Here is a 1,103,972-nt window from a genome sequence, read left to right on the forward strand (position 1 = left end):
TGTGCTATGAGAAACAATCAGAGTGTATTCTGTATTCCTAGGTTTGAATACGGAATGTAAGGTCATAATGTAAGATAAAAGAAGTTGGTATGATGTCAATTTTTTTTTAAGTGAATGGCTTTTGTAGTTAAAAGAAAAAAGTTAATGAAAACAGGTTTTGAATTCTTGAAATCGAGTGCTGTTCTTGTTTATTTTGAATTTGATACACATCAACATAGTAATAGCATAGAATATACAAATATTAAATTCCAAGATTTAAAACAGTAAACGTATCACCGAGGGCTGGAGAGCGTTCCAGTTGAATAATCCTAGGCCTTGACGATGTTTTAATTACTGGTAATTTTCAATTTCAATACTCTATCGGGAGTCCCTCAAGGATCTAATCTAGGGCCTCCTGTTGTTTCTTCTTGTTATTAATGATATTTCAATGTGCATTAAACTTCTCAAGTTTTTCATTTTGTCGACAATTTCAAATTATACTCCAAAGTAAGTTCAATTGATGACTGCGTGAAACTTCAATAGGATCTACAAAGAGTTCAAATACGGAGTGATAATAATAAATTAATCCTGAATGTGTTCAAATGTAAATCTGTATCTTCCACAAGGAAAGAAAATCCAATTAACATTATCTGCACAATAAGTAGCATTCCTTGTCTACCCCAAATACTATCAAAGAACTAGTTTTATTTGACAGCAAATTAATCTTTGCTCAATACGTTGACGCAAGAACGAGTAGTGCATATAGAATCCTAGGTTTAATTTATAGAATAGGGCAGAATTTCTACAAAGAATCAACATTTATAAGGTTATATTTTTCGTATGTGAGGTCAAAATTAGAATACTGTTGTGCGCTTTGGACACCAAATGTCAATAAATACTCTGTTGCAATAGAAAATATACAGCATAGCGCTTTGAAGAGAAAGTGTAGATTCTCCCGCTCTAGTCCATATGAACTGTCAACCCTCTGTTGTCCCCAAGGGTAGGGTGGCGCTGCGATCGGTTTCAGATTTCGCCAGAGCGTAGTTTCCTCCCTGATATGAATGACTTTGCCGATGCTTTGAACACTAAGATCACTTCCTCTGGACTTTTTAAAAATTGCTCACATCATAAAACTCTGCAGAACATGTTGCATTTAATCAACAACACAAAGAACACTTTCGCATCTGTAAGAACACTTGAATATCTTCGTGTCACCATTCAATGTACACTCATGTCCAAAATGATTGTCGCATATCTATAACTGAATCTTGTAAGAATATAATTTGATAATGATTTTGCAGGGTACTTTTAATACTGATACTATGTGTATAATCGGGAAATGAATATTTTTGATAAATTTTATATGAAAAGAATTATAAATACGAAAATTAGAATGAGTAAAACAAAATGTTGCTAAATGAACAAGAAAGTTTTATTTTCGTTTTATTGTTCTTATTTACTGCTCATTTGACATGAAATTAGCCACATACATGTCTTTGCCGATTATACAATACTAATATTATAAGAAATACCGGGCGAATTCATTATCAAATTATATTAGTATAACAACATATTTATAGATATGCGACAATAATTTTGGACATGAGTGTACATTGGAAATAGCCGAATATTTGTGGAGTAATAGTTTTTCCTACATATTAAGAGCAAAATTTAATCAGGATCCACTGGAACGACATTTCGTAATTATAAGATCATTGTCATGTGATGATCACCTTTCTACCCTTGATTTTCTTCATTTGCATATGTTGCAATCTGTGTATGTTCCTGTAAAAATACGTGCTTTCTTCAATTTCAAACTACGAACCTCAAATAATATTTCTCTCACGACTTTTGTTAATCAAATGAGAAAATTGGCAAAAAATCACTAAAGAAAAAATAAATAACTAAAGAAAAAGGCGTTACAAAATATCATTTTCAAGTTGATTTTGGTTGAAAAGGGTACAGTTGCATGTGATTCGATAAGTAATTCACCACCACTTTCAAAATGCAGTACTGCAAAAGAAGGTCTCGTTTATCATTTGTCAGATTGCATAGTAAAGAGTCGAAATTCACTAAATGTACTGTACATGCTGTATAAGCGAACTACGAAGAACATCTTCAAAAGAAAATAACGGCACTGTAAATTCATTTCAAATGTACCCAACTCAAGAAGTGTTTACCGTGTTAATATAGGCAGAAAAGGCCGCTAACATTGCATTTAATAAAAACATGTAAGGTGACATATTTTTATGATACTGTAACGACTGCTACAATCTAAAAGCCTAGTTCAAGGGAAGTTTAATGATTGCCAATGCGTAACGACCTCCTCCCTTGAACTCACCTTCTTGATCCCTGATTCGAAGTCCTAGCAACCTCGAAAGGAATCGAGAAGGGAATTTATCGCGCAACGGAAAGATAATAAACCGAAAACGGAAACAAAAAAAAAAAAAGGAAGAACCAGAAACTTACCTCCGGTGGATGCAGATTAGAAGAGAGAGTAATAGCTCCATTCAACTCCTTTAACAAAGTTTAACTTAAATATGTAGGTATATATGAATATTTTACCTTAGTTATATTAAGTGCGTTAGGAAAAAAAATAATTTTCAGATACGATTTATTAACAATGCTTCAACTCAACTGGTGTGGTAGTTAACCACACTACTACAATTAACGTAAGGTGCCGGTATATTTATTATAGTATCATAACATCGTGAAAGAAAAAGAAAAAAAAATTCAAAAGAATACATTTAGAATTCTGTCTGTCAATCTCATATCCAATTTGTTTACAATATTAACCATTATCAGATTTTCATTGTTCATCATCCATGACAGAACAGTCGACAAACCAATAGTTGAAAAAAAATTGTACTGTAGGTGTTAGCAACCGTTATCTGACACTTCGTCACACCACATAAGAGAAACAACTGTATTGCCGTCACACAAAGTTACATAACATTTAAGGACTTCATATCACTCATCATAGGTACGACATAATAACAGAACAGAGTGATTCTCGCCTGCGCGAGCGTCAGCTGAAAGTAGTGTTACCGCTTCCGGTTCAGTTCAGGTGCCGAAATCACAATCAATAAAGGAACGGAGGTAATATTTACTGACATCCCCGTTATGCAGCTCCAACCATGGGCGCACTTTACTACCAATTATAATGTCATAAAATTTATACGAAGTCAAATATAGTACACTTGACGTCTTAATCACCACTTCAGCATAATCGAACTCCTGTTCACACATTTCGCATAACTTAATATGCCGTAGAAACTCAAATAATAAAGTGTACAGCCGAACATCCACTGGACAGACACAGCAACTAAAGACTCGGACGATTAGTAATAGTGTTCCCTTACGGGCGGACAAGGTGGACGGATAATATGGACAGTAGACGGTAGATAGATAATGGACAAGATAGTATATAACACACTTCGTAGAGAACAGTTGGATGAGACTTTGTATATCTATATATCAGCTAGACAAATATTGGACGAATGGACGATAGATACGTATGTTCTTATGGACAGACAGTTAACTAACAGATAGCGATTGGACTCGACATAGCTTGGAATGTCCACAACTTTGGAACGTGAAAACACTACTGAGAACAGCATCTGTATCTTGGCAACCTTACTACTATAAACATCTAAACCAATATACCAAGAAACACTGATAAATACTGTCAATATATATATTTATTATACTCAAATTTACTCAACTGGAGCTCTAATAGAAAATATTCATGTGCACTTATAATACAATTAACCCAATACTTAATGAACTTCACGACAGAGAGAGAGAGAGAGAGATTTACGCTACTTACGACTTACATAATGAGAGAGCTGGCTAAGACTATTCGGGGCCGTGCACAGGCTAGGCCCTATGGGAGGAGGTTTCCCCCATAGGAACTCTTTACCCGGACATCGTGTCGTGTATAAGATATACCTGTAAGCCATACATTTTAGTACACAAGTGTTAATTTATATTTCTGAAGAACACTAGTACTTTCGTTATCTCAACTCTAATAAACAACTGCAGATTTTAATTTTTAACTCTGATAAACCACTGTAGCGAATACAAAGAAGGAATAGTTTCATTCAGTAGGTTCGTGTCCCAGAATAATTTAACTGAACTAAATATATATCCGTTGACGTTTTGTAGTTCTAGTTTTACTACTAAAGTTTTCAATAAAACAAGGTTAAGTTCACTTTACTTCAATGCTCCCATGCAGAACAGTCATTGTAGATAAACTTAGTCACGTTACCTGAAGTGCTGCTACAAGAAGAAGAAATAATTAATTTTTCCGGCATTGTTCAGCTTACACAAGAATCGCCATGTGCGTGATCAACTTCCACTTTCTATATGTTAGAATTATCCCCCTTCCATCCAGAACTTAGGGAGGATAACATTCTCTCTATAATTTCACTACTTGGAGCGTATTATTATGTAGAGTAAAACGATAAACTCACTCTCAGTCCATGACAAAATACAATTTCTTCTAACAGAAGAAAGAAAATTACGACGCCAATCTTGTTCGTCTGAGGTGAAGTACACAGTATATATTAAGACAGTCATTTCACCGCTTCGCTTCTCTCTCATTCTCTCTGTTGAAAATTTCGGTGAAATTTTTATTACAGCTTTATTAAACAAAATAAAGATAATTCGCATAAAATATAGACATTCATGAACAAAATATTTATATTAAGAAAGAATACTACAACTTTATTTTGCACTATAAATCAACATTAAAGACTGGCCTCATTCCGTAACGCTCCTATGCCTGTCTATTCTCCTACTATGGACGACTTAATAGAAGAAGAAGAAAAACATTAATAACAAACTCAAGAGCAGTTTACAAAGAGAACCAACGTCTAAACACAACAAAATCTGCATTTCAACGCAATGTTTGCAAAAGAATAATAAACATAAGGATACTTTAAATTGCCCTATTATAAAATTACAATAATAATATGAGTAATATGATTCGAAATTCACATTGAGCCTATTAACTTGTCTGTAACAAACAAGGTATGTTACAGTTCTCACCGAGCCTTGGAAAAGAAAAAAAATTCTCTTTTTTTCTTTTTCAATTTGTGATTCAACCCTTGTAGAAATGAAGACTGAACAAACGATATACATATAATAATAAACAATATTTATTTAAACTAAATCTTAATTAGGATATTTAGATAATAATTCTTTCCGCTTATTCGGAGAGCAATCAAATATCTTTAAGTTTTGGAAATTTTGAGTACCTACAGACTCACCAGACAAGTTATGCAGAACTGCAGAATTCTTTAGGAGTTTATGAACCAAAAAAGGTCCAATAAAACAATTAAGATACTTAGAAGTTTCTTTCTTAACAGCTGAAGAAAGATAGTGTGTTTTAACCATCACTAAATCTCCTTCTTTTAATTTTACTTCTCTTCCAGTTCTCTTCATCTTCTGACATTCTTTCTTAGGGTTACATATAGAAGTTACTATATGCTTCCGGGCTTCTGATTCTTCTTGTAGTTCAGGAGGCCACGGGAACGATCTTTTAAATGCTTCTGTAGCAGAATACGGGAGGAATAACTCCGCAGGAGTTTTCCCAGTACTACTGCAAATGGAATGATTCAGAAGATCTTGAGCCATTTTGATGACCTTACTCCAATTGGTTTGTTGAGTATTACACTCCAACCGAAGAATTCGATTAATTTCCTTATGGGAACTTTCAGTTACTCCATTCGCATTTGGCGAATAACTAGACGTTTGAAGATGCTTTATATTATGTTGATGACAAAAAGAATTCCAGAGTCGTGAGGTAAATTGTGAACCTTTATCCGATATAATTACCCGAGGGTATGGAAAAGAATAGAAGTATTTTTGCTTGAGGACAGAGATAATTTCTTTAACATGTGCTGTGCGAAGAGGTAAATAGACAACAAATCTAGAATAAATGTCAATAATCGACAAAAGATAATAATATCCATTGCTACAAGGTAATTTTCCGACCAAATCTATTCCTAATTTATCATGAGGAGCTTGAGCTTTTATTTGACATGCTTCCTTAGCAATGATCCGATTAGAGAACTTAGTCTCCGCACAACGAGTGCAGTCTTTCACATATTTCTTTATGGAATTTCGCTGATTACGCCAATAGAAAAGTTTACGACATACTGACAAACATTTGTACACTCCAAAATGGCCTCGCAGATGGACTGCTTCAATAATGTTATCAACCAGACCTTGTGGCACAATGAGAACCCATTGATTTGTACGAACATTCTTACGATATAGAAGACCTTTATGTTCTACGAAGTCAGAGACTTCAGATGGATTAGCGAGAGATTCCCGAACTTTCTGACAAAATGGATCGTCGGATTGACCCTGAAGAAATTCCTCACGATTCGAAGAAATTCCAACAAATAAGACTTCAGGCCTTATGGTCTGTAAGGAAATTTGAGTCCCAGACGAAGTTTGGAGTCTAACTTCATTTTTACCTCGATCAATAATACCATTGAATTTATCCAGGAAAGGACATCCTAAGATGATATCAGTTCGTAATACTTCATTACAAATATAGGAGTTTCAAAAAGGTGACCTTGAAAATTTAAATTGAAAGTTTGTAATCCCTGTACTTGGAATTTTTCTTTTCCTGCAAAGGCTCCTAAAGTGAGTCTAGTATACGGATGTAGCTTGGCTGCTGGGAAAGTTAATTTTAGACGTTTCCATACTTCCCAATCCATTAAATTCAGCTCAGCGCCGCTATCCACCGTACACCGCAGATCTATGCCAGCAATGTTCCCCTTTATCATGGGTGAAGGGGAAAAATAGTACTCAGACGAGGAACAGACATAATCGTCTTCAACTACAAAATTACCATGAAATTCTAGAAACGGATTTGTAGTACCAGAAGAGTTTGACGAGGTCACTGTACAAATGCTTCGGAAGGGGTCTTGTCCTTCGCAGCTTGCCTGCCCCTTTCTCATTGGCAGCTGCGGGTCATGTTTTCCGAACTGTTTACCTGTTCTCTCGAATTCGGAGACCCTTCACTGTTACTGCTAGATATCTGTCTAGATCCATCATTTTCTTCTCCTCGGTCATTATTATAACTATTGTTATTGTTGTAGTATCGATTTCCATTATTTCGATATCGATTTCCTCTTCCTCTAAATCGTCGATTTCGATTATTACCTCGAAACGAGTTCTGATTATAATTATTATTATTATAATTATTAAAGTTCTGAGAGTACTCCGGGTTCCTCTTTTCAGTCTGACAACTGCTATCAACCGTTTTATTCTGATTAAAGTTTTGATTAGTTTTGATAACCTTCGCCTGTTTAATAAATGATCTCTTCCTAGAAGGAGGTTCAAACTCGGTACGCGGACCGGTAATCGAAGACAAATTCCCAATCTGAATCATCAGATCGACTAAGTTCTGACTTGGATTAACAGATAATAATCTTACGTCATCGTAAGGTAAGCTTCCCAAAATTAAACCTGAAAGTTCCTGAAAGTTAGGATTTTCGGTAATGTTATAGTACATTTCAACCAAGAACCAAGAAAATTCTAGCAACGAGGAATATTTATTTTTATCATACTTTAAAGATTGAAGATATCTTTTTTGCATCAACTCGTTTCTCATTACAATACTGACTTTTGAATAACCGAATACAATCATCAAAAGAACGGATTTCATGTAGGACAGACTGAATCCAGACTTCAGCTCCATCCCGCAAACAACTTTGAAAAGCTCTGATCTTTTCAAAATCCGACACTAAATATCGATCTATACAACGTTTGAAATTTCTAAGGAAAGCTCTAGATGCACCAGGACGATTTTCTCCACCAAAAGTAGGAAAGTAACTAAGATCCTTTAGTGAGATCTATTTAGATTCATAATTATATTGCTGACTAGGAATCCTAGACCATATAGGACCATTGTCAAAAGGACTTAAGTTGGACACATTATAAAAAGGTGTAGAACACTGACTCAAACGGTTGATTGGATTACTAATGGAACTACCCCAACTGGGTTGACTGAATGATGAGTATTTTGGGGTCGAATGACTCGAATTCCAATTAGACATAGTGTAGACCGGAGAACTACTATTGACAAAGACAGGCACTGTATTTCTACCAGTACTTGAAAAAGTATCTAAATTAAACGGGGACTTCATCGTCGGAACACTAGGGATAGGTTTAGAAAACCAAGAAGTATTAGTTGCTGTAGTAGCACCATTGAACAACATTCCATCCGAATGTGAAATCGGCTGATTATTATAATCAAACTTACTCTTTTCAACAGACGTCCTATCCTTTCTGACATCTGTGAAACAAACTCTTTTAGGAGCAACACTATCGTCTCCCCTTTCAGTCTCAATATTTATTTCTTTCGAAACCGGAAACTTCGCTCTAGCTTCTTTAATTTCCTTTTGAAGCTGCTCATAACGAAGCTCGAGTTTTTGTTGCAAAACAGAGACTCTCTTAGTTAAGCTTATCTGTTCATCACAAACCGATTCGAGAATAGTGGCAGTAGTTTCATAGCCTTCTTTAATTGAAGTTATCTCCTTGCTATTAGCATCAACTAATTCAGGCAAATTTTGCAATTCCCCTTGCAATTCTTCCGCTTTTTGATTTACTTTCAAGAGGTCACTTTCGACAATTTGCAGTCTAGCCTCTTGTTCTAACTGAGATGCAGTTATCACATTTATCTGTTCGCGTAGTCTGTTCGATTCCTCAACTATTTCTTTATGTGCCTCTAATTTAACTTCATTAATTTTCTCAGCTAAGATCAAAATTTCATCATGCTGCCTATCCAGCTTTTCATTAAGCTTTTCGTTTTGTCTGTCTAGTTTCTCGTTCTGCTTTTGTGACTCTTCGCGTTGTTCACCGAACTTTTCTTGTAAGAACGCAAATAAACGCATTTCCATTGAACTCTCTGATCCACCGATAGGGGACGAGGTAACTACTGGGAATTTTAGAACATCTTGTTCATTTTGGTTGGACTTAACCAAGCCATCATTTTCAAAAGATTTTTCGATTTTCCCATTTTCATTTGAGGGTTGGCAACCCTGACAAATCCATTGATACGAATCCCGACTTACTAATTCAAACATGCTATCGGATTCTTTTACCCCGACACAACGGAAGTGATACCATCGGGTACACTTTTCACACATGACTGAATCTTCTCGTTCAGCAGTTTCTGATATTACAGACTTACTTTGATTACAGCACGCGTATTCTCTATCAGAATCGAAGCTAGCAACACTGCCCCCAACTGAAATTCGCTCAGACGTTGACATATTAATAAGTACACAACAACACTATCACAAAATATATCACACAATATATATATATATATATATATATATATATATATATCAATACAATAGAATACTTCCCTTGGGAGAAACCAACACCAGTAACCCTACCAGTGCACGTCACCGAACAGTCTGCCTCACTCTCATTTTCTTTCTCTTCTCTCTCTGTGTTTTTTTTCACTCTTCTTCCATCCACAATCCTACCGTCAGAAAGATCCTTGGCTGGTTCGCCAAAAACTGTAACGACTGCTACAATCTAAAAGCCTAGTTCAAGGGAACTTTAATTATTGCCAATACGCAACGACCTCCTCCCTTGAACTCACCTTCTTGATCCCTGATTCGAAGTCCTAGCAACCTCGAAAGGAATCGAGAAGGGAATTTATCACGCAACGGAAAGATAATAAAATGAAAACGGAAACAAACAAAAAAAAATGAAGAACCAGAAACTTACCTCCGGTGGATGCAGATTAGAAGAGAGAGTAATAGCTCCATTCAACTCCTTTAACAAAGTTTAACTTAAATATGTAGGTATATATGAATATTTTACCTTAGTTATATTAAGTGCGTTAGAAAAAAAATAATTTTCAGATACGATTTATTAACAATGCTTCAACTCAACTGGTGTGGTAGTTAACCACACTACTACAATTAACGTAAGGTGCCGGTATATTTATTATAGTATCATAACATCGTGAAAGAAAAAGAAAAAAAATTCAAAAGAATACATTTAGAATTCTGTCTGTCAATCTCATATCCAATTTGTTCACAATATTAACCATTATCAGATTTTCATTGTTCATCATCCATGACAGAACAGTCAACAAACCAATAGTTGAAAAAAAATTGTACTGTAGGTGTTAGAAACCGTTATCTGACACTTCGTCACACCACATAAGAGAAACAACTGTATTGCCGTCACACAAAGTTACATAACATTTAAGGACTTCATATCACTCATCATAGGTACGACATAATAACAGAACAGAGTGATTCTCGCCTGCGCGAGCGTCAGCTGAAAGTAGTGTTACCGCTTCCGGTTCAGTTCAGGTGCCGAAATCACAATCAATAAAGGAACGGAGGTAATATTTACTGACATCCCCGTTATGCAGCTCCAACCATGGGCGCACTTTACTACCAATTATAATGTCATAAAATTTATACGAAGTCAAATATAGTACACTTGACGTCTTAATCACCACTTCAGCATAATCGAACTCCTGTTCACACATTTCGCATAACTTAATATGCCGTAGAAACTCAAATAATAAAGTGTACAGCCGAACATCCACTGGGCAGACACAGCAACTAAAGACTCGGACGATTAGTAATAGTGTTCCCTTACGGGCGGACAAGGTGGACGGATAGTATGGACAGTAGACGGTAGATAGATAATGGACAAGATAGTATATAACACACTTCGTAGAGAACAGTTGGATGAGACTTTGTATATCTATATATCAGCTAGACAAATATTGGACGAATGGACGATAGATACGTATGTTCTTATGGACAGACAGTTAACTAACAGATAGCGATTGGACTCGACATAGCTTGGAATGTCCACAACTTTGGAACGTGAAAACACTACTGAGAACAGCATCTGTATCTTGGCAACCTTACTACTATAAACATCTAAACCAATATACCAAGAAACACTGATAAATACTGTCAATATATATATTTATTATACTCAAATTTACTCAACTGGAGCTCTAATAGAAAATATTCATGTGCACTTATAATACAATTAACCCAATACTTAATGAACTTCACGACAGAGAGAGAGAGAGAGATTTACGCTACTTACGACTTACATAATGAGAGAGCTGGCTTAGACTATTCGGGGCCGTGCACAGGCTAGGCCCTATGGGAGGAGGTTTCCCCCATAGGAACTCTTTACCCGGACATCGTGTCGTGTATAAGATATACCTGTAAGCCATACATTTTAGTACACAAGTGTTAATTTATATTTCTGAAGAACACTAGTACTTTCGTTATCTCAACTCTAATAAACAACTGCAGATTTTAATTTTTAACTCTGATAAACCACTGTAGCGAATACAAAGAAGGAATAGTTTCATTCAGTAGGTTCGTGTCCCAGAATAATTTAACTGAACTAAATATATATCCGTTGACGTTTTGTAGTTCTAGTTTTACTACTAAAGTTTTCAATAAAACAAGGTTAAGTTCACTTTACTTCAATGCTCCCATGCAGAACAGTCATTGTAGATAAACTTAGTCACGTTACCTGAAGTGCTGCTACAAGAAGAAGAAATAATTAATTTTTCCGGCATTGTTCAGCTTACACAAGAATCACCATGTGCGTGATCAACTTCCACTTTCTATATGTTAGAATTATCCCCCTTCCATCCAGAACTTAGGGAGGATAACATTCTCTCTATAATTTCACTACTTGGAGCGTATTATTATGTAGAGTAAAACGATAAACTCACTCTCAGTCCATGACAAAATACAATTTCTTCTAACAGAAGAAAGAAAGTTACGACGCCAATCTTGTTCGTCTGAGGTGAAGTACACAGTATATATTAAGACAGTCATTTCACCGCTTCGCTTCTCTCTCATTCTCTCTGTTGAAAATTTCGGTGAAATTTTTATTACAGCTTTATTAAACAAAATAAAGATAATTCGCATAAAATATAGACATTCATGAACAAAATATTTATATTAAGAAAGAATACTACAACTTTATTTTGCACTATAAATCAACATTAAAGACTGGCCTCATTCCGTAACGCCCCTATGCCTGTCTATTCTCCTACTATGGACGACTCAATAGAAGAAGAAGAAGAACATTAATAACAAACTCAAGAGCAGTTTACAAAGAGAACCAACTTCTAAACACAACAAAATCTGCATTTCAACGCAATGTTTGCAAAAGAATAATAAACTTTAAATTGCCCTATTATAAAATTACAATAATAATATGAGTAATATGATTCGAAATTCACATTGAGCCTATTAACTTGTCTGTAACAAACAAGGTATGTTACAATACTTTGGACAGTTTGAATGAAATCAAAGTTGAGGCCATAGTTCTGGGATGTAGGGAGGAACATTCATTCCATGGAACTAATTCCCAAATTGGTTTTACATTATCTCAAGTGCCGCTTCTCTCTTCGCTCAAAGGAAATTCGGAAAGAGTTAGTATCGTCAAAAATCGCAAAATCATCACTCGTTTTCAAAAATTGCTAGTTTCTAATTACTGACTCAGGGCTCAACTAACAAATCTTGCAGTATAGTTATAGGTAGGCCTATATTTTGTACTTATAATAAAATATTATCAATGTTATCAATTTATTTTTATAATACTTGTATAAAGCACGGAAAGTAATGGGTCCGACATCCTGGTCCGTTTGCACAGATTTCCGTTTTATACAAATTTGAAGAGCAATATAAAGACACATCGGGACTTTGAAAAGTTTCCGTTATAGACAGATTTCCACTTTATTGAAGTTCCGGTTTATACAAGTTTCATTATATTTTAAAATGTAACTTGGGTGTTGTCTCAGTGCCATGTATAAAATATACAGACTTTATTAATAGATGGAAAAATATTATAACAAATTTGCGAGTTTGGAAATTTGTGGGTGCAGAAGTCCTTTTTTAATTTATTTTTAAAATTTTATGTTTATCTACAAATTACTACTACATATGTATTAAGTATACAAATTAATACTGAAATCAACTAAGTACACGCTACGTTTCTGTAGCTGAATTAATAAACTATTTAAAAAAGAAGAAAAATATATGAGATTTACATTTGTTTCTGTAGCGTTTCATACGAAGTGGGATCGTAAAACTACAACAGCGCCTCTCTGTGGTGAACCACTCCAACTAACTGAGTGTTTACACTTTCTCTTCAAAGCGCTCTGTATACAGTTTAAATTTTTAAAAATGCTTGCATACAAGGAATCCTGTTTCTACCCAAAGTATGTCCCTTTCAAAACTTAATAACGAATTTTAGTTTTCAAACATTAGAAAAAACGATATGAATGTTTGATTTGTTGTCCTTACATAAATTATTAAACGCTAAATTGACTGTCCAGAATTAGTTTCAGAAGTATTATTACGTGCCCCAGTAGGAAAGATTAGAATTGTAAAAACTGGGACATTCTATTGTATAAAAGCAAGAACTAAAATATTACTTAAGTCTGTAGAGAATGTGTTTTATATAACGAAATGATTTGATTTCATGTAGTAGATGTATTTAGTATGTCCGAAAACAAGTTGAAAACAATTGTCAGTCAATAACTTCTGCATAATTAAAAGACTTCGTTTGTGTATGTATAATATTGTATGTTTAATAGTATATGTTAGATAATTATATAAACTGCACAGGGCGCAAATTTTCAAACCATAAGAATTTCACATTTTGTACTATTATATTAGTAAACAATCGACTAAAGTATATGTGGTCCTCAAACTCTTGGGGGGGGCAATTGTCCCTCCTACCCTCCCTAAATGACGCCCCTGTCCCGTTGCCGTCTCAGTGGCCTCCTTTAGTTATATTAATTTATTATGTGGTTAATTTCCTATGATATGTATAATGTGATAATAAGGGAGAGAAGTAATTTCTAAGTGTTCTATTGTTATCATTCTGTATTAGAAAATATGACTTATGCCCGGGTTCGATGCTTTATTTGGCCACTCTTAAATTGATCGACAGACCTATTGTCTAGGCATTAATCTCTAACCTTCCAAACAAAAATCACAGGGCTCCTTTGTTTAGGTCCTATCTTTTCGGTGTGTCTCTTAGAGAATTTATCTAAATCACTTTCATTGTATTTTTCACGGTTGACCTACATTATGGACCTCGTAGTCAATTCTGAGATTGAAGAAGCAATTATTAGTACGAGCTATTTTCTTCAACGCAAGCAGTAGAAGTAGTGTTATTAATATCAAACACTAAAATTCCTACCAGTACCCTGAGGGCCTGGCCGGGTCGTTAAAATATTCTCTGGCGACAAGGCACCCCTTATACAATCTTCTGGTCCAACCACCTTCTATATTTTTCTCATTCCCAACGTACCACTTCCCAAGGCCTTTCTCAAGGCTCTGTATTAGCTCTTATTTTATTCAAACTTTTTCTGACTCCTCTCCTTCACCGAACATGTAATATCTTTCGTGTTCTATCTTATTGCGATTATATAACCTTCTATATTCCTTCTTTCTCCCCCAACTTATTTCTGCCCTTATCACATTTTCCAACAGGTGTTTTGATGACGGCTTACGAATTAATTGGAACAAAACATACTTTCTTATCTTTACCCGTAAACATACTCCAGCCTTTCCCCTCTATTACTTTTACCGGTATTAACCTTGCCGGCCGCCCTTTTGCTAAATATTTTGGAATCATACTGGACTTTTCTTTACGTTGGATCTCCTATTATCAAATCTTATATAAAAAACATCCTCCTTCCACGTTTCATACTCCACGCCGTCTGTTTCCACTTCCACCTGGTCTATTGATTTCCGTTTCCATGTCCTGTTATATAAAGAGGTCTACTTACCCATTTTAACCTATAGTGGTTTCTTCCTTTCCTTTTAGCCTTCTACTGTCTTTCAACGTTTCCAATCCCTTCAATATTCTACTCTCTGCTGTACCCTTCCTACCATATTTCCGGCTCGAGCTCATGTGGTTCGGATTCACGTTAATCAACAGGTTCACGTCTCATATAGCCTCGCTGCTGAAAAGGAAACTCAAAATCAACTCAACTCAACCTCCCTAAAACAACTGCTGCCACCGCGCTTTATACTGAAACTCGGATTCCTTTCATAACTATTAACCTCAACTGCCAGTTATGTCTCTAATTTTCTCACTAAAGCTTACGGCAATTTGCGACTTTCTAAAATTCTCTTCAGCATCAGTATCTGTCTCCATTGCCAATGATTTTTAACCTCTACTTCAACCCTGTCAATTCTCCTCTTGGACAGGTCTGGATTAACTCACTGTCACAATTATCTCTATCACACTTTACTACAACCATAATTCGCAATAAAGCAAAAAAGAATTTCTTTGGTTGGATTATTTAAGGTGCGAGTGACTTCAGCCGAAGCAGTACCTCTCAGCTGCACCTGTAAACCCCGCTAAAATAATCTTTTCCACCTCTTCCAATTAAAGTCACCCGCTTCATTCAAACGCTGATTGAATTATTCAGGTAGAAATAAAATTTAATTTTCAATTCAAGATTTTAATAATTATTGTGACTTCTATATACAAAACGTCCAATCAAAATTTTCCTTCAAAATTAACTAAATATATCTCTTGAATTTAATCATTTAAGGTAATTAGCACAGAAAAATTGTAAAATGGTCGTAACTCAGGATTAAGGCAAACAATCACACCAACTCTTTAAATATAATAGCTCCTTGAGAAACAATACAGACTGCTCTAGAAGGAATAAGGATTTCGAATCTAATTTTTATTCTTCCGTAATCTGTAATTCTAATCACCCGAAAAATAAGGTTGATAATTATACTTTAATCGTTTTTATTTTATTTTAATTTATTTTTTACTTGTTTAAACCAGACAGCAATCTATTACATTTAATTTTACGAATACTATTAATCCAATTGGGTAATGAGTGAGATGAAATTCTACCAGAACTTACTCTACCACTACTCTACTCAACCGTAACCAGTAATATTCAATACTCTGTAATACTCACCAGATTCAAGTATCTATTATAGTAAAATCCTTATGCTTTTATCCAGAGACACCACATCACAACCATGGATTAGAATTTGACTTTCTCAAATTAAATACCAATTGCCATACAGATATGAATGAGTCCCAATTCTCAACTTAGAATATTAATTGTAGAATTTCACGATTTAATTTCAAGCTCATTCTAGAGACAGAAAGTTAATTGGATTTAAAAATATTTTAAACTTTAAGGAAGGAAGTATAACTACAGTTCAGCGCTCTCCCTTATAATATCTTTCAAACTTCCGGAATTTATTTACCGAAATTTACTGAAATAGAATATTAGACACTTTAAAAATAGGTATTAATCCTAACCGTTTAGTGCGATCAATGAATTCTTGAAATTACAAGTTTTATATCCTGCTTTAAATATTTCAAACTATTTGAACGATTACATTGGATATTACTACAATGGTTCAACGCAATAACTTTATAGATTCTAAACAAAATTACCACTGTTTTACGTTAAATTTATGATAGTCAATCAGGTTAGCTATTGTTGTTATTTACAAAGCGACGTAACTCTCTGTTTTAACCGAATTTAGAAACTACTAGAATTTAGAAATTTAGTTTGATCAAAGGTTCTGGACCCTCCTTCCTAGGGTACTCCAATTTGGCACAATTCACCTACAAATTTTATCATACCCAGCTAATTTTTGTCCTAATCTCATATATTAAACGGATATTCACCGCTAAATTTTTATTCCTTTTTTAAAACCCGACTAATGTAGTAAGAACGTTAAATCACAGCTTTTTTTTATTACTTTCAGTCACGAATTATTTAACCTTGGAAACTAACCCATCTGATTTAAACATATTAAAGAAAAACAATTAAGCTCCAATTTACTCTCAAAAATTAACATTCTTTTTGTTCCGTAATTTAAACTTTTTAACTCGTAACTTCAAATCCATTTAAACTGCATAGCACACGAGTCACACCAGAGGCACAAAATCCAGCTGAGAGCAGCCTCACTGCTACGTTTATCCGAGAGTAATGACTCAACCGTCGCTCGATCGCTTGAACGAAGCCTGGTAGAAAGGGAAGACTCCGCCCACTCACCAATGCCAGATCAGCGCAACCGACAGCCACTTCATCAAGCATACACCTCATTACCTCGAGAGCAGTGGTTTACAACACACTTTACTTCGTAAAAACAACTCAGCAAAAGAAGCTACTTCACAATCTTAAAAAGTAAAAAAAGAATAATATTTTCAAATTTCATTTAAACGACCATTACAATGTAATTTGAATGTCCTTAGATTTTACATTATTTTCCATTTCCTTTTCTTTGTATTATTTTAAGTCCATAATTTCTTGTATTTCATTTTGTTCTTTTTTAAAACTTGGAATGTGTACACGTTACACCACCTGGAGACCCAGGGCTATAAAAAATATAAAGCTCTGCTGACCTCGCCTAATACATTTCTGTGAAAGTGTAGTAGGAAAGTTAAGGACGTATCTTTTATATTTTAATTATATTTTATTTTATGATGATGATTGTATCTTCATTATTCTTTTTAGATAGCCAGTTGATATTTTGATTAGAGTGGAGGCTTCTGTCAATCCGGTGGCCCGGGGCTTTAGCAGTCCTAAGCATATCCTTAATCCGGCCCTGCTCTGGACTTTGAAATCCTCCTTGATTTTCCCTGAAATCCTTCTCCTTTTTTATTGTCGTACTTTCCTAAAATTTACTACTTGGGAACTGCATCATCAATGCAGGAACACGATTTGGAGCCCTTCAGGGCACTCACATTGAACTCCTGGTATGGCCTATCGATCCTTTTCTACTCCTTACTACACTTTGTTCTCAACGCACGACTACTTGTAATGCTTCCTACCTACCGGTATGTTGGTACCGGTATTGGAACCATCTTCGTCCTCTCTGTTCCCCACCTTGGTTCCTCAATCGCGACTTCCCTTCCTCTTACCTCCATGTTCTCCTCCGTAACAGACTTTCTCAAGGATGTTATAAAGTAGAGGATCTGTCCATACAGCAAAATCGTGAAGCCATACGTCACAGTTCTGCCACATTCACCCTGCCCGCTCTACGCCACTAAGATCGTAATGTTTGGAGCTAATAAACATGGCGGAAACTAAAGTAGCCAATCAGACGTGCCGGCTAAGACGATGCTCAGTGGTTTTTTGGCTTCACTGAGTTCACAGGATGAAGATACGTATGGACAAATCCTCTATTTTATAACATCTTTGGACTTTCGACTTCTCAACGCTTATTTCTTCTTCATCTTCTTCTTCTTCGAAAACGAATTGATTCTTTCTGTAAATGTGGTCTCGATGCTGTCACCATCTCATTGTCTCCTGTCCTCTCTACCAGCAACACCGCCTCCTTTTCTTTCCATCCTCCACAAATTTCTTGATTCCGGTCACTTTAATGTAGATTCTTGACATTTCACTTTATCTACTCCTGTTCTATAATCTTGTTACCTATATTTACAGCGCAATGTTATATTTCGCATCTTATAACCATCTCTAAAGATTTAACTCGTTCATCCATCGCTTATGATTGCTGGGAGAGCGATCTTCGCTGATGCAATTAGATGCCGAAGAAGAAGATTCAGGAGTAATTGTTATGATCCTGTGCATTCTTGCGATGTTAATAATTTCCTAACCTGGTTATCGGTAGTTGAAGCTAACATGGGACTTTTGATTTCGCTTCGAATGGATGTACACCTGTGACAGGACTACAGCAGATTCCGAGTGATTCAAAGTGTTACTTTTGTGGATTTATAGTGTACTTGACTTGTGTAGTGTTCTTCATCCTTTATTTTCTCCGTGTGTTGTGCAGTAGTGCAGGGTCCTTTTTTTATCTTTCGTCGCTGCCTAACATGGCAGCCTTATCAGACGGACACTTGTTTCGATCCACTAATATGGATACTTCTCCGCAATTTCTTTAAATTCTCATGTATCAAATGTGCCCTATGCACATACTAACAATAATAGTTATAAAGATCATCATTGACCTTATGTCGTCCACGTTTCCTCCACTTCTGCTTTGAGCAAACAGCATCCTATGATAATAATCTAACAGATGTAACTGATATTCGCACTCTTGGCCCTCAGGGCTTAAAGGTCATTTTTCGTACTGGCAAAGCCGCCAACGATTTCCCTCAACATCCTTTATTGATGACACATAAATGACACAAATTACAGCATATTTATGTAGAATGTAAGAAAATTTGGAGGATTAATGAGTCTAATTATTTGATTTCTGGAAAGACTAGTGAAATGCTATAGCCAGTATTTAGTTTTGTTGATTATGTGAAAATATCGAAATAAAATTGAAATGAAATAATGAATTACAACAAAGGTGGCTTCTCCAAGCCAGGATTTCTTTGTTTTTTTTCTTTCTATGGCATGAAAAAGCACGTTACAAAAGGTGGCTACAACAGCTCAGATTGGATTTTTTTAAATGTAGTAAAATGAAAGCTACAGGGTCTTAAAAAATTCCAATCCCTTCTATATACTACTCTCTGCCGTACTCTTAGCCTTCCCTCCAGCACTGCTGCTACTGCGCTTTTTTCTGAGACCCCTAGTTCCATCCTTAGCAATTCAGTTTAAACAGCTCTCAGACAAATTCTGTCTTCAACGTTTCCAATTTACCCAATCCTCTCTCCTCCCTTAACCCACTTTGCTCCGACACCTTCATACACTCCGCAAACGTTCTCCATATCTCGAATATCTCCCTTTCATGTACACCAGTTACCTAAACCTTGCACCACATCTGTTATACATCCAGCGCACGTATACGCTCCCTTGTTACTTGCATGACTATCCAGTCTTTTCGCATTCTTTTTCTATCATTTTCCCCGAATACCCTCCCGCCCACCTTTTCACTCCCGTCTCTTACCAACATTGTTTCTCCTAATCCATTCTTCCTCTCCCTCAGCACACTGTGCATTTGTACTGCGACGGTTCTGGCCAGGGCTTGCATTTGGGATCAACCTTTTATGATTCCTCTCTTCAGCAATGTTTCAGCTTTAAACTGCCCCGTTATGTCACTACCTTTCTTACTGAAGCTTATGCCTTGTTTGCGACTCTTCTTCATTATCTTCAGTTTCAGTATCCATCCATCTGTATTGCCACTGATTCTAAATCTCTCCTACAATATTCCCCCTGGACTTCGAAATCCTCTTGGATTCTTTATGAAATTCGTCTTCTTCTATACCGTCGGACTTCCCTCAACTATACTACTTGCTTAATTTGGTCCAAAGGTCAATTAGGCATCCTCGGAAATTCTCTAGGTGGTGCCGCATCCCGGTTCAGAGCCCTGTATGGCACTTCCATAGATTTTCAGTCTCGCCTATTGACCTTTTTCCACGACTTGCTACACTTAACTATGAACGCTGGACTGCTTATATTGTCTCATGTACAAACACACGTTGGTACTGGTACCATCCTTGTTCTCTCCGCTCTCCATCTTGGTTCATTCAACATACTTTCTCTCCCGCCTACCTCCATTTTCTGCTTCGTAACAGACTTCACATTCTGTATACTCCCCAACGTTTATATCTTCTCCAAAAACGCACTACTCCACTTTGTAATTGTGGTCTCGATACTGGCTCCATCAATAATCTATTTATCTCTTGTCCTCTATACCAGCAATATCGCCAGCCATTTCTCTCTATTCTTCCTAAATTTCACGGTTCTAGTCCATTTAATGTAGATTCGTTAATTTTCACCTTATCCCCGCCTGTTCTTACTGCCCTTATTTTTATTTACAAAGATCTACGTTATTTCGCATTTTATAAGCATCTCTAAAGATTCATCTCATTTCATCATCTGTTTCTTTTGAAAACACCGTCTATAATTGCCGATAGTGTGATCTTTGCTAAGGCAATGGGATACCTCAGAAGAAGAAGAAGAAGAAGATTGCTAACATAAAATAGATTAATTTTGATAATATAATACAATGGGAGTTCGACAGTGTTCGTTGTGGCGAGTGCCTTGTGTAGGGTATTTCTCTGTGAGGAAGAGAGTTGAGTGTGATCTGTTATACACCTACGCTACACTTACACTTTCTTTTACATTTACATGTACCTACATCCCGTTCTTTTTCCTACCCTTTGTTTTTACACTTCCTAATTTCCTCTAACTTTTTGCCCTGTTCACCTTGGCTTTCAGCCCTGTTTCAGTGTCTGAACCTCTTTCCCGATTTTGTCCTTTACATGATTTTAACCTCTTCCCCGCTTGTGCACTTTATTTTGTTCAATTTTGTTCCTGAATCATAAATCCGTGTGAGGTACACATTTGACAATTTAGCATTCTTAGCACACATGACTAGTGAGCTGATGCACCTACCTATTTGACCGGTAATGGTCTACGATAACGAGAAAATGTAATGCTCTGTGTAAATAGAGCGGTTGTGGTGGACTAATTGTGAAAAATACAAAAAGAAGTTTGAATGGTGAGTGAAAGTGATTACATGTATGCTTTCGGTAGAAATATTGAATAGTTGCGGAACGAATAAAATGCTAAAGTCTATATTGTCTACATACTAGGTGCAGGTGGAGTAGAATCCATGGCATACAATATTCCTACTTGTAGTTTTTTAGAGGCTTTTGTTAATGGTTGAGAAAAATTTATTCTGTTAATTTACATTTTGGTGTAGATGTTATACTGAAACAAACCATATATGCACTAATGATATTTATATTTCTTCATTAAATCGGCTCTTAATAACTCCAAAAATTGTTTTGGCATTATTGCTGTGTTGCCGGACCACACGAAAATGAATATTTATAGTTTTCCTCAGAATATTATGTTGCGACCCTAGCACACTTCGTAGTGTTTATTGTTCGAAATAAGTGTTGAGGTATGGCACGAATGCTGTCTAACCAAGTGGGGACAGGAGCAAAGCAGGATGGCCCGTGTGGTAGTGGCGGGGTGCGTCCGTAGGAGCAGGCGCGTCAGTGTTAGTGGGTATGCACAAATCTTGAAATGCATGGCTTGCGTTTTGCACAGGTTTGAAGTAGTTACGTGCCAACCGAAAAGGGGTTAAGTTCGAAAGTTGGGCGTCCGTTTCCAGCACAATTTTTAAAATTTACAGAAAAGATATGGATAATTTGATTGTTTGTGTGCTTATGATAGTCTCGAAAATTCTGTTTATATGTTATATATAAGCGGCTATAAACATGGGACTATACGGCGAGCGGAGGGAACTACTTGGCGCAAGGTAACCGAACAGTTGCATTGTGGGAAAGAAACGAGCATTTATGTTATCAACATGGCAAATGTACAAGGGCAATGAACTAACAGTTTTAACATTTGTGAAGCAATACGTCGATAACGAGCAAAATCTTTTAAAAGTTTGTGAAGAGCACGGATTAATGAACCTAATAACAAATTGCAGAAAGTGTGCAAAGGAGATAACAGCGAAAAAACGTGGCGAAAGCGGACGCCCAACTTCGGAATAAATGCCCCGAAAAGTACCAAAATACTAAATTAGGTTAGGCTTTGTTAATGTTCTTCTGTGTAGTTTCAATTCGTTTCTACACTTATACGACAAACTGTTCATCTGTTTAGTAGACCATGCCTTTCACATAATTTTAACAACTGGCATTCCTTATTTTTGTACAACTCGATAAAACTCTCACACAATATGTGACAAATTTGTCATCTTGTCATTTACTCACTATATCCACACTGTCTTTCCTATAAATCATAATAAGTAAGGCTTGAAAAATACACTCTCCTGTTCTCCCTTGGCGAGTGTATTTGCCAAAATAGTGGTGAAGAAAAGCCAAGGGTCCTGTCAGGATCAATGGCGCCGGAAAAAAATTTTCTACGGGGAATCCATTCTTTGGTTGTTATATTACATCTTGTATTTAGTATACATGATTGCTATATTTCGTATACATTTTCGTGAGCCAAGGGGGTCCTATCCTGCCTTATCCCTTCGGCCGCCCATGGTCAGGATAGCAGACCCTAATTTGAATCCAAAGCGAGACAGAGGTTTCGATTCAGAAGAAAATGTTATTTAAGAAACCCACATGACGCTTACTTTGTCATTATTTTCTTTTACTTGTTAAAAACAATTAGTTCTAAAGTTAATAAATAGTTTTTTCGTTTTTGACTGCGCTTCCATAACCCAATTATTATTATTATTATTATTATTATTATTATTATTTTTTTATGGTATGCGCAGCAACACCTGGTTCAGCACCAGTTTTGGCTGGCTTAAACCAAAAAAGGAAAAAAACTTTGTTCAGTTATATTAACAAGTATGTAAAGATCAGTAAAGCGTATTTTTATCAGGGGTCCTTCGAGAGTGAGTCGGCAGACTCATCGCATTTGTGGCCTATTAATCCTGGTTTCGAGTTCAAATGGAGAATAATTTCTCTCGGATGTAAGCCGAGAAGCTGTTTGGATTCTGCTTTAACTTTATGTGACCCCTTCCAGCATAACCCGGTTGTTGCATAATAACACCAAGGCGAAACAAACATATTTCTGTCCATATGTGATATAAATACATAGAGTAAATTATTTAAACCAAAAAACCTGGTTTAAACCAATGAAACCGAGTTTAAACAAATAAACAAACAAACAAAAAAACGTGTTTTTTTCAATAAAAAACATTGTTTTTGCCAACCCTGTTCAGGATGCATAATTTTGTAAACAATAAAAATTTGTAACGGTAGTATCGTTTGCATTATATGTAATAGAGACTAGTAAATACAGTGTAATTATCGAAGTACATTATCATTCTAAATATCAATCATTGGCCGTGTCCAAAAGATACAAGTGTGCATTCGAAGTACGCTTATTTCCGAAACTGACGTCATCTAGTGTGCGTCAAAAGGTCGAAGTTCACAAGCCTGCGAGTGCATAGTACATAGTGTGCGAGGATGTACATTACGTTAGCACACTTGTGTGCTTAAGATGGGAGTTCTTCGTAGTAGGAACAACAATGATGTCAAAGTGACTAAATATTTTAAAAGATATATATTTTTTATATTTTTGTTGAGGTGAATATATTTGTGGACTGATCTAACAATAATGTACTTGATAAATATACAAATTAGCGATTTTACAAGTGGAATATAAAAATGTTACGCAAATAACAAACGTATTTACGTTGTGTTCTTTGAGTATGCAATGGAATTTAAAATTGTATTGGGAAAGTACCAAATAGTTTCTTTAATAATGCTATAAGGGCATTTCTGTTTAAATATTACATGGTTTATGTAGCTTAATTGAATTAATTATACTATAGGTAATGGAGCTATTTGCACGTAAATGACAAATTTTAATGGCGTATGAATTAAAATGTTTAGCTCTATCATAGAGTAATGAATACCTAGATTATCCATTTCTCTATACCTACAGCTGCAGCTGCAAATGTTAATTCGTTGATAGATAGGCCTAATTTTCTAGTTTTGATTCTAAACAAATTCCGTACAAAGCTACCATATTTCCTTGCACTTGAGAGACTGTAATATACCAATTACCATACATTTTGCATTTTTGACAGCTGCCCAAAAGTGAAATACAGATCAAAAATTTCTTCCTCCGTAGCTATCAAAGATTTCACAAATTCCTCTTGGTAAGTCTTTACTTTGGCTTTTTGTTCAATTCAGCGATTTGATCTTTCGGTTCCGGTTTTGAAAACTTGCCTGTTAGCTCATATATATATATAAGTTAGTTACTAGATTGGTTCCTTTCTATAACAAAGTTTAATATTTAATTCACATATTATTGCCGAGCGAGCGTAAGCGAAGGCAATGTTAGAGGCTCGCAGGGCACGTTCTTTTCAGTCTTGGTTACGAAGCGGTTCATTGAACGATTCACTGACTGAACTTGCCAAAATGAAGAATTGCCTTCCTTTTAATATAATCGCATTACGGTACCCATTATGAATTGATTATGAACAAATAATTCCTTCCGTATAGTTGAACAATGAAAGCCACTACATTGCATACTGTATTTTTTTCATAAAACCGTCTCTTAATTTTCATAAAATTCTTTAGATTAATAGTAGCTTTTTATGATTATATTTGGACGTGGGGATTTGTTTCGCTACTGAGTAACCATTTTCGTAGTGGGAAGCATGTAGGAGAGACAGCGGGTATATTTCAAGAAAGATGTAGGGCGCCGAAAGCACGCAAATGTTGAAGTGTATACAATGTACAGAAATCAATTTAAGCGGGCTTATAAGATAGTAATCTTATTTTTTTTTTTTTTAAACATATTACTTTAATTAGGGTTATTCACCTTGAGTACAAGTGATCCTTATAAATTGGTATTTTATAGTGACATAATAGCTTTCTCCTGTAAATTTTGGTCCTCATGTTGTTCAGCTCCACCACTTCTTTCCTTGTCATTCTTGTAAGTGTTAACTTTTGGTGTAGATTAAGAATATGGAGACACTATTTTGAAGATATACGGGTAAAATCTATAGATTCACAAAGAAAGAGTAACATATAAGGAACTTCATCATTAGTACAATGTGGTAGAAATAGTCTAATCAGTATGCCTGTAACTGAAGCAATACAGTAGAGCGACGAAAATTATAGTGTCATTGTTGTGTATCTACCGGACATAGAGGAATTATATTCAATATGAACTCTCCCAAAGTTGGATCGCTGACTGTTGATGGAGGGAGTGCGACAGCGAAAGCGTAAGGTTACTTCTAGAGACTCGTGGTGTGAAATGAGCAATTTTTTTTTTTTAGATGGAATGACACTTTCTTGGAGAAATACTTGATACGACATAATTTAAGTTGTTGTTTTTTACATGTGTTGGGTATAGTGTCTCAAATCGAGTCCGTTGATAAAATAGACCATAAAGAAAAAGGCATTTGTGCTTGATTCTATCTCATATTTGCCGTCGATCCATTCTATGCCCAAGTTATAGTCACCAAGAAAAACGAGTTGGTCACCGTATGATAGGGCATCTAGAAGGGCTAGCTTCAAGTAAACTTCGAGGGCTGTTTCTATGTGGTCTGTAGAAACACCCGACAAACAAATTTGTGTTTAGGCCAGATGTACCTTGTCCCAAACAATTTTACATGAACGTACGAGGCCATTTCGTATAATATACACTAATGCTCCTTCCCATGATTCTTACAGTCGTTTTTGTATATAGAGAACTGATTAGAAAATGGCAGTTCATTGTCACCGCTTCATTCAGCCATTATATATATATATAAAATATCGAGCTTAAATTAGTTGTACTTATTTGTTGTAAATTTTAACTCATGTTCATAAATTATTAACAAGTGCACGATTTGATTTGTTTAATATTTTAATAGAATAATAAGAACAATAAGAAGTTAATTACAATACACATTCGTATTAATAGTATCGTAAAATATGTTTTTGAGATAAATAACTTTTAGGTTTGCCGTGGTGAGTGTAGGATAATTTATGCTGTGCCTCGAGTAGAAATAGGATGCTAAACACTGCCGTATTACACTCAGGATTCAAATCCCTGGGTTAAGAGTCGTGAAAGAAGATTCCTTTAGTTTCCCTCAAAACATGCCAGGCAAATACTATATCCCAAAGGAAGGAGCTAAAGATGATAAAGGTCCTTCCTTACTACATGGACTTATCTATAAATAAAATAAAAGTCTGTGTTTTTGGAACAGCTAAAATATTGGAACGTTTTGTTAAATATATATGTATATTAGGGAAAGAAAGAAAGAAACTTTAATTTCAAATTGCCAGTTTGCTTTCTTTCTCACAGTAGATTATACGATTAAAGAACCTTTGTAACACGATAATCGTACTATACGTCACATACTTCATCAGACACGCAAGGAGAATTCGGGAATTTCCCGATCTTCTTTTTGATGCGACTCTTTTTCGTTTTTATTTGTAACTATCGTAGTGCGTAAGTATTTGAGTACTAGACATAGAACTTTAGTAATTACTTTTTATAAGTGAAGTGTTTGTAGTGTCTGATTTTATTACAGTATTGAAAAAAAAACGTAATTGCCATAAGAGATAATTTTGTTTCCTTTGTAATGCAACTCTTTTTCGTGTGTGTATGTGTAGTTATTCAAATGTAATGTTAAGAAAATAGATGTGTATTTTGAGTAATTTCCAGTTAACTTGCAGATGAAAAAATATTATTTTGACTGATAGAACGTATGGAATACAGGTTTCATTGTAACTATATTATTCACATATTTGTATTCCTTAATGCAGAGTAAAACTTCTGTCATTTTAGTTACTCGAATATCATATATTAAGAATTTTACATGAGTGTTGTTTTTGTATCAGTGAATATTTCTATTACTTTGTATACAATTAAAATGTTCACTGATATAACAATAGGCATGTGAAGATCTTATAAGGAGAAAGCAGTCTTTGGTAAATGAACTTCGGGGTCATTTTTTGCGAGGTGATAGTACATATTTAAAGTGTTAATATTACAAACTGGGGGAGCGCAATAACCAAAAATAGCGGAGAAAAAGCGTCTTAAAATTTTCGACCCTTTGCATATATCGTACGACGTGTAAAGTTATCGTACGGCGTGAAAGTTATCAAGTGGCGGCATGGGAGATTGACTCACACACAAAGGTTTCCGGGTTCGATTCTCGCTCAATTCAGCTTTTATTGTTTTTTGTCTCAACTAATAAAGTAACCATTTGTAACTACTAGTAAAATATTAAATCACCTTAGTTTATAATGAATATAAATAAAATAAGAAGTTTGAGTGTTTGCCTGTGTGCCGCCTGGGAACCAGACTAGTGGACTGAGAAGCACCAAAGTTTGGTCACTAGTACCTTGGTCCAGGCCCCAGACCAAGACAATGAGTTTTTTTTTTTTTTTAATCGAAACAGGAGGGTCTCAGGGGGGGACGTTCACCTGGACATGTAAAATGCGGATCGGGGATCACCTGAAGGGCGGGTTAACGAGACATGTAAAAATAATCCAAAATGACCGAATTTTTTTCCTTTCGTTGTTCAGTTTATTTACATAGATATTTTATCTGACCCATGCGAAGAGTGGGTGTTTCAGTTAGTAATGAATAAAACAATAGAACGTTCAAATCAGTTAAAAAATCTTTTAACGTTCCATGTTAACTAGCAGCGAAATGTAATCTATTCCGTAAATATATTGATATCACGAGTTACATTATGGTTACCACAGTCGTTGTGTAAAAAGATTTTTGATGCTTCGTGTCTATATCTGTGAAAAGTGTGCGATTTACAAGGGGAATGAGGGGGAAATCACTTTTGGTTATAGCAACATCCAGTATTACCAACGGGGATTTCCTCCTCATCCTCATTGTAATTCGCACACTGTCTACAAGATAGACAGGAAGCGTCAAGAACATTTTTTACAGAACGATTTTGGTAACCATAATATTTATAACTCGTGATATCAATATATTTACGAAATAGATTACGTTTCGTTGCTAATTAACATGGAACATTGAAAGATTTTAAGCTGATTTGAACACTTCTATTGTGTTATTTAAATAAACATATGGTCAATTAGTATTTTACTTGTAATTACAAATGGCTACTTTATTGGTTGAAGCAAAAAACTAAAAGGAAAGTTGACTCGAGCGAGAGTCGAACCCGGGACCCGGGTTGCTTCTCAGTCTGCCACGCCACTACTTGGTAACTTTACGCGTCGTATGATGTATGTGACGAGTCGAAAACTTAAAGACACTTTTTCTCCGCTATTTTTGGCTGTTGCGCTCTCCCAGTTTGTAATATTAACACTTTAAATGTGCACTACCACCTCGCGAAAAATGGTTCCGAAGTTTATTTACTAAAGTCTGCTTTCTCCTTGTTAGTAATGAATTCGTGTTAAAGGTTACTAAAATGTGTAACTGAAGTATCAAAAAATTTACCCTGTATTAAGGAATACAAATAGGTGAGTACTATAGTTACAATTTATTATTTGTTTGTACTAATACACAACTAGGTAGGGATGTACCGATATATCGGTATCTGTGATATGTCACTTCTGTGAGTATCGGTATCGGCAAATGGATATTTACCGGTACGTTTTCCGAACTATTTTCAATTTGTTTAATATTAACAGTGACACTTATATTTCATCGATTTCTTTCTGCCCACAAGTATCAAGGACACTTCGATTCTCAGTTTGATCGTAGGCTGAGCAACAGAGAAGAGACTATTGAAGAAAATTATTAAGTGTTCTGAACGGGATTTTGTCACACGAAATTTTATGCGCATCGGTATCGAGTATCGGTGAAAAAGTGGTATCGGTACATCCCTACAAGTATGTACTACAAAAACAAAGGGAATGTAGTCGCATTTTGTACCGGATTACAGTTGAACATCGTTACAGTGAATGTGATCGACCGCGAACAAAACCCATATTCAGTAATAATCTTTTCTGGAGGTCTCCTCTTGATTAACATATATTTTATACCAATTTTGAAACTACTCTTGTACTGAGAAACACGTTTGAAGAAAATATCATTTTAAGGTTATCGTTTCAATCCAAATTTTGAAATACATTTTTGGAGTTTTTTTTTTTGTCTTCTTTGTATCATTGTTTTTATAAGTTTTACGTCCCTCCCAAAAGTAATGGAGGCTGGGGTAGTTAATTGTGGGCTGGGACATTTCTCAATGTAAATAAAGGATACCTGGCACATGTCTGTACTATATGCCATATACCATAGAATACCCTTTCATACAGGATATGAAAATTTATTGTAATAAAAGTTCAGGATAATCTTGTATATACAGGACGTCTGGTAACCCTAGGGTGGGGGAATTTTCAACAACCCTGATTTGTATAATGTATAAATTCTTTTTACCAATATAATGATTGCGAGTTGCGCCCGCTCATGTCCATCAGCACTGTGATCCATAGTATTATTCTCCTTCCCTTGCTCATTGCGGTCTTCACACTTTCTAGTGTGCCAGGGAACAAATACTCCAGTAAAAGTGAACAACAAGAATTGGAATAACTTTTGTGTAGCAGTTATTTTTACTCCATATTTGTATACGCATGGTAATCTGTAAGCTTGTTATGAACAGGCGTCAATTATGTAAAGAGCTTTGAGTAAATTTGCAAATTCGTTACTGCGTAGTGGCAGTCAGATTCTTAACATCTGAATTGGATAGTCTTATTAGTGTGTGCAGTGCTTCTCTTATGATGTCCCCTAAAATTGATATCATGTCATTGTATCAGTGTTAGGAACTTGCCACTGCTGTACATTTTTTTTGGTCCCTATTGGGAAAATACAAATCTCATATAATTTGTAGGTTTCTATTACTTCAATTCGTCTAGAAGCATTGTTTTAAATATGCATTAGCGATAGTTTCAGAAAAGTTTTCCTATCAACACGAAGCGCCAAGAATCAAAATGTTATTAGATTTCATTTTAGCTTTCAAGTAGGTGCAAACTGTTTCGGAACTACTGAGAGTTCAACACTTCTGATAAAATTGTAGAAGGTAGCTGTCGTGTAGGTTTCTGTGTTTGAAAGTTCAGTTTTTTGCTATATCATCTCATTTCTGTATCGTTCATTTTTTTCCCATCTGGAAGAGAGTACGTAGTAGTTAATCGACTCACTGAACACGATAAAATAATAGTGATGCAATATTCTCAGAATCAAAATAAATTGTATCATTCTTAGTGAAAAGGATGCTCTTAATAAAATTTTGCAGCACAGAAAGCATCCCTAAATGGCGCGCGCATTCCTTTCTCTATTTCTTTTATTCTTTTCCCTTTTGTTTTTGGAACATACGTAATTTCGTTACGTGTCTGTTTATTTGGTTTCAAGTATATTTCTTCGTCGGTAACAACAATTGTAATAACACACTTTTAAATCGTGATCATTACTAAGGCATTTGTAATAGATATAAGCGTGTTACACTCTTTTATGTATACTTTTTGTTTTCCTTCTCGTAAATCACAGATTTTAGTCCTGCATATGATGTGACATTCAAATTATTTTTTGTCATTTTTCACAGATTGACTGTGAGTCCGGATAAGGTGGACTCTCTATAAAGGTTAGTGTAGATGTTCGCAAACGGATTTGAGTTCATAGCATGTTAGTACTTGCCATGTTGCGGAGAAAGCATGACTATTTAAGGTATACTTTGTAGTCCTTATAATGGCGCACATTGCTTATAATTAAAGTAGAAATCCGCTTAAATTTTGTTTCTTGTCTTGGTAGTATGTGATAGTGCATTTTATCTAGTTGAAAATTCACTTCTTTTTTTTTTTTTACTGCAAGTACTACCTCTGCTAATAAATTCATTTTTTGCAATAAGCATACAATATAGTCCTTGTTTAAGAGAGAAGAACTAGATTTAGCTTATGCGAGATAGTTATGTGGAAACGCCTGAGAAAAGTGCAACTTAACAGATTAATAGGGCGTTGGAGGCAGAAATCTACAGCTGATTTATGTCTCCAAAACAAGACCTCAGATGTTCAGTTATATTCAGGTCTGGTAATTGGGAGGGCCAAGGGAGGTGTTCAACTTCATCCCGATGTTTCTCAAACCACGCAGCAACAGTTCCAGCTATATGAATGCGCACATTATACTCCATGAATATGGCATCATTATCCGGAAACATCTGGACCATAGGATACACACAGTCCCCTAAAATGGCAACATAATCACAGCCAGAGACCAACCGGTAAACACTAGCTCAGAGCCCATTGGAAACCGGGATATTGTGACCCACAGCATCAGATCCTCCGTCATGTTTCACAGCAGGGTGAAGCCACTGGATCATGCGCTTCTTTTTACGTTCGCCATACACAAATATGACCCGAGGTTTCAAATAACGTGGACCACATCGCACGTTTCCAGACATCAGTGGTCCATGTTACATGTTCGCTGCACCATTGGCGTCATGCAGAATCGTTATGGTCTCTTTCTTATCAGCAGTTTCGGGCGTGCAGTCCGACCCCGCATGCCTTTGTCATACAAATCGCGAAGAACTTTGATTGTCGATACAGATTGTGGGAAGTGGTGATTGAGTTTCTTCGTCACTTGCTCCGCAGTCGCGTGACGGTTCTGAGTGACAATTCGCCATAATATTCGCCCGGACATGTCATTAAGGGTTTTCATCTGATCACTGTTTCTCTTTACTGATGTGGTTTTGCCGTTAGTTTTATAGGCCATTATCACCTTGGACACTATTCCGCTCGATCCACCCAACACACTTGCCATTTTCGTGGCACTTGCACCACGTCAAGCTCCAATTTGTTCTCTTTAAATCAGAGAAGTCGGCCATTTCACAGGTTGTTGCAAACTACTGGTATCTACTCCTCACGTAGTACACAGTTTGCCCAAACACTCCACCATCAACAGCCCGGTGATTCGGTCGCAGTCTGGCTGTTACCAACTCAGACATCTGATGTGTTTCCAGCTCCAAGTGCGTCTTTTATTCTTATAATCATATGTAGTAAGAGAAATTGCACTAGTAAAATGAACAATCATTTGTCAGAGAAAGTGATGTAGAGGAAGTGCCGTAATCACGTGGGTTGTAATTGAGATCTGTATATGTGATTATGTACATCGCTGTGGACGCAGTAGGAAACTATTATCGACCTCTCAAAAGTACGAGCTTGTAGCAGCAGCTGATGATCTGCTAAATAAAGAAGTGGTCTAGTGTTTTCCCACACTTTGCTGTGTGTCAAATTGGTTGTGGATGTTGGAGACATGCCAAAAGGGTGAGCAAGGTCATTTCATGTAGTTAAAGGAGGTTGGGAAAGGGCTTATCGGGGTTCTCGAGGATGGTCGTTGTGCAAAATCACGCAACACGTTGCACGAGAAGCATCCCTTGTACTCCCTCGTTGGCGCCATTAGCCCAAGGAAGGTGCACACGCACGTCAGTCCTGTTCCGAACAGCAGTAGCATGCGGATTCACACTGCACATCCGCAGAGACGAGCTGCCATTGCAGATCACACGCAACTGAATCACAAATTAGAACCAATATCGCCATCAGGATATCAGCTAGGATCAACCGTTTGCAAGACTGCACTCACGGATGCTGCTTACCAGACTTTCTCTTAACGCCTCTCTCATCACTACATCGCAAATTCAATAGTGGATCGAAGAAACAATTGCATGGATGAATTGCACGTGAATGCATTTAGTAATGAGAGCCCGTTTTGACTCGGCGCTAGTGATGGTCGTTTTGGGATGTGACATCAACGGTTAAGCATAATCTTCGACAGTCTGTCATTGATACACAGGACAGACACAAGGCATCATGGTGTAGGATACCTAGCCTACAATGGATGTTTGTCTCTGGTGTTCATTTGCCGGCGTAGGATATAGTAGAATATAATCCACGGAATGGGCTGTTCTGTCGCCATTTCGGCACCATCAAAAATACTCTCCTTCTATAAGGTAATAGTGCCTACATAGCACTCATGTTACACAACCTAACTCAATGTGCGTCCACTTCCTCTGGTCATCACGGCCACTAGACGTAATTCCTTGAGTATAGAGGGACTTGGTTGGACGCCCTATCTACAAGCTCGGCGACAAACGTTGACCTACCAAGTGGAAGGAGCAGCAATACTGTTTTCCAGGAGTACATCCTGCATCTCTTTCAACGTCATGCAAGCAAGTTGCAAGAGGAGAGTTCTCCATGCACTTGTACCGTCTTTTGACATGTGCACATTTTGTCCATATATCCTGTGCGTATGATGGTGTACAGTTTAAATTTGTAGTGTATGTGTATGTATAAAATTCCATTCAAGTTCTACTATGATTTCTCTTCACATTTTTAATTTTCTGCTAGTGTATTTTATGCATTCCTTTGCATGGTAGACAACTATAATGACACGTTCGTATGCATTTTTTTTTTCAGGTACACCCTAAATCGTATCTGACCGATTCTATTTCAAATCGTCCAGGTAAACCACAATTGGTCCCCATCATAGTCTCAGATTTCATTTATTTTTTTTTTAATATGGGATCTACATGCCATATTATTAGGCTCATATTTTTTCTTTTTGCTGAAAAAAAAAAAATCCTTCGATATACAGCCTTCCAAAATGGCTGCCCTCCTCTCGGATTGCTCGAAAAACTGAAAAACATGTCAAATTAAAAGTTTTGTTGTACAGAAACGAGTGTACTTAGTAACATAATCGCAATAGCAGGAAGAGTATAAAGCTGTATATTTCGGTGGAGGGCCAAAATTCGTCGATTGTCCAATAGGAATCGCGCAATTCACTCGCAATGTTGCCAACTTTGTTTTTTTTCTGTCCTCACGAGCAATATCAACCATCTGCTTCTAGCATCGAAATCTACTCCATACGGTCTCTTGAAAATGTAAAGGACTTGCGTTTCTGATTATTAAATTCCACGTTATAGCATGATAAAAAGCTGAAAATTTCATTAAGATGCCATTTTCTCAAAAACCCCACCTTTTAGAAACGTGCATTTTTTACATGTATTGGAGAAGTACCTAAATATTTAATATCCGTGAACCGTTCATGGGGCTGCAGCCCCAAACATTCGCAATTAATTATTGAAATTTCGATTTTTGTATTTGGAATGTAAATATTTCCTATGGGCATTTCGATTCTATACACAAGGCGAATTGAAAGGGAGTATGAAAATTTTGAGAGATGAATCCTGACATCAAATCCAATAGAAAAGTTCCTGTAAACATGAGTCTAATTCCGCTTCGTTTTCGAGTTATTAGGTTTCCAACTCGGGATCTAAAATCGGCTCGCGACAATGGAAAATAAAATATAAATTTCGCGTTAAACCAGAACTATGTGTTAAAGTTATGATGAAGTTCAGAAAGTTGATTTGTATCAATATGATAATTCTTACGTGCGTTGCAATTCGGTTGGCAATGTTGCCAACTTGGTAGAACTTTTATTTATTTCCAAATGACACTACGTCTTTTTTATTTGATATTTGGTATTCATTAATGATTGTAAACATCACATGAAGCACAATTTTCCCCACATCACCTCAGTTTTCGAAAACTTACATGCATTTCATTAAAAGGTTTATCTCGTGCGTTATTGATAGTTTGCAACATTAAGTGTGAATTTCACTTGATGTTTGCCATGATTAGTAAAACCAAAATATCGAATAAAAACTACGTCTTTGTAAGTTGTCATAATAATAATAATGATGATAAAAAGAAGAAGAAGAAAATTTATATTTTATTATTGCAAAACCTCTCGTAACTCCACGCATCAAGTTCGAACTTGTTCAAGAAGTTCTGCTGCAACCATGAAACAGTTTATTACGTGATTCAGTGTCGTGAACATCGTCCTAGTGTTCTCTAGAATCATGAAAATTGTTTTAACTGGTAACATAATATTGTAGTGCACTAGTTACAGTGTTTGTGTGAATAACAATGGAGAAGTCCTATTACAGTAAGGGCCGTATTAAATGTGTTAATTATTTTAAAAGGCATAAGGTAATTGTGTACAGAAAGAATTCTTGACAAAAATTTTATCTTGTCGTTAAAATATATGTATTGCATACAGCCCGTCTGCCAAAACGTAGTATTAGGAGAGGAGATTGTTTGTGTAAAGGGTGCTTTAAATATTTACCGTGAATAACGTGAAGGTGTGAGATATTGGTGAGCACAAAAGAAGGTGTAAATATGAAATTATGCACCAGTAAGATAAAGAACAGTTAACATGCTAAACATGAATGTGTCGCCATTAAAATCAGCCGTTATCGGTGAAACCTAGACTACGCTGAAGGATTCGCCTCTCAAAATTTTTCATACTGCCTTTCAAATCGCCTTGTGTACAGGACACAAATAATCATCCTCCCCTAATAGTATGTTTGGGCAGACACGCTGTATGCAATCCATATATTTTACCGCAAGATAAAACTTTTGTCTAGAATTCTTTCTGTGCACAATCCTCTTATGGCTTTTAGCATAATTAACACATTTAATACGGCCCTTACTGTAATAGGAATCCTCCATAATTATTCACACAAACACTGTAATTAGTGCATTACAATGTCATGGTTCCAGAGAACACTAGGACGATGTTCACGACACCGAATCACGAACTATCAATAACGCACGAAATAAAACTTTTTAATGAAATACATGTAAGTTTTCGAAAACTGTGGTGATGTCGGGAAAATTGTGCTTCATGTGATGTTTACAATCATTAATGAATACCAAATATCAAATAAAATACACGTAGTGTGATATGGAAACAAATAAAAGTTCTACCAAGTTGGCAACACTGCCAACCGAATTGCAACGCACGTAAAAATCATCATATTGATACAAATCAACTTTCTGAACTTTATCAAAGCTTTAACACATAGTTTCTGATTTAACGCAAAATATATATATATTGTCCCGAGTTGGAAACCCTGTAACTCGAAAACGAAGCGGAATTCGACTCCGCTTGGAACTTTTCTACAGGATTTGATGTCAGAGTTCATCTCTTAAAATTTTCATACTCCCTTTCAATTCGCCTTGTGTATAGGATCTAAATGCCCATAGGAAATATTTACATTTCCAGTACAAAAATCGAAATTTCAATAATTAATTGCGAATGTTTGGGGCTGCAGCCGCATGAACGGTTAACGGATATTAAATACTTAGGTGCTTCTCCAATATATGTAAAAAATTCAGATTTTTAAAAGGTGTTTTTTTGAGAAAATGGCGTCCAAACATGGCGTCTTAATGAAATTTTCAGCTTTTCATCATGCTATAACGTGGAATGTAATAATCAGAAACGTAAGTTCTTTACATTTTCAAGAGACCGTGTGGAGTAGATTTCGATGCTAGAAGCAGATGGTTGATATTGCTCGTGAGGACAGAAAAAAATGTTTGAAGTTAGCAAAAATTTCATCAAAGTTGGCAACATTGCGAGTGAATTGCGCAATTCCTATTGGACCAATCGACGAATTTTGGCCATCCACCGAAACATACAACTTTATACTCTTCCTGCTATTGCGATTATGATATTAAGTACACTCGCTTCTCTACAATAAAACTTTTAATTTGACATGTTTTTTAGTTTTTCGAGCAATCCGAGAGGAGGGCAGCCATTTTGGAAGGCTGTATATCGAAGAAAAAATTTTTTTCAGCAAAAAGAAAAAATGTGGGTCTAATAATTTTGTATGTAGTTTCTTATTTAAAAAAAAATAAACTAAATCTGAGACAGTCATGTGGACCACCCTGGAGGATTTGAAATGGAATCACTCATCTCTTCTTTTCATGTAAGCGCAGCTATTGTGTCTGAATCATCCCTCCAAAATAATTCTTGTGATTTCCCTATACGTGCTGCTATAGAGTTATTTGAAAAGACAAGTTATCGACGCTGCCCATGGCTTCGTTCGAGAATGCTGATGAAACAGTCCATAACGAGTATTCCATGTTGGTCGGCGGAAATTTGTGCGGTTCCCTACCTCGTTGATGTGCTCTTGAAACTTTTATTCGGCATTCAACTGCCAGGAATCTCCACTGATTTCTCATTCTGTGAACTCGTGCTAGATATTTGTAAACTTCTTGAGCACATGGTGAACAAGCTTCTCGTATAGTATTTGAAGTTACATTTCTTATCAAGGAAATTTCAGTGTGGATTTCGCTTTTTTCGATCCACAACAAACAACTTTGCTCATCCTAAAAGCTGAGTTCAGGAGGCTGTCCGCTACGAACACTTTATTCTTTAATTTAGATGAGGTTTGTAACAACTTGACGTTGTTAAAATATTTGTATGACAGGTATCTTTGTGCCATATTAATCTTTACGTAATTTCGTCCACGAACGATATTTTATGGTGCGTGCGAGTTCTAGACTCTTAGAGCGATTTCTGCAAGACTACTGTGTCCTTCAAGCCTGCGTTCTTAATATCAAAATATTTTACTGCTAGATACTTTTGCGGTATTTCTCGAAGCATCATCGAACATTAAATCAGTCACAGAATGAAACAGGCATTCGGTTTTCTCTCTCTCTCTCTCTCTTTTTTTTTTTTTTTTTTTTTTTTTTTTTTTTTTAATAACGTACATACTTTATTAATTCGAACCTGTATCGTCGTGGCACTTGTCCCTCGTTCGTTGACACGTTCCAGCTCTTGTTACGATTATACCATAATCTTATCCAAGTTGAGCTGTGTTTGTGAAACTTACTCATCTGTTTGTTTCTCTCTGCTGAAGTTACTCGACACAGTTCTTCACCTGGGCTTTCGGCTAGCTACTAGTGTTTTCCACACTAACCCTATTGGAAGCCTATATGCGGAGGCAAACGAAGCTTTCGTCGTGAGACTTCCTCAGGGTTATGCAGCTCATGTGAGTTGTGTTAATGAAGCCCTTCAGTTTTCCTCTGCTGGGCGCTGGACTTACGTCCAGTATTTAGAAACGTTCTTGGTTTACATGATGATGATATATTCATGCTTACGAGAGTCTCATTGCTGACGAATTTGTGTAACCATCTCTTCGTTTGCTATACGTGTAATGTTCCATTATGGTTGTTGAATCCATCAAGGCTGAACTTTCAGGTTTTGTCACACGTCAAACACTACCCAAGTTCTTAGGAGTATCAGCGAAAGTTCGGAGTGATGCTAGAACGGTACCCCAATTTTAATGTGTTCAGATGAATCCAAAAGTAAGAATTCTGTTGGCTATACCTTCGTCACGGACGAGGACGGCTCAGAGTTTGCCTGTATTGCCTGTACTCAGTATTCACAGCTAAACTAAAAGCTGCTAATCTTGCTCTCTGCCATGCACTTCAGTTTTCTCTGTGTTGTGTACTTATTTGTATTTACTCGAAAAGCGTTATTCCTGTAATAAACACACCCTCGTGCAAAGTGTTCTTGTAAAGTGCCATCAGCTGCTACAACAAGGCTGTGTTATTTTTGTCACTTGGGTTCCGGAACATATGGGCGTTCAAGGAAACTTGCCTGCAATTACAAGAGCTGAGAACGCCACCTTGGTAGATGTTGCACTTGAGTACTCTAACCCGTGCTCCGATCTCTGTAAATATACACGTGTCCAAAATTAAAATGACAAACGGAAATGCAACAATAATGAATATATTTGTGATGGAAAATTACTGGTGGAGAATCCCAATACGTAATACCATCACTATGTAAACACATCGCGTGATCACGGTGCGTGACGTCATGAAGAAGCTCGTTGAGACTACCAGCAGCTCCAGAGGCGAGCGATACACAGAATGGAGCTTCCGTGTCATTTGAAAGCTATATTCAAGCTAATATGTGCTGTGAAGTCTTGTGATGGCTTATAGTTAACGTCTAGACGATCTGTGGTGTTGGCGAACAATCGGTCAAGTGAAAGCAGGATAGTCGGAAACCGAAGTGGGGAGGTGGTTCATTATGTTCTGACAAGTGACTGGATGTTGCACCAGTTCCAGGAGACAGGAGCAATGAAGAAATGACCAGAGCAAGGTAGCTTATGAAGCATAATGCATGCTAAAAACCGTTATTTAACATTAACGGTCCGCCCCGTAGAGGCTTGAGTGTAACCCAATTCGCTCAGGATTTCTATGTTGTTGCTATATTTTTTTTTTTAAATTTTGCACAAACGATATACCACTTCAATGGGGCATGGCACAATGCGAGAAGGTCAGTAGTATATATATATATATATATATATATATATATATATATATATATTATATATCCCTCTTTCGTTCTCGTGGTGCAGAAACCCTGCATAATCGATCTCCAGAACAATGAATAGATGCTGTTCAATGATGAATCGAATTCAGTCCGCCCACACACCGACTCGTAATGTGTGGACCGAGGCTGGGACCCGTTTCCGTCGCTCCAATACCTGAGAAAGTAAGAAGTGGATCATCACTATCATGGCATAAACTGGAATCATGATCTGTTATTATATGTCCCTGTATGTGCTGGATCATGTACCATGATCACCCAGATGTACCGAGATGAAATCCATTGTAAAGACTTTCGAGTTGTCGGACCACGGTTCCGATACACGAACAATAACGCTCATCTTCTTGCAGAGTTGGTGGCGGAATTCTTATAGGGGAAAGATATTCGACGGATTCTACAACTTACATGTTCTCCTGACGTGAACCTCATTGAACATGTGTGGAACACCTTGAGAAAGAGGTTTAAAGCTTGTCATTCCCCACAAACCCTTGTTTTCCTCAGAACTACTCTGCTAGAGGAGTGGATTGATTTACCTTAGTAACTTCTCTACGTTCTCATAAAGAGCATGGGAAATTTGTGCTGTGTGTATTGCAGTTTCAGGAGTCCGCATCGCATATTTACAGCTGTACAGTCACCAGGATTACCTGAATACCATGCACTTTTATGGTAACGGCTATACCACTAGCATCATACATTCCACTCCATACCATAACTTTCATTGGACATATCCTGTTCCTGCTTACGTACATTGCTATACACTGTCACACATTCCTGGAATGTCGTTGCGTGGTTACGTATGTTATTATCTCTAACCTATCCTTGTGTTTTATGTGTTGAGTTTGCACATTTCTTGAATGCTATGACATTTTAACTCCTAAATGGGATGACCTTTATTACGATATAACCTTCGCTCTAAATTTATCACTTTCCTGGGATATTATGCCTTTTTTCTTTCTTATTTTTTAATGTGTCACAGAAGGGCGCAAAACACTTCACTGTCAACGCGCCCAGCCACCTCCTTTCAATCAATCAATCATATGTTAGTGTATCCTGTTTTCCTTTCGTCATCATAATTTTGAACATGTGTGTATTTCGTCCAACGGATGCGGTCTCACTAACAAGAGGATTAAAACCAGGCCAATGAAAATAAGCATCATTCTATAACCTATTTTGGGGAATAAGCAGGCGTCGTCGCGTACTAGTCACTGAGATGAAATGATCTGACGCTTTTGTTTATATGACACTCTCATCTCACATATTTCTTTTTAATGCAAAGCGGTAATCGTTCTTATTGTAAAGATTCTTTCGTTCCACGGAGTATTCGGCACATTCTTGTAGGATGTTTGGAATATTCAGACTTTAGAGAAAGTTTAGGACTATCTAAAATTAATTCAAGATTTAGATATAGCCCAGTTTCTAGTAACAGAATTTTCACTTTTGTTCGTTAGATTGAAATAATTGACTTTTTGTTTAACGTCCCATCAGGGTTTGAAGAAACCCGCTTTTTAAAAAAAAGCCCAATCCACCTGGGTCCATATGGGTTTTTTCGTTTTTTTTTTTTTCAAAATATTTCAATGCTTTTGAGGTAAAAGCGTTAAAATGAGATTTATATGTCAAGATTATCATTGTCACAACTTGCAACAATTGTCTATTCACTGCTTTTTTGAAAACAGCGGTAAAATAATTAGACGTGTTTCACGGAGAGGCGTGAAGTAAAGAGGGGTGGGATTACTGTTGTTATAACAAGATCTTCTAAGATTAGAGACATGAAATTTGGTGTTCAGATTTTTCATTTAAAATGATTGAAAACGTGTTTCAATGTTTATGGTGATTGTCTTGGAGAGGAAGAAATGAATCTGAAGAAAGGGTGGAGGTTGTGGCAATTATTACAGTTACATTTTCATATCTCCGTATCTCTTAACAGTATGGACATAAAAAACAGTGTGTGTTTTATCGTTTTTATTTTAATATTTCTACTAGAAGGGAAGAAGAAAGAGACGGGAAAGAAAAAAGGGTGGATTTACAGTTCTAACAGAATGATCATATCTGAAAATTCTTGAATGTTAGACATGAAATTTGTTATATAAATTTTGGTTTAAAATGTTCAAAGACGTGTTTCTTTTTTCTTATTTTGATATTTTCTCTACGACGAAATAAAAGGCGAGAAGAAAAAGAGTGTGAGGGCTGCAGTTTTTAAAATAAAATGGTCATATCTCGAAATCACTTAAATTTTTACCAGCTCTGGGAATACCCCTTTGGGCCTTTATATTAGAGACATCAAACCTGGTATTTGAACTTTTCATTTCAAATAATTAAAGATGCTTTTCAGGATTTTTTGATGTTTTCTTTACAAGGGAAAAAATAGGTGGGAAGAAGAAAGAATGGGAATTAAAACTGCTGTAATAAGGTGGCCATAACTCGACGGTTAGAGACATGAAATTTGGTGGGAATTAGAATTGTTGTAAATAAGATGCCATCTTGAAATCCTTTGAGGTTAGAAACATGAAAATTGGTATTTAGGCTTTAAATTTAAAATAAATAAATGACAGTTTCAGCGTTTTTAGTGTTTTCCTTAAAAGAGAAGAAAAAGGCGGGAAGAAAGAAGGACGGCATTTGCATTTGTTATAATAAGATTACCTTGTTTCAAAATCCCTTAACCTGTTAGAAGCATGTTAGGAATATGCAACTTGGTATATAAACTATTTATTCAAAACAAGTGGGTATATGCAACAGCGTTTCCGAAAGTTCCATCACAGCGTTTTCCGAAATTCCGCTTTTAACGAGAGAAGAGGAACAATTGTGAAGTAACGCATAGTTGTGTGTACTTTGGTATTAATTTGTTAAATTCAGTTTTAATTATTTAATCAGATTATTTTCTTTGTACGACTGAATTTTAACAGAATCTTTGAAATCTTTAATTTTATTAAGACATAGCTTTTACTTATGATGTACATTCTCAGACAATTTGAATAAGCATGTATTTCATCATTACAAAAGATACTAATAAATACAAGACTAGTTTCCTTTCCTGTGCTCGTGCAGTGCCCTCCGTCTAGCATGATGCTCTCTAGTTCATTGTTCGCAAAGGTCATCGCTTTCTGTCGAACAAAACCACGAAGACACGTACGTAAGGAGTATTCATCATGAAGATTTGAGAACGATCACATCGAGTGTAGAAGAGACTGTTCCATTGGAGAAGCCTATTTCCATATTCGTTAGAATACCATTCTGAAGGTTTATTGCCGCAGAAACTCTTTGTTATAACATTTGTTAAGCGAAGTAGAAATGAAGAACGACATTCATCGCAGATTCATCATAGAAGAAGATCCAACGCCCCTAGCAGCTTGACAGGATTAGGTTCCAGTTGTCAGCTAGTTCCAGTGTTACCTGTTTCCTTCAGAGAGATCCATTCATCATTCCAGATGACGAGGACGATGACAGTCAATTAGGAATTACTCAGGCTAGTGCTCTTCCTTTGTTTTATAACTTAAACCTTTCTCTCTTTACCTTTCCATCCAACTAGTCACTTTTTTAATAAGATTAAAGCATTTGAATTTAAATTAAATTCAAAATACCCTTTACAGTACAGTACCTTGTAGGACATCAGTTTTCATCCCCATTAGTTACATCTCTTTTGTAAGCATTTAGAGATTATATTCTGAGCTACTAACTGATGATCCCCCCTCCCCCCACACACACTACATAGTGGAAGATGCTTAAGGGTGTAGTGGCACTTCCGGCACACAATTTTATTTTTTTCTCAATATAAAAATGACCAAGGTTTTCAGTCTCATCATCAGGAGAGAACATGGGGTGAACCATTTGAAATACATTTTTGAATACAGCACTTGGTCAATCTCAATTTTTGTCATTTCACTGTAATTGAAATGAGTATTCTGTGCGGGAAAGGGGCCCAAATTTTACTCTAGTAATAATGCCATAAACATATAATCTTGCGTTCGAAGAACGGAAGCAAAGGCTGAAATATGAGAGGCGAGGTCGAGCAAATTTGGGAATCTGGGGGCGAAGTCCCCAGTTAGCAGAAGGACAGTGTGTATATACCATATAAAGTACTGAACATAAATAAATTACTAAAATTGTTATAGATGCAAAGGATAATTTTAATCCTTTTTGTCCTGTATTACATATATATAAAAGATTTAAGTTGAATTTGGACGCAGTCCACAACAATGTTTTTAGAAACTCCGTGATGACCTCAAAATGAAGGAAGCATTACGACAGAAGAGAAGCCCATCTGTGTGATATGGTGATTCGTGCGGGACATCCGAAAAGATGACACGCTGATGGGTGTACGACGACTCTCATACGTGTGGAAGAAGGTGATACATCTAGGAAGTGATTGCATTGAAGAAATGTAACAATCGTTGTTCTGTGCATAAATCCAATTATCACGTGGTTGCCATTACTTTTTACCATTTCTTATATATATGTATATAATTTTACTGGAAATTGCAGAATGAACTAATAGAATCATCAAGTGACGGTTCAAGTGTTCCATCGGTTGAATCAGCCGAATCAGGTGAATCTAATATACCTAAGATTGATTCAGTTGCCAACATTAGCAGGTGTAGCAATGGCCGTTTATCTACTAACTCTAAGAAAGTGTTACCATGTCCTCACTGTGGAAAACATTATGTGAATTCCAGAGGATTAGCTATACACATAGGTAAAAAGCATCAGGTTATAAATGGGGACGAAGATTGTTGTCATATCTATAATATTAGCTATCCTGATTATAAAACTAAAAGAACTAACATCTCTAACCTCAACAAAGGCACACAGGATTTGACGTTGTCTAACTTGGGCAAAATATTAATATCGTTAAGATCCTCAACACATATTTTAAGACGTGTCCCTCGAGGTGCTCGAGCTACAGTTGCTGATGCACTTGCCGATCTGTTACTTCAAGTAACCATTTCAAATGAGGAAAGAGATTGGATCAACATGTTTCTATTTCCATTAGTTGCAGTAACTGCTCCCCAAAAATCTGAAAATGTAAAAAATCTTACCTCGTGGGTAAAACAAAAGTTCGTCTTTGGTGTGAGGTAGGTATTGACGCCTTAACCTGGCATCCAATAAAGATCAGAAAATCTCTTCCAAAACAGAATGTTTCCAATCTTAAGATTGTAGAAAAAAAACTTGCAGCGCGGGAGGTCTCGATGGTCTTCGCCCTTCGATTCTCAAAGGTCTATCCTGTCAAGTACTTGAATCGAAGGAAAAGCTCTTAAAATCATTATGCGATCTGTTTAATTTAATTATTTCAGGAAAAGTTCCCTTGTAAGTTCGGCCATTGTTTTTCGGAGCCAAACTTACTGCTCTAAAAAAGAAATCTGGTGGAATTAGACCTATTGCCGTTGGTAATGTCTGGCGCAGAATATCAGCAAAAATTATATGCTTCAGAACACGGGAGCATTTTAAGAACTTTTTGTCTCCCCATCAACTTGATGTTTGTACTCCCAACGGAGCCGAAGCAGCTGTACATGCAACCCGGTATTTTTCCTCCATTCACAATGCTCCGAAGGCTATCGTAAAGCTGGATTTTCGCAACGCGTTTAACGAGCTTCGCCGGGACTCCATGCTCACTACAGTGTTGAACGAATTTCCTTCAATCTATCCATATGTTTACCAATGTTACGCTCAACCCAGTGATCTATTCTTAGGTCAAGACACTATTTCATCCCAGAGAGGAGTACAACAAGGCGATCCCCTGAGCCCAGCACTTTTTGCTATAACCATTCATTCCTTAGTGAAATCAATCAACACTGAATTAAACATTTGGTATTTGGATGATGGAACTATCGCTGATGAACCTGAAGTAGTTTTTTCAACTCTAGCACAAATAAATGAGAAGGCATCTGCACTTGGCCTATATTTAAATTTTTCAAAGTGTAAAGTTGGTTTTCTTGGGTCAGACGAAGCCAAGTTCGACCTATTATTTAAAAAATTTGACGAAACTGCCCCAGGAATATGTCTCCTAACTAACCAGGATGCTTGTCTTCTAGGCGCCGCTCTCACAAAAGAAGCTTTTATCAATGTCCTGTTAAGCAAAATACCGAAGTTAGAATGTGTTTTGTCTCGACTCGCCTCGATTTCTGTCCATGCAGCTTTCTTTCTTCTACGTGCCTCTTTGTCGATCCCTCGTTTAAACTACTTCTTGCGATGCTTTCCATCTTGGAATGAGACTCCACTACTGGAGAAATACGATCATATCCTTAAAATGGGTCTGGAGTCAATTTTAAACTGCTCCTTAAGCGACGAATCTTGGATTCAAGCATCCTTACCTGTGAGATTAGGGGGTCTTGGTATTCTGCGATCCGTGGATATGGCGATTCCTTCCTTTTTAGCGTCCTACCACGGATTTCTTCGTTTAGTCGAGGCTCTTCTTCCGCAAGGTTACCACCTAGACCCAGATGGCACAATTCAAGAAGGTTCTACCAAATGGAAAACTTTTTACAGATACAGATCTTCCAGAAATTAACAAAATAGGTTCTCAGGCATCTTGGTACACACCAATTGCAGCGCATTTTCATGAACTTCTCTTACAATCAGTTATTGCTCCAGAAGATAAAACCAGGATTCGTGCTGCCTCATCCCTATATGCTGGGGCATGGTTGAATGCAATACCCTCCCCACCATTAGGTCTTTATATGACTAATGAGGCATTTCGAATCTCTGTCGCCTTAAGATTAGGTGCAGATATTTGTGAGCCACATCGCTGTCCAGCTTGCGGGGATCAAGCTACCCAACGTGGCCTGCATGGCCTTTCATGCATGAAGAGCATGGGTAGACACGCTAGACACTCTTCTGTGAATGATATCATTTTACGAGCCCTTACCACAGCTGGAATTCCTTCAATACGTGAACCTTCAAGATGTTGTCTTTCAGATGGTAAACGACCTGATGGAATGACGTTAGTTCCTTGGTTGAAAGGCAAATCACTAGTATGGGACTTTACGTGTTCAGATACATTTGCCCATTCAAGTCTCCCTTTAGCTGTTACGAATGCTGGAGCTGTTGCTAGTCGTAGAGAAGTAGAAAAGCAAAGGAAATATAACAACCTCCTTGATAAATTTATTTTTGCTCCAATTGCCATCGAGAATAGTGGTGCTTGGGGATCTGCAAGCCTTGATTTTATTAGAGAAGTAGGCAGACGCATTTCTATCGTTACTGGAGATATTCGTTCAACATCTTTCCTAATTCAACGCATATTTATTGCTATCCAACGTGGCAACGTGTCGTCGGTTCTTGGCACCTTACCACATGGAAAAGAACTAGATGAGGTATTTCTTCCCTAACACAAAGGACAACACTGAGCATTTGTACAACTGGACGACATATTACACAAATAAGGTGTAATATCATTGGATGGCGTTGAAAAGCAGACAGTAACACTAGATATGATGCCGTTGATAGATGGTTTTCTACCCCTTCCTTTGGTTCGACTATCGAAATATATTTCCTGTTGACTTAATTATTTTTTCTTAATTGTTTCGTAAATTTATTTAATGAAATTGTTACAATTTTATTCAAATTATTATATTTTTCTGTTATTCTGTTAGCAATTATTGTTCCATTCCTCATTTATGCCTGTTGTTATTTTAGTTGAATGTCGAATAATTTTGAATTGTAATAAATTTGTTGGTAAACTGTAAATATATATATATATATATATATATATATATATATATATATATATATATATATATAATATAACAAAATAAAAAAATACAATAAATGCATTATAAAATTTTACTGGTATTTCTTCAAAACTATACTTATTTGATTTACATACACTTTTTTGGAAGTCTTATTTGCAAATTTTCTATTTGCATTGCCAGGGTGTCTGTTGGTCACGAAAGTCAAAAAGTCACGAAATCAGAAAACGGTCATGAAAGTCATGAAATTTAGCTTTTGGCTCATGATTTTTTTTTTTTTTATCTGTACAAATATAAGTGCAGACCGGAAAATTTTGTTCTATAAAACGTCAAAATTCACACCAAAAATGTCTGGTCGTCTTTAGACGCTACCAACTCGCAAGCAAAGTATGCTTCTATCGCATGTATGAAGATTCGGCCTAATTCGCACCCAAATTCGCACTTTGAGAATGTTACAAAATGTTATGGTTTGGTAGAGAAAAGGTCACGAAAAAGTCACGAAATTTCATTTTGAAATTTTAGTAGACACCTTGATTGCGAGCAGCATTTATTGGCAATTTTCCTTATCGTGATGAGGACAAAGTGTCTCGGTACTGACTTGCTATTAATCGTCCAGTCAATGAAGCATCCCTTCTCTAGAAGAAATAAATAAAAACTTCATTGGCTTTCGTTTGTCTTTAAACTTGTCATGATACTGTTAGTAGTTACCCTTGAACGTCCACGAGTCTCTAGGGGATGGTAACTGAATATTCTTCCATTCTATGTAGAGCATACGACCAGTTCTGTTGTAAAAGGTGAGGTCGGTCTGAACTGAACACATTATTCTAGTTTTTTTGTAGAAGTTCTCGTCGACTGAGCAGGCTAATGCATTCTGATTTTCCGTATGTCATCCTAATATGTCCCTAGATAATGAAGCAAGAATTTTACGTCTTAGAAGATTTGTAGTAGTCATATTAGGGATGTTTGAGTTCTTGTGCAGCCTCTTAGATTCACGGTTATTACACAATAGATGCCACGCTGTTGCACAGTAGATGCAGGTTCTACCAATCACTCCATAGCACAACGTTCTACCTGTTTATTCAAAAGTTATATTTGTCACTGAACATTATTCTTCATTGAATGATTGACTTATATGTACATCCTTTGTTAGCAACGTGATTACACTTACAGTTTAAAGTGAAATCTGAACAACTATAGTGCACCGAGAAACACACAAAACCTGTAGACCTGCGAGGAAGACAAACTGATCTTCATCTAGCTTTTATATACTGCACCGTAGTATAGTAGTGTTAGCATTGACAAGTAATTTAGTTAAAACATTTGAGCGTATTAAATGTAATTTTAATATTGTTTGTTTCTATTAGAAGAATGGCTGATCTCTGCTGGAGAGTAGTTCTCACAAAATAGTGGTTGATATTCTCACTTCTGCTACTGATTATTTTTTTGTCTCGTCCATTTTGACATGAGTTACATGTTTGGAGTTTTAATATTCATTGACTTTCATATTTCTGTTGTGAATTATCGTAAATTTGTTCTACTTGTGTCCTCCGTAGCAGAACATGCCGCGATCTGCGATGTGATCCCAGAAAATTTGCCGCGCCTGTGCTGAAAGATTGACAGAAAAAAGTAGCCAACAGAAAAATATAAAAACATGCCCGCTATGTGTAGATGTCTTAAATGCATGGACGACTTGCATAACTTCTTCAAACTTCTTTGAGTTTGTAGGTATATTCCCATTTCAGTTTTTGATAGATATAGATCAGAATAGATTATTTTTTGAATACAAACTTTGCATTAAATCTATGCAGGACTTGGTAACCAGTTCAAGAAATGAAGGAAAGTTTTTTGAATTGAAGACTCTCTTTAAAGTTGCAGTAACAGATTTGCGAGACAAATACTTTGTTGCAGTAAAGCTGATGATGTTTTCTTTGAGTATACCATTATCTAAGGCCATATGTGAAAGCTGGGGTTCAGTGGTTATTAATGTGATGGAGAAAAGGCCGGCAGCGAAGGATGGACTTAGTGATGATATGGAAACAAGAGACTAGCTTACATTCATTATCCTAAATGGACCCCTATCAGGATATTAAAAAAAAAAAAAAAAAAAAAAAAAAAAAAAAAAAAAAAAAAAAAAACTTAAAGCTGCTCTCATTACAAGATAAGGTGTATCGCATCATAAATATTTTAAATCTGCTTCTTTTAGCAAAACTCTTTCAAAAAATGTGGCTTCACAGGTTCTAACTCAAACTAGGGATACCTCTGAAAACTGTTTACCATGCTTCATGTAACGCTGTAATAAAAACATGATAGTACCATCTTGATTTTTTTATTTTGTAATTCCTGCAGAAAAGTTTTGACTTACAAAAGCTTATCGCAGAAAGACAAAGTTCTACCATCGGGCTTGTGTTTGTCGTTTGTAACTTGGATTAAGATATCAGATTTTCTATGAAGCCACCATACCATCATGATTAAAGTATAATTCTTAATTGATGCGTGTGCAGAAACAATTTAAAATAGAACGAAGATGTTTTGTAGCTTCCTTTATATGAAACCTACATGTAGCATTAGAAGAATTTAGTGTATGTATAATCCAGTAGTGTACACTCGGAAAAAGTTCGTGGATACGCGAACTTTCTACAAGCTTTGTATAATTATGCAAACCCCTGTCTTCTGGTTCATGAAACTCGTTAACGTGAATTCTAATTAGCTGGAAGTGACAACTATCGTCACCTCTGAATCAAGCAGTGCACGGTGGCTCAGTGCTAGAGTGCTCGATCCCTTACCAGGTAAGGTCGTGATGGACAACATTGTGTTCGCAGCCTAAATAACGCACGGTGAGAAAAGTGCTGCCACTACATTTTATCCAAGCTATACACATTAAAGAGTCATGCTGTTCGCTGAAAGTGCGTGTTTCCAAAGTTTTCTTTCTTTTCTGTGTATTTTTTATAAGTATTAATTCGTTGTAATATGTTTATTTATTCTGTTAGTACAGTGTAGTCCCGATTATCCGAATTTCGATTAACCGAGGTCCCGTATTATCCGAGCTCAATCCAAACAAAAATTTAAAATCTAATCCAGTTACAAAGATAAGTAGTGTACAGGCTTTTGTTTCAGCAACAAAGCAAACATAAAGCTGGCGTAAAGATAAACTAGCGAGCTTTAATCGTTGCACGTGTTGAGTTTCAGTTTGAGAAGGCACTTTTTACGTCGACCAGTAAGACTGTACGGCACCAGCTGACATTATGATGTTGCTGTCTGTGCCATATAGCGACCAAAAAACTAGTGAAGTTTTATTGTGCAATGAAGCAGGAAAGACTGTGAAAGGCTTTCGAAAAAAAAAAAATTGTGTATACGCTAAACAGTACCTAATTTGTGTTGTGTTTAATTTATGTACGTATCAATATCAAACCGCATTTTATTTACTGTATTATGGCTAATTCCTTATGTATGTATATATGTAAGTATCTATGTATAATTATATGTACTGTACTGTATGTCCAATAAAAATGATAAATACAAAAAAATAAATAATCTAATAAAGAGAAATAATCAGTAAACAACAATAATAAATACTGTAAAAAGGTTCCTATGTATCCATCCGTATTAACCGAGATTTTTGCTTATCCGAGTTACATCCTGTCATAGCGCGGATAAACGGACTCTACTGTATTTGTTTGAAAAAAAAAAAAAAAAAAAAAAAGAATAAAATGGTTAACATTTGGTTTTCTTATTTTCCCTGAATATGTCAGTTTTTAGGCATAGGCCTACTTACTGTTAAATACATTTAAAGTTGTTAGATGTTTAAACTTAGGTGCCTTCAATTTCAATTCAGGCAGAGCATGTACCATCACCATCTCAGGTATTGTTGAAACTTTATTGTTGTTTTTATACCAACTAGACATGTTTTTAAAAGACCGATATTTTTTGTTTTGTCGACAAAAATTTTCCCGCCAAGTAATGGGCCATCAAAGACGGGGAGTACATTTATGAATTGTAAAAGACATGGAAAATGGTCAACTTCGGAGCCCCACCATTCAGCTATGGAAAGAGGTAGAGTTATAATCAGGGTGGATTGATTTAAATCAGTCTGATTTAAATCACGATTTAAATCAAGATTTAAATCAGTTGATTTTTTTTTAATAAAAATCGTTGATTTAAATCGAATTCCGAAATAAATTAATTTAAAGTAAAAATAAGTAAAATCACGTTTCTGTTCTGCTATTTCGATTATGGAAGTTAATAATAATAATACAATGAGACTCAAATGTACAGTATAGTATGAAAATAAGTGTCATGCAGAGGATGATTAGGGAAAATCCCGTTTTGAACAGGTAACGGAGCAATCCTGCTTTCTTCTTTTCGTAACATTGGGTTTGGGTTTTAAAATCGTTAACTATTCCAACGGGGAAATCACCATCTACATTTAAGACGAAAATTCTTTTTTGTGCGTGTCTGTTTGTTCCCAGATAATAGGGCGTATCCCCTCTCCAATTTTTTTTTGTTTTGTTTTGTTTTATTTTTTTAATTTTATAACTAGGCGAAATTTATGTATTTCATGTCGCAAGCTAGTTCTGAGTTTTTAAAAATAGGCCCCTACCAGATATCAGTAACTTTTGTGAAAAAAAAGTGTCATTTTGATAAAAGTTGCTGTTTTTTTTCCTTAATGCTTAACCTTTTAAATTATATCACCTATTTTTAGGTGATAGGGTAGAATCTTCATTATTCGATTAAAAAAGTACCAATAAGGCTTTTTACTTCTTTTTCTTCAAGACTGGAGGCGCTTTAGACCACGTTACATATGCTTTCACGCCTTTCCGCGTTGAGGCATAGTGTGTGATGACGTCATAAATTTAAAAACATATTTTTTTGTTATTCGTATTATTATTATTATTTTTTGGCGGGTTACATTTTGCATTCAGAAGACTGAAATTTTACACACTCGTTCAGTGCACCCCTTAATAATTTCCAGATGTTTTCAGATCTCTGCGTGAAAACAGCGGGGTCCAGAGGGACAAAACTGTTTTTAAAAAAGGATATTTTTAACAAAAAATAGCTTTTTCGTGATTTTCCCGCCTCAAATGGAGACATATGAATGATACCGTTTGAAAGGCTGTTCTATTCTGAAGAAAATGATGTACGTACTATGCTCCTAGGATAAATACGGATGTCTCAGGAAACTGTTACCTGAGATCCTGTTTTATACGAGAATCTGGGGTATTTGGGGAAAATTATTTTTCGCGGGCTTACTTTTGTACCTCAAGATTGAAATTTTGCACATTTACTCAGTGCACCGCTCAGTATTTTTCAGATTTGTTTCAGATCTCTGCCTTAAAACAGGGGCAGGGGTCCACAGAGGTAAAAATTAAAAAAAAAAAAAAAAAAGATTTTTTTTTCTTTTTACATAAAAATCCTTTTTTCGTGATTAACCCGCCCCAGATACATGATGGAGACATTTGAAGGGTACCGTTTGAAAATTTGTTTTATTATGTTTCTGTACAAATCATGATCCTAGACAGGGTTGGCTGCTTTAAACCAAAAAACGAAAAATGTTCCTAAAAGTGTTCGTAAAATCTTGATGAACACACATTTGTGGGTTATCACGTTTCACTCCTGTATATTATACTCAGACCTAAATTCCCCATTCATTACTCAGAGATTATACTACAAAACCAACTTTTTTTTTTTTTAATATGAGTGTTTTTTAATATAAGGTTATGAGTGTTTCTTTTGTGAATACTATTGTGAATACTATAGTGATTTTAATAATGTTTACTATTGATAAAATACATTGAAATGCCATACTTTGGGGGGTATACAAACCCCGCGAGAGGCATTTATTAAAATCAGAAGTATCTTTTGTAATTATTTATGTATAAATGGGTCAGAGCCAAAGTGAACTCAAATAATTCGTATCTTTATTCACTTTTCTTACTGATATCCAAATTAAGTCGTTGGTATTTGTTTAATTTGGAGTTATAAAAGTCGTAGTGAACTAAGTTGGACTAAATTAGTTCTTCCGTACTCTACAGTACTTTGAAATTGTCCATATGTAATTCTGTACAATGGTTTCACTTGTGCAACTGATTATCTTTTTTCCTTCTGAAATTACTCTTGCCAATTATATTAACAAGTATGTAAAGATTAGTACAACGTATTTTTTACCAGTTCTTCGTGAGTGAGTCGGAAGACGTATCGCATTTGTGGCAAATTCGTCCTGATTCCGAGTTCAAACGGAGGGTAATTTCTCGGATGTAAGCCGAGAAGCGGTTTGGATTCCACTTTGGGCTTATGTGACCCCTTCTAGCATAGCCAGGCATAAAATTTGTTTCTGTCCATATGTGGTATAAGTACGTAGAGCAAATTATTATTATTAAAAAAAAAAGGTTTAAACCCTAAAAAAAGGTTTAAACAAAAAATGTTTCTTCTTGTTTTTTTTTTCAATAAAAATCATGGTTTTTGCCAACCCTGATCCTAGGATAAATAGGGATGTCTGAGGAAATTGTTATATTACATCCTGGTCATCTGGGGCAATGTGGGAATGTTCTTAGCTCATTGTTAAATAGTTTCCTCACCCTCACTACTCAAGATAGAAGCTTGAAATTTTGTACACACATTTAGTACAGCTCTTAGTATTTCCCAGTTGATTTTGAGATTTGTGCGTTAACACAGGGGAATCCAGAGGGGATCAAAATTTTTAAAAAAAAGTTTAAAAAAATGACGATTGCTCTCAAAATTTCCCGCTTCAGGGACATGATAAGGAAATGTGAATGTTACCGTTTCAAAAGCTGTTCTATTCTAAAGAAAGTGATGTATGTACCATGATCCTAAGATAAATAGGGATGATGCTGTAGCTGCTTGACTGAAAGTCTATAATTTACCTTTAAAAAGAGCCATAATTTAAAAGTGTTAAGAAACATTGTTTGGGATTGATATAGCTTAACGATTGGGGATAATTCAAAGTTCAACCCCAATACTTTCACTTAAATGGCATAATTAGCATTTAATACTAATTCCTAATGCTTTTTCTTCAGTTCGTGACTTGTATTATACGAGGAGAAAGATTTGATTTAAATCAAAAAAATCGATTTAAATAAAAAAAATCAACAAAAATGATTTTTTTAAAAAAAAATCATGATTTTTTTCCACTATAATTATTCTTGTGCTATGTACATAGGGATATAAATAAACTATATTTTATTATAGTTTGGTTTGCGCATGCGTATCTTTTTCTGCATAAATTAATAAATGAACGTCAGTTTACCTGAAAAGTCGAAGTTTGCGAAGTTTTTTCGAGCACTTTAAAATTTGTTTTCACGACCTAGACTTGGTTGGTAAGACCTAGTTACCCGCTTTCCGAAAAAAAAAATTGTATCGCTTCTCTGTGCAATCGTTTTGTCACAAAAAATTCCAGAAATTGTAAAATTTTCAAAAATCGCCATTTTTGGGCGCCATTTTCTCGAAAACACCATCTTTTAAAATTCTGAAATTTTGTCAGATAATTCAACTTTACATGAATAATAAACACCAAATACCATTCTCGACCACTGCTTCATGAATTAACTACAGCCTTTTGAAGTTCGCGAAGTTTCGTTAACTTTGATGTCAAAGTTAGCAACACTTAATAAAAGTGCAATGATTTGATGATATTTGAGGTTTACATTCATTAAATGAAGAATAAGATGTTTTCTTGACATGTTTTTTATTATTTTGATCAAAAAGGCTCTCTAAAATAGTAAAATGAACCGTCCCCCTTCTCCTCCGTTTTCTTTTATTCCGAAGTAATCTGAGATGGAAATTACGATTACGAAACACACAAATTTTAAGTTTACTTGAAATGGCCATCCAATAAATTCTGATGATCTATAAAAAGCCTAAACTATTAGCTCAGTGATGATTTAAAATGCTCCAGACAAAGTCTCAAATTAAGTGCGATGTCATTACAGTGATCGAAAAAGGACAAAAAGTTTAAAAATCGAAACGTTTTCTTACGCGTTCAATCAAAGAAATTTACTGACTTTTTAAACAGAACAATTCCAGCATAAGAATGGGTACTCGGAATTTTATAGTATTCGACTAAAGTAGATCAGTCCGCAACCTGCGAGGGAAGTGTGTGTGTATTGTGCAAATTTTAAGTTAGCTGCTACTGCGTTAAACTAAATCAAAGGTGCAGCCTGTATTGAATCTATCATGACTGATCCATTTCCTTTAGTAGTATGATCCGTAGAAAATGACAGCTGTCTTTTTCAAGAATGTGGTAAATGTCCTGGAGTGGATGGAATAAGTGTGGAGTCTTTAATTATTGATCCTGATGAAAATAAAAGTGTTACGTATGCCATATGGGAAAACAATGATCTCGTTAAAAAACTGTGCCACATTCTGTTTTCGTATCGTACATTGCTGGCTTAACTTTAAGAATTGTAATTCATGACCACATCAGAAAACCGAAAGAGAATTAATTCCTACCGAAAAGCATCGTATAAAATTTCAAAATACAAATTCTATTTTACTTTATGTGGACTTCGTTGAAAACTGGACTGTTATTCTGCAAAGTGAAATTCAGAGTTATCACCGGAATATGAAACAACTGCCAGTTTTGTTGTAATAAGCGGCAACAAAACACACGATTCGGCTCATGTATTCATAGCCATAGACAAGATTGTAAAAATACTCGAAGAAAAGCGAAAATTTAGGCTATAGAAAAAGGTCCCAATACGTGAAAATAAGTGAACTCCCTCGTGGCTAAGCGGTTGGGATACGCGCCTTCGGCGTGGTAGACCCGGGTTCGCTTCCCGGCGGGAGCTCATGTGGATTTTTTTTTATTCAGAATATACGGAGAAGGGGGAGGCTCATTTTACTATTTCAAAGCGCCTTTTTGATCAAAATAATAATAATAATATAAAAACAGTCAGGAAAACCTTTTATTCTTCATTTAATGAATGTGAACCACAACAAACATCATCAAATCATTGCACTTTTACTGTTTCCAGTGTTGCTAACTGTGATATCAAAGTTAACGAAACTTCGCTAACTTCAAAAGGCTGTAGTTAATTCATGAAGCGTTGGTCGAGAATGGTATTTGATGTGTTGTATTATTCATGTAAAGTTGAATCATCTGACAAAATTTCAGAATTTTAAAAGATGGTGTTTTCGAAAAAATGGCGATTTTTGAAAATTTTACAATTTCTGGAATTTTTTGGGACAAAACTTGCACACAGAAAATATACAATTTTTTTTTCGGAAAGCGAGTAACTAGGTCTTACCAACCGTGAAAACAGAATTTTAAAATTCGAACCGGAAGTGCTCGAAAAAAAATTCGCAAACTTCGACTTTTCAGGTAAACTGACGTTCATTTATTAATTTATGTAGAAAAAGACACGCATGCGCAAACCAAGCTATAACAAAATATAGTTTATTTACATCTCTAAGTACATACCAAAACAAGAATTATAACTCTACCTGTTTCCATAGGTGAATGGTGGGGCCCCGAAGTTAACCATTTTCCATTTCTTTTACAATTCATAAGTTCTACTCCCCGCCTTTGATGGCTGATTACTTGACGGGAATTTTTTTTCTACAAAACAAAACAAAACAAAAAAAAAAAAAAAAGGTCACTTAAAAGCATGTCTAGTTGCTATAAAAAAAAAGTTTCAACAATATCTGAGATGGTGATGGTACAAATTTATTTATTTATTTATTTTACCTGAGTTGAAATGGAATTCACCCTTAAAGAAAAAGGAAAATAAGCGCATATTTTATCTGGTTACCATTTTAGGGAAAAAAAAAAGAAAGCATACCTTTCATTCGAGACTTCCATTGAACGCAAAATTTGGAACATGAAATTGAGACCTTGAAATCATGTCTAAGGTGAACTGTGGAAACCAAGGAAACATGCAGTAGTAATTTGTTTAGTGTGAAGTTCCATAACAGAAATTATTTATATAGACTGCAATCATAAGTACGGTATGTAATTTTATTGTAATGAAAGAGATATATCAAAAATGTAAATCTTTTTACTTGTGTATTTACAAAAAGAAAAAGTGAATGAAAGGCAGTGGGTGGATGTTGCGTAGAGCTGTCCATTCATTCTTCTTTGGAGGAAGGAATTATGTCCGGAAAATAACAGATCTTGCCTGGAAAACTTGGAATTGTCAGGGAAAATCGATTTGAAACATTCCTGGCAACCCTGTCTTTTTTACATTTGCGTAATTTTATTATATATATATATATATATATATATATATATATATATATATATATATATATAGATAGATAGATAGATAGATAGATATACAGTGTTAATGTGCACGGTTGCCAGTGCTTGGGAGATGCTTTTTGACATCATGTTAAGAGAAAAAGTATAGATCAACCTGAGTGTAAAATGCTTCCTTTCAGCTATGACCACAGGAAAGTTTGTGGGAAACATGCAAAAATGGCCATAACTCCAGAACAAAATTTCGGATTGAAGGGGTTAAGGGCGGGAGGGAAAAAGGATGGGGTTGTGATTGTTATAAGATGGACATATCTCGAAGTCCCTTAAGATTAGAGGCATGTTATTAGAGATGCAAGGGCTCGAAAAAAAAAAACTGGGTTTTTGGGAAAAAAACTCGGTTTTTTCTGCTTCGCTTTTTTGCTTGGGAAATTTTGGGCTTTTTTGAAAATTTGCTTTAAACTGATAAAGCAGTCTTTATTTCGCTTCTAAAAAAAAAAAAAAAAAAGGTGGTTGATGCAGATAATAATATAAAACCTCGAAAATAAACCATGAATTTCAAAAAGATATTTTAAAATTCTTAGCGTATTTACATTATGAATGCCAAAGGATTAACCAATATATGTAATAATATGTTAACCTCTTATATACAATAAGTACTTAAAAAATGATACACAAATAACTAGCAAAATTGTATGTAGTATTTTTACTTCAAAATATCACACACCCACTTTTTGAAGCAAAATAAAGTAAAACATGAGAGAAATCTGCACATCAAGAGCTTCGTTTCGGGTGGTTCTGTACAATCTTGAAATTTTTCAGTTAAGTTTTAACTTTCATATACATTGTATGAATATTTCGAACTGATCGATCACATACGTAATAATCTGTTACCACCTATCAGGTGCTTCGGATCTGCAAAATCGGTAAAGCTCCAAATTCTGTAATGCACTGACTGTTCCTTAAGCTTGTTCAGAATCGGGAAAGTATATCGAATTTTCTGTTTATGGATGATATACGTAATAGACGGTTCATCTGAGCGTATGGATTTCTACGCTGTAGAATATATAACCACCATCACGGTTTACCCAGTCCTGAAGGTTTCTGAATTTTTAACAAGAAAATTCGACATATCGTTACTTTTTTTTTTAACTTAAAAAGAGTGGAAGAATCAATCACTGTTCCAATTCACAAGAAAGATGACAAAATTGATTGTAATAATTATCGAGGCATTTCTCTTAACAGTCTATTAATAATTGACCCCATACGCAGATGAAATGATTGGAGATTATCAGTGTGGATTTAGTCGAAATCGACCAGATATTTACCATTCGACAAATACTCGAAAAGAAATGGAATATATTACCCAGTACATCAACTGTTTATTGATTTTAGAAAGGCTTACAACTAGGTTAGGAGGGAAACATTGTGCAACATTCTTACAGAATTTGGAATACCGAAAAAGCTAGACCCAGAGTAAAGTCCGAGTAGAAAAATGCGAGCTTCCACATCGAGATTGGCCTGAAACAAGGAGATGCGTTATCGCCGTTATTATTCAGCTTTGTTCCGGAGTATGCTATAAGAAAAATCAAAGATAGGAACCAGGGCCTAGAGTTGAATGGTGTTCACCAGGTTATGGTGTATGCTGATGATGTAAATCTGATAGAAGAACAATCGAAAGAAATGCAGAGGCCTTATTAAACGCTTGCAGGGATACGAGTAAATGCAGTGAAATGTAAATACAAGGAAGTTCACAAGGATCGTAATACGGCAAATTATGAATGCGTTAAAATATCAATTAATACTATCGACAAAGTGGATACTTTCAAATATCTTGGATCAGTATTACCAGACCAAAATCATACCCACAAAGAAATTAAATGTCGACTGAAATCAGGAAATTCTTGTTATTATTCAGTTCAAAATATTTTGTCGTCGCGAATTCTGTCAAGGACGCGTCTTCAAGCTTAAAAAATATAAAATGATAATCATGCCTGGTATGCTCTATGGTTGTGAAACATGGTCGCTTACGCTGAGGGAAGAACACAGACTGAAATTATTTGAGAATAAAATTCTGAGACGAACATTTGGACCCAAGAGGAACGGGAATGGGGAATGGCGGAAACTTTATAAGGAGGAACTACATAATTTATACGGTTTACCAAACATCGTTGGAGTCATCAAGTTTAGGAGGCTCAGGTGGGCAGGTCAAGTAGCCAGAATGGAAGAAAGTAGGAACGCTCTCAAAGTTTTAACTGGAAATCCAATCGGGAAACGTCCATTAGGAAAACCTAGGCCGAGATGGGAGGACATATTGAACATGGATCTAGCAGAAATAGGAATACAGAGTAGAAACTGGATTGCATTGGATAAGGACAGTAGTCAATGGAAAGCTTTTGTGGCCATAGAGAAGGAGAGAGTTAAGCACAACTGCACAGCAAACATGAGTGAGTGGTTAGCTTTCGCGCTTCTATCGTGAAGTCCGGGATTCAACCCCGCATTCGACCATTTTGACAAAAGTTTTTTTTTTTTTTTTAATTCCATCTGTGAATGTAGAGATAGTGCGTGTACTGTGAGTCCTGGCCGACTTCCTTTCTAATAGTTTTTAAATCTTCGTTATTTCTAATTACCAGCAGTGATGGATTTGCGAAGAGGGTTAGGGTGGGGATGTCTTTCGGATTGAAGCCTCTACCCCGAAATTACGGAATTTCTAAAACAAACTAAATATTAGTTTTGCCTTTACTCATAAACTTCAAGCTGTCCTCAAATTAAAAAAATACGAATTTTTTTTAGAAAAAAGCATTAATAAGAAAAGCCCCTCCCAAAATACGTTCTAAATCCGCCACTGATTATCAGTATAAAATGGTCTTCAATGTTGTATATGGAAGATTATAGCTTAATATACAGATGGTTATCAGAAAAATGGAAACACCTGTAGTTGGCAACACGTCAGATGTATGGGTTGGCAGTGGTGTCGTGGCGCCCGCAGCGCCGGACCGCTGGTGGTGGTGTGTTAGGTCGGTCTCCATACTACGTCAGGCGCAGTGGAACAGCAGTGTCCAGTGGCTGCAGCAGACGGAGGTAGTGTAAAATGGAAGACCTCTCAGATTTTCAAAGAGGTCAAATTGTTGGTGCGCGGTTATGTGGAGTGAGTGTGACGGCAGTGGCTACTGTGTTAGGTGTGTCGCGTGGGACAGTGTCGAGTGTGATGACGGCCTACACAACACATGGGGAAACCACATCGGGGAAGCGGAACAGTGGGCGGAAGAAAATCAGGAGTGACAGGTCACGCCGGGTATTAAAGCGCATTGTCACGCAGAACCGTCGTGCCACTGCGGAGCAAGTGACGGAGGAACTCAATCAGCACCTCCCCCACCCTGTTTCGACAATCACAGTCCGCCGCGAATTACATGACATGAACTTACGGGGTCGTGTTGCACGGGCCAAACCGCTCATCAGGGACTATAACGCTTTCGCACGCCACAAATGGTGCCGCGACCATGCAACTTGGACCGTTGAGGACTGGAAACGTGTGATATGGTCGGATGAGTCATCCTTCACCCTATTCCCAACCACGGGCCGTGTTTATGTGTGGAGAACGCCCAAAGAAGCTTATAATCTGCAGTGTCTCCGCCCAACTGTGAAACATGGCGGCGGCTCGGTGATGCTGTGGGCCGCCATATCATGGTTTTCATTGGGTCCTGTGGTCACACTTAGCGGGCGAATCACTGCCAACGATTATGTCGCAATTTTAGGAGACCACTTGCATCCTATGGTCCGGATGTTGTTCCCGGACAATGACGCTATCTTCCAGGCACCCATTCACACAGCTGGCGTTGTTACAGCGTGGTTTGAGGAACATTGGGATGAAGTTCAACACCTCCCCTGGCCCGCCCAATCCCCAGATCTCAACATAATTGAACATCTGTGGTCCGTCTTGGAAACACGACTCCGGCGGCGATTTCCACCTCCATCCTCTCTCACAGAACTGGCCGATGCCCTGCACGAGGAATGGTGTAAAATTCCACTTGCTACAATTCACGACCTCTATGCCTCCATCCCACGTCGCATCAAGGCTGTTCTGAAGGCGAAAGGTGGCCCGACACCATATTAATCTGGTAAGTTGCAATTTCGTTCAGGTGTTTCCATTTTTCTGATCACCATCTGTACAAACGAAACGAAATATTTGTTATGCCTGTACTCGAAAACTTAAGCTCCTCTTAAATAAAAGTTAGGAATTTTTAGAATTCCGAACATTATTCAGAAAAACCTCTCCCAAATATTTTTTTAAATCAGATATTGATTATTTCTATCAAATGGTATTCAAGGTTGTGTCTGGAAGATTATTGTTAAATCATTGCACAGCTACAGTAACGGAAATGTGGAAGTACACTCTGACAGATATATTGAAAAACGTACGCTCTGATGGATATATTGAAAAACATAAGTTTAATTATGTGCTAGAAGCTAGAGTACTAAGCTCTAAGAAGTGAAACACGGATGACTAAAAAGAAATGATTTAGAGAAGAAAAAATGTCGATAATTCAGAAGTTAAAATACAGTTAAATAGCTTCTAAAATTGCCCTCAAATACTATGTACTTTATGTTTACTTTAATTCATAAACAATGTGCTCCATCCATCATAATAGTGAATTCGAGTGAAATATGGCATTTAGGTCATGGAATCTTATTTAACTTTAGAGTATACTATAAGAAAGCTATTTAAACAGAAAAATCATGAAAATGGAAAAACCCAAAATTTCCAAAATTCTCGTTTTTTCCCAAAAAGGCCGGCTTTTTACCATCGATTCAAAAAAGCCGGCTCTTTTTTTTTTTTTTTTTTTTTTTTTTTTTTTTTTTTTTGCATCTCTACATGTTATTGATATGAAACTTAGTATATAAACTTCTTACTCAAAACAAGTGGGAATATATCGTAGTGTTTTCAGAAATTCTGCTTAACGAGAGGGGTGGAGGACAATTTCTAACGTTTTTTTACTCAATATATGAAAATGACTTAGAAGTTATGGCATATTTTTGGAACTGGGGGGCTAGAATATTTTGCTTAAATTTCGCGCTTTCTTACTATATTTTATTGTTTTTGATTTAGGCTAGGTTAGTTTAGGTTATGTTAGATTATGTTGTGTTAGTACTTAGTAATTACACTTAAGTAACATTAACTTATTTCTTCTCTAAACATAGTGATTTTACCTGATTTTGGCACCCAGTTCCAAAATTATCTCGTTACCAGTCTCATCATCAGGGGTGTAGGGGGTGAATCATTTGAAATGAAGTTTTGAATACAGCATTTGGGCTTATATATATATATATATATATATATATATATATATATATATATATATATATATATATATATATATATATATATATGTATAAAATTTAACTTTGATCGAAGTGTGTACTCTAAGGGAGAAAGGGGTTTTAATTTTTCGCAAGGAATAATATCAGTAATGTAATATAGCCGTACGAAGCACGGAAGCAAAGGCTGAAACATGAGATGCGAGGCCGTAGCCCAAGCAGTTAAGGGGGTCTGGGAGCGAAGTCCCCAGCTAGCCGAAACCTACTATGAATATATACGTATATATATACTTTTCCATGCTAAAGATGTACTCTTTATCCTGGACCAAGGATGTTTAAAACCGCGGAAGATGTTGCATGAAACTGTTGAATTTTAATTTTAGTCGCTTCAGTCTTATTTTTTATTTTTTTAAATCGCGCGCCGAAATTAATACCTAAATCTATAGATCACATCCTTTTCTTCGTCATTCATTCTCCACGCCAAGTAAATACATTTAAATTTTCCAAGGTTAAAGGACTAACCTTGTAACAATGCTCCTAATTCATCAGACCGTTTTTATGTGGTGCTAAGTTCGAATTTCGCCCCTTTCACTACATATCTCAGTTCGTTCACCGCGCCATAATAATTATTTACGAATTTTCTCACGCGTAGCCTTGTACCAGAAGTAATTGAAATCAGTAATTCCTACGTTCTAAAACCGGTGTGTTCTCGAAATTTAATTATTTGCATTTTGTTTTACATGCTTTTAAACCCGGGAATAGTCGAGTGTTGATTTGTGCCGTGAACGGCCGACGAGTGAGCGAGGCGCTCACCTTCAATATAATCGTTTCCGTAGCAGTTTATGATTTGTTTATGGAATTTATTTTGAACATATTTCTATACGTTGACATTTTGTGATTTATTATTTTCACAAATAAAATTGTAATTCGTATATTTTTTTTATTACAAGTTGTATCTATATTTATTATTAAAGATTGTTTATCAAATCAACTTTTGTTATCCCATAAGCAATACACTTCGTTTATTATCATTATCACATAAGTATTACACTTTTTAAATATTCATATAATTAGAGCGGGTTTTCAGTATATGCTGTTCATATGTTCATACGATTAATATTTTAAGGTGGAAATTTCTAATGAAATTAAAAATATAAATATCTTAGTGTAAACACTCTACGTATGTACATAGGTATTTCAATAAGACACTGTTCTACTTCATGTCTTCCTTACTATCGTGATGTCACCCATTACACTTCCAGCAAATGCTGACAATGTGTTTCCCATAGATTGGCACTTCACAGGTTACACATCGTACAGTTGTTTTTCGGTATTTACTCTTTGGACAGTAGTCACACTTTATACGGTCCGGCTTTGATCATGTGGAGTAGATGTTTCATCGGGAAGCTGTAGATATTTTCTAATCCAGAGTCTTAAATCCTTGTAAATATTTACCATGGAAACTTGTCCAATCATATGGTTTCTCGCTAAATCTATCGCGAGGCTATTCAGAAAGTTCCTTTTGACTGTGATCTGTGAGGTGATAGCACCAAGCTATAGTGTGGAGTGATTTCATTCCATCAACGACGTCAACACCTTCCTTACTAAGGTTATAAAATGTCACTACTTCTGACTTGCACTTGTTACCGCTTAATTCATCAATTGCATCTGTATCTTGCATACTAGAAATCATTATCACGTTTCAGCTCATCTTGGGGGCGTAGGACACAAACATGCACTCATCTCAGAAAGCAAAGAGGCTACTTTGGATCGGCCGTGACTTTCTGTTTACAGTTTCAGGTGGTAATTCGGGCTTGTTTTTTCTTATAGTTCCCGCAGGTGTTAAGTTCTTTTTACGCAAAAGTTCAAACAAGAGGCACAGAAGAAAACCAGCTGTTTACTGTAATCTCCTCCCTGAGATTTGTATGGACTCAACAAACCTGTTCACAACAGCAGCTGGGTGATTATCCTGCAGGTAGGAGCCACTTGGTTGTCTACGAAGATACACGTCCATTTTCGAAGTGTGAAATATACTGCAGTCAACTATGGCGAAAATTTTCAGGTCATACTAAACCGGCTTTTTAGGCATATACTGCCTAAATGAGCACCTTCCGTGGAAGGCGTTGAGCTTTTCATCTATTGTAACATATTCTCCTACGCTGCAATAGTCAGGACATCCTTAACAAAATCTTTGAAAACTGTCCGAATTAGAGCCAGTTTATCTATAGCTTTTCTTGCTGTCGTGTTTTCATGTCATCAAAAAGCATGGCTCTCAACACAAGATGAAGCCGTGTGTAGCTCATTGTGTGACTGAAGAATTAGGATGCTGCCCCGTCCGTGCTCCATGAATCTTCAACATTTTGATGAGATGACTTGAGTACCCCAGCCAAATATAGTTGTTCTGTCAGAGCCCGAATTTCTTCCACGTTTGTGTCAACATCACTCTTGTTGTGATACATTCTCATTAGTCGAAGACGATCATTGGTATAATTTCTTTCCTCCATAAGTTGATAAGGGAAAAACAATTTACACGGATCCAGAACAGTATTTTTATTCCTTGCAGAATTTCTCATAACTCCTGGAAGATGTATTATGATATCCCTACTCCTTCTACGAGTTTACTGACGTGATGGATGAGCATACCACACAGTCATCTGATCCTTTCCTACATACTGCACACAAGCACCCGATTCCTCATTTGTACTGTCGTGGTCATTGTTTAGAGCATCACCGACATTTGAGTCTGATGAAGTGTACCCTCCAGCAGAGGAAACATCAAAGTCCAAGTCACTGAAACCGTCTTTCTCTGCAAGGTACAGCTAAATCTGCTTCTCGTTGCTGCTCATGATCTCGGAAAAATCATTCACACCATCGGTCGAGAGGTGAGTGTGGCGCTCACAAATTATACATAGTCACATACGCAATGCCAGTTCTACTCCAACTGAAGAGAATGAAATGTTCATTTTCGACTTTCACACACCAAATATATATCAAGAGACATCTATACGGCGCCACACGAGGGCGGCTTCCAAACGAAACTGTAAACAAGGGTGAGCACTGCGCTCATCTGTCGACAGTTCCTGAGTTAAATAAATTGAGTTCATTTCAAATATAAACAGTTCATACATTAATTTGTTCTTTAATCATCTCAAACGAAGGTGAGAATTCATTCACTCAGTATGTGTAGAATTTCACGAAGATTTTAGAATAGTCTTAGAACTTATTAAATACTAAGCTTACATACTTAATAATATTTTTAAATAATGTATAAAAGTGTCTAATTCTTCCAATAAATGCGTAAAATCTCTCTCAAAAAATAAGCCAATATAATTGGCTTTCTTTCGGACTTGGTCCACTTGGAGAAACCCGGGACCCCACGCACCAGAGATGAACGCTAAACTACCGATTCACTGCAGCCTCAACAGCTACTTTGTATTCTCGTGGAGTGGTTACATGTTCTATTTATGAATTTTGGACATCCTTTATAATATATTCGTGATGTTCCACGGAAGCCATGTTTGGATTTCTGCCATCTACCATTGCCTTCTTGTGCATCAGCCTTGGAGAGTTCGTAAATTCTTACTGGATGTTTAGTACTTTTCCAGTACCACATATAAGAGGTGTGTCTGAAATGCTCGTTGAATGGTATAACATATTACATTTATTGACCTTGAAAATAACTACCATTCGCTAAATCATTTTTGACAATATTCGTATTTTGGAAACTGCCAGGAAAATCTCTTTTAAGGAATCGATGGCAGAACCGCTGTCGCGTGTTCTTGGATGGCCAACACGTCCGGATTTAGCCTTTCATTATTCTTTTGAGACGGAGAAACCGAAAGAAACGTAGATTCCAGATCAGGGAAGTACAGCGGATGATCAAGTACAGGTGAGAATCGTACAGTGCGCAGGCGTGTTATCGTAAAGCATCATCCAGTCTCTAATCCATGCAACTCTGGTCAGATGCGTTGCCTAGTTTCGAAACTTCCTCGTAGAATGCGGTTCACAGTTTGACGTGCAGAAACAAATTCCTATGGACAATATTATCGCTGTCGGAGAAAAAATCAACATTGTCTTGAACTTCCGCAATTTTTTGGGCGGGATGTGCGGAAGATGATGAATGCAATTCTGTCAATGGCCGTCAGAATTACAAATTGCGCTGGTAGCATCAAGTCTCACTCTTTTGTGATGATTCGCAGAAAAAATGGATCCGGGTGACGCATGACGTTCAGAAGTATTTATGCGTTGTGCTTTCTGCTCGTCTGTCAGCTTATGCGGCTCAAGCCGAAAACAGATCTTGGCGCGTGCCCAAACCTTGCGAGTTTCATGTTCTTACTAATGTCCAATCCCTTTGCTATCAATCGTAGTGAGTTGCTGATTTCGTTTAATTATGTATCGCATTCACTTGATCAGTTTTAGCTTCTGCTTGTCGACAGCCAACCCGTCGTAAAAACATTTGAAACAAACGTAATCACATCTTTAGCTCGCGACTTGCATCCTGTATACTTGCACGAATATTTAATACGTTTCCGTTTTCTTTTATTTGTAGAAGAATTTGGCTTCCTCGCGTTAACTCGTTATTCCATTGCACTGCAACACATTACATCCAATACTGGCTACATTCGACTGCTCACATCGGATTTACCATGACGGCCACTTGTATTCGACTCTGATGGTACTTCTTGACATGTTTTGGATAAGTGCCACAGACGTGGGAAATTTTGTCAATGAAAAGTTGTAACTTTACTTGTAGAATTGATTTACAACAAAAGTTTCGCTAAAAGTGTACAGTGCAAGCGACATATTGATGCAGATGACTGAGTAGTGTTTATTTAGCGGGGTATTAGGTTTGTGCCGTCTACGACTATAATTTTCCATTCTTGTTAGTGTACCATCCGATTTAAAGTTCAAGGACTTTTCTTACTAGTAGCTTTCGTTTCCAGTATTAAGTGAAACTGTTTCTATTCGTGTTTATTGTACATTTTGTGCTCCATTTGACAAAGAGACAATCTAACATTTGGTTACATTAACGATATAAATTAAACTTTCGGTTTTCCAACAATGTTTTATTTATTTTAAAGACGTTTGATAGGCGATTTACTTCTTTTATCATCAGAGGTACAATAAAACATGTTGTTGTACAGCCGTAGTTAAAGTAAGCTTTTTCAACTTATACATTGTTCATTATAACTTTGAAAATATTCAGCATGTATTAATACCCCAAAACTGGCTAAAGCACTAAATATATTAGCAAAACTTATGTAACATTTTCAAAAGTAAGAATAAGATAAATTTTATGGATATGACTATAGAGAAAGTCGGTGAAAATTTAGGACAAGCTGGTACTGAAAAAAAAAATGCTCTGTAGGAATATACTGCCGTGAGGAGTGACGTGAATGTAGGGACCAAGAGGAACTTTCTAAGGGTCATGTAAAGAAGAATAGGAATGCCAGGTAATGACAGCGGGAAAAGGTAAAAGAACATGGAATTACTTCCTACATACCATAGGAAATGTATACAGAAGAGAAGATTCGATGAAAGAAGAAAAGACAGAAGAGAAAAAATGAAGGTGGTTGGAACTGAGAATTTAACCGGTAAATCAGATGTTCTTAAAACATTGCTGAGGAAAGGAGTCAAAATATATTGAAAAGGGAAGAAAATGATTTTAGTCTTCGAGAGAGAAGGGAAAGAGGAAAGAAAAATAAAAGGCAGAAAAGGAAGTAGTAGTTTGTAAGAATTGTAATTTGAAATACGTAAGAGAAAAAGGAAATAGATTGGAAAACACAATAAGACAGCTAAAAGGAGAAATCAATGCAATGTGTAAACCCATTAAAGAAACAGGACATAAAGTAGATTGGGAAAGAATAGCAGGGCTGAAGAAGGAAAGGAAAAGTGTGATAAGATAGTGGAAAGAAACTCAATGGCTTGAAAAACACATCAAAGATGTATTGATGAATTGAACGAGCAGGTGTATTGGTTACTAGTTACAGAATGGAATGTTGGATAAAATAGAACAGAAAGAGTTAAAAGAACTAAAATCATAAACAACTGCCATCCGCGTGCAAATAATAGAGGATGGTGTAATAAGTACCTAATTAAAAATTTACGTTTTATACAGATGGATGTAAAAAGTGAAGGAAAGAACATGATTGGCTCTGGTAAGATGAGCATTACATTTTTTCACTTTCTTCTTAAATTTAAGTTATTATTCTTGGATTGATCTATCATGTGTCTGACGAAGACTGTTACATTGCCGAAATAGTTACACATGTGTTATTAATATGTTTAGTCAGTTTTCTTTTATTAATATAAGTTATTTATTATTATTTGTTTTTCTGTATTCACATATTTTAAATATAAAGAGAATTTTCGTGAACAGGTGAATCTTTCAGCTATGAGGTCGCCATTATCACCAGTAATTGCCTCTTTCTACATGGGATTTTGGAAAGAAGAGGCCTTAGAAATTACCACACTGAAACCAATGTGATACGTCTGTAGATATGTAGATGATATGTATGTAGTTTGGGCATATGGAAGGGATACATTAGTTAAATTTTATAATCTAAGTAGCACACATCCCAACGTTAAATTAACAGTGGAGGTTGAATATGAAAGAAAGATATCGTTTCTGGTTATATTAATTATGACGAAAGATTTGGCACAGTTGAGTCACATCCTGTATAGAAAATCAACTCAGTGATCGTTATCTAAGAACTGATTGACATTATCATCCATTCCAGAGAAAATTCAAAATTATATGCTTTGCTTCAAAGAGCGAAAATGATGTCTGATGAAGGTCAGAAAGAAATACACCGTTTAATTTTTTTTTTTTTTCAAAACATGGTCACAATAAACAAGAGTTAAATAAGACAATTACAAAAATCGCAAAATGCAGAATAGAGTGGAATTCACCAAAACTTTGGAAGAAGTAAAACAAAAATGAGCTCACCCCCCTTTTTTTTAAAAAAAAAATAACTAATAGAATGAATAAATAAATAAATAAAAACATCACGTTTATTAAGTAGCTACGGAATGAATGACAGACCATTTTTTAAAGATCAGACAAATGTTGATCTTTGTGCAAGTACCGGAACAGCTAGATCCCGGGTGGTTCGTATTACACGTTAATCACTAGGTCCCGTTTCATATAGCCTCGCTGCTAAAAGGGACGTTAAACTCAAAATCAACTCAACGGAACAGCTAGACACCCTAGGTATTTATTCAATTCCATGTGAATGTGACCTTCAGACACACTGGACAAACAAAACATGCAATTAAAACCAGATGTGATGAATATGAGACATATCTGATTAAATTAGTTAGAAAAGTCTAGATTAACACAACATACTTGACAAACAAAATATAATTTTATTTGACAATACGATAGTTCAAAACGAACACACTCATAGATATAAAAGGGTAATACGCGAGGCAATAGAAGTAAAGTGGTAACGCCATAAATAGAAAGGAAGGTTTCAAATTGAAGGAAATGAGGAAATTTTAGTAAAACAAATATTAATTTAAGAAAGCAGTTAATTTTTGAATATAACTTACACAGTGTTATATTGTTATATGTATACAGAGTGGACGATTTATCTTGATACGCCTTGGTAACTTTTAATCTAATTGAAAAAAATGAAATTTTGTACTTGCAAATACCCACAGTAGGACATTGTTTGTCATTCTGCGATACCACCAGGTTAACAGTATTGCCAACCCAAGAACTTATTTTTTAAATAGCACTACGTAAGGTTATTACATATTTCAAATTTACATGTTAAATGAAAACTTATGATTTCACATTTGTCAATCAGTCTTGCAAGCTAAGAACTCTATAGTATCACAAACATCCACATTTTGGTGGGTTCTATTAATAACGCAAGTGAGACATACGGGGCAATGCATATCCAAAGTATTTATGTATACTACTATGAACATAATATGCCGGATCTCGAATGAATAGAAACAAAGTTACAAGGTACTGAACATGTTACTTTTTAAAAATAGCCTTTATTTTCATAAACTGCTTAGATGTGAACTAGGGTGTCCCTTATTTTGGGTAATTTCGTGTTGCGAAATGCACACCCCCTAAATCTATTCTATGTGACCATAAACACGCATTAGTGAAATAGCAGCTCTTTACGAGAACGTTAACCCGTGCCGACTTGACGACAAAGTCATGAAATGACGTTTCCACATTATAATATAATTTTGAATTTCCAACCGTGATAACGAAAAAACTAAAAGAGACAGAGAAACGAAACTTTGCATGAAGCAACTGGAGAAAGGGTAATATCTGCTCGTGTATTGACAGCACCTGATGAGCAGTGTTGCCAACCCAAGATAAAGTTTTGTTTTTGTAAATAGAATGACCTAAATTGAATATCTTCATTGGAAGCAACGATGAAAATAAAGACAAAAGAGATGGTAAACGTAGATCAGTATTGCAAACTTCTCGAGAAATAATGTGTAATATGTGTTGGTGCGCATAGGGAGTGAGGTACTAACGTTTTGTACACATTAAATCAGATATTGACAAGAACTGTTTGCGAAGGATCCGCTGAACAGTGTTGCCGTCAACGAAGAGAAAAAATGAGTTTGAAAAACATATAATAACTCGGAAAAGGTCACTAGTTTTGTATTCTTTAAAACCTATGATGCAAGGCGGAAGAGCATGATGAGTAGAACCATGGTTATGTGAAATCGATAACTGACCGAGAAGGTGGCAACGCTGCACAGCGGGCTGGAATCCCAACAACCTGGTTAAAATATGAAAACAGCGTTCAATTTGCATGGGTTTATGTACTCGTCGGCTTTTGAGGACGCTGATAACCATGATGGCATCAAGAGTAAACAAGCCGCCGCTGTGCAGCGTTGTCATTTACAAACCTTAGTTCTGTGCTTTAACAATATACCAAATATATCTGTCAGTGAGTTATCAATCTCACGTAACCACGGCACTACTACTCATGCTCTTCCGCCTTGCATTATAGGTTTAAACCATACATCACTAGTGATCTTTTCCGAGTTATTATATCTCTTCCAAACTCAATTTCTCCCTTCTGTTGATGACAACACTGTTCAACTGATCCTTCTAGACTTAGATTAAGCGTAAGCAGTTCTTGTCAATATTTGATTTAAGGTGTACAAATGTTAGTACCTCACTCCCTTTGTGCGCCAACACATGTTTCACGTTATTTCTCGAGAAGTTTGCAACACTGATATGCCTTTACAATCTCTTTATTTTCATTGTAGCTTCCAATGATGATATCCAACTGGGTCATACTATTCACAAAAACAAAACTTTCTCTTGGGTTGGCAACACTTCATCCAATGATGTTCGTCAGTACACAGGCAGATGTCGTTCCTTCGTACATAGTTTCGTTTCTGTGTCTCTTTTAGTTTCTTCGTTATCACGATTGGAAGTTCTAAATTATAGTATTATAATATGAAAACATCATTTCATGACTTTATCGTTAAGTCGGCACGGGTTAACGTTCTCATAGAGAGCTGCTATTTCACTAATGCGTGTTTAAGGTCACATAGAATACATTTAGGGGGTGTGCATATCGCAACACGAAATTACCCAAAATAAGGGACACCCTAATGTAAACATCATAATGCCAAGTGTTACGTATGCAGTAAGTATGAGTTACGGATCTGCCTGGAATATCATTCACAACCAGCTGCATCTTCAGAAAGTGTCTGCACGGTGGATGCCACGACTGCTCACATTTTTCCAGAAGAGAATTCACGAGGACGCTGCAAGAGGTGGATGAGGAGGATTTTTTCTGCACACTAGTGACAATGGATGAAAGTTGTGTTTTTCTGTATAATCCAGAGACAAAGGAAATGAGAAACAATGGAAACGCTCCTTCTCCTCTACCTTTAAAAAGGCATGAGTTCAGAAGTCTGCCGCCAAGGTGATGCTTTCAGTTTTATGAGTCTGCGAGGGAGTGATCATGACAGATTACCTACCACGAGGGCAAACTGTTACTACTACGTATTATTCCCATCTCCTGACTAAGTTACAAGATAAACTGAGGAAGAACCGTCGTGGAATGATCACAAAACGGGTGCTGTTGGCAAACAATGCATCAGCTCATTCCACTCATGCATCCATGATAAAGGCAGTGACATTAGAATGTGAAATATTGCCCCAGATCCATACTCTACGGGATCTAACACCAAGTGACTTCCTTTTCTTCCCAAAAATGAAGAGTCCACTCAGAAGACGCCATTTTGGCAGTAGAGGATGACATCATTTCTGACGTTGTACTCTGGTTTCAAAGCCAAACTACACACTTTTACAAAACGGGCTTATGGAAAATGAAGAACGGCTGGCAAAAATGTGTCACTACGCGCGGTGACAACGTAGAGAAGGGCTAATACCAGCATGATGTCAGAGTTCTCCAGAGCGGATTTCTTCTAGGTGATTGCACGAACTTTTTGATACCTTTCGTATCAAATTTTACATTTTTTTCCGTATCTTTGAAATCGTTTGAGATACTAAATTGCTGCAAACGGTATCAAGGTCTTTATCTCTATGGAAAACAATGTTCGTGGTTAAATGTGATACTTATCTAAAGACTGTTTCAAAGTAAAATCCTTTATATATATATATATATAAAAATAATAATAATAATAATAATAATAATAATAATAATCATCATCAAGTTTTTAATTGATTGTAAGTCTGTTTCTGCTCATTTGAAACACGTCATATGATGATCGTAATATTCGACAGTAAGGTACTTCGGATGTGCATTACCTCGTCCGTCTCATTTATGTTATTACTGTTATAGAACCCTTCAAACTTTGGTTCCTTTTTATGTTTGTGATTTGGTAGTGTCCTTTGTTTGCAACACTGCGTAACAAGTGTGGCTTTTCAGTTATCATTATACACGTAGATTTGGAATATGCAACATATCGTAGTACCGTTTGAGAAAATATAGCTTTAGGTTGGGTTGACAACACTGTTAACCTGGTATATAGTATCACATGGTATGTTAAACAATGTCGTCCTCCTCGTTATATACATGGTCGATATTTCGGTATTTTGTATCCGTTAGTTTAAAAGTTACAAGGGTGTATCAAGATAAATGATCAATCCTATATAAAAAAAAATACGTTGTACAATAACCTTTTTTTATTGTAACTCTGATTATAAAGGCAGTAATTTACCTTTAAAACGCCAGTTAAAGTAACCGCGAATGGAACATCTAAAGTTAGTTCATTTAATTACATATCTCTGTATGTGGAATGTACTAATTTCATAATAATACCACTGTTTTTCAATAGCGTAGGCATATATTGAGGTTTGGTAATCGTGGGAGTGATGTGACTTTTTTCCTTGGTAGTCATATTCATTATGATTTTATTTCTGTAAAATACTGTGTTATGAAAAAAAATATTTTACTTAGTTGTCTATATTACTAAGACTTGACAGTGATAAAAATGATATGATTTTTTTTCGCAGGTTGCCATATTTTATTCGTGGTTTATATTTTTATAAAAGGTTTTGTATGAAAGAATAACTTTTTTCCTAACTCAAGTTCTTTCTCTGTCCATGTTCTTTTCTTGTTTTATTTCTAGGCAAATTTTAAGCAACTAATAATACAATTAGTTAAATGTTGATCATTTGCCATTGCAGGTCAGTCACCATCCTCCTCGAGGATACCCTCCTGGGGGTATGCCTGCAGGACCACCAATTCCTCCTGGTCCTCCGAGGCCACCAGGTCCTCCAGGTCCCGGTGGACCTCCACCTCCATTCGGTCTTCCTCCACCTCATATGCCCCCTCAAGGAATGCCTCCCCCTGGCTATATGCCGCCTGGAGGACCACCGATGCCACCTCCTGGCGACATAAGGCTTCCTCCACCTGGTATGCCTCCGCCTCCTTTTAATGTTCCACCACCTGGATTTGGGATGCCAGGATATACAGGAGCACCAATACCTGCTGCCCCCGCGACTCCGTCTGTGGCAACTGGATCGGCTCCAGGGATGACTCCCACACCTGTTCCATCTGCAGCTGCATCAGCATCTGCATCAATTACAGCTCCAGCACAGACCAATGCTGTGGCTTCAACTACAGGTTAGTGATTCGTACTACGTAATTTCCTTCTTTCGCAGTGCAAGAAGAGCAATAAAGAAACAAAATATTGCAATAAAATTTACAATATTAATGTAGTTTTAGGTTTTAAATTGTGTTACCTATAAAACTATTAACAAATATCCAACCTATTTTTAAAACGGTTAAAAGTTTGTTTTAAAACGTGTACTGAGTTATTATTAGTAAAAGGTTATTTGTTCATTTCAAAATATGTTTAAGGTATATTTCTTAGGCCGATATGAGTATTTACTTATGAGTGTGAATTAGTAGTTTAAACATTTTCACTCAGTCTATCAAGGAGGCGCAGTGGCTTAGTGGTAGAGCGATCACCCTTGGTGCGTGGGGACCCTGGTTCGATCCGAGCTCGCGCAAAGTGGAATTTATAATGGACAAACTCCGTGTGCTATTATTTTTTTTTTAACAGACTTCATGCATGTAGCGTTAGGTAGTGAAATAGAAAAATAAAGAAATTTCTCTTACTAAAATTCCAATAGTAAAATACGATTCAGATGCGGTAGATTTTAAAAAAGTACAGAAGGTTGTCCGCTTTATATCTGACCATTTTTATGGGTACTTACCTAAAGAGATACCGTGTGCCGCCACCATCGATCATGTTCTATTGTATCCCAGGGTTGTGGACTATCACACGGCATTGCAGTTTCCATTGCAGCAAGCTCCTATGCAAGACAGGACAGGCATGGGAATTCTGACCTACTCCTCCCAGCGAGCTTTCTATATATCGTCTAGGGTGCGCGGGCGGCGATGTTGAAGACATCGTTTCGACAGTCCAAATTCGCAAAATCCATTGGAGTGGCATCTAGGCTTTTTACAGGAATGTCTTCAAACGGTATGACACGAATTCCTATTTTCAGGCTGCCTATATTCAGGTTTACCAGACCGCTATTTCCTGATAAAAAGCTTAGTTATGTTCTGGCGGTATAACTCGAAGCCTTGTCCATATGGATCATTACCTGGTTCGCGATCATTCCATACAACTTTGGGATATCTCCCCGATAGATAAGCATCAGAATGACTTGGAAGAATCTTTGATTCATCTTCACGTTTTTGCCTACTATGCGTATCATTAACTTACCCTCATTTTCGAGTCCCGCAACACCCATAAAGTCACGAGGGAAACTTTCCCTGCACTCACGAACAAAGTTGCTGCGCCTCTTGCTGTCAGAGTCACGATATGTGATCACCCGAATGTGACCACCAGCAGTGAGATGGACTTAAGATCCATTCATTGTGACAACTTTCTTACATTGGAACATTTCTTACAAGTACTTTTCATACAGTTTCCTGCAGTTCGTCTTACGTTCGGCAATGTGAGGCGGTAGCAGGTGGTGTACACGGTCCTTCCGCATAGATTTCAACCTGAGGTGCTTGCAAATTATTTTGTTCACAGTTGGTGGTGCGAGGTGGAATCTGTGGCTCATATCATGTTGCGCCGGGGAATTTTCTTGGCACGCCGTGCAACGGATCTACCTTAGCATTACGAGTATCGCATTACTTGCAGCCCTTCTGGTGGTGGTTTTCATGTGTGAATGTTTCGCAAGGTGTGCGTGTTGTGTGTAACAGATCACAATAGCGTCCGAAGTAGTTACGCCGAGTATTAACTCATTCTCCTGAGACTCTTCCACAACGTATACGTACGAACACTTAGCATGGAAAAGGGCCACTACGTAACCCTCCCAATACCGGTTGATTTTCGGTGCCATTTGATAACACTCGTTACCAACACTGACGCACCTACAAGGTCACAACACTTCTCTTGCCAACAAACCCTAGTTCCAACATGATACGCCAGATGGCAGTACCAAATCGAAAATTGTCGTATATACAGCGAACAATCTTCTGTACTTTCACACCATAAAATGTGATCGATCAGCATTAAGAGTATTGAACATAAAATACATTGAAGATTTCTGGGAGTCTCTTGAGTAACATATGAATAACCATTGTTGCCTGATGCTTATTTTATAATCCGCATTAATGTGGTGTGTATCAAATAAGATGGTTAACTGTTTTGAAATCTGGTGCTTAAACATACAATCTATTTGAGACCTAAGTGTTGAACTTATTCCATGATCTTTTGTTACGTATTTTGTCGTATTGATCCTGAGGTATCAACGTTGCTCCAAGCTTGACTAAAGTAATACCAAGTGAAGTGTAAAAGAATTGCGGTTAATTAGTGTAATAGTAGTTCTTACTATTAGAATTAGGTGTTTGTCTAGAAGTCGTGCTCTCTTTGTGTGCGGGATTCGTTATAAGCCAGAAATAAGAAAAATAATATTTAATGAAATAAAATAAATAGTAAGATAAGAGAAGAAGGAAAACTGTTCTATTCTTTCGGAATTTATAATGTCTGAAGGAAAGAAATGCCTTATCTCCGTTACAGTTGTGAACATCGTTCCAGAATGCTCGATTAGGTTAATTGAAAGTAATTAATGCGGTCACTTTAAAATTGATTTTTTAAAAAATAATAATGAAAAGGAAAAGAATCAGAAATTCAAGGAAAAGAATCAGAAATTCAACTATTGAAGTTCTTTTAAATCTGGCCGTTCATGATAAATATTTGAATGGTTTATTTGAACCCTGTTCAGCCTCTTAGGATACACATTTCATTCAAAGTATAATGATAAAACTCCAGATCAATCCAAGTGCTAAGTATGTTCGAAAATCCATTTTATACCGTTCAACTGTTCCCTCACTTTTGTGATTTTATGAATACAAAGTATTTAGTTAAAATATTATAGAAATTGCCCCTTCTCCCCTTGAAAGTTGAAACCCGCTCTTTTGTGAAACCTGGGACACACGTCCGCGTATTTTTAATAAGGAATTTAAGTTCCGATCATTATCTTCCTAATTTGAAAGGTTTGTAAGATACCATAAATTTTGAACTGCCTCTACTCCGTTACGATACACATTTTAATTAAAATAACATGATAAAAACCAATTCGAGGTAGGTGATAACCAAATCCAAAAAATAATTTCAAATGGTTTAGCCGTTTTCTCGCGATGCCATCACAAATAAGATCACTCTCACTTTTATTATTTTATTTATAAGATTTATAAATTAATCGTACCCAAAATTGAAGTATGAAACTTTAATATAGATAAGCTTTACTAAACATAAAAGGATAAAGTACATGTCCTATAAAATTCTAGTCCTCTTTGATGTAATATTTGAGCCCGTTTCCGTTTAAATATATTGACTTACTTCAATTCAGGATAGCCACTTTCGAGATAAACATAAAGAAAAGGAACCTTCAGGCAGTGTTCATTGACGTCAATTCTAATTTCATTTTATGTACTATTAAAAGAGTGCGTTATAACTTGTCGCTTTCCTTGTATTGCCGTTTAAATGATCCAGGTTAGTTTTTTTTTAAAAGGACATACGTTGAAAGGGCTGTCTAGACTAAAAAGATATTTTAAAAAATATATTATTTGGTCTAGGAATTAATTCGTGCGGTTGGTACGCACACATTGAAGCTGTAGTACAAACACAAAATACATAAATACCTTAAGAAAAATATTGTCCATCGCTAGCCACCACTTTCGCCCATCTGTTAGGCAATGTACGGATTCCGTGGCGAAAGAAGTCCTCATCCTTGGAAGCGATCCAGTCAGAGACCCATGTTTCGATATCTTCTGAAGAAGTAAACCGCTGTCCAATCAAATCGTTGTTCATGCAATCGAACAAGTAGTAGTCCGAAGGAGCAACGTCTGGTGAATACGGCGGGTGGGGTAAAACTTCCCATCCGACATTTTCTAAATAGGTTTTGACCGGTTTTGCGACATGTGGGCGAGCGTTATCATGTTGAACAATAAGTTTATCATGTCTGTTCTCCCATTCTGGTCGTGTTCTGGCCAGAGCTTGCTTCAAACGCATTAATTGTCGTCGATAACGTTCTCCATTCATAGTTTCACCCGGTTGCAGCAGCTCATAGTACACCACACCTTTCATATCCCACCATATGCACAGCATAACCTTTGCACAGTGAATATCTCGTTTTGGTTGTGATGGACCTGGTTCACCTGGTTTCACCCAGGCCTTTTTTCGTTTAGGGTTCTCGTAATGGATCCACTTCTCATCACCCGTAATAATTCGATGCAGAAACCCCTTTCTGCTCTGTCGTTGAAGCAGCAATTCGCAAATGGTTTTTCGTCTTTCAACGTCTCTGTCTTTCAATTCATGTGGAACCCAATGTGACATCTTTTGAATCATTCCCATGGCTTTCAAGCGTTTGGAGACTGTTGTTTGATCAACGCCTAATGCTGCTGCAAGTTGTTCCTGCGTTTGACACGAATCCTGCTCGAGCAATGCTGTCAATTCTTCGTCTTGAAATTTTTTTGGCTGTCCAGCTCGCTCTTGGTCTGCCAAGCCGAAATCACCACTTCTAAACCGTGCAAACCACTTCTGACACGTTCGCTCAGCTAGAGCGTGGTCACCATACACTTCCACCAAAATACGATGACTTTCAGTCGCACTTTTCTGCATGTTAAAGTAATGCAGCAGGACACCCCGCAAAAACACTTTATCAGGCACAAATTGCGCCATGTTCACTTAACTACAAACTGGTGTTGTTGACGCTTTAATCCACTGCCCTATACTACGAACGATACGCGATGACAGGGGTTTGCAACACATGTGTGGATACACGGAACTGTGGGACGCTCCGTTCGTTGCGCCATCTCTTGTCCACCCGCACGAATTAATTCCTAGACCAAATATTTTTTCTACTCTAAAATACTTTTTTTTTTTTTTTTTTTTTGTATTACGTAGAACCAAGTGAAATGTTACTTCAAAATTACAAAAAGTTCTTATTCGGTGCTCGTAAATCTATTTACTGTGTGTTGTATTTCGTATTTATAAAATGTGTATATGCATAAAATTTTGTTTTTAGTTGAAGTTACGAACTCTGCAGTTATTTCGGCAGCGCCTCAATTAACAACCACTGTCACCGTTACTGATTCGACAGCTTCTTCTCCGTCAGCTTCGCAGGCTACAAGGTGAGTTTTTATAAATGTCCTGTTATATATATATATATACTAAATATACCCATTCTACGCATGGAACAGATAAAATATCTATGTAAACAAACTGAACGAAAAAAATATCTGTCTTTTCTATTACTTTTACATATCCCGGTAAACTCCCCTGAGACCTCCTAGTTCCAATTAAAAAAAGAAACGCCTCTGGCCCCCAGCCAATGAGGGCTATATTTGTGAGTCAACGCCTATCGGAGTATCACCATTGATCTCAGCGACTGCGAAAACTATGGATTTGACACTAATATCGGTCATTTTGGATTATTGTCTCGGTTTATTTACGTCTCGGTGACCCCCGTTCCTGAGCTGATGGGTGCTAAATTTCAAAGTAAACCCAATCTTGAGTTTCACCATTGAGCTCAGAGACCCCGGAAACTATGGATTTGGAACCAATATCGGTTATTTTGGATTATTCTTACATGTCTCGGTAACCCCCCCCCCCCGGTGACCCTCAGCCGACAGTCAAATGGGGTGAAGGCAATCGCAGTTTCACCATTGATATGAGGACCGCGAAAACTATGGATTTGACAATGATACCAGTCATTTTGGATTATTTATACATGTATCAGTACTCCCCTCGCTCCCCAGTGACCTCCGGCCCGCAGCCGAATGGGGTGAATGCGATCGAACTTCCACCATTGATCTCAAACTATGAATTTGAAACTAATATTGGATTATTTTTACATGTCTCGGTAACCCCCCCCCCCCCCGGTGACACGCGCCCCATAGCCGAATGGGGTGAATGCAATCGGAGTTTCACCATTGATCTCAGCGACCGCGAAAACTATGATTTTGACACTAATATCGGTCATTTTGTACTATACGTCCCCCTGAAAACCACCTGGTGCGAAATTAAAAAAAAAAAAAAAAAAAAAAAAAAAAAAAAAAAAAAAAAAAAAAAAAAAAAACCTTCGTCTTGATCTGGGGCCTGGACCAAGGCACCCGTGATCAAAATTTGGTAATTCTCGGTCCACTAGTCTGGTCCCCAGGCCACACACAAACAGACAAACACACAAACAAATTCTTTATTTTATTTATATTAGATATATAATTGATACTGTAGTTTGTTGTATTTAGTAGAGTAGAATATTATTAAAAACATGTAGTGAATACAATTAATGAAGATGCAAAAGGAAAAGATGAATGCTGTGATTGGTCACTATTCTGAAATAAAATATCTAGTCTCACGTCTCACGTTATGCACTGAAGGGAGACAGTGATGATGATAATGAAGAATGACATGGTGGAATGAATATGTGAGGAAACGGGAGAACACTGAGAAAACCCTCAGTACTCGTCCACCACAAGGCCCACTTGGTGGGAGCTGGGAACAAACAGAAAGCCCACGCATGAGAGGTGAGCGCTCTGTTGCTGAGCCAATGCGACCTGCTTGTCACAGTTATAAATGTTGAATATGGGCACCTGTTATATCGACACTTCAGCTGTGCAAATTTTATATTCTGGTAAATAATGATATTCGTGACGGAACCCTGAGTGGTGTTATTCTTCAGTTTCTTTTATTCTGTTTGTATTTGTTTCGTATGTTTTCTTTTTTTCGGGGGAGGGGGTGGGGATTTGTGGACCAGGGTGTCTATCGGTCACGAAAGTCACGAATGTCACGAAAAAGTCACGAAATCAGAAAACGGTCATGAAAGTCACGAAATTTAGCTTTTGGGTCACGATTTTTTTTAACTGTGCAAATGTAAGCACAGATTGGAAAATTTTGTTCTATAAAACATCAAAATTCACCACCAAAAATGTCTATGGTCGGCTTTAGACACTACCAAATCGGAAGCAAAGTACGTTTGTATCGGGTGGATGAAAATTCGGCCTAATTCGCACCCAAATTCGCTCTTGAAAATGTTAGGAAATTTTATGATTTGGTAAAGAAAAGGTCACGAAAAAGTCACGAAATTTCACTGTGGAATTTTAGTAGACACCCTGTGGACTTTCTAATACAGCTGAAAAATGTGGTATATTGTACGTGCTGTTGGAAAAAGAAACCTCGTATGCGAACTGTTGGGAATGTTTGTTTCGAATGTCTACCGTCGTAGTAAATTCATCCGTATTGACATCCCTGACAGCACAGTGAATTGAGAAGATAATTCATGACAAATCTTTGTGTAGATTTCTGTGTGACGTCCCTGCCGAAAAACAAACAAACAAAAACACACACACACATATATATATATATCTCGGGTGGGTGTGCAAAAGATGTTAAGTCACAAAATGTTACTTTTGAGAAAATTCAATTTAAAAGTTTGAAAATTCGACAAAAATCAGAAACTAAAATATATGATTTTTTGTATATTTTATTTCAATTAATGTTCCTTTGTGCACATTATACTCAGGTTTTAGTGCTTAACACCTTATAATAAAGAAGTTGTAGATTTGTTTTTAGGACTATGTTTCAGAACTTGTGGACTTATCTGACTGTGCACTTAATACAACTTACAGCACTTGTGGACTTATCTGTTTTTGCACTGAATGTATAGAGTTATGTTACACTGTGGATAATGCTATAACATTATTCTAATGGAGCAGATTAATTTTGGTAAAAAATATATTACATTTCTGTTACAGTTTCGACGATTAGCTCTGTCTTCTATAGACAAACATTACATACTCAAGTAAGCATGTAATGTTTAACTGTAGAAGACAGAGCTAATCTGCAGAAACTGTAACAGAAATGTAATGTATTTTTACCAAAATTAACCTCTGTGTATTTTGCTCAGATTATTTCTATAATATGGTTAATGTCAGTTTACTAATCGCCTTCATTTGGACTGCTTTCTGTTTTATCAGGAAATACATTTCGAACAGAGGATGCAGTTTTAATGACCTGTAAAACTCATGAAATACAGGGGATACAAACGGAAGCTGGTCCGAAAGATCCTTCTTGTTTTCATTGCTGATTGCTATCGGCCCATTGTAGACGCATTGGCATCAAAACACTTGGCTTTCCCTTTCTTGAAACATGCATAGTTTTGAAATTTTCACGACTATTGTGTGTTGTCTTGTAAAATAATACACGTGGCTTTTGTTTCTCATAGCGTAACTACTTAATATGTCTCCACAGAAAACGTTCACCAACACCGTCACTCTTGCGAAATTGAATAGATTCTGTTAACACACAGGAAAAATCGTAGAAATCTTCAAACACTTCACGTACTACAAATTGGTTTTTCTTCCCTGCTTGACAAATTAATTGAGCCCAGTCGTGGGGATGCTCGACGTTACCATTAAACTTTTTCTTCTATTTCTCTATAACACTATGATCTGTATCACATTCCATATGTGTATGACCTGCTATTAGAAATTTGTGGTCAATAGTTTCAAGGTTCGTAGACTTCTGTAAAACTGTGAAGCACATGGCTGCAAAGTGGGAATTGCGATCCTGTCCAGCACATGAATCGGAGTACATAACTACTTGTTTAATTTCTGGATTCATATTTTCTAATAGAAAATGATAAACACATGAGGCGATATCATTTGCTCCTCTTCCACCGATTCCCTTATGCCACACACACACACACACACACGCACACGCGCACGCACACACACACACACACACACACACACACACACACACACACACACACACACACACACACACACAAAAAAAAAAAAAAAAAAACAGTTTGATTGTCACAATTGTGAACTGTAAGATTAAATGTCCATAGCTGTCTTTTGTAAAATGATACTGAGTTCTGTAAAAAGGGAGTTGGAAGACATTGTTGTAAGTCAATTGTGATGGTCTTGCGTGTAATTTCATTCCTAGACAGTTCTTTGTCGGAAGCTTTAGAGTTATATGCCACTTCAGCCTCTTCATGAAATTTATCCAACTGTGTTTTTATGGAAGGATCTCCGGACACTTCAAGTTGAAGAAATAACTTATGACAGACTTGACACGTATCTACGTGCGGTTTCTTTATTTTCAAGTTCATTTTGTGGAATTCACGGTCATACGGACGTCTACTTACGGGAATCCCATTGCATATTCTCTTATACTCCTCATATAGTCCCGAAAGTGTCACGTATGGCAGTAAATACTTTTTACTGGAGTCTCGTCGGGAATAATGACTTTCATATGAGAGAACTGATTGAAAGTGTTTGCGAACCTCTTCCAGTTCATTTTCAGACTTGGTGTTGGAAGGTTTGTGGGTTCCTCGGCTACTAATGTCTATATTACTAGAGAAAGAAAAACACGCTTCTTTTGAATTACAGACTGTATGAAGCTTTTGCTTTACCAAAAATACACAAGAAGCAACTTTTACACACTTCATGTCTTTTACCCGACACTTAGATGTGACACAAAACTGTCACTTGGCGATAGTGCTGCTTTTCAAAATCTTTCTGTCTGATTCTGGTTCTCTGCTTATTAGCAATATTCAGCAAACTAGTGATATACATAACTCTTCGATTATAATCACCAAGAGCCCAGTAATTGTCAAATATATTTCTAAACACTTCTTCTGAACACAACATTTTACATTTTTTTTTTTCTACACTCTCCGGGAAGCTGAAATGTACGAGCTAGAACGCATTTCACTTCCGAAGTAACATATGATTGACCTATATTTCTGAGATGTTTTCTCGTTTCACGAATTTTTCGTGTATCATATTTCAAACCTCGTGATTCGTTCCGTCGTCTATTTTCACGGGACCTATCTTCCACAGGTACCTCGCGTTCAATGTCAGATGTTCCTGGTTTCTCTGATAAATTGTGCAGATCTGCACACTGCCCGAGCACGGTAATAGATGTTTCCCCCCTCTCTCTCACTACTATCTTCTTCCATCACTTTTCTCTTACCAGTCTGTTTCTTGCGTCTCGTCCTATGACTTTTAAGCTTCTCTTCTGGTTCGGATTCTGTTGATTCGGATGCAGAATCATTTCTATCAAAATCCGGGTCTATTCCTATTGTTGCGCATTTGTGTTGTTCATAAAAATATTCAAATAGAAATAGAAAACAGAAACAGAGTAAAAGGATTGTATTTGTTTCAAACAAATACTACTTAACCTCTGAATAATATGAAAAACCAATATAATTCAAATAGTGATTAAGCAAATATTTTACAAGCTCGTTTTACCTTAACATATTTCACATAACTTTATTGCTTGCATTTGTTTCATTCACACGATGGAAATGTTTTCAACAATTAAGTGCAGTGCAAAACATGTTAAGTCACATTTTGGAGGACTTAACATGTTTGTCCCAACTCTGTGCAGTCATATATTAGTGTGAAAAGAAAGGTAAGTCCACTTGCTACGGACTTAACTTGTTTTACACGAAATAGAATCAGTATGTCAAACATGACTGAAAACGCACGGGTTTGTAACATCATTGAAAAACCTGATAGGACTTAGCCGAGTATACACAATTGTAGAGAAAAATTTTTCTTATTCAGGTACAGTGAAAAGCTCATTTTTGACCATTTTGGACTTAGCATGTTTTGCACACCCACCCGAGATATATATATATATATACAGAGTGTCTATAAAGTCTGTTGCCGCCCGTGTATCTTCGTAATAACTGATAACATGATAAAATGCGAAAACACGACTCCTCGTACCTCTATCTGGGGTGTCTGGGGTGAACCTTTTATAACTCAAAATTCAAGCCCCTTAAAATAATGATGGACTTGTTTTTACGTTTTATCATATTCTTTGTCATTTCGAAGGTATAAGGAGTGGCAACGGACTTTATGGACACGAAATGTGAACCACCGCCATTTTGGGTGGGGTCATCATACGGACTTGAAGCTTTAGGAGAAACATTTCTCTTGTCCAGTCCTTTCCAATGATATATTACTCGACCCCCTTTGCTATTTAAAATTTTCAAGTGGACCTCTCATACCCCTGTATAGGGGTGTCTGGGGTGAGTTTTTTATAGCTCAAAATTCAAGTCTCTTAAAATAATTATGGGTGTGTTTTTGCGTTTTCTGATATTCGTAGCCAATTCGTAAATAAACGGAGTGGCAATGGACTTTATGGACACCCTATATATATATATATTATGGTCTCTTGACAAAATTGCCAACTCGCAGTTGATGTTTTCTCGTTCGTGTGCCTTTGGTCCATCTGATCTCGGATTCGATCCCCAATTGTGCAGGACAAAAATTAATTTCATAGTCGTTCACTTTCATTGATTATCCGTCTCCTTTAGCCGAAAGGGCATAATCCTGGGATTAAACTTAAAAAAAAAATAATGTTATTCTCGTTCGTAGTATTGTCCAGACGTCTACTGCTTTGCTTGTGTGTATAATCTGCTTCCCTGAATTTGATCAGAATCTTATGGGACTGTGAAATGTAGGAGGATGTAGTTTATTTGTAGTCGGCCACTATCACTCGGGTACTGCGCTCACCACATGTTAACACAATGTTAATGCGCTACTAAAATATTAGTGCTATTCTAGTTCACCTACAACATAAAAATTGCCAATATATTAATATGCAATTTTCCCGCGACATATGAATCAATTTTACATTAATAAAGTTAGGTAAACTATATCGAATTTGTGTTTTTGTTGATTATTTAACCTCAGATGACATATCAAAGATCTCCAATCCATTTGAAAACCAAGTTAGATTCAAGGTAGTGGTGGTGAAGATGACTGCCATGATGTTCATACACCCTTTTAGATAGGACTGTAACGTCAGTAGCACAAATTTCATTCTAATCCGCGCAGTCATTTGCAACTTACAATAGGTATTCAGCCTTGAATCACATAGTAGTTTACCGAGAATATTGCAAGAGGCACGTGGCACGCGGAGATCGAAGTGGGTGTATTTTGGGTAACAACTTTTAACGCTTTTGGTCTTTCTGTTGCATGATGCTCACCGCGGGTGATACATTTCGTCTCAACGAAATGGAAAGCAACATGTTACATGTATTTTTCAGTGAGGTATTGCTCCCCTGACTTAGTATTGCGGCAGGCTTTGATTAGCAAAGAACGGTCAGAAGAGGACCCATTCTTAGGCACCAAAAGTCCAGAAACTACCTTGTGTGACTTCTTCCTCTGGGGCTACGTAATGGACGTAGTGTACAGAGAAAACATTCACTGTGTCAATCATTTCAAAGTACATACCAGTGAGACATTTGACAGCATTACTGACTAAAACTAACAGCTTATTTTGTGTTGTTAAAATAGTAATGTGATCAACGCTCAAGTTACTAGTATTTAATTTTATTTTGTAAATAAGTTTCACGTAAAGTGACCTCGTACTCAACTTCAGCATGCGTGAAGAATTCCTATATGTATAAATAGGAAAAGGTTAAAGAGAAGTTTTCAGACTGTTTTTTGGTCATGTTTTGGATGAAGACTTCAATAATTATATAATCTTTTTTTAAATATATATATTTTAGTGAAAGCACGGAGACTGTTAGTTCCATTGTTGTTGCGCCTAAACCTGAAAGTAAGAAGACAAATTGGACTGAACATAAAGCACCTGATGGCAGAACGTACTACTACAATTCTGTGACTAAGCAAAGCTCTTGGGAGAAACCTGATGAACTGAAGACTCCAGCAGAGGTTAGTATTGCAAACTGACGATAATCAGTAGTGTAGCAATAATGACACAGAACTCACAAAAGTTGCTGCTCACCTTGCTTCTGTTACAAGTATTCCATTCCGCTAACGTTCATGACATTTTCTTTAATTATTACCCCATTTTTTACGTAGGTATTAGTTTTTAAAATATATTATTATATTCTGCAATAATATGATATTAGAGAGTGGATTATAGAAGAATTGTGGATGCATAAGGGCAAATGTATTAAATCTACTGCGTCGTAATCATATTTTTCTCTTGGAAATAATGATCTATATTAACATCCATGATAAAATCATAGAAGACTCCATCTCATCTTAAACTTTTCCGTTTCGTAGCCTCCACTATTCGTCCGCTATTTTTGAAACAAACTATCAGCAAACCATGACGTTCTAATTTTCTTTCTTTTTGTTTCCTTGAAACATTCGTAATTCATTAGACAAATGGCTCTTTCAATTACATCATTCAGCATAATGATTTTAGCTAAGTAATAAGACATATTATCGCTCCCATGACAGAGGGGCGTAAGTGACATTTTTTTGAAAATACATTTTCTTCGCTCATTGAATCATTTATGTTACATTCTTGCACCTGGCAAATTGATGTACGTATATTCCCAATAAAAACAGATTTACTGTTCAAGTTTGGAAGACGTAACAAGAGTGTTCCACTAAGTTGTTCATGACAGAAAGGCTTAAGTTCACTTACGCCTTTTTGTCATAAAAATAATATTCACATTGTAGTAAATATATTTCTGAGCATACATACAATGGACGGGCGTAAGTTGCATTCAGATCCGTATTAAAGCAATTGCGACTTCAAAAGAAGCCGAATTGCCTTATATTTTTCGTTCATTGCTTTATTGTTGGCGGTGAGTAAGTAAACTAAATAATGTTGTAGTTTGTGGCATTGTTGGTTTTTTCTTTAGTTTTGTAGTGCGTATTATCTTGTTGAGCTGAAGAGAGTGATCAGGATGGACGGTGTTTCGCTATCTGATAAGGAAATATCCAGGCTTTTGGAGGAAGACGACTCTGGACACTTCATTACAGATATTAGTGTATCGTACGACAGTGATGCCGACCCGGAATTTAAGGTGGACAAAGATGGAAGTACTTCAAGTGATGAAATGCTAATAGAAACAAATGTGGCCACAAAATCATCACGTGCATCCAAAGCAAGAAGCATACCATCGAATCCCATGAACTGGAAAATAAATAAAGCCAAAATTAATCGTAATTTAGGTAAGAAATACGTTACCAGTGCTGGAAAAATTCGTGAGGCTCGCAGTGTACGCAATGTTTCATGCAGATGCGTGTACAGTTGCAAACAAATTATTAATGAAGAGAAACGGAAATTTGTGCATCGTTTGTACTGGGAACTAGGAGACATTCATAAACAAAGAGATTATCTTCTGCGTCACATGAAGGAAGGTTAAAGTCACGCGGAAAACATAACACCATGTCCAGAAGGCAGTACACAGTTGACTATTATTTAACTATCGGTGGGAAAATGATACAAGTTTGCAAGCAATTTTTTCTTTGTACTCTTAAAGTGTGTCGTTTCGTGTTGCAGAAAGGGCTTTCTTCCGGAAGTACAGGTCACGAGCTTCGAGGGAAACCAACAATGCCACACGATGCCAAAACACAGTTTAACTTCAGCAGCGAAAAATATTGCAAAGGAGCATACATTATCAATGCTCCGAGTTGAATCTCATTATTGTCGATCTTCATCAACCTGCTATTACTATGTTGAGCCAGGACTGTCTTGTGAGAAGCTCTACAACCTTTATAAGGAATACTGCAAGAAGAAGAAAGTTTCACCTGAAAATGTAATAGGGCGTACTTCATACTGGAAAATTCTGAAAGAAATGAATATCAAGATACAAAAGCCGAAGAAAGATCAGTGTAAAACTTGTCAGGTTTAAGAATTTGTGTTCTGAGGGAAAGGAGAGAGAAATTGGTTTATGAAGAACATTTGAAAAGAAAAGAAGAAGCAAGATCAGAAAAGCAAAAAGACAAAGAAGAAGCAATAAAGGATGACTCTCATGTAGCTATCTGTTTTGATCTCCAGTAAGTCTTGACAGCGCCATAATGTAAAACGGGTGTTTTGTATTATGTTCGTAAACTTAATGTTTACAACCTGACCATCTACAATCTAGCCACGCGCGAAGGGTTTTGTTACATATAGGATGAAACAAGGGGTAAGAGAGGTCCTGATGAAATTGCCTCTTGCATTCTACTCTACTTGCGAAATTTACCTCCTCGAGTAAAACAAGTGATGATGTATTCATACTGTTGTGGACAGAATTTGAACAAGAAATTTGCAGCAATGTGTATGTATGCCGTCCATAATACAAGTGTAACCTATATTGACCACAAGTTTCTTGAACCAGGACACACTCAGATGGAAGCTGATTCCGTGCACAGCGTCATAGAACGCGCAAAGAAGAACATAGATACCTATACACCTTCTGATTGGTGTATAGTTGCTAAGATGACAAGACGGAAGCCGCAGCCATTCACGGTACATTCGATGACAACAGAAGATTTCTATAATTTTGATGCCACAAAAAGCTATTATAAGTTAGCTACATTCAAAGATCAGAATGGTGTTACTTTGCCATGGTAAAAGTTAAGATGTCTGAGATTCACGCAAGACGAAAATAAGATTCTCTTCAAGGAAAGGATGACAGAGCCTTTTAGAGAATCCTCACATTCAAGATCCTTACGAACACCTGGAAATGAGTACAATCTTCCTCAGCTGCTCTCAGGACTGCTACCAATTTCCAAGGAAAAGAAGAATGATTTAATGAAACTGTAACACTAAAGTAATACCGCAAGAGTATCACAACTTTTTCGCAAGTCTCGTTACATCCAATGACGCTAAGGACTACTTAGAGATTTCCTACGTGGACACTCAATAAAAAAAACTTGTGCGTAATCTGTAATCGCTAATGAAGATTGGAATTAATCTTGTTATGGGTAAAAATTAATCAGCAATATTGCGTCTCTATATTAAAAAAAAAAAAAAAAAAAAAAAATCTTTATCGTTATCGTGGTTGTTTAAACGAAAAGTGGTAAAGTCCAATCTAGAAAAATTATTTTTCCTCTAAATGAAAAAATACTGAACTGCTGTTATAATTGTATTTTTAATTCATTTTGTATAATCGGTAACCAGTTTTATACTGTTTTACTATTGCGTAAGTAAACAACACTGGTATGTAGAAATTCATTTAAGTACTTTGTTGGAAATAAATTGTTTATGACATAAGGGCGTATGTATGACACTAACATGTAAAAATTCAATAAAAAATGTAATGTATGAAAATGTACATGATAAAGGGCATAATAAATAAACTTTGACCTCTAAATATGAAAATAAAAACGATTTGAGATTGCTTCTAATGTGAGAGAGTGACGAGAGATTCAAATCAAGCAAAATCTTCTTTCCTCTCCTGTAAAAAATTAAAAATGCAACTTACGCCCCTCTGCCATGGAGGCGACGAAATTATCTTCAGTCTTTTTCGTATTTTGTTGCATTTCTTCTTGTGTATGTTGCATAAAATTATCAAAGGGCTTTCCAGTTAATTTTGTCTGTATGTGACATTCAGGGAAGTCATATGAATGTTTCCAATAATAGTACATACAGGAAATGCGAAACTACGTGATTTACACACGAAAGTTGTCTTAATGATTTATATTATCGATAAGATAATTTAAACTACTACATGAGATTTCGTACGTCGAATATTTTGTAGTTTGTTATATATTACATAAAACTTTTCTATACTTCAGTTTTCTTTTGTTTTGTTCTGTTTTCCTTCCTTTCTTTCTTTTAGGGATATTTCACAGATATTTCATACTTCATAACATTTCTAAGTTTAACCGGATTCGATTTTTAAGGATAATTTTTGCAATATTCTCTTAACTAGGTAGTTTGATCGCGATGTTGTTATAACTTGTGTGGCCGGTTTCGTACTTTACCAGCTGAAAACTAGAGTGAAACCCGACTGATAGTATAACTCTGTAAAATTGTTTTCCTTCTTATCCATTATTATTTCATTAAAAAAAAAAAAAAAAAAAAAAAAATATGTAGAGACGTAGTTATTACTTCGATGGGCAGATGGTCAGAGCTTAGAACTTTGTGAAAACTTACTTCTTCCTGACCCTATTTTCTGTAAAGTAGATGTGTGGAAAAATACCTTCCATATTTTCCTCCCTTGTGACAGCTCTTATTTCCTTTGTGTTTTTCTCCCGTACTTCTCTATTCTTTTGATTCAAGTTGTGATCTGCCTCTTCCTCTTCGTTCTGTAGCTCTTGTCGATTATTCGTAATGGTGTTCTTTCTTTATCAGGGTTGGCTAGTTTAAGCAAGCTAGTTTCTTAAAAAAAGTTTAAGTCGTGTGAACTTCATGGGACGTTTCCACAGATCAAACCATCTGCATTAGTTTTATCTCCTTTCACCTTTTAATCAAGATGTCCCATGTTCAATTCTCGGCCGAACCACAACCCTTCTTTCAAGTGCAAACCAAGTAGCGATTTGGGTGTCACTTTAAGCGAAAGTCTTCATAACCTTGGTATTACATAAGGTTAAACATACAAAACAAAGTTTTTTTTTTTTTTTTTTTTTGCTTTTCGAGAAAAAAAAAAAACATGGCTTTTGCCAATCATGTTCTTTACTCATGCCCATAATATGCTCATATCTACCTACTTTTCTATCGTCTGCTGCTTTTATTATTGATTCGTGCCGAAGTCGTCTTATTTTGTCTGTAATCTTCAAATTATTTACAAATTTAACCGTTTCTTTCCTTTCTCAAAAATTGTGTTAGTTATACGGTTATTGTTGTTGTTCTGTTTTCTTTTTCTGTTGTTATTACCCAGCTTTCAGCTTCGTATAATAAAGGAGGCAAGTAGACATGTCTATAAAGTTTTTTTTTTTTTTTTTTTTTTTTTTTCTGCAACAGTTCCTTGGTAAAATAGTTTATCTGTTTGATACTACACATACGTAACTTTTATTCTGTATTGGTTTTCCTTTCCTGATATTACTCACGGTAGTTAAACTCATATACTTACTTTCTCTCTTTGCTTTTCATATAATTCATCTGTTAGTCTCTTTTTCATCTTTTATATGAAGTATTTTATTTTTCTTTGGATTCATCACCATTCCTTCATTCTACAGAACTACAATTCTATGAAAATAACCAAATGAAATTTTCAGTTAAATCTTACGGTTAAGCCCTTTAGCATAAAGGAGTATTTTATTTTTCTTTGGATTCATCACCATTCCTTCATTCTACAGAACTACAATTCTATGAAAATAACCAAATGAAATTTTCAGTTAAATCTTACGGTTAAGCCCTTTAGCATAAAGGAGACGGATGATTAATGGAAGTGAATGATCATAGAAAGTAGGTTTTGTGTTTTCTTACCGGGGATTCTCTGCTATTAGTGCTATATCGTCCGCATGTCTAAACGTATATCGATTGCTGCTTATAATGTTTACTTTCAATTCCAGTTGCCTACGTTTGTTGTAGCGCTTTTGTATTATTTTTCCTTCTCTGTAATAGCTTGTTTAACCTCAGCATTCTATCTCTAGTTTTAGTCTGTTTCCCTTCTATCTTCATTCCCCATGTACGATTTCGCCTACCTTTTTTTTATTATTTATTTATTATGCTCTTAAAATTTCTACATTCTTTTTCCTTCCATCTCTCATTTCTTCATTTAGTTGCACAATTCTTCCATAGTCCTTCCATTTATTCGTTCCTAATTCTTTTATCTTGTCATTACTGTATTCATAACCTCGGTCATTGGTCATTCTCGTTTAGACTGTTCTCGTTCAGAACATCGTTCAGAATACAGCGACAACGAGAAGGTACAGAAAATAAATTCTCGCGTTCCTTTTATTTCCTAAGTTAGAAGGATAGTCAATTTATCATTAAGTATGGAGGACAAAGGCATTTTCAGTCTTTTCAAAAGTTAAGGATTTTAAGGAAAGGCAGGACAGAATCGAAATATTAGAAAGTGGCACCGTGAAAAATAAGAATATAAAATTCGAATCTAATATTGTGTAAACAGTCTTAAGAGATAACAAAGTGAATTCATATGTTCCTCACTTGTAGTAATTAATGCATTGAAATCAATAAGATCCTCGAAGTAAATTTCATCATGCTTTTATTTCAGCTACTTTTGTCACAGTGTCCGTGGAAAGAATATCGTTCTGAAAGTGGGAAAACTTACTACCATAATGTAAATACAAAAGAATCCCGATGGACTATTCCTAAAGAATTAGAAGAGTTAAAGGCTAGGATCACAGCAGAAGAAATTAGTGGGTAAGTAAAAGAAAGTTTTCAACTTCATTGTTAACAATTGTCACTTTTTACTTCGGGAAGAGTGAAGAAATTGAAAATAAAATGTAAAGACATTGAACCAGAGTTTCAAAGTTTTTTTTCCCCCTTTTTCGAATCTGTATGTACTCAGTTTTTTTTTTTTTTTTTTTTTATATTTAATTGATTTTCTCAGATTCTTTTTAGTTTCTTATGGAGCAAAAATCTTAAAATGTAGTTTTAATAGAAAGATAACATCTTTCGTACTGTTTACAACAATTTTCTGTTCATTGGTAGATAAAAACTTCTTCAAGGGTATCCATTCTTTTTTATTTTAGTAGTTTAATTCCGTGCCTCTGGAGTTCAGCGTTTGTTTGTTTATTGAAGTTTCGCGTTCTTTTCAGCATAGAGGCTATATGAAACGTGGAATTACAGTTTAAGATAGAAACCGAACCACTATAATGCGTTTAATTTCAAAGCGCTTCCACCGGGGATCGAACCCAGAACTGTGCACCAAAGGCTCGCGCTAACATTAATCCAGCTGGGAGAACTGCTCAGCATTTGAGTATGTGGAGAATATAAGTACTATCACATAAACGTCAAGTGCTTACAAATCATAAACGGTTGGATGTAAAGGATGAAATAAAAAATAAGATAAGAAAATGTCAGAGAATGCACCGACCTGACACTGAGATTATGAATGAACATGTAGCATATTAGGCATATTGGCATAGTTAGTGAGAACTGAAAGCGTAGGAATAGAAACTTCGAAGCAGTAGATATCGAAAACCAATAAGCTTAGTAATAGTGGTCTGTGAAAATCTAGAAGTGGCACTGATGTTCAGTATTTGGTTGCTCGGTTCCACACATAGGTGGTGCTTGTGTTCATGACGCTACATTACAGGAGAGCTGCGAGTGTTAAATAGAAGTGTCAGTGCTCGACTAAAACATGGTGTGATTCAAACCACGAACGGGCTGACATCATTACCGGTCGTGGAGATGGAAATGGGCGTGAAGCAGCACAACTCTATTAGGAGCGTTTTCCTAACAGACACCAACCATCATACAGAATATTTACAGCAATTTATCGGCACATCTATTTTATTATGTAAAACGGGGACCGTACTACATGCCCATGTGGATGCAGGTCGACAAGTGGACAATGGCCCAGGTAGGAGTATGAGGGAACTTAGCCGTGAAATAACTTTTATTTATTTCTTTAGACGTAAAATGCATTTTAGCCATGCGTTACATGAAAATGCTTCGTACCAATACCACCTGCAAACAATACAAGGACTGACAGAATTGGATTTTCAACCATGTGAAGCATTTTGTCAGAGGTTCATTCAACAGATCCACTACCATCATGATGTTTCAGGCATCAGTATTGTTCACTGACGAGGCCACGTTTAGAAGGGATGGTATCGTCAACATGCATAACATACACACATGGGCAGATGCGCATCCCCATTGTATGGTAGTCACTCATCATCAACACTAATTTGGACACAATATATGGTGTGGTTTATCCATGATCAACTGATCGGCCCATACGTGCTACCCCGAAGACTAAATGGAGCACAATATTTGGCCTTCCTGCAGGATACGCTGCCCGAACTACTGGAAAATGTTTCCGTAGCGATTCGCCGCAACATGTACACTCATTATAGAGCTCGCGGGGCCGCGGTGGCTCAGTGGTAGAGCGTTCACCTCTGGTGCTTGGGGTCCCGGGTTCGATCCCAGCCCCCGCCAAGTGAACTTTGTGGTGGACAAACACCGTGTGCGTGGGTTTTCTCGGGGTTCTCCCGTTTCCTCCCACTTTCTTCATTCCACCATTTCATTCATTACTCATCATCACCGTCTCCTTTAGCCTAACCGGCATAACCGTGGGACGTAAAACTCAAAGATTTCATTTCATTTTTTCATTATAGAGCTCCTGCGCACTTCAGTATGAATGTTCCCCGGTGATTGAACCCAGGGATCGGGCGTGAGGGTTCAGTGCATTGACCTGCCCCATCTCCGGACTCGAATCCACTGGATTTTATATTCGTGGGGACTCACTAAAAGTGTGATGTATGCTACTCCAATCAGTGATGTCAATGACTTGAAAAGCATATCCATAACGCCTGTACAGCTATTCGCCATGACCCAGGTATAGTTCATAGTCCATGATCCGGCCTTCTCATGCATGCAATTCTGTCCATGGCGGGCACTTTGAACATATCCTGTGATGTGCCCGACGAATGTGTGTTTGTGTTGTACCTGCACGTCGTTATCTACTGGTTCAAACTTACTGTTGCCACGCTTTCGGCCCTCACTAACTCCCAATATGCTGTATGTTCATGGGACTTTTTTTTTTTTTTTGCTTATCTCGGAGTCAGGAATCACCTCATTAATTTTTACATTAATTAAGTTACACCCTGCAAAGTCATGAAATGGCGTTTCCACATTATAATACAATTTAGAATGTCCAACCGTGATAACGGAGAAACCAAAAGATACAGAGAAACGAAACTTTGCACAAAGCAGCTACAGAAAGGACACCTGCCCGTGTATTGACGAACATATATACATGTTGCCAACCCTAGACAAAGTTATTTTTTTGTAAATTGAATGACCTAAATTGGATATCATCATTAAAAGCAACAATGAAAATAAAGACAAAAGAAATGGTAAAGCAGATCAGTGTTGCAAACTTTTCGAGAAATAACGTGAAACATGTGTTAAATGCAAACGCCGTTGGCGCATACAGGGAGTGAGATACTAACGTTTAGTACACTTGAAATTAAACATTGACAAGAATTGTTTACGCTGACTTCAAGTCTAGAAGGGCCCTTTGAACACTGTTGCCATTAATAGAGGAGAAAAATATATAGGTCACTAGTGCAGTATGGTTTAAAACTTATAGTGCAAGGCAACAGAGCATGAGGAAAAATACTGTGGTTATGTGAGATCGATAAGTCACATACTGAGATATTCTGTATCTTGTTAAAGCTGAGAAGTGTGGTTTGTAAAAGATGGCAATGCTGCGTGCGCCAATGGCGTTTGCATTGTAAAATAATAATAAAATAAAACCGCAACTCGTTCCCACTTCTTGGTAGTCAAAACCCAGTAGTAGGATGAATCTTTAAATCAAGATAACAGCAAGTGCGGGTGAGACGGCATAGATGTTCCGGTTTTTCCTGAAACTGACGAGCTTATCTCCATCTGCTGTCCTATGTGGAAGGGAAAGAGGAAAAAAGAGTTTGGCGTTTTGTAGGTAATTAGCATGTTGAAATTGCAATATTTATATTATAGCTTGGGAATTGCAAGCTCAGATAGATATTCATTACGTGTAATGTTGTTTTATATTGAAGAAATAATTTTTATTATATATTTATTTAGCTGTTTAGTTTGGAGCTTAATACCCCTTCAGCGCCTAGGCTATGTGAGATGTGCACCTATAACTCAAAGTGGAATTGGAACTACGTGAGCTCTCGCTGGGAATCGAATACGAGTCTCTGCAATAAAGCTGTGTACGCTAAATTCAGAGGTGTTTTTATTATTTTTGGCCCAGTTTGTCAAACCCAGAATTGAAAGATAACTGAAGGTTACTGTCTTGAATAGGTATTCTGATTAAACCAAAAATATCAATAAAAAGATTCATTTGAATCTCATCCTTTTAGTCAGAAGGTGGAATATTAGAAAAAATAAATAAATAAATAAAATAAAATAAAAATTACAAAATGAAGAAAGAAGTCAGACGGTGTTCAAAATAACTAATGTGTTCACTGTAACTGTAAATGAAATCTCTCCGAGGATTTATTACTCACTATTTTATTTAAACTTAAAAAAGTAATAAAGATACCGTAACACATATTGAATTTGATTTACCATAGTATGTGAAAGGTGAGATAACTGGTAATAATATAAGATGACATTCACTTATTGACCGATTTGTTCGCCAGTCATTCTTTTCCACATGGATCACGTTGCTTCGGTGAATTAAAAGATATGTAAGTTGTTTTCTAGTCACAGCATCTCAAATAATGGACATTCAGGTTCACCTTTTCTGTTAATAGGTTATACACAGTCATGTACTTGAATCATGCACAATATATCAAACAGAATATAGGGAGCATATATGTTTTATTATTTTGCAAAGTTTTGACAATTGTTTTAAATGTCTCTGTTTACTTAACTTCTAATGAAATTTTATGCGTGTTCGTTTTGCTTTCTGCGCAGACATTTATTGTCTGATATATATCGATGTATTTGTTTTGTTTACGACAGCTGACACGGTAAGCCTTTTTTCTCTTCCTGCACATTAACTAGGAGTATATTCTGAAGTTAACACTTCTTCAATGAATCCAGTGGTGTCCAGCATAACTCGAGTTATATTATACTGTACAAATGTGTAAGAAAGGATTTTAGAAAATAAGAATTGACAATTTTTGAGCGATCGGTAAAGTATGTCAAAAATAGACATTTATAGGAAGGGAATGGGGTACCTCATATATATATCTCGTAAAGATAAAGAATTGTAAGGATGCATCATAGCTATATTTGAACTCTTTTTCATTTATAATTATGTTTATAGTGACTTAATACAAGTACGCTGAAATTCTGATGGCGCATGGTAACTTATTTTCTGATTGATTTTAGCAGTCAGTCTGGGAATACCACATCGTCCGAATCAAATGCACAGCTATCCGGGACTGCTGCTTCTGCTTCGCCAAGTGCTTCAGGGTCCCAGAAATCAAATTCTTCGCAACAATCTTCTCCGCCTAAAGGAGGATCGGCTTTGGACCAAGCTATGGCAGCCACTTTAGCGGCTATTAGCATTCCAACTCCACCATCTAAAACAGGTAAAGTATTTAATAGTAAATGAATAAACATCTATTTTTGTGAAAGCCAAAATATCACTCAACTATACAAAAAGCTTATCACTTACACTTTTACTTCTTCGTTTCGTGGATCTTCTAACCGCTAAAATAATCTAACGATTGTCACCAAATTTTGTACGCTTATAGGATGGTTTGTCACTGAAAATCTAAGGTGAAAGTGACTTTCAGATTAATCATTTAGCGGAACCTAACGATTTTGCGTGGCGGTTCTCTCAAAATAATAGGAATTTACTCTTCCCAAATTAGAAAACACGAATAAACTAGGCCTTAATTTTTTTGGAAAGTTATTTTGGGTGGTTTACTTAACCCGTGGGTCTAGGTAATAAAAAATTACCTGTTTTAAATATTTGAATCTAGGGACACCTTCAGATTATATATATATATATATATATATATATATATATATATATATATACATAAATATTATGACTTATAGTTTTCGAGTAGCACAATACGACAGCCAAATACGAGGGTTGTTACAAAAGTTCTAAGCCTACTTATGAACGGAGCAGCAGAGAGTTTATGGATGGAGTTACTTTTCAACATAGTCCTCTAACAAGTCAACACGTTTTACCCATCGATGTTCAAGTGCGGTAATGCCGCTGGGAAAAATGATTAGTCGAAAGCGTGTAAAATTTCATCTACGGCATGCATGACATCATCATTGGTGTTAAAATGAGTACCTTCCAACTCCTTTTTAAGCTTTCGAAAGAGAAAAAGGTTAGAAAGTTTAAAATCAGGTGAATCAGGGTAGGGTATCAATCCGTAGCTGCAATCGTGAATTGCTGTATTGCGATGCCTGACTTGTGGCTAGGGGCATTGTCTTGATGGAGAAGCATATCTGCTGTCAGTTCCCCACGACGCTTCTACCGAATGTTATCACGCATCTGTCGTAGAAGACCTGCATAGCACTCCCGAGTCACTCTTTGTCCCGTTGGAAGATAATCTACCATTACTATCCCTTCCGAATCCCAGAAAACTGTAGCCATCACTTTCCCAGCTGAGGGCACTGACTTGACCTTCTTCGGAAGGGGGATAAATGGTGTTTCCGCTGCCTAGAACTCTGTTTGGACTCTGGTTCTTAATGATGGTACTAGGTCTCATCTACTGTTATGAATCAAGTGTCTCATCTACTGTTATGAATGTAGTGCGAAACATCTAGATTTGTCCGGAAACATCTAGATTGTCCCTTGAAATGTTGCGTCTGGTGAGAATTGATCAGATGCCAAAAGGTTTAGCACCCATCTAGCGGAAACCTTGTTCATTTCCATATGCTGGATGATAATTCGGTCAACGCTTGCAGTAGATAGTCCCTGTCTCAGCAATCTGCCTGATGGTCATTCGCTGATCATTCATGATAATTCCATGCACTTTGCCAGTGTTCTCCTGAGTTAGTGCCTCCTTGAAAATTGACCTAGCTTTCATTGCAACACATTTTGTGAAGATACCAGACGTTATTACCAAGCTCGAAAAAGAAGAACATACTTTATCTAGGTCTCTGAAAACCTTCAATGCACTCAATGATCTGAGTGGTCTACCCGGTGACAACTGCGCGGACATTCGGCCAATATGTGATAGTGTTATAAGTGCTAACCCAGATTTGGAAAAATTGAACTTTGCTAGTGCTATGGAAGGTAATGCAGATGTAACCGTTGACAGTGAATTAATCTTCCCAAATTACTTGTTTCCAGTGTGCTCGAGTGATATCTGTAGATGTGGAAAGATCATTTTCACATCTAAAGCAAATTCTTCTCGACAGAAGACAAAATCTTCGTTTGAAAATCTTAAGAAATTGTTGATAAGTCTAGAGAACAAAGATATGAAATAGCTTTTAAGTGAAAATAAACTGCTAGTGTTGTGTAAACAACTTCATTTTAATATTTCTTGTGGTTTGAATATTTCCTAAACTGCTAACAGGACTGCGTGTGAATAAAGTGTGATAGTGTTTTTGCGTTTATCATTTTGTTTCATTGTTACTACTGAAGAATGATGAACGGATCGTAAGATCAGGGGTGGATAACTTAACGTAACTGTAACGTAACGAAAATAGTTCTCTGTAACAAAATTATTGGTTATTTAATGTAGGTAGGTACAAGGTATAACACCAATTTTTGTTACGACACCGTAACGTTATTCGAGCATGTAACGTTATTGTACCGTAACTAATTGAAGGAACAAATCTGTTTCGGGTATTCCTTTCACGCTTGGTGGGAGAAAATCAACAACTGGTACCAGCTGAATGAGATTCTTTCCTCTGCGGGTATCTAATGGAACGAAAATGTGTGGAACAGAAGCTATTTCGTTACAAATACTATTTGCCACATGAGTAACACAGTTGACCAGACAGGTTTGGTAAAGGTATTGTGTTCATCAGTTACATATCTTATCAGATCTTTGGAGAGTTCCTCGGACATGGTATCTATTGTATTGTTCTTCAGAGGGTCACATTGAATTTCGTTCTTCAGGTGGTGAAGCAGAATGAATATTTCACTTTCATATGTTGTTATTGCAAATATGAAGTAGAGACAGGGAGAAAAAAGAGATCGATTTCTGTGAATATCATAGGAGGAAGTCAGTCACATACAAGGAAAAAGGCAGGTGGAAGGGGATAGCAGGGTCAGGGGGAAGCCCAGAGTGAGACAAAAGTAGCAAAGGGGAGGGAAGATAGACAATCTCTTTCATTCTTCATCTTGCTTTTTCATAGCGCTCTTCGCTGTCCACAACAAGAGTAGGATTAATTTATGTAAGAACTGTTCCATGAATGGTGGGCGCAAGCCTGTGAAAATCATATTATTATTATTATTATTAAAACAAAGCCCACAAAATAGCTAAGAAATTGTGTGATGCATGGCCACGTCATTGGCTATCAATCTGCATTATTTTTGGAATATTTCACCGTTGTTTGCTGATTCTTAATCCAGGCACATCCCCAATTTGTTCACTATATTGAATCAAACTATATTATTATTATTATTATTATTATTATTATTATTATTATTATTATTATTATTATTATTATTATGTCTAGCGAGCATAGCCTAGTGGCTAGCGTTCTTCTTTCGCAAAAGGGAGATCCTGGGTTCAAAGCTTGTGGCCTGCTACCCTGACCGGTTTTACCAGCTTTTTTCGTTGTTCCACAAAGTGAATGTCGGGATGTTATCTTTAAGCATAAATCCTGCCTGATTTTCTCCTTTCCTTTTTCCCTTATTGATATTAAAATATTCTGTTGTAAATTGGCCTTAGAAGCTGCATTTGAAATATTTTACATAAATAAATGAATGTACATATATTTTACATAAGTAAATGAATGTCAGAGCACGCCAGGCACGCGCCCAGAATTTTTTTTGTTTGGAGGGATCCAAAGATTTTTGCAGGTCTAATACGTATATGTAGTATTTAACCTGTGTTATGCAACACCCGAAAAGACGACAAGTAATTGTTAATTAGTGCCTCTTATTAAACATGATAGAGCTAAAGATATTAAAATTTTTAGGCTATGTCAATCATTTCGATGACAAAGAAGTATATTTACTTATAGTAAGAAAGTTCACAAATGTTCGTCGACTTGCGAAGTTTTGTGGGGAGGAATCTGAATCCTGTGGATCCCCACATAGGCCTTGGTTTCAATTTCCAGTGGGAGCTAAAGTACTTTTCCGGCGTTGATTCAGTATCTTGAGACAATGGGAAAGCTTACGGTAGACTAGCGGAGTCCGGTTACGTGCTATGTGCCTTCCTTTTACTTAAGGAATAATGCTGTTGTTTGAGGTTGCAATTCATCAAGTATAAAAGGGGGAAGGGAGTTAGTAAAATCACTCATGTTGAAAGTTTACACACGTAGGCCGGGTCTAGGAAAATTCGGTGTAAGAAAACTCGGTGGGGGAAAATTCGGTGTACGGAAAACTCGGTGTGGGGAAATTTAGGTGTAAGGTAGATTCGGTGTAATACATATTGAATATTACTACTTACGATAATTTACGACACTTCATATTGTGAAAACGAAAACCATAAAATGTAATGAATAAAATGTTATTTCCTATTTCAAGAAAAGCAAATTTACTTTTTTGCCTTCAGTCCACTACCTCTTGCATGTCTTTCGCGGGGTATTACTATAAACTACTTTTCATCACACAATGAAGCTGACACTTTTTGTCAGAAATAAAACAATTATAAGTTCAGAGAATAGTTATAGGAACAACTAAAAACACCTTTCCTATAATATATCATAGAACATATACAAGGTGATTCTTTTAAAACTCGCGGATTTCATTTGGGTCTAGAATTTCTAACTGAAGTCCAATTTTTATGCGGTTTGTGGCAAATGATCAAGGAACATGGGAGATTTATGGAACTATGTTTACTGGTTTAAATTCATTTGGTGTAATATCGGCTACGCCTCTAAAAAAATCAGCAAATATTCACCACTGTATCGAATTGGAATTAGGTGAGGTGCGGTGTGGAGATTTGAGTATTTTTGTTAGATGGCAACCTCGCGACGGTCAATAAGAAACAAGAAACTGGGCCGTTGTATTGAGAATTATGCTGTGCTACTGTATCAATATGATCAGGACACGGTTACAATAATGTACTCTTTGGAGCAACGTGATTTTATCGTTAAAAAGTTTTTGGAGAACGGGATCTGTTGTTGCTACGCAAAGAGCATTTACACGCAACTTTGCCTCACGTTCTGCCCCAGACAGGAACATAATATGGTCGTTAGTGAATAAATTGCAGGAAACAGGATCGCTTCTGAGGAAGACAGGGAAGCATCGGACTTCGCTGGCGGATGTTGTGAAAGATGTCAGGTACCGACTCTAAGTCACCCAAGAAATCTCTATTCAACATGTGATTTCGCTTCAAATATCCAATATCTCATTCGAACTGTAACGTACAATGGCGAATATTTGCTGTTTTTCTTGCGGCCTGCTCTATATTACCTCGGATGAATTTAAACCAGTAAACATAATCCCATAAATCTCCCATCTCTCCTTGATGATTTGCAGCAAACCGAGGAATAAAGTACTACATACACACATACTTAATTACATCTGGAGTAAAACTACAAGCTCCCTTATGCTTACTAAGGAAACTAAAAAGAAAAGTTCTAACATTACAAATGGAACATACTTTATGTAAGCAGAATCCACTTTCAACATTACAACACTAATGGGGAGAGCTTGAGGCGGGTGAGCCCCCCCTGACTACGCCACTGCACTTTTGAGACACTTGAGAGCTATCCGAATGGAGAAAACTGCTTTCATCTACCGCTCTTGCTCTATGTAGACCAATATTTATAGAAACGAGAAATTATAGTTGAATGAACCACTTCCGGTTTTAGTAGAGAGTTAATAATAGAGATTAAATATGTTCTTACGAAACAGAAACCCGGATCTTAATACGTATTACGTTTTTCGATCTGTGATGATCAATGATCAAACCGGAAATGGTTTATTTAAAACACTTTCGGTTTGAGAAGACTATTTTAATAACAAACTCACTTCCTAATTCTTGACTTTGTATTTTTACCAAATTTGGTGATGATCCATGAAATACTTTATTTATTTATTTATTTTTGTCACACACTGACACACGCGAATATGGTAAATATATAATGGAGTTTCGATAAACCAAACTCTAGTTATTAAAAAAAAAAAAAACGAAAACTTGATTTTTGCCATCCCTACACACAATTAATCCGTTCTAACCACAGAAACATCGCACTGTGTGCGTTTTTGTGATAAATATTATAAAATGAAAAGAAATCTATCCTTCCAGAAAACAAAAGAAATAGGCAAATATATAAGAAACATTTAGACTTTTTTTGGTTGTACATTTGTGAGTGGAAGAGATTAAAGCTACTGCTTCGAAGGAGAATCCATCCGTTTTAACCAACAAAAGATGTAGAAAAGCAATTGGAAAGACATTCCATACTGAGGTTTCAAAGATCATTATCTTTGTTCTACGAAGTATTTTGTTGACACGTGAATCATACCAACTTACGCCGAAAAAGCACATTCAGATAGTTGTGTCGTAAAGTTGTGGGAAATCAGTGGGAAGTGGGAGGTGGGAGTGGAAAGGGAGACTGCTCAAGGCATAAATGATTATGAAACTGGAGGGGTAGACACGGGTTTCACTTTTCAAATTGTCATAATACATCCCTCCTCAGCATTTGTTCTTCAAAGAATGTCATCCATAGTAATTCATGAGGTTTGCAAGTGGTCTTTTGACTCTTTACCTGCAGTAACTCAATACGGAAGAATGCATTACAATTAATCCAAGTAATTAGGTGCAAAATTGTGACAGTCATCTGAATTGTATTTCTCTTTGGCAACAAAATTACCAGTTCCTAAATGCAGTATTTTCTAAGATATTTATGAATTAAATTTTACATGTTATCTTATGAAGATTCTGAAGCCTCTGATGATGGGAAGACATCCCCTTAAGGGGATCTTATACCTTTTTCAACTGGTTTCTCAGTCCCCATAAGATAACATGTAAACTGTAATTCATGAATATCTAACGAAATATGGTACCGGTACGTAACAACTTAAAATTTTTCATATGTATACAGAAAAGTAATAGAAATGAATTGTTGTTTCAATTTCACGCTTAATGACGTAGATCAAGAGTAACGAACTTTTTAAAGTAACATTGTAATGGACTATATATTGAAGGTTGTGTGTTCCAATGTGATCTTCGCGAACTGATGTCGTGCTGACAGGCAGGTATTTCCCTCCCCCTCTTAAGTCCTTTTCCAATGAGTGTGGTAGAACGCCGCGGGGTGCCACCCTCATCCCATTTCTTTCCTTCGTTTCTGCAGAGCGGATACATTTTCTGTGAATGTCACAAAGAAAGAATATTTGCTTCCAAGACAATTTGAAATATTTGCTTCTTGCGATTTCATGCTGTATGATGTATACTGCGAAAGCAAAGATCAGGTAGAGAACGCCAATTTCTTCATTACTAGTAACTCTAGTTAGATAATTATTGCTAACCACTAATTTCATATACGGACATAGTAATGTCACTATAATTTAGACTACGTGAACGTTTTTTTAAGTTTTCATTATGGTAATAAATATAAGTGGAACTAGGACCTCGAACATTTCTAGATCTTGTTACTCGAAAATAAGCAAATATAATATATACACATGGTGTCAGGAAATAACTTCGGGATGTGGATTCTGGGACGAAAACATGAAAAAGCCTATAGACCAACCTTGGTGCACAGTTGCGTTATTTCAGATATATTGTCCACAGAAAATTGGTCGTAACGGTACAAGAAAGCAACAACTCGAGCAATATTTTGGAGTTTTCTGAAAACACAAAGTTTTGTTTTATTTGACTGCAACATAATATGATTTAACTCAAAAATTTAAGCGAAAATCTTTTTAGTACGGTGACCCGTAACTTTCATTTTATGTTCTCGTGTAAGGATTAATTTCCTTAAGTAATTTGATGTCGTTTTCGAACACCCTGTGAACATACATAGTGAGACCTCGGGTCACGAACTTCATACCTATTCCACTGTACGGATGGATACGAGTGAGTTTTCTTTGAAACTCGACTCGACTCGAAGCAGACATCTTTGAGCTCGACTCGAGTTCTTGGCTCGAAAAATTTCCTCCAACTCGACTCGAATTCAGGTCGAGGTGAGGTGATTTTAGTTTAGCGTCCCGTTCAGCAGCGAGGCTATATGAGACGTGGACCTACTGATTAACATGGAATCCGAACCACATGAGCTCCCGCCGGGAATTGAACCCGGGTCTCCCACGCCAAAGGCGCGTATGCTAACCGCTTAGCCACGAGGGAGCTCCGAATTCAGGTCGAGTTTCGAGTCGAGTCGTGTGTAGTTTCAATTACTATTTTTAAGTATCCAACATAGATAATAGGTCAATGATACTACTACTACTACTACTACTACTACTACTTATTATTATTATTATTATTATTATTATTATTATTATTATTATTATTATTATTATTATTATTATTATTATTATTATTATATCATGTATAACCAAGAAAGTAGGCGGGGTGTACCTGTATACTAAAAATTATTTGACTTCCGAGCTCGGTCGCCGAGAAGTCTTCAGGAGGCAAGGACATTGTTCACGAGGATCTGGGTTTGAGTTCCGGAGAAGCAAGTATTCAGGCTCGAGCCAAAAATTGTTAAAAGTTATAGGGCGCCGGTCAAACATGTTCAAAACTGCTCGGCTCGGGTTTAGGGTTGTCAGTGGCTCGAGCGGGTTGGTTCATAGCTCATTCACTATCGAGCCGAACCGAGAAGTGAGCCAAGCCAACAGTTCACCCAACCTAGCCAACTCGAGCAATCGGCTCAGTTGAGCCGAGTCGAACCGAGGCGATGAACTCGTTTCAACGGAGCTGGCTCGAGCCGATGGCTCATCTGAGCTGAGTTGGTGACTCATTTGAGCCGAGTCGGTAGCTCATCTCAACGGAGCAGGCTAGGGCCAAAAGCTCAATTGTGCCAGTCGACGGCTCGTCTCAACCGAGATGGCTCAAGCCATTGGCTCAATTGAGCCGAGCCGATGGCTCATCTGAACCAAGCCGGCTCGAGTTGTTCGCTCAGTTGAACCGAGTGCCGAGCCGATTGACATCACCACTCGCGTTGGGCTTCTGCTTGAGCTCAAAAATTCGAACGTGCAGATCTCAGCTTTGATAGTAAGAGCTACAGTATATACTTATATTGGTGCTCATGACACTTGAGGCTCTCTCGTTATAAAAATTATTGTCGTCTCGTTATCGAGACGAGACGAGATGCGAGTAGTGTTCCTTGTCCTGAGCAACACTAAAAGTATTCCACACTACTGCTTACATTTCTCATGGCTTTCGCTTTCCAGTCTAATCAGACCATGATTTCAAAACGAGTTAAAATGAGCTGAACGAGCGAGCCATTTATCAAACTCGACTCACTCGAAACTCGACGTCAAAAACAGTGACTCGGCTCGGAACTCCACTCGAGAAAATTACCTTTGACTCGACTCTAAACTTGACTCGAGTTTCGAGTCGAGTCGAGTTTTAGCTCGACTGGTGCCCATCCCTGTTCCGCTGCGTGTGATCCAAAATTATTTTCCTATTGAAGTTCAAATAAATACATATAATTAGAATTTGTATGTGTATGTTAAACAAACAATTGATTGAAACCAATAAAATAATATAAATGGTTCAGAACCAGAGTGAACTCAAATGATTCATATCTTTATTCACTTCTTATATTTATATGCAAATTAAATTAAGTCGCTAAATTTTTAACTCTGTGAACTAACTTGGAGGAATAAAGTATATCTTCTGTACTTTGTACTGATTTCACTTGTGCATTTTTTTTCTCCTCTTGTAAAGTGATTCTTAAAATATTCACAGGTACAGTACATGCAAGATCAGTACAATATATCTTTATCAGGTGTTCTCCGTGGATGAGTCTGTAGAATTGTCACTTTTGTAATCAAGCAGGGGTCCCAGGTTTGAGCCCAGCTAGAGGACAATTTCTCTCCGATTCAAACCGAGTAATGGTTTGTAACCCACTTTAAACTGTAGGTCCCGTCCTTCATAACCCCCTGTTACATAAGAATGGGCCTAAAAAAACTTATTTCTATCCATATGTAATCTAAATAAAGTAAAAGTTTTGTAGCCATGGCCCCTTCTTCTTCTTCTTCTTTTTTCTTTTTCTTTTTCTTTTTTTTTTTTTTTTTTTTTAATGAATAACTGCAACTTGACGGTGCTAATTCGACTGATCTCGGTCTCAATCTTAAGAAGTGACCGCAAACCGGTCTAACTCGAGGTCAAAGGTCAACTAGCTGTTTTCGCTCAGAATCAAGACTTTCATTACAAAAATGTGTTTTATACTTCCCGCTTTATCCTAACTTAGGCTCCAGCCCAATATATCTTATTCTCTTATCAATTTCTTAACTGTAACTGTGTGAACCAAATAATCTCTCAGATGTTTAAGATTTCTTATCCCTTATTACATATCTAAAGTAGATTTTATTCATGCAAATAATCTCATGTATTAGCTTCCCTAACTCACTCCTTTGTTCAGACACGCTACTCGTTTTGGCTTATTCAATCTTGAACAGTAATGAATGGTCAGACTAGTAAATAATTTGTGCTCTACTGGTAAATCATTTATAAAACTAGTTTACATATGACCTCGAGTTTGACTTATTTTATTATTTAAAAAAAAATAGAGGCCACGATTATCCACAAGATAAAGAAAATGGTTCAAAAACAAGTAGCAGTGCCACATGTACATCACGCAAAAGAGTTTGGTGTCTGTGGTACGATATTTTCACAATTAATATTGAAACTGTAAATTGTAGTAGATTTCTACCACTTCCGGTTTTAGTAGAGAAATTAGATTAGAGACGAAATATATTCTTGGGACGCCTAATTAATTGCAGAAAACCGCTTCTTATCTATTACAGTTTTTATTCTATAGCCATCAAAGTTAAAATCGGTAGTAGTTGATTTCCACATCTTTTGGAAGACAGAAAATAGTAGTTATTTTTAGAAAGCTGAATAAAAACCAAAAACCCGCTTCATTCCTGTTCTATGGAGATCACTATTGAAACCGAGGTTTCAATTGAAGATCACAAGAGGAGATGAAAGGTACACCTGAGACGCTTGAGAGCTGCTCGATTGGAAGAAACCGTTTTCATCTATTTTTTTTACCGTTTTTGCTATATATAGATCAATATTTATTGAAAGCAGAAATTATAGTTGATTTGAACCATTGTAGGTTTTAGTAGAGTTAATAATAGATTAAATATGTTCTTACGAAGCAGAAAACCGGATCTCACTACATATTGCCGTTTTCGATCTGTGGTGATCAAAGGTCAAACCAGAAATGGTTTATTTAAATCACTTCCGGTTTGGGTAGGTGGTTTTAATGACAAATAAAATTCATTACTCTTGACTATATTTTGACCAAATTTGGTGATGATACATCAAGCAGCTCTTTAGTTTTTTCTTTTACTTTTTCTTTTTCTTTTCTTTTTTTTTACACACGTACACACACGGGTGGTAAATATATAAAGGAGTAGGAAAACCAAATTCTAGTTATTCAAAAACTAAACAAGGAAAACTTGGCTTTTGCCACCCCTGCATACAGTTAATCCGTTCTAACCACAGAAACGTCGCACTGTCTGTTTTAACCACAGAAACAAAAGATGTAGAAAAGCAATCGGAAACATTATTTTCGATAGTGAGGTTTCAAAGATCTTTGTTCTACCAAGTATTTTGTTGGCACTTGTCACTCCAGTTTCCATCGAAAAGGCAAATTCAGGTAGTTGCCGTCTGGGGCGGGGAGTGGTAAGGGAAACTGCTCAAGGCGTAAATGATTATGAAAATGGAGGTGATAGACATGAGTTTCGCTGTTCAAATTGCCACAATGCATCCTTTCCCAGCATGTGTTCTTCAAAGAATGTCACCTGTAGTAATTTGTGAAGTATGAAAGTGGTCTTTTGATCCTTTACCTGCAGTAGTGATTACCTCATTACGGAAGTAATTATTACAATTAATCTAAGTCATTAAGTTTAAAATTGAGATAACCATCTCCTTTGTATTGCTCTTTGGTATTCGTATAGAAAATTGCAAGTTTCTAAGTGAAGTATTTTGTAAGATATTTACGAATTAAATTTTACATGTTACCTTATGGAGATTCTGAAGCCTCTGATGATGGGTAGACACCCCCTAGCTGTAGGTCATGTCTGACAGTGGCGTAGTCAGGGAGGATCACCCGGCTCAAGCCCCCCCTCCCCATTAATATTGCGATGTTGAAAGTGGATTCCGCTTACATCTAGTATGTTCTATTTGTGATCCTGATGTTAGGACTTTTCTTTTTAGTTCCCGGCGTAAGCTGACCGAATGTTGTACTTTTACTCCAGATGTACTGTAATTATATGTGTGTGTATGTAGTACTTTATTCCTCGGTAACTATCAGCTAAATTTAAACCAAACTTGATGCGAAAATACCCAATCATCTAAGGAATAAAGATCACTACATGTGATGGCCGAGCTCGGCCGGCGATAGGCTCGGCTCGGCTTGCCTTGTATGTTCTATTTTATTTCTCCGTAACTACTGGCTGAATATAATCGAAATATGGTGCGCAGATAGCCCATTGTCCAAAGAATAAAGATCGCTATGCTTTACAAAGCGACAGGGCAAAGGACAGGTTCGCCTTTACAACAACAAAAGAACTACGAATATATTTTGTTTGACGGAAGGTGAAGGGGCTGAAGTATAATATTGGGTGTGAGAATGTGTTCATTTGGCCCTGTACATTGTCAGTTATTCGCTTCAAACGCCATATTTTTTTACCTTTTCATGCCGGCATATGTAATGACTTCTATATATTGATTTGCTATATATTACAGGCACGCCACGAAACCTCAAGTCTGAATCCAGCAACAATATCATATAGTTCTTTTCTTTTTTCTTTTCTTTCTTTCTTTCTTTTTTTTTTAAAAAAAGATATAATTTATGCAAATGTCTATCGCCAAACTGAAATATTCAGTCATCATTGGCGATCTGGCGATCGAAAATTCCAACCTGGCGACCAATTTGGTACATGGTTTTGTTTTATATTACTTAGGCACCAGACAAGGGTTGGAAAAAATAGTTTTATTTAAAAAAAAAAACATGTGTTTAAAACATAAAGAAAAGATATTCAAAACGTTTTAAACATGTTTTAAAACACAGACGAAAAAAAAGTCTTAAACATTTTGAACACTTTAAAACACGATTTTTAACGTTTCAAAATCATGTAATAACTTATTTCTTAGGACTTTTTGCTCTTTACTAGCAACCGACCTTTTCATTTATTTTATCCTGATTAATAACACTGTGCTGGGTACAGAATATTTCAGTATAGATTAGTAATTCTCAACTTATTTCATATTCCAACCCCTTTTTATTACACCCTCTTGCCAGTGATTCTCATAAGTACTTTCTTGGTTGTAATTGGCTTATTAGGTAGATTTTAAAATCTACCTACTGTGGAGATTTCACACAATCTATCAATATACATGGTGAAACAAAAGTCCTCACCACCCTTGTGCGTTGAGAACGGGTTGAGGGAGAATGATGAAACTTTTAAGTGGTCTGACACATCAGATAGTGCTATCAAGCATCATTGCTGGCATCTTTGATTGGAATTCAAAATTTCAAATACAAATGGAGTCATGTTACGTGTTTTAAGGCTAGAACTTGACCAGAAATACGCTTGTGCGGTTACTTTAGCCTTAAAACAAGTCATTTCGGAGTTACTGCTTCTGAAAATTTCCTAATTATGCTCTTAGGGGATAAGATCGCGTTTCATGGAGGCGGGTGTGAATTTTAATTGCAAAAATTTGATTACTATTTCAGAACACTCATACTAATAAAATTATCTTAAAATAATAAATTTTCGAAAAGTAATGATATTTTGAAGCACACTTCATATTGTGCTAACTTTATAATATTTTCTGGAAGCCTATGTAATTGGTTGTTTTTTAAGTCAATAATTCATTGAAGAAAAGTAATATATGAGGCGTTCAGAGCACTATGGATCCAAGTCCATTTTCAATAAGGTTCAGGTTTTCTCAGCAAATGAATTCTATTTCCAAACGTAATATTTTCGCTGTCAAGAGTCCGCAATAAGTATAACTAAAGCCACGTTAAAGGCCGTGGGATAGTTTCATATGACAGCCGCTAGATAGGGGCGTCAATGGGGCAGGAGGGCATCCGCCCCCACCCCACCCTGAATTTCAGACTTTGGGGGCAGTAAGGCAGTTTTAAAAACCTTTCGATAAGCAAGATCCAACAAAATAAGTTTGAGGTCCTTACACCGAATAAATAAGGAGTAAATACAGATGATCGAAACTGGAAAGTTGTTCCAAATGATGTCGTTTTTTCTTCCCGTAAAACTAATGTTAAGCGATTCCAAGTTGTACGGAGACTGACAAGGTATGATACATTCGCGAAGTGTCCCCTCGGGATTCGTGTAACATTGATTAAAGTGCAAAGTTCTCCGTGGCCCAATGTGTATTGTACTAATTTAAGCGGTCCATACCGGTAATTTCCATATTTATGGGCCTTCATATATCCGGAATTCAATCATACACTACTATAACACTCGGACACAAAGTTGTTTTTAGTTTCTTTAGATTTCACTGGACATGAATATGGGCATATGCAGAACAAATTGAATCAAGTACTCCTTCTCTGACATATGTTACCCACCTTGGCCGCCATCTTGGATTTAACTTTCGGTTTTTCAAATGGCAATAGGTTCAAATGATACATCAAATTAATGTAAACTTTTCTCTGAATTTCATTGGTGTACTGAGTTTTATCGTAGCTTGTATATACCATTAAATGTCAAGCACTTCATATTGAACCAAATAGAAACTTGTGCAGGGCCCCGTGTGTATATGCAATCTTTTATGTGTTATCGTTGATGAAATATTCTCTGAACTTATATACATGCAGACACACAGATGTCAATACGGAAATGGTAGGTCTTCACCCAAATCTGGCCGTATCTGGATCTACATTAGGCATTTTGACAGTAATACAATACTTCCTTATTATAGTATAACATGGAAGTAATAACAATCACTCATGGAAATGTAATAAGATTATGACACCTATGTTGTAAGGAGTTTACCAGTTAGAAATTGTTTTGATTTGTCAACATCAAAAACGTAAGCGTAACTGATATTAACTTGCAATGTCTATTCGCAAAGTGGCTGGAGGGAATGAACATGTAATACCTTCCAAATGGTACAAGCTACGGTAAAATACATTACACCAGTGAATGTAAACGTAAATGTCCGATGTAACACTTGCACCTATTTCCATTTGAAAAACCAAAAGTAAAATCTAATATGGCGGATCTAAGATGGCGGTCGGGATGGGTAACATGTGTCAGAAGCAGTACTTGATCCAATTTGTTTTTCATATGCCCATATTCATGTCCAGTGAGTAACATCTAAAGAAACTAAAATGAATTTTGTGTCCGAGCGTTATGGTAGTGTATGATAGAATTCCGGATATATGAAGGCCCATAAATATGCCAATTACCGGCATGGGCAGCTAAATTTAGTACAATACACATTAGACAGCAGAGAACTTTGTATTTAAATCAATTTTACACGAATCTCGAGGGGACACTTCACGAATGTACCTGGTGAAAACCAACATGTAGGCTACTATATCAACGAATGCCTGCGATATATTAATTTCAGAACCGCAATTTAGAACCGCAAGAACCCTATATTTGTTTTCAGAATACAACATGAAAAATTTGTTTCCATGATAATTCTTTTATTTACTTTTTAATATTAGTTCTACAAGTAGTACAACCTTCGACTATGACACTTTCTCGCAAGTTAACTTATAAGCATTTAAACAATACAATGAACATTAAAAATCAAAGGGAGAAAAAGAGACAAAATAAACTGTAGATTACCACATTGCCACGAGAAGTCAAAACATTCACATGAGAAGAAAATAGTCTTCGAATGGGTAGCACTTTTTGACAATTTTCTTTCTCTGGCAGATTTTTTTTTTTTTTTTTTTTTTTACAAAAATAAGATAAAATAGAAATATGTTTAAAGGTGCAAAGGTGCACGTGCACCCCCTTCCTTGTAAATATACACTACCTAAAGTGAGAAGCTAGGAGTGAAAATAGCAACACTTTCCGAAATTTTCCTGTCATGTTTCGATTTGGGCTTAAATCAAAGGGAAGTTTTGCAAAATCGATAGTTTAAGTCAATTTTCTAAAAGTTCAACAAAAGGATTCACCGAGAACAGATACTTAGGATATCCAGGGCATTTCCTCATTCACACCACAGGTGCCTAAAGGCATTTAAAAAAATCCAATTCAATTCAAATGTAGGCCTACTGGTAGTTATTGGTGCACCCCTCAGAAGATAGTTTCTACCAAATCTTGTGTGTTGGTCCCCCTTGATGAGTTTCTCGCTACGCCACTGATGTCTGATATGTATTTGATTTATAAACTAAATTGCTTGCAAGCAAATGAAATGTCCTTCCTGCTTCCCTGGGGGCCAGTATATGTGTAACTTTGGTGTATGTAGCTCCGGGTTCGATCCTTGTTGGGAAGTGAGCTCGAGCTTCAACCACATTGGTCAGTGCAAGACTGTTGTAAAATAAACATATATGGTGACTACCGGCAGTGAGCTCCTTCATGCCTAAGCGCTTAGCGTACGCGCCTTTTTCCTGGAAGACCCGGGTTCGATTCCCGGCGTGAGCACATGTGGTTTCGATTCCATGTTAATCAGTAGGTCCCGTCTCATAAAGCCTCGCTGCCGAAAAGGACGTTAAACTCCAAATCAACTCAGCTATCGGCAGTGTCATCACAAGAAGTAAAAATCTTATCAATAAGCTTACATTAAAAACTTCACTCTTTGATCGTTTCTCTTTTTCCTCTTTTTAAATACAGAACAATCAAAGTAATGCTATTCTCAAAGGACATGTGCCTGAGGGCCTAAGGTGTTTACTGAATCTTAAGTATGAGGAAAAAGAAAACAGACTGAAAAACGTGGAATTTATTTACTAGTATAATGGAGATTCTTTTAAAGCTAACCTTAGACTCCCTGTCGCCAAGGATGTTTAAACGTTACTCAAGCGTAACTCCAAGAGCATCAGAATTGAAGAAGATGAAATACAGATACAAAAGGTAACCGATAAAGAAAAGAGAAACATAGAAATGGTACTCATCATAACAAAAATATGTCTACTTACACAAAAATGTTCTGCAGAATTTCAATACGTTTCATATCGCTAAAATCAAGGAACAAAACCCTTTGGGTTCGAGAGAGAACTTGTATTCAGTGGAACCAGTTTTATCTTAACAATCTCAAGCAGGTACGACATACATGGGTATTTCGAGTAACGCTAATCCCTTGGTGACTGTAACCACAGTACCAAAATGCAGAATGTTCCAGTGAGTAACGTTACTCAGCGTAACATAATTCAGAGCGTACCATTTTAAAAGTTACACTGACCAATAACGTTATTAACTAGGTGCAGAAATGGGTTACAAAATAGTAACCGTAACAGATAACAAATTGTAAATATTGCACATTTCGTTAAGTTATCCACCCTTGCGTAAGATGTCGTCTCTTACGGGTTGCGCAATTTGCAAGTTTCCAGAAATTTTAAATTGTAAGTACTAACTGCAAAATAAAACATTTTACTACTTAAAATCCATATTTTTTATTCGATTAAAAACCAGTTATAAGCTATTATAGTTTATAAATATTTTAGTACCTATTTCTTTCCACAAAAGCCCTTGTTTGTTTTATTTTCCGATTAATTCCGGAATCTACTTCTTAGATAGGAATGGGAAGAAATATGAAGATAACAAAAATAAAAAGAACAGAAAACTAGCTGTGGAGCACCCTTCCAACATCAGTTACAAAGATAAGACATCGAAGACATCATTTTACTATACTAGTAGTTCTAATTTCATTTACTCATTAAATGCCTTCTATGTTGGCGAAACTAACTCCTCTATCAATTCACATCAACAATAACTGATACCCCCTGTCGCGCTCAAATTCCCTATCTATCCTTCCCAGAACACACAGTTTGTTACAACACTACATTCAACCACACTTAAGAGTAAACATCCTCGAAATTCTTTCACAGATTCTTCTATGTCCCTCAGAAAGAAATGGGAAGAGGCATTACCATACTATCCACAAACTTCCACCTGTTACATTCATTCTTTTTCGTATACACGTACCTCGCATATGGAAATGAATTGACGCATGGTTAAATATTAAATAAAACACGACCTATTACAAAGTAAGCTTTAGTTATATCTTTATCCTTGCCTATTTCCTTTTTTTTTCATAAGTGTTTTTCTTACTATATACCATTATTTTTATTCCACATTATTTCGCTTTTTTTTCAAAGAAGGTTTTTTTTTTATTTTTTTTTTTTACATAATTATATAAAGTAAATTTCTCTATTATCCCTTCTCTTTCTGATATTCTTACCGATTAATCTTATCTATTAGTTATCTTGGTTTATCTGAAACGCACATTGCTTCGAATATTTCAACTGTATCATGTTAATGCATTCCTAGTTGGGATCCACTTGGACGCTTCACATTTACTTCTCTTCTCTTCAGTTTTTCTTTCGTTTTCCCCTGCTTCTGCTTCTTTCTATGCAATGAAGCTGTAAACGAAAGTTTATAGTATGTACTTGTTTGACGTGTTATGTTTTCACATTGTTTCGCTAAATAATTTGTTTATAATTGAACAATGAAATGAAATGAAATGAAATTAAGGAAGTACCGATTACATTTAGTAGTGAAGGCAAGTGAAAGTTATTCACAATTAGTATACCATCCACGTTGATGCAGTAAAACTTTTTTCCATACTATTAAGTTCTCACTGAAAATTGGTTCCATTACGTTCAGGTTCTAATCGATTGTATAACGTTCGTAAGTTTACAACGGGAGAACCCGAAATACTAGTTATATTGCTCAAAAGTAAAATTTCATAATATACATCTAACATATTGTGAATACAAAGAGTGACGTATTTTTAAGGTGCGTGTGTTTAATATAGTTAAATAGTTTTAGTAAATTACAATAATAATTTATTTTATTTTATTTTCTTCCAGAAGAGGATACTGGATCCAATAAAGGTTCAGCTCCTGGTAGCAGAAATAGTACTCCTGAACCGAAAATGGTATTTAAAGACAAAAAGGAGGCTATTGAAGCTTTTAAGGAACTTTTAAGAGAAAAGGTGCAAATATTTTTATAATTTTGTCTTTTTAGTTCTAAATTAGATGAAAAATCATTCTTATAGTGTTCCTCTACTCTGTTATTCAGTATGTAAGAAAAGTGCTGGTGTTATATATTCGCATGCTTTTAGTTTTACGAACTTGAAGATTAACTCTAATTACTGCTTTGAAACATAAATACTTTCGATTGCTTTCAACTGTGAATAACATTAAATTCGAAACTAATTTATGAAGTACACTTAATAGACGGTATATGTACCATAAAATAAGAAAATATCGACAAATTATAAATTCTAATTGTACTTTTTTTTTTTTTTTTTTTTTGCATTAGTCTTACACTAACTACTAGGTTTACATTATTCTTCTTAAATTCTTTAAAGAATATAATTCACACAATATGTATACACTCATATATACACTGAATGACTAACGCAATGTTGTTGTTTGCCTCGTGACAATCTCACGGCGATGGATTTATATGCGCAGTACAATTGCACATTGACTTGGTCTGAACATAAATGAATCAACCTCTGTATTTACTTATGACATACTATTTCTAGTTCTTATTTCGTGGTATTATCAGCATCCTCTGACCGCATGTGATTTGGAACACACATATATCACACTGTTGGCCATGTTGGTAATCAGCTCTCCCTGGCCGTCCTCCTGTGTGAGTGAGTGAGTAAATAGGTGAAGTTGCAGATCATCCAGAAAGCTTCGTTAGTTGTACACTTCTACATCAATACCAACTTTCCTTCCTTGTAAAATTTAATTTGTGTATCAATTGTGGTTAAAACTTTATACTAGATTGATGCTATAACCACATACTCATGAGTCAATATATTTTGCAACTCCCTTCAAACCACTTTTTGTCTCAGGAGTCAAGTTGATATTCTGAACTTCATTGATTGCTTCTATAATACCTGGTAGGTTTGTAGAAAATGGCTTGGCACATTGAATCGCAGTAGAAAATCTAATTGATCGAGGACAACATTCCGCAACATTTTACATTCCGCAACATTCCGCAACATGTACTCAAGCTATTGGAAACGCAGTGTGAAAAAGAGTCAGACGATTGTCCTTCAAAATTCGACTTCTTGTCACTTCATACTTTCCATTCATATTCCTGCCATTATCATAATCTTGACCACGGCAATCAAAGGAATACGTTGTTTCACCAGATTGTTGAATCAGGTCTTTTTTTGCCTCTCCAAATTTTTGATTGCGTCAAAAAAAATGAGAAATTGTTTTTGAATTTCATCGATGATATTTTCATTCTTTGTAGATAAAACTGAAGTATCTTAAAACGAAACTGTCGGTTCTACATGTGACGAGTCTGGTGTTGCATCGTTAATGGTTGGGTAATATTTGGCATTTTCTCTTTTTTTAAGAATAGCTTATGTGATACGGTCAGAAGATCATTACATTAATTCATTTTGACTATCTGGAGACAGGTACTTGAAGTCGGCTGTGAGTTGCCCTTGTCTGAAACTTGACTTTAGATAGGTGATCCTTTAGCAGTGGATAGTAACTACTTAACAACTTCAAAATTCTCAGAAAATTACAATTTTATGGGTTTCCTATAAGTAGTTATCTCTCTGAACGACAAACCTCGTCTTCTAGAAACAACACATCATCTATAACCCGGCATAAAGTTTGCCTGCACTTCTCTGCTTCGCTGAACATTTTAACACAACAACATGCCTATATTTCTCTGACTATAAAATCATGCCTTCAAACTCCGCCATTCAATATAACATATTGTATGGTTAGCACTGTTCTCTTTAGTTCTTATTTTATCGTTGAGTTTTTTTCGCTTACTACAGAACAGCGTACAGTATTAGGCAACATTGACCTATTGATAATGGAAGTTTAATAAACATTCTACAAGGTAAACAAAACAGAGCACTGTTGTGCTGGGTACACACAAGTCAATCTTGGTTTATTATTTTAGCACCAAACAAGAAAAGCATGCCATTTACGTCTGGAGAAAGATAGGTGAATAAGGGGAGACATTGCGAAACACTGTTTGATTTATTTCGTCATAATTTACAGATTTTCCAATTAGACTACATCAAAATCAAACAACATAGGGTGATCTGGTTTACGACTGCATACGTTAAAGATAAAGCTCGAGCGAGCTGAATTCATTAAAACTTGTTTCTTAGTATACTTCACTTAAAACTACATCTCCAGTGATAGAGTCAAAAAAGTTTAAATACTTACAGTAATAGAACAACTAGATTCTTAACCAATTTATTTTGGATGTTTGACTGCAGTGGAGTTGATTCTTCAATTATTGAATTGGGGTTAACATTATCATGAGTGTTCTGAGCACAAACAAGCAGTAGCTTAAGAGTTGTTGGAATTTTCCCCAGCCCAAAATTTCCCAATAGGTTTTCTTTGGGTAAACCTACAATAAAACCCGAAAAAAACCCACCTCCAAAAATATGCTTCAGAACATAGATTGAAATAATAATCTTAATGTGATTATAATTATTTTCTTTAATCATACTTCTTAGTATATGTCTAGTTTCAAAATTGGCTTAAAATACTATAACATTATAAATACTTATATTTATTACCAGAACGAAATACTATTGAAAACAAAAAAAAAAAAAGATTTGGGAATCATGCATAACGAATTTTGGTCGCGCTCGATTAAACATTTGCTATAACAGTATTCAAATATAATCTGTTATATAAAATGAATAGGATCTTGTTTGTGCTCGTAGCATGGGGAAGTATTAAACCGTTTGGAATGCATTTTTGGATGAGTTATTACATATCGCGAACTGAGTTTTTAATTATGTTACTTTGAGTAAAATACATATTCTGTTGGGGGCGGGACACTGGAGGGTCAAAAGCTGTGCGAACAACTTAGTATCTCACGACCCTTTCGAGTTAGGAAGATGAAATCTTTTATATAAACTCCCGATTAAAAATAAGTGGATCTGTGTTAGAATTTCCATTTTAAATAGGGAAGGGAAGCATTTTCTATAATATGAAAGCGATGTTGCCTGTTGTTTCTGATCGCATAACAAGAAAACGGTTAAGCAGTTTGAAATGAATTTTTGAATATACGGTAGTTAGTACCCTCTGTTCATATATATATATATATAACACACATTACTTTGATTCAAGGACACATCCTAGGGGAAGTGGGTAGAGGGAGTTCAAAATTCATGTAAAAAATTCAATATGTCACGAGCCCGCCAAGTTAGGAACATAAAACTCCTTATTAAAAATAAGTGGTCATGTTTTCCAACGATTTTGAAAATTTTCGTTTTAAAGAAGGGGGTGATTTTCCATAATTCCTTTATTCACATTAAAAGCGATGTAGCATGGTTGTGTGTGATCACATCATGAACGGTTGAACAGTTTGAAATGAATTTTGAAACTCTGTTTATTATTTATTTATTTATGAATTGTGTTATTGTGATGAAACGGCGCATCGTAATGGAAGTAGAGGAAATTCAAAATTTCAGCCAAAATTACAGGTACATTATCTCACGAGCATGTCAAGTTAGGAAAATGAAATTCGGTGTATAAACGCCTAATTAAAAATAAGGGGAAACATCACTTCCTGTTTTTGAAAACTTCAGTTTTAAGGGAAAAAAGAGGGCGCTTTCTATAATTTCTTTCTTTACCTTTAAATCAACGGTGTCTGTTGTTTTTGATTGTGTCACGGGGAGATGAACAGTTTGAAATGAATTATTGAATACAGTTAATACCTATCTCAAGCTGAGATTTTATCATGTACATCTTCCGTAAAAGGTGTATCCTACGGGAGGAGGGGTTCAAAATTCATGCCAAAAATAGAATATGTTATGGGGCTTTTATTACTATACTTTCATTGATGTGAGTATTTTGAGGGGAAGAGGGGAGTCCGGAGGGATGTTTTCCGTGAACCTAATTCTTCGGATGCAAAGAACGGGCATATCAGTTAGTATGGGATAAAAAGTAATGCAACGATATTCCATTTGTTTTTGTAGTACATAGTTGCGTGTTAATATAAACAAATAATAAAATGTCATTCTCCATGTGTCAGTTAACTACAAATCGAGAACGTTTCGCTAAGCGATTAGTGTTCGCGCTTTTGGAATGGGAGGTGGGTTCGATTCCATACAGGAGCTTAAGTGGTTCGGATCCCACGTTAAGTTGTAGGTCCACGTCTCGTATAGCCTCGCTGCTGAAAGGGACGCTAAACAAAATCACATCATATCACTTATTGCCTATCTGGTGGAGTATGTGAAGCACAGTACAATTATTGTCATAAAAACCTTTTAAGTCGTAAAATTTGTTGTAAGAAAGGAAATGGGCAACTCTGGCTTCTGAACCTGAGGTACTATCCCAATATTTGCCTGCCGTGTTTTCACGGAAATTAAAAGAATCTTCAATCAGGACAGCTGGCTCAGAGATTTCAGTCCTGAGTGTGAGAGATGTTATTCCTGTTCTGTATTTCATAAAATTATCCATCTCGGTTATTCTAGAAAGTTATATACTTCTTTCTTTCTAGAAATTGAAATTTAAGCGAATATCAATGGTGCAAAATGTGTCCCATGAAACGCGGATGGGGTTCACGGATTCCTTGTGCGACATTTTTTCTTTCTTCTTCTTTGTCATTTTTAAGTTCAATGTCTCATGATTATGCATCGGAGCTAAGGGAGACTGTGATGATAAGATGGATGATGATGATAACATGACGAAAGTGGTAGGAAACGGGAGAACTCCGAGAAAACACATGCACACTGTGTTTGTCAACCACAAAGCGTACTTCACGGGAGCTGGGATCGAACTAGAAACCCGTGCCAGAAGTGAACTACGACGGCCCCACAAGGGAATTCCATAGTTCTATGTATACAATAGAATATGAATGCTTACATGGCATTTTAAGTAGAAATATACATCAAATATACGTACAAAATTTAATAAAACCCACTGGGCTGGGTTTTTAAAAGCACCCAGGGTTTTTTCACAAGGTACCGGTACCTTGAGTAGCGTACACAAAGTTCGTCGTGTGTCAAGCTACGATTTCATAGAATTTCACGAATTTATATATATTTCTTAATGTGGTAAATGCTAATTTTTATATATCTTGCTCAAGGGGGAAGGGCTTTTATGTAAATTGAATGTAGTGTAAGTGATAGAATTGTCGAATTTTTCGGTATTTTTTATGGGTCACGAAATTTGGCAGTAAGTCCCGAAAAAGTCACGGATTAGGAATTCCGAATTCTGGTAGACACCCTGGTTTTTCGATTTTCGTGTTTGGAATTGAAACAGAGACGAAACCGTCAGCAATGACAGGTATGTGACACTACTGTTCGTTCGAAATCACATCGAAAACAAAGGTGGAATGCTGCCATTAGGAGTCAGTTCCATTACGCAATAATGGTTGTTCGCGTGTTACCCACAGTTCAAGTTCGAGGTGTTGAACCGACTACGCACTAGTCCCAGACCTGTCGCTTGTACTTTTGCGTTTTCGAATCTTACAAAGTTAAAAAGTAAAATGTTTCATAGTGGTGATGAGATGAAGACACATTGGATTGGTTCAAAAAATAATCACCTGGGTTCTTAATGGAGAGAATTCAACGCAAGTTTGTCCTCAGAAAAGATTTTTCAAAATCAGATCCAATAAACTTAGTCAAACTACGTGGCTATATATGCTGAACAATCTTCATGTAAGTATTGAGTCGTCGGTAGATATAGAAGAAATTAAGATTTAATTAACGATATGTCCAACCAACATCTGCTGTTCCATAGAACACCACCATTTCTGAGTATCTCACGGCGCTTCTCTTGATAACATTTCGACTTCGTGAGAAAATTAATGCACTATGTTTCATTAATGATAGTGACCTTTACTAATTACGACGATATAATATTTTTATTATTCCAGAAAACCGTAACATTTTTCCACGTGAAACTGTCTGTAGCTTGCTTTGGAAGTAGTGAGTTATCATGTTTACATTGGTTGGTCGTAGCTCAAAATTATGAATCGATGATTCATTCGGGTCATGGAAAAAATAATGGGGATTATGTGAATACATGGACAATAATTCCTGTGAAGGCAGTTTTTTGAAAACCATCTTATCCCTCCCTACATTTGCTTGGAATCATTACCGTACCATATCTTATTGTATAATGCGAATACAAATAAACACAGCGAACCAAATGATGGAAAACTTTTTGACTGTTCCTGGTAGATCTTCCACGTTCTGATACTAATATAGAAGGCATATCGACTCAAAGTATGGATTTAGCTCGTGTTAACAAATAATAAGGAAATTTTTACAATCACCAAGTGAAAAGTGGAACTGGTACTATAATTATTATTGACTATCATCACAGTAGTTAAATACTACTGAGAAGCAGCTACTTTCGACTTATCTTTCTCATGTCGTTCAATAGAAAACAGATTACAAACACTATTTGTGGTGGTGTATGAAAGCATTCTTCGGCCAGCATATTCACCAGATTTATTTGTACTCATTATTAATCTTTTTATTATTTGGACCCCATTTTTTGTCGGATAGGGGGTTTCGGAATAGAAATGTGTGTCAAGTAGTGTATGAGTTCGTGATGCAAAAAATATGTAATTGATTATTATATGCAAAGTCTTGGCACAACTTGGCAGTAGTGACTAGAAATGGTCGATTTTTTTTCTTTTTGTAATGTTATCACTTGTGATCCTGTCAGTTGTCTCCCGAACGTATGTCCATCAGCAACTATCCTCCTCGTACAGGTATATGTAATGCTGTGTGTCACTTAATTCTAAAACAAAAGAAACTTCTAATTCACTTACCACATATACTCTTATACTTGCATGGCGAGGATATTGGATGGTAAACATTTTAATGATATTCTTAAGTTTGTGTTGTTAACGACCCTACAGGTATATTCCATGTACTCAAGCCCTTTAACTTCTGAATTTACCTTTTCGTCATTGATAATGCTATGGGTTCTCAAAAGAAAACTTGAATCTTCTACAGTGAGTATCGTGTTAGTAGTTGGAGATCATTACCAGGTAAAAGACCTGGTAGTATTTAAGTTCTTTATAGACATAAAACATTGTGAAATGACATTCAATATTTTGATCAGCTTATTACTTGTGATTTTATTGTGAAAGAACAGACGATCATTGTATAAATAACGTATGCATTTCGTTGAGTCTCAGCGAAACATGATTACTACTATTGATAATTACGACGATTTAATTACTTGATCATGGTGTTTCGACAAGAAATTAATATTTTTCCCTTTATTTTATTAGTCTGTAGCTATATTTAAAATATAAATAGATCTTCCTTGTAATGAAAGATAGATTAAGTAAAAGAATAGTTAAAGGTACAAAATATAATGGTATAGCATATTTGCATAGAAATAAAAGCAGGATGATAATGTTGGTTTCTTCCTTTTATCTTCTAGATTTCTTATTCATAGTAAAACTTAATAATATGCATATTAATGTTTTGATCTTAAAGGATGTTCCTAGTAATGCTTCGTGGGACCAAGCGTTGAAGTTGATCCAGCACGACCCACGCTACAGTACATTACAGAAATTGAATGAAAAGAAACAAGCGTTTAATGCATATAAAACTCAGAAACTGAAGGAAGAGAAAGAAGAACAAAGACAAAGAGCAAAGAAAGCGAAAGAAGACTTAGAAGATTTTCTTATGCATAATGATAAAATTACGTCCATGACCAAGTATTACCGATGTGAAGATATGTTTGGACATATGGAGGTAAAGCATTCTTCAGTTTTTTTTTTTTTTTTTTCCGTAGACATTTCCCTGATCCAAGATTTATATGTTGAGTGTTTCCTACATTGTCTAATGTATACTTAGTTTACGAAGTGTTTTCGTTGAGTTTAACTGATTTAATGAGCCTGGAAGTTCCCATTATTTTTGATTGCACCCACAAATATTTTCCTCATAAGTTGTTCTCATTCTATTTGATTTTCTGTTTGTTAATAAAACTCCGTATAACGTTAAACACAAACAAACTATTTGCTGAGCAAAACAATATATTCACATAAAAAACTACATGCGTGTTACAGTTTCGCCAACTAACATTTTGGCTTCATCAGACACTATCAAGTCTGATGAAGCCAAAATGTTAGTTGGCGAAACTGTAACACGCATGTAGTTTTTTATGTGAATATATTGTTTTGCTCAGCAAATAGTTTGTTTGTGTTTAAGTATATACAAAGCAAAGCTTCTACTTATGGAAAATATTCCGTATAACGATATCTTAGAGGGAATATGCCGTATACGCCACTACTTTTAAATTTAAAAAATGAAAATGAAATCTTTGAGTTTTACGTCCCACGGTTATGCCGGTTAGGCTAAAGGAGAGTAATGAAAGAAATGATGAAATGAAGAAAGTGGGAGGAAACGGGAGAACCCTGAGAAAACCCACGCACACGGTGTTTGTCCACCACAAAGTTCACTTGGCGGGGGCTGGGATCGAACCCGGGACCCCAAGCACCAGAGGTGAACGCTCTACCACTGAGCCACCGCGGCCCCCTACTTTTCAATTAAATTTGAAGTATTCAGCAATCTACGTGTTTTATCAGATGAGTTGTCTCAAGTTGGGAAACCATGAATAAATGTTGAGGTGATATCCAGCAAGATCTTTATTCATAGATCATGGTTATCTTATGCAGACTCATTTATAATGACTTCTCTTTAGATTTCCAGTAAATAATTGTGAATCTTATCTTATATTAATAATGACTTTCTTGTAAAGTGTGTAGTTTAGTTTGCTATTTACCTAATTTAAGTAAACATTAAATTACATAATTCTTGCCAGTAGTGACTAACATGCGTGTGTTTGGCCCATGGGTCCAGGGTTCGTTTCCTAGTGGGAGATACTTGAATTTTGAACGCATTATGGCGGTTTGGTATTCACCTTAAACTGTAGGTACATGTCTCGGTAGCCTCGATGCTGACAGAACCGCTAAACTTTCCAACCAAACAAATTAAACCATATGAACTCATTTTTAAAATACTATTGAATAATTCAGATAAATATTGAAACTCAGAAGCGATCACGATATTTCTTGTAGGAAGAGACCAGTTTTTAAACATTAAATGTAATACGTAGCTATGAATCATCATCATTTGAAACAACAATTAATAAAATACTACTGGGTGAAAATATTTGTGTCTGAGCAGATTTTGATCTTTGCTTGCAGTTTGCACGAATGTTATCAGTATTCACTCTCAATAACAATTTATTGTACTTTTTTTTATTGTAATGATCACAGGTTAGCGGCCAATAAAATATACTTAAAAAATTTAAAGAGGGTTTTATCTGTTCATATTTTAGTTCAATCACAGTTTTTTTTTTCTTTCTTCAGCAATCATATTTGTGAAAACCTAAAGGTCTTTATTTGGTTTCATATAATCAGTTTTTATTTCATAAAGTTTTGTTATTGTTTCTACCGTTATACTTTACGAAACCATGGGGCTTGTCAAGACATTTGTTCCTGTGAGGAAATGCACTTAGGAACCACAAAAAGAAACATATCATTCAGGATCTAGAAATTATAAGGAATATAAAAGAAACATTCAACTTAAGGATAGTCACGATATTAAACTGCAATAATACCCTACATGCCATTAACGAAACATTTTGTGTAGTTAATATCTAACAATAGAGGGTTAAATCGTTCAAAGAACAGAATTGACGCATATTTAATATTTAGAATAACTATCTCTGAATGTGTCGTACTTTCAAAATCTCCGTGCAGTTTCAGCAAGTCCTCTTACCTTTCGCGGCAGCTTTGAAATTCCAATTGTAAATTTACGTCACATTCTACGGTAGACCAATATTATCTTGTATTATTTTTAGTAGTACTTGTTAGATAATGGAAGGTGTTGTAATCCATTTCTACTTAATTGCTAGTGATGCAATAAGATGATTAAAAATGACATTCTTCAACCTCTAGACAGTTTAAAACATATAATTAATGTTTTACCCAATATTCAGAATATTAGGAAGTGCATATTTCGTTTTAAATTACTTTAAAAATCCAAATATACTTGTAAGAAGTTAGGAAGGATACATTGCATAGTTCAACGAAAGATACAAAAAACATTCATCATCTTATCAATACCGGTAATAGTACAAGATGGCATTATTTTATCATATTATGTGATGTAAATTTAAAGTAGGAATTTCTTAGCAACCGATGGTTGCAAAAGTGCAGATTTCAAAAGTAAGACGCATTGAGAACTTTTTTTTTTTCTAAATAGAGGTTATTTATAGATTGTTTTATTCATTCATTTAAGTTAAAAATCGGTATTAAATTTCAAAAGGATGATCAGAACTACAGTTCTGGAAGTGTTTTTCAAATGTAAGAGGGATGCTATCTAATTCCAAACTGACAACTCTGAAACCAGGTAGCATGACTATATCGATATAATAGAAGGACCAGAGATCTTCATGCAAATTGTCACTTTGAAAGAACGTAAATATGGAGATTTCCCTTTTATTTCTTTTCTGAGTTTGGTTTCTTCAAACAATTGGACCCCTTGTAGATTTGAAATGTAGTCGTTCGTATAGACACAAGTGGTAAATGCAAAATGTTTTAATATTGATTAGAATGGTTAAGAATGTAATCATTTGCGCCATTCTTCCGTTTGAGGTTAATATTTTGATTTATTAACACTAGTAATCTCTATCAAAATTGAAACTGTAAATAAAAACCTTCCGTTATAAAACTAACTCTTGTGTGACAATTTGATTTTTTTGTAGGGGCCGCGGTGGCTCAGTGGTAGAGCGTTCACCTCTGGTGCTAGGGGTCTCGGGTTCGAACCCTGCTCCCGCCAAGTGAACTTTGTGGTGGACAAACACCGTGTGCGTGGGTTTTCTCGGGGTTCTCCCGTTTCCTCCCACTTTCATAATTCCACCATTTCATTCATTATTCATCATCACCGTCTCCTTTAGCCTAACCGGCATAACCGTGGGACGTAAAACTCAAAAATTTCATTTCATTTCATTTTTTGATTTTTTTGTTTGTTTGTTTTTCAGGAGATAATTTATACATGATGTTGTTTCACACAAGGTGTTCCAAAGAATGTGATGAAGATTTAGAAAAGAAAAAAGAAAGAAAACTCATCATCAAAAAGCATATATGTAACAAAATATGAGAGAATAGTTGATTCTTAATTCTTATTTAGAGTTCTAGAGCCCTGCTCGTATGTTATTGCACTTAGATTCGATGCAGATCCTATCATCGTGAATACTCGCAAGCATGGACTGGTCTCCGATATTTGTTTTTATAAATAAAAAGTGAATTACTACGGTTCAATTTAAAGAAGTAGGGTTTTGAAAATAAATAAAACTATCAAATGCTGCTTACTATATTTCTTTACACTATTGAGGATTCCATTTTATTTATTTATGTATTTATTTTTATAGATATGGAGGTCTGTGTCTGATGCTGATAGGAGGGATATTTATGAAGATGTTGTTTTCAACCTGGCGAAAAGAGAAAAGGAAGAAGCCAAAACAATGAAAAAACGAAATATGAAACAGTTGGCAGAAATATTAGACTCTATGACAAATATTAGTCATCGTACAACGTGGCAAGAAGCACAGCAAATGTTGCTAGATAATCCTACATTCGCCGATGATACAAATCTTCTTGGTATGTGTGTTGTTGTTTCATTCACAAAAATCTTATCAAAGTTTGAAAAGTATCTCCAATACAAATTATTTTTTCAATTGTACTTTTTAAATAATATTTCTCTCAAAGTAATTTCGATAAAAATACAAAATGATTTTGAAAAGTGCTATTTTAGAGCTACACTGTGTAATATTTGAATAATCTCATTTTTTTAAAGGCAATATGTAAAAAACTAGTAACTATAATTAAAGTCTAAGAAACGAAATTGATTATCAGTTTCATCATTTCCTTCATGAATATGATTAACGTGCATTTGGTTTTTAAAAATGTTTGACATCGACTCATTGTATAAAACTAGAAAAAAGTTTTATAACTCTTCACGTGTAGAACAGAAACAATAGTACAGGTTTATATATATATATATATATATATACCTTGTGTGCTTATTTTTAAATAAAATGCTATTATATATTGTATACTTATCGTAAATTTGTAATTTTATGAAACGTTAAGTTGAAGAAAAAAGTTCTATACTAGTATGAGAAAGATTTACGAGGGTCGGCTGATAAGTTCTCGGCCCGACCCCCTTCCGAATGTACTACCCTGTTGTAATTGATGTCATGTGAAATGTTGATCTTTTATATGTTTAAGTACCAAATTTCACGATTCTACCATGAACGGTTTTTATTTTACAGGTAATTGAATAAACCATGGCGGACCAAAGAGGAGTTGCGGGGTGTAATGAAGTTCTTCTTCCTGCAACACAATTCGCCCAAGGAAATCCCTGGTTGCATGCTGGACAGTGCCCTTCATACTCCACTGTGAAGAAATGGTGTGCGAACTTCAAGCGTGGTGAATTTTCAAAGGAAGATGGTGAAAGGTGTGGCAGGCCAGTGTCAGTGTCAACTCCGGACAAAGTGGACCAGATTCATGACCTGATTTTGAGGAACAGCGGATTTCGCTTCAGGAGATAGCTGACAAAGTGCACATATTCAAAGAACATGTTGGGTCAATAATCCATGATCAATTGGACTTGCGCAAGCTTTCTGCGAAATGGATTCTGAAATATTTGAACGCGGATCAGAAACGCGAACGTGTGAGATCATCGCAGGTGATTTTGCGGCATTTTGCGAACTCCAAGGACGATTTTTTGAATCGGCTTGTTACCCAGGATGAAACGTGGTTGCATTACTTTGATCGGGAAACCAAAAGCAGTCATGCGAGTGGCGCCACTCAGAATCTCCAAGGCCAAAAAATTCAAAGCACAAAAGTCCGCAAAGAAGGTGCTTGCCTCAATATTCTGGAATAAGGATGGTGTTTTGCTCTCAGACTACCTTCCAAAGGGCCAAACCATAACTGCAGAGTATTACTGCAGTCTGCTGGCTAAGGTAAAGGACGCTATTAAAGAAAAGCGCCGGGGAAAGTTGACACGAGGTGTCTTGTTTTTGCAGGACAATTCTTCCGTCTACAAGGCTGGCAGAACAATGGATTTTCTGAGGGACCTAGGGTTTCAGTGCATTGACCACTTACCTTACTCGCCAGATCTTGCCCCTTCTGATTATTATCTGTTTCCAAAACTCAAAACAGCACTGAAAGGACAGAAATTTCACAGTGATGAAGAGGTGATAACAGCTGCGGAACAGTTATTTTTTGCAGACCTTGAGTTTTTTTTTGAAGGGGTTGGAGAAGTTGGAGCATCGAAGTGCCAAGTGTGTTGACCTTCGAGGGGACTATGTTGAATAGCCTCACACTTTCATGCCTGCAGCTCAAGTCCTTCTGGGTCGGGCCGAGAACTTATCAGCCCACTCTCGTATGTCCTTGGAAAGTTTTAGGAAGAATAGAAAATTGCTTTATTTATTGACAATTTACGAACTCAACTGAAATTAGAAATCAGAACTGTAAATTTTGCAAGATATTGTTTTGTATGATGTGATACTTCACAATGATTATTTTTTGTACGTAAAATGAATCTTTCCGATAAGTTCTTAAAAATAAAATGTAGGCTGATATTGGAACATTTCAATGGAGTTTCGTTCAGGTTCTGTCCAGGATACTTGTATTGAAAGGAAATTAAGTATATGTAAAATGATTGATGTCAGGAGGAACCGAAGTGGTCAGAACAAACCTTTTAAAGGGTGTAAGAATATACCTCTTTATTTCATCTACCTTACTTCCATTTCTCTGAACTTATTGAGAAAAAAAAAAGAAGTAAAAAAATGGTATTTCACATCTCTTGTACAGGCTTGAAGGGCAAGGTCCTATCACATTCAGGAACGGGCAAGAAGAATGATATCTATATGGGAAACGGACCATGTGATACATCGTAAGTCCCCATCCGTTGCACCGGAGAATCTCTTACATTCAAGCCTCACTTCCTTTTCACCCTCCTGCCGCCTTAGGAAAGGTCTGTGGTTAAGGAGGAGGAATAGTGAATGATACAAAAATTAGGACAAGGCAGGGAGAAATGAGCAGATGAGAAGTATAAAAAGGACTCGCACTTCTTTTTCCTTGTTCCATAGTACTCCCTAAAATCTTCTCTCAAAAGTGGCATTTTGGAGCTTTGCATGAAACTCATTTGCACTTTTTTCGTTCCCAAAGAAAAGGCGGAGCATCCAATTCTACGAGCATAATGATATTTTCCTATCATATTTTTGCTTCATCCGTTTACTACCAAACGTTTGTGATTTATGAGCACTGGCTTGCACACTCTTTTGCAGAGAAGAAAATGGAAGAAAAGTGGGTATCCACGAGGACGGCCTTCAGCAGTGTTCTGACGAATATGCTGCTAATTCTTGTATAACATGGTAAATGGAAAGCCCAAATGTAAGTAGAAACTTTGTTTGAAAGCATTCCTACTAATAGAAAAAATCAAGGGATACGAAATAGAGACAAGTTATGAGCGAGGAATGTTGGATCAAACCGACAAGAGTGGTAAAAATTTCCAAGAGGAAAGAGAAATGGTTGAGAATATTTTAACCCCTGAGCAAATAAGGGGGAAAAAGAGGAAGAGCGTGGGTCTGGAATTGCGAAATTGGAAAGAAATGGAACGAGGAAAGGAACTGAAAATTATATCAGTCAGATTGAGGTGGGGTGCGGAAAAGGAAATAAGATATGATGTTTTTCCCCTTCTCCTCTTCATGTCGTTTTCTTCTGTCCTTGCGGATTTCCGCAGACCACCATCAAACTCAACGTCGATCCATAATGTTGTTCAGAGGGTCATGTATATTCTCACAATTCTCCAGTTGATGGGCCAGTGAAAAGGTGCAAAAAGGGTAAGCGATTGAATTAGCCCGTACAGACTTCATTTTTGTGATGGGAAATAGCTGAACCTGGGACCTCTGCAATCCCTGTTGACCACGAATCTTTCTGTGTAGTATTTCCAGTACACCCAGAGGTTGGTCGGACCCCTGAGCTTCATTGAAACGAGGTCAGCATTTATGTATTTATTGAGTTTTTGTATTTTACATCCTTATGCAACACAGAGGTTATGAAGGACGGGAACTATCACTAAAGCTGACTCCGAACCAGGACCGGGGCTTGAACCCAGTTCAGTTAGCAGGTGCGCAAATCACGTAAGATCAACGCTTACAGTATAGGTCGTTCTCCATCACGCTGTGTCGCCTCTAAGAAATTCACATCCCGGTCCTGTCATACATATATTGAAATGAAGCAATTATATGTCATCTTCTTCTTGATTGATTTTTGCCGGTTTAAGAACAGGCATTGTCATAAATAGATGCAGTATCATCATTGATTTAACAATTAAAAAATTAAAAATCTACAGAAATGGTAGTTCAGAACATTCCTTCGCTGTACTTTAAGCTCTCATTTCTCACTTTTCTTGTATTTTGTAGGGATGGACAAAGAGGATGCATTAATTGTGTTTGAGGATCACATTCGAGAATTGGAAAAGGAAGAGGAAGAAGAGAAAGAAAGGGAGAAGAAAAGGTTAAAAAGACAGCAAAGAAAGAACAGGGATGCCTTTGTGGTGAGTTCTATGTACCTAATTGTAGAAAGAAGTTACAAGCGTAAAGAAAGAAGGAGAAAGAAAAGAAATATATTCGTGAACTTTGTTTCTGTACGTAGTTATTTTTCAGCTGCTTGGTGAAAAATACAGATGGTGATCAGAAAAATGGAAACACCTGAACGAAATTGCAACTTACCAGATTAATATGGTGTCGGGCCACCTTTCGCCTTCAGAACAGCCTTGATGCGACGTGGGATGGAGGCATAGAGGTCGTGAATGGTAGCAAGCGGAATTTTACACCATTCCTCGTGCAGGGCATCGGCCAGTTCTGTGAGAGAGGATGGAGGTGGAAATCGTCGTCAGAGTCGTGTTTCCAAGACGGACCACAGATGTTCAATTATGTTGAAATCTGGGGATACGGCGGGCCAGGGGAGGTGTTGAACTTCATCCCGATGTTCCTCAAACCACGCTGCAACAACGCCAGCTGTGTGAATGAGTGCATTATCCTGGAAGATGGCGTCATTGTCCGGGAACAACATCCGGACCATAGGATGCAAATGGTCTCCTAAAATTGCGACCTAATCGTTGGCAGTGATTCGTCCGCTAAGTGTGACCACAGGACCCAATGAAAACCATGATATGGCGGCCCACAGCAACACTGAGCCGCCGCCATGTTTCACAGTTGGGTGGAGACACTGCAGATCATAAGCTTCTCCACACATAAACACGGCCCGTGGTTGGGAATAGGGTGAAGGATGACTCATCCGACCATATCACACGTTTCCAGTCCTCAACGGTGCAAGTTGCATGGTCGCGGCACCATTTGCGGTGTGCGAAAACGTTATGGTCCCTGATGAGCGGTTTGGCCCGTGCAACACGACCCCGTAAGTTCATGTCATGTAATTCGCGGCGGACTATGATTGTCGAAATAGGGTGGGGGAGGTGCTGATTGAGTTCCTCCGTCACTTGCTCCGCAGTGGCACGACGGTTCTGCGTGACAATGCGCTTTAATACCCGGCGTGACCTGTCACTCATGATTTTTTTCCGCCCACTGTTCCGCTTCCCCGATGTGCTTTTTCCGTATGTTGTGTAGGCCGTCATCAACTTCGACACTGTCCCACGCGACACACCTAACACAGTAGCCACTGCCGTCACAGTCACTCCACATAACCGCGCACCAACAATTTGCCCTCTTTGAAAATCTGAGAGGTCTCCCATTTTACACTACCTCCGTCTGCTGCAGCCACTGGACACTGCTGTTCCACTGCGCCAGACGTAGTATGGAGACCTACCTAACACACCACCACCAGCCGTCCGGCGCTGCGGGCGCCACATCACTGCCAACCCATACATCTGACGTGTTGCCAACTACAGGTGTTTCCATTTTTCTGATCACCATCTGTATAAACCGGTTCATGAGTATTTTCCACTTTGACTTCCTTTGTACTACCCATTAGTGAAATATTGGTAACTAATTTGATGTATACACATTTACGTAAACTTTTACAATGCTTAAATTAATAGCTCTTCTCTGTTTCGGTTTGATAATAATATGCTATCGCTTGGTGAAGAAGGTCACACGAATTCGCCTTGCACTCTTAATTTAGATCAATTACCAATTAAAAACTTTCCCAATCATCTCCTTCACTCGGACGCATAAACATGCTTTGCCGACCTTCATTCAAGCTCGGGAATTACTCGAATGAAGAGATCGGTCGCAACGTGGTCGGTCGCGTACGAACTATCCTATTGCAAGGATCAAAATAGAAAAGAAATGCTAAGTTTATCTTTTCCCGTACTTATTAAGGTCTGCCGAGAGGGATAGTTCACTACTCACATATTCAAGTTAAGTACGTACCGCAACCTACTCTCGCGTTAACATTTAAAATTAACACTTGTGAAAAGAGAAATCAGAAAATTGAAACAACGGGAATTGTTGTCAACTACTCATATTTAACCATAGAGCAAAATAGTTTTATCTTACATGAAATGAGTATCACATTGAATTTTAATGTTAACGTACGTACGAACGGAAACAGAAACAAATATTACATGCTAACAATATGAAATGAAATCTGCACCATTCGTATTAAACACACAGTAAAAGCAAGATTCATATATTGAAAACTGATATAGTATTTCTTTTCTGAATAATCCCCTATCTAGCTAAAACGATGATACAAGTACAAAATTATTCACACAAGATAGTTATACGTATATGAGCTCATTAATAGTGGCTAACCTTTCCCCCCCCCTTTTTTTTTTTCTTTTTTATTATCACTACTGTTACACGACGGTGAAACTGGCGTACTAATCACAAATAAAAGAAGTAATCACTTTGATATTAGTCGACCGATTTGCTCCTGTGGAAGACGTTTTCGGGATAGTTCTCACATGAATTTCCTTACGATTTCTTCAAATGTACATATTGATGCTACTTACAGATACACTTCCTCTGAGACGGGGTTTACCCTCGGTGTCGTCCTAGGATTGCAAGATACTGGTGCAGTAAAACTTCTTGTCTAATGAATTTTCCTGGCTGAGGCTTTAACTGATATCGGGCATAAAACTACATACATTGAACTTTCCAATTTTTACTTGTTAAACGTAAAACTTTTCACTATTTCCCACTTATGTAGAAGTACAAGTCTTCGCACCGGGACGCGTGCTCTTCTCCATGATTGTCAGTGCCCGAATGCTTGGCGCACTTTCTTGTCACCACAATGCACGTAATGATCCTGTATGCTCTGGACATAACACTGTTTCTAATTGGCTGGTACTTGAAAAATTGTCCAATCACAACTGGGCTTAGAAGTAACCGGAAACGTGGAGTGATCCAGCACTTTCTCGAATGTTCTAGACAACTACGCAACCGGAAGTTCCAATGTCTTCGAGACAAAGGACTATTGCTCTGCACACACACACACACATTCACAAGAAAAGTCAGTTTGTGGCGTCGAAAAGATGTCATGCACTGAAAGAGTACTCGCATAGTTGCCAACTGCTAAATTTATCACCAAAAGTCAATTAAAAATTCAATAAAATATGCGCATTAATTTTTCTTGCTTCGAGAATCGATAGCAAATGGCGCCCACAGAGAATTGGCAATATTGTATTGGTAATGTTGCCGAAGGACTCTGGACCGTTCGTAGGGTCCTTGATTTGGTTCACCCTGTATGTGATTTACTTCAACTATATTAGGGTAGATGGAAACACAGCATTGTCTTATTGGGAAGAATACGCCACTGTAACACTATTGAGGAATGGTTCGGGTAAGTATAAAACACCAAAAGTATGTATTGAAGAAATTATCCCTTTTTGGCACTGTCAACGGAGCATTATTGGAGGAGCATTATTTACGAAGCACTATCAACGCCAGTTTGCACTATTTTTGTACGCTTTATCATTATTTTGTTGTTATTATTTTGAATAATAGGTCTTTACACCTGTATGTTTAGCCACTTTTTTTTCAGCCACTTTTATATAATTACGAAATGTTTTCTGTCTTTTAATGTCCTTTTATTAAGGTATGTAATTTTCTTTTATTCATTGGTTCTCACTCAGTATTCCTAAACATAGTTTCTCACAGTGTGCTTACGTTTTAAAACTTTACACTAACAACAATATATATTTGCTACAATATTACAAGAAAATGTCACTAAACATGTGTACAAGGTCCATTTGGGTAAAAATTCAAGATTATATAAAAAGAAATACTTTTTAAACTAATAAAACACTACAGGACGAAACGAACTAAACATTTTTTTTTCGAATCAGAAACGTATCGGAGACGAAGTCGGAATTCAAAAATCAAAATACGATTAACAACGGAGTTGTTAAATTTGTGCATTACTTTACAATATAGAAGTTTCAACACTTAATAGCTGTGAATAGATTTTGAAAAACCCCCTTTTTTTCATAAAAATATGAATATCTCTTTCAAACATTTAAAAAAAAAAAAAAAAAAAAAATCAATACAACCAAAATGAGAAGTATTACCAATATCATGCTTTTTATCATTGCAACTTAGTAACATTAAACCTTAAAATCATTTGCTTATTAATTCGTTTTAACGAGACTCAACACTCTTAAAATTATTCTTCCGCAATAGATCTTACTTGCATATCCACTGTCATATGATTCGACATTTGTGAGGATTTTAAAACGAAATTGTTCCTTAAAATGCTTAACTACAATATAACTTCTTAACGGCAATTGTTAAGGTTACATAACTATTTATATTCGGTACAATGGGTATTTCGGAAATATCATTTATAACACTTTTCTATTAATATCTTTTTCATGCCATTCACATTTAGTTACATCGAGGGCACAACGTCAACCTCGGTAAACAACATCTTCATAAAGACACTTCGTTGCTACTACTGTCGGAGTATAGCCTTGCTACTGCTTTCGGAGCATAGCCTAATTTCATTAAACGCTTTATAACATCACCATCCCGGACACACATTGTCAACGGGGTACATATACAAACACAATATTTCTTAAACCCATTTGTAAACATACATCGTTATGTATTCGCCTTATGCCTCATATGATCTCTGTTATCTATCATTATTCTTTCACAAATATTGAGCTCTTATGTTCATTATGATTATCAATTATACTTCTCGGTGACCGAAACTGATTTAAAACACATGGTCACTTTATCTTCATTAAAACAGATAATTGTTGACTATGTTAAAGGAGAAATATTCATTTATTTATTATATATTTTTTTTTTTCAAATAATTACCTTTACTTTCAGAAAAATTTACTTCAGTGTTAATGCCAAAAATTCAAAAGATGCGTCTAAAAGTCTCCGTTACCTTTCTCCTTTTATTTATTTATATATATATATATATATATATATATATATATATATATATATATATATATATATATATATATATATATATATATATATATATATATACCGTATCTGATAAAATAGTAAAGTAAAATATGAAGATTCAACAAAAAAAGTATATCTAAATCAATGATATCTGAATGATTATTGAAATAAACTATTTTTCGGGTACTCCTTTCTGGCCTTCTTCAGTGATTTACTTACATGTATATTTCCTCAAAATATTCGCTAATTAACATAACTTAATAAACATAAACATAACAAATAATAATAATCTTATGTTCTTTAAGACTCTTATAATCCCACTGCTTAGAGCTGAAATTAGTCAAAAATGAGGGGTGATTTCTCCCTTTCCCCGACTTACGAAAAAAAAAAAAGTTTAGTGCAACACAGCAAGAAGCTTAACCTTTTTCAAAAATGGTTTTACAGCGTTAGTCAATCTAACAGTAAGCTAAGGAAATACTGTTCATGCCAGTAGTAAAATTATCAGCGCTTGGGTAAATTTCTAATTGTGAATTTTTATATTAAGTTGAGAACGTTGAATGGAACTGCGCCCATGCGGTCAAGAGAAAAAAAAACATCAAAATTGGGTTATACGTAGATATCCCAACTTCGAGACCATTCGAGGTTTAAAAATAGTTCCGTTGTGTACAGCGTTTTCACATCTACTATATAAAAATGAAAGTGATCTTATGGGTGATCGAATCAAAGGAAAGGGGCTGAATCATTTGAAATTAGTAATTGGATGTAGTTAAATCACCATTTCGAAGTAGGTTAAAACGCTATTCTAAGGGTTAGAGGAGGTCATAATTTATGCGAAAAAGTGTGTGTCTCATGAGTTCGTCAAATTAGGAAAATTAAACTCGGTATAATTTCTTGACCCTTGTCCCGGTGTTTGGGGGGGGGGGGGGGGTGGAGGGAGAGAGTGGTATTTTCTCCATTTTTCTTCACGCCAAACATTTTATTCCTGATCATATCACGCGGAAACGTTTGAAAGCATGAAATCAATTTTTGGAATATAGTACTTGCCTGAAGCTGTAAATATATATATATATATATTGTTACTGTAACGGAAAGGCATATCCTAAGACGATAGAGGAGGTTGAAAAATAGATAAGAAACTACAATGTCTCTCGAGCTAGTCAAGTTAGGATAAAGAATCTTGGTATATAAACTCCTCATTAAAAATATATGCTTTTGAAATTTTCCATTTTAAGGAGGGAAGAATAAATATCTATATTTTTTCGTTACATCGAAATCGATGTTCTCCGTTTTTTGTGATCATATAGCAGGAAAATGGGTGAACCCTTTGAAGTGAATTTTGGAACGTAGTAGCTACATCAAACTACCCTTTTATCATGTCACTTTGATTAAAGGGTTCATCCTAACGTCCCGTTGCACCAACCGAAGATTAAGATCGGATAAGATAATCCATTGATTATTTTTATCTTTGGATAAGAATCTTACATCGTTGCATCAACAGTTTGTGAGAAGGGATTAACTTATCCATGAGTAATCGGAAGCTGTATAAAACTATGACGTTTATGACATGACGTCATGCAATATCATGCATTTGATTGGCTAAAACAGTGCAGTAACAACTGAAAACTGATTCGCGTAGCATCTTGTAACTTTTGTTTTAGATATGGGAAGGAAGCGAGTGAAGTTGACTGCTCGGGAAGGCAAATATGCTTTAATGCTTTTGGACAAACATATCCTTTAACAAAAAAATAATAAAATAAAGAAAGTCACATCAAATACTAAAAAAGAAGCTGTTTCTAATAGTCCAATATATATATATATATATATATATATATATATATATATATATATATATATATATATATATATATATATATATGCATGCGAGCGCTTTTTTCTTGGATAAGCGGAATGATGTGGAAGGTCCGCCGGCGAGAGCTCATGTAGTTCGGATCTTACATTAAGCTCTAGGACCGCATCTTATATAGCCTCGCTGCTGAAAGGGATGCTAAACTCCAAACCAAATATAGGTATCTAGGGTCCAAATATTAAATTGAAAAGAAAAGAAAAATAGAAGAATAGCTCTGTTCTAGCAGATCAAATTCCTTTTTCCGGCTGTTAAGAAACATTTTCAAGTAAGGTGGGTAGTCCATTTTTCTTAAATAATTTTTGACTACAAACTACGCTAAGCTTCACACAAATACCGTCTTGTCTAAAATCCAACGTTCGGTTTTTGCACTGAAGTATAGGGTAGGATAGGAAGAAGTAGAGAATATTAGGGTAGAATACGGTAGCGTAGGGTAGAGTAGTGTAGGATAAGTTAGATTATGTTAGCTCAATGCTTTGCCATTATTTTCAAATGTAGGGCAGAAAAATGAAATCTTTAAGTTTAACGTCTCACGATTATTCAATTTAGGCTAAGTGAGACAATTGAATAATAGAAGAATTGGTGAAATGAGAATGTTGGAGGAAACAGGGGTACCCTAAGGAAACCCAAGGACACGATCTTGTCCAAGACAAATTTACTTGGCCTGCAATCGAACAAGGGACCACACGCACCAGAGGTAAGCGCTTTAAATGTAGGGTAGAGTGAGTTAGGTTACGTTACGTTAGGTTACCGTACAATCAATATTTAGGCCATTATTTTGAAGTGTAGGGCAGAGTAGGAAATGTTAGTATAGGTTAACTCATCATATTGCCGTGTATCACTATCACACTGTATTTAACAGTTATGAGTATGAGTGGGGAAATAATGGGGACATCAACAATGAGGTTATATGCCCCCGTCTCGCCCCCTACGACTCTGTTCGGACAACCTTTTTAAAACCCAAATTTTGACATAGATTTACATCTACATCGCCTCGCCAGTTCCGCTGGAAAAAAAAATAGCAAAGGTTTAAGTTTACAATTGCATCGCCAGTTGGTTATACTTCATTCCAGAAAGTAGCACTGTTGTATGTAAATATGGTCATCTTGATTAAGTAAAGTTTATTTTAGTAGTTGACTGTCGGGTTTGCATAACCAATCAGTCGGGTTACCAATTGACTATGCGGTGCAGATATACTTACGGATTCAGTACTTATTTCTTGCATATATATACTTCTTTTTCAGTAAATCGAATTTTTGTATCTTAAATAATCATTCTTGGGTAAGGACTTGCATTCCCTTGTACAGATTCATTTTAGGCGAACTTCAGTGTATGTATACAATAAGAACTATTGCGTAAAAGACACCAACTCTTGCTAGATGGTCACTAAAAGCATGAATGCTATCTAAGCAAGTTACGGTAGGAGCGCAGAGGAGTGACCCGATCAGTAGCGAGGGTGTGCGTTAGCGAAGGTGGGTATAGATTATAAACGAGGATAGTGCAAACACTCTATATGGCATCAAATTACCTTACATGTTGAATAATGTATTTGTTCGTTACTAAAAACGTTATAGGTAATATCACGATTTTTTATTGCTTGCATATTTGTGTTCCAAATTAAAAGTTAAGTGCTATATCGCCGGACCAATTTTTGGGGAATTTACCGGGTAAATTGGTTAATTTATTTTGATTTCTGATGAAGAACGATTGAAAGTCACGTGATGGGAAAAGTTAAGGAAGGATCTGTTGTTGGTTGTTTTCGATGTAAGCGGCATTGCATATGGAGGCGGAAGGGACTATTTGGCGGAGAGGTACACTTGTTATGATTTAGTAGCAGATAAGGCAGTGTGGAAATGGCGAGTATGTGTCAAAGTTCAGAGTTTTATCGAATTATATCCTAACTAAATGTAAGTTAGCCAACCTAATCTGCTAGGTGGCCACTACGACAATGTGTTCCTGCAAACAGTGCAGACAGTGTGTTTTATGTTTACTAGTGGATAGTTATTAGTATGAATTCATGACAAGTGGTATTGAAACTCGTATTACCAAAATTCACATGTTTTCATTACCCTCGCCAGCGTGCGTACACGCCGTCGCCGACGCGCCCGCTCCTTTCGGACGCACTTCTGCGCTATCGTGTGAGTCCACTAGCTTCGCCCTGCCCCGACTCGGTTAGGTAGCATTTGTGCTTCATACTGGCCACCTAGCACAAGTTGTTTTATCTTTTTTGTACTGTAGTTTTTATGCCATACATATATCCGGACTCCATATTTATGCGAATATACTGTTTTTTTATTCCAAGCTGTAAAAGTTTACACGTATCTGTTTTCAAGATAATTGACTTGTAACTTATCCTAACCTAAGGCTTAAGTTTAGTTGCTCCTCCAGTTTCATACCTACAAAAAGCAGTTAAAACCTCAAAATGTGCAGTTTTACTATCCGCATCCATAGTATAAGTAGTAGTAGTAGTAGTAAGAGTAGGAGTAGGAGGAGGAATGGGTTAGAAGCCCAGCAGGAGTTCATTGGGTTCTGTTCTTGACATAAAATGGGCACGCTGCTGAATCATCGAACCTTCCGCGTATTGCAAATAGTACCCACTTCCACATATCTTTTCTCGTATTAAACATAACTTTACTGCCAAAGTTACACACCTAAACAATACATAAGAACTCATAATCATCATTTCTTACCTCATTTCTTTTCTAAATTTTTCTAATTTCATATAAAAAACGGAGGTAGCGATATAGCACAAATGCTCAAATTAACATAACACATTACTAACGTAAATTTCACAATTATGTGAACCTCTTAACGCTCAGACATTTTTCGTTGCGCGGCATGAATTAGAACATTGACTTACTTCAATACTATGGTTAATAGCTACCTTATGTGAAAGTCAGCGGGGAAGGTTCTAAATTACTGGTCCCCCATGTAGGTTAGTAGCTGGGTTGATGTCTTTCTGTACTCAAGTTTATACATTTAATTTACACAGTACTGCAGAGCGAGCGTAAACGAGTGAAGGCGGGTTAGAGCCCCGCAAGGCACGTTGATTTCTGTCTTTATTACTGATCAATGGCAAGAGGGATCAGTAATCTGGAACCTTGCAAAGTCCACTCATAACAGGATCGACTTTCATTAATATATTTTTACGTAGCTATGTATTTGGGATGTCTCCAGGTAAGAAGAAAACATATTTCGATTAGTAACAGATTAGTCTGTTAAAATATTATTACAAATTTGTTCTGTAAATTTTACAAATCTATGGATCTGTGCAGTAAATGTGCACCGGAAATTCTAATGAAAATCTGCTTACATTTTTTAAAAATATATACACATCAAGTTATTATTTACGGTGATTACTACATGACTTATTGGTAGAACCACGATAGCAGCAATCAATAGTTTTTATTGTAAAATTTACAGAACGTGCTAGCAGATTTAATGTAAGGATGGGAGCAATTCTAGTTTATGACACAAAGTTAATGTTCCAATTTTCTGCTTCGGTTTATTACTTTTTTTTCACACTTATTTCTGCAGTATTTAATATACAAGGGCATATTCAACCCAAATAAACCAAAATTGTAAAGATTTAAAATGCCAATAGACCTATTAAATGAACGAATGTGGCAGTGTATGCCATAAAATATAATTGACCCCAAGAGAGTGTCTTGTAGCAAGGTCGAATCTATATATTTACCTCACATTTAAGGTAATTATATTTATATCTACCATGTCCAACTCTACTAGGTAGCCACTAAAAACTAAATTTCTTCAATTCACAAACTATAATAAATAAGTCAATGAATAAAATAAATAATATAATGAATTAATGCAAGTATGCTACGTTAATCGGTCAATTGTAGTAATGAGATATTTATTGATACAAATATCACTTTCTTGCTTTAGGAACAATTAAAATAAGCACAGTAACACCATTTATATCCACATAACCATATAAACAGCCAAATTATTGATATAATCTTCTGCAAGCAATCCTGCAACAAAACGCTGTAAAATATCCAAAACAGAATACTTCGATAGGAGAAAACGATTACAAACTGCATCATCGTTGAAGCACTCAAAAGGATTTTCCCTGTCTCATTATTCTTCTAGGTCGGATAGCATATTCTGTCTGTTCGAGCACTTCAGATTCATCTAAAGTATCCAAATCTTTTGCAAGCATATTCACTCTACTCACAGCTAATCACGACGTTATCAAGGATTAATCTCCCGTTTTCGATGGCTAATCTTAATTCAACGATTTGGCGATTTAATCTTCAGATCAGTGTTGGTGCAACACATTATCCTCACTTCGATGATTAACTTTAGTTTAATCCCTATCCACGGATTTATCCTCGGTTGGTGCGACCGAGCATAAGGGAATAGAGGAGTTAAAAATAAGTTCTAAAATAATGCACGTTTTTATCTTTTAAGTTTTCATTAAAATGCCTACCTAAACGGGGGGCAGTGATTTAAATATTCGGCATATACTGCTTTCCCTCGTGCGAAGAACGGATATTTCAGCTGGTTAGTAAAAAACGGGGCCAGAAATTTATCTAAGCGTGGGTATTTTTATCATTAGCATAAGCAAAAGTTCAAACGTTCCACATTGAGGTCATTTTTCTCGTGACGTCATGGACGGATAGTTTAAATATAGTTTCACTGGAATCATTGTTCTCAAATTATTAGAAATAGCGCAATTTTAAAATATATCCAAGCGTGGACACCCTTTCACCATTAGTGTGAATGATAGCTCTAGTTCTTTTATGCATATAAAATTCGTATTTTAATTTGTTAGTGATCATAACCGATTGTTCAGTATATAAAATTTCTTCATTTCAAATCGAAATGTTATCAGAATGTAAAATTATGTACATTCGTGTACAAAAAAGACCACTGATCTCTTCTTTAAAGCTTATATTCTTGTAATTGTCCATAGAAAATGTTAGTATTTTGGCTAGAAACAACTAGCTCATTTCGTTATTAAATTAATTCCAATTATAGAATGGGGAAGAGGTTAAAAGGAAGATAGATGACTTAAGCTTTGTGATAATGACTGCTTATGTGCACGATCAGTTCATTACACATTTTTGAGAATAATAATGAGGAGTTTCTTTGAATGGAAATGAAAACATGCATCGTGTACTTATTCTGACTGTGGTCGAAATGATGTAACTACATTCTGTGTAAATTCAGATACGTTCTTCAACACATTCCACCAAAAGTTCCGGAACATGACATCATAAATTACAAACAACTGATGAACAATTGGTGAGCGAATGTAGATAACTAGAATAAACAAATCATTTCTCAGTAGCTGTTTTCAACTATCACATCCAGAATACAAGATTCTTTAAAATTGAGCCTCATTTTATGCTAAATGTGCTGCATAAAAATTGAGACATTTGCTTTGTAGTGTTTGGTAAACATTCCTTTGTGTATAAAGTTCTACTTTACCTGATGGATTTCCGTTCACAGTTTTAAGTATAAGTGTAAATAAAAGAAGAAAAACAGAGTTATAAAGAAAAAATAGAGGACTAGTGAAGTAATGTATGCAAAAATTACAATAATTGGAAAAACTACGAATAGGACAATTTTTTCGGATTATCTTTCTTTTTTTCTCATCTGACCCTTATCCTGATACCATGCTGTCTATCGCTTCTCCAAATCATAAAATAATTTGTGTGAAAATGTAAAAACAGTCCTCAAATTCGAGTTGATAAAGGTAAGTTTCCACATAAACTGAAAAACATAAGTTGAACCTAGATCCTTACGTCCCGCAGATCTCATAAGGGAAATCTGTTTTCCCTTCATTCAGGTACAGAGCAACATGGGTATTCTCTAATAGAAATAGACAATCTGACATTGCTCCCAAGTAAATATTCAGGTGGTATGCAAGAAACAGTCATAAAATATGATTTAAAAAAAGTCAAAAACTGCATACCACAAGATGCTGCATTCTGGATTTAAACCTAGAAAAGGCATCCACAAACTTATTCTGTGACGAAAACAACAAACGAAAATAAATACCATTCCTTACACAATCCGTAAGGTCTTGCCGTTTATTTTATTATTATTAACTTAAACTAGTCTGTTCTTCCTTATTTAAAATCACTAGTGTTTGATAAAATGGTCCAGTTAGCAAGACTCAATCTGGTGGTGTTTAAAAAAGCCAAATTTGGACAATATTTCTTTGATTGTAAAAATAGCTCATCGTTAAAACCTTTGCTTTCTAAGATGGTATCACAGGGACACAGGTTCGAGTCCTAGTCCGGTTAAGTAATTTTTTTCTACTAGTCAATACGACAATAGAACTGCTTTCATCAAATGATAGAAGTACAGAATTTGGAAGCAAACAACCAAGCTGTCTTACATATCTTCAAACTGAGCATGACCTTGGAATAATTGGAACCCACTTAATAAGACTCGCTTGAATTTCCTTTCTTCTGATGCTGCCGATAACACAATCGTAGCAAAGACAAAACTATGCCCGATGTAGTATAACGGTTAACTTGTTGGAGTTCGAATCTTTAGATCGAGGTTCGATTTCAGCTTAGCTTCGATTTTTTATATTAACTGAAAAATAACTATTAATAACTCAACTGCAAGTTAAAATTGAATTGTTAAATGTCTTTTATTTAATAACGAGATTTGCGAATGTGATGCCTATTATTAGTTTGTTATATGCTACAGCGCATTTTATAAAAAATAAAAAAACTTTAACTGTTTTAACTTAATTACAAAGTCTGCTTCTGGGTTTGTTAAGCCATCGTTTACTGTCTAAGGTGGAATTGAACTTAGATAATAAACAGAGGCCAAGTCGCTGTTACGCGTTGATCTATTAACTTCAGAAGTCGAATCGCAGGAAGCAAAAGAGAACCAAATATATACATATATGCCTAAGCTACTATAGTGCGTCGAGCGTCGTTCTTCGTCGTGAGTAACCCACAATTAAATTCCTTGAGGAAACAGAAATCACCAATGAATGATTTATTTTGAAATAAAAAGACGTAAAAGCGAATGATAATAAGCGAATTTATTACTAGTAGAGAAAATAAATTACTAAGTTGCCACCTCCTCTCACTACAGTTAGTTAGCTACGCGAAGCAGCGATTCTGCTTCGTATTTTGAGGTTAAATTCAAAAAGAGTCAACTTTCGAAGCAAAGACCATGCTTCTGTGCTGCTAAGAGATACTAGCAACACAAGGACGTTCACCAACCGTAGTTGGAAGGTTAATGAATGCCGAAAGGCGGTTTATAACAATCATAATCCTCCAAGTCACTCGTCATGGTGCCTACTATGAAAAGTCAAATTTTGAATCTGAAGATGTCTTAATTTTGATAAGGCAATGTTCGAGTCGTGATGATAGTCCAGTATATGACACCTGAGTACCAACAATTGTAACACAAGTGACTTATATCACTGATTTCTGATCTCGTTCACGCACCAACTGTTGCCCAAGATTACACACGCGGTCCAAGAAATGTGGGTATCTAAACTGTAATAACCAAAAGCCGCTCCGTCCTGGAAACTCAAGGACAAGGATTTTGTTGCATGATTATTTCGAGGGCAGTCCTGAGGTGGCTCAAGGGGGTTGTTAATGCTCATTTAAGTTGTTAATTAGAGTTTGTAGACGCGAACCCAGCACAAGTTACAAGATCTGCGCAATAATTCTAACATTAGATTCTTTTACCTGGAGGCTTCCAGCATTATTACAAGTCTTGTATATAAATTTCTGATTACTACAAGTATTACAATATTCATTCATTACCTAAACAAGGCATCGAGTGTTTGACAATATCCACATCTTAATCGGGAAGCCTAGACGACTCCCTGCTTCACAGAAATTCACAAGAAACTTCTAACTTCAGCATAACCTACCATAAAAATTAACATCCCTTCACTGAGTGGCAAAAAATAAAAACATTATCAAAGATTCTCCATCTAAGGAAGATCTTTTTTTAATCTTTCTTACATCTAGAAACACATACAACCTTTCATCTGCATTTTTTATATTACAAAAATGAATATACATACAGAGATCTGACACACAATCATAGTCAACGTCTTGCGAATAAAATCAGAAAAATAAACACACTGCTGAACAAGACTGCACTTATTTAATATAAAAATACACATTTACACGTGACGTTTCGATCTTCTAGTCAAGATCCTCATCAGACGTACACTGATGTTGAGTGTACGTCTGATGAGGATCTTGGCTAGAAGATCGAAACGTCACGTGTAAATGTGTTTTTATATTAAATAAGTGCAGTCTTGTTCAGCAGTGTGTTTATTTTTCACATACAGAGATCGGATGAGGAAGAAAAATGGTTTTGAATGCTAGAACCTTTGTAACACGAAAAGAGGATGGCCAACTTGTCTTCTCCAAATAGAGATTTGGACATGGAACGTTCTCCGTTTACAAGAGAGGCATCAAGTAATTTGAATCGAATGACAGAGAGGAGTGTTGTTCCTGCAGCTGTTTTCCTCAAGTCATGAGCGGATTGGCAGGATACATGGTACGATTGTTCTTACCTAGTGAGAGCGAATTATGAGGACCGCCGCACAGTGTATTTGACCCTAAAACCTGGACAAAAGTCGAAAAAAAATAAATAAATAAATAAATAAATAAAAGAAAATTTAAAAAATACATGAAATAAAGTTTATTTCTTGTTCTTCGATAACTGACGGATCTTGTAAACATAAATTTCATGATTAAAATATAAAATGAACGTAAATAATAATTGCTGAAGTCACTCAACTTTTCTGGCCAAGCGATTTTAAATTAGTGAGGTCGCGAGTACAGTTTTTGAGATATGCATTTTAGTAATTGTATTAGTCATTACCAACAAAAATTGTATTGTTCTAAAGGACATTGATAGAGGTTTTAATTTCATGATATGTGAACATTTTAGCTTTAAATCTTGGTGGTTAAATATGTAATGAAATGTCAAGAATATTTTGAATATATATATATAAAATTTACAAGTTAGGAAGTGTTTTTTGTTTATGTTCTGAATCTAATTGATCAATGATTCCTTTTGGATTTAAAAGTTCAAATTTTCGTTAACTTAGTCCAAGAATAAAATTTTGCCCGAAATTACCCCATTAGTATATATATATATATATATATATATATATATATATATAGAGAGAGAGAGAGAGAGAGAGAGAGAGATTATGCCTAGTTTGGTTTTTACGTGAGTTCAGAAGGCCTTACAGCAGTTTCCTGACATAAACGTATGAGTTTAATCTTTAGTTGATTGAGTTTATACAGAAAAGTTGAATTTTTCAAATAGGATTTCATGCAATTAATTCTATAATAAATAACATGTACTGAAAATTTTTTAAGTTCATAAATTGAATAATGAATTATGACGCATGAAATTTCTTGTCTGTCCTTGTTTGGATTGTCTGTCCTTCGTACAAGGATCAGGTTTTTCGAATCAATATTACACTTAGCCTACAAAATTCCTATTAAACAATGGCAAGCTAAATCAGAAGAAGAGAAAACCATAGTTAAAGAAACGAAGAAAAGAAATTCAAATCAGTTTCAGAGAAGAGATGGGTTTGTTAAGCAAAGTCATGGCAATACGAACAATTGAGAACACTTCAAGAAGGATTATTTTGTCCACGAAACTACTGCCCGAATAACTGGTGTAGATTTGAACTTGATAGAAAAAAAAATATATATAAGATTGTTCTGGAGGCAATTTCAGTCCGTGAAATAGGCGTGGAGAAATTTCAGAACTTCGCTACTGCCACTGCAGAATTTTATGTGAAACTACTTTATTGGTACCCGATGACTCCAGCCGTAAATAAAGTTTTAATTCATGGACCAGAAATCATAAAACATGCTATTTTGCTTATTGAGCAACTCTCAGAGGAGGCAGCTGAGGCTAGAAACAAACATTTTTGACTCAGAGGACGCAGTTCAGCAATAATAGCAATCGTGTTCAATAAATGGCATCCTAATCGCGTTCTCCAGATAAAACGATAATTTCGATTCTTTCTTCTCGAGGTAACAGACAGTTTCCTTCCATACAATGCTCCACACATAAAATTTAAAAGATAGCATAATCTATCGTAAAACCGTTGCAGATTTTGAAAAAATAGCTTTACCGTAGGATTTCTCTTCAAATGAGGATGTTGTTTAATATGTCACACAACTGTATTGCCATTTAAAATAAACAAGTTGATTCCAATATGGCGGACGACAACCTTAACCACGTCATAATGTTTCTCTCTACTACCAACATTGATTATATCTTAAAAATGGTATTACTGTTTCTATTTTCTGTTTTTGTTATTTTTTAATTCATTATTTGATATAGTAAATGTTAATTAATAGGAAAACTAAGACTTTTCTCTTAAAATGTTTCAAAGTATTTATTATAGACAATTTAAAGCAATAAAAAAAATAATAATAATTAATACTCAAGATAATATAATTCCCCTGATTTTCCTGACTGTCCAAAACTGCAGGACCAGGTTTTGGCTATATTGTGTCTTTAAAACTGTAGGTAAACACAAATTAATTTAATCGATTATTCTATGATACTAAATGGTAAATATTTTTGACCGGGTTTCAAGGCCAAATACTCCAATGTGCGCCAGTTTGTCTGATGTTGGTTGCAGAAGGAAAACAATTACTCATACAGTGTCGGAGTTACATGGTGAAATATATTTCGGTATCGTCATACCTATATATGTTTTGGTTCAAGTAGCGCAAGAGGTGTGTAGATTACTTTTTCCAAGTTCACTTTGGCTAGTGAAGGACTTTTGGTATTCGAGTTTTTCGTTGTTGAATCATTCTCCCTTGCAATTGCGTGACTTGAAAATGCAATGATTCCTCGCATTCGATGTTCTTACATTCCAATGATTCCTCGTATTCGATGCTTTGCGATAAGCAGAAAAAAGGGAAAAACATACCTACGTATTTTCAGCGCTGTAGTACTACCTTACTATTTATAGACTAAAGGTTAAAGTATACTGTACACTAAGTTTCGTCTTACGGATATATATATATATATAATTTTATTGATTATAATTTATTACAAATAAAGTCACATCGCCTCACGCGTGTAACAATGCATTATGAAATACGCTTATAGCGGCGAGTTAATCAAATTTAGTTTCTGTTCAAAATCTAGTTTTCAAATTTTTATCAAACTTCGTGTTTACGTGGCAGTAACATATTCTTAGCTTCTGAGAAACAGAGAAAACAACATTAGAAGAAAAACAAGAACAGCGGAGAAATTACAAAATAGACGTTATGCTACTTTACTTTTTTGGAGAGACGAAAGCGGCCCAGTAAGATTTTGCTCATAATGAAATTTCCTAAAGGTCATAAACAAAATTCATAATTCTATCAGTAACGATAAGATCTTAGATGATTCCATGTAGGGCTGTATTGGCTCAATGGTAGAGCCTCCTCTGGTGCTGGAGGTTGTCGGTTTGATCTTCGCTCATGCCGTGTGGTCTGGTGGTGAACAAACACCTCGTGCTTGGGTTTTCTCATGATTTTCCCATTTCCTCCCACTAATTCATCCCTTCATTATCCTCCCGGCCTGAGCCAAAGTTGCCTTAAGGACTTTAAATTCAAATTCAAAGACTCGGGTCAGGTGTAAATGGTTCAGCAATCTTAAAGTGGCATGGTTCTGTGTCACTGAAACAAATATTTAACGAACTTACAACCACGCAATACAAAACCCTCAGAGTTACCGAAATATTGAAACGAATAAATCCTATATGCATTAAAAAGTCAAACTATACTATCCTGACTCTGTGATCTAGTGGCTAACGTCTCGGAATTGGTATGACCCGCTGCTCATCATCTTCATTGAAATTTTCCAGGATGATACCTTAACTACACATAGCACAGAATATTCCAGAAATATCTTGTTTACATCCGGTGTTGAGTATCCGTTATTTGGTTAAAACCGACCAGTGGTTCTCGCCTTATTTTGTTTTGCGGCATTCCTAACGCCTTACCATAGGCGTGCCCACCAAAAATCTTCTGGGGGGGACAGTACCCTTCACTCAGCATTGTGGGCCAAATTTGAAGAAAGGTTGATGTCATGCACCTGCCCCCCTTAATTTTCAAAATGTCACATAACACGAATTAAAGTGCCGCAATTTAGGATAGATAGATCCTATCAATGGTGATAACAGGTTCTATTCCAGGACACAAAAAATCCTATTTATGGTACTGTTCACAATATTTATTATAATTAATAGGATTTCCAGGGCGATGATATTAATTTGTAGGTTTCGTGACAGTACAATGAACTTATGATCAGTGACTAAGCATATTATTCAAGTTCATATTTTCATTTATGATTTGTATTGTTTCCCATTTTGACACTGAAATTGGGTCTTTAAGTGTCCTGTTAAAAAGCCCCAACCTCTGATAATATCTCTAGCCATATGAGCCCAAGAAATGTAGATGCTTCTTCAAAATGTCGCAAAAGCCCAGCTGCTGATCCTGAAGAGATGTTGACAATTCCGTCAGTCTTCATCTTTTCCAACGTAGAGAGAATTTCTTCATAATGTTAACAACTCCCGTTATTAGACTAGTCTACAAATTCACCTAGTGGGACACAAGGATTTAATGTTTACAGTGTTTAAGACGAGATCACAAGCATTAGCCTCGATTAGAGCAGAAAATCGTGACCTCACTGAAAGTGACTGTGAAAGCAGTGCTCATAGTTCGTGCACCCACTGCAAAGAGTTTCTCACTACTTCTGATGCACTACAGGTACCCTTAATCACAAGATCATTCCACAATGTACGTACAAGGCAAGAGTGTACTTATAATAGATGGAACACTAATTCCAGAGCCATCACTCGTATATCCAGAGCCATCATAAACTTGTCCAGTAAGTTAAGCAATGGAAAGCTGAAATCTCACCATCTCATCCAGAATAACTGAAGCTATAAACTCACCAGTAATTTTTTGATATACTGTAGAACACAAGAAAACTTTCATTAGAAAGAAATCTTCATCAACTCACCTGGCACAAATACTTAATTGTTCTTCGCCATTCACATCACGGGAACCATCAGACAATAGAAAACAGAGGAGGGTTTTGAGATTTGATTTCGTTACATATATAAAAAGCAATTTCTTGGCCTATGGTTTCGAGATTTCGTTCTGGATTTTATCATCCATGAAACTACATCTCTTCATGTTTCCCTTTATCCGGCTCTTCAGTTGTGGAAAATCATCAGAGCAAAGGCTGATCAACTGAAATAAATTCCTGAACCGGGAGTCATGTCCTCTAAACTCGAGTCCTTGTCTTGCAAGATAACGTATACTTGAGATTACTTTTTTTAGAAATTTCCTGGCTTTCAGTTGTTCATCTAAAATTTGTCTGGTTAGTTGGTTTTCTATTGGATTTTTTTCTTTGCGTGTAGCGCAGTATAGCAAGTTTATGGCATTCTGAAGTTTCGTGAATACTTAATTTATCTTTAGCCGCCTTCCAGTTGCAAAATCCTACAGTAGAGAAAGCGTCTTCCATGGTTTTAGTAAGAACTTTTTTTTTTTAATTTTTTTTTCAAGATGTCCATACAGTAAAAACAGAAAAGGACGTTAATTTTGTTTGGATCGACGTGCAGCCATGGAAGGAACTAAGTTGACACAAATTTCAATGTTCGACCTTTCAGAGACTATTGTGGAAAATTTGTAGGTAACACTAAAGTCTAATTGGGCGTTGAAAGGTTCGAAGGGTGGGGAAAATCTGAACCACTTGCTAGACGTGGAGATGGTGACCGATACAAGATTTGAATTTCCATTGTCAGTTTCAGGTTGTAATTCATCGGCTAAACCATCATTTAAATTAATTTTTCTCTTCTTTTCTTCAACAATGGCACTGCTTTGACCCACGTACTGTCTTCTTTTCTTTTTCTTATGACAAATTGATCCATTTCAAACAATAAAACAACACTAAACACAAACAAGAGATGAAAAACTTCATATCAACGTTATATTCACAGTAACACTCATAAACACAGCTGTCTAAATAACGTTACTGTTGGAGAAAACACACTGCAAAACAATGTCCTTTCAAAAACAGTGGCGCATTTGCGCACAGCCCAGTTGACGAAGTTCAACAATACATTAGAAACAGCACGCAAAAATACCTACATTACCCGCACACGAAGAAAAAGGTCTTTTTAGGCAGGTTTTGAGTTGTATTTCCGAAGCTAAACAGTGTTGTAAGTCTTCCATCAATTGTCCAGGTTGGCGCAGTAATGGTAGTATTTTTACGCAAAGCCGATACAGCAAGAGTCGGTATATTAAATTAAAAAAAAAAATCCACATTTTCTCTTTTCTCTTTGTAATGCTATAACTGTAGAGGGGAAAGGAATCTTTTTAGATACTTAGAAAGCGACTTTTTTTCTTGCAGCTACCACTTTCTTGGAAGACTAAAGATAAAATCTCAAGGCAGAAATATTTGAAACTGAACATAAAACTTTTGATAAGTACTAAGTCAAATCCAAAATATTTTTGCCTTGGAACCAAGTTGTAAATCTTTCACAAAGCGGTAGCTGTTCAAACTGAAAAGACACATTAAGAATTGTGTACTTTCAATTAGAATCTATACTATTTTCATAAAAATACTAGCCCACACACAATTAATTATAATGTCAGTGATAGGCTATATTTTGCCAAACATTCCGTACAATAAAGATTCATCTCACACTGCAGAAATGGTTATGCTTCGTTTTTCATTATCATTTGACCATGAAACAAATGTGCGGTGTTTCGATGTATAACTCGTTGAGATATAATGCTTTACTTTTTAAATTTTCAATACTTTCGCGTACTCCTAAAAAATGAAATAAAAAAATAACGTCCATTTTAAAAAATATTCCATTATAACTCAACAATCTTCACAAAATTTGGAAACGATCAGTGGAAACGGCATCTTTCCAGAGCTTGTAGTTTGCGAGATATCATTGTTAACCCTCAGTGGTCACTCTGGGGTCTGACAGACCCCAGATAAAGTAATTTTTGATCTGATTTTTTCTGTTGTTTTTTTGAAAACTTTTCCATCCATGTAAATTCAATTGGTAACACTGCCTGTTGTTTTGGCTGGTAAACTGCGTCAATTGCGAGCTGTGTGCTATATAAGATGGTTGTGAAGTGTGTTTGGGGTCCAACAGACCCCAGTGTGACCGGCAGGAAGCGTTTGTTTCTTTTGTTCGCTTTCTAATTCCACCTATTTTCCTTTATTTCTGACATTTCTATTCATGAAATATGGCTCAGAGTAAGTTAAAAGAAGATGAAATACTTGAACTTTTGCTTGCCACTAATGATGGTGACAGTGCTATAGAAGATTTTAGTATTTTCTTAAATCACAATTACCAAAGCGTTAACCTTTTCAGGACCAACGGCTCAAGCGCTGAGCCAGTAATTTAAACCTCCGTAGTTCGGCTCCTAATTAACGTAGAGAGATGATTTAGTGTCTATCTCTTCAGGAGGGATAAAACGCTCCAATGGTGTGCATTTCATCCACATCAAGGGTCTCGCAACGGAAAGGTAGGGGGGAAAGTTGGATGTTTTAATTCTCCTCTCCCTCAGCATTTAGGGGAGAAACTCTCCCCAAAGGATCTACAAGCATAAAGAGTGGCATCAACAAAGATAAATGAACATACTAACTAGTGATACCCTGTGTATGGCCATTGAGCTTAAAAGGGATGAATCAGAGGAATATTGAATTTACCCTCTTTCAGTGTTTATTTTTTTACACCTGAAAATTGTGGGACGCTGCCAACACAGTTATTTGCCGTACGCCAGAAAAATAATATGGCATGTACGCCAGACATTCGGAACAATCATATAAAAAATGAAAGACGAAGATACAATAGCAAGGGAGAAAAAAATTCGGAACAACGTAAATATGAGAATCATCCTGTATATATATGAGAATCATTCTGTGTATATATATGAGAATCATCCTGACGTTGGCAGCCCTAGCGACGCCCCTAATTGGCACAGAGATATGAACGATATCTCGTTGAAAAGCTTATGCGACACAGATTCTAATGAGATAGCTTTTGTGTCTCCCGTGCCCAATCCGTAAAAGAAGAAGAAAGTAAAATGTTATGAAAAATACTCTTTTCGAAGTTAGTGGGGCTCTGGCAACACTATTATTTGTCGCACGCACGGGGGCACAAGAGTTACCTCGTTGAAATCTGTGTTCCATGAGCTTTCCAATCAGGTATGGTTTATATCTCTCTGACAATTAGGGGCGTACCTAGGGCAGCCAACGTCAGGGTAGACCAAAATATTTCATAAAATATATACAGGATGATTCTCTTAGGAAACACGTTCGGAATTTTTTCTCACTTGGTATTGAATTTTCGCCCTTCATTTCTTTACGCGATTGTACCCATTGTCTGGCGTACATGTGAATTTTTTCCCTCCGTACGACAAGTAACAGTGTTGCCAGCCTTTGACAAGTTTCCAAAAACAAAATAAATTCTCGTTTTTAAAAATATTCTTCTTTTTCTAAAGGTTTGGCACGGGTGGAACAAATGTTAGCTGATTGAAGTCTGTGTTACATAAGCTTTACTACGAGGTATAGTTCGTATCTCTGTAACAATTAGAAGGGGCACTAGGGCCGCCAACGTAAAGGTCTATGATTTTTTTGAAATCCCTGTCAGTCCTGAAAAGGTTAATTTTACCATTCTTCGCAAGATAGTGTATGGGAGTTTTTTCTTTCATATTTTGTATAACACATGTTCGTTATGTTGGTATATAATATGCATATATTTTATTACAATGATTCCTAAAGTGTTGAGATTTTTAGCTTTCTTTTTTTCTTTTTTTGATAAAGTGAAAAAACGTATTTTTCCTTCTGACTGTTAATGAAAACTGTTATAAAAGTAACCAAATCGCTTATAAGTGCAAATTTATTGCTTATGGTAAATAGAACGTATCACAGAACAGTAAAAAGAAAAAAAATATTGCAAAAATATATTTCAAAAATTAAATAAGATAAAAAAGGTGGTAGGGTTCTGTGGACCCCAGTGTGACCTCCGTGTCACAAAAAAAATAAGTGTGACCACGGAGGGTTAAAAGAATTCGCCACAATCATATAAACTTTTCTTGACCACAAACATATAAACGTATCATTTTAATATATAGATATTTCAAATTTTATTTTTGCTGCAAATGAATGTGTGCACACTTTATGGTAGTTTTCGACGTAGCTAATACAGTGTCGCCACTTTCTGTACTACATTTATATATACACTGGTAATTGTTACAGAATTTTCTTCAATGAAACTGAAATACCTTTCAATTCTAGGAATTATTAATTGACAATCGACGTTCCCATTCCAGTATTCTATCATTTTTGCCGAGATATTTGGGGAAGAATTCCTGCTATACAATTTTCTCGGGAGGGGGGACAATTTCCTCCTAGAAAATTTCTGGGGGGACGCGTTCCCCTCATCCCACGACTGGCACGCCCATGGCCTTACTTTTGTTTCCAGGCTCATAAGTAACCAATCCTAAGGAATCACAGTAACTTCTCAGAAAGAAGAAATCTTGAAAGCAGTATCCTTGAAAGAGCACAATCATCAAGAGATATGTGCTAGTTTGAGCCAGTAGCCATCATAACTTTCTCCATGGTAGAAAAGATAACTACACCATGAGAATTCTCAACGGAGTGTCCATTTAACCAGACTACTGACAATTAATTTCTTTAGATTCGTGGCTCTAATCAGTCGTTCAGACTAACTAATGTGCCGCAGCACTGCGATTGATAATTACTGAAATAAACTTATTTCTAGCATGTAGGGAAAAGTAGCCGATTATCTAATACCGACACTTGCACATTTTCATTAAACAGCGAAGCAACGCAATGCTTAGCACACCAATTTATTGCGCGAATAATGAGATGTTGACCGGTATTCTGTATATAGGAAGTTTTGAGTTCTAAGCTCGGGACTAGCAATCGACGTGGAAACACTTTTCTCCCTACAGGATATCGAACCCAACACCCTTTGCAAAATGAATAATGTACAATACAGCTTGTCTCTTTTATATTTTGGTTTAAATTGAGACATGACTGTGTCATTACCTTAATTCATGATTCCATGTCTAATTTCTGTCATCACCCTGAAACTAACAGTCTTTCCGTTTGGTTAACTTTTTCCATTTTTCAGAATTCATCCTAGCACCTAATTGAAAAAGAAACTGATTTCAGATATAGTTTTAGTGACCTTGGTTATCAATTAAAATAGAGTTCAGTTTATTCATTGAGAACTCACAATCATGTGGTTACACCCCAATGAAAGCATTTAGAGAGAAACTATTTCAGATATTGTTTCAGTGACTTCATTTATAAAGAAGTTCCAGTACTTATGAGTCTAACGCTGAGATAAATATAGAAATAAGGTTGAAACAGCGGAGAGGTGCTATAGGTTACTCGAAATAGATAATTCTTGTGCTCTTTTACAGTGAGTGTGTTGCCGCATTAAAACCCCTTAGGGGCCTCATTTTAACACAGAGAGAGATATATATATATATATATATATACAGGGTGTCACAAAAAGATCGGGACGGTGGAATATCTCGAGAAGTACACATCGTATCATGAAATACAAAAACACGTGGCAGAACCCAATAATTTTTTATTAATTATTATTGGCCGCGGTGGCTCAGTAGTAGAGCGTTCACCTCTGGTGCTTGGGGTCCTGGGTTCGATCCCAGCCACCGCCAAGTGAACTTTGTGGTGGACAAACACCGTGTGCGTGGGTTTTCTCGGGGTTCTCCCGTTTCCTCTCACTTTCTTCATTCCACCATTTCATTCATTAGTCATCATCACCGTCTCCTTTAGCCTAACCGGCATAACTGTGGGACGTAAAACAAAGATTTCATTTCATTTTATTAATTATTATTAATGTTATTAATGAATTACATTAATTGATGAGTATTATTGTGCACTATATTTTTAAACTAATGACATTCAAATATTTAAAAATGAGAAATACACCATAAACTTACCAAACAGCTAGCTTCAAATTAGGCGTATAATATTCATGGATATATTATGTAATTGTTACATTTAACAAACTTAAATATACCATTTATTTTGAAATTACATATACATATACACCCTCCATTCCAAAAGAAACCGAACGTTTTAAAAAAACAAAAAAGCAATGTACATTTTGGAACAAATCATTTTTATTAATCAATGTATTCCCCTTCTGCATCGATACACATATTTGCACGCTCCAACAAGTTGTCAAACGACTTCTCCATGTCCTTTATTGGAATGGTCTTTAGGACGGTGGTCGTCGCCTTCTCAATGGCATCAATCGATGCGTGCCACTTTCCTTTCATCGCCAAATGCAGTTTCGGGAACAGATAGAAATCGCACGGAGCGAGATCTGGTGAATAGGGCGGATGATGCAACCGAATAATGTGATTTTTGACCAAAAATTCAGTTACAAGTCGCGAACGATGTGATGGTGCATTATCGTCCAAAAGAGTCCAACTGCCGATTTCGCGATATTCGGGCCGAATACGACGAATTCTTGCCAGCAAACGCTTCATGACGCCCAAGTAAAACTCTCCAGTGACTGTCTGGCCGGGCTGAACAAATTCTTTGTGGATAATTCCTTTTGAATCGTAAAAACAAATCAGCATCACCTTAACTTTTGACTTCACCAAGCGACTTTTTTTGGGTGTTCCTTCATCCGGCGCTCTCCATTCAGCACTTTGCCGCTTTGTTTCGGGCTCATATTCAAAACACCACGTCTCGTCACCAGTTACAATCGATTTCAAGAAGTTTCGATCCTGCCGAGCACTTTTAACGATGTCTTTGCAATGCGCAATTCGATCAACTTTTTGGTCTTCGGTGAGTTTGTGTGGTACAAACCGCGAATTAACCTTCTTAAGGCCCAAAACTTCGGTCAAAATGCGGTATGCGGTTGTTTGAGGAATGCCTAATTCCATTTCAATAACTTTCACCGACGATTTTTTGTTATGTTTGATGAATTCACGCACTTTTTCGATGTTTTCTTCCGATAATCCGGTTCTGGGACGGCCTGATCTTTCGTCATCATCCAGCGTCTCTCTACCCGATTTGAATCGCCTGAACCACTTGTAAACCTGCGTACGGGATAGACACTCATCACCATATGCATTCTGTAGCATTTGGTGCGTTTCACTAAAAGTTTTACCCAGTTTAACACAAAACTCAATTGCAGCTCGTTGTTTGAAACTCATTTTCCGACCGATGTACACAACACACTGACAGTTGAAACGCAATAACTTTGTTGCCGTGTATCCAAATGTCATGACATTTATACCAGTTGTCAATGAGGGACTACGCCATCTACCGGTAAAATATTACAACAGATGGCACTAGTGCTACTATTTGTTTTCAAAAGTTTGGTTTCTTTTGGAATGGAGTGTGTATAACACGTATATCATGTAATAGGCCAAACAGGTGTAACATTACATGTCTATAGCCACATATACATAATAAGCATATGGCACATCGCGATATTATTAATATATCCGTTTCAGAGTATCTTGTTTGAAAAGCTAGTTGCATTAATGTAATACCTCAGATTTCATCCCTCAAATTACCGTCATGTCATGCATAATAACTTACTCTGGTCCTCTGGTCTCACACATTTTGGATCATACAAGCAGTACACTAGTTAGTATCTGTACACACACACTTTAACAAAAATATAATTATCAAATAATATACATTATGGTGATAAGCTTTGCAACAGTACTTTCAAACTTTCGCCGAGATGGTTACAGAAAAAAGATCTCCTCCAGTTCCTTACCAGAGAGTAGCGTTCCAAAACTGATGCAACGTTCCATCTTTGTACTGCCATACTGATGCGTTGTAGTAGAAAAGAGGTTGCTCTAGCGTCTCCTGATGATAAATAAATGCGGTGACCGACTTCTTTTATAAAGTTAAGGCCTTCGGGACCCCATGAACCACCTGATTCGATAGCTATAGCGACAAAATGATATTTGTCGAATAAATTGCTGTGCTTCTTGCTTTTTTCTATTTCACGTTGAGCAGCCACGTTGCCGAAAGAATGTAGATTTAAAGGGGTGAAGGTGTCGGAACAAGTAAAATTCCATAAAAGTGCTTTTCCTTTCTTCCACGATATTAGGGTCATACCATCTGGCCTCTTGCCGTCTGCACGACTGCATCCCAACGGTTCGCATATAGAAGGAACGCCTGCTGAAATTAGTGCCCTCATGATAATGTCGTTGACGCTAGAGTGGCGTGAATGTCTTCCCGCACTATTGGCACAGGAGAGTCCATGAAGACCCTTCTTGTTTACGACACTTCTACAGGCATGACATCTGTGTTGCTCGCAAACATCTGCTCCCAACGCAGTGCACTGGCAATTCGAAAACTGTCAATGGGAAGATATAATCCTAAAGAAGGTGACGGGATAGCATGGAGCCAAGCGCCTGCTTCTGTAGCGCTAGCTAGGAGTCTGGCCTTATCTTCTGGATTATCGGATGACTGAAGTAGAGCTGAAAAGTGATAATTTATAAGAGGATCGTCCCAAAAGGATTGTAGTCCTCTCTTATCAAGATCAGGGGGATCTGATCCCACTATAGATGACCACTTAGCAATGCTATCGTTGACATCCGAATTCGATACTAGGCTAAGATCTTGTTGGAGAATGGTCTCGATCAATGGCTTAGCGCCATAGAATGAAGACAAAAAGAATGAAATAGCCATGGACATGGCACGGCAAATGCCGAGACCTCCGTGGTTAACAGGGAGGGACGCCTGCAACCAAGAGTTATTGTTGAGTGAACAATTCAGGATAGATTCTAGACCGGTTTCCAAGGCGTTGTCATAGCATTCCAGAAGATCAGCATCCCGCCAAGAAGAAGCACAGCGAAGAAAGTATAGCAGCCTTGGCATGGACAATGAGGCACGTAGTAGGTTAAAGGCAGAGTGAGATGAAATCAAGGAAAGACGTGTAAAGAAGAATTCTAATTTAGAAATTTTGTCTTTTAATATTGTTCGTCTTGCCTCATTAGATAATGCTGCTCCTAATAAGCTGGCGTCATCTGTCGAAATTCTTTGAATCCCAGGCGCGGCTTCGTCAAACAGCTTGAAGAGGTTATTAGACTGCTCATTGGAGACTTCGAGAAAGCTGACCTCACATTTGGAGAAATTCATTTACAATCCGATCTCCTTAGCCCGTCTACGGATCATTTCTAATGTCTCTAATACTGTATCCTTGTCTCCAGCTATAGTCCCGTCATCCAAATACCATATGTTCAGTGATTAGTGCTTTCAAATTAACCGGTCACGTTAACAGACATAACTGTAGATTTTGGGCTGACAGCGATCCTCATTGGTCGGTTGAAGCACATACCCAATACCCTCAAAAATTGAACGTCTGGGAGGGAGTGATGAACACCTCCATAGTTGGACCATTTTTTATTGACGGGAATTTGAATGCTGGGAAGTATGAAGATATGCTGCGGAATGACGTACTTTCAGCAAGATGGTGCGGGCCCGCACTATGGTGTAAATGTTAGGCTATTTCTGAATGAGCAATTCCGCCAAAGGTGGATTGGCAGAAGAGGTGAAATTGAGTGGCCAGCTCGTTCTCCTGACTTGTCGCTACTGGACTATTTTCTCTGGGAACATTTGAAGAATCGTGTGTACGAAAGGAAGCCTACCAGCTTAAATGAACTTCGGCAAAGCATTATTGACAAAATTGCACTCATTGAACCCAATGTCATTAGGGCTGCTGTAGATGGATTCTATCATCGAATAGGGGGCGCGGTGGCTCAGCGGTAGAGCGTTCACCTCTGGTGCTTGGGGTCCCTGGTTCAATCACAGCTCGCGCTGTGTGGACTTTGTGGTGGACAAACACCGTGCTCGTGGGTTTTCTCGGGGTTCTCCCGTTTTCTCCCACTTTTCATTCCACCATTTCTGTCGTCTCTCATCATCACCGTCTCCTTTAGCTTAACCGGCATAACCGTGGGACGTAAAACTTAAAGGTTTCATTTCATTTCATTTCTATCATCGAATAGGGAATTGTAATATCGAACAAGGTACGCAATTTGAGCACTTACTATAACACACTGGTTACTGGCGAATATCGTAGGCACCAACAAGCACCCCGACGGTGAGAGGCGAGGTAATGCACCGACAGAATAGACCCAGGAGGGAATATATAGCTACTCAGGTACGTTCACGTAGCTGTTCCTGTGTAGCACTACAAGTAGTTAATTTATCGCCTGTTGCTACATCTGATATACACATTAGGACTTTCCACTTCAATGTGAATGTTTAATTTTAAACGTTAGTTGTTTCTCTGATTATTTCCTGGTAAGGTGACTAGAATAAAATATTTTCGATAACAATTCGACATGTCTTTTTGTATCTTTTGATCGGAAGCGCATTTCGTGCATTACAACGATAAAACATAGTTTGGCCACTACACTGTCATCTCTCAAGAACACAAAAGAACATTCCAGATAAATTGTATATTTGCGTGCTTTCCATCTGAATCTTCAATCACAACTGCTGGGTCCTATTTCAAATTTCCAAATTGCCCCCTCTGTCTCACTAAGGTGTATCCAATTGTTTTCATTTACACACACACACAGTTTAGGGATCAAACTCATTACACCCATATATTTGTGTTTAATTTCATGCCCAGATGCGTATTTCTCGAGATATTTTCCTGTCCCGATCTTTCTGCTGCGTTACTCAATAAAACAGATTTTTCGCGATTACAGTGCCATCTGTCAATAATACACAAAAATGTTTCCAGTAAAAGTTACGTATTTTTGTGTGTAGTATTTGAATCTGCAAGGGGTCCCATTTAAACTTTTCAATTTGCCCCTCTCTGCCCCACCTTAGGAGGCGCCAAGGAGCATTGATTTGCACACACTTAAATAGAAATCGAAGAAATATTTGACACGTATTTTGTTTTTTCATGCTCGGACGTGTATTTCTCGAGATATTTTCCTGTCCCAATCTTTCTGCTGCGTTACTCAATAAAACAGATTTTCGCGATTTCAGTGCCATCTGTCAATAATTCACAAAAATGTTTCCAGTAAAAGTTACGTATTTTTGTGTGTAGTATTTGAATCTGCACTAACAACTGGGGGTCCCATTTAAACTTTTCAAGTTGCCCCCTCTGCCCCCCTTAAGGGGCACCCGGATGAATTCATTGTTCCACCCCGAAATAGAATTTAAAAATATACAGGGTGTAAACTTAATTTCTGACCCACCTAGAAATTTTATGAAATGTATTAATAAGTAAGAATACAATAAAGAAACGTTACACATCTGATTTATTTGAAAAGAAAAATGTCCAATTTATCAGTAATCAGTACTGTTTCCCTGACGTTCCAAGCATTATAAGATCCTAGTTCGGAAACTCTTCCCTAGGTTGTGACAGTCCTCTTGTGTGATGACGGACCACTCTTCCTTGAAGCGTTGAAACAAAGTTTCTCTGTTGCGTTGCCTTGCTTTCTGAAACATGCTGTCCTGTAGTCGAGACCATACGTGTTCAATAACATTAAGGTCCGGACTATTACCTGGCCAATCATTCCACACTCCGGGGAACTCCTTGGCGATCACATTCATCGATGCCGTTGTTGTGTGACATTTGGCTCCATCCTGCATCAAAATCGCGTACTGCTGAACAGGAAACATGATGGGATTAGTAAGACACGCTCAGTAAACTGGAAGTATTTTATCTCGGTAGTATTGGGAGTCAATCGTCTTTCCTTTCTCAACAACAATAAGGTCCGTTTTCTCATAGCTTGAAATTCCTCCTGCCACCATAATCTTTAATCCGAACTTGGGCCTCCGTATAGGAGGGATCATTTCAGGAGACGAGGTTCGAATCCGATGATTTTAGCGGTTCGGTACAGGAAAGAGCTCCACCAGACTCTCATCGATAAATAACACGTGAGCACGTTTCATCTGTCCCTCACGAGAGACATCAGCAAATCCTTCATCTTGCAGTCTGTTACAAAAGTTGTAGCGGTCGGATATATTTTTCTGCGAAAGCAGTGGTTTTCTAGGCTGGACATAACATTTTCTTCCCCAGTCGGTAGTCTGAAGATATTTAGAGACTGCCATGTGACTAATCATCTTTCCCTGAGATTGATCTTGATCTTTCTGAGAAGTTCAGTCTTTTAGCTACAGTTCTTGTTCCAACATCTTTAACCCATTCCCGTATTTGCCTCTTTGTTCATGGTGTAACTTTAGTTGACTGCCCTGTTCTTTGTGCATCCTTAACACCCCTTTCATTCTTTCGCACCCACTTCCTTACAGTGTTTCGGCTAATTTTCAGTTTCTTAGTTATGTTTCGGATAACTTCACCACCAGCACTAAGCACTTGAATTTTATGGCGAAGCATTTTTCTATCTGTTGACATTGTACTGTATTGCACGTTGTACACTTGCACTTAAAAATATAAGTGTACACTTTAAAAAGCACTTCACTTACTTTAAAAAGAGTACAGGTGGCGCCAAACAAATACTCACAATTTTACATTGGCTGAAGCAGTATCGCTGGAAGTTTTACAGTTTACTCACTAAATAATGTCAAAGACAACAATGTGATCTTTTGTCCGATAATGAACAGTATTGATTACAAAATAGACCTCGTTATGCGCAGTATATGTAAACAAGACAGGTTCGTGATAACATTATACATAGATAAACACAAAAAATGGAAGTGAATAGATATGAAAAATTACTCGGTCAAAACTAACCTATCAAAGAGTGGTAATTAAGATATGGAACTTTGTAGAGGTCAGTTTGATGATCTACGAGAACTGTGTAACGCGAAAAAATTAAGTAACTTAAAAAACAGGGAGGGTCAGAAATTAAGTTTACACCCTGTATTTGCCACGTTTTTTTTGTATTTCATGATACGACGTGTATTTCTCGAGATATTCCACCGTCCCGATCTTTTTGTGACACCCTGTATATAAAAGAAAGAAAGAGCGACCAAATTCTCACCATTTCCATATAAAAAAAAAGCATTTCGGAATATTGAACTGAAAACCAATCGAAAAAGAGTTCTGTCTTCCTTACTAAAGCACAATTTAGTCTTTGAAAGTGGTTTATCGGGATCTTAAACTTGTTGTGGACATTGTTGTGAAGATAGTAAACTTGCTGTCTAGAACCACGATCCAATTTTGAATACTTTCTTACTCGCATTTACTTTTTACGCCTCTGACTATATTTCAAAACCGTAAATCCAGTGGTATATAATGAGAACATTGAAAAGTAGCCTCCGTATGACAAATAGTTGCAGACAAATACACTACACACATTTATTGTTATTACGCGATTTACTTAATTTATATTTAACATTAACGTATTATATATCGACGTTCTGTCAACATTTATCACATCTCAGATGTTATGTTTTAAACACAATAATTATTTATATCCTGAAATGACTTTATGAATATATACAGCTGATTTATTTTAATGTAATTTTATATAATTATTCATGCATTGAGAAATCATTATTTATCAAAAAGTTCGTCCCGAACCAGAATCAAACTCACGACTTTATGATTAGAAGTCCCGCGCTTCATCACTAACCTTGTCGAACACCCTTGTCGAACTCCTTCTGAAGAAATATACCTGCATTTCCAAGATAATATCATTCAATCTGTTGCAAATGCTATTTTGTTTCCTCCTTTGTCTTTTTTCATTCTACTATTTATGCGAGATCTATGTCCGTTATCTTTCCCTTCATTCGAAATGTTCTTTTACGTATGGAAACGTAAGTGATAAATCCAGCACGTGCTCAACGTGAACAGTAGTTTCGAAACACTGTATCATTACTTATTTTAATGAATGTTCTTTTTTCTGCACTTGATAACATTTCAACACGTTTTATTACACTTAAAAGAAGAAAAACGTGCCGGCACAAAGTTTTCCCAATTGCGAAGGTTGGCTTGTGGTCTCGGACCTGACATCTTTGGTTTACTGTTTCCGAAGATACCTGAAGTTGGACTTGGAATATTTTAGCTCAAAACAACCATAATCAATGCGGTCGTCTCTTTTGGAATAAGGTGTACATAAACACTTTGTGTGTAGACTGTAAAATGGTAAAATAAATAGAGTAATAGACTGATAAGTTTGGATTATTCGTCAATAGTTCTAGAATAATATTTATGGAATGAACGTTCTTGCGGACTGCGAAGTGAGCACAAATGAAAAACTCCAGCGAAATTATTGATTTGGCAAGCAACTGGTCAAGATAGTGCCATCAGTGAACATATCTTCATGAAGAAGTGTTTGAACGGAGATATCTACTTAAACAATGTCTTAAAGAGACCCTTTCTACGATTTGTGAAATGACATGCAGTTAGATCTGGGGCGGAAGAAAAAATGTACACCCTTAATATGCAGTAATACCTAGTTATATCATAAATACTGTCACAAGTTTGAATGTGAATAACACAGAGAGTATTAACACCACGGCAATTTATATTGGTCATGTTTTACATTGATATGTTGTACACCTGACGCACCAATCATTTTTCGAAATGTCCCCCCTTGGCCTTAATGCAGGCACGAAGTCTATCCGGCCACTGGTCAATGGCATTACGCACCACGTCCATGGGAAAATTGTTCACTGCTCAGGTCAAGGATTGTTTCAGACTGTCGACAGATGGATGCCGTTTATGGCAGACCTTTGCCTGAAGGACTGCCAAAAGTTTGTAGTCCAACGGATTAAGGTCTGGGCTGCTAGAAGGCCAATCAGCAGTAGAAATGAAGTCGGGGACGTTCCGTGCCAGCCACTCCTGGGTTGTTTTCGCTTTGTGGCCTGGAGTGGAATCCTGTTGGAAGGTCCACCTTTCTCCAGGGAACATGGTAGCAGACAGTGGTTTCACTATAGGTGTTAGCACTGTGTCCAGCACAGGATAGCACTGTGTCCTGGTACACCTTGGCAGATGTTTTAACACCTTTTTCGCAAAAATGCAGCTGGGTTGTGCCTAAGTAGCTCACTCCCCACCAAACCATCACTGAGGCAGGATATGTGCCCTCTGAACCCTCTGTGCAGCTGCAGTAGATGACGTGGCATACACACGATCATTTTGGGCGTTGTAGGCCTGCTCAATTGTGAACACCTTTTCGTCAGTGAACAGAATCTTTCTGTGCAGATTGTTGGCGTAACGCGACAACAGTCTCTTTGATTTAAGGACACTTAATGTTTGGGTCAGAAAGTGACCAGTCCGCCTCTTATACGCCCGTAGATGTAGGTCACTCCTGAGCACACGAGACATGGAATTTCTGCTGATGTTCATCTCAGAAGCCATCACACTTTGTGTTCGAACAGAATTTCTTCGAATTCTTGCTGCGACTGCTTTCTCGACCTGCGAGGTTCGTACCGTTCGTGGTCTGCCACTCCTTGCGCGGTCAGCTGCCGTTCCAGTCTCGGTGTAACGCTGTATGGCGCGATATACGAATCTCTTGCTGATTTGTAGGGTTTTCAGGAGGTTGAAAATCTCACCTGCTGTCTTCCCGACCTTGTGTAGTGCAATTACTGCTACACGATTTTCGTAATCGCCCCACTCCATCAGAACTCAGTACAATATTAACGTATGACATAAACAGTCATACATACACTACATGCATCTTCTGCTTTATACACAAATGGCAGCAGCGCCACTCCAAACTTTGTGACAGTATTTATGATATAACTAGGTAGTAAGAATTTTTTTTTTTTTAAATTCGAACCAGTTTTTTCTTTACACGGATTATTTGTAAAGTGTTATTTAATTAAAATTTCAGGTTATCGTGTTCTTATTAGTGTCTTTATAATAAAATACGGGTAATAAATGCCAGTAAATGACATTCGAGAACAGAGAGCAAGAAGAAGCGGACGTGCAAGTAAGCTCTCTCAGACCACAACTAGAAGTGTAGGTGGCGAAGCATGTTGTGCCTCCCCCTAAAAGAAGATTGAGTGTATTCAGTGTGCATGCGGTTTGAGCCCAGCTCCCGCCGCTAAGAAGATAAGCAAAGAAAAGAGAAGATGAGCTTTCTGCCTCCTCGTCGTATAGCGTGCCAGTACTGTGTAACCCCCCCCCCCCCCCTCACTGGTCATTCCTTGCGGAATAGGAAGATCGCTCTGACCTGCAGAACCTCTGGGTCGCTAAGATTCGCACTGGCAACCTGCGTGTACAGCCTTTGGCGACAGTCGCGGGGTAAGAGCGCTTGTTTCTATTCCCCGGGGATTTCCAGTCCCCGCTCGCTGCCAGAATCAGACCGTAGTCGGAAATGGTAAAGATTACAAGAAACCATTCAATATGGTGTGTCCTTAAAGCTCGTTGGCTTGGAATTGACCAGAGATAAATGCAGCTTCACAATCACGTGTAGAATTGAATGTTTCTGTAACAGTAGACACTCCAGAAATGCATAAAGCTTATCGTCAAGTCTTCCTTCGTAATATAGTATCTCGATTGAGTACCATTTTTGCACGAGGTCCTTAGTTCAATTCCTGGTGGGAGAGCATCAAACGCAATACAATGATTTACGTCCCACTTTATACTGTAGATCTCCTATTTTGCTGCTGTCAAAGAAGATAAATGTAAACAATGAATTTCAGTTCATAGTGTGGGGTAAGATTCTTTATCTGTGATACGGAAAGTCACAGTCTCAATCGCAGTTTATGACCTTGTGGATAACCTACTTTTTTAGCCATCGTGAGTTTTTGTGTGTCCTGCGGTTTCTCATTCTACTAGTTCTTTGTATTATTATTAGTTCAGTTAGTTTCCATATATCTGATAAAGCTCAATAATCTATAAATCGTAATTGAGTATGTTGTAGAAAAGATTGAGGATATTAGGATTTTGACAGAGATAAGAAATAAGTTTCCGTCCAGTGCTAAGAATTCAGCTTTCATTGGGTTGAGTCAGTTTTATGAGTGTATCATATAAACCTGTTTTAACTTTTTCCATAGTGTACTGTTTATAATGTTACGTTCTATATTCAATGTTAACTATATGCGTATTCAGTGTGACACATAAATTTACTAACTAAGCTGTATTATTTTGCAGCAACTCCTAGATGAACTCCACGAACAAGGAAAACTTACTTCAATGTCTCTATGGGTTGAACTATATCCTATTATCAGTGCAGATCTCAGGTTCTCCGCTATGTTGGGTCAGCCAGGTATGATTTTTTTTATACATATATAAAATTAGTTACTAGAAAATACTGAAAATATAATAATGGCATTTCAACACTGTACCTACCTAGCTCTTGACAGTCCTCCTCGCTAGGCTAGTGACTGGCACGTATGCTTTTGGTGCATGAGGTCCCGAGGTGCACGAGAAAGTCTTGCAATATCGGGATACAAACTCTGGTCTTAACCTTGCGATTTATCTCTTGGTCCAACTCATCGTATAAGAAATTCAGAATCATGGATTGATGTAATACTGGTATCTAAGGAAGAACATGTAATTAGCCATGATCAGATCCATACATCTGGCATCTCCTGTCATGATATGTTATATACCGGTATATCTTACGAACTTCATGTACCGCAATATAAAACTAAATTCACCTCATACAGAGACTTTTAAGTACATGAATGAAGTAGACCTGAACATCGACGCTGGGTACTTGCCATGTTACTCAATAAACTGCCTGCCTACAATTGATGAACAGGTAAATACTCTGAATTCTTTAATAATAAATTTGTATGATAGACATTCCCCTGTAGTTAAGAAACGCGTTTCGCGACCTCCCATCACCATGGTTAACTGATGAGTTACGTTCGTTAATGGCATAATCATACAGGAGGCGGGTTAAAAATAATGATTCTTCCAGCACTAGCACAACGAACACCAATGCAAAATTCGAAAACTGTAGATTATTAAAAACCGCTGCACTCAAAAAGTTAGGAAGGCAAAACGGCGCTTTGTCTATGAAATACTTGCATCCGAAAATAAAGGAGCAAATCTTCGGAAACGCCTCAAAGTATTAGGTGTTGGAAGGAACATAGTCAATAACGGAGTTTACTATGCATAAATCGACAGGTGTCGTATCTTCCGGTGTGAATACATACAAATGTGTATTTCTATTGTGTATCTATGATCAATAATACTAACACTTATTTTAGGTAACATGTACATTTAAATAGTTTCGCGGGTGACTGGCAGACTTCTCCTATTAACCGTTTTTTCCTATTTGAAAACAAAATAAACGGTTTAAATTTTTCCTTTAACAATTTGTTTGTCAAAATTTTAGTGTGATTTTCCTTAACATATTTTCTTTAACAATTTTTATAAAATTTTAGTTCGAATGTTTTCGTTTGTTAAAATTTTTAAGCTTAAATCTCTTTTGTTGATAAAATTTTAATTAGGAAATCTTTGTTTGGTAAACTACTTTAGTTCCAAAATTTTATGTACTAAGAAATATGTTTCAAATTTTATTGACTGATTTTTTCTTCATATGTTACATGTAAACAAAAAATTACAAAATAGACAAAAGGTATGTGTTTGAAAAAGCTCACACAAAAATTTTATTCGATAAAATTTAGACAAAATATTTGTATAAAACATGTACATAATAAATTGTGTGAAAGATGGTACACAAAAATTGTTTCAAAAATTAAAAAAAAAAAAAAAAAAAAAAAAAAAACGAAATATTTAGTTTGAAAAATTTACACGGAGAAAATTGTTGAAAATTGACACAAAGAATTAAGTTTTAAAAGTTTTGTGTGCTGAAAACTTACAAGTTTTTACAAAAGAACCATTTTAGGGAATGGGGCTGTTACTTTAAATAATTCTTTTGTCAAACAAAATTCAACATAAATCATTAATTTGTGTGATGTACTATGTACTATGCTTCTTCAGTTACATCTAGGGATTTATACACTATGTGATCAAAAGTATCCGGACACCCCCAAAAACATATGTTTTTCATATTAGGTGCATTGTGCTGCCACTTACTGCCAGGTATTCATTATCAGCGACCTCAGTAGTCATTAAACATCGTGAGAAAGTAGAATGGAGCGTTCCGCGGAACTCACGGACTTCGAACGTGGTCTGGTGATTGGGTGTCACTTGTGTCAGAAGTCTGTACGCGAGATTTCCACACTCTTAAACATCCTTAGGTCCACTGTGTCTGATGTGATAGTGAAGTGAAAACGTGAAGGGACCCGTATAGCACAAAAGCGTACAGGCCGACCTCGTCTGTTGACTGACAGAGACCGCCGACACTTGAAGAGGGTCGTAAAGTGTAATACGCAGACATCTATGCAGAATATCACACAGGAATTCCAAACTGCATCAGGATCCACTCCAAGTACTTTGACAGGCCTGAGGTGAGAAAACTTGGACTTCATGGTCGAGCGGCTGCTCGTAAGCCACACATCACTGAGGTAAATGCCAAACGATGCCTCGCTTGGTGTAAGGAGCGTAAACATTGAACGATTGAACAGTGGTAAAACGTTGTGTTGAGTGACGAATCACGGTACATAGTGTGGCGATCCGGTGGCAGGGTGTGGGTATGGCGAATGCCCGGTGAACGTCATCTATCAGCGTGTGTAGTGCCAACAGTAAAATTCGGAGGTGGTGGTGTTATGGTGTGGTCGTGTTTTTCTTGGAGGGGGCTTGCATCCCTTGTTATTTTGCGTGACACTCTCACAGCGCAGGCCTATATTGATGTTTTAAGCACCTTCTTGCTTCCCACTGTTGAAGAGCAATTCGGGGATGGCGATTGCATCTTTCAACACGATCGAGCACCTGTTCATACTGCACGGCCTATGGCGGAGTGGTTACACAACCGTAACATCTCTGTAATGGACTGGCCTGCACAGAGTCCTGGCTTGAATTCTATAGAACACCTTTGGGATGTTTTGGAACGCCGACTTCGTGCCAGGCCTCACCGACCTACATCGATACCTCTCCTCAGTTCAGCACTCCGTGAAGAATGGGCTGCCATTCCCCAAGAAACCTTCCAGCACCTGATTGAAAGTATGCCTGCGAGAATGGAAGCTGTCATCAAGCTAAGGGTGGGCCAACACCATATTGAATTCCAGGAGTACCGATGGAGGGGGCCACGAACTTGTAAGTCATTTTCAGCCAGGTGTCCGGCTACTTTTGATCACATAGTGTATCTTCAATTTTTACTACCGTATAAAGCGACATACGCAAGTATTCATTTTCTACATGGTAAGACTTGCTACTTGTTCAAGGTTATTACACAATTTTAGCTACCTACTAAAGGTGGAATATGATAGATACTGTGTAAACAAAAAGTTCTGTTGGTCATAAGATACTCATCCATCAGACAGTATATAACGTGATAGAAAAGGAGGAAGAACAAGTGGTAGAAAGTAACAAATGAGAAGTTATGTGTGGAGCATAATATATATGCGCATGTAGAAGTTCAGTTAGTTGCTGCCGATCTGGTGCTTGAAGATGACTATTGCTTTACTGAGGACCAAAACTGAAAGATATGTGTCGTGATTTTAAGTGCAGTTGCACTTTTCTAGCCATAAAATTCTGTAAAATGTTCATTCATACGCCTCATTTTCAAATTTAAGAAAATTCTAGACCCCAATAAGCCTGCATAATCTTCATTCAGATAAGACCATTTTCTTTATGCCACGTTTTAACGTATCAGATTATCAAAAAGAGCCAGTTTATTTTAAAGCTGAACTTACACTTCAGAGTAACGTTGACGATGCACGTTGGAATCACAGAAGCATCACTTTTCATTTGCTACTTTTCAATAAATAAACCCTCTCTCTAAATTACACGAAACAGAACTATAAAAGCATTACTTCTTCTTCTCTACTTTTCAACACACAAACCCTCTCTCCATGCCACACAACATACGATGATCTAGGTCATGTGATTCACAACATTCAGAAAGATTTGCTTATATATATATATATATATATATATATATATATATATATATACACGCGTGGCCTGATCATGTGATGTTAAATAACCAATCAGAGCCGTTTGTTTTGCCTGTGTGTGTACTCCTAGATTGAATTTTGTCAGAAATGTTTGTTTAAAAACAGTAACGTGCTCTTCCTAAAGATGTATGATAGGTGCCTACCACACCTTTACACCTATTCAAAGGAACCACAAAGTACGTATCCGGTCGTAGGTATTCATCAAAGAGTAAAATGCACAATCATAGGACCATAAACACACGTCGAAACATTGAAATTGCATATTTTTGACAGTTTTTACCCATCAAAGGGAACGACTTACACCTATTCAGAGGAACCATAGGGGTACCTAACTGGTCATAAATACCAGTGAAAGAGTGAGGTACCCCTCCATAACACCATAAGCACCCATACATAAACATAGGGCCTTAAAACCTTACCTTATAACTTAAGGGGTTCGAGATTGGCCCATCTCACCCATAAAGGATCCACAGGCGTACAAAACTGATCATCTATAGTCATGAAAGAGAGTGAGGTGCACCTGTATAGGAGCATAAGGACTCACCCATAAGCACTGGGCCATGGGCGAAGATTTTGTAATCATTCTAATGATGTTTGTTGATCTGAAAAGAGAATGAGACTTGCTATAAGCACCCATGTTAAAACGTAAGGGGTACAAGGTTGGCCCACCCCGCCCATCAAGGGGAACCACAGTGGTACGTGTCTGATCTTTAATAGCCACGGAAGAGAGGTACTCTTCTATAGAACATAAATACCCATCGTAAAGGACAAATAGCATCAGAAACTAAAAATAATAATAATAATAATAATAATAATAATAATCGATTTTTGGCATTTTTTTTTTACCCCTCTAAGAGAACGAACTAAGATCCTCAAACTTTCAGAGGTACATACCTATATTGCATAGACCCGTACGTGCCTTCCCAAAATAGGTCACGTGACCAGTTAATGACTGAACATAATGTGACCCCATGACATACCACGTGACCGAGTTCAATGATGTAGGTCATGTGACCAATTTTAAGCCATTTTCAAACAATCAGTGAGAATTTGCCTGAAGACCAGCCAGTACTACTCTAAATATTTTCTATAAATCTGTTTTCCCGTGCGAAGAATGAACATTTCAGGAAGTAGTCTATAATACACGAGAGAATACGGTTAACATTTTATATGCTTGTACATTACTATGTTATCCATTTGCGATTTCTACTCCCTCGGAAATCACTAGTCTGCTTTTCTAATTTTACCTTTACTAGTTTGTGCTTTATATGTTTTATGGCAGCCATGTGTTTCGTGTTTGTGTACTGTTAATTTTGGAAACCAGGTATTTGCTCGTATGGTTAGTGTTTTTCCGTTTTTAGTTGTTTCAATTATCGAATCTGCATTGTTGTATTAATGATTGGGATTTTTTTATATAACTTGGTCAGAAAGAAAATAATATGTCGTGCCAAAAACTAAAGCGGTACAACTTCTTAACATTAAAGTTACATATCGTCGTCTGAGATTCAACACCACGTATCTCCAATTTTGGCGAATTTGAGTTTTTGATACCATTGAAATCAGCATAGGATGGCGCACGATCTGGTTAAGTAGCACACCTATATTACAACAAATGGCTCTGTTATTCCCTCGAAGTAATACCGCGTATATTGAGGCTGAAGCTAGTTTTTAAACAGTTTTTAGTCTCTCCTATAAAATTGGTGAAATGTTACGCAGTATTGAATTGCAGACAACGATATAATACTTAATACAAGAAATTGGATAATTCGATGAGCTACTATTTGCTTACTCTTTTAGCGTACCCTAATCGTATAATGTAATTACAAATTAGGGTTTTTTAACGTTGTATGTTCGTTTTATTTAGTTTCAAAGTAAATCGTGTTAAAAATACAGTAGTTAATAAACGCTGCTTGGAGGTAACACCGTCAGATTAAAAGTTCCTTAAAAACTGCCCCTCTTTATTCTTGGAAAAACTCAGTGAATCACATGAAGGAAGCAAACATTGTTGATTATACAAAAAATACACTAGTGGTACATGCAAAGATATTTCTATAAATGACCCTTAGTGATAAAATTTTTTACAATATTACTTATTAGCGTTTAATGAAAAAAAATGTATATTCAAAGATTAGACTTATACCAATCGATTGATTCCATTAAGCTGAATAAAATGGTATGGGTTAGAGTAAAGGCTCAAGGGTAGTTTTGGAGAAAATCAGGATATTTTTTTCTTCTTCTTTCAGTATAAACCTAAAAATAGAGACTGTAGACAATCAAGCCATCTGTTAAGGTATAACTGATACTGAAGTGTACACTTATCAAACTGTTCATTATAGCACTCTCTAGATGACAGTTCGTACTACGGTTAATGAGATCTAACATTTATCATTAACTCTTAAATTTTATTTCTGTTTAACTAAAGTAATGTCCAAAATTGGTACAGATATCAGTCGATAGATGATAACAAGCTGAATAATATGACAGCTTAAGAGTGAATTCTTATGCAAAAGTTTTGAGAAAATTGGAAAAGACAATTTTTATGACCTTATAAACAGTATATTGTTCGTTGCCAATAATAATAATAAATTGGCAGATTTTATTGTGCTATATATATATATATATATATATATATATATATATATATATATATATATATATATATATATATATAACAGGCATTTGCCCCACGGTTGTACTAATTTGTCCAAACCCTTTGCAAGAAAATCAAGGCTCTGGCTATTTACCACTCTCCTCACATTCCGCTTCTCTTCATCTGTTCCGAAACGTTCATCGTCCATCGGGAGTGTAATGATGGATAAATGTCTCATCCCCTGTCACAATACGCATGAGTAATGCATTGACATGTTGCTGCTATGGCATAAACCTTAAAGACTGCAACCCGTTCTGATCTGTCGGTTATCACCACTCAGTTAATGAGGAACCCATCGTGCACACGCTTTACGGTATTGCAGTTTCTTGTGAATATGATGGACTGTTCGAACACAAATGTTCAATCTTTCTGTAACTTCGCATACCTTAATTCAACAGTTTTCGTGAACAAGTTCATCCACCCTGCCAATATTCTAGCCAAATAGCCAGCCCTGAATTTTTTATTTTTTATTTTATTTTATTTGTTTATTTATTTTGCAAAGGATTTGGACAAATTGGTGCAACGGTGGGACAAATGCCTAAATTTCAATGGGGATTATGTGGAAAAGTGAGGAAAAACCCATCTACATATGTATATATAGTTTTCATTTTTTTTTTTTTTTTTTTTCAGCTTAGGGAAATTTGCATATTGAACGTCCCTAGTACGTAATATATGTGTAAAAGATACGCTGTCAACTATCAAATTGTATTCATTATTGTTTTTCTCCTAATGATGATGCGTATTCCTATCCTCGTCCTCTTAATCTATCAGTGATACAGATTTTCTGAACAGTTACGCATATATGATTTGTAAGTTGTTGGAAAGATTAAAAGTAATTTAATGTTTTCCTGTTATTTTTATTTTTTAAGTAATTGAAGTTTGTTAGATTTCTGTACATGAAATACTATGCCCAATATTCAATAACATTTGATAACATTACTCCTGTTTAAACCATAATTGTATTATTATAGGAGGATGAAGATATGGGAACTCAAGCTATATAATTTAATTTTATTTTTGCATTCTTATTATTTTGTATCGTAAATAATTATTGTATATCGTTTTCCATCATTGAAAGTGAAATACATTTTATCTTTTAATAGGTTCAACTCCTCTTGATCTTTTCAAATTTTATGTTGAGGATTTGAAATCCAGGTTCCATGATGAGAAAAAAATCATCAAAGAGATATTAAAAGAAAAAGGATTTGATGTTCAGGTACGTTTATTTTGAAACTCTTGGAATAAAGTCTATGTTGTGTTAAAATCTAATATCTAATTATTGCTAATTCGAACCATTTTGGTATAGCTTATAATTATTTTTCTCTTTTCCTTTTAATCAGCGAAAGCGACGACTAATTGGGCAAGTGTACAGCTTGACCAACTGTCCAAAATCGCACCTTGTTTCTTTGTTACTCCTTACCTTTTGATAATGGAACAATTTAAATCTTGTATATTCTTCAGTTTGCTGAACCTCCGTCGAGAGGCACAAGAAATACAGCATTACGTATATCAAGCCGATTAGCTGTAGATATCCGAATGAAAGGGAAGTAGGTGTTAATATAATCTATATAAATAAAAATAAAAGTGGCTATGTTTGTGACCAAATAACTCTTGAACCACCCAATCGATCTCGATCAAATTTTCAGCATAGATGAAGTTCGGGCCTGGGATGTTTATCATTTGACCTTGACTGTGCTACATAGGGTCGGGGAGAGGAGAGAAATAAAAATGATTGAAAATAACCGATATTAGTGCAGAATTCATAGTTGCCGGGCTCGCTGAGATGAACAGTGATACTTGCGATGCCTTTAAATCCAAATTCAGCCCTGCAACTTAGCGGAGAGGGATTTTTTTTTTTTTTTACTATCTAAAATGACCGATATCAGAGAGCGCTTCAGTAATAGTAAAAACTGACTGACTAACGGAACATATCGCTAATTTTTCTTATTTTAACCCAGCAAAGTGGATAATTGACGTTAGTAATATGCTAATAAAAAAATTTTAACCTCTACTTACATTGGTGTCGGCCCTTTCCCCTCCCCGAAGCAAAACCTAAAATGACGCTACTGCTTCAATATATGAACAGGAGTATATAAATAATAATAAATGAACAACGAATTCTAGAATTGGTTTCTTCCCGTAGACAAAGACGTTACTAGAGCATATTGTATGTAGTAGTAGTAATAGTAGACCTTTACTTTGTTGGAAACATGATAAACCAGATAAATTAGAACTGCTCATATAGAACTGTTCATAAAGCTTAGAACTGTTCATATAGATAAGGAATTTCACCAATAACTTTTTTAACGACTTCTCACCCAAAGTTGGAGTCTTTTCGTCCCTCGTTTAACGACTTCTTTGTCAACGTTTTGGCAACACTACTTGGTATATGTTAAACAGCAATCGTTACCTTTTATAAGGCTTCACATCTCTTTTAATTAAAACAAAAGGCAAAATGTATTCTTTATAGTAGTAGCTCATTATTTGCAGTTTTAGACTTCCAAACTATGCTATGGATAAATATGGGAAGTCTTATAGAGCGAATGTGTTTGTCGACAGGTATCATAGGGGAAAAAAAAAGCCTTTTTTTAAGGAGTCAGGAGTCTCAAGAATAGGTTAATCTCCTTCCTTAAGCCTATATTCAGAACGAAGATGGTAGAAATCAACCATTTCCGGTTTCAACATTGGTAACCATAGAGTAAAAATGGTAATAGATAGCGAGAAGCGATTTCTTGAAATGAATCAGAAACGCAACAGCGATTCCATCTCCACCCTTACCTTTCTATAAAAACGGAAAGTGGCAGAAATTTGCTACCACTTCTGGTTTCAATATTAACCTCCATAGAGCAGAAAAAGTATGAGATAGTGAGAAGCGAATCGAAATCAATTTTCCATCTCAAGAAAAAGCTTCGTGTTCATTCCTATCCCTCGGTTTAAACCAGAAGTAGAAATCAATCATATCCAGGTTTTACATTGAACACTATAGAACAAAAAACTGCTATAGATAGCGAAAAAATGTTTCTTGAAATGGATGCTGCTTCCTAAGAATAGACTTGGTCCTCATTTTTATCCCTCTATTCAAACTGTAATGGGAAATACAATTGTTTTTGTTTTCAGCAGTGATTGCCGTAAGATAGAAGCGGTTTCTTCATACGGATTCGGTATCGCAGCAGTAGGTTTTTTCACACTTATCGTAAAAAGGAAAAAAGAAAAAGAAAGAAAGTAGAAAACTATAATAGATACATAGATTCAGCGTCTAAAGAACAAGTAATTTCTTCGGCCATACTGTTCTTTTCGGACCTGAAGTTATAGATCTGCCACTTTCGACTTTAATATTGAACCTCATAATTTGGAAATCTTTCGTTATGTCATAATGTACAACACAGCTCACTTTATTATAAGAAAAAAATTGTATAAGAAAATAATTTAATTTCACAGTTATTAGCACTAATACGAGGTGTCTACTGATACTGGAAATACTTGAAATACTGGAATTTAATTTTGATACTGAAAATATACTGAAATTTTGATCCACATTCTTTATAATCTACCCTGTATTTTTGAACCCCAAAATTCCAGGGTAATAATAATCTTCCATTATAACTAGAATAGAATAATACGTAATTATTTATACAAATTATAATAAAACTTAATAATAGAGCAACTAGGGTAAAGATGCCCCACTTTTTCATTATCAATTTTCCACTCCTGCAATTGAGGTGGCGTTATTAAATTTATGATCAATTAAAAAACTGATGTCTTGTTTGTAACATCTCGAAAGACAATTTTATTTCAGTAAAGTTAAGAATTTAAAACAAACCATTTACAAAAACCTTTAAGTGGGGCATCTTCGGCATGCATGTTGAGGAAAGATGCGCCAGCTTCACAATTTTTCAAAATGTGTTCATAAACATCATAAAAACAGGCAATTATGCTTTTGTATCACTAATATTACTAACTTTAATTTCTACTATCTATTTATCTAATTATATTTAAAAAAATCAACAAAATGACAAATATTCTCCATGTGTTTTCTAAATCCGTATGTAAACAATGGATAAAAATAAAAGAGAAAAAAGAATTATAGACCTTACATATTATTATCATTTATTCATTTTTTTAAACGAATTCTTACGACCACAATTACTGCAGTGACATGCAGTGAACATACAGTTTAAATTCAAACCATTGTAATTATTAAAATATTCCAAAGCGGTCACACCGGAAATCGAACCCGGGACTTAGTGCACCAAATGGACGCGTGCTAGCCGCTAGAGCAGAGGGGAGGACGGCTTTCTTTCAAAAGGTAAAAACTTACTCCCTGAAAAAGTAATGCCTCCCCTTATAACAACTTGCTAGTTACAACACTGGAACACCCATGATGATATCTGATGAATTAGTGGAAATGCTCTTCATTTTGCAATGAGGGGGTAATTGATTAACCCAGAAATTTGCCTTTTCAAAATAACCAGATAAAGGAAGTTGTGACAAATCAAGTGTATAGCAAACCCCTCCCCCAGGGATACCTTTTTAGTTTTTTGAACATCCATCATACATATTTAGCTCGCACAAATGGCTTAAAACTTAATCCATGCACTTTTTTGATTCAGCTTGCTAGCCAAATAGTGTCATATACATTATGTGAAGTTCATGCAGTACAATAGTGATCACGTAAGGAGCAAAAGGAAAAAAGTTGATAAATAGAATATTACATCATTGAAAGCAACAACCCAGCCAAGAGACCAAGCTCTTGTTCCATATGGGAATGTCCCGTTTGCTTCTGAGTGAACAATTAACTGCAGGTTATTGAACCATATTCAAATCAAACATTGTTTAAAACATAATGAACAGGTAAATCCTTCTAACACGTCATAAAGTGGTTGTCTGGAACAGAAATCTTAAACCTTTAGTGTTATAAAGTGGGGCATCTTTGCTTTGATTTCACTGGGACAACTTTTCCAATTTTGAAGCAAAGACGCCCCAGTCGGTCACGTGACATACTCATTGACGAAGAAACATAACTAAGCATATTAACGACTGAAAGACTGAAGTTCTTAAGCAATTATGTTTTATTCGTGTACTTCTATTTAACTACCGTCAAAATCATTACAACGTTTCACTCTCTAAAACTATAGACTCTGAAATAAGAGTAACTTAGCTTTGTGAACAGGCCTGAAAAATCCAGCTTCTTTCTCCGATGCAGCTTCTACATATATTTACTCAAGTCTGTGTATTCTTTTATGTAGATAGTAAGTATTGTGACCACGAGTCACAGGCCTTGAGCAATTCAAGCAGGGGCGTCTTTGCGCAGCGAGGCATCTTTACCCAAGATACTATACATGTATATAATACAAATAATGCTCTTGGCTTACTGTATAAGGCCTCCGAGCAGGATTTTTACGGGCCATGAAAGTCATAAATTAAAGTTGTCGGTGAAAGGAAAGTAGTGAAATTGAAATTGAGGAAAGTATTAAATTGTGATTTTCCCTCTGGCGTTAAGAGGTGGTGCCATCACCCTTGGTGTTGCAGATAGTCACTAACTTTATCGTTTCTTCTAATACTGTTTTCAGTTTCAGCTTTGTTCTTTCTTTTCTTTCAATACCTCACATATACTAACAATGGATGCATTTTATTACATGCAATGCTTCAAGTACAGGATACAGGCTGCAAAATAGTCAGTAAAAGTATGCTCAATGATGGGAAACTGAGAACCAGTTTTAATGCTTGGTATGGATGTGGCACATTTGCGTGTGTAAAATTTCAGCGCTTTCGTGAGCAGTTACATATACTTAATCATTTGCATTTCAAAGAAATCAAGGCTAACTAAATTTACTAAAAATAAAGCATTCTTTTGATGGTAATACAATTACAAACCTAAAATCATCAAAAGTGTGATTATTTCTAAAGAACTTTAAAAAAAGTCATTGTATTAAATACTGGAATTTTGCTGATAGTTATACTGAATATACTGGAAATATACTGGAATTTTGAAATTGAAACTCAGTAGACACCCTGTAATAGGACTAAAAAGTATTTAATTCTGTAAAGAATTTCTAATAAATCTATTAATTATTACCATTATCAGTGCTACTGTTCTTCTAATCACTCTATACTGTTGATTTGAACCAAGAGGGTTTAACCCTAAGAGAAAGGAACTCTCCGTCGTCATCATCTCTGTAATTTCCTCTTCAGTACAAATCATAGTTCATTCAACCTTCGTGGATGTTCTTCGTTATTATTATTATTAGTTTTGAAAACTGCGTTCCCCGTGTGCTGTACTAGAAATAGTGAAGAGAATGCAATAGGCTGCTGTTGTATTTAGAAAGTCAGTAACCAACGCTGTGGCATTCGGTCGACAGTAATATTGGACCGATCCCCCCCTAGTCTTAACCTAACAATAAATTATCGGCAAATTCATTCCACATGAATTTTACCTTCCTTCCTTAGTAAAATTCCACCTTGTTAAGGTTAAATCGAATATGCATCACAGTTATCTTTAATGTAGTAATTTTACCTTTATTAGTATATAGTTGTAAAAATGCCCTACAAAATGATCCTTCATTATTTCTAAATATTTTTATTTTCAAGAATCATCAGAAATAGTAAATTGTAACTTTTTATGAACAGTCTAACTTTCTTTCTATCGTGCTGAACCCCTAGAGTGCGGAGTAAGGGCAAACGCTTCACTTGCTCCACCCTTGGGACAGCGCTGTCTTTTCAGATTTTAATCTTTCAGTATCTGTAAAACAGTATCCACAGATTCAACTTAGCACTAGTTTTTCCAGAAGATGGTACCTCAAGGGTCACAAATGATTTCTTTTGATCGCAATGTTGAACTCTAGTATATTCGTTGTTAATGCATTAGATATTTCTGCGAGTTCCCTTTTCTGTGTATCAAGATTCCACCGGCACTCTTGATGAATGCGCTAAGATTTTGCCACGTTGCGAAATTCAGAACATACAAACAAGGAAATGAACCATAACAGCAAAAAATGTAAGCCAAGTGAAAAAGTTTGAAAAAGTATATAAATAAAGCCATGCAATGGGATTCGAACCAGGTTCAATAGTTGAATCCCAACACAAAGAAACAACTTAACGTGCACGGCTATCGAAACAACAGTACAGTTACCCTTCAGTTGTACTGATTGGCGAAAAGTGTGTTTTCTTTAACTACAGCGAAGTTTCCTGCATTTGCCAAGGTACTATTCTATTTTTAAAGTCACATTGCATCATATAACAAGATGGGGGCTGAATATTTCAAACAGCAAACAACGAGCTGTATTCTAAAGTGTTGTTATAATTTCCCCTTCAATACGTTGTTACCAAATTACCTGTTTTAAGGAACTTAGAAAATTTCATGCGCACAGTCAAGTTTTGGAGCAGTATACAAAACTATTTTAGTTTTATTTTAGATTTATTTTGGAGGGAAATACGTGTGGACATTTTGCAGGTTGTCCTCATTCTTTAAGGATTCTCATAATTAAAATAATGTGACTACACAGAACACTCATTAAATTAATACTGTTTGTCTTTGGGGGTCAATGTTTTAGCGTCCACTTCAAAAAGAATTTCGAATAATGTAAATTAAACGAATCATATAACATTTTTCGTCTATATTTCAGGTGAACACTTCCTTCGAAGAGTTCGCAACTGTTGTATGCGAGGATAGAAGATCAGCAACTCTGGACGCAGGCAATGTAAAATTGACGTACAATGCCCTTCTCGAAAAGGTATTGTAGTATTTTTCTCTATGTCATTTTTATTTACATATATTTTTTTTTTTTTTTTTTTTTGCAAAGAGCTTATTTTTTTCTAGTCGATTTTAGATTTCCCTTTAAGTCCAAAAAATGACGTAGCCCTGACTTTCACATAAAGTAATTTATAAACCATGCCAACGCCTTAGCCCATCTGGAATACCGTTTTTCATGAAATCAGTGATATCAAATAGTGTTGGGTCTAGTCAGAGGAAAGATGGGCGGATACTCAGCAGACGGTGTTGGCATTGCGGTGTCCTCGGACCGTCGTGAGAACAGTTGGAGGTTTGAATTAAAGATGTAGCGATCTCCAGTCTAGAAATCTAGCACTAACGGAACTGGAGCCAGTAGATGGCTTGTGGGCCACAAGCTGGCTGGTAGGCACTAGCCCGCAGTGCTGTTGCGCTAGATTTAACTTATAAACTATTGTGGATAGGAAACTTGACTGACATTTTTGTTAATTCGTGTAACTGATAAAAGTTCCCTGATTTTCTGATAAAAGTTTAATTTATAAACGTAAACTGAACAAAGTAATAAATAGAGAAAATCAGCAACGCTAAAATTCAGAAGCGTAATTTTATTTAATTTATGAACGTAAATTGAATAAGATAAAAAAAAAATAAAATTAAAAAAAAGAGAGAGAGAGAGAGAGAGAATTAACAACGTAAAATCTAGAGAAAATTCAAATGTAATTTTGTAGTCGAAAATTGAACATTGCTCATTTCTATAAAGAACGATAACATCCTTTATTTCCTACGTCAACTAGAAACTAACGTTTGTTTTGAACGTATTTATACATAATCATATTTGTAAGAGTGATAAGCTTCTTATGTTTAGAGAACAGAAGGCATTAAATTAAAATGTTGTGACACACAAATCCCCCCCTCCCCCCAAAAAAAAATCGTTAGGTGACATCCAATGAGAAGGTGCTGTACGCTACTTCTGTGATTCCTAGGGAGTGATGTTGTCCTATCCTGCTCCGAAAGGTCATAAAATTATGAACGAGTATTTTCGTACGTCTTTGAATACAGAATTTTTGTCAAGATTGACTGAGAAACGACCACAAATGGCAAATGGCAATTTCGTACTCCACATGGACAACGCACCGCCACATCGTGGTAATGTTGTGATCTCATTCTTGGCTGAGTATGGAATTGAACTTCTGCCACATCTACCTTACTCACCAGATTTAGCTCAGAGAATCTCTGGTTGTTCCCAAACCTCAAGACTTCTCTTCGTGGACGCCATTTTGTCAGTAGATTATCCCTGGAAAGTGCTGTTTCGCAGTATCTGAAACAAACCCCAAAAATAATTATAATTATGCCACATGCTATACAACTCAGTAACATGACGTTGCGTTGCGTGACGGAGCATGGCAACTGTGGATCTATAAAGCAGGGGAATTTGTTGAGAAATAAACACAGATAAGTTTCCATGTATGTCCTTGTTCTTCGAAATTAGAACGAAACAGCACGTACTTTCGGTATGCACCTCATATAATAAACGTAGAGATTATAATGCTGTTTACTGCGACTTGATATCATAACCCGTTCCGGAAATATGATGAATGTCGATGAAGTTCGCAACAATGCCTAAAATTATATAATTGCAAGAACTTTTGTAACTACGACTACCAAAAACTGTTTCTGTAATGTTATAGCAGCAGATGAAAGAGATATTTCTAAGAACAATTTCTCACAGTTACATCATTTTAAGCAGTGATCATAATATTCTGTACTAAGGCGCAACCGATGTGCATTGACACATCTGTTTCACATGCGTTATTATTATAGTAGAAGTCTTCAAAATTTGGATGTTTCATACTGTTGCGTCGTAAGTTTGTAACATTGATTAATAAACGGGGTTTCGCAAATTTTCGTTTAACATGTGAATTTGAAATATGTAGTAACCTAATGCGGTACCGCAAACAAAAAATACATCTTTATGTTAGGTTGGCAACACTCTGAATCGTATGGTATTTCAGAATATGTCAAACAGTGACCCATATTTATATTTGAATGTCACGAAATTTTATCTAATTTTATGTATTAAAGTTACAAGGGCGTTTCAAATGTTTGTCTCGATCTTTCTTTAAACGTAGTCTTTAGTTATCTACTATCTTAAAAATGGTTCAAACACTTAATGACAAAATTTCTCCTTCGTCCTTCCTGGCGGGTATGTGACAGTTCCCCACCAGGATCGAACCAACAGTCATCGTGGTCATAGTGTCATTTTTTACAAGGTTTTCCTTTGTCCTTCTGGTGGTTCTTTTTGGTGTTGTGTGAGGAAAAAAACACTGTATATAGACTTACACACGAAAAAAAAAAAAAAAAAAAAACACTGAGAGCACTAAATATTTAAAACATTTTAAAGATATTAGATGACTAAAGACAACGTTTAAAGAAACATTAAGTAGCAATAAACAAAAGCTAGATTTGATCTGAAGTAAACCTGACCCCGCATGCTAACACCCAATCTTTAGATAAATAAATCTTAAAGTGAATTTTAACAAGATAAAAACTAAATGACGAGATAAACTTTGAAATAAAAAAGGTAGGTGGAAGCAGCGGGGATCATTACTTCAACTTACAACAATCGAGCATACTAGCTAACCAGGACCCGACTATTTCTGAAGGATGGGCCTGGAGGCTGTTGTGCAAGTAATTTTTTTTTTCTTTTGCCCTATCTTGAGCTGTGGATAGGGTTGTGAAAATTGGTATCTCGTGAGAGGGTAATATATTCCACTTGTTTCCACTATACTATTTGTTACAAAAAAAAAAAAAAAAAATAATAATAATAATAATAATAAATCATATTTTGTTTAGATTGAATTTATTATTCAGTAGCCGACTTTTTTAACGACCAAAGTCATCAGTCAAAATATTGTACCTCAGAAAAATTTAAAATCAATTATTCAAGGATGGAGACACAAGATAAATGACACCTTGATACATCAATTCGTATTGTTAGTAGATTAGAGTAACAAATTCTTGGGATCAGTTGAAGTCAGGAAGTCTTTCAAGTTTTCTGAATTTATGGAGCACTTTCAAAATAAGTATGTCCTTGTCACGATAGAAGATCCGTTCGAATTTTAAAATAAAGTATTTCATTCGTTCTTTTATTATTGCCTGATAAATGAGTTTAGAAAGCATTGTCTTTTCACGAACTAAAGAAATTAAGATTTTTATATTCTTTCATAATTTATCTCCTGTTTTCTGTAATTATCAGAACAGACAGCTTCTGTAAAATTAGTAATTATTTTTTGTTGAGTAAAAGAACGACAGTATTCAATGCATTCAATGTTTATATTACAGCGATACAGTGAGAAATTTAGCTGATCATTACTGTTTACATTTCTTTTTAAACAATCCATTTGGTTATGCAGTAAGTTTAGAACCGACAAAGTAACTGTAGTATTTTGCAGTATTTTGTGTATTGCGATTACGAAGTTAGGCTATAGACTGCCTAGGTATGTTCCCTAAGTTCTATTACATACTGTTATGGGAGACATCTTCCGCATAACGGCTCCCGACCCCGAATTATCGCCGCCTTGTATTGCTTGTATCTAATTACCGATTGTTTGAAGAATCCAGTTCTTCAGCGATTGCAAAGCTGCAAATCATGCAGTTTAAATATGTTTTCAATAGTACTAGAGAAAATAATTATAATATAGGGAACTTCTGAATGAAGTGTGTTTTAAACCAATTTAATGTTAATAATAATATTACTCCAACGCTTATGTAAAGCATTTGTGTAAACAAACCATCCGAAAACTGTTTCAGTGACGTTTTCTCGTCATCATCAGGGCGTCTTCTTCTAAATTTACATTACTAGAAAATGGCATTATTGATTGTTCAATTTGAAGTTTAGCTTCCCATTCAGCACCAAGGTTATGAAAGTGCACCTACAGCATAACATTGAATCCGGACCTCATTTACTCCCACCGCGAATCGAACCAGGCTCTCCCGCGCCAAAGGCAAGGACGCTAATCATATAGTCACAAAGAAGTTCAATTACATTCTTACATTACATTGCAAATTCTTCTTCCCTGCAAAAATGATGATTGTGAATTGATAAAGAATTTTTTTTTCTTGGTTAAGAGAGGAAGAAAAAAATCTTCCTCAACTCTACAGGGAGAAAATTTATCAGAAGTGTAGCGCGATTCCACTCCGAGTCAACAGCGCTTAGCCGATTCTATGCAAGAAGGAAATGGTACAAAAATATAAGCACTTGACTTTCCCTATACTTGTGTTGTAGCAAACAATCACTGATGAATGTGTCATAGGTAACCATTATATAATACCTTATGTCTCATTGATAGGCTAAATCTAATTGTAAGAACTAAACGCTGTTGCATTACGAATACACTTCCTAGAAACAAGAATGTAGAATTAATCGTCCAGAGCTTTTATTCAATAAAATTCCAGCATTCACTTGGCATGACTGAGAAATTCTAGAAAGTCTCTTGGTCTGTATGGATAGGATTCAAACTCATTTGACCTTCCCAAAGGAAACTTAACAGATAAGTAACATCAATCTTCATGATACTTTTCGCAAATGACATTGGAAAAATCCAGTCTATTCGGTAGTTGGAAAAATTAATCCATTCGGTGAATATTGTACATATTGGATGATTTTCAGTTTATAATACATAAACTTTAAATATCGCAAAAATACAGTCGGCCAAACTGTTCTCAACTATCTTTAATATAACACGTTGCAGTTTGTCATTGTCAGTCGAAAAATAGATCCTTAGCAATGCGAATTCATCGACATAAATTTTTGTTTTTCGTGCGTTGACTGAAGAAGAAAGCTTCATAGCTCTTGAAATAATATAGAAAACAAGATTACTAGAAAGAGCTTTGATAAATATACTCATTTCAATTATTACAGAAAATGTGTTATATCCACTTAAATTGCAAATGTAAAATGATATTTTCAGAAACAACGTGATATTCGTATCTTCTTGTATAACCGTGATTGTTGTTTCTTTTTTTATATTTCAGGCGGAAGCGAGAGAGAAAGAAAGGTTGAAGGAAGAAGCAAGAAGACAAAGGAAAATGGAATCAGCATTTAAGTCTTTACTTAAAAATAATGAAATTGATTATCAAACTACATGGGATGTTACTAGACTTAAGCTGGAAAATGAACCTGCTTTTGAAGCAATAACATTAGAGTCAGAACGTATTAGACTTTTTAAGGTTAGTTTTACCGTATTTCTTATCTGATACGTAAATCTAAATACCACAAGAATTTAACTCAATACAGAAACCATATAATCTCGCACCGGGAATCAAACTCAAGGTTTTCGTACATTAATCATAACCAAAAGATATAACCATGATCTTTAACGTCGAAAAGGCCAAGTTCATAATCCTCCTAGACATCTTTTCATTGTCATACACCGTATCGAATTTATTCATACCTCAGAGAATAGAAGACTACCAATTTTCTATTTTTGAGGAAATTTTATACCAATTCAATGGAGTAAAAGGTGATCAGATGTCTAAATTTAGAGGTGTTAGTTCTGGAACATGACCCTGGAATAAGACCTTTTTGAAGAAAGAAGAGAAAAAAATCTTGACCTTTTCATCCCAAAACTAGATGTATCCTGAAATTTAAGAGGGAAGTTTCAAGGTATTCATTACTCATGTCCTATAAAGAAAATAAACTCATATACCTAACCATAAGATCACATGTTGTAATAAAGTCTCATCGTAGAAAACACATTAGATCAAAAACCCTAATTTGAAGCATTGAGAAAGTTAGGGAACAAATAGGATCACCTAACTTTCAGAGATCTATGCCAAAGCCCTGTGATATGTACACAAGTCCCATAAACACCGTCCAAGAGAACGAGGACCTCATAATACATCAGCCAAGAGTACGACTATGACTCCCAGGCTCAGAGACTTGGGACAAAACTAGGGACCATGGCCTCTAATTCAAAACGTCCGCGTCAATGACGTAATACCACGTGACCACAGGGGACAGGGTTAATTTTATATATCCCACAACGTACTCATATCTTATGAAAGAAAATGAAATCATATATTTATCCAGAAAACCATATGTTGTAATGAAAACTCAGAAGTTAAATTAAGTCAGTAGCCTATCAAATACATTTTTAGCAATTTTTTACTCATGAAAAGAAACAAACCACAAATTTAGAGGGTGCTCCTACTTACTTGTACATGTAGACCATGACCCTGGACGAGTGGCCATACCCCCAAATTCAAAACTTCCACGTTACTGTGATACCTCGGGACCCTACTAGGCAAAACTAATTTTAAATTTGCCGCGGGGGCGGGGCCTAAAACCACGTGACTTCAATCAGACTCATCATGTGATATCCATCAGTCAACCAGCATCGATTAAAATGAAGCGGAGCCCATATTACTATGAAGTCAACCGTAGTCATTTGAAACATGCAATTTATACATTAGGGATTATCAGTTTTTGAACAATGGTCGCTCAGTTATATGTTGTGAATATTGTATGGTATGATACTGAGAATTTCGTTGTTTATATATATATACACTTCTTTGGTGGGATTTCACATGTACAAAAATACGTAATTTTTTATGCTGACATCTGCATTTTTCGCACTTTAGGAATATCAACATGACTTGGAGGAGTCATGTAGCCATCATCATTCAAGGTCAAAGAAGGCGAAGAAGAACAAGAAACAGAAGAAAAGATCAAGATCGGAATCGCATTCCAGATCAGTAAGTAATCTGTTTTGTTCTAGATTTAAAATATTTGTTTGTGTTTATTTAAGTTGTTAAAAATAGAATGTAGCAAGTCATTATAACCCTAATACTTCTTTAATTTCGGTATGTTTTAAGATAATCAAAGAATAGTTACTGAAACCATTAGTATCACAAAAAAGATCTAAGTTCGAAAAGTTAATGCTTGAAAAATCCAATCCAAAGATTTAATTTTTGTCACACTGGAATTGTTTCCGGTTCGATGCTAGAGTTATTTGTTCACGAGCATTACAGAAACAGTGGAACTAATACCTACACCAAGGCGCATGAAACTAGTTGTGTATTTTTCTTCAGTAGATGCACATATTTATGGTCAATTGCGGATGTCTTCATCCAAAAATAGTGAATGAATGAATGAACGATTATAGTTTAATGAAGACGTTATTTCTATCAGTTAAGAAAGACAGCTAATCATACTATGGTAAGAAATAAGTAGTAATAATTAGAAGAATAATCGGGTATTAGATTGCTTTGCATAAACCAGCTTCTAGTCGCTTGGTTTCAGTCACAGCAGTGGACGAACTCTTTATATATATATATATATATATATATATGGCTTCTTCGTGGTGTCACTAATTGCGTAATTGTATGCGATTAGTTTCTTCGTCTCCCTTTCCATAAGCAAATGGCTTCTAACCAGTACAGTCTGTGGCGCACGGCATGAGTGTTTGCTAGTTTTTCAGAGCAATATTTTGTGAAGACTTATATCGGTCTCTACTTAACATTTCGAAATAGCAATATGAGTCATGTAAGACGCATTTTCAGGAATATTTATCTTCTGGATCATGACTGAATACAATCGGAAAAGTCTGACTAGTTTCCATTTAAAAATCGAATTAATTTTATTCATTCCAATGTGGCAACGTTTCGTCAGTTCTTGGTACGTTGCCGCCTGGAAGGGAACTGGAGGAGATATTTCTTCTCTAGTAGAGTAAAGCGGGGCAAAAGGCCGCACTTGATGTTCAGCATGCTATTGCTGCTATACCAAAAACAATATTGAGATTATCCATAATTGTTATTTTTTCTCGAAAGCCATGTGAAATGAATCTTTTTATAAAGCATATATAAATATAATAAATTAATATATTGTTATGTTTTATGTGAAACTATTTATTCAGTTGCTGGTAATAGTTGATTAAATATTTTAAACAAAAAATGAAAATAAATATTTGCAAATAAAAAAAATTAAAAAAAAAATTATTCATAATAAAAAAATAAATAAATCCTATGTACCTTTGCGTAGTTTTATTTTTAGAACCCTTACAATTGCAATAACTCATGCGATGCTGATATCTTTAACAGATTGGACGTAACCTTATGAGTAGTAAATCGTGTCGATATTCACATAATACTTCATCAATATCTTCTCACCAATATTTGACTTAACAACTTCTTCACACTTTAAGCTGTATAGATACATTTTAATCACACTTAGTGTATTATCGCGGGCCAGTACATGCATTTATGGTATGGACATTTCACATGTTATTCAATAAGTCAGTAAACTCTGCTGGCCTCGGAGTACAACGTAAATGGAGTGTTTGATGTGTGAGGAGGTCTTGTATACAAATGTTTAAATAATCCTGATATTGCAAGATCTTGGTCCTTAGTGTCTCTTACATTATTCTATAATCCTCGTTAATACGTATCTTTATCTTATTCCGACATAAGTGTGTTTGCATTAAATACGTGCCTGAAGAGCTAAAGTGATTCAAATAATAATTCTTATATCCTGTAAAGTTATTTTCTAATTTCAGCGGTGATTTAAGCGCTACATTGAAAACACTTGTTTGCAACTTTCAGCAATCTATATGAAAACTTAGGCCACAATAAGAAAGAAATCCATTTCATTGAACTATCATGATGCTGTTATTGAGTTGTTTTTAAATTTGTAACTCCTGTGGTTTCTATTTTCTAATGTTACTTTAGAATTACCATTACGGAGACTTAAATTGTAAACTAGTTTTAATTGCTGTTCAGATTTTTCTTCTAAAGAAACTCGTCTGTATACTGTAAAGAACAAGTTAATCCACATATTTGCTTTAATGTTAAACGGCTGAACAGATTTATTGTGAACATAAACATTAGAGGCATTTCGTTTTCCTGTAAATTTATGTATGGAATTTGTTTCCTTTTGTAGAAATACAAGGGCAGATCGGAAAGTAACGCACAATATTTTTTTTTCAAAAAAGTGTAATATGTACCAAAATCAAACAAAGCACAAATGAACTTACATCTTTAACTTACTTTTCTACATAATGACCAAGTTTCTCAACACATTTCTTCCAGCGTGGTACCAGTTTGAAGATGCCCTGTTCGTAGAAGTCCGTTTTGTTGGAGTATAGCCATCCGCGGACTGCTGATTTCACTTCCGCATCTGTCGCAAAGTGTTGACCGGACAGCAATTTCTTCATGGGACAAAAGAGAGGAAAGTTCGATGGTGCTAGGTCCACACCACTCGTTCAAAAATTGCTGCCTCAATAGCGTGGATATTCTGCGGTGTTGAAGCTGTTTCCGGCCGCCTGGAGCGTGACGCATCACTAAGGTTCTCACGACCCTTTTCAAAAAGAATGCACACCACCTCGAGACATTGCTACGGTGCATACAATCGCCCCCATACACGCCACGCATGTCCCTGTGAATTTCACTCGATTTATACCCTTTGGCCTACAAAAATTAACCACACTTCGCTGCTCTTCACACCTGGACGACAGTAACATGCGCGTCATGTTTGTTTCGTAGTTCAGGCTTCTCTCGCTAGAGCTGCACAGGAGAACAAACTCTCTCGTCGTGCAATTTTACCATTCTATCTGCAGTACCTAGGGAGAAAAAAAATTGTGCATTACTTTCCGATCTGCCTTCGTAGTAATATCTATGAAATTGGTTATCCTTCTCAAGTTCCATAGTGGATTCTGTTTTGTGCTGTATGTTCTTTAATTCCTCTAGTCAAATATTCAAGTTCTTATCCTCTCTGTAAATAAGCAATAAGTCATCTACATACTTATAATATTTCCATGCTTAAGATCTTCTTTCTTAAGGCTCCTCGTTAAGCTCACTCCTACTTTTCTTAATGTAGTGCATAACTTTAAAACAATGAAAAATATGAGGTATATAGATCGTAAGGCAGGTAGTATCTACAAATTGCTAGAAAATAAAATAGTAACTGCTTCCAGATTTTTCTTATAGACTAAAAATTCAGGTGCTCAGTTGATCACGTCATAGCTAGTGAACACCCACATTTTTACACTATGCCAGTGGCTCTCAAACTTGTTGTTACCGCGACCCACATTAAATATTAAAAAGTATTTTGTGGCCCACCTACTTTTATTCAAATACACATTAACATTCTGCGTAATGGTGGTGTATTTCAAAGCAATTAAATTTTGTAAATCATATCTAATTTTTCCATAGAAAAGTAACGCAGAGTTAAAACTACTTCCGACGCAATTCCCTATCCTGTGTCAGATTTTGACTCACCCACTCTTTCCATCCTAACCCAGCATTTCTACTGACTGTACAACAGGGCGGGGCTCTTGAGTAACCACATTCTCTTCACTTCATTAACAAGTGTTTCCAATTTTTATTTTCTGAATAGTAATTTACAACATCTGTTTCTGCATCAAAACAAAATTTTCATAATTAAAAGGATAAACTTCTGGCGACCCACCAAAAACGGCCCGCGACCCACACTTTGAGAAACACTGCATTATACTATTATGCTATTATACTATTATACCATTATGTCTATTCGGTAGAGACAATAATAGTCCGGGATTTGTTACTTCATCAATTTATTTTATAAATTATTACAAAACTTTCTTTGTGTGTGCAAAGAGAATATATCAGAGAGCTTTTCTTATCACAAGTAAAGGTGAAGGAAGGGAAATACTTTTGCACTGGAACCCTTTAGCTCATGACAGCTTCCAGGGCGTCTCTAGCGACTTCAGGATACGGCAGTGGTTCTCAAACTTGTTACCGCTACCCACATTAAATATTGAAAAGTATTTTGTGGCCCACCTACTTTTATTCAAATACACATTGACATTCTGCGTAATGGTGGTGTATTTCAAAGCAATTAAATTTTGTAAATCATATCTAATTTTTCCATAGAAAGGTAACGCAGAGTTAAAACTACTCCCGACGCAATTCCCTATCCCGTGTCAGATTTTGACTCACCCACTGTTTCCATCCTAACCCAGCATTTCTACTGACTGTGCAACAGGGCGGGGCTCTTGAGTAACCACATTCTCTTCACTTCATTAACAAGCGTTTCCAATTTTTATTTTCTGAATAGTAATTTACAACATCTGCTTCTGCATCAAAATAAAATAAGGTGGGAATCCTTACAATACGGAAGATCTTGAAATCAAGTATTCGTTCATGTAATAGCATTTGCAGATATTATCTGGCTTACTTCCTAAATTTTAGAATTCTTCATTGTGTTTAAGTTCTTCACAAAAATTCAAGAGAGTGGATGTGAGCTTAATAAAGAGAGTTAAGCATTTTTGTTTCGTAATAATTCCTGACTACGTTAGCTTGTAACGGAGAAAGGGGACTGCTCATCGCCAAATTTTCAATTTGCTTATAGTTTTTGTCTTCAAATTGACAATAGTAAATATGACTCTAGTGTATATACAGTCTACTTACCTTTATACTGTTGGTCCTCTTCTTTTTAGTTTATGTTGATATTTCAACTCGTGCTGGAATCATATTCGCAACCGCTTCTTATCTCTTGCAGGTTGAAATCCCTATGTTATAAACTGCTTTATTTGTCCTATAAAGAAAATGAGCCTAAAATATTTCCGGACCAAACCAGTTTCACAGATCACGTGTTACGCTTTTAACACAAACAATTCCAAGAAAAACAAGCTTTATGACGGTTTTGCTCTCATGTTATTTCATGTTCTTTGGTAACTTGATCACTTGCCACTGGTTTTCGTGTGTACTTTTACTCCGTATTTAATTGTAATTTAATGTATTTGCAGCTATTTATACAAATTCTTTATTTGTATCCATTAAAATAATTACCTTATTATTAGTTTCAGAATCTCGACTAGAGAATGCACAGATGACACTTAATTTCATGTGTGAATCACTATAACTAGATCAAAATTTATATCAAGTTGAAAATTGATAAGTCTTCAGTTTTACATAATCTAAAAATCCTTCAATATGAACCAGTAAAGTTAATAAACTCTATCTTAATTTTTCCCCGTTGTTGTTGTTGTTGCTGTTCTTCCTCTTCTTCTTCTTCTTCTTCTTCTTCTTCTTCTTCTTCTTATTATTATTATTATTATTATTATTATTATTATTATTATTATTATTATTATTATTATTATTATTATTGTTGTTGTTGTTGTTGTTGTTGTTGTTGTTGTTGTCCACCTACGATCAAGTTCCCTCTACCTAAATTGAGTTTTGGACTTCTTGTTCTAATGAAAAGTAATTGGGAAGCGTTCCTTTTAATGTTGTTGGAGCAAGAATATACCACTTCACTTTTCCAATTTTCTGTCTTGACTCCTATAGATGCCTTATAAGCGTGAAGTGGGTGGCTATTCTGTTGCGTCTATGTGTTCTTTGACGCTTGTAGGCATGTTTCGTTTAGCCAAAGAGATGTTTTCCCGTGTAGGGCTTATTACAAATCATACGCATTGTAAATTCGTGGGGACGTCAATTTGTCTCTGTAGTAATTCTTGTAGGCTGTCAAGGGATTTTCAAAGCTTAGTCCAGATTTCACCGAAAAATCAATGGCATAGATGTTGCCTATTTTCTTTATTCTTTCGGAAATCCTTGGCCAAAGGGGTAATAAATCCCATTCTTTGTCATTTTTAACGTTTTCACCTGTCCTGGTGTGATATTCGTATGCAGGTAGGAATATATTTTTCCTTCCTTTCCTAAAACAAATAGGTTATGATTATGCCTTTGAAGATCTTTTTGTTCTTAAGAAGAAATTCTTCCAAATATTAGCTTTTGTGATGTGTGAGTGTGTAGAATCATAATTTTACAAAGTAATCGGAACATTTTTTTTTTTTTTTTTTTTTTTGTATGTTAAAGTGCAAAATTTGTTATTGTTCTGTTGTATGTGGATGTCCAGAAAATTAAGGCCATTTTTGGATTCCTTTTCTAAGGTTATTTTTATAATTTGATGTATGTTGTTGAACTCGGAAATGAGATCAGATTTCACGTTTTCATTTTTACAAATAATTAAAGAAATTTACAATTCCAAAGATATAAACTGCATCTATAAATTTCAGACCAATAAAAAAGATCATTGTGTTTATCGTGATATTTCAGTAAACAATGCTTAGTGAAGTCTTCTACTTCCCAATATTATAATAGATTGCATGAAGCCTTTCTTTCTAACTTCGAATTTCAAATACTATAACAAGTAACAATATTTTTAAAAATACGTAGGTGAGAGGTCTCAGTATTTTAGGTGTGAATATCTCTAAGACGTTTCTCCTGTTTGTTATTCCAACTAACTTCATAGGAGGTCAAAAGAAACTAATTCCCTATCACGCTCTCGACTCTTTGTTATATACCATCAAATTAACAAGGAAAAGCTCCAAATACCATTTTTTTTTTTAAATAGTTGTGAATATCGCAAAGATCACACCACAAATTTATGGATACAGCTTATAACCTCGGAATTGTTGGCTCCTAAAATATCTGCCTGTTTTGGAATATCCGGAAAATTAATTAATAAATAAATAAATTAATTAATTAATTTAATTAACAAACTTCCAGATACAGTCTACGAGGTCAGTTTAGTCTGGAATCACTAACATTCAAGAACAGCAATAACAATAGGAAAGGAAGTAAGACAGCGTGTGTATTTAAAGCTACCATATATGTATACTATATATATATGAATATGATCATTTGTATAAACAACTAAGTACATTTTTATTTCATATATTATTTTGCGTATTTCTAATTATAATTTAAGCTAAGATTACATGAAGGTTTAATTCTGAAGCCAATTATCGACCTCATACTGCATCGTAATATAAAATTAGTACCACATTTTTGTGTGCTAGAAAACTGTGAATTGTTTTAGTATTTGAGATTGTGTTGTTCTTTAGATCTCTGACTCAGACGATGATCATCGATCACATAGTAAGAAGAAGAGGCGTTCTCGATCACACAGCGATAGTTTCTCAGATTCTTCTAGTAGCGATTATTCATCGAGAAAGTCTCGGAGAAAGAAAACTAAGAAGAAAAGAGCCAGAAGTAGATCTGTAAGTTAATTGCAATGTGAAGTAGTAGACAGATTTTGTACTTTAAGTTAGTGAAACTCTGCCACGTCGAACTAATATATATATATATATATATTTAATGTGCATTGAAACAGGTGGTTATTATTTGTGAATATAAAATACAGAAATTTCGAGATCGATTTCATTATGTCATGTTTGATTGTTCAGGAATATCACTGGAAAACATTCTTAACAATTTTCAAATGATAGAGGATTTCAACAACCAAATTATAACCAACTTTTTACTGTAACAAGACAGTGACAGCTATTAAAATACTATATTGGAGCAAATATATTGCATCTAGAGCATATCTAACATTTGTACAAGTATGCAAGGGACAAGACATATTGCTTTTCTTACTTCCTGTATCTTTTATGCCTTTTTACTGAAACATTATCCATATTAATCTATTCAATGAATTATTTGTTTTAGGTAGAGCTGAATGTGTGGTCTTTATGTAGAAGAATAAAATAAAGTTTTAAGTAATTTACTTAAAAGTTGAAAAGTCTACAACTAAAAACTACAGAGAGATAAGAATCGTATTTTGGTTTTCTACTTTTTAGCTAGAGATTATTTCTTCATACATTCTTTCATCTGAAAATCACACACTCGCTCTATCCTAAAATCATTGACTCACTCGGTAGATAAATTCTTCCAGGTTTGAAATTAGTACACAAAGTAAGTGCGAATGGCAATAAGTATCATTCTTTGAACTACTTTGAATCTAAGATATACTTAATAATATCTGTGCTGGAGAGTGAACACATGCTTTGAAGTGTCTGATTTTGTATACAGGGTGTTTCAAAACAACACCGACAACGTTTGGGAGGTGATTCCTGACACCAAGATAAGACAAAAAGTACAGACCAACCTGGATGCATAAATGCTTCCTTTCGGAGTTATAGGCTACCCAAAACATGAAAAAGCGAACTTTAAAGGTCCATAGCTCCAAAGCTACGAGATCTACCGTAGTCGAATCAAGACTTCACTTAGGAACTAATACGTGTCCTATCCAAAAATGCATGTTTCAGAACCCTAAGGTAGTCACGCAACAATTTTTATACAGGCAGTTTGACTACGCTTATTTAATTGGAAGTACTCAACAACTACCTCTATAAAAATTGTTGCAGAAGTACCACAGGATTCTGAAACTTAGATATTTGGATAGGGCACATACTAGTTCTAAGTGAAGTCTTGACCTGACTATGGTAGGTCTCATAGCTTTGGAGCTATGGATCTTTAAAGTTCAGTTTTTCCTGTTTTCGGCAGCCTGTAACTCCGAAAGGAAGCATTTGTGCACTCTGGTTGGTCTATACTTTTTGTCTTATCTTGGTGTCAGGAATCACCTTCCAAACGTTGTCGGTGTTGTTTTGAAACACCCTATATATAATTAAAGAAACAAGATAATAGGATTAAATCATTTAATAGCTTAAGTACACAATTTTGTATCTTAATTAGGCCTTTATGCATGGTTGTGGGGAGAAAATGGTTCTCTTACTATATAGTCTTCCGTGAATCTCTTGGTGTAGTTTTTAGTTGTATCCAACCACTTTAGTTAAAATCAGAAAGTTCTATATTTTGAAAAATCCGAGCGCCAAAAGTAAAGGTGTCATCTTTAACTATGTAATGGTTTTCATTTCCTGTTGTAAGTGGACAGTGTTTCTTAAGTATGTAGAAAATTAAATTAACGTTAATATTTCCGCTTATCCCACAATAATCTCTTGTGCCTCACTTAAAATCCCTTTTTATTAAATGTTGAGGCCTGTTTCTTCGAATGTATTTCAAAAAATGTAAAAGATGCATTGTCAGTTTGTATTCTGAATGCACGTTAAATATGACATGCAACATAACTTCATTTAACTTTCTTAAATGGAGATCTATGCTACTTATCTCGGATATTTCCGAGAAGATAAATTTGAATTCGGAATTTAGTATTAGTAAATGATGTTACATTGAATTTGTTTATGGAGGAATTGGTAAATATAAATTCTCTTAAAATATATTGCTACATAGTAATTCATTTATTTAAGTTTTCTTAACAAATGACATTATTAATGAATGTAGTTTTCACAATATTCGATACTCCACGTGATCTACTGGATATATTTCGTACCAACACCATAGTGTTTGCATGACATACGAGAGTCGTTACATAAATTCTAAGTCTAACCGAGAAATATTAGAACTAGACATGTAATAGTTTAAGTTGTATTTGCCGGTTGCTACTTTGGATAGTAGTGTCCCTTCGTATGCCGCAGTGAAGAAATGGGCAGCCGAATTTAAGAGGAGAAACTTCATTGAAAATGACACCTGATCAGGAGTACATTGACAAAGTGCATGAAATCATCATGAATAATCGGCGAATGAACATGAGATAGATTGGCGAGACAGTGGACTGATCTACTGCAAGCGTTGACCGAATTATCACCGAGCATCTGGGAATGAGCAAGATTTCCGCGAAATGGTTGCCAAACCTTTTGACACCTGATCAAAAGCTCACGAGACCCACATCTCATGAGCAGTCTTCATCTCTTCCGAACAAATCCTCTTTTCATAACAGTAAATGAGACCTGGTTCCACCATTACTAATCAGAGTCCAAACAAATTTCCAAGCAATAGAAACACCCCTCATTCCCCCTCCCTCCAAACAAGGCCAAGTCAGTGCCCTAAGCTGGAAAAGTGGTGGCTACAGTTTTCAGGGATTTGGAAGGGATAGTGACGGTGAATTATCTTCCAAAGGAGCAAACAGTGACTGGAGAGTACCATGCAGATCTTCTACGATAGCTACGTGATAATATTGGGCAGAAGCGTCGTGAGAAACTGACAGCAGGTGTGCTTCTCCATCAAGACAATGTCTTTAGCCATAAATCAGTCATTGCAATGGCAGCAATTCACGATTGCGGCTACAGATTGGTTCTCATCTACCTTATTCGCCTGATTCGGCACTTTCAGACTTTCATCTCTTTCCAAAGCTTAAAAAGAAGTTGGAAGGTGTTAATTTTGACACTGATGATGGTATCATGCATGTCGCAGATGAAATTTTACACGCTTTCGACAAATCAGTTTTTACCAGCAGCATTAACGCACTTGACATCGATGGGCAAAATGCGTGATTTGTCAGGGGGTTATATTGGAAAGTAACACCATCCATAAACTCTCTGCTGCTCCGTTCATAGGTAGGCTTAGAACTTTCGTAACAATCCTCGTACTTAAAAAAGAATAACTATAAAAGAAAGATTATGAAATTTCATTTATATATCCTCGTAATTCCATTAATGGGTCTCATTTATTGACTTTCTGTTTTTACAATCGCGTATTATTTTGCTTTAGCATAGACACGTTTTGAATAAAGTGTCATGAGCCATTAAAAATACGTTGAAACCTTTGTAAAGGTGGAATGAAGGAATTAGTTTAAAAGTACTTGGTACTCAGACCTATCGTGAAGCTAGTAAGTAACGATTCAGAATTAATTTCGAAAAAAAAAATAAATAAATAAATAAATAAAATTAAATAAAATTAAAACTCCTAGTTGAGAATGAGACACCAGCTGGGCTGAAGTTCTCAGTTTTGTTGAGTGGAGAAAGAAATTTAGATTATTGACAGAGTAAAGGTACTGTTGTAATTACAGAAAACTAGACGGAGAATTATGAAACAAGCATATATCTAAATCAAGTTTTAATGAATATATATATATATATATATTGAATGTTTCATAGAATAAACTGGGAGGAAAGTGAGAAAACGAGCGAGGAATTTGGATGTCTTCTCTCATTAATAAATTAATAAATAATTTATTGATGATACTCTGCAATTACTTGTACCTCAAATTAATAGTTGATGTAGAACTTTTCTTTCATTGAGAGATAAACAGTGGCAGCAGCGATTGCGTTCGTACTCCATTAGTCCCGTTTCTCATGCAGTTATTGAGGTAGAAGTACAGATTATTAAAAAAAAAAAAAAAAAGTACAAAATTAAAGTGTATTTATTTTGATTAAAACGACATACAACAGCAAAATTGATCCAAAAAAAAGAAAGGTTGTAAGTTTTTGTGGGCTTTACGAATCTTGAATATGAGCATCCTAAGTAAAACGGCAGGCATCAAGTTCTTGCCAGACGCGTCCCAAAGTATCCTCGATTATCTGTTCCATTTCGGTAGGGATGTTGCCTCAAATCTTCCAGTTCCTGTGCTTTATGGCACACAATTTCAATATGCTATACAGTGATTTGTGATATTCAATTCTCTGCTAGTCCGGGTTGTCGATTTTCTTCGACTCTTTTCAAGTGCAGCACAGATTCTATCCACTGTCTCCCTCGATGTTTCTGGTCGACCAAGACTTTTCATGAAGCACAAACATCCCGTGGATTTAAACTTCTGCGCGCAGCATAAAATACAGTTCCTATATGGTGCTTGTTACGTGAATTTCGTACGAAAATATCTGGACACTGTTACGATAAACCATGCTAGTTCAAATTCCATCATACTATACGCACGCTCTACCTTCATGGTCACCATTTGTATTTCTAACTGTTCACACAATGCAAATACGCTTTGACGTAAACTACAAACACAGACTGTAAATATTACAGTCTGCCTTTTTTCTATCCGACCAATTTTTCTTTTGAATGTCGTTTCGGTACTACATAATTACGGTTTAGTTTTTCATAATTCTTTTCGAATAATCCTATAAATGCATTATATTGGACGACTTTTTCTACAGTATTTGACGTGTAATCCTTCAGAAAATTTATATATATATATATATATATATATATATATATATATAGGACAATTAAATCGATATATTTAGAAAATACACTTTTTCCATTTTCCCTGTAGGCGTCGCTTAATTTGTAAAAATTGTCGTAACTACGAATTAATCATACTCACACTTATCAAATATGCATATTTTAGTCTCAATAATTCATAAGGGTTGTGGCAGAGAACAGAAGGAACACAGAAGATATCCTCATTTCTAAGAGAATAATCTTAAGTATTACCATTTTTGTTCCATTGTTTGCAAGTAGCACAAAATTATACACATTTTTGTTAACTTTTCTCTGTATTCCTTCCTTCAAAATGTACGAGTCTGTGTGTGAATGTGTAACATGACAAAGAAAAAAGATAATATCAATGGTATACCTTTCATTTTATTTTTTCAATTGCAGCTACTGAAGTCCTTAATTTGTGTAATGTTTCCGCCTCATTTCACTTTTAAGAAAGTTCTTAACGTTTGCGTGTACGTTTAGCTGCTTTTCATATTATTTATTACTTGTATATTAATGTATGCAGTGTAAAAGGAGATGTGAATCACAATTTCTCACAGTTCCTGTACAAGACAAAATGGCGTCAAGTTTTTTCTTTTACTTGCTTTTTGCAATAACTTTTCGCGACATAACAGTTTGGACCTAGATATATATATTGATTAGAATTTGCGTGTAGTTGTACATATATAATATTTTTAAAAATTTATAATTTGTTTGGAAAGTTGTTAGTTAAAAGGGAAAAAATACTGAAATTGTAAAGTTTGGATTATGCAAGTTCATTATAGCAGCAAACTTTTGATGACAGATATGTGTTTATTATAAAATGAATAGACAAATCAGAGTACTTATTTTGCTGCCAGTCTGAACTAGTACACCAGTAGAGGGTTGTTTCGGTAACCATACTGTTGTGTTATGCTTTTTAATTTTTTTTTTTTTTTATTTTCATTTGTCCAACATGTGGACGGTTTTTTCTTTTTACTAATTTTCATGGATGATGATGATGCTTTTAAAACCTTTGGTTAACCAAGTGGGTGGTTTCCCTTTTTCCCTCCAATGCCTGTTACAGCCCTCAGCTTCATTCTCGGACGACTCGGAAAAAGAATACAAGAAGAGTAAAAAACGAAAGCACAGGAGCCCCAGCAGACACCGCTCCAGTTCCCCTCCACCCCCGCCACCCAAACACCGATCCCCTGGGAGAAGGGGGAGCACATGCGAGCCTGGGGAAGTCAGCGTCGAGGAAGGAGAACTAAGCGAGGATGAACTGGAGAAAAAACGGATGATACTCTTGAAGCAGCTGCAAGAGGAAAATTGATCACTAGGCGTCGACGTCTGTGATACACGTGGAGCAGGTAAAGAAAATGATCACATTTGTGATGACAGTTATATTCTTTTAATTTCTTCCTCCCTTCCATTCTTTATCCTTTAATGTTTGTAACCTTCATTTCCCTAACGTAGAAGTATGCCTTCAAATAAATTAACTCATCACTTTGTGTGTGTGTGTGTGTGTGTATGTGTGTAAATGTAAATCGGTCACACTAACTGTACGGAAAATATATGACCAACGACCGTGTTAAATAATGTCATGGAACCTACGATTTTAAAATTACGAGTTGTAATTAATGATGCCTTTCTGGATATTATATATACACATTCAGTATATTTCATATTTGTAAATAGAAACAGTAGAACTTACACATTCATGATATCGTAATTCCGTATAGTCTCAGCTAATAAGATCGTGTTCCCTTGTAGATTAATATGTGGAAACATTTTTATATTTGAAAAATATTTTTTGTGATTCATGACAATTTACAATTAGATGAGATACAAGTTACCATTTCTGTCATTCCTGGAGATCCTTATTCGCTGTTCTGGTTTTTGTTGTTGATCTTTCTGTTTCGCTGTTTTCCCATGTCCTTTTGCGTTTTAATATATGTCCTATGTTGTGTTCATACTGCGATATTAACACAATCTTACGTATAATAGAGGGGTGGAAGTAAAACCAATCCTTCGGATCAAGAAAACCAGAAAGTTATCGCAGCAAAAGTAAAAAGATTGTCAGTATATATTTTGTGTCAAATCAGTCCTATCAGAATAGAATTTCTATTATAGACTTCCCTTAGATTCTATTACATATAATCTTTCTGTCGTTTTATATTATACTCTCATCGCGCCATGATCTACACATACTTTTCAACTAACATTATACAGTTTGCGTATGTATTTTAAATGCGAGCTACATGTCGCATTCATTTTAAAATATCTCAGTTTAGTTATGTGTATTATATTCGGTGTTGAGTACGTATTATGGATTTCATTGTGTATCGTTTTTCATTGACCCACTGATTCATTTCCTTTTTGATCTTCTATATTCCGCAAGATATTTTCGAATTCCTTGAGCTTGTATTCATCTCTACGAATTACCACTCATTTTTTCACTTTCTCGTCGTACAACAAACAAAATAATGCTATTATAAATGTGTTTGCTTCTTATTATCATTTGTAAACATTATTGACTGAAGTGATTAAGAAAGTGTGTATGTGATTATAGTATGCAAGGTTTAGACTGATCTTGAAAGTCAAGAAATTAAAATGAGTTAGGAAAATGCTTGAAAAAATGCCGAGAGTCAGTTCTCTGCCCTCAAAAGATATGAAGAAGACGTCAAAAAATCAAATCAGATTGAATAAGAAGAAAATAAGAAAAATCCCGAAAAAAAAAGAAAAAGAAAATTATCTTTAGAGATGAGCGCCGAAAAGTGTAAAACTTCTAGCTTTGGAAGAAGAAGAGTGAGTTAAATCAAAATTTCAGATGCTACAAAAATATGAAAAAATTAAGTTAGGTTTGTTGCTTGTAGATAATCAAAGAGAGGGTCAAATTATAATATATGTTTACTTGTGTATGTTTATGAGTGTATTCAAAATACTGAGATATTAAAGATACCGTTAATTAATAACTTTGGTTTGGTAGTAGTTCTTTATTGTATTCCGAATACAGGAAGGTAGACTATAATAAGTATTTATAGTAAGAAAATAACCTTACACTGTATTTCAAAAATAAAAGTCGAGTGTTGGACTACTTTGGGAACGATGAAGGCCGATAATAAAAAAAAGTACAATAGTGTTCGTGCTGTAGTGGATAAGGGACTTTACTCAGTCATGGATTTTCACCTTTTTATTATTCCGTCTCGTACGTCATAAGACTAGATTTGTATATACTTTTCATTGATGAAGTTTGTTTAGTAATAACTGTAATTAGCTTTATTTATCTTAAATGCTTGTATAGGAATTAGAATAAAAAATAGTAAATATTTGATAACTATAATATCGGCAGACTTCAAAAATTTATGTTTTAATGGTCATTTCAAGATCATAAAAGAGAGACAGAGTGTAATATAAGCTCTCTCTTAAATCTGAAATAAGCTCGGGCATAAGGAACAAAATTGTTGTATATAATAGAACATTTTATTCGTAATAAATGGAGAATGGAAGTTACAAGTACTAATATAAAGATAATGTAGTAAGCAAGGTGGCGATAAACTGGGAAATAACAGAGAATTTGAGAAAACGAGGAATTCTGCTAAGAGAGGAAATTTCGATTTGCGAAGAATTAAATTTTAAAGAGACTGAAAAATGAACATTTTAAGACTATTCAGAGTGCTTCGTTTTACTTGGGAACTTCAAACTTAGAAACGTATCTGTATTTTCTACTAACGATGTGTAATAAACTTATGTTCTGCAGCTGTGCGCATGATCTTTTGCTTTCTGCTTTGCAGTGGAATATCATATTAGTTATTCATCAACAAAATACAGTTGGATCAACAGTGCAATGGTAAATTTATTTTCGATGCACACACAATTCCAACCTACTAGATTCGATTGTATCAGAATTTCTTTTCCGGCATTAAGTGAAGATAGCTTACAACACAAATCAGAAGATTTTGAAATGCGGTTGTTGGTATTGGAGCTTCTGTGTTTTCATTATAATGTATTTTAATTCACAAAGAAGTTTATCTCGGAAGTGTTTTAGAAATCGGTGTGGGGGCACGGTGGCTCAGTGGTAGAGCGCTTACCTCTGTTCCGTGGGGTTCCTGGTTTGATCCTCGGGCAAGTAAGTTCGTGGTGAACAACATCGTGTTTTTTCGGGCTACTCCCACTTTATCAATCCACCAATTCTTCCATCATCATTCACTTGCCTTAATCATCATCTACTTTAGCCGAAAGGACATAATCATGGGACGTTAAACTGATCTTTTTTCACATTGGTGTATGCACTAGGTCAACGGAAAGGGTCATAAATAGCTGCTCTGAGATAGGAGGTCCTGCCGCCATGGGAACACTCCTCTCCAAAAATATGTAACAAAGACTGGTCTTTATTTAGGAATTCGCAGTGAAATGAAAGGGAAAAAAAGAAGGACGGTTAGAATTTGTGATTCAAATTGTCGTAAAGTTATAAATTGTATCCAATATGCTGTGGAAGTAACGAAGTTTCGTTATGTTAATTCTTGTTTTAATGTTGACATTAGGGATGGCCAAAATTTTCCGGAATCGGAAATTTCACTTTCCGGAATTGGAAAAAGATTCCGGAATTTTACCGAAACTCAAGATTTTTCCGAAACTCAAGATTTTTCCGAAATCCGAAATTTTTCCGATTTTACTTTTCGGATTCCGCAATAGAATTTTGTAAACACCCACTAATAGATAATACAAAGTAATAAAAATATTATTACAAGAAATTCTAATTGAATAAATAGTAGTCTAATTGAATAAATAATAATAGAGAATGAATGTGTACGCTTTATTATTTTATGTTAAGCACATAATCCATTGCGTTTCATTGTTTACGTGTTTTAGTTTATCTTTTTTTTATTTTTTTATCTTAGAAATGTAACAATGATCTGTTGAGTCTAAAGGGAAAAGTAGCAAATTGAAATTGATTTGATGGGAGTGGATCGAGGCTGGTACGTAGCAAAAGAAAAATTTTTGTACAATCGTCAACAACAGGCTTTTATTTATGACAGTATATTGTGTAGAAAGGTGGTCGAGAAAGGGAGGGAGAGAGTGCATAGTAAAATTTATTGCTAATGTTTTTAAACATCACCGCTGGTTTAGCATGGTTGTTCAAGTTGCAAAAGCAGGATCGAGAAAGTGAAGAGATGTTTTGGTGTTCATTGTAACCAGTATTCCTGTGCAGATAACAAGTATGTCAAGTTTCACGATCTTAACATCTTCGTTGTTAAGATCATTCTTTATCATGAATTCTATAAGTACCAGGTGACAGAGTTTCTTGTTCGCTGCAACACTTGCTGAAGCATCTTTTCGTTGAGTGATGGAAACGGCAAGCGGTAACAATTCACATGAAAGGTGGAACGCAGAAGCAGATGGCCGTGTCCATTTCAGTGTCAGGTACAGTTAATGCTTCTGTGAGCTAAGAGAATTAGGCAGTACCTTGTACTATCTTGTGAGTGTCATCCTAGTTGTATCTCATTTGTACGAAACTTAAAGTAGCTGGTGGCACGTGCTCAAATATGTATTCTATAATGCAAATAGGTTCGAGTCCAGAGACGAAACAAAATAGTTTACAGAGATTCTTAATAAAATATAGCATTACAAAAGCAGTATCATTATAGAGTATTCAAAATGTGATGACATACGCCAAGGCGCATTGCTGCTAAAGATGTAAAAGTATTGAAATTTATATTCCCAATCAGTGAGATTGCCGGTAAAATACAGCTTCAGCATGGCAAAATGGCATAGGCTTCACTTTATGGTTTATCACATTATTTTAGATGTGAACTAATTCAGTTGTTGAAGAAGTGTGATCACTATATTGTAGGTTTTTATGAATGTCTTAATAAATGGTCTCAAAAGAAGCACATGGACATAAATGTGCTATTCTGGAGTATCATAAAGGCAAAGTGTGCACGCATCATTTGACAACTTCATTTTCATGGCATTCTACAGCATCTGATCTTTTAATCACGTTCAAAGAGACGCTTTCACACCCTTGAACTTATAAAAGATCATTCAAATTTTAGTAAATGAACCCAATGTGTAAACTTTAAATTTCTGGATACGTTCAAGTCAGATATCAAGACTGGTCAAATGACTCTAACACTTGGTATACGAAACTGTGGGTTACTTACTTCGCATGGATCGTTTAAGATCACAATTGACTCGTAACGGATTGGAGACTCGTCAGATTTCTAAGATTTCTGTATAACTTATTTAAGAATGTTGCAGCACGCCGTGCCGAGTACACTTATTAGAGAAGCTCAGAAAATTTTCCAGAAATTTTGTTCTGTGTTGGCTTGAAAATAGTGAAATGAAATGAAATGAAATTTTGAGTTTTACGGTTATGCCGGTTAGGCTAAAGGAGACGGGGGCTTGAAAATAGTGTTGCTCACAGCAAGCCATTGACATTTATCCGTATCGTTTGTTTATATTTAAGATGTCTTGAAGAATAAGGAAGTTCGCAGCTCTTCGAGCTATCAGATCGTATCAAGTATGTTTGAAGAATATGAAATATTTGTTTCTAAATTGAAATGTTTTAAATCGCTTCAGGAGTAGAATCTTTCTTTACTGAACTTGAGACTGATGCTCCTCTCAGTACATTTCTTTACAATACTTTATCGACTAATAAAAAATGTAATGAAGAAGTTTCAAAAGCCAGAAGCGTTTAGTTCTTCGAGTTCATATATACGAATTGAAGTGGAAATGGAAGAAAATCTCTTTCCTGTAGAGTACGTTCAGATTGGTTTTGGTTACATACTGCCTTTAAGAAATGCCAATATGTAACGGATATTTTCGTCGGAATTGTCGAAAGTGTTTACAAAAATGGGTTCTTGGCTGCTACATCCTGGTGTTTTTGGTACTTCGCTGATGCGTTTTTTTCTTTCTTTTTTTTCCCGAAACACTCGCAGAAAGTCATGACCTTCGAGACTTGGATACAACACACTTTTTCGTTACTTTAGCCACGAAAGCTCCCACCATACACGCACCCATAATTTGTCCTCTTCGAAACTTTTGTCATCTCAGATATAATTCACGATAACCTGCACGGATCGGGCGCTGAACTATAACTGGACCATCTGTTCAATTGACCAGGTTGTATACCTCACGGGAAGTGTCGGTGACGACAGCGACACCTACTATTCAGTCGCTAATCGTGTTTGAAATGGCTAGCTCTTTCATACCGGTTTTTCCATATTTTTGTCCATCCCTTATATATATACAGGGTGGGCCATTTTAATCAATCCACGGAAATATCTGAAAAATTATAAAACACAGAAGAAATGTTTGAAGTACACGTTATATATTGCTAAGGGGGAAAACCAATTCCGCCAAAAGTACCCCTCTCCGCCCCCCGTAAATGGGGGTAACGGGGGGTAACTTTGAAATGTCAAATGGGAACATGGGTCGAGTAATACCTCGTTCGAAAGGTGTTGGAAAACTAAGTAACGCTGTACCAAAAGATGTTTCATATGGAGTACCAGTTTCAAAGTGGCCGCCATGATATGGTTCCGAAACTCCAGTACCCGTATTATGAAAACCATGGAAGGTAAATGAATGGAACAAAATTGAAATACGTAAATATCATAGGGCATATCGAATGATGTGATCCCGTGATCCCAGTGGCCTGCGTGAGGGGGTCTTGTGGGCTAACTTCAAAATTGCAATGTCCGACCGGACAACGGTTCGGGCGTACGCTTGACCTACCCAATGCTGTTTGGAAGGCAGACTTCATGGATAGAGAATTGGTGCACTGAGTTAATACGGATGGCCACAGTTACATTTTGATTAACTATTAGCACTCATGTCATATTGTGAGCTTGAGGGACGAAACGGTGTGTACGTATATCTCCGAAATGCTTTCTGAATAACCAGTACGCATTGCATGAAAGTTTCTGTGGCGACGGAGATGAGCAAATTCACACGTTTGTAAGTTCCAGCAACTGCATTATTCGACAACTTCTTTCATATACCGTTCCTTCTGTTTTCGCATCAAATCATACTCAGCCATACAGATATGCGTTACTATTCAAATAAAATTTCACCTTTTTTTAGTCACTACAGCGTCATCCTTACAAACAAATGTTTCAACCACACCATACTTTTTGTATCGTAGCCTTAATTTGCGAATTAAAGTAGAGTTCTCATTTGAACTTTCACAGTTACTTTCCACCCCACTCACATACAGAGCGCAGGGAGAGATTATTTTGCAGGACTTGGATTTCTCTCTACACATTATGGCAACTTTACTCTAACATTTTTATCTCTGTTGTATCATTCTCGACCCATGGACCGCCTCCGTGGTTTTCCTATTTAATTTAGTTATTTTCATTTATCTCTAACCGTATTCATACTATGGGCACTAGACGTTTTCTTAGACACAGTCGCCATGTCTTGGCGATCATTTTGAAAACGGTGTCTCATGTAGAAAATATTCTTATAGAAGCTGTTTTATATTCATTTGTCTATGTAACTTGATGTTACTCACTTTAAGTTGCTATTTGAAATTTTCAAGTTGGCTCCGGATACCTTTCAGTTGGATACCTGTGATCCCTTGGAGCCACCCCGACAACACCTCTCGATGTGCCTTACGTCAGTTACCTACTTCAGTTTTTCTTCTTTTGATTTCTCTGCGATCGCTTTCATACTACGGGTACTAGACCTTTTCTCTGGCACGGATACTGTTTCGGCGGCCTTTTGAGAACACTGCCATTTCACCTCAATCGTTTTTTCCTGCAAGATGTTTGATTTTGCAAGATTTATCGAACGAGGTACCACTCGACTCATGTTACTATTTGAAATTTTGAAGTTAGCCCCCAAGACCCCTTCAGGGAGGCCACTGGGATCACAGGGACCACAGCATTCGATATGCCCTATGATATTTACGTATTTCAATTTTGTTCCATTCATTTACCTTCCATGGTTTTCATAATACGGGTACTGGAGTTTCGGAACCATATCATGGCGGCCATTTTGAAACTGGTGCTCCATATGAAACATCTTTTGGTACAGCGTTACTTAGTTTCCCAAGACCTTTCGAACGAGGTATTACTCGACCCATGTTCCCATTTGACATTTCAAAGTTACCCTCCGTTACCCCCATTTACGGGGGGCGGAGAGGGGTACTTTTGGCGGAATTGGTTTTCCCCTTTAGCAATATATAACGTGTACTTCAAACATTTCTTCTATGTTTTATATTTTTCAGATATTTCCGTGGATTGATTAAAATGCCCCACCCTGTATATAGGGTGTTAATGAACTATACCGACAAACGTCAGGTGGTGATTCCTCACATCAAAATAAGAAAAAGTTAATATGGACCTATGACGAAAAGTGCATAGTTTCAGAGCTAGGGCTGACCAAAATTGCGAAAAAGCCAAATTTCAAGAGGCCCTATTTCGAATTCGAGAGACTGTAAATGGTGCTTCTTATCAGCTTAAAGGAAGCCAGGCATACGCAATCCAAAAGTGCATATTTCATCAATTGTCAACAGGTGTAGAGGGTATTCGCTACAGGGTGTAATTCTCAGATATATTTTCAATAGAGTGTTCAGATATACCCTGATTTGAAGAAGGATCCAAAGTAGGCAGGAGGTAAACCTTGTCAACAATGGACATCCAATGCTTCGGAGGGAAGGCGGAAGTGCTAGGATTCGTCACGGTATATTTCACGTTTTCTTCACTTATAAGCGTGAGAGGAAACATCGTACCATGCGAGTTCCCGAGTACGAGAGACCGTGCTGCTGACGATCGTCAATACTTTCGACATCGCGCTAAATTATTCCATGTTCATTACTCTCAATCCTTATCGTTTGCCTACTTTGGACCACTTATAAAGTCAGAGCATATCTCAAAATTTGGTTGATGGCGTGTCTGGGTATTTCACCCTGCGGAGAATAATCCGTACCCCCATTGAACGTTAATGAAATATGCATTTTTGGATTGCGTATGCGTGATTTCTTTTACGCTGATAAGAACTACCATCCACAGTCTCTCGAATTCGAAACAGCGCCTCTTGAAACTTGGCTTTTTCGCAATTTTGGACAGCCCTAGCTCTGGAACTATGCACTTTTCGCCATAGGTCCATATGAACTTTTTGTCTTATTTTGATGTGAGGAATCACCTCTTAAAGTTTGTCGGTATAGTTCATTAACATATATATATATATATGAGTGGACCATTTGTCTTGATACGCTCTTGTAACTTTTAAACTAATAGATACAGGACGCTGAAATTTCGTACTGTGCTATATCGACAGTGGGACATTGTTTGACATACAGCGCAATACAACCACATTAACAATGTTGCTAATTCAACATAAAGTTAAACGGCATGACACTTCATCAAGTTATTACGTATTTCAGATCTAAATATTAAATGAAATCTTAACAATAGCACACTTGTTTTACATGTTAAAACATCGAAAAGCAGCTAAATTTTAGAGACTTCGAAAGTGACCGCTAATTCCGCTATAGCTGGTTCCGGGATATCTCATATGGGTTGGTTAGCATGGTGTTCGGAAAATACAACTGAATATTCGCTGTGGTTGACCTTTCCAGATTCTTTTCCCTTCTATGAATTTTGGAAACCAATAACAATATGTGTTAACGTAACTGCATCTCTACGAAACAAATGGTTCAGCATCAGTACTACCTTTATCGAATTCAAAACTCAATTAGTGGGGCAGATTTTGGTAAAAAAAAATGGGAACAATTGTGCTATTTATGATAAAAGCATGAAACGTTCAGGGATTACTTATGACATAGTTATAAGTAAATTTCAAAGAGGAGGCCAACAAAAAGTTCACAAGAAACAAGATGGCGGCCCCATTTTTCAAAATGGCTGCCAGATGACTAAAAATTCCAAAAGACAATGAAAACCATCATCTTTGCATCGAACTATATATTTTTGAGGCTCAAAAATTCAAATCCATTATTTATTCTTATATAGGAGTGCTGGTTTTTGACAGTCGGCCATTTTTCCAATATGGCTGCCATAGTTTTCAAAAGTTGAAAAAACAAGGATAATCTCAATCTTTATATCAAAACTATTGGTTTTTGAGGCTCAGGAATTCAAATCCACCATTTATTTTTATGTAGGAGTGTTAGTTTTTGATATTCGGCCATTTTTTCAATATTGCTTTCATAATTAAGGCTGTAAATACAACAGTATATTCATTGGCTTGACACCACATCGAGCAAAGGCCTTGCCAGAAAATGTGTAGTGGACTCAATTTTAAGTACTGATTTTCAATATTAATTAGAGCTTTAATTTTCACCACAAGATGGTAGCAAAATTACAAAAATTACAACGTTTTATTTAGCTTGGTTTTAAAAGTTTGCGTACAGATTTCCACCGGTTTATTTAGCACTTTATATTCGTCATGAAAAGTTAAAGGTGTGTAGAAATATATAAAAGAAATATGTAGTTAGAAGAAATTTTTAGTAACATAATACTAAAGCCTTTCCGCTTAAGAGGTACTTTAAATTTTCTTAATGTTCGGTTTAATCACTCCACTTTCTTCATTCAGGGTCATCTAGTAGCTGCAAAAGTGAAATAATTTGAAAAATGGTTAGTGAGAAATGTGCCTTATGTCAATGTACGTCTCATGAAAAATTGCAAGATCCGAAAAATAGTACAAAAATTAAACCTGAACAATGCTATGAAGCGATAGATCATGTGATAACAGAATTTTTAAAAGAAGGTGTTGAGTTACCGATAAGTGTGGACGTCTCGCTGTTAGATGAAGGGATGGATTCATGGAAACACTTGTCCAACATAATGCTAAGTGGCATAAGTCCTGCCGTCTGAAACTTAACTCAAAAACATTAAAAAGACTACAGAAAAACAAAAAGTCAGAACAAGAAGAAAGTTGTGTTCTGGAAGCTAGTGAAACAGCAAGAAAGAAAGAAAAAGGGGGGGGGGAACGAAAATTGAGAGAAAAGTCAGAAACCCGTCCTCCACAAATGCTTGTTTCTTCTGTAATTGTGAAGGGAAGCCAGATGACAATTTACATGCTGTTTCAACATTGGAGTCAAATGAGAGGGTGAATAATTGTGCAAAATTCCTTGGAGATGAAATCTTAATTGGAAAACTAAGCAAAGGGGACGTGGTGGCTCAGGATGCTGTTTACCACACACGTTGCTTAGTGAATTTGTATAGCAGGTATAGAGATGCACAAGCTAAGGAACCTGATCATAATAATGATATCAAAGTTGAGGCTGTTGTCTTGGCAGAGTTGGTGTCATTTATTGAAGATGCAGGATCAAAAGAGCAAGTCTTTAAAGTTGCAGACAGACTACAGCAATTAGGAGTTACGATGCAGGGCCGTGTACATACAACTAAGCTGAAGGAACGTATACTTCTCCAAAGAAGTGATCCCCATTCTTTCAATAAAGGAAGAGACAGCTTTCTTGCATTTGATACGGATGTTGAGAATGTCGTTTTCAAATTATACTAGCAAGAACTCGATGATAATGCTTACATACTTTCCAAAGCTGCTGATATTGTTCGCAAAGAAATTTTAAAACTGTGAAGTCAAATTCAAATACACCTTTGAAGAGAAAAACCAGCAGCAAAATTCTCTTCAAACACTGGTCAGTATGGAAGCAATATTAAAGAACGTAGAAGTATTGACACCGCTACACAGCCTACACTGACAATTTCAGAACTACTGGCATTCAATATGAAATCCACAAGAGCAAACCCCAAAGTTATGTACCATAAACAAACCCGTGAGCAATGTATACCAGTGGGACTCGCACTTTATGTGCTTACGCATACACGGCAAAAACAGTTGTTGGACATGATGTTTCACCTTGGTTTGTGTGTGTCTTATGACAGGGTCCTACAGATCTCCAGCTGTATTGCACAAGGGCTTTGCCAAAGTTATAAAGAAGAGAATGTTGTTTGTCCTCCAAGAGAGTGTTGTTAAAAGGTGTTTTCACAACATCAGCAGGTGACAATATTAACTATAATCCTTCTTCTACCACAGCGAAAACCTCATTTCATGGTACAGGTATTTCGCTTTTCCAGCACCCACCACTCAACCATTCAGGAGAAGAGCGTATGAAAGTGGATATTACTGAAAAATCAATGACAAATCTATTCCTCATCTTCCAGACATCTACACAAATGTTGCTCTGATTTTACAGTTAACGGAAAATGTGTCTATTCCATCTACTGAAGGGCCTTACACAGGAACCTTGTCAACAATAAAAGAAGCAGAAGATAAAGAGTCTCAGTGGTTGCTCGATGTTAAAAACTATTTGGATGGCAATGATGATACAAATGGGGAAACACTTTCTTGGTCCGCATATCATGCAAAGAAAATTCCAACTCAAGACCACATTCAAAGTGTACGTGCATTACTACCACTTCTGAAGGAGCAGTGATAGCTGAAGGATGCAAGGTGTTAATATACCAGCAATAATAGCCCACGTACTGAAAATAGTCACACAAGCTGTCAATTACCTTAATCCAAGCCAAATACCTGTTGTAGCATTTGATCAACTATTGTTTGCCATAGCAAAACAGTTGCAATGGAGCAGTTTGGTAAAAACAAGCTTGTCGTCATGTTTGGTGGACTCCACATTGAACAAGCTTTCCAAGAGGTCATTGGCTCCTGGTTGGAAGGCAGTGGCTGGACCCAAGTGTTGGAAGCTGCTGGGGTTTCATCTGCAGAAACAGCTGCCTCTTTTATAACCGCAGATCATATTATGAGAACCAGAAGAGCTCACCAGGTGACTATTTGCGCATTGAATGTTTTCCTGGAAAATGTATTCAAGAACTCAACTAAAGAGTGTGAAAACAAACCAACCTTCACCAAATGGTGTGAGGAACGAAAGAAGGAAAGTCTCCTGTTCCAGTTTTGGCATCTAACTTTGAGCATGGAACTGTTACTGAATATGTTTGTTCAGTCGCTTCGTACTGGAAACTTTCACGTATACATTGATTGCCTCACAAAGATGATTCTCTGGTTCTTTGCACTGGATCGTATCCATTATGCAAGGTGGCTTCCAGTAGACCTAAGAAACATGACAACTCTCAAACAGACACACCCAAGTGGTGCAGAAGAATTTTTAAAGGGGAATTATGTGGTTAAAATGACAAACCACAACTTCTCTGCTCTGCCCATTGATCAAGCTCACGAACAACATAATGCTATAGTCAAAGGAGGAGCTATTGGATTAACGGAAAATCCCTCTGCACTACGAAGATCGACAATTGCTGGCCCTGAGGTATCCCGCCTTGTGATGCAGTTTGAAACAATGGTGAACTTCGAAACTCTACAAACAACCAAATATCATGATGAAAATCCTGCCACACAAAGTCGTTTTGTTCATGATGTTTCGCATATTATTGAAGTTTTTGAAGAGCTTGCCACTAAACAAGTTGTATCAGATGAAGTGAAGAGGACACCCATGATAATTGAACAACACAGTTCAGATCTTTTCCATGAGTATGTTGAAAGGAGATTGGAAAAGCGGGAAGTATTAATTTCTGAGGCAATGATAAAGCAGAAACTTCCATTAATGAGTACTCCAGCCCCTAAAAATTCCAAGCAAAAGAATATTTTAAGATCTTTTTGCTCGGTTATACCTTGTCGTGTAGCGCTAGGTGACAACATTGAAAAGTTTTTCCGACATGAGAACCATGCATGGCCTCCATCACTATCTGAATATGGTTATCTTAGAATGTCAAAAAAGAGTGCCATTATTCCATGCCTGGAGAAGCTTTTGGACATCCATGATCAGCCTTGAGATGTGGACGTTGTGTAATTGGATTGAGCAACCATTGTCAACTTTATTAGGCCGAATGAAACTATGAAAACCTTTGCAGATTATGCTGAGCATGGATTCGTTCCTTTTATCATAAACCAGTTAAAACGAGCCAGAAGAGTACACATTGTATGGGATACTTACCAATCTAACTCACTGAAAGCATTTGCTCGCCAGAAATGTGGGACAGGTATTAGGATTCTCGTCACTTCCCGAACTCCTTTACCGAAGAAGTGGAATGACTTCCTGAGAGACAACGAAAATAAGACAGACTTGTTTCAGTTCCTCAGTTTTTATGTTAAAAACATCAAGTCCGATATTGGAACTGTTGTGGCAACTGTGGGAGAAAATGCATTAAGCAATGTATATATATATATCAATCTGTCATCTATGAGCCCATGCAGTCATGAAGAGGCTGATACGCGGCTATTTTTGCATGCATATGCTGTCATTCAAGAAGGATGTTCACAAATAGTAGTTAGAACGGTTGATTCAGATGTATTAGTATTAGGAATTGCTTTTGTCAGTAAGCACACCGATCTCAAACTGTGGATCGAGCTAGGAGCAGGAAAGAGCTTCAAAGTAATTTCTGCCCATGGGATTTCAAACCCCATTGGAACTGAAATGGCATCACAGTTTCTCAGGTTGAGATACTGTGTCAGCATTCGCAACTAGAGGCAAAAAGTCTGCTTGGAAAGCATGAACTCAGTCCTGAGGTTACTGCTGTCTTTAATATTATTTCTCAGCCATGCACAGAATTAAAAAGAGAGGGCCGCGGTGGCTCAGCGGTAGAGCATTCACCTCTGGTGCTTGGGGTCCCGGGTTCAGACCCTGCTCCCGCCAAGTGAACTTTATGGTGGACAAACACCGTGTACGGGGGTTTTCTCGGGGTTCGCCCGTTTCCTCCCACTTTCTTCATTCCACCATTTCATTCATCTCTCATCATCACCGTCTCCTTTAGCCTAACCGGCATAACCGTGGGACGTAAAACTCACAAATTTCATTTCATTTCATTTTAGAATTAAAAAGTAATTTGATCAAGAAAAGTATGACCACACATGTCCAGAAACTAGTGTGAATGAGGCAAGACGGTGCCTTTTTATGCAGAAAAACCGTACAATTGAAAGCGTACCTCCAACTGAAGATGCACTACTGCTGCATATTAAGAGAACAGTCTTCCAAGCTGGACATGTCTGGGGTCAGGCTACTGTCAAACAGTCTGCTATCCCTTCATCGTCTGAATGGGGCTGGACTTCATGTCCAAATGCCTGGCAACCAATATGGATGACACTACCAGAAGCAGTTAAAGCTTATATTGAAGTAATGGCCTGCATGTGTAACAATCAAATGTGCACAGGACGCTGCAAATGTGTAGTGCTTCAGTGCAGTGTACATCATTGTGTAGATGCCAAGGAAATTGTGAAAACTAGTCTGAACTCTGAAGAATGATGTTATAACTCATAAGAACATTGTTAATTGTCAATTAATTTGTTAGATTTCACATTAAAACTGTACACAAAACATATAGTTTGATATAAAGATTGCGTTTATCCCCGTCTTTTCAACTTTTTGACAATTATGACAGCAATTTTGAATGGCCAAATGACAAAAATTATCACTCCTACACAAGGGCGCCGATTTCTCCGTTAATTTGGGAGGCCCACTCAGACACAGAAGGTATATATATATGAGGATGTTAAGACAAATTGGACTCAAATTATGCCAAATGTTGTATATTCATAAATACACTAGGGGGCCCCGCATGAGCTTTGGGGTGCCCGAGCCCCCTAGGATCGGCGCCCTTGCTCCTACATAAAAATAAATAGAAGATTTGAGTTTTAGAGCATATTTTGAGCTAAAGATTGCGATTATCCCTGTTTTTTCAACTTTTTGAAAATTATGGCAGCCATATTGGAAAAATGGCCGACTGTCAAAAACTAACACTCCTACATAAGAATAAATAGTGGATTTGGATTTTTGAGCCTCAAAAATATATAGTTCGTTACAAAGATGATGATTTTCATTGACTTTTGGAATTTTTAGTCATCTGGCAAGCATTTTGAAAAATGGGGCCTCCATCTTGTTTCTTGTGAACTTTTTGTTGGCCTCCTTTTTGAAATGTACTTAGAACTATGTCATAAGCAATCCCTGCAAGTTTCATGCTTTTATCATAAATAGCACAATACTTTTACAATAAATAGCAAATGTGTTTCTTATTGGTTTACATTTTAAATACTATCTACTTACTCTCTTCTTTAAGAGCTTTTCTCCACACCCACTACCCAGTGCTGCTCTAAGATTCCCCAATTACTTGATTACGGTTCAGGCACTGGCAGCGCCATCTATGAGCTCGGTATTCCGTTAAACAGTGACCAGTTAAAAATAGTGGAACTTTGTTGCATATCTACTATAATATGGGAAAAAAGATTGAAGAATTAAATTTAAAAGAGAAATTTTAAAAATACCTAATAACTAAAAATAATAACTATAAATTTTTTTAAAAAAAGTATTAAAATATAGTAATGGAGCACAATGTGAAAGATAAGGCAAAATGAAAAGTGTACATGAGAATATGGTAAATAGTAACAGTGAAAGTTGACGAAGATGAGAAGAATCGAAATGGAATGAAGTGAGTGTAGTGAAGTTGACTAGTACAGATGGTTAAGAGGAAGGGCAGTAAACTGACTGGATGGTAATGTTAGTGTCGTCTTATATATTTCTGAAGGACACAGAAGATATTACTTACGCGAAAGGTGTGATCAAATGTACTGATGTCTGTTCCGGGATACGTAGGTGGAGGGATGAATGTAAGCGCTTCATGAGAATTGATGGTAGTGGATGAGAGTTGAAAGAAGAGTCAGAGTTTCACTAATATGGAAGGTTGCACAGTTAGTGTATTTAAAGATGTAAATTAAATCGGAAAAATCGTAAGTTTGGGAATGGAAGGAATGTGTTATCGCCGTGATGGGGTTAACTGGCATTGAATATATAATAGGTTTTACATCAGAGTTCTTCGGAGGAGATTAAGGTATTTCAAAGGATCAGTTCTTATAGTGAGGGTTTGGAGGTTCGGGGACATTTTAGAGAGGGTTGGGAAACCCCCTTCAGGTGAGGTGGTGAGTATGAGGTAAGCGAGATTCATTAGTTTCTATAGAGCAGGGGTGGCGGACGCGTCGACCGGCAGGTCATAAGAGGTTTACGTAGGCTATGATATTGTCTGTATCGATCATTTTATTGTTTTATGACTTCCTAGTGGGTTAGTGAAAAGATACGTAGATCGCGGGTAATTTCTCAGTCCTAAAAAACCTTGGCGCTGGATTAATATTGTGCAAGAAAGTGGGAGTAGAGGATTTTACATTGTTTTTTCCTTCTTCTTCTTGGTTTTTTTCCACGACTAAGTTCTTTGCTGATAAGGTTGAAGGGGTTTCCCTGGTTATAGAATGCGGACGAGAAAATTTTGAGATAGATAGTGAGTGTTCCCTGAATGACTGAGGCATTAGGTAGAAGACGTTTGATGTGAGTGTCGGCGCTTTTGAAGTGGAAGTGTTGAATACTGTTCGTAAACTGTATGTGCACTTCAGTCTCGAGACCTCAATCATTGGGGTGAGTGTATGTTTGGAGAACGACCAAGTGAATTTGACTGAGCAGTTGGTATTTTAGGACCAGTAGGAATCGTTCCAGTGCTAATTGGCAATGCGTCTGTATGTAGGAGATATTTGTGCATTGTAGTTAGCGTAAAGTTTGAAGTGGTGTAGATGATGTATTTCTTGTTCAAGGCGTCTCTGAATAGGTTGGCGTATTTGGGGATATAGGAATGCCTATGGCAGTTCACTTAATTTGAAGTTAATAGCTTTTTTAAATGTGAAGTTGTTCATTGTTAGGACAAAGTAGTGTAAATTAGATTAGGAATTGTGTGCTAGATTTTTGAGATTCGAGGCATGATTTTTTTAAAGAATCTTTCAAGGACAATGAAACTGTGGGTAAGTAGGATGGATATAAGTTTTGTCTACGGATGCTAGGATGATACTTGGAGGTACATGTTCCATAGTGAAGCGAATAATGGACAGGAAATGACTGTATCTTTGAAATATGATGAGAGAGTTTGGGTGTGGTGTTGGAGATGGTAGTGAAGGAAATCAGAGATGCATTTATGGGTGCTTCTCCTCTTGAAAAAGTGTTCTCTTGGGTTTGGTGTGTGAAGTTTAGGTAGAAGATAGAGTTCAAGCGTTTTGGGTATTTTGAAGTAATGACTAAAATGGTGACTTGGTCTAGGCCTTTGAATAGACCATGGTTGCCTAGGTAAAATATGATTTTAATGGGAAAATCATAAGTGCAGACTTCCTACAGAGATCTTGGATGCGTTGGAATGTGGTGTAGGGCTCAGATTGGTAGTCTAAACAATTCACAACTAGTTTGAGGGATCTTTATCTGAGAGTCAGATTATGACGATGGGGTTCGGAACATAGTACGTTCGGTAAGTGTAATTATAGTGTGCGTGAAAAATATTTGGGAAAAGAGGGTCTGTAATTCGTTTGGAACTTAAGGATACGTATATTTCCAGTTAGTGACTGTTAGGAAGAAAAAGGAGTCCTTAGGTGTAGTTGAAAAGGGTCTGTGGATTTCTGTGAGAGGAGCATCAATAGATCTATCTGAGTGGGTTGATCTGTAGTACTTCCACCGAAGGCAAAGGGTGGAAAGTTAGAGTAAAGTTTAGGTTGATAAGATTATGTGTGAGGGAAAGATCAGGCCATACAACAAAACCTTTTGTTCAGTTGGAGTGAGAGGGCCTGAGAAGAAGTTGAAAATTGTTTGAAATTGTTACTGTTGAGAAGGTAAAGCCACGTGATTGCTGCAAGTCTGTAGTTGAGCTATTGTCCTTTGTTTTCGGATAGAAAATTAGATTTAAGTTTGTTCATTAATGCTGCAAGCGGAGGAAAGGAATGAAAAGAACAAGGTTGCTATAAGGGAAGGGAAGGAGTTATGGAAGATTAAGGCCAAGAGTAGTGGGACAAAGTCGAGACAATTGAGAGAAGCATTTATTGTGGAGTTGTGTTAATTTCATTATAATATGCATTTTTTCTCTTCGTTCATTATACATTTTCAGTTGGATGCTCTCTTATACACCTACCCTTCCCTTTAATTTTACCTTCCCCCCACTAAACTTCATCTACTTTCAGCCTAGTAATACTACCACGTGACCCTGCGTTCCAATATGGCGCTCAGTAGCTGCTTCAAGCTTTTTCTTTTTTATTTGTTTATTTTTCACATTAATTTCATCCATATCTGATTAAGCATTTGAGCAAACGGGCTTGTAGTGTAGTTTTATAGTGTGTGTAATTAAGTTTTCACTGTTGTAATTAATTCATTTTTCATTCCCGTATCAAAATTTATTTGTGCCTGCTAATCACGAAACTGAACATTAAATATCAGTCGACTACATTTGCACTGTGGTACATACCTGTGTAGAATAATATTAGTCTCCTGTACACTTAAAACATCACATTTATACAATACATAGTATAACGGTAAATACTACAATTAATAGTTGCGGGTAATTTTGCAATTAAGTCCAAGTCCATCATTCTATGAAACAAGATGTAAGATTCTTACATGGTTATCTTGAGTTTACACACACTCAAGAGAAGAAGAAAAACACTTCGAGATTTTGAGTCCTGAATATGTTGTTCTCAGAAATCAGAAAGAAAATGTATAAAAGATAAAAAATGTCAAATAAACTCACTTAGTGATGTATTCTTCCCTGTTTTTAAAGAACGATTTGTTACCGTAACTTTTTATAGTGTTAAACTCGAGGTAATCATTTAAGCATCTTGTATGTTCCTTTCGATATAGCGGCGTTTGGTTCTTTGCTGTAACCTAAATGTGTGCGAGTGAGTGGGAGAGAAAGATGTAGCACTTTAGTATGCTTTTTATTTTTATTTGTTCCATAAATTTTATTTTATTTCAAGAACAATAAATTTTGCACAGAAGCTTAATTTTATACGCATTACCATAATTTTATTTCTTGCTCTTGTATAATTTTATTCAAAAACAAATAAATAAATAATTACAAAAAAGGAAAAGAAAGCAATATGTAAACACTTCACATCTTGTGTACGTGTTAAGTTTCATTCAGTAAAGACGTGGCGACAAGAATGTGATCTCTCAAAAATATTAAGCTTATGGTAAAATGTTAATTTTACATTTTAAAATAAAAAGGGTCATCATAGCATTAATGGTTTTGTAGCTGTGTTTTCATGTAGACGGTAATATTTGCAATTGTATTATACCTGTCAAACAGAATTTTGTTCGTTAGTATTTAATTATAACAAAATTTGTTCGTTACGTAATCTATTCAATTACAATGCATTCCGTCTTATAGAATCATGATGGGACCATTGATTTTGGCCCTATTATCTGGCTAGTTCTATTAGCCAGTGATCTGTTAAACAGAATGTATTATAGGTAAAGTAGACAGAAACTGATTCTGTATTTAGAGAATGTAGGTTAAAAGTTACTTTCATTAGTACATAAATGTTAGTTGTTATAAAGGTAGTTAAATACTAATGACTCAAGTGTATGTGTTTTATCAATTAATTGTTTTCTCTCTTTATTTTTATTTTGCATATTTTGTTGTCAAAAAGGGTTCTTCAGAAGCATAATCTTATTTTTTTAAAGTCAGTGTTGCTTTTATTTACATCTCATTGCTTTGTGTTCTTTTGTTTTCTAGTTTATTGCATAACTCTTAATACGCGAACCAATAAAAGCAGTAGTTTATAAATGTTGAAGATTGGTGTTTGTTAATGTTATAGTATTAAACGGAGGGGAAGAAATTAAATGAATTGAGTCACATAGATATTCATATTAAGAACCATGCTTCCTTCATAATGTCGTTTTATTTTATTTTTTTTTAAAGTGTTGAGAAAGTGTTGGCCTTTCAGTTGTAGCATTATGCAAATCCTAAAGCTGTTATAAATAGTGGTTCTTAATCTTGATTGTCCTGTTCATCCTCTTTCACCATGTCAAAAAGTTGTCTTTCCGTTTTTGAAACGTGCATTCCAAATTATAAACTTAGAGAAAAGCTTATATTTTCTACAGTGACAACAGTGTTTGTACAATTGTGATGCTAGGTACATATTTATAGAAAATGTATTTTAGTATTTGAATATTAATCCTCTTCGTGTGTTTATGACTAATTTCTTACTGAACTCGACTGAAGCAGCTGCAATGAAGAAAGGGTTCACTAGCATGCATGCCATTGTAATTATTAGAGACCGGATGTTTAGGCACTAAAAACCTGGAAAATAGGCAGGCAAATAGGCACTTAAAATTTAAAAAATAGGCACTAAAATGTAACTCGAAATAAGGAAGATAAATACTCAATACCATTAAAAAACAGATTCAAGTCATAGATAATATTCAGAGAATATAGAAACATACTTGTTTTTTCAAGAATATCTTCTTTTACTGTATATACAAAGACGAGGCATGTTATGCATTCCAAATACTGGGTGAATCTGAAAGATGTACACATCCTTCGGGAGGTGATTCGTGACATGAAAAGAAGACAAAAAGTGCTGTTGTATGTTGTCGAATTCTGCGTTGTGTTCGAGTGACAGGGGTACCAACTTGGAATCGAAAATCGAATCCTGACAATTGGAACGGGACATAAAGGTGCGCACATACTTCAGGAGATGATTCGTGACATTCAAGAGGACTTTTATCTTCCTTTCATGTCACGAATCACCTCCCGAAGTATGTGTACATCTTTGAAGTTCACCCTGTATATATATTGTAACGTACCACGAGCTTGTGTTTACAAACACATAATAAAAGTAAATACTTGTGTATTATGTCACATAAATTATATATTTTCCCAATGAAGGCTTATTTTGAAGAAAATGCATAGAACAGGCAATATTAGGCACTAAAGCAATTATTAAGGCAGTAAAGGTCGAAATAGGCAAAATGAAATTGGCTTAAATCGAAACTATAACCCCACACATAAACTTTAAAACGTTATTTCTGATCATATCTTTAATATTAAAGAATAGGCATTTCGCCTAACATCCGGTCTCTAGTAATTATATTAGGAAAGAAGCGAAACGCAGGACACTGAAAAACAGTGTTTTATTATGACAAGAACAACACGCACAAACACATGAGTGATATGTGGTATCACCGTACTAGAATGGAAACAACATAAAGTACAAGTACACACTGTTAAATAACAGCCGTCAGATTTGTCACCCATGTTATCCGGTGTTCGTTGCCAGCGATGGGGAAGGTGCTGAATACCATCCGCTTCTTGTGACTCGGAAATGTATGCTATCTCTCGCAAAACATTGTGCTAAAGTCTCCTCTTTGTTGGAAAAACGTTTTCCACGCAATGACTTCTTCTCTTTGGAAATGAGTTTGTAATCACATAAACTGAGATCAAGAGAATAGGGTGAGGGGGATGAAACGTCTCATCCCTGCTGCAATAAAGGACACCTGACAGTGTCTGCTGTGTGAGCTGCTGTCTCATTGTGTAGAATAATGGCGTTATTCAATAGTTCCGGACGTTCGCTCCATATTGCATGTCGCAATTTGAACATCTAAAATAAACTGTAATACTGTGCATTAATAGTGTCCCTCACACAGTGGATGACACACTATAACACATTGACTTTCATGTGACGGATTATGTTGCACCTTTTGTTTCCATAGTACCCATGATGACGCAATTCCTGGGACTGTCGCTTGAGTTCTGGTTCAGAGGCATGTGGCCACATTTTGTCGATGGCAATGATAGAATTCAACATGGAATATCTTCAGATTGCTACATGTCCAATCCATTTCTGTACCTGAGTTATGTGGCGACAACTTTGCACAAATTTTCCGCATGTGTAGATCCTTCTTGACAATGCGGGCCACCGTCGACGTAGGAATTTCTGTTTTCTGAGCTATTTCCACAATTGTCCGGCCCCTGTCTTCACGGAAAAACTATTCAGTCATCATAACCTGTATATTTTTGTCCTTACACACAGGATATCCACTGCGAGACAGATCGACAGTTAACACTTTGCCGGTGAAGACCTTTATCCAACTCTCCACTATTTGATAGGGCACGCAATGCTTCCTTTAGCTCTGCATAGTATTCCCGTATATTTCTGCTGCAGAGAAGAGCTACCTTGACGTTTACACGTTCGTCGCGATTCATCACATCCATTCCCGAATACTGTCACTCAAAGATTAAACTTGAATGCGTGCTCTCACGCACTTCTTCTGCGTACATGTTTCATCTGGTGGCAACATTCAGAAGTACATGCCACACATTTTTAAGTATCTTAGGTTTTCCGTGCTGTCTGCAGTTCGCACGCGCGCGAGAGAGGGAGAGAGAGAGAAAGAAGAAAGAAAGAATAGTTATGACGACTTGTGAATCAGTTCACGTATTTACACATCAGCAGGTTAAAAGGGTTCCTGTTCATTTCGTGCTGTGCATGATGCCCATTGGTTTCCACCAAGTTTTCCGCTACTTCCCACTTTCTCATTCCACCAGTTCTTTCCTTACCATTAATTTGCATTGTCATCTACTATATTTCTTTTAGTCTATATGTATACTCATCGAACGTTATACTAAAACTTGAACTTTATTTCATAATTACAGTTACGGAATGTTTCGTATTTTAAATATTTGGCGGTCAAATAGTTTGTATCGCTTGTTAGTGTGGGTATTTTTCATAACGTCGTTGTGAAAGGAAGCAAATCCATCCTATAGTAATAGAGGTAGATGTAAATTTCATAAATACGTTGAATTTCATAAATTTCTTACATTCCTTAATGATTTATCGACGTGAGATTAAAAATTGTATTCCAGTTTGAAATGATTTTGCTTGCATTGACTTTGTATTGTAATACGACCAGTCCGAATTGATACTGTAAAAGATAGTGATAAATATAATTTACGAATATTAGAAAATACCTAAACGAAATCGTAGTCTGTTTCTTTCACTCCTTTTGGTTTTCGTCTACGCGCTATTCTTGTGTACTAAAATATGACAGAAAGAAATTGAGCAGGAAAATAATGCAAAGTAAGTAAATAAGAAAGGTTAATATACAAATACATATAAATAATGAAATGTGTATATAAATGTCCATCTTTGAAATTTATTTCGTATTGTAGGATTTTTATGATAATCTTTCTGTAAAAGAGAACACAGCTCAAAAGATTGTTTGCGCAGTAATGAGTAGAATGGCAAGTGATCTCTTGTGTGAAGCATATATTTAGTTTGATTTTGTTTATTTACATTTTGTGTAAACAGTACGTATGAGTATTGTCCGTCCAACATAAGTGAAACTCCTAAACCTCTTTGAGCTAGAAACGTGGATTGTGCGTTTTCCTTTGCACGAATGGAAAAATAGATTTCCTCTCCGTCCGGAAGATTTTCTTTGCTTTGTTTATGACAGTCGATAAACGAACCACTGGTAGTGTAAATAATTTTATGATTAAAAGCAACAATACTAGTGTCATGATTTGAAGGTTTCCCTTATGTTGTTCGAACTTGGAAGTAACTGATATTAATTTCAGTATATTGTTTGTAAATGTAGCTTTGATACTTCTTTTGGTCTATCTTTTTAAAGGTAAACATTTATGTATTTATATTCACATTTGATTTTAGTTTTCTTTTTAGAAAAGTTACTGATGTATCCTTGTTCTCAATCTAGAATATGGTTGTGTATATACATATATATATATATATATATATATATATATATATATATATATATATATATATATATATATATATATGCTGTATGTATTGTACTTTTTTATAAAATACCTTGCTGACAAAATATTAATGCAATAGAGTTAAGTTTGCAATGGATTAGTGGTCACAATGACATTAAATATATATATATATATATATATATATATATATATATATATATATATTACGGAATAATCAGAACCATCCTTATAACGCGATAGCTGCATATTGTACCCCTATGCATAGACATACAGGATGTACCACTGTTTGACCAAGGTCAGTTTGAATAGCTAGATGAGTGGAACATTCTGCATTTTCTAGATAGTCAATGTGTTTAGACTTTCTGACCTAGATTTACACAAGCATACCACACTGAACAGACACTACCACCAGCTTCCTGTTAGCATTTAGAAGTAACACAAGAATTAAACCCAGGAAGATAATAAACATTGAACGAGAACTGTATTGGCACCCGGGCATGGAATAATGCACTTTACTTGGGCTACAAAATACCGATATTGGATTATAAGGACTTGCGCGTAACAAAGTTTTCTGCGAGTTGTGGTGACCTGTGAATCGAGCCTGCAGAAACAATAGAAAAGCGTGAAACTCGTAACAAGTTTAAAATATAAATATACTGTAAATAATTTTACATATCTGTATGCTGATTTAGTAGGATTAGCAGGAAAATTAGTAGTTGTCAGAATGTAATTCATTAAATACATGACTGACTACTGTATACGTCATTGGCCGCTGCATTTGTCGGGTGAGAAATTATTATTCATGTACCTGTATGTGAATCTATGCTAACCTTACGTAATTCTTGTAACCAGCTTAAAGAAACACATCTGCTTTATGGATAACCATTGAGCATATCTAAGTAAATACGCTTATCTAACGACTTTCCAACGCTTCGTAAATCACATGAAACAACGATACGGAAAGACCCGACGATAGGTAAGAGCGACACCAAATACATGAGTGATCAAAGACAGCGAAGGCCAATAACACTGTCTCATCACTGTAAACGTTTCTATTTTCGATCAGCGCTGTAACAGTCTTGTGCCGTAGCAATATTGAGTGTTACTTTTTTTTTTTCTTTCTTCGTTATACGCATTCTATGTTGAATAATTGCCTATTCAGGCAGTGAACTGAGCTACACGAAGGTATCTATATTGTGGCAAATAAGTTTATTATCTAGAATTTTGTTTTAAGAGACGTATAATCTAATATTATAGTTTACTGTTTTTTTTTTTTTAGAATTTATATTCGTTTTGATCGTGTAGGTACCTCATTATCTGTTTCGAAGTCTTTTGCTTTGTTTTTTCTTTTTAGTTTAACGCATTTTTATACACCGTTTCTCATGAGACCTGGACCACCACCGGGATTGAACCCGGCATCATGTGGATTAAAGATAACCCATTTGGTGAATTGCCGTGAGTTCTCTTTTACTCTGTGAATATTGACCTCTTTCGCAGCACCTCAAAATTTGAAACTTTTAAAATATGTTGGGTTGAACTATTAATAAGCGTGCTGAGAAAACACGTCTATCAGAACTAAATAGCCAATTTTACATTTATGTTTCTGAATTGGTAATTTTCCCACAAATATCAATATAACTCATGTTAACTGTAATTTCAATCTCACGATATTTCCTTTTGATTGTTGGACGGTAGATGTAAACTTAGGAAACGCTGTGTAGTTTTAATTATGAAAGTTAGAAGCCGTGTAATATAGCATTATAAAATGAAGTTTCTTACTATGCCCTTTGTCTAGTGCTTCACTTTGCTTCATGCATCACTTTGTAATAAAATAACTTCCCTCTGTTTTTCAGTCGTTTCTAGAATGTCAAATTTCAAAAGTGTTTTTCTTTAATGATCAAACCCGACCCAATCCTAAAGTTTTATTATTCAATGGAAAAAAAGGGTAAAGAAAAAGAAAAATGTTAGAATTTCAGCTTACAAAGAAAAGGAGATAACGTATCTGGAAAATCAAGACTAGTCTCTATCAGCAGCAATAACCTGTCTTGAACGCTTGGGCAAACTATGAATTCCAGGGTGGTAGAATCAAGGAAGCTGTTCAGTACATTAATTCATTTACTGTTCAGCGCAGATGGTTGGTCTAACAGTGGTTCCCAACCGGTATGTCGCGCGCTCTCATAAAGTTTTTCATAAAAAATAAATAAATAAAAATCTTGAAGTATTTAATAATTAGTTATAAACAATTTTTAGACAATGTACCAGTCAACTTTTCCAATGGCAGCACCAATGCCAAATACTATATAATTTATAATAGTTTCTGATAATTTATACACACTATCATAATTTATATTACTAAAGTGTGTTGCGATGTCGTGAGTGTTCAGTAAAGTGTGTCGTAACTCAAAAAAGGTTGGGAACCACTGATCTAACGAATGGAAGAAATGGTAACCCAGCGGTACAATGTCCTGGAAATACGAGGATGCAGTAGCGTTTTCGAGCGAAATCGGATAATGATGACCTTGTCAGAATCTTACTTCGCATTATCATTAAGCAGAATGGCACCTCTGTGATTAACAAGCACTGGTTACACGGTTTTCAGTCTTTTATGCACGCGTTCAACACTGTCCAGAAACGGATTCATCCCCTTACAAATTAACGAAGAAACAAACTTTTACGTGTGTTTCTTTCCGATCCGAAGTCAACTCATGTGGGATTCACTGCTTCACTTTATACCATTTCCAAGTTGGTGAAGGTGATGGGGAATGACTGTATTGCAATTAAATGCTTCTCCTATCACCTCGTATGTTGGGTCATTATTGACCTCTGTAACCACATTCAGTATGTTGGTTGTTTATGCTTTGTGAACATATTGTAAATGGTGCGTTCTGTGAGACTGATTAATCGCCATTAAGTTTGTTAAACGACTGTGGTACTATCCACTTATTTACCACATCCCTGCCAAATACCCAGTATATTTTTCATTCTATTTCACCAATAAATAAATAAATAAAATGGTTCATGTAGTTTGCAGGAAAAAATTTTGCAGTTCCTCTAGTATGTATTTTCGCTAAACTTCACATAGGCTGACACTCTACATTTATTGTATTTAAATATTTGAAAACTGCCTTAACTGCAAAATAGTTTAATAAATGTTAGTTCTTAATAACAACACTTATCATTAAAAACAGAAGATGTTCCACCTTAAATCACTGATTGTATTTAATCGCTCGAATCTCACACGGAATGTGTACTACTCGAAATAAATATAAATGAAAGTAGAATTACTTTTGACTAATATCAATGTAGGAAATGTAATAAAGCACAATACAAAGCAATATAGTTTACACACAGACTGAATCAACTTTTTCTTCAGAGGCCTAGGCTTTGAAAAGGTAACTGCAAAGCCAGTCATTCTTCGATGTTTCTTTTGGTGACGGAAAGAAATTAAGGGAGCAGACTACTATATATTTTTCAAAAGCTAACAATTTTTCTTTTGCCAGATTTTCGTAAATGAAAACAGATAATGAAATGTAACTTACCTCAATAATAGATAATGTTATTCTACATCCGAAAATACGAATCGGAAGAATTTTCAGTGTTGCCATCCATAGAAATTACAGTGTGACCAGAATTTGAATTACCCAAAAATCTAGGTTATGGCAGCGACTAGAAAAATGAACTCAACGGCGACTGATGACTTATCATTCTGTCTGTGTTCCTTGTTAACTACTTTTTAAATAATATTTGTGTTTATTTTGTAATAAAGAGTACAAAATAAATATTTTTTAATAAACAGTAGAATTAAAATACAAATATTATTTAAAAAGTAATTAACGAGGAACACAGACAGTATGATAAGTCATCAATTGCCGTTGAGTTCATTTTTCCAGTCGCTGCCATAACCTAGATTTTTGGGTAATTCAAATTCTGGTCACACAGTAATTTCTATGGATGGCAACACTGAAAATTCTTCCGATTCGTATTTTCGGGTGTAGAATAACCAGGGTTGGCTGGTTTAAACCAAGGTTTAAACCAGCTGGTTTTTTCAAAAAACCCAACTGGTTTAAACCAAAAAACAAAAAAATGTTCGTAAAAGTGTAAGTGTTTGTAAAATCTTGATGAACACACATTTGTGGGTTATCACGTTTCACTCCCGTATATTATTCGTATTATATTTAGACCTAAATTCCCCATTCATTACTCAAAAAGATTATACTACAAAAGCAACTTTTTTTTACAAGTTTATAAATGTTTATTTTGTGATTTTTTTGTAGTTATTATTGTTATGTAATTGCAATCGAAGAAAAATTCTAAATATTGTTTCGTTTCAATGTTTACTATTGATAAAATACATCGAAAATGCCGTACTTTGTGTGTGTGTGTGGGGGGGGGGGGTGTCATACAGACCCCACGAGAGGCATTTAGTGAAATAAGTATCTTTGGTATCTATTTATGTATAAATGAGTCTGAGCCAAAGTGGACTCAAATAATTCGTATCTTTATTCCCTTTTCTTATTGATATGCAGATTAAGTCGGTGTATTTCTTTAATTTGGACCAATAAAAGTCGTTGTTAACTAACTTGAACTAGATTAGTTCTTCTGTACTCCGTCGTACTTTGAAATTGTTCATATGTAATTAATTCTGTGTAATGGTTTCACTTGTGCAACTGTTTATCTTTTTGTCCTTCTGAAATGACTCTTGACAGTTATATTAAGAAGCATGTAAAGATCAGTACAACGTATTTTTTGTATCAGGATTCCTTCGTGAGTGAGTCGGCAGACGTATCGCATTTGTGGCCAATTAGTCCTGGTTCCGAGTTCAAATGGAAGACAATTTCTCTCGGATGTAACTCGAGAGGTGGTTTTTATTCCGCTTTAAGCTTATGTGACCCCTTCCAGCATAACCCGGTTGTTGCATAATAACATCAAGGCGAAACAAACTTATTTCTGTCCATATATGATATGAATATATAGAGCAAATCATTTAAACCATAAAAACCTGGTTTAAACAAAAAAAACCGTTTTTTTTTGTTTTTTTTTAAATAAAAACCATGGTTTTTGCCAACCCTGAGAATAACATTATCTATTACTGAGGAAAGTTACATTTCATTATCTCTTTTCACTTACGAAAAACTGGCAAAAGAAAAATTTGTTAGCATTTGAAAAATATATAGTAGTCTACCCCCTTAACTGTTGTAATGGTATCATTCGATTCATTGACAGTCCACACACGGCCGCAATGCTTTTTTTGACAGTGTCACCTTTTGCTAAGAAAAATTGGAATGCCACTAGAGCATTATGCAAAATGCCACAGGTGATAAAGTAAAGTAATAATAATAAAACATACATATGTTATTCTAAGGGAAAGGGTTACATCACTGGATCCCCACTTTTTCCTTGTGAGGAAATAGAAGACTGGAATAAATCTTACGGTGTGCTTAGCTCACTTTTAACAAGTTTGGACCGCAGGGTTGGCAAAAACCATGTTTCTTTTATTGAAAAAACAAAAAACTCGGGTTTTTTGGTTATAAACCTGTTTTTTTTTTGTTTAAACCGTTTGGGGGGGGGGGGGGTAAATCATTTGCTCTATATATTTATATCACATGTGGACAGACATAAGTTTGTTTCACCTTGGTGTTATTATGCAACAACCAGGTTATGCTGGAAGGGCCACATAAGCTCAAAGCGGAGTCCAAATCGTTTCTCGACTTACATCCGAAACAAATTGTCCTCCATTTGAACTCGAAGCCGGGACTAATTGGCCACAAATGCGATACATCTGCCGACTCACTCACGAAGGACTCCTGATACATGGTACAGATCTTTACATACTTGTTAATATAATTGTCAAGTGTCATTTCAAAAGGACAAACACTTGCACAAGTGAAACCATTATACAGAATTACATATGGACAATTTAAAAATACTGAAGAGTACAGAAGAACTAATTAAGTCCAAGTAAGTTCACCATGACTTTTATTAGTCCAAGTTAAAGAAATACGACGACTTAATTTGCATATCAGTAAGAAAAGTGAATAAAGATAAGAATTAAGTCCACTTTGGCTGTGACCCATTTATACATAAATAGATACCAAAGATACTTCTGATTTCAGTAAATGCCTCTCGTGGAGTTTGTATGACCTCCCCCCCCCCCCCCAAAAAAAAAGTACGGAATTTCGATGTATTTTATCAATAATAAACATTATTAAAACAAAACAATATTTAGAATTTTTCTTTGGTTGCAGTTGCAAAACAATAATAACAAACTATAAAAAATATATCAAAAGAAATATTCATAAATTTATAAAAAAAAAAAGTTGCTTTTGTAGTATAATCTCTTTGAGTAATGAATGGGGAATTTAGGTCTGAATATAATACGAATAATATGCGGGAGTGACATGTGATAACCCACAAATGTGTGTTCATCAAGATTTTACGAACACCTACACTTTTACGAATATTTTTCGTTTTTTTGGTTTAAACCAGTTGTTTTTTTTAAACCAGCTGGTTTAAACCAGCCAACCCTGGTTTTACGTAGACTGCAGAACTACAAGAACGAAAAGATAAAATTAATCATGTATTTAATTCAAACACGCACACTTCAAGTATATTGTCCAGTGTCTTGAGAACAGTTTGAAAAGTCGCGTGCTAAAGTTAATAACCGTTGTTTAAGATTACTTTAAGAATATCCTTTTCTTTTTCCTTGAAAATTATCTCTTTCTAGTTGTAGAAGTTGATAGAAGAGTTTCTTCCTTTGAATTCAAGAATTATATTTTCATAGGGAAAGATGTGCATGACTCACTGATTTGGTACTTCCAGTTTTAGCCTTCAGTGAGATAATTGTCATCCTTCATTCTCGGTGACGTAATTGACCATTGTAGCTGAGATTTTTGTGTCTTGTGTGAATACGCATTACAAATAATAGGAATATTCAGAGTTCAAGTAACCCACCTTTCCTTGTATTTGCATATAAAAATGGAATGGTATTATTGAACACTGCCTCTTTGAAGCCTTCGTTGTAAAACACCCCGATTTTTAAAACGTTTTGGAATTTCCTGATATGTTCATGATAAGTTTACGGTCTGCCAAGATTTATTTGCAAAAGCAGCATATGATTAATCTTCAGTGACTCCCAAAAATAAGTCTGATAGATAAGATCTGTTGCTACAGAACAGGTTGAGGCACATATTCGAGGTACTATGATTGACGTTCGCTTCTGCGTTCAATAATGTAAATGTTGAAAAATAAAAAGCATATTTTTTTTTATTGTTTATAAAAACATCTTCCGAACTTGCATACTTTTTATTCATGTTGGCTCGGAGTCGATCTCTGCTAGAGACATATATGATAAAGATCCTACGTTAAGTTGTACGATCTGTGTTATATAGCCTCGGCATTGGAAGTTATGTCAGTCAAATTTTATATATTTCCATGTATTTTTAGTGCGTATTATTTTACTGAACGAATTTGTCAAAGTCATCTTAGCGGTGTGTAATGCTTTCTATGTAACTGTTTGCTTCCACAGTGATTTTTAACAAATAAACCGTATTTATGAACTGAAACCGTAGTTCCTTTTCAGCAAATCTAAGGGATGAAATACTGCAGAATCAGGTTATAAAATAAAATCGTGAAAGGAGAAAAGGATTTATTATGTAATATGATGCCATTACGTAACAGTTGTATTGCAGAATATTTTTTCGTTCTGTAGTTAAGTTCCTATTTGTTACATAGATATTTTTGTATTTCTTTAATAAAGCTTTTTTTTTTCTTTAAGAAATAATAGAACTATTTTTATTTTAGTAATTAATATAATGAACTTGCATACCAAATAAACCAAACATTTCGTTCTATATCTGATATAATCTAGGCATTCATTATATAGTAACTTATAATCTCTTTGCTGCTTTATTATTATAATTATTATTACGACTTTTTCGTGTTGAAGTTAATGTTAGGCAATAATTCGTACAAAATTATTTTTTAGCGCTAGAATTCAATCATACAAGTTTTCTGTAGGTTTACCACTTCAGTCATAGACAGCTGGTTGAAGTGGGAATAAAGATAGGTTTTCCTTGTAGAATCAAAACCCTTCGTAATATTCGACAAGATTTTCGTTATTTGCTTGTTTTCTAGAATGAAGTATGGTGGAGGGGAAGCTCATTCTGGTATGTTAAAATATCAGCAGTCCCGTGTGTTAAAAAAGAATTAATTCTTAAAATTAAATGCCAGTGAAGATATTGATATATATCATACATGACAATATATTACATTTTATGGTCTCATTTATGAAAACGCACACTAACGTATTGTCTACTGGAAATATTGAGCTCATTATGTGGAAACATTTAAGAATATTTCAAAAAACATGCGTTAAAATTAATTTTTGCGTACATGATTGAGCTATAATGAATGTATTGCTTGGAAGTTAAATCAGCAAAATTTGAAATGATATACTGTTTATATCGTTCAGTAGTTCTTTAGTTTCATAGATATATATTTTCATAAATGTATGTGGCCAGGTACTGATTACATAAAGAAATGTATCTACTTACGTAGAAGGAATTTTGCTTTGTTGCTGACAAAGGAATTGACTTCGAAACAGAATTTAGTGTGGTAAATTAATACATATTTTGTCAGACAACATGTAACCAAAGTGGTGTAGTAGCTATATACCAACAGTACATATATTTATCTATAGATCTGTTAATGTATATCAAAGCTTCATTCTCTTCACCATACATTTTAAATTGCATTGTAAACTCGCTCGCAAATAATCTGTAATAATTGAAGGATTTTAATATTTGCATCCATGTTTTATTTTAAATCACTCTACAGAGAAATAATTTACGATATTGTTAATAAAACCTAAACGGGACGCAATATTAATGAAAGCAAGTGGAATGTAACATGTAAAACCTTACCAATATGAAAGTTAGTGTGACGCGTGTTATCATTGTATTCAATTTAGGTATGCGTTATATGGACTCACGTTTTGTAGGTTATTTTAAGTATTGCATGATTGTATTTGACAACATGTGATAAAAGTGCAATAGAGTAATGGAGATAAATGATTCGTGTATTGAACTGTTTTATGAATTTACGTAGCAAATGTTCAAGTCGTTACAAAATAGTGATTCTTTCATACATTTATTCGTAGGGATAGTACGTAAAGGCGCAGTGTGGTATAAAAGTCTAACCACTCAGAATTTCATGACTATGAAATGTGAAGTGTTTACATATGCTGTTGTCCATGTTGTAATCGATTCTCTCCAAGATAAAGATATATGCTCAAGTTAATATTTTTAGTGCGATGTGAGGTCTAACGACCTATTCTAAATCTTTATTTCCTTTTCTTCTTGAGTCTTTATTTTTCATATAGTTAGTGTATTATGAACATTCTCTGCTTGATTCATATTTCTGTGTTCGTTAATTATCCGCCTATTACAGCTATGATAATAAACTTTTTTCCGTGTAATTATAATTGCATTTTATATGATAGTATAATGTGTGTGTGTGTGAAAAGATTGCATTTTACGTATCCTAAAGCTGATGATGATTCTATTTTTATTTCTTATTTATTTTCGTGTCGTACTTCAGAATCGATTTTTGAGGACTGCAAAGATTACATTAAAAAGAAGTTATTTTCGCATAGTTCACGGAAGTAGTGGAAAGGGAGGGTGGTTAAAGTCTAAAATTTTAATTTTCAATTTAAATTTACAATCGAATTTAAGCAAATATTCAAGAATTCGGTTCGTGTAAAATATAGAAAAAGTTTCATCTGATACCGGAGAAAACTAAATCAAATATTTGCTGGTTAGATTGTGCAGCATGTAAGTAGTTGACTATTTATATTTTAATCATAGTTTTATACTCTGGGATTTAAAATGATGACCTGTGCCAAACGTCAAGTATATTGCTAAGAAGTAAAACGTATTTCAATAACAACCAATATATCAAACAGAATGAAATACTACAATTATTGGCTATATAAAAAAATTAAGTTGCAATGTTTTGGAAGAGGCATTCGCGTGTGCCTTTGATAAGAAATGTCAACAGTAAGTAAGCAGTCATCATCTGCTACTGAAACAGCGTGCCCTTCTAACCAATAGGAGCTAAACACACGACCGACACAGAAAATCCCAATTTGATTGGACTTATGTGAAGTGAAAATACATTTCTAATGACGTTTGAGCCATGCAAGTAAATATCACCGAAATTATTTTCCTGCATCAAAATTGCATACAAGCTAATGCGAATAGAACTAAATATAGGAGAGTGCACCACTCTACATAGTCTATGCACCACTATACCTAGTCTAAGCAATGGGTTGGTTTTGGTATCACTTTTGTGTGGCTTAGTGAATGCCTGAAACTTTAATTGGGTTATAGCAGGTGATTACGATCGTGAAACCAATGTACTGCACACAGTGAATATAATAGATTCCAGTAATCTGTGTTTTTGAGATATTAAAACTTCTTTAAATTGTTGTCAAAGTATTACATGAAGAAGCTTTAAAACATGTAATTAGTTTTGTTATAAGAAAAAGTTTGTCATTTTCCAGTTCGTACGAAAATGCACAAATTTTACTTTACTAGTATCTATTTTCTTTTAGCTTGTTTTCTTGCACTCTAAATATCTAAGTGCTCAGCAATATCAGTTGTTGAAAATGTACAATCCCAATATTTGGGTGATTTGAGATCACTATCAGCGTTAGATTTAGAAGCTGAAGCCAATCAAGGGTGTATACGTAATGCATTTAATCCGTAGAAGGTTGACTCCTTCCATGGAGTATTGCATGTCCTTAACATAAGAATATTAAATCATGAAACATTGCTAAACATTCGTCTGTTTTTGTACCGTGATCGAAATTAACACTTAAATTGAACGTGTACAACTTGTGGAACTTAAAAGTCCTTGATATTCTATTACATGTATACGTTTTTAGTCTGCTTAAGTTTTCTCCTTGCAGCCTTTTATTCATCGTCTTTTGTTTCCTTTCCACGTACTGAAGCCCCCTCAATTTCCTAACACCATTTTTTTTTAATACTACAGTTACGGACCACGCATACACTCGGTATATCATATTAAGAAGTTTGTCACCCAAGCATATTTCCCTAATAAACGGCTCCAACTGTCATTTTACTTGACATTGCTAGCTGTAGTCGGTCATTCAGGTGTATAATAATCATTCCAGAAAGAAAAGCAACTGAGGTCATTAGGTCGTGACTTGTAAATCGGTTTCAAAAATGAGTTACTCAATAACTTTTATAAATACTAAGGATCGTGGCCTGTTTGTTTTAACATATTAGAATTTAAAAGCCAGTATTGTAATTTTCATTTCGATAATATTTGTCATTTTCGTATTTTAATTTTAGTGAAGTTTATGATAATCAAGTGCATTCGGAATCAGGCAGAGAGTGAGTAACGTTCAGTTAAATAATTCTTAAAATGTTACCATACATCAATATGTACAATTTAAATTGACAATATGTCTGACAATAACATTTTTTTTTTTTTCAGAGGTAACGCAAAAAACGAAAAGCACCACAGAAGGTTGGAAATGTTCCGTGCCTAAGAAGCGAACGAAATTTTGTGTCGTTGCATCGCTGCATTCCGTTAGCTGTGTTTCGTTCCTAATTATGTTATTTAGATACGACTGAAACTATGAATTATACATTTTATTGGGATTTTAATTGAATGGCAATAACGTATTCATTTCAATATTATGTATACCTCTTTGATCAGTTTCAGTATGGCATTACTAAATGTTCTCCACATGTATTACAGACCGTTTATTTTTAATGTCATTTCAATAGCTCGATATAAATAAATTGTGGTACTAATGTAATTCTTACTTTAATTTCCTGTGTATCCTCTTTCCTTAAAGAGTGTAAAATTCATCAGAAAATCGAATGTTTCAGAGCTATTTTGCAGTATATATTGTGTAGCTTTTTTTTTTTAACAACTTAGTAACTTCTAAACCATAGAAAAGAACTGAAATTTTGTAGGAAGCAAATATCAATAGTAGATATCGTTTGGCATATGCTGCAGTACCAACAGATAAACAGTGTTACCAACTCAACACAAAATTATATATTTTCTAATGGCACTACGTGAAACTATTACAATTTCAAATCTACATGTTGAACGAAAACATACGACACCACATTATTTACTCAGTGTTGCAAACTAAGGGCCTACAGTATCAAATTTTGGAAGCTCCTGCTACAACAGCACAACTGAGATGGACGGAGTAATGCACTTCAAAGTACCTTAGTGTTGGACACCATCAAATAAATGGGAACAAAGTTACATCGGGTTGAAAACTTGACTTTTTGTTTTATCGAAAGGCTTTATTTCGCAGAAATCTTACATAAATATATATAACTACCTATACATAAATGGTTTTCAATAGACGAATAAATTATTTTACCATTTACAGCAATGTAATATTTCAAAGTGTTCCATAGATACGATAAGAATTGGTAAAATTTGCAGCACTCCTTAAAGTGGCGAATTTGTAGAAAATGTTTATAATGATTGCTTTTCTGTTACTGTTATAACACTACATTTTTGATAGTTGTAATTACAAGTTCTTACATTTACATAATTAGGCCCTGAAGTGAGGGTCTATATAATTGTATTGAAATCTTAATTGATGTTTTGATAGATGATAAGTGACAAATCTGAATGGTCACCCCAAAAGTTATATAGAAATCGGTGTGGGCAGAACTTGTAAAATTTTTATGAAAATGTAATGTTTAAAATGTTAACATTCCTCACCAGAAATAATCGCTCTCACTGTATTTCAATAAAAGTTACACATTTTTTTCGCAAAGAATACGAAGCTAATATATAGAAATGAAACGGATCTGGTATGTGATCGAATCGCGAAATAAAATGGCAGAACCGTCTGAAATGCATTTTTGGAAGTAGTTGTCACCTACTCGAACTGGGATTTTACCATGTTATTTTGTTTAATATGTGTATCCTAAGAGGAGATGAAGTGAGTTTATGCATAAAAATTGTGTATCTCACGATCCTGTCATATTACAAAAATAAAACTTCATACATAAACCAGGGTTTGAAAAACCGAACCCACTTGGGCTTTTTTTTTTTTTTTTTTTTTTTTTTTAGAATTAAGTTTCTTTGAGGCAAAAATTTTAAAATTGGTTTATAATTGAAAATGACATTGTTGTAATTTATAACATCTTCTGTTCACTGGTCGATAAAGACTTTAAAATTTTCAATATTTAAGGAGTTTAATTTATTAAAACTATTTTATATATTTACTCCGTTTTCCTGTGTCTGTTTCCGTCCGTTTGAGAGAGAGAGAAAAAATCTCAAGAGCTACTTGATGGATGACCAAAGCCAGCATGGTAGCTCTAAGTTCAGGGATCGAGTTCGTTGATGGAGGAGATATGCACAGCAGAAATGGTAGAAATCATCCGTTTCCTGTTTTAACGTCGATCACTATAGAGTAAAATCGGTAAATCGGTCATATACAGTATATATATATTAGCGTTTTATTTAAGCGGTATCATATCGCAATTCGCGATGCATAAATATGGAAATGCGATACTAATTGAAAAACGTATCGCAGATTGCGAAGCATCTTTGCATCTTTTATTATTACCACGGAAGCTTAAGTAAGAAGCAAGCTAAATATATTTACACAGTGAAATCTGTCTATGTTGGCCACTATCGGTTCCATTGAAAAATGGCCAATTTACAGAAAATGTGTGTGATTGGTGTATTTTTAGAATTACTGTACTATCTCTGTAAAATTTTAATAAGCAATGGCACGACAGTTACTTCTAAATAATATATACAGAGTAATCATAACAATATACAGTACTAGAAAAAATCACTACAGTATGCTTAATATATGTACAGTCCGTAGCAAAAAACCTGCAACATGAGCATGTAAGTTTATTGTGAAAAGACGAAGTCTTTTGTTCCAAAATAAATGTGCAGGGGAGGACGCCGAGGTTTCTCCTGGCGTGATTCGTGCCACTTAGACGTTAGCTTGATTCGCTGCGCTGTTAGGCGTTTTACAATAAATTTACATGCTCATGTTGCAGGTTTTTTGCTTCGAACTGTACATACCTTTCTCTTCCGGAAAACTAATCTGATACACTGAATTATTCGGATTGAAAACATAATAACACAACCAACCATAAAATACGCAGAGATCACTGGACACACACCGAAATCGGAAATTGCTCTTTTGCTGTCCGTAGATTAAGAAACTTTCATCTGAACTGATTAAACAGTCAAATATTTTCTGTAGGTACCTTTCGAAAAGTACGAATCAGTTATTACGTAATAAATTTATTCATGGTAGTTCATTCTAGACGTATTTCTTTTATTCTTTTTGGCACATATGCACATTCTAATTTTGTAGTTAACTACCTCTTATTAATGAGCTACAAGTGTTTCCCTCAGAACAACAGATGTTTGGAGAAAATCTTAAGGGAATTCATGTCTCAAAACCTCCACTACCTTTGGACAAGTCGCCAGGTGCCAATAGTTGACAATTGAGATGGTTAGCTTTAACGTTGAGAATTTCCCGGAATTACTAAAGCTCCCCATTGACGAAAGGAGGAGATATAACTAATGGTTTTACCAAAACAGACAGGGTAAACAAATATGTACAACCATATCCTGAATTCCTGTACGTGCTTTTTCTTATTCATAACTTCCTTCACCACCCTTTTATCAGGGTAGTGTTCTGGCCATTGATCTCCAAGAGCAAATTGTGGGAATCCATGCTTCTTTGTCTCCAGTCACAAATACAGAACATTTGCCTCTCATATAGGAATACGAAAGAGTTAAGGAAACGGTGTTTTCCATGGCCAAGATACGCAGGTATATTTAACATTATGATCATAGGGTAAACACTGCTCCTATGCGGCCAACTTCCAAGATAGACAGGTGGCCAACATACAGAGTAATAAGTAACGAATGTCTTATGGTTAAATGCAGGTTCCAGACGAACCTGGCCAAGATAAGCAGCTGGCCAAATTAGAGAAGTGGTCAAGTTGACAGGTTTTACTGTATATATACATGAATTTTTCTTTGAAGGGTCGGTTGCTGCAAGGAAAAATGTGTCGATTTTGAATTACAAAATAGTTTTTCCACTCTGTTTTTCCTTCTTTTTGTTGTTTTGTTGCTAGTGAGTCATCCTCCAGAGTTTCTCAGATTTCGAGTCTTCCTATCCTTGTGTCTGAGTATGTAATAATAATAATAAAAAAAAAGTCTCTGGAAGTAAAGGCGCATTGGCAGTAGAGGAAACAGGTCAAACTATATTGGACCTAGGCAATATATGGTATAGCATGAATGGGACTTGGATATATATCAGAAGTGCGTTGTACTTCCATGTTGATTAAGCTTGTAACGAACCCACCACTGTTCGATATTTACCAAAATTCTTTATCTTTATAGCTACGTAACTATAGATAACAATAATAATAGATTCGTAAAAGCAATCCAATAAATATGAAAGTACTTTTGTATTTGTTGGACTTCTTTTACTAATCTTTAATTATTCATTATATATAATGTGTGTGTGTGTGTGTGTGTGTGTATTTATATATATATATATATATATATATATATATATATATATATATATATATATAGAGAGAGAGAGAGAGAGAGAGAAGCTTCTTTTCTGCAATCGATTAAGTCTCCAAAAATACATATAATCTCCATCCTCAATTCTGTATTAAGACCGAAAGTGAAGAAAATCCACTCTCACTTCCGGTTTCAATATTTATCGACATAGAGCAAAAACGATAGCGAGATACGTTTTTTTGGAATCTATTTAGCGCTCTAAGGACCAGTTACATCTTCATTAATATCTGCATTTAAACCAGAAGTGGCAGAAATCAACCACTTCTGGTTTTAACATTGTTCGCTGTAGAGTAGAAACGGCAATTGATAGCGAGAGAAGCTGTTTTCTGCATTCGAAGTATCCCGAGAATATATTTCATTTGATATCTCTGCTAAAATCGGAGGTGACAGACATCTACTATAAGTTCGGGTTTCAGTATTAAATGAAAAAATATCGTCATACAAACCAAACTTCGTCACGTGGTTGGGGCCGAGGTGGCTTAGTAGTAGAGCATTCACATCTGGTCCATGGGATCCCAGCTCACAGCAAATGGGTTTTGTAGTGGACAAACGCCATGGGCGCGGGTTTTCTCTGGTTCTTCCGTTTCCTTCCACTTTCCTCATTCCCGTTTCATTCATTTTCATCATCATTGTTGCCTTTAGTGTACACGGCGTAACCAGGACGTAAAACTGAAAGATTTAATTTTTTTGACATATGATGTATACGTGGACACTGCTACTTGCTCCGCTCTAGTGATTGACTTCTGTAGTGTTCAACGTTTCTATTTTTGAAAGTTCAGCATCCCATTTTAGGTGAAATCCGAACCAACATATGCGTTCAAATTTCAGAGTAGTCAAATCAAGAATTAAATCTTGAACCACATGCAACAAAGACACATTAACTACTAGACCAACGTGGGTAGAATGTGCCGTAGCGCTTTGTAGGTAATCAGCATTTTAAAATTTGAACATTTAAATCATACAGTGCAAATAACAAATCAGATATTTATTAGATGTAATGTTTTTATGCTGCAGAAATAATGTTTACTACATGTTATTTGGTTAGTTGATTCGGAATTTAACATCTCTTTCAGCAGCTTAGTTTTATAAGGTATGCTTAACATGGAATCAGAACCACATGAGTTCTCATCGGGAATCTAATCCGGGTCATTCGCTAGTTTTCCATGGCTAAGACTGAACTGTATTCAGGAAAACTAAAAAAAGTAAAGTCGTCATCTTTTGATAATAGTGAAACCTGATGTATGTTGACCACTATCGGTTCCATTGAAATGTGTCCAACTTATAGAAGATAAGTGCATGTTGAAGCCATAACTATTGTAAATCATACCTTACGCATTTCTAATTTACCTTCTTATCAGTTTGTATCATATAAATAATATATAAGGTAACCAAAAGAGTTTTTCGCATTTTTGACGCCCCATTAATCATGCGCTCACAGAGAGAAAACGAAATGATGCATGTGCCTGTCAAACGGTCGGGAGTTAGTCTGACCATCCGTCATACATGTAATACAGGCATTTTGCACACACATATAGCGGTCATAGCTCGTCCAGTGTAGTAGAGAAATGAAGGTATCGAAGCAACTTGTTCACGTGCTTTTGTTATATAACATCAAAGTGAGTCTGTCAGCTGCCACATCAAGTCGCCGCATATGCCAGGCATTTGGGGAGAATGCCGTAAACCAACGCACTGCCAGGCATTGGTTCCAGAAATTCCGTCCGGGAGATGTGAGCCTTACGGATGGACCTCGCAGTGGACGACCACATGTGTTGGATGACGAGAGACTGAAAGCAGCCATCGAGGAGGACAGTGGTTTAACGTGTGATGAACTTGCAGAAAGTTTTCATGTTTCTGCTAAAACAGTCAGAATGCACTACATGGGATAGGGAAGTGATACAAGTTAAGCAAGTTGGTACCATACACATTGTCTACAGTCAACAAGAAACGAATGACAATCTCTTTGTTCTTGCTCACTTGACATCTGAACACATTCATCTTTGATCACTTGCTCACTGGTGACAAAAAGTGGGTCCTCTATGACACTCCCAAGCGTTCCGAGACACCATGTGACCCTTTTCTCACACCTCAGCTTCTGCACCTACGAAATGTTATAGTGGAATTATCGGCAAGTGGTGCATTACGTGCTCCTTCCATCTGGTCAGATCATCACTGTTGACCTCTAGTCTCAGCAATTGCAAAGAGGTGCACTGTACATTGCGGCAGAAGGAGTCGGCATTGGTGAATTGAAAGTTGTTCCTGCACGACAATGTCAAGCCGCATGTGGCGAAGAGGACCCGGGAGAACCTTCAGCAGCTTGGCTGGGAGAGACTGTGCCATGCACAATATTAACCGGATCTTGTGCAAACCGATTACCATCTGTTTCATTCCATCGACAACGATCTTCGTAGGAGTCGCGAATGAAAGTGACCTGCGGAACGCATTCACGGACTTCTTTGCATCCACAACCGCCAAGTTTTATCACCAGGGTATTGTGTAGCTGCAGAAACGTTGGCAAAAGGTGTTGGATTGTGATGGAGATTACTTCGAAACCTAAAGGTACACTCATGTCCAAAATTATTGTCGCATATCTATAAATATGTTCTAGGAATATAATTTGATAACGAATTCGCCCGGTATTTCTTATAATGTTAGTATGTGTATAATCGGCAAAGACATGTATGTGGAAAATTTCCTGTCAAAAAAGCAGTAAATAAGAACAATAAAACTTTCTTGTCCATTTAGCAACATTTTGTTTTACTCATTCTAATTTTCATATTTATAATTCTTTCCCTATGAAATTTACCACAAATATACATTTCCCGATTATACACATAGTATCAATATTAAAAGTGCCCTACAACATCATTATCAAATTATATTCTTACAAAAAGATAGTTATAGATATGCGACAATCATTTTAAACATGAGTGTACGTTCCATTAACTGTATTGCTCTTTGTTTGTTGCTCTCTAGAATGGCAAGAACTTTTTCGCTTACCGTGTATATATCAGAACTCCCTCGTGGCTATGTAGTTAGTGTATGCAAGTTGGACGCGGAAACCCAGATTCGATTCCCGGTAAGAGCTTCATCTCCTCTCGTTCCTGCTGGCTCTTAGTTTGGATTGACCAATAAGTTTATTATATTACTGAGTTTTGTCCATCAAGGTGTAAGTAAGGACTGTTGTTATTTGGTTTCTTTTTTGCATATTGCATCATGAATCTGATCGTGATTTAAGTTTCTTGCAAGTTTTCCAGGAGGGAAAGACTATGAACACGTGATGAAAGCAAACTATTAGTTGTTCTTGCATGATGATGCTCAATCTGAATTTTGAGCTCAATTTTGGGCGGTAGCCCTTTTGACTCCTGCACTAAAATGAATATATATGTGCTCTTTCCACTGGTCTAGTGGCCAGCACGTGTGCGTTGAGTGCATGTGGTCTCGGGTTCGATTCCCGGTGGGAGAGCACAAAAATTTAATTTCACAATCATTCATGCATCGTGCATCTCCTTTAGCCTGAAGGGCGTAACCATGGGGCATTAAACTAAATAAAACTCATTTCATGAATATATACGCCTATGAACTCCCCTAGGCTAAATGTGTACTCATGTACCAAGAATGTTCATAAGCGCACAAAGATTTTTGCATTATACTGTTGAATTTGAATCCTAAGCCCCCTCAGTCGTGTGTCTCCTTTCTTTTTCGCACTAAAATTAAATGAATACTTACAAAGATGTATAAAAAAGTAAGGTGATTTTTTGACTTTAAAAGTGCATAGATAAATATCTTAAATAGATCATATTTCATATATGGTACACTAACATTCGATATAGCGCTCCAAACACAAGTGACACCAAATCGTCCGTGTCCGTTGAAAAGAAATGTTGCTCCAGATTCACTAACCAGATAACCGTAGCCTGTTGTGCCTCTTCCAGTGTATCGAAACGCTACCCACGGAGGTATTTCTTCAGGGCATCCAAACAAGTTGTAGTCGGAAGGGGCTAAATCAAGGCAATGCGAAGGATGGTCAAGAAATTCCCAGTTAAAGCTCATATTGTGTGAATGAGTCCGTTGGGTTGCATGTGATCGTACATTATCGTGGAGTAAGCACACACTCTCTCGTAGTGTCACTTTTCGTTTCTGATTTACGGCTGCTTTCAACCTGTCCATAGTCTGACAAGTCGTGTCCGCAGTAATACTTGTACCATTTGCCAGAAATTCAACATGAATAACACTCATATGGTCGTAAGACACAGCATCCATTGTTTACTTGGCATATATTATAATCTCGCAAATGTATGTTGAACGAGTGCATATTCGCAAATAAATTATCATTTAGTTTACATACTTTAACAAATAATAATAATATATATTTGCGAGATTTTGATTTGGGAAACGAAGTATACACAACTTTGAATAGGAAAAATATTACAATAAAAATACATTAGTAAAAAATATTGATTAATTGATTGGAATCAAACATGCCTTTCCAGTCCAGATTATATAGAGGACTTACTTTAAAGTGCAATCCCAAAAAATATTCGAATTTTAATCCGATCAGAATTCGGTAACTTACACGATAATATTTACGTAATTAATATTATACCGTAATTCTTTATGCTTTTATTATAATTTTCTGTTAGTTATGATTCTGCCATTTCAAAATGTAGAATGAGAAATAAATGTAGTATTCTATTTGTTAAAAAAAAAAAAAAAAAAAAAAAAAAAACTTTTAAACAGTGATGATTTCAGGGGTGAACTGAGAGAGAATTTGAAACACCTCTCGAGTTAAAAAATGTCCTTTAGGGTCATATCTTCAATCGTGCTCAATATGAACAGTATTTTGGCAGTACTCGCTCCCCCGCGTATGGACAATTTCCCGAGGAGAATCTTCTGAAATAACCACTGCTTGTAAATAGTTCTTCGTTACAAATAAGAGAATAATGGAATAGTGAACATACTCAATATTTTATTTTCAGTTATGGACTTTAGATTTGCAATTCATATAACGTACCATTCTAATCGAATTTGAAAGAAAAGGAGTTGCCAAAGAGTTTTTCAAAGAAATGTTCTCAATCTCCGGATGAAAATAAGAACACATTTGAGAAAACAACTTCCTACTGGGTTTGAACACACAAACATCTAATTGCCGGATTGATGACCCAAACCGGTCGACCATTTCGTATGCAGTCTCAAACCTTCTTTTAACTTTTGTGTAAAGTAGTTTTCTGCTCCAAAATCGCTTTTGTTTAGTCCAATACGACCAAGGATGTTATAAATAGAAGATCTGTCCATATGTATCTTCATCCTATTAAATCGATGAAGCCAAAAAACAACCGAGCATCGGCACGTCTGATTGGCTACTCTCGTTTCTGCCATCGTCTGATTGGCTACTTTCATTTCCGCCATGATTGTTGGCTCAAAACATTGCGATCATTTTGGGGGGAGTGGGCAGAGTAGGGGTGGCGAAACTGTGACGTATGGCTTTTCAAGATTTTGTTGTAAGGGCAGATCCTCTATTTTATAAGATTCTTGGATACGACTATGAGTTTGGGGTGGATATTTGGAAGTTACAGCTCTCGCAATGTGTAAAAGTATTCTTTGAATAAATCAAATTCGATTTTACATCCTAATAACTTACATAAAAGAGGTTGAATCCGTGACATGATTGGGGTTGGAGTGATCGTAAATGTTTACATAGTTACGAATCTGGATATGCAAACCCGCTTAACGTAGGGATTTACTTTATTGAAATATTGTACATCGCAGAAAGTGACTGTATCACAGGAAATAATTGAGTCATCCAAGCAATTGGAGGAAATAGAGGGGTAAGAAGTTTGATTTAGTTTACTTTGCTTTATTTATTTATTTATTTATTTATTTATTTATTTTGACTTATTTTACATGTCGAGGTTAAGGCTATATGTAGCCTTATCTACCACCTAAACATGACACAAAATTGAAAAATCAAAGGATATAGCTAACAATAGCAAAAGAAAAAAAAAGTTAGAAAGTAAAGATAATTAACTTGTTTTATACTAAACTTTAAATTATTAAAGTTTTTGCTAATATCTATAATCAATGAGAATGTTGATCTCCGCATAAACAATGTGCCATCATTAAATAAACTTGAACTCCTTGCACATGAATGAAAAGTGTAAAATAAGGTATCGCTATATGTATCAAGTGATACTTTTGTTATACAAAACGTGGTAAATGTGTCCTTTTGGTATTGATTTAGTATGCATTTTCTTCTTAACTGGATTAATTTAAGAAAATGCGCTCCGTACTATGTGAGTGTTTCTTCCAGACATACTTTTGGGAGAGCTTTGCCCCTCCTCCGGAGCTCTGAGAATGCTCCCCGACGAACGTGCCTGAAGTTGGCCCCCACCTCTCCCAAGTTAAACCAAACGTTGCACATCGTTAGTGTCGAACTAAGAACTAACGTTAGTGCCATCAGCGTTTACGAGATATTGAAGATTTTTGATGGGAGGCCAACTTCGTAAAAGTTAGCCCCCCACCCATATTTATGTACACAGATTTTCACAAAACTTATCGTTAGTGCACTTAAACACACTAAGCATTAACGTTAGTGCTACCCAGTAGCGGCTCGATATCATAATCTGAGGGAGTTCTGCACAGTTTGTTTTTTGTATATTAAATTTCCCGTTTACAGCAATTAATTATAAAATGTACACGAACCAGCATAATCTTTCAGCACTCTAATCGATATAAATGACAATTATAATTGAAATTAACAAATATATATACAACTTTAGTGCATAGCAAGCAAAACACTAATATTTTGATTATTGGTTGTCAGTGGCGTATTTAGGCCTTTGTTTCGGGAGGAGCTATACACAGCATATGAATAAGCACTTAATTTTTCCTTTGGGATGCCTACAAGTTTTAATGAATTTCGGGTGATCTTGAAACCGATAGCTCCCCTCTAAATACACCACTGTTGTGTGTAACAAATTTTTAAAATACATATTCATACTGTAAGAAACGTACTGTTTTTAGATACCATAGCAACTTCGGATTCACGTAATGTCTACAGGCAGAAATTTTATTAATCTACTGAATTATAGGCTAGATATTTTATCGTTTGTAAATGAAGTCTATCCGACGTGGCTTCTGCTGTACAAAATGTCCTATTACTCTTTCATTCAAGTTCGGCGTGGTGGATATGATATCACGCTCGATTGATAAGGCAGCCAAAGCATTGATTCTTTCCTGACATATTGTGCTTCCCGAAAATGTTTTAACTAGTTTAAAATTAGAGAAGTAACGTTCTGCTTCACCTATTGTCGTTGGGGTAGTTAGAAGAATTTCCAAAAGGTTTATGGTTTCCTTAAAATTGTCACACAAATTGTGTTTTGTTCAGAAAATTTGCACAAACTCGAACATGGAATACCATTATTTTTAAAGCGCGCAACAATTACACTGAACTCCGTTATAAAAAACAAGAGAAGGGCGCCTCATGTACATCACGTCGTGTGTCTTCGGCTTCTTCGGAAGTATTCGTGAGTTCTGAGCTGCTGGAAATGCAGCTCTAGTAAATCCTATCTAACAAACAAGGAAAACGTAATACAGTGCGGCTGGTGAAGATTTTGGTCTCAATGCTAAAGTATAGGGCAATCCGTGCACAGCTCTTGCAATATGATTAAGCTTCAGAAGGTGTTTCCAGTAATTGTACGCTATGTACAGGGGTGTAGCCAAGGGGGGCCCATCGGGGCCAGACCCCCCCCCAAATGATTTCCTGGTCCCCCCAAATGACCAACTTTTAAAACATCACCGTAAGATTACCTCGTTTCAGTCACTTAAAAATAATAAAGTTTACATATAATTAATAATTTACTGTAAAATAGTATGGAAAAAAACTATTTTACCATACCAATCGAAAAATAGTATGGTATACTTTTTCTTTTGACAGCAGATACAATTACTGCGATTTATATTTGACAGTTTGAAAACAAATGTTTTAACAAGGTACTATAAATACTACCATACAACAATGGTACTAAATTGATTTGTAAATATATTTACAAATACCTATAGGCCTGCATTACCTTTTTTGTATGCTGTAACTAATGTTAAAAAAAAAACATATTTATATCAGATGAAAAATTTGGTGAAAACAACGTTATTTGGTTTTTCAGTTTGGATTCCAATTAATCGGTAATTTTCAATTATTTTCACGTCACCATCCCACTTAGGAGTACTAATGGAAACTGAAATTTGGATTTAAATGGCATCGGAAATGTCATTGTTCATATCAGCCACCCCGAAACTATGGATTTGACATTAATATTGGTCATTTTTGATCATTTTTACATATCTTCCACTTTTCTTCAAAGTGCACCTTCAAAGTGAAGCGATAAAATCCATCCCAGGCCCGGAAAATTTGATCGTGATCGGTTGGGTGGTTCAAGAGTTAACTTACAGATGTAGTCACTTTTATTATGTATATTGATTTTTCTATTAATTTGGAAAGTTGTGAATTATAGCCTATATAAATTGAATCATACAATAGGGATTCCAATATGCACTAGACACCAGCATGACTGGTGAGGAACCCTGTGTGTATTACAATACAATAAAACTCCGTTTTGTGGCTATCGCAGCATTGCATTTACGACACACGCTTTTCTGGAGTTAGTTGTTAGTGATAGTAACCACCGCTTTAAAATTCCTTCGCGTTCCCACTCGTATTGCTATTTTTGAGAATATTATTTAAAACTTTTGATTCGAATCGTTACCCACTCTTTTCTTCTAAGAGGCTTCGCATGTGAAACAGAAGAAACTCTTTTTCGTAAATAATATTTTCCACGACGGAACGATCCACGATTTGCAGACCAAAAGATATTAAAAACCGAAATATATTATAATTCGTCAGATATTAATATCGTACTATTTTTTTTTTTTTTCAATTTTTGGATTTGAATATTTCTGAAAAAATCGAATTTATTCGCATTCTCGCACTGATTTAGGACAAGAAGAATTTGTAAAGTGGTAAACTGAAGTCCAAAGTCCAAAGAAGATGCTCGAAAAGTTGTTCACAAACGTGATGTCCCTGCTCCTTCACGTGTGCAACCACTTCTAATCTGTGGTCGACGAGGAACAGAACTGCGTCGTTGACACTGGCGAACTTCAAATGCACGAAGCATCCTGGATCTCGGAAGAAGAGGTCGATATTATTTCTTTAGATCCTGTTTTAACTGTATATTCCGCAGTACTTTCTCCTAGCCAATCACCAGTGACCTAAAATGATGGGTGTTTGCTTGGGGAAACTACAGTAGTTTTGAAGAATTAGTATTGGTTAATTAAACAACCTTATCGGGTTAAAATATTATTACGGGTCTACCATTTTTAATACGTTGATTTGTTGGTGAAAACGTTACAAATATATTCACAATAATATTAACATTTTGTAATAAAAAGTTCTACCATTAAAAATAGTTATTTTTATTGTAATAACCCCCAAAATAATCAAAATTGGTGAAAAAACAAAAATCAAAATGTGTTACGTAACAAAGTTGAAGAGGTTCGGCCTTGCGTTACGAAGTGTGACAAGGAGGAGAAGGGGGTAAAAATTGGTCAAAAATAGCGTTACGAAATATGTGGAGTGCCCCTAAAACCGTAAATAAGATATAGCTGTTAATAAAATTATGTTCTTTTAGTGACGAATAATAAATAAATATTTTTGTCAGGAAATTTTAAAGAAATTAAGTGAAATTTGAAAGAAAACCAGTCTTGTGAAGATACAAGGGCTTAAACTAAAATAGTTCTGCAGAAAGGTATAAACTTTGGCGGGGACAGTTGTCATTGGTTAAACATAATAGAAACTACCTGGAGTATCATTTATGGAGAAAAAGCGAATAATAATAATAATAATAATAATAATAATAATAATAATAATAATAATAATAATAATAAGCTAAAAAAAACAGCTTTTTAGTTTTCCGAAAGGAAAACAAAATTTTCCGTTTTTTTCAGGCCTCAAAAGCACTGGCTGCAACGCAATTTCTTTTGCTTTGTACATTGTAGCTGGCCCCCCTTCAAAAACGACAGGCCCCCCCTACATAAAACTGCTGGCTACCCTGGCTATGTAGCATATCCAGCAGCACAATTTCAGGACGCTGTTAGACCAAATATCATCATTACATGTTATTTATTACCTTGATTAAATTAAACACAATTCAACTTAATTGAAAATACATTTATTCCACTAAAATAGCTGGTAGTTCTGCAGCTCTTATGGACAAGCCGCCCCTGGTGCTACCATATTTTGGGATTTATTCGAGATTTTTGGTGGGGGGGGGGGCAACTTCAGAAATAACAAATTCTATACAAATTGACGTAGAAACATGTGGTTAACGGCAATCGTTAGTGCACTTAAACATACTAAACACCCGGTAGTGCTACCATATTTTGGGATTTATTCAAGATTTTCGGTGAGGGGGCCAACTTCAGAAATATCAAATTTCATTCAAATTGATATAGAAATATGGGGTTAACGGCAGTCGTTAGTGCACTTAAACACTCTAATTTTTTCGTTATTTTTTGAAGTGGGGCGCCAAGTTCATCAAGGCTTCCAAACGTTTTTTTACTTGTAGAACCTACATTAATGAAACACTAACGTTAGGTGTTAGTGCACTAAGAAGTACTAACGATTTCAGTAGAAGAGGTCATTAGTGCTTTTGATTTTGGCGGAAATTTGACAGAATGATAAATTCTCATGAATTTCTTATGGGATTTTCGTGGTATATAATTGGCCATATCTACATCAATAGTTAAGCATTAACGGAACTATGAGTGTTTTGTAGAAACGCTAAAGATATATTAACGAATGAACTTATTTTTCGTTAGTACTTGAAGTGGGAACCAAGTTCACGCTGGCCCGCAAAGGTTTTTTATTTGTAGTACCTACACCAATGAAGCACTCAACTTAGGCGTTGGTGCACTAGGAAGCACTAATGTTAGAAGTAAAGAAAACTTTCGGAAATAGCGTGAGCTTAGCCCCCACTACAAGTACAAACAAAAAATAGTGTTATTCGTTAGTGCATTGTTAGTATTTCTAGAAGATACAAATAGTTTCGTCAGTGCTTCACCATTAGTGTAGATATTGCCAATTATAAATCACGAAACTCCCATAAGAAATACATGGGGAATTATTCATTGTATCAGATTCCCACCATATTCAAAAGCACTAATTACCTCTCTTAGTGCAATTGTTAGTGCATCGTAAGTGCTTCTTAGAGTACAAACACCTAACGTTAGTGCTTCATTACTGTAGGTGTTACAAGTAAAAAAAACCTTTGGGGGGTCAGCGTGAACGTCACACCCACACTTTAAACACTAACGGAAAAATAGTGCCCTTCGTTAGTGCTTCTATAAAACACAATTTCGTTAGTGCTTCACTATCAGTGCAGTTATGGCCAATTACATATCACGAGACTCGCATAAGAAATTTATGCAAATTTTTCATTGAATCAAATGTCCGCCAAATTCAAAAGCATTAATGATCTCTTCTAAAGCAATTGTTAATGCATTGTTAGTGCTTCTTAGTGCATCTACACCTAAAGTTAGTACTTCATTAGTATAGGTGCTACAATTAAAATACCTTTCGAGGGCAGAGTGAACTTGCCACCCCACACTTCAAGCATTAACTAAAACTTAGTGCCATTCGTTAGTGCATGTTAGTGCTTCTAGAAAACACTAAAAGTTTCGCTAGTACTTCCCTATTAGTGTAGAAATGGCCAATTACATGTTACGAAACTCACGTAATAAATTTATGGGGAATTTTTCATTGCATCAAATTTCTGCCAAATTCAAGAGCACTGGTGATCTCTTCTAGTGCCATCGTAAGTGCTTCTAGAAAACACTAACAGTTTCATTAGTGCTTCACTATTAGTGTAGTTATGGACAATTACATGTCACGAAACTCCCATAAATTTATTGGAAATTTTTAATTGCATAAAATTTCCGCCAAATTCAAAAGCATTAATGATCTCTTCTAGTGCAATTGTTAGTGCTTCTAGTGCACCACCCCTAACGTTAGTACTTCATTACTGTAGGTGCTACAAGTAAAATATCTTTCGAGGGCGCGGTGAACTTGCCCCAATTGCAAGCAAAAACAAAAAAAAAAAAAATAGTGCCATTCGTAAGTGCTTCCAGAAAGTACAGTTTGTATGAATCTTGAATAATTCACAAAATATGGTTATGCTATAGTTAGTGCTTAGTACATTTAAGTGTACTAACGATGCACTAACGATTGCCATTAACACCATGTTTCTACGTCAATTTGTATAAAATTTGATATTTCTGAAGTTGGCCCTACACCAAAAATCTTGAATAAATCCCAAAATATGGCAGCACTAACGTCAGTGTTTAGTATTTTAAGTGCACTAACGACTGCCGTTAACCGCATGTTTCTACGTCAATTTGTGTAGAATTTGATATTTCTGAAGTTGGCCCCACACCAAAATCTTGAATAAATCCCAAAATATGGTATCACTAACGTCAGTGCTTAGTGTGTTTAAGTGCACTAACGACTGTTGTTAACCCCATATTTCTATATCAATTTGTATGAAATTTGACATTTCTGAAGTTGGCTCCCTCACCGAAAATCTTAAATAAATCCCAAATATGGTAGCACTACCGTTAGTGCTTAGTATGTTTAAGTGCACTAACGACTGCCTGCCGTTAACCCCATATTTCTACATCAATTTGTATGAAATTTGATATTTCTGAAGTTGGCCCCCCACAGAAAATCTTGAATAAATCCCAAAATATGGTAGCACTACCGGTAGTGCTTAGTATGTTTAAGTGCACTAACGATGCACTAACATGTGGTTAACGGCAATCGTTAGTACATCTTAGCGCACTTAAATGTACTAAGCACTAACTATAGCATTACTATATTTTGGGATTTATTCAAGATTTTTGGTGGGGGCCAACTTCAGAAATATCAAAGTCCATACAAACAGTTAGTGCTTTCTGGAAGCACTAACGAATGACAATATTTTTTTTGTTTTTGCTTGAAGTTGGGGCAAGTTCACCGCTCCCTCGAAAGATATTTTACTTGTAGCACCTACAGTAATGAAGTACTAACGTTAGGGGTTGGTGCACTAGAAGCACTAACAATTGCACTAGAAGAGATCATTAATGCTTTTGAATTTGGCGGAAATTTTATGCAATTAAAAATTTCCAATAAATTTCTTATGGGAGTTTCGTGACATGTAATTGTCCGTATCTACACTAATAGTGAAGCACTAACGAAACTGTTAGTGTTTTCTAGAAGCACTTACGATGGCACTAGAAGAGATCACCAGTGCTCTTGAATTTGGCAGAAATTTGATGCAATGAAAAATTCCCCATAAATTTATTATGTGAGTTTCGTGACATGTAATTGGCCATTTCTACACTAATAGTGAAGTACTAGCGAAACTGTTATGTTTTCTAGAAGCACTAACAATGCACTAACGAATGGCACTAAGTTTTAGTTAATGCTTGAAGTGTGGGGTGGCAAGTTCACTGTGCCCTCGAAAGGTATTTTAATTGTAGCACCTATACTAATGAAGTACTAACTTTAGGTGTAGATGCACTAAGAAGCACTAACAATGCATTAACAATTGCTTTAGAAGAGATCATTAATGCCTTTGAATTTGGCGGACATTTCATTCAATAAAAAATTTGCATAAATTTCTTATGTGAGTCTCGTGGTATGTAATTGGCCATAACTGCACTAATAGTGAAACACTAACGAAATTGTGTTTTATAGAAGCACTAACGAATGGCACTTTTTTCCCGTTAGTGCTTAAAGTGTGGGTGCGACGTTCACGCTGACCCCCCAAAGGTTTTCTACTTGTAACACCTACACTAATGAAGCACTAACGTTAGGTGTTTGAGTTCTAAGAAGCACTTACGATGCACTAAGAGAGGTAATTAGTGCTTTTGAATATGGTGAGAAACTGATATAATGGATAATTCCCCATGTATTTCTTATGGGAGATTCGTGACTTATAATTGGACACTAATGGTGAAGCACTGACGAAACTACTTGTATCTTCTAGAAGTACTAACAATGCACTAATGAATAACACTAATTTTTTGTTAGTACTTGTAGTGGAGGCTAAGTTCACGCTATTTCCTAAAGTTTTCTTTACTTCTAACATTAGTGCTTCCTAGTGCACCAACACCTAAGTTGAGTGCTTCATTGGTGTAGGTACTACAAGTAAAAAACCTTTGCGGGCCAGCGTGAACTTGATTTCCACTTCAAGTACTAACGAAAAATAAGTTCATTCGTTAATATATTGTTAGCGCTTCTACAAAACACTCATAGTTCCGTTAATGCTTAACTATTGATGTAGATATGGCCAATTATATACCACGAAAATCCCATAAGAAATTCATGGGGAATTTATCATTCTGTCAAATTTCCGCCAAAATCAAAAGCACTAATGACCTCTTCTACTGAAATCGTTAGTGCTTCTTAGTGCACTAACATCTAACGTTAGTGTTTCATTAATGTAGGTTCTACAAGTAAAAAAAAATACGTTTGGAAGCCTTGATGAACTTGGCGCCCCCACTAGGGATGGTATCGAGACGAGAGTTTGTACAGTCTCGGTCTCGTCTCGGTCAACAGATGCTTGTCTCGATCTCGGTCTCGGTCTCGAAGGCCAAGTCTCGGTCTCATCTCGGGTCTCGTCTCGAAAGTCTCGAAAGAAATAGTATGATATTAAAATTGTGAAAGTATTATTGTCGTACAGTCTGTCGTTTCCGGTTCATACTTTTTCCCTTCATTCTTGACATAATTATGGTATGGTGTATTTCTTCGTAGCTAATTTGCTAGCGCTAATGCTTTCCATGCGTGTGTTCCGGGTTCAATCATCAGTGGGTATAACGTACCTGGGATAAAAGCCTAATAGTAACCCATATTTCACTTTCAGCAATAGACTTTGTCTCAAATAGCCTCACAAGGAAGGGTCACGCAGTGGCTCCGCTGAGATTCGAACGAGACAATTATGTTAACATTTGATATGTCATAACTAGATGAATCCCAAAGTTATACGTGCCACCGGGCGGAATATCGTGAGTTACAACATATTTTGTAATGTAAAAACTACAAAAAATGACCTGGCAGAATAGTTTGAACCGAGTCATTTGTTCGGAAACGGTAGGGTAAGTTTAAAACTCTGCCAACACGTATCCCATCATTTTCAACGACAAACTTTTTGGGGTAAAAAAATTTGTCCCAGGGTCCCCCGCAGGGTCCCAGCGGGGTCCAACTTAAAATTTTCAAATGGCAAGGGGATTAAGTAGCACATCATTTGAAAGCTGTTGCAAAATGAAAAAAAATGCAGCAAGTCTCGACTCTCTACAACAAACCTGTGCAAAATGGCAACGGGTCAAATTGTAAACAAAAATTTAATTGAAAAGTCCATGGTCACCCCTATAAATCGGAAACGGTGAGACAAATGTGAAAACAGGAAAGGGAGTGTGGCATTATTTTCAATGTACAACGATTTAAGTGAAAATGTCTTGTCCCAGGGTCCCCATATGGTCTCAGGTGGGGTCCAACTAAAAAGTTTCAAATGGCAAGAGAGGTAGGCACAGCGTTTGAAAGCTCTTGCTAAGTGAAAGAAGATGGAGCACGTCTCGACTTTCTACGACAACCCTGCCCAAAATTGCGGTGGGTCAAAATGTAAACAAAAGCTTATTTGAAAATCTATGGCCACCTTGAATCCAAGATGGCCGCTTAAAACCTATATCGAAAGGATAAGCATACCAAACTGCTGAAGCTAGGAAAACAAATTTGGCATTAATGTTGATTAGTAAGTGACTAAAATATGCAAAATGTTCAAAAACGCGACATCTTGAGTTCAAAATACCGCACTATGTATCGAACGCATATCCAGCTCACACCGCTGGTGTTGGAGAAGCGAACGTTTATGGTTAATAGTAGATATCCACAAAATATCAAAGAGTATAATCTGCAATCCAATATGGCTGCCAGCGTGAAAAGAGTTTGTATATAAATATATTATTTCTTGAGATAATGTGACCAAACCAACAAAGTTTGGCGCAGCTCGATGTACTGAAATAACTTACAAATGTTTGGTACTACTCGCCAATATTGCAAATGATTTTTTTTTTTGTATATTTGGTATTGCTTGAAGTATTGCGATCAAACCAACGAATGACATACGAATGTAAGCATCACGAATACGTTACAATGTAGCCCGCAACCTACTGGTGCAGCAAGTTCTTTCTGTATGAACTACATATGGCAAAATTACAAAAATTCCCGAAGGTATTCAACTTTTGTTTAGCAGTATGAGTAGGAAGTCAGACTTGTGTGCTCATCGCATATTCATTATATTCAAGTAAATAATGTCGAGAGAACCATGATGAACGTGCATTAAGAACAAAACATATATATGTTTTGTTACCGAATGAAATAATAGTTTAAGTGAATCGAAATTCAATTGTTCTTTACTCTTCCTATTATTTCTAGATACATAATAGAGAAAAATAGAGATTTAGATTTGTACTGTTATGAATGACATAGGTTTTAAGCGGCCATCTTGGATTCAAGGTTTCCATAGTTTTTTCAATTAAGCTTTTGTTTACATTTTGACCCGCCGCAATTTGGACACGGTTGTTGTAGAAAATCAAGACTTGCTCCATCTACTTTCATTTAACAAAATCTTGCAAACGGTGAGCTTCTTAACCTCTCTTGCCATTTAAAACTTTTTAGTTGGACCCCACCTGGGACCTTGTGGGCACTCTGGAACAAGATGCTTTAACTTAAATTGTTGTACTTTGAAAAAAAATGACACACTCCCTTTCCTATTTTCATATTTGTCTCACCGTTTCCGATTTATAGGGGTGACCATGGACTTTTCAATTAACTTTTTGTTTACATTTTGACCCTCCGCCATTTTGCACAGGGTTGTCGTAGAGAGTCGAGACTTGCTGCATTTTCTTTCATTTTACAACAACTTTCAAACGATGTGCTACTTAACCCCTTTTCCATTTTAAAAATTTTGAGTTGGACCCCGTCTGGGACCCTGCGAGGACCCTGGGGCGGACTTTTTAATCCGTAAAAGTGTGTCCTTGAAAATGGTGGGATACGTATTGTCCGAGTTTTCCATTTACCCAACCGTTTCCGAACAAATGACTCGGTTCAAACTATTCTGCCAGCCTTGTAGCTTTTATATTACAAAATATGTTTTAACTCACGACATTCCGCCCGGAGGCACGTATAACTTTAGGATTCGTCTAGTTATAACATATCAAATGCAAACACAATTGTCTCGTTTGGATCTCAACGGAGCCACTGCGTGACCCTTCCTTGTGAGTACTGCCTATACAATTAAACTCTCTTAAATTAACTCCAGTACTATACAGTAGTTTACTTCCTTCCTTTGAATCAGAATTGTTCAATACCTCCTAACGGATAACGCAACACATAGCAGCACGAATCTATTTAATCGTACCGAAATTGAAATTTTACAATTTCTCAGTTATTATTCAAAACACTCTGCTTTGATTGTCATTTTAAAAACAGAATATAATGTTCATTATCTTAACAAATAGAGTAAATTATTATACCATATATTTTCTTTCAAATTGATCAATTGTTTTATTACCATTTCACATCTCAGTGTTTAATTGACACTTTAAAACAGACACTACCTTTTAACCTTATGATGGGGGCTACGGCACTCATCTTTGCTATCTGTGGTCTCCGGTTGGATCACCAAACAAGTTAGATTCAAAGTCTTATGTTTCGTATAGTTCGCGTTTCACTTTAAGTACATTCTGTTCCTTATACAAGTTTATAAGGTCGTAATGTATTATATAAGCATATACTCAGTGCTGTAACATACATTAAGCTTATTCCTGAGTTCTCAACGGTGCATGGATCCGCGGTGGCTCAGTGGTAGAGCGTTCACCTTTGGTGCTTGGGGTCCCGGGTTCGATCCCAATACCCGCCAAGTGAACTTTGTGGTGGACAAACACCGTGTGCGTGGGTTTCCTCGGGGTTCTCCCGTTTCCTCCCACTTTCTTCATTCCACCATTTCATTCATTACTCATCACCGTCTCCTTTAGCCTAACCGGCATAATCGTGGGACGTATAACTGAAAAGTTTTATTTCATTTTTCTCAGCGGTGCATGTGATCTTTATTCGAGAAAACTAATTATGCGTTCATTACGCTGAAATTTTACATTGCTTGAAAATTACTTGCGAAACATGGACATACATATTATGTAAGTATATAGGTAATTCGAGCTATATGTTTCTATTTTCTCTGTCCCGGTAAAACAAGTGATTCTTAACTTTCTAGTTTTCTTTTGTATTAATTTTCGTAGTTTTGCTGCAATACAAAGGATCAAATTTGTTTTTCGCTGTACGAATTTCCTTAAATTTTGGATCTGATTTTACCCTACCTTACCTGGTAAAAGTTATATATATACATGAACATGAGGTAGACTATACTAAGTAATTTTTTGAGTCAAGAATACTTTTTAATAGACTATGTTCTTTCTAGTGGTGTAACAATATAAGTCTAAAAGCATCCTATTACTTTGTAACTACTTAGTATAGTTTGAGAACAGTACTATAGGTCTTACTTAAGGAACTGGTTTTTCGCCTCTCTTGTAAAATTACGAAATTATGACTTGGTTTAGTTCACCTCTGAGGTCCAGATATAATAAAATCATAGCCATAATTATAATCAAAATCAACTATTATCAATCCACTGCTGGATGAAGGTCTTTCCAAGTCTTCTCCACAACTATCTATCTTGAACAATTCTTTTTCAGGTTACTCCCCAGTTGTTCTTGATTTCGTCAAACCTTCTTGTATAAGGACGTTTCCTAGGCTGTTTTTATCTCGTGGTATCCTGTCTAGAATTGTTTTTGTTCATCGATCATAATTTCTTGCAATATGTCCAGCACACTTTCCAGCCCATGTTAAAAATTATTCAATTAGTACCAGTCATTAGTTGCCAAATAATTCATTTCTACTGTATATATTTGGCCTACAAATAGTTCAAATCCGCTACTTTTGGAGCACAGACACACTACTTTTTGATCTTCGAATCTGGCAACACTGACTCAATGATTTAACTCAACACAATGTGAGGACCTACATTTGGTCTAGCGGCTAGCACGCTTGACTTCGGCTCGTGTGGTCCCGAATTCGATTTCCAGTGGGGGTACAGTTGAACGACCGAAGTGGTTCGGTTTCCATTATAATAATTAGCTCCACGTCTCCTTTAGGCGCCCTAGTATAATCATGGGACGTTAAACTAAAACAAAACAAAATAAAAATCAACACAATGTGTATTACTAACTGTAAGTCCTTGAATAATTGCATATAGCTATATGGTATAGATCGAGTTTGAGGTGGCCGGTGGTCAAACTAAAACAAGTGAAATGTAACTAAGGTGTATTTAGAACTTTTAATTAAACATGGTTTTGTGTACATCAGGCCTAAGGCTTAGGGGAACAACTAGTGTTACTGAAAAGTTATCAGTTACATTTAATTTCAGTTACAATTTGCATTTACATGTATTGCCGTAACTAAAACTTTGACATTAACAGTATAAATAGCCCAAAGACTATGAAAAACGTCGTCTTTTGAAACCATTCTTGCACCATAAAGCAAATTACGAGTTACTAAATATTTTGCAGCTTACGTTGTTTGCACCTATTATAGAATAATATTTAGCAATTTATTTAAGTTGGCAACACTGCTTAAAATAATGTAACTGCAACTTGTTTTAATTAAACAACCAAAAACTATTGTTGTAATGTTATAGAAGCAAACTAAAACAACAATCATTATAAAAACTTAACACAAATGCGTTATTTTAAGCAATAAAACAATCACTATCTCTGAAACGGTTTGAAATAAATTCTTGTAAATGACATTATGATCACTTAAGTCTTTTGGAAGCATCTACATGGTGATATGTCAGCACGTTTCCGAAGTAAAGTCTTTAGAAAAAGTTAAATTTTTCATTTCCTGTAACTTTGTTCCTTCATTCATTCGAAATACATGATACCATGATCATGGTATTTGACGCTAAGATACAAATGATGCGCATTTCACCGTCTATGCTACTTGAGTTATTAGAGATCTCCAAAATGTTGATGTTAGTGATACTGTATTGTCCTTTGTTACACTGAATAATGTATGTGGTATTGTGGTTTTATTTAATATCTAAATTAGAAATAGGTAATACCTTATATAGTGCAATTTGAGAAAATATAACTTTATTTTGCGTTCGTAACACTGCTTGTTCATATATAGGCGCGGATCCAAGGGAAGGGCTATAGGGGCTATATCCCGCCTTAACGTTCAGGTATATACTGAATAAAATGAGCTTCAATCCTGCTTTACATTGGATAAAGAGACCCTCCCTTGATCATATCCTGGATCCGCGCCTGTATATATATATATATATATATATATATATATATATATATATATATATATATATATATATATATATATATATATATATATATATATAATATACATGGTGGCCCATTTTAATCTTTCCACGGAAATATCTCGAAAACAGTTGAACATAAATAAACTGAACAAAAACTCAAATAGAAAATACTACGAGACAAATCGAATGGTGATGTCATGGTGTCCCCCAGGGCCGCTCTTTAAGGGCGCCCGGGGCCCAACTTTAAAATTTTAAATGGAAACATGAGGCGAGTGATACCTCGTTCGATAGATCTTTAGAAACTAAAAAGGAATGTGGCAAAATATTTTTTTTATATCGGTCACCGTTTTCAAAATGGCAGCCAAGATAATTATGTTACCTGTATCAGTTAATTGTCCAGTAGCACTAATATGAAAACCGTTGAACATAAATGAACCAAACAAAAGTTCAAATAGGAAAGCCATGGGGGCACATCGAATGGTGTTATCCCGGTGTCCCCAAGGGCCGCCCATCATGGGGCCCAGGGACCAACTTTAAAATTTTAAATGGAAACATGGGGCAAGTGATACCTCATTCGATAGACCTTCAAACACTAAACAGAGTTGTGACAATGAACAGAACAAAAAGTGAAACAGGAAAATGACATAAAGCACGTCGGATAATGTGGTGACCCACAGGGCCGCCTTTCATGGGGGGCCAACTTCAAAATTGTCAATGGAAAAAACATAGGTCAAGTGATATCTCGTTCGATAGATCTTTAAAAACTAAAAAGTGTTGTGGTAAAAGATTTATCATATCGGTTACCGTATTCAAAATGGGCGCCAAGACATGGTGCCTGTATTAAATAAAACGTCCAGTACCACTATGAAAACAGTTGGAGATAAATGAATAGGATAAAATTCATATAGGAAATCGCAGAAGGTATTTATCATTCCAACGGAGAAAAAGATTATTAAAGTATAAGTGAGATAATGCTAAAGAGGAATCTAATTCTTAAAAAAATATCTTTCCGATCTCACTCCGTAAGTGGGTGAAACGGAAATGAATGGTAAAATCTCAAATGAGAACCCCACTTTTACTTGCAATAGGTATGGCTTGTGTGAAACACTTGGGTGTGTACAAGTGACTGGTACTGTAATGAAGTAATGAACCAATACTGTGCAGACGACTTTTGAGCAAAACCAACATTTGTACTCGTTGTTCTAAAATTGCATTGTTCGACAAATTGGTTTCGCATTTCAGTTGATTCATTTTTGCACAAATCATTGCCTGCAATCAAAATGAAAAGTAAGATTTAACAAGAATTTTACCTACCTTTTTTTTTTTTTTTTTTTTTTTTTTTTGAAGACACCTATCTGTTATAAAATCACATTTCAGATAATTTTGTTGTGTAGATACAATTTGCAAAAACTAAGGTTCTCATTTGCAATTTCACCGTTTCTTTCCATCCCGCTTCACGCACTTACGGAGGACGTTGGAACGATGATTTTCTAGGAACTAGATTTCCTCCTTTGCATTATGGCACTTTTACTTTAGGCATCTTCTCCTCTGTTGCAACATTTTCGACTCCTGGAATGATAAATACCCTCTGTGATTTCCTATAGGAGGTTTATTCTGTTCATCCGTTATTGTCTTCAACCTTTTTCACATTAGTGTACTGGACGTTTTATCTGATACAGGCACCATGTCTTGGCGGCCATTTTGAAAACGGTGACCCATATGAATAATCTTTTGCCAAAACGCTGGTTAGTGTATGAAGATCTATCGAACGAGGTATCACTTGACCCACATTTTCGTTTAAAATTTCTAATTTGGGCCTGGCCCCCCATGAAAGCCGGCCCTGGAGGCACCGCGACAACATAATTCGATTTGCCCCGTGGATGTAATATTTGGAGTTTTGTTTGGTTCATTTATGTTCAACCGTTTTCATATTAATGCTACTGGACGTTCATCTGATGCAGGTAACATATCTTGGGGGCTATTCTGAATACGGTGACCGATATGAAAAATCTTTTGCCACATCGCTTGTTAGTTTTTAAAGACCTATCGAACGAGGTGTCATACGACCCATGATTCCATTTAAGATTTTAAAGTTGGGCCCCGGGCCCTTTGAAGAGCGGCCCTGGGGGCACCATGACATCGCCTTTCGATCTGCCCCATGGTATTTCTTATTTTAGTTTTTGTTCAGTTCATTTATGTTCAAACGTTTTCGAGATATTTCCATGGAAAGATTAAAATGGGCCACCATGTATATAGGTAGATAGATAGATAGATAGATACATAGATAGATAGATAGTAATCTGCAAGTGGTCTAGTTGCGGAAATTTGTCAGCAAAAAGACCACTTTCCATTATCTACTTTTATGAAAGTGGCCTATTTGCTGACTGAGGTGGTCTATTGGCGGAATCTTGGTGGTCTATTTGCTGACTTGAGAATTTGTGGTCTAAATGCGTAATAAGGCTTGCCAACCTCTGCATTCTTTACAATATAACCATGCTCAGTAGATAGCCTCATTGCTTGGCAATCAGGCGATTTAAGGTTTACCGCTAGTCAGCTATACTTGCTTAGGTTTATCTGGGTAAATCCCATTTCACGGGTAGACGTAACATATCATTTCCATCAGAATATATACTTCTTCTCTAACAATTTCCACCTTACTAGTTCATCACATTTTATTTTTCTCACGCTAATGACTACGCCTTCTTCTAGTCATTTGACATAGTTCTTATCAGCTTAAGCCGCTAGGCGGTAAGAAAAATTCATTTCAGGGGTACACATTTTATAAATGAAGCCAATAAGTTGTATCGCTTTTTCACCCACCACCTTCTAACATCAATATATCACCCAAGACGTACCTAGAAGATCAAAAATGATCCCAAAAACATCGACGAGCTTGCCAACGTTTTGGAAGACCATGGATTCCATCGTGGTGGTCCGTGAAGCAAAGAAGATATCAAGTGCGTTTTGCACCTCTACTAGGAATTTGAATTGGCGTCCTCTAAGGTGATTGTCCAAGGAATGTAACAGGTAATAATCTGACGTACAATGTCCGGGGAGTGTGACGGATGCAAAAGTGTTTCCAATCCAAGGCGTAGAATCGTGTCCCGGATCATCCTAGCCACGTGGGGCTTAGCGTTGTCCTGTAACAGGACCCCTTTGCGATCCAGAAGTGCTGGCTCCAGAGTTTTGAGCTTTTCTTGAACACGGATCAACTGCTGAGATTAAACAGTTACATTGATGCTCTGACCAGCTTATAACAGATCCCGATGCACGATGCCGCGGAGTCCACCAAACACACAGGAGGACGTTCTTCGGTGCAGTGCTGGTTTGGGCTGTTTTGAAACCGGTTCGTGGGATGCTAACCAATGATGATGGTGCCATGGAGCTTCGTACAGGACCCACTTCTCATCACATGTCAACACTCTGTCCAGAAATGGCTCCTTCCTCAGACGAGAAAACAAATAAACACATATGTCTGCTCGTGTTGCCTTCTGACCCGGAGTCAATTCATGTGGGACCCATCTCCTCAACTTGTAGTGCTTCCCAAGTTGATGGAGGTGCTGCCGATGGTTTATCCACTTAGACTGAATTGTAGTTCCAGTTCCTCGTATGTCTGGAAACCGTTAGCCTGAATTGCTGGCTGACGATCTTCATTTTGTACATTCTTCTGGTGCGTCTTCGAGTGTTTCGTCACTGTCCTTAAACTTGTTAAACTATCGCTGTACTGTCCGCGTACTCACGATACAATCACCAAAGGCTTGGTATATCTTCCGCCACGCTGCAGCGGCGTTTGACCCGAGTTTGAACTCGTACACCATACACGCACCTATGACGCTATGTGGAAGTCCCATGCTCACTCTGTCCTTAAGCAAGTTCACGGTGTAACTGAACTGCCACAACCAGGTAGTATGTTGGACATACCCACAACAACAACTGACCTGGCATTATCTGCATCCGCGTTCAACTCACTGTGTTAGAGCCAATTGAACACAGATCTCCACAAAAAAGCGACAGAATTTTCTTGCTTACCTTTATAATAAGTTGTCGTGGAAGCCCGTCGATACAGTTTTGTTAATATAGTCATCTTTTATTACTTTCAAAGTTATAAGAGACTGATTTTCTTGGATTAGGATTTGTAAATGGCGATAGTTTACTTTAATGAAACTTGTTTGCTTATTAACAATATGAATTAAAGATGCACTGATTTTTTTAAAATTGAGATAATAAATTAACAGTGATGCTTAGATAATTAGAAAATTCAAACGCACTGCAAATGCTCTCCAAAAATATACATAATTCAAGTGCATTTCACCCATGATGTTCATTTTAAACGTGTGACTATATGAAATTTTAGAAACGTGTGACTGTATACATAAATTTTGCTGTATTTTTTAATGTAACATATTTATCAATATACATATTTAAGTTATGTAGAATTTGTTAGTTTTATAGAAAACATAAATTTAGATTTCTAATACAGTACTTTAATTCATTTTTCGTTAAATATGTAAAGAACTCAACTATAGATGCCCAATGGTAAAGCGCTTATCTATGGTTCGTAGGGTTCCCGTTTCGATCCCAGTTTTCATTAAGTTGTTTTTGTGGTGGCAAACAGTGTGTGCATCGAAATTTCAAGGGGTTCTCCTGTTCTCGCTCGTCTTCATTCCACAATTTCGTTCATTATCATCACCGCCTCCCTTAATCTAGATGTATAACGTGAGACGTTAACTAAAGAAAACATTGTGTTCGTGGGTCCTCCCTTCCCTCCCATATTCTCCCTCTACACTCATACTAGTAAGTCTATAAGTTCGAACAAAATACACAATATGTTTTATAAAATTAGGAGGCCTATGAAATTGCCGTAGAAATATTTTATTTACAGTCAGGAGGGATTCAGTCCCTCAGTATTGACATGCCAAAGTAGAACAATGTTACGTATGTAATTGTAGAACACTTATTTATTTGAACACCGGGGAAATGAGTTAATTTCAATGTCTAGTTCTCGATTGATTTTAAATTCAGGTAATAAATGCAGAGTTGATTGTGAATCCTCAAAAAATATGCACCATATTGAGTCAATTTTTTATTATTAATACGAAAATTATACTGTAGCTTATCCTGCAAAATTGTTTTGAATGTTTACAAAGTGGGGTTGCTTTGATTCACCTTTCACCCATTTAGGGAGAATTTACCCTATACTAAGAGTAAAGCCATCGGTTTATTCCTGACTGATCCCAAGCACTAAAGACTGCGAAGAATCCTAAAAGAAAATAGTAACTAAAGAACTTTTATCAAAATCCATTAAAATTTATCTGGTATCTTGGGTTCTTTAAAAATCGTCGAATGGAATGTAATCAATCTCTTTATACTTCACTGATTTCAGCTTCTCCCAGAGGGGTTCAAAAAAATTATACGCCATATTGCGTCAACATTTTTTTAAACGGAAGTTATCCTGGAACATATTTATTTAAATTTACCCTTCCATTCTTGGCAAATTTTAGGGGGGAACTGGGATATCATTGGAATCCCCTAAGAAAATTTTACATTGTATTTTCTCAAAATCGAATAATTATTAATAATATTAATATAATATAATATATATGCAACTACTAATATATATACATTTATAACTAATGTAATGTACTGAACAAAAAGGAGAATATCATAAATTAAACTACTAAATGTTTTACAAAATGAAGTACGTTACAATGCGTTTTTGCAGGAAGAATTTGCCATTAATATTATTACTAACAGAAATATTTTGTTCTATGAACTAGCTTTCGTTCCTGTATATACTGAAACGGATGGAAGGATGTAACTACAGGAACTTTTACAGTAATTTATTCATGTAATAATCTAATTCTACACTTAAGGTTTGTAAGATATTCGTAATAATATACTTCTAAAACAACTACGTATATTATCTCTTTAAATTCTACAATAGATTATTGTACAATAATTGTCCAAAGATGAGATATGCATATCAATTGATAAAGCTAGTTGAACCTAAGAAACTGACATGCGGGAGGATAAAACCTTATGTGTACTTTTCGAGAAACTCTGCAAAAATAAATATTTATGGTGCTAAAAAATGTTATTAATGGCCAACAATAGCAGACTCAGTAACATTACACCTATTAAAGCGAAATTCATATAAAAAAAAAACTCCATAAAGCATTTCATTATGACATCAGCAAGGAGGCAGTACAATCTTTGGTTAAAAATACAATAACTTAAAGTTATCATTAACTTTAATTTTAATAGAATAGATAAAAATCCAGGATTGAAATTGTAATAACGTATTCCCTTTAACTAGGACCATATGAGTCTTTCCGCCTCGGACAAGGCGCTGGTAATAACTATAGCAAATATGTGAAAGACGTTTGTAAATTGCCCATCCGCCACTTTCTAATTTTGATTCGGAACCGAAGCCATATATTCAGGCCCGTATTTACGTAAGTGCTATTCTGTGCTCGAGCACAGGGCGGTGGAATTTAGTGAACTGCAAAATTTTGGATTATTTTAGGATTCACAATAAAGTAACATTTAAAACTAGCAACTCGCAGAGTCCCGCGCAAGCGCGAGAAAATAACTTAATGTGTTTAATTCGCTCTAATTACAGTAGTTACTTATTACCTAGCTTATCTGATTATTTTTAAAAAGCCACCCTCTCCCACCCTCCCCCCGAGATGTGAGGATGAACTTGAACATAATGAAAACTGATACTGTTAAACTCAGCGATCTCGAAAACTATGAATTCAACACTAATATCTGTCGCTTTCTATTACCTTTAAAATCTCGCTTCCCCCCTGGGGAGTGAAGTAAGACCTTAAAGTTGAATTAGACTAAAACTGTCACTATTCATTTCATCGACCTCAAAAACTATGAATTCAACTCTAATATTGGTCGTTTTCGATTGTTTTAAAAATATTCCATGTTATTCTTATGGGTATTTTGCACCCCCATATCTCAGCTCAAGTCTGACCAAAGAACTTGGAACACTCATTTGGATCATTTCTCTTAGAGCTTTAAAACATATTGAGTTGAAAAGCGCTACAGACAGACAGGCAGACAAAGAGCATATTGTATCTTTAATATGGATTCTATTAAACCATTGCTGATGGTGAATAATGCAAACAGTTATTTTTTTTTATCAGTTATCACCAATAATTATTGGTGTCTCAGTGATGGATGTCAGCCAATCCCAGCTTAAAAATCACGCCCCCATTAGATCTCTAGTAGGCTACTCTCTCTTTCTAGAAATTAATAGAATGTTTTTTTTTTCGGACAGTAAGTTATAATATAAATGAATAAATTACATGCCAGTATTGAGGGAATGTGTCCCCAATGAATGAGTGGTTAAGCTCATTACCTTGTAATCAAAGGGTCCTGGGTTTGATTCCCGGTGGGGACACAAGAGGTTCGGATCCCAAATTAAGCTGTAGGTCCCGTCCTTGGTACGTCATCATCATCCCATGGAAGGCAATGGCATTATCCGTGGGTTCACCTTGCCCAGGAACCTTTGGTTCAAACACCTACCTTTGGAAAGAATACCACATCGTAGTCATCATTGAGAGAATTAGGCTATTTAAAATTACGTTATAAGGTTTGTAACTTGCAATACCTAAACTGCTACTTAACAAGAGCTGGTATGTTTTCAAAATCAAAGCTTGTTTCCTTGTTTGAGACATAAGTTTGTGTGGAGCTCCTTCGTGGCTAAGCAGTTAGTGTACGCGCCTATGTCCTGGGACACCCGGTATAATTCCCGGCAGGAGTTCGTGTGGTTTGGATTTCACGTTACTCAGTAGGTCCACGTCTCATATAGCCTCGCTGCTGAACGGGACGTTAAACTCAATATCATAATCATCAATTATAAGGTTGTGTGGGAGGGGCCGGCAAATTATGTAGAGCACAGGGGCACACAATTTATAAATAGGGCCTGCAAATATTTGCTTTTCGTTTGTTATTGATTGGTTTGAATAATAAATCGTTTGTTTCGAAAACATAGATATATATACAAAATTAAGTTAGTGGGGGCAGTGGGAAGTGGCCGTATATAAAATTTCGATTCAAAACCAAAATCAATAGCATGTTTTTTGTTGGTTGTCGATTCTTTTGAAGAAAAAAAATGTTTTGTTTCAAAATGATAAATTTACAAACAGGACTGTAGTTAACTTTCGGATTGGGGTGTACCTAACTTTACTCTCGATTCTCACATTTCAATTTTGATTCAAAATCCATGCCAATCGTTTGTTTTTCGTTTGTAATTGATTCTTTAGAAGAAAAACTAGTTACCTTCAAAAATTATGAAGAGATATTTACTCTTTCACTGTAATTCCCCTACTTTTAAATTTTGATCCAAACCCAGAGCCTATCGTTTGTTTTTTTATTGTTTTGAAGAAAAAATACTTATTTCGAAAATCATAAAGATATGATTACAAAACAAATTTGGAATATGGCCAGATTTGCCCTGGTCCTTCAACTTACAAATTTCGATTGAAAACTAAAATCAGCCGTTTGATATGGATTTGTTGTTGATTATTTCGAAGAAAAGTAGTTTATTTCGATAAACATAAGATTATATTTACGATGTGGTTTGGATGAAAGTGGTTTGTTTCTCGATCGTTGTTGATTGTTTTGAAGAAAGAAAAATTGAAAAACAACAAGAGATATTTACAGAATACATTTGATGGGCCGCTTCACACTGCTTATTCTACTTTTAAATTTCGATTCAAAGCTCAAGTCAAGTTTGTTTTTCGTTTTTTATTGATTAGTTTAAGAGAAAATAGTTTGTTTCGAAAAATATTAAGAGCCATTTATAAAATAAAGTTGGGTGGACCAACTTCATACTAGTCTTTTAAATTTCAAATTTTAGTTTTCAACCTCAATCATTTGTTTTTTTGTGTGTTATTGATTGTTTTGAAGAAAAATCGAAAAGCATTAAAATATTCTGATAATAAAGTTGGTGGTCATCTTCACGCTTGGCCTTCACTTCCAAATTGCATTCGAATCAGAGAGTAGTAAAAAAATGTGAAGAGGAACATAATCAGTAGCGTACGCACAATTTCATCAAGGAGAGTCCAGACTTCGAAGTTCATATAATTTTAAGTGTTTATATACTGTATATATATATATATTATTCTTTTACATAAAATCTTGCCGAAATAGGATTTCAAACCCCGAAATCCCTCCCCTTGGGTACGCTACTGAAGAGAATAGTTAATATCAATTGAAAGTAGAACATATTTTATGATAAAGTTTAAAAAGGAAAAGGCCAAATAATAATACCCGATACGATACAGATTCCATAAGAAACCAGTACGGTACTTCATTACTTTCTTTTATACTTTGATAGTAAGAAGTGAAACACAATGAATACAGATTAGATAATAACGCTTTAAAATTGCTTTATTTATTACAAATTGAGAAGAAAGGAAATAATACTATTTGATGGAACAAAGACTGAATAAAAATAGTACTTCTTTCTCCCTTTATACATTAAACAAGTGTCACATATACACCACGAGACGGTGTTTAGTTTTAATGGCATGATATTTTTTCAATTATTATTGAAATCATAAGTGGTTAAAATTTATATCACTTCTAGTTTTAGTAGATAGGCTATATTAGAGTGGAGACCCAATATATTCTTGGGATGCTTAATTGATTACAGATGACCGCGTCCTGCTATATAATACTGTTTTCATTTTATGCCGATCAACGTTGGAAGCGGACTCATATTGTTTCTGTTATATGAAGAGCAACTTCATAATTTTCGAAAAAAAAAGTGTCTTTCAATAGAATCAGTAACAACTAAAAAACAAACGATTGGCTTCGGTTTCGAATCAAAATTTGAAAGTGGGGTCAGTGCGAAGTTAGTACTACCTTTATTTTTAAATATCTCTTAAAGCTTTTTTCGAAATAAATTATTTTTCTTTATTCAAACCAATCAATAAGAAATGAAAAGAAAACGATTGATTTTGGTTTCGAGTCGGATTTTGAAACTGAAGGACAATGTAAAGAAGCCCCAAACTTTATTTTGCAAATATTTCTTGAAGTTTTTCGAAACAAACTGTTTTCTTCATGGTTTTGAATCGAAATTTGAAAGTTAGGGAGTTAGTGTGGATTTGCCCCAACTTTGTTTTGTATATAACTCTTAATGTTTATCGAAACACGCGATTGTGTCTTCCAAAGAGTCAACAACACAAAAAACAAACGGTTGATTTTAGTTTCAAGTCGAAATTTGAAAGTCGGAAGGAGGGAGGAGCTATATATATTGCTTTTTTGGCAATATAATTGTATTTTTCCATATATAAACGATTGAAATCTAGTTTCAATTTCGTGAAAAAACATTGTGTGGCAAGTAAAATTAATGTTCGACATTAGAAAATTTTATCTATTGTGTATTGTTAATATTGTAGTTATCTACTGTGCAAGGTTGGCAGCCTTACTCCGCATTTAGACCACAAAAACACAATGTTGCAAACTAAGTAGCACGCAATAAAACATTAATTGGGCAAGAACATTAATCATGTGACGACTAAAAGAAACCGCATGGTGCATTTTCTCATGTCAATTAATAATTCGGGTTTATAAATTGCATGTCACCATTAACTTGCACTCGGTTTTGAGTATTTGATTTAAAACACCGGTCAAATGACATTGAAGTTTTCAGATAGGAGATGGTGACACTGAATTCTGCAAATAGACCACAAGCAGCTTTAATTGTTTTATGTGCATTATTAAGCATTTTAATGAAAATATTGAAGTAAAAATTGTCATGTACAATCTCACCCTAAAGGGAAATCTGTTTCAAACCTTATTTTCCTTAACCCTTTCCGGATCCTGGCATTTTGGGCTATTTTTTAGACTTTCAGTCAAGCAGCTACTGCATCGTCACTATTTATCCTAGGATCATGGTTCATACCTCATTCTCTTCAGAATAGAGCAGGCTTTCAAATGGTATCACTTCCATGCCCATACCATATACCAGGAGAGGGAAAATTGATGTCAAAGGGAAAATTTTGATGGGAAAATTTTTTTGTCCAACTTTGGGCCCCCCTGGCCCCCCCTGTGTGAACGTAGAGACCTCCAAAAATCTGATAAATAGTACTTGATAAACTAAATGTGTGCACCAAATTTCAAGTTTCTATCATGAATAGTAAGGGCGGGAGAAATTTTATCAGGAATTCCCACCATGCCCAAAACGACCGCAAAACACCATGATCTCAGGGAAAAAAATCCCTGAGACGTCCCTAATTACCCTAGGACCATAATCCGCCAATCATTCTCTTCAGAACAGAACTGCCTTTCAGACGGTATGACTCATGTGTCTCTATCATGTATGTAAAGGGGGAAAATTCCCAAAAAGGGATTTTTTGGGTCTAAAAATCCCTTTTTTCAAATTTTGCCCCTCTGGACCCCCCTGTTTTTACGCAGAAATCGGAAAAAAACTTCTGGTAAATACTACTCGGTGGACTGAATGTTTGTGCAAAATTTCAATCTTCTACGTGAAAAAAATAGGCCCGCCAGAAAAAATTTCCCTACTTTGGCCCACTTTTACCCTATACAGAAGTATATTTGGATAAAAATTCACTGAGACGGCCCTAATTACCCTAGAATAATAATTCGACCGTCGTTCTCTTCAGAATGGAACGGCCTTTCAGAGGGTATGACTCACGTGGTCCTATCATGTATGTGAGGCGGGAAAATGACGAAAAACGGGATTTTTGGGGTAAAAATATCCCTTTTTATAACCCTTTGCCCCTCTGGTTCCCCCCTGTTTTAACACTGACATCGGAACAAAAAATCTGGTAAATACTACTCGGTGGACTGAATGTTTGTGCAAAATTTCAATCTTCTACGTTCAAAAATAAGCCCGCCAAAAATATATATACCGACAATGCCCCATTTTTCCCTATATAGAAGTATATTTTTTAAAAATTCCCTGAGAGATCCCTAATTACCCTAGGATAATAATTCGACCATCGTTCTCTTCAGAATGGAACGGCCTTTCAGACGGTATGACTCACGTGGTCCTCTCATGTATGTAAGGCGGGAAACTGACGAAAAACGGGATTTTTGGGGTAAAAAATCCCTTTTTTTACCCCTTTGCCCCTCTGGTCCCCCCTGTTTTATCACTGGCATCGGAACAAAAAAATCTGGTAAATACTACTCGGTGGACTGAATGTTAGTGCAAAATTTCAATCTTCTACGTAGAAAAATAAGCCCGCCAAAAAATATTGAACATAGGCTTAGAAAATGAGAAAAGAAATTTTTGACTTATGACGTCATCACCTCCTATGTCTGGACGCAGGACGGTCTGAAACCATATGTAATGTCTTCTACAATGTCTCTGGACTTGAAAAACAAACAAAAAAACCCGGACGAAAAAGCTCAAATAGAAGAGAAATAACGCAATGTACCATGAAAAGTGCATATGGTACAAATTGTACCATAGGATCCCGAAGGGGTTAAACGTTTACAGAAAATCAGATTATTCTGATTTTTGGCGAAATATGGTCCTTTTTTTCCGCATATAGACCACTTTTTTTGGTTTATAATAAATATTTGCATATTAAACGCTCAATTAAGATGGAACACCCATTTTAATGGCTAATAATACCACATTAAACAATTACAGATACTCACAACAGTTAGTATCAGAAATTTTTAAAATTCATTTTTTTGTTCACTTTTCCCTCTGATGACCGAACATCATTCTTGGGTAACATATTGACTTTTTTGTCCCAAAAATGCAAAAACTTTTTTATTTGAAGGTTGATAATATAGTTGATAAAGATTAAATTGTTCCTTTCAGCTCTTTAATGCATATCAAACACTAATATTCTGAAAAAAGAAAAAAAACACTTTTCTTTGTGATTTTCATAGTCGGCAAATAGAACACTTTGGGACATGTTTTTCTCAGTTGATAGCACAATTTTGCAATGAAACACTAGTCGGCTTTTACTTTTTTGGTTAATTCTACGCAATTCACTGTACGTACTACAATTTATTATGCCGTAGTACTATTTTTAGACCTATAAATTACGAGTCCGCAAATAAGCCACTTTCAAGCAGCTATCTATAGATAGATAGATAGATAGATAGATAGATAGAGGGAGAGAGAAAGAAGATTATATACAACAGCAATGGATTTTGTTTCGGGAGAGGCTTGAGGAACGGGTAACAAACATTTGTGTTGTACGTGCAATGCGAAAAAATGATTACAAAAATGATTACAAATCGGGAGGGGCTTGAGCCCGATACCTACCCCCTAAATACGCCACTGTACAGGTACATCAGTCAACCGATCCCATATTATCTCATACAGCAACGAGTAAAGGCAAAATAACTATCAATATTCGAGACGAGACCGAGACTTTCCAGACTGACCATGGTCTCGTCTCGATTTATAGAGGTCTGTCTCGGTCTCGGTCTCGTCTCGGTATGTAAAAGTCCGTCTCGGTCTCGTCTCGGTATATAAAAGTCCGTCTTGGTCTCGGTCTCGGTACCATCCCTAGCCCCCACTTCAAAAAATAACGAAAAAATTAGAGCCGTTCGTTAGTGCATCGTTCGTGCTTCTAGAAAACACTACAGTTCAGTTCAGAAAACGCTTCAGTTTCCTTAGTGTTTCACTATTAGTGTAGTTATGGCCAGTTACATGTCAGGAAACACATAAGAAATTAAAAGAGAGTTTTTCACTGTGTCAAATTTCTGCCAAATTAAAAAGCATTAATGATCTCTTCTAGTGCAGTCGTTATTGTATCGTTAGTGCTTCTTCATCCACCAACCCCTAACGTTAGTGCATTGTTAGTGTAGGTGCTACAAGTAAATATCTTTGGTGGTCAGCGTGAATTTGCGCCCACTTCAAGCACTAACAAACTGATTAGTGCATTCGTTACTGCTTCTAGAAAATACTGACAGTTTGTATGGAATTTGATATTTCTGAAGTTGGCCCCCACCAAAAATTTTGAATAAATCCCAAAATGTACCAGTAACGTTAGTGCTTAGTGCGTTTAAGTGCACCAACATGCCGTTACGACTGCCGTTAACCCCATGTTTCTACCTTTATTTGTATAGAATTTGATATTTGTAAAGTTGCCCCCCACCAAAAATCTTGAATAAATCCCAAAATATGGTAGCACTAACGTCAGTGTTTCGTATGTATAAGTGCACTAACGATGCATTAACGATTGCCGTTAACCCCATGTTTCTACCTCTATTTGTATAGAATTTGATATTTCTGAAGTTGCCCACCCCACCAAAAATCTTGAATAAATCCCAAAATATGGTAGCACTAACGTCAGTGTTTAGTGTTTTTAAGTGCACTAACGACTGCCGTTAACCACATGTTTTTACGTCAATTTGTATTTTATTTGATATTTCTGAAGTTGGGCCCCCAAGGAAAATCTTAAATAAATCCTAAAATATGGTAGTACTAACGTTAGTGCTTAGTGTAGAAGTGCACTAACGATGCGCTAAGTTTTGTGAAAATCTGTCTGCATAAAGATGGGTGGGGGGCTAACTGCATATGAAGTTAGCCCCCCACCAAAAATCTTCAATATCTAGTAAACGATGATAGCACTAACGTTAGTTCTTAGTGCTCTAACGTGCACTAACGATGCACTAACGATGTGCAACGTTTGGTTTAATTTGGGAGAGGTGGGGGGCCAACTTCAGGCTCGTCTCCGACGAGACAAAAAAATACATCTATAATATAATAATAAATATTAACGTGTGAAAATAAAATGTGCCCCATCGAATACCAAAAGTGGCGCCCGGGAACACTTTTTCTGAAAGAAACACTAATGTTTGTGAAATGCATAGACGCGTAAAGCAACCATATAAGAAACTTCCAGTGTATGAAATACATATGTAAAGAATACAATTCGTATAATTTGTAATTTTTTGCTGAGATATTTTATATCCAATGTACGCATTATCTATTGATTTGATGCATATAGCTACAAGATTGTAATTTTTAGTTTTCTGGATTGTAGTATACAACGAATTGATTTTACATAGAGAACCGTAGGATATTTTTTTTCTTACAACCAAGTAACCAGAGATTTCAGAATAGATATGAATGTAGGTTTTGTAATTATTATTTATTAAACGAGAGTAATATGTCATGTTAACAGAGTTCATTCACTATATGGTTTCATAATTTAAAGAAATTAATCGTGGTTTCTACTAGAAACTTGAAATTCCTTTCGTTATTATCGCGTATCGAAAGTACTGTATTCTAAATTAATCCAGTTGTAAACAGAATTACGAAAGTCTATCAATTTAATCTAGATAAGTGTATTTGAGTGAAAATATTATATTTTTAGTGCAACTCTAAATCGATGCACTGAGCAACTTCCAGGATTTTTTAAAATGCAACTGGCGAAGGGCTTCGCAAGGCCTCTCGCCCTGGGCACCGCAAAGGCTAAGATCACCTCTCACAATAGCAAAATCCAATGGTGTGTTGTAGATGCAGTGAAAACTGCTTCTTCTTCTTAATAGTATTTCACCACTCATCGTTCAGCTTCGATCGTCTTAATGTTACATCACAACTAAGCTTAAGAAACTTTGTCGCTTTGTTGAGATCTAGAAGAGAATAATGTGAAGATCTTTTTCCGGACTTCTCATACAAATGTATTACTATTAATACAAATCGATTACTATAACAATGTAACTTACACAATAACATTCAACATTATATTCGTGACATATAGCACTCCAGTTATTTTTTTTTTGGGGGGGGGGGAACATAAGCATTATTTATTTCTAGTTACTGTATTTATTAAACATTTATTACAAGTTAAATTGTGGGTCCATTTTTTTTTTTTTTTTTTTTTTTTTACATAATTTAAAACCTTTTGCTCTTTCCCTACGGAGTTCTATGTGTCCCTCCACATCCTGAAAAAGTCACTAATCTTACAACATGGGTTAAGCAAAGAGTTAGAAATTGGTCGGGATATCACCGAGAAGCTCTATTAGACTTTCAAACGAAAACATACAAACCTCGCCAATTACCAACAAATAAATCTTTCAACAGTATTGACCACAAATTATCGGATGGAGATCTCTGTGGTGCAGTGAGGCTATTAATTTCGGAAGACGTCATGACAATCACAGATTCATGAGTGTTGGAAGCTCTTATAGAGAGAAGCATCCTGCTCACTCACATTTATTAGCTATTCCGGAATCCCCAGAGACGAATACTCCAGTAACCAGTCTCGACTGATGAATTTATTAAGGCATTAAAATGTTTCCCGTCCGGATCAGCTGGAGGAATGGATAATCTCAGATCATCAATATTAAAAGATCTCATTCTCAGCCAGTAATGTGTATCGAACGATTGTCTAGTCAACTGTGTATGTGATTTATTACACTTAATAATATCTGGAAATGTACCAATCTTTTTAAGACCTATTTTCTTCGGCGCATTATTGATAGCACTCAGAAAGAAAAGTGGAGGGATACGCCAAGTTGCGGTTGGAAACGTTTGGAGACATTTGTCAGCTAAGATTACTTGTTTTCGAATGCGTGAATCAGTAATGTATATGTTGTCCCCACACCAACTACGTGTATGCATACCTTCTGGAGCTGAAACTGCTGTACATACCACTAGAATGTTTTACTCGTTTCCACACTCACAAGTGAAAGCGTTTTTGATAATCGATTTTCGAAATGATTTCAATGAAATCAATTAAGATTCCATTCTAGTTGCAGTAAAAAATAATTTTTCTAATTTCTATCGCTATGTTTTTCAGTGCTATTCTGAACTAGCAATCTTTTTTAGGAACACTATCATCTCAGCGAGACGTTCAACAGGGCGACTCCCTAGCTCCCGCACTGTTTGTTCTGACCCTCCAACCAATTGCCAATAACATAAACACAGAGTTGAATGTGTGGTATCTCAACGTTGGGACCATAGCCGGAAATACTGAGGCAAATACTACATACTTTAGACAATATTCGCACACAGGCAACATCCAGCGTTTTACATCTCAACCACTCAAAATGCGAAGTGAGTTTTCTAGGTGCTAAAGAAGAGAAAATTCAGGGTCATTTTAATAATACATTTAATGAATTCGCACCTGGTATACAACTACTGATATCAACTAATGCTGAAAGCCAGGAGGAAAATATTGTTAGAGAAGATTTCGAAATTAGAGTAGTTCTTGTCACGCTTATCAAACTTATCAGCTCATTCAACATTTTATTTAATGCGAGCCTCATTTTCAATACCAAGATTTCCTCCGATGTTCTCCATCCTGGCGTGAAGTGGATTTGCTGGAGAAATTTTATGATACTATAAAAACAGGATTGGAATCTATCCTTAACTGCACCTAAAGCAATGAATCATGGTTACAAGCATCATTACCAGTCAGAAATGGAGGTCTCGGAATCCGTCGGGCTACAGACATTGTTATGTCGTCACAGGCCCGTATCCACAGGGGTCTAGGGGGCCTCCCCCTAAATTTTTGCTGCCCCCCAAAAAATTTTCACGGTAGGCTTGCAAATGAACTGTAGTATGTTAATGAACTATAATATGGTTGGTTCGGCCCCCCAAACTTCTACCGGCCCTCCCTACAATTTTGGGCTGGCTACCGGCCTGTGCCGTCATTTCTTGCTTCTTTCTATGGCTTAAATCAATTAACTTGCTGCTACAGCGAGAAGTCGAATTGGACACCGATTCCGATATACAATATTGCATCGTCAATTGGTCTACTTTAGTGGGGTCTGCTCCTCCTGCTAACGAGAAAAGAAATCTTCAATTAGCCTGGGATAAACCCATAGTAAAACATCGTTATTTTTTTCAACTCATAAAATCGAAGACAAGGCCAAATTTTTCGCTGTTTCGTCCCCGGAAAACGGTGCATGGCTTGAAGCTCTACCGTCATCTTTTGTTGGTCTACATTTAAGCAATCAAAATTTTCCTATAGCTACAGCTCTGCGGTTAGGAGCAGATATTTGCGAACCACACCGTTGTTGTGCTTGAAATGCTCTCGTCGTTAAGAGAGGCTTACATGGCTTATCATGCAAGAGCAGTACAGGTACACAATCACACTACTCAAGCGCGAACGATATCATTTCGAGAGCTCTTACATCTGCAGGTGTCCCATCAGTACGAGAACTAAACGGATGCAATCGTTCAGATGGAAAAAGACCAGACAGAATGACTTTAGTATCTTGGAAAAAAGGGAAAGCTCTAGTTTGGTTCACTTGCACAGATACTTACGCTCCCTCCAATCTTCCACATTCATCATCACACGCAGGTCCCGTAGCTGCTCGTAACGAGATCGACAAAAGGAATAAATATATTAATCTCCTTGATAAATATTGGTTTGTTGCAATTGCCATCGAGTCAAGTGGCACTTGGGGTCAAGAAGGAGCTAATTTTATCAATGAAATCGGCCATCGTAAGTCACTTACATCGGGAGATAAACGATCTAAATCATTTCTCATACAACGGATCAATATCACCGTTCAACGGGGGAACGTTTCAGCCATTTTGGGCACGTTACCCACCGGTTAAGAATTAGAGGAAATCTTTCTCATATAAGGAACTCCATAACTATTCAGAAGAATTTCTATTTTTTTATTTTTATATTGTAAAGATCCCCACATCACGACAAAAGCACATGTCAAACACAACACGTGCTATTGATTGTAAACAGCGTAGCAGAAGAGAAGCCGACACGAAAGACACCGAGGAACGCCGAAAGAAGTCGGACCTCACGGAAGGACCCGAAGAGGACAGATAAAAGCCAGACCACCGAGAGACCCAGCATTACGCCTAAAGAAGACTGTTTTTCAGTGTGCAAGCGGTGTGAGCTACGCTCCCGCTGCAAAGAAGATAAATAAAGAAGAGAGAAATAGCTAGCCTTGCCTCCTCGGTAAATAAGTGCGACGTTTATGAGTGTCTCCCTCTCCCACTGGTCACTCCCCGCGGAACAGGAAGATCGCTCTGACCTGCAGACCCCCTGGATAGCTAAGATTCGCACTGGCATCCTGCGTAAACAGGCTTTGGTGACAGTCGCGGGGTACGAGCGTTTGTTTCTATTCCGTTGGGATTTCCAGCGTCCAGCTCACTAACACACACAACCCTTATACTGAATACACATCCGGCCCTTGACCGGCCAACAACAGAAGAAACGATGGTGCGAAGGAGTCACAGGAAGGTTGACAAGAAAAAAGCAGATAAACCAGCAACACCACCCAGACAATGTAATCCTCCCACAAAGAACACTTCTACCTCCAAACCAGTACCTCCTTCACAAACGCCACTAAACACAAACCAACCCGGAAGTCCAGAGAAGAACACGATCACCAACGAAACAGAAATACCTACACTACTAGAGAAGAACACTTCCCCTAACACAGATGATACATCGGAACAGCTTACATAGCATTATATTTTTAAAAACTGTGTAGCTCACTTGTATGAAAATGATGGTTTCTCCGATTTTATACAACTACACATATCTAAACCAAATCTGCGCTACCTACGTGGTCGACCCACACGTAACGGGGAAGGTTTCCACCTCATCTTTGACTCAACAGAAGCACAAGAAGAGTTCAAATCTAAATTCAAACCAGATGACTTCGGACCGAAGTCTAGGTACACATTGGTGACTAACGAAGAAGAGGTGGAAATAGCAGACGGAAAACGAGCCCCTCCCTCAAAGCCCGCCACTGGAAAGCATAAACAGCATACCTTCACCTGTGTGGTCAAAGGAGTAGACGTGAAGCTGACCAAGGAAGAGATAGAACAAGATCTAATAAATAATAACATTGATTTCACCAATGTAACCCGCATACAGAACCCTTCAGGCCCTCTCCCTCTTCTCAGAATTTTCTCTTAAATCCTAATGAAATAACCAGACTCATCGAAGTCGGGGTTAACATCCATGACAAGAGACACAAAGTGGAAGCCAGCAGAACAACAGGAAGACCAAACCCGTGCAGCAATTGTTATATGTATGACCACAACTCTCAAGTCTGTAACCGCCCTCGCGCCTGCTTTCGCTGCGGAGATAACCATGACAACCCATGTGACAAACCCATTAACAGGTGGTTCTGTGCTGCCTGCAAGAAGAAAGGGCACAGAACGGGCGGCAGTGATTGTCCCCTAAGACCACGCCACAACATAAACAGACAAGCCATCCCTAACATACTTAAGAAATAAGAGTTTCCACCGCTGACTGCATCCGGCCCTTGCAAGTCCCACACACAACCAGAGGAAGCGGCAAAGGAGGAGCAGCACACAGAAGCAGAAGAAGAAAAGGAAGAGCAACAACAGCTACAAGACACTAACATATATATCAAAATCTATGAAGCCATAGAAACAGCAACAGCAGCCATTATGAAGTGGGTTGCCCCCATTCTCACCATGATGACAGACCTACCACAACAAAAAAGACTACAACAAGCAATAAACAGAGCCAGAAGACAAATTCTTCAACAACAGCTGCACATACTTACAACAACAAATGAAAACATCCTTCTCACAAACGCAAAACTCAATAGCCCAACAACCCTCAAGAAACACAGGACACAAAAAGCAAATCCACCAATGGATAGCTCACAACAAATTGAAACCACCAACACTTAACAACACACACAATGTTTGTGACAATTTTATATCTACACTAGGAGGTAAAAAAAAAAAATACGACAATCCTCTCAGACAAACATTCAAGAACAGAACTTACTTCCATTCGAGACACGCACAGCTCAAGCGAAAAGAAGACAAACCAAAATTTCGTAACAAAAAACAATTCTTTCCACCGGACAGAGTAACACCTGTGCTTAAAAGTCCTCCCTTCCTTCGGAAGGGGAACCTTCAGTTCGATGATGAAGAGAGACCCAGCATTAGTCGACTAACTGATCGTAACCTGTTTTAAACCCTGGAGGCTGCTATGAAGCTAAGGGGTCATCCTAACCACAACTAACCCTTGGAGGCTGCTATGAAGCTAAGGGGATCACCTTAAATACCATATCTCGTGAAAGCTGCTATGAGCGGAGGTTACCTAGAATCAAATCCTTGAAAATCCCGGAGGCTGCTATGAAGCTAAGGGGTTATCCGTACAGAACGCTATAACCCTAGACCATTAAAGAGACCCTTTATTGTTAGAACTTTTGTAAACACAAAAGACTCAATTTTATAATAAAATTGGTGAATGGATAAATCTCGGTCCATCATTGACTCTACCAAAGTAATTACAATATTATTATTTAGTGAAAGTGTGGAACGTTAAATTTGAACATGAAATAAGAAATAAAATTCACAAATAACAATTTTAACATGAATACATTATCTATTAAAAAGCAAATATGATGTTGAACATTCACTTGTACACTCCTTATTTTCTTTGATTTTATTTTGCGATTATGTTCACAAATTTGAGTCATTGTAAAATATTGTAAAACATTGTTACATATTGTCCTTCGGGCAAAATGTCTTATTGACGAATCGTACGTAGGAGAAAATATATGGACGAATTGTACTTTGAACAAAATCTCTTATGGAAGAATTGTACTTTGGATTTACTCAATTATTGATTTAAATATATATATTAAATTCGTTTAATTATGAAAAATTTAAACCTTAAACATTTTTATTACTTCTAGGGCTCCTAGTTGGTGTTTTGCTGAAGTAGGGTCCAGATTAAGTTTACGCCTATTTCATCATAGGAATAAATGCAATCTGGGCCCCACTTCAGTAAAATTAATTTGGTAGGAGGGAAGATAAACGGGCCCTCGGATTTTCGGTTCAAAATTGATCACAACGTCTCCCTTTGGTCCCAAATAGTGTTTCCTGAAAATTTCAGACCGCGAAAACTTCAAAAAGGTGCCCAAAATTACTATAGAATTTATCAGATATGGGCAGCGAAGATAAACGGGCCCTCAGATTTTCGGTTCAAAATTGATCACAACGTGTTCCTTACGTCCCAAATAGTGTTTGGTCAAAATTTCAGACCACGGAAACTTCGAAAAGATGTGCAAAATTAGGATAGAGTTTACCATATATGGGCAAGGTAGATTAACGGGCCCTCGGATTCTCGGTTCAAAATTGATCAGAACGTCTTCCTTATGTCGCAGATAGTGTTTCCTGAAAATTACAGATGGCGGAGATTTCAAAAACGTGCCCAAAGTTGCAATGAAAAGTACTTTATATAAGCAGGGTAGATAAACGGGCCCTCGGATTTTCGTTTAGAAATTGATGACAACGTATTCCTCAGGTCTCAGATAGTGTTTGCCTAAAATTTCAGACTGCTGAAGCTTCAAAAAGGTACCCAAAATTACGATAGTATTTACTATGTATGGACAGGGTAGATAAACGGACCGTCGAATTTTCGGTTCAACGTTAATGACAATGTGATCTGTAGGTCCAAAATAGGATTTCCAAAAAAAAATTCAGAGAGCGGAAATTTCAAAAGGTACCCAAAATTACTATACAATGTACCCTCCATAACCTCGTATAGACAGATTAGATAAAAGGGCTCGCAAATTTTGGGTTCAAATTTGATCAGAATATGTTCTTGAAGTCCCAAATAGTGTTTGCAGAAAATTTCAGACCGCGGAAACCTCATTTGAGACCTAAGGAAGACATTGTTATCAGTTTTGAACCGTTTATCTACCCTGCCCATATATTGTAAATTCTATCATAATTTTGGTCATTTTTTTAAGTTTCCGCGGTCTAAAATTATCAGAAAATACTATTTAGGACTGAAGGAGCACGTTGTGATCAATTTTGAAAAGAAAATCCGAGGACCCGTTTATCTTCCCTGTTCATAATCTGGTAAATTCTATACTAATTTTGGGCACCATTTTGAAGTTTCCGCGGTGTGAAATTTTCAGGAAACACTATTTGGGACCTAAGGAAGACGTTGTGATCAATTTTGAAAAGAAAATCCTAGGGCCCGTTTATATTCCCTGTCCATATCTGGTTAATTCTATAGTAATTCTGGGCACCTTTTTGAAGTTTTCGCGGTCTGAAATTTTCAGGACACACTATTTGGGACCTAAGGAAGACGTTGTGATCAATTTTTGACCTAAAATCCGAGGGCCCGTTTATCTTCCCTCCGCATATTTGGTAAATTCTATAGTTATTTTGGGCACCTTTTTGAAGTCTCCGCGGTCTGCAATTTTAGGAAACCCCATTTGGGACCTAAGGAAGACGTTGTGACGAATTTTGAACCGAAAATCCGAGGGCCCGTTTATCTTCCCTGCCCATATCTGGTAAATTCTATAGTAATTTTGGGCACCTTTTTGAAGTTTCCGCGGTCTGAAATTTTCAGGAAACACTATTTGGGACCAAAGGAAGACGTTGTGATCAATTTTGAACCGAAAATCAGAGGGCCCGTTTATCTTCCCTTCTACCATTAATTTTACCTATGCTTCATCACAGATAAATATATTTTGTTCAGATGATAGAGCAGCAGCAGCACTTTAAATTATTTTTAGTTCTTTTGGAAATGGTTTGGCTGACCCATTCCATGCTTTAAATTTGGAATAAAGGAAATTATATTTGACAACCAGAAGTATATATTATTTCTGGGGCCCCTAATAGTAGACATTTTACTGAAATGGGCCCTATAACATTTTCGTTTTATTTAACACGTTTTTAAATGTAATTAATCTATTCCATGTTTCATAGTCAACTATTTGACGAATTCATGTTCATATCATATCATATGGAATAAGAAAATTTTATGTTGACGTAGGTTTCTCTCGAACGGCTTAAATTGGAGCAGGTACTTCTACTATTCTACAGGTTAATAACCCGGTCGTGATCTAAACTATTGGTTAGCTGAACTTTAGACCACAGCTATACGCTTTTGCAGTTCTATATGCTAAATAGTTCTGAAGGCTTCGAATACTTTAAATTATTTTATTGCTGATTGTTAGAAAGTATTCTAGCTTAAATATTTTTTGTCCTGCAGAACAATTATTCCATCTTATTAATTAGAGAGTAGTATGTTCGATAGCTTATGTTTATGAATTCACAGAAAAGAAATGGCAATGTTGTTAAAAAAAAGTAGCTAAAGAACATTTTTTAAAATAATAAATAGACCAATAAAAAAATTATGATTTCTTTACAGCTAACAACCCACACTCATTGTCGTATGCAGTAATAACGGTTCACCGAAATAGTCATTATTATTATTTTTTTGTATATTACAGATTAATATGTAGAATACGCTCGTCGAAAACAAATTTCAAACAAATACTAACGAAATGTGTTATACAAATAACAGTAATAATAATAATAATAATAACAAATAAATAAACAATAATAAAGATATGTATGTATATTGAAATAATCTTTTGCATATTATTCGTCATAATCGCTATAATAAAAACATTTTTCTTCCTGTTCCTCGTCCTCCTCCTCTTCTTCTTCATCCTCAAATGTTGAAAAGTAAGTAATTGAGAAGTTAATAACATTAATTGGTTTCCGTACTAAAATTGAAGTCAAAAAATCTGACAGGAGATTCTGAAGATCAGGGTGGTCAGCTAGATATGACTTGTAACTTGCTATAACTGTCCCCTGTAAGATAAGATTCATACTCATTGAAACAAAACACTCCCAATAAAACAATATGTGTAACATTTTAAAATTTCTATTTTCATTCCTTTTACACATATTTCAACTTGACAAATAAATTAGTTATATTAAATGCAACATTTCAACTAATCAAATTAAAAACTATATACTGTTTCAAAACAACATGACAACGTTTCGGAGGTGATTCCTGACACCAAGATAAGACAAAAAGTATAGACCATCCTGGGTGCACAAATACTTCCTTTCGGAGTTATAGGCTACCGAAAACATGAAAAAAATGAACTTTAAGCGTGTTTGCACACGATACCGACAAATCGGTGGAAGCCCCGATAATATCGGTATCGGTGTACTTTGCACACGTCGCCGACAATATCGGTGGAAGCCCCGACAATATCGTTGCCGGTGATAAGCGAAGTAATCGACACGCACAATATATTCTTACCTTCGAGAAAATAATAGGTGATTCTGAATGATTTTGGTGGGTAGAAAAGGAAAATGATAACAATTTTTGCACATCACGTCACAGTTCTGAGGTATTGCCTTAGATATAATTATTTCGCTCATACATGTAATTTATTGAAATGAAGAACGTGAAGTAAGCCCAGTTAACCGTCAAGAATCCAAGAAGAGTGAAAGTTCAAAATGTTTTCCCATAAGGACATTGTGCCTTACAAAGCCCTCTTATCTCTCTTTTTTCCCAAATAGATAACAAATGTAAGAAGTGTTGCAAACAGCGTTAATAATAATTTAACTAAACGTACTGCGAAAAGTTGCTAGAAACTTTAATTGTAATGGAAATAATTGTAGGTTATTCGCTGTACGACATTTCAAAAGTCTTTAAATCCCTAATTTAACAATAGTAAACGAAACAAATTTTGTCTTTAAAATATATTATCAAATCGCTAGATTTAGCGACAAAATTCATAAATTGGAAACTAATTGTAAACTCCTTAGGTTATAAAAATTTTATTTATTGGTTACTCGCGCTGCATATCACTATGTATTTCCGTCCTTATAGCCCATCGACAAGGGCGCTCATGTTGTGGTTTCCAAGGGGGAAATATAAGCGAGGTTTCAAATATAGTTTCAAATTTTGCTATAACTAATGTAAAAACTCTATTGGGTTTTCGATATTCCCAAGTAGATTTCTTCTTAGGGAAGGGTGAGCGCCCCACCTTGCCCCCCTGATGGACGCCCTTGCCCATCGATGATTTACAGTGAGAAAACACACGCCCCATCGTCTTATCGCGTTCTCATTCCATTGCAAAGAAAAATCCCTGTGGGCGGTATCAGAATTCAGAGTCGTTGGCAAGATCTCCTCACGTGTGTATTAAGTATGTTTCAAGGATATTGTTTTAGAAATCTAGTGTTGTGCTGTGTATCAAGAGTGTTATTGGTACAGAATAAAACGAATTGGTTCACGCCGAACGTGTACTAATCCTCCGGGCAATTTTTATGTGTGTGGTAGATTTAGACCCAAATCACAAAAAAGTAGATATATAACATTACAAAACTTGCTTATACTTTGTACTTCGGTTGTCGAATTGGAGACAACGACAAGCCATGGGCTCCTCGTCAGTGCTGCTTAACTTGTAAAAACGACTACAAAAGTGCATTACCACCTGTAATTCTCGTTTTCCTGAAATAGCAAGCAACCCAAACAGCACGGCGGTTGGGTTGGTTGCGAATTCGAAAGGCGTTGGACCAAACCTCAATTTTGTAACAAATATATCAGTGTGGCAAACTGCAAATAAGAAAATAAAACAAATTGTTAAGAATGGCAATTTTATTATCGTGACGAAGTTGAATAACATCTAAAGTTACAAAATGATCTTACTTAAGCAGTTCAAAAAAGATGAATGACAAGAGAAAGATATCAGAAAAAAGCATTTCTCTCCTTCCCCCCCATAAAAGAAATTTCACCTCTCCGAACATTTCATCACGATATATCAAAAGTGCTAGTAACAATATGTCACATGTGGGTAAAGGACATGAAGAATTGTAACGAAACATTTTATATGAACAACACGCAAAAAAAAAAACGAATACGGTTTTTTTTTCTGCGGAAAAACGGTTTTAGGGGGGCAAAAGCTCCCAGGAAAAATTTTGAAATTTGACGCCCGAAAGGTAAGAAAAAGTGAACCGAAGTGAATGAAATTCTGCACAGTTATTACAGACATAAAACGAGGGAATACGGGTTTCTCATTTCCCTTTAAAACACGGTTGGGTGGGGCACGGACCCCTCCAAACATTTGATCACGAAATATCAAAAGTACTAGTAACAAATGTCAGATGGGTGTAAAGGACATGAAGAATTGCAACGAAACTTTTTGTATGGACAATATGCAAAAAATGAAGGAATACGTTTTTTTATTTTCTGTTGAAAAACGGTTTTAAGGGGCAAAAGGCCCCACCCAAAATTTTGAAAATTGACGCCCGAAAGGTAAGAAGAGATGGACCGAAGTGAATGAAATTCTGCACATATATTGCAGACGTATAATGAGGATATGGGTTTCGTATTTTCCTGGAGAGAACGGTTGAGTGGGGCGCCGACCCCTTCAGACTTTTGATCACGAAATATCAGAACCGCTAGTAACAGTATGTCAGATGTGTCTAAAGGACATGAAGAATTGCAACGAAACATTGTGTATGGAAAATGCGCAAAAGTAAATGAATACGGGTTTATTATTTTCTGCGGAAAATAAATATTAGGGGTCAAAAGCTCCCACCGAAAGATTTGAAAGTTGACACCCGAAAGGCAAGAATAAATGAGCCGAAGTGAATGAAATTTGCACAGATATTGCAGACGTAAAATGAGGATACGGGTTTCGTATTTTCCTGGAGAAAACAGTTGGCCGACCTCTCCAAACCTTTGATCACGAAAAACCAAAAGAGCTAGTAACAGCATGTCAGATGTGTGTAAAGGACATGAAGAATTGCAACGAAACTTTTTGTATGAACAATACGCTGAAAACAAAGGAATACGGGGTTTTTGTTTTCTTGCGGAAAAACAGTTTTAGAGAGCGAAAGAACCCACCCCAAACTTTTGAAAGTAGACGCCCGAAATGTAAGAAGAAGGGAATCGAAGTGAATGAAACTGTGCACAGATATTGTAGACATAAAATGAAAGAATACGGGTTGCAACGAAACTTAGTGTATGGATAATATGCAAAAAATATACGAGTATTGTTTTTTTTAATTTTCTAACTAAAAATGGTTTTAGGGGGCAAAACCCCCCACCAAAATTTGGGAAGTAGACGCCCGAAAGGTAAGAAGATATGAACCGAAGTGAATGAAATTCTGCTCAGAAACCTTTGATCACGAAATATTAAAAGTGCTAGTAACAGTATGTCAGATGTGTGTAAAGGACATGAAGAATTGCAACGAAACATTGTGTGTGGAAAATACGCAAAAAAATAAATGAATACGGATCTCTTATTTTCTGCGGAAAAAACTTTTTAGGGGTCAAAAAGCTCCCACCCAAAGATTTGAAAGTTGACACCCGAAAGGCAAGAATAAATGAGCCGAAGTGAATGAAATTTGCACAGATACTGCAGACGTAAAATGAGATACGGGTTTCGTATTTTCCTGGAGAAAACAGTTGGCCGACCTCTCCAAACCTTTGATCACGAAAAATCAAAAGTGCTAGTAACAGTATGGCAGATGTGTGTAGAGGACATGAAGAATTGCATCATAATTTTTTGAATGGACAATACGCTTAAAATAAAGGAATACAGTTTTTTTATTTTCTGCGGGAAATCGGTTTTAGGGGGCAAGAGCCACACCCAAGATGTTGAAAGTTGATGCCCGAATGACAAGAAGAAGTGAACCGAAACGAATGAAATTGTGCACAGATATTGTAGACGTAAAATGAGAATACGGGTTTCGTATTTTAATGGATAAAACGGTTGGGTCGGGCACGGACCCTTCCAAATATTTGATCACGAAAAACAAAGTACTAGTAACAGTATGTCAAATGTGTGTAAAGGCACGAAGAATTACAACAAAACTTTTTGTATGGACAATACGCAAAAGATAAAGGAATACGTTTTTTATTTTCTGCGGAGAAACAGTTTTAGGGGGCAAAAGAACCCACCACAAACTTTTGAAATTTGACGCCCGAAAGGTAAGAAGAGATGAACCGAAGTGAATTAAATATTTCACAGATATTGTAGGTTTAAAATGAGGGCATACGGGTTTCGTATTTTTTTTTTGTTTTGAAAAAACGGTTGCGTTGGTCGCCGACCCCTCCAAACCTTTGATCACTAAATATCAAAAGTGCTACTAACAGTATGTCAGATGTGTATAAATGACATGAACAATTGCAACATAACTTTGTGTATGGACAATACGCAAAAAATAAAGGAATACCGTTTTTTTATATTCTGCGGGAAAACGATTCGAGGGAGAACGAGCTCCACCCAAAATATTGAAAGTTGACGCCCGAAAGACGAGAAGAAGTGAAGCGAAGTGAATGAAATTGTGCATAGATATTGTAGACGTTAAATGAGAATACGAGTTCCGTATTTTAATGGAGAAAACGGTTGGGGGGCGCCGACCCCTCCAAACCTTTGATTACGAAAAATCAAAGGTGCTAGTAACAGTATTTCCGATGTGTGTAAATGACATGAAGAATTGCAACGAAACCTTTTGTATGGACAATAGTTGAAAATAAACGAAGACTCGTTTTCTATTTTTGCTTAAAAACGTTTTATGGGGCAAAATACCCCACCTCAAAATTTTGAAATTTGACGTCCAAAAGGTAAGAAAAGGGAACTGAAGTTAATGAAATTTTGCACAAATATTGTAGACATAAAATGAGAATAGGGGTTTTCTTTTTACCTAAAAAAAACGGTTAGGTGGTGCACGGACCCCTCCGAACCTTTGGTCACGAAATATCATAAGTGCTAGTAGCAGTATGTCAGATGTGTGTAAAGGACATAAAGAATTCCAACGAAACTTTTTGTTTGGACAACACGCAAAAAAACAAAGGAATACGGTTTTTTTCTGCGGAGAAACAGTTTTGGGGGCAAAATAACCCACCACAAACTTTGGAAGTTGGCGCCCGAAAGGCAAGGAGAAGTGAGCCGAAGTTAATCCAATTGTGCACAGATATTGTAAACATAAAATGAGAGAATACCGGTTTCGTATTTTTTTTTTAAGAAAACGGTGGCGTTCGTCACCGACCCCCGCAAACCTTTGAGCACTAAATATCAAAACTGCTAGTAACAGTATGTCAGATGTGTGTAAAGGACATGAACAATTGCAACATAACTGTGTATGGTCAATACGCAAAAATAAAGGAATACTGGTTTTTTATATTCTGCGGGAAAACTGTTTTAGGGGGCACGAGCCCCACCCAAAATTTTGAAAGTTGACGCCCGAAAGACGAGAAGAAGTGAAGCGAAGTAAATAAAATTTGCACAGATATTGAAGACGTAAAATTAAAATACTGGTTTCGTATTTTCCTGGAAAAAACAGTTGGGTGGGGCGCCGACCCCTCCAAACCTTTGATCACGAAAAATCAAAAATGCTAGTAACAATATGTCAGATGTGTGTAAAGGACATGAAGAATTCCAACGAAACTATTTGTATGGGCAACACGCAAAAAATAAAGGAACATTTTTTTGTTTTCTGCGAAGAAACAGTTTAAGGGGGCAAAATAACCCACCACAAACTTTTGAAGGTTGACGTCCGAAAGGCAAGGAGAAGTAAGCCGAAGTGAATGAAATTGTGCACAGATATTGTAGACTTAAAATGAGGGAATACGGGTTTCGTATTTTTTGGGAGAAAACGGTTGCGTTGGACGCCGACCCCTCCAAACCTTTTATCACGAAATATTAAAAGTGCTAGTAACAGTATGTCAGATGTGTGTAAAGGACATGAAGAATTGCAACATAACTTTGTGTATGTACAATGCTCAAAAAAATACAGGAATGCGTTTTTTTATTTTCTGCGGAGAAACCGTTTTAGGGGGCAAAATAACCCACCACAAACTTTTGAAAGTTGATGCCCGAAAGGTAAGAAGAGATGATCCGAAGTGAATGAAATATTGCACAGATTTTGTAGGTTTAAAATGAGGGCATACGGGTTTTGTATTTACTTTATGTAACTTTTTATTTTTTATGAGATTCTTTTTTTGGGTGGGGAGGAGAGAAATGCTTTCCTCTTATAGCTGTTTCTTGCCATTTATCTTGTTTGAACTGCTTAAGTAAGATCATTTTGTTACTTTCGATGTCATCCAACTCCTTCACGATAATAAAATTGTCATTTCTAACAATTTGTTTTATTCTCTTATTTGCAGTTTGTCACACTGATATATTTGTTACAAAATTGAGGTTTGGTCCAACGCCTTTTGAATTCGCAACCAACCGAATCGCAGAACTTTTTGGTTGTTTTGGTATTGCAGGAAAAGGAGAATTGCAGGTGGTAATGCACTTTTGGAGTCGTGTATACAATAAATCTTAAATTGAGATTACATAGACAAATAGAGGCCTTGCCGTTTTCTGCATTGATGGTGTGGAGGATACCAACAAACTACCTTAATGACTGTTACTTCTGCATGACTAGATCTCCTCCGGCATGTCTAGAAAAATAAACATGTCATCCAGTATCCTGATATTTTTTCGGCCATACAACCTATGCCTCACAGTGACGATTTACCAATACCTGTACCCTCTGACACTTGAACAGTGGAAGAAGACTGGAATAAACCTGACGTTTCACCGGAGTCCGTGGCTTTTACGTCAAGAGATCCGGATTGTATACCAATACATGCTGACAGAAATATACATTTAATACAGCAGGAACCTTAAATGATTTAGCACGATACTTAAATTTGTCGAATGTTGCATCCGAACTTGTGGGTTCCAGACTACAACAATGGAAATTACTTGCTCTCGGTAAAACATTTCTGAGTTTCGACACAGACAACTCTTTGCATAACATTTTGCTATGGAGGAGAATATGTGTTTCTGTACAGATGTTACCGGTTTGATGAACAAAATAGGTATTTTATACAATCCAAATGAGTGGCGATTGTTTATCGTATCCTCAAAATTTAGATTGAAAGCCATATTGCTTCATAATGGTTTTGCATCAGTTCCGTTTCCAATGCTGATTTTTAAAAGAGAAACGCAAGCGTTTGTAAGGAAGGTAAGAGGCATATTTCGTTACAATATAAGGTATCAATAGTGTAGATAGGCCTATAAGGGGGACACGTAATAATGAAATCATCATCAAAAGTTTGAATATATATTTCCAAGACTATTTATAAACATCTTATCTCCGGAACCCCAAAGTTTTTCAATTCTCTATGCTATTGTTACGCATGATTGGATGCATATCGATTTACATTAGTAAGCTGATTTAAAAAGAGAGTTGCATGATTGTATAAGTGTGTTAAAACCTTATTGGTGTGACCATGTAACAATGTGTATCGAAACGCTTTAATATACGTATAACACAGTAAGACCACGATTATCCGACACAGTTTCCGGGCTATTCAACCGATTCCTCTCTAGTTTTGGGAGACATAACTATGTAGCCCTAGAAGGTTACTCTCCAAATTTGCTGTAATTCGGTTGAATAGGGGCTGAGAAATATCCCGAAAACTGCTTCTGATAATCGGGTTGTACTGTATATAATGCGAAAACTAACCTGTTCATATCTTTTGAACAAGACGTGACAGGGCATTCTTATGATGATTTTCGAAATCAGCGTGACCGTTTCCTTAAGAATCACCTATTTTGATCGCGGAGGTATAAAAAAGTTTTTATTTGTTGGGCATATTTTTTTTAAAACAAGGACTACAAAAACTGTTCTGAAGAGGTGTGGAAGATGGTACAAAACTTAGTCTATGCCTAAGATGGTGTATGGTATGGAGATGGTATAAACATAAAGTCCTATGCCTAAACATGTTTAGATTTAACAGTACCATTTTAAATAGAGTTCGTAAACATATTATGTTCGTTTCGATGAGAATTGATGTTGCGGTATATTGCAAACTATATTAGTTTTAAACTTTTGCTGAAACACTGTTACTTCTGATGAAAATGAAAGGAAGTCATAATAATCAGGATTTTTTTCCATAGGCTTATGTTCAGTGTATCAAACTTTGAAAATTAGGATTAAATTAATTTCCAGAATGTAATAAAATTTAAATGCATTAGTAGATTTAAAAAGATACAATCAAAGAGAGAGAGAGAGAGAGAGAGAGAGAACAGAAATAAAAAGGGAGTAGAAAATAATCAAGGGAAATTGGTTATCTAAAATTCTAAATTTCCTATATTCTATTTGATAATAGCTATTTAGAGGGAAACTGATATCGCCAGCAACATCGGAGGCTTGGCCAACTGCATCTGCCGTGTCGGAGGATTGGCCGATAATGTCGGTGCCGTGTGCAAGCTACGATTTGAGTACATTGAAGTCGATTCCATCGCCGACATTATCGGCGATTTCACCGATATTATCGTTGCCGTGTGCAAACAACCTAAAGGTCCATAGCTACAAAACTATGGGACCTACCGTAGTCCGGTCAAGACTTCACTTAGGAACTAATATATGCCGTATCCAAAAATACCTGTTTCAGAATCCTGCGGTAGTTACGCAACAATTTTCATAGAGCGAGTTTGGCTACGGGCATACAGTTTGAAGTATTCACCAAATACCTCTGTAAAGTACTGTTACAGAAGTACCGCAGGATTCTAAAACATGGATATTTGGATAGGGCACATACTAGTTCTTAAGTGAAGTCTTGACCCGACTAGAGTAGGTCCCATTGTATTGGATCTATGAACCTTTGAAGTTCATTTTCTCATATTTTAGGCAGCCTATAACTCCGAAAGGAAGCATTTGTGCACGTTTCAGGAATAACCTCACAAACGTTGTCGATGTTGTTTTGAAACACCCTGTATAAATGTTTGTTGAAATTAATGTAAGATCTGCTTGGTACATAAAATGACTGTCATTCTTGTATCTGATGCAGATAGCAAGAAAGGCATTTTAAAGGCTACTTCAATCGCGGCATGATCGGACAGCGCCACAGGAATTGTATTTTGTTGTATCACCGATGTGCATAAACACTCTGAAATGTATGCGCGGTCGATTCTACTCTTCGTCGTAGTAGTGCAGTGGGTGAATACATGCTTTGAATTTGACACAAGTAAAGCGTCTTTTAACTTTAGGACACGAATAACCTCTGGCAAAGGAGGACAAGGCGTGGTAGGCGTCAGAGAATCTCGGGGATCAACAATTGCATTGAAATCTCCGGCAATTATACAATGAGGAATTCCCGGAGGAAGTAAGGAAGGAATGGTAGTTGCATAAAACTCGTTCCTCTCTTTTGTACGTGTAAAGCCAGAATGACTGTATAATGCTATAAAACAAATGTTCTGAATATAACAACGTATAGCCCTTCTTTCAGGGGCTAACACAACACGATCATATCTCAGACCCTTTCGAACTAAAATTGCGACCCCAGTCTCTTGGTCGCGGTTAATAATAGCTTGATAATCGGTAAGAGACTCCAAAGATATAAGGAGAGAACTTATTTCTTGTAGAAAACAAACGTCTGGTCGGCGGCTTTCGATAAACTGCTGTAGAAGGGCCTTATTATGATCGGAACTGATTCTATGAATATTGAGTGGTACTAACTTAAATGAATTTACTGTTGACATTATAAAATCGCTCAAAAAAAGGTAAAACAAAAAGAAAAAAGTACTTACAAAGGTGAAAGGGATTCTTTCCTATGAACATTAGTAAAGTTACGCATTTTGAACGAATATAAAACAAACCGAGTGAACTTTCCTGTACGAACACAAAAACAAACACTTCCAAATACAACATTATAATATATAATGTGGACGACACCCTGGAAAGCAGGTGTGAAGGTCAATAGCGGAGATTAAACACACCACGCCTCAGGGCGTTCTGATTCAGATATAGCCCGATGTTGTGATCGTGATTCGCGTGTCTCAACTTGGTCTATCCCTCGTGTAACATCAAGGGCACACTGTTCCTTCTTTCTTGTAGGCGTTCGAGTAACTTTCCTTCTTTTTTGTTGTGAAGAAAAATCAGCTTGCACAGAAGTAACAGTATGTTCAGCTGAAGACAGGACATTATTGTCTTGCACTTCAGACGAAGAATCAGACAGAACTGTTAACATTTCCTGCTCCGACGGACGAGTCGAGTCAAGTTCCATGACATCCACAGGCGTATTCTGTAAAGGCGGGGGTCTCAGTTTCACTTCAGAATCTTCCATAACCAGGGCATTATTTGTTAGTGATGAATTCACTTGGGGGTTAGTACTAACACTGGAAACTCGTTGGTATCAGTCAATGAAGGCAAGCCTTTGGAACCCTGAGCGGGGGCGCGAGGGCAGTGACAGAGAGCGAAGGCGAGCCAGAAGAGGGAAAAGAGCGATGCACTTTGCCAATCTCCGTCATGTGTAGAGGCGGCTGTTCAGGGGCGGCCGTGTTGATTTTGCGTTCTTCAAAGGACACGTGGCAATCGTCTGAAAATTGCTTTGACATCTGAAACAATAGGCTGCCCTTCATAAGACACACTCACCTTACAACCGTGCACTATGATACGAGACGGTATATGCTTATGTATTTTCATATGAACAATACGTACGCCACTGTCTATACCAGGGGAAAAGGGGCACTCCATAGTTGTGGTTCCACTTTGCGCACTTTACCACAACTTTTGAAATGCTCTTCTAGGAATGATAACAGTAATTCAAGAGGAAAGTCATATATACGCACCAACCGAATGGGGTCATCAGCGGGGACGATACTTACTGTGCTTGTTTCCCCAGACACATGCGTGAATTCTACAGACGAAGGAGCTGTTGCTGCGAAATGTTCATAGGATTTTAAATCTTTAAAGTTAATATACATGCTATATGATTCCACATGTAACTGGAGCGCACAAATGTTGTCGAAGATACGAGGAAACTTATTTTCCAACCACTGATATACTTGGCTAGCATTAGGTTTGACATTTCTATATCTTCGGTCAAATATTAATTGAAATTGTAAGTCCTTCTTATATTCCATTTTACTACAAGCTATTAAACTGCAAAACACTGTACACACAGGGTGAGATTCACCGAGCACACAAAAGCACTAAACTTGTGAAAGAAGCACGGGTCTTTTCATCTAACGTATGAGTAGGGATATCAGGCACTCCAATGGGACGAACACTACTCACGATGTGAACAGCTCGAGACCACCAGCTCAACGTACCCTATCATGCCATCTGAATTTACATTCCAAATATTACGTACTTTAGCTCTGATCTTTGGAACGAACCGGCTTCTTTCTGTAACGTTATTTGCACCAAAGTGCACAACGAAATTGATTTATTCGACGGCCTAGAGTGAAAATAGTGTCCACTGATAAAGGAAAAAAATACAATCGAGGAAAAGATAGAGAAATAAAACATATTTTGCAGTAATTTCGCCATGCAAGTTCAAAAGTACGCAAATAATAATAATAATAATAATAATAATAATAATAATAATAATAATAATAATAACAATAATAATAATAATAATAATAATAATAACCTATATTATAATATTGAAAGTAACTATGTTTGTGACTCCTAATCTCTTGAACCACACGACCCATCTCAGTCAAATTTTCAACATTGATAAGGTTCGGGTCCTGGAAGCTTTTTTTTATCATTTCATTTTAACAGTAAAACTTAGGGGCAGAAGGAGGGAAGGAGTGTTCATATATAAAAATGAATAAAACGTAATAACTCTTGAACCTCCAGACCGATCTCTATCAAACTTTCAACATAGATAAGGTTCGGATCTGGGACGACTTTTATCATTTCAGTTTGACAGTGGAACGTAGGTGCCAGAGAGAGGGATATATATATATATATATATATATATATATATATATATATATATATATATATATATATATATATATGTAAAAAAATGAAAATGAAAATGACTGTTTTTGTGACTTCATCACTCTTGAACCACGCGACCGATCTCGACTAAATTTTCAACATAGATGAAGTTGGGGCCTAAGATGGTATTTATCTATTTACTTTGGCGATATAACTTAGGGTTGAGGGGAGGGAAGGATTAAAAAGAATAAATTAAACTTGATAACTCGTGAAACAAATGGTCAATCACGATCAAATTTTTAACATAGCTGAGGTTCGGGCCTGAGATAATTTTTATCGTCTCACTTTTAAGGAAGAACTTTGGGAGGGGAATGGGAGAGGGAGATATATAAAACTAAATAAAACTTAACGACTCTTGAACCACCAAACCAATCTCGATAAAATTTTCAACCTAGATGAAGTTCGAACCTGAGATGGTTTCTGTCATATCATAGGGTGGGGAGGGGTTATATAAAACACATCGAAAATGACCGATATCAAAGAGAACTTTAGCAATCCTAAACCGTGACTGAGTAACGGAACATATTACAAATTTCTGAATTTAACATATTACAAATTTTATTTTCTGAATTTAACCCAACGAAGTGGGTAATTGATGTTAATAATAATAATAATAATAACAATAATAATAATAATAATAATAATAATAATAATAATAATAATAATAATAATAATAATAATAATAATACAAATAATAATAATAGACTACTATACTGTGAATATGAATATTTATTATTATTATTATTATTATTATTATTATTATTATTATTATTATTATTATTATTATTATTATTCACGTACCTTTGACCTTGCACGACGAAATTACTGCAAAATATGATTTATTTCTGTAATTTTTCCTGGATTGTAGGTTTTTCCTTTATTAGTGAGAACTAATTTCTCTCTAGGCCGTCGAATAAGTGAATTTCTTTGTGTATTTTGGCTCGTTCCAAAGATCAGGACTAAAGTAAGTAATATTTGGCTTGTTATATCAGATGGCATGATAGTGTTTGGTTAACGTAATGGCTTTATGAATAATACAGCTGTGGAACGTAGGTTCAAATCTTGGTTCAACGCCAAAGTTAATTTTTTACAAAGTGATTGTGAAGAATCGACTTATTACACTGGACAAACAACACATAAGAACACCTGTATCATGATAGAAACGATTTACGAATGCTGGTTAGGAAAGAGGAAGGGAATTACCAGGACATTTCAAAGACATCATTTATCTGCAGTATACACTTTTCATGTTACCGTTCTCACAAAGAAACACTACACCATTTGTTAAACAATGTTTGGCTAAAGCAATCGGTGGTGTAGTGGTAACGTGCCAGACTTCCAAATGGAAAATCTTAGTTCGATTCCCCATCAGGTAGTATAATTTTTTCGTATAAAATAATGGCTGCAGAGATTTATCTTCTGATGGAGAACTTAAAAGGCATCACTGGCGATAGTTCAAATAAACAGTGTGTCCGTTCTATATCATACACTGTAATGATAAGTATGTTTCATATTGATATTCGTCTTCTTTTCTCTCTTTCTTGACGTTTCCTTATCCTGTCTTTGCATCTTTCACTTCTCCCCCTCTCTCCCTCCCTCACACACACGCACTTCATCTTTCAAAGTTAAAACGGAGCAAGAGCCCGATATATCTGGTCTCGAGCATCTAATTAACTGGGAACTTCGACGTCGTGTTTTTCGTGGTCTGGGGATAACATCTCCAGTCCTGGTTATCTCTGACAGAAATACTGTTTAAACGTAAGGGAATAAGTAAAATATGTTTTTTATCCTCTGGATTACCGAATCTCAGTCGAATTACCGGCTAACTACGGATTTGAATCCTCGACCCAGTGGTGGTCTATAACCTAACCAACATCATCCGACTGACACGATAATCTGTTTGAGCTCTTAGCGTGTTCATTTTATCTGTACAAATTACGTTATATCCGGAAGAGATTAAATCAATGCTGGATGTTCGGAAATCTTCGGAAAAGACTAGAATATTGTAACCTCTGTGGTTATTTGAAAACAAAATTTTATTTATACTAGTTCGACACAAAATTTGTTGCCTTCCTAATAATTCAATGTGTTTTTTTCACGTTGAAATTTGAAACATGCTACATCTATGAGGAACGTAAACTTTTCCTTTCCAACATTTGTAACTTTTCATTACAATATAGTTTGGACTTTTAATATAGGGTATTTCTGATAGAAATTTAGCAGTAAAATAGAACTCTTCTATTTTCTCTTTCTTTCTTTCTTTCTTTCTCTTTTCTTTTCGTTTTTTTTGGGTTTTTGTTCAGTTGGCATTACTATTCTGAAATGGAGGGTAAGCCAACGCTATCTACTTGGCTTATTAGAATGTATTTTGGAACAGCACGTCCAATGAACACTACCGAATTCGCAATCGAACCACGCGGTAACAAAGCATGTATGTTAAACTTTTGACATTATCCTAGATGTGTCTCGGAGATCTACAGTTTTACTTGAAATTGAGTATGCTATACATTATGAAAGGGACATAATGAATGTTTAAAACATCCTCTATATATTCGAATAGTTCTGAAAAAAATATGTAAAACAAACGTTTTTTCTATTATAACTGTTGTTCGATTTCTGGAAACGGAACTTCATAGTGTTAGGTTTTTTTCTTACTACGTTTGAATTCCAAAGTTTCTCTCTTCTCCGTTTTGTTTTTCTTCTTCTCTCTCTCTCTGATTCATTTGTGAATCTCTGGTGTAACAGACATCCATTGGTTTCAATTTTTCATTGTGTGTTTTCAGTTTCTCCCTACATCAACTTCTGAATTTTGTTTCGTCTCGGTATTGTTATTTCATATTATCGAAACTAATACATGTGTAGTTTGAAATAAGAATTGCACTCGTGTTGTTAGATAATTTTAGTATAGGAGAGAAGGAAGGAGAAGAGAGGGAGGTCTCTTTAGCTGACACGATTATGGGATAAGAAGGTGTATATTTGGTGGCCTAACTGCACGGCGTTAGCTGTCGCAATATTTTTGATGCGGAGTGTACAAAGGAGAAATATTCTTGATGTACTATTTTTTATTCAAAATCATTAAGATAGATTGTTGATTGTTGAGAACTAACGAATAAGATTAAACTTCTTGAAAACGCGGCTAGCAAACATGGATTTTTTGTGAGAAAGCCGGGACGAACGTACTAATGAAGTCTCCTATGTGGAGAATATGTACTTCTTATAAGAAGTACAGCAAGCTAAATAAAAGTTTAGATAGTTGTAATATGTCTGTGAATGATTTCCGAGTTGAACTATTGAACCGCTTTATATTATACAGAATACTGTAATTGGGCCCTAAAGGCCTGTTGTATTCTTAAATAAATTAATAAGATGTTCTTGAAAGTATTTCAATAATGTAACTGCCGTTTGGCTTACAGGAAGACTCGTCAAAATATTCTCTAATTTTACAAAGGAATATTACAATCTCAAGGATTTGCAGTACAATAAATATTCGTCGCTAGCTTTCCATGTTTCTAAGTGTGCACATTAAAAATTGAAAATATCGCTATATGGTGCATGGAGATTACTCTATGGGAATATATAAAAAATACTTGTGTGTGTTATACGTTAACAAATCCCAACATACATTGTATGATTAAAAATTATGTTTCTGTCTCCGTAGGCATAGTGGTATCTTGTTCACGGGCAAACAAACAGGATGAAAACTTGTTATTAACTTAATAAGAATCTCGAAATATTGACCATTAAGCAAAGAAGAACATTAATTGGCATGCATTTTTGCACAAAGTACTTAATAAACTGCAATCAGCAGTTTTTGAGCTTTCCCATAAACATGCCAAATAGAAAGACATACATAGAAGCTATAATTTCTTTCATTGTGCAAAAGCACGGATGAATATGTTACGTCATTAACATGGTGGATGAGTGCAACAACAATAAACTAAGAAAACGGACAAGCAAAACGATGTTTATACTGACTGCTTTACGATGTTTAAAATTCAAATTATGATATTGTATCGTGGAAGATGAGCGCTGTAATTGGAAATAACAAGTGTCGTGATCTCTTTCAGAAATAAAGAAACCTTCAATATCAATCTTAGTATACTGTTAGCTTACACAGAAGTAAATTCAGGACTACAAACCCTAACTTACTTCTGTGTATGTATGTAAGTATTTCTTCAGTGTAATTCTTATTTTTATTATGCAAATACTAAATAATTTTAACTATTTGAGTTCTTTAAAACTGCAAATCTTAAGGAGTTTCAGGATAAAAAAATAAAATTGTGAGGCTCGGGTAGTCATGGGCAGAAAACCGGAATAATATTTTTTCCCTGAGTTCAAACTTGTTTTTTCCTATTTGGGGAAAATATGAGATTTTTTCCGTGCAACGACGAGAATATATATATCTTTTATTTACGCTTACTTTTTATTTGTCTCTCTCTCTTGACATGGAAAAATTAGGGTTCTTTTGGAATATAATAATATAGTTCTTATGGTGTAAACTTCTGTAAGAATCAAGAAAACTGGTCTACCTACCACCACAAATATAAATCGATAAGAATTCTATAGTTTTCTTATGTACGAACGGTAACGTATCACTAAATCACGTTTATCACATCACATTAACTGAATTTTATCATTCTTAAGCGCCAGGGCTGTCGCGTGGGTTGTAAGTGCCCGGGACGAGAATTCCCAGGCGCACCCTCCCCATGTGTTATGAAATACCATCAGAGTTTATTCTGTACTCCTAGATTTAAATATGGAATGTAAGATCATAATGTAAGATAAAAGAAGTTGATATTATGTCAATTTTTTAAAATTGAATGGCTTTTGTAGTTAAAACATAAAAGTTAATGAAAACTTGGTTTTGAATTATTGTAGTCGAGTGTTCTTCTTGGTTATTTTGAACTGTATATACATGAACATAGTAATAGCATAGAATATACAAATATTAAATCCCAATGTGTAAGTGGTAACAAAAACTTCGTAATTTTCTGACTTTTGCTAAAAATAAACAACAAAATAAACTTTTCTTTTTTGCGATTAACACATACATTTTTCAGTAAATTTATCATAGCGTTGAAATACTAAAGTAACTTTTTCAGGTGACGTTTGTAATTATTTGCATTTGCTTCAATTCAATTCTACAATTATAATTTATATTCAAAATCAAAGTGTACGGTTCGTTAATGTGTATTCTGCAAAACAATGCTAACCATACTTTGTTCCAAAACATGTAGTGTAAAGATCATATAATGATAACATATAAATACTAATAAATTAAAATAGAATTGAGCAAAATTAACTGCATAATGACATACACATAATTTATTCAAACACTAAATGGCATTCTTCTGACTTTTCTCTGAGAAAACATGGACAATATCTCTTTGAAATTAAATTTCTGGCTTCATCATTTTTAATAGCTACTATGGCCAGTGAATTAAGTCTTTCCTGGGCCATTATTGAGCGTAAATACGTCTTTATCAGCTTTAACTTACTAAAGTGTCAATGGGGCAGGCATTCTTACATAAATATAAAAAAATAGACAACATTAAAAAATATATGTTTGTTGGACAGGACAACGATTTATGTTGTTGACACAGGGACCCAGCCAGGATTTCGATTTGGGGACATCGGGAAAAGGTGTCTGGAAATACCCCGCTAGTACACGAGGTCCAACAGTACCCTTCGAAACTTTTTGTAAAACTTAAACCTTAAAATTGCATTGTAATGCCTTTTTAAAAACTGTTTTAAGTTTAAATCAACATAGGATAGCCTAAATTTGAATTTTATTAAGATTTCTTGTTCCATTTTAGTGGGGAGGAACCTTTGAGCCCCCTCCATGGCTACGTGCCTTATAGTTAATAAACGCAGTTGTTGTATGAGGTTAGTACAGAATTGAAAGACTGAAAATATATTTATTCTGTTATTGGAACATTTCTGGGACAGAATGGAATAAAGAAATGTTATTGAGTTCTACTGAAGTTTCTTCAGTTTGTACCAAACTGTCATACGGATAAGAAGTAAGTAGTAGCAGATCTTGGTCGGTTTTCCAAGATAAAATCTCTTCTCAGAGAGGGCTGGAGAGAGTTCCTATTGAATAACCCTAGACGATGTTTTACATTACCGGTAATTTTACTTAGCCGTGATCTGGTCATTATTAAAATATCTGAATTAACATTAAATTTTGAAGAAAAATAATTTACCAACAATCAATTTATTTGACTGTAATTTGGCCGTGATGATTAGGCACACATAGTTACATTCATTTTTTATATAGTAAGTTATATTTTATTTATTTTTAAACTATATTTTCCTGTTTTTGCCAATATATCCGAACAGATATTGTAATTAAATTATTCTATTACATACATAAATGTTGTTTCACACCTGGAAATCCGAATGACAGAACAAGCATGTGAATACATAATTTCGAAATATTATATCATTAAGTTTTTTTATTCAATATAATGTTTATATGAATGTAACAATCAGATCAATGTGAAAACATCAAATAATATAATTGTGGTATTTAGAAACAATGGATAACAATATAATATATATGTAAAATTTCTCTAAACGTTGATATATTATTTTTATTATTCTATTGTTCGCTTGTTTCTGTTGTACTAGAGAAGAAACACCTCCTCCAGTTCCCTTCCAGGCGGCAACGTACCAAGAACTGACGAAACGTTGCCACGTTGGACCGCTATGGATATACGTTGGAATAAGAAGGATGCTGAACGAACATCTCCAGAAACGATAGATATGCGTCTGCCTACCCCTCTGATAAAATCAAGGCTTCTAGAACCCCATGCTCCACTGGTCTCGATAGCTATTGGAGCAAATATAAATTTATCGAGGAGATTATTGTATTTCCTTTCCTTTTCTGCCTCTCTACGTCTAGCAACTTCTCCAGCATTCACAACGGTCAATGGCAGGCTTGAATGGGCGAATGTGTCTGAACATGTAAAATCCCATCCTAGAGATTTGCCTCTCATCCAAGGTATTAATGTCATGCCATCAGGTCGTTTACCATCGGAACGACAACAGCCTGACGGTTCACGAATCGAAGGAATTCCTGCCATCGTGAGGGCTCGCGAAATGATGTCATTAACAGATGAATGTCTGGTGTTTCTGCCTATGTTCTTCATGCATGAGAGGCCATGCAGGCCGCGTTGGGTAACTTGATCCCCGCAAGCTGGACAGCGATGTGGCTCACAAACAGCTGAACCTAGTCTTAGGGATACTGCGATTCGAAAGGTTTCATTAGACATGTGAAGACCTAATTGGGGAGAAGGTAACGCATTTAACTATGCACCAGCATGGGGAGATGACGCAGCAAGAAGTCTAGCTTTATCCTCTGGAACAGCAACGGATTGTAAAAGAAGTTTATGGAAATGTACTGCTATTGGTGTGTACCAAGATGCCTGAGAACCTCTTTTGCTGATTTCTGGAAGGTCCGTATCTGTTATATTTATCCATTTGGTAGAGCCTTCTTCAACTATCCCATCAGGGTCCAGGTGGTAGCCTTGAGGAAGGAGAGCCTCGATTAAACGAAGGGATCCGTGGTAGGACGCTAGAAAGGTAGGAATCGCCATATCAACGGTTCGTCGAATACCAAGGCCTCCTAATCCAACAGGTAAGGATGCTTGCATCCAAGATTCGTCACTCAAGGAGCAGTTCGAAATTGACTCCAGACCCATTTTGAGGATATGATCATATTTCTTCAGCAGTGGAGTCTCATTCTAAGATGGAAAGCACCGTAGAAAGTAGTTTAGGCGAGGGATTGACAATGAAGCACGTAGAAGAAAAAAAGCTCCGTGTGCTGAAATCGAGTCAAGACGAGACAGAAAATATTCTAATCTGGATATTTTGGTTGATAGCACAGTTGTAAATGCTTCCTTTGTGAGAGCAGAACCCAGAAGACAAGCATCCTGTTTGCTTAGGAGACGTATTCCTGGTGCAACTTCTCCAAATCTTCTGAATAATTGTTCGGATGTGACTTCATCTGATCCAAGAAAATCAACTTCGCATTTTGAGAAATTCAAATGTAAGCCAAGAGCTGACGCTTTCTCATTTATATGTATCAACGTTGAAAGGACTGCCTCAGGGGTGTCAGCAATAGTCCCATCATCCAAATACCAGATGTTCAGTTCAGTATTAATCGAATGTACTAAAGAATGTATTGTTATGGCAAAAAGTGCTGGGCCCAAGGGGTCACCTTGTTGTACTCCTCTCTGGGATGAAATAGTGTCTTGGCCTAAGAATAGGTTACTGGGTTGAGCGTAACACTGGTGAACACATGGGTATATTGCGGGAAAATATTTCAATACCTCAGTAAGCATGGAGTCCCGGCGAAGTTCATTAAAAGCGTTGCGAAAATCCAGCTTTACGATAGCCTTTGGAGCTCTGTGTGTGGAGGAGAAATATATCCTGGTTGCATGAACGGCTGCTTCGACTCCGTTGGGAATACAAACTCCAAGTTGATGGGGAGACAAAAAGTTCTTAACAGGCTCTCGTATTCTGAAGCATATAATTTTGGCTGATATTCTGCGCCAAATATTCCCTATGGCGATAGGCCTCATTCCACCACACTTCTTTTTAAGAGCAATAAGTCTGGCTCCGAAAAACAAAGGTCGAACTTCTAAGGGTATTTTTCCCGAAATAATTAGATTGAACAGATCACAAAGTGATTTTAATAGCTTTTCCTGCGATTCGAGTATTTGGCAAGATAAAAGATCCTTGAGAATCGAAGGTCGAAGACCATCTAGACCTCCCGAGCTGCCAGATGGAAAAGAACGTATAGCATTTTTAACTTCGTTTATTGAAACTCCTTGAACCCTGTTTTTATCTTCTGGAAGATTCGGTGAAGTAAATGTTCCAGGGTGGGCCGGATGTTTCTCCAACAACGTCTCAAACACTGAAGTGTCAGTGGCTGCTATTGTATCATCTGACATTAGTAAACGGGCTGCTCCTCGGAAACCATCGGCTAGTTTGTTTTCAATAATTTTCAGATTTGACACATTCTGTTTAGATATAGATTTCTTGATCTTTGGCGATTGTAAGGTTAAGGCGTCAATACCTGTATTATCCCAAACACGAACTCTTTGTTTTACCCATGAGGTAAGGTTCTTTACATTCTCGGATTGTTTGGGAGCAGTTAGTGTACAAATGGAAATAAATAGGTTGATCCATTCTCTTTCTCCATTTAAAATAGCTACTTGCTGTAATAACTTGGAAAGTGCATCGGCAACCTCAGTTCGAGCACCACGAGGGACACGTCTTAGGATGTGTGTAGAGGATCTTAATGACGTCAACAGTTTACCCAAGTTAGGTAACGTTAAATCCTGTGTGCTACCATTGCAGTTAGTGATGCTTACATTTGTGGCTCTACAGTCAGGAAAGCTATTATTATTGATATGAAAACAATCCTCTTCTGCGTTTATGATAGAATGCTTTTTACCTATATGAATGGCTAATCCTCTTGCATTCACATAAAACTTTCCACAATGGGGACAAGGTAACACCTTCGCAGATCTAGGAGTGGCTGAAAAGTGTCCTCTGGCAGGCCTGCCAGTGCTGGAGTCCAAGCCATTGCCGGGGTTATCGGTTTCACCTGATTCCGCTGAATTAACTGATGGAGATTGAACACTGGGAACGCTGCTTGAAGATTCCATTAATTCATATCGTATATCTATGTGTAACAAGGTGCACAACAAAATAAAATAATTTTTATCAGTGATAAAGAAGTATTCATGATATTAATATTTAAAAAAGTTTCGTTTATTTTGATTTATTTATTGAAGGCGAATTTACCAACATAATCTGAATTCCTTGAATTTTGTTGATTTGTCATCCAGGCGCCCCCTTGGTCGTGGTGCCTCGGGCAATCACCCCGGTCGCCCCGCCCACGCGACGGCCCTTAAAGTAACCTAGCTTTACCTAAGCTAAAATCAGTAATATGTAAGTAAGGTGGACGTTTTCTTTAGCCTTCCTTAAACTTTGATTCTCAAAACTTTTTCATACGGAAAAGTATACGCTTGTCGTTTCTCCTTCATCCATGCTAACCATAAAAGGACGAATCTTATGCTCTGTTGATTTCGCACGTTTAGCTTCCCACAAAGGTATGGATAAAGATTGTAAATGTTCTTGCACGATGTTTCTTTGTTGTGAGTCTAATTCAATTAACTGTGGTGATGCAGTTCCAGCCGAAACATACGTTGACAATGTACTAGAATCTACAGATTGGTATGAATTTGTGACCTAATACTTGTATCCGTCCCTTGGTTTTGAATAGGCATACTAAATAGAGATGTACGCTTCCGGCTTATTTAGAAGAGCTTTTCCTTTACATCTTGTGAACACCTGTAATACTTTAATATGTATATTGACATTTTCTCCACATTTACAACTGTGTTAGTCTTTTAGTAGAATTTACATTCCACCGATTTATTTCCTTTCTCTTACGTTTTTCAGGTATCGCTTTTACGCCTGAAAGCGATAAGATTTCTTAGAGCTAAACATTTATCGATTTCTTAGAGCTAAAAATTTATCAAATATCAGCAATGCAGATGACACTGACTGCACAGCCAGAAAAACTTTCACCTCTTCCGTGAATGAATAACGTTTCCAGTGTCACCAGATTCAAAGAAGTAAAGTGATTAAAATCAACGTAGGCTACGTTAGTAAAAATTGTGAAAATTAAAATCAGAAACATCAACTAAAAATAACGTATTTTGCTTCATTAATAAAAACCCATTTTTTTGGGTGAGAAAATATGATTTCGGAAAAACCACGGGTTTAAACCCAAAATATATTTTCCCTTCTATTGTTTTTTTTTCCTCCTCACCTCTAGGCTCGGGAGATTACATGCTTTGAATATTAACTTATGTGTATGAAATCAACTCATTCTTGTTTGCACATCAAGTCTTGATGTATTGTGCGTTCTTCACATTTGATTTAAATATGCTAACCCTTCTAATTTGCAAAAGCAGAAATTGCACCTGAAGACCAAATATACCGAACTCCAAACTCAGAAATACAAATTCGTTTTCTTCACAAATGTGAATTTTGAGCAAACGAGCATCAACGTAGACAGAATACACACTCACTAATCAGTCACTTAATAATCAACTGTTTTTAACAGAATTCTATACTAATGTATATACATATATATGAATAATACTACATTTCTAAATCAAGCAGTAACTAGTTTAATGATTTAATTAACTTCTTCATAACAAACGTAGCTCTAATATTAAGTTTCACGTAGCAACAGTTGTAGTGTGAAGAAGTCACTCCTACGTTACTTACCTTTCTATCCTCAAAAATGGAAGATAGCTGTGTATCCCCTTGCCATATCTTCTCGAGAGGAACATTTTTTTCTGAAGTATCTTTTGCACAAAATTCTTTCAAGGGAGAGATTTTGAGATTAAATAAACTTTGATCCTGTCTAGATTCAATCATTTGACAATTTTTTGCGAATGTTAGGAACCAGTTTTTCTTCTGTTCTTCTGTTTGCACTGTTCTTGAAATGTTTATAACTTTTGTGTTCGTACCATTCACCTTTGATTCAACTGGCTTTTCCACTACCTGAAATAAAATTATATGACTGTTTCTTTCTAGATACATCTAAAACATAGTTTAATAGTACTTTTAGTTATATACTATTCATTATTTAAATTTGCATCATGAATGGGAAAGTAACTCGTTAATGTTAAACGTTTGTATCTCTTATAACATCTTTTTTTTTTAAAGAAAAAACAATATTAACCGACTTCAACAAAAGCGCTAGAAAGTAGAAAATAATAAAAGCACTTAAAGCAGAAACTAATAAAGATCTTACAAGAAGAAAATAATTATTTACTATTATTTACAAAAAAAAAAAAAAAAAAGAACTCTGTGCAAAGTCAAACAAATTAGTGTCTAATACGGTACGAAATTAGTTTGTATGGTAATTTTAAGAGGCGGTATTTTTTTCGCTGAGCACAAACTTCAAAATTTTTAAAGATAATAGTAACAAAGTATTTTCTGCTTCTAAGCGTTTTATTATTATTATTATTATTATTATTATTATTATTATTATTATTATTATTATTATTATTATTATTATTATTATTATTATTTTCTGCTTTTAGTACTTTTTGTTGTTTTTTTTTACTTCTTAGCACTTTTGTCAAAGTCGGTTAATATTGTTTGTTTCTAATATTTTATTTTTTGCTTTTTCAAGTTATTTTTCTTTATATTTATTTAACACTTTCCGGATCCGGGGATTTATGGCTATTTTTTAGACTTTCAGTCAAGCAGCTACTGCATCGTCACTATTTATCCTACGATCATGGTTCATACCTCATTCTCTTCAGAATAGAGCTGGCTTTCAAATGGTACTACTTGCATGCTCATACCATATGCCAGGAGCGGGAAAAATGATGTCAAAGGGAAAATTTCGGAGGGATTTTTTTCCTCGCACTTTGGGCCCCTCTGGAGCGGCCCTGTGTAAACGTAGCCATCTAAAAAGAAATCTGATAAATAGTACTCTGTATACTGAATGGGTGTGCCAAATTTCAAGTTTCTATCCTGAATACCAAGGGCGGGAGAAAATTTTATCAGGAATTCCCACCATGCCCCAAATTACCGTAAACACCATGATCTCAAGTAAAAAATTTCCTGAGACATCCCTAATTACCCTATCATGTTTCGCCCATCATTCTCTTCAGAATAGAACTGCCTTTCAGGCGGTATGACTCACGTGTCTCCATCATGTATCTAAGGCGGGAAAATGAGGAAAAACGGGTTTTTTGGGGTAAAAATATCCTTTTTTTTCAAATTTTAGCCCCCCTGGACCCCCTGTTTTATCGCAGAGATCTGAAAAAATCTGGTAAATACTACTCGGTGAACTGAATGTTTATGCACAATTCCAATTATCCAGGTGCAAAAGTAAGCCCGCCAAAAAAAAAAAAATATATATATATATCGACAGTGTCCCATATTCCCGTATACAGAGGGAAATTTTTAAACATTCCCTGAGACATACCTAATTACCCTAGGGTCATGTTTCGCCTATTATTCTCTTTTAAATAGAACTGCCTTTCAGGCGGTACCATTCACTTGTCCCCATCATGAATCTAAGGCGGGAAAATCCCGTGAAAGGGATTTTTGGTAAAAATTTCCCTTTTCAACGTTTAGCCCCTCTGTACCCCCCTGTTTTATCGCAGAAATCTGAAAAAAATCTGGTAAATACTACTCGGTGGACTGAATGTTTTTGCACAACTTCAATATTCTAGGTGCAAAAATAAGCCCGCAAAAAAATAATACCGAAAATGTCCAAAATTCCCCTATTCAGAAGTATATTTTGATAAAAAATCCCTGATACTTCCCTAATTACCCTACGGCCATTTGTCGCACATCATTCTCTTCAGAATAGAACTACCTTTCAGACGGTATGACTCACGTGTCTCCATCATGTACCTAAGGCGGGAAAATGAGGAAAAGCGGGATTTTTGGGTAAAAATACCCCTTTTTTCAACTTTTAGCCCCTCTGGTTCCCCCCTGTTTTAACGCAGAAATCTGAAGAAAATCTGGTAAATACTACTCCGTGGACTGAATGTTTGTGCAAAATTTCAATCTTCTACTTGCAAAAATAAGCCCGCCCAAAATACTTTACATACCCCCCCCAAAAAAAAATTACACGAAAATATATATTTTTTAGAATTATGACGTCATCACCTCCTATGTCTCGACGCAGGAAAGTGTGAAACCATGCGCAATGTCTTCTACAATGCCTCTGGACTTGAAAAACAAAACAAAAAAAAAAAAAAAAAAAAAAAAAAAACCGGACGAAAAAGCTCAAATAGGAGAGTTATAATGCAATGTACCATGAAACACCCCGTATGGTACAGATTGTACCATGGGATCTCCAAAGGGTTAATGTTCCACGTTTTAGTTACCGCACTAGTTTAATTAAATACCTATAATAAAGGTAGGACACTAACTTCCTATAAAGTGAGTCAGCCTACGAAACATACAACCGGTAGACTATTTACGCCTTCATAACTTTTACAATAATAGACTAATAGACAAAAAAAGCTAAAGTAATGTATAACACAAATATCGGCAGAGAGACATTGTTTGACATACTCTGAGATACCACAAGATTAACAGTGTTTCCAGCTCAATATTAAGTTGTATTTTTTCAAACAATACTTCCTCAGGATATTACATATTTCAATTCTACATGTAAAAGGAAAATATACATTACCATACTTGCCACACAATGTTGCAAACCAAGGATCCTACGGTATACTTAGGCTCCTGACATGAAGATACTGTAAAACAGTTTGCAACACTGCTTAAAATAGTGTAATTGCGATAACTTATTGTAATTACACGTACCAACAAGTATTATTGTAATGTTTCTAGTACAGAAGCACGGTAAATCAAAAGTTGTTTTAGAAAGTTTCTATAAATACATTATTTTAAGCAATCTATCTATCTCTCTCTCTCTCTCTCTCTCTCTCTCTCTATATATATATATATATATATATATATATATATATATATATATATATATATATATATTAAAATGCTACAATGCTAATTAAAAACACCTGAGCTCCAACCTATAACTTTGACTTTCAAATCTTTTATTTACGGTTATGTGTGATTTCACGTTTAACGAAGACAAACATTTTAAGTATGTGTAAATTATTTATTAAATAATCTTTTTCATAAAGTTTATCTTTTAAAATTATTGTTCAAAGTATTTGTGTTTTAATAAGCCTTCTCCAAAATCAATGCAAATGAATTGTGCTGCCATCTTTGGAGTTGTTTTAGACTACATGTTTGTGAACGTTTATATGTTTGTCGCCAATCCTTTCGACAAGGAGATCTCGGAAACTACAGGCTTTAGAAAGATGACGTTTTCACTGGTCGATTGCAAATTTTGCATAGATTGTCCAGTTCTAATTGAATATTTGAAAAACATGGCCATTATTTCTTTATTACATTTTTACGGGTACACTGGAAGTGTTGAAATTAAAAAAAAACAAACATCATATCCTACGCATTGTACATCCGAACACCACATTGTTGTATATAGGGGTTGCATATGCCCAGGCGTTTGCTTCATGGTCAAATAATAATGAAAAAGGAAGGATAATCATTTCTCCAGTCTAAGACGAATCTTTATTTTTGGAGTGTTTTGCCCAATGAACACCATATATAACTGATATCATAATTAATTGTGTATGTAATGTATTTGTTTATTACATGCAAGAAGAAAGAAAACACTAGTCATACATGAATTAAAAAATCCAACAGGAAGTAGGCTCAAATTTTGCAAACGATGCGAGATATTAAGAAAAAATAATCGAAAATATCTCCCCTTTATGATACTCCTTGCCGATTTTTCTTTTATCAAGACGTCTTTCACTTGTGTCTGTAAAATGACATGTACAGATGTTGCGAGGAATGAGAAGGAGATTTATGTTCATATGCGCTGTGTAGAGAGCGCAGGTTCAGCTAGTATACATATAAAATTTTACCATTTTTTCATATCTCAAGAATAGTTTGAGATATTGAATTTCTGTGAACGACATAATGATTTTTATATCTACTGAAAACTATCTGCGACCTGGATGTGATACTTACCTAAATACTTTTTGATATAAAGTCCTCTGAAAAAAGTCAAATTTTCAATTCCTTGTAACTTTGTTTCTACCTTTGAAAATGCGTCATATGATTACCATTGTATTCAACATTAAAATACTTTGGATCTGCATCACCAATCCTGTCACTTGCGTAAATACTGTTGTAGAACTTTCCAAAATTTGGTTGTTTTTTGTTATTTGTAATACTGCTGCCTTCTAAGTTTGCAACACTCCTTTACAAGTGTGTGTAATTATGTTTTTCTTCTACATGTAGATTTGAAATATGTAGAGACGAGACTTTCGCTAATGCGATACATGCGAAACGTTAAAGAATGCGTATAGGCCTATGTTTCACCAAACCTCAAAGTTTTCGTTTCAGAGCCAGAAATCACACTTATTATCGCGATTTTTTTTTGAAATTCAGCATTACTTGCGATAAAAGCGAATGAAAACGAAAAAGTGAAATTCTTGCTAATTATTATCGTTAATTATAACTAAAAAGTACATTTACAATATTATTTAAGTCAAAGCCAGTGGCTAGAAAATTTTATCAGTAGCAGAAAAGTAGTAGAAAATGGATCGATCTGGGCCAGTTTTAGCCAACTCACAAGCCACTGGGAAAATGACCACCGTGCACCGTGAGCCCACGGCCTTTTACGACCTCCATTTTAGGGGTGAATTCGTTCCCTTTTATGACCACTTTTTAGGGGGTGTATTCGTTCTCTTTTACGACCTCCATTTTAGGGGGTGAACTCGTTCCCTTTTATGAGCATATTTTTCAACCCCTACGAACACATAGCAGAACATCAGACTACGTAACATAACGGACATACAGCAGAGCAGATTGAACTCGTTCCCTTTTATGAACACATTTTAAGGGGTGAACTCGTTCCCTTTTTCAACCCCTATTTTAACATAGCAGAAATTACATAGCACAGCTAATAAAAGAACATGGTTTATTTCAGAAATTACACTGAGGCTACGTAACACACAGCAGAACAGATAACAGATAAGAATATGAAACATAGAAGGAGTGTGTACCCTTATTTAACATAGCAGAAAGTACACTGAGACTATGAACAGAGATAATACATAAGAATACGTAACATAGCAAGGGTGTATTCATTCCCTTTTCCAACCCCTATTTTAACATAGCAGATAGCACAGTTAATAAAAGAGCATGGCATATTTTCCAACCCTTATTTTAACATAGCAGAAAGTACACTGAGACAATGAACACACAGCAGATACATAAGACTTGTTCCACCCTTATTTAGAGTATGGTATATTTTCCAACCCACGGTCTTTTACGACCTCCATTTTAGGGGTGTATTCGTTCTCTTTTATGAGCATATTTTTTAACCCCTATTTTAACATAACAGAAATGACATAAGAATACGTAACATAGCAGGGTGAACTCGTTTTCCAACCCCTATTTTAACATAGCAGAGAATAGAAGTGTACTCGTTTTCAACCCAACATTATTTTCTTTTACGGGGGTAGCAAGACCCCCAACCCTCCTCCTTTCTCATCCAGGGCTTGGGACCGGCAATGCGGAGTTTAAAAAAATAACATCATCATACTCTAATAAATGAATAAAGCATAATATCATTAGCATCAATAGTAGTGAGTGAGAATTTGTTTAAAAAATCCTGCATCGAATAACCAGATGGACGACATGCTAAATATAGGAAACAGTAATGTCCACAAAATTGAGATAAATCACCTTGAATACGTCTATTATTCCATGTATAATACAGACAGTTTCGTTTTAAAAACCTTATATGATGTTGTATATAGGGAGGTATACCATAGCTATCGAAATACTCTCCCACACACATATTAGATATATAAACAGCAACCCAATGTTCACCAGGCTTATCACTAGAATCAGTGTTTATAATTATGGCGGCTGGAAATGTATGAATAAACAAAGGTAACTCATCAGCAGCATATACACCAATAAAATGATCTTTAGGCAAATTTTGTTGTAATGCTTCATAAAGCTCAATTGTATTTAACATCTTTAATTAATATATATTTTTCTCTGAAAATCAATTTCTAATTCTGAAGAGAATTCACCATAAATAATTGTTGTTACAGGAGATGGCAGTGCTTCTTTAAAATGAACCTCTAAACGTACACTTCCTTGCCGTTGCGGACTAGTATGAAATGCAGCACTTGCGCTTGAATCAGGAGTTAAATCAAACACCAGTAGAGTATAACCATTAGGATATTCAGCAAGTGAAATATCATTACCTTGATTAGAATAATAAATACCTGAACCTGTAAATAACGTAGAATATGCTTGTACATATAGCTTATTATCAAAATCTGGCTGTAAAGGTTTGAAAGGTATTGGATTTCCATCAACATACAATGTAAAAAATGACATACTAAAATGTTGAAAATTGAATGGATTTGTTTGATAATTACCATTAAAAGCAGTATTAGTAACAAAACCAATAATAATACGTTTAGGCACTAGGCCTGAAAATAGATCTGGAAGTGTACGATCCATAATTCCTTGTGGCAGCGTTTCAGTCTTCACTTGCACTTTTGTTATAGGATATTTTACTCTAAATTTAGGATTTTGTAATACTTTATTTTGTGCTATTTTAACAGCCGGTGACACATCAACCTTTTTCACAAGCAATGTTGCATCTGTAATTACAACTTTTCCATCAGCATCTGAGTCACCCATTAGACAAAATGTAGGTTTAGCTGGAATTAGTTTAATGCGCAGTTGTACACCATTCAGTAAAAATTTCTCCTGATTAAATATATCAGCATGAATATAGCCCAATAGTTCAAATGACTGACTTAAAGCAGTGAGAAGAAAACGTTGTTTAAATCCTACATTAGCATCGGTCACACTGTCCATATGCCCTGCAGTATCTTTAAACCACATTGATGTTTGAAGATGCGTTCATTTAGCTTCAGCATTATAATTTAGTAGTTTTTCAATATACGATCGATATGGATATGTATGTGAAGAGTAGGAAATAAGTTGATTATTTAAATATAATTGCAATTCACTGAACATTGCATTGAGAAAATCATTTACAGGGCCGATTTTCTTATCGGCAGAAGTTAAATTAGAACCATCTGATTTAGTAATTTTACCTTTAACATATAACATTGTGTGCGGTAAGTCAATATAGTCATCCCCATGACCGGGGACTACAAATTCTATTGGTGCATTATCAGCTATTGAAGCCACAGGTTTATATGGAACTATTTTATTACCTATAATACTGGTTTGAGTGGGTAAACCAGCAAATAAATCTAATTCTGATTTCATACACTCACACTGCATTTTTGTCTTTTTCTTTCTTACTATTAATATTCACACATGGTAAAATTTACAATACCATATTACGTCTACGAAAATGTAATTTTACACATACACTGCCATATTGGAAAGGAAGTGGATTACCTGTACTATCTCTTAAATCAATAATAATTTGATCAAATTGTTTACGTTGCACAGTGACATAATGAGGATTATCAAAAATATGTACATTATTAATACCATGCTCTGTAATATTTGTATTTATAATACGTAACAATGGAGCTACGGTGTCACCCACCATTTGTGGTTCTACAATATCACTGTAAATATACATAAGTGTAGGTAGCGCTTTTTGTAAATCAGGTGGATAACGAGCATGATGAACAACTGCAATATCTTCTTGTTGAATATGATCAAAACCTAGTATTCTGGCTAGTTCAGGAGATAGGCGTACTTGTATATGCTTCTCTTGATCTTTTATTACTCTATTAACCTCAATTCGTTTCACTGATGCTTTGACTTTTAATTGTAAATTTAATATATCACTTTTATGATTAATTTGAGATAGAATATCATCAACATGATAATAGTGGCCTGGTAAGATTTGAGTTATGTTCCAGTTTTTTGTATTCATGAGACGATAATAAATATTATTTGTATATTTGGAAACATTCTGAAATGAACTTGTATAATGCACTTCAACAACAGCTGTTTCCCACACTCCTTTCTCCAGTACAATAGGTTGATATAATTTAGTAGTATAACAAGCAAGAGTATTTTGAGGAAAATATTTCATAGAACTATTGCTAGGAACTGTGAGATAAAAACTATCACTTTGCTCCATAATTAATCAATCAAAAATATCTTTGGATCTTTTTATCCATTTCACACCAGCACCACCACTAAAATGAACTTTCTTTCTTTTTCTTCTTCCAGATCCTTCCAACACTTGATTTAATTTATTTTGAGCTTTATTTTTTAAATTTGTTTTAGCTTCTTGCCATCGATCATGCAAAGACTCTTCAATGGGTCTATTATTATCTAGTACATCTCCTGCTACATTAATTCCTGTACGTATCAATTCTTTACCGACAGTTTTTGCACCTTGTTTTAATAAAGGAAATACAGTACGAAATAAACCTCCTAGAAAACTACCAATGCCATAACCTTCTTGATATGGTGTACCTCTATACACGTTATAATTACCTCCTGCTTGATGTATGTAGTAATTGAGGTAGGGCTCATTCATCTTTCTATATACTTAAAAGTATCAATAGATAACAATAGAATATTATTATTATTATTGCTTATAAGTACACCATTTGCGTTTACGGGGTGGAGGACCATCTTCTTCTTCGTCTTCTTCGTCTTCTGTTAGTTTTCTAATATAATCTATTCGTTGAGGATTACCAATGTACTCTAAGGGTATATTGGCTTTTGCTAATAATGTAGCAAAAGGTTTCCAGCCAGCAACTGAAATATTTTTCTTACGACATCTAACAAAATCGGATATCAAATCCACTATATTTGCACCTGGAATTAATTTATTATTAATATTCACATTTCCATTATCGTCCCATTGAATATTTGGATTTTGTTTCAATTTACGTAATAAAGGTCTCGCTTTACGTTTACAAATTTCAGGGAGAGTAGATATTATTTCATCATCCTCCTCCTCCTCGTCCCCTTGTTCTTCTTCCTCCGTAGTAGTTGTTGCTGTTGTTGTAACTGCTGCCGGTTTTTGAATTATATTTAAATATTTTTGTAAGACTTCTCTATATTTTGTCCATTTTTCTTCTGCATTTAAACTTTTATTATTTAAAATTTCTTTCATTTCATCATCAAGATTAAATATCGTTTGATAATGATGTAATTTTTCTGGTGAGATTAAAATAAGTTTTTGTGCGTTTTGCATAATTATTTAATTAAACTAGATAGTATACCTCCAATAATAGGTGCAAGCAAAGCAGTAAGAAAACCACCTTTTTGTATAATTATTCGTTTTTTCTTTTGTTTTAATGACGGACCTTTTTTCACCAAATATCTCAGTTCCTTTTTATATTTTTTAGCTTATTTATCTCTGTTTTATTTAATGGAACATTTCCCTGTAATACGTTATAGGAACATTCACAAATAGAGCGAATTAAATCAGGATCTGCATTTTGTAAAATTGCCTTACGTGCTTTCGGTTTTGACTTTGCTAAAAGTTTTAACATGTGTGCATTTTCCTTACTAATCATTTTTTTACGGCTATTAAAGCACAAATAGTTGTTAGAATATAAACCATATTACAATTATTATTTTTTTACAGGTACATAAACATAATTAAAAGAATCTGTTGGAAAGATATTTGTTCGAACTCGCTGCTCATCAGGAGTATTTTGTTTTAAATCAAAGAGTAAATAACCATGTGCCATTCGAGTTGCATCTTGATATGCTTCTTGAATAAATTTTGTATTACCTGGATACAATTGTCGTGCGAAATAATTAATTTGAGCTTGGTCTCTAGGATTTTTAAAACAAACAATATAATGACAATTTAACGAAATATCCCGCATTCCTTTTTGTTGATGGAAAATATTCTGTGTGATAAATATTACACTTATATTTCTATGATGGCTACCCTTAGTAAATATATCTACAATCCGATGGTCACACTCACGCATTAATCTATAATGACAAGATGTGGACCCTCGTGTGCTTGAAATTCATTATTTTGAGGTAAACCTTCTTTAAACGTACAGTTTGAAAGAGTATCATACAACGGTTGCCATTCACCATAACTCCATACAATATTTTTAAATAACTTACTATAATGGTCAAGAAATGTTTTAACAAAATATGATTTTCCACAACCTGTAGGACCTGCTACCATACATGTAAAAGGAATTTTCCATTCCATCTCTATTGCTAGAATTTAAAATATTTGTAACGATATGCTTCACCTATAAATTCTTGACTTCTCTTTTCTTACAATACAGTATGTTTTAAATCAATCCAAGAATTTTCACTTTTTGGCAGACCTAACCATTTCACATAGGCCTTATTATTTTTCTTTCGCAACACTTTTTCAATTAAATATGTTTTTGGAAATTTCGTTAATTGTAATTCATGTCCGTAAAATCTTCCCTCAATAGGTTTATTATTTGAGTCTACTAAGTGATATGTCGGAGGATTAGTGAAGAAAACTTTAGCAATTCGAAAAATTTCTGTACTCCAATTGCGTGTAAAACCTCTATCAAAACCAGGACGCTTAAGTTTACTAATTCTTACATATTCACCTATCTTAAATTTACTTTTTCTTTTTATCACAGAAAACTTTTTGCAATAGATGTTTTTCATTTTATTTTTTAATAGCGTCGATAGGTTTCATTTTAATAGTGGAATGAATAGTATTATTATAATTATGTAGTAATTCCGGAAGAATGCCAATCCATTTATAATTTCCCTGCAGTGTAAATTTTCTCCACATTAAATTACGTAATGATCTATTAAATCTTTCAATAATACTTGCTTTCACATCACTGTACGTGGAATAATGTTTAATGTTATTTTGGTTCATCGCCTTCTGAAACTCTGAGTTATAAAATTCTCGACCCCTGTCAGTTTGTAAAAATTTAGGGCTTTTGTTTGCTTTTCTCAGTACTGTTATAAATGCTTGTGTAATTTCTTTCCCAGTTTTATTTTTCACAGGAATAGCCCAAGCATATTTCGAGAATGTATCTATCACAGTTAATAAATATTTGAAATTTCGATTAATTTTTGCTAGACCTTTCAATTTTCCACTATTCATTTCAACTAAATCATCTTGCCATAAATCATGAATCTCTTTCGTTATAACGGGTATTCGAGGATAGTTTCGTCTTGCACTTTTATGTTATTCTGCAACTATTTGTTCTCGAACTGATTGTGACATTTTTTTTAATACTAATATATCCAAAAAAAAATTATATCGTATTTACAATATACAAATCGTACATTTTACATCTTTATTATTATAATACCCCCAAGGAACAGTGTGTATATTACAATTTAAAATTTTTCTTTTGTCATCATACGGATCTAATGCTAATTTTCTTACCTGATTTGTTGTTAAATTATGGTATTTACTTTTAATTTCAAATTGTGTTTTATAGATCGTTTCGTTTTTAAATATACATGATTTATAATCGTCAAACGTAATTTGTTCTTTAACTATATTTTTCTTGATCCCTTTACATTTTTTCAATTCTTTATTTTCACCAGTTTTTATAGCATAATTTTTTGCTCGTAACCCAACATATTCAATCATAGGAACTCCACCTAATTCGTCTTTCATTTTACCCAAAACGTGTTTATTTTTTGTGCTATATAAAGAATTATTTTCAGGATAATTTGAGGTGTCAAAATACTCATTCATATCTTTTATATCGTTGTAAATATTGTTAGTTTTAATTTGGTAAATGAAAGAGTCAGTATCCATATATGCAATTCTAATTTTATCTCCATATCGCGGTTTCATTATATTATAATGGAATTCATACATTGCTAATTTTGATAATTCTAAAACTGTTGCTCCTACGTAAATTGGTTACCGTAAGGGTTACCGATTTTTTTACCATATGAAACAATGCCAAATTATCAGCCAATTTTACCCAATTTTCAAACTGATTTTGCGCTACTAATTTTTTACACTTTTTTTCATTGTTAATTAATTTTATATCAATTCGTTTTCGTACATTCTCCATTGTCTTTCCGTATACAGAATTATTTAATAACTTATAGAAATCTTTTTCAAATTCAATTGTAGCATTTGCACGGCATTGAGTATTTTCTTGAATATAAGATGCAAGCCATTTAGATTGACGAAACCATAATATTTTATGTACTTTTACCAATATTAAACCTTGTTTTAGATAAAATTGTAATACTCTATAATGCAAGATATAATTCGATTTCGATTTAAGTGTCAATAGTAATTTTGAATATTTACCATTCGGTGGAACTTCATTAGTTGGAGCACACGGAAAATCAGAATGGTATTCGTGTAAATAATTTGGATACTCTAAATCCACTTCTAGAAAAAATCCCCATTCACTATCCGTGGGCCAATTGATAATTTTATGTTTGTCTTGCCAGTTGTCAATTTTATCCTCCCACCGAAAACCACCATATGGTAAATAGTCAATCATTGATAGTCCGTACAGATTGTTCATGTCAATATACAGTAAATAAGATTTTTCTTTTTCCGCATCAAAATCATGTACGTAAGGATTATTAGCTTTGACATACCTTAACACAGCTTGAGTAATACCTCCGCGAATCGATTTTTCTACAAACATATACATATTGATATCTGATAAAAGTTCAAGTTCAATTTTTGTTCTATATAACATGGCTTGCCATGCCAACCCAGGTGCAGTAAAACAATTAATCGGATCAATACAAAAAGCATTTAAACATGTCTTTCTAAAATTCTCCAACACATCTGCTGTGAGAAGTACATCACATTTTAAATATAGATCGTGGTAGTCCCCTAAATTTTCACATTTAAACACACGCCAAATCAGTTTTGCATATTGATAATCAGTCTCGGAAATTTGTGTTCCATTCAATTTGCTACTAAACGCCTCTCTTCCAGGAAATTCAGTTTCTTTAAATGTATCTAAATTTGTTATGTATTCATAAAAATAAATTCCCTTACGAAGAATTAAAGGAAACTTTTCATCAGAAAAATATTGCTTTGTATAGACAAATTGCTCAGGTTTTAATTTTGACACCAAATTTTCGAGACTATACGGCAGGAATTTAAATAAGTCTACAAAACGTAACTCGATAGGTCTACCATTAAAATTAAAGTGCTTAGAGAATGTTATGTATTTCTCAGTGCTTTCAGCAATTACAAAAATATTTCCAGGGGTGCAACCTAATTCTTTCACAAATAAATGTGCATCATACCCAGACAAATTATGGAAGAAGACAGGGATAAAATTACTTTGACGCTTAATTTGTAAATTACACTTGTTGCATACCGTGGCGATATATTGACCAGTTAAATGGTTATGATGTTTAACTTTTCTATTGTTACTCGTATATTTACTATCACAAACTGAGCATTCAGTGGATAGGTTAAACTCCTGTAACTGAGAACTATTTAATGGTATTAATGGTTTTTCTTGATCTAATATGTTTATGATTTTTCTTAATTCATTCTCCATAGCAGACATAAACTTCATCGATACATTTTCTCCCCGATAAATAACTAAATCTGATTTCATATAGTTGTTACTCCAACATACAATATAACCAAAACTGCATGGTATATGTTGGTGAATTTGTACTGTATGAGATCCACTTTGTTTATTTATAGGTTTTAATAAACTTTCCATATCTGCAATTATTATCACATCATTCTGTAATAACAATTTCAATTTTCGAAATTTTAAAACTTCTCCTTGTTTCGGCATGTTAATTTTGGTTGGAGTGTGTTCTTTACATAATTTGTCATGTTCATCTAATTTTGATTTGTTATAAAAAGATATTAAACATCGTCTACAAATAAATGTTTGATGACTACCTAACTGATGTCTGACTAAACCATTTAAATTTGTAATTAAACAATAATGAGAGTTTAAATATAATAAATCAATATGTTTACCTACAGCTGTGTTTTCGCTTATACGTAACGGGAAAATAGTTTCATTATCATAGTTAATGCCATATATATTAATGGAAATTTGTTCCTTAGGAAATATGGAATTATACATATGTTCAAATTTGCTTATGTGTTCTACTTCGACGGGAAATTGTATATTGGTTTTTTCAAATAATGGTAATAAAGTATTACTATATTGTATGTAATTATTCACACGATTTGGATGTTCTTTTACTGGATGCAACGCAGCTAGAATGCAGTACATAAAACATCTATTATCATTATTTTGAATATTTAAAACACATTTCTTTTTGGATAAAATCCATTGAGGTAATTTTATAAAAGAAGAAGCGGAAAGCGGATCATATTTACTGATTTTAATTTCTAAGTGATGGTTTGGTTCAGAACATAAAGACCACCCTGATTTCTTAATTGCCCTATTTTCTTGTTCAACTAAAATTTTATTAAATAGTTTTTCAATTATAGAATTCAAATCTGTACTCGGCAAAATAATTTCGTTACCACTATTTACAAAGAATCTACATGTTTCTAAATCTACTGGTTTTACAAAAGTTGTACCCAAAGAAAAATTTACTTTAAACGATGTCTTAGTTTGTTCTTGTTGTAATATATCTAAACAGTCTTTTCTTTTATTCTTTAAAAAACATCCACTATCCTCATTTAATTCAGTATCACATTTTAAAATAATTTTTTTAAAATTATTATTAAATAGAGTATCAGAATTAATAGTATTTGATTTAACCTTTTTTGTTGTCATTTTTTTAAAAACTAACTCCTCAAAGTTACTATAATAATTTTAAACTGAGTTTTTATAATATATTATTATTATTATTATAAAATGTCTTACTTACAAAAGAAAACAAAACCACACTATTAATAAACCACACTAATAATATAAACGCACACACAAAAAATATCTGAACTTTACGCTTCGGATGGTGAACAGGAAGTGATTACAAAAAAACATGTCGGTCAGTCTTTTATACCTGTCTGACTGCATTGCGCAATAGTATGAGTCATCCTCTGGGGATTCCCCTCTTTTTTTTATACCTTTGTGATTGATTACATTACGTTCAGGGATTCCTATCGTTGAATGACAAGTTATTGTCTGTTAAAGAGAAAACTAGGTCAATGTTTTTTTCAAATCCGGATGAATGACGTAATGAGAATTATCTACATATGGCGGAAGTTATTATGTAACTGATAACAAAACACGGAAGTTTCGCATTCTTAAAATAATCTCTGCTATGTTCAAATATAGGTTAGAACAAGTTCACTCCTTAAAAGAATCTTTGCTATAGAGGTCGAATGTATTATCTGTTATGTTCAAATAACCCAAGCCCTGGATGAGAAAGGAGGAGGGTTGGGGGTCTTGCTACCCTCGTAAAAGAAAATAATGTTGGGTTGAAAACGAGTACACTTCTATTCTCTGCTATGTTAAAATAGGGGTTGGAAAACGAGTTCACCCTGCTATGTTACGTATTCTTATGTCATTTCTGTTATGTTAAAATAGGGGTTAAAAATATGCTCATAAAAGAGAACGAATACACCCCTAAAATGGAGGTCGTAAAAGACCGTGGGTTGGAAAATATACCATACTCTAAATAAGGGTGGAACAAGTCTTATGTATCTGCTGTGTGTTCATTGTCTCAGTGTACTTTCTGCTATGTTAAAATAAGGGTTGGAAAATATGCCATGCTCTTTTATTAACTGTGCTATCTGCTATGTTAAAATAGGGGTTGGAAAAGGGAATGAATACACCCTTGCTATGTTACGTATTCTTATGTATTATCTCTGTTCATAGTCTCAGTGTACTTTCTGCTATGTTAAATAAGGGTACACACTCCTTCTATGTTTCATATTCTTATCTGTTATCTGTTCTGCTGTGTGTTACGTAGTCTCAGTGTAATTTCTGAAATAAACCATGTTCTTTTATTAGCTGTGCTATGTAATTTCTGCTATGTTAAAATAGGGGTTGAAAAAGGGAACGAGTTCACCCCTTAAAATGTGTTCATAAAAGGGAACGAGTTCAATCTGCTCTGCTGTATGTCCGTTATGTTACGTAGTCTGATGTTCTGCTATGTGTTCGTAGGGGTTGAAAAATATGCTCATAAAAGGGAACGAGTTCACCCCCTAAAATGGAGGTCGTAAAAGAGAACGAATACACCCCCTAAAAAGTGGTCATAAAAGGGAACGAATTCACCCCTAAAATGGAGGTCGTAAAAGGCCGTGGGCTCACGGTGCACGGTGGTCATTTTCCCAGTGGCTTGTGAGTTGGCTAAAACTGGCCCAGATCGATCCATTTTCTACTACTCAGAAAAGACGTCCATTTAGACATCCCCCACCTTGTCAAAACTGGTCGCAAATGGTGTCAATCGTTTGTGCATCGTTTGTGCAGAAATGTGCAACAAAAATTTTCATTTGTGCAACAATGAACAATGAACTAGAGAGAAAACAAAGTGGGGGCTCTCTAAACGGTAGCCCCTACCTTGTCAAAACTGGCCGCAAATGGTATCAATCGTTTGTGCAACGTTTCTGCAGAAATGTGCAATACAAATTTTCGTTTGTGCAACAATGAACAATGAGCTAGAGCGAAAACAAAGAGGGGGGCCGTCTAAACGGTAACTCCAAACCTTCTCAAAATTTGTCCAAAATGGTGACAATCGTTTGTGTAGAAATGTGCAATACAAATTTTCGTTTCTGCAAAAATGAACAATGAGCTAAAGCGGAAACAAAGTGGGGGCTGTCTAAACGGTAGCCCCGCACCTTGTCAAAACTGGCCGCAAATGGTGTCAATCGTTTGTGCAACGTTTGTGCAGAAATGTGCAACACAAATTTTCGTTTGTGCAACAATGAATAATGAGCTGAAGCGAAAACAAAGTGGGGGCTGTCTAAATGGTAGCTCCAAACCTTCTCAAAATTTGTCCAGAATGGTGTCAATCGTTTGTGCATCATTTGTGCGGAATAGTGCAAGACAAAATATGGTTTGTGAAACAATGAACAATGACTTAATGCGAAAATAAAGTGCGGGCTGTCTAAACGGTAGCTCCTCTACCCTCTCAAAATTGGTCGAAAATGGTGTCAATCGTTTGTGCAGAAATCTGCAAAACAAATTTCCGTTTGTGCAACAATGAACAATTAGCTAAAGCGAAAACAAAGTGGGGGTGATCCAAACGATAGCCCCCACCTTGTTAAAATTGGTCGAAAATGGTGTCAATCATTTGTGCATAGTTTGTGCAGAAATGAGCAACACAAATTCTCGTTTGTGCAAGAATGAAAAATGAGCTAGAGCGAAAACAAAGTGGGGGCTATCTAAACCGTACCTCCCCACCACCTTAAAATTGGTCGAAAATTGCGTCAATCATTTGTGAATCGTTTGTGCTGAAATGTGCAACACAAATTTTCGTTTGTGAAGCAATGAACAATAAACTACAGCGAAAATATATTGGGGGCTGTCTAAACGTTAGCTTCTCTACCTTCTCAAAATTTTTTCGAAAATGGTGTCAATCGTTTATGCATAAATGTGCAACACGAATTTTAGTTTGTGCAACAACGAAAAATGAGCTAGAACGAAAACAAACTGGGGGCTGTCTAAACGGTATGTGTAACACAAATTTTCGTTTGTGCAACAATAAATAATGAGCTAGAACCAAAGAAAGTGGGTGGTATTCTAAATCTTAGCCTCCACAATTTCTCTAAATTGGTCGAAAATGGTGTCAAAAGTTTGCATCGTTTTGCAGAAATGTGCAACACAAATTTTCGTTTGTGCAACAATCACCAATGAGTTAGAGAGAAAACAAAGTTTGGGCTGTCTAAACGGTATCCCCCACCTTGTCAAAACTGGCCGCAAATGGTGTCAATCGTTTGTGCATCGTTTGTTAAGAAATGTGCAACACAAATTTTCGTTTGTGCAAGAATGAACAATGAGCTATAGCGAAAAGCAAATGGGAGGCTGTCTAAAAGGTAGCCCCTAACCTTGTCAAAATTGTTCGAGAATGTTGTCAATCGTTTGTGCAGAAATGCGCAACAAAAATTTTTGTTTCCGCAACAATGAACAATGAGCTACAGGGAAAACAAAGTGGGAGGATGTCTAAACGATAGCCCCCACCTTGTCCAAATTGGTCGAAAATGATGTCAATCGTTTGTGCATCGTTTGTGAAGAAATGTGCAACACAAATTTTCGTTTGTGCAAGAATGAACAATGAGCTATAGCGAAAAGCAAGTGGGAGGCTGTCTAAACGGTAGCCCCTAACCTTGTCAAAATTGTTCGAGAATGTTGTCAATCGTTTGTGCAGAAATGCGCAACACAAATATTCGTTTGTGCAACAATGAACAATAAGCTAGAGAGAAAACAAAGTGAGGGCTGTCAAAACGATAGCCCCCACCTCGTCAAAATTGGCCGAAAATGGTGTCAATCGTTTGTTAAGAAATGTGCAACACAAATTTTCGTTTGTGCAAGAATGAACAATGAGCTATAGCGAAAAGCAAGTGGGAGGCTGTCTAAACGGTAGCCCCTAACCTTGTCAAAATTGTTCGAGAATGTTGTCAATCGTTTGTGCAGAAATGCGCAACAAAAATTTTTATTTCCGCAACAATGAACAATGAGCTACAGCGAAAAAAAATTGGGAGGATGTCTAAACGATAGCCCCCATCTTGTCCAAATTGGTCGAAAATGGTGTCAATCGCTTCTACATCGTTTGTGCAGTAATGTGCACCACAAATTATCGTTTCTGCAACAACGAACAATGAGCGAGGAGCAAAACAAAGTGGGTGGCTGTGTAAACGTTAGCCTCCCCACTTTCTCTGAATTGGTCGAAAATGCTGTCAAAAGTTTGGGCAACGTTTGTGAAGAAATGTGCAAGACAAATTTTCCTTATGCAAGAATGAACAATGAGCTATAGCGAAAAGGAAGAGGGAGGCTGTCTAAACGGTAGTCCCCCAACCTTATCAAAATTGTTCGAAAATGGTGTCAAACGTTTGTGCAGATATGTACAACACAAATTATCGTTTGGGCAACAATGAACAATGAGCTAGAGCTAAATCAAAGTGGGGTCTACCTAAACGGTAGCTCTCCACCTTCAATAAATTAGTCCAAAATGGTGTCAAAAGTTTGGGCATCGTTTGTGCAGAAATGTGCAACTCAAATTTTCGTTTGTGCAATAAAAACAATGAGCTAGGGCGGAAACAAATTGGAGGGTATCTAAACGGTAGCCCCCACCTTGTCAAAATTGGTCGTAAATTGTATGAATTGTTTGTGCATCATTTGTTCAGAAACGTGCACCACGAATTTTCTTTTGTGCAACAATGAACAATGAGCTAGTACGAAAAAAAAACTGTCTGGGCTGTCTAAACGGTAGCCCACTCACCTTGTAAAAATTCGTCGAAAGTGCTGTCAATCGTTTGTGCAGAAATGTGCAACACAAATTTTCGTTTGTGCAACTATGAACAATGATCTATAGCGAACAGAAAGTGGGGGATGTCTAAACGGTAGCCCCCACCTTATCAAAATTGGTCGAAAATGGTGTCTATCGTTTGTGATCCATTTGTGCAGAAATGTGCAACAAAAAGTTTCGTTTCTGCAACAATGAACTATGAGCTAGAATGAAAACAAAGTGGTAGGATGTCTAAACGGTAGCCCCCAAGTTGCAAAATAGGTCGAAAATGGTGTCAAATGTTAGTGCATCCCTTGTGCAGAAATGTGCAACACAAATTTTCGTGTTTGTAACAGTGAACAATGAGCTAGAAGCAAAACAAAGTGAGTAGCTGCGTAAACGTCAGCCTCGTTTCGCTCTAGCTCATTGTTCATTGTTGCACAAACGAAAATTTGTGTTGCACATTTCTGCACAAACGATGCCCAAACGACTGACACCATTTTCGACCAATTTTGACAAGGTAAGGGCAACCGTTCAGATAGCCCCACTTTGTTTTTGCCCTAGCATATTGTTCATTGTTGCACAAACGAAAAATTGTGTTGCACATTTCTGCACAAACGATGACCAATCTTTTAATAAAATGTTCGACCAATTTAGACAAAGTGGGGAGGCTAACGTTTAGAAAGCATCTTACTTTGTTTTCGCACTAGCTCATTGTTCGTTGTTGCACAAACGAGAATTTGTGTTGCAAATTTCTGCACAAACGATGCACAAACGATTGACACCATTTTCGACCAACTTTGCTAGGTGGGGGCTACCGATTAGACAGCCTCTCACTTTCTTTTCGCTCTAACTCATTGTTCGTTGTTGCACAAACGAAAATTTGGATTGAACATTTCTGCACAAACGATTGATACCATTTTCGGCCAATATTGACAAGGTGGGTGCTACCATTTAGATAGACCTCACTTTGTTTACGTGCTAGCTCATTGTTCACTGTTGCACAAACGAAAATTTGTGTTGCACATTTCTGTAAAAACTATGTATTATCTGTCAGGAAAATAAATGTACACCTATTTTTCGAGTCTGGCATTCCTGCGCTCCATGCGTGGAGAGTATGAGAATTAAATCAATCAAATGTTTACTGAGGGGCAAAAAGAAAAGTTTAATCTGAATAAGACATTGCAGAGGGGCACAAGCTGTGAATACGAATAGTGCATAGTGTAAATAAAGTACGATACAGAAAGAGAAAACCAGAAACAGCTGTTAAACGGAGAAAAACAAGAAAGAATTATCGAAGTGGGAACATAAAACAAAAATACAACAAATAAGCCGACAACTAAACATTAACCACGCCCTGATCTTGGTGTAGTAGTTAAGGTGCTGGCTTACAAATGGAAAGGATGCCAGTTCGAATCCCAGGCAAGGACGTTTTTAAAAAAATTTGTTAATAATACACACAGCTCATGAGAGATGGTAAAAGAGCAATTCGTAGCAATTATTATTGGTAATGTTTAGTACTGATAATACTTATTGTCTTTGCGTATTGCTTTTATTCTTTTCTTCATTTCGAAAAAGAAGAATATCCGAACAAATGCCACCAAAATTCCTCTTATTTTGAATGTAAACGCCATATGCAATTAGTAAAGAATAAAAATTGAAAGTTTCGACGTAGCTGCAAAAAGTAAAAAGACAAACATGCAAGTGAAGGGGTTCGAATCCATACTCATGGTTATTAAAATACAATTTCTACATGTCTTACACTTCTCGACCACGTTTCTACGTTACCAAGTAAGAAGCTTGTGTTTAGGTTAGGCTGGTCAATACATTTTGCAAAGAGGCCCGGTTTAGTACTGACACAGCACACGTGCGAGAAGGGAGAAGGGAGCAAAACATTTTTCTCTCTCCCTCTGTGTGTCTATTTATCTATCTATCTGTATATATACTTGTGAATGCCATAACCACCCTAATTTTCAGCGGATTGAGACGAAACTTGGCACAAACATTAATTGTTAAAATATCTTGATGAGTTCGTTAACCAGAATAATCAAATGAAAATGTTCAAAATGGCGGCCCTTCAAACTCTTAAAAAATTCCAAGGGAACCAAATTTCGCCCATAAATAGGTATTCAGAAAGTTTGAGTAACTTTTCCTCTTTTACTGAAATATTTGTGTGCAGGGACTTATCCTCTTTTATTGAAATATTGGACCCGATTAATCGCCTCAAGAAGGTTCACGCCCTTCCCCTACGGTCAGGATTTTTTTTTGCAGGAGGAGGGTTATTTTCGTATCGGAACAAGGTGATTGTTAGTGATGATATGAAATTAAACATTCAAAGTGAATTAACTAGTGAAACGTGTTATTTGAAAGAATAATAAAATAAATGTACTTTCCCCTAACACAGAGAACTGTAAATCATGTATTTCGAGTTCGGGAGCGTGAATGGTGAGAAGTGTTATTTGATTTGCTTCTTAGTAACACATTGCATTGCAAATAAAGATAGGCAACAATAGTGGTAAGTAAAACAATAATAATAAAATTAATAATAATAATAATAATAATAATAATAATAATAATAATAATAATAATAATAATAATAATAATAATAATAATAGGTGTTGTTTGTGGCAAGGCAATATCTTACTCAATTCTTCTTCAAACGTAATGATTGTAACGCCATATCTCCCTTACAAACAAAATATTAGCAATTTATATCGAGAGAACGGGAAATTGTAGAGTGATGGGAGCAACGTTGGACAATATGTACTCATAGTACTCACAAAAATGAGCGATTTCAATGCAAAATGAACGAAGAGTAATTCTCATGGGGAGTCATGGAGCCACGGCAGAGCTCTCTTTAGGCAAAATGTCGATAACATATATCGAGAGAACGGGAGGTGATAGTGGGATGAAACCAACGTTGGACACCGTGGACCCATAAGGCGCATCGAAAAATTAGGGGGGCAGCCAGCCTTACTTATTTTTACATAATAATATAAAATTATATTGTCGAAATGCACACACGAGTTAGCTAGTAATATTTCATATTATTATTATTATTAATAATATTATTATTATTATTATTATTATTATTATTATTATTATTATCAACAGCGTCTTTTCATTACGCAGAAGCGTATCCAGGTGGGGTCGATCGTGGTGATCGCGCCCCCAGAAGAGAAAACTTTTTTTATATGTATACAAATAAAACCCATCCAAAAGTTTGGAGCCCTTAAAGGTAGCAGTATGACAACCCACCACCCCCCGCCCCAGAAATCGGTCCTGGATCCACTTTAACTGTGAAGGACGGCGAAAAAAACGAAAAGAGTGAATACCTGTAGCAAAAAGAAACAATACTTTCTCTCAAATGGATAAAAAAGTCAACCCGAGATAGATTCGAACTCGCATGGACGGCGCGAAAAGCCAGTGCTTTGTCCACTTTTTTTAACTGACTCACTGAACGTGTTTCAGTAACTTACTTATTGCTAATTTTACTTGCTCCACCCGTTTAACTTGCTTTTTCTAATAACTTATAATGACAGGGACACGAACACAGAAACATCGAGGACAGTTAAAAATCATAAATACTCTCCCGCCGGGAATAGAACTCGGGACCCCATACACCAAAGGCTCACGTGCTAGACATTAGACCAGCGGGGAGGGCACCGCTCAACCCCTGTGTTGTTAGGGATTACCACAACTGTATTGCCAGCTATCACTTCTGTGGGTTGTATACTATGATCACATGTTCCTTCTTTCCTGGAAGAGTTAAACCTACATTCTATGTAATACACGAGGTATTTAAGACCAACATGCTCTTCATATAATGTAATAAAGGGCCATGCTGGGAATAAGAAAAAGAACACCCCTTGGACAAAACGGAAACTATTGGCATCAGAAATATTTATCTACGAGGCATGTGCAGTAGTATATTTCAGAATAGTTACTGTTTAGTTCAGTAAACGAAGAAATGGGTATAAAAAAGCAAATATGTCGCGTCAACGAGATCGACCAGAATTGACAGAGGCGGAAGCAGATGTGTAGTAATACAACAACTTGGTTAAATTAATAATTGGTTCTGTATCCTGTAGAAGATCGTATCACAACTTTACGGGAGAGCAGAGAAAGACTTACTAACGCTATCATTTAGTAAGCTTTAGTAACACGATCATATAGGCACAAATGGATGTAACTGTGAGTACTACAACTTGGATTTAACGAAAACCGTTTAGATATTCAGTGGTTTGCAGGGTTGTATAAGACACAAACAGATAAGACACAATATAATTCTTCATACCTTAGCTTCCAGTAGCTAGATACATGCAATTTCTGGTTAGATACTGAAACTCCTGTCTGATTTTAATACATGACGTATTCCAGGATACAAAATGCTTTGCATTACTTGTTTCTTTGTAGACAGCTATTAGCTTAGTGTTCTGAAAGGTTGTGTATAAACTAGGGATAGCCAATTCCGGAATTTTTATTTTCCGTACTCCCGAAATTAAAACCGGACAAATTCCGGAATTCGGAAAATCCCGATTTTGGAATAATTCCGGAATTCGGAAAAATCCGGATTTTTCGAAATCCGGAGTTTTTCTCAATTCCGGAATTTTCTAAGTTCCGGATTGTTTCCGACTTCCGAAATTCTTCTGAATTCCGGAGTTTAACTGAATTTCGTGGCGGAAATAAGTCTTTGACCAGGTAATGGCGACTGCTTTGAAAGAAATGGAGAGTATGAGAATTCAATCTGTCATATTTGTAGTTTCGTGTGGAGAAAAAACAAACTTGTAAACCTACGGTTTAAGAACAACTCAAGTTATTAATGTAAACTTTGCCGACATCATAAAAGAAATACGAAAGACATTTTGAATCGAAGAAATATAACATACAAGTTTGCAAGCGGAAACAAAAAAACCTAACGTAACCAGACTAAAGACGAATCGTTTGCCGCGTAGCGATCGCGGTTCAGTTGTCAAGGTGCTTGTGCGAATGCACTTCGCAATTTTCTTTATTTAGGATTTTTGATGGCGATTGATCGGCGATGACATACGTTTTATTATATTCAGATATTTGAATACTCGGATGTTTCAATACTTGAACTATCAAATCTTCAGGAATAATAATAGTAATAATAATAAACTAATAATAATTATTATTATCTCTAAAAATATCTTAGAAGATTAAAAGCTAGGAGCCAATTATCGCTCAGGTCATTCCATTACAAGCAGAAACTTGACATTTGGAAAGAATATTTCGGTTTGGTTTAATGTTGCCCACGAGAAGAGGAATTTCTCATCTCGTTTTATAACAAACAAAATAACATGAGAATTAACATTTTACATTCGAGACGGGACAAGGCTAACTCAAAATTTTCGTCTCGCTTAGGATATGAGAATCGAGACGAGACGAAAAGTATCGTAAACATTTTCCGTCTTGTCTCGATTCTCGAAATAGTGTATGTCCATTCTTTAAGTAACAATTGCTCTGTAGACTGAATCTCATAGGCTATTTCGTTACATTGTATTTCAGAGCTCATTGAATTATGGTCTGTGTAGGTATTTTTGTAGCAAAGCTTTTATATTTACCTCTGCATATCCTAAAAATTAGTTTATTATATGCCTTACTGTTGCGTGATATTCAGTTATATTTATTACAGTTATTTTCCTTAAAACATGCAGTAGAATACTGCCTACATGAAACTTCAATGGAAAGCTCGAGTTTAAAATTCGGGTAGTTGCACAGGTGTCTTGAAGGTACGAAACCCTTTTCCCGAAATCTCAAGTTTTAAGTAAGTTTTGCCAAATTTTAGGGCAAGTAAAAAACTTTTGATGCCATTATTATTATAATTATAATTATAATTATAATAATTATTATTATTATATCAACACCGTATATAATCTTTAAAAGATATGCGGTTTGTATCTGAATAGTAAAAGCTAATTGACTATCGATCTCGGTCGTCGAGAAGTCTTCAGGAGGCAAGGACATCGGTCACGTTCTGGGTTTGAGTTCCTAAAGGGCAAGTATTCGGGCTCGAGCCTAAAATTGTTAAAAGTTATAGGCTTCAGCCAAACATGTTCAAAACAGCTGGGACCGGGTTTAGGCTTCTCAACGGCTCGAGAGGCTCGGCTTACAGCTCATTCACTATCGAACCGAACCGAAAAATGAGCCGACCCAACAGCTCACCCAACCGGGCAAATTTGAACCATCGGCTTAGTTGAGCTGAGTCGAACCTTGCCGATGGACTGGTTTCATCTTAGCTGGCTCGAACCGGTTCACATGAGCCGAGTAGGTGACCCATCCCAACCGAGAAAGCTCGAGCCATCGGCTCAATTAAGCTGAGTCGATGGCTCGTTCCAACTGAGCCGGCTCAGGTCATCGGCTCAATTGGGCCGAGCCGACTGGAGCTGTTCACTCAGTTGATACGAGCTGACCTGGTTGATATCACTACCCGGGTTGGTCTTCTGCTCGGGCTCAAGAATACGACCGTGCAGGTCTCAGCCTTGATTTTAAGAACTACAGTATATACTTATATTGCTGATTACGACATTTGAGGCTGTCTCGTAATAATAATAAAATAAAACCTCTTGCCTTCTCGTTATCTAGACGAGACGAGATACACTAAAATTGCTTCACGAGATGCACTAAAATTACGAGACAAGATGCACCCCTGTCGTGAACAACACTAAAAGTATTCCACATTACTGGTTACATTTCTTATGGCTTTCGCTTTCCACTCTAATCAGGCCATTATTTCAAAACAAGTTAAAACGAGCTGAACGAGTGAGCGAGCCATTATAAAACTCGACTCAACTCGAAACTCGACCTTGAAAACAACGACTTGGCTCGGAACTCAACTCAAGAAAATTACCTTTGACTCGACTCGAATTGAACTCGAGTCGTGTCGAATTCGTATTTGTATTTTGCTTCCACTTACAAATTTCTACTCTTTTTTCTCCCTTTACCTGCTGTTTCTGGATTTCTCTTCCGGTGTCGATTTTTTCCTAATTCCGGAATGTTAACGAAATCAGAAATTTCTAATTCCGAATTCCGGAATGAACGAATTCCGGAATTATTCCAAAATCGGAATTTTCCGAATTCCGGAATTTGTCTGGTTTTACTTTCGGGAGTCCAGAAAGTAATAATTACGGAATTGGCTATTCCTAGTTTATACACAACCTTTCAGAACACTAAGCTAGTAGCTGTCTACAAAGGAACAAGTAATGCAAAGCATTTTGTATCCTGCAATACGTCATGTATTAAAATCAGACAGGAGTTTCAGTATCTAACCAGAAATTGCATGTATCTAGCTACTGGAAGCTAAGGTATGAAGAATTATATTGTGTCTTATCTGTTTGTCTTATACAACCCTGCAAACCACTGAATATCTAAACGGCTTTCGTTAAATCCAAGTTGTAGTACTCACAGTTACATCCATTTGTGCCTATATGATCGTGTTACTAAAGCTTACTAAATGATAGCGTTAGTAAGTCTTTCTCTGCTCTCCCGTAAAGTTGTGATACGATCTTCTACAGGATACAGAACCAATTATCAATTTAACCAAGTTGTTGTATTACTAACATCTGCTTCCGCCTCTGTCAATTCTGGTCGATCTCGTTGACACAACATATTTGCTTTTTTATACCCATTTCTTCGTTTACTGAACTAAACAGTAACTATTCTGAAATATACTACTGCGCATGCCTCGTAGATAAATATTTCTGATGCCAATAGTTTCCGTTTTGTCCAAGGGGTGTTCTTTTTCTTATTCCCAGCATGGCCCTTTATTACATTATATGAAGAGCATGTTGGTCTTAAATACCTCATGTATTACATAGAATGTAGGTTTAACTCTTCCAGCAAAGAAGATGTGATCATAGTATACAACCCACAGAAGTGATAGCTGGCAACACAGTTGTGGTAATCCCTAACAACACAGGGGTTGAGAGGTGCCCCCCGCTAGTCTAATGGCTAGCACGTGAGCCTTAGGTGTATGGGGTCCCGAGTTCGATTCCCGGCGGGAGAGTATTTATGATTTTTAACTGTTCTCGATGTTTCTGTGTTCGTGTCCCTGTCGTTATAAGTTATTAGAAAAAGCAAGTTAAACGAGTGAAGCAAGTAAAATTAGCAATAAGTAAGTTACTGAAACACGTTCGATTAGTCAGTTAAAAAAAGGTGGGCAAAGCACTGGCATTTCGCGCCGTCCACGCGAGTTCGAATCTACCTCGACTTGATTTTTTTTCCATTTGAGAGAAAGTATTGTTTCTTTCGCTACAGGTATTCACTCTTTTCGTATTTTTCGCCGTCCTTCACAGTTAAAGTAACTTGCTATTCTTATTCTTTTTACGAATGATGGATCTTCTCTTTGGTTTCATGTCAAACATGCACATGTAATGAGAAGACGCAGCTTCTGCTGATAATAATAACAACAACAACAACAACAATAATAATAATAATTATAATAATATGAAATATTACTAGCTAACTCGCGTGTGTATTTCGACAATATCATTTTATATTATTATGTAAAAAAAAGTAAGGTTGACTAGCGTCCAACCCCTAATTTTTTCGATGTGCCTTATGGGTCCACGGTGTCCAACGTTGGTCCTATCCCACGATCACCTCCTGTTCTCTCGATATAAGTTATCGACATTTTGCCTAAAGAGGGCTCTGCCGTGGCCCCATGACTCCCCATGACAATGACTCTTCGTTACTTTTGCATTGAAATCGCTTATTTTTGTGAGTACTATGAGTGCATACTGTCCAACGTTGCTCCCATCACTCTACAATTTCCCGTTCTCTCGATATAAATTGCTAATATTTTGTTTGTAAGGGAGATATGGCGTTACAATCATTACGTTTGAAGAAGAATTGAGTAAGATATTGCCTTGCACAAACAACACCTATTATTATTATTATTAATTTTATTATTATTGTTTTACTTACCACTATTGTTGCCTATCTTTATTTGCAATGCAATGTGTTACTAAAAAGCAAATCAAATAACACTCCTCGCCATTCACGCTCCCGAACCCGAAATACATGATTTACAGTTCTCTGTGTTAGGGGAAAGCACATTTATTTTATTATTCTTTCAAATAACACGTTTCACTAGTTAATTCACTTTCAATGTGTAATTTCATATAATCACTATCAATCACCTTGTTCCGATACGAAAATAACCCTCCTCCTGCAAAAAAAAAAAAAAAAAAAAAATCCTGACCGTAGGGGAAGGGCGTGAACCTTCTTGAGGCGATTAATCGGGTCCAATATTTCAATAAAAGAGGATAAGTCCCTGCACACAAATATTTCAGTAAAAGAGGAAAAGTTACTCAAACTTTCTGAATACCTATTTATGGGCAAAATTTGGTTCCCTTGGAACTTTTTAAGAGTTTGAAGGGCCGCCATTTTGAACATTTTCATCTGATTATTCTGGTTAACGAACTCATCAAGATATTTTAACAATTAATGTTTGTGCCAAGTTTCGTCTCAATCCGCTGAAAATTAGGGTGGTTATGGCATTCACAAGTATATATACAGATAGATAGATAAATAGACACACAGAGGGAGAGAGAAAAAATGTTTTGCTCCCTTCTCCATTCTCGCACGTGTGCTGTGTCAGTACTAAACCGGGCCTCTTTGCAAAATGTATTGACCAGCCTAACCTAAACACAAGCCTCTTACTTGCTAACGTAGAAACGTGGTCGAGAAGTGTAAGACATGTAGAAATTGTATTTTAATAACCATGAGTATGGATTCGAACCCCTTCACTTGCATGTTTTTCTTTTTACTTTTTGCAGCTACGTCGAAATGTTCAATTTTTATTCTTTACTAATTGCAAATGGCGTTTACATTCAAAATAAGAGGAATTTTGGTGGCATTTGTTCGGATATTCTTCTCTTTCGAAATGAAGAAAAGAATAAAAGCAATACGCAAAGACAATAAGTATTATCAGTACTAAACATTACCAATAATAATTGCTACGAATTGCTCTTTTACCATCTCTCATGAGCTGTGTGTATTATTAACAAAAATTTTTAAAAACGTCCTTGCCTGGGATTCGAACTGGCATCCTTTCCATTTGTAAGCCAGCACCTTAACTACTACACCAAGATCAGGGCGTGGTTAATGTTTAGTTGTCGGCTTATTTGTTGTATTTTTGTTTTATGTTCCCACTTCGATAATTCTTTCTTGTTTTTCTCCGTTTAACAGCTGTTTCTGGTTTTCTCTTTCTGTATCGTACTTTATTTACATTATGCACTATTCATATCCACAGCTTGTGCTCCTCTGCAATGTCTTATTCAGATTAAACTTTTCTTTTTGCCCCTCAGTAAACATTTGATTGATTTAATTCTCATACTTTCCACGCATGGAGCGCAGGAATGCCAGACTCGAAAAATAGGTGTACATTTACTTTCCTTACAGATAATACAAACGATTGACAGTACTTTCGACCAAGTTTCACAAGGTGGGAGCGAAGGTATAGAATGCCCCCACCTTGTTTTGGTTCTAGCTCATTGTTCATTGTTGCACAAACGAAAATTTGTGTTGCACATTTCTGCACAAACGATGCCCAATCTTTTAATAAAATGTTCGACCAATTTAGACAAAGTGGGGAGAATAACGTTTAGAAAGCATCTTACTTTGTTTTCGCACTAGCTCATTGTTCGTCGTTGCACAATTGAGAATTTGTGTTGCAAATTTCTGCACAAACGATGCACAAACGATTGACACAATTTTGGACCAAATTTTGAAAGTTGGGGGCTACCGTTTAGACCGGCCGTTACCTTGTTTTCCCTCTAGCTCATTGTTCAATGTTCCACAAACGAGAATGTGTGTTGCACGTTTCTGCACAAACGATTGACACCATTTTGGACCAATTTTGAGAAGGTTGGGGGCTACCGCATAGACAAACCCTTTCTTTGTTTTCTCTCTGGCTCATTGTTCATTGTTTCAGAAACGAAAATTTGTGTTGCACATTTAAGCACAAGCGATGCACAAACGACTGACAGCATTTTCGACCAATTTGACAAGGTGGGGGCTACCGTTTAGACATGCCCTCCACATTTTTTCGCCCTAGCTGATTGTTCATTGTTGCACAAACGAGAATTTGTGTTGCAAATTCCTGTACAAACGATGCCCAAACGACTGACACCATTTTCGACCAATTTTAACAAGGGCAACCGTTCAGATAGCCCCCACTTTGTTTTCGGCATAGCACATTGTTCATTGTTGCACAAACGAAAAATTGTGTTGCACATTTCTACACAAACGATGACCAAACTTTTGACATTATTTTCGACCAATTTAGAGAAAGTGGGGAGGCTAACGTTTACACAGCCACCCACTTTGTTTTCGCCCTAGCATATTGTTCATTGTTGCACAAACGAAAAATTGTGTTGCACATTTCTGCAGCCACGGACTTTGTTTCGGTTCTAGCTCTTTATTCATTGTTGCACAAACGAAAATTTTTGTTGCACATTTCTGTACAAACGTTGAACAAACGTTTGACACCATTTTCGACCTACTTTGCAAGGTGGGAGCTACCGATTAGACAGCCTCTCACTTTTTTTCGCTCTAACTCATTGTTCGTTGTTGCACAAACGAAACTTTGGATTGAACATTTCTGCACAAACGATTGATGTCATTTTCGATCAATATTGACAAGGTGGGTGCTACCATTTAGATAGACCCCACTTTGTTTACGTGCTAGCTCATTGTTCAGTGTTGCACAAACGAAAATTTGTGTTGCACATTTCTGCACAAACGATGCTCAATCTTTTAATAAAATGTTCGACCAATTTTGCCAAGGTAAGGGCAACCGTTCAGATACCCCCCACTTTGTTTTCGCCCTAGCATATTGTTCATTGTTGCACAAACGAAAAATTGTGTTGCACATTACTGCACAAACGATGACCAAACTTTTGACATCATTTTCGACCAATTTAGAGAAAGTGGGGAGGCTAACGTTTAGACAGCCACCCACGTTTTTGGTTCTAGCTCATTGTTCATTGTTGCGCAAACCAAAATTTGTGTTGCACATTTCTGCACAAACAATTCACAAACGATTGGCACCATTTTCGACGAATTTTGAGGTGGGGGCTACGGTTTACAATGCCCGCACTTTGTTTTCACTCTAGCTCACTGTTCACTGTTGCACAAACGAAAATTTGTGTTGCACATTTCTGCACAAATGACTGACAGCATTTTCGACCAATTTTGACTAGGTGGGGGGCTACCATTTAGACATGCCCTCCACATTTTCACCCTACCTCATTGTTCATTGTTGCACAAACGAGAATTTGTGTTGAACATTTCTGCACAAACGATGCACAAACGTTTGACACCATTTTCGACCAATTTTCCAAGTGGGTGGATACCATTTATACAGCCCCCATTTTTTCGTTCTAGCTCATTGTTCGTTCTTACACAAACAAAAATTTGTGTTGCACGTTTCTGCACAAACGATTGACACCATTTTCGACTAATTTTGACAAGGTGGAGGGGCTACTGTTTAGATAGATCACACTTTTTTTTGCTCTACCTCATTGTTCTTTGTTGCACAAACTAAAATTTCTGTTGCACATTTCTGCACAAACAATGCCCAAACGACTGACACCATTTTCGACCAATTTTAACAAGGACAACCGTTCAGATAGCCCCACTTTGTTTCGCCCTAGAGCATTGTTCATTGTTGCACAAACGAAAAATTCTGTTGCACATTTCTGCACAAACGATGACCAAACTTTTGACACCATTTTCGACCAATTTGGAGAAATATGGGGAGGCTAACCTTTAGACAGCCCCCCACTTTTTTGGTTCTAGCTCATTGTTCATTCTTGCGCAAACAAAAATGTGTGTTGCACATTTCTGCACAAACGATGAACAAATGATTGACAACATTTTCGACCAATTGTGACAAGGTGGGGGGATGCTTTTTAGATAGCCCCCCATTTTGTTTTCGCCCTAGCTCATTGTTCATTATTGCTCAAATGAAAATTTGTATTGCACATTTTTGCTCAAATGATACACAACGGTTTGACAGCATTTGCGACCAATTTTCCAAGATGGTGGGCTACAGTTTAGATCCCCTACTTTGTTTTCACACTAGCTCACTGTTCATTGTTGCACAAACGAAAATTTTGTGTTCCACATTTCTGCACAAACAATTGACAGCATTTTCGATTAATTTTCCAAGGTGGGAGGCTACCGTTTAAATAGCCCCTACTTTGTTTTCATTCCAGCTCACTGTTGAAAACCTTGAGGCCGTCCAAATAGGTAATTTTCAAAGCAATTATTTATATGTAAAACAAGGAGTCCCTCAAGGAACTGTATTAGGCCCAATATTATTTTTAATTTATATAAATGATTTGTGTAATTTAAAAATGGACGGGCATATACAATCATTTGCTGATGACACCTCACTTATATTTGCTGGTAAAACATGGACAGATGCATTCAGAAAAACTGAAGCAGAAACGAAGAAAGTAAAACAATGGCTTGATAATCATCAGTTAGTATTAAATGCTGAAAAAACCAGGTATATAACGTTTTCACCAACTATAACAGGACAGCCAGAGAACATGTCACTAAAATTGCATTATTGTCAAAATACTGAAAATTGTAACTGTAGTCCTCTTATTAGTGAAAATAAAGTAAAATACTTAGGTATATTTATAGATAAGCATCTAAAATGGTCTTCTCACATTACACATATCGCCACAATACTAAGAAAATTATTATATAAATTTGTTCAATTACGAAACATTGTAAGCATAAAAATATTACGAACTGTATATTATGCTCTGGTAAATAGTATAATTACATATGGATATTAATTTGGGGTGCTGCTTACCCTACTCATTTAAAACCTCTGATTGTTCAGCAAAATAATATTGTAAGAATATGTTTAAAAAAGGAACTTGAAAGTAGATTAGATAGACTCTATGACCAATTCTCAGTACTACCACTTTCAAAATTATATTTGCAGAAGGTATTAATATATGTTAAAAAGAACAGAAATAAATTGGAAGTAATAAAACATACGTATATAACCAGAAATGTGACAAACAAAAATTTAGAAATTAGAGCAACGAGTAAATCTACAACTCAATACCAAACATATTACAGAGCTCCGAAGATCTATAATGAACTCCCACTCCGAATCAAAGATGAAAGTAATTTCAAAACATATAAAAGGTTAATTTTACTGTGGTTAAAAGAATTAAAAAGTGTGTTGCAGAAAGAAAGAAAATTTGTGTTGCACATTTCTACACAAACGATTGACATCATTTTCGACGAATTTTGAGAAGGTGGAGGAGCTACCGTTTAGACAGCCCCCACTTTGTTTTCGCTTTAGCTCATTTTTCATTGTTGCACAAACGGAAATTTGTGTTGAACATTTCTGCACAAATGATGCACAAACGATTGACACTATTTTCGACCAATTTTGACGAGGTGGGGGGCTACCGTTTTGACAGCCCCCACTTTGTTTTCCCTCTAGCTCATTGTTCATTGTTGTACAAACGAATATTTGTGTCGTACATTTCTGCACAAACGATTGACACCATTTTCGACCAATTTTGAGAAGGTAGAGGAGCTATTTTTTATACAGCCCGCACTTTATTTTCGCTTATTATTCATTGTTGCACAAACGAAAATTTGTGTTGCACATTTTTACACAAACGATGCACAAACGATTGACACCATTTTCGACCAATTTCGACAAGGTTGGGGGGCTACCGTTTAGAGAGCCCCCACTTTGTTTTCTCTCTAGCTCATTGTTCATTGTTGCACAAACGAAAATTTGTGTTGCACATTTCTGCACAAACGATTGACACCATTTTCGACCAATTTTGACAAGATGGGGGCTACCGTTTAGACAGCCCTTACTTTGTTTTCGCTCTAGCTCATTGTTCGTTGCTGGACAAATGAAAATTTGTGTTGCACATTTCTGCACAAACGATGCACAAACGATTGACACCATTTTCGACCTATTTTGACATGGTGGGGGGGGTGTCTAAATGGACGTACAGAAAAGTCAAGTTTGAAGTTCAAGTACAAACATCATTTGTCATTGAACATAAAAGTGCTGTTACTCAACTGATTATCCATTACCCTTATGGTTATCTTATCGCCGGAAAACGAAACTCTACTTCTGTAATTAAATACTCTTTACGGATTTGTTCTTTTAACAGGTGGGGGCAACTTCACGCTGCTATTCTAGCTATTGTACACTCCGCATCAAAAATTACGACAGCAAACGCCGTGCAGTTAGGCCACCCAATATACACAGTCTTATTCCATAATCGTCTTAGGTAAAGAGACCCCCTCTCTATCCTCCTTTCTTCTCTCCCATACTAAAATTGACTAACAACATGAACGCAATTCTAATTTCAAACTACACATGTATTAGTTTCGATAAAATAAAATAACAAAACGAGACCAAAGAGATTCATAAGTTGATGTAGGAAGAAACTGAAACACACAAAATTAAAAATTTAAACCCATGAATATCTATTACACAGAGATTCAGAAACGAGGCAGAGAGAGAGAGAGAGAGAGAGAGAGAGAGAGAGGGAGAGGGAGAAGAGGAGAGAAGAGAAGAAGAAAAAGAAAAGGGAGAACATATAGAACTGTGGAATTCAAACGTAGTAAGAAAAGAACCTAACATTACGAAGTTCCGTTTCCAGAAATCCAACAGTAATATAGAAATAACGTTTGTTTTTTTTATATCTTTTCAGAACTATTCGAATATATAGAGGATGCTTTAAACATTCATTATGTCACTTTCATAATGGATAGCATAGTCAATTTCAACTAGAACTGTAGATCTCCGAGACACATCTAGGATAATGACAAAAGTTTAACACACATGCTTTGTTTCCGCGTGCTTCGATTGTAAATTCGGTAATGTTCATTGGACGTATTGATCCAAAATTCATTCTAATATACTCAGTAGATAGCGTTGGTTATATCCTCCATTTCAGACTACTAATGCAAACTGAACAAAACAACGAAACTAATAATAAAGAGAAAGAAAGAGAAAATTCAATAGTGCTATTTTACTGCTAAATTTCTATCAGAACTGTATCGTAATGAAAAGCTACAAATATTCGAAAGAAAAATTTTGTTTCTCATTTATTTTATGCGAAAAAATCATATTACCTGATAGGGAATCGAACCAAGGTTTTTCATTTGGAAGTCTAACCCGTTACCTCTATACCACAGATTGCTTTAGCCCAACTTCATTTAACTAATAGTATAGTGTTTCTTTCTGAGGACGATAACACGAGAAGTGTATATTACAGATCAATGATGTCCTTGGAATGTCCTCATAATTCCCTTGCCTTTTCCCAACTAACATTCGTAAATCGTTTCTATCATGATACAGGTGTTTGTTTCCACATTCTTATGTATCGCTTGTTCAGTATGATAAGTCGATTCTTCACTTATCGAAGTACGAAGTTTCAAATCAGACGATGCAATATTTACGTAAACTAAATGATAATTTATTCACTAGCCCACTATACATTTGCGAGGTTTTGATTTGGGAAATGAAGTATATACGACATTGAATAGTAAAAATATTGATTTAGTAATTGGAGTTAAACATGCTTTCCAGTAAGAATTATATAGAGAGAGGATTTACTTTAAAGTGCGATGCAAACGAATATTCTAGGTTTAATTCGATTAGAAATCGATAACTTACACAATAATATTTATTTCATTAGTTCTATAAATCTTAATGCTTATCGTATTATAATTCTCTCTAAAATTATGATTTTGTCATTTCAAAACGTAGAACGAGAAATAAATATAATATTCTACCTAGGTATTTGTTAAGGAAACCTTTCAAACAGTGATGATTTCAGGGCATGAGCTGTGGGAGAATTTGAGACCCTGTCGATATAAATTTCCCCCTTCGTGGCCATATCTTCGATCATGCTCAAAGTGGACTAATAATGTTTTATCAGTTTTCTCTCATTCATATATTGACCATTACCTGGGGAGAATCTTCTGAAATCATCAATGCTTATAATTAGTTTTTCATTACAAATCAAAGGATAATAATGAAATATTGAACATACTTAATATTTTGTTTTCAGCTGTGGATTTTAGATTTGTAATTCATATAATGTTCCCTTCTAATCGAATTTGAGAAAAAAGTAGTTGCCAAAGATTTATTTAAAGAAATGTTCTCAATCCTCTGATGAAAATAGGAACACACTTTTAAGGAAAAAAAACAAAAAACAAAACGAATACTTCTTACAGGGTTTGAAAAACTTATGATTAATAAACTATTGATCCAAACCACTCGACCAGTTCATATGTCTTCACTGAGTTTATTTAGAGTTTTGTGTAAAGTGGTTTCCTGCTCCACACTTATTTTATTTATTTATTTATTTATTTTTTGTTTATGTCGATACGACTGTAAGTTTGTGGTGAATATTTGGGCGTTACAGGTCTTGCAATGCATAAAAGTCTTCTTGTATAAATTACATTCAATTTTACGTCCTAATAACTCATAAACAACAGGTTGAATCTGTGATATGATTGAGGTTGGAATGATCGTAAATGTTTTCATAGTTAGGAGCCTGGATATGCAAATCCGCTTAACGTAGGGATTTACTTCTGTGAAATTTGGCACATTTCAATATAAAATGATATATATGTAAATCTACAATTAGCAATATTAGTATATCATATCTTAACAGGACATAGTCATAATAGTTTTGTTTTAGTGACCCCCGAAATTTTGAAAAATTGTTAAAATAAAACCTAAAATTGTTTTCAGTCCCTACATTATCAAACACTGAGTCCTCCCGGACCCGAAAATTTTAACAGTTGTTAAAAGAAACCTTAAAATTGTGTTTTGGTTTCCCCATTGCCGAAACTTTTCGGGAGAGTACCCCCGGACACACCCCGAAATGAAATCCTGGCTTCGCCACTGTGCATATATTAAATATAGTAAATATCTATAGTACTATAGAATTTCTACTAGTCTATTAAGTACAACAGTGTACCAGCAAGTCAGTCTAACAAGTTTTGACATGTTTTTCGAAGAATTGAACACTTTTCGAAAATATAGGTGGTGTAACTGACTGCAATTGCCCCACCCTGCGGGCGGCCATGTATACAACGATAATTATACGTTAAGACGTGTTTTAAAAATTTAGCCAAACTATTAACAATCCTTATATTGTGGAAAACATTAGACAATGACGTTTTAAATGCGCCATAATAACTATAAATACCATAGTTTCTTTGTCTATTTGGCATTTCACGAATTGATTTTCGAAAGTTATTTTGCAATTTAAGTTTAAAATAATAGGTCCTACTGGCACTATGTGTACTGTGCCTGCATATAATTTCTTGTAAAAAGTCGCCCATTACTAAAGGCATATTTGAAAATGAATAAAAGAAGGAGAAAATGAATTCATCTTCATTGTTTTACACTCAATGATATACGATAATCTTTTACCTGATGTTTTATTGACATTTTCTACTAGTAGGGGAGCATATGTAGGAAAAAGGGCTTCCGTGGCAGGTTTAATGCAGAAATGTTGGTGATAGCTTTATTTGGTTATAAACATCGTCTACATGTATAATTTTCATGGTGGCACTTTATATTCTGATGCAGGTAGCGTTGGTGACGTCAAGATGGCTGCCAATTAAAACTTTAGGTCCCTTACTTTTTGTCCGATTTTGATGAAACTTCGCTCATTTGAAAGGTATTGCTGAGAAGAGTAGAAATGGTTATATACACTTTTGACGTAAAACTAGTAGTTTCCGACATAACTGACGAAATGTGTTTTTGGCGCCATTTCTCTAGCTTCATATGTATTCCGTTTTTAAACTGTTCATTTTCATCTTTCATGTACTGGACTTCATACAGAAGCTAATACTTAGAATAAAAAGGAGGTTATTTAAAATTTTATGGTAAAAGTTAATAGTTTTCGAGCAAAGAAATAAAGAGATTTGGTAAATTTTTAAACAGTATATTTGTTAGCATTACAATTATAATTCTATCCGTTAACTTGAGGAATGACACGTTTTGACATGAAAATTATATGTAGAGATATATTTCTGGACATTAGTATTTTGATTACCGTTATCATGATATCTTGTTGAAAACACTCCGTAAGGCCGTTTCTGCATAATTTTGGAAGAAATCGTTCATATGAGAAATTGTCTTTCATGTCGGAGTCGATATTTTCAGGGGCATTATTGCTGTATCGCAAGACCAATTTGAGGTGAGGTGATTTTGAGTTTTACGTCCCGTTCAGCAGCGAGGCTATATGAGACGTGGACCTACTGATTAACGTGGAATCCGAACCACATGAGCTCCCGCCGAGAATAGACCAATTTGAAAATCGAAAAAAAGTACCAAAATGTACTGCATTCGGTTATATTTGCTTGGATTACATTACGTTACGTTAGATTACGTTATTAGGCGTGTAGTTTTGCTATACGGATCCAAATATAAGTAGTAGTAGTAGTAGTAGTAGGAACGGGTTAGAAGCCCCGCAGGGGTTCGTTGGGTTCTGTTCTCGACATGAAATGGGCAAATTAAGGACTTGACCAAATTTTTCTGTGCATTTATAGTCTATGGGTCCGTAATCAAACAAGTGTACCTCCGCGAAGTAGTCCATCCGCCTCCACATACAGCGCCGCTTACAACATCAAAAACAATCAGCAAATACAACTACATTCTGAACTTTTATTATTCTCCTTACCTCACTTTCACTCATTCTTCCTCACAAACTTAAATAAATTATCCAATTTACCCGGTAAATTTCCTAAAACTGGTCCGGCGATACAGCAGTTAACCCTTTTCATGCATCATATGTGAGTAATTATCACAAAATTCATCGCTTCCTTCGCACTCGCACATTTCAGTACATGGTAGATTGTATGAGGAACATTTACGTAGTGGACTATACTTAGTCTTCTTGCATGAATCAGTTGCAACATTGAATCTAGAGCGCATGACATTTCACAGAGGACATCCATGATGAATGGAAGATCGGTTTGTGGGTTGAAGTTGATCGTCTTTATTCCAATCATTACTCAGTAGTTGACTCTTTTTATATCAGGAACAAAAACACTTCTTGTAGGTGGTATTTTTTCTTAACTAACTTGCATCTTCGAAATAAATACCACTGTAAGTCTGCGAGTTTACAAGTTGGCAAACGAACGCCTCTAGTTTATAAAATGTTTCATCGGTGATTACCTCACTTGAACCTAAAGATGTCATTGCCTGGAGGATTTCATCTGTAGCATTAATAAATGTTTTTCAGTAGATGTTGGATCGTATATAGTTCATCAAACATTCCACCATCCTAATATATTCACGGAGCATTTGAAATGTAGGGTTTGATTTCTTACCAAAATCAAATTCTCCTATTTTGACTTTCAGTTTGCAGGCTTCAATAATACGAAGTTCTTCAATGACTTCCTTTGTGATTGATTTTCTTCTCATATCATCCGCCTTTTCTATAACTCATTTTCCACTGACGTTGCGTTTTCGCAACACCACGTTTTTCTCTTTTTGTGTACAATGTATTCATAACAAACAAGGTACCGTACTTTAATAGTGTTCGCAAACTGAAAGGTGTAATTGTTATTTTTGATTGTTAGTTAATATAAATTAATGTTTGATAGCACTGTTTCGGTTTTCTCTAAATGCGTAATTTTAAACCTGACAATAGCATAAAATTATTTGTTGATCTGGCAACACTGCATCGCACGTCTTGATCTGCTCCGGTGTCGGAGTATCATAAAGGAGTTTCTAGAAGGCAACATGTGCACAAAATTTACTTTACATTGTTTCTTGGGTATTTACGTTCATTGATTGTTTAGTGTTGCGTTTCCGCAACGTCAGCGAAAAAGGAATACTGAAGTACATAAAAGCGATTATCACTGAATTTTTATATTTATGGATTTCGGTTTGCCCGTGTTTATTTTCCTGCCTTATTGTGCTGATTTAAGCAAACTATGACATTGGCTCAACGTAACTTACTTTTCTAACACCCGAGGAAGCAGTTCATTATCTTTTCTTAGACTTAGATGATAATGAACAAGAAATTGTAATTTTATCTGCTGAACCTGCAGAAATAAGTGATGAAGAAGAAGGCGATTGTAACATGTACGATGATAATCTCCGGTTTGACATGTCAGGTCAAGTTGAGATTATTCGAGTTGCAGACGACATGGATGGAGTTCGACCTTTTACGTCAAATGATAACTCCAAACCTCGTTCATCTTGTGGTAACATGAGGAAGAGAACAACTGGTCCAGCACCAGTTTTCAAGTGGGTGAAAAAGGACGCTTATTATTAAACTCACCCTGTAAATCGAGAGCAGCAGTGTATTTCAAATGTGCAGGAACAACTAATTGACAAGAATAGCCTTGAACTTTTCAGCTTGTTTTTTGATAAAGAAATCTATGACTTTTTAGTAGAACAAAGCAATTTATATACAACTCAAAACAATAGGCATTGATTTAGAGCAACCGAGGAGATGATTAGTAGGGTTTTGTGCTACTTACTGGGTACCATTCACTTCTACAAGAAGAAATGTACTGGTCCTTGGATAGTGATGTGTCAGTTCTCCTTGTACGACAAACTATATGTAGGAACACGTATAGAAACATAAAAAAGAACCTGCACTTGGTCGACAACACCAAGTGGACAAAACAGATACAATGTACGAAGTTCGGAAGTACCTGCAATTATTAAATAGCAAGTTTAGTCGCTCGGTGTATTTCGGCATAACCTAAGCATAGATGAGCAAATGATTCCTTACTGTAGAAGGCACTCCGCTAACATGTTCATGAAAGGTAAATCCATACCGCTCTTGACAACGATACCGCTCTTGAAGAAAACACCAATCTAAGATTAGGAGGAAGTGTAGTGCTGAATTTACTCAAAGACGTTGACGAAGCTATTGCTCACCTATATTTTTCGACACCTTTTTCACATCCTTGAATCTTCTAACTGAAATGAAGAAGTTGGGTCTATACGCTACCGGCACGATCAGAGAAAACGGGACTGGAACATGCTCCTTGCAGCCCTCGAAAGTCTTAGCAAAGCAAGGGAGAGGTACCACAGATTACTGCTTTGAGGGAGATAAAGAAATATTGGTTCAATAGAACGATAATTCCATCGCAACGGAGGCTACTAATTGTAGCAACGTTGAACCGATATCAAATGTGGGACGCAATTCTCGAATGAAGAGAATTAAAATATCAGTACTACAGCCAAATGTCATCAAAGATGATAATGCTAACATTGGGGAGTCGATCTACTTGTAATATGGTGTCGAATTATTGAATCAGAGTTTGACGGAAGAAATGGTGGTGGCCGATTTTTATGAACTTCATAGGGTCTATCTGTGGTAAATGCGTGGAAATTGCGGCAGCTTTTTCATCCCGAAGATATAAAATCACTTCTTCAATTTTACAGGGAAATTACGCGCGATCTTCTGAACATTATTCTTGCGGCTTCTGGACGACAGTGATGGACCTACAGGACGTCCAAGCATATTTGCCGTTCAGACAGCTGTTAGAAATACAACTCAACAGGTTCATCACCTGACAAAATTTGAAAAGAGTCAGCAACGTAAGTGTAGAGCATGCCAGTCAGATTGTATTCATTTGCCTCACTTGTGCTGTTCCATTGCACACAAAATATTCAGAGGCATTTCAGAAGTTATAAAATGAATCAATTTTACATTCGCTTCCTAAAATGTAAATTCGTGTTGCGCTAAACACGTATTTTGTTGTAATTAGAAAGTTATGTTTCATGACATGACTAGTTATTATTTTATATTCTTCCCACAAAATATTAATCTTGGTGTCTTATTAGGTGTAGAATGATTGGAATAAAAGTTTTCCTAGTATTGTAAAGAAAAGTAAAGAAAAATAAAGCAAAAACATACGATACTGCAAATTTTATTATTATTTCAATAAGTAGCACTTTCCCGCTAACGTTGCGAAAACGCAACGGCTTAAAAAATCAGTGAAGATATCGAGGTAGGACAAAATATTTTTTAATGAATATATGAATGAATATGAATATGAATATATAATGATGATCCCTAATATAAAAAATCTTTAAATTCTATGCATTGAAAACAATAGCAGCGAAAAATGGGTTAACACAGGAACAATTCTTCAAATGCACGTATGAGTTTACAGTTTAATTGCACGTCTAACGTGTTACGCGTTTACTTTTTAAGATTTGTTGCACAACACTGCCATCGTACAGCACTTCCCACAATTTAGGAATACTATTTCCATTACAAAATGTTCGAAGAACTCCAAGAAATGCCATTATTATGTGCAGTTCGATTTTTTAAAGTTCTGTCGAGACATTACAAGTTGCCGAACAAGCCTGTACAAACCCAGATCTAAATTTAAATACATTTTGCATCTCCGTTCAAATTTTTCGTGAGATCTTCTAATTGCTGGAAGCAGGAATTGGATTGAGCGGTCAGTTGAAGATGCTGGTATTAATGATAAAATACACACTCGAGTTAATGTTTTAGGACCGCCAAGCAATTGTGTATTAAAAGGGTTCCACGTTAGGTCCCATTCGGTGGTTGAATTTAGGTTACTTTGGGAATCAAAATTGTCATTATCTTTTTGGTCATGTTAGTCGCTGTCAAGATCATACGAGCACGATCTTGCATCCAAGAAAGAGAATTTAGTATCATTCTGGCCTTGAATAAGCTCCAAGCTAAACTGATATTGTGTATTAGTCTAAGTTGAACAGGTTTCTGGTTGACGTTATATTCAGGACGAACTGTATTTTTGGTTTAAGACTGCTTGGTCCACCATACGGAATCATATTATTTGTATATTGTAGGACTGATTTTAGTGAATGACTTTGCCCCCTTTTCTCTTCATTCAATACAATAACTTGTGATTCGTCATTTTCATGCATTTCTTGGTAACAAACCGTAACAGTAGCATTCAGCATCCCTTTTCCATCCCGACTGTCCTCTAAGAAGCCTAAATTATCTGCAGCACAGTAAATAAATCTCCCTTTAGCAAGTTCTGGTGGGATATACAAACCCCCATTGTGTTCGATGCAGTGCAGAATTTCATTCGCTAAAGCTGTTTCCATTCTTAGTGGTATGTTGTAATCTACAGAAACATCCAAACCATGCATGAGTTGTACCAAAAATATACTACGTGCCTTTGAATGAATAGTCAAAGCAACACGAACTTGGAGTGTAAATTTGCGAGAATGCTTTGACTTCTCTGAACCGTATACAATTTGTCTTTCTGAAAGGCAGTGGTAGAGGTCTACATGACTGTGATACACTGTCCACTTTCATATCCAATTATTTGGGGTTAACATTTTCAGAGTCAAACATTTTTCTTTCGCCAATAACAAATGACTTTTAATTTCTGAGGTATGCATTTTTTTTTATTTCGTCCTCCTCTACGGAACCTGAAAAGCACCACTTCTCTCCTTGCAGAATTGCTTTCCTGAGTATATTTGCAGCTTGATATAGAACTTCCATCTTTCCCTTCATACTTCCGCTACCTTCTGATATCGCTTTCCTTATATGATATAGCCTCACTTACTGATTTTAACATAATACGCTCTGAATGGTTCTTTCTGGAGGAAGAATGTTATTGAATGTTATGTCGAAAATTCATTTTCAATAAATGTTTTCAGAGATTTTCCTGACATTACATCTTCCGCTTTCACATCTTTAGAATAACATATTTTCAGATAAAAATTCTTTGCGTCTCCCATTGTAATAACTTTCCCCTCCAAGAGAGAATCCAAAAGACAATTTACGAATTCCGTTTGACTGGCTAAGACAGCAATATTTGGTACAGTTTCACCTGATTTTTCTGAACTTCGAAGCGGGTTTCTCACATTTTTATTGAAACATTCTTTGTGACACACAATATCATACGCGTGAGTATCTTCAAGGTCAATGAACCCGCACAATTTTATCTTCTATTCTTCATTTGCTCCCATTTCCACTGCATAACGTAACTATTTCTCAACACTTTCCGTACATACTTCGTGCAACGGATGGTTCCTTGTTCCCGGTTGGTCATCAAAAAACAAAAACAAAAATAATTAATTAAATAAATAAATAATAAGTGTTGCTTATTCAAGGAGGTTTGTTACTACACGGAGGTTTGTTACTCATCACTATCATCATGTTAATTTATATCCCTCTATCTTGACCTTTTATGCTTCACCGGCAGTCTTTCAAGCATACCTTTATGTGTACACTTTTTGTAACAAGAAAGGTGCCACTTTGCATTACACTGAATAAGATCTTCTGAAGTCGTACATCCTAAACACTTTGCAAGTGTTTGATAGTCACTATCCTCACAATCACCCCGAAGTCTTATGCAATACAGAAGTTTTTGAGTTGATCTTGGATTCTTCACTTAAGTTTCCTTTGTATGGCACTTACCACAGTAAACAGTAACTAAAGTTTATTCCAGTACGACGAGGTCGTTTTGCAGATGACGGCTGAATATTCGCGGACATACCATCCTTACATCCTTACATCCCTTCATTCAGATCTCCATCTTTCTTAAACAAATTGAAATGAATACGATAAATACACACGTTATTAACAAATCGTGTCTGTTTGCAGTAAATACATATATGTAACTATAAAAATGGCGCGAAAATTCATTTCGTCACTTATCTCGAAAACTATTGGTTTTACATCAAAAGTCTATATAACCATTTCTACTTGTCTTAGCAAGACCTTTCAAATGAGCCATGTTTCATCATAATCGGACAAAAGATACGAGAGCTACAGTTCTTAATGGCGGCCATATTGATGATGTCACCAATGCTGCCTGGATCAGAATATGAAGTGCCACCATGAAAATTATTCATGTAGACGATATTTATGAAAAATAAAATATCGCCAATATTTCTGCACTAAACCTGCCACGAGATGACATATGCGCCCCTATTATGCTGCTATTTACGCTATTCTTTCAAAAGTCAGTGACTTCGTATTTGAGATACATTGTTTATATATTGATCACGAAAACTTACCTCAATTACATTTATTTCAATGATATAATAAATCGTAAATCCCAATCAACTGTGTTCACAGCACGAAAACGCATACGAGTCACACCCAAGGGCACCGATTTCACTGTAACTTGGGAAGGGTCATTCAGATGTGCGTTTGGGTGCAGAGAGGGGTCTAAGAAGGAATAGGGTCTATATGAGGATTTTAAGACAAATTGAATTCAAATTATGCTAAATATTGTATATTCATAAAAAAATACATTTAACAATAAAAATACATATTCATAAAAATACATGGGGGCGACATGAGCCTTCGGGGGGCGGGCCCCTTCGCCCCTCCAGGATCGGCGCCCTTGGTCACATTTTTATTCTGTGAAACGAACAAAAGTAACTCTGTGGGTGCACTTCAGTATTCTCCCGCACATAGGTTATACTAGCGCCCTCTTTCGATTTAGTCAGGTTAGTGAAGATGGAAGAAATGAAGCGCGAAATCTATAGCACCTTAACTTAAAACTATCGATAACATAAGTAATAGCAGCAGCGGATTAAATTTATTTATATAAAATAAATATGTAAATAAATTTATTTTATATTTATTTATATTTATTTTATTTATTTTTACGTATAGTTTCAGCAATAAAATTTGTAGTACTGATAACACATATCTACAAATTTCAACCTTCAAACATGTGCAAAGATAAAACAATGCAGTCCTTACTAAATCAAACGTCCTGGAAACGAAAATGTAGTCAGTTTTTCCGTATTACCCTCAGATTTTCTACTATGATAATGATGATGATTAACTGCTGACTGAAGTAAATGTAATTTGAAATATAAAACAAAAGGTGTTAATGAAGATAAATTCTAAGTTTTAATGAAACAATATATGTATGCGATATTAAACATTGCAAACACATCATTTACAATCTTATGTGTATATCGTTATTACGTATTCATACACAGGGTGTTTCGCGAATTACCGACAAATTTAGCATATGTGTTTAGAACCTCAATACAAGAAAGATCTGCAACTTTGATCGAAAACGCTTAATTACGGAGATAGGGATAATAAAAGGGTAAGAGGAATGACCAATTCCCACTATTCAACAACGAAAATGTAAATTGAACAAAATCAGCTAATTCTTATTGATTTTGTGGTGCTGATCACGAATTTGAAAGTTATTTTCGAATATTAGCTCTACTTTTCGTTTTACAGGCATGTCTAATAATAACGCTTTAAAAATAAATATATTCGCTTCGTTTGGGGTAAAATGTTACACTGATCCGGCAACACTGGAGAAACTATATGAACCAGAGATGTGCGTCTACGCGTAAAAAACGATAGTTTACGTTTACGTGTCAACTATGCGTAGACAATGTAAACAACGTAGACTATGTAGAATATGTCAACAACACGTAATTTAATATGGCGTCGTGGACAAGGAGCTTTCTTTTGTCGTTACCTTGCGAAATTGCGTACAAAATAAAATGCCTAGACCAGCGAATAGTAACTTTCGAATACTTAGTTTCGTCTTGATGAAAGAAAATGAAAAATATTATGCATTTTGTAAAATATGCAAGAAAAAATTGGCAAATACAGCAGATTCAAGACTGAAAGCCCACAGGTGAGAATTAGTTTTGTAAATTTCATTATAAAAGCAGTGCTCGAAGTGGAAAATCTAAGGAAGTGGTATGTGCAGAGCAGAGTAAACATACAGATTAGATAATTCCCTCTACTTTTTATATGTTAGTCTTTTCCCTAATCTTTCGCTGCACCGAAGCAAAACAACTGAATGAGGAAATATCAACAAACGAGCAACGAAATTCTTCCTTACATTTGATAGTGGTTGTCTACATAGTCTACACGGGAAAAGGTGTAATGTAGATTACGTATAGATTACAGTAGACAATCGCGTAGACGTAAAATTATAGTTTACGGCACATCACTGATATGAACACTTGGTTTCATTGTGTTCCTTATCTCAGTAGTGTTCTGCTATTGTTAGACAACACAGGTTTAGTGCAGTTATCAGCGTTTTGGGTGTGACGTTTGTGTAGTGCAGGACATAAAAATACAACTACAAGTACGCAAAAATACTGGTATTTCGAATGTATTATTTCAAGTGACATTTTGAGGATTTCAATAAACAAAAATGTCGCGAAATTGTGTAAGCAGTGCGGATAGCTTCTGCTACGTGTGTGGCGAAGTGACATTTTCCTCACAAAAGCAGACTATAACACCACTAATAAGAAAAGCCTATCAATATTACTTTGGTTGTAAAATTGGAGACCAAGATAAATCTTGGGCACTCCACATTGTGTGTAACACTTGTGCCAGCAATCTAAGAAATTGGATTAATGGGAAGGGGCGCTCAATGCCTGTTGCAGTGCCCATGATTTGGAGGGAGCCAAGCGACCACATCAGAGACTGTTATTTTTGTATGGTTCCTTTCGTCAAGAAGGGAATTTCCACGAAGAAGAAGCGGGCCTTGATCTACCCTAACATTCCTTCTGCAATGCGCCCTGTTTCACATGGAGAAGGACTACCTGTTCCTGACCCACCTTAAGAATACGATCTTTTTTCTGATGATGATCAAGAAGTTGAAGCTCCTGAATCAAGTACTTCGAAGGACCCTACGTTTGTTGTAGAAGAACCTCCATGTGAACCACATAGACTTACTCAAGAGGAACTAAGTAAACTAATCAGAGACTTGGACCTCTCGAAAAGCAAAGCCGAAATTTTAGCGTCACGCTTAAAGCAATGGAATTTATTGCAGGAAAAAATAAATATTTCAGTGTATCGGAATAAGGAGAAGATGTTCACTTCATTTTTTACTATGGAAGACACACTTGTGGCATGTAAGATGTAAATGGTCTCATGAGGGCACTTAAAATTAATTATGAACCTACGGAGTGGAGGCTCTTTATAGATTAGTCATAGATTCGTCCAAGGTGAGTTTAAAGGCAGTGCTTTTACATATTGGAAATGAATTTGCTTCAATTCCTGTAGGTTACGCAGTTCATATGAAGGAATCTTATGAAAACTTGAAACGTTTACTTCAAGCCATTAAATATTACGATTTTCAGTGGCTCATTTGTGGTGACCTTAAAGTAGTAGCACTGTTGCTAGGTATGCAGTTAGGGTATACAAAGTATTGTTGCTTTATATGTGAATGGGACAGTAGAGATCGTGGATCTCATTACCGCAAAAGTGATTGGAGTACCAGAGAAACTCTTCAGCCGGGAGTGAAAAATGTGCAGCATGAACCACTGGTAGATCGTAACCGAATTTTGCTTCCCCCTCTACATATTAAATTAGGTCTTATGAAAAGTTTTGGTTAAGAGCATGAACCAAGAGGATGAGGCCTATAAGTACCTAAGAGGACAATTCCCTCGATTAAGTGATGCCAAAGTTAAAGAGGGTGTTTTCATAGGGCCACAGATTAGGCAACTATTCAAAGATCACAAGTTCGACGAAATTCTCCAAGGTGAGGAGAAAGCTGCGTGGGAAAGCTTGAAGAGTGTTTGTTCACAGTTCTTGGGAAGACACCGAGCAACAAATTACAAACAACTGGTAGCAAAGTTGTTATTGTTCTACGAAAATCTTGGTTGCAATATGTCTCTGAAACTCCACTTTCTTCTTTCACATCTAGACTTCTTTCCCGAAGATTTTGGAGCAGTAAGTGACGAACATGGCGAGCGTTTCCATCAAGATATTGCAGCTATGGAGAAGAGATATGAGGGAAAGTGGAGTTCTAACATATTGGCCGACTATTGTTGGACTATTGCAAGGGATGCTCCAGATGTAACCTACAAAAGGCAAGCCAAGCGAAGACGCTCAAAATAAAATAAACATAACCCTGTACAAGGAATCACTTGAAACTTTTGTCTACATTGCAGTGTAGTTCTTGCACAAAAAGGTATTTGTACATATTTTTCATGTTTTGATGTTAATACTGATTTTTATTACGGAATTGTTCATGTTTAACTTGACCACGGTTACTTTATTTTCTGTATCGCTGTGAAACTGGTATTTGCGCAATTTTGAAAAAGAAAGTACAAGGGTATAGAAAGCTATAGGTTAGGGTACTTCTTAACTCCTCAGCTTATCACATCACAGTGAAATAGATAAAGAAAAGTGAAATGTAGGTTTTTACAAGGATTTTGCTTAAATGTTCTATAAATATTAATACATTTGTATATATACAGCTACTGTTGTACAAGGGCGTTTTTTTCACAACCTGAGCTAAGAAAATTATTCTATTATCATTTCCTTTCATATTATGCTTAAATGAATGTAAAAATCGCAATTTCAAAGAATTTACATACTTTCGATCGAAATTTGTTGAACAGTATTACTTTTAATTTGCTCTCTCTCCATAGTTAAGCGATTTCGACCAGTCGCAGAAAAACATTTTTCTTGTATTGAGATCCTGAACACATATAAGTTTGTCAGTTTATCCCCAGAGCGCCCTGTATGTTTACTTATAAGCTTGATTAAGAAATATGATTAACATCAAAGACAGTTTCGAAACATTTTCCCGTTTCTGTTGTTGTGGAGTCCTTTTTCAGGAGAAACTAACAGTAATCTCTCGTCATGGACGATTCCCATTTCCCTTTATAACGTTTTTCCATCTGCAAAATGTTCTGGTAAAAACGCTTACCCTGTTCATTGCTTATAGCAGGTAATTTTTCAGAGGAATAACTCAAATGGAAATGCATACAGTGAATGAATTTTAAAATACATATTTCACCCTTGTGCCTCGCAATTTTTCAAAAAGGTTCTGTACTAGTATTTTATAGTTTTCTTCTCTTACAAGTAAACCTATCGACGTCGAAATCTAGTTTTTTGACCAAACTTGTCAGAGAAGAGTGGAATATCAAGATACGAGCGTAAGCAAAATTTAAAGTGCTTCCGTCCATAAAGACGGCCGCAGTGACCAAAAACCTGATTGATCAGAATAAGCCATAACAATGTGTTTCAAGTTTGAAAATTTCATTTTATTTGTAGAACAGGTAAATGGATGAAAAACAGAAGCACATTAACCGACACCGGGAGGAAATAGACATCTATTTGAGGGTAAGCTTATCATGACCGTCACCTTGAAATCGGTCATCTTGTGTCTCGCTCGACTTTTTTAAATAGGAAGAGGTCATGTCATTTATCAAATTGATCTAGAATATTAGGAGAAATAAATGGTGAAGTCTATGTTTCTGTAAGTTTATATTTGTAAAACATAATGAAATGCACATTGATATGAATTCATTGGTTCAAAGTTTTTTTTTTTTTTAAATCAATTGTATCATTTTTTGGAAAGAATTCGTCAGGAAAACCTAATGTATTCTAGTGAGAACATCGTAGGTAGCTACTTATGAAAGGTATAATCAGCTTGAAATCGTTATGGACTGCAGACAAAATGAAATGGTGATGAGAAGCAGGGCCGGCTCATCCATATAGACAACCAAGGCGGCTGCCTAGGGCGGAAACATTTAGGGGCGGAATGGCAGACAGTCTTTTAATGTGCGGTTTATCAACATTAGCCAAAACGTATGTGCCTCAGCGCCCTACACATTAAGGAAGAAAAAGTTAATGAAAAGTGAAATCACCCAAGATCGATTACTACTCATCTACATGGACGGGGAATATCTATCTGGTCATAGTATGTTTCCGTGATCCAGAAGATCTGCTGTATTATTTGAAACTTGATCTTTGCTTTGCTTGCTTTATTATTTTTAATTTTTTCTATTGTTAATACTTGTTAGTTATGTTTTCCTGTGTAAATAGTATTCGTTATACAGTATCTGAGTATCTGTTGAAATAAATAAATGAAATAAAAAATAGACCCAACAGTCCAAATGAAAGAGTTTGCAAGTATGAAAGCAAGAAAGGTACCGTTAAGTTTATAAATGCTGTTGCTCAATTTCTCTCAAACAGTGAGTTAGAGACTTATGGAAACATTAAAATGCACTATCCCAACATCATAAACTTTATGTTGTTTGTTACACTGGTGCACTGTTAAAAATACTTACTTAAAAATGAGTAAAATTGACTCAAATTTGAGAACATTGTGTTCTCAGAATAGCTCCGAATACATTGTTCTCAAAAGTGAGAATGTGTGGGTGTTCAAAATATAAGAACAATATGTACTCAAATTTGAGTAAATTTTACTCACTTTTGAGTAAAAATTCTCTTAAAAGCGAGATAAAATATTCTTAAATAAAATGAGAAACTGCTATTTCTCAAAAATAACGAGAACATATTTTCTCAAAAATGAGAAAGTTAACCGTAAATTGAGATGAATGTAATCAACATTGAGAAACTCTTTGTTCAAAAACTAGTAATGCTCTCCTCACAATTGAGAACATGTATACTCAAAAGTGAGTAGAAAAGTATTCGAAATGCTCAGATAGCCGCAAAAATGAGAAACACAAGTTCTCAAAAATTGAGAATATTTCCTCTCAAATTTAAGAAAAACTCTACTCAAAAATGAGAAGGGTTTTTTTTAAAAAAATGAGTAAAAAAGTACTCAAAAATGAGATTTTATTAGTATTCAAAAATGAGAAAAAAGTACTTATTCTGCTGCTTTGCTGGCACAGGGAAAGTTTCCTGGAACTAGAAAGGTAGATTACTCTTACACTGCACTGGGCAATTTATAGTAAGTACGCCTTCTACACATTAATATTGAAGTTAAAACATTTTCCTCTTAAAAGTTGGAAAATAGAAATCAGTTTTTGAAAAAATACGAGTACTTCAAAAATTACTTCTATTTCCCAGCTTTGAAGATGAAAATGTCTAACATCAATATTAATGTGTAGAAGGCGTACTTACTATAATTTTTTTAGTGCAGTGTGAAATTCATCTACCTTTGTAATTTTGGGGAAGTTTCCCTGTGCCAACAAGGCAGCAGAATAAATACTCCTTTTCCTATTTTTGAATACTAATATAATCTAATTGTTAAAGTACTTTTTTACTCAATTTTGAATCTGCAAGGTTACATTTTTATGCTGATACCTGTTGTTTCCATAAATAGCATAGATGAGAATTTTAATTTAATCAACACACAAGCTTCTTGTAACTTAAACTGTTCGTGATGTTGGTTTGCGTAGTTTTAAACAAGTAAGCCTGATATGGTGGACAAATTTAATGTGCACTGGTTTTCTGGATGTATTCTCGTTTCCTCCTACTTTCTTCATTGCATCACTTCATTATCATTGCCTTCTCCTTTAGCCTTGAAACATAATCATGCGACGTTACACACACACACACACACACACACACACATATATATATATATATATATATATATATATATATATATATATATATATATTCACACACACATACACACACAAACTTAAATGTATATATATTAGTTTCATTTTGATTAAAGGAAAATATGTTTGTACATTGTATTTTTTATTTGTCAAATAATAAACTAAGTCTATACATGAGCACAATTTTTATAACAACTTAGATAAGACAATGAGGATACATGAACCCTCTGAATATGCCTACAAAGTACTATGACAGATGTATGCATTCGTTGGAAAATAGTCTGTGACGACTGCCAATGGACAAGATAAACAACAGCTATGTTCGAGATCCTCCCAGAAGTTTTTCATTTGCTATAAATGTGTCTATGCCTTCATCTCCCTGGAAACAAAGAGATTGTGTAATTAGTGACAATAGAAATAAAAATAAAATGAAATACTTATAAATCTTATTCGTGTATGGCGATATCTCGAATAATATTAGTGTTGCTACGTTCTAATTTGAATTAGTATCAATTGAAATACAATAATATAGACTCTGGTAAAGACAGTAAAGAGAATTACGCAATATTTCTTCAATTAATATTGAAACCAGAAGTTGTAGTAGATCTACCATTTAGTGTTTTAGCAGAGTGATTAGAGTGGAAATGGAATATATTCTAGGGACGCTTAATCGATTAAAAAATATACAATGTGAGATTACTGTCTATGCTCTATAGTGATCAACGTTAACCGGAAATGGTTTATTTCTAGCACTACAAGTAGGTGGATCACATCCATTAACGAACTCCTCCGAGATAATTATCTAGCTGTTGATTGCAGAAAACAATTTTAAAATTATCTTTTGTTGAAGAGTTATTGAGCGGTGTAACGGACGTACTAAGCCAGAGGTGTTTACCCTTGCGAGGATGGCCCTCTCGAGGGCATCCTTACCCTCAAATTCTCTCTCAACCATAATGACGCGAGGGCGATGACAAGCTTGGACGGCGAGGGCCAACTGTCACTGTCAGGGCTAGAGCGAGGACAAATTCCCAACACGAAGGCGAGAGCGATGGTCAACTCTCTTCGAAGGTGAGGGCGAGGGCCAATTCACTGTGAGAATGAAGGTGAGTGAGGTCGGAGTAAAATGAACACCTATGGTACTAACATTACAATATTATATATATCCCACTTGCGTGATCCTAATAAACATCAAATGAATGACTCGTCTATGGCGATCTTTATAATAATAGTAGGGTTGTCACGTTCTGGAAGGATTAATATCAATTGAAATAAGATTATAAAAATAAGGAAATTGAAAGGTAACCAAAAACATTTCGATCTGTTTCATCTATGCAAGACAAGGAAACAATAAACCTGAAAATTAGTCATTTCTGCTTATGTGTGACGAAAAAAAAAAGAAAGAAAGAAACAATGAATCACACCACAAATTCTAAGTTATATAAAATTTCACCGTTATTCGATTTCTACTTTTTTAGCAATTGTTAAACAAATTACTAGAATGCTTTGAGAACAGTAGCGTAACTAAGAATGCATGCCCCCCTCCATCCGCGAAAATGTCAAAAGGGCTCTTCCTGTTTCTACGTTCATGGCACACGTACAATTTATACAGTAGTAGAGTTATTTTTCCATCTAGTCAGACACTACTTGCTAATATACAAAAATTGCACATTATTATTATTATTAAGCAATTACATGGGACTAAAAAGCTTCTTAAAAGAAATAATTTCTAGGAATTAGGAATTAGATTTCTGGGCTGTCGGCATCTAAGGCCACGTTAGCCCATCCCGTATAAAGGATGACGTCCCTCAACGAGCCCACTGTACGATGAAATGGAAGGAAGAAAGGATTGGGAAAGGAAGGAAGCAGCCTGGGACCATTATATTAGGTACCTCCATCCCGGCATTTGAATGGTATGAATGAACGAAACCCAAGAAAGACTTCACTCAAGATGGCAGGTCTGAAAAAGCTGTTACACTCTTTCGGCCGAGTGTCCCCACCAGGAGTCGAACCTGGGACCGCTCACCTCAAAGGCAAGAGCAGAAATAATTTTTTTCCTAACGTTCACATTACAACTAACATATGAAAACTCGTCAAAACTTGTGGAACTTGCTCACATATTTCTAAACCGGCGTATTTTTTTTTTTTCGGAGAGTAATTCGCTGACTACTTTCTCAATATCAACGTGGTGCCATTCTTCGCTTTCAGTGCTCAGGATTGGCAAAGGGATCAACCAATGCCGTAACTTTTGCGGGGGAATGGGGAAACTGCCCCCCCCAATTAAGCTTCCAGTTGTTTGATAGGATTCATTTGAGTTAAAACTTTGTTGCTTTGTATGATGTGATATGAACAGGAACTTATAAATAAACCTTGGAATAGGTTTACCACATAACAGGAAAAAAAAAAATGAAACGAAAATGTGTTCCGAGCCTCATTCAGTAAAATGTGTCCTATTAGAGCCCCAGACAAAATATATATTTAGTAAGACTTTCAACATATTGTCTCATTTAGTTAACTTGTGAAGCACCGTACTATTTTCTAAAGCATTGCAAATAGTTTAAGATGTTTCTGCTGCCCCACTATCTGAACGAAATACATTCCTTTAAGATGTAGCATATATGTAATCTGGATCTTACTTTAGTAAACCATCAACTGGCGCCCCAAGAAGTATCGAACACGTTTAGTAAGGATTTCACTTCAAATGCCATCATTATTCTAGGGGGCCTCAACTTGACATATTTTAGGAGGTCTAATTAATGTTTGGTCTTCCAAGAAAAAGCCCAAGTTACGGAGCTGAGCTCAATTTCATCTTCGACCTTGTTCTACGAATATAAAGTTTGATGGCTTTTAGTGTACTGAATGATCGCTCAGGATTGGCTTCGTCAGAGGCACAGTGAGATACAGTTGCAAAGAAGTACACAAATCCAGAACACTACTAACATAGGAAGTTATCTACGACTAAATAATTGGCTAATTAATTCCAAGTTAAAATTTCACTAAATTGTTTCTTCACTACTCATCGGAAACTTGTTAGTTGTTGCAACAAAAGGCGATACATTTTCCGAGTAGAATTCACTAAATCTATTATAGCTGGTTCCGTGATTTCTTTTTCCTCTAAGTAGAGTACTCTTGCAGTAATATGAAACCTGCAAAGTGCTTTTGAATGGAGTTGAATTTCAGTTTAGCGTCCCTTTCAGCAGCGAGGCTATGTGAGACGTGGACCTACTGATTAACGTGGAATCCGAACCACATGAGCTCCCGCCGGGAATCGAACCCGGGTCTCCCGCGCCAAGAGCGCATACGCTAACCGCTTAGCCACGGAGGAACTCTGCAAAGTGCTTTTAACATCCAAACATTATAAAGTTATACTCCGAAACTTAAATACCAGGAGCCTGTTAGTTACGCCACTGCTTGAGAATACAGATTCTTTATTCATAGAAAGGAAACTTAATGACTACATATCAGGGTTGGCTGGTTTACACCAATGTTTAAAGCAGCTGGTTTTTTCAAAAAAAAAAAAAAAAAAACTGGTTTAAACCAAATAACGAAAATGTTCGTAAAAGTGTGTTTGTAAAATCTTGATGAACACACATTTGTGGGTTATCACGTTTCACTCCCGTATATTATTCGTATTATATTCAGACCTAAATTCCCCATTCATTACTCAAAAAGATTATACTACAAAAGCAACTTTTTTTTATGTAAGTTTATAAATGTTTGTTTTGTGATTTTTTTTTTGTAGTTATTATTGTTATGTAATTGCAATCAAAGAAACATTCTAAAAATTGTTTTGTTTACTATTGATAAAATACATCGAAATGCCGTACTTTGTGTGTGTGTGTGTGGGGGGGGGGGAAGGAGGGTCATACAGACCTTACGAGAGGCATTTAGTGAAATGAGAAGTATCTTCGATATCTATTTATCTATAAATGAGTCTGAGCCAAAGTGGACTCAAATAATTCGTATCTTTGTGATATGCAAATTAAGTCGTTGTATTTCTTTAATTTGGACCAATAAAAGTCGTTGTTAACTAACTTGTTAACTAACTAATTAAATTAGTTCGTCTGTACTCCGTAGTACTTTGAAATTGTCCATATGTAATTCAGTATAATGGTTTCACTTGTGCACTGTTTATCTTTTTGTCCTTCTGAAATGACTCTTGAGAGCTATATTAAGAAGCATGTAAAGATCAGTACAACGTATTTTTATCAGGATTCCTTCGTGAGTGAGTCGGCAGACGTATCGCATTTGATGCCAATTAGTCCTGGTTCCGAGTTCAAATGGAGGACAATTTTTCTCGAATGTAACTCGAGAAGCAGTTTTTATTCCGCTTTAAGCTTATGTGACCCCTCCCAGCATAACCCGGCTGTTGCATAATAACATCAAGGCGAAATAAACTTATTTCTGTCCATATATGATATGAATATATAGAGCAAATTATTTAAACCAAATAAACCTGGTTTAAACCAAATAAACCTGGTTTAAACCAAAAAAAAACTGGTTTAAACCAAAAAAACCGTTTTTTTTGTTTTTTCAATAAAAGCCATGGTTTTTGCCAACCCTGCTACATATACAGATGACGTTAGAACCATCCATTAGTATGCAAATCAGGGGCGTCATTTATGGGGGGCAGGAGGGGGCAATTGCCCCCCCCAAGAGTTTGAGGAATACATATACGTTAATAGATTGCTTACTAATGTACTAGTACAAAACTTGAAACTCTTATGTCGGTGGTGCTCTTGCCCCCCCCCCCAAGCGAAGTCTGAAATGACGCCCCTGATGCAAATCAAATTATTTATAAAACCATCCTTCTATTAAGATATTTCCAAAACGTATAACCTGGAAAGTAAATGTATTAACTCTGTAATTATGAAACTATGACTACAATTGAACGATAATGGACATATTCCTAATCAGGAAGGTATACAAAAATTGTGTGTCCAATGAAACGAGTGACACGACTTACCTGTAGCTCTGCAATGACATATTCGTGGCTCCTGTAAGGTGCCGGCCTTCTCCTTACTATTTTAGCTCCTTTCTTACATATGTTTACAATTTGTGGTAGTAGAAATGGAAGCAAATGTAGTGCGCAATTGATCTATAGAGAGAAAATATGACTAAGTCAGTATATAATAATGTTTGGAATTAGTAGATATTGCTATTGTCTGCCAAAATATTTTTTGAAGTACAATGTAAATCACACTAAATTATTCAAAAACTACTTCCATGAGTTGAAATAAGGTTTTACTTAAAGTGTACTGCTTTCTAAAGCCCTAGACAATTGTTATATTCCTTAGCACAATGATGGGGAAACATTTTGGGCCGCAGGCTAAAGAAAAACGGAAAAAAATATAGGTGGGCCAATATAATTTAAAAAACAAACAACAGTGATTGTATCACTTGTAAAACCAAGCTCTATTAATACTCGAAAGATCATGAAGGGGAATGTGATAAATGGTATTGTGAATGCATTTTTAAACATTTCTCATAATTTGGCTGGAAGTATAATCCACTGATTCTCAGAAGTGAAGTTATATTCGTCAGGTAATGAATCACGTCGTGGGCTGGGTGGAAACGTTTAAGGAGCTACATCTATTCCGCGGGCCATGCTTTGCCCATCACTGTCTTAAGACGTGAAGATAATAAGCCAAAGATGTGCAATTTTGAGTTCATGTACGTTTATTTAAAAGGTATTACGTGTTTCAAAATACTGACTTATTTTTACTTTTCAAAGTAAAGCATATAAAAGCTACTATTTGCTGCGATTGAATTATAACAATAAAACAATGTTTGTGAATAGACACTATAAAAAGATAATGTAAAGAAAGAAAGAAAAAAAAAACAAATGGGTGCTTTGCCAGAAGTAGGGTTGTGTTGATGACAAATAGACTCTTGTGTACATATTTATACATGCAACCTGAAATATGATAAATATACACGAAAACTTGATCTTACTCACCAAGAACTTTCTCTAGCGAAACCTTAAAGAAAATTATCACTGCCAAACAGATGACATTGAAAACAGACTCTGTCGCGCCGAACAAATTTTTAAATTCGGCATCCATCTGAAATATAAAGATTTAATTGTTATACAAATATATTCTATTAAATAATATATTTTACCTTTTTCTAGTCATGAAGTTCCAAAGTAGTTCATTGTCATAATGTTTTACTGCAATGTTAGAAATGCGCATACATAAATAATGTGAAGTAGCAATTAGACTCTTGTTAACGAACATCACTACTTAAATTGTTCTTTGTTATTCAGAAATAAACCAATACAATTGCAATAGTTTGTGTGTGCTGCAAGTAGCATAATTTGCACCCATTGTTAGCTAGTGGGGTGCACGGTGGCTCAGTGGGGAGCGCTTACCTCAGGTGCATGGTTTCCTTGGTACGATTTTCACCCAAGCAAGCTTGTGATAAACAACATTGTGTTCGTGGATTTTGTCGAGGTACTCTCGTTTCCTCCCACTTTCTCATTCTTCCATCATCATTCACTTGCTTTAATCATCGTCTCCCTTAACCTAAAGGCATAATCATGGGATGTTAAACTGAAAGATTTCACTATATTTCATTTTGTTGGCTGTGTGTATACTTTTGCAAAAAGGAAAAAGTAAATGAATAAAACAAATGTGGTTGGTAGCAGAAGCGTCATTTCAGATTTTGCTTGTGGGAGGGCAAGACCCCTTGATATAAGAAAATTTTGCGTTTTTCACTGACTACTATTCTACTCAAAAAATCTATATAAATCTCAATCTCAGGGGGTGCAATTACCCCTCCCTGCCCCCTAAATGACGTCACTGGTGGTAGTTCCCTTAATATAGCTAAATTAAAATTATTACATAACTTCTGTCATAAGTATTGGTCACTCAACAAACAACGGAAAATTTGATAAAGTGAAAAGTTTGTGTCACTCGAGGGAAATTTTCTTAAAGAAACCTACGAACAGTGCCACCAGGTTCGTCCTGCACTGACTCGGTTAGATAGCATTCATGCTTTTTATTGCCACCTAGCACAAGTTTGTTCGTGTTTATGCCATACGTCCACACTGTATTTACATCGAGCCCTTCTGAAGTTAATCTGTATGTAGTACTGGAGCTTGTTATTTAGTGCTGCTAAAAAAAAAAAAAAAAAAAAAAACTTTAACCCAACCTGAGAATGTAAGAAATGTGTCAAAACTTGATAAAACAGTCTGCTCGAGTAATGCCTGTGTTTTTTTTTTTTTTTTACATTGTAGCTTTTATGCAACAGATACGGAATCCGTATTTATATGGCAATCGTAAAGGAATTGCAATTTTTCAACTAATACTTCTGGTGGTCCCTTGAAATTTTATCTGTGCAAGTGAGCAGGCCGGTAGCCAGCCCAAAAATGTAGGGGGGGGGGGAATCCAACCATATTATAGTTCATTTGCAAGCCTACCGTGAACATTTTAGGCAGGCAGTAAAAATTTAGGAGCCCGACCCCCTAGACCCCCCGCGTGGATACGGGCCTGCAAGTGAGGGCAAGGTTCTAGATTACTGGTCCCCCTTCCCATTGAGCAATAATAAAGACAGAAAACAACGTGCCCTGCGGGGCTCTAAACCGCCTTCACTCGCTAACGCTCGCTCGGCAATACTGTGTAGATTAAATGTATAAACTTTAGTAGAGAAAGAAACCAACCCAGCAACTAACCTACATGGGGGACCAGTAATCTAGAACCTTCCCGCAAGGGAGTTTTTTCATGTCACCCGCCACAGATCTTTTAGGGGACAATAAGAAGGAAATTATGAAAAGAATTGTATTTTAACAACAGTTATTTAGAGTGCAGCGCCAAAAGTAAACCTGCACGCCCCAACTCACCACAAAAAAAAAAGAAAGAAAAAGAAGTAAACCATTTACTGAATATATTGGAAAGTCGCATATCATTAACACAACAACTTTGTCTAAGATATAGAATGCCCAGAAGCATAGAGTGAGGCTTCCGGGCATTCTATCTGGGAACCAGTACCTAGAAGCATTACTCATGATTTTCGAAGGAAAATAATGGATTGTCGTGATTAACCGTCAATCGATTACAATGATCGCACACAAGCAATGTTGCATTCACACTTAAAACTTCATGTTGCTAGCAGTACTTACCTGCGAAATCCTCTATGATTTGTAAACAAACAAGTCGTCCATGTTAACTTTCTCTTTATCCATCCGCTAAGTAGTTCCTCCATCAGCCAGAATGAGAACATATAGTTCAGGATTATAAAGGACTTTTGTGCTCTTATGTTAGCTTGTTCGTACTTGTTTTCTATAATCTTGCATTTGCAAATTGTCTTTTATATCTCACGATATTCCATGATATATCTATATCATAAAACAATATTTTTTAAGACTACATTATTATTCGTTTTTGAGAACCAGTCTCTGACTCAAATATGCAACTAAATTTCCTCATTCTCATTTTTTGAGTTATTTTCTCCTCAAAATTGAGACTAATTTACTCAATTTTTTTTGAGTAGTAAAATGTATTCATTTTTGAATAAATCATTTTTAACAGTGTGTAAAAAGAACTAATTTTCTATATTTGTTGTGTGTCGATCAAGCTACTCCAATCATAAATTATATGAAGTATACACTTTGTATTACTAGTTTAGACTAATTATTAATGTAATAAATTGCTCAAAACACAAAGTTATTTATAGTATACCTCTTTTGATTTCCTTAAACAGACAAAAGTTAAATTTTTGGACGCATTGCAGTCACTAACACGTTTTCTATGGAATCTTTTAGGAAAGAATTACAATCATATTTTGTTTTATATTTACATTGGACATCGACATGGTTTACATTATAATAAAACTTTAATTTTTTGTTGTCCTGTACTTATATTAGTAAAATTTCATTTCAAATGCTACAGCAATAAAAATGTTAAAAAAAATAATTGCCTCATAGATTATTCATTAATACCGAGAGACATTGGGAGTAAGTTTTATTTTATTTAATACTTAAACAAATTGTAACAATGTGATGATGTGGTGAAAATGTCAGGGGTAACAAGGCTTCACTTTGGCTTGAGTTTGGGGGAGGAGATTATGGGGGCGCAGATATGTTTTTCGCCTAGGGTATATAATATCCTAGAGCCGCCTCTGATGAGAAAATCACAAACCTTAAGGAGCTGATGGAAGATGGATGGCATATTTTCCATTTGATTATTATTCAAGTTAGAAGACAAATCTTCATAAGCAGACACCTATTCACTGCTGCGCACTAGTATACATTCGGTTTTCCTGATATATATATATATCCATGGGATTTTTCGCAAGAGAGGACAAAGTTTGTCCTCTGGTTTTGTACTTTTAATATAGCTATAATAAGGGAAAATATGCAAAGAAGTCGCACTGAGGCTGATTTATTTGATACCACGGTAGTATCACATGACATAATCAGTAAGAACGCCAGGAACTTTTACTTATTGGGGTTTTCAAAATAAAAGAGTGTGTGCACCCAGAATAATGATATACATTTTTACACAAACTCAAAGAAAACAATATTTTTTACGCCCAGGAGTGTGTGTGATTAAATTTGTGCGAGTTTTAGGAGTTTGCAGAATACGTACTCGTTGGACATAATACCTATTTTCACAACAGAAGTTGTAAACGTTAAAAAAGTAAAGAAATTAACGCAGCATTAAATTCAGAAAATATTTACTTATGCCCGGAAACTTGACTCTACAATGCATAGTGGGACAGATATGACTCATAGTGGCAAATAATATGTTCTTTGCTACATAACAGTGTACTTGCTAATGCATTTTGGAACCAGATTGAGAACATTCGAAGCTAGTTGTAATTCTATAATTTCCGGATAGATAGTACTATTAAGATTTCCGGTACTTCCGTTACTCATTTTTTTTATTCTTGCAAAAATTTAAAAAATCATGCATTGTAGGGTTAATACAAACTATTCATTTGATTGTTAGAGGCCATTGTGGAGTCCATGGATGTACCCGTATTGCAATACCGTAAACTGGGTATACTTTGGCTTATTTTTCTTAATTTTCAAAATTCCCTTTCTAACATCTCCTAAAATTAGGGAGATAATTAAATGACATTTCTCCTTGTTAAAAAGCAATCCTTTGGCTTTCTTTTGAAAGCAGTAAACACTCAGTGTGACCAAGAATGATGATTATAGTTCCAATTTTTTTTTGATGCCATGCAAGATTTTTCATGATTGGGGTAACTTTAGCCCATTTGTCAAATACGAATTAATTAATACACGAATACTAATTAATATACGAAAGTATTATTGTGGCATTGTATTTAAGAAGCAGAAGAGAAGAACAGGGTATTATATACACATTGGTGAAATTAAGAATGTTTTTTCTCAATTTCAATAGAACGAGAAATATCGTCTGAGGAAAATATTTTTATTCTACTTGGGCGAATACCAAACATATATAAAAGAGCGCTACAAATTTCTGAATACTTAACTTAAAATACCGATATTACAAATATACACTCTAAAAACTGTGACGCTTAAATAAGCGTAAAAAAATGGCGATTTTTTACATATAAAATGAATGTAATATTCTTACATAGAAATGGAAGGTCTCATGTAACGTATAAATTAAGCACAATGTGACGCTTATTTTGAACGTAACAAACTTGATGTATGTTACATATAAATAGAAGTGTCAGCGGTTACACATAAATACAATGCCCACCGTTACAAGTAAATAGAAGAGGCCTCATGCTAGTATATAGGGTACAGAATTTAGGTATATTTATCGACAATTCGTATGATAAATAACTCACATTATTAACCCTTTTAGAATTTCCACTTTTTGAAGTAAAATTTAGACTTTCACTCAAACAGCTACTGCTTACTTACTTACTTGCTATTCACTTACTATTTATCGTTCATAACTAGTTTTTTTTTTATTTTAGAAAGCATCCTTTCCACTCGCTTGTCCGTACACCAGAAACGGGAATATCAGGAAAAACCGGGAGATTTTTAAAAATTTTTACGCCCCTCTGGTCCGGGTCTATAGTAGGGATCTGATTTTTTTTTAAATAACGTAGTTAGGTACACAATACGATTGCAAAATTTTAATCTTGTATATTGTAAAGTAAGGGCGAAAATTTTTTTGAAGTCTGAAGGTGATACATTTTTTATACATACACTGCGTCATTACTATTTGAAATAGAGCCGTGGTTCAAACGCTATTTTTTCCAGTATAACGAGCCCTTTTCATCGGTTGTTGTTGATTTTGAGTTTAACGTCCCGTTCAGCAGCGAGGCTATATGAGACGTGAACCTATTGATTAACGTGGAATCCGAATCACTTGAGCTCCCGCCGGGAATCGAACCCGGGTCTCCCGCGCCAAAGTCGCGTACGCTAACCACTTAGCCACGAAGAAGCTCCCCTTCGCAACGGTATCACTCACATGTCCGTATCATGCACCTGAACCGGAAAAATCTGGAAAAACCGGATTTTTCTGAAAAATCGTCCCCTCGGAATAGTTGCGTCCCTCAGGTTCGAGCCCGGGTTCACGTAGGAGTCTCAAAAAATTGAGAAATACTCAAAGGTGCACACAATCAATATGCAAAATTTCAATCTGATATCTTGAAAACTAAATAAAGGCATGACATTTTTTTTAAATTTGTCTTACGAAAGAAGTCACACTCCGTCGCCCCCATTTGGCACCGCCAAGTTGACCATCCAGTTCCAAAATGCATATGGGTAAAAGATAATACTATGCAATGGTAACTTAAATCCTAAATCCTAAAATCCTATAGGTGTGAAATCACTTTGTTCAGTTTAGAGGAAATCAAAATTGTCGTTCAATGAAAGTCTTTCTAAGTGGATGAATACTTAACATACGAAAATAAGAACACCATATTCTTCATTGGAGTAGAGTACTTTACTGGTACCATACTGCTCAGTGTTGGGAAGAAAATTCTTGCAATTCAGGCACTGTGTAATATCCTTTTTTAGAAGCTAGTGGGGTGTTAATCTTCCTTATTACATTGCACCATTTGTACACCATTTCATCTTTAATATTGGGCCATTACCAACACAGAAAATATGGGCCAATGTTGCCTCAAAAATTGGGCCAATGTTACCCCACGCAATTAAACGCTTAATAGTTTGTGTGTAATTGAACAAACATTTAAGGCATTAACTTATTAATATTCCTTAATGAACATGTGTTTATATTCTACTTACTTGTGCATTCAGGATATATCACTTTAATGCAATGAACAAAAGTTGTAGAACTTGAAACATGATAAATGTTTTCTTGATAACAATTGCTAGCATTTTGCTTCCCACGTTCTAGAAACAAATCCCTAGCGCCAATATTCATGTGTTCTCAATGTTGTAATACATCGATCCACAACTTTTCTTAGTTATAGAAACCATAATAACTATGATGAAAGAAATCAAATCTTTTTCTTCCTTTGGGCCAAAGTTGCCTTTAAAAGGTCAAAATATACCCAGTTTACGGTAAGTTGTTGTGTGTACTTGACAACCGAGAGTAGCAAAGCGATCTTAACGGTACCATAGCCACTTGGCCTAGGGGCCCCGCGTACAGAGTGGCATGTATAAATTACATGCGTTAGGAGCAACATTTAGTCACAGGGATAACAACACACTTGTTTGCTGTGTGGCCTAATATGCCGTTAAAACGACACTGGAGAGTAAATTAGACTGGAGAATAGAGTAGACGGCACTAGAGCAGGGCCCCCTTCGGCGGGGGGCCCGATTGAGTGCAATCGGTCCAATCGGATTAAGGCCGGCCCTGGCTTAGCTCATTGGTAAATATTTTTCCCGCCATTACTATTCAAGATAAAAGCATGAAATTTTGTACACACATTTAGTACGCCCCTTAGTATTTTTCAAGTGATTTTGAGAGCTATGCTTTAACGCAGGGGGGTTCAGACAGGCTCAAAATTTTTTAAAAATCAGAAAAATCCTGATTTCTCACAAAATTTCCCGCTTCAGGGACAAGAAAGAGAGATGCGAATGGTACCGTTTTAAAAAAGGCTGTTCTATTCTGAAGAGAATGAGGTGCGAACCATGATCCTAGGGTAAATAGGGATGATGCTGTAGTCTATAATTCATCTTTTAAAAAGGCCATAATTTAAAAGAGGTAATTCCTTATTTTTTACGTATCGTAAGGACCTTATGAAGTTTGTGTGAGGCCATAAGGAAAGAATACTCTTCCAAAAAATATGATCAAAATCGGTGCCTATGCCGATGTTATTCGTGGACCTGGACATACGCATATTAATCAGTTAATTACGATTTTCAAACTGCATCATTGCGGTGTTTTATATTCTAGCTCCAAATACTATCATTATATCCAATGAAATTTACATCAAACCCCCAGAAAAAGGATGCACTTTGAAACAAAACAGGTTCATCAAAATCGATGCACGTATGTCGAAGATATGGGTAAACACAGATACAACAAATATATAGAAACGGGTAGAATTGATAACTTTATCCTTTTCTGAAGTCGGTTAAAATATACAAATAAGTACCGCATATTTTCACTCACATGTTGCATGCTAATATTTCTCCTACGTTTAGTGGCGGATCTAAGCCAGGGCCGGGCCCCTCTGTTTTTTAGTGACAAAAATAATTTAAGCTATTCTTTATATATTTTCAAAAGTTTATAGTAAACTGATGATTTACCTCTCATAGTCTGAGTTCTGGCTGCTCCCCCCCAGTTTTTATCTTCTAGAACCGCCACTGCCTACGTTGCGGGTTTATCGCATCCAATTTGCCTTCAATTGCTGTATGTAGAATTATTGTACCATACATTTAACTGTCTGATATTCTGCAAACCGAAAGGATAGTAAATATATTTCGAAACTACACTGGTTTATTTATCTCTTAAATTTTGATACCCCCTTCGCAAAGAAAATACACACACAGCTTTGCTCACATGATAAGTATTTGGAATAGCAGCTCTACAGGAAACGAAGGAATTACTCAGACATGATGCCATCGCTAGGAAATCACTAATTAGCCAAAAGTTGCCACACATATTGTAGTACTAGAGGGTATCACTTTTCTTCACTGGCCTGCTTTCTTTTATCTGCGATACGATCATTATACTTACAGAACAAAATCCAACCTCCGCGGTAAACTCCTAGAATGATCACTTGAGAGGATTCTAGTTCGATTCCCACTGTATAATTGCCGTAAGCGATAATGTAGAACAATGTCATTTCACTTCCGTTCTGAGTAGGATCATGTAACTTTTTAAACATCAGACGATACCGCCTATTGCAGAATCTGTTACTTTCAATGGTTTCATGATGTTTTACAACCTAGAGAAAGTGTTGTACTCTTAGCTGGTACATGGGAAAGTAGGTGAGGATTTTCGTGTAAGGTGAATGACCTGTATCACGTGAGTTTTAATTTTCTCTCATTATTTCTTAATTGGATCGTTTTCCCTGGAAACTCGTTTCTAAAAATTTGATTGTGATGTAATAATTTTTATTTGATCGCTTCTGTAGGAAGCTCAGCTTGTATAATAATTTTTTAATGGATCATATCATATGTTCTTTACTCGATGAACAATCTTTGATTGTGATTATAATAAAAACTAGTTGTTAAATTTGATTGTCATATAATAATTTTTAATCGATCGCTTCCGTTGGAAGCCCAACTTATCTAATAATTTTTATTGGATCGTTTCCTTTGGAAACTCGTTAAATTTGATTGGGATGTAATAATTTTTATTCCATCGCTTCGATATGAAGCTCATTAGAAAAGCTATGCAGTGATCATATTAAAAAATAATCTCGAACCCAGATTATTATTATTTATCGGAACTATTTTTATTTATTTAATTACATAATATTATTTATAATAATATCGATTGTTAATGATTTATTTATTTTTCATAATTTACTCTCTAAACAATCTACGATTGTGAACATATTATTTACTTGTTTTTTATTGCGATACGGAGGTCATCTACATAATGTAAAGCAGCTGGGCTGTGATTCAATTAAAAATTGTGGTAGGGAATAAACTTTATTCATGCGGGACTTATTTTTTGATGCACCGTATGCATAAAAATACTCGTTCTTAAATTTGAGGTGAACATATTAAGAAGTTGTAGAAGCTCGTACATGTAGCAGGATGCGGAGCAGTTTTCAGATAGGTCCTTCTTGGCCCAAGTCAGGAGACTAACTGAAATTTTCGCCGGTTTTTGGAACCCGGATGGACGGAAGTGAAAGTTGGTAGCATAGGGTATTGACCTTATTGCTACGTGACATCACAGAATACCGACGACTAATAGAAAAGAAGTTTGGCGCCGCGTAGGGTGAACACGTGTTTACCTTGTGGGTATGAAAATACTTTAAATATAGGATATAAAAGCAAAAATATATATAGATACATCATGCACTCCTATGAGAAAAAGGGTCATTGCAATAGTAACATTGAAGCATCATCTGACGCTGAATCAGAAATATACGAATCATCGTCAGATGAAGAATTTGATATTGACGCAAAAGAATCACCAGTGCTAACAGTTTCAGAAACATCACCGTAATCTCCGCCTATATTATAAACGACATCGAGATTTTGGACTTTAGACTGTTGTTGTAATAGTCAAAAAAGTGGACCTTGAATGTATAAAGAACGCTATTGAAAAATGGGATTTAAACGATAGATTATTATGCGACGGATGTAGACAAGGATCCTATCATGATTATGCTCATGGTTGTATGAAAGTAGCCCCAAAGTCATTGGAGACCCCTGCCTGGAGTATTATAGCAAGACCTAGTGTTAAAGATGTGTTTTACCTGTATACAAACCCACATATTATTGGAATATTAACAAGAGAAATATTCTATGAAACATGTGTGGAACTATTAAATGATACAGGATATCACCCGGAATTACTGGACGATTTATTAAGAGGGGAAATCGGACATTCCGGATTGAAAAGAAACGTATTCAAATAGTGCTAGTGTTTCATGTGTGTTATGTACTGCTTAAAATATTAATGAGAATTGTGTAGTAAAACAATAAAAGTATTTACGTAATAATAAACCAATTGAATTCGTGGAATGCAAATTAAATATTCTTCATGATTGTGCTCATCTTCATAGTACTGGAACATTTGCAGCGAAGTACTTATCTCTTGATAAAACTCTTAGTGAACTTTTTCAAGTGTTTGAAATACAGTAAAATCTACTTTATATGTTTTATGCGTAAAACTTCTGATTTTTTCAAAAATAAAGAATATGTTGGACAAATTATACCCTTCTTTATTCAGCGCACAAATGAAATTTCACCATGCGTATATCAATATATTATTGATATTCAAGGTTTTAAAATGGCTGATAACGAATTTATTATTCGTGAGTTTTGTGTAGCTGCGTGATATGATACAGTAAATTTCCATTGCTTGGAAAAATCTCCAATAGAATATAATTTATTGTCATTAGATTGCCAAAAACATTGTTTGGTTAACATTACATTTACTACGGTTTGCAAAGGGATAACAACACTGGATTTCGTGTATCATTCATACTGAACCTAGTATATCAGTTATGTGCGAAGAATTCAGCCTTTTACTGTAAAGGTTTAGAGAAATTTCTTTGAATTAAGATAATATTTGCATTAGAAAATCTTATTCATTTAGAAACAAAACATTGTCCTTCATTAAATGAATCGTGTGGAAACACAATGAATATTTTTCTTTTCATACAAATATTGTAAAGAAATCAGGGTGTGCACATTGCAACGCACAACAGTCGAATTATTGGTAGAAATATGAACATCAACAACATTAAATAATGCATTATCAAGATTGTAATGTTTTTCTTAGGAATTGTAAATAAGATGCAGAAATGTAATTTAAAAATATTATATTTTTAAAATAATTAAAAAATGTACATATACCAAAAAATAAAAATGTAAATATATATAATAAAAAATAAAAATATTTGTGTTTTATTTTTAAAATTTTGTTTACATTTATAAATGGTATCATCATTCTTTATAAAAAAATGTTAAACATTTTACACATTCAAAATGATTGAGTGCGAATAATATAATGTAAGAAGAATAAAACAAAATATCCGCAAAACACAGATTCATCATGTTGATATTCATGATTATTTAAAAAATATATTTTAGTATTTTTTGAAAAAAGTTTTTTATTTCCTTGGGAGTGTCCATAACAAGACTATCAAAGTAATATCCTTCTTTTTTCTCATCGATGTACACTGTGATTAACCCGTGTGATTAACTTGAATCAGATATAACAAGATTAACCACAAGTGCAGCAGGTGCTTCTACCATTACAGGAAATCTGTCAATGGGGTAAATCCCAGTAACCCTTGCACCAGTCACTTTATCAGCTAGTAACACTTTTAATAATTTTCACTATACATGATGATTATTTTTCTTAATTGTAGTAGATATGTTATTATCACTGTTCTTCACATGGGGGGCCGCGGTGGCTCAGTGGTAGAGCGTTCACCTCTGGTGCTTGGGGTCTCGGGTTCAAACCCTGCTCCCGCCAAGTGAATTTTGTGGTGGATAAACACCGTGTTCTTGGGTTTTCTCGGGGTTCTCCCGCTTCGTCCCACTTTCTTCATTCAACCATTTCATCATCTCTCATCATCACCGTCTCCTTTAGTCTACCCGGCATATCCGTGGGACGTAAAACAAAAAAATTTCATTTTGTTCTTCACATGTAAAACATAATCATACACTTCACTATACAGTAATGTTTCATGAACACTGCACCTATATTGTCCGAAACGATGTTTATTATGCGCACATTTGTGAACGTGAAAACTAATGCAGTATATTTTGGAGAGTCTATTTCTTCTAAATTTGTTACAATTCTTTGAAGAATTTCAAGAAAACACTTTCTAGTTATTCCGTAAGCGTAAATACTTATAGTATTTGAACAATATGTTTGAAGTATTTCTTTAAGATGGGAATACTCTACATCGTCTTCGTGCCAGGTAATGCTATACACATTCTCACTTAGATACTTGTTTGTAGTTATGATCGGCTCATAACTTATTTAAAGGATATTGCGGTTTAAATATCCAATTTTGAAAAAGGGAACATCAGGATTTACAAAATGCTAGCTTCTTTACATCATTATCGTGGAAAACGGAGAAGTGCAAAACAACCCTCATTATACTCAACAGAATAAATTAGAAGGTGTTATCAGTATAAATATTTATATCTTTGTCTACTTGTGCTAAGAAATCAAATTGTGCATACACAATGCATGTAGCAGGTTCAGTTAAAGTTACTGAAAACGATACTTTTAAATTTACAGGGGAATCACGTTCTACATCCCTCGTATTGTCATCTAAAGTTCCTGTTTGAGACAGAATAAAAGCATACATTCATCAAGAGTATTCATATTAGGATATTCATCAAGAGTAACAGTATATGAATAATTTTGATAATATATACCAGTAGCTGAAATCAGAGTATCGTAACTTAAAAGGTAATAAATCATTATTAAAATCAGGAGTGAGGGGGTTGGGAGGAAATGATTTCGAGCCGACGTGTAATTGCAATTTGTTAGTGTTAAAGTTTCGACACTCATAGGGATTAAGACGTGATTTGCGGTGTTAGAGATGAAACCAATGACCAGACCTTTAGGAACATTACCCACGAACATTACCCACCAAGGTTATAAGACTTTACTTATGCAGGTATAGTATAAGATTTTGTCTTTACTCTTCTGATAGGTAACTTGGCCGTTTCCTAAACCATTCCCGTACTTAATTGTATAGCTAAATCTGCAGCTACATAAATGCGTCGTACATGAAGAATAACTTCCTTAAGTGCAACTTTATAAGTTGTAATTTCAGGTGACAGCAAAAGTTATCTTTACTGCCGTGTAATTTTACACGTAAAATTACTTTGTTGGGAAGCATACGATCTTAACTTACAATATCAGTATGAAGACGTCCGTAAATTTCAAAAGATTTACTATTTTTCACCTTAGCACGCTTTTCAAAACCAGCATTTGTATTATCTAATTTATTAAAATGCTTTGCAGTATCTTTATGCCACATGGTACATGCTAAATGTGATTGAGAAGCATCATAAGAATAATTTAATAATGTTTCAATGTATGCACGATAAGGATAAGATCCTGACGAAGTACTAATTAATATATCGTTTAACGAAACATCAATTTGGCTAAATAATGAATGTAGGATATTATTTACTGGTGCAACAGTATTATCTTCAGTTAAATTTGTACCATCAGCTTTTGTAATTTTAGAGCGGACGTATAATATAGAAATGCAGAATCAATACATTCTCCTGTTTCTCCAGAAAGAACAAATCCAATGGGCCCTTCTGAGGTTAAGGTAGAAATAGGAAGCATTTGTAGTTGCTTCAATAGCTATTTGTGTCATTGGTATAGAAAAGAAACCAAATTGATTGGTACAACATTCAGAACTATCTGAATTTAGGAATGCGATTATGAAAAGATCTCGTTTATATGTGTACGTTTTGTTGGTGGTCCAATCTTTATAATTGCAGAAGCCTTTCTTTTGCGTGACCATCTCTTACCGCTACCAGCTAGCAATTGTCAAACTTTTTTAATGGCTTTTGTTTTTAAACTATCATCAGCGCTTCTTTTACACGTCCGCGAACAGATTCTTTAAATGGACGATTTTCCAATATATCACCCGCAACTTGTATAACCGTTTGTAATGCCTAACGCCCTACAGTTTTTGCACCTTGTTTAAGAAATGGTAAAGCAAAACGAAATAACACTTTAAAGAAACTACCTATACCATGTCCTCTTTGATATACAAGTCCTAAAAATATGGCATTCCACGTCCACGGAGATAAGAAACACGACTTGATCTCATCTTTATTATATAGCAGATGTAGGAGAGCGTTTAGAATGTAGTGTTACGGTCAGTGTCCCAGATCGAAATGGCAAATTATGCCTTGCCTGTTTTTTTAAAAGTATTTCGATTGTGTTAAAACAAAAATTTGCAAGTACCATATAATGAATATCTTCAAAGGTAATTGCTTGTACTTTTCCGTATTTATATCAGAGCTAGTTGCTATACGTAATAATGCTGCTTTTGTATCGCCTAAAATTGATATTGTAAAATATCTGTATAAATAAAACTTTGATGTGGATATGCAATATCTACGTATGGTTGTTTGAATCCGCGAAGTTCTTTCACAAGATCCTATTTTTTGGGAAAACCTAATTGTAAAGGTAGTGTAGGTGACAATGTAACCGATTCTACTCATTCATCACATTCGACATGTACAATATTTGAAAAATTAAATTTATAAATCTTGATACTGTGTTTAATTCATCTATTAAATGATGAATGGTTGTATAATATCCAACAATAACCTTACTTTTCTTAGGCTGTGCTTTTTTAAATTTGTACCATATAACATTTCCACCTTCGGTAACATTATAACATGTTAATGGAATATGTACTTCAGTTAGCCCCTCTTACCAATCGGATTCTGATAATCGTATATTATTTTTAATGATAAATAAAATGTGTTCGACTATTTATAGGATATACATTTGTACTAGCGTTTGAAAGTAAAGTAACCTAAAAACTATCATCAATACTTTGAGAAATCATTTTCGTTTAAAGTGACGTGTCAAGTTAGAAGTTCCAAAACGGAATGGTAATTTTAACCCGTGTTTATCTTTTAAGTTTACTTCTATCGTATCAAATTTTTTAACTTTAACATAATGCGGAGTGTGAAATACAAAAGATTTTACATGACCGTGTTGTACATTATATACACTAAGTTTTCGAACTATCGGCCCTATATTTTGTTGTTTTACCATATTAACGCAGACATTAATTGTATTGGGAATATTATAATCAAAATTATGTGGAAAATTTCTACGTGTTAATATTTTGTCAACATTTCTAACCTTTGTGTATACAGCATTTTTAATATCAAGTGTATTTTCATTAATAAATTCAAAAATATGTTGTAATCCTGGTGTAATACCGATCATACATTGATCTTCTAATTTTAAAGAACATTTAATAACAATTTGATTTTGTTGTAAATATTGTACATACGAACATTTTCAGGAATCAACTGAAGAATAGATAGAATAATAATATCCCGGTGTTATTTGAACATGACGACGTTCAACTTTCTCATTGATAACAGTAGTAATTATAATTTCTTCATTTTCACCAACATTATAAAAACTCCACGGGATATTAATTTTGTGTTAATGCAACACCACATTCCCTATCACTCAAATCGATATGTTGTGCTAATTTAACTCGAAATTAAGCTGTAGTATTATTATCAAAAAGTTTACTACTTGCATTTGAAGGAAGAGTAACCTAAAGTTATGTGTAAAGTTTGAATTCATATTGCAGACTGAATAGAATCTGATCTAATCCACGAATACATACTTGACGGATATCCCAACCATTTGATATACATTCACCCATTTTTACGTTTTAATACTTTCTCAATTAGATAAGTTTTCTTTGAATTTATAATTACATTTTCTATTTCATGTGCATAACATATTCCTTTCATTTCTTCACCATTAGGATCTTTTAATTTATAAGTGACAGGATTTGATTTAATACATTTATCAACAATAAATATTTCTTGTGTTCGGTTAGGTACCTAAATATCCTTTTTCTAATATATATTTATACTTGCTAACACGGAGATAATCACCCGAACTAAATTTACAACTTATATTCTTTTTATACATTTTATTTCCGTATAATGTTTCCCACACTAGATTCATATTGCAAAACATTTATTTCTGCAGTTGCTATTTTAATACTTGAATGATATGAATGACTATAATTTACAATTTACAATTTGATCTAAAACATTAATATGTCGATAAGTATTCTCTGCAGTAAAGTAACGATATAATTTTTCTTTTAATGTTGTTATAAATCGTTCTGCTAAAGCGCATTTAACTTCGGAATGAACTCTATAATGATTAATTACATATTCTTTAGGCAATTGTTTTACATGGCGATTATAAAATTCACCGCCTAAATCTGTTTGTACAATAAACACGGGCAACTTGAAATGTTTAAAAAAATTGTTATTGCTTTTCCATTTCAGAACCTTTCTTTGTTTTTAAGGGAACACAATTTGCATAACATAAAAATATGAATAAAACATAATATATATATTTATCATTAACATTATACTTTGCAATATTTTGCATATCTGTTAAGTCGATTTATAATGTTTCATTTGGTGCACTAACATAATACTTTTTACGTTCAAAATTTTACAAGCTGGTGCATGTAATGTATAAGAATCTTGAGAACCTAACCATTTTTAATTTTATTAGATAACTTTGTTTTACAATGTAATGTCTGTATACTTGATAAATAATCAGGATTTGAATAATCTTACTATATATGTTTGATAATTTTGTCATTTTTACATACTATATTCTTTCAAATGTTTAAATAGCTACAGCTCTAGGACTAGATGATTTTCTTACTTTACGACTACGTTGTCTTTTACTACTACTACTAATATTCACTTTTGATGCTGGTGTGCTAATAGGTGTGCGAATAAATTCTTTAGGAACATTAAGATCTAATAAATTTTTAAATTCATGAATACCTATAAGATTTTTTGAATATTTTGTTGTACGAACAACATCATTTACTAAATCTACAATATTGGAACCGGGTATTGTTTTTCCTTGGATACGTACTATACCAGCCCTATCCGAATAAATCTTATCAGAACTTGTCAACTGTTTTAATAACAAATCTGTTTTCCTACGTAGTGGTTTCGGTACTGATTGTAAAATGTCTGATACAAATGGTAAAATAGAAATATTGTTATCAGGTTGGAAAGTTGATGATGATTTTTCTTTTTCTTCTTCTTCCTCCTGAATAACAGGGAATGTAATAGGTTAATGTGTAGATGATGTATACTGTACATAACGATGCAAAGCTTGTTGATAAAATTTCCACTTTTGTTGTACACTAAGATCATGACGTTTTTAAAATATTTTTCATTTGTTCATCTAAACGTGATTCATGTGAATCTATGAATTTAAGATTGAATCGAATTTCATGTACAGCTCAGGAACTAAAATCATTTTAAGTAATTCTGACATGATTAACGACTAAAATACTACTGGCTACTGCTTCAAGAAGTGGTTCCAAGATTAATGGTAGAAGCGTACCACCTTTTTATACTAACATCTTCTTTAATGCCGTACGCTGTTGAGATAAAGTACCTTAGATCTTTTTATGTCTACGTAAACGTTGCTTCTGACAAGTTTTTAAAGGACTGTTTCCTTCTATTGTGTTTTTAGCTACTTGAGAAATTCTTATTAAATCCCCTGAAACATTTTGTATAATTTGTTTTCGTTTTGTACTCTTGTATTTGAACAGAGCACAGAGCGTGTTGTTTTACCTTCAACATCTTGACTCAGCTAAACAAAAATTTCTGTATATATGTCTTTTACGTTAGCGTACAAATGCATGATTTCATTACGAAATATATTTGTGCGTATTGGGAATGCAACGTTTGTTTTATTTGCTAAGTCAAATAATAAATAAGTGTGAGGCTCACGTGTTAATTCTTCGAACACATTCACAATTTCCTTATTATATCGAGGCATTATTTGCCTAGCCAAATATTGTATTTGTAATTTATCACGTGGATTTTTAAATACTATAATATAATTTAAAATAATATCACGTGCATGTTTTATATTTGGAAATAAATTTTGAATAATAAATATTACAGTAAACTTTTTATGATGTGCGTACTTTATAAATAAATTAGCAACATCATCATTGGTTTCTGATATTAAATCATCAAATATTAATAATGAATTTTCTTTAATTTCAAAATTACCCATGTCAGGTATTCCTCGACAAAACGCATGTTTGCATGTGCATCTAATTTTGGTATTACTGCCCCACAACGCCATACAATATCATTAAATTTTAAAGTAAACATTTGATCACATGCATTAAGTAATCGATTTACGATTCATTTTTCCCAGTCCTTGACGGTCCGGCGATTAAAATATTAGAGAGATGTTCATACTTTAACATCTTGTACTCTAATGAATGCATACAATAGAGGTTTTGCTTTATATATACACACACATCCACATACAGAAAGGAAGGAAAAAGAAAAACACACTGGGATATAAGAATATTAAAGCTTTCGAGTTAAAACAATCATACACTCATAGAGTGTACTTATAAGCTTCTACAAGAATTTTTAAATATTTTCACAATCGAGGATTTTTCAGAGCTTTTATTGGATAGGAAGAGATCCAATAAAAATGAATAACTTAAGAAAAAATTAAAATAAATTAATAAATTTTAGGATGTTTTTCCGAGTCTCTATGGGAAAGTATACGTCAAAAGGAAAGAAGGGACATTCATGCATCTCACATTCACTCGTTCGTGGGCGTATAAACGTAAGGTACACTTGCACGCTTTCATGTAGGTTCATCGTTAATTACGTCATATTCATCAATACGTTTACGTTTTTGTAGACATCACGGTGTCTTTATCTCTGTACAGCTAAAGATACAATACCCTGGTCTACGCACGATACTATTTGTATATTCTATTACTGTGCACTCTAATTTTCCAGACACTTATTTATAGAAACTCTCAGTTAATTTTCTGAGAGGTCCTATCATTTGGTGTAATCCCCCTAATTTTGAGTATATGCCAAACATTCCCTTGGGCATTATTTAGCTTCATAGCGTAATTTGTTGGACTTAGTCCTAAAAATGCTGTAAACTTCCAGCCTTCTGGAATTTCATCTGTTAGATCACCCAAATAGTTTCCAAGCGGTAACACAGGTTTCTAATTGTTTTTCTGTAAAAACATGATATTGTCAGTGTCACAGGAAATTGCACTGTCGGGTCCTACAGTCGCCAATAGTTCGTACAATTTAAGTCTAGCTCACGAAGTAAGAAATGCGACTAGTATCACATTTGAAAAATCTAGGGGCACGTGTTCAGTTTCAATGTCTCTGTAAGTGATAATTAAAAGATCACCATTAATTGGGACGACACAATAATTTCATACCTTGCCGTTGTTAAATACCTAAGAAACGTTACTTTATCACTAACGATTACACTATGTGGAATATCAGTGCGCTGACCCCATTTACCATATAATGAATTGAGGTATAGTTTTACACATTGCTTCAATCCCGGGTTCGTCCTAATGTTATTATAATTCAACTGTATGCCTTCATAGGCATAATATTTTAACAAATAAAACACAGTTCTGACCAGAGCAGAATGAAATATAAATTGAATATTAAAAACTATACTTACAATGTGTTACAGTTTCAAAGACCTAACGTCCTCTTCACCAGACACAAACAATCAGGCATAATATTTCTCGATTTATCTTTGTCTTCTTCTGTTTTACAATAAGCGGGAAAACCAGAGGCTTCCTGCTTCATCTGAAGGAATTAATTCACATAAGTTCCGAACAAACCACCTGAATTCCCCTTTTTAGGACCCATGAGTTCGAATTCCCATATTTCGTGTTCCTGTGAGAGCACACTCAGCGTCACTATGAGTACAATCGTTAGTGTTTTCCTCCTCCATATATGTACGACAGAGACCGACAAGTAATCGGCCTTCCGCAACGTACGAAAGTATTGGAAACTAGAGGTCTTTTGGAGGCAATATAGCGCATTTCACTACACCGAGAAACTTTCCACTACTGGAAAGTCCGGCCCCATATGTATCTTAGGTGAATTAACTGGCAAAGGATTACGTGCCATCACATAGGGTATAAACTTGTGATATCTAAATATTTTAACGCGTCATCGCCGGCACAGTTGACGTAAGAATGAAAAACTTCAGTGCAGCCGCCGTTGTAACAATCAGGCAAATCAGGCAAATTAGTACAACGTTCTTTAACAAACCATTGTACTTCCTTATCCGTCTTTACCTTGTTACTCCAAAACCATTCCCACATTTCGTATAAGTTTATACCTATACTTTTCAGGTACTTACGGCGCAACATTGCTTGTTCGTATCTTCTTTCCATCGTATTGTACGAGTCGTGAGCGTCATGTATAATGGCGTCGCGGTTAAAGGGGAAACTCCTCTTACAACTGTGGAAAAAGCAACCATAGAAGTCGAAGGCAGTGTTGAGTCCTTCGTGCCATCCATCGAAGTTGTATCTACCAATACACTTTCCGTCAACTCTCCTAGCATGCTGGATTTCTATCCCTAATTGTTCTTCCATATACATAAGCCTTTGAATAGCTTTAGTACTATACTTGGTCTTATATTGAAAACCCAACGCGGGAATTACTGGAATAATATTATCAAGTAAGTACAAGGTATGATATGTCTGCATCGCAAGACTTGCAATGGTGGATGAAGTAATGAAACATTGTAAACCACTCGTTTTCTCTTCGATAATGTTGCTAAATTTGATTATCGTTTCTGCTAGAATTCTAACGTCATTGTCACAATCAGAGCATTTCCTATTTGAGGTTAAACTCCTCGACACTTAGCGCACGTTCTTTGTGTCCGACTTCCAATTGTTTTCTTTCTGTGCTTTGCCTCTCAGGGTCGTAAAACTCAAGCACGGGATAGGGACCAACATAATTTTGATTTTCTTGTGTATTAAACAAATATGGGAAATCTCCCTTCTTTAAATTTTGACTAAGATCTAAAGGTTTGGGTAACTTTGATAGTTTCATACCAAGGAAAAGAAAAGTTTCTCTGAAAAAAATACAATTGCCAATGTTAATATTAAAAATTTTCAGACCCTGGATAAGTACATCAGGAATGATATGCTGCTCTTCTATTAGATTTCTAAGGCAGAAGGGACCATCGTAGTGACTACCATTATGAGCAATGGCTTCTATCCTGCTAAAGACAGGACGGTCTACTAACACATGGTTAAGAAAAGCCGTCACGTCTTAAAAGAAAACGAACGATTTCCAACATTATCATGGCACATTTTACAAGGCTCATCGATACCTTTACTTATACAATTGTGACAAATGTGACCACAACATAGAGCACAACTTAGTGTTCCCTTTCACCTCGCGAATTCGGTGCCTTCAACATCGTCTCTACGTCATTGGCGATGTATATAAAACTATTAGTATGTACAGGTTTTGGTCTCCGAACAAAACGTGTGGTTTATATCTACATACATGCAACATGTTGAACAGAAATGTTCACCACACATGTGATCGGATTTTCGACGTCTGTTATCAAACATGACACCAAAATGAATGCAGATCTTAACACTATCAAAACAGATCTACCATGAATCTTAAAAGATATACCCTCAGCAAACTCTCTATTGGATGCAACACATTTAATTTTGTTAACAGTGTGATCACGTTCGTAAGTATGTTCGTAAAAAGAACATTGAGTTTCACACGTAAATTTAAGAAGCTGACCATTATAACCTTTCAAACAATAATAATAATAAACCCTGTTTCAAAAAGAATATACGTATTTCGAATACATATGTTTATTAAACTTTAAGACATACGTATATGAAATTTTACACACATATTTACGAACCTCTTAAGTTCAAATTACCGTTCAAAGTTCAAATTAAGCTGTTCGATATGTCCTCCATCAGCGACACGAACAATATAACATCGATACTCAAATTCCTTCCATACTCGGGCAAGCATGTCCTGCGTCACTGATGTTATGGCAGTACTAATCCGGTTCTTCAAATCTTCCAGGTTCTGTGGGAGTGCTGGTACATAAACGTTGTCTTTAAGAAACCCCACAGGAAGAAGTCACAGGGTGCTAAATCCGGTGACCCTGAAGGCCAGCTAAGTCGCCAGGTCCTTGACGACCAATCCAACGGTTCGGTAGAGTTTCATTCAGATATTCACGCACTCCAGTGTGGGGGTGCCCCGTTTTGTTGAAAAATGAAGTCTTCCTGCAAGCTCGGAAATAACGAGTTTTGTAACATAGCGAGATACTGCTGACTTTTAACCGTGTTTCAATTAAAGAAGAATGGGCCGTAAACAGATGATCGGGATATCGCACAAAACACATTGACTTTGGGCGAATCTCGTATATATTCAATGACTGCATGTGGATTCTTGAGGCCTCAAATTCGAACATTTTGTTTGTTTTCCTGACCACTAACACGGAAAGTCGCTTCATCACTGAACACGATGCGTTGTGCAAAAGTATCATTGTCAATAGCATTCAGAATCTCGTTACAAAATTCCACACGTTTGCGTTTATCATCAGGACGCAGAGCTTGCAATAGCTGTACGGCTTCATAACCAACCGACGTCTCAAAACGCGCGAAATTGTTGTTGTCGGCACTTGTAAGTGCTGACTGGCACGACGAGTTGATTTTGAAGGACTACGTTTGAGAGCAGTTTGAACTCGTGCAAGTCATCATTGAACACGAGGGCGGCCAGGACTTTCCTTTACATACACATCCTGTATCTACAGACTGTCGATACCATCTGCGAATGTTCCACCCGTTCGGAAGATCAATTTGGTACCTCAACGTGAAACGTTTTTGCACTGTAATCACGGAATTGCACTTCACAAACTCGTGAACACAAAATTATTTCTTCTGCGGAGTACCAATTTTAACATTTGATGGTTACCAAGCAAAACAGAAGACAAGTGACATCTACCGGCTATTAATACAAACTAGACTACGTATTCGTTTCTCCAATAGTCGAGCCGCGGCGCAGCGATCGATAGTTTGGATAAAATAATTCTTCGTAATACGTATATTCTATTTGAAACAGGATGTACTTCCGTTTACCGAGAAAGCTTTTAATGTTACGAATAGGTACAAAATAACCAACAGTGTCACCTCTTTGATAGTAAATGAAGATCTTATTTTCTGCATACTCTTCTGGGTAACGAACTATATATTCACGGTTATTTTTCATCTTCCTCATAAATTACGATTTGATACTTCATTCTCAAATACGATTGGAAAGCGTCAACATCTGTAAAGTCACAACCTCCCTTAGTTTTAACGTTAACTCCTGCCATCTCGCAGAGAAGAACTGCTTTACGAAGTCATGTATTCTGATCTCTTTTTGAAATATAAAAATTTCGACCACTGGCTGTACGTTTCGTTATCTAATAAACCATCGCAAGGGGAAGGCAATAAATATTCTTATTTTCTATTCGTATTAAGCGTTCTTCTAAACAGTCCTGGTGCTTTGAATATTTCTCAACGGAACTCGTTTTATTAGTTCTTCCCCTTCCATACATGTTGTTGGCCTCGTGAAACCGAAGGAGTACTTCATGCCCCAAAAGGAACTAGCAGAGAAATCAAACTTTCTTCTCCATGGAATATACACGGGCTTGTTGTTTGTACTGTTACTGCTATCTATGTATAGCCCGATATAATTCATGGGGCGCTCGCTGGATAATACAGGTTCTAGCGCAAAAGCAATTAAACTTTCAATAAAGGCCTCTGGGTTATCAATGTTTCTCTCATTACCCATAGGTCTGACGGCGATTTCATGAAACTTACGAAACCTTTTTCTGTTTTCTCTAACAACTTCGAAGTTACTATTTCTCTGATTTTCCCCGTCATTATTATTATTACTATTGATACCACTTGTATTACTAGTACTACTACGACTGCTAGTACCATTCGTACTATTACACTTATTGCTTCCACAATCACCAGGGACGTATGACGGACCAGGCTGAGGATCAGATTGATTCTCATAGCCATGATTATCCTGTACGCAATGTTGAGGAGCGAGGTTGTATACAGGATTTTGTCCCTGGACCTCTTGCATGGGGGTAACCACAGCTTCGTCTTCATTTTTAACCAATCTCTTCATTTCTTCTTCAACGGTATTTACATTACCAATCCCATCTAATTAATCTAAAAATGCTGTCTTCATTAGTTACTTCATTTATATTAGTATTACTGAAGTTATCATTGTCTTGAGGGGTCACGACTGTGGGTTTTACAGATGGGATTAAGCATTGTTCCGAAACAAACCTCGTCCCAAAATAGAAACAAAATATAGCTCCGTATCCTTTATTCTGTCTACCTGACCTTCCCCACAACTCAAGAAATACTTAAGTTTTGTCTGAGCCTGATCATAGCTTTCATATTTACGGAAAAATGCGTGGACAACCAGATCTAAAATAGCACTGGATACACAGTGTTGCAGAATTAATGTCATTGTCTTCGAAAACACAAAGTGCTCGAAGCAGAGCATCACACGTTTCCGATCTCCGATTCCCCAATCGTTTCAGATCCATCACGGCTTTCCAAAATCTCGGGTAATGATTTAGGCCGAGCACCAGCTCCTGCAAGTAGAGTTCATCCACAAGGTCGAGCTGTTCTGATGGGCAAAAGAAATCCATCTAAAACAGAGAAAAGAGAAACAACTGTTTTGACTTATCAAATTCACTTTAGTAATGTTAAAAAATCATTCACTAATTTTCAAGCAATAATTAAATATTGTGTGTCATAAGGAAAGCAATCAATTATTTTCAAACAGCAGTTAAATATTGTGTAAAAGAACGATCAGTCACTTATTTTCAAGCTACAGTAAAATAATAATAAGTAAAAGCGAAAGAGAGCAGTCAAATTACTTTATGCAGAAAAATTACTAAAATTTAAAAAAGTCTCTCTCTCTCTCTCTCTCTCTCTCAGTTCTTTAATACTGCTTGAACACAAGCCAAGGAAAATTAGAATATGTATGATTTATTTTTCGAAATTCAATAAGTATAAGAAATATAAAATACACATCTCTTAATATCTAGTTAATCTCTGGTAAATATGTAAAACATGAAGATGATTCGATCACATCGGTAGTCCTTACGGTCAACAAAATGGATCTTCCTCCTCAAAAGTGGATTTCTTTCCGCTATTGCAGCTTCCACCAATGGTTCACCAAGGATTAGCTAACAGTAATATAATAATAATAATGTATCTCAAGAAATCTTATCTCCTTTAAAATTATCTCTATATATTTAAAAAACAACAGTTTAAAATCAACTGCTTAAAACAACTGCAATGGGAAGTCCTATTTCATTTTTTATCTATGTCGGCGTAAGAGGAAATATCAAAACCGGATAAATAGCTATTATATCACCTCATATCATGTATGCCGACTCTGGTGCTAGTGGCGACACCTGGTATCAAATTGTGGAATTAATAATCAGTTTACTGTTAAGTATTCTTCAGGTCGGATGCGTGTGCATGTAATTCTCATGTTCAGGTATGTAAACTACTTCTATACCTAATGACCATTTTAAAAAATGTAAATAAATGAGCATTTAAAACAATTACACGGATTTAATAACCAATGGGCCTTGCATTGATTACTGGGAGGGGTGCCCCTAGTACATAATCTGAGCTTCCTTCGGCAAGCAAATCAGCAAAAATTACAATGCTCACACTTATTTTTAACAAGGAGTATTATTGTAATTAATACGAAAGAAAACAAATAAAAGTGGTTAATGTACGCGTCTTCTCTCATAAAAGGTTTAAGTTTGAACCGCGGAAAAAGCATCTATTCATCGTGTCTTTGATGTTAAAAGCCTGAGTTCAAATCCAGGCGGAAGCATCTATGCCGTAAATCGGTCCCGGACGGGGACGGGGCGCGTTTGGTGTTAAAAACCCGGCAATTGCGCGTATTGTTTGGCCTCTAGCGTGGGAAACCCTAAGTTCATGCCCGTGCAAAAGCACCTGTGCATCGCGTCGTTCGCGTTGAAAAGCTGAGTTCAAATGCAAGCGAATGCATCTATGCCGTAAATCGGCCCTGGCGGGGCGCGTTTGGCGTTAAACAGCAGCAATAGTGCGTATTGTTTGCACGTTTAGCGTGGGAAACCCGAATTCGAGCCCAGTCAAAACCGTCTATCCATTGCGTCTTTAACGTTAAAAACTCGCCTGCAGTTCACAAATAACGGTCCGGGTGCGCAAAACGATCCGTGGATAAGGCCTCTGGTGTGAAAAACGATATTAGTGTCGAACCCATAGTTTTCTGGGTTGCTGAGATGAATAGTGACATTTCTGATGAAGTTTAAATTCAAATTCAGCACTGCAACTTCCGGGAAAGGGAGGGAAGATACATAAAATGATCAAAATGACCGATATTAGTGTCAAAACTATAGTTCTCGGGTTTGGTGAGATGAACAGTAATACTTACGATACTGTTTAAATAATAATCCAGGCCCGCAAGTTACGGAAAGGGGAAGGGGAGAAATATATATAAAAATGATTGAAAATAGCCTATATCAGTGTCGAATCCATAGTTTTCGGGATCACTGAGATGAACAGTAACATTTCTAATGCCGTTTAAATCCAAATTCAGCGCCGTGACCTGAGGCAGTGGAGAGGGGATATATATATATATATATATATATATATATATATATATATATATATATATATATATATATATATATATATATATATATATATATATATATATACAAGTGATCAAAATGACCGATATTAGTGTCTAATCCAAAGTTCTGGGAGTTTCTGTTATGAACAGTAACACTTCAAATGCCATTTAAATCCAAATTCAGGCTCGCGATTTGGGTAGGAAGAGGTATACAAAAATGACTGAAAATGGCCGATATTAGTGTCAAATACATAGCTTTCGGAGATGCTGTGATGAGTAGTGACATTTCCGATGCCGTATAAATCCAAATTCACCCCCACAACTTGGGGGCAGGGAGATATATAAATATGATCGAAAATGACCGATATTAGTGTCAAATCCATAGTTTTCCGGGTAGCTGAGATGAACAATGTTACTTCCGATGCCGTTTAAATCCAAATTCAGTCCCCATTAGTACTCTTAAAGAGGGAGAGTGACATATAAAAGTAATTGAAATTGACTGATACTATAGTGTCGAATTCATAGTTTTTCGGGTCCCTAATTTCATTGATGACAGTTTTTTGCCCATTATACCCAAAACGAAACGTATTCTCCCCGTGTGAAGAACGGTTATTTTGCTAGTCTTTAATAATAACGAACGAAAGTTTTACATGTTGAATTCTTTAATACATAGTCCACTGCTCAAATTTACTTGTGCGGTGTATATGTGTATGTAAATAAAACCATCTCACTTTTTGAGTTGTTCGAAAAATATACAAAATAATAAAGAGGGATATTTACCGGAAATCAGAAAACTAAAAAGAAATATTAAAACCTTTGCTTTAAGTATTTTTTCTTATTGTATATATGCTGCCAGGCCCTATTATGCAAATGCTATTCTGTGCTCTAGCACAGGGCGGCAGAAATTAGGGGGCAGTAAAATTTTGAAATTCTTTTCAAGATTCACAGTAAAGAAATATTTAAAACTAGCAATCCATAGAATCCCGCGCAAGCGCGAGAAAATATGTTAATGTGTTTAATTCGCTCTAATTACAGTAGTTACTAATTAACTAGCTTCTCTGATTATTTTTAAAAAGTCATACACTCCCACCGAACCCCACCGCACCCAATGAAAATTGATACCGTTAAACTCAGCGACCTCTAAAACTATGAATTCAACGCTAATATTTGTCGTTTTCGATTACTTTAAAATCTCGCTCCCTCCCTGTGGAGTGAAGTATGACCTTGAAGTTGAATTGGATAAAAGTTGTCACTATTTATCTCAGCAACTCCAAAAACTATGAATTTAACTCTAATATTGGTCGTCTCCTTAGGGGAGGGGGAACTTTTGTGCGGAGGGCAGCAAATTATTTAGAGCACAGGGGCGCACAATATATAAATATGGTCCTGTATGCTGCAAACTAGGGGTGTTCGGAATTCGATTTCGTATTCCGGAATTCGGAATTCATCTAATTCCGGAATGTTCCAGAATTCCGGAATTTCGAAATTCCGGAATGTTCCGAAATTCCGGAATGTTCCGATATTGCTGAACGTTTCGAAATTCCGGAACGTTTCGAAATTCCGGAATGTTTCGAAATTTCGGAATGTTCCGCAAATTTCGTAACATTCCAAAAGTTTGGAATTGTGGAATGCTCAAAAGTATGAATTTCGGAACTGTTTTCAAGACTGAAATTTTGAAGCTCACTGTTGATTCTGGAATCGTAATATTAATATTAGTTCGAAGTTTGAATATAAAAGTTCGAAACAGTCCTGAGGCAATGGTTCTCAAACATTGTTACAAGGCTTTAATCCCACAAATTTACTCGCAAATACTTTCTCGTTTTCACTTTGATATCTATGGAATATAGTAGCAACATCTCTTAAACAGTTATGCATTCTCGTATTTACAATTATTGGAATAAATACAGCATTTTATCTTTATCTTTTACATTTTTTCAATCATTGCCATTTTGTATTTTGAAGTACCAACAAGGAAACAATTTACATGTTTGGCATTTTAATTCCAAAATATTTGTTTTACTATTAAGCAAACAATACAAGAGCACACGAAACATTTGTAGTCATGTCATTTGGAATTATATTAATGAACTTTTAATCTAAAGTACAAGAAGTACACATGAGTAATACATAATTGTAAAAATTTTGACAACTGAAATCCTGAAATGGTATAACTGATGCTACCTGAGACGTCATCAAATAATGCAACAAAAATGTAAATGTTAATTATTATTGAAAGAAAAAGCAAAATTTCTGTGCTACAATATAATACTGTTAGAGAACAATGATGTGGATAAAATATTATAAGAGCATGTATTAAATGTCAATTTTCATGTAAATGCCCAGATGATTTTTTTAAATATTAGGGGAAGGTAGACTTTAGACGATATTAGACAAGGCAATTGTGTATGCAAAATTAGGAGACATGCATTCAAATTATTTCCTGTAATAAAAATTAGAATTCAGCTTTCCTTGGTAGATTGCACATGTTCTATCTCCGAACAAGGTGAAATACGTGCAATTTACTATGGAAAGTTGAATGTTAATTATTATTACACGAAATAATTTGAACGCATGACTCTTAGCATGCAAGATTGCATAGAAAATTGCATCGCATAAAATGGGCTTTAGGAACTTTTAGCTTAACGAACTTCTTTTATCTCATTGAACTTTTTTATCTGATTTATTTGAGAAATCAGGGGAAAGAAAGTTTTCGCCAACTTTTCTACTCAAGGAAAGTAAGACATCAATTTTTGTAAAGATCAATTTACGCGAGTACGAATAGTTTTTGATACAAATTAATTATTTCGTAAGAGCGAAATATGAACATTAGGCTAATACTTTTAATGTGAATATTAACATTTATAAAATGATTTCTTTCATTTTTAACTTTTACCATCGCTACTCACAATTTCGGATATACTAATTGAACATTTATCTTTCTTGTTGTTAGTTAGTCATTGCTGCAGACCCTTTCATCTGAATGCATAACTACCCTTCATATTGCAGCTTTGAATGAAAATGTACATATTCTGTTGGCTTGTATCAATGTAATTGTTTAAAGAAAGTAACATGCTTTTACATCAGAATTTCACAACATTGATAATATATGGTGATTAATACAATTTCTCAACAAACCAATTTTAAATGTTTTTCACTCACACAATTCATTTATCACCTTGCATAAAATTTTGATTAGTAGAGTTAGAACTAATCTTCATACGTAGGTTCCAATGCTTAGTATTTAACTGATAGACATCTTTATTTAGTTAGTTATTCAAATAAGTGTCGCAGGACAAGAAAAGAGTAGCGCGTACATGTGAATAATTATAAGATATTATGTAAAGTTTGCACCTCTATTCGATTCACTCTCGTTATACATTTTGACGAGTTATGCAAATAATGCTTGATAAAGCTTTCATTAAAAAAACAGCAGTAGCATCATGATTATAGAAGTTACGAAAAACATTAAACAGTAATCCCTTGTTCTAAGAAATTTTTTGCAGTTTACAGCATGCAGTATACTAAATACAATACAATAATTTCTACTTCCCTCCCAGTAAGCAGGGGTGTGGGGCCACCGGAAATACTGGTCAAATTTTTTTCAAATATTTCAGACTATCCTATCCCTTTTATTACTGAAAATCGTATTTTCTTTTACATGATTCTCTGCCACTCCTTCAGGTACTTATACTTAACAATGGCCATAGATCAAAAGATATGCAGTTCAATTTCTTGGTAGGGTTGCCTCGTATAAATGGAAAAAGGTACAGTCGGTATTCATTTAAAAAAGAATATACAAAGTGGTTTATAAAAAAAGGTGTTTCTTGGAAGATAAAACCAAACTAAAGGGAAGAACTAGCTCGAATTTCTATGTTCCGATTTCTGTAACAAAATCACGGAATTTACACTGAATCACTTATGATTGAGACTTTATGGATAACCAGACAAAGTTCCAAATCTTATGCGCAATCGTTCACAGTGAACGGATCTAGAGAATGAAACAAATCAGTTGCCGTGGACCAAAACTCCTTCCTTCAGCACAGCGGAATCAATATCCAGTTTCAAAGCTAAGCTTTGCACACACTTCTCAGTTCGGGGTAACAGCAAAAATTATTTTTTCAATAAGAAGTTCCGGAATGTTTCGAAATTCCGGAATGTTCCGAAATTCTGGAATTCCGGAACGTCCTGAAACTGTGTTCCGATTCCGGAATTCGAATTTCCGTTCCGAAAAATTCCGGAATTCCGGAATTAGGAACAGCCCTACTGCAAACACATTACTGCAAATAAGATTAACATCAGGCTAAGAAATAGTTTTTAAATTATATTTTCCGATTTTTGCCAATATTTCCGAACAAATTATTTTTCTAATGGGTTTACAATTTTCGGAAATTTTACACAGCACAAGCAAGATACGTATCTTGATGAAATATATATATATATATATATATATATATATATATATATATATATATATATATATATATATATATATATATATATATATATATATGATTTTAACATACTGGTATTAACTAATATAAATATTTTAACATTTCTCTGCTATAAAACGGTAACTTTGTAAGATTTCTTAAGATAATTTAAATGCGTCTATATTAATTAATCTAACGAGTATTTAATTTAGTATGTTTTGTAGCCATAACTCTATTTTATCACGGTGCTAACTTTAAAGGAGTGGTGCAAATATATTTGTTGCCACGAAGCCCCCCTATTCTAATATAAAAGAAACTACTCAATTATCTTAACTGTAAACTAGTAAATATAAAATAGTTTTCATTTTAAAAACATAATCTAGTAAAATATTCGAAAATTTCAATTTTTCCGTTTTTTGCAAGTTCGGGAAAAAGACGGTAAAAAAACAGTTTTTTACCGTTTTTCCAAGCTTGGAAAAAACGGAAAAATTGAAATTTTCGAATATTTTCCGGATTTTTTCCAGGCCTTTACAAACTAATCCTAGTATACAAAGTTTTACCACTAGAAAACCATGAAACAAGGAAAATATACAAAAATGACATAAAAATTGAAATGCTACAATCCAAAGGTCTAACAAAATATAATATACTATTTTTTTTCTAAAATTGAGTTAAGCAAAACAAATAAATTTACATAAGAAAATACACTTTTACCTGAGTACATAATTTTATCCTACATAGGGTGGTCCAAATTTTTCCGTAACATGATACCTGTCATGTAGGACTGTATCAAACATTGCAACGAATTCTGGTCAAATGATTCACTCTTACCTATTTACTCATTCTATTCTTGCACGTCGGTTTCGACCATTATTTAGTATCAATTTTTAAATCAATATATTAAATCAATTTTTAGTATCAATTTACTATATTATTAACCACATCAATTATTCTCTGCCTTCTGTACTTATTTCATTTGATATATAGCGCGCATTCAACGCAGTCTAGCACCAGAGACTTTTCGTCAAGTTGCTGCACATTTTAATCTTAACATACGTCCAACTTATAGCAAATTTTTGTCATCACCGTTCAGCTTTCATCTAAATTAATCAGAATCAATACCACCACTTTGTACTTCGAACAGAAGTCCACAAGACTGTTTTGTCACCTCTACTCTATATTTTATCTATCGCTGATATTCCAGAACCTCAGCCACCAATATATTCTCTAAACTTACAGATAATTCTGCATACGTAGCATTATGTTACTCAGTGGATTATATTAACGCAAACTGAAACCGACAATCGAAGAATTTGTTAATTGGTGTCTCAAATGAAAACTGGAATTAAATGCAACAAAAGCTCAAAGGACGTTATTTGGAGTCAAACACAACAAATACTATTCGACATGAAATCCTGATTGATTACATTCCACTCTTAGATTTCCCGTAATCTTCGACAAACATCTCGCTTGGGAAGCTCATCGAAGCAATTTGTTGCGTAGTTTATGAGGCACTAACTCGTGTCTCAATACGAGTCTCCCGCTTTATACGTACAGCGGGGGACACTTCTAAATGGTACAGCCATATGGAGATTTACGGCTAAGGTGTACCATTTAGAAGTGTCCGCCGCTGTACAAGGATTTTGTATGCCCTGCTCTTACTCATGTACAGCGTTGCCACAGTCCTAGCTCTGTAGTGGGCTGAAAATAGTACCAAATTGAAACAAAAGGGGCCTAATTCGTTATTTTATACCAGTGTGATATATGGCTCTATAACACGAAACTAAAAGAGATAAAATTCTAGAATACTTCACTCCTCCCCCTCTACCAAGAGTCTAAATCAAGAAAGTGCTTTTTAAAAAAATTACTTTTTAAAAACAACCAAATATAAGGACCCGAACAAACTTGGTGTAGAATCTTTGCAACGGCACATAAATTATACTTACTAGAACACCTCTGGTCTTCTTCAGAATATTCAACACTTGATTCAAGGTGTATGTGCTTCTTCTTTTTCTTCTTCTTCTTTTTTCATATTTCAAGCTGAAATTTCTCGTCTCCTTCATACGCGGCACGGATGCGCCCATGCAGCGTTGTTTCCCAGTGTAGTTTGAATTACGAATATTCAAAACAAAGTTCGTAGCGTTATGCGGTACAACGTCACTGAATGAATGTTCAACAGCATTTTTTAAAGAGTCCAGGGCTGAAAATGCCAGCGTGGTACCAACGGGCCGATGAATAACAAAAAGGGCTGAATTTGGTACAATTGTACCAAGTGTGGCAACACTGCTCATGTACCTATCGTCTGGTTGTCAACTCCATCAAAGTTTTATGACAGATCACAAGTCCTGAAAAGTCATGCTTTACGCCTTGCATATCCTCTATCACCTTGAACTCGAATACAAGAAGTTTATCACCATACCGATACAGAAACACTTTTACCATGTCTCTACCGCCTTTGGTCTTGTTATATTCACCACCGTATCAAAGATACTAACAAAATTCTCCATGAACTTTCTGAGCAGACTCCAGCCTTACCAATTTCATTTATTTGCCATTCGATCATCTTCTTGCTATTCATGAACATGAACGGGCTTCAACTTTTGTAACCTTTATCGTCGCATTTATAGTTGACGTCCATACACATATAACGCATGATGTTATTATTGCACTCCTTCGTTTTCACTAACAGAGCTACAACTGTCTACATTTACTCTGATTAGCCCCAGAGGAGAAGATAAACTACTCGTTCAAACTAACATATCTTCTTGTGTTTTATTCACTGTATTCACGTCATCATTTACATAACGTGGTCTCTCGTAATACTGTTATACTTGATGCGACATAATCAGCAAATATTCATTAATTATGTAGGGTTATGGCACTATATATCGAACACTCCTATAAATATTTAATCATTATCTTCTATCGGCGAGGAACAGGGCCCTGTTTTAGCGATAAAAATGCAACCGTGTTATTTATTGGTTTAAAACAACCCATTATGACAATTACAATTAACAAATTTGAAACTTGAAGAACATTTAAATAGCAAAATTGTATTACTTCTTGTATCGAACGGGTTGTGCTATGTATCGATCAACGAGGCTTTAATTATCGAACAGGATGTTTTATATATTGAACAGCGGAGTTTAAATATCGAACAGAATATTTTGTTTTAAACAAGTTCACTTTAAGGATAACATGGACATAATTTCATTGTAAATACATTGCAATAATTCAAAAATATAAACTAAGATAGCAAACGCAAAGAGAAATACATATTAAAATGTTCTATGCTACAAAATATTTGTTTCATATCGTCATTCTTCAGCACAGAGGAGCATCTTACGTTAATCTAGTTTGTTGCCTTTCTTCTTCTTCAGTTCTTCCCGGTATTTCTTGGAAGATATTGCATACATTTTCTTCAGATTAAATTGATGGTGTTTCTCCGTGGCATCAGGTAGTTTGAGATACTCTTTGAAAAATCATCACTACTACCTGAGGAAGGCGAGCATAATAATTCCGAAGCAATCTCATCTTGATGCAATAATTTTAACTTGTGAATTTTTACTCCAGTTTTCGAAATGACGGCACCTAGAAGATCCTTCTTCAGTGAAGGTACGTTCACATTTAAGCGTTCATTATTCCATGTGAATTCACAATCACTTTCTTAATCTTCGATTTCTTCTTCTGAGCTTGAACCATTTGTTGGTTAGTTTTGATCAGCAATTTAGTTTAATGTGTCTCAGTGTACCGGATTTTAACACTTTTCCAATAAGCATCCAAATCTGAGTCACGATCACTCTGTTCCCCTTCATCTCGTCTTAGTTTCTCACGGAACATATTAAGAACACGACGATGCATGAATTATTCCAGACCATCAAGAACGAACTTCAATTTCTGATGAGGAGTAGGGAACAGTTGTTGAGAAGATGAAGGGGTACTCTAGTCACTCTCTTGCTGTGGTTTTCCCACTGGGCTCTTCAGAATATCGGCAACACACTTTCTATAATCCACAGCAGCAGGACTTAATGGATAAAGACCACACTTATACAATGCGATTTTCACAATTTCTGGTATAACGGCATTATCCCAAACTGTCTTTAATTGAGGTGCAAACTTTACCTTCGTTACCGACGATCGGAGAATTTTTTTTCATCCTAAAGAGCATTCTTCAATACTCGTTTCAAGGGTGAAAATACCTTGTGTTTGCTGGCTGCGGAAAATGAGTGGCATTAGGGAAAAGACAATACACCAATTTTAGATGATCGTGACAATATCCACTGACTTGAAGTGATAGATGATTCCTGTGCCCATCAAGGAAGAGAATAGCAGGAAGTGTTATTTTACTCAGTGTCTAGCCACGGACTAAACCCTTGGAGGTAAGTCAAAAATGTTGAAATCTTCATTCAGCCAGTTTCTGATTCCTCGTAGATCCATAGCTCAGGTACATTATTCTTCATAATTTGCTTAAGTCGTATGTTGCTGTAGATGATCATGGTTTGGGCGCAACGCCCGTCAGCACAGAAATTACCAAGTACCGTTATTCCTTTTCTTTTTAGATGTTGCTGTAATTTGAAGCTGTTCTCCTCTTATACCAGGGTACTTTCCTGAAACCATGTGACATAGAAAGTTTGTTTCGTCTGCGTTGAGTCCTCCTTGGGTCTCCCATAATTGCACTTTATCTTTCAGATTCAAGATAGCTCGAAAGTGCAGCAAACCAGCCGCGTATTCTCTCTTCCAAAACCGCAGCCCTGCCCTTGCTAGTGGGTTCAGCCTTCTGAGACAGGCAAGGATGTCGTTCCATAAAACACCTGAACCAAATTTTCCCTGGTTTTCCATGCTTGACCGATGTGCTTCTTCCTAAAGACTGCACAATTTCCTTAACAGTGTCCAGTAAATTACTTTTCTTAAACGGAAATCCTCTCTTTGCCATGTTCATTACCCATTCAGAAATTCCCTCTTCTTCTCGTGGACTCAGGTTCCGGCCAAGAGCAATCTGTCTTCTGACGCCGAGATAATTTATCATTTAAACTTGTTATAGGAACCTGGAAGGTTCTCAATGCCTGCCTTTGGGACATCATACCGGACCTCACCTGCTGAACAGCTTGTCAAGGCAGATAACGAATACTGGAGTGGTTTCATTTTCTGACAGGTTTGATTCTGATTTTGGGGACACTTTCCTTGTTGGGGTTCTCAATTTTGCCCATTGTCAAATTCTGAAGAGTAGTTAAGGATACTCAACAAAAAAGTAAAGAATTATTTATGATTAACTTCAACTGTGTTTACTAGTCTATACATTGAGAAGAAGAGCCCGGGTCAAAAGTCTGAAATAATGCGATCAGCACGACGTAAGACCTCGATTAGATAGGCTCTCTATGACGAAACATTACTAAAAATGGTAAATCTAAATATTTATTATAACGGTTTGAACCCAAGAACTATAAGATACAAGGTGGATGGCTTACAATTCAGTGTAAAACTCGGTATTCAGTGCAAAAGAAATCAAAACTTAGTTATATTAATTTTAAATCACCAATAGCTCTTCCAATTACAATAATGTTCGATACAAAAGAACACTTTTCCTTTAAGGAACCTCTTTTATCGAACGGCATTTCGATATTACGAAATGGGTCTCGAATACCGAACACCATTTTCTTTACCCTTCAAATAAGATGATAGCTGAAAAGTAACATTATAACAAATAAATATACATATATTGATAGTAACACATCGTATTATTAAAAGGATACCTTATAATGATACCATCGCACATGGGAAAAAGGATTATTACTACGGTGCTGCACCTTACAAAAAATATAGCGATTTCTCCAATCCCCCACCAAATCCACAGACTAGGAAACTTTCCCGCGTTCGCTAATATCGAAACGTATAAGCCTATGGATTTTTATAAGGTGAAGTTTGGAAGGGTGTGTTCACAAATTTCAGATGGTACGCCCGTTTTTGGTATTCTTATTTCTTAACGAAATGACCAAGGTGTTCGATATTTAGGGGGCGTTCGATATTTACTGCCAATACCCTATGTTGATCAATAATAGATACGATACTTAAACATTAAATCGTACCCGATGTACAGTTCAAAGATGACGAGAAGAACCCTAGCAGAAGTAGTGTGACGTAGGAATGGGCTCGCCCACTTTTCACACGGGTGTTTCAAATGACACCACAGAATAGCACACAGATAACTACCCGGAGTAGCAGACATCTAAGTATAGACCACACCTCAAAAACCGAAAATGGACTTGACCGTGTCGTTGATATTCCCCCTACCCATGGTTTAGGGTTCTTCTCGTCATCTGTAAGCTTTAGTAGAAGAAACAAATGAGAAAAAATGGCCTAACCCGGAAATAATTGCAACACAAATGATTTTTCGTCTATCACTTCCAAATAGCGTTGCTAATAATATATTCAAAATCCGCTTTCGTAATGCTTGGGGAAAGTCCGCCATCTTGGATTCAATATGGCGGCCACACCGAGACATCGACTCACACTTAAATGACAATATCTACTCACAGATTTAAGCTGAAAACTTCGTTCCTGCGCAATTTTCAAGATAATAGCATACCTTAAGGGATGCAAGTTTGCATGCCTCTATGTACCACCGCCATATTGAAAAATGGCGGCGATTATTAAAAATATACTTTTCTTTTCAATTGGCAATAATGTTTTATTGGCAGATAACTCAGAAACTAACAGACATATGCAGAAATTTCTTGAAATAAACGTAAAAGCTCATGATCTTAGCTTTCCAACGAGGGTACTTATGTTCATTTATCTTACAAAGTAACGGAGCTAGTCGAATTTATGTGCCACTGGGTGTGCGATTTTCGATAATATGACTTTTTCCTCAGGTTTCTGCTAGAAACTAAGTAGACGCAGTATACGGATTGACCAGTAAATAATTGCAACACAAATAATTTTTGAACCAGGATGTGTAACAAGGTGTATTTAGCTACATATTAAAAATCTTCTACTCACCTCCTTGGGGAAAGTCCTCCGAAATTTCGTTGAAATATGACTTCTGAGATTTCGTTCAGATATCGCTACAGATCGCGATAATCCATCATTGAAATGAAAGAAGATGTGAAAAATTGCTCAAAATTACGATATTTCTTCAGTCCTTGTTATGGTTAACGCTACATGTCTATTTGAAAGGCAAGAATTAAAACAGTGTAGCAACCTCTTCACTGAAAAAATTGTCCTCGTCTTTACAAAGTTTACACCGTTTTCCACATTATCACAAGTTTCTTCCAGGCAATTGTCACTAATTTATATTAGTAACAGATCACGTTTCTGGCATGAATACTTCATGTCTCTATTGTTTTCATGTATGTGTATATATAATGGATAACAATTAAAACAGTGTAGCTATCTAATCATTAAAATGAATGATCATCTTCATAAAATTATAGAATTTCTTTACACATTGCACAAGTTTCTCTCACATAATGCCCACATTCAATGTACAAACTATATCTACTTTGCACCGCATACGTGTATGTTCATACCTTATATGCATATTCAATACATAAAAACTACATTAATAACTAAACTAATAATTTTCATTTTCAAAAACTTCAGTTTTGTCTCACATTATCAAAATATTTAACCAGAAACTGGTCACAAATTGATGTACAAAACTGTCCATACTCCTTGCATCAACACACCATACTGACATAGTTTTCTGCGGATATGTGTATTTAGTAAATGGCAAATAAGCAGCACACCAACCTAATTACTAAAACAAGTCGTCTTCATTGTCAGAATGTTCTGATTCCCTTTCTACATTATCACAAGTTTGTCTCTGATACTGTCCACAAAATGATGTACAAAACAGACCATACTTCTTGCAAGAACACTTCATGCTTATACAATTTCCATGACAATTACAATGAATGATTTCCAGTATATTATCAGGAGCAGGTTTCATGTCCATCATCACTGGAAAATACATTCCCTTATGTAGTCGCCATCCCCAATCTTCTGGTCGCATTTGAGAGGATATACTCTTCCATTCCATGATTTGGTAGTAAACACACAGAGAATGATATTTAAGTGCATCAGGAGTAGGGGGGAAGGTTTTCTGGTCGTACAAAATCTGTTGCTGTACTGATTTTGCTAGAAAACATTCTTATTCTTAAAGCAACAAGAGATTTATCTTCCTTGCATTTGTACAGCCTTGCTGTTGCCTGTTGTCCAGCACGAATAATTTCTTCTTTAAAGGCATTTTTAGAATTAAAAATAGAGATGGATTTCTGAAAGGCTTCATCGGAATTAGCTAGTTGTAATGGCACTTGTTTTCCTTTTCCAAAAAATCGTGATGTTGTATCACAACCAAGAAATACATGGATACATAGAAGATTGTTACAGAGTTCGCCAAGGTCTGTTTTCGTAGATTTAATGTCCCAAAGCCTAGTTTATAAAACAAAGTATTCGTGTTTGACGGTGATAGACTTAGGAGAAGAATGAACAGATCAGTATCATTTCCAACAACACAAGTATCTTGGTTTCGTGATTCTTGAATAGCTGTGTTGACTATCAGTGTGTCAGCATCCCTGTCTGAATACAAAACTTGAAATCCAACAGCAGAAAGCTCCAAACTCAATTTTCGAATTAGTCTCTCCCTTTTCATAGAAAGTTTCATTTCTGGAGAAAGGAGCACTTCAGGAGCGCTCAAACCTCTAGTTCTCCTTAGGTGTGTGCAATCCTTCATCGATGGACCACTAATGTAACCATCGAAAATAACTGAAGCGTCACTCAAGTGTATCTTCATGTAAGAAACGTAGGACTCAAATACTGTTTTGAATGTATGATTCACTGGCCAATTGACCTGGTGGAGCAACCACCCACCGTCAATCACATATTTACAAGACGTTGGTGTATTTGAAGGTGAACTTGTCATTTTCCATAAAGCATTAGCCAGTGCTGATTTATTTGCTGGTCGTAGATTCTCATAATCTTCAAATAAAGTTCTTGCAACAGAACAAAGCTCATAGGAGAAAACGTCTTCTAGATTCATGTTTCCTCTCATAGCAACAATTGCTAATCTTTGGAAAAGCTTGTTATGTTCCATACTGATTGATCCGGTAATCGTATGTATGGATTTCTTGTCTGCCATTGTAATGGCTTTATCCTACTTCGAAAATATGAATGAGTCTGACGAATTTTCCTTCATTTTCAGTAAAATATTTTGTCCGACACATATTGCTTTATCAACATTGACACGATCTTGGGCAGTTAAACCGTTCGTAATATTAATAAGTTCCTCTTCAGTTTGGAACGGCTGACATAATGTTAAGAAATCAAGTTTTTTTTTTTTTTTTCAGTATCAGCTGCATCCCTACTCATCCTCTTCAATGAAATATCTCTATGCTGGTTGGTGTGCTGCTTATTTGCCATTTACTAAGTATACATACCCGCAGAAAACTATGTCAGTATGGTGTGTTGATGCAAGGAGTATGGACAGTTTTGTACATCAATTTGTGACCAGTTTCTGGTTAAATATTTTGATAATGTGAGACAAAACTGAAGTTTTTGAAAATGAAAATTATTAGTTTAGTTATTAATGTAGTTTTTATGTATTGAATATGCATATAAGGTATGAACATACACGTATGCGGTGCAAAGTAGATATAGTTTGTACATTGAATGTGGGCATTATGTGAGAGAAACTTGTGCAATGTGTAAAGAAATTCTATAATTTTATGAAGATGATCATTCATTTTAATGATTAGATAGCTACACTGTTTTAATTGTTATCCATTATATATACACATACATGAAAACAATAGAGACATGAAGTATTCATGTCAGAAACGTCATCTATTACTAATATAAATTAGTGATAATTGCCTGGAAGAAACTTGTGATAATGTGGAAAACGGTGTAAACTTTGTAAAGACGAGGACAATTTTTTCAGTGAAGAGGTTGCTACACTGTTTTAATTCTTGCCTTTCAAATAGACATGTAGCGTTAACCATAACAAGGACTGAAGAAATATCGTAATTTTGAGCAATTTTTCACATCTTCTTTCATTTCAATGATGGATTATCGCGATCTGTAGCGATATCTGAACGAAATCTCAGAAGTCATATTTCAACGAAATTTCGGAGGACTTTCCCCAAGGAGATGAGTAGAAGATTTTTAATATGTAGCTAAATACACCTTGTTACACATCCTGGTTCAAAAATTATTTGTGTTGCAATTATTTACTGGTCAATCCGTATACTGCGTCTAGTTAGTTTCTAGCAGGAACCTGAGGAAAAAGTCATATTATCGAAAATCGCACACCCAGTGGCACATAAATTCGACTAGCTCCGTTACTTTGTAAGATAAACAAACATAAGTACCCTCGTTGGAAAGCTAAGATCATGAGCTTTTACGTTTATTTCAAGAAATTTCTGCAAATGTCTGTTAGTTTCTGAGTTATCTGCCAATAAAACATTATTGCCAATTGAAAAGAAAAGTATATTTTTAATAATCGCCGCCATTTTTCAATATGGCGGTGGTACATAGAGACATGCAAACTTGCATCCCTTAAGGTATGCTATTATCTTGAAAATGGCGCAGGAACGAAGTTTTCAGCTTAAATCTGTGAGTAGATATTGTCATTTAAGTGTGAGTCGATGTCTCGGTGTGGCCGCCATATTGAATCCAAGATGGCGGACTTTCCCCAAGCATTACAAAAGCGGATTTTGAATATATTATTAGCAACGCTATTTGGAAGTGATAGACGAAAAAACATTTGTGTTGCAATTATTTCCGGGTCAAACCGTATATTGCCTCTACTAGTATTTTGTCTTAATTCCGTTTCTTCATTCTATCCAACCAAAATATTAGTTTCTCCTTTTTAGCGCATTTTATTTAAAAAATCTTTACACTGTTAATAATACTTATTCAAAAATCAGTAAAATTAACTCAAATTTGAGAACATTCTGTTCTCAGAATAGCTCCGAATACAGAGTTCTCAAAAGTATTCAAATTCGTGTAAATTTTACTCAGTTTTGAGTAAAAATTCTCTTAAAAGAGAGATAAAGCGTTCTTAAATAAAATGAGAAACTGCTATTTCTCAAAAATAATGAGAACATATCTTCTCAAAAATGAAGAAGTTAACCGTAAAATTAGATGAATTGAGAAATTCTCAACATTGAGAAACCCTCTGTTCAAAAACGAGTAATGCTCTCCTCACAATAGAGAACATGTATGCACAAAAGTGGGTATAAAAGTATTCGAAATGCTCAGATAGCAGCAAAATGAGAATCAAACTTTCTCAAAAATTGAGAATATTTTCCCTCAAATTTAAGAAAAACTCTTCTCAAAAATGAGAAGGGTTGTTTTTTTAAAAAAATGAGTGAAAAAAGCGCTCAAAATGAGACTGCATTAATATTCGAAAATGAGAAAGAAGGCATTTATTCTGCTACCTTGCTGGTACAGAACTAGAAAGGTAGATATATATATATATATATGTCATAAAACAATATTTTTAAAGAATATATTATTACTCGTTTTTAAGAACCAGTCTCTGACTCAAATATGCAACTAAATTTTCTCATTCTCATTTTTTGAGTTATTTTCTTCTGATCATTGAGACAAATTTACTCATTTTTTGAGTAGTAATAAGTATTCATTTTTGAATAAATCATTTTTAACAGCCTACGGTTACTGATTACTACTCACTCTTTATTCAACTCTTATACTAAAGTGCCTCTAAGGCCCGTATATATAAATCTCCCCTAGTGTTACGGGCGACACTTAAGAAGCCCTTATAGAAATTCAGGTATTAATGAGCTTCACTTCCATCCTGGTACCCCCTATGTGTAATGAAAACCTGGATCCATGTCGAAACTCTCCCAGCATGATAGGAGAAGCAATTTGTGCAATAATTTGTGACCAGAAAAAGAAATTTGCAATATGGAAAACAAAGATTCTTTTGACTTCATACATTTTGTCGAATGTACCTCGAATGAAAACAAAATAAGTATTGGCTAATCCCTTGCAATTACCGTTCTTTCCGGGCACACAATAAAAGGATGTGCATCCTAGCGGGCCATACACGAACTCAATATAAATACCTGTAGTTCATAATCCACATCGACAGCTTGGATTATGAACCTGAAGTTCATAATCCGATTTGAACCGTATACCAGCGACACTTGAAACTTTTAATATAAATGTGTGAATGCAAGTACTTTATATGTGAAGAAAATAATTGATTGTCGCACCTTATGATACTTCGTCAACTAAACAACAGATTTGTTCCGCAGCTGTACTAAAGTTTAGAGCTCTAGTTTGTATTGAAGTACGTGATATTTTTAACAATAACAAACAAAACAATAAACAGAGAAATAACTTAATAAAAACACGTACCGGTATGTGAAGTTGTCCTCCAATTTCAAATTTCGCTTCAAATCCGAAGAAAATCATTTGTTTTTCGTTAGTTATTGATGGTTTTGGAAGAATCGTTTATTTCGAAAAGCATTTAAAGACATTTACAAAATAAAATTGGGGACGAACTTTACACTGACCCGCGCCACTTTAAAATTTCGATTCAAAAACCAAGCAAATCGTTTGTTTCCCTTTGTTACTGATTGTTCGAAAGAAAAATGTACTGTAGTTTGATTCGAAAAACGTCAAAACTTATTTAAGAAATAAAGCTGGGATGTGGCCACCTTCACACAGGTCTTTTAAATTTCAAATTTTGATTCAAAAGGAAAATCAATCATTCGTTTAACGTTTCTTGTTAATTGTCTTGAAGAAGAAATCGTTCGTTTCGAAAAACAAAAAGAAATAGTTACAAAATCAAGTTTGAGTATGGTCAAACTTAAACTGGTCTCTCACTTTCAAAATTCGGTTCAAAATTCAAGCCAACAGTTAATTTTTTGAGTTATTCATTGTTTTCAAGAAAAAAGTCGCGTTTTGAAAATTGTAAAGAAATATTTAGAAAGTTATGTTGGGAATGGAAAACTGCCCTCTACTTTCAACTTTCGATTCAGGTACATCACTTGTTTTTCATTTATTGGTTGAATTAAAGAAAAAATAGTTTGTTTTGAAAACCAAAAGAAATGTTTACAAAATAAAGTTGAAATAATTATTTACAATACGGCCATTCCATGCAAAAGTAAACCTTGTAGTGAAATTTTAATGTTGGTATTTAACTGAAAATATGCCTTAACTTAGCGAAATATGTGTGTCATTGAGCGAAAAGAAAAATAAACACAATTAAAATTTATTTTGTCCAATTTTGGCAGTTTGAATTTACTGAACTGCCTCTGCATTGCTAGGAAATATTTCAGGCGTTTGTTGGCAACACTTTTTTATCCATGTGACTGACCTTGAGAAAGCAACGCTTGGAGGGAAAAAGTCATTGTCTGTTGTGTGTATGATGCAGTGTTCGGCAGTGGATTATCATTTCTGATTCTCCTAGAAATGGCTCAGCACTTAAAAGTTTTTCGGATGTTCCGTCCGTAAGAAAAAAAGTAAAGAAATCATTTTTATGTTCTGTAGAATAATAGAAAACTAAATACATGCAAGTGCGTCGGGACCGGAATACAGCAAATTATGGACGCGTTAAAATATTAAATAATACTTTTGATAAAGTGGATAGTTTCAAATATCTAGGATCAATATTAACAGACGAAAATCATATTCACGAAGAAATTAAATGTCGACTAAAAGCAGGGAATTCGTGTTACTATTCGGTTCAAAAGCTCTTGTCGTCGCGAATTCTGTCGAGGAATTTGAAGCTTAAAACATATAAAACGATAATCATGCCTGTTGTTCTGTATGGCTGCGAAACATGGTCACTTACTCTGAGGGAAGAACATAGACTGAAAGTATTTGAGAACAAGATCCTGAGAAGAATATTCGGACCCAAGAGGAACGAGAATGGGGAATGGCGGAAACTTTATAACGAGGAACTACATAGTTTATACGGTTTACCCAACATTGTTAGGGTCGTCAAGACTAGGAGGCTTAGGTGGGCGGGTCAAGTAGCTAGAATGGAAGAAAGTAGAAACGCTTTCAAAGTGTTGACTGGAAGACCAATCGGAAAACGACCATTAGGAAGACCTAGGCGCAGATGGGAGGACAATATTAAGATGGATCTCGCAAAGTAGAAACTGGATGCAGTTAGCTAAGGATAGAAGTCAGTGGAGAGCTTTTGTGAACGCGGCATTGAACCTCCGGGTTCCATAGGCCATAGAGTTAGTTTTAGTTAGTTAGTTAGTTAGTTAGTAGAATAATAATAACGTTCTGAAAATACATATGTAAAGGAAGAAATGTAATTTCAATTTAATTTCAAAGTGCGATCAACCAGTGATTCATATTTAACAAATAAACGAATGAAGAAAATGTGACCCGTCCGTAAGAAGTACTCGATACAGTTACTATTTGTTGTCATCACCTGAAAGGGGGGCTACAATCCTCAGCAATGAACTATACAAAAGGTTCATGATTTCTACAGCCGTGGCGACATAAGTAGGCAAGCTCCTGGAAAGCGCGATTTAAAGAGCATTAAAACTGATAATGTAAAAATTAAAAAACAAAAGAGACACCTTTTAATGACAGTAAAAGAAACGTTTGCTTTGTTTCGTACAGAGTATCCTGAAATTAAAGTAAAGAAAAGTAAGTTCTACGAATTGAGACCAACACACATTATGCTTAGTTCTAATATACCACATAATGTTTGTGTCTGTAAACTTCACGCGAACTTCAGATTCATTGTGAGTGAACTTGCTAAGGCAATACATGGTTTTCCTAAAACCGCCAAAGATCTTCTTAACCGCTTAACTGTCGAATTTATTTTAGAGAAACGTCCCAAAAAGGTCATATTATTTTATTTCATATTTTAAATCTATCATAAATGCGTGCTAACACGATCTATTTTAATTGTCATTCAGAACCAAATTTCGAAAGTGAAAGCCCCTCAAAATACTACTTCTAGATTATCCGGAGTTTTTTCGGGCATAGTTGAAAATAAAATAATTGTAAAATTAAATGAATTTGCGTGGTGAAAAAATATGTTTTATTTAAAAAAGCTTTATCTGCTTAGTCCTGAACAGAATCATGGAAAAATTTCTATCGTCTTATAAGTTTTATAAGGCTATTTAAAACGTGAAAACATTCAATCGGGAAATATTATCCCGAAATATTTCGGGCACTGAAAAATATAAAACAAACTGTAAGAATAAAATAAAATATGCGCGGGATACCCTCGTACAAATATGAGCTCACTCACTCAAAATGTTTATTCTGAACGCTAAATGAAAAAAAAAATATAGAGTAATATAAAACACCGTGAGAAATGAAAAATAATCAAAAAGATTTGCTTTTTCTTTTTGAATTAGTCTCCACTTTATTTCAGTGCTTTCCACTTTATCAATCACTTTGTTGGAAGGTCTGCCACTGTGTGATACACACGAAAACATGGAACCACACAAAGTGCCACATCGCAATCTGGACAATAAAAGCGCGATTCACGGCAAATCTTTTTGCCTTTAGCATCAAGAACCCGGCTGCACACTGCACACTGCCTTGTTGCATTGATTTTCTTTGCTGTTGGTGGGATATAGTCCGGGAAGTGCCGGCCAGTCAGTCTCAGTGGAGAAGGTATCACACCTGGCCGTCCTGTTCTTGGCTTCATGTCAGTATCATGGTACTTTTCCATGATTTTCTCAATTACGGCCAAGCGGTACATAAGTGGGCTTTTTGTACCACCTGACATCGTATATATGATGAATGAATTCCACAAAGCAAGGTCAAGGAGGTGGAAAAATATCTACTTGTAATACTTCTTCCCCCTTTTCCTTGGCGTAGAATAGTCTGAAAGATGCTGGTCAACTCGATCTACACCGCCCATTGTATCATTGTACGCTATCACACATTCTGGCCTCTTCTTTCTCTCATCTCTTTTTTCTACTTCAGCCATTTGTATGCTGTGCACAGATGATAAAAGTGAAACATTTCGTCTATCTTTCCACACCATTGCAGTCATTTTTCCCCTCTGAAACCCTACAATATCTCCTTTCTTCAACTTCTTATTCTTTAGTCCCGTTGGTATATCCTTACGTGTAAGTTTCACTGTTCCATACACATCAGTTCGTTGGGACACAAGATGATCTGCAAGCTCAGGTGACGTGTAGAAATTATTAATAGTAAGACAATGTCCCTTATCTAACAAAGGATCAATCAATGTCGTAACGACCTGAGAAGAAACAGGAAGGTCACTGTACGTGTCGCTTTGTTCCGTGTCTTTTCCACAATATATGATCAAGTTCCATACGTACCCTGATTTAGATTCACACAGCATGTAGCTCTTGATTCCGAATCGAGCTCTTTTCAGCGGCAGTATTGTATCCATGATAAACGTCCTTTGAACAACAGAAGACTTTCATCAATCGTTATGTCTCTATCCGGACTAATGGTTTCCTGAAATGTGGTAGCTAACTTATCTAAAACCGGCCAAATTTTATTCAGTTTTGGGTTTGGATGTGTTCGTTATTTGAAAAATGGAGATATTGTTTGATTTTTTTGAAACGACGAAAAGCCATTGTCTGACCAAAACATGGCGTCACAAGAAGAGGATTCTTCGACCAATACATTTCCAATTGTGGCTTTTGCAAAATTCCCTGCAAAATTACTAGTCCGAGAAAACACATAAGTTCATTCCCAGTCAACGGAGGAAAGGGCTTGGGATTAAACTGATTCTGGTTACATTGTTCAGCATATGTATTAGTTTGCTCACAAATCATCTCTATCAGTTCACGATCAAAAAGAAATGCTCGAAATATTGCAAAATATCTGCATCCATATCGAAGTTTACCAGCAATCCCGGTGAGCCATTTTACGGAAAATGTGGCGCAGAAGCCGGAATATTATCCGGGTCAATCTCAGTCCATTGGCGAGCAGCAGAAAGATCTGCAATTCCATGACCAGAATTATTAGAATCGCTGTCTGAAACAGGTAATTCACTGTCACTCATCCCACTTGAATCTATACTAACTGTACTGAAATTTCCTTCGCTGCTCATTGTTGACACCGCTCACAACAATGCTGTATGAATCACAAATTTTCTTCAAGGAAAGAAACACAACTTACGAACAGCGTCCTGGCCACAATAATACTGAGAAATATAAGCTGGATCACTGCAGGAGTAATACACTGCCGCTTGGTGTAAAAGTCAATAAAACAAAACAAAAGACGGTTAATATGCTTGTTAAGATTTGCTGCCTGCACCTTTTCTTCTCACAACGAAACATTTCGCTTGAATACAGATTCGAATTAAAAATATAGTTTCAACGTAATAACTCGGGATAATCAAGTTTTACATATTACCGTTGAACGTAATAATTCGGGTAAAACCGTTAAGCGGTTAAAGGCCTTTGCTGTGATGTGAGCAACAAAAATTTATGACTGGAAACTGCCAGCTTTGTGCAACAGATCTTTCAGCTTTCATTGGTAATGATTGTGTTTTAAGTGAAGAAATTTCTTGGAAGCAGTGGGTTGATGTGAACGGACACCCAACTCGTTGTACTGTCCATGGGACTGTTCTAGATGCAGTAAATGTGATAAGAGAAAGCTTGTTAAAATTTAAGACTCACTGCTTTAAGATGACCCAAGAATCTTACTTTCAAATGAAAAAAAGAGAACTTGAACTGTGGTGAAGTTGTTCTGCAAGTAGATTTTGCAGAAAATTATTCCTGTGTGGCACAAGACGAAATACAGAGTGTACACTGGAACCAAACTCAAGTCACTATTTTTCCTGGTGTGGCCTGGATGAAGAATTCAAAGCAGTGCTATGGGATTATTAGTGACAATACGAGCCACGGCAAGTCCCGTGTGTGCAGGGCCGGCCTTAGGTGGTGCGGGGCCCGATTGGGAACAAATTGCGGGGCCCCAGGTTTACAACTAACTTGCACTAAGGTCTGTAGAACCATATATATATATATATATATATATATATATATATATATATATATATATATATACGAGGGTTGGAACTTAATTAGTGGCAACACTGCTGTGGAGACACTATGCAATGAAATGTACTAGTGGCGCTGATAGCGCACGATGTTTACATACCTACCTAACCTCCGAGCAAATAGACTCGCCCGTCGCACGTCTCCGGCAGGCGCACAAGTGAGGGAAGCATAGTCACTTGTGAGCGAGCGGTCTAACGTAAAGGTGTCACTATGTTTTCGAAACAGAAATAACAGAGTTGGATCAAGATTGAATGTGCCAGAGATCGTACAGCACGGCAATGTCATCAAGAGCTTCACGAGGCGTGTGGGGAATCGGCATTGCCGTACAGAACAGTGGCACGGTGGGTAAAAGCTTTTAACGAAGGTCGGCAAACTGTGGCGGACATGCATCGGGCAGGTCGTCCTAGCGTCTCTGAAGAAGAAGTTCAAGCTGTTGCCGCGTTAGTGGACAGTGATCGACGTCTTGACGATTCGTGAGCTCGCCCACGAAACCGGATTAGCACATACGTTTGTGCTTCGCATCCTGAAGGAACGCCTGGGCATGCGCAAAATTGCATCACGATGGGTTCCTTTACGTTAGACCACTTGCTCACAAGTGACTGTGCTTCCCTCGCTTGTGCGCCTGCCAGTGACGTGCGACGGGCGAGTCTATTTGCTCGGAGGTTAGGTAGGTATGTAAACATCGTGCGCTATCAACGCCACTAGTACATTTCATTGCATAGTGTCTCTACAGCAATGTTGCCACTATTTAAGTTCCAACCCTCGTATATACTGCTTGACAATTGCTAAGGAACAACTTATTTGTGGCACGTAGCAGTAGCGTAGCCAGGATGTGTGTTTGGGGGGGGGGCCCAAGTGCTGTTATAGGTACATATAGAAAAATTACAGACAAAAAAATATATACACATAAAAATATATGTAAAATTACAAACATCAAAGTACCAAAGTACATTGTCGGACCTCTTTGGGGGGGGCCCGGCCCCTCTGGGCCCCCCCCTTCCCTATGCCACTGGCACGTAGCATTCCAAGCAACCGACCAAGTACAGTCAAATGCAATGCAGAGGGCAAAGTTAAGTAGAACCTGTTATCTGTATAAAAACAGTGCACGAAAGCTTTGTATTCAGTTGAAAGTCCATGCAGTAAGGTGTTTGACTAAATAGGGCCGTAGGCGGTGGAACTCAGTTCTTTGAAATTCAGTGTGGTGGGGCAATAATTAAGTGCAAAATGGTTTCAAGACAGCATTTGAGTGCTTACGATCGTGAACGTGCAGTTGGATGGCTAGAAGCTAGTCAAAATGTCACTGTTGTGTCAATAGCAATGGGAGTGTCGAAAAGTGTCATCTCGCGATTAAAAAATGCCGCGGAAGGTGGAAATTCGATGCGAAAGTATGTCGGTGGTCATCAAAGGAAGATCACACTTCAAGACCATGGATATGTATCCCCAGTGGCGAAAATAGGACAGCGCACTCCGCGTCAGATATCTACAGCAGCGTTTCCCAACCTTTTTCAACTTGTGGCCACTACATGTACAACTTGAATTCTCGCGGCACACTCATAGATATTATTATTTGTAAATATAAAATACCGTGGTATTTTTTTCCTGTGATTACTGATCTCCTTCTCACAGAGAAGAAAGCTCGATCACTAGTTTTCTCCATGGTAAATCATTATGCTTATTTTTCTTTGTAATTTAAAAATAGAAACCAATTACAATGAAATATAGTATTCAGGTTATTAAAAATACACTTCCTCTTTCGAAAACTGTATCCAGCCTTTCAGTAAGAAGGAAGATCACTCAAGAACGAACGAACAAAGAAATTTCTCGTACTGTTAAAACACAAATGTAGGTAACTTGCATACATGTTTGCTTTTCGAAAGGATTGAATGATATTTTAAAATTTCAAGTTACGGAATAGTTTGCAACTCTCAACATTAAAAATGTCCAGAAAAGTAACACAGTATGAAACTTACAATTTATTAACATGGTTAATATACGTTACAATTCTTAAATATTATATGAAGATTAGAGTTGTTCAATAATATTAGTAATGAATAATTTTTCAATAATATCTATTGAAGGTTACAATTTTTGAAAAATAAGTAAAACACGTTGGTTCACGAATCAAAATTAATGTGCAACTTGAGCTTGTTGTTTTCTCATAATCTTCTTCAATTGTGGATGGATAGTTGACAAACACACTCTCATATCGTGTTCAGGAGTTAACAGTTGTGACTGTTCTTACACTTGATTGTGTTTGTTGCAGATAATCCTACTTCACCTAAGTAAGATGTAGAAAAGAGAATGAAAACTTTCAGAGCCTCTGTAGAAATAGCTGGGTGTTTTCTCCAGAGACAAATCCAGAATGATGCAATGTCTTGCTGTGAGTGCTTGAGCTTCAAACCTCGGTTATTCCTCACATCGACAGACTCATAGTTATGTGAAATACAAATATACATTTTTCCTATGTCTTGCAATTTGATTGCTATAGAATTAATAATTTTCTTTCTATTTCCTCTCGGCACACCAGCGAGCAATTTGCGACACACCAGTGTGCCGCGGCACACCGGTTGGGAAACGCTGATCTACAGACTTTGCAAGTGCTACCGGTACACATGTATCTGCCAGACCCATTTTGCGACGCTTAAATCAGGTTGGTTCATGTGCATAGAAGCTTGTGAAATGCATCCTACTTCAACCATGCCATTGTCGCGAACTATTACAGTGGTGTCAGGAACATGTTGGTTGGGATCAGCAACAGTGGTCTAGAGTGATGTTCTCCGATGGATCCCGTTTCACTGTGACAAATAATTCTGGTCACCAGTTACTATGGAGATAGCGGTGAACACATTATGCACAACATAATGTTCATGAACGTGATCGCTATGTCAAGGCGTGATGGTGTGGGCAGGCATTACGCACAATTCCAGAACCCGACTTCACATCTTTCAGCGAGGTAGCGTGACATCGCAGCAGTATTACAGGGAGATTCTTCTGAATCACGTTCGTTGTTTTCGTATGGACTTTCTATTTATGGACGGTAATGCGGACCCAAAGAGGACTGCTGAAATATCTGACAGTTGAACGTGAAGATATTACACGTATGCATTGGCCTGCTTACTCTCCGGACCTTAATCCAATTAAACATGACTGGAATATCCGTGACAGATGTGTTTCTCTACGAACTCCCCATACCCAAACGGTGCAATAACTGACAAACGCCTTGCGAGATGAGAAAGACAATAACCACCAAGGACTCCTCACTAGTTTAGTGGCCAGGAAGACTAACAGATGCAAAATTTGCATTAGTGTGCGCGGAGGTCACACATCTTACTGAGGTATCCATATTTGTGTCCTTCTGGCAGGAAGATCTATTTTGTGTGGTTGTGTGGATATGCTCTATAGAACATCTTTTTCTTTTTTTCGTTTTCTTCTTTTTCCATGCGGCGCAATCTATACCATTTTCCAGTAGAATAATTGCACACTGTTTCTATTGTATATGTATTGCGTTTCATTTCTTCCCTCAATGTTTATTCTGAATTATTCCGAAAAATGTCACTGTTCCTTATTATTTCTCAAGCAATGTATATATATTGCGTTCTCAGTGGCGTATTTAAGGGGGTGGCTTCCGGGCTTAAGCCCCTCCCGAAATCTTACTTAGTATAGTAAAGTAAACGAAATATCTTGCAGAATTTTCACATTTCCAGGCAAAGCCCCCCCCCGAAAGTTAGCAAAGCCCCTCCCGAAACAAAATCGTAAATACGCCACTGTGCGTTCTCCTTACTGGTCTAGTGGTTAGTGCGTGCGCCTGTGGTCTGTATAGTCTTGTGCCCAATTCCCGGTGGGAGAGCACATAAAATTTAATTTTATAATCACTTTCTTTTATTAATCATTCTTCTCCTAAGAACACATCCTTGGACGTCAATAATAATAATAATAATAATAATAATAATAATAATAATAATAATAATAATAATAATAATAATAATAATAATAATAATAATAATAATAACATATATAAGGTACATTTCAATATAAAATTAATTATACTAAATCTACAACTAGCAATATTAGTATATCATATCTGAAAAGGACATAGTCATAATAGCCTACTACTTGTTTTAGTGACCCCCGAAATTTTGGAAAGTTGTTAAAACCTAAAATTACATTTTCAGTTCCCACATTATCAAACACTGAGGGGTCCCGCAGCCCCCGAATGTTTTAAATTTGTTAAAAAAATAGAAACCCTAAAATTTCGTTTTAGTTTCACCATTGCCGAAAGCGTTCCTGAGGAGGACCCCGAACTCTTCCCGAAATGAAATCCTGCTTACGCCACTCTACATATATTAAATATATTAGATATCTATAGTACTATAGAATTTCATACTAATCTATTAAATACAACAGTGTATCAACAAGTTAATCTAACAAGTTTTGACATTTATTTCGAAGAATTGAACACTTTTCGAAAATATCGCTCAACTAACTGACCCCCTGCCCCACCCTGCGGGCGGCCATCCATACACCAATAATGTAATTATACTTTAAGATGTGTTTTTAAAATTTAGCGAAAGCTACCAACAATTTTTATATTATGAAAAATATAAGAGAATACTGTTTTAAATATGAAAATAAATGAGAGAAGAGAGTTGAGTTTCCTTTGAGTTTTACGTCCCGTTCAGCAGCAAGGCTATATGAGACGTGAACCTACTGATTAACGTGGAATCCGAACCATATGAGCTCCCGCCGGGAATGAAACCCAAGTCTCACACGCCAAAGGCGCGTACGCTAACCGCTTAGCCACGAAGGAGCTCTAATAAAAAAAGAGAATAACAGTACCATACCACTTGGCCGGGGTCACCTCGAGCAGAACGGCATATATTTATTACATGTATTGAAAGCAAAATTTAGTCATGGGGATCATAACACACTTGTTTGGTCTAGGGCCTAATATTTTGTTAAAACGGCACTGGAGAGTAGATTAGACTGGAGAATAGAGTAGACGGCACTAGCACGGGGCCCGATTGGGAGCAATTGGTCCAATCGGCTTAAGGCCGGCCCTGGTTAGAAGTATTGGCCCTGGCTGTTGAGGTACTTGTCCCTCTGGAACACAACGTGGTGAATGGCTGTCTCGTAGAATTCCCTGGGGTGCGTTGCAAGCCAGTTCCGAACATACTGTTGGACATCGTAGTCCGAGGTGATTCGTTTGCACCCTCAAAACCTTTTTAAGGGGACCAAAAATGGTGTAATTACAGGGAGAGAGGTCTGGCTTGTATGGAGGGTGACCGAGAACCTCCCACTTGAATTTCTGCAAAACTGCAATGTCTGTGTTGGCCGTATGAGGTCGGGCATTGTCATGGAGTAAAATGACCCCATGCGTGAGCTTGCTGGTCGTTTCGATTTGATCGCTTAGCGAAGGTTGGTCAATGTTTGCACGTAACGCTGGGCATTCACTGTTGTCCGTGCTGCAGGAAGTCTATCAAAAGGGGGCCGTCTTGGTCAAAGAAGAACATCAGTGTTACCTTTCATGCACTTCTGTGGATAGCCTTGGATTTGTTTTGTGATGGTGAGCCTCGTTGCTTCCATTGGAGACTCATTTCGATTCTGGTTCGAAGTGATAACACCAACAGGCCCGTATCCAGGGGGTCTAGGGGGGCCGGGCCCCCCTAATGTTTTACTGCCCCTCCTAAAAATTTTCACTATAGGCTTGCAAATGATCTATAATAAGGTGATGAACTATAATATGGTTGGATCGGGTCCCCCTAACTTCTACCGGCCCTCCCTACATTTTGGATCTGGGTACCGGCCTGGACACCAAGACATCTCCAACCACCACTCGTGCCAAGAACTCATTCCCTTCTCTGGCATAGCGCTGCAGATGATCAAGACAGTGGGCAATTCGACATGCTTATTGTTGTGGTTGAAGGCTGGCACCCTTTGCGCGTACACTTTGCGCCAGTTCAGTCTTTCCATCATGATGGTGTGACCTCGGCGGCTACGGCTTTCACTATAATTCTGCGGTCCTGGGTAGCGAGTGCACAATCAGCTGGACAATGTCATTGGTAATGTGGTGTGGTGTTCCAGCGGCTAACGACCCTTACAAGGGACATGCAGTGCTCCCCGCACAGTTGTGTCATTCTTCGATGAATGTCCGTTCTCCCTACTACTTCCGCCGTCAGAAAACGAACATCTCTTTGCTCTTCCTTTTGACGCCTCCATTTCATGTTGTATGAAAGATTTGTTTCATCATGCATGTTGGAAGAATTTTTTGCCCACACACTCAGCAACATGCTGTCCAACTTGCTAGAAGTAATTTGAGAAATGTGGAGGACTGGGACCGGGAAAAGTCGAATGACAAGACAATATGATTGCTACCAACAAGTAGAAGCATCGAGGTCTGACATGTCGAATTCTATATGTCAGTACACAGGAATAAGTGTGAAAATAAAACTGGTTGCAATATATATATATTACAGATAACTCCTCTCACCACGGTATGGCGCGTCCTCAGGTTGCGGATCGAGGAGAAGGCCTCTAGATATAGAGGTTAGCTGCGGATATACTGAATAAGCAGCTCGTCCTCCAACTTGGGGGTTTGGGTAAGGCTAACACCCTCATCCTGTAAAAAAAAAAAAGGTACTTGTTCAGAAACATTCACAAAAGCCTCGGACAAGGACTGATAACTTGGCACGACCTCAGCAAAAGAAAATGGATATGAGATTTGGAACATGGAATATTAGAAGTCTTTATAGGGCAGGCGCGTTAAAATCCGTATCGAGTGAGTTAGAGAAATACAGGATGGACCTAGCAGGAGTTTAGGAAGTTAGGTGGGAAGGAAATTGATCTGTGAATTCCGGAAATTTTACGTTCTTTTACGGGAAAGGAAATAAAAATCACCAGTTAGGATCAGTATTTTTCGTTCACAAACGAATATTACCAGCAATTAAACGGGTTGAATATGTTGCTGACAGACTTTCTTTTATTACTCTTAAGGGGCGGTGGTGTGATATTATAATTCTAAATGTATACACGACTCCAAAAGTGCATTACCACCTGCAATTCTCCTTTTCCTGCAATAGCAGGCAACCCAAAAAGCTCGGGGCTTCGGTTGATTGCGAATTCGAAAGGCGTTGGACCAAACCTCAATTTGGAAAAAATATATCAGTGTGGCAAACTGCAAATAAGAGAATAAAACAAATTGTTAAAAATGACAACTTTATTACTGTGACGGAGTTGGATGACATCAAAAGTTACAAAATGATCTTACTTAAGCAGTTCAAACAAGATGAATGGCAAGAAACAGATATCAGAGGAAACCATTTCTCTCCTTCCATCCCGGGAGAAGAATTTCATAAAAAAGAAACAACTGAACCAAAGTGAATGAAACTGTGCAGAGATATTGCAGACGTAAAATTAGGGAATCCGGGTTTCGAATTTTAACGGGCAAAACGGTTGGATGGGGCACGGACCCCTCGAGACATTTGATCACGAAATGTCAAACGTGCTAGTAACAGTATGTCAGATTGTGTAAAGGACATGAAGAATTGCAACGAAACTTAATGTATGGACAATACGCAAAAAATAAACGAATAAGGCGAATAAAAGTGCATCGAAGACAATGAAATTGGGCACAGATATTGTAGACATAAAATGAGGATACGGGTTTCGTATTTTCCTGAAAAAAGGGTTGGGTGGGGCACGAACCCCTCCAAACCTTTTATCAAGGAATATCAAAAGTGCTAGTAACATTATGTCATGTGTGTAAAGGACATGAAGAGATGCAACATAGCTTTATGTATGGACAATACGCCAAAAATAAACGAATACTGTTTTTTATGTTCTGCGGAAAAACTGTTTTAGGGGACAAAATCCCACTCCCAAAATATTGAAAATTGGTGACCGACAGGCAAAAAGAAATGAACCGAAGTGAATGAAATTGTGCAAAGATACTGTAGACATAAAATGAGGGAATGCGGGTTTCGTATTTTAATGTAAAAACGGTTAGGTGGTGCACCGAACCCTCAAAACCTTTGATTACGAAAAATCAAAAGTGCTGGTAACAGTATGTCACATGTGTGTAAAGGACACGGAGAATTGCAACTATACTTTGTGTATGGACAATACGCAAAAAATTAACTAATACTTTTTTTATTTTCTGCGTAAAAAACAGTTTAGGGCCAAAATCTCCTACCCAAAATTTTGAAAATTGACGCCGGAAAGGCAAAATGAAGTGAACCGAAGTGAATAAAATTCAGGGCAGATATTGTAGAGATAAAATGAGGGAATACGGGTTTCGTATTTTCCTGGAAAAAAGGGTTGGGTGGGCCTCGGACCAGTCCAAAGCTTTCATCAAGGAATATCAAAAGTGCTAGTAACATTATGTCAGATGTGTGTAAAGCACATGAAGAATTGCAACATAACTTTGTGTATGGACAATACGCAAAAAATAAACGAATACGGGGTTTTTGTTCTACGGAGAAACGGTTTTAGGGGAAAAAGGCCCGCACCCGAAATTTTGAATGTTGACGTCCAAAAGGCAAGAAGTGAACCGGAGTGAATGAAAGTGTGCACAGATATTGACGACGTAAAAGGAGGATACGGGTTTCCTATGTTTCTGGAAAAACGGTTCGGTGGGGACCGGACCCCTCCAAACATTTGATCACGAAAAACCTAAAGTGCTATTAATAGTGTCAGATGTGTGTAAAGATTATGAAGAATTGCAACGACACTTTGTGTATGGACAATACACAAAGAATAAACGAATAAGAATTTTTTTATGTTCTGCGCAAAAGCGGTTTCAGGTTGCAAAAATCCCCACCCAAAATTTTTAACGTTGACGTCCGACAAGCAAGGAAGAAGTAAATCCAGTGGGTGAAATTGTCCGCAGATATTGCAGACGTAAAATGTGGATACGGATTTCGCATTTTCCGAGAAAAATGGTTGGGTGGTGCACGGATCCCTTCAAACCTTTGATCACGAAATATTAAAATGCTAGTAACAGGACGTCAGATTTGTGTGAAGGACATGAAGAATTGCAACGAAACTTTGTGTATGGGCAATACGAAAAGAAATAAACGAATACGTTTTTTTTAATTTTCTACAGAAAAACGGTTTAGGGGTCAAAAGCTCCCACACAAAATTCTGAAAGTTCACGCTCGAAAGGCAAATTAAAGTGAACCGAATTGAATGAAATTCTGCACAGATATTGTATAACATCAAATGAGGGAATACGGGTTTCGTATTTTCCTCGAAAAAAGGTTGGGTGGGCACGGATCCCTCCAAACATTTGTTCACGAAATATCAAAAGTGCTAGTAACAGTTGTCAGATGGTGTAAAGGACATGAAGAATTGCAACATAACTTTGCGTATGGGCAATACAAAAAGAAATAAACGAATACGTTTTTTTTATGTTCTGTATAAGAACGGTTTTAGGTTTCAAAGGCCCCACCCAAAATTTTGAAATTTGACACCCGAAAGGCAAGAAGAAATGAACCCAAGTGGATGAACTTGTCCATAGATACTGCAGACGTAAAATGAGGATACCGGTTTGATGTTTTCCTGGAGAAAACGGTTGGGTGAGGCACCGACCCCTCCAAACCTTTGATCACGAAAAATTAAAAGTGCTAGTAACAGTATGTCAGATGTGTGTAAAGGACATGTAGAATTGCAACATAACTTTGTGTATGAACAATAGGCAAAAAATAAACGAATACGCTTTTTTATTTTCGGGGGAAAAACGATTTTTAGGGCAAAAGTCCCCGTCCAAAATTTTGGAATTTGACCCCGAAAGGGAAAAAGAAGTGAACCGAAGTGAATGAAATGTGCACAAATATTGTAGAGGTAAGATGAGGGAATATGTGTTTCGTATTTTCCTCAAAGAAAAAAAACTTTTGAGTTGACCGAGGCGTTGAGTGGCGAGGAGTAAACCGAAGCGAATTAAGTTGTATGTAGATATTGGATATGTAAAATATTGCCTTTCGTGTTTCACAAGTGTCGTGTCTTCACCCGATTTCTTCAAATTTGGCAGAGCAACTACACGCACAAACATTATAGTGTATTTTATACTATTTCAGGAGGCACGTTTAACCCTTAGAATGTTTATGCGCATAAACAAAAAGACGTGTCGATTTATTTCCAGTTTGCTCTTGTCTGCCAAATTTGAAGCAAAACTGATAGGGTTACTTCAGAAAGACGAAAGGGCTTATTTTACATACGGTCTATATAATATCTACACAAAATCATTTCCTTCGGTCCCCTCCTTCCTTCGCTATTACGGTATTATTAATTCTTTTTTCGGATGGGGCCTAGGCTCCAACACTGTTTATCCGCAAAAATTAAAACACGATTCATTTATTGTTTTGCAAATAGTCCCAATACAAAGTTTCGGTGCAATTTTCCATATTTTTAGGGACTTCTGACGTATGCGTATTTTTATCCTCGTCACCAAAAGTACCGTTACATCGCCGTGACGGGTATGTGACCGCGCGGTACTTCAAGAAAGGGATAGTTGTATAAGAATTTGTGATTAATTTTGAAGAGTTTTTATTTTGACTAGGAATTAACATAGGTATAGGGAGTAAATACACAGATTTGAAGCATCAGTGCACTGTCATCTCTGTAAAGATTCGTATTCTCAGCTTTTCTATTTATTGTTTTATATGTTATGTTAAACATCACAACATGTGTCACTGATATCGTAGATCGTATTGTTTTTTTTTTTTTTTTTTTTTTTTTTTGTAAATCGTGTCTGTAACGTGTTGTCAAAACATTTTTCTCCAGACATGATGTAGAGAGAAGAGAAAGAGATACATCTGCAATATATGTATATGTGATTTATGAAATAAGTGTAGGAATTACGTAGTTAAAGGACACGTAAGAGAGCGAAAAGGAGATATAGAAGTATGTACTTTCAGAAACGTCCTAGATAGGTGAAAATATAGTTAAAATTGCAAAGATATCACGTAATTTATCTTTCTTTTCTTATATTCTAGTATAATTTTTCACATCCAAACATCTCTATCCAGAATTACGAGATAAAAGTGAATAGAGAAACGTTTCCATCTGAAGGATTAAATCAGAAAAAACCTTTTGACTCGGACTAGTTTCGAACTCACAACCCTTGAATCCATGAGTAAGCACTCTACCGATTGAGCTAACAACTCCTTTTGTAAAAGACTCATTTCTACAACTACCCGTTGATGAATGGTGTGTATTAACCAAGTTGGCCGAAATGAAATCTTTGAGTTTTACGTCCCGCGGTTCTGCCGGTTAGGCTAAAGGAGACGGTGATGATGAGTAATGAATGAAATGGTGGAATAAAGATAGTGGGAGGAAACGGGAGAACCCCGAGAAAACCCACGCACACGGTGTTTGTCCACCACAAAGTTCACTTGGCAGGGACTGGGATCGAACCCGGGACCCCAAGCACCAGAGGTGAACGCTCTACCACTGAGCCACCGCGGTCCGACCAAGTTGGCCGAGATAATTGCTCCATATAGCTATTGCTATAATAATAATAATAATAATAATAATAATAATAATAATAATAATAATAATAATAATAATAATAATAATAAGAAGAAGAAGAAGAAGAAGAAGAACAGAATTTTAAAAGGCGCATTTGCTAAAAGTTTGTATTGCGGAGTAAGTCCTAATATGAGTTTTTAATAAATATAAATGTATGCGTGGTTTATCCGTGCGTATTGCTCAAACTGCGCAACTCACTACCATAGTTCTATAGGGGTTGTGCGCGTATGGTACAGTAGCCTTGCATATTCCTCCATTTGGAGGGAAAATTATTGCTATCTGAGAGCATCACTTAGAGAAACAACCACGAGATAAATCTGCAGAAATTCCATTCACGTTAAATTCTAAGAGAGAGAAATTAATGCAAAGAACGAAAATAATAATACGCATCATGCAGAGACCGAAAAAGTATAGAAAGCTAAAAAAATGGGGAAAAACGAAAGAGGAAAAGGAAAGAGCAAAAGACATGGGAATAGATTAAGTCTCGGTTCAGACGTGCAGAAAAGTCTGTTGCGGGCCCGCAACAGAAAACTCTGTTGCGGACCCGCGCGAGCCGGAAATACATTGGTTCTTATCATTCATGCCACACGTGCAGACTTTCCCGCACAACTCTGCTGCGGGCCCGCAGCGGGCGAAAATTGAGTTGCGGGGACTGCTGGCTCGCAGCGAGTCCGCACAGGTGTTGCGGTCGGAAAACCATTGCTGGCAATGAGGCAAGCCACACGTGCAGACTTTCCCGCGCCCGCAGAAATGGAAAGCGAAGAACTGAATGAAGAAATATTCATTAACGAAATACAAAAATATCACGAGATATGGAATTTAAAGTGCGAAACGTATAGAGATAGAAATAAAAAACGGGATGCATGGAATAAGGTGTGTGAAACCTTATGTGAGAAATTTAATGAAAAAACAGAAGAAAAAAACAGCATTGCTATGTATTATTATTACTTTTCAATGAAATAATCTAATATTCATGTAGTGTTTACATTTGATTTTCGTTTAGCGTCCCTTTCCAGCAGAGAGGCTATGAATACTTTTTTGTGATAACAATAGACAACAAATACGCTTGGAGAAAAAGCCTTTATTGTTAATGCAGTTTCTTTGAGGAGATTTCTTGTCACTCACTCCGGAATGAACCGACTGTTTATAACGTACGTTGCATTATACTTTAGGTCGAGGCAAGGGCGTCCATAAGGGGGGGCAAGGTGGGGCGTTTGCCCCCTAAGAGGAAATTGTACTTGGGAATATCGAAAACCCAATAGAATTTTTACATTAGTTGCACCAAAAAATGAAACTATATTTGAAAAGTCGCTTATATTTGCCCCCTCTTGAAAACCACAACATGGGCGCTCTTAGGTCGAGGTCACGTATTATATAGCTTCTGTGCTCAAAAGGGACGCTGAAGTCCAAAACAACCATCAACATAATAGTAGAAGAGAAAAGAAAGAAAAACATCGTTTTTCGGCTGACAATTGTTGTCTTTATTTGTTAATGTACTAAATTAAAAAAAAAATAGAGTTGACACGAAAATTGTTGAACATCAGGGTACTCATGTGGTTAAAAAATAAAAAAGCATGCTCGAGATGTAACAGAAATATTTTTGTTTCTCGTGCAATTGATAATATTGTGCACGTTGTTGCTATTCTAGAGATAACAACTGAATGTTTTCTTACATAAAGAACAACTTAAACAAAGTTATCTTGCCATGGAACTCTACCTATGTCGCTTACAAAATAATCAGCCCATCTGTTTCTGCTTCCGTTTGCTGCGTTGCCTCCTTTTGGTGTGCTACACGTATTGGGGATTTCCTCAAAACCTTCTATCGTTAAATGTCACAATTATAAAAATGTTTCCTTTTTCTCACCTTAGAAACGGATTATTCGGAAACACTAAATCTATTATTTTTTATTTAAGAGTTTACATTAAGAATTTCACATCTCCAATCTAAGCGAGTCCTTACTTTCTCAATATATAACGGGAAACGTCACTACTATAGGAATGAAATGAAATCCTTGAGTTTTACGTAACACGATTATACCGGGTAGGCTAAAGGAAATAATGATGATGATGATAAATGAATGAAATGGTGGAATGAATAAAGTGGAAGTAAACGGGAGAACCCCGAGAAAACTCACGCACACGGTGCTTCTCGCACCACAAAGCCCACTTGACGCAAGCTGGGCTCGAACCAGAGGTGAACACACTATCACTGAGCCACCGGATCCCACTACTATAGAAATCCCCCATCTCCCCTTCAAGAGAAAATTTTCAAAGACGCTGAAACCTGTGCTCCATTATTTTTAATATGAGTTTACATGCCGAATTTTACATCTCTAACTGAAGCGAATCCTCACATTCGGTAATTTGTGAATAAATAAAGGGAAATTTTACTATTATTGAAACGCCCCCTCTTGAGCGGGATATTCGGGAAGTCTCAAATAAATGTCTCATTTTTAATTTAAAGCCACAAACTATGTCAAAAAATCGAAATTAGTCACGCAATTGTTAAACTACGCCAGTGGCCGCTAATAACATCTGAAAATGTCTATGAATAGGTCTCCGAATGTTTAACTTTCTGTGCTGTTACAAACGATAATTAGTTAATATAATTAACTTACCTTAATGTAACAGCTAGAGCTCCTCCGTGGCTAAGCGGTTAGCATACGCGCCTTTGGCGTGGGAGGCGCGGATTCGATTCCCGTTGGGAGCTCATGTGGTTCGGATTCCACGTTAATCAGTAGGTCCACGTCTCATATAGCCTCGCTGCTGAACGGGACGTTAAGCTCAAAATCAACTCATTAATGTAACAGCCAACATTTCAATTGGTGGTATCGCAAGTCTCATGAATATATCTTCTGCTTTAATTTTATCACTTATTTTCGATAAAAGATCATCGAATGAAGTGATGCTCATGCGAAAATAATTAAAGAACTTTTCTTCGTCATTGCGCAAATCAATAAACATGGAAGAAAATTCACCTCTAAGCAGTCGTGAGCTTCCGTACGGATAAAACCAGTATCGTCTCTGTTTCTTCCTTAGAATTTTACTACCTAAGTATACAAAAACAGCACGTTTTCTTCTTTCAATTTCCATCTTCATTCAACTGCAGCTGAAAATAAAATGAGCTGTTTTCTATGTCTATGTGAAGTGGTTTGCTCAGACGCACGCACGAGTCTGCTGCGGGCCCGCAGCAGACTTTTCTGCACGTCTGAACTGGTTGATCTTTGACGCCCGCACGAGTCTGCTGCGAGTCTGTTGCGGGCCCGCAACAGACTTTTCTGCACGTCTGAACCGAGCCTAAATTTTAACATGCAGTCTGCGTCTTTCCCCCTGCCCCCTGTACCTGTCATAGTTTTTCTTCTTTCATAGGATAAATCTATAGTGTTTAATTCCTTGAAAGAAATTGTAATTCAGTCTGGGGTGCGACTCGAATACAGAATTTTTAGAACAACTGTTACACACGCTACCCACTTATCTACAGGTATACACGCTATATCAACTATGTTTATAAATCAGCTCTCACACGCGCTGTTATCAAACGTGTTAAATCAGTCATTGTCAGTGAGTCGGTGAGCTATGACACACGCTGTTTGTCCACCACAAAGTTTATTTCGAGGACGCTAGGATCGAACCCGGGACCCAAAGCACCAGAGGTGAACGCTCTACCACTGAGCCACCGCGGCTCCAGCTGTATTTAGAGGCTAACGCCTTTGAAAGAATCACAATTCATTTCAGCGACCGTGAAAACTAGAGATTTGACTCAAATATAGGTCATTTTGGATTATTTTTACGTGTTTCGGTACCCCCACCCCCCGGTGACCCCTGCCCACATACAATGGTAGCCGATTTTGAGTCATTGCTAATGGAAGTGTCACCATTGATTTCAGCGACCGTGAAAACTATGGCTTTGACACAAATATCGGTCATTTTCTAATATCATTACATGTCCCGGTAATTGCACCCCTCCCCTGAGAACCCTGGTTCGAATTTAAAAAAAAAAAAAGCTTCGTCCTAGTCTGGGGCCTGGACAGAAGTATCCGTGATCAAAATTTAGTAACTTTATGTCAACTCGTCTGATCCCCAGGACGCATACAGACAGACACACAAGCAAACTCGTGCTTCATACACACAACAGATAGAACAAACAGCGTTCTTTCGCATAGAACGTTGCTATGTTGCTTCCACCCAGTTAAGCCTTCTACTAAGTGCCGGAGGGCATCAGTCTTTTATACGTAAACACGTCTGTTTTAATTTGCCTCTTCTATCGAAGTAATGGGTCGCGTGTACTCTTAGCTATTTTGTTGTTATTGACCTTGAAGAACCAACAAATGTTTTTTCATGAACTCACAAGTCGCTTTGGTCCGTGAAATTGATATACAGTTGAAATGACCTATGCTTTACTCACCCGTTGTGAAATAGAAAGATTATGTTGGTTTTATCTAAACACCCACAAATCTGTTATAGCAAGAGGCCCTTCCACAACTACTTCCAATCTGGATTAAATTTCACGGCTAACTTTTTGAATTATACACAAGAGTATCATTGATATGTTAGTGTTAATAATATTTATTGGACCAAGAACAGGTTTTAAGATTCCAAACTATGCTGTGCATAAAAGTAGGAAAAGTTCCAGAGCCCTGCAAACCCAGGCCCAAAGACCGGCCCGGCCCGGCCCGTATGGATCTGTATTCAGTGCCTGGCTCGAGCCGGGTACAAACGGGCCGGACGCTAAACTGGCCGGGCACGAACGAGCCGGGCTCTAAACGGACCGGGCGTAACCGGCCTGGGAACAACCAAGTTGATAAGTCAAGTCAATCCTTCGATATGCAATGGGAAGTGAGAAAGGTGTCGAAATAATATTACAATGTCTATTTGTCCTTCTCGAATAGGAAAATCGTGTGAAAGGTTACCCAAGGTTTTCTTTCTATGTCCCTATTCTGTCTGTCTATTTGTTATCTGTGCTTGCTCTGTCCAGCCATATTTATTATACAATAATACAGTTCATGGACGTAAAAGTCTTATACTACGCTCATTAGTGCATTACGAGTAACAGAGAAGATATGTAAAAGTGCTACACCGTATGTGATACTAATACTACAACTACTACAGCTGATACTACTATTACTATTAGATTACGAATGCTAGTGTTAATTCCATTATTGCTGCCACTGCTATTACTATTACTACTATCACTACTGCTACTACTCATTACTATACTAATGCGACAGCGAATACCACTACTGCTATTACTAGTAATACGAAAACAAAAAAATGAAAATGAAATCTTTGAGTTTTACGTCCCACAGTTATGCCGGCTAGGCTAAAGGAGGCGGTGATGATGAGAAATAAATGAAATGGTGGAATGAATAAAGTAGGAGGAAACGGGAGAATGCCGAGAAAAACCCACACACGTTGTTTGTCCACCACAAAGTTCACTTGGCGAGAGCTGGCATCGAACCATGGACCCCATCCACTAGAGATGAACGTTCAAGCACTGAGCCACCATTCCAGCAATATCTAATCGACCCTGGCATCTTGGTGATTTATTTGATCATTATATTTTGTTATATTTGTAGTATCATACTATAAACAATACAGAAAGATGTAACACTATTTGGTATTTGCCTTGCTAATTGAACATTACTACAAATTGTACTGATCTTATGAGCACGCCAGTTCACGGTTTTGGCCTCCGTGGTCTTATGGTAGCGTACCAAATTCTACTTAGTAGGTCAAGTACTTGACTTTATCATACGTTCTTTAGGTAACTACGGCTCAGGCCGTATGGATGATGATGGGATGAATTGGTGGAATGAAAACAGTGGGAGGAAGCGGGACCACCCCGGAAACTGCCAAGCACACGGTGTTTGTCCACCACAAAGCTCACATAGCACAAGCAGTGATTGGTCCGACTACCTCTAACACCTGATGTGAGTGTTTTTCCTACTGAATCAGCGTTGTCCCTCGTAGATCAAGCATCGGTTCACATTCTATGCAGACCGGCCATAATAACTAGCATTGCTCCGTTTTCTTTCTCTATTTAGAAGGTAAATTTGGTACCACCGGACATGTCAACTCTGACGCGAAGTCGTAGCAATTATAGTAGTATTAGCAGTGGTCCTAGTAGTAATAGTAGAAGTAGTAGTAGTAGAAGTAGTAATAGTGGTAGTATTACAGTACTTTGCAGTCTTGAATAAAGAGTCAGCTTCCCAAACACATTACGATTAGTATAGGCTGACAGTAAGACCGTACGATCACGGCAAAGGCAGGGGTAGTGGAGGACATTAAAAAAATGCTGACAAGATTAGTTTCCGATCCGTCTTTCAGAGTGGCCGGGTCCGGTTCGGCCCTATAGCATTTGTGCTCGGCCCGGAATATGCTCGACCCGGTTCGGCCCGGAATACGCCTGGCCTGGTTCGGCCCGGTTAGGGTCCGGTCCAGTTTGATATTATTTGAAACGGGCAGGGCAGGGCCGGGACGGGCATATTCCGGGCCGAACCGGGCGCTCCCGGCCCGTGCAGGGCTCTGCTGTCGACAGATACCTGAGCAAAGACTGTGATATAGAGAAATGGTTTTGTGCTATTGATTCTGCATCCAACGAATAGGTTCCATCTTATCCGTTTACTCTATATTCAAGCCAGAAGTGGTACAATTAACAATTTGCGGTTCTAACATTTAACGGCAACACACAGGGAGAAGACTTTATTGTAAACGACTGCGCGTGTATAGGGAACATATCATGGTGATCCACAAAATTGAAAAGGGTTTAAATTTATTATTACTTCCGGTTTCAACAACAGTTTCAACTTTTATCGTCATAGCATGAAACGGTAACATAGCGAGAACTGATTTTTGAAAACGAGTTACCATCTAGAGCCAATATCAAGAGTATCCAATATATTCTACCGAAACCACAAATGGTTGAAATTTACTATTACCTCCGGTTTAAATTTCTAATTTTCGCCTAATAGAAATAGTAAATGCTTCAAAATGTGGTCTTTTGCAACTAATTCAGTGCCCAAAGAATAGATTTTATTTCTTTCGTTAACCTTCTACTCAAACCGGAATTGGTTCAAATTAGCCATTTCCGGTTTGAACGTTTGTTGATATATAAAGAAAACGATAATGGATATTGAGAAGTGGTTTCTGCAAATGATTTTGAGACTAAAGACGACATATCATGACTATCTACAATACTCCAATGAATTTGGCTGTAGTTAGAATTTACTATAACTCTGGTTTCAATAACGGTTTCAACGTTTATCGCTATAGAACGAAAACGGCAGCAGATAGCGAGAAGCAGTTTGAAGCAAACAATTCAGCCTCTCAACAAACATATCGTCACTATCCATATAACTCTACCAAAGCTGGTAATTGTTCAAATTTACTAGTACTTTCGGTCCCAATACTGATTTCCGTAGAGCAAAAATGTTAAAAGATATTAAAAAGTAGCTTTTTGCAATCGATTCATCGTATCAAGAATAACTTCCTCCTTCTCCATGGCAGCTTTGATCAAAGCAGAATTTGTTAAAATTAGCCATATTCTGTTTGAACGTTCCTCGCCATAGAACGAAAACAGTAACAGATAGCGAGAACATCTTTGTCCAAATGAATTAGCGTCTCAAGGCAATATACCATAATTATTGTCAACACCCTACCGGAACAGGAAGTGGTTCAAATTGACTATTACTTCCTATTTCAATTCTTTTTTCCATAGATCAAAACAATAGGAGATACCAGGATACGGCTTTTTTTTACGATCAACAGGAAGTGTTTCAAATTAACTATTATTTCCTATTTCAATTCTTGTTTCCAGGAATCAAAACAATAGGAGATATCAAGATACGGCTCTTTTAAAATCAATTCAGGGTCGTAGGAAAGTGTTCCTCCAAGAATTCAGCATCACAAGAATATTTTCCACCAATTCCTATTCAAACCAGAAGTAGCTGAAGTTGGCCAAGTACGGTTTCAACGTGTATTGCTACAAGTTTCTAATCTATGACTAAGAGTGTCAACTTGTTGCATATATTAGACGAGTTACCAGTACCAATACCAAACTAAAAGAAGTGAGAATCGTTTCACAGTGTGAAACGAAGATTTCCAAACTATATAAATTCAATAGTCAAACTTGAAGTAGTATTCTCATCTGTCACAAAAGAAAATGCATGTTTTTCGAGGGATAGTATCTTTATATCACCTCTCGAAATAATTAAATGTTTTAAAGGACCAATCCCTAACCATAAATCGATAAATGCATTATCTTTCGTTTTGCAACTCAGACAAGATACGATAGAAATATCGTAAACCTTAATAGAAAGACAAAACAGCTACGTTCTTTTGCAAGCTTGAAACTTACGAATATTAGCAATATATATTTACAGAGTAGGGAGTTTCTACTACGTTATTCCGTAGTTCATTGGATCCGTACAGAACTACCACCCAGATGACCCGTGTTCGAAACTTCGTGCTTTGCTTGTGTTAAAAGAAAAAAGATGATTACAATTGTAATTGAACTCAAAATCAAGTGAAGTTAGAGATGCGCACGAGACGAGTCGTGACAGAATTTTCCTGACAAAATTCGAGTCGAGACACAGCTTTTCCAATAGAGAAATATACATTTTTCGAGTCGAGATATTCCTTTTACAGCACATTTTCGAGACGAGACAGCCTCAAATCTTGTCTCGTGCGCATCCCTAAGTCAAGTCTATGATGGGGCTCAGGAAATGAGCACTTATAATTACTTTACTGTTAGGATAGAGCTGAGTTGATTCACTATGTTCTATGCTATCAAATGAAGTATAAATATTACATTGAAGTTTTCCAGACAAGATTATTGGCGTGGACAGCAAACTGTATAGCGAAAAGAAATATAGAAAGTGAAGGGTTAAGTTTAAACGGCCCGCTCTAGTTGAAGTGCTTATACAGACACAGACAGATAATGAATGACACGGAGAATCAGTCGTATTAGCAAATGCTAAAACAAATCTTATGCTCTTGCTCACTTTCACTAACGTGTCTGCTCACTACGGACGCATCGTAAGTATATACACTAACATATAGCCACGAGAGAATATATAGGCCGAACTCAGATTTTGAATACAGTGTCAAAAGTTCATTTCCGTAAACTGTAAAAGGCAGTGATGCTCAAGCAATAATAGTTCACTTATGTTCTATTAAATCCACTTGTTCTATTTATTGGATATTACAAATATAATGCAAACTTGCCAACTAAAATTACATATAACAAAAATTAAAACAAGATGGTAATCGATACAAATGTAGAGAATGAATATGACATGCCCGAGTATGATGGAGGAAGCTATTTGTTTACTTCTTAGCCAACCACTAAGAGCATTTATAAATCCATATCCTACTTTGTTATGCGCAATTAGTACATTCAATATTCACGAACGACGACAAACTGAAGGGTATGAGGATACCGTTGCAAGTAAAAACTGTAGTCATAATATTATAGTTAAACTAAGCAACGGTGAAAATAGTGGGGAAATTAGAATGACCAATACTGAACAGTTTACATCGCTCATTTTGAAATACGGCTAGCAGATTAAACTTACAAGAAATGACAAAAATCAGTGAAATTTGGCGTTATACTAAGCATGGTTTTGGGGGGAAAAGCGAGGATCTCCGGTGGGGAAACTTCAGTTGATATCTTGGGGGGAACAAAATGTGATTGAGGGGGACAAATCCCCCTCATCCCCTGGTAATTCGCACCCTGAAAACAAGGATACCATAATTAACGATATACAGTAAGGGGTTAATATGAATAAACTGTGTTCTGATGAGCAGGCCTACTGTACTACTAGAAAATAGTTTGTTGATGGAATGTAATATTGGAGTTCTTTCAGATCAGTTTGCATATCCTACGCTTCTCTATATTCTGTATTTTTAATTTTACATAACAACATTGTTATTATTATATAATTAGTTTAGCAGAATAATAATAAGCTGCCATTTTTTCTAATGCCTTGGGATGGGCACGAGTCGAGCTAAAACACGACTCGAATTCAAGTCGAGTTTTGAGTCGAATCAAAGGTAATTTTCTCGAATCCAGTTCCGAGACGAGTCAGTTTTTGACGTCGAGTTTCGAGTCGAGCCGTTTGATAAATGGCTCGCTCGTTCCGCTCGTTTTAGAATGACTTCCAGCATTTATACACAGCATAGGTTGGAAGGTCATTTCTATATCAACTTCATGAATTAAAGGGAACTTGTATTCCTCGAAAGGCATTTGTTTTGTCCTTCAAGGTCAATAGAAGAATGAAAACGCTGATACTAGGAGTATTTTAACACGCGACTCACTACAACGATATAACAGAATGCTGCCTCCGGCTGTTAATAAAAGGCTTAACTAGCTGGAACTCGCTAGTATAGTAGCAACGTTCTGTGCCGAACAACCATGTGCTGTGTAAGAAATGCTAGGGGTTGTTCTGTCCATGCGAGCCGACCACGTGGGTACTCCCTGGCTCTAACACTCACACAAATAATCTTCTCTGGACGCTGCAGGCAAGGTTTTTAGGTTCATCGAAACATAATAAAATAAATATTTCTCACTTGCCACTATCAACAAATAAACAATTAAAACATCGAGATGGAAGTTAAAATTTCTAACCTCTAAAGCATAATTGTTTGTTTCAAGTTTGTTTGTGCAAGGGCAATCAAGGAACACACTAAGTTAGTCACTTTATACTTTATGTCCACAACAAAATCCTTGCAATTTCTTTCTGCAATAACATTAAAAGTATTTTCTTTTATGATTATTTTTTTTTATTTTAATTTGTATGAATGTAGTATTTTCTTTTAGTAACGTATTGATAATATAACTGCTTCTTGCACACATTGTGCATCATGTAAGTTCTTGAAAATATACACTAAATATCACGATTGTATATGTTAGGAATATGCATTACAATAATTAAAGAGCTCCTCCGTCGCTAAGCGGATAGCGTACGCGCCTTTGGCGTGGGAGACCCGGGTTTGATTCCCGGAGGGAGCTCATGTGGTTCGGATTCCACGTTATTCAGTAGGTCCACGTCTCATATAGCCTCGCTGCTGAACGGGACGTTAAACTCAAACTCAACTCAACTCAACTCAACTACAGTAATTAAACTTGGTCACGGGTTTAAACCTGTTTCTTTACGTTTAAGTCAGCCGTGTTACCGACTGAGCTAGGACAGCCCCAATTTATCCTTATATTACCGGTATATTTTACTTTATCACAGCACAGTTCGTTATGACAGCGTTCATAAAAGATTTTAACTGGGAAGAAATCAATAAAAAAAAATAAAGACTACCCTGAAAACATATAACACGCCCCGCCATTGATATGCACCCACATACATTTTGGAAGGTCAGCGCCGTTGGTTCTATCTGTTGTGTTTGAAATCAGTGTTTCTTTCAGAAACTATGTTCCCGGGGGGCACATTTGGTATTCCGGGGGACACTGTTGATATTATTCTATTTATTATTATATTATAGACGTATTATTTTGGTCTCTTCCGGGGGTACTCTCACAGCTCTGGGCGAGCAGTGCCCCCCAAAAACACTTCTGGAAGAAACACTGTTTGAAATATACCTAATCTAATATAAATAAAATAAAAAGTTTGTTTATGTGTCTGTCTGTCTGTTTGTATGTGTCTAGGGATGCGCACGAGACAAGATTTGTGGCTGTCTGGTCTCGAAAGTGTGCTGTAAAAGTGATGTCTTGACTCGAAAAATCTATATTTCACTATTGGAAGAGCCGTGTCTCGAGTCGAATTTGGTCAGGAAAATCCTGTCTCCACTCGTCTCGTGCGCATCCCTTTATGTATCTGTGTGCTGCCTGGAGACCAGACGAGAGGACCGAGAGTTACCAAATTTTGATCTTGGGTACCTTGGTCCAGGCCCCAGATCAAGATGAAGCGTTCTTTTTTTTTAATCGAACCAGGGGTTTCAGGAGACATTTACAGGGACATGTAAATGTAGTAGAAAAACACCGATATTAGTGTCGAATTCATAGTTTTCGCACTCGCTGAAATCAACGGTGATACTACTACAGGCGTTGACTTCCAAATACAGCCACCATGCGAATAATGGGTTTTTCAGATAGTTATTAATAAATGCAAGAAATAAATTATTAATAATAAATGGGAATAGATAGGAATACATTTTGAAAGAAAGAAACGAAATTGTAAACATACATAACCATATCTGACTTTGCATAATCTATCCTAAACAACAATCACTAATCTAACAAGAAGAAAGTAGACTTTGGTAAATTAACTTCGGTGTCATTTTTCGCGAGGTAGTATTGCACATTTAAAATATGAATATTTAGGGATGCGCACGAATCGACATGTCTCGAATCGCGACTGGAATTCGAGTCGAGACACAATTTGTAAAATTCGAGACGTGTCGAGACAAACGTATTTCTCGACTTTAATTTTCGAGTTGAGACACGAGTCGAGTCGAGACTGTTCGTAAAAATCTCGACTCGACTCGAATGTCTCGAAAATCTTTCTATAATTTTTAATATTATTTTGAAGAAAGTATTCACTCACAAACAACCTTAAAATCAATTCCAGCATTTATTACTTTAGAAAGGTACAGAACGGATAAACTTAATAGTTAATCTTTCGAAATCAAGATTTAGTTTTTAGCTCAATTCACTTAATTAAAAGTAATAATTAATGTCGTGATATTTGATTTTAATAATAATAATAATAATAATAATAATAATAATAATAATAATAATAATAATAATAATAATAATAATGCTCTGGGGAACATTCACGTGAGCATCCATGTGTCTAGTGGAGCTCGAGCAAGGCACAATGACGGCCAAGGCGTATCGCACACTGCTTGCAGACTACGTACACCCCTTCATGACAACCATGTTTCCCAACGGAAGTGGTATTTTTCAACAAGAAAATGCACCATGTCACAAGGCCAGGAGTATGATGAACTGGTTCGAGAAATGTTCAACAATGTTCTATATCTGTTGACGGTGTGCAAATTACAAGGGGGATGAGGGAAATCCCCATTGGTAATACTGGATGTTGCTATAAGCAAAGATTTCAATCTATGTCAAAGAACTATGTGCTGTGTAATTAAAATGCTATGAGTAGTTCTATCTGTAGTGTGTATGAAATAAATTATTAAGAAATGCAACCTATGTGGCTTTCCGATTCCAAAAATGGCTTTGGTTTGAATAACATCATAAAACAATAAAAAGAAATTAAATTTTATTGTCAAACCAGCATCCTTTCAAACTCAGACAGAAAAAGACTGACATGCTTGTGTTTTTGTTCGGAACGAGAAAACTCATGAAACAATGGTTAGTCACTGATGAAACTGGCATTAAGAGAACTTGTATTTCTATAATGGATTTTTATACATACATATAACCACCAGCCCTCGGAATGAAATCTTCTGAAACACTGATCTCGATACATGGTTTAACATTTTACTTGAATCTGGAACACTATCACAATATATTTAAACTTGAATCGATTGGAAAATGGAAATGAAAGCTGTTTGTAAGAATCATTAAAAAAACTTTAGGTATTTCTTGTTTTTAGGATAGTCCTCATTTGAAATAATAAACGCTAGTATACTTTCGAAGGTAATAATTTATTCCGAGTTAATAAATTTTTTAACACTTTCAAAAACTGTGTTTACATTTTTGAGACATGAGACGAGACGAGGCATTTCAAGAGACGTCTCGTCTCAACTCGGAAACCTAGCCGCCGAACCAGGATATGATCAAGGTAGAGACTAAAGCATAGTTGTCAACTTTATCCAGTGTAAATAAAGTAGGATTGAAACCCATTTTATCCAGTGTATACCAAAGCGTCAAGGGAAGGGCGATAATAATTTCATAAGTTCACACACGGCACGATCAAGCACTGAATCTATTGAAATCTTACTACGTAATAATTATCGAGTATCTGCACTTTTTCTATTAAAATTCATAGTATATTCTATCATAATATAAATTGTCACTCATGTACTGTATGCTAATGTAACTCATGATAAAAGTGTTTTGTTTTAAAACAAAATGAAATGGTTGAGGTGGACTCTGGCGAGTAGAAGACATGCAATTTATTAGATCGCCTCGCAACCTTCTTGGCCACACACTTAGGTTACACTCTTCAACTTTTTTCCATGTTATCTAAAGTATCGACTAATCTTAAATTCGCATTGCCAATTTGGATTTTCTAACAATTAATCTGTTGCAACTTAATTTGGATGCAAAATCCTGACTTAATTAGCATTTAAGAACTTTACAGTGTGCATTAAAATGATGACAAATATAGTGAAATCTCAGTTTCAAATTTCATGTCTACCTTGAATCTAAATACCTTTGCCGTCATTTCCTTCAATGTTGAAAGGAGCCGAAACTTGCAATAGATCTCAATTTTTCGCTTATATAATCTTTAATTCCCACTATGTGTTCATAAAATTTTAAAGAAAAAATCAAATGAAATCTTTAAGTTTTACATCCCACGTTTATGGCGGTTAGGCTAAAGGAGACGGTGATGATGAGAGATGAGGGAAATGGTGGAATGAAAAATGTGAGAGGAAACGGGAGAACCCCGAGAAAACACACGAGCACGGTGTTTGTCCACCACAAAGTCCACACAGCGCGAGCTGGGATCGAACATGGAACCCCAAGCACCGGAGGTGAACGCTCTACCACTGAGCCACCGCGCCTCCAAAATTTTAAAGGAATATTAGTTACTAACAAGTAACTCTTCCGATGTGTAACACTTCGATTTTGATAAAATTTGGCAGGTAGATATTACACATGAAATAAACGAATACGTGTCCTCTATTTTCTACGGAAAAACAGTTTTAGGGGGCAAAAGCCCCCACGTAAAATTTTGAGGGTTGACGGCCCGCAAAGCAAAGAAATTGAACAGAAGTAAACGAAATTTTACACACATATTGCAGACAAAATTAGGGAATACGAGCTTCGTATTTTCCTTAAAAAAAAACGGTTAAGTGGGGCACGGAACCCTCCAAAACTTTCATCACGAAATATTGAAAGTGCTAGTAACAGTATGTCAGATGTGTGTAAAGAACATGAAGAATTGCAACGAAACTTTGTGTAAGAACAATACGCAATAAATAAAGGAATACGTTTTTTTTATATTCTGCGGAAAAACGGTTTTAGGTGGAAAAAGCCCCACCCAAATTTTTTTAATTGAGGCCCGAAAGGCCAGAGGAAGTTAACCGAAGTCAATGAAATTGTGCACAGATATCGTAGATATAAAATGAGGGAATACGGGTTCTTTATTTTCTTGAAAAAAAGAAAACCGTTTAGGTGGGACACAGCCCCCTCCAAAACTTTGATCGTGAAATATCAAAAGTGCTAATAACAGTGTCAGAAGTGCTTGAAGGACATGAAAAATTGGAACAACACATTGTGTAGGGACAATATGGAAAAAGTATACGAATACGGGTTTTCTATTTTCTGCGGAAAAAAGGTTTTAGGGGCAAAAGCTCCCACCCAAAGTTTTGAAAATTGAGGCCGAATGGCCAGAGGATGTGAACTGAAGTGAATGAAATTTTGCATAGATACTGTAGACATATAATTAGGGAATGCATGTTTCTTATTGTACTAAAAAAAAGAAACCAGTTTAGATGATTCACAGACCCCTCCAAAACTTTGATCGTAAAATATCAAAAGTGTTAATAACAGTATGTCACAAGTGCTTGAAGAACATGAGGAATTGGAACAACACATTGAGTAGGGACAATACGCAAAAAAGAAAAAAACGAATACGATTTCTTATTCTGCTGGAAAATGGTTTTCAAGGGGCAAAAGCCAACCCAAAATTTTTAAATTTGAGGCCCAAAAGGCAAGAAGAACTGCACCGAATTGAATTACATTGTGCACAGATATTGTACACGTAAGATGAGATAATTAGGTTTCGTATTATCCTGGGAAAAAACGGTTGAGTGAGGCACGGACCTTACAAACCGTTGATTACTAAATATCAAAATTGCAAATAAGCATATGTCGGACTTTCCTAAATAATATTTCGAATTACAACGAAACTTCGTATATTCCAAAACAATAAATGAACAGTTTTAATTTTTGCGGCAAGACACTTTTGGGACCTAAGCCCCATCCGAAAAAAAGTAATTATTTCCTTAATAGCGCAGGAAGGAGTGGACCGAAGCAAATAAAATTGTATGTAGATTTTATATACACCCTATGTGAAATAAGCCCTTTCGTGTTTCTCAAGTTTTCCTATCCGTTGCTTCAAATTTGGCAGATCAAGAGCAAACTGCAAATAAATCGACACGTATTTTTGTTTATACGCAAAACATTATAAGGGTTAAAAGTGCCTCCTGAAATACTATAAAAAACGCTATACTGTTTGTGTTTGTAGTTGATCTGAAAAATTTAAAGAAATCGAATGGAGACACGACACATGTGAAACACGAAGGGCCATAGTTCACACACCCAATATCTACATACAATTTCATTCGCTTTGGTCCACCCCTCTCGCCCCTCAAAGCCTCGGCCCACTCAACAGTTTTTTGTTTCAGGAAGAATACGAAACATATATTCCCTCATCTTACCTCTGCAATACTTGTGCACATATCATTCATTCATTTTGGTCCATTTCTTCTTGCCTTTCTTGCGTCAACTTTCAAATTTTTGCGTGGGAGCCTTTGCCCCCTAAAACCATTTATCCACAGAAAATTAAAAAAACGCGTATTCGTTTATTTTTTGCCTATTGTTCATACAAAAAGTTTCGTTCAAATTTTTCATGTCCTTTACAAACATCTGACATACTGTTACTAGCATTTTTGTTACTAGCCCCACCTAACCGTTTCTTACAGGAAGATACGAAACTCGTATTCCCTTAGTTTATATCTGCAATATCTGTGCAAAATTTCATTCACTTTAGTTCACTTCTTCTTATCTTTCGGGAATCAACTTTAAAAATTTTGGGGTGGGCTCTTTAACCCCCTAAAACCGTTTTTCCGCAGAAAATAAAAACAACAGTATTCGTTTATTTTTAGCGTATTGTCCATGCACAAAGTTATGTTGCAATTCTTCATGTCCTTTACACGCATCTGACATACTGTTACTAGCACATTCGATATTTCGTGATCAAAGGTTCGGTGCCCCAAACAACCCTTTTTCCAGGAATATACTTAACCCGTATTCCCTCATTTTATGTCTACAAAATCTGTGCACAACTTCATTTACTTTGGTTCATTCTTTTTGCCTTTCGGGTGTCAACTTTCAAAATTTTTGGTGGGGGACTTTGCCCCCTTAAACCGATTTTCCGCAGAAAATAATAAACGCTATATGTTTATTTTTTGCGTATTGTCCATACACAAAGTTATGCTGCAATTCTTCATGTCCTTTACACACATCTGACATGCTGTTACTAGTACTTTCGATATTTCGTGATCAAAGGTTTGTAGGGGTCGGTGCACCAAACAACCTTTTTTTTTTTCAGGAATATACTAAACCCGTATTCCCTAATTTTATGTATACAATCTGAGCACAACTTCTTCACTTTGGTTCATTTCTTCCTGCCTTTAGGGCGTCAACACTCAAAATTTTGGGTAGGGGCTTTTGCCCTTAATAAACGTCTTTTTTCAGAAAATAAAACACAGTATATGTTTATTTTTTGCGTATTGTTCATACACAAAGTTTTGTTGCAAGTCTTGATGTCCTTAGACACATCTGACATACTGTTACTAGCACTTTCGATATTTCGTGATTAAAGGTTTGGAGGGGTCTTTGCCCTACCCAACCCTTTATTGCAGGAGTATACGGAACCAGCTTTTTGTCATTTTACATCTACAATATCTGTGCACAATTTAATTCACTTTGGTTCACTTGTTTTTGCCTTTCACGTGTCAAATTTCAAAATTTTGTGTTGGGGATTTTGGCCCCTAAAATGTTTTTTCGCAGAACATAAAAAGCCTGTATTCGTTTGTTTTTTCGTATTGTCCAAATGTAAATTTTCGCTGCAATTCTTCATGTTCTTTACACACATCTGACATACTGTTACCAACACTTTTGATGTTTCGTGATCAAATGTTTGGAGGGGCCCATGCCCCACCCAACCGTTTTTTTTAATAAAATACGAAACCCGTATTCCTTCATTTTACGTCTGCAATATCTGTGCACAATTGCACTCATTTCGTTTCAGTTGTTCTTGCCTTTCGAGTGTCAACTTTTTAAATTTTGATTTGGGCTTTTATATTAAACCTTTGCATTATATATTTTTTTAGATTCTTTTTTGGGGGCGAATGAGAGAAATGGTTTCCTCTGATATCTGTTTCTTGCCATTCATCTTGTTTGAACTGCTTAAGTAAGAACATTTTGTAACTTTTGATGTCACCCAACTCCGTCACGATAATAAAATTGTCATTCTTAACAATTTGTTTTATTCTCTTATTTGCAGTTTGCCACATTGATATATTTGTTACAAAATTGAGGTTTGGTCCAACGCCTTTCGAATTCGCAACCAACCGAAGCGCCGAGCTTTTTGTGTTGCCTGCTATTGCAGGAAAAGGAGAATTGCAGGTGGTAATGCACTTTTGGAGTCGTGTATACATGCTCCAACTGAAGATAAGGGTGACGATACAAAAGATTGTTTTTAGGAAGAAGTGGAACGGATATTTGACCAACTCCCGCGATACCATATGATAATTCTATTAAGGGATTTCAATGCGAAGCTAGGACGAGAGGATATTTTCAAACCGATTATAGGGAACGAAAGTCTGCATAAGGAAAGTAATGACAACGGTGTTAGACTCGTGAACTTTGCAACACCCAAAAATCTAATCGTGAAGAGTACAAAATTCCCACATCGCGACGTTCATAAATACACTTGGACATCACCAGACGGAAAAACACATAATCAAATTGATCACGTTTTAGTAGATAGAAGAAGGCAATCTAGCATAATTGATGTCCGGTCGTTTAGAGGGGCTGATTGTGACACTGATCACTACCTGTTAGTAGCGATATTACGAGATAGATTATCGTTCAGTAAAGGTAATATTCAATGTCCGAAAAAGGTGTGATTTAATTTTTAAAAATTAGAAGAGAGCCAGGTAAAAGAGGAATACCAGATTGAAGTTTCGAATAGATTCTCGGTTTTAGAAGATTCGAATAGATTCTCGGAGTGCACTAGTGTTGAGGATATTTGGATTGAAATTAGAGATAGCATTAAAAGTTCAGCAATAGAAAAATTGGAACACGCGGAAATACGTAGGAACAAACCATGGTTCGACCAGGAATGTATTAAACTAGCAGAGAAGAGAAAACAGGCAAAATTACGCTGGCTACAAAATCCGAATGAAATAACTACACAAAATTTCGCAGATATCAGGCGCGAAACTTCCAAAACTTTTAGAAGAAAAAACGGGATTTTTTGAAAGCTAAAATTAAGGAACTCGAAGATAATTGTAAAAATAAAACTATTCGGGACATGTATAAGGGAATCAGTGAATTTTAGAAAGGCTATCAACCTCGTGCTTATATTTTAAAGAAAGCTGACGACGGAACAGTTCTCACTGATACGAATAGCATCTTAAATAGATGGAAAGATTTATTTGACGATTTGCTTAACACGCAGCCAAAAACTAATGTGCATGGAGAAAAGGAGATACACACCGGGAACCGTATATTCCAGAACCCAACTGAATGGAAGTAGAAACCGTTATATATAGAGTTTCCTAGGTCTATAAAACTATGGTCTTGGGCGGGGCATTTTGACCTCTCCTTAGTCCTTAAAGCGTTTCACCGAACGTTATACTGTTCTCAGCTTCAAACTCGTTTACCTAGAGATATCTTTGGATTTTTTTTAACCATCATCAAACAGAGCAATCACCGCATCACTTTCATCAGGTTTCAACGCGTAGTAAGGCATCTTGTCACAAAGAAATGAGATCACAACACACACACATTGCAACAACAAAATTACAAGAAATACCAAGAGCACGTGCACACATCAAGTAATCCCATCGACCCACCATAGCAAGGTGATAGTTGTTACTACACAGAAAGAAACACTACTGGTGGGTCTTTCCTGCCAGCGAGCGACAATACTTTCCGCGGTGTCATTAAAGATGGTGTGTAAAAACGCGAAAAATATTGACGCTAACAGTAGCGTAGCGTTAAGTTTCGCAATGGATAGACAGGATATATATATATATATATATATATATATATATATATATATATATATATATATATATATATATATATATATATACAAGGGCGGATCCAAGGGGGCTAAGGGGCTACAGCCCCCCTTGATGCTCAGGTTTACACTGGATAAAATGGACTTCAATTCTGCTTGACACTGGATAAAACGGCAAATTATGGTTTAGCCCCTCCCTTGATCATATCCTGGATCCACCACTGTAATATATATATATATATATATATATATATATATATATATATATATATATATATATATATATATATATATAGAGAGAGAGAGAGAGAGAGAGAGAGAGAGAGGGGGGGGAAGGGAGGGAGGGAGAGAGTTCAGTGCTCCACGATTATGCTCTGAGACTAAGGCAAATGGTGATGAGTTGGATGATAGTGGTGGAGTGACGAAAGTGGGAGAGAAAGGGAGAGAATCTCGAGAAAATCTACACACACAGTGTATGTCACGTATAATACCAACTTGGTGGGGTTTGAAATCTAACCAGGGACCGTACGCGTCAGTTGTGATTGCTCTACCACTGAGCTACCGAGGCCTTTCTTTAAATACTTGTTACAAATTTTTTCCATTTACATTATCCCATAATAACAATAGCTTTAGACTTTTCGATTTAACCCGGCGATTTTCTTTATTTATTTTGGAATTATTTGCAGATTAAAAACTCATCTCAGTATTGAGATAGTTTGACGTCTCTTGTAACCTGAAATCCACATGTTTATACTCCACATATATCCAAATGTATGATAATTATCAATTATATAATCTATTATTTGGAGTCGCGATGACTCAGTGGTGCATGGGGTCTCTGGTTCGATCCTAGTCCACGCCAAGTGAATTTTGTGGTGGACAAACACCGTGTGTGGTGTTTTCTTGGGGTTCTGCCGTTTCCTGAGACTTTTTTCATTCCACCATTTCATTCATTTCTCATCATCACCGTCTACTTTAGCCCAGCCGACATAACCGTAGGACGTAAAACTCAAAGATTTCATTTCATTTTTAAGTTATTATTGGAGAGAGCAGACACATGGTGCCAAATAACGCATCGATATCCAGAACCTAATACAATTATGAGTTTAAGATTTTTACTTCCTGATGAAAACCTCTGAATGAGTAAAATTATAGGAACTCTGTTTTAATAATAATTTCCGAAAAGAACATTTTTAGTGTAACAATTTTTAAATTTTCATATATATATATTTGAAACTCCTAACAAAATTTCGTTAGAAACTTATTTTTGAGACGTTGCACTACTACTATAATATTCAGAAAACTAATTTCGATAAACACATTCCTTAGCGATTAAATTAAACCAGTATATCGATATAAATTTGTTCTGACAAATCCCGGTATATACACTAAATATCATACATTAAATTTAACTAATAATTTATTTTTATGTATAATCTTCCTATTAGCTTTGCACGATTCTTGATTCAGAAAGTAAACTCATAAATTGGCTAATTTTAAAGTTAATACTATTTTTTATATAAAAGCTTAGACATGCCATTTGATAACAACTGGTGCAGTAAATCTATTTCCAATCATTTCATTTGCACATAATAAATAACTTACTCAGACAGACCCAAATACAAATTAACCTAACGATTTTAAAAGCAACAAAATAGCAGACTACAAAATCTCCTGCCCTTGCTTTTGCCTTTCCCAGTGTTGATACACTCTAGTATTGCAATCCAACAGAAGCTGAACCTAGATCGTGAAAGATTTATATAAATTACTGTATCGATAAAACCTTCTGAAGGTAGTTATTAATTTAGGTTTTTATTTCCTTCTATTTCTTATCCTTCTGTTTCTATTCCTTGTATTTGATTCAGCCGCGTTGAGACATATTTCTTGTTGTCTCCTGGTTGTCTCTCTGTAGCCTGTTTGACGGAGATAGAACTTTTTTTCCGAGTTTTGAAAAGTAACATTATTTACAAAGACTCTACTACTATTCTTATTAACCAAGCTATCGCTGGCCCTAGTATTTCTATATTTTTCTTCAACATGAAATGTATATTGTTCCTTATTAGTAAGGAAATTCTAAAGCTATGTTCTTTTAATTTCAAAGGGTAGACAGTGTCTCAATGTCTCATAGCACTCTACGCTACTGGAAGCTTTAGGCGTCAATACTTTCCGCGCGAATATAGGAGTATAGTTTTTTCATATATATTTTCATGTTTTAGGTGGATTTGCCTCCACTGAGTTCAGGGGTGTAGCCAAGGGGGGGGGGGGCATCGGGGCCAGGCCCCCCAAATGGTTTCCTGCCCCACTCAAACGACCAGCCAGCTTTTAAAACATCATAGTAAAATTATCTCGCTTCATTCATTTAAAAGTAATAAATCTTATTGACAATTAATAATTTACGGTAAAATAGTATGGAGAAATATTGTTTTTCCACACCGATCGAAAAAGAGTATAGTTAGTCCAGTCCCTGTCCATAAGACCCGTAGGAATTTTGAGGTGGACTAAGTTTCTCTTCAGATCCAAGTAAGACACGTCTCAGTGATGGAAAAAATCTTGGGTGATCATCTGGCAACCCGGGCATAAGTTGGCAAATTGGAAATTCAATATGGCGGCCATGCGAAAATGCCATATTTACCTAAAACACGAATATCTCATCATTAAATGAAGCTAGAAACTTCATTCTTGTACCGAATTCAAGATAATGAACACTGTAATCAAGAAACATTCGTAACGTCGAAACATAGTGCCGCCATTTTTAAATATGGCGGCAGGTTTTTCGAAATTTCGATTTTTTTCGTACACTATTATCATTTATTCGAAGATAACTACGAAACTATAAGAGATACCATAAACATACCTTAAATAAATGGGATAGAGCATAATAAGAGCTTTCCAACGGTACCAATATCTTTTCTCTATCTTTAAACTTGACGGAGTTATTGAATTTTTAGTAGCTCAAGGTGTTTGGCTTCAGATCAAGTTAAGAAAGGTTAAGCGCTAAAGCAAAACTATCCATGATTTTTCTGCACAAGTTTTAATGCTGATAAACTACTCTAAGATCTTACAGTGAGATTTCTAGGTAAAAGTGCAAATGGTTAATAATAATAATAATAATAATAATAATAATAATAATAATAATAATAATAATAATAATAATAATAATAATAATAATAATAATAATAATAATAATAATAAATCGTGGTTGCTAAAATAATAATTCAAAAATTTCATCAGAAAAAAGCAATATAATTAAAAATGATATAAAGTTAGTACACTAATACAAATAATAATAAAAGCACCATATTTATAATATAACAAAGCTTTATGAAATTATTTGGTTTTGGTTTTCTTACAATCCTGTGATGAAATATTTTGATCGGTCTTGTTGAGGGCAACTAATTAAATGTTATTAATAAGTTCGTTGCATAATTTGTCTACATGGATTGACTTACAGTTCGTAACGTTACCGATTATTACAAATCATTTTGCACTTACATAAGGTGGTACAACTAACAATTTTTTTAGGCATTTGCATCGTCTTGTAGAACAGCTCTTGCAAGCACATGTTCGAATAACATCTTGTGGTATCTCTATAATGCTGGTATCCGGTGTGAGCGATGAATCATCTGCATTGTATGTCCATCCAAAATCCGTTGGATCTAATGGTTTTTCTGCGCCTAACACTGTAGAATACGAATATACCATGTAAAAGGATCTTTTCAGGTGACCCTGTAATGACGAACTGGTGCAAGGTAATTCCTGTAAGCTATGAAGACTTCTTTGATTCATAATTTCAAATCGGAGAGTGTTAAATGCCTTAGATCTTGAACCTGATTTTACAACCCTGACCAAATATTCTTCAGCAAGTTCCAAGCACTCAGCACTTGGAGGAAGACTTCGTCCAAATTTGCACAGATACTTTTCCGGTTCTGCCTTAAGAGCGGATATTTTGTTACCTATCTTACTGGTAACATCAGACCCTGTAAGAAAGTGTGCTGCAAGAAGGTCATCTGTTGCTGCACCTATTTCGTTGACAAGTGTGTGAATTGGTATAATATCGGATCTCGATTTTCGCATCCATAATTCTGAAAGTCCATTTTCATGTAGGATCTTGTAAAAATGAATCAGTAAAACAAACACATCTGTGTCATTTGAGAGCACTACAACGCGTTGCATCCCATGCTTAACCGCATGGAAAACGTGAGGGATAATGCGTATGTCAGCCTCCTCAACAGCTACTTTGAGAGTTCCTGATATTTCCGTGAATCTCTTATCTTTGATTGATACAGCTGGAGTAGGACCACCGTCAAGCAAGACGCCACTGAGAATAGTTTCCCAATCTCGATTTATTGTAACTGTCTTCAAAAATTCAGCCAGAGCAGCCTGAATCAAAACTTTGTTCTCAGATGATGCCCAAAATCTGTCCATCTGTACAGGAAGTGTTGTGGAAGTGCTTATTGATGTCAATGGTAGTGGCTGTACAGAAGATCTTTCCCTCTCAGCACTTTTGATTGATGTTGGAAGATAACTATCAAACACACAGTCGACACGGCTGAATTTGCAGGCATTATTTACAATGGTGTCAAGTGATGTGAACAAGTCTTTAAATGTGACATTTCCTTTAACTTTCAGTCTTCGAAACTGTTCATTACATCAACTACAACACAGGTTTCGAGAGGATCATTTTTCTGGAAATTTATGGCCGTGGTATCTAATCTTTTTATCAAAATATTCATAAGCTGAGACTTTGAGGGTTTCGTAGTGGCGCCGTTCTCATCTAGTAAGGGTGAAGGTGAAATATCATAACTAAGAATTTCTGCCATCGACAATCCTCTCTCCTTGGCAATTTCTACTTTTCTTTGAACCAGTAATTGATCCTTAATAACGCTTCTCACAGTTTTCTTTTTCATCTGCATGCTAGGTTGTGTTATACTTCGAAATTTGGGAAGATTTTGTCTGTGAATGGGTGCCATCAGTGATTTCGAGCGAGATATAAACCTTTCCTGTCGGAATGTGGCAAAAGCTTCTTCGGCAGTCATCAAAAATTGTAAAAGTTTCTTAGCACTCGATTCCGGGACACACTCATTGGTTAGAAGGTTGTGAAGCTTCACTTCGCCATTCACAATATATGGATTTTTTCTGCTCTCAATGTACTGGAACATGTTTTGGATGCTTTCTTCCATTTTATTTCTGAGCCTTCCCGTTAATTCATGATGCATTTTTAACTCATAATCACACGGTATAACATTAAGAACAGACTGAAATGTTTTTCGTATGAGCAGTACTTCATGGTAAGCAAGCTCCCATTCTGCAATATATTCAGTAATTTTTGTTTGGCCAATAATCCCTCTACCTGATTTTTGAGAACGATTTATTGTCTGTTCGAGAGCCATGTCAATACCCACAGCGTTAAATTTTCAACTTGTCCTTCGTACAACAAAATGTCCTTGTTTGAACTTGTTATATATTTCAGGATGGCGTGTTTCAAGATTCAGTATTTGCTCAGAGAATAGTGAACCCGATCTCAAATAGTTTATTCTGTCAAATACCTGAAAAACTGGAAGGATATCTTTTAGTGTTTGACGATAGAGACTCCAATTACCTTCTCTGTCAGCTCTTATGTGGTTCTTTAAAAAAAACTTATTAGATGTAAGAACCCCTCAAGGAATTGACACTGCTCAGACATCCTCATCTGCTCTTCAGTGAAAACATTTAAGGCTTCCAAAACTTCCTGTGATGCTGCAATCAGCTCTTTAAACTTTGCTTGCGCATCTTCTGTTGTTGAATGATTCATAGCAGTAAGAATTTCTGCAACTCTTGTAGATAACTGATAATCATCGTCAGAAGTATGCAAAAATGCTTTCCACTTTAATCTCTCCACAACTTCTGCTAACATTAACATTCCTTTGAGTGGCCTTACATAATTACTCCCTTGAAGGACACTTTCAGCAACTTTAACACCAAACACGTGATTTTCGATGAGAATATTTTCTAATCCACTCCCATTTATGTACTTACCAATACAAGAAAGTAAAAGTTTGGTCATATGGAAAGATCCCAAGAGGTTTGGAAATTCATTTGAAACTAACTGAATTTCTGCTGCAATATGAAAAATGCCTTCATCACATGAAATTGGCAGAGCTGGTTGATCGAGAACTGAAAGCAAGCTTTGAAAGTTTTTCATACATGAATATACAGTATCATAAGATGTTACTGGATAAGGCAAAATAGGGAGAAAACCAACTTGTTGTAGTGGAACATCAGCTTCTGAAATAACATCAGAAATTCCAGACCATGTCAATGTTTTTTTTTTTTGTTTGTTTGTTTGTTTGTCAATCCTCCAACAGCTTGCAACATACTTATCACTACCTCTTCTTTCTTGATCTCATCACACGGCAAAGTGTAAGCATCTTCAATGATTTTAAGATCCTGTGGAATGTTCAACGGTGTTGATGGTTTCTGGTAATCTCTAATTTGTTGACATGGTAAAAGGACACCAGTTCGTTTTCTGAGTTTGTTAAGAGCTACTTCAGATAGTGGTGGCTTACTAGGATTTACACTTGGAGTTTTCTTGAATAATACCATAACAGTATCATGCGTACCCCGTAGACCGGAAAGGCTTGCCTCTTCGTGGTCAAAGTTATCCATAGCACCTACAGTAAAGTTACTACTGACAAAATGACTTGGAAGTGCAAGGTTCTGTGAGCATGCCATCATAGTGTATTGTGCAAGATTATGACGAGATTCCATAACTTCATTATAGCTGACTGATAACCCAGCTTTATTGAATAATGTTATCAGCTGTTTGCTCTTACATTTTTCATGAATTGAATGGCCAGTCAATAAATGCAAAGGGGTTTTCCTTTTTCCCTTATGAATATTATAAAACATTATCTGGAAAAGGACTTTAACTCGATTTGTTATAGGAGTTTCTCTTCTATCGTTGTTGTCTTCAATTTCACTGCATTCTGCTTCTTCTTCGTCTGAGCTCATAAATGTTTGACTGTTATCATTGATGTGAGAAAATAGTGTGGAATCCGAACCACATGAGCTTCCGCTGGGAATCGAACCCGGGTCTCCCACGCCAAAGACGCGTACGCTAACCGCTTAGCCTCGAGGGAGCTCTCTTACATTTTTGAATCTGAACTACAAAAATGGTGTCTCGCAATGTATATGGAGGTTACAGTAGATCTTAGTCGTACTTTTCTGACGCAGTCTACATAAAAATAAGGCGATGCCTATTTTTAATTATTACTTTGGATGAAAATCATGAGGAGATTGGCTTCACCTTACTAAATTTAATCTGAAGCCAAACACCTTGAGCTACTAAAATTTCAATAACTCAGTCAAATTTAAAGATAAAGAAAAGATATTGGTACCGTTGGAAAGCTCTCATTATGCTCTATCCCGTTTACTTGAGGTATGTTTATGGTATCTCTTATAGTTTCGTAGTTATCTTCGAATAAATGATAATAGTGTACGAAAAAAATCGAAATTTCGAAAAACCTGCCGCCATATTTAAAAATGGCGGCACTATGTTTCGACGTTACGAATGTTTCTTGATTATAGTGTTCATTATCTTGAATTCGGTACAAGAATGAAGTTTCTAGCTTCATTTAATGATGAGATATTCGTGTTTTAGGTAAATATGGCATTTTCGCATGGCCGCCATATTGAATTTCCAATTTGCCAACTTATGCCCGGGTTGCCAGATGATCACCCAAGATTTTTTCCATCACTGAGACGTGTCTTACTTGGATCTGAAGAGAAACTTAGTCCACCTCAAAATTCCTACGGGTCTTATGGACAGGGTCTGTATTAAGTATCTCTTCCTTATACCGATCGAAAAATAGGATACTTTTTTGTGACAGCAGATTACACAAATTACTGCGATTTATATTTGACAGTTTGAAGACAAACGTTTTAACAAGGTACTACAAATACAGCCATAAAACAAAGGTACTAAACTGATTTGTAAGTACAGTATATTTTTCATTGTAGTGTATTTCATTGTAGTATATTTTTCATTGTAGTATATTTTTATATGTTTTAACAAGTGCTTTAAAAGACATAGAGGATGAAAAATTTGGTGAGAAACAATGATTTTATTCAATTTGGATTTCATTCGCTCTCTCTTTTATTTCTACTCAGTGTAATAAAATAATTATATTTTTTTAGTCACAAATTAAGTATTTTTGTCAGGAAACCGTAAAGAAATTAAGTGAAATTTCAAAGAAAATTAATCTTGTGTAGATAAGTTCTGTATACAAGGTCTAAAATTTAAATATAAAGGCAAGCAAGAAAAGTTCTGTCGCTTTTTCACCCACCACCTTCGAATATCAATATGTCACCTAACCTGGAAGATCAAAAATAGTCCCCATCAGCATCGACGACCTTCTGAAAACGTTCTGGAAGGCCATGGAATCCATCGCGGTAGAACTTGGTGGTCCGTGAAACGAAGAAGGTATCAGCTGCATTTTGGACTTTTACTAGAGATTTGAACTGGCGTCCTCTAAGGTGATTGTCCAAAGAATGGAACAGGTGATAATCGGACGGTGCAATACCCGGGGAATATAGTGGTTGCAATATTGTTTCCCATCCAAGGCGCAGAATGGTGTCCTGAGTCATCCTAACCACGTGGGATTTAGCGTTGTCCCGTAAACGAGGACTCATGTGCAATTCTGAAGTGATGGCTCCGGAGTTTTGAGTTTTTTCTTGAGTACAGCTCAACTGCCATCACTACGCAGTTGCATTGATACTCTGACCAGCTGGTAGCAGTTCCCGACGCACAATGCACCAAATACACAGAAGGACCTTCTTCTGGTGCAGTGCTGGTTTCGGCTGTTTTGAAATCGATTCATGGGATGCTAACCAATGATAACGGCGCCGTGGAGCTTCGTATAGGACCTACTTTTTATCACATGTCAACGCCCTATCCAGAAATGGCTTCGAAACAGTAAATAAACACAGGCGACTGCCGCGTTGCCTTCTGGCCCGGAGTCAAAACATGTGAGACCCATCGACCCAACTTGTAGTGCTTCCCAAGTTGATGGATGTGCTGCCGAATGGTTTCCCACACACTGAATTGTAGTCCCAGTTCCTCTTTGTACATGTGTTGGTCTTCTGGTACGTGATGTTTTCGGGTGTTTCGTCATCGTCCTTAAACTTGTTAAACCATCGCTGCACTGTCCGCGTCGTCACGACACCCTCACTAAAGGCCTGGCATATCTTCTGTCCCGCTACAGCGGCGTTTGACCTCCATTTGAACTCGTTCAGCATACATGCTCTTATGACGCTCTGTGGATGTCCCATGTTCCCTCTGTCTTTATGTAAGTTCATTGTGTATCTGAATTGCCACAACCAGGTAGTATGTTGGATATACCCACACCAACAACTGGCGTTCGCCGTATCTCTACTCGCATTTAACTCACGGTGTAAGGTCCAATTGAACACAGACCTCCACGAAAAGGGACAGAACTTTCTTGGTTACCTTTACAGTTATCCACAAAAGTATAGCGTTTGGTCCAGGCAGTAGTTCTTGATTAAGCAATATAAAAACTATCTTGAATATAATTTTATGGAGAATACTACTACTACTACTACTACTACTACTACTACTACTAATAATAATAATAATAATAATAATAATAATAATAATAATAATAATAAGCTAAGATAATATTTTTAGTTTTCCAGAAGGAAACCAAATTTTCCTTTCTTTCAGGCCTAAAAAACACTAGCAGCAACACATTTTTTGGCTTTGTACATTGTAGCTGGCCCCCCCTCAAAAACGACGGGCCCCTCCTACCTCAAACCTGCTGGCTACACCCCTGACTGAGTTCCAGTTTTACTAATTGTTAAGTGTTATAGTAAATTAAGACGAGGTTATTTCGAAAAATAAAATTTAATTTGTTTAGGAAATGTTTTAATTTTCTTATGTTAGAAAACATTTTTTTAAATGAGAACTACATGTATTTCATTTCTTACGAAAGTTTTATTTATTTTCTCTAAAAGCAAAGGCTCAGGAAAAGTTTAACAATTGTTTAAACTTTCTAGATAATTTGTCAACAATTGAGCTACTTATGTTACTATGAATACTAATTTCTCTGTTCATGAGACTATATGTAGGAGTGCATTAATTAAGATCTGTATATATATTTATTATTTGTGAGGAGACATGATGAATTCCTTCGGAAAAGGATACGGAAGAGGTTACTATGGCTCGCGAAACCGAGGCACAAAAAATAAATGCCCTAGTGAAAGATCAGCAGCTAGAGATGCAACGATACTACCTCCAAAAGGAACATCGCTGTTATCTGTATTTCCAAGCGTTATAAGTATCAAAGCTCCTTCTACTATTTCCATAATTACTGATAATATATCTGACCGTACTGACGCATCTAACGACACAACCAAAGATGTCTCTAAAAACCAGAAGACCTTGAAAGGACCCATTCTAAAGGAGATTTCTTATGTCTATCTTAGAAGTCCGTTAATGTCCTATCGGTTCTTTTCTTCTTCAACTTCCAAATGCAAATCAGTCACAGTTGCCATGCCTCGGAAAGGTTACTTACAGGAGTCAGCTTCATCAGCAACTATCGGAAGAACTGAAGGATGTCTTATTAATCTGGGAACCTCCACTCCACTTGATTTGTTGAATTCTCTAAGGATCTCTCTTTCGTACTAACACCTTTGAAATGATGAGATCCCTGGACTCTGTTAGAGAAAATGATCTAAAGCATTCAGCCATGAGACAAATCAATGCATTTACCACCATATGCACCAAATTATACCTCCAGTACCACCATCAAAATACAAGACAGCTAGTAGAACCAGGAGGTTGTGTCCTCTCCGAGGTCACAACAACTGGTCAAATAGACTTATTTTGGTATCCATGGTCGACGAACTATGTGGAAGATCATGAACTCCGAGAAGAGCTATGCAGGTCTACCAACTACCAGCATTACTTCTTGAGATTAATGGATTCAGAGTACATGGAGCTCATTATCAACGATCAGCCCTTTTTGAGGATACATAATCAACCGATATTGGTAAGTCCTGCGTCGATGTGTGTTACGTTGCTTGTTGAAATACATTTAACTGACACTGTCAGCTTTGCAACTGGGAACAGATGTTTGGCTGAAAGTAGTCAAGGACTTCCAACATTACGGGCAGTGCAACTAATGTTGGTAACAACAACAGTCCACACGATGTCCACAGGAACTCCAGCAGTCAATGGAGCTATTTCCGATAGTAATTCTGACTCGCCTGTTATTATTATTCCTGCTGTTAGCAATGGCGCCGCTGTAACATCTATGGCAAATACAGCAGAGAATGATAGAACATTCGAGGGTGGAAGCCCGATGTCTGAAGAAGTAACAGAGCTTCATGGCTATAAACAACATAATCTCTCCGATGTGCTGATAAAGCTCATCGTGAAAATTGAGACCAAAACCAGGAGCAATTTTCTGAAGCAGGTCATCAAACTTCAGAGGAAACTTCTAAAGATCCAGGCACTAAACACAGCTGAAGAAGCAATAAAACTAGAAGAATACGGTCGAATGGTAAATAAATGGATTGAAGATAGGGTGAGTATAATGGTTATGGAGCTTCTTCCGTGCCTTTCGTCGAAACACGTACAAGAAGAAGTGAAAATACGTGTTTTAAAAAGAAATTTATTGGAAATTCCAAGTTTCGTTTCAAAATTACTTCAATTTGAGAACCAACGTTTGGAGAAGTTGAAATCAAGTTTAGACTATAGAACCACGATTTGGAAAAGGTTAATCGTTTGCAGAGGAACATGATGCCAATTCTCATCTTCTTGGACTGTAGGATTTTATGTCTGTGTTACTGCATATATATTGTATGTAATTTATAATTTGTTAATGTGTATATACCACTGTACATAAACGTTAACTTTTTTAAAAAAATAACAAAATTAAAAAAAATAGAAAATACAAAAAAATATAAAATTTCAAAATATCTTTAAAAAATTGAATAACTTCAAAAATACAAAAAAAAATTGTAAACACTCTTACGTGATGTATATAATGTAAATAATTGTAACGTATCTTAGCGTTGTATTGTAAATATGCCATATATACTGTATATAATGTAAATATTTGTAAAATATCTTACTGTTGTTGTAAATATGCTGTATATAATGTATATAAATGTAACATAGTCTATTGTAAATAGAATGTAAATGTGTAAAATATGTATAAATGTACATAGTCTTTTGTAGATATGTAAATATGTACATAGTTAAATTTGTTTTTTATTTCCATTTTCTTCTTTTCCTTTTTCCTTCCCAGACTACTAGCGTATCGAGGGTATACCATGCTTTAGGACATACTGAATCAGATGACAAAATCAGTCCACAATACAATACAGGTGTCCCATAAAGGTGAAAAACACATTATAAATGCAAGTATATAAGACTGAAAGAGACAAAATCATTTAGAACAGTACGAACATATAATGCATAACCAAGGGACAGAAGCTCATCGCAGTGCTAAAAATTCATATTTCTTAGCTAGCCACCATGCCGAACGAGGTACTCTCGGTCTATACAAATCATTCCTACCTTACTGTGGTGTAGCTTATTAGATACGATGGCCAATCTTTTCTCGATTCATTTGAGTTCCAGAGATGAGATTTCCTAATATACGAGGAGAAGTCAAAAAGTAAAGGGATCTGCAATTTCTCGCACTAAGGTTTGGTAACACTGCTAGTATCCAGCGCTGAATTGGTGTCGTCTGCAACATTTCTTTGCAACGTGTCACTCTAATTCTTGCATTAGTCGTTGGAGTATAGCAGACCGTTAAACATGGCAGCTCCATTGTCTATTTGTAACAAGGATGAAATGAAGGTAGTGATTTGCTTTCTGTTTGCGGAAAGTGTTAAACCTGCGGAAATTATTCGTCGAATGCAAGCGCAATGTGGTGACAGCTACTTATCGCGAAGCAAAATCTACGAATGGATAGAGCGTTTCAAACAAGGAAGAACTTCTTTATGTGACGAGGGAAGATCGGGCAGGCCATCGATATCAACGTCTGAGGGCAATTTGAAAGTCGTTGAGGGTATGGTGATGGAAAACAGACGAATCACAGTGGATGTAATCGCCAATACTCAGGAGAAGAAGATTTGCAACCAATGCAAAAGTCATTGATGCGGTGCAAAATTGGCTACAGGTGCAACCAAAAAACTTTTTTTCAACGGAATCAAAAAACTTGTGAAACGTTGCGAAAAGTACGATGAAGTGCAGGGGGATTTGTAGAAAAATAATGTATGATTCAGTTTCCTATCATGAGAATAAATGTACCTTATGATATCCTTCAAATAACTCCGCAGAAGTAATCTGGTACGATTTGATCGCTTGATCTAAATAGCTAATGAAGGTCATTAGATCTGATTAAATATACTTTCTCAACGTATCTAGTTGGTTACGTGGATATACAATTAAAGAGGACCAAATATCTGTAAAGGAGATTAGCACCAACTCCTAAGGTTTGATATTTGATTAGGGCAGTAGCCAGCCCGACTTCTTACAAAGGACATACATGAATACTGAGTGGGCAATGATAAATACCTCAAGAAGTACCACAAAACTGTTCACTTATTTATTATTTATGGAATATGTAGTCATCACACTTCCTTTTACAAATCCAAGATTACGAAGGTTTGTCATTAACATACAAATATTGAGGAAATATTATCATTTAACACTACATTTATACTAAACAAAAATTTCAAACATTTTTCGATCACTTTTTGTCTCATCCAATGTAGGTTTGTTTTTATGATCGTCCACAAATAACAAGAATAAAAATACAACGCAAAACACTTGCATTTACAGGGTTAGTGTGCATCTCGAGATACGAAATTCCCTGAATTTTCCATGTTTCCAGGTCCAATGCACGTAAATTTTCCAGGTAGTGCTATTAAGTAAGAAAAATGTTTTTATGATTTTGCAGCAGTCTAATTATATAGAAAGGGCATAATTTTACACCAAGTGCCTAAAATGATATTATAAGTGAACACTCTTAGATGTGAAAAAGTTCATGTAATAAAATAAGCAACTTACCTTTTCCCTCCTTCCAACGGTTATCTTGGCGACCCATATACTGTAATTATCTAACACAATATTTTTTGAAAAGTTTTAGTTTTATGATTTTACTATCACACTTAAAATTGATTTTGTACTGTACTGTGTGTGTCATTAAGGAACTGCACCTCTTCATCTCTACAAGCCCTTCTGTCCAGCACTCACGAAACTGTATAATACCAATAACACTCGCGCACACATACAGATAGAAACTAGATATTAACGTTTAAGATTTTTGTAATATGTGAACCTGATCTTCAAGCAACATTGCTTCTTTTTCAGCTTCAGCAAGCACTTTCCTCTTCTTTCCTTCCAAGGTCTTCATTAGTTCACTTCTTCGTTTCTCCGCCAATCTAGTTTCCTCATGTTCCTGTCCCTCCTGTTTTTTCTGCTCAAGCCTTTCGCGGTATCTCGCTCGGGCATTTCTCACATAATGAATCATATCCTTTGTAATTTCTACCTTCTCAACACCACCAGCATTCTGTATTCCTTCCATACCAATCTTTGTGCCACAAGTAATAAATTTTCAATTAAGCATTCTTTATTTACTGAAAAACCTCTCTTTACGGCAGCATTACCATGTAAAAGTACGAAACTCTTTTTAAGGAATGATATGAGTTCTGATTCAGATTCAGATGCAATCACACTTTTTCAGAATGTGTCAAGTCGGTTTGCTCTCGAGTAATTATTCGCCTCTCCAAGAAATACTGGATCTGAACATAGAATTTTAAATTCTCTTTTTACTCGACCAGCACAGATTCCAGAAATCCACTTGTTTTCGACAAACATCTCAAGGCAAGAATAAAATCGTTTCATAGCAATTTCTGGGTTTCTACATATTACGTTGGAATCACAAAATGATAGACTTCTGGTGAACTAAAATTTCAAAGCAGTCTTTCAAGTAAGTTTGTGCAAAATGCCTACAACATTTCCGACAATTCTGTTTGAAAAGAAGTATATCTTTCGAGTGTTTAATAGCATCACGAATACCATATCCCAAGTTAACATTTTTTACACTAACCAAGTTCCCCGAATCTGTCACATTAATCTTAGCGATATTTGTAGTTTTAACCAGCACATCGTGCGTAACGAATCTATTCATTACAGTTGCAATTATGTTTGATAACTCTAGAAAGCTGTTCGGTCTGAAATGCCTTTAAAAAGTGGTTCAACTTCAGAAGCAAGCAATTTTGGACCAATCATTTTATTTTCTAAAATCTTTTTCATAGTTTCGTAGCTTGAATATTTTCTCTTCTTTCTCTCTCTTAGCTACTTCAACATACTTAAGTTCTTAAGGATTTCTAATCCTCTATCAGCAACTTCAGTATTTTTAACCCAACGTATGGCACAAAATTTCTTTGGGAACGGACACATAATCTGCTCTTCTTGCTGGTACGCAGGGTCGACCTTAGGTGGTGCGTGGCCCAATCGGGAACATTTTGCGGGCCCTAGGTTTACAAGTAACTTGCACCAAGATCTGTAGAACCAATATATATATATTGCGCTCTTCCTGCTGGTCTAGTGAGTTGAGTTGATTTTGAGCTTAAGGTCCCTTTCAGCAGCGAGGTTTATATCAAATGGGACCTACTGATTAACATGGGACCCTAACCATGGGCGCCCGAAGGGGAGGGAGGGTGGGACCCGAGCCCCTCCGTGGCTCACGAAAATGCATTAAAGTTCTTAAGATTTTCTTAATACAAATAAAACGTGCCAAACCTAATATAGCAACCAAGGATTTGAGCCCCCCCTAGAAAATTTTCTTCGGGCTCTCATGATCCGAACCACATGAGCTCACGCCGAAAATCGAACCCGGGATCCCACGCCAAAGGCGCGTACCTAATCGCTTAGCCATGAAGGAGCTCTGCTGGTCTAGTGGTTATACCCATTTCCCTTTATAACGTTTTTCATCTGCAAAATGTTCTGCTGAAAACGTTCGCCCTTTTCATTGCTTCCAGCAGCTAACTTTTCAGAGAAATAACTCAAATGGAAATGCAGACAGTGGATAAATTTTAAAATATCCCTACATATTTCACCCTTGTGCCTCGCAATTCTTCAAGAAAGCTTGGTACCAGTGCTTCATAGCTGTCTTCTCTAACAAATAAAGCTATCGATGTCGAAATCTGGTTTCTTAACCGAACTTGGCAGAGAAGTGTGGAATATCAAGAAACGAGCGTAAGCAAAATTTAAAGTGCTACCGTCCATAATGACGTCCGCAGTGGCCAAAAACCCGATCAGAAAAAAAACTAAACAGTGTGTTTCAAGTTCGAAAATTTCATTTTATTTGTAAAACGGCTAAACGGATGAAAAACAAAAACATGTTAAGCGACACCGGGAGGAAGTAGACATCTATTTGAGGGTATGCTTATCGTGGCCGCCATTTTGAAGTCGTCCATCTTGTCTCTCGCTCGACTTTTTTAAATAGAAAGAGAGTCATATAATATACAAAATTAGGCTAGAATTTTACGATAAATACAATGGTGAAATCTATGTTTCCATAAGTTTATATTTGTAAGACATAATGAAATGCATATTGATATGAATTAGTTGGTTCAAAAATTTCTTAAGAGCTGTATCTGGTTAAAAGAATTCAAGTCAGGAAAACCTAATGTACTGTACGTTAGTGAGAACATCGTACGTAGCTACTTACGAAAGGTATAATCAGCTTGAAATCATTATTGACTGCAGACAAAATGAAATTGTGATGAGACGATCACAAACCTTAAGGAACTGATAGAAGATGGAAGACATATTTTCCATTGAATTATTCGAGTTAGAAGACAACATTCATAAGCAGCCATTTATTCAGAACGCACTATAGCATATATTCGGTTTTCCTGACTTCATTTTTTCTAAATACAACCACGGAATTTTTGGCAGAAGTGGGCAAAGTTTGTCCTCTGGTTTTGTATTTTTTAATATAGCTAATAAGAGAAAGGATACGCAAAGAAGTCGCACTGAGGCTGATTTATGATCTCGGTATTTACAGTAGTATCACATGGCATAATCAGTAAGAACGCCAAGAACTTTTAGTTATTGGGTGTTCAAAATAAAAGAGGGTGTGCACCCAGAATAATGATATACATTTTTACACAAACTCAAAGAAAACAATATTTTTACGTCCAGGGATGTGTGTGTAAGAAAATTTGGAGGAGTTTTAGGGATGTTCGGGGTGTGCAGAATACTCCCTGGGCATAATATCTGTTTTTACAACAGAAGTTGTACACGTAAAATAAAGAAAGAAAAAGAAACTACTGCAGCATTAAATTCAGAAAATATTTGCTTATGCCCAGAAACTTAATACAAACTATTCATTTACTTCTTAGAAAGAGACCATTGCCCTCCCTTGAGAATCCATGGATGTACCTGTATTGCAATATGTTGTGTGTAGTTGATAACCGAGAGTAGCAGAGCCATTTTAACGGTACCATAGCCACTTGGCTGTGGGCCCCGCGAGCAAAATGGTATGTATTAATTACATGTATTAGGAGCAAAATTTAGTCATAGGGGCCACAACACACTTGTTTGCTCTGGAGTCTAATATGCTGTTAAAACGGCACTGGAGAATAGATAAGACTGGGCAGTAGAGTAGACGGCACTAGCGCGGGGCCCCCTCAGGCGCGGGGCCCGATTGGGAGCAATCGGTCCAATCGGCTTAAGGCCGGCCCTGCGTGTGTAGGTCTTCTTGAAAACTTTAATTACTGACTTAAAGGCAAAATACAAAATTGAGCATGTAAATGTTTTCTCAGTTGGCTGTGCCAAGGAGTTCAAAAATAAATTTACCCTGGCAAACATGTGTATGATAAAAAATGACTTTGGGGTGACTGGTGAGTGGAACTTTTTTGCAACTTCTCACGGGAAAGGAGCCGTGGATGGTGTAGGAGGCACACTCAAGAGAATGTTGTGGGAAAGGGTTAAGTTTCGACAGATGGAGGTTTCTACAGCAAGGGAATTTTTCCAATGCTCCACTGAGCTTTGTAAGCCCGACGGAATTCAGTTATTGTTCGTTAGTGAAGAAATTGTGAGTGAATACAGGGATATTCTCGAGAAAAGGTGGACCCGCGTTTGTTGTATCCCGCAAGTTCAGTCTCGACATTATTTTCGCCCTGTTGATGAGCGTCAGATTGAAACCGGAAGAACTATTCAATCTGAGACAAGTTGTTACTAAGTGTGGAAGCACGCTGAGCTAGAATCTTCAGATTTAGATTCAAGTGAAGAGATTGAAGACCGTGCGAAAGGAGCGCGAGTGAAATTCAGTGATATTTACTCAGATTCCGGATAATAATGTGATAACCCCTAATAAGTTAAGCAGAGTGACATTAAAAGTAGCTAAATTGGTTAAAGTGTTCGAAGAAATTAAACACACACACAAACAATTGTTGTCCTTAAGGTGGTGTTGAGAAGAATGATGTTATTGAATTTTTGTAAGTGATTCCGAGTTTGCTAAATATTTTAAAATGTGAATTCAACTGTTTACATTCAAGTGAAAAATCTGTGAAGTTACAAGTCTCATCCAATCTCCTTGTCTTAATATCGTAGGCCAGACGGAATATTTGTAGTTTTCTACTAATATTGCAAATTTAACACTAGAATGCCCAACGGAACATTTTTGTTCCACCATCATCTTCATTGCAGTCCTTATCTATTAATTACCGCACGATTTTTATTTCATTCTGTGACTTTTAATCTTTTGAAAAAAGGATGCGATTGCGTGAAAATTACCTTCGTAGGAATTATCAATTTTTAGATATTACCACATATCCCTAGAATGCCCGCGGAACAATTTTGTTCCACCATGCTCAGGTATATGAGGCATACATTATTACGCACATTTTATTACCCTTTTTTACACTGACGTTCATTATCCCTCTTCTGTTTGCATTCCTGTCCCTCTCCTCAATGCGTTATCCCCCTCCCTCTTCACCACCTTTCCCTCGTTCACTTCCTCTCATCCGCCTAGCCAGGAAAACAAAGGCTTTATATAGTGTTTCAAATTTTGCACACTAGAGATGCTGTGTAATTAGCTTCGTTTCACGTGCTATAGTTATGCAGCTAGTTATGACTTCTATTTGACTAAGTCGATGTGAATGACGCGTTGATTTTTAGCGCAAATAATTGAAATGAACCTTACGGTACATTGGACGTGTCATTGTTTTGCAGTTAGTTCCAGTCGATTCTGGTCTGTAATTGACAAACTTTTTCGAAATTTAAGTTTGAAAATGTCACGAAAGAAAGGACCAAGCACGGAAGAGATCCTTCAAGTGTTTTGTGAGCTATTGGAGGGAGATTCGGGAGGTTTGTCAGACAGCAGCCTCAGCGGTGATGAGGACTTCATTCCTCTGTCGTCAAGTGATAGCAATTTATCTCGTGCAGTAACCACATCTCTGATTCCTGTTTCTCACATAAACGGTCCTGTAATGTACAAGGTGAGTTGTAACAGAGCAAAAAAGTAGCAAAAGTGAGTGAGGGAAAGTGTTCTGATGAGACACAAATGTCAGATTCTGTGGCAGATGATGGTAGCGAATCCATGTCAGAAACTGTGCTTCCGGTTCAGCGTGTGTGTAATGCAATGGAACAATCCATTTTACAAATTGGTACGACAATTACTGCTCCAGGTGGTACCCGTTGGGAGGTAGTACGTTCAGGTAATCCTGCAAGTGGTAGGATTGCTAAGCAAAATGTACTGAAAGAAAAACAAGGTCCTCCATCACACGCGATACGCCACATTGCTGATGACAGTATTGCCAGTTCTTAGCGCCTAATAATTGATGATCCTATGTTGAATAGAATACGGAAATACACAGAAAAAGAAGCACGCAGACAAACTGTTGAGGAAAGTTGGTCGATGACACTGGATGAGTTAGAAGCATTTATTGCAATAATGTACGTTTGTGGTGCTACAGGGACAAAAGGTTTCAAGGTACATTCCTTATGGTCCCAGAAATGGGGTGTACCCTTCTGCCAGAAGGCGATTTCCAGGAACAGGTTATTGGAGATTCTGATGTACTTACGATTCGACGACAAGCCTACGAGACGCGCAAGATTGGAAACAGACAAATTTTGTGATATTTCAGAAATATGGTATAAGTTCGTGGAGAATTCACAGATGTGCTATGTACCAGCCCAAGACATATCTGTGGATGCGTTCGAAAGCGAGATGTTCTTTCCCGCAGTATATGCCGTCCAAGCCCGATAAATATGGTCAAAAGTGTTGGGTAGCCGTGGACAATAATACGAAATATGTAATAAACGCCTTCCCGTACCTGGGCAAGGCTGAGTTTCGTGCGGCAGGGGAAAGACTTTCAGAATATGTTGCGATGAAACTAGTTCAGCCCTTCTTGAAGAAAGGAAGAAATGACACGTGTGACAATTACTTTACTTCGGTAGCACTTGCTAACAGACTACGTTTTGCTTCTACTAGTCTAGTAGGAACTATGAATCGTTCACACAGGGAGATTAAAGTTTCTGTGAAAAAATCAAAGGCTCCTTTACATTACACACAGGTGTTGCAACATGGACAAACTACCCTCATGGTTTACCAGGCAAAAGCGAACATGATGCTGAGCACAATGCATCCACAAGTGGAACTGCAAGCAGATGGCAAGAAGAAACCTTAAACTGTTATATATTAGAAGACAAAGAGTGGTGTATATTCAGTTGACATGATGGCTCGCAAATATTCTGTGAAGCCTGCCAGCCGATGATGGCCTGTACACACTTTTTGTAACTTACTGGACCTGGCAGCAGTTAATTCCTGGGTGCTGTTCAAGATGGTCACCGGAAAGGTCATAGAACTTCGCAAATTTATTTTGCAACTTGCAGAGAAACTGGCAGAAAGGTACATGATAGGAAGGAATAGAGAGGAGAGTCAGACACCGGGAACATCAACATTTTCCAGCTCTACGAAAACTACACGAAGGCGTTGTCAGGTACGCAAGAAGTGTAAAGTGGGTTGTGGACGATCATGCAATGTATGTACGTCTTGCAAAAAGGTTGTGTGCAAACAGTGTACAGCGAAAGAAATGAAAACATTTGGATGTGTTGCATGTCATGCAAACTGATAATACTGTTTGCCCCTGAGGACGGTGGTGTAGCAATTCAAAGGAACACTTTCCACAAAACTTTTTTTTTAAATTTCTGTTAGGCTTTTTCGCATTTATTAGTTGAAAAAATATAATTCCTAGCAAACACTGTTTGTGATAAGAGCAGAAAACAAATAAATGCGCTGGAGCATATAGTTCAGATGTAACATAAAATTTTCATACAAAATGGAAGCACTTGAACTTAATTCACTCTATTCTGCTTCCCCCCCCCACTACCCCTGCCTCACAACAATGCTAGAATAATGTGATACGTCTTTGTGGAAGTTCTTAGTGGATTAAGGCATATAATATTCAGATTTTGAAAAATATATTTTATTTGCTATAGAATCGAAAGAAGTGGAACATTTTTGTTCCACTGGGCATTCTAGGTATGTCGGAAGTGCGGGCATTCTAGTGTTAAAAGAGTAATATACTATGTACTTGTTACATGTAGTTGTGTTAATTTTTAAAAGAGTTCAAGTGCATAATTCCTTTCTGTTTCTCAAATCTGTAAACATTATGTCTAGTTTTAGTTCTTTGTGGGTAATAACTCAGTTCAGACAGTAAAGAGTGTTCTAAGAAGCCCTTTTTAGCAATTATTTTTTTGTCCCGCCCGTAAGATAATTCTTGGTCCCGTCCGTAAAATTACTGACTCTTTTTTTTATTGAGTTAAATATAAATTTTCTCAGATGAAATGTGAGGCAACATCTAGGTAAATAGTTTAAACCCAACAGAAAAAAAAAATAACTTGCTAAAATTTTGCAATTCGCAGAAAATGACGCTCAAGTTGACGTCTACAACAACATGTCCAAAAAAATGTCCCGTCCGTAAGTTACTGATCATCATAAAGACGGTAGAATCGATTTCTGTTATTAAAAAAAATAAGATTAGGTAAAAAGAGCCCAGCTACCAATCTTAAGATATATAAACAATCCTGTATATTTTTTAGAATTTTGTTTTTTTGTTACAATCGTGAGCTAAAATGTCCCGTCCGTAAGAATGGAATGGCCGAATAACGACAATAAGAAACGAAAAATATAGTTTGTATCTCTAAAAGCAATCAATAAGAAACGTAAATGAAACGATTGGTTTGGGTTTTTAACGAAGTTTGAAAGTGGGAGTCAGTGTGAAGTTGGCCACACCTCTGTTTTGTTTTGTAAATATAGCTTTACGTTTTTCGAAACAATCTAATTTTTCTTCAAAACTATTAATAATGAACAAAAGCAAACTATTGTTTGGGTTTAAAAATTAAATTTAAAAATGGACCAGTATGAAGTTGGCCACACCCAAATTAATTTTCTAAATATGTCTTAACTCTTTTCGAAACGCACAATTTTTGCTTTTAAACTATCAATAACAACCGAAAAACAAAAAGTTTCGAAGGGAAATTTGAAAGTAGGGTTCTAGTGCGAAGTTGTCCCCAACATTTGATTTTACATATCTCTTTTCGTTTTTCAAAACAAACGTTCTTGATTCAAAACAATCAACAACAAACGAAGAACAAACTATTGGCTTTGTTATTGAATCAAAATTTGAAATTTGAAGAATCACTATGAAGTTGGCCACACCCCAACTTAATTTTCTAAGTATCCTTTTTACGTGTTTGGAAACAAATGACTTTTTCTTCAAAATAATCACCAAAAAATGAAAAAAAAACAATTGATTTCAGTTCTGAATTAAAATTTCAGAGTGGGGCAGTGTGATGGTGGCCACTCCGCAACTTAACTGTCTATGTTTTGTTTTGTTTTTCGAAACAAACGATTTTTTATCCAAAACAATCATTAATAAACGAGAAACAAAGATTTACTTCTGTTTTTCAATGGAAATTTGAAAGCAGAGGTTGTCAAATTCAACGCGTAACTAAAAACTGTAATAATAAAAGCAATAAACAAAGGTCTGATGTAATATAATATGATTTCTAATATAATTTATTAATATAGTAATAAAGCTATTGTTTCGGATCTTCCATAACCATTGAACAATTGGAAGTCACCTTACATTACCGATGAAATATACGTAAAGCCTCACTGCGTAAGATAAAGGGACGTTTCATCTTTTTCTCAACTCAACTCAACTCAATGATGAAGATGTTTGAATATTTGGAATATTTAGTAATTATTCTGGATGTAAGAAATGAAACAAAATAATTTAGATTTGGTAGGAGTTTGTGAAGTTAGATGGGAAGGTAATGGGGTATTGAACAGCGAAGGATATAGAATGTTTTACTCAGGTAATGAAAAGGGCGGTCATAATGGCGTAGGAATAATTCTTGGAAAGCGCTTAAAGGAGAAGGTAGTGAAAGTAGAATTTATTGATGATAGAGTTATGATGTTAAGACTTAAAGGGAAAACGAAGGATCTAGTGGTGATACAGACATATGCACCGACGACTTCGCATGCAAATGAAGAAGTCGAGGAAAATTATGAGAAAATAGAAGAAATTATAGATAGGGAGAAGAAGGGTGCATGCATAATTCTAATGGGAGATTTCAATGCAGTTGTGGGAGAAAAACAGGAAGGTAGTATCGTAGGCAAATATGGTTTAGGCGAAAGAAATGAAAGGAAAGAGGGACTGGTGAATTTCTGTAGACAGAATTCACTAGTAATTGGGAATACTTGGTTCAATCAGCACAAGAGAAGAAGATATACATGGAAATCACCAATAGACGGCGGAAGATATCAGATAGACTATGATTGTTATGATTCAGGACAGGTATCGGAATAGCTTAAAGAACGCGAAGACCCTTCCCGGGGCTGATATTTTCTCTGATCATAATCTTGTGCTGGCCGAAGTAGATATTCAACTGAAAAATGTAGGCAGAAGAAAAGTAGGTAACAAAGTGTTGAATACTGAAAAGTTGAAAAACGAGGAAATAAGAAATCTTTTCGCTGAAAAATTCGAAGAAAAGTGTTCAAACGAGGAAAGGATAGGCGCAGGTAGTAACGCACGGTGGGAACATATTAAACGTTGCTTACAACAGGCGGCAGAAGAAGCAGTAGGTTACCGCGAACACAAAACTGCTAAGAAACCATGGGTTACGGAGCAGATGTTGCAGAAAATGAGGGAGAGGAAGATGTGGAAACAGGTTGATACAGAAGAGGGCAGAAGGATGTACAGAAAGTTAAATAATGAATTACGAAGAGAAACAGACAAAGCGAGGGAAGAGTTTTACAAAAGAAAATGCGAGGACATAGAAGAATTAGAAAGAGTTGGGAAATATGAGGAAATGTACAAGGAGGTGACATCTTCGGAGGAAACAAGGGAGTATTATGATGGCAGTAGAAAATAAGAATGGGAAGGTAGTCAGCGAGAGAAATGAGGTCATAGGAAGGTGGAAAGAATACGTTGAAGACTTATATGAGAGTAGGGATAGACCGTGTAGCCTAAATGTTGAAGTGGAAAATGAAGTAGGCAAGGATGATAAAGGATTTAGTATTCTTCGGGATGAGTTTGAAAAGGCTATATCCGAGATTAGGAATGGAAAGGCAACAGGAATAGATAACATACCAATTGAATTCATTAAAAATATAGGAGACAAGGGAAAGAAAGAATTGTGGCGACTATGCAATGAAATATATGAAACAGGAGAATGGCCAAGAGACTTTCTGAAAACGATCATGATACCGATGGCTAAGAAATCAAACCCAAAGAGATGTGAGGATTATAGAACTATTAGTCTCATATCTCATGCAGCTAAAATTCTGCTCCGAATACTGAACAGAAGGTTATATGGAAGAACAAATAAAGATGTTGAGGAAGAGCAGTTCGGGTTCAGAAGAGGCAAGGGCACAAGAGATGCTATTGGATTATTAAGGGCGATCGGTGAAAAATTTATAGAAAAAGGGAAAGAGGTGTATGCTGTATTTATTGATCTAGAAAAGGCTTTTGACCGCGTGAATTGGGAATTGTTGTTGGGAGTTCTAACAAAGATAGGGTTGGAATGGAAAGATAGAAGACTCATAAGAAACTTATACATGAACCAACAAGTAAGTGTTAGAATAGGGGAAGAACTGACGGAAGAGAGTGCAATTGGAAGGGGAGTTCGACAAGGATGCTGCCTCTCGCCAACACGATTTAATGTCTATCTAGAAGAGATAGTGAAAAAGAGCCTACATGATGATGATGGCATTTCGGTAGGAGGTAGAATGATTAGATGTATAAGATTTGCAGACGATATGGCGCTTGTTGCACAATCTGAAAAGAAAATCAATAAAATGTTAGAAAAAATGAGGAAGGGCTTTGAAGAATATGGGATGAAAATAAATGTTAGAAAGACAAAAGCCATGGTGATTGGAACGAAGGGGTCTGTGTCAAATATAAAAGTAGGAGGGGAGAAAATAGAACAAGTGAATAGTTTTCGATACCTGGGTAGTGTTCTTAGTAATGACATGAAATGCGAACGTGAAATAAAAGCAAGGATAGGAATGGCGAAAGAAGCCTTTGAAAGAAAGAAAAGTCTGTTTTGTGGGACCTTGAACAAAGAATTGAGAAAAAGACTCATAAAATGCTTCGTGTGGAGTGTTGTATTGTATGGGGCGGAAACGTGGACCTTACGTAAAGGTGACGAAAATCGACTGGAAGCCTTCGAAATGTGGGCGTGGAGAAGAATGGAAAGAATTAGTTGGGTCGAGCGGAAAACGAATGAGAGAGTGTTAGAAATGGTGGATGAGAAAAGAACACTTTTAGGTATTATTAGGAAGAGGAAGAGAAACTGGTTGGGACATTGCCTAAGAAGAGATTGTGTCATGAGGGACGTCCTAGAGGGTATGGTGGCGGGAAAGAGAGGGAGGGGGCGAAAGAGACTACAATTAATGGATGATATTAAAACAGAAAGATCATACGCGAAGACGAAAAGGTTAGCGGAGGACCGTGGAGCATGGAAGCTTCTCAGCTGCGGCAAGTGACCTGCCAATAAAGGCAGAATACCTATGATGATGATGATTCTGGATGTATTTTGACGTTGCTAAACTATCCAGTGTAATCTTGGATGGCTGGTAAGCTTTAAAATGTTGCAAAACATAGGGCTAACATATTGGTCTTACTGCTACTGAAACCTCCTAATCATGCATATTTGAAACTAGTATATTCTACTGCACATTACTGCAAACAATATTTTCCGTCTTCTCTCGTTGTGTCTTCCATATTGAATTTGTACAGCGGGGGACACTTCTAAATGGTACACCTTAGCCGTAAATTTCCATATGGCTGTACCATTTAGAAGTGTCCCCCGCTGTACAAGTAAATAACAGATCCGTATTCCAAGAATTAAATAGCCTAATATAGTAATGTTTGCTTTTATTTTTAACAATTCACGACAAGAATGTAGAACTCGTTAACACTCTTTGGTATCAAATTTACAAGGTTGATAGAAGCAACATAACTTATAATTCTCACTCCGTAAGATGTCATTTTTACTTGGCAACTACGTATTTGTTGTCTATTGAACATTTTACTTATTAGACAATTTTTATAGGATTTATAGGATTAAATGGAAATTACGGTTGTCAATTATATTAATTTGCAATAAATGTACCATGAATACAAAACAATGAGTATTACGAGCCCTAGGGCATACTTTAACTTTTAAAAATGTCAAGATCTATTCAGTAAATTTAGAAGGATGAGTAAACATAGTAGCTGCATTTTCAGTCATTCACTTAATACTCTGAAATAAATTGACTGAAACAGACTTGCGTATCTTCTAGTCTTCTCTTATCTAGAGTTGTTGATAATTATTTACTTACATATATAGATTGACAGATTCGACCATCCATGAGTAATGTTTTACTTAGTGCTCTTCCAATCATCCGCTTAAGAACCATATATCGCAATAATAACAAATTAGCACCTTCACCAATGAAATCCTAGAACGTAAAAACAAATAAGTATTCAATAAACTTGCAGAGAAGTTACCTTCACCTAGAGTAGAGAAATGTGTTAATAAAATTAAATGAAATTTCTAGTATTACGGTAACGTCCTGTAAGCTATGCGAAACGTATGATTAACGAAGGTGAAAGATTAAGAAATACTTTGATAAAACTCAGTCCCATCTGGTTCTAAACAAAAACTACAGTCGGCGAGAACTATCTTGGCAGTGACGTCAACGCTCTCAGTTGCAAGGCTACCAACTTACGCTATTCACAAATAGTGTTTCGATGCCACACTCAACGCTTCTCACGTCACGTCGTAACTACAGTTTAAAATAATGATGGTAGCGAACTAGAGAGAATTTAGATAACAATGTATTTGAATAATACTAGCATATATATATATATATATATATATATATATATATATATATATATATATATATATATATATATATTCTTTATTATAACAAGTAGTAATGTCATGTATACACCACGAGAAGGAATTTGGTAAGAATATTGAAAGTAACTGAGTGAAATGTAACTAAAAAACTAATAAGTTTAAATAACATGTACATAAACAGAACAATCCTAATGCAAATCACATACTAGAGATAACTTTATATACAAATCAAATTTCTTCTTCTAGCATAAAACAATCAGATGACTTAAAGAAACGTGTTTTAAAGAAGAAAAATCTCCTCTAGCTCTTTACCTGGTGGTATGGTTCCTAATATAGAGGTTGCATTACCTCTTTGTACTGCCATACTTATTCTCTGAATTAGGAAAGTGCTTGCTCTATCATCACCAGACAATTGAGTGATGCGTTTACCTACTTCCTTTATAAAACTGAGACCTTCTTTGCCCCAGGATCCACTGGATTCAATGGCAATGGGTACAAATTGGTACTTCTCTGTTAGGTTGCTGTATTTTCTTCTTTTTTCTGTTTCCTTTCGACTGGCTACATTGCCCGCTTGGAGTGAGGAGAAAGGAAGGTTGGAAGGAGCGAAAGTATCTGTGCATGTAAAATCCCAAATCAATGATTTGCCTCTCTTCCAAGGTATTAAGGTCATCCCATCTGGTCTTTTACCATCCGTTCTACTACATCCATTTGGCTCCCTTATTGCCGGTATACCTGCTGAAATGAGTGCTCTCATTATAATGTCATTGACAGTTGAGTGTCGGGGACATCTACCTGTACTTTTTATGCAAGACAGTCCATGCAGCCCTTTTTTATCTACTGGATTCCTACATGCCTGACATTTATGAGGTTCACATATATTTGCTCCCAACCGTAACGCAACTGCTATTCGAAAACTCTCATTACTGAGATGAAGACCTAGAGAGAACGAAGGTAAAGCTTTAAGCCAAGCTCCTCCTTCTATGGATGATGCAGCAATTATTCTAGCCTTGTCTTCTAGGCTGTCTGAAGACCGTAGTAAAAAGGAGAAGTGTGATTTAAAAATAGGTTCTTCCCACGTGGATTGCTTTGCTCTGGAACTAAATTCGGGTAATTCAGATCCAACTAGAAGTGACCAAGTGGAAGAGCAATCTTTAACTTCAGAATCCATGTGGAAGCTTATATCCTGTTGGAGAAGTGATTCTATTAGACATCGGGAACCATAGAATGATGCCAAGAAGGCGGGAATAGCCAAATCTATGGCTCGTCGGATGCCTAATCCACCAAAACCAACTGGCAGAGAAGCCTGAAGCCATGTGTTATCCTCAAGGAAGCAATTTAGGATAGATTCTAAACCAGATTTTACGGTGTTATCAAAGCGTTCTAATAAATCTTCTTCCTTCCATGAAGGTGAACTTCTCAGAAAATATAGTAATCTTGGAGTAGTAAATGATATCCTTAATAAATAAAAGGCAGAATGTGCTGAGATTAATGACAGACGTGCGAAATACATCTCCAGTTTGGTTATCTTCTCAGTTAACAAGGTTTTTCTTGATTCTGTTGTGAGGCCAGTTCCTAGGAGATAAGCGTTTGAAGGAGACATTAATTGAATGCCCGGAGCTACCTCATTGTATGATGTGAGGAGTATGTGCATATGCTCTTTCGTTGTTCCAAGAAAGCTAACTTCACATTTCGAAAAATTGAGATGTAGACCAACTCTAATTCCCTCTGTATAGATCACTTTTAATGTATTTAATACGGTATCCGGATCTCCAGCTATGGTTCCATCATCTAAGTACCAAACATTCAAATCTGTGTGTATGTTATCGACTATGGACTGTAAAGTTATTGCGAATAATGCTGGGCCTAAAGGATCTCCTTGCTGTACTCCTCTTTGTGACAAAATGATGTGTTTACCATAATATAAATTGCTGGACTGAGCATAACTTTGGTGTACATAGGGATAGATCGAAGGAAATTTTTCTTTTACGACTGATAACATTACGTCCCTGTCTATCTCATTAAAAGCATTCCTGAAATCAATTTTTAAGAAAGCTTTAGGTTTCTGGTGAGGGTAAGAATAATATATACGAGCCGCATGTGCTGCTGCCTCGGCTCCATATCGAATGCCTACTCCAAGTTGGTGTGGAGAGAGAAATTGAACTAGAGGTTGTTTAATTCTTCCACAGATTATTTTAGACGAAAGTCTTCTCCACATGTTCCCTATTGCAATAGGTCTAATACCTCCACTTTTCTTTGTCAGAGCTATTAGCGATGCCCCAAAGAATATTGGTCTTAATTCTTTAGGCATATCCCCTGATATAATCTTAGATAGGAATTCACATGCTATCTTAATTAGGCGATCTTTGGAAACATGTGCATTATAAAGTATTAAATCTTTAAGAATTGAAGGGCGCATGCTATCTATACCTCCTGCAGAACCTGAAGGGAAGGATTTAAGCGCTTTTAAGAATTCGTTGGATGTGACTCTATTAATATTAATATTAAAATCTGCTGTGTCGGATGGCGTAAATCCAGAAGGATGTGCAGGATGTTTCTCTTTTAGGACTTTCAATGTGGTGGCATCTGTTGAGGCTAAAGTATCTTCAGAAGTAAGAAGTCGAACAGCTCCATGTACGTCTCCATCTGCAAGTTTATTCTCTATGTGCTTGATTAAGATGTCATTAGGTGATTTGTTAGCAGTTTTGTTGCGTCTGTATGTGTTCTTCTTCAAACTTGTTAGGTTTGTTATATCGTCACAACAACTATTTGACCATAGTTGGATCCTCTGTTTCACCCATGTAGTAAGGTTAGTGACTTTGACAGAAGATGGAGGCATACAAAGTGTTATGTAGGGGAAAAATAAAAGATTCATCCATGATTCAAGATTATTAGATATCACTATCTGTTGAAGAACTTCATATAGCGCATCTGCCATTGCATGTCTTGCTCCTCGCGGGACTCTTCGAAGCATGGCTATTGACGATTTTAATCTTACTAAAGTATTATTATATTTAGAAATTAGCGCGTTTCCATCCCTATTATTGTCATTTGTGTTCAAGTCTTGTGTACTAGGAAATTGGTTAGCTGTATAACGACTCGCACAAGTATCGGTCACTTTCTTATCTTTATTAGTATCATTGTGGCATTTGCTGTTATGTATGGTTAACCCTCTGGAATTGAGAAAATATTTGTTACATATTGAACACGGGAAATCCTTTCCAATATTCGTAAGAGTGCCAGATGTATGTTTTGTTTGTATATTCATTGTTTTCATTATTAAAATTGTTTTGTTTCACTCATTATAAAGTTCAAAGTAGCAAGCATTGTTAATGTTTAAAAAATCAAAATAACCAACTTTAACGAACATTAACTGAAATAATGCCTTTTTGATATGAAATTCCTGATATTAAATGAAAACTGAAGTTGATCTCATTCATTAAAGCAAGATATAATTTTATATTTATCCTCACTTGGCTTATTCCATTCTCACTTAACAAACTATCAGTATAGTCGATGATAGAAAGACAATATACAGTCACCAAACACCTTCGCTGAGCTCACCAACGTCTTTGAGAAAACTCAAAGTCCTTAAAACTCGTGTATAGCACCTCCTTACATTTTGCAAAAAAACAGTCACTCCTCACTAACACCAACTTTATCCCCAAATCAAACCGAATTCACGGAGCGCACAAAAAACGTGTCAAAGTCTGTTACGACAATATATATGCATTGTTACGATATATATATATATATATATATATATATATATATATATATATATATATATATATATATATATATATATATATATATATATATATATATATATATATATATAATAACAATATATATATATATATGCATTGTTACGACAAAGAAAGAAAAAATAAAATTGGACCCTATATTTATAAGTCGTCAAACGACAATATCTTTCCTTTCAAACAGCAGTTTTCTATTTCCAATAGAATTATTTTTAAACCTAAATCCAAACTTGCGCAGTGTTTGTTGTAATGCCCACTCACCGTCAGAACCTTTGAAGTCAATGCATTTCTTAAGTTCGCACAATAATTTATTTAAGGTGGCGACAATGCCTTCAGCATAGAGTTTGTGAATTTTTCTACGAACTACTACTTCATCGAAAGAATCTAAATTTGTTTGTCTTTTCTGTGTATTTGGCCTTGCTTTATACAGTACGACGGGTTGTCCAGACTTTACTCCTTCTCTTTCACAATTCGCCACACGGATCTCTTACTGACACATGTTGCTCGGGAGGTTTCATGAACACTGTCAGATTTATTGTTGTTTGCTGCAAGAAAAGTTGTAAACATTAAAAACAATGTCTCCTGCATCACAATACAACGACTTTCCTTTCTTTAAGGTAGTATCATCCATTATTATACACAAAATTTCGAGAACGAGAATAAAACAAAGGATTGACAACTTTCACCAGTCAGCACAGACTGAACAGCCCTTCAGAAAGAAAACACGCGATTTTCAGTTCATTTCATTTCGCTTTTGTTTTTTAATGTGTTTGTGTGTTTTTCCTGGAAGTGCTGTTCTTATGTCCTATTGGTAAATGTTATACTTTTCGAAGCTACATTCACTAACCACCACGCTCTGTTTCCGCGACCAGGAAACACGTTCACATATCATCCTCTAACTCAAGGACCATGATAGGTAAAGGCATGGGGGTTTCTTTAAAATAAACTTTGGACTTCCCTTCCCATTTCGTCCACTGCATATTTGTGTCTATCTTCAATAGAACGAAAGTTTGTAGCATGTTGAAATCTGAGTGTTGTTAGAACAGAATAAACATAAATGGCTATCATTAAAAATTATTTTCCACATACTTATAATATAAAATTCAAATATAAAATAACCATATTCTTCATGAAAGTTATGCAAATATAAAAGCAGAAAATGTAGCATTTACGGTATGTCTCCTTGAATTCCAGTTATCATTATACAAAGATGACAAGTATATTTATCAAAAACGAATCTCCCATTTCGGTTCATTTCCTTTCGCTTTCCTGTTCTAGAGAACGGAGCGTGCTTTTAAGTTGGTATTTGTGTTCGCGCATTTTCTCTTTCCTGGGATTGGACGTTGAATTGAACGAAGCGTCTGCATTAACCAGTGGGATGGCATTTGAGGAAGAGCGAAGTCTACGTCACTGCCAGGATAATTCTCGGGCACTGTAGTGTGGAACAGGAAAACACTTTACACAAGGTCAAAACCAGATTTAAGATAGTGTAAGAAATAGTCGAACGGCGTGAGTAAATAATTTCTTAATTATGTGCTCCTGTGTTCAAACCCTGAAGTAGGTCAAGTCTCGTTTATTGCGTCCTACCAATTTAGCCCGGAGACTGACATGTTTTTGAAAAAGTGCTTTTTATTCAAATTTGGTTATGTAACATTATTATACAAATTGTAAATGCAAAGTACCACAGCTAGAAACAAGGTACTAAGTAAGACACTATTCTATTATTATCATCTAAGCATTGGGAGCCAAGGTACAATTCTCGGTAGGAGCTTATGTCGTTTGGACTCCACATGTAACTGTTTCTATGTCTTATATAGACTCACAGCTGAAGATGACTATACACTCGAATTAACCAATTATTATCCTCTGATTTGTAACATAAAATCATTCCGCAAGGTTTTTAATGGAATTATTCATTTCTTTTTGTTACAAATTTTGAAATGACAAAATCATAACTTTTGTGGAAATGAATTAAGAAATACAGGGCGAGTCAAAAGTCCTTGGACTGCATAAGTTCGAAAATCGGGACGGGAAAACTAAAACGTGATGATGGGAACAGAGATTTGATGAGAGGCCGCAACTGTTGGGGTGTATGTCATTGGCCGCCATCTTGAAATCCGCCATTTTGGATTCAAGTCAATTTTTTAAATGGGAAGGGGGGTGTAAGGCACATCAAATAACATTAGCTTGAGCTCAGGAATTTAGTGGTGTAACTTGTTGTTTTCTATCTTGTACAGTTTAGAAGTTATTAATGTTCAAAGGTGGGAAATTACCTTGATACTGACCCAGTTCTCTCTTTGTTCCAGGTGATCTAAAATGGGTCTGACACGTGAACAAAACATCGAAATCATCCTTATATCAGGGGAACGCAGCTACCGAACAATAGCAGCTGACTACAACAGACGGCACCCAGACAGAGAACCGGTATCGCACAGCATGGTGGCTCACGTGATCACCAAATTCCGGGAGACGGGCTCTGTTCAAGATATGGCACGTAGTGGACGACCAAAGACTGCCACCAATGAGGAAACTGCAACGGCGGTTGTTGCGTCGTTTGTGAAAAGTCCTGAGCGAAGTACCCGTCGTGTGTCCCTAGCATATGCAATGAGCCAATCCTCTGGTGTCCGGATATTGCACTCCAATCAGTGGCATCCTTACAAGCTGCCTGGTTGTCCAGGAAAAGGTGTCTTGGTTCACTCTTTAAACTTGGAAATTATTTATAACAATTTACATATTTCTGTAATTTTTGGTGGTAAATATTCTCCCTTTAGGTGGTAAAAATATCAAAAAAGAACGTAAGCCATATGGTTTACAATGTAGTCATTTTTTGTCCTAATTGATTTTCTTTGGTAAGGATTTATTTCATTGTATGATTTTATGGATGAACACATGAGTTAATTCTCTTTCGTACGGCATTAGGAACATGGTACATTCTTCTTAAACTTCACGAAAGCTGTGTTGATCCACTCCTTAAATAATGAAAAATGTCATAAACTAAAATTTGGTAAGCGTTATCTAGGATCCCTGTGTACACATCGTAAATTAGGTTGGTTCATGTTGTCTCTTTAAGCGGTAAAAATTTCCAAAAATATGCGTGAGCTATACATTTTACCACTAGCTACAATGTAATGTGGGGATGATTCAGTGGAATAATTAATGTAGCTCATTGTGGGTAGGAGAAAAGACAAGACGGTACAAAATTCGTGCAGTATGTCCTGTTGGGCGAGTAATGTTCCAGTGTATGTCCAATAAAGAGTCAAAGTACGAATGTAAACCGGGTAACAGTTAGTAAATTAGATGTACGGCGGGTTGAAAGGGCACTCATAACTCAGCCAGAAGCAACGTATCGTTGAAAGTTAATCAAGGAAAACTTTGAAGAAGAGATGCAAACAGCAAGAGACCAGAAAAAGCCACGTTTCAGAATAGGCCCCTAAAACAAGAGTAGATGTTACCTCGTAATTGAAACATCTGCTGCTATGAGGAGGAAATTAATCCAAGATGGAAGAAGACTGCTAAATGTATGAAGTAGATTGTATGGAGTAAAAGATTTTACCATAGTGCCAAAGTGTTTACTTTGAGGTGACTATTCGCACATCAGTAGAAAGTACAATGAAGAGGAGAGAGTATGTTTAAACCGTGGAAAGAAAAGTCATGCACGGAATATGTGTAGTGATAAAGACAAAGTCAAAGTCTATATTCCATGCAATAAAAAGAAGCAATGTGAAGCAAAAAAGATATGGACTACCATATACAAGAAATATTTTATTAGTTCACTATATCAAGAAGAGAATTGAAAAATATTCTTCGTAAATAAATAGGATAGAAACACCGAGAAAGAAATAAAGGAAGAGAAGAAAAGCCAGTCCAATAAATACACGTGGCAGAAAAGACCTGGGAAAAGAAGTAATCAATTTTTAAGACAAATTTTCAGAATTTGTTAGCGTCGACGACCATAAGCAGCGTCAGAAAGAAATAATAATTGAAGAGGGATTCTTAGACTTAGAAGGCACGAATACATGTGTGGTTCATCTCATCAATCCAGATTTAGCAACTTTTACAATAAAGTTTGCGGAAATACATTAAGTCGATATACAGAAGAAGAGGAAAAAAATGCTAAACCGAGAAAAGTATATAGACAGTTTACCAAACAATATGGAAGAATCGCATTTGATCATAAGGCGGAATGACCACATTGATAAAATTCGTTAATCCTTAACAATCTAAATAGACATACTGAGTAAAGAAGAAAAATCAAGATCATGAAGGTATAAGCGGGAAGTTCAATTAAGGATATGAACAAGATAAAGGAACTCATTAGAAAGACAAAATAGTCATAATCCTAATTAAAGAACGTTATGCTAAGAAGAATAAATTGACAATAATGGAATTTGCTGAGGTAATATAAAAATAATGGAATTTGCAGGAGAGAAAAAAAAAGTCAAAGATAACGCAGATGAAAAAATGAACACAGGAAGGAAACCAAACAAAAATTGAACAGGAGAGAAACCAATGGATGCAAATGCTAAGTCCCAATTATGGCATATTAGATAACAAATGACGAAAGCTAGAAGATATATTAATACAAAATAAACTAGCAATAATAAATGAAGGTCATCTACCAACTTTCAGGAATACTCAAGGTGGAGAATCCAATAGAGACGTGACCTTGTCAATGTTACAGTTAAACAATAGGATTATAAATTGGGTAGTATTACATACGATCATTTTAGGTGAACATAATGTAATTCTATTAGAAATAATTGGTGTTAACATAAACAAAATAAATGATACAATATACAATATCCTTAATTGTATGGCAAAAAGAATAAATTGTTAGAAACACATGGATAAAATAAATTTGCCAGAAACAGAAAGTAGTATAATGGTAATGTAGACGGGCTAACAGAAAAAGTAGAAAAAGAAATAATAAATTGAAAACCAAACTTAAAACCTGCAGAACCTGAAACCGGAACAAGAGAAGCTATCAAGCTACTCTATCAAGCTACATATTATTTAGAATTAAAACAAAGATTATGTGAATATAGAGAATTAAAGGGAAATACCGAAACAAAATTAGAGAGGCAAAATTGAATATTTGGAAAGAATACTTAAGGGAAAATATAAATTTATATATATAGGCTAAACCATATAAAATCATTAGTCGACAGTGACAAACCTACCACAGTAAACCATGAAAATGGAGAATATCCCAAGCCATGGAAAAATACCATCAGTTATGTAATCAACTCAATATATGCCGAATCGACTGACTGACTATGTAACTGTAATCGACTGACTGACTATGTAACTTTTACTATATGACGAATAGATAAGTGACAACGAAGAGTATAAACATATGAAAAGTAAGATTAACATTTTACAAAATCATGACGTAGAAATCGAAGGTGCTAAAAATGAAGAAATAAAAGGATATATTAACCACCTCAAAAGGAGAAAAACAGGAAGTTCAGACATGATAAAACCTAAAATATTTAAAGAACAAATAGTTGTGTTTGCACGATATTTATCAAGGTAGTACAAACTGTATTTAAGAAAATTTCTCTTCATAACTTTGGACAGTAAGCAGTGACTACAATTGCAGTGGCAGGTAATATCTAGTTTCGGTGTTGTTACATTTTGTGTGTTGTAGGTATTCTATTGATTTGGTGACATAAAAATGAGTGATGAAGATCATAGCAGCGGATTGAGATTTCCTGATCAACTTTTGTTAGCTATAGACTCTGTGAACCCATTCCACAAAGACAAATGTTATATGCCAAAGTGATACAGAAGAAAGACCGACATCTACCAAGGCTGGACACAAGCGAATTCGAGACGCAGCTGAAATAAGATAAGATGAAGTCCATAAAAGATTGAAATTGATTGGTGAACATGAGCCAATATTTTATCACTGTGACAACAAGTGCTACAAAGTCGTACACAATGAAGAAAAGCCTGGAAAGAATTCGTCAACAACTAGCAGAAACCAGTGTAACACAACAAGATTCTGAGTGTTCCGAGAAGGCAACCTCGGCCAAATCCAGTGTCCAACATCTTAGGAGATCTATGGCAACACCTCACCCACCTCCAACATATCACAAAGCAGAGGACCTTCCTTGTACTATCTGTGGTTTAGCCAGAATACGGGCGAAAGAGAATGATGAAATAGCAAAATACAGGGTGCGTGAGTCTCAAAGAGCAAACGCGTTTCTATCTACAATTAGTTTCTTTCAAGATGAAGTTTTCAGTCGTGTTTCTGATCTTAACAGTGAGGTTCACGTGTTTACAGCAGATTTGTATGCCCACGGGAACTGTATGCGTGCATATATTCGGAGGTAGGAACGTGCCGTGAGCTTCCAGCAACAAAAGCATCGCTTCCAGGCATCTGATAAGTTCGAGCTTTTTGAAAAAACAAATGAGGTTTTAGAACCACTCTTGAGTGCTGCGTACGGATTCACACTCAGTGATATCAGGGAATTAATGACCAACATTGATGTAACAGTAAGTGTTTATAACAATGCGGTTAAAATGTTTCTAGTGAGAGTGTACGGTGACAAAATTAGTTTCTGTCGGTGTGATAAAAAATAAATAAATAAATAAATAAATAAACCATTTATGGTATTCTCAGCAGATCTGACTCCTGAAGAGCTTGCAGCCAAAATAAGATCGCAGAATGCAGTGAAATCAACAGGAAGAATTTTAAGAGAAGTCCTGAAAGATATAGATTTTGGACTTACGGACAAATTTTGTGATGCCTCAGAGCTCCGCAAATCATGGGAGTCAACAAGAATGCCTGATGTTTTCTTGACAATTTTTTTGGTTTGTTTAATATCAGTATAGAAAAACTATTACAAGCAAATTCCCTTGACTTAGGAACAGATACCAACAACACTGATGATGGGTTTGAAGATGTAAGCGAAGAAGAGCAGAACAATCCCATGGATCGACTGGCTGTACAAATGTTCTGTATTTATCAATTTATGTTTTGTGACTTACATCACGGAAGAAAGAAAACTCCACTACACATGATGACCGCTCACGCAATTTATGACAAGTGGAAAAGTAAAGAGCTTATCACTTCAATGAAAAGGATAGGTGTATCAACATGTTATAACGACTTAATACGGAACATGAACTTGTTCTCAGTTTACGCTGTGAAATTATGTGAAACTAACAGCACACAATTCCCTAGTCACTTTACTAACAAAGCATTTATAATTGCAGCCTTTGATAATGTTGATTTTGAAGACAGCTCTTCTTTGTATGGTACATATGGCACACATGATACGGCAATGGTGCTTTTTCAAGACTGTGCCAATGAGTAAGATGCAGGGAAGCAATCAGTGTCAGCACTAAATATACAGAAACGAAGTTGTAAACTTACAACACAGTTGCCTTGTCAGTGTGTGCAAAACTACTACAAGCCAAAAACACGCCCCAGTTTACCAGAAAGTTTCAAAGTGGCTGAGGATATGTATCATGTAGTGCCAGATACTGCAGTCTGTAAAACCAAGGAAACTGAATTAGTTATTACTCTTATTCGGTGTGGACCGAAAGATCAGCACAAGCCAGTTACTCCATGGGCTGGAATTCATGCTCTAATCTCCCAGAATACCGTCTCATTGAAAAATGTTAGCTTTTTACCAGTAATACCATCTCCTGTCACAAACTATGCAACAGTATATACAGCTCTAATGTGCGTGCTCAGCTTGAAGACCAACCAATCCAATTTCTAAAGCCTCTACCCAGTGAACTTACTCGAACATGTAACTGCAAAACCTGCGCTACAAAAGATGCTCCCACCGATACGCTCTTCTGAAATGTTCGCCATGCTGCAAATGTAATGCAAGTGACTGTAAAAACGCGTAATTGAAAATTGACATAATTAAATCCAGGCTTCACGATATACGCCTAAAAAAAAATCGTGTTTCACAGAATTTCAATTTTGATTTGTAATTTTGCATCATTATTGAATTAATATAGCTTAAGAAAAATGTCACACATATTTCATACAAATGTAAATCAAACAAACTTATATACACGTATGCATTAGGGGTCTACTTATATTGAGTATTCTATATAATTTGAATTTGTATACTTGTGTACCCATAGGCAAACTTATATATTTTATCTACTTGTTTTCATTATTTCTATTCATGATCTTAGACATTCTTTGCCGATCACAATAAAAGGATTGAAACTTATTTATAGTTAGTTTATTTCAATACATGTCTATTCGTTCTTTATTATAGCCTCCCTCATAACTTTCCTTTGGACCTACATTTAGTCTAGTTACTAGCACGCATGCCTTGAGTGTATAGTCCCGGGTTCGATTCCCGGTGGGGATACAGTTTAACTAAAAAGTAGTTTGGATTCGTCTATAATCGCAGGATTATAGTCCACATCTCCTTTAACCAGTATGACATACCGTAGACGTTAAACTCAAACAAACCAAAATAATAATAATAATAATAATAATAATAATAATAATAATAATAATAATAATAATAATAATAATAATAATAATAATAATAATATTCTTTATTATAGTTTCCAATATAACAGTCGCTAGTTTGTAAAATGACAAAAGGTTGCTCTGATAGGTTATTTTCTATGTTTATAAGGATATTTGAACTTCATAATCTACGTTTTGACACAATAATGTTGAATGTAGATCTCATGATTCACGAATTATTAAGTCATCATTAAAATATATTCGCCATTCTTAAAAGTGACGTCCAGAAAATGATGATTTTTTAAAGATAGAATGATATGCTTTTTTTGGATCAAAAGATCCAATATATTTCAGGCAGAAATTTATTCTAGGCCTTATATCTCGAAAACTACATATAGTGTAGCCAAACCAAAACTAACAATTTACTCAGTATAATGTGCTTATTCCGCAAAAAATATGAAAACTTGATTTAGGGATAGTTCAAAAATTTTGTGGCCCCTGACCCAAAAATTCAATATATTACATTGAATCAAAAATTTTCTTGTATACCTCATATTTTGAGAACTACATATACTGTAGCCAAACCAAAACTAACAATTTACTCAGTATGATGTGCTTATTCCGTTAAAAATACGAAAACTCGATTTAGGGGCCGTTCAAAAATTGTGTGGTCCCTGATCCAAAAAAAAAAAAAAAATCAATATATTTCATTGAATTAAACATATTCTTGTACGCCCTATATGTGCAGAACTACATATAATGTAGCCAAACCAAACCTAACAATTTTCTCAGTATGATGTGCTTATTCCGCAAAAATACGAAAATTTGATTTAGGGGCCGTTCAAAAATTGTGTGGCCCCTGATCCAAAAAATTCAATATATTTCATTGAATCAAACATTTTCTTGTACGACTTATATGTGGAGAACTACATAGGCCTATAGTGTAGCGAAACCCAAACTATCAGTCAACTTAGTATGATGTGCGTATTCCGTAAAAATACGAAAACTCGTATTAGGAACCGTCGAAACTTTTGTGGCCCCTAATCCAAAAACTAATTCTTGGCCAAGATCGCAATCTTTTGATCCAGGTTTTGGATCATTCCTAAAATTATTGTAAAATTGCATGCTTAGTCTTTTAGATATCGACATGATATTTCTAGGATGTATTAGTGGTGTACCAAAGTTTATTTTAAGATGAGTTGCATGTATCTAGTGGCAGTGTTTCCAGGCATGAAAATTTTAATTCCCGACTTTAGGTGAAAATTTTGGAAAAAATCATATTTTTCTCTATAATTTCTCTCGTATTAGCTAGATTGAAACAAATATACCGCATCTGAAAACCTTGTCTTTGGCCGACACAATGCACTATAGAAAGTTTCAATAAGATAATTAGAGAAGCTGCAGCACCTGCATAACTTCGTCCACGAAAACATCAAAAAGCACACCGTATCGAAATATTTAAAATGACGGTCAGGACCTAATCGGCCCGGATTAGAAATGTCTACCCAAGCTAAATTAATTCAATAATGATCCGAGAACACAAATCAAAAATCAAATTCTCTGGACCTCGATTTTTTTTTACAAGGGTATACTATCGGGCCAGAACTAATGAATGAGGACGATCCAGATCGAAGAATATGGTTCAGTACTTAGTTGACGAGGACGTGGAATTTACAGGGAAGTTTGTATAGACTGAGGAGGCGTAATTCAAACTTAACGGTAGTGTGAACCGACACAATTGTGTTTACTGGGCTGCTGAAAATCCTCACACTCACATGGACAGGGCAGTGAATCTACCGGGGATTACTACGTGATGTGGTCTATCAGTGCGTGATGTGATTGATCCCTTCTTCTTTGAGGGTACCGTAACTGGTGAGGCATATCTTGATATGATTCAGACAAGGATTTTGCTTGCCATCTAAAACCTGTTTGGTAATGAATTTTTTACATGCAACAAGACAGAGCTCCACCTCACTACCATCGAGATGTCAGGTTGTACCTCAATAAAACTATACCTGGACGGTGGATTGGTCTAGGAAGTTCTGTTGAGTACTCACCCCGGTCTCTTGATTTGAGACCTCAGGACTTCTACTTTTGGGAGACCAACAAGAATGATGTGTATCGACAAAAACCAGCAACAATCTACGAGCTATGTGGAAACATTGTAGACTCATGTGCTACCATTACGCGAGATCACTAACAGCCATAATTCGATGTGGAGTTTGGCGCCATGGGCGTTGTAAAGGAGATGCTGGTAGTCATTTCGAACACATATTACAATCCTCTCTCAGAGCCAAAAGTTGTCACGTCAAGTTAAATTTGTCACCAGATATGGATTAGCAAACAGTGAGTACATTTTATGGGCCCTTCCTAGGTTAAGATACCTGCGCAAAAGTTCTTTCCTCAAACTACTGCTTGTCTTATTCTGTATATTTGCAAAGTTTCATTGAAATACAGCGATAGAAAAATATTTTTCAAACATATGTATTAAATGAAACCTTGTAAAATATGAAAGAAAAGAAAACACTTAGGAAGGTTATGCTCGGGTCCTAATTACTTTAAATTACTTGTTTTGTAAGTGATTATATTTAGAATGAAGCAATCTTTCGATTGATTCCACATGCGTATGTCAAGTATCCATTAATTGGGAGAAATTGGGAAATAATTCCCAGTGAATTTTCTAAAGAGAAAAGCCCCTTTCCAGTTGGTAACTCTTATCGGGACTCCAGTACAGATATCTGCACAGAAGATGCTTCTCAAAATAGTACATACTCTAGGCCAGAGGTGGGCAAACGTTTTAGGAGGGACCAAGGAACAAAGAAAGAAAATTTCACGCAGGCCAATATAATTTATTGAAAACTACAATAGCACATTTTACAAATTCTTCTAAGACTAAGCTCTATTATGACTCAAAGATTATAAAGGGAAATATGATGAATGAGACTGCAAATGTATTTCTCAAAATATGGATCAAACTAGAATGCAATGACTACGAGAAATGAAGTTAAATTCATTTCGTGTACTGAATAGAACCTTTCATGAGACCACATCTGGCCCATGAACCGTAATTTGCCCATCACTGTTCTAGGCTACATCTTTGCTTAACTCCTTCATCGAAATATACAATTAGTAAGCATAAAGATGAACAAACATAATGAGATATTTAAAAAAAATAAATAAACAAAATTGTTTGGCAAAGTTGCTACTCATAGACTTATTGTCCTACGTCCATAGTTCATGGCTTTGGGAAGGATCAGGATTTCGAATGACACTATTTCTACAGTGGCGTAAGTAGAGGCTTGGGGGCCCTCCCGTAGACAGCGTGGTATGGGGCACCTTTCTACATCCCACTTCACGATTTGGGGTCCCTTGATGGCTTAGGCCCCCCGCAATGCGGGGTCTGCGGGGCCCTTATTTACGTCTCAGTTTCTATACATTGCAATCGGAACAAATTCTGCAAAATTTCTCAAGGAAACGGTTTTTCAAGTTTGGGTCCCAAAACCAGAGTATCAGGTTCAATATCTCAAAGCGTACATGTAGTATGTTATATATTTGCCAACTTACATTGAAGTATGTGTTGTAGATATAAATCAGGCATGTAGCCGGAAACATATTTCGAGGGTACATTGTAGTCATTTTTAAATCTAATGTGAAAAATACTATTTAATCTTCTATAGGTAAACATTTCAAATTTCTAAGTCGTAAAATGAAAGCGTTACTTACCTAACACAATTTCTCTTCCACTTTGCTGTTTCTTGAACTGACAGAAGGAAATAATTGGGCCAGATTTTTGTCCCTCCTGGAAGCATAGTAACGACAGAAATTCAGAAGGTTCTTACCTTTGGACCCTCCTTTGATGCATCCCTGGTGTGGAATGTTGAAGAGTGTATGTGTTTATTTTACAAAAGTCAGGATATGATGCACAACATAAAATTTAAATAAGTCAATTGGCTGCGGGAACAAAATATACTAAATTCCAACTCAAAATCGTGTATTGCTTAAAACACTTTCGGTATATTGAGTAATCACACGATATGCTTCTGATTGATGCTATCCAAGGGAATTCGTTACATTTATTCACATAATTTGGTGACGAGAAGAAAATAAATATAGTTTCAGCATTTTATTTTCGTTAACATTCGAGACAAGACCGAGAGTTTTAAAACTGTACTTCTTCTCTTTTCGATTTCCAAGTAACTAGGCTGATCTCGGTCTCGACTCGACTTAATTTCTATAATAATTTAGTCAGTAACAAGTTAAAGTAGTAGTGGATTTGAAAAATAATTTACAAAATTAATTACTGAGAACTAAAATTATACAAACCTCCATTTCCTCAATAGTATATTCGAACTTAACTGAATTGGTTAAATTCCCATTTATACTATTTCTTGAACTACAGGTATATTGATCACCTTCTAAAGCAAGAAAAAGCACTCTTTCCTCCTTATAGTCGTTAATGCGAACATACCTGCAGAGGAAGTACAAAAAACAATAAATATACGAAAACAAAACTTGATGAATTGACTGCATGACTTCAAGTTTTACGTCTTTGTAAACATTGAAGCTATATAAGGGGTTAAATCTGCAACTTCATGTAATTTAGACAGTATGAGCTTCTAGAGGAAATGGAAACCGGGTTTTCTATTTCAAAGGCGAAAATTCAAGTTTTTCAGCAGTCAGAGATTCTTAACCCAGGTTGTGTTAACCACTAGAGTACATATTTTATTTTAAAATGAGCAAGCACACTAGTGGAGTAGCTATATCATCTTGGATCTCCAATTCATAACTTTCTCTGTTTCCCAACTCTTACGTGATTAATCTGTCCTATGCATCTGAATAAAATTTCTCAAAAAAATTCCAAAAGGTAATTTCAAATTAAGATAAAATTGGATATATATGCATAACAATAAATTATATCTACCGAGTTAAAATTTAGAATTTTATAGTAATCCAAAATTTATAGAAAACCAATTTTTGTGGATCATAGTGGAAAAGAGAAACTAATCAGTGTTCGAAGTGGGGGGAAAAGCAGAGGCGGTATGTTTTATTACGATTTTAACTAGACATACCGGCTATCTAAATGTTGAAATACAGTGAGGATATGTTGCCTAAAAGATTGCATTTCTATTTACATAAAAACTGAAAACCACTGGAGAGCTTCTCTTTATTTACAAGGGGGGCATGGAGAGATTTTGATCCATCGCAACAACTTGCAGAAAAAAAAATTAAAATATCGCCTTAAAAATAACCAAAATGTCGGTGTTATCAATTTAGAAATTATTTCTACATTAGAAATAAAATTTTCTTACGTGCAAAGCTATTCGTCAATTACTGTGTATAAAAATGTATTTAGCATCTAATCTCCCGTGATGGTGTGTCTTGATCATTAAAAAAACAAAGGCGGTATGCTTGCATTACTAAAAAACCAGAGGCGGTATGTCATACCACCGCATACCGTCTCACTTCGACCACTGACTATAATATCACGAAGTTAAAAATATACATTAATATACGTGTCGAATTCTCTTCATGACAATATCAATATTCGTATTTTATCATTCTATTGCTAATATTTTTGTACAATTTACATATTATATCATAAATGTTAACATAATAGTATATCAACTGTTAAGGAAGTATTTATTTCAGAAAATATACTGTGGCTCCTACTCAGTTTGAGTACCAAGCTTAAACTTTTTGCTGTGATTTATAGCAAAATATTTTTCTGTTATTTTTCATTTTTTTAAAATTTTAGTTTAGTTCTAAGATGGCACTGAAAATGGCTAGTTCGCTAAGGTACGAATTATGCTTCTTTTAAATTTGAATATGAATGTCAAATGATATGTTGGTAAGAAAACTTACAAATTACAAGCAATTTTAAATAATATAATCAATACAAATATCTAAGTTTTTTGAGCTAAGCAAAATTGTTTAAACGTGAGATATTTGTGATTGCTCATATCCTTGAGTAATGGAGGCAAGCGAAATGTTTCATATATTAGCATTGATTTCTCCAAAATTACTTGGTGTAGAATGACTCAATTTACGACGTTCAGAGTGGTGTTGATGGATGGTCGTAATAGTTATGCACTTAAAGTGGCTGGTAGTCACAAAAACTGTCCAGTGTGTTAGAAATTTCTCCAAGCTTATTTTAATTATAGCGAGAAATCTTTCCACAATCATATCCTCGCTCAGGTCAATTCTGTATCAAATAAAAGTTTATTACATTTTTAATTTTGTATTAACAGCAGGAATGAAGATTATATACAGGGTGGAAATAGTGTTAAGAGGATCTGCCTAATCGTGTTTAGTTCATGGTACTCAACTTGATGACAGGTATTTTGAGGAGCATGTTTGGAAACATCAACGAATGCTAAAATTTTTCGAAAAGAACCAGCAGTGGAGCTAGTTTAGACCTATTACATCAGTTAAAATGTTAATGGAGTTTTAAAGGCCTTTTGGATTATATAAGATTGGTGCGAATAAAATGCAGGTTTGATGTTTGCTGGGAAAATCACTTCAACAGTATGACACAAGGATGGAATAAAGACATGTGTCTAACGCCACAAATTCTCTTTACTACCATTAAACAGACTGATGTACCCAGACAGTCAACAAATATTGCCTTGTTAAACAGAGTCGTATGAAACTGCACTTCGAAGAACAAACAATTGCGAATGACTATTTTATGAATTCAAACAAGAATATTCTGCACAGAAAACTGCAAAAAACATTAGCAGTGGATTTAGGTAAGAAATGACGAATGAATGCTTCATTTGCCATTGGTTTGTGAAAATTCGTTCTCTGGCACTTACTAAATGAGCCCCGTGAACTTCTTATCCAAATTAGCCCTTCAGGAACACCATGCAAAAATATCTAGTGTTTGTGACATTACAGACCAATTAGACATACACCATACTACGGTCGTTTCCACTCGTACAGGCGGTAAAGTGAAGGAAAATGGACGACAAATGATTGACACATAAGTTGACACTGGCCAACAAGAAACATCATCTGGATGTGTGCAGTTCTATAGGTGTAAGGATAACCAGGGAACTTCCTTGCATCAGATTGTTACGTCAAATGATAAGTGCATTTGCTATGTCAATCGTCAACGGTCAGAACAATTATTGAATGGTGTTGAACGTTCACGAAGTTCTCCTAAATGATCTCTCCTCCCACGTAAAGTGTTATCCTCTTCATGGTGATGATCTGTGGAGAGAGTTATTCATCATGGCTTTTTCAGATGAGATGAAACCATCAATGAATACAGTTACAGTAGCCCCTACATATCTCAATTTTTTCCCAGAACATAGGCCATTCCTATCAGCGTAGTGTTTTGGTGTCCACATGAACGAAAACACTCGAAACTTTTTTGAGTTCTTGCTAGTGTTGCTAGGAGACGAGATCTTTTCTTGTCTGGTTTCATTTCAAAACCGAGACGTACCTTCGAGACGAGACAACGAGATAAGACTGACCTACTAGTTTCATTTACTTGGTCCACTCGTACAATACACGTGCATGTTTGTCTTACTTAGTAGTATTTCATATGCCATATGTTTCGAGTTCTTGCATTCTATTTTCATCTTTGTTACGGGTAAGTCTTATGTCTTCGTATTGCAGTTGTTTACATAATGTGCTACTTCTATTCATTGCAAACGACGACTCCTTTCATGTATGGTAACTCAAGAGCACATTCTTCTCTGTTGTAACTCCTGCCCGCTGTTGCAAATATGCAACCCCACATAGCAAGTGTACACTCCTGCGCCATATTGACAATGTTGGCGATATGACATTTCCGACAACAAATCATTGCTTACTGTTCATATAACCTTCGAACCGTGCAACTTTAGACCCACATTTCGACAGACAATTTCTGGTGATTCCCCACTTCCTTTTGGAAATCCCTTGCACACGAATGTCACGATTTCAGCATATGCATTTTTCGATAGAGCAGGTTCGGTTTCTTTGACGTGATCTTGCCGCCTTAGCTCTGTCATTCAGGATAGTGGAGCTATGGAGCTCTAAAATTAATTTTCCCACGCTTTCGGCGTCCTGTATCTCCCAAACTATTGATCAGCTCGCATATGTTCCAAGTACTTTATTTCTCGTACAAGTGTCCGGAATCACCTGCTGAAGTTTGTATACATAGTTACCGTTCACCCTGTATTATTCAGGATTAGGAACATTTAGGACAGCGTTTCCCAACCGGTGTGCCGCGGCACACTAGTGTGCCGCGAATGGGCCGCTGGTGTGCCGCGAGGAAATGAAAACAAAATTATTAATTATATAGGAACCTAATTGCAAGACAGGAAATATGTGTATTTAAATTTCACATTACTATGAACGTCTACAATGAAAAAATACTGTAATTGTAATATATTATTTTACATGCATTATTACTACATAGATTGTATTTCGAAAACAGAATTTTATTAATATTTAAAATTGTGACGTATATTAACCATGTTAATAAATTATAAGTTTCACGCTGTGTTACTTATCTGTTCATTTTTACTGTTGAAAAAAGTATTAATTATATCTGTTATGACCATTATTGTTTCTTTATTGTTACAGATTATTTCGTAACTTGAAAATTTAAAATCTCATTCTATCCTTTCGATAAAGCAAACACTCATACAAATTACCGCAATTCTGTTTTAAAAGTACAAGAGATTTGTTTGTTCGTTCGTAATTTAGTGATCTTCCTTGTGAAAGGTTGGATACATTCTTCGAAAAAGAAAGTGTATTTTTTAAAAGACTGAGTTCTATATTTCTAAATTGTTTTCTATTTTTTTTTTTTTTTAATTTGAATGAAAAGTAAGTATATGATTTACAATGGTGATCACCAGTGATCGAGCTTTATTCTTTGTGAGAAGGAGGTCAATAATCAAAGAAAACAAATACGACGGTATTTTCTATTTACAAATAATAATAATAATACCTATGAGTGTGCCGTGAGAATTCAAGTTAGACCCGTAGTGTGCCGCAAGTTGAAAAAGGTTGGGAAACGCTGATTTAGGAGGATATTAAGAGCAATATATTAGTGGGAAAGTACACAGCGCATAACGAGAAACCAACAGACCGTTCACAGGAACTATAGTTAACCTTGCATTCTGTACCATACTTTTAACATTACCATTACTTTTGTTAACTATGTTTTAAAGTTCAAAATATGTATTACTAATTTCAGTGAAAATTTTCTAATTTCTTATTATTAGTATTATACAATATCTGAAAAAGTTCTAAAGGTGTGAATGCGGTAATACTCGTATTCTGTAAAAAAAAAGGTATTTAAAATTTTATATTTTTCTAACAATTGAAGAGAGAAAGATGGTTTATACACCAATCGAAAGCACTAAGGACGCAGATCAAGCAACCTTGATAAAAGTTTTCCGAATGCATATACAGTGCGAGTTATATGAATATATAGGGTGTCCAGAAAGTCCGTTGTCACCCGTAGAAATTGCAAACTGGTGGACAGATGCCAAAGCAGGAAAGCATGTGTTTGATCATTTGAAAAGTACAATGTATCAAAGCAAAATTTGTTGTCCTAGGGCTACCAGCAAGGTTTCAAGCGGGGTCCAACTCAAAAATTTCAAATAGTAAGGGGGTCAAGTAGCAAATCGTTGGAAAGTTGTTGGAAAATGAAAGAAGACGGAACAAGTCTCGACTCTTTAAAAGCACAATGTGCAAAATGGCGGCCGGTCAAAATGTCAGCAAAAACGTCGTTGTAATGTCTATCCAGGCCCGTATCCAGGAGGATCTAGGGGGGCCGTGCCCCCTCTAAATTTTTGCTGCCCTCCTAAAATTTTCACGGTAGGCTTTCAAATGAACTATAATATGGTTGGATCGGCCCCCCTAACTTCAACCGGGCCCTCCCTACATTTTCGGGCTGGCTACCAGCCTGTGTCTATGGCCACCCCAATAAATCTGAAATGGTGAGACAGGAAGATTTATGTTTCATCACTTTAAATGTACAATGATTTAAAGTGAAAATATTTGTCCTACGGTCTCCGCAGGGTCCGAGGCGGGGCCCTACTCAAAATTTTCAAATTGCAACCGGGGTCAAGTAGCATATCGTTTGAAAGCTGTTGTTAAATGAAAGCAGATAGAACAAGTCTAGATGCTCTGCAATAACACTGTGCAAATATCACTTTCGATAACTATGTTCACTTTTGTTAAACGGAAATCTCTAGAAAATCAGTTTCATATTATATGCAAACCATTTCTGATGCGATATTCGGTGAAAATAGAAAGCATCACAAATAAAAATACATATTGCTCGCACAGTACAAGCATTCCGAACAATAATATTACAGTTTGTTAATGAGCATAATAGTACTTTCGATTGGTGTATAAACCATCTTCCACTTCGATATATAAACTCGGTCTGTTTTAGTTTTTCTGTTCTCTTCTTTTTTCTTTTCTTTTCTTTGTTTCTTTCTTTCTTTCGTTTGTTTTTCTTTCTTGACACATTACTGGGCCCAAAGAGAAAAATCTCACACTAGGGGAATTTCTTTTACGTTAAATACACGAATTAAACTGAAAACAAACTAAAACCTGACTACAGAAAGAAGAACTAAAACGCAAGATGTTTGCACAGTGTTATCATGGAACGTCCAGACTTGTTCCACATGCTTTCATTTAACAACAGCTTTTAAACAATATCCTACTTGACCCCCTTGCAATGCGAAAATTGAGTAGGACCCCGTCTGGGACCCTGCGGGAACCGTGGGACAATATTTTCACTTTAAATCATTGCACTTTTGAAAGTAATGAAACACGTGTTTTTCTGTTTTGACTTCTGTCTCACTGTTTCAGATTTCTGGGGATGGCCATGGACTTTACAATGACGTTTTTGCTGACATTTTGACGGTCCGCCATTTTGCACATTGTATTTTTTAGAGAGTCGAGACTTGTTCTGTTTTCTTTCATTTCCCAACAACTTTCCAACGATATGCTACTTGACTCCTTTACTGTTTGAAATTTTTGTGTTGGACCCCGTCTGGGACCTTGCGGGTGGCCCTGGGACAACAAATTTTGCTTTGATACGTTGTACTTTTCAAGTGATCAAACACGTGCTTTCCCGTTTCGGCATCTGTGCCACCGTTTGCGATTTCTAGGGGTAGTAACGGACTCTCTGGACACCCTGTATGTTCATATAACACACTGTATACATTCGGAAAAGTTTTATTACAGTTTCTTAATCGGCGTCCTTAGTGCTTTCGATTGGTGTATAAATCATCTTCCACTTCGATATATAATCTCCCTCTCTTTCCTTGTAAGGAGAAAAAATTCTTCATGCAACTCGATATAGTGTAGCAGTAAGGCAGTGCGATTATCAGCAGTTATTGGTAAAGGATATAAAAGTTTTTCCACTAGAGTGCAGAGTTGTACAGGGTGACCAGAAAATCTCTTTATACTCGAACTGAATGAGTATAACAATATAAGATGCAATATAAGATGTGAAGACATTTAAGATTTAAACCTTTCAACATGATCATTGATATGGCAACAGTGCTCTTTACATGCATTGCCACGTGATTGTAGCCAGTGGTACTATTCAGGCGGTTCGCACCGGTTCGCGAGAACCGGTTGTTAAAATATTGGAGTCCGCAGAACCGTTTGTTATACCCAGACAAACACACACACACACAAGACCTAGCCAAGAGTAAAAGAAAGAAGCCAAACAAATCTGTGTAAACGCCTCTTAATTTTCCGCTTGTTTGCATTGTTGCAAAAGCAAGCAACTTTGAATTATTTCAATTTAATGAGCAGATAGAAATTTGAATACGAATTTTGGAATTTTGTCCGGAATACTGGGCCCTGTGAGTACAATGAATGTAATACATATATAATATGTGTATAATGCATGTGATACGTGTGCTACCTATTTGTTTTTTATGATTCCGATATCTTCATCAGTTCCGAAGATATCTGTCGTTGAAGCAATTTGTACGAAATATTGGTTTTTTCATCGATATCTCGAACGATTGCTTGTCATGACTCATACTGTCATTCTCAAAACATGGTCCATTCCTGGTGGGATACCCTATATGTATATATATATATGGCGTATTCCAAAAGTAAGGGCCGTTTGATTTAAAAAAAACAGACGCTCGTGCGGAAGGGATTTATTGCCAGAAATAGGTGCCTACTGAGTTAGTTACTTCACTTTTCCACATAATCACCATGCCATTCCAAACACTTTTCGTAACGCTGTACCATCTTCCGTAAGCCCTCTGAATAGAAGTTTGCCGTCTTAGATTGGAACCAGTTGACAACGGCAGTCTTGAGATCCTCGTCGTTTTCAAATCCTTGTCCACCAAGCCACTGTTTCATATGCAAGAAGAGGAAGTAATCGTTGGGGGCAATGTCGGGACTATATGAAGGGTGGTGAAACAGGTCCTAACGATAATCTTGAATCTTCTTCTCTACGATTGCAGCGGTATGAGGACACGCTTTGTCGTGAACGAGGATGATTGCGGATGACGGTTTCCCGTGGCGTCGATTTTGAATCGCACGTCGCAGTTTGGCGAGCGTGTCGCACTACACGTCAGCTGTAACTGTTGTACCACGTTCCAAGAAATCAACCAACAGGGTCATTCCAAAAGACGGTAGCCATTAGTTTGCGACTCGAGTGCGGCCATTGCTTAAATTTTTTTGGTTTGGGGGAACGTGAATGGCGAGTGGACTATTGTTAGGATTCGCCGTTGGCGTGCGAAATCCACGTCTCGTCGCTCGTTACAATGTGCGAAAACATATCATCACCCTGTTTTCGATAGCAATCCAAAAACTGTCGGGCACTGCACATTCATTGCTCTTTGTGCTGGTCTCTTAGCATTTTCGACACCCACTTTGAACTCAACTTGTGATATCCAAGCGTTTCTGTGACAGTCCTGTAGATGGTAGTTCGTGCAACGTGGAGAAAGTCATGCGCCAGAACACTGATCGTCAATTGCCGATCACCTCGTAGTTTGTGGTTCACTTGCCCTACGAGGTCATCCGTCCGAACACTAGGCCTGCCACTCCGGACTTCATCGTGCTCATTGGTGCGACCATTTTGAAACTCACGACACCATTTGCAAACCCTTCCTGCGCTCATTACTGTAGGTACATACACTAGGCACAATTCCCGATGGATATCAGCAGAAGAAGTTCCTTTTGCAAGCAAAAATCGTATCACACCAAGCACGAAACAATTCTCGCGGACATTGCGATCTGCTTTCCACTGTTGCCAAACTCCTACTGACTCAAGACAACCACTGCAGTGGCTTCGTCAATAGTCTGTCGTTGGCGCTGCATGTGTGAGATTGTGTTCCGGCCTACCCCCATTTCACTGTATGACGACGGCCCTTACTTCTGGAATACGCCTCGTATATATATATATATATATATATATATATATATATATATATATATATATATATATATATATAGAGAGAGAGAGAGAGAGAGAGAGAGAGAGAGAGAGAACCGGTTGTTAAATAATTAGAATAGCGCCACTGATTGTAGCATAACTGTCGCGTGACTGCCCAGGGTGGGAAGGTAATAAACTGTGTGCGTTAACCAGCTCATTGTCTCACCTTTCCGTGTTTGGTGAGCAACAATGATTTCTCTTTGGAAGAGAGCTTAGTAATAAGTTTGTGAGTCCTTGAGCGGAAATATAATAACGTAAATATGCCGCAGGTGATGGATAGGTTTAGTGAAAGATTCGGTAAGAAGCCACCAATTATTCAGACTTTCATCACCTTGGGAAGAAAGCTTGGGAAGTGTTTTGAATTGTCGTCCATCAACCCGAGAGGAAACCTGTGTAGAAGTGAGTCAGTGAATTCTACAATTGATCACAATGCAAGCCGTCCAGAAAGCGTTCTGAAGAACTTTGAATTCAATGAGCACAATGCAGCTCCACATGAAATTGGACTTAGACCTATACGTATTCGGCCAATGCCCATCAATGAAGTAACCGACGGTGACTTAAACCGCAGGCAGGGAGCATGCAGGATCTTGTTGAAGGTGTTACCAACCGTTCCTGCTCGGAAGTGCTTTATTTTCTCTAATGAATGTGCTATTTATTGGAGCTCGCAGGATAGGAACGTCTTGCTATGGGCGAAGATGACTGCACAATACATCCTTGGTATGTTCTTCTTTGAGGGATTTTGTGGCCCCGCGTAGCGTAGTCGCTAACGCTCTCGCCTTCGGTGCGAGCGGTCCCGGATTCGATTCCCAGTGGGGACACTCGGTCGAAAAAGTGTAAAACGCTTTTTCAGGCCAGCCACCCTGAATGAGGTTTTCCTGGGTTTTCCTCATTCACACCAGGCAAATGCCGAGGTGATACCTAACTTATAGGTCCCAGGTCGCTTCCTTCCTTCCCCAATCCTTTCTTCCTTCCCTTTCCCCGGATTGTGTGCTCGCCGAGGGACGTCATCCCTCAAAACGTGAAGGGCTAAATGGCCTTAGATGCCGAAAGCCCAGGAATCTAAATCCTAAATCTTTGAGGGATTTATAATCTAGATTACTTGTCTGAAGATGTTGAATGACTGGTTTGTTTCACAGCTGCAGAATCTGTGCATTAACAACACGATTATTTACCAAAAGATGGGCCTATCTCATTTCGCCCTTGCTGTTCGTGAACGCCTGAACACCCTCTTTTCTGGCCGGTGAAAAGGACATGGGTTTCCAAATTCACCAAAGCCATATCCTTGGCCGCCTCGAAGTCCGGATTTTAAGACACTAGGTAATGGCTGAGTGGTACTATTAAATCACACGTCAGTAAAAAGCGGTACGTTAACAATGATGCTCTGCGGGTAAGTGCAAGGCCGGATTAAGGGGGTTTAGAAGGTCTCTAGCCCCGGGCCTCCAGATGGACAGGGGCCTCCACTCTGATGAAAATCTGAACTAACTATCTAAAAAAAGCCATGAAGATACAATCATCATCATAAAATAAAATATGACCAAAAATATGAATCATATTCCCTTAAGTTTCCTACTGTGATTTCACAGAAATGTATTAGGTGAAGTCAGCAGGGGCCACATATTTTTTCTAGCCCCGGGCCTCCAGATGGATTAATCAGCCCTGGGCAAGTGTACTTGAAACCTTTCAGCTTGTGAAGCCTCAGCTACTAGAGCTGATGAGTAGGAGGATATAGAAACATATTAAGCTGTGCAAGGATAATGGAGATGCACATACAGATGTTTTGGACACATAACTGTTAGTATTATTAATGTATGAATGAAATAAGTGCTGTGTGAAGGAACATTTTGTCCACCATGTACCTTGATTTTACAGTTATACGAAATGATAACTAATTTACCACTCGAGAACGAAATGGCAAATCGAGAACGCTGAAACATCAAAAGGGATAGATACTGACGTCGAACACTCCAACTTTGATAGTAGTAGTTTTCTGGTAGAAATATGAGAACGCAAGTTACCGAACTGTTGACTGTTATGTCAAGGATAATGATTTAATAATGAATGATATGTACCCGTCAGTAAAGGAGAGTGTCTCACCACCCTGACGGGAGAAAGGTATTTGAGGTTAGATCTTTTGAAAAGGCGTACATCTCTTTCAACTTCATCTAGACTCTTGTAAGATCATCACATGAGTTACCCCTAGAGAAACCTATAAATATACGAAAGTACCTGTCTGGATGAAAATGGGTAGAAATTTCTTGGAATAAAATATGAACAAAATATTTAATGACTTCAGATGCTAGGGAATCATGGTCAATTTTGATGATACATTAGTAGGATCTGATAACAAAGAGTAAGAACTATTAAAGAAACTTTAACTGGACTCGGTGAATATGGTGTTACCACATCCTCTAAATGTTTTTTTCTTTAAAAAGATTAACAAAAAGATTAACTATCTTGGTTTTATTGCTGACGAAAACATTATAGGAATAGATCTTGCCAGAATTACGACAATACGTAATTCATCGCTCAGAATAGGAAAGATCTAAAACTGTACTGTATTCAGTCATGAGGATCGTTTTGTGCCTGAAGTGCAGGAACTTCGCTCCAACGAGCGAAATTAAGTCTACCAAGAAGCTTTTCATTTGCGATTCCAAATATCAGGAAATCTTCAACAAATTGAATACAAGCTCATTGATAACATTCTATCTAAAACATCTGATCTTTCAAAATTAATTATCGCTGACGAAGATGGAAAATGGATCACCAGCTATTTATCTTAATCTGATAACGAACTTTATTTACAGACATGTTTAAATTATTAGACTCAACATTCAGTTTCTGAATATTTTAAGATTCGTATAATATTACGTGAGAAAATACGTTAGAACTTAGTTCAAATTACTACTTTGTAACTCTGTCCTAATTTCTAGTGGATGTGGCGTATGATTTTCAATATCACTAAAACAAATGCGTACGTGACATTCAAATATAATTAGTATACAGTGTGCATATCCAAATTGAAAACAAAAAATGAAATGGAATACTTACAAGAAAATTATCTCTCTCACAAAGATTAATATTTCCTATGAAATCCCTTATTCTTTATTAAGTTTTTTATCCTGTGTGGCATCCTATGTACGAGTTTAGCACATTTTGCCTTCAATTAAGCATCATGATACCACAAATTGTTGATCTCCTCGACCAATTTATGTTTGGTTGTAATGCCCTTCCTCTTTAGCTTTTCTTTCATGAATCTTTAAAGGTTTTCAGTGGGTTCATATCAGGATAGTGCCTGGACACGGAAGAACACTAATTTCGTTGTCCTCGAAGAATTTTGCCACAGCTTTGGTCCGGTGGCATGAGACTCCATCATGTATAAATATGAATTGTACGTCATCAAACCAGACTGCAGTCTGGGAAGCAGTTCTTCTTCAAGAACTTGTAGGTATTGGTCATACTTCATTGTCCGGCCTACTACACTGAAAAAAAAAGACTAGGATTTCAGAGTGAATACATCGTATTTACGCGGGTACGCTCCTTAAGTAATGTAATTTCATGTATAAAAGTACAGCAGGTGGGAATACCATGCCAAGTCTGGAGTTCAGCGTCTGGATTTCACGTTAAAACATCCTTCCTCCTTTTCCTTCTCACAGAATGATATGACATCTTATTACTCTCGTAAGGTAGGGAGTTACAGATTTAGAAAGAACCAAGAGGGGACAGTCGTAGGAAGGTGGTAACAACATTACATACGTAAGTTACCACCGTCGGAATAGGTATGGTGTTAATTCTAGATTTAAAATGGTGGTCCCACAATACAAAATTTTCGCTGGACGGTGGTGTAGAATGTATTACGGACGAAACCACACTACTTAATGTGGTGACGCGCGTAACCTGGTAAACACAGCTTACATGCTGACTGGATTATGCATTTTTCTCCGTGTATATATAGTCTTCCAGGCCCAAAGACAGAGATCACACCACAGACCATGACCGAAGTAGGATGCTTCACGGTTTGTTGGAGACATTCCAACTTGAATTCCTCCCTAGATCGACGTCGCACATATTATGAACATTCACCAGACACAAAGACACATGATTCATCATTGAAACACACTATTCCCCAATCGTCAGCAGTCCAATATTCTAGTCCTCGTGCCCATTCAAGGCGATTTTTTTGCCATGGTTGGAGTAGACTCTGATTTTTGTTTTCTTTCTTGACCGCGTGCTTTTATTCCCTCGGCACAAAGAATCCTTCGAACACTTTCAGGCCAAATATCTGCGCCATACTCAGCCATTTTTATGCTTAAGTCTCTTAGAAGTTGCATTATTCTGTTTCCCAGAGCCAATCTTTTTAGTTTTCTGATACTTCTTAGCGATAGCTTTGGTTTTCGCCCACACTTCCCAACCATATTTGGGTCTTGTTCATTCCAACAGAGAATCTACTCACAGATTTTTGTTTTATCCAAACTCTACTAACAATGTGTCGCCGTGTATATCTTTCTTCCACCAGAAGTGTTTTGTTAACTTCCACTTTACGCGGAAAAAGGTCCTTTGCTTTTCTCATTATGCTGCGATTACAGGACTACACAGAATAAAAGATTGATACACGAAACACGTCACGATCATTTTAAACTGGCCCATTCGAACTGTTGAACGCTTTGAATATCATAAGTTCTTACTACAGCAACAACAACACTTCAAACTGTAACTTGTTGATAGGAACCACAATAGTTATCTACAACTTAAACACCACTTTCAGAATTCCCCCCGCAATAGTTCCATCTGCTGTTCAACGGTAATATCACCACTTCAACTGTACAGTAAACAAATGAAGGATTCTATATTGGTGGTTTAACCATTAAATTAAATGTTCTAGAGCTCTGAAATTAGGATTCCTACATCAACTTTGCATTTTTCGAGCGTGAGTCTAATAATTTGAATACGTATGTAGTTTCAGTAGCCTTTTATTCAATAACAACTCTCAGAAGCAGATCGTCACCATAGTATCTACGAAAATGGATTGATTATTCTAGTGCGAACTATGGAGAATTACCGCCAATATCTGATTAACGAATTTAATTTGTTCCGATAATAAGGCTTTGAAGTGAACAAGGTAACTCTAAAAGATTGTATAAGTACGGAGCACTCGGGAAAATTCTATCAGTTTTACTTCAAAATTAAACATGTAAGACAAAATCTAGATGCTATTGCAGAGTTTTGTCACATTAAGTTGGAAAACTTTTACGCTTAGCAATAATGAAGAAGAATTTAAAAGTTGCCAATATTCGGAGTTTACTAATGGTCAGAGTACCGACTAATCAATTACAACAAGAGGATAACATACTGAAAATATTATTGAGAAATGGGACAGGACGAAATCAATTTGATAAAACAAACACCTTGCTGTTTGAGATAGTAATTCCTGAAAATTTGGGTTGTGATGGAATACTTTCACGATGACTCTCTGTATGACGGAAATTCTGGAAGATATCGAAAACTGAATAAAACTTATGAAACAATTTACTTGGGAAGTAATAGTAGAAGATGTTCGTAATTAACTTCGATTTTGTGATCACTGTCAAAAGGCGAGAAACAGTAATAAGAACTACTGGAGACATTAATTTTGGAATATAGCATTAGAGTTGGAGCTAAACAAATGATTGACATTATAAGAGTTTTACTAACTTCATCTGGGTATACTCTGTATTTGTTTCTGATTGGGATGGATGATACGTCAAGATTTGTTTTTCGAAAAAGCAATTCTGATCTGTGGTATAATTTGTGATAAGTTAATAGAAATTCACAGTAGGACTGGTTATCTTGTAGCGCTTAACACGTCGATTTTCTTTTCCAAACTTCCAACTTAGTTTCATTTAAATTGAGGATTAAACATCTAACCATTGTTGTTCAACCTTCCAAAACAAATATATCGCAGAGAGTTATACAGATTTTAAAATTTTCAATTACGGTTTATTTTTCAAAGAAATATAAGCATTAATTTAAGGCTATCGGAGATAGAACATACCTTTAACTATTGCAATCCCTCTAGGCTGAACTTTATCCCAACGGTGTTGTATTTTGAACGTCCAATTTCCACCCTGCTAGAAGCCCAATGTGATATATCAGACACGGTTCTTAATGGCAAGAACAGCTCGCAGAATTAAGTTAACTAAGTCTTACGAAATATGGAGAAATGTTGATCCAGAGAAAAACTTAATGATAAGATGTTTCATAATAATAAAACAGGGCGGTATAATTTCTTGAGAACCCATATTACTTCATACTTAATGGATAATATTAATAAATCTCTTTCGAATTAATGATTTGATCCCCATGTTAAAATATTTACACGTAATACTGTTTTGGTATTAGATGAATAACATAGTTTGGATAATGCAGATGCTCCCACGTGACGGAAATTTAAAAAAAATATATTTTTCAGCGGAGTATTATTCAATCATAATGCGAATATTCATTTTCAGACTATGACTTCGATTCAAGCGTAAATAAAATTATTCAGAATGCTGCACATGATCAAGTTCAGTATTGTTTGTATTCATTATTTTAATAAAAATTAAAATGCATTTTTCTTTTCAGACATAGCTTTACTGAGTTGTTGAAATCTTGTGCGGTAGATCGTTCAAAATTTGTATTTTGTTGATAAAAGTCTGATTTTAACAAAAATGTGACCAGGTTTTACATATTTTAATAGAATTTTAAGCAAAATGGTTTAAGAATAGAATTCGAAGTACTTCTTTGAAAAGTGCAATTAGATGTTATTTGACCAAAATTAATTTAACTAGATTTAAATTAATGAACATTCAAAATTTAATTATTATCCGTTTAAGTAATATCAAATAAAATTAGAAAGAAAATATGGAATAATTTTTATTCAAATTTAGTTGATTGATGCGTTTTTATTAGAATGTAACATGATGTGTATTTGTATATATATATATATATATATATATATAAAGAGTGTTCCATAATTCGTGTAATTTTCTATAGCACTGGGAAAAGATGACGTTTTTACACTATTAATGTAAAATTTGGTACTCTTATTTTACATTAATAGGTTAGTTCCAGTCCCACCAAAGTAACACTTTTTCTTTTACCTGTTCCCTAAGTTTCTCTTTCTATTGCTATCGCATTCGAATAAATAGAACTTCGAATAGAGACCACGTTGAATTCGTTTATTGAGTAAGTCTGAAATTCTTATAAGATATGGCTATGGTTTTATTATTATTATTATTATTATTATTATTATTATTATTATTATTATTATTATTATTATTATTATTATTATTACTACTACTATTATTATTATTATTATTATTATTATTATTATTATTATTATTATTATTATTATTATTATTATTATTATTATTATTATTATTATTATGTTAAAGTACGAAGTTTCAAATCAGGCGATGCAGTATTTACGTAAACTAAATAATAATTTATTCACTAGTCCACTATACATTTGCGAGGTTTTGCTTTGGGAAATAAAGTGTATACGACATTGAATAGTAAAAATATTGATTAAGTAATTGGAGTTAAACATGCTTTCCAGTATGAATTATATAGAGAGGGGATTTACTTTAAAGTGCGATACAAACGAATATTCTAGTTTTAATCTGATTAGAAATCGATAACTTACACAATAATATTTACTTCATTAGTTCTATAAACCTTTATGCTTATCGTATTATAATTCTCTTTAAAATTATCATTTTGTCATTTCAAAACGTAGAACGAGAAATAAATGTAATATTCTACCTAGGTATTTGTTAAGGAAACCTTTCAAGCAGTGATGATTTCAGGGTATGACTTGTGGGAGAATTTGAGACCCTGTCGACATAAATTTCCCCCTTCGTGGCCATATCTTCGATCATGCTCAAACTGGACTAATAATGTTTTATAAGTTTTCTCTCATCCATATATTGACCATTACCCCGGGGAAGAATCTTCTGAAATCATCAATGCTTATAATTAGTTTTTCATTACAAATCAAAGGATAATAATGAAATATTGAACATTATTATTTTGTTTTCAGCTGTGGATTTTAGATTTGCAATTCATATAATGTTCCCTTCTAATCGAATTTGAGAGAAAGTAGTTGCCAAAGATTTATTCAAAGAAATGTTCTCAGTCCTCTGATGAAAAGAGGAACACACATTTAAGAAAAGAAACACGAATACTTCGTATAGGGTTTGAACACATAAACTTATGATTAATAGACTATTGACCCAAACCGCTCGACCAGTTCGTACGTCTTCACTGAGCTTATTTAGACTTTTGTGTAAACTGGTTTCCTGCTCCACACTTATTATTATTATTATTATTATTATTATTATTATTATTATTATTATTATTATTATTATTATTATTATTATTTTGTTTATGTCGATACGACTATAAGTTCGTGGTGAATATTTGGGCGTTACAGGTCTTGCAATCCATAAAAGTCTTTTTCGTATAAACTACATTCAATTTTACGTCCTAATGCTTATATATAACAGGTTGAATGTGTGAAATGATTGGGGTTGGAGTGATCGTAAACGTTTTCATAGTTAGGAGCCTGGATATGCAAACCCGCTTAACGTGGGGATTTACTTCTGTGAAATTTGATACCTATGATGGTGCGTGCATCTAGAATTTTATTACGGCCATTCCTTTTTATTGGGCAAAAGTAGCGACAAGAAAATTCAAAGTTTTCGTTATTTGTGTTATTGGCGTGAGCGTAAAAAAATTACTAATATCACAGACTTTACGCTCAGAAGCTACTTCCATGTGCCGGTGATAATTTTGGGGCTACCACTTCCCCTTTCCAGTCCCAAAATCAGTTTGAAAACCACAATAAATATCCACACCACATTCTTATACGACTACGACTATAAATCTTTTAAAAGAGAAGTTTGGGGAATGACTTATTTCTATGGGGTGAAGTGTCGAATGGCCACCAAATAGTCAAGATCTTCCTCCATGCAATTTGTTTTCTTGTGGAGATAACTAATAAAAATTCTATCAAAAATCATGTAACAATGTAGATGACTTAAAGAATTGTCAAGAGAGTAAAGATGATCACTCCAGATATATTGGAGAAGGTGTTTGCAGTGGCTTTAGTAAATCGCATTAATTAATGTCTTGCTCGTTCACGAGGGCGTGCTGAATAAATGTAAGTTGATTTTTTCTGTCTTACACTTAGATTAATGAAACTTTTAAACAATTTAGTTAATGACAACTAATGACAACTAATGACAAGTGAGCCAAAAATAAAAAAGTGTTATTTTTAAGAAGGAATAATATGTTTTCTTGGCTTTATGGTATAGCCTTACTCAACATGATCCTTATTCCTAGCGAGACATTTTTTTTTACTACAACCATTTGTCCATAGTATACCATTTCCTGACGTGCTTACATGTGCAGTATACGCGTAAGCTACTGCTCGCAAAATGGGATTATACAGTTATTGTGTAAGAAGTAGGAAAAAGTTACTTTTTTATGAATAAAGAAAACAATATTAAAATTTAAAGGTCACCTATTAGACTTTTAATTTTTAAAATATTACTTCTCATTAAGATTTTTTTGTTCGTTGTACCCGCGGCATTTTCAATTGTCATTTTGTGTTCTATTTCGAGCTGGTTTGCTTAAATATGCAGAAAATATATAGGTGACTTCTATGTGTGATTTTATACTATAAGAAGAGTCCAATTTGGTTTTTAAAAACGCAAAATTCTTTGATTATACTCCAGTGATGCCAAAAGAACGAAGCTATATCCTCAATCTAGTACACTAACAGACGATATTCATTTACACTAGATTCGAGATTTAGAAAAAATCAAAACATTCTTTTACAATAATGACAAATTCCACATTAATTGTAAAACATATTTACCTTCTTGCCGTACGTCCCAGCTAAGGATATTTATCGTAAATTATATGATTTTGGAAGGGTGACTGTAGCCCAATATCAGTCACTGGCACATGCAAGGAGCATCGGAATACTAAATTTCTATCATTTGTGTTTAATCTAACACTCCCTAGAATTTCCAAAATAAAATTTGAAATTTTTATAAAGATCCACCAAATTATGCTTCGTCTCCTGTGCCCCTTTAGGCGGTGCGTTATTAAAATAACATTCCAGATTTCATAAACGCATACTTTTGTGCAACAATGTCACCAAATTTCACATTAATTACAAATAGTGCTCTCAAACGGGTCGGGTTACGGGTCGGGTCGGGTCAGGTCAACTTGGGTCGGGTTGCCGGGTCGGGTCAGTCGGGTCAGCTCGGGTCGGGTTGTTGGATCAGGCTACTCGGATCGGGTTGTCGGGTCGGGTCAGCTCGGGTCGGGTTGTCGGGTCGGGTTATTCGGGTTGGGTTATCGGGTCGGGTCAATGGGGTCCGCTCGGGTCGGGTTGTCGGGTCAGTCGGGTCAGTTCACTTTGGTCAACTGAGTTTAGGTTGAGTTTAAACTCGGCTGGAGTCGAAAGCTGCTGTTTTTCACTAGCTGCCTAATTAAAAACAGCAATTTTCAATTGATTTTATAGAAACCATAAATCTATTTTGAACACTTGCAGCTAGTGTTTTTATGGTAAATGCTTATTTTTGTACTTGTGTGTACTTTAATTTTTAAATGTGGAAGATTGATTTTACCAATCGACTGTAATATTAATATCTACGCCAATATGGAGTCCGGATTTAGAACAAAACTAGAAGTTGTTTAAACAACACCAAAAGAGATATTGGATATGGACGACCAAGCCCAAGCAGGGCTGCGATGGCTCAGTGGTAGAGAATTCATCTCTGGTGCATGGTATCCAGTAGCGTAGCTAGAGTTTTTTTCAGGAGGGCCAATGAAGGGCCCAAGAGGATTTTGAGGGGACCATCTCCAATATATATATATATATATATATATATATATATATATATATATATATATATATATATATATATATATATATATATATATATATGTGTGTGTGTGTGTGTATTCAAGGTGAATGTTTCCATTTTTGTGGTTCATGATTTTACTGTTTGGAAAACAGTGAAAATATAAAAATTTAGTACCTCAAACAACTACGATTCATTAATGCAATTGATTTCTAATATAAGTAAATAGTTATTTAATCATGGCGTTTAAAATATGTGTAGCTTGTTGACTTAAGTGGAAGCAAACACACTTTTACAGGTAAAGAAAATAACTTATAGGTTCATGCCTCTACTTGAAGAGTATCTTTCTATTCGTGTGGGCAACAGCAAACATATCCACAAGTTGTTAAAGATCTAACGATTTAGCAATTTTCTTCTCAATATAAAGTAACACTCAGTTTTTCAACCTATCATGAGTCATTGAATTTCGTATACAAGTCTTTAATCTTTTCAAAGAAGAGAATGACCTTTCACATGTAACACTAGAAACTGATATAATCACAGAGATGATACCTAGCTTGTAGGTTTCTAGGAATGCGTTTTTCTAGACACAAAGAAGATCAACGAAATTCGTTAAGGAATCAGCTTTGGTTTTCTTCTCGTCTTCATACAACTTAATTGTTAGAGCAACCCCCATTATGCTTTATTTCTTGTTTAATTATGCTTTTTTTTTAATTATGCTTTATTGTTAATTTCAATGATTATTTTACATTAATCGTGTATAATGTATAATATTTATTATAAGTTAAATATTCTAAATATCCTGATCTATTTATTGATATGTTTTTGCAACTAGTTTCTCTCATATTTAATGAACTTTCTACTTAATTCATTGTAAAGAGATGTGCTTTGCTCGAATAAATTTCTTCTATCATTTGTGTGCGCCTTACAGGTACATATATACAGAAAGGGTACATATATATATATAAAAGATGCCACCAAAAAGTACAGAAAGTGCTTAAGTTCAAAAAGTCAACATAACAATATAGTATGGACTTCTTGCATACTATTCATTGTTGGCGGAAAAAAAAATCTTTTAATTTTTTTTCTTTTCCCCACATCAAAGGATTACACCGAAAGTTTACAGAAATGAAAATAACCTTTTCATTGTTGCATTGTTATGTTCTCAATGATTTTGCATTGTAAATATTGGTTTTAAAAAATATTAACACAGTATGTTAAACTTTCAGTTAAAGAGAATTTTCCAAGAATTGTGCTATATATTTTAAATTATGCTTTATGCTTTATTTTCTAAAATTATGCTTTTAAAACTAGTTTCTTCTGGACCCTTAGACAATCACAATCATGTTCAAGGTACCAATCATATGTGTAAATTGCTGTTATGCTTTATATGCTTATATGCTTTTGGGTTGCTCTATTAATTGTGTTTGGGAGGATTTTGAGTTCTCACTTTAATGTTTGCAGATCACTCCATAATGCTGGGTTATAGGCTCGACAATGTTGTAATTTAAGGAAGTTTTTACTTTTTGGATGTAGAGTGGTGATTGATCTGATGATTTTGCAACATGATACAAAGCGGTTTTCCATATCAGAGATTGTCTATCAATAGTAGGGAGAAAAATGTCTCTTGATAGATATATTATCTTTAGAAAATTCGTTTTCTGCATCCAATGAAGGAAAAGATTCATCCAAAATGAATTTGTGATATTTCGATGGCGGATGTCTAGTTCGTTTCCACGAGGAACCCCTATATTCTATTTGTTTCCGGCTCTGGAATTCGAGACATTTTCTTTGCACATCTCCAAACATTCTTGATAAATTTCTTCAAATATTGTTCGTTGAGAGTCATATTTACCAGACCTCATCTTGGACAGGTCTACAGTATCAACTACTAGTGTATCTAGTGTACTAGTGTATCTACAAGGATCAAACCTTCTGACATGCATCTACTTGAGATAAGGCGAAACTCAAAGTTATAGCATGGCACCAGTAATCTTAATTTTAGCAGCCCGAAAACATTCCCTCGTGTACAGATCATACTAATTTTCCGGATGGAATGATGGATGTAAATAAATATCAGAAGTTCCAGATTTGTTTTAATACCGCATGATAATATAATGTGTTGAAAACATTTTATGAAAAAAAAAATGAATAAATGGATATGGTAATTTGTGAAAAAAAGTGATAGTGCTTAAGTGAATTATAGGAAGAAGCCTTGAAAAGTAATCAAGAGGAACCATTAATATGTTTTTCCTTTGTTATAATAACTTGTCCTAAGGGACAACGGTGATAGAAACTAATGAGACTTAATAATTGCAAAAAAATCATAAAGCACTTAATTTGAAATTAAAGATTGATAACATTTGGTAATATAATGGGGATTCAGGCTGGCAGAGGGGGAGAGTGAAAACGGAGGCAACAGAGACGTTCTTTTTTTTTTTACCCATGTGCAAAGAGATTAACCTTGGACTTCGGGTGAGAGGTTACCATATACTCATGTGAGTTTCAATTGCTATCACTTGTAAAAGTTAGCTAAGAAAGACAGTTTGAGCATAGTTTTAGTTTCCTAGCGTAATTAGTTTTTGTGACAAGTAACTCGTATATGCAAATAGCATCGTTAATATCATCTTGTATGTTAGAATTGTCTTTGTGTAAATAAAATTGTAATTAAGCATTTCGAGGTAAAACAGGTTCTTTTACTTAACTTCTACAAAGAAAAGATTAGAACTTACCTCTTATGCACAGATACGACAGCGTGGGATACTGTCGGTCAGTAAATAATATAATCTGAAGTCATCTACCATACGTAACTAAATATAATTTTGATTAATCATTCTTATTAATCAATAAATAGTTGTTTTGTAGATAAACTAATAATAATAATAATAATAATAATAATAATAATAATAATAATAATAATAATAATAATAATAATAATAATAATAATAATAATAATATTAAAATATTTAATGGATGCTATGCATTTGTTCTATGTTGCCATAATCAATGAAAATCAATTACTTAGTGTACGGAGACTTTTTTCGTCCAACACAAGTGTAATGTTTTACTGCACTGCATGTTATTTGTAAGTATGCATATCATATTTTAGTATGACTTTCAACATTGAAGCGAATGAGAATGCCGACTGTTGTTTGTCAAAAACAAAGGAGATAACTAGATAATGGACAGAGGTTAAAAAAATGTCCAGGTGGCGAGGTCAATGCAAGCATCCCACAGATTTCCGTGAATTAGATCTTCCCGTACTACAAACTAAAACGAGTAGAGCTATTTTATTCGGAACGCAACGGTATTCTGCAGTTCGTAACTTTGTTGTCGAGAGATGTTTTGGAAGTAGTTTCACTTGTAGCCACTGGCAACTCACCGTTTGTCGACCTATAATAGCATCATCTGTGTGTGGGGGCACTAGGGGGGCCAAGAATTTGAGCAAGGGGGCCTGGCCCCCCTTGGCCCTCCCTTGGCTCCGTCACTGATGGTGTTAATGGTTCGATCCCAGCTTATGCTAAGTGGGCTTTGTGGTGGAAAAACGCCGCGTAGTGGGTTTTCTCGGGGTTCTCCTTTTTCCTCCCACTTTCTTCATTCCACCATGTCATTCATTTCCCATGGTCACCATATCCCTTAGCCTCGGTGCAGAATCGAGGGACCTTAAACTGAATATTTAATTTTATTTCACCAAGCCCAAGGACACCGATACAAGAACAAGATAAAGATTGGATATGCAAGACGAAGTGCATAGTAATCTTGCTCTTGGCCTTGTTTTGGTGATCACCAAGTAGCGATGAGCGTATTTTCTTACTTTCCGTATAGTATGAAAGACCATAATCAAAATCACACTTGGTCTTCATTTGTACGCGATCATTCTTGGCTCTTGTATAGCATGAAAGATAACCAAGACTACGAAATGCAGGACCAAGACTTTACTGCAAGACAAAGGATAAGACGCAGTATTGATGACCAAGACCCAGGGAGCGAATTGTTTGAATTTCATTTGTTGGGCTGAAAGTGATGAAATAAAATTAGTACTTTATAATTAATTATCATTTGTATTTTTAAATTTCATATTACGTATCAGATTACAAAATTCATATTATGTATCTTCTTACGTGCAACTATATATACTGTAAAATACGTTTTAATTACCGAGAAAGAAAAATCAAAGTGGTACGGGTCTCGGAATCATAGGAACCTATTTTGGAATGAAAGTTGAAGAGTTGGAAAAAATCACAGTTGTTCTCCCGTTTTCTTATCATTGTAGTTAAACGATTTCCTTTTGTGTCCGCCAAGATACTCTTGCTACTGCCTTCCGAGAAGACCCCCTGCCGTCCGAGCAGGTGAGAACACTGACCTTGAAGAAAAATTTCGTCACATAGAACTAAAGCAAGACAAAAAATTCTCCCACGTCGGACATTGGTATCAGTTATAAAAAGAAATAACTAAACCTCAAAAGTGCCAAATATTCATTAAGATGCATATACAAATACCCCGCTTGATCTAGCTAGTGGTTAACGTGTAAGACTTCGGTACACGTGGTCCGGGTTTAATTCCCAATGTGAGAGCATTTTGGCGTTCACCCAGTGTCGTGACCATAGTGCTCTCAAATGGGTCGGGTCAAGTCGGGTCGGGTTGTCGGGTCGTGTCAGTCGGGTCAGCTCGGGTCGGGTTGTCGGGTCAGGCTACTCGGGTCGGGTCAATCGGGTCAGCTCGGGTCGGGTTGTCGGGTCGGGTCAATCGGGTCAGCTCAGGTCGGGTTGTCGGGTCGGGTTATTCGGGTCGGGTGAACCGGGTCAGGTCAATCAGATCGGATCACGGTTCGGGTCAGTCGGGTCAGGTCGGGTCGGTCTTCAACCCGACCCGGCCCGACCCGTTGAGAGCACTAATTACAAAAAATACCTTCTTCTTGCATGTCCCTAATAAGGATATTTATGGTGATTTCTTTTTTTTTTTTTTTTTTTTTGGAAGGGAGCTGTAGCCCCATATAAGTCACTGACCATGCAAGGAGCATTAGAATATTAATTCTGTGACATTTGTGAATAATCTGACTCTCACTGGCATTTCCGAAACAAAATTTGGAATTTTTATAAAGATCCATCATCTGATGCTTCGCCCCCTGTTACCAAAATAACATTCCAGATTTAAAAAAAAAAACATAGACCCTACTCTTTTGCTACTGTGACAGTGACGCCAAATTGCACATTAATTGACAAAAAAAACCTTCTTCTCGTCTTTTCCTATTAAGTATATATATGGTGAATTTTTGAAATGGGACTGTAGCCCCATTATCAGTCACTCTTACACGTAGGAAGCATTGGAACATTAATTCTGTGACATTTGTGATTAATCTGACGCTTACTGGCATTCCGAAAATAAATTTTAAGATTTTGATAATACATCACCCACCACCTTTCTACGCCCCTTGCCCCCCAAAAGGGAAGCCTTCCCAAAATAATGTTTGAGACTGCTTTACTAGCTTTGTGAATGAGTGGTTTTGCATTTTGTAACAAATACCACTCATTTGCCCCAAAATCTTCACGAATAATTATTGGAGAAAACTACTTCCAAAATTTAACATTGAATCTCCCATAAGGAAAATGAACTTTTTTTTTGTTTACACCCCTAAAAGAGGGGATAAATAGCAACTTTCTCTTATTTCCTTTAGAAATTCGAAAAATTCAGATATTTTTCAATAAGAGTGCCAAATTTTACATTAATAGTGTGAAAACTTCATCTTCTCCCAGTGCTGTAGAAAATTACACGAATTATGGAACAGTATATATATTAGGGTGGTCCTTAATTTTGGATTTCCGAATTTCTTTGCTCTCAACCCCTAACCTGGTTCCATATCGAACCAAAGTAATCCATGAAAAAAATTGGCTCAATTGAAAACCGATCCCCAAGCAACCGACACTTTTGAATGCATTTATAATATATAATATATGGCAAAAGTTTGGAATAGACCCTTGTAACTTTGAAACGGCTGAAGGGAAAGGGATCATATTTTCGATGGAGGTAATGGAGGTAGATCCACACCTGAAGCTGAGTAGTACCATGATGGTAGCCATTTTGAAGTTCGCCATCTTGGATTCGGACTAAAAATTTTAAATAGAAATGGGGTCCTGTAACATATCTTTTTGGGGTAGCTTTTCACCACAAATACATGCCTACCTTTATTTTCCACTTATCTCTGATCGTGTAATAAGTAACACCTTTGGAATATAAATATACATTTGGGTCATTTTCTGCGACGATACCGGAATGCGCTAGTGTCGAAAGTTCAAGGATGTGAGTACCCCAGCTGCAAGTAGCATAGAGAAGGTTGACAAACAAGCTATATTTATAACTTGTAACGGCAAGGAACAATTATTAGGCATCCCTGAAATACCATCATCTACAGGAGAAGTACAAGGTACAGCTGTTTACGAAGCAGTGGAGGAATGAGGCATAAAACAAAAATACAAGCCTTATGCTTCGCTACAACTCAGTGGCGTAGCACACTTTTGCCCCCCCCCCCGCAAATTATAGAGAAGGGGCCCTAGTTGTAAAGCCGATAGAAGTAAGATTGAAGTTCTACTTCTTTAAATCTTTATTCATCGCAAGACTTCGGGGCCCCCTATACGTCGCCCCCCCCGCACTGCGGGGCTTGCGGGGGCAGCTGTTACGCCACTGCTACAACTGCAAGCAACACCGGCAGAATGAACGGCGCTTGTACAAACCTTCAGAAGTTCGATCATGATTTACTGTATTCCGTGCTTACATCACATGTTCGAATTAGTTCTTCAAATTAGTTTTCATGCAGTAATGGAGGTGCTACTGCTGCCAGTAAAAGTTTCAGGCCTGATATGCTTTTGTTTGAAAGATTTAGGTAATTCTGGTAGTCTCTCGACAAAAGCAATTAGCGAACTGGGATAGATGATGTTACGGAAGATGACTGTGTCAGTATGCTGGAATTTATACAACTACAGGTACACCAGAAACACCACAGAGATGACTTATGATGTTTCTCTATGGTGTTTCTGGTGTATCTGTTGTTGATCTATGAGATGACTATGATCTTCCTAGACGGCACCCTTCACAAGGAGTTTCATATTTCGCATTACTGGAGCTGTGAGCCATGCTCGGTGGATGACAAAGGCTATTGATTCCAAGATCAATTTGAACTGACGAGAAAAGAGAAGAATTGAATCAAGAGAATATCCATTTTCCTTGTCCGAATGTATTCACAAGCTTGGTTCCTTGCACCATTTGCTGTGAAAGTTCCATATCACGATTACAAGTTGTTACAGAAATTAATCGAAGTAGGTCCAGAAATTAGTAATTGTGTTGTGAAAGAAATCGCTAACCATGTATGGTATCTGCCATAAGAAACTGTGGCATTCGCTTTCTTTGATTATGAAGTACCGCAACACTTGACAAAAAAAAAAAAAAAAAAAAAGGTTTCTAAAACAACGGGAAGTACAGGAGAATATGATGTACAAAACCAAGCAAAGCGATACTCTATAAATAGTGCAGAAGTCTACAGTTTCAAACAAAAAGAATTGTCGGACTTCGTTTCCTCAAATTCGAAGACATGTTTCTCAAGATTTTCTACAGATACAAACTCTCTAAAAAAGCATGCCCATCTACTTGGAAATAAGATGCCAACTTTCAACGTAAGTTAGAGGTATTGAAAGACATGTTAGTGAACGATAGGGCAGAGAGGGGTCTAACCAAGGACGAGAAAGAAAAACAACACATACTGCAGATCGTCAGTAAACACAGGCAAAAATATCCAAACACTACAAAAATTGGTTTAATCAGGCAATAAAATTTGACTAGTTTTTCACAGCTTTCAGCTTTTATTATTATTGTCATTTTAAACCTTCATTATATTAATTTTGTATTTTTACATACTTCATGTAAATAATTTCAACATAGGTTGGTGTGCACTACAACGGAATGTGCTATTATATAACAACATATAATTATTTTATTGTAACTTTTATGCACCTCTTTTTAAATACTTCTGTGAACTATGAAAAAATACAGTATTTAAGGATATTGAACTGCTATTATAAAGGTAGTAACTACTACATGAACAGAGACAAGTTGAAGATAAAGACAGATGTGTGTTTGTGGTGAAAAGCTACCCCAAAACAATATGTCACACGACCCTATTTCTATTTAAAATTTTGGGTCTGTATCCAAGATGGCGGACTTTAAGATGGCCGCCATCATGGTACTACTCAGTTTCAGGAATAGAGCTATCTGTCAGGGCCGGCGCTAGTAGTTTTGCAGCCCTGGGCGGTACTTTCATATGCCGCCCTTTGAATCCGCAAACTTTATTTGGACAGAAGACGTTCAAGTGTCACGAGAAAGTAATATGCCACATTTAAAAACATGTAAGAAATGGAAAAGTTAACAAAACATGAATTTTTTTCAAATGCTTACATAATATTTAAACGACTCCATACATGACTCAATATTCAGTATGCTCGATTTCGCTGTATATCTGTGATGTACAGCAGTGCATACAGAAAATAAAATAAAAGAGGTATGCTTTAGCCACGACTAAGAATTTTAAGTTTATTTTATATCAAAAGGCGTTTCCAATAGAGTATGGAACATGAAGATAATATACTGAATCAGATATTACGGCAAAACTAAGTGATTAGCCCAAACCCTATAATGTACTAGGACATAATAGACAGACATAAATTTAACACACCTTAATTGAAAGAAACTTGGCTTGCTTTGTTATGAGCAAATTCTATTATCACATTCGCATAGTCTAATGTTCTAGCCAATTCGTGTGCTGTTGATATCGCTAGACTACTCAATTGTGCTTCAGACATGAAAGAACGTATATTGTTTTCAATAAGCTTAAGTTTCGAAAAACTTCTTTCTCCACTTGCCACTGTTATCGGTAAGGTTAACAAAATCCTAAGTGCAACACTGACATTGGGAGCACTGTCATGTTCCTTAATTAATTTTAAAGTCTCTTTTGATGAACATTTAGGTTTAATTATAGCGGATAACACTTCTTTCAGCTCGTCTTTCAAATCACTGGGGTTAAGATCTTTTGATTATTCGTGTGTTAAAATGCTGGCAAGTTTAGTACACTTTTCAGACAAAAGTTCAGGTGGCATATCTTTAAGATTACTTATATTGTATAGAAAATCGATATACTCGCTGTGATGTTTAAGTTGCTCAAACCTTTCTCTTAAAGCTAACACAATCACTTCTAGAACTTTGTAACAAAAACCGATATTGTATCTTGTTTGTGTATCTTCAATAGCTCTGCCTTGTACTGAAATTGTCTCTTCTTCTTTCGACTTCGAGCATGCACTGTATTACCTATCAGTGGATCATCCATATCTAATGCTGATACTAACTTCATCGCATCAACTTTGAAGTAAGATTGAAACTTTGCATAATTTCTTCTCTTCTCAAAGTACTCAAATACATTTTCAAGAAACCCGACTGCATCAACACATGAGAATCAATGCTTTGGACACTTTTGCTTACTATGTTTATGTGAAGTAATAAGTCATACCAGATAATGAGTGAGCAAAGTAGCCACGCAGCTGGTTTGCTATACACAGAACATCGTGGGTGACCATTCTATCTGTTCTATTGTCGTTACTTATTTGAACTAAGGCATCATAAACCTCTCCTATTTGATATCTAACCAGTAAGTTGAATCAGAGCATCAATTCGACTCTTCCACCTTATGGTGCTTAACAGTTTTAAAGTGAGACTGCTAATATGTTCCTTAAGTATGTCCCAACGTTGAACTGATGCAGAAAAACAAGTCACAAACTTTTTAAACTGTAGAAAAAATGAAACGGCGTACTGTGATGTTCTAATTGCATCGTTGAGACAAGATTTAGTGAATGACTACCACAAGGAGCATAGAAGACTTGGGAATTTATTTCTTAAATTCTCTTCTGTATACCTGAATGTTTGCTTTTCATATTGGAACCTTTGTCGTACCCTTGGCCCCACATGTCTTCGATAGGAATGTTCATTTCCTTTAGCTGTTTAATTATTACTTCTGTGAGTCCTAGAGTAGTGATGTCTGTTACCGGTACGAAACCAAGAAAACATTCGCAAATTTTTACAATGCATTCTCCATTACTGTATGTAATTTGTACAAAACGGAAGTTGGTTATTTGCTCAGTAAATTGCTGCTAGAACCTGCTAGAACCTGCTAGAACTCGCTGCTAGAGCCTAAATGTCTCTAAAAGCTGTGGGCTAGAGCGGCCTGCCTCAAATGGAAGTGAACCTTTTGCATACTTGGAGTGGAGCGTTAGAACATTGCTGAATAGAAAAAAATATAAAACAAACTTTGATAGTCTTATCCATCCTAACTGAAAATCTTATCTACGCCATTGCAAGAGAAATCTTGAACGAGATACCTGTGGCTAGTAGTTTGATAATCGAAAATGAAGGAGAATTTCCGAATTTCCTGAGTGAGTATTATCTCGAATGTGAGTGAAGTAAATTCAATTACATTCCCAGGTGAATGCAATTTTATTTCTCCATGTGGGCCTATTACGAAGCATTATATTTTGATAGTATTCTTTTCTTTTTCAAATTTTGCCGCCCATTAGACTTGCCGCCCTGGGCAATGGCACGGCTCGACCCCCTCGCGCCGGCCCTGCTATCTGTATTACCTCTATTAAAAATATGATCCCTCTCCCTTCAGCCGTTTGAAAGTTACAAGGGTCTATTCCAAACTTTTGCCATCAGTATATATTATAAATGGATTCAAACATTTAGGTCACTTGGGGGTCGGTTAAATATTTTTCAATTGAGCCAATTTTTTTTCATGGATTAATTTGGTCCGATATGAAACCAGTTTAGGAGTTGGGAGCAAAGAAATTCGAAAAAGATTTTTTTTTCATATAATTAAGAACCACCCTAATATACATATACACGCTGTTCATTTATTATGTAGCCAAAATCCATTGGTGAAATCCTCTCACCTTAGCAAATAAAAAAAGCCCATACGGACATAGGGCGAAAACTCCGTTGTTTCAAAGTTACGTGATGCCGAAAACGAGGAAAATGTATCTTTGAGGCTGCCTATTTCGAAAAGTATAAGATATATTAAAGGCAGTTAAAGAAATACCACAGGAAATAATACACTCTCTATCTAAATATCCATGTGTTAGAGTTAGATCATACCGGTGCAACGAATTTTATAGACGGAGCTGAAGTATCGGAACCCTGATTTAAGCACAGATAGGAAAAAAATACATTTTTGATAGAAAATGTATAATTTCGGTTTATTAAGCTTTTATGTCGTGTACATAAGTATTATCTTTTGTAAATTTCACATTATCACTAATTTTAATATCTGCAGTTATGCAACCACACATAACAAAGTTTAACATAAAAGAAAAATTGTTGACAACACTTGCAAACCAAGTTCCAACGTTAAAAATAATTTGATAACGGTCATCTAAACAAAATAAATGTCATAGAAACAAAAGATGATAAACAAATGCAGCGATACAGAAATCCGAAATGCTATGAAAACGAACATAAGGAGAAAGGATTCGGAAAACTATCGGAGAGAGGGTGTAGCATGATTAGTGTTGTAAAATTTCCGGAAATTTTGAACTCGTTGGTAAAAAACCGTTTTTTTCTGGTTTCTTTCCGGAAAAATTGGGAAAATAAAAATCTTTGTATTAGGTTAATTTTACTAGTAATGGAACCGTTTTTTTTTCTCAAATGCGTGAAAGTATAAGTTAAAAAACTTCAATATTGCGAATATTTAAAAAAGAAGCAATCGAAAATAAAGTTATTGTAATTATTCTTGAAAATTAATAGCCTGCACTCATTTCCTTTATGTACTACCATGAGCAAAATAAATGACGCGTCTCTTTCTTCAGAAGTTTTTTGAAAATATCTCCGTTTTCTTTATATGTTCGAAATTTTGGAAGGTTTTCCCAGCAGGACAGGTTAATAACAAACCCGTTTTTAATATTTGTGTTAGATATTAGCTTAAAATAAATAAATTAGAAGCAAAAAACATTAAATCGACAGAAATCTCGAGAATTACCAACTCTGCTAAAGTGGAAAATTTTCAAGAACGCGAGGGAATTCTGCAGTTCAACACAAAGCAGCGACACCTATGTCATTGAGAGAGACGTGGATTAGATCTACAAACGAAACTTTTAACGAAACATTTCTAATGTGTTTTATTACATGCATTATCAGCGAACTCCAAATATATGAATCTATGCTAAGTATTAACGTATAGATAGAGCGAAAAGTGGAAATTACCTATGGAAAATGTCGAATTCTTAGCACAATCGTAATGAAAAATAGTCTTTACCGTAGAGCAGGGTCAGTTCACGTAAGAAAACAAATAGCTCAGTTTGTTAAAGCAAGTAGTCTATATGCCGAAGGTACTGGGTTCGAACCTCATGGGAGTGTTGTTGTCATTTTTATTGCTATGGTTATTTTATTTATTTTTTATGTGGGAAAAAATCAAATTGTAACATATGTGTAAAACTCAAAAATGTCGATACCAAAAAAAAAAAAGAGCAAATGTCGTTGTCGTACTTGCATTAGTGTGTCTAATTTTTGTTTGCAAAGAATTTCGTAATTATTTCCCCTGTGCTCACTACTCACTACACGCTCACTGGTGCATAACGAATGTTTTCCAGTAAATGTTAATTTTAATTTGGAGAATTTCATAAAGTTTCGCAATGTTTCTCACTTGATAGTCTTCTATCTACTTTTTTGGACACTTTGATAACAGATTTCACTATTAAATGTTTAATTTTCCCTATGTATATTTAATTACAGAAAAGTTTTACAATGTATTTGTCTTAAATTGAAATTGTTTTGAATTTACCACATGAGGTAAATAGCCCGAAGGAGGAGAGCTGAAGTAACTGTTATTCTACGTAAAAGCAACCTATAGTAGAATGATTATGCTTCTTACCTTCAGCACATAATCTTTACGTTAGAGAGTCAGACAGAGAAAAAAAACCTTTTTTTCCTCTCCTATGACCACTCATCTTAAAGCTCTACATGTAATGATTCGTGTCACATAATTTTGGCTCTCCAAAGACATTTATATTTATTATTATTATTATTCCTGAATATGCCTTACATAATGTAGTAACTTTAGATATCTTGGTTTAAAGTGCTTTCTTTAGTAATACTTTGAGCAACCATGTAACAAAATTCAAAATGTATGAGGGGACACGACGTTTTATTTTTTCCCCTCTCTTTTCAGCACCGTCCCAACGGAAAGTATATAATTTCTGACAAACAGGGTAGACAAAATGAATAAGAAATATATTTAAAGTATCCTTTCCTCCTTCGTGAATGGAATATCACGTAACATTTTTTATTCTACTGAAGACGACCCTAGGCCGTTATGGTTAGGTAAGAAAAGAAATACCTAATATATTTATTGCGCCCCTTGACTGTAATATTACCTCTTCTTTATTTGTTCGAGGCCACCCTACATAACTAAGGGTAACAAAAAGAATAGGAAAAGTGTCTAAATATTACAAAGCACTTTATATTTTGTCAGAACAAGGCAGTGTATACACAGCATTGCTTTCGTTAACAAGTGTTTCACCGTTGAGTCGCTTATAAAATTAGGCAGAATAAAGTTTTGCCGATCATTGTTCTAGAGGAATTTGTCCAGCATGGTTTGGTGTCGGGCTAATAACGATGAGTATATTTATTTATTTGGGAACCGGTCAAAACCCCCACAGCCAAAACCCCCATACTCAAGAAATGTCAAAACGCCCACACAAACGGTCATAACCCACACACAAATGGACAAATCAAACAAACGCACGAACGGTCAAAACCCCCACACTCAAGAAATGTCAAAACGCCCACACGATCGGTCATAACCCCCACACAAATGGACAAATCTCCCAAATACACGAACGGTCATAACCCCCACAGCCAAAACCCCCACACTGGTAATCGGTCATAACCTCCAACGGTCATAACTCCCACACAAATGGACAAAACAGCCACACATAGCAACGGTCACAATCCCCACATAAATGGACAAAACCCCCACACAAATGGACAAAACTCCCACATGCAGAAATAGTCACAACTGCCACACAAATTGACAAAAACCCCATACTCATGTATTGCCCTTGTACTTTTTAATAACATTTTTTATTCCACTTAAACTGATGTTGCAACTATTCTTCTTGGGCGTCATAAAGAGCCGCAACAAAGACGTGAAATGACGATCATTTCAGAGTGTGGGGGAATTGTCCGGTTTTGTGGGAGTTTTGCCCATTTATGTGGGGATTATGACCATTGCTATGTGTGGCTGTTTGTCCATTTGTGTGGGGGTTATGACCGATTGTGTGGGCGTTTTGACATTTCTTGAGTGTGGGGGTTTTGGCTGTGGGGGTTTTGACTGTTCGTGCGTTTGGGAGATTTGTCCATTTGTGTGGGGGTTATGACCGATCGTGTGGGCGTTTTGACATTTCTTGAGTGTGGGGGTTTTGGCTGTGGGGGTTTTGACCGTTCGTGCGTTTGGGAGATTTGTCCATTTGTGTGGGGGTTATGACCGTTTGTGTGGGGGTTTTGGCTGTGGGGTTTTGACCTAGACCCTATCACCGTTAAAGAAATAGCAAACTTTCTGAAAGGAACTTACTTAGGAACTTCAGATCCTCCTTCTACTTAATTGCATCTGGCATTCTGAGTGAAAGTTCTATGGGACTATTAGAAAAATATATATTCCCGTTTCCACGCTGATGGTAGAATTTCTTAAACAGTTATTGAATTACGTTCGAAGCATAGGCGTAATTAGCGCCCCCGCAACCCTGCGGCGTGGGGACCGCACAAGCTGCAAGGCTAAAAATATACAGAAAGTACGCAGGGGCGGACCAGGCCAAATTTTCAACCGGTCAAAGTGACTTTTTGGCGCCCTCCCCCTAGTACTAGCCTATATTTTACATTTTATCATAGTGTTTTTATTATTTTAAACCCATTTTTCAAAAACGCATTCATTACCTAGGAAAACTTCACAAAGTATATGGCCCGCTATAAACAATACGAACCCCCTCCGCTTGGTCTTGTGGCTAGCACGCCTACCTTCTGTGGTACCGGGTCCAATTCCCAGTGGATTACTGTTGAACGATAAAAGTGGTTCGGATTCCACTATAATTAGTATCCACATCTCCTTTGGCCATTAAGGCATAACCATGGAAAGCTAAACTCAAGCAAACAAACAAACAATACTTACATCCCCGCCACTCTTTATTCTACATGACATCTCTCCATTTTTCGATACAGCCCTCTTATTACTATAAAACTCTCCTCTTCCATGGTTATGTAATTGCCACTACTTTACAAGAATATAAACCAAAAACGTCAGTAGAAAACACGTTATAAAATTTACTTTTTGAGGCACGTTTTGGCGCCCCTCTTTCTCTGGCGCCCCGGGCAGTCGCCCGACCCTTGGTACGCCCCTGAAAGTACGGACGCGTAACTAAGGACTGCGGAGGAGAGGTTAACCTTCATATTATGCCACTGGTTTGACGTGTTTGAAATGTTCAGTGACTGATCGGTTAGTGAAATAATTTCGACGGTTACTGATGTTTAAAGTTTAGCTGAGACAAAGTTACCTAACCAAATACATTTGATATCGCGATGTCACAATTTGATTTTTCCTCACCTAAAAAAAGATAAAAACAATCAATAGTAATAAAAACCCTTACTCGTACTGGGCTCTAACTAACAATCTAATTCGTACAGACTAGTTGCTCTGATCAACTGAGTTTCGATTTCTTACGCGAAAGAAATCTGTTATATTACGAGGCATGCTTTTCATTATCAAAACTGTTCGAAGTAATACGAACATGGCTTAAGAACAGAGACGGAACTGAATTACCACTCGATTGACCTTGAGGGCAAATCACCAAAGAGTAGCTAAAAACGTAAGTTCAGCATGCATTCCTGTGGAGCTCTGTTCAGTATTCCTATCTGCCAATCACGCTTGTTCGTGGGAGTAATATTTTACAAACCTAACCTTTCGATAGAGCACAGTGACAGAGAATCAAAGGGAGGGAATTCTTACCCTTGTGAACGTTGGATACCACCATGTGCAATAAAACTGTCGCGTCTCCTTGAAGTGATATTTTATCGAATATAACTCTTTTTCCTTTAGATATCCGAAGTTTTTGAGGGTTTCAAAATGAGGAAACGTTACTGACAAACAAGGACACATTTAGGGGTGGGTCCAGGGGGTCCGGACCCCCTCTGAAATCTTAACTTTTCTGTAAATTTAGCCTAATTTTGGGGATTATCTTTTAAAATTTTATTATAATTTATCCTAATATTGAAGTGGGACCCCTTCCGAAATAAATTACTGCATACGTGCCTCCTGACAATTTTCAATATATTCGTTAAATAATAAAGTAAAATAATTAAATTAAGAGCAAGAAGCTTCAACTTTTGTCCACTGCCAATATTGTTAGAAGGGATATTAATAGCAAAAACTGCTAGTCAGTGCTGAACCTTGGAACTTCACCCCGAACAGCAAGCCTATTATTGAGAACTACATATGAAACATTTTATCAAAACTTATCTAGCTTTTATCTGGCATGAAATTATTATATACTTCAAAATGCACTCTCCTAAAATGTGTATCTAAACATTGCTCTACGTATCTACGAAGCAATGAAAATTTTTTATCGAAATATATGGGCAGGAAACTCTAACAGCCAGCCATTTTATAAAAATCGTAATAAACTCTGGAACCGTGCGTTAACGTGAAGACAAAGCTTGGTTCATTGGTAAAGTGTTGGAAGAATGAAAATTCAATGTTCGTAGGTTCGAATCTATCCACTCACCACAACATTTTATTCTTATGTGTAACGATGAAATAAGAAAGAAAAAAATGTATAACCGTTAAGACAAAACTTCAACCAAGTCTGAAGAGAACAATACTAAAATAGTAACACAATGACGTCAACCAAGCATTATTTTATGTAGCGTTTGGACGAAATTATAGCTGTCAACAGTTGCAGAAGTTAAAACAGGCTGATAGGCGTAATGCAGTCTAGACTTCTGAATGCATTTACTTCCTCAAAACTTCCGTCTCGTCATTGGTATGCCGTTAGTCATGGTAATACCTTTCAATTGGAAGTAAAATGACGGTGAAATGACACAAACTAAAACAGTTTTAAATCAATAAATGTCTATGTGTAAAAGTCGGTGTATCTTATCTGTAGTTCTGAGTTCCTTTTACTTTGAAATGACAAATGAGAGAAGAAAGTATGGAGATAAAAAAAATCAAATTTGAGATTTTAACGAATTTACACGTATTATAGCTCCTAATACAGAAAAAGTTATTTTTCGATACATGTCCATCTGTTCGTCCATCCGTTCGCTACACTTTTGTGTGCGCTCGCCTAGAGGCCAACCGTTCAACTTATCTGCATCAAATTTTAGTTTAAGATTTTCATAGTATTTCCTATAGTTTCTTTTATTTCCCTCCTACTCCCAAAACAAGGGTAGTTTCCTGTACGATGAAAATAGAAAAAAGATATTTTCTCATAACTGGCTCTAACGATCTTGTTTTCTTTCTTTTTTCTAAATCAATATTTAATTAGCAACCCTATTTTGTGGTATAAGGCATTTATCTGAGAAAAATCTACAAGGGGTAGTTTATATTTAGGGGTGAGTTTTTTCCCAGTGATTTTCTCAAAATGGACTCAAGTGTTTTCGTTCATATTTCATAAATAAATATTTCATTAATAACTTAACAATATGGCATAAATAGCTCGTTTGTCCTTAAAAAAAATGTGAGGGGTAGTTTATTCTTGGTGGAGTGTGTTGTCTGGGCGATTTTCTCAAAAATGACAAAAGAGTTTATTCGTATTTAGAAAATACATATTTCGTTAATAACAGAACAATATGGCAAAACTCGTTTGTCCTGAAAAAAATATACGAGGGGTAGTTTACTCTTCGGGGTGTTTTTCCTCCACGGTTTCTCTCAAAAATGGATCAAGCAATTTTGTTCGTACTCAGAAATAAATATTTCATTAAAAAACTAATAATATGGAATAACTCGCTTACCCTGAAAGAATCCTCAAGAGATAGTTTATTCTGAGAGTTATTTTTCCCTCACGATTTTCTCAAAAAAATTACTCGGACCATTTTATTGATAATTCATAAATAAGTATTTCATTAATAACCCTATATTTTAGTATGTCATTTCTATGAAAACAATTACGACGGATAGATTATTTTAGGGTCAAGGTTTTTCCTGACAATTTTCTCGAACGACAGACGATTTTGTTCAAATTTCCCAAATAAATATTTCATTAATAACCAAAAGTATATCTTAACTCATTGTTCGAAACAATCCACAAGAGGTAGGTTACTCCTGACGTTGTTTTTGAACGACTTTTTCAAAAATGACTCATTTGATTTTTTCATACTTCATAAACAATGATTGCATTAATTGCTCTATTATATGACTAATGAAAATGTGCTCAAAATGTGAGTTAGTTTTGTAGTGTAAATTTTCTTCAATCGAAGTTTTTTATTCGATAATCTAATATTCGATGTATTTGAATAATACGATATTTTTTTTTCGTATTATCCAAATACACACTTCAGTAACATCTGCGGCCTAACACAGTTAAGAAATTGAATTGAAAAAGTTTAGTGTGGTGGCCCTGTAATGGAATATTTTTTGGTAAACACCCTAGCTTTTTGTGGTAAACTCAGGCTTTTCTTTTTCGAGCGACAAAAGAGAGAAGAAATTATGGTGATTGTGAAAATAGTATATCAAATTCAGATTTCAACGGATTTACATACTTCATGGCGTCTACATACCGAAAATGTGATTTTTCGATACCCGTCCTTCCGGTCCGTCCGTTCGGTACACTTTTCTGTGCACTCGCCTAGGGGCCATACCGTTCAACGTATCTACACCAAATTTTAAACTTAGGGTTTACATAGTATTCCTACAGGAGATTTTCCAGTTTTTTTCCTACCGCCTAAAATAAGTGAGGTTTACTAACAGCCGAAAATCGGAAAAAGCTATTTTCTCCAAAATGGTTTTAACAATTTTGTTTATTTTTCATTAATCAATATTTAATTAACAATTCTATATTCCAGTATCAAATATTTCGCTTAGAAAAATTTACGAGGGGTAGTTTATTCTTGGAGGTGACTTTTTCTCGACGATTTTCTCAGAAAAGACACTGGCAAATTTTGTACACACTTCATGAACAAATATTAAACCTTGCAACATGGTATAAGTCAATTGACCTGAAAAATATATGAGTAGTAGTTTATTCTTGGAGTTGAATTTATTTCCAGTGAGTTTCTCAAACACGACCAGTTGGCAACCCTGTATCTCGACAACGAAGCTGAACTCGATAATTGCAAGAGGACCATTTCTCTCCTTTTGATGTCACGAATCATCTCCCGAAGTTTGTGGACATCTTTCAGGTTCACCCTTAATGAAGCTTCTTGTCGAAAAGTTAACTATTAACTTTAGACATTGTTTATCTTGTTTAAATCACAAATGCCGTTCTTAATTTTAAGAGTCGGAAGGAGTCAAGTGACCTTGACAAATCGAAGATATCGCAGTGCAAAGTGTTTCGTTATTTTGGCAACAGATGGGGTTGTTGCTGAAATGCCGTCAAAGCAAATGGCACCCCTCCTTTTCCTTCGTTTTCCACTGCATGTGGTCAAAGTTGGACAGCGCAGAAGGGGGATGGTTATGGATGTAAATGGGACAGAGGAGTGAAATTCCTTTCTTTTGGCTAAAACAGAAACAGAACTGAAGAAAAAATAAATACAGAGATATTGTAAGAGGGACCAACATGATATCAGCCGTCAGCCACTCAAATATCTACAACGGTCACAAACATACCATAGAAAACTAAAGCACTTGTCGCCTGTCTCTTTCTCAAAGGATTCTACCTATGGTAAATAACGCGGGAATAGTGCAGGAAGAGTCTGATATAAAATGAAGAACCATGCAAATATTTAAAAAAACGGGAGAGTCGATATTCTAATTTATTTTGGGCCTTCGTGGTTAAAAAAAAAAAAAAAACCTTGGAATTGAAAGGCAGAAAACCCAGACAAAGATCTGAAATGTATTGGCAATGTGACTCTTTTTTAGTACAATCCATTTCTTTATTTTCTTTTCAAAATATGATCACCAAATTTACCCTCTATCTCGCCTTCACATTCGAATGGTCCTGGGATCGATACCAGTAGCTGACCATCCTGAATTTTTCCTATTACAACAGGAAAGGGACGCAATGTTACATTTAGCCTTGGGTACCGGCTTAGAAGGACAGGAGGGAGCATATGCTCTGCTTAGTATTGGTTTTTATTTGGGGAAATAGACCACTTCATTAACAATAGAATTAAAAGATGTGTCACCTTCTTCAGGAAGGTACACTCATGTCCAAAATTATTGTCGCATGTCTATAAATATGTTGTTGTAGGAATATAATTTGATAACGAATTCACCCGGTATTTCTTATAATGTTAGTATGTGTACAATCGGCAGAGACATGTATGCAAGTTTCATGTCAAAAGAGGAGTAAATAAGAACAATAAAACGAAAATAAAACTTTCGTGTCCATTTAGCAACATTATGATTTACTCATTCTAATTTTCGTATTTATAAATATTTTCCTATGAAATTTACCATATATACATTTAACGATTATACACATAGTATCAGTATTAAAAGTACCCAGCAAATTCAGTATTACATTATATTCTTACATGAAGACAGTTATAGATATGCGACAATCATTTTGGAGATGAGTGTACAAGGACGTAACAGGTGTTTGTTTCAAACATTGAATAAGTGTTCGTATACATTGAACTTACTTCCTGACGTCATAGAACTAAGAACTGTCACAGAGCGACGTAAGTCCGGCGACAATACAATATTTCATTTTTACTTTCATACTTTGCAATATATCTATTTATTTTAAAAGCAAATTTTAATATGTTTTTATTTTCAACTATTTTATCCTAAAATAAATACTAGCCTTTAACCAGCCCTTATTTCCCTGGTTGCATATCACTTTAGGATTTGGAAAATGTGTCCAACGAATAAAAAAAATGATAAAACACCTTTTAAAGACATTCTTTTGTTAATCAATTCGCACTAAAAAGTTAAAAATAATCTTATATATGCAAGCCTAAATAAAAAGAATGGGGCGCGTCATTTTAAGAATTTATAAAGTAACAGTATGTAAGCCTATATTAGAGCGCATCCCATTTTTTTTTTTTTTTTTTTAAGTCATGCATAACCAAAATTGTTTTCTACTTTTAAGTGCGACTTGATTAATGAAAAAATGTCTTTAAAATGTTTATTAGTATGTTTTTCTATTATTATTGTTAATGTTTGCATCCTTGGCATAGGATGTTTATTTTGTAAGGTACCGTATGGTGCGTTTCTATACTACTAGGGTATATAAAAATTTAGTTTCCTATGCGATACATTAAACAGCACTTTTTAAAAAAAAATAAATAAAAATTACTACCGAATATAGAGTATTTCTCCGCTAATAAGAGGGAGACAGATTGAGGATACCAAACACCCCTACCATTGATTGAGAAATATTTCGGTGTCGACACTGATGAACAACATTTACATTTGAATGTTTTATGGGCTTTAGGCAATTGATTCAGACCGGGATACATGGGGGACAGAATGTTGGAAGCAAGTAGTCCAGTCCCTAGTTTGAATGCCTGGAATGAGTAAGGACTCTTCCCTCCTTGGTAAAACCTGCCGGAATCTGAAGCAATATCAAATAAACACTGCTTCGAAAAGAGAGGGAGCAAACATGCATAAATAGATAGTCAGAGTCGGATTTAGGTTTCGTGGGGCCCCAAGCTGTTTAAGGTAATGGGGTCCTTTATGTGTCCAGATGAACATAGGCACCCTACATACAGAAATGAACAAACTAGAGATAATTTAGGAAGCAGACTAGCAGAAGGAGCCCCATTAATTACATGAACGTAGGCTACACAGCAGGAAGCATTGTTGCTACGTATATATACATTTTATTTTATTTTTAATTTTCTTATATTTTAGAAATGTATATCCAGTTTTTCTTTAGATTTTTGGGCCCCAAGAGAGCAGGGCCCTAAGCTATAGCTTGTTTAGCTTATACGTAAATCCGGCACTGTAAACAGTATACACATACAGGCGCGGATCCAAAGGTGGCTATAGAGGCTATAGCTCCTCCCTTGATCATATCCTGGATCCGCCACTATATATATAACTAACTAACTCTATGGCCTATGGAACCCGGAGGTTCAGTGCCGCGTTCACAAAAGCTCTCCACTGACTTCTATCCTTAGCTAATTGGATCCAGTTTCTACTTTGTATTCCTATCTCTGCGAGATCCATCTTAATATTATCCTCCCATCTGCGCCTAGGTCTTCCTAATGGTCGTTTTCCTATGGGTCTACCAGTCAAGACTTTGACAGCGTTTCTACTTTCTTCCATTCTAGCTACATGACCTGCCCACCTAAGCCTCCTAGACTTGACGACCCTAACAATGTTGGGTAAACCGTATAAACTATGTAGTTCCTCGTTATGAAGCTTCCGCCATTCCCCATTCTCGTTCCTCTTGGGTCCGAATATTCTTCTCAGGATCCTGTTCTCAAATACTTTCAGTCTATGTTCTTCCCTCAGAGTAAGCGACCATGTTTCGCAACCATACAGAACAACAGGCATGATTATCGTTTTATATATTTTAAGCTTCAAATTCCTCGACAGAATTCGCGACGACAAGAGATTTTGAACCGAATAGTAACACGAATTCCCTGCTTTTAGTCGACATTTAATTTCTTCGTGAATATAATTTTCGTCTGTTAATATTGATCCTAAATATTTGAAAGTATCCACTTTATCAAAAGTATTATTTAATATTTTAACGCCTCCACAATTTGCCGTATTACGGTCCCGACGCACTTCCATGTATTTAGTTTTCTCTGCATTTACTTCTAAACCCATGTCCCTGCAAGCGTTTAATAATATCTCTGCATTTATTTCTACTGTTCTCCTATCATCCCCTATTAAATTTACATCATCAGCATATGCCATAACCTGGTGAATGCCGTTCAACTCTAGGCCCTGGTTGCTATCTTTGATTTTCCTTATGGCGTATTCCAGCACAAAGTTAAATAATAATGGCGACAACGCATCTCCTTGTTTCAGGCCATTTTCGACGTGGAAGCTCGTGGACAAAAATTTTCCTACCCGGACTTTACTTTGGGATTCGGGTTACATGCACAGGACCGACACGGCATAGGATCGACACGGCATAGGATCGACACTGCGTAGGATCGACACGGCATAGGATCGACACGGCGTAGGATCGACACGGCATAGGATCGACACGGCACAGAACCGAAACGGCACAGGATCGACACGGCATAGGATCGACAGCAGAACTTTCATACGATCGAAATAATAAAAAATACATTATTTTATAATTACGCAATATTAAGTAACAATTATTTTCTCAAGGATATATAGGAGAGAACCGTCATAGATCGAAACGGCATAGGAACGAAACGGCGTAGGATCGACACGGCATAGGATCGATACGGCACAGGGCCGACACGGCATAGGACCGAAACGGCACAGGATCGACACGGCACAGGACCGAAACGGCATAGGATCGACACGGCACAGGATCGACACGGCACAGGATCGACACTCTGTAGGGTGGTCAACACTTTCTGAAAATATCAATATCGCATATCCCTCACCTTGAATTTGTGGATATAAAAAATTGTAAGGATAAATAATTCTAAATGGTCTATTTTTTAAAAAATTATGTATATATATATATATATATATATATATATATATATATATATATATACAAATTGTATAAAAATATTGTGCGTAATATATCCATGCCGTAATAAATACACCTTTAACTTTGTGATATTAAAAAAAATACGCTAAATAACTCCAATAGTTGATTCGAGGTTTTCAATACCGAATAAATAATATTATTTGTCTGATATTTTTATAATGCTGTAATTTTTTATGTATACTAAGTTGAAGTATGTACATGTAACTGCAATTTTAAAACTGTAGGCTTAGAATTTGCGTTTGGATTTTTTTTTTTTTTTTTAAGCGAAGCAATGCACCTATGTTAAGTTGCCTCCTTTCAAATTTCGAATTGAAATCGGAAGCCAATCGTTTGTTTTTCGTTTGTTATTGACTTTTTTGAAAAAAAATAGTAAAAATCGTATCTTTCTTAAAACATAAAGAGATGTTTACAAAATAAAGTTGGTATATGGCCAAATTTACCCTTGTTCCTCCACTTAAAATTTTGATTGAAAATCAAAATCAATTGTTTGATATGCGTATGCTACTAATTATTTTGAAAAAGAATAGTCTGTTTCGAAAAACATAAAGAGTCTTTTCAAGAGAAATGGGTGATGGAATTTCATATTGGCTCCACTTTAAAGTCTCGAATCAAAACCGAAGCCAAGCGTTTCTTATTGGTTGATTTTAAGAGCAAATCGCTTGTTTCGAAAAAATAGAGAAAGAGATTTACAAAATAAATTTAGAATGTGATCAAATTCAATCTGATTCCTTTACTTACAAATTTCGATTCAAGACCAAAATCAATCGTTTGATATGGATTTGTTGTTGCTTGTTTGGAAGAAAAGTAATTTGATTCGAAAAACATAAGAATATAATTAAGAAATAATGTTGATGAAGGTGATTTGTTTCGGGGCGGTTTGCTTATTTTGAAGAAAAAATCACTTGTTTCAAAACAACCAGTAAAATATATCTATTTCCAGGATACATTTGGTGGTCAACTTCATACTTTTTTTTCTGCTTTTAAATATCGATTCAATACTCAAGCTAATAACATGTTTTCCTTTCTTATTGATTGGTTTGAAGAGGAAATAGTTTGTTTTGAAAATTATTAAGAGTCATTTACAAAATAAGGTTGGGTGGGCCAACTTTTTGGTGGTATTTCAAATTTCGATTTAAAATCAAACTCAATCATTTATTTTTCGTTCGTTATTGATTGTTTTGAAGAAAAACTAAGAACCATTAAAGAAATTTTTATAGTAAAGGTGGTCACCTTCACAGGGTTCCTGCACTTCAAATTTCGTTCAAAGCATAAAACGGTTAAAATAATAAGAGAAACACAATCAGTACTCTACGCAAATGTTTAGGGGGTTCAGGGGCTTTAGGAACACAAGTTTATAAAATATATCAAGTGTTTATATATATAAACGTGCTAATATGATAAACGTGCTTAATTTTGCATAATACCTTGCTCAAGGGGGGTTTCAAAGTCCTTAATCCCTTTCCTTCAGTACGCCACTAAACATCAATTATAAGTCATTCGTTATCCAAATTGTACTTCTTGTACTGATTAAATCCTTAATTTTAAAGTTCAAAATTATATGAGCACTTATTATGCTATTGGAAAAGAGCACATATTTTACGACAGTGCAAGGTAGTTTCTTGTTTTAACAATTGAAAGAAAGGAAAACACCAATAAAAGTAATAATAATACCTGACACGAATTCCGATAGTAAATCATATTTTATTATCTTATTTGAAACTTTGAGAAAATTGAAGCTCTACACCGAATACAAATTGGATAATAAGCAATGCTTTATAATTGCTTGATAAATTTCAAATTGAGAACAAAGAGAGTGATACTGTTTAAAAGAAAGATTGGATAAAAACAAGAATTTTAGGAATGATCTAAAAAATGGATCAAAGTATTATGATCTTGGCTAATATTAATTTTTGGATCAGTTACCATAAAATATTCGAACGGTCTCTAAATCGAGTTTTCCAGGTATAAGGAGTACAAGAAAAATTTCGATTAATTAAATATTTTGGATTTTTTTTTATAACGGGCCACAAAATTTTTGGACGGTCCCTAAATCGACTTTTCATATTTTTTACGCAATAAGCATATCTCACTGAGTTAAGTGATATCTTGGGTTGGGTTACACTATATGTAGTTCTCCATATATAAGACATACAATAAAATTATTGATTGAATGAAATATATTGGACTTTTTGGATCAGGGGCTACAAACGTTTGGACGGTCCCTAAATCAAGGTTTCGTATTACTTTCGGAATAAGCACATCATGCTGAGTTAAGTGATAGTTTTGGTTTGGCTGCACTATATGTAGTTCTTCAGATGTAAGACGTACAAGATTTTTTTTTTTTATTGAATGAAATATATTAGATTTTTTGGATCAAGGGCAACAGAATTTTTGAATGGCCTCTAAATCGAGCTTTCGTTTTATTCAGGCACTAAGCACATCATACTGAGTTCAGTCATAGTTTTGGTTTGGGTACACTATATGTTGTTCTCCAGATATAAAGCCTACAAGAAATTTATTGTCTGAAATATATTGGATCTTTTGATCCAATAATAGTCCTTCATCCTCCATTTATACATTAAGAAGTAACAGTATAACGTGTACATTACGTGATACACTTTGTATTTTATGGTGTGATGTTTAATAATAAATTATTAACAGAATACCCGTTCTTCGCACGGGGAGAATAGTTTCATTTTGAGCATAAAGGGCAATGGAATCTGAGTATGGATTTAAACTGCATCGGGAGTGTTACTGTTCGTCTGAGTGACTCCAAATACTATTTCATCGACACTAATATCGGTATTATTTTTTATCATTATATATATAGTGTGTAACTTCATTAATGTAATGAACGTCTGGAGGTGATTCCTGGACTCGGAAGAAGAATTTAAATGAAACGAAGTCTTTAGCTTATCATAATTATAACTTCTATGCCAATAGTAACGGATGATCAATCAACGGCTTCCTGTTCAACTTAAGAGTGTGTAAAAATGAGAAAAAAATAACTTTGATCCAGAGTAGGTTTATAACGACTGTGCATAAGACAGTCAGGGGCAAAAGATCATGTACGATGAACTAGAGTATAAGGGATTCTTCACATAACAACAGTGATTCCCACAAATTATGTGAATATAATTTGAGCCAAAGTAAGCTAGATTAAAAGATTTCCTCCCCGTAATGCGTAAATTCGTGGAAGATAATAACTACGAGTACAGAAGGAATGAAACTCGACGATACTCAAGGTTTTGCGCGTGTTGCACAAGGAAAGAAAGAAATACAATTTCAAATTATCGATTTATTCTGTTTCGGAGAAGGTAGGATAACTGAAATACTCAGAGGTACCTTGTACAGTATTTGTGCAATGCAGTATGTGTACACGAGACAGCTATGAAGAATAACAGTTCACAGTCTGATATTGTCGACCGTTGACCGCATTGCAAAGATGACATCGGCGAAGCAAATTTTTCCGCGTGTGATCAAGCACATCTGAAATTTCGTAGATGATTGCCGCAGCTATATTACATCGAGCTACAAGTTCTTCGACTGTCGTGGCCGGAGTTTCATACGTATCCCCGAAATAAAAAATCAAGCAGCGTGAGGTAGAATGAACGAGGTTGTCATAACACAGGTTTTTCTCTCCCAATCTGGGAATGTTTCATTTAGGTAAGTCTGCATATTCCTGTCAAAATGTGCAGGTGTACTATCATACTGAAATCACATCTGCTGTCTTATCTTCAAGGGCACATGTTCTATCAATTTTGGGAGAAAATTACGTAAAAATAAAAGATACGTACTCCCACACAGGCAGACCGATAATAAATAAGTTCCTACCACAAAATTATCCACCACACCACACCAAATTTCTGCTGCTGATCGTTTACTAGAGTTGCATGTGGGTTTTTACGCCATACACATGATAGTTTCAAGACGGTTTTGATCATTCGACGTACGCTGTCTTCAAGTTCAGCTGTCCATATGGGGCTATTTCCTCCGATTTCACGTACGAGAAACCGAAGGGACCCCTCTCTCGAAGTCGAATATGGAGGCGTGGAAAAATACAAGGAAAGTTACTCTCTTTTGAGGGCGACGGTCACGATATAAACGCCTCACTTCTGGGCTATTGCCCTTTGCTACTCCATAAATGAGTTGCATATCTGCCAGCTCGTGGACAGGGTAATCTTCCATCGCGCAGGCGTGTACAGGTTAACACAATCAATTTTACTTAAACACCAACGTCTACACTTTTACACGACCTTAAATACCTGGACACAACCCTCTACCGTTGAACACAACATTTCCCATCCTGTTATACAGCAATTACACGTGTAACAGTAGAGCATCTGACTATGTATATCACTCACAAGTTGCGTAGATGCTTATTACAACTCAGCCATGCTAACTGAAGCCATTCCACAATAAAACTTCAAGACAGCCTTCTGTAAGCCACTCGCAATTGGCACACAAGGGACGATAGTTCCGTAGGTATTCCTCCGTGTAGGTATTCCATACAGCTCTAAGGTATGTACATTAGAATGTCGAAAAAAGACTATCCTTTTTTTAAAATGTACTTTCAACGAGCTTCCTTTGAGAAAATTTCTCCGGCAATGATAAAATCAAAATGTAAGTGGTCTACACTAGGATAGTATTTTGGTATATTCACAATAGCAATGAAGTTTTTCATAGCTCAAGGAAAAGTTGAGGTTTGCCAACTCGAAGGAAGGGGAAAACGCCATCAAAAGTATTCCTGGGAGAAGATTCATCTAACGGATAAATCAAGTATACTATTCCAGCGCACTTCTTGGTATCGTTATGCAACGTGTACAACATCCCTTGTTTCTCCACTTTTGTTGCTTCTGTGCACAGAAGTACCATATTCCACGGAATTACATATTACGAGGAAGAAACCGTTTAATGCAGCTTACTTTTGCCCCATATCTATTCACACAATATTTGGAATCCCTGGGTCATGTGGAGAATTCCTTGTACACTCGTTCATCACATATGATCTTTGCATTTTTCGATGTTATATTTATTTACATGCCGCCTGACTGTCCTATGCACAGTCGTTTTAAACCTAATCTGGATCAAAGTTATTTTTCCTTTTTCACACACTCTTGGACAGGAAGCCGTTCATTTATCATCCGTTACCATTAGCCTAGAAGATATAAGTGTGATACGTTAGACTTCGTTCCATTTAAAATCTTCTTCCGAGACGTCATTATGTACTGAGACAAAATAGATGAATCACACATGTGTATCTCTCTTTCTTTCGAATTCTGAGTGTTCTTCTAACTTGAACGATGCACTATTATTTTGTAATGTTAAATCTTGTACTTGATTGATCATTTCTTCATTCAACGTTTGATAAAATACTCAAAGGAATACTCCAGTTTCTTTGGAAGTCATCCTTGCATCGTCACTGTACACTAATCGAATCTACGACTAAAAACAATGGACATTCTTTTGCCCGACTTCAATCCGACGTTTTGTTCATGAGTTATGGCGGTTTATACATTTTTCCGACAAATTTTCGGGTGTTACACCCAGGTTGTTGTATAGTTTTTGTTTTATTTCGGTGTCAGGAATCACCTAACGACGTTTGTTATATTAATTAAGTTACACCCTATATATATACGGGCGCCATTTTATGTATTAAAAAAACCAAATTTGTTTAGTAACGTCAATAGCTAAACTATGTAAACATATTTACTAGAGAAACACTTTTTAGTTCTTGTAATAATTTTCTCTCAAACAAACTGAAGGTAAATATATACCAATAAATCAATACAGCTATATTTTAGAAAATGAAATGAAATCTTTGAGTTTTACGTCCCACGGTTATGCCGGTTAGGCTGAAGGAGACGGTGATTATGAGAAATGAATGAAATGGTGGAATGAAGAAAGTGGGAGAAAACGGGAGAACCCCGAGAATATCCACGCACACGGCGTTTATCGACCACAAAGTTCACTTGGCGGGAGCAGGGTTTGAACCCGAGACCCCATGCACCAGGGGTGAACGCTCTACCACTGACCCACCGCGGCTCCAGCTATATTTTAGAAATACAATAGGCACTGATTTTTCGAAGACTGCTCTAATACATAGGAACAATCAAATTTGTAAATAGAGAGTTTTCTTTTTAAATAAAACAAACTGAATTGCTTAAACTGCGCTATATCGATTGGTTTCAGCATCTGATTTTTTAAAAATAAATAATTAGCAGCACGAAAAATTCCTATATTATCTTCGAAAATAGACCTACATGTTAATTGCTTTACTGGCTTTATACATTTTTTTTTGAAAAAGTGATTGTAGGGGAAGATGGGGCTAGTTGCAACAATTTTCAGGTCTGTTTTTTTACTCGAAAATTATTATAGATATAAAAACTATATTGAGTGTACTAAAAGGTACATGCCTTAACTACATACCATAAAAAGAGAAGTGCAAAACATCGAACGGCAGTTTTGATAGCATCCACTTTTTGAACTAAGTCCGACTGTTGACACTTGCCCCACCCATGGGGTAAATTGCAACATCATCTGGGGTAAGTTGCAACAATCGGACTTGATTCAGAAATTTAATGCTATCAAATCTACAGCTTGAACATCGCTTCACTCATTTTCACTGTGGCAGTCAATGTCTATAAACTATACAGATGTAGTACGGATTTCTCTCGGAACACGACCAATGAGACCACTTCTCACAACATAAACACTGTACCTAGTCTTCTTCTGTATCCTGTTCTTCGTACGGTTCTTCAGAAACCAAACAGACGACTTGAGAATAAATTCTTCTCAGCTGATGATTTTACGTTTTCGGTTGCTTTTAGATGCTTCTTTTTCATTTCGAAAGTACTTTTTTCTAGAGTGTCTGTGAGAATAGCACATCTCTTCCTTTTCCGAGCTGTCAGTTTTCTAGTTCCAGATTTTGGATAGAACCATACATGTTCAGGAGATCATCTGAAGGATTCTACACTATCTTCTTAGATGCATTTGCAGGTGATCCATGAAGCTCACTTTGACCTGCAGTCTGAAGTTCTAACTGAGAAGATGAAAGGAAACAACTACTACTGGGCACTACAAGCAATAAGCCATCACTGTTGTCCTATAATAATAATAATAATAATAATAATAATAATAATAATAATAATAATAATAATAATAATAATATTCGACAGGCCATCTGTCTATAATGACAATTTAAAACTTTATTTTTAAAGAAAGAAATGATTAAAAAGCATTCTATTAAGTATCTAAATCTCATATGTATTAATGTATGCAGGTTAATATCTGAGTAATAAAGCTATCATTATTAATTTCCTGTGTATGGTATCCTAATTTGTAGTTTGTCCAGTTTTTATATACGTGACGAATCACATTAGAAAGAAACTGATCAATTATATAATGACCTCTATAACTATATCTTAAAGTTAGAAATAATATACTTACAAGCAGAGCACATAAACAGGCAGAATCTTTATTAAGCCTATTACTAATATTACATATTAATATTAGCAATAATAATAATGATAACTAAATTCATGGCGCAACAGCCTTTAGAAGGCATGGACTTATGGCACTCATTTCTGTGGGGTAATGTGTTTATAGGTCTGCACGGGCTCGGGCTACTATGATAACCGTAATGGGGTTAGCCATACTGAGAGCTTTATACAGTTCTACCTGAGTTAGAGCGGCAACGCCGGAATCTGGTTACAATGAAGGATTTATGGTAGGAACAAGTAAACCCTTATATCTTTACTTACTATATATATATATATACATATATATATATATATATATATATATATATATATATATATATATATATATATAGATAGATAGATAGATAGATAGATAGATAGATAGATATAGATAGATAGATAGATATAGATAGATAGATAGATATCGAGTGTTGCAAAATAAGTGTTACAACTCTTGAGAGGTGACTCCTGCCACTGAGACAAGAAAAAAAGTTCTCTTGAACTTTCGGCTATCGGACATAGTTTCAGATCTACAAAGCGTGGAAAAATGAGTTTCGGACGCCAATAGTTCGGAAACTAACCAACATAAAGAGGGCGGGTAAAAAATTCACTGAAGAAGTCATACCTGCTCCATTGAATTTTGAATGTTTCACAATCCTACCATGCACGCGCAAGGGTTCCCCAAAGGAACGTAGGGAGTCCCGGATAATCTTCCAAGTGAAACTTGGTCTAAATGGATATGAATTGATAGGCTTGTACCAGGTAACAATAATTCGTTTGTATTAAGTCGATATCTGGAACAAATATAAAATGGAGGACACCATGCCCGTTGTGTGTGGTTGCATAATCGCCAGGTATGGATGCCGGACAACAGTGATGTTCTGAGTATTAAGTATAGCGAATTTGTACTCAAATGCTCTAGAAAGACATCTGCAGTGTCGGTAGAGCATAACAGTGAAGCAGGGTGATTCAAATGTGTGGAAACACTTTACGAAAAATCCCCAGAATGCACTCATACTCAGTAAACGTGAGTTCAAATCGTCGGAAATGTAAGGATTAGCGTCAAGAACATGAAAGCCATTGCCAATTCATCAATAATATTCCCTCAAACTGATGCAATGTGATGTGCACGGTTGCATACCAATAAGGATGCGATAACTGAAGCAAAGTTACTTTACATATATATGATTGTTATTAGTAAGAAGATAAATAAGAAAATAATCAGGCAGTATATTATAAGGAAAGAACATTAATGATCATAACGAAGGATTAGGTATAGAATGCACGATACGTATGATATAGTAATGGGCGTGAATGATGTGGCGAGATGCATACACAGGACAACACGTGGGTGATATTAGTTAGACAAATGAGCTTATCTTTAGCCTAGAGGCTGCTCTATTCAATGATGAAAATGAATGAGTCCCATGTTAGTAAATAATGGTAATCACTGTGCTGGAAATGATGGGTGAATGAGAGGAAGATGTTCATGAATGACGTAATCGGCGATGATAAGTAAAGAGGGATCTAACGGTGGTAGATTATAGGAGCGAAAGTGGAGAATGATAGTAACGGTGAGGTGTTGGGTGAAGTGCTAAATAACGCATTGTATCCTGAAGTAAAGGATGTCGGTTTTCGAAACGTCTGGTGATATATGTTAGCCGAAGTTTTCCAAGAAAGTATTGTAAGGTCGGAAAGGTAATTTGGCGGAGTGTGCAATTAAAACAGTTATCGTGGAATATGAAAAGAACACGAGAAGCTGACTTCCAATACGAGGCCGAAACGTGTAAGTAGCCAGTAATGAAATTTAATGCATAAATGATATATTTACTCTTAAAACAATTCTAAGCGATATAGCCCAAGGCTTATCCTATGTCTGGCGTGTTATTTCAAATCATTTTGCTAATATGATAATCTTTGTAAGTCAAACAAAATATCTATTATTATTTTAAACTCTGTTAAACTAACCTTTGTGACACACAGAGTTTGACCCTGGTTTAGCAGATACACAGTAGTGACCAACAGATTCCCTTTTGTTGTATGTATACCTTATGTAAATAAACTATCATCATCATTATATATTTTCTCTCTTATTCCATTTTGCAATTGTTAAATAAGATTAACAAAAGGTTGTAAGAACTAATAGCGTTATATTAACAAAGGTTCACCAAGTAGTTTATAAAATAATATCGTCCTTATTTGTAATGGAATTGCAGGGGCTTATCGCCCAGCCTTGTTAGGAAGAAGAAGCATATACAGTTTATTGCATTGCAGATAGCATACCCTACAGGGAAATAAAATCATAGGTCACACTCTATCACTGTACTACCAAACCAAACTAGTAATATTCCAAGACAAGAACCATTGTCTTGTTCTAAAAATAACACTAGACTAGTAAGTGATAACACAATACGTGTACAGAAACCAATACATAGTCATTCAGGGTATAGCCAGCAAGTTTTTCTAGAGGGCCTTCATTTTTACAAACTAAAAACAAATCAAAAGTTTCTTTCAAGATTATGAAAGAATTAATAACACATAGATACATATGTATTTCAGAAGTACATATTATTATTATTATTGTTATTAATATTTAGTAGTAGTAGTAGTAGTAGTAGTATAGTAGTAGTAGTAGAAGTAGTATATTTCATATATGCTACATTTCTGAGACTTGAGTCTTGATAGTACGTGAAGTTTAAATCAAAGGTTATGTTACGGACGGCAAATGATGGCTTAACACCAAAAACATATTCTGGCCGGGACCGGAGGTTAGTCTGTTTTATGTTTATTAAACGTGTTTAATAATTACAGCAAATGAAATATGTTTATAATAGAATGTGAAAGAATACAGTTTTAAAAGAATTAAACTACGTCAACATGTTAAAATAATTAAAAGAACCTACTTAATCAGCCACTTTGTACTCTCGTTTGCTTAACTGGATGAACCGAGGCCTAAAGGAAAAAGAGTTTTCTGCCCAAATCTCATAAGCAGTGGGATATTTTAATATTATAGAAACTGACCCTCCTTTCGCTTAGAAGTGTAATTTTCAAGACGCTGAAACATATAGTATTTTATTACTTTTAGTTAAAAGTTCAAATGCCGAGTTTCACGCATCTAGCTTAAACAAATCCTTCCTTAATTTATTTACATATTTTCTGAGTAAGTAATGGGGAAATCGAACATAAAAAAATGTGCTCCCTTTGCTCTTTCCCTTTTATGTGTTCAATTTTTAATTTTCAATTTTCAGTTGTTTTTTTAAATAGGAAAGCTTATATGCCAAGTTTTATTTTACTAGCTTTAGAAACTTGCGAGATACACTACCCTTTAAAAAAATCTTACCCCACCCTTTTTACGACACTTATTTCCAAAAATTCTTTCTTATGTACTGCTTTTATAAGAAAATTATATTTTATAACTAAAATTTATCGACTCTACTTGTAGTAGTTTGCCCAAAAATCACTCATCTTTACTCTTTTATATAAGAGTACAGAAGATAAATACAGTCAAACAAATGGACTTCCATGAACAGTTTCCGATTTCTTATAACTAACTTATTCGTACATTTCCCACAAGCTGTGGTTTTAAATTTACGCTCTGTCAAGGTCCAGGTTTCAAAAAGGAAGTAACTGGAAATACAATAATATTATGTATTTATGTACATGTGTAATATGTATAAATTTATTGTCTTATTGAAGCTTTCGTAATCTGAAAATAAACTTTTGATTTGCTTTTAATATATAAAAATCAAGCTCCCCTAGAAAAAATTGCAGGCTACACGCCTAAATGACTATGTAGTAATTTCTGCAAAAATGGCACAGGACCTAAAATTTAGGTCTAGTGCCTATATTTTTAGGACTTGTGCCGTTTAGAACTTATGAATGTCACCCAATGTATTGCATAATAAATGTTCTTTGTTCAATTTTAAATCTACTGCGTTCTTTATGTATACCGTTGGTATTTAATGTTCACTCGTGCAATGTCTAGTGAGCTTTTGTCTTAATTAAGTAAACTTTGGTGGATTTTTGTCTTACTCTTAATAAAATTCGCTCCACACAGTATATATTGAAATTCTGAATGTTTTCTTGCTTTCAGAAGTCTGGTAAAATATGCTTTTTAAACATTTTTTCAATTTTTTATTTATTTATTTTTGTTTTAGGAATTTGTCTTGGGATTCTCGTATCTCCATTCGAAAGAAACGAATTTCTTAACTAATTATGTAATTAATTCTTAGAATGAAATAAGTTGTATTATGTAATTCACGTATAAGTGCAGAACAGATAGTGATAATAATAATCTTAGTAGTACAAATATAGCTGTTATTGTTGGAATTAGCTACGTTCGTGACATTATTGCCAACTAGTTGCTGCATCGTCGCAATTTCGTGGGGTGGTGGCGAATTTCAGAACTAAAGCAAGTGAATGAAAAAGGCACAAGACCTAAACGGCACAAGTCCTAAAAGGCAGAAGTCCTAAACGCCAGAAGTCCTAAAAATCATATCGCGGCACAAGTCCTAAACGGCAGAAATCCTAAAAATCATACCGTGCCACAAGTTCTAAACTGCAGAAGTACTAAAATTCAGGTCTAGTGCCTATATTTTTAGGAGTTCTGCCGTTTAGGACTTCTGGATGACACCCGACACATCATGCTGCCTCAGTGATGGTTTGGTGGGGAGTGAGCTACTCAAGCACAACCCAGCTGTATTTTTGCGAACAAGGTGTTAAAACATCTGCCAAGGTATACCAGGACACAGTGCTAACACCTATAGTGTAACCACTATCTGCTACCATGTTCCCTGGAGAAAGGTGGACCTTCCAACAGGATTCCGCTCCAGGCCACACAGCGAAACCAACTTAGGACTGGCTGGCGCGGAACGTCCCTCACTTCATTTCTACCACTGATTGGCCTTCTAGCAGCCCGGATCTTAACCCGTTGGACTACAAACTTTGGGCAGTACTTCAGGCAAAGGTCTGCCATAAACGGCATCCATCTGTCGACAGTCAGAAACAATCTTGGCCCGAGCAGTGAACAATTTTCCCATGGACAGTTTTGGGTAAGTTACATGTAAAAATGTAACGCGTTACAAGTTACTTTACTTTTTTCTAAAATGTAACGCGTTACTTGCCCCCAAAAAGTAACTGTTACTTTACTTCGAAAGTAACGCGTTACTTTTAGGTCTGAAACTTAGAATATGTGAACAAATGTTATCACTTCAATTTTCCGTACTACTATTACTATCGCTTTTATTATTATTATTATTATTATTATTATTATTATTATTATTATTATTATTATTATTATTATTATTATTGCCCTTTCTGAATTGCTTTATGTAAATGCAAGGACACATTTTTACTTGACAGCTATAAGTTATGAATATTTTCATATAAGGTAACATTGGCTAAAATGCCATACTGCGTTACTCGTAGGGATGGGCTAGGGTAACCAGTCGTACTGATTTTCGCAGTACAGTACTGTTTTTCAAAGAGCTGTCCTGCGTGTTGCGAAGATGTCTAGGAAATCGAGAAATATCCTTCTCCTTTAAAATGTCCTGCGAAATGTCCAGAGTTAATTTATTTGCAATATCTTAATGTTTCATTCTTTATTCACAATATTTTGAATCAAACACACTCTTTTCCTGAATGATGAACCGCTGTGTTTTTTAACACTCCTCAGAAGACTAGGGATGGAGAACAATCAACAAACCATTTTTTACAATACATCGCTTTTACTGAGAAGGCCTTGTTGAGATATCGGTAAAGTAGGAAAGGTTTCTTATTGAACTTATGACAGTGATGCTAACCAAGTTAAATAGAAGTTCCTTTGTGCCGGTCTAAATTTTCTTTCATTTCTTAAAATAATACCACGCTTCGAAATTTATTATTATTATTATTATTATTATTATTATTATTATTATTATTATTATTATTATTATTATTATTTTTATTATTATTATTATTATTATTATTATTATTATTATTATTATTATTATTATTTAGCCCAACACGAACTTTGACTGTACGTTCATAAAATAAACCAAATTGTTATTCATCAAAGCATTTGGAGTTGTGTTTAATTCCTTTAATAATTTTGTTCAGTGCTTCTTCTTAACAAAAATGTTCATTAACTTAAGGTTAACATTAATTGAAATAATGATATGCGTATTGCCGACGCAGTAAGATATCATATACAGTACTATTATACTTGTGTCCTACTTTTCGATTGTTAGAATGTGGTCATCCTACGATGGGCACGAGTGAGTACGAGCGAGTATTCTTTGAAACTCGATTCGACTAAAAACAGACATTTTTGAACGCGATTCGAAAAATTTCCTCCAACTCGACTCGAATTCGGGTCGAGTCGAACCAAATCTGGTTTGTAGTTTCGAGTATTCTCTTCAAGTATCTTGCATAGACAATATAGGTTATCAATGATACTAGTACTACTACTAGTACAACTTTTATTATTATTATTAATAATAATAAATAATAATTATAATTATAATTATAACAACACTGTGTTTAAACATGAAAGAAACGCGGTCTGTGTTTGAATACTAAAAAACTAGTTGATTGCTAACCTCGGTAGTCGTGAATTCTAGGAGTCAAGGATATTGTTCACGAGCTTGTGAATTTGGGTTGAGGGTTTAGGTTGAGTATTCGGGCTCGAGCCAAACATTGTTAAAAGTTATAGGGCACTGGCCAAATATCTTCAAAACTGTTCGGCCCGGGTTTACAATTGTAAACAACTTGAGCAGCTGGGCTCACAGCTCACTCACTATGGACCCGAACCGAGAAGTGAGCCGAGCCAACAGCTCACCGAACCGTGTCAGCAAGAGCCTTCGGCCAGATGAGCCGAACCGAGCAGATGGTTCATCCAACCAAGCCAGCTCGAGCCGATGGTTCACCCCGAGCGAGCCGGCTCGAGCCATCGGCTCAGTTATTACTTCCCAACTGAGCTTCTTATTAAAAAAGTCTCTTGTGGTCTCGATATCGAGACGAGAAGACATGCGAGCATGTTTCCTCTAGTGAGCAACATTAAAAGTATTCCATATTACTACTTAGCTTACATTTCTCATGGCTTTCGCTTTCTAGTGGAATCAGGCCTTGATTTCAAAACGAGTTAAAACGTAATAATAATAATAATGATGATAATAATAATAATAATAATAATAATAATAATAATAATAATAAATATAAGTATTCCATACATATAGAAATGCTTTTGACCAAGCACACAAGAAATTATATTTTGTCCATTTAGCACTATCATTCTTTTGTCACTCACAATTATTAATATTCATATAGTAAATATCTTATAATTCTTATATTTTAAAATCAATTGACAGGTCTCTGATTGCTTTTATGAGAAATAAATATTTGGTTTTATAGATACTACGCAGTGGGGATGATCGTGCGTTGTTTCGGTCCTGCGCCGTTTCGGTCCTGCGCCGTGTCGATCCTGTGCCGTGTCGATCCTGTGCCGTGTCGATCCTGTGCCGTTTCGTTCCTATGCCGTGTCGATCCTGTGCCGTTTCGGTCCTATGCCGTGTCGATCCTGTGCCGTGTCGATCCTATGCCGTGTCGGCTCTATGCCGTTTCGATCGTACGTATTCTATGCATATAACTTGCACAGGCATAGAATCGACAGGAGTTTATAATTTGTAAGAGCAAAGATTAAACAGATAATAAAAATATTATTTTTTTTAGGCACATGATTAAAAGTTAAATTATTTCAGAGCAGCGGCGTGAGAGCAAAACGGCACAGGATCGACACGGCATAGGATCGACACGGCATAGGACCGAAACGGCACAGGATCGACACGGCACAGGACCGAAACAGGTTTCTGAGCTGAATTGTCGGTCGTATGCCGTGTCGATCCTGTGCCGTGTCGATCCTGTGCCGCATCCCCTGGGATTCACTTAAACATATCTTAATTAATCTAATTAGCTTTCTCGGCATTCCAAGCTCTGTAAGAACGTTGTATAATGTTTCTCTCCTAACCGAGTCGTAAGCCTTTCTAAAATCAATAAATAGTTGATGTACCGGGGTATTGTATTCCCACTTCTTTTCGAGTATTTGGCGAATGGTAAATATTTGGTCGATAGTTGATCGATTTCGTCTAAATCCGCACTGATAATCTCCAATAATTTCATCTGCGTATGGGGTCAATCTTGCTAACAGAATATTTGAAAGGATTTTATAGGATGTTGACAGAAGAGAAATGCCTCGATAATTATTACAGTCAGTTTTGTCGCCTTTCTTGTGAATTGGAACAATGATTGACTCTTTCCACTCTTGTGGCAATTCTTCCTTGTTCCAGATAAGGAGAATGAGTTTGTGTTTAGTATGTTGAATGAATATATATAATGTTTGTGTTTAGTATGTTGTACGATGGAAGCTGATGAAAGAGCTTTATATTATTCTTGATTTTTTGACAGGTAAACAAAGAATATTTCGGGGATTAATCTACTCGATTATTATAATAAGATTATAATAATGTATTTTATTTTTTCTCTTGTATGTATATTCTCAGTCCTGCAGGAAGTTTTCATTTCTTTCTTGGAATAGATAAACGAAGACTTTGGTTCGGCTTCTCCTTCACAAATCTCTGTCGAAAGGTTGACTTTATCGCTACCAACACAAATTACTTCTTCTCATAGAACCCATCTACAAATACACTGTACTGCTGAAACAGAAACCATCAACTAAAGAGGTCATAAATTTTGCTATTCCTCGTGTTTGAAGTTCCCGTTCTTCACAACGACTTCCTTTCTCCCGCCCCTGTTAAGAAGTTCAAAGTAGATTTTCAAAAGGACTGGCTCCCGCTGAGAAGGAAAGTGGGATGAGGAATGACTATAGTGCCATCTAGCAGTTAGACGGCCAAGTACGTGAACACGAAAAAATCTGATTTCTGATTTCTGTAGATTCAATAATGAAGGATATAATTTCTCATCGATTGTGTAATGAATGTCATTGGAAACAGCGAAAACATAGTACAGTAGCGCACAAATACAAAGGTAGTACTCCATTCTCAAAAAAGTCCGAAGTTTTTAGCTCTTTTCCTTACTGTAAAAAAAAAAAAAAAAACAGAAGACCTTTCCCTCTAATTTTGATCATTTTCTTATGGGAATTTGGATTATAATTATCTGTATTTACAAGAAGAAAATATCACGCACAGCGTTCAAATGGCACCTTTAAAATGAGATGCATCATATTGAGTGAGCTATTGAAACATTTTTGCGAAAGAACGAAATGAAACCATGATTTGCCTAAAAAATGGTTGAGATCCCATGTTAAATTGAACACCAATCTTCCGGCCGCTGTGGCGCACTCCTTCTCCCTCTTAAGGCAGAGAGCTACTTTTCAGAAAATAGGTTTTGAAAAATAATTTTAAAACTTAGACTTTTGTTTTTGAGACATTCCAGACAAGACGAGACATTTTAAAAGCTATCTCGTGTCCAAAACATTTGTTACGTTTTCTTTTGGATGTCACAAAGCGTGTCTCGTCTCTTTCTCGAGACATGTCTTATCTCGTACGCATTCGTTAACACTTGGAAAGGATTATCTTTCTACTCAAAGCATTGTTTTTATAATGGTTGCATATTTATGATAATTGCCGTCAACATAAATTACAGTCCTTTCAGTTGAATTAATTGTTTATTATTATTATTGAAATTAAAATTAAATGGAATATCTAGTTTAACGTTGCATGATTATGCACCTACGCTAAGGGAGAATGATGATGAATGAAATGGTGAAATGAAGAAAGTGGGAGGAAAATGGAAAATCCCAAGAAAACCCATAGGCATGCACACGGTATTTGTCCACGTCAAATTTCACTTGGCGCGAAGTGGAATCGAGCCACGGACCCCATGAATGCTCTATTATTATTATTATTATTATTATTATTATTATTATTATTATTATTATTATTATTATTATTATTAATAATAATAATAATAATAATAATAATTGAAGTGAGCTTAACGAGTTTCAACCGTCTGACTCAACCAATGTTTGGGTGCCTGTTCGTTCGTCTACTCCATGACAATTTCTCATAAAAGACATTTCATTTTAATGAAACTAATAAGTGCCTTCTTTTAGCTTTGAGGAGTAACTATTGCTTGGAATTTGAAATCTGCAAAATATAAGAGGTAAAATTAACCAAATGGTGCAAGTTTCCACTAATGTATACAAAACAACTTTGCAATAACAACTACGTGAATCTTGTCCCATAAAGAAGCCGAAACCCCTACACCGAAGAGCTCTCCGAGATTTGATCATTGTCCACACGGACTGAAATTGTCATTTGAAACCAAGACTTTAATATGAAGCCAATAATTTCTTTAAGATAGACGAAAAATTCGAAAGTTATAAGCATTTTCATATTTTTGCCTTTTCCCATAAGGGAGCCTTTGCACACTATACTGATGAACCCTCCCCCCCACTCCAGGATTTGATCATTCTCCACTCGGACTGAAATTGTCATTTGGAACCAACACTTTAATACGAAGCCCAACATTTCTTTAAAATAGACGGAAAATTCGAACGTTATAAATATTTTAATATTTTTGCCTTTTCTCATAAGGGGCCCGTATTAGCCTACACTGAAGAGCTTCACGAGATTTGATCCTTGACCACTTGGACTGAAATTCTCATTTGAAACCAAAACTTTAATATGAAGCCAAAAATTAAACTTTTACATCAATTTAAACTGAATGGGTTCCAGTTCACCCCACTATTATGTTTAGTTTAGTTAAGTGGTAATTTGTGACAGCTTCACATCATCAAAAGAATCTTTCACTACCCCCCCCAGAAGTTTGGGCTTGATCCGCCACTGGAATCAATAGACACTTTTCCTATTCTTTTTGTCACCCTTGTAGGGGCTCCCTCGTACAAATAAAGAAGCGGTAATATTACAATCAAGGGGCGCTATATATTAGGTATTTCTTTAGTTACCTACCCCTAACCGCACAGGGCCATCTTTGGTAGAATAAAAAAATGCTACAAGATATTCCAATCATGAAAGGGGAGAGGATGCTGTAAATATATTTCTTATTCATTTTGTCTACCCTGCTTATCAGAAATTACTTTCTGTTGGAAGGGTACTGAAATGAGAGGGGCAAAATAAAACGTCGTACCCCCTCCTACATGGTTGCTCAAATAATTACTAAAGAAAGCATTTTAAACTAAGATATCTAAAATTTAAACTAAGAAACTAAGATATCCTTACATTATGTAAGGATGGCATATTCAGGATTATTATTATTATTATTATTATTATTATTATTATTATTATTATTATTATTATTATTATTATTATTATTATATGAATGCTTTTGGAGCACCGAAATTTTGTGAGACGAACAATGGAATGTAGAGGTTTAAGATTGGTGGTCATAGGGAGGAAAAAACAGGATTTTTTCTGTCTGACTCTCTGACGTAAAGATTATGTGCTGAGGGTAAGAAGTATCATCATTCTACAATAGGTTACTTTTACGTAGAATATCAATTACTTGAGTTTTCCACCTTCAAGCTACTTATTTCGTGTGGTAATTTCAAAACAATTTCAATTTAATACAAATACATTGTAAAACGTTTCCGTAATTAAACATGTAGGGAAAATTAAACATTTAATAGGAAAATCTGTTATCAAAATATCCAAACAAGTCGATAGAAGACTATCTAGTGAGAAATATTGTGAAACTTTATAGAATTCTCCAAATTAGAATTAACATTCACTGGGAAACATTCGTTATGCGCCAGTGAGCATAACGTATAGTGAGCAGTGAGCACAGGGAAAATAATTACGAAACTGTTTGCAAACAAAATTAGGGATGCTAATGCAAGTGCGACCACGAAATTTTTTTTTTTTTTTTTTGGTATCGTCATGAGTTTTATACGTATGTTACAATTTGATTCTTTCCCACATAAAAAATAAATAAAATAACCATAATAATAAAAATGACAACGACAGTTCCATCGAGATTCGAACCCACTACCTTCGGCATACAGACTACTTGCTTTAATTGACTGAGCTATTTGTTTTCTTACGTGAACTAAGCCTGTTCCGGTAAAGACGACCTTTCATTACGGTCGCGCTACCAATTCGTCCTTTTCCATAGGTAATTTCCACTTTTCGCTCTATCTTTACGTTAATACTTGGCATATATTCATATATTTGGAGTTTGCAGATAATGCACGTAATAAGACATATAAGAAATATTCGTTAAAAGTTTCGTTTGTAGATTTTATCCACATTTCTCTCAATGACATAGATGTCGCTGCTTTGTGTTGAACTGCAGAATTTCCCCGCGTTCTTAAAAATTTCCCACTTTAGCAGAGTTGGTAATTCTCGAGATTTCTGTCGATTTAATGTTTTTTGCTTCTAATTTATTTATTTTAAGCTAATATCTAACACAAATATTAAAAACGGGTTTGTTATTAACCTGTCCTGCTGGGGAAACCTTCCGAAATTTCGAACATATAAAGAAAACAGAGATATTTTCAAAAAACTTCAAAATAAAGAGACGCGTCATTTATTTTGCTCATGGTAGTACTTTTTAGTCGTTTATCCGTGGTTGTGCATAAATTACAGAACTTCTACAGCTGCATACACATCTACCATCATGAAGCGTTTCTGTTGCAACAAATAAAGCTCTTGAATGAAACTGTGCTCTTTGATCTGGTGAAATTTTGTTAATTTTAACGAGATTACTTCTTAAAAGAGCTCAGCAGTTGGCAAATTTCACTAATACTCATACACTAAAACATATAATTACTATTATCTAATATTTTAATATGGACTTTTATCTAAACTTTATGCACAAAATTTTGTATGTAAACAAATACCTTGTTTCTAATGTGACAAATTATATAAAAGTGAAAGTGATTATATTTGTAACTTGACAACTTTTGACCACTAGACGATCCCGATAAAATTTTCAACACAGATGGGGTTCGGGCCTAGGATGGTTTTTAACATTTTACTTTGAAGATGTAACTTGAAGAAAGGAAGGGGAGATATATATATTGCAACAAGTTTGCTGAGATGAACAGTGGCACTTTTAATGCTGTAAAGCTGTGCAATGCTATATTGTTAGAAAAGTTTTCTTCCTACATTGTTGCTCTGCAAAGGATTCTATTATGTCATTAAACGATAACTCTGTCCAGATATGATTCAATAGATAACAGGGCGAAAGCAATTAGCTTCTGCTGCGTCATGTTAGACCTCATTGGACTTTTTTAACCATTTAAGTTTAGAAAATGATCTTCCCCCAGTACAATTTGTAGCAAGAAAACTAGATAAATTCTGTACGCAATGCAGACATTGGTAAAACAATACCTAAGGTACTTTCATATAACATCAAAAGTATTTTCCTTGCTGTAAGGGAACTTTCATGTTAGTTTAGGCGTTCTCATTAGCAATAAGAGTTTGTATATACAATAAGAAATGAAACTCTTCGCAAAAAATCGAGTTCACGTCACCATTGTGCATTAGAATAAAATCACTGATGGATCGTTTTATATCCTCTTCGTTCATGGAGTTAAATTTGGTAAGAAATCCGAAAGTCTCGTGAAGATTTTGGTACTGAGCTGTGTATCGCTGTAGCTCTGAAGTGAATTTATCTACGATCCGAAAGAACGTTTCCACGAAATTTATAATAACATCGCTTCTTCTGTGCCAATTTCGTCAAAATGTTCCTTTCTAAGGATTTTTCTTTTCATTTCTCAGTGTACTTAATTAATAGCAGATTCTTCTGATGTCAAACAGATAAAGTGGAAGTTAAAATGCTGAACAATCAGGATAGGAAGAAGAAAAGACAAAGTTAGTTAAACAGGAGGCTAATAAACCTAAAGTTCAGAGTCAATAAAGTAATCAGTACCAAAGTCTAGTTAGTTCCGATCAATTGCAATCGTTAGAGACAAAGTTAGAGAAATTAACTTTACATATTAGTCAGCAGCAACAATCAAAGAGAGACTTTTAGAGGTCGATTTCGTTGTAGTTTTAGAAATCGATTTCGTGGTAATTTTAGAACTTTTAAAGGCCAGTTCAGAAATAAAAAACACCTACGTATGGAAGCATTTATCAACAATTTAAAGATTGTTGCGTAAACAATCTTTACACTGTATTAGGAAATAAGGGTCATGTAAAAATCTTACCTTTATTGTTATTAAGATTTGGAAAACCTCCTAGAATTTGCTCTAAGTAAAGACAGGGATATTTCAAATTAACTGTCACCACAAGCTAATAATTTAGTTTGTAATAGAGGCCCAAAGTAGCTCACTCCCTCACAAAATAATCATCGTGAAGACACGGGTGGAAAAGGATTCAACCGTAGGGATACCGCGAGCGTAGCGAGCCGGAAAAAAATTAGCATTGCAAATATGTTTAACGCTGTATAGAAATGATTAAAATATTAACGTTATGTAACACCTCTAACTTCGAAATCATAATTGTATGAAGCATCCACGTCTTTCTATCAGAACTTCTGTATCATATGATGCAGAATCAAACAGTCGTTGGATATCGTGAGCAGGCAAAGCGTTGATGGTTGCCTCGCACGCTGCTTGTACGCGATTACACACTATATCAACATTGTTTGCTAGAGGACCGTTACGAACAAGGTGTCAAATAATCATATACTACACGGGGACCGTACTATTGCGTGTTCCTGGGATTAAAATGTAAAAGAACATCATTATTTTATTGTTATGGTTATGTAGATGTGTATAGTTATGATTTGATTTGAAACTGCATGTAATTCCATCTGAGAAGTAAAAGTAAATATGAACACGTAAAGTTATTCCGTAGATCTAAGAGAGCAAATGTGCTCTTATAAATTTAGTGTAAGAGATAACATTTCACCAGAAGACACATATGTGTCACCAATATGTCATGTTCTGTAAATTGTTCTGGTTGATTGTAACTTACGGTCCAGCAACGTAGAAGCCATTAGATATTGGTAGCAGTAAGCATTATTACAGAGAACCTCTGATCACTCAAGCTGTATTTCAACTGGTAATAGTTTCATTGATTGTAATAATTTCATTTGAAAGTCCTGTCCCAGAGTTGAAATTTGTCTGCTTTCTCCTGCTTTAAAATTCTGTCTTGAATTGTCCGATTAAATTCATGTGCTTTTGACGATTTATTTGTTCTACCAAGACATAGTATTGTAAATTGCTGACACATTTTAAAACTGCATTACACTAGAAGTAAAACTTTTGCCTCACTGGAAACTCGTAGTACTGACTGGAGACTCAAACAAACTCTGGTCAGATTTCGAATTCTAAAAAATATTACAGTGCGATAGTATCCAAATAGCTTTACTAAATACCAATTTTTATGCTACCTTTGAAATTAGGATCAAGAGTTAAGATCCAACCAATTTAATTTTCACCTTTTTAAATTTTCCCAATAAATATTTCTTGTACAGTTAAGGAGTAAGGAAATTGCTGTTTGATTCTCTGCTTAAATACCAATTAGTTATTGAGGATAATTCGAGCCATTAAGGGAATTTTGTATTTCTAGTTGGACAAAGTTTTCTGAAAATTTAAATATTATTTACGTTTCTTGTAATTGATATAGTGATAGCATGTTATTGTCGTGTCACGCTAGGCTATTCGTACTTTGCGGAGATCGCATTTGTTCAAATGTTGAAAGTACTAAATAATTATTAGATGCTACAAATATTTCCAGAATATATTTGCTACCTGAAGAAATAATTAATTCAAATTACTGAAATCGTTTGTGTAATATTTTTCATATTTCTATCGATATATTTTTTTAAAGTGATACGTGTGTTTTTGTATATGTTCAATAAATGGTTATAGTTGAATTTTTGTTTTCACGTACAGTACGTTTGTTTTACATTTTCAATCAAAGGTTTAAACTGTTTTCTCTCGAATTTCTTTCCAGTTATTGGGAAGAAAATGTTTTTACGACACTTCTTAAAAGCCTGCTACCTTTTGAGAACTTCGATTCTTAGCATTAATAAATATTTGAACAAGAAGTTTTATATTCTTGTTCAAATATTTATTCATTTATATTCTTGAGGGGAATCTTGACTGTGTACTCACAGCGAATGGGCGTTTGACCCCTCAGAAGGTTTAAATCACTCACAGTGTTCTAGATTTTTGACGTGTCTAGAGCATCAATGCTTATGCCTTACTTTGACATCAATGCTTATGTCAAATTCCGCAACTTACCGAGTTCATATTGAACAAAATTGTCCAAATGGCCGCTTTCTGAAACATTCTTCAAATTGAACCAGAGCTCGATAATGCCCAAATCGATAATTTTATTCGCTTGAAATACTGATCATAGTTCATTATTTTGAAATGAAATTAATATTTCAGTACATTTCCATTAAAAGCATATACACACAATGCAAGCAACAAGTTGAATCAGTTTGGAAACATCACTTTCAAGAATTCTTGTCCGATATTTTTACAGAAATATACGGTAAAGGAACTGACCTATTAGCACGCATTTCTTAATATTTGTAAGATATAGACTCAAGGTACATTGTTGAATAAAAAATTGCAACTTAGCGAAGGAATGATAGGCATTGTTTGAAAGTGTCTGACGTACAAACGAACACAATAGCTGCGAGAGCGGCATATAGGGTGAGTAGCACCCTTGATTCGATGAAAGAGTAGTATCGTGGGGAGGTAGTTTACGTAGCATTTAGTAGTTGAGCGTGAACAATTGAATATGAAACGTGTGAGCATCTTTCATGTTCACTGTCTCTCGTTCATGCCAAAGGGTGTGTTATAAACAGACGGCTATGTTCAAGTGATCACACGGTCATCCTGCGTAATTGGTAATTGTAAAGAGAATACCAGCATAACAGTACTTTGCTATTGATAGTAATGAACAGAAAAGAAGAGTAAATAACCCAGATGACTACTTGGATTGCGCACGAATGATCATTATCTTTTTCGAATGCTTGACAGACTATTCACGTCGCTCATAGTGTTAGCTCGACACTGAAACACAGTAAGGGTGTGGACTCGTCTGTTTCATAATTTTGACACTGATCTGAAAGCACATATGCGTTCAGGTCTGTTTCCATACCAGGGACATGTTAGGATAAAATAAATTTTGAACACCGTCGCTGGTGTGTAAGGTAGAAGACAAATGTATTTTCGGACAATTCTCTGTTCAACTTATTTTACAACGGTCACCGCATACGAGTTAGCCATTACTGTGGTGGCAATCATAATCTGGTGGAGTACATTGTCTACCGTTATACAACTGAAGGGTAAGTTTGATACTGTTGAGTGATATTATTGGACTTCAGCTACTATATATTGAGAGCCTTGCCAAATATCTCTTCATCAACAAGTAGTAAAGACAAATATCACCTTTTTCCCAGAAAACTCCGAACGCCTTATTTCAAAATGGCAATACTAGGCCTTATTTATTCCGTAATCTACATCGTTTTTCCAAGGAACAAACAATAGTACGGTTCCCCGTGTAGTATATGATTATTTGACACCTTGTTCGTAACGGTCCTGTAGCAAGCAATGTTGATATAGTGTGTAATCGCGTTCAAGCAGTGTACATAACGTTCATATTTTAATCATTTCTATACAGCGTTAAAAATATTTCCAGTGCTATTTTTTCCCGCTCGCTACGCTCGCGGTATCGCTAGGATTGAGTCTCTTCCACCTGCGTCTTCACGATAATTATTTTGAGATGGAGTGAGCTATTTTGGGCCTCTATTACAAACTAAATTATTAGCTTGTGTGACAATTAATTTGAAATATCTCTGTCTTTACTTAGAGCAAATTCTAGGTTTTCCAAATCTTAACAATAAAACGTTAATATTCAAATCAATTTGGGCTCTCTGAGATACAAAAAATGTATTCAATAACGACATGTCTTGGGAAAAATTATTTAACACACGAAAAGCATGATGAAATGTTCTCCCATTAATTTTGAAACGTATAATTGCTATCTTGTTTATTAAATGAGAATTCTGAGTAATTCCTTTTATTTGTGTGTCGATATTCAATATCTTAGCCTTAGGTGAAACTAAATTCTCTCTAATTATTGATATCTGCTAAGCAGAATCTAATACAGCACCAGCATTCTTATCTTCAATCAATAATGTCATTAAGATCATATTATTTCGTGTAGTAATGGAAGATTTTACAATGTGACCCTTATTTCCTAATACAGTGTTATCTGTAAGTGTACTTCCCACATTTTACAGACATTACGCTTTTAAAGATTGTTTACGCAACAAACACGCATCTTCTGTGGAAAAACCATGACCCCAAAAGACCAATGGGATGTGTTTGTGCCTGACTGGGAAATTGTTGATAATTGTTTCCATACATAGGAGTTTGAAACTGATAATTTCGTGCAGTAATGGAGGATTTTACATGACCCTTATTTCCTAATACATTGTAAAGATTGTTTATGCAACAATCTTTAAATTGTTGATAAATGTTTCCATACATAGGTGTTTGATTTCTCGTCTGGCCTTTAAATTTTTTAAAATTACCACGAAAACAATTTGTAAAACTACCACGAAATCGACCTCTAAAAGTCTCTCTTTGATTGTTGCTGCTGACTAATATGTAAAGTTAATTTCTCTAACTTTGTCTCTAACGATTGCAATTGATCGGAACTAACTAGACTTTGTTACTGATTACTTTATTGACTCTGAACTTTAGGTTTATTAGCCTCCTGTTTAACTAACTTTGTCTTTTTCTTCTTCCTATTATGATTGTTCAGCATTTTAACTTCCACTTTATCTGTTTTGACATCAGAAGAATCTGCTATTAATTAAGTACACTGAGAAATGAAAAGAAAAATCCTTAGAAAGGAACATTTTGATGAAATTGGCACAGAAGAAGCGATGTTATTATAAATTTCGTGGAAACGTTCTTTCGGATCGTAGATAAATTCACTTCAGAGCTACAGCGATACACAGCTCAGTACCGAAATCTTCACGAGACTTTCGGATTTCTTACCAAATTTAACTCCATGAACGAAGAGGATATAAAACGATCCATCAGTGATTTTATTCTAATGCACAACGGTGACGTGAACTCGATTTTTTGCCGAGTTTCATTTCTTATTGTATATACAAACTCTTATTGCTAATGAAAACGCCTAAAATAACATGAAAGTTCTCTTATATCAAGTAAAATACTTTTGATGTTATATGAAAGTACCTTAGGTTTTGTTTTACCAATGTCTGCATTGCGTACAGAATTTATCTAGTTTTCTTGCTACAAATTGTACTGGGGGAGATCATTTTCTAAACTTAAATGGTTAAAAAGTCCAATGAGGTCTAACATGACGCAGCAGAAGCTAATTGCTTTCGCCCTGTTATCTATTGAATCAGGTCTGGACAGAGTTATCGTTTAATGACATAATAGAATCCTTTGCAGAGCAACAATGTAGGAAAAAAAACTTTTCTAACAACATAGCAAAGCACAGCTTTACTTATTTGTGTACGAATTTTCTCCTTTTACTCTATTCGTGTTTTTACGGGCACTGTTGACAATTTGGCTTGCATTTGGCATTCGTGTGTTACACTGCACTGCAGTATATAAGCTTTTAACTGTTAATAATGAATGTGCTTAATCTAATTATTGTAAATTTGGAGCACATTAAAATATCATAGCATAGTTCTCGGTGTTTCAATAAGCCTATGACGCTGTGGAAGGCAGAAAAGAAAATTTATGCGCTGCAATTATTCGTAACATAGGATCCCCTTGAAATAGTCGGCTCCAGGACCCCAAGACCCTTAATCCGCCCCAGTTTTCTAAAAATCATATTTTTTAAAAAATCTTAACTAGCTGAACCTGCGCTCTCTACATAGTGCATCATTCACATATGAGCATGAATCTTCTTGTTATTCCTCACAACATCTGTACACGTCCCTTTACAGACACAAGTGAAAGACTTCTTGATAAAAATCGGCAAGAGGTACCATAAAGGGGAGATCTTTCGATTATTTTTTTCAATATCTCGCACTATTTGCAAGATTGAGCCTACTTCCGGTTGGAGTTTCTAATTCATATATATGGTCAATATTTTCTTTCTTCTTGCATGCAGTATGTAATAAGCAAATACATTACATACAAAATTAATTATAATGTCAGTGATGTATAGTGTTCATTGGGCAACATTATAAACAATAAAGAATAATCTTAGCCTTGAGAAATGATTACCCCTCGTTTTTTATTATCATTTGGCTATGAAACAAACGCCTGAGAGATATACAACACCTGTACACAACTATGTTGTTTGGAATATATAACTTACAGGATAAGAAACTTTAAAAATTTCAACACTTCCACCCCTAATAATGTAATAATGAAATAACTGCCATGTTTTTTTTTTTTTTTTACTAAGTATCCAATTAGAACTGGACAATCTACACAAAATTTGGAATTGACCAGTGAAAATGGCACGTTTCTAGCACTTGTGATTTTCAAGATCTCATTGTCGAAAGATTGGAGACAAACATATAAACCTAGCATTTTAATATATAAATCAATATTAATATTTTAAAAGGTTTTTTACTTACTGATTTCTTATTTCCTGCACTGTAGAGCAATGTTTAGTTACCAAAGCTGTTGTTGATGAACCAAATTCAATTTCATTCTGCACAGCTTTCCAGGAAAAATGTACTACGAATGAAGGTACGCTTTTAATACTTGTGTGTTGCACTGAACAAATATAATTTCCAACTTTCTTTCCAGTTTTTGACACAACAAGAAGAGACTCCCTGAATGCTAATTTTTCACCTATTTCATCTGAGATACGAAGAGAAGACAAGTAATTACTAATGTAATATATTAATAATATATATTACATAACTTGAAATAATAGATTATATTATTATACAGGGCTGTTATAAAGTCCTTGCTATATAAGAAATGCTTATAACTTTTTTTAAAAAAAATGATATTACAGTGAAATACGCTTTAAATTGTGAACCCCTTTGTGGCCAAGCAGTTAGCGTACGCGCCTTTGGCGTGGGAGAACCAGATTCGATTCCCGGCAGGATCTCATGTGGTTTGGATTCCACGTTAATCAGTAGATCCTGTCTCATATAGCCTCTCTGCTGAAAGGGACGTTAAATTCAAATCAAGTCAACGTTTTAAATTGTGCGATGATCTGTAATTTTTTGGTTGGCAACACTATCGCAATAATGAAGTTGGCAACACTGGTGACAACGGTCATGAAAATGGCCACGGTACAAGAGAAAGTACACTATGTGCGTTGGTATGCAGAACTATAATCAATTGTGTACGTGCAGCGAAACTTCAGACAGGTGTACTTCTGTACAAAAAAGTACCTCCTTATGTCAGGAGTATAAAGTTTTTACAGCAAGTTTCTAGCTATTGGGAGTGTTTGTAATATGCAAAGAAGTGGTTGGCCACCAGTGAGCTCAAACACGGTGCGAAGGGTTGCCAGCAGTCTAGAGAGAAGTCCAAGAAAATTGATCCCGTGGTGGTCGCTGGAGTTGGGAATGAATCCCTCAGTGAACAACACGCAAGATAATGCGTAAACATTTAAAAGCCAAACCGTACAAGATTAAATTTGTGCATGAACTGACAGAAGAAGATCAAGACACGAGATTGGAGTTCCGTAAACTGATGCTGAAACGACTGGGTGGTGATAGGAAACTTCTGTATTTACTCATGTTCTCAGATGAGGCAGCTTTCCATGTTTCAGGGAGAATAAACAGGCATAACTGTCTTGTTTCAGGAACTGATAACTCTTATGAATATGAAACGCGCGAAATGGACAGCCCGAAAGTGAATATGTGGTATGCCGTATAGTGAACCAAATCATAGGCCCGCTTTTCTTCGACGAAAACACTGTAACAGGGGAGACATATTTTCAAATGCTTACGAATTTTCTTATGCCCGTCTTAGCTAGGTTCGAAATCAAGGATCGAATCCACAACCAGCAATACGAAGCCCCACATTTTGCACAAGTCGTCAGGGACTAACCGGGCTGTGAGCTACCTGGCAGTTGGATTGTGCGCAGAAGCCCCAATTCTTCATTTTGTGTACGAGAAGCGTACACTCCTATTATCGTCAATTGTGATGATCACATTGGGTAGAGTTGCATACATATAATATGAATGCTTTGATAGCGCTATACTACACTATTGTGTGTTTCAAATGACAAGCGGCATGGCCTTGATTTGGCTTCACGCGGCGTCCAATTGGCTTTGAGCGGCGTTGACAATTCGCGACAAGCAGTTCTTCACGCTGACTTCTCGCGCTACTGCGAATCTTGACAATACCAGAGGCGCTTATTAGAAATATTGTATTAGCACATCAACTGCTCACTTTACGAAGTAGAGAAGAGAATTACGAACACATACGTGAAAATTACATCTTTTTATGTCAACTGGTTGTCATGATACGCGCTTTCAAAGGTTTCCATATAAAACAATTAGTACAACGAGCGTTGATTCCTGCGTCTAATTTCCAGTGGATTTTTCTTCAATTTGGAAATAGAACTCAACTTTCATTACAGGATAATCAGGGGTGTGACCAGCAGGTTGTTCTAGGGGAACATTACTTTCAGGGGGAGGAAAGTTTTTCACACATTAAAAACACAACAAATTATCTCTTTCAGAATATTTAAGCATTTTAACTCACCATACATACTATACACATAATATATTTTCACGATGATACCTTATTAAAAGACGGATCTTCACAGTACTGAAGCTGGAAACTGGATTGTAAGAGATGAATCAATAAGCTATACATAAGAAAACATAATGCTGTTTATAGTAGTCTGTTTATCTGACTTTGTGTTTATGTGAGTTAAAATAGTAAAGGAAAAAACTCGAAAAAATATCAACTCAGATATTATTATGCAATAATATAGTAGTGAGCTCATACGTTGTGCGCCCAGTTAGGGAAATGAAAATATAAAGCATATGATTAATTTTAGTTGTTTTAATTAGGTACAAAAACTGTATTGATGATGTTTGATTTTTAAAAATTTTCATATTTTATTATAAACGTACCTCATTTGTATTAACTATTAAATAAGTTTTTACATATATACCAGACGAACCTCATTTTGGAGCTGGAAAGACAGGACCCCCTTTTCCCTCGTGGCTACATGCCTTTAATCCCTCGTGGCTACATGCCTTTAATCCCTCGTGGCTACATGCCTTTAATTCCTCGTGGCTACATATATATACGCCTAACATCGTAAGAACAAAATATGGGAAGCTAGTAATATTGTTTTAAAATTTACTTCTAGATAGATTCTTCCTTATTCGACAGAAGAAACCCAGTATTTTTGTTTACTTTTTCTTTCACGTTTCACTACCTGATTATGTGCGACTTATTCCCTTTTCTCATTTAGAAGGGATTTAAAAGCATCAGGCGTCTGAATGGTGTCATAAATTATCGTAGCCCAAAACAAACTCAAGCATATTGAGTTGCTTAGGAATCAGATGGATTGCTTTCGTGACACCTGCACCAAGCCCAAGAGTGTTATGTTATGAAAACTGATGAAACAAATGGGCTAGTTGCGAAGGAACGTAACTTCTCTTCTAGCATAAACAGAATTCATCAGTATCTGGGTTGCTTTCTTTTGTGGTAGTTCGTTTGTTCTCCAAAATTATAGTTGACAATGTCTTTAAGCAAACCGAGTACAAGTACGTTTTTTTCTTTTTCTTTAAGTGCTACGAAGTCAAGCTCGAAGAATTACTTTTTGTGTTTACAATTTTTGGAACCCATAATAAATTTACAAGACTCAGATTCAGATAATGACAAAATATTAACTGACATAGACGATAGGGAAAGTAGTGTTGAAGATGAGTATTTAGCATTTCCACTGGAAAAGTTAACAAGTAATTTTGTTGCTATATATACCTGTATTTCTAGGATGCACAGTCAAAATTCTTGAGTTTGATGGAATAGTATATTTACATTGTGAATAATGTTGACAATATATGTCATAATCTCTGGACATGGATGAAGAGCGAGAAGGGAAGGGGAGTTCGCAATCGGGCAACTCCGCGCGGAATATCGCGCACCATTGGCTACTAACCGTGATGCTTTACATCTGAAACACACAGTACTGAAACATAGTTGTGAGAGTAATTGTAGAGGACGTGGCAGTAGCTACTATGGGAAAGTGAATCAGTTTGTCATTTGCAGAGTAACTATTATTTGTGGAGTCACACCTTGAGAACGAGTGCTTTGAAGTACGCTATTTATTATTACAATATTTGAGACCATGGGTGTTAAATTGTACAATCGAATTTTTATTCGGATAATCTACCAGTGGGGGGAGGTACAAACAGCGAGACGTGTTTCACCGTGTAAATAGAATATTTGTTTAACATATTGTAGTTTGTACACATTGCTATGATGTAAATAACTGTACAAGTTCTGTCGTGCTTACATATTATGTGGTATGTAATTGCAGCTTTCGTACATAATTTCCTGTAGAAGTTGGTTTCTACAAGACATTGTCCTGCATTTGCTATATTTTTGTTCCATTCTGTTCACTTGTAAAATTACAGATTTTGTTTGAAATGAAAATTAGGACATTGAAACTGATTAATCTTTTAGTAAAGAAGGTTGAAACTTGAAGGAAATCCATTTCGGAAAGAGATACAATTCGTAGAGAGAATAGTTTCTGTGGCCAATTCGATGGACAACGAGGGTCACTTCGATTACGAAATGATTGATGATGGTTTCGATACTGATGACACTATCTAATTTATGGCAACATGGATGATTCAGAACAATCCCAGGCTTCTGTAAATGCTTTTATACCTTTCGACTATGCACAACGTGTCGTACAGGCGTAGAAGGACTACACGCAGTTGTCGTTTTCAACCATCAGGGCACGGTTTCAGAAAATTAAAAGTCGCAGTACTTACGTAGATGTCAAAACTGTGTTGACCAACAGGGAACACAGCTTGAAAAGTATTCGTTGGTGACCAAATACTGTTTGCAACAGCTCATTCTAGCACGAGAGCGAGAGATATCAGTTCACGAACAAACGACTTGACGGTGAGCCCTCTATCAGGTCAAGATTATTTGTCTGACGGGATTTAAAGTTTCACATAGTAGTTGTGGTGCCCGTATGGCTAGCCGAGTCAGCAAAATTTTCTCGATTTTCATTGGTGGAGAGAGGTCACGTGACTTTAGAGCCCTCCCACGCGGGAAATTCAAATGTTAGTCACGCGGTATGACGTCATGAGTCACCCTGCGGGAAAATCCCTAACTAGGATTTTTGAAATTCATTCCCGTTTACGGGTAAGTTGAATGCTTTGGTACCACGATGCTGATTGGTTGATAGATGTCACGTGAACTTAGGCCCTGGGATTTTTGAAATCCGTTCTCTTTTAAGGGTAAGATGAGTGCTTTGGTACCTTGATTTTGATTGGTTGATAGAGATCACGTGATCATAGGCCCTGGGGTTTTTGAAATGTGTTCCCTTTTATGGCTATCCTCTCTGATGAGTACTTTGGTACCTCGATTCTGATTGACTGATTCAGGTCACATGATTATAGACCAGCCACACTGTGGACAGATTACATGGTATAACGTTATGAGTCACCCTTGTGGGGAAATCCCTCACTCTCTTTTGTCAGGATTTTAAAAAAAATCGTTTCCTTTCACGGTTAAGACGAGTGCTTTGGTACCTCGATTTTGATTGTCTGATAGAGGCCATATGATTTTAGTCACACCCACGCGAGAAATTCAAATTTTTAGGTTACGTGGTATGAAGTCATGGGGTCATGTGATCCACCCTTGACTGACATTTTAGAATTCCTTCGTTTTATGCTTACCCCTTTTTTGATGATGTACTGAAGTTCACCTTAAATATTATTGTTTCGTTTTAAGGGTAATACGGATCTTACCTTAATGGAGAGGCAGCCCGCCTAATATGTTTCCGTGTGGAGATTGTGTATAGAATCTTGTCCTTGAATTAGTATGTCTCTGAAAGGATACATTTATTTTTAACAATATTGAAAGAGGATCCATTCTTGTCGCTTGTAGATTTCATTGTTAGAACTGTTATAAAACATTGTTGTAAGTTTGAGCGATTTTTTAAACGCTCAGCGTTTTGTTGCTCAGTAAGCACTTCATTGATAGAAACAGAGTTGCCAGATTTTTAAAATCTAAACTGCTCTGATTCTTTTCGAAACGGTTCTGTAGAGTGCAAGTATTTTGAGAAACTAAAAATTTTTCGAATCAAAAAATTTGAAACTAAAATTTTCAAAACTAAAAATTTTTCGAACCAAAAAAATTGAAACGAAAATTTTTAAACAAAAATTCAATACTAAACTTTTCGAATAAAAAATTTTCAGAACCAGAAAATTTGAAACAAAAAAATTCAAATAATTTTATTGAACTAAATTTTCAAACCATAATTTTTCGAACTAAAAAAATTGAAACTAAAAATTGAAAACAAAAATTTTTCAAAAAAAATTGTAACTAAAAAATTCAAAAATTTCTCGAACTAACTTTTCAAACCAAAATTTTTTCGAACTAAACCAATTTTTAAAAACAAGTTTCGAAATATAAGATTTAAATCACATTTAAAAAATTTCAAATTGGTTTTTTTCTCCAACTAAACTTTTTAAATTTTTGAACTAAAAATTAAAAACCAAATTTTGGACACTAAAAATTCTTTAATTAATTTTCCGAACGATATATTTTCAAACTAATCATTGAAACCAAATCTTGGATATATTTTTTATCTCAAATTCGCAAACCAAATTTGCAAGATTACCATTATTTGAAAACAAGTGTTCAGGGTTTCAAGAAATAATAAAACATACTTTTTCCAATTTGTTGTATTTTAGCGAAAGGTATTTGCTCTTCTCATACAATTTTATTAACATGATAAGTGGAGAGTCTAAGTGAATGAATACTTTGGACGTGTCACCATCTTCGAATCTTGCAGACGTATCATGTAAAGAAAAAGAAGAAGCAATGGATTACTTTACAAATTTGTTTTCCTGAAACAATAAAAACGAGTAAATATTGATAAGCCAGAAATAAAACTTACTCGTAAAAGATGGATGTGTAATACTCGGTGTTTAGTCCCCTCTTTCTTGGGTACGAGATGACTGCATTTCTTCCACTGATAGTGTTGCTTTTTTATGAACTCTTCTGGGTACGAGATGACTGCATTTTTTCTTGGTGTTGCTGCTTTATGGTCAAGGGGGAAAAAGGAAAAAGGGAAAGACTATGTTACAATGGTGGTCTCGTTGGGTATTTATAGTTTTTCTTCGTCTTCTTTTCCTTGTTTCAGCTTCCGTTTTTTAACGTACCCTACGTGACCTTATCATAAGAATTGAGTTCTCTAAATCGCCGTTTTGTGTACTGGATGCTGTAAAATTTTCTTCTTGGCGAGTGACGATGGTATGGTCATTATTCCTGCATATTTTATGGGGAATGGTAATGGTGACTTGTCCACGGTATTGATTCGTAATCATTTCTTTTAAGGTGTTGAAATTTAATTGCTGTCCTACATCGTAATTTAAGGTAAATCCTCTAATTTTGCATATGTAACTGGCGACGTTGGTGTCTGGATTATATATTTCTAAACTGTGATTTTTCGGCCCTCCACTAACAAATGCCTTGATGTAGGCTCGTTGTCCATAAGAATCCATCTTATCTGATAAACATCCCAAATACGTGGAGGGTTCAATGGTTGGCTCCCCGTCTTTTCTGTAAATATTACAGAATCCGTGTCGAAATATAAAACACGTTCCTGCAACATTTCCAGGTACTTGTACAGTTCCAGACGTGCTTGACATGTTGTAAATGCTCCTAAAACGACATTGTGTTTCGATTTTGAACAGACGGTGGAAGTTAGTTTTTCATAAAATTCTTCCGGCCGATCAATAATCGCGGTTTGGCTAAAGTTTGTACGTTGCGAGAGCTTGCCCCATAGAGAATTAAGGCAAAGCTTGGACAGTGGCGGCTAATGATAGTGTTGCAGCGTTGCGCAACGACCAAAATATTTCAAGGAAAAAATATTTTTAACAGTAGTAGTGAAGGGTGGAAGAAATACTTTCTAATACTATTTATTTACAAGCATATACTTTAAATAACATATTTTATTATTTCTATAACTTTAAAATCCCTTAATCTGTTGTAAAAAGCGAAGCACAACCCGTTATAGTCTCTAATTTATATTGCGTTGCAGCGAGCATACAACGACCAGATTTCTTCACCACGGCAATTGGAGCGAATGTTAAGTCTCCTTTCCCCTATCTCAGATCTTAAAGGCTCTGGTCGTTGCAGTGCGGCACGGTTTCCAGTGAATGAGAAGATTTTTCGCGCTAAATAAGATTTTTGAATTTTATTTCACTACAATTGGCATTTATTTTTATGCATTCATATTTTTAAATTAGGGGACTATACTCAAGGAAATCAATATAATGACAATTAAAAAAGTGATAGCAAATTACATAATAAGAAAGAAAATATGTAATAGGGTAGAAAACAAATAAAAATCAACACTCATTTTACAAGTTAATTCTTAGCTTCTATACTAGATAATGAAGGGTTCTTTTGTATAGTAATTTGTTAACCAAATATTAAATAAGTCAATATATATAATCCCCCCTCTGTGGATAGTATTTTAGTATATACATATTTCTTTTATAAAATAAATGTATTTTATACTCTTGATAATTTTCCACACACAAGTGTATGATGGGAATCACCACATTGAAATTGGGACTAGTTAGCAATGCTCATGGGCGCAGCCATGAGGGGGGTCCACCAGGTTCGGACCTCCCAAAAATTTCGGAACTGGACAAACATTTGTGGACTTTCTTAACGAATTATACTTGTTTAAGAGAGAAATGATTGATGTAGGCTGAATATTTTATTTTACGCCTCATCATGTACTCTTTTCTAATAAAAATAATCGTTTTATAATTTTTTCTAAAAAAATATAGGTGACAGTAATTAAGAATATCGTCTATTCGGGTGCAGAAGAAGATAGGTTCGATATTACATAGACGTATTGGACCTCCTCAAATACTTTTTACCCCTCCCAGCAAACATTTCTGGCTGTAGAACTGGCAATGCTGTTTATTTTGACGTTCACTGACTTTCGGCTTCTGTTACATGCTGAGCCTACAACTGGCGGGTTTCAGAGTTTGTTTTCCAGAACGTATGACATTGATAAGCATTGTTTCGCCTTATGTTGAAGTATATTGTGTTCAACTTGCATTGCTTACAACCAAGACGGATGATTTGGAATGTAGTTTTTCTTTTACACATGTGTGTGTGTTGGTATATATATATATATATATATATATATATATATATATATATATATATATGAATTCGCGATTTATTTATCTCTGCTATCAGGTGTTTTGGCTTTTGTATCAGCTGTTTTTCTTTTAATTTAGCTGTTTTGGTTTCTAGTTATTAGATTTACTTGAATTGTGTGTGCTCTAATTCTGTAAATAGCCTACAAGTTTTGAATGAATTCTATGCCATGTTTTCTGTAAATAACTTATATTAAGAAAAGCAATTTGCCCAGCTCACCACTGAGGAAAAACTTGCAATTAAGGCAATTCAAGAGAGTGTTAAAAAGATATCCGGTTTAAATTCGCAGGACATCTTTTGGCAGCAATGTTGTTTACACTAGATATATTTCCATAATTTGTTTTAAATTTTCCTAGATAAACTGTGAATAAAGTGTGTTCAATTTACTTTTTAATATATAACACTAATCTCTGCCACGAACTGTATTCAGTCTAAGCTACAGAGGAATTTGGATAACTCTCAGGGACTGGGTTTGGTAGAATGAGTTGTTCACAATAATCTAAAAAATATTTAGTGAATCTACAAAGATTCTGACATTAATATTAACTGTACCTGTGACGCCAGCAAAAAGAGAAAGGCGTTTTTCCACATCGAAAAGAATTGACATTTTCAAGGAATTGAATGTTCCAAGAAAGGTTATTACCATTGGTTATGCTTTTCATCGAAAAAGACCTGATAATAAGAATATCAGAGTTCAACCAGCATGTATTAGACAGATTTACTCCAACCAAAGAGAAGAGAATGGACTCACTAATTAAATAAGGTGACTAATGGGATAAAATTATTTGCATTTTGTTTTTTTTTTAAAAAGAATTTTATTTAATTTCACACGTCACATCATTTGCATCCTAAGTTATGCTGATTAGCCAATGAGTCCAGTTTATATCTTCTATCTCCGATCGTTCGTACTGCAACACCCGAAACCACAATCCACCGGCCGCTACTGAGCTCAGATAAACTTCTTCGTGCAGGATTATTCTCAATTTTTGTCGGGTCCAAAGCAATACCTTCAGGCTCCAGGATGGTTTGTATAAATTTCGTTTTGTCTTCTTCGGTGACACATGAACTTGGTCATCCAGAAGCTTCCATTTTCGATTTTAAAAACGTGTTGATGTATTCCGTGAACAAGGCACCTGTTTTCGTGATGGGGTCATATTGTTCAATGTCATAATCCCAAATTTCAAAGATTTCCACCGTTTGATATCCTAATTCTATTGCCTTTCGTATTTCGCATGATACCCATGTTCCAGTGAGGCATCGCTCCTGATCGTAGTGCGTATATGTTGCTGTAGAGTCTGGGTTCATTTCTTCGGCACAAGCAGCGCACAGTAGAAACAGTAGTTTTTTGTTGCATCTATATGGGAGGAGACTATGATAAAGGTGGCGACTTGGCAATATTGTCATTTTGATCAGACTATTGACTTTATTTATTGGTGGTATATTTTCATCTCCCTGTAGATAAATTCTAGGACGTCCTACAGGGTATTTAGCGCACTTATTGGTGAATGGATACAATGAAACAATATCGAGATATTTTATTTTTTCTCCTGCTTTCTCGTCGACTTAATGGTACAATTTCACACAATTGGTTCTGCCTCCAAAAAAGTTATCTCTTGGATTTAAGGGCCTGTGATTCATGTACGGGTGATTCTTGAGATACGTCGCCATTGCTGGATTTTGTTTCAAGAACTGTTTAAACTCGCACTCCCACATTTCATGTACAATGTACCCCAATTCACGCAGTTTTGCATTTTTTCGTTGCGTTTGATCATAACGGAATTCCATGGTGTCTTATGGATTGCCGTAGATGGGCTGATTACGACCTGTAGTAATGCATACTTAAAGCCATGATAAAAACAGCCGGCATGCTCATAGACGTGTTCTTATAACGTTTCAGGATCTTGGTAGTAGCCATCAACATGGAATCCCGCAATAAACACTTCTTTTTGTCCAGCCGCATGTAAGATTTGTTTTCCTTTAGTTTTTTCAATGTAGACCAGCCATTGCATTACAGTGATCGATTGGTTACTTCTCCATCGATAACCATGTGCTGGTAGAATTCCAATGATATTAGGCTTGAGGAAATTCCGGCGGAATACTAAATTCGAAGCGCTTGCAATAATTATCGTCTCCAAGAAGGATTCACTTTGGTTTCTGCTTCAAATGACGTCATAAACGAAACATGTGCTTGTCGCAGTACATTAACATCTTGAATGCAATAGTTGATAATTTCTTTCTGGAAATGGAAAGTGTCATTATGATGGTCGTTGTACCACTGCATGAACTTGTTCCTGTCTTCGACGGACATTTCATATGCACCATAATACTTCGTTTCTGGAAGAGGTCCAATATACGATTGATTTTCCTTGGTGTTGAAGAAATGAGGGAAGTAGCCTTTGGTTGCAGGTAAATTGAACGCTTTCGACAATTTGCTTAATGCCATAGGTAGGAAATTCAGAGTCAATGAACGTTACATTATTTAATGTTAATCTCCGTATCTTGGTCCCATTTAATATGACGCCACGTCTCCGTTGACATTGCTCTACCAAGTCTTTAGAACAAAATGTCCATCGTAACTTTTTGAATTGTGAGCGAGACAGAAAATCCTATTTATATTAGGACGACGTTCCCGCAAGTACTGGATAAAATTATAAATTGGATCCTCTCTTTGGAAAATATGCTGGCGCTGACCACACGTACTGCAAGACTGCTGGATGTTGTCATTTTCAACACATGCATAACATACTTGTTGTGCAACCAATAAATTCGGAACGTGTACAAACATGTTATCATCAATGTTCTTGTCCTGTATTGACTCTATATCGTAGAAAATCAATAAGGCTTTCGTTGCATGCATGAGTAAAGGAACACCAGTTTTCAAGTATTGTCGATCAGGAATCATGAAATATTGATGTGATCCTGGAACAATCTTCTTACATACATTACAAAAGATCTCAATGCAGTCATGAATGCGTTGTCCAGTATGCACAAAAGAATATACTTTGTAACATCTAGTACATTGCTTCACCATTTTACATATAGGTTCCCCTAGATGATATACCGGTACTGCATTCTGATGATTATTAAAACATTTTTCGCCATAAAATTGACGATTGCACTCGTTGCACAATATCAGCGTTTGGTTCTTGTCACATGCGGGTCTCTGTAAGCATTTTGAACACGTTACAGGACAATTTTTTACATCTCTGTTACGTTCACTGTATTTTTTATGGCACGCTTCACAGTAGAAACTGGATGTTAAACAAGCTGCTAAAGATTGGATAATATCAAAATGTCCAGCGAAACAAAGCAAATTTATGGGAGTGCGATTTTCATCGTTGGGTCCCTCGTACATGGTGTCATGGCCTGAGAAACTAGTATACACTGAAATTTTATATTCTTTCAGATAAGACTGGAATTGCCGAATTTCATTTACACTGGCACCATGGTCCAAATTTACTCCTGTATTTGTACATATAGCATCCACTTCTTGGTCCACAACCTTCTTGGCGCCATGGTCCACATTTAGATTGATTTTTATACTGCTTATATCGTTTCACATCTACATTCTTGTATTTTTTCAGACTAATAGCAATGACAAAGGCGTACGCCAGACATCTTGAATCTTGATTTCTTACGCGTACAATCCCTCGTTTGCTACGTAGCAGTTCCTCATTCTTTAGTACTCCTTGCCGTAAACCACCGCCATAGCCACGTGGAATATTCACACGATGAAAATAAACGGTAAATGGCTCATGAAGAAGAAACGAATTGTTGCTTTGCAATACCCTTTCGAACGAGGCCCACATCGTCTCCAGTGTCAGGTATCGGGCTTGGCGAAAACTCACTCAAAATGGCTTATTGGTGTTTCGTGGCGATATTACCGATAAACCAACCGTCGCCTCATCATCGACATTCACTAATAAATAATCCAGCATCGCTTGGAAACTATTATGTACGTATTGAATGATATCGGTTCCTGTGGGTGGTGCGTTAAATTGAATTTCTATCATTCTACCCTTAATATTAAATCGTCTATAATGACGAGCATTTCCCGATTCGGCCATGGTTAAAAAGGTGAACACAAACAAACAGGTAAAATTACTGTAAAAAGAAATATGTAAGGGGAAAAAAGAAATTGAGCAGCGTTAATTTACTACAAAAGAAAGCAGAAAGAAAAATCTTAATCACCTGATAAACATGAAATAATAACGTTTGTGATAAATTCTTAACTAAGAAATTCATGTGAAGGTCATGAGTTTGATTCCCGGCGGGGGCGCTCACTGTCCCATTCTTAAAGCACACGTACTAGAAATCAAAGTTTTTTCTAACTCCGTATTTGAAATAATTCCGTTGCAGAAATGAAAATTTTATTGTTGTCATACTGGAAATCAAACTCGAGACCATTACATCAACATGTAACTGACCTTCAATTCTATAGTGGTAAAAGGAATGCAAGAATGAATAAAAAATGTCTTCTAACAGTGCTGAGATGTAACAAAGTACGTGTAAGCATTTTCCCCTCAACTTTAAAATGATTCGTTTGCAATTTTAAGAGATTCACCAAACATTAATGTAACGCATATGTAATTGTCAAAACAAAATCTGTATAGTGTAAAACTTTTAACCAAATATTCATGCATTCTTTTTTCATTGTGGCTAAGCGGTTCGCGTATGTCTCTAACGTGGAAGGCCCTGGTTCAATCCCAGGTGGTTGTTCGAATACCACGTTAAGCTGAAGGTACGCTAAACTAAAACAATGGTTTCAAGGGGAATCGAACAATATTCTCATGCGTAGTTTTCGAAATTTTGTAATGCATACTGCTCCTACGCTATGCTAAGTAGTTAGTATAAGTTCAATTCCCGGCGGGCGTTCAGATTCAACATTAAGCTGTACTGATGGCCTCACTACTGAAGGAATGCTAAACTAAAACAATGGTTTTAAAGGAAATCGAACAATATTATTCTCATATGTAGTTTTCGAAATTTTGTACATTTCCCCCCAACTTCTCATACATTTTAAAAACTAAGCTAATTGGTTAGCGTACACACCGCTGACATGGGAACACTAATTTTAAAGGGCATGATCCGCTGGTGCGTGAGGTCTCTGATTCGATCCCCGGTTTATGATGAACAACATCGTGCCCCTGTTTCCTCCCACTCCCTAATTAATCCGCGATCATTTATTTGCTCTCCCATAGTCAAAAGGGAACGACATTTCATGCTAAAATTGATAGTGTGTTAGTGATAACAATGTTATCCTCATTCGTAATACGTTTCAAAATTACTCCACGGATATTGAATAACGCGGTTGATAAACTTGTCTGAAGATAAGATCTCAATCAACTTACCTCAAATTCAATGAACGAAACTCGCTGTACTAGTTTTCATGATGGCAGAAGAGATACAGCTGCTCAATTTCACGATCTTCGTGGAAGTAGGATTTGAAAAATAAAAAATGTATTTTATTTAGGTCGCTATGGAAACGACGTCACCATCAACAAATCAGAAACGAAGAAATTCATAAATGACATCACAACGAACCAATCAAAACACTGCTTTCAATATTGCGATCGTCATGAACCACGAACCAAAACGATGTGTAACAATTGGTCGTGACGTCATTCACGTTTCTCAATAGTTATGAAATCCTTATTACAACATCTAGTATCGCAATTCTGATCATGACACCATCCCGAATGCTTTCTGGCTTGATCACGTCACTACCTTTCGTAATTGTGACGACATTTCAATTTTCTCATATTTAATAAGAGAATATCAATGTTTTTTTCATAAATCATGCTGACGCACTTGTAGCAAAACAAAAGTAATACGATTCAACATTCGCTGACGTTTGCATTTCAATCATATGTGCTTTTATGTCAACACACAAAGAAGTCTTTCAGCATTTAATTTTAATCCACGAACGGAAATGTTATTTTCTTTTACACATCTTAAAGTACGTTCTTTCATGAACCATGGTTCGAAACCCAGCAAGCACGATTAAACCTAACCCATTTAAGCGGTTAGCATACACGTCTTTGGTTTGAAAGACCTAAGTTCGATTCCTGGAGAAATATTTGTTAGGAATTTTCAGCTTTCCAAAAGTAGGTTTAACTTTTCAAAATTTGGTTTTTAATTTTTAGTTCGAAAATTTTAAAAGTTTGAGAAAAAAGTTTGGTTTGAAAATTTTCAGATTTGATTTACATCTTGAGTTTGAAACTTTCGTTTTTAAGAATTGGTTTAGTTCGAAAAAAATTAGTTCGAAAATTTTTTTATTTAAATTTTTTTGGTTCGAAAAAATTTTTGTTTTGAATTTTTTTGGTTCGAAAAATTTTTGTTTAAATTTTTTGGTTTGAAAAATTTTTAGTTTTGAAAAATTTAGTTTCAATTTTTTTGATTCTAAAAATTTTTAGTTTCTCAAAATTCTTGCACTCTGGAACTGTTTCAAAAAGTATCGGAGCAGTTTAGATTTTAAAAATCTGGCAACACTGTTGCTATCAATGAAGCGCTTACTGAGCAACAAAACACTGAGCGTTTGAAAAATCGCTCAAACTTACAACAATGTTTTATAACAGTTCCAACAATGAAATCTACAAGCGATAAGGATGGATCCTCTTTCAATATTGTTAAAAATAAATGTATCCTTTCAGAGACATACTAATTCAAGGACAAGATTCTATACACAATCTCCACACGGAAACATATAAGGCGGACTGCCTCTCCGTTAAAGTAAGATCCGTATTACCCTTAAAAGGAAACAATAATATTTAAGGTGAACTTCAGTACATCATCAAAGAAAAGGGGTAAGCATAAAAGGAAGGAATTCTAAAATGTCAGTCAAGGGTGGATCACAATGACCCCATGACGTCATACCACGTAACTTAAAAATTTGAAATTCTCGCGTGGGTGTGACTAAGATCATGTGGCCTCTATCAGACAATCAAAATCGAGGTACCAATGCACTCGTCTTACCCGTAAAAGTAAACTATTTTTTTAAATCCTGACCATAAAAGAGAGTGAGGGATTTCCCCACAAGGGTGACTCATAACGTTATACCATGTAACCTGGTCACCGTGTGGCTGGTCTAAAATCATGTGACTTCTATCAGCCAATGAGAATCGAGGTACCAAAGTACTCATCAGAGAGGATACCCGTAAAAGGGAACGAATTTCAAAAATCCTAGGATCTAAGATCACGCGATCTCTATCAACCAATCAAAATCAAGATACCAAAGCACTCATCTTACCCGTAAGAGAACGAATTTCAAAAGTCCCATGCCTAAGATCACGTGACATCTATCAACCAATCAGAATCAAGGTACCAAAGCACTCATCTTACCCGTAAAAGAGAACGAATTCCAAAATCCCAGGGCCTAAGTTCACGTGACATCTATCGGTCAATCAGCATCGTGGTACATAAGCATTCATCTTACTCGTAAAAGGGAAACAAATTAAAAAAATCCCGGTCATAAAAGAGAGTGAGGGATTTTCCCGCAGGGAGACTTGACGCCATACCACATGACCTGGGGGCGTGGGTAAATTTGAATTTCCCGCGTGGGCGGGCCTACAGTCACGTGACTTCTTTCCACCAATCAAAATCTAGAAAATTTTGCTGACTCGGCTAGCCATACGGGCACCACTACTACTCACATATTTGAATTCAGACATTTAAGGAACGGTTTCGTTTGTCATCCAGAAAAATCTGTGTTTTCACATCTATAAAAAAGTCTCTGGAAACAGAAGGCACTGTCGACCAGGACATCGAATTTCATCTCAATTTTGTGGATATCACTTACCGAAACTTTGATCCAAATCAGATTTTGAATATCGACCAGTCCTGGTTTAATTATAATTTACTATCGAACCGCACATTATCGCAGTACGTGAAAAATAACAAGAGCATTATTTCCGCGGTTAAATACTCGTACTAGGGGCAGTTGGTATCTCCAATGTTTGTTAGCTTGCAATCGGTTTGGGATCAATTTCCTCGCACCATAATACAGTACTTGCCAATTACCAGAATCTTGTCATTTGATGCTCGCAATGCGGGAAGTTAAACAAGGAATTGGTTGGAGATTTCTTCCCTTATGTCTTCAAACCTAATGTAGAGAGGTTTCCAGCAAAGAAGGCTGTTCTTATTGCCGATGCCTGGAGTGCTCAAATGTATGAGACACTCTACCAAGATGAACAGCGTTGCGGTTACACTAAAAATCTTTCCACCAGGTTTCACGCAACCATTGGATGTGTTTTGCTTCCATCAGTGGAAAGATTTTCTGAAACGGTTCACTGAACATTTTATCCTTACAGGAAACGAAGCACTGCTGCACAGGCGTGAAAATGTCCTGAAAATCAATTTCAATCGAAACTTTGTCGTCTCTTGTTTAGTTACGCCTGGCACAAAGCGGGTTTTGATGTACACCTTGTCTCAAAAAGGTTGAGCGCATTCTTTATTGGTGTTTTGAGGCAAAAATTTTCAAAGTCCAACTTCGGGTATCTTCGGGAAATAGTAAACCAGGTTCGAACCTCCAAGCCAGCCTTTATAATCGGGAAAAAGTTTGCAGATGTGTTTTTCTTCTTTTAAATATAATAAGACTTGTTATCAAGTGTTGAAAAAAAGCAACATTGATTGAAATACTTAATGACACAATATTTCGAAACTTTGTATTAATGTCACCACATGCTTGTTTGTCATTTAGCTCTTCATACGTAATGGAACATTTAGATATGTAAACGAATCTTTCCATATGTAAAAGAATGCTCAAAGTTAAGACATAGAACATAATTATCGCCTAAGTACTAAAATAATAGTCAAAGTAGAACAAAAACAGCGTTTCTAGTGGGTATGAATGTCATAATTTTCTTGAGAACCGTTATACATCGCTAAAAGTACCTTAGCAGAAGTCCTTGTGTTAGCTCACTGGTAAGCTGTTGGATTTCAAATCATAAGGTTGTGAGTTCGAATCGCTTCTGGGTCAATGCTGTTTTAAAATTATATTTTCCGCAATGCATGAAAAATTATATAAAATAATGACATTAAATACATCAGTTGTATATATATAACATAATCATTGCAGAATGTAGTAATTATTATGTTTAAAATATAACATCTGAAATAGGTAGGTGTCCACAGTAGGTCTGTATTATATATATGAGAATGTTAAATACAAGTTAAGAAACTCTTTCACTAGCAATAAATAAATCATGTAGTGTATTTATTTGCAGCTATTTGTCATATAGAGGGTAATTCTCAACATTCATAATATAGCATGTCATTTATGTTCTTGAAAACTTATTCGATGCATAAACCGAAGGTTTAAACAGAGAATCCAAAGTCGCAACGCTCGCAAGAAATTCATGAACCCCAAAGGTCACGTGAGCAGACTGGAATTGTCCTTATGAAGCACGCCACAGCAGAAAGTCTTTACATAGATTTTCAATTCAATTCCTGATATATGCTTTTGCAATGTGGAAGTGGTGATGCCTTTAGTCGCTCTCTCTCGCTCGCTCGCTCACTCTCTATTTCTACAGAATATAAAAGTGGATGTATGTGTGTGTTTCAACATAATTCTGATATATCTAGCGCAATTATAACTATATTTCTTACAGTCTGGAAAAGAGTACTGTCGGGATACATATGAAAAATGCTAGAAACTGGTCGATATTAGTATCGAATCCATAGCTTCGTGGTCGCTTAGGTGAATAGTTCTACTTTCAATTCAAGTCCAATTAAGTTCCCATTAGGACCCAGGGTGGTTACGTTGCAACATAAAAATATCGAAATCAACCGATATTAGAATCGAATCGTAAATTTTCAGCGCCGCTAACAGTGCCGCATTTCCCATTAGTCCACATTAGTCCACATTTCACATTAGTCCCATTGCCTAAAGGGCAATATATTTGCAGAGTGCAAAGTTTAAAACTTGAATAATATTTTAATTTTTTCCGTATGAAAAAGTTAAAAATCAAGAGCAAATATACTATTTCATGAACAATCCTCTTTTACTGTTCTAATATGTATAATAATAGCGTAAGAAATCTAAAAATAATTCAGAACACGTTTCACATTTGTTATTTTTTGTTACGTAGTTCTAGCTGTAGCATGTAGTGAGTGGTATTTAAATGTAATAAATTCACTAATTAAGCATATTCGAATTAAGTTTTATTTTTAAGTTAGGGATGAAGGGGCGGAGAAATATGTAGTTATTGGGGCGCCGAGAGCAAAAGTGCGTAGAGGCGCCGAGCTTTTAAATGCAACACTGGTCGCTAAATTAATTGGTAGAAATTTTAATGTCATTTAAGACCAAATTTAGTCCTAACGGTGGCAGTATCCGTTTGCTCTCCTAGGAGAAATGAAAGGGGCTGACATCAAAATTATATATATATATATATATATATATATATATATATATATATATATATATATATATATATATATATATATATATATATATATATACAGTGGCGTATTTAGGGGGGGGGCTTACTATAGTAAAGTATATGAAATATCTTGCAGAATTTTCACATTTTCAGGCAAAGACCACCTCGAAAGTTAGCAAAGCACCTCCCGAAACAAAATCGTAAATACGCCACTGTATATATATATATATATATATATATATATATATATATATATATATATATATATATATATATATATATATATATATACATATAAAAAAAAGACCGACATTAGTGTCGAATCCATAATTTTCGAGGTGGATTAGATAAAGAGTGGCACTCCAGGTGCTTAATGATATAGAAAATTAGTTTTTCTTTCTTTTTTTACGTTGGTCTACTTTTCCTTGATTTGAGACTTTCAAATTTCATCCTATTTTCTACTGAAATGTGTCTGTAAGGCAACAAAGAAATAATTATATATGATAAATTTAAATTCATTTTAATTCGGAAGTTGAGAAACACTTTGCCATTATATATCGTAAAGGTCAGATCCACCAGCATAGTAACAGAGAGGTGCTTGAGCCATTGACGGTATAAATTCAAACTCCGGTAAGTGATAATTTTACAGTCTTGTTTTATTACAAGTGTAGCCTCTTTAGTCAACGGAGAAGAGGACGTGGATCATGGGTCAGAGTTGATGTCGATGGGTCGGAGTTGGTCGCAATGGTTCAGAGTGGTTCATAGTTGGTGGTGGGTCAGAGTAGATCACGATGGATGATGGGTCAGAATGGGCCAATGGGTCATTTGGGTGGTGGGTGATACTGGATCATGGTGGGTCGTGAATCAAATTTTCATTGACCCACACCATCTCTGGTTAAAATTGTACTAAAGATAAGAGGCACCGAAGATGCATGTCGAATATTATGCTCAAATTTTGCACATAGATAGTACCCCACCAGAAAGCAATAAATCTGAAACGGTTCACGGTATCACCTCCTAGAACTCGAGATGTAGAGGTTTGTTTGATTGGCTAAATTAAGACGTCAATGATTTATCCATCAACAAGCAAGTTATTTTTTTATGATCGTTTCCGTAGGGAAATCAGAAGAACACGTGCCTAGTAATCGTAATATTGATAGTTCGCGTCCACCCTGGGGTATTTGTTTTGTGTTTTTTTGACTCAACTAAATATAAACAAATCACACATATAGGCATTTTAACATATTTTGGGAGAGTAATTTTGTGGTTCGTTGTCGTTTCATCGCGTCTCTGCCGCTGGTAGTAAAGTTTTCAAAATGGAACTGGGGCCACCGCGGATTGTTGCTGCGGGGCCACCAATTTTTGGCGAGAGGTCAATAGTTGACCATCTGTAGTCCACCGACGCTTACAGCTTAGGATAATGAACGATGTCTTTGCCTTGTAGACGTCATGACTACCGACGTCGGCAGTCAACTAGCTTTTAGTATTCCTTTACTAACCATCTATCGTTCATGTTTATACACGGTGTTGTAATAATAATAATAATAATAATAATAATAATTATTATTATTATTATTATTATTATTATTATTATTATTATTATTATTATTATTTGTAGTAATAGTAGTATAATTGATAATAGAATAATTATATTGTCTATGTATTGTCTAGGTAGGACTACACACAGGATTTGGCTCGTTTTAGTTTGACTCGACTCTAATCCGAGTCGAGTTGGAGGATATTTTTCGCGCCGAGTCCTAGAGTAGACCTCAAAGATGTCTGTTTCGAGTCGAGTCGAGTTTCAAAGAAAAGTCACTCGTGCCCTTCCCTACTAATGAGAGCTTAATCGGAGTTAAGCGAAATCGAAAGTCACACTATTTATCTAAGCGACCCCGAAAACTATGAATTCGACACTAATACCGATCATTTTCTAGCAATCTTTTATATGTATCCCCCTCCCATTCACCATAGGTAACCCGACAGCACTCTTTTTCAGACTATAAGAAATTTGGTTAAAATTACTCTAGGCCAGTGGTTCTCAATCTAATTCCTATCACGATCCCCTTTTATCACATCCTCTTGCCAGCGACCCTTTTATAATTTGAGTTTTATAATAAGCTTGTGTGGGATTTTTAACATACCTATTTCTATAATAGTAGAATCCATTTCTTGTTTAGAGTGAACAGTGCCGTGGCATGGAAAATCAGCGCTCGGGGCGAGAGTATACGACGATGTCTCCGTACATATGAGTGAGGTCGACAGACTAGCTGCGAAGCGCCACCATGGTTGGCACGAAGCTCAATAAAATTTTCAAAAGTAAACTCTGCCTTTTCTTGATTTTGAGCACATTTTATTACGTTTTTCCTTCTATTTTATACATGTGCACATGCACCTTCCTATAGGGATGCACGCGAGACGCGAGAAGTCTCCTCTCGTCTCGCATTTGCGATACGAGACACGAGACGAGAGTGAAAATTTTATGCGAGACGCGAGACGAGACTAAACCATGCGAGACGAGACGCTAGACGAGACTCGGTTAAGTCTCGTACGAGAAGTCTCGCGAGACTTCTCGCAGTCTCGCAACATTTATGAATTACATTTAATTGTATATTTAGTAATTTTACATTTATTGAGTTTTCTAAGTTGAGCGTTAATGCCTCCAGGAACAAAAAAGTGATTGGGGCAATAGACATTTTATGAGATTTATTATTAATCAAGGTTAATTTTCAGAATTAAAGCCTTCTTTAGTTTCTAAAAAAGAAAAGCTTTGTAAATTGGACATTTATTACAGCATCGATTTAGGACTTTATTTTGCGACACAAACATATACACGCGGGCGCGCACAAATACATGAACTTCTATTTTTGGTCTGAAAAGCGAATAAGACTCCCAATTGCTGCGAAATATGATATTTCTGTTGTTTCTGTCTTTTTCACATTACTACTAGCGATTAATGTTGGGGGATGGCGGGGAAATTCCCTCTCGTCAAAGTTTATCCCCGGACCGGCTCGCAGAAATAACATGATATTTTTACATGGAATAAGTATTTTCTTTCTATATATTTATCAAAAACATCCCCCTCTAGTTCGGAAGTTTAATTCAAATACTGGTTTGGCAGGATATCCCTATAGGTTTCGTGGTAGATGGTAGGAATGGTCCTATATCTGTCAGTAATTTTATTTTCTATATCTGGCAGTATAAGTTGAAAGCGAAAGTTGATAAAATGCGATAATCCAACATTGCTACAAGCCCAAACGAACCAACAGAATTGGGTCGTATTGTGTTGTGAGGAGTTCTTTTGTTGTGTACAAGCGCTTTTGGTGGTATAAAAACATCTTTATACTGGAAAATCACCCTTCAAGGAAACGACCAAAACGTGTAAATGTTGATAGTGGCGACGATATTTTAGAAGAGGCAAATATTGCTGGAGACCTCTAAGCTGGAAAACAATGTTGGATCCAGTAACAATTTATGCTGGTTTTGCTGTAAATTATGCTATTAATTTGACGAAAATTAATGGTCCAGCGATCAAATTCCAGCACAACTTTACTTTTAATTTGGAGCGGAGGGGACACAAGTTCGGATACCATATTGAACTCTAGGTTCCGTCTTCTTAGGATGTTATGAACATTTATCCCATGGAAAGCAATGGCAAACCACCATTCACCTTGCCAAGGGACTTTTAGGTCAAATACATGCCTTCGGACAAAATATCACATCATCATTCATTAACAGCCATAGAATAACACATTGCAAAATTTTGACCTAGAATACATGCGAGACCATGCAAGAAAGTCTCGCGCGAGACGCGAGATGAGACTCAAAATTTTATGCGAGACGCGAGACGAGACTTCACATTTGCGAGACGAGACCTTACGCGAGACGAGACCAACGCTTGAGGTTGCGAGACGAGACTTTTCCATTTCTCGTCTCGTCTTGTCTCGCGAGCATCCCTACTTTCCTAACATGAGTAACACACTTCCTACGAAATTTGTGCCCCCTTTTTTCGGCGCCCGGCATTGACAGTGGATACAGTAACTGTACTATCTATATTCCCAACGACGAAGGTGCTGGTTCAAGATGGATGTTAAACTCCTTCTTTGAAGAGGCCATTAACGTATCTGATCTAAGCCCACAACTTCTTAACCAAATAATAGAATGATCATGCTACAAGTCTTTGCAACTGGTTTTCTGTAACAAAGACTTGGACAAGTTCTGCCTGATGAGGAGAGAAGAATATCCTGGTTGTCCGCATGTGTCAACGGAAGCCGAAGATGCGAGATTAGTAAACGAAGCCCGGCTAGACCCACTAAGGACGTCTAGACAGCTAAGGGAAGCTTCTCTTTTTCCTGGTAGTAAGCATACAGCTCTGCGAAGGATTCGTCATGCCGGGTTACGTGGTTGTGTTGCTTCCGTGAAGGAAAAACTCTCAGACGACCACAAAATTTACCGTCTCGCGTTTGCACAGGCGAATGTGGGTCGCAATTGGGAAAACGTAGTTTTCTCAGATGAATCCATATTCACAACATCAAATGAGGGACGCCGTTTTGTGTATCGCCCGAGAGGCACCCGATATGACCCTGGATGTGTTGCTGCTTGAAATCGCAGTGGCCATGTATCTATTTCATGTTGGGGTTGGATTTTCAGGCGCGGAGCAGAACAGCTTCACAGAATTGAAGGACACCTGGACAGTGCTCAGTACTTAGATATTATGAGTAATATCATGGTGCCATCTGTACGAGTATTTCAGCCTGATGGTGTAATTCAGTTCCAGCAAGACGAATCGCCAATACATACTTCCCGTGTGGTTCAGGAATGGTTCGCAGGGCAGCCTGAGATTGATTTAATTGACTGGCCGCCTCGTGGAGCAGACCTCAATCTCATGGAAAATATGTGGGCAGAAGTGAAGAGTACTCTAAGGGATAGTTGGCCTGAGGCAGATCCACCAGAACCCAAGATGACCTGTGGCATCTTGTTTCCGAAGCATAGCTGGAGGTAGGGGAAGGAGATAAATTTGTCACCCATTTAATAGATTCCATGCTCAGAGGAATAGGGCGTGTAATAAATTCAGAAGGGTGATTTTTTTTATTCTAGTGTTTGTTTTAAATTGATAACATAGATGTAATATTTTATGTAAGACTCCTGTAATTGGGATTCTCTTGTTGGAGTCAGCGGATTTAAATAAATAAAATAAGTATTGGACACAATATTAATATCCCTGCCTTAACTCCCGAAAACAGTCCTTTTCAGGGCTACCTAAACGCTTCTGAAAATATTTCTAGAAGTAAACCACTCCTTGAATCCGATTTCTGTGCAATTCTACTAACAAAAAAAAAAAATAATTCTCTGCAGACTTTGAACTCAAGACGACCTCATTAACAAGCCCGTACTCTACCAGTAAGCTAACATGAACACGCAAATCCAACCTGAAGAAACACGACTTTCAATTTCCGGTATTCCATTACACTGATGGTCATATACTTTGCAAATGTTGTATTCAACTTGGGATATTCCGCAACACATAAACAAAGCGAAAGAAAGAAAGAGAGAGAGAGAGAGAGAGAGAGAGAGAGAGAGAAATGAATATACAAAAGCATATTCAACGTATTCGAATGAGACTCTAAGTAACGATATTCCGTTCTAAAGAGAATTTGTGTTTCTTCCCGTGACGTTAAGGGGATCGGGAAAAGTTATCTGTCTTGAAGCAGGATCCGACTTTGGATACTCTGTTTACACACTTTCTATATTCGTAGGAATATACTGTATTTCACGAATGTAAATGACATGCTGTATTGAGAAGTTACATCTGTATGACAAATAGCTGCAAATAAATACACTACATAATTTATTTATTGCTATTAAACGATTTTCCTAACTTGCATTTAACATTCTCATATATAATACCGACCTACTGTGAAAATTATCTCAGATTTTATATTTTAAACATAATAATTACTACATTCTGCAATGATTATGTTATATATATACAACTGATGTATTTAATGTCATTATTTTATATAATTTTTCATGCATTGCGGAAAATATAATTTTAAAAGAGCATTGACCCAGAATGGATTCGAACTCACAACCTTATGATTTGAAATCCAACAGCTTACCAGTGAGCTAACACAAAGACTTCTGCTAAGGTACTTTTAGCGATGTATAACGGTTCTCAAGAAAATTGACATTCATACCCACTAGAAACGCTGTTTTTGTTCTACTTTGACTATTATTTTAGTACTTAGGCGATAATTATGTTCTATGTCTTAACTTTGAGCATTCTTTTACATATGGAAAGATTCGTTTACGTATCTAAATGTTCCATCACGTATGGAGAGCTAAATGACAAACAAACATTTGCTGACATTAATACAAAGTTTCGAAATATTGTATCATTAAATATTTCAATCAATGTTGCTTTTTTTCTACACTTGGTAACAAGTCTTATTATATTTAAAAGAAGAAAAACACATCTTCAAACTTTTTCCCGATTGCAAAGGCTGGCTTGGAGGTTCGAACCTGGTTTACTATTTCCGAAGATACCCGAAGTTGGACTTAAAAAATTTTTGCCTCAAAACACCAATAAAGAATGCGCTCAACCTTTTTGAAACAAGGTGTACCATAAGTTCCATTTCAAGGTGTCAAGGACATTAATTTTTCTTTTGACGACCTGATTTGCCATAACTGCAAACAGAAAGAATCTTGCATTGCATGTTTTATCGTAAAAGTCTGTGTTAACCTTTTTCTTTGCCCTCTACCATTATCATTAGTCGTTGTATGATCTGTCAGGAAAGTAAATGTACACCTATTTTTCGAGTCTGGCATTCCTGCGCTCCATCCGTGGAGAGTATGAGAATTAAATCAATCAAATGTTTACTGAGGGGCAAAAAGAAAAGCTTAATCTGAATAAGACATTGCAGAGGGGCACAAGCTGTGAATACGAATAGTGCATTGTGTAAATAAAGGACGACACCGAAAGACAAAGCCAGAAACAGCTGTTAAACTTAGAAAAAAGAGTAAAAATTGTCGAAGTTGGAACATAAAACAAAAATACAATAAATACGCCGACAACTAAACGGTCACCATGCCATGATCTTGGTGTAGTGGTTAAGTTGCTGGCTTACAAATGCAAAGGACGAAAGTTCGAATCCTCCGCAGGGACATTTTTAAAAAATTTTTGTTAATAATACATACAACTCATGAGAGATGGTAAAAGAGGTCGTATTTAGTTTTTCGTAGCAATTATTATTGGTAATGTTTAGTACTGATAATACTTTTTGTCTTTGCGTATTGCTTTTGTTCTTGTCTTCATTTCGAAAGAGAAGAATATCCGAACAAATGCCACCAAAATTCCTCATATTTTGAATGTAAACGCCATTTGCAATTAGTAAAGAATAAAAATTGAACGTTCCGAAGTAGCTGCAAAAAGTAAAAGGAAAAACATGGAAGTCGACCATACTCATGGTTACTAAAAATACAATTTCTACATGCCTTACACCTCCCGACCACGTTTCTACGTTAGCAAGTAAGAGGCTTGTGTTTAGGTTAGGCTCGTCAATACGTTTTGCAAAGGGGCCCGGTTTAGCTCTGACGCACCACAGGTGCGAGAAGGGAGAAAAACACTTTTTCTCTCTCCCTCTGTGTGTCTATTTATCTATCTATTTGTATATATATAACGCTATTTGTGAATGTCATAACCACCCTAATTTTCAGCGGATTGAGACGAAACTTGGCACAAACATTAATTGTTGAAATATCTTGATGAGTTTCTTAACCAGAATAATCAGATTAAAATGTTCAAAATGGTGGCCCTTCAAACTCTTAAAAAGTTCCAAGGGAACCAAATTTCGCCCATAAATAGGTATTCAGAAAGTTTGAATAAATTTTCCTCTTTTACTGAAATATTTGTGTGCAGAAACTTATTGAAATATTGGACCCGATTAATAGATTAAAGAAGGTTAACGCCCTTTCGCTACGGTCAGTTTTTTTTTTGCGGGAGGGGGTTATCTTTCTATTGGAACAAGATGATTGTTAGTGATGATATGAAATTACATATTGAAAGTGAAGTAACTTGTGTAACGTGTTATTTGAAAGAATAACATAATAAATGTGCATTCCTCTAACACAGAGAACTGTAAATCATGTATTTCGAGTTCGGGAGCCTGAATGGCGAGGAGTGTTATTTGATTTGCTTTTTAGTAACACATTGCATTGCAAATAAAGGTAGGCAACATTAGTGGTAAGTAAAACAATAATAATAATAATAATAATAATAATAATAATAATAATAATAATAATAATAATAATAATAATAATAATAATAATAGGTGTTGTTTGTGGCAAGGCAATATCTTCCTCAGTTCTTCTTCAAACGTAATGATTGTAACGCCATATCTCCCTTACAAACAAAATATTAGCAATTTATATCGAGAGAACGGGAAACTGTAGAGCGATGGGAGCAACGTTGGACAGTATGCACTCATAGTACTCAGAAAAGTAAGCGATTTCAATGCAAAATGAACGAAGAGTCATTGTCATGGGTACTCATGGGGCCACGGCAGAGCCCTCTTTAGGCAAAATGTCGATAGCTTATATCGAGAAAACAGGAGGTGATACTGGGATGGAACCAACGTTGGACACCGTGGACCCATAAGGCGCATCGAAAAAATTAGGGAGGCGGACGCCAGCCAGCCTTACTTATTTCCACATAATAATATAAAATTATATTGTCGAAATACACACACGAGTTAGCTACTAATATTTCATATTATTATTATTATTATTATTATTATTATTATTATTATTATTATTATTATTATTATTATTATTATTGTTATTATTATTATTATTATTATTATTATTATTATTATCTACAGCGTCTTTTCATTACGTGAGCATGTTTGACATGAAACCAAAGAGAAAATCCATCCTGTAGCGAAAAGAAACAATACTTTCTCTCAAATGGATAAAATATCAAGCCGAGATTGATTCGAACTCACATGGACGGCGCGAAAAGCCAGTGCTTTGTCCACTATTATTTTAACTGACTCACCGAACGCGTTTCAGTAACTTACTTATTGCTAATTTTACTTGCTTCACTCGTTTAACTTGCTTTTTCTAATAACTTATAACGACAGGGACACAAACACAGAAACATCGAGAACAGTTAAAAATGATAGATGTTCTCCCGCCGAGAATCGAACCCGAGACTCCATACACCCAAGGCTGACGTGCTAGCCTCTAGACCAGCGGCGATGGCAACGCTCACTTCCTGTGTCGTTAGGGATTACGACCACTGTATTGCCAGCTGTCACTTCTGTGGGTTTTATACTATGATCACATATTTCTTCTTTGCTGGAAGAGTAAAACCTACATTATATGTAATACATGAGGTATTTAGACCTACATGCTCTTCATATAATGTAATAAAAGGGTCATGGTGTCGGATTTTAATACATGACGTATTGCAGTATACAACATGCTTTGCATTACTTGTTTGTTTGTAGACAGCTACTAGCTTAGTGTTCTGAAAGGTTGTGTATAAACTAGGGATAGCCCGTTCCGGAATTATTACTTTTCGGACTCCCGAAAGTAAAGCCGGACAAATTCCGGAATTCGGAAAATTCCAATTTTGTAATAATTTCGGAATTCGGAAAAATCCGGAATTTAGAAATTTCTGATTTCGTTAACATTCCGGAATTCGGAAAATCCGGATTTTTTCGAAAGTCGGAGTTTTTCTCAATTCCGGAATTTTCTAAACTCCGGATTCTTTCCGAGTTCCGAAATTCTTCTGAATTCCGGAGTATAACTGAATTCCATAATTTTGCGAAATCCGGTAAGTGAAAGTTCCGCTTCCGAAAAATGAATTTATTTTGGTTAATATGAATCGTGGCGGAAATAAGTCTTTGACCAGGTAATGGCGACTGCTTTGAAAGAAATGGAGAGTATGAGAATTCAATCTGTCATATTTGTAGTTTCGTGTGGAGAAAGAACGAACTTGTGAACCAGTGGTTTAAAAAAACTCAAGTTATTAATATAAACTTTGCCGACTTCATAAAAGAAATACGAAAGACATTTTGAATCGAAAAATATAACATACAAGTTTGCAAGCGGAGACAAAGAAACCTAACGTAACCAGACTAAAGACGGATCGTTTACCGCGTAGCGATCGCTGTTCAGTGGTCAAGGTGCTTCTGCGAATGCACGTTGCAATTTTTTTTCTTACTTTAGAATTTTTGATGGCGATTGATCAGCGACAACATACGTTTTATTATATTCAGATATTTGAATACTCGGATGTTTCAATACTTGAACTATCAAATCTTCAGGAATAATAATAGTAATAATAATAATTATTATTATCTCGTAGAAGATTAAAAGCTAGAAGCTAAATTATCGCTCAGGTCATACCATTACAAGGAGAAACGTGACATTTGGAAAGAATATTTCGGTTTGGTTTAATGTTGCTCACGAGAAGAGGAGTTTGTCATCTCGTTTCTAAAACAAATAAAATAACATGAGAATTAACATTTTACATTCGAGACGGGTCAGGGCTAAATCAAAATTTTCGTCTCTCTTTGGAGATGAGAATCGAGACGAGACGAAAAGTATCGTAAACATTTCCCGTCTTGTCTCGATTCTCGAAATAGTGTATGTCCATTCTTTAAGTAACAATTGCTCTGTAGACTGAATCTCATAGGCTATTTCGTTACATTGTATTTCAGAGCTCATTGAATTATGCTCTGAGGTATTTTTGTAGCAAAGCTTTTATATTTACCTCTGCATATTCTAAAAATTAGTTTATTATATGCCTTACTGTCGCGTGATATTCAGTTATATTTATTACAGTTATTTTCCTCAAAACATACTTTCTACATGAAACTTCAATAAAAGGTTCTAGTTTAAAACGTTGGTAGTTGCAGAGGTGTCTTGAAGGTACGGAACCCTTTCCCCGAAATCTCTACTTTTAAGTAAGTTTTGCCAAATTTCAGGGCAACTTTAAAACCTATTATTATTATTATTATTATTATTATTATTATTATTATTATTATTATTATTATTATTATTATTATTAGTATTAGTATTATTATATCAACTCCATGTATAATCTTTAAAAGATATACGGTTTGTATCTGAATAGTAAAAGCTAATTGACTGTCGATCTCGGTCGTCTGGAAGTCTTCAGGAGGCAAGGACATCGGTCACGTTCTGGGTTTGAGTTCCGAAGGGGAAGTATTCGGGCTCGAGCAAAAAATTGTTAAAAGTTATAGGCTTCATCCAAACATATTCAAAACAGCTGGGACCGGATTTGGGCTTCTCAACGGCTCGAGCGGCTCGGCTTACAGCTCATTCAATATCGAACCGAATCGAGAAGTGAGCCGAGCCAACAGCTCACCACACCGAGCCGATTTGAGCCATCGGCTTAGTTGAGCTGAGTCGAAACGTGCTGATGAACTAGTTTCAACTTAGCTGGCTCGAACCGGTTCACATGAGCCGAGTAGGTAACCCATCCCAACCGAGAAAGCTCGAGCCATCGGCTCAATTGAGCTGAGTCGATAACTTGTTCCAACTAAGCCGGCTCGGGTCATCGGCTCATCCCAACCAAGCCGACTCGAGCTGTTCGCTCAGTTGATACGAGCCGAGCCGGTTGATATCACTACCCGAGTTGGTCTTCTGCTTGGGCTCAAGAATTCGACCGTGCAGATCTCAGCCTTGATTTTAAGAACTACAGTATATACTTATATTGGTGATTACGACATTTGAGGCTGTCTCGTAATAATAATAATAATAATAATAATAATAATAATAATAATAATAATAATAATAATAATAATAATAATAATAATAATAATAAACTCTTGTCTTCTCGTTATCTAGACGAGACGAGATACACTAAAATTGCCCCACGAGATGCAATAAAATTACGAGATGAGACGCACCTCTGTCGTGAGCAACACTAAAAGTATTCCACATTACTGCTTACATTTCTCATGGCTTTTGCTTTCCAGTCTGATCAGGCCAATATTTCAAAACGAGTTAAAACGAGCTGAACGAGCGAGAGAGCCATTATCAAACTCAACTCAACTCGAAACTAGAACTCGAAAACAGCGACTTGGCTCGGAACTCAATTCAAGAAAATTTCCTTTGACTCGACTCAAATTGTACTCGAGTTGAATTGAATTTTGGCTCGACTTGTGCTCATCCCTATTCGTGTTTGTATTTTATGTTTCCACTTCAACAATGTCTACTCTTTTTTCTCCTTTTACCTGCTGTTTCTGGATTTCTCTTTCAGTGTCGTCCTTTATTTACACCGTGCACTATTCTTATTCCCAGCTTGTGACCCGCTTCAATGTCTTATTCAGTTTAGGCTTTTCTTCTTACATTGACTTCACATGTGATTAATTCTCACTTTCCGCGCACGACCGATGAAAATGTTTTATTATTATTATTATTATTATTATTATTATTATTATTATTATTATTATTATTATACTATTGAACTTGCACGGCGAAATTACTGTATAATACGATATCATTTCTGTAATTTTACTCCATTGTATGTTATTTAGTTTATTAATGGGCACTAAATTGTCTCCAGATCAACGAATAAATTAACTACGGCATGCACTTTGGTGGAAATATCATTGCAATAAGATTGTTGGTTCGTTCCAAACATGTTCATGTAATGATATTTCCACCAAAGTGCATGCCGTAGTAAATTTATTCGTTGATCTGGAGACAATTTAGTGCCCATTAATAAATTAAATAACATACAATGGAATAAAATTACTGAAATGATATCGTATTATACAGTAATTTCGCCGTGCAAGTTCAATAGTATAATAATAATAATAATAATAATAATAATAATAATAATAATAATAATAATAATAATAATAATAATAATAATAATAATAATAATAATAATAATAATAAAACATTTTCATCGGTCGTGCGCGGAAAGTGAGAATTAAATCAATCACATGTCAAGTCAATGTAAGGAGAAAAGCCTAAACTGAATAAGACATTGAAGCGGGTCACAAGCTGGGAATGAGAATAGTGCATGGTGTTAATAAAGGACGACACCGACAGAGAAATCCAGAAACAATAGGTAAACGAAGAAAAAAAAGAGTAGAAATTGTTGAAGTGGAAACAAAATACAAATACGAGTAGGGATGAGTAGGAGTCGAGCCAAAATTCGACTCGACTCGAGTTCAATCCGAGTCGAGTCAAAGGTATTTTTCTTGTAGTACTTAAAATTATACTGTAGTTCTTAAAATTAAGGCTGAGACCTGCACGGTCGAATTCTTGAGCCCAAGCAGAAGACCAACTCGGGTAGTGATATCAACCGGCTCGGCTCGTATCAACTGAGCGAAGTTGTTGTATTACTATACATCTGCTTCCGCCCCTGTCAAATCTGGTCGATCTCGTTGACGCGACATATTTGTTTTTTTATACCCCTTTCTTCGTTTACTGAACAAAACAGTAACTATTCTGAAATATACTACTGCGCATGCCACGTAGATAAATATTTCTGATGCCAATAGTTTCCGTTTTGTCCAAGGAATGTTCTTTTTCTTATTCCCAGCATGACCCTTTTATTACATTATATGAAGAGCATGTAGGTCTAAATATCTCATGTATTACATATAATGTAGGTTTTACTCTTGCAGCAGAGAAGAAACATGTGATCATAGTATACAACCCACAGAAGTGATAGCTGGCAAGTCAGTGGTCGTAATCCCTAACGACAGAGGGAGAGAGTGGTGCCCTTTCCGCTGGTCTAGTCGCTAGCACGTGCGCCTTTGGTATATGGAGTTTCGGGTTCGATTCCCGGCGGGAGAGCATCTATGATTTTTAACTATTCTCGATGTTTCTGTGTTCGTGTCTCTGTCGTTATAAGTTATTAGAAAAAGCAAGTTAAACGAGTGAAGCAAGTAAAATTAGCAATAAGTAAGTTACTGAAACACGTTCAGTGAGTCAGTTAAAAAAAGTGGACAAAGCACTGGCTTTTCGCGCCGTCCTTGCGAGTTCGAATTAATCTCGGCTTGATTTTTTATCCATTTGAGAGAAAATATTGCTTCTTTACGCTACAGGTAGTCCACTCTTTTCGTATTTTTCGCTGTCGTTCACAGTTAAAGTAACTGAATATTATTCTTTCTACGAATGATGGATCTTCTCTTTGGCTTCATGTCAAACACGCACACGTAATGAAAAGACGCTGTCGATAATAATAATATTAATAATATAAAACATTAGTAGCTAACTCGTGTGTGTATTTCGACAACATAATTTTATATTATTATGTGGAAATAAGTAAGGCTGGCTGGCGCCCCCCCCCCCCTATTTTTTTCGATGCGCTTTATGGGTCCACGGTGTCCAAAGTTGGTCCCATCCCAGTATCACCTCTCGATATAAGTTATTGACACTTTGCCTAAAGAGGGCTCTGCCCTGGCCCCATGAGTACCCATGACAATGACTCTTCGTTCATTTTGCATTGAAATCGCTTACTTTTCTGAGTACTATGAGTGCATACTGTCCAACGTTGCTCCCATCGCTCTACAGTTTCTCGTTCTCTCGATATAAATTGCTAATATTTTGTTTGTAAGGGAGATATGGCGTTACAATCATTACGTTTGAAGCAGAATTGATTAAGATATTACCTTGCCACAAACAACACCTATTATTATTATTATTATTATTATTATTATTATTATTATTATTATTATTATTATTATTATTATTTTACTTACCACTAATGGTGCCTACCTTTATTTGCAATGCAATGTGTTACTAAAAAGCAAATCAAATAACACTCCTCGCCATTCAGGCTCCCGAACTCGAAATACATGATTTACAGTTCTCTGTGTTAGAGGAATGCACATTTATTATATTATTCTTTCAAATAACACGTTACACAAGTTACTTCACTTTCAATGTGTAATTTCATATCATCACTAACAATCATCTTGTTCCGATAAGAAAATAACCCCCTCCTGCAAAAAAAAAAAAAAACTGACCGTAGCGAAAGGACGTGAACCTTCTTTAGGCGATTAATCGGGTCCAATATTTCAATAAGTTTCTGCACACAAATATTTCAGTAAAAGAGGAAAATTTATTCAAACTTTCTGAATACCTATTTATGGGCGAAATTTGGTTCCCTTGGAACTTTTTAAGAGTTTGAAGGGCCACCATTTTGAACATTTTAATCTGATTATTCTGGTTAAGAAACTCATCAAGATATTTCAACAATTAATGTTTGTGCCAAGTTTCGTCTCAATCCGCTGAAAATTAGGATGGTTATGGCATTCACAAGTAGCGTTACAGATAGATAGATAAATAGACACACAGAGGGAGAGAGAAAAAGTGTTTTTCTCCCTTTTCGCACCTGTGGTGCGTCAGAGCTAAACCGGGCCCCTTTGCAAAACGTATTGACCAACCTAACCTAAACACAAGCCTCTTACTTGCTAACGTAGAAACGTGGTCGGGAGGTGTAAGGCATGTAGAAATTGTATTTTTAATAACCATGAGTATGGTCCACTTCCATGTTTTTCTTTTTACTTTTTTGCAGCTACATCGGAACGTTCAATTTTTATTCTTCACTAATTGCAAATGACGTTTACATTCAAAATATGAGGAATTTTGGTGGCATTTGTTCGGATATTCTTCTCTTTGGAAATGAAGAAAAGAATAAAAGCAATACGCAGACAAAAAGTATTATCAGTACTAAACATTACCAATAATAATTGCTACGAAAAACTAAATACGACCTCTTTTACCATCTCTCATGAGTTGTATGTATTATTAACAAAAATTTTTAAAATGTCCTCGCTTAAGATTCGAACTTGCGTCCTTTGCATTTGTAAGCCAGCAACTTAACCACTACACCAAGATCATGGCATGGTGATCGGTTAGTTGTCGGCGTATTTGTTGTATTTGTGTTTTATGTTCCCACTTAGACAATTTTTACTCTTTTTTTTGTAAGTTTAACAGCTGTTTCTGGCTTTGTCTTTCGGTGTCGTCCTTTATTTACACAATGCACTATTCGTATTCAAAGCTTGTGCCCCTCTGCAATGTCTTATTCAGATTAAGCTTTTCTTTTTGCCCCTCAGTAAACATTTGATTGATTTAATTCTCATACTCTCCACGGATGGAGCGCAGGAATGCCAGACTCGAAAAATAGGTGTACATTTACTTTCCTGACAGATCATACATTCTTCCCACATCCTCTTACATGCATGTTACAACAGCGGTGCATACCTAGGGACTACAATTTTAAACGGAATAATGTGATTCCAGAAAGACAGTTGTCGAAGCATAACGCATATTGTCGCTCCAAAGCGAGCACCTTTTCACTGTCATTGCAATGTTTTGCATTTTGTTCGCCATCTTGCATCCGTCATTTTGAATTTTACACTTTTGGTATTCTATTCGTACATAGTGATGTCAAATATCTCTGTGTACCCAGTTTCAGATCCATAGCTTGTTTTTTGTAGTTTGTATACGCCATTTTGATTTGTAAACATTTGATGTCAGATTTGTTTTCAGTTATCTTTTATTCAAATCCAAATATATATATCACATCTCAAAACAATTACATCATAGCTTCCTATTTTGTCCACGTTTTCTGGTGTTTCGGAGTGTGCCTTGTTCTGATCTCGAAATGGTCGCCACGCCGCCTACAGGGCTTATTCAAGCGAGATATTTCACATGTGTAGTGTACACCATGTCATCTTTCCAAAGATATATAACACATGCAGATACCCGCGTACCACTTGTAGTACTTCCCATGTAAATCTGTAGTTACAGGAAGTGCAGTTATTACAGGACTGTCTTCCAAACTTAACGTTAGCAAGAAGAAAGAATATAAAAAGATGGTTTAATGTATTGGTGACCTCCTGACTCCCCATGACTTTGCCTCTTCGTTATTATTTGCATTGAAATCGCTTATTTTCACTTGTCTACTTTTTAATCGAGTTGTGGGGGTCTGGTGCCCACACACATTTTTTTCGATGGGCCTTATATGTGCATATCGTCCAACGTTGTCTCCCTTCCTCTACTACCTCCCGTTCTCTCGATATAAATTATTAATATTTTGCCTGTAAGGGAGATGTGGCGTTTCAATCATTACGTTTGATGAAGAATTGAGGAAGATATGGTGTTGCCACAAACAACGATTTTAGTAGTAGTAGTAGTAGTAGTAGTAGTAGTAGTAGTAGTAGTTTAGTAATAATAATAATAATAATAATAATAATAATAATAATTTATTATTATTATTATTATTATTATTATTATTATTATTATTATTATTATTATTATTATTATTATTATTATTATTATTATCACTAATATTGCCTATTACTATTTCCAATGCAATGTGTTACTTAAAAACAAATCAAAAGTTACCATAAATCCTAAAAGGGTTACTGATATAGCTAAATTTGAAAACAGAATAGATACCTCTATTAGCGTATTCGGATTTGATAAGAAATGTTCTATTTTTCATTAAGAATTACGAAAGAAAAGAAAGGTAAACATTCGCCATTTGTATTTTAGAGATAAAATGAAGTAGTTACTGTTAGATTAAAGATTTATGAAAGCTTGTAAAAAGTCAAATAAATAAGTAAAGATGGACATAAAAGATTTATTGTGAAGAATGTTTGGCTAAGGATTTTGAATCGGAATCATTATTAAAAGAACATGAACAACATTGTGGATTATATACTGGTGCTAAACACTACCAAGAGAATGGGATAAAATACGCATACTTGAATTTATTAATCACAAACGATCTTTAAGAATACTAAGGGTACCTTTAACTATAATCACAGACTTTGAATCTGCGAACAAGTCTTTGAACATATTTGTACATGTCAACCTGATTCGGAAATGGCTTATTCGAATACTCATCAGGGATGTAAATCTAATTGTTTCACTCATTATGAAAACAGTAGTATAGATTCATATAAAAGCAAGCTTGTTCACAATATAGGTAATGATGTAGCAAATGTATGTAGAGCATTGAAAAGAAGAAGCGATTAAAATTGCAAAAAATTATGACACATATAAGTCTATGAACCTTCTTAAAGAAGAAGAAACTGTATATGAATCAGCTGGAAATTGTCATATCTGTGTAAGAACATTGGATGAAATTCGTCACTTATTGCAAAAGAAGATAAAAAGTTTAAATATTTTAATTAGCTATTTAGAAGAGAAAATTAAGGAAGGATTAGAACATTTAGAACAAGAGCTGTATATAGAAAAGCAAGATGATAATGAAGATGAATTATTAATAGAAATAAAAGAAAAAAGAAAAAGCATAAAAGATCGATTTGATAAATGTAGAAAAGAATTAGAAAAACTTCAAGTAATATACAATCATGCATAAAAATATTATTGATCATGATCACTTAATAGGTCAATTTAGAGGTGCTGTTCATTCCTATTGTAGCTTGAAATATACAAACAAGAAATTTGTTCCTGTATTTATTCATAACTTATCTGAATATGATATCCATCTATTCATAAACAGATTAGCAGGTGGAATATTAAAAGAAAAGATAGATATGATACCTAATACAGAAGAAAGTATATTACATTTTCAATGACAGTAAGATATGAAGTTAATAAAAATAAAGAACAATTCAATTAAGATTTATTGACTTATTTAGATTTTTATCAAAAGTTTAGCAATAACAGCAAAAAATATACAACCTGAACAATGTAGAGAAACATTGAAATTCCTTCCTAACAATGTACTTGATCTAATGAAAAGAAAATGTATCTATACGTATGATTACACTGATTCGCCTGAAAAATTAGAACCTCTTTCATTATCAAGAGACAAGTTTAAAAAAGATTAACAGAAGAGATAATTAATGAGGCTTATAATCATAATTTATTAATCTGTAAAGTATTTAACTTACAAACCTTAAAAGAACATATTCAATTTTACAACAAAACAAATGGCATTTAATTAGTAGATATTGACAATTTCAGAGATACCGCGCGTAAAACATACAAATTGGATCTAGCATTGTATTTCAGTAGTCCTAAATTTTTATGGGAGGTATTAAAAATGACAAAGCAAAAATTACAATTATTGACTGATTATGATAAATTTCTCTTTATAGAAAAGGGTATCAAAGGATAAATTCCTCAGTGTTCAAATAGAGGTAAAGTAACAAATAATAAGCACCTAGAAAATTATAGTCCTAAAAAAAGAGTTCTTACATAATGTATATGGATGCAAATAATGAATATGGATTTGCTATGAGTCATCATATGCCTTACTTAGAATTTAAATGGAAATAAAGTGCAAATGCAAAATATTGGAGGGACAAATACAATAGCAGATAATTCTGACATCAGATATATACTAGATGTTGATATAGAGTATTCAAAAAACTTCAGAACTACAATTAGCTCCAAAAAATTATATAAATAACAAGAAACTTCCGCAATTATTAACAACACTTTACGTTAAAGAGAACTATACATCATATTACCAAAATCTAAAGTTCCATGATCAAGTTTTTAAACTGAAAAAGATGCATAAGCTATTACAATTTAAGCAATCAGCACGGTTAAAGAAATATATAGATTTAAATACGAAATCCGATCACAGACAAAGAATGATGCTGAAAAAGATTTTACAAACTAGCAACTAATGCTGTTTTCGGCAAAACAAGGATATAAGAAAGAAAGTAGATATAAGACTTGCTCATAATAAAAGTTTAGTGCAAAAATTAATTGGAAAACCTAGCTTTAAAGATAGAAGCTAGATTCGCTCAAAATCTAGTTTGTATTGATATATATAAAACTAAAATAACTTTGAATAAACCTGTCAATGTTGAAATGTCAGTTCTAGATATATCTAAAATGTCTCTATGTGTCTTTATTACAATGTGTTAAAGAAAAAATATGGAGATAAAGTGAAATTATTGATAAGTGGTACTGATTCTGTAATAGCGCATATTGAAATAGATCATGTATATGGTGATATGAAAAATATGTACGAATATTTAGATGCATCTGGTTACAAAGAAAATAATGAATACGTGTTGAGACAGCTTAACAAGAAAGTATTAGGAAAATTTACAGATGAGCTTGAAGGTATTGTAATGAAGCTATATGTCTTAAATTTAAAATTATATTATTACGAGAAAGGGAGATAAAGAAAATGAAGAAGATGCTAAAAGAAAGATCAAATAAGAAAAGCAAAAGGAATAAAAATGAGATATTGTTAAATCATAAACATCTTTTAAGGATTATGAAGATTATGTCTTAGATTAGGAATTATACAAAATACAGAATATAATTCGAAGTAAAAAGCACCAGTATTCATTAGAAGAAAACAAATTAGCATTAAGCTCTTACGATGATAAAAGATATGTGTTAGAAGGTGGCTACCTTGGGGACATAATATAAATTTAAAGAAAAAAGTATTAATAACAAAATTTAAAGAATTAAGACACAAGTGGGACATTCCATGTGAAATCAACAAGTCATCACAGACTTGACCATCTCAGATTTTTGTAAAAACTGGTGTACAGCTTTATTACAGTGGGAGGTGAAAAAATCCCAAATATTACCTCTCCCTCCTGAAAGTTTCTCCATACAGGGTGTTCAAAAATATCTAAAAATTGCATTTTTTCAGTTAGAGTGATTATTAAAATGGTTAATATGTGCACTCGAGACGTGAAATAAACACCATTGGAAAGCATAAAGATTGCTCTACAAGTTGCACTATATTGACAAAACGTGTAAAATAAAAAAAACACTTCAAAAATTCAAATTAAAATTTGAATTTCGCATAGAAATGTCCCTCTGAATTTGTTCAAAATTGTTCAGATTGTAGTCTCATATGTGTACTAAAACACCACAAAGTTGTATTTTGGGAACTCAATGGGATCTGATTCAAAACTCAACATAAACCAAGCATTGCACGATATTGACTATGTGAATATCTTATCATTTACCAGCAGCATCAAAGGAATTTATATTCAATTTCATTTGTTTCTTGATGTATTCATTTGAATTTATACAATTATCCACCTTTCGAGTTTATTAGAGAGGTATTACGTTTCCAAACAGTACTCAATACGGATCATTGTTCTTGTTAGTCAGTATGGATGTTTCTAAATTTATATTGGCTACATTGATACATATTATTTTCATTCCTTTGTTTCAGGATTGCTGTCACAGATATGTGGAAGTGGATAATTGAAATAGGAAAAAGAATTTATTGACTAATTGTTTGTGCTGAAAGTGTGTGAAGTGATTGTGAGCAGTGTCACTGTGTTTCATAACACATTTGATACAAATATTGTGAAAGGGAGGAAAATATATCCCTCCCTTTCATAATATGTTCTGTAATAGCAATCTTGAAACAAAGGAATGAAAATAACTGTATCAATGTAGCCAACATAAATTTAGAAACATCCATACTGACTTACAAGAATAATGACCTGTATTAAGTACTGTTTGTAAACGTAATACCTCTTTAAATAACTCAAAAGGTGGGTAATTGTGTAAATTCAAATGAATACATCAATAAACAAATGAAATTGAATATGAATTCCTTTGATGCTGCAGGTAAATAGCTCCAGGCAAATGTTTATCGATCTGAACCCAGATATTCACATGGTCAATATCGTGCAATGCTTGGTTATGTTGAATTTTGAAACAGATCCCATTGAGTTTTCAAAATACAACTTTGTGGTGTTTTAGTACACATATGAGACTACAAGCTGGACAATTTTGAACAAATTCAGAGGGACATTTCTATGCGAAATTCAAAATTCAAATCTTAATGTGAATTTTTGAAGTTATTTTTTATTTTACAGGTTTTTAAAAATATAGTACAACTTGTAGAGCAATCTTTATGCTTTCCAATGGTGTTTGTTCCATGTCTCTAGTGCACATATTAACCATTTTATGACAATTTTTAATAGTCACTGTAACTGAAAAAATACCGTTTTTTGGCATTTTTGAACACCCTATATGTTGACACTTTCAGGAGGAGAGAGGTAATATTTGGGATTTTTTTTATCTCCCACTGTAATAAAGCTGTGCACCAATTTTAACAAGAATCTAAGATCGTGAGGTCAGATTTTGCTATTTCATTGGTTAATTTCACATGGAATGTCCCAGATATAAGAAAAAAAGAGAAGAAAATGGAAGAATTAAATAAAATAAATATGTTTAGGTTTAAGTTTGGATTTAAGTATTTTATGACTAAATGCTTTAAACTTTTAATTAATTAGGATTCCTTTTTTAAATGCTTTTGCGCTAAGATAATTTGAATATAGTAATTTTCGTAATATGTCTTATGTATTTTTGTAAATACTAAATCTTGAGAATTAAAATGCACTGAAAATGGTATTATTATATCTACTTTTCTCGGTCAGAAACATATCTCGCCTGCGAGGATCCTGCATTTGTGAATACATAGTTTTCCTAGAACCATCGATTTCATGTTCAGTAATGGTATGTAAGTTTGATATTATGTCCAACATGGGAACTGATGTCGAGGAAGGATAATCCGCATTCGTGATATGCCACAATTCTACCATGATCAGAGGCGGATGAATTCTGAAATTGGTTACACATTTGATGACTTACAATTTCTCGACCTTCCGGACACTCGTGACAAGCAAAATTTCGACCTATCCTAAAGTACGCCTCTCTGACCTGTCTCCGTACTAGTAAAATCACACCAGGCTCAGGTTTCACACTAGACTTCATTTTGCGTTGTATCTCTTTGTCATAATCCACTGCGGAACGTCTTTTGGAACGCACCGTATCTCAAAGTCCTTCACCTTTAGCCTAAATGGCATAATTGTCGGATGATAAGCTACAAATTTTCATTTTTATACTCATTTTTATGCTCGTTTCTATACTCTATTTTTACACATGGAATTGTTTAACGTTGTATTATTATTATTATTGGAGATACGATTACTGAAATTTTTACACTGCGATATTGGTTAAAATACTCGTACGTAAGACAATAACCATGTAATGTAGGCATTTATTCCCTTAACCCCAGCCAGCTTTTCAATATGACAATAAACACCTATGAATAGGTTAGTTTAGGTTTGGTTTCGATCACTTAGTTAGTATATACACTATAGGTTTGGCGTGGTAAGGCTTCGGAATTTAATCCGAAATGTGTTTTAAATTATTAATATTTTTGGTATGGGGATAGTTTTGGAACTGAGGGACCAATACAAAGTTAATCTAATCTAATCGAAAGTAACCTAACCTAACCTAATCTAATATTACCTAACCTAACGTAAACCAACAAAATTACATAAAATATTTCAGGAAAGTAAGAAATTTTAACTAAAAAGTCTGGTCCCCCAATTCCAAAAATATGCCTTTGTTATGTTCTAAAATAAAATAGAATATGACTACTCTACTATAAACTAAGTCGTAAGTAGAAATTAATTAGGCCTATTTTCCTTTTGTGAAGTAATGTGTTTCATGCATGATATTTGGAAATTTCTAAGTATTTTAAATCATCATTAGAAGAAATATGAAACCTTTGATGAAAAGGCGTTTCTCCTTGTATTTATTACTTTGAGAAGGTTTTATTGGCTTCCTAGTTCCTTCACTATGTTCTTCCATTACTCAGATTTGTTACGAATGTTTTACCAAAAACAACTGACTGAATCGAAACATTCTTACTTATCAATTAAAATAGTCACAAATGAATAGTTATGAGTTTTTCCACTTAATCAACAAACACTTGAAAGCAATTATATTGTAACCATACTAAAATTAATAATACATTTTGCAATTGTCTTGTCTTCTCTTCTTCACTCTTAATAGTGTTGAATTCGTGCACCAGGCATCAGCCAGTATGTGCTGGGAATACAGAAAAAAAGAGACTAATTGTTCTGCTATCGCCCGTTATTTCATGAAATTTATATAAAAGACTATGGAAGTAATATGACTCTAAACGATTGATGTCGGTTCTAATAGTCGGATTTTGAAGTGATAGCTAGATTTGTCATGTAATTCTTAATGCATCTTCCAAGTTGAAGAATTAGTATATCTGAGCTTTTATGAAATCATTGTTATGCATGTTACTTCGCTGTATTCCTTAAAGTCATGGAAAAATGTAATTATCTAGAGAAGTTTTTTTCCTTTAATTTATGATCAAAGTTTATTAGTTTTAATAGTCAGTCATTTTGCAATTTAAAGTGACTTTGAGCTCTCTTTTTACTACTTTCTTTGAGGTTTATGTTCCAGAACTTCTTCTCTGAGCATTATCCTTTAGCATTAAATGTTTAAATCTCGCTATAAATACTAGGAATTCGCTTCTAATATTTGAAAAAAATCTAACAGTACCCTTGAATGCATAGATGTATGCAACTACATTACTAAATAAACTACAAAACTACATTACCATATACTTCGTTATCTTACTGACATTACTTTTAAAAAATACAATATTATATTACATGCGCTGTAATGTTATTAAGATACGATTGTATTATCACCGACCCCCAAGTTCATTTATCGCATCTAAGGAAAATGGAAACGACAATGCTAATTTTGAACTTAATTGACCAACCTTCGTACATGAGGAAAATGTCTCGAAGCCTTTTCTCATCAGTTTGGTATGTTATGCGTCTGTGTTAGTGGACTTGGTTCCAGTCCCGTGGCCATATATGGTTAAACGGCAGAGAAACTGATCATGTGATTGCTGCATTTCAGGTAACTGTCTCTCTATATTTGATTTTCGGGACTCTCACCTGCCGCCCACGCACTGTTATAGTTAAGAGTTGATTGGACAATGATTCTGGTCCCAATGTTACGAGTGAAAATCGGTATTTTCCCGGCTGACCATATACAAGCCATAGTTAACTAAAAGAACCCTCAGTGCTGTGCACGATCTCTCATTGGCGCGAGACCCGTTGCGGTCGTCGTTCTTAAAAGCACCCACGAAGGTACGTGGGGTGCAGTGTTCTAAAGTTGACATACGTTGTTTCTCCATATACGCTCCCCTGTACGGGTTGAGCTTCGCAAGTTAAATTGCTATTTTGTATATTAGTAGGGTAACCGAAGAATCTTGCAAATCGTGATACAAACATGCCATTTGGTGACGTGGTAGACCAATACCTAAGGATAAAATTTAGATGTAGACCCCAAACATCAAACCCTTTATTTGGCCCTGTGACGTCATCATACAACATGGCCGCCCGGACATTACAGAAACACCGTTTCTCACAATAAAGGCTCATAAAACGGTGATTACAAACGATTCACATCAAATTTTGAATTCGTATTACTCATATTTGCTAATAAAAGGTACATTTTTTTTGTCACTGAATCCTGTAATTAGTATTATACAGGATGAAAGAAAAGTCCGTTGAAATCGGCCAATTCCGTTATTATTGCAGAAATAAAGAAATGTAAAGAGAGCGAAATTGTTGGAAGTATGTCATCTTCAATTTAATATGTTGCAACGTTTAAAATTGGGCAGACTTTGTGCTGTACAGTCACCCACATAAGTACCTGGACCTCAAGTAATGGAACTATAATAGTCAAAACTCCAGGTACATATCTGGGCGACCGTACAATTTTATGAACCCCAATGTTAAATGTAAATGTAATTGAGATTTCCTATTGCAACAGACATTTGCAGAATTGGCGTTGCAGAATTGATTTACGGTGCTTGCTTACAGAATTCAGAAGATGATGGAATATGTTTGGCTAGGGCTGCATCCATCGTGCGGAAGCACATGTTTAAATATTTCCCACAATTCAATGGGCATTTTACCACAGCTTGCCAGGAGCAATCAGTTCCACAATCACTAGTAACACCTGTACGGATGATTCTTGAAGGTCCTAATATTGCAAATGAAGAAATTGTTGATGTAAGCCTTGCTTCATTGTCAGTGTCTCAGTTACTGACACGAAGTGAAACGAGAAAGAAAGCAAGGACAGGGAAATGTACGCCATCCACTATCTAGCGAGACTCCGCTGCCCCTGTACATTGGATTAATGATCCATTCAAAAGCGCGGAACAGAGGGACCATAGATAGACTCAATAAAGTAGGTGTGAGTGTATCATATGATCGAGTTCGGGAGGTATCGGCCACCATGACCAATGCACTGTGTGAACAATTTGAAACTAAGAAGAGAGTACATCAAGATGACCATCAAACAGGCGTTTTTACTTGTGCTGCCTAGACAATATCGATCACAACCCGTCGTCAGCAACCTCTATGCAAGCATTTCACGGCACAGGGATATCTATAATTCAGCCATCTTATCCTCGCAGCGATACTGGGGTTATAATCAACAAGTGGTCCGGCAAATGCAAAGATGACTTGCCTGCATGGTTCACAAATGTTCCTCAGATGTTAATGCTTAAATCATATGTGCCTCTTTCTACCGTCAATAGTGTTGAATTACCTCTACAGGAAGATATTTTATCAAATATGTGGTTGAAAGCAATCGAGATTATTGACACAGAGAAGGCGCAGTATTTCTGAAGAACATATTACCTGGGCAGCTTTCCATTCTCAGCAACTTCGTGATAAGATTCAACGTACAAGTAGGTGTGTTCTACTACCCTTGTTGCCAGACTCCATAAACTCGTCTGACATGATTCGTCATTACATTGACATAATCATTCAGACTGTGTCATCACTTAATCCTTCCCAAGTCCCCGTGGTTACCTGCGATCAACCCGTTTTTGCTGTAGCGAAGCAAGTTCAGTGGTCCCAGCCTCTTCAATATGGGGAAGACAAGGTGGTAGTTATGATGGGTCCACTTCATATTGAAATGACAACCTTAGAAATGTTGGGTAACTGGTTGACTGAGAGTGGTTGGACTAATCTTCTAGTGGAAGCAGGCATATTACTGCTGGAAAAGCAGATAATTGCTTACATGGATTCCACGTGAAGCGAGCGAGATATGCTCACGAAGTGACATCTGCAACCCTGTACTAAATGCTGAAGAAAGCATACTCAGAAAGCGCATCGTCTGAATGTCCCCAAAGAATTGAACAGTGGGTTAAAATTAGACAGAATGAATGGTGTAAGTATTTGAACTTGAAATGCTTCTCTTTAGGCTCTTGCACAGCTTGCGTTCTGCAGATTTTGAACTCTACATCAGTTCCCTATCAGAGTTGTGTCCCTGGATGTCCGCCTTGGACCACACGCACTACGCACGTTAGATGCCAAGTCATTACAGGAGCTCAGTTCCAGACATCCTACCATTTATGAAGAGTTTGTGCGAGGAAGTTTCGTTAGTACTAAGACAAGTCGTCCTCATTCTTGTATGGACCATGATCAAATGCATGAACAATGCAACGAAGTCGTCAAGTCTGAAGGCGTAGCAGTTGGAATAATTGACAATTCTTTAGCGCTCTTGAAGTGGATGGTGTCTGGTCCAGTTATTGCCAATCTCATTTCCAATTTTGAAGAATATACATTGTTACTTGATGAAGGTGATTGTCAGACTCATCACGAAGACACTCTGCCTGCCAATAAACGATTTGTAAAAGACGTCTCAAGACTGGTATGTACATTTTCAGAAGACGACAGAAATCCTTTCACGCAAGACGGCACTGACCTTGTAAGCAGAGTGTCTGACGTAATTATGAGCGAAGATGCAATTGTATCAGTGTACAATGCTGAAAAGCTCGGCAGAGACCAGTACGACAGCTTCAAAAAAGAACGCTTAGTGCAGTGAAGTAAATCCATTTTTGAACCAATTCTTCTAAATAATCTAACCCTCCACCGCAAACAAATCACAAAGACCACTGCCGCACATCGCAAGGTTAATATCATGAAAAATGATTGTTCTCTTTTCAGCGGAATGTTTATTGCTTGTCAGAGCCGACAAGGCGATCTTTCTGACTTCTTCGCTCATGAAAATTTGGAGTATCCTCCATCACTTTCTGACGATGGTTTCATTCGCAAGGGAACTAAGTCAAATGTTGTTACGTGTTTGGAAAAGTTCGGAGATTCCCAGCATAATGCTCCCCAGGCCACATCTGTGATACTTGATGGTTCTGCTGTCATACACATGTTGAAACCATCTCCTACAGAAACCTTCCGAGATTACTTTGATACGAAAGTGAAACCATATATATTATCAATCCTCACGGACAAAACTAGAGTGGACTTTGTTTTTAACCGCTATCTACCAGGCAGCCTGAAAACTGAAGAGCGTCAAAAACGAGGAATTTTGCCACGAGTACGAGTTGGGGACTACGCGGATTTCTAAAAATTGGACCATGTTTCTGCATAATGGAAACACAAACAACGATTATTTCAACTCATTGCAGACTTCTTGTCAAATATTGACACACCAGAAGGCAAGACTGTTGTCTGCTCTAAAGACAATGGCATATGGATCACGCCCAATGTTGATATTTCCAAACTCGCACCCTGTACACATGAAGAAGCCGATACTCGACTACTTCTGCATGCCAAACAGGCCAGTGACTCTGGTCACAAATCGATTATCATCAGAACAGTTGATTCTGATGTGGTGGTGGTAGCTTTACCTGCCTTTCCCAACCTAACCTCTCTCATCTATGGATTGATTACGGAGTTGGAAGAAATCGAAGATACCTTCCTGTGCATGAGTATGCAAAAAAGATTTTCAAAGCAATTCCATTCTGGCACGCATTTACTGGCTGCGATACGGTATCAGCCTTTGCAGGATGTGGGAAGAAAACAGCCTGGGAAGCTTGGCAAGCAAACTCATATGTCACTGATGCATTTGTGGAGCTTTCACAGTGTCCTTCGGAAATTGCAGACAGTTCTTTCGGGGAAGTGCAGCGCTTTATTGTGTACTTGTATGATCGCAGAAGCACTGCAGAGAGTGTTAAAGACTGTCGGAAAATGCTCGTCGCCAAGAAAGGTCGTTCACTGGAAAGTGTGCCTCCAACTGAGGGAGCACTTCTTCAGCATGTGAAACAAGCAGTGTTTCAAGGTGGATATATTTGGTCTTAGTGGCATAAGTTAAAACCTAATATACCTGATCCTCAGCAATGGGGCTGGAAGAAAGCTGGTGCTTCACACTCACCTTTATGGTCTTTACTGAAACAAATGTCTGAACACTGCCAAGAGCTTTTTTACTGTGGATGTAAATCACTGTGTTCGCGTGCATGTAAATGTGCTAAGTTATCTCTTCCCTGCACACCTTTGTGTGTGTGCGAAGGTCAGTGTAAAACAAATACTTCCAATGGAAATTAGTGATCTGTGAGTGATGGAGGTATGCTAATGTTAGAGGAAAGAAATATCGTGTAATCTACACACTCTTGATAATCTTGATACCAAAGGCGGCTTGTGAGGGAAGTTGCACCTGTAAAAATTAATGTTTTTTTCTCTTCAAATTAAGTAAAAAAGTTAATTAATATAATAATTGTTATGTATAACAATCAGTAAATTAGAAAAGTTTCCATCTTTGAGTTTTAATAGAAAAATCCAAATTTTACTGTGTGACTTCCCTCGCGAGCCGCGAAGATCATATGGAGTACGATAATGTGTTTCAATGTTGCCACCGAGCCACCAAAGGATGGAAACAAATAGTCGTGAACGTCATAATTAGGGATCTGTTTGGTTGTATGTTTAATGTCATTTTGTATGTATCATAATCCGTATTAAGTGTCATTACACGTAATATATCTCATAAATTGAATTTTTCTTTAGTTGCTCATAGGATTGGTTTTGAACTTGGTGTTTACGTTTGATTTAAGCTCACGTATATATTTAAATATTCAGTCGTTTCACATTTTTACGGTACTTATCTTTTATCCCCCCGCTTCCCAACTCCGGGTGCAATAAAATATAAGTATTGGATAAATCGAGTTTCGTCGTGGTATAGCTTTGAAGACGAGAGAAAAAAGGAAGGAAAACAAGTGATGATTTGTTTGTATTCGTAGGAAATTCTAACCACACGAAAACATCGATTACAGTATAAATATTTCAGTTCACTTGTTATTCACTTTTTAGTCGGTACTACACTTCAGCAATGAGCCCTTCTCTTTCTCAAAGGTCGTCTGGATGATTACACTTTATAAATCTCTGCTTCTTTCTTATTTTGAAGCCAAGAGTATTCTAACAATCTCATACTCCCTGATAATGTTGTTTCGTAATTTTATCTCCTGATGAACTATTTTTCTGTTCTCTTCACTTCTTTTAACAACATTCATTGGAAAATTATCTAAGTAGGAGTGAATAAAACTAAATTATGCTTGAGACTCGGATCCTAAATTCTGGAAGATTGTCAGCATTGTTTCAACCATGTTCCTGCTTTTAGATTTAAAAATGTATCAACGAAACTCATCCATGTGTACTTTCGTGCATATGCTCACCCTTAATTAAATTTTATTATATTTGGTCCTTTTTCATCTGGGCGTTCGGTATCATAGAAATTTCTTGAAGAGATGCTAGAAACAGGCTCGTAGCCAGCCCCAAAATTGAGGGGAGGCGGTCGAAGTTTGAGGAACCCGATCCAACCACAATATAGTTCATCACCATATTATAGCTCACTTGTTAGCCTACCGTGAAAATTTTAGTAGGGGCCAGTAAAAATTTAGGGGGTCTGCTTCCCTAGACCCCCCTGGATACGGGCCTGGCTGAAAACATTTGGCTGTAGCCAGCCCAAAAATGTAGGGCGGGCCGGCTGAAGTTAGGGGGGGCGATTCAACCATATTATGGTTCATCACCATATTATAGTTATTTTGCTAGCCTACCGTGAAAATTTTAGAGGGGGCCAGCCAAAATTTAGGGTGGGGGGCGCCCCCCCTAGACCCCCCTAGATACGGGCCTGTTTAGAGCCTCAACGTACTACTTGATAATCCCAACTTAATGTGAAAGGGAGGTAACACACCTTTGTGTAGGTTAATGAATCTTTCTCACTACTTTATTAGAACCAACTTAGATTATCTCTCTTAAGCAACTCTTTTCTCTCTTAGTGCTATGTCCAAGCTATGCATACACTTATATACCTCAACATGTGTCCCATTCTTAGCACGAGAGCTTCAGTATAAATTCAATTTCTTGCCATGTTCTCTCCAGCATGTTCCATGTTAATGTTGCAACGGTATCATTTATTCGGATTCATAAGTCTGAAATGTTTCATTGGAGGCGTAAATACAAGACGATGTAATCCCAGAGGAAGAAGTCCGGTGGAATAAGATCTTTTGTCTTAGCATACTATATCACCGCTTGCGCACATTGTTGAACAAGCGCCATTTTTATTTATACAACATGGAACCGCGCGAAAAAATTAAATTATATTTTGCACCTTAACATATTACAATTATGCTCTTTAGGTTTATGGAGGCAGATGATTAATTGAAGTGGATGATTGTGAAATTAATTTCTTTTATGCTCTTCTACCAAAAATTAAACCTGGAACCACATGCACTAGAAAAGCAAAAAGACAACTTCAAATCATGAAAACAAGATTTCAAGATTTTATCTTTCAGTTGGTGTTAGAGTTGGTTTATAATTCACCATATTTCGTTCACAGTAATTAACTGAAATTAGGGACATCTGATCGAAAACGCTGTATTATATATAGCAAAATGTTACCGCTATTTGTATTCATCGTAAATTTGATTTATGAAGTTCTCAGTGTTTGCATGTGAGCAAGTATGTATGAAAATGTTTGCTTTTGTTTAGAAAAATTAATAAAACAGCGAAGTGTAACGAAAAAATCGAGATCTAGGGTGTGGTATAGGAAAGTAAGAACCACAACAATAATGACCTATCGACTGTTAAGAGTTAACAGATAAATAGAGAACATGTAAATAGAAAGTAATGATATTAAAAAAGAGCAAAGGCGTCGTTGGGATAGCAATAAGATCTCAAGTAAGACGCAGAGGAAAGGTGAATGAAGGGCTATTTTAAAATAACACCTAGACTACAGTTCCAATAAGAATTCTAAAGCCTTAAAATCGCCGCATATAAACTGGTTATGGGTAGGGTTAGCACCTTTAGAAAGCAAAATATCGAGATGCTTTACTCGGATTATCACTTTTCCAAACAAAATTTAGGGATACTTCGTACAGCTGTTCGGAGGAGTAGGAGATGTACCAGTTTTCTTTTCTTTTCTTTTTTCTTTTTTTCTTTTTTTTGTGTGTAATAATGTAATATAAGTATTGCTATGGTGATAAGTGAATCATATTATGTGCAATAAATGGAGAAGAGAATAAAGTTCATTTTTGGTTATTTTGGAAATATTTCATCTTTCAGATCTGTATCTGAAGCTCCTTTCCTAACTAAAATATTCATGTTGACATATTGTAAATAACTCATAATGTAAACAATAATAGCTTTGCCATGTACTTAAGCGTATCAAATAAACTTTATGTCCTTCTTTCTTACAACTTTGGACACTGGACTTGATTCCCTTGTGCTATGATCGCACCATCTTCTAATATTATATCTGGTGTAGTAAAAAGTAATCCATTATTTTGACAATAGATGGCTTCAGTGATCTGTATCTCACGTTGTATAAGTCCGATCGGGTTCAACGAGATGGCGTTTAAACGATGAGATTGCATACTACAAACACTGTTCAGATAGTTGTGATGAGTTGGCTCAGTGTTGTGTGAGCGTGAGTCAAAATGAAAACTAGCAAAGAGAGAATACGCTATACTATACAGCTTTTCTTCGATAAAGGCGAAAACGCAAGCCAGGCGGCTGCAAATGTGAATAGTGTTTATGGTCATGATACTGTAACAGCCAATCACGCGCAATTTTGGTTTCGTCGATTCCGTTCCGGTAATTTTGACGTCAAAGATGCACCACGCACTGGAAGGCCAAGTGTCGAAAATGTCGATAAAATGTGGCATGGACATTGTCGTGTCGGACCGTCATGTAAGCACTGTGTCGATTGCCCAAGAGCTAAACATTGCACAAAAAACCGTGTGGTACCATTTGTATAAGGTTGGATACAAAAAGAAGCTTGATGTATGGGTGCCACTCGAGTTAACGCAAAGAAACCTCATGGACCGAATTTCCATCTACGAATCGCTGCTGAATCGCAACAAAATCGACCCATTTCTGAAGCGGTTGGTGACTGGCGATAAAAAGTGGATCACTTACGACAACGTCACGCGAAAACGGTCGTGGTCGAAGCGCGGTGAGCCGGCTTAAACGGTACCCAAGCCAAGATTGACGGCCAGGAAGGTTTTGCTGTGTGTTGGGTGGAATTGGCAGGGAATTATGTACTATGAGCTGTTCCCTACGGCCAAACCCTTAACTCCGAACTGTACTGTCAACAACTGAACCGTATGAAGGCAGCAATTGCCCAGAAGCGGCCAGCTTTTGCCAATAGGAGAGGCATTGTGTTCTACCAGGACAACGCCAGGCCACATACATCGATAGTGACTCGCCAGAAGCTCCGGGAGCTTGGTTGGGAGGTTCTTATGCACTCACTTTATAGTCCGGACCTGGCACCGAGTGATTACCATCTGTTCCTGTCCATGGCGAACACGTTTGCTGGTGAAAAAGTCGCTTCAAGAGAGGCTTGTGAAAATCGACTGTCTCAATTTCTTGCCACTAGAGACAAGGGCTTCTATGAGAGAGGAATCATGATATTACCTGCCAAATTGCAACACGTTATCGAACAAAACAGCGCATATATGACCTAAATCGGATCATTCTAACTATGGTAAGTCAAGCCTTCAATGTCATGCCAAAATAATGAATTACTTTTTACTTTTTTTAACAAAAGAGACACTGACCAAAGCTTAAAACTTTACTTTATTTTAAATTATAATTTGTAACTGTTTCGGATATCTAGCATATCCTTCTTCAGACACGATCGAAATTAATGAAAATACAGACATATATATAAATGTTGTTATAACAGAGTTTAAATTCTTTAACCGTCATATATATATTCATTGTTATAAAAAATTTTTAAATTCCATGAATAGTCTTACTTTTTACTACACCAGATATATAAAGCTTATGATCTAAAGAAAGAAGTGATGTTTGTGACTTCATGAACCCCGCGAATTCGATCTCCATCAAATTTTCAATACAGATAAGGTTAGGCCCTGGATTGGTTTATCATTTCACTTTGACGGTAGAACTTAGGGGACGGAAGATATATATATATATATATATATATATATATATATATATATATATATATATATATATATATACAGATGGTGATCAGAAAAATGGAAACACCTGAACGAAATTGCAACTTACCAGATTAATATGGTGTCGGGCCACCACCTTTCGCCTTCAGAACAGCCTTGATGCGATGTGGGATGGAGGCATAGAAGTCGTGAATGGTAGCAAGTGGAATTTTACACCATTACTCGTGCAGGGCATCGGCCAGTTCTGTGAGAGAGGATGGAGGTGGAAATCGTCGCCGGAGTTGTGTCTCCAAGACGGAACACAGATGTTCAATTATGTTGAGATCTGGGGATTGGACGGGCCAGGGGAGGTGTTGAACTTCATCCCGATGTTCCTCAAACCACGCTGCAACAACGCCAGCTATGTGATTGAGTGCATTATCATCCTGGAAGATGGTGTCATTGTCCGGGAACAACATCCGGACCATAGGATGCAAGTGGTCTCCTAAAATTGCGACATAATCGTTGGCAGTGATTCATCCGCTAAGTGTGACCACAGGACCCAATGAAAACCATGATATGGCCCACAGCATCACCGAGCCGCCACCAGGTTTCTCAGTTGGGCGGAGACACTGCAGATCATAAGCTTCTTTGGGCGTTCTCCACCCATAAACACGGCCCGTGGTTGGGAATAGGGTGAAGGGTGACTCATCCGACCATATCACACGTTTCCAGTCCTCAACGGTCCAAGTTGCATGGTCGCGGCACCATTTGCGGCGTGCGAAAGCGTTATGGTCCCTGATGAGCGGTTTGGCCCGTGCAACACGACCCCGTAAGTTCATGTCATGTAATTCGCGGCGGACTGTGATTGTCGAAACAGGGTGGGGGTGGTGCTGATTGCGTTCCACCGTCACTTGCTCCGCAGTGGCACGACGGTTCTGCGTGACAATGCGCTTTAATACCTGGTGTGACCTGTCACTCATGATTTTCTTCCGCCCACTGTTCCGCTTCCCCGATGTGGTTTTCCCGTGTGTTGTGTAGGCCGTCATCACCTTCGATACTGTCCCACGCGACACACCTAACACAGTAGCCACTGCCGTCACACTCACTCCACATAACCGCGCACCAACAATTTGCCCTCTTTGAAAATCTGAGACATCTCCCATTTACACTACCTCCGTCTGCTGCAGCCACTGGACACTGCTGTTCCACTGCGCCTGACGTAGTATGGAGACCGACCTAACACACCACCACCAGCGGTCCGGCGCTGCGGGCGCCACGACACCACTGCCAACCCATACATCTGACGTGTTGCCAACTACAGGTGTTTCCATTTTTCTGATCACCATATATATATAATATATATATAATATAAAATTTTATAACTCTAGAACCACCCGACCGATCTCGATCAAGTTGTTAACATAGATGAGGTTCGGACCTGGGATGATTTCTATAATTTCACTTTGACGGTGCAACGTACGGAAGGGGACTCAAAGCAAAAAGTTGAAATATTAAATATCTTAATTTGTTGATATGTTCTTTGCTGTAGGACCAGTTCTGATATGTTGTTATTGCCCCAGCTGCTGCCAATCGTAGGCCTACTGCTCTGCTGCTCCCATTTAAGGTTAGTGTAAAGGGATAAGTTTAGCCGATAGATGGCACTACAGTCTTCGTATCTCTCCCATGGATTTTTTACCTTTCACGAACATTTACAATTTCTCTTACAAATTTCCACCTAGAGACTTTAAATTTTTAGAGAAGGAACTTCATAACCTATTAAAGGGAACAATCCGTGCCGGTTTTTTATTTAAAATTTTCTTCATTGTTGAAACAGTTCCATTGTTAAATGTTTGGATATCTATTTCAACAATCAAGCCATTTTTGACCTTGTTATAAGAGGGCGCGTTTATCTTTAAAAAGCGTCACAGGGTAGAGCCACTCGTACTAACCTACCTCTTCCAGTCCGGTGCGAGCGGTGTCAAGTATACAATCAACATGTGACTGCTAAATGTCCAAATGTTGCAAAATGTGGATACTGTACTGGGAATCATGAGACCAAAGACTGTCCGAATACATTAAAACCTCCACAATGTTTTACTTGTTCAAGTGACAAACATCCGACATATAGCTATAAATGCAAAGCTAAACCGCCAGCCAATCCGGATCATCCTGAGATGACCGTACCGCTCCGTACCACAGATTCAACCGTGCCTGTATCTCAATCCATCACATCTCCATTAATTGTTGAAAACTTTCTTCGATACATTACCCTTATACTGCAAAATATCTTTCCTTTTCAACGCCAACTTATTCTCGATCATGTCATCGCAGCAGCATCAGCTGTCTTTCAAGTCAATCTGTATGCTACTTACTCCGGACCTTATGTTCATTTTCACATCGTACCCAAAAGCACAGCAGTCTAACTCCATAACGTTGTATGTAAATATGGCTCTTACAATTCTTTTTATGAACATTCGCTCCCTAGCGTCACACCGTATACTCTTTGAACAATCACTGTTAGAGGAGAATGTCGATATCTTTCTACTGAATGAAACTGCGCTCAAACCAACCACATATATCCGCTTTCCTCGCTATAACTTTCTTCGCTGTGACTATGCAGACAATAATGCACGAGCTCAAGGCGGTGCTGCAATCGGAATACGCCATAAAATCATTCATAGAGATCACTCCATTGCACTGCATTACCAGTTTCCAGAGCATTTAGTAACAACAGTTTACCTACCAAATCTTGCACTAACAGTGGGTACAATCTACGTCCGTCCCAGTCATGTCATTCCTCTTGAGTTTTTCACGTATTTGTTTCAGCAATTTCGACACCTATTAATATTGGCTGACATCAATATCCATAGTCGTTCTGTCCGAGATAAAGAACTTTTTCTCGACCATATATCACTTCATTTACATGGACATGTTCATCATTTACCAAAACATACGCGACCAAGCAGCCAGACGACACCTGACGTTGTTATCAGCACGGCTTCAATTGTCGATAAATGCACACCATACAAATTCTTGATTGTATAGGTAGCGACCACCTTCCGATAAAAGTGCTTGTCGACAATAAAAAACAACAGGCTGAACCAATTTTAAGAACCATCAAGATATACGACAAGGCTAACTGGGATCAGTATCGCTCTGATATAGATGTCACTCTTGCTACTTTAGCACCACCTACAACTGAATTAGACCTTGAGAACGCCGTCCATAGCATCGTAGAGGCTATAACAAATAGCGCTGACAAACATATTCCTCAGTACCACGGCAAGACATATCAACCAATGTTACCTCCTCAATACTTGGCTCTCGTTCGAAAATCTCGACATTACTTTCGGGAATACGAAAGAACGCGAAACCCTGAGTATTTGACACAAGCCCGTCGATGGCAACGGATGGTGCATAATTATGTTATTGCTCACAAACGGCTTAACTGGAGCAAAACCTGCAATCAGCTGAATACAGAATCACACCCGACGAAATATTGGAAGAAGTTTCATCTTCTAACTGGTCAGAAAGTAAGTTCCACTTATCCTCTTCTACATAACGGCCAGCCTTTACATACAGACAAAGAGAAAGCAGACGTTTTCGCCACCCATCTGCAGACAGTCTTTACGCCTCCTCCAAGCATTCACCGCCGCAATCCCAAAGTTTCAGAAGAAGCAATTAACACATTACTACAGCCTTCCGTCCATCACACTTTAGACATCAATAATCCTTTGACATCACTTCTGAAGATATTCATTCCGTTATTAAGCGCAAACGTAGCACTGCTCCTGGCTTCGATCAAATATCGTACAGACTACTTAAAGAATGTTCGGCAAACTTCTTCATTTTTCTGGCTACAGTATATACCTTTTTACTCCGTACTGGATACTATCCTTCCGATTGGAAGGTTTCCAAAGTTTGTATGTTTATTAAACCGAACAAACCGCCAGATTCTGTACAATCATATCGCCCCATCCAGCTTACTTCCACCCTGGGCAAAGTTTTTGAAAACATACTAGTACCGGTACTACGTTTACACCCCTATATCTCTGAACGTCAGCTTTTACCACTACATCAGACTGGCTTTAGACCTCATTACAGTATAAATGACCAATTATTACGCTTAACCACGATTCTTACTAATCAATATAATACATCTCTTCCATCCTGTCTTATACTGATGGATCTTGAAAAGGCATTCGACCGGATTTGGCACTACGGATTATTTTATAAACTGATTAAGTTGGGTCTCCCTCTTTCATATATGCGAGTCATATATTCATTCATACTTAACCGTATTGCTTATGTCAGCGTAAACGAGTCCTTATCTCATCCAGTCTTCCCACACACAGGGGTGCCTCAAGGCTCTAGTTTATCGCCTCTTTTATACATCTTATATGCTTCAGATTTGCCATCTCCAGCGCCGAACACTTATCTATTCCAATATGCTGACGTTACAGCCTTCCTAACATTAGGAAAAACAATTCAACAAATTAACATAGATTTGCAGGCTACGATTACAGCTTTCCTCGACTGGTGAGACAAGTGGCGATTGTCAGTTAACGAAGACAAAACTCAGACACTAGTTGTTCTCCCATCTAAGTGTCGTAGTAAAGTTCGACGTAATCCAAATTTATTGCAGATACGGGTAGGCGAACACATTCTTCATCCTTCCAAAACAGTCACGTATTTAGGTATCGTCTTTGACGATAAGTTACGATGGACACCCCAGCTTCAGAAACTTGCTACGAAGGCTAAAAACAGACTACAACTTCTGCGACGTCTTGTTGGTCAGAACTGGGGTTTAAACTCTAAGTTACTGCTTAATACTTACAAAGCCTTCATGAGAAGTGTACTCACTTTTGGTCACCTAGCATGGTGTTCAGCCCCGCAGAAATTTTATAATAGACTCGAGATTTTACAGAGACACGCCATTCGCTTAGCATATCGGATCAAACTCCCATACCATAATACTGATCTCTATGACAAAATTGACTTTCCTCCGCTCGTTCACCACATCGCCCACTTGCGTCAAAAGTGTATAGCCAAGAATCTCCAGGATCGGAAGGATATCTTTCTAGATACACTATTTACAGACTTACAGCAAGAATCTCCATATAAATACTATTAAACACCATTCCGCGTCTTACTTTCAATATACCTTCGCAGTATTCCAGCAGATCATCATCATGCCGAATTCTTCCATCATCATCTCATTCACCAGCATATTCCTCATCTTTTTCCATTATAACACTGTATCTCCACACCAATAATAAGGGCTCTCCATATGTCTCTCATCAGTCCTGAGCCGCCCCAGGACAGAAGATTAACATGTATTTGTCTATTGTAACATAATTATAATGTGTTGTGGCGTCAAGAGCACCTCATTCATCACCTTACATTAGTTTTCAATTTCTAATATAATGTATTTAAACCATACTCCGCATATTCCTCAATATTTGCTTCTGCACTATTTATTATCACTGTTATTACACCTAAGTTATTGTTTTGTATGTGCACCTTTGTTCACTAGTTTAATATTATTGTTGTAACATTTGTTTAATATGTTGTTATTATCATTATTATTGTTTATGTATATTTCTTTCACAGCTCATTGACCACCTATAAATTAAAGAAAGAATAAATAATGATCACAAATCCCAGGCCAAAGAGAGAGGGCGAAACCCTCTAGTGGCTGATTGTAATAACCTCCTTGATACTCGTTTGGTATATTACAAAGAATGTTTTTCCACTAATTGATGCCCCTCAACTTCTGAATAAAGAATTAAAGTATTACTTGCAACTATCCACCTCAAAAAAAAAAAAAAAAAAAAAAAAAAAAAAAAAAATCAAGCCATTTTAACAATTAAGAAAATTCTAAATAAAAAATCGGCACGGATTATTGCCTTCGATAGATTATGAAGTTCCTTTTCTAAAAGTTTGAAGTCTGTAGGTTGAAATTTGTAAGAGAAATCGTGATTTTTTGCGAATGGTAAAAAATACACGGGAGAGATACGAAAACTGTAGTACCATCTATCGGCAAAACTTGTCCCTTTAAATCAACCTTAAACGTATATTTCTAGTTGTTTGTTGCTGCGTTGGAAAGTCAATCTTCACCAATTACAATACACTGAAATTCCATATATGTCATATTGCCGTTTATCTTCAACATTAGTTATTTTCTGTTATTTTAATTTGTAGTCTCTTTCCTTCATCTGTTCATAAATTTTCATTTTCGTAAATACACGTTCCACGGAGGCCTTGCTTATTGGAATGGGTAAAGCAAAATTCAATACGCTCAGTAAATTTTGTGCACTGGCTTTGCAGAAAAACTGTACTCATTTCTGCTCTATTGATAAATCCATTTTCATTAGCCCTTCAGCAACATTTAGAAGCGTATTATAGTCATCAGATAGTTCATCATCATCAACCTTAACTCTATTTGTTTCTACAATTTCCATCAGTCCTTCAAAACCTGTATTCTTTTTTCTTCAAACGTAACATACTGAAATTTATATAAAGGGAATCTTTAAAATCAAACGACTTTTACAAATTTTCTAAGGCTTTCTGATAATCCTTTGATACATTTTTCTCAAACAAATCTTGATCTGACTATGTTACTTTAAACTTTGATTCACTTTAAAAGCACAAAAGCTATCTTGCAATTTAACTTGAGACACTCGTAAATTGTGCAAAAAAGAAAAAATTGTGCCCTCAGTTGATTTTGGTGTCCTGTCTTCCAGTTCAGCGAGTTTTTGTTACAAAAATTAATCTAATGATGTACACTCATGCCCAAAATTATTATCGCATGTCTATAAGTATGTTGTTGTAGGAATATAATTTGATACCGAATTCGCCCGTTATTTCTTGCTATGTTAGTATGTGTATAATTCGCAAAGACATGTATGTGGTAAATTTCATGTCAAAAGAGTAGTAAATGAGAACAATAAAACGAAAATAAAACTTTCTTGTTCATTTAGCAACATTTTGGTTTACTCATTCTAATCTTCGTATTCATAATTGTTTTCCTATGAAATTTGCCACAAATATACATTTCTCGATTTTACATATAGTATCAGTATTAAAAGTACCCTGCAAAATCATTATGAAATTATACTCTTACAAGAAGACAATTGGGGGTACATATGTAAGATTCAGGAAGTGTCAATTCCAAATTCGGTTTTCTGGGTCTTTTACAAAAAAGCAAACAAAAGACTTGGAGAAGGGTAAGTCGATAAGAACTGCAATATTTTTCTATTTCTTTTCAGGTTGGCTCTACGGCATTGTGTGCTCACCAGACGTTAGGTATCACCGTTGGCTTTACGTGTGGTAGGTTGCAGCGTTATCACATCAGTCCAGTGTGACCACCGCTAGTACTTTTGTACTAGATCTAGTACCTTTTATAATATTCTAGTGTTCTAGTACTGTACGTTCACCAATAAATCTAGTACTTTTCTTCTTCTCTTTTTTTCTCATAAATACATTTGGAAGAGAAAAAGGAATCTCATAAAAATTGGCAATGTATGAAAATTTCACTGTTCCTGGCAACTTTTTTTCTAACTGTTTTTTCAGTGGTATTTATGAGAGCGGAAGTGGAACAGTGGCATCCGGTTGCCTTCTCCAAATAATAAATGACCACAGCAAACAATATTACATCCGTGATCCGTTTAAACAGTAGGCTATTAAGGAATTAAAACTCGATTTTCTCAATAAGCCATTTTATGATATTTCTTGTTTTCTTCCGACATCCTCTATATTTGTCATTCTTGTGGTACTTTAGTGATTTTACAATGAGTTCTAATACAATTAAGCAGGGATTCCACTATGATTATTAGTTTGGTGGTGTAAAGTCAAAATTGGGAGAGTGTAATTGGTTTGCACGGTTTGTATCGAATTTTGACAGTAAAGAAAAATTAAAGTTGGATTTTCATTCAAGATTGCTGCCGGAAACCTTCTAATAAGATATTAATATCGTAAAATGTCATAAATAGGTTAAAATGGGAGCAAATAAAATTTTAATACTTTTACCCCAGGTTTAGTACTTTTTTTTTTTTTTTTGCATAGGTTAGTACGAAATATTTTTGCTCGGTGGTCACACTGCATCAGTCCACTTTGCGCTGTTGCGAAGTAAAGATGGCTGCGCCACTCTCTGTGTACACCAAAGAAGAACAGCGTTCTGTCATCGGCTTTTGTGGTCTGAAGGTGTATCCGGAGTAGTAATTCACAGAAGACTAGTCATGGTTCTGCATACGAGATCATGCACAACAGGCTCAACTTTCACAAAGGCTGTGCTAGATGGGTTCCGAAAATAATCGATGTAGAACACAAGCGAAACCATGTGAGAATCTGTCAGCACACACTGGAAAATTATGTTAACGAAAGTGAAGCGTTTCTAAGGCGAATCATTGCTGGAGATGAAATGTGGATTCATCACTTTGAAACAGAGAGCAAACTTCAGAGCATGGAATGGAAGAACCTCGGATGTTCCGTCAAGAAGAAATTCAAAAGTTAACCTGCTGCAGGGCAAGTGATGCTCACAATATTTTGTGACTCATATGTGCCAATCCTGGAACATTACCTGGAGAAGGGTCAACAATAAACAGTAAAAAGTACAGTGATATGCTGGTAAGAAAGTTGAAGTCTGTAATTCGTAATAAACGCAGAGGTCGATTATCGGAAGGCGTTCTTGTGTTTCATGATAATGATTGTCCACATACCGTCGCCCACACCGCTCGAACTTTTCACACGCTCCGTTTCGAGGTGCTGAAGCATCCTGCAAACAGTCCCGATCTCGTCATGTTGGATTACTATCTGTTTGGTTCACTTAAAGATGCTGTCAGAGGCCGACGATTCAACTCCGATGAACAGGTGAAGGAAGCGGTGTATTCGTGGCTTGCTGCGCAATCAAGAACCTTTTTTGCAGAGGGTATTGGAAAGCTTGTGCAACGGTAGATCAAGTGCATTGAAAAAATGGGTGACTATATTGAAAACAACATATGTACTTTTTCGGCAATAAATAATAAAAATTGATTGCAGATACTTATTGACTTAACCTGTTATTTTCCTCTCCCTGAGATAAATATATGCACGGAGTAGTATCCAAATTTTACGCAAACAATCCAGTGCAGAAAATAAAATCAACTAACGGACTGGTACATGTCATAAAATTTACTGCATACTTGGTCTATAAATTTCAAAGATGACGAAGAAGGCTCATTATATACTTGGAAAAGAAGTGCTTTGACGCCATGTTTATATGTTTAAATGAGTTTTTGGCTTATTGTATATAGCATGACAGTTTCCTCGCTTGATATTTAACTTTTGAGGTGTAAAGTGCTAGAACACAGGATGATTCTTCCCATAGTTAACAGACCCATTGTTCGCTCCATATACTGACATACTGCAAACTTGTAAGTTATATTTACAAAAAATTGATTACTTTCTTAAAGTAACATTGCTGTCTGATCGAAATCCCTAATTTACATCATTATTTTTTTTTTTTCAAAAAAAAATATTTTAAACTTTGCGGATAACATTTAATATGCCTTTTATTTTATGCATCTATAAAGCTATTGAGAAAGTGTTCCATCGTTTTGTCGTTCAAACTCATTTCAACTAAGTGCGGAGCTAACACAATTTGTATGATCACTCCGTATTTTGTACAACCACAATGTACCTATCTACATAATTTTGAATCTTTGAAGATAGAATTTGACAATTTTATTCCACGAATGGTTGATAAATACAACAAAGAAGAGAATAATAAATAAACGACAGTTAGCTGCAGCAACTACAATTCCTTCCAACTTATCTTTCGCAGTTAAAGAAACCTGCAATAGATCTATTTTTCGCACTGGATGCAACTGCGTGCTTATGTTTATGTCGCTGCACGTTTCTTCTAGAGCTGGCACCTGTGCAAAATTAGGCGAAATATTCTGCATTTAAAAAAAATCAGCTGTTACACCTAAGAGGAATGCATGCATGGCTGGACGGCAAATTATCCAAAATATCTACAACTGATGCTATATAAATTCTTAGTCACATTTGCAAACTTCCATCCACAATGTGTACATATGACTATATCGAGATATCGCTATGGTTCTATTGCTAAATTTTTCGTCATGGCAGCAGCAGCGCAAATCTGTCTTCAACATTGGAGGGACGGGTAAGACCGTTCCATAATTTTTCTAAAGCGATGTCCAAAATATTTATGAAGTTCAAAAACAATGTTGTGGAGGAGGCAGCAGAATTGTCTTCAACGTTGGGAGGCAGACAGATTTAATTCTTACTTTGGGAGGACATCAATTTCATCTCACTTTTCTTTGTGGCAATCGGACAAAAATAATCACTTTTATGTTCAAAAACACATTTAAAATCGGATTATTGGGGGGAACATTCTCCCCAGTTCCAAGATTAGAGGGGACATGTTCCCCTCATACCCCCTGGATATGCGCTAGTGCCTGGCAGAAATGATATCACTGCCAATATTTTGTTCTTTCATACAATCAATGGTTTACAACACGCATCCTTCCAACTGCAAACAAGGAAGGGTCACGAAGTTGCTCCGCTGAGGTCCGAACGAGACAATTGTGTTTGCATTTGATATAACTAGACGAATCACAAAGTTATATGTACCATCGGGCGGGATATCGTGAGTTACAACATATTTTCTAATGAAAAAGCTACAAAAAAGAATTACCTGGCAGAATAGTTTGAATCGGGTCATTTGTTCGGAAACAGTTGGGTAAATGGAAAACTCGGCAAACACATGTCCCATCATTTTCAAGGACACACTTTCTGGGGTAAACAAGTTTGCACTAGGGTCCTCCGCAGGGTCCCAAACGGGGTCAACTCAAAATTTTCAAATGGCAAGGGGGGTTAAGTAGCACATCGTTTGAAAGCTGTTGTAAAATGAAAGAAAATGGACCAAGTATCGACTCTATACGACAACCCTGTGCAAAATGGCGGCGGGTCAAAATGTAAACAAAAACTTAATTGAAAATTTCATGGCCACCCCTATAAATCGAAAACGATGAGACAAATATGAAAACATGAAGGGAAGTGTGGTATTATTTTCAAAGTACAACGATTTAAGTTAAAAGTCTTGTCCCAGAGCTCCCACTGAGTTCCAAGTGGGGTCCAACTTAAAAGTTTCAAATGGCAAGAGGGGTTAAGTAGCACATCGTTTGAAAGCTGTTGTTAAATGAAAGAAGATGGAGCAAGTCTTGACTTTCTACGACAACCTGTGCAAAATGGCGGCGGGTCAAAATGTAAACAAAAGCTAAATTGAAAATCTATAGCCACCTTGAGTCCAAGATGGTCGCTTAAAACCAGGGATGTAATGGATGGTATACGGCGTATACCCACCTCTAAGTTTTGGAAACTATCGTATAGCCACCTAAAATTTAGGAAGTGCGTAGGTATACGCTACATTCGATTCATAGTATACTGACTTGATTGGAAAAATACAACTACTACTTTTCATGATTGTTTTTCAAAACAAAACAAAAAAAAAAAAACACTATACAGCTGGTCGGATGTCACATGCGCTGTCCTTACCTTCTGAAAGATGACCTCTATTACTATATAAAATAAACCCAAGCTGTTTCTAAATGCTTTTCTTGGAAACTCTTAGAAACTCTTTTATTTCTAAAGACCAGTGGAAGATAGAGTTGAGTGGTGAGCAGGGTAGGGAGTAGAGCGTATATCCAGGTGGTGACATTGAAGTTGTTCTGTTTTGATATAGCAATGGCCGCAGTTTTGCACTCTTTGATCCAAATCGTGTAAGGAAGTTCCGAAAAAATGAATCTTTACTTTAGTTCAAGGGTTAAGAGGAAATTAAATGAATATATTTGCGCCAAGAAATCGTTGGCGCTCACAAAAATAACAAAACGTGACCTATCGTCGGTCTAGTTGAAACTTTCACCGTCATTCTCAATACCACCAAATATAACAGCGAACCTCGGATTAGTACTGCTCATTTGTAACCGCAATTGACATCACAGTAAGTGGCGATTGATTTTCATAAATACTCAGCAGCTAGTACTAGTAGTAGTTTTTTCGCAACCAACTGGGCAAAAAAATGTAGTGGGATAAAAATAAACATTTTTCTTTGTTGTTTCGGTTTCGTTCAGGTAAAAAATATTTGAAGAAAATTTGTCAACAAGAGAAGGTGGAAAACAAATGTCAGGAGAGGCCTAGAGTATGAGCATGTCACAGCAATCTTTGAACATTTCAGAAGAGCCGTCACTTGTAGTAGCCGAACTTCATTTGCTAAATAGTTATTAAACTTTCTTTTTGAGTTGACGAACTAAGAGTTGCTTCGGAATTTGCAAGATGTCCAAGAAGGTGTTAGAAAGTTGGTTAAAAAGGGATAGAGGCAATAACTGTGTAAATTCCGTTGACGAAAATGTAAAAGCAAAGATATTGAGAAATAGGGGGAAAAATCCAAAGAACAAGTTCATTTGCCAACTACTACTTCAGACAAAGACGTAAGAACATTTATTTATTGATTTCACATTATAAAGATTGTTATGGCATCTCCGGCTTGAGGATGAAGATGTCCTTCGTTAAATACATTGAGACAAATTGAGACCTAGAAGTTAGGCACTATTCCGATATTTGCGTGGTGCGAATGAAGAAAAACCTATCAAGATAGCTGATCTGCAAAGGAGTTTCCACACCTTCTTCACCGATTTATTATTATTATTATTATTATTATTATTATTATTATTATTATTATTATTATTATTATTATTATTATTATTATTATTATTATTATTATTATTATAGGAATTTACACCTGTGAGAACATCACAAGTTTAAATTTAGCTGGAAACAGCTGTGCGAGTAATTCTTTTTTATTATTATTTAATTGACAGCCGGCTATCCTCATTGTTCTTTCCAAGCTTTCCTTTGACAGATTAAATGAATGTTGGAATAGTACATCAGCTTATAAGTTCGGACAGCGTCCTTTTCAAATCCTTTTGTCTGACAGTGTCTCAAGGTTAAGTAGTAATGAAACACCTTTCAATATCTGAGAAAATGTCTGATCACGGAAATTGTAATCTACCTAGAGGAGCTAGACTTAGGGGTTTTCTTATTTGCTTCCTCGGTTTTAATTTCTTTTTTAAAATCTTAAAAATTCAAATTCGAATTTAAAAAGCGGAAAAGCTCCCATTTTTTAGTTTACAACTTTATTTCTTTTAGGAAAGACTTTAGGAGGAGAGCATCTTTTGTCATCTATTTTTCGTTTTTTTCTAGGGTGTGTATTTGTTTTATTTTATTCTATTTCATTTATTTAACAATGGTCATAAGACGGCAAATTATGGATGCGTTAAAATATCGAATAATACTTTTGATAAAGTGGATACTTTCAAATATCTAGGATCAATATTAACAGATGAAAACCATATTCACGAAGAAATTAAATATCGTCTAAAACCAGGAAATGAGTGTTATTATTCAGTTCAAAATCTCTTGTCGTCGCGATTTCTATCGAGGAATTCGGAGTTTAAAATATGTAAAATGATAATTATGCCTGCTGTTCTGTATGGTTATAGAGCATGCTCGCTTACTCTGAGGAAAGAACATAGACTGAGTAGTAAGGGGGTGACCTGATCGCGTTTTGGACTTTGACTCCGAGATTTGTAACACCATAGGTCAAAGGTCAATGACCTTTGCCCGGGGTCAATGACCTAGGGGTACTTAAGACCACCCCCTCTAGATTTTGGCAAGGGTACATAGGACTACCCCCCTTAAATTTTGGAAATTGCCAAATCTAAAAATTTGTTATGGTAGCCTAGGACCATAGTATGTACCTCTATTAGTATTGGGAGTCCATCTCGTTCCCTTTTCTGGGTAAAAAATTGCCAAAAATTCAAATTTCGGAAGGTTTTGACCTAATTTATCCCCCTTGATGAGGTTTTACTACTCTATATGGTTATATGGGCGTATATAGGGGCCCATTACCTTTCATACGACATGGGTACATTAATGCACCCCTTGAAATTTTTGGGAGAGGTACCTTGGCTCACCCCTTAAATTTTGGAAATTGCCAAATCTAAAAGTTGTGTGTGGTAGCTTAGTACCGTAGTATGTACTTCTATTAGTATTGGGGGTCCACCTCGTTCCCTTTCATGGTTAGTGTTGCCATGAGACGAGACAGAACCCTTTTAGACGAGACACGAGACGAGACAGACTACTTGTCCCGTCTCGAAAATGAAAACGCTGGCGGGAATGGCCAAGATTGAAATTGCCAGTGGGCATATAGGTTGCAAAAGGAAAATCCCCTTTGTGAGAAAACATGTTGAAAAGCCTTCATAGAAAAATGTCCTCTGTCTATTGAATAAAACAATCGTGATACATGAGCTTCCAGGAATATCATCCTTAATGTCTTGTCCCCAATTCCCCTTGCTGTAAACTGAGGAATTCTCATTTTTTTCATTTCTGACTGGAATGATGACAAACAAAATCAAAGACAGGGAAGATTTTTACAAGGTCAAGAAACCGAACTACCACCACCATCTATTAAATTTGAAAACTTGTCATTACAGGCTGTAGTTTAAAGTTCTGGCTGAGATGGCGGAAGAGAACAGAACAGACTACACTTGTCTTTATTCTCTGGTGGCGGTATTCTTTTTGCTATATGAACCGAAAACGGCAATTGAAGTATGTCATCTTGCAACTAAAATTTTGTCTTTTCTCTCTCTCTCTCTCTCTCTCTCTCACACACACACACACGCACACACACATACATACACATGGAAACACACTTTTACCATTATACCAATCGCTCGCTTATTATACAACAGTCATGTTGTAAAATTCACCTCTTCGTTTGGAAGGCGGGCGAAGGACAAAGAAAGCAAAGATATTATCAACGAACCCTTCAAGTTGTTTGCTTTCAGCAAATTTATGATACTAATAATAACACTTTAGGTGAAGAGGTTTAACAGGGGGTCCTTCGTTTTGTTACGCGGAAATGTTTGATCTGACCAGAGTGCGAAATTGCCCTCTGCTTCCATGTTGGGAGGAGGGGAATACTTCCCTTTCCTAGTGAATAATATTCATTAGAACCTGAATTATCTTCAGAAATGGTTTCTTGCAGAGTGTAAAGAACATTTAGTATAATATTCATGGAACTCCGTTAAAAGCAGAAAATATCATATGAATGATCAAAATTCGAACATTGAAGAACATAATTAAGAGAAAAGAAATAGGATACCCACACCATATTTTTAAACCTGCTATAAAATGTATATCCTATATTTTTACTAATTCCTTACTCCCGTGAAAGTATCCTGGGGAGGATATTCTCTCCAATTTTTTCGGACTGAAATCCTTTTATCCCGTATAATTTCCCCCCTGACACAATACGAAAAAACAAATGTTGTTAAAATCCATACACATGACCCTTCCGGGACTCAACCCGGGGCCTTCAAGCCGATGGTCTATCGCCGCAGACCGCTCGGCTTGGTATGAAGATGTACGTTGTATGGTTGCGAATAGATCACGACAATATAAGAAACTTTAATCCAAAATGGCCACCCAAAAATCAACTTTGTTTTAGACCACTAGCTAATCTGGGTGTACTGTCATAAGTTTGTTACACAACCGGGCAACCACCACATACTAGCACACACCCCGCGATTATGAGAACAGATTTGAACCATGGAGCTGAAGACTGGCCCCAAGCATTCTTTCGTCCGATGTGTCGTTCAGCTCCCCTTACTATGGTACTTTAAGTAGAGTTTACTGTGCAGTAACATAAAATTTCAATCAAATACTTTCCATTACTCAATAAAATTATTTGGTTCCAAGCTTTTTAAAAAAATATATATAATTGCAACAAATCTAAACATGCTAAAATGGAAAGTAGTTTTTGGATTGGTATGGGTTAACACTGCGAAACCTAAAGGCTGGAATATATGAAATCAAAGTGTACACACATATCTATCTCTATCTATCTATATATCTTTCCATCTCTCTCTCTCTCTCTCTCTCTCTCTCTCTCTATATATATATATATATATATATATATATATATATATATATATATATATATACAGACACTATAAAGCAACTGGGCTGATAGTATACGATAGTGTCGGTAATGATGACACCTTTACATCGAACTTTGCTTGTCGTGTAAACATTATTTGACATTAGTGTATTAATCTTCGACGTACCAATGAGCAATTTACTGTATATTCGTGTATTGAAACTGTTGAAACAAATTTCAGTTTCAGAATGTAAAAAAAAAAAAAAAAAAAAAAAAAAAGCCAGGGTCGAGAAGCCTCAGACAACTAATAGCAGAGATATATTATCTTGTAAACTATTTGTCCTTGCCTTGTGAGTAGTGATGAGCAAATGCAAGACCAAGACCAAGACCCGGGTGGTCTTGGTCTTGGTCTTGGTCTTGCACTGGAACCCTCGGTCTTGGTCTTGGTCTTGGTCTTGCACACCTAGTCTTGGTCTTGGTCTTGGTCTTGCATACCCAGTCTTGGTCTTGCTTGCAAGAGTCTTGCAAGTTTTGCTTTAAACAAATCTATGATTTTCATAAGCAGATTTTACTCTGGATATAAGGGATAATAAATCCTACATTGCGTCAATAGTGAGGGAAATACAATGTATGTTTCTAAATGTAGTATATTTTACCTTCGTGTAAGTGTGATGATCCTGTACAATATAGGCGATGACCTTTACTTTTTTTTTTCAATGGGTGATCACGCTTCACTACTTATAAGATAAATCACAACATTTCGTAATATTTCTTTATATGTTTTAACAGATCCAATACTCCACTGGTTCTCAAACTGGGGAGGCTACCCCTGACAGTGAGACGCATGAAAGAAAATCAAGACGGCACAGATTACTGAAATACCATAAATTGCAAAATTATTTTTACACTCTAAAGGCGTCAGATTTTTTTTCTTTCCAACCACGATTAGCTCATCTTTGTATTGAACAAACTTCCAATTAAATATTGAAATTTTGTTTTACTGATTCTAATACGTACTGTATGGGGCAGAAACAAGGACATTACGCAAAAACGATGAAACAATTAGACTTTCAAAATGTGGGCATGGAGAAAAAAGGAGAGAATCAGCTGGGTTGAACGGAAAACGAATGCGAAGGTTTTAGAAATAGTAGCGGTAGGGGAGAAAAGAAGAATTTTAGATGTTATTAAGAGGAGGACATTGGCTGAGGAGGAACTGTATTATGAGGGACGTGCTAGAGGGAGGGAGAGAAGGAGATTGTGGTTGAAGAAAGATATTAAGACAGAAAATTGCTACGTTAAGACGAAGAGACTAGCTGAGGACCACAGTCATCGAAGCTTCTCAGCTGCAGCAAGTGACCTGCAAATAATGGCAGAATAGCTATTATTATGACGATGATGATATGTTTTGCAATATTGACCAAAAAAGAGAGAAAAAATTGAATTAATAATAATTAAACCTCTTCATATTTTAGAATACGAAATGAAATTAAATTTGTGAGTTTTACGTCCCACGATTATGCCGGCTAGGCTAAAGGAACAGTGATGATGAAACATGAATAAAAATGGTGGAAAGAAAAAAGTGGGAGGAAACGAGAGAACCCGAGGAAACCCGCGTACACGGTGTTTGTCCACCACAAAGTTCACTTACCGGGGACTGGGATCGAACGCGGGACCCCAAACACCAGAGCTGAACGCTCTACCACTGAGCCACCGCGGCCCCAATATTTTAGAATAATTTGAGTGAAAACTGAAAACGACTCAACTGTCTATGTCTTTTGTATAAACTCAATTTATATAAATACTTTTGACCTACATTAGAAATACATAATAACGGCATCAAACTTCAAGTTATTTGAAATAAGTACGAAATTACTCTCAGTTGTGAATATAGATTATTTATTGTTGTATAATGTTATATCGTTGAATCCTAGATATGCCGTATACCTAAGGGAGCTATAAGTTATATTGATAAACAATTATTCAACGTATAAGCATCCACCTATGAAATCAAACTTGCGGTCACATGCGCTAACTTTTTGTAAATGTCATGAAAATGTTATTTCAATATTAATTTTATAAGTACACATTAAAAATTTCCAACGGATGCTTGAACCTCAAAGCCAAGGCCATACCCATGTAGTCGGCACCTATGGTGTACGGAATTGCCAATGTTCAATACTACATTTCTTTAGTTTTGGAAGAAGAACACCATTAATAGAATATGTCTTGAAATGAAATATCTACTTTAACGTCCTACGTTATTATACTGAGGCTAAGGGAAACAGTGATGATAAGAAGGAAGAAAGTACGAGAAAACGGGAAAATCCACACACAAGGTGTTTGTTCACCAAAGAAGCTCACATAGCACAAGCTGCGACCGAACCAGGGCCCCATGTACCGGAGGTGAACGCTCTGCCACTGAGCTACCGCGTCCATAACATGCTCTAGTTTATTTTTGCTTATCCACTTCTTATGGACACAACTATTCTTCGTATGATTTCCAAAAATCCAATCATGAGCCGTCGTGAATGATCAAATGATGACCAAAGTAAATCAGACACTGAAGTTATTATAGCTTGTAACAATTCATAGAATTATGCTGTCGGTCGTCTCGTGAACATTAAAGAAACGACATACTATAGCTATATGTTACAGGAGCAGATCGACTCACATGTATTGCATAAACTACTGGGAACGCATTCACTCCGGCGGTATTTTTACTGGAACCAATAAGTTCACGTGAAAGATGTAATGATTTTTCCCCTTCCTTTTTACATTCTATAAAAAATCAAGTAGTACCATACTTTTGCAAGACTCTTGCGCAAGAGTCTTGGTCTTGGTCTTGGTCTTGCAGGTATGGTCTTGGTCTTGGTCTTGGTCTTGCACCCCTTGGTCTTGGTCTTGGTCTTGCATCGGAATTCCTGGTCTTGGTCTTGGTCTTGGTCTTGGTCTTGCATGCAAGACTCTTGCAAAACCTGCAAGACCAAGACTCTTGCGCTCATCACTACTTGTGAGCTTATTTGAATTTATTTTTAAGACCTTTAGGCAACTTTGGCCGAATGGATGATGATGGGAAAATTAGTGGAATGAAGAAAGTGGTAGGATAGGCCTACTAGACAACTTTGAGAAAATACACACATTCGAAAAATGAAATGAAATGAAATGAAATCTTTGAGTTTTACGTCCCACAGTTATGGCGGTTAGGCTAAAGGAGACAGTGAAGATGAGTAATGAATGAAATGATGGAATGAAGAAAGTAGGAGGAAACGGGAAAACCCCGAGAAAACCCACGCACACGGTGTTTGTCCACCACAAAGTTAACTTGGCGAGGGCTGGGATCGAACCCGAGACCCCAAGCACCAGAGGTGAACGCTCTACCACTGAGCCATCGCGGTCCCCACACACATGCAATCTTTGTACACCACAAAGCTCACATGGCACTAACCGAGATCGAACCGACTACCACATACACCAGAGGTGAAGGCTTCACGGTGTAGCTACCGTGACATTTCTTGTCTTGTGTGTTCTGGGTAATACTTGTAACTTAGTTGTATCTTGATTAGCATGGTGCAGCCCGCTTCATTTTACTTTCGTTCCCATGGTATGCTTCTATATTCTTTACGAGACAAAACGAGACAAACGAGACGAGACGGGACAGAACCTCTCGAGAGGAGACACGAGACGGGACGAGCACATTTTTTCGAGACGAGACAAGACAGCCTGAAGTCTCGTTTCGTCTCGTCTCGTGGCAACGCTATTCATGGGTAAAAAATTGCCAAATTTTAGTACAATCACGTGTTTGGTTTTGAGCTAAGTTATCCCCTTTGATGAGGACCTATTACTTTATATGATTATATGGGCGTATACTGGGATCCATTCCCTTTCATAAAACATAGATACATTGATGCACCCCTTTAAATTTTTAGGAGGGGTACCTTGGCCCACCCCTTTAATTTTTGAAATTGCCAAATTTAAACATTTGGTATCATAGTATTGGACGCTAATAAATATCACTATAAATTTGGGTGGTCCACCTCGTTCCCTTTTAGGGGTACAAAATTACCAAATTTTAGTACAACCACGTGTTTGGTTTTTGGCCCATTTTATCCCCTTGGATGAGGCCCTATTACCTTATATGGTTATATGGTCATGTATAGGGGTCCATTCCCTATCGTAAGACATAGGTACATTTGTGCACCCCTTTAAATTTTTGGGAGTGGTACCTTGGCCCACCCCTTTAATTTTGGAAATTGCCCAATTTAAACATTTGGTATTATAGTATAGGACCCTAATATAGATCACTATAAATTTGGGTGATCCACCTCCTTCTCTTTCGGGGTACAAAATTGCCAAAAAATAAACGTAAGCAATACGTTGTACCATGTGTTTCGTTTTGACCCTATTTATCCCCTTTGATTAGGTCCTATTACCTTATATGGTTATATGGTCATGTATAGCGGTCTATTCTCTATCATAAAAATAGGTACATCGATGCACCCCTTTAAATTTTTGGGAGTGGTACCTTGGCCCACCCCTTTAATTTTGGAAATTGTCCAATTTAAACATTTGGCATTATAGTATAGGACACTAATATAGATCACTATAAATTTGGGTGATCCACCTCCTTCCCTTTAGGGGTACAAAATTGCCAAAATATAAACGTAAGCAATACGTTGTACCATGTCTTTCGTTTTGACCCTATTTATCCCCTTTGATGAGGTCCTATTACCTTATATGGTTATATGGTCATGTATAGTGGTCTATTCCCTATCATAAAAATAGGTACATCGATGCACCCCTTTAAATTTTTGGGAGGGGTACCTTGGCCCACCCTTTAAATTTTGGAAATTTTCCAATTTAAGCATTCGGTATCATAGTACAGGACCTCAATATGTATCATGATAAATTTGGGTGGTCCACCTTGTTCCCTTTCATGGGTAAAAATTGCCAAAATATAAACATAAGCAATATGTTATACCACGTGTTTGGTTTTTGGCCCAATTTATCCCCATGGATGATGTCCTATTACCTTATATGATTATATGGTCATATATAGGGGTTAATTTTCTACCATAAGACATGGGTACATTGATGCACCACTTTCAAAATTTGGAAGGGGTACCTTGGCTCATACACTCAATTTTAGAAATTGTTTAATATAAGTATTTGCTATCATAGTACAGGACTTCAATATGTACCACTGTAAATTTGGATTGTCGTGCATCAATGTACCTATGTTTTATGAAAGGGAATGGATCCCTGTATACGCTCATATAACCATATAAGGTAATAGGTCCTCATCAAAGGGGATAACTTAGCTCAAAACCAAACACGTGGTTGTACTAAAATTTGGCAATTTTTTACCCATGAAAGGGAACGAGGTGGACCCCCAATACTAATAGAAGTACATACTACGGTACTAAGCTACCACACCCAATTATTAGATTTGGCAATTTTCAAAATTTAAGGGGTGGGAAAAGGTACCTCTCCCAAAAATTTCAAGGGGTGCATTAATGCACCTATGTCTTATGAAAGGTAATGGACCTCTATATACATCCATATAACCATATATAAATAGTTTAATAAAACCTCATCAAAGGGGATAAATTAGGAGAAAACCTTCCGAAATTTGAATTTTTGGCAATTTTTTACCCAAAAAAGGGAACGAGATGGACCCCCAATACTAATAGAGGTACATACTATGGTCCTAGGCTACCATAACAAATTTTTAGATTTGGCAATTTCCAAAATTTAAGCGGGTGGTCCTATGTACCCCTGCCAAAATCTAGAGGGGGTGGTTTTAAGTACCCCTAGGTCATTGACCCCGGGCAAAGGTCATTGACCTTTGACCTATGACGTCACAAATCTCGGGGTCAAAGTCCAAAACGCGATCAGGTCACTCCCTTACTACTGACTGAAAGTATTTGAGAACAAAATCATGAGACGAATATTCGGACCCAAGAGGAACGGGAATGGGGAATGACAGAAACTTCATAACGGGGAACTACAAAATTTATACGGTTTACCAAATATAGTTAGGGTCATTAAGTCTCTGATGGGCAGGTCATGTAGCCAGAATGGAAGAAAGTAGGAACGCTTTCAAAGTCTTAACTGGAAGACCATCCGGAAAACGACCATTAGGAAGACCTAGGCGCAGATGGGAGGACAATATTAAAATAGATCTCGCAGGAATAGGAATACAAAGTAGAAACTGGATCCAGTTGGCTAAGGATAGAAGTCAGTGGAGAGCTTTTGTGAACGTGGCATTGAACCTCCAGATTCCAAACGCCATAGAGTTAATTAGTTGGTTATTTAACAATCATCAGAAACAGCTAAGAGGCAATTTTATACTTGATAGCTAACAACAATAATAACAGTGGAAAAGATTTGGGAGGGTATCGGCCATGGCCTGTTTAGTACTATCTCGGAATTTGCCTGATAGAACTGAGGAAAACTCCAGTCAGGATAGTCGACAGTGGGAATCGAACCCACGATCTCCCGAATGCGAGGCGAACGCTCTAGCAATTGAGCTACTTCGCTAGGTAAGATTGTCGTTTGTGTTTCTTTTTTCTTTTTGAATTGCTCCTGCGAGAAACTTGAGTTTCGACCCGAAAGAAATTATTGGACTAAAGTTTTAGATGGGTATATCGATACTACCCGACTGTATCTTTGGAGCTGGCATCAGGATTTAATTCAGCCATAAATTGGCCTCGAATTGGAAGTACTTGTACAACCATTTCTACAACCTGACTTCCTTAACGCAGAGAATTAAATAAGGTCTTAAATTAACCTATGTTATTGTAAGTAATTTTTTTTTCTTAGTCTCTGGTTGATAGGTTAAACGGTTATATAAGTATTGTCCAAAATGTAGCTCTCCATCCAGGTTTGTAATTTTGTTACTTCATATACGTAGCCTGGTTGTTCGAACGTTAATGGTGCAAATCGTTGTGGTGAATTTCAGAGGAAACCATACCTGTGTTGTCAAGAAATATCAAGTTCAAGAGTATGGAGAAAGTAGATACAGAATTTCACAAATAAAATCAAGGTCTCATAGATAATTGTGGATTAAATAGAGCAAAGTATAATTAAGTCTTAAGTAATTTCCCGAGTATCTTGAATGTGACACTTTTCGAAAATACAAGTATGGTTTCCCCTGAAATTCGCCGTACTACAGCTTCTAACACTATTAGTCTTTGAGCAATTAATGCTCAAAGTTCAATTTTCTGCACTTTCCCGCGCTCGTAGCCCAAAAAGGGCGCCCCTTTTGACTTCAGTGTAATAAAGTTTTTTTATTGCTTGCTTTCGTGTCTAGTTTCAATTCCCAAGTGTTGTAATAGGAATTATGAAACACCCTATCTCTCTTTCTCTCTCTCTCTCTCTCTCTCTCTCTATATATATATATATATATATATATATATATATATATATATATATATATATATATATATAGGGATACGGCCAAAACCTCGCGTGGCCAAAACCTCGCCGCGAATGAAACTTTTCTTTAAAATTTACCCAATGAGTTTCTTAATATGCAATTCCACATTACAAATAATAATAATAATAATAATAATAATAATAATAATAATAATAATAATATTAAGAAGAAGAAGAAGAAGAAGAAGAAGATACAAAAGATCGTGTGCGTGGGCTTTCTCGGGTTATTCCTGTTTCCTCCCACTTTCTTTATTTGATCATTTCCTTCATCCTGGTCATCTAAGTCTCCTTTAACCTACAAGACATAATCAAGGGACGTCGTAAGAACTCATATATTATTTCATACTTTCATAAATATTATTAGATTTTTGTTAAAATTTTAAGTTTTTTGGATGTTCCAAACTAACCCCGTTAGTTGTCATTACTTTCCTTATGCAGATTTTCTTTCCCTATAACCAGTTTAAAAACATCCTGTCGCCCTATCTTCACATTGAGATCCTCTAATACAGAAATATAATTTTCATATGGTATCGCGGGACTTGGTCAAATACCCGTGATACTTCTTCTGAAACAGCGTCTTTTATACCGTCATCCTTATCATCTGTTGGAACATTTACATTTTGGTCAGGCGAGATTTTGGGTATGGCGAGATTTTGGCAAGGCGAGGTTTTGGCCCCGCGATGTTTTGGGCGGCGAGGTTTTGGCCAGGCGAGATTTTGTCCCGCGAGGTTTTGGGCGGCGAGGTTTTGGCCAGACGAGGTTTCGGCCCGGCGAGATTTTGGGCCGCGAGGTTTTGGGAGGCGAGGTTTTGGCCAGGTAAGGTTTTGGTCCGCGAGGTTGTCGCCGCGAGGTTTTGTACCCAAACCATATATATATATATATATATATATATATATATATATATATACCGTATACTGTATAGGTATATCAGTAGCGGTTCGTGGTCTGTAGAAGCACCGGTTGCAATGTTGCAATATCAAAGGTATGTACTTACGCGCAAGTGTTCCCCTCCCCAAGCATTCTTGTGTCTTATCCAAAAATATTTAGGAAATATGAAGAGGAAAGTCCTTTTAAGCTCCATTTGTATATTTATTGATTAATTGATTTAATATATAAGTTATTTCCTTTTTTTCAAACAACCACTATCAATGATTTATATACACTATTTATATACAAACCTTCTACGTTCATGTTATTGAACAAGAGATAAATCGAATATATAGCATGTGCTGTAAGCCTGAATCCAAAAAGAAGAAAAAAGCAAGAAAATTGCATATATTCATTCACGCAGTTAAACAAAATTATTTAATTAAGTAAACTGTGCTTTATTTTAAAATGAAAGGTCTTTCTTCGTTCTTTCCGAGCTTCAAATTTTTTCTATGACTTCATTGAAATCTGAAATGCTGCTCGCCAAGTTTTTCTGAAAAGAAAGCATCGCTACTGTAAATATTTTCCGCTTTATTTTCTTTAGGGTACAGAAACACCTCTCTCCTCCGAGAATATGCATTTTGCTAGCATTTCTTTGTATGAATATAAGGGACAAAAAGTTCATTTTCAGTAACTACGTATTTTTGTCTGCTGTTCTACTATAAAGAAGCATGAAATATAAGATTTTTTTCCTTCGAAAATTAAAAAAGAAAATAATAGTTTAACATTCTAGCAATTTAGGCTAAAGAAGACAGATGAGTATTGAAAGTGATTTGAGATTAATTTTTTATGCTCTCCGCCAGAAATCAAACACGGGATCATGTATACGAACGACATAGTGCTGAGACATTTTCTTCTTCGAGACCCGATCGTCCCCCTCCCCCACAGAATATGATTTTTTTATTTTAAAAATAAAATCTATACCAAGAATTTTTACCTTTGTATTATAAAGGTAAAATAAAATCTATTGACTTCGAACGACCCCCAAACATTCAACCTGTATCCGCCCCTGCTACCACCAGACGCGTACTTGTTCTTTGCGAGTTTCTGTTTGGTGAATAACTTCTTTCTTCCAAGCGTCTATATGTAACTCAATCTATCGGTTGAGTCAAGCGCCTCCAAGCGGAGGAATTCGTAACTACAGAGGTTGTTCAGTCTACATTTGGTCAATTTCGACTTACCTAAAAATTTAGAAGAATCCATGGCGCCAGGTCCGTAAGTGCTCGATGTGTTTCCCTTGGTTCCTAACAATCACCCAACAGCGTAATTTCCACTGTAATAGGCTTCTCTGAAAAACTGGGAGGGGAATCTTGTCCCGTTCCCTTTGCACAGCTTTCCAAAGTCCTTCCACAGTTGTCACACGCCGTTTTCCCAAAGCCCCTTCAGCAATCCAAATCCACAATAGTCCATAGGACTTGTATCTGGAGATTTAACAGGTACTTCATTGAAAGGGATCACCTGTATACCACTTGCCTCCACCATCTCCCTGTAGAATGTGAGGGACGATCGTGAGGTATGTGATAAGGCCTTGTCCATGTGAATGCGCATCAGATTGACGTCATTTCCGTACATTGTTGGAATCTCATGCTCGTAGATCGGGCGCATGATCTGCTCCTGAAAAAAATGCGAATTTATTTGGTAGTTCTTCGCCACCCTACGAATCTTCAGTTTACCTCGATAACAGTAGCCAGTAACGACCACGAACGCTTTTGGGAAGGATTCTTTACAGACACGGACCCTGCTTCTGAAGTTCTTGGCGCCTTTCTCTTGGTACATGATGGCTCTCGGTTTGCCGCAGTCGGAAAGTAAATACATGCTTCATCGAGCGTTACGACGTACATCAACCTTTGCTTTGCCAGATGCCGTTCGTACAGCTTCCGGGCGCTACACTTTCGTTTCTTTTGGTGGGCATCCGTGAGAAAATGGCCGCGAGCTTTCATGACTTTTTCCAGCTTGAGTTGATGGTGTAACGTCCGGTTCACAGTCCCCAAAGACACGTCAAGACAATAATTAGCCATACACCTTTGTGTTGCCGGATTTTCTTGCATTGCCATTTTGCGAACTTTCTTCTACACGGTGGAGGTGGCCTTGGTGAATTTCCGCTTTCTAGGCAACTTCGTTGGTAATCCAAATGGTGGAGCTTCGTTGCCCTTGTACTTTTTAATAACGTTTTTTATTCCAGTTAAACTGATGTTGCAACCATTCTTCTTGCACTGTTTTCTAGTGACAGAAACACAAAGGTGGGCGTCATACAGAGCCGCAATATAGCCTTCCCAAAACCGGCTTAGTTTGGGCGGCATTTTGGTCACAGAGCGGAAACCCGTACACTTGGAAACAAATTTAACACAACACTCACAACAATGGTCCTGTCTTGTGTGTTATTGTCGTCCGCGCGGAAAAACAACCCCGTTCCCAGGAAGCAACTGCACAACACTGCAGAACGCCACGAGCCAGGTTGGGTGAGTCCATTCTGCCTGGGAGAGGGAAGAAACGAAATCGGCCAAACGTAGGCTGAACAACTTCTGTACTACAGAAGCTGACTATATACCAGTTGAGAACGAAGTAGCAACTGGAAGAGCTCTCTACGGGAGGATAGCAGCGATGCTTGAATAAATCCACTTCCTCATGTTAAGAGATAGGAGCTCGCTGACATATGCTCAATGTTACTGCTTCCAGTGGCAACGCTCCCTGCAACTGGATTTGTAAATCACTCTCTTTCTTTCAGTTTTTTTAAATTTAGTTTTTAGAAATGCATCAATACTGTTTTGCGCTCAAGAGCAAAGGTTTATTTTTTTTACTGATACACTACTTTAATACTTAAAAATATCTTTAGTATTAAAAAAAATATCCGGTTGCACAACCATGCAATACATAGTACCAGCCGCCGCTGATATATATATATATATATATATATATATATATATATATATATATATATATATATATATATGGATAGATAGATAGATAGATAGATAGATAGATAGATAGATAGATAGATAGATAGATAGATAGATAGATAGATAGATAGATAGATAGATGGTGATCAGAAAAATGGAAACACCTGAACGAAATTGCAACTTACCAGATTAATATGGTGTCGGGCCACCTTTCGCCTTCAGAACAGCCTTGATGCGACGTGGGATGGAGGCATAGAGGTCGTGAATGGTAGCAAGTGGAATTTTACACCATTCCTCGTGCAGGGCATCGGCCAGTTCTGTGAGAGAGGATGGAGGTGGAAATCGTCGCCGGAGTCGTGTTTCCAAGACGGACCACAGATGTTCAATTATGTTGAGATCTGGGGATTGGGAGGGCCAGGGGAGGTGTTGAACTTCATCCCGATGTTCCTCAAACCACGCTGCAAAAACGTCAGCTGTGTGAATGGGTGCATTATCATCCTGGAAGATGGCGTCATTGTCCGGGAACAACATCCGAACCATAGGATGCAAGTGGTCTCCTAAAATTGCGACATAATCGTTGGCAGTGATTCGTCCGCTAAGTGTGACCACAAGGCCCAATGAAAACCATGATATGGCGGCCCACAGCATCACCGAGCCGCCGCCATGTTTCAAAGTTGGGGGGAGACACTGCAGATCATAAGCTTCTTTGGGCGTCCTCCACACATAAGCACGGCCCGTGGTTGGGAATAGGGTGAACGATGACTCATCCGACCATATCACACGTTTCGAGTCCTCAACGGTCCAAGTTGCATGGTCGCGGCACCATTTGCGACGTGCGAAAGCGTTATGGTCCCTGATGAGCGGTTTGGCCCGTGCAACACGACCCCGTAAGTTCATGTCATGTAATTCGCGGCGGACTGTGATTGTCGAAACAGGGTGGAGGAGGTGCTGATTGAGTTCCTCCGTCACTTGCTCCGCAAGGGTACGAAGGTTCTGCGTGACAATGCGCTTTAATACCCGGCGTGACCTGTCACTCATGATTTTCTTCCGCCCACTGTTCCGCTTCCCCGATGTGGTTTTCCCGTGTGTTGTGTAGGCCGTCATCACCTTCGACACTGTCCGACGCGACACACCTAACACAGTAGCTACTGCCGCCACACTCACTCCACATAACCGCGCACCAACAATTTCCCCCTCTTTGAAAATCTGAGAGGTCTCCCATTTTACACTATTTCCGTCTGCTACAGCCACTGGACACTGCTGTTCCACTGCGCCTGACGTAGTATGGAGACCGACCTAACACACCACCACCAGCGGTCCGGCGCTGCGGGCGCCACGACATCACTGCCAACCCATATATCTGACGTGTTGCCAACTACAGGTGTTTCCATTTTTCTGATCACCATCTGCTTAAAACCTATATCGAAAGGATAGGCATACGAAACTACTGAAGCTAGGAAAAAGAAATTTGTCATGAATATTGATCAGTAGGTGACGAAAAGATGCGAAATGTTTAAAAACGGAACGTCTTGAGTTCAAAATGCCGCACTATGTATCGAATGCATGTCCAGCTCAAACTACTGGTGTTGCAGGTTACGTTGGCAAATATCCTCAAAATATCAAAGAGTATCATCAGTGATCCAGTATAAATATGCCATTTCTTGGAATATTGTGACAAACCAACAAAGTTTGCGCAGCTCGATGCACTGAAATGAGTTACACGTGGTTTGGTACTGCTCGCTAATCTTGTAAATGAATGTTTTTGGTATATTTGATATTGCTTGATTTTTTGCTTTCAAACCAACGAATGGCATACAAATGTAACCATCACGAATACGTTACAATAGAGCCCCCCAACCTGGCTGGTACAGCAAGTCCTTTATGTATCAACTACGTATGACAAATTTAGAAAAATACCCGAAGGTATTCAACTTACGTTTAGCAGTATGAATACTAAGTCAGAGTTGTGTGTTCATCGCATATTCGTTATATTCACGTAAAAAAAATATCGAGAAAACCGTGACGAACGTACATTAGGAATAAAACATAAATGTGTTGTTACAGAATGAAATAATAGTTGAAGTGAATCGAAATTCAAGTGTTCTTTAGTCTTCCTACTGTTCTTAAATACGTAATAGAGAAAAATAGAGATTTGGATTTGTACTAGTATGAATGACATAGGTTTCAAGCGGCCATCTTGGATCCAAGGTGGCTATAGATTTTCAATTAAGCTTTTGTTTACATTTTGACCCGCCGCCATTTTGCACAGGGTTGTCGTAGAAAGTCGAGACTTGCTCCATCTTCTTTCATTTAACAACAGCTTTCAAACGATGTGCTACTTAACCCCTCTTGCCATTTGAAACTTTTTATTTGGACCCCACCTGGGACCCTGTGGGGCACCCTGGGGCAAACTTTTTAATCGCAAAAAGTGTGTTTTTGAAAATGATGGGATACGTGTTCGCCGAGCTTTCCATTTACCCAACCGTTTCCGAACAAATGACCCGGTTCAAGCTATTCTGAGAGCTTTCTAGCTTATACCTTACAAAATATGTGTTAACTCACGACATTCCCCCGGTGGCACGTAGAACTTTGGGATTCGTCTAGTTTTAATATATCAAATCCAAACACAACTGTTTTGTTCGGATCTCAGCGGAGCTACTTTGTGACCCTCCCTCGTAAGAACCTGACACTACGAATTTCCTGTTTCGTGTATTTTTGGTTTCATTTTCACTTTGGAATATAAGTAGTTATTTGTATTATTCTTAATAAATTGTTCCATGTATAAAGGACGCCGCACAATTCTTACGGAAATTTGATTCCAGTCGAATTACTTGAAACCGTGATATGTTGTAGATATTGTAGTCCTGAGAAAAAGTCTCAATGGGCACAACCACCAATCACTGATTGTTTGACCACTATTAGGGATGGGTGCGAGCGAGTTCGAGCGAGTTTTCATGGAAACTCGACTCGACCCTAAACAGACATCTTTGAGCTCGACTCGAGAACTCGGCTCAAAAAATTTCCTCCAACTGGACTCGAATTTGACTCTAGTTTCGAGGCGAATCGAGGCAAAACGAGCCGAATCTAGCCAAATGCTGTGTGTAGTTTCAAGTACTTTCTTCAAGTAATTATAGACAATATAATTATTATCAATGATACTACTACTATAACTATTATTATTATTATTATTATTATTATTATTATTATTATTATTATTATTATTATTATAACAATTATTTTTGTGTTTATTTTATATGTAATGTTTCATTTTCACTTTTGATGTTTTATTTTCTTTGTATGGTTCTGTATGTCTGTAACTCTTTAACGTTGCCTGAGTGTGTATATCCTTTCTATTCTCGTTGTAAAAAAAAAAAAAAAAAAAAAAACTATTATGAAATCCGATTATAAAAGAAAAATGTAAATGGTTGAGTTGAAGAATAGGTTATGCCTTAACTCCACCATTTTAAATAATAAATAAGTAACAACAACACTGTGTATAAACATGAAAGATAGGTGGTTTGTATCTGAACACTAAAAACTAGTTGACTGCTGACCTCGGTAGTCGTGAAGTCTAGGAGGCAAGGACATTGTTCACGTGGTTCTGGGTTTGACTTCCGGAGGAGCAAGTATCCGGGCTCGAACCAAAATTCGTTAAAAGGTAGAGGGCGTCGGCCACATATGTTCAAAACTGCTTGGTCCGGGTTTAGGATTCTTAACAGCTCGAGCGGCTCAGCTCACAGCTCATTCCCTATCAAGCCGAACCAACAGCTCACCCACCCAAACCGACACGAGCCGAAAGAAACCGAGCTGATGGCCCACCCCAACCGAGCCGGCTCGAGACGATGGCTCACCTGAGCCGAGTCGTTGCCTCATCTCAACCAAACAGGTTGAAACTGTTCGCTCAGTTGAACCGAGCTAAGCCGGTTAACATCCCTACAGGGGTTGGGCTTCTGCTTCGGCTCAAAACTTTCACCGTGCAGGTCTCAGCCTTGGTGATGAGAACTACAATATATAATTATGGTAGTGCTCTCGACATTTGAGGCAATCTCGTTATAAAAATCTATTGTCGTCTTGTTAACCGAGACGAGGCGAGATCCGAGCAGTGCCTCACCTGGTAAGCAACAATAAAAATATTCCACATTACTGCTTACATTTCTCATAGCTTTCGCTTTCCTGTCTAAGAAAATTACCTTTGACTCGACTCGAATTCACTTCGAGTTTCGAGTCGAGTCGAGTTTTAGCTCGAATCGTGCCCATCACTACCCACTATAGGGCCACTTTTTTAAAACACAAGAAGGTAACGGTATTCTGAATTTCGGTGGAATTGCTTGAAATCGTGATATGTAGTAGATATTGTGATCCTGAGATAAAGTCTCAATGAGCACCAGTGATGAAAATTTTCCGATTCATAGAAACATACTCCACTTATTCCTATATCGTTGTTTAGCCGTGATGTGAGTTGGAAAATTTTCTGCTATATTTTTCCGGAAAATTTTCCGTCCTATACAAGTGTCAGTGATCAAGTAACAATTCCTCAGTAATTGTAAAATTGATTGAATTCATGTATGGAAATGTTAAAAAGTGAAAGACCGTTTAAAGAATCTGAAAATTTTCATGGCTTAGACAATTTTCAGTACTATGTAGGAACAAGTGGAACAATTTTTCATGAATCAAAAAATTTCCTGTCCTGTATGAAAAAATTGAAAAACTTTTTATGAGTCGGAAAATTTTCATCGTTTTGAAGCAAAAAGTAAAACAATTTTTTGCGAATCGAAAAGTTTTATTGCTCTGTAGAAACAAGTGAAAGGAATTTTCATGAATCGGAAAATTTTCATTACGATGTAGAAACAAGTGAAAAAAACTTTGCGTAAGCCGAACAATTTTGGATATTATGTATAGTGATGTTAGGTGGAAAATTTTCCACTATATTTAACTGCACATTGAGCTATAAAATTGAATTTTGGTAGAGAAAAGTTAGTCAGCACCAAGTTATAATTTTCGAATTAGCTTTCGGGAACCGGATAATTTTCTAATATTTCAAGTTTCGAAGTAAAAGTTTACATAGTGTTTCTACCTCTCTCTCTTTCTCTCTTTCTCTCTCTCTCTCTCTCTCTCTCTCTCTCTGTGTGTGTGTGCGTGTGAGTGTGTGTGTGTGTGTGTGTGTAAAATGCACGGAACATACATGCAGCTCGTAGAGAACAAATATCCCATTCCAATATTTAAAATGTAACAAGAAATCGAAAAGAAACCTTTGTGAATTTATCAATTATTTCAAAAACAGTAAATTCCACTATTTCTTCACATATAGGCCTGCATATGTAATGAAATAACTACATAAAAGTTCGTTATGAAGATTATTTTTGTAACAGAAAATAAGAAGAAATGCTTTGATATTATTGTGTTTAACACTCGTAAATCCTAATTTCAATATTGAAATTTTGTATAATCAACATCTTAGAGCAGATATTTGTATTGTAAAACTACCATTATTATGTATAAAAATGTATTAGAAATAATAACGATTCGATAGAACAAGTATATATATAGTAGAAGTATAGAACAAGCACGGTATATCAAAAGTTGTTTTAGAAAGTTTCTATAAATGCACTATTTTAAGCAATATATATATATATATATATATATATATATATATATATATATATATATATATATATATATATATATATATATATATATATATCTTATTTTGTAAATTAAAATGAAATTACTTGTTGCTTTTAGAACGCAGCGTTGATAGTGCAGCTTTTTAAGTTTCTTTTATTATTTTATTGGAAGAACAAATCAGCTTCCTTATTAGTTATATTTCAATTTCTCTTCTGAATGAATATATGAATAAATACATGTTTATTTCCAGAAAATGGTTAGTATTTGTTTTCATGAGTTACTTAAACTCGAATTTTGGGTAGTCAAAAATTTACAGTAGGCACTTTATATTATCTCTACTTATTTATAAATGTTGTAGTATGTAAATCTAGAAAAGTAATAAAGCTATGAGAAAACTTCGTCTTACGCGTATTAAACTTACGAAATATAATTTTGTGAGATCAAAGATGGATTCTGAGGGAAGAACTCATTGAAGTATTTGAAACATTTTTGAAGAAATGAAAAATCGTTAGATTTTTACTTCATGAAACTTTTAAGATAATATTTATTACCAATAAATTTTACGGCTAAACAACAATGTAGGAATAAGTGGAGTATGTTTTTATGAATCGGAAAATATTAATCAATTTTAAAAAATTAAAATTTTAAGTAATAGAATGGGATATTTGTACTCTACGAACTCTATGTATGTTCTCTGCACTTTACACACACACGCACACACACACACACACACACACACACAGAGAGAGAGAGAGAGAGAGTTGAATTAAGTTGATTTTGAGTTTAATGTCCCTTTCAGCTGCAAGACTATATGAGACGGAACCAACTAAATAGCGTGGAATCCGAATTACATGAGCTACCGCCGGAAATCTAAGCCAGGTCTCCCATGCCAAAGGCGCGTATGCTAACCGCTTAGCAACGAAGGAACTCGCAGAGGGAGAGAGAAGAACTATGTAAATTTTTACTTCCCAACTTGAAATATTAGAAAATTTTCCGGTTCCCGAAAGCTAATTGGAAAATTATAATTTATTGCTGACTAACTTTCCTCTACAGAAATTCAATTTTGTAGCTCAATGTGCAGCTAAATATAGTGGAAAATTTTCCACATAACATCACTATACATAATAATCAAAAGTGTCCGGCTTATGAAAAGTTTTTTCCACTTGTTTCTACATCGTGATTAAAATTTTCCGATCTATGAAAATTCCTTTCACTTGTTTCTACAGAGCAATAAAACTCTCCGATTCATAAAAAGTTGTTTTACTTTTTGCTTCAAAATGATGAAAATTTTCCGACTCATAAAAAGTTCTTCAATTTTTCCATAGAAGACAGAAAATATTTCGATTCATGAAAAATTGTTTCACTTGTTCCTACATAATACTGAAAATTGTCTGAGCCATGAAAATTTTCAGATTTTTTAAACGATCTTTCACTTTTTAACATTTCTATACATGAATTCAATCAATTTTATAATTACTGAGGAATTGTTACTTGATTACTGATATTTTTTTAGAACGGAAAATTTTCGGGAAAAGTATAGCGGAAAATTTTCCACCTGACATCTCTAATGGACACAGTCACGAATCACTATGTGGGCACTACGGGGCCACATTTTTTTAAAATAGCAGAAGGTAACGAATTTCGGGGGTTTGGTGGAATTGTATGAAACACAGAAAGGGTTTAGATGTTCTCATCCTATCCCACAATCTGGAAAAGGGATGGGGAGAGTGGCGTCCAACAACATTTAAGCATAGAAAATATCTCGATGTTTATCTTGTGGGAAAAAGGAAAGCCCTAGAAAACCCTAGACAGGATGACCAGTCCGAGCCGAACCTCCATAACGCGAACAAATTCACAACCAACTGACGTATCTTTGCTCGGCAGCCACAAATTAACATTTTTTTTTCAGGATAACAATATCTACAACATGTCACAGTTTCGTTCACTTTCTACGAAATTCAAAACATCGTTATACCCGGCTGTTTTTTTTTTAAATCTGAACTTGTAGTGGACAAAAAAAGTCAATAATTGATTGTTGTGTCCATTAAGACTTTTTTCACGATGAGAAGATCTACAACTTTTCAAGGTTTCAGTCATTTTCGCCGGCTCACGGTTTTTCTCAAAAAAGTGGCATCGTACTAGCCAAACGGTCAGTGATTGTTGGTTGTGGTTATTGAGACTTTTTCTCAGGAACACAATATCTACGACATATTACGGTTTCAAGCAATTGAATCTAAATCCAATTTCCGTAAGAATTGTGAGTTACCTTTGTATGAGAAATCAGCGATATGAAGTGTTCGATAAACGTGCCCTGATTTTGTTTATTCAAAAGTGGCAACCCTAGCTTAGACCCCTACTCATTACAACAATGACCTCACTTGTAATTGATAAAATTTCTTGGTATATGACGGACTTTGACATATGCATATCGTCACATTTCGCTAGACAGATTTTCATTGTGTCATCTTGCAGCCATTCCTTTCTGGATGTGTGCATTTGCTTCATTTTCACCTTTCCACTTAAGGTGAGCAGACGTCCCTTTTTGACCGGGACAGTTGAGCATTTTTTGTGGGAATACTATAAATCTAAATTATAAGGAAAACTATTTACTTATATTTACTAAAGATTAAACTGAATACAAGCAATGAATGGTATCGAAAGTTTCACTGGTTCTAGTTACTATGTGGCTAAAAGCTCTAACCCTGTGAGGAATTGCACTCCCTTCGATGATACTTCTTGTCCCTGCCCTCACTCTTTCCACTAACACAGTAAGCTAATCGGTGATAATAGTATCTACATAACAATCATTGCCTGTTAATGTCATAAGTGATAAGACAGTGAGTCACAACTAGAGGAAAGAAACGAACTTCAGAGCCTTGATTGGACTAACCATTCATCCTATTTTATTTCACAACAACGAGTTTCCATTGGAATTTGTCAACAAAACACCTCCTAGAATATGACATCACTCCTTCATACTTTGAACCCCTTCTGCTCAAAAACACAAAACGCGCTGTTGCGTGTGTTATGGAATACTAAAGAAGTAAATATTCCCAAAGTTTTAGATTTTTTTATCCAGGCCCATTGGAGATATTGCACAGTGAAATATGCCGAATTGACATAATTCCCCAACTTTACGATTTTTCAGGCCTTTGAGAGCAGTTACAGGTCTACAAATTTTTGGGTATAAACTTATGATCCCATACTACATGCACACACAAATTCAAACCTCTCTGTCAGTTGTTTCCTCTTTCCAAACATGTCTTCAATGTCCAAAAATGTTGCTACTGTAGGTCCTGATTTCATCCCTTTCAAGTGGTTTTAATCAAAAATGTTAAGAGATCAAAGTTTTAGCTCTGCACAAGTTGGAGAAGCCCAGTAATTTTCAACTAGCTAGGACAAATACATGCTGAGATATTCAAAGCAACGTAAACGCCTGAAATCGTGAAAACGCAAAATGGCGGCAGCCGCTGCGTCGAAATTGCATGTTGTGAAAATAATTAATTGTTGTTGTGAAGTACCCTTATATCGACTCAACATTTCTGAGTAAATTAGATGTTTTTGTAAAGGTCGAGCGGCAACATGGATTGACCCTACAGCAATTTGAGAAAGGTAAATTTGTCATAAAGCTCTAATATAAGATCATGTCGAGATAATACGTGAATGTACAGTACAGAAAGAAAAAAGGAAAGAAGGAAAAGTAATAAACCAAAGAATTGATTTTCAGATGCATAACATCAATGCCGCTCGACATTTGTTGTTGTGAAGTACCCTTATATCGACTCAACATTTCTGAGTAAATTAGATGTTTTTGTAAAGGTCGAGCGTCAACATGGATTGACCCTACAGTAATTTGAGAAAGGTAAATTTGTGATAAAGCTCTTAAGATCATGTCGAGATAATACGTGAATGTACAATACAGAAAGAGAAAAGGAAAGAAGGAAAAGTAATAAAACAAAGAATTGACTGAGTAAATTAGATGTTTTGTAAAGGTCGAGCGGCAACATGGATTGACCCTACAGTAATTTGAGAAAGGTAAATTTGTGATAAAGCTCTTAAGATCATGTCGAGATAATACGTGAATGTACAGTACAGAAAGAAAAAAGAAAAGAAGGAAAAGTAATAAAACAAAAAATTGACTGAGTAAATTAGATGTTTTGTAAAGGTCGAGCGGCAACATGGATTGACCCTACAGTAATTTGAGAAAGGTAAATTTGTTATAAAGCTCTAATATAAGATCATGTCGAAATAATACGTGAATGTACAATACAGAAAGAAAAAAGGAAAGAAGGAAAAGTAATAAAACAAAGAATTGACTGAGTAAATTAGATGTTTTGTAAAGGTCGAGCGGCAACATGGATTGACCCTACAGTAATTTGAGAAAGGTAAATTTGTGATAAAGCTCTAATATAAGATCATGTCGAAATAATACGTGAATGTACAATACAGAAAGAAAAAAGGAAAGAAGGAAAAGTAATAAAACAAAAAATTGACTGAGTAAATTAGATGTTTTGTAAAGGTCGAGCGGCAACATGGATTGACCCTACAGTAATTTGAGAAAGGTAAATTTGTGATAAAGCTCTTAAGATCATGTCGAGATAATACGTGAATGTACAATACAGAAAGAAAAAAGGAAAGAAGGAAAAGTAATAAAACAAAGAATTGACTGAGTAAATTAGATGTTTTGTAAAGGTCGAGCGGCAACATGGATTGACCCTACAGTAATTTGAGAAAGGTAAATTTGTGATAAAGCTCTTAAGATCATGTCGAGATAATACGTGAATGTACAGTACAGAAAGAAAAAAGGAAAGAAGGAAAAGTAATAAAACAAAAAATTGACTGAGTAAATTAGATGTTTTGTAAAGGTCGAGCGGCAACATGGATTGACCCTACAGTAATTTGAGAAAGGTAAATTTGTGATAAAGCTCTTAAGATCATGTCGAGATAATACGTGAATGTACAATACTGAAAGAAAAAGGAAAGAAGGAAAAGAAATAAAACAAAGAATTGACTGAGTAAATTAGATGTTTTGTAAAGGTCGAGCGGCAACATGGATTGACCCTACAGTAATTTGAGAAAGGTAAATTTGTCATAAAGGTCTAATATAAGATCATGTGGAGATAATACGTGAATGTACAGTACAGAAAGAAAAAAGGAAAGAAGGAAAAGTAATAAACCAAAGAATTGATTTTCAGATGCATAATATGAATGCCGCTCGACATTTGTTGTTGTGAAATACCCTTATATCGACTCAACATTTCTGAGTAAATTACATGTTTTTGTAAAGGTCGAGCGGCAACATGGATTGACCCTACAGTAATTTGAGAAAGGTAAATTTGTGATAAAGCTTTAATATAAGATCATGTCGAAATAATACGTGAATGTACAAAACAGAAAGAAAAAAGGAAAGAAGGAAAAGTAATAAAACAAAGAATTGACTGAGTAAATTAGATGTTTTTGTAAAGGTCGAGCGACAACATGGATTGACCCTACAGTAATTTGAGAAAGGTAAATTTGTGATAAAGCTTTAATATAAGATCATGTCGAGATAATACGTGAATGTACAGTACAGAAAGAAAAAAGGAAAGAAGGAAAAGTAATAAAACAAAGAATTGATTTTCAGATGCATAATATCAATGCCGCTCGACCTTTGTTGTTGTGAAGTACCCTTATATCGACTCAACATTTCTGAGTAAATTACATGTTTTTGTAAAGGTCGAGCGGCAACATGGATTGACCCTACAGTAATTTGAGAAAGGTAAATTTGTGATAAAGCTCTAATATAAGATCATGTCGAAATAATACATGAATGTACAATACAGAATGAAAAAAGGAAAGAAGGAAAAGTAATAAAACAAAGAATTGACTGAGTAAATTAGATGTTTTTGTATAGATCGAGCGGCAACATGGATTGATCCTACAGTAATTTGAGAAAGTTAAATTTGTGATAAAGCTCTAATATAAGATCATGTCGAGATAATACGTGAATGTATAATACAGAAAGAAAAAAAGAAAGAAGGAAAAGTAATAAAACAAAGAATTGACTGAGTAAATTAGATGTTTTGTAAAGGTCGAGCGGCAACATGGATTGACCCTACAGTAATTTGAGAAAGGTAAATTTGTCATAAAGGTCTAATATAAGATCATGTGGAGATAATACGTGAATGTACAGTACAGAAAGAAAAAAGGAAAGAAGGAAAAGTAATAAACCAAAGAATTGATTTTCAGATGCATAATATGAATGCCGCTCGACATTTGTTGTTGTGAAATACCCTTATATCGACTCAACATTTCTGAGTAAATTAGATGTTTTTGTAAAGGTCGAGCGGCAACATGGATTGACCCTACAGTAATTTGAGAAAGGTAAATTTGTGATAAAGCTTTAATATAAGATCATGTCGAAATAATACGTGAATGTACAAAACAGAAAGAAAAAAGGAAAGAAGGAAAAGTAATAAAACAAAGAATTGACTGAGTAAATTAGATGTTTTTGTAAAGGTCGAGCGACAACATGGATTGACCCTACAGTAATTTGAGAAAGGTAAATTTGTGATAAAGCTTTAATATAAGATCATGTCGAGATAATACGTGAATGTACAGTACAGAAAGAAAAAAGGAAAGAAGGAAAAGTAATAAAACAAAGAATTGATTTTCAGATGCATAATATCAATGCCGCTCGACCTTTGTTGTTGTGAAGTACCCTTATATCGACTCAACATTTCTGAGTAAATTAGATGTTTTTGTAAAGGTCGAGCGGCAACATGGATTGACCCTACAGAAATTTGAGAAAGGTAAATTTGTGATAAAGCTCTAATATAAGATCATGTCGAGATAATACGTGAATGTACAATACAGAAAGAAAAAAGGAAAGAAGGAAAAGTAATAAAACAAAGAATTGACTGAGTAAATTAGATGTTTTGTAAAGGTCGAGCGGCAACATGGATTGACCCTACAGTAATTTGAGAAAGGTAAATTTGTGATAAAGCTCTTAAGATCATGTCGAGATAATACGTGAATGTACAATACAGAAAGAAAAAAGGAAAGAAGAAAAAGTAATAAAACAAAGAATTGACTGAGTAAATTAGATGTTTTTGTAAAGGTCGAGCGGCAACATGGATTGATCCTACAGTAATTTGAGAAAGGTAAATTTGTGATAAAGCTCTAATATAAGATCATGTCGAGATAATACGTGAATGTACAATACAGAAAGAAAAAAGGAAAGAAGGAAAAGTAATAAAACAAAGAATTGACTGAGTAAATTAGATGTTTTGTAAAGGTCGAGCGGCAACATGGATTGACCCTACAGTAATTTGAGAAAGGTAAATTTGTGATAAAGCTCATATAAGATCATGTCGAGATAATACGTGAATGTACAATACGGAAAGAAAAAAGGAAAGAAGGAAAAGTAATAAAACAAAGAATTGACTGAGTAAATTAGATGTTTTGTAAAGGTCGAGCGGCAACATGGATTGACCCTACAGTAATTTGAGAAAGGTAAATTTGTGATAAAGCTCTTCAGATCATGTCGAGATAATACGTGAATGTTCAATACAGAAAGAAAAAAGGAAAGAAGGAAAAGTAATAAAACAAAGAATTGACTGAGTAAATTAGATGTTTTTGTAAAGGTCGAGCGGCAACATGGATTGACCCTACAGTAATTTGAGAAAGGTAAATTTGTCATAAAGCTCTAATATAAGATCATGTCGAGATAATACGTGAATGTACAGTACAGAAAGAAAAAAGGAAAAAATAATAAAACCAAGAATTGATTTTCAGATGTATAATGTCAATATAAGAAAAAATTACATTCAGTAGAATGCTAGAAATAAGCGCTGTCACTCAATAAATGTATACATAAGGAAATCTAGTATCAGTATCACTGAGATCATATTCTTTTTCGATATATATTTCACAAACATGTAAGAATCGCTGTAACAACCGGTTTGACGTTTTCCTATCACCAAGGGCGCCGATCCAGGGGGCCAAGGGGGCCCGGGCTCCCCCCAAGTTCATGTAGGTTCCCTATTGTATTTATGAATATACAATATTTGGCATAATTTGAGTGCAATTTGTCTCTCTCTCTCTCTCTCTCTCTCTCTCTATATATATATATATATATATATATATATATATATATATATATATATATATATATATATATATATATATGTATATATATATTCTGCGTCTGAATGCCCCCCTCCAAATTTACAGAGAAATCGGCGTCCTTGCCTATCATATCAGAACCGGTTCAAGAAATTTTCCTGTCTTAACTCTCAGAGCTGGGCCGGGAACTTCCTATGAAAACGCTTCGTGAACCGGTTTTTGAACAACAGCAGAAACTCAGAACCGCTCCCAGAACCAGTTCGACTTTTTCTCCTAACATTTCAAAACCGCTCCCAGAACCGGTTCGACCTTTTTCCCACATGATCGATCTACCAACTCTTATAATTATGCACTTTCATTAATCATTCGTGTTTCTTAGCCTACAGGGCAAAACCTGGGACGTGAAAATAGAAAATGCATTTCACTTAATTCAATAATCAGACAATGGAACTTGTTTGTTATTATTATTGTGTTATCGTATCTGTTTATTTGTTGATTTGAATGTTAACTCGTGTGTTCAAAACACTACAGTCAATATGTACATTTTCACATTGATCACTATCCTTTAGAAGTATGTTGTAATGGCGAAAGAAGACGACGGTAGCCACGAAAAGATAATGTGAAATAAGTATTGTTAATGTGTAAAGCAGTTCGATAATAGTAGGGCCTATTGGAGAATTTCAAGAAAACTCATTGATATGATTAGCATCTTAAGTTTGTAGGTTCTAGTATTTCATTCAGCAGAGAATTCAGTAGACTATTCTTACTTGGGGAAATGTTTTCTCCAAGGTAAAGTTCCTCGGAATCTCGCTTAAATAGATTACTTACCGAATCTATGACGAACTTGCATATGGGAAATCATTACTTTACTCTCAAATCACCGTACTTTTATATTGTGGATTTTTTTCCTTAAGTATAAATAACATTTGCTTCGTAAGGGGGGGGGCGCGGTGGCTCAGTGGTAGAGCGTTCACCTCTGGTGCTTGGGGTCCCGGGTTCGATCCCAGCCCCCGCCAAGTGAATCTTGTGGTGGACAAACACCGCGCTCGTGGGTTTTCTCGGGGTTCTCCCATTTCCTCCCACTCTCTTCATTCCACCATTTCACTCATCTCTCATCATCATCACCTTCTCCTTTAGCCTAACCGGCATACCCGTGGGACGTAAAACTTAAAGATTTCATTTCATTTCATTTTTTTGCTTCGTAAGGTCGGTAGTGATGAGAACGTTAATTAGTGCATTTAATCATACTGCAAATAAATGCACCTTTAAGTAATGGCATTAAATTAAATAAAGATACTATGTCAACTGCTTTCGTGTGCTTACATGTAGCATATATATTATGGCTTAAAAACTGAAAAACTTGAATGAATACGTATCCATAGGCACTGATTGTGTTATACTCTTACGGAAAATAACACTAATTAGTTACATATACGTGATTTAGTAAATTAAATACACTAAGTAACACGTCAGTAATACATGTTAGACACTTTGTTGTATGATCTTGCAAATTAGTACAGTATAAATTTGTCCTTAGATATCCAAATGTTTTCTAATGATTGGTAATAAATAAGTAGACAAATAGTTTATCTATTAAAGAAGCCCTAAACGCTGTTCTATTTTATTCTTCGTTTACTAGCAACGCCGTACACACGTGAAATACGCGCAATGTAAGACATTCCTCTACTCAGCGGCGCAGTTTCTTCTGAACTGACAGATGACGTACTAACATGGTGGTCATTGTTTTAAATGCAGGAGTAACAGGCTGAAATTCGAATAAAAATTTGGACTAGTTACAATTAACGCATACGTGAAATGAGGAGTATTTCGTAACCAGGTACTTTTAAAGTGTTTTATTGTATAGTAATAATAATAATAATAATAATAATGTAAATATCTATTGCCACCTCTTAATTTAAATATCTTTTAATTTCTTCTCAGTGGTCGTTAAACTAGAAAGAGAAATGAAAATTGGTAGAACGAAGTCCAAGACTTAAACCGACCAGTATAAGATTTTAAGTCAGAGTGATCAGCGCATTGCGAATGACTTTCCGTTTTTGCTGGTTTCCTCGACTTCTTTCATTTAAGAAGATCCCCAGTTGTCCTCATGATGATTGTGAACGTCACACTGCCGTCTGGTTTTCCGCATTAAGTATTGGCCAGAGCTAAATATTGTTTAAACACTGAAGATGGTTTGCTTGATCCCACAGGAAATCAAACTTTAATAATAATAATAATAATAATAATAATAATAATAATAATAATAATAATAATAATAATAATAATAATAATAATAATAATAATAATAATAATAATAATAAACAATTAACATGCGTGCACTAACAAGTTGCCTGCACAGCATCTTCCTTTTTATCGTCATTAGACCTCTTTATTTGACAAACATTTTAGTAATAGAATTTCAGAAAATAAGTTATAATTTCACAATGTGTTTGAACAATCCATTTCATTTAGGATTCTGATTTGAGTTTAGCGTCCCTTTCAGTGGCAAGGCTATAACAACATTATCCATGGCTTTGGATTGGATATTGTAACAAAAGAGACACTGACTGACCAAAGCTTCAACACACACTGTATTTTAAACTATAATGTGTGACGGCTTCGGATATCTAACATATCTTTCATCAGATAGTGTCTGATGAAGAGTATGTTAGATATCCAAAATCATCCCACATTATAGTTTAAAATACAGAAGGCTATATGGAACATAGACCTACACCTAGAATCTGAACCACATGAGCTCCCACTGGGAGTCGAAGTGCAAATCTCTTTCTTTCACCTTGAGCTCAACAATACGTTACATAGAACTCGCAATCGAATGTTGAAAGTGAAAGTGTGTAATTACCTACTGATAGTGGGCTCTGGGAAGGACAATATTAATTTGTTTCTTTTGTCCAAAGCACGGGAGAAATGGCAGTGGTTAATAAACATACCATGACTTTTTAAGCTAAAAAACATTGTTCTTTCTTTGAATTTAATGACCCACTAGTATGATTCGAGACTAGGAGAGACAATAAAGACGATAATGAATGAAATGGAGAATGAATAACGTGAAAGAAAACGGAGAACTTAGAGAAAATCCATGCTGGAGGTGTTTGTCCACCACGTAGATCACTTGGCGGGAGCTGGAATCAAACCAGGCACTTCAACGCAGAAATGACGACCACTTTACAACTGAACCATACTGTCTCCAAGCCTAATAGCTATTTTCCTTACAGACTAAAAGAACGTGATCTATGGATCGCATACATACAATATGTATTTTGTTCTTAATGTTAATTACCTGGTAGTTCTAATTCTTGTCCCATCTGTTCCCAAATTTAATATTTTAGTGTTTTATTACAGTAATCTCTGTTCAACATATTACATAGACATTCTTTATCTATACTAAGTTTATCGTTTATCAACTCTGCTTCATACATCTTGTGCATTGAATTCGAAGTGATTATTGCCATCACTTGTTCATGTTATTTAGTGACCAGGTTCGAACAATCTTCGACAGTATGGACTAAACATATAGCGCTATTTCTGGTGTCAACAAGTCTTTACGTGCAGTGATAAAATGAATGTTTTGTCTTCTGTTTTATGCCATTACACGGCTTCCAATCGAGCAGGTGCTAAAATCAAATGTTTAGCATTTATAATGCAGGATGTTTCAATATGAATATCGGAGTTTTAAAGTTTTGCACGATTTATTACAATTATAAATAATACATCAAATGAAAAAGCAACTCAAACAGTTTTGTACGCATATGCATGTATATGCATTATTTCCTTCCTCTGTCTGCCGTGAGAAATCGCTAGTATCAAAGATAGCGACTAGTGAACAGAAAGCTTTTTGTATTTATGAATCTGTAATTACAATGCAACGTGGTTTCCATATTAAGTTCAATTGCAATCCACAAAGTGATAGTAAAATTCGTAGACGGTATCATCAGTTCTTAAACACCAGCTGTCTGTCTATAAGGAAGAGTACGGGACGACCAAAAGTGACTGAAGAACGCGTTTAACGAGTGTGAGAGTCTTTCACGCGTAACCCCAAGAATTCAATTCGGAAGCCTAGCCGTGAATAAGTAATTCCAGTGACGTCTGTGTGGAGAATTTTAAAGAGCTTAAGGAATTTAAGAAAGAGGATTAAAACAGTTGTTCCAGCAATTACTCTGAACACACTGATCAAGTTTTGGGCAGAACTCGCTTATCGACTTGATGTGTGCCGTGTGACGAATGATGCTCACATTGAACACTTGTATCAAAAACTGTTTCAGTTGCTCTTTCATTTGATGTATTATTTATTATTGTACGTTAAATGTAATAAATACTACAAAGCCTTAAAACGCCGATATTAATTTTGAAACACCCTCTATTTTATAATTACAGAGATTGTTAATTTCTTACAAGCCTTTAAGGTTGGTACCAGGAGAGGGGTGTTATTTGAGGCTGCGGCCATTGTATATTACTCTGAACACACTGATCAATTTTTGGGAAGAACTCGCTTACTAACTCAATGTGTGCCGTCTGTCGAATGGTGCTCAGACTAAACACTTGTAGCAAAAACTATTCAAATATATATATATATATATATATATATATATATATATATATATATATATATATATATATATATATATATATAATAATCAGTAAATCTACCATTATTACCAATATAGCTACTGTATATATTTGTAATAAAAAACAGTTATATAGTACTCCCTCGCTTTTAAAATTGGAGAAGAGAATTTTTATCTATCAAACTATTGTAAATGTCCCTTTCCAATGATTGTTTTAATATCTATGGTTCTGTTTAATAGGTTATCTTTCATATGTAAATACATATATATGTTCTAATTTAAAATTATGGAACAGTAACAGCTTCTTTATTATAATTTAGTGCCGTTAAATTAAAGAAAATATTTTTCTGTAAAAATCCATTATCAACCTATCAGTCTCTAAACATCCAACTTCATCTTATTGTGTATGGAAATTGGTATATCCGACAACATTGGTTTTCATTCTTCTCAGCACATAGTTACCCATTTGCGAACAAAATTTCCTATAGATAACGGTAAACATCACGATAACGGTCTGTTGTCAGCAGACAGAATTGCAGGCGTCTATGTGTACATGTGCTTATTCAAAATACATTGAAGCATATTTTGCTGGCAGTAAAATATTGTTGTTTGACGGCCTGTACGTACCAAAAGCCTCATTAGCGAGGGAGGTGTAAGAACTAAATGTTGAGTGAATAGAAAAATAATTTCATTGCACTCTTCCAAAAATTACTTACATATAGTTGAAGAAGAACTCCGACAAGTTTTGGAAATGTTCTTCAAAACAAAAAAATATCGAAAACTTTGAATTCATTTAAATTAACGAAAGAAAATGTTACATATACTTATGAACATATACCACGCAACACATTATGTATCATACATTTTATTTTGGGGCTAATGTGACTAGAAAGCAGAAAAACATACGAATTTTTTTCAAAATATTCTATAGTTGCTGTTGGTATTTCTCAACGACTACAGATAAAAAAAAAAAAAAGTTACAAGGTAGAACAGTTTTCTGTTACACATATATGTTAACTAGTTTCATCAAAGCATACATCAATATAACAGTACTGTTTCTTAATTCTACTCTTGAAACACATAATTCGTAACTGCTACAAGTAAAATATTATCTTTTAGCTTTAACCCAAAAGAAATTTTACATGTTAGCATAATATTATAGTATATTTATATTTGAGATGCGTCATGGTATTTTTTCATGATCTTATGAGATTTCATTTACAGTATATTTACATATTTATGTCGGGGAGTATCCAAAGATTGCTGTCACAGGTATTTACACTTAGTGTCAGAGAATGATATCATGATACAAACAACAGATGCAGAAACCCCTTTAGATATTATTAAGTGTCTCAGGAGGAAGTAAAAAGAAAAACAAAAAAACATTTATTATTTATCAAAACAGAATTCATTAAATAATATTAATATTTTAATAATAATTAGATGAAATGTGTGTGTTCCAGTTCTTTAGATGAGCGTAACATTTATGCTCGATTTATCCTTTGAAAATTCTTTGTTAGTGGCGTTAGTAAGTTCAAGTTCGCTATCCAGCATACAAATAAAACACATTATATTGTCATAGTTATATAGTGTATTTGACGTTGGAGGTCAATACAATAGTATGACCTTATGGTTGAAATATAAATATAACATTCATTCGTTTAGCATTGTTGTGATTTTAATTTGTTTATTTGAACTTTGAGGACTAATTTTATTTCTAAACTTTGATTGAATTTCATCAAGAGTTTTATTTCTGGTCTCTGGTAAGAAAAAGTACACGAAAATAACTCCAACTGCTGCAACTGCTGCAAAGAACCAAAATACGCCGTATGTTTTCAGAGTTGACAAGAGATTTGGATAAGTTTTAATAGAAATGAACATCAATATATGTGCAAATGAATATGCAACGCCACCTCCAAAACCTCTGAATTCCAGAGAAAATAATTCTGCACACATTGCCCAAGGCACAATTAAATATCCGATTGAACTGAATGTCACATAAATAAAAATACAGCCAAGAAGAATCCAATCTCTCTGTGTATCTGCAGAGCCCAGATAGAGATAGGTTCCAGCTACTACCATAGACAATGTCATTCCTATTCCTGAAATCATTGAAATTGGTCTTCTTCCTATACGTTTCGATATTACAGTGGAAACTATTGATAAAATAAATCTTAATACTCCAGCTACAATGCAGGCAGAATATTCATTTAAATTGAAAAGTACAGTTTGGAAAAGAGACACCATGTAGAAAAGTACAATATACACACCTGAAAACTGTTGTACGCAAAAATAGACAAGAAGAATTGCTGAAGGTTTCCAAAAATAAGGACTATTTAAATTTTGTAATTGCTTTAATTGTGTCTTCTTTCTTTTTCCCTTTTTGTTCTTAAATTCTTCAATTCCTTCCATCCATATTTCTTCAAAACGATTGGGATAAAACCAACGAAATGCTGCTTTGGCTTCTGAAATTCGACCTTTATTGACTAGCCAATAAGGACTCTCAGGTATAAAATGAGCACACACCAAGATAAGAAACGGGAAACCCGAACACACCCCAGCCACTATCTGCCAATGAGTAACTGAACCTAATGTGTATACAGCCAATATCCCTAAAGACACGAAAATAACACTCATACTTGTCAATGTTGCTCTGAGTTTTGGATGTGAGATTTCTGTCACGTATACTACTCCAGGAGTTACCATGCCTGCGAAAACAAAAGGAATGAAGCTATAAGTAATAAAGTTAATTTCTTATCACAAAATAAAATCTGTCTTATGTTTTAGAGGATTCTTTGATGAAATGGCAACAACGCTAAAAAGAAAATTTAGTCAGAATCTCTTACACTACTTCATTTCATTTTCATTTAGAATAAAATCATAACAGGATTTGGAAATAAACATTGTCTATGTAACAGGTGGACTTTAACTTTTTCGTACATTATTTATAATTTAATCAGTCTTCCTTGCCTACCAAGGAAATTTGTATTATTTATTAATAGCCCATAACTTTTCCACGAACTTGAGCGTCACCGATTTCAAGATAGAGTAAACTATATGATTGTTGGCCACTGGATAATGATTAGCCACTTCAAGAGTTTCCAACTATAAATAAGAAATTCTTTAAGTATTTGGCTAGAGTATTTGTTGTGAGTGCAACTTGTCTTTTATTATAACTTAGCACACACAGTCGCAAGAGACAGCATCTACGTTTACATGTGACACAGTTTCTTATCGTTGCTTTCAGGCATGCATTAACAGTTTCTTTAGCGGTAGAATTGCTTTCTATCCATGTTATTAAATGCCTTTATTATCAAATTTTGACACAGATCTATTAAAAGTTTTGTATTAATATTCAGCTATATTAAATAAAAATTCGATCCTGAAAAATTAATGTAAACAGAAAAAGAAGGGCGTCCAACAATTGTTTTTCGGTAAGTCATTCATTTCAGTTATTGGTTAAGACATGCCAATTACTAATTTCTCATTATCTTCAATAATTCATAGATTTCAGGGTTCTAACAAAATTGTTAATGTGTCTGTATCGTGCTATTTTTTAAGAACTTAAACAAACAATTTTGACATTAGTTGGTTGGGTGGCCAACCACAAATTCCTTACTGGCCAATTACTATACTGCTTATTATTTATTTATTTTTGTTTTGTTTTATTGTTTAGCCAACAGATTTTATATAAGCTCCTAATGTCATCGAATTGCGTAAACCTTCAGATGTTTCTTATCCGAAGGGAAGGATCCACGAAGTTCTTCGTGAACTTTAAGTCACTGGAAAATTTCAAAGATGCAAGATATATAATAAAAAGGACTTTCAAATTAAAATCACATTTTAGAAAGTACGTGAAGAATTAATTAAATAGTTTGCGTATATAGATTATTCTAACTACGTTACATAAAATATGTTTGTCTTATAATTATTTAGAAACATATTTTGTACCTTTTTCTTTACCTGAATATTTTATCTTGCTAAAATGGTTTCCGAGCAAGAAGGAGGATACCAAAGAAACTTTGCTGAGTTTCTTAGTGAAAACCTTCATCGTAATTCTTTCAAAAATATGTCAGGCGTTCTTTCCAGAATGAATGGTTTCAGGCGTTCCTGAAACAGGATCCCGAAATAACAGAAAGAACTACAGAATCCAGCTAGTTCGCATGTAAGTAGAAAAGGTATTTTAATGTAGTTTCGTGAAGTAGAGAACTATTTCATAGAATCCAATCTTGAATAAGATATCAAGTTTCTTCCAGAGTTTTCAAGAGAGACTAAACAAACTTCTACATTTGTCCGTCGCCTAAAGGAATGCTTATTTGTAAAAGTGCAAAGAATGTGTATGAAATATAAAACACATTACCTAATAAATATAACTGTTATATTTTCATTTTCTGCTCAATGGAAGCTATGTTCAACAATGATTGTTTACCCCTATCAGAGATTTTTAAGTTCAACTGCTGGGTTAGTGCATGAAGATTAGGGAATTGGTCAGAACGTTAACGGCTGATTGAAATTGGAAGTGTTTTACGAATATATTGCAAATATATTGTATTCATACTAGCTCAACTCTTTAAAACTCCCAATGATTCTTTCTGTTGATGGTTGTAAGCTCCACCTTACATATCAAGTGTAGCGAACTTAAAATTAAACTTGTATCTTTGTATTCCAATTCTACCAGAATTTTCCAATATGCAGATGTTGCTACTTTCCGACTAATTAAAAGGGGATGGAAGATTACCAGGGACTGGTATAATGGTCCACTGTCTATGCTAAAAAAAAATGCTACATACGCAAATCTATTTTGTGATGTTACAAATAAATTTATAAAACCAGAAACATTGGTTAATGAACTTAAAGTATAAGGTTTGGTACCGTGTAATTCAAATAATGTGTACACCAGTAAATGTCTCACAAAATCAATTAGACCTGTTTCAGAAACAGTTTCACAAAATGATACCGCAATTAATGGTGTAAGACATTTGTCTTATTCAGTATTTTGCGATATCGCTAAGAAGAAAATAATAGACCTAGACCTATTTAAGAAAAGGGTGATGGATGGTCTTCCGCAGAGAGGCAATCCCCAAGAAATTAGATCTAACTGCTTCACAGATCTCAATTTAATGACAACTAGAGCCGATGCTCAACATAATTATCTTCCTTATCCATTCTCTGGAATTAGTACAAATGAGGAACCATGGAACTTTACTTTCGTGTGGAAGAGTTGCATCAGTTAATCAGCATTATAAATCGGCGATTTTTAAAGCTTTGCTACATAATTCTAAAAGAAAAGATATACGGAATATTGAAACAATAACGTTTGTAATAACTTCAGGAAATAGAAAAGTATTGAAAATAAAATTAATTCTAGAAAATCAGGGAAAGGAGGTAAAGGAGAAAGAGAAAGAAAAGTAAAAGGAATCCAAGAAGGGGCTCACAATATGAGGCTCATATTTCTAGTGAAATAAAGGTTCGTAGAGAACTAAAATAACTAATATGAATTTTAAAAAAGCTAAATGTTTTGTCTGCAAACGATTTGGAAACAACGTGTGGTAAATGTGGAAAAACGCTCACCTAACATTTGTACCAATTTATCAGCACTCTATTCCTTTCTCACTTAATGATATGTCAATGCTCACTTCTCTAGATGATTCTGATCTGATTCTCTGGATCTTGACTCAAAAGATAGTGATAACTCTTTTAATGACTAAAGTAGTATGTTATATACAGTATGAGCAAAACAAACAGTACTGAAATCACACCTTTGGCATTATATTATTTATTTATTATACAACATAATGAAACAAGAAATGCTGTCAGATGAATGTCAACTAAATATTACTCAACATATATTGTAAATTTAAGAGAAATCACGCCTGTACATCACTTGTTCAAAATGTTGACCATTACGTCGCACACATTCCTCATAGCGGTCATATAGATTAATGAACATGTTGGTGAACACGGATTGCTGGAACGACAAAACAAATGACCGAATCTTTTCTCTTTACTCCGGTATACTGATAAAGGGTTATCTGTTCGCAAAATTGCTTCCTTAAGCATATTATCTGGAGCAGTGAAGTCAGGGAAGTGGGAAGGATATGAAAGATACGTTCCACGGGAAATCAAGTGAACTCCAAACTCTCGTGGAGAGAAGAGCAGGGTGTAGGGTGGGCAATATCTCCATCTTGCTGCATCCATTGTTGTTGTAACGACAGATATTTGGTGCGTCAAAAACCAAGCAAATCATACAAGCATGGGTCAATAATCAACTGTTGATTGATTTGCGATCAAGGTACACATTGCTTACGTCACTAAGCCATATGTTGCTGATGAAATCTTCATCTTCATATGCCATAGCTACCACTCCAGAACAATACAGTAGACGTGCGCGCTTATCTCCTACAATGAGACCATGTCCCACGCCGTATGAGCGGAGATAGTGCTCGACAATAAACATCTTCTCCTATGTTATGAGTAACATTATCTTCGCGCCAACTTCACACTACGCTAGTTTACACACAACAGCACACATTTGACGCTCATAGCTCATATCACATTGTACCTGCGCGCCACTCGTACGCGAATTTCAGTATTGTTTGTTTTACCGCATACTGTATTTTCAACAATGTATTGATTGGTTGAAAATGAGTTAGCAATATTCTGTTTGGTTGAAATTTATTAGTAGGCATGTCTTGATTTATCTTATAGTATAATTAATAAAAAAAATGACAGTTGTGATAAAGTAGAAGGAATTTTTAAAATTGGCAGCTAAATGAATTGTTATAAAGAATAAAAATCAGCATGAAATTAATTTATTTTTCAGCTATGAAGAAGAAAAAATTAAATATTGAAGAGAATTTTAATTAGTTATTTAACAAAATCAGGAATAAATACCATGAAATTGAAATTTGAATAAATCTGGTTGACGTTGATGAAAAAATCGGTGAAGGTATGAGGAAATGTAATTAGCTTGCCGTTATTAGAATAATTTTCGATGAAATTGCATTGGATCTGAGGTTGCAGTATTACGAAATACAAATATCAAAACAATAAAAACCTGCAAAATGGAGAAAGGGATTCTTATTATGTATAGATATTTTAATTAACATAGCGGCTTTGCTGAAAAAAATTGAAACTATAAAATTAACATCTGTTTATTCTAAAACTTCTGGAAAATTCGTTTTTATATTATACAAACAAATAACTTCCTGAATGAGGAAACGTATACCCTATCCCTTTTAAAAGAATCATTTGTCTCGCAAGATATCTGATCACAGCGCTGGGTCAAGAGTGAATTCCAGTTACAGATTAAAGCAAGAAGCCAATGTGGGTCATTAACAGGTTGACTGCCATGAGCATCATATGTGGTGCTCACCTTATTTCTCTATGGGGCCATGAGCACAATATATGATGCTCATGCTTAATATCACAAATTACTAACCTATTCAGGTTCTTGAGCATCATATATGATGTTCATTGTCACAAATTACTGTGATACGATGAGCAGGACATATGGTGCTCGGCTCCCATTGGTACATTTTCGGGAGAAGCAAAATATCACGACAAAAATGTGACATGACTATCCATAATCGAGCCAAAGGTGAGAAGAAATTTATGGCCTCCTGGGACCAGTACCCTCAAATCACCTTGGCAGTCAACCTAGAAAAAAGGGTGTGTGATTGAACATGTTAGAATGCTCTAGAAAAATCCAGATGATTTTTATCAGTTGGTTGGGAGACAATTATTAACTAGAAAATAGCATTTTGTTGGATTGAAAGAATTTCTTTTGTATTTGAAGGAAAAAGTACGAGAAAGAACACTGACTGAAGTGAATGATTTTAACACTTACATCTTTGGAACTTGTTTAGTAGGAAATCTATTGAATTATTTATATTCAGCTGTCATTTTGTATGATCGTATTGGGTTATTTACACATATTGAAATAATGAAGATATAATTATGTAACAGCGTAAAAGATTTATTTTGTTTTTGTTCTCTTTCAAGGAAGTAAACAGATACTAAGATTTTATTTGTCTTTGTGTATGTGTGAGCTACCTCGAGACTTCCCGCAGGGCATAAATGTCTTTAAGTTTGTCAATTATTTGGTTATGATTAATTGGCTGTCGATAATTTACCTGGCAATGGATTAGCTATCGATGATTTTGTTGTCGATTTTTTGATTGTCGATGAAATGTACCATCAATGTTAAATGCGGTCGATTAAATGTACTTCGGTATTATTGGGTCGATGATTTGACGTGACACCACTGAGGTTAAGGGAGATGGTGATGATGAGATAAATGATAATAGTGGAATGATGAAACGGGAAAACTCCAAGCAAACTCAAGCACACGACCTTCGTTCACCACAAAATCAATTTGGTGGGAGCTGGGATCGAGCCTGGGACCCCACGTGTCATAGGTGAGCTTTCTATCTCAAAGCCAAGACGGCCCCGTACATTCTAGTTACACTTTAGATTGCTACAGTTAACGTCATAAATATGCCTAATAAAGCAAATATTTTAGGTGTGGGTCAAAAATCCTCTTTGTATAAGTACATTTTCCTGTTGTTCATTCTTGAGAAAGTACTCTAAATTTCAGTAATTTGCTTTTCCTTTCAATGTAATTTTTAAGAAGTATTTTAAGAATGATTAAGGAAAATTTCCATCAAAATCTCTTAGTACTAAACTTTGAAGTCAGATCGAAAATGAAAAATAAAAGTTATTGCAAGAAAATCATCTTTTACGGTATACATATGTAGTGATTGCGAAAAGTTTTGTAAAGAGGAGTGTAAAAATAATTAACTTATTTGCGTATTCACTGTGCACTTATTTGCGTATTCATTGTGTAATTTAAAACTGTTAATTTTAGTAGTGAAAGAGTTTTGTACTTATCATATTCTTACATTTAATTCTAGAAATTATCAGCATGCATATTGTATTAATTATAGCAAATTTGAAGGAAACTGCGTGGGCTTAATGTGATAAAGGTTTTTCTGTAGAATACTGCAAATAAAACAAGAATTACATAAAATGTAATTCAAATTGTTATGAGAATGTTATTCAATTATTAATTGTGTTTCAATTTCTAGATCCAAAGTCTCTTTAAAAGAAATGCCATCCACAATAGGAATGTATATAAATAGTTCTTAAAGAAAACCATAACATCTTTTGAAGAATAACAAAAATAAATTATTATATAAAACTCTATTGGAACCAACCTCCAGCACATCCTGTGATTAATCTTCCTAAACATAATACAAAAACACTGGACGCTGTTGAAATGATAATCCAGCCGATGATAAAAGGAATCGTTGCAATTCTTATCCCATTCTTTCTACCTAAGTTGTCCATTGTCCATCCAATTATAAGTGATCCCACTGGAGCAGTAATTGGTAAACTACCAGCTGAATTAAATAGTAATAATGATATAAAATAAAAGTATAATTCCTATCATAGAGAATCTTTTCTACGTTTCTAAAATTTATTTCTGGATTAGAAACGGATAATTATGAAATATTTTAGTGGTCATATCTAAGTTATAGCTGCTCTTCAGTAATAAATTATTTTTACAATTGGAGAAACTTATAAAATACTATAGAAATAAATTACGAAGGATCATAGAAGTATGTGATGAAGCCATGTGTTTAGTTGGCAACACTGTTACAAGTTATTAGTTTTATAACAAATTCAGTTTGTTTATCTCGGTGATTGTTTATTATGGAATTGTGCAATGTTTTATTTATTTCCAGAAACCTGAATTCCATTTAATACCTTAGAAATAAGGAAAAGTACTTTATGACTTTTAACAATCGAGAAAAGATAATATTTAAATGTGATAATGAATCACTATTGCAGCGTGATATTTTGAACTTTCACTACTTTTGTAGACCCTCGGGGCCAAAGGTCTCAAAAAGATTCTTTGGGCCTCTCAAGATCTAGATATTTTTTCTGGGATTTTTACTTGGATATCTGACAAAGAAACACACATAGCTGAACGTTCTTTCCACCCAAAGCTATGCCGTAATCAGCGATCTCCCATTTTCTGCTTAAAATACAAATTTGATGACACAGTTTTAGATAAATTATCCTTTTTCATCCTTCCCTTTTCTTTTTTCAACGGGACGAAAAAAAAAAACAAGACAAACACATTGTTCTAAATGGAGCCTGGTTATATCGTATGGTGAATTAAACTTCATGTCTGCTTTCCTTTTTCACGAAACAAACTCTTTTTTTCAGTGGACGATCAAGTGGACAGTGCGCCGATCGGGGGCGGATAGGGCCACTGGGCTACCGGGCAGCGCAGATGCTGCTGCCTGCAAAATGATTATATACCTATTTAATGCCTCCAAACCTGCAAGAATATCAACTACTGACTGCCAATAGACTGAATATAGTATTGAAGTTAACGATCCTACCTCATCTGCTCCGAACGCTACTGTCAGAGTGGAAAATGACACAGAAAATCTCTAGTTTCATAAATGCTGAAATTAGTTCTCCCACCACATCAGCTGGGAATGTCACTGTTAAAGTAGAAAATGAACAAGAAGGTTCCACTTCCATGAATCTTGGAATTAGTGCGATTCCAACATCAGCTACGATTGTTGCTACCAAAGAAGAAAACGAGCAGAAAAGCTGCAGTGCTAGTGATGCCGATTCCGAAGTCAGTGAAAACATTGAAAAGCGTGATGCAGCAGGAAACAGAGCAACGAACTCTTTCATACGTCCACAAGAGGATGATATCCTCAAGTTTTTGAGTTCCATACCCATCAACCGAAATAGACCATACCATTTAATCCTGAGTTTGCTTATAAACGAATAGATGGCGCCAAAAGAGCTTGACTGTCATATTGTCCTACTCAAAATGCGTTTTTTGCAGCGTGTGCACAGCTTGTTCTGCAGATTGAACAAAGCATGTTTCTTAAAGATTCTGTACTTCAGCGAGTAAGAGAGCATGAGCCATCCAAAATACATCAGACCAGCGTGGATGCTTACGTATCTAACGAAAGAGAACATAGTGTTAAGAAACTACTTCCTCATGGATAGATAAAACAGCGGTAGTATCAGGTTGAGAAGAACAAACAGGTAATGCATCTAGTTGTCGAAGCTCATTGGTAAAAGAGGGATTACTTACAGAGGAAAAGGAAATGAAGCAATCTATATGTATAGACTGGGAGACACAGCTACACATCATGAAAACTTTTTGGATATTATTCTTTTGCTGAGCAAATTTGACTTTCCGCTTAAAAGTAATTTAGAGAAGATCATCGAGAAGAGTAAACTGAGTCATATACGAGGAAGTAAGCAGAATGGTGGTCACATAACTTTCAAAAAATACGGTGAATATGTTTTGGATGCTATCAACACCCTTATCAGAGAAAATATTTCTAAAGAAGTCTCTCGGCTGAAATGTTTTCTGTTCTATTGGATACTACTCAACAGGCCACTGCTCTGTTTTACGGTAAGTTGATAAAACGGTTGTTAAAGAAAGATTTGAGTTGATTTTAATTTAGCGTCCCTTTCAGCAGAGGCTATGTGAGACGTGGACCTACTGATTAACGTGGAATCCGAACCACATGAGCTCCCGCCGGGATTGTTAAAGAAAGAATTGTTGTCATTGTAAACTACATCTCAACCACAGGTAAAATACATCTTTGCAGTTTACAGCTGGAAATTCTGCAGAAGTTGAACCTTGATATTAAGAAGTGTATTGGAAATTCAGCCGATGGTGCAAGTAACATGCAAGGACAATATTCGGATTTTGTAAAACACCTATGATCAATTACACGTGTCGTGTTATGCTTATATGTGATATGTGATCTTGTCATATGTGATCTGACAAAAAAAAAGTGGTATTGATTTTGTATCATTGTTTGTTCTTATGAATGACTGTGCAATATTTATGCGAGAATATTATCTGCAAATAGACATTTGAAAGATCAAATGTCAACAAAGTCGTCTTAGTTATTGCCGAAACAAGATGGTGGAAAAAACTCTACTTTGGAGAAAAAGCTTTTGCTATATTTCGAACCCAGAAAGTGCTTTGTACATAGAGCTGACTATAACGATGAAGCAAATTGCTTCTACAGAAAATATCAAACCAGAAGCTAAGTGTAAAGGGAAAGGATATATAGAGATCTTCTCAAGTTCAAAACAATTCTGACAGCACAAGTGTTCCTGAGAATATTTCAAGTAATGACACCTTTGTCAAACTATCTCCAAACACAGGGTGCTGGTGTATTGTAGTCGTATCGAATGATCAGATTACTCTGTCACAACTGAAAGAGCAGAGGACTGATTTTGAATCTGTTAAGAATGCAGCGTTAAGATTTGCAGAATGGGTCAATAATAAATTTGAAGTATTAGAACGTGATTTTTTTTTTTTTGTTTGTTTCTACTGACCTGTCGACAACTCGCCTTCAGAGGTGGAAAAGGATGTTTCACTGTGAATGTGAAGATGAAGCTGCTTCTGATTCGATGACCAGGTACTGCATCGAAGCATTCAACATAATATTGAATACGAAATTTTGAGTATTTCTTCAAGATTCAACAAGCTATATACTTTATGGATTGTTTGGACCCTGGAAACTTCAACCAAGTAAGAGAACTTCCAGACATGGCTTTTGATAAACTTACCTTCTGAAAAACTTCAGTAAAGAAGTTTCCAAGAATTCTATAAAAGTCTTCTCTTGAACTTTTCAAGTAAGTGGAAATTCTTGAAAGACAATTCTTGACGAGTACAACCGAGAAGAAATGACTGATTGTGCTGATGGCACAAGTCATTCAGAATTACAAGAAAATTACTTCTTCAGGAGCAAGGCGAGTGTAAAACGTATTGCAAAAATTGTCTAATGTTTCTTTTTTTGTCTTTTTTAATTTTGAAGAGATGTAATTTGTACAGTAATGCTTATCCAGATTTGCTACTAGCATACACATTTCTATTGACTTTGCCCATAACTCAGGTAACATGTGAAAGAAGTTTTTCAAAACTGAAATACATTAAAAATATGTTAAGCAGTACCATGTCTCAGGAACATTTGGAAACATTTATTTTGATGTCTATTGAAAAAGATTTGTTAAGGAATGTTTTGAATGAAAAGGTGACAGATACAGTAGCATCAAAAATAGTACACTAAATATCTGCTAATTTTGTAATATAGTATACGTACTCCATGAACTTCATATAATACTTTGAACAATTCGGAATAATATACTGATGAAAGAATATAAGGTTTTAGTTGTTGATGCTATTGACACTGTAGAAATAAAATTGTTCAACTTGATTTGTGAAAGTGAGATGCTAGTAGCCCTTATGGGAAAAAGCCCCCGCGCCCTCCTAAGGATGCCTATTCGCCCCTGGTGCCGATTGACTGCTCTTACACCCATACTAGTTTTGCTTGCTCAGTGACGTTTAAGAAAACAGTTTTATAAGTATTTTCTTTACTGCACGTTACTCAAGGTAATTTCATGCTTAGATTTCTTCCTTTGTGAACTGAATGGAATCGCCATGGTCTGAAAATAGATTTTGTGAAGGAGAAATTAATTCTTTTTGGACAATAATTATCCTATAATAAGAAATAATCAGCATGAAAATAACCACAATGGAGTGATGCTAAGGAGATCATGGAAGAATAGGAACGCATGGATAATAAGGAACGAGGAAGGCAGTGAACAAATGCAAATATGCGTATTTATATTGAGAACAAAGATATGTGTAGATTATCATGTAAATTTCATTATCATCATGTAAATTTACGGTTAAAATGAGTAACTTCATACTAAAGGGGACTGTATTTGATATTAATTTCTGCTTGTGGAGTATTTCTGCACAATGCAGAATAATGCATTTTATGTGTACAAGTGTAAGGTTAGCAATCTCCACCATGTTACTGCATGACATGACAACTGTTATTGCATGAATAATATGAATGAGTGTAAACAAAACAGGACTGTATTACGTATTATTTTCTGTTTTGAAAAGTGATGTTGAAATGTACACAGGAAGTCATACCCCTAGTTTCCAAAAATATCTCATTCAGATGAGATTCCGAAGAAAGAGATTTCTGAAAATCATGTGTGGTAAATATGAACATACGAGTGTTCTCGAAGGTGGGATCTAGCCCACTTGCCCTCATGTAGCATGGCGGGGCCACGAAGTCAGTAGAGCAGGCGTATGATGGCCACTTCCATTTCAATATTTAAAAAAAAAATAAACTAAGGAAGCTGGAAAAAATAAACTAAGGAAAGTTGGCGTAAATATATATGTTGAAAATTAGGATTAGAGGTAACACGTATAAAAAAACGTCTAATTATGGCTTCATTACACATGTAGCCAATCGCTTGCGCATGTCAATTAATATTCTTGCGATACTATGGCGGCCCGTGACTAAATCCAGCATTACTCGCGCGGTGCAAAATAATGTGCTCATTTTCTTGAAGGCTTCCAAGCACACATTCTTCCAATTGACTGTAAAACTAATAGGGATTCCCGTGTCCTATTGATTGGTTTCTCGTTCAGCACCGAGGCTACGTGAGATGTGGATGTACCGCTTAACGTGGAATACGAACTACATAAACTCCGACCGGAAATTGAACATGAGCCTCCCGCGCCAAAGGTCCGTAATGCCCCATTAGGCTGGGAGTTTCAAAATTAGGGTACACGGAGAAAAATGCATAATCCAGTCGGGATGTAAATGCTGTTTTTACCAGGTTACACGCGTCACCACATTAAATAATGTTGTTTCATACGTAGTACGATCTACACCACCATCCAGCGAAAATTTTGTATTGTGGGACCACCATTTCAAATCTAGAATTAACGCCATACCCATTCCGACGGTGGTAACTTACGTATATAATATTGTTACCACCTTCCTACGACTGCCCCCTCTTGGTTCTTTCTAAATCTGTGACTCCCTACCTTGCGAGAGTAATAGTTTTTAACGCGAAATCAGTCATGTGAATAAAATTATCCAATAACAGCGAGTCGAGTTTGACGCCGTACTCCAGAGTTGGCATGGTGTTCCCACCTGTTGTACTTTTATACATGAAATTACATTACTTAGGGAGCGCACCCGCGTAAATACGATGTATCCACACGGAAATCCTAGTCCTTTTTTCTCAGTGTAAAAATTAAAATACTATTGCTTTGACACATTCCAGTGGCCATCAAATATGCTGTTTGTATGGTTTATTACATATTATTCGAAAGCTCATGTTTGTCATCCTTTAAATATATATGTCATAGGAAATATCTCTGTGCTTTCTTCTAGTATCAGGTCTAAGAGGATAGGATATAAACACACGATGTTTTCCAAAATCTACTTCAATGTATGTAAATTTGGTCGCAGAGGAACACAAGAAATCTAAATATTAATGAAAGTGAGGCATAAAATAAGGCAATCCAAGTGAATACACAATGCAACATTAGTTGCTAAAATTCTGTAGGGGTGACTTACACTTGGAGTATAAGAGAGGTGATGAATGTCGTTCCGTTATTACCGACTATAAACTGAAACTGATCTCCGAAGCAAATATGAGAAAAAGACACGTGAAGTTAAAGAAGAACCAGAATTGACTATTCGACTGTAGAATGGCATTTAGGAAGACTACAAAAGTTGAAAATATGGACAAATTGTTTGAGAATCATAGAAATTGGCGATTTGAATTCTGGTCTGCACTGCTGCTCATGCTCTGTAACAGAGATACAATTTTCAAACATATTGGCCAATATCTAAAAACTGAATTTTGTACGGCAACCGACATATTCTACCAATGGTTGGATCGCGCGTCCGCTCCTCAAATGTTTCCTTAGCCGGCATTGAACTCAAAGAAGCTTATGGTTACTCTTATGTGTTTCGTGGTTACACTCATCAATTATGACTTACTCAATGTAGGTGAATCCATCACGGCCAAGAATTCAAGAAATCGACGAAATGCATCAAACACTGTAATGTCTGTTTCAGACATTGTTCAATAGAAAAGGTTTATCATGTGAATCAAAAACGCTGCTAAAGTTGCATGTATTACAACACAAAATGCTGCCCTATCTACCATGTTCCTCATACTTCGCCAAATGACTTCCACCTTTTCCATTATCTGGACACCAAGACAGTGGTCGGAATGGGTTGGAAGACTTTATCAACTTTAGCACCACATTATTTTATATCGCTGTGGTTATTTTATATACAGATCATCTAGAAGAAATCCTCTCTGGAGAGTTCTGACATCATGGTGGCATTAATCCTTTTCTAGTCACCGTGTCTAGCGATATAATATTGCCAGCGGTTCTTCACTTTCCGTAAACCCGTTTTGTAAAGGTCTGCAGTTTGACTTTGAAAACACAGTTCGACCTCAGACACAACGTCATCCCTACAGTGAAAAATGGACGCCTCCATTGTGGAAACGTGAGGATCTCAAGGACAATAAGAAGGTAATACTATTAGGACAATAAGCAGGTAACACTAAATACTCTTATCATTTGTATAAATGGGACAGCAGAGCTAGGGACAAACATTGATCTATACTTGCCTCGTCCAAGAGACAGGTGTTGACATTGGATGATAGAAATATTACAATTGTTGTCCTAATTGACCCACAAAAATTATTCTACAACCGTTACACATCAAACTGGGAATCGTAAAGCAATTTTCAAGTCCTTGAACAAAAGAAGCCCTTGCTGTTTTTTGCAGTAGATTGCAACCAAGTTTTCACAATTCTCATATGCAAAGGTCAAGGAAGGCATATTTTGTGAATCACAAATTAGAAAGATGCTGAAAGACCGAAATTTCAGACAATGAATGTCTTTGACCCTACTGTATAAATTTCAGTGAAGAACGTCAAACGAAGTTCCTAGGAAGTATAAAGAGTGAATAATACGAAACAATAGTGAAATCGATGTCAGATCACATGAAGGAGTTAAGGTGTAAGAGGCAGTGGAAGAATATTCGTTCCAGTCCGACTGGGTGCAGGATCCACGGCCCTTCCAGGAGATCCTCCACGCCCAAATGGACATTATCTTCAAAGAGAGCAGTCTACATTAGCCATTGGATCTGGTAATGTACGATGTACTTCCACCAAAATTAGATGAAGTTCCGTTGCTTGAAGGTCTTCACCGAGGGAGGGTGTGGTAATCAATGTTAATGGTTTCCTACACGTACCATTGTTCGGAAAGTAGCTTAGCTACAGCGTGTGCGTCGTATCTAAACACGCTAAAGATATGTAGTGCCGTATTGCTTGGGCAAGGCTAACAGGGGAGGTCACGCTTCCAAATGAGTATGTCTGTTTGCAGAAAATCTACATCAGTAATTGGCTGTGGTAATATATGGTATACTTCTACCGTAACTAGAAGAAGTCCTATATTGCTTAGACGATTCTACCGGGAGGGGAATGTCAGTTTACTCCTTGCAGGAGAATTGAACGGTGAGTGAGAATAAGCGCCAATTCCAGAATCTAGGCAATGGTTTATGATCCTAGTAAAAGGGAGGAAGCTCTGTAGGATACGGAGCTGGCTTCAAACTTAAATGGTACCGTAACTTAACACGTACCATTAAATCCAGGCGTATCTCGACGTGTACGCAATAACTCTATGTGGAAGGCAGTAGCCAGTGAACGTATAGAGATAGGCAGAACCAGGAATGAACAAGCCCCCTTCGGCATACCTGGAGCTTACGAATTGGGTTGGACTCTGAGGGGTTGTGGTTATCCATAGGATTCGGTAGCTTATGTGAGATTATCCCAGGAATTGGGTAACGGAGAGTGCTAGCAGGAGATTAGCTTACCTTAAAGCTCGGGCACCATTCCTGCAGAGCATGAGAGGACCTGATTCGTTAGCAGGACCGCCTCGACTAGTAGGTTAACTGGTAGGCATTCATAATATTGGTTTGGCCGGGCAGTGGGCCTATTAAACTCTCTTAGAGAATAAGGGTTTAATCGCAATTGGGAATCAAGGTAAACGGACTCAGCTTGGGTATAAAATACGAAAAGAGAGAAGAGATATCAAAAAGGAGAAAGAGGTTAACCAGAGTAAGGGGAAGATGCGTCTGCTAGTAAGACCGTAAGCAAACGGCAAGAGCAGATGTAGTGGAGAAACCAAAAAACAGCTTGTCGATGCACTAGGTGTACATGGGTATAAAATCCACATCCGAGAAACTACGGACCGGATGCACCGAGCGGAGCTGGTCCAGAACTTTGGCCGAATTGCCACAGGACGTTTAGCCAACTTGCGAAATATGGAAGTAGACCACTCGATCCTATTGTGGCTTACTATTTGATCACTTCTCCTGCCACAGCTAAGTCTGTACAGCATTCTGGATCTCAGTATCGGGAGGGGAATATTGGAACCCTGGAAATGCGTGGAAACAATTTACTCTCGTTATTCGAATTTCCTGACTGGTGCCTTTCATGACAGTTATTTGGCTAGTCTAAGCAACAAAGTACCTGGAAATGAAGGCTTTGATCGGATCTCCAAAGACTAATTTGTGTCATTGGATCTGGAAGACTACGTGCGATCTCGTCACAGCTTCTTCGAGGTAAGTTGAATATTCATGTCAACTGCCGTCCCTACTGAATTATCCTCCGAAATGGCATGCTGGCATCAAACCCAAATGGTGACCTAACAGTACCATTGGATTCGGTATGGGATATGGGAGTATCTAGATGTGTTCCTGGTGCTCAGGTAGGCAAGGCCGGGAATATTAAGTTCCCTCATGTATGCTTAAATTAAATTGGAACCCTTCGGGTTGTGGTCAAACCGTGGGATGTGGTAGCTGGTGCTCGCACTGGTGGGGTGAGCTTCTGTTATAACGCTCGGGTGCCAAGCCTGCAGAGCATGGAAGAACCTTACTCATTAGCGGGACAGACTCGACCAATTGGATAAACTGGTAGGCGCTCTGGACTACGATTTGATCATGCAGTAGAAGTATCTCATTATACGTGTTTGAGTATAAGGGTCACATCACAAACGTGAACCAAGGTTGATGTAGAAACCTTGAAGTTGCGCTACGCACACAATGAGGACTACGTCCAAGGATCGAGAAACCACAGGCTGGGCAGTTGTTGGTACCAGCCTATTAAATTAGGTCACCAGGCTGCAACATGTCACTTTGACATGGAAATACATGGCGGTGGACAACTCCATCTCTAATGTGGCTTACAATCTTCAATGGGCACCATGCTGTAATTCACGAGCAGGTGATCAATGCAATGTGTACTACTGCAACTGACAACAGCTTCGTCCTGCACTCTGGAGAAACCAATAGCACGTTTAGACACCAACTATCTTTATCCATCATGACAATGTACAGTGTCACACGATTAGAACTGGCAGATATCTTGGGTCAGTGGCAGTGGGAATTATTGAAACATCTCCCTATTCATCTGATATGAGTCAGTACGGTTACGACCTTCTGGCCGAAATGAAGGAACTACTTCACAAGATGCACTACGACACAAGAGAGGTCATCATCCGTACCATAGAGTGGCTCTTGAGGGATATCAACAAAGATGTATGCGCTTATGGTGTGTAACACCTTCCGCACGTCTGACAGGTGATAGAAATAAGAAGAGATTACGCTGAATGAATGTAACATGAACAAATTGTAACAATGATGTCATTACTTTTCTCTAATCTCGGACTTTTAATTTTTAATGTGTCATTAAGTAAAACTGAACTAGAAGAACCTCTAAACCATTCTCTTAATACACAATCCAGCTGACCTGAAGATACTGTACAGTAGTACCCCTAAGCGATTCTACATTACAGCCAACCATACTTGGTGATACTACACTAACTACAAGCGACGCAAAAACTTCATCACCATATACATCCAGCGATATTACAGGCAAAAGGAAGTAGAGGTGAATTATTTGTAAGAAGGTAATTGGATTTATTTTTTTCAGTTGCTATTGTATCCAGATCAAAAGAATGGTAAAGAAAACAAACAGTAATGCCAACATTATTGAAAAGTTTATTGAGGAATAGAAGTTGATGTGTAAAGCTCTGGAGAAAGACAGTGCAAGTTTCAAGTTGAGAGCTTGTGGAAGATATCGTCTCTTCATCTTCAGTGTCTTCATATGCATCTTTGCTTATTTGTGTGACAGTGACCATTTCATTACCGAGTTAAAAATGAACATGTTGCTTGCCTAGAACTACATGATTATACGATGTTTACAGCAGACTCAATAAAATGTACGGAATTCAATATATCGTTCCCTGAAACTCGCTCAGTTTATCCAGATAACTGCTATGCATATGTAACGGTGGAAAATAGAAGACTACTAGCCTCCAAAATGAAGTTCTAATATGATAAGTTATACCTTTCAAATCAACTCTCCTGGGTTCGATTCCTAAAAGCAAAACTTTGAATTTTAAACGTATTTGGGAGATTCGGATTCCTTCTCAATACCATGCTATACATCCACACGTCATGTAGCCTTGGTGCTGAAACTGAAGAATTAAACTCCAATCAACCAAACCAAATTGTAATCCTAATTGATTTTTTTCTCTTTCATGCTTTCAAATTAACATAAGTTTGTTATTTTTATTAGCATATTCTGTCTCTATTTGTTACTTTCGAACTTCCGAAGTTTTACATAATTTTAGTACTAGCGTAAACCATTTGTTGTTGATGTACAGAGCCGTAGCTAGGGGGCGAGCGGGACGGTTGCCCCGGGCGCTGATAGCAAGGGGGCGCCGAACGAGCAAGAAGAAAGGAAAAGTTCTGGAAAAGAGCAAACGACGCGGCGCTCCGTATAAGTATTGGCGTCCTATTGAATCAATATTGTTGTTGGTTTGCAAAAATATAATTATTTTAAAAATTTTCTTGCTCGCTCCGCTCGCAATTCACAAATTTCAATAAGAGTCATAACAAATTTTTACTTATTACTTCGTGACTTATAGTGTATGCAGGAGCAGTTTCAAAATCGGAAACGGTAATATATATATATATATATATATATATATATATATATATATATATATATATATATATATACTGTGTATATATATATATATGTGTGTGTGTGTGTGTGAACGTGTGTTAGTCTACTTTTAATATGTTAATTATTAATAAGCCATCTTAAATTTAGAACTTTGATTCATTAAGAAATTAAGTAATTACTATAATTTCAACATATGTAGTAGGCAAATAACAACTAAATTAAATTAACAATGTATTTTGGATTTTACATACGAGCATTAAACATATTCTTTACCTCCATCGAAACTTACAAAGAAAGCTCTTTCTAAATTTCCGCTATACTTCACTATATATATATATATATATATATATATATATATATATATATATATATACAGAAGAAGGCAATCTAGCATAATTGATGTCCGATCGTTTACAGGGGCTGATTGTGACACTGATCACACTGATCACTACCTGGTAGCAGCGTTAGTACGAGAGAGATTATCGTTGAATAAAGGTAATATTCAATGTTCGAAAACGGAGAGATTTAATTTAAAGAAATTAGAAGAGAACCAGGTAAGAGAGGAATACCAGATTGAAGTTTCGAATAGATTCTCGGTTTAAGAAGATTCGGAGTTCACTAGTGTTGACGATACTTGGATTGAAATTAGAGATAGCATTAAAGGTTCAGGAAAAGAAAAACTGGGACACGCGGAAACACGTAGCAACAAACCATGGTTCGACCAGGAATGCATGAAACTAGCAGGGAAGAGAAAACAGGCTAAATTATGCTGGCTACAAAATCCGAATGAAATAACTACACAAAATTTCGCAGATATCAGGTGGGAAACTTCCAAAACTTTTAGAACAAAGAAACGTGATTTTTTGAAAGCTAAAATTAAGGAACTTGAAGATAATAGTAAAAATAAAAATATTCGGGACATGTATAAGGGGATCAGCAAATTTACGAAAGGCTATAAACCTCGTGCTTGTATTAAAGAAAGCTGACGGAACAGTTCTCACTGATACGGATAGCATCTTAAATAGATGGAAAGATTTCTTTGACGATTTGCTGAACACGCAGCCAGAAACTAATGTGCGTAGAGAAAAGGAGATACACACCGAGGAACCGTATATTCCAGAACCCAACCGAATAGAAGTAAAAATCGCTATAAAGAAATTAAAGAAACACAAATCTCTGGGTGTAGATGAAATACCGGCTGAGGTAATTTTAGCCATAATTTTCATAAATATGTTCCACGTAGTTACACAATCATTGTATGTTGAAGAATGTGAAGCACTATGCCATATTACCTATGGATCCTTGGTGTTTGGAATTATAAACCCTGTGTCACTAACTAAACCCTATATAGTCTAGCAGCTAGGAGAGTCCTGTTGGGAATTTGAGAGCCAGAAGGTTTGTTTGTTTTACCGAGTTCTACTATCTTTAGTGTTTTAAAAAAGATTGGTCACATGTTCTGAATCATGGTCATTATTGCGCAATGGCCGCCATCTTGAATATTCCTTTCGTATTCACTACATTTTTCTTAAATACATCTAGCTCAAGCTGTAATTGTCGCAAAGTTATCAGTTATACCTCGTTCGATTTGCAATAGTATATGCTTTTAGGTGACGTTATTCATTTGTCAGTAATACACACAAGAGGGAAGTAAAGGAGGGAAATTTTGAAAATTTCCCTCAAAATTTTCCCTTTTACCGATTTTTTGCTATTGTTATATGGCAACGCTGGATTCTAGGCGAGAAAGAAAAATTACATACATTTCCTGTAGTGTGATAAATATATGCTGAAAGTTTTGTCTTGATTGGTTCACTAGCAGAGGAGTAATAAAATATTTTGTTAGAGCAACCAAAATCATAAAATACAATCTTTGGATTTAATGAAAGTACTTTTGTCACATAGAAAGACCTCCAGCTCAGACTGTAATTGCCGCAGAGGTACAAATAATATTTCGTTTTATAATTTGTTTGATTAGAGTAATAAATGGTGTGGATTAATCTAACATATGTGCCATTATAACTTATGACAAGGGAGTATAAGGGAAATAAATATAAAATTCATACGAAATATTTTGTTTTAATGATGTGGAAACACTAAAAGATAGAAGTGAAACTACTAGAAATTCACTAAACATTAATACCCAATATTTAATTCACAAGTGAAGACAGATTTTTTTTTAAAAAATCGTAACATTTTATGTTTCGTAATTAAGAAATGTGTTCCAAATTTGATATCAAGTGATATTTTCAAACAGCAATTTATTCTTCTTATTACATAACAGTCCACAAATGTCTGATAAACTGACACTTTCATCCCACATTTGCACACATATTCTTCACTTTACATTTACAGAATGGACAACACGGTATTTGTTTCACTGTGCAAGGACAAACATTAACTTTTGCACATGTCTTGCACATACAAGGAGAGACAAATTCAGGATGTCTGAAATATCCAGTCGTTATTATTGGCTTAAGGTATTCTGCTTCTTCTATGTAACCATACTCTAATGGATTCAGTGGTTGTTCTTCATCCAGCACAGTCATCCATATGTAGCACTGAAGATATGCACGCTGTATATGAAAGACTATCGTTGATGATGGTGGACGTAGTTGAGAAAAGTCGATAGCTTTTGCTTTGTGGTATTGTTCAAATCGTACCATGTCACAGTTTGTTTTTGATGAACCAAGTACTTTTGCGATAAAACGCTCGGCATTTTGTATCATTCCTTCATCCAAGGGAGCAACCCCAAAATTTTTCAAAATTTTTCATAAGTGTCATTGCTATTTTAAGTGCCATAAGTTTTGTCCCAACCTTACCTGTGGTATCGCAACCAGTTAAACTGTGAACAGCAGGAAGAACATATAAAAGTGTGTCGTCCATGTTCTCCGTCATTTTGTGAAGTGGTATGTACCTCATAGATGGTCGTGGGTCGTGTGTCTTTGACAACCCACAGTTCTTTCAGGCCACATTTTTTATAACTCTTTTTGAAATGATATAGTGCGGAAATCATAACATCTGTATCTACTGAGGCAATCATAACTCTTTCAATGAAATCAGTTTCGACCATGTGTTGGATGTGTTTCATGATTCTATCATCAGCTTCCTCACATTCACAGTAAAGATCTGGTACCAAAGTAACAGATCCTTCGGTCAATTTCAGGCATAGCTTTGGGTTATGTTTGTGACCTCCTCCCAAATACAAAGATTTTATAGAATTTCCTTGATCGACAATCCACTCAATGAAGAGTTCTTGCAAACGTGCTTTGTTCTGGCTTGAAGCCCGAAAAGTATCCATGTTGACAGGAAGGGGTGCATTTGGGTTACTAGGAATCACATCAATAGGATCAACATTTTTGTCGCCTCAGTCGCTCCCAGTGTTTGATACTTTTATCTTGATACAAGTCAAACACTATGTCAGAGCGCAAACAACCTTCGGAGAGTTTTAAAAATATTTTCCAAATAGTCAAAGTAGTCTCCAAACGTCTTACACATAAGTCGTTTGACATAGACTTTTCGCGCGTACACCATAAAGTCAATCACCATTGCTGCTCTCGTTTCCTGCATCACTAACTACATCATTCTTATTTAAAAAGTGTTTTTCAACTTCTTTGCTGAGTTGTGCTTTATCTGCTTTCTTTAAGAACCCATCATCTGTTAGATAATACGATGTAGATGTAAGCTCGTATTTTAGTATTGTCTCAATATCGAAATTTCTTGAACATGCTATTTCTATGAACGAATAGCATTATTTGTTTCTTGGAGTGCTGTCTCGGTTGCAGATATGTGTTATTTGTCTTTGGAAATTGTTTATGTATGGGATCTAGAATACCTTTGGATTTGTCAATAAGCCTTTCTTGAACGAAGTTTTTGTAGCTAGTATCTCCTTTTTCTTGTATAGAGAGTAAGTACTCAGCTATTACTTTATCAATTTTTGTTCCACTTATAATGTTAGAAATTTCACAACTATCAACTTTCGAAAAGGGATTTCCTCTCTCAAGCACAAGAGTGATCATCTCTGAAATATTTTGCTGCTCTTGAATTGTTAAAGACTTCGAAAACTCATGATGAAGAGCATATTCATCGTCTTCATTAAGGCCACAAAACCGTCTCAAAATGTTATATTTTCTTTCTCATGTTTGATAAGATCGTGTTTTGTCACGGCTTCTTTTCGTCTGGTTCCTCCGATTATGACTCCAGATCCCTTGGCTGGCTTATTGTAGTGTTGCTCTAGTGCTTGATCCAATACAACGCTGCTAAATCTATTGTTACTATGTTGAACTGTGAAATGACCGTTCTTAAACTCATTATAGATCAGAGGATGTTCTTGTTCTAGTTTTAAGCAATCGTGGTAGTATAGAGTACACCACCGTGCATAATTTGTTCTGTCAAATGAGAAGAAAAGTGGTAAACACTCTCTTAGGCTGCACACATGCAAGTCCCAGTTATTTTCTCTGTCCGCTCGAATTAAGTCTCGGAGAAGAGGAGCAAGTGTGGAGACAAACTGATCCCAATAAGCAAACATTTCACTTTTTTGTGTTCCACTTTCTCTAAGTCCATTCTGATGGCACTCAGGTTTTCGATAGCACATTTAGTTTCTTTAGATAAATTTTGTTCTTCATACACTGATAACTGTATGCGTTTTACTATTGAGAACAATTCGGAGTATTTAGTTATGTTAATCTGTTCCATGAACGCCTTCCACTCCAGTGTTTCCATTACTTCATAAAGCATTCTTATTGCTCTAACTCCCCCGCTATACTGGTTTCCTTTTAAAGCGCTTTCAGCAGTGTGTGGACCCATGATTTCAGTCTGAGCAAGAATTTCCAAAGCTCCAGACCAATACATGCAAGCACGACTTTCTGAAGACGAAATCCTCCAAGGCCAAGAAATATGTTGGAAAACTTTTCGGGTTGAAGAAGCTGAATTTCTTTAGCTATATGATATACGCCTTCGTCACACCACAGTGAACTCTCTTCGACATTTAACTGGTGCAAGATATCTTGGAAATTACACATTGTTGTATAGATAGAGTCATACTGAGTTGCAGGATAGGGTAGTTTTGGAGTATATCCCGTAATGGTCCTGTGAGATGAATGTTCCAACAGTGCACTCATAAAAGCGTTTCTAGAGGGAATCTCAACTTCCTGAGGGAAATCTAATTGAGGTACGTTGGATTTTTTAAAAATCTTGAAAGAAACCATATAAGATCTAAATTTCTGCCTGGCTGTTTTATTTCATTTGCTGTAATTAGGTCATTGCTAGGAACGAAAGTACTGAGGACACTGCACCTTGTTTTGGCTTTGTGTAATACAATAGTTTTTGGTCATCTATATCTTTAGTGGGAGTTCGTGAAGTGGCATCAATGCCAAACGTTCTCAGGTATCTCTCTGGACTATCAGGTTCTTCTATCGTTAAGTTTATCACTCAGATGAAGGTCTTGAAACAAGACAAGTACTGTGTCGTGTGTTCCATGCATTCCTGAAAATGTAGCTTCTTCTCTGTCGAAATTGTCCATAGCACCTCGAACAGGAATGTTGGGTTTTATTGATGGAGGTATGGGAACACGGTGTCCTTTAGCCCTAATAATAGTCATGTTTGCTAGCATTTGATCTTGACGTAGTACATCATCATAACTGCAGCATAGTACATCATCATAACTGCAGCATAGGAAGAAAATCTTGAATCATTTACCTTTAAATCATTAATCTTCGCTTTATTGACGGCTTCAACGTTAACCTCGACTTTTGGTCATAGTCAAGACTCCAACAGTGCTGCCAACCTACGCACCAAAAAATTTCCTCTTGTGTTTACTGTGCTACAGAGTAAAATAGAAACTTTTAAGCGTATTTTCCACATTTTTTGATCCTTCCCATACGCACTTCTGGCAAGCCACCTAAAGGCCTGTATCATTAAAAGTAGATCTTGATATTATTTGTATCTCTGCGGCAATTACAGTCTGAGCTGGAGGTCTTTGTATGTGACAAAAGTACTTTCATTAAATCCTAAAGATTGTTTGAGCGACCAAAATCATAAAATACAAAATATTTTATTACTCTTCTGCTAATGAACCAATCAAGACAAAACTTTCAGCATATATTTATCACAATACAGGAAATGTATGTAATATTTCTTTCTTGCCTAGAACCCAGCGTTGCCATATAACAATAGCAAAAAATCGGTAAAAGGGAAAATTTTGAGGGAAATTTTCAAAATTTCCCTCCTTTACTTCCCTCTTGTGTGTATTACTGACAAATGAATAACATCACCTAAAAGCCTATACTATTGCAAATCGAACGAGGTAAAGCTGATAACTTTGCGACAATTACAGCTTGAGCTAGATGTATTTAAGAAAAATGTAGTGAATACGAAAGGAATATCCAAGATGGCGGCCATTATGCAATAATGACCATGATTCAGAACATGTGACCAATCTTTTTTAAAACACTAAAGATAGTAGAACTCGGTAAAACAAACAAACCTTCTGGCTCTCAAACTCCCAACAGGACTTTCCTAGCTGCTGGATTAATATGTATGTAACAGCATGAAGCATGTTAAAGGGCAGGTTATAGTAGTGATAAATGTTCAACCGAATTTCCTAGTTTCCATACTCTAGAACCCTACTAGTATGATACTACCAAATCTCCTTGGCCTTAGTGAAATTGTGGTCAACAAACAGTGCGGCGGAGAATAAGGTCTAAAGGTGCTAGATTCAACAAATGAATTTGGAAAAAAATAATCCTAATTTCTTCAATTGATACAACCAATTTAAAGTTTTCTATTAATTATTTGAAACTTACTTCTTTCCGATGTTCCTGTAAGCCTGGTGAACGATCATAACGTTATAATAATTAATAAAATCTATAGTATATTTCAATTTATGACTGTTGGATTTAACTGTAAAGAAAATGAAACTGATTTGGACTAAGTATTGGAGAAACTGGATTATTGCATAAAAATATCCACTAGAAAAGCCTTGGAAAGGTGTAATAGAGACACCACATTAATATAAGCTGTCCTTTTAATTAATACTCGCAACTCTTGTAGTGGAAGGAGTCGATTAATGTGAACATCTATGCAAGGACTTAATTTATTAAGAGATGTGCACTTTAGTGCAAGGACACCTAACATGGTGCAGTGAACGTGCGCTTTAATAAGTGACGTTAATGATAACATGAGAGGTGAACTCATTCCAAGCAAATTTACCTTTTTCTTTTCCTTTTTATTTACATATATACAGGGTATCCGGTGAGAAAAGTCAAAGATTTTGAGAGGTGATAGAGGAGGTCATTCTAAGCAAAAATGCTTATGTGAACATAGGGTCTATTCCCCCTCGTTACCGAGATAGGGTGGGGATAACTTTTTTGTCTCTTGCACTTGCCGATTTTCGTTTGAAACATTCTAGCACACCATGTTATTTGGATTATGTTACATATTATACCTCGTTTGAAAGCTAATAAAGCAGGCTTGCAGATAGTATACAAATTGTCCCAGTATTACATACGAGAGGGAACTAAAGGAGGGATTTTTCGAATTTCCCTATAAAATTCCCATTTTAAAACAATTTTGCACTGTTCTCTAGTGGAAACACTGTCGCTATAGGAACAGTACCTGATTAGATGAAACTGATACGGTATACCAAAGATCCAGGTGAAGTGTCAAGTTTTTAGCTTCATTAGAAGCCGTAAAAAAAAAATAAATAAAAGCATTCTTCGTAACTCCTTACTCTAATAACATAATGTTCGAACTTTCCATAGATGACAATGGTTACGAATATTAATAAACGAACATTTTTATGCAAAATTGGAGAAACAATACTATTCCCTAAGATGCGAGAGCTCTACAATTCTATGGGGGAATACTAATTACAGTTCTGAACAACAGATGACAGTGAAACGAATTAAAGTTTTAGTACAACATACTGTACCAAAAGTCCATTACAATAATTACTTCTAATATATAAACAATAGTTACTTCTAATGCATACAGATACAGACGCAACCCTACTAGCGTGAACTTTCAACGTAATTATTTTGCGCGTGCAGCAAATGTTCAATCATATCACCATCCTCCTTAATGCAACTTGCACTGCACGTCAGTACATGCAGTGTTGCCCGTTAGATATCTTCTCGGCGCACTTTGACGGTGTTGAATATCTCTAGTATGGGGCATAACATTGGCAACGGGATTGAATTTAAACGGAATTGGGCATAACAGTTCCAACGTCTCTGCTGGGTGTACGTGAGACAAGCAAAATGTTTGTGTGCATTAGAAGTAATTATTTGATTTCGACAAGCCTGTTGCAATGCACATTCAAAGGTAGTATCTTGTATAAAAAATTTAATTCAAGTTTCACTGTCATCTGTTGTTCAGAACTGTAATAAATGTTATCGTATAGAAATGTAGAGCTCTCGTATATTAGGGAATAGTATTGTTTTTCCAATTCTGCATAAAAACGTTCGTTTATTAATATTCGTAACCATTGTCATCTATGGAAAGTTCGAACATTGTTATGTTATTAGAGTAAGGAGTTAGGAAGAATGCTTTTTTTTTTTTACGGCTTCTAATGAAGCTAAAAATTTGACACCTCACCTGGATCTTTGGTATACGGTATCATTTTCGCCTAATCAGATACTGTTCCTATAGTGACAGTGTTTCCACTAAAGAACAGTGCAAAATTGTTTTAAAAAGGGAATTTTATTGGAAAATTCGAAAAAATTCCCTCCGTTACTTCCTCTTTTATGTAATACTGGAACAATTTGTGCACTATTTGCAAGCCTGTTTCATTAGCCTTCAAACGAGGTATAATATGTAACATAATCCAAATAACATGGTGTGCTAGAATGTTTCAAACGAAAATCAGCAAGCGTAAGAGGCAAAAAAGTTACCCCTACTCCTATCTCGGTAACGAGGGGGAATAGACCCTATGTTCACATAAGCATTTTTACTTAGAATGACCTCCCCTATGACCTCCCAAAATCTTTTGACTTTCCTCACCGGACACCCTATATATATAATAAAGAATAGACACCTCACATCGCTTTACAGTTTAGATTGGCTCCCTCGACACCACCTCTTCTCTGTTACAAAGTGGATAGTTTCAAATATTTAGGATCAATATTAACAGACGAAAATCATATTCACGAAGAAATTAAATGTCGGCTAAAAGTAGAGAATTCGTGTTACTATTCGGTTCAAAATCTCTTCTCGTCACGTTGTTCTGTACGGTTGCGAAACATGGTCGCTTACTCTGAAAGAAGAACATAGACTGAAAGTATTTGAGAACAAGATCCTGAGACGAATATTCGGACCCAAGAGGAACGGGAATGGGGAATGGCGGAAATTTCATGACAAGGAACTACATAATTTATACGGTTTACCCAACATTGTTAGGGTCGCCAAGTCTAGGAGGCTTAGATGGGCAGGCCATGTAGCTAGAATGGAAGAAAGTAGAAACGCTTGCAAAGTCTTGGCTGGAAGACCAATCGGAAAACGACCATTAGGAACAGCTAGGCACAGATGGGAGGACAATATTAAGATGGATCTCGCAGAGATAGAAATACAAAGTAGAAACTGGATCCAATTGGTAAGGATAGAAGTCGGTGGAGAGTTTTTGTGAACGCAGCATTGAACCTCCGGGTTCCATAGGCCATAGTGTTAGTTAGTTAGTTTATATATATCAGGGGCGGATCCAGGACCGACTTCTGAGGGGGGCGGTGGGTTGTCATACTGCTACTTTTAAGGGCTCCAAACTTTTGATGTTTTTTTTATATGTAAAATAAGAAATTTTGTTCTTCTGGGGGGGCGATCGCCCCCCTGGATCCGCCCCTGATATATATATTATAGTAAAAGAACTAAATTTGTGGTCTATGGACCCAAAAGTTCAATGTTGCATTCATAAAGCCTCTACAATGACTTCTATCCTTACCCAACTGGATCCAGTTTCTACTTTGTATTACTATTTTCGCGAGATACATCTGGGTCTAGGCCTTCCTAATAGACGTTATCCTATTGAATTTCCAGTCAAAATTTTGAAAGCGTTCCTACTTTCTTTCATTCTCGCTCATGACCTGCCCCTCTGAGCTTCCAAAACTTGATGACCCTAATAATGTTTGGTGAACCGTATAAATTATGTAGTTCCTCGTTACAAAGTTTCCGCAATTCCCCGTTCCCGTTCCTCTTGGGTCCGAATATTCATCTCAGGATTTTGTTCTCAAATACTTTCAGTCTGCACTCTTCCCTTAAAGTAAGTGACCATGTTTCGCAACCATATAGAACAAGCATGATTATCGTTTTGTATATTTTAAGCTTCAAATTCCTTGACGGAATTCGCGACGACAAAAGATTTTGAACTGAATAATAACACGAACTTCTTGCTTTCAGTCGACACAGGATTTTATTTCTTCATGGATATGATTTTGATCCTAGATACTTGAAAGTATCCACTTTATCGAATGTATTATTTGAAGGGTGTGAGGCAAAAACATGGTAACCCACAACTTGAGAAATTAGAGGTTTTCTGCTGCACAATTCATTTTCAACGCCGGAAAGCTGATTTTTCACATAAGACTATATATGAAGGATTAAACGGACAAGGTTAAACGAAGCGGTATGCGTTGCTCTCTATCGGGTGGTACGAAACGCATCAATTTCAAAATTGTGGGATACCATGTTCTTACCTCACCCCCTTCATTTGATACTTTGACGCATCCATAATTTGCAGTATTACGATCCCAGCAAACTTCGATGTATTTAGTTTGTTCTGTATTTACTTCTAAACCTGCAAGCGTTTAATAAGGCCTTAGCATTTCTTCCTGTTTTTTCCTACCGTCTCGTATAAGATTTACACCATCAGCGTACGCCATAAGCTGGTGAATACCATTTAGCTCTAGGCCGTGGTTGCTATCTTTGATTTTCCTTATAGCACACTCCAAATAAAGTTGAATAATAATGTCGACAACGCATCTCCTTGTTTCTGGCTATTCTCGACGTGGAAGCTTGTGAACAAGAATTTTTCTACTCGAACTTTACTTTGGGATTCATTTAAACATGTCTTAATTATTCTAACTAGCTTTTTCGATATTCCAAATTCTGCAAAAACGTTGTACAATATTTCTTTCCTGAAAGATTCGTAAGCGTTTCTAAAATCAATAAATAATTGATGTACCAGGGTATTGCATTCCCATTTCCTTTCGAGTATTTGTCAAATGGTAGATGTCTGATCGATAGTTGATCGACTTCCTTTAAATCCGCCTGATAATCTCCACGAATTTCATTTGCGTATGGGATCAATCTTGCTAATAGAATGTTTAAGAGGATTTTATAGGATATTCACAAAAGAAAAATGTGTCGCTGCTTTGTCGCCTTTCTTTCATGATTCATTCTTTCCATTCCTACTTCTTCAGATAAGGAGAATGAGTTTGTGTATCTTGTTCCAAACTTTTCCCCTCCAGCTGAAATTACTTCAACCGGAACTTCTTCTATACCAGGAGATTTTTGTTTCTTTAAATTCTTTATAGCGATGGTTCTACTATGTGAATTTCCCTTTCCCCACGAACGTTTGTTTCCCCATGGACGTGTTAAGCAAATTGTCATAGAAATCTTTCCATCTACTAAAGATGCCATCTGTATCAGTGAGAATTGTTCCATCATCTCTCTTTAAGGGGATCTTATACCTCTTCGCTTAGGTTTCTACCTCTCCATTTGATAACACGTAAAATTTAATACGGTAATTTCTAACAAAGTATTGCAAGTAATGACTTGAAAGTTTTAATAGAAATGCAGAAAACCCGTATAAATCCAACAACGGTCTCCAATTTATGTTACACGTGTTAGATTAATTGCAATATGTTCTTCAGTAAATTTGGCAACAGATAATAAAAAGTATGCTGTAAAGGGTAGAGGGTGGATTGCTGATCATCTGATTGCTTGTTAGCGGCTTTTAAAAGGACGATCTTACCAGAAACATCATGTTGTCATTCCCACTTCTCAGTGGTTAGAATGGCCTGGACTGGAAGAGCCCAAAACCACTTCTTTCTTTCTTTCACGGTTTGTTTGTTTCTTCCACCCCCTACAGTCACAAGAAGAAAACTTGTTTGGGTGAGCATTTTGGATTAACAGTATAAAATAAACAGTAAAGGACTGAATGATACTACGAACGGATTAAAGGGAGAGGTGCTCTCACCCTTCGAGAATATTTCAATACTTTGAATAATCGAAGTAAGAAACGAGAAATTGCTTAATCTAATAAGAAAAGTTTATTGAAATGTGCAGATCAAAACGCATTTAAAGTGTCACAACACTGTACTCTCCTTCCCTCCCCTTCCTTCCCAATCCCCTTTCGATGGAGTTCTACGGAGATTTAGGAGTTAGATTTCTAGGTGTCGGCATCTATGGCCATGTTAGCGCGTCACATATGAGGGATGACGTCCCTCGGCGATCACACGGAAAGGGAAGAAGGAAAGAATTGAGTACGGAAGGAAGCGGCCTGGGATCTATATCAGGCACCTCCCCGGCATGTGCCTGGTGTGAATGGGATAAACACAGGAAAACCTCATTCAGGATGGCTGACCTGAAAAAGCTTTTTACACTTTCAGGGAAAGGCAGAAAGAAAACCAGGAAAAGGATTACCAATACGTCCGAGTTATGCCAGCTAGGCTAAACGAGGTGGTAATGATCAGAAATGAAGGAAATGGTGGAATGTAAAAAGTAGGAAGAAATACGAGAACCTCGAGAAAACACACACACCCGGTGTTTGTCCAAGGGCGCCGATTTCTCTGTAAATTTGGGGGGCTCATTCAGATGCAGAGGGTTTATATATGAGGATTTCAAGACAAATTGCATTTAAATTTTGCCAAATGTTGTATATTCATAAATACAATAAGGGGCCCACATGAGTTTGGGGGGCCCGGTCCCCCCGGTCCCCCAGTATCGACGCCCTTGTGTTTGTCCACCACAAAGTTTACTTGGCTCGAGCTGAGAACGAACCAAGGGCCCATGCCCTAGAGGTGAACACTCTACCACAGCGCCACTAGGCCCCGACCAAGGATAGAATATCTAGATGCAGTTACGAAGAAGAGATCTTATTAAATTATAAAATAGTTCTCCCAAGGGAGAGAAAAGTTTTAAAATTTCCATGTTTCTCACCAACCTGTGGTTGAGGTGATGAAGATTATTATTATTATTATTATTATTATTATTATTATTATTATTATTATTATTATTATTATTATTATTATTATTATTATTGTTATTGTTATTATTATTATTATTATTATTATTATTATTATTATTATTATTATTATTATTATTATCACCGAGGATGTCATTCCGGGTTTCCTCTTATAAAAATATACACACACTATTTCCAACTGTAGTTACCTTACTTTTTACAAATTGGTCTAATTCAATATTGGTATAAATAGTAGTAGTCTTCAAGCTACATATATGAGTTCTTTCACTAGCTGAATAGTGCACGCCCCTTTCTGGCTCACTCGTCACTAGTGATGTGAGGTGGAAAATTTTCCATTTCGGAAAATTTTCCTCTTTATTTTTCCCGAAAATTTTCCGTTCTAAAAATATATCAGTATTCAAGTAACAATTCCTCAGTAATCATAAAATTGATTGAATTCATGTATAGAAATGTTAAAAAGTGAAAGATCGTTTAAAGAATCTGAAAATTTTCATGGCTTAGACAATTTTCAGTGCTATGTAGGAACAAGCGAAACAAGTTTTCATGAATCGAAATATTTTCTGTCTTCTATGGAAAAATTGAAGAACTATTTATGAGTCGGAAAATTTTCGTCATTTTGAAGCAAAAAGTAAAACAACTTTTTCTGAATCGGAAAGTTTTATTGCTTTGTAGAAACAAGTGAAAGGAATATTCATAGATCGGAAAATTTTCATTACGATGTAGAAACAGGTGGAAAAAATTTTTCATAAGCCGAACAATTTTGGATATTATATATAGTGATGTTAGGTGGAAAATTTTCTACTATATTTAAGTGCACATTGAGCTACAAAATTGAATTTCTGTTGAGGAAAGTTGGTTAACAACAAATTATAATTTTCCAATTAGCTTTCGGGAACCGGAAATTTTCTAATATTTCAAGTTGGGAAGTAAAAATTTACATAGTGTTTCTCTTTCCCCCCCCCCTCTGCGAGCTCCTTCGCTGTTGGCATGGGAGACCTGCTTCGATTCCCGGCGGGAGCTCATGCAGTTCGGATTCCAGGTTAATCAGTTGATCCCGTCTCATATAGCATCGCTGTTGAAAGGGACGTTAAATTCAAAATCAACTCAATTCAACTCTCTCTCTCTCTCTATGTTAAGTGCCGAGAACATACATCGAGTTCGTAAATTACAAATATTCCATTCTATTATTTAAAATCTAAATCTATTAAAAGTGATGAATATTTTCCGATTCATAAACACATACTCCACTTATTCGTACATCGTTGGTTAGCCGTAAAATTTATTGGTTATAAATATTGTCTTAAAAAGTTTCATGAAGTGAAAATCTAACGATTCTCCATTTCTTCAAAAAATGTTTCAAAAACTTCAATGCGTTCTTCCCTCAGAATCCATCATTGATTTCACAAAATTATATTTCGTCAGTTATTACGCGTAAAACGAAATTTTCTCATAGCTTTACTACTTTTCTAGATTTACATACTGCAACATTTATAAATAAGTAGAGATAATATAAAGTGCTTACAGTAAATTTTTAACTATCCAAAATTCGAGTTTAAGTAACTCATGAAAACAAATACTGACCATTTTCTGGAAATAAACATGTATTTATTCATATATTCATTCAGAAGAGAAATTAAAATATAACTAATAAGGAAGCTGATTTGTGTAGTAGTTCTTCCAATAAAATAAAAGAAACGTAAAAAGCTCACTATTAGCACTGCGTTCTAAAAGCAACGAGTAATTTAATTTTAATTTACAAAATAAAAAAAACATATTTCTTTTTATACATGTATGTACTTCTTCTATCGAATCGTCATTATTTCCAATACATTTTTATACATAGTAATAGTAGTTTTACAATACAAATATCTACTCTAAGATGTTGATTATACAAAATTAAAATATTGAAATTATGATTTACGAGTGTTAAACACAATAAAATCAAAGCATTTCTTCTTATTTTCTGTTACAAAAATAATCTTCATAAGGAACTTTTATGTAGTTATGTAATTACATAGGCAGGCCTATATATGAAGAAATAGTGGAATTTTCTGTTTTTCAAATAAGTGATATATTCACAAAGGTTTGTTTTCGATTTCTTGTTAAATTTTAAATTTGGAATGGGATATTTGTTCTGTACGAACTCGATGTATGTTCCCTGCACTTCACACAAACACACACACAGAGAGAGAGAGAGAAAGAGAGAGAGAGAGAGAGAGAGAGAGAGAGAGAAACACTGTCTAAATTTTTACTGCCCAACTTGAAATATTAGAAAATTTTATGGTTTCCGAAAGTTAATTGGAAAATTATAATTTGTTGCTGTCTAATTTTCCTCTATAGGAATTGAATTTTATATCTCAATGTGCAGTTAAATATAGTGGAAAATTTTCTACGTAACATCACTATATATAATATTCAAAACTGTCCGGCTTATGAAAGTTTTTCCACTTGTTTCTACATCGCAATGAAAATTTTCCGATCCATGAAAATTCCTTTCACTAGTTTCTACAGAGCAATAAAACTTTCCGTTTCACAAAAAGTTGTTTCAGCTTTTGCTTTAAAATGAAAATCTTTCGACTCATAAAAAGTTTTTCAATTTTTCCGTAGAAGACAGAAAATATTTCGATTCATGAAAACTTGTTTCGCTTGTTCCTACATAGTACTGAAAATTGTCTAAGCCATGAAAATTTTCAGATTCTTTAAACGATCTTTCACTTTTTTTACAATTTGTTTAGAACGGAAAATTTTCCGGAAAAATATAAAAAAAATTCCACCTCACATCACTGCTAAGCAACGATGTAGGAATAAGAGGAATAAGTGGAGTATGTTTTTATGAGTCGAAAAATTTTCATCACTGCTCATCACTATTTAACATTAAATTTCTGATGCTCGAAAGATTTGTATAAGTTTTTCATTTCTAAAATAAACATTACGTAAAAGGTCTATTCAAATTGATATCAAGTTTTTCTGACATTTGCATATTATGTGTATCTTTCTTAATTCACATTACTCACATCACCCCAGAGAACGAACAAATTTTAAAGTTCTGGATTGAACTTCTCTTCCAATACGCTAATAAGCAAATACACGAGGAACAAATTCACGTGACGGTATTCAATTATTGACGATGCGGAGGAGGAGGAGATTTTGTGGACGAGGAAGGAATGTGTGCTACTGCAGAGGCGTCTCAAGTGGTGGGCGACTGCACAGAGCCTTGCATCTTTAGGGACCTCGCAAAGACCAAGGAGCCTAAAATGATTTGGCACTCACTTTTGTCGATGCAACACTAGAAACAATTATGAATTCGGATTTATTTACAGAAAAAAGTACATAACGCTTCAAACTAACTTTTCGTCTATTCGTAGATATAGCCCTATAGCATAGGCGACAGGCGGCGCCGAGTTTGTTTTATGATTGCAATGATCAATGTGTATAACCCTTTCTTTCCTTTAGTACCAATAACATCGTTGAGATTAATTGATTTTGATAAATGTTATTGTAATAAGCAATTAGAAAAACGGGGAAGGGACGACTCTTAAACCATTCTCGCCTAAGGCCTCACCGGAATTAGCTATGATGCTGAGCGAGTGAGATGGTCAAGATCAAGGCTGGAAAGTGAAAGTGTAAGTATAACTAAAAGGCTAAATATGAAACAGAGAAACAAAAGAAGAGGGAAATTATCCTCAACTAGAACTCCTTCGGCACAGTTCCAAGTTCGATTCCCGGTGGGGACACTCGGTCGAAATTGTCTAAAAAGCTTTTTCACGCCAGCCATCCTGAATAAGGTTTTCCTGGGTTTATCTCATTCACAACAGGCAAATACCGGGGTGGTGAATGATATAGAGATCCCAGGCCGCTTCCTTCCGTACCCAATTCTTTCCTTCTTCCCTTTCCGTGTGATCGCCGAGGGACGTCATCCCTTATATGTGACGCGCTAACATGGCCATAGATGCCGACACCCAGAAATCTAACTCATAAATCCCCGTAGAACTCCTTCGGAAGGGGATTGGGAGGGGAAGGAAGGGAAGGAGAATACAGTGCTGTGAGACTTAAAATGCGTTTTGATCTACACACTTCAATAAACTTTTCTTATTAGATTAAGCAATTTTTCGTTTCTTACTCCGATTATTCAAAGTATTGAAATATTCTCGAAGGGTGTGACCGCCCCTCCCTTTAATCCGTTCGTGGTATCATTCTGTCCTTTACTTTTTACTTTTACACTGCTAATCCAAAATGCTCACCCAAACAAGTTTTCTTCTTGTGACTGTAGGGGTGGAAGAAACAAACAAACCGTGAAAGAAAGAAAGAAGTGGTTTTGGGCTCTTCCAGTCCAGGCCATTCTAACCACTGAGAAGTGAGAATGACAACATGATTTTTCTGGTAAGATCGTCCTTTTAAAAACCGCTAACAAGCAAACAGATGATCAGCAATCCCCCCCTCTCCACTTTACAGCATACTTTTTATCATCTGTTGCCAAATTTACTGAAGAACATATTGCAATTAATCTAACGCATGTAACGTAAATTGGAGACCGTGGTTGGATTTATACGGCTTTTCTGTATTTCTATTAAAAACTTCAAGTCATTACATGCAACACTTTGTTAGAAATTACCATATTAAAATTTACGTTAGAAACCTAAGCGAAACCTAAGGTTTAAGAGCGATCCCCTTAAATTATACGCACAAGGTTGGTACCCTTTCTTAAATTGGATGATGCCCTTATACGTCTCGATTTTTTTTACTATTATCTTCAAGTTCATTAATTTTCCCTGTTTCCCCTTCTCCGCTAGTTTAATGCATTCCTGGTCGAACCATGGTTTGTTCCTACGTATTTCCGCGTGCCCCATTTTTCTCTTGCTGAAATTTTACTGCTATCCCTAATTTGAACCTAAGTATCCTCAACACTAGAACTCTCAAAACCTTCTGAAACAGAGAATCTATTCGACACTTCAATCTGGTATTCCCCTCTAGCTTGGTTCTCCTCTGATTTCTTTAAACTAAACCTCTTCGTTTTTAGATGTTGAATATTTCCTTTACTCAATGATAATCTCTCTTGTTGCTACCAGACAGTGATTAGTGTCACACTCAGGTCCTCTGAACGACCGAACATCAATTATGCTAGACTGTCTTTTGTATCTACTAAAACGTGATTAATTTGGTTGTGTGTTCTTTCATCTGGTGAGGTCCATGTGTATTTATGAACATCGTGATGTGGAAATTTTGTACTCTTCACGGTAAGGTTTTTGGATAGGGATGGCCAAAATTTTCCGGAATCCGGATTCCGGAAATTTTGTTTTCCGGAATCGGAAAATTTACTTTCCGGAATACGGAAAAATTCCGGATTTCGGAAAAAATCCGGGATTCGGAAAAATTCCGGAATTCGGAAAAAATCCGGAATTCAGAAAAAATCCGGAATTCGGAAAAATTCCGGAATTCAGAAAAATTTCGGAATTCGGAAAAATTCCGGATATCGGAAAAAATCCGGAATTCAGAAAAAATCCGGAATTCGGAAAAATTTCGGAATTCGGAAAAATTCCGGATATCGGAAAAATCCGGAATTCAGAAAAAATCCGGAATTCGGAAAAAATCCGGAATTCAGAAAAAATGCGACATTCGGAAAAAATCCGGAATTTAGAAAAAATTCGGAATTTTTCCGAAATCCGGATTTTTTCCGATTTTACTTTCCGGATTCCGGAAAGTAAAAATTCTGGAATTGGCCATCCCTAGCTAGTAGCTGTTCAAAGAGAAACAATAATGAATATATATACTGTATTAGTTTCTTGTAGTTGGATATGTCTTTATCACTTACGTAAACAATTGCTACTGCAGTTATTTATTGCTTTATGAGGAAGGTCTTATTTTCACACACAAAAAAGTCTCCGGTATGCCTCAAACATTATCGCGTTCCCACCTGGAGCTGCTCCAAAGCACTGCAAACTATTTTTTAACCAGGCGAAAGGCAGTGACGGAAAAGAAATCTCAACGAATATTCTAATAACATTCGCTTATTGTCAACATACCTACAGTGAGCGCAGAAAGTGTTCGCACACCGTGCATACTTTATATTGAAAACAGCTAGCATGAGAACGGGAGGTGGAAAATATATATATAACCAGAATTAAGACTACACACAGTGATGAAAATTTTCCGGAAAATTTTCCGATTCATAAAAACATACTCCAATTATTCCTACATCGTTGTTTAGCCGTGATGTGAGGTGGAAAATTTTCTTCTATACTTTTCCGGAAAATTTTCCGTTCTTGACAAATATCAGTGATCAAGTTACATTCCTCAGTATTCATAAAATTGATTACATTCATGTATAGAAATGTTAAAAATTGAAAGATTGTTTAAAGGATCTGAAAATTTTCGTGGATCAGTCAATTTTCAGTACTATGTAGGAACAAGTGAAACAATTTTTCATGAATCGAAGAATTGTCTGTTCTACACAGCGATGAAAATTTTCCGGAAAATTTCGAAACGGAAAATTTTCCGATTCATAAAAACATACTCCACTTATTCCTACATCGTTGTTTAGCCGTGATGTGAGGTGGAAAATTTTCTCCTATATTTTTCCGGAAAATTTTCCGTTAACAAAGCAAAAGAAGCAAGTGAAAATACTTTTCATAATTCGGACAGTTTTGGATATTATGTACAGTGATGTTAGGTGGAAAATTTTTCACTACATCCGCTTGTTTCTACATCGTGATGAAAATTTTCCGATCTATGAAAATTCCTTTCACTTGTTTCTACAGAGCAATAAAACTTTCCGATTCACAAAAAGTTGTTTTACTTATTGCTTCAAAATGATGAAAATTTTTCGACTCAAAATGTTCTTCAATTTTTCCATACAAGACACAAAATATTTCGATTTGTGAAACATTGTTTCACTTGTTCCTACATAGTACTGAATATAGTGTAAGCCATGTAAATTTTCAGATTCTTTAAATGATCTTTCACTTTCTAACATTTTTATGCATGATTTCAATCAATTTTATGAATAGTGAGGAACTGTTACTTGATCACTGATATTTGTTAAGAACGGAAAATTTTCCGGAAAAATATAGAAGAAAATTTTCCACCTCATATCACGGCTAAACAACGATATATGAATACGTGGAGTATGTTTTTATGAATCGGAAAATTTTCCGTTTCAAAATTTTCCGGAAAATTTTCATCGCTGTACAGGACAGACAATTCTTCGTTTCATGATAATTGTTTCACTTGTTCCTACATAGTATTGAAAATTGTCTGTCATGAAAATTTTCAGATTCTTTAAACGATCTTTCACTTTTTAACATTTCTATACATAAATTCAATCAATTTTATGAATACTGAGGAATTGTTACTTGATCACTGATATTTGTTACTAACGGAAAATTTTCCGGAAAAATATAGAAGAAAATTTTCCACCGCACATCACGGCTTAACAACGATGTAGGAATAATTGGAGTATGTTTTTATAAATCGGAAAATTTTCCGTTTCAAAATTTTCCTGAAATTTTCGTCACTGTACAGGACAGACAATTCTTCGATTCATGAAAAATTGTTTCACTTGTTCCTACATAGTACTGAAAATTATGTGAGCCATGAAAATTTTCAGATTCTTTAAACGATCTTTCACTTTTTAACATTTTTATACATGATTTCAATCAATTTTATGAATACTGAGGAACTGTTACTTGATTATTGATATTTGTTAAGAACGGAAAATTTTCTGGAAAAGTATAGAAGAAAATTCTCCACCTCACATCACGGCTAAACAACGATGTAGGAATAAGTGGAGTATGCTTTTATGAACCGGAAAATTTTCATCACTGTACAGGACAGACAATTCTTCGATTCATGAAAAATTGTTTCACTTGTTCCTACATAGTACTGAAAATTGTCTGAGCGATGAAAATTTTCAGATTCTTTAAACGATCTTTCATTTTTTTTTTTTACATTTCTGTACATGAATTCAAAAAAAATATGGTTGCTGAGGAATTGTTACTTGATTGCTGATATTTTTTTAGAACGGAAAATTTTCCGGAAAAATATAGCGGAAAATTTTCCACCTCACATCACTAACTACACATTCATACATTTTATTTCTATATACAAGAGAAAGGCCAAACAAACACAATCACTGTTTTGTTCAGAAGAAAAGAGAGAATTCCTTTTTTGTACACGCAAAAAGTCACCGTACACTTATGCTTGAATTAAGGCTTATAAAGTATATTACATTATTTAATATTTTGTGGGATTACCCTGTGCGTTAATGATTGTCTGTAGTCTTCGTGGCATTGATTTCACCTGTAGTAGTTCGTAGTTCTGTAGCTTCGGGACTGATTATGTCCCATTCTTCTTGAATAGCTTTTCTCAGGCCTTCTTTAGTAGAGAAGCTGTGCCTTCTGATTCTTGTCTCCAGAACAGACCATAGATGTTCTATGGGGTTCATGTCTGGGGATTGGGGAGGTGTGCGAAGCTGTTTCAAGGTATTATAGAGTAGCCACAATCGAGTATTTTCCGCTGTATGTTTGGAGTCGTTGTCTTGCTGAACAATAAATTGTTTTCAAGAACCATCTTCTGCGCACTAGTATGGAGATTTTCCTTTAATATGTTAATATACACTTTGTGGATCATCACTCCATCGATAAGGTGGAGACGACCCACTCCTGAGGCACTCATACAACCCCAGACGAGCACGGACCCTCCTCCGTGTCTTACTTTAGGGACGAGATTTTGAGGATTCATCTCTGTATTCACCTTGCGCCATACCACACGCCTCCCATTGGACTCGATAAGATTAAATTTACTTTCGTCCGAAAATATGACCCTATTCCAGAAAGAAGCCTGATCCCTTATCTTTATACTCTTTTTCAAACTTTAGTCTCTTTATACGATTTGTCTTGTTCACCCAGAACATTTTCCTGGCTATCCGACCATGATACCCTGCAAATATTCCGCACTGTACTGGCTGATACTTTAACACCGCGTGTTTCCAGATCCGTTGCCAATATCACAGCCAGATCCACAGCACTATTTTCGGAACCTTTTTTCTTTCCCTAATAATGTAACGTTTATCTTGTTCACTCAACACTCTTGGCTTCCCAGTTTTTTTTTTTTCACACAGTGATAGAAACATTATACATCGCAATTATTGTTTGTACTGTTGAACGAGGTCTGTCTGCAAGGTTTGCTATCTTTCTCAAAGACTTACCCTTCTTATGCAATTTAATAATTACTTTTCTTGTCTCCTCAGTTGTTTCTGTTCGGTTGCTTCCCAGTTTGACAGCCCACTGTGCAGTTTTTTCACTCCTATTCACAACTAAACTCATTCTGTTACTCGTCATGTTATACAGAGGTGTATACTCAGGTGAATACTAGTGAACCCCAGTTGTGGTATCTTTGTTTCGTATTCATACGTCAGGTGTACGATTACTTTTTGCGTCTACTCTGTACACTTTCTACGGTATTTATTTACTTTCTGACCATTAAACTTGTCTTTGTGGTTGTTTATTGATATATTCATAAAGCTTAGTTTTCATTATTCATATTGTGTGTGTTATTACACTTTTTAAATTTTCTGTTTCTTTTTCGCAGGCATTCTCGTTTCAATAGCATAGGTGTACGAACACTTTCTGCGGTCACTGTATGTACAGTAAATACAAATTTATAATTTTTGACTTTACGAAGTATACAATGTAATTGTTCAATAATTAACATAAGCAGGCATTCATTAATTTATATTAATATAATAAAAAACTAATAAGCGGGTGATTGATGACTCAGTAGTAGAGTTTTCATCTATGGTATTCTAACCCAGGACATGTGGGTTTTCGATGGCTAATTTTGTGTTCGAAAATTTTCTCGGTGGTAGGCCTACTCTTGGTTCCCTTTCTTGTATTTGTTCCATCATCACTCATTAACGAGTTTAGTTTATCAAAACTCTATAGCCATATATTCATTCTGTCCGTCAGTGAAACAAACAGTCTCAAGAACTATCTGATGGATTACCATCAATTTTGGCCACGATGTACAGAATCAATAGTTAAGAATCGAGTTCCCTGATGAACGTAATATTCAAACCGGAAGCGGTACGAATCAACCATTTCCGGTTTTAACGTTAATCATTGTATAGTAAATATGGCAATAAATAGCGAGAAGCGGTTTCCAGTAATCGACATATAAAACATTCGTGTAGATAGAATGTTACCCAATTTGTGCATCTGCTGAAAATAATGAGCTTAGGTATTTAGAGAGCATTTTCCGCTTTAGAAAATGTGTGCTTGGTAAAGAATGTAGAGAATTAGCTGAGTCAGGCACGTAGCTAGAATATGGTAATAGGAAAGGGGGGGTCTGTCACGAAATACTGTGGTTATTTACCAGGGGCTCAATCATTCTAAACTATTTTATTGGCAACATATATTGGTTTGTTTAGCCAAGATTTCTAATGGGGGGGATGATATGAAATACTGTGGTTACACACCAGAGGCTCGATCAATGTAAATATTTTACTGACAACATACCCATATTGATTGGTTAGGACAATAAAATGAGAATATATTAGTATTTTAATAAGAAGCTATGAAGAAATCTCGAGTAAAAGAATATACAAAAGTATTGAAAAAGATATAGTCTTCCGAGGTCATTCGAACGGGACGAGAATTTTGCGTCTGGGAAATTTGCGCCCTACCTCAAGAACAGGGAAAATTGCGCCTGCGATGTACCTCCACCGGGAAGTTTGAGCCCTGCGAAATAAAAGAACCTATTGGAGCTTACGCATTTGCTCGGAGGGGCTGACATTACAGCATAAACAATCCTCCCCCCACAACCATGCCATTTGTGATTTATTTTCATTGTGGCTATATAAGGGGAGAATAAACTTCAATATAAGCCAAAAGAACACAACGGATCAACGCAATCACTGCTTCTTCCAGAGATGATTTTGGGGAACACTGGCCTCCCCAGAGCTCTCAGAGTGCCCCCTCGGAGGAGACCAAAATAATACATCTATAATATAATAATAAATAGAATAGTATCAGCAGTGACCCCCCTCCGGAATACTAAGTGTGCTCCCCGGAACATTTTTTCTGAAAGAACGACTGAACGCAATTGTGTGTTTGAAGTGTAATTCCAGCAAGTAAACACACTGTACATAGTTTTCTTGATAATATTACTGAACTGATTTTACATTCACTTTAAATTTTCTTTTCTATATTTTGTGTCCTGAAAAGCCAAACAACTCGCAAGGATTGTGAACAGAGATATCTGGGTAGAGCCAAACAGCCTTTTGTAGATTAAATTATACTCTTTGATTATATTAATAAATAATTATATATCAGTCATTTATACTTTTATTGTAAATTTTGTAGTATAATGAAAAATTGTATTTGTATGGATTGCCCTTTAGTGAGCTAAAATTGTATTTTTTTTTTTTTTTTTATTTGTTCGGAATATTATAACGGATGGAGTAACTCACTGAGATGAGAAGCAAGCCTAGTTCAAGTGTGAGTGGAGGTTACTTTACACAATACAAAAATAAGTTGAATTGTAGGGCGCTAACATCCCAGTGCAAATATATAGCCGGCGCATTTTCTCCTCTTTTTGGGGTAGGACGCAAACATCCCAGTGCAAATATATTAAGGGCGCATTTTTTCCTATTTTTGTGGTAGGGCGCAAATTTCCCGGGCGCAAAATTCTCGCATTCAAGGAAAATATAATGTCCGTGAAGTTGACAAGCCACATATGTCAGACTCCAATTTCGACTTTAAACGTCGCTAGTGCTACGTTAGTGTTCGATAGTGATGCAAATCGTTAGTACTCCACAGATAACGTGTGCTTTTTAAATAATGGATATAAGTCTTCTAACTGCATGCCAACACGCCCACTTCTAAGAATCATCTCAAAAAGAGGTTAACCGTTAGAGCAAGTAAGTGCTCATTAGTGCCATTAACATTAACGTTAATGCCTCCATCGTACGACCCTTTGAGTAATAATAACACCACGCTCTTTGCTATAGGGTCTCAATGCGTCTCTCTCGCGAACATTCTGACGTGCCCAAGTTAGTTACTTTTTTTTGCAACTATTGTTTATCTGTTATTGTTTATTGTTTATTGCTAGTCTGCAGAGTAGTCCTTACATTAATATGCCATTGTCCTTGATAATCATTGCGTATTTACAAGCAGTTTGTTATTACTGTTAGAAGATATCAAAAAACAACAGACAAAATCTACTACTTAACGGTTCATATTTTTCTTTTACAGAACATAAACGATTAATAATAATAATAATAATAATAATAATAATAATAATAATAATAATAATAATAATAATAATAATAATAATAATAAGACTATTCCAGCATAAAAGTTATCAATTGCATCACACTGGCAACAAGCGACGCATATTTTAACTTCATAAAAATTCGTTTCTCACGATTTTCTGGAAAACTACGTATGATAACATCTTCATTATGTCAAGTTGTTTATCTCAGTGTGATATATATCTTACCTCTGGACAATATCACAGTAAAACAAAAATTAAATATTAGGAGTACATCGTAGTTTTGGACTACATCTCATTAACCATGGAAAGATTGATTAGTGTATACTTTAGGATGTAAGTTTCTGCTTAACTTGCATCATACATTCTTAGGATTACAAAAAGGAAATTTGTTCGTTTGGATTTGAAAATTCTTAGGATTACAAAAAGAAAAAATAATTTTTCCGAATTCCGGAATTTTTCTGAATTCCGGATTTTTTCCGAAATGCGGAAATTTTCCGAATTCCGGAATTTTCCGATTTTACTTTCCGGATTCCGTAAAGTAAAAATTCCGGAATTGGCCATCCCTATTTTTGGATGTTGCTAAGGTCATGATTCTAACGCCGTTGTGATTACTTTCGTCATGCAGACTTTCTTTCTCTTTCGCATAGAAATCCCTTAATTGAATTTTCATATGGCATCGCAGGAGTTTAACAAATACCTGTTCTACTACTTCTTCGTAAACACTGTCTTTTTATATATCGTCATCCTTATTTTCTGTTGGGGCATGCACATTGAAAACAATAATATCACACCACCAACCTTAAGAGTAATAAATGGAAGTCTGTCATTAACAAATTCAACCTGTTTAATTGCTGGTATTAAACAAATTGAAATTAAAATGCTATTTGTGTAGTCATATACAGAATCAAATTGCAAAAGTTTACAATTATTACTAGAAATTAATGCTGTCTATTATTTCGAGCATTTTAAAAGCACATAGTTTCTAATGTATTGACATTCCACTTCTTATCGATAGTATGAAATGTTGTAAAAAGCTGTAAATTTCCATAACTGTTCTCCGAGTGGATTTCTATACAACCAAAGTAGTTTTGTGAAGTTTTAGTCCAAAAAAGGTTCTTGAAAACAGTTCTTATTAGTAAAAGAATACATAATGATCATTTTTAGATATAGCAATGGTCTGTCCAAGCAGCTTGATAAAAATTCAGCATAGCATAACAACAAAAGCTGCTTCCTTTGTACTAATGGTACACCCCTTGGTACACATTTGGTATGGTGAATGTAGGGGGTGCCGAAATTTCTAGCTACGGCTCTGTTGATATATAATCTTAAAACAAAATAATCGGGAACTTATTTACCAATCCAAGATATTTCATTTTCAGTTGCGTTGATGTGACTTTCTGGAAGTTTTAGTTGCGGGAGAAGAATTGCAGAGTATGCAAAGCCGCATCCCATAGATACATATAACATCATGGCAATACAACTGGCTAAAACCTAGATAAAAAGAATAGAGAAAATTAAGTTAGAGGAAATTATCAGGCCAGTATTCAGGTGCTCATTTGTTTGATTTTTAAATTATTTTCTCAAGTGTATCCCCAAATAGACTAAGCATAACTTATTACTTTTCCACTTTCAATTTGAAGAAACCATTTAGAAATAATACCTAAGACAATTGAATAGGATAACGAACAACTTTATGTAAAAACTTATTCAGTGGAATTAAATTTTAAATTATAAATTTAAATGTTGTTCTGTGGATTTCATTGGAACTTGGAATATTAAGAAATTAAACTTTAATTTGAATGACACATCCCAGAGTAGAATAGAAAAGTAGAGTAGAATATCAGTTTGCTTTATTTATGAGGTCGCTGAGATAAGTTAATAGAAAAAAAAGTAATATATGAGGAAGTAGGTAACAAAGACATGAAAGAAGAAGTGATGAAGATAGTACAAAAAGGGAAAAAAGAAGGGATTAAAAAATTGATAAATGAAAAAGGAAGGATTCCTATCAGGAAAGGTTTTCCAAAAATACATAAGAAAGAAATTAAGCTAAGACCAGTAATGGACTGCAGAGATAACTATTTTGAGCCACTAGAAGAAAAATTAAGAGAGATAATGGATGAAATCAGAGAATAACAAGAGACATACAGAATTAAGAACATGGAAGAATTGAAGAAGAAGCTAGATCATATTAAGTGGAATCAAGAGAACATGTTAATGTTTAGTGTAGATGTTAAAGCCATGTTCACAAGTACAAAAATAGATTATGTTTTAAGGGCGATAGAAGAAGAAATGGAAGTGAAAGTTAGAGGTCAATGGAAAAAAGAAAAAGTTATAAGAGCGCTTAAGACGTTATGGGAAAATAGCTACTGTATAATTGGAGAAAGACTAGTAAGGACAAAAGAAGGTCTAAGTATTGGATCCAAGCTGAGTCCAGTTTTAGCGGAAATAGTGATGAATAAGTGGAAGAAAAAAGTAACAAAAGAAGCAAAGGGAAAGTTAATCTTCTTTAGCAGGTATGCAGATGATTGTTTAGGCATATGGACAGGGAATAGAGATCAACAGGAGGAATATGTTGAACTCATAGAAGATGAAAAAGGTATAAGGTTAGAATTAGAAGTAGAAGAAAACAAATCCATCAATTTTATGGATATGAAGATAGAGAAGAAAGGTGAGAAAGTAATTACCAGTTGGTATCAAAAAACGTGTTGGGCAGGTATTTATTGTCACTGGAGAAGTGATGTAGACAAAGAAACTAAAAAGAATTTAATTAGGAACATGGAAAGGAGGATACAGAACATCAATACTGAAGAAGAGGGAAAGAAGAAAGATTTGGAAAATTTCTATAAACAACTTGAAAATAATGGATATCGGATAGAACAGATAAAAGGAAAGAAAAAGAAGAAAATATAAAAAAGAAAGAAGAGGAAGAAAATAAGAAGTGGTATGGAATTCAGAGCATAGGAGAAAAGACGGAAGTGCTAAAGAAGTTATTAAGAGAAGGAGGTATTAAGATATATAGAAAAGGAGGAGAAACGTTGTTGAGGTGTATAAGGGAGAAAAAGAAAAGGAGGGAAAGCAATTTAGAGGAAGAAGAAGAAGGAGTTATCTATGAAGTGAAATGTAGTGAGTGTGACATGAAATACATAGGGGAGACGGGAAAAAGGCTCATGGACAGATTGAAACAACATAAAGATGATGTTCGAATGAAAAGAGAAAATAATGCTATTTACAAACATGTGAAAAAAACGAGACATAGGATAGATTGGGAAGGGGCTAGAGGTTTAGAAAGAGAGAAAAGAAAGATTATTAGGAAGTGGAAGGAAGCGAGAAGAATAAAGAAAGAACAAGAGGAGAACTTAATGAACTGGACAAGGGGTATAAATATACATGAGCAATGGGAGAAATTATTAGAAGTGATAGAAAAGAAAAATGCATAAAGGCTATTAATGTATTTTGAATATTTCCAAATTTCTGTTATTTGATTTTATTTTATATAAAGATCAATAGAATTGTAAAAAATTGCATTGAAAATTAACATGTATTAACAATGTAATTTATTAAAATATAAAGATCAATAGAATTGTAAAAAATTGCATTGAAAATTAACATGTATTAACAATGTAATTTATTAAAATATATTTGACATTTTTTTACAGAAAGATAAACAGTAAATTCTGAACAGTCAGTTATAAAAGGAAAACTTCTAATAATTTTCCAGGAGGCAATGTACCTAAAATGGAAGCCACATTTCCTCTCTGAACTGCTATGCTGATACGTTGTATCAGAAAAGTAGTAGCCTGCTTGTCACCAGTAAGGTGTGGAATACGGTGGCCTGCTTCTTTGATGAAATTGAGCCCTTCGAGGCCCCAAATGCCGCTCGATTCAATGGCTACAGGCACGAACATGTATCTATCGAACAGATCTTTATATTTTCTTCTTTTCTCGCATTCTCTGCGGGCTGCAATACCTCCTTCTCGAGATGAAGAAAGAGTGAGATTAGATGACGCGAAAGTGTCAGAGCAGGTGAAATCCCAGAGAAGAATACTTCCCCTCTTCCATGGTACCAGCGTCATGCCATCTGGTCTTTTGGCATCAGATTTGTTATACCCCACAGGTTCACGAACAGATGGAACTTCTGCCGATGTGAGTGCTCTCTAGATAATGTTATTCACGTTTGAATGCCTCACATGTCTTCCGGAGCTACTTATACAAGACAGACCGTGTAGACCATCTGATTGACTGATGCACCACATTTAGAGCAGTTGTGTGATTCACAGATGTCTACTCCTGGGCGAAATGCAACTGCAATACGAAAACTTCCGTTTGGAAGGTGCAGTCCTAGGGTGTGTGAAGGTAATGCCTGTAGCCAAGCACCTGAAATTGATAATGAGGAGGCGAGAAGTCTAGCCTTATCCTCTTAACTCTCTGCTTCTTGTAATAACACTGATTGATATAATTTGATGATTGGCTTGTCCCAAATTGATTGTGAACTTCTGCCCGTTATTTCAGGAGGGCTTAAACTAACTAGGTTAGACCATTCAGATATGCAGTCTTGGACATCGGATTCTATGTGAGGCTCATTCAGTTGGTTGAGGAGTATCTCAATGGTAAGCCGGGAGCCATAGAACGACGCTAAAAATGAAGGATACGCCAAATCTACAACCCGACGAATACCAAGACCTCCAGAATCAACTGGAAGGGAGGCCTGTATCCATGCGTTGATATTTAGGTTACAGTTGAGTAACGATTCCAGTCCACATTTCAGAACGGTGTCAAACTTCTCTAGTAAATCGACTTCACGCCAAGAAGTAGATCAGCGTAAAAAAAAAAAAAATATATTATTCTTGGTATGGAGAACGACGCACGAAGGAGATAAAAAGCTGAATGTGCGGAGACTAGAGCCAGATGTGACAAGAAAAAATCTAACTTTTTAGTTTTCTCGACTAACAAATTACGTGTTGCCTCAGGTGAAAGGGCTGCACCAAGTAGAAAGGCTGACGAGGTTGTGATAAGTTGTATTCCCGGTGCTGAATTTTTAAATTGTGAATATAACACTTCTATTTGATCTTGCGAAATTCCTAAAAATCCTACTTCACACTTCATAAAATTTAAGTGTAGTCCGATGTCTGCTGCCATAGTTTGAATATTGCGTAGTTCACTTATAACTGTGTCAGGATCTCCTGCTATAGTGCCATCATCTAAGTACCAGATATTTAATTCGGTGTTAATCCTAGACACTATGGACTGAATTGTCATGGCGAACAAAGCGGGACCTAGAGGAAACCCCTTGTTGTACTCCAAGTTGCGAGAGTATAAGCTTATCACCTATAAATAGATTACTTGGTTGCGCATAACATTGATAGACATAGTGATAAATAGATGGAAAATTAGTTTTAATTGTGAGTAGCATAGCGTCTCGGTTCAGTTCATTAAAAGCGTTACGAAAGTCTATTTTCAGAAAAGCCTATTGTTGTGAATGGGGAGAGAAAAGTAAATGCGAGCTGCATGTGCTGCGGCTTCGGCTCCATTGGGAACGCATATTCCCAATTGGTTCGGGTAAAGGAAACTTAGGACGGATTATTTAATTCTGGAACATATAACTTTTGCTGATATTCTTCTCCAAATGTTCCCCACTGCAATTGGTCGAATTCCACCGCTCTTCTTATTAAGCGCAATAAGTGATGCTCCAAAAAAGATTGGTCTTATTTCCTGCGGTACATTACCTGAAAGGATTAAATAAAGTAATTCTAGAATCATCGTAGTTAATCCTTCTTTTGAATCTGACTCATGATGTAAAAGTAGATCCTTAAGAATCGAGGGACGGACACTATCAATACCTCCGGCTGATTATATGATATTGTTACATATTACAAATTTAAATGTTATATATATATAAACAACAATTAAAATTATATAAATGAATATGCTAACTAACGGCTGAGAAAGATATAAGATTTGCTGTCATCGGTCTTTTCTCAATGTCTTACGAAGAGGACGTTAGGTCCTTGAAACTGTAACAAAAATCGTATAGTTATTAAATAATTCATTTTGTTTTGGTCAGAAATGTTTTAAAAAAAGAAAATGAAATTTATAGGTAAAATTTCCGTTCCGTTAGAAACGTCCGTTCTTCACATGGAGAGAATAGGTTTATAGGAAATATTTGAATCCCTCTTCTCCTTAGAATATTTATTTCAATGAAAGTTTAGTGAAAATGTACAAATTGTATTCTTCTTTTGACATAAATATTGAAGCACGGTGTCTTCCCGTTCTGCTCTAATGACCCTCCAGCACTTTGCAACACATTTTTATCTAATCGTATCTTTAGGCAGAACAGGAATTCCTATTCTGCCTAATTCACCTTCTACCTCGTCTTCGTAAAAAAAAGGATATTTAGATATAAAGGAAATTTAATACTAATTATTTTCCCGACAATTGCAGTTGCTGTCAGAACCTCTTGATTTTCTTATATCATTTCAACTTATCTGAAATTAAATTTAGCAGTCATAGGTCATCATTATTTTACTACGAGTATATCTACGTGATATCTGTTGGCCGTCTACAACTTCACCGAGGAGATTTTATCCTTCTGGTTGCGATAGTGCAACTAACTGAGCAATAACATAGTTAAAGACATAGCTATAATTGCCCTTGCGAAAACATGAATTAATTCTCTCTCATGACATGGAAAATTCTTAAAAGTAGTAATAAGAAAATGTGTATTAAAAAATAAAGTGACTTTCGGTATTAAGGTAATTCGGTCAACATTTCCTCGTACTGAAGTTGAAATATTGAGAGTAATGGTAACATAAATATATAAATTAGGACAATATGACCTAACAGATTAGGTTGCATATCATATAATCAACCATTCTTTTACTGTGTGGTTAATTAACCGATCTCTGTTCTTAGCCTAAATAACAATTATTACTATAGGCACAGTAAGATAGTGTATATAAAAGCTCTTCAGTTGAATGGAATTTAAGTGTCATAATATGTAGTATTTTACAATCGAGAAAAAACCTACTTCTGAATGGTTGAAGAATTATCCATCTGAAAGATGTAAGCAAATGCCTGTTTGTGATTGGCCAAAATTAGAAACTGAAAACAAATGCTTATCTCTGATTGTTGGAATGCCTGTTTACGATATTTAAATGGAACTTATAAAAATATTTGTATTTTTATTATTACTATTATTTGATGTAAGATTGTTTTCCTAACAGTTTTCCAACAACTATTTGTCAATATTCAGAGTTGAAATATAGCATTCTTCTTTCTTCGTTAGTAACACACTGAGTTATGTTCTCATAGGACAACTTTCTGGCTACATCCCTGAATGAATGTTTTTCTCTGCATATGTCATTTGTTGTATATCACATTAGTAATCTAGCGATATACTCGTATGTTGATTTTTTCTTATACATATATATTTTATTACATAATACACCAAATGGCTCTAGGACGTTTTGGTGTAGAACATTTCGGTGCAGGACGTTTTGGTGTGAGAATATTTGCCTGTAAGGGATGTTTTGGTGTTAAAAAAATATTTTAGAGCATTAATTATATACTCGTAATGAAGAAAAAGGGAGAAATAGTTCACACAGGAAAAAATTAAATAGAATTTCATTTTTCTTTTTTTTTTTTTTTAAAAAAAAAAGTACTTTGAATTTTGTGATCTTACACTCCAAGTGCCGTAGTGTAGTTGCCATGCCATAGCGTAAACTGGTTAAAATATTATTGAGGCAATTACAGAATGACATTGGAGTGCGTTCTCATAGAATGAAAAATAAAATCGTTGAATTTTATGTCCCACGTTAAGCCGGCTAGGCTAAAGGAGACGGTAATGATGAGAAATTAATGGAATGATGGAATGAAGAAAGTGGGAGGAAACGGGAGAACCCCGAGGAAACTCACGCACACGGCGTGTGTCCACAAAGTTCACTTCGCGCGAGCTGGGATTGAACCAGGGATCCCATGCACCAGAGATGAACGCTCTACTACTGAGCCACCGCGACCCATATGATAAAATGATATGTGTTTATGATAATATATTCAACTTATGTATATACAATAGAATAACAATAATAACATGAACAATAATACTGAAATTTAGTTCAAATTTATTTCAAAGTATTCATCATCAAGAAATAAGTCTATTGCACAGCGTTCCTGAGAAACCCGCTTACAGACTGAATTACAGGAGGGAGAGGGTTCTGGGTGTGCCCCCCGAAATCCAACTTTTGCATCAATTTAGTCTAATTTTAGGAGTTATTTTACAAATTTTAATATAATTTATCCTCATATTGAATTTCGGCCCTCCCAAAATAAATTTCTTCGTATATAACTATCTCATAGGAATGCTGTTGAAGAAAATCTGAATAACTTCAGTTTCCTCAGAATCACAAAATTTAGAGTTTAAAATTGTATGCAACTCCTTTTAACAAAGTGATTATAACATTAAGTTTGCATTTGTACAAATGTTATTCAGCCTGTTTGTAACGCCGTTTTTTTTTTTTTCTGACTTCATGTCCGCCATTCATTCTATTTGAATCACACGTAGAAATTCCTCTCTTAGAAGAGCATTTAAGAACTTCCGTAATTGGGTATGAAACATCTACATTTGACTCGAATTCCCGATGCGCGTATCTTGAGTTTCGTCGTCCTTCCCTACCAAACGTCAACAAAGTCTTGCTTCTTCCTTCTGATTTGACACTTCCACTAATACATGCTATACATAAGGATACTTGTATTAAGTTTCTAGTAAAATTTCCAGCTTCTATTAGGCCTAGTATCAACATTAAGATAACATTAACCGTGCGCTTCTTGTTCATATTGTAAAATGAATAAGAAAAGGAATTATTTCATGCAGATTAGTAACATTTCATGGCAACATTTAATTTTTATTTTAATTTTTATTTTAATTTATTTTTATCTAATCAATAACTTGCGATATGTTTATTTTTTCCTATTGAGAAAAACTCGTTAGAAAGACTGGATGTTTCGATGTAAAGATTTGAATCTTTAAAATGAACCAGCCTCACACCTAAACGTCCTTTAGCAAAACGTCTTACACCGAAACAGCTGTATCCCACTCCAAATTATTGAGTACGATTGACATGACTACGTGATGGATGACAATTTTCTTCATAGTCTATTTCAGTATTAGAGGTCTATGTTCAATGTCTATTTAGTTAATCAGTTTCCTTTTCCCGTTGCTATTTTTTTCCGTTTGCCATTCTTTTTTCTTTTTCGTTTACTGCTGGCGCGCTTTTCTTAGTGTACGATTAAGCGTAATTTGTTCCCTGTTCAAGTGCGTCAGATGTGGCTATTTATGGTTATGTCCAAAAGTTCTTAGGTAGACATGCTATTTGCAACCATGTGGAACCAGTGTTTCGTCCAGACCTGTTTCTGGGGGAACACTGCCCCCCCCCCCCCCGAGCTCTGCGAGTGTCCCCCGGAGGAGACCAAAATTATACGTCTAGACTATAATAATAAATAGAATAGTACCAGCAGTGTCCTCCCGGAACATTTCTTCTGAAAGAACTACTGTGTGGTACTGTTAGGTTTGATTCGATTAATGCTGAATTACACAACTTGAATGTACTTTTCTGGAATAAGGATGGTATTTGAAGAAATGCATTTGCCTCGACCCACCATATATATAGTGACTTAAATATCGTGGAAAACCACTTGCTAAACTGTTCGTTGTAACATTAACTTTCAAGTAAAAGCAATTCTAAGGAGTTGTACACTATGATGCAATACCTATAACTGGCTATAAATATTTTCCTTACGTTATTAACACCAAAGATAGTAAATTTTATTTGAAATTCAGAGTAAATATGATGTACAGCGGTGGACACTTCTAAATGGTACACCTTAGCCGTAAATCTCCATATGGCTGTACCATTTAGAAGTGTCCACCGCTGTACATGTCTTAGTGGAAAGCCATTAGAGAATTTTACGTAATTCATAGAACAGTTCTAATTTAAAAAGTGGAGGAATATCTGGCCTATTACAAACAAGAATCCGTTGACATTCTGTTTTCTCACCGAAGTAGTTCTAAGCGGCAATAAATACTTTCTTCTGGTTGGCCGAAACTGACATCAACTACTTCGTGATTGTAGTTAGCCAACCATTTTTCCATATTGAAACCTAAGTTGCTTATTTCAAATAAGGAGACATTACAGGCCTTAGATTCAGTTATCCTTACTAGCTGTCAAAAGCTACGCAAATTGAATTTTATACTATATTATTTAATCGGAGTTGTTTTATAAATATAATTGAGAATTATTTTTTTAAAATACCTTTCCACTAATAAGGTACATACAAATTTAGTTTCAATTTCAAATAGAATCTACCTTTTTAATGTTAGTCATATACAGAGTGGCCTAAAAGTAGGTATACAGTCCCGTACTGACCGGCTCATGGCACTTAATAAAATTTACTTATTGTTATCCATACAAGCAGTGGCTTACAGTTTCTTTATTATTTATTTCTAATCTCTTTTCACTCATACCTTAAGCTTGGAACAAACAGAAGCAAGTAAACTAATAATCTCAATAAACTAAAATATCATACTTTGTGGGACTGTATACCTTCTTTTGGGTCACCCTGTATAAGAAAAAGCTTTATTATGCTGTAGTCTTTTCTTAATGTTCATAAAATGAAAAAAATGAAAGAAAAAAGCCATGAGAAAAAAAATCTTACCGAATATGAGTTTGTATGCAATAATTCGTATAGTGGCATGTGAAACAAAGCAAAGTCTAGGTTTTTGATCTTACACTCATAGTACACTATAGGTATTGGACCATAGTGTACGACTCATTACTATTGTTTTTCACTGCAAAACTGATGTAACAATGAACAGTTTTGAGAGTGATCTTGCAGGGAGGTTTATGCTGAAGCAGGGGCATCATTTAGGAGGGCAGGGAGGGGCAATTGCCTCCCCCCCCCCAGAGTTTGATATTTATATAAATTTTATCAATAGAGTAGTAGTAAGTCAGTGAAAAACGCGAAATTTTACTTACATCAAGGGGTCTTGCACCCTTCCCCAAGCAAAATCTGAAATGACGCTCCTGTGCAGAAGATAGAGCTTATGGGAAGTAAATAGGGATGGACACGAGCCGAGCTAAAACTCGACTCGACTCGAAACTCGAAGTGAATTCGAGTCGAGTCGAGTGAAAGATAATTTTCTTGAGTCGAGTTTCGAGATGAGTCACTGTTTTGAGGTCGAGTTTCAAATCAAGTCAAGTTTGAAAAATGGATCGCTCGTTTAGCTAGTTTTAACTCGTTTTGAAATCAGTGCCTGATTAGACTGGAAAGCGAAAGCTTTGAGAAATGTTAGCAGTAATGTGGAATATCTTTAGTGTTGCTCACGAGATGCGATTAACAAGACGACAATTTATTTATATAACGACATAGCTTCAAATGTCGTGAGCACTAACATAAGTATATACTATAGTTCTCACCACCAAGGCTGAGACCTGCACGATGAAAGTTTTGAACTGAAGCAGAAGCCCAACCCGTGTAGGGATGTTAACCGGCTTAGTTCAGTTCAACTGAACGAACAGCATCAACCTGTTTGGTTGAGATGAGGAATCGACTTGTCTAAGGTGAGCCATCGTCTCGAGTCAGCTCGGTTGGGGTGAGCCATCAGCTCGGTTTGTTTCGGATCGTGTCGGTTTGGGTGGGTGAGTTCTTGGCTCGGCTCGATAGGGAATGACTGTGAGCCGAGCCGCTCGGGCCGTTAAGAACTCTAAACCCGGACCAAGCAGTTTTGAACATGTGTGGGCGGCGCCTCTAACTTTTAACGATTTTTGGTTCGAGCCCGGGTACTTGCTCCTCTGGAACTCGGAACCTCGTGAACAATGTGATTGCATCCTGGTCTTCACGACTACCGAGGTCAGAAGTCAACTAGTTTTTAGTATTCAGACACAAACCACCTTTCTTTCATGTTTACACACAGTGTTGTTGTTGTTGTTGTTAATAATAATAATAATAATAATAATAATTATTATTATTATTATTATTATTATTATTATTATTATTATTATGTAATAGTAATAGTAGTATCATTGATAATAATTATATTGTCTATGTAAGATACTTGAAGAAAGTACTTGAAACTACACCAGTTGGAGGAAATTTTTCGAGTCGAGTTCTCGAGTCGAGCTCAAAGATGTCTGTTTCGAGTAGAGTAGAGTTTCAATGAAAACTCGCTCGTGCCCATCCCTAGAAATTTATTTTTTAAATATGAATGTGTGACTTGCTTTTTTTTTTGGAATAAATTACAGTATATATATTGTTACACAGTTGTGCCTCGAAGTCCTAAGCCGGACTCCAAATTATGGGGCGAGACGCCCGCGCTTTTCAAATTGTGTGTGTAGTAAGGAAAAGAGAGATAGGGAGAATGGAGTCAGGTGAGGTCCAGATTGAATTATCAACCTGATGCCTCATTGACACCAAACCACACGCATGTAATAGTGGTATGACCCTGGCTTTGATTTTACTCAGGTCACAGAGCCGGGTCCTAGATGCAATATTTAGGGGATACCACGAAAGCAGTAAATACATGAAATCTATTATGTAGTTAGAGTTAGGTATAAAATAAAACTGTAAAAATAAATGTAAAATAGGAATTTCAATCCCGGCGTGATAGAGAAAAAATCATAGAAAAACCTAGAAGTCTTAACCACTATTGAGCATGCGCGTGAAGAAGTCTCTCCCATGCTCGATGAGGCTCGTGACGTAGCGTTCGAGCTACGTCAGAAACTGGCAGAAATGCGTGGGACGTAACGCCTATATAAACGAGGCTTGTTCGCCACTCCGGTTGATTCTGAAGTCGACGATCATCGAGTGTGTGTGCTCCCCAGATCCGGACGCTTAATAGAACAACAGGTATGTGATTATTTTTTCTAAGTTCCCCCTTCAACTAGAGATGAGCACTTTGAGATTTGTAGTAGCACTTTGTGAATGTTTAATGACGAATACGAAGTCCCTTCAATCTGAGACCCAAATTTCCTCTTCGAGACTTAATAGTTTTCCCTTCGGGCCAATGCAAGTTGCGATGCACGGAGTTCATGTTTCACTATTTTCAATAAATCGCGGTTTAGCATAAATCCTTCTAGCACCCATTGGGTATTATAGGGGTTGTGCTCCCACTTAAGTATTGTAGTCTAACTTCCAAGTTGTCATTCCAAGTAACCAATTGTGTAAAATTCATCTGTATTTCTATTTTTATTTTTTTTAATAAACAGTCAAATATAATGGTCTCTTTGATTTAGTCAAGCTATCCCACCTAATTAGATTCAACTCACAGTCTTCATGTGTTACCTGGGTTTCGATGTCCAGTACCAAGCTCTACCACTTTAGTGCGCTTTCTCATCATCTTCGAACCAGTAAGCCAAAGACGTTTTCGAGACCGAGGCTAAAAGAGAGTTGGACTCCGAACCAACTTTGTAATACTGGGTGGAGAGTGAAGAAGTGATCTCAATTACGATTTCACAAAAGAAAGTGTACACAATTGCTACGCCAATCTCAGAACAACAAAACATCATATATAACATTTTATGGTGGAGGCGCCGGGTAACCAACTGTGTGTTTTTGAATCTCTAAACAAATCTCTGGTGCTCATTCACTTTATAGGGGAACCAACTATCTCAGTTGTCCTAAAACGCGATTTTAGCAAATCGGGAGTGATTTTTTTTTACCGAAGAGCTATCAATAGAAAAAAGTGAAAAGTGTACGCAAAGTTTTCTTTTGACTAGTCAAGTGGGTTATCTGTAATATGTAAAGTCAGTAAAGTTCAGTGGCGTACTTAGCCTAGGCGGTGTTCAGCCTTTGACTCTGATATACAAATATAATTTTTCTTGCCGCTCTAAATAGTGCGTTTCACAAGTAGTGAAGTGGCGACGAAAAAGTTTTTATTCTCAACTTCTCTCGCTTTAATTTGTTATAAGTCAGCGGAATAGTTGCTAGGTTCCGCAGAGCAAGACTCAGTTCACCTCACGACGCTTTTTTGTGTAGTAAGGGAAATGGAAAATCGGGACGCGAGTGTTAATACAGAATTCAGCTCTTGTCTCATGTACTTGCAAAACCCTAAGTCTGCTTATGTTTCTGCTCGCTTTGGTAAGGTCACAGTCAGTTTTATCTCTGGTCAACAGAACCTCCCGTATTACGGGATGAAAGTTCGACTAGTTTGTCCGGCGATAAGTGGCTAATACCTTTACCACTTATTTGGGGAGGATCACAGGCAGTTTTATCTCTAGACAGCAGAACCGCCCGTGCTACGGGATGAAAGTTCGACTAGTCTGTCCGGCGATAAGTGTCTAAAATCCTTTCCCATGCAAAGCTTGGGGGTCACAGGTATCTTATTCTTTAGGTCCAGCAGGGCCCCTCTGTACTAGGGGTGCAAGCCCGACGGCTGCCTGGGAATAACTGCCTAAAACTCGCCTTTATGCAAATGCTATACCTAAAATTAAAATGCAGGTACATGAACCAATGGTTGGATGATCGAAGTCCCCCTTGTGAATTTAAAAGCAAAATAGTTAAAAAAACAAACAAATTTAAAAAAAAAGTTAAAGAATAGAAGTAAAAAGTAAAACTTCTCATAAGTGAACAAATAGGTATTATCTGGTATAAACAGCTGTCTAGTCACTTTCCGTTTCCCGTTCTAAAAAGTAAAGCAAAATTTATAAAGAAAGGGAAGTTGAGTATTCAAGTTCAAAGGAAGTTAAATGAAGATATTGAAAAAAATAATAAGTCTCATAATACGTAACAATTTGACGTAGTATTTCCGAGGGAAGTAGCTATCAGTGATTAAATTCTTACCATATCAGAGGAAATAGGTTGATTACCCACTGCCCTGGTTTGAGAGGCCACTGACTTGCGAAAAACAGATTTATTCATCAAAAATGAGTTTCGCGCAGAAAATAAAAGACAAGCTATTAGATTTAGGGCAATCGCATTGTCCTAAGACACCCACGGGCAAACACCGTTATATTTTAGATCGGTGGAATAATTATTATTGTATTGAGTGCAATAAAATAAAAGTCCACGGGCATTCTCCTCCTGAATTTGGCCGTTGGAAAAAGAATCCATTACCGAGATACTTGGATACGTGGAGTCAGCCAAGATATCGTGAACCAACGACCGCGAGCCCGCAAACCCCAGAAGCACCAGCGAGTGGTTGTGATCTAACGCCGCTGGCCGCGTCTAGCCCTATCCCGACTAGAAATGTTATAGAAACGCAAAGTGCTGGTTCAAGTGAAAAACCAATGCCAGCCCCTAGGACGATATATGTGAATTCAGATACGGACGAGACCCCACCGGGGGTAGATCCAAAAACTCTAGTGAATGAAGTAAATTTAAAAGATGAACTAGAGATAGCCGAACTAATAACTGTAGGTCAGGAATGGCCTCAGGCAACAATTGAGATAGAAACAACAGCAGGTGTAATACCTGATGTCCCCTCGAACCAAAGTCCCTTAGATAATAATAAGTTAGATGATAAGGAAAATAGATTAAGTAATTTAGTGTTAAGTGTAGAAAATAAAGATATTGGTGTATCGAAAGGACCTGATAGCCCGGTAGCGCTATATTTTCCTATAAAATACGAACTGTCAGATCCTAGAACGCCGTTAGAAATGCAAAGACCCACCTGTCAATCTTTTTATGCTGGTAGTAGTGATGAAACGGTTTATGCAGAGATCGGTCCTAGAGCTATGTATGCTAACTTAGATACTGAATCACGAATCTCAGTGAGTAAAGAGCCAATTTACGAAAATATTGGTCTCGAACCCAAGGCAATCACGAATAAAGAGCCAATTTATGCAAATATAGGAACCGAACCAAGGGAAACGAAAATTGAGAACCCGGACGAGGATAATGAAAATGAATCGCGCTCTTTGTCACAATCTAACGATGAAGCGTTAATAGACCAGATTAAGCATTCATTACAAACAGAACTGTCCCCAGCAGTAGGAAACTTAATTCGACCTTTAACTAAACAACTTCGGAACAAGAAAGTACAGGTCACAGTTGTTCGTCGCCAAGGTGACGAAGAAGAGAAATTAGGTATTTTATTTCAAGCGGACCCCTCAGCCCCCTTTGAAGATTTATTACCTGAGGAAAATGTAGTTGGAAATTTTGATATGGAAATACAGACCGACGTTTTTCAAAAGAAAGGTGTTAGTGTTCAGACCGAATACAAGTTTCCTAAAATGATCCGGATTAACACAGACCGTGAACTTAAGGTTCTTCGGACAACCGCTACCCAAACCAATCCTGTCATGTTTGAAGATAGCCTTACCCTCCAAGAGAAACTGCAATATTTGGACAGTATAGATAACATACTTAGTGTAGTTAGTAAAGTTAGGTGGTCAAACGGAGATATTAGTAGTGCAGATTCAGATGGGGGCGAATCGTTGAAAGACGATTGGTTAGGTTACGAACTAGAGAAATTACAAAACGAAGAAATAGCGAAATTACAAGACGACAACCCGGAGTCTTCTCCTGAGTCATCCCTGGAGGATGAGTCAAAACCTTCGTGGAACTCCGAAGAAGAACTTCGATATGACCATTGGGATCCTCCCACGGTCTCTACTCCCCGAGCAACGAACCAAGACCCTCCCAAAGAGGACGCTGACCAGAGAAATGACCTCGTCGCCCCTGCTCCAGTTGAGAGGAGGTTAGGCGAAGAGACGAAAAGTGATGATGCTTGTCCCTCAGTTTGCTCCGACCACCAGAAGCAAATTGAGAAAGAAGAAAAAGAAAATAACGATTCCTGGTCTGAGAGTAGAATAAACGAAAACATTGGTAAAATCTTTGATTATGCGGAATTTGGTGCCTCGGTAATTTGTTTGCATGAAGTAGAAAATAGAGACGATCCCTCAACCTCTCCAACCCAAAGTGAGTCTAACAAACAAACTGATACTGTTAAGAATAGTGGTTTACAACCTTCAGCTAGTACTAGTTCTAAATTTAGCTCCTATAATGAACCTAGTGAATCACCTGCGACTAAAGAAATGAAAAAGCACCAACAAGAGGAAAAGTTAAATCCCTTACAGATAGTGTTTATTTCGCCACCTAGTAGCGTAGTTACACCCATGGCCCCCATGGAGAAATTAGAGTTTAGCGAAGGGGAAAATACAGAAAAATCAGCATTCAGCGAACAAGATAGATCTTATACCTCAGAATTTAGTTCAGAACAACCCTCCGAGTTAGAAAATAGAAGCGTAACTGATACCGACTATAGGTCCGTTTCTGAAAATTTCAACACCTCGGCTTCTTTAGACAGGTCATTAAATCTGAAAGATGAGCCCGTTTCACACTCATCCAGTGAAGATAAGACCTCTGATAAGCAAAAATCAAACTTTTCGTCATTTCTAAAAGTAGATCCTGAGGATAAGCCTCACCTAAATTTAAAATCTGAGCAAGAAATTAAAACTAGTCCGGTTACCGAGCCATCTATACCATATAGCTTCGAGAAACCTAAATTTACGGATACAGTAGTAACAGGCAAAGTTAGCAACCCTCCTCCCGAGGGTGACAATCAAAATTCTACTATTGGTGCTAAACCACAAGCATTCAAGATCTATCCAAATGTTGAAATTCCCTCCTTCTCTGGTAATAGACATGAGTGTGTGGAACTTTTCCTGCAAGAATATGAATTTGTGGCTAGCATATATGAATGGTCAACCCTAGAGATAGGAAATTACCTTCCTTACTGTCTGAAAGGGGAAGCTTTCTAATTTTATTTAGTAGACCTAGCAAACATTTTGCCTTTAAACTATAGCGAGATGAAGGAAAAACTTAAAAAGGCTTTCCCTAGTATTGAGTATACTGCAAGATTAGAATATGACGTTGATACAAGGAAACAACAACCCCATGAAAGTGCTTTAGCATTCATTTATAAGTTAATAAAGGATTTGAAATTTTTACGAGGTTGGGTTAATGAAAGTGAATTGATGAGTAAACTTAGAATGAGTTTGTTACCTGACATCCTAAATAAGCTGATGCTTGAGGTAGATGATTGCGATAATCTCGAACAGTGCCTACAATATCTTAGAAAATGTCACACAGCGCAACGACTAGTTAGTCAGAGGAATGGTTATGACGTAATATGGGAAAATGACCGCTCGGACTGGTCATGCATTAAAGAACAACACCAACCATAGGATTTGTACAGATTAGTTCTTGTTACACAGACGAAGTAGTAGCAGAACCGGGTTACAAAACGTATAGGAACAATCACCAAAATACCTATGGCCTTGGCCATGGGCAGGCGCAGCTTTGTATAGTCAAGATAAAAATAGGAGACCGCTGGGCGCAAGCCCTTATCGATTCTGGCTCTGAAATTTCGATAGCTTCGAAAACCCTCTTACCTCCAAAATTTCCACTAACGGAAAGACTGAAGGGTTATGTGAAGCTTCGCGGCGTCGGTGCCCAGCCCACAGATTACATTCCTGTGGTGAGAATAGCGTGTTGTTTCAAGGATCACTTGAAAACAACCAAACGAAGATTTCTAGACGTAGCTATAGTTGACCCACAGTTTAGCGCCTATGACGTTATTTTGGGGATAGATTTTTTGCACAAGTATGTCACAACCATTCATTCTAAATATATGGAACTAGCAGATAAAGACGGGAATCATGTCGAAGATCTATGGTTTACAATCCCAAAAGGTACATATGGGTACCGTCAAGGTGTGATTCATACCTTAGACTTAAAACATGTTAAACGTTACCCACCATCAGTAGGAAAAAGATCGTTTAACGATTTCCAATCAAGACAGAACGATAATGCTGGACAATCGGTTTACTCTGTCCCCCCTCATAGAAACAAACCAATTTATAGGAAACGGAACCTCCCATACAGGAGTAAGGATCCGTCTCCAGAATTGGTCACCGGAAATCACATAAATCCCGTTGTTAGTGTAGCTGATAAGAGACAAAAACTCCCTGTTAAGGAAATTACATCTCGTGTATTCGTGTGTTCCGGGGAAGCTACAAAATTTCCCTCGGAGCCTACGAATAGAACAAATGGGAAAGTCAATAGACGTAAAAAGGCAAGACATAAACGAACTAAGAAAAGCAAGGTATCTTCCAGTGCTCCTGAGCTGGAACTTACCAATTCGCCTGACTTAGAGAAAGAGGAAAAGAATCTATCCAACTTTGACCCTCAACCAGGCCCTAGTGGAACTTTGGCAGTTAGTTCTACAGATAGTTCGGATACAGAGATTATACCGAGAAAGAAAGAGAATGCGCCTTATGTGACCAGATATAACAAAAAGAACCAACACTCTGTAAAGTCACCCCTGGCCTCCCAGGCGCCTTATGAGCCTGTAGAGGGCCAATCAAATAGAGGACAGTTAGAAACATTAGAAAAACGTTTGACAACGCAAGGAAGTGTAAATGATCCCGCAACCCTCCCTGATCTAGAGAGTTCTGCTCAGGATCATAGTAAGAAAGAGGTGGTGCCCGACCCCATGAAATTCAGCGACGAACTTTTTGATATCTATCCGGACACTACCTATAAAGTACACCTTCCAACAAATGTCCGCGTGCCGTCCAAAGCTTCTTATGACATAGAAATTACCGCACCAACCGGGAACGTGCATATTTGGGAATTCTTACCGTCTAAAGGAATTCGACATTGGCACTCCTGTTTGATCCCAAGAGGTCCAGTTTTTACTGACAATGGAAATATTACTCTGACTATTTTTAATAGTTCAGATCGAGCCAGATCTTTGTCTAAAAATCTTTATTTAGGGAAACTTGTTCCCCAGGGCGAGTCCTTAAATGACAAAACGGATAATAATGTACAGGCCGTTAATCAGATCATACAACTTACTAACAAAGATGAAACAGAGGACGTGGAAGTCCCTGAACAACCCCAGAAAGTCCCCCAAACAAAGGAAGAATTAGCCCAAGCATTAAATATTGGCCCAAACTTAAACCCCGAAGAAAGAAACCAATTACTGGACTTATTGATGGAATTTAGGGACGTTGTAGCCTGGGACAAGTCTCGTCTGACTGCAGCTACCGATAAATTCATGTGTCCCCTAGAGGTCATTACAGATATACCTGTTTCTCATCCCCCATATAGAGAGACACCAAAACAGAGAGAGATAGTCGCGGCAGAGATCCAGAGAATGCTAGATAGCAATATTATCCGAGAAAGTCAAAGTCCATATTCTGCACCAATTGTGATAGTAGCTAAAAAAGATGGCTCCCCGCGCATATGTACAGATTTCAGGGCTCTAAATAGGATATTAAGGCCCAATTATACGCCAGTGCCGCGTATAGATGATATATTAGCATTTCTGAATGGTACCAAATACATAAATACGCTGGATATGCAAAATGGTTACAACCAATTATTAATCCGTCCGTGTGATATAGAGAAGACTGCATTCATCTGCAGCCGTGGAAAATTCGAATTTTTGAGACTACCATTCGGACTAAGCACGGCCCCGGCCCTTTTTCAAAATATGATGAATGTTATATTTGGCGATATTATGTGGAAATATGTAATCTGTTATTTAGACGATTTGGTTTGTCCTAGTCCTTCTTTCCCTGATTTAATAGAAAGAACGAGAATTATTTTATCTCGACTCCGGGAGGCCAACTTAAAACTCAACCCTAAGAAATGTTACTTTGGTTACGAAGAAGCTTCTGTGCTTGGTCACATCGTCGGTAGGCGAGGAATTTGTGTAGATCCTGCAAAAACGGAAGCTATAGCAAAGGTACCCTACCCTACTACAGTCAAAGAAATACGTAGTTTTATTGGACTTTGTTCATTTTACCGAGCTTTTGTCCAAGGGTTTTCTACTATTGCAAAGCCACTCATTTCGTTGACTAAAAAGAACGCCAAATTCGAATTTGGAGAAACTGAGAAACAAGCATGGGATACTTTGAAATCTTGTCTTATATCTGCTCCTGTCCTTGCCCACTTTGACCCGAATCAGGACGCCATAGTTTATTCGGATTCTTGTCGAGACGGAATAGGTGGATATGTCGCACAAGTTAAAGAAGATAACCAAGAACACCCAATAGCTTATTTTTCGAAATCATTGTCTCCAGCGGAGCTCAACTACTCCACGGTTGAGCTTGAAGCGCTAGGAGTTACTAAGACAATTTTGCATTTCCACTTTCTATTGGCAGACCGTCCCTTTATTGTGCGGACCGATGCTCACGGCATATGTTACCTCAGAAATAATAAAATGCTAAATTCCCGTTTCATGCGTTGGGCAATTCGTTTGCAGCCCTATGAATTTACGATTCAACACGTCAAGGGCCGCAATAACGTGACCGCCGACTTTTTGTCAAGAAGTCCGCTAAAGGATGAATTACCCTCCAAATTTGGTCAAGAAGAAGATTGTGCAGAGGTGTGCAACCTAGTGTTATGTCCCAAAATAGATATCAAAACAATGCAAAAAGAGGACGATAAAATTAGAGAACTAATACAGAAGAAGAAAGATAACCCCACTGATCGTGCTTTAAAACCCTATGTGGTAGTTGACGATGTTTTATATCGAGTCATGAACAAAGATAAGAAACTAGTGATACCAGAAAAGGCTATTCCCGACATATTACAAGAGGCCCATTCCTCTCCGCTGTGCGGAGGCCATACGGGATTTTCTCGCACTTACTCTAAAGTGAACGAACGTTACTATTTTCCGAACATGGGGAAAATAGTTAAGGAATACGTACGCTCTTGTGACGAATGTCAGAGGGTGAACATCCCTCGAGAAAAGAAACAAGGTTTTCTTCATCCTTTACCTGTAAAAGAGGAATTATTTTCCCGCTGGAGTTTGGATATTTTTGGCCCGCTACATAGTAGCGCAGGCTACAGCTATATCCTGGTTATGATAGAATATCTCAGCCATTTCGCAATATTAGTACCGCTACGAAATATTAAAGCCCCGACAGTGGCTAGAGCCATGTTGGACGAGTTAATCACGCGTTTTGGCCCCCCAAAAGAGATCTTGACGGATAGAGGAACAAATTTTCTCTCGGCGATAATGGCCGAACTAAATGACTTATTTGACATTAAACATGTTCGAACTGCAGCATTTAAACCGTCAACAAACGGACTGTGTGAGCAATTCAACTCTGTCATTGCAAGTTTCTTAACTAAGTACACGGCTAAACAGCCTACTAAGTGGGCGGAATATGTCCGCTTGTGTGCATATGCTTATAATATATCAACATTCCCTATTAGGAAATACTCCCCATATGAGATTGTCTTTGGTCAAAAGGCAAGATTTCCCACTCAGTTGGACACACAGTATCAATTCACGAAAATACAGGAACATCAGAAACAACTAAAGTTAATCCGTAAACTAGCCCAGAAGGCTATGACACATGCACAGCAGCAGACTAAATTACGCGTTGATCGCACTAGGCAACCTATTAAATTAAAGGTTGGTGACTTAGTATTGTGTAGAGATTATTTACCTAAGAAGGATATTTCTCCAAAGTTGACTCCCAAGTATATGGGACCGTATTACCTAAGGAATATTTCTCCCACAAATGCTTGTAAAATTGAACTCGTAGCAAACCCTAACCACACTCAGATTGTAACTATTGAAAGGTTAAAGAAGTATTTCCCCCGAGATAACTCACGCGAGCTAGACGTTTCTAGCGATAGTGAGGACGAGGAATGTTAAGCGTAACATATAGGTCGCTCATGAGACTTAGTCGTATCAACTTAGACAAATTAAAAAAAAAGAAAAACAAAGAACTTGGCGTATATTCATTAGTGAGTGTGTCGAATATCTCATACATCACATAGACCACTAAAAAGTGGAGTACACGTAGTCAAACATGACCTCTGGCATACCGGAACAAGTACATACATGACTATAGATAGAGCCTGAAAAAAAATACATTGTAAAAAAAAATTTAATATACTGTTCATCAATCAGAAACAAAAAAAATTACTTCCGGGAATCCATTCTCCTCTCCCCTCGATGCTGAAAAAGGCATTAGTAGGCCATGAGTAATAGGCAATCATCTTAGTCGGCGGCGCTAAAAATGGATCGGAGGAGCAAATAAGTCATCTTTAGAATCAGGGAAAAAGTTAGACGCGTCACAGAAAAGTTATGTCGGATTGATACCAAAATGAATGATTTGCCACCATATTGGGATAAGTATTTTTTTTTGTTCTTTGTGTGAATGTGGCCGGCCACGAATGAGTTACCCTTCTTCTTCTCCTATAGGACTCCCAATATGCTGCCAAACACAGAGAACCTATAAGGAAAATAAGTGTTGACATAGCTGAAAAGTAAAAATATTATTAGTAGCTACTACCATTAATACGTACAGATGTAACTTTTCCTTGTATACTTAACTCCGACTTTAAGTATACGTCGTTGCAGCTGCAGGTTCCTCCTTCACAGTATAGAATTCCATCCGTTGCCGCCGCCTGATTATTTCATTTCTCTCTTACGAGAAATCCGCCGCTCTCCCTCTTCGTGTCTAGGAAAGCGTTAACCTAGAAAATAAAGCAAAGTCAATATTGCCTGTTCTGGGTTGTGCCGCTACAAACTTATGCCTACGTATAATACACGCGTGCTTACGGGTTGCTTTCTTTAAAAAAAAAAGAAGAGGAAAGCTGGGATCCCCCCCACTAGATAGTTACATAGGTTACCCCACACAATGCCTAACCCATTTGTTTTTCCTTGAGCAATTATTGTTTTTATTTTATTTTTTTTTCGCGTAGTTCGGGCGGGAAGCATATTGGTTAAATTTAAAAAAAAAATAAAATAAAATAAAAATACACTAAAATACAATAAAGTAGAAAACGAAATATGGAGAAATACGCCTTAGTCGCTGACATGTTGTTCTCTGCTGCTGTTATTACTGCTGCTATTCATAGATAAGAGTGAAAATTTTTCTGCGACCCCTTCTGGGTGAACAAAAGTGACCTTATGCTGTTGTAAAAAATGACCAATCACTTAGCGATGACCAATTTATTGGCAAACTACGGCAATGTACGAGCATACTGCGCATATTGTACATAATGTAACATTATGTCTTCCATTTTCTTAAAAGAATGTAAATAGCTACTTGTATACTATACTTGCTACATTTAGTCAGTAAGATTTCATTACCTTTAAGTTATGTTCAGTTCATGTTGAATTATGATCAAGTATTAACAGTGATGCTCATTCTAGAATAATGTTTTCAGTTATGTTTATCAAATTACTAGATAGTATCATATTGAATCATTATTTCATTGTGGCAAGCTAAACTTAAGTTAGTGTTAAGGCTACCATATGTATTTCGTAAGAATATTGGGGTAGATTGAGCCCCCCCATTTTTTTTCTGTCCTCCCATCATTGGGTAATGGGCTAGAACCCGCTCATTGTAACTAACTTGCTTATATTACCATCACCATGTTATGTCAAGTCACGGTTACATAAAGGACATCATTGTGGGCTACAGTAACTTCTCAGATGTTGTCCTACCACTACACCACTATACTCGTGTTTCTCAATCATCCTTGTGTAACTTGCCTTCATACAAGTTAACATCTTGGCTTGAATTGAATTAAAAGACACACAACGCTGATAATATACCACAGAATGGTAATAAACCACGCTATCACTAATAATAATAATAATAATAATAATAATAATAATAATAATAATAATAATAATAATAATAATAATAATAATGATAATAATAATAATAATAATAATAATAATAATAATAATAATAATAATAATAATAATAATAAAACACTGAAGGAGAATCATTACTGGTACATCAGGTCGTAATGAAAATTAACACTCGAATAATAGAATCCTCCATACGTTACAGGACACATATTAAGGATACACGAGCTCTGTCAACTTGTGTTAAATAAATTTGGTGTAAACTAACTTAATGCTATTCGGAATAAAACTTATGATTATACCCGTCACAAGATTTAAAACTATAAGTCAGGAGACTTTCAAAATTTGGTGGCTCCCTTCATAAGCGGCCCTGTTTAATAGGTGGATAAACACTGCTTCACAACAGCGCATGGCGCACACGAACTTTAGGATATAATATATGAACGTGACAGTAGTTAAAATTTTAAGTGAAATAAATTGTGAAAATAAACAAACATAAGGGTAATCTTTAAAAATTAAAAGTTAATCGAATAGCATTTTGTCTTGATGCAAATATTTATAATGTTCACAGATACTTCCACAACACTCGTCTTTCATTCTGCCTTATAACTAAAAGCAAATCACCTCTTATCGGGTGACGGAAGTGAGTCCAGCTGTTAACAAGGACTCAGGATGTTGTTGCGTGTAGCTTCTATACACACCAGCATTTATAACGGGAAAATAGATAAGTAAGAAAATAGGGAAATGACGTCACAACGAAATGAATAATAATAATAAGGTTGCCTCATAAATCATCACGATTGGGATAACCCATAGTCTCAGATAAGCAATTGATTCTTAGCGATCCCTGGTTCGAGCCCCTAATGGATCATTTCTTTTATCCTATATCTAAATTATCGCTCCTCACGAGCGCAAGTTTGTATTTGAATTGGTTACGTAAACGTGGGTTAGAATCAAATACTTTCAATGGACACTTAGTGGATCACATATCATCACTACCTACACTAGAGGTCCTGAGTTCGGGCCCCGAAATATTTAATTCAAACTTAATATCGTTGTAAACATGGTCTCAATTACCGGAAATTATTGGCAGTTACGCAACTGTATCTCACGTTGAAAGGAAACAGTCGGAGATCGAGTCCCGACTCACGCACTTTCTGTATGAGTGACACCCACTAAACAACGTTTTTGTTTCACCTTAGGGAATCACTTACTAAAATCACAAGTAAAGCAACACGCACTTCTGATAATCACTGTTACATTGTAACTTTGGTCACTCTCTTTCATTATGATTTTTTGTTTTTCTCAAATAATTCAGTAGTAATAAAAATTAGTATGGGATGCTCCCAGGATATGAACTGTGATTTCGTTGCACTCGGGTTAGCACTCAACTAAGTTAACATTCACTAGTAAAATGAATTGATAATTTGACGTGAAGACATTGGAAACACATGCTTCAAAAATAATACACTAACAATTCAGGGAGATAGTACCTACCACGCAACAGAAGACCTCCCCCTTATTGTCTTTGGAGATGTAAATCTTCCCTTCACCTTCTTTTGCGTCCTCCGAGCAATAGATGGTACGTATACTCCAACAAGCTGAAAAATAGGAACCACAAAGTTAAGATCTTATTTAAACTCGTTGATTATCATACTCAATAATAACACAGTGCAATAATTAGCATCAAATTTAATAAAAAAAAATTAAATAAAGATAACTCTTCTTCTTCAACTTCGGGTTCCCGCGTCCAGCCTATAAGACTATGTGTGTGTGGGAGAATTTTTTCGTTTCAGGTCTTTCCTTACAGAAGCCGAAGTAGCAGAACCTGCCCAGGTAAAAGCAGTGAAAGGACCTACGCCTTGGAAATAACTGAGTATTCGTTTTCCTTCTTATATTTTTGTTAAAAGATAGTTATTTTTACTCACTTGAATATCGATTTCCTTCAAAACAGAAAAAGGGAATTTGACATTTTTCTTGTTATTCTTACTAAGCTACCTACAAAGGGTTGCAAATATAATGAACAAATCACATTGTGCGCAAGATAAGACTGCCTCCTCTGAGGGTATTAGTTATATTAATTAACTTTATAGAGCTCAAACCCTACAATATTATTTCAAGAAATCTATAACAATTAAGATAACATGCACGTTAACTGAGAAATTCTCAAGTGCTGGATTGCCCTATTGTGAGATACGTCTTATCTTGAACACTATGGGTACACAAGGTATAATAAGGTGTAAAAATAGAAATGACTACCAATTAGGAAATAATACACGATTCAAATTCATATTAGTCTGATTGATATAATTGGAATTTTCAATAAAGTGTAAACAATGTAATAAAGTGTAAAACTATGCCAGGAATTTCAAGTATGAAACAACTAAAAAAAAAATTTGATACTAGTTTCCTTGAGTTTGTATTAAATTTTTAGTTAAGATTGATTGATATAAATTTTGAAGATACTTTGGAACTAATTATGTTAACTGGCATATTTGCAAAAGTATATTTAGATTTAATTACATCTTGTTGAATTTCAACTCTGTTTAATAGTTCTGTGGTTTACGAAGTAACCTAAATTCAAATCTCACAATCTTTGTTATAGTTAAATAAAAAAAAATAAAGAAAAGGTAGATAATACTAACATTTCAAGGTATAAAAGATGGTACACAATAGACTTCTTGTACTCATGCATGAAAATCTGAACGACTGACCACTTCTTAGTCTCTAAATGAGGAAAACAATGCAAAAATACTTATCTGACAATGTCAAGAAGTCCCTGGTCGGAGGCCGGCGTCTGTAACAGTATACTAGCTGTATTCTCTCAGTTGCGATGCCAAACCCCTTTTTTCCCTCTCTCTCCGAGCATTCGTCAGCTGAGCTGATAATTTACAAGCCACTTATCATTATGCCAAGCTGTATAATTAGCTCATTTCCGCCACGCTGGCCAAATTCAAACTTCCTTTAAGCACTCTGGTCCTCAACCTGCCTACATCTGAAAACAAAATATACGGCCAATGTATGTCAATATGGCCATTGCGTCCTGACGTTTCCATAACAAATCAGGTATTGCCCATCTTGTAAAGTACCTTGGATTTACTCATCATATGATTCATGACCCATTAATCATTACAGTAAGTAGAAAGAATATTTAACAATGCAGTTTCCTCCATCATTATCATTCCACTCACAAAGAACAAACCGAGTTAGGTACATCAATCAATTTGAGAAGAACTTGTATTACCGTGATGTTGTTTTTGCTCTTCATCCACAGTCACTGCTTGAACACAAGAGGCATCCTAACAATAATGTGTGGTCAGCGCACATACACTTAATTCTAGGCTACCGGTTTATTTGTTCAATGATACAAAATTGATTTTTGTGATATTACTACAATCACATACAATATTTAAACAGGTTTCTGTATCTAGATTCTGACGATGTGTGGTCAGCCCCGTTGAAAAAATATATATAATGAACAATTACAAAAGGGATTAGGTGGACTTCCTAGGTGAACAAGTACTTCGCATAAGACAAGGTTCTTATGTAACGCATTAATGATTATGTAGTCTAATAGCCTCTTTGATTGCAGATCTCTATATCCATTGCCTTCCCAGTGTGATGTCTAGAGTAAGGCCCCCCCCTGGTATCTGGAGGTACCCAAGGATCCAGATTGCAGCCTGTCAGCCCCCTCCAGGGCTGATCCAGAGGGACGATATGGAAATTGATTTTTATTATTGTCACTCCATCACTGTTTATTAGTGGACAACAGTGACCCAAAACCTAAACTTCCATCCGGATACAGAACTTTCTCTGTGCCGTAAGAATTATAAACTTCTACTGTGACAAGAAAATCTCTTTTATCTACGGACAGACTCCCATTGACTTACCTCAGTTCATTGTTTACAGGTGAAAAACTCTTCTCGTATCAGTACAAACAAAAAAAATGGACGAGTGAAAAGACTCAAAATAAAAGGAATAAAAACTCCTTTCAAATCAGCGTTGTGAAAAATCATAAGAAGATTGTAAACAATGTCAAGAGACTTTAAATATTTCTCAATATATGAAACAACTCAATTTCATTGTAATATCCACGATCTAACGGACCAATAACAAAAACCATGGACAGTTATTGTCTAAATGTAAAAATTAAATTTCTATTGATTGGTCAAGTAAAAGCACAAGTTTGTTTTTCAGACATTTAATGAAGTCTATACGTGAGTATGGTAATCGAGTTTACACATTTTCATTCCACCATGTTACAGACCGTAAGTTTTGGAACCCTCTGTATAGCTATCTTTTGGCAAACACCGAAGCGAACAGGACAAGGAAGTAATTTATTAAATTATCCATTGCACATTGTATTTAACTGTGCCCAACAACAGGTCACCGTGACGTCATCATATAGAGTTATTCTCCGCATAACTATATCCCTTACACTAGGCATTTAAGATTTAAAAACAGAAAAGTTCACCACAACGGAAACCGAGGCCGGTTATCAGTCAAGAATAGTTGACGTAAAAGAAAGAACGGAACATACTTCCGGTGTGCTTTAAAAACATATCAACCATGGCTTATGTTGTGGTTAACTTTTGCGTTTAAAATCTATCCTATAAATCAACAAGATTCACTAACATGATGAAACATGATGTAATTTTACTTCGTAAACTTTCCTTTGTAACCGCAAAGAAATCCCTCTCGATTTCGGTGTGTATATTAAAAAAAAAAAGAAAAGGAGACATAAAATATGTTAATATTATTAATAATAATAAGAATAGGAATACTAACAATACTAACCTATAAACCCCCCCTAACATTCCCCCATTATTATAAAGAAATGTTATGTAGTCCCCTGTAAAAACATGTACTCTGGTATAGCAAATGTAACTGCATCCCAGATTATTAGACTTTGTATCTGTTATTACCATAGACCATTAGGGCATAAGTTAACACACTAACCATAGGGTCAGTATTTTAACCATTCAGACTCCCCCTTTGCTAACAGAACCACCCATGGAAAAAGAAAGCTACAGTAATGGCATATAAATCTCTAGGTGCGCTAAATCGCACCAATCAGTTGTAATGTCTGTATATTGTCAGTATACGTAAAAATAATCAATGTGTATAGTGTATTGCATACCACACAGGTTGAGAGAAACCAAATCGAGGTCGAAATAGCAATCTAGCTGAGTAGAAGTTTAGAAAAACACATGTACATACTATGATTACCCTGTATAGAACAGAGCTATACAGTAAGTTTGTAATATATTACAGTTAGTGCGTTATCATTATAAAGAGCAATAACTAATAATGTGAGATTCATTCTTCGATAACATTAAAATAAGTTTTAATATATTATGCGTATAGACGCACTTAAAACATTTATTAGGCATTAAGCCACTGTTTTAATCGCTAGTTGATAATTACTCATGTTATTTTACATATGCGGTTTAATCATTTAGTATGCAATCGCTTCTATGTTACAAATAAATATATTACCAAATATGTAATGGAGTACTCAAAATACTTTAAATACATTACAGGTTACAAAACATTCACTTGATTCTGAAAAGTAGAGTATAGCCTATGATTTATAAAGTATAACTGGTATATAGAAATAACATAAGAAATGTTGTTCACAAACTGTAAAGCACAACCCCGCAATAATTAAAAAAAAAAAATTCAGGCAACACAAATGAGTATCCTAGTCTATATCATTACATGTTTATCCCATTTGGCTTATACTATAAACAATGAGAACTACTCTTGTAATTTTATCGTTCATCACAGTCAAACTCTAAAGCGCTTCACGCTATTTTTTTGTTTGAGTGTATTTAATGTTGAATTTCTTCAGTTGTAGTTGAATAAAAGTTAGTAGCCTGAGACAAGCACATTTAACACGCATAACTCTCATCGTCCTCAGTACAGTAAAATACAACTGTAATTAGCAAATCAGTGGACTCACAAAATCTTAATTTTCTTTATAATACTAGAAGTTGTACTCATAATCAGTTCGAAGTCATGCTTAATAATATGGTTAGGAATTGGTTTAACAAAACAAAGATACTATTGTGAGTTCACACGAAACCTTTTGATAATTATAAGCTAGAAGGCTTCCCAGATTGTAAGATTTCATCCTACATATTTTAATCTACTATTTTGTTAACGGAATTGAGTAACATTTAAACGTACTATAGTAAGTTAAGACACATGAAATCTTACAATCCCGCTCTCTTGCAGTTTAGTCGTGCATACTCTCTCAATCCCTCAAGAAAGTTTGTTTTTAGTTTCCTAGCGCCTGACGTAAGGCCAATTCTATATTAACCCTTTAACTCCCAGCAACTTGCCTTGGACAGCCGTTTCTGTACTTGAATAAAAATGCCAGAAAGATAACTTTTGACATTTTTTTTGTTTATTTTTTTTTACCGAGGTCGGCGGATAACTGTTACACAGTTGTGCCTCGAAGTCCTAAGCCGGACTCCAAATTATGGGGCGAGACGCCCGCGCTTTTCAAATTGTGTGTGTAGTAAGGAAAAGAGAGATAGGGAGAATGGAGTCAGGTGAGGTCCAGATTGAATTATCAACCTGTTGCCTCATTGACACCAAACCACACGCATGTAATAGTGGTATGACCCTGGCTTTGATTTTACTCAGGTCACAGAGCCGGGTCCTAGATGCAATATTTAGGGGATACCACGAAAGCAGTAAATACATGAAATCTATTATGTAGTTAGAGTTAGGTATAAAATAAAACTGTAAAAATAAATGTAAAATAGGAATTTCAATCCCGGCGTGATAGAGAAAAAATCATAGAAAAACCTAGAAGTCTTAACCACTATTGAGCATGCGCGTGAAGAAGTCTCTCCCATGCTCGATGAGGCTCGTGACGTAGCGTTCGAGCTACGTCAGAAACTGGCAGAAATGCGTGGGACGTAACGCCTATATAAACGAGGCTTGTTCGCCACTCCGGTTGATTCTGAAGTCGACGATCATCGAGTGTGTGTGCTCCCCAGATCCGGACGCTTAATAGAACAACAGGTATGTGATTATTTTTTCTAAGTTCCCCCTTCAACTAGAGATGAGCACTTTGAGATTTGTAGTAGCACTTTGTGAATGTTTAATGACGAATACGAAGTCCCTTCAATCTGAGACCCAAATTTCCTCTTCGAGACTTAATAGTTTTCCCTTCGGGCCAATGCAAGTTGCGATGCACGGAGTTCATATTTCACTATTTTCAATAAATCGCGGTTTAGCATAAATCCTTCTAGCACCCATTGGGTATTATAGGGGTTGTGCTCCCACTTAAGTATTGTAGTCTAACTTCCAAGTTGTCATTCCAAGTAACCAATTGTGTAAAATTCATCTGTATTTCTATTTTTATTTTTTTAATAAACAGTCAAATATAATGGTCTCTTTGATTTAGTCAAGCTATCCCACCTAATTAGATTCAACTCACAGTCTTCATGTGTTACCTGGGTTTCGATGTCCAGTACCAAGCTCTACCACTTTAGTGCCCTTTCTCATCATCTTCGAACCAGTAAGCCAAAGACGTTTTCGAGACCGAGGCTAAAAGAGAGTTGGACTCCGAACCAACTTTGTAATACTGGGTGGAGAGTGAAGAAGTGATCTCAATTACGATTTCACAAAAGAAAGTGTACACAATTGCTACGCCAATCTCAGAACAACAAAACATCATATATAACAATATATATATATATATATATATATATATATATATATATATATATATATATATATATATACCGTGTTCCCATTTCAGAGAATTTAATTTAAAAGGTTCTGGACTGGAATACTATTTGAATATCAAGGGAAACTGGTTACTAATAAATTTCCTCCAAATTTAAATATCCCTTTTGCGACAATTAGGCATAACATGAATTAGAAAAGGGAATTCCTGTTCTGTGTAAATATACAATTAGATAAAAATTGTGTTACAAAGTATTGTAGGGTCATTAGGCAGAACAGGATGGAACCTTGAAGCACCCTAGCCTTACAAATAATATACCTTCAATCAAATTGATATTATTAAAAATGGAGCTTGAAATTGGTTCCTAACTGCGTTTGCACACGTCGCTGGCAATGCCGGAACCGGGGCTGCTTTGCATACACATCCCAGTAATGCCGGAGCCGAGAACATCTCTTTAAATTTTTCAAAATTGAAATAGGCTGAGATCACGGTATTTAAAATAATTATAATAATAATAATGCGTTGTGAAAAGGCAGCATTGTGGTTGCCTATTCACTCAGTCCAAAATCGTTCTATGGAACAAATGCCAGACTAAACACAGGGTACATTAATGTTTTTATTATGATCTATAGGGTAAAGCAGCATGTAACCACAAGACTGGAAATTTTCTTGTTCTGTTTGTGCTTTTACAGTTTTCTGTAGTTGTCTGTTAGATTTTATTTACTTTAATTTTATTTACAACGTTTGTTATGCTTGTGAATGCCTACTTTTTCGATTATGATAGAGATTTAAACCCTTGTTTTCTTATTATGAAGGTTATTCATACCCTACATAATTAACAGGATAAACACTGGGCAACTATCCTAGTTTCATAATTTCTTCATATATCCATTGTGTTCATTTCCAACATGTTGATTTTTTTATTATGACTTCATATATTCTAAGACATATTCTCTATCAAAACGAATCCAACGACCCCTTTGTTTAAATCGTTTAAGTAAGTTTCCGCTGTAGAAGATAACAAATTAATATACATACTGTACATACATATGTGAAACTCACTTTCCACGTTGCCGTAGTTAGGTAATTCAAACAAGATCCGAATTTATTTAAATAGTAAACCGCTATATTTGTGGTACCTCACAGCCATTTTAATTATTTCATTCTTCATTATATATTGAAGTGATGTGAGTAGGAATGTCTAGGAAAGTGGTAGACAATAGAACAGCAGGTGATATAATTAAACTGTTACTTAACGACATACTTGTCTGTGGGTGCAGTTGTAGTTGGACAGGTCATTAGGAGGAGAAAGATTTATTACCCTGACCGTTAGGTGGTCAGACGGGTTCCTGGAATAGGTTGAGTGTTAGGAGGGATGGTGTAGTTTCTAGGAAAGGTTGAATGACCTGTATCACGCGATTCCTTTTATAGGGCTCGATTCTATAGGAATCTCAGGATCGCTGGACCATATGTGCTGGATCGTATGTTATACATACTCCATAGAACACCTATACTGTGATCAAATTAATTAAGTTAATTGGAACGTATTATTTTATTTTACTGGATCATTGCATAGCAAATTTAGAGCAATCTTTGATTGTAATATACTAATTGATTAATTTGATCGTATGTTATACATACTCCATAGAACAGCAATGCTGTGATCATATTATTTTCCCCAAATCGTATGTTATACATACTCCATAGAATAGCTATGCCGTGATCATATTAAACATGGGAAGGAATAAACTTTATTCGTGCGGGACTTTTTAATTCGACGGATCGTAAGCATAGCATATTCGGTGTTAAATTTGAGTGTAAGCGTACTAAAAGCTCGTGTACGGAGTACGTATACAGAGCGTGGTTCTCGTACATCTTTCGCTGGTGAACTGAGGAGATGAACTGAACTTTTGTAAACCAGTTGAGCGAGAGTGAAAGATTGCGTTGTCGGATAATGACCTTACAGGTGTCTGTTAAAACATAAAGACAAATACAAAAGAAAACCGCCGTCACGTCGGGTAGACATCACTGAGAGCAGACAGAGTATTTAAAACGTTTGGAGCCGCGGTACTGAACATAAGACATTGTCGGCGGAGAATACAAAGAAGATTAAGGTTGAGGTAGGAGAACAAGTTGAAACATGCCCCTATGCTAATTGGTAATAGAAAAAAGTTTGGTGCCACGAATGGTGAACACGTGATTACTTTGCGGGTATAAAAATATTTTAAGTACGGATTATAGCAGGAAATACATATAGAGACATCATGCATCTCTTGGCGAAAGAAGAACACTACGAAGTTAACACTGAAGCAATATCTGATCCTGAAACACAAATATACGAATCATTGTTAGATGAAGAATATGATTTTGATGCAATAGAATCACCAGCGCTAACAGTTTCACCAACCCCACCGTCATCTCCAGTTGTGTTATAAAGAACATCACGATTTTGGGGTTTAGATTGTTGTTGTAATAGTCAAAAGGTTGACCGTGAATGTATAAAGAAGGCTATTGAAAAATGGGATTTCAACAATACATTAATATGCGACGGATGTAGAGAAGGATCCTTTCATGATTTTGCTAAGGATTGTATGAATGTACATCCAAAGTCATTGGAAACCCGTGCTTGGAGTATTATATCAAGTTCTAGTGTTAAAGAAGATGTGTTTTACTTGTATGGAAACACGCATATTATTGGAATATTAACAAGAGAAAAATTCTATGAAAAGTATGCGGAATTATTAAGTGATACAGACTATCTTCCGAAATTACTGGACATTTTCATAAGAAAAAACAGACGGAAATCGGACATTCCAGATTGAAAAAATGTATTCGCATAGAGCTAGTGTTTCGTGTGTATTATATAGTGATGAAATATGTGTATTAAAAATATAAAAGTATACTTACGTAACAATAATCCAATTGAATACATGGAATTCAAGTTAAATCTTCCTCATGATTGTACTCATCTTCATAATACTGGAATATTTGCAACGAAGTACTTATCTCTCGATAAAAAATCTTAATAAACTTTTTGAAGTTTTTGAACAAGAACATACCGAAAAATCATTTATATGGTTTATGCGTAAAATTTGTGATCTTTGAAAAATACAGAATTTGTTGGACAGATAATTCCGTTTTTCATTCATCACACGAATGAAATTTCGCCATGTGTAAATCAGTATATTATCGGTATTCAGGCTTTTAAAATGTCTGATAATTAATTTATCATTCGTGAGTTTTGTTTAACTGCATGCGATGATACAGTAAATTTCCATTGCTTTGTAAAATCACAAATAGATTATAATTTATTATCACTAGATTGTTAAAAACAAATTGATTGGTTAATTTTAAATGTACACGGTTTGAGATGGAATAGCAAAACTGGATATACTGTATCATGCATACGAAACCTTGTATATCAATTATGTTCAAAGAATTCAACCTTTTATTGTAAAGGTTTAGAGAAATCTCTTTGGATTAAAAGAATATTTGCATTAGATAATGTCATTGATTTAGAGAAACAACATCGTCATTCACTAAGTGAATTCTGTGGGAACACACTTAATGACTTGTAGTTTTCACACAAATATTGTAAAGAAATCAGGATGTGCATATCGTAATGCACAACACTTGAATTATTGGTGGAAATATGAAAGATCAACAGGATTAACTGTTGCATTGTCAAAAGTGTAATGTTTTCTTAGGAATTGTAAATAAAATGCAGGGATGTAAGTTTAAAAAATATTGAAAATTAAAAAATGTATATATGATAAAAATTGTATATATGATAACATGTATATATGATAAAAAAATTTAAAAATTGTAAATATATAATAAAAAATAATAAAATAAAAATATATTTGTGTTTTCTTTTTAAAATATTTACATGTTTATAAACGATATCATCATTCTTTTTCAAATTTTTCTTGTTGAACATTTTTAAACGCTTTTCAAATAAATGAGTGCGAATAATACGATATAAAAAGAATAAAACAAAATATCCGCACAATACAGAATTATCACGTTGATATTGATGATTATTCGTAAGGTACATTTTAGTACTTTTTGATAAAAAGTTTTTATTTCCTTCGGAATATCCGTAGCAAGACTATCAAAGTAATAGCCATCTTTTTCTCATCGATGTACACTGCAACCCAATGCGAGTCAGCAGAATCAGATGTATCGAGATTAATCACAAATGCAGCAAAATGTTCTACCGTTACAGGAAGTCTGTCAATAGGGTAAATTCCAGTTATACTTGCACCAGTCACTTTATAACTTAGTAACACTTTTAAAAATTCATCACTATACAGGATGAAGATTATTATTTTTAATCGTAGTAGGTATGTACTGGTATGTACTGTAGGTATGTACATTTACTGTTGTTCACATGTAACACATGGTCATACACTTTCACATATTCACTATACAGTAATGCTTCATAAACACTGCACCTATATTGTCCGAAACAATGTTTATTATGTGCACAGCGATGAACATGACAACTTAATGCAGTATACCTTGGACAGTTTATTTCTTCTAAATTTGTAACTTTGTTTGAAGAATTTCTTGAAGAAAACACTTTCTAGTTTTTCCGAATGTGTATATGATTGTAGTATTTGAACAATATGTTTGAAGTATTTCCTTAAGATGTGAATATTCTACATCGCCTTAGTGCAGGTAATGCCTTACACATTCTCAGCTAGATAATTGTTTGTAGTTATGATCGACTCAGCTAATCGACTCAGATGGAGGTTTAAAAATCCAATTTTGAAGAAAGGGAACGTCAGGATTTACAATGGCTAGCTTCATTACAATAAACTAATCTTCGTTATCGTGATTGGCAAAGAGTACAACAACCCTCATCGTACTCAACTGAATAAATTAGGTGTTATCAGTATAAATATTTCCATCTTTATCTACTTGTGCTAAGGAATCGAATTGTGCACACACAATGCATGTAACAGGTTCAGTTAAAGTTTCTGAAAATGATACTTTTATATTTACAGGGGAATCGCGTACTACATCCCAAGTGTTGTCATCTAAAGTTCCTGTTGGAGATAGAATAAAAACATACAGAGTATATTCGTTTGGATTCTCATCAAGAGTAACAGTATGTGAATAATTTTGATAATATATACCAGTACCTGATAGCAAAGTATAGTAAATTAGAAGGCATAAATCATTATTAAAATCAGGAGTGAGAGGGTTGGGAGGGAATGATTTTGAGCCGACTTGTAATTGCAACTTGGTAACGTTAAAGTTTCGAAATTCAAAGGGATTAATATGTGATTTCCCATTGAAGGCTGTGTTGGAGATTAAACCAATAACCAGGCCATTAGGAACATTACCCAAGAAGAGATTATCAACGTTGTAAGATTTTCCTTCTGCAGGTATAGTATAAGATCTTGTCAACACTCTCGTCAGAGGTACCTTGGCCGTTTCCGAAACGATTCGTGAATTTAATTGCATAGCTAAATTTGCAGCTACATCCATTTGTCGTACATGAAGAATAACTTCCTCAAGGGCAACTTTATATGTATTTTCAGGACACATTAAGCAAAAATTATGTTTACTACGGTGTAATTTTACACGTAAACATACTTTGTTAGGAAGCATACGATCTAAACTTACAATATCAGTATGAAGACGTAGATACATTTCAAAAGATTTACTATTTTTCACCCTATTAGCACGTTTTTGAAAACCAACATTTGTATTATCTAATTTATTTAAATGTTTTGCAGTATACTTATGCCACATGGCACATGCTAAATGTGTTTGAGAAGCATCATAAGAATAATTTAATGTTTCAATGTATGCACGATAAGGATAAGATCCTGATGAAGAATTAATTTATCATTTAACGAAATATCAATTTGACTAAATAAAGAATGTATCAAATTATTTACCGGTGCAACAGTATCATCTTGAGTTGAAGTTGTACCATCAGTTTTATTAATTTTACAACGTACATAAAGATATAGATATGCAGGATGGATATATAGATATGCAGGATGGATAAATTCCCCTGTTTGTCCAGGAATAAACTCAGCTGGTCCTTCTGAGGTCATGAATGGAACAGGTCCTTAGAAATAGGACGATATTCAGCATTTGTAGTTGCTTGAATAGCTGTTTGTCTCATTGGTATGAAAATACATCAAATTCATTGGTACAATATTCAAAACTACTTGAATTCATGAGCGTCATTATGAAAAGATGTCGTGTATATGTTTCCGTTTCGTTCGTGGTCCAAAACTTTACAATTGCAGGAGCCTTCCTCCTGCGTAACCGTCTCTTGCCGTTACCAGTTAGCAACTGCCCGACTTTATTAATGGCTTTTGTCTTTAAACTATCACCAGCTTCTTTTACACTTGCACGAACAGATTGTTTAAATGGACGATTTTCTAATACATCACCCGCAACTTGCATGCCGGTTTGTACTGTCTGACGTCCTACAGTTTTTACACCCTTTTTAACAAATGGTAGAGCAAAACGAAATAACCCTTTAAAAAACTACCTATCAAATATCTCCTTTGATATACAGGCCCTGAAAAATATGGTAGTTCACGAACACGATGATAAGTAGCGCGTCTTGCTCTCATCTTTACTATTATTTAGTAGATGCAGGAGAGCGTTTAAAATGTAGTGTGACTGTCAGTGTCAGAACGAAATGGCAAATTTCGCACTGCATGATCTTTTAATAGTATTTCGATTGTGTTAAAATAAAATTTTGCAAGTGGCATATAATGAATATCTTCAAAGGTAATTGTTTGAACTTTTCCGTACTTAATGTCAGAGATTGTTGCTATACTTAATAATGTTGCCTTTGTATCACCTAAAAATTGATATTGTATAATATCTGTATAAATAAAAATTTGATGTGGATATCCGATATCTACGTATGATTGTTTGAATCCACGAGATTCTTTAAGAAGATCTGATTTTTCAGAAAAACCTGATTGTAAATCTAAGGTAGGCGACAATGTAACGGATTCTACACTTTCATCACATTCAACATGTACAATATTTCAAAAACTAAATCTTATAAAAGTTAAAATTGTGTTTAATTCTTCTAGTAAATGATGAATGGAAGGATAATATCCTACAATAATTTTACTTTTCATAGGAACTGCATTTTTAAATTTGTACCATATAACATTTTAACCTTCGGTAACATTATAACATTTTAATGGAATATGTACTTCACTTAATCCCACATGCCAATCGGATTCTGATAAACGAATATTATTTTTAATTGATTATTAAAATGTGTTAGACTATTTGTAGGATATACATCTGCACTAGCATTTGAAACTAACGTAAGGTAAAAACTATCAGCAATACTTTGAGAAATCATTTTCGTTTAAATTGAAGTGTTAGATTTGAAGTTCCAAAACAGAATGGAATTTTAACCCGTGTTCATCTTTTAAGTTTAGTTCTATCGTATCAAAATATTTCTTTTCATTTTTAACATAATGCGGTGTGTGAAACAAAAAAGTTTACATGACCATGTTGTACAACATACACTAACTTTTCGAACTAATAGTCCTATATCTTGTTGTTTTACAATATTAATGCAAACATTAATTTTATTGGGAATATTATAATGTAAATCACATGGAAATTTTCCACGTGCTAATATTGAATCAACATTTCTAACTTTTCTGTATAGAACATTTTAATACCAAGCGTATTTTCATTAATAAATCCAAGAATGTGTTGTAATCCTGGTGTAATACCAATCATACATTGATCTAATTTTAATGAATGTTTAATGACAATTTGATCATTTATTTTTTAATAAGAATTTTTATCTTTTAAATAATGTAATATACGTACATTTTTAGGAACAGATTCAATTGATGAATAATATCCAGGTGTCTTTGGAACATGGTGGCGTTTAACATTATCATCGATAACAATAGTAATTATAATTTCTTCATTTTCACCAACATTATAAAAACTCCACGGAATATTAATTTGTGTTAATGCAATACCACATTCCCCATTACTTAAATCAATAGGTTGTGCTAATTTAACTCGAAATGATGATGTATTATTATCAAAAAGATTGCTACTTGCATTTGAAGGAAGAGTAACGTAAAAGTCGTGTGTAGAGTTCGAAATCATTTTCCAGAATGAATAGAATCTCCTCTAATCCACAATTCATACTTGATGGATATCCTAACCATTTTACTTACTTCCATCCATTTTTACGTTTCAATACTTTTTTCAATGAGATAAGTTTTCTTTGAATTTATAATTACTTGTTGTAGTTCTTGTGCATAAAATATTCCTTTAATTTCTACACCATTCCAATCTTTTAATTTATAAGTGACCGGATCTGATTTAATACATGTATCAACAATAAATATTTCTTGTGACCATTTAGGTAGGTGTCCTTTTTCTAATACATGTTTATACTTATTAACACGAACATAATCACCCGGACTAAATTTGAAAGTTATATTCTTTCTATTCTTTTTATTATGGTATAATGATTCCCACACTTGACTCACATTGGAATCATTTACTTGTGTAGGTGTCAGTTTAATACTTGAATGATATGGATGATTATAATTATATACAATTCGATCTAATACATTAATATAACGATAAGTATCCTTTACAGTAAAATAACGATACAATCTTTTAATGAACGTACAAAACGTTCTGCTAACGCGCACTTAGTTTCGGAATGAACACCATAATGATTAATTTCATATTCTGTAAACAATTGTTTTGCATGACGATAATAAAATTCACCACCTAAATCAGTGTGTACGTTAAACACTGGCAACTTGAATTTTTTTTAATATTTTGGTTATTGCTTTTACCATTTCAGAACATTTCTTTGTTTTTAACGAAACAAAATATGCATAACGGGAAAAATATGAATACAACATAATATATATTTATAATACTTTACAATATTTTGCATATCAGCTAAATCCATTTGTAATGTTTCAAATGGTACACTAACATAATACTTTTTTACGTTCAAAAACTTTACGAGCTGGTGCATGTAATGTATAAGCATCTTAAAAAGTTAACCATTTTTAAATTTTCTTTTTAAATAACTTTGTTTTCGTTGTAATGTTTGTATATTTGATAAAGAGTCAGGATTTGAATAATCATATATTTTAAAAAAAAATTCCATTTTTACACACTATATTCTTTCCAATGTTTAAAAAAATGAGCTACTACTGAACGACTAGGTAATTTTCTTATTTTACGAATACGTTGCCCACTACTACTACTACTACTACTAATCACTTTTGATGCTGGTGTGCTAATAGGTGTACCAATAAATTGTTTAGGAGCATTAAGATTTTCAACTAAATTTTTAAATTCATGAATACGTAAAGGATGTGCTGAATAATTCCTTGTACCAAGAACATCATTTACTAAATCTATAATATTGGAACCTGGTATTGCTTTTCCATGAATACGTACTATACTAGACCTATCCCACTGAATTTTATCAGAACTTAGCTGTTTTAATAATAGATCTGTTTTCCTACGAAGTGTTTTCGGTACTGATTGTAAAATGTCTGATACAAATGATAAAATAGAAGTATTGTTACCTTATTTGAAAGTTGATGGTGATGAAAATTTTTCTTCTTGAATGACAGGTAAAGCAATAGGTTTATGTGAATATGAAGTATACTGTAAATAACGATGCAAAGCCTGTTGATATACTTTCCACTTTTGTTGTACACTAAGATCATGTCGTATTAAAATATGATTCATTTCCTTATCTAAATGTGACTAATGTGAAATTATGGATTTAAGATTCGATTGAATTTCATCTACAGCATTTTCAGGAACAAAAATCATTTTACGTAGTTCTAACATACTTAAAGATTAAATACTACTTCCTACTGCTGTAAGAAGTGGTCCCAAGATTAACCTTACAAGCGCACCTCCTTTTCGTAGTAACATCTTTTTCTTCAATGCAGTACGCTGCTGAGATAGAGCACGTAAGATCTTTTTGTCTACGTAAACGTTGCTTCCGCGAGAATTTAAAGGAATGTTTCCTTTTATTGTGTTTTAGCTACTTGAGAAATTGTTCTTATTAAATCCTCTGAAGTATTTTGTAAAATTTGTTTTCGTTTTGTATTCCTGCATTTGCACAGAGCACGGAGATTGTTGTAGTGTTGTTTCACCTGCAACATCTTGATGCAGACTAAACAAAAATGTCTGTATGTATGTCTTTTGTATTAGGGTACACATACATGATTTCATTGGGAAAAAAATTGTATGTATTCGCAATGCATCGTTTTTTTCTGTGTCAAGTCAAATAATAAATAAGTGTGAGGCTCGCGTCTTACTTCTACGAACACACTCACGATTTCTTTACTATACCGAAACATAATCTGCCTTGCTAAATATTGTATTTGTAATTTATCACGTAGATTTTTAAATACTATAATATAATGAGCATTTAAACTAATATCACGTGCATGTTTTATATTTGGTAATAAATTTTGAATAATAAATATTACACTGAACTTTTTATGATGTGCATACTTTGTAAATAAATTAGAAATATCACCATTAGTTTCTGACATTAAATTATCGAATATTAATAATGAATTTTCTTTAATTTCAAAATTATTCTTGTCAGGTATTCCCTCTACAAAACGTGTTTTTCATTTCCAATCTAATTTTGGTATTACTGCACCATAACACCAAACCATATCATTAAACTTTATACTAAACATTTCATCACGTTCATTAAGTAAACGATTGACAAAAGATTTACCAGCCCTTGAAGGACCAGCGATTAAAATAGTAGAGGGTTGTTGAAACTTTAACATCTTGTAGTCAGATGAATGCATACAATAGTAACTTTGCTTTATATATATACACACACACACACTCATACATTTAACATCGACCTTCCATAGGAATTTTAGTATTTTCACAATCTGCGATTCTTCGGAGCTTACACAGTAAACGAAACGGTTAACTCTTTCCGGTATCCCCTTTTTGGGCTATTCTTAGACTTTCAGTCAAGCAGCTACTGCATCGTCACTATTTATTTTATGATCATGGTTCATACCTCATTCTCTTCGGAATGGAGCTGGCTTTGATACCACTTGCATGCTCATACCATATACCTGGAGCGGGGAAAATGATGTCAAAAGGAAAATTTCAGAGGGAAATTTTTTCTCGTACTTTGGGCCCCTCTGGGGTGGCCCTGTCTGAACGTAGCCATCTAAAAAATCTGATAAATAGCACTTGGTATACTAAATTTGTGTGCCAAATTTCAAGTTTCTATCTTGAATACCAAGAGCGGGAGAAATTTTATCAGGAATTCCTACCATGACCCAAATTACCGTAAAACACCTTGATCTCAAGTAAAAAATTCCTGAACCATCCCTAATTATCCTAGGGTCATGTTTCGCCCATCATTCTCGTTAGAATAGAACTGCCTTTCAGGCGCTGTGACTCACGTGTCTCCATCATGTATCTAAGGCGGGAAAATGAGGAAAAACGGGATTTTTTGGATCTAAATACTACTCGATGGGCTGAATGTTTATGCACAATTCCAATTTTCCATGTGCAAAAGTAAGCCCACCAAAAAATATACCGACAATGTCCCATATTCCCGTATACAGAGGGAAATTTTTAAACATTCCCTGAGAAATCCCTAATTAGCCTAGGGTCATGTTTCGCCCATCATTCTCTTCAGAATAGAACTGCCTTTCAGGTGGTACCATTCACTTGTCCCTATTATATATCTAAGACGGGAAAATCCCGTGAAAGGGATTTTTGGTAATAATTTCCCTTTTTCAACGTTAAGCCTCTCTGTACCCTCTGTTTTAACGCAGAAATCTGAAAAAAATCTGGCAGATACTACTCGGTGGACTGAATGGTTGTGCACAATTTCAATTAGGCCGCAAAAAATAATACCGAAAATGTCCAAAATTCTCCTATACAGAAGTATATTTTGGTAAAAATTCCCTGACACTTCCCTAATTACCCTAGGGCCAAGTGTCGCACATCATTCTCTTCAGAATAGAACTACCTTTCAGGCGGTACCATTCACTTGTTCCCATCATGTATCTAAGGCGGGAAAATGAGGTATGAAAATCTTCTACCTGCAAAAATAAGTTCGCCAAAAATACTTTACATAAACCCCCCAAAAACGTATTACACGAAAATATAAATTTTAGAATTATGACGTCATCACCTCCTATGTCTCGTCGCAGGAAGGTGTTAAACCATACGTAATGTCTTCTACAATGCCTCTGGACTTGAAAAACAAAAAACCGGACGAAAAAGCTCAAACAGGAGAGTTATAACGCAATGTACCATGAAACACCCCGTATGGTACAAATTGTACCATGGGATCCCCAAAGGGTAAAAATCACTGGGATATAGGGATATTAAAGCTTGAATTTCTAAAGGTCTCTAGGTTTCGCAGAAACCGTATCAACAAAGAATTTACAACGACTTTCTATAAGAAAGGAGAATATAAAAGATAAGAAACGATCCAATAAATAATCGAATAAACTAAGAATAAATTAATAATAAATTAAGGAAAATAAATGAAGAACAAATTAAATTTTTAACATTTTCACAATCGTCGATTGTTCGGAGTATAAAAAAGACATTCATTCAAGTCACATTCACTCATTCGTAGGCCTATAACCGTAAGGTTTTCGTATAAGTTCATCGTCAGTCACGTCAAATTCCTCAATACGTTTTCGTTTTTTGTTGACCTCACGGTGTGTTTTGTCTCTCTACAGCTAAAGATACTGAACCCTGGTCTACGCACGATGCTATTTGGATTTCTATAACTGCGGACTCTAATTGTCCAGACACTAATTTATAGAAACTCTCAAAGTTAATTTTCTGAAAGGTCCTATAATTTAGTGTTATCCTCCTAATTTTGAATATATGCCGAACATCCCCTTGGGCATTTGTTAGCTTCATTGCGTGATTTTTGGCTCCTAAACCGGTAAAGGTTATAAACTCCCAACCTTCTGGAATTTCATTTGTCGGATCACCCAAATAGTTTCCGAGCGGTAACAAGGGTTCCTCATATTTTTCTGTAGGTACATGATAATGTCAGTGTCACAGTAGATTGCTCTGTTTGGTCCTACAGTCGTCAGTAGTTCGTCTAGGACTAAGTCTAGCCCACGAAGTAAAAGATGCGGCTAGTGTCACCTTGGAAAACTCTAACGGGACGTTTTCATTTTGAGTGTTTCTGTACGTGAGAATGAGATGGTCATCATCAATTGGTACAATACTTTGAATTTCATATCTTGCCGTAGTTAAATACCTAAGAAACGTGACCTCGTCACCAACGATTACACTCTGTGACATATCTGTGCGTTGCCCCATTTTCCATACAACGAATTGAGGTATAGTTTCGCACATTGCCTTAATCCCTGGTTCATTCTAATATTGTCATAATTTAATCGTATGCCTTCATGGCATAATATTCATCAATATATTTTTGTTTCTGTTCTTCAGTGGTACAGTAAGCAGGAAAACCAGAGGCTTCCTGCTTCATCTGAAGGAAGGAATTCATATTGGTCCTGAACAGCCCACCTGAATTCCCCTCTTCAGGATCTAAGAGTTCAAATTCCCCAATCTCATACATATCGATTATTTTATAACCTTTTTGAAGAGCAAGGTGTAAATCTGGAGTACAAAATGTTCCTGTGAGAGCACACTCAGAGTTACTATGGGTACAATCGTTAGTGTTTTCTTCTTCCATGCATGTGCAGCAAAGGCCGAAGAGTAATCTACGTCCCGCAACGTATGGAAAGATCGGAAAATAGGAGTCTTTTGGAGGCAAGATAGTGCATTTTCCTACACCGTGAATACTTCCCACATCTGGAACGTCCGGCCCCGTATGAATCTTAGGTGATTTAACCGGCATAGGTTTAGGTGCCATCACCCATTAGTTTAGACTTGTTACATCGTCATAGGCAATTCGCTCATCACTCGCACAATTGACGTAGGAACGAAAGAGTTGTGGGCCTCCACCATTGTAAAAGTTCCTAGGAATAACAAAATCAGGCAGATTAGTAAAACGGTCTTGAAGAAACTTTTGTACTTCTTTATCCATCTTTACTTAATTGACCCAAGAACCTTCCCATATTTCGTATAGGTTTACACCTATACTTTTCAGGTACCTAGGGCGCCGCATGGTTTGCTCATATCGTTTCTCCATCGTATTGTACGAGTCTTGAGCGTCGTGCAGAACGGCGTCCCGGTTAAAAGGGTAGCAAAGCCTACAGGTATGGAAATAGCACCCGTAAAAGTCGAAGGCAGCGTTCAGTCTTTCGTGCTATCCATCGACCTTGTACTTACCAATATACTTTTCATCACCTCTCCTAGTATGCTGGATTTCAATCCCTAATTGGTCGTCAGTATACATAAGCCATTGCATAGCTTTTGTACTTTACTTAGACTTATGATGAAATCCCAACGCGGGAATGACAGGAATAGTATTCTCCGGTAAGTGCAAAGTACGATCTGTTCGCATCGCAAGACTTGCAATGATGGATAAACTGATGAAACATTGCAAACCCTCCGTTTTCTCTTCGATTATATCGCTAAATTTGATTACCGTGATTCGCGCCTCAGGGTCATAGTACTCAAGCGGAGGGTAGGGACCGACATAATTTTGATTCTCTTCAGAATTAAACAAATATGGGAAATTTCCCTTCTTTTAATTTTGACTAAGGCCTAGTTTTCGGTAATTTTGATATTTTCACGCAGTGGAAGAGGAAAGAATCACGGAAGAAAATACGACTACCTATGCTGATATTAAAAATCTTCTGACCCTGGTTAAGAACACTAGGTAAAATATGCTGGTCTTCTATTAGAGTTCAAAGACAGAAGAGACCATCGTAGCGACTACCATTATGGGCCAACGCTACTATCTTCTGAAAGAGAGGGCGCTCTACTAACACGTTAATAAAATCCGTCATTCTGTTAAAAGAAAATGAACGATTTCCGTTATTGTCACCGCATGTTTTACAAGGCTCAACGATACCTTTCCTTATACAGGTGTGACAAACGTGATGACAACACACCAGTACAACTTTATGTTCCCTTTCACCGGGCTCATTCAGTTTCCTCAACATCGTCTATGCATCATAGATGATGTACATAAACCTTTTCGTATGAACAGGCCGCTGTCTTTGAACAAAACATGTGTGGTTTGTATCAACATCTGCACGGCACGTCTAATAGAAATGCTCACCACACACGTGATCAGATATTCGGCGTCTGTTATCAAAAATGACACCACAATCGATGCACAGCTTTACATTATCACATACAGATCTAGACGCTTTATTACGCTTCACATGATTTTCAAAACATTCACACTCAGCAAACTCTATTACTTCCATTGCATTTAATTTTGTTGGTGGCATAATCACGTTCGTGATTATGTTCACAAAAAGTACGAGTTTTACACTTGTGTGTCTGTGACCTTTCATCATAAGCTTCCAAAAAATATTAACAATACTTCCGTGCCTTGAGGAAAGTTTTAATGTTAGGAATGGGTTCGAAATGACCAATACGTTACCTCTTTGATAAAGGATAAAGATCTTATTTTCTGCAGGTTCTCCCGGGTAAGGAGCTATATATTCCCGGTTATTCTTTTCACGCTCCTTTTAAATCACGATTCGATACTCCTCTTTCAAATATGACTGGAAAGTGTCAACATCGGAAAAGTCACAGCCTCCCTTACTTTGAACGTTAACCCCTACCATCTCGCAGAGAACTTCTGCTTTAAGAAACCATGTATCGGAGTTATTTCTTATGAAAAAATATACAAATCGTATTTTGTACCGTGGAGCTTTACTTGGCCCCATACTATGGGCAGAGCGAGACAATAAATATTTTTATTTTCAATGCGAATTAATCGCTTTTCCAAATAATCTTGGTATTTTGAATATTTGTCAACGGCACTCGTTGCATTTCTTCCCTGATCATGCATGCTGTCGGCTATATGGAATCGAAACCGAACTTCTTGCCCCAAAAGGAACACCTCATTTGAATTTAGTACACGTTGGATTGAAGTGAGGACTGTTCTAGCAGAGAAATTGCTCTTTCTTCTCCACGGGACATACACTGGGTAGTTGTTGGTACTATTGCTACTGTCAATATATAGTCCAATGTAGTCCGAGAGGCGTGCATTGGAGATCACATGTTCCAACGCAAAATCTATTAACCTTTCGATATAGGCCTCTGGGTTATTAATATTCTTTTCATCACGCACAGGTCTGACTGCAATTTCATGGCCCGTAAGATGAAACTTACGAAACCTTTCTCTGCTTTCTCTTACAACTTCGAAATTACTATTTCTTTGATTATACACCCCATTATTACCACTACTACTACCACTTTCACTACCACTATTAGCACTACTAGTAGTACCACTTGTATTATTATTGTTCATGTTGCGTGTCCAACCATAGCTGGAACACTAGCCGGCAAGGCTGAAAGAAAAACATTTGGTCCCCATAGTCATAATTATCCTGTACACAGTGTTGAGGTGAATTGTATATAGGATTTTCTCCCTGGACCTGTTGCGTGGGTATAACCACAGCGTTGTCCTCATTTTGACCCAAACTCCTAAATTCTTCAACAGGTATTTCATCGGAAATTTGATTGCCAATCCCATCTACTTCATCTAAGAACACTAAATCTTCATTAGTTAATTGAGGCAAATTTTATTTTGACTCAAGTTATGATTTTCTTGAGGGGACATGAGTATGGTATTATTTTGAGATGGGATTAAGCATGGTTCCGAAACAAACCGTGTGCGAAATCAAAAAGTCCAATAATTCTGTATCTTTTATCCTATCCACCTGACCTTACCACAAGATAATAAATACATAATTTTATGCTGAGCCTGGTCATAACTATCATACCTACGGAAAAACCCATAACAGCTGCGAGCTCATGTCCATCTTCCATAAATCCTTCAACACCACCGAGTTCCCACTCCATCCACGAGCTTCTACCTACACCTAAAATAAGTAGAAGCAAATCTCCTGGTCTGCTATATTAAGAGGTTCGCAATCATCACGAGCATAACGACATGTACTATGAGTTTTGTACACCAGCAAAGCAGGTAGCATATTGCCAAGAACATTGCATAGTTGTGTTCAAAATGAATTTCGTTACGATTCTAACACCTCCCCGTTGTTGTAAAGCAAGTGGTGTTATTTGCCGACACATCTGGTAACAACCCCATGTCATACTCAGTCCGATTCCCAATGCATTGTGGTCGCCATTGTGTATGTAGGATCTTTGTTTTCTCATTTTATTATAGCGGAGGGTTCATTCCATCTTCCACGTAATTTGCACGGCTCCAGATATAAAATGGTTTAAGCATAGGGTGAGTCAAAATAAGTGTTATAAGCCAATATCCCGCGAACTATACATCAAATAAGAAAAATGTTAAAATTTAATGTACAATACAGGGGGGCCTAAAGGATGGGTTAAATACGAGATTCATCCCGCCCCAATTTTGGGGCGAGGGGAGGGGAGTGTACGCGAAAGTTTCAAATGGAAACGTAGGTCGAGTGAAATTTTTGAAATTTTCAAATTGGTTCCGGGGTCTCATGATGGGGGCCGTGGGAACACCGCGGCAACACCATTCCATATTCCGAATGGCTTTTTCCTTTTTCATTTTTTGTTTCCTCTTTTTCTACTCAACCGTTTTTGATTTATAAGTACTGGAAATTTTATCTAATACAGCACCATTTTTGGGACCCATCTTGAAAACAGGTCCCATATCAAAAATTATTTCCTACAAAAATTGTTCAATTTTCCAAGCTCTTTCGAACGAGCTATCCCACAACCTATGTTCCCATTTCTAAATTTCATGTACACAACTCTCTCCTCAAAATAGGGGGTGGGGGAACCTCGTGTTTGATCCATTTTTAGGTGCCTCTGTGTTACACATTAACTCTTAATATTTTTCTTATATGATGTATAGTTCGCGAGAAATTGGCTTGTAACACTTATTTTGACACACCCTCCATATATATTATTCAATAAGAATGTACCAGACCAATATCGCAGCTAATACTGCACGTAAAGCCTTCGAATAAAAAATTGCATTACCAAATCGTATGTGTAGAATGAAATAAAAATAGTAACGAAACCAGTGGCGTCTCGTGAATACCTCCAACGGGGGCAACTTCAAAATTTGAAATGAAAAGTGGTATATCTGTTGGAATCGTTCGAAAGGTCATTAAATGTCATGCAACTTTTAGAGGACAAACTTTGTCTATCGTCTTCCCATTTAGCCGCTATATGCGTTGTTGCAGACTTGTATCTGACTACCCGTAGCAGGCCTTTATCTCAGCTAATAATGCAGATGGAGTCGTGAAACAAACGATTGAACTACCAAATCGTATGTGTAGAGTGCAATACAAATAGTAGCGATACCAGTGGCGTATCGTGAATATCTCCAACGGGGGTCATCTACAAAATTTGACAGGGGTTCGTTGTGGCTCCATTGAAACAGGCGCACAATGGGAAAAACGTCGAGAGAAAATTCCTTGGCATATTTCTTCCTCGTTGGTAGCAACACGGTCGCATTACTAGGTAAAAGTCAGATGGTGCGAGGGTTCCCCATTCACACCAGGCGAATGTCGGGAGGGTACGTGCAAACCATGCCCTAGCAAACAACCGCCGACGCCTTTGAAGGATTAACTCGGGGCCCAATCCAAGGGTAGCCCAGACCCACAATGAGATGGACGCGCGATGTATCTTGTGTTCGTACGTACAATATGAAATATTTCCCAAATCCGGGAGCATGTGTTGTGGTCTTGTTTGTCGTTGTTTCGAACAGGACACTAATTCATCGTTCCCAGTGATTGTGTGGTGGTACTCTTGTAGATCCAGTAGCTAACACGTAGACATAGTCTATGCGGTCTTGAATAGGCGATTGCTGCTATGTCAGACAGAGGGTAGAAGGAGCGATGCTGTAGCCAAAACAGGTAACACAAGCGTGTAGAGTCCGAGAGTGATTAACCTTTGCAGTGAGTTAAAGTGGCGCGTGCACTGGACAAGGTATCGTGCATTGAGTTCTACTACCCCTGTGCATTACAAGCTCGTGACGGGACGAGTACGAAACTTCCACAACCAATGAAACCTCTTTGATTGTGTTGATGTTTGAGTGATTCTAGTAGGAAGTGTCGGTAGTAAATACCATTCATGCGGTATACGAATTTAAAGGTATTCCAAATGCTCATGATTTTAGGGGAATGCCGGGAAAATTATAGGGTTGCAGCTCGATTATACGCTGAACGCTATCCACAGCGACAAGCTATTTCCCACAATCTGCTGCAGATATTAGCAGCACGATTGCGGCAGACAGGTAACATGCGTGATCACTATGATGTCCGGAGAAGAGTCATACAAAATGAAGGCGTTGCCATTGATATACTTGCCGCTATTGCAGTAAATCCTCATGTATCTTCGCGGCACATCGCACGACATCGTGGTATCAGTCAAGGTAGTGTCCTGTGTATTCTGCGGAAATCACATTTTCTCCTGTACCACCTCTCTCCGCATCAAGTACTAAGTGATGCGGATTGTAATTTACGGCTTCTGTTCTGCAACTGGGTGGTCAATCGCGTTAGAGAACATTCAAATTTCATTTAATTCATTTTATGGACTGATGAAGCGACATTCTGCAGTGATGGGAACGTGAATCTCCCCAATGCACATTACTGGGTAGCGGAGAACCCTCACTGGATGAGAGAAGTCAATCGGCAACACCGATGGCGCAATAATGTGTGGAGTGGCATTCTAGGGACTCAGGTCATTGGTCCATGGTTTTTGCTGGTCAGTTAACAGGTGCAATGTTTTGTGATTTCTTGCTACACCATCTACAGCCGCTATTGGAAAACGTACCCCTCTATATACGTTAGACGCTGTGGTGTAAATTAGATGGCTGTCCAGCCCATAATGCTGCCATGTGTAGGGAAGAGCTAAATGTTCTGTTTCCGCAACGGTAGATCGGAACAGGTTCCAATCCACAGTCTCCCCCGTTGTCGCCCGACCTTACTTGTATGAACTATTTTTCTGGGGTCAAATTAAGGATCTTGTGTATGTCAACCGACCAACTACAATTCGCAACATGCAAGACCACATTACAACCACATTCCGGACCATCAACGTGGTCGAGTTGCAGGGTTTGCCCAAGTGGGCCCAGCCCGAAAAAACCCGGTGGGTTTTTTCGGGTTGGACCCACCTGAAAAAACCCACTTTAAAACCCACCTGGGTTTTTGATCTATTTGTTAGTATATTATTGATACAACTAAGGTGATCACATTGTAAGTGATTTTTATCAGATTCTACACTTTCCTTGGATGAGTTAGAGGGGTTTCACGTTAAGGTTTACAACAACATTCAACATAAGACCTTTGTAAAGTTCTGAATGCACTAACTGAATAAATAAATAAAAACTTAGCTTGAGATAGTTATAGAACAAATTAACTATCTTATTAACTATGTATGGATTATGCTTATAGCCTATCTGTAGTAAAATAAGCAATTTTGTACTTTAGAAAATATTTTCCGTGAATAGTATGCTCGTCGACTTGGCGACACCGAGGGACATTATCACTCATACGTTTGACGGGTTTAAGGTCATATGTGCCGGTACTAATAGTACATATGTAAATACATTAGTAAAACTATTAGTATTATTTCTTACCTTTGATGTAAAACACAAGGTTCTTCAGCTAAAATTTGGTTTTCCAACAATAACAGTTTAATTGTCATTTGTTGCTACTCTTCAAAGAAGCATTCTGTAGAATCAACACCAGCAATAGCGTAAAATTCTTCTCAAGTATAAGAAGCTTAATGCTCGGGGTTCCCAAGACTATGTAACGGTTACTATTTCAAGTGCTGAGTTCAAATTTTCCGTACTAGTGGAAGTTTTGATGTACACGCCGTGAAAGAAGTGCTCGGGAAATTTCCGAATTAAACGCAGAAGGATCGGAAATGAATACTTCAACAATAAAACTAACTATTTTACGCTTAAGCCTGCCATACGTCAAGTAAAAAACGGGAAGGTCCCGTTTTTGGGACCAAGTGTCCCGCGTCCCCGTAAATTTAGTCGGGATAGGGAAATGTCCCGTATTTTAACTCTGTTCCATTTCTGCTATCAATGTCAGATTATTCGGAAAGTGAAAAACAAAAAATTCTGACATTGGCTGGGAATCCTGTAATTAGTGAACAGTACGCTGTTGCATGCAACAGTTTCGAGGAAGTTATAACACCACCCTGTTCGACTTGATAGCGAGCGAAATTTGCAATGCTACTTTTTCCATTTCACTTGATGGAAACTCGGATAATCTCCGGATTAAAAAAAATAGCTTTGAGTGTTTCTATATTTACAAACACAGTGAAGATGACTAACCTTTTCTTCAGCAACACGTTAGATAAGTTAACAAGAATTATAATCTTTTTCAGAGGCTAGGGACACAGATTTGTGCTTTGGTCCAGGTCTTAGAAAAATGTAAATCTGGTCCTGATAATTACACACGACACAAGGAGAAAAATCAGCTTTTCATCACATTAAACTGACGAATGTAATTTTGGCAGATACAGCCATGTAAATAAATATTGCTAAACGCACGAAAAATATTGAAAGTAGATTGTACCACTGATTTAAATAATTTGCATATTGTTTTCCTGTAAAGCATTTTTATAGCACATCTTAAAGCTTTTAGGCATCTTCAGTCTATACAATTAATTTCAGGGTACGAACAGAGAAAAGCAGCTGCTGCTTAGTGAACTTTCGCCTATTATATTATTGAAAAAAAATAAATAAAATGAAATCTTTTAGTTTTAGTCTCACGGTTATGCCTGCTATGCTCAAAGTGACGGTTATGAGAGAAATGAATTAAATGACGGAATGAAGAAAGTGGGAGGAAACGTGAGAATCTCGAGAAAACCCACGCACAAGGTGTTTGTCTATCACAAAGCTCACTTAGCGCGAGCTGGGATCGAACTAAGAGCCCCATGCACTAGAGGTGAACGCTCTATTACTGAGCCACCGCGGCCTATTATACTTTTGTTCATAACCAAACTACAGTTCATTGCATTGTGTTGGAAAGTTGAGGAAGGGAGGGGGGATCTGAGGTGTCCCGTATTCTCATGGAGAAAATATGGCACGTTTATTTACGCTGGAAGATGTTAATTTCATATAAGACATTTTAAAAGATTTGTTTATTTCATACAACATGAATTGTATCTTTGTCTCTTTGTTTTAAATTAATAGACCCCTTTCGGTATTCATATTTGGCGAACGTCAGTCAGGCTTCTGGATGACTTGATCTACATTTGCTCGTTTGTCTGCCGAGCTCCTTCATGGCTATGCGGTTAGTGTACGCGTCTTCGGCGTGGGACCCGGGTTTGCTTCCCGGAGGGAGCTCACGTAGTTCAGATTCCACGTTAATCAGTAGGTCCCGTCTCATATAGCCTCGCTGCTGAAAGGGACGTTAAACACGAAATCTACTCAACTCGTTTCTCTGCCTCTACCACACAAACTACAGGGTACAACTTTTGGCCTTAAAAATTTTCAGAATACAAGCACGATACTCTCTAAATTTCCTGTATAGATTTTGGCGGCATACCAACGTAAAATATCAAAATGGCGGCCATTATTTTGAAAGCAGCGAGTATCCACGCTACAAAGTGCAATTTTCAGTCTTTTAAGTTGAAATTTTGACGGTGGAAGCACGAGATATGCTAAATTTGCTGTATAGATTTTCTCGACGATCGAATGTAAGATTTCAAAATGACGGCTATTTTTTTCAAAACAGCAGTAAGTAGGAAATTTTTGCAAGTTGTGACAATGACAATCTTGAAATATAAATCACATTTTAACACTTTTACCCCAAAGACATTGAAATATTTCGAAAAAACCCGATTAAACTCGAAAAAACCCAATTAAACCCGAAAATACCCGAAAAAACCCATATGGGCCCAGGTGGGTTGGGCTTTTTTTTTAAAAAACCGGGTTTTTTCAAACCCTGTCGAGTTGGAAGGTGTTGCTCACAATTACGTACAGCGAATAAATCGCTGTATTGCTGTTCGGGGATATCACTTTGAACATTTGTGAAAGACAGGGGGCGTCGGCTACACTCCGTACAAGGTAAGCTGATTCTTAGTTCTTTACTCATTTTTCTTCAATGGCTTGATTGCAACGCCTCAGCTTTCTGTCCCCATGTTTGTTCTATGCTTTGGCAACAGCACATTCGGTTCGTCCTTCTTTGTTGCAACCAATAGTTTCTTCTACCGTTTTGTCATAGCATCGTACATTGTTCCTCATCATAGTTCTCCCCATCCACTGGCTTTCTGTCGCAGTCATACGGAAATCACTCTCTTCAAATGTTGGTTATGTCATTGGTACCCTATTTAAGGCTTCATTCAACAGCAGCAAATGTATCTCTGTTTACTGCTACAGTATGTACCCTCCCCCCGTCGTGGTCTCTTGCTGACGCCATTGTGTGATTCCGCATATGTACAATTGTACGTCCCGTTCGTTTCAGATCAATATTTACTCTTCCTTTTGGTTCCGCATGCAGAAACCCTCGCATCATCCGACTTTGACCTCGTAATTGATCGTGTTGCTGCCAAAGAGGAAGAAATATGCCAACGTGTTTCCTCTCGACGTTTCTCCCATTGTGCGCTTGTTTCAATGGAGGCACAACCAACCCCTGTTTCCATGTCAAATTTTGAAGTTTCCCCCCGTTGAAGATATTCACGATACGCCACTGGTGTAGCTACTATTTGTATTGCATTCTACACATGCAAATTTTGGTTGAAGGCTCTACGTGCAGTATTAGCTGTGATATAGGCCTGGTACGTTCTTATTGAATCACCCTGTATATATATATATATACATACATATATATATATATATATATATATATATATATATATATATATATATATATATATATATATATATATATCAGTGTAAATTTGGATAGTCATACTTATTTTTGCGGGGTGAAAAGTTGCCAAATATTAGTATTGCCACGTGGTCGGCTATTGACCTAGTTTACGTTCTTTGTCGAGCCTTTAATGTTATATGAATATATAGTAAAATACAGGTGTCCATTTTCTTTTCATGGGACATTTCGACGGTACAATACAACTACCTCGTATCTTAAAAAATGCGATTTTCACTTTTAGACATGGATGTGGGTGAAAAAATTCGCTCTACCTAATGCACTCACTCTTATATCCATTAATAAAATATAACATACGTTATGAGTCTGAAACTGATTGCTGCTGCCACCTTTTATCTCTCATCGAACGTACATTTTACGCACCTTACTCGTATCTCAGTCTGTATATGAGATACGCGTTTGTAATACAAAACAGTCAACGAAGGTATTAGCGTGAAAAAACTCGTGTCTTTTATTTCTAATTGTTTGCCAATTGTACCTGACGTGATCATTTTGATCCAAGGGCGCCCATCAGGGCGCAAGGTGGGGCGCTCACCCCCCTTAGAGGAAATTGTACTTCAGAATATCGAAAATTTAATAGAATTTTTACATTAATTACAGAAAATTTGAAACTATTTTTGAAACGCCGCTTACACTTGCCCCCCTTCCAAACCAAAACATGGGCGTCCTTGGTTTGATCTGCTGTTAGTATTCATTGTACGCTTTCTGCTGAGGAAAGAAGTGCAACGGGTTAAGGGCCTGCGTATTATATTTCATCAAATATTGGAGTAAGCAAATAATTGTAAATTATATTAGTAATACCTTTGAAGTTAAAGTACAATCAGAAGTTTCCAGTACAGAATATTGAACTTCTGTTCTATACTTTCATGTTTATAATAAAAGAACTGAATTGTAAGTGAGGTTAGAGCATTACACAACCTTAGCATTCCAGATTGAGATTAGTTTAATTGAGTTATGAGATCGCTGCTACTAAGTTTTCAGTGGCAGTAAATATTTTTTCATTAAGTTACGTGTTTGCTTCCCTAAAATGCAATACAAATTTCTGTATGTATACACGACTCCAAAAGTGCATTGCCGCCCGCAATAGTACTTTTCCTGCAATAGCAGGCAACCCAGAAAGCTCGGCAGTTGGGTTGGTTGCAAATTCGAAAGGGGTTGGACTAAACCTCAATTTTGTCACAAATATATCAGTGTGGCAAACTTCAAATAAGAGAATAAAACAAATTGTTAAGAATGACAATTTTATTATTGTGACGGAATTGGATGACATCAAAACTTACAAGATGACTTACTTAAGAAGTTCAAACAAGATTAATGGTAAGAAACAGATATAAGAAGAAAGCATTTCTCTCTTTCCCACCCTCCCCACCCAAAAAGGAAACTCATAAAAAGGAAAAATATATAATATAAAGGTTTCATATAAAAGCCTAACAGCACAAAAACAAATAGCTAAACGAAACGAAAATGAGACAAACACAGTGGCGTAACAGAGTTGCGGCCCTCCCATGCAAGATAAAGAAATGAGACCCTAGTTGTAAACCCCATTGTTATAATAATAATAATAATAATAATAATAATAATAATAATAATAATAATGATTATTTTATTATTATTATTATTAAAAAATCGTTACCTTTTCAAAATCTCTGACTTTGCCTAAGAGCATCACTGCATATAGCGATCATGTGTGCACGTTTGGTCAATGAGCGGTCCCAAAGGCCAAAAGGGGTGGAAATCTCCAAGAAAGAGAAATAAAAAACTTTCTTATGGTAAATTGTAGTTCAAAGTTCGAAGCACTTGCTTTTGTACGTGACTTTTTCTTTCTTTTTTCAGGGAAAGGAAAAGCTCTGGCGCCTATAATATTATATATATAATATTGCAAGTGGATGTATTTACATTGCAATTTGTGGTAATAAAGATATTATGATTAGAAAACAATATTGTAAAAAGTAAGTTTAATTTCTTCATCCATCGCAAGTCTTAGGGGTCCCTTAAACCTCGCAGCTCCCCGAATATCAATATCGAAAATTTAGAATGATATATTCATGTCCATATATTCGCGATATCGAATGTTGATATGTGATAATAAGGATATCGACGATAGCGATGTATCGACATATCACAGGCCCAGGTCCGAGAAGTGATGCTTGAAATATACTGGAATCAACAATCAAATTCTAAACAAGCTCTCCATTTCCGTATTCAATATTGAGAGGAAGGGTGTGAAACCGAATAAAATTTTTAAGAAAAACAAATGTTAAGATAAAAGTAGGTTTTCCGCCTCCCCTTGAATACAAAAATTAACAGAAAACTATCACTGTAATTTACTTTTTACTTCTGTTTCTGATTTTTATCACAAATCAGCGACAGTACACATACTTTACATAATATACCAATACACTCTGTAACTTTTCACAAGCAAGCAAGCCGGAAGATGAATTTCCTGTGATATTAAAGTGGAACGTTCTACAAAATAGTCATAATAGTTAGACATAGAAGGTAATAGCTGTTAGTGGTAGCGAGTGGATGTGTTTTTCTTTTGTTCCTGAGTGCAGTGAACCGTGATGGGTGTTGAGCTTGGAATTTATAGGGCCAGAATAGGCTTATTCAGAATTGCTGTGAAAGAATCATCATGTTCTGTGTTAGTGAATCCACCAGGCTATACGAAAGTGTTTTTTGCCTACGGATTAATAATATTTACTTTGTTAATCATCGGGGGTGTAGAGCAGCATCCTGGGCCTCCTAGCACTCAACGCAATGACATTGCTGAAATTAAAGATATATTATCTTCTCTTCGCGCGTCCAATGAAAAAGTAGTGGTTGAAGTGGCATCCCTTTGTGCAGCTAATGAACGCTTAACAACTGAAATCAAAACATTAAGGGAAACAGTAACAAAACTGGTTGACAGAGTAGATACCATCGAGACGAAATTATTGGAAGTGACAAGTGAAGTAAGTGAGCTACATCGCTATACTACGTTCTTAGAACAAAAAATTGACGATCTCGAAAACAGGTCACGAAGACAAAATTTAGTGTTTTATGGGGTGAAGGAAGAAGGGAATGAAGACTGGGCAACTACAGAAAAAAAGTGTGTGATTTGCTTAACGACCGACTGCAAATGGAAACTGATGACCAACTTATACAGAGGGCTCACCGCGTTGGAAGAAAGTGTCAGGACAGAACAAGACCCATAGTATGTAAATTTTTAAGTGATAAGAAATAGGAACACGTATTAAAAAATAGAAACAAACTTCGGGGTACAAACATTTATGTGGACCAAGATTACTCTAGTTCTGTAAGACAGGAACATAAACAGTTGCAATATTATTTAATGAAAGCGCGCAAAGAAGGAAAATATGTAAATATCAATTTCCGATATTTGTATATTGAAGGGAAAAGATTCACGCTTGCCGAACTGCAGAACAGTGAAGACAGGTATTTCCAAGAAACTGACCAAGCCGAGAGAATTTACAATCAGCCACCTGAATCGCCTAAAGCAAATGTGAATCAAGAACAAGAAAAACCTCGACAGCATCTGCGACAAGAAAACCAAGCATCCGCTCCCTCCCCCAGCCCTCAATCTGGACATTCCAAGGCAGGCAGAAAGATATCAGCATGAGGGGGGTGCACCAAGGACACTTCCGTAAGTACAAAAACATTCGAAGTGAGAGGTGAAAGTGACAATATAGTTAAGGGGAAAGATGGCTATTTTAATATATATATTCAAAACGTAAGGGGAACTCGTACCAAATTAAGAACGCTGACCGAAAATGTATTAAGTAACAATTATCAGGTAATTGCATTAACTGAATCTTGTCTTACTAACAGCCATAATGACTCTGAACTCTTTGATTCGCGGTATGTCGTGGTAAGAGCTGACAGAAATATTGTTACTTCTGGTAAGAAATTGGGTGGTGGTGTTGTATTAACTGTAAATAAAAAATATCGTGTGCAGAAATTCCTTCCCCAAACATTCCTGGTGTTGATTGTATTACAGTAAAAGTTTTTGTAGATGCGGTTAATTGTATATATATATTGGTCTTGTATATATTGCACCTGGGTCAGATCAATAAATAGATAGAGAATATTTTGAATACATATTTAGTGTACTACAACCAAAGAGTAACATTCTTCTGGCAGGCGACTATAATCTCTCACAGGTCACGGGAACTTATTTCAATTTTTTAACATCTACTGGAACCTGTCAAGAATTATTTCACTTAATGAATTTTTATAATTTACAAACCTATAATGATATTAGAAACTCGTATGGCAAAACGCTTGACCTAATACTATCGAATCTTACCAGCGTAGAGGTCATACACGAACACCCTCCCCTTTTACCGGAGGATGCTCATCACCCAGCCCTCCTAGCTGAATATAAATCTATTAATTCTAGAAATGCTAAGTGTACAAACAAAAGCGAAGTAAGAGACTATAATTTTTTTAAAGCTGACTTTGATAAACTGTATCGCGAAATATCACTAACAAATTGGGAACCTATCACAGATAGTTTGACTGTAGATGACTCTGTGGATTTTTTCTATAATATACTCTATTCTATTTTTGACCGATGCATCCCGAGAAAAAGAGCTAAATTCAATTATCCTACTTGGTTTTCAAGTGACATAATTAGATTAATTAAGAGCAAATCATATCACCATAAGAAATGGAAGCAGGGTTCTCGGGACGCACTTTATCACTATAATAAATTTAAAGAATTGAGAGCTCTTTCTAAAAAAGAAATTTCTAATGCATACAATATATATTTAAACAACTGTGAGGCCAATATTATAAATAATCCTAAGACTTTCTGGGCGTATGTTAAGAATAAAAAGAGTAATTCGGGAAGTAATATATTTCATTATGATGGTCAAACTTTGAGTGACGATACTGATATTGCAAACGCGTTTATGACAAATTTTCAAGTTACACACAATAAATCGAGCTACAATCTTATTCCTATGGAGCAACACAATAATTCGGAAATCCTGTACAAATTAAACATTAACTTTATAAATATCGAAGATGTGGAGAATGCTATTAAAAAACTTAAACCACGGTCATCTTGTGGACCAGACAAAATATCACCATATATCATTAAAGGCTGCTCAGAAATACTGAAACATCCCCTACAAGTTATTTTTAACAAGTCAATATCTTCTTCTACATTTCCTACGAAATGGAAAATTGGTGACGTCTGTCCCATTCCCAAAACAGGCTGTCCTACAGACCAAATAAAAAATTATCGACCGGTAACCCTACTATCTGCCCCATCTAAGATATTTGAAATTATTATATACGAAAAAATTTATTCACATGTACGGTCAGTAATATCTCCCTTTAAACATGGTTTCATGCCAAAGAGGTCAACTGTAACTAATCTCTCAGAACTTACACATTTTATAGCTAATCAAGTTGATAAAAAGGAACAAGTAGATGTAATTTATACAGATTTCTCCAAGGCGTTCGACGTAATTAATCACGATATACTTCTAAGCAAACTTGTGACATTCAATTTTTCACAAAATCTTCAACAACTTATAGCATCCTATCTTTACCAACGGAAACATCGCGTTCGATACAAGAATATTTCAACTAAGGAATATGTCGTAGACTCTGGTGTGCCTCAGGGATCGAACTTAGGACCTCTGTTATTTATACTATTTGTTAACGATTTACCACCTGTCATAACTTCTTCCCACAAACTTTTGTTTGCTGACGATCTAAAAATCTATCGCAGTATCTCCACGGAATTAGACGCAATTTCTTTGCAAAATGACATTAATGCTATTTCCCAATGGTGTGAATCAAACAAGTTGCTACTAAATATTAGAAAATGTAAAGTAGTATCATACACCAGGAAAATAAACTATGTACGCAATGTGTATACTATTAATCAAACACGAATTGAGACAGTGGATTATGTTACTGATCTTGGAGTCACTCTGCAGTCAAACCTATCATTTGATATTCATGTCAACAGAGTAATTGGTGAGGCCTTTAGGAATCTTGGCTTTGTGATGAGATTAGGAGGTGATTTTTCTAATACTAATGCTCTCAAAACATTATACACTGCCTATGTACGGTCTAAGGTAGAATATGCAGCGATAATATGGGGTTCTAATAGTAATAAATATATAAATAAAATCGAAAATATTCAAAATAAATTTGTGCGCTTTTTGACATAAACAAACAGGTATATATCCAAAATTTGAGAACTACGAAGGTCTTTGAAAAAATATTTATTACAATCTCTTGAAAGCAGAAGAAGTTATTTCATATTATCTTTCTTACATAAAATAATTCATGGTGCAATAGATTCAGAATATTTGTTATCAGAAATCAAAATTCGCGTCCCACATAGAGCAACGAGACCCCATAATGACATATTCCATCTTTCAGCGCAAAGGACTAATGCATTAGATGTATCGCCTGTCAGAAAAATGTGTATATTGTATAATAAGATGTCACAAGAACACCCAGATGTAGATATTATTAGTTACAAACAAAATTTTCATTCTACATAAATTTGTTGTATCCTGTATATCGTGCTATTTGTATTTTAACGAATACTTTACTTTCATATTATTATTTTATTATATGTGTATCTTAGAGTGTATTATAATAGAATTGAGGTCATATTAGTATGTTATTATATATGTATTTTAAAGTGTATTAAATACACTTTACAATAAGGGAAAACTGTAATTAGGCATTTGCTTGTTGTTTTTCCGAAATAAATAAATAAATAAATAAATAATTGGCCATATTTCTATCAGTACTTTAGTACGGACTAAGAGCTACAAGACTAACAGAACTAGAAATTAGAGATTTCATTCCTTTTTTCTTTCAGACTAAATGACTTCTGAATTTTCCTGAGATTTTCATTTTCTTAATGTAAGTCCGCTATTGTAGGCTAATTCTGGCTACCGCGGTTTCGAGGCAATCGGTAAAATGAAGAGTAAAGTTTGTTGACTTTCAACTCTCGACAGTTTGTGAGAAGATATTTCACAGTTCATGTTATTTCTTCGTTACAAAAACACTTCTAGTTGACTCTATTCGTGCTGAATTACTGAACTTATAAACATTTACAATTATTGAAAAATGAATAATTATTTTTAAACATAAAAAGTAGTTACAGTTCATTAGAATGCAGTAGTAGATGGAAGTGAATGAAAATATTGCTTATTTGTTGAGATGTGCAAACTGAATGTGAATAATAAGTGTTTCACATTCTCTTGTCCAGAAGCAGATCTACAATGGTCTTTTGGGGGCTCGGTGGTGGAAAAAACTCTTACTTAGAGTTACTTTTAAGAGCTCCAAACTCTGGAATGGGTTTGATTTATATATAAAATAAGAAAGATTCTCTTTCTGGGGGGCAATCGCCATGATCGCCCCTGGATCCGCCCGTGCTTTTGTGTAGCAGAATTTGAAGACATTTAGTTCGTGTATGCTTCTGGCGATGCTGATTAGAGATGGCCAGAACTGGATAATTTTTTATTCTGATATCGGATATAAACTTATCCGGATTTGCAATATCCGGTTGACGGATAACAAAACGGATGACGGATAACGGATAATATCTGGCTGACGGATAATATCCGGATAACGGATCAGATCCGGATAACGGATGATATCCGGATGACGGATGCGGATAATATCTGGATGTCGGATAATGGACTTATCCGGATAATTTATAAAATTAAGATAACGGATAATGTCGGGATAATACAACATTCGGATAACTGATTACATCCGGATGACGAATAAGGAATAATATCCGGATAACGTATATGGTTTTAGAAAGACATAATAGCAGAGGGACGTATCACTCTTTTCTGCTCATGGAGTTATTAAAAGACGATCATCAGGCAGTGGTCTTTACCATTGAAAAATATTGCTTCTTAAAATGTTTCCTAGTAAGTTCCAATTTCCTTGTTCTTGTTGAGGGGCGCGGTGGCTCAATGGTAGACCGCTTACTCTGGAGCGTGGGGTCCTTATTGTTTCGATCCGCGGAAAGTGAGTTTGCGGTGGATAAGATCGCATCCGTGGGTTTTCCCAGGGTACTCCCGCTTCTTCTCCCTTTTCATTCGACCAATTCCTCTATCATTGACTTGCTTTAACCTTTGTGCGCGGTGGCTCAGTGGTAGAGCGCTTCCTCTCGTGCATGGGGTCCTTATTGTCTCGTTCCCCAGCCAAGTAAGCTGTGTGATGGACAGGATTGTATCCGTGGGTTTTCCCAGGGTACTCCCACTTGTTCCCACAATTCATTCCACCAATTCCTCTATTATCATTGACTTGCTTTAACCTTTGGGCGCGGTGGCTCCGTGGTAGAGCGCTTCCTCTCGTGCGTTGAGTCCTCAATTTTTCGAACCCTAGCCAAGTAAGTTGTGTGGTGTACAGGACCGTATCCGAGGGTTTTCTCAGGGTACACCCGCTTCTTCCCGCTTTTCATTCCACCAATCCCTTATTATCATTGACTTGCTTTAATCATTCGACGCGGTGGCTCAGAGGTAGAGCGCTTCCTCTCGTGCATGGGGTCCTTATTGTCTCGTTTCCCAGCCAAGTAAGCTGTGTGGTGGACAGGATCGTATCCGTGGGTTTTCTCAGGGTGCTCCCGCTTCTTCCCACTTTTTATTCCACCAATTCCTCTATTATCATTGACTTGCTTTAACCTTTGGGCGCGGTGGCTCAGTGGTAGAGCGCTTCCTCTCGTGCGTTGAGTCCTTAATTTTTCGAACCCTAGCCAAGTAAGTTGTGTGGTGTACAGGACCGTATCCGTGGGTTTTCTCAGGGTACTTCCGCTTCTTCCCACATTTCATTCAACCAATTCTTCTATCATCATTGACTTGCTTTAATCATTGAAGAGGTCTTGGTCCCTTTACCATTGCGGTGATGTCAGAAATCAGATACGGTTCCAAGCATTTGGGCTGTGATGTAAACCTTTACTGTGGTTCAATCTCAGTACTTTATTACGCGAGATAAAACCATCCATACAGCTATAAATATTGTTCTATCTTGCGCAACCAGGTATTGAGATTGATCCAATTCTGAACCTCATTTCCGGCGCTTTGAGGCCAGGAACTGATTTCGGACATTACACTGTCCTCAAATGACTAGGATCTTTCGAATGTTACCGTCCGCGTCCAACAACCCCATGTTTGAAAAGGGAATAGGAATGACCCGCGTCTAAAACTTCGGGACCCAGTTTCTTGAGGTTCAAGGCTAGGGATCGATTTCTGACATCACAATTGTGCTTAACGGATCAAAATCTTTCAAATGCCGCCTACGCCGTCCAACACCTTCATGTTTAATAGATGAATAGAAGGGACCCGAGGACATAACGTCAGGACCCCATTCCTTGAGCTTCGTGGCCTGGGCTTGATATCTGACATTACTACTGCACTCAGGGCGAGTATGTGGGCGAGTGGGTGTCCTCCCTGCTGGTCTAGTGGCTAGCACGTGACCCTTTGGTACCCCATAATTTTTCAATGAATGCATTTTTTTACTAATTATACTAATTTTTCTTTTAAAAAGGTGCAATCAATACGTTTCTTTATTTAATACGTAGTCACTGTTAAACAAACTTCTCAGTTTTATATCTGGCAATAAGATCCCCTCTCTTCTGTCTCTAGACCCAGTCATATTACTTTTAATAAATGACAAATTACGATTTTTATCAACAAAGAGAAGCTGTTCTACTAACTCTGGTAAATAATAATAATAATAATAATAATAATAATAATAATAATAATAATAATAATAATAATAATAATAATAATAAAGCATCTAAATAATAAAGATATTTTTCACCCTTCTTTAAAATTTTTTGTGGGATTCTCTTAATCTGGATGTGTTGTTTTATAGTGTATAATGCAAAAAGGCTTCAATCAACAATCTGGCAAAAAGTATTTGTGTAAAAGACACAAACGTCTTATCAAGTTGTTCTACAAAGAATTAAATAACTGACCTGGTTTCTGTTTGCCTTTAAACACAATGTTACGATTTACAAGGCACATACAAAAGTAGAGAGCAACGTGATATTTCGCCTAAGGTCAGCTTCGTTGCTAAACTGAAGACTAGCACTCTGTCAATATATTGCATAGCTATCAATAAGTGACACTCACAGTTTCTTTCGAAACGTTTTGTATAACAGGTTAATCAAACTACGTTGTTGTTGGTACGCGATGAGACTCTGAAAGACCGATAAGTGTTGGAGATCAGAGTCGTAGCTAGAAATTTCGTTGCCTGGGGCGAAGTAGAATTCGGCGTCCCCCGACACTCACCTTACCAAGCTTTGACTTTTCCGTTCTGTGCTTTTATTTTTAACATATAAGAGAAATACCTTTTTGTTGTTATGCTACGCTGTTTTTTTACCAAGCCGCTTGGACAGACCATTCCAAGAGCCAAAAGCGATCCTTATGTATTCTTTAACAAATAAGAGCCGCTCTCAAGAGGCTTATTTTAGACCTGCTGCTAAACTTGACAAAACTAACTTGTATACAAATTCATTTGGAGAATAATTATGAAAAAAGCATGGATCGATTCTCCTACGTCAGCGGGACTATGTTACACATGGAGTTGGTGGACGCAAGTGGTAGCGCTGGAAAGGTCCGGATCCCCTGAGTGCAATAGTAATGTCAGGAATCAGACCCAGGCTCAAAGCTCAAGGAATGGGGTCCTGACGTAATAGGTGCGAGTCCCTTCTATTGACCTAATTGACATAAAGTTGTTGGACGGCATTGGCGGCATTTGAAAGGTTTTGATCCATTCAGCACAATTGTGATGTCAGAAATTGATCCCTAGCCTTGAACCTCAAGAAACTGGGTCATGAAGTTTTAGACGCGGGTCATTTCTATTCCCCTTTTAAACATAGGGTTGTTGGAAGCGGATGGTAACATTGGAAAGATCCCAGTCGTTTGAGGACAGCTTAATGTCCGAAATTGCTTCCTGGCCTCAAAGCGCCGAAAATGAGGTTCAGAATTGGATCAATTTCAATACCTGGTTGCGCAAGATAGAACAATATTTATAGCTGTATCGATGGTTTTATCTCGCGTAATAAAATACTGAGATTCAACCAAAACAACGGTTTACATCACAGCCCAAATTCTTGGAACCGAATCTGATTTCTGACATCACCGCAATGCTCAAGGGACCAAGATCTCCCCAATGTTTAAAGCATGTCAATTATGATAGAAGAATTGATTGAATGAAATGTGAGAGGAAGCGGGAGTACCCTGAGAAAACCCACGGATACAAACTTGTCCACAACAAACTTACTCGGTCGAGAATCGAAACAATAAGGTCCCCATGCTCCAGAGAAAGGGCTCTACCACTGATCTAACGCGCCCAATGACTAAAGCGTCATTGATAATAGAGGAACTGGTGGAATGAAAAGTGGGAAGAAACGGGAGCACCCTGAGAAAACCCACGGATACGATCTTGTCCACACCAAACTTACTTGGCCCACCAGAGGAAGTGCTCTGCCACTGAGCCGCCGCGCCCAATGATTAAACTAAGTCAGTGATATTAGAGGAATGGGTGGAATGAAATGTGAGATGAAGCGAAAGTATCCTGAAAAAACCCACGGATACGATCTTGTCCAACGCAAACTTACTTTGCCCACCAGAGGAAGCGCGCTCCCACTGAACCATAGCGCCCAATGATTAAAGTAAGTCAATCATAACACAGGAATTAGTGGAATGAAAAGTGGGAAGAAGCGGGAGTACCCAGAGAAAACCCACGGATACGATCTTGTCCACCACAAACCGACTTGGCCCACAAGAGAAGGCACTTTACCACTGAGCCACTGCGCCCAATGATTGAACTAAGTCAATGATAATGTGGAATGGGAAACATGTGGAATAGAAGAATTGAAAACAGAAGAAGGAGAGAACGGAACACAAACTAGTTTTAGAGAAAAATATAACATACAGAATTATGTTTATAAATAATAAATACATTTTATAAAATTCCTGGAATGAAAACCGGAATAGGAAGACGCTACTCTTGTTTCGTGTTTTAGTGTTTCGTGTCAGTGCTAGTGTCATATTGTTAATTGTGTGTCTTAAATGTGAATGTTTGGTGCGATCTCAAGAAATAAACAAAATAATAACATAAAAAGAAGTAATAAAAGACAGGAAAAATTCAGAAGAAATTTGTACAAACAATATTTGTTTCGCACTGTGTCTCTTGTCATGTTGTTATTAATGTATATTCTTTTGAATTTACTTTTAGGTGGCGGTAGAGGAAGCAGCCCAAAATAGTGCAATGAAAATTTTAATGAATGACAAATGATAAAAAAAGAAAATTTATCTTATATATATATTTGTAATATTCTTTTTCAGGTTTTTCCGTTTTTGTAAAAAAGAAAATAATAATAATAAAAATAAAAAAGTACATTAAAGGGCATGGTTTAAAGTATTAGATGCCATGCTAGAAAAATGTGCCTCACCTCAACCTGCTGAGGAATAATAGCCTAAAAGAGAGAGAGATACACGAAAATAAAAGTAAACAGAGAAAAGAAAGACAGAGGTAAAGTTGCGACTGCCCTATAATAAGTCCAAAAGTAATTGGCAACGGCAGGGGAATGTGAAGGCCTTAAAACAAAAAAACCACGCACCAGAAGAAGCGCTCTGCCACTGAACCACCCCGCTCAATGATTACAGCAAGTCAACGATAATAAAAGAATTGATGGAATGAAAGTGGCAAAAAGTGGGAGTACCCTGAGAGAACCTACGGATACGATGTTGTCCACCGCAAACTTACTTGCCGGAGATCGAAACAATAAGGACCCCACGCTCCAAAGTAAGCGGTCTACCATTGAGCCACCGCGCCCCTCAACAAGAACAAGGAAATTGGAACTTACTAGGAAACATTTTAAGAAGCAATATTTTTCAACGGTAAAAACCACTGCCCGATGATCGTCTTTTAATAACTCCATGAGCAGAAAATACTGATACGTCCCTCTCCCATTATATCTTTTTAAAACCATATACGTAACCCGGATATTATTCTTTATTCGTCATCCGGATGTAATCAGTTATCCGAATGTTGTATTATCCCGACATTATCCGTTATCTTAATTTTATAAATTATCCGGATAAATCCATTATCCGGATATTATCCGACATTCAGATATTATCTGTTATCCGTCATCCGGATATCATCCGTTATCCGGATCTTATCCGTTATCCGGATATTACCCGTCAGCCGCATATTATCCGTCATCCGTTATCCGGATATTATCCGTTATCCGCCAGCTGTTTTGTTATCCGTCAACTGGATATTGCAAATCCGGATAGGTTTCTATCCGATATCAGAATAAAAAATTATCCAGTTCTGGCCATCCATAATCAGCATTGTCAGAAGCATACATGATTTAAATGTCTTCAAATCTGCTACACAAGAGCAGGGGCGGATCCAGGGGCGATCATGGCGATTGCCCCCCAGAAAGAGAATCTTTCTTATTTTATATATAAATCAAACCCATTCCAGAGTTTGGAGTTCTTAAAAGTAACTCTAAGTAGAAGTATTATCAACCATCGAGCCCCAGAAAGACCATTGTAGATCTGCTTCTGGACAAGAGAATGTGAAACTTATTATTCACATTCAGTTTGCACATCTCAACAAATAAGCAATATTTTCATTCACTTCCATCTACTACTGCATTCTAATGAACTGTAACTACTTTTTATGTTTAAAAATAATTATTCATTTTTCAATAATTGTAAATGTTTATAAGTTCAGTAATTCAGCACGAATAGAGTCAACTAGAAGTGTTTTTGTAACGAAGAAATAACAGCATGAACTGTGAAATATCTTCTCACAAACTGTCGAGAGTTGAGAGTCAACAAACTTTACTCTTCATTTTACCGATTGCCTCGAAACCGCGGTAGCCAGAATTAGCCTACAATAGCGGACTTACATTAAGAAAATGAAAATCTCGGGAAAATTAAGAAGTCATTTAGTCTGAGAGAAAAAAGGAATGAAATCTCTAATTTCTAGTTCTGTTAGTCTTGTAGCTCTTAGTCCGTACCAAAGTACTGATAGAAATATGGCCAATGAATTATGACTATTTTGTAGAACATTCCACTTTAATATCACAGGAAATTCATCTTCCGGCTTGCTTGCTTGTGAAAAGTTACAGAGTGTATTGGTATATTATGTAAAGTATGTGTACTATCGCTGATTTGTGATAAAAATCAGAAACAGAAGTAAAAGGTAAATTACAGTAATAGTTATCTGTTAATTTTTGTATTCAAGGAGAGACGGAAAACCTACATTTATCTTAACATTTGTTTTTCTTAAAATTTTTATTCGGCTTCACACCCTTCCTCTCAATATTGAATACGGAAATGGAGAGCTTGTTTAGAATTTGATTGTTGATTCCAGTATATTTCAAGCATCACTTCTCGGACCTGGGCCTGTGATATGTCGATACATCGCTATCGTCGATATCTGTATTATCATATATCAACATTCGATATCGCGAATATATGGACATGAATATATCATTCTAAATTTTCGATATCGATATTCGGAGTGCGGCGAGGTTTAAGGGACCCCTAAGACTTGCGATGGATGAAGAAATTAAACTTACTTTTTACAACATAATATCTTTATTACCACAATTTGCAATCCACTTGCAAATTTGCAATATTATATGGTATAATTTCTTAGGCGCCAGAACTTTTCTGTTCCCTAAAAAAAGAAACAAAATGTCACGTGCAAAAGCAGGCGCTTCGAACTTTGAATTAGAATTTACCATAAGAAAGTTTTTTTATTTCTCTCTCTTGGATATATCCCTTTTGGCCTTTGGGACCCCTCATTGACGAAACGTGCACACATGATCGCTATATGCATTCATGCTCTTAGGCATAGTCAGAGATTTTGAAAAGGTAACGATTTTTTAATAATAATGATAATAATAATAATAATAATAATAATATAACAATGGGGTTTACAACTAGGGTCTCATTTCTTTATCTTGCATGGGAGGGCCGCAACTCTGTTACGCCACTGTGTTTGTCTCTTTTTCGTTTCGTTTAGCTATTTGTTTTTGTGCTGTTAGGCTTTTATATTAAACCTTTATATTATATAACTTTTTGTTTTTATGGGTTTCTTTTATTAGGTGGGGAGGGAGGAAAGAAAGAAATGCTTTCTTCTTATATCTGTTTCTTACCAATAATCTTGTTTGAACTGCTTAAGTAAGTCATTTTGTAACTTTTGATGTCATCCAACTCTGTCACAATAATATTGTCATTCTTAACAATTTGTTTTTTCTCTTATTTGCAGTTTGCCACACTGATATGTTTATGACAAAATTGATGTTTATTCCAACGCCTTTCGAATTTGCAAGCAACCCCACCGCTGAGCTTTTGGGTTGCCTGCTATTGCAGGAAAAAGAGAATTGCAGGTGGTAATGCACTTTTGGAGTCGTGTATACATTGACAACAATGCCAGTATTTTCAACAATATTCGCAGAACGCTTTCTAAAAGCATAACAAACTGCTTTATGTATTTGAAAGAAAAATTATCAAGTTTGGAGTGACTTCAATGCAAGATTTTTTCCATTGTATGCTTTTTGTTACAAAAAGTAATCATGAAATGTTTCTGGAAACGAAAGCTTAAAATCGTATTAGTTGCAGATTACAGATTTCTGTTCTACTTTCAATGGCTAGACCAACATTACTATATAATATAGGCACTGGCGCAAATCCAGGGGGGACGAGGGGGACATTTCCCCCAAATCTTGGACCTTTGAGACTGTCCCTCCAATAATCTGACTAAAAAATGCTTTTTAGGATTAGTATTATGATTTGTGTCCAACAGCGACAAAGCAATGTAAGATGAAATTGATTTTTCTTGGCTTTTCCATCTTTTAAAAAGAATCGTATTCTGTAGTATTTCAACTTGAAGTTCGTGCTGTAGTGCGTTTAGTAGTCTCATCAATATGTATTAATTCCACTTCCGCTAGTTGGGCACAAATTGCAATAAATGCCAGAGGAGGATATGACCCTCTCCTCATGGAAGACAATTGTCTCAGCTGTAAGTACGGGCACAAATTCCGGGGAAATGGGGAGACAATGTCCCCCCCAAACTTTGGAACTAGAGGCTCTCCCAATAATCCGATTTGAAAAGTGTTTTTTGCAGATAAGTGTGATGATTTGTGTCCGACTGCCACAAAGGAAAGTGAGATGAAATTTGTTTCTCTTGGCTTTTCCATTATTAATGAAAATGAAGTCGTGCGACTGTGCGTGACGTAACTTGATATGAAATCTTATCTCCTCCTCTCCCCTAGGCCCTAGCACACGAAGAGTACATAGACTATTCAATGTCAGTAGAACCCATCTTTTCAGTAAATGCGCATTTAATTTATTTGTAGTATGCCTAGGCATCTACTCATGCTTAGTAAGCTAACTCTATAGCCTATGGAACCCAGAGGTTCAATGCCGCGTTCACAAAAGCTCTCCACTGACTTCTATCCTTAGCCAACTGGATCCAGTTTCTACTTTGTATTCCTACCTTACTTTTGTGAGATCCATCTTAATATTGTCCTCCCATCTGCGCCTAGGTCTTCCTAATGATCGTTTTCCGATTGGTCTTACCGCTAAAACTTTGAAAGTGTTCCTACTTTCTTCCATCCTGGCTATATGTCCTGCCCACCTAAGCCTCCTATATTTGTTGAGCCTAACAATGTTTGATAAGCCGTATAAATTATGTACTTCCTCGTTATGAAGTTTTCGCCATTCCCCATTCATGTTCCTCTTGGGTCCGAATCAGTGGCGTAGCAGCTGCCCCCGCAACCCCCGCAGTGCGGGGGGCCCCGATGTATAGGGGCCCCGAAGTCTTGCGATGAATAAAGTTTTAAAGAAGTAGAACTTCCACCTTACTTGTGTCGGCTTTACAAGTGGGGCCCCTTCTCTATACTTTGCGGGGGGGCCCGCAAAAGTGTGCTACGCCACTGGTCCGAATATTCGTCTCAGGATCTTGTTCTCAAATTCATTCAACTATGTTCTTCCCTCACAGTAAACGACCATGTTTCGTAACCATACAGAACAACAGGAGTGATTAAGATTTTATATATTTTAAGCTTCAAATTCTTCGACAGAATTCGCGACGACAAAAGATTTTGAACTGAATAGTAACACGAATTCCCTGTTTTTAGTCGATATTTTATTTCTTCGTGAATATGATTTCGTTTGTTAATATTGGTGCTAGATATTTTGAAAGTATCCACTGTATCAAAAGTATTATTTAATATTTTAACTCATTCATAATTTGCTGTATCACGGTCCCGACGCACTTCCAAGTATTTAGTTTTCTCTGCATTTACTTCTAAACCCATGTCCCTGCAAACGTTTAATAAGACCTCTGCATTTCTCTCTATTGTTCTCCTATCATCCCCTATTAAATTTACATCATCAGTGTACGAATAACCTGGTGAATCTTTTGTCCACGAGCTTTCACTTCTAGGCCCTGGTTGCTATCTTTGATTTTCCTTATAGCGTATTCCAGCACAAAGTTGAATAATAATGGTGACAACGCATCTCCTTGTTTCAGGCCATTTTCGACGTGAAAGCTCGTGGACAAAAATTTTCCTACCCGGACTTTACTTTGAGATTCATTTAAACATGCCTTAATTGATCTAATTGGCTTTTTTGGTATTCCAAATTCTGTAAGAACGTTGTACAATGTTTCTCTCCTAACCGAGTCGTACGCCTTTCTAAAATCAATAAATAGTTGATGTACCGGGCTACTGTATTCCCACTTTTTTCGAGTATTTGGCGAATGGTAAATATTTGGTCGATAGTTGATCGATTTCGTCTAAATCCACACTGATAATCTCCAATAATTTCATCTGCATATCGGATCAATCTTGCTAATAGAATGTTTGAAAGGATTTTATAGGATGTTGACAGAAGAGAGATGCCTCGATATTACAGTCAGTTTTGTCGCCTTTTTTGTGCATTGGAACAATGATTGATTCTTTCCACTCTTGTGGGAATTATTCCTTGTTCCAGATAAGGAGAATGAGTTTGTGTATCTTGTTCCACAATTTTTCGCCTCCGGCTAAAATTAACTCAGCCGGAATTTCGTTTACATCCGGAGATTTGTGTTTCTTTAATTTCTTTATAGCAATTTTTACTTCTATTCGGTTGGATTCTGGAATATACGGTTCTGCGGTGTGTATCTCCCTTTCGCCACGCACATTAATTTTTGGCTGCGTGTTAAGCAAATCGTCAAAGAAATCTTTCCATCTATTTAAAATGCTATCTGTATCAGTGAGAACTGTTCCATCAGCTTTCTTTAATATAAGCACGAAGTTGATAGCCTGTCTTAAATTCGTTGATCTCTTTATACATGTCTCGAATGTTTTTATTTTTACTTTTATCATCATGTTCCTAAATTTTAGCTTTCAAAAAATCGCGTTTCTTTGTTCCAAAAGTTTTGGAAGTTTCTCGCCTGATGTCTACGAAATTTTGTATAGTTATTTCATTCGGATTTTGTAGGCAACGTAATTTAGCCTGTTTTCTCTTCTCTGCTAGTTCGAACCATGGTTTGTTCCTACGTATTTCCGCTTGTCCCAATTTTTCTTTTGAGAGAGGATGCTCCGTAAGCAAAGAAAAGAATTCAAGTGCTGGAATATTTTTCTCCATAATCTTAAGGTTACATCTGTTAACTAAAGAGTATATGATATGCGTCTTATTTTTGTAACGATTCCTGTAATCTTATTGAGATTATCATCATTTTGCTCAAAGAGTATTGTTGCGTGCGTCATACATAATTGATATTCTTTCTTCATAGTTTTGGGACATCATTATTTATTTATAGGCTATTATTATATTATTATAAAACAATTTTAACGTGGATCTTTGTGGATGCCTAATTAGAAACATACCAATTATAAATATGCACATATTCAGATTTCAGAATGTGTTCACGGCAGTGATTTGTAATACTGATATGTACTACTACTTCATCTACATTGCCTAATATATAATATACTCTACAACAGTTGATCAGATTCATCTACCGTAATATGAGTTTCATCTCCCTTCTCTAGAATAAGCTTCAAATCTGCCCACCTCCCAATATTGAAGACAACCAATGGCGTATTTAGGATTTTGTTTCGGGGGGCTATGCCCAACACAAGGAAGGAAGTGGGCAATTGCCCACCTGATTTTGAGAATTAAATATATTTTAATTTATGCATAAATTTAAGTTATAATGGCTAAAATTGCAGACCGATGAATCCTATATGATATGATACAAAAATTTAGGAGTGAATCTAACCCTTTATTCTATTCATACAACAAAAAGCAAACATCTTCTTGGCCTTCCTAATTTCCCAGGCTAATTATTTCCCTGTTTTGATTTTCTTTAATTCAAACATTTCCTTCTTTTAAAAATAAGTAAACGATATAATTTTTCCTTTGTTATAATAACTAAAATCCTAGTTCATATCTGCACAAGTTGGTGTGGAACACCAGTGTCGCTTATCAACTCCTCTCAGTTTTGGTGTTACTAATGACGGCCGACTTGAATCACAACTGACAACGGTCGATAAAGTATGATAGGCGAAATGAAAGAAAGTAAGAATGTCAAGAAGAAGAAACAGAAAAGTAGAAAGGACGAAAGAATGAACAAAAGGACACAGTTGTTACAGGGAATGAAATTTGACAAATATAGTATTATTTCTGAACAAAGAGCATAAGAAAATGGAAAGCCAATGACATTCTTAGAAATAGTAAAAAGGATTATTGTTGTACGTGGAATGCGAAAACTAACAAATTTATTCCGGGGGAACCTTGAGCCCGATAGCCTCCTAAATACACCACTGAAGACAATTCTACTCCCCTGATTTTTCAGCATTGTTTTTTAACTTCATGAATATTTTGAACATCGCTTATATCTATATCTATATCTATATCTATATCTATCTATCTCTATATATATATATATATATATATATATATATATATATATATATGTATAATATGGGAACAGTCTTACCCGTCCCCCCCACTGTTGAAGATAGATATGCGCCGATGAATATAGGTGTCAACTAGTGAAAAAAAAGAGGTAAAAATTTGCCAAAAGTGAAAGAAAAACGATTATCCAATCAAGAAAGTATTAATTATAGACCAAGAATTTTTAATGACAGTATTGTATGCTTCCATATAGAACAATATTGAAACATGTTTATTATCTTGATTCAGACATACAATTATACTACGCACATATACAAAAATGCCACCGCCTTTAACGGGACTCGAACCGAGACCTTCTTGTTGTCAGTTAGGTGTGCTGTTCATTACACACATATATCTGTGTCAACTTTTGTGTACGAGGACCGTTCCGAAAGTAATGCAACGGTGAAAAAGTGTCGAAGGCCTTTCAAATTATACACTTTATTATTAGAGTAACTCTTCCTCTACACGATGGTACTCTTCAACATAGTCTGCATTACACGCGATAGATACATTTCCGCCATCGTTGAACCCAACACTCGAATCCTTTTTGGAAAGATTTAGGATTGCATTGTCGAAGCCACTCCTTCACTGCCACTTTTACCTCATCTGTGTCCTGAAATTGTCTTCCCCGAAATCTATCCTTCATTGGGCCATACAAATAGAAGTCAGGTGCTAAATCTGGACTGTACGATGGGTGAGGGACTACTGACGAGCCCAATTTGCCACTCACTTGACTTGTTGCCAAAGCCGTGTGGGGTTTCGCATTGTCATAATGAATTTGGATTAATTTCAAATTCTTGTTTGGTTTCTTCTTCCCGATGGCTTCTCGAAGCTTCTTGAGTTGCGGTGGCTCAGTGGTAGAGCGTTCATCTCCGGTACTTGGGGTCCCTGGTTCGATCCCAGCTCGCGCCGTGTGGACTTTGTGGAAAAACACCGTGCTCGTGGGTTTTCTCGGGGTTCTCCCGTTTCCTCCCACTTTCTTCATTCCACCATTTCATTCATTTCTCATAATCACCGTCTCCTTTAGCCTAATCGGCATAATCGTGGGACGTAAAAGTCAAAGATTTCATTTCATTTCATTTCAAAGCTTCTTGAGTGTTGCAATGTACCTGTTGCTGTTCACGGTACAACCATGTTCCAGAAAACAACAAGAATGACACCCTTGCTGTCCTCCGAGAAGACTGTTGCCATCATTTTCTTTGTTGATCGCCGGCTTTTGAACTTTTTAGGTCTTGGAGAAGAAGTGCGATGCCATTCCTTCGACTGATTCTTTTTTTCCGGATCATAAGCATTATAACCCTATAACAAGATCAGAGAAAAACGTGTCTTCGCTAGCTTTAAATGCTTCCACCAGCTCACAGCAGACTTCCACCCTTCTGTCCTTCAAATCACGTGTCATCTACCTTGGCACGCACTTCGTACACACTTTGCGAACGGCCCTCGTATATTGCCCTTCTTCGTGCCTCAGGTAAACCAGGTACTCAGTGTTGCTATCCTGCATTAAAGGTCTTATTGAAGCTACTGCTACGTTATTCACGTTACAAACATTTAGATTATATTGTAGACCTAACCTAACCAACACTCCTACAATGATTACAAAATTAAACCCAATGGTTTTTTTTTTAATTTTCTTTCCAATTATGGAACGAAGAAAAGGTCAAATAAACCGATCCAAGAGTTTGATCCATTCTAGAGGTGAAAACATTCTTTAGATGCTTAACAAATCACAGATGTCTACTCACGAATCAGACTCCAATCAAGGGGTCGCGGTGGCTCAGTGGTAGAGCGTTCACGTCTGGTGCTTGTGGTCTCGGGTTAGATCCCAGCCCCCGCCAAGTGAACTTTGTGGTGGACAAACACCGTGTGTGTGGGTTTTCTCGGGGTTCTCCCACTTTCTTCATTCCACCATTTCATTCATTACTCATCATCACCATTAGCCTAACCGGCATAACCGTGGGACGTAAAACTCAAAGATTTCATTTTTTTCAGACTCCAATCAACATGGTGGTCCGCAGATTCATCAGCCATCTTCGAGCACGTCTGAAGTTCAGTGTTTTAAATCTGAACTGATAGAACGACCTATGCTGCAGCCAAATGTTCAAGATAATGGTCTTCAACTTCATCATTCATCTCCCATAGCACCTGGAGTTATCCATTGTGAATCTGAACTGTCCAACTTACAATTAGGTCCTCGAGTGAATACCTCCAATTTCATAAGCTGTTTTCCATAGCAACTGCGGTTATAAGCCATGAACCTGAACTTGGTCAGTCATCTAGAACACCTGAAGTTATGTTATGAATCTCAACTGTCTAGCTCAGATCCCCAAGAAGACGGAGGTCTCCAGCTTGAACAGGCTTTAACATCTAGAGTTAAGCATTATGAAACTGAACAGACAGAACTGTCTATCTTGCAACTACATTCCCGGGAAAACGGTGGTCCGCAACTTCATCTGCCATCTCGTACGGAATCTGCTGTTTTGTGTACTGAATCGGAATTGACAGAACTCCAATTAAATATTCACGGTAACCATACTGAGGAAGAAGAAGTATCAACAATACATGTCGCAGAGCCTCTGGAGTTAACGTGACACCGCTGCCAGAGCCAGGAATGTTTCAAGAACTGAAATCAGATGATATTCGTTCGTCTGAACATAGTTCTTCATCTACATCATTGTCCGCTACTCGACAAAAGCGCATGACTAGTATCCCTATAAGAATGGTCTACACGAAAATTGACACAGAATCAGCATCTCAGTCTGATATCGCCGTTAGTTCGGATGATGAATCTTATGAACCGCCAAAGTAAAAAGACAATCAGCTTCTACAGAACAATGTACAAATAAACAACCACCAACTGTTAATTTGACTAAAACCACATCTCTTACGAATCTACCTAAATCCCAAGGAGCTTCTACTTCACAAATCAGTAGTCGAGTTTGCACAAAATGTTCACAATCTGAAGAGAACTTTCCATCTGAAAACTTGGGATGTAGTCACCGTGAAAGAACGCGTTCACGTAAGGGACAGGGAGTCTCCAATAAGTGGATAAGAAGTAATGTTAAAAGAGAGCGTGAGAAAGGAAACAGCTATGTCAGTGTGAAACGAACAAAAGGTGTAAGGGTAGGAATATAAAGTAGAAAGGGGAGAGTAATGGGCAAGCGTTGTGAAAGTTCATTTTGTAGAAAGTCCAGGGAACGTAAGTGCCATCAAATAACAGAAGAAAACAGAAAAAGTATTTTTGAAACATTTTGGAAGACTTTGACATGGGATCAGCGTAGAATTTATGTAAAATCATTGGTAGACTGTAAAGACGTGAAGCAGAAGACAGTAAAAGGTCGCAATTCTAGGCGATCGGCATCACTTTCATATCACTTGAAAGTTGGGGAAGAACGCTTGCCTGTTTGCAAGAAGCTTTTTCTTGCAACATTTTGCTTGGGCGAATGGTCTGTCTTACAGTGAGTAAAACACAGTGAAAGTGGAATGGTAGAACCGTTGGGGAAACGACCGAGTGATTCACCTTCCAAATCTAAGTTTCATGGACATAACCAGGAGAATAATATGAAAATAAAAATAGCCAAAGAGTATTTAGATAATCTGCCAAAACTTCCGTCACATTACTGTAGAAAAGAGACTTCCAAACTGTACCTATCTTTAGACTTCAGGAGCATATCAGACGTTTACAGAGATTCGAAGCGACACTTATCTCTGAGAAATCAAGAATTAATGTTAGGTTATGAGGCCTTCAGGTAATTGTTTGAAAGGTTGAATTATGGTCTCCTCCAACCCAGGAAGGACCAATGCGATATCTGCTGTTCCTTCCAAACTGGGAATATCTCCAAAGAACAGCATAGCAAGCATATTGAAGACAAAGAAAGAGCAAGACAAAAGAAGGACAATAATAAGAAGTGCGCTTTAAATGGAGAAATTTATGTTCTCACTGTAGATGTACAAGCTGTACAATTAATCCCATAACTTCAGACTGGATCCATGTACTTCAATCAAAAACTAGCGACTCACCAATTCACTGTGTGTAACATCGCAAACATGGATGTAACATGCTACGTTTGGTATGAAGCCGAAGGAAGTGTAGATGCCAATGTGTTTTCATCGTGTCTGGTGGACTACCTTGAAACTGAATTGACTGACGATGGGAAACCATTTATCATTTACAGTGACGGGTGTACAGCACAGAACCGCAACTGTACTCTTTCCTATGCTCTTCTGCATTTTGCTCAGACGAAGAAACGAACAATAATTCAAAAATATCTTACTAAAGGACATTCGCAAATGGAATGCGATTCGGTGCATGCAGTGATTGAAAGGAAAAAGAAAAATAAGGATTTGTATGTTCCAGCAGACTTCATTACATTAATTCAAAATTCCCGTTCTGAGAAGCCATATAAAGTTACATAGTCATCAATTCGACCTGGAAGGAAAGTTGGAGATCCCTATATCGTTGATTTGAAAGCTCTGAATTATTCTTCAGATGCAGCTGATACTCCACTTATTGAATTCAAGCTGCATTTCAATGACAGTTGGAAAGAGCTTAGTCAATGTGTGAAACGTAAGTGTGATTCAAGAACGGCATTATTGCAAAATATACCGAACTTGTATATTGGTATCATTCCACTTAATAAACAAAAGTTTGAGGACTAGCAGTCGCTAAAGTCATTCCTCTTTCGTGATCACCATTCCTTCTATGATTCTCTTCCACATGAGTAGGAAGTTCATTATAGAAGCATTCGTTGTGAAACCATATGGTCGACTTAGATACATTGTGTCGATTCTCTTTAACAATTCTGGGTTATTGTGATGTTTACTTGAGTTTTGTGACCAGTCGTATTATATTTTTTTAACATAATTTTTAATAACGGAAACTTCTTGTGTGTGACTTTAAAGTAACTTTTAACATTTTTCAGTACGTGAGTAAAAGACAAATGTTAATGTTATTTATGTTCTAACATAATTATGTATGTACCTTTTTGGATAAACGTTTTCTATGTATCTTAGTTAATCTGAAACTTAGATTACGGAAAATAATTTTGTATTGGAATTAACTTTTCAGTAATTTCCATTTTTACTTTATGGTCATTCAGTTTATCAAGTAAAATGTTACCATCTTTAAAAATTACATCCTTTACAGTTTCTTATTAGAAAATCAGTTAAATTACTTATTCACACAAACCTGTCATTACTTGATCGAATTAATTCTTGTTCATGTTTCATAAATTATTTAAAATAAAGAGGACTCAAAGAGAAAAAGCAGCACAGTGTTTAAGAAAGAATCATAGAAATTCTGTTCCTTGAAATATTGGACAAACTGCTTGAATTTTAATTACTTTTACAAGATTGAAAGTTGTTAAAATTGACCGTATTCTTCCAAAATTAAAAACTGATGGGTTTAACTTTTTTATGCTTGTGGAAGCTTTGACTTTCGTTCAATAGCCAAAGCCATAGACCCAGTATTACCATTATCACTTCACTTAAAACACAGAGACACAAACTCGTATCTCTAACAAGAAGGTACTGTAGGAATGACACTTCCTCGTATCTCAGAATAGGTTACAATTTTCAATGTATAACAATAAAATTTTTGAATGTTGAAGAATGCTTACTGTTTGTTATCGCAATTGACTCCTCCATCAGAAATTTTGTGGATTTCTGACTATTCTTTAATTTTTTTAAACGTTTTTTCCTTCTCTAAAGTTGTGTTTTTTGAAATACGAGGTAGCTACATTGTCGATTTGTACTTTGATACCCCTTCTTAAAATTTGTGAGGTGTACATAGGATCATCCCTTGTGTTGCTGTACAGTCGTTCATTGCACCTTTTGCCTAATAGGTTGCTGCCGCAGTGTTATGTCCGAGTTTGAACACATACAGTTCACGTATTACGCTATTGAACACTCAGCGTCTCTACCACTAAATCTGACTGATGATATTGATTGAGTGGCAGTCCCTCTGTTAAATAGTCCGCTTGGGGTTGCGGAAATATTGTAATATTTATGAGTTAAAACTCACTCTTGTCTTGTATAGATACAGAGTGTTATAAAAATTTTGGAAATAGATTCCTCACATCAAAAAAAGAAAAAAGTTCATATGGACCTCTGGTCAGGAAGTTTCATTGTTATAGGGTGTCGAAAACGTGGAAAAAATTAAAGGTACATAGTTCCACTACTCTAGGACCGATCATCGTCGGGTGAAGACATCACAAAGGAATCAATATGTGAACTATCCAAATATCAATCTTTCAGAATGTTCGTTACTTGCACAGTGACTTTAGAGAGGCTGTTAGGGAATACTTGATCACTCTCCACCCACCTCTCTTAAAAAAATTGGTGTGCAAGTACTGGAACATTCTTAAACATGGACACTTGGATAGTTCATGTACCAGTTCCTCAGTAATGTCTTGACTCGACTACAATAGGTCCTATAGTAGTGGAGCTATGAACTTTTAAAATTTACTTGTTTCACATTTTCGGCATCCTGTAACTCCGAAACTGTCTACTTTTGAGCACAGGTTCATATGAACTTTGTTTTTATTTTAATGCGAGGAATCTGTTCCCAAAATATTGTGACACATTTTTGTAACATCCTGTATATGAAACATATATAAAACGGAAATGTCAACAAATAATATGTTTATTCACTCTATGCATGATAATTTGATTTGTACGCTACTTACAATGTGAGCAGTAAGACATAATATCTCATTAGATATTGCCCTGCTCCTTGAAGTCCAATGAGTGAAACCGTATTATATTATATATAAAAGAATATAGACATTCAAGCACATACTTTCATCATTCTAAAAAAAAACTAACCTGCAATAAGATTTCTTTTGGTTCTAACAAAACATTCCTCTGGGGTAACTTTGAATTCGTTGCCATCGTAATTCGTTCTTCGTCGTCCCTGAAAACAAATAATAACGAAGTTAAGATCCACGTTATACAAGTGTCATTTTAAACTAATAATATATCTCCAAAACGAAAGAAGGAAAGCCATTATTATTGAATTAGTTGAAAAAGAGATCAATATTTTTGACTGACATCAATAACTTTATCTCTACAGTGACATTATACTAGTCTTTACCACCAAATATGTAAAATGCGATTCTTGTTATGGGAGACGGTTTTTACTGTAAGCATTTCACATTTTGATTTTTATGAGTAACAATTACTTTACTTTTAAACGAGTAGTTACAATCTTTTCCAACACCAATTACCTCATAAAAATGAATCTGGAGTCATAAGTACTATTAGTATATCTTACTGATTCAAAAAGAACTGTCAAATTTTGATCTACATATTTGCCAATCTGGAACAAATCACATACTCTACTTAATTCAAAATGGATACATAAAAGATCACCTGTCTCATCCTTGACTCCCCTGGCCAAGTAGTTTCCTATCCTAAAATTGTATAAAGAGCCAATTTTACATTCTTCGATAGGCTTGGTGTACGTTATATACCTTTCAGAAAGATAGACAAAGGGGCTATTATTGGACAAAGGGGCTATATCATTACATTTCTTTAGCTTATATTATAGAAGCGTGGGATTGTATCTACTTCGATCCCAGGTTGCAACAAGTAGACTCTGAGTTGGAAATGTGAGAGTAGGTTTTCTCAAAGATCTGCCGTTTCCTCCCACTTTATTCACTCCACCATTCCATTCACTGCCGTTTCCCTTAGACGCGGTACATAATCTTGGGACATAAAACACGAAATTCAATTTAACTTCGTTTACAGAAACACTTGTTTCTTTTATGCTTTCTAACAAGCAAAGTTTTCCAAGTGTCAAACTCCGATTTTCTTGAAACTCCTGGACTGAATAAAGGAATCAAAAATTCAACATGCGTATTTTTTTTATATACAGGGTGTCAAAAGTCCTTGGACACCTGCATAAGTTTGAAAATCGACGGGAAAGGTTAAAGGTGATGATGGGAACAGAGGTTTGATGAGGGGCCGCAACTTTTGGGGTGTATGTCATTCATGGCCGCCATCTTGAAATCCGCCATTTTGGATTCAAGTCATTTTTTTAAATGGGAAGGGGGGTGTAAGGCACATCTAATAACACTAGATTGAGCTCAGGAATTTAGTGGTGTAATTTGCTTTTTCTATCTTGTACAGTTTAGAAGTTATTAATGTTCAAAGGTGGGAAATTACCTTGATACTGACTCAGTTCTCTCTTTGTTCCAGGTAATCTAAAATGGGTCTGACTCGTGAACAGAAGATCGAAATCATCCTTATATCAGGGGAACGCAGCTACCGAACAATAGCGGCTGACTACAATAGATGGCACCGAGACAGAGAACCGGTATCGCATAGCACGGGGGCTCACGTGATCACCAAATTCCGGGGGACGAGCTCTGTTCAAGATAGGGCACGTAGTGGGCGACCAAAGACTACCACCAATGAGGAAACTGCAACGGCGGTTGTTGCGTCGTTTGTGAAAAGTCCTAAACGAAGTACCCGTCGTATGTCCCTAGCATGTGCAATAAGCCAATCCTCCGTTGTCCGAATATTGCACGCTAATCAGTGGCATCCTTACAAGCTGCACATGCAACATAAACTGAACGAGGATGACCCTGATCGCCGGTTGGAGTTCTGCATGTGGGCTACTGAACAACACGAACTGGATCCTGCGTTTGCCAAGGGCATACTGTTCAGCGACGAGGCGTATTTCACTTTGAATGGGGAGGTTAATCGACATAATTGTCGATACTGGTCTGACGCCAATCCGAACTGGGTTGACCCGAGTCGAGAACATAGTCCAGCGAAGGTGATGGTGTGGTGTGGCATATGGGACACCCGCATCATTGGGCCATTTTTCATTTACAACACCTTAACTGCACCACAGTATCTGATGCTGCTGCAGGACCTTGTGTTCCCTGCCACACTGAACGCTGACGGCATTTTCCAATCTTATTTTCAGCACGATGGAGCCCCTCCACACTATGGACTTGGTGTCCGTGAATGGTTGGATGAACAACTGCCAGGGAAGTGGATTGGTCGCCGTGGTCCCGTGTGGAGTGGCCGCCCAGATCCCCTGACTTAACGCCCCTTGATTTTTATCTATAGGGACATCTTAAGCAGATAGTGTATGCTGAGACAATCCGTGATTTGAGACACCTGGAGGAACGCATCCAACAAGCCTGTGACCAAATTTCAGAAGACATTCTCCTCCGTGCTCAGTCAAAGTGGTTGTGGCGACTACAGCTGTGCATTGCACGGGATGGACAACACGTAGAACATGTAGCATTCAGTATCAAGGTAATTTCCCACCTTTGAACATTAATAACTTCTAAACTGTACAAGATAGGAAAAAAAAACAAATTATACCACTAAATTCCTGAGCTCAAGCTAGTGTTATTTGATGTGTCATACACCCCCTTCGCATTTAAAAAAATGACTTGAATCCAAAATGGCGGATTTCAAGATGGCGGCCATGAATGACATACACCCCAAAAGTTGCGGCCCCTCATCAAACCTCTGTTCCCATCATCACTTTCTACTTTTCCCGTCGATTTTCAAACTTATGCAGGTGTCCAAGGACTTTTGACTTACCCTGTATATATCGCCCAACGTGGGAAATGAACGAGGTTAGTACAACGGAAATGAACTCAAACTGCGAATATAGGGTAATATGGCAAGTAGAGACGGGACACTTGCGGGTGTTTTTTCCTACTGCGCATGCGCAAATCCTTGACGCTGATTGGCTGGCGCAGGTCACGTGACCCCGCCCCTTGACGCTGATTGGCTGGCCACGCCCCTTCACGCTGATTGGCTGGTACCGGCCACGCCCCTTAACGCTGATTGGCCTGCTATACTCACTCTCTTTTACGACCTCCATTTTATTAGTATCTACTGCGCTGACTGGCTGACGCGGGACCCCGTCCCCCTTGATGCTGATAGGCTGGCGCCGGACCACACCCCTTGACACTGATTGGCTGGCCACGCGCACGGTCTTTTAGGAGTGCCGCGCTGATTGGCTGGCGCAGGACCCCGCGTACATAGCACATATCAATGCAGATAATACATAAGATTCGTTCCCTTTTATGAGCACTCTACGAACACATAGCAGAGCAGATAACACATTCTCCAACCCTTACTTAAACATAGCAGAAATTACATAAGACTATATAACATAGCAGAGCTAATAACCCCTATTGTAACATAGCACATGTAACATAGCAAAGGTAATAAAAGAGTATGGCATAAACATAGCAGAACTAATAAAAGACTATGGCACATTTTCCAACCACTATTTTAATATAACATAGCAGGGCTCAGATGAGAACAGAGAGTGGTGGACAATTTAACACATTGAAAACTTGTTCTTTGGGTGAAGTTTACCAAACTTGGACAGATTATACATTTGATGATCTTGAATACTTACCCTTAATTCAGACTTAAAATTCACTTCAATGTTCTCACACACTGCACACGATGTTGTATTTTTACAATCCAACGAATAACTGACTGAGAATTGCTTCGAACCTCAGCCCTTATATAGTTGTTCTGCTTTCCTCTGATTGGCTAAAATAAAACTCTTTTTCATTGGACCAAATCTTCAAGTCAAGTATCTCATTGGTTAAAATAAAACTATTTTCTATTGGCTCGAAACAAAAACGACTAAGATATGTGCTAAATATTTTCTAAGTTCATTTTTGGGTGTCCAAAATTCATAAAATGGCCCATATCTTGAAAACGGTCAAAAATATCAAAAAAATAATCGAAAAAATCTCCCCGTACCTCACCCCTTGCCGTTTTTACACATGAAGAACCCATGAAACCATGTTTCAATCTTGTACGACAAGGGTGGGCCAAGGTGCCAAAAAACTTCGGATCGTCATATCTTGAAAACTGTAAGAGATAGAGCAAACATAACATATTGAAGCACTGTTTCTCGGCTTTCAGGGCGTCATTGCAAGAAATACTCCAAACAAATCGTCTAAGTTCATTTTTGGGTGTCCAAAATTCATAAAATGGCCCATATCTCGAAAACGGTCAAAAATATCAAAAATAATCGAAAAAATCTCCCCGTACCTCACCCCTTGCCGTTTTTACACATGAAGAACCCATGGAACCATGTTTCAATCTTGTACGACAAGGGTGGGCCAAGTTGCCAAAAAAAACTTAGGATCGTCATATCTCGAAAACGGCGAGAGATAGAAATAAAATTTTAACGGCATTCGATTCAAGATCATCAAATGTATAATCTGTCCAAGTTTGGTAAACTTCACCCAAAGAACAAGTTTTCAATGTGTTAAATTGTCCACCACTCTCTGTTCTCATCTGAGCCCTGCTATGTTATATTAAAATAGTGGTTGGAAAATGTGCCATAGTCTTTTATTAGTTCTGCTATGTTTATGCCATACACTTTTATTACCTTTGCTATGTTACATGTGCTATGTTACAATATGGGTTATTAGCTCTGCTATGTTATATAGTCTTATGTAATTTCTGCTATGTTTAAGGGTTGGAGAATGTGTTATCTGCTCTGCTATGTGTTCGTAGAGTGCTCATAAAGGGGAACGAATCTTATGTATTATCTGCATTGATATGTGCCATGTACGCGGGGTCCTGCGCCAGCCAATCAGCGCGGCACTCCTAAAAGACCGTGCGCGTGGCCAGCCAATCAGTGTCAAGGGGTGTGGTCCGGCGCCAGCCAATCAGCGTCAAGGGGGACGGGGTCCCGCGCCAGTCAGTCAGCGCAGTAGATACTAATAAAATGGAGGTCGTAAAAGAGCGTGAGTATAGCAGGCCAATCAGCGTTAAGGGGCGTGGCCGGTATCAGCCAATCAGCGTGAAGGGGCCTGGCCGGCCAATCAGCGTCAAGGGGCGTGGCCAAGGGGGCGGGGTCACGTGATCTGCGCCAGCCAATCAGCGTCAAGGATTTGCGCATGCGCAGTAGGAAAAAAACACTCGCAAGTGTCCCCTCTCTACTTGGCACCTTTTAGCAAGGCCATAACTAGCAACGCACAATGCGGAGTTGCTCGAAACTCCTGCAGTGAATAAAGGAATCAAAAGTAGGACGTACGTGTTTTTGTATATCGACCAACGTGGGGAATGAAAGGGATAAATACCCCCTAAACTACTAACATAGGACAATATAACACCTAGTAGCAAAGCCATAACGTGCAAAGCACTCTGTTGATTCGCTAGACGCTTTTAGAGTCATAGCGGAAGAAACAATAAGGGGAAAACAGTGTAGGTAGTAGTCTATACGTTTGGCAAGTGGCGAATGAATTACGAATATTGGGTCATTATCTGGAATGTGACAAGTGTTAGGAAGTCCTGAACGATAAATGTACACTTCGGACTGTCTTGAAACCAGTGTTGAATTCAGGCATTTTCACCGGGGGGGAATGTAAACTCCTCGGGGGGGTTGTTGTTTTTCTGTATTTTTGCAAGAAAGCAGCATATTTAACAATTCCATTCACATGCACATCTTAGCTAATATTGAGACTAATTGCTGATAAATATTCAATGTGAGATTATAATAATAAAATAAACAACCGTTTAATTTTATCTAAAACATTAAATAAAGACTGGCAAAAATATTTTAGACTAAACTTTAACTGCTATTAACAGTAGCTATTTTAGTTATTTTTTCCTATATTCAGTAGTTACTGTTTGTTACTAATGTAGAAGTTTTTAAAAAGATTTAAATTAACTCAAATTTTTTTGTCCTAAAACAAACATACATAGGAATATCTTAACTAAAAGTAATCATTCTTTCTCACACTTCTGATTCTCAATCGAGTATATTAGCCTTCGTTTCTTTACTGCATACACATCAATAGTTAGTTTACGAAATCTTCAGTACGATTAGTGCCGTGTCGTGGAAAATCAGCACTTGGGGCGAGAGTATACGACGGCACCCCGGTACATATGAGTGAGGTCGACAGACCAGCTGCGAAAGGTGAGAAAATTTTAAAAAGTAAACCCTGCTTTTCCTTGATTTTGAGCACTTTTTATTACTTTTTTCCTTTCATTTTATATATGTGCACATGTGTTTCATTCCTCTCTTTTTTTCTTTCCTTCTTTTCTTTTCTTTTTCCCTCCCGAATCGTGCGCCCCTTACTTCGGTGCCCGGGGCTGTTGTCCCGCTTGCCCCTCCTTCGTCACCTTCAATAGCAATCTTTCACTTATATACTACTATTATATTGATAAATTTTATGTAAATCTCTAACCCAGGAGAGATCCTGATCCCTCTAAATGACGCCTTCTGAATCTCACCCTTTAACTGACTTATTTTTAGTTAAAGAAAGATGTGTTTATTTTAACAATCTAAAACACATTTACGTTTGTTACTTCCGATGCGAGAAATGGGATTTAGGCGCTCTATTTCAAATAATGCAAGAACTGTACATTTTCAAGAACTGAAATCTGCTGACATCAGAGATCATATGGAATGATCGAAAGATCTTCCCTATCTTTCCTTTCCTATCTCAATCTGTGCTAGTGCTACCTACTAATACGTATATAATATAGAGGGAGAGTATAGTACCTACTATAATACAAACCTTTCTTCAACAGCTGACAATTTCATGTTCTGCCAAGCTCGGTCATAGCGTTAAGAAATACAGGTTTTATTGACTATTTTGGTATTGTATCTTAGATGTTACATGTTTAATATTTATATAGAATGGGTCTGCGTCATTTATATGTATATTGAGAGGTCGGATTTCGTCTGCACGTGCACCACGTTAGATACACCATGTTGCGGGCTTCACGTAACAGCACTATCTTCTTCTCGAGGATTGTATGGAGCACCACTTCATGATTTGAATATGGTCACATTTAGAACATCATTCATTTGGTCGATTCGTGCCATTCTTCAAAGTTCAGTTGTACACCAAATTGTTCTGCTTTGCCCAATCGAATCGCAGGTTCAAACGTAGCACAGATACCAACCATGACATGTTTTGTTTATTGGATAATAGCTTGCGAAGAGTGTTTCTTTAACGTTAGAAGTACACATCTGTCCTCCTGAAACACACTTGCTCGAATGATTTCATGGAATTTGCTGATTTTATACAGTTATTGCTGATGTTGAATGTGCTGACGTTTGAATTCATGATTTCATCACTGTTGCTGACGAAACCAAATTCACTGATCCGGCTGTGTACTAAATTCAAATTGATGACTCCGTCCAACAGCCTAAAGATACAGATCCAGTGTTTAAGAAACGTAATAGTTCTTCTTGTTTTGAAGCTTCCATGGGCAAATATCTTACTGGTAAAACAATATCTTTATCATTTTCAAGCTTCTTAATCCAAACTTTGAAGGGATCATTTGGCTAGTTAAGATTCTATAAGGTATATTCTGTTGTAAATCGGTAAATGATTTCATCAATTTACGTGAATTTAGAAACTACAGACAAGTAGCCATGATGACGTTATCTCGAACGATGATGCAAAACTGATGACGTTCCATTAAAATTATACGCTAAAGACAAACTAGTATGAGAAGTTCAAAATACATTGTATCGACAATATCCAGATCCTATGGATGTATGTGCAGTGTAATAAAATTATCCATTTCATTGATTTGTGTTTTTTTCATTTCTAATACAACCCCATGTTCTGACGTGTACTAATTGTATCATGATAAACAATGTTACCAGATGTTTGTTCTAAGCAGTTACGAAACGGTTCTTTACTAACGAGTGCACAAACTTAAAAAATTTTGAAACAAAAATTTCAAACAAAAAATTTTCAAGCAAACTTTTCAAACGAAAAAAAGAAACAAAATATTTTCAATCAAAAATTTTGAAGCGAAAAAATTTTCAAAAATATTGAAAAATTTTACAAACAAAAATTTAAAAATTTACAAAAAAATTTCAAACGAAAAATTTTTAAACAAAAAATTCAAACTAAAATTTCAAAAATTTTCAAACAAAAAGTTTCAAACGAAAAAACATTCAAACCATAAACTTTCAAACAAATAATTTCATGTTTCACGGTTAACCGTCAAACATTATCAGGTTTTTAACTATTCGATTAACAAATAAATGGTTTTGATCATATTTACCAGTGAGTACAAAATGTTGAACAAAACCACGATTTTTAAATGTTAAACAAAACTTAAAACTGAATGAAGCAAAGATTTGAAAATCATCAGCCAATCAGATTGCACGAAAGATAGTGATCAACCAATCAGATTGCATGAAAGATAGTGATCAGCCAATCAAATTGCATCAACAATAACTTTGCCAGTGTCAGATTACATCACCTTGTGACTAAATTTCAAAGTGTTGTAGCATGTATTGCCTTTCGTCTATGAGTCATAAGATTCAATAAGGCTACCTATCAGACTTCTGAAAATTCAAGGTTAATTCAACCACCACCAATGATCTAAGATTATGAGCTTAACTAAAGTTCAAAGTATTGTTTCAAATTTCGCGCCTCGTACTAAAATTTTGTTTATCACAATTCCCAAATTTAAAGAATACCTCTCTCGATATACCTAAGTCTTAGAATTAATCATATAATTACATGTTGTAGTTAGGTCTCAATTAGGTCAATTGTTTATCTTAGCAGAACCAACTGTTGTCTAGAAACGTGTTATTTGATAACTTCCACGAATTTTGAAAAGGAACTGAATCCCTGTACACTACCTCATCAAGGTCAATCACATGACACATCATGTTGCTTACGTTTATATTTGGCGGGAATAATCAAAACCAATGAGGTAATTTCATTTTGACAATGCTCAAATTATCCTACAAAGTTTCAATGTACCAATGTCCTGGACTCCTAATCCCATCATAGGTCAATAACAGATCACGTGGTCATACTAATATTTGACAATAATTTACCCAAAGAATGAGATACCACCCAATTCTAAGAACAATTATTAATTTGACAATAAGAAGTGTACCCCTCCCAAAATTTAAGATTGGTACATACATACACCTGTGTCTTATGAAAAAGCAATAAATCCTGTACTCATTCAATGATGAAGCCGTATCAAAAAAGATAAAATAGGTCAATAAACTTTAAAATTTGAATAGCTGGCCATAAAAGGGACACCAACTTGTTATTTGATAACTCCCAAATTTAAGGAATGGTTCTATGTACCCCAACAAAATTTAAAAGGGAACATAAAAATATAAAGGTAATAAACCTCTGTACACATTCATCCTTATCAAAGGGAATAATCACTTCCGGAATTTACATTTTTGACAATTTTTTTACCCATGAAAGAAAACGAAATTTATAAGAACCTACATTATTATACCAAATTGGGCAATTTCCTAACTTTGAGGGTGATCCAATGTACCTCTGCCAAATTTTAAGATGGAAGCATCGATGAACCTATGTCTTAAGAAATAAAATAGACCCCTGAACATTCATATATTTTGAGCTCATTCGTGGCTAAGTGGTTAGCGTACGCGCCTTTGGCGTGGGAGACCCGGGTTCGATTCCCGGAGGGAGCTCATGTGGTTCGGATTCCACGTTAATTAATAGGTCCACGTCTCATATAGCCTCGCTGCTGAACGGGACGCTAAACTAAAATCAAAATCAACATTCATATATTCATATAAGATAATGAAACCGCATCAAAGGGGTCAATAACATCCAAAATTTGAATTTTTAACATTTTTAACCATAAAAGGGAATAAAATGGACCACCCAAATTTATACTAATACATATTAGGGTATAGTACTATATTAAATGTTTAAATTTGTCAATTTCCAAAATTTAAGGTAGAGGCCAATGTACTCCTTCCAATTTTTCAACGGATGCACCAATGTATCTATATCTTAAGAAATAAAATACACCATATAATCATATAAGGTAATAAGACCTCATCAAATGAAATAAAAAGGGTCAATAACCTCCGAAATTTGATTTTTTTGGTAGTTCTTTACCAGTGAAAGGGAACGAGGTGGACCATCCAAATTTATAGTGGTACATATTGAAGTCCTTTAATATGATGCCAAATGCTTATATTAAACAATTTCTAAAATTGAGTGGATGAGCTAAGGTACCCCCTCCCAATTTTTTAAAGGGGTGTATCAATGTACTCATGTGTTATCATAGGAAATTAATTACCTATACATGACTATATTACTATATAAGGTAATAGGACCTCATCAAAGGGGATGAATTGTGCATAAAGCCAAACACATGGTACAACATATTGCTTATGTTTATATTTTGGCAATTTTTTACCCATGAAAGGGAACTAGGTGGACCACCCAAATTTACCCGGATACATGTTGAGGCCCTGTACTATGATACCGAATGCTTAAATTGGAAAATTTCCAAAATTGAAGGGTGGGCCAAGGTATCCCTCCCAAAAATTTAAAGGGTGCATCAATGTACCTATGTTTTATGATAGGGAATGGGCCCCTATACACGACCATATAACCATATAAGGCAATAGGACCTCATCAAAGGGGATAAATTGGGCCAAAAACCAAACACGTGGTTGTACTAAAATTTGACAATTTTTTATCCCTTAAAGGGAACGAGGTGGACCACCCAAATTTATAGTGATCTATATTAGGGTTCTATACTATAATACCAAATGTTTAAATTGGACAATTTCCAAAATTGAGGGGGTGAGCCAATGTACCCCTCCCAAAAATTTAAAGCGGTGTACAAATTTACCTATGTCTTATGATAGGTAATGGACCCCTATTTACGACCATATAACCATATAAGAATAGGACTCCACCCAAGGAGATAAATTTGGTTAAAAACCAAACACTTGGTACAACGTATTGCTTACGTTTATATTTTAGCAATTTTGTACCCCTAAAAGGGAACGAGGTGGACCACCCAAATATATCATAATACATATTAGGTTCCAGTACTATAATACCAAATGTTTAAATTGGGCAATTTCTAAAATTTAAGGGGTGGGCCAAGGTACCCCTCCCAATTTTTATAGTGGTGCTTCAATATACCCATATCTTATGAAAGGGAATGGACCCCTGTATACGTCCATATAACTATCTAAAATAATAACACCTCATCAAAGGGGATAAATTAGGTCAAAAAACCCCGAAATTTGAATTTTTGGCAATTTTTTACCCATGAAAAAGAACGACATAGACCCTCAATACTAATAGAGGTACATACTATGGTATTAGGCTACCATACCCAAATTTTTAGATTTGGCAATTTCCAAAATTAAAGGGTGGTGGTCTATGTACCCCTGCCAAAATTTAGGGGGTGGGCCATGGTACCCCTGCCAAAATTTAGAGGAGGTGGTCCTAAGTATTTATTTATTTATTGAACAATTTCCCAGATACAGCATAACTTTGCCATTTTACACAGGGACATGCTAACAAAAGAAAGAAAAAAAACAAGACAACAATAACAACAACATAGAAAAAAAGAGTGTAAAAGTAAAACTATTCCGTCAAAGCTCGTTTAATTGCTCTTTCAAACACTGGGTAGCTCGAAAAAATGTCCACATCAGTTGTTACTTGATTATAACTGTTTGGTATTCCATAAAAAAAGAGACCTCTGTATAACAGCCAACCTAGGACGGGCAAGATGGAATAGGTGGGTATTCCGAGTGATGCGGGAAGGGACACGTAAGGATAGTTCCTGAAGTAATATTTCCGATCTTAAGGTTCCATTAACTATTTTATGTAGATATTTCAGGTCAGAGATAATTCTGCGTACTTCAGGAGTCTGAATATTAAGATGTCGCAAGAGCTCCTTCTTAGATAATATTCGAAGTGCAGGAACACGAAAACGGACTATAGCAATGAAGAAATTGAGAACAGAATCAAGTCTGGAGAGATGTGTAGGTGCTGCCATGGCCCATATGGGAGAGCAGTATTCGATCTTGGGCGCTATTAAAGTCTTATAAAAAGTTGCTAATGAAGAAACAGTGCGTAGTTCGGTGAATCGATAAAGAAGTCCCAACATGCGCATTGAATTCTTTAGTATTGAGGAGATGTGGTCAGAGAAGGTGAGTTTTGAATCAAAGATGACACCAAGATCGTTATGACTAGCAGAATGTGTGATAGGGGAATCGTTGATATGGTATGTGGAGGGAACAGGAGACTTTTTCAAAGTAATAGTAATACTGTCACATTTCTTACTGTTGAGTTTCAAGTGCCACATTTCACACCAGCCTGTAAGGTAATTTATGTCTTCCTGTAGAGCAATTGTGTCATGGAGACACGATATTTCTCTGTATAACTTACAATCGTCAGCAAAAAGCAGAAGGCCACTAGGTTGAGCTGATAAGTGCGTGTAGAGATCATCCATATACAGGACAAACAGTAGAGGCCCAAGTACACTCCCCTGAGGCACCCCTGAGATCACGGGTTGGGGGTTAGAAGTCGCCCCTGAAAGAACAACTCTCTGTTTACGGTCCTTCAAGTAGCTTGTGATTAGAGAGAGAAATTTGCCATGTACATTAAATCTATTGGAGAGTTTATGAAGAAGATGAATGTGACTGACAGAATCAAAGGCCTTCGAGAGATCAAAGTAGATAACATCTAATTGAGTATTGTTATTCATACATTTGACTGCACAGGAAAGAAGAGTACTTAAGTTTGAGAGACTTGAGCTTTTCGGTAGAAAGCCGTGCTGAGAACTATGGATGTAAGGTGAGGTGAATTTAAGTAGCCTGTCTTTAATTATTTTTTCGCAGATAATTGATATTACAGAAAGAAGAGATATTGGACTATAAGAGGATACATGATCTTTCCTAGGTCATTGACCCCGGGCCAAGGTAATTGACCTTTGACCTATGATGTCACAAAAAATTTTGCTGACTCGACGGGCCATAACGTGGGGGCCTACTACTATAGGCAACTCACACTTTCTCTCTGCGCGTATCGGTTGCGTAACAACCTGGATATGTGTATGAAGTAACAAGAAGAAAAATCTTGATGGAAATATGCATTTTGGAGAATAGTTACCAAACCACTTAATCTATCAACCAGAGGCTAAGAAAACCATTACCTTCAGTATTAAAGGTTAATTTAAAACCTTATTTGGCTCTCTGCTCTAAGTTGATCAGGTTGTAGAAGTTTTTGTACTTCTAATTCGAGGCAATTATGGCTGAATTAAGCCCTGGTGCCAAGTTAGAGTCGCGTAGTATCGGTATTCCCGATAAAAATTTAGTTCAATAATTTATTTCGATTCGAGGTTTCTCGTCAGCAGCGATTCAAAAAGAAAAAAAATCACAATCAATTACCGAGCGAAGTAGCTGAAGTGGTAGAGTTTTGGCTTCGCATTTGGGAGATCGTGGGTTCGATTCCCACTGAAGACCATCCTGACAAGAGTTTTCCTCAGTTCTACCAGGCAAATGCCGGGATAATACCTATTAAACAGGCTGGCCGATACCTTCCCAAATTGTGGGGCAGAAGCCATTGCAGATCAGCTATCCTAAGATATTTTTTTCTTCATTCACACCAGATAAATATCGGAATGGTACCTAACTTACATGCCTCAAGTAGTCTCATTTCCAATGCCATTAACGAAGGACGTTGTCCCTCTGATACCTTCGTCAAGCCGGAGATGAAATAACAACCTTTATAATATGAAATAAATAAACTTGGGTCTTTTTCTGAAGCAGTAGCTGGCAAATTAACATGTTTTTTGGATTTTTTTCTTCGCTATTTCTAGATGTCTTTGCTTTTACATTTTCGTCAACGGAATTTCCACAGCTATTGTCTCTTTTCCTTTTTAACTAATTTTCTAACATCATCTTGGACATCTTAGAAATTGCGAATCAACTCTTAATTGGTCAACCCAAACTACTAAGCAAATATTTTGGAAGTGACGTCTGTACTGAAATGATCAAAGATTGCTGTAACATGCTCATACGCTACAAGTCTTTCCTGACTTTTCTTTTCTACCCTCTTCTATTAACAACTGAACGAAAAGGAAACAAATTTTTACTCACTCCCTTTTTTTGTTCAGTAGGTTGCGGAAAAACTACTAATAATACTAGCTGCTGAGTATTTATCGAAACAATCGCCGCTTCCTTTGATGCCAATTGTGGCTACAAATAAACAGTACTAATCCGAGGTTCGCGGTTGTAAAAATGAAATAAAATCTTTAAGTTTTACGTCTGACGATTATACCGGTTAGACTAACGGAGACAGTGATGATGAGAAATGAATGAAATGGTGGAATGAAGAAAGTGGGAGGAAACGGGAGAACCCCGAGAAAACCCATGAGCACGATGTTTGTCCACCACAAAGTCCACACGGCGTGAGCTGGGATCGAACCAGGAACCCCAAGCACCGGAGGTGACCACTGAGCCACCGTGACCCACGTTCGCTGTTGTGGTTGATGGTATTGGGAACGACTGTAAATGCTTCAAACTAGACCGACGATAGGTCACGTGTTTTATTATTTTGTGGAAGTCCACGATTTCTTGGCGAAATATATTTATTTAATTTCTTCTTAGCCCTTAACTAAAGTGAAGTGAAAAATGTGGCATTGCTATGTCAAAACAGAACAACTTAAATTGTCATCACATGAATATAGGCCCTACTCCTCACCGCTGAACTCTCTCTCTCTCACTGATCTTTATAAACAAAAGAGTTTCCAATGGAAACATTTGAAAACAACTTGGTTTTATTTTATAATAATACCAAAAGTCAGCTTTCAGACGGTAGGGACATATGACATCTTGAGGAAAAAACACTGCAAGTTCAGAGTGTTATTTTCCATTATAGAAGGTATTCTCGGAAAATTCGATTTCCACACCCCAAAAACGCAAACATTTTAAAACAATTTAGACATCATTCGCAGCAACAACCTGACGACCAGCTGTTTAGTGAGCATGTTTGTTCTGAAATTCAGTACATGAAAAGCAGTCGTTGTTTGTTCCAATGAAATGACTACACCAGCGTTTCCCAACCGGTGTGCTGTGAATGGGCTACTGGTGTGCCGCAAGGAATCGAACAAAATTATTATTTTATAGCGATGAAATTGCAAAACGTATTGAAAATTGTATATTTGTGTTACACATTACTATGAACCTCTACTATGCATCTACAATTTTAAGTTTCATACTGTGGTACTGTTCTGTACATTTCTAATGTTGAAAAAAGTATTTGCTATCATTGTTATGACCATTATTGCTTCTTTATTGTTGTAGACTATTTCGTAACTTGAAAATTTAAAATATCATTCAATCCTTTCGACAAATTACCTATATTTGTGTTTTAAAAGTAAAAGAGATTTGTTTGTTGTTTCGCTATTTAGTGATCTTCCTTCTTAGTAAAAGGTAGGATACATTTTTAAAAAAGAAAGCGTATTTTTTAAAACCTGAGTCCAATATTTCATTGCAATTGTTTTCTATTTTTAAATTAGAATGAAAAATAAGCATAAAGATTTACCACGGGGGAAAAACCAGTGATATAGCTTTCTTCTCTGTGAGAAGATCAATTATCACAGAAAAAATACCACTGTGTTTCATATTTACAAATAATAATATCAATAAGTGTGCCGCGAGAATCCAAGTAACACCCGTAGTGTGCCGCAAGTTGAAAAAGGTTGGGAAACGCTGGACTACACCATAGATCGAATGTAGCGTATACTCGCGTACATCCTAACTGTTAAGTGGCTATACGATAATTTCTAAAAATTAGAGGTGGGTATACGCCGTATACCCACGTATACCCTCCATTACATCCCTGTCACATGGACAGTGCTAAAGCAAACCGTCAAACAAATTCCAGCGTGAATTGCTTCATTATTCTCAAATTCAAGAACTCAATTCTCGAACAGTAGCGGACACCTGTTTCATTTAGTTAGTTATCACAGTTTTGATATGGAAACTAGTCTGGTCTTTGTCACAAACAAGTTCTTTATCGTTGAAAGTGGAAATAAAGTTTTATAAGGAAAATCAAGAAATAAAGATAAAATAACTAGAATCACTGGATATATTGAGATTGAAGCTTAATATTGAACTCTATAAAAAAGATTACCATCTTTCCTCTGCAGGTGTGTTTGCTTCAGCGGCGTAGCGTAAGAGAACGCCGGTATGCCCGGCATCCCCTGTTAATAAGAAAAAGTACGTATTTCATTATATATAAATTGTTTGCTTGTAATTATCACAATTATTTCCACTGCAATCTTCTGGCGCGCTCTCTCGACTTACTTTGACAAGAGGAGCCTACGCATGCGCGTCGCTCAGATGCACATTTTCTGTCTTTCCTCCTGTCGTATGCTATTTTCCTCGGGCTTCCAGGCCTACTGAAAGCATCAGGGTTTTCGTCTGCTTTCTGTTGAATGCGCATGCGCAATACTTCCCTTCTCACTCCTCCTCATCCCTTGCAACCATACATTCGCTTTAGATATACGCTGGCATATTCAAGTATTTCCAACTGTATATATTTTGAACTAAGCTATAGTTTCTGCACAGAACGTACGAGCCCTAATATAAAGGAAATAGAACAAAACGGAAATGGTTAGTTCAACGCATTTTTGAAGCATGTTGGTTATGTAAATAATAGTATTAAAATAGTTATGCCTTAATCACAACTAAATGCATCGTATTGTAATCTTCATCGTAAAGGAGCTCAAAGACGCAGGCATAAATATAAAGCATTCTGTAGAATTACGATCACCGATCTGCTAGGATAAGAGAGCCACCACTCCCCGTTACTCGCAAAGATTGTGCCAGGGCCCTTCAGTTACTGGCACAAATCTCGGGGACATAAGGGGAACATGTTCCCTACAATCTTGTCCACCCCCCCCCCAATAATCCGATTTGAGATTGTGATGATGATTTCTATCCGTCTGCCACAAACGAAACTGATGTCCTTTGACTTGTTTCATTTTTGAAAAAGAATCGTATTCTTTAATTTTTCATTGTCATTAATAATTAGTACTCTATTTTCAACTATTTGTTTAATTCCTGTAACAATTCCTATAATGCTATTGTGGTAATCATAATTTTGCTCAGATAAGAGTATTGTTGCGCCAAATATAGGCCTGATTGATTTTCTTTCATAGTTTTGGGGAAGTCATTATTTGTATTGTTATAAAACAAATGTCCTAAAAAATTTTAATGTGGATCATTGTGGATGCGTAAGTAGAAACATGTCAATTATTATTATGCATATATTCAAATTTCAGAATGTGCTCACGGCACTGAGTTGTAATAATGATATGTACCACTATTTCATCTACATCATTTGGTATATAATATACGAGTACAACATGTTTACCTCAGAAATCTGATTCATCTACTGTAATATGAGTCTCTTCTCCCCTCCCCCCACAATAAGCCTTAAAATGTACCCTCCTGCCGATGTTATAGACAACTCTGCTTCCCTAATCCTCCACAGCATTTTTTTCAACTTCACAAATATTTTGAACATCGTTAAAAAAGGAAAGGATTATGGGAACAGTCTTACCCATCCCACGAACGTTGAAGACAGATTTGCGCCCTTGACTTCAGTGTCTGGATACAGAAACAGGCCCCCAGAGTTGGTTTAAGTGCTTTGTATTTACATCTTCAAATGATATATACAATCAGGCTCATATTCACGAACGGGCGTCTGAGTTCCGGACCCAAGATGACAAATTTCTAGGGGCGATATATATATATATATATATATATATATATATATATATATATATATATATATATATATATATATATATATATATATATTTTTTTTTTTTTTTTTTTTTTTTTGAAAGAACGAGATTGACGTGTGGTATGTGGAGGAAGCCGCCCACGAGAAAGAAATGAAGGGAACGATACTGGAAACTGGGGCCTAGTTTTCTCGTCACAGCGGTAGTAGCAAGAAGGAGCTGAGACATTGGTTTTTAAATTCTAACGTAATCCACGCATTCGCTTCTCTATGCCCCACTAGACCTCCAACTAGGGGGGCTTCCTCCTAAATTTTGTATAACCCTATATTTCTATTCGGAATAGCTATGTATTGCTGCTTGCAGTAGTACTATATCGCACAAATGACTAACTTTGGCATCCCCCTTTCGGAATATCACGCTACGCTACTGGTTTGCTTTATCTTTCACTAGCATAATAAATTATCATTTAAAGGAAAACAGACACTACGAGATTCCTCTTCCTCGTTGTTCATGATGGGGTAGGGGTAGCATACTAAAACTCGTGCCTTTTAAGATTTGATCTTTCTGAAGAAAGAGGCGGCAAGTAATGCCATAGCATAGGGCGGAAAATTATCTAGGGCCGACCCTGACAGTGTTAAATATTTCCTCCAAAGATAATACAAATGGAAATTTAGTCCTCCCTGCTGGTATAATAGACAGAGCGCACTCCTTTGATGCATACTGGGAGAGCGTTGAAAATTTTGAATGCCTTGTGATGGTTTACATCGGTTCTGATGTCGTCTTAAACTGTAAGTTTACGTCTGGTATAGCCTCGGCGCAAGAAAGGGATGCTAACTGTAATCCAATCAAACAACATATGGGAATTTCTCCTCTTAACTTATCTAAGAAGAGGGGCCGCAGTAGCTCAGTGGTAGAGCGTTCACCTCTGGTGCGTGAGGTCCCTGGTTCGATGCCCGCTCAAGCTAAGTGAACTTTGTGGTGGGCAAACACCGTCTGCATGGGTTTTCTCGGGGTTCTCCCGTTTATTTCCACTTTGTTCATTCCACCATTTCACTCATTTCTCATCATCACCGTTTTTTTTTAGGCTAGCAGGCATAACCATGGGACGTAAAACTCAAAGATTTCATTTAACTAAGAAGACACTACATGTAAATCATCTATGCCGTAGGGCCTACGGAGAGGAGTAAGTAAATATATCTATTGGGAGCAAATCTATTCAAGAAAATTGTATTTTATGACTCATTGGGTCGATTTTCTTACTGTAGAAATATTTTACCACTTCTCTTAGTTTTAGAAAATGTGACACCGTAATGAAACAAGCAAAACGTTATAACATTTCACACTCACCTCGATTCACTTGTCACTTTGTCCCATGGTTCCAATACTTCCTGTTTAGAATGCATAACGCTACAACCTTCCATCTATGTCTATAAAACAACTAACATTTGTTTTGAGATCTACCTCTGAAGCACTGATAAGATAATAAGAACCAAGGCCATTACAGCGGCGGTAATGCACAATCTGGTATGATTTTCTATTTCCCAAATCTCTCGAAGAATTGTACGTATTGTTTACTTTCATGTATGTAGTCATCTTTCTGTATCTCATATATAAACGCATAAAGAAAGAAAGAAAGAATAGATTTTTTCTTGTTATATCAGTAAAGTTCAATGTAATGTTTCCGTACCGATGCTTCATAAGATTAGGGCTTACACTTTAACCTGAGATCCCATTAATCATTCTGAATACACCACGGATAGGACTCGGACTGACAAGTGCAGAATCGAAACATACTACCAAAACAGAAGGAAAATATTATTGATATCAATTTTAAATTACTTTTACTAACAACCTGAGACATTTGTTTACTTTTCCGTCCTGTGATTCACAAGCTACATCCGCGAAGTGCCCCTCGAAATTCGTCTAAAAATGATTCAATTGCAAAGTTCTGTGTGGCCCAATGTGTATTGTACTATTTTTAGCGGCACATACCGGTAAGTTGCATATTTATGGGCCTTCATATATCTAGAATTCAATCATACAATACTATAACGCTTGGACATAAAATTGCTTTTATTTTCTTTAGATGTACCTGGACATGAATGTGGGCATATGCAAAACAAATTGGATCAACTACTGCTTTTCTGAGACATTTTACCCACCTCGGCCGCCATCTTAGATCCACCATATTCAATTGAATTTTCAATTTTTCAAATAGAAAAAAGTACAAGTGATACATTAAATTTATGTACAATTTTCTCGGAAATTCATTGGTGTAGTGAGTTTTACCGTAGTTTGTACCGTTTGCAAAGTATTGCATGTTAAATGTCAGGCACTTCACGATTATTGAATCAAATAGAAAGTTGTGCAGGGCTCCGTGTTTATATGTAATCGTTTACTTTATTTATCGTTGATGAAATGTTCTCTGAACGTACTCCCATACAAAAAAAAAAAAAAAAAAAAAAAATGCGCGTATACTGCAACTCACGATTTTTCTCAATTATTTCATTTTCCATATGTTTATGGGTAAAATTCAGTTATTAGTAAGTGGACATAATAGAAAGCAATCCATCTAAGGAGATATTTCCAAAAAATATAATAAAATAATAAAAATATAAGCAAAAAACAAAATTATGTTCGGTTTTGTGTATACTGGCAATATCTAATGTTTTCGAGGAAATTTTTGGAGTAGCACAGCACGATTGCAGAGGGAATAACAAGATTGGTAGGGGAAGAGCTGAATCAAGGGTGTTACATGCGTAGGATCGACACTGCGTACGATCGAAACTGCGTACGATCGAAACTAAAACCGGCGTAGGATCGAAAACAGATAAGGTCATATGATCGAACAATAAAAAAACAATTATTTTATAATCACAGAATATTAAGTAATAGTATTTTTTTGAAGTTATATAGGGAAAAACCGGAGTAGGATCAAAACTTTATACGACCGAAACTGCGTAGCGTCGAAACTGCGTAGGGTCCACACTGCGTAGGATTGAAACTGCGTACGATTGAAACTGCATAGAATCGAAACTGCGTACGATCCACACTGCGTACGATCCAAACTGCATAGAAACGAAACTGACAAATAAAATAGTGACAAATATAATTAAATAATCATACAGGGGTGTACCCAGGAAGTTTTTCTTGGGGGACTATGACTTATTCAGAGGGCCAAAAAAGCTAAGTCTTGTCTCAGCAGGGAGAAAGGAGAAGCCTCCCCCCAAAAGCCACTACTTCTGATCAAGTTGGCAAATTCCTTGTTCAGATTGCCGTTAAGTTCAATTGACTTAGCTTAACATTTTCTTAGTTACCTAGTTGCTGTGAATTGTCACTTCTTTTATAGACTTTGCAGGTGGCACAATCGAAGGTTCATGTAATTAGTTCAAGTTTTTGCTAGTTTGGGCTACGTCCCAAATTTACTAACTTCCAGGGTTGTTTTGTTTAAAACAAAATATTTAAAACAAATGATTAAAACTTTTTAAATTGTAATTTAATGTTAATTGTAATTGTTTGTGAAAAATTTGGGAAATTTATCCTTTCCCCCCTATTATTTCAGTGTCCTTGGCTATATTCAAACCAACGTACAACTGTCTGGAATCATTCTTGGCCTACAAAACGCATCATAGAGGAGCACGATTGGATAATTAGGGAAGCCGGTGAACCACCATGTATGCTGATTTTTGTTTCTGACGCGTAAGAAGTGCCAAAATTTCATGTGTATTATGAGAGTTTTTTTCTTTCTCTCTTTGTATGGCAGCCAGCGACTTCAGGTTTTTACTGTACCTTGTCAACATACCAGAAAATTCTTTTTAGGTGACTTGAACCCATGTGGCTTCGGTGTTGCAAACTAGAAAAAATCATGAAATTCGGCTACGGAATTTTTTTAAAAAAATTTCACTCCTACATTTTTTCAATAATCCCTCCCGTTAGCAACACTGCAATCTAACTTACACCAAAAAATAGCCATGTCCCTCTTCTAAAATACAAGACGTAAACGATATCAATCGGGCTAACAGTGTTTGGGCAATAAATCATTAACTGAAAGTCTACGAAAACCCCAAAATCGATTTTGTCCCGAAAGGGTTAATGAGATATGCACGCCAAAGATTTCGGGCTCTAATTTAACGTGAGCCCCCCCCCCCCCAAGTTTCTGGGCTGGTCCAGAGCATGAATGGCCTACATAGTACTGTCTACGGGCTGGATGGGCTACCAAATTTCAGCTTTCGTTCTCCCATAGTTAATGTGATATAGGCGCCGAAAATTTGGGGGCTAAATTCACCAGAGCCTCCCGACTTTCTGGGCTAGTCGAGATAAAGATCGACGGGCTAACAAATTTCATCTTTTGGGCCAATATAGTTAATAAGGTGTGATAATTAAAGTTTTGGGGCGTTAACTTAACGTGAGCCCTTAACTTTTTGGGCAAGTTGAGATAATGCGTGTACCAGGTACTAAACTTCATGGGCCTTCCAACCCATTATCATTTAGCATTTGGGGCACTCAAGGAACACAGATACAGGGTCTCCAAATGTGAAAATGAAAATGCAATCTTTAAGTTTTATGTCCCACTGTCATCCTGGGTAGACTAAAGGAGACGCAGATGATGAGAATAAATGGAATGGTGAAATGAAAGAGTTGTGGGAAAGGGAAACTCCGAGAAAACCCTCACACACGGTGTTTGTTCACCACAAACCCCACTTTTCGCAAGTTTGTATAGAACCAGGGCCCCGCATCATGTGTGAACCCTCTGCCACTAAGCCACCGCGGCCCAGAAGTCCTCGAGGCGAGAAACATAGGCGTATACCTAACGTGTAATTTGTTCGTAGCGGGAATTTCTGTTATGGTATAGTTAATTACAAACAATGAAAAACCGAAAATGAGATGTGGACAATCGCGACCGAAAATGTAATGTGGACAATCTCGAACAAGCAATAAACAATCTGCGTGATTTGTTTTAGATTTCGGAAAATAGGTTCTGCCAGATTTACGCTTATCGACTGTAATCGTTTATTTATTTATTTATTTATTTGGGAGGGAAGCAAAGTATAATACATTCCAGTCATTACATATGCAAACAGATGTTTTATGGTAATTGTTTTTTGCTGAAATATAACTTCGGTATCTTTTATACGTGTTTAGGAACTGAGATTATTATCTAATAATTATAAGGAAGATACAAGTTTTTTTTCTTTTTTTTTTAGGAAGATACAAGTTTTTCACCTTCGTACAACAATTCATGTTTAATAGGCGTATAGAAGGGGCTCATGCACAAAACATTGGGACTCTATTTCTGGGACCCCATGGTGGGGGCCCGGTTCCTGACCACCACTGTGCTGAGGGGAATCGGATCTTTCCAACGTCACCATCTGTATGCAACAACTCCATGCTTAAACGAGAAATAGAGTGGACTCGAGCCCAACATTTCGGAACCACATTTTCTGGAGCTTCGAGGCCAGGGCCCAATTTCTGACATTACCGCTTTCGTTAATCGACCCCGACCTTTCAAACGCTAACACTATAGTAGAACACCATGTTAAATAGGCAAATAAAAGAGACCTGAACACAAACTTTTGGGATCTCATTTCTGGAGTCTCAGGTCCCGGAGCTTTCCAACATTACACAATATGTATCCAATAACTCCATACTTAAAAGAAAAATATAATGAAGCCAAGCTCAAAATTTCCGGACACCATTTTTGGACCTTTGAGACAAGGGCCCAATTTCTGACGTTAACACTGTGCTCAGACGACCCGAACATTTCCAACTTCACCACCCACATACAATTCCATGTTTAATAGGCGTATAGAAAGAACCCGCGCCCAAAACTTCGGGACCCCATTTTTCTGGAGCCTCATGGCTGGGGCCCGGTTTCTGATATCACCACTGTGCTCGGGAGACCCGGAGTTTTACAGTGCCACCATCTGCATCCACTAACTCCATGTCTAACACGGTTTCCCCATTGTAGGAGGATTTTGATGAATTTTCTGAAGGTTCTTTACAACTATTTACAACGTTTCAAACTATTCATAAGAAATGAAATTTCAATACATTAGAAACTATGTTCTTTTAAAATGTTCAAAATGGATAACAGCATTGATTTCCAGTAATAATTGTAAACTTTCGTAATTTTATTCTCTATTTGAATAGTAGTTTAATTTCGAATCTTTTACGGTTAAAAATATTTTTGTGAAATGTAACGGAATACATTGAAATGCTCCTACTCCCACGGGTACGTGTTCCAATTATAAATCGATTTGAGGTTCAGTGTACAAATGAGAAACTCCCAAAGCGAAGTACAATATTGTAACATTGTTATCATACATATGAATAACTGGTGATTAGGTCGTTAAGCTGTACATAAAATCATATAAATTTTCATTCATATTACGCAGACAAGTACACATAGAACAGCATATGAATCTTTATCTGACTTTTGTTTCTCTAACTTTCTGACAGCCTTTACGAAATAATATCTTTACAATTGAAATATTCGTTAAACATTATTATTATTCTTATCCTTCAATATTCATCATACATCATATTCTTCATTACTTTAAATTCTTCATACTACATAACTATTTTACATTATATTTCGTCGAAGCTGTTTCAAAGTTAGTATTACCCTTCTGACATAATCATCACTACAAATCATAATTGATTCTCAATCCATACGCTTGTCCATCCTACCTGCAGTGTGGATCCTACGCAGTTTGGATTCTACGCAGTTTCGATTCTGCGCAGTTTCGATTGTACGCAGTTTCGACCGTACGCAGTTTCGATTCTACGCAGTTTCGATCTACGCAGTTTCGATCCTACGCAGTTTAGGTCGTGTGGAGTCCATGAATATAACCCTAATTTATAGCTACACAGGTTAAACAAATTAAAGAGAGAGAGAAAAAAAATATTTTTTGAGCGCATGATTAAAACTTAAATTATTTCAGGGTAACTGCGTAGGACCAAAACTGCGTAGGATCCAAACTGCGTAGAATCAACACTGCGTAGGATCGACACTGCGTACGACCGAAACTGCGTAGGATCGAAACAGGTTTTGAGCTGAATTTTTTTATCCTACGCAGTTTCGATCGTACGCAGTGTCGATCCTACGCCGCATTCCCAATCAAGGAACTGGAAAGTGGAGTAAAATATTGCATTTATTGGCTTAAATCTAGGGTGTAAATTGTCTGCCAAATATAAATTAGCTTCTGTAACCAAGATGTTGTACGGATATATATAAACAAAGAGAAAAACTGTTGCCTTAAGTTGGAAAGTGACATGCTCTATAGCCATGAGCATTTATTTCTTAAGAAAAAGAAAGGCAACAAAAGAGAGTCTGTGTGGTCAAGTGGGTAAAGAGGCGGACTAGTAATTCTTATGCTGTTTTGACCCCACATCGAATCTTATCCGATCCCGTTCATTTTTTTTTACAAAACATTATAGAAGTGTATAATTTTTATGTTAATAAAAACTGAAACAGTACAATTAGGAAATAACTTTTTGTTTCCTCTGATGACGTATTTATTTAGAATTAGTGTACTATTAGTAATACCGATTGCTTTCAGTTTATGCTGCTATATAGCTTCCTTTATCATCCTCTTTTCTTGAAAAAAAACAAATTTTGTCTCCAATAAAGTATGAAAAATATATACAGTCAGAAACAGACATCTTAGTATCAAACGTGACTTATCGTGATGAAATAAACAAGTTTCCCGTTATTAAAAAAGAAAACTATAGAAAATCATTGAATTTGGTCTTTAGGGTTTTAGCATGCTATATATATTCTTTATAAGACTATACTTTATAAGGCAAGATGTGCGATCATACCCACAAATTTAGCTAGTGAGTGAAAGATGTTTTCGGCACAAATATTTTATAGGTTTAGGTGCATGAAACACCAATATGCCATGGTCCTGACCTTCGTTTATTTCACATTATCCGACATATCATAGCAGGTAAAGAGCAGCATCAATCGGCAAAAAGAACTGCAAGTTGTGGTCTTTGTTTTTGATGCTCCGGACTCGATCGCCTTGCACGCCCGTCTATACCTTGACTCATACGTCTATCATTCAGTGCAGGCACATATCCAGCTTTTCTTTTCGGAGGGGGCCCGACACGAATCCTCGTAAGGACGTAATTCGAATGTTTCAAAAATATCAATAATAATAATAATAATAATAATAATAATAATAATAATAATAATAATAATGCAACAGTTCTGTATTTCTCTTAAACGTTTCTTACTTGTCATTTATGAACCGGTCAAACTGAATTCTAACACACACGAAATAAAAAAATATTTTCTAGAGTCATGTTAGGAAAACTGTCTGCTACGTATATCACATAACAAAAATAGCAAATGGCAATGAGTGTATCGTTCTAATACAGTAATGTTATAAACAGAACGGAAATGAAATTGTAATCCCATTTAAAAGTGTCCTTTAATTCCACCTGGTATCAATGGCATTACGGTATATTCTTACAAGTAACACTTCCCAAGTGTAACACTCCGATTTTGATAAAATTTGACAGGCAGATACTACACATAAAATAAACGAATACATGTTATTTTTTTAATTTTCTGCGGAAAAACGGTTTTAGGGGGTAAAAGCACTCACCGAAAATTTTGAAAGTTGACGCCCGTAAGACAAAAACAAGTGGGCCAAAGTGAACGAAATTGTGCACAAATATGGCAGACCTAAAATGAAGGAATACGTGTTTTGTATTTTCCTGGAATAAACGAAGGTGGGGCACAGACCCCTCCAAACCTTTGATCATGAAATATCAAAAGTGCTAGTAACAATATGCCTGATGTGTGTAAAGGAAGAAGAATTCCGATGACACTTTGTGTATGGACAATACGCAAAAACTAAACGAAAACCTGTTTTTTTATTTTCTGCGGAAAAATGGTTTTAGGGGACAAAAGCCCCCATCCAAAATTTTGAAAGTTGACGCCCGAAAGGCAAGAAGAAGTAAACCGAAATGAACGAAATTGTGCACAGATATTGTAGACTAAAAATGAGGGAATATGGGTTCCATATTTTCCTGTAAAAAAGAGAAACGTTTCGGTGGGACACAGACCCCTCCAAAACTTTGATCGTGAAATACCACACGTGCTAATAACAGTATGTCGGAAGCGCTTAAAGGACATGAAGAATTGGAACGACACATTGTGTAGGGACAATACGCAAACAAACAAACGAATACGGGTTTATTTTCTGCGAAAAGTTGGTTTTAGGGGGCAGAATTTCCCACCCAAAATTTTGAAATCGTGCACAGATATTCTAGACGTAAATTGAGGTAATTGTGTTTCGTATTTTCCTGGAAAAAAGCGGTTGGGTGGGGCACGGACCTTCTAAGCTGTTGATTGGGAAATATCAAAAGTGCAAATAAGTATACGTCAGAAGTTCCTAAAGAGTATAGAGAATTGCAACGAAACTTCGTATAGGGACAATTTGCAAAACAATAAATGAAATGCGTTTTAATTTGTACAAAAAAAAAAACAGTGTTGGAGCCTAGAGCACCTCCAAAGAAAAAGTAAATATTACCGTAAAAGTGCAGGAAGGAGTGCACCGAAGCAAATGAAATTGTGTGTAGATATTGTATAGACTGTATGTAAAATAAGGACTTTCGTGTTTTAAAGATGTCCCTATCAATTTTGGCACATCAACAGCAAACAGGAAATTAATCTGCACGTGTTTTTGTTTATGCGGAAAAACATTGTAAGGGTTAAAGTTGCCTCGTGAAATAGTACAAAATACGCTATACTGTTTGTGCTTGTTGTTGATCTGACAAATTTGAAGAAATCTGATGGAGACACTTGTGAAACACGAGAGGCTTTATTTTTCATATCCAATATCTACAGACAATTTCATTCGCTTCGGTCTACTCCTTCCGACACTCAACGCCTCGGTCCACTCAACAGTTTTTTTTTTTTTTTCAGGAAAATACGAAGCACGTATTCCCTCATCGTACCTCTACAACATTTGTGAACAATTTCATTCAGTTCGGTAGTTTTTCTTGCCTTCTTGCGTCAAATTTCAAAATTCTGGGTGGGACCTTTTGCCCCCTAAAACCGTTTTTTCGCAGGAAATAAAAAAGCCGTATTTGTTTATTTTTTGCATATTGTCCTAACACAAAGTTTTGTTCCAATTCTTCATGTAAATTTAGGCACTTCTGACATACTGTTATTAGCACTTTTGATATTTCATGATCAAAGGTTTGGAGGGGTCTGTGCCCCACCTAACCGTTTTTACCAGGAAAACACAAAACACGTATTCCCTAATTTTATGTCCGCAATATCTGTTCACAATTTCGTTCACTTTGGTCCACTTGTTTTTGCCTTTCGGGCGTCAACTTTCAAATTTTGGGTGAGGGCTTTTGCCCCCTAAAACCGTTTTCCAGCAAAAAATAAAAAGCACTTATTTGTTTATTTTATGTGTAGTATCTACTTGCCAAATTTTATCAAAATCGGAGTGTTACACTTGGGAAGTGTTACTTGTTAGAATTATAACAACAACGCATTGTCCACAGTTTGGACACGGACTCAAAATAATCTGGCATAAACAAAACCTCAAAAGGGAAAACGTAGGTTTATTAAAAAGTGCTTGAGGTTTGATAAGGGACAGTTCCCAGGATCTCACGCTGGACACGTCACTGAGTCAATGCATTATATTTGTTTCTTGCAAAACATGATAATTAGATGCGTAATATGTAAAATTATATCATAGTTTGACTCTTAATAGGTCTTTCCTTAACACATCCATATTATCCGGCGTTCTGCCTGCCTGTTTTATGTCGGATAAACGAAACTCTACTATTTTCAGATAGCATATAGACAGGGGCTAGAGGTCTGCACGGGCCGGAATTTTTAGAAAGGACCCGGCGCGTCCTCTTTAATTTATAATCTATAGGCATTAGCGGATTAAGGGCGGAGCCAATGGAGCCCAGGGTTCGGGACCCTAAGCTCAGGGGGCCCTTTAAAATCCCTCTGTTTAATACTAAAATATAGTAGTCAACTTATCATATTATAGGCTTCAGACCGATGTTAATTTTTTTCCCCGCTCGTTACGCTCGCGGTATCGCTAGATTTGAGTCTTTGCATCAGCAGCATTTACCTGTTAATAATGAATGCAATTATTTAATCGTTAATAATGAATTTAACTAAACTAATTATTGTAAACTTGGAGCACATTAAAATATTACAGCATAGTTCTCGGTAGTTCCATAAGCCTATGAGGCTGTGCAAGGCAGCAAAGAAAATTTATGCACTGGAACTATTCTTAACATAGGACCCCCTTAAAATAGTCGGCTCTAGGTCCCAAAAGCCCTAATCCGCCCCTGCCTATAAGCAATATTTCACGAAAAGCTGATATTTTTTAACAAATGTGTTCATCAAGTTTTCATAAAGTAGTCCCTTTCTCCTTTAAGTAATTTCAGAGACCACGGTGTTTCAGTGGTAGAGCGTTCACCTTTGGTGCATGGAGTCCTTGGTTCGATCTATGCTCGCGCCAAGTGAACCTTGTGCTGGACAAACACTGTGTGCGTGGGTTTTCTCGAGGTTCTCCCGTTTTATCCCACTTTCTTCATTCGACCACTTCATTCATTTCTTATCATCACTATCTCCTTTAGCGTATCCGGCATAATCGTGGGACGTAAAACTTAAAAATTTCATTTCAAATCATTTCAATCAAAAAGCAGTTGCAGGAAGTATGTAATTTCGAATAAAACAAACTACTATATACAATTCTGAGTATATTATTCTTTTATGAAATTCTCGTGAACCTTATTTCTAAATTGAAGGGTAAGAAGACTAAATTCACTCTATTATTATTATAGATCCATTTCAATTGAAGCAGTTGGAATAGTTGGAAAAAATTTTGAAAAAAACATACCCTATATTCCAGTGTGCCACAATCGGTATAACGCGCCACACTGGTGTGTACAGCAAAATGAACAGTGTGACGCAAACTTTTTCCTATTATTTGCGAGAATATTTGTCGAGTTTCTGTTATTTATTATTATTATTATTATTATTATTATTATTATTATTATTATTATTATTATTATTATTATTATTATTATTATTATTATTAACGATTTTTCCATGGATCAGCTATCTGTATACGGTTAAGCAACCACAAACATCACATTGAAGGAATGAGTGTAATTATTTACTTTAATAGTAATACAAAAGTCTATTTGCTTGTATATTCTACCGGGAATAACTGCATCCGTCTAGAAAGCTAGGACTAACAACAAAGGGATCCGAAGTTGTGACCACACACCGCCCCAAATCGTGAGTGCCACAAGTTCTCTTCTACGCCTTAGAACAATAAGGGCTGTTGCGTTCAGGGAGAGAGAGAAACAACTTAATTCCATTGCAGTTATATGCTTATTAAATGTTAACTTATATTTATAAATTATGTAAGTGATCGTATCGTTTTCTGTTTATTATTATTATTATTATTATTATTAATAATAATAATAATAATAATAATAATAATAATAATAATAATAATAATAACAATAATAATAATAATAATAATAATAATAATAATAATAATAATAATAATAATAATTCTTATTATTAAACATTTCTTAATACGTTCATTGCCATGTGTATGGAATTCCATACACACGGCTGTCCTGTACAGTAGAGCGTGATTATTTTCCATACGCAAACAATGTAGATATTCCAAGTTTGTTGTGTTCGTTCTATAGGTGTGTATGTAATTAGATACATATGACGTAGAAATCAAAATTTAATGTCCATGCCACGTATATGCAAAACCATACACAAAGACATTTATGAACAAAGACATTGAGTTTGAGTTTAACATCTCGTTCATCAACGAAGCTATATGAGACGTCGGCCTACTGATTAACGTGGACTCCGAACCACGTGAGCTCTCGCCGGGAATCGAAGCCGGGTCTTCCACGCCAAAGGCGCGTACGCTAACCGCTTAGTCACTAAGGAGCTCATGAACAGAGACTTTATTAACAAATCTCCACCGCATATGAATAATTTTTCTGAAAAAATATATATGGTGTAATTTACTGTATGGTATGCGTTCTTTTTGCGCAATTTTCTCAACCACATTTCATAAATAAACGTATCATTAATAATCTAACAATATGACAACTCGTTCGAAGGAGTAGCTAAATCTTAGGGTGAGCTTTCCCCCGATGATTTTCCCATTAACACCTCAGGCAATTTTGTTCATATTTCGTAAAGAAATGTTTCATTAATAAACTAACATACAGCATAAATAGTTTATTCCGATAACATACAGAAGAAGTGGTTTTCTCAAGGGTTGAATTTTTTTGGACAATTTTCTCAGTAATAACTGAGACAAATTTGTTCTAATTTCAGTAAAAATATTTTCTGTAATAATCTTACAATATGGTATAACTCGCTTGTTCCGAAAAGAAAAATCCAAAAGAGATAGTTTACTTTGACAGTGAAATTTTCCCCGACGATTTGCTTAAAAATTACTCGATATACTGTCAAAATTACACATAGAAGAGTTTATTTTTGGGGGTAAGCTTTTCCCGATGACCTTCCTAAAAACAACTCAGGAGATGTTTGTTGTTCATATTTTATAAATACATGTTACATAAATAACCTAGCTATATGGTATAATTCCCTCATCCGGAAAATCTAGAAATGGTATATTACTTTTGACAGTAAGTTTTACCCTGCGATTTTCTCAAGAACGATTCAGGCGATTGTGTTCGTATTTCATAAATAAATGTTTTATGAAAACACTAACAATATAGCATAGCTCGTTTGTCCTGAAAAGATCCACAAGGGATAATTTATTCTTGGGGGTGACTTTTTGCATAATTTTCTCAGAAATTACTCAGACGCTTTTGCTTATAGTTCACATACAATTATATCTTTTATAATTCTAATATATTGATCAAGTTATTTCTAACGGAAATATGACCAATGGGTACTTTACTTTTGGGCCTGAAGTTTCTTCTAGCAAAGTTTTCCAAAACATTATTTTATTCGCAATTTCCCAAATAAATGTTTTAATAATAGTTGCAGCCTAACATAAGTCAGTGTAAAAAAATCGAGCGAGAAAGTACAGTGGGTTTGCTCCGTACCCTTTTTTAAATATATTTTTAAATGTTACACCTAATCACAATTTTCCGAACAAAATCGAAACTTCTTTTTAAATGTGCCTTGTTGTGGTCAAATGGTTCAAGTGCATTGGTTCTGGATTTGATTTCCAGTGAGACCTAGTGTATTTTCATCCAAGAGATGTGACACGTCGGTGCAAAGAAGAAAGTGTTTAAATAAGCCTAACCAAGCTAATCAACAAAAGAAATAATACGATGTTAAGAAATTATCGTAAAAATGTTGTTAATATTAGGTAGGTGCGACTGAAATGTCCAAACTATGATTGTCAATTCCATAGGTCTTTGTTTTCGTCCGGTGGGAGCTCATGTGGTTCGGATTCCACGTTAATCAGTAGGTCCACGTCTCATATAGCTTTGCTGCTGAAAGGGACGATAAACTCAAAATCACATCACACATCTTTGTTTTAGCTCATAAAGTCTCTGTTCATGAGCTCCTTAGAGACTAAGCGGTTAGCGTACGCGCCTTTGGCGTGGAAGACCCGGCTTCGATTCCCGGCGAGAGCTCACGTGGTTCGGAGTCCACGTTAATCAGTAGGCCGACGTCTCATATAGCTTCGTTGATGAACGAGATGTTAAACTCAAACTCAATGTCTTTGTTCATAAATGTCTTTGTGTATGGTTTTGCATATACGTGGCATGGACATTAAATTTTGATTTCTACGTCATATGTATCTAATTACATACACACCTATAGAACGAACACAACAAACTTGGAATATCTACATTGTTTGCGTATGGAAAATAATCACGCTCTACTGTACAGGACAGCCGTGTGTATGGAATTCCATACACATGGCAATGAACGTATTAAGAAATGTTTAATAATAAGAATTATTATTATTATTATTATTGTTATTATTATTATTATTATTATTATTATTATTATTAATAATAATAATAATAATAATAATAATAATAATAATAATAATAATAATAATAATAATAATAATAAACAGAAAACGATACGATCACTTACATAATTTATAAATATAAGTTAACATTTAATAAGCATATAACTGCAATGGAATTAAGTTGTTTCTCTCTCTCCCTGAACGCAACAGCCCTTATTGTTCTAAGGCGTAGAAGAGAACTTGTGGCACTCACGATTTGGGGCGGTGTGTGGTCACAACTTCGGATCCCTTTGTTGTTAGTCCTAGCTTTCTAGACGGATGCAGTTATTCCCGGTAGAATATACAAGCAAATAGACTTTTGTATTACTATTAAAGTAAATAATTACACTCATTCCTTCAATGTGATGTTTGTGGTTGCTTAACCGTATACAGATAGCTGATCCATGGAAAAATCGTTAATAATAATAATAATAATAATAATAATAATAATAATAATAATAATAATAATAATAATAATAATAAACAGAAACTCGACAAATATTCTCGCAAATAATAGGAAAAAGTTTGCGTCACACTGTTCATTTTGCTGTACACACCAGTGTGGCGCGTTATACCGATTGTGGCACACTGGAATATAGGGTATGTTTTTTTCAAAATTTTTTCCAACTATTCCAACTGCTTCAATTGAAATGGATCTATAATAATAAGAGAGTGAATTTAGTCTTCTTACCCTTCAATTTAGAAATAAGGTTCGCGAGAATTTCATAAAAGAATAATATACTCAGAATTGTATATAGTAGTTTGTTTTATTCGAAATTACATACTTCCTGCAACTGCTTTTTGATTGAAATGATTTGAAATGAAATTTTTAAGTTTTACGTCCCACGATTATGCCGGATACGCTAAAGGAGATAGTGATGATAAGAAATGAATGAAGTGGTCGAATGAAGAAAGTGGGATAAAACGGGAGAACCTCGAGAAAACCCACGCACACAGTGTTTGTCCAGCACAAGGTTCACTTGGCGCGAGCATAGATCGAACCAAGGACTCCATGCACCAAAGGTGAACGCTCTACCACTGAAACACCGTGGTCTCTGAAATTACTTAAAGGAGAAAGGGACTACTTTATGAAAACTTGATGACGAACACATTTGTTAAAAAATATCAGCTTTTCGTGAAATATTGCTTATAGGCAGGGGCGGATTAGGGCTTTTGGGACCTAGAGCCGACTATTTTAAGGGGGTCCTATGTTAAGAATAGTTCCAGTGCATAAATTTTCTTTGCTGCCTTGCACAGCCTCATAGGCTTATGGAACTATCGAGAACTATGCTGTAATATTTTAATGTGCTCCAAGTTTACAATAATTAGTTTAGTTAAATTCATTATTAACGATTAAATAATTGCATTCATTATTAACAGGTAAATGCTGCTGATGCAAAGACTCAAATCTAGCGATACCGCGAGCGTAACGAGCGGGGAAAAAAATTAACATCGGTCTGAAGCCTATAATATGATAAGTTGACTACTATATTTTAGTATTAAACAGAGGGATTTTAAAGGGCCCCCTGAGCTTAGGGTCCCGAACCCTGGGCTCCATTGGCTCCGCCCTTAATCCGCTAATGCCTATAGATTATAAATTAAAGAGGACGCGCCGGGTCCTTTCTAAAAATTCCGGCCCGTGCAGACCTCTAGCCCCTGTCTATATGCTATCTGAAAATAGTAGAGTTTCGTTTATCCGACATAAAACAGGCAGGCAGAACGCCGGATAATATGGATGTGTTAAGGAAAGACCTATTAAGAGTCAAACTATGATATAATTTTACATATTACGCATCTAATTATCATGTTTTGCAAGAAACAAATATAATGCATTGACTCAGTGACGTGTCCAGCGTGAGATCCTGGGAGCTGTCCCTTACCAAACCTCAAGCACTTTTTAATAAACCTACGTTTTCCCTTTTGAGGTTTTGTTTATGCCAGATTATTTTGAGTCCGTGTCCAAACTGTGGACAATGCGTTGTTGTTATAATTCTAACAAGTAACACTTCCCAAGTGTAATACTCCGATTTTGATAAAATTTGGCAAGTAGATACTACACATAAAATAAACAAATAAGTGCTTTTTATTTTTTGCTGGAAAACGGTTTTAGGGGGCAAAAGCCCTCACCCAAAATTTGAAAGTTGACGCCCGAAAGGCAAAAACAAGTGGACCAAAGTGAACGAAATTGTGAACAGATATTGCGGACATAAAATTAGGGAATACGTGTTTTGTGTTTTCCTGGTAAAAACGGTTAGGTGGGGCACAGACCCCTCCAAACCTTTGATCATGAAATATCAAAAGTGCTAATAACAGTATGTCAGAAGTGCCTAAATTTACATGAAGAATTGGAACAAAACTTTGTGTTAGGACAATAAGCAAAAACTAAACAAATACGGCTTTTTTATTTCTTGCGAAAAAACGGTTTTAGGGGGCAAAAGGTCCCACCCAGAATTTTGAAATTTGACGCAAGAAGGCAAGAAAAACTACCGAACTGAATGAAATTGTTCACAAATGTTGTAGAGGTACGATGAGGGAATACGTGCTTCGTATTTTCCTGAAAAAAAAAAACTGTTGAGTGGACCGAGGCGTTGAGTGTCGGAAGGAGTAGACCGAAGCGAATGAAATTGTCTGTAGATATTGGATATGAAAAATAAAGCCTCTCGTGTTTCACAAGTGTCTCCATCAGATTTCTTCAAATTTGTCAGATCAACAACAAGCACAAACAGTATAGCGTATTTTGTACTATTTCACGAGGCAACTTTAACCCTTACAATGTTTTTCCGCATAAACAAAAACACGTGCCGATTAATTTCCTGTTTGCTGTTGATGTGCCAAAATTGATAGGGACATCTTTAAAACACGAAAGTCCTTATTTTACATACAGTCTATACAATATCTACACACAATTTCATTTGCTTCGGTGCACTCCTTCCTGCACTTTTACGGTAATATTTACTTTTTCTTTGGAGGTGCTCTAGGCTCCAACACTGTTTTTTTTTGTACAAATTAAAACGCATTTCATTTATTGTTTTGCAAATTGTCCCTATACGAAGTTTCGTTGCAATTCTCTATACTCTTTAGGAACTTCTGACGTATACTTATTTGCACTTTTGATATTTCCCAATCAACAGCTTAGAAGGTCCGTGCCCCACCCAACCGCTTTTTTCCAGGAAAATACGAAACACAATTACCTCAATTTACGTCTAGAATATCTGTGCACGATTTCAAAATTTTGGGTGGGAAATTCTGCCCCCTAAAACCAACTTTTCGCAGAAAATAAACCCGTATTCGTTTGTTTGTTTGCGTATTGTCCCTACACAATGTGTCGTTCCAACTCTTCATGTCCTTTAAGCGCTTCCGACATACTGTTATTAGCACGTGTGATAGTTCACGATCAAAGTTTTGGAGGGGTCTGTGTCCCACCGAAACGTTTCTCTTTTTTTCAGAAAAATATGGAACCCATATTCCCTCATTTTTAGTCTACAATATCTGTGCACAATTTCGTTCATTTCGGTTCACTTCTTCTTGCCTTTCGGGCGTCAACTTTCAAAATTTTGGATGGGGGCTTTTGTCCCCTAAAACCATTTTTCCGCAGAAAATAAAAAAACAGGTTTTCGTTTAGTTTTTGCGTATTGTCCATACACAAAGTGTCATCGGAATTCTTCTTCCTTTACACACATCAGACATATTGTAACTAGCACTTTTGATATTTCATGATCAAAGGTTTGGAGGGGTCTGTGCCCCACCTTCGTTTTTTCCAGGAAAATACAAAACACGTATTCCTTCATTTTAGGTCTGCCATATTTGCGCACAATTTCGTTCACTTTGGCCCACTTGTTTTAGTCTTTCGGGCGTCAACTTTCAAAATTTTCGGTGAGTGCTTTTACCCCCTAAAACCGTTTTTCCGCAGAAAATAAAAAAAAAAACATGTATTCGTTTATTTTATGTGTAGTATCTGCCTGTCAAATTTTATCAAAATCGGAGTGTTACACTTGGGAAGTGTTACTTGTAAGAATATACCGTAATGCCATTGATACCAGGTGGAATTAAAGAACACTTTTAAATGGGATTACAATTTCATTTCCGTTCTGTTTATAACATTACCGTATTAGAACGATACACTCATTGCCATTTGCTATTTTTGTTATGTGATATACGTAGCAGACAGTTTTCCTAACATGACTCTAGAAAATATTTTTTTATTTCGTGTGTGTTAGAATTCAGTTTGACCGGTTCATAAATGACAAGTAAGAAACGTTTAAGAGAAATACAGAACTGTTGCATTATTATTATTATTATTATTATTATTATTATTATTATTATTATTATTGATATTTTTGAAACATTCGAATTACGTCCTTACGAGGATTCGTGTCGGGCCCCCTCCGAAAAGAAAAGCTGGATATGTGCCTGCACTGAATGATAGACGTATGAGTCAAGGTATAGACGGGCGTGCAAGGTGATCGAGTCCGGAGCATCAAAAACAAAGACCACAACTTGCAGTTCTTTTTGCCGATTGATGCTGCTCTTTACCTGCTATGATATGTCGGATAATAATGTGAAATAAACGAAGGTCAGGACCATGGCATATTGGTGTTTCATATAACCTATAAACCTATAAAATATTTGTGCCGAAAACATCTTTCACTCACTAGCTAAATTTGTGGGTATGATCGCACATCTTGCCTTATAAAGTATAGTCTTATAAAGAATATATATAGCATGCTAAAACCCTAAAGACCAAATTCAATGATTTTCTATAGTTTTCTTTTTTAATAACGGGAAACTTGTTTATTTCATCGCGATAAGTCACGTTTGATACTAAGATGTCTGTTTCTGACTGTATATATTTTTCATACTTTATTGGAGACAATTTTTTTTTCAAGAAAAGAGGATGATAAAGGAAGCTATATAACAGCATAAACTGAAAGCAATCGGTATTACTAATAGTACACTAATTCTAAATAAATACGTCATCAGAGGAAACAAAAAGTTATTTCCTAATTGTACTGTTTCAGTTTTTATTAACAAAAATTATACACTTCTATAATGTTTTGTAAAAAAAAATGAACGGGATCGGATAAGATTCGATGTGGGGTCAAAACAGCATAAGAATTACTAGTCCGCCTCTTTACCCACTTGACCACACAGACTCTCTTTTGTTGCCTTTCTTTTTCTTAAGAAATAAATGCTCATGGCTATAGAGCATGTCACTTTCCAACTTAAGGCAACAGTTTTTTTCTTTGTTTATATATATCCGTACAACATCTTGGTTACAGAAGCTAATTTATATTTGGCAGACAATTTACACCCTAGATTTAAGCCAATAAATGCAATATTTTACTCCACTTTCCAGTTCCTTGATTGGGAATGCGGCGTAGGATCGACACTGCGTACGATCGAAACTGCGTAGGATAAAAAAATTCAGCTCAAAACCTGTTTCGATCCTACGCAGTTTCGATCGTACGCAGTGTCGATCCTACGCAGTGTTGATTCTACGCAGTTTGGATCCTACGCAGTTTTGGTCCTACGCAGTTACCCTGAAATAATTTAAGTTTTAATCATGCGCTCAAAAAATATTTTTTCTCTCTCTCTCTTTAATTTGTTTAACCTGTGTAGCTATAAATTAGGGTTATATTCATGGACTCCACACGACCTAAACTGCGTAGGATCGAAACTGCGTAGATCGAAACTGCGTAGAATCGAAACTGCGTACGGTCGAAACTGCGTACAATCGAAACTGCGTAGAATCGAAACTGCGTAGAATCCAAACTGCGTAGGATCCACACTGCAGGTAGGATGGACAAGCGTATGGATTGAGAATCAATTATGATTTGTAGTGATGATTATGTCAGAAGGGTAATACTAACTTTGAAACAGCTTCGACGAAATATAATGTAAAATAGTTATGTAGTATGAAGAATTTAAAGTAATGAAGAATATGATGTATGATGAATATTGAAGGATAAGAATAATAATAATGTTTAACGAATATTTCAATTGTAAAGATATTATTTCGTAAAGGCTGTCAGAAAGTTAGAGAAACAAAAGTCAGATAAAGATTCATATGCTGTTCTGTGTGTACTTGTCTGCGTAATATGAATGAAAATTTATATGATTTTATGTACAGCTTAACGACCTAATCACCAGTTATTCATATGTATGATAACAATGTTACAATATTGTACTTCGCTTTGGGAGTTTCTCATTTGTACACTGAACCTCAAATCGATTTATAATTGGAACACGTACCCGTGGGAGTAGGAGCATTTCAATGTATTCCGTTACATTTCACAAAACTATTTTTAACCGTAAAAGATTCGAAATTAAACTACTATTCAAATAGAGAATAAAATTACGAAAGTTTACAATTATTACTGGAAATCAATGCTGTCATCCATTTTGAACATTTTAAAAGAACATAGTTTCTAATGTATTGAAATTTCATTTCTTATGAATAGATTGAAACGTTGTAAATAGTTGTAAAGAACCTTCAGAAAATTCATCAAAATCCTCCTACAATGGGGAAACCGTGTTAGACATGGAGTTAGTGGATGCAGATGGTGGCACTGTAAAACTCCGGGTCTCCCGAGCACAGTGGTGATATCAGAAACCGGGCCCCAGCCATGAGGCTCCAGAAAAATGGGGTCCCGAAGTTTTGGGCGCGGGTTCTTTCTATACGCCTATTAAACATGGAATTGTATGTGGGTGGTGAAGTTGGAAATGTTCGGGTCGTCTGAGCACAGTGTTAACGTCAGAAATTGGGCCCTTGTCTCAAAGGTCCAAAAATGGTGTCCGGAAATTTTGAGCTTGGCTTCATTATATTTTTCTTTTAAGTATGGAGTTATTGGATACATATTGTGTAATGTTGGAAAGCTCCGGGACCTGAGACTCCAGAAATGAGATCCCAAAAGTTTGTGTTCAGGTCTCTTTTATTTGCCTATTTAACATGGTGTTGTACTATAGTGTTAGCGTTTGAAAGGTCGGGGTCGATTAACGAAAGCGGTAATGTCAGAAATTGGGCCCTGGCCTCGAAGCTCCAGAAAATGTGGTTCCGAAATGTTGGGCACGAGTCCACTCTATTTCTCGTTTAAGCATGGAGTTGTTGCATACAGATGGTGACGTTGGAAAGATCCGATTCCCCTCAGCACAGTGGTGGTCAGGAACCGGGCCCCCACCATGGGGTCCCAGAAATAGAGTCCCAATGTTTTGTGCATGAGCCCCTTCTATACGCCTATTATACATGAATTGTTGTACGAAGGTGAAAAACTTGTATCTTCCTAAAAAAAAAAAAAAAAAGAAAAAAAACTTGTATCTTCCTTATAATTATTAGATAATAATCTCAGCTCCTAAACACGTATAAAAGATACCGAAGTTATATTTCAGCAAAAAACAATTACCATAAAACATCTGTTTGCATATGTAATGACTGGAATGTATTATACTTTGCTTCCCTCCCAAATAAATAAATAAATAAATAAACGATTACAGTCGATAAGCGTAAATCTGGCAGAACCTATTTTCCGAAATCTAAAACAAATCACGCAGATTGTTTATTGCTTGTTCGAGATTGTCCACATTACATTTTCGGTCGCGATTGTCCACATCTCATTTTCGGTTTTTCATTGTTTGTAATTAACTATACCATAACAGAAATTCCCGCTACGAACAAATTACACGTTAGGTATACGCCTATGTTTCTCGCCTCGAGGACTTCTGGGCCGCGGTGGCTTAGTGGCAGAGGGTTCACACATGATGCGGGGCCCTGGTTCTATACCAACTTGCGAAAAGTGGGGTTTGTGGTGAACAAACACCGTGTGTGAGGGTTTTCTCGGAGTTTCCCTTTCCCACAACTCTTTCATTTCACCATTCCATTTATTCTCATCATCTGCGTCTCCTTTAGTCTACCCAGGATGACAGTGGGACATAAAACTTAAAGATTGCATTTTCATTTTCACATTTGGAGACCCTGTATCTGTGTTCCTTGAGTGCCCCAAATGCTAAATGATAATGGGTTGGAAGGCCCATGAAGTTTAGTACCTGGTACACGCATTATCTCAACTTGCCCAAAAAGTTAAGGGCTCACGTTAAGTTAACGCCCCAAAACTTTAATTATCACACCTTATTAACTATATTGGCCCAAAAGATGAAATTTGTTAGCCCGTCGATCTTTATCTCGACTAGCCCAGAAAGTCGGGAGGCTCTGGTGAATTTAGCCCCCAAATTTTCGGCGCCTATATCACATTAACTATGGGAGAACGAAAGAGACTTGTGTTTGGAGTGAAGTTAACTTTGGCAGAGTGGGAGAAACTTGTACATTTGACCCCATTTGTTTCGGACTATTTAAATTCTCAAGTGGAAATTACATTTATAAAATTTCTTGGACGGAAAATGAACTGTTGGTGCGAAAACTAATGGGTGAAAAATTAGTGATGATAGAGAAGAAAGGAACACTTCATGTTCCTCGAAACACTGTGTACTTAAATTCAAGTGATTGGCTTTATTTCTTGGAAATGTTACCGTGTATTGAACACGCTGTGAAAAACGGTAAAGCTTACAGTGTTGTGCTACATGAATATTTTAACATATATATCGCAAAGACTTTATACGTAGAGACAAAACAACAGTCCCTGTCTATTCTTTCCCCCCTTCACCAATTTATTATAAAATTGCAAAGTACAATGTCTTTGATTTACAAAGAGTAAATAGTGTCTTTCTTCTTATTGATCAGATGAAGGGAAACTGGTGTTTTGCATGGTGCCACTTCTCTCAAAGCAGTTTCCAAGGCACCTGCAAGGTTTTTGTTATGTCTTGAAGGAAAGTCCCCTCAGCCCAAGGCAGTTTCGTGAGGCTCGATTCTAGTGATGATCCCTAGTCCAATGTGACTTCGGGTTAAGGAAAGATGTACCCCTACTCCAATGCGACCTCGGAGCAGTTGTTGGTTAATTGATCAGTTGGTCGACTGATGCCAGGTCCCTCGGTGGTCCATCTTTTATTTGTCCTCTTCCGGTCCTTTCGCGAGATCCGTGTCCTTTCGGCTTCTTCCGGTGTCTTCTGTGTTGACTTCTCGTCTGCTTCATTGTTTATAATCAATAACACGTGTTGTATTAACATGTGCTTTTGTCGTGATGTGGGGATCCTTACACCCCCACACTGAAAAAAATAATCTGCAACATTATTTTTAAGAAAATACATAATTGTTATTAATGAAAGTTATTTGCACAACACTGATACCGTTGGAAACACTATAAACAGTATGATACATTGGTTGTTTTTGCTCTTCGTCTAAGTATTGGTTGACGTCAAAAAGCTCTTTATTGAAAAGTTTTTCTGTGTATTTTAAGCGTTCTTCAGTTTCTTCTTTTGTTGTAAACTGACACGCTTTTTCTAGAAAATTTGGTTCTTCTAAGTCGTTAAAGATAATTTCCTGTCCTTCCTCAAGAAGCGCCACGGGGTATTTCTCTTTACAGTGACGTTATTACTTTTAGGATTTGATATTAAAAGTATCGTTTTGCTTGCATATATCTTCTGGTCAAGAGCATTTAATCTATGTTTCTCGAATATTCCAGGAAGCAATGATATATACAAGAATCCGGTAGAGCTACTTTTTCTTTCCTGCTGCTTGAATGAAAGTGTGTGGGAGCGGAGGAACTGTTATCTGCTTAGTCACGTATAAACAGTTTTGCCCTGGCTGCATTATTATCTGAGTTGTAAAAGCTAACAACTGTCTTCCTTGTTTTCAGCTGGTAACTGAGACTTCCGTGGACGTTTAAAGAAAGAAATTATATTCTTGTTTAAGTCAATAATGCGCCTGTTGGAGGAAGTCAATTCTTAGAATTACCGGCAATGTCCTATTAACTATGCGAAAGTAATGGCTGAATGATGTTTGTCCTATTTTAAATGTTATCGGTGCTTTTAGATTTAAACAAATATTCTTTCGTGAAATTGTTTTTACTGTTGTTTGAAATGGAATTAAATTTGTTCCAGGAGGGAAGGATTCGGATGGCCAGACTAATATCGTAATCCCCGTATCAATTATTGCGTTTTGAGGTGCTGATTTGGTTTTAATTGTTATGTTCGATTTATTATTTTCGTCTTCTAGAATGATGTTTTCTCGTCTTTCTGCTAATTTCTCTGATTGCTTCTCTATCACAGGGACTTCGTAAGTTATGTCATTGTGCTCGCTAGTTTCTATTGGGTCTTAATACTTCAGATGCTGTTGGCTGTCGGCCCCCTTGCCAAGGGGCGGCCTTACACGTTTCTTGGACACTTATAACAAATGGAGGCACCGTGTCCACGCTTTCGACATATTGCGCATACTAAAATTTGATCCTCCGTAGGTATGGCCTGCTGACTATTCTGTGCTTGTCCCTGTATTTTCTTTCCTTTATTATGATATTGTTTATTCCTCTTCCTGTATCCCTGATTTCTATCTTTCGATTGGTTTCTATAACTTGTCTGCGCTATCACCAGTGATAATTCTGCCATTTTATTGGCCAAGGTGGATAGATCATGTTTTGGAGGATTTTGCCCGTCGTGGGGAACGGTCTTTTGTTCTTGAGTCGTGTTCTGATATTCTTGAGGATTAGGTATTGATGATTGAGAAGTCGTTAACGATGGATTCGATTGATAGGTATTAGATTGTTGTTGGGATGCAGGTACATAACTGTTCATTGGTTGCATGACAGGTTGCGTTTGTATAGGATAGGTATGGTGGTATGACTGTTGTATAAGATACATCATCGTTGGTTCAGTTGGTAATACATATGATATATTCTGTGGGTTAGATATAGGATTTTCGACGTATAGCATGTGCAGTTTTTATGATAGCTCTGCATGCTCTTTTTCTTAAAAGGTCATTGGCGGCTTCCAAGGTGTTCAATTTTGTCTGTATGGCGTCTACTGTTGCAAACCTTCTAACGCGATCTTGTTAAGAAAATCCCTTTGTAATCCCGAGGATAAATGATGGATCATTTGTTCTTCTGGCACATCCGTTAGTACTTGCCTGATCGCTCGGAAATATGAATATATGCATAAAATATTCAGAATACGCAGAAAATATGAATATATGGAATCATCTATTCCTCTTTGGACTTCGAATAACAACTGTTCCGCCTTGTATGATGGACCCTTCGGCCTACTTAGTGTTACTATTTTAGATTTTAAAGTTTCATAAGACATCATTCCAAAATGATTTTGGTTTTTAAGTTTGATTTTGCTTTTGGTTTGTAACACTAGATCTAATGTTGTGTCCTTCAAGTATATAGGTAATTTTCCTTCTTTTTAGCTAGTGACTATGATCGCATGGTTGCCATGTGATCGAATAGCATGAAAAATCTGTCCGGGTCCTCATGCACATGTCCTGAATATTTCGTCAAATCAGGCATGTTAAAAGATATATTATATGCACCCTCTGTCATATTTGTATTATTTCCTTCTGACTTATATGTTTGTTTACCTGACCTAGTTTCCAGCATAAATCGCAATCGGGAAAAGTAAAATTTAGCTGCCTCTGGCTTATTCCTCGTTGAACGTATTTCGCTACTTTCAACATTAATTTACGGGCTGTGAGTGATTGTATAGTGCTTCCGTACCGGTTCTTATATTGGCTTTAGTGGTTAGGAAAGATGACGTTTCATTAGCCAACAAAAGGACACAAATACACCTTGCACTATCGTTTGCTTTGCAGGTCACCCCAGCTCCACCCTGCCCGAGTCCACTATGCAATAATACCGTTTTTTATTGCATACCGGACTCGCACACAGATACACCTAGAGGCACCCACAAAGTTTACCTGCTACAACCATCACTTTCGACCTGTCAAACAGAGAGTACGGGAAATAGAACGTGCTCGTGTTACCCTGTGTAGCGGTACAATATTAAATTGTATCAATGATTCTGACACTACGCATCAAATTTATATATTTATACTGATCTTTTAATCATATGCATATTTGCTGTATTTTGTTTTCATTCCTACGGAAACTCACAAAAACAAAGAAATTAGGCATAATTAGGTATTTATATACATCAACCAAATTTTACTACACATCTGTAACAACTATTTTTTAATACTAATCATATGAATTTAAGTTTATTTAAGGCCCTGGTAACGCTCGCGGTCGCGTTCATGCACTATTCGTATACGGAAAACCCCCTTCACTCAAGCATTTATCTGGCTTATGATGATCCATATTTGTTCAGTTTTCTTCGAGAAAAAGACACAACACTTTAGGCGATCATCTTTGGGTTCGAAAATTATCCAATATCCCCTTTTACTGTCTTCAATTTACTTAAATCGAATATTTAAGAATTTCATTCTTTGACGCACTAACAATTTTGATGCAATAAGTTGAGTGAATATACTCCTACTGTCATCATTGTCCACTGAGCTCATTGTCGAAAGTCTCTTCCAACCGGGGCGCTCCCAGCTACAACGCAACGCAATGGATAACGTAACAATTAAAAATAGCCATGAGGCACTGCGGTTAAGAATGCATTGGGAGGGAATTTACTCTTTGCGTTACATTCCATAATACGGTGGGACGCAAAAAACTTTTTTGGGAATTTCGATTGACCGGGTTGCGGAAAAGTTGCCTCGCCTTAGTGGTAGTCAGCACACAAATTTTGATTTTTTTGGTCAACCCCTTCCTTTGCCTTATCGGACTTGAATATTTTTATACCTGCGGCTATGCAACCCGCACGACACTACGAAGAAAATTCTGCTGCACACCCATTTTTGTTTTAATTTTCGATTGGTCGGGTTGTAGGAAAGTTGGCTCGTGTTAGTGGTAGTCTACACAGAAAAGTTGGATTTTTTGGTCATTTCCTTCCTTGCAGCTATGCAACCCGCACGACAATACGAAGAAAATTGTGCTGCACAGCTGTAACTTTTGGTTCTTTTTCACATTGAAGCACTCTGAGGCTGAATATAAAACGCAAGATAAAAGTGAGATGCAATATAATGGTCTATATATTATATCAATGCTTTGAAGCATAGAAATAAGTATGAATAATGTCCACATAGGGACGATTTCACACTTTGTTTATTATTGAATTTATAATAAAGATAATTTCTACGTAGAAATTGAATGTGTTGCATTACATATAGAGGAAATCCAAATGTATCGAAGTAGTCTGCATGTCCGTCAGTATTAATATATGCGGATACCCAATGGGTACCGATTTTAGTGGATGGGTCTGTGTTTATGATTGCTGCAAGTACCTGAACATGTAACGGTAGTTGGTTGGCTGCAAATACGCCAACGTAATGTTTTTGAAATAAAGGATTTGTTTGAAGTGCGTGTAATAATTCTAGTGTAGATGACATCATGTATAAAAATGCATACATGTATACTCGACTCCAAAAGTGCATTACCACCTGCAATTATCATTTCCCTGCCATAGCTTGCAACCCAAAAATCTCGGTGGTTGAGTTGGTTGCGAATTCGAAAGGCGTTAAACCAAAACTCAATTTTGTTACAAATATATCAGTGTGGCAAACTGCAAATAAGAGAATAAAATAAATTGGTTAAAATGACAATTTTATTATCGTGACGTAGTTGGATGACATCAAAAGTTACAAAATGATTTTACTTAAGCAGTTCAAACAAGATGAATGGCAAGAAACAGATATCAGAGGAAAGCATTTCTCACCTTCCCCCGAAAAAAAGAATCTAAGTAAGAAAAAAGTTACATAATGTAAAGGTTTAATATAAAGGCCTAACAGCACAAAAACAAACATCTACACGAAAAGCAAAAAGACAAATACAGAATAAGGGACACCAGTGGCGTAGCAGGCTTGCGGCCCTCCCATGCAAGATAAAGAGATGGGATCCTATTTGTAAACCCCATTGTTATAATAATAATAATAATGATACTACTACTACTACTACTACTACTAATAATAATAATAATAATAATAATAATAATAATAATAATTATTATTATTATTATTATTATTATTATTATTATTATTATTATTATTATTATTATTAAATAGTCGTCTCCTTTTCAAACTCTGACTCTGCCTAAGAGCATGCCTGCATATAGCGGTTATGTGTGCACGTTTTGTCAATGAGCGGTCCCAAAGGCCAAAAGGGATTGAAATCTCCAAGAGACAGAAACAAAAAAAAACTTTCTTATGATAAATTCTAGTTCAAAGTTCGAAGCACTTGCTTTGGCGCGTGATTTTTTGTTTCCTTTTTCAGGAAACAGAAAAGTTCTGGCGTCTAAGAACTTACACCATGTAATTTTGCAAATTTGCAGGTGGATATATTTAATATCTGCATCTGAGAATGTTGCAAGGCTACGGAATTCGGTCTTAGCGACCCTTCCAGCTGAGTTTCTCCACCTACTCCCGGCTGTGAAGAATTTTTACATAGTGGCCAGTCTTATATCTAAATTTCCTTCTACAAATTACAATTCAAGGAAACAAAAAACCTAGAAATGATGGAATAAATATTAAATGAATATAATATAATAACGTAATTACATAATTTATTAAAGATAGTACTTTCAATTAACACCAGAAACTGAATCAATTATATGAACTAGCTAATCACTAATAGCCTATGGATTCCACTGTTCAGTTTCTAATTATATGTTTAACCTCGATAGACTAATTTCATTAATATAGAGGAAAGCCATGTGTAAAGTCCTTTTTGTCTAAAGCTGGTTTAAAGTCCTTTTAGTCTTTTCGAAATTATCTTTGTAGTTAGCTGAATTCACTCTCTAAAGCAAAGTTCCATTGACATAATTAATCCTTATTACGTATAAAAGAGAAATGTCTCAGCCTGCCAGTAACGCTAATTCTCAATAGTTCATAGTCATGCTCAGACACCAATAGATAACCCTAACGTGCAGTCAACTTGCACATAAATCTATTGTGGTGATTTAATTGCAACTTACAAATATTGAAGTAATAATAATTCTAGTGTAGACGATCTCTAACATGGAACATCATCCGTAAAGTGTTGCATGCCGATTTTAGCGAAAGTTTACAGGTAGATACTAAACACAAAATAAATTGACCCATATTTTTTGTTTCTGCGGAAAAACGGTTTGAAGGGGTCTAAGCCCCTCCCGAAGTATTTTCAAAAAAGCCTAAAATCTCCAAAAGAACATGAGCAATTTGCAGAAAAAGGCGTATACACATACTAGATGGAAAATTAAGGAATACGGGGTTTTTTCTTTTGCGTGAGAAAACGGTTGCAAGGGGAGCAACAGCCCTTATTGAAATATCTCCGAAAATAATGACAAAGACCAAAATCAGAAAAGGGCATAAGCGATTCGAAGGAAACTACGAATGCAGATACTAGACTTAAAAAAAGAAACGCGCATTTTTTCATTTCTGCGGAAAAACGGTTTGAAAGTGCCTAAGCCCCTCCCCGAATATTTTCAAAAAAGTTCGAAATCTCCAAAAGGACAGGAATAATTTTCAGAAAAAGGCGTATGTACATACTAGATATACAAGTAAAATATACGTATTCGCTATTTCCTGCGAAAAAACTGTTGCAAGGAAAGCCACACCCCCACCAAATTCATCAAAATAGTTTAGAAAGGTCACACTTCACAAATGATCACAAACAATTTGGATGAAAATATAAATGCATATGTTAGACGTGCAATGAAGAAATACTAATTGCAAGTACTATCCACCACTTTATAACACAGACCAACAGTTTTTTAAGCACAATATCTTACGCAACAAACGTGTCACAATAATGATGTTCCACAAAAAAAATGCTGTAAACAAATTGATCTCTTACATCAACCAGAACGAATCACAGCAATCTGTCCACAAATGTCACATGTCGGGATGTGATTGGTGGAAAAGGAGAACTATGCTGGGGTCTGAAATTGTACCGGTTTGTCTGTTGTATAGGAAATGTGATACTACGCGTATTTGATGACATCTTTGTATCTTTGAGAGGAGAATTGATTATGTGTCAGAGATTGTAGTTTGATTATGTTATCCCGTAGATGCAAATTAATATCAGACTGTTGTAAAATAACAGTGTCCAAAAAGCGGCTCACAATTGTCTTCCACAAGCGAAGAAAGTTCACATCTAGTGGTTGCAGCTTCCAGGTTAAACCTTGAGGTATTGCAAGTAGCACAGTATTTTTCTCTTCCTATTCAATGGAGCGTAGGGTATTATCACAATGTCCACTCCAAGAGTTCAATAAAAGAAATGTTTGACGCTGTGTTGTAGGAAAATACACGTGCTCTAGCCAACGACGATAAAGTTTTTTTTGTGAGTTTTCCTGATTTTGAGGCGGCAAGATATACGTTACGGGGGTGAAACACAGTGTTGTGCACGCGTGGGTCGAACTCACCAGTTGGCTCCTTCAGAACAATGAGTAATGGTGCTAGCAAAGCACTATCGGCAGAGATGGTCGGTTGTATTGTATAACTGTGTGTTGTCGCACTCACGAATTCGACAATGTTTCCACTTTCTTCATTTCCTGAGCAGCCAAGGTTCGACCGCAATGCATTTCTAGTTGGAAACCACTTTGATCGGAGTTGTACACATTACCTGGGCCGAATTGGATAATGGTGTTTTACATTGTCAATAAAGACATTTACGGTTCTCAATATATCCTCTTTAGCTTCAGACGTATGTGTCGTAGATATAAATTTCGTCTCCTTTCGCGATACGATTTCGTGTGTTGTTTTAAACTCCCACATCCAGGTATTTGATGCCTTAAATGATAAAAGGTGAAATCTACTGCTGGCTTGCAGAGCCCATCGTCATAGATCAACATCGTGTACTGGAAAGTGTGCCTCACGAGCGTCTTGGAATTGCCGAAGAACGTATTGATATAGCAGCGATATCTTATCCTTGCGTGTTCTTCCACCAATGACGCTTTTCTCAGCGTTCTAGCTGCTGCCTTGAGGTTACCTTTCTAAGTTTTGCTTGTACGGATCGAAGGGATCCACTTTAATACCACTTCTCCAGTAGTTGACAGCCTTTTGTTTGTATTCAAAGGTCTGCTTGACCATGTACAGTTGTGCAGCCATCGCACTCTTCTACGTCGGCACCCACAGGAGAATATTGAACGGTATCCTCTTATATGTCGTCCTTCTCAAATGCTAATGTTAATATTTCTTCTGTGTGCAACGTAACCATATCGTCCATCCTGTGTTCCAGCAAGCACTGCAATATGCGTGCTGTATCTCTTTCCTGTGCTGTTATGGGCGACTCTGGGCGATGTATCACTTCGAAAACAACGAACAGTAAATGCAGAATGTTAGCGGGATTCATGCTGGATTTCTCTTCTTTAACATGCTGATGGAACAACGAATTTATATCATACACATATGAGTATCTGACGCAATGTACTTAACTTCTTGATTACATATTATGTACACAAGATAGATATTGATATCTCATTTTGAACGTGTGGCTCATTATCTTGAAGTGTTCTTTTGTGGCATTCATGTATCATTATCACAAATAAACAAGTTATTGCACAAACCAAGGGCCAGATAAGTATAATTGCACACCGCCTTGTCAGTTATCGGTCATACGTTTTGCACACACAGATACAATTACTATCGCTCGAACTTATCATATGCATCGATTAGCATGACCACCTCGTAAGCTTGCTACTGCAAGATAATATTATACATATTTCATAATACAGTTTGATATCTTCTGCTGCCCAATTATATGCACTCAACCTTTGAAACGGTTCTTCAGAATACACATTGTTTGTTCAGTAAATGATACTTTAACAGCTTCCTGTCTGTGGGATTTAAGATATTCGTATGTCGTTTCAGAAGTTCTTTCTTTTACGTGTAATTTCTCCATGAGGGGGACATATGCATTGGCTCGTAATAGAAAGATATACGGGCCCCAGAAATATATGTTGGGTATGTGAAATATAAGCTGGAAATTTCTGCAAATTGTTTGTGAGTCTTGGAGATTTAGAGCTTGTTTGAAAATATTTCGGAAGGGGCTGACTCCCCTTCAGAGTTTTTCCGCACAAAAGAAAAATACGTATTTCTTACTTTTAAGTCTACTATCTACATGCATAGTTTCTTCGAAATCGATTGTACCCTTTTGTCGAATTTGGACTTTGTCATTACTTTTGGAGATATTTCAATGGGGCCGTTGTTCCCCCTGCAACCGTTCTTTCACACAAAAGAAAAAAACCCGTATTCCTTAACTTTCTATCTAATAGGTGTACATGTATATGCCTTTTCTGCAAATTGCTCATGTTCTTTTGGAGATTTCAAGCTTTTTTGAAAATATTTCGGGAGGGGCTTAGGCCCCTTCAAACCGTTTTTCGCAGAAACGAAACAATACATGTTACTTACTTTTAAGTCTAGTACCTGCATGCGTAGTTTCATTGGAATCGCTTCTGCCATTTTTCGATTTTGGCCTTTGTCATTATTTTTGGAGATATTTGAATAGAGGCCGTTGCTCCTCCTGCAACCATTTCCTCACACAAAAGAAAAATCCCGTATTCCTTAATTTTCTATCTAGTATGTGCATACGCCTTTTTCTGCAAATTGCTCATGTTCTTTTGGAGATTTCAAGCTTTTTTGAAAATATTTCGGGAGGGGCTTAGACCCCTTTAAACCGTTTTTCCGCAGAAACGAAAAATACGGGTCTAGTATCTAACTGCAAAATTTCGTTGAAATCAGCGTGCAACACTTTAATGATGTTCCATGTTAGAAACTGTATTGTTTCAATTTAATCATTTGAAAATAGATCAATATCTGTAATCATATTTAGATTTGTGCATTAATACTCGTATTAGTGGATTTCAAGAGCAATATATTGTGAGGATGTAATTGCAACTCATAACTGTATTCTATCAATTTAAGTATTGAAACTGTATAATAATGATGACGAACTGTATACTTTGTTGTTTATCATTAAGGCAAAGGCCGTAGCTATATTTAGATTTGAACATTCTTTTTCGTGTAACCGCAAGTTAGTTGGTAGAAAAACTTAAAAAGTTAAAAGTTATACTGAGCGAAGTAGCTCAAGTGGTAGAGCGTTGGCTTCGTATTCCGGAGGTCGTGGGTTCAATTCCTACTGGCGACCATCCTGGCTGGGGTTTTCTAGGGTTTCCCTCCGAAGTACCAAGCAAATGTCGGATGGTACCTACTAAATAGGCCCTGGGCGATACCTTCCCAAATCCTTTCCGTTGTTATTGTGTTGTAAGATATCCAGTATAAAATGGACTCTCAGCTGTATCTGGTGATTGTTAAATAAATAATAAATAAGTGAATAAAAGTAAGTTAGAATTTTCAGTTAAGCAATTTTAACCTATAACGTTACCGCCGAAGGCTTAGAGAACAACTAATACGTACTAAAAAACCTCTTTTAGCCTTCACCATTGGTCTAATAGCTAGCACGGGCCTGTGGTGCGCGTGGTCCTGGGTTTGATTTGCAGAGGGAGAACATAGAAATTTATTTTTTAATCTTTTGCAGATACATTGACATATTTACTTACTATTTACTAATAAAGCTTCAGATACAGCTGTGAAGTTATTTATACTGTAAGAAATTAATAAAACACGAGAAGCTGTTTTAGAAGGAATTATGGTATATCAAGGCGCTTCAATATTCACCTAATTTTTCAGTTAAAACTGGTCTAAACCAAAATATAATAATAATAATAATAATAATAATAATAATAATAATAATAATAATAATAATAATAATAATAATAATAATAATAATAATAATAATAAAAGTTGTTTGAGTCGATAATGAATGCTAGATGCATGAAGTATAAATTCAATGGTGATGCGAGGTAAATTGACTTATAATTTTATTTTATGGCTAGATATTAAAGTATCGAGACTGGAAAAAATGTCAAATAATTTTTAATTATCTTTTTTAAACAATATCTTCAGATTCTCCGTGGAATCTAGTAATTAAACTAGAGCGAAATGTGTAATATATTCACTCTCAACTACAATATATTCATTGATAAGTTTTCAACCGATTTTTTCTACCATCATTTAAAGACTAAGACGGAATATCTCTAGCCATGTGTCAGGTATCACTGAACTTTGATTTACAGTATTTACTCCCCTAATGATCGAAAGGAAACATTTCTTTGGATTTCTACACAAACATCGCATTCACCATATACCAACTCTGAAAAAAATGTGTCTTTAGAGACTTATAAACTATCCTGACAGTTTTAAGAAGCAACAAGTACACCCTCTGTTCCCCACTTCCTCACCCCTAACTTGTTTTCTTCTCTGATTCTGACTATACATTGCAATTCGTGATAATAAAGCAATTATGATTAGAAGCCATTATTGTAAAAAGTAAGTTTTATTTCTTCATCCATCGCAAGTCTTAAGGGCCCCTATACCCCCCCCCCCCGAATATCGATATTGAAAATTCAAAATGATTATAATAACGATATAAAAAATCATGTCCGTATATTTGCTATATCGAATTTTGATATATGAAAATATTGATATCGTCGATAGCGATATATTGGCATATCACACAGACCCAGTCCGAGAAGTGATGCTTCAAATATACTGGAATCAACAATCAAATTCTAAATATGTTCTCCATTTCCGTATCCAATGTTGAGGGGTAAGAGTGAGAACCCGAATAGAAATTTTTAACAAAATGTTAAAATAAAAGTAGGTTTTCCGTTTCCCCTTTAATATAAAACTATTAACAGAAAACTATTACTGTAATTCACCTTTTTTTACTTCTATTTCTGATTGTCATCACAAATCAGCGACAGTACACATACTTTAGATAGTATAGCAATACACTCTATAATTTTTCACAACCAAGCAAGTCGGAAGATAAATTTCCTTTGATATTAAAGTGGAATGTTCTACAAAATAATCGTAATTCATTGTCCATATTTCTATCAGTACTTTGGCACGGACTGAGAGCTCCAAGACTAAGGACTAGAAAATAGAGATTTCATTCCTTTTTTCACTCAGACTTGTCATTTTTTTAATATGAGTCCCCTATCCTGGGCTAATTCTTGCTACCAGGGTTTCGAGGTAATCGGTACTCGAAAGAGTAAAGTTGTGAAAGGAGATTTCGCGGTTCATGTAGCTATTTCTTAGTTACAAAAACACTTCTAGTTGCCTCTATTCATTGTAAATTACTGAACTTACACATTTACAAGTATTGAAAAGTGAATAATAATTTTTAAACATAAAAAGTCATTACAGTTCAGTAGAATGCAGTAGTTGATGGAACTGAATGAAAATATTGTTTATTTATTGAGATGTACAAACTGAATGTGAATAATAAGCGTTTATTCACCCATACTCTTGTCCAGAGAGGAATCTACGATGGACTTCTGAAGGCGCGATGGGTTGTAATACTGCTACTTTGAGCTAATTTTACGATCTCCTAACTCTGGGATCGGTTTTATCTATATATAAAATAAAGTTTCCTCTTCTGAGGGGCGATCACCATGATCGCCCCTGGAACAGCCCCTGCTCTTACGTAGAAGAGTTTGAAGACATTTAGCTCGTGTCTGCTGTTGACGCTTCTGATACTGATTTCTAGGGATGGGCAGATGCAAAGTGGAGAAAGTTTTATTTGAAACTTGATTCGACTTCAAAAAGATTTTCCAACTGAAGTACAGTAACTTAATGTAACTTAATTTTTCCGCAATAACTTTGCCATTGTTATGTGTTTTTTTGAGTGTTCATGAGAAAAGTAACTTACAACTAACTGTTCCAAAGTCTAACACTCCGATTTTGATAAATTTTGGCAGGTAGATACTACACATAAAATAATTGAATACGTGTTTTCTATTTTCTGCAGAAAAACAGTTTTAGGGGGGCAAAAGCCCCACACAGAATTTTGAAAGTGGACACCGGAAAGGCAAGAACAAGTGAACTGAAGCGAATGAAATTGTTCACAGATATTGCAGACGTAAAATGAGGGAGTACAGGTTTCGTACTTTCCTGGAAAAGCGGTTGGGTGGGGCACGGACCCCTTCATACCATTGATCACGAAATATCAGTAACAGTATGTCAGATGTGTGTAAAGGACATGAACACTTGCAACGAAACTTTGTGTATCGACAATAAGACAAAAAATAAATGAATACGGTTTTTTCATTTTCTGCGGAAAAATGGTTTAGGGGGAAAGCCCCCACCCAAAATTTTTAAATTGACGTTCGAAAGAGAAAAAGAAGTGAACTAAAGTGTATGAAATTGTGCACAGATATTGTAAACAAACTGAGGGAATAAGTGCGTCTTTTTTTCCTGGAAAAAACGGTTGGGTGGAGCACGGACCCCTGCAAACCATTGATCACGAAATATCAAAAGTGCTAGTAACAGTATGTTAGACGTGTGTAAAGGACAGAAAGAATTTCAACGAAACTTTGTGTATGGACAATAAGCAAACAGTAAACGAATAGGGTTTTTCATTTTCTGCTGAAAAACGGTTTTAGAGGTCAAAAGCCCCAACCCAAAATGTCGAAAGTTGACGCCCCAGATGCAAACAGAAGTGAACCGAAGTGAATGAAATGTGCGCAGATATTGTAGACATAAAATGAGGGAATACGGTTTTCGTATTTTCCTAGAAAAAACGGTTGGTTGGGGCACGGACCCCTGCAAACCTTTGATCACGAAATATCAAAAGTGCTAGTAACAGTATGTTAGATGTGTGTAAAGGACATCAAGAATTTCAACGAAACTTTGTGTATAGAAAATACGCAAAAATAAACGAATACGGTTTTGTTATTTTCTGCGGAAAAACGGTTTGGGGGCAAAAGCCCCCATCCAAAATTTTTAAAGTTGACGCCCGTAAGGGAAAAAGAAGTGAATCGAAGTGACTAAAATTGTGCACAGATATCGTTGACATAAAATGAGGGAATACGGGTTTCGTATTTTTTTGTAAAAAACGGTTAGGTGGGGCACTGACCGTGTTTCTGTTTTTTAAGCACTGTATTACAATGTATAGATACACAGTAGAAGCCATGCCTGCGGGCAGCTTCAGTATTAAAATGAACACTTTCATTCTGTCAACATATTGTGTAGCTATCAGTCAGTCACACAGGTTCATTCCAACGATTTGGTTATAACATGTTAATAAAACCACGTTCTTGTGGACAGTGGCGGCGAAGGGTGGAAACCTTTGTCCGGGTAGAACTTCACAAAAACGTTTTGTTCATTGGGTAGCAACCAAAGTCTGTCTTACGTTGTAATCCCCCCTTTTCAATACACACTGTGTGAAATTTAACTGTAGTGAGTTACACGAAAGAGAATCTTATTTTTTAAAAGTGGCATTATCAAAAAGATTGACCATTATTACAATATATTCAAGCAGAGATTTCCACCCTCGTGAGGGTGGCTCTCTCGAGGGTATCCTCATCCTCAAATTCCCTCGCCCACAATGACGCGAGGGCGAGGACAAGTTTCCAGCACGACGGCGTTGGGCAACTCACTTCGTGATGGCGAGAGTGAACGAGGGCGAGGGCCAACTGCCATTGCGACGGCAGGGAACAATTTAATTCGCGAGAAAGAGGCACGCGAGGGAGATGGACAAAGCTTCCTTAACAATAACTATTTTGGAATTTGTTGTTCGACCACTGTTGGAGGGAAGTAAAATTTAAAATAATATCTGGGATGTCTCCTAGAATCATGAAAAGTTTGTGTCATGGCAAGATTATAGATAGGTCATAGTCTTCCTTTCATTTAATTGCAATAGACAGCTTCTCTTGTGTACTTCTACATACTCATTAAAAATAACAATGCAAATTAAAATAATATTTATATGTTTCCGAGGAAAGTTTCCGGATAGAAATAGCGCTATATTTAGAAGCGAGTATGTCTGATTGTTGTCCTGCCTGCGCTGGAGACTTTTTAGATAAAAACTGTCTACACTGTCATGTTTAAAGAGTGTTCGTAGACAGACAGTCACTCTCGAGGTTCACCAGTAAATGACATAATCTTAAGAGGGCTGATATCTGCACAAACAATCAATTTGAGAACCAAGAGAATGCAGTAGATCAGATAGAAAAAGCGTTTATGGAAGGATTTTGGTTCATAGATGGCCATTTTTTACACTAGAGTTGCGTACTTCTTTAACTGGGCTCGCGCTCGCTCGGGCTGTTCTGTCAGTTGAGCTCGCGCTCTGGCTCAGTTCCCTCAGTTGGACTCGCGCTCGCTAGGGCTCGGTCTGACTGCCCTCAGTTGAGCTCTAACTCATTTGGGCTCACGCTTACTTATTTCATTAGGGCTCAGGCACGCACTTAACGGTTGAGCACGAGCGCCGAGCTCCCGAGAGTCGGGTTAGTGAGTTTGGAAACTTATGAAATGGGCTGATTAATGGCGTACTCTCCCCTCCAATTTCCACTCCTGATGGAGTTATTACGATTAATTGGAATTTTTAACTTTCCTATTTTGTGACGGCCCAAACTATTAACTGAATGAATATTTGTTAAAATAATGTCAGTCAATATTGTATCGATTCTCATTGTTTCTGCTTTTAGAATCTACGTAGATAGAGGTATCATTGGTTTAAATTTTTTTCTTGCCCCTAAATAGAAATATTTGACACGTTAATACTGAAATTTGTTAAAACAGCTGCTTTAACAAAATAAATTTAACCAGTTCCATAAGACAGGTTGTTTATGCAGCTGAAATTTCCAATACTCTTGATTGATTGTCATTTAGCGTCCTCTTTTGCCGGCAGGGCTATGTGAGACGTGAACCTATAGTTTTAACGTGGAATTCAAACCACTGTCGTTCAATGCTCTCCCACTAGGAATCGATCCCCTGGACCCTGTGCACCAAAGGTTCGCGTGCTAGCCATTAGACCAGTGAGAAGGGCTTGTAATACTTTTGTTCAATGATTTTTAATAGGAATAAATTGAAAGTGATTTTAGTTTCGTTTAGTCAGCGTAAGGAAGAAGTTCAAATTACAGTATGATATACTAACTGTAAATGTGATAGCGCAAGTATTGAATAATTGTGTGGTAAGAGGAGAAATATAAATTTGTGCAAATGAAATAAACTGTTAGAAATAAATTGTAGGATATATAAAACATACGAAAAGCCTCTTCAGCAAAATGAGCATGATTTTCTTGTGGGTAAGCAATTTAATCATATTCGGACATTTTGCAGAGTCGTTTCGAAGTATGATTAGCGTCATACTAAAGGCCTGACTACTGCAGGAAACATGTTAGTCGAACTCTTTAGTATGGCACTAATCACACGTCAGAACGACTCTGCATAAGGCACATTTTATTATTAATTTCGCACAAATGTGCCACATATCATAGCACAAATGCTGAATATATTTACCTGTTCTGGGATGCTTTTCCATCAGCAGACAATTATCTCGAACATAACAGGAATCGAACATTATGCATATATATCTCTTGTTTTTGACTAACACACAAATTCTTAGGGATTTTTGTGTGTGTATGTGTGAAAGAAAGAGAGAGAAGACGGCTTTATATCATGCGTTCGAACCTTTCGAGTTATAAGTAGAAATTTAAGGAGACGTTACAGGTATTCAACATTCTTGAAATTGCAGAACTTATAATCATAGCTGCTAAAAGTTTACAGAAAGTGTTAAACTTTATGGTAAAGGAAGTAACAGGATCTGACATCAGTGATTATACGTATTGGTTAAAACCATTTTATAAGAAAAGAGCTATCTCTGCGCAAGCTAAAAGCAAACCAAGAGATAAAAAGGAACTTTCTCTGACCCCTTCGTATTGGTTTGAATGTAACACAAATAATGATACTTCAGAGAGTACTTCAATATCAATGCCTCCTTCAACATATATTCATTCTTAGTCAAGATCGGGCTCCAAAAATACCGACTTGAGTTTCGGCCTATCTACAGGGAGGGTGATAATCAAAACATTAAAAGTGAACTGTTTTTGAGAAATTTGACAGGATATACCTCCAGAGCACTTACCTTTATATAAGAAAAATTACTCTGGTCTGTTATTGCAGAATACTGTGACTAAAAGAGAAGGAAATGTAGAAAAGAAACCTTTTCTTTCTTTTTTTTAATATTGTGCTTTTAATGGGAGCCGACTTGTGAGAAAAGTAACAGATAAAAATTAAATGATCTTTTCCCGCTTCAAACTAAAAGAAAACTTTACTAACTTATTAATTGTCGTATACAACAATTAGGGCTTAAGCAGATTGGGCCGATTGCTCCCAATCAAGCCTGCACTAGAGTGTAATCTACTCGCCAGTGCCACCTTGGCAGCCTAATGGGCCTCTGTGGAAACCAGTGTAGCCCCTATGACTAAATTTTGCAAGTAATACATGTAATCAATACATTATAATACGTTCTGCTTCCGGGGCTCTCAGCCAAGTAACCATCAGACTGTCTCTGCTACTCTTGGCTTATCAAGTACACACATGTTGCAATACAGGCACATCATGGAGCCGTATGGCCTCTACCTAGAATTCAAGTGAATGAATAGTTTGCATTAAGTTTTTGGAAACAAGCAATATGTTCTGAAGTTAATTGTGCAATAGTTTATTCCTTTACGTTTCCAACTTCTGTTGTAAAAATAGATACAAAGTGATATAATAAGTTCATGAACACCCGGATGGTATAGCCTCAGTGCGATTTCTTTGTATGTTTTTTTTTCTCTTCTACCCCAAACCAAGTTTTATCCCTGAAAGATACACACACAGACAGTGTGTAATGGGGCAATATAGTATATATGCAAGTTAGTTAGGAACCTGGGGTCTCGCAATAGTGTTCCCAATTCGGCCCTGCACCCTTTAAGTCCATTAGATTTAATTTTTCCCGTGCTTTGAAGCTAGAAAGCTTTAATTTTTTAAATGTGTGACTTCCCTCAGGAACAGCCTCTACTTTTAATTATGTATTTGAAGGCATATTGTCCTTCTAAAATACATTAAACATGATAATTTGTTAATTAGTTCTTATGCAGTAGTAATAAAGATCGGTCGGATGCATGTTCTTATACTGTATTAACGAAGAACTAAGTCTTTTTTTTTCGACAATAGATAACACTACCTAATCACCAACCAATATACATTTCTTGAAAATGTCGTCAGAACGAACCTTCAAGTTACGGTACCCGAAAAAAAGGTTGTATCAGCAGCTATAACGCCACCAGGTAATCTAGATTGGAATCCAGGGATGGATTAACAACGGGCTTCTAGGAAGGCAGAGAAAGATTCCTCCGATCTGAAGCTGCTGCAAAATGCTGTCACGAGGGGAGAAGCAAACAACACTTCGTTTTGTGCTGACACAGAGATTTCTTCGAATTTAGTACAGGTGTCTTCCTCATCACTGTAGTAAAAATAGAAACTGACTTCTATACACAAAAGTGATATTTGTATCCAAACTTAAAAAAAAAAAAATGGGTCAAACATTTATGCACATATTACAAAGAATTCTATTGCTGGAATTGTATATCCCTTTCCGGTACTCGGCCTTTTGGGCTATTTTTTAGACTTTTAGTCAAGCAGCTTCTGTATCGTCACTATTTATCCTAGGATCATGGTTCATACCTCATTCTCTTCAGAATGGAGCTGGCTTTCAACTGGTACCACTTGCATGCTCATAACATATACCAGGAGTGGGAAAATGTCAAAGGGAAAATTTCGGAGGGAATTTTTTTTCTCGCAATTTGGGTCCCTCTGGAGCGGCCCTGTGTGAACGTTGCCATCTAAAAGAAAATCTGATAAATAGTACTTGGTATACTGAATGTGTGTGCGAAATTTCAAGTTTCTATCTTGAATACTAAGGGTGGGAGAAATTTTATCAGGAATTCCCACCATGTCACAAATTACCGTAAAACACCATGATCTCAGGTAAAAAAATTTCCTGAGACATCCCTAATTACCCTAGGGTCATGTTTCGCCCATCATTCTCTTCAGCTAAGAACTGCCTTTCAGGCGGTATGACTCACGTGTCTCCATCATGTATCTAAGGCGGGAAAATGATGAAAAACGGGGTTTTTGGGTCTAAATATATCATTTTTTAACGTTTAGCCCCTCTGGACCCCCTGTTTTAACGCAGAGATCTGAAAAAAATCTGATAAATACTACTAGGTGGGCTGAATGTTTATGCACAATTCCAATTTTCCAGGTTCAAAAGTAAGCCCGCCAAAAAATATATACCGACAATGTCGCATATTCCCGTATACAGAGGGAAATTTTTAAACATTTCCTGAGACATCCCTAATTACCCTAGGATCATGGTTTGCACATCATTCTCTTCAGAATAGAACTGCCTTTCAGGCGGTACCATTCACTTGTCTCCATCATGTATCTAAGGCGAGAAAATCCCGCGAAAGGAATTTTTTGGTAAAAATTTCCCGTTTTCAACTTTTAGCCCCTCTCTACCCCCTGTTTTAACACAGAAGTACGTAAAAAATCTGGTAAATACTCCTCGGTGGACTGAATGTTTGTGCACAATTTCAATCTTCTAGGTGCAAAAATAAGCCCGCAAAAAATAATCCCGAAAATGTCCAAAATTCCCCTATACAGAAGTATATTTTGATAAAAATTCCCTGACGCTTCCCTAATTACCCTAGGGCCATGTGTTGCACATCATTCTCTTCATAATAGAACTGCCTTTCAGGCGGTATCATTCACTTGTCTCCATCATGTATCTAAAGCGGGAAAATCGCGAAGAAAGGGATTTTTTGGTAAAAATATCCCTTTTTTCAACTTTTTGCCACTCTGGATCCCTCCCCCTGTTTTAACGCAGAAATCTGATAAAATCTGGTAAATACTACTCGGTGGACTGAGTGTTTGTGCAAAATTTCAATATTCTACGTGCAAAAATAAGCCCGCCAAAAAATAATGAACATAGACCGGCCCCGCAATATTAAAAGAAAATATATATATTTTAGAATTATGACGTCATCACCTCCTATGTCTCGACGCAGGAAGGTGTGAAACCATACGTAAGGTCTTGTACAATGCCTCTGGACTTGAAAAAAAACCGGACGAAAAGGCTCAAATAGGAGAGTTATAACGCAATGTACCAAGCACCCCGTATGGTACAAATTGTACAGTCCGCGGCATAAAATTTGTTACAAAAATTCTAAGTCCAAATGAATAACAAACTCTTGCCCAGTTTTCTTATGCATTCCCGCAATACATGTATCAATCGATTAGTTGCTTCTAGTATTTATTCCAACTCCTCCCCGTCCTCCACCTCTCCTTGTCTAAAGCAGTGTGTGTGACGTAGCTGAAAAAGCTCTTTCCATTCAGCTGAAAAAGAAACAGGAATCAAGTTTACAACGTTATAGCTTTAAAACAGTCTTTTCCATTCGTTTGTTCTGAAATATTTTTAAGAGCCTAAATTAAAGGAAAGTCACACAATCTTCCCAGAGCTTCATAAATATCTTTAGTTTCATTCTTTTCTTTCTTTAAAGAGTGCAAGCTAGTAAGATGCTCCCTAAGAAATCTATGGAAATTGCCAAGAGCTCTAAAATATCTACGGACAGAAACGAGTTTTATTCAATGATTCATTTAATTTTTTTTCAGTAAGTGCAAGCAAATGTTTCAGGGGTTCCGTGCGTGTAGCGCCCGTAGACTTAGCGCCCAGTGTTTCTGGCTCACAGAAGAAATTTTATATTGATTTCATCTCACAATCAGGGATGTCCAGTTCATTTTACCACTCTTTCCACAGGTCGTTAATTCCTGTTATTTTCTTACATCCATGTTCCGTGTACTTAGCGTCCACTAAGTAAAACTGTTATGAAGAGGGAGAGAGATAGACAGAGAGACCAGCCAATAGCACTGATTATAACGCTTCAATGAATCATAACCTCCGGGGGAAAGGGTGAAACGCAGAAACGTAGTTATATATATATATATATATATATATATATATATATATATATATATATATATATATATATATATATATATGTATGTGTGTGTGTGTGTGTGTGTGTATGTATGTATGTATGTAACTGTACTCCGTGGTATGCAATGCTCTACAATATTTAAATGTACTATAAACTAAGGTTACATATTTAGCTTTTAATGTGAAAACTATGTAAAACAGATGTAATCTAGAATCCCCAATGAGGATAAGGCATACAAAAAACGGTGAACATATTCTCACGACTGAGAACCGGGACAAAATGTAAACTGGCGAAACACCGGGATAAGAGTCTTCATGGAGGTCACGGTGGTTCAGTGGTAGAAACACTCACATCTGGTTCATGGGATCCCTGGTTTTATCCCATCTTGCGTCACATGGGCTTTGTGGTAGTCAGACGCTGCGTGCATGGACAAACTCGGAGTTCTCTCGTTTTCTCTCACTTCCTTCATTCCACCACTTCATTCATTCTCACAATCACCGTCTTGTCTATCCTACTCCTATCTCCTTAATCGTGGGATGTAAAATTCAAAGATTTCATTTCATTTCAAGAGCTTTCAAACCAGGACTGTCCCGGTAAAAACCTGACATATAGTAACTCTGACTATATAACAACATCGGTTTCGATACCAAAAAAGAAAAAGTCAAATTATCATATGGTATTACACAGTTTCAGAAAAAAAAACATCTAACAAGCTAGCCGCATTAAGTCTGATACATATTTCACAACTTTATGCGTAATGTAAATGTATATAGTTAAGCAATTGATATCATACACTACAAGCACTGAAAAACAACGTAACCTGTGAATAATACAATTATTCACTAATAAAAAGAACGTTACTTTACGAACCAATAAGTTAATCGCTCTACGAACCTTATTGTACACATTATACCCTAAAGTTACAGCCTTATGCAGTAATCAATTCCAATCAGATATTGAACGAGTATGGTGTTTCCTTGAGAATAATCCATCACTAAGTTGAACAAGCGCCTTTGAAGGTTAATCGTCTTCCATTTTACTCTCTTCTTCGGTAATTCATCTCGCTACTCTTGTTCGATGCAGTTGAAACCATGACCTCATCCTTTCGCAATGTCCATCCACAAGGAAGGATGAACAGGTTCAACCTTTTGGAATTTCAAATTAGAAGCTTCTGTCAATTTACTTTTCGTGTCTCTTTCTGTAATGTTGCTATATGAACGGGTATGTTGCGAGGAAACAAAAGAGGCTAGCAAAGAAATCGAATCGTAAGATCACCATAAGATGAAAGTCGCATACTCCAGAGACTACCTGATACGTAATGTTGATCAAAATAAATTAGGAATTCTTCATTCTTCTGGTACGATTTGCTGTAAGTAATCCATCCCTTCTGACCCTTGTCAGAGAGAAGCAAAACAAATCCGTCCACCATTCCATAGAAATCGGACTTTCTCATTCTCCCTGTAAAAATTCGCCAATCCCAACTGCTGCAGTATGTACTTCGTTTTCGTGTGACTTGTCTGGAACGCTTTGGCTTACGACTTCCCTCACTAGCCACGTCTGGTTGTGAATTTAATTTACATATTCCAATATTTGTTTATTTTATCCCTCCCCGCTGGTCTAGTGGCAAGCACGCAAGCCTTTGGCGTATGAAGTTCAAGGTTGGATTCCTGGTGGGAGAGCATTGAGTAACCAAAGTGGTTCGGGTTCCACTATAATCAGTAAATTCAAGTCTTCCTTAGCCGACACGGCAAAACCATGGAACGTAAAACTAAATACAAACCTTTTCTTTTTTCGCAAAAGGAACGTTTTATTATGAAGTAAAACACTATTCAGAAATATAATATTAAAATTTGCAAGAAGGAAATTTATTTCTGCGTAACAAAATTTAAAAATTAATTATTCACAGGTAATTGTTTTATTGGATGGTAACAGGTTACAGTATAATTTCCCAAAGACTCTTCTCATACAATTCTGCTGTTCTCACATGTAACACTTCCCAAGTGTAACACTCCGATTTTGATAAAATTTAGCAGGTAGATATTACACATGAAATAAACGAATGCATGTTTTTTTTTTCTTTTCAACGGAAAAACAGTTTTAGGGGAAAAAGCTCCCACCCAAAATTTTGAAATTTGAGTCCCGAAAGGCAAGAAGTGAACCGAAGTGAATAATATTGTGCACAGATGCTATAAAAGTAAAACCAAGGAATAGATGTTTCGTATTTTCCTGGGAAAAACGGTTGGACATAATTGCAACGATAGTTTGTGTAGGAACAGTACGCAAAAATAAAGAAAGAAAGAAAGAAAAGAAAAGAAAAGAAAAGAAAAGAAAAGAAAAGAAAACAAAAGAAAAGAAATGATTACGTGTTTTTGATTTTGTGCAGAAAAACAAAAGTGTGATAAAGGGCCCCCCCTCCTAAAAATACGAAATTCAACTCCACGAGCCCAGAAAGAAGTATACTGTAATAAATGAAAATGTCCACAAATATTGTAGACGTAAAATGAAAGAACACGTGTCGTATTTTCCTATGAAAACTAACTGCGCTTCTGCGGTAATAATTACTTTTTTTTCGGAGGGACTTTAGTCACACCACAGTTTTTCCGCAGAAACTAAAAACACGTATTCGTATATTTTTATTGCGTATTGTCTCTAAACACAGTTTCGTTACAATTCTCCATATCCTTTTAGATACTTTTCACTATACTAATGAACACTGATAAATCGTGATTAAATGTTTGAAGGGGTCTGTACCCCACCCAACCATCCTTTCCAGAAAAATGCGACACAATATTCTGTCATTTTACGTCTACAATATATGCACACAATTTCGTTCATTCCGGTCTACTTCTTCATGCCTTTCGGTCGTCAATTTCAAAATTTTCGGTGGAGACTTTTGCCCCTAAAAACATTTTTTTCTGCAGGAAATAAGAAAGAAGTGTTCATTTATTTTTTCTATATTGTCCCTACCCAAAATTTCTTACAATTCTCCATGTCCTTTAGGCATGTTTAACGTACTGTTATTAGCGCTTTTGATATTTCGAGATCAAAGGTTTGAAGGGATCTGTGCCCCACCCAACCATTTTTCCCGGAAAGTACGAAACACATATTCCATCATTTAACGTTTATAATATCTGTGAACAATTTCATTCACTTCGACTAACTTCTTCTTCTTCTTCTTGTCTTTCCGGCCTCAAATTTCTCCAAATTTTGGGTGGGGGCTTTTACCCCTTAAAACAGTTTTCCCCAGAAAAGAAAAAAACACGTATGTTCATGTGTCATATCTACCTGCCAAATTTTATCAAAATCGGAATGTTACACTTGGAAAATATTACATGTTAGTACATTCATATAGCTTGCATTTGCGGCAGAAAGTTCTTGTTTTGTGCTCCCTCTTTGCTGGAGAGACTTTTTTTAGGCTGTTCCTCTTCAGTATACTGGGAAGCTTCTATTCTCCGTGATTTCTTCTCAACGTTGGCGAACTGCTAACCAGACGAAATGAAGAATTTACGGCATTTCAAACTTTTTAATGTTTGTTTCTCGTTTGAAATTACGCTTTGATGACACAATACCATAAGTGTTGAGTCCACTTACATCAGTTATGTAAAATACTGTCATAGGCCATTTTGTTCATTGTTTTCTGGTGTAACGGCGAACCATATGATTGTTAGTGTGAACGTCTGATTTTCTTGTGTTGTAATATATGATAACTTTGAGTATTTTCCTCCGCTCTAGAAGTGACCACTTCAGGATATAGTTGTGCATTGTGTTTTGCAATTGTAAAATGGCTGATCTTAATGGGTATATATTGTCAAAAGAGACAGCGCACCCAAAAAATGAGAAGTTGTTCGTCTACAGTCATATTATATATAAGAATAAAATTATATTGCAGAGTGTGTGAAGAATCTGCAACTTCACGAATTAGGAACAATTCGTCATCAGGTATTCTAATAGCGCCGATATTGACATCAAAACATAAGGCAGCCCTTGTAGGATCGCTTTTCTCCGGAGTTTTGCCTTTTGCATTAGCTATAGGTGCTACGCTTCAAACTTCTAACCAATCCTCTGGTTAAGAAAACTACTCAACGTCTCATTTCAATATCGGTACCTGAACAACAAACTTCAGTTGCATTTGTATATAAGTCTGCTAATATCTTATCGTCTGTCGGGAATCAATTTCTTCATCGTTTATTGATTTACCAAAAATATTCCTCCTCTACCATCAACAGTGACGTGTATTGTTAGTGATACGTTAATATACCACGTGCAATAGTCAAAACACATTAATAATAAACAAAACTTTACATACAATCAGTGGCAAAGCCACGATTTCTATTGAGGGGGAGGTCAGTGTCCTACTCCGGAAAACTTTTTTTTTTGTCAATATGGAGACTGAAAGCGCAAATTTAGGTTTTATTCTAGCAACTTTTAAAAATGTTGGGGCTTGGGAGTCCAGATCCCCGGAAACTGCCACTGAATACGCAACTGCATACAATGGAAAATTAATACAGTTTGATAGACAAAAGCAACAATTATGCTTCTGATAAGAGACTTATATAAGTGAATAAATAAAGAAAAGCTGCTACTAAAATAAGCAAAATTGCAAATAATTAAATCAATCAAACTACATAATAACATATAAAGTTGCAATATGTTATATCTGACTTCATTAGAACAGTTAGAAGATTATCAGAACGTTAACTCCGCTACGAGCCACAATCTCAATCTATACTGAATCCATCCTCATATTTCTGCATTAAGGCTGGAGTTTAATGGACCCACTCGGTACCCAATGCTATAAATTTTAAAAACTATCACTTGACTCACGAAAATAAAAAAAAAATACTTAAATAACACAACACAGGAACACAACCAGGGAAATGTCATAGAATCTCAATACTTACTAAGCCTTAGTAATTATTAAAGAAAGTATGCGTACGAGTGCAATGGACCCACCTGGTAGTCCTAGGGTTAAAAGTGTATCCTTGTATGGATATTTAGATAGAGGAAATACTAGTTCTTGCCGGGTTTCTTTAACTACTTGCGATATGTTCCATTATTTTCAAACTAGGGTTTAAAATGTAATTGATTGCGTTTAGGGCGGCTTATAACACTGAAAGGAGTCGTTTTATGACACATGTTTATTAGAACGTTTTATTTTCATTTGATATAAAGAATTACCCACCAAATTTTGGCAGTTGAATTTTGCCCCCTGAAACCCTGTATTTACGATAGGAAATGAAGTTATGTAATGTGCATAAATAATTGCTGTTTTTGATGCAGTACTCGTAGTATTTGCATTAAGGTCCGTGTAATTATTATTATTTAAAACTATATAAATTTTAAAATAACACTAGCACATGAATTCAAATCCACATATGAAAATCTCATAGGTGATATGGTAATGCTCTTAAGTCGTAATTAAATTGTACGAAATTACAGATGTACATGAAAAGTCAGTGTTAGAGCTGACGTTGGTGAACAGGAGAGGAAGAAAAGAACACATTTCTTTCAACTTGCCTAAGGGGTTTTAAAAGTGACATGACAATTGTGCAGCAAGAATAGCAGGATCTTTCAAGTGAAAACTCCTTGTTCTTTAGTCGTGAAAAGAGAGGGGATGGGATAGATATGAGTAGGAAATTACATTTATACATATAAACTAGTTCTCTGTTTGGTCAACCCTAGCACACTGATAAGCATCAAATATTTTCTGGGCGCTAAGTACACGATATTATATGTGGGCGCTAAATTGTAATATACCATTACAGTCTAATGTGATGATGTTTTTAATAGGAGGGTGCATTACAAGGGTAAATCTAGTTTAATAGTTGAATAAATACCATCCAGGAAGCTACGGAGCCATAATTTACTAAATTGCATAGTAAAAACCCGGACTGAAGAGCTGAAATAGGAAGTGTGATTCAGTGACGCCATGTTTTGCAGATATAATTAGTGATGGACAGGTTCTACCAAGTGAAGTGCATCAGTTTGTTAGTTGTTCTTAAAGACCCATAAACAGTTTCGGAAGAGTAGTGTTTTCTCCCTTAAAATATTTTTATCCTGAAAATTATTCCTTCTAGAGTTACGTAAGACCTGCCCCACTGCCGTTTGTGTTCGTTTATGTAGTGAATGTGATTCTTTTTTGTACTTATCTAGTAGTAACATGGCGGTGTTTAATTTCGTTGTAGTTAGGATAGTGATCATAATGCACGTGTAAAGTTTCAAGAGGGCTCCTGTTTACTCCCAACTTGGGGGTACGGCTTTCAGCAGGGATGGGTTGAACGTATAGTTGTCATAAGGTTCTTTTCCCTTCAGGAAAGGGGCCTATATATATATATATATATATATATATATATATATATATATATATATATATATATATATATATATATATATATATATATATATATATATATATTCCAATAAATAGTTTGGGTATTAACTAAACAGGTTGAATTAAGAATGTGATTTAGTGAATACAAGGGCCAATTGGCCCTGTTCCTTTCTTTCCCTTTCCTTTCCTAACCCGTAGAGCCGATTTTAAAGAAAATGGTAAAATCTGAATGTTGTTTATGTGAGTAAATAGTAATGATTAATATGTATTATAACATGTATTAATGTAGTTTGTAGTTATGGATGTGGCATGTATATGTTTGTAATGTAGTATCAGTAGTAGCAATTGTAGTTAAGTGATGAAAGAGTGTGTGAAATAATGAAGTATGGACAGTGTATCATTCGTATTCGATCAATAGCTAAACGCAACATATCGATCTATAGTAATATCAGAAAATGAGTGTGTCATAGTATCAAAATTCCGTGTACAAGGTCACATTCAGTGGTTCAAGGGTTGATCATATCGTCGCTAGCCCCCTAGTGTCAAAATTCAGTACTAACCATCATTCTTATGTCGATGCTCTTAGTGATTTAGTTTCCATGGAATTGACCTTTCTTTTCGAAATAAAACCTAGTAAATATAATTCCCAGCCCAAATGCATATACAGTTAGGTTAAGTGATCCAAAATTAATATTTTCTGAAAATTACAACATTCTACTTAGTCTAGAAATCGAAATATTTAAGTAAATAAACAATACGTAAATTCTTAACAGAAGTCGGGCGATATGATGCTAGTTTTTCGCTTTGAAATTATATTAAATGTTCACTTTTTTTCCTCTGTGGCTGCAGAATAATTTCATTGTTGTCAGAATTTTATAAAATTGAATAATATCGCGGAGAACTCTACTTTCTGTGAACATACATACATTTTTTTACATGAAGCTACGAAGTATAACATAGTATTGTTTGCGTGGTAAGGGAGTCTTGAGTTCGAGGGATGTTTTGTGTGGTGGCCGGAACATGAAACGTTGGCAATGATTTATAGATTTAGAAGTATATGACGAAGTGTGCATATAGTCTGGGTGTAGTTAAAGAAATAGGGTGTTTATGAAATACGACGTCGTAATAAATGAATAAAATGATAGTATGAATATATTGTGAAACGAAATGAATGAGAGGACACCCATATACATAGATATATATAGATATATATAAGCCCAGTTTATGATTAGTCACGTTTCGGTAAAAGAATATATATATATATATATTTAAGGATTATGTATAGCTAGCAACATCTCGGGTTCTGGCCCCTACACCGGAGCATCCTGCGAACATGTGGGTGAGATATTGCCGGACTATGTTAATGCTTAATAGCTTAATTTGTTATTGCAGTCGTATTCGTTCATAATAATCTCGTTTAATAATATTTGTAGCATCATATAATCGCTGACTGGACATATTTAATAATCAATTATGGAAAGACAATAGTTGTTACACAACGGGGCTTTAGTGAATTATATTTTCTTTAATTTTTTTTGGGGGGGGGTCGGTTTTAAAATAGAATATCCTGCTCCGTGAGATTCTTTTTTTTCTTTCTTCACGTTACCTACTCGGGCTAGCTTACAATATTCATGGAGGCGACAGCTCTCACAGGGTTACAGAATCAAAACAATTAGTTATTGAAATTTATTTTCGCGTACCCGGATGTCAACCTCTAGTCACCTTAAGTATTTTCATTTCTTTTCTTAGTTTAATTAGATGAGGGAAATTAACAACATCCCAGACTGTGGCATGTCTGCGCAGGTGGTCATTGAAATCACCGATCCAAAATTCAGTTTATTTAATTTTTTTTTATTTTGGAAAATCACTAATTAGGGATATCTTAGCTATTATTTTACTCTAGTTTCATTACTATTCTGGACTCTCCTAGTTTCTTAGAGGTCGGATGATTTTTTTTTCTTTTCAAATTCTAAATTAGCGCCTTCTCTAACCTTCCAGGAAATTCCGGGGTCTCCAAGGACTCAACCGGATACAGCGAGGAGGGGAATTTACTTAAAGCTTTCGTCTTTCTGAAAATTCCCTTGCGGGCACAGACTAGTTGTGTGTTTGGAGATAACTTTTGAGTTTACGTGTTTAAGTAAACCAACCCTTTTTGGCACAAAAGAGAATATTTGGTTATAGTATGTTGTATACGTAAATTCGACTATCTTTCGTAGTTGTAGTGTTCTGTCTCCTCTCTCTTCACCTATACTTCTTCTACTTCTTCTCTAGAGTTCTTTTTAATTTTCAACCTTCTCTCCCCCCCCCGATTTTGAACTTGTCGCTTACAATTTATTTAACGTACAACTCTGATCTGAAATTACCAGCTGAGACGTTGCAAGACACGATTCATGGATAAAGTAGATAGTGATTGGGTCCTCCATCGCATTTTGACCTATTGCCATAATGAATAACGACTTTATATTTGACGACACTTCAATTACGTTCTTTCACCTTCGTCCCTCTAAGTTTTTTTTAATCCATTGGTCACTTTCCTTCCGTTCTGGTTTTCGTTTATCTCGTAGTTAACCTGGACCCAGAAATTGTATTTGGTTTATCTATTTATATCTTTAGGAATGTTCTGTGTTACGTGCCTGCCTCACAAAGTTTTTTTTTTACTATTCATGCACGAATTGACTATATGAAAGTTAAAATTTATAGACGCGCTGTATCAGGTAAAAAAATCAATTCTTTTTTATATGTAATGTCGGAAGTCATTTGTTTTTCTTGTACAATGTTTGCAACCTTTTCTGAAATTATTGTTGGGGTTATTACTTTAAATGTGTGCGCATTTATTAAATATATATATATATATATAGAGAGAGAGAGATAAATGAATACGTCGAAATGTACATGTGCTTAGTATGTGAATATGATGTTAAAGTAAAAGTATGATATTAAATGTATTATATGGATATATGTAAGAGCGCTCGTGTCTGTCCCCCCAAACGCGTATTGGTTGCTATAGTTTACAAGTAAGTTTCCGACGAATATAATAATATAGATTTTTGTCAAGAATACCGCCGTGCACTCAAATAATTTTCCTTTCTTCTGAATAGATGTAAATCATAACCTATGTAATTATTATTTAATGGCATGTATTAAGAAGTAACGGCAGGTCTAAATGTAACCCACATCATAATGAATATTATCCCTGAGCTACCAACCTAAAACTATTGTGGAAAGTGTACCTTTAATCCCTCTCACCTGCATATGTATCCTATCACTTGACCAGTGTTTTTCCGTAATTTAAATCATTATACTCCTTACACCTGTGGAAGATCATCTCAAATCCGAACTATATATATATATATAAAAGTGATCCTGGATAAATGAAGGGTCTCATGACGTGTCCCAGTGATGAACAAGTAACTGAAAATTATCTGATTAATAAATTTGTAAATGGACTGACTAAGAGGAGAAACATACTCTGGCGGAAGGTGATTTTCAAAATCCCTAGATGGGTATAAACGTCGCAGTATGCGAGTGCAGATATAAACTGCTAATAGTCACAAACTAAATATAGGTGATGAATGGTTTTTATAAACCAATATATATATATATATATATATATATATATATATATATATATATATATATATATATATATATATATATATATATATAGATAGATAGATAGATAGATAGATAGATAGATAGATATAGATATAGATATATAGATATATATATATAGATATATAGATATATAGATATATAGATATATAGATATATAAACACAAACTAAGTTAAATGGAGCGAAATATTTTGGACGCTACGAGTAGTGCGCGATTTGTGATTTGAACGCTCGGAATTATTAATATTTTATTGCTCAATGTGAAGTAGAGACTCATAAGTTCTATTACACCCAAAAGTTTTTTTCTTTTCTTTTTCTTTGTCCATTTTTTTAAGTAAAATAAGTGTCTTCTTTGCGTATGTCGCAAATCATAATTTCGCTTTAGCATGCCTAAGATATAATATATGTAATTATTTTTTTTCCTTTCCATTTGTCAATATGATCAAACGTATAAAGACTTACTAAAGTATAACCCTATGTATTCTATTGATATATAACCAAGAACTTGTGCTTTTAATATTTTCTTTATAATTTTTTTTTCTTTTCACTATGAATGTAATAAACTATTTGTACCTTTGTAGTTAGTTAGTTTCCTTTAAACATATATACACTGTCCTGAGTGAGTGAGCGAGTGAATGCATGATAGATTTAATTTAAGTAATTTTAGTAATATCATTTGTCATATTAACGTCTATAATATATGTGTCATGTTTTAATGTATGTGTTAAGGTAAATAACCTAGGTCATGAAGGACCGCTACTAACGGTTTAAATCGGCTCTAGGAGTGAGACGAAAATAGCAGGATGAGCCTAAATACGACATCTTTCTTCCAGGAAGTTGAAACCCTTATTGATACGATACATAAATTTATATTGAGTTTATAACTTTGATTTTTTTTCTTGGCTAATTCATATGTGTGGTCGATCCTAGAGATACTGGATGGTTATAATTCATCGTTTGGAATAACTTTACAAAGAATAATTTCGATTTTCTCCTTTCCTGGTCTAGGTCTGGGCAACCCCACGAACGTGGTGCCTGGAGCTAGGTCGGGGTGGTATGGAGGAACATGTGTCTATTCCGAAGCATTCTGAAATTGATTAGTCGTTAATAACGCTTAAAATGATTCATCTTTCAACGACTTTCCCGACTTCTTACTATATTTCCGGAAGTATCCAGTAATCTGTTTCTTATTAAAATACTCTATTTGTTTTCTTTCTTTTTCCTCCCTTTTCCTACCTCCTTCTTTTACCCTTCTACTTTCTTCTTTCTTTTCTATTTCTGAATGAAAGAAAACGGAGTCATGACTGAGAGTAGTCGCTATTGGCACGGTCAATAAGTTGTTTCGATGAGTTTCTTCGGAAGTCCGATATGGGATAATTAACCATGAGATGAGTATGCATTGAGGGACGAACAATAATAAGAAAGTTTATTTAAATTTACTTTATTGGAAAATAATCATGATTTCAATTAGTAGGCGATGTTTCGTAATCGCCCTCGTTAAAAAAGAAAATTAATTTTAGCGACTCCTCGACACTACATGCAGTCCTTCTTCGTTAACTACTTTTTTTCCGTTTTCTTTCAATTGGCGACCGTTGACTTAGGACAGTTACCATGGAAACAATTGTTTTCCCTGGTAACGGATCTGAAATTATTTATTAAACATTGTTTAGGATCGAGCACATATTGACTTGGCCACAAAAAGGTGAATAATTACAAAGGTCACAGTGATATTAAATAATTATAGTCATTGGCTGTTCTGCTATCTTTGTCTCTCTATATAGAAAGGGGGAAATGAAGGAATCTGTCAAAGTGAATTCTAAAATTTGAAAATGCTGGAAGTTGACCCAGGGAGGGAATCAGATAGGAGTCCTTTAATCTATGAACAGTATCTGGATAGTAAGTTTTGTTAGTCTGTAAGTTTATAGTTGCATGTGTGTTTATATTGTGTCCTTTTTGTACGGAAGCTATGGCAACCAATCGAGAAGTTGTCGTATCACACGAGAACGCGGAAGTCTCATGTACACAATGTACGTTAGACAGTAATGCGAAAAGAGCTCGCCTCTCCCGTAGGCTAGTGAGGTGTCACGATTGCGGGCTAAAATGGATTCATTTCAGTTGTACAAATTTAGAGGATACTGCTGAAAATGCAGGAAAGGTCCGGGCTGGTGAGATAATCAAATACTGTAAAGAATGTTAGGGGAAGCTCCACCAGTTGCGTGAACCCATGAGTCTATCCTCTGAGAAAGAAGTTGAACTTCCCGATTCAGACGGGGAGCGAGGGTATAGTACCCCGAAGAACCGAGGCCAAATATCTTCAGTGGAGATATCTGACCTCGAGGATGCTGAAAGAAATGGGGATTCAATTGGTGATTTATCGGAAAACCTGAATGGTGATAAAACCAAAGAAAAGCAAAGGAAGACTGTGTCATCTAATAATGACACTCTCCTCCTTTCATTACAACAGATGTTACAAAAAATAGATCGGGATAATCAACAGATGAGGTATGAAATAAATGAAAAAATAGATAAGAATAGCCTGGAAATGAGACGCGAAATAAATGAGAAATTTGACACCTCGAACCGAGAAACCGAATCTCGATTCGAGGTACTAACCCAGAAAATAGACAACATATGTTCGGACTTTGCTTCCTCAATAACCACATTGAGGGAGCAAATGTCTATTGAAATTGACTTGGTCAGATGCGAGGCTCAGCAATCTATAAAGCAACTTCAACAGGAGACTGAGGGTAAATTTGATCATGTAAATTCCGAATTTGAACAAATAGATACCAAATTACATAAGGTCAACAAAAAACTAGAAACACAGCAGGCCGAAATTGATAATTTAAAGTGAACTTTGTCAAATTTATCACTGGAAACCAAACGGGAAGTAACTGACCAAAAAATTTTGAAAATTCAGGACGAAATAGTGAACATTCAAAAGGAAATAACGAAACCAAGTCGCGAAAAATCAGAGGTAGCCTATCCTTTCCCCGGTAGCGATTCCCCGGAAATATTACCTGCTATAACAACTACCTGTAGCGCAGGAAAAGAAAATTCAATGTCACTTGATGCACGGGATATTGCGACGCACTACCCCATGCATCGGTCAGAACTAAAGTCGTGGTTTAATTGCAATAGTGTGCCGAATCAGTCGAGTGTTGTGACGACTACGGTCACTAGCGTGAGTGCTCCCTCCTTACATGGAGGTATACAATCATATAGCGTGTTGCCGGGAAGAGGAGATGGGTACCATCCTGAGTCGTTGTCCACGGGTGCGGTTGGTCCGGGGATGGAGCCCAACATAGTCAATACGACCAACAGAATCCCTTTTAACTACATGCGTAATTATAACACCGCTACGACGTCGTCGGTGGTAAATCCGGTGACTACTCCGATTGTGCAGGATAATATGTTAATTCCCACTAACTATTCCCCTGCTTATGTTAGTATGGGTTCCAAGGTTTCGCTGAGGGACATCGAACGCTTTCCCACGTTTGATGGGAATATCACCAATGGACTGCCTCGTGTTTTCCTGCGCAGATTGCAGCAGTGTTTGGAAATGTATCGGCTGACTGATAGAGAACGTTTGCAAATAGTTGAGAAACTTTTAATTGCAGCATCAGGCGCATGGTTTGCCTCTATTAAATACAGAATCCATACATTTAGCGATTTTCTGATCCTTTTCAAGGAAGAATACTGTAATGAGCATATAGAAAGGCTTCAAAAACGCAACCTTCAATCTTTAAGGTATGATCGAGCCAAGTATGGGTCCCTTTTGGACTATGCTTGGAAGATTATAGAATTGTACTACCAGATCGCTGAAAATCCATCGCAAACCGAACTAGTAGACATTATAGTGAACGCTCTTCCACCAGATGAGTCGCGGGCCATTGCTTCCCATTTGTGCCAAACGGTGCGAGAAGTTACGTCACGCCTAGCTGCCCTGTGTGGGAAAGAAACTAGAGGCACACCAAAGAGGTATTTCGCCCGGCAAGCAAAAATTGTGAAACCCGTGAAAAGCAAGGCAACGGCTAGTTGCCAAACGGACTTTCTGAGTTACACCCAAGCTGGATCTCGTTATCCGAGTGGGTGTGGCTCGGAAAGCAATCAATATAATGGTCGACGTCTGTACCGTAACCGACCGATGTTTAACAATCGCCGGGTTTATCGCCCCTATGACCGCACAATGGGGGAATCGAACCCGAATAGGGACGATAATAGAAGGAACTTTAACGGGGCGTACCGGAGAAGAGAAAACGGTAATGGTCAAGGCAGTAACGTTAATAATAATAGTCCAAATAGATCTCAGAATTCTGCCCCTTCGCAAATACAAACTAATGGCGGAAATGGAATTCTAGCGAATCGAGGGATTGATAGTCGCGAGACCGCTGTCAAATCGACAAACTAATTCCGCAACTACCTGGTGAAATGGGGAAGGATAGTTGCGGGAAAATATACTGTACCGAGGACAAAAAACGGGAAATTCTATCTCAATATCCAAAGTGAATGTTACACTGTCTCATTTGAGTGTATGAGAGTATGAGTGAGTAGTTAGTTTATTAGTATTAATACATGTTAATTCTATTCAACAAAATTTTGTTATTCAAACAAATTTTTTTTAACGACGCCGGGGAACTGTAATATACCATTACAGTCTAATGTGATGATGTTTTTAATAGGAGGGTGCCCGAAATTTTTTGCACCTTGTGTGTTTGGAGATAACTTTTGAGTTTACGTATTTAAGTAAACCAACCCTTTTTGGCACAAAAGAGAATATTTGGTTATAGTATGTTGTATACGTAAATTCGACCACTTATCTTTCGTAGTTGTAGTGTTCTGTCTCCCCTCTCTTCACCTATACTTCTTCTACTTCTTCTCTAGAGTTTTTTTTTAATTTTCAACCTTCCCCTCCCCCCCGATTTTGAACTTGTCGCTTACTGATCTGAAATTACCAACTGAGACGTTGCGAGACACGATTCATGGATAAAGTAGATAGTGATTGGGTCCTCCATCACATTTTGACCTATTGCCAAAATGAATAACGACTTTATATTTGACGACACTTCAATTACGTTCTTTCACCTTCGTCCCTCTAAGTTTTTTTTAATGCATTGGTCACTTTCCTTCCGTTTTGGTTTTCGTTTATCTCGTAGTTAACCTGGGCCCAGAAATTGTATTTTGGTTTATCTATTTATATCTTTAGGAATGTTCTGTTTTACGTGCCTGCCTCACAAAGTTTTTTTTTTACTATTCATGCACGAATTGACTATATGAAAATTAAAAATTATAGACGCGCGGTATCAGGTAAAAAAATCAATTCTTTTTTATATGTAATGTCGGAAGTCATTTGTTTTTCTTGTACAATGTTTGCAACCTTTTCTGAAATTATTGTTGGGGTTATTACTTTAAATGTGTGCGCATTTATTAAATATATATATATATATATATATATAGAGAGAGAGAGAGAGAGATAAATGAATACGTCGAAATGTACATGTGCTTAGTATGTGAATATGATGTTAAAGTAAAAGTATGATATTAAATGTATTATATGGATATATGTAAGAGCGCTCGTGTCTGTCCCCCCAAACGTGTATTGGTTGCTATAGTTTACAAGTAAGTTTCCGACGAATATAATAATATAGATTTTTGTCAAGAATACCGCCGTGCACTCAAATAATTTTCCTTTCTTCTGAATAGATGTAAATCATAACCTATGTAATTATTATTTAATGGCATGTATTAAAAAGTAACGGCAGGTCTAAATGTAACCCACATCATAATGAATATTATCCCTGAGCTACCAACCTAAAACTATTGTGGAAAGTGTACCTTTAATCCCTCTCACCTGCATATGTATCCTATGACTTGACCAGTGTTTTTCCGTAATTTAAATCATTATACTCCTTACACCTGTGGAAGATCACCTCAAATCCGAACTATATATATATATGTATACAAAAGTGATCCTGGATAAATGAAGGGTCTCATGACGTGTCCCAGTGATGAACAAGTAACTGAAAATTATCTGATTAATAAATTTGTAAATGGACTGACTAAGAGGAGAAACATCCTCTTGCGGAAGGTGATTTTCAAAATCCCTAGATGGGTATAAACGTCGCAGTATGCGAGTGCAGATATAAACTGCTAATAGTCACAAACTAAATATAGTTGATGAATGTTTTTTATAAACCAATATATATATATATATATATATATATATATATATATATATATATATATATATATATATATATATATAGATAGATAGATAGATAGATAGATAGATAGATAGATAGATAGATAGATAGATAGATAGATAGACATTGGATAACCACATTGAGGGAGCAAATGTCTATTGAAATTGACTTGGTCAGATGCGAGGCTCAGCAATCTATAAAGCAACTTCAACAGGAGACTGAGGGTAAATTTGATCATGTAAATTCCGAATTTGAACAAATAGATACCAAATTACATAAGGTCAACAAAAAACTAGAAACACAGCAGGCCGAAATTGATAATTTAAAGTGAACTTTGTCAAATTTATCACTGGAAACCAAACGGGAAGTAACTGACCAAAAAATTTTGAAAATTCAGGACGAAATAGTGAACATTCAAAAGGAAATAACGAAACCAAGTCGCGAAAAATCAGAGGTAGCCTATCCTTTCCCCGGTAGCGATTCCCCGGAAATATTACCTGCTATATCAACTACCTGTAGCGCAGGAAAAGAAAATTCAATGTCACTTGATGCACGGGATATTGCGACGCACTACCCCATGCATCGGTCAGAACTAAAGTCGTGGTTTAATTGCAATAGTGTGCCGAATCAGTCGAGTGTTGTGACGACTACGGTCACTAGCGTGAGTGCTCCCTCCTTACATGGAGGTATACAATCATATAGCGTGTTGCCGGGAAGAGGAGATGGGTACCATCCTGAGTCGTTGTCCACGGGTGCGGTTGGTCCGGGGATGGAGCCCAACATAGTCAATACGACCAACAGAATCCCTTTTAACTACATGCGTAATTATAACACCGCTACGACGTCGTCGGTGGTAAATCCGGTGACTACTCCGATTGTGCAGGATAATATGTTAATTCCCACTAACTATTCCCCTGCTTATGTTAGTATGGGTTCCAAGGTTTCGCTGAGGGACATCGAACGCTTTCCCACGTTTGATGGGAATATCACCAATGGACTGCCTCGTGTTTTCCTGCGCAGATTGCAGCAGTGTTTGGAAATGTATCGGCTGACTGATAGAGAACGTTTGCAAATAGTTGAGAAACTTTTAATTGCAGCATCAGGCGCATGGTTTGCCTCTATTAAATACAGAATCCATACATTTAGCGATTTTCTGATCCTTTTCAAGGAAGAATACTGTAATGAGCATATAGAAAGGCTTCAAAAACGCAACCTTCAATCTTTAAGGTATGATCGAGCCAAGTATGGGTCCCTTTTGGACTATGCTTGGAAGATTATAGAATTGTACTACCAGATCGCTGAAAATCCATCGCAAACCGAACTAGTAGACATTATAGTGAACGCTCTTCCACCAGATGAGTCGCGGGCCATTGCTTCCCATTTGTGCCAAACGGTGCGAGAAGTTACGTCACGCCTAGCTGCCCTGTGTGGGAAAGAAACTAGAGGCACACCAAAGAGGTATTTCGCCCGGCAAGCAAAAATTGTGAAACCCGTGAAAAGCAAGGCAACGGCTAGTTGCCAAACGGACTTTCTGAGTTACACCCAAGCTGGATCTCGTTATCCGAGTGGGTGTGGCTCGGAAAGCAATCAATATAATGGTCGACGTCTGTACCGTAACCGACCGATGTTTAACAATCGCCGGGGTTATCGCCCCTATGACCGCACAATGGGGGAATCGAACCCGAATAGGGACGATAATAGAAGGAACTTTAACGGGGCGTACCGGAGAAGAGAAAACGGTAATGGTCAAGGCAGTAACGTTAATAATAATAGTCCAAATAGATCTCAGAATTCTGCCCCTTCGCAAATACAAACTAATGGCGGAAATGGAATTCTAGCGAATCGAGGGATTGATAGTCGCGAGACCGCTGTCAAATCGACAAACTAATTCCGCAACTACCTGGTGAAATGGGGAAGGATAGTTGCGGGAAAATATACTGTACCGAGGACAAAAAACGGGAAATTCTATCTCAATATCCAAAGTGAATGTTACACTGTCTCATTTGAGTGTATGAGAGTATGAGTGAGTAGTTAGTTTATTAGTATTAATACATGTTAATTCTATTCAACAAAATTTTGTTATTCAAACAAATTTTTTTTAACGACGCCGGGGAACTGTAATATACCATTACAGTCTAATGTGATGATGTTTTTAATAGGAGGGTGCCCGAAATTTTTTGCACCGACTGTACTTGACGTTTAACAAAAAATTTCTGGCTGTTCATATAATTAGTAATTTTGTTTGTTATTCTATTTCAAATTAACATGGAAAACTGTAAAACTTCATTAGGAATTATAGTTTTGGGAATCGATATCTTTATTTATATATTAAATTAGTTATAAGTCTTGTATATGGATATGTAAATGGATTATTACAAGTCTTACGGTGTCAGTGCTATCTGAAAATATAGGTCCACCATTGGACGGAAATTTTCGAATAAATAACCAATCTAAAATTCGGCAGAATTTTCTGGACCACCCTTCACCTCTCTTGTAGATATCTATGTCCTTCTGATATCTAATTCAATCCAGATTTTACCAAAATTTATTCGTTTCAAAGCCCCACCGCCAAAAATGCTTTGTTTTGATTGGAGGATTCACCCACGCTATGATGTTAGAGCGCGATTATTCCCATTCCCTGCCTAGAATTTTGCTCAAGACAGCAGACCCAGATCTTCCCAACTCAGAAAAAGGTAGAAATTAGCTAGAAAAGCTGCATTAAAAGGGTAAATCTAGTTTAATAGTTGAATAAATACCATCCAGGAAGCTACGGAGCCATAATTTACTAAATTTCATAGTAAAAACCCGCACTGAAGAGCTGAAATAGGAAGTGTAATTCAGTGACGCCATGTTTTGCAGATATAATTAGAGATGGACAGGTTCTACCAAGTGAAGTGCATCAGTTTGTTAGTTGTTCTTAAAGATCCATAAACAGTTTCGGAAGAGTAGTGTTTTCTCCCTTAAAATATTTTTATCCTGAAAATTATTCCTTTTAGAGTTACGTAAGGCCTGCCCCACTGCCGTTTGTGTTCGTTTATGTAGTGAATGTGATTTCTTTTTTGTACTTATCTAGTAGTAACATGGCGGTATTTAATTTCGTTGTAGTTAGGATAGTGATCATAATGCACGTGTAAAGTTTCAAGAGGGCTCCTGTTTACTCCCAACTTGGGGGTACGGCTTTCAGCAGGGATGGGTTGAACGTATAGTTGTCATAAGGTTCTTTTCCCTTCAGGAAAGGGGCCTATATATATATATATATATATTCCAATAAATAGTTTGGGTATTAACTAAACAGGTTGAATTAAGAATGTGATTTAGTGAATACAAGGGCCAATTGGCCCTGTTCCTTTCTTTCCCTTTCCTTTCGTAAACCGATAGAGCCGATTTTAAAGAAAATGGTAAAATCTGAATGTTGTTTATGTGAGTAAATAGTAATGATTAATATGTATTATAACATGTATTAATGTAGTTTGTAGTTATGGATGTGGCATGTATGTGTTTGTAATGTAGTATCAGTAGTAGCAATTGTAGTTAAGTGATGAAAGAGTGTGTGAAATAATGAAGTATGGACAGTGTATCATTCGTATTCGATCAATAGCTAAACGCAACATATCGATCTATAGTAATATCAGAAAATGAGTGTGTCATAGTATCAAAATTCCGTGTACAAGGTCACATTCAGTGGTTCAAGGGTTGATCATATCGTCGCTAGCCCCCTAGTGTCAAAATTAAGTACTAACAGTCATTATTATGTCGATGCTCTTAGTGATTTAGTTTCCATGGAATTGACCTTTCTTTTCGAAATAAAACCTAGTAAATATAATTCCCAGCCCAAATGCATATACAGTTAGGTTAAGTGATCCAAAATTAATATTTTCTGAAAATTACAACATTCTACTTAGTCTAGAAATCGAAATATTTAAGTAAATAAACAATACGTAAATTCTTAACAGAAGTCGGGCGATATGATGCTAGTTTTTCGCTTTGAAATTATATTAAATGTTCACTTTTTTTCCTCTGTGGCTGCAGAATAATTTCATTGTTGTCAGAATTTTAGAAAATTGAATAATATCGCGGAGAACTCTACTTTCTATGAACATACATACATTTTTTTACATGAAGCTACGAAGTATAACATAGTATTGTTTGCGTGGTAAGGAAGTCTTGAGTTCGAGGGATGTTTTGTGTGGTGGCCGGAACATGAAACGTTGGCAATGATTTATAGATTTAGAAGTATATGACGAAGTGTGCATATAGTCTGGGTGTAGTTAAAGAAATAGGGTATTTATGAAATACGACGTCGTAATAAATGAATAAAATGATAGTATGAATATATTGTGAAACGAAATGAATGAGAGGACACCCATATACATAGATATATATAGATATATATAAGCCCAGTTTATGATTAGTCACGTTTCGGTAAAAGAATATATATATATATATATTTAAGGATTATGTATAGCTAGCAACATCTCGGGTTCTGGCCCCTACACCGGAGCATCCTGCGAACATGTGGGTGAGATATTGCCGGACTATGTTAATGCTTAATAGCTTAATTTGTTATTGCAGTCGTATTCGTTCATAATAATCTCGTTTAATAATATTTGTAGCATCATATAATCGCTGACTGGACATATTTAATAATCAATTATGGAAAGACAATAGTTGTTACACAACGGGGCTTTAGTGAATTATATTTTCTTTAATTTTTTTGGGGGGGTCGGTTTTAAAATAGAATATCCTGCTCCGTGAGATTCTTTTTTTTCTTTCTTCACGTTACCTACTCGGGCTAGCTTACAATATTCATGGAGGCGACAGCTCTCACAGGGTTACAGAATCAAAACAATTAGTTATTGAAATTTATTTTCGCGTACCCGGATGTCAACCCCTAGTCCCCTTAAGTATTTTCATTTCTTTTCTTAGTTTAATTAGGTGAGGGAAATTAACGACATCCCAGACTGTGGCATGTCTGCGCAGGTGGTCATTGAAATCACCGATCCAAAATTCAGTTTATTTAATTTTTTTTTTATTTTGGAAAATCACTAATTAGGGATATCTTAGCTATTATTTTACTCTAGTTTCATTACTATTCTGGACTCTCCTAGTTTCTTAGAGGTCGGATGATTTTTTTCCTTTTGAAATTCTAAATTAGCGCCTTGTCTAACCTTCCGGGGGATTCCGGGATCTCCAAGGACTCAACCGGATACAGCGAGGAGGGGAATTTACTTAAAGCTTTCGTCTTTCTGAAAATTCCCTTGCGGGCACAGACTAGTTGTGTGTTTGGAGATAACTTTTGAGTTTACGTATTTAAGTAAACCAACCCTTTCTGGCACAAAAGAGAATATTTGGTTATAGTATGTTGTATACGTAAATTCGACCACTTATCTTTCGTAGTTGTAGTGTTCTTTCTCCTCTCTCTTCACCTATACTTCTTCTACTTCTTCTCTAGAGTTTTTTTTAATTTTCAACCTTCTCTCCCCCCCCCCCCCCCGATTTTGAACTTGTCGCTTACTGATCTGAAATTACCAGCTGAGACGTTGCAAGACACGATTCATGGATAAAGTAGATAGTGATTGGGTCCTCCGTCACATTTTGACCTATTGCCATAATGAATAACGACTTTATATTTGACGACACTTCAATTACGTTCTTTCACCTTCGTCCCTCTAAGTTTTGTTTTTTAATCCATTGGTCACTTTCCTTCCGTTTTGGTTTTCGTTTATCTCGTAGTTAACCTGGGCCCAGAAATTGTATTTTGGTTTATCTATTTATATCTTTAGGAATGTTCTGTGTTACGTGCCTGCCTCACAATTTTTTTTTTTTTTTTTACTATTCATGCACGAATTGACTATATGAAAGTTAAAATTTATAGACGCGCGGTATCAGGTAAAAAAATCAATTCTTTTTTATATGTAATGTCGGAAGTCATTTGTTTTTCTTGTACAATGTTTGCAACCTTTTCTGAAATTATTGTTGGGGTTATTACTTTAAATGTGTGCGCATTTATTAAATATATATATATATATATATATAGAGAGAGAGAGAGAGAGATAAATGAATACGTCGAAATGTACATGTGCTTAGTATGTGAATATGATGTTAAAGTAAAAGTATGATATTAAATGTATTATATGGATATATGTAAGAGCGCTCGTGTCTGTCCCCCCAAACGTGTATTGGTTGCTATAGTTTACAAGTAAGTTTCCGACGAATATAATAATATAGATTTTTGTCAAGAATACCGCCGTGCACTCAAATAATTTTCCTTTCTTCTGACTAGATGTAAATCATAACCTATGTAATTATTATTTAATGGCATGTATTAAGAAGTAACGGCAGGTCTAAATGTAACCCACATCATAATGAATATTATCCCTGAGCTACCAACCTAAAACTATTGTGGAAAGTGTACCTTTAATCCCTCTCACCTGCATATGTATCCTATCACTTGACCAGTGTTTTTCCGTAATTTAAATCATTATACTCCTTACACCTGTGGAAGATCATCTCAAATCCAAACTATATATATATATACAAAAGTGATCCTGGATAAATGAAGGGTCTCATGACGTGTCCCAGTGATGAACAAGTAACTGAAAATTATCTGATTAATAAATTTGTAAATGGACTGACTAAGAGGAGAAACATACTCTGGCGGAAGGTGATTTTCAAAATCCCTAGATGGGTATAAACGTCGCAGTATGCGAGTGCAGATATAAATTGCTAATAGTCACAAACTAAATATAGTTGATGAATGGTTTTTATAAACCAATATATATATATATATATATATATATATATATATATATATATATATATATATATATATATATCAACACAAACTAAGTTAAATGGAGCGAATTATTTTGGACGCTACGAGTAGTGCGCGATTTGTGATTTGAACGCTCGGAATTATTATTTTATTGCTCATGTGAAGTAGAGACTCATAAGTTCTATTACACCCAAAAGTTTTTTTCTTTTCTTTTTCTTTGTCCATTTTTTTTAAGTAAAATAAGTGTCTTCTTTCCTATCTCGCAAATCATAATTTCGCTTTAGCATGCCTAAGATATAATATATGTAATTATTTTTTTTCCTTTCCATTTGTCAATATGATCAAACGTATAAAGACTTACTAAAGTATAACCCTATGTATTCTATTGATATATAACCAAGAACTTGTGCTTTTAATATTTTCTTTATAATTATTTTTTTTCTTTTCACTATGAATGTAATAAACTATTTGTACCTTTGTAGTTAGTTAGTTTCCTTTAAACATATATACACTGTCCTGAGTGAGTGAGCGAGTGAATGCATGATAGATTTAATTTAAGTAATTTTAGTAATATCATTTGTCATATTAACGTCTATAATATATGTGTCATGTTTTAATGTATGTGTTAAGGTAAATAACCTAGGTCATGAAGGACCGCTACTAACGGTTTAAATCGGCTCTAGGAGTGAGACGAAAATAGCAGGATGAGCCTAAATACGACATCTTTCTTCCAGGAAGTTGAAACCCTTATTGATACGATACATAAATTTATATTGAGTTTATAACTTTGATTTTTTTTCTTGGCTAATTCATATGTGTGGTCGATCCTAGAGATACTGGATGGTTATGATTCATCGTTTGGAATAACTTTACAAAGAATAATTTCGATTTTCTCCTTTCCTGGTCTAGGTCTGGGCAACCCCACGAACGTGGTGCCTGGAGCTAGGTCGGGGTGGTATGGAGAAACATGTGTCTATTCCGAAGCATTCTGAAATTGATTAGTCGTTAATAACGCTTAAAATGATTCATCTTTCAACGACTTTCCCGACTTCTTACTATATTTCCGGAAGTATCCAGTAATCTGTTTCTTATTAAAATACTCTATTTGTTTTCTTTCTTTTTCCTCCCTTTTCCTACCTCCTTCTTTTACCCTTCTACTTTCTTCTTTCTTTTCTATTTCTGAATGAAAGAAAACGGAGTCATGGCTGAGAGTAGTCGCTATTGGCGCGGTCAATAAGTTGTTTCGATGAGTTTCTTCGGAAGTCCGATATGGGATAATTAACCATGAGATGAGTATGCATTGAGGGACGAACAATAATAAGAAAGTTTATTTAAATTTACTTTATTGGAAAATAATCATGATTTCAATTAGTAGGCGATGTTTCGTAATCGCCCTCGTTAAAAAAGAAAATTAATTTTAGCGACTCCTCGACACTACATGCAGTCCTTCTTCGTTAACTACTTTTTTTTTTCGTTTTCTTTCAAAATCTACGGGCGCAAAGTATACTCCACGCTTCCAGGGGCGTCATTTGGGCAGAACAGGAGGGTGTAATTCCCCCTCTCTTGAGCTTCATAAATACGTATTTTTTGATCAAATGTATAGTAATACACGAATAAAAAGAGAAAATCTTATGTCGCCGGAGAATCTCTTCCCCCCCCCCAAATAAAGTCTAAAAGACTGGTTTTAACAACAAACCTATAGAGTTACGATAGCACATTGCTAAAGAGCTTATATTTCGTTTCTAGAGTCGAAGGTTCGATCTCAAGCCATATGACTTCCTGCGTGACATTGAGAGAAAGAGAGAGAGAGAGAGAGAGGAAGGGGGATTCAAGTATGGAGACAGAGAGGGATGATTTGTATACACAGATTTAGAATTGGGGAAAAAATGATCGGACAGCATTCGTATTATGACGAAAATTCGTATTATGACGTATTTAGTGAAGGATAAGAAGAGAAGTTTTCGAACTGCGAGGATCACATTAGGCAGTTGTCGAATTAATGTGGAGAACTCTTTTTAGAGCATCAGATGATTACGAAAGGAGAGAAAGATCTTCAGAACTGAAGAATTAAGATTTTTTAAAATCTGATTTCGGCGACGGGTTTCGAACCACGAACCTTGTGGTTATCGAACCATGACTTTATCCATTCTTCTACGGAGAATTCTATTACTGGTTCACATACGTTTCCCTTAGCTACGTGGAAAGCTACCTTAAGGGGATATTCCATAAGTTGACTCGGTGGATGCACCATTCAGATAGGACGTAAAGCTCTTGTAACTTAGTTACAATGTGCAAAATGAACTTCCTCTTCTTCAGGACACTTTTTAAAGCTTTAAAATTTGTTACTATTGTTTTAATTAAGTTACATTTGATAGAACCATCTGGTAAAGTAGTGTCAAGCTCTGTGCGTCATTGTGTGTTAGGTGAATGCATGGGCGGCGATTAGAGGGGGCAAAGGGGGGCAGTTGCCCCCCACTTTTTTGAAATGGCCTATTAATGTATTTAGTTTCAACCAGGGAAATTTGTATATTAACATTGATATACAAATATTCAGATCATGTCTTGCCCCCCACTTTTAACGTCCAATCGCCGCCACTGGGTGAATGGTTAATGTAAGTTACTCCTACGTGGATGGCCCGAGCTTCCAATCAAGACCATTCTTATTGATTATTTTATTTGAGCTACACTCATACTGTATATTCCACAAGTTCAAGTTTGAAGTAATGTAGTCACAGCTAGTTTAATTCGAAATAATTTTCCAATATTATATTTGTTACTAAATTTACATGGCACTCCTCACTGTTTGTAGCCCTGCATAAATGCAAAATTGTTTTAAAAGTATATTTTACTTTCGAGTTTTATTGTTGTTTTTAATTGTCCTTCAACTTCATTTTATAATTATTTTCTATTTCTTAATTATAACATATTTTCTATTTATATTGTATTCTATGTTACACGTTTATTATTTACATTTTATGTCTTACCTTTGAAGAGGAGCTTTTCACAATTCAGAGCAGCAGAACATACACAGGATGCAGGCCTTTGCAATCCAGAGCTTTTGCCCCCACGAAATCACTACTTTTGTTTGTAAATTATATCTAATTTTAGAGATGATGATAGCAGGGGCGGATTCAGGGGAGTCCGTTCGGGCGATCACATCCCCCAGAATAGGGAACTTTTTATACTTTTTATTTTAAAAATAAAACATATCCTAAGTATTTTTCATCTTTGTATTATAAACTTAAATTAAAACCTAAAGTAGATTCTGCAGAAGAGCTACTTCTCCTTTTCTAAATGTGTTTTTTTCTTTTCTTTTCTTTTCTTTCTTTCTTTTTCTTTTTTTTCTTTGCAATCCGCTCTTACCTTGATTTGACTTCGAACGACCGCCCCTCCCAAACAATCATCCTGGATCCGCCCCTGGATGATAGACATTTTAGTAAAATATGCTCTCAATCGCTGAAATAAATTCCTGTCAAGCTTTCGATCGCTGAAATAAATTTCTGTCTACGGCCCTGCAAAACAGTGACGATTTTAGGGAGTGATCAGTTAGTAATGCCTCCCTGGAGCAACGACACTTCCCCAGAAGTCATATCTCAGATAATTCAGAATGTGATTTGTGCATTATCACTTTTCACTCTCAGTGTCTTGAAACGCACCAAAAAGGAACTGTTCTGAAGTATTTACTGGTTCTCCCTATGACCCCATTTCAATATGGCCAACCTTGGACACATACACATCTGAAATATCACCTTTTATGTCAGTGATCCCGAAAACTATCCATTCGACACAAATATAGGATATTTTCGATTCTTTATTCCTGTCACCCTCCCATTGTCAACTCGAAGCCACCAAGGCTTATTTTGGACTTACGCAGCATCCACAGTGTCACTTTTCGTCTTTGCACATGAATTCGACACTAATTTCGTTCGTATTTGACTACTTTTACATGTCACCTTGACCTCTTGGTAGGGATTTTTTCAGTATCTCGCCCCCACAACTATGGAGAAATTTCAACCAACCAAGTATAATTATAAATTATCATCTGAAACACAACAGTACGGGTGATCTTTTTCGCAGAGGAATTCGTTAACTACTGTTTCAATATCAATGTATTGGCTTTTTTTGCTGTCCATGCTGGAGATTGCCAAAGAGCTAAACTTCATTCTGTACTATTGTGCTATGAATATAGTGGTTTAATTCACTGAATACTCGCTTAGATGATGCTCTCGTCACAGGAAAAGTGAGATACAGTTATAAAAGAAAAACGAAACGAAATATTTAAGTTTTACGTCCCACGATTATGCCGACTACGCTAATGGAGACAGTGATGGTGAGAAACGAATGAAATCGTTTAATGAAGAAAGTGGGAGGAAACTGGAGAAACCCGAGAAAACTCATGCACACGGTGTTTGTCCATAATAAAGTTCATTCAGCGCGAGCTGGGATCTAACCAACTACTCCATGCACCATAGGTAAAGTTATAAAAGAATAGGCGTCTAAACAAATACGGAACACTACTATCAATGAGAGTTGTATAAGATTAGATTTTTATTTATTTCATTCTAAGTTGAAATTTCAATCAATCTTGATCTTCATTACTGTTCCAAATCCGGACCAACCAGTATTCCCTACTAGGCTAAAGATTAATTGATCGCCAACAGAAATCCAAAATCCTCTCTATAACCCCACGTTCCATTATTCCATATACACAATTAAGAGTCCAGCGTAACCTACCAGTTAATAAGTTTTCTTCTTATTATTATTATTTTTAACACCTCAAAAATATAGGCTCATAATTGAACCACTGATTGGAAAAAGGGAATAAGTACATAAAAATCTTTTTTCCACTTTTAAGCTTTTCTCACCAATTGCAGTGCTACAATACAAGATTCTTCTTCTTGTCTTAGAGTTTGTCAGTTCTCTTGCTACAATTAATCAGTTATACACGTGTTGAAACAAATACAAATACGCCTCGGGAAGGTTTTTTAGCGTTTCTGAAAAGTTAGGTCTGATGTACTTATTCCCTTTGCTGGAAATAGTTGTTGCAAATAGTTGCTGCAAGGACGTGATAAATCTTTTCGGTAGACTTCACAGTCTATAGCTTATTCACAACTTCCTTTCATCTAAGGCTAAGTAATTACATTTTAGACATTGAGGAAAAAGTGTGAAATTAATTAAAAAGTAAGTAACTTAAGACGTCCTCGAATCTAAGTCGCACCCCGATTTCGCTGGGCTAAATTAAAGAAAAATAGTAATATGTTATGGTTTTACTATTACTAAAACATTCATTGATATTGGTCATTTTCGGTGATTTTATGTATCCCTCTCCCCTCTCCATGTTGGGGGCACGGTATGACAAAAATTATCCCAGGCCCGAATGTCATGTACGTTGAAAATTTGATCGAAATCTGTTGGATGGTTCAAGAGTTTTTCTATTTATTTTTATATAATTATCTCCCCTTCTCTTATCCTCTCCTATGTTCTACCGTCAAAGTGGAAATATTAAAACAAAAGTTTCTAGGCCCGAACGTCGTCTATGTTGAAAATTAGATCGAGATCGGTCAGGTGGTTCAAGAGTTGTTAAGTTTTATTCATTTTTATAGATATCTCCTCTCCCCTCCTCCTACCCTACGTTCTACCATCAAAAGGATATGATAAAAACCACCCGAGGTCCGAACCTCATCTTTGTTGATAATTTGATTAAGATCAGTTCGGTGGTTTAAGCGTGATGAAGTTACCAAGACAGCATTTTTATTTTTATTTTTTTTACATAGTCCCCCCTTCCCCTCCCCTACATTGTGCCGTCAAGGCAAAAAATGAAAACATCCCAGGTCCGAACCTTATCTATATTGAATGTTTGATTGATTGGGATCCGTCGGATTGTTCACGAGTTATTAAGTTTTATTCATTTGCATATATTTACCCTCTCCTCCTCTTACGCAAGTTCTAATATCAAAATGAAATAACAAAAAGCTTCCGAGGTTCGAATTTCATCTATGTTCAAAATGTGATTGAGAACGATCGGGTAGTTCAAGAGTTATTCACCACCCAACATTGTCATTTTTATCTTTATATTTATATCTGTTATGTATCTTCCCCCTCCTCTCCATCCTCTACGTTATTCCGCCAAAGTGAAATGGTAAAATCCATTCCTCGCGTTAATCGAGACGGGGACATATAGCCTCATTGCTGACGTCCCCATTAATCCCCCTACTCATACCCTTTAGTGTGTTTAAGTTAGTTTTTTTTGTGTTCAGTTTCTAGTTTTTTTTGTGTTAAAATTTCTAAGTTATTTTTCTTTGTTTCAAAATTCTCGCATTTCTTGTATGATAATACAAGTTAATAATCTTTGACTTGTTTTATATTAATAATCTGAGTTGTTCTTAAACCTTTGGTTTCCAATTTTGTTTTGTCTCTACACCAAACTACAGATATGACAAATTTAATTCTCATACTTTACATTTGATTTCAAAGCGGTCGCCATGAACTGCTTAAAAGCAATTTTTCCGTCACGAAACACCCAGCAGAGGGCGTACAATATCGTCTACAGCAATGAGAGGAAACTCCGCCTTGTTACGTGACGTCACATGAAGCACGTTCCGTTCAAACACCTAAGCAAAGCTATCATTTTGCTTCTGGTGTGAAAATGGCTCACTACGAAGCTTCTGTTAAAAGCAGCGTGATTGCTTTAATTGAGCATGCGGGCATGAACTATAGCGAGGCAGGCGCGAGATATGGCGTTAACCGTGCTACAGCACGGAGGTGGTGGAGGAGATATGAGGAAACAGGAGATGTAAGACGTAAAAGAGGAAGTGGGCGACAAAGAGTTTCCTCTGCCGAAGAAGACCAGAGTTTAATTGCCCAATGCCGTGAGCACCATTTCATGTCTGCCCGACAGTTACGAGAGGACACCAATTTCCCAGGCGATGTTACGACTGTCCGTCGTAGACTCAAATCCTTTGGTTTGAGATCATACAGGGCAGCTGTTAAGGAGCGACTAACAGAAGACCACATGGTTGACCGTCTGGCGTTTGCACAGGTAAATATTGCACTGTGGGACGAGGTCGTTTTCACAGACGAAAAAATATTTTTCAGTGCAAACTTCGGGCCGAAGCGTGTTTACCGCCCCCTGGAAAAAGGTATGCCTCTGAATACGTTTCCCGTTCTGGTCGAATGGGATATGTAACTGTCCACTGTTGGGCATGGATATGCAAGGCTGCAAATTTTGGAGGAATCTACGGGATTCCTGGTTGTCTAAACGCCCACAACTATGTGGAACATCTGGATGAAACGCTTCCGGAAATAAAAGCTATGTAGGTGACGGCATATTATATTTGCAACAGGACAATAGCTAGATACATAATTCAAATGTGGTTCAGACATGGTTGCAGAGGCAACCTGATGTCGAAATAGTTGACTGGGTTCCTCATGGAGCAGATCTGAACCCTATTGAAAATATGTGGGCCTCTGTTGCAGGAGCATTGCGCGAAACCTGGTCGAACAATCCTCCACGAACATCTAATGATCTTTGGGAGCGTGTTGAAGATGCGTGGTCAAACTGTTGAACCCAACGCTATATCTCTCGCCTGGTGGATTCAATGCCACGGCGTATGGCAGCTGTAATCGAGTCCCAAGGGGACTATACACACTATTAATAAATGCTCGCCCACAACACCATCAGCCCTCTCGAGGGCTACCTAATTCGACATACTTATTAACAAAATGTTATGAAATACATTACGCGACACCAGTGAATGTAAGTGTCTCAGTATGTTCTGCATTAATAAAGAGGCTAACGTGCGAGACTTGGTGGCCGAGTGGTATTATGCTTGCTATGTAAACCAAAACCGCCTGTAACAGTGGTTCGAATCTAGTGAAGAAGACCCCTACTTTTTATCACCAGGGATATTTGCAATACGCCTTCTGCTATGTCCGCCTTCGTACGGTCTATTATATGACACATAATGTGGACCGCCATAAGTTTTTAATTAATAAACAATTTATAAATATATCAACAAATACCTAGGTATATTAGAGTAACAATGGAATATAGTACTTTCGTCCGACTGACGTCCAACTGCAAATTTTCATTGTATTACACCGGAAGATGAATTAAATAAAGACTGGAAAATTTGATATAAAATTGATACGTAATAAGTTAAAGACAAAATATGTAATTATAATCTCATATTTGAAACTAATTTCGACTACAATTAATTCTCTACCTGCTTTCGCAAATAATCCAAACCAAACTTCGAGGTTTGGAATGCACAAACTAAGTGTAGGTAAGAGAAAAAAGTAACAAGAAGAGCAGAGATTCGAACCCACGACCACCAGCATAAGAATTCCATTTACTAACCCTTCATCTATCAAACCATGACGTGAACATGACTTGTAAGTTATAAATTTGTATCCAAGAAATACCATTAAGCGTATGTGCAACTACTGCTTTGCTCTTTTTCTCTTCAAAAGCGTAACATGTTTAGGACGATTCGTTTCGTTTTCCATTAGAGTTTCGAAAGAGGTTATTTGTGTTTGAGTGTAGGATCTTTAGTTTCCTTTAACCGACACTTCTAGCAAATACAACTTAATTCACACAGCAGTTAGAAAAAACTCGTACTGCCTTAGAAAGTATTCCTAAAAGCAGAAGCTGCATCATGCATCCTGAACAGTGACGTAACTAACGGCAGTGCGTTGAGGGAGCCCAGAGTAAAACGGGGCCTATTGAGAATTCGTAATTCCACTATTATTCCTCGATGTCTAAAATGAGACTACTTTAGCCTTACATGAAAAAGAAGCTGTGGAGGGGACTGCGAAGTCTACTGAAAAGATTTATCATCTCCTTCCAGCAACAACTTTAAGTTTTCGAACAGTAATGAAGAACAAGATTGATTGAAATTTTAACTTAGAATGAAATAACTAAAAATCTAATCTTATATAACTCTCATTCATAGTAGTGTTCCGTATTTGTTTAGACGCCTATTCTTTTATAACTTTACCTATGGTGCATGGGGTCCTTGGTTCGATCCCAGCTCACGCCGAATGGACTTTATTATGGACAAACACTGTGTGCATGAGTGTCCTTGGGTTTCTCCCGTTCCTCCCACTTTTTTCATTAAACAATTGCATTTATTTCTCACCATTACTCTCTCCATTAGCATAGTCGGCATAATCGTGGGACGTAAAAATTAGATATTTCATTTCATTTTTCTTTTATAACTGTATCTCACTTATTCTGTGACGAGAGCAACATCTAAGCGAGTATTCAGTAAATTAAACCACTAAAACCTATATTCATTGCACAATAGTGCAGATGAAGTTTAGCCCTTTGGCAATCTTCAGCATGGACAGCAAAAAAAGCCAATACATTGATATTGAAACAGTAGTTAACGAATTCCTCTGCGAAAAAGATCACCCGTACTGTTGTGTTTCAGATGATAATTTATAATTATACTTAGTTGGTTGAAATTTCTCCGTAGTTGTGGGGGCGAGATACTGAAAAAATCCCTACCAAGAGGTCAAGGTGACATGTAAAAGTAGTCAAATACGAACGAAATTAGTGTCGAATTCATATGCAAAGACGAAAAGTGACATTGTGGATGCTGCGTAAGTCCAAAATAAGCCTTGGTTGGCTTCGAGTTGACAATGGGAGGGTGACAGGAATAAAGAATCGAAAATATCCTATATTTGTGTCGAATGGATAGTTTTCGGGATCACTGACATAAAAGGTGATATTTCAGATGTGTATATGTCCAAGGTTGGCCATATTGAAATGGGGTCAAAGGGAGAACCAGTAAATACTTCAGAACAGTTCCTTTTTGGTGCGTTTCAAGACACTGAGAGTGAAAAGTGATAATGCACAAATCACATTCTGAATTACACTAGTTAACAAATTTAAACTTTTTGTTTGTTACATGAGAAAAATCACCTGATCTTAAAGGAACTTTTTGCGCTGAATTCGAATATGCACTCGGTTTCTCTCCATCACGTACAGTTTTCCCGTAACAGAGGGATTTTCGGGAAATTCCCTCAAAAATTTCCCTTTTTCAGATATTTTATTCCCCTAGCTCCTGTCCCCTTACATATAGTAACATAGAAATTATACCTAAGTATACCTTGATTTATATTTAATAAACCCTAAAAGTTTCGTAAAAATCGCTTTGTTCTTTCTAGAGAAATAAATATATTTGTATGTATACTGTGTGCACTGTTTATTGCACCTGATAGTAATGCTTTCAGATCTCCTGAGTTGGGGTAAAAACGATTTGCTTTATTACTACAAACACAGACATAAAAATGAATATTTACAATAGTCAACAACACACTTGTATTGCTCTCTGTAAATTAGAAACGTGTATAAAAATAGAATGTACTTCCAACGTATATTTTTTTAAACGTACAGTATATGTATATCTTAATACATATATATACAATTCTCCAAGTTTTTTCGTTTTGTTCATGAAATGGTTATCAATATTTGTTATCAAATGTAACAGAATGCAAAAGAAATTCCACTTCCCGAGCCCCCTACCAACTGGGAAGAGATATGGCCAAAAGACTCTGATGATGATCATGACCTTGATGAACCATCGACATCAACATGTACATCCAAGGATCCAACGTTCATCCCTGACTGTGTTCGCGAGCCACATTTCATCCGGCAATGTGAACTTAATGACCTAGTCCGTGATCCGCACCTGACAAAACAAGAGGCGGAACTTCTGGGATCAAGGCTCCAGCAGTGGAACTTATTGGATGCAGAAACGAACATATCAGTGCACAGGAAAAGGCATGTTCAATTTTCAAGCTATTTCTCAATGCAAGATAATGTGTGCGTATGTACGGATATAAATGGGTTGATGGCGGAGCTAGGAATTCCTTACGTTCCAGAAGAATGAAGGTTATTTATCGACGCGTCAAAGGTCAGCCTTAAAGCTGTTCTTTTTTACATAATGGAAATAAAAAACCTTCTATACCACTTGCGCACTCAGTGAAGATTAAGGAATCCTATGACACCATGTCAACTTTGCTAAATCTTATAAATTACAAGGACCATTGTTGGCAAATATGTTGTGATCTCAAGGTAGTTGGTATTTTATTAGGACTGCAGTGCGGTTACACGAAGTACCAATGTTTTTTATGTTTATGGGATAGCCGAGCTGATGACAAACATTATGAAGTGATGGAATGGGAACCTAGAGTGAATTACGTACCTGGAGAATGCAACGTCAAATACGCTCCTTTGGTAGATCCTAATAAGATATTACTACCGCCACTTCATATCAAGTTAGGACTTATGAAAAACTTTGTCAAAGCCATGGACACATCTGGTGAAGGTTTCAAGTATTTGCGAGATAAGTTCCCTAACCTGAGTGATGCTAAGATTTCAGCGGGAGTGTTTATTGGTCCCCAAATTAGGAAATTAATGCTTGATGATAGCTTTGACAGCAAGTTAAACAGTGCTGAGCTAGCTGCCTGGACAGCATTTAAGTGTGTTGTGCGCAACTTTCTGGGCAATAACAAAGCTGAGAGTTACACAGAAATCGTACAGGACATGATACAGAAATACAAAGAGTTGGGTTGTAGGATGTCTTTAAAAATCCACTTTTTGCACTCCCACCTCAGCTTCTTTCCTGCTAACCTAGGTGCTCTCAGCGACGAACAGGGGGAAAGATTCCACCAAAATATAATGGCAATGGAGAAAAGGTACCAGGGACGATGGGATCCTTCAATGATGGGGGACTATTGTTGGGGTCTTGTTAGAGAATGCAACATTTCTTACAAAAGAAGGAAGTAGTGTACGTTTTTGTAACCCAATGGAAGTTTCATATATTGTGATAGTTTTGATTGTCTTTTCATGACCTTTTGGTACATTTGTATTATTGTTTATTGTAATTTGTCACACTTGTAAATTATATTGAATTATATTTTATATATGTGTTTGTGGTAATAAAGCAAAACGTTTAACCTGAACTTAAGAGATCTGAAAGCATTACTATAAGGTGCAATAAACTGTACATACAGTATACATACAAACATATTTATTTCTCTAGAAAGAATAAAGCGATTATTACGAAACTTGGAGGGTTTGTTAAATATGAATCAAAGTATACTTAGGTATAATTTCTATGTTAGTATATGAAAGGGACAAGATCTTGAGGTGTAAAATAAACGAAAAGGGAAGTTTTTGAGGGATTTTCCCGATAATCCCTCTGTTACGGGAAAATCGTACGTGATGAAGAAAAACCGAGTGCATATTCGAATTCAGCGCAAAAAGTTCCTTTAAGAACAGGCATTTACTTTTATGTAACAAAACCTTTGTTAACTAGCGTTATCGGAGATATGACTTCTGGGGAAGTGTCGTTGCTCCAGGGAGGCATTACTAACTGATCACTCCCTAAAATCGTCACTGTTATGCAGGGCCGTAGACAGAAATTTATTTCAGCGATCGAAAGCTTGACAGGAATTTATTTCAGCGATTGAGGGCATATTTTACTAAAATGTCTATCATCCAGGGGCGGATCCAGGATGATTGTTTGGGAGGGGCGGTCGTTCGAAGTCAAATCAAGGTAAGAGCGGATTGCAAAAAAGAAAAAGAAAGAAAGAAAAGAAAAGAAAAAAACACATTTAGAAAATGAGAAGTAGCTCTTCTGTAGAATTAACTTTCTTAAGAAAGTAAGGCCTATCTACTTTAGGTTTTAATTTACGTTTATAATACAAAGATGAAAAATACTTTGGATATGTTTTATTTTTAAAATAAAAAGTATAAAAAGTTCCCTATTCTGGGGGATGCGATCACCCCAAACACACTCCCCTGGATCCGCCCATGCTATCACCATCTATAAAATTAGATATATATATATATATATATATATATATATATATATATATATATATATATATATATATATATATATATATATATATATATACAAACCAAAAAGTAGTGATTTCGTGGGGGCAAAAGCTCTGGATTGCCAAGGCCTGCATCCTGTGTATGTCCCTGCTGCTCTGAATTGTGAAAAGCTCCTCTTCAAAGGTAAGACATAAAATGTAAATAATAAACGTGTAACATAGAATACAATATAAATAGAAAATATGTTATAATTAAGAAATAGAAAATAATTATAAAATAAATTTGAAGGACAATTTCAAAAAAATCAATAATACTTGAAAGTAAAATATACTTTTAAAACAATTTTGCATTTATGCAGGGCTACAAACAAGTGAGGAGTGCCATGTAAATTTAGTAACAAATATAATATTGGAAAATTATTTCGAATTAAACTAGCTGTGACTACATTACTTCAAACTTGAACTTGTGGAATATACCGTATGAGCGTAGCTCAAATAAAATAATCAATAAGAATGGTCTTGATTGGAAGCTCGGACCATCCACGTAAAAGTAACTTAAATTAACCATTCACCTAACACACAATGACGCACAGGGCTTGGCACTACTTTATCAGATGGTTCTATCAAATGTAACTTAATTAAAACAATAGTAACAAATTTTAAAGCTTTAAAAAGTGTCCTGAAGAAGAGAAAGTTCATTTTGCACATTGTAACTAAGTTACAAGAGGTTTACGTCCTAACTGAACGGCGCATCTACCGAGTCAACTTATGGAATATCCCCTTAAGGTAGCTTTCAACGCAGCTAAGGGAAACGTATGTGAACGAGTAATAGAATCCTCCGTAGCAGAATGGATAAAGTCATGGTTCGAAACCCGTCGCCGAAACCAGATTTTTTAAAATCTTAATTCCTCAGTTCTGAAGATCTTTCTCTCCTTTCGTAATCATCTGATGCTCTAAAAAGAGTTCTCCACATTAATTCGACAACTGCCTAATGTGATCCTCGCAGTTCGAAAACTTCCCTTCTTATCTTTCACAAAATCAGAATTTTCGTCATAATACGAATGCTGTCCGATCATTTTTTCCCCAATTCTAAATCTGTGTATACAAATAATCCCTCTCTGTTTCCATACTTGAATCCCCACTCTCTCTCTCTCTCTCTCTCTCTCTCTCTCTCTCTCTCTCTTTCTTTCTCTTTCTCTCTCAATGTCACGCAGGAAGTCATATGGCTTGAGATCAAACCTTCGACTCTTGAAACCAAATGTAAGCTCCTTAGCAATGTGCTATCGTAACTCTATAGGTTTGTTGTTAAAACCAGTGTCTTTTAGACTTTATTTGGGGGGCGGAGGAAGAGATTCTCCGGCGACATAAGATTTTCACTTTTTATTAGTGTATTACTATACATTTGATCAAAAAATACGTATTTATAAAGCTCAAGAGAGGGGGAATTACACCCTCCTGTCCTGCCCAAATGACGCCCCTGAAACATTTGCTTGCACTTACTGAAAAGAAATTAAATGAATCATTGAATAAAACTCGTTTCTGTCCGTAGATATTTTAGAGCTCTTGGCAATTTCCATAGATTTCTTAGGGAGCATCTTACTAGCTTGCACTCTTTAAAGAAAGAAGAGAATGAAACTAAAGATATTTATGAAGCTCTGGGAAGATTGTGTGACTTTCCTTTAATTTAGGCTCTTAAAAATATTTCAGAACAAACGAATGGAAAAGACTGTTTTAAAGCTATAACGTTGTAAACTTAATTCCTGTTTCTTTTTCAGCTGAATGGAAAGAGTGTACTACGTCACACACACTGCTTTAGACAAGGAGAGGTGGAGGACGGGGAGGAGTTGGAATAAATACTAGAAGCAACTAATCGATTGATACATGTATTGCGGGAATGCATAAGAAAACTGGGCAAGAGTTTGTTATTCATTTGGACTTAGAATTTTTGTAACAAATTTTATGCCGCGGACTGTACCATAGGATCCCCAAAGGGATATGAAATTCACCAAACTAATTCGTGCAAATAACTAACTTAATCTTTTACATAAATTTTATATATCTCCTTATATGTTAATAATTTTAAGAAACTATTTGTTGAAAACAACACTTTTTAAACCTTATCACCGTTATCACTCATAATTTGCACTACGAGACAAGACGATAATTTTTTTGAGTCTTGTGAACAACATTAGTTCACCCACACATTATTTTAGTGCTAAATGATCCGTATGTAAAACCTATAAATTGATAAAAGTGATTGTACAATCACAATGAAGAGCATTTATGAACGTTTAAAAATACTCAAATCATTACACAATATATTCCAATAATAAATATGGTTTAAATGTTGTTAGATTATACCCTTCTTACACCTCTCGTTACTTAGAAGGATTCTGATAACTTTTAGATAAGAGAATACATCTTCTATGTGAATTTACAGAAAGAGACGAGAAGTGAGTCGTCGAGAATTGAAACAATAAAGGTTCTGAGAATTGATACGAGACTAGACTTCTATAAAATTTACGAGACGAGATGATAAACCTTATTTCTCTTGTCGTCTCGTATCATGAGCAACACTAGTTTTCACCAAAAGATGTAAAGGAAATTATTCAAATTTTATCTGAACATATTCATGGTAATATTAAGCATGGAGTAGTCAATGATTTGTTACATTTTAGGTCATCTGGAGTGAGTTATATTATAGCATGTTTAGTTTTCTTTGTTTACGACGTATCGTAAGGAAATAATTCAACAAATAGGATGGAAAGTTTAGGATCTGACCCTCGCGAGGGCCTTTTCATCCTCAAATAATCTCGTCCTCAAGGATATGTGAGCGAGGGCAAGGGACGACGATGGACAGCATCCTTCGCGAGGGCGAGGGTGAACGATGGCGAGAGTCAACTGTCGCTGCGAGGGCGAGGAGAAATTCCCTACACGAGGGCAAGACCGAGCTAGGGCAATGGACAACTCCCTTCATGATAGCGAGGACAAGCTTCGACAGCGGGGGCGAGGGTGGGCGAAGACAAGTTTCCAGCACGAGGGCGAGGGCGAGCGGGGAGGACAACTCCCTTCGTAAAAGCGAAGGTGAACGAGGACAATGGCCAACTGTCACTGCGAGAGTGAGGGTGGCGAGGCGAGGACAAGTTTCTAGCACGAGAGAGAGGGTGGGCGAGGGCGATGGACAATTCCCCTCGAGAGGGCGAGGACCAATTGTTACTGTTAGGGCGAGGGTCAGTGAGGTCGGAGTAAATGAACACCTATGTATTCAAGATGAAAAATATTAATTCACCAGTCGTCGTACTTACTTATCTGCACTGAAATTCTTTCTAATATTAGCTCCTTGGCAATGATACTGGGTTATTTCATAACTTCTTCGAGAAAATCTTTGTGGGAATGAAGAATCATCAAGTAGTTAACCTATATTGGGTCATGGTACTCCGAAGATAAGATTTCATTCTTCATAGAGTCGAAAATAATCTTTCTTATGTCGCTGATGTCATAGGAACAGTAAGGTAAAGCATTGTTAGATTAACTTCCGAAAACAAATACGAGTTTTCGTAATGAGTTATCTATTTTGGTTCAGATTTCAATAAGACATCCAGATCTTGAACATCTTCAATGACGTTTAAAGAATCATTTTTGCTTCGGTGAAGCGGGGAAAGAATTTTTAACTGTGCTTTTAAGATATCAAAATTATGTATTTCGAATAGATGTAGATTAAAACTTGGGATATGTGAACAGATTTTTCATTAGTATTACTAATCAGCAAATATTAAATATCCTACAACACAGAGAAAATATAGTCCTCAAATCTTCTGATCATAGTGTTTAAAACCTCCAGTCTTCAGAGGCTTCCGTAGGCTTCAAAGTATTTTTCTCGGTAATATTCTTTCGATGCTGAAGATGATCAGTGTCGTCGTATTTTGCCGTATCAAGATTTTTAGGGATTCTTCTCTGCCGTAATGTAGGACTCAAAGTTAAATCTTCTGCATTCTCCAAAACTTTATCTTAAACTTCAACGAAGTCATTCAGTTTCGACTGAAAGGAGTGCTTCGTTACTTCTGCTCGTCTGTTCATCACTTCAGCTTCAGCACTGTTATTACTTTTCTGTAATTGTTTGGAAGAATGTTCTGCCAAGGAAAATGTAAAAATATGTACTATTACACACGTACTTGTCATTGTTTTGGTTCATTCTCTTTTTCTCGTACTCGTTCGTTCGTGGGATATGCACCATGAATGTCGTTAAAAATAATAAGAAATAATAGAAATAATAAGGGGATCTATAATTTTTAGTGTTCTCTAATTTTTTTTTCAAAGGAGGAGGTTCTCTAATCAACCTAAACAAAGTGCAGAGAGAAGAGCAGAACCTTGTGGAGCAAGCAAGAGTTCTTTTCGACTATACTTGATTCTAAGATGCCGAAAAATAAGTTTCTTTTTTCTCTCGTTCATTTATGTATCTGCTTATTGTCACTCACTCGATGGACACTGAGTTCAACAGGGTTGGGTGAGGAGCAGAGAAACGGCAAAAGGAAAACGAAATAATACTGTCAATACTCCTGTTATTATACTCTGGTTTATTTGAGAGAATGTTATCTCTACAGTGTTTGCGTGGTAGTTGAAAGCGGAAGAAAGAAGGAAAAACAACTATTAGGAGGTAAGGATAATGGATGAAAAACAAAAGCAGCACACAGAGTCTTTGGAAGTGAAACGTTGTTTTTATTATTACATCGTTGTGGATAATTGATTCCACGGAAAAAGTTAGAGTGGTCATTCCTTATAATATTTCTATTATAATTTTTAATGTCGTGACGTTTTTAATTAATACTTCTCTAAATATTGACTGGATTATAACCCGGGCAGCCCGGGCGGTTCCGCCGTCTCTGGTTGTAGACAATGAATGAGAATCCAAAGGCCGCATTTTAGCCATCGTAAATGTCGGCTTCAACGTCGCACAAGCAGCAATAAGTATTGGAGTTCTCATAAATACTGCTCAACAATGGGTAAAGCGATATCGGGAAACTAGAGAATCTGCTAGACTTTCAGGTAGTGGGAGGTAGCATACTAATGAAGATGTGTACTATTGTACTATGAGTACCAAATAGCCATATATGAAAGAAACATACTGAACTGAGAATACTATATTATTCATCTATGATTAAAAAGAAATCCTTATTCTTTATGAGAATGCTTACTACAAATTAATCACATGTATCACAGGTGTGATGAGTAAACAAAGATGGAATTTATCATATGTGAAACATAACTTCTAAGAATATATCATCCACCAACATGCTAGGAACAGGGTTAACAAGATAATCAGAATCTTGTCCTTTGATTTTCATTACATGCAGTAAGTATATATATATTCTTTTATACGTATTTGCAGACATTATTACTATTAATAGTATTTAATGAATTTCGTCCCACCTCCTTAAAATATATAAACACTTATTTATGGCTCACTATAATAATTTTATTCAATCGCTTCCGTAGGAAGACTAGCTTCCATATGTACAACTTTACAGTTTTCGTACAACATTTACCCCTCCTCCTCCTTAACCATCCACTTATTTCTGGCTCACTATAATAATTTTATTCAATCGCTTCCGTAGGAAGACTAGCTTCCATATGTACAACTTTACAGTTTTCGTACAACATTTACCCCTCCTCCTCTTCCTTTTGCTGTACCCCTCCTCCTCCTTAACCATCCAGTATTATTGCACTGTGAACTAATAATTTTAGACAGTTGTAACACCAAGAATCACTTGTTATCAGTCGAAGTAAAAAATAATGAAAATAGTCACTTGCAAGAAATTTACCCACCATCCAGTATTCAGAAGAATTGTTTAATATCACTGCACAGTAAATATTTTTTAAACAGTTATAAGATCAAAAATCACTTAATAACAGTTTTACGATCGCAAAACATTGTAACTACCACCCATTGATACATAGTTCTATCAAATGGTGGATTTTTTCAATTGTAAACACACTTCGTAGTTTTAATCACTTTGAGTTCTAATCACAATATTCTCAAGTAAAAACTTTTAAAAATCTTTTTCTAAGAATATTTTTATCATTTGTTTAATAAACTCGTCATTATTAATAGCTTGTTCATAAATATTGAAAAATTGTTGTAGCTTGTTAAATGTTTTTCCATGTGTCTTCTGAAATTCTCGAAGAACTTCATCCTGTATTTCAATATTGGTAATAATACTTATCAAAGTTGATTTTAAACTATCTTTATGAATAATGATACATTCATGATTGATAGATTGTTTATTAACTAACTCTATGGCCTATGGAACCCGGAGGTTCAATGCCGCGTTCACAAAAGCTCTCCACTGACTTCTATCCTTAGCCAATTGGATCCAGTTTCTACTTTGTATTCCTATCTCTGCGAGATCCATTTGGATCCAGTTTCTACTTTGTATTCCTATCTCTGCGAGATCCATCTTAATATTGTCCTCCCATCTGCGCCTAGGTCTTCCTAATGGTCGTTTTCCGATTGGTCTTCCAGTCACGACTTTGAAAGCGTTTCTACTTTCTTCCATGATAGATTGTTTATATTATATAACCATTCAATGTTTAATAAACACGTTCCATTTGTGGCAGCCTAAGAGAAGAAGTTTATTACTGTGCAATGGATGTTCAAAATAATAGATTGTTTATGTTATTTTGAACAGCCATTGCACAGTAATAAACTTCTTCCCTTAGGCTGCCACAAATGGAACGTGTTTATTAAACATTGAATGGTTATATCATTTTCATTACAATGACAAATTAGTACACTTTGACAGCACATTTTCTTGTCTTCTAGCCAGCACCGCGTTTTAAAAATAAAGTACTTTTTGAAATGCTGATTTCTGAATTTTTAATTTACATGTATATACACGAAAAGGAAGAAGAAGAAATCAGCGACTAGAACTAGAAACAAGGAATGACTAGAACACACACTGATTTCTTCCTTTTAACTGCGGTATTTATACTTTTTAGTGACCTCATTACAGCATCAAGCAAGTTTCAGCAGTACCTTTATATTAAACTACCACTTAAAAACAGGTTTTTCAACAGGTCCCTGCAGCCGTTAGATTTCTTTCTTTTTATGCACGATTTTAAAATAATGTAATCTTACGTTTTGTTTTATGAATTTACTTTTTTCAAATCTGCACCAATGCACCATTCAGTTCCTTGATGGTATGCATTTCAGCACTATAACAATGTCATAACAGATTGTCAAACCTCATAGGATAAAATCGTTGGCCAAGTTCAAGATTGAGTTTTATTTTAGTATTTTCTATCAGAGTTTCCTAGGAAAGGAGAAGCAAAAACAGTGTTTTGGTAATATATATATATATATATATATATATATATATATATATATATATATATATATATATATATATATATATAATGATAACTTACTTTATACTTCAATTTTGTAGTTTTTGTTTTACTACATTTTAACTAACTCTATGGCTTATGGAACCCGGAGGTTCAATGCTGCATTCACAAATGCTCTTCACTAACTTCTATCCTTAGCCAACTGGATTCAGTTTCTATTTTGTATTCCTATATTTGCGAGATCCATTTTAATATTGTTCTCCCATCTGCGCCTAGGTATTCCTAATGGTCGTTTTGCAGTCAAGATTTTGAAAGCGTTTCTACATTTTCCATCCTAGCTACACGGCCTGCCCACCTAACCCTCCCACCTAACAATGCTAACTACATAATTCCTCGTTCCTCTTGAGTCCGAATATTCGTCTTAGGTTCAAAGTAAGCGCAGCCATAAGAACAGCAGGCATGACTATCGTTTTATATATATTATTAAGCTTCAATTTTTTGTAAATTTACGACAAGAAATTTTAAACTAAGTAATATGAATTCCCTGCTTTTAGACGACATCTAATTTCTTCGTGAACCATTCCTAACTCTTCCTATCAGTCATTGTCTTTCTTTAAGCATAGCTAAATCTTTTCTAGTAATCATTTATCTAGTTTTGAATGTCACACATTTTAAGAAATATATTAATAATAATAATAATAATGTTTACTGGTATTCCATAGTCCAACTTTATGCTTTTACTATATATGGTGATACCACTCCCAGGTTCACAGCAAGTATTTATGCCTTTGCTAAAACCATTTTTCAGGTTCAATTCATTTACACTTGATAAATTTTCGAATATTGTCTAACCTTTATTCACAACCTATTTCCCAATAGATCAGCATACCTAATATATTCATAGATTAAACGAATCCAAAATTAATTCACGGTAGGGACACTGCGAAAAACAAAAAGTGTAAAACGCATTTTCAGACCAACCAACCACTGCCTGTGAGGATTTCCAGTTTTTTTCGCCTGTTACAGCATGTAAGATTTTCCAGGGTTTTTCCTGTGTTACAGCATGTAAGATTTTCCATGGTTTACATGTGTGTTACAACATGTAAATGCAGGTGTGGTAGGTCCCAGACATGTTCCTTCCTTCCTCCTCTTTCTTCCCCTAAACTCCCTTTTCCTTTTCCTGGATTGTATACTCGCCAAAGGACGTTACGGTCCAAACAGGACAACGTTCAAAAATCTAAATCCTAAATAATCTTAGATGATAAAAAAGCTCAAAGAAAAACTAATCCCTAACAATATATAGTTAAAAAATGTTATAAAGTTTCCAAGTTTACTACCTACCCCTCCTCTTTCCTTACATATATGAATATTTGTTTATTTTTTTGGATAAAGTCTGTTGTCTGAACATTCAAAGAACATCTACTTATTGAAATACTTTTATATGTGTATGTATACGTAATAGGTTGTGCATCTCCAATGTAAAGGTATTTGACTCGATCCCCACACATAGTCATATGCATGGGCGGCGATTAGGGGGGCAAGAGGGGGCAGTTGCCCCCCCCCATTTTTTTGAAGTGATGCCTAAATTTATATAGTTTTATTTGGAAATGTAAACAGCGTGTTCACACAATTTGGAGAAAAAAAACTGACTTTTCCCTGACTTTCCATGAAAGTTCCAGATTTCCCTGACCTCTGAATAACTTAAAAATATAGAAAAAAAAGAAAGAAACCCCACCCTCTACACTCCCGATAGTTGGCCTTGTTCTCTTCCGCTTCTGTTTTTTTTTTTTTTTCATTTTTTTCCCCAAACTAATGTAAATTTACAAACATGTGCATGAGGGCGTTATTGATTTGGCCTACATATTACACAAATTGTAAAGTTACAAAGTGTGCAGTATACAGAGTACTTAAGATATGGAAAAAATACACATTATAATACCAAGTAATAAATAGTCCATACATGATTTTACTGATTACTAAAAAAAACATACACACACATTATGTAACACATACTTTTGTCGGTGCAGTTGTTAAATGCAACCCATTTAGAAATTTGTTTTCATCCTTTCTCGCATAGTTTTCTTCTCATTGATCTGAATATCCTTCTTGTCGTCTCCGCAGTTTAATTTTCTTTTCTTCTTCCTCCAACGCTTTTAGCTGTTGCTGAATCTTCCGTTTCTCCCTCCTCTTCTCGTCTCCAGCATTTATTTCTCTTTTCTTTCCCAAATACACCTGATATTGTCTCATTGAATTTCTCACTAAATTTGTCATACCTCTTTTAATTTTTAATTCTGATGGTCCACCTATTCTCATCACAGAATCATATATGATCCGTTGAGCCACCAGAGATTCTTCTTGTAAGTTCTCAACAATGAGAATTTTATTTATTGTGAAAACCACTTTCAAAAAATGCGTTTCCGTGAAAGAAGATAAAACACAAATTCATAACTGACCATAGTCAACGAAGTTCTTCCCATTTCCTAAGACTAAGTAAAAACTCATCAAGTCCAATACAATCTCTGTCATTGGCTATGAATTCACTCGAGTGTTCCTTAAATTCTTCAGTCTGAACTTTCACTGTGACCTGGAGATACTATTTCTTCGCGTTCTCAGCCAATTGTCCAAATATCCTCTTGGCGCCATGCAATTCTTCTAGAACAGCGTCTACCCTTTTGAGCAAATATGCCAGGATGCAGTTAGATATGTGTTTTTCGCAGAAAATTAGTTTCAACAACTATATCAGAGAACACTGACTCCCTCAATATCATCATTGAGAACACCAGATTTTGCATCCATTAACAGTAAAGAAATCAACTCTATTTCATAAATTCAATAATTAAACAATGGACCTAAATCGATTTTTCCCTGACTTTCCCTGACCAACCTACCATTTCCCTGACTTCACCTGATACATTTTTACTTCTTGACCTTTCCCTGACTTTCACTTATTTTCCAGAATGAGGACCCTGGTAAAGGTTTTGTATGTATTACTGTTTCATAGAAAAAATAGTGCCATATATTTGCCGTTGCGTGAGTACGTATTGGCTATTTGTCTTCGCGTAGAGTTAAGAAAACTACAGGAATTGCGTTTTAATTGCAATTCAAAGCAATTAATATTGCAATTGCATATTTCTTTAAATGTCATAGCATATGCCTGCAGTACTTACTGTATTTCATTTTCTAAGAGTAAAAACATTCATTTAATGGCATGTGTGGAATTCAGGGGCGGATCCAGGACGGACTTTTGGGGGGGGGCGGTCGGCGGTAATACTGCTACTTTTAAGAGCTCCAAACTTGTTATGGATGGGTTTATTTATATATAAAATAAGAGTTTCCTCTTGTGGGGGGGGCGATCGCCCCGATCGCCCCCCTCTGGATCCGCCCCTGGTGGAATTAAAAGTATAAGTTGTTCATTAATTCCTAGTTTCAATATAACTTATGCAAAACAAGCGTCATTATTCATTACTATAATTAATATTGTCTCTTCTATTTATTTGTTTTGCAAATTTATTAAATAATCTAATCACACAATTTTCCAGACATAATTTTAAGATGTTCATGAGCAAGAACTCAAATCTCTTGTTACACTTTCGTTGTTTAAGAGTATAAAGGGTTAATACCTACCTGTATTGCTCTTATGAATTTACTTAATAAAATAGAAATTCGATATGCGGTATTTTAAGTAAAAAAGATAGTATCCTATTAGTTATACAACCTTTCATCAAACAGTTTTAGAAACAATCAGGAAATCTAACACTGATATACAATTGTTCAGATCATGTTTTGCCCCCCCACTTTTAACGTCCAACCGCCGCCACTGGTCATATGTTCCTTCATTTCATTTATTTATTTATTCTTTGTACTAGCTAAAAAGTCAAAGATTTCAGTTCAAGTATAATTTCTGAGTGCGAGTTTTTAAAACATTTTATCTGGCCGACACACGATAGCTTTAGCTATATTACATACAATATGCAATAATCATAATATTTGTAGTGCTTACCCAACAACGATATACTTTTTACTTGCAACGTGTTCAAAAACAACGGTTTTAAAAATGAGAAGCTACACAAATTTTGAAATTGTTTCTAACAGTTTTCCAAAGAATTGTTCACAAAATCTATCAGCACCTTAGGTATTGATCAGTATTACTTGTAATTTTTTATGCATCGATTCCATAGCAATTTTAGCTAGCACGTTCTACTAGGTAATCTCCTAAGAGCAAATTTCATTTGCGAAGTTGTAAATAAATCGTTTGTTACACCAACTCTGAGCAACTTTGTTGGGATCCAATGAAAATTGCAGTGTGAGTCATAGGCGTCTAACACATGTAAATAGTGGGGGGGCAAAATTGGCCAATAAAGATTAAGTGAATTTTATAATAATAATAATAATAATAATAATAATAATAATAATAATAATAATAATAATAATAATAATGTTTTAATCCTCCACATTGTTTTGGACATGCGCATTTTAAAAATGACCTAGCATTAAAAGAATGCTGGAATCTAGCTCTTTGTATGGATGGTTTACCAAATTTTGAGAATATTGAATTTTTCTTTTCCAGCTGTTGCCTATGTATGGTTCACTAATTTTGACCCAAGCATATGCATCTTGAACATTATAGATGAAAACCTGACACCATTAAAACACACACACACACACACACACATATATATATATATATATATATATATATATATATATATATATAGAAAGAGAGAGAGAGAATTAAAAATGATAAATAGCAATTTATTTCAGTGCTTTGTATTTGAGAGGTAGTTTTCCCTGAAAGACAAGATTTTTTGGATATTTTTTGGTGCCCCGAAAGTGGGGGGGGGAAATGCTATGTTTGCCCCCCCAGTCTGGGAAGTGGGGGGGCAAATGACCCCTTTTGCCCCATGGCTCAGGCGCCTATGGTGTGAGCTATCAAATTGTTCGAAAAGGATAAAGTATTTTAAAGATATGAAAATGTTTGTAGAACTATAGTACTTACTGAATTCAAACTTTTTGCGGAGTGGTACCTTTTATCCATTTGTTTTGAATGGTATTCATTTTGTCAGCATCATCCGTCTCTCTTAGCTTAAAAAATATATTCAATGGTACAATCGTACAAAGTTGTATGGTACTACTTTCACATTATCAAGGTTTACAAATTCAATTCCTTCTTTTCTTACAAAACATGTTATCTTAAATGAAATTTTTCTCAGTCGTATCAAGTAAATGCCGGAATAGTACGTACAAAAGCAAGTTCTGAGCGATACCTTCTCAATTATTTTTGTCGTTATTAGATATTCATTATGATAAATAAATAAATAAATAAAATAAGATTGTTTTCTGCCTTTTGTGCTTGAAAATCCCAAGGTTCAAAAGACACAAATTATACAGGCTATAGCTTACCTTTTTTTTTTTTTTTTTTTTTTTTTTACACCAATAGCATCATTTCCAAGACCGTTCATGTATGTATTTCAAACTAGTTGTTTAAGTATAGTACACCTTTCATGTTTGGTATACCTCCAGCTAATTCTTTTAAATGCTAACAGTAGCAAAAGTCTATTTGTATTTGTTCAAGAATACTACACCTTTGGTGCGTCAAGTCCTTAGTTCGATCCTCGGTAAAGTAAGTTTGTGGTGGATAGCATTGCGTCCACTGAATCTTGTGTGGTTCCTCTCACTTTCTCAATCCATCAAATCTTTCATCTTAAAAGGAAACGTTACCACAAAGTGTACTGGTATAAGTTACCCTAAACGGTATATCGTAGAACGTTAAACTAAAAGATTTTTATTTTAAACTATGTCTCTTCGTAACTAGGTGCATGCTGGCTCAGTGGTAAAGTGCTTACCTCTGGTGCTTGGGACTTCCTGGTTCGAACCCCGGCCAAGTTTGCAATGGACAAACACTATACACATGGTTTCTTTCACTTTTATCATTTTAAAACTGAAGTTTTATTAAGTGTTCTAATATATATGTTAAATTAAATGTAACACATAAAACTCAAGGATTTCTTTCCTTAAAGTATGTTATATTATATTTGAATCCAGTTTTTCACATATACCAATACTAAACAACCAGTATTAAGATAAATTATTATCAATAGATAAAAAAATCTTTGAACACTATGCAGGGACGCCCCAGAAACGTTTGATGAGGTGGGCGGTGAGAGGCGGACCTAATTGCTGGGTGGGCGGACAATAAAAATAAGAACTGGGCAATGTAGACATTTTTTGGACAATAATTAAGTTTCAAATTTTATACTCTTTAGTTAGCTAAGGCTCAGACCGAAATAGGGGAGGAACAATGATGTGGAAAACAGCTGTCTTGGCCTTATAGAAAGTACAATTCCGACATTCGCCTGGTGGAACTCTAGAAATGCAGGACTTAGGATGAGCTGCGGGAGTTCGTGGTTGCTCGACCTACCGAATTCCGCGTATCAGACACGCTATCTCTACTTCCAGTTTATTTTTTAACAATAATAATGGTGTGTATTGTGAAGTCGATGAAGTTCAAGACAGCTTTACCTCCTCTCCCTCAAAAAATGCACATGAATGCATATAAATAAAAGAAGGTTCAAAACACAGACTAACAGATAATACTCTATCTTTCGTTAATAGCTTAAAATACACAATAAGTAGGTAACGTAAAACAAGGATAAAATAGGCTACTGCAAACATTTTTATCTTTAAAGGATTTATCACAAAAAGCAAGAGCCAAAAAATATAAATCATTTATATTTTCTCTCGTATATTCTTAATTTGTGCACATTAGATTTATTGACATGATCTCTATATGCAACAGCAAAGACCTATGTTATTAAAATAATAGGAAATTCGACAACATGATTGTTTGATCATACCTTACACAGAAATCTTTGAAACTGAAACTCAAGTTCAAAAAAATAAAACAATTATAAATTGGATAAAGAAGTAAACAGCAATTAACAAAACTTCATCATGATCCACAGAAACAACAATGTATTTTAACTCTGAAGAGCTGATCACATGGTACGAACAAGCTTACAATAAACTTTTATATCTGCACTTTCTAAAAATACTGGAGAGGTTTGAGAAAAGCCTTCGGGTTTCATCCAAGACGAAGGGAAAATCCTAACCTACACCTCATCGCGGGAGAAAGCGGGCAATGTCTTTGGCGGCTAACGTAGGTGGGGACAGACCGACTCCCAGGATAAGGAGTCAGCTTCTACCAAGTGCCAACGGCCTTCTCGGAGGGTTGATGAGCGGGTGGAGGTCAGGGCACCTTCTTGTCCTTAGGAGGGAAAACTGTCCTAAAAGGCGGATGAACCACTAGATGGTCAACGGCATGGAGATGTGGAAAGGAAATGGGAATACCACCACATTATCTTTTCCCCACAAGGGACGAAGGAGGAGAATAAATAAATATGATGGTTCTTATGAGATAAAAAATTCCGGAGGTAAAATAGTCCCCTGTTCGGATCTCCGGGTGGGGACTATCCGGGAAGAATCATCAGAGGAGAAAATAATAACTTTCATTTTAGCATGGGGACCTGGAACGTACGAACTCTACGACGTGAGAAAAAACTTGAAAATTTAAAAATGGAAATGGACAAATGTAAAGTGGACATAGTGGGTTTGAGTGAAGTGAGATGGCCAGGGAAAGATGAGATAGTATCAGGAAATTACAGAATATACTATCCGGGTGTCGATAAGGCCGAGAATGATGTCGCGATAGCAATGAAGAACGAAGTACATAGAAAGAAGTGTAACCGAAGTGGAATACTGCAGTGACAGCTTGATGTTTGTAAAACTATATGCAAAACCAGTGGATATTGTGATAATTAATACAAGTGTATGTGCCAACAACCGACCATGATGATAATGAAGTAGAAGTAATGTATGACCAGATCAGAGACATATTGCATCAGGAAGGAAGAGGTAATGTAAACGCCATAGTAATGGGAGACTTCAACAGCGTAGTAGGAGAAGAAGCTGCGAATAAGAGAGTGGGACCGTTTGGACTAGGTAGGAGAAATGAACGAGGTCAAATGCTTATCGATTTCTGTACGCAACACAGTAGCGGCTCGATACCATAATCTGAGGTAGTTCTGCACAGTTTGTTTTTTTGTATATTAAATTTCCCGTTTACAGCAATTAATTATAAAATGTACACGAACCAACATAATCTTTCAGCACTCTAATCGTTATAAATGACAATTATAATTGAAATTAACAAACATATATACAACTTTATTGTATCGCAAGCAAAACACTATTGTTTTGATTATTGGTTGTCAGTGGCGTATTTAGGATTTTGTTTCGGGAGGAGCTATACACAACATATGAATAAGCACTTAATTTTTCCTTTGGGATGCCTACAAGTTTTAATGAATTTCGGGTGATCTTGAGCCCGATAGCTCCCCTTAAATACACCACTGTTGTGTGTAACAAATTTTTAAAATACATATTCATACCGTAAGAAACATACTGTTTTCAGATACCATAACAATTTCGGATTCACGTAATGTCTGCAGGCAGAAATTTTATTAACACTACTGAATTATAGATATTTTATCGTTTGTAAATGAAGTCTATCCGACGTGACTTCTGCTGTGCAAAATGTCCTATTACTCTATCATTAAAGTTCGGCATGATGGATATGAAATCACGCTCGATTGATAAGGCAGCCAAAGCAATGATTCTTTCCTGACATATTGTGCTTCTCGAAAATGTTTTAACTATTTTAAAATTAGAGAAGAACGTTCTGCTTCAGCTATTGTCGTTGGGGTAATTAGAAGAATTTCCAAAAGGTTTATGGTTTCCTTAAAATTGTCACACAAATTGTGTTTTGTTCAGAAAATTTGCACAAACTCGAACATGGAATACCATTATTTTTAAAGCGCGCAACAATTACACTGAACTCCGTTATCAAAAACAAGAGAAGGGCGCCTCATGTACATCACGTCGTGTGTCTTCGGCTTCTTCGGAAGTATTCGTGAGTTCTGAGCTGCTGGAAGTGCAGCTCTAGTAAATCCTATCCAAGAGACAAGGAAAACGTAATACAGTGCGGCTGGTGAAGATATTGGTTTCAATGCTAAAGCATAGGGCAATCCGTGCACAGCTCTTGCAATCTTATTAAGCTTCAGAAGGTGTTTCCAGTAATTCTACGCTATGTAGCATATCCAGCAGTACAATTTCAGGACACTGTTAGACCAAATATCATCATTACACGTTATTTATTACCTTGATTAAATTAAACACAATTCAATTTAATTGAAAATACATTTATTCCACTAAAATAGCTGGTAGTTCTGCAGCTCTGCAGCACTTATAGACAAGCCGCCCCTGACGCAACATGATCTGTAGTGTTAAACACGTGGTTTAAGAAAAGAAAAACCAAGCTGTACACGTGGAAAAGTCAAGGAGATAAGAAACGCTACCAAATCGATTACATTTTTGTGAAGCAACGTTTTAGGAATAGTGTACGAGACGTAAAGACATTGCAAGGAGCGGAAATTGATTCGGATCACAATCTACTGGTGGCGGAAATGCAAACCTGGTTAAAATCGATCAAGAAAAATGGAAGGAGAAATCGAAAATGGAACTTAGAGCGACTAAGAAACATCGACGATGATGTGAAAGAAGAGATTGAAGAAAATTTCTGTGCAATGGGAGATACGGTTGACAATATAGAGAATGCTTGAGGAAAAGTAAAACAGATTCTACTTGACACACTCCACAATAACATTGGTAGGATGGAAAGAGTACTGAGGAAACCAGTACTGAGTACTGAAACAATGCTTAAGAAGATGGAGGAACGCAGTAGGGCAAAAAATACGGACATCAATGAATACAGAAGGCTGAATAATGAACTGAGAAGAGAAACGGACAAAGTCAAAGAAATGTACATGGAGCAGATATGTGAAGAAATAATGGAACTTCAACGGCGTGGCAGATATGTACCAAAAAGCATAAGAATTAGGAGGGAGAGCTAACAAAAGTATACGAACGTTCGGCATCGAAGATCCACAAGGTAATGTAACTACTGATCATCAAAGAATCCTTACAATTTGGGAGGAATACATAAAAGATCTGTATGATCAGAAGAACCACCCCAAAGATATTGCGATTGAAGCAGAGGAAGAAGTGGATGATGAAGAAAAAGGACCCAGTATATTGAAAAGTGAAGTAGTACAAACAATCAAAGACATGCGAAGGAGAAAGGCCACTGGAGACGACGACATACCAGTAGATTTGCTCAAGGAATTAGGAGACAATGCAATGAAAGTGCTGACCTCACTTATTAGCAAGATCTACCTGAGTGGAGAATGGCAAAAGGATTTTCTTGATGTTACAATCATTGCATTGCCCAAGAAAAATCAAGCAAAGAAGTGCAGCGATCACAGAACCATTAGCCTGATTCCCCACACTGAAAAGATCATTGCCAGCATACTGAACAGACAGATGGTAAGATAAATGAGAGGTTAGAAGAAGATCAATTTGGATTCCAGAAAGCAACAGGCACCAGAGATGCTATTGGATTGATGAGAATTATATCAAAGAGTTCTTGATGTAAAGGAAGAGTTGTGTTTGTGCTTCATCGACTGGCGAAAAGCTTTCGACCGAGTCAATTGGACGAAACTTCTGAAAATACTTAAAGAAATCGGAGTCAACAGGAGAGATCGACGACTCATTCAAAATCTGTGCATAGGACAACGAGTGAAGATGCGCTTGAATGAAGGAGAAACCAGTAGTTTGGAGATTGGAAGAAGAGTCAGACAAGGATGTATTTTGTCGCCCCAATTATAAAACATTTACAGTGAATGTTTAATGAAGGAAGCATTAATAGGAACTGGAGACTTCAAGAATGGAGGACAGATCATTAACAAGATCAGGTATGCAGATGATACGCTTATAACAGCTAAAACCGAAGGAGGATTACAGGAGATGATTGACAAAATAGTTGACACTGGAAAACTGTACGGAATGGAAATTAACATCGAAAAGTTGAAAGTCATGAGAATATCCTGTGGAAACACGCCCTTATGAATCAGAGTAGAACAAAGAGAACTTGAAGAGGTCGATAATTTCAATTATCTGGGAAGTATTTCGACGAGAGACGCCTACTGCACCAAAGAGATCATAGCTAAAGAAGCATTGAACAAGAAAAGATCACTCTTAACTAGCAGGCTCAATATTGGACTTAAGAAGAAGTTAGTCTATATATGGAGTCCCAAGTGCTATATATGGAGCATTGGACTGTATGGTTCAGAGACTTGGACACCAAGGAAGTAGGGGAAAATATTTGGAGAGCTTCGAATGTGGTGTTGGAGGAAGATGGAGAAGATAAAATGAACAGAGAGAGGAACAAACGAAGATATTTTAAAACGGATAGGAGAGAAGAGGACACTTCTAGCCACCATTCTTCGTAGAAAGGCCAATTGGATTGGACACATCTTGAAAAGAAATTGTCTTCTTCACACCGCCATAGAAGGAAATATGGAAGGAAAGCGAGAAATAGGAAGAAGAAGAACACAGCTGATCCATGATTTGAAAGATACAAGAAAATATTGGGAGTTAAAAGATGAAGCTGAAGTTCGACAAAAGTGGAAGAAACATTTCCAGACCCAAACCTAAGATTGAAAAAAAAAATCCTCATTAATCCCAGGACCTGCCGAAAGGCAGAATACCTAATAATAATAATAATAATAATAATAATAATAATAATAATAATAATAATAATAATAATAATAATAATAATAACAATAATAATAATAATAATAATAATAATAATAATAATAATAATAATAATAATAATAATAATCTGCACTTTAATGAAGTGAAGTGCGTCGATTTTTATGTCCAGCATCGAATGCATTTACCAAATCCTCCTACAGCAATATTCATTACAAGTTTTCTTTCTACTGAAAGCAAACAAAGATCGTTTAGGCGACCGTTTGCCATTCGGTTTCTTGGATATGTTTTAACCCGTCTAACACACGAGAAAGAACGTTCACATAGTGAACTAGATGCAGGAATGGTGACAGCAATTATGGCTAATTTCTGAATTTCATGAAAAGCAATTTTGAAAGGAACCATCACTTCAGCAAACTGAGAAACGGAGGTAATTTTGCATTGCTTTTCCTGCTCATAACGTTTCAAAACTTTCGGGAGAAGTTTCAGTTCCACATCTACATTATCAACATCACATCCATAATGACATGCAAGTGGTTCAATTTTCTCAAATGAGAGGAAGTATTCATTTTTAGGGTGAAGACTGCTTATCCCACTTAAAATCATTGTTCATTGCAGAGTTAAATAGGGTTCTAGAACGTATTACATTACAATAGGTAGTAATACCTATGGATTTTGAAGTCAGGATGCCACCTTCATTATTCTACTTCTGTTGGGGTGGGCAGGACCATTCATCGGGTGGGCGATCGCCCACCCCCGCCCATCCTTAATGCCGTCTCTGACACTATGCTACTACTACAAGAGAAAAAGAAAGAATTAGCATTCGAAAACGATGTTTTATTTCTTATTGAAGTAATATGTGGTTCGGATTATTCCTTACGAGCAATGTTATTCTGAAAATTTACAAAAAAAATAGTCTCGCTACTGAACGGAACGTAAAACTCAAAATCAATCAATCGATCATTCTTTCCTCCCAAATACTCATTCCATCAATTATTCCATTATCATTTATCTTAAAAGTGAACTTTTTAAAAGTGATCTAAGATAGCTTAACATGCATATTCGTGGAACGTTAAACTAAAAAATTTATTTTCATTTATGTAATAAAAGAAAATACTAAACTCCATGTTGCAATAGCTTATGAGTTCCCTCATGATTCTGTAGGTAACGTAAGGCCCTTTGCTGTGGAAAACTCGGGATTAAAAGAGGTATAAAATTCAAAAGAAAAAACATTTTCGATTGCCCCAACACCAACCATAATACACAATTTATTTTACAAAATATACAAAACTATTTTACAAATATTATAAAATTTTCTCTCTGAGTTTCTGCCTTAATATTTTTATCTTCTCTAATATCTCATATTTTTCACATGCTTTTACTAATTCAATGTCCTCCCCATCATTTAGAAACACCCACTTCTTCAATATTTCCCCCTCCCCTGCCATTTGCACTGCCGCTTATACCACTTCTTTTTCTTCTACTGGTACTGGTACCACTTCTTTTTCTTCTACTGGCACTGGTACCGAGATTGGTGCTTTTACCAGTTTTACCACTGGTAAATACTCTTTCCATTTATTTTTTCTCTAATATGGTTTCCTCCTCCTCTCTTATCCTTTTCCTTCCCTATGCAACATTTAATAGATCATATATTTTTCGAAACAACTTAATGTGGTTAAACGATGAGGAGGCGGAGGATGATGATGGTGATGTTTGTGGCTGCGGCTCCATCTTTCTAAAATAAAAAATAAGTGTTATTAGTAGATCGTATATTTCTACAAGACAGTACAAATTATAATTACTTTTTAAATCTGTACAATAGACACCTAATACCAATAAATTTCTAACATTAATCTTTCATAAACTCTAGTTTTTTAAAATATCTTTTTACCGTGGAAGACCGTTGTTTAATTTTTTGATAAGACCTGCATAAACTTTCACTTCTGTGGGAAAAAACTAGGTGTGATTCCGTGTGGAACTTCATGTGGTTGGGATTCTCGATAAATTAGCACGAACAATATACAATATATATATAGGCCTACTGTATATATATATATATATATATATATATATATATATATATATATATATATATATATATAATATAGATAACCTTACTGTTGTGATACCTAATCCTAATTCCCAGCAATAATTCAATTGCATGGGATTATGTCCCCACGAACAATGTTTTATAAGAATCTACAAGATATACTCTCGCTGTTGAATGCGACATTAAACTCAAATCAACATGACTTAGTTCAAACAAAGAAAAAGTTTCGCTAATATAAACCTTATGTTCCCAATGCAATCATGTTTCATATATTCTAGCTGTTGAACATTACGTTAAACTGAAAATCAGCTCAGTACAATCTTAGCTAAAATTTACATTCCTGGTAGGACCATGTTTCATATACCCTCGCTGTTAAACATTATGTTAAACTGAAAATCAGCTTAACTTACTCCCAAGAAAGAAAAAAGTTTCGCGGTTGTAAAAACTCGTATATACAGATGGTGATCAGAAAAATGGAAACACCTGTAGTTGGCAACACGTCAGATGTATGGGTTGGCAGTGGTGTCGTGGCGCCCGCAGCGCCGGACCGTTGGTGGTGGTGTATTAGGTCGGTCTCCATACTACGTCAGGCGCAGTGGAACAGCAGTGTCCAGTGGCTGCGGCAGACGGAGGTAGTGTAAAATGAGAGACCTCTCAGATTTTCAAAGAGGGCAAATTGTTGGTGCGCGGTTATGTGGAGTGAGTGTGACAGCAGTGGCTACTGTGTTAGGTGTGTCGCGTGGGACAGTGTCGAAGGTGATGACGGCCTACACAACACACGGGAAAACCACATCGGGGAAGCGGAACAGTGGGTGATAGAAAATCATGAGTGACAGGTCACGCCGGGTATTAAAGCGCATTGTCACGCAGAACCGTCGTGCCACTGCGGAGCAAGTGACGGAGGAACTCAATCAGCACCTCCCCCACCCTATTTCGACAATCACAGTTCGCCACGAATTACATGACATGAACTTATGGGTTCGTGTTGCACGGGCCAAACCGCTCATCAAGGACCATAACGCTTTCGCACGCCGCAAATCGTGCCGCGACCATGCAACTTGGACCGTTGAGGACTGGAAACGTGTGATATGGTCGGATGAGTCATCCTTTACCCTATTCCAACCACGGGCTATGTGTGGAGAATGCCCAAAGAAGCTTATGATCTGCAGTGTCTCCGCCCAACTGTGAAACATGGCGGCGGCTCGGTGATGCTGACGGCCGCCATATCATGGTTTTCATTGGGTCATACTTAGCGGACGAATCATTGCTAACGATTATGTCGCAATTTTAGGAGACCACTTGCATCCTATGGTCCGGATGTTGTTCCCGGACAATGACGACATCTTCCAGAATGATAATGCACCCATTCACACAGCTGGCGTTGTTGCAGCGTGGTTTGAGGAACATCGGGATGAAGTTCAACACCTCCCCTGGCGCGCCCAATCCCCAGATCTCAACATAATTGAACATCTATGGTCCGTCTTGGAAACACGACTCCGGCAACGATTTCCACCTCCATCCTCTCTCACAGAACTGGCCGATGCCCTGCACGAGAAATGGTGTAAAATTCCACCTGCTACCATTCACGACCTCTATGCCTCCATCCCACGTCGCATCAAGGCTGTTCTGAAGGCGAAAGGTGGCCCGACACCATATTAGTCTGGTAAGTTGCAAATTCGTTCAGGTGTTTCCATTTTTCTGATCACCATCTGTATGTTAATCCTAGTGGAAACTCATATAATTCGGGTTGTACCCAGCAAACAAGGTATTGATATTATAAAAAAAAAAACCAAAGGTCTAGCGAAAACTTGTATGTTTGTGACACGGTTTGATACAAAATTACCTAATAACAAGTGGTGTAGTGATAAAGCATTCACTTCATATGATTGGAGTTCTTACTTCGATCCCAACAATTATTTTAACATTTTTCATAACATGTCTCGGATTTGTATAAATTAATGTACTCAAACATCGTATATGTGATTTTCAAGGAGTTTTTCCACTGAATTCTTTTTCATAGTTTTTCAAAAGCTTTCATAATAGCAAAACTACAAAACCGACACAGTATCCTTCAGCCTAACCGGAGGAATTAAAACTTAAAGATTTTTATTTTGGTTAACATCTCGTAATATAGTTACCAACAAGACTAGAAAAATATATTTCGTACTTTTTTCTTCGTATACTCATCACATTAATTCGTTTGTTTTCCTACGAAATTATCAGTGTCAATGCTTTAACAACAATAATAATAATAATAATAATAATAATAATAATAATAATAATAATAATAATAATAATAATAATAATAATAATAATAATAATAATAATAATAAACTGTAATATATATATCCTGACCAGCGAACGAGTGCGGGCGGCCGGTTTTGGAACTAAAATACAAACAACAGTGTTTCTAACCTGATTACTTGTAATTAATCTATCACAGTTGCTTTTGCCCTGTTCATAATAAACCACTTCACGCATATGTTCAAGTTAAGACAAACACAATTTCAAAAGTTATGTAAGTTATTTTCAGAACTTTTTAAGGGGCTTCAAAAAAAAGTACATACACCCTCCATATTAATTTGGCAATAACTTGCGAATAAACTAACCTCAGTGTTGTACAAAGGAACACTGAGAACTTCGTAGCATTAGAGTGTAAGGAATTCCTACTTCATCTGTTAACAAAACCTCGAAGTTCATCTTTGTGAATCAAAGTTATCTTTGGCAACTGCGCTTTCATTGTTAAAAGCAAGTTTTATTGTGTAGTTTTGAGATAAGGCGTTTTCGAAATTGCTACCAATTTGGACCATGTGATCGATTGATTGACAGTACCTTCAGTAAGAAATTTACATTGAGATCATTTTCGGATGTGCTGCAAAAGACTGGTGACAGAGAAACTGATAATCTAATCGCCTCCGAAGGAGATTTGGATCCGTCCCTACTTAAGATGGTAGATAAAGATAACTTTCTCTGATATCTAAACTGTCAATTATTTAGCATGGTTTGGTAATTTAAAAATCCAGTATTTCTGCCATATTTTTAAAAATTTATTTAAAAGAATTAAACCCAATGTTACATTGGGGGCGGTAGGGAAGCGATTAAAATTTAAAGTGGGGAGCCTGACAATTGATTTCTTATAGCTCCAGTGAAATTCAGAAAAAACGAATTTTATATTAAAAAAGAAATACAAAATACATTTTCATGGTCACTCTTACATTCATTATGTTATTATAAAGTTAATGGTACTTTTGAAATTGATTAGAGTGAATAGATATGCATTTAAGTAACAAAACCACTTGCGTAAGCTTTTCAAAATATCAAGTTAGAAGAACGAAGTTTGTCTTCCACTGCCATCTCATTGCTCAAAGACACCGGCGATGAAACAATTGGCCGGAAATCATGCGGCCGCTTCTTACATCAAATCATGAAGATGATGAGTGCCAATGTTAGGTACGTAAGTTCATTTTTTTTTTTTTTTTTTTTTTTTTTTTAAGGATCTCCTCTTGGAACTATACGTAGCACATTTTAGTACTTACACTTGAAATAAAAACACAGCTGTTTAAAGACGATTGATTGCCTTTGTCTGAATTTCATATGTGCACACAGGATTTGTTAAACAAGACCGTACATCTGATATGTTTGAATTATATGCAACTTATGCTCACGGGCTAAACTCAGTCTTCTGAAGTCAATCGACAAATGATTATGTATTACGGACACAAAGACAACACTAGGCTCCCAAGTTTCAAAATTATATTGTGTATGAAAACAGATAGTAGAATTAATTCTTTGTCACAAGAGACCTAGGGTCTGAAAGAAATTCAGAAGAAGTTCAAAGGGAATTTCTATACTCATAAATAAAAGTTGTGAATTTATTGTGTATTGAACCAATGATATTTATGCTTACATTACCCATACGCTGATGTTTTATCGATACTTTTATTTCACATTTACCAAAAGGCTGGATTACGATAATAATCCTAAAAGAAAAATGCATTGTAATCAGGTTTTACAAGGCAATCCCGAAAGACAAGCTATCCAATCCCGTAGCCCTTTAAAAAATTAAGGAAAATTTCTTCTTCACTTCCTTTTCCCCCAAAGGGTTCACATTCATCGAAAAAATGAAATAAAATTTCTTTAGTTTAACGTCCCATGATTATGCTCTTTATGCTAGAGGAGACAGATGATTAATGAAAGTGAAATATTGTAAAATTAATTGTTGGTCTCTCACAGAACCACGTACAACAAAGACACATGCGCTAACCAATAGACCAACGAAGAGAACTTCACAGTTCTCGAGTGGAAACGTATCGGAATTCTTTCTTGGCTAAAACTTAAGAAAATAATTTAGTTGTCAATCGATAGACCTACATTAAAACAAATACAAGCATCGCGAGCCTTAACTCGATTTAAGCTACCAACCCATAATTAATCTTTTAGTCATTAACGTCTTATCACTGAGTTTTACAGGTTTCTACTGTTTTATAACGAAATCAAATAAAACGTAATCATTATATATATATATAATCTGCTTAATACACGGTAGAAATTCACTTGTGTGCTATCTTGTTCTTAAATTGTTAATTTCCATGCATACGCCATTATCCACAATACATCTGCATTACTGCAGGAATAACAATTACTGCATTCAATAACAATTATACAATTTATGGAGTTCTTTATTAAGCGAAACAGATTAGGCTACTTATAACATGTAAACTGCAACTTTTGAAAATCGTTGGATACACTGCAGAGTGACGCTCTCCGTTCCCCTGTCCCACCGCGCTTACCTAGAAACTGATCTAAACACAACACTAGCGCCCTCCACGAAAAACCGCACTAATATCCTGGTCAGGTAATACCAATACTGCTGTTAGTAACGACATCTGGTGTCAAATTTTGGAATTAATAACTGAAGTGCTGTTCCTGTCGGATGTTCGTGCGTACTTTCTCTGTTGAGGTATGTAAACTCGTTTTGTGACATGTAAATCTATTATTATAAATAAATAACCATTTTCAATTACTGTACCTAATAAACATTTTAAAACAAATACATGTATTTAATAATGAATGGGTCTTGTGGGGTGCCCCCTAGTACATATATTGAGCTTATTTCGGCAAGCAAATCATGAAATAATTAGTATTTTCTATCCGAGTTTAGTAGGAAACGAGACGGTAAAAGACAGTATTCGAATAATTATAAGCTTTTAGTATTTTCGGAACTTTCTGTCAGTTCACACAGTGTTCGAACAATTATGGTCTCTTAGTATTTTCGGAACATTTTACCAGATCACACAGTGTTCGAATAATTATGAGGGAAATAATTTAAATAAAAAACGAAAGAACAATAGTGTTCGGCAAAACTGTCTATTCAGCACGTCTTCTATGGTAAAAGTTATAAATTTAATTTTACCGGTTCACACTTATTAAGTGTTCGGTTAAAAGCGCATATTTAGCGTGTCTTTGGCATTAAAACCTAAGTTCGAATCCGGGCGGAGATGGGGTGCGTTAAAACTCCTGCAATAACGCGTATCATTTGCGCCTCTACCGTAAAAAACTCAACAAGTTAATGTACGCGTCTTTACCTTAAAGAACCGACTTCAAAAACCAAATTCAAACCCGGTATAGTGCTGCAAGCACCGCGTAATACCCCGGTTTAAAAAAAACTCGCGTACAATAACTCATATAGTACACACCTCTGGTGTGAAACAGTGGCGTAGGGAAGGGGGGGCAGAGGGGCCGGCCCCCCCCAAAGAGGTCCGGCAATGTATTTTGGTACTTTGATGTTTGTAATTTTTTATATATTTTTATGTTTATATATTTTTGTGTTTGTAATTTTTCTATATGTGCCTGTAACAGCACTTGCCCCCCCCCCAAACACACATCCTGGCTACGCTACTGGTGTGAAATAACCCGGGTTCAAACCTTAATCGGCAAAAATTATGCGGTTCAGTTCCCTCTCCGGACAGGGAGGGCTTATGCAGTTCGAATTGTTAATAGTGCGGAGGTTAAGTGGGCAATTTTATAAGAATTGTGCACTTCTGGAAAAAAAATGTGAAACTTTCAGGAATACTTGTTTACACCCGACAGAAGAAATACAGAGGTAGGGCCAAAATTTTTGGCGTCATATTGGAAAATGGCCGCTATCTTGAAAAATAGGGCTATTTTTTAGAATATCCATTTTAAGTAGCTACTGCTTCAACACTATTCATCCGATTTTCATGGTTGATACGTCATTCTCTTCAGAATAAAACAGGATTTAAAATGCAACATGGTGCATGTTCGTATGACGTACAAGGAAAGGGAAATTTGGAGAAAATCGGGATTTTTTCTTTAAAAATATTGTTTTTGGAAGTTTGAGCCCCCCTACAACCGCCCCAGGTGAGAGTACGCGACCCTAATGTACCCTGAAATAATACAAAGGGGTTATGGTATATCTTTGCCAAATAACATTGGAATATCCTACATAATGACCTGAGAAGAAATTATTTCCTAATCCTGTTTGAAAGTAGGAAATTTACACTAAGAGGGAAAATTGCGATCTAAAATTTCTGAATAAATTAATATTCCAACGTATTTCATGGCTAATACTTAATTTTCTTTAAAATGATATAATTTATCAATTGCAGTACTGTCCATGCTCCTGAGAGGAATGAAAAAAGGGAAATTTGGGGGAAATCTGGAAATATATAAGAAAACCATTTTTTTTAATGTTTCTTGCTCCTAGAATGATCCCGGATGAAAGCACGTTTCCTTAATGTATCCTGAAAAATATATTGGAGTATTGGTAATGTTTCTGCCAATTGCCATACCGATATCATACATAGTAACATTATGAAAATAATTTCCTACTCTTGTTTGCTAGAACAAAATGTCACTTTTTAGTAGTACTGTACTTCATAAGAGTTAATTCTGACGTTAAGTAGAGAAAAACACTTAACTTTTTGTGGATTACTGCCTGTTTCCAGACGTTGCGCAGCTATTTGCTATGATTAGACATTCAATGTCAGTAGTAGCAGATGCTGTAAATTATCCCAATGAAGGACGAACACCCGGTATTACTTGTGATGTTCCCCTGTATGCAATTGCAAAACGTATTCAGTGGACATATCCTGAAGAGTTTCGGCAGGGGTGCCCACAAGGGGGGGCTATGACGCAAACTGCGTCATTGAAATATTTGGGGGGGTTAAAAATTTATATAAATATGTTTGAGAGGGTGTAAAAATTAATCGAAGATATTTTTTTTTCATGGAAGAACACCTATGGATAGACAATTGCGGGGGGTACGTCATGGACATAAGGGGGGGTGGGCACCACTGGTTTCGGGGCCCTATATCTGGAGAAGGTTATCATGAGTGTACTCGGAGTTCTCTTAGATGGCAGTGGATGAGTTGAATGCATCATTGAGGCTGGGTTAACATCTTCGGGTAGAGCTCAGTCTTAAATCAAAGTGCATCATATTTCAAGGGCATGATATGCACATCAGGTGACATTATGTGCGCTGTTTATCTTGTCAAAACAAGCTTATACTCAATATATTAATGGTCATGAAGAAAAACCTGGTACTTGTGAGCCTCTTCCGTTTAAGGAATGGTGTAAAGACAATTGTGAAAGAATTCCAAGTTTCGCATTTTCGAGTACAGTGATGAAACTAGTGAATTCGCTTCTGAAATTTGACATGAATCTGAAGCTCCAACTTTGAGCTCTATGTGAACTCTCTGGCAAGATGGGCTCCTTGGCTCTTTTCTTTTAACCACAAAACTATGCCTGGCTTCCAATGCATTGGCGTGACATGGAAAATCTGCCAGAGATACACCCGAGAATAAACTAGGAATTTTTAGCTAGGAAAGTTTACTGCCAACATTAGTGGGGAATTATTTTCTGCAATGACATTGGACCAGGCGCATGAACAGTGCAATGCTTACATTAAGGGGGATGGAGGTGCAGTGGGATTAACAGAAATCCCAGACTTTTTGGGGCGATGGATGGTAGCTGGTCCTGAAGTAACAAGATTGATACAAAAATTTAAAGAAGGGTTTAAAAACCCTAACACAGCCTCAAAGGAACACCATATGCTCATCAAAAACACAGTCTTTATTTTTCAAACATGTAAATAATTTGAAACACACTATTGAAGATTTAGGCAATCCATCTGAAGACAACAGCCAAGACTTGCGAAATGTGCATAATAAAGTAATTGCTTCTCAAAGTGGAATTGCGAATTTAAGAGAACTAAGAGAGCTTGGAACACATCAATTTAAAGAATCTGTCAACAACAGACTTGAACAACAGGTAGTATGTATCAATTGAGAAACAGATTTAACGTAATCAAGTGAAGTTGTTCAAAACAAAAACTCCAACCAAGAGATAAATTCCAGTTATTCATCAGAAGAGCAAGAAGTGATGCCTGCCTCTTTTCAAAATTATATATCGGGTCTCAGCAACGAGGTTCTGATCTTGAATTTTTTTAGCCATGAAAACCAGAAAATTTCCTTATCATCTTTGTCAAACTGTGTTCGTCTTCGAAAATCTAAGAAACCTGATCTTCTTCAATGTTTCAGAAATGTCTGTGACTATCCCAGCGACAAATCTTCAGCATCATGTGCCACACTGGATGGCCCAGCCTTAATCCACATGATACCTCCTGGAGATGCCAAGACTTTTTATGTGTACGCAGAGGTTTGCCAGCATAGTTCACGAATGGAACAGCATAAACAGAGCTGACATTGTTTGGGATGACTACAGAATTTTGCTTTATGCTAAGGAGGCGTATCAAGCTCGGCACAAATCTATCATCATGTGGGCAGTGGACTCTGATGTTGTAGTGGAGCGCGGTGGCTCAGTGGTAGAGCGGTCACCTCCGGTTCTTGAGGTCTCTGGTTCGATCCCAGCTCGCGCCGTATGGACTTGCAGTGGACAAACACCGTGCTCGTGGGTTTTCTGAGGGTTCTCCCGTTTCCTCCCACTTTCTTCATTCCACCATTTCATTCATTTCTCATCATCACCATCTCCTTTAGCCTAACCGGCATATCCATGGGACGTAAAACTTAAAGATTTCATTTCATTTTCTGATGTTGTAGTGCTTTCTTTCTCAAAATTTAATCAACTACAAGCAGACTTCTTATGGATTGCATTTGGCACTGAAAAGAATTCAGAGTACATTCCAATTCATCTACTATTTACCAAGCTTGGAGTCAAAAAAGCTACTTCCCTTCTATGTTTCCATGCATTGTCGGGTTGCAACACAACTCCCTCGTTTACTGATTATGGAAAAAACGCTTGGGAAACATAAAGAAATCTCCCGAAGATCACACAGACATTCCGGATTTTGTCCCAACAACCTAAAAAAATCGAGATGTTTATGGACGAAGTTGACAAATTTATTGTTTTGATGTATGATAAGTCATCATGTCACAGCAATGAGTGTAACTTTACGAAGGACGTTCCATGGAAGGAACACCACCAACAAATCAGCTTTAACATGTCTTGAAGAGTGTTTATCAAGCTGGTTATTGTTGGAGACAGTGTTTGGTTTTAAAAAAAAAAACTACCTTATCTGATCCAGTCCTTTGGGGTTGGCACAGAAATGAAACTGGGAGCTTTGAGCCAACGTGGACAACTCTTCCCAAAGCAGCTCGGGCATGTAGGGAATTATTAAGTAGTTCTTGCAAAAAGTGCAAAACTTCTCGTTGCATGTACAAAATGCAGTGCACAATGCTCACGATTACAGTATTCAATGCTTTGCAAGTGTACTGACTGTGAAAATGAAAGTGAACAATTCGAGCTTCCTACTTTTGTTGACAGTAGTGATGATGATTTTGACGACGTTGAGACTGACATTTAATGTGGTTTGTTACAAGATATCAGTTTTACCTAAAAGTACAGGGTTATTCAAAAACAAAGAACATATTTCAAATATTTATTTCTTCCAAACTACAAAAGATAGAAACATGATTCGAGTCTTACTTGATTAAGAAAAGTTTACAATTTATTGTTAGTAATTATGGTGTGCATTCAAAATGAGCACCGTGTGTTACACGACAAATGTCAAAACGGTGGCTCATTTCTTGCCACACACGAATCAGCTAGTCTCTAGTTATCGAATTCACAGCTTCAACAATTCGATGTCGTAGACTTTCAAGAGTGTCAGGCATAGGAGGGATAAAAACACGGTCTTTTACGTAACCTCATAGATAAAAATCACACGGAGTGAGATCTGGAGACATGAGAGGCCACCGGCGAAAAAGTTGATCTTCTGCTCCTCCTCTTCCAATCCAACGTCCTGGAATGGTGTCATTCAAGAATTTTCGATGCCACTCACAAATTTGCTTATGATGCGGCGGTTGTTTATTAAATTGACGGCGACATGCTCGCTGAACTGCGACAATGGACTCAAGTTTTGACAATTGTAGCACACAAAAAGACTTCTCCTGTGGTGACGCCGCCATTTCACTTCAGACAAACAACAACAAACAACAGCGCCAATGCGGCCGTGATTGGAACTTCTATCCGGGCTGTTTAAATTGTAAACTTTTCTTAATCAAGTAACGTTCGATTCATGTTTCTATCTTTTGTAGTTTGGAAGAAATAAATGTTTGAAATCTGTTCTTTCTTTTTGAATAACCCTGTATTTTTAATCTCCAATATTTCTTCTCGTTTTCTTTCTAACATGCCAGATACAAGCAAAGGTGTTTGTTGTATTAAAAAAAAAAGAATGATGAAGTACAATAATGTAAAATTAAATGAAATACAAACAAATGAAATGTTATAAATAATTTCCCTTTATATCTCTAGGTTTCAAAAGAGTACAATGTACAATTGTATAATTAAGAGGAATGGGAAATTACTTTTCACAACGTTACTATGTATGATATCGGAATGGTATTTGGCAGAAACATTACCAATACTCCAATATATTTTTAGGATACATTAAGGAAACGTGCTTTCATCCGGGATCATTTCAGGAGCAAGAAAACTTTTTAAAAAGTTTTCTGATATATTTCCAGATTCCCGCAAATTTCCCTTTCTCCATACCTCTCAGGAGCATGGACAGTATTGCAATTGATAAATTGTATCATTTTAAAGAAAATTAAGTATTAGCCATGAAATTCGTTGGAATATTAATTTATCCAGAAATTTTCCCTCTTAATGTAAATTTCCTACTTTCAAAGAAGATTAGGAAATAATTTTTTCTTAGGTCATTATGTAGGATATTCCAATGTTATTTGGCAAAGAGATACCATAACCCCTTTGTATTATTTCAGGGTACATTAGGGTCGCGTACTCTCACCTGGGGCGGTTGTAGGGGGGCTCAAACTTCCAAAGACGATATTTTTACAGAAAAAAATCCCGATTTCCTCAAATTTACCTTTTCTTGTACGTCATACGGACATGCGCTGTGTTGCATTTAAAAGCCTGTTTTATTCTGAAGAGAATGACGTATCAACCATGAAATTCGGATGTAGCTACTTAAAATGGATATTCTGAAAAATAGCCCTATTTTTCAAGATGGTGGCCATTTTCCAATATGGCGGCTAAAAACTTTGAGCCCTACCTCTATATTTCTTCTGTCGGGTGTAAACAAGTATTCCTGAAAGTTTCACCATTTTTTTCCCCCAAAAGTGCACCACTTTTATGTTAATGTCCCTACTATAATAAAATCACTACAAACAAAGTTTTGTAAGGACATGCAAAAAATATGTAAGCTTACCTTTACTGCTTTTTTTCTACCACTAGTTTCTTTTTGATTACTTAGGTAACTATTAATCAATTGAACATCAGCTGATAAAAGAGTGTCGGTTCACGTCTAATATATCCGTGGTATTGAACAATAATTCAACTCTTAGTTCCTGAATTCTACCCATTACTTTTTCATAAAAGGTAAACTTCCTCTTAACGCCTTTTCATAGAACTTAGCTCAACAACTCAGCAATTTACGGTTGTACCATACAATGAGTGTGTCCGTGGGTTTCCCCAGGGTTCTCCCGTTCCCTTCCACCCACCCAACACAAGTACATACTGGTCATGTGTAAAGAATGTTCCTTGAGGTACATTGGAATGTACATGATAGGTACGTGAATAGAGCAATCATGTGAAATACACATGTAAGGAATAAGGTTACTTCCGCCCAAAAGTACGTGCATGACACATACCGAGGAATGTATCTATTATGTGTATATCACGTACCGTGTATGTACCTGACACATTTACTTGGCATGTGCCAGGAATGTACTAGGCATGTTAGTAATGTTCCTTAGGGCAGTGCTATTCAACCGGGGGTGCGAGTACTTAAATCCTAAAACCTTAACGCTTCATTTTTACGTTCGAATGTAGAAGCATGTACTTCTAAAAAAAAAAAAGCCACGAAACTAAGTCTGAAAATACATTCCCTCCTCCGGCATCTGTGTAGCAATTTATCTATCTATTAAAATGCTACAGTAGCATTTAAGAGCGACCGAGTTCTAACCTATAACCTTAGCATTCATACCTTTGATTTGCGGTTATTTGTGATTTCACGTTTATAACAAAGACAAATATTTTTAAAAGAGTGTAGTTTAAATAAATTACTTAAGGAAATATTTTTCACAAAGTTTATCCTTTTAAATTATTGTTCAAAGGCCTTTGCCTTTAGTAAGCCTTCTCCGAAATAAATGCAAATGAATTGTGCTGCCATCTTTGGAGCTCTTTTAAAATATGCATATATGTTTTTCGACAATGAGATCTCAGAAACTACAGGCTCTAGACAGATGACGTTTTCACTGATCGATTGCAAATTTCATGTAGATTGTCCAGTTCTAATTGAATATTTAAAAAAAGATGGACACTATTTTTTTATTACATTTTTACGGGTACATTGGAAGTGTTGAAATTAAAAAAAAATAATACATCACATCCTAATCATTATACATTCCAACACCACACTGTTGTATATAGGGGTTGTATATGTCTCCGGCATTTGTTTCATAGCCAAATAATAATGGAAAAGGAAGGATAACCATTTCTCCAGTCTAAGATGAACTTTTTTTTGGGAGTGTTTTTTCCCAATGAACACCATATATAACTGACATTATATTAATTTTGTATGTAATGTATTTGCTTATTACATACTGCATGCAAGAAGAAAGAAAACACTGGTTATACATGAATTAGAAACTCCAACCGGAAGTAGGCTCAAATCTTGCAAACGGTGCGAGATATTCAGAAAAATAATCGAAAAATCTCCCCTTTATGATACCCCTTGGCTATTTTTTAATCAATACGTCTTTAACTTGTGTCTGTAAAGAGACATGTACAGATGTTGTAAGGAATGATAAGGCGATTTATGCTCATATGCGAATAATGCCCTGTGTAGAGAGCGCAGGTTCAGCTAGTTTCTTGCAAAAATTCTTCAATCGAAGATTTATAATCGCCACTGATTTTCAATTTTGTCGATATTATCTTCAAATTCCACAGAAGGTGAAAGAAGAAGCTAAATCAGTAAAAGATGTTTCAGCGGTTTCAGGCTTATTGCCACTAAAAAGCGACATTTCCTGAAGGATGTCTATATTACCAGGCTGAATTTCTTTAAGGAGTTAGTTTATACTTAAACTTATGTCTTCCCGAAAATTTTATTTAACGTCTAGTTTTAACGTACAGGTTTTGAACTAATTTTCTGCTGTGTAATGTCACAATATAACCATCAATGCTAATTTTATGAGGACAATTCTGACAGTGGGATTTAGAATGTTACAACCTAGAGAACGCATCAAACGTCAGAAAATTGCAAAATGACACACAGAATATATTAAAATGTGGCTAAACTCAGAAAGTGGCTATAGAAGTGAAAAGCATATGGCTAAAAATGCCACTATTGGCTCTTTGGAAATTATGTGACTAACGACGTTCTCAAAATGGCCAGATCTAGTCACAAAGTGGCTAAATTGGCAACCCTAGTCGCAATACGAAGCAACTTACGCACAACCATGCCATGGTACATGGGGTATGTGCCATTCACATTCCTCACATTCCAGTGAAGCATGTAAAAGTACCTTTCAAGTGTCAGAAATTCCTCGAAAGGCACATACCTAGCGACACATGCTATGCATATGAAATGTACATTTCTCAAGTACCAGGTACGTAAACGATACATATGGAACTTAAATGGCACGTTCCTAGAATGTACCTGGTTGGGTGGGCACTTTTCATTTTATTATTTTTCAAAGATAGTACTTTATTACAGCATAAATTTATGCTGGGTTGGTTTTCAACAAGCTAGGCTTGTACTAAATAATAACATTATTCGCATGGTTTTTCCCGGGGGTTCTCCCGTTTCCTTTGACATTCCCATCCCACTATTTTTCAAACATTGTAAAATAGCTCTTAACACCTTTTTCACAGAGCTTAGCTCAACAACTTAGCTTTATACCATACAACGGGTTCTTACCTGTAGGTTTTCCCGGGGTTCCCTCGTTTTCTTCCACTTTCTTCAGTCCAATATTTCATTTATTTCTCAAAGATTATATAACTTAATACCAACTAATCTTATTAGGAGTCGTTAAATATAATACACAATGTGTTTGTTCCTGAACTTCTTCCGTTTCCTCCCGCTTTTCATTTTATTATTTTTCAAAGATATTTATTTATTTATTATTTAAAATGGCGGAGTTAAGGCATAACCATTTATTCCACTTAACCATTTACATTTTCTTTTATAATCGGATCGCATATTATATTATATATATATATATATATATATATATATATATATATATATATATATATATATATATATATATATATATATAGCTTTTACAACGAGAATAAAAAGGATATACACACTTGGGCAACGTTAAAGAGTCTCAGACGGCTGATACCGAATTGATTCCGAAATGGACGAGTTGATTCCCATTAGCTGACAGTGGATTTATCCCTAGCGTACGAGTTGATTCCCATCTGTTGAGTGCGTATTTACTCTTAAGGCGGATTTTCATGCCCGCGTTAGAACGGAAGCATCACATGTAGCGTATTCACCGTAAATTATTTTCGTTTTCATACATCCGTGCGTGTATTGCGCCAAATTACTACTCCCTAGCTAATGCGCATGCGTAAAATAGAAAGTTTGCGACTTCCGCCATGTTAGTCAGTGAATACAATAGTGTACGCGCGCTACTTCCGTCAGAATTGAACAAATTTCTACTCTGACGCGAGTGTAGCGCGCCATCTCCGATGCGTGATTTCATTGGCTGTTTAGCACAATCGCTCGCAACTCACGGAGGTAAAGGACACATGAAAATCCGCCTTTAGCGTACGAGTTGATTCCCATACCGTGCGATTCAGATTTCGCATACCGTATCAACTTTTGAATAACTTACTTGACAGATGCAGTTTATAAAACTACAGAAAAAGAAGAAAATTACTTTTGACTCACCATTTCCGCTACTTGGGAAACGCTGGAGTAAATATGTCAACTTCATTTGCATCACTAAGTACACCACTAAAATGTTTTCAATCACTGAACTCAGTCATTGACTAAACACAGTCAGGAAACACAATTACTAGCAAAGATGCCGCGGACCACTAATTAAGAAACACTAGTTCATATGCATTACACATTTCTATCATTTTTTATTGTTACTCTATGTACGAGTAACAATATTTCTTCTCTGTGTATTTTTTATTGTTAATTTACGTGCTAAGTTGCAACTGTCAAGCGTAAGTAATGGAATTATGTACATGGGAGAAACACGTAGCAGATTTTCCGAAGATATTCCTAACGGGTAATGGTAGACGCTGTTAATTTAATCATTTGTTCTTCTATATAGTTCTGCTTGTCCCACATTTTTTTGGGAGTGTTCTTCTTCTCGCTTCTCATTTTAACATAAGTTTCAGTCTGAACACCCTTGAATGCTTCTATCAGGTGGAAAATGTTTGGATGGGGAGAGTAAAATTGAGTGTTCAGTTTAGAGTGAAATGTTTGGCGTCAGTTAGTAGTACGTTCAGAACTACTATTCTGAGACGGGTCCACATTATGAGTGGGAAGTCGCTGTTTGCGAGAATATAGGTCTCAAGTAAATAATCAAAAAAAATCATCCAGTTTTTCGTGTGTAGATTTGCGGGACATTAGATCTTCTATGAAGCAGTCTTCAATTTGATCTGGTGGGAGAAGAGGCAATCCAAACAATGTTTTGAGAAGTACTTCTAGTTCAGAGGCTTTTGATTTAAAATCATTTGACAGTCTCCAAATATTGATTTTTTCTCCAAGATGACTGACCGAGATGGAATCTGCAGCCCTTTATAGTCGTTAGGGGCCAAACGTAAGCAATTGCTTGGTGGATTGCGGTCTCAAAGTCAACAGTTTTCTCTAGGGCATCGGGCAGTTCTTTTAAGTTATTAGGCAACTTCAGAAGCTTGCGTGAGCGAGCAGCATTAATATTTTTCCTAATTCGAACTAAATCACGTGTTGTGAGTGTGTCGATATCACTATTAGCGAACTCGATGCGTATAAGTTTCTACGAGTTCTCACAGAAATTTTCTTCCGCTTTCCTTTTGACTGAATTACTAATTCTTTGTCGGTTTAATGTACCAGAGTTATCTTTTTCATGATTATGATCTAATTGCGAGCGAACAACACAATTTAAAGTTTAGGATTACAAAACACTTACATGTTCTTCTCGTACATGTAAATCTTTCAACCCCACCGATGAGACACTTATGGAAACAAAATTTGTAACCATCTATCACCAAAAGTTGCTTGCCCTTTTCACTTGACATCACTTCAAACTTCATCGCTGGCACACAATGAACTGGTTTCTCGCAAGTGAGTAGCGACACCTGCAGGAACTGTGTGAAAGCAGCCCGGGAATCAACACGGACAGTGAGGGTTCATAGTGTTGGGAATCAACTCGGATGTTATCGTTAGACAAACTTGTCGAATGCGGGAATCAATTCGTACACTACCAAAACCCCAAGGGACGCAAAACGGCAGCAGCGTCACAGACATACAGAACAATACAAAGAAAATAAAACATGAAAAGTGAAAATGAAACAAACACTAAAATAACCAAGCGACAATGTTGAAGACATGTTAAACTATACAAGGAGAGAGAAGCAAAGAAATCAATCTTGATTATATATAACATATAAAATACATTCCTTTGATTGACTATGTATAGATAAAATGATGCACATACTTAAGTGATTGTGCATAATATATACGTACACTTTATGAAGGAGTTAGTTTACGTAACGAAAGCCAGATATAATGATATTGGGATTCGAACCTTGGATCTCTCTTGAAGTCTTCCTTAACATCATTCATTCGTCAAAGACTGATAGATCCAATAAGGAACTGGTAAGTAAACAAATATTCTCACTCCTACGGTCCTAGGATTCGAGCGTTAAACATCAGAGGCATAAGCCGTTTACCCACCATCGCTGTTGCGTCAGCTCCAAGATATGCTGCTCGCTGCCTGTAAGAGAATACAAAGTGGGACAGCAATGCATGATCTACGCCAGATGGATAGTGAGAGACGAAAATAATGTTTGAACTTCTCTGTTGATGGGTACCTTACCTTCTGATAAACACTTTATGCCGCATACACTTTAACTTATACACATTGAAGCGCTAAAAGAAAATATGACTTATTAAACACCTTTGGTTAACACTATCGTCATTTATAGAAATGATAACAAGAATTTCACATTAGCACTATATTGTCACTTTCACTGTACGAATTACATATGATTCAACAATAATAATATGTACAAATTATGGATAATATTTTACTTAAACAAAAGAATGGTGGCCCAATCACTGTGGTATACCGACCGAACGATACCGAGATAATACACGAAGTTTCGACCGAACGAGGATGATGAATTGGTTAGGGGCTATGCAGTCCACTGCAGAAACTTCACTTTGATCGCTGTAGAAAGTTCACAAAACATGTTTGTTTTCATTAGGCGGCGTGAAAACTACCATTTGAACATTAGACCATCAGGATTTACGTAGTATGAATTTATTACATTCTTCCTGTTGGTTGCACTTCTACTCGATGCAGCTTAATATTTGAAAGTATAACTTATAGTATGTTGCACTATCTTGACATTATAAAATATTCCAACTTTACACATTGAAAAAATTATACTCTCTCTTTTGAGAGTATATACACTTGCGGCTTCATATGTCGAGAAAAAGAGAATGAGAGTCCTCTCTTGCAATCTTTATTCTGCGACGCATAGTTGCCAGTCAGCGGCGCTAGAATACACTGACAAACTAAAATATAGTTCGTAGAGAACATTGAGTTTTTGCGTTATTATGTTGTTAATAATATATAATGAATAGTTCATAGGTTAATAGAAATCACATTAAAAACACTGATTATTCCAATAAGTTATGGAACTGACGATTTTTGGTAATTCCTACATTGTCACGTAAAAATCTATCATCATCATGAGAGTTCACTGCGTGGGCGTTTCTTTCGAGGGTAGCTAAATACCTCAACCATATATGGACTGACGAGAGGAAGCAAGACTGTCTGGAAAAGTGAGGTACCTTTTGGGTGAGAAATTCCTAAGCATTGTTCTTCTTCAACTGTTGATTAGTCGCATTTCATTTCCAAGAATTGATGTTGGAATAATACGAGGGTTGGTTTAAAAATCCAAGCCAATCCATCTTGTCACATATGGGGCCCGACGGACTGTCCACTGAAGGTACCGCAGAAGTGGGCAAGAACCCTGGAATCCAAATCTTCATAAACACATTACAACATAACAGCAATCACAGCACTCCATTAGTTCATAGAGGGTTAATGTCATTTGAAGTTCATTTTCACTGAAGAATAACAGTTTGTAGCTTCACTCGAACGCACATGATCGCGAAATTCGAAGAATAACGAACGCGAGGGCCATTTATGATAACGCGAGGGCCATTTCGTAAATGTCTTTTGAGTTCTTTTCATTTTTATTATTAGTTTATATCATTTTTTTTCTTGAAATGTAAACACAAAAGTAATTTCAATATTTAAATATAAATCAATAGTTATTTGCAATTCGAAATACTATTCAACATCGTATTTCAAAATATCTTTCAAAATTCAAACCAAGTTACACAAACATATTAATATACTCAATGCGACAATATATTTAATAAAACATTACATTTGGTAAGGTATTGTATTCAATGCCATATTTAAGAATACACAGTAAAGTACAAGTAACACGAACTAAATGTATACCAATAAATTTAAAATTGTAAAATTGATTTAATATTTTGCAATAATGCCTCTTAATTCTAAAATAGAACACACAATATCACTCAAAATAGCATATATCACTAAGTAATTCAACTTATCATAATATTATTTTCCACGAAAATGAGATATTCCTTCCTACTATATGTGTAGAAAATTTATTACAATGAAAACATCAACATTATTCATAAAATTCAAAAATGTACTTTCATTGACATACTAACACAAAACATTTATCAAGAATATTCGAAATAATTCAACACAACTAAAACATATGATATAGTGCACACAATTGGTTTTATATTTTATTAAGATTACATATTGAAAACACATGTGTAAATATAACACTAAAAATATTTCATTTACTATGAAATAAAATAAACTAGGCATATGCGAGCTCGTCACGCTCGAAGTATATAAAAATATACTGCCTGCATTAAATTAACAAGACCCTAACCCATTTGTTTATTAATATGTTTCCATCCCCGAAGCAAAGTGAAAGGATAGAACGTTTGGTTAAAATTTAAAAATAATACAGAGGGGACTAATAAGAAAATTGCCTACTCCGGGCATTACATAATATGAATAACCCATAATCTTGGAGGAACCTTTGCTTCAATGTCTTCAAGTTAAGACTTGACATGTTTTCGTATTCAACGAAAAGATTAATACATAGTAAATGCAACAATGGTTGCTAACAATTGGCATGTACATAACTTACTTGATACTTATTTATAGTAAGATGTCTCATTGTATATTCTTTTCAACTTAACAACGCGCCTGAAGGTGGGTACAGATAACTACCATAACTTACCACACCAAAATTCAAGTATCCTCAGCTGATTAGTAATCCCAGAGGCATACTGATTGGTTAAAACAAATAAATTGACATAACACGTCGTAAGTATACATTACTATTAATTGACGCATGGTTGTTGTTTAAAAGTTGAAATCTTTACTGTATTAATTTAAAATGTGCTTATTCAGGTTTATTACCGAATGGTTTCTCACCAAAATATTTAAATTTGTGATTCGACAAATTTTTAATTTTGTAAACTTGCAACACTGTGATGGAATATTCACTAGAGATTTTCCACATCTTCACATTTTAAATTTTATTTTATTTCACTATATTTGAAAATTTCACTGCGGAAATTCACTCTTGCACTTCGAAAAGAAACACTATATTTCTATAATTCGAAAAATTAAATTTCGTTGTGAATGTGTTAACGAAAAAATATGCTATTACAAATAATTTCGTAATACGTATTTAAAATATCAAGAATTTTTTTTTTATCTCTCATCCAACACTTTCAATATATTATAAGGTGCAACAATGTATGAAGTGAAAAAAATTAATATTGAAAAATTTCCTGAATTTATCGGCTACAGCCATTAACGTGATACACACAATAAAATATTATTGCTTTTATTTAAACATTCAAAATTTTGTAAAACACTAACAGTGTTGAAAAATATTTATGGTATGTAAAATAATTACTAACACCAAAAGAAATTTTGCATAAAAGTTTCTGCAATGTAACCAGAATTTATTTTCATTGCCATGTCAAAATATGGAAAATGGGCAATCCGGCTATGTGTTAATGTCGTTTACCCAATTCCTTTTCGTATTGGATTTATTACAACATCGTAAAGTAAAATTTTCATGCATTCAAAAATTTTAAGTTTAACTTCCATAGTAGGTATCCATGGGATTTTGTTAATACAAGAATGTAATGTTCTATAAGCAGTGGATTTATGTACTACCTTATTATGAGAATCAGCTGATACCTTGTGATTGGTTTGTACACTCGGAACATTTACGCATTGAGTGTCGTTACAAATGTTGGCAGTGAAGAATTTACACTTTCTACGTAGGCGTAATACCTTACTTACTTTACGCACCTTTTTGCGAATCTTCAGGTTATTTTTCATTTTTGCACGGTGAAAAAATCTTAGCCTACTTTTCTTGGTTGCCAAATAGAAATTACTGTTTCTGAATTTCTCAATAACCTTTCGAGTTGAGTACAAAGTGTTGGTTGGTGGATAATCAATCTGAACATTTTGATTTAGTTCAATACACTTTTTCTTACCTTCTCTGCATCTAAATTTCATAGATTTACAAGTTGCACGATGTATGCCAAGCGAACATGGAATGGTTTCATTTCTATTAAGACACACAATTACAAGTGTACATACTGTACCTTCTAGCAACACTAAAGATATATTACCACTGGAAAAATAATGCAACTCACCAATCTGAATTGGTTGTCTAATGCAGCTTACTGTGGGAAAACTCGTAACATGCCGTGTGTACACCACAAAAATTACAGGACTTGTAGACAAACATTTTTTACGAACAAGTAGCATTAAGCCGGAGGGGGGAAACAGCTGATCCACCCACTTCCTTTCACATAAGGGACAAGTGCAGACTTTAATTTCGTCTAAAAATACTACAACAGTATCACTTTTAATTTCCCTAGTGGTGGTTACGTTAAGCACACTCATACTACTATTGGAGGTAGCCTCCATGAAATCAACCTGCACGGTGTTTACATTTACACTGACATTTTCATTACTTACTTCGTTTCCCTGAGCAAAGACATTATTACTCTGTAAAACAGAAATATTTTCCAGCTTGGTTGTAATGCTTTGTAATTGTACGGAATTATTTTCCAACAACTGAAATAACTCATTCCACTTACTATTTTCACTTTCATTAATTTGGACAAAATGTGATTCTTGGACTTCAGATAACCTACCTTTTTTGACAGGGTTTGGATATAAATCACTATCATCGGCAACATTTTCCAATTTCCTCTTACAACTTTTAGTTCTAACCTCAGAAGGACAACTATGACGAACATGTGCTAACGGGTACACGTTAAATTCATCTGCAAATTTAACCCTTTTCGGAATTCTATTTTCCTTATCGGTTTGACCCACATTACATGACATAGTATGTAAATTGACATCCTTGCTATGCTTTTTGAGGATAGGTTTGATACTGCTAACCACACTTTCAGGAGAATTTTCAACATTGCTTGAAAATAATTCTTTCTCCTTTTCATTGAACGTACTATCGTGATCACTAAAAGAACTAACGTCATTGGAATACTTTTTCTGTAGCCGTTGAACTACTATTTCAATAACCTTATTCTTGACATTAACGTCATCACATTGAAGTTTCAACTTTTTTGCTACATACTGAAAATATACATTTTTGCCGCGAGCACATTTCTCTTTCAATTTGTCATATTGCTTAGTTCTACGTATACCACGTACACGGAGATTAACCTCCTTTTCTACGTTTTTTCTATATTCACAATTAAAATTAAATACATGTTCACAAATAGCGATTTTCGCTGCTCTACTGAATCTATGAGTTTCTACATCAAGGCCTAAAACATTTTGAAACTCTTCTAAGCAAAATGGAACAGTACTATACTTATATTCATTTATTACATTAGCGTACTATAATTCTATCTGTGCTCTTACATTCATTAAATTCAGCGCTAGCATTTTGTACGTGGATTTATGAATCATATACTCTAAAACAAACACAACAATATAAGAATGTAAGTAACACTACATGTGAAAGAATGCAAGGATATATTTCTTTCGCAAAACGTTAATTGCTAGATTCACAATTTGCATTTTCAGTAACTGTTTCGCATTCTTGTGTGCATACACTAGGACCTACCTGCGTTCGTACAGCAGTGTTCGGCTGATTTAACAGCTCCTGAGAATTACTTTCAACCTTTTCGCGTAATTCAACCACATCTGCTCTTAAACTTTCAAATAGTTCAGTCAACTCTTTTTGATTTGATTTTAATATTTGGTTAGTTGCGGCCAAATCTGCGGACAATTGTTTCACCGCTTCAAGCAGTGTTTCCGTTTCACTAAACGTTGCCATTGTAAAATATTATACTTAAAAATACAACATGCAAATTAGTGGCATTGAATACAACAGCGAAGTTCAAAAATTTGCTTTCTTCCCACTAAAACATCTGTCCCTGTTCGGGCGCCATTTATGAAGGAGTTAGTTTACGTAACGAAAGCCAGATATAATGATATTGGGATTCGAACCTTGGATCTCTCTTGAAGTCTTCCTTAACATCATTCATTCGTCAAAGACTGATAGATCCAATAAGGAACTGGTAAGTAAACAAATATTCTCACTCCTACGGTCCTAGGATTCGAGCGTTAAACATCAGAGGCATAAGCCGTTTACCCACCATCGCTGTTGCGTCAGCTCCAAGATATGCTGCTCGCTGCCTGTAAGAGAATACAAAGTGGGACAGCAATGCATGATCTACGCCAGATGGATAGTGAGAGACGAAAATAATGTTTGAACTTCTCTGTTGATGGGTACCTTACCTTCTGATAAACACTTTATGCCGCATACACTTTAACTTATACACATTGAAGCGCTAAAAGAAAATATGACTTATTAAACACCTTTGGTTAACACTATCGTCATTTATAGAAATGATAACAAGAATTTCACATTAGCACTATATTGTCACTTTCACTGTACGAATTACATATGATTCAACAATAATAATATGTACAAATTATGGATAATATTTTACTTAAACAAAAGAATGGTGGCCCAATCACTGTGGTATACCGACCGAACGATACCGAGATAATACACGAAGTTTCGACCGAACGAGGATGATGAATTGGTTAGGGGCTATGCAGTCCACTGCAGAAACTTCACTTTGATCGCTGTAGAAAGTTCACAAAACATGTTTGTTTTCATTAGGCGGCGTGAAAACTACCATTTGAACATTAGACCATCAGGATTTACGTAGTATGAATTTATTACATTCTTCCTGTTGGTTGCACTTCTACTCGATGCAGCTTAATATTTGAAAGTATAACTTATAGTATGTTGCACTATCTTGACATTATAAAATATTCCAACTTTACACATTGAAAAAATTATACTCTCTCTTTTGAGAGTATATACACTTGCGGCTTCACATGTCGAGAAAAAGAGAATGAGAGTCCTCTCTTGCAATCTTTATTCTGCGACGCATAGTTGCCAGTCAGCGGCGCTAGAATACACTGACAAACTAAAATATAGTTCGTAGAGAACATTGAGTTTTTGCGTTATTATGTTGTTAATAATATATAATGAATAGTTCATAGGTTAATAGAAATCACATTAAAAACACTGATTATTCCAATAAGTTATGGAACTGACGATTTTTGGTAATTCCTACATTGTCACGTAAAAATCTATCATCATCATGAGAGTTCACTGCGTGGGCGTTTCTTTCGAGGGTAGCTAAATACCTCAACCATATATGGACTGACGAGAGGAAGCAAGACTGTCTGGAAAAGTGAGGTACCTTTTGGGTGAGAAATTCCTAAGCATTGTTCTTCTTCAACTGTTGATTAGTCGCATTTCATTTCCAAGAATTGATGTTGGAATAATACGAGGGTTGGTTTAAAAATCCAAGCCAATCCATCTTGTCACAACTTATGTCCAAAATTGTTGTCGCATGTCTTTAGAAATTACATAAATAGAAATAACTCTCTTTCTTGTGATAGAAAATGTCACATTTCTTCTTGGAAATAAGCAGAAAAGCAAAACACATATTTCCACAAAATATTTCAATAAAAAATTAAGAAATAAGCAAGTTATAATTAAAAAAAGAAATCTCCGAAACTTTCATCGAAAAATTCTAAGTTCCATTTTCGTAAACGTGGCAAACGCGCAGCGAAATTTACAAAGAAGGAGGGAATTTTATACTTTGTTAGAAATACAACGTAAATCTGTCATAGGTTAGTTACTATACATGTGGCACAGCTCTAACAATCATTGCTATTAAGCATTTTACATTTAAACAAAGAACTAAATAGAAATAAGCTACAAAATGTGCGAAGCGATCAGGCATTTTGTGTTAGTGGTTTCGTTACATGCGTCTGCCAAAGTGCGATCTTTACCGTGCCTTCGTAGAGTAGTCGGCTAAAGCTTCTTCTTTACATACTTTATTTTTCCACGATCATCACTTCGAATCCCATACACTATAGTAACTTTTTTTTTTTTTAAGAAAAGCTTGATTCTGTGAATTCCTTAAGAAACAATGTTTTGTTCTAATAATGCTCCTCAGTATTTTCCTCTTCATTCTAATTTATTTGAATATTTCTAAATAATTTAGAATTATGTCTTTAAAAACATTAAAACTTTCAAGAATTTTATAAAAAGTGGAAGTTTCATTTATAATCATTTTCATAACCGAAATGAGAAACATACAAATAGTGGAATTTTAATTAACATATGACTAAACTTTCATAAAATAGTAATTAAATAAAACATTTACTCCGCATAGTTTCTGCAAGTAATATGTAGGAAATAGACAGAAATAATGAACGTAAACTATTAGATGTCGATTAAAAATTAGTAGAGATAGTTCTAAAGCCAAGTAGAAAATTCTCTCTGCTTCATGAAAATAATAAACATTTTACAAAAATAATAGTATTTTTGCTGTATCGGAAATTTGTTTAGTAAATAAATAAAATACAATTATATAATTCAATCACTCTGACTCGATAGCTTGAGGAGAAACTGTATCGGCCGCGATCCCTTCGGCTTTCTTCGTAGCACACGAAGGGACACGAAGTTGATCCGAACCAAGGGAAAGGGTGTAGAAAGAAGTAATGGCACTCAGGGCCGGATAGGTATTGCTTATCACATAAGAAAATGCATGTTCTCCGCAGGATAGTATCTGTTGCTTCTTGACGCGATGGAAGATACAAGAAAATCGGTTCAGTTAATATAATTGACCATAAAAACTTCTAAAAGCTGTGGAGACTGGTAAATCAACAAAATATATTACGTTTGCAGATGCAATTTACACAACAAATAACACGAATAGTGTGACAAGCAGGGAAAGCATAGAAACTGTTATATGGTAAAACAACAGAAACGAAAATCACAAACTTGATGTTTAAAGTGCAGTGCAAAAAAAAAAAAAAAAAGGAAAAAGAGAAGAAAAGAAAAAGAAAAAGAAGAAAAATAGCAGCACCTGAGTATGTGGGGTAGTAGATAACGTTCTAATTTACCAATCAGTTGATCCACGTTCGAGTCTTCGTCAAGTGTATTTTGTTTTTTCTCGCCGAAGGAACAGCCATTACTTGTAATATTTACTTTTCGTCAAAGGAACAGCCATTACTTGTAGTATTAGAGTTTTATGCAGGGTGTTAATGAACTATACCGACAAACTCTAAGAGGCGATTCCTTACATCAAAATAAGAGAAAAAGTTCATATGGACCTGTGGAGAAAAGTGCATAGTTTCAGAGCTAGGGCTATCCAAAATCCACGAACCTCAAATGATTAGAATATGGAATATGGTATATAAACTCCTTGTTAAAACTCGATGGACACAAGATCCAAACTTTCCGAAAATTTCGCTTTTAGGAGGAAGCGCAACTATTCTTCTATGTTTTCTCAATAAACAGCATAAAATTGCATCGATATTTTCTGTTTCACCACGAAAAACGACTCAACCATTTGAAATGAATTTGTGCACATAGTAAGCACTTGAGTCGAGCTTAGTTTTCATCAGTTCAATTCAATTCAAATATGCAGTCTGACAGGAGGAAGAAGGTCCAAACAACCTTCAAAATATTTTTCAAATAAAACTACTCTTCCCGTACAATGAACGGACATCTTTGCTATTAAAGAAATAAATGTAGAAATTTTACGTTTTTTCTGAAGCAATCAGATGCAGGTTAAAACACAAGCACGAAATGCACCATTGATATAGACCTATAGATTACAGCCTTCTATTTCCTAGCGACGGCCAAAATTTTTCGCGATCCGGAATCCAGAAATTTTATTTTCCGGAATCAGTAAGTTCCGTCCGGAATTCAGGAATTTAGAAATATTCCGGACTTCGGAAAAAATACGAAATTTTTCCGACATCGGAATTTTCCGAAATCTAGAATGTTTCCGATTTTACTTTCCGGATTCCGGGAAGTAAAAATTCTGGATTTGGCCATCGCTATTTCCTATTTCAGTTGTACTTATTTTACCGGTAAATTTTATACATACATTAAATAGAATTTATTGTTACGAAGTAAATTAAAAATGAATCAAATATCTATATGTGATTTAAAGTGGTTCAAGTATATATAATTTAAAGGAATGTTGCGTTCACTTGCGGCTAAGTGGTATCCTTGTGAAAGGAATGGGGGCACTTTGGATTCGATTCAGGCCGGTAGCCAGCCCAAAAATGTAAAGGGGGACCGGCTGAAGTTAGGGGAGGCCCGATCCAACCATATTATAGTTCATTTGCAAGCCTACTGTGAAACTTTTAGGGGGAAGCAAAAATTTAGGGGGCCGGTCCCCCTAGACTCCCTGGATACGGGCCTGATTCGATTATCGGTGAATGTGCATTTGTTCAAATTAAACGCTAGTCTGTAAGTCTACGTCTTATATAACCTCGGTGCTGTAAGAAGTATTCTAGATGTCATTGAATGAAACTGAGGTATATACATGTATACTATTACTAGTTCTGAAGTTAAGTGTGTTTGGTTATTGAAACGCCTGGAGAATACAAGTTACATTATGCACATTCAAAGGTAAAGCTGAAAGAAAACGCCTCTGGCTGTGTTTCATGTGATACTGCAGGGCTATTAAGTACGGGCTCAATTCACACTACCAAATATCTGATATGACAACCAATCAAAATTCGATAAAAGGGAGTTCGTGTCTAGCAAATGCCACGTAACACATGAGATTTCTTGTAGATAGAAATTCACTTACATTTGAATGGTAGGCGTCATGGAGGAAGTAAGAATTCGTTTCATAACGTTTTTTGACGAAGGTTACAGCGCTAAGCAAGCCGCGGAACATGTAGGCATTCACCCTAGAACAGGTCAGCGGTGGGCACATAGATATCGTGTTACCGGGGAAACAATTCGTCGTCGTGGTAATGGGAGACGGCGAGTTACCACAAACGAGCAAGACCGTCGTCTGGTTGAACAAGCCAAGGAAACTCCCCATTCAAATTCGCGTCAACTGCGACAAGCCGCTGATTTTCCTGGATCACGTCAAACAGCTATTAGGCGACTCAGGGAGGCTAATCTCTTCGCTCGGCGTGCAGCCATTAAGGAATTTCTTTCTGCGGAACACATCAGACGACGACGTCAATTTGCAGAGGAAAATATGCATCGGAACTGGACAAGTGTCATTTTCAGCGATGAATGTATATTTTCTTCTGCAAATGATGGACCAGTCTGTGCCTTTCGTGAGAGAGGTTCCAGGTTCGATCCTCGATACATATGGCACAAGCGTTCCAGCGGACGCATATCAGTGGCTGTCTGGGGCTGGGTCTCTGCAGATGGATTTGGGTATCGTCACAGGATTGATGGGCGTCTTACAGGTGCGCAGTATAAGTTCATCTTGGAGAATATTATGCTGTCATCTGTTCGCGAACGTTATCCTGAGGGAGCAATCCACTTTCAACACGATCGGTCACCTGTCCCTGTCCATATGTCACGAGTTGTCCAAGAGTGGCTGGCAGAGCAAAATGATGTAGAGGTAATCAATTGGCCTCCACGCGGAGCAGATCTTAACCCAATAGAAAATGTCTGGGCAGAGGTAAAGAGGTATTTGAGGGAGAAATGGGCTAATGAAGTTCCTAGAACTTCCAATGAGCTCTGGGATTCGGTCGTTAATGCTTGGGAAGATCTTGCTGCGAATGGCACGGGCTACGTCCGTCGAATGATAGAAAGAATGCCTCGTCGAATGTTAGCGGTTGTTGAAGCAGGTGGCCACTGGACATCATATTAAGAACGTGTTTAGTTTCAAACAGCCCTTTTAAGGGCTACATTTCATCCATAAAATGAATGTGAATATGTGATTAAGCATGCAGAAAAAAATTGTGATGCAATCATCGAAATATATTTAAAAAAATAAAATGTGCTATGAGCGGAATTCGATCTCGCAACACTCAGTACGTAAAGCCGAAATGCTACCTCTACTCTAGCCCCTCTTTAGCGATTTTGCTTACCAATTCCTTGCGCAATTGCTGCCAAGCCGCCAAAATTTCATACGTAACATTTCTTTGTAATTAAGAATTATATACAAAAGAGATACCTAATTAGTACCATTGTTTGGCATTATTAAGAAGACGTCTCTTGCATTGAAAACGTAGGCTTCATTATTGACTGATGAAAAGGAAAATGCAATAGTGGAAAATTGTATTTTCTTTGCAAGTGATTTAAGGCAAATTCGTATTCATAACCAAACTTGAAATGCAGTTGGGTTGAGTTGTGTTGACTTTGAGTTTAACGTCCCGTTCAGCAGCGAGACTATATTAGACGTGGACCTACTAACTCATGTGGAATCCGAACCACAAGAGCTCCCACCGGAAATCGAATCCGAGTCCTCTATGCCATTAAAATAAAGTGGATTCGTCTCTCTAAATTAGGATAAATTTCTTAAAGTACTTTTGAAATTCTTAACTAGATTTTCGCGTGTTTCCAAAGCAAATTTGATAAACCTTACTGAATTTTGATTTTATCTTTTTTGTACTTCTGAACCATACCTATTATTTGGTATCAAATATACAGAATGTTTCAAAACAACACCGATAACGTTTGGGAGGTGATTCCTGAACCAAGACAAGACAAAAAATATAGACAAACCTGGATTCACAAATGTTTCCTTTCGGAGTTATAGGCTGCCTTAAACATGAAAAAAAAAAAGAAAAGAAAAAGAAAAAACGAAAAAGAAAGAATTTTAAAGGTCCATAGGTCCAAAACTATGGGACCTACCGTAGTCGGGTCAAGACTTCACTTAGAAACCAATATGTGCGTTATCCAAAACTGCATGTTTCAGAATCTTAAGGTACTCACTCAACAATTTTTATAGAGGGAGTTTGGCTAAAGGCATATAATTTGAAGTACTCACCAACTACCTCTATAAAATTGTTGCGGAAGTACCGCAGGATTGTGAAACTTGGATATTTGGAGAAAGCACATATGGTTCCTAAGTGAAGTCTTGACCCGACCACGGTGGGTGCCATAGTTTTGGACCTATGGACCTTTGAAGTTCATTTTTCATATTTTTGGCATACTATAACTTCGAAAGGAAGCACTTGTGCACCCAGACTGGTCTATACTTTTTGTAATATCTTGGTGTCATTAATCACATCCCAAATATATTTGTCGGTGTTGTTTTGAAATACCCTGTATAAAAGCACTAACTAGAAGGATTGCATATGCTAGTATTCAATCTTATCTGAATAACTGAATCTCTGAAATTAGGGAAATTATTTGATTATCAGTATACATACAATATGGTATTCACATTTATTTTAAACGTTCATTTAGAATAAATAATTTATATTTACTGTCTTCATTGAGCTGTATAATGTTTTGTAAGAGTATGTTTGACTTCACTCTTGTATTCAATGTGGGATCAAATTATGGTGATTGCGTTATGTGTTTTATTTATTTAAAAGATTTTAGATAAAGTTCATAGCCCAAAAGATCCAGGTGCACTGAAACATTAACAAAAAATGAACAGAATATTTAATTCAGCCATGGCCTATATATTAAAAATATGTATCCCTGCCTCCGTGTAATGGGATGGAGAATCTCTAACCAAGAAGGCATATATTTAATTGAAACACGGAGACTCCTGATTTTGAAGCGCCAGTGCTAACTGCACATCTACATTCATTAGTTACTATTCATGTGATAAAGTTTTTGAAACAATTGTTTTTGTAAAATGTTTATTATTTTCTGCGAGAGTTAATTTAATTATGTTCCCTATTCAAAATAGTGTTAAATAATAAATAATAATTTAACAATAGAACAATGCTTAATCCCGCACCCCTTAGCAGTTAATACACTCTAGAGCAACCTAATCATCAGATAGCTAAGGACTCTCTTCCTATAACTTTTAAGGTGTAAACTCTCAAGCTGATATAACATCTATAACAAGAGTTACACATCATATTAAATTAGAAATAAGTGTGGTTATAATAATTGCTTGTTACGTCAGAAACAAGTTTCTTTGATTAATATCATGGGTATTAATCGACGTATTTTAGTGTACAGAAGAGAAATAAAGAATTACGCTAGGAAGCCAATTAACTCGTTAGACAAGAACCTCTGGTATTTTCGTCACTTAGAATATAGACGTCCTCAGATTTCTGAATTAAGAATTGCAATTAGGAATCCATCAAAGTATTTTGAATTTGTTTAAAATTGTCTCAATGCTCAACGAATTATTTTTCAATTGAAAGTTTTGAATAAAAATCTAAAGATGACACTGCTTTTTTTACTTTCTTGTGCACTCTCCTTACGAACACTTGTTCAGCATACCTTACATAGTACGGCAAAGTACTAGGTATCCTCTCTAATTCATAATGTGTAGGAAGTATATATTTGAAGTCATCCTTTGTCTGAACGAAATTCTATTCAGAAATATTTCGCTAAAACGTAAATTATGACTACTACCTCAGCAGATATGTCTACAAGATTAGAAACAAAAATCAGTATTCGGTGAAAGCACTGTTTCTTTCAGAATGAATGTTCCGGGGGGGCACACACACAAGGAGAAGACAGACTTTGGTAAGTAAACTTCGGGGCCACTTTTTGTGAGTTGTTAGTACACATTTAAAGAATTAATATTGCAAACTGTGAGAGCGCAATGTTCAAAAATAACGGAGAAAAACCGTCTTAAAGTTTTCTATCCTCGCTGCATATATTGTACGACACACGCAATTACCAAGTGTCGGCGTGGCAAAGTGAGGAAAATCTTTGACTCCTGCGTAAAGGGTTCCGAATTCAATTCCTGTTCGTCATACATCTTTTTTTTCTTCAACCAATAAAGCAAACTATAAGTAAAATATTAATTCATTATATGTTTATAATGAATAAAACAACAGAAATTTTCAAATCACTTGTAAAATCTTTTAATGTTCCATTTTAACTACGGTAGAAACAAAATTTAATCTATTCCGTAAATATTATTGTTACCGCAGTCATTGTTTAAAAATGTTCTTGACGCTTCGTGTTTACATCTGTAGACAGTGTACGAATTACAAGGGGAATGAGGAGGAAATCTCCTTAGCAACATCCAGTATTAGCAAAGGGGATTTCCCCCTCAACTCCTTTGTAATTCGTACATTGTCAACAGATGTAGACACGAAGCGTCAAGAACATTTATTGCACAACAACTGTCGTAACCAGTGGCGTATTTATTGGGGGCGCTTCCGAGCTTAAGCCACCCGAAATGTTATTTACTATATTAAAGTAAATGAAATATCTTCGAGAATTTTCACGTTTCCAGGACTAAAGTTGGCAAATCTCCCCCTCCCCCCCGAAATAAAATCCCAAATACGCTACTGGTCGTAACCATAATATAACTCGTGATATCAGTATATTTACGGAATAGATTAAATTTTGTTTGCCATTTAACATGGGACATTGAAAGATTTTACAAGTGATTTGAAAATTTCTATTGTTTTATTTATTATAAACATACGATGAATTAATATTTTACTTATAGTTACAAATGCCTACTTTATTGGTTGAAGAAAAAAAAAATATGTGAGTCGAACAGAAATCGAACCCGTGACACTTCACACATAAGTTACTGATTTTATTCACTCTGCCACACCGTCAATTGGTAAATTCGTACGTTGTACGATATATGCGGCGAGTAGAAAACTTTAAGACGTTTTTTCTCCGTTATTTTTGGCCATTTCTCCCAGTTTGTAATATTAACTCTTTAAATGTGCACTACCACCTCCCCAAAAATTGCTCCGAAGTTCACTTACCAAACTCTGCCTTCTCCTTGTCAGTATTAAGGGGGGGAGGCACTGTCAGAGCTTGTCTGGAAGAAGCACTGGGTGAAAGATAACGAGTTAAGTAATCAATCCTTCAAACACTACTGAAGGGGGATTTCTAACTTAATTTCATACACATACCTTAAAATAAAAGATTTCGACTAAAATTGCCACTTTAAAAACTTCGTTTCAGAGAATGACTATGAGAAACAATAAGGTCACTGTAAAATGCATTATAAAACACACACACTCAAGACTCTATCTACCTTCAAAATGACATTTCCAAAAGTTCTGACGCAACTAAATAGGTTTTTCAGACCTGAAAACGTTAACCATTCTGAAGTTCATGCAAATATTTAATCTTTCTTCCGAAATAAACTCTTTCAAGTCACCTCCGATTGGGATTTCTGCTTGAAGTGAAAACTGTTATTTCGTGATTATAAGGTTCACGTACGCCTTTTCGACGCAAAAGATCCAGATCTGATTCCCGGTGAGAGCGCATGTGTTTTGGAACCTACAATAAGCTGTAGATCTACGTCTCATATAGCCTCAGTGCTCAAAGAGACAACAAACTCAAGATCAGCCATCAAACCGAAAACTTATTTACATCGCCTGTTCACACTCATCAAAGAGTATTAAGCGCTTTTTTTAAATATTACATTTACAATCAAACAAATTAACTTGAAGTACTGTTTTTAAAAATATTTAATTTTAATTTCACAGATCTATTAGACAACTTCGCATAAAATGATACTTGTAGATCTTCATATTGACCAACACTTTTTTTAATCGCCAATTGATATATATTTTTTATATTATATTAATTATTTCAACTACATTTACGTATAACTTGCAGTGCATATGTAGAGTAAACAAAAAAAGCAATCCTATTATGGTCATTTTTATGCAACAAAACATTGAATGATGATTTTAAAATATTCTGCATTGAATTAGAAGAAATTTTCGATAAAATAATTTGATACTTTCATACTTGTTTATGTAGTAATGTAACGATTTATCACAGCATTGTGTAAAAAAGGAATTAACAAATGTAGTTACTTTTTCTAAAATATTTAAATTAATTTGTATTGCAAAATTATACAACAAATATAGTTAGCACTACATGATGCATAATAAATAGGAAAGTAATGTTTTATTAAAGTTGCGGGTATGTTGGCTAAACTTTTATTAAAGTTTCATTTTCAGGTTGTGACAATCAAGTTCCTTCTTTTTATTGAAATCTTGCTAATTGTAATATTTGATAAATATAAAAGTTTGAATTATACTTTATGCACATATTCAAATTGAATAGCATTAAATTAGTAATATTGAGAAATATTTTTTGGATTAAAAGAGATTGTTGAGTTGAGTTTAACGGCCGGTTCAGCAGTGAGACTATATAAGACGTGGACCTACTGATTAATGTGAAATCCGAACGACATGATCTCCCGAAGGGAATCGAACCCGGGCCTCCCACGCTGGATTAAAAGAGAGTTGTTTAACAAAATATCACTAACAAAATGTGAACATAATAATAAATAAAAATAACTAATATACCGGATTTGAACTGTTGATCATCACCAAACATGAACATTTAGTGAATGCACACTAATTGCTCCACGATTGCTAGCTTATTAAATACATCTTGATAACATATATAAACAAATTATACGAAAAGGGGTGGTTGCTTCATTTTTTAGTTTAGTTAAATGGTTTTCTGAACATAATTAGCACTGTCATCTTGTCAATGTTTTGTTAAAATTTGCATCCTAAGGGGGAAATGGAATTTTAAAATTTAACTTATAAATAAAGTATATTAAAAGTCCCTCATGTTAGATAGATGAAGTTTGATATATAAACTCCTCACTAAAATAAATGGTTCGGTGTACTCGAGTTTTCGAGTATTCAGCATCTACAGGAAAAGTATAAAGGTAATTTATATAATTCTTTCTCAACATATAAATATGAATCGAAGTATTCTGTTTCCTCATCACAGGTAAACGCTGAACTATGTAAAACGAATTTTTGAAAATCAGAATCACTTGGCTAGAGTTGAGTTGATTTTGAGTTTAAAGTCCCTTTCAACAGCGAGGCTATATAAGACGCGACCTACTGATTAATGTTGAATCCGAATCACGTGAGCTCCCTCCGGGAATCGAACCCAGGTCTCCCACGCCAAATCATTTGGCTAGAGTCGTGTTTTCACCACCTCACTGTCGCCAAAATAAAATATCCTAAAGCGGAAGGAGATTCAAAATACATGATAAAAATAGTGTATCCTGCGAGTCCGTCATTAGGGACTTGAACCTACTTATATAAATTCGTCAATGAAGTAAGTGGAGACATTCCAACGTTTACGATAGCTTGCCTTCTAAAAGGAGAAGGGGCAATTTGTAAAAATTAAGTTGATGTTGATTGCTTCATCACCACGTACTGATGATTTCAGGGGGTAGCACAGGGGCACATTTTCTCCTGGGACCAATGAAATTCTTACCACTCCCGTCCAAACTTCCGAAGAAACCAGTATTTTTTCAGTGCTACTTTAACCCTGTGTATTGAAATCCTCCCCCGGGTGAAATAGTTTGTACTCATCACTTTCATCACGGATAATGACTGAATCGTTTGAAATTAAACTTCGAAGATAGTCGAATCAGTTTTCTTTTTTATCATATTGCTTTCATTAGAATCGGTATCCTAAGGGAGAAATCGGCTCCAAATTTGTGATAAAAATATAGTATCTTCCGAAACTCTTAAAATTTTGTTTATAAACTCCTTTTGAAAAGTAAGATGACACTTCTCCCAATAAAGGGGTATGGCCCACATGCGAAATTCTTGGCCATCTTCTGTATAGCCATGGTTTAGCCCCTTCGTGATGAAAACGAAAGTATTGTTCTATTAAAATTAATGATATGTTGATTAAGTTTTATTAAAGTTTCATTTTCGCGTTATGACAATGAAGCTGCTACTTTTTATAAAACTCTTGATAATTTTAACACGTTTAAAGGAAAAAAAATTGAATTGTTTGCCCATATTTAAATTACTAACATAAAAAGAATAATATCAAATACCTTTTATTAATAGAAGAGAGCTGTATAACGAAATCTCGCGAACAAAATTTTAAAAATACTGTAGGTACAGAGCTGGAACTAATGATCATCGAAAAAAAGGGGACACTAAATCATGCTTTAACAAATCACCCTATTACTTGTTGGAAAACACTATAACGAATAGAGAGAACAAGCGTTTCTTAAAAAAAAAGAAAAGAAAAGAAAAAAAGACTGTAGGGTATGTGATTTGTACTGACAGTTATGGAAAAATAAAGTATAAAGAGCAAGTGCTAAGTAACTACTCTACAAAGGTAAGTTAAGAGCGAACTACTTGCAGACGCATATAAGTAAACCACTAACACAAAATGCATGATCGTTTCGCATATTTTGTAGCTTGTTTCTATTTATTCCTTTTGTTTACGTGTAAAATGCTTAATATCATTATTAGAGCTATTCCATATGTATAGTAACTACTATTATGACAGATATACTTTGCATTTTTAACAATTTCTGAACATGAATCTTTGAACCTTATGCGCTCTGAAAGGAGATTCAACTAGAGATCTTAAGATAAAACATGTCTAAAATATCAAAAGTGAACTTGACTCCCTCGTGCACTGAATGTGCCAGTTTTCAGTTAAAGATCAATTTCCACATAGTGTAACATGCCCATGTCATTCCCCTGCCATGATCCATCCGTGTCACTGCCGTGACCACTCACACATATCATGCCGTTCTGTGGCGTGCCACAATTTCTTTCTACACCCTTTCCCTTGGTTCGGATCAACTTCGTGTCCCCTCGTGTGCTACGAAGAAAGCGAAAGCCGAAGCTTCGCGGCCGATACAGTTTCTCTTCAAGCTATCGAGTCAGAGTGATTGAATTATATAATTGTATTTTATTTATTTATTTACTAAACAAATTTCCGATACAGCAAAAATACTATTATTTTTGTAAAATGTTTATTATTTTCATGAAGCAGAGAGAATTTTCTACTTGGCTTTAGAACTATCCCTACTAATTTTTAATCGACATCTAATAGTATACGTTCATTATTTCTGTCTATTTCCTACATATTACTTGCAGAAACTATGCGGAGTAAATGTTTTATTTAATTACTGTTTTATGAAAGTTTAGTCATATATTAATTAAAATTCCACTATTGTAAGTTTCTCATTTCGATTATGAAAATGATTATAAATGAAACTTCCACTTTTTATAAAATTCTTGAAAGTTTTAATGTTTTTAAAGACATAATTCTAAATTATTTAGAAATATTCAAATAAACTAGAATGAAGAGGAAAATACTGAGGAGCATTATTAGAACAAAACATTGTTCCTTAAGGAATTCACAGAATCAAGCTTTTCTTAAAAAAAAAAAAAAAAAAGTTACTATAGTGTATGGGATTCGAAGTGATGATCGTGGAAAAATAAAGTATGTAAAGAAGAAGCTTCAGCCGACTACTCTACGAAGGAACGGTAAGGATCGCACCTTGGGAGACGCATGTAACTAAACCACTAACACAAAATGCCTGATCGCTTCGCACATTTTGTAGCTTATTTCTATTTAGTTCTTTGTTTAAATGTAAAATGCTTAATAGCAATGATTGTTAGAGCTGTGCCACATGTATAGTAACTAACCTATGACAGATTTACGTTGTATTTCTAACAAAGTATAAAATTCCCTCCTTCTTTGTAAATTTCGCTGCGCGTTTGCCACGTTTACGAGAATGGAACTTAGAATTTTTCGATGAAAGTTTCGGAGATTTCTTTTTTTAATTATAACTTGCTTATTTCTTAATTTTTTATTGAAATATTTTGTGGAAATATGTGTTTTGTTTTTCTGCTTATTTCCAAGAAGAAATGTGGCATTTTCTATCACAAGAAAGAGAGTTATTTCTATTTATGTAATTTCTAAAGACATGCGACAACTATTTTGGACATAAGTGTACATACACATGTATCAGAAAGGAATAGAAAAGAAAATAAGAAGGAATAGAAAGAGAGTAAAAAAGAAAAATGAACGACTGTATGGTAACGCAAGGAATAGTTTCGTAACTTTTTTTTTTTTTTTTTGTTTTTTTGTTTACTGAATACCTTCATTAGAAAGGTATTCTTTAAGCCGACGTTTAAAAGTCAACACTGAACCAGAGTTTCTGATGCTTTCAGGAGTGTCATTCCAAACTTTGGTGGCAAATAGTGTGAAAGATTTGGAAAAGAAATTAGATTTGTGTGTTCGAACAGCGAGTGTTGTATTTCGTTTAGAACGAGTATTTAATGGGTGAGTATCGCCGAGAAATTTAAATTTAGAGGATAGATACGTAGGTTTTTACAATTAACTATTTTATATAAAAGTGTTAGAGAATGAATGCGGCGGCGGGTGCTTACATTGCACCATTCTAGTTGCTGATAACAATGGGAGATATGGTCGAAGCGCTTTTTATTAAATATGAAGCGAACGCAGGCATTCTGAATGCGCTGTAAACGTTTTGCCAAATCTTCGGTTAAGTCAACATATGCTGCATCACAATAATCTAAATGAGATTATTACCAATGATTAAACTAGGGACGCTTTAATGGATTCCGGAAGAAGGTTTTTTAAACGCTGACGAGAATGAAGGGAGCCGTAAGCTTTCTTGCATACTCTATTAATATGGTCTGTCCAATTTAAGAATTTATCGATCTGGAGTTCTAGGCTATTGATTCTATCGCTTACAGGAATGACAACGTTGTTTATGAGAACATTCGGTAGGCTTGTAATATTGATTGTGGAGAGTAGTTTACGAGAACCAAGCATGATAAATTTTGATTTGGTTGGGTTTACTTACAATCCTTTGTTACCTGCCCATGTGCAGATACTTTCAACGTCACTGTTTAAGTGATCAATCGCGGTGGTTAAATTTAGGGGATTATTGGTTAAATAGTATTGTATATCATCTGCATATAAGTGATATTTACAGTGGGTGATGTGTTCAGGTAAATCGTTGATGTATAAGGAAAAAAGAAGAGGTCCTAGGATACTGCCCTGCGGGACTCCACATGGGACAAGTTTCGTATTGGTACATATGTTGTTACTGACAACTTCTTGTTTTCCGTTTGATAAATAGGAGCTAAACCAAGATAAAGTTGAATGGGAAAAGTTGTAGAAGGAAGACAGTTTGGCAATCAGTCATGGTCTAGAGTTTGGAAAGCTTTAGAAAAATCTAGTAGGGATAACAGTGTAATTTGGCGTTCATCCATAGCGGCACGAATATCATCAGTGATCTTTACTAGAGCAGTGCAAGTGCTGTGCTGAGATCTGAAACCTGACTGAAAAGGATTTAAGATATTTTTTCCAGAAACTTAGTTAATTGGTCATGTATTATATGCTTTAACGCTCTGGAGAGTGCAGGGAGTATACTAATAGGGCGGAGATCTGCTTTTGTTGGATTTGTGGTTTTAGGCAATGGGCGTACGTGAGAGAGTTTCCAAATTGATGGAAATTATCCGGTTGTGATGGAACTATTAAAAATGTGCACAATGACATCTACAATGAACGGTAATATTTTTTAATAAGAATGATTGGCAAGTCGTCAGCTCCTGAAGCAAGTGATTTGATTTTGTTTATTGCCTTCATGACTTCCGGAGCAGTGACGAGGTGAAGGTTGAATATATTTCTTACAGGACTCGTTTTTTTTTTTTTTTTTTTTTTTTTTTTAATATTCTTCAAAGTATTGACTATCTGGTGTGATATTTGGTGTATAGCATAGCTGTTCATTTATGGTGTCTATATGGAGTTCTGGAAGTTTATAGATTTTGGCTTTGACACCAATACCAAGGAGCTTCAGTTTTTGCCATAGCTCTCGTGGTTGAGTCGTATGGCTCAGGAGACCTTCTAGCAAATTCAAGTTTCGCCTTACGAACTTCTTGGTTACAACGGTTTCGTAATTTTCTATATTCCTCCTGCATTAATGAGATGTTTGATTTTTGTTTTAAAGCCGCTCTGTAACGTCTGTGGACAGAGTCTCGAAGAGCCATGAGCGCGAGTAGGCCTATATCATCGTTAATCCAAGGATTGGGGGGTCTACGCACTCTTTTCCTTCTCAAAGGGGCATGCTTATTATACAGTTGCTGCTCAAAATTATTAAAAAGTGTTACCTTTCGATCCAGAGTGGGAGCACAGTAAACTAAGTACCACGGCACGAGATTTGTGTCTTCGTACAACGCGTTGTCATTTATTTGTTTTAGATTCCTTTTATATATTACTCGTGGAACGTATTTTGGGCATTTTATGTTATAAGTTAGATAAAGGTCATGTTGGCTTATACCTGGCACGGATACTTGACCTACATTTGTTACTTTACAAGTATCAGAGACTATTGTGTGGTCAACTAATGATTCCTTCGTCTCAGTTGTGTGAGTAAGTTGTAACATACAAAAAGAAAGATTTAGAGAATTAATATAGCTTTTATATCGCAGCACCTCGGATTTAGACGTCAAAAGATCACAGTTCATGTCCCCCATAATTATGATGTTACTGTACTGGGGGATAACTTGGGAGATCGCTTCTTCAAAATTTTCAAAGTTTGTATTAGGTGGACGATAAACGGAGATCAATAGAATATGTTTATTTTGTATATTCAGATCGAGCATGAGATATTCTGCAGAAGCTGAATATAAACTGGGGGATTGATCTAGTATTTTCACTTTATCGTCTTCTCTAACATAAACCAAGACGCCCCCGGAACCCTTCCCTATTCTGTCGCATTTTATAGCCCTGTAGTTGGGTATGTTTATTAATGAGTCGTGTAAGGTAGGTTTCAGCCAAGATTCAGAAACCAGCAAAGCATGCACAGAGAGAGGGCTAAGAATGACCGTAATTTCATCGTGGTACTTTATTGCACTTTGTGCACTTAAGTGCAGAAGTTGAAGATCATGTGGATGCTTTGCCATCTCGCCTTTGAGGATTTAGCTGGTTGACTGGAGACCGGGCTGAGGAGAGAAGGGCAGGAGAGGGAGGGAAGAGTGCGGTCATTGACACCAAGGTCGATGCCGCACAACTCTCCAAAGAATGAAGACCCCTGGCTTAGTGTTTCAAATCTATCTACTTTCTTACTCAGCATTCTGTAATTAGCAACGACAGTAATGTGCACTGTTTATGAGTTTTTCTGTTTTCTAATGAGGTCTTTGAATAAGCAGGACATTTTCTACCACGTATTAGAATTGAACCTGATCTTATATGATGATAATTAATAACATTGAATACACTGTTTCACATAACTTAACTGGAAAATAGCAGAAAAAATAATGTGAAAGAAAATAACTCGACTAACCCTGCTTTTGCTTTTGTGACTGCTAGGAGACGCTGAGGACCACTGCATTGTTACAGACACAAACATGCACTGGAAGAACACTAACCACACTATAATATGTAGGGAAGAAGAAAAAACATGTAACACTAGACACATGAATAATTATTAATGGAACTTGGCAGTATTTTCGAAACATATCCCTCATATTGACACACACACACACATCATGTGATAAAATGTGCTTCATTTTGGAAGTAGAGAAAGCAACTCACGCTCGTTTGTCACAGATTTTTTTCACGACCGATGAGAATCACATTTTTTCCGTCGTTTGTCCACACATTTCGTACTCCAAATGCATCCTTGGCACGTCGTAGAAGGTCCACGCGTTTTGAGTAAAGGATTTGGTAAGGACGAGTCCACTATCTTTCAAGTTTTTTACCTTCCAAACTTGCTGTACTGTAATAAGATAGTACCTTATTACAGCATAAGTTTATGCTATGATGGTTTTCAACAAGCTAGGCCTGTACTAAATCAGGGGTGCCAACAAAGGGGGGCTATGACGCAAACTGCGTCATTGAAATATTTGGGGAGGTTAAAAATCTATATACCGTAAATATGTTTGAGAGGGTGTAAAAATTAATCGAAAAAGTTTTTTTTTTTTTTCATGGAAGAACATCTACGGATAGACAATTGAGGGGCGTGCGTCATGGACATGAGGGGGGTGGGCACCACTGACTAAATAATTACATTACCCCCATGTTTTTCCCGGGTTCTCCCATTTTTTTCCACATTATCAGTCTACTATTTTTTCAAACACTGTAAACATCCTCTTAACGCCTTTTCATAGAACTTAGCTCAACAACTTAGGTTTATAGTACACAATGTGTTTGTTTCTATGGTGTTTCCCGGGATTCTCCCGTTTCCTTCAACATTCCCATTCCTCCATTTCTTTTTTCAACAGTTTAAACTCCATCTTAATCTCTTTTCATACAAAAAGAATACCATAAAATCAGTGGCGGCTCGTACTGTCATTAACAAAGCGTGCTACAATATATATATACGTGTATTTACCCACTGAAGGCGGAAGTTGATATCCATCCTTCGATTCTTAATGCTGGCAAACTCTTCTATCACCCTGGAGTTGAAATCTAGCATGTTGTTGATCAAACTTTTTTCTATCGAGAGCATGGCAAGGGCAGTTAACCTTCCTGACCTACGGAAATTCCTTACGAATGTCTTAATTCTCTTTAGAGACGAAAAGCATCTCTCAGGCTCTGCTGTGGACATTGGTATTGTCACTATTATTTGCAAAAGGGTTGTTATTTCGCTAAAATTGTCCTGTAAATTGTTTTTAAAGATAAGCTGACCGAACCAAAAGCTCAGTGCGAAGTCACTGCTTACCTAACATTGGGTAGCTTTCAACCGCAGTGTCCAGAAATGTTCCGGAAAAAGCACTAAAATTTGCAGAATCCAGAAGTTTGGCGGCATCCAAATGGCTTGTTTTCTCAAATCGATTTCGCGCATCCGCAGAAATGCGATCACATACTTCTTTGGCATTGGGTACTCTGCAAGATATAATCCATCCATATTTGTTTTACCAACTGTTGGTAGAAACATATCACTGAATTTGATTATAGAAAATATTCACATGCGGCATTATTTTGTGAAAGAATGCTAACCAAAACGTGAATTCCCTGTGTTGGATTTCTCTAGTTCTCAAAAACACTCTTTCGAAACATTTTAAGTTTCATAGATGGAATTGACGGTTCGTGACTTGAAATTCCATCGAGTAGTTGACCCACCCGGAATACGTCGTACAGCCACTTTTTCCAAAACAGATACACGCTGAGGAAAAATGTGGAAAATCCTGAAAGACTACAGGAAAAAAGGCCTTGTCGATTATTTTGAGATGCAGTTCTTCCCATTATCAAATTTAATTGATTAACAATGGATGTAGTGTGCCAAAGGAAAGTGTTCTTTAATTTTAGATTGTACGCCATTAATTGATCCCTTATTACCGATGCCCCATTAAATGTGTGCGCTATAATTTTGCTACGATCTGAATCTGTGTCAAAAATGTTCAATTCATTTAATATACACTCCCGACAATTCTGGGCTCCCGGACCTTTAGGATTAAAGAAAATAAAAAAAGAGAAAAGACAGAACCGAGCGGCGAGCGCCGCCAGTAAGCAGAAGAAAGCGAGAAAGAGGAATACTTGGCGCTTGCGCAGAATGTCTTCGGGCTCAACCTAACACAGCACGGTGGAAGCTATTCTGGGTGTAAAAAAAGGAAAGTGGACAAGGCATATTGAGATCTTTGCTCCACGCTAGAGATATATTTGTTGAGTAGACTTGTATAGTTCAAGCGGGCTCCATTCAGTACAGCCCGCTCGTTTCGTTAGTACAACTTCCACACTGCTCAAGGCGCTGATAATCGCGCTCCACGCTCGAAAAAGAAGATCGTCATGGGAAAGTTCTGTATTTTGTTAATTGATGAACAGTTTAAACAAATGAATAGATGAAAATTTTTGAACTAAAATTAGTCTAACACAAATACACAAACATAGGAAGCGTGCTGTAGCCCGGTAGCCCTACGTCAGAAACCGCTACTGCATAAAATAACAAAGTATAGAAAGAGAGAAAAAGAACACATGAATCTTCTACGACGAAGAAAAAAAAACAAAGTTCAAACAATAAGACGCAAAAAATCAACACACTGTATACACAGCTTACTATCAGAATATAAGGGAAAAGGGGGAGGAATCAGGGTTTATAAACTTTATTTGCCACATTAGAAGGTCATTCATCTGGCATTACTTAATATTTCCTCGGCAAAAATTCATAGACCAAACTTTTCAGTGCGAATAAGATACAGCATTTTACATCTTGTCTGGAAAAAATTTTCAAGTTCTGATCTACATGGTACTTTGGGTTATTGCAGACACGTATTTCATAAATTGAAATGGAGATAGTATCAATTTTCTGTTCATCTACTTTCAAGTAATCAATATCAATTATCTCTCTGTACCAAGACGAAAGTTGGTTGCAACAGGGAAGCATAACTATGTAGGACTGAGGTCAATGACAAACCGGAAAACGACGACCACCAAACACCATCAAGAAGGGAACAAGAAACTCAGGATAGATTAAAGGCAGCCACACTATTTGATATTACAGTTTTTGATATTAATCTGAATCTACTATCTCATCACAAAACTGCAGTGCATAACTTGTGTAAGTATAGTAATGTACACTGTTACTTACCTGAGTATATTGGTTATTTTAGAGGCTACACTCATAAAATACATATTGACAAGATGGCCAATTTCTTATCCCACTCGCTCTCCGTCCGCAAATAGATAATCAGATTAAACAGTTACTGGATGTGAATATCATTCAGGAGATAAGTGATAGTCCATTTTCTTCTCCTTTAATTGTAGTGAAAAAGATCAACACATCAGAATTTAGTTTGGTCTTAAATTTACAAACATACATTTCTTTAACGAAATACCTTAGTATCCTAATTCAATTTACTGACGATGTTTTACACATGTTAAAAGATAAAACTTTTATCAGTTGTATCGATATTATATAATCCTACCTTCAAATTTTTCGTCATCCTAAAAACTATAAGTACATGATCTTTGAAATAAACCATTCAAGAAAACCTTTCAATTTCTGCGTTGTGTTATGGGCAACAAGACGTCGGTACAAACTCTTTCTATAGTGATCCTCATGTTTCTGGAAGGATTACCAGCTCGGATAACGTCTTTTGTTGATGACCTGTTCATAGAGTACAGAAACTGGAAGAAACAACTCTCAGATTTGGAACTTCTCTTTCGAAACTAAGAAAACATAATTTTCTCGCCAGCCCTAAGAAAATGCTCTTAATATATAGCGAACTAGGCGTACTTGGATTTAGAGCATCTGGGAAACACATCAACATTTCTATAAAAATAACTAATAAAATTAGACACTACTTCAAAACGTTTTCTGGGTTTATATTCATATTTGCGAGGCCACATCGAAAACTTCACAGAAAAAAAATAAGCCTTTCCAACCACTACTTGAACGCTAAATTTAAATGGTCTTCAGTACATAACAAACTCTTCGAAAAACTAAAACTAAACGTAATTAATGCTCCTTCTATCAACCACTTTGATCCTAGCCTAGAAATTCACGTCTATAATGATGCATAAAGTGTAGAAATCAGGAGAATTTTGGCTTGTTATAATTCCGAAACTAAAGAAGTAAAGATAGTTTTCTATTCTAGCCGACGGCTCACTAAAACAGAAAGGAAAGCTTCAAATTTGCAACGTGAGCTGTACGCACTAATCTATGCACCAAAAAGTTTCGGTTTTTGCTAAACATAAAATTTGTTATTTATAGACGCAAAACTCCATACTTCATTAAATACTCAACCCGACAGGTAAGGAAATTTACACTTTACAAGATATTCCTGTCCGATTGTAATTTCAAAATTTGTCAAAAAAGGCCAAAACCACCCTGCAGGTATCTGCAGTTGCGTTCAACAAAAGGATGTCAAAAAACAAGAACCACAACTGATAATTTTCCTGACACAGAAGACGCAAAGTATTTTCTTCTAACGTCTTGGAACATACCACCCTCCAAGTAGAGCAATATACAGTACACCACTAAATAACATGGTAAAAGAGCAGAAGAAAGATTACTCTTTCAGACATTATTTCCGTATTGGAAGGAAAAGAACATAATAAAATTTCCACTTTATCATACTCATCGAAAGCCCCAATTTGGAATACTATACCTACTTTGTATTCCGACATCATTGGCTAGTCAATGGTTTGAACTAATACATAAACATCCTATATCCTGGCATTTTGAATTTAATTTTTTTTTCAATCGGCAGCAAGAAAGTACTATCTTCCAAACATGAAAACTTATTTGGCTCACAAACTTAAGACATGCGTTCAATGTCAACAGATCAAGGAATTACCACAGAAACAGCAGGGCGAACTCTTACATCATTCAGTTCAATTTATTACAAGCAGCTGGCAATTCGATTTTCTAGGGTCGTTCCCTACAAAAAACGACAAAATACATCTTTGTGGCAGATTAAATGCTTACCAAATTTTATGTCACCAGGGTAACCGACATCACAGCAGAAGTAATAGAGAAATCCCTTCTCGAAGACATTATACTACAAATTGGCTCATTCTCTAATTTACATCTTGATAGACATCCAGTTCATAATGTAAAGTGACTCCAAAATTTGGCAAAATTAGGATTTTCAATACATTTTGTCCAGCTTATAATTAGTGATCTTGGGATCGTCCAAATGTTCAACAAAACTACAGAATTCGCTTAAATATTTTGTCCAGAAAAAACCAACCAATATGGTTAAGTCTTGTACCACACGACTTTTGTAATGAATAGCTCCATCCAAACTGGAACCAAACATTCCAGTTTTTTTTCTTCTCCACGGATTCCAACGCGTACGATCAGTGACTGTAAGCTAAAAGTGACTCTACACATTCAAGAGCAAAAGGAACTTAAATAAAATACGAAAAACTGTGAAAGGTAATTTTTAAAAGCGCACGAACGCCAAGAGAAATACACGATAGGAAACATTCGAAATGCGAATTCTATCTAGGTAACAAAATTTTAGTCTTTTTCTCACTACGGAAGAAATATTTAGCCGTAACATGAACGTGTAAATACGAAGGTCCAGCTTACAATATAAAAAAATAAATCCGAATTTATATAAAGTCCATATTTTCAACACCTTCAAAGAGAAAATTCAGAATATATCAGTTGGCCGACTGAAACTATATTACGAGGCATAAACAAAAACGAAAAGAAGCACGCATAAATCATATCTAGTGGAAGAAATGTATCACATTTTATTTCAATAAGCAAACACGCATCAAAATAATAGTTTTTTTTAAAAAAAAAAAGATAAACAAAAAAAGAGGAAGACACAATACTGACCTTTGTCACTAGATAAACAGCCTATCTTGTAGTAAAGCATCAACAATTTATATAATTTTTTTCTTTTATCGACTAACACAAAAAAGACAGAAAAATCGAAGTCACTCAAATCATTACTTATATACGTTAGTCTTCATAGCATAAAGCAACTTTAATCATTTTTTTAAACTGTAAATAATAGTTTTAATGAAAGACAGTACTTAGCACTAAAGAAAAACTCTAAGATTAGATACTTCAGGCCTTATGCAGAGTCGTTTTGTCCTATGATTAGCGTTATACTAACAGCCTGACTGCTGCAGGAAACGTATATTAGTCGAACTCTTTAGTATGGCTAACCGTGGGACGTACAACTCAAACATTTCATTTCATTTCTTTAGTATGGCACTAATAATGCGGCAGAACGACTCTGCATAAGGCCCTTCGCTTTTAATCGCCAACTTACACACTTCACATTATTCTCTGTCGTTGAAAGTGGCTTAATCCTTAAATTCCATTCAGTGAATGAAACTACAATCTCTGCTTTTTTCTTTTCCGCATAAAAGTCAACAATCCACACAAGGACAAAAACAACTATTTTTCGCTTCCTTGATGTAACTTACACGATTGTCAATGGCATCACGCTCTATAAGACATACAGAATATCCATAAAATCAGGCTCATAATTACTATATACAGAATGTTCAGAAAATCAAGCCCGTCATTAAACTTTTTCTTCCAGTATGAATACGTTAATCATACCAGTGACTTTAACAACATTCATACTGCTTGTACTTTTAATTACGCTCTGTTCGTACCCTCGAGTAACGAACTGTCCTAGATTTAACATTTCGGTGCCTATCCCATTAGATACTTTTCACACCACTACAGATGTGAAAACCACAACTATTTCATATTCCACCATCAATGGATTAGTGTACTTATATCATCATGCACGCCACTTCAAAAATAGCCTTTCCCTTGAGGGAATGAATTGCAAATCGCGGATCTTGCCTTGGAGAAAGGGCCAACTGATATGCTTCTTCTCTTATAACCATACTAATGATAGTGCTCCTAGTGTGTGTTTAGTGCAAGCATATTTTTGTGCTTATTCAGTATGTTCCAGGACGGATTCTTCACCAGTTCAAATATATGTAAAATACATTGGTTTATTTTTTAATTGATCTGAGGTATTATACCGTACATTGTTCTATTTACAAACATCAATATGTGTTTTTATGTGTAAATAACACCACGTGTATTTCTACAAGCAGAGGATAGGAATCATCGTGACCACTGGATCATATGACAAGAGGAACACCAGCACCGCCGCTACCTTCTATCCTATTCAGCAGAATATATATATATACTGTTCCATAATTCGGGTAATTTTCTACAGCAATGGGAGAAGATGAAGTTTTCACACTATTAATATAGAATTTGGCACTCTTATTGAGAAATATCTGAATTTTTCGAATTTCTAAAGGAAATAGGAGAAAATTGCTGTTTAGCCTCCCTTTTAGGGGTGTAAATACAAAAGTTCATTTTCCTTATGGGAGATTCAATGTTAAATTTTGGAAGCAGTTTTCTCCAACAATTATTCGTAAAGATTTTGAGGCAAATCAGTTGTATTTGTCACAAAATGCAAAAACACTCATTCACAAAGCTAGTAAAGCCGTCTCAAACATTATTTTGGGAAGGCCTCCCTTTTGGGGGGCCAGGGACCTAAAAAAGTGGTGAGTGATATGTTACCAAAATCCAAAACTTTATTTTCGGAGTGCCAGTAAACGTCAGATTAATCACGAATGACACAGAATTAATGCTCCAATCCTCCTTACATGTAAGAGTAACTGATAATGGGGCTACAGCCCCCTTTCAAAAATAAGAAAATCACCATAAATATCCTTAGTAGGGACATACGAGAAGAAGGTATTTTTTGTTAATTAATGTGAAATTTGGCGTCATTGTAGCAAAAGAGTATGCGTTTTTCAAATCTGGAATGCTATTTTGGTAACCACCGCCTTAGGGAGGCACAGGGGGCGAAGCATCAGATGATTGATCTTTATAAACATTCAAAATTTTGTTCCGGAAATGCCAGTGAGCGACAGATTATTCACAAATGTCACAGAATTAATATTCCTATGTTCCTTGCATGGTCAGTGACTTATATGGGGCTATAGCCCCCTTTCAAAAATTAAAAAATCATCATAAATATCCTTAGTATTGACATATAGGAATAATGATTTTTTCTCAATTCATGTGAAACTTGGCGTCACGTTAGCAAAAAAGTTATGCATTTATCAGATCCTATATTGCCAAAAGCGTGGTAGAGGGTTCCTGTATTGCTGTAGGATGGTAGGAAAGTCCTGTATTGTAAAAGAACTGGTGGATACGTTTTCTGTATCGCAGAATGGATGATAGATTGATCCTACATTTCCGACTGTGTGGTGGAAGTCTCCTGTGTCGTCAGATGGATGGTGAAGTAAAGCTCATGGTTTCAAGGTGGAAGTGAATCCAGTATCCTTCATCATTGAAGAAGTAAGGTTTCCTTGAGTTGAGGAGAAAAATTGATGTAACCTCTTGACTGTTGTGTAAATGAATGTTAGGCTGGATTATGTATGAGTATTATTATTGGATCTTGTAGCATTGTTTTGAAATTTATTTTATAACATCTTTATCAGGAAGGAGTACGTTTTGATGGAAAATGCTTTTGAAATATACACTCCCATAAGAGAATGGTTTATACCCTGTGATCTTTGAATATATTATGTTAGTTACCGTTTGATTTTAGAGAAGCTATTTTTCTTATCACACAAGTATATCGTTTATTGTGTTTTAAGAAAATGCATTGTGTTTATAAATTCAAAATACATATATATATATATATATATATATATATATATATATATATATATATATATATATATATATATATATATATATATATATATATATATATATATATACTTTGTGTTTACCATGTACTGAAATACATTTTGAAAGTGAACTCTAATTATAGTTAATACTCTTTTGATATGCGGATATTTGAAATTGAGAAGCCATAGTTTATATTAGCACAACACACATTTACATTATTAATTTTCGCTTGCGACGAAGAGTGATACTGTATTACACTACCGAATCAAAACAGCAGAGCATAGTGTGAAATCATTCCGGCTCGCCAATAACGAAGAAATCCTGAACAACACCATCGACCGATATACTGATGCTCATAGTGTTTTGGAACAGTCGGCAACCATTTCTACATGATTTTCTGTCAAGAAGTGAAACCATTAATGCAGAACACTACTGTTGCACTCTCTCCCATCTGTGAGCAGCAATTAGGAAAAAGCGTCTGGGTATTCGAGATGCTGAGGATATGGTTTTCCTCAATGACAACGGTAAACAGCACACGTGGCGAACAAAACAATCGTCAAACTTCACTTTTAGAATGGGATTTTACGGAGAATTCCTTCCCCCCCTTAAAGTTCAGATCTTGCCCCCAATGACTAACAGATTTTTGTTCCACTGAAGAAGTATCTAGCAGAATAGAGGAGCTCCCTCGTGGCTAAGCGATTAGCGTACGCGCCTTTGGCGTTGGAGACCTGGGTTCGATTTCCGGCGGGAGCTCATGATTCGGATCCACGTTAAAACTGTAGGTCCACTTCTCATATAGCCTCTCTGCTGAACGAAACGCTAAACTCAAAATTAATTCATTCACTCATTCCTAGCAGGATAGAGGTTCACGAAAGATACCGAAGTATAGAACGTTGTTCGTCGTTCGTTTCGTGGTTTTTATTCTTTCTTTCTTTTTGGGAGGGGGGGATATTTCCTGTCATTTTGGCTTAGGCTTTTCTTGTCCCGATCCCGAATTTTCTCTCGTATCTTCAAGATGAGTAAGGACTGACTTTAAATTGGCTCTCATTTCTGACCCTGATTTGAACCACTAATACCGTTTTCAAAGGGATTTGCCGTGATTCTTATCACTGACAGCATTTCCTTCCCGTTTGTTACTTTTGTATTTCCATTTTATATAGGATATTTCGGTTGTGTTAACCCAGTTAACTTTGATTTTTACCACGGCTTTTCAGTTTTTATATTCTTTGATATTGTTCAATGCCATATTTTCGTAAGCTATCGTTTCTTTTCAAGTGTTGCAGCTTATGTATCTGACTAGTTGGTGGAGGCTTACCCTTGACTTAATTCTTTTTAACCGAAAAGTTTTGTTTTGAATTTATTTTATTATCATCATAATTTTACTGTGGTTCGGTTTATTTCCTTTATAGTACAAGAATCAACACAGTTTTTCTTGTTAGAAGTTCTAGTGCTTTCGCAGTGTCAATATCTTCTTCCCCTTCCTTCCATTACCACCTAATGGAAGACACTGACCTTTTATTGTTGTCAACTTTTACAGTTCTGACGCAACGAATATTAAGAGTGAATATCTTCTTCCTACCGTGTCCCTGACATGTTCCTACATTAATTACCAAGATCGATATTGTTCGAAGTTTGGAATCAGAGACCGGGCAATCCTTGTTATTGCTGCCATCTTTATCTCCATTTTCGGTATGTAATTTGTTGAGATTTTTCTCCGATTAGTCGGTTCTGTGACCACAACATCCTTGTTATTCCAGCTCTAATTTTCGTCCTTTCGTCTACTTCTTATCTCATAGCGAGCTTTGGCACATAAAACTGTGAAAATCCTTGAAATGTTATATCTGTTGTACGAATTCTCGACCTAACCCTAATTTTGTTTATAACTTGTACGGGTTTCATACTCTCACTATACTTTTCTGCACATTCGTTTCTCAAATTTTTGATACATCCTTTTACAATAATACTGTTATTGGTTTCCCGAATATTAACAAATTTTTAACATTATTACTGTCTCATTTTGCACAATTTTGCACTTTTAGGCAAACAAGGCGCGAAAGACCTGTATAGTTTGGTAAAAACAAATTTTTAAAGTGATGATGCTTTAAACTTGATGTTGTGTCTGTGATATCTCAATTATCTACTAATATAGAATTGGTATATTGTGAATTATGAGTTCTGTCGCTGGTCCAACTGTAGTTTCAATATAAATTATCGCGTATCTCTGGTTTCGTACTATCATCATCTTAGTTGTACCTAAAGTAAAATTACACAGCACATTTACATGCTTCGATATATAACTGTAATTTATTTCATTATAAATGAATAAAATATTTATATATACAATATAAAACAAACAAAAGCACCAACAATAATTATAAAAAATAATGCTACCATTTATAGAAGTATTAATTGAAATCCCTGAACTGAAGTTTTATTCACACACATTCATTGCACATTATTTTATAACACATTTACAAAACATTTTATTAAGACATTACATCATAACAACTAAATTATTAAAAGATTATTTATCATTAAATTAAAATACAATTGCTTAAATCATTTGAAAGATTAAATATATTTAAAATAACGTCCCCAATGCCTTTACTATCAAATTCTCTCCTTGCTTGCTCTATACTTTTGTTTGAAATTTGTTCTTGTTTTTTTTTAAAAAAAATCAAAAAACTTATCACTGTTAACTGTACATCTAATTTTGTTCTACAAACAATAAAGCATGGTCTTTTACAGCGATTTACACTTTGTTCTCAACTTGATTAAGTACATGGCTGACTCTGTCTAAAACATTATGAATAAACGGACGTTCTTCTGGATTTACTTTCATCATGAAAAGTATAAGATCATGAATTTCCTGGAAGAAGCATAATTAATATATTAGAATGACGTAGCTACAAACTTATTTTAACACTTTCTTTTTTCAATTCTAACGACACTTTTATACACATATTTATACATTTAACTTGGCATCGATCTTTCGATGGATCTTTACTAATGATTACCATCAAATGAAAGGCTATAGATTTTTTTGGAACTCATCTGACAGGAGGAACAGAAGTACAGCAGAACTAAGGCAGCATAAAACAAAAATAACAGTAATAAATCCTAGGGGAACTACAATTATGAAGAAATTCAAATATAAAAAATGCACCACGACTTTCCTTACAGATAATAGCAATTAATCCTTTAACCGTATTGGAATCTGAAAGAAATTTAATCTACGAATTATATTTCAGACGTAAGATAGTGAGAACTAGTTTTGAGCCCAATAAGGAATTATCATTTATCGAATAGTATGCTAGATTACAGATTATATTTAACTTAATCTCAAGTATTTAAGGAGATAAAATGACAGTTGTTCATAACTACTATAAAGTACTAGCTAAAATACCCGTTCTTTGCACGGAGAGAATAGGTTTATGGAAAATATTTGAACTGCCCTTAGGATATAAAAGTAATATGAAAAATGACTTTCATTGTATGGAAGTATGACAGAAACTCATGAAGGATACTCTACTTTAGCATACGGGGTTCATTATGAAAGTAATGAGCATTGCTTTAGAAAAACTGTTTTATTGTTCCGATTGTTACAAATCTTTAAAATTCCTTAAAATACGCTCCTTCTGCATCGATACACTTCTGGAGACGTGTTTTCCACGCCTGGAAAGCATCTTTAAAGTCCTCGGCTGGAATAGCTTTTAAAAACCTTGTAACATGGGCTTGAATGTTCTGCACGGATTCCCAATGTTTTCCTTTGAGGTGTCTCTTCAAAGGGGAAACAAAAAAGTCACTAGGAGAAAGGTCAGGACTATAGGGGGTGTGGGGGACCACTGGGGTTCTGATCCGTGCCAGGAAGTCGACGACGATGAAGCCGGTGTGACTTGGTGCATTGTCGTGGTGGAGTTTCATTGAGTCTTTGATATCACTTCGAACGCGGGCGACCCTGCGTTTCAGTCTCTTGAGCACTTCTAGATAAAATCCTGCGTTGACAGGTTGTCCTGGTAGCACAAACTCGAAATGGATGATTTCTCGAACGTCGAAGAAGACAGTGAGCATGGTTTTGATTCGGGATTTGCTCATGCGCGCCTTTTTGGGGCGGGGGGAGGATGAGATGTGCCACTCCGCACTCTGCCTTTTAGATACTGGATCGTATTCGAACATCCAGGATTCGTCTCCAGTTACGACCGAGTCTAAAAAGTCCGGATCACTTTCACACAATGCCAACAACTCCTTGCAGCGCATCTGCAGGTCCTCGACAGGGTTTGCCCAAGTGGGCCCAGCCCGAAAAAACCCACCGGGTTTTTTCGGGTTGGACCCACCTGAAAAAACCCACCTGGGTTTTTGACTTCTTTGTTATTGTATTATTGGTACAACTAAGGTGATCACGTTGAAAGTTATTTTTATCAGATTTTAAACTTTCTTTGGGCGAATTATATGCTTTCATGTTAAGATAGACAACAATATTCAATATAAGACCTTTATAAAACTCTAAATGCACTGAATGAATGAATGAATGAATAAATAAATAAATAAATAAATAAAAAACCTCACCTTAGCTTGAGATAATTGTAGAACAAATTAATGTGCGGATTATGCTTATAGCCTATTTGAAGTAAAGTAAGCGATTGTATATTTTAGAAAATACTTTCCGTGAATAGTGTGTTTCCTGACTCGACGCCGCCGAGAGACGTTATCCCTCATACGTTGACGGGTTTAAGGTCATAGGTGCTGGTACTTACAGTAGATATGTAAATACATTAGTAAAACTATTAGTATTATTTCTTACCTTTGATGGTAACAAAAGTATTCAGTAAATTTTGGTTTTCCAACAACAGTTAAGTTCACTCATTTGTTGCTAGCCTTCAAATAAGTATTATGTAGAATCAACACTAGCAATAACGTAAAAATTCTTGTCAAAATTAAGAAGCTTAATGCTCGGAGCTCCGAAGACTACGTAACGCTTACTATTTCAAGTGCTGCATTCAAACTTCAGTATTGAGCTCCCTCGTGGCTAAGCGGTTAGCGTACGCGCCTTTGGCGTGGAAGACCCGGGTTCGATTCCCGGCGGGAGCTCATGTGGTTCGGATTCCACGTTAATCAGTAGGTCCACGTCTCATATAGCCTCGCTGCTGAACGGGACGCTAAACTAAAATCAACTCAACAACTCAACTCAAACTTCAGTATTAATGGAAGTTTCGGTGTACAGTAAAGCAAGCTGCATTTTCAGGGAAAACCCGTCGTGAAAGAAGTGTTCAGGAAATTCCCCCAATTGAACTCACAAAGCATCGAAATGAATACTTCAACAATAAATTATTTATTTTACGCTGGAGGATATTTCATTTCATTTTAGACATTTTGAAACATTTACTTTATAAAATATGAATTATAGGCCTATCTTTGTTAATTGTTTTAAATTAATTTTCGGAAAAGAACGGTCTTGCAACAAGTGCTCGGGTAATTCCCGTAATTGAATGCATGAAGCATCGAAAGACCATTTATTTTACGTTGAAAAATATTTAAGACATTTTGATAAATTATGTCTTTGTTTTAAATTAATATAGCTAATTGGTATTCATATTTGGCGAACGTCACTGAGGCTCCTAGGATGACTCGAGCTACATTTGTTAGTTTGTCTGCCTTTACCACACAGTGTTCAACTTTCGGTCTTTTAAATTTTCAGGATACAAACCAGAGACACACTAAATTTTCTGTTTAGATTTTGGCAGCATACCAACGTAAAATTACAAAATGGCGCTCTTTAAAAAAAAAAATAGCTGATATCCACTGGCGAAAATCCCGGGGGATTATGGGGACATATCCCCTACAATCTTGGAACTGTCTCCCTCAATAATCCGATTGGAAATGTGTCTTTTAGGAAGAAATGTGATGATTTGTGTCCAACTGTCACAAAGGAAAGTGAGATGAAATTGATACCTCCCAGAATAAGCCTCAAATCTGACCGCCTCCCAATGTTGAAGACAACTCTGCTCCCCTACCCATGTTGTCGCGGAGTCCCACACAGGGGACATAAAATATGACGATATTATTATTGCTTTACAACTTCAAAATCAGACTGGCAACATTGAGAATTGTTTATAGGGAATGATCATATTTGGATCATCCCTTGTGAACAGTTTTCAATGTTGCTGGTCGGATTTTAAAGTTATAAAGCAATAATAATATCGTCATATTTTATGTCCCCTGTAGAGGACGCCGGGACCGACATGGGTAATCCTCCCCAGCATTGTTTTTCGCCTTCATAAATATTTTGTACATCGCATATATATATATATATATATATATATATATATATATATATATATATATATATATATATATATATATATATATGTACCGTCTTACCCGTCCCCCCAATGTTGAAGACAAATTTGCGCCGCTGGTGATATCCATGCTACAAAGCGCAATTTTAGGTCTTTCAAGTTGAAATTTTCAAAGTAGAAGCACGAGAGACTAAATTAGCTGTATATATTTTGGCGGCATAAAATTTCAAAATGGGGTCCATTTTTCAAAATAGCGGTTATCCATGCTACAAGGTGCAATTTTCGGACTTTTTAAGTTGATATTTTGAGGGTAGAAGCACAAGACATTCTAAATTTGATGTATAGATTTTTTCGGCGATCCGATATAAAATTTTAAAATGGCGGCATTTTTTCAAAACAGCATTGAATAAAAAGTTGTTGCAAGTTGTGACAATGACACTCATGAAATGTAAATCATATTTTAACATTTTTACCCCAAAGAGATTGAAATATTTCGAAACAACCCAATTAAACCCGAAAAAAAACAATAAAACCCGAAAATACCCGAAAAACCCACAAGGGCCCAGGTGGGTTGGGTTTTTTCAAACCCTGGTCCTCGGTTACTATCCCATGTACCGCAAATGTTGACATGTTTAGGGTGTCCGCGATTTGTTGAATGCTCACACGCCGGTCTGAGCGCAACACTTCACGTACACGGTTAACGTTGTCGTCGGTCCTGGCCGTTGTTGGGCGTCCAGAACGGGGCTCGTCGGCGACCTCCTCCCGACCCTCCTTGAACGACTTGTGCCATTTTCCGACCTGGGATCTTGATAAACACTCCTGCTTGTAGGCCTCTTTCAGCATGTGGTAAGTTTCCGTAGCATTCTTACCCAACTTGACGCAAAACTTTATGGCGTAGCGTTGTTTGAGCGAACCCTCCATCGCGCCGTGTTACAACTTGTAAAAACGTGCTTCACGCGGATCGACATCTACACGCTGTCACTGCTCGCAGCAGACTCACTCCGGGCGCGTTTGGAAGAACAGACCACCCACTACTTTTTCCGCACAGGCAGCGCGCGCTGCAGTGGATTGTTGAGTCAGGGTAGCATCATGCTCATTACTTTCATAATGAACCCTGTACACATTGATCCCCTACCCCTTAGGATACGCTTTTTAATCAAAGTAAAATAAATAGAAAGAGAAAGAAAGAAAGAAAAAGCTCAGAGTTGGTACGATGTTCCAAAAGACATTTCTAACTGTTCAACCGTTTCCCGTGATTCGATCACAAACAATAAGTGAAATTGGTAAAGATAGGCAAGCATAAATGTCAATAAAATTTTATATAATATTCATAAATAATTATTGTTGAGGCATACAAACAATATGAATATCCTGCCGTGAAGGACTTAAGCCATTGTACTCATAAATAGTGACTGACAGCCGCACTCGAAATACTGGAGGTGAGTAATTTGAGGCAAAATTACTTACTTGTACAATACATTAAATGTAGTTATAATGACTAAATTTGCATAAATGGCTAACATTTTTGATATTGATATTTAAATATGAAAAGTTTCAACTGAATTTTAAGAAGTTTGAGAAACCTGAATTATCTTCCCCACATAGACTATCTTTTCTTTGAATTCTTGTGCAAAAATATTGTCATATCGTATGTTTCGTATAGCGTATAACGATGTTTCAAAAAGTGGAGAAAGCTCTGAAGCTGCTCATCTTGTGGGTTTTGAACAGATACTCTTTAGCCAAAGCAGAAAGTATAGGATACCTTGTTTCGTTATGTTTCCGCCTTTCTAGCTGATTGTCGTATAGCGTTAAGGGGAGTTCTATTTCATACTTTTGCATGAGTATGAACCAAAACTTTCTTCCTTTTCTTTTACCACAGATCCTACTAGAATATTGGTGTTCTAACACGAATTTCAATCTTAAAAGAGAACCCAAAATTCTAAACGATATTGAAAACCGAAACCCAAAATCGATTTTAGGTTTTTACAGAATCGATTTGGACAGCGCTACTCTAGAGATTTGTTTGAATTCGCTAAATTTGAAGATCTTACGTACATTTCCCTATTAATTAAAAAGTTACGAATTATTGTGCAGAATTTGCAAGGATGATATCCACAAATTTAACAAGATAACCTCATATATAAATGTAACCAAGAAAGTTCTTTCGCTTTTTGTGGAAGTCTGTGTTCAATTGGCCCTCACACCGTGAGTCGAATGCGAATGGGGAAGAGGCGAAGGTCAGTTGTTGGTAGGTATATCCTACATTCTACCGTGAACTTGCGTAAGGACAGAGTGAACATGGGACCTCCAGAGAGCGTCATAAGGACATGTATACTGTACGAGTTTAAACTGGGGTCAAACGCAGCTCCAGCGGGGCGGAAGAGATGCCAGGCCTTTGCTGTGGATGTCGTAACTACGTGGACAGTGAAGAGGTGCTTTAACAAGTTTAAAGACGTTGATGAAACACTCGAAGACGCACCACGTGCCGGAAGACCAACACATCTTCAGGCAACAATTAAGGCGAATAGTGGCCAGACATGTGAGGAATTGGGACTATAATTCAGTGTGAGTGGAGAAACCATTCGGCACTTGGGAAGCACTGCAAGTTGGGATGATGGATCCCACATGATTTGACTCCGGGCCAGAAGGCAACGCTAGCAGACACTTGTGTTCTTTGCTGTCTCGTCTGAGGAAGAAGCCATTTCTGGACAAGGTGTTGACATGTGATGAGAAGTGGGTCTTGTACGAAGCTCCACGACATCGTCATCATGGATTAGCATCCCATGAACGGGTTTCAAAACAGCTGAAAACAGCACTGCACCAGAAGAAGGTTTTCCTTTGTGTTTGGTGGACTGCTCACGGCATCGTGAACTACTACCACAGCAGTTGAGCCGTATTCCAGAAAAACTCAAAACTCTGGAGCCAGCACTTCCAAATCGCAAAAGGGACCTTATGTTACAACGCTAAGCCCCACGTGGCTAGGACGACCCGGGATACCATTCTACGAATTGGATGGGAAACCTATTGCTTGTGCCATATTTTCCGGACATTGCACTGTCCGATTATCATGTGTTCCATTCCTGGACAATCACCTTAGAAGAAGCCAGTTCAAATTCCTAGTAGAGGTGCAAAATTCACTTGATACCTTCTTCGCCCACCAAGTTCTACCGGGATTGAATCCATGGCCTTTTAGAACGTCGGCAGAAGTTAGTCGATACTGATGGGGACTCATTTTGATCTTCCAGCTACATCTTAGGTGACATATTGATATTCGAAAGTAGTGGGTGAAAAAGCGACAAAACTTTCTTGGTTATCTTTATAGCACTATCGTATGTACTCTTAAAATTAAAACTCTGTCCAAATATAAAGTACCAATTCACTTTTCCCTTAATTTGCCAATTAGTCATGCAAATTAGTAAACTACACCTTCGAGTACTTTTCCTCGTGTCTAACAAGCATCACCTATCAAAAACTTTTTGACAGTTGGCAACATTGAAAAACAGAAAACAAAAAGATACACATCTTTCATGGCCGTTCATAGTGATGTAAGAGTATTATTTTATACAGTAGTTTTACCAATTGAATATTATTCGATAAAAATTCCAGGCTAAAAGGTAATATAACTACTCACCTTTACACAGAAGTGTAAAACTAGCATGCAGAGGAGAAAGAAGGTCAAGACATTAACATCCGCAAATCCATTTCTCCGATGAAGCTCACAGCGGCAAACATGTATGAAATATAAGGGAGATAAAAAAAAGGACCATGCAACTTAAAGGTAAAATCTTTATTTATATATTGTTGGTAATGAAATTACTGATTTTTATCACTTCTGTCAATTTTTAGCCGATAAATACGTGCTAAATGAACAATTTGTAGTTGCAATGTAATTCATTCTTTATTGTTTCGAATGCTTTATGGAAAGGTAGTTAATGAGTTGTTACCAGAGATAAAGATACACATTTCGTGGTGGAAGACAGATTGTCTAGCTGTAGAAGAGGGTATATGAATGAAGGAGGAATCAATTTCTAAATGCCTGGATCGATAACTATACAAGATGAAACTATATTATTATTATCGAAAGGCCAACGATATCGCACCAGTGTGTTACGAGCAAACAAGATACCACTGGAAGGGTTAGGAGAGAAAGTTAGGTCACATAGTATTTTCTGCTCGGTGAGAGAGAAAATGTGACGAGAGATAAAGGACTACTTTGGGTTTCCCAAGTTTAATTAATGGAGTCACTGTAGCTTTCGTGGTAAGTATTATGATTATTGTGGTTAACTACATAATAGAAGCAACATAAACTTACTGTGCGATATGGAGTAGACTCAGGGAAACAAATATTTCCACTAATTACTGCTAATGCCACACTATCTCCTCGTTCATACACGGCATCGAATGGTGACTTATAATAGCATAAGGCATAAAGAACACAACCTAGAGACTAGGAAAGAAAAATATATTAATACCAATCTAACAAACTAAATACAACAAAATTTTAAAAAAAGGGCGCATTAAATGTGAAGTCATCACATATTAAATATAATAATTGTTAGATCATCGTAATGTTTTTTCATATTTTTGACTTAGGTTACCTTACTAATGACGTATTGAAAAAGATTATCAGAGTTTTTCACCTGCCACCATCTTGGATTTACTAATTTTTCTTCACTGCCGCGGGTGAAAATAAGGGTTTGTAGTGGTGAAGATAAAGGCTGGTGCATGGTTACTACAAAAGATAGAATGTTGAGATCTGTACTACGTAAAGCAGAAATACTGGTTTTTCATAAAACATATACAAAGGCAGAATAAAGTTTTGATAAAAGGGATTTTGAAAATCTCGAATGCAGCTATCAAAAGTATATAAGCATGCCAATTTCGAAAGCCTGTAAAATCAAAAGTGCTTGAAACCACGAGATGGCATTCTCTACACAAGAACTATGGTTAGAAGGGTTCTCAGTGAAAGTCCATTCCAATGTTTGGCACCGAAAAGTAAAAAATTAAGGTAAAATTTCTCAAAATGGGGGATCAGGAGAAATTTGAAATTTTGGTTCTGTAAATACTACTACTAATTATGAAAGAAACAGTGGATTTCAATTTGTGGTTTGAACTGATGAACGATTTACTTGATCCCAAACTTCTTATATATATTATCCAATGGTATTCCCTATAACCTGGCAAGTAACCCCTATGTTCCTTTGGGGAATCCCTCACACACATCTTGCGGAGGTTTGAAACATACATTTATATACTGGATGGTAAGGAACTATTTGAACAAACTTCTGGAGCTGATTACCGACACCGAAATGAAATGAAATGAAATTTTGAGTTTTACGTCCCACGGTTATGCCGGTTAGGCTAAAGGAGACGGTGATAATGAGTAATGAATGAAATGGTGGAATGAAGAAAGTGGGAGGAAACGGGAGAACCCCGAGAAAACCCACGCACACGGTGTTTGTCCACCACAAAGTTCACTTGGCGGGAGCAGGGTTTGAACCCGAGACCCCTAACACCAGAGGTACCGACACCGAAACTAGCAAAAAAGTTCTATGGCACTTTGGTCAGTGACGAGTAGTTCCCTTTGGAAAGGAATTTTGCGGCTTCGTGAAATTCCTTTCCGAAGCAAATCTCTGATATTGCTCATTACCCTTACCACTATTTATGCAGTACTACTTTAACATCAACTTCCTGTGTATTGAAATCCTCCTTCCCGGATAGGAAAAAATGAAATCTTTAAATTTTACATCCCACGGTAATGCCAGCTAGGCTAAAGGAGACGGTGATGATGATAAATTAATGAAATGGTGGAATAAAGAAAGTGGGAAAAAACGGGAGAACCCCGAGAAAACCCACGCACACGGTGTTTGCCCACCAGAAAGTTCACTTGCCGCGAGCTGGGATCGAACCAGGGACACTATGCACCAGAGGTAAAGGCTCTACCACTGAGCCACCGTGGCCCTCCCTCCTGTGTGGAACATCTGAAATCACAACTGAAAAAATATCTGGAGAAATAAGTACCGGACGAAAAAATGTTCGAAATAAGTAGTTAGTATGTTGGAGGGAGCACTTCAAATGTGATACAATTAGCTCTCCTCCCCCTGTGGAGTGATATGAGGTCAACTTTGAAATCTTAAATGGGGATTCCCACTTTTGTCGCAGATTCGGATTCTAGAGGAAAAAATAAGTAAATTTTATTCAAAACATTTTTTATTCGTGATACATGGTGCTATAATCAATAAAAACTAGTTTCATTAAAGTTTCTTTTATTGGGAGCTCCTACATTTCATTTCTGAATAAATCTGCGATAAGCAGATCCTGTGGTTTATTTATTTATTTATTTATTTATTTATTTATTTATTTTTCTTATTAATTTTCGGTTTGGGCCTGGAAATGTTTCTTTTCCACGTTCCTCGATCTTCAGCTTCCTCTTTTAACTCCCAATATTTTTATCTATTTTTCAAATCATGAACCAGTTGTATTCTTCTTCCTATTGTTCACTTTCCTTCTATCTTTCTTTCTATGGTAATATGAAGACAATTTCTTCGCAAAATGTGTCCAATCCGATTGGCCTTCCTACGAAGGATGCTGATTAGAAGCGTTCTCTTCTCTCAAATCTGTTTCAAAACATCTTCATTTGTTTCTCTCTCTCTCTCTCTCTCTCTCTGTCCATTTTATCTTCTCCAACTTCCTCTAACATCACATTTCCAAGCGCTCTAAATATTTCTCCTCTAACTTCTTTAATTACCAAGTCTCTGAACCATACAGTCCAATGCTCCATATATAGCACTTGACCATCTTCTTAGTCCTATATTACGCCTGCTAGTTAAGAGTGATCTTTTCTTGTTGAATGCTTCTTTGGTTATGGCAATTCTTGACCTGATCTCTTTGTTACAGTAAGCGTCTCTCGTCAAAACACTTTACAGAAACTTGAAATGCTCGACCTCTTTAAGTTTTCTTTGTTCTACTCTGACCCACAAGAGTGTTTCCACGGGATATTCTCAAGACTTTTGATTTTTGATGTTGATTTCCATTCCATATAGTTTCTCAATGTCAACTATTTTGTCAATCATCTCCTGCAGTCCTTCGGTTCTAGCTATAATAATCGTATCATCCGCATATCTGATCTTGTTAATGATCTGCCCTCCAACTTTGAAAGCCCCAATATTTATTAATGCTTCCTTCAAATATCCTTAATGTAAATGTTGAATAACTGGGGAGACATACGACATCCTTGTCTGACTCCTCTTCAAATCTCCACACTATTAGTTTCTCCTTCATTCAAGCGCAACTTCACTCGTTGTCCTACGTGCAGGTTCTGAATGAGTCGTCGGTCTCTCCAGTTGGCCCCAATTTCTTTAAGTACTATCAAAAGTTCGTCCAATTGACCTGGTCAAAAGCTTTTTGCCAGTCAATGAAGCACAAACACAACTCTTCATTTACAGAAAAAAAAAAAAAAAAAAAAACTCGTTCTGATATAATTCTCATCATGCCAATACCATTTCTGGTGCCTTTCCCTTTCCGGAATCCAAATTGATCTTGCTCTAAAATCTCTCCTATCTTATTTTCCAGCCGCTTGTTCAGTATGGGCGCAATAATATTTCCAGTGTGGGGAATAAGGCTAATGGTTCTGTAATCGCTGTATTTCTTTGCTTGCTTTTTCTTGGGTAATGCAATCTTTGTAACATAAAGGAAATCCTTTAGTTATTCTTTACTCAGGAAGATCTTGTTAATGAATAAAATCAATACTTTCATTTCATTGTCTCCTAGTCCCTTGAGCAAATCTGCTGGTATGTCGTCGTCTCCAGTGGCCTTCCTCCTTCGCATATCTTTAATGGCTTATACTATACTACTTCATTTTTCAATATACTGGGTCCTTTTGCATCATCATCCACCTCTTCCTCTGCTTCGATCGTAATGTCTTTAGGGCGGTCCTTCTGATCATACGTATCTTTTATGTATTTTTCCCAAATTTCATACGTATTTTTCCCAATAGTCCAATCAGTGACTACATGACTTTGTTGATCTTTGATTCCAAATACAATTATACTCTTGTTAACTTTCCTCCCTAATTCTTCTGTTTTCTGATACCTCAGGTTATATCTGCCACGCCGTTGATGTTAAATTATTTCTTCACGTATATGTTCCATGTACTTTTCTTTAACTTATTCCGTATATCTTCTCAATTCATTATTCAGACTTCTGTATTCATTGATGTCCGTGGTTTTCGCGCTTCTGCGTTCCTCCATCTTCTTAAGTATCGCTTCAGTTACCCACAGTTTTCTTGGTTTATATACATATATATATATATGTAGCAATATACATAAAAAAAATGCCGAGCAATCTCTCCTTGATGATTTCACATGGAATGACCCAAAAGTAACAATAAGATTTGATATGAATAAATTGTTAATTTATTTGAAACTTTAATTATCATCATATACTGTATTTATACACGAATTTCAGAGATTTCTCTTTCCTTATGCTCTGTTTATATTACATATTCGAATTGCAGAGAAACTGAAAATACTTTTTAAAAGGGTAATACAACTCTAGGTTAATAACCTGCAAAAGAAAGATATGTTAAATTTTACGAAGAAATTAGCTGCTATCTGTAGTTTGTTTCCTTCTTAAACAAATAACTGTAGCAATTAAATCGTAAATGCATTTTTCTGTAGAACACGTTAGCGTGGGCTGTTTTTCTTTAAATGGGTAGTGCGGAAAAGGTGCCATTGGTGTCACGAAGTTCACGCATCAAATTTAAAGTTTTTAGATCAACTCTTTGATTTGCCAAAAATGCCGTGAAATTTCCCTAAAACTGATTTTTTGTAAAAAATTTCAGCAATATATATAATTTTTATTTTTATGTTTTAGCTGAATTCACGTTTAGTGCTGTAAATGCCTAAATAAGATCTGATTAAGTATTATTTAGGGGCTATTTGCTCCTAAATGAGCTGATTTTTAATCGCTTCATCACGTATAAATAAGCAAACGCTGCAAATTTTGTTTCGATCTCCCGCCTGTTTCTTTCGTCTGTTTATGTTCCTTGCAATTACTTACTTCTTTCTTTCTATTCGATACGCAGATGTGTCATATTTTTGGGTAACGTCACGCTGCAAGCCACGATTTAGAAATCGGAAAATGGAAGATAGTGTGGAACGGAGTGGAGCGCAGTGTTCCCAACTGTATTGACATGTTCTTAAACATAGAGACTTTTAGACAATTTGATAACTGTAGAGTCGGATTTTGTAAATTAGTAGGAAGAGTACGATTTAAAAAAAAAAAAAAAAAAAAAAAGAAAAGAAAAGAAAAATAAAGTGCAATTAATCGACATACTGGTAATATTAATTCGTCAATGTTACTGTGCTTCACACAATCATGACAAATTGTAATTGTACCTGCTTTACCAACCCTGGTTTCGATCGATTCAAATTTTAACTTTAAAAATGGCCGAAAAATTATGTAAAATTTGAGCTGACTGCTACATCTATATTGCATAACACTAAAACAAAGATGAAAAACAAAACTGAGGCTAGAGTTTCTTAATTCAGAGCTGCTTTAATTATAAATTCTTCTCTGAAGGCACAAGAAAGGCACTGTGGAACTTCCGACACACATCTCTCCATAACCAAAGTATTATAGAGGTTTGTTTGGTCTTTAGGAGATTCGAACCCAGTTAGAGTGGAAAAGAGATGTATGTGAAATACCGTCTCGCCTTTCAATGTTTTCAGAAAAACATAATGGAAGGAAATACCAGCATGTATTAAGGATTTCTGGTGAGCAAAAATACATATTACGTAATTTTATGTAACTAAATTATGAATAATGACATCAGTATCAATATTTAAGTTAAAATTCCAGAGGGGAGTTTTTGATCAAAAGTAGACATTTAACTTAGTTTTGGGATTTATCCAAAATTTTGTTAACAACACTAGTGGAGCAGTGTTTCTGAATAAAACCAGTCAGGTGGATTTTTTTTTTTTTTTTTTTTTTTTTTTTTGTGCTGTTAAGCTGTAACATTTGCTCAGCAAGCTTGTAAACATTTTTTCTCGTGCGATACAGTGCTTTTGTGTGATGATAAACGTGCCATTACTTTGCTGGGCGTTGTTATTAAGACAATTTTATCAATAGCTAATGCAAAGTGCCATTACTATGCAAGAAAGTTGTAATAACCAAGAAAATAAGGTGCTCTTTAACATCTGCTTTCAGCCCAGTAAATACAAGATTAGACAAGTTGCTAAGTCAGCGTGACGAATGGAGTTTCTGTGTATTATCAAAAGCGCTATACTGGACGACAAATGGTAAGCTTTCAGCTCAATTCTTTAAAAACTTCTTTTTCAATGTAGTCCAGGATCTGACTATGGTTCTGTAGGAAAATTTGGGTATGGAGAATTTTTCTTTAGAAGTGTTTAGTAGATGTCTTACTAATTAATTTTTACTTGGGTGGACACCCGACACCTGGTACGTTTTCCGGTTATGACGTCATCGAAGATGGCAACTGCTTAATCACAGAAGTATTAATATCTCGACTAATTTCGGACTGATAAACATGTAATTTCGTTCGTTTCTTTCCGAGTTGCTTAGCAACGGTCTTAGTACGTATGTTTTTACTAATGTGAACACCCAATGCATATCTTTTGGATGACGTTATCCAAGATGGTGGTTACTTAATCACAAAAATGTTCAAATCTCCGCTAATATTGGACTGATTAACACGCAATTTCGGTTTGTTTGTTTTTTTTTTTTTTTTTTTTTTTTTTTTTGTTTTGTTTTGTTTTGTTACTTAGCAGGGGTGCTAGGAAGTATTTTCCTTACTAAGGTGAACATCAACACATTCCCTGGAATGACTTCATCCAATATGGTGGCTGCTCAATTACAAAGTATTAATACTTCTGGTAATATTTTACTGAAATTAACACAGAATCTTGTTATAATTTTTCATTACTGTTACACAAATGTTCTAGTAATTAATTTAAATTTAGGTGGTCATCCGATAAATTTTCCACATATGACATCATCCAAGATGGCGGTTGCTCAATCACAGAAATCTTTATATCTCTGGTAATATTTGACTAATCAACATGAAAGTTTTTCAGTACGTTGTAATTACTATTGACGAAGCGACTTCTAAAATCGCAATACCACTTTTAATATTCCAAATGACCTAGAAATATATTATTGAAATAGTAATTAAAATATATTAAACCATTTTTTAAAATAGCGTTAAATATTTAAACATACTTAAACTACATTAACATTCAGCAGACATACACAACAACACATACATCCATTCCTTTTATTAATATCGTGAACTAAAAAATCCAACTAATTTTCTAATCCAGTAAACTATGTGCTCTAACAAATTCTTTTAACTAAAATATGTTGCAACATAATAATTAATTACTAAATAATTAGTAAATAATAAATAAATAATTACAAACAGTTGCGTTAATTCTGATATTATAAATATTATTAAAAACACATATCAATAGCCTTCCCTACAAACCATTCTGTTTACAATATGAGGTGTAACAGAAGTTTTAAATTATAGTATATGATAAACAAACCAATGAATATCGCCACCACCTTTTTTTAAAAGATTTCATGTAAACAGATTTTTACAAGTTGAATCCGGCTCCTTTACACTTTTACACTTGCAAAAAGAACAATATAGACGTCAAACGAGTACATGCCCCAATAAACTCATTATAGTGCAGTAGTTTGGCACAAAAATATTTCTATTCTGGATACCAGCATGAAACTTGGCACATTTATTAATTATAATATGTAGAATGAAAATCCGCCGGGACACAAAACCGATGATCACCCCGTCGGACAGAATTCAAGATGGCGTCCAAAATGGCGGCACAAACTGAAAATACTCCAATTTTGCCGTTCTTCGGGCCAGTTTATATGTTCATTGGCATGCTAAATTCAAATAACGAGCTTTTAAAAATATTAAGGTAATAGATTTACAAATATAAAGAATTATGGCATATTTACACCCATTTTAATGCAAAATTAAACATGCTATTTACTGTAATAACAACGAGAAAATCGTTTTTAAAATTTTGAATGACGTGTTCAGACCTTATAAGTAAATCCAAAGGTATTATTGTAGTTAAGTGTTAATTATGTGTTTTAAGTAATCCCATGTTGCTTGAGTAATCTCAGTAATCTCATGGACTGGTGTATTAGTTGATGCTAGAGTAACATCAACTGGACGAGCTGAATCGCTTCTATCGTGCTCTCATGTCAAGCGCGCTCGCTATGCTCACCAAGTAACAGTGGCTGCACTATATATTTTGAAAACAGAAGCATACAAAGCATATAAATATATCAATGTCTCTGAAGGAATGTCATATTTAGATTTTAACGAATGGTATAATCTAAGCAATGAAGAATCTCCGCAATTTATTTTCTGGTCAATAACTATGGAACTACAGATTCTATTGCTCTCTTTCTTACAAAGTGTGCGTGAAGGAAATTTTGTACAATTCAAAACTATTCTGGAAGATATATGTCCCTGGATGTTTGTTTTAAATCACACAAACTATGTTTGCTGGTTGCCATTTTTCATCAAAACACTGAAAGAACTGGAGATGCGCCATCCGTTTATATATAAAGAATTCATGAAAGGCAAATTCGTAAGTCAGAAGAGCAATCGAGCATTTTGAGCAATGGCGGATGACCATTTGCATGAGCAAAATAACAAACAAGTTAAAGAAATTGGTGGAGCAATAGGACTTTTTGACAAACCTGCTGCACTTTTGAAATGGATGGTTGCAGGGCCAGATGTTGCAAAAATGATATCTGACTTTGAAGACTAGTTTTCAGTTTTCGATGGTGAAGAAGATGCAGGTGATGAAAATAACGTACAGCATAAAGAAAGCAGCAAAGCTTTTGAAAAGAGATATAAGGAACACGTTTTAGATGTTGTAGCTTTCTTTAAAAACTATGGTAACCCATTTGAAGAAGATATATTAACAACAACAGTTAGCAAAATACGTGCAACAAAAGATGCAGAGATGTCGGTCAGAGAAGCCAGGAATCTTGGAAGATGTCTGTATGAAAATTTTGTACAAGAGAGGTTGATTGAAGGGAAACATCAATTCATACAGTAATTAAAAGGTGTAATTTAGTGTTATTTAACAACAGAATGACAAAGGGGAAATCTAAACTTCAAATGCAAACAACAGTCCTTAGAAAGGACGCAAATATATTATGCAAATTGTATGTGGCGAGTCAGATTAGGCAACCTGACGTTACAACATTTTTTTCTCACGAAACTCACCCATATCCTCCCTCTATTAGCGAGTTCGGTAAACTTCGCAAACCATCAAGAAAGTCTGACAATATTACCTGTTTATCTTCAGATGTTTGTGAGAATCATGACAGTGACTGTAGTATTTCATTTTGCTCGGCTATTGTTGTAGATGGTGCTGCCCTTATTCATTCTCTTACTCCAGGTTCATCTAAAACATTTGGAGAATTTGCAACCAAAATATTTCGACCTGCCGTAGAATCTCACCTGCAGAAATTTGATAGAGTTGATGTAGTATTTGACAGATACTTGGCAAGAAGTCGTAAGGCTGACACTCGTTTGAAACGAGGTTCTGGAGAAAAATGTTAATCAAAAGAACAACACCATTCCCAAGGGTATTTAGGAAATTTTTGCAAGTTGATGAAAAAAAAAGCAACTTTTCCACTTATTTGCTTCTGAAATTGAATCACTGGAAGTTGGTTGTAAGGTTGTTATTTGCACTGATGAAGACCTAATAATTTACGTAGGATTCTACCATAACAACAACCAACTGTCTCCTTGTTCACATGAAGAGGCAGATACAACAATTCTTCTACATGTGAAAGATGCAGTTTTATGTGGCCACAAAAATGTTGTAATTTCAACAGTAGATTCAGATGTAATAATAATTGCTGCAGCGGCCCTGAAGGAGTTGCAGGCTCTCGATTTGCAGAACTTGTACTTTATTTACGGTGTTGTGAAAAACAGAAAACAGTTTTCACTCTGTGAAATGTTACAAAATGTATGTCCTGAAACTTGTGAAGCATTGCCGTTTTTTCATGCTTACACGGGTTGTGACACAGTATCTTCTTTTCATGGGGTTAGTAAAACTAAAGCTTGGAATGTGTGGAAGACACTGCCAGAACAAACGGACGTCTTTATTCGATTGTCTACCTCATTCATTTTATCTGATGATGATTTTGATATGATACAGTATTTTACAGTGCTTCTGTATGACACAATCAGCGCAACAAAAATAGTCAATGAATGCAGAAGAATACTTTTCACACAGAAGAATAGATCCCTTGAAAATATACCCCCTACTGAAGATGCTTTAAGATATCACTTGAAAAGAACAATGTTCCAAGCCAGTGTTTGGAGACAGTGTGTACAGCGTCAGCGTGACATTCCTGATATTACCGACTGGGGATAGAAAGTCTCAGATTCCCCACCATGGCTTACACCATTATGGACAGTTCTTCCAGAAGTATCAATGAAATGTTCGGAATTAACCTGCTGCCACTGCAAAACAATGTGTATGAACAAATGCAAATGTCAAAGCTTGAACATGCAGTGTACCGCCTTATGCTCTTGTGATGGACAATGTATACAGTGAGTGAGTTATTGATAGATGAGACTTAGACAAGCATTCCATCTCTAGTACAGAACGATTAAAATATAGTACTCTTTAAAATTGTTCGCAATTTCTTTTAAAAAAAGAAAGGAAGGAAGGAATATTCATTAAGGTTACATTCTTATTTTAGCAAATTTCGAAATAAAAAAGAATAGATTTGAAACACACTTTTGTATATATAATTTTATTTTTAATATTCTACTTGATGACGATGATGATGATGATGATGGGTGTTCTGTCCGAGGGTAGGTAGTTGGCCCGAAGGTCCCTGGGCAAGGTGAACCCATGGTGGTCTTGCCATTGCCTTCCATGGGATGATGATGACGTTCTAAGGACGGCTCCTACAGTTTAACGAAGGATCCGAACCACTTGTGTCCCCACCGGGAATCGCACTCGGAACCCCTTGATTGCAAGGCGACGAGTGGAGCCACTCATCCACCAAGGACACTATATTCTATCTTAACATGCAATAATTCAACGCAATAATTTAGTAAATGCTCCCATATTATTTAATTTTACTCCCTTTACTTTCTATTTATCACCCTACTGCCAAAGAACTTAATTGCAATCATTATCCCCCTCCCCTCCTTTTATAGAAGCTCCTATGACCTGTGTCCCGGTGGTTTTTTATTGTGTATTACCATCTAAATAACTATGCCAAATTTTATTCTGGTATCCAGAAAAGAAATATTCTTATTGAAATTTGTACCAAGCGACTGCACTATTAGGATACTGTTGTAAGTTTTGTTTTGGTATCAAACATTCTTCTGTCATTTCAAGACCAAAATCGCAGGGGTCTAAGTGAACAATTTTGTCATAAGTACAGTACCGTTGAAGGTATGTATAAAATTAAGATCTTAATACCTTCCCATAACACTAATGCTTGAAGGTGGCAATTCGTTAATGTCTACATTTTTTCCATGATGGTACTACCAAACCCTGAATTCATCTAAAGATGTGCAATGGATTCTTTCTTCAGTAGCTGTACTAAGTATTCTTCTGCAGCTTTAAGGTTTTTTCCCTACATCATCCCAGTCAGGCGACACTCCAAAGTTTCCCAAATACATGCTCGATGCAGAATGGATAGCTGGTTTCTTCGCACCGAACATACTAGTGTACTGGATGGCTGGAAGCAGTTTGTACAGATCTTCTCCCATTTTTCGGTAAATGGCATGAACAAAAGTCGTATGGAATCACCAACTCCAGTGCGCATCCACATTTCTTGCAAAATAATTTGGTGAAGAGTAGACAAATGAAACAATGTTAGCGTCAGAACTAATGAGAACTATTTTGGTGAACCCACATTGGGATGTATATTCTTAGAACGAATCATCATTCTAAAGTCAACTTCCTCCAATAGTAAGCAATTTATTTCTGAATGATTAACTTGCATTCCACTTTGCACAGATATACAGTTGAATATTATTTCATCTTCATCACCAGAGAAGGCACTAAAGGTGTGGTTGGTAGCAATGGCGCTTCAATCAAGAAAGACATCAATATTTTCGCAATAAACTCTTGTAATTGCAGTCTGTTCCTTAAAGATCTCCAGAAACTATTGAGTTGGACGGGCAATGGAATGTCTTTGGAGACGCAAGCTACATCTGTAACATACGCTCTATTTTGCCTTCGCATTCTCTCGTGTTCTTTAGATGATAATTTGTGGTAGCTGTCGAACACACAATAGACCCTTCCATAATTCTTCCCCAAGTACAGGGACAACTTTCAAACCGCTTGCTGTAAGTTTACACTGCAAGTCAGCCAAGCTAGCATCCAGCTTGATTGGAAAACGTACAAGTATACTGCTAGCTGAATTCCAGTAGCGAAGTTACATGGAGGCAACCTTGCACTCAGTGTTCCATTCAAGCTTGACGCAAGCGTTTTACTAGCCAATGAACGGCCAGCGATGCTATGCTATGACGCTCTGCGAGGAGTCTAAAGCATCGCTTGCAAGTACAACGAAATGCAGATTGTATGAAAGCACGCGTTGAAAATGCAAGCGTAGAAAGCCAAAAGCCTTCGGCGTCTTCACGTCTCGTACACTACTCCTGAAACGTTGCTTCACAAGAATGTAATCGATTTGGTAGCGTTTCGTATTTTCGTATTTCCTGGACTTTCCCACGTGTACAGCTTGGTTCTTCTCTTCTTAAACCACGTGTTCATGACCACCAGATCATGTTGCTTACAGAAATCGATAAGCATTTGACCTCGTTCATTTCTTCTACCTAGTCCAAACGGTCCCACTACCTTATTCTCAGCTCCCTCTCCTACTATGCTGTTGAAGTCTCCCATTACTACGGCGTTCACCTTACCTCTTCCTTCCTGATGCAATATGTCACTAACCTGATCATACATTACTTCTACTTCATTATCATCATGGCTGGTTGTTGGCATATACACTTGTATTATCACAATATCTACTGGTTTTGCATGTAGTTGCGGTCACTGCAGTATTCCACTTTGGTTACACTTCTTGCTACTTCGTTCTTCATTGCTATCGCGACACCATTCTCGCCCTTATCGCCACCCGAATAGTATATTCTGTAATTTCCCGATATTATCTCATCTTTCCCTGGCCATCTCACTTCACTCAAGCCCATTATGTCCACTTTACATTTGTCCATTTCCACTTTAAAATTTTCAAGTTTTCCCTCATGTTGTAGAGTCCGTACGTTCCAGGTTCCTATGCTGAAATTAAAGTTATTATTTCTCCTCTGATGATTCTTCCCGGAGCAGTCCCCACCCGGAGATCCGAACGGGAGACTATTTTACCTCCGGAATTTTTTTTTTACCTCAGGAAGAACCATCATATTTATTTATTCTCCTCCTTCGTCCCTTCTGAGAAAAAGATAATGTGGTAGTATTCCCATTTCCTTTCCACATCTCCATGCCGTTGACCATCTAGTGGTTCATCCGTCTTTTAGGACAGTTTCCCCTCCTAAGGACAAGAAAGTGCCCTGACCTCCACCCTCCGAGAACGCCGTTGGCACTTGGTATAATCTGACTCCTTATCCCGGGAATCGGTCTGTCCCATCCTACGTTAGCCGCCAAAGACGTTTCCCGCTTTCTCTCACGAGGAGGTGTAGGTTGGGATTTTCCCTTCGTTTAGGATGAGACCCGAAGGCTTTTCTCAAACTTCTCCAGTACTTTTAGCAAACCGATATTTAAAAAAAAAAAAAAAAAAAAAAAAAAAGTATTTACGAGGTTTGGGGAGTAAGTCATGGCAATCTAGCGATATTTCGACAATCGATGGATATATTAAAAATGGGTTATAAACAACTAAAAGAGTATCCATAATGGATATTTTGTTGGTAGAAATTATGACAGAAAACCCAAGCCACCCTGTGACATACATTTGGTATACTACAATATACAGTATCACATAATTTACATAACTATCCACTGGAAACACAATACACTCAAAATCATTCACAAATTTCCTCATGATCTCTTTCCTAGAAGGGCTACTTAGACACGTTCCCTTTCCTAGAACTGATACTTAAGGCATCTTGAAACACTGAAATCTGCCACCATCAACTATATATTACTCACGCCAGATCGCAATAACAGGTACCTGCATGTAGCGTCCAAAAACAAGTATCTTAATTTTTCTTGGTTATTTAAAATTCCAATAACTGGAGACGTTGCAAGTTACCCTAGCACTTGCCACAATCTGGTAATTGGCTATAAAGACCGTTTATCATTTTTATCTAGTGTTGTATTCACTGATCAGTAAACAGGTAAGAGCCAACCAAGACCTGTTTAGTATGTTGTCATTCACGCATGAATAGGGATAGTGGGGAAAGAAAACAAAGTTATTGACAAAGTATATACAGAAAGAGGCATGCACTTCGCTGGTGACTATACACGTGATATATAGTACGATTCTTCTTTGATTTTATAAATTTCATACCAACTGCAATAAATTTGATATTTCCATTTAAAATTTAATATTTATCACTTCGACGCCTGACAAATATTTACTTACCCAAATATCTGTCCTTTCATCAACTGTACTGAAACATTCAACGTTAAAAAGTTCTGGTGCTCGATACGGCATAGAACATCTTTCACTTGCTGTATCTTGAAGTTTTTGAGCTTCACTACTATTTGAAATATTCACACGTGCTTTCGCCACTGATCCTGTGAAATAAATAGATAAATTTTGTGTGTGATGCAATGAATATCAAATTGGTAAACAAAGCACACTGCTATTCATGAAAATTACAACAGCAGAATGCATTTTAACTCACAAGATATGTACGATAAGGTATGACGTATAAACAATTACAATTTCTGCAAGATAGCGCAGCATACATGTACCAAATAGCGCCCGCGTTTCGTTTGGAGTAGCATTGCAAGAAATCGTTTTACGCACCAGTATGGTAGTGGAGACTCGACAAACGAACGAGATAGTATGGGAAAGTGTCACTAGAATTGGATCTAAGGGCACAACTATATCCGAATGAGGCCGCATGGTCGGGTTATGGGAAGGCGGTTTCTCGTACTTAGAAGTTGGTGAGCATACAGGCCATGCCGTTACGACAGTGATGCGTGTGTGGAAGCAATGGCCACAAGATAACAGAAAGCAGAGACAATTGGGCAGTAGACCACACCACTGAAGGGCAGATATCTTGTCCGCAAACCCGTGTCAGACTGTATAGCTTCGTTCACTGCGGTAGCTTAGCGTTGTGCCAAGATGAGAGGTGTGGGGGGCTTGACTGCATCCTCGGTTCCTGATGACCCAGAATCACAAAGATTTCAGTTTGATAAAAACGCGTGCAGACCGTCGTTGAACGGCAGACAGTCGCTGATGAATAGATGGTTAAATCTGAGTGTAGCACCCGCCCTGCTGGACCTACAGTTTAACGTGAAATCCGAAACACATGATCTCCGACCGGCAATCGAATACGCGCCAAAGGTCCGTACGTTAATCATAGTCTACGAGGGAGCTCGGAAGACGATCGTGTTTCCGGAAGAGTCCTGCAGTGATGACACTATACGCGTTAGACGCAATTGTGAGAGTAATCTACCTGTGTGCAACGTCGAACGGCCAAATGATAGATATGAATGTGTAGGGCCTCAACCAGGTACTGTACGCTTCTCGATTGTTACGAATTAAGGGCAACCTTACCAATGACCGCTATAAAAGAAAAATTCTTGAGGAAAAGGTAATACAATTAATTCAGACAATTCCAGACGTCATATTTCCAGCAGGGCACGCCGGACTCCATGCATCTCGGAGTCTGAAAGCCTTCTCGGAGGAATGGCGGGATTTCTAACGTGTTGCCCATGAAATATGTGGAATGTGGTTGGTCAATATCTTGATAGTCACTGTCTTCCAGCGGCGGCCAAGGTTGATGACTCTTAGACTCGCACACAAGTAGCATGGCAGGTGATTCCCTAGGAACTCATCCAACACCTGTTTGATTCGACTAAATGTCAGAAGGGCTCGGACAGAAAGGCTCGGGTCAAAGCAGCCCTCCCGCCATCAAAAGGATCGGGTAAAAACGGCCCCACGGCCAAAAAGTCTGAGATCAAACAAGAGTGAAAATAAGGGGAGTGCGAGGGGGCGAGGTCCTCTTATGGTAGTAAGCTAAAGTGCTTGTCCTAAAGAAGGAAGAGTATCAGTGATTGTTGGTAACAAATGATAAACTTAAATGATGCTATTCAGGCAGGCAAAACAACCGACGTGTATCATTTAAGTCTCAAATGAGCGTAATTTCTCGCTATTGTCTACACGGTAAAACTAAATGAAGATTTTTAAAATTGTATGATGTTTTTACAAATAAAACAGTTAATGGCTTAGTTTCCGTAATTATTACCGTTTCGAGAGATTTGAACATATGACGGCGTTAGTGTAATGTCAGGTCACATAGAGGGGTACAAGCAATTGTTAAAAAGACTTACCCATTAGCTATTTTTGTGCATTGGTATGATCACCAACTTAGTTAAGTTCTTTTTCACGCGGCGAGAACAATTAAGAAAGTGAAAATCTTCATTTAGCAGCTTTGCAGTCTTTCTTTGGACGATCAGCTTACAGCACAGAGTTTCTGCGAGAACGAGGCTATCAATTATCTCGTCCATCCCCTGGGCAGTGGAATTGTCACTTAAGAGCACTAAAGATAATCAAAATGCATCACAATGAGCTTCGCAATGCAATGGAGTACACTGTAGAATCTGATGAGCTTAAAACAGCATCTTGAATATTTCTCTTATTTTTACTCTTGCTTTGTTTCATGAAAATCTTTGTTTATACAGATAAGTTGTTTAGCGTACTTCAGTCAAAAAACTAAATCAGATATAAATTTGTGCGCCAACAAAATTACAACAAAGTAAGGAATTTAGAATAATGAAGATGTGATAATACGGTACAAAAAATCGAAAACGAAATTTCTGTTCTTTGCCTAGGAACGCATGTCTTACCTCGAAGTCAAAAGAGAGCTGTATTTGAGACTCTTGACTCAATAATTGTGTAGATGAATGATAGATTTGAAAAATACGAAAATTTAGTCTTTGTAGAACTATTAAATCACAGCAAATTTAATGTGTATCAACAAAATATTCCACAGGACAAATATCAAGTTACTACTTTATTACATACTTTAAACAACGAATATATATTTTTTCATATTATTTATTTCATAAGAAACATACATCATCGTGTTCCGAAAGACTACCAAAATATTACTATTGTGCAACAAAGAAAAGTACTACAACAATGCGAGACTAGAGGGTTCCGCTTGAGTAGATGAAGGGAGAAAAAACTCGTGTAGGGTTAAATTAATAAATCTAATATATCCGTTAGTTGATTTCTATCATTTTTAAAATCAATTTAGGTGAGTATTTAGGCTGTATACGGATAAAAAGTTACTGTAACGGACTGAATTAGAAACAGAAACGAACTGCTCTCGTAACCCGATACTTCATAGATATATTATTGTAGCGCTTTATTTTATAACCGAACATACAAAGTAGTTATATAAATTGTTACTCATTTATTATTTAAAGAAAGAGAGAAAACAGCGGGTTCTTTGTAGCATATTCAACAACTGTTTCTTGACTTTTTTGACTTTGTTTATGACTTTTCTCTATTAAAAAAATGAATAACTAACACAGTATTGATTGACCAATCATACGATCAATAACTAGCACAGATTAGCAACTATGTACAACGTAAGTTGCTCCGCCATGTTTGTACAGCAGATAATATTCTTTCCAGATTGTATGCAAAAAAAATCCACAATAATGTAAAATAAGAAGAAAAATATTACATTTGATTTTACTTAATAAACTACATATATGCGAAATCACTATGTAGGCCTACTGTTGATCAGACAAGCTGGTGACAAAAAATAACAGGAAAGAATTCCTTGAATTTTCTCGTTTCAGATTTTTTTTTTTTTTTTTTTTTTTTTAATTTTCTCTAATATGTAATTATCCATACAGACTTTACCATGTTCATGGAAATATAAGACCAAGAAAACATGATGACAACGATGATACGTAACTACTACAATTTTCCCTTAATCAACTAGAACAATGAATAATATAAAAACAAATACAACACATTTTATTATGAAATTACAGAACACTTACTTAAGAGAAATTCCTGCACAAAGCAAGAAATTAAACATCTTCCCTGAACTTCAGTCTGTACCGTTAGTCATATGATGAAAGTTTCGTCACATATGAAAGGAAAAAGTTACAGTAAAACAGTCATTAAAAAAAAAAAAATGCACGTACATAAAATTAGCGGCTTCTATATTAACGATATATCTTTAGAAACAAAAATTAATAGTATAATGTGTAACCGATTCCACTTCTTCAAATATTTTACTTCCTTATCAATATCGCGCATATCGCATATCTTCCATTATTTTAGTCCTCTTAGCTGCAAGATTGTTCAGAATGATCTTTCTTTTCCTGTCTTCAACTTCTTCTTGTTTCTTTTCCTCTTGTCATTAATTTGTCTTACGAAAAGCGAGTATGAGCATTTCGTGCATAATGAATCATACATTTCCTTATGGATACTTTTCCAAGATCACCAGAAAAAGCTACTGCATCGTACCCAAGTCTGTGTGCTACTAATATTAGGGCTCATAGTGGTCTGGTCTCTTGTAAATAGTTGAAAAGTGACTAAGAAGTTGAAAGTACACGAAAAAGTGACTAAAAAGTGACCAAAAGCACAAGAAAAAGTGACCAAAATCTCATCATGCCCCTTTTTTCCTTTGTCAATTTCTCCATCACCTCTCTCTTTGTTGTTTTGTTTCATCTTTTCTTCTTTACTTCTTTCTGAGCCTCCTCCTTTCTTAGGTTTTCTAAGTATGCTTTGTAGTTACGGTAAGCAGGCTTAGCAGATGTAAAAAGCTTCTGAGTAAGTGGAACCAGTTCTGGCCTATTTCCGAATTTCTTTATCCGAGACATTATATTCAACTTAGCATTGAGAGTTTTCAAAGCCGTGAATTATTCAAATTCATCACCTACTCTTAAGAAGAACATACAAGAAGCATAACAGAAGACGAACATGATGAACCACACAACCACACACAACGTTGAGCGGAGCGTTAACTATTACGAGAGAAAACTAACAGACTATTATGATAGAAGAAAGAATAGACACAGAATAGACACAGAAGTGTTCTCAACCCCACCTTGAGAGCTTAAACATCCACCAACCATCCACTGTGCTTTAGAAAGAATAAAAGCTGACTGTTTCACGTGTGGCAGCAAGCACTGAAGCTTTCAGAAGAGTAATGAATAACAAGTTTGTCTTTTTTTCATTTATTTTTCTATTTTTCTTAGAAAACTGCCAATGCAAAACATAAATCACACGAAAAAGTCACTAAACCTCCCAAAAAAGTAACTTTTAGTGACAAATTTGAAAAACTTTTAGTGACCAACTTGAAAAAAAGTAACTTTTAGTTAAAAAAGTGACTCGCTATGAGCCCTGTAATATTGGATCTTTTAAATAACCTACTACATATTGAGCATTGATTGAAACTTCTGTTGCTAGATTTCATTTTCATGAGAGAAATCACGACCAATTCAACATCTCTCAAATCACTGCACTCTGAAGTGTCAAAATTATTTAGCCAAAAGTCATCTAAACCTTGACAAGTTCTAGAATAGTGATTTTTTTTTTTTTATTTTTTTTTTATTTAGATTCGAAAAATCTCCTTCCATTGCCTCACAAGTCTATCTGGTCTTTTAACATTTGACCAATTATTTTCAACCAGTTCAGCTATAAGTAGGTCGAATTGAGAACCACCTTCCTTTTTTAAAATCATTTAAAAAGAGACTTCATGTGATTCACTCCAACAACAGATCCTGCAAAAACATTAAGATCCAAACACGGAAGAGCTCCAGTCACTTCATAATTTAAAAGTTACTTCTCTAAACAAATTTATGTACACACTTTCTGCAATTTCGGCGAAAATAAAAAACGTCCAAATCCGTTATTGGTTGACATTTCTTAAAGGCTGCATATGTGACAAAATCCACGTTAACGTTTTTCATAGAAAGATTTCTTTCTTTTTGCACATCAATTCATATACATGAACTGATGATTCATATACTTGAAGAATTAATGTTTTTGGTTTTACCACAATTTTTATAACATCCTATATAGCATTGTAAAAAAAAAAAAAAAAAAATGTACTGACAGAAGCATCAGTCTGAAATTCAATAATAAAAGGTTCTGTTTCTAAAGCAAGTACTTTATAAGAAATGTAAGTTAAGGAATAAGTACTTTATCTTCTTCTAACATACCTTATACGAACTGGCACAGCTCGAAGAGCGAAAAGTTTCTTATCCTTTCCTATACCTTGAATACACAACAGAAGATACAGATAAATCTCAATTGATCGCTTTGCAACACTACTATTTTCAAGCCAACATAAAAAGAAAAATCATTAGAAAATTTTCTGAACGCCTATAGATGTACTCGGCACGGTTTGCTGGAACATCCTTAAATACATGTGAGTTATGCAGAGGTTTAAGAAATTAAACGATTCTCCATTCATTGCCTCAATTGCCTGTAAATCCTCTACTGATGAGGTATAAATAGAACGACATTTTTAGTCAGAAGGCACTGGTTTGTTTTGTTAATTACACAGATAATTAGGCACTAACAACCAAAGGCTCTAACTGTTCCCAATATTGAGATGGACACGGCCATCTGCATATGTTTTTTACTTTTTACGTAACTTATTACTGCTTACCATTCCATCTTACTCAGCGAAAAGACGCTCCGGTAAATGTTACAGCGAGGGAAAATTTGTCACCTGGTACTGCCTGAATCCAGATTAAAAAATTATCTAACAACTAAAGTCTGTTCCAGGCAACCTGATAGGAAACTCCCCTACCTCCCACCACTTACCACTGCAGAAGGGGAAAGCTAGTCATTGACCTTCACAGTGAGGGAAGCTTTTCTAATAAACAGAATCGTGTAAACTCTAAATTCGTACGTCAATTCGCTCGCACCTGATGTTGAGGAAGTACTGCTGTTTCTTTTAGCTATCGACCCCGAGTAACAAAAATATTACTGTTTTTAATTTTTGTCTTGTAGAAAAATATTGCATATTATTTATGTACTAAAGTTTACCTTAATGTAAAACATTTTATTGTCTTAACAAATATCGAAAACATTAAAATCAGTAAGAACTCAATCTGCCCAATTTTGTATGAATGTGAAGTCGATCCCTAAAACGAATACAAGAACGGGAACTGCAGGGTTTCGAAAATAAAATGTTGATAAAAATATTTGAAGCTAAAAAAGGCATACATTCAGGTAAATTAAAACGCTATACAAGCTTTTATTTCACAACAACTACAGGTCACCGAATATTATAGAAATAGTAAAGTTAATACGTATAAGATGACATGTTGCTTACATGGAAAATACGCACCAAGTCATCACCAAGTCCTATTCCAAAAGCCTAGGAGGAGCTGGGCGAAAGAGAACTTCCAGACAATGTAAAGCAGGATAACGAACATGGTACAGTCCGCAGAAAAAAAAGACTGCAACATGAGCATGTAACTTTATTGTGAAACTACGCCTAACTGCAGAGAATCAACATAACGTCTAAGTGGCACGAATCACGCTAGGAGAAACCTCGACGTCCTCCCCTGCACACTTATTTTGGAGCAAAAGACTGTCGTTTGACAATAAACTTACATGCTCATGTTGCAGGTTTTTTGCTGCGGAGAGTACACTGACTTTTCTCAGGTTAAAATCTAATGGAAATGTTTATTTCTGCTACGATGAACTTTTTAAGCGTTCGTTATTTTTGTATAATTGAACGAACTCGTATTTATCGTTACTCTTTCTTTCTTACACAATAATCAACTCTTGTTACAACATTAGACTATCCTGCACGCCTGGGGCCGCGGTGGCTTTCACCTGTGGTGCATGGGGTCTTTAGTTCGATCCCAGCTCCCGCCAAGTGAACTTTGTGGTGGACAAACACCACGTGCGTGGGTTTCCTCGCAATCTCCCGTTTCCTCCCCCTTTCTTCATTACACCATTTCTTTCATTTCTCATCATCACCATCTCCTTTAGCCTAGCCGGCACAACCGTAGGACGTAAAACTCAAAAATTTCAATTCATTTTATATTCTGCATGCCATAACCGTCTCTCTTTGCAAGTTAATTACTGCAAATGATTAGGCCTATTCCTGTTAATGGAGACCGATAATATTTCTAAAACAATAAAAAGGCATTTTCCCCTCTTCTGCAAGAGAGGCTCAGCAAACAAAATTATTGTTGGAACATTATTACCAATGTATATATATATATATATATATATATATATATATATATATATATAGTGGCGGATCCAAGGGGCTAGAGGCTATAGACCTCCCTTGACGCTCAGGTATACACTGGATAAAATGAGCTTCAATCCTGCCTTACACTGGATAAAGCGCCGAACTATGGTTTAGCCCCTCCCTTGATCATATCCTGGATCCGCCACTGTATATAGTGCTTTTTCTTCTTGCTCTTTTTAATGTAAGAACATCTGTCAATAAGAGGAAACGAGTTTTTTTTTTTTTAATTTCAGGTTCTATTCTTATCATCTTAACGCTCTGATAATTTACCCATAATTGTACTTGGTTTTCGATTTTACACCGTGTGCGTGGGTTTTCTCGGGGTTCTCCCGTTTCCTTCCACTTTCTTCATTCAACCATTTCATTCATTTCTCATCATCACCGTTTCCTTTGGCCTAGCCAGCATAACTGTGTGACGTAAAACTTATAAAAAAATTCGTTTTTGGTTTTCGATTTCATATTATTATGAAATTATTGTATCAAGAAGACAATACAAACTCAATTACCAACCCTGCCATCCCTTGCCATTCCAACATTATGTCAAAGCCCGACTGCCAAAAGGAAGGAAAATAAACAACTGTACAATAAAATGTCCATTATAATAACACGTGTTACCTCACTAATGCAGGCAAATGTAATTGTTTTAAAATGCCTAGTGTTATTATGAAAGTTGTAATTTATTGTTTAGGCATATTTAGATACACTCTATACCTCAGTGTGCGGGGGCTGATGGTGGAAGACTGAAACCAATATTCACCTGTACTTGAGCGTGGTGGGGGTAAAAATAACTTCTTTTTCCTATCAGCTTACGTGAAACAGATTATAGGAAGAATTGGACGTGGTTTTGGAGTCCTAGAAAACTGACATGCTTATTATCTGCACAGGAACACTGGATATAACGAACACCATAACTACAAAACCTCTTCGCTTTCGATCCTGACTCTGCAACTTGAACCATCAATGCTAACTATGCACCCTCCATCCTCACCTCTGCTTCTCTACTGCCTTTCTATACAACAGTACGTTGTCCTAAATAAAAGCATGTTGATGATGATTATGTAAAATATTTTTCTTTTTCCACACATACCGCCTCGATCCATTGCATCAAATCAACTTGTATTTGCTACTTATTTTTCATTTTGGGACACAGCCAGTGTGTGTGTTTAGTCAAAGTACGAGATTTGTTAAGTTTCTACGGTAAGAAATGAAAATGATAAACTAATATGTAAACAATGAAACACGACTGCGCTCTTAATGAACGATAATAAAACGAACACACTCATTCTCAGATTGCTCTTTATTCGTGTGGAATTTCTTGTAGCAATGTCTTTATTACATTGTATTAACTATTAGTTTCGCAAATTTGGGTATTTACAAAATTCCATTTTCCAGCAACAATACTATCGTGAAAGTAAACTAAATTTCCAAGCCAGAAAGTAAGCGAAGAACAGCTTATTTCTGAAAAATAATAATATTAATAATAATAATAATAATAATAATAATAATAATAATAATAATAATAATAATAATAATAATAATAATAATAATAATAATAATAATAATAATAATGATAATAATAAAATAAATAAATAAATAAATAAAATCTTGTCCGGAACAGGTGAAAGAGAGCAATCATTGTAAATTTGTAGCTTGGCAATTCTCGAAGGCGCCTTATGGATATTGACAGATGAAAGCTCGTTGCTTAACGTTTATACTTCACAGCAAATCATTAGTTTAATGTTACACAAACGAGAGAGTTAGATTACTTAAGCTATTTTGACCCATTGTGCTTCTCACATAGTTTTATATTAACTTCAGTTTTGAGAATAACCTCTCCGCAGAACTAACAGAGACAGGGAGCGTCAAAAACAACAAATACGCGGCAGTAAGTTCTGAAAAGCTAGATGCCAGTGACTAATTAAAAGCCTTGCAGGTCAAACAGAATTCTGAACACTTATTTCAGATTTCAGCTGTTTCACAAAGCAAATTACTTCCATCGGAAACGAAGAACCAATATCACAACTGTAAATTGTTTGAAGTATCTGTGCCCTTCTTAGAATTTCATCATAAGCGAGATGAATTATATTGGCAGAAAACAAAAAGGAAAATTTGGATACTGTATCACGCAAAGATGTTAAACGACAATGGAACTGTGAATTTAGTATATCAAATAGTTTAATATAGATGTTAATTCTAAAGTTTGATTCAATATTTCCCGCCGAAGAAAAATATAAGAGCCTATAAAAGCCAACCGAACTGAATTTTCTTCCTTTTTGTTTGCGGTGCTTGACCTACACGCAACGGCGCCGACTTTCTAAAATTTATGTGGGTGCAGGTCAGTTTGGTGCACGTCAATGGCTGGACGTGTTATATATTTTCAGGGAAGTCGATGTTTTTTGATTGATTTCCTTTTAGTTAAAATCTTTCATGAACACCGTTATAAAGGGTTGTGCTGTGATAAAGTGAAACATACAGATAATATAAGGATACGTTGGGGATGCCCTAACTCAGTCACTAACATGGTTAACTTAAACCAAAAGAAACGGGTTCAAACCCGAATCCAAGGTTAAGGATAACTTACTGTAATGAATATTCTCAACATATGTAATCGTAACATTAAGTGTATACTTTAAACAACTTGCATGATGCACAATGATTGCAAGAGGCAACGATATTAACACGCTACTAAAAGAAAATACCGCATACATACAAATTAAAATGAAAAAGAATCTTCATAAAATCTAATATTATTAATGGTATTGCAGAAAGAACTTTCAAGGATTTTGTTGTGAACATAAGCTACAAAGTGTCTAACTTAAGTGTATTGCTTGCTTGCCTTTACACACACATTTGAAAGAAACAATTATGTTTTAGATGTTAGAAATTTTAATTTCCATCTCAATGTTTTAGTTACTTATTAATTTCTGACAATGGCAGGTGAGAAATATTTATTTTGTTTTGTTTCTATCAAACTAAAAATCTTGTGGGTGTGCCGCACACACAAGATTATTTCTGTGGGTGCTAGAGCCCCGAAGCACCCATATAGTCGGCGCGCATGCCTACACATCAAGCCTCTCAAAGATAGCCGAAAAAAGAGAAAGGTGAAGGAACATTGGCGACTAATACAAAACTGAGAAGCATGTTGATTCGACCTATTAGGAGGCTAGGGTGAAGGATCCCTTTGGAGTGTCCGCTCCCCCCGCATTGCAGAGTTTTGCGCCATAGTAGTTACGCCACTGAACTCAACTGTCGGTCAGGTTACATTCGTGAAGTCTGCTTTTAATTTCAAAACCATAAATGCTAGTGAACCGACAGAAAAATATCACGTACAATCCAAATTTTCTAGAATTTCATTAGTAACACGTTATCATTCAACAACAATAAATGCAATACTTATTACAATATAAACAATACTTATAATACAAGTTAGACGCCGGTACTAAATGAGTTGATTTCTCGAGCTTTCGTTATTCTCTGGGTAAAAGAGAAGTGGAATGCTAATCATAATACTATTAACTTTCCTCATAGGCGGCGCCAGAATTTTGGTAATGTGGGTGTAGGCTAGGATGGGGCAACATATCCTAACATTATTGCCAGAACGCTCTGCACTATTGAGCCTTAAGATCTCAAAAGTAATCCCTAAGTTTTACTTTAAAATAAAAATAAAAATAAATTAGAAAAACACGGTATGATAGCAAGTAACTTACGAGAGACTTAAGAAGTCACTCAAATATATCCAAAAATAGAAAACAAGAAATATACAAAATAGAAAGGATTATTGCAGGAAATCTGAAAATCGAAGTTAATGTGGGTGCACCTGCACCCACTGCACCCACTTGGCGCCGCCTATGACTTTTCTTCAATATACTATTACTACCCATTTCATAAAGATAGGCCCCTGACTGCGGTGCTGCCCTAACGTTCACTCAAAACTTATATTGCACTGTCATACCTCGTTAGAATTGTTAGAATGTTGTCAATACTTAAGACATACAAATTTTCTTTGTACTGTGTAATGAGAAAAAATCAGGAATTAATGAAAAGTGCTTATTTTATCGTACATTTTTGATAGATTAATGTTTATAGGACTATATCTCGGAGAGGAGATCACGTGAAATAATTTCCGCGACATGTAGGTGCATCTATTGCCTGTAAGTTCTGAAAATTTCGATGCCAAATACGTAGTAATTTTCTTGTTATTCGGTAAAAAGTGAGACATTATTATCTCCGAATTCCTGCGGTGTATTATCAATCTGAAAAAATAATAATAAATAAAAAAAAAAAATTAGAAAGATCTTAAAATAACCTTTTCAAGCAAACTATTTCGATTTGTTTTAAAAGATAAACCATGACAATTATGACATTATGATTTTCTCTGCTCTGCGCCCTTCGCTATCGCTGTTTATACGGAGTGCTACGTTACCACATTTCCTGGCGCGTATACACTCTAAAATAAGCCGGACGGGAATTTAAACTTGTCACGTACACTTTCCGGCACTTTTTAGAAGTATTTTTAAAATTTAATATCTTCATAGATTTTTAACCAATTTCTTAGAAATTGACAGGATATACAGTAAACGTACCAATTGTTTAAAATTAGAAAAACGAACCGTTTATCTTTTTTGGATTGCATTTGATGGTTGTCGAAAACTTGTTGCTTTTTGTCAGTTTTTTTCCACTTACTGCACGCAGTACAAAATACTCTCACAAAGTTTATGATAAGATACAATCCTAGTTGATGTGTAATATTGAGTTTACACTTCACAGGAAATCTCTTTTCAGATCTAGGAGTCCCAATCTCTTTTCAGATCTAGGAGTCCCAGTACTTCTCTTTACGTTGTACATTTCGAAGCACTTTCCCACGCAAAGTCCAACTTCATATATAATACAATAAACGCTAATATTTTATTAAAAACTTCCTTTCATCGTAGATGCTACGCACTTTGCATCTCCTTTGTCCTACTCTATTAGGATTTGCGGATACTGGGGAAACTCTGTATGGGTAATGTTCCCTTGCTACCAGCCTTCCACCCGGTGAAGAATGGGATAATCCCTGTACTTCAATGCTTGCTGAGTACTTCAATGCGTTCGCATAAGAAGTTCGAAGTGCGATATGTTTTCCTGCTTTCTTCCTGTACAGTATGTAAGCGTTGACATGTGATAAGTCAAACAGCAGAAGAAGCAGCTTCTACCAACATTTGACAGACATACTAATAGCTCTTGCGTAGTTGATTTGTAAAAATCGCATAAAGCTGACTTCCGTACAAAGTACATGTGAATAGTTAGTGTAAAGAAATTCTTGTTTTCAACTGAAGTAACACACTTTCACTTAGAAAACAAAGATTTTTGTTTTAGTAAATTTTCTTTTTCTCAGTCTGCTAGTTTGCTTATTAATTCATTTCTTTTTGTACTATTCCCGGCGGGATCTCAAGTGATTTGGATTCTATGTTAATCAATAGGTCCACGTCTCATATAGCCTCACTGCTGAATTGGATGTTAAAATCAACTCAACTTTTTCACTATCAAATTTCATTGGTAAAAACAGCTGAAACACTTTATATGGGGAATACTCTGTAGATAGCCCAGCATTTTGATTAATTCCCGGAACAACATTAAACAGGAGTTTTGCATTTACTTAAATTTTATCGCTCCAAGCTATCTCAGAATCTGCCTTCGAATAGGAACAACGCTTTTTTGTTTGTTTATTTGTTTCGAAGCAATCTCAGGTTCACTTGGAACAGAGTTACTATCTTGTTCAATCCCGGATACGAAACTGAGCACAGAATAATCAACGTCATTACTATTCATTACTATCTAATTCATAACCATCTGAATTGAAGTCATTCATCAGTTCTTCAATTTCAGTATCACTCAAAATTTTGCCACTTCTTTGTAATACCGCCGCTCGTAGAAGGAATATCCATAGTTTTTTCCTCTCAATAAATAAGCACAAGAAATACTCAGGAAAATATAAATGCACGTTCGCCCGTTTCACTCCAAGAACACATGATGTGAGTGCATATGACGTGTAAGAGTTTTTGACGTGTAAGAACCGAAGGAAAGTGTTAAAAACGTAATCAGTGCGACATGACTAGACGCAAAAACAGCCCACGTCACCTACACATTCCATAGTCTTCTTTCGTTGAAAGAAAACAAAGGACCCATGCTTCTCTATTACATTTGGCAGGGGAATTGATCGCAGAACAACTTTGGTAAACACGTGACTGCCAAGGCTACATTTTTTTTTTCTTTAACATGTTCGTAAGCTGGAAAGTGTGTATACTAATAGATCTTGAGGTAGAAATGGAGCCATTGTTAATAAGTGTCCAGGAAAATAGCAGGAGCAGCGATGAGTCAACAAGTGACAAAAGTGAATGGGATAAATAGAGTAATATATTTTTGGATGTGTAACTTCAACGTTTTATTTCGATTACATTGAGATACGTACATGCAATTATTATTTTTAAGATGTGAAAGGTTATGAGATCTTAAATACTTTTTTCCTATTACATTCTTATGAAGCAGGCTCTGCCCTGCAAGCTTCCTGAACGCGACAACACAGCACAACAGCGTTGCCGCACTTCCAGTTACTGTATGCTATTTCTTCATATAAGCGCAGGGAATTTAAAGGCTTGGCTGCAACATGGCTCTCCGCTTAACGCACAGAATATGTAGGAATAAACATTTTTTTTTAAAATAAATACTCTACCAACTAACCCTTTTTCATTAAAAGTTTTAAATCTTTGGAACACTAGAGTTCCAAATTTTCGAACTGTGTTTTGTACGTTTCTCTACCTACCACGGTAAAGGAGATTGGAGCGTCATGCATTTATTTTACTTACACAAAAAGTATCAAGTGAAAAAAATCGAACTTTTCACAACTTACAGTTAATGGATGCATCTACATATTGTACATAGGACATTATTTCATGTGAACTCCTTTCTGAGATATAGTCCTATAAACATTGATTTACCAAAAAAGTATTATAAAATACGCACTTTCTCATTAATTCCTATTTTTTTTCTCACTACACAGTACAAAGAAAATTTGTATGTCTTAAGTATTGAAAAGACAACATTCCAGCCATTCCAACAAGGTACAACAAAGCAATATATGTTTTGAGTAAACGTCAGGGCAGCACCGCAAAGTCAGGGGCCTATCTTCATGAAATGGATAGTAGCCATAGTACTATTATAGTAAGAACAAAATTTTATCAAAGTGTTACGTAAACTCACCAAGATCCATTATTACAGGAGTGTAATCAGAATCCAACAGAATGTTCGCTGTCTTCAAATCTCTGTGAGCCAACGGTTCCGGTTTGACTTCATGCATACACTTTACACCCTCACATATTTGCTGAAATATTTTCAAAAGCATCTTCTCACTGAAATGCTCCTTCTTCACGCTACGTCGTTCCAATTCATTTGCTAACGTTCCACGCTGTAACAACAAAGATACAGGATATGATCTTTAAAAAGTCTTAATCTCCTCATTTCATATTGGTGAATTAGTTAATGTTTACGTAAAGTACATATTTATGATAGAAAAACAGCAATTAGCTAACAGGAATCCAGAGTTAACAGATTAAATATGAAGTCAAACTGTACATTGCATAGTAATTGTTCGCTCTTATCCTTCCTACTCCTCTTCCTTCGTATCTAATGAAGCGTTTCTACATTGGTGGGTATACTCAGTGTGAGAACACGGAGTAAAAGTTTACGAATATTTGGACTAGCAAGATGATGGTAGGTGGTAATCATTAGAATATAGATTTTGGAAGACATCCTAACCATAAAGTGTGTGTGTTTAACAGCCAAATGGTACTCACCCCAATAGTATACCACCTCTAGGTCTAATAGGTATTTCTACTTTATGTAAGTTTGGTAATCCGTACATAATAAGATAGGCTAGGTGAGTCGATGCAGATGACTTTGGGCAAGGAATCATCAATTAACCAAGATTCGACAACTAAATTGTTTTCTTTGCAGACGACCTCTGGATGTGAATTTGATTTAACCTCAGGGTAATTTGAACATTAAAAAAAAAAAAGTTTAGTTTAGTTTAACGTTCCACAATCCAATTATGTTCACAATTATGCACCGAAGTTAAGGAAGACGGTGATGATGAGATGGATGATGTCGGTAGAATAACGAAAATGAGAGGAAACAGAAGAACCTCGAGGAAACTCACGCACACGGTGTTTGTCCACCACAAAGTCCACTTGGTAGGAGCTGGGATCAAATCATGGATCCCATGCCGATCTAAAAGTTTGTTTGTATTATAAGGTTACCAGACGTTCCGTTCTGCAGGGGCAGTTCTAGGATTTACAAATCTGCTCCTGGACAGAATTCGTTGTTTTACTGTGCGAGCGCGTCCAAGTAAGTTTTTTAGGACGGTAAAAGAAGACGCAATAACCTTGAAACATTTATTTCCACAGATACAGCACAGATGACACTACTTTTGAACATATTCACTACTGGAATTCAGACATCTGTCATACCGTGGAATTCTGTGTTCTGATGTCCTAACAGTCAGTTATTTGGGAATGAAACTAGTATATGACAGCCGTCTGCAACTATTCATCACTATCGAAATTCTTACCAGACAGGAATTACTTGAGATGTAAGAAAAAGTGGAAATCGCTCGAACCAAGATCCGAACTATACGGTGGGTTGTTAAACACGTCCAAGTGGAAGGAATGCAGAAGATCGGTTGTCACCCGCCGTATAGCCTGGATCTTGGTCCCAACGATCTTCATTTCTTCTTACACCTCGATAAATTCCTGTTCCCGTATGCATTTGATAATGGTGAACAGTTGTAGACGGCTTCATAAACTGGTTCCACTCTAGGTGGCCGACTGTTACGACATTGGAATATAAAAGTTGATCCCAAATATGACAAGTGTCTGAATTCCAGAAGTGAATATGTTGAAAACCTGTGCCACCAGTGCTGTATCTGTGGAAATAAATGTTTCAGGGTAGCTGTGTCTTATTTCTGTTTACTGCCATGAAGAGCCTTACTTTCTGAACGTGCCTCGTATTATCTTAGTAGTATAAACTGAAGTTGAAAAGTGTCCCTGGATTCATTTTTTTAAAAGTCTGGTTAACAGTTAGATTGACTTCTTCGAATGATTGTGAAGATATTTCCCTTATCTGCTTTTGGGCACCAATGACATCAATCAGCTCTAAAATGTTAATAAAAGAACAAAAACTTTTTAAAAAAAAGAAAGAAAAAATAAAGAAATGTGACAAAAAAGTAACAAAATGCCTCCCTTTCCCGTTATGACCAGTACTTTCCTAAAGAATGCACAAAGTATCGAACACATTTTAATCAGTATTAAATCAGAAACTGGTGATGATACAAATAAATTGATGATAATGGTAAATATATAAATACAAAAAATATACATATCCTCTATCAGTACATTTCTATGTATTTGTTTTTCTTGTTCCACGGAGAATGTCCACATAATTAATTTCCTCGCACGTTCGAGTAAGCATCCCGACATCCACACTGGCTATGTTTAGCGTCGTTTATTCTGACTTTAATTTATTGGAGCAAACTTACGGAAAAGTTCCGCATAAGTGTAAGAGGACAAAAGGCAAACTTAGAAGGAAATTTTCAGTTTCTCCTCACTCCATCCCGTTACCCCTCTTCTGACTCAAATGTTCGTATGTGTGTTGCATCATTATATATTTTGATTGTTCATTAATAGGTGGTACGACAAGGCAAGACTTTCCTTTTTGTTCTAAACAATAATAAAATATGATATGCAATGTGTCAATTTTTCTGTAAAATCACTGAAGAAAATTGCCTGAACGCAATTTAATTTTAAGAAAACGCATGTGCTAATGTGTTAAGTTCATCCTTATTTGTTACTAATGTCTTATATACACCCCAGAAGAAAAAAATCAAATGAGGTTAGGTTTGGCTACTTCGGGTCACTGCGTTCAATCTATCTTCCCGGAAAGATGAAAGGTGAAATCTATCAAAAGGTGAAAAATTCTAAAAGCTGGCACAATACAGTTTACAACCCAGTATATAAACCTTTTAACATACAAAAGTCGATATCGATTCATGGTGCGATTTGCAGAGAACAGACAAGAGTAGTTCTCGGCTTTTTTGAAAGTACATAGAAAAAAAGAAAGAGGGGGGGATAGATCAAATTATAGGCATAGACAAAGTCCATTCATTAGTTTCAAAGTAGGAACAACTGCACACGCTCACTAGTCAGTGTAAGTTCACTGTCCAGTGTGTGTGTGTCTTTATATATATAAACAAATATAAAGGGATTCAAAAATGTTGCGTTATTTTAACATGATCTCAAATACCTTAACCCGAAAAAGCAAAACACAGAAAATCATTTCTTTTCTTTTTTTCTGTTTTTTCAGACATCTTTTTAATGGTGAGTCATGTGTGTACTACCCAGATGCCTAGATTTATTATTATTATTATTATTATTATTTTAAGTCTGCAGAAAGAGTTCTTTCGCGACATTTTCATTTATGGTGGGAGTGTGAAGTATTGTAAAGATTGCATTATTGAAATATTATCGTGTATTTCACTTTAGAAACATCTTTTTGCAGTCAACAGTCGAGACAAGGAAATATATCTGTAGAGTCATCCTTAATACTCTTGTACGCTTATGGAAATAAAAAAAAAAAAACATACAGACAGCTATCCTGTTAGCGCATTTTTCCACATATAATCAGGTCATTTAACCATTCAAGCACTATGATTGATTTCCTCATTGTCAGCGATATGGATCTGTCTCCCGGGTGATTGAAAACCTCAAGACAATAGAGTACCGGTTGATATACTAAGATTCGTCGACAGTCCAGAGTGTCCTAGACTTCAAGTAGAGCTGCTGTGGGTGGCAACTGCTAAGTTCAACGCGGAGTACAGTTCTCCAAATGGGGTATGGAGAAGAATTGAATTAGTTAGGGCCAAGAGGTGAGCTTTCATCACCAACGTCGCCCCGAGCAGTAGAGACTATCATCATCTAAGTCTATGAGCGAGAAGCTTCGTGAGTTTCCGTTGAGGAACTGTTGGGCGTATCTCCAGTCTTAGCCCAACACAACCTTCAGCCAAATAGATAGAGAACATCGAAAGGATCATCGCAGCGAATCCAGGTACTGTGACTGAATAATCTTTCCTAACGTTAATCAGTTTAGATGATCTACCTCTTACCATCACGTCTGTTTCATACATATATGTATATGTTTTGGTCCCATTTATGCAATTTAGGTCTCAAGACCACAGTAACAGTTAAAAATCGTAGGAGAGAAGTGTAAACCAACATTCTTTTAAGAAAGTTATCTGAGCGAAAGGGTTAACACTCCCGTAGCTGCACAATTGTGACACACATTAAAAAGCATCCGAATAAAAATTTCGGTACTTCAGAATTACTTGATATGCTTAATTTCACTTCAACTTATTATTATTATTATTATTATTATTATTATTATTATTATTATTATTATTATTATTATTATTAGAGCAATAGCCTGTATCACCCTTCATCCTGTTAACAAAGTGAGAAAGCCAATTAAATGTTATCAAGGTCAGGTACGTATATCCCTAACTTTTCTCAAAAAAGGAAACAAAAATCAAGAAGAAAGACGTTTTAGTGCTGTTTCAACCTGCTGTGTTAAAGATTCTCAATTAATATTATACATATATTAGCGATATGTATATATATATATATATATATATATATATATATATATATATATATATATATATATATATATATATACACTAATAATGATGTAAATTTTCACACTTACCTTCCAACTTCTCTCAATAATATTTACACTGTAATCAGTAACGGCTTGTGAGGGAAGTCGAATCTGTAAAAATTAAACTTTTATCGCTTAAAAACTAAGAGAAGAAACTTACGGAATGCATCAGTTCTTGAATAAATAATAATAATAAAAAAAAAAAACGTATATTGGGTAAGTTATCTTTCCCTGTTTCTAAGCGATAAAAAATTATTTTTTTTACCGATGTAACTTCCCTCACGAGCCACCATTAGCTATAATTATTCTCCACGAATGATTATTAAAATTATAATTTAAATATCAGGTGCTCCACTTAAAACAACTGAAATAGGTATTTTCATAAGATCGCAAGTATTTATTTTTAATCTTCTTTCTACGTTTTCCTTCACTATAAATTCAGATATATTCTAAGATAAATAAACTTAAGCACGTATTAGACAATGCAAATATTAATACCTCATAATATGGAAGTACAATCAACACTTCACTTGTAGAATTCAAAATCGCATCTGGTTTTCCCGTCAGTGTTGAATCAATGCATTCTATTATATTTGGATGCTGAAGTATTTTGTGGTACTCTACTTCTTTAAGTGCAATTCTCTGATCCTCTAGGCTATGACATACAATCCTCTTTACTGCGTACAGTTTATGACTGTGAGTATCTTCTACTAGTTCTACAGTGCTGAAGCCCCTATAAGAAACAAAACATACAGTAAAACCTGCATCTGACAATTCTTGAGACTTAAATACGAAACCATAAAGTAACGATAGTAAATCAAGTATCTACTTTAATCGTGTTGAAGCAAATACAGTGCAGCGACAGCCCACTTATAACGAATTTCAAGGAACCAACACAATGAGTTCTTTAAATCGGAACTCCGTTATAAATAAAATCATTTTTTTTTTTTCGAATTACGGAAAAAAACAAAGGATTGGATAACAAGCAGATATACGAAAAAGAATATACAGCAGTATAGCATTACACCTGAAGATGATATTAATTGGGTTGTTATCTACCCTATCGTATATATTGCAGTTCTTCCTACCTGTTCAAGCACGCTTGAAGTAGTCTGTAATTTTCTTCTGTTGTTATCGATTTTAATTTTAACGTCTCTTTCAGCAGCGAGGCTATATGAGACGGGACCTACTGATTAACGTGGAATCCGAACCACATGAGCTCCCGCCAGGAATCAAACCCGGGACTCCTACACCAAAGGTGCGTACGCTAACAGCTTAGCCACGAAGGAGCTCTAATTTTCTTCTGAACTGTGTCACTTTTGTCTGAAGACATATAGCAATCGTTTTGTTTGCCATCTTTCAATCTAGCGATGCACAAACACGAGTTAAAAGATCAACTTGCGGCGTGTTCCTACCTTGCAGCTACTGAAAAACATACCTCACCTTTTTTACGCGTCCAGTGAAAACAGAGATTTATTTTTAACCTCGACCTTGAACTCTGGTGGATGTACGTTGCCGGAAATATCTGCACCAGGGGCGATTCCTGCTCTCATCAGAATGGGAGAAAGAGGAGTGAGTCATGCCTGACTTGCAGAGCAACAACAGGTACGAAACCCAGTTTTGCGGTATCTGAGTTATCCACAAGCAGAAGAAAGCATGATCCCGTTCTGAAAACTTCGCTATAATCGGTCTTTACAGAAAATATTGTTCGTAATATAGGTCGTTTCTTCCATGTTTTAAATAGGCGGTGTGACGGGGATTTCATTTATGTTCATAATATCCAATAATTTGCTATTTCCGAGTTCATTATAGCTGGGCTGCACTGTATTTCCACAAAGAAATTACACTAAAAGCGTATTGGATTGGATTGATTTGAGTTTAGCATCCTTTTCAGCTCGTCGCTGGAGTAACCAATAGGCGTATCTCGGATTTCATTACGTTTATTATATCAACCTACGCCTTCTGAAAGAGTACCTGCCTTCGCCGTGAGATCCGTCTTCTCATCATCCCAATATCTTAGGGATGAAACTCCTGTCGCCTTGCGATTGGTAATCTCGTAAAATCATATAAGGTACCGGTGTTCTCGAAATCGCAAGTGTTGAGAAACGCCTATTAGTTATTCCAACGACGATGTGAGACAGGAACCTACAGCTTAACGTGCGATTCGAACCATATGAGCTCGCGCCTAAAATCGAGCCTGGGTCTCCTGTGCCAAGGGCGCGTACGCTAACCATATAGACACGAGAGATTTCTACAAAAGCATATTCGTCTTTATTAACGGTGTTAAGTATTTGCGCATTCTTTATTTATAAGCCCATTAATTTATATGGAAAAATACCTTTGTAGAGAACGAATTTTAATTATGTGATTTTTATGGATTTCTTCAAGTCTAGTTAAATGTAGTGATGGGCACAAAAACAGGTTTCTCGGTTTTCCACCGAAACCGGTTTCGGCTTTCTCCAATACCAGTTTGGTTTTCACCGAAACCGGTTATCGGTTTTCTCCAAAACCGGTTCCGTTTTTTATTTTTTCAAAATTTGTTCTATTTCTGACCAGAGTAGGGTTTCGTTGTTCTCCAGAAACCGATTCCGTTTCCATAGAAATAGTTTTGTTTCCCAAAAGGTTTCACCGAAACCGGTTTCGGTGAAAATCGAACCGGCTCTGAATATCGAAACCGGTTTCGGAGAAAATCGAAACCGGTTTCGGAGGAGTATTATATAAAAACCGGTTTTGCCCATCCCCAGTTAAATGTTCCTTGCTTTTCCAAAATAAATTTGCTAACTATAAAACTAACGAACTCTAGCCTATGGAATCTGAAGGTTCAATGCCGCATTCGCTCAAGCTGTTCGTTGACTCCTGTCCTTAGGCAACTTTGTATTCCTATTTTTGCGAGATTCATCTTAATATTGTCCACTCATCTACAATCAGGTTTTAATAATGGGCTTTTTCCGATTAGTATTTTGAAAGCGCTTGTACCCCCTTCCACCCTAGCGAGTTACCCGCCTCTCAAATTCATTTCTTAGTTCCGAAGGAACATTCTTCTGAAGGATGGTAGGTATGAGACCACGACCATTCGATCTATCTTTTGTGAATTTGTCTCTGCATGAACATCAAACACAGACTCTCACACAAATACAAATATTCAGAAGCTCAAACATATTTCATCAATTACTTCTTTCTCTCAAACACAACAGCTAAAAGGTTGCTCAATTTACAAACCATTTAGAATAGTTAGCGAACTATGAAGCGAGTACATTAGAAAGTTTCAGTTGCAAATATGATGTGTGTGTCAATACAAAAAAGTGATAAGTGGTCAAGAAAAGAATATTGTAATCATTAAGATACCAAGCCTGTTCTCGCAGCCAAACACTTTTTAAGACAAAATGCACGTGAAAACAACTTTTTCAAGACCTGATCTAGTAGCAAAAATATGCCCATTATGTAAAATGAAAACAAAAAACAATTTTTTCAGAATTAAAATAACAGTTCAATACTTTTATTGAAAACAAATGGAAGGTTAAAACCAGTTGAAAATGAGTATAAATCTGTATTATATAGACGAAGGAAATATTCACAAATGACATTGGGATTATGATTAAGCTACTGTTTCGATACGTAGTCTAAACTGTGAAACTTGTAACTCTGATTGTCTAAGCTTCAACGTTCGTAATAGAAACTCGGAGAAAATTATTGGATATTGTGACTTTGTAAGGTTTAAAAAGACTGCAAGAATAACGCTCTCAGCCACACGAATCTAATCTAAGTAACTTGCATTTACCTACATGAAAATGGCAATTGCAGTATTCCTTCTGTAGTAGGCCTTGGTTTTTAGAATGTCTCCCAAACCAATATGTGGCTTTTTTTCTTTCTGTGACAGGTTGTTTCACGTAATTTCAACATGTGAATAATGGATATCAGCTTATAATATGAATTTCATGTAAATATCATGCCATTTATATTTTGATAAATTTTTGTTACTATGTAAACTGGTTATGGGAAAATATTCTCTAGTTCATTTGCATATTCAGTTTATGGCCCCCTTGAATAAAAAGCTATTTTATATGTATTCCAAGTTTGTAAACCAAAGCAGATAAGATAAATTCATTAAAAAAAAAAAATACACGTTTTCCATGCAAGTAAATATAACTACATTACTTTAACCGAAAATCGCCACATGTTGTTTATGGGAGAGATAATGCTGTCTCCAAGTTTATTGACCCTTGAAGCACAAACCTTCGAGTTACTTTGTTTTGCAACGCTATATTGATTTTACACCTTATAATGTTATTTGTAGGTGTTATGAAATAAATAAACAGGTTTGGCAAAAACCATGGTTTTTATTTTTTTTTAAAAAAAACTGTTTTTTGGGTTTAAATAATTTGCTCTAAGTATTTATATCACATATGGACAGAAATAAGTTTGTTTCGCCTTGGTGTTATTATGCAACAACCGGGTTATGCTGGAAGGGGTCACATAAGCTTAAAGCGGAATCCAAACCGCTTCTCGGCTTACATCCGAGAGGAATTGTCCTCCATTTGAACTCGAAACCGGAACTAATTGGCTACAAATGCGATACGTCTGCCGACTCACTCACGAAGGACTTCTGATAAAAATACGTTGTACTAATCTGTCCATACTTGTTAATATAATTGTCAAGAGTCATTTCAGAACGACAAATGATAAAGAGTTGAACAAGTGAAACCATTATACAGAATTACATATGGACAGTTTCAAAATACTGCAGAAGAACTAATTCAATTAGTCCAGGTTAGTTCACTACAACTTTTATTAGTCCAAGTTAAAGGAATACAACGACTTAATTTGTATATCAGTAAGAGAAGTGAATAAAGATACGAATTATTTGAGTCCACTTTGGTCTGACCCATTTATACATAATAGATACCAAAGATACTTCTGATTTCAATAAATGCCTCTCGTGGGGTTTGTATGAATCCCCCCCCCCCACACACACACACACAAAAAAAAAAAAAAAAAAAACTTACGGCATTTCGATGTATTTTATCAATAGTAAACATAAATAAAACGAAACAATATTTAGAATTTTTCTTTGATTGCAATTGCATAACCATAATAATAAACTATAAAAAAACACAAAAAAATTCATAAACATAAAAAAAAAGTTGCTTTTAAGTATAATCTCTGAGTAATAAGTGGGGAATTTAGGTCTGAATATAATAGGAATAATATACGGGAGTGAAACATGATAACCCACAGATATGTGTTCATCAAGATTTTACGAACACTCACACTTTTACGAACATTTTTCTTGTTTTGGTTTAAACCACCTTGGTTTAAACTAGTTAACCCTGTAAATAAATAAATAAATGAATAATAATAATAATAATAAAATGAGAGACTATACGTTATTCGCTACTTTTTTTTCTTTCTTTTGCATTACTATTTGTAGTTTCCTTGTACACTGCAATTGCTCGTTTGAGGATACATTTTAAATCTGTGCATGCACGATCAAAACACAAGGAAAAATAAATTTTTTGCTTGTCTAACCAAAAACTCAAACCTTTCGAATTTTCAACATCTTCCCTGGGGAATAGTTTAACCGTTGTTCGTATACGAACGTATATCTTTTCAGTATATATAAACGCTTCGAGACTGAGATCATATGGTTTCAATAGGAGTGGGTCACCACTTTTGGCTCAATCGTTTTTGCTTGCAGGAGGACACGGTGGCTTAGTGGTACAGCGCTCCCATCTGGTGCGAGATGTCCCTTGTTCGATCCCGTCTAAGTGAGTTTGTGGTGTATAACATCGTGTCCGTAGTTTTCTCGGGGCTTACCATTTCTCCCAATATTCTAATTCCACCAATTCTTTCATAATACTTCTTGTAATACACTTTTATAAACAAATAAACATAGACGAAACAAGTCTCAAAGTCCTAATTAATTTTCTTGTCTTTATTCCTGCATCCGTACTATTAGCCTGATCTGACACCAAGCAACTTCCTGTTTCCACAGATGAAAAATCAACTTCAGAGTTGCCATTTTGACGATCAAGAGACGTCAAAATGGAGGCAGAACAACGGTTTTCAATACAATCTCAATTCTACAGATGAAAAAGCGGGGGAGAAATGTGTAGCTCTGCACTGAGACTATGAAGGAAAGTTTTAAGAAAGGACATAAAACTTGCCGATGTCCTCGTATTTCCAAGTATTTGCATATCACTAGAAGGACCACTGTAATACTGAATATGATACATATTAAATAAAAGGTTCGAGGTTGGCTGAAATTAACCTCATTGTCTGCAAAATCTAAAGTGAGTAATTGGACAATTTTTAAACAATTTAATTAATGTGTTGCTGTATTACATATATACGAGTTCTTTCGACATTATTTTAACTGCATTTCACTTTATTATTTCTTACCCTTCACCAAGATGGTTTCGAACGTAGTATCTCCTACTATTCACTGTAATAACTTCCTTTGTACAGATACAGCCCATTCTTAGTATCAAATTTAATCCCAAGCTGTTCATTTTATCCGACACACAATGCGCTCTGGTATCTCCATATGCGCTTAAGTGATGACATTACAAGCTTATAAGTTTATCTCTCACTCGAAACTCAACACTGCATCTGCAAAACAAAAGAGAAACAGAAATATTTTATTCCTTGTATATTATTTTAGAGTTCAAGCATTTATTATTAATGAGTATATGCATTCGAAAACCCGTTTGTACTAATGTACCCAATATTATTTTTACGCCATTAGTATTAAGGATAAATCAAGTTTTACTGAAGAACTTATCAGAAAATGATTAATTTTTATTATTCTTTTATAAAAGCCCTATCTAATAAGATAACACAAACGATTGAGCCAAAAGTGGTGACCCAGCGTCTATTGAAACCATATGATCTCAGTCTCGAAGCGTTTACATATACTGAAAAGGTATACGTTCGTATTTAAATAATTTCCAAGTATCATCTACAGAACGGAAAACATAATAAACATTTTATATATATGAATATAACATATTTTCAATATGTCTGCTTGTATCAAAATATATAAAAGAGGTTAAAACTATCAAGGTTCCCACAAAAAAGTGAAGATCGACTTCCGTGACAAATTCTTGTTTTCCCTGACATAAATTCTTGAATATAAATGGGAAGATATGGGGTAAGTTCTATCACACACTTTTTAACACCTTCCTCCAACCCCATATCCGTCCAACACACTCCTTTAATTACCATTTACATATTTGTTATGTTCAATATGAGTAATTGTTATTTACACAAAATTGAACATGTAGGTATATAATAATATACGTATGATACAGTACCGCATACCTTGACATTGCAAATTACATTACTTTTATTTTGCTTGAAAAAACAATAACATGCACAATATAACATGCACTCAAGAATATATTGCATACTCTTCCTAAGACCAATTACTATCAGTCCTAAAATGAAATGAAATGAAGTTTTAAATTTTACACTCCATGGTTATGCCGTCTAAGCTAAGGAGACGGTGATGATGAGAAATGAATGAAATGGTGGAATAAAGAAAGTGGGAAGAAACGGGAGAACTCTGACAAAACCCACGCACACCGTGTTTGTCCATCACAAAGTTCACTTGTTGCGAGCTGGGATCGAAACAAGGACCTGATGAACAAGAGGTAAACGGCTCTGCCACTGAGCCATCATGGTCCACTATCAGTTCTAATAATGTTTTATACACCTACAAGAGGTATAAGCAGGATGAAGATTGTAATGTTCCCCTATTAAAATATTATAAGAAAATAACATTCCTTGATAACTTTCGCCACAAGCATATATATGTATGTAAAGATTCCCAATAATTGAAACTACATGAAGGTAAAATACGTTAAAAATGAAGGATTCAATTTAGGCGTCACCAATAATTTAAAAGAAAACTTCCGAGATAATTTTCACAAAATTTATTTGATTTTATATAAGATGGCGTATATATTATTGGGAAATTTTCTACATAGCTTACCGTTTAAAATTTAAATAAGTCAAGAATTACTGATGAATCTACCACTTCCTTCACTTCATGTTCCGCTCTAAATATAATAAAACTGATGCGATTTTGATATACTGTGACGTATATATTTTTTAAGCCTGTCCATAATCCCACTCCTTAGGAGTTCAAATCAATCAAGAATGAGAAATGAATTAATTTACCCCCCACCCCCCCAAACCGTGTGGTGTTTCCGAAAAACAACTCGAACGTTATTTATAACTATGTAAAGACTTTTTTCTCTTTCTTTCAAAATATTTGAAAATACAGATTCTATCAGTGGTGTCACCTTGTGCGGTTCGCAAGAGCACGTGAACCACCAAATATCGTGCGCTGTTTGATGTTCCTTAAATTATTTAATACTATTTAGCATATTATTATATTGTAGTTTCGCTTCTACTCTTCGATTGCTTTACCCCTTGTGTGTATGCATTCCATCATCACACGTTCACAACAGAGCAGCGAGCGTGATAGACTGCCCTGTGTAATGTACAGAAGGGAAACGCGGACGCTGAAGGGAGGAACTGCGGTCTCCTGACGTTCAAATCAAGATTTGCACGAGCAGCGTTGACAGCTCTTGTTAACTTATTTCCGTTAATGTGGCGCTTTAAACAGAATCAAAGAATGAACTTCTGCGTTGATAACTGTTGTTCACTAATATCCAGTAATGTGGCGCTTTAAACAGAATCAAAGAATGAAAATTAAAATAGAAGAATATAGTAGTATATAACTCATTCTTTCAATCAGTTATCTACATTTCTTTTATCTCAATTTCTTGTAATAAAAATACACTACTGGAAAAAACAAAATTAGGGTTTTCCGAAGTCATACCAAGGGAAATGGGCGGTTTAGAACCCTTCCCCAGAGATTCTTAAGTTAAAGCAGAACAAAATTAAATTTTAATTTATTTTCAAGCTTTTTTAAATACGTATAATTCTGATTTTTCTTTATGCTATGGTTTTCCTGCCTAAATAAACTAAATGTTCGTAAGAAAAGCGAATAGCTTATCAAAACATACTCTACTTGGTAACATTGCTACAATGGTAAAATATTACCATCTGTATTGTGGGGATCGGTGGGAAAATTTTTGAACCGACTTTTCTTCAACATTCATCTTTAACACATGCAAAATAGAAAAAGACGAGACCGTATTTGCAGTAACGTACGTTCAGCTGTAACCTAAAAAACGCGGAAAAGTTTTTTCATTGGAGGGGGGAGAAACTTCGGAGATTTTACTTTATGCGCAGAAACATTATTCTCTCAGTGTATTTCAAAGTGGCAAAAATGAAAACGTGTTGTGTGGTAGTATACTGACAGATTTATAAATGTGTTTGCTAAAATTTATTAATTCTTTTCCATAATTTGCATCAGCTCTGTACTGCTAGAATTTTTGGTAGATATACACTCGACCATTTTCAAAACTATACCTTATATCCATCCTTATATGCTGAACTATAAAGAATTTACGTGGATATATTCTGTATACTCTCGTATAGCCTCCTCGATAGGTTTGTAGTGTTAGGTTTTAATAAAATACTTTCTTAATACTAGTGAATCTAAGGCCTGTTCGATACGGAAGCATTTTTCGGAAGATTTCTTGTAAGAAAAATATTACCATTACCTTATTTTGTAGAGGATTCAGTTGAGTAATTGCAAACTACTGTATATCTTTTATTGCATTGACGAATTATGGAAGTTTGAAGTGAACAGTAAACTGTGTCGAAATTTCAAAGCTGATTTAAAGCAATAAATGGCTGATAGATTATGAAATGAAAATATGATTGTTTTGCTTTTCTTGCGTCTTGATTGTCTTGCGTCTTATATGAAGGGAATGAACAGTGGACCTGAATTGTGTAACATATTTGGGACATCTGATTGAAAAAGTAAAGAAGTATGAGAACTGTAATAAACACATTAAAATTACGCTGAATTTAACTGGTGTGAGCACCAGGGTCGCACCAATTCGAATAATCTACCGGGTTCGTATCCCCCCTCAAAACTTCTTAACTTGACATTCGCTTGTACACTTTCATAATAAAACTATAATTGTTTAGAAGAGAAATGACTGATACAGGCTAAAGATCTGATGTTACACTTCATCTGTACTCTTTCTTTTCTTAATAAAAGCTAATTCTATATTTTTTCTTAGAGTATAACTTAACAATTAGATATCGTTTCTCCACTGTAGAATTACATCGGATCAACCGTACATAGATGTAATGTCTTATCGTATTGGACCCTTACACTTCGGACTCATCCAACAAAATTTTCTGTGCGTGTGCCTGATAAGTGCGTCAAATATTCTATCACAGTTCGTTTGCATGATCATTTCTATTCTCATAATAATCTTGTAGAAAAAGAAGTCGCATTTGCTCACTTTTCATTGATTGCATCAGATTTTGGAGCGTTTGAATATGCTGTAGTCTCTATCAGGAGTCCAAAGATTCTAGTAGCCCTGGTGTTTCCTTTTTTTTTTCTTCTTCTTCTTTTTTTTTTAAATTCATGAGAATGGTGTCATCCTCATTTGTATAGTGACTAGTATATGTCTTTGGAGGACTGGTCCCCAGTTCAATTCCAGGTGGGAGAACATCAAACACATTACAGTAATCTCCTTTTTAAACTGTAAATCTCATCTTATATAGCCTAACCTTTACCAGAGAACGTAAATACAAAATGAAGTGTCTTGGGACAACAATGTAAAAGTAAACGGACAAAGCGTTCGTAATTAAAGGTGTCTCTGCAACTACCAATAATTTGATACATTGCATGTTTCGTGTATACTGTTAAAAGTTCACAAAACAGCATACATGGCAATTCAAATATACGAGATAGCAGACGTTTATAGTCTAATGGAGATTCTATTTAGTATAATGAGAAATTGATGGTGAGTCTATAGAAAGAGAATGAAATACTACAAAATTCGTCAAAATCATAGTAAATAATCCGATGTTGACTTCAGAAACTGAAAGTTGTTTCTCCATATTAAAGAATACAAAAGCATTTAAAGGAGTACCGTAGCTCCAAATAGTGTCAGTGTATTAGCTATAGTATCAACAGAGAAAAAAATTGAAAAAAAAAAAAAACACTAAACTTTAGAAGAGTTATTGACATGTTGATTGCCCAGAAGAACATTAGAAGTAATTTCATATATGAATAAAATGGAACATTTGTTTATGAATGGATACTTATTATTATTATTATTATTATTATTATATATATACATATGCATGGTTACTTTCATTGTTTTTTATAGTTTTCCTTATTTAGAATACTAAAAGAATTCTAGAACAGAATTTTCTAACAAGTGTGAAATACCGAAAAATTGTCACGAAACGCCACTGGATTCTATATGCCCCATGGAACCACTGATCCTAGTCTTGGATACCCAATTATCATTGTCTAGTAATCCACTTGGACTTGTTATTATCTCAATAAATTGTTTGCTGAAATTAATTATTCTTCTACTAGACGTTGCTTCTTCTAGTAATTGCGTTTATGGCATATCAGTTTGCAGGCTTATTACTAATCTCTATGTACTTACTTGGGCGTGCGCTACGAGAACATCCACTTCGTGCAGAGTGAGAATAGCCCATGATATATATATATATATATATATATATATATATATATATATATATCCTATCCTATCCCTATCTTATCCTTCCTAACTATATATAAAACTACATGAGCTGACAAATTATTGAGCACTTCCTGTAGGACTACAATGATTAAATTTGGCATAATTGTAGCTTTCCGGAACTAACCCACAGGAAAATTGCCAAAAGTCAATATTTTTCATTTTTAGAGTGTCTAAAGAGGGGATGAAAAATTTCCCAATGTTATTTAAATGAGCCTTTTTTTGGACCTATAACCTCATATTTTAGGTATTTAGAATTGGAATAAAAACTTGAGATTCCGTGTGCTTGTACGTTTTCGTTAGCACTACCTAAGTAAATCAGTAAAAATTAAAAAGTCCAACTTTAGAGTGGTTTTATAGGGAACTGAAAAATCTTTCCCATGTTATTTATATGGAAAACCTTTTACACCCCCAAATTATTGAGCACTTCCTGTAGAGCTATAATGATTAAATTTGGCATGATTATAGCTTTTTGGGACAAACCCACAGAAAAATTGCCAAAGGTGAATATTTTTAATTTTTTAGGGAGTCTAAAAGGGGGATGAAGAAATTTCCATGCTATTTAAATAGGCGTTTTCTTGGGATACACAATCTTATCTTTTAGCTAGTTGAAATAGGAAAGGAAACGATAGAATTGTGAGTTCAAGAGGTGCGAGGCCGTAGGCCGAGCAAACACAGTGTGTGGGGGCGAAACCCCGAATGGGCAGATTCAGGAAATATGAAGAGCAAGTTCACGAAATTCACTGTTGATGCAAAGACCGATAGATAAAAAATGCGAGGCTGTAGGCCGAGCAGACTCGGGGGCCTGGGGGGCGGAGCCCCCAGCTAGTCGAAAGGCTAGTATATATATATATATATATATATATATATATATATATATAGCTTCATTTTATTCCTCCAAAATATTCCGTAAGACATTCTGCATGCTTAATTTCTTGGCATTTACCCAATTAATTGCGTAAAGATCGATAATATACTAGTTTTTTTTTTTTTTTTTTGACAATGTTGCTAAAGACTAACATAAAATTATGTAGCAACTCTAAATATATATACTTAAGACCTACCACACTGCTAGAAATAAAATAGATTGTTAAAAAAAGTCGTCTAGGCCTGACAATATTTCTTATTATTTGCTTAAAATATGTCTCGAATATTTTCTTATACCTTTGACTAATATCTGAAATTCCTCTGTTGAAACGGGAACATTTCCAGAAGATCTTCAAGTTGCAAAAATAAGACCTATAAAAAAAAAAAAAAAAAAAAAAAAAAAATCAACTACTGAACCAGGAAATTATTGTTCTATCTCTATTCTATCTGTTTTCTCCAAAATTTTGGAAAAAGTTATGTATATAGGAACCCGCATTATGCTTTATTTTTTGTTTAATTATGCTTTATTATTTTTCAAATTATCCATTATTATGCTGTATTGTTAATTTCAATCTTTGTTTTACATTAATCGTATTTACTATACGTTAAATATTCTAAATATCTTGATCTATTTATTAATATTTTATGCAACCAGTTTTTCATATTTAATGAACTTTCTATTTAATGCACTGTAAAGAGATATGCTTTACTCAAGTCAGCTTTTTTTTATCACTTGCGTGCGCCTTAGAGGTGCATATATACAGAAAGGGAAGGTAAAAGATGCCACCAAAAAGTACAAAAAGTGCTCAAGTTCAAGAGGTACACATAACAATATAGTGCGGAGTTCATGTGCACTTTTTGTACATTTCGAATCTACACTTCTCTGATTCAGGGCTCGTACTAACTATAAAATCTTTAAACGTTACTTCAACTTTTTCTCACAGAACTCCGAAGTTACACTTGGAAGAAAACTATTGTTTATTCATTGTTGGCAAAAAGTTTTTTTTTTTTCCTTTTTTCTTTCCTCCACTTCAAAAGATTACACCGAAAAATTTACAGAAATAAAGAGAAGATTTTCATTGTTGCATTGTTATGTTCTTAATGATTTTGCATTGTAAATATTGGTTTTAAAAAATATTAATACAGTATGTTAAACTTGCAGTTAAACAGAATTTTTCAAGAATTTTGCTAGATATTTTAAATTACGCTTTATTTTCTAAAATTATGGTTTATTATGCTTTTAAACTTAGTTACTTCTGGACCCTTAGACAACCACAACCATGTTCAAGGTACCAATCATATGTGTAAATTGCTGTTATGCTTTTTATGCTTTTGGGTTGTCCTAGTTATGTATAACAGATTGGTACCCTTTCTGGAAAAGATATCTTCGCAAACAGCCAATTCGGTTTTAGAAAGTGAAGATCAATTAACTGCTTTCCTAAGTTATATATATAAAGCATGGCTTCTTTCTGGCTCTCACAAAAGCCTTTGGCATTGTTAATCACAAAATTCTATTAAATAAATTACGTAGTTATGGTATTAGAGGTAATGCTAATTTATGGTTCCAATCCTATTTAACTAATCGCATGCAATATATGGAAATAGGAATAATTAAGTCAGAAGTAAGGCATATTAGGCACGAAGTTCCACAAGGATTAGTATTAGGTCCTATATATATTAATGATCTTCCCAGTTATATAGTTCCCAATAGAAGCGTCCTTTTTGCTGATGACACGAACATTTTAGTTGAAATCCCAAATAAGCCTTGCTCTCAGGAATACATATTTAAGAACAAGGCAGATACATTCAGGGTTTGCGCAAGTGGCCCCAGCCCAAAAAAAACATTCAGGGTTCGGGTTGGGCCCACCTGGCAAAAAAAAAACACTTTAAAACCCACCTGGGTTTTTGAGCTTTTTGTTAGTATATTAGTGGTACAACTACGGTGATCACATTGAAAGTGATTTTTATCAGATTTTAGACTTTCCCTGGGCGAATTAGATACTTCCATGTTAAAGTATACAACAACATTCAACGTTAGACCTTATAAAGTTCTGAATCCACTGAATAAATAAAAAGGCTTACCTTAGTTTGAGATAATTATAGAACAAATTAATCGATGGATTGTGTTTATAGCCTATTTGAAGTAAAATAAGCAATTTTATATTTTAGAAAATACTTTCCGTGAATAGTGTGCTCGCCGACTCGGCAACGCCGGGGGACGTTATCCCTCATACCTTTGACGAGTTTAAGGCCTTAGGTGCCTGTACCACCAGTAAATATGTAAATACATTAGTATTATTTCATACATTTGATGGTAACATAAGTATTCTTCAATAAAATTTGGTTTCCCAACAACAGTAGTGTAGTTCAGTCATTAATTGCTACTCTTCAAATAAGCATTCTGTAGAATCAACGCCAGCAATAGCGTAAAAATTGTTGTCAAATTTAAAAAGCTTAATACTCGGAGTTCCGAAGACTATGTAACGCTTCTATTTCAAGTGCTGAATTTAAACTTTCTTTACTAGTGGAAGTGTCCATGTACAGTAAAGAAAGCTGCACTTTCGGAGAAAGCTCGCTGTGAAAGAAGTGCTCGGAAAATTCACGCCATTAATTGTACGCACAAGTCATCGGAAGTGAATACTTCAACAATAAAACTATTTATTTTAAGCTGAAAGATATTTAATTTCATTTTAGACATTTTGAAAGATTTACTTTATAAAATATGAATTATCTCTGTTAATTGTTTTAAAATATTTTCGGGAAAGAACCGTCTTACTAGTGCTAGGGATATTCCCGTAATTGAACGCGCAAAGTATCGGAAGTAAACTTCAACAATAAAACCATTTATTTTACACTAGAAAATATTTGCCATATAAGACATTTTGAAACATTTATTTTATAATACATGAAGTATATCTTTGTTTTAATTTAATATATTTGGTATCCATATTTGGCGAACGTTACTAAGGCTCCTGGGATGGTTCGATTTGTTCGCTTGTTTGCCCGTACCACACACACACATTACAGGATACACCTTTCGATTCTTTAAATTAAATTTTCAAGGTACAAGCATGAGATACACTAAATTTCCTGTATAGATTTTGGCAGCATACCAACGTAAAGTTTCAAAACGGCGGTCTTTTTTTTTTTCTCCTTTCTTTCTTCAAAATAGTAGGTATCCGGTATAATACAACTCTATTTTATGTTTATAAGCTAGGGCTACTTGTGTAAAATTAATTACGTATGCTTTACGACAGTTAAAATACATGAGTACATATAAAAGATGACTGTGCTAGACACTATTTTCCACCGGCAGAATATTTCTGCACTCCATGAAAAAGCCGTACTTTACGTTTACAAGTATACCGGTACTAGAAACTAGTATCTTTGCGAAAATCCATGTTTTTACTACCCTCGCTTACGTGTATGCTCACCATCACTAATCTCCTGGTCACTTTGGACGCACCTGAGCAAGCCCACCAGCTTCGCTGATTTACTTAGAGTGGATTTGTGTATTTAAATATATATATATATATATATATATATATATATATATTCGCACTGTAGATTTTATATCACACATCCGGAAGCTGTATTGTATGCAAATCGTAAAAGAATTGTAATTTTTCAACACTTGCTTACGGTGGGCCCTTTGAATTTCATCTATGCGAAGTGGAATAATGTCATTCTCTCAGCGTAAATCTTTTGGAATACAATAAGAAAATTAGTACCATAAAAGAATTATAATATTTTAACAATCACTTCGAGTGGTGTGCCTAAACTTGTCTTACACGGAAAAAATGTTGGTTATGAGTATTGATAAATTAAAGAACTAACTTGGCAACTAATCTACCCACTTTCGCCAATGTGTGCGGGCCAGCATTTTAAAACTTACTTAAACATATCTTTTCATGCAGAATATTGAATTTTACCTGTATATTTTGTAAAATGTGGTCTGCCTAAACTTCATCAAGGTTGTAGTTAAGGAGCCGCACTTCCCGTTTAGGGAAGGACGAGGAACGCCATACTTTTAGGAATTATTCATTGACTATCTAGGATGTTAAAAAGTAGTTACTAGACTGAGTTCTAATTAGTTAACGAGTTAAGAGAGAAGACGTGTCTGTATTCCGCTCTCGTTATGTTTTGAAGTTTGTTTATTTACTTTGACGAGTAGCGCTTTTCAAATGTTCGATGCCACGTCACTGAATGCATGCAACTGCGTCTGCGCAGATTGATATAGGTGGCAGAGAAATGAACAAGAAAGCAGAGAAAGATGGCGACGGACAAGTTTGCACGTGGTGTCGTGGTGTTTGAGTTGTGCAATTGTGTTTGTGTTCTATATATTATTAGATCTTTTTCATAGGAGCAGGAAAATTCGGTGTAGGAAAACTTGGTGTAAGAAAATTCGGTGTGGAGAATGGTGGGTGTAAAGAAAGATTTGTTGTAGTGGACCACAGAATCCATTAGAAACTTAAGTTTGAAGATAAAGGAGCGTATTAGTTGTAAATTTAAACTTCGTGTAGAACATACTTATACTGTCGGGTAAATCCATATCAAGTGGTCCAATGCATGTTGCTCGATAATTTTTAAAAATTCTGATTTTTTGTGTGCTATTACCTTAACATGTCGTTAGTTCAAAATTAGCATGATTTTAATTTATTGGCTTTTGGTTTCGAGTGGCAGCCATATTTGTTTACGAAGATGTGCCATTTTGAGGTGTTGTAAGGGTTTGCAGAATCTGAAATATCTCAGCCCCTAATTACCCTATCGATGTGAAACCAAAGCCAAAATGTTCAGTAAGTTCTACACTTTAGTTATTGTCATTCATAAATTATGAATGGGTAAAATTAAAATTTGAAAAAGTAGGTGATTGACGTTAAAAATCCCAACTTTGGCACCTATTTTTTTTAAGAAGGGAAAGGGTCAGGAAGTTGCGCTTTACTGAATAAAGAGGTCTGATATGGTTCTTATCACTCACCAAGTTTCAACCCTTAGACATGTCCCCTTTTTTTTCTAGAAATTATCAAAAATTCAGAAAAGTGGAAAAATGGCATATTTCACATATATATATGTCTGGTGGGGGACCTGATAAAAAAATATATAATTCCTCCCCATAACAGGTCTATATGATATTATTCTATACCGAAAATTAGGAGTTTCAGATTAGACTATAAGTACCTTTATTATGAACACAAAGTTATACCTATAAATAAGCATAGACAGAAGTACGGATAAACGAAAGTTTACTGTATATCCATCATAAATCGGTTGGATGAATAATGCATAGAGTGGTTAAGCACAACATACAAGAACAAGTGTTATCCTGTTAATAAGCAAACAGAACAAATGTACTGAAAACACAATTCAGCAGAGTGCTTGTTCCAACATGCACAATCGTGTTCAGACATGCATCAGATAGGAATTCACTACTGGTGCTTCACTCAGATGCTTAGAGCGCAAGAAGACAAATATGTTTCTGCAGATCTGTGTATCAATACTGCATCAAATTAGTGAAGAAAATGGAATGTGATGTAGGCAAATGTATTGGTGAAGAATGTTATAAATGTGCATATAGGCTGGTAGCAAGATGCATTACGTCCCTTAGTGACTTCAGTGAAGAGAAGAGGAATCTTCTGCTAATGCGAACAAGCAGTGGCATTGCAAACATATGCAACTACCATGAAGTGAAGTTTTCTCGAAAGTACCATAATCTTTTTGGTAATTCGTGTTGCGACCTTCTAAAAATCCATAAAAAAAAAACTATAAATAAAGGACTTTCAGAAATTTCGAGTGTACATTTACTAAAGGACAAGAATTATGCAGTAGATCTGATTCCTTGAAAATCATTATGTGCTACATGCTGCAAAAAATATTTGTTGTACAAGAAAAAAGCAACATCGAAAACAATAATGTTGAATCAGGAAATGAACCTGATTTTGTCCTTCCATCAGACAATATTGAAGTTTTGAATGCTACGTGTTCAAAATTAGGCGTATCACCTGTTTCGAAAATAAGGAAGTTAAGTGTTGGACAGAGACTAAAAGCAATGCGCAAAAAGTTAGAACAATTGAGTATAGGACTGAAAAGAAGTCTTGAAGTTTCTTTTGACAGTTCAGTTGCTGATGAATCACCGACAGAAAAAATGTATTCAGTGTCGCTGGCCGAAGAATATGAAGTGCTTATCGAAAAATTGAAACAGAAATGCACTGTTGCTGAGAAAGAACGAAGCGACCATCGCTACCATGGGCGGCGATTAGGGGGGGGGAGGGCAGTTCTCCCCACTTTTTTGAAGTGACTACTTAACTCTTTTAAATTATATCATCTATTTTTCGGTGATAGGCTAGAACCTTCATTATTCGATTTAAAAAAATACCAAAAAAGCTTTTTACTTCTGTTTTCTTTCTCAAGCCTGGAGGCATTGTAGAACACGTTACATATGCTTTCGGCTGGTACCGAATTGATTCCGAAACGGACGAGTTGATTCCCATTAGCTGGCAGTTTATTTACCCCTAGCGTACGAGTTGATTCCCATCTGCTGAGTGCGTATTTACCCTTAGCGTACGAGTTGATTCCCATACCGTGCGATTCCGATTTCGCATACCGATTTCGCATTCACGTGTGCCAACCACATCGTGGCTGCTTGTGAAGTTGTAGTTAAGCAAACTATCCTAAATAATTCCAACTTTCAACTTTTGAATAACTCACGTGACAGATGCAAGTTGCAATATAAATTTGAGAAATTTTATACAGTGAACCAACCACAGAAAAAGAAGAAAATTACTTTTGACTGACCATTTCCGCTACTTGGAAGATGCTGGAGTAAATATGTCAACGTGATTTGCATCACTAAGCACACCACTACAATATTTTCGATCACTGAACTCAGTCATTCACTAAACACAGTCAGGAAACACAATTACTAGCAAAGATGGCGCGGACCACCTATTAAGAAACACTAGTTCACATGCATTACACATTTTTATTATTTTGTTTATTGTTATGTAATTTACATGTTAAGTTTCAACTGTTAAGCATAAGTAATGGAATTATGTACATGGGAGAAACTTGTAGCAGATTTTCCGAAGATATTCATAACTGGTAATAGTAGGCTCTGTTAGTTTAATCATTTGTTCTTCTATATAGTTCTGTTTGTCCCGCCCTTTTTTTGGGAGTGGTCCTCTTCTCGCTTCTCATTTTAACATAAGTTTCAGTGTGAACACCCTTCAATATTTCTATCAGGTGGAAAATGTTTGGATGGGGAGAGTGAAATTGAGTGTTCAGTTTAGAGTGGAATGCTTCGCAACAGTTAGTAGTACGTTCAGAACTACTATTAAAATCGGCCCACGTTATGGGTGGGAAGTCGCTGTTTGCGAGAATATAGGTCTCAAGTAAATAATAAAAAAATTCATCCAGTTTTTCATGTGTAGGTTTGCGGGACATTAGATCTTCTACGAAGCAGTCTTCAATTTGATCTGGTGGGAGAAGAAGCAGTCCAAACAAGGTTTTGAGAAGTACTCTTAGTTCAAAGTCTTTTGATTTCAAATCATTTGACAGTCCCAAGGATTGAAATTTTCTCCACCATGACTGACCGAGATGCAATCTGCAGCTCTTTATAATCTTTTGGGGCCAAACGTAAGCAATTGCTTGGTGGATTGCGGTCCCTAAGTCAACGTATATAATGTCTGGATTGATGATATTTTTAATTAAGCCCAAAGCTTCCTTGTATATCTCAGAGGTTTCGTTTGGGAGGGGAAAAAAACCAAAAAACAAACACAAACAAACAAACAAAAACAACGGGAAATAGTTTTATTGATTTATACCGTGGGGGCCGCGGTGGCTCAGTGGTAGAGCGTTCACCTCTGGTGCATGGGGTCCTGGGTTCAAACCCTGCTTCCGCCAAGTGAACTTTGTGGTGGACAAACACCGTGTGCGTGGGTTTTCTCGGGGTTCTCCCGTTTCCTCCCACTTTCTTCATTCCACCATTTCACTCATTTCTCATAATCACCGTCTCCTTTAGCCTAACCGGCATAACCGTGGGACGTAAAACTCAAAGATTTCATTTCTTTTTTTTTTATTTATTTATTTATACCGTGAATTATAAATATTTGGTGGAACAGCTTAGGGCAGCTCTTGAAAGTCCCATCTACATATAAAGTTTTCGAATTCTTAAGAAAATCCAAATTACTTTCACACGAGAAACCAACAATATTCTTTTCTGAGTTGTTCACAAACAAAAAGTTTTCGCCCCTGTTTGTGTTGAAAACACTTTTCTCTAGGGCTTCGTTCAGTTCTTTTAAGTTATTAGGCAACTTCAGAAGCTTGCGTGGTCGAGCAGCATTAATATTTTTCCTAATTCGAACTAAATCACGTGTTGTGAGTGTGTCGATATCACTATTAGCTAACTCGATGCGTATATGTAAGTTTCGACGGGCGTTCACACAAATTTTCTTCCGCCTTCCTTTTGACTGAATTACTAAGTTTTTGCCGGTTTAATGTACCAGAGTTATCTTTTTCATGATTATGATCTAACTGTGAGCGAACAACACAATTTAAAGAGTTTAGGATTACAAAACACTTACATGTTCTTCTCGTACATTTATATCTTTCAACCCCACCGACGAGACACTTATGGAAACAAAATTGTAACTATCTATCACCAACAGTTGCTTACCCTTTTCACTTGGCATCACTTCAAACTCCATCGCTGGCACACAATGAACTGGTTTCTCGCAAGTGAGTAGCGACACCTACACGAACTGTGTGAAAGCAGCTTGGGAATCAACACGGACAGTGAGGGTTCGTAGTGTAGGGAATCAACTCGGATGTTATCGTTAGACAAACTTGTCGAATGCGGGAATCAATTCGTACACTACCAAAACCCCAAGGGACGCAAAACGGCAGCAGCGATGCTTTCACGCCTTTCTGCGTCGAGACGTAGAGTGTGATGACGTCATAACTAAAATATTTTTGTTATGTCTTTTTTTATTACTTTTGCACCTAGAAGATTGAAATTTTGCACACACATTCAGTGCACCCCTTAATATTTTCCAGATTCTTTTCAGATTTCGCGATAAAACAGGGGGTCCAGAGGAGTAAAAAGGTAAACAAAGGATATCTTTTAACAAAGATCCCTTTTTTTTCGCGATTTTGATTCAGACATGTGAATGGTACCATTTGAAAGGCTGTTCTGTTCTTTAAAAAAAAAAAAAATGCTGTACGATCTATGATCCTAGTATAAATAGGGATGTCTCAGGGAATTTTTACCTGAGATCCTATTTTATACGGTAATCTGGAGTGCTGTAGAAATATTATTTTTGGCGGGCTTCCTTTTACACCTAGAAGATTGAAATTTTGCACACACATTTAGTTAGGGATGGCCAGACGGATCCGGATCTCGGATATCCGGATCCTATAAGATCCGGTTCCTGGATCCGGATCCGAAATTTCGGATCTTGGATCCGGATCCGAAGTTTCGAATATTGGATCCGGATATCCGGTTCCTGGATCCACACCCGAAATTTCGAAGTTCAGATTCGGACTCCTGTTTTGAATATTTTAGGCCTTAGATTGAGACCCAGAACTAAAATATCCATATGTATAAAATTTACTAGGTGAATTTTATCTAACTCAGTGGGAAGACAATTCAATTTAAATGACAAAAGATTACATCAAAATCTCATTTTCACATTTTTCGGGGTTAGACCATTGTTGCGCACACCCCATCATTTAGTCTTTAGTATATCTTTAAACGTACTACAAGTATGCCACTTTCATCTCAAGTCAGTAGTTGTATAGATCTGCCTTTTGTTATATATTAATCGAGTTAGGATTAAAATTCGATTGTTTGTGAGACCTATGATAATATTTTCAGAATGAGTTATAACGTTGAAAAACTGCATAGTAATGCTGCATTATTTTCTTTGTGCCACATTGGAATTTAATGTAGTCTATCTTATACAGTCGGCTCTTATGATTAATTCAATGATCTGAACTCCTGCAGCATTACGCTAAAATCATGGATGTCTTTGAATTTTCATCATCATTTCTATTTTTTTTTATTACGAGCAAAATAAATATCATAAGCGGTATTTTACATAATACATATAGACGCAGATCAGTCAGTTGATTGCTTAAAGTTTATAGCAAAGCTATTACATTTCTAAGACACTGGCGGCCTTAGGACAAAATCCATGGCTTTCCCATAAAATCTTAAATCTCTCTATATAAAAAGGGCAAAGTCCTGAGTGACAGATCACCGTACAGGCCAAATCGCTTAAGCTACAAACTTGAAATTTGGACAGTTTATAGGCTTTGTGACGTAGGATACCACTAAGGAAGGACTTTGGGAAATTCGACGAGGAAGGGGGGAAATGGGGTGGAAAATATTGATGATTCTTGACGTTAAATACTTCAAATTTGGTATTTGGGTTTCTCATTGAAAATAATTTGATACTTGTTTAAGTGCTTTTTGATATTTAAATTAGAAGGGGCAGGGAGGATATAGAAAGTAAAAGAGCGGGTGGTAATTGCAATTATTGCAATTAGTATAATAATATGCCTATATCTCGGAAACTTAAAGGGTTAGAAACATGGAATTTGGTATTTGGACTTCTCACTTAAAATAATTAGATACGTATTTCAACATTTTTTTGATATGTGGCCTAGAAAGAAAAAAAAAAAAAAAGGGCGAGAAGAAAATTAAGTGGGGATTACAATTATTGTATTAATATGTTCAATCCTTTAAGGTTAGAGACTTGAAATTTGGTATTTGCATTTCTCATTGAAAATAATTTGACATGTGTTTCAGTGTTTTTTGACGTTTTAGTAAAAAGGAAAAGAAAAGAGATGGAAAGGAAAGAGGGTGGGGATTGTAATTATTATATTATCATGTCGATATCTGGGAACCTCTGAAGGTTAGGAGCATAGAATTTGGTATTTGGACTTTACATTTGAAATAATTAGGTATGTACTTAAGCGTTTTTTGATGTATGTCTTAAAGGGGCGGGGAGAAAAGACTTTTATATCTCGAAATCCTGGAATGTTAGAGAAATGAAACTTGTTATTTGAACAAAAATTCGTTATGAAATGAAATCCTTGAGTTTTACGTCCCACGTTTATGCCGGTTAGGCTAAAGGAGACGGTGATTATGAGAAATAAATGAAATGAAGAAAGTGGGAGGAAACGGGAAAACCCCGAGAAAACCCACGAGCACAGTGTTTGTCCACCACAAAGTCCACACGGCGCGAGCTGGGATCGAACCAGGGACCCCAAGCACCGGAGGTGAACGCTCTACCACTGAGCCACCGCGGCCCCTTAAAAATTCGTTATGTTTGCAGGCGTATGATGTGCGAGGCCGTAGACCGAGCAAATGTGTGGGCTTGGAGGAAAGCCCCCATGGACTCGCACTGAAATTCGGTATGTCTCTGGATATCGGAATGTTATTACATACAATTTGATATTTGAACTGAGATTCGGTATGGTTGTAGGTTTACGAGGTACGAGGTCATAGGCCGATCAAATGAGATATCAGAGGGTCTAAGGGCAAATCCCCAGACATTTCTTTTTAAATTGATTATGATTAGAGGCTTTTGTGGTGCGAGGCCCTAGTAACGGGGGTCTCGTGGCGAAGCCCCCAACTAGCCGAGGTCTATTAAGTATATAAATGTATTTGCGTAATGACTGGAAATTGCATATATGCCTGTGGACAAAATTGCATAAGTAGTCACGAGAAATGACAATCCTTTAAGATAAAAATTTTAAAAAGCTACCAAAATGTACTCTTGAATGAGTTGTATATTATGTTTGCGCAGGGGCGAATCCAGAACGGACTCTTGAAGGGGGCGGTTGGGGATGCTAGCAGTGAAAAATTACTTAAATGATCTGAAATTGCCACAAATTACTACTAAAGTACACTGTTAATGGTGGCGCTGGGTAGGGGCGAACGACTTTTCGCCCTCCCCCTGCATCCGCCGATGTGTTTACATGAATGATATAGCTCCTTATACAACCTATGCAGAGTTAATAGTAGTGGATTACTAATTACAAAGATACGTGTTCCTGCTCGAGGCTCCATATGGTATTTTGTATACACATACAGTACATTAATACATTGATTTTGATACATTAATTGCCATTTAGAACTTCATCTCTACTACAATTCTTAATTCTAACTGGAGTGGTACGGTCACAGAGAAACGTATTTTTAAAGAAAGAAAAAAAGCTCACCAAGAGCAAGAAAAGGAAGTTGCTCCTTAATTTGATTTGATCTATATTTTATGGGCTGTTCCATTAGCCCATCATGACTAGGAAATGGCCTCATTCAGTGACCACAATAACTCAGAAAGAATTAGAAAAGTAAGCAGCCTGAGTCTAATGAAGAAGCTTGGGCTTGAGACTAAGGTTTCATCCCAGCATTTGACTAGTGTTACAGAAAACAAAGGACAAATTTCCATCAGGACGACCGCTTTAAAAAAGATTTACTACCTTTTCGGTCAAGTATTTCCACTAGAATCGAATCTGACAATGAGACTGCTCTCACCTAAGTCGACAGTTTTACTCAATCAAATTTGGAGTAATTGTGACATATTAAGGTACGAAAACCAAATATCAACAAAATGAAGAGAACGCAAGGCTGTCACACGATCAGATACCAAAAGTGTCTTAAAATCTTATTTCAAGAATAGGAATGAAAATCACTTTGTCAATAATTTCGAAAATTTTGCTGATTCGGAACACCCGAACACGGAGTTTCGAATCCGGATCCAAGATCCGTTTTTTGGATCCGGATCCAAGATCCGAAATTTCGGATCCGGATCCAAGATCCGAAATTTCGAATCCGGATCCAAGATCCGTTTTTTCGGATCCGGATCCAGTGTCCGGATATCCGGATCTGGCCATCCCTACATTTAGTACACTCCTTAGTAGTTTTCAGATTTCTGCGTTAAAACAGGAGGGTACAGAGGGGCAAAAAAGTACAAAGAAGGAACATTTTTTAAACAAATAATCTATTTTTTCATGATTTTCCCATCTCAGGTACATGATGGAGACATATGAGTGGTACCGTTTGAAATTATGTTCTATTCTGAAGGGAATGATGTACGAACAATGATCCTAGGATAAATAGGGATGCCTCAGGAAAATTTTATATTACATCCGGGGCATTGTGGAAATGTTCTTAGCTCATTGGTAAACATTTCCCCATACTTAGATTTCAAGATAGAAGCTTGAAATTGTTTATACATATTTAGTACACCCCTTCGTATTTTCAGTTGATTTTGAGATTTGTGCTTTAACAAAGGGGGTCCAAAGGGAATCAAAGTTTGAAAAAAAAATCAGAAAAATACAGATTTCCCTCAAAATTTCCCGCCTCAGGGACATGATAGGAAGACATAAATGGAACCGTTTGAAAGGTTGTTCTGCTCTGAAGAGAATGAGGCACTAACCATGATCCTAGGATAAATAGGAATGATGCTGTAGCTGATTGACTGAAATTCAATAATTTACCTTTAAAAAGCCATAATTTAAAATGGTTAATGTATATAGTTTCATTTGGAAATGTAAAGTTTTTGCATATATTACTTTTTCATAGAAAAAAAATGGTACCATATAATATTTGTCGTTGCGTAAGTGTGTATTTGGAGTGTGTATTGTGTATTGTCTTCCCGTGGAGTTAAGACAGCTACAGGAATTGCGTTTTAATTGCAATTCAAAGGAAATATTACAATTGCGTCGTAGCATATGCTTGTAGTATTTACTGTCTTTCATTTTCTAAGAGTAATAACATACATCTAATGGCAAGTGTGGAAATAAAAATGCAAGTTGTTCATTAATCCCCAGTTTCAATATAACTTCTGCTAAATAAGCCTCATTATTCATTAGTATGATTAATAATATCCTTTCTATTTATTTGTTTTACAAATATGTTATTAAATAATCTAATAACACAATTTTCCAGACAGAATTTTAAGATGTTCATGAGAAGAAATCAAGGGTTAGTACCTATGTACGTTGCTCTTGTCAATTTACTTAATTAAATACTAGCAGCGTTCACCCCGCTTCGCTGCGGTCACCCCGGAACGCAATAAACTTTGTTACTTAGATAATTTTTACTTTTTCGCTTTCAAATTGCAGTAAATGTTAAAATTATAGCGCCTGTCATTTATGTTAACCCGCCGAGTCACATGGTCATGCGGGTTGCATATAAATACGTTTATTTTTACCTATGATGAACTAATAACAAAGGATTTGTACGTATGGACATTTGAATGGGCAATTATCTCAAGACACTGGTAATTAAAAATTAAAGTGATATGATAAAAACCATCTAGGGTCCAAATCCTAATAACCCCCCAAAAATGAAAGAAATTGGTTCAGCCGTATTAGCGTGATGAGTTCACAAAGGATTTGTGCGTTCTCTTTTATATATATAGATGAAACACGATATACGGTATTTTAACCGAAAAAGATATTATCCTATTAGTTATACAACTTTTTGTAAAACAAAGTGTTAGAGACAATCAGGAACACTAACACTGATATACACATATTCAGATCATATCTTGCCCCCCCCCCATTTTTAACGTCCAAACGCCGCCACTGATCGCTACCAATCGACATTTAATTTTAAACTTAAGTTTTATGGTATTTTAGAGGGTAAATTCTAGAATATTCTAGAATTTTCTACTTCCAAAAATAAATGCAGGTTACTGTACGGGTAAAGATGAAAATTGCAGATTTTTCAGAAATGTTCTAATGATTTTATGTCCATTTTATAAATAAATATTTAAATCTAAAGTCTTCAAAACAACATAGTTTATTTATGTTACTCAAAGGTGTAAAAATAAATGCCTCAACTAAAGTGTCTACGTTTGATTGGAAAAGAAGTCAATAAGAAATGAAACCTTTGATTTTTACGTCCCACGATTATGCCGGTTAGGCTAAACGAGACGGTGATGATGAGTGATGAATGAAATGGTGGAATGAAGAAAGTGGGAGGAAACGGGAGAACCCCGAGAAAACCCACGCACACGGTGTTTGTCCACCACAAAGTTCACTTGGCGGGGGCTGGGATCGAACCCGGGACCCCAAGCACCAGAAGTGAACGCTCTAGCACTGAGCCACCGAGGCCCAAGAGTCAATAGGGTTGAAGTACTTCTTTACTTTAACTTAAGGCAAACAAACTGAAGTGTCTGATTGGAGGAGTCAACTATTCGCACAACTATTATCTGATAAAACCATTCTGCTTCATATTGCCCGTTCCATAAGACTTTTTTGGTCAATATATTTTTGCATCTTACAATGTACGGTATATACATAGTGATTCTTTTAATACTCACGGATTTCATTTGGCTCTAGAATTTCTAACTGAAGTCCGATTTTCATTCGGTTTGTTACAAATGATCAAGGAAGGATGGGAGATTTATGGGACTATGTTTACTGGTTTAAATTCATCCTGGGTAATATCAGCAGACCGCAAGAAAAACAGCAAATATTCGCCAGTGTACCTTATAGTTCGAATGAGATATTGAAGCGAAATTGACGAATACAAATTAAGTGTTAGTGGTAATACACATAAATCACATGTTGAATACCTATAGTAGCCGGTTTCTCGCTACAAACGACAGAGAGATTTCTTGGGCGATTTAAAGAATCGGTAACTGACATCCGCCAGCGGGGTCTGAGTAACTTTTAGTAATATCCCGCAAAAGACATGCAAGAGGTACTGGACTCAAGGCCAGGGTTGGCAAAAACCATGGTTTTTATTGAAAAAAAAAAAAAAAAGTTTTTTTTTTTTGTTTAATTTGCTCTATGTATTTATATCACATATGGACATTTGTTTCGCCTTGGTGTTATTATACAACAATCGAGTTACGCTGGAAGGGGTTACATAAGCTTAAAGCGAAATCCAAACCGTTTCTCGGCTTACATCAGAAAGAAATTGTCCTCTATTTCAACTCGAAACCAGGATTAACTGGCGATACGTCTGCCGACTCACTCACGAAGGACTGCTGATAAAAATACATTGTACTGATCTTTACATACTTGTTAATATAATTGTGATGAGCCATTTCACGAGGACAAAACAATAAACAGTCGCACAAGTGAAACTATTATACAGAATTACATATGGACAATTTCCAAATACTACAGAGTACAGAAGAACTAATTTAGTCCAAGTTAGTTTACTACAACTTTTATTAGTCCAAGTTAAACAAATACAACGACTTAATTTGCATATCAGTAAGAAAAGTGAATAAAGATAGGAATTATTTGAATCCACTTTGGTTCTGACCCATTTATACATAAACAGATACCAAAGATACTGCTGATTTCAATAAATGCCTCTGGAGTTTTTGTATGACCCTCTTCCCCCCTCCCCCCAAAAAAGTACGGCACTTCGATGTATTTTACCAACAGTAAACAATATTAAAACGAAACAATATTTTGAATTTTTCTTTGATTGCAATTGCATAACAATAACAACTATTAAAAAAATTACAAAAGAAATATTCATAAAGTTATAAAAAGAACAAAAGTTGCTTTTGTAGCATAATCTCTTTGAGTACTGAATGGGGAAATTAGGTCTGAATATAATACGAATAATATATGAGAGTGAAACGTGATAACCCACAAGTGTGTGTTCATTGTCAGAGAAATAAAGATTTCACGGGGGATTTTACGAACACTTACACTTTTACGAACATTTTTCGTTTATTGGTTTAAACCAGCCAATCCTGCTCAAGGCAAAAAAAATAAATTTGCTTTTCTTGAAATAGCTAATAACATTTTATTCGTTACATTTTATGGTTTTCGTTTTCACAATATGAAGTGTCGTAAGTTATTTTAAGTGGTAATATTCAATATGTATTACACCGAATCTACTTTACACCTAAATTTCCCCACACCGAGTTTTCCGTAAACCAAATTATCTGTACACCGAATTTTCTTACATCCCTTTTTCATGTGTCCTGAGCCTCTAACTCCGAATACAAACAGTATGAAAACAAATCTACTTAGAACAGCCGAAGAGAACATGGCGGTGCAGTGATGGTAATAGAAAGAATATTTCTTTGTACTTTGTTAAATTAGTTGCTTTGTTGTTGTTTTTTGGGCAGTTCGTTGAGATCTGTGAAACACCCAATGGTCAGATCGAAGAAAAAGTACTTGATTCTTCTAATTTGTCCGTGGCTTGGATCGGCCCAATAGTCGTACAGGGCACGTATCTTTGTCTCGGCTCCTGGGTTCCTTCGTAAGGGTCCCAGTTGTCGGAGCACATTTATTAGAAGGTCCGGGTGTAGGCCGTTGACGTAGCCGAAACTTGGTACGACCATTCGGTCGTGGTAGTTAAGATTGCTTCTCCAGAAGGCAGTTCGGGTCAATTGCGGAAATTCCCTTGCGGGTCAGATGCGGGTCTTCGCGGTGGTGCCATTACTTGTGAATAGTGTCAGCGAATGGAACTTGTACATGGATCTGCCTACATTGATGTAGTTGCCCTTGTACTTAAGGTGTTTTTCCAGGAATATCTTTTTTTTTTATATCGTATGGGGAAGAATAGTAATATGCCTTTGTACTTAGTGTATGACTATGTGTGGGGGGATTTGAAAACACACATTGGATGTCCCGTGCACGTGGATACTTCTTACTGTTGCACTACCTACAAAAATGATTCTACTTGATGAAGAAGTGGTAATACGAATAAGAAACGCAGATCACGGTGTATTCCATGTTGGAGTGTGAATACAACATGATTTGGGTTTGTTGTGTGTTCTATTACCATTTCTACATGATATAGTATCATTTCTGTAGGTAGCGCAATAGTAAGAAGTATCCTCGTGCACGGGAGATAAGAAGTAGCTGTTCTTTTCGAGTGATGCACTTAACCTTGACCTGTATGCATAAAATACTGGTTTCCTACAGTGTGCAGAAGTTGAAATCAATATCTTACACAGTCTTTCTTATGAATTCACTTATTTTAACCATGTAACTGCCAATATTATATCGACCGGGTTAACTTTACAATGCCCGCTCTAGCAGGTATATTCTCAGAAACGAGAAATTACACTCTATTCATTTTATGAAAACGGATCAAAACTTACCTAACCTTAAGCTAGCCCGATCCTACCCCTAACCTAGTTATCCCAATCTTGTCTACTCTACTCCACCTACTTACTCTACTGTACCATAAAGCAATTCTACTTAGCGATTCGCAGCTGGACTGCTGGAACGTGTAAAGTTTACCCAATAATTTCATACAGTTAACAACTCGAATCTTGTACATCGATTCAACATGTAAATTTTACACATATTGTTAATCTCTGTTTATGTTACGTACATAAAATTAGTATTTCGTACGTAGAATTATAGTTTTTATTTTATATTCGTAGTCTTCGTTCAAGCACTTATTATAAATGGGTTAATAATTTTTATGTGCTACAAGTGGTTAATTGACGTGTAGTGTAAGAAAAACCTACCTTAAATTAATAACCTAATTCATCCCATATTTGAGATACACATTTTCTTGTTATTGCACTCTTTTCTCCATTCAATTGTTCTATCAGTGCTGTCAGATCATGAAAATTTCATATACAGGGATTTAAAAGAAAAAACTTGAACTTCATTCAGCACTTGTTAGTGTCAATTTAACGCAAGTTTGCATATTAGTTCGGGATAAATTGAATTAAAGTTATAATACCGTAATTCCTTATTGTATTATTTACACTTCGTTGCAATCCGCAAATTTTGTGAAGAATGATAGGCAATGAGTGTGGTCCTAAAGCTTATCCAGACAAGAGTGACCTGTTGGTCTTATGGGAACAGCGATGCCAAGTCACAGATCACATAGCCTAACGGCTCGACTAGTTCCGATCTGCGAATTGCGAAGACCGACGAAAAGATGCGAATGCGAACGATCCCAACATGCTGGTATTGTTCGTCAGAACTCGTGCGAACGGAGGGTCGTCTGGAGGGAAATTGAGCGCTACGTGAGAGAAGAAAGTTTGTTTTGCGTGAAAGCAGACGACGTTGCGAGGTGCGGAGATAAAAATAAAAATGGAAATAGATATTGATGCTTTAATAACTTGTGTATTTGATAAAGTTCCATTGTGAACCAAGCTCATCCAGATTACCACAAACGACAAATCGTGAACAAATTATGGGCAGATGTAAGTAAAGAACTTGGTTTGGAAGGTATATATATATACAGGGTGCGAATTACCGGGGGGGATGAGGGGGATTTCCCCCCTAATCATATTTTGTTCCCCCCCAAAGAAGTCAGCTGAAGTATCCCCACCGGGGATGCTCGCTTTCCCCCTCAAACTATGCTTAGTGTAACTCCAAATTTCACTGATTTTTGTTATTTCTTGTAAATTTAATCTTCTAGCTGTATTTCGAAATGTTCGATGTAAACTGTTCAGTTTTGGTCATTTCTACTTACCACCTAATTACCCACTATTTTCAATGTTGTTTAGTAGAACTATATTATTATGACTACGGTCGTTACTTGCAACTGTACCTTCGTACCCTTCAGTTCGTCATCGTTTGTGAATTTGAATGTCCTAATTGCGTATAACAAAGCCACATATAGATTTATAAATGTTCTTAGCGGTTGGCCAAGAAGAAGTAAACAAATAGCTTCTTCTACCATACTTGGCGAAGTTCGGATATGTCACATTCATCCTCTATATTTGTATCGATTATCATCTTATTTTAATTTTTGTTATAACATGTTATTTCATTTTCCAGTGTACTCTTTGTTAGCACATGGTCTTCATTCCCTAGTAGGTTGTGAGTATGCAACTCAAAAGTTGCATTTAATTTGTGATAATTAGCATAGTAATCACTGCTTTTACAGTTTACGGAAATGAACTTTTGAAACTGTACTCAAAATCTGAGATATAGGTATTCTCTCGTATATGTTAACGTACACGCTGGTAGATACGCTCCTAGTGAGCAGACATGTTAATGAAGGTGATTTCTAGGTGAATAAGCGAATAATTCAAGATTTGTTTCAGCATTTGTTAATACGACTGGTTCTCTGTGTCATTGTCCGTGTCTGTATAAGCATTTCAACTGGAGCGGGTTTTTTAAAAGTTAACCCTTCATTTTTCCATCTTTTCGCTGTACAGTTTGCTGTCCACGCAATTAATGTTGTCTGAAAAACTTCAGTGTAATGTTTTACTTTATTTAAATAACGTAGCCCATAGTGAATCAACTCATCTTCAACCTAACAGTAAAGTAATTTTTAAGTGTTGACTTTCCGTGCCCATCACGGAATCGATATTTGGAGAAAAAAAAAAAAAGCTGTGATGAGCACAGCTTTAGCGGGAAGTAGAAGCACAAGCTCGAAATTTGAATTGAGAGATTTTAAATATTTGGCCTTCGATTTGACCTTGATGTGAGAAATCGGTACCAGCAACAATCCATTTCTTATTTGATAGGCTAATATCTAGATTTTCTTTAAAAAAAAAAAGTCCGGTTTAACTGATAATTTTAGTGGTTTTCACAAGACTGAAGTAGGTTTCTTTTCGCAACCTGTATGTATTAATGCAAAGTGGAAGCTTTCAATATGAGTGGACAAATTAACATATGCTTGTGATCACGGCTATCGCTCGAGCCAAATTATTAACTAAATAAACTTTAGAGAGCTACGAGGACAAGAGTGAGTACAACATTAAAACACGTTCAGAAAGGTTTAGTGGGGTGTGTATATAGTTATTGTCGGTAGATTTATTAAATTAATAAATCTCTCATTTATTACAGGTCACACACACACATATTATATATATATATATATATATGGGGAGTAAGGCATTTATTGTCTCATTTTGAAATTTGAACCTTCAGACTATGTCCTTTGGCCTAATTTTATCCCCCCAATATAGGTTATCTAATTCGCACACTACATATATATATATATATATATATATATATATATATATATATATATATATATATATTCTTTGTTTTCTATTTAAAATATAAAGATTTAATTCATACGCGAACCGCAACTTTTTATTCAATTTATATTTCCTCTTCGTTCCTCAAATAATGATTTTACGAATACATGTAATTATTTACTAATATGTGTGAAACAGCAAAAATGGGTTTTTTACTCCTGGAGAAAATTTTCTTAGAACGTTGGTTGATTTTGCAATCTCAAATTTTATTTAATTAATTTATTTTAAAGTGAAAATAGCGGTTACCACAGAAGCATAATAATAACACGAGCGACATTCACTCTATTTTGCACACAAAGGAAATTTATTATTATTATTATTATTATTATTATTATTATTATTATTATTATTATCGTTGGTCTGAAAACTTTAAGATATGAATTTTAAAGCAAAAATATATCACATTGAAGGTTTGAAAGAAACATTGCAACTTGATTCGCATTCACAAAACTTCGGATGTAGTAGAGACACATGAATTCACATTTCGCATTCGCATTCGTGTTCGCAGTCGCATTCGGATGCAATGGAGGCTCGGCCTTACGCTTAAAACAGGTGCTGGCTGTAATTTCTTCCATTTTGATGTATTAACAGACACTAACGCACCTATGCACACACAGACTTTGTTCCTAGAACAGCACAGTAAGTAAATGAACACAATCAAGAAAATGCCGAATGTTCAGAGACCACACTCCACCACACACTGCACAATAGCAAAGACGGGAGTTCTTAAGTTGACATAACCACAGCAACAGGACATGACGTCACTTAATGTCGTCACTACCCTGGACCACTTAATGCGCAGTGTATCCATAAGCAAGGCAGCTCTGTTGACAGTATTACTGCTGAGAAAATATGCCAAGGTGGATTATAATTTAAGATACATGGAACTTGTTCGTATACTGGTGGACAATAAAAAACACATTATGTTGTTACAGCGGTTGTGTGAGTTGCGTTTTACATTCAACAAACGAACAAGATTATAGGTACACAAACAATGCACTGAATAATGCGTAAATAATTGCGGCTTGTCCCATCAAAGGCGGGAAGAACGCGGGGATTTTTAAAAAATATATCATTTCGTGCTGCGCACTGATACGTGTATCAAGATTGAAATTTCAGGTTTACTCAGTTATGTTCTATTTTATAAGAGTACTGACATTCATAATATATTAATTTATTTTAGCACCAAATGAACTCTTGTAGGTTTAGTAAGTGTTTTGGAGTGGCAGAAACGGGATTAAGAATACGTGGACATTTTTAAAATTACAATTTACAGGTAAAAGGTGTTGATTCAGAACAAAAGACAAATGTTTAGAGAATTTATTTATGAAGGCGCAGAATATGTAAGTCATCTGTGAACATAGATACAGCAATAAGATGTTGCTTTAATTCTATGAAACTCTCCATAAGGGCGTTATTCCAGGGCTGCAAACTAATGTACAAGGGACTTGAAATATGACTATTTCGCTGCCTGAACCTACCCTAACCTAACCCGAACTACTGCTACTCTACTACTACTAGTATACTATTATTACTACTACTACTCAACTACTACCATTACTGCCTTACTATACTACTACTACTACTGCTGCTACTTGCCTATTATTATACTATCATTGCTACTACCAGGGTCGAAACCAGCTACAAAGGTTTGGGAGGACCGTGAATATGTTACGGGGGCCAGGGGCCAAGTCTTTAAAATTATCTTATAAGCATCTAAATTGTGTTTTTTGTATTAATAACAAAATTTATTATTATTAAAATTTATTGAAGTCTGGAGGGGCCACAAAAAGTTTAGAGGGACCTGGCTCCCCTCTGATTGCGGGCCTGGCCACTACTAAACTACTACTCTACTACTACTGCCTTACTACTACTATACTATCATTACTATTATTACTACTACTAAGTGTGCACCCATAAATCTTTTAAAAAAATGTAATTTTTGAACAATTATCTCATAGCGCCCCTGAATTTTACCTGTTCCTGGTGGATCACTGGCATGCGCCAACACATGTACAGTCTAGAAGGCGTGATGACGCTATTTTCATCGAGAAATGTGGGTTTCAAACTAATATGAATTTGTCCACGTATTATTGATCTGAACTGCGGAAACTGCTCTATCCCAATTTAAGGATGCACATTAACACTGATGTAATAAAGTAATTATGCAGCCTATACCTAAGCTACACGAGGTTTACGTTTACGCGCCCACCGTTTCAACTTTTGAAGTATTTCGTTTTATTAGCTTATCGACGTCGACCATACCCTAGATGCCGCATGGACAAAGTCGCACATAGTACGAACTATTCGCAAAATCAAAGTAGGTGAATCACATATCGACAATTTTCGCATTTATTACTGCCTTAAAATGGGAAGGTCATTAAGTGACATGATTCCCGCCTATATCTGTGAGCGTTGTGGATTACACGCACAATATTTAATGGATTTATCAAGAGATACTGTACCCACCGGTTCAGCACCCACATAAATGCATTATTTATGAACAAGGGCGCCCAACAGGGGGGGCCAAGGTGGGCGCTCGCACCCTAATAGGAAATTGTACTTGGGAATATTAAAAACCCAATAGAATTTTTACATTACTTACAGCAAAATTTGAAACTATATTTGAAACGTCGCTTATACTTGCCCCCCTTGGAAACCCCAACATGGGCGCCCTTGCTTATGAACTGCACACTAAGAAAAATCCGTTCTCCGGACAGCGGTATATTGTACAAATATACAAAATCCTCTTGCTTACTACAGAAATCAGTATGGAGCATATGCTATATACGCACTGCCCTTAGATGTTAGATCATGCCATTGCAGGATGTCTGACATCTAACAGTTTTCCGTATATCACCTATGTTACATTCTGCAGCTATATTCTATTCTACTATGGACATTCTGCATCGATTTGCATGTGAGATCCTGACCGCCTATATTGTTTCATAAAGAAAGTACGTATAGATGGAACACTTATACAGAAAGTATTATAAAACATGCGTTTTCAGTTATACGTTTGCTGTACATAAGTCCAAAAACTACAGGAATTATGCATGTAACCTACCGTTTTGAGTACGCTACCTACAATTTTTTTTCTCAGTATGTGCTTTGAAAACTAGCCATATGTCGGATTACTGGGAGAAAGCATTTTTTGTTGAAAATCATTGCTGTTTTCTTAAATGTTTTTGAGGTTAATCTACCTAAAGCCAAACATACCACTAACTAAAGAGTTTCAGACAGTATTGCTGAGCATGAGTAGTCGCTAATGCTCTCGCCTTTGGCCCTGGGCTCGATTTCCGGCAGGGTCAGTCGGTCGAAAAGGTGTAACAGCTTTTTCAGGCTAGCTATCCTAAAGGAGGTTTTTCCTGGGATTTCCTCATTCACACCAGGTAAATGCCGGGATGGTATCTAATTTACAGGCCTCAGGCCACTTCTTTCCTTATCCGTTCCTTATATCCCTCCCCCGTACCGTGATTGTGTGCTCGCCGACGATGTCATCCCTCCAACCTGACGTGCTTAAGGCCATAGATGCCGGTAATGGCCATGACTTGTATCAATAAATAAATAAATAAATACGGTATTGACGAGCGAGCGCTAGCAAGCGAAGTCGGGTTAGAACGCCGCAATGCACGTTATATTTGTCCATTCTAATTAAAAGCAAATAGTAATTGCAAAATTTTCCATTCAGCACACGGCATTTCCAGTCTACTCAGTTCACAAATTATTCACATATCAATATCAATTATCTTTCCGCAACATGAACTCATTCCACCTATAAACATTGTGTTTTTACGTAGTTTTGGTTCCCCGTAATCCTACAGAACTCGATAAATATATTACATACTTCTTTCGTAAATTTTGCAAATTCAAATTCATAAAATAGGACAACACCACCATTGGTTTCTTCATACAGTAAACGTTATATAATTTTTAAAAATTAGTAGTACAGTCCTCTTTCACACGCAGTCATTCATTTTAATCACTGTTTTTATGTTTATGTATTCTACACCTGTATCCATTTATCCAGCGCCGTAACTTAGATTGTTTTCTTGGGAGGGGGGTAAGCATTAATACGCGTATTTGATGCTCCTAGAAAAAAGTTGTTTCTCTAATCTTTGACTACCTCTTTCCATCTTTCTCTTACTCTTTATGGGCCCGGGTCGTTAGTTACACCTTTGATCCCGTTCCATATATGACAAATGAATTAAGGGGGCAAAATTGACAAATATCAAAGCCATACGAATAAACATTACTTCTAGGGCCCCTAATAGAAACTTTTTTTTTTATTGAAATGGGCCCACGACTCATTTTTGTTTTATTTATATTTTATGTGTTGTTTTGTTTATGTAATATAGTGGACATATTCGATGCTTCATTTATAATTTCATGTTCGTATCCTATACGGAGTAAGAAAATGTCTTAAAATGGGTCCCCTCGAACGGCGGGGAGCTTCCTTGGGAAAGCATTTGCCCTCTCCCTCCTCAAGTTACGGCCCTGTCACTTATCACATACTAGGCTGGTAGCCAGCCCATAAATCTAGGGGAAGCCCGGTAGAAGTTTGGGAGGGATTCCCGATCCAAACGTATTATAGCTAATCATCATATTATAGCTCAGCGTACAAATTTTCGACTAGAAATTGGCGACTAGAAATTTAGAGCTGGCGACCAGTGTTCAGTAGGAATGATTTCTGCCTGAACTCACAGGGCAGCGCATTTTCTGTTTCGTAAGAAAATAATTGTCACTGAGTGAGAGAAAACACGGAATGTGGTCTTTCTTTGTCAAACCAAAGGCCGTTTTTTTTTAGGGGGGGGGGCATCTCAATTTGTACGTGAGAGATACTGGCGACCATTATTTTTGGATTGGCGAGTGTGTCTGACTTTGAAATTTTGCACCCTGTTATACTTCATTTGCAAGCGCACTGTGAAAATTTTAGGGGACTAGCACCGTAAAAATTTAGAGGGGCCTTTCCCCCTAGACCCCATGGATAAGGGCCTGTCACATATTAATATGATGTAGACCTATCATTAATTTTTATGTCAATTATATATTGTGGATCTCCAAATTTTTTGTGGCAACAAATCTTTCGCGGAGCACATCATCAAATATCGCGTGTGGAAATGCTATGTTTTCATACAAATATACAAATATCTCTTTAAGTATATTACTTCATTAACAGATAATCATTTTTAAACATATTTTCTTTACCGGTCTGTTACTCTAGTATAAAATTAATAAGTTGACACCAAATCAGTTGCAAACACTGCTCAACTTACTATCACATTTAGTGACGTCATATTGTGTGGTGCTCTGGTTTTGTCAACTTAAGATCTCCCTAGCAAAGACACAGTGATGCCAATTGAAGGGAAATTTCCCTTGGCGCAGGGAAATTTTGAGTAAATTTTGGAGAAAAGGGAAAAAGGGAAATTGCTTGTAATCTCTCAATATTGCAGAGAAATTTGAACCTCTTCAATCATTTATAGATTGAATGTATTTACGTATCTGATTAATCTAATTAAAATTCAGTATAAATTCAACGTCGTATTTATTCCAAACATAATCCGTTGCACATATTTCATATAAATTCTCACAAGTTATCTTGCTTTGCATTCGTTAATATTTATCAACATTACACATCGATCAACATATTCAGTTAAATTCGAAACATTACAACAATCCTTATTTAAGATCTTTTATCAAAATTAATCTTCCCATTGTTAAATTAAATGCAATGCAATAAAATGAAATATTTCTCAGTTAAATTATCACTCCAACTTTTATAACAGTTTGGTTTTCCCAATCAGAAGATGTTTTCCCAACCAGAAAACTGATTGTGAAGAGGATTAATCGATGTGAGAAGAAAATCTGCGTGTCGTGAATGTAAATATGTATACAGGGGAGAATACTGAGTCATTAGTGTATGTGTGTTTGTGTAAGTTTACAAATTTTCTGGTAACTGTGCGCACAGAATTATAAATTCTTAAGAATTACGCATCTCTAAACTTTGATTTAGTTTGTGTTGTGGTTACGAACATTCCTCGTGTACAGCCAAAGACAGTAGCAGCTCCAGTTTTCTCTGTAACTGTTTGTATTCGTTTCAGTAAAAATGGAGTGCTGTTCTTAAGTAAGTACATACCAAATATATACTTAATATTTCCTTTGTACCTTAGGTTACATTAATATTAAAATCTATCATGATATCTAGGATAAAAATTAAATTTACATATTTATTTTATATTCTTTATGATTTATTAAGGTTGTCCGTCCTGACCGAGGTATTTATAGGGTTTTCCTCAGTCACACCAGGCAAATGCAGAGATTGCACTTTAACATAGGTCCTAGCCTACACCTTTCCATATTCTTTCCCCTCCTCTATCGCGATGCCTTAAATACCTAAACAACAAATCAAGTTCAAATTCTGCGTAAGCTCAAAGGAAGGCGTCAGGTATCTGCTTGTATGTGGTTATAAGATTGGGGTGAGGGAGTGGAAGCGAAAACGATTAAAAATACGTTTACTAAATACAGTACTTGAACGGTTTGGATGAAGGGAAATTTTGTCCGGAAAAGGGAAATTCTGAAGCTTATGAAGGGAAAACGGCTCTGAAGGAATTGGCATCACTGCAAAGACACAACAGAGAAGAATTTCGTCTGGAATCTGACATGAGTCATCTAGCGCGACAATAGACGATACAGTAGGTAAGCTATTGGCCCCACCCACCACACCAAACGGTCTCCCTATTTCCTGGTGTAGCTTCTGAAACCAATGCTATTATGAAACCCAACAGAAGTCACAGTCAGTTACGAACTCTCAAAGAAATTTCAATGTACGAAAGATCAAAGAAATATGAAATGCGTCCTGCAGCAATTTTCGCTGAAATTTCCTTCCCGACGAGGAATACATAGGCCTATATATAATTAATAATCAAAATCAGATGTTGCGAGAAACACTTCATGAATCAGTGTTTGGCCTAAGAAGTTTTACATTTAGAGTATATTTAACACAAATAAGTTAGTAGTTTTGGAAAGATATAGATTATGGCTGTAGCTTGGTTAAACAATAATAATAATAATAATAATAATAATAATAATAATAATAATAATAATAATAATAATAATAATAATAATAATAATAATAATAATAATAATAATAATAATAAACCTAATAAAACTGAAGTACTTGAAAAAACATCCCGCAGACCATCCCCTGAAATTATTACTGCCTTTATATTCAGAGTGCCCCGTGGATGAGTGGTTACGCTCGCCGCCTTGTAATCAAAGGGTCCTGGATTCGTTTCCCGGTGGGGACACAAGTTGTTCGAATCTCGCGTTAAGCTGCAACAACATTTCCGCTCTCTTTCCTTTTTTGATTAAAATATTTTTCTTTGGTTGAGATAGATAAAAAAGAAAGAAAAGGAGATGGAAATAAAATTTTACTTTTTCTTAAAATCAGAAAGATTTCATTCAATTCTTTCTGGCCGTACTTTTATTCCTTTTTAGCTACCTTTTTTCGTACTTGAAATCAGTGGAAGTGACAATACTAAAGAGCGCACGAATGTAGGTTGACACTACGGTGAAATTTCTCGTCAGTTGGCAATGGTATCTTTGTAGCCCAGGCAACGAACGAAAAATAGGGGGAAAAAATCGTGTAGTTCTGAAATTTGGCACAGTTGTTGGAGGAAGTGTCTTAAACAACATACTAAAAGTCCCTGTGGGTGAGGGGTCGGCAACAGGGTGGGGGAGGGATTTAATCCTTTTAACGATGGGATTTTTCCAGGAGTTTGGAAAGTATTTGTTAGGTAGCTACTGCGTCAGCACTACCCACCCGAATTGCATGATTAGTACGTCATTCTCTTCAAAACAAGGCAATCTGCTAAATGGAACCTTGTCCATGGCCCTATGACATACACGGAGAGGGAAATTTGTAAAAAAATCGGGAAAATTTTCTTTAAAAAATCCCTTTGTAGAAGTTTAGGGCCTTCTAGAGCAGCCCTGGGTAAGAACACGCGGCCTTAATGTACCCTGGAAAATATTAGGGTATTGATGATAGTTTTGTATAATTCAATTCCCATATATTTGATATTCACCTGGGAAAAAAACTTCCCTATCCTATTTGATTATATACGAACAGGGGAAAAAATAGGGTTTAAACTTTCTGGACAAGGTACTTTTTATTCGAATTGTATGGTTAGTATGTCGTTCTCTTTAGAATAAAGAAAGCTTTCAAACGCAATATTGTCCATGCCCCTATGACTGTGGTAAAAGGGAAATTTGGGGGATTTGGGGAAATTGGGAAAATTCTCTGAAAGTGACTTTCTGGACACCATGGGCGGATTAAAGGGGGGGCGAGGGGGGCGATCGCCCCCTCCCCAAGAGCCCTCAAAAATATTAAAATTACACACACTGTTGCTTGTAGCTTACCGCCACCCGAACGAAAGTTTGGGATCGTTCTTGTGTTATTTCAAAAGAGGGTTAATTCTTTAAATTCTATTTAAAAATTGTCTGTCCAGCATGCCGATACTACGCTAACGATAACTCGAGTCATAATATCAGATAAATTTCAGGAAGAAGGACGATTTTACTTGAGGCCATAACATCAGGAAAACTATCCATGACTAGTTCTTTCCCATGAAAGGGGTCTTTTTCTTTCTTTCTTTCTTTTTTTTTTTTAAATATTGTTCATTTTTTGCAACGGGTTTGGTTGGGGACAATCGAATAAACATGCCCTCCAAACTCTTTTGACTAAACCTTTGAAGAAATTCGCTACTTTCTACGGTATTTTAGAAACTCACAACAAGGCATAATAGTACATTAACGCTGTTGAGGTCGGAAAAACGTTTCTGAAAAACTACTGGGAACCAGTGAAACCAGTCGAGAATCAAATCAACTCGTCAAGAAGACAAGTAATCCTAAATCGCGACAAACTGAAATTAATGTTGTAGAATGTGATATTCCTTGGAAGGCAAGGCATTGCTTTTCAAGGCCACAGGGAAGATGCTTGTGCGGATAATTGGGCCTCAGATGATGACTGTGTAGAAACTAAGTTCAAAGAGGGTAATTTTCGAGAATTGGGCAAATTTAGAATGACTTGTGGTAACGATATCTTAAAGAATCATTGGAAGAAAGCATCGAAAAGGACAATTTTTGCCAATAAAACCACACAAAATGTCCTCATTGTGGGTTGTGGATGAGAAATCACATCTATAATATTGTCAATCGAGTGCGGGAGGGTCAGTTTTATTCTATTATGTTTGATGAAACTACGGACGTTTCGCACACATCTCAGCTGTCTTTGATTCTAAGGTACGAACACATGGATGAAATAAGAGAAGACTGCTTCAGTTTCATTGATCCTCGATCAGCAGAGCTGAAACGTGAGGACATTGGTTCGAGCTCGGAATCCGAAGACGCAGAACCACCCGAACTCTCACTGACTGGAGGGAAAATTGGAAAAATTGCTCTATCTTTGCTACGAGACTTCTCAATCGACCCGAAAAACTGCCTTGGTATTGGTACAGATGTTTGCGCCGTCATGACCTTTCCAAGTCGCGGGGCAGTGCAGCAGATCCAGAAGAAGGCTTCAAACGCGCTGTACTGTTCATATTGCAATCACAGCATCAACTTGTCCATCTTCAGGTCATCGTCAGTATAGTGCGTGAGGAAATGTCTGGGAACAATGAAAGAGATCATTGTGTTTTCCACCGCATCGTCAAAACGTAATACTGCTCTTAAGCTTACGCTTGGTGGCCAATTGGAGACATTTTATGCAACGAGATGGGTTGAACGGAACTACATGGTGTTACAATTTCACTTGAAATTTCAAGAAAATTAGTGAGGCTCCACAGTGTGTTCCAAGTGATCCAAGTTAGATACAGCCAAAGCACGGACACTTTCTTCTGCCATGCAAGACAGCGAGTTTATCGTAACTATTACTTGTCTTCAGGATGTTCTCGCGATAACTCTCTCCTTCATCGACTTTTGCAGAAGACAGATTTAGACATGAACGCAGCGTCAGATGTCATTCAGGACACTATCGCAGCATTAAACAAGAAGCGTTCAAACAGCAAAGAAGAATTCAAGGCAATTTTCGAAGCAATATTCAGAATGGCTGTCAGTGTCGACGTGTAGATTCGAGCTCCTCATCTCACCCAAAGACAAACACATCGTACTCACTTCAGGGCAGATGACACGACATCTTACTACTGAAAAACTGTCCACATTCCGTTGATAGAGTCGGTCGTAGAAGACATCAAAATGCGTCTTGCGCCGGAAGCTTTAAACGTATACGGACTCAACATTCTATTGCCAACACGTGCAACTGACAAAACTCTGAGCAACACCTCCGCGTTCTAAAACTATCGGACTTTACAAAACTATCGGAACTGAAGAAAAAATGCTGTTTTCCCTCCTTAGTTCTGAATTTGCAATCTGTACTTCTAAATGGAAGAGAATTAAAGAGGAAGGTAAAACTCTATCACGGACTGCGTTGGAAGCCTTGGCTACCAGTGACAAAGATCTTCGCGTGACTATTCGAAAACTGTTGTGCATACGATACGGCTAGTGCATAACAATCTTAATCCACATTGCACCGACTGAAAACGTGGTTGCGATCTCGTTTTGGCGAAAAGCGGCTGAATGGAAAAAATGAAAATGAAATTTTTGAGTTTTACGTCCCATGGTTATGCGGGCTAGGCTAAAGAAGACGGTGCTGATGAGCAATGAATGAAATGATGGAATGGAGAAAGTAGGAGGACTAGCACTTTTGAATGTCACAGGAACATTGTCGTCGATCGTGACAATATTATATCCACAGACACGCCTTGGGTGGTATTCACCAAAAAGCACGTTTTGCGTTGTAACTTGTCGTAAGTTCTTTTGTCCTTTTGTCTAATTCATTTTACTAAAATACAGAAACATTATGAACGTTCTAAGAAATGTTTAACCTGATATTTTTCTAGCGAAATATTTAGTAAAATATAGCCACGACCAGGCCTGTAGACAGAATATCGTTTTGGGGGAGGGGGCATTGTGGTGAAAATTCCGTAGCAATTATGTCTTTTACCCTATTTTACTGTATCCGCTTTACCTTTCTTTTTTTTTTGGGGGGGGGGTAATTTATGGGAACATATTCCACTTCACAACAAAGAGCCCCCCCCAAGACGTTTGGTTTAATCCGCCAGTGCTGGACACTTGGGGCCTCTTAGAGCACCCCAGGAGAAAGTACATGACACAAGTGTACCATGAAAAATACTTTTGGGTATTATTGTGATATAAAGTGACGTGGGAAAAATATTCCCCATCCTGTTTGAAAGTACAAAACACATAAATATATAGTAAATACATCAGTACAATTTATTAAATATATGAGTAGTGGGTTAGGTTAAAATGTCGTGAGCAACATACTAATAGTTCTCGTGGAAGGAGCTGTGCAGGCAACAAAAGGACAGTTTATATAATACACATAATATAGAATTGAACAATTACATTAGGCAACATGAACAGGCTCTCAGAATAAATGTTAATTTGTCCATTTAACATGTTATGTACATAAACCATTCCGACACCATATAATTAAAATTCAACTTCTTCTGAGACATGATCAAGTTCGAAATCCTCATTCCCTAAACGTACACCGTTAGTCACGTACCGTGACAGGTACCACAAACAGATGAGCATTCCATACCAGCTTTCCGGCACTTACATTTTTTATCACATACAGTTGTCGTACAGTAACAAAATATGGATTTTAGAATTTTGTCTGGGGCTACCGGGTCGTTTGTTGTCACTGCGAATAGGGATCCATTCTCTCCACGGGCCTACCCCCAGTGATCAGGAGGTAAGTTATTACCAAGCCACTGCTGTATCTGTAGGTACACTCTAAACGAATGTTGCTCCACCGCGTCTTTAGTTGGAGGAAGTGAAGGGAGGTCAGTTTTGATTTTGGTTGATGATTTAAGGAATACTGAGTGTCGGTGATGATTCAAATCATGTTCATTAGCAGCGGCTTTGTATAGAGAGAGGAACATCTCGCCGGCTTGTGATACAGCATCTGGTGTCGATGAGGAGTTATAAAAGATGTCAGAATGTCTTTTACCTGACTCGATTGATTTTTGAACAATGAAACCATTGTTGCTTTGCTTTTTTCGTAAATGGCTGACGTTGTGTCGCATCCACTGAATGCGTGTAGGAGGAGGATACTTTGTGAAAAAGGAAGTTCTTGCAGTTTTCTCGTCGAAAATAATTTAGTTTCTACTTTTCCCCTCCCAGGCTTCATGAAGTAAATGTTGTTCTCTGGTGGTGTCAAAGCAACCATTAGAACGATTAAGTCCACATCTTCCCCTATTGTGGTAACAATAGGATGAGAAGTTGCTTTCTCTATTCCACATCTCACAATTGTAGTATCAGCATCCGCTGTAGCGACTCTTGTTTGAATACCTCTTGCAGCCATTGTTTGTGAAGGTAAGTGAATAAGTTTAGTTTTATTCTTTTCATTTGCAAGAAAAGAATAACCGTGACATTTACGTTCAGATCACAATTTATATCAACTGAAGTTTTCGTGGTGCCTCTTCGCATCTGTTCTGCGCGCTTCGTACTGTTGACATCGCCGTAGCCATCAAAGAACACAGTGCAATTTTCACCATAATGATTGACCAGATAGGCCATATACTGGTCACAAATGGACAAAAAACTGCTGCCAACATCCCATTTTACACGATGGAGGAGGAAGCCACCGTCTACAACATTGGCACTCATTTTGATGTTTATAGTTGTATCACACTCTACAGGAAGTACATTGTAAAGAGATGATTTCTTTGACTTCCTCATTCCACCTTCATTAAAGAGAGCTAGTGGGAACGGGGATAATTCATATTGTAAAAGATCCGCAACATCCTCATCACTCTTTTTGGCAATCATAGCTCTTTGGAAGATTATTAGAGGGTCAACGACCATTGTCTCATTGTTCAACTTGATCGCATTGTTCACAGAGGCCAGTGACATCACTACGTTCTTTTTTATTGTTTTATGATACCAAACTTACTTCCAATAAAACTTTTCATGGTTTCGGTTCCAACTTTTAGTGCTTGGTGACAATTTGTTTTGGAGTTTCCGATTATACCTGTCGACAGTGAGATCAGCGAAGCCAATTTGGGAAAAGGGGAATGGTTACTGAAGCATTCAAACTTTTAGACGGTCCAGCTCATCTCTGTTTTGTCGTGATGCACGTAAATCAACATGCTGCTCTCCACTTGAAAAAAACTGTTCCAGCAAATTCCTCCAATGAAGAACAGATGGCAGAAGCCGCAAGTGACCCACCAACCCACTTTGCTAACACAGAATCGCTGATTCCTCTTCCTCGTGTCAGTCCGCCAGAGCTTTTCATGGAGCGCATGAGTGTCTGCTCAATAACCATGTCAGACCAAACTCCTGCCCATGGTGAACCACTTCTATTTATAGTAAAATATCCCTTCTCTACAAAGTCTTCTAACACATCTGGATGGTTAGTTGCCAATTCAAGCATATCTTGCACGTAAAGATGGGCGCTTTTGCATACTGAAAGTATGGAAGAACGGAATCATTTGCTGGACACAGGACAAATGGCTATTCCAGTCGCCACAACGTTCCGCAACAATGAACTTCTTTATCAAGGAAACCATATTAAAATACTGCACCCACAAAGCTGTAGTAGGTCCGTTTTTATTTACACGATCAAGCTCGTTTTTTAGTTTGTTTTTAAGTGAAGTCAGTGAGCATTCTTGCTGAGTTCATCCAAGGTTAGTTGTTCTAGAGTGCACAATGTGTTGATGATCATCTCCTGCTCTTCTGATGAAACACTGTCACCATCCAGAATAATTCGAGCCAAAGCAGCCTGTACAAGTAAATGTCCTCTAACTACTCTGCTATAAGCATGACCAATCAACATTTTATCAACTGAATTAGGAGCAAAAACTGTGGATAACACCTCTTTCAGTCCACTTCCAGCCATTGTCTGGCCTATAAACCCCATATAGGACAGTAGCATATCAAATCCTCCCAACCTCACGACAATTGTTCCAAACAGAGGATCATTCGAACAAGAAGCCACGATTTGTCGAACCTTGATATACAGAGGCTGATCGAACGTGACAAAACAAGTTTTCGAACCTTGCTCATGACTATCTTTGGCAGCAAACTTCAGAGCGGTGTACACTGTGTTTAAATCGCTAGGTGGTGAATTTATGAACGGAAGGGGCTTCACAACACTTTTATCAGAATTCACTGATTCACAAACCAATTGCATGAATCCCTTCAACTCTGGAATGACTGACACTTCTGAGATGGTTTGCAGTGAATACAGCCATTTACCAGACATCCATAATATATCTGGGAGGCTGGGTTCAAATATATTAGACGGAATGGGATTTAATATGTTCAAATCCTGAACAACAATTTTATGTAACGCATTCTTTTTCACATTTTCAAATGTCAGCTGTTCCACAACATCTAGTTTTCCTACCTCGTCAGCAGAAGGAGATAATTTCAGCCTTTTGATCTTGTTTGCAGGAGGAAGAACCCGAGCTGGTGTGATACATTTGATACCTCCCATGCTGTGGAAAGTATTCAAACCATCAAGGGTGGTAACATTAAAATCTACATTGTCAAAAATATATTGACAGAATGTTCCTGTAGCAATGGGTTGTGTAGAATTGTAGATGGTCGACAGTTCCAATTGTTCCCTGTACGTCATAGAGGCAATACTGTCGCCAGGTATTCTGTTTATGCTTTAAGGGGGCTTGAACTGTAACTCACTCCCTTATATTAATATAATAATAGTTGCTTTGACTTCTCAAAACAGTAAATGGACACGCTTGTTTTATAAAACACGACTTTTGCTCTTTATTTGGAAATAATACGCTCATTTTAGGTTTTCTTATTGTAATTTTAATCCGAGGAAAACTAAGGGTGTTCTTTCTTTCGTACATGTCTTTGCTCAATATAACACGAAAAATTATTTAAGCGTTCTTTTTTGGGGGGCTTGAGATCTGATTTGAGGGGCTAAAACCTCACTAAAAAGGGCCTGGCGACGCCACTGCATAGGGACATGCACAATATTGCGTTAGAAAGCTTTCTTTATTCTAAAGAGAACGAAATACTAACCATACAATTCGAATAAAAAGTACCTTGTCCAGAAAGTTTAAACCCTATTTTTTTTCCTGTTCGTATGTAATCAAATAGGATAGGGAAGTTTTTTTTTTCCCAAGTGAATATCAAATATATGGGAATTGAATTATACAAAACTATCATCAATACCCTAATATCTTCCAGGGTACATTAAGGCCGCGTGCTCTTACCCGGGGCTGCTCTAGAAGGCCCTAAACTTCTACAAAGGGATTTTTAAAGATAATTTTCCCGATTTTTTTTTTTTTACAAATTTCCCTCTCCGTGTATGTCATAGGGCCATGGACAAGGTTCCATTTAGCAGATTGCCTTGTTTTGAAGAGAATGACGTACTAATCATGCAATTCGGGTGGGTAGTGCTGACGCAGTAGCTACTTAACAAAGACCCCAAACTCCTGGAAAAATCCTATTGTTCAAAGGATTAAATCCCTCCCCCACCCTGGTGCCGACCCCTCACCCATGGGGACTTTTAGTATGTTGTTTAAGACACTTCCCCCAACAATTGTGCCAAATTTCAGAACTACACGATTTTTTTTTTCTAATCAGGGTTTTTTGGCCTTCGTTGACTAGACTATTGAGCAGACAGTTTTAGTCACGTGAAAATGCACCGGCAACATTTTAGCAGCCGTTACGCTTATCGTGTCTTCCCCCTAAATAAAAACAAAAACTAGCCTTTAAAAGCTAATCAAATACTTTCTAAGGAAAAGAGAAGTTACGAAAATGATTTTTGTATTGTCGGTAAGTGTTTAACATTCTTTAATTTAAACTACAGTAGTGAAATTTGTTCTGTTTAAGGGGGTAAGTACGCAGAAGTAAAAGCCCATAAGCAACCACAGTACAGACAACTCTGGACGAGTTATATCTGCTGCTATCCTATTTCATAGGGCAGGGTTTCTCAAATTGGGGGCGCGAAGATAAGCGGAAGAGAGAAATATAACAAGACTAATACCGGAAAATATTTTTAAATATTATTTTGAATTTTGTTCTGAAAGGCATATTTTTACTTTTATACAGGGTGTACTAGAATTGGTGATTCACCTTTGAGTGGTCAGTACATTTTTATAAACAAGAATGGCATGAAACAAAATTGTAGGGAAAGAGGAATGAAGTAAAAATAAGGTGCTTTACAGTATCTAATCACTATTCTCCATTTGGAGGTCCACCTGGCTGCTATTAACGGAGACGCACATTTCTGCATGCATTTCGGTACATCTGAACGGGAATGTTGTTCAATTTCTCGGTGATTGGCGCGTCACTTTCTCAACACTGTTTGTGAGTCTTGCATATAACTTGTCCTTCAAATTTCCCCATAGAAATATGTCCGAAGGGGCTAGGTCTGGTGACCGTGAGGGCAACTCCCCTGTTCCCCGACGACTAATCTATCGCTCTGGGGAGGTGTTATTCAAAAATTCACGGACAATCCGAGCAAAGTGTGGTGGCGCACCGACTTGCTGCAAGCACAATGTGTCAAAATTATGCCTCTCCTGGAAAAGAGGTATCACAGACTCCTCCAGTAAGTTCAAATACGTCTCCCCAATTACCGAGCCAACAAGGATACAACAAGTGAGTCACTACTTCTGGGACACGCTGTATTGTTAAGAACAATAAAATATAGGTCTACTAAACATTTTCAACAGGCGCAGAGTTGTTTAAAAATCAATTGAAATGGAAGAGGTACGATATGAAACTAATGAGAACTGGATATTGGAATACCAGAAAAATACAAATGCAATGAATCCTCCATATTGAAATACAATTAAAATTGAAAGCAAACGAGATACCTGAACATGGTGTGACTTCACTAGTCCCGCAATGTGTGGTTGAATCTTCGTGACGCACATTATCAAGTTACTATCAACTGATAAGCGATTTCATGTCTTTGTTTTAATGCTTACCGTGGAAGACTTTCGCACAGGTACGATATAGCAAATGGAATTATTACTTCTAAAGCAGCAGATACCAGGCCAGTCTTCTCTCCTCTTTAGCCAGAACTTGTCCAAGTCTTCGGTACATAAAACCAGTTGCAAGAACTTGTCGCACGATAATTCTATTAGTTGATCAAGAAGTTCAAGGCTTAGATCCGTTACTTCGATGGCCTCTTCAATGGAGGGATTTAATATCCAGGGGTGCCCACAAGGAGGGCATGACGCAAATTGCGTCATTGAAATATTTGGGGGGTTAAAAACCTATATAAATATGTTTGAGGGGGTGTAAACATTAATCGAAAAGATTTTTTTCATGGAAGAACACCTATGGATAGACAATTGGGGGGGGGGGTGCGTCATGGACATAAGTGGGGTGAGCACCACTGTAATATCCATCTTGAACCAGAACTTTCATCGTAAGGAATATATTCTACCATCTGCTCTTGAACCCCTTCTAGATGTTTGTAGATTAAACTGGACAGTCCTTCAATGTCAAAAGAATTAAGGGAGTTATGAAGTTCTAAAATTTTCAAACGACCTCCATTTTGAAACAGTATGACGGATCGGATTCGATATTTGTAATATGAATGAAGTGACCAAATTTAGTTTTCATCCATTCGCTTTTAGGAAAGTTACTGTATCCACTATATAAAAGAAATATATTATACTATTATAGAACTACATGGATATCGTGAGATCGCCGCAATAGGCACATTAAAAATTCCACACAAGCTTATTAGAAACCAGAGGGGGTCGCTGGCAAGAGGATGTGATAGGGATTAGGTTGATAACCACTGTCATAGGGCATACATTTCTAAAATCTACGGAAGAACTATATTACTTGATTTCAGATCATTATCATCATCATCATTGGTATTCTGCCATTATTGGCTGGTCAGTTACTGTAGCTGAGAAGCTACCATACTCCACGATCTTCCGCTAACCTTTCCATCTTCACCTAAGATTTTTCTGATTAGATATCATCCATTAATTGTAGTCTCCTTCGCCTCTCCCTCTTTTCCTGGCACCATACCCTCTAAAATGTCCCTCATGATACAGTTCTTTATTAGTCAATATCCCAACCAGTTTCTCTTCCTCTTGTTAATAATATATAAAACTGTTCTTTTCTTTCCCACCATTTCCAACATCTTCTCTTTCATTTTCCGTTCGACCCAGCTAATTCTCTCCATTCTTCTGCACACCCACATTTCGAAAGGTTTCAGTCACTTTTCAACATTTTTGCGTAATGTCCATGTTTCTGACCCCCTACCGCACAATACTCCACGCGAAGCATTTAATGAGACTTTTTCTCAGTTCTTTATTCAAGGTCCCACAAAATATTATTTTCTTCCTCCGAAAGGCTTCTTTCGACATGCCTATCCTTACTTTTATTTCATGTTCGCACTTTATATCGTCACTAATAATTCTACCCAGGTATTGAAAACTAGTCACTTTTTCTATTTTCTCTCCTCCTACTTCTATATTTGACATTGACTGCTTCGTTCCAATCACCATGGCTTATGTCTTTCTAACATTCATTTTCAACCCATATTCTTCAGAGACCATCCTCAAGTTTTCTAACATTTTATTGATTTTCTCTTCAGATTCTGCAACAGGCGCTATATCATCTGCAAACCATATACACGTAATCATTCTACCTTCTACTGAAATTGTGTAGACTGTTTCTCACTCTCTCTTCTAGATAGATATTAAACAACAAAGGCGAGAGACAGCATCCCTGTGGAACTCCCTTTCCAATTGTACACTCCTCTGCCATTTTCTCTCCTATTGTAACACTTACATGTTGGTTCAATAGGACATTTCCAGGTGTTCCGGACTGACAGTTCGGAACACATTTTGCACTTCCAATTAATATCTTCGCTGAAATAAAAGCTCCAGGATGCTGTTACTTTGTTTAGCTATCAGGCATTCAAGGCCTTAATTTTGACTAGGATATATTTTCTACAATGACAGTACTTAAATAGAAATGAATTATTGAAGTTACTGTTCCGGACTAACAGTTTGGCAACCTTAGTTGCAATCTGGAACAACTCATCATTTTAATTCTCTGAAAGTACTGATAATCAGATACTGTCCCATATCATAAATTACAATAAACAAGTGTAGTATTATACTACATTTTTTTTGTATGAAGGTAATTTATAATAACAGATATATTAAATGTATAAGCCATGTTCCGGACTGACTCTTGTGAAATAAACCTGGGATATTGGGAATACGAATGTAATGAGCAAGTGTTGTACACAAAGTGATATATATAAGCACTAAAAACATGTGTGCATAAGCTAATAAGCATTTAAGGTTACAAAACTGGCCACAAAAGCTTAAAAAAAGAAACTTACAGTGTAGGACGATATTGACTACAAATATATAATATTGTAATTCTTCCACTTTAAATGGGTCAGCACCAGTTAAATGTAATGGACCATGAAACAGGGACGGCGTTAAGGGTGGGCGGGGGTGGGCAACCGCCCACCCGATGGATGGCCTCGCCCACCCATCCGCCCACCCCAACAGAACACGTGTGTCATTAAGGGAGACAGGAGGGGGCAATTGCCCCCACAAGAGTTTGAGGAATACGTATACTTTATCGATTGTCTACTAATATACTAGTACAAACTGTGAAAGTCTTATGTTGTTGGTGTTCTTGCCCCCTCAAGCGGAGTCTGAAATGACACCCCTGCAACAGAAGTAGAATAATGAAGGTGACCAGTGCCAGATTGAGGTTTGATGGGGCTCTAAGCTATTGAAGTTAATGGGGCCCTTTTATTTCTAGCTTTCTTTTTCAGCGACAAAATTTCGCCTTTTCTGTTTGAATATATGCTATATGGTAATTTATGGTTCTAATATATATCTAAATACGTTTTCGTGAATATTTCGTTAACTTAACTTACTGTTTTGAATACATTACAGAAAAACTGTAAAATTTGTAAAATTAGCGTTAGTTTAATTTGGTACCAATAAAGCCCCTTGCCGGTCTACTCTGTTTTCTTTTTGCACCAACTTTGATCAACGCTCCACGCCATGCTTCTACAATATGTGGAGACCGCATCATTTCTCATTTCAAGTTGTTTCTATTCAGTTGGGTAAAGTTTCAAACGTTTCCAGGGATCCGTGTAAGTAAATACAGTCTAAATATCAACCAGGGTTGGTAATTACTGCCTGAAGCTCAACTAATCGTGTGAGCTTTTTCCAGGTCAGGTTACTAGAGTAACTCAAAATGGAATGCAACCCTCGAAGATTACACAAGGTGTAATACGACACAAATTCGCTGGAAGCAGAGGCGAACCTAGAAGGTTAAAACTAGAGAAGGGGCAACTAAAACCCAGATATGATAGATATATCGCGAGTTTACTATAAACTTTCAAAAATATGTAACTAATGGCTTCAATTACTTTTGTCACTCAAAAAACTGAAGTCTTAGACCTCTATAGCCCCTGGCTAGATACGTCTCTGGCTGAAAATCATAAAAATATCGTTAAAAAACCTAACTGTTGCACTAAAATTATTATAAGACCTATAAATGTAGGTAGCATCTTTTTACTGCGACGTGAAAACATGTTGGTACCTTGCCTTGCTATGTAGTAACTAGTGCCGATAACCTAACGCATTCAGCCTGCTGCATACTAACTTACACAAGGTAAATTTGGGTAGTTCTGAACGTAACAATACATAAAATACTGTTAATATATACAAACGAGCAACTCATATGCCTAGAACGAATTGATGAAATCACTACGATTCGTGCTCCTATTCTTTCCTTTAATCAGGGGCGGATCAATTCTGAATGTTTGGGGGGGGGGGCAGTCGTTCGAAGTCAATAAGTTTTATTTTACGTTTATAAAACAAAGGTGGAAATTCTTAGGATAGGTTTTATTTTTAAAATAAAAACATATTCAATTCTGGGAGGCGATCGCCCCCTGGATCCGTCCCTGCCTTTAGTGATCCATTATTGCACTCTATAGATCACTATATGAGCTCCTCCGTGGCTAAGCGGTTAGCGTACGCACCTTTGGCGTGGGAAGTCCGGGTTCGATTCCCGGTGGGAGCTCATGTGGTTCGGATTCCACGTTAATCAGTAGGTCCCGTCTCATGTAACCTCGCTGCTGAAAGGGACGTTAAACTCAAAATCAACTCAACTCTATAGATCACTATGAAAATCAGTGCCAAGCTCTGGAAGTTATGAAAATACTTCTGCACACTACTTTTCATACTTACGTACAGCGAAATAAAATAGCTATAATTTCGCGATGTAAAGATTATTGCCGCTGAGGGCTGTAATTCCTTTATATTTTACTGTTATTTCGCGAGCTTGTCGTTTCATGCCTTCTTCTTATGCATCCACTGTTACTAGACTTAATTTCTTATCGAATTCCAAATAGTACGTGAAAGAGTAGCACTAGAGTTTTATCCGCATACAAGATACTGTATCACTTATGTTGTGAAGTCTTATTAAAGTAGCTAAGTGTAATGGCTGGAAAACAGGGTCCCGATTACAAATGGGGCTCTGAAACAAAATCCCCATTACAAGCGGAGCTGGTAAACGAGGGTTCCATTATAAGCGGGGCTGGACAACAGAAATCCCATTGCTGGCGGGTTGGAAAACAGGCTGATGGAAAACTTGCTTCATGAGAGCTTAATACATAACAGTACAGAACACCGTTGTTGTATGTGCGTTTTATCTTATTTGCTTTTTCTTATTATTTGGAAATAACATTATTGCCACTTTTTCTTTTAAATTTTTGGGGCCCCCAACAGTGTTGCCAGATATGAAGATTAAAAAGTAGCGTGGTTGTGCTTCAAAAGTAGCGGATTTGAACTACTTGTAGCCCAAATATAAAAATAAATTATATTGCAGCTATTTAGTTTTACTAATTTATCTATCTATCTATCTATCTATCTATCTATATACAGATGTTGATCAGAAAAATGGAAACACTTGAACGAAATTGCAACTTATTAGATCAATATGGTGTCGGGCCACCTTTCGCCTACAGAACAGCCTTGATGCGACGTGGGATGGAGGCATGGAGGTCGTGAATGGTAGCAAGTGGAATTTTACACCATTCCTCGTGCAGGACATCGGCCAGTTCTGTGAGAGAGGATGGAGGTGGAAATCGTCGATGGACTCGTGTTTCCAAGACGGACCACAGATGTTCAATTATGTTGAGGTCTGGGAATTGGGCGGGCCAGGGGAGGTGTTGAACTTCATCCCGATGTTCCTCAAACCACGCTGCAACAACGCCAGCTGTGTGAATGGGTGCATTATCGTCCTGGAAGATGGCGTCATTGTCCGGGAACAACATCCGGACCATAGGATGCAAGTGGTCTCCTAAAATTGCGACATAATCGTTGGCAGTGATTCGTCCGCTAGCGTGACCACAGGACCCAATGAAAACCATGATATGGCGGCCCACAGCATCACCGAGCCGCCGCCATGTTTCACAGTTGGGCGGAGACACTGCAGATCATAAGCTTCTTTGGGCGTTCTCCACACATAAACACGGCCCGTGGTTGGAAATAGGGTGAAGGATGACTCATCCGACCATATCACACGTTTCCAGTCCTCAACGGTCCAAGTTGCATGGTCGCGGCACCATTTGCGGTGTGCGAAAGCGTTATGGTCCCTGATGAGCGGTTTGGCCCGTGCAACACGACCCCGTAAGTTCATGTCATGTAATTCGCGGCGGACTGTGATTGTCGAAACAGGGTGGGGGAGGTGCTGATTGAGTTCCTCCGTCACTTGCTCCGCAGTGGCACGACGGTTCTGCGTGACAATGCGCTTTAATACCCGGCGTGACCTGTCACTCATGATTTTCTTCCGCCCACTGTTCCGCTTCCCCGATGTGGTTTTCCCGTGTGTTGTGTAGGCCGTCATCACCTTCGACACTGTCCCACGCAACACACCTAACACAGTAGCCGCTGCCGTCACACTCACTCCACATAACCGCGCACCAAAAATTAACCCTCTTTGAAAATCTGAGAGGTCTCCCATTTTACACTACCTCCGTCTGCTGCAGCCACTGGACACTGCTGTTTCACTGCGCCTGACGTAGTATGGAGACCGACATAACACAGCACCACCAGTGGTCCGGCGCTGCGGGCGCCACGACACCACTGCCAACCCATACATCTGACGTGTTACCAACTACAGGTGTTTCCATTTTTCTGATCACCATCTGTATATAGGTCACTACGAAAGTTTTGAGATACGCATTATTGTGGCATAGTATTTGAATTCCAAGAAACCCAGATTATATTTGGGTTATCGTTTTTCATGCGTATGTAAAGAGAATTATTATTACCGCACATGTTAGATGCACCATCAGTTGCAATATCAAAGCATTGTTGAATACTGATATCAATATCAGAAAATAATGTTCAACAGCATCATGCAGTCTGTAGTAGTAACTGTGACGCATTAATCCAAGGAATTGAGATACTATTCGATTATTCTTTGACTTACAATATCTAATACACAAAAATAAATGTTCCACAAGAAATATTGGTTTATTCATGAATGACAAAATTAAAAAAAAAAAAAAAAAAAAAACATGATCCTTAATTTTATATATGAAAACAAAAAAGTAGCGTATTTTGAAGACTTATAGCCCACAGATAATTACAGGTAGCCCAAAAAGTAGCGTGTCGCCCAATTCGAAATTTTTGTAGCAAGGGTATTTAAAAAATCGCCCAATCCGCTACTTGTAGTCCAATTTGGCAACACTGGCCCCCAAGAGAGTGGGGCCCTAAGCTATAGCTTGTGTAGTTTATATGCAAATCCGGCACTGAAGGTGACATCCTGTACTTCAAAAGCAATAGGTATTACTTTCGATTGTAATGTAATAGGTTCTAGGACTCTGTTTAACTCTGCAATGCACAATGATTTTAAGACAGATACTTGTAGTAATATAATGATGCCAAAAGTCGTGATTAATGAATTGAAGTTTAACACACACGCACAATCGTGCTATTGAAACGCCAGTGTTTGTATGTGCTGCACTGAAAACAAAAGTAAGTGCTTTTTAAAAAGTCGACTAAATAATGGACAGGACTGGCCAGTATTGTCTATTGTCTCATTTCAGAAAGAGAGGGAGGAGAGTAGTGCTTTGTGTCCGAGGGGGGGCCGAGGGGGCACGATTCTGGGGGGGGGCAAGGGGGCCCGGGCTTCCCCAAAGCTTATGTGCGCCCCGCATTTTATTTATGAATATACAATATTTGGCATAATTTGAATTCAATTTGCCTTAAAATCCTCATACATACCTTCTGCATCTTAATTCCCTCACCCCCCAAATTTACAGAGAAATCGGCGCCCTTGCTTTGTGTCGGAGCGATAGCTTCTTATAAGAGGGTTGCAACTTGCAATTGTTTACAGCAATGTACCACATGTCTTACCCGTGTGACATTAAACAGATTTGTAAAAACCCTTATTATAGCATTGTTGAGTTGATCTCTGTTGCGTTCAGAAGTCTTGGCGGTCGGTGCTTGTTCAACTAATATGTCGAAAAAACTTATCAGCGATTTCTTCTCAGGCTCAGTGTTATTCTCGTGTTCAAAGAAGCGCGATTTTCAATCCGTTGACGTTAGTGATAATCCTTCTTCTTCAATGGGGAAAAAGACAAAAAATACAAATACATGTGACAACCAGGATTCGCAATTTGAAGTGTTTGATTTCGAAGAAAGTGAAAATGAACTAGATGTTGGAGAGAGCGAAGACGACAGCGTTGCTTCTGAAGTTACTCATTTATATTTTTTGTCTCTTGCTTTCTTGTAATAAATACTTCAAAGATAAAAATGTTTGCAGCAGCCTAGTTTATCCTTGTTTTACTTTACCTACTTATTGTGTATTTTATGTTATTAACGAAAAGTAGAGTATTATCTGTTAGTCTGTGTTGTTTGAACCTTCTTTTATTTCTATGCATTCACGTGCATTCTCGGAGGGAGAGGAGATAAAGCTGTCTTGAACTTCATCGACTACACAGTACACACCGTTATTATTGTTTAAAACAAACTCAAAGTAGAGGTAGTGTGTGTGCCACGCGGAATTCGTTAGGTCGAGCATATTGCCACGAACTCCCGCGGCCCATCCTACATCCTGCATTTCTTCAGTCCTGAATGCTGGAATGGCACCTTCTATAAGGCCAACACAGCTGTTTTCCACATCCTTGTTTCTCCCCTATTTCGGTCTGAGCCTTAGCTAACTAAAGAGTATAAAAATTGAAATTTAATTATTGTCAAAAAATGTCTACATTGCCCAGTTCTCATTTTCATTGTCCGCCCACCCAGCAACTAGGTCCGCCTTTTTTCCGCCCACCCCATCAAGCGTTCCTGGCGCCGTCCCTGCCATGAAACACAAACTGCCGAGCTACATTTTCAACGTTTTTGGTCAACGAAAACTCTGCCTTATTTGCTCCAAGAATTTAATTGTAGCAACGCTACAACGGAGAGCTCTGCTGATGTAGAACTTCTGATCTTAAAACACGTTGTAATAAAGATGTTCTTGAAGGTAGTGCTCTCAACGGGTCGGGTCGGGTCGGGTTGAAGACCGACCCGAACCGACCCGTGACCCGAATTGACTGACCCGACCCGACCCGACTGACCCGAACCGTGATCCGACCTGATTGATCTGACCCGACAACCCGACCCGAGCTGCCCCGGTTGACCCGAGTCGGGTCGGGTCAACCCGATCCGTTTGAGATCACTACAGTCACGACTAGCACTATGGCGCAACTCGGTGGAGCAACTGCTTGTGAAGCATTGCTTTAAATTGTTGCCTTCGTACGAGGTAACTGCAGTTGCTTCCACTAAAACGGTTGCCGCCACCGACCGCTCTCGCGCAACTGTCTCGAGCAACTCTCAGTGTCCGTCACTCGAGGAAAAGCATTGCTTTAAATTGTAGCCTTCGTACGGGGACACTGCAGTGGCGGTCACCGCACAAGGTTGCCAGTCTATCTCGATGCCAATGTATGTATATGTTGTGTAAAAAAAAAAAAAAAAAAAAAAAAAAAGGTGCTGATCAGACGAAACATGCACACTTGATCTTTCCGTGCCTGCCCTAGTCGCGGGTTTACTACCCCTCCCCGATGGAAGTTTTTAACACAATAGAAAATAATAATGAAAAACTTATTTTATGTGTACCTTTATTTCGTTTTAGTATAAATTTTAATGAATTTTCATTTTACATATGTTGTGAAGAAAGACTTTAATTACTATAAATTCACGATCTTTTCTTGTTGTTTGAAATAGTTACAGAGAATGATGAGTTTTACAATATGCGTTTACAATTAAATAAATTCGTTTTGAATTTTCGCCCGTAATAGTTTGAATATTCCAACACTAAGAATTTCATTAAAGGGAATAAAATAATCGGCTTGTTGAACTTTATCTAGATTTATATTGTGACAAGGTGTTGAGGAGCACATGCACAGAGGGTTGCGAGGGAAGTGCAGTACACCATAATTAGCCGCCTCTTCGCTACTGTCTACTGCAAGTAGAACGTTAAAATTCTATTTAGCTTCGACGACCAATGATTAACGCCAATAGACTTGCTAAATCAATTATTATTTGGAGACTGTTTGACTTCTGTTATTATTATTATTATTATTATTATTATTATTATTATTATTATTATTATTATTATTATTATTATTATTATTATACTTTTGCACTTTTCTTCGTCTTGCTAATTAAATTTTCATTCAAAGTGCTGCCCTCGAAACGTTGCGCCCCTAGCCTCGGGTCTAGTGGTAAATCCAACTCTGCCTAGTCGTCTATTATGTTTTGTTCTTTGGGCATTAACCATTTATATTAATCACTAGATTGGCAGCCTCCCCTTATGCCAAATGAATCATTTCCGGATACGTTTATAACTATTATTATTATCACATAACGGGACTTATAATATTGTATTCTTTGTCCGTCCGTCCGTTACTCCTACGATAACTCTTGGACAGATGCCTAATTGTTATATTCTGCTTTTGCAATAGATATGTGGAGCGATTATGGTATCTCGTCCGAGTTCGTTAATGGAGACGATTAATCAACCGGACGTAGTAAAAATCAACAATTTCTAGTTATAACGTTGCCATTATAGAGCGAAAGCCATAATAGATAGCGAGAAGGGGTTTTGTCAAATCGATTAAGTGTTCCAAGAATATCTTCCATGTCCATTCTTAATACTGTATTGAAACCGGAAGTGGTAGAAATCCAGTACGACTTCCGGTTTCAATATTAGTCTATATAAAGAAAACCGATAAGAGAGCAAGTTCGATTTCCTTGAAATCGACTTAGCGTTCTAAGAATATTTCGCATTTTCTCTTTTAACACTTTATTCAAATCGGTAGTGGCAGAAATCAACCATTTCCGCTTTCAGTGTTGATCGCCATAGAATAAAAACGATAATAGATAGCGAAAAGTGTTTTTGTAATCAATTTAGCATTTCAAATATATGTACTATCTCCCCTCTTAACCCTCTATTTAAACCAGAAATGGCGTAAATCAACTACTTCTGGTTTAAACGTTGATTACTATAAGGTAAAAACGGTAATAGGTAGGAAGAAACGGTTTTCTGTAATCAATTGTGTCCCAAGAATAATATTCCATCTCGACTCTAGTATGTTTACTAAAACCAAATCTGGTACACATGTACCATTTTTGGTTTCCAGACTAATTTTAAAAAAATATTGGCGCGCTCCTCTTTATTGTCTTAACAGAATTATGTATTATTATTATTATTATTATTATTATTATTATTATTATTATTATTATTATTATTATTATTATTATTAAATCATTAAGGAAAGAAGTAAAGGATGGAAATATGTTGTTGACAAAACCAAATATATATTGATGAAATTCTTTGTGGCTAAGTGCTTAGAACTTTGTTACCCTTGCAGGAGTCGGGTTCGATTTCCGGTTGCAGGTACTGTGGTTTGTGGATCTACGTCCCATGTAGCCTAGTAGCATAGGTGTTGGAATGAAGTTGAACTCTTAAGTAATAAAAATGAAATAAATTTTTTATGTTTTATGTCCCACGGTTATGCCGGCTAGGCTAAAGGAGATGGTGATGATAAGAAATGAATGAAATGATGGAAAAAAGAAAGTGGGAGGAAACGGGAGAACCCCGAGAAAACCCACGAGCACGGTGTTTGTCCACCACAAAGTCCACACGGCGCGAGCTGGGATCGAACTAGGGACCACAAGCACCGGAGTAAGTAATAAAAATATATAAAGAAAAATATTGGTAAATGGAAAAGTATTACTTGCGTCTAACAAAAGAATATAAATTGAGAAATTAATGATACAGGCCAGTTTGCAATCTCGTTGATAGCATAGGATGCACGGACATTCGTTTTTTTCCTCTACGTTTCTTCTTTTTGAGCAGCAAAATAAGAAGAAGTGCTTGCTTACTTTTAACAGCCAGTTCTCAAATTGGAATAACTTGAGACGGTGCAAATGCTTCTACGAACTATATGAACCGGATAGTCGCCGAATGGACACTGAAATCTCGAACCATGAACGGTTGTATGTGTGTTTCTGCGTGTTCCATGTATTTCTGTGTGTCCTGGCAACACCACTCATAACTTGGGCAATAAAAAGGGGGGGGGCAGAAAATAACAAGAAGCCTTGGTACCTGCTGTCGGTTGCTTGTCTTTTCACAAGCAGAGGCGCAACTCAGTGTTTCCACTCAGTGGCCGCGAACGAAGGGGACGTTACACGTTAACCACTAGCTAGATCAAGCGGAGGATTTGTATATGCATCTTAATGAATATTTGGCACTTTTGAGGTTTAGTTATTTCTTTTTATAACTGATACCAATGTCCGACGTGGGAGAAATTTATTTTTTTTTCTTGCTTTAGTTCTATGTGACGAAATTTTTCTTCAAGGTCAGTGTTCTCACCTGCTCGGACGGCAGGGGGTCTTCTCGGAAGGCAGTAGCAAGAGTCTCTTGGCGGAGACCAAAGGAAATCGTTTAAATACAATGATAAGGGTTGAGGAAACGGGAGAACACCTGTGATTTTTTCCAACCCTTCAACTTTCATTCCAAAATAGGTTCTTATGATTCCGGGACCCGTGCCACTTTGATTTTTCTTTCTCGGTAATTAAAACGTATTTTACAGTATATATAGTTGCACGTAAGAAGATACATAATATGAATTTTGTAATTTAAAATTTAAAAATACAGTATGATATTTAATTACAAAGTACTAATTTTATTTCATCACTTTCAGCCCAACAACTGAAATTCAAACAATTCGCTCCCTGGGTCTGGGTCATCAATACTGCGTCTTATCCTTTGTCTTGCAGTCAAGTCTTGGTCCTGCATTTCGTAGTCTTGGTGGTCTTTCATGCAGTGGCGGTGTAAGGGCGGGGCGAGCGGTGCCCTCGCCCCGGGCCCCGCTTTGTGGGGGCCCCCGACGATAAGTAAAAAATAATTAATAAGGAACTTTGTTAGCATGAGCCGTACAAGGGTTGACAAGGTTTATAATCCACACCTTCCCTAAAAGGAAACGCAATTAATTGTCAATCAATATTACACGAAATGACGGATGAAACAACAGAAATATCTGTCTAATAAAGCTAATCAGTGCCGGATTTCCGTATAAGCTATACAAACTATAAGCTTCGGGCCTCACTCTCTTGCAGACCCGAAAGAAATTTAAAGAAAAAAACTGAATGTAGATTAAAAATAAATAAAATAGAAGTTTCAGTATCTTGGAGGCTCCCAAAGAAATTTAATTGAAAAATGTATGTGGTTTAAAATATGAATAAAATAAAAGTTTCACTTTGTTCAATAACCTCAGAGAAATTTAAAGGAAAAACCTGTGTAGATTAAAATATAATAAAAGAAAGTCAAAGTATATTGTGTTGTTTACATTCTAAGGTCTTATGATGCAAGTAATAGGATCCCATCTGCTAGCCTGCTTCCTAAACCATCACTGTTTATTTATTTATTCACATCAGTTCAAGAGAAGGACAGACAAAAGGGATGAACGTAATGCTTTATTAGGGTACTAGCATTCCGTTGCTAACTGAAAGCCCTTTGGTGCACACGCTATAGTCGCAGATTCAGTTGTTTTTCTTCTTTTTCTTTTGTCCTTTGCAAGTCGAATTTTCAGCGAACGAAAACCTTTTGCTTAGCTGGTTTCCCCATTTCTGCTCTTGGCGTATGAAGTTACATTTCAGCCCACAAATTTAGAATGAAGAAAATGTTCAATAAGGAAAGAAGTGTTCAAATATTCAAAATACTTCAGCATTATATTTAATTCGACTCCTGATTGTTCTCATGTGGAACAGTTGTCACAAATCATTCGATTTGTTGACACAACGTGATTCTGTTCAAGTTCGGGAAGCATTTATTGATTTTATCTATGTCAAAGAAAAGACTGCTGAGAGTATTTCTGCTGAAATACTGAAGTAACCACAACGTAATAGGCTTGATATTAAGATTGAAAAGGTCAATCTTGTGATAAAATCAGCCTACAATGACTGGGCAATATTCTGGAGTTCAAACTTTGATACGGAATATAAGTCTTTTGGCCATTTTCGTTCCTTGCAAAAATAATTCATTGAACCTTATGGCTTACATGCTGCACGTTAACGTTCTGGCGAACACTTTTTTTTTGGAGCAATGGAACGTTTTTGGTATTCTTCTTTAGATCTACTCACCGATGGAATGTGCTGCAAAATCACGTAAAGATTGGTCTGAAACGTAAAACTGACAGTAGATGGAGTTCAAAAACAAAAGCTTTGAAGGCACTTTCTAGTCAATTGGATGAAGTAATTAATCTGTTGGAAGGTCTGCGTGACATTTCGACTGAAACACTTGATACTAGAAGAGATGCTGTTCTTCTTCTTGCAAGCATCCAGTCATTTAACTTCATTCATCGCTTTACTATATTTCTGGTCTGCAGATTTGTTATATATTGATCGGATCCAAAAATACTCTTATTCAGTTACGGAGCTGGTTGACACCATTGATACCTGGAGACTTGAGCTGGGCAAGGAAATCATATCTGCAGCTGAAGGAAGTTGCAGGGCATGGGACATAACTGTGAATACATACAGGAGAAAGAAATGCATGCCTGGAGAAGCAAAGAATGAACCCCTGACTGCACAGGCCAAAGTGAAGCGCTCTATCAATGGAATTCTTGATGAGATGAGACAACAAATGTATGATCATTTTACTCAGATGCATGACCTGAACGACAGATTTGGATTCCTGTGTTTTATGGACAACTTTGTGCAGCAACTAGATGATGAGAGCGAGGAAAGGCTAAAAGCATGTTCCTCTGATTTGGCTTTGTTCTACCCGAATGACCTGGATGGCTTAGAATTATTTCAGGATTGTAAGGATATAATCCGTTCACTAAGGTGCTCAGAAAGCTAAAGAACAGTTTGACTTTTCCCCACAAGACATCCTGAAATATGTATCTTCAATGGAGCTTGAAATTTACTAAAGTTTGCCAACAGCTCTTCAAATTTTGATAACACTGCACGTATCTGTCGTATCGTGTGAAAGGTCTTTCAGGAAAATGAAATTGATAAAATCATACTTGCTTTCCACAATGAATCAAGAAAGATTCACGAATGTGGATATTCTTCCTATCGAAAATGAATTAGCATCCACTTTGGATTTTGATAATATACATGAGACTTTCGTTGCTACCAAAGCAAGGAAGGTATAATTCTGAATGTTGGTGGAACACAGGCTAATATGGTAGTGGAACTACTGTCGAAAGTAGTTTCATGTTTCAAGTAAAGGCAATAAAAATACAAAAGTACCAAAAAAATTAATAAAAAGCCGTTAAAATCTGTCAATTGACTGGTGATAGCTGGTAATGGAAAGTAGGATGGTATAACCCGTAGTAGAATTCTGTGCTTACATATTTAATCTATAATATATTCTCAATTAATCAATACATTCCGGATTTTTTGTTATAATATATTCTAATACTATGTTAGTAAGAGGTAATGGAAATAATCATAAGTGACAGAATATAAACATGACTGAATTACTCAATACAAAATAATATAATCATAAAACAAATGTGAAATCTGGAAACAATAGTAAAATAGACAAGCAGGAGAGAAATATTCTAGTGCTTAACTATTCATTTATACTTCGGCAAAAGTAGTGGGACTAAATAGATCGTACATTATCACTGGAGAAAAACCTAGTGAAAGATAAATGAAGAAGACACGCTGGAGAGAAATCTGTGCTAGCCATTATTTACTGATAGTTCGGTTAAAAAAAAGTGTTTAAATATTTTGTGTGATCACTGGACAGGAACCTAATGTTAAAGTGAATGGGGCTAATTGTAGAAGAAAAATCTAATCAAATAAAACCCAACTAGCATAAATTCAGACAGGGAGAAACTATGAATAAACTGACTCATATGAGAAATTTCACAGGAGAAACACGAAAGGCGAGAACTGAACAAAGAATTTTAGAAAACATAGAGCTTACATTTATAAATCGCATCGGTTAAATTATTATTTGCAATTTTTGCAATATCAGCTCATTGTTACATTTTGTAGGTAAATTTGTCGCTAAGTGTATTACTAAGAGCATTAATTCTGCTATTCCATCTAATTACAGTACGCATTGATACTAAGATAGTATAGGAGTAGGATAAGTTCTGGATTCTTGATTGTTAAGTTTTGTTTGTTCTTAAGATTATGTTATTTCTTTCGTGGGTTGTAGCGTTACACTTGTATCCCTAATCCTTTTTCTATCATGTCCTTTGTTTAAAAATGAATAAAAAAAGAAAACGATATGCAATGATAGTCCTAGTCCAATTTTATTTTTAGTTACCAGCCTGAAGGCGGTTCTAAGTAGTGATGAGCGCAAGAGTCTTGGTCTTGCAGTTTTTGCAAGTCTTGCATGCAAGACCAAGACCAAGACCAAGACCAAGTGGTGCAAGAACAAGACCAAGACCAAGACCAAGACTCTTGCGCAAGAGTCTTGCACAAGTACGGTACTACTTGATTTTTTATAGAATGTAAAAAGGAAGGAGAAAAAGCATTACATCTTTCACGTGAACTTCTTGGCTCCAGTAAAAACACCGCTGGAGTGAATATGTTCCCAGTAGTTTATGCAAACCATGTGAGTCGATCTGCTCCTGTAACATATAGCTATAGCATGTCGTTTTTTGAATTGGTTGTTCACGAGACGGCCGACAGCATAATTCTATGAATTGTTACCAGATATAATAACTTCAGTGTCTGATTTACTTTGGTCATCACTTGATCATTCACGACAGCCATGATTGGATTTTGAGAAATCATACGAAGAATAATTGTGTCCATAAGAAGTGGATAAGCAAAAATAAACTAGAGCATGTTATGGCCACGGTAGCTCAGTGGCAGAGCGATCACCTCTGGTACCTGGTTCAATCGCAGCTTGCGCTATGTGAACTTTTTTGGTGAACAAACACCTGGTGCGTGGGTTTTCCCGTTTCCTCGTACTTTCTTCATTCCACCATTTCTCATCATCACCTTAGCTTCAGTGTAATAATCGTTGGACGTTAAAGTATATATTTCAACGGTTCAACATATTAGTGGTGTTCTTCTTCCAAAACTAAAGAAATGTAGTATTGAACATCGGCAATTCCGTACACCATAGGTGCCGACTACATGGGTATGGCCTTGGCTCTGAGGCTCAAGCATCCGTTGGAAATTTTTAATATGTGCTCATGAAAGTAATATTGAAATAACATTTTCATGACATTGACAAGAACTTGCAATGTCCGCATGTGACCGCAAGTTTGATTTCGTAGGTGGATGCTTATACGTTGAATAATTGTTTATAATATAACTTATAGCCTCCTTAGGTATACGGCATAGCTAGGATTCAACGATATAACATTATACAACAATAAATAATCTATATTCACAACTGAGATTGATTTCGTACTTATTTCAAATAACTTGAAATTTGATGCCGTTATTATGTATTTCTAATGTAGGTAAAAAGTATTTATATAAATTGAGTTTACACAAAAGACATAGACAGTTGAGTCGTTTTCAGTTTTCACTCAAATTATTCTAGAATATTGGGGCCGCGGTGGCTTAGTGGTAGAGCGTTCACCTCTGGTGCTTGGGGTCCAGCGTTCGATCCCAGCTCCCGCCAAGTGAACTTTGTGGTGGACAAACCGTGTGCGTGGGTTTCCTCGGGGTTCTCCCGTTTCCTCCCACTTTCTTCTTTCCACCATTTTCATTCATTTTTCATCATCACCGTCTCCTTTAGCCTAGCCGGCATAATCGTGGGACGTAAAACTCACAAATTTAATTTCCTTTCATATTCTAAATTATTATTATTATTATTTTTATTTTATCTCTCTTTTTTGGTCAATATTGCAAAACATATCATCATCGTCATAATAATAGCTATTCTGCCATTATTGGCAGGTCACTTGCTGCAGCTGAAAAGCTTCGATGACTGTGGTACTCAGCTACTCTCTTCGTCTTGACGTAGCAATTTTCTGTTTTAATATCTTTCTTCAACTACAGTCTCCTTCGCCCCCTCCCTCTAGCACGTCCCTCATAATACAGTTCCTCCTCAGCCAATGTCCTCTTTTTAATTACATCTAAAATTCTTCTTTTCTACCCTACTGCTAACTATTTCTAAAACTTTCACACTTGTTTTCCGTTCAACCCAGCTGATTCTCTCCTTTTTTCTCCATGCCCACATTTCGAAAGTCTAATTGTTTCATCGTTTTTGCATAATGTCCTTGTTTCTGCCCCATACAGTACATATTAGAATCACTAAAACAAAATTTCAATATTTAATTGGGAGTTTGTTCAATACAAAGATGAGCTAATCGTGGTTGGAAAGGAAACAATTTGACGCCTTTAGAGTGTAAAAATAATTTTGCAATTTATGGTATTTCAGTAATCTGTGCCGTTTTGGTTTTCTTTCATGCGTCTCACTGTCAGGGGTAGCCTCTCCAGTTTGGGAACCAGTTGAGTATTGGATCTGTTAAAACATATAAAAATATTACGAAATGTTGTTATTTATCTTATAAGTAGTGAAGCGTGATCACCCATAGAAAAAAAAGTAAAGGTCATTGCCTATGTTGTACAGTATCATCACACTTACACGAAGGTAAAATATATCACATTTAGAAACATACATTGTATTTCCCTCACTATTGACGCAATGTAGAATTTATTATCCCTTATGTTCAGAGTAAAATTTACTTATGAAAAGCATAGATTTATTAAAAGCAAGACTTGCAAGACTCTTGCAAGCAAGACCAAGACTGGGTGTGCAAGACCAAGACCAAGACCGAGGGTTCCAGTGCAAGACCAAGACCAAGACCTCTTGTGCAAGACCAAGACTTGGTCTTGCATTTGCTCATCACTGGTTCTAAGTATTAAAAAAATAGACAGGGATTCTGAATGTCACCCCACTTGTTTATTATATATCAGATTAAAATGATCTAAACACACACACCAACGGGAAAGAGGGAGGAGTAAACAGAAAAAAAATGATTATGTAAATGAATGTCAAAAATAGAAGTATATAAATCATGATTGTTAGAAAAGGGGCACCGGTCTACTTCACTGGCCCCGGGCCCCAGTTTGCCTTACGCCGCCACTGCTTTCATGCTATACAAAAGCCAAGAATGCTCGCCTCATCGGTACAAATGAAGACCAAGTGTGATTTTGATTATGGTCTTTCATACTATACGGTACGGAAAGCAAGAAAATACGCTCATCGCTACTTGGTGATAACCAAAACAAGGCCAAGAGCAAGATTACTATGCAATTCGTCTTGCATATCCAATCTTTATCTTGTTCTTGTATCGGTGTCCTGGGCTTGGTGAAATAAAATGAAATATTCAGTTTAAGGTCCCTCGATTCTGCACCGAGGCTAACGGATATGGTGACCATGAGAAATGAATGAAATGGTGGAACGAAGAAAGTGGGAGGAAACAGGAGAACCCCGAGAAAACCCACTACACGGCGTTTCTCCACCACAAAGCCTACTTAGCACAAGCTGGGATCGAACCATGGACACCATGCACCAGAGATGAATTCTCTACCACAGAGCCACCGCAGCACTGCTTGGGCTTGGTCGTCCATATCCAATCTTTCTTTTGGCCTTACTTAAACAACTTCTAGTTTTGTTCTAAATCCAGACTCTATATTGGCGTAGATATTAATATTACAGTCGATTGGTAAAATCAATCTTCTAAATTTAAAAATTAAAGTACACACAATTACAAAAATAAGCATTTACCATAAAAGCACTAGCTGCAAGTGTTCAAAATAGATTTATGGTTTCTATAAAATCAATTGAAAATTGCTATTTTTAATTAGGCAGCTAGTGAAAAACACCAGTTTTCGACTCCAGCCGAGTTTAAGCTGAACCTAAACTCAGTTGACCAAAGTGAACTGACCCGACCCGACCCGTTTGAGAGCACTACTTGAAAGATACTTCCTCAGATGTTGCTGAAGTGTCTTGTGTCGGCATGTAGCGTAAAAACTTGTGCCTCATTCAGTTTTCTGATGCATTATACCTGGCGTATTCACTATTACTTTGAAGAAGTGGTTCTCACGCAGTCTTGGGATGACCACCACATCTTTACAAAATCCATCAGGAGCCTTTTTCACAGATTCAATTTCATCCACTGGCACTTCAAAAACATTGATATGCTTAACCCTGCTTTTAACTTGTTTCATGAAATCATTTGCATTTCTAATAGTTTCCACTTAACATGGCCCGTTTTGCAATCTCCTTTACATTACCTCCTATACCATATACAGTTCCTTCTCCGTGAGAGGTTGCAGAAAAAGCTTCCATTCCACGACATCAAATGTTTCAGCCATTCTTGTTATATCTGTCATTATGAACTTCTGCTTAATACGGCTAGATACGCCGCGCCGTAAGAGAAGATTTTCAAAGTTGGTGCCACTTCTTCACGAAATACATGGTTGCGCCCACGAACGGTCTCAAGGGGAAATAGACCTTCGTAGCCGACTGGTAGGATTTTCAGTGTTTGTAAAAAAAAAAAAAAAAAAAAAAAAAAAAAAAAAAAAAAAAAAAACCGCTTCCATCATTTGCATTCAAAGAATAGCGAATAGTTTGTTCACGCTCCCAAGTAAGCTTTGGTAGAATCCAAAAATATCGATTTAAACATACACGAGCGCTTAACTATCTTATGGGCGTACTAACAGGGTGTTAAGACCAGGGATGAATTCAGGGGGTAGCCCGGGGGGAATCTCTCCCCCGGAGAACTCTCAAAATTTCAATTACAATATGTAGAAATTACTTCACCCAAACTCCCCTCAACACGAGGAGTTTATATTCCCCCCCGGGTGAAAATGTCTGAATTCAACACTGGTTAAGACACCGACAGAGTGTAATGTAACGGTGCATTGGTTTTTTTGTTGTCTGTGTTACTATTATGTTGCCCCCGTATAGTTGATTAGTATAGCGTTGATACCGTTAATACGTTTATTGGAGTGTATTTATTGTTATGTTAATTTTCCATTTATTCTTTGATTCACTATACTTGCTTTTGGGTTATTATTCGTGACCTAAGCCGTAGGAAACTGTTGACTTTCTATTGTTCGTGTGAAAGTAAATAAACCAATATGCGTGATGTCACTTTCGTAAACTTTAGTAAAAGACCGACATAATATGTAAATACTAAATTTGTAGATTTAATTACGTACACTGTAAAGTTTTATAATATTCCAACGCTTACAAGAATTCGCGGTTGCCATGAATGTTATGAGTGTGCATCTTCTTCGTATTGGTCAGGCTTGGGATTGATGACGACAGTTGCTATTCGATTATCAATGACAAGTAATACGTTAATCATTTGTTTAGAAAGCTACGTCTGCTCTTACCTGACCCAAATAAGTGAGTGAGATCAAATTATCCTGAACGTCTTTAGAACAGTAAAGTTTAACAGAAAAGGGATAGGACGCAATTTTAATAATAATAATAAGATATTTGCAATAACGAATAATTCGTAGGGTTTCAAAATGTTCATCATATATAGTTACGATATATATATATATATATATATATATATATATATATATATATATATATATATATATATATATATATATATATATATATATATATATATATATATATATATATATTAGGATAGTCCATTTAGGAATTTCTTTGGACTCACCCCCTAAAATGGTTCCATATGGAACCAAATTAAGCCAGGAGAAAAATTAAGTCCATTGTATAATTTTAAATGGTGCCCCATACGACCTAAAATTTTGAATGCGTTTACAATACATAGTGTATGGGGAAAAGCTGGAATAAACTCTCGTAATTTAGAAACGGCTCAAGGGAATGAAAAGATAACTTGGATAATGGAACTACAGGAAGAGACCAACCTCATTTTGTATACGTTATCATGGCGGCCGTCTTGAAGTCCGCCATCTTGAAGGGAATGCGGCGTAGGATCGAAACTGCGTAGCATCGAAACTGCGTACGATCGAAAAATTCAGCTCAAAACCTGTTTCGATCCTACGCAGTTTCGATCGTACGCAGTTTCGACGCTACGCAGTTTCGACGCTACGCAGTTTCGACCGTACGCAGTTTCGATCCTACGCAGTTGCCCTGAAATAATTTAAGTTTTAATCATGCGCTCAAAAAATATATATTTTTTTCTCTCTCTTTAATTTGTTTAACCTGTGCAGCTATAAATTAGGGTTATATTCATGGACTCCACACGACCTAAACTGCGTAGGATCGAAACTGCGTACGGTCGAAACTGCGTAGCGTCGAAACTGCGTAGGATCGAAACTGCGTACGGTCGAAACTGCGTAGCGTCGAAACTGCGTACGGTCGAAACTGCGTAGCGTCGAAACTGCGTAGGATCGAAACTGCGTAGGATCCACACTGCAGGTAGGATGGACAAGTTACAGGCGTATGGATTGAGAATCAATTATGATTTGTAATGATGACTATGTCAGAAGTGTAATACTAACTTTGAAACAGCTTCGACGGAATATAATGTAAAATAGTTATGTAATATGAAGAATTTAAAGTAATGAAGAATATGATGTATAATGAATATTGAAGGATAATAATAATAATAATGTTTAACGAATATTTCGATTGTAAAGATATTATTTCTAAAGGCTATCAGAAAGTTAGAGAAACAAAAGTCAGATAAAGATTCATATGCTGTTCTGTGTGTACTTGTCTGCGTAATATGAATGAAAATTTATATGATTTTATGTACAGCTTAACGACCTAATCACCAGTTATTCATATGTATGTCAACAACGTTACAATATTGTACTTCGCTTTGGGAGTTTCTCATTTGTACGCTGAACCTCAAATCGATTTATAATTGGAACACGTACCCGTGGGGGTAGGAGCATTTCAATGTATTCCGTTACATTTCACAAAAATATTTTTAACCGTAAAAGATTCGAAATTAAACTACTATTCAAATAGAGAATAAAATTACGAAAGTTTACAACTATTACTGGAAATCAATGCTGTCATCCATTTTGAACATTTTAAAAGAACATAGTTTCTAATGTATTGAAATTTCATTTCTTATGAATAGTTTGAAACGTTGTAAATAGTTGTAAAGAACCTGCAGAAAATTCGTCAAAATCCTCCTACAATGGGGAAGCCGTGTTAGACATGGAGTTAGTGGATGCAGATGGTGGCATTGGAAAAGTCCGGGTCTCCCGAGCACAGTGGTGATATCAGAAACCGGGCCCCAGCCATGAGGCTCCAGAAAAATGGGGTCCCGAAGTTTTGGGCGCGGGTTCTTTCTATACGCCTATTAAACATGGAATTGTATGTGGGTGGGTGGTGAAGTTTTTAAATGTTCGGGTCGTCTGAGCACAGTGTTAACGTCAGAAATTGGGCCCTTGTCTCAAAGGTCCAAAAATGGTGTCCCGAAATTTTGAGCTTGGCTTCATTATATTTTTCTTTTAAGCATGGAGTTATTGGATACATATTGTGGTGTTGGAAAGCTCCGGGACCTGAGACTCCAGAAATGAGATCCCAAAAGTTTGGGTTCAGGTCTCTTTTATTTGCCTATTTAACATGGTGTTGTACTATAGTGTTAGCGTTTGAAAGGTCGGGGTCGATTAACGAAAGCGGTAATGTCAGAAATTGGGCCCTGGCCTCGAAGCTCCAGAAAATGTGGTTCCGAAATGTTGGGCTTGAGTCCACTCTATTTCTCGTTTCAGCATGAAGTTGTTGCATACAGATGGTGACGTTGGAAAGATCCGATTCCCCTCAGCACAGTGGTGGTCAGGAACCGGGCCCCCAACATGGGGCCCCAGAAATGGAGTCCCAATGTTTTGGGCATGAGCCCCATCTATACGCCTATTAAACATGAATTGTTGTACGAAGGTGAAAAACTTGTATCTTCGTAAAAAAAAAAAAAAAAAAAAAAAACCTTGTATCTTCCTTATAATTATTAGATAATAATCTCAGCTCCTAAACACGTATAAAAGATACCGAAGTTATATTTCAGCAAAAAACAATTACCATAAAACATCTCTTTGCATGTGTAATGACTGAAATGTATTATACTTTGCTTCCCTCCCAAATAAATAAATAAATAAATAAACGATTACAGTCAATAAGCGTAAATCTGGCAGAACCTATTTTCCGAAATCTAAAACAAATCACGCAGATTGTTTATTGCTTGTTCGCGATTGTCCACATCACATTTTCGGTTTTTCATTGTATGTAATTAGCTATACCATAACAGAAATTCCCACTACGAACAAATTACACGTTAGGTATACGCCTATGTGTCTCGTCTCGAGGACTTCCGGGCCGCAGTGGCTTAGTGGCAGAGGGTTCACACATGCTGCGGGGCCCTGGTTCTATACCAGTGGTGTCCAATTATAATGAGGCTGAGGGCCATAACCGTCTTTGCTAACAAGGTGAAGGGCCACAGCTAATAATAATAATAATAATAATAATAATAATAATAATAATAATAATAATAATAATAATAATAATAATAATAATAATAATAATAATAATAATAATAATATATTATTATTATTATTATTATTATTATTATTATTATTATTATTATTATTATTATTATTATTATTATTATTATTATTATTATACTACAAAAGAAAAATATAAAAATGTATTTGAAATATTACATTCAATGTGATAAATGAGGATGACTAGGAGAGTTTACAAGGGCTGGGATATCTACATCCAATCCTGTTGTTGCGAGCCGCAGAAGATGTAAAAGAGAAGAATCTCCAAGGCAGCTTCTGAAGCGGTTCTTCACAATTTTCATGGTGAATTGGTATGGTTGGTTTGGTTTGGTTAATTGAAGTAATCGTTCTTTCAGCAACGATGCCTTGCCTATAGCTACATTACTGACTCCAGTGTTGCCTTGGATGTCCGGGCCTTATTGTTGTACAGAAGCGCTAAATGGATGCCTTACTTCGAAAGAAGAGTGGAAACATTAAAAGAATGAACATAAATGAAAATATTATCAGTAATAAGAATCGTATGTTGTGAGAGCTTTTTGGGCTGTAGAAAATGGTTTGGTGGGCCGCATGCGGCCCGCGGGCCGCCATTTGGACAACTCTGTTCTATACCAACTTGCGCAAAGTGGGGTTTGTGGTGAACAAACACCGTGTGTGAGGGTTTTCTTGGAGTTTCCCTTTCCCACAACTCTTTCATTTCACCATTCCATTTATTCTCATCATCTGCGTCTCCTTTAGTCTACCCAGGATGACAGTCGGACATAAAACTTAAAGATTGCATTTTCATTTTCACATTTGGAGACCCTGTATCTGTGTTCCTTGAGTGCCCCAAATGCTAAATAATAATGGGTTGGAAGGCCCATGAAGTTTAGTACCTGGTACACTCATTATCTCAACTTGCCCAAAAAGTTAAGGGCTCACGTTAAGTTAACGCCCCAAAACTTTGATTTTCACACCTTATTAACTATATTGGCCCAAAAGATGAAATTTGTTAGCCCATCGATCTTTATCTCGACTAGCCCAGAAAGTTGGGAGGCTCTGGTGAAGTTAGCCCCCAAATTTTCGGCGCCTATATCACATTAACTATGGGAGAACGAAAGCTGAAATTTGGTAGCCTATCCAGCCCGTAGACAGTACTATGTAGGCCATTCATTCTCTGGACCAGCCCAGAAACTTTGGGGGGGGGGGGCTCACGTTAAATTAGAGCCCGAAATCTTTGGCGCGCATATCTCATTAACCCTTTCGGGACAAAATCGATTTTGGGGTTTTTGGTAGACATTCAGTTAATGATTTATTGCCCAAACACTGTTATCCCGATTGATATCGTTTACGTCTTGTATTTTAGAAGAGGGACATGGCTATTTTTTGGTGTAAGTTAGATTGCAGTGTTGCTAACGGGAGGGATTATTGAAAAAATGTAGGAGTGAAATTTAAAAAAAAAATCCCTAGCCGAATTTCATGATTTTTTCTAGCTGGGAACACCGAAGCCACAGGGGTTCAAGTCACCTAAAAAGAATTTTCTGGTATGTTGACAAGGTACAGTAAAAACCTGAAGTCGCTGGCTGCCATACAAAGAGAGAAAGAAAAAAACTCTCTCATAATACACATCAAATTTTGGCACTTCTTACGCGTCAGAAGCAAAAATCAGCATACATGGTGGTTCACCGTCTTCCCTAATTATTCAATCGTGCTCCTCTATGGTGGGTTTTGTAGGCCAAGAATGATTCCAGACAGTTGTACGTTGGTTTGAATATAGCCAAGGACACTGAAATAATAGGGGGGAAAGGATAAACTTCCCAAATTTTTTACAAACAATTACAATTAACATTTTCTGTAGCTGGCAACATTGCTACCACTCAGAAGCAAACAATTTTAAAGTAATCTTTGGCCCACCAATAATATATTCAGCTAGTATCATGATGATATCTCTCAAATTAAGCATGTAATTTTAAAAAGTATATCATTTTTCCTAGAAAGTCACTATTATCCTTAAAATTATGTAATATGGTATACTGTAAGACCGGAATTGTAGTGTCCCCAATTATCCAAGTGAAACTTTTTATAGTGCGTTGTGTAAGTCAAGGATGAGGCTTCCAGAATCTGGTATGTTCGTTCCAATGTAGCCAATAGAAGAGAAGGAAATAAGAGGCAAATTTTAGAAGGGAAAAAAGGAAATTTTTACCAAAAAAAGTCTGGAAATAAATAGTTCTATGGCTGGAAATACTGCTAAGAGACAGATGCAACTATCTTCAAATAAACCTTAGCCCACCACTAATATATCCTGAAAGTATCATGTCGATATTGAATAAACGAAGCTAGTAATTAAAAATTAATAGATTATGGTAAATATAAAAGTGAGAAAAATCAAGGATTAGAACCTTAATACGAAAATGAAATGAAATGAAATCTTTTAGTTTCACGTCCTACGGTTATGCCGGTTAGGCTAAAGTAGACGCTGATGATGAGAAATGAATGAAATGGTGGAATGAAAAAAGTGGAAGGAAACGGGAGAACCCCGATAAAACCCACACACACGATGTTTAGAACCTAAATACGAATGGTGCGCCTCCTAATTACGCAATTGCAACGATCTGTGCCCAAGTTTGTTCAGTAAGGACCGATGTTTGACTGACGTAGTTCACTTGCGCTCGGACGTATAGGTACGGAATTATAAACATAAACTTCGAAAATTGACAAAGCTGAAAATACTTTATCTTCGCATTGAATTTGGACCCCTCCTCCAAAGTAAGTTCATGCGTATGGTACGTACCACCATACTACGATTTTTAATTTCAGTAAAAATCCCTTTGTTTTCTTGCCCCCAGGATAACTATATACTCTGCCAGTTAATATGTTTAAAACATTTGGAGTGATGTATCGTCATGTGTATAGATTAACCTCTTGCACACAGAGAATGTTTCTTTTCCAAGATTTAAATAAAACTGAAATGTTTTCCATTTCCATACAGAATTCAATTCACCTAAGATGTCCAAAGTTCACCTAAGATGTCCAAAATTCAATTCACCTAAGATGTCCACAACAATTTTTATGGAGGTAGTTGGAGAATACTTTATATCATAGGCCCGTAGTTAAACTCCCTCTATAAAAATTGTTGTGGAAGCACCTCAGGATTCTGACATACGCATTTTTGGATAGGGCACATACTAGTTCCTAAGTTAAGTCTTGACCCGACTGCGGTAGGTCCCATAGTTTTGGAGCTATGGACCTTTAAAATTCCTTTTTTCATGTTTTTGGCAGCCTATAACACGTAAACCGTCGCTTGTAGAGGGATAAATTCTTAAGGTCTTTTGAATTTGGCAAATCAGAGTGCTCCTTTAACCCGCGTATATTCGACGATAACCGTTCGGGATAAAATCTGCTCGCCATGTAGACCTAATTTTATTACAAAATGACGACTGTCTATTTACTTTATTTTGTAGTTCTTCCATATTCACTTTCAAATGATCGGCGCCAGTTGCCATCTAACAAAGTTGATGCGTTTGTTGCTTCTAGTACACAACCGCTTTGAAAAAGAAGCAATAAATGCATCAAATGTGGGAGATGAATTTAGAACACCAAAATGGTACATGCCTAGCACATCTTGTGCTGTTAGGGTTTCTTCAGAAACATTTTGTAAAACAATTGAAAACACATCGCGCGGTTTGTATTTTGAAATTTTGCGTATACTTGGATTTGTTTAAGTATTTCTTTCTACTGTGTTTGCCTGTAGCTTCAGTTCATAAGCCTTTATAATTAGATACCCAACATATATGGCAATCACGCAGAAAACAACACCGAAGATTCTACACTTGTGTTAACACACAGGCTGTGTGTCATTTCAACTAGCGGCATTTGACACACAACTCCAAACGGAGAGTGAGTTGTTCTAACCACTTGTTTGTGTTATATTTTAACACATAGGCATGTCGTTGAAATAATACAACGATTTTTACAGTATAGGCACTTCCAGTAGAACTACAAGGATTAAATTTGGCAAAGTTTTTAGCCTCCTGGGACTATATAGAAAATTTCCAAAAGTGAATATTTTCCATTTTTAGCAGCTTTAAAGAGACAAAAAACTGTGTAATTTAAATAGACTTTTTGATGTACAAAATCTCATATTTTAGGTACCGTAATTGAAATCGGAATAAAAACTAGGAATTTTGGTATGTTAGTAGGTTTATGAGGCGCGAGGCCGTAGGATGAGAAATTTTGTATCTGGCGACAAATTCCCACCTACTTAAAACTAAACTGATTATATAAACATTCAATTTTGCCAATTGCCAAGTTCATAAAGAAATTGAAAATCACAGCAACTGGGTAAGTAAGAAAATGCTAATCCAAATGTCAATTGAAAGAAACGGAAGTCTTTTAAGTAAATATTGGCAGCAACGCATTCTAATTTTCCAACTTGGTCAAAAGTTAGCAGGGTTGGAAAAAATACAGTTTAAAAAAAAAAGAACAAAACGCGTGTTTAAAACATGAAAAAAGTGTTTAAAATGTTTTAAAGATGTTTTAAAAAACACACAAAAAAGTAAAAGTACATGTTTTAAACATTTTGAACAGTTTAAAATATTATTTTAAACATATTTCAAAATCGTGTAATCACGTATTTATTAAGACTTTTTGCTCTTTCAACCGATCTTTTCATTTATTTTATTCTCTTTAAGACTACACAGTGTTGGGTACAGAACATTTCCGTATAGATTAGTAATTTTCAACTTATTTCATATAACGACCCCTTTTATTACACCCTCTTGCCAGTGACTCTCATACAGTAAGTATTTTCTTGGATATAGTAAGCTTTTAAGGTAGATTTTAAAATTTACCAACTATAGAGGTTTCACACAATCTATCAATATGCATGGCAAAACAAAAGTCCTCACCATCCTTGTGCGTTGACAACGGGTTGAGGGAGAATGATGAATCTTGGAAGTGGTCTGACACATCAGATGGTGCTATCAAGCATCATGGCGAACATCTGTGCTTAGTATTCGAAATTTCAAATGCAAATGGTGTCATGTTACATGAGGGCTAGAATTTTACCAGAAATGCTGTTGTGCGGTTATTTTAACCATAAAGAAAATCATTTCGAGTTACCGCTTCTAAAAGTTTTGTAGTTATGCCTTTAGGGGCTAAGCTAGCGTTTCGTGGAGGCGGGTGAGATTTTTGTTGCAAAATTTGATTACTACTTCATAACACTGGTGCTAATAAAATTATTTTATAATAATAGGGCTACGTTTTCGAAAAGTAATGTTTGAAGCACACTTCATATTGTGCTAACTTTATATTTTCTGCAAGTCTATGTAATTGGTTGTTTTTTGAGTCAAAAATTTATTGACGAAAGGTAATATTTGGGGCGTTCAGAGTACAATAGATCCAAATCCATTTTCAATAAACTTCAGTTTTCCTCAGCAAATGAATTCTATTTCAAAAAATAATACTTCGCAGTCAAGAATCCAAAACAAATGTAACTAAAACCATGCGAAAAGGCGTGGGATAGTTTCATATGACAGCCGCTAGTAAGGGCGTCAGTGGAACAGGAGGGCAACCACCCTCATCCGCACCCTGCATTTCAGATTTTGGGGACGGTAAGACAGTTTTAGAAATCTTTTGATAAGCAAAGTCCAACAGAATAAGCCTGAGGTAATTACACCGAATAAATACGAAGAACATACAGATGATTAAAACTGGGAAGTTGCTTAGGTCCAATTTCCTGAATTTGAAGCAGGCCCGAAACTCGAAAGTAGAGCCACCTTTGAAATCCTTGGGTAAAAAAATTATACAAGAAAGCAATATAGGCCTATAGCTCCTTACGGCCAATGATCAAAATCCGTATTTATTCGGTGCAAGGACTTCAATTTTTAAATGTTGGACTTTGCTAAGCAAAATGTTTCTAAATCTGCATTACTGCCCCAAAAATCTGAAATTCAGGGTAGAAGGCGGATGATTTCTAAACGAACGCCCCTATCTAGCGGCAATCATACAAAATTCTAGATTCCTTTTTTTCAGGTAGTTTTTCTTTCTTTCATCTCGGATTCGTGGTTGTGAAAATATGACATTTTACGTCGATGTATTCTTTTGGACACATTCTGCATTTATGTAACGTAATTATGCATCATTGACTATGACATTCGGAGCTTGACTTGTTAATCATTCCAACGCTGCAACATACACAATACAAGTATAATGTTAATATCTTAAATGTATGAGCAAGGAGGGGAAGGGAAAATTAGCTCTCCTCCCCATTCCGTCAACGCCCTTGTCTAGCGGTTGTCCTATGAAACTCTAGTCCACACGCTTTCCCGTGGTTTTTGTTTCATTTATTTCATACCCTATGCTACGAAGATATTACGTTTGCTGAGCAAAAGTGAACCTTTCTGAAAATGAACTTGGGTCCCTTGTGCTCTAAATGTTGAGTTGAAGCCAAATTTATCCTGCAACCCAAGTTTGTTCGAAACATATAAAATTAGTTTGTTTAGTTTGATTGATTACATCTTGCATCAGTAGCAAGGCTATATTAGACAGGGCTTTTTGTTTAAAGTGGGATCTGACCCACTAATTTTGAAATTTTACGTGGGATCGCAGTCAAAATCTATACAGCAAATTCCGACGCCTCGTGTCTCTATCCTCAAAAATTAATGTTAAAAGACTGAATATTGCACCCTGTAGCGTGGTACATACATACAAACAAACAAATTGAGATCAAATTGTCCCAGACCTTGACGTTCAGCACTAACGTTATAATAAGTATCACACTTGGTTAGTTACGTGATCGACTGCCATACCTTGCGTTTCTCACCTGGTCTCTTCATACAAGCTATGCCAAGTTGTAAAGTTTCAAAGAAAATTTAGAACTGTGGTGGGGAAGAGGTACGAAATAAAATTTTCATAATATAATGAAAAAGATATTGTTGATACAAAATTAGTTGTTACCTGAAGTTTCCAGTTGCATCTCAGCCACACCACTGACGTTAGATTCATCAGAAGCAATTTTCGGATCAACATTTTTACCATTTGTTTGGGTTTCCATTTTTACCAAGCATTGCATTTTTTATAATGATTTTCGTTCTTGGAACTAAACCACCCATTTCTTTCTTACACGTTTTGTGACAAACTCGTTTGATCGTTTACTTACCTGATTGAGTTTGAGTTACTCTAATAAATTTGTATCAAATCATGTCCTTCTTTTCTTCACGCATAATCCATGTTAAACGATTCCATGTTGTACGGAGACAGAACTAACATGTACTGTACAAACGAATGCTTGCGATATTTTAATTTCAGAACCTCAACGTCGCAATGAATACAACACAACAGTTTGTTTCCGTGATAATTATTTTATTTATTTTTTAATATCAGTTCTATAAGTAGTCCAACCTTCGACTACGACACTTTCTCGCAAGTTAACTGAGAAGCATTTAAACAATACAATATACGTTAAAAATAAGGGGGAAAAGAGACAAAATAAATTGTAGATCACCACATTGACCTGCTGTAGCCACGAGAAATCAAACCATTCACATGGGAAGAAAATAGTCTTCTGATTGGGGAACACTTTTGGACAGTTCTCTTGCTCTGGAAGATTTCTTTTTTTTACGAACATAAAATAAAATGCAAATAAACATATGTTTAAGACAAGTCTTCAAAATAAACGTGTTTAAAACAAAATGTTTAAAACATAAACAAAATTTGTTTTAAACAAAATCAATTGTTAAAAAAAGTTTTAATCATTTGTTTTAAATATTTTGTTTTAAACAAAACAACCCTGGAAGTTAGTAAATTTGGGACGAAGCCCAAACTAGCAAAAACTTGAACTAATTACATGAACCTTCGATTGTGCCACCTGCAAAGTCTATAAAAGAAGTGACAATTCACAGCAACTAGGTAACTAAGAAAATGTTAAGCTAAGTCAATTGAACTTAACGGCAATCTTCTGAACAAGGAATTTGCCAACTTGATCAGAAGTAGTGGCTTTTGGGGGGAGGATTCTCCTTTCTCCCTGCTGAGACAAGACTTAGCTTTTTTGGTCCTCCTGAATAAGTCATAGTCCCCCAAGAAAAACTTCCTGGGTACACCCCTGTATGATTATTTAATTATATTTGTCACTATTTTATTTCTCAGTTTCGTATCTATGCACTTTCGATCGTACGCAGTTTCGACCGTACGCAGTTTCGATCGTACGCAGTTTCGATCCTACGCAGTTTCGACGCTACGCAGTTTCGATCGTACGCAGTTTCGACGCTACGCAGTTTCGACCGTACGCAGTTTCGATCCTACGCAGTTTCGACGCTACGCAGTTTCGGTCGTATACAGTTTTGATCCTACTCCGATTTTTTCCTATATAACTTCAAAAAAATACTATTACTTAATATTCTGTGATTATAAAATAATTGTTTTTTTATTGTTCGATCATAAGACCTTATCTGTTTTCGATCCTACGCCGGTTTTAGTTTCGATCGTACGCAGTTTCGATCGTACGCAGTTTCGATCGTACGCAGTTTCGGTCGTACGCAGTTTCGGTCGTACGCAGTTTCGATCGTACGCAGTTTCGATGCTACGCAGTTTCGATCCTACGCATGTAACCCATCTTGAATTCAGGTCAAAATTTTTAAATAGGAAGAGGGTCATGTGACATATCTTTTTGAGGTAGCATTTCACCAGATGCACAAATCTGATATTATTTTCAAGTTACCTATATTCATGTAAGAGTTATTACGTATGAAAAACAAAATGCTTCATGTAATGTTATTTTATTGCAGTTATGGAACACAGATATGTAAGAATTTTGGAAGTCTTACATAAACTGAAACAAACTGCTTGTTTCGCTTTGAACTACAAATAAGTTTTTTCCATCAAGATGATTTATAGACCATTATGAGGAAAAATTAAAATTATAACTTGGAAGAAATTGAAATATCCCTTATTTACGTAGTATCTTTTTGGTAAGTCATGAATCTTATTTGCTACATAGTTCACTTTGTCGCATATAGGAAAAGATTGTCTGTGGGCCTTTATTATCTGCAAAAGAAACTGTTTGTGTTCCTCATTTTTCGTAAGAACGTTGTTGTAATCTTCTATTAGTTACACTCCCCTTTCTGCACACCGTTTGTTACGTGGATGAATTAAACTATTGTCTTTCCTTGAAGATAGTCATTGTTATTTGGCCATGAAGTCGGATCACACTCAAGAAAGCCTTTGGGTATTTTAAATCTCTCGAGGAAAATTTGTTTGTTGTAACAAAATCATTGATTTCTCTTTTCACAAGAATTTTTATTGTATCATCTCTTGCGTCAAGCCTCTTTGCTGCTTCACGGTTTCTCCTTATAGTTTTAATTCTTTCAAGCATTTTTTCCTTTTCCATTACGGTAACTCCATCATCAAAAAACCCCAATGCTACGTGTTCCTCCGTCAAGTGCCAGAGTCGGCGTGAAAATTTAGAAAGAGACACTTCAGATAATTCAGCATCTATTTGTCTTTAACTGTGCAAATCTTTCAAAAATTGTAGATCTTGTATGGTGAATGGGATGTTTGATCACATTTAAGCCAACTGTGAATATATAGTCGGATCAGAAAGTGCATACTCTCCGAAGACCCGTTTCTATGTGCTTCGTTAAATGAAATTGTTGGCGAAAGAGAAATATTTTAAATAGTAGCTTGCTTTTTCCCATCCACCTTACATGGTGAATTGCTCCAGGCAAACGAAAGAAAACTCCTCAAGGAGGTATGCCACCCAAGAATATGATGGTCAGTTCTAAAAATTCCCTGTAATCTTCTCTGCAGTGTCCTGCTTCTACAAGTTTGATAGCAAAATTCAATACTTCATTTCTTACATCGGAAATATTGTTTGTTACATCATCATCATCATCATCAATTCCTGGAATAAAGTTAGTGCAATCTATTCTAGACCACTCGTTCTGAAAACACTTCAATAGGAGAACGTCCGGTCCAGATGCAAACAAAACACAACAGTTATCAAATACACATTTTAAAACTAATTCATAAATGTGGTGTCTACAAGGAAGGTATAGAAGGTTATTTTGGAGCTACTGCTCTAGCAGAATGCAAGCACCGTTGACAAGATCCATATTGCAAGGAGTAGTGTCACAATAAACTGCCTGCAAGAACTTTACCAAGTTCCATTCTTCAAGCGAATATACTATAGTAGAATCAATATATTCTTCTCTTGATGACGACAAAAGGGGAACACCAATTAGCCTCTCATGACCATCTCCTGTAATAATTATTGATAATCTGCCGGCAGTCTCTCTGCCAGTCAAATTCAGCAGTAGTTTTCCGTTCCAATGCACAACTAACGCACTTGATGCACTCTGAAATTGTTTCTTGTAGTTCTGTGCAACTTCACTACAGGTTTTCTTTCAGCATCGGTGAATGGAAGACCCATTTATTGCTAGTTCCTCTACATTATGGCCTAATGCCTCTGCCGTCGCTGTCAGAATATGTATTGCTGCTGTATGAGTGATCTTTTATCGATTAAGAGCAACACCAGTCTTTGAGTAATAAAATTAGTTTTTCCACTTTTACATCTCTTGGACGGTCCGGGCACACACGCATTCGTATTTACATTTTCTTTAACAGTCTCAACTGAGTTTTCCTCTTCACTACTTCAACTGCTCCATGTCTTTTGGCGTATAAAGTTCAAACAAATTATTTTCAGAAGTGCATTTTCTTTCGCGTTCCTCTTTCGTTTGAAACCGTGCATATCCCTTTCGTTCTTTTCACGCCAAACTCATGTCTTTACTTTTAGTCGTGTAAGAATTATTAATCTGAAAAGGAGAAATCTTTTCACAGGTAATAATTCTTACATGACTAAAGCTTTCTTTAAAATAGTGCCAGATTTGTGCTTCTGGTAAAACGATACCTCAAAACGATATGTCACATGACCCTCTTTCTATTTAAGAATTTTGAACTGAATCCAAGATGGCGGATTTCAAGATAGCCGCAATGGCAGTACTATACAAAATTAGATATGCTTCTTCCTCTATTTCTATTATCCAGGGTATCTTTGCATTTCCTTTAGCCGTTTCTAAATTACATGAGTTTATTCCAGATTTTTCCCATATAATATGTACTGTAATCGGATTCAAAATTTTAGGTCGCTTGGGGCACCATTTAATATTATTCAATGAAGCTAATTTTTCTCCTGGCTTAATTTAGTTCCATATGGAACCATTTTAGGGGGTGAGACCAGCCCGATTTAAAAATTGATATTTATGGACCACCCTAATATATATATATACAGACTGTTCCATAATTCGTGTTATTTTCTACGGCGCTGGTAGAAGATGAAGTTTATACACTATTAATGTAAAATTTGGCACTCTTATTGAGAAATATCTGAATTTTTCGAATTTGTAAAGAAAATTGCTGTTTAGCCCCCCCTTTTAGGGGTGTAAACACGAAAGTTCATTTTCCTTATGGGAGATTCAATGTTAAATTTTAGAAGCAGTTTTCTCCAATAATTATTCGTGAAGATTTTGGAGCAAATGAGTTGTATTTGTTACAAAATGCAAAAACACTCATTCACAAAGCTAGTAAAGCCGTCTCAAACATTATTTTGCGAAGGTCTCCCTTTTGGGGGGCAAGGGGCGTAAAAAGGTGGTGCGTGGTATGTTACCAAAATCCCAAAATTTATTTTCGGAATGCCAGTAAGCGTGAGATTAATCACAAATGTCACAGAATTAATGCTCCAATGTCCTTACATGTAAGAGTGACTTATAATGGGGCTACAGCTCCCTTTCAAAAATAAAAAAAAATCACCATAAATATCCTTAGTAGGGACATACGAGAAGCAGGTATTTTTGTTAATTAATGTGAAATTTGGCGTCATTGTATCAAATGAGTATGCGTTTTTCAAATCTGGAATATTATTTTGATAACGCACCGCCTTAGGGGGGCACAGGGGGCGAAGTACTCTATGATGGATCTTTATAAAAATTCAAAATTTTGTTCCGGAAATGCCAGTGAGCGTCAGATTTTTCACCACTGTCACAGGATTAATATTCTAATGCTCCTTGCATGTGCCAATGACTTAAATGGGGCTATAGCCCCCTTTCAAAAATTAAAAAAAATTACCATAAATATCCTTAGTATGCGTTTTTCACATCTGAAATGTTATTTTAGTAACCACTGCCTTAAGGGGGCACAGGGGGCGAAGCATCAGAGGATAGACCTTTATAAAAATTCCAAATTTTGTTCCGAAAATGTCAGTGAGCATCAGATTAATCACAAATGTCACAGAATTAATATTCCGATGCTTTTTGCATGTGTCAGTGACTGGTATGTGGCTACAGCCTCCCTTCCAAAAATCATATTAAAAATTCACCATAAATATCCTTAGCAGGAACATACCGGAAGAAACAATTTTTAAAAAAATCAATTAAGTTAAATTTGGTGTTATTGTGCTTGAAAGGTATGTGTCTTTTAATATGGGATGTTACTTTGGTACCGCACCGCCTTAGGGGGCACAGGAGGCGAAACACAAAATGATGGAAGTTTATAAAAATTCCAAATTTTATTCTGGAAATGCCAGTGAGCATCAGATTAATCATAAATTTCGCAGAATAAATATTTTGATGTTTTTTGCATGTGCCAGTGATTGATATGGGGTTACAGCCCCCTTCCAAAAAATCACATAAAAAATTAGCCATAAATATTTTAGCAGGGACATCCGAGAAACCATTATTTCTTGTCAAATTAATGTAAAATAATTTATCTTAGTAAAAAGGTACGCGTTTTTGAAATATAGAATGTTATTTTGGTGACGCCGGATTAGGAGGGCACAGGGCGCGCAGCATAAGCATTTTAATCTTTATTTTAAAAAAATCCAAATTTTATTCTGGAAGTGTGAATGAGTATCAGATTAATCACAAATGACACAGAATTAAGATTCCGATGCTCCTTGCATGTGCCAGTGATTGATGTGGGGCTACAGCCCCGTTCCACAAATCACGATAAATATCCTTAACAGGGACACACCGGAAGAAGCTATTTTTTTCAAATCAAGTAATGTGAAATTTGGCGCTGGCATAATTTTGATAACGTACCACCTTTAGCGGCAAAGGGGGCAAAGCATAAGATGTGGATCTTTATGAAGATTCCAAATTTTATTTTGAAAATGCTAGTGAGCGTGAGATTAGTCACAAATGTCACAGAATTAATATTCCGATGCTCTTTGCATGTCCTAGTGACTTATATGGGCTACAGCCCCCTTCCAAAAATCACAAAAATTCACAATGTCATAATTAATATGTAAGTTGTCATTATTGCAAAACAATATATATATATATATATATATATATATATATATATATATATATATATATATATATATATATATATATATATATATATACACAATAAATACGGAAATTACTGTAAATGAATAACTTCTGTCAGTGTAACTGATTATGCATATAGCTTTGTTGTTATGGTGTCATTGGAATATAATCAAAGAATTTTATATTTTTAAAAATCAATTAGGGCTCTTTTTATAGCAGAAAATCTCACACACAAATCACCTACGTATTTTCTACACACTTAAGCAGAACCATCTCGAAATAGAACACAAAATGACAATGGAAAACGTAGCAGGAACAAAAAAAAAAAAAAAAAAAATCTTAATGAAAAGTAAGATCTTAAAAATTAAAAGTGAGCTCTAAGTTTCAATATTGTTTGCTTTATTCGTAAAAAGAAAAAGCATGTATTTTCATTACCTCTTACACAATAACCGTATTATCGAACTTTCCATATAAGAACTTACTCGTATGTACTGCAGACGTAATACACACGGACACACGGTTGTAATAGAAACAAATGTTTCCCGAGGAATAAGAATCAGTTGCTGGAAATTATTCTTTGTTGAAAACAACTCTTTTTGGCTCTACTATCACTAATTGTTTAAAAAGATCATTAACCTAAGTGTAAAACCCATAAAATCAACTTACTTTTATTCGGCATGCCCTCCTGAACGAGCAAGACATAAATTAATGCGGTTTATTAAAGAAACTGTGAACACCTTCTCCAACATATCTGGAGTGATCATCTCTATACTGTGAACAATCCTCTGTTTCATGTCCTCTACACTGTTACATGATTTTTGGTAGACAATTTGTTTTAGGAATCCCCACAAGAAAAAAAAATCGCATGGTGTAAGATCCGGACTTCTTGGTGGCCATTTGACACTTGACCCCATAGAAATAATCCGTTCCCAAAATTTCTCTCTCAAAAGATTTATAGTCGTATTTGAGCAATGCGCTGGCGCTCCATCTTGCATAAACCATAATTCATCACTTTGACTTAAATTTAAACGATCAAATTCAGCAAATACTTTTTCTCTTAGTAGCTTTTGGTATGATGACGTTGTTACATTTTCATCAAAAAAGAAAGGTCCTATCACCTCAGTCGCAGTTATACCACACCAAACCATTATTCCTCGTTTGTCCATTGACACTTCTGATCTCACGTTCGGCTGTATCGATGACCAATATCTTGCATGTGATGAGGACACAGAACCATTTAAGAAGAATTCTTCTTCATCGGAAAACATCACTTGAAATAACAACATAGGGTTTTCATTTAACTTCTCGATAAACCAGTTACAGAAATAAACACAATCACCATAATCACTTGCACACAATTCAGAAACCAATCGGACCTTGTATGGTTTTACCTTCAAGTTTCTTAAAATTCTTTGTATCGTAATTTTCTTAATATTTAAGCCTAAGCTTCGACGAGCAAGGGATTTCCGCGGTGAACTAGTAACAGATAATAACACCTGTCTTTTTGTTTCTTCTGTAGATACACTTGGAGATCTTCCTGCACTTTTTCTAGATGCAAGATGGGCAGTATGAAAACAATTGCTGCGGAACTGTTTGTACAAATGGTGAATTTGCATATCGTGTACTTTTAATCCGAGTTCTTTAACTATACGGGATCTTGTTGCTCTTGCAGATTTTTCTGATAAAATGTACCATTCAATTACATTAGCACGCTGATCCAGAGTTAAAGACTGCATGATCGAAGAACACTACAGTATGAATGCACTCTTAAAGTATACTGGAAACGACAAGTAATTATCAAATGATTAAGCCAGTCTATCCCCGAGATTCACCTACTATGTAATGTCCATTTCCGAAGAAGTCAATCTAACCCAGGTGTTGATTACAGACACGAAATCCTATTGAACTGTCAACACGTTAACTCGTAAATCGTTGGTGTATTGGATAAGAAAAGGTCTGAAACTGTTGTCAGCACACATGAACAAGAAGTTGAGTCAGGAATTAGAGGGTGTTTTATAAACAAAAGTTTGTTGACATTGCTTAAAATCAGCTTACAGTGGAACGCCAACAAATGATTCGGACGTGTTCCAGTGCTTCTTAAACACAAATCTCTTAGCATGCATTCTGAATAGGCCAGAGAGAAGCATGGAAGATAATAAAACAAAGTGGTGTGTTTTATTAAATGATTTTGGGACCGGAAAGGGGGAATTGAATCACTAAAGTGATCGCTGGCACATGGAGATAGCTTCTAAGCATTAATTTTGGTATATTTCCAAATATTTTGACGCTCACGGGAAATAACGAAAAGTTTGAATTTTTCTTACTGCCTATCTTCCCCAATTTGCAGGTTTGGCGTAATAAAACTAGAAACGCATGTACCATCATAGATGAAAGGGGAGGAAGAAAAGGAATGATATCGTATTTTCCACCTAAAACTGCTAATTTACAGCAAAATTCAAATAAATATAGAGCAAACTGCTTTCCGCATTTTACATTGAAACTCCAGTTAGGCCAATTAAATTTTGAGTTGACGCCACTACAAGAGATCAACACATGACCATTATCATATTGTCGCTTTAGCTCTGTCTAAACAAACATTTTTCGACAATAATGCCAAATTTCACTTTAATAATGAAAAATATTTACCTTCTGCCAGTAGGTCCTTGCGTATAAGGACATTCATCATGAATTTCTATTGTTTTATGAAAGGGGATTGTAGCCTAATATCAGTCACTGGTACAGTCCACAGCAAAAAACCTGCAACATGAGCATATATGTTTATTGTGATACGACGAAGTCTTTTGCTCCAAAATAAGTGTGCAGGGGAGGACGCCGAGGTTTCTCTTGGCGTGATTCATGCCACTTAGAGCCATGTTGATTCCCTGTGCTGTTAGTCGTAATTTCACAATAAACTTACATGTTCATGTTGCAGGTTCTTTGCTGCGGATTGTACATGGAAATAGCAAAGGAGCATTAATTCTGTGCGCCTTGCAATTAATGTCATGCTCATTGGCACTACCAAAATAAAATTTGGAATTTTTATACTTCGGCCCCTGTGCCCTCCAAAGCCAAAAATTACCAACCGCGCCCTTTGTCCCCTGTTGCCAAAATATTATTTCAGATTTGGAAAATGCATAACTTTTTATTACAATAACGCCAAATTTCACATTAATCGACCAACAGAAAAAAAGCTTCTTCTGGTATGTCCCTGTTAAGGATATTTATCGTGATTTTTGGTGATTTGTGGAAGGTGGCTGTAGCACCACATCAATCACTGGCACATGCAAGGAGCATCGGAATATTAATTCTGTGTCATTTGTGATTAATCTAATACTCATTCACACTTCCAGAATAAAATTTGGAATTTTTATAAACATCCATCATCAGTACTTCGCCCCCTGTGCACTCCTAAGGCGGTGCGTTATCAAAATAACATTCCAGATTTGAAAAACGCATACTCTTTTGATACAATGACGCCTAATTTTACATTAATTAAAAAAAATCTTCATCTCGTATGTCCCTACTAAGGATATTTATGGTGATTTTTTTTTAAATTTTTGAAAGGGGGCTATAGCCCCATATAAGTCACTCGCACATGCAAGGAGCATTAAAATATTAATCCTGTGACAGTGGTGAAAAATCTTACGCTCACTGGCATTTCCGGAACAAAATTTTGAATTTTTATAAAGATCCATCATCAAGTACTTCGACCCCTGTGCCCCCCTAAGGCGGTGCGTTATCAAAATAACATTCCAGATTTGAAAAACGCATACTCTGTTGATACAATGACGCCTAATTTTACATTAATTAAAAAAAATATCTTCATCTCGTATGTCCCTACTAAGGATATTTATGGTGATTTTTTTATTTTTGAAAGGGGGCTATAGCCCCATATAAGTCACTGGTACATGCAAGGAACATTAGAATATTAATTCTGTGACAGTAATGAAATTCTGACGCTCACTGGCATTTCCGGAACAAAATTTTGAATTTTTATAAAGATCCATCATAGAGTACTTTGCCCCCTGTGCCCCCCTAAAGTGGTGCGTTATCAAAATAACATTCCAGATTTGAAAAACGCATACTCATTTGATACAATGACGCCAAATTTCACATTAATTAACAAAAATACCTTCTTCTCGTATTTCCCTACTAAGGATATTTATGGTGATTTTTTATATTTTTGAAAGGGTGCTGTAGCCCCATTATAAGTCACTCTTACATGTAAGGACATTGGAGCATTAATTCTGTGACATTTGTGATTAATCTCACGCTTACTGGCATTCCGAAAATAAATTTTGGGATTTTGGTAACATGTCACGCACCACCTTTTTACGCCCCTTGCCCCCCAAAAGGGAGACCTTCGCTAAATAATGTTTGAGACGGCTTTACTAGCTTTGTGAATGAGTGTTTTTGCATTTTGTAACAAATACAACTCATTTGCTCCAAAATCTTCACGAATAATTATTGGAGAAAACTGCTTCTAAAATTTAACATTGAATCTCCCATAAGGAAAATGAACTTTCGTGTTTACACCCCTAAAAGGGGGGCTAAACAGAAATTTTCTTTACAAATTCGAAAAATTCAGATATTTCTCAATAAGAGTGCCAAATTTTACATTAATAGTGTATAAACTTCATCTTCTCCCAGCGCTGTAGAAAATAACACGAATTATGGAACAGTCTATATATATATATATATGGTCTAGGAATTAATTCGTGCGGGTGGACAAGAGATGGCGCAACGAACGGAGTGTCCCACAGTTCCGTGTATCCACACATGTGTTGCAAACCCCTGTCATCGCGTATCGTTCGTAGTATAGGTCAGTGGAGTAAAGCGTCAACAACACCAGTTTGTAGTTAAGTGAACATGGCGCAATTTGTGCCTGATAAAGTGTTTTTGCGGGGTGTCCTGCTGCATTACTTTAACATGCAGAAAAGTGCGACTGAAAGTCATCGTACTTTGGTGGAAGTGTATGGTGACCATGCTCTAGCTGAGCGAACGTGTCAGAAGTGGTTTGCACGGTTTAGAAGTGGTGATTTCGGCTTGGCAGACCAAGAGCGAGCTGGACAGCCAAAAAAATTTCAAGACGAAGAATTGACAGCATTGCTCGAGCAGGATTCGTGTCAAACGCAGGAACAACTTGCAGCAGCATTAGGCGTTGATCAAACAACAGTCTCCAAACGCTTGAAAGCCATGGGAATGATTCAAAAGATGTCACATTGGGTTCCACATGAATTGAAAGACAGAGACGTTGAAAGACGAAAAACCATTTGCGAATTGCTGCTTCAACGACAGAGCAGAAAGGGGTTTCTGCATCGAATTATTACGGGTGATGAGAAGTGGATCCATTACGAGAACCCTAAACGAAAAAAGGCCTGGGTGAAACCAGGTGAACCAGGTCCATCACAACCAAAACGAGATATTCACTGTGCAAAGGTTATGCTGTGCATATGGTGGGATATGAAAGGTGTGGTGTACTATGAGCTGCTGCAACCGGGTGAAACTATGAGTGGAGAACGTTATCGACGACAATTAATGCGTTTGAAGCAAGCTCTGGCCAGAACACGACCAGAATGGGAGAACAGACATGATAAACTTATTGTTCAACATGATAACGCTCGCCCACATGTCGCAAAACCGGTCAAAACCTATTTAGAAAATGTCGGATGGGAAGTTTTACCCCACCCGCCGTATTCACCAGATGTTGCTCCTTCGGACTACTACTTGTTCGATTGCATGAACAACGATTTGATTGGACAGCGGTTTACTTCTTCAGAAGATATCGAAACATGGGTCT

At 36.2% G+C, this 1,103,972-nt stretch overlaps 3 protein-coding genes and 2 long non-coding RNA genes across 13 annotated transcripts; 1 reads left to right on the plus strand and 4 right to left on the minus strand.

Annotated features, from left to right (window-relative positions):
• The first annotated feature begins 21,289 nt into the window (after positions 1 to 21,289).
• Positions 21,290 to 240,337, plus strand: Prp40 (pre-mRNA processing factor 40). 4 transcript variants are annotated; one of them, XM_081740144.1, is made up of 19 exons: positions 21,333 to 21,443; positions 30,945 to 30,983; positions 74,433 to 74,871; positions 79,800 to 79,905; positions 87,312 to 87,477; positions 93,675 to 93,823; positions 98,462 to 98,664; positions 117,359 to 117,483; positions 124,966 to 125,226; positions 128,912 to 129,140; positions 132,974 to 133,107; positions 169,894 to 170,008; positions 177,528 to 177,640; positions 184,047 to 184,154; positions 189,185 to 189,379; positions 190,793 to 190,906; positions 198,034 to 198,189; positions 204,039 to 204,321; positions 240,010 to 240,337. In XM_081740144.1, the coding sequence occupies exons 3-18, from the start codon at positions 74,472 to 74,474 to the stop codon at positions 204,282 to 204,284; spliced, it is 2,820 nt and encodes a 939-aa protein (XP_081596270.1). In that variant the 5' UTR covers positions 21,333 to 21,443; positions 30,945 to 30,983; positions 74,433 to 74,471; the 3' UTR covers positions 204,285 to 204,321; positions 240,010 to 240,337. The 4 variants fall into 4 exon arrangements, with proteins under 4 accessions (XP_081596271.1, XP_081596268.1, XP_081596269.1 ...); XM_081740142.1 differs by lacking the exon at positions 30,945 to 30,983 and having other exon boundaries at positions 21,291 to 21,443; XM_081740143.1 differs by lacking the exon at positions 30,945 to 30,983 and having other exon boundaries at positions 21,291 to 21,443; positions 98,465 to 98,664.
• A 47,513-nt stretch (positions 240,338 to 287,850) lies between these two features.
• Positions 287,851 to 815,516, minus strand: LOC145671241 (ciliogenesis-associated TTC17-interacting protein-like). 4 transcript variants are annotated; one of them, XM_081740146.1, is made up of 10 exons: positions 815,244 to 815,514; positions 796,167 to 796,254; positions 714,386 to 714,521; positions 675,853 to 676,038; positions 668,905 to 669,342; positions 567,806 to 568,034; positions 495,877 to 496,021; positions 478,811 to 478,930; positions 312,421 to 312,699; positions 288,271 to 289,155 (listed from the first exon to the last, which is right to left on the minus strand). In XM_081740146.1, the coding sequence occupies exons 1-10, from the start codon at positions 815,315 to 815,317 to the stop codon at positions 288,940 to 288,942; spliced, it is 1,911 nt and encodes a 636-aa protein (XP_081596272.1). In that variant the 5' UTR covers positions 815,318 to 815,514; the 3' UTR covers positions 288,271 to 288,939. The 4 variants fall into 4 exon arrangements, with proteins under 4 accessions (XP_081596276.1, XP_081596275.1, XP_081596273.1 ...); XM_081740150.1 differs by lacking the exon at positions 668,905 to 669,342 and having other exon boundaries at positions 287,851 to 289,155; positions 815,244 to 815,516; XM_081740149.1 differs by lacking the exon at positions 714,386 to 714,521 and having other exon boundaries at positions 288,262 to 289,155; positions 815,244 to 815,291.
• Positions 365,515 to 373,566, minus strand: LOC145671903 (uncharacterized). Its single transcript, XR_014128569.1, has 4 exons — positions 373,509 to 373,566; positions 371,346 to 371,451; positions 370,353 to 370,484; positions 365,515 to 365,768 (listed from the first exon to the last, which is right to left on the minus strand). It is a non-coding gene; the product is annotated as an uncharacterized LOC145671903 (long non-coding RNA).
• Positions 815,517 to 914,756: 99,240 nt separating the features above from the next.
• LOC145671904 (uncharacterized) lies at positions 914,757 to 960,389 on the minus strand. The gene is made up of 2 exons (XR_014128570.1): positions 960,231 to 960,389; positions 914,757 to 915,259 (listed from the first exon to the last, which is right to left on the minus strand). It is a non-coding gene; the product is annotated as an uncharacterized LOC145671904 (long non-coding RNA).
• A 7,676-nt stretch (positions 960,390 to 968,065) lies between these two features.
• LOC145671242 (serine/threonine-protein kinase 16) lies at positions 968,066 to 1,041,623 on the minus strand. Of its 3 annotated transcripts, XM_081740151.1 has the most exons (8): positions 1,041,307 to 1,041,623; positions 1,023,134 to 1,023,208; positions 1,016,715 to 1,016,924; positions 1,010,814 to 1,011,048; positions 1,005,810 to 1,006,014; positions 990,731 to 990,885; positions 976,398 to 976,532; positions 968,066 to 968,658 (listed from the first exon to the last, which is right to left on the minus strand). In XM_081740151.1, the coding sequence occupies exons 3-8, from the start codon at positions 1,016,822 to 1,016,824 to the stop codon at positions 968,542 to 968,544; spliced, it is 957 nt and encodes a 318-aa protein (XP_081596277.1). In that variant the 5' UTR covers positions 1,016,825 to 1,016,924; positions 1,023,134 to 1,023,208; positions 1,041,307 to 1,041,623; the 3' UTR covers positions 968,066 to 968,541. The 3 variants fall into 3 exon arrangements, with proteins under 3 accessions (XP_081596277.1, XP_081596278.1, XP_081596279.1); XM_081740152.1 differs by lacking the exon at positions 1,023,134 to 1,023,208; XM_081740153.1 differs by lacking the exons at positions 1,016,715 to 1,016,924; positions 1,041,307 to 1,041,623 and adding an exon at positions 1,041,168 to 1,041,184.
• Between the last annotated feature and the right edge of the window lie 62,349 nt (positions 1,041,624 to 1,103,972).

This window comes from Thermobia domestica, chromosome 15, assembly GCF_964235325.1.
Source record: "Thermobia domestica chromosome 15, izTheDome1.hap1.1, whole genome shotgun sequence".
Lineage (NCBI taxonomy): Eukaryota > Metazoa > Arthropoda > Insecta > Zygentoma > Lepismatidae > Thermobia > Thermobia domestica.

What these genes read in the sequence shown, in the direction of transcription:
- Prp40 (XM_081740142.1), top strand. An exon ending in AAAAAGGATTTGATGTTCAG is followed by an intron (nt 177,641 to 184,046) that starts GTACGTTTATTT and finishes TCTATATTTCAG; the next exon opens with GTGAACACTTCCTTCGAAGA. An exon ending in CGGAATCGCATTCCAGATCA is followed by an intron (nt 190,907 to 198,033) that starts GTAAGTAATCTG and finishes GTTGTTCTTTAG; the next exon opens with ATCTCTGACTCAGACGATGA.
- LOC145671241 (XM_081740146.1), bottom strand. Translation starts at nt 815,317, where the DNA reads ATGGAAGGTTGTAGCGTTATGCATTCTAAACAGGAAGTATTGGAACCA. An exon ending in CAAAAGAAATCTTATTGCAG is followed by an intron (nt 714,522 to 796,166) that starts GTTAGTTTTTTT and finishes CTTTTTATCTAG; the next exon opens with GTTTTAGCCAGTTGTATTGC. An exon ending in TTGCGTACAACAGTTTTCAG is followed by an intron (nt 568,035 to 668,904) that starts GTGTGTATATTG and finishes TTCGTATCTCAG; the next exon opens with ATGAAATAGGTGAAAAATTA.
- LOC145671242 (XM_081740152.1), bottom strand. Translation starts at nt 1,016,824, where the DNA reads ATGAACAGCTTGGGATTAAATTTGATACTAAGAATGGGCTGTATCTGT. An exon ending in CGAAACCATCTTGGTGAAGG is followed by an intron (nt 1,011,049 to 1,016,714) that starts GTAAGAAATAAT and finishes TGTTTCTTATAG; the next exon opens with GGGCTTCAGCACTGTAGAAC. An exon ending in ATGAAAGGACAGATATTTGG is followed by an intron (nt 976,533 to 990,730) that starts GTAAGTAAATAT and finishes TTTCTTTCCTAG; the next exon opens with TCTCTAGGTTGTGTTCTTTA.